Source organism: Dromaius novaehollandiae, chromosome 15 (assembly GCF_036370855.1).
Source record: "Dromaius novaehollandiae isolate bDroNov1 chromosome 15, bDroNov1.hap1, whole genome shotgun sequence".
In the NCBI taxonomy this organism is placed as follows: Eukaryota; Metazoa; Chordata; class Aves; order Casuariiformes; family Dromaiidae; genus Dromaius; species Dromaius novaehollandiae.
In genome coordinates, this window is record NC_088112.1 from 5,435,025 (window position 1) to 6,285,960 (window position 850,936).

At 42.0% G+C, this 850,936-nt stretch overlaps 5 protein-coding genes and 2 long non-coding RNA genes across 15 annotated transcripts; 3 read left to right on the forward strand and 4 right to left on the reverse strand.

Annotated features, from left to right (window-relative positions):
• Positions 1-73,245: 73,245 nt before the first annotated feature.
• SLIT3 (slit guidance ligand 3) lies at positions 73,246-582,371 on the forward strand. Of its 3 annotated transcripts, XM_026098439.2 has the most exons (36): positions 73,246-74,004; positions 100,909-100,980; positions 106,644-106,715; positions 132,191-132,262; positions 343,877-343,948; positions 366,714-366,785; positions 387,435-387,506; positions 392,287-392,450; positions 406,079-406,220; positions 420,698-420,769; positions 426,081-426,152; positions 436,540-436,611; positions 448,304-448,447; positions 451,083-451,246; positions 464,345-464,495; positions 465,706-465,780; positions 473,305-473,448; positions 476,650-476,793; positions 482,266-482,429; positions 484,710-484,842; positions 493,417-493,485; positions 494,642-494,713; positions 494,899-494,970; positions 498,293-498,364; positions 503,108-503,271; positions 506,655-506,779; positions 522,200-522,297; positions 528,718-528,857; positions 542,393-542,486; positions 547,486-547,623; positions 553,531-553,771; positions 556,087-556,217; positions 573,107-573,261; positions 575,054-575,339; positions 577,599-577,807; positions 578,966-582,371. In XM_026098439.2, exons 1-36 carry the CDS (start codon positions 73,820-73,822, stop codon positions 579,202-579,204), a joined length of 4,563 nt encoding a protein of 1,520 aa, XP_025954224.1. In that variant the 5' UTR covers positions 73,246-73,819; the 3' UTR covers positions 579,205-582,371. The 3 variants fall into 3 exon arrangements, with proteins under 3 accessions (XP_025954224.1, XP_064376907.1, XP_025954225.1); XM_064520837.1 differs by lacking the exons at positions 73,246-74,004; positions 100,909-100,980; positions 106,644-106,715; positions 132,191-132,262 and adding an exon at positions 247,149-247,279; XM_026098440.2 differs by lacking the exons at positions 73,246-74,004; positions 100,909-100,980; positions 106,644-106,715; positions 132,191-132,262; positions 343,877-343,948 and adding an exon at positions 366,108-366,462.
• Positions 565,371-579,087, reverse strand: LOC135330014 (uncharacterized). Of its 2 annotated transcripts, XR_010391722.1 has the most exons (5): positions 578,963-579,087; positions 575,017-575,247; positions 574,205-574,273; positions 573,094-573,345; positions 565,371-570,071 (listed from the first exon to the last, which is right to left on the reverse strand). It is a non-coding gene; the product is annotated as an uncharacterized LOC135330014 (long non-coding RNA). The 2 variants fall into 2 exon arrangements; XR_010391721.1 differs by lacking the exon at positions 574,205-574,273.
• Positions 582,372-589,550: 7,179 nt separating the features above from the next.
• Positions 589,551-618,412, forward strand: PANK3 (pantothenate kinase 3). Of its 2 annotated transcripts, none has more exons than XM_064520839.1 (7): positions 589,551-590,354; positions 601,953-602,336; positions 604,248-604,501; positions 605,123-605,299; positions 606,986-607,109; positions 610,379-610,504; positions 611,910-618,412. In XM_064520839.1, the coding sequence occupies exons 2-7, from the start codon at positions 602,001-602,003 to the stop codon at positions 611,958-611,960; spliced, it is 1,068 nt and encodes a 355-aa protein (XP_064376909.1). In that variant the 5' UTR covers positions 589,551-590,354; positions 601,953-602,000; the 3' UTR covers positions 611,961-618,412. The 2 variants fall into 2 exon arrangements, with proteins under 2 accessions (XP_064376909.1, XP_025954226.2); XM_026098441.2 differs by having other exon boundaries at positions 589,560-590,354; positions 601,984-602,336.
• Positions 618,413-691,260: 72,848 nt separating this feature from the next.
• On the reverse strand, positions 691,261-703,506 carry LOC112982227 (uncharacterized). The gene is made up of 4 exons (XR_003258926.2): positions 703,379-703,506; positions 703,104-703,238; positions 697,377-697,466; positions 691,261-695,633 (listed from the first exon to the last, which is right to left on the reverse strand). It is a non-coding gene; the product is annotated as an uncharacterized LOC112982227 (long non-coding RNA).
• A 3-nt stretch (positions 703,507-703,509) lies between these two features.
• Positions 703,510-729,688, forward strand: LOC112982213 (rho GTPase-activating protein 7-like). Of its 3 annotated transcripts, XM_064520840.1 has the most exons (12): positions 703,510-703,721; positions 710,756-710,827; positions 712,401-712,482; positions 713,931-713,994; positions 715,051-716,393; positions 716,857-717,027; positions 717,810-717,969; positions 719,302-719,500; positions 721,468-721,687; positions 723,492-723,600; positions 724,314-724,479; positions 726,527-729,688. In XM_064520840.1, exons 1-11 carry the CDS (start codon positions 703,712-703,714, stop codon positions 724,329-724,331), a joined length of 2,448 nt encoding a protein of 815 aa, XP_064376910.1. In that variant the 5' UTR covers positions 703,510-703,711; the 3' UTR covers positions 724,332-724,479; positions 726,527-729,688. The 3 variants fall into 3 exon arrangements, with proteins under 3 accessions (XP_064376910.1, XP_064376911.1, XP_064376912.1); XM_064520841.1 differs by lacking the exons at positions 724,314-724,479; positions 726,527-729,688 and having other exon boundaries at positions 719,302-719,504; XM_064520842.1 differs by lacking the exons at positions 721,468-721,687; positions 723,492-723,600; positions 724,314-724,479; positions 726,527-729,688 and adding an exon at positions 720,340-720,746.
• RARS1 (arginyl-tRNA synthetase 1) lies at positions 724,725-743,217 on the reverse strand. Of its 3 annotated transcripts, XM_064520846.1 has the most exons (17): positions 743,069-743,165; positions 741,210-741,309; positions 740,414-740,466; positions 737,872-738,006; positions 737,157-737,345; positions 732,155-732,266; positions 731,102-731,202; positions 730,603-730,724; positions 730,174-730,294; positions 729,736-729,865; positions 729,269-729,373; positions 728,141-728,319; positions 727,449-727,558; positions 726,503-726,608; positions 725,850-726,022; positions 725,010-725,257; positions 724,725-724,866 (listed from the first exon to the last, which is right to left on the reverse strand). In XM_064520846.1, exons 5-17 carry the CDS (start codon positions 737,307-737,309, stop codon positions 724,757-724,759), a joined length of 1,770 nt encoding a protein of 589 aa, XP_064376916.1. In that variant the 5' UTR covers positions 737,310-737,345; positions 737,872-738,006; positions 740,414-740,466; positions 741,210-741,309; positions 743,069-743,165; the 3' UTR covers positions 724,725-724,756. The 3 variants fall into 3 exon arrangements, with proteins under 3 accessions (XP_064376916.1, XP_064376915.1, XP_064376913.1); XM_064520845.1 differs by lacking the exon at positions 740,414-740,466; XM_064520843.1 differs by lacking the exons at positions 740,414-740,466; positions 741,210-741,309 and having other exon boundaries at positions 743,069-743,217.
• Positions 743,218-743,963: 746 nt separating this feature from the next.
• WWC1 (WW and C2 domain containing 1) lies at positions 743,964-829,026 on the reverse strand. Its single transcript, XM_064520847.1, has 23 exons — positions 828,554-829,026; positions 789,116-789,225; positions 783,041-783,244; positions 780,723-780,799; positions 779,698-779,777; positions 778,623-778,752; positions 777,859-778,005; positions 776,773-776,846; positions 771,497-771,739; positions 769,895-769,984; positions 766,622-767,160; positions 761,052-761,160; positions 759,096-759,173; positions 758,103-758,189; positions 754,849-755,041; positions 753,297-753,449; positions 752,599-752,699; positions 751,675-751,813; positions 750,075-750,239; positions 747,965-748,057; positions 746,925-747,155; positions 744,836-744,957; positions 743,964-744,374 (listed from the first exon to the last, which is right to left on the reverse strand). Exons 1-23 carry the CDS (start codon positions 828,670-828,672, stop codon positions 744,308-744,310), a joined length of 3,351 nt encoding a protein of 1,116 aa, XP_064376917.1. The 5' UTR covers positions 828,673-829,026; the 3' UTR covers positions 743,964-744,307.
• Positions 829,027-850,936: the final 21,910 nt, after the last annotated feature.

Sequence of the window (850,936 nt, forward strand, 5' to 3'; positions counted from 1 at the left end):
AAGGGGGATTTCGAACATTGTTAGGATAGCAATCTTGTCAGTAAAATGCATTTTGATTTTTAGCAATCAGTTTGTAGTCGAGAATGAAGGAGACAACTTGTATTTAAATTATGGTTCATAATTTGCTACAATTTCTTTTAAGTATAGAAACTTCGGTTGTTTTAATGTTTCTCTCAAGAGACAGCTATTTGAAATAATCAAAAAGATGTACTTTATTTTTATATGATTTTTATATACATTTGGAATATTCATTGAGATGACTGGTACGGCTTTAATACCAAGCTGGAAAATACTGTAGTTATATTGTGTATAAAGCCTACACTGGCAAGGCTCTTGTTAATATTTCTAATAGCTTGTTATTTCTAGGTGTTTCTTCAAGTGTTTTGTGTGACAGAAACATTAATGGACAGCTACAGTTATGAAAGGAAGAGTAGCTGCATGCATAGAGCCATTTACCTATGCTGATATCTGCTTTTCAAACTGAGAGCTAAAGTGTTTGCCATTAGCTTTAACGTGTTAAAGCTGTTTGAAGTTATGCTGGAGTCCTACATGATATGAAAGTTTTATACAAATTATGAAGTACAATACCAAAATACTAGGGATCAGAGCTCGGTTTACAATGGCACTTCATGTCCAGTCCGTATTTCAGGGTGATACTTTTTGGAATGTAAACACTGAAGGTGGGAACTTAGACTTCAGATTTTCAGGTACTGTGTAATGGAGGATTCCCAGAGAAAACCAGGATTTGTATCCCAGTCTAGTTAATGGGTTTACTCCAGTCAGGTGATGGTTTCTCAGACAATGACTGTTGCAGCCTGTATTCCATGATGGGAAGTGGAATGCCTGTGTTTCCTAGTGCACATGGAAGTTGTTCAACATCTGAATCAACAGCTCAGCTGTCTTCAGTCGGAGTCTGTAACAGAACATCTATTCTACAGAAAGTGCTATTATTCTAGGAACTAATGTTAAATTAAATCTCCTGTGGAATTTGCTGGTATTTTGATCAAACATTCACAAATACCTCATTTAGAAACTATTTATTCCTCAAACAGCATTAAATGCTTAAACAAGGCAATTTTTATAAGTAGACAAAAGAAACCATGTTAAGTGTTCAGCAGCTGCACTGCTTTTTTTTTTTTTATTTCTTCACCTCTAGTTGAGGTATAACTTTGACAGCATTTTGTATATGCTGCGGTGTTCTCTTCTTGTATTTATACTTACAGAAAGTATAATTCAAAGCCTGAAGTGAATAACATATATTCCGTGATATGTGATTATATCTTTGCATATCACATACTCAATATCTATATTGCATTAAAATATCGTAACACCCTACTGTTATATTTTCTTAGCCACTGGTCTGAAGAAAAGTGAAATTAAACTGTTCAGAAAGATGTCTCTTCCTTTGAATTACATACAAGAAGTACAAAGAAACAATAGCTATCTGACAAACAAGATCTTTAGTGTCATGTCATCAAAGTACTTCTTGATCTTAAAACTTCACTAGGATCTCGTATCTCAGCATGCTGTGTGCTTGAGTGAGGAATGGGTCTACAGGAGAAGGGACAGTGGACTTCAGCGTGCCCTTGGCAGAGGCCACTTGTGGACTCTTCACCTGGACTGGAGGTGTCATGTGCTGCTAGTAAGACTGGCCTAATATGAATCACCCTTTCCTGTGGTCTGGTGCAATTGCCCCAGTTGCTCCTCCCCAAAATGAGCCTAAGGAGAACCTCTGTGTAGCTGTGCAGTGTGTGGAGTTGTCATGCTTTGTGATAAAAACAAATATTGTGTGGGAATATCTTTTCTTATTTTCCTGAAAGATACAGCAAGAAATCATTTTGAAACATCCACATTTCCTCTTCAGTGCAGAATGAATTTGTCACTGTATCTTAATTACTTTGCTCACTGCTAACTACTGTGGAAGCCTTTTTCTGTTAGTTGATTGTTGACACTTTGCAGAACCATTTTTTTTGTATATGATTATAATGCTTTGATGTCCTGATACAATTTCATTTCTAAGGCCAAATGTAAATTGGTTTGTAGGTATTGAACAACTGATGGATTTTGACCACTGAATTATGACATTATTATCAAAACTTACTTGAGTAGCTCATGGCAAAGTTGTAACTTCATCAAGTCCTAAGATTTAGGGTGTTGTGGTTTTTTGTTTTTTGTTTTTTGTTTTTTTTGGGGGGGGTATTATAGTCTATGGAAAATGAACTCCTAATATGGTTAAAACTATTAAAATGAAGACCAGCTTTCTACCTTTAACATGAAAAAATGTGAGTAAAATGCACAAGCAAACAAGGCAAGGCTAACTTGAATCATAGGTCATTGCATAGGTCTTTCCAATGCAGCAGATCTCAGAGGGAAGATACTAGAAAACGCATGTAAGGGGGATGTGAAAGTTAAATCCGTAGCAGTGAAACTGTGCTGCGGTGTTGGTGCGCAGTGTGTTGTATTAAGGGATATCTTCCCCAGCTGAACGAATGCTTGAAGATGACATGTGAGTTCATTTTTCGGCCTGTGCGTTTTAAATCACGCGTGCAACATAAACAAAGCTTTTTTTGTAAATGAAATAGGTTTTAAACTGCCGTCTAACTTTCTTGGCTCCGGGAAGGCCTCTTCATGGAGGCGCAGCCCTTGCCGGCACGGCGCAGCGCGGGCAGGTGGCGCGCCCTGAGCACAAGGGGGAGCCGCTTCCCTGCCGTGCTGCCGCCGCGGCCCGCCGCTGCCAGCGCTGCCCGGGTGCTCGCCCCGCTCGGCTGCAATGTCCTACCGTCCACCTGGCGACTCATTTGACGAGTAGTTTAAAATCTTTGCTGCCTTGCCTCTTTTCTGCCTGTTTTATCACAGTGCAGTCGACTACTTTGCAGGCAATGTTCTGCCTCGCAAGCATTAAACCTACACAATTTCAAACACTGAGTTACGGAAGACTGATGTTCATTCACCTCTCTTGCATTGATTACAAAAACCAAAAAACAGAGTTTGACCTAGCTTGTTTCATTACATCATTAGTGCCTGTGTAAGGAAAATACTCTCAATCCTCTCTCTCAAGGTCGTGTGATCAGCATTTGGAAGAAGTGGAACTTTTTGAGACAACTACAGAATTGAGGAACCATCCCATGAAGATGCTGTCTGGTTTTAGTTCTTTTTTTTTCTTCTCTCTCTCTCCCCCCCCCCCCCCCCCGAGATTAACAGAAGTAAAATGTTTCACTACTAAACATTCCAAATATTTCTATTGCTCAATTATTACCCCTTGATGGAGTGTGCCCAGAATGTAGTTAGTTTAACTGACTTTGTCCAAGAAAGCTCCCTTGACAGAATATCGAGTAGTGATGATGGTCTTTCTATGTTCCATCTAAACGCAGTGGGCAGAAAGGCTCCTCCAAAGACTGATTTAGAGAAAATTCCCAACTCTTATGCTTTGAATTAACAGTTTATACATTGTAGTGTTTGTCTGTATCAGTCTCTGGAGGTGTCTTTGTGTCCATTGGTTACAGAAAAACAAGCACAGTAACTGTTTTATGGACTGTTCTGGTTAGTCTTTTAAAACAACCTTGGATGAGTTAAAATGCTGTCTTTTGTCTTGGCCATTGTAATATTATAGAGTTATCTGACAGCTGCTAGAAAAAAAGGGCTGTACTGAATGTAACTGCTGTAATTTGCAGTATGATTCTTTTGAACATATTGCTGCAGGCTTAAGTAATAGACTTCCACTTTTTATATTTAACAGCTCACTATCAGTTATCCCCTGACATTCTTTCAATGCTAATTGCCAGTAGATAAAGTCAGATATATCTCTGGAAGTGCTTAAGTTAGGACAGTTGACTACCAACTTCTTATTTCTGCATGAAAGAAACTATCAGAACTTTAAAAGATAATAACTAAAAGTCCCAGTGCTGAATTAAGGTGATTGATAGGTGGTTTATTTACTATAGTGTAGGTAGGTGTGATGTTATTAAAGATAAACTGCTTGAAAGGGATTTTTTGCTTTTCTTTTAATAGAAAGCCAGATAAATAGGTAACTGGTGATAGATCACCTTGGGCAAGGTGATTTTTAAACTCCAGTATGTATTTGAAGTCTTGTTTAATGGTCTTAACTCAGTACAGAAACAATGAAGTACTGAGTACAGATGGCATAAGACTGACAGTAACAGTCTATTGCAAAAAAAAAAAAAAAAAAAAAAAATCAGTCTGTGCAACTTGAAAAATTGCTTTTCACATTCAGTATCTCTAGTGTATATCTAGTAGTGGTTAGTTTAGCATACTTTAAGGTTTTGCACTCTGTTAGGAGGTCTTGGTTGGATATCACAACTTTCTCATTCGTGCAGAGTTCATCTGTAGTTCGTTATGTTTGAGCTGCATTCCTTGAATAGCTGTTCAGTTCTGAGTTCTAAGTATCTCCAAATGCAGTGATCAAGTCTGTTTATTCCAGGTTCATGTTCTGCTTTAACCTTTGTGATCAGGTTGGGAAAACTAAAAACAGGAGAAGTACTTATGCTGATACAGGATTGGACTTTCTCAATGATACATTAAGAATTAAATTCAAGTAGGAGGGCATTTAGTTTGCAGAGAATTTCTGCAGTCGTAAGTAATGCAAGATTGATCTTATGTATCTGCCCACTCTGTAAACCACTTCTTGTTTGTACAATTAATTTCACAGTAGACCTCTCTGCCTTCCCTCAGCTCATGTTTTTCCTGATTAGCTATTTCATGCACTGGAATGTAGTATTAGAAGTGGAGACTGCTACAAGTTTGCTCTGGCAGGTAGTGAAGGCTATCAAGTGAGCAGATTATAAATGAATGCTTGTTGTGGCATATATACAAGCTGTCTGCAGTTAGTAACCTCAGCAAATCAACCTTAGGATCAATTGGAGATGTTTCTTATGCTTTGCTCCTGGAAAAGAATCAAAGTAATCCATCCTAAGGATACTGGGAATGACAAGTATAATACAGTGACAGGTACAGACAAAAGTACTTTGAGCCCCCCCCCCCCTTTTTTTTAACCACTTTGAAATTTAGGCCTGACAAATTAACCCTTCACCCAGGGCACAGATTAACAGTTTATTTGTGTATTCATGGCAGATGTTGAAAAAAAAAAAATCCTTTCTTTTCATGAATGAAGGAATACAGAAATCTAAGTTTTCTCATGATTTAAGTGCTATTTTCTACTGAGGCATCAAGAAATAGAAGGAAGAACCATCCAGGTCATTGCACTTCAAGTCTTCATACTGTCTTGGTAGCTTTGATGCCATCTAGGCAAGCCTTGATATTCTTCAACAAGTGGTAGGAGCAACAAGTTGTGTTAATCTCGGGGTCAAGGCGTATGAATAGGAAAGAAACAGGAAGTAGTACTGGGTCAGTTTCCTCATTAAGTAAACAGATTGCCTGTAATTTTGACCTAATAAATGTTTTTGTTACTTAGCAACCCAGGAATATTTGGATGTAATTCCAGAATGTTTTGTGGTTTGTTATACAACAAAGGTAAATTATCAGACAAGGAGCTGATGGAACTCAGGAGATGTTTACACCATAGCTTCCCTACTGTTGCGCAGCAGATTAGCTGAGCTTTGTGTTGCTCTGCCCTTAAATGGATCAGTTTAAAGCTAGTTTTGAAAAATCTATACTAGTTTAACTACATGAATGCTCTCATTCTAAACATTCTAGGCATCCACTATTTACTACTGTTAGAGACAGGATGTGGGGTTCAATAGCCTTTGATTTGCTGTGGTACAGCTGTAAGCTATTGCTAGGCATGAGTGAGGCACCTTAAGTTAAAAAACAAAAAAAAGCTGCCTATGGTTAAATTCTAAATTTTCTTTGTTTTTAAGTTACCAGCAAAGTTTCTTTGTTTTTAAGTTACCAGTTACTTGCACCTCAGCGCAAGAGTACTAGAGGCGAGTGGAGAAGAAAGTAGTATTGTTCATAGTTTTTGCATAGTGGGCAGTGCTAGAGGAGTAATAAACTCCAAAAGATTTCATTTTAGCTTTCTAAGTCTTAAAAAGCCTGAGGACTTTCTCTACAGAACAAAACAAATGAGTCTGGTCTTGGAGTCGAGGCAGCCATTGCTGTCAGGCTTTGCTTTTGCCCTCATTGATTTGGGATGGGTAGTTCTTGTGCAGCACTGAACCATGTGCAGCCTTTGACCTTTCCTCAACAGCCGCTGTACATGTGCTATTGGCACTATGTTTACAATGCTCAGGGAAAACAGGTCATTTTTGTGAACTCTTTGCACTTAAATGGTTTGATAAGTTAAATGAAGTATTTATGGAGTGCTTTCTTTTGGCTATAAGTGGCTGCTTTTACAGCACGAGCACCAGCTCAGTATTGGTAGGGTGACTGTTCTGACCCTCTGATGGTGCCAGCCTCAGCAGGCACTTTGCAGTTCAATTATGCATGAAAATGCATAATACTGAACTCTTAAAACTCAGAAAAAAACTTTAGGCCCAGGAAATAAACAGTTAGCTCTGTCTGAAACAATCTGATGCTCATTAAGGAGAGTCAAAATATCACCTATTCCTTTTTCTAAAAAAGAGGTTCAAAGCTGTTGTCTGCATGTGCTACAGTGCTTTTTTCAAATGCAGTGAAAACAAAAAGTATAAAAAGCTTAACTTGTCTCTCTTCACTAATGCCCTTAATTTTGTGACACAATGCAGAGATGAATGGTGCTTCTAGTGCTCCTCATATTAGTTGTAATAATTACTTTAAAAATGTACTAAACATCTTCAGACTCGATATAATTGGTTAGGGGAGAAAGCTCTACTGATTAGTTTTCCCTTTTCCTGCTTTTAGTTGTTAGAAGGGTTTAAAAAGACAGAATGGAAATGCTGGAAATATTTTGTAACATCTGTGCGCTGGTCCTGCTGGGCTAGATTCTGCTCTTGTCCTGGCTAGTACAAGACAGAAGTGTCCCCACTGAAGCTGCTTCCTTCCTTTTACTCTTGTTGTTTCCAGGACTATATAATAGCACCATCAAGGTATTCAGGGTATCGTAGGATGTCAGTTAAGTAGCAGCTTGTATCTTCAGAAGGCTTAATAAAGCCATGTTAAGCTCATTAGCTGAGACACTTATTAAAGCTTTGAGCTTTTGTTTTGAGGGTATATAGTTTATCTGAAGGAATGAATGTTCATTTACCTGTTAGAGAAGTGAGAGGAAAAGTTAAAGAATTGAGCCTACCCCGCTTATGGTGGGCATGTGATTTACAGCTTGGCGGCTGTTGGCCACAGGAGAACATGTAGCTATTGAAGTTTTTCCAGACAAATGCTTCCTTTAATAGATCTTATTTTCCATAAAATCACCTTTGGATCAAAACCTCTATGGTTTGGAAGACATTCTCCTTGATTAAAACAGGATGCTGCATCACATTCTACTTTTTCCTTTGGAGCCAATGTTACTGAAAGCCAGACCTAATTTTACACTTTATGTAGCATCATACTGAAGTTCTGCCAACAGAAAACTTGTGGTGAGGAATCCTGGTTACCAGCATCTGCAGTGTAAGCTGACCTGCACATGGGATGGGGCAGCTCTGAGGCTTATTGCCCTTACTAAGAGTGTTTTAGGTTATTATCATAGTCATTAGCGAAATTCCTTCTGGCACATCTCTACACTTCTATCTAGTAGACAAATTTCTGTTTGTATTCTTCATTCACTCAAATGGATATTTTCAGAAATTCTCTTCAGTAGGAAGCCTTCCTCAAAGCAGTTCTCAACAGGCCTTCCACTCTAGTGTTCATTTGAAGAATTCATTTTAATTTGAGGACTATAGGTAAATTCACAATTACATGGTAGTTTTCTGTATGCCTTCTACATAAAGTATGCTGTGTTTATTTTATTCTTAGTGGTTTATTTTTTATTTTTTAAATTTTATTCTAAGGGACAGAGAATGCAATCAAATAGGTAGGATGCAACTGACTCCAGCGTGAATTGTGCTTGTTTACAATCAACTGATGAAGCAATGAATTCTGAAACCTTGAATGAATGACATACTCACCGCCTGCTCCTCTTTCGGACATCTCTCTGAGAACTGCACCCTGTATTTGCATAATAGTGCTTTTTGATTGTTAAAAAATGTGTTCTTTACGCAATAGCACTTATTTATTTATTGGGAAAAAATGCAACGGTAGGTGACTAAGAATGCAAGGTAAGCAGAAAGAATTGGCTGTGCACAAGTTAGCTCACCTGGATCATTGATAGTGCCTCTTTATTCTGCTATGTGCTTTCTGCGCTTCATCACCCTTATCTCTTCTTTACATGTAGATGAAGCTTGTGGTCGTGAAAATATTGTTTACTAGGAATGCATATCTGTGTTCATATAGATATATATGAATATATGTGTGTATACGCATGTGTATACTTGAAAGAATCAATTGCTAAAATAATTAATTAAATGGTGGAAAAAAATCAAACTTTGTCGATGAGCCTTTTTTGTCCTGATCAGTGTGTCCTTTTCCTATACTCTTCAGCAATGAAGTATAGTGTATTCACTGAAGGGTGGAAAATGGTCATTCAGTTTCAGGAAACTAAATAAAAATGTTCACATTACATTTTCAGCTGTATCTCCTACTGAAGTTGATAGTCTGTCTGTGAAAGAGTTCCTTCAGCATGTTGTGGGACAGACATGAAAAGACACACAAGACTATTTGAGGGTAGAATGAGAACTAAAACATAGCTAGATTTAGAAAGATCTCGTCAGTTTGGGTTGCTTCTAATCCTTGGGCACTTTTAAACCCTGCAGTTTTAAATTCCATGTAAGGCGTGGCCTTATCTATTCATGTAACAGTCTGATTTACCAAGGTATTAGAGGAAGCATGCCTTAATACATCAGGACACACATTTAATCTTGTACTTTTTTCAGCCATAGAGCTGTTGTGAGGCCTTGAGCAAGTCACTTCATTTGTGCCTCTCCTGTAAGTAGGATATGATTGTTTTCCCAGAGCTGTCAGTATTGTCCGAAGACATCTTCAGCCATATGTGTGACTTTCTGGCTTTCTTGAATTTGGCCATCTTCAGCAAGTAGCCAAGAGCCAGTGAGTTGTTTGTCATTGATAAATGCCTAACCTGCCTAAACAATCTTAGCCAAGTTCCCCTCTCTATTCAGCTAATGTTAATTGAAGGATAAGCAGCAATTGTTTCCTAAATGCTACACCTCAGAACATGTAGTCACAGTAGGCAAGCTGGCATCACCTTTGTGCATCTGCTAATAATTTTGACCATAAACCAAGTGGGAAGAGAAGGCATATCCTGGCGTCTTCCTGAGAATATCCTTTTAAAAGTGATGTATGAGACATGTTTGACTATCAGATCTCAAGAGGGAATTTGTGAGCAGGAAGAGGTAAAGCCATAGATGTATTTTGTCACAATTGGAGACAAAAATATCAGTGGGAAAAGCTCGTGTCTTGCATTACTCCACCATGTAACTTATCCTTGATCCCATGAATTTTTGTAGTTTCCAAGTGGAATGTAATTAGAAAGAATGTGGACCTACATGTGGTGTAATTGAAAAATATGTTTAGAAAAATAAATCACTAACAGCCAGCTTTTTTAGCTGTTGCTTTGAAATTCTCTAATTGGATTATTAGCAGATGGTGCCATTTCTATTGTCTTGCCTCACAGCAGTCTTTTCTGAAAAAGGAACAAAAAAGCACTCTTTATGCCTAATTAGAGGACTGTTTCATCTGGAAAATGTTGCCTTTAGTAATCTGCCTCATAGCTATTGCCAAATAGTTGTAAATGAGGTAATTTCATTGATTCATAGATCTTTTCAAGAGAATATGAATTGTAACTTGGTTCCAGTGAAATGTAAAACTGTTACCTTGCCTTATTCTTTATTCTAGTAGGTAAAAGAGGCACCAGTGAGAAGTTATGCCTCTCCACCTCATATTTGTGCTGGAGACCCCTTGATTTCTTTCTCTCAAAGGTGAAATGCAAGATTCACTTTCTTTAATTTCAGTGAAAATGCATTGCCAATGTGATTTTTAGATAGCTTACCTCAATTTCCTACTTTTCTCTGCTTCAATAAAAGGTGAAAGTGCTCATTGAGTTGGGACATGAGCTGTCTTACAAATTCAGTCAGTGAATCGCTCAAACAGTTCAGCTCAGTTCTACAGAGGAAAAAGTTGGGCTTGTAACTAGTTTAAAAGTTACTTTGTCTAGTTTATATGTGGAAAATTTTCTTGAATGCTGCGTAGCAAACCATTTGTTATTGGGGTATGAATACTTGACCCTAGCCAGTGGAGCATAACTTTGCAGCAGGTCTTCAGATCCTGAGGTGGAAAAGAATTTAGTTTTGGCATCATGGGAGCTAACAAACTAAAATTTAGTCCTGAAGTAGTTGAATTAGTTTTAAAGGATATGTAATTTCACTATTTGCTGATCAACTTAATGATTCCACTACTTTGCCAAAGAAGGCTTGATTTTTAAGGGCATATTTTAAATCTATTTTTGACATAAAACTGTACATGCTAGGAGTTCTGTTAGAGATAAATGAGTTTAAGTGTCAACTATGGGAGGAAAATTATCCTGTCTTTGGATAAACTTGCCTCATAGGGTCTAAGAGAAGATCAAATTTGTGAAAATTTTCCCCAAAGTTTCCTTGGTAAAGATTTGCAGTAGTGGCTAGTGCCACTTAGGTTTCCTAAAGTCTAGAACTCTCAAGCTATCTAAATTTTCTAATGCCAAGGTCTCCAACAGTAAAACTTCCTAGCTGACTGAATGTCTGCTAGTGTACAAGGATGGAGCCTTTGCAGTCTTTACAGCACTTAGCAATGTCTTGTGTAAACCATAGCAGAATTTACCCATGTTGTCTGCTTATACAGGCATTGACTATATGGATGCAGCATGCCAGTATTACAGCAAAAATGGGGTGGTAACACCCCTTGCCATTTAATATGACAAAATACCAGAGGTAAGGGGGGAAAAAGAGGGGAATATAAGCTAGAATGTAAAAGTGGAAGAATTTCCCTAGACCAGAAAACTACGTAGCCTAATGTTAGTGACTTTCTTGAAATGATCAGTCGCAGTTGGTCTTTATTCTGGTTCAGACAGTGAGAGATTTTTAATTGCTTCTTTGACGTCCAGAGTGAGTATCCCATTTGCTTGCATATAAATTAAAATAGTAAATTGTCACTGCTTTTTCATGCTTCTTTGAACAAAGGACTGAGGTGACCAGGCCTCCCTCTGCAACCCAGTAAGCATCCCTGTGTAATTTGAAGTGCCTAAAGACCTTAGTTAATAGAGCTTTTTCCTGTTAGTATTGTAGACATTTTTTTTTTCATCAAAAGTTTATTGTGAAATTTCTACAGGGAAACTAAAACTATAACCAAGTATTAGAGTTCCATGCTTTCATTTCCATTTTCAAAATTTTGCCAGGTGTGAAAATAGCAATGAGATAATTAACTTTCTGCTCTGCAGTTATTTTCAGTCTAAGAGTTTATTAAACACAAGCTCCTTCTCTTATTCTACTTTCAAAATGAAAAAGATTTTTGGACTAACAGTTCCTCTTTTATATATATATATATATATATATACACACTTGAAGTAAAAATAAACCTGTAGTGATATTCTCCTAAAACAAAATATATACGTTATTTTTCCAGATAAAAAACCTCCTGGAAAACAAATACAGTTTTTAGACAGTTCTGCTATAGTTGTTGCTTAGTAATTTTGAGAAATTTTTGATACATTTATTTCCTGAAAGAAGTAATTTTTAAGATTTTAATGTTAAGCAGTTCACCAATTTTGGTTATATTTGCTCACCAAATTGGCCACCAAAACTGTTAAACAGTAAATGCAAATGATTGCACAAACATATATTTCTCACATCTAGCTGCTTTACCCACTGCCAAATGGGTACAGTGGTTTCAATGGGTACAGTTAAGCATTATGCACTTAATGACATGCATGTAGAAGTTCACAGTGTTTGTATTTTCTGTAATAGACAGGAAAGGCATCTTTAAATCAGCCATTTCTTCTCCATCTCATTTGTGTAGGAGTATCTTGCAATGGAAAAGGCAACATTTCTCTTTGCTGTTGTTTACTGAAGTAATAACAACAGTTGTGATAAAGCTGGAGAGGAAGAGTTGTAGTAAAATTAACCTTAATAGGAACATATCAGGCAGTTTTCCATTTGTGGTATTGACCAATAAATATTGAAGTTTTTTAGACTTTGTTAAAAACCTCCCAACCTCTTGGTCTGGGAATAGTCTCAAAAAGAAATTTAATGATTCCTCTTCCTTTACTTGAATGGCTCTGCTGTGAACCATAAACTATGGAGTTCCAAAGTCAGTGCTTAAATGTTAGTCGCTGTCTATACTCTGTTTTGCTTCACTGTAGAAAGATATTGCTGTGATATAACTTTTCTAGTTTGCCTTCTGCAGTGAGATCTTACAGCAAGGGGTACGCATTTTTGTAAATTTTCTGTCTTCAGAAGTAGCTGAAGGGTGGGCCAGATCTATGCAACATGCACTCTTCTGAATGCTCTCAAAACGAGCCTTTCAGGAACAATGCTATTTTCAGAAAACAAAACAGTTTTCTGAAAGATCAAGGTGGAGTAATTGGTGAGATGCCACATGAGTTTGCCTAAACAAAGCGGCTGCATGTAAAGGAGTTAGAAACCAAAGATTTAGATCCCACATGAAAAAGCAATTTGTAAGCTTTTTTTTTTTTTTCTTTTTTGATACAAAAGTTACCCTATTTTTACATTGTTTTCTGGTCACTTCTGAAGGATACACTTACATTTGTTTTGGACAGCTGTAGTAGTGACATCATTGCTACAGCATGTGTTTATAGAAATTGTCAAGCTTGAAACCTATTATAAGTTTTTTTTATGCCTTCGTTAACTATGTCTGGTTTTAGATTTCAAGGTATGTGGTGTGCTCTGTAGGGGTGATGCTGCTTGAAGCTACAAAACTGTCTGTGTCTATATCGAATCCATATTGTAGATACTGATGGTGTGCCATGTTCCCTGATGTAATGAGTTAGGCAACCAAAGTAAAAGGAAATCATAAACTTGTGTTAAATATGTCTGTATACGCAGGGACTGCTTAATGCATTTCTTGTAGAGGGATCTGAAGATAGGCCTGCATAAAAGGCAAAATTATACTGGTAGACGTTTAGCCGTGAATTCACCTCCAGTTGTGTTTATATAACCCAACCCAGCCACACTTGTGTACACTGACATCCAATTGAGTGACTTTTTGCAGTTCACAAAAGTCCACTGGAGGCAGCAAAAGTAAACTGAAAATACACAGAATGTAATCAGATTTTGTTTCAGGAGCTGGTAAACAGTAGTCAACATGAGCCTGGTGGCCAAGGCCTGAAAGAGAAAAGCAACATCTTCTAGGGAGATCCGGGGGACAGGTGGTAGAAGGAAGGGATATGGACATTTAGTGGAAAGAAGGGATAAGAATGGAAGAGACAATAGGGCAGGCCCACAACATAGTTAATCAGCATATGTCCTGTCATGCTTGAAGCTGAGGAAGTGCAGGATCTTATAAAGGTAAAGACCAGGTATGCCTGCAGTAAGTGGTCACTTCAGTTTCAGGTAACAGTCTGCAGCCTTGATGGGGAAGGATTGTTAGCCTTTGGGAAAAAAGGAGCAAAATGTAACAAGCTCTTTCTGAGGAAGATGCACTTTGCAATTCTAAATGCTATATGTATTTTTGATTAAGAACAAAAATACCTGTAGGGCTGAAGCTGTTAGCAAATGATGAGGCCATGCTACCCAAGAGAATGAGTGATACAGCTCTGGGTCTCGAGGATCACGTGCTGAGAGAAGGTGGAATTCGAGCATCTGTCCATGAAGATAGCTGTACAAAGAAATCTGAGCATTACGAACAGGGGAAAATGGACTTCTTTACCATGCTTGATTTTCCCCTGGTATTTTCCTTTTTGACAGTGTGCTATTTAGTAAAGAAATGAATTTATCATTTACAAGCAGGGAAAATTGGTTCACCCAGAATCATGTATTTTAACTACCCCAGAGTTCTGGGTGGAAGCTTCAGCTGATGTTTGCTAGCAGCCTGAGAAATTTGAAACTGAACCTTCTTGTTGTCAAAATCTGACTGAAAGTTTGTGCTGGAAAAATATTAATGTGATAATGATATAGTTAGGATATAAGTAAACTGTAGATCGCACATGTGCTTCCAGAACAGAACTTTGGCTATTATGGGTAGAAGAGTGAACCTCTTCTATGGCCTGATTCTTTTAACCAAAGCTCTGTATTTCAGTAAATAGTTAAATTTAGTTCATCAAGAACTGCCCCCAGAGAACCAATAGGCCTTAATGGCCTTGACCAGCTGCACCTGGGGCTCCACCCACAACACCCATGGGCCCAGGAACCCAGTTTAGGCTCAGGCCTGGGCCTTCAGTCCTAGTCCCAGGTATGTTGCAGGAATATCTGTCTCCAGCCCTGTCTGTATTGTTGCTGCCTGGATGGATCTCAGTCCTGTGCCATAGGTGGCTTGTCTCCTGGATGGACCTCTTGGACATGTGTTGTAGCCTTGTCTCCAGTGCTGTCTCCTTTTGCTCCAGCCTGGGCTCTCCGGAGGGACCTGGCCCTTGTTTGTTGCTTGCCATATCTAGGACTGTTGATGGACCTGTGACCAGCAGCTGGCTCTACCTGCTGTGTTCAGACCCTGCCACGTTGGTGAGGCACTGGGTGTGCTGTGATCACTCTCAGCTCCTGACAGTCCTGCCCTTAGGAAGCAGCCAGCCTGCACTGCTCCCTGGCACTAGCATGCTGCTTGTACCTAAAATAGTACAAAGAGATATGCCTAAAAAGTTTTAGTCTCTGTTGTTTCTTCATAATTAAAGGTAGAGCTTTTTGTCTGTCCTGATTCTGAGCATAATAGCACTGCTATTTTAATGACTTTGAATTTTACAGCTTGTAGCTCCTATAAAGGGCCTTATTAGGGCATGGGTTTGGTACTGCTTCCATTGCAGGCTCCTTATTTTATAGGATCAATATACTTAAATAAAACAAATGTTGGATTACTTTGGTTGCTGCTGGTAGGGTTTCTTGCTACTCTGAGCATTAACTTGCACTTGGGGTTTACTTTCTTTAATACACTGATTGAGAATTTGTATTTTATTTGGAGGTACCTAGACTTGTATGGCTAGTACTGCTGCACCTGCTTATTTTGGCTCTTATACTCATGGCTAAAAGTTTGGATATATCATTGATAACACTGAATATCCAATGTTAGGGAGAAGCTCATTGTTGCATAAGGTTGAATGGTATGAATGTTTAACTATTCCTGTAGTCTTGTGCCTCAATTTTCAACTGATAGTTTCAAAGAGCTCTTTAGTGTGCAGAGGATAGATGTTTTGGAGCATGGCAAGGCTTCAAGAAAAGCAAAAGTATATTCACCATTTATCAGAGCTACCATAATAAAACCTGGCACACTAAAAAAAGAATAAGGAATTAGCTTAAGTTGTTTATGTTTAAAAGTATTTATTTCACTTATTTTGGGGGTGCAGGAGGACTTCTTTCAACAAAGCTATTTTAATTGTGCAGGTCTAACTGAATCAGGAGTGGAACTTTGCTTCCTAGTTCCATTCCTTGCCCCAGTCTTAAAGGTCTCGAGGGATCCAAATTGCATTGAAACAAGCCTGCTCACTCAAACTGGTAGCTGTGTGGAAAATATCTCAAAGATTTAAAAAGCAGACTTCTTAACTGCTTGCTCTTCTTCATTGGAGAAATTTGACTGGATAATGTGAAGAAAGCATAACTTCAATAATACTTGTTAAGGATTAAACTCTGAATACAAGTTAGGCTTAATCATCTATTTAAAAACCAAAGTAAACAAAAACCATATTCAGTCTCAGGTTTTCTAAGCTGTCTAACATTTCCACCTTTTAAAGTTTTCTGTTATTCTGTGGAATAAATTGCTTCAGTCTCAGTGTAGTCTATTTTGCCAAGTGGTGTTCCAGGTTGACTTACTCCTGCTTCTTCTGTTTGGAAGAGATTGTCTTTAGACTTGCTACAGCTGAGAACTATTTTCTGCACAACTGAGTTTGCAGCTAATGCTTCTGAGATCCAGTATGAAGCATAGGTTTGAGAGACCTACCGCAAAATGAAGTTGCTGTTGAAGTTGCTGCAAAGGGGTATTTCTTACTGCATTTAAAAGAAATTGAAGTTCTAGCTGCCAAAGAATCTTGCAGGAAACCTGGTTCCTTCTTTCTTCAAGGGTCAAATAACCATTTTCTCAGCTATACCGATTTCTATTTCAAATGGCGTGTTCTTACTGAAACAGTAGAGTTAAGAAACACGGGATGGGAGCATTAATACAAGGTTTGTGAGCCGGTCTAACAACTGCTCAACTGCTTTTCTTGGTTTGAGATTTTCCTGGCTTCCATTTGCCAAAATAAGCACAATATGTAAGAGTGCTCAACACCAGCAGAGGCTGACAGGCACAAAATGCTCATGTCGTGAGGTGTGCAGGTGATCAGTATGGAGAAGCAGGAGGAGGTCCTTACAGTGAAACAGCTAATGCTGAGGACGTGACATCAACTGTCAGCATTTTTTGGTTTGGCTGGTCTCTCCCCTCTTTTTCCTTTGAGGAGCTCTAGTCTGGTCCTGGGGACTGAATGTCCATTTTCAGCTGGAAATCATGAGGTGCCTTCCTGGAGTATATCTCCTGTTTCAGTTTTATTTGAAAGGAATCTAGTTCGTGTGTTCTGACAGTCTGCATGACATGAACCAAAGCACAGTAATTAGGAATGGCTGGAACACTCACTTCAAAAGCACGTTTCTGATCCAGGCTAGAACACTGATATACGTGCACTCATAATTACCAGAGCTCACCTTCGGTGCAGTAACTTGATTCTGTATCACTCTCGCTATTTTAAATAGACCAGAAATCTAGTTTCTTTTTGGTAACGAAGGCAGAAGTTCAGGTATTGTTATTATTATGGATATGTTTTTGCTAATGACTGTCTCAGCCTTCTAGACCAAGGAGAAGTGTAGAAGCGGTATCAAAGCTTCCTTAACCTCATGCCTAGCTAGTCTCTAGGACTGAAGGCTGGCCTAAAGCCTTTCTGCGAGTAGTACTGATAATGTGCCACTGAGTTAAAATAAACTTCCTGGCACTTCATTAAGAACACTCAAGTTCTTAAACAGATTTATGTACTGATATAAATGTGTTCTAGGATCTAGCAAAATAATTCTCACTGGATGAGAATGCCTATTTATTTTCTAATAGCCATTGCAGTAGAAAATATTTTCCTAGTAGAAGAATAGCAGGGGTATAAACTTCTTATCTTCATGCTAGCAAAAGCCTCGGCATGTACAATTACGTTGACAAAACTACCTGTGTTGGAGTCTTATTTCATTCTGGCAGTAACTTGAACTAAAACACAACTTGTTGGTGCTAGAATAATCTTTTCAAGTGCTGATTTTGTGTTCTTTATTGCTGGATTAAAACATAATTTTTAAGGGCTCCATAAACATCCTTGATCTTTTACAGCAGCTGGCATGGAGCGCTTTATAAGCCTCCCAGAGTTGTTCCATTGGCTCTGTCTTCTGTAATGGTGTCTGTGTTGGTTCAGGGCTAGCTTAATCTCCTGGACTAGAGGAAATACAACTGAGTCAGAAGATCGTTACCCAGGCTGGCCCTCGTACTGCTAGGAATGATAATTAGCTATTATGCTGTAAGCAGTTATTTCTGTATAGCTCTTCCTGTGCTGTGTAGATATACAGGTTTATGTGAATCTTTGTTCTAGAATCATTATGCATCTTTTAAGGAGACAATGGTCCTGATGTTTTCCCAATAGGGTTGACTGTCTACTCTTGACAGTTTCACTACACTTCTGATATTTTTTACTGAAGCTGATATAGATCTGGTATAGATCTTAAGGGACTGTAGTCTTTTCATCTAATGGTTTTCGATTATTTGAGCCCTTAATGGGGTGCATTTTTTTCAAGCTATAAGAGCCGAAAGGTGAATCACAGACAAACGAATTTTAAGACAAAAAGGGGTGTCTGCCTGAATGGAAAATTCTGTTGTAAGCTTATCTCCTGCCTTCCATTTTATGAAAGCCTGCCAGTAACTTAAACAATGAAAGCATATCTTCCAGCTATGAAGTCATAACACTAGTCTCTGACAAAAATTACTCTTCTACAGTCTGAAAGCAACACTCAGTAGCATGCTGTTTGGTTACTGAAAAGCTAGCATTGCAAAACTAAGGTATAATAACTGATCAAGCCATTTACCACATCCTGAGCTGAACAAAAATGTTCATGTCAGCTGTTTCTGCAGTTGGCTCATTTGCAGGCATGTACAGTTGTGGAGAAGGGACTGGAGTAGAAAAATCTGAAGGCAACATTACAAGCAACTAACTCGCTCATGACTGTTCATCTGGCATATTCCTATGGGATACCAAATGGCTAGCTGTATTTAAAAGGAAAACTAATGTTGAATTCATACTGGTTAGGTAATTTTTATTGCTGCCTCAGCAAATATCCCTATACTTGCCTTTCATTCTGTGTTTCTATATTAATTTTCACATCTGGGTGTTCCCTCTCTTCATTCAAGAACTTCTTCAGTAAAATTCAGTGGAAATGACATACTTGTTCACAAATGAGAGGTTTTGCTGCTGTTAGATACAAGTTTTATTTGCCATTTTCCAAAGACAACATGTTAGACCACCCATAGCTGTTGAAAGGAGATCTTCAGCATTTCTGGCAAGTTGTCATTTTCTTGCTTTCATAGATTGTCCTTGCTTCCCGATTGTGTTTTAATGTGATCGGCTCCCATGGGATTGGAAAGATTCCCTTGTAGTAGGGAAAAGTCGGTCTGGAGGCACAGGGCCTCATGGGCATCTGAACTTTTGTTTTAAGGCAGGTCCTAATAGATGGCAGTGCTTGTGCCTTTGAAGCTTTATGCTGCTTAAGCAAAATCAGGCAAGATAAGAATCTTTTTTCTTTTTCTTCTTTTCTTTTCTTTTTTTTCTTTTGTGGGCTCTTTAATCATTGCAAGCAAAACTGAGGTCTCAAACATGTAATACAGAAATGTTTCCAATGCTTATGAATTTTGCTGAGATCTTATCTGTCTTATGAAAACGTAGTTATGCCTGCCAGCTCCTGAGTTTTCCTCAATTCAGTTTTCCTTTACTGTTACTGGGGGATCCAAAGCCATTTGCCTTTGTATGTCTGTGGAATGATGCTTTCATCAGAGTTGGCAGGTACCAGTTGTTTTGTGAAACTGAAGCCTTGTCCATGTGGAAAATCGTTGTCATGCTATGGGCAGGGCAGCGGTAGGAAATGGATTGTAAGGAGTGGTGTAGAACGTGCAACGATAGCCTGATGGCTGTGGGATGGGGAAAAAATGAGACTATAGATGATAAGGTCATGCAAGAGGATAGCAGGAATTACACTTGAAGGATAACATCAGAGCTCCTTCACTCTACAGCTGTACTACAGATTTATCTAACTGATTTATCATTAGTTCTTCAACTCCTGTTATTCCAAACTGGATGTACCCAAATCTCAATGCAGTTACTTCTTTTTAAGTCAAGTATCTTCTGGTTGTATTTATTTAAAGCAAACTTTTTGTTTTGCATTCTGTGTTTATCAGGAGGGTGGGGTGTGCCTGCAAAAAGTAGCTACAAATGGCAAGTTACAAATAGGTGACTGAATGAAGAAATACTTCTGTGCAGTATAGCTGTCCTCTTTCTTCAGTCTAGAAAGTTTTACTAGTGTGACCAGAATTTTAGGGACAGATTATTCAGCAAAACTTGAGGTTAACTTAATCCCTCGAAGGGGGACCGAGGAAAAGTCTGTTTTAGCATCAATATACATCAAATATCTACTATTCTTTTGCAGATATTATTGCTCCTGCAGAGGGTTTAACCTTTTTGTCATCTGTTGTTTTATATCTGTACAGAAGTTTGAAACCTAGGTAGTTTCTAACCTACCTGTCTTGAAAAGGTTAGGGCTATGTGCTTCTGCATATCGCTTTCTTAACGAGTGCAGTTCAGTTGCACGGTGGATGAATGAACTTTGTAAGAAAGAGGTTGACAAAGATGGAAATTATGGAGGCTTAATGTTAAGATATTCAGCTACGGTTTTGTCATGTTGTTAAGAGCCAGTAATCTGAACATACTGTAAGAATGCGTTGTAAGAAACAGCAGATGATTCAAAAAGGAGTAAAAGGGACAGTACACTGGAGTTGTGAAGGTTCTTCTAAAACAGCAATGTGGTTACATGGATAATTACAGTTCATAATTTCTTATGTTGTTGTTTATGAACAGTAAGCCTCATGTACAAATGTCTAGATTTCAGCTGGATGTTGTTTATTGAGTATGAATTGTTGGTGTGACATCATATATGACACCATTATGACTAATGCTGGTTATGCTGTTCTAAAACTTCTTGCAAATTGGAAGGAAAAACTTGTCCTAATGGTAGGAGTCATGAGAGAACCAGCAATGCTTGGGTTTTTTGTTCATTTGTTTGTTTGTTTTTTAAGGGGGGGAGGGCAAAGTATATTAAAGTTTTCTTGTGCAGATCTGATGATACTGCAGAAGTCTCTGTAGCCCACCTGTTTTCCTTATTTATATATAGAATGAGAAAACTGGTTGGGGGGAGCTAACCGTTTGCCTTAAAAAGGATTAAAATGCTAGAATTGGAAGCAAGGCATTTATTAATCAAACCATTCAAAATCTCTTATTCAGCTCTATGCCCTGTTTCTCCTTGTCCTCCCCCAGGTGTGTTATGCAGGTAAGGTAACCCACTGCAGCAAAAGATCATTATTAGGCTTTTCAGTAGAATAAACTGAAGCTTGATCAGTCAGGGTAAAGGCTGCTGTCTATAAGTACTTGAGGGAAATGAGGGAAGAAATGTATGAACTCTAGAACATAGGGATAGAAACTAGCTGTAGATAACTTTGGCTTAAAATTACGAGAAGGTTTTTGACTAGACAAGTCTTCAACCATCTTCCTGTAAGACTGTTGGGGGCTTCCTTCACCCGTGTTATCAATTTCTCAACAAAGTGGTGTTTCTAAGCCTGCTCTGAAACTTCAAAGGTTTTTCTCTAGTTCTGCCAACTTGTCCTTTACTGGAATTGCATATAACAGTTCTGAGGCTTAAATACTGCCGACTGAGTCATGACAAAAACTTGGCTTGTTTTTAGATGGACTGGACTCTTCTTCCTGGGGTATGTCTACACTGCACTCCTGGCACTGAGGAGGAGGAGGGTGATGTAGCAGCTGTTCACGCCGAGCCTTCTGTATCAGCCAAATGATTCAAATTAGTTTGTTTTGTTACAGTTCAGGTTTAAAGAAGAGTGGGGGGAATACTGGCAATACTGTTTGGGGAGTAACTTTCTATTTTTGAACAATTGATTGTAATAGGTTAGTTCATAACAGATGTCACTACTCTAGGATGTTTTCAGACTTGGCCACAATCTACTAAGGCAAACAGCATCCACAAGCCACTTTGAAACAGAACCTTAGTTAAATGATGGTTTGTTTTGCTGATAGTTCTTGTAAGGTGTTGAAATGTTAGCTGACTGGAATCTTGCGGTAAGCAAATAGTACTGTACATGTCTGAATGGTTAGAGCAAACATTTATCTGAAGAGGTAAAAAGAGCAAACTCCCTTCAAATTAGTATGTCGTTGAGCAGTCCACATCTTGGCTTTGCTGTCAATGCATCCCCTTGCTTCTCCGATGCTCTGCTGTTGTCATACTTAATGTTTCTGGGAAATTTACCCATGTCACAGTGAAAGACGCGCTGCATTTATTTGATATACAACAATGAAATGCTAATGCTATTATGTGAAGGCTGTGAAGTGACTTGTCTCCAAAATCTGTCCTTCTGAAAAGATAGCACTGGTGGTATAATATAACAAGTAACAATATTGTGAATAGTGTCAATAATGTACAAACTACTAATGCTGCAAGGTGAAGTTGTCATATGTGACCCCCTTACTACTTTAGGGCTATTTGGTGTACACTGACTAATAGTAGTTCACAGTGAATAGTGAACACTGAAGTTTGGGAAGGTGGCAGTAGGGTTGTATTAGTGTTCAGATGAAAAATGTTGCGTGTGAAAGGTGGTATGCGAAGGTTGGTGTATTTGGTTTCCCTCTCTTGTTGTTTTGCTAAACTTAGTTTAAATTTAGATGTGATTTTTGACATTCAAAGCTACACTATTCACTTCTTCAACATTGAAGTTTCACCTATTTGAAAATGAAGACATCTGGTTTTGGATTCATTTTCAGGGTTTCTGTGACGGATAAAGTATAGCACCATCCAAATAGTAAAAGAAACGTGGCGTTTCCTCTCTTGTGGGTTTTTTTTTTTTTTTAATACAAAATGTCATCTTAGTGAACGATTTGAATTGTTAAATCATGGTTACTGTTTTCTTTTGACTGAAAAATACAAAGCCAGACTGGAAATGGCAGTACTAAGTTACTGATCTGAAAATATTTTCAAATCTTTTAAAAAAGGTGAGCAATAAGGTCTAGTGTTTTACTTATTGTGCTTCTGTTAAAATAATGTGAATAAGTAGTTCTGAGCTGAAATTGGTATGAAAAATGCACAATAATGTCTTAGAGCTTTGGGGTTTTTGAACTTATGGAAAATGTTCCAAATGAGGAACGTAGTTCTGAGCACGGAACATACCATTTGTCAGTCTCCTTTGCCTCTCACTAGAGTTTGAACCCTTCACCTGTAAGGGTGACTGAATTTTGTTATGTTACTCAAGTTTTGCTTCTCGCACTGTACAAGAGTGATACTGTATTTTAGCATAGGCTTACAGACAATTTTCACTGTAAGTTTCTCAAACAGCCAAGTGAAACTTATGCATCTGGGAGATTTAAAATTCCTTGCTTTGTGTTGCACTAATTAAACAGAGAAAGCAAATGCACATTTATGTTTGTTTATTTTTTTTTAAAGGTGTGCTTGCATACCAGTCAGGACAGACTTTAAAATTTCATCAAGAACAAAACTTAACTAGTGCTTGAAACAGTGATTTTTTTTTTTTCCCCCCGGCCAAATATTGAGTATAGTCATTGTCCAAAGGTTCTTGGTTTGTGCAGCGGTGAGCAATATTACATTATTTTGAAAATAATTGACAACTAAGAATGAAATAAATACTTAAATCTTGGCCACTATTGCAACAGTAAACTGAAGACTTAACTGTACCCTGCTTCATGGTTATGGAAAGTGATTCCTCATCAGCAAAATCCATGACAAGACTCCCATCCATTAACCAGAGGTGTGTTTTTAAAAAAAGAGAAGGGAAAAGAGGGACTAGGGATCCACTAATGTAGTGGATAGTTTTCCCTTATGTTGCCTTTGGAATAATAGGCTGCAAGGGCAAGTATGTCTAATGGCAGCAGTTCCTAACTGCTGGGTATATGGCAACCCGGTATGACAGCACTGGTTTTATAATGAGAGTCAGCTTATTTAACTTAACATTAGTATTTACTCAAAAACCATGTCTTCTGGAATAATCAGCTGGTATAAAGCCTGGCATCTTTACTATGCAGAGCTTGCTGGCAGCAAATAGGATTCTGAACAAAGCATAGGCTGTCTCAGATTGGGACCTGCAATAAACTCTTTGACACTTATCCTTTATCAAAAATGCTTTTGCCAAATAGCAATTAAGCTGGACAATCCAGACCATTTCATACACTATAGTAGGTCTCAATTTCACATGTGAAGCACTAAGCTCATTTTGTTGTTTGTTGCAGTCAGCACCTCCAAATCTATATCTGGAAAATAATCACAGAAGTTAATGTTCACCACATTTGGCTGGCTGAGCACTGTGAAAAGATCTGACTTGGATTAATGGTATCTAAAATACAAACAGTATGTTAGCTGAGACTACCCTATTTCTTTACTTCCCAGTTAATAGACAAGTTAAAGACAAAGCTAATTGCTTTAGTTCTATTCTTTTACTAAGCTTAACTTTTAACCACCCAGCTCCCCCTGCCTGCCTCCCCCCCCCCCCCCAAAAAAAAAAAGTGTTCTAAAGCTTTCAAGTTCTTGATGATTGTTTCCAGGAGAGGAAGATTGATCCTGATTTATTTGTAAACATGATTTCATCAAGGGTTGAACTCATCTAAGGACGAAGCAAAATTTAGGGTTTGCTGTTTCCACTGTATTGCTAAGAGGACTTTGCAATTCAGAGAAATGTTTTCCTTTAATCTTTCTTGCCTCGACATGTGCGTCCAATTCCCCCCCATTGGTTTTTCTAACCCTGATATGCAGTTATATGCACTATAGTGAGCTGTTAATACGTTGGCGTCCTGATGAAAGGAACTTGTACGCAGAACCATTTGTTTTGGCAAGAGTGTATGCCAGAAGTAGGCTCTCCCTTGATGTGTCACCACAGAAATAAACACAGTGAGGGAGAAAACCCCTGGAGAAACAAATACAAATAGATATTGGATATTGCAACATTGTAAGGTTACAAATAGTTTCTGTAAAACAAACATTAAGACTGCATACTTAAACAAACATAAAGTTCTCCAGACACTTGAAAGCCCTTACTAGTAACTGAAGAACAGCCTGTATGGTTACAGAGCAAAACAAAAGTTAAGCCTTAAAATAAAACAGAAGATATGAAACTGAAATAATGAGGTGACTGTTTCCCTTCCCAGTTTGCTTTTTTAAAAGGCTGCAATATTCATGAGAATTCTTCACAGTGCAGTGGCAGCTTCAGGGACTCCCTGTTGCTCTAGATCCCTACTGGGACCTAACTCAGGCTGGTGATGATAATTTTCCTGTCCTGACCAGCCACAAAATACTTCTCGTTTTGTGGGTACTTGCAGATTTTGCATTTTGGCTGCTTGTCATCATAGCAGTGCGCTTGCAAATCCAGCTTTGTGACCTGATACATATATGGTTTCCCGAGATCTCTTTTTATGTATGTACTGGGAATGGTCATGTCGTATGAGAAATAGCTTCCAGGAAGGAGGATAGCTCAGATAAGATCAGGCCACCAGAACAATTTATTTGCCTGTAGGAATCTTGGAGCAGGCAGTGAATTCTTCTGCAAAGAGCCAGACTGAAATGTGGTCTGAAAGGACTTCTCTATTTTGTTTAATAATTTTCATGTATAAGGAGAGTTCTTTTCTCAGCTACAGAGTGTTGTTGTAGCACAGGCTACAGCAGAAGACCTTTCTTCTTTCGATCACCTAGCTCTGATTATACTGTATCATGCATCAGAGCAGCTGACCGGGTAAATTGTTAATATGGGTCTGCACTTCTTAGGTCAAAACCAAATTTAAGGTGTTCTATTTTGTGGCTTACAGACCACCGTGCAGCAGTGCTGAAAAACATATTTTTGTTCACTAACTTTACTTTTCCAAGTGGTGATTCCTTGCTTGTAGAGCTTTTTTGGTCAGAGGAAATTGTGGCATAAGTGAATAGGAATATAACTTCTAGTCATTGAAGTGCCAACTTCAAGTTCCACTGTCAGTGTGGAAAAACACACAAATGATCTGTAATTTAAGTACATGGGTACTTGCAATTGTACATATAACCCAGGTACCTATATGAAACAGAAAACAATCTATAGGATCAGTAGGCTTTAATTCCCTGTATATTGAATTATCTTTCTTTGAAAAACCAGAAAGAAAATACTATCATTAAATCAACCATGTGGTTAAAGTTATAGTGTAGTATATACAGTTCTCCTATTCTGACTTCTGTGAGTGCCCTCTCTTTTTTTACAATGTTAGCGAGTAAACCCTTTTAGGAACCTGAACTTGATCTCTGATTAGTGTTAGCAAATCTGCTGAAGGAAGTGCTTGCAAAATGTACAGGCGAAATTCTGTATGGTGTTAGATTTTGCTGATCTTTTGGTGACTGGCTGTACCAGAAGCTGGTCAGGTTTTCTTGAAAAATAAATAATCTATGTTCATCTTCCTTCGGTTGACTCTACTGATTCTGATCACTCGAATTTTGTTTTGTTTAGTGGCTTTGCTGTAGCTGCGGGGATTAAAAGACTGAGAATCAGATCTGTTGTGGATAACTTGCAGGCCTTTGTGGTTTGGGTTACAACTTAAATGTGAGCTCTGAGGCTACAGAATGAAGGCTAATGAAAAGAAACCTGTTAAGAAAACACTTCTGGATATTTGGGTGTTGAAATTACTGTTGTACCTAATGAAGCATTTAGTGATAATACCGGCTTTTGTGATGTAGATATAAAGCAATTGGAAATAAATTGGTAGCTCCTGGGATTTTTATGGGGTGGTGTGCTACTCCCTAGTTAATCTTGGCTATCAGTAGGCTTGGCCATGCAATGAGGAAGCAGTGTTCTGCTGGATAGGCTCAGCACTTGAATTCTTTGGGTTTTTTCTTTACAGTACCTCTCCATTCAGTGAGGAACAGAACTGTCTTCTGTGTTACTGCCGATGAAAGCAATTGAGAGAACATGGCTAAGCATACTCCAAGGAAAGCAAGGCACCTTTATCGTGATCAGCTTTGCAGAAAGATGTGATGCTGTCACTTGATGCCTGAGATACAGTGGTTCAAACTTAGTTTGCCAAATGAATATCCTGAAATTTATTATGTTGTGTCCAGTAGAATGTGTATTTCAAGTAACACCAACTTTTCAAAATTTGAACATCAAATAATAATTCTACATATTTGAATTTTAGAAGTGGAAGTGTTAATTGCAAATTTCATGAAGAGCAAAAAGTGCGTAAAAGCCTAGCTTATTTATGTACATTGGTTGTGCAATGATGTAGCATGACTGACTTTGATTTAGTTCATGCAAGGTAAAGAGAAACTATATGAACAGTGAATTTATAAGTCTCAAAAACTTTGAAAATTTCTTCAACTTGTATGCTGCTGGCTGCAGCGTATTAGCTTCCTTGGACTGACAGGTAGTCATGGTAAGTATGTGAGTGATATGTGACCATCATCTGTGAGAGTTTCTCTCTCTTCTTTTGCAGATTGGTGTAGTATGTGAGCGTTGTTTGTTTGGTCAGGTCTTTTTTTAAACTAACTGATTGCAGTTGTCTAGTAAAGATTTCCTCACCTCAGCCTAGCTTGAGGAATTGATAGAATTGATATCATTTCTTCCCTGTGACTAGAAGTGTTTTTGGGGAAAGAAAGTAGAAAAGATGGTGGGGTTTTTTGTTTGTTCTCTGTGTGGGGGTTTTTTTTTTTGTTTGCTTGTTTTTTGGCCTGTTCTACATATCTGTTCCTAAGATCCCACTCAAAGCCACCACTCATTTATGCAAATGAGAAAAATGTTTAACATGTTCTCACCTGTATTGCTTTTAGGGTAAGTACGTGTCAAAGAAATGAAATGGGCTGTTTGTTAAGTTTAGATTCAGGGTTTTCTGGGTTACTTCTCTCTGAAAGAGACTACTTGGGTGCTCTCTTAACTGTGTAGTACTGGTGAAATTATTGTCTTGCTTTATGTATGGTCTGTACAACATGCCAGGAATTACAACAGCAGGAACTTCATCCATGTAAAAATCTCCTGTGCAAGTACCCACAAATTCGCAGTTGATCGTTGCCATTTTCCTGCAGAAGAGGGGAATGGTAATACTCCAGGGTTTTATGCCATTCATATATAAAACACTAAAAAGCTTTTGCAGTATGTCTCTTTCCCTGAGGAGAAATGAATTCAAATGCTTCAATTAAGAGAATGAAGCTCCAAGAATGGAGCCCTCAAGGAACTGCAATCTGGGAGTTGCTGTATCAACAGAAGATATGCGAGATCAACAGGAAGAACTGCTGCAGAAAAGGGCCTCGAGGATGAATCCAGCAACCCATGAACGCCCGTGAGCAACAATGCTAAGTATGACCTTCCATCCCCACCCTATCACCACTCCTCTCTGCCAAAAAAAGCAAGAATTTTCTGGTTCAAGGTCTTATTAGAAGTGGTTTGGAACTATAAGCAAGGACTGCCCTTTTTGAATTCTGTTGTGTTGAGGGAAATACAATAGCGTGCTATAATTGTAAAGAAAAAGGATGGCATCAAAGGTACCAGACTCCATTATCTTCCTAGTCAGAACAATGTGTAGACCCCACAGTTTTTGGCTTGCTGAGTTGAAAGTATGGTGACTCATGTAAAATCTTAGCCTTAGGAGTCCTGTTTGTTCTGATAATCAGTAATTTAATTAACTTAAATCTCTGAAAACTAATGAAAACCTAACAGAGATTTGTTTGATTAACCACTCCTGTAACTGACTGTAGTTGACTAGGAGCAGGCGTAGTCATTTTGCTGCAAGATGAAACAAGCTGGCTCATGCTCTCTGAGAAGGTGGCCATAGTCTTACCGCAGTGATGCAAATCTATTGGTAGAATAACAGTCTAAGGATGAATCCAGTGAGGACAGTGAGAGAAAGGAAGAACACTTGTGAGAGCATCTATTTTCACTTTGTTGGATCTAATGTAAACCTAATGTGACCTCATGGTCAAAGTGGGGCTTCTGCCACAGTTAAAGTCACTCTTGACCTAAACAGCTGCCAATGGTTGACCAGCAGATTTGCCTGTTAAGGCTGAATGGATATTCCCATAACAAGTGAAATATCTAGCAAGCTAGGTGGTGGCTTCTTATTAGATGTAGACTTAGGTAGTTCCTAGGAATTTCCAGTTTCTGAAGAAACTAGTGGTGTTAGGGGGAGGTACGATGCTTCAGATGTGGAAGAATGTGTTTAAAATGCTTCAGTCACAAATTTGCATGTGAGTCAGACAGAGATATTCCTTGCTTTTGGTTTTATTTTGAAACCTGCTATATTAACTTCCTTGTACTTCACAATGTTTCTATGCCTGCAAAGGCAGTGTTTTTCTGTGTAGTAGTTTTCTAACACAGTTTGAGCTGGAGTAAAACAAATTTCATGTGAGCAGTCAAACCTTCTCTGTGGCTTAAATATGGTCCACTCTACTACTCCTGCTCTACTAAAATGAGGTATGTCAGCATGTTGCAACTGCTGAAAAAAATAGCTATTAACGTCTTCCCTTATGTTTGATAGGCTGATTTAAAGTGCTCAAGAGTTATTGTCTTGAAGGCTGAAGTGCTTGTTTTCCCACAAGGACCAAGCACAATAAAATGTAGACAAGATGATGTCGCAGAAGGATAATACTTAGATAACTGAGATCTTCGTATTGGCTCCAGTAGCTGCTTTTTTTTTTACTGGGAATTGACTCATCTTACCATGTGAATCTCTTTTTTACTTTAAAAAAGACTTTTAACCTCTATTAAGCCTCTCCGTGCATCAGGCACACAGCAAGTCTGTGCGTGTCTTAGTGTTAAAATGCACTTTGCAGTGGTAGCAAGGGGATAAAGCCTACATAATAACCTACATAATGCATGGGAAAGGAGCAGTGAAAGCCATTTATCCTCGCAGAGGTAATAAAGTAACACCTGTCCTTAGTGCCCTTTGTTCCTTTTGTTGCCACTTAGTTTGCATGAATATAAAAATACGAGCTAGACACACTGGGCTTCATAACATGGGGTCTGTACCTCTTAGAGTAGGTAAAATACCTATCTGTTATATAATTCATTCACTCAGCAAGAAAATAAAACTACAAACAGCTCTTCTTTCATTTTCACTGTTTACCTTCTTTTGGATAAACAAGAAGTTATGGTGTGGACCTAAATAATGGTGTCTTCCTAAATAATCATTACAGTTGCCGTACTAGATACTGACAGGCCAAAAACTTCTGGATCTGTTTGTTGTACCTCTAGTTATGCAGTTACAGAAATAAATTTGACTGGCTTCACACATGCATTTATTGAACCTCTGTGGAAGAGGTGTGTTGCCCCAAACATCAATTATATTGAAATACAAGCTGCAGATAGGAATATGAGGTGGTGGAAAAACAGTGAGCTACAAGGTAATGCAGAAATTGTTTTTATGTTTACTAGGGAAAGGGTCGTGATTATTGTGCAGTTGTATTATCAGTGCTCAACACTTTCCATGGTAAGAAGCTGGAGGCTTTTTAGGCAATAGAAGTAGCAGTAATTTTTATTGACTTTGATACACCTTCAGAGGTAGTGTGTAGCTTTCAAAATATTGGAATGGAAATATATTACATCATCAAAGATGTATTTTCAGAGCATTGTATGCTCACGCATATTGGGAGGAAATAGTTTCATCTGAAAAGCTAAACCAGATTAAAAGCATGCACAAACAAAACAGACTTGAAAACGTATACCTCACAACTTAATTGGAGTTTGTGCATTGTAAAACTGGATCACCCTCCCCTCCCCAAAACCCCCAGATGCTCTTGTGTGCTAGTTCAAGAATACTTATGTAAGATATGTGGAATGCTTGCTTTGTTCTCAGGTTCTAGTGAACTATAAGAAAGGGAATAAAATGATAAAATTCTCTTTAGGGTAGTCATTTAGATCTTGATGGTCAGGAATGATACAGAAAGGAGTGTTTTTATGTAGCGGTAGCACTCTTTGGGAACAGTAAACATAGGGGAAAGATCAAAAAATGTTTGGAGTTGGATAAGTATGTAATTTCTAGCATCTGGTGTTTCTGCAGGAGTATAAATGTCTTCAGGAAACAACATTGTAGCATCTCTTAAGTGGAGACAAAACTCAAGAATACTAACCGCCATTGGTTTTGGTGGATTAGTGGCACTTCTTAAATTAACACATACAATTTATTCTTGGATAAATTTCTGTGGTAATAATATAGCATCCTAATAGCAGATTCCTAATAATCTTTTATTTAAACCAAATGTTTTGGGAGGATTTGAGTAGAACAGACTTTTGTGATGGTCGTGATTCTGAGCAGAGTTATTTCGCTGTTAAATTTGTTCAAGTTAAACACAATGGAATGAATAATGACTTACTGTAGTATATCTAAAAGTAAACAAAACAGCTACAAGAAATGTGCACCAATTTCCAATAAAGCAGCTAATCGTTCTACTGGTATTAGCCATTGTAATTTCTTTGTATAGTTATGAACAAATGAACTTGCAGAAATGTAACTTTTATATCCACGTACATGGCAAATTGCTACCAGTTACTGGTAACCAGTTGTTAACAACTTTCACAAATAATATCTTTGATAAAGGTATTTGGTACACTTGACTTACTCTTCAATACTGTCTTGAAGACGTGAGCTTAGAATCAATGGATGTCAGCTAACTCTCTTCTGAACTTGCAGAAGGTGAAGTGACTGAAAGATCAGCTTATTGTTAAGACTTCATCATCCTCAACAGAGGAACAATACTTCAAATCAAATGGAGGAAAAAAAAGTCAACTAATGCGTTGAAGGAGCCCAAGTTATGGCAGTAGTGACAGCCAAAAAGGGTCCTGTGGCTGCTGTTGAAATCCAGTTTCAAAACTTGTTGGGAATTAGCTGGAAGGCACATGGCATAGTCAATAGAAATAGGGCCGTGGTACTCTGACGTAGCTGGTGGCTGGTTCAAGGGAGAACAGTGTGTCTTGTGTAAAAACTTCTCGAGATTCTCTTTGAATGCATAGGATCATATAGGCCTGCATGCTAGTTGAACTTGCAGTTAAGTGAGCACAAATTTTATCTGAAGATTCTTTTGATCACTGACTCTAAAACAGTTCAAGGCCTTTAAGAACTGATGATTTAAAGGTTTTGTTTGTTTGTTTGTTTTAGAAAAAAATACAGTAGTATTTAATTATTATAACTGAGTTTGAAGAAAGGCTTCAATATTTTAATTTTTTGCATTTGGATCAATCTATCTTATTTCTTCTAATGTTTTATCAACTTATTTCTTCTAATGTTTACTTGTTGATCACTTTATCAATACAACACATCAGCTAATAGATTACTTGTGCAAAAATTATTTGGCTTTAGAAAAAAATGTAACTGTGGAATGCCTCAAACTAGGGGGAAGTCCTTAAAAATCAGTACATGTTTCAAAGGTTTAATAAAGTCCTGCCAAGGAAGGTAGCATCCAATTTATGTTAAGTCCCATACATCTAAAAAATAAGTGGTGTGGAAAATACACCCTCATTAGCTACTTCAGTAATTATAACCAGAAGAATTAACCATGGACTGTGCTCTCAGTCTCTGCTTTTTGTGTTTGTCTTGCAGAAACTTTATGTACTGTTACATTACTCTTTTCCCCAGGGTTCTTTGGTTTTGTTTACTTTTACTAGTTCTTTCTTCTTTGAATGTTTATCTATTAACCTTGCCCACTGAAAATACCAATGTTCTTAGGGTATAAATCTGTAAAGTAAGGGCACTGATGATAGCAACCTATTTATCCTCTCATCAATTTGGAAGTATTCCTTCTGCTCTGATGTAGGGGTGTTTCCTTACATGAAGAGGGGTAGGATTATGGCGTTGAAACTATTCGCTTCTGAAATAACATAGAAGTTATTCAGTGCTTCCAGCTGTGGATTACTTCCATAATTCTGAAGACATCTTCATTAGAAAGCAGAGCAGGAAGACGAGAACCAACTGAACTCTGAGGAGGTGAAAGTGCTGTCTGCTTGAAGTGGCTTTTGACTGTTAGGATTTGAATATAGAAGGTTGGGAAAGTTAAATCAGATGGATAGAAAAATACACAGGAGCTGGCAACTCCTACTATTTTTAATATTCCCCTGGTATTACTTATTTTCAGGGTTGTGTGTTTTGGGGTTTTTTTTGTTTTGTTTTTATTCACTAGTAAAGGAGTCTCAAACTCATTCCTACCAAGTCTGAGGGGCAATATGCTTCATCAAATTAGTGGATCATTGCGTTTGATACAGTTACTTTGCTTTGCAGTGCCAAGACACTTTGCACTGTTTAAAATTAACTCGCCTACAGAATTATAATGCAATTACATTCTGACAAATAAAGTTGAGCTTTATTGACTTCTTATGTGGTGTTCTTATAACTGAAACTTCTTTTTAGGAGGGACAGGGAATGGTGGAGTCTAGCTCTTTTGTAAGCTGCTGCCTTGTCTTGCGTGCTGGGAGATGTTCCTTCCCTTTTCCACCTCCCAATCTAGATGCTGGCTGTGTGTGTCCTTGTACTTTTACACTTCCACAAAATATTTATTAATATTTAAGACTGGAACTTTCTGTTTAGCTGTTGCAATATGTCTTCAAGCTTAAAACAGATACATACATATCATTTCTGTCAAGATTTTTTTTAACTGGCAGCATTTTAAATGTAATTAATATGAATAAAACCGTTGAGGCTTGAAAAATGCTATTGCAGGAAGTTCTTCTCTTCTGTAACTAGCAAGAAAAATTATGAACTGCTAAGCCTTTGCTTTTCATGGTGAAAAGAATGAGAAACTTTTTAAAACTCAGCAACAGCTGAGTTTTAGGCAATTGGGATAAATGCATAACATTATTGCAATATATGTTCTATGGGCAAATTAACTTTGGTGTTACTCCAAATATTTTTTCTGTTTTTTTTTTTTTTGTTTGTTTGTTTGTTTATTTTGCTTTCTGTCAGACAGTGACCAAACCACAAGCACTTTGGTCCATTCTCAAGGAAGTACTTAGGAGCTCTCTCTGCCTCAGGCATTGCAGAGACGATTGCAGGGTGTTGCAGGCTTATGCATTTAGTAGATGAATCTGATCAAGTATCTGTCCAAGGGCTCTGCCGCTCGCGGCCCCAGCAGCGTCCCTGGAGTCCAGCCCCAAGCTCTGACTGCGCCCTTCTCCTTGCAGTTCTCTCCTCTGTCATCGCCCTCAGCAAACTGGTCAATGTTCCTGACGCTGGATGGGCTTCATCTTTGTGTCTGTTTGTTTTCTTGTAGTCTGCCACTTAAATACATAAATTAACAAAAATGTCAGAAAGAAAAATACTGTGTGAGACGTAGGTAGACTCCCTAACAAAAGCTGAGAAATTAACTTGAGCAGCTTCTAAAACAAACACAAGTACCAGCAGTGACTTGAACAAACAACATGGAATTCAGCTGTATTTATTGAAAGCTGAACTCTTCCCTTCGAATGTTTCTTAGGAAGTGTCTTTGAAGCACAGTTACATTACATGTAGCCAGAGCTGCTCGCTCTCTCTCACCTGCCTTGAACACCGAGGAGATGCAGGTGGTGCTGAAATGTCAAGACTCCCAAAGTTACTTAGGAAATTGGGAAGATTCTAGTTTTCACCAGGTTCTGTATCTTCAGTGGCTCCTCTTAAGTGATGGAAGAGCCGCATCTTTGCAGAAACTGGGCTGACACATATGAGTACTCAGTATAGATTTTTTTTCTGTCCTTTACTATTTTTTTCCATACTGAAATCCATGTTTGCCCTGTCTTTGGGCATATGAAGAAAACAAAGAAATGCTTTAAGCGATATAAATCAAGTATATCATAAAAATTCCTGGTAACTTCTGCCCACTAAGCTTTTCAAACTTTGTAGCTCTTTGCCACATTGTTATCATCTTCCTTCTATGTTTAATATTACTTATTTTCAGTTTTCATAGACTGTCCTTATCCTGCCTCTCCTTGCAAGTCCATCAAAAAAATCAAGATCAACCATTTGCTCCTTCTTTGTTGCTTTTCTTATTTCAAAGATAAATGAGGTAGAGTTAAATGTCTCTGTGTAATGCTAAGACAACAGTAGAACAATTATCGGATTTCTTTTGTGGTGGAAAGCATCTGCAAAAGATCACCATAAAGCTGACAGTGCAAAGGTTATTTTCAGCAAAGTTTTGCCACATTGCCATACTCAGAGGTTTTTATAAGATCCCGACTGTAATTTGACAGTTTTGTTTAAGCTCCTTATTATTTTTGTTTCTTAGAAAATTAGCCTGTGTTTTGTTTTGAACTTTCTGTCAATATAGTAAATGGATTGCCCCTAAACAGCTCAGTTCTTAAATTTCTTACATATGAAGCAACATGACATCAAAACTACTTATAAGATTTTTTTACTTTTTTGCTTATTTTTCTGAGAATAATCAATTTTTTGAAATACTCAAAATGAAAAATTTTGAAATCTTAAGAAAAAAATCAAAACTGCTTCAAATCTAATCCAAACCAGAAGGAAATTAATTGTAGGAGGTGAAGGTGTGGAATTTTCAACTCTCAAGTCTAAACGAATCAGCTTTTTTAAAAAATAAAACAAAAAAACATTATTGACTAGTAGATCATTATATGCTAGATTTTGTTACAAGGTTATACTTCTCTGCAGTTGTGTTGATTTGTATAATTTCAATTGTGAAAGAATCTATAAACTCACTGGGAGGTACAAGTCACTCATGCTCTCCCCGTGTCCGGTTTGTGTCTGGCTGTGTCGTGGTTTCCCCCGCATGCAAAGGTAACCTGGCTCTCTGCTGTGGGCCCTCGCTTTCCCACTGACGCCTGCTTGGGGGTGTCTGGCACTGGCTCCCCAAGTAGCCGCCTCCCAAGAGGGAGCAGCTGTGCTGCCTCTGCAAGGCCCCTGCTGTGGCACTGGCTTTTGCAAGGTAACCTAGCATCTGCTTTTAAAGATTTGGGAAGTGTCATAGGAGTTGAATGTGTTATGATTTCATGATAAAGGGGTAAAATCACTTTAAATGATTGACAAATATTAAGGTAAATGTTAAAAAAAAAAAAAAAGATTCAGGCTTAGTGATTGAGGAGAGGTGTTTGGTATGGTTGAATCAGAGATTTAGTCATTTGAATCTTAAATGTGCATCAAGAAACCAGCTGTCAGAACGCTTACTGCTTCCGGTAGCCTGAGATCCTGCTCCTCAGCAAGACTCTTGTCCTGGGTGTTTCTTGCAATGAAAGGCATCCTTAGGTTTCTCTCCCAGCCTTGCAATTTATTAGGTAGAAATCTCCAATTTTTTTTTTTTTTAATGACCTCAGTTTTATGAAAGTTTAGTCAGAATTGGAGCTCTTAATCGTACTTGTTTACCTCATCTGGTAAGTCATGAATTTGATACTGCTACTATTGTAAAATAAGGTGAAGGCTCCATGGTTCTGGATGTTAAAATGTGTCTTTCATTTACTCCTCAAGATATAATATTACCAGTAAATACTGAGGCATGTAAACTGTGACTCAGATGCATCAGAGAATGGTAGGTAGGGTAAGAACCTGGAGGTCGAAAATAGTCAGGAATTCTAGCTTTGCTGGATCAGAGCACTGTGATTTATCAGGATGCGAATTCATCCAGCCCAAGTTTGTTGAGGTCTTGATGTATTCACTCTGCATCAGCCGCACAGACAACCTGCACGCATAGCCGGCATCTCAAAGAGGAAGCCCACCGCTCAGGCACTAGCAGAGCTGAGAACAGATGGTTTTTGGTGCCGTATGTTATCATTAGGCTCTGTTCAAGGTGCTATGTTTAGCTAGTAATTCCTGGGGGTTTCAACTACCTCTGCAGGTGATAATGGACCCCTGCTTCACTGCCTCTGCTGAGCGGTGCTCCTTTGCATCACTGTCTGATTCTCTTGTGTGCAGAGAAAAGGAATTTCAGAGAAGATGTAGGTGTTACCTGCTGCTTCATCCGCCTTTGTAGATACTGGCTTGGTTGATACTGAAATAAGGCCATCTAGTGGTGAAATATGGGTAGTAAATCTGTCTGCTGCGGCTGATACCTCTGAGTTTTAAAAATCTGTGGATAGCTTTGCAAAGATCTATTCCGTTTGGTTTTCAGTTGTGTTCTAGTTTGCATTAACTTTGACTTCAGATATGGATTCGGAAACAACCATTCAAACTCTATATTGCTCACCCTCAATTTTAATATGGGGCTAGAAACTGGAGGACTTGCCTGGAACCTAGAACGCAGACAGAATTAAAAATGGACTGTGCGATAGAGCTAAATAATCTCCTATGTATGTAGTAAGTAAATAATTTCAATGATGAAACTAGCTTGTGGTTTACATGTCTATCTGTTACTTAGGAAACACTTATTTTCTTACTTCAGGATGTTTGTTTTGTATGCTCAGCAAGGGCTTTTTCTGCAGTCAGGCATGTATTTTGGCTATATATGCACTCTCCTTCCAATACCCTTCCGTTACCTGTACGTGTGTTCTCCTTCTGGGCCAGTTTAGTGGTGGCTTAGCCTAACCTGTGACTCTCCCCAGATAAAGCCAAGTGGGAGAAAAGCATTCTGTACCCAGAAATCAATTTGATCGGAGAAGCAAAACCTCAGTGCCACCCTTGAGGCACTTGTGGTTTAAGCCAACTTTCGCAATTTTTATGCTAGTGATATGAAGTTACAGAACTTCGTATAATTGTGTGTTATGTAAGAGAAGCAGGAGCTGGGAACCAGTTTACTCAGGGAGGCATTAACTAAGAGTGTTGTCACCAAGCTAATTACTAGAATTAGAGCTTTGTTTTGCCTGCAAAGAGGAAAGATCTCAAGCTCCCCCTGTAGTGCTCTTGTTCTCAAGAAACAAAGGTTTGAGAAAGTTTTTGGATGCAAACATGAGCTTTTTATCATTTGCAGCTGGGGACTTGAGTTTAGATAGAAGTAGAGGCTTGACTGAGGGAGTTGATCCCTTTCTGCTCCAGTCAAATTCAGAAAAAAAGCCCCCCCTCCTTCCCCTTCCTGAGAAAGTACCAGAGGTTGCAGTATCCCATACGCAAAGTTCTGCTGCTGGTTATTGGCACGACTGAAGCATCTGCCTGTTGAGGTGGGCTGACATCTGAGCAGTGAAAAATTTCCTGAGGCGGGCAGGGAAGGGGGAGGTGGGGTGTGTGGGTGTGTATGTATGTAGGGGGGGAAGGTTTCCAACAAGTCCCTGATAAAAGCCAGATCAAAGAAGTGATTAATGGAGCTTGAGATGGGAGGAAATGCAGCACAGGGTATTAGCCACGGATAGTGGTGCTGCGCCATTTGCCCTGTTTTTCATTGTTGTCGGTGTGCAGACTAGCTAGTCCAGTGCTGTGTTTACCTGGAAGGAATGGCCTTTACTGAGCATCAACATAGATCTAGCAACACAAGCTAAGTTTAAGAGAACTTCCACATAAAATTAAGCCTATTAGGATGACTGTTTGTTGCGCAATGCTACATTTGTCACAGTAACTAAAATATCTTGTTTACAGTCAGTAAAATTCACATCAGGTTTTTCTTTTTAAATCTATATTTGAAATTTTAATAAAAGTTATTCTTATCCTTAGACATAGAAAGTTATGGATGTATTTAAGGATATTGCTGTTCTGAATCTCTGCACACAAGGCTCAGATACGTAAAGGCTAAAAGAGCACAAGCCCAAGTACTGAGCTGCATTAGTGTGTATATATAAATGCTGATGCAGTCTTCCCTTTGGAAAAAAGTGCTTATATGATTCTGGAAAAACTTTGAATGATTAGTTCTCCAAACTTATAATTGTCTTAGCAAATTCAAAAAGGATTTATTTGAATTCTCTAATTTGTAACTTGTAGGTGCAATAGGGTTAGAGCCGAGCCACCCAAATAAATAAGCAGCTGTACTTACTAGAAAAAGGCAGATGTTGACATGCCCATGAAATATTATGGAGGACTAATGGGGTCAGCTGGGAGCATGTGGCTGATGCAATATTACTGTGATAGTATTTTATCTCTTCAAAGGAAAATATGCTTCACTGAGGTCACATGAGAAGAAATATTGCTGGGTTTTACTCTGGTTATTCTTGGATTTCTAAATGAGCAGTTTTAAGAATGAACTGAGTCTTCAGAATTTTCCATGTGTTAGTGGTCTTAGAAGTGCTAAGGCTTTTAGAGGAAAAATACTGAGTGTGTGGAGGATCACTACTGCTTTCTGTAGAGTTTGCCTTAGAAAATACCCATATAGATGGCAATAACAATGTGTCATAAAATAAATCATGTCAAGCAGAGTGACTACGCAATGAGATGACTGAACCACATGTTTTCTGGGGCAGGGAGGAAGAAAGTTTGTCCAGCTCTTAAGAAAATCCTGTCATAGCAAAGAAAGGAGAACAGAACTGAGGAGAGGAGGATTTGAATAAATGGGTAAGGATTAACTATGTTACACACTTCACTGCCTTCGGTAATCTCCAGCAAGCAAAATCCTGAAGTACTGCTATTCATTTCAGGATGACCATTAAGTGCTAGAAACCATCCAAGTGTAACGCTGTTTAAAGAGGCTCTTAATAAGAGCAGGAGCTAGACATAAGCAATAGCAGTGCTATCTGCTTCCCTGCAGCCAGAGTTCGTAGTAGTTAAGAATCAGGAAGTACCTTTGGTGAATTAAGTGTGTATTGCTAAGAGATGTTTGGTGTTGGGTTATTATTTCAGAAATAGCATGAACAGAATTTCCTTAAAAGTACTCACAGGTCTTCCTGCAGGAAACGACGAAAGACAAAGTACTTGTCCCTGCGTTCTTCTGCATGTTGTCTTTTTTTTTTTTTTTTTTTTTTTTTTTTTTGTCACAGAAAATAGTTATTTACTCTTTTAAAACCTTCAGACAACTCAGTAAGTTGGAGTCATTTGTTCAGCTTATGATATTACTGCTCATATATTTTAACTTCAGATATTATTTGTTTGAGCCATTAGGCTGTTGTGTAACAGAATAAAGCTAAAAGTCTGAATGCCACCACCCTCAAGAAGATGAGGGGAGATATCTGGAATAAATATGATGCTGTTGTAGATGTCATGAAGTTGGAGGCAAAAACAGAGTAGAGCAGATATATAGTTAAGTTGGCAGTGCTTTCTTTCTGTGTAGATCTTCAGTGGCCTGCTACTGGCTTAGAATAAACCACTGTTTTGGTGCCAGTGAGCATGGTGTACCTCCCACGGCTATTGACTGGAAAGGGGAGAAGAAAGAGTGGTCAGTCCCAAAGTCATGCTGTCTGATGGCTACAGGCAATTCTTTGTTGAATCCTGAGGCTCATCCCATTTTAATAGAAACAATACTTTATTTCTGCACAATCACAACAAAATTGCACGTTTCCTTTAAGGTTCTTGTGGTAGTAAATTATAGCCCCTTTTTACATCAGAATAATTGTTATATTCACAAACAAGAATAGCTTCTATCTTTTAGGTGTGCCAAAATTAAAGAAACTACTAAACCAACTGCACTTATTGACCTTCACTACTTCAGTGCTGCCATCCTCACAGATGTACATGTTCTTCACGCTGAAGACTGCAAAGAGGGGTAGTGTGGGGTGAGCCTGAGCAGTTCCTCAGCAGCTGCTCCACCAGTGAGAGTTGTAGCTTGGTGATTACAGAGGGCAAATCTCTCATGCTTTATTACAGTCATAATCTTCTAGTTGCTGCTCAAAGCTGCCATTAACTTAAATGGATGTTTTACCCTAGCGAAAGCATCTGGGCCTGGCTTAAGGTAAGCAAAGCCACTGATGGCATATTTAATAAATGTTAGCATCCATGTTATCTAATTAAATGCTTTTTTGAAAATGTTTAATGCTTCTCCTTAAATCTTTACCTAGAGAAAAGATGCATTTCCAAGAGAGACCTGTAATGCTATGACAGTTAGTGTTCTAGAAGGAAAACAGTGCTTCTTCTTACCTGCCAGCAGTGCTTAGTGTTGAATGCTAAAAATACTGTCCTTCTCAGGCACACTGAAGTGTTTCTTGAAATGCTTGAGCTTTGCCATCTAGTGCATTTCCAGTTGTCAGTGATCACAGCAAGCTCACTCAGGCTTTCTTCTGATTGTAATTTTGTAACAAACTCTAACTTTCTTACCTTTCTCTAAATCTGGAAAACACTACCAGTAATGGCAACAATTTAACAGAAATAGCATCTGTTGTATCAAAAATAGGTTGTTACTTAAAGGAAAAAAAAGAAGAAAAATCACAGAAATGTCTTTAGCTGTTTTTCTTGGGGTAGTAGTGGGAACCAAGCTGCATCCTGATTACCATCTGAGATGCTTCTCACTGCATAGCCTGTGTTTTCTCCTCTATTAGAGCAATATTTCCAGTTCTTTTTGGTGCACTAGGGAGAGACCAGCCACTGCAATTGGAAAGTCAAAAATAGGCTTTCTGTTGCTATGGAATCTACTGTTTTCCCACTTAACCAGCAAGGTATCTTATCTCCAACCTTTTCTGTTCCTGGAGTCTTGTGTTGTGTAGTTGTGCTCAGTGCAAACCCTGCTAAACTTCAAGTAAGGTATTTGTTGATTATATTTGCAGTATTAAAAGTTGAGCATGTACTTTTAACAGTTTTGCTTCATGATTTTTGTAGGTTTGGGTCTCAGTCCCTAAATCAGAGATTGCTGAATCGTTAACAAAATGAAGGGATTATCTGGCAAATTAACTGGGTGAGTTTGTACTCTTCAATACATCCCTATTTTATGGTCTCTAGCTGGTAGAGGCAACCTTATGTTTGAGTCATTCACAACATCCGCTTTTAAGAGTGGGTACTTAAGTACAATTCAGAAGATAAGAAGCGTGTGTTATATAGTAAATGAACAGAGGCACTTCCATAGGACAAGAACACAGAAATTGGTTTAAAATGGATGCGCATGTATCTCCCTCCTCTTGCTTTCTGAGCAGGCACATTTAATTTCTCTTGTGTGTTGAATGGAAGCCATGTAGCTGCGGTTTGCACAAAGCTCTGTCCAAGTCAGCTCTGCTGAGAGTTGGGGCATGTTAGCTGGCCTCAGTGTTGCATTAACTGTAGTTACGTGGCTTTTCGTTGGCGCAGAACTTGGCAGAAGACTAGATGCACACTGAAATATTTTGCTCCATTGGGAGTTAAATTTCTCATACAAGTTGGAGGATCTGGGACTAGTTTAACAGATCAGCAAAGGTACTTAAGTGTTCAGAGTTCAGTTCCTTATTAACTTTGTGAATGTAGCATTTCCTATATAGAAGAATGCTTAGCAGCGCTCAAGAAAATTGTACAGGCATGGTGTCTGATAACTCAGCTGCAGCATGGTGTAACTAACTGTCTTGTACAAGAGCAGACATGCTGGCTATGTAGGAACCAAATTTATTTTGCTACAATAGCTGTATATGAATGACATCCAGCTTTGTTTTTCCATGGCATGGAAGGTTCAATGACTTGATGGAACAAAATAGCAACTAGCAACCAGTGAGAATTATGGGCTTTTAAGTATTTGTACATGTGTGAGTAACGTGTTGAAAGGTCAGTTTATTACTCTGCTGGAAATTGATATTAGCAGTGTTACTTTAGATCATTAATTTTATTAAAGTAGAAAGTGACAAATGACAAATCATTTAATCTGTTTATATTACCCCAGCAAAAAGAGAAAAAGATTATTAATTAATGTTCATCTCTGTCTTTTAAATTATCCTTAAGTTAAATTTTTCAGTACTTGTAAGATTGAACTGGTTCAATCTTATAATTTGGTTTCTTTTAAGATAAGTAGAAAGCAAGAATTCCCTTATGACACTTTGCTGCAGTGACTGGGAGCCCCTGAACTGTGGACAACTTAAATGGCACCAAGTCAGGGCTGACGTTGCCAAACAGATAAGGCAGCGTTTGGTTTAAATTTCATTTAGCATTGACCTACACAGCTGAAAAGCCATGAAGTATGGGACTTACTAAACAGGGTGAAAACATTACAGTTAAGAGCTTCTCATTGACTGGAAATTGCAAATGAAGTTTACTTTTGGGAAATGGGGGGGTGGGGGGAGGGAGAAGTATGCTGTTTGCAGGGTTTTTTAGCCTGATTTAACAGCTGTCTGAACAGTATTGAGCCAAAAAATAATGCATCTTACAGCTGCAGAGTTGGTGGCTGTCTTAAGATAACTTCAGTTGCTTTTTTTGAAGCAACTTGTGCAGAGATTGAATGCCTAAATACAGCAGGGTACTTGCTCTCAGACGGAGTATATAGGAGAGCATTTAAACAGATTGCCTTGATTACATGGGTACCAGTATTGCCTCATGAACTGGAAGCTCAGAATTTCCACCTATATGTAGATTAAGGTATTTTCATGAAATGACACCCAATTTTAACTGGTATATGTGCATTTTTATGGTGACACACAAGCAGACTTCTTAATGTCTTTGTAATATCTGGCACGTGAGAAATGGACACTAGTTTGAAATATATTTTTTAATTAATTTCAATCTTAGAAGATACACATTTATTAAAATTGACTTTCTTAAAAGGATTGTCTATCCATATTAAATATTTAAGCTTTATAAATTACCAAGAAACTGAAATGATTTCAGAGACTGACAGTTTTTCCTCTTGTCAGTCTTGTTTGATATGTATCATTTTCTACCTTTCCTTTTCCCATGATTATGGAACAAATTTCAGTTCTTTCTCACGCTGGTATTGACTGTTTCATTCTGCCATATCAGAATAGCTGTGGTATGTACTAAAATAAGAGCTTTGTTCATGTGCACAATGAGGTTTTGTATCTTGACTTGACATGGCATAACAGCTTTATGCTTGCCGGCAAAAATTCTGCAGGAATCGTGGTGGATAGAGTTATGATAGTCTCCTCTTAATTTGACTGCATTCTTTCTTGGCCCTCCAACAATTAAGCGAGGCACAATTATCAATTCAAGTTTTTCATATGCAAACACTTGCATCATTTCTATTTTAAAAAAAATCTTATAAAGAGTACTTCATAAAAGATGAGTTAACCTTTCCTGTATGGGCTCTATATTTGCAACGAATATATATTGTTGATGGTTAGCTGAGAACTTGTATAAGGCTGTCTCTGAACAGTGTCTCCAGTTTAAAGTGGTGGTAGTATCAAGAAAAGTCTGCTTAACTGCATGCACGTGCACGCACATGCTGCCGCACTCGCACTGTGTGTGTGTATATATAGATGTCTGTCTATCTCAGGTCTGTGTGTCATTCCTACAAAGATGTACATGTGATACGCAAAATCTGGCAGATGAAACCCTTTTGGCAAATTAAAATGGCCTCAAATCAGTTAGACTGGATCATAAAGTGTAGTACAAAGAGAATTTCAAATGATTATGAAGCTTCTTTGTCTTTGGGACTGGGTAGGCAACATGCATGGATAGCTAGCAATTTCACTGCCGAAACAGTACTAAATAAAAAGTATTTATCTGCGGAGAAAAAAAAAAAGGCAAAGCAAAAATCTTTGCATCCTTTATGAACGGGTTTCATTCTCTTATTGTACTCATGCAGTGTTATGTTGTCAGGCAAAAGGTGCAAAAAAGGAAATCTTGCCTCTGGGCACTAACGAAACATTGTGGCGATGTTCTGTGAAATTCTGAGCCTTGACACTTGAAAAGAAACGCTGAGGCAAACTTCCACTTTTCAGTCGGTGCATGGGACTTTTTATTTTTGTTTTTTCTCTGCTTTCTATCTCAAAAAAGGCTTTATTGCAATTATCATTGATGTCAGTGGTACACTAAAACTTTGTGGAATGAAAGTTACAACATAAAGGTAAAACATTACTAAAGAATAATTGAAACCAATCATTTCCGATGGGAAAAACAGGCTTTACTGAAGGGACAACAGATGTTTTCTTCATCTACCATAATTTCAATGTTCAGTAAGACTAGAGGAGGAGCACACTACATATCTAAGGTTTTGTTATCTGTCTTGGATGAAAAATTGCTTTGAAAGTGTGCCAGGAAAATTCAAAACTAGTTTGTATAACACATGGATTCTGTAGGTAAAACCTACATGGGGCAGCTGTGGTTTTGGACTTTTCTTTCATTCAGCTTCAGTTCTACTTGTTCAGCTGTGTGTAAGTGTACACAGTACCACTTGGGAGGTCTGCTTCCATCTTTTATCTCTGAAAGTTTAAGATAGGGGTTTTTTTGTTTTGTTTTAAACTTAAAATGCAAAACTTCATGAAAAGTGCATGGCTGCTTCAAATGATGGCCAAGTTTCTTCACTTTCTTCTTTGCTAGTATACTTTGGATGTTAGATACACAGGCAGACAAAAAAGAGTTAATTATTGAACATTCATTACCACATTAATAGTAAATACAAAGAAATTAGCAAGACAGTAAATTGGTAGTTTCAATAGATGGGTTAAGTAAGTTAAAATAATTTTTTAAAGAATTTATTCATAGTAAATTCATGTTGATTGTGATTTTTTAATTTTCAAATTGCCTCTAGTGGCATAGAAATCTAATAAAGAATCATCAATGACTGTTAAATGAATTTTCCCTTAGGTAGCACTTTTTTTTTTTTTTAAACAAGGACGACAGAAATGAAGTTTGACTCCTTAGTTTATCATACTTAAAGTACTAGTTTGCTTCTGAGGTTCCCCTTTCCTGTATCTGTTTCCTATGACCTTGTAGTCTTACTGTTTTCTGTGTTTTGTGTTACCATGATCTGTTCAGCTATGTATTCTTCAAGGCAGTGGAAAAGCACATACTGAGTCTTCATAATAGTAAATTTAGTCAATTATGAATAATTGGAGCTTCTCTGCAAGCTAGTTCAGGAAAGATCTTTTTCCTATTGGCTTTTTCAGCTATTATTTGCCAACCCAGTGCAATTAGTTATCCAGCTAAGATGTCTTTATGTTATTTTGTTTTTGTTCACTAAAGCAACTAATCATAAGCTGACAGTAGCTATTCGGCATGAAAGCGTAAGTCTTCAGAGTTAGCTTTACAAACCTGAGTGCATGTTGTGACTAGAGAATTGCTGTGTGATACACAGATATTGAGATGGGAGATCTGATGAGAGTTCAATAGAAACGAGCCTCAAAAGAGGTGGTTTTGGACAGCTACAGCTCAGAAGAGGTATGTCTTTTCTAGTCCCTTAGGCGCATCTGCTTTGCCAAGTGTCAAGCTCATTTTTCTGTGGGAGTCTTGTGGGTCTTGTCGCAGTCCTTGCTGCGGAGGCACTGTCAGGTAGTCACCCTTGTCGCTCTGTCGAGTGTTGCCTTCCCCTGAGAAGGCTTCCCACCTTTTTGCCATCTCTGCTGGCCTGGTTCTAAGAGAGCAATTGTCCTGAAGATGCTCCTCTAAGGACTGGGAAGTCATTTCCCTATATACTCTCCATCCTCCTGTTAAACTAGAGCAATGAATTTATATTCTGGTTTATGCAGTCTGCTGTACCACTGTGTAAGTTCACTGACTTGGTCACATATAGCAACACGCGCTCCCATGACATCCTGCCATCTCTCATGGGCAGGAAGTTGTTCCTGCACCAACTGAGAAAGATTTAGAGCAGGATCTCTAAAATATGCAGACCAACTCAGTAAGCTATATATTTCATAACATGATCTAAAATATCCCCACCACACACCCAGGCTACTGGAATATACAACCTTGCCAGGAAATCGATTGCCGAAATCTTTTTCCAGAAGAGGTTCCTTATGAAGTCAGAAATACCAGACAATACCAATGCTTTGGTAGACAATACTTTGTTGCAGTTAGTGTTTTTTTTTTTTAATAAACACAGCTCTTGTGGTATTGACATTTGAATATGCCTAATTTTAATTCATTATAATATCTTTCAGAAATATAATTTACCATGTGGTTTGTTCCACATTCAGTAAAATGAGGCAAATATAAAAAGAGTGCTGAGGAATACTAAATCTCAGCTAAGACTTAGCTAAGGGTATGGATATCTTATTAATAAAGGATGTGCCATTGTATCACAAAGCTGGAAGAAACTACTCTATTGCTTTGCCAGATTTTCTATTTTTAAACCATTCCTAAAGTATTATTATGTGCCTAAATACTGCTCCCCAGTGGTAAGTAACTATTCAATCAATTAGTGATTCACTGCTCATAATTTCTGAATAGTTGCTATCTTTTTCAGACTATCTGATTTATTTTGAATTTTAGTCCTATTGTCCAGTGTTCTTGTACTCCATCCCAGGTGTTGCCATCTACCTGCTTATGGAGCAGTATATTTTGTCATATAGTTGGTTGGAAATAAAAATAATGAAAACATTGAATAATATTGGAACTATCCTGAGTTCTAAAAAATATAAATAAATCACAGTGCTAATGAAGCTTGATGTAGCTAGGCGAGTTCTAGGTGCTGTAGGTTTAATTGTAAAGGGTCAAAAGTATCCATAGTAATTAGTCTCCAAGTTAAGCTTTATCTTGGGGATGTTCTGTGCTTTAGTAGTCTGCAGTCTGATGCCAAGGCTGTGAAACTCAATAGATGCTTCCCTATCTCTATACAATTTCTCTATCTCTAAAAATCTTGCTCAGAATGAAAAAAGAATTGAAAGGAAGTTAATTTCTCCTACAGTCTAGAGTTCTGTGTTTGTGAGGGTCTCAGTCTTCTCGCTCTTCCTAAAGGATTTGGAGTAGACATTCCCCAGTTGTGTGTTAGTGGATAGCTGAGTCTCTAAGTTATCTACAATCCATGAAAGACAAATTGTCACCGTAAAATGTGATAGTGGGAGGGAAGATGTGTGCTTTAGAGTTCAACATGCTTGATTCCCAGAAACTTCTGCTTACTGATTAAAATATGTAGTTTCACAAAAATATGCATGCTTGCTTGTATAGCTGCTCATGTGATGAGGAAAGACTTTAGCAATTTTTACTTCAAGCTAATGAATTAATTTGGTTTTTAAAGTTATTGTCAGCATATTTTAGCTTATGTCCTGAAGCCACAGGCAGAAGTGCTTAGAAATTGATGTATGGATTGCTGATTAGCCTACACCCTCAAGTGTAAGCTAGGCTTTACCTATTTATTCTGTCAGTTCCTTCACAGCTGAATAGGTAGAGGATAGCTTGCTGTTCCTCTAATTCATTTTTAGTGCTATTTTAGGATTTAGATCAATTTACTAATGTTACCTTCTTGGTACTTAAGTTGCAAGAACGGAGTATTGCACTTAAACTTGTGATCTTACCAAGGTGCCTTTTGAAAGAATGTGTATTACCTCATTTATTAAGCTGTTCAAGACTTGCAGTTTAGAATAACTGCTTTTTTTCTTGCTCGTCTCTAAGGTTTGCATCTGAAATGGTATCAACCCTTACAGTAAATCAGTAGCTGATCATTAAAACAGTTGACTGTTAGTGTCTGGTTTCAGCAGTTAGTGACACAATTGGTAATTCTAGTCCACGTTTCTGTAAGGTGTATCTATAATTCTATCTGGACAAAATGCCTAAGAATGGGTGGTTTCTATTGGTAAACATAATAATAGAAAGTCATATACTGACAAATTGAGCTGACGGGACAGTTGTCATCGACAGAATAAATAATTCAGGTATGATTTGGAGCCTGAAACTCTCTCCTTCTAAAAAGTGGAGTAGTCTTTTTTAACTCTAAAATTCTGTGGTATCTAAAACCCAATCCTGTCAGGTCTGAGTTCTCAGGGTTTGGATGAGGCTCTGTTGAGTAGAAGAGGATTGATTATTGGGTCAACCAAAAAAAGATGAGTTAAGAGGGGCTGAGCAAAAAAATGTTAATACAGCCCTTACTGTCATGAGCTGAGACCAGAAGAGACAGCTCTTTGGGCAAACCTTTAGTTGCTTATTAAAACAAAGAACTCCCCCAAATCTGTTAATCTTATTTTATTCAGTTCTATCAATTAACACAAATCCTAAATTGCAGAGGACAGCCAATAAAGGGAAAGGTAACTTGATAATGTATTACTCTATTTCATTTGAATTATTTTAGTAAAAGTGACAATATGGAAATACAAATAAAAGGAACAATGAATATTTTCAGATCTCTTTATTTCATTTATTATAACATTTTGAAGTGAACCTGTGAGTCTGTATGTATGATATTGTTGCATGCAGTGGGAATGTAACTAGCGATGGTCAATATATCAAAACCAAGTAATTTTCAGGGAGGACAAAAACAGAACGAGCTGGATGAGCACAGTTTTAAACTTGAAACACATGAAAGAATAGAGTTACTAAAGAAAAGATGGCTAAATAGTTTTGATATAGAGCAAGAATGTAAGCAAGGAGGATCCCAAAGCAAGCCTTAAACTAAAAAGGGAAGGGAGTGAAATTAAGGAAAAGGGTGGTCTTGGAAGTCCAAGGGCATCATTGCTGCAAGCTGGCATGTATTGGGGAGAAGGAAACCAAGTTAGTAAAAGATTAAGGTTTCTGAGAAACTGTTAGTCTTATACTGTCAAAGAGCCACAGAAGAAATAGTGTGCATAGTTCAAAGCTTTAATATTTTGGATGTGTTTTTTGTTTGTTTTGACTTTTAAAAATGGTTGTCCAGGACTATATATAAAATCAAAATATAATCTGTTTGGCAGCTCCTCTTGGACATATGCTCGCTGTGGTTTTGGTACTGAAAATGTCTCCCAAAGTTGGGAGCATGCACTGGAGTATATGTGTAGGTCAGTTCTAAGATACTATATTTCAGCTGAGTATACCTTAGTTAGAAACTTGTTCTTCCTTAATGACTTATACTAAAAAGAAAAAAACAACAAAACAAACAAAAAACTGTGTTTCTTCCTGTGATGTCTTGTACTAAAAAACCACTATTTTTTCCATCCCCACTGAACATAAGTTTCCTATAGCTGGTTTGGAGTAGAAGCTTACCAGCTCAGAGCTGAATAAGAGAAGGCTGTTAAGGATCTATATTTTTAAGAGTTTCATGCTCTTGTGAAAATCCTGAATACTTGAATAGTTCAGAGAAATTCATAAAGATAGCAAAACTGAATTAATAGTTTCGGGGGAGTAACTGCCCCTGGTTTCTTGGAAGGAGAAGATTTGTCCAGGAAACAGCTGGACATCCCACTTCACTCAAAGGAGTGGGGGAAAGGACAGTGTATGACTTCTTCAGCTGGAGGCAAAATCTCAACCTCCTGAGCACATTCCCACACTATTTGAGAATGTCTTGAGATAAATAGCCTTAAGGATGGTTTCTACTTCTCTATCCTAAAACCTCTAGCTTTGCTTAACTTTTAGATATGTAAGTGGTCTGGAAAGATGGTGATAATTTTCTTTGCTATAAAAGAAAGCCTAGAAGTTAAAATTCAGTTATATTAAGAGTTATCAACCATTCAGGAGGTAGGAAAACAGAGCTTGATGTCAGAAGATCAAGGTTCATTATTGCAGCTATATTATTATAGAATACAGATTGTGTCAGTCTTCGTATAAAAGCTGTTAGTGGGAGATGTAGTACTATTTAAATAGAAAATCTACTACATCAAGTGAAATGTGCTTCATAAAACATTTTTATAAAGTTCTCGATTACACTCTTAATTATAGTATAAGATAGAGCAGCACACTTCTTAACAACATTAGGTGGTCAATGTTATTATCTGATGATTATTTAAAAAAGACAAAAGCCTATGTCTATCAGAATGAGAAGTAACTTCATTGCTCACAACATAATGGTAGAAGAGGATCCTGCGTTGACTTCTGAATCATCACGGGGTGTCATTTAGCTGTAATATAGTAGTCAAATTCTCAAGCAATTATTTAATAGGAAAACTTGCTTTTCTATTAAGTGACATCTGGAATGCCAACTAAGAAAAAAATAAATCAATACTCAATTCTAGATCTTCGTGTTTTATCTGATAACTTAGTAATGCAAAATTGGATCTGGACTGTTCTAATCAAGTTACTTCTTTGATTTTCATAGGAATTGCTTTTGGTCCTGGTCTTAAACTGTCTCTGATGTACTCTATTTCAGCACCCCATAAAGGAAGTAAACATTTGTCTTGAAATAGCTAGTGAGAGTCTGTGAATGCCAGCTGGCTTGTTCAGGAGTGCCTTGGAAAAGAAAGTGGGTTTGAAAAAGAAGTGTGTATGTGTGTGTATGGGGGGGGTGGGAGTCTGTTGTTTTTGTTCTAAAGCAAATCTTGCTGGTAGTGGCAGCATGTTTGTTAGCAGTGAGTGGAATGATCTAAGAACCTCACTAATTCCACTTATCGATGATAATAAGAATGCTATATATCTCAGTTATTTCCTGTTTATGATGGAATTAAAATGTGAATGTTGAAACATTAAAAGAGGGAAAAATTATCAATAACATGCTGTGGAAGTAGGGGTTCAAGAGATGCTCAATCATCTCATGAAAATTCGCTGTTCTATTGTTTTGCATTGTTAACTAAAGTATTTTGCAAATGAATGAACTAATTAATTAATGTTAAGTGGATAGAAATGAGTCAAGAGTGATTATAAACACCTCATTTAAGGAAATGAGTCTCTTGCATGGCTGTGACCTTGTATATTCATTCCTAATAATAAACTTATACTCTGTGATGAGCGAAGCTGATACGACACAAAAAGCAGTTGAGACCATGAATGCAGTTAATCCCTATATCATGGCTGATGAGCTGAAGCCCGTACATTAGCCTGCGTTGTGAAAACTGTTTGGGCATGCATGGTCAAAGAAGGTGCATTAAGTTTCTCTGATTGAGATGCAGCTGTCACCATCAAAGTTCAAGCTGTTAAAGGCAATATAGTGGCAAACGAAAACAGAGTAATCTGACAGGTACGTCTTGGACTCTGTCATAGCAGGGTCAAAGAGGAATGGTCATGGCATACCAGTAAGGCCTGGGGTATAGGGAATTTAACTTAGTTTTTACTTGCATTTCCTTTTAGCAAACTCAGATATAGTTCTATTTCAACTGTGATAGAACAGGGGTGTAGCAAGTAATGACTGTTTCTCCACGTGACTGCTATTAACAGATGTGAAATGCTAGTTGGAGAAGTAAGCGCAGCGCCAGTATGGCTATTGCTCCCAGTTCAGGACCCATCCTATGAGCTAGTCATTGTTTTAGGAGACCGGCTGGTCAGTGATCCTATCTGCAGATCTATCAGGCATGATATGAAGCAAGAAGAGTCTGTCCCTTAGGCAGGTTCACAGGTTTAGTGTGAAGAGAGAACTTTTTGAGCCCGGTGAAAAAATGGAGGCATAACTGTGAAGGGATTGTTCAAGTTTGAGTTAAGATCCACTTTACATGCAGCAGGTTGTCTGGATGTATTTTCGTAGCAGTGAGCTTGGATTCCACTCAGTAGGAGTCTGGTTTCACTTCTGGTTGTCAAATAGAGGTTTTCTGCAAAGAAAAAAACAATAGTGGGATGTCGCCTTCACTGGCCTGCAGATTGTCAGGCTTCTGAATTGTGTACGGGCACAAACAATATATTCACAAAACATTGAACCTATCAACACCTGTTATTTTCATAGCTTGACAATTTAAATGGCTTATGGACAAATACCCTCTATATTGAGAAATTCGTACTATATAAGCAAAGGCATCTGCATCTGACCAGCCATGCAGAAGCACAGATACTGTTGTGCCTATGTCATGAGGTGTACAATCTTGAAAATGCAACTCAAATCAAGTTCACTTAATTCACTGTCTGGTATATCTGTGAAACTGCTTTCTGATAGTACATCTTGTTTATATGATTTTGGTATGTAGCTGAAGGTTCTTCATTATAGAAGATGGAAATGATTCCAACTAACCCCAAACAGGGCAGCAAAAACTTTCACCGTTGAAACGGCAAGATCTTGGTTACTTCTTCCATTATAGGCATAAATGTGTGCTGGCCAGCTAAGGTAAATTGCTCTTTCGACATGAAGGCCTATGGAAGCTTTTTGGCCTTCTGTCCCTGCTTTTTCCTCTCGCTGATCTCTCAGGCCATGGTCACCACCTCATGGTTCCCCACTGTTGCTTCCAGCATTTCCAGTGTGGAGCCAAAGGAGGTTTAGGCCTGGCATTTCTGGGGCTTCTTGCACTGCCTACATTTGTTAGAGGTGCATCTCATCACCGAGGCCTTCCTCACCAGGGAATAGTCGCTCACTGATAATGTTACTAGTAGGAGCTGAGTGCTCACAAGCTTAGAGTAATAGCTGTCACTTTCCTTTGCAAACTTTTGGGATAACTTCTCTTACCCATGCTATTGTATAAACCTTACCGAAGGGAATACCCTATCAGTCATCATTTATTTAGGCATTTTCCTATTATTCAGTGTATTACCAGATACTTTGAAAAGAATTGGCTATTTTCCCTAGTTACTAATTAGAATCTATTCATATCTTAAAATATGAGGGATTTATTAATGTTGATACATGTTGTGTAATGTGACATGATAGTATTGACTGGACAAACATTTTTCAATTTATAGTAATCCAATTGGTTTTAATTTGAAGCTGAAATTTCAGTGTATTAAAACCTTGAAAATATTAATAGTAAAATTCTGAAAATGTAGTGAAGCACTCCTAAAGGTGTACTTCAGATTTCTTGTAGGTACACTTCCATAAACAAATTATCTCACTCGGTCAGTATGACACCAGTGAAACTATATATTAAATATTCACATTGCATGAAGCGTGTCAGAATTTGGCCCTAGATTTAATATGCATACTGGGTCTATCTTTCAGTGCTGGAGGACAAGTGTTTTTAATAAGCACCTAGCAGAATTTTAAGTTCCGACTCAGTCTCATTAACAAGTGATCAGGTATTTATTCAGTAGTGCAATAACTATTACGTGCTAACATGCACATATTACATGCCTCTTGCATAGAATTTCAGATTTGTTTTGACTTCGTGTGATGCATGGAAATAATTCAAGCCCAAGGCACATCTGAGATAAGAGTTGTTTCCCAGTCTTAGCTCTTCTTAATAACAAAACTGAAGACAATGCAAACACAGCTTCCTATTTAAACATACTTCGTGATGACTAGGTTTGAATTAGCCCTTTTAAGGGGTGAAGTCTGATACCTTAGCAGCTTAATGACTGGCTTCAAAAGGAAAGTCAAAATATTCTGACAAGTTTGTCCTCTCTGTAGCAAATGTGTGTACTCTGTTCTTCCTGTCAATGTATATTTTCTGTCTGCTTTATGGGGATGTTCCTGGAATGCTTCCCAGTCTTGTCATTCTGATGTGTCTGTGAGTTGTCAGTAACAATTGTTTTAGATTTCATGCATGTAGTTAGGTCTCATCAGAATTACAAGTCTTGTTTTGATTATGCCAAACATCCATTTATGACTACAACCCCCCCCCCCCCAAAAAAAAAAAAAATGGAGGAGGGGGGGAAGAAGTGACAAGTCAGGAAGCCCATGAAGTACCATAATGACAACCAATTTTTGGCACCAGCTATTGGACCCACCGTGGAATATAACAGTGAATTAGCAAATCCTGTTTCTGGTGACCAAAATCGGCATGCAAGGATCCTATATACCAGCAGAGCTGAGACAAAAGCAGGACACTTTGAGCTGTGATTAGTAACTTTGATCTAAGAGTCAAAGCTAAACCTTTCCCCTAAGAATTGGCTGCCTTAGTGGCACTAATTAATACCATCAGTTGCCTATTAGGTAGGTGACAGGTTATCCTAAAGTGTTTTGAGAAATACAAAGTACTTTGCTGTAAAAGTACCCATGCTTATAGCTTGTTGGACTAAAAGAGCCTCCCTTCACAAGCTTATCATGGCTGCAAGTCTTCCTTCTCCTGCTTGCACAATACTAATCCCAGTTTTGCAGATATTTGTTAATATGGTATCCAGAAACTTTGCCATATATTGAGTTACTGAAAGAACTAAGGTCAAACAATAGAATAACATAGAGAATTGCAGGGGTTTTTAAAGCTCCCTCTGATTTGAATGCATTCAACTACATGAACTATGTAGGGGAAAAAAAACCATTTTTTTTCCTCCTCCTTCCTCTCAGATGAAATCAGACAATTTTTTTTTTTTTTTTTTTTTTTTTTTTTTTTGCTTCAGGTGCCAGTGAATACTTGGGGCTTTTTACACATTACTGGCGCCTCTGTGCAAGAAGATTTTGGTGGTCTAACATGTAACTCCTGGTAGAACACTTGGTTAGCTGTGTTGCACCTATAGCTTAAACTCCCTCTGTGCTTCAACTCGCACTTCATGGACTATGCCTGAAAATAACTGTTAAAACTCTCTGAAGGACTTCTCGAGTGCAGTGGCTTGCCTGACTACCTAGTTAAGTGAACAAAGATAAGGTGAGGGGAAAAAAGGTGCAGTCCAATTTTTAAATTTTGGTCGATGTCCTACTGACTGATCAGGAAGCCTGCTCTCATGATTGCAGAGCAGCAGTGAAACTTCAAGGGCAAGCAATTGCTCTCATTTGAATGTAATTTTAAGTGGTTTGTTAACTGATGCCATCCAATGAGCAGTATGCACGTGAAGCTAATATGTTAAAAAGAAATACATGGGGTTTTTTTGTTCGTGTGAAATAATTGTTCTGAAATGAGCTGCTTTTGCATTAGTCTGAGCTCACCAAATTTTGAGAGTAAGGTGGAATGGAATAGAGCTTGATGAAGCTTAAGAGCTGTACAAGAACTTGTCACTTCACTGGTAACTCTGTGCTTTCAGAATATTTCCAGATGTGCATTTGAGAAGTGGTTTTAGTAAACTGTTGAAGATTACAGGGCAGGAGCTCTGGAAAAATTATGGCAGGTGACTTTTCCACTGAGAAATGCAGTCCTGTTTTAGCTTTGTCATCCTCACACTGTTGCATGTAAACCCACTGTTTTTCTAAACTGATGTGAAACAAAACACATGACTAGAAAACAACTTTAGTGCTGTGTGCCTAGAACATCTTTCTCTCCTTTTCCCTCCAGTTATTGAAGGGTAAGCTGATGAGTGATTCCTGCTGCATCTGTTGTTGTTGCACTTTGGGATCTGACTCATAAGGAATGCAAGTTGCTATGCGTATCACCTGCAGCAACTGGAAATGATGACATGGTGATCTGTTCTGATAGCTCTTTCGGGGTATCCATCGCTAATACCTTGTTAAGTGCAAGTGGACAAGTTCCATGCTTGCTATCCCTTCGTGCTAGCTAGCCAACCATGGAATTCAACTTTAACTTGGAATTCAACATTAATAATATTATTGTCTTTATTTTCGGTTAAATTCATGATGGCCAGTTTTAAATGAAGAAACTAGGGCCCTATCCGTATGTCTCCCAGGAGGTTTATTGCATTTATTCTGAACATTGGCATAACATATTTGAACATTAATAGCTCCTAACAGACAGGAGTGTAAATGGACTACTAATAATCACAAGATAAAGTGCTTTTACCTTGAAATTTCCAACGCCTACTCTGCCAAGTTTAACTTCATTAAATTAAGATCTGCTGAATAGCCAACTACTTCTCCTGGTACAGTTTGTCACTTAAGGGTAAGAAAATAAATCTGAAGACATCAGAGCCTGGGCTGAAGGATGTGTGAACAGGAATTTATAGCATGTATCTAATCTATTTTGAATGAAGTATTTTGAAAGAAAATACCGTATCATTACAATCTTTTCCCTGCAAGAGCAGTTACCTCACAGTACTGTTCAGCCAGTGCAAACGTTTTCTTTCAGAATGCCACTACAACGATTCATTTTTAGGGGAGTTTTTCATTAAAAAAGACATGGCCTTTGATATGCTCAGTTAAACTTACCCTGGCCATGATTTAAGCTAAAGCTGAGCCCTTCAGTACCTGGCGTTCTGTTATTCAGCTGTAAGTACCATATCATTCTGAAGGTCCTTCCTTGCATGATACTTTTTCTCTCCATGTTATGGAAACATTCTGATGCTGTATTTTCAGTGCGCTTGCCGCACAAGACCAATGAGCTGAACCCCTGCTGTACGCCTCTTGCGTATGTCATTCCAGGTGCTGTAATTCCCCCTCTCTGCTTTGAGGCATCTTTCACTGGTTTATTAGTCTCTAACCTTATTTGTGTACTACCTGGGTAAGAAGTGAAATGGCATTTGCTTTGGGCTGTTGCACAGTTGTTTATTAAGAGAAATTGTTACGGTCTAAACAGAACTTAGGCAGTGAAACTGTTCAGACTGGAGTTTTCCTTTCTATACAGTTATGTCCTGAACACACAGGCATGCGAGGCAGTATAAAAGAGCCCTGGGTTGCTGTAGCATGTGTTGCTCTTTAAGAAGAAGCTGCAATGATGTAAGAAGACATCAGTCAAACAGCTTGTGCTCGTGGACGTGTGATGTTCTTTAGACTCCGAGCTAAAGCTTTATAGATTGCATGCAGATAGTAGCACAGACCGTTGTCTTTACTGGTGCTAGAAACATGTTACTTGCATCTGGAAGGTTCTCCATATATCTTAGCATGTTGAGCTGTTTTAGCTGACTTCTAGAAATTTCCTGGTCCAGAAATGGATTTGCCAATCTGAATTCACGATACAGAAAGCCTAACTGGTTTGGGTCTGAACTGCATTGGTGTTTGTGCGGATGTGGAGGAGCCACAGAGGCGTCACGATTCCAAGCTCAGAAAGAGGCATGTGCCTGCGTGCACGCTGTGACCCAGGTGCCTAATGGGGCACGTTAATGGCGCTTTTATAACCGTGCTCGAGTGGGTGGTGACTATCCTTGCAATTTCTAGACCGAGAATGGGGAGTCATGTATAGTACACTGAGTCTCCAAAAGGCTGGTGCCAGTAAAACTAAAGAATTAGCAAATGTGGGCAGAGAAGAGAAATAGGCTGTTGGTGACATGTCCAATGCTGCAATTGTTCCTGGATTTTGTACTCATCCAAGTGCTGAAACAAATACAAGCTTGCACTGGAAGGGACCTCTGTTATGGTGAGAACAGCCGTTAGTCTCAGTATTTGAAAGGGACTTGGAAGTGGTGTGGGGTGTGTGTGTGTTTGCTTTAAGTTCAGTGAAGGCTGTTGATAACCTCTGATAGATCACTAAATACCTGCGGAGGAGTGTGGTTGGTATTTACTGTTGTTAGTCTTTTAGCATTGCTTCTCATAAGCCTTGAGGAAACCAACCACTAAGCGCTTTTTGAGTATTTTTTTCCAGAATATTTTGAGTCTTCTAGTTTGAAGAAAAACCCTAACCTTTTTGCATCGCACTAGTCACCTTGGTTCCCTCACGTTGCCCTGTGCGTGTGTGCAGGTTTTCTTCCTGTTGCCGTTACATGAGGAATCATGACCCCTCTCAGTATCTGCCTGAAAGCTTGGTTTTCCTTTGCTGCTGGGCTCTTCCTTGTAAAAGTTTCCAGGTCAAACACATGAGCAATAATTCTGTTTTTCCTTAGGGGAATATCTGGGTGGTTATGTTGTGCCTTAAGACTTTGGAAACCTTGGTGTTTGTGCCCATTTGTGAAAACTGAAAAACTTAGTGGTGCTTTAATCCCACTTTGTGTTTGGCTTTGATGAAAGTAAAGTATTCTTACTGATGTACATCTTTGTCGTTTGCCACGTGCCCATAGTGTTGTCTGTTATTACAGTTATCTTACACATGGAAAACCAGTGCATTAAGAGCAATGTTTCAGGCTTAAACATTTCTTTAATTTACTATCTATAAAAGGATGTGCATGAAAGGGAGCAGGGCTCTACCATGAAAACAAACAAAAATGAAGTATTGCTTCCTCTATCAAAAGAAAAAAAAGCATCTATACTATGTAAAACCTGTCAATCTTCCAGTTCCTACAGCTTCATTTTCAATAAGTTTTCTTCTGTTTTGCATTGCTAGCAGAAAGATTGTGTAATGGCAAACAGCTCCTCTATTACAATGCTAAATTTGGATAAATGAGATTTAACAGATGAGTGAATTTGCATATACTGCCAAAGTCAACTATGAAGCAACCATTTCTGAAGACTTGGACAAAAATATAATTAAAAAAAAATGTATTATTATAACTTTGCTTCTTTTGCCCAGAGGTAACTTAGTAAAATATCATTGCCATGGCATTTATTTGTTCCTGAATCTGTTGATCAACCTTTTACATTACTAAAAAAATAGTTTATTTTGTATTTTTGTTTCTGTTGAGAAATGACCCATATAGTCAGGTAATAATGAATTACATCTTTTTTTGCAGCAGCAGCATAGAAAAAGGCACTGACATTTCCTTCAGAGGTGAAAGTTCAAACTTTTCTTTAATTGCTTTGACTTCAGTCCTGCTTATCTCTTGGAGGTTGTCAGCTCTCGAGACGACAGTCGTGGAGCTGTTGGGAAAGCTGTACAAATTGCTTTCAGAGCTGCAGCCCTTATGGATGTTGAAAATTTCTCGTGGCCTGTTGCTCTATTGTGAGTCATTATTTGCAATGACTTCTCCATCTAGATTACAGTTGGCAAAATGAGGAAATGAGTCAGACGTTATGACATTTAAAGCCTGGTCTGGAGGTCAGATGGGGAAAAAAATATACCGACTGTACTATGTTGAATAGCTTAGGGAAAGCTGGTTTTCACATAGGCCAGAATGGCTTTGGGGCAGCAATGCTGCCCACGTCCTGGTCAGAATGGACAGCTTTGTGAAAACGCAGCAAACAAATAATCAAAGGCAATAGCTGTAGTTCATACATAGCGGTTTGGAACGGACATCAGAGGACTGCCGTGAACTTTCCCTTACTTCTACCTGTTTTTTCCATGCGTAACTTTGGGACAGCAATACTTTGCTGCCTTTGAGAGATTTGATATCTTCTAAGGAAAAGCATGAAGTGGAGCAGGGATATTAATCATGTATCTCTTCCGAGTGGTCCTCCCACTGTGCTTTTCATTTGATCTTTCAGAAGCATTATTATTATGACTATTTATTTTATTTTTGTTAACATCATAACATGAAGGGGACTTGCCAGCACAAAATTCTGGCATGGGTTATGAAGGTGCTTGACCTAATGACTGAAGAGTCCAGCCTTGGATAATTTTGCTTTTTCATAAAATCAAACCAAATTGCAGACATCACATGAGATGAAACAATGCATTTGTAGGAGCTTTTTAGCAGACCAGCTTTTTTAGTTAGGCACAACAAAATATCAGCTGAGGGAACCTGCGAGTGAGCCCCTGGTTACCTAGGTTGAGTTTTTTTACTTCATGATAAAGCAGGTAATAGGAGTGACAGTTCTGCTTGAAATAGCTACATTTATTTAAAGGAGAAGAACAAAAAAGTGTAAATTCCTCTTCCAGTACTATGGGAGAGAGTGACCAGGTAGTTCATCCTTGAGCATGCAGAGATTCACTCACTAGCAGTGCTGGGAATGCCCTTCAAGACTGGCAACACAGAAGGCATCTCACCACATCAGCCAGGATCAAGGTAAAGGCGCAGTGAGGGAAACCTTACTGTGTCACTTGCTCGAGTGCTGTCTCGGAAATACGCAGGCCTCCAAAGGCCAAGTTTCCTGTTCTCATGTGGGCATGACAAATGTGGTGCCACCAAAATGCGATGGTATTAGAACATGAGGGTGGATGCCAGGCCCTGCAGGGAGGCTCATGATCTTTACAGATCGCAGGTTTGCTTCTGACTAAAAGCATACTTAATGGAAAGCCATTGCTGTAATACCAAGCAGATTGTGTAGGAATTTGAGTATGTCTCGCCTAAAGCATAATTTTGAAATTAGTATGTAGCTTGCACATATTTTAGGAATGAAGTTGTTAGATCAGAACTGGGAAAATAACACGCTCCAAGTGAGTGAAGATAATGTTCAGTTTCAATAATGGAAGCCTGGATAACGTAACATTGAAAAGTAAGGGCCGGGGTCCTTGGCCTTTCATACTCGGGCAGGAATGATTCATGTTCTCAGGAATAAACCGAACATGTAAATATCGAGTCGTGTCAATCATAACTCTAGTCAAGACAAATATCCCAGCAGGCCACGTCTTTTCAAAAAAATTGCTTCTGTTTCTCAGTTGAGCCTTTGCCCCTACATATTTATTCTGCCTAAGTATGCTGAAAAGATTATTTTTGACCCAACACTTTGTTTAAAAATCTGTCGTGTTTGTGTGGAATTGAGAAGCAAAGAGTTTAGACTTCCAATTGAAGCTTAAAAAACCTTTTTCTGGCAACTGGCTAAATCTGTCACTTGGTTGATCTGTCTTCTAAAATGCCACTCTACTAATTAGCTTATTAGAAAATTTCACACTAGCCAGGTGAAATGAGGTAAAATTGCACTCGATGGCCTGGGCAGTCAAGCATGCATGTTTGCAAAGGACAATTTCTGTCCTAATTCCTGGAATCATTTCTTATCTTCTTGTTGCAAGAAAGCAGTTGCATCACAATGAAATGGTGGAGAAGCCTTAATCACAAGGCCAGGCTGATGAGAGAGCAGGAATCCAGGCTGCTTTCAGCAACCGCTTTCTTCCTCCTCTGGTGATCCTACAATCTAGTAACAGAATAACTTAATCCTTCTTTTCTGTGGTCATACACTTTCAATTTTTCTACCGAAAGGAGACACTAGCTTGCTATTGTTCTCTCACCTCTTCAGTTGGTTAATGCCTTTTTAGCCACTTGTTGAGTTCTTGATTATAGTTTCCTACTCAACCTACTTAAGATAGTTGACTATCAAGAAAAAGGAGACCAGCTGGTCTTTTGTACTTCCCATCTGGTGCAGAATACACAGGCAAGGCTGTTACGGCACAAACACCCCTAATCCTGGATAGTATCTCAATTGTTTGAGAGGATTTTCCTTGTATGGCTGCTTATTGGTGGCAGGCTATGCTCCTTAAATCACCTCATCTGTGGAGAATAGCATGGGAGGCATGTGCAGTGAATCCTGCAGGGCGTAACCAAAATTCCCATTGTCAGAGAGCAAATAAGAAAGACGAGCAGTTAAAATCAGACTAACAATGTAAATAAAGTTGTAAATATTGTCTGACATTTGACAGTGGTTATACAGAAGTAAAGCTGTTGCCAGACATTTGGCAGTTACAGTCACCATAGAAACTTAAAATGAAATACTTCATTGACCAGCACAAGATGAACGGAGAAGTATGGTTTTGATTTTTTCTTTTTTTTAATTTCTTTTTTCAGGATAAAAAGTTTTTAATGCTTAAATGCTTCCACAGTTTTAAGGTTGCCCTCAGTCCAGGTTTCCTTTCTAGTTTTCAAAGGGCTAAACAACCTTGTAATGAACCAAGAAAGTGGACATTAAGTTAATTGGATTAACAGAAAGAAATAATATGTAAAGTTAATTCTAAATAAACTGTATAAAGACTATGACGTAGCTGTTATTTAAAAAGACTGTAATATTTACCATATAAAAGTCACAAGGAAAAAGTGTGTTCAATAATAAAATTATGGGGTTGGTAAAATGGCCTCAAGAAAGTATCTTATGTCTGTGGAAACTGCATTATTTTCCATATTAGTATTAGCAGATCTGACTCTATAATTTGGGTTTGTTCTGCTTGGGTCATTTCTTCATTCGTGCCCTTCTGTTGTGTGCAAGTATATTAAATTTGAAGTACCCAGCAAACAGTAATTGTAACCTACTGGACTGTATTACCTACCTACCTTATGTTTCTCTTACATTTTTCTATCTTAGTCTTTATTTCGAACATGTACGGACTGTGAAGCATGACCTTTACTAACATCATTTCCTATTTTAGCCCTTAATTGTGAGGATGTTCTTCTGACAAAAGACAAATATATTTTCCACGCAGCATCTCAGAAAAGACACACCTCTGGTATGAGTTTGGCTTTTCCTGGTGCTTAAAGGCACATGATCATAGATGACAGACAGTAAAGAGGGCACAAGGTCTAGCAAAAAGCCTTTTCAACCAAGGAGGCACAACTCATTAGGCTGTCCCTGATGAAGGAGTAACCTACATTTAACACCAGTATTAGACTTCTTTAAATGGTATATAGTGGGCACTTTTTCTCAGGCCTAAAACCTCAAGCCTAGAAATCTTGAATATGAAGCCACTTCTTACACAGAAGGTCAGCTTGCTTTTTAGGTATGTAGTGACAGATTTTAGTAATAATAATTCAAACTTTTGGGGGTAATTTGTATTCTATTTGTGAAGTAGATTGTTGAAAATGAGTTTTTAAGCATCAGAAAATGATTCAGCACATCTTCAAGAGAAAAAGACAGAAGAGGGAATTAGGTTATGAAATGCAGAGACAGTCACATACTTTCAGGATTTAGCTGTTGTTTCTTTCGCAGTGACAGTGAGCGAAGTCACGTGTGCACAAATTAAAACTGGCGTTTGAGATAACGACTGCTAGATGCACAACAGATGCACCCCATCTTTTGCAGTTCTCTGAAAGGTGTTTCAAGGGTAGCGTCATACTGTATGATAGAGATTGGAAGGTTTTCTATCCCCACATGCATCAAAGTATTGCAGGCTTTGGGGACTGATCGTGAGGCTCCTGGATTAGCGGATTAGTTTGCCTTGGGGTGCTGGCTCACTCGGATATAGTGAACCAATGATTATTGACATTATCGTGTGAGCTCTGTGCTAAACCTCAACTGGGATGGCTTCCTGCCCTTGCTACTTGACAAGCTTCTGTCATACTCTTCTCCCCATCATGTTCAGTACTATTCTACTTGTTCAGTTTGTTTCATGTGAGAAAAGTCTGGCTTATTCACCCTGAACTGCTTCTGTAGAATGTGACTGGGTACTCATGACCCAAAAAATACGCTCAAACCATGTTTTCAGCAGTTGCATGCTGCTACAGTTTTGCCTGATCTGAGACTAAGTGACATGATGGGTTACCATGCTGCGTTTTCCCCAATGCCGGGGTGAAATGTAAGTCACCACCAGAGACAGAATCTGTATTTTGCAACTTTGTTCTTTTGTTTCAATTTGTTTGCATGTTGATCAAGGGAAGCATAGTCACACTTTTAAAAACAGTATTTCTAGACCATTTTAATAGCTTCTCTTGGGAAAAGACAATTATTGCCAACAGGAAATCTGGCCAATAGTATGTTTTGTCCTGCAAATAATTATTTTTAAAGAAAGGAATGTTAACATTTAAGGCTTTAATTTTTACTTATTACATGTGTCAACTTTCTAAAATTTCCAAAAGTCCAAGCAGATTGTTTTTTGTGTCTGAAAACACAAACAGGTGGCAAGTAACAATAGTGACTTTTTTATTTCATTAAATTAACACCACTTGGCTCTTCATTTAGAAACCATATTGAATAAAGATTGCTTTCATTCCAGTAAGTTTAGTAATCCAATGCAGCAAATTTAACTTTGAAAAATTCATTGCAAGGTACCTTATAATAAACTAATGAGCAATTGTGCAGTTTTGCAGCTTGTCTTAAAAATGCTCGCTTGAAAGAAACTGTGCGGGGCAGCCTTTGTGACCCCACAGTGTACGCTGCAGGGATGAGAAAATCAGACAAATCCTTTTGCCCCCTTTCAAGTCTGCTCAATGAACTCATTGCCCTGATGTTTCCAGTTTCATTGTGAAAATCCCAAAGCTTTGTATAGAAGACTTCCAGATTTCTCATTCTTTTGCATTCTTTATTTTTTGCAGCATGCAGAGTAGATACTGAAAAACTACTGTTAAAAATGCTAATCTATTCTACAGCCATCCAGATCAATATACATCCAGTGTGTAAAGATTTATAGGGAGAATTCAAAATCACTTTCTCAACAAGTATCAGGCATTGTTAGTTCTGTGCTTTCAAATATGGCATCCACTAAAGATGTACAAAATGTGTTCTTCCTTTTGGAACACCAAAGACCACAAAAAGTTCACATTAATAAAAATATTGCGTAATTACAAGTAAAACTACTTCTTGATATTTAATAAGGACTTTAAAGTAGGCAAAATAATACTTTGAAACATACTTTGTAAGAGCTCGGACTGCTATATAACCTTGTGTGTATTATGCAACTTTATGAACTAGTAAATGGAGGCCAAAAGGCTGACTTGCCAAGGTCAGAGCCCATAAGTAACGCAGAAAAAAAATCCAGGTTTTCTGGTTCCTGCTGTAAGCACTAGATATTTCTTTTCTGTGTTCAGGAGAATATTTTAAGTTAATGTGTTGACATAATGGGGATTTAGCTGCCTAAGCTTTAAGTTGAACATATTTTTAAACTTTTTAAATGTTATTGAAAGCTTTTCAGCAGCAGGGGTGAGGTTCCACAATATTGTGTGTAGATGAAGACGTGGACCTCAGAGGCCAGCACATGGTAAATGATAATGTATTCGTATTGCATTTTCTAAAGGAAAAGTCTAGGAAGCTACTTATGCCTCAACACAAGACAGCTCTCTGCCGATACACTGAGCTATATAAACCACTAACAGTTCAGGTAATAGAACGCTTTGCGTTGTGGCAATAGCATATATAGTAATCTGGCAGAACAGCACTGCTCGTTTGATTAATGAGCAGTGACTGAGAATGCTTTATTTTCTCCAACACTGCAAATGCTTTTCAATTAGCTTTCTCCCCAAAGACAGTGTAAGCAGATAGATATTTTTCCAATATAAAAAGGCTTCACTTAGAATGATAGGTATATAATGGTACATCCAAGCTCAGGAACTATTCAGAACTTGGAGACTGTAAATATTTCTTTTAGGCTATGAAGATGGTCTCTGTCCAAGAGATAACTTTGTCTTGAAGTGTGGAGGAGTTAGCTATTGCTTAAGAGGAGCATTTAACTCTGAGCCTATTTCTTTGAAAACTCTTTTGCATTTAATATACTCCAGTGGCTGAGTCAGAAGCCTGTGTTTGAATTTCTTTGTCTTTCCAGGCACCTTCTCTCTCTCCTTCCCAAATACCCTTTTTTGCTGAGAAAGTGGAAATAATCAAAATGACTTCTTTCCGAATGGAAGAACTGTTATTCAACAGGAATATCTATTTAGGATCTATGTGCAAGTAGCTTTTAAATATAAAACATTATTAATTTTGTTCTTATGTGGCAAGTTTGTATTGTTATAAACAGTGCAAATGAAGTTAAATTAAGCCACATTTGGCTAATGCATGCAATAATCTCTCTTTTTAAGTTTTACCATTTTAACTCTTTTGCACCACTTAAACTACTGTGCATTGTTGCTTGTATGTAAAAGCTGTTAGTTTTCTGTGTGTTGAAGTAAAAAGAGAGAAAGCATGCTTATACCAGAAATTAGTATGCTGAGGATTAGCAGTGTTTGTAGACTTAATAGTTGAAGTTAAATGAAGCCATGGTTGTATCCCTTTTACTGATTTTTTTTTTTAAGCTAAAATTCCTCTAATGCACTGTATCCCCTGTAACACAAAATATCTCATAACTCCTTAATAATAGATTCTCGCTGAAACAGAACAATATAAAGCTAAGGAAATACTGTGCATGGTTTCCTACGCCGACAAAGATCATGGACGGCGTTTTGACTCTCCAATCTCTCCTGGTATTCATTGCTGCAATTTGCCAGGTCTTGTATCAAAAGCAATACCCTGAAGCCTGAAAGGACACTGTGCTGCGAGGAGGAGGAGAAATGCGTTTGCCTCAGTAGAATTTTTTTTTAATCTGTATGTGCTGACTTCTAGAAGACCAGTGATTATTGTTCTAACTACAGCTGACCAAAAAAAGAGATTTAATATTCTTTTGAGGAAGTAGTTCATTAAGATCAGAACAGTGCATGTGGGGGGAAAAGTTTTTCATCAACGTACCAATTTCTTGGGGTTTTTTAGAGATCGAATTGGAAAGGATGTTATTGTTTAACAGCTCAAAACTGAGATTTAAGGTGGTGGTATTAAGAGACTAAGATGTTTAAATGGACTCAAGCTAAAGCTTTGTGTTCCTGAAAATCTGATGTTTGTATTTTCCTATCCTAATTCCACAGGGGATTTCTCTTCTTTATTTTGTATTAACATTTTCCCACTCCAAGGTTTTTTGATTTAATGTTACAGTTTCGATAAATACTTGAAACATCATGCTTAATTGGCATGAGTTTACTAAGTTTTTGGTGCTAAAAGCTATGTTCATGTCTCATTTTCATAAACATATGCTTTCAGAGCAACTGTGTTATGAAATGTGTGGGTTTCTTTTTCTTTTCTTTTTCTTTTTTTTTTTTGGTGCGGTATAAAGGAAAAATAAAAGCTTCTTAGTCCTTCATATATTCCACTTAAATGATTTAGGTTTTCCAGTTAGTTCCATGCCTTCTCACAAAAGCATATATTCCTTAGGAAGGGAGTGAAATGAATATCACAGTGCCTGATATGTGCAAGCCATGTTCATATTGATTACAGACCTGGTTAATTAAGAAGAAAATGCTCATCTATAATATGTTTTTAGTGGTTTTTTTTTTTTTTTAACCAACCTTATAGGCCTTGGTTTGCTTTTTTCTCCTTTTCACTAGTATTTACTTAAATATTAAGTATGAAGTACAAAAAGCTGTAATAAGCTATATGTAGACTGGAAACTGTACAAGATAAGGTAACTCAATAATTAATATTTTATAGTTGTTGGACTATATTGCACAGTAGGTAAGGAAATGTGATATAGAAGGTGTTCTCAGTTGTTTCTTGTGTGTCAAATCGAATACAACAAAATCTAATTCAATTTGCAAAGCTTTTAGCAAAACTATTTTTTCTTGGTTTCTTCATAAGCAATAATTTAAAATTGTTAAACAATTTAAAAATGTTTTCAGCAATAGTAAAGGGCATTATCCTTTCTGGATGTTGGTCAATTAGCTTTCTGCTATTTCCCAGTTTTGGCTTCAACTAACCCCGCAGCAGCAGTGTGTTAGGAACCAGGATGAGGAGCAGGTAAATTCCGTACCATCCATTATTAGAATTAAACTGACAAAATAAACTAATTTTGAATTTCAAGGGCAATTGCAATCCCATCTCCAAATAAGCAAAGAGAGCAAAGAGGTGATTTATTAGGTTTAATTCACAATCTTCTGGATAACTGTTATTAATGGGAGCCCCACACTAGGTGGGAGGAATCCTGTTTAAACTCTTTGCTCAAAGTTATTGCTCTTTTTGCATGCCGTGTGGTGAATCAGGGTGTGCCAAGTGACTTAAAATGACATCAGCTTTCATACGTGACATAAACTTTCTTATTCTCATGTATCAAAATGGGAATAGATGTGTGTGTAAAGGTGTACCCTTTGCTAATCTTAAGGGTTTTGTTCTGTTCGAGGGGAATATGAGGCTAACTTCAGTTACTAAACTTCCTAGTCTATGTAATGTTTCATACTAAGTAGTATCCTGTGCCTTTGGATCTGATATTTAATTTCATTTTGTAGTTTGACGATTTTGTAAGTGGCAAGTACTTATTTCAGTAAGCACAGTATTTAGAAACAAAGGCAGAGTTCAAAACATAGTTTGCCCAGCCTGACATGTTCAAGGAAAACAGAAAGCATTTTTGTAGCTAATAAAAATAATTAACATGAAATCATAAGAGGAAAGAAGCCAATGTTCAATGTTTAATTGACGCTTAATTTTCCCCTTGATAAGTCCTTGTATCTTCATGAAACTTGTGGCATTCAACCCCTTGGGCCTCAGACAGAGCAAAGAACAGAGTCTGGTTTGGCACCCGTTGAATCTGTTTATCTTCTTGGTGGTGATGTACCTGGGACTAATTCAAATGTAAGTTAAGTATGGCAATTAATGAATGGCATGCTGCATAGCTTTAGTGCATTAGTTTTAGTTAAGCCATTGATCTCTTCATTAGCAGCATTTTAATGACAAGATGTACTCATTTCCTTGCATATAAATTATAATTTCATGACGGAATCTGATTTCCCCCCCCCCCCCCCCCCAGTGGTGCATGTTGCCAAGTCTTCCCAGGAATCAATATTTACTTTAGCAAAAATACTGTAATTCTCCTTATCCTACTAAAAAATGGAAGGAGAAAAACCTCTCTGAAGTGAATTTGGCCACAGCCAGAAGCTGTTCTTTTCTGCATAGATTTAGGTAGTAGGAAGGTACAGAACAGACCTTTGACAGTAGATGAGAAGCTGTATTTTAACATGATAGACAAATATGAAGAGCAACATAGGAAATAGTACAGAATGGTACAAGTTTGAAATTCTGTTTTATAGAAAACAGGTTTTCTGTGAGGAAACCATAAAAATGTGATTGCTAGTGTTCCACACTGCTCACCGAGAAACCTTGGCCTGACTCACCAGGGCAGTAGCTCATTCCTGATTTGCTTGTACCGCTTTCAGTCTCTGCTAAATCAGCCCAATGTGGAGGATAAGAAGTTTGTGATGTGGTGGCACAAACCACACTTGAAGAGCACAACTGCAAAGGTAAGGCACCGTGCCATGCGCATCTAGGTGCTGTTCACTTTGACCACAGTTCTGAGATGATCATTAAAACCTCTCGGCGCCTTTCCCCGCGCGGTCTGCGGCTCGGGCCTGCTCCATGGAGGCCGGGCGGCGGCCGTGCCGCACCCTGGGGAGCTCGGCGGCCACAAGGGGGCGGTGTGACACAGCCCAGCTGCAGCCGCTGGAGCGCGCCGGGGATGCGCGCGCCGAAGTCCCGTCGCTGCCCTTGAAATGGGTGTCGTGGTCGTGCGGTGCTTACGGGCAACGTAACTAAGTGTCTGCATGCTGCGCACTCTGAAATGGAGTGCGGCAGTACTGACATCTGCCACGCTAAACCTGTGTTCTCTTTCCAGCTCCTAGTGAAAATCAAACTCAAATTCCTTACCATCGACAAGGTTCTCGAGTGGTGGCTTTATGTCCTTTTTAGGTAATGTGCTGAGATACTTTATATAACTTGGTATATGTCACTGCTTCCCAAATGATTGCATCAGTGACTTTAAAATTAAGTGGAGTTTGGACTTAGCACGTTTATAATGCACACATCAGCTTGATCAGGCGAGAAAGCACTAAGAGCTGTGGTGGATGTGCTTAAGAATTCCTCTTAGAGCTGTTCAGGGAGCGTGGTTACTTAAAATGCTAGGATTCGAGGCTGGATTCCTTTAAAGTGATCAAAATTAATCTTCTTCTCTCTGCCCTGGTAGTTAGGGCTGGTGGTGGTAGAGACTGCGTTCCCTTGTGCAGGTTGTCCTGCAGTATAAGGTTCTATTGATGGTCTTTTGCTGCTTGAACCAGAATACCAGATGTTTGGGTTTCTTATTTGCTGCCCATAAACTTCCAGATTTCAGGACTTCAGCCAGCTGACCAGGCCCTGCTACAGTTCCCACCAGGCCTCTAGACAACTGGCTATTGTGCATACAGTAAGCATGAGCATTTGAGAGCCATCAGGTTTACTGCACATGTGCAGGCCATATGTACATCACAAGTGCAGCGAGTCCCATGTTTCTCAGACATGTCGCATTTGCTACATAGCATGTGCACATGCATATCTGGCCAGGAAGTCCCTGACGAGAAATATGGTGATGTCATGCATAATACACCATGTACTGTGGCTTGAAATTAACTCTGAAAGACTTTGGTGCTTCCATGTTCTGTGAAGCAGGCTTTGGAAGCTCAAAATTGTCTAGACAAGTCATTCTCTGTCTTTCTCTTCTTGTGGCTGAGCTTGCCTTTCTGCTGCTCCCAGAGCTCAGCGCTGTTCCTCTGGACTGTAAGTGATAGGAAGGGCATGACTGCAAGGTGGGGGCAGTGGTGGAGTCAGCGAGGCTATAGGTGGTGGCTGCAGGAGAGAAGGCAGCTACGGAACTGCCTGGGTGACAGCACTGCTTGCATGTAAATATACTTGGAACATCTGTTCTACAAATGATCTTCCACATTAGAGAAAACAATTACTTTTTTCTTGAGAGCAAATAGATAAAAATACTTATGTATTAAATAGTCCATTTTCATACTGATGCAATGGTGTTCTAAATACAGTGAACTTCTTTTTCTAAGAGAAGGGGGAATATATATATGCATATATTCTATTGCAGAAGCTGCACGCAAGGTTTAAATCCACTCTGTGTAGACATCACGCCTTTATCAGTCTTGTTTGTGAGGAATTTTTCACATTTGAAAATCTTGGTAGTTTCTAGTACTTCAGGAAGCAGTATGGATAAAAACTGTCCAGCTTTAGATAGCTTCATAAAAATCGCTGAAACATGTTTAATATAAATACAAAACTGTCTAGTAAGAAACATTTTATAGATTCAGGTTATTCCATATCTGTGTAGTTTTGTGCAGCCTTGTGTAACACATGTTGTACTGATATCTGCAAACTGCATCCTAAGAGATGAATACTGACTAGTTTGCTTTGCCAGCTTCCAGCAGTTGCCAGGAGCAGGAAGCCATAGTAGATGTGCGAAGGGAAAACAGCAGAGTCTGCTTCGCTGTGGCATGTCTTGAGAATACGTGACCATCTCCTTTAGGAACTATTCTAACTGGAATGTAGGAAAACATGCCTCTTGGTTTTTATATGAAGTGTATTTTGAGGACAAACCTGACTTTTGGTTCAGCTGTCTTTCTGCCAGTTCATCTGGCTCGCTTGGCTTTTTCAGGGAGATCGCGTTGTGAGGGATAACAGTGGAGAGTGGAATACACTGTACTGCTCATCGCGGCTGATTAGCGTGAAAAGGTTTTCGGGAGTGTTTTGCAGCTTTTCTTAAAACGGAATTTGAAGTTCATCAGAGCTGAACATTAGTAACTTAAAAAATAAAAATAGGATCAGGCAGTCAGGTAGTCATGACCTATAGTCATACATACTTAGTACCCAATAAATTGTGTAACTCTGTCCAGAGGTGGGGGATGCATGCATCCTTCTAGCTGGAAAGAAGCTTGTAGTAAACTGGAACGGGGAGAAAATCCTGCTTTTGTTGCCTGGCTGCCAATGAAAGTTAGGCTCCAACAAAAGCATTTTCACCCCTCGAATGAACTGTGGATATATACCTTCAGTCTGTGTGGAGGCGACTTCCAGAGCTTTCAGAGCACTTTGTCTTCCCAAGCAACGTAATTTCTGTCTTGTCTGGCCTGAACCAGCTGTTCCTTGTTCAAGAGCTGATCTCTTGTAGTCCAGCGCTCGGCTGAGGGTGCTTGCCTCAAAATAGATAGCGATGAGTGTCAGTGACATGCCTGGGGCTAGGCTTTGCCCTCTCAAGAGGCTGAAGGAGAGGGGTACAGCTTGGGTTCCTACACTTAGTGTTGCTGCTTCGGTACTCTAATGCTGGAGAAGGGTTTTGGTGGCTTTGCCACTCAGTCTGTTAATGCTGGAGGTTAATGCGATCTTCCTCTGCTCTGGGAATGGAGGGTTTCATTTGGGGGACCCAGATACTAGTACGCACATGTTGTCCTTGCCCAACCTTTGGCTCCTGTAGATCTGGGAGATGGGAGAAAGCTTCTCAGGTACCGCTTTGTGGCGGGGAGCAACCTCAGCTGGCTTTAGCGAATAGTATTTTGTAATCTGTTCTCTACCGAAGCAGCATAAAGCAGCCACTTGAAGGTGTGACAGCTGAGTCCCTCTGCATGTTTTCAAAACCCATGTCACTTGTCACTAAGCTTTCTTGCATTGGATACTGCTATATAAGGGCTACTTAACTGAGCTTTGAGTCTAGTCACATAAGTGGCTCAGTCTTGAGGCTTGATCAAAATGGATTCTATATGAAAATAAGAATTTTCATGTAAAAAAATTATATATATACAAAAATGAGAAAACCACTTCATTGCTTGATTTGATCTTTCAGGAAAAGACCAGAAAAGGAGGAGGAGGTAAAGAATAACTTGTGGTCTTGAATGTGCTGTTGGGCAAATTTCACAGGGAAATGCTCCACAGTGTGAAAGTCTTTTGCTTTCAAGGGATGGCAGCAGACAAATTTCCGCTTTGCTGGCGATAAGGGTGGATGTTTCAATGGTGGAGGGGGGGGGAAAAGCAACTGTTGTAGCCAGGCAAGATAGACCAGCAAAAACTGCCAGAAATGAGTAGTATTTAAAATGTGCTACAGAAGGCTGGTATGCTGTGTGCCTATGTTATGATGAACATCTTACAGTATTTTCTTTCCTTAAAACCTTTCATGTACAATATGTGATTTTTATGTTCACAAAGTTGAAAACTCATTTTGAGCGTAATCTCAGAACTTGAATCCCAGTGCAACTTTGACTTGCCAAAGCGTTGTTGGTGTTGGTGTGGAGGTTTGGTCCTCAGAGCTGGTAGTGCTGGTCATGCTCCTTGCTGAACGGTGCAGAGCAGAACCTTTCCCTACGCGCAGGTACAGAGCCTGGAGTCGGTAGTCCTGGACCACGAGCTCGCAGCGTAGGTGCAGAGCAGGTTATCTCTGGTCCAAAATACGTTTTGCCTTTTGAACTATCTTAGTGTGTAAAATAAGGAGCTGCATACTCTGGTCGATGTTCTCATGGCACATGTATGCAGCAGCCTTACTGTGAGCGGGGACGTCGCTGCGCTTGCCCAGCGTACTACAGGGGGAACCCTTTCCCTTAGATTGGTCTTAAAACTTAGCTTAAGCAGATGCCTCCCTGTGTCCCTCCCAGGGTTCCCGCCTGCACAAGTCAGCTCTAAATACGTTTCCAATTTTTTTGTTTTCGGATTTTCAGTGCCTGCATTATTTGTTGTGTTTTTCCTCCCCCCCCCCCCGGAGGTAAAAGGCTCCGCGCCTCGGGCTCCGTGGAGCCGGACCGGGCCCCCCATCCGCGGTGCCGTCGGCGGGCAGCCCGCTTCAGCGCTGCTTAAACTCCTTCTCGGGGCGTTTGCCGTGGGGCGGCGGGGGCGGCCGCCCCGTGCCCCGTGCGGGCGCTGGACGTCCCGGTGCCGCCGCCAGGGGTACTCGGGCCGCGGGAACGGGGAACAAAAGGCGGCCAGCTCCCGGCGGAGGGGAAACCTGAGCCCGTCTCCTACAGCGCCGGGGCACGGGCGGCCGTGGGGCCGGGCCGGGCCGGGCCGGGCCGGGGGCGCCGCAGCCAGGGCAGCCGGGGCCGGGGGCGCCAGGCCGGGGCGCGGGGGGCGCGCGGCCCCGAACTTCGGCCCTCCCGCGGCTCCGAAAGTTCAGCGCGGCGCTGACGTCAGGGGCGCGGCGGCCAATGGGCGCGGCGGCGGCGGCGCGGGGGGCGGGGCGGGGCGGGCGGGCGGGCGGCGCGGCGGGCGCTCGCCCGGCGGCCGCGCACAGTGAGCGCGGAGCGGGCGGCGGCGAGCGCAGCAGCGGCCGCCACCTCCGCCGCCCCCCGCCGCAGCGCCGCCCCCCGCCCGCCCGCCCGCCCGCCCGCCCGCCCGCGGCGGCGGTGGTGGTGGGACTGCCGTGACTTGCCAGCCGCCGCTTACCTGCCCGGCCCGGGCTGGGCGATGCGGAGCGGGGGAGGCTGCGCCGGAGGCTGCCGCCGCTTGTGATGGATGTTCGGCGGGTGTCTGCCCTCGCTGCCCGGCTGCCCCGCGGCGGAGGACGCGTCTGCCTCGAGCTCCGCTGAACTCCCCGCCTGCCGGGGCCGTTCGCAGAGAGCAGAAAAGCCCGAGCGGCGGTTCCCACCTTCTTGCACCCAGCGCGACCCTCGCAGGCTCCTTGGCAGGCTGGCGGCGGCGATGGCAGCGGCGGCTTCCCGGGGGCTGCACTAAGAGCCTCGTGTTTTCTTTCCCCTTTCTCCTCAGAGGCACTGCATCCTCCGGAGCCGGCTGCTCGCGCGCACTTTTGTACCCACCGGGGCGATCGGGAGACCATGTTGTCTGGTGGCAGAAGTGCGTTTCTGCGCCTCGGGATGCTGTTGAGCCTTTGGAGCTCCGTCAGTTGGATGCCCGTCGGAGGATGCCCCCACAAGTGTACGTGCATTGCTTCCAGCGTGGACTGTCACGGCCTGGGGCTGAAGACTGTGCCGCGGGACATCCCCCGGAGCGCGGAGCGGCTGTAAGTAGCCAGCGTAGGGGCCGCGTCGCGCCGCACCTGCCCGTCACACTCGGCGGTCACACACGGGCTGATGTTCCCGCGGGGAAGGGCGGGAGCTGTGCTGGAGTTGCAGCTGTGCTGCTGCTGCTCTTGCTTTAAAAACCATCAGTTCTGGAGCTTCGCGTTTTGTTTTGTTTTCTGTCCACCGTAACCAGTGGGTTGGGATGCTGCTGGTGGGGCTTGGCAGCGCCGTGCTCGTGGGGGAGCTGGGCGCTCTGCCCGCGGTGCTCCCAGCGACGGTGCCTGTCGGCGCAAACGCCCGTTTAGCAGGCGGCTAAAAACCGGCGAGGTTTCACCTGGTGGCTAGGAGCAGTTTCTCCTTCCTTGCTTCCCCAGCCCGGTGACTTCATCCCCGTGGAAGAACCGAGTACCACCATAAACTGAAGCAAATGGATAAGAAGTCATTTTAAAGCAGTCCCTCGTTTGTGTGTTAAAGTGCCTGAGTAACACTGTCCGCTACAAAGAAGCCGGTTATTTCAGTTTTGGTTTACCTCGGGGTTCACGGCGGCGGTGCAGTGCGGCGCGGGGTGCTGCAGACCTCGGCGCGCGAGAACGCCACGAGCGTTGGGAGCGTGTCCGCTGCACCGCTGCTCCTCGGGGTTTGCTCAGCGGCTCCTCAAAAGCACGTCAAGCAAAGAACAAGCTAAAAGCAAAGTTCAGATCTCTGGTGCAGTTCTGGCAGTTGCTGCATCTCTGACGTTGCTTAATGCACAGCATATGGCATATTTCACAGCGTGCCCCGTGCTCGATACGGAGACAGCCAGGGGAGTGTTGAAGGGCTTCAGTGCAGCTCTCTGCTTGGTTCCCCTGCCGACCTAAGAGAAGGGCAGTTTATTATGTCTTAAGTGGATTAGTGATAACTCTAAAATGTTTTTAAATTGGCTTGCAAATGCTGTGGATTATACGGCCTTTCTATTTTATTTCCTTCTGGCTTATAGATTTGGGGGAGTTCTCAAACCCTCCAGCACTTTTTCTCCAACTTAAAACAAAGCTAGATAAGGTTATTAAGCAAAAGAAGTTTTCGTAGATATTAGAAAGAAGAAGTTTTCATAGACATTAGCCTTTTAAAGGCTAAGTTCTGTCCCGGGGTGAAATTTTAGAGCAGTTATGAAACACTTACATCTGTATTTTTATAGCACTGTTAAATGATAGTAATATAGTGTCCCCCCCCCCCCCCATGCTTTACTGGGCTATACCACTGTCTTTACCATTTTGTGAATTCCGTATATCAGTCTTCCTTTTAGGCTCAGTTGTGTGAACGACAGTTTTCAGATGTCAGTGTTGGCGAAGGCGTAACTCCCTGTGCACAGAACTCCCATGCATACTTTCAGGAGTTGATGCGTAGTAACCTGGCAGTCTGGAGACGAGGAAAGTCAAGCTGGTAGCATACCAAGCCACTGAGCGTAAGCGTAGCTCTGGGATAACGCAGGTATTTTTGCGTGTCTCATCAGTGAGATGTGTTTTAAGATTCAAGGGCTAGACTTAAGGTTTTAAATTTCAGGTGAATGTGATGCACAAAGACAAGGTTAGCTGGCCATCTCAAAAGAATTTAAAAAGCAGTACGGTAATTTGTTCTTGCTTAGGGTTTAGAGAGGCTGAACTTATTCAGTAACTAGGATTCACTTGTGAGAATGTACTTAATAGAGATGTTAACTTTGCTTGTCCTGCGTAAGAAGCTAGGCTGCAGGGACGAGTTCCTTGGTCTTAGAGTGCCAAGTGTTAAAAAGAACAAAAGATTAAAGGTATCTAATCACTGTTATGTTCTTGCTCTCATAATTTTTGGTATAGTTTACAAATCTTTTAAATTCTAGACTAATGGCTACATGGAGAACAATAGCTATTTCACAATATTCAGTTTGAACTTTTTACCTCACAAACAAATCACTGATATATACAATATCTAGCTGACTTTTTTTTTTTTTTTGAAATAGTATGTTATTGGAGCATCCAATTCCAAACAATAAAATTAATTCAAGCCTGGCAGTGGTTGAAACCTTATGGAAATAGCATGTAGAAGATCACCTAGTAACGCACTATTCTGTACTTTTAAGTAATATCTTCACTTTTTATTCTTCTGGTCTTCCACAAACCTTTCACTGGTAAATCCTCTCCAATATAACCATGTTTTAAAGCTTGTATTTCTAGATTTGTCCTAACTGCACTAACTTGAATTTTCTGATGCAGGCAGTAGAGAGAACAAGACCTTAATTCCCCTGAATCGAATTCTGCTCGTAGATGAAATGTCAAGTCAGCCACTGGATATACCTGAGTGTCTCACTCTGTTCGCTGTGGTCCATGGCAACCTGTAATCATGTGTAACATAACACTCGGTTGATCTGTAGTCTTTGACTAGTTTGTCTGACTTAAAAATAAAAACCCATTGATTGCATATGTCATGACAAAAATATTTTTAATTTCAGAAGAGCATTTATATGCTGAATTTCTTTTTTAGACACATTTCTTAATGGCCACACACCAAGTGAATTTTTAGACTCTTGTGCTGTGAAAAGGTCTGCGTTGTTTTCTGCATCCTTTTGAGCTAAAAATTCTGTATATTAGTCTAGTTTGGAAACTTTTTTCTTTAATTAATAAAAGATTTAACAGTGCCACTTAAAATATTTTGCCACTAAGCTTTTAGAGTTTTGTCTGTACAAATGCTACAGAATGTTTGGGCCGCAGGAGCCAAGCTAAATATTATTTAAATTGTGTTAAAATGAAACCCAAGGAGATCTAAATTGAATATATAACCTGAAGAAAAAGTGAGAAAACTCCATTGGAGGAGGGTGGATAGTCTTGTTGAGAAGTTCTGTTAAATGACGTAGTGGGAGTCCCCTAGTATTGCATGCAGTGTGTCACTGGAGCTTTGATTATTGTTTCTTCATGATAAATGGGAAGCATGCTTTTTTCTTTCATTGCTTTGAAGATGCACTTTTTGTAAAGAGTAATACTTTTTTGAGAGGGATCTGCAGATCAAGCAGTGTTCACAGAAACAATATTATCATCAAACTGACCTAAACGTTTTTTTGGTTTCATCTTTAATAGTAGCTTTTCACACATGGCAGCATTAGTTCTGTGTTGCATTTTTAGCTTGTTATTACTTGATAGTCTTCTAACTGTGTAGTATAGGTTGAAGTCTTTTTGCTAGCCTGGGTCTCATGCAGAGCTAAGAAGAGATGCCCATGTTGTATACTATTGCAGAAAGGAATGACACAATGTAGAGAAAATGAGTGAGTGGTGAAAGCAATGTTTGCCGTTTCCAAAGGCTAATTGGAAATTCCTTTTACCTTCCTTCTAGAGGAGGAGCCCCCAGAATAGCCCACATCTCTCACACGAAGGCAGAGACATGACATTAGGTCTAAGACATGTACACAGATGTGCAAGTTGTGATGCTCCACAAAGAAACTTGTCTCTGAACAGAGTAATAGAGCTGACCTTGTAGCTTGTCTTTAGTATGTACTGGTCAATACCACGTTTGCTAAGTAACTTAAAATCCTACCAAAAAAAAAGAAAAGGTTTATGAGCCTCTTCTGTTGCGGAGGAAGCTAATAATGTAATAGTTAACTTTTAGCAGTGAACACAATGACTTTTTCTTTTTTCTACTTCAAGCTTTGCAACTAATAATTATTAGCCTTGTGTATGAATAATGGAGACAAATTAGGGTTTAGAAAATAAGAATATATAAACATATTAACAATCCAGAATCTTTTACCTTTCTGAAAAGTTTCTTAGGACTGCTTCCTTTAATTGTGTGGTAGATTCTTGTCGTGAGACTTCGCTTTGTAGTGCTCGAGTTCTTGTATGCAATTCTGTATTTGTCACTTTCTTCAGTAGAAATGCTTTCTATGTATATAAAATATGTTTGGCCTTTTGTAACACTTATGATGATGATCTAATTTTCTCTGAGATAATAAAGTGCAAGTGCAGTGAGCAGATTAAAGCCACTTGGTTGGTGGTGGGTGTATCCTCCTGTTGCAAGAGGAAAAAGTGATGTGGAGAAACTAGTCAGAGATGTTCTGGGCAATATCTGCTTTCCATTTAAATATGAAACATGAGCCTTTGTTTTTTTTCTCCCATTTATGTCCAGTGCTCTTCCTGTTAGTAGCATTATATGTGTATAAAAGTTTGTTTGGAGAATTAAGCTGTGTGTTTGAGTTCTTGATGAATTTACACTTGGTAGCTTAGAATTAGGTTTAATTGATAGCTCCCCTGTGTTGATTGTTTTTTTACTTTGGGAGATTATTTACCTTTCTAAATTGATAAAGCTTGCAAGACTAATCAGTTCTGTGCTCTGCCTGAGTAGCTAAATTGAGTGTGTCCACATTTAGGTGCAATTTAGAAGCTTAGTCATCTGCTTACTCTGGAGTTTTCATGTGGTCTGGGGTTTCCGTTACACAAATATATTGTTATGGTGTTTTTGGCCTAGGTGAACATAGCTGCTGAAGTCGCGCTGGCTTGTAGTATGTCTTCAACTTCCTCAATTTTGTCTCTGGATTAAATCTAAGCTCCTATCTTGAATGTTTCCGTATTACTACAGAACACATTGTTAAGCATGTGCAAATGTAATTATATTGACTCTCATACTGATGTTGTGTCCTTCAGGGATACTTCCCACTAGGGATTACCACTCATTCGTGTTTGTGTAGTAATAGCCTCCAAAAGCCTGCACGGGGCCCTTACCCCGGTCATGTGTCAAGGAGTAGGCATGCATGGCTTTGGCTTAGAAGAATTTGCTATCAAACGTACTGATCCTGGGAAAACTTTGAGTTGCTGGTCTCGTTTCGGTAACTTCCCTTTGCTGGCTTAACGATGCCTCTTTGTGCTTGACTGAAGGTGCGCATGGACTTGTATTGGCGCAGTCTTGTAATATTAAATTGTTACCTTGTTTCTAAGTGATGGGAACAGGAAGGAGGATGAAATTAGCCTTTGTAATTCTGATAACGAGTGCTGAGCACTGCCTCATCTGTAGTTGCTTGCTCAGATTTGGATAAGACTCTGAGATCGAGGGGACCAGTTTACGTATTGCAGAATTATTTGGTGAACCGCTGTGAGACTATCCACCTTTTTGTGCTCTTATTTTTCCAGCTGAGTATTGATTCATGCAGAAGTAGTAGATGAAAGAAACATTGTACTTCCAAAGAACAGCTGTTGTCTTTTTGGTAGTCTTAAAATATAGGTGATAGGTATCAGTTTATATATATATATTTTTTTTTCTTGAAGTTTGTGTGTGCACGCAGAGAAGTGTAAGTGTATCAAAGTAGGCCTAGCTTTTCTGATTTTTTTTCCGGCCTGTACAGATGGATAATGATACCAAAAATAAATAAATCCTAATATACTTCTGTTCTTAAAATTATTTGTATGAAAATCCTTGCCTTGTGTGCTGTCACTCTTATTTCCTATGAAGTCATTTGACCTTCATAGTGCACACTATCAGTAATCTTTTGCAATGTCACTGCCATGCCTATTTTGTGGTTTTTAGTATCTAAAACAAAAGTCACCAGCCCTTACATGGACATGAATATTTGCTGTCTCTGTGTTAGCATTATCTAACCCACTCCTCAGCTCCTGCCGAGCAGAAAGAAAATGGTTTCCCCATGTGAATGTCAAGAGATGCTTGGTGAGGTGCAAAGATGATGGGGGGGGTGGGGAAACTTGGTTCAAATAAGGATATTCGGTGTGTAAATTTCTGCCACAGAATGTTAAGAACTAAGCTCTTCTTCTTGGGAGACTCTCCAGGAGACTTAAATTGGGATGTGTTCCCTCCCAGGAACTAATAGCTCAAGTAACTTGAGGCTTAACTGTTGTAGAAGTGTCTATGCAGTTCCTGTTACCCACAGTGCCCAGTTTCCTTTGGCTGCCTGTTGCTGCAGCTGATCTTTTAAAATGAATAGCCTTTTGCCAGTTGTTGGTCTGGTGGGATCCATTTTTCTGGTTTATTAGACTTAATTGTGCCTAACAAAGGTGGAGAATGGAAGCCATTGCTTAAATATTGCAAATATGTTGGCTTACACCTGCTTCACCAGAATCACGTGGAAAACTGTTTTGCTTCAAGCTCAAAATTGAAACGCATCAGGATCCTTTCTTAGCCACAACTGTGGTGCTGTTTGTTTTCCATGTCTTCCACCTGCTAAGGTTGGTGTAATGTTCAGGTAAATTTTCTGAAGATTGAATTGAATCCCTCCCCCCCACCCCCTTGGCTTAAGACTGCACTGAGCATTGCAGCAGTGTTTCAAGGGAATGAAATAATTTGTGTTTTTTAACATATATCTAATTGAAAAGTAAATTTCCCTCACACCCAATAAATCCTGATTTCCCGTCTCTCTTTTTTTTACTTGCCTTTTTCTCTAAATCCAAACCCACAAAACATAACTAAACCTTTCCAATTCAGAATGAGCAACGTAAGCTGCACCTTCTGCACCCTTTTTTATCTTCAAAAGTGCCTCCAGCCCTATGAGAATCACACTTTGCTACAATGTAGCATAAAAGGATCGTTCTTCCTTTTTAGGTTCACCTGAAACACTCAAGTGAGTTATATGAAGTGCAGGTCTGCTGCTTGGCTTCAGTTTTGAGATATGCTTCGCTGCGCATTCTCGTGCTAAAACTGTTGAATTATCTCAAATGTTGTTAACCTTTGGAAGAGTGTGTGGAATGCTCTTCATAAGTAACCTAGTACCCTAATTTCTTTTGCCTATTTGTTCTCTCTAACTACAGACAGATACTGGGTCAGATAGAGTATTTCTCTAGTTTAGTATTAAAATCTTGTTCAACAGTGGTTGTTCTTTATGGCTGGAGCAAAAGTGCGAGTATAACCAAGGATGTAGCCTCAGTGCTAGCAGATCACGTATGACGATGGCACTGAGGATGACTAGAAGCAATACGTGGCAAAGATTTCTTCAGGTAATTGTCTTTCTGTACATTCTTATTATGAGAATGCATACGTGAGCAGTGTTATCTAGAAAATGCTATCGTGGTAACATTTGTATCACAGTAAACTCTGTGCCTCATCCTCTTTTGTGCAGTTGGTGAGAGAGACCCAGCATGCCTCTCATCGTTGGCTCCTTTCTGCTCTGATAAGGAGTTTCTGTTCATTCTTGATGACTGATTATTATATTGTTACGTCGTTTTTGGCCCAGGGGCTGCTATTGTCATTTCAGCCCCTTTTAGGTTCATGAACAGGTTTTGTGTAGCTGTTCCGGTTTGACCTTTTTCCCTAAGTAATTCTCAAGGTAAGAAAGGGCTGGGTTCTAGTAATACTGTGGCTGCAACATGGCCCAAGCAGTTCTGCTTTCAGGATTTTTAAAGCCTTTTCTCCAGAAACCCATAATGTTCCAGCTGTTTTCAGATCTGCTTTCAATGTTGTCCAGTCAGATGCCTCATTTAAGATGCTGAATGGCTCTCAGGAATGGCAAGAACTTGTTCTTCCCCATTGAGAAATGGCCTTGTAAACAACAGAAATTCCTTTCTAATGGCACTAAGTAAATAACAGATCTGCTTATTTACACAAGGGACGAGGTCTGTGATCTTATACTCACAGAGTAAATTTTGGATGAGTTCTAAAGGTTATGTTATCTCCAGAAAACAGTCAAAAGAGATAGGGCTTAAGAGGCTGTTTCTTACCTCTCTGCCAGATACTTAGTTCCCCCCTTCTGACTGAATCTGGTCTCAGTTGTCTCTGTCAGAATAAATGTATCTTGTACTTCAGTTTTACACCATCTGTTTTGTGGCCGCGATATATATTTTTAATCCTATGATTGATGGGTTTCTGGATCATCAGACTTTTACCTTTCTATCTGGGATTTGTTGTTGTTGTGCCTGTCCTCCCCCCAGCCCGGGACCTTGAATTAATTTTGTCCCTCATAGTGGGAAACCATTTTAACTAATGGCTGTATTCTTTCCTTTCTTGTCTCTTGTGAAGGGAGAATTTTCAATAGCCATCAGTTCAGCTAAAATGGTGAAGAAAATCCAGTGTCTTGAAGCTGGTCCTTTATTCATTTCCCCATGACACACGTTGTTTTAATTAAGATAAAGTAATCCTCAAAGCCCTTCAAAAATTTACTTCTAAATTGATTTCAGAATTTGTCTTGTTCACAAAATTGCTTTTACCAATCCTTTCCTTGAAACTTGCAGTACTGTTGCAGAAGGAGTCCTTAACTTCTTGTATCGACTAGACTTGTGGGGAGAAGCCTTTGTGTCCCCTGCGGTGGGGCCAGCAGGACTTGCCTACCTACTTGCAGAGAACTGCAAGTTCTGCTGCCTTACGAAGTAGTATCCATTTACTAAGGAAAACCCTCAAAAACCTGTTGAGTGTAGGAGAGGGAGATTTTTGGAGCCGCGTTCTTATAGCTGGTATCTCCCTGGCTGCTATATGGAGCTCTGCTCCCATCAGGGTGAGGTACAAGGCCTTTAGCAGTGAATGCTGTCTTTAGGGGTTGAATTGGAGAGACCTTTACCCTCTTCTGTGTGATGCTTTGTTGGGGCTGCTGTAGTCACCTATGCTGTGATCGGACATACAGATGATGACTCAAAAAAGCAAGACAGATCAGTTGTCTGTAATTCTCAGAATTTCTTCTTTATATACCTTCACAACCATTTCTGTCTCCATAGTCAGAGGAAGATCAGATCTCCTATTTCAACCAGAACTCTGTGTGAGAGGAGGGGGTCAACTGCTTTGGAGGTTAACAACCCATTTTAACAGTGCGTGAACATACTTGGCAGGAGGGGGGAGTAGTGCTGGCCAGCTGGGCCTGTTGATAAACTCCATTTCTGAATAGTTATTATTTGTGTTCTTTCATTTTGGTGCTTGTGCTTCAAGGATCTGTCCACATTTTAAAAAAAATAGTGGTTTTACAAAATTTTAAATTTTCTGTAATTTTCGTGATGTCATAAAGATAAGTGGTGCAAGTTAGGCCACTGTGGAGCTGAGGTCAGTGCCTGCTGTGCTGATCAGTGTGGCTATCTGCTTGTCTACATTCGTCTGCTCTTTTGGCCTTTGCTCAAAGGTGCTTGAGGCTTCTCCATTGCTACAATGCTTAGCATGAAGAAATCTTGAGCTACGGTAAAGATGTTCCTAAGCATGAGGACAGATATGGTAGTAAATGAAAATTGTCATGTTAGTGATCTTGAGGGTCTGATATCTCAAATCACAGCACTGCAAAATACAGTTTTTCATGTTCAGCTCCAGACTTTTTTCCCAGGAGCTGGGTTCTGTCAAGGTTGGCTGCTTGACTGGGGCCTGGAGTGGTGGTGGAATATGCTATTTCTTGTGAATGAGCATTCTCATGAAATGTTTTAAAAGACAGTCTCTTAACTAGCAAGTAAGTTATATGCTGAAAGCAGAGGCATAGGTGTGTTCTTGTGCATGCTAATAGCTAGTTAGGGAACTGTTTCTTGGTCCCTGTTCTTTTGTTTGGGCTTTCTCCTTTGTTCCTGCATCTGTTAAGAAATGTGTTAGTTAATTTGTACAAAATAGGTGTATTAATAGAATGCATGGTATTACTGATACATGCTGTTATGAAGACACTAATAAATAAAACTGATAATTATAAAAGGTACAGATAGCTCTGAGCCGTATATGCTTTCTCAAATCGTAGTAAAACTGAATGTTCCGCGTCAGTTCAGTCAAACTGTTCCGTTGTATTAAAGTGTCCACTGAAATCTTTCCCTGGGTAGGCACCGGTGAATGATGAGCACTTCTTCAGGTATGCACTGGTGAATGATGAGCACTTCTTTGGATATTTTAGCAACTTCTAAGCTTGAGTTTCCTGTCTGGCAAAAATGGTGTTTAGCATTCACAGTAGATGCCGTTTCACATAGGACGAGTGAATAACAATGGCCTAGTATGGAAACGTGACTTTGAAAGGCCTTTCCACAAACAACTTGCCCTGAAGTAGAAAAAGTTCTAATTCCTAATTTCACATTTTCTGTAGATAGTCTCAAGAGGTCACTCTAAAATGGAAGAAATTTCCGTGGAATTTTGTAATCATGTCCCTTGGAACATACTATCTTGTCAAGGATGGATGGTTGAAGAAACTCATAACTGTTTCCCAGAGGTTTAGTTAAGTAGGTAATTTAGCTTTGTTACTGATTTTTGTTTCCTCACAATAAGTAAATAGCAAAGAACACAGAATAGGTGTCTGCCAAAGATTTGATTCCCCAGTCTTGCTATCCTTTAGAATATAACTATTATACAGTGTCTGCAGCACAAAGCTGACATAACAGATGTGGTCACATGACGTAAAGCTCATTTAAAAAGAATCATCGCATGTATGCGTTTATGCTCTCCCTAGTGACAGATATGGAGGCATTAACATTTAATTAAAACAGTCATGTTGTTCCAACTTCCAAAAATTTTAGGAAGGAAAAAATTGCATCCCGAAAAGAATTCAAATGTCTGGCATCTCTTCCTGTCAGTCATGATGCATGCTTTGCCTTGATTTTAATGAGACCTTAATTTAGGGATTTTTCCCAAATTTATCCTTTGTCTATATAGCAGTTTTGTTTTGATTGGGGAGGCTTTATGTTAGGTATGTTTTTGAAATGCTGATTTCTGAAAAAGCTGGAGGAAACTGGTTTTCTTTGCTTATCTCACCTTTCCTCTCTGAAGAGGTGGCAAAGGTGGTAGTGGTTACATCACTGAGTAATGGTTACAACATCATTTAGTGAGGTGGGAACTTATATCCTTAATTACAAGCTACTCTGAAGTTGCAGCGGAGCGATGAGAAGGATCTAGCCAACTCCTCCTCGTGAAGAGGTAGAGCTGGTGCAAGAATTTACCTGGGAAGCAATAAGGCAACTCATTATAAGCAAGTACTACAGGGAAGCGATTGTGCGTTTTTGAAATGTCTGAATAAATGTAGTAGGGAGGTAAGCTGGAGACAAGAATATAGTGGTGAAACAAATAAGTGAAGTTCTTGAACAAACAAAAAGCATTTGTTTTCCAAAAATGGAAGTGTTTGTTGAGAAATAAGGCCCTAAGGCAAAGGTGGTAGTTTTTAGTGAGGAGAAGATACATCTTGGAGGTAAGTTTCTCTGATAAGAATGCAAAAGTATCTCAAACAGAAGCTGACAGTCCTTTGGAGTAGTGAGTTTTAATAAGTAACATGAAAAGGCACCAAAAGTTAAGGTCTAATCATAAGTTCTTACATTGTAATTTTGGGGATTTCATTTTGCATGGGAAGTTCTGGAGTTAATTGCTCATGAGAATTGTTAAAAGTTGAAAATGAATTATTCCTAATTAACATTAACTCTGCTTTTTAACTCTGCAGAAGAAATGTTTTCCAAGGGTGTCATTCCATAGTTCTTAGGTGTATAAGAAATTTAGTGCAAAATGGTTTTATTAGGCTGAGTTGTTTCAGTAACCTGAAACATTGAATGTGTGTGCAGACTAAGTAATGTGTGGGCACCTAATCTTCTTTAGAAAAACCTGAGTTTTGTGGAATGTATAATTCACTTTTGCAAACATTGTGAAATCAGTTCAGCTTCACTCCATCAAATCAGGTGTTGAAAACCAAAAGTAGGAAGAGGACAAAGAGTGGAGGAGGAGGAGGGTGGGGAAGGTGGGAGTCAACTTAGAGTCAGGAAAATTGCTTGTGGCTGTAATCTCTAGATGCACACTTGGTCAAGTGAATATGCAATTTGCTTCAAATTTTTGTTTTACATATTAAAACTGTCTTGCATCTTTTACTTGAACTTCTTGGCTTAATCTGCTAGTTAGTGGCTGCAGTGGGTACGTACACTCATGTTGCTTTTTGGAAGAGACAGAGTTGGTGAAACTGGATGCTTCTCTAATACCTTTCCAGCAGAGGAGCTCCTTGAAAGGGCTCTAGTCTGTGCATGTTTGGAAAAGTGAACAAGGAGATGAAATCAAGCCTTGATTTTTGGTTGCACACTTAACTAAAACCACTTATATTTGTTGAGAGAACCTTTTCCCCAAATCATCAAGTATTATAGCAGTTATCACTATTGGAGCAGGTGAAATAATTTCTAAACATAAAGTCATCTGTATTAGGGAACAGCAACTAAACAGATTCCAGTTTCTCCACCGAGTTATATTCAGGAAGTACCACATAGATGAAATGTGGACTTAAATGCACTGGAATAAAGCAATACAAATGTTGCTGGAGTTTACATGCATTATTCTTTTCCTGTGTGTGTGTGTAATGCTTGATTATATAGAGATTAAAAAAAAAAAAGTATCTAGAAGTCAGGGAGAAGGCTCATGAAAAACACTGGTTTCTTGCTTTCCTTAGTGTATTCAGTTCATACAGTTCTCAGTTAACATTAAATTAGAATAAAAAATTTTCCACAATGGGCTTAAAAGTTTTGTGAAAAGATAAATGGTTGCCTTAAATCGTAGTAATGACCTTAGCTCTAAATGATGCTCGTACTTCTTAGAGCAATTTGCTGAATTTCAGGCATCACAGAGGCCATGTTTTACATTGACTAACAATATATGCCTATTTGAGATGCTGTGAAGTGCAGGTACATGTCTGTTGATATCACCATGAAGATTATGTGTTTGATAGTTGAGTGAAAATACAGCCCAAAGAATGTTTGAAGCTGTCTGCTTTCTACCTATATAAATGTCTGGTCTTCGTTTGAAAACTGCCGAACTGATGTGGTAGCTACCTACATGTCCATACAACCAGCTGGTATGTGTTGGACATGGAAGAGGGAAGAGGGTTTTAGGACTTAAATAGGCATGGTTAATTAAAAGAAGAATTTGAGAACTGAAAAGAAATAACAAGAAGCTAAAAATGAAGTATTGGGTTTTTTTATATGCACCTTAATAGGTGCATATAAACCTTGATTATGGAGCTTTTTGGAGGAATGAAAATGATGCTTGAGCTGAAATGACACAGTACTACACTTTTTCTTAAAAAATGTGCACATCCTGGCTTCTGCATATTAAATCACATTTCTGTAGCAACTGTGTTTTAAAGTATTTCCTCTAATGTTCTTTGTGCTTCAGTTCTAAACCTTTCTGCTCCTCCCAGCCTTCCCATAGTTCACCCTTTTATATGTAGAAAAAGTAGAATCATAAAATTTTCAGGTTGGCCTGGACCTCAGGAGGTTACCTGGTCCAGCCTTCAGCTCAAAACAGGGCCAACACTGAGTTTAAACCTGGTTGCTCAGGGCTTTGTCCAGTCTTGAAAAACATCGAGGACGGAGATTCTGCAGTATCTCTGTGCAACCCGTTCTAGGTCTCAACTATCCTCAGAGTAAGCTTTTTATACAGTCGGAAACTCCCCTGTTTCAACTTGGGATCATTGTTTTTCCTTCTCTTGCTGTGTGCCTCAAAGAATCTTGCTCTATTTTCTCAGTAACCTCTTTTCAGGTATTGGAAGACTGCTATTCATTCTTCTCAAAGCTTGCTCTTCAGGCTAAACAAGCCAAGCTTCCTCAGCCTCTTTTCATAGCTCATGAACCCAAACCCCTGACTGTTTTAATGAAGCTCCACTGGATTTGCTCAAGTTTATCATCATCTTTCTTGTACTGAGGGGCCTATGGGTCTTTCCTCTGTCTTTAGGCATAAAGGCTTGGGAGACCTTGTCAGTGAACACTGATGCAAAGAAGGCATTGGTTCTCTAAATCATCACCTTTTCCTTGTCTATTCTTTCACAGCTAATGTAGTGCTAGGAGCTTTTCTTGTATTTGATGTCCCTTGCCAGTTTGAACTCTAGCTGAGCTTTGACTTTCCTAATACCATCCCTGCATACCTGAGCAGTGTTCCTGTGTAACATACCCCTGCCTCTGCTTGTGCCCCTTTTGCACTCAAGTTCAGTCATGAGTTGCCTGTTTAGCCAGGGTCATCTTCTGATACACCTGCTCATTTTCCTCAGTACCCGAATGGAGTGTTCATGTGCTACAGTTGTCCTTAAAGACCTGTCAGCTCTCTTGAGCTCCTTATCTCTTCAAGGCTACTTCCCACAAGATCCTCCTTACCAGTTCCCTGAATAAGCTGAAGTCTGCTCTCCCGAAGTCCGGGGTCTGCACTCCGCTACATGCCTTCCTCGCTCCCCTTGGCATATTGAATGCCATTGCTTCATGGTCACTAAAGCTAAGGATGCTCCTGATGATCACACCCTGACCGGTTCTTCCCTGCCTGTGAGCAGCAGGTCCAGGAAAGCCTCACCTCTTGTTGGCCCATCCAGCATCTCTGTTAGGTTAAGAAGCTATGCCTGACAGCCTCCAGAAACCTCCTGCCTTCTTTGCCTCCCACTGGGTTCCTTTCCAGCAGATGTCGGGGAGATCAAAGCCTCTCATAAGAAGCAGGGTCTGTGGTCTGGAGACTTCCACAAGTTGCTTGGAGAAGACTTTGTCCCCTCCCTCACCCTCCTACCACACCCAATGCCACCCTCACTGTGGCTTCTCTGACCCAGACCAGCAAGCTGTCAAGGAGCCTGTCCCCCTTTCTGTAGAGGAGCTCTGTCCATGTGAGCGGTTCCTTCGCGTAAAGGGCAACCTCCTTTCCTCTTCTTCCCTGCCTGTCTTTGTGGCAGACCCTGCATCCAACCATCACCAAACATACATATGACTGTATGATCTGTCCCACCACATCATAGTCGTTCCAATGATGTCCTAGTTCTGCATCTGTAGTCAAACTTTAGCTCTTGCTGCTTGTTTCCCAGTCTGTGTATTTATAGGCATTTGTAGTTGTGCCCCTTTTTGACCTGGTTCTTCTTGCAGGCTCTCTTTCTCATCCGCAAGGGCACAGATGACACTGTCAAGGGAGATCTGGAGCAAACCAAGAGTAACTATACAACTCTAGGGACAAAGGTAAAGGGCATGGGAGTATAACAGGTACTGCATATACTTAGAACATTATTCTTCCAGCATAACATTTGCTCTCTGTATAGTAAAACCTGCAAACTCTCAAATTTGGTCAGGAGTTCCCGCAGGCTGGGATAAACATGCATTTCCTTGGAAGAAATGGGGTATTTAAATTGCTTGATTCTTCAGTTCATCATGCTGCGTTCTGCAGGTCTCAAACTTGACTTTTGATAGTAGTCTGCTCAATGGATAATATAGCGACTGCAGAATTGCAAAAGGTAATTCTTTCCTGTCTGCTTTTTTTAGCAGTTACAATTTTCCAAGTAATTTTTCTTCTTACTATAAAAATGAGGACAGATGCGTTATCTGCAAGCAGTTCCAGGTCATTTGGATGCTTTATGTGGGTTATTGACTAGGCACTACTGTAATGGACTTGAGGATGGACAGCTTATTCGCAGAACCTCTGAGATCAGTTTTCTTATTGTTCAAACAGGAGGAAAACACTGAGTCATACCTGAAAGCCTTTTGTAATCAGGAGGAACCATCTAATTTTCTCGAAGTAAAAGCTGTATTGTGTGGGTGCATTAGAAAAGCATTATGGACTGCAGCAGAGAATTTGTACATTTGAGCTATTTTATGTCTATTTAATTACCATTTAAATTATTTTCGAGACTGAAACTATCCAGTGTCCTACATGTGGGGCTATGCAACAACAGCAACAAAAATTATTAGATGTTGGATCATAAGTTATTCTGACTTAACACGCATAACAAACAATGTCAAAATTACTAGATCCCAGAATTACTCTGTTAACACACTCTGCAGTATTGTTCTCATGTTACTGAAGCTATGCAGAGTATTTCTGAATCCTTCCAGGAACTGGTGGGTTCTGGCAGGGGTTGTTTTTTCTCTAGTAACGTTCCTCCACTTGATCTTACTGCAGAGGAGAGAGGGGATTGGGACCTGCCCTCACAGAACTTAATAGGGGTTTGCACTACAAGGTGGTTGTGGAGGCACTGACTCTTTCTTCCTTGTTCCTCTTTTCTAGCATAACTGTTTCCTGGAGCCACTTAATTCCTGGCTCATGGCAACTGTAATTGCTTCTGACACTTGGTTAATGGGATGGAGAAGGAGTATGTGGCCTACATCTTGCACTATCAGCTTTTGGACTGGAGAGTCTTTGCTGGCAAAAGCAGCCAAGGAGTGTGTGGTGGGCAGACAGAGCCGAGGCAGTTTGAGGGAGTCCTCTAACACAGTGGTGTCAAACAATTTTGATGTTCGCTATTAGGTAAAGTCAGAATTGGAATGGAGTTAGGATGCAGGTCACAGATTTATTGTTGCAGGATGCCATCATAGATCAGCTCAAGCTGGAGGGGATCTCTGGAGGTCGCTTCTAGTCCAACCCTCTGTTCAAAGCAGGTCCAATTAGATCAGGTTGCTTAGGGTCTTGTTCAGGTGAGTTTTGGGTGTCTCCAACAGTGGAGATTGCACAGCCTCTCTGGGCCTCATTGCAATATTTGACCACCCTTACTGTTTACCAAAAAACGAAGTCCTAATTTTTAGTAGGAATTTCCTGTGTTTCAAACCTACATTAATTACCTCTTTTTCTATCATGATGAGTCTTCAAGAAGAGTGTGCCTCCATCTTTTCTATATTTTCCTATTTTACTACCTACTAGGTGTAGTTGTAGACTGCAGTCAGATCTTCCCCTAACCCTCTTTTCAAGTTCAATGTACCCAGTTCTCTCAGCCTCTGTATGTCGCATGCAACAGCCTCCTAGTCATTTTATTGGCCCTCTGCTTTACTCCTTCCAGTGGGTCACTGCCTTTCTAGTACAGGGAGAGCCTGATACTGGACACAGTGTTATAGATGAGCTTCCACAAATCATGAATAGAAGAGATTAATCCATTCTTTCACTCTGCTGGCTACACCCTTGCTAGTACAGTCTGGTCTACTGTTGGCCTCCATTGCTGCAAGGGTATGCTGCTGAGTGATGTTTTGTGGTCCACCAGGACCCCCACGTCTTTTTCTGCAAAGCTACTCCCTGGTCAGTCACCACCCAGACTGTATTTGTTACATGGGCTTATTTTTTCCTGGGTGCAGGACTTTGCATTTATTTCTGTTGAACTTGAGGTTTCTGTCAGTCCAGTTTTCCAGCCTGTTATGGTCCTCCTGGATTGCAGCCCTGCCTTTGCAGTACATTGATCACTCCCTCTGGTTGGGTATCATCTGTGAACTTACCGCATGAGTGCTCTGCCCTGTGTTCCGGGTCGTTAATGAAGAAAAAAAAAAAGACAATTTTGGCCCTTTTTTTTTTTTTTTTTATTCCTGAGGGACACCGCGGGCAATCAGCTGCTGATCACCACCCTCTAAGCCCAGTGGTTCAGCCAGTTTTCCACCCAGCTTATCTTTTATGTAGTCCGTATATCACCAGTTTGGATATAAAGATACTATGGGAGATTGTGTCAAAGGCCTTGCTGAAGTCAAGGTAACACATTTACTGCTGCTTTCTTGTCCATGGACATGTCTTCTTGTCACTTCATCGCAGAAAGCGATGGGGTTGGTCAGGCAGGATTTGGTACAGCTGTGTAAGTTGAAGCTGGCTCTTTCCAGTCACCTTGTTGTCCTTCATGTGCTTGAGTGTGAACAGTGTGGAGGCAAAAGGGTTGTTAGCAGTGCAATAAGATTGATAGCTCTTATACTTCTTGTTGCACCGTGGAAACAGCTGGCTAGATGACTAGCTGTCTCTAGCTGCTTCCACTCTGCAGGGTATTTCTTAAGGAAACTGAAAAAAAGATGTCAATCATGTTATAACAGTCTAGAATTAGTTTGGAAAAATAGAACATCTTTACAATTAGTTGTCACGTGAAATATTTAGAGAGTATTGGTCTACCTAGAAGTCAGTAAACAAATACTCTTTCATGGTCCTTTGAAAATTAATCATTTGACCATTTTGGTTTAAGAAGAAAAATAAGTTAAATCTTACAGAGGCGGAATGTACCACCTACTTTTAATAAAATAAACTTTAGCTGGCTATGATTTTGCAATTTTTCCTGTCTTTGTCTTTACAAGGGATATTCGTTCTTAAGCAAGTGATTTGGAAACTAATGGAATTTGCGCATTTCATAAAATCCAGTCCCAAGTCTTTCGTTCCTGCATTGCTTAAGTTGAGATGAAAATATGTTAAATCTGAAGATATGCAGATTGTTCTGCCAGAGGGCTTCGGGGCAATGTTATAACTGAGTAGCTGATCATGGTGACTTTGAAGTTCTTGGACTGGAGGCACAAGAGAAGTGCCAAGTGCTTTTATAGGGAATTACAGTCATTTAAGGTTAAGAGGCTAGTGGCAGTCTATACCCATTAAAGCCAAATTAACTCCATAGCAGAAATTCTGGAAAATAGTTAAAATGAAACAGATGCAGGGTGTGTAAAGAACAAGGAAGCCAAAAGCCCACATACAGAAATGGATACATCCATGCATAAGGGAGTGCATTTTTCTCCTCTTAACGGGTACAGCATTAACGTTACCAAACTAACCACCAAAGTGCGCCTAGAGAGAGATAAGCCTTACTGAAGACCTTTTTTGCCTCCAACTCTGCAGGGAGCATTTTTAAAAACGAAGAAGTGCTCCTCATGGTTGCATTTGCAGAATGCAGTAGCTAGCCAAGTGAATGGTTAACTCACCCACGAAAACACAGGTTTCCTGCAGTTCAGGTGTTGTGTATTTGTGTTGGTGGTTACCTTGCACAGTGACTGGGGGTTGGGAAAACAAACCCAACAGGAAAAGTTTAAAGGGATGACTCAGCTGTCATTCTAGCAGGTGGTTCGGATTGACAAAGTCCTTCAGCAATGTACTGGCAAAACAATAAAAGCCTTGTTTCCCAAGCGTGTGTGCTGCTTGAGTTATTTGGAGGAATTGGGCTAATGCAAAATATCAGTAACTCTTTAGATTCAGGAGTCCTGGTTCAATCATTATCACTTGAAGTTTGGCTGCTACATTTTGAATGTGGGTTACTGCCAAGCTGAACTATCATTTAAAATAAATATTTCTAACTGTGTTACAAATGCATAAGAAAAACATCACAGAGAGGTATACTCGCTATATTCTCAAAAATGTCATTGTTAAATTTATAAGAAAATTATAAATTTTCTTCTATTTCTCAGGAACTTTCTGATGTTCCTTGAATTGTATCCTAGTTGATGTTTATTTTAATGTGAGCTCTAGATTCACGTTGGCTTCAGACCTGTTTGGCTCTTAGGGAAGAGATGGTTTTGTTAATTCCCGAGTGCATTGTTCTGTGTGAGACACAAATTTTATGCAGCCTGTGGTGGTGGTGGGATCCAAAAAGTGAAAGGAACAAAAATGGACCTTCTATGTAGACTATGTTGGGTGCTGTTTTAATCAAGACTGTTTTCAGAGTAGCAGATTTTATGTTGATTTGTGTGCAACTCAAACATGACACAAATGTGTGTGGATTTGAGCTGGTATGTGGTAGTCACATAGAAAACTTAATTAGCAGGAACAGAAACTAAATTTTGGGCTTCAGGTTCTATGACTTTTATCTTTACCTCCGTGAGAAGCAGCTGGTTACGAAAGAATCATAGTGGTGTGTAACTTGGGCAGGATAGCTGTTTTTTGAAGTGTGTGGCAGTTAGTTCTTGATAAACACAGTTTACAGTTTCTCTACTGCTTTTATTGAATTCTTTGCCTCTTAATATAAATGGAAAAATATCTGAAAATTTGAATGCAGTTGCAACTGTTGCTCTAAATTCTCTTAAGATACCAGCTTACTCTTACTTTGCATATTTATTCATTTCATGTAATGCTTTGCTAGATTAGAGACATGGATTAATAAATAGTTTCCTAAATAGTGCCCATCTAGGACTTGTGGTGTTTATCACTGAGATGCAAAATCAGCCACTGCCATGAAACTATTGGAAATTGGAGATGATTTTCAGTTTTGTTGTTAAGAATGCTACTGCATTGGCTAGTCTGGGACCTCCAGAGTTCCCTGAAGAAAAGGAGAACTTTGCTGTATGAAACCTATTGACAATGAATAGCTTTAAACAAATGAAATAACTGGGTTTCTTCAGCAAAACAACTAACTTCAGGCAACTTCTTTCCTGACCAAAAGCTAGCGGTGTTGGGCCTAGACTCTGGTGGTTTCCCAGGTCAGAAAAAAATGCAGCTTAAAAAAGAAGGTGCATTAAATAGCCTGTCTTAATGCAAAGGCACTACTTGGAGTAGGACCACCAAGCCAAGATGGTTTTGTGTGCCTGTGACCTCGTACTGTGCCCAAACCTCACGGACATGAAAAAGGGATGTGGTAGGGGGTAGCGCTGAGACCTAACCAGCTGTGCAAGGTTTCTGACTTTGCAGCTAGTTCTGGTTGTCTAGTTATGTCTTTCTGGCTACAGAGCAGAAAAAAAGAAAGAGATCCCTGGGCCAAAGTGGAGAGTTAGATGAAAATACTCGAGTCTTAGGAGAGCTGTGGCATTAGTTGAAGGATTCACCTGAGTATGTCTAAGACCTAGAACTATGATGAGGGAACAAGTTTTGGATTACCTTGGAGATGAAAATGTACGTGGAAGTCAGCAGGTAGCAAACTGAGGTCTGAGTAATAGGGAGTTGCTACAATCTGACAGGTCATGTCACTTTCAATTTTTGCATCCTTGTGTATATAAGGTTTGGAGTTTTGTATAAGGATTTGGATCTGTATATAAGTATTGAATTATTGTTTTAAGATTGAAACAAGAATTCAGTGTGTGATTACCTTTGGTTATTGGTTGTTCTATAAAACTTGTGATATTTATTGTGTTGTTGATGCATTGTCAAACTCTATTCCAATCTTGTATATTAATGAATTATAGGCTCAGCAATGTCTAGCATGGGCATATTTATTTGCCAAAGTATAAAAGTCTAGAAGACAGAATATAGAGTCCAGTGATTTTAGCACATGGTATAATAAAACTATGACAAATGAACTTACTCTTCAAGTCATAAATTTTATAAATTTCCAGGATGAGGGTGAGGCTTCAGATGAACAGTATCCAGATGTGTTGGAAGAGTTTGGCAGCTCAGCAGAATAATTGTCAACTGAACAGAGGAAATCTATGCACTTCTAATGCTGTTTGAAGCTGCATAATGACATGCTCCAGAGAATGCCGGAGACATTTTAAAACTCTTAAATATCTGGTTTAAGTTCACTAAATTGTCTTTAGAGAAGAATGAAAGATGAAGCAGTTCAGAGGAATTCTTACTACGAAGCAGGATTTGCTCCAGTTGCTCCAAACATTCCTGTTTGTACACTGTGTGACTTGGTCTTCAGCATCTACAAAATGTGTATTGAATTAGATTGTTATTAGAGCATAGCAGGACATGTTTATGAGTAAAGCTCACTTTAACAGTTCAGTCTGAACTCATTTTCATGATGTCTTGTACCATTCCAATCTAATTCATGTTTCCATTTCCACTGAAATGATTGCTTCAGTGTCTATGTTTTCTTAAACCTGTCGCTGTGCCTGCATTGTCTTTAATGTGTTGTATGCTAAAATGAGAAATAAAATGGCAGGAGAGACATAATATCAACAGCATTACTAGAACTGGTGTAGATCACAGGTTCAGTTTCTTTTCCTCTTAGTGTGTGAGTGGTATCAAGTGAGCTGCTGATAGACAGGAAGACTGGAAGAAGTCACCAATTTCCTCAGTTGGATTTTCTTGATATTCTTTGGGACAATGTTATCTGAATGTGAAAGGACAAAGAATAGTAACTGGGCTTGTGTACACATGGGCCGAGATAGGTGTGTAGAGTAAGATCTAAGGTCCACTTGCCCCACATATTATGGAAAATGCAGGATTTCTGCACAATGTGATTTTTATCTTAGAATGAACGTATCTGCATGTGGTATTTGTTGAAACTGGATGTCAACTGAATTCACCTTTAGGATTACAGTATAAATTTCTCCATGTCTTTGACCCAAATAATTTCTTTTCAAAGCCGTTTCTGTGATTGCTTCCAGCAGTTCTCCTGAACAGTGATGTATTTGAAAGCCAATTAAGACTAGATGTGAAGGTTTAGGTTTTTGTATCTGAAACGCACTAGTGAGCCCATAATCAGCTGCCAAGCTTTTTATAAAGGAAACATAAAATATTATGTTGCCCACAAACACCAGCTGTAAACCACTAATGTCTGCAACAGTTCAGTAACTTCACAGTCACAGAATTTAACTGACAAATGGGTTAACCTGTGGCAATCGGCTTTTCAGCAGTTTTGTTAGACCTACTGTGAACAGGAGGAGGAAGTGTTACCTAGTTCATCGAGGTTTTAATCTGTTTTCCTTCAACTGGAAGAGGAGCCTTGAGGGAGGGCTTTTCTGGAACAGGTCAATGCTCAGAAGAGTACTGCTGCTTTTTAAAGCAGAGGAGGCAGTTCTCAATAAAATACCAAACAGTTTAAGGAAAGCTGAACTTAATGATGAACAGTTCTGTTACAGTTAGAGCATTGTCCAAATAATTTTACTTACAGAAAAGGGAACATTAGACTTGGTTACCAATCTTCAGGAAGACTTCCTGGAATGGTTGGATTTGAGGACTGAGTACAAATATAGGTTGTATCGTTCTTAAAGGAGTAGAGGAAAAGCAATCTCAGGATGTGTACTGATCAAGAAGTGTTATAGAAAGTGTTTCCCGGAATAGGGCGCTGCATATCCTGCAGAGCGCGGGTTAGCAGCAGTGTTCTCCGGAGCTGACGTGTTGGGGCTGGTCTCACTTACAGGCTTGAGGGGGGGAAAGAGGGAGGAAAGAAAAGATTTGCCATGGATATATGACAGGAATGCAGTTCTACATACACCTACTTCAGCTGAGTGAAACTGTACTGAGAACATGGTCCCAAAAGCTGGGCCACTGGGACGACGTTGCTTTGGGGACGTGGGCTGATCCAGAGCTGGTCGGGCAAATTCTGACCACGTGAGTGCTGTGTTTTGGTAGACCTTTTTGGAGACACAGGCAAGGCAAAACTTCTGAAGGAATGGCATGCAAAGCAGGTGGAAAACGACATGAAAGTGAAACGAAAGCTATCTGAGTATTGCTTCCTCCAGACTTAATTTTTTCCAATGCTGCTTGCAGTCAGCTTACCCTGGTGCACCAGTGAATAGTTCATGGTGCACTAGGATAGAGGAACTGAACTGAGAGCACAGAGAAATTAACCTGGAAAAGCAGAAAAATACAGACAGTGAGTCAAAGGTATTCTTCAAGAAAATCAAGGCTCAATCGAGAGAGGAATAAATGCAAATGGACAAGAATAGCGGGAACATGCAATGAAAGTACCATGTAGTTGTGTTGTCTTTCTTTTTTTTTCTTTAATGGACCTTTTTAAAGTATATTTGACCCAAGTTAGGTAAGGATACTGTATTTCTTTTGCTTGTTCTTATAGCTGAAATAAAGGGATTTTTTTCCCCCCGTCTGCTTACCATTATCATTAGTTCCTAGCTGTGAGAAGGAACATAGTTTCTTGACAGGAGAAGCTATTTCTTCGATCATTTAGGTATATCCTGCATTAAGACACTTAAACTGACTCTTACAAGTTTATTCTATTTATTTTGAAGCTATTTTGTCACTTGAGTCTTTCATTAGTAGTATTTTGACATTTATAAATAACCCTCAGAAATGAATTTTGATGCTATAAAACAAACTTGTTTTGCACTCTAGTGCCTCTCGCATACTGCTTAATTACCTTTAATCTTGGTAATGTCTTGCTTATACACTAGAGAGATTCATGCTAGGATTGATTATAGCAAGTGTTTGAAAAAGATTGCTGGAAAAAAGTGTTATGCGTGCATCCATGTCCATGTGACTGCAACTTTCAATGGCAGATTTCAGTAAAAAAAAATCTGACTATGGACAAATGTAGACTAGTTAGAATTATTGGCCTAAGCTTTTTTTTTTTTTTAATTTTATTTTTTTTCATGATTAATCCTTAGTCTGTTCTTCCTGTTGTCTATGGCAAATTTAAGTTGCAGCACCAAAAAGGCAAAGATATCAAAACTGTAGCTGGTTTGTCCCTGGTATGGATATTGTAGACATATATGCCTATTTTTTTTCAGTATAAACTGTGAGCTTAATCATCATCTTTGCAAACTTCTATTTTTAGGTGCCAAACTACCTTCAGTTGTAATGGCATAGTACTGTTTTGAGTTTAGTTTTTTTTTAGTTAGCTCTCCAGTTTCAGTAAGAGATTTCTCTGAATGCATCAGCATGGTAAAATGACATAAAAAGGAGCTAATTCCATGTTGGTCTGCATCTGAGGTTTAGATAGGGACCACGTGAGAGAGCAGTTAGGTATGTTTAGGAATATGAATGTTATTTTCCTAGATGAATCAGTACAATTATCTGCATTCATCTAAATATTTAATTTTGTTGATGAATGGAGGATAATGTTCATTTTAGAAAACTTTGTGTTTTCATGTTTAGAAGTATTTTGGGAAATTAATAGGTATACTAGGAAATCAGTTCTGTTTCTCCTCTGGATGAGGAAAATATACCTTTTAACAAGCTTAAACTTCAGAATACGTAATTGTCTTTTCTTTGACAATGTGATTTACTCCAGAAAAATGAAGTTTGTTACCATGACAATTGCTTTTCATTTGATAATTTAGAGGAATATAACTTCATGGTGGCAGAAAAAAAAGATCTTGCCTTGAAAATAAAATGGGAATAATTTTAATAACTTATGCTTGAACATTCACGTATTTCTTCGTAGAAGCAGTAGGTCTACCCTACTGATAGGGTTTGGAGGGAAGAGAAAAAAATAGGTGCAAGTAGCAGTCATCCTGAGTGCCTTGTATGGCAGTGCATGTACAATAGAAAACTACTGGAAATGGTGCAAGCCAGCACCCCCCCCCCCCCCATAGGATGCTATAAGAATGATTGCAAGTGATTAAAATGTTCTCAACTCTTCAAAGGCTTTCGCATTCTGCTTATAATACTACTTGTGGGAACTTAAATGACTGCCTAGGACAGCTTCAATGCAGCATTTGTCAAAATACAAGCATAATAGTGAAGGTATGTCTGGAATTTCTTAGTCCTACTGTTTCCTTGCATTCCTTTTTTGTACCTACAGAAATACTCAACTTGAAGCAGTACTTGAGAACATCTCTCTGTGTTTCCAAAATTAGTTCAGGGTCAAGGGTTGTGCAGGTTTCAGGTGATTGCCAAGCGTATGTAAAAGTAATCCTGTAATCTTGCGTTCTGTCTTGTTGAAGTTTACTTGAAAGGGGAGAGAAATTGAGCCGCCTTAATGCAGGAGAGGGGTATCTCGGCGCACGCTCATGTTGGGGCTGTGGTAAAACTGAAATGAATAGGTGAAGCTTCTGCTTTCCACTGTGAATTTGTGATCTCATCTTCCCTTTTATGAAATAAATTTCTGGCCTCGTGATTAGTTTTTCATATTCAATCTTTTTTCACTAATGACTATAGACAACAAAATTTGTCAAATCTGTTGTTTACAATCTTGTGATCTTCAGAACAAAAAATGAATGCTTTTTTTTTTAGCATGAAAACTGTTACCCAAAGACTTATGTCTGGGGTTTATTAGCAGCTTTCAGTGACTGTAAAATGTGATTCGGGGCGGGGGGTGGGGAAGTTGACTCCAATATTAGAAAATTCATTTTCATATAAAAGGCTGCTTTCATCTAGAAAACCCTCTGACGCTCGCAACAAATTTGCGGTTATATGATGGAGCGTATATCTGTTTTTATTAGTTCGATACAAGTTTGCCGCGTACTGTTCATTATGTTGAAGTAGGCATGGCTGGAGGTCGGGGGGAAAGGCTGGCCGTTGGCCTCGTGCCTGTTGGCTAGCACTGGGGCAGGCAGCGCAAACCGCCTTGTCCCCTGGAGCAGGCTCGCCTGGGAGAGCTCCTGCTGATGCCCAGCAAGGGCAAGTCCAGAGGGAGCAGAGAGCAACACAGGGCCCGTGGCACCAGCAGGTATCAGTACGCTTTTCTGAAGAACAAGGAAAAGAGACATAAGCAGACCTCCGAAATGACAAAAAGAGTCTTTACATCGGGAAACAAGGGGGGCTATTCTGAGTTTGTTGCGTGTCTAGAGGCATTAAATGCTAGTGTACCCTCCTTAAGGAGGGGACCAGTCTTGCATGGAGTATCAAATTATACATCCCTTGAATTATGACTTGAATAGAGTTTGACTCTAACTAAAGAGTATTTTGTTCTTATGTCTGTACTGTTAAGATACAAATTAGGTATTAAACTTTTCAGTGTTTTTGGTGTGCTCACTCCAAAGAAAAGCTGCAGAAAACTGGCCAGCCCAGGATCTGGTTGCAGGGCTTTTCCCTGTCACTGAAAAGATGTCAGTTACTTATTCAGTTTTGGAATCTAGAATATGAATTAGCGCAGACTGAAACAGTGCGGGAGGTAATGCTTGGCATAGGACCATGCCAGAGTGATGCGTTGCTGAATAACAGAGGTGTTGGAAAATTGGGAGCTTAAGTAAAGAGAGAAGTTGTGAACTGGCAAAGGGTGAGCATACATGGGAAACGGGTCAGTGTGATTAACAGTATCTTCTGAAAACCACAATTTCCAAAAAATTCCTATCAAGAGGCTGCCCAGTTAGAAAGCTTGAAAAAAGCTAATGCTGTTCCTGAATTTTGCAATTTTTCTTCTCATTTGGGTAGCATTAGAGTTCTGCTCACGGATGTAAGCAGTTCTCCAGCCGCAGGCTAGACTCGCTTGGGGTTAGATTACCACTAGAGCTTGATCTTCGTTTTGAGGCAGAGTGCTGCAGTTCAGCTCTGTTTCACCATCTGGGTCTTGAGATATTTTGCCTTTAGGAAATTGGGGTCTCGAGAGAGAAAGAAGCATAGAATGAGCACTGATGCGAGAAACTTCTTGTATGAGAGCAATGTAGTAATGGGAACTGCTGAACTGCTTTTTGAAATTTTAATTGAAAAATTGGTCTGTGCAATTTGAGCTGTTGATAATGCTCCACTGATGGAGTTACTTTTCTCCTAACTGCATCTTGGTATCAGTTATATTGCCTGAATGCTCTGTGTTTGTTTTTTTTCTTTTTCTCTCTCTCCAGTGATCTAGAAAAAAATAATATCACAAGAATCACGAAGACGGATTTTGCGGGACTGAAGAATCTCCGCGTCTTGTGAGTATAAAGTAAAACTTGACTTTCTTTAAAAGACTATTTTAGGCTGCTACTACTAGGAATGTCTGTAATGCTAGAGATCAGATGCTAGTGATTTGTGTATTATCCAGTTACTAGTATCTTAAACCAGGAAACAGTCCAGTTTACAACATGAAACAGTAAATTGAAGTTCCATATTAAAAAAATGTAGTTTCAGAGCTGTTTAATTGTTTGTATTTCTTGTTTAGCTTTTCATTAAATGCTATGTTAAAATTTTTGGTCTGCTTTAGAATCACTTAGGCTTTAATCAATTACATTGAAACAGTAGGAAATAGGTCTTTCAGATTTGGGCCACCTTAAGGTACAGTCCCATCAAGAGCAGTTTGCAAAAGTTTAAACATAATTTGATTTCAGAATATATGAAAGCTTTAGGACTTGTATGAAAAGAAAACTGGATTATTTTTTAGTTTAATATGAAATACTTAATAAAAAAAAGCTATAGGCGATGCTGTCTCTTGATCTAGAAGTTGAGTCAGGAGCTCAGCCGTACTTCTGAATTCCCCTTTTGATGCTCAAGGACCGATGTAACTACAAAACTTTATTCTAATATCAGATTAATAAAGGAAACTTGTCATTTTTTTTATTTCATATTTTAGCTTCTATGAATCTCAAATGGAACCATCAAATTAATGATGAAAATAGGTATCTATTAATTAGGTACCACTTAATAGGTATCTATTATAATTATACATAGAAATTTTTGAGCGAAAACAATCTTGGGTTAAAAGAACAAGAAATAGATTTGATTTTTTGAAGTTAGCTTGATATTACTCCTATCTTAATTGGCTGACTGCAGCATATTTGCTTTCAGTTTTGAATGAGATGGGGGAGTCATAACTGGAGTTACTTAAATAGATATGTTGTTAAGGTATCTTTGGGTTTCATTGAGAAATATCTCAGCATTTAATTTGAGCTTGGATAAATTTGAGTATTAGGTAATTAGATTTTATATTTGCTTCTGGTACTACAAGGAAAAGAACAAAATGAAGAAGTTGTTTCCATCCTTCCAGAAAAAGTCAGAGGCATTTTCTGTTTAATGGGAATTAATTTTTCCCCTGAAATTTCTCAAACAGGTCTTCTAAATTACATCTAATAATTTAGTTCTTCTTCAAATCACGAAACAAGCATACATATTGACATTTCAGCCAAAAATACTGTGGGGGTCTGGTATTTGCTTTCTGGAAATAAAATTCATTGCATTAATTTTAGACATAACTCAAATATATAGAGATAAATGTGTATGTGTATATGAGAGAGAACAGCTGGATAAGACAGAAACAAAATAGTTTCTGATGTGCTGAATTATTTGAGGATAAGCTTTGAGGCTCTCTGTATTTCTTGAGCTCTCAACTAAGGTTACTGTTGATTTCAGCCTTTGCTGGGCTTGTGCTTGGGCACTGCGTGTTGTGTAGCAATGCAAGTTGGCAAGTGTTGGTGAGAAACATTGCTAACTACCTTGTCAGGGAGACTGAGTCTGTGTGAATATATATATATATATATAAAAGCACTGGCGAAGACTTTTTTATTGAAAATTATTCTGAAATATGAAATTATTCTTTTTTTTACAGTAGGCAAGTAAAGGATAAAGTTCAAACATTTTTTAAAGATTTCATATCTACTTGCTGTTTATCAAATGCCATTTACATAGAAGTAACCACGTTCTGTCCATGCCATCTAGCTCACTAGAATTATTTTTTTGCTAGACTGTGCGCTTTACGCCAGTCACTAAATCTTAGAATTAAAACCTAATCTTCAGTTGATGTCAGCACTGATAGAGACAAGTTGGTTTTATTGCTCTATTCACCTTTCTCTGAAACGAGTGGCTATGTCAAGAGTTAAGAAACACCCAACCTCTCCAGTTCCCCCTTTGTGTTTCTTATGATTGCCTTCTGCAACTAACATTTTCTTCTCAGTACATTTTTAAGTAAGTCCTAAAAACTGCTACTGTTGAAATGAATGTTACATTAATTTAGTGATGATTCAATTAATGAATAACCTGGATGCTGTCAATGAAAATGAAGTCTTTTCTGCTACTACCTTAACTCTTTTAGAAGAAGTTGTCATGTACTAGGGAAATAGTTCAAATCCACTGAAAGACTTTTTTTCCCCTGTGTTATTTCTGTCATCTGTAGCAATGGTGTCATTTAGATTTCCTTGGCTCCTACCCAACTGTCAATACCATTTTGGAAGTCTGTATTAAAATGCTGTTTACAGATATTATGATATCATTTATGTCAATAGTTGTTTTGGTTTCACTGTGTTTTTTACCATTGACTGTAGTATCAGATATTGCCAGATGCCACTGCAGTCATTTATAGCCTTAATGGCCTTAACAAGAAGCAAAATCTGCAACTACCCTCTTATTAATTTGAATTTTTTCCTGTGTACCTTGCAGGTTTATATGATGTGTTTGTTCAGCCTTCATTATGGATAGCGTATGATATTTGCCACATAGAAGTCATAAGAGCTAAAACTGGAATACAGCTCTTAGAAAATACATATTTTATATTGGTTTTGTCCTCTAATATATGAAGAATAAGGAACTTCATTGTAATGTTAAAATATATTTGTATGGCTACTACATAAGTGATGATTAGGCAGAACAGAATTTCATGTTTGTCTATGTGAAAACTAGATCATAAAAGCATAACAGCCTCATTTCAGAGTATCTTTATTTGAATGTGTATAACTCCAGTTTAAATCAATAGATATTATTGCCTGCAGGACATCAAGGCAATGTTAGTGTTTAAAATGAGCAAAATAATTAATGTTTAAAAGCTTTATTACAGAGAGGAGAAACTATTTCAATGCACTGGCTTGGTCAGCAGAATTGGTGAGAAAAGCACCAGCATACATTTTCCTACAGGATTTTTTCTTCTTATTGATCTTGCACTGCTCAACAATAAAGCAAAGCTCAGTGCTTCAAGGTGCAGAATGCTCCATCTCCAGCTGAAGTATGCACTAGAGGGCAAATCAAGTTCGACTGGGACCAGTTGGTGTATGCTTGGACTAGGGCTTTTACCACTCTATGATGCGAAATTTTGTCTAAGCTATTTAGTCATTGATGATGAAATCTGTTGGTGATGGACTTAATCAGCTTGCTATCAGGGTGAGAGGAGCAAAAAGGCAGTGATAGATACTTCTCTTAAGCAGATATATGAAAGGAAAAAGGCCAAAGGGAAAAGTTCAAATTGGGCAAGTCATTGATAAAATGTTAAGTTTTCAGGTCACAGCAGAATTGACCATTGAAAGAATTTAAAGATAGGCAATTTTTTTTTTTTTTAATTGCTGGTTAAAGATCAGGTACATGTACAAAACACTTTATTTCAATTACAGTTTGAATCTGAAGCAAAGATCTGGGCTCAAAGCTGCGGATTAGTTGGTGTGGAATGATGTTCTGTCTATACTGATAGTGAAGGTCAGACAATTATCTGAATGATAAATTTTGCAATCTTGCCTAGAAATCCAGCACAGCTTCCAGAGTATGAGGTTAACCTATTATGCTTGATGGTTATTTGCCTTTCCACAATCCCTGCTCTTCCTGAAGAGCTTCTCTCCTGAAGGCCCCTTCTGTGCGAGCTTGTGGGAAGGGGTTCTGCAGGAACCTGTGGGTGTGGGCGAAGATGGTTACCAGAAAAAAGCAGGCCAAAGAGAAGGATAAGTGTGTGCTGAGAAGTAGTATGTCAAAGTCTTCCGAGAGCTGATAAGCTCTGCAGACAGCAGTCCTGTTGAATCTGCAGGAACGTACAAACTCGCAGCGCCAAGAATTTGCAGACTCTGTACAAGGCCCCAGGCATGCGCTAGCAGCAGCTAAAGGTCATGTAACTCAGACCACTTCCAAGAATATGGTGGCTGCTTTGTGCAAGGACTACAGGATTGTATGCAATTCTGATGAAATGAGGGACTGTGAGGGGCTTTCCAAAGTACTGGCTCAGATCTCTTGGACTTGGAGTCCTCCCATGTGTTACCATCTGGACTATATGACTTGCTGCAGTTTGCTACTTGCCTTTTTTTCTTCTCTCTCTCTCTCTTTTTTTTTTTTTTTTTTTTTTTTTTCCTTTGTCATGTATTTCCCTTTCCATGTTCTGGTCATAAGTGGTATATATCCCAGTTTTTTCTTCCTCTTACTCTGTGCAGCTGAACTGCTGGGTCTGTAGAAGTCCTCAAGGTGTTTTTCATTTTTCTTAGCTTTCTCTTACGATCTCTTCATCACTCTGGCTCTTCTGTGTTACTGACACCCTATTTCCCCCCCGCCCCTGTGTGTGTGTGATGGGGGCGCAGTGAGCATGTCCCTGAGTTCCTGGGAAGGTAGCCTCGCCTTGTTTGTAGGCAGTAGGAGGAGGACACCAGCTGAGTGAGTCCTGCAGGAACTGGCAGAAGAGTATGAAAGCCTCAAGTCTCAAACTGACAGCTTGCATGCAAACCCTTGCCTTGCATATTTCTTCCTTTTATCCCTATCCCTTCATTTTTTTATTCCTTCTTCAGGCAGCTTTTTTTGTTCCTCTTCCTTTTAGGAACATGCTTCTGCAGTTTACATGTGTCTTGCTCTTGCTTCCCCCTCCCCAGTCTGAGTTGTGGACACTCTCATCTGTCTTTGACAACCTGCATCGAGTTCGCTGGATGACTCCCTTGAGAAGGCTCGCAGGGTTGGGTGCGGGGAGGTGCAGCTGTTGGGAGCAGATGAGAGCGAGTGCTTGTTCACTTGTTGTCTTGGTTGAGCCCAGACTTACTGTGTGTGAGGTTCTTCCTTTCTATTAGTTAGCTGAAGCCACACAAAATATTCAGAGGGCCTGGAGATTTAGCTCAGTTACGTCAGTGTGCCTGGGTATGTGCTTGAAGGTAGCACAGGGAGAGGAGGCCGTTGGCTTTAGTGGAGCCGTTGGTGTCTCTGCACCTTGGCTTCCCCTGTGCCTACGCAGAGGGTCTGCGTGTGAGTGAGGAGGCGTTTCTGCACTGCGTTGTCCGCGCGGTCAGGCCCCCTCGCCTGCACCCTGATCCTCGCCTCGGCCTCGGCGCGTGAGGAGAAGCAGGGTCAGGCACTGGAAACCAGGGGGTTTTCCTTGAGGTTTGCACCCTCGGTCCTGCAGCAGGACTGTGTAAAGTTGTCACGCGTAGTCGGCACGGCTGCATTTTTGGGGAGACTGAGCAGCTGTGGGTTATTGGTAAAAGGTTTACTCTGGGGCAAGCCTGAAACGTTTGCAGAACACAAAGCTGGACAAAAAATACGTCGCACACTGGCTTCCTGCTGTCGACTGTTGGAGTCGGTCATCCCTCCCTAATTACATTACGTGGAACAGGAGCGCTGACAGTGCAGCAACCAGCCTCTCAGCCCGCACCCTTCTTAGCGTAATGGCTACGGTTACATGCGCGTGGGGACAGCAGCGTCTGCCGAATCCTGGCAGCCAGGAGGCAGCTTGTGTCGCGAAAGAAATTCCAGAAGAGAGCTCAGTTTCCTGTTGGTGACCACGAAAAACAGCGCTGTTCTGTCCAGATTTCTTTTATAAATCTCTAATTATGACTGTTCCTGGTGTTTCTATGAAAAGCACTGTATAGCATATGTGAAGAGAAGTGGGAAAAATTTTATTCCGTTGTGTTAAAATTAACTTGTATTTCTGGAATTGCAGACACTTGGAAGAAAATCAGATTAGCGTGATAGAACGTGGAGCATTTCAGGATCTAAAGCAACTCGAACGGCTGTAAGTATCTCTATTTATATGCCTATAAAAAAAAAACTAGAGTTTTTCTGCCTTGGTCTCAATGATTATTCATCATATTCCATAAATATAAAAAGAGCTTCCTTTAATAAAAAAGATAGAGCTGGGTACCTGCCATACATTATAAATTGCTTTTAAGCACAGTTGACTTAATACATACTAACATTGATAGTTTATACTAGAAATAAAATTCCTTGCCAAGAAAGTAAAAATGCCGTTAAGGTTCTGGTGCGGCTGACATTATCAGAAGGATGTTATCTCGGTGACTTTTATGACTGGGGAACAGGTGAAGAGGCTTTGCTTATTTAAAAAAAAAAAAGAAAGAAAAAAAGAAAAAAGAAGTCTGATCAATGCTAATAAAAGTCGTGGTTGTATCCTCTGTTTGAGAACCAGAGAATTTTAAAAGTGGCCTTTGGATTTTATTTTCTAATCAGCTCCATTTGATTTACACTTGCATAATGGCACCTTTATCAGTGGATACCAGGGTACAGTGCTAGATTTCTGCTGCTTTGGTTAGTGAAGACAAAAAAAAAAGACTGTTAAAGATGTCTCTTAATGCAAAACCTGAGTTTTGCAAAACTATTGGCCCTGTAGAAGTATGATAAGTCAACTTTAGTGTCGAGAAGTGTGAAAGTAATGCGAAATCCAGTTGTTGCTTTTAGTTGGGTGTATTGTTTAGCAGTCTTAAAGTAGGAGAAACGGCGCTCATTGTCCTGGAGCTTGGTTAATTTTGTCTGCTTGTGATGGGAGTAAAACAGAACTTTGATGCTAAAACACCTTTGGGAATTATTCTTTCTTACAGGTAGGTGACTAGAAAGAAATTGCGTGCCAGTTTGGAATGTCCGTTTGCTAAATGTAAAAACTGCTAACAAATTATTATCACAGTGATCTGCAAGGCTTTTATTGCTAGATTTGTTATTTTCTAATGTCAAAGGTGCTTCAAGAGTTAAGTTCCCACTAGGGATTGCTCATGAAAAATCTTGAGTATTGAGCATACCTTGGACTAAACCTGTTTCAGATGATCTCAAGATCTGATTTGCATTTAACTAGTCCGTGGGTGTCTCTAACGGGTTTACTCAGTTTTTTTGTTCTGGATTACAAAACTTCCTTTACAGAAATTGGGGGGCTGAGTTTTAAATTCTGATTATAATCTGTTTTTCTACACCTGATACCTATATCTTGTTATAAAGCCCTTTCAGGTCAAGACTTGTGCCATGGCAATTTAGCTGTTTGTTTCACACTTCTTGGGCAGTAAAAAAAACAACAAAAAAAAACACCAAAAACAAAAACAAAAAAAACCCCCTTAATTTCTGAGAAATAAAGCATAGCCTGATGCTTTAGAAAACAGTTGGCTCAGGTTATAGCTTATCTTTGAGGGATAGTGCCCTCAGTACTAGTTCTTTAATTTTAAGCTCATTATACATGGGGATTTTTTTTCCCCCTCATATCTCTATCTTAGGTGAAAATAGATTCAGTTAAGAGAAGAAATGAGTTTTGAAAAAAATTCCAGAGAGGCTAGCTATTAGTAACCAGAAATGATAACTACTCAGTGTTTTCTTAATGTGTTGTTTTTCTGTAGGGCCTGCTCTGTTAGGGAACAAAGCTGGTGTATCCTGTGAAACCACAAGTTAGGAAATATGGTACTGTTAGTAGTATCTGCTCAAGTATGTGGTGTTTGAAAATCCCCCCCCCCCGCCACATGAACTCTTAACTTGGCCTGTTAAACATACTGCATCTCTGCTTCTCTTTTAGGACTGCCTGTCATTAAAATATTTCCTAAATGAATGTAGTATGAAAGGGAGGCCTGGAAACTTGCAACTTTTTGGTGTTTTAGCTTAAATCACTTTTAGGACGTAACTATAAATCGGATTTTTTGCTATGAGTCAGTAGGTTTTGGAGTATGAACCGTGAAAAGTTTGGCCTGAGTTATAAAGGCTAAATTGCAACATTTTAGGTAATACTGAAGCTATTTTATTAAGTATTGTCAAACATTGCAAAATGTTAATGAAGAAAGTATGATGTTGAATTTAAAAATGCTGGCTTTTTTCTATTTAATGTCTTTCAAATAACAAATAAAAATTTGCTTGTATTGCTCAGACTTTGGAATAACATTTGCTTTTGATCTATTGAAGTGGATGCAAAAATAATCATTAACTTTATTTTTTAAACAAAGCAGCTGCATTGGGTCTGACTTTTAAAAACAGGAGTAGTTTTTATTACAGGCAGAATACAATATATCAAGGTCTTTTATTCAAAATAACAATGGAAATTATATATATTTATTTTCTTGCTGTGGAAATTATTCAAAGGGCATGGACCGTAATGTTATTTTAGCTTAATATAGTTTTGCTTGTCTCGATATCAAAGCAAAGCCATCATTATTAGCTAAGTAAATGAGCAGAATTTTTTGTGTGAAGTGCATTGGTTTTGGTATCCTCCTCCATAACAGTCTAAGTAGATTTTAAATAAAATGTCTGTATAATTGCTAACTGTTGGTGCCAAAAACACCTTAATGATGGCTCTCCAGTTACTTGAATTTTTCAGTGCTGTAAACAGAAAACTTTATCTTTTTGCTTTTGTTTTGGTGGGAGGCTAATGCTTACAATACCAATGGAGCCTTTAAAGGTGTTTTTAAATATGAGGCAGGATACTGTCAAAATTATATTTTAGCTTGATGAAGTGTGGAAATATCTGTTGAAGGAACCACTTAATGCAAGGTATGATAAAGGGATTGGCAATAGAAAGTTTAGAAGTAAAATATGTGGAAGATAGAAGCCACTTCTTGTTTTGGCATATTTTTACTCAGCTTTCCAAATAAATAGGATTTGAGCTGTTGCATTTAAGCAAAGTTCCGAGTTTTTTTTGTCTAAGTTGTTGAGCCCCAAGACTCAAAATTGAATATCAGTAACTCTTGCACCATCACATTTAAAGGGAATATCTAGTGGTGATCAGTCCAATGGAAAAATGGAAATATTTCTAGTGGTTTTATTCCAAGAAGTTTCTATAATTTTATTCTAAAACATAAAGATGTGCTATGAGGTAGCTGACCATAAAAAAGCCAAGCGATTAATATACAACATTAATAGATTTAACTAGTGCATACAGCCTACTGCCATCCATCTGCACTGCAGTTGAGCCTGCAGCCAGCCAGCAATGCTATGGTGCAGCGTCACCCTGAAGCTTGGAGAGCCTACCTACGTGCCAACGTTACTCACATGTTTGAGGCACTAGAACTACGTTAGCGTGTCTCCTGCTAGGCTTGTTAGCTGCTTCTCTCGCTGTCGGCTTTCCCTTGGCTGCAGAGTGCTGCTTTCCAAAACGTATGACTAACTGATGTCCCGGAAAGACTTTGCAGGGCAGGCAGGTGCATATGTTCAGTAAGCGTTTAAGAAGCGATGGTGTATGTTTTGCTAAAACTTGAAAGTGGCAGCTGTAAATTTTGATAAAGTGTGCCCTCCTTACCAGTAGCAGTGTAACAATTTCAGAGCAACACCTGTTCCTGGTGATATAGGGAGTATTTCAAAAATGGTGTAATTGTTTTACTTCTAGTCCTCTACTCCAGTTCATTCCTGATATTTAACAGCAGAAGTCCTGACTTTGATCCTCTTTTCTGGTCTTGTTTTCTGTGGTTTGAAGTAGTTTGCACATGCCCATACACACACAGTTCTATACTGACCCAGGAAAATGTATTTTGAATTTTGGCATTTCAGCTGTATGCTTTGCTGTTAACGCTGCATGTGATTTTAAGATAAAATGATTATGAAATTTCATATGCAAAGAGGAACAAGCAAGAGGCAAACTGATGTGCCTAAAGGATGAACTGAAATTTCTTCCGGAGCCAGATGTCACACATCTATGTGAAAAATGAGGCAGGATATAAGACACCAAGTGATCCTGACTTTTCCACGGCCAACTGCCAGGAATTGTCACGTAGCCCTGTTATCTTCAAAAGACTGGACTTTGGCTGTTGGCTGTTTTTTTCTACTCAAATTAGGCTCTTTAGCTAGCATAGAAGAACTTAACATCTGAAAACACTAAAAATGTGTTTTGTTTTTTAAGGAGGGAGAGGGGGAAATGTATAAGCACAGCCAAATAAAATCTTTTCAAAGTTGGCAAAAATAATTAGCTCTTGAGGAAAAAGAAGCTAAAAGCCAAATTTTAACTCTAGCATATATGTGTATGTTTTTGGTTTTGTATGTACTAAGACAGAGGTCAAAATGGAAATTGTATTTGACCTTTAACTGCAGAGATGCTACTGTATATTAAATCTTTGTAAGCTGGTTCCTAAATGCTTGATTAAAACATTAAAGTATACTTATCTGGCATAATGTACTGTAAAATTGCTATTAGTGACCAAAGGTGCTAAGAGGAAGAATAAATTGTTTTGAGATGCTTTACAATCTGGATTTCATAAATTGAGATTGAACAGGCTTTAAATAAATCATGTAATACAAAAAGCCTCTTCCATAATTAACATGCAGAGTGGAAAGATTGCTAAGTGCTTCAGAGTAGTGGGCAAAACAATAAATGCATTGGACAGTTCTTTGCTGTTGTAAACAAAAGCTTATTGCAAATCTTTGGCAGCACAGGCAGATCTATGGTGTTTATACAAGGTTTGCAGTGTGTGCAGTTTAGATATTTTTCTGGAACTGCATATACTACACTTCATTTATGAAGTCATACGGATTTGTAAATAAGACACTTTCAATGTGACTTTTCAGAAAGGAGCTTTATTGCTTTGTTTCCATTTCCCTATAACATTATGGATAATACACCTAATTTGGAGTCAGTGATCCTAAAATATTTCATCTGGAAATGCTGGAGAACAAAGGAACACTAGAATGGATTTAAAGCTGTGCTCTAATATTTAATCAGTTTATTATTTACATGCTTCCCTATTCCTTCTCAAGCTACCACACATAAGTTGGTGTCGTACCAGTACCAGCTCTGCTACCCAACTCCCCAGGAGCTTGTAGTGCCTTAGGAGTGAGAGACAGTATCCTTCTGCATGTACCCTGGTGCCAAGACAGCTCTTTGCCCTGGCCTTACCCCTGAAGGAGGGGATGCTGGGTAAGCTGGAGTCAACTGAGGCAACTTGAAGATATCATGTCATTGCATTTGGGAGGGGAGGGGGGGAAAAAAAAAGAAAAAAAAAAAGAGAAATTCAGATTGTGACTCTTCAGGTGGTCTTTTGTTCTCCAGATTTAAAGGAAAGCTAGAATGTAGGTTTTGTGATGCCTTCATCTGTGAGCTAGGGATATGCTCCTTGTTTGTGTTGGCTGATGACTGCTAGTTCAAGTAATGGTTGATTGATATTTGTTAATCTTTGAGCCCATATTTTATAGACTGCAGCTGATTTTTTTTTTTTTTTTAAAGGGGGGAGGATCCTATAATGGTTTTCTGAAAAAGTGCTCTCTTTTACATTGTTTTCAAGAACAGTCTTTCAAATGAGTCTGTGTGACTGTTTACATTGTGATTAGGCTGCACAGCCTCCCAAAAGCCTGTTTGATTCATGTGCAGTGTTTTAGCCAAGTGACCACTCTGAGGAATTATAGAAGGACTTTATGAGACTGAGTGACTGGATAATAAAACAGTAGATGCACTGGTAGATAAATATAAAATAACATACTAGAGAAAAAACATCCTAAAATGTCCAAGCTAGCAAAAGAAAGAAAAGAAGTTCACAGGTGGTCATTGGAAGGTTGGGTATGTTCGTGAAAGAGATATTCATTGAGGACCACTAAATATGTAAGGCCCTCATCCAGTTCAGAAGTCTAGCTGAAGAAGGGTGGAAGCTGGTGAGGCTGGTAGGAGGATTATCATATGTGCGTGCCATAATTTAAGCTTCTGTATGCATCTGCATATTGCCACAGTTGGAAATGAGATCCCGAGCTAGGTGGACTCTGTCTGACTCGGGCAAGCTGTTCCAATACTGGATGTTTTCTGATTTTCATCTGTTGCAAGAAGTTAAGCTGCTTATCATCTTTTCCAAATCTCATGCTGCTTCTTACTAAAGTAGCTGCCTATACCTGCGGTGTTAGGAATGAGCCGTCCTTTTAACGGAGAGAGGCTGAGACATTTCAGAGGGCCCCACTGCTTTTCAAGTCTAGAGCAGAGGGATTTAGTCTTCCAGCCACCCCACCCCACTAAGAGCCTCCCACTGGGTATTTGACCAGAAAGGATTGCTGTCTGGTCACCAGGAAGCAATCCCTGTTTCCTATGAGAGTTGCTTAACAAAAACTCGGGCATGATCAGAAGCTTCCTTGAGAAGCATGCCAACAGAGGATAAAACGATAGATACGAATTTTGTCTACAGGACACGATGAAAACTGCTATACAACATGGAAATGGTGAATTGCTTAGCTGTGTGGTTTTTACCTCTGCTTGCACTCAGAATCACACAGGACAAAAAACACCAGCAAGAACTTACCAGTAGATACTGGTGGCTTGAACATGGTTAGTACGCTTCAGTAAATCACTGGGGGGAGATGTACCTGCTGTGCTTTACTGAGTCACATCTCGGCTCAAGCAGATGGCACACCTTTACTAACTCCTGGGAAGAAAGAGAAACTCAATTAATTTTATATTGCTTTTGATTTAGCTTTATGTGCTACTCTTGGCTTAAACAGCCAAAATAAATGTTCCCAAGATATGGCTCACATACTTCACTTATCTGTCAATACTGCACACTGGCTACTCTAGAAGAATTCATTGCAGTATATTTTTCTTACGCTCCTTAAGTGCCAGTAATTTAGAGAAATGTTAGTCGTTTTCTGTAAATGACATAACCAGATATGGTCAGGAAAGATCACTTTTATTTATTTATTTATTTATGTGAATTCTCTCTCTTTGCTGTTCCCACAATTCAAATGTACAGTCAATATAAAATTATGGTGGGGGCAGGGGAATTTGAAGCTATTAGTCCAAAAAGTTGTTCTTGTTGGAAAGGAATGTTGTAAGATCTCCCATACATACATTTCCATATAGAGTCAAGTTTCTTGAAACAGTTAAGGACTGAAGAAAATACTTAAGTATGGCCCCTTTCATGCAGATACCCAGTTTATGTAGTGAATAATACCATGTATTTTATTCCTTAAGTTTTAACAGTTTTTAAGAGAACTGTTATATTAGTTTGACTACGGTAGGCTAGTCTTGTCCAGTAATGATAAATTATCTTTCATATATATATATATATATATTCAAACACTACACTCCTTTTTGAATGTTGGTAATTTAATATTTAGTGTAACTTAATTTTAGCCTTTCCTGGAGAATCTCTTACTGTTAATTGTTACTACAAAGTTTGGCTGCACATGATGTTGATTACTGTGGTCCTCGTCCATTAAAGCTTTCTAACAACTAACAGCCCCTCTGGATGCCAGCACAACTCCTTGCAACTTGAAGAAACTGTCTGGTTCCAAGTGCAAGACATGACAATGCGCATTCAAAAAAAAATGTATTTGTGTAGCAACAGCTGAGGCACAAATCTGGCCGGTAGTTAAATATTTAATTCATCAAAATGCGTTGATTTTCTTCAAAGGGTGTAGTATAGGGATGAGATAGCACTAAATCTTTGAAACTAAAGGATTCAAACTACTTTTCAGAAAGGCAAAATATAAAATGTTTTTGGGGCAAGCTACCAAAATCCTAAGAATCTATTAGGTACAAGGTTAGAACTCGATATTATATAACATAATACTTGATATTATATGACCTAATAGTACAAGCCAAGTACAAGTACAATAGTACAAGTTTGTGAGGGTCTTCTGCACTAGCTGCTGCTTAACACACAAGTGTGTAGACCTTTCCTGAAAAATTTGTTTATGCTAGAGCATTTTCATTTAGCAGAGAATCCCTTAAGCCTGGTGATAAACTAGTTCAAAGATTAATTGTCATGCCCTCACCCTATGCCTTGTGAAATAGTGTTTCAGTAAGTCAAGTGAACAAGAACTATGTTCGAGTGTTTATTTTTATGGGACTGTTGTTGAATTAAGCTTTGAAATGACACAGTAGCTTTCAAGTTCTTACCCTTTGGTGGCTATTCAGTGTAGAGTGGATTTTACTGAAATGAGATAACCGCTTATAAACGGTTCTTCACAGATGTGTAAAGTTGCCCCTCAGTGATTTTATTTTCTAGTTAGGTATTTGGGGAAAGGATTGTGCCCCATAACTGTGTGTGTATACTGTGTACTCCTATAGGGCCCTAATATCCTAAAATTTCATGGTTTAGTATGTCTGTCTGAAGCAGATAATTATACAGTTACATACTGCTCAGCCACCACTGGACAGCCAAGTGTGTGTGTGTTTTATTATTATTATTATTATTATTGCTAATGCAAGAGTGAACCTTTTCCTCCTTTTGTAAACATGAAAAAAAATTGGCACCTCTTCCCTGAAGGAAACCATTAGCAGCTCTGTCAACAGGTCTGCACAGGAGGAATCCAAACACAGGAAAAGTGCAAGAGAGGCAAAGGGCAGCTAGCAAGAAAGCAGGATGCATGCTTCAGTGAATTGGTTTTGGTTTGCATTCGTACATCTGACCAGGGCTGCATAACAAAGAAGTTTGTTCTAACAATATCATAATAAACCAGCCTGGTTTCATCAGAAACATTTTCATAGTAGGTCAGCGACCCGTAAGAACTCGTGGAAAAACAAATTTGGGTCTCGTTTAAGTAGACAAGAGGTTCTGTAGCCAGAGAATTCTTAAGCTTCTAAAAGTGCTGGTTAGAAAGTGAATGGGATAACGACGCTTCCAATGCAGTGTAACCATAATTGAGTTGGAATTGCTGATTAGCATTTAACATAACATGAGAGGTTTTGAACATTATTCTTTCTGTGGCTTCTTTATTTGATTTTAGCAGTTTTTTATACTTGATGAGGATTTATGGAAGTATTTGCTTAAGCAAAATATTTAAGGATTCAGTAGTTGTTTCTCCAGAAATTTTAGGAAATACTTCAAGGTCTGTGTTACTGTTGAGTAAGAACTCTTGCATTACTGGACTGGATTAATTTGGATGAGTTTAGTTTAGCTTTATCATAAGGGTTTTGCCTCTTTGAGCTTTTTGACTTTAGAATGCTTATACTGATTGCCATCTTAGAAATTCCATAAATGCTATTGTTTGAATTTCATGCCGTGAAGCACAGAAATCCTCAAATAATCCTGTTCTCTGAGTGAGACATTAATGATGAAGTCAAAGTACTTAAAATCTTCTAGTTTGTTCTTGGGAAGATGAGAATATGTAGTTCTTGAAGCCTGTCTCTTATGGATCACAGAATCACAGAATGGTTGAGATTGGGAGGGACCTCTGGAGATCTAGTCCAAAGCCCCTGCTCAAGCAGGGTCACCTAGATCACTTTGCTCAGGATTATGTCCAGACGGCTTTTGAATATCTCCAAGGAAGAAGACTCCACAACCTCTTTGGGTAGTCTGTTCTGGTGCTTAGTCACCCTCACAGTGAAGATGTTTTTCCTGGGTCAGGCCAGTATAGTCTTGATCTTATTTTTCATCTGGCACATCTCCATTTCATTCATGTCCATTGAACTGGAGCTCACCTGAAACTGCAGCCTTCCATATAGAATAGAACAAAATAATTTGCATTAGCTTATAGTTAATTTTTACATTAGTATTATGTTCTCAGTTGCTTAGAGATGATCTGTTCTCCAAATCCTTCTCTTTGTCTCAAGTTGCTGTAGTATGAGAATCACAAGAAGAACTGAGGGTACTAGGGTTCATATAAATGTTCTGGATATTACCTATTTACCTGTTATCTAAATTATCTATTACCTAAATTTTCCTGATACTTAAATTACCTATTTGCTAATTACCTTTTTATTTTTAGGTCTTTGATCATTTGATGGGGGGGATAGATATGACACAGCATACTAGGGGAATATATGAGATAAATGGGAACTGCTAGGTACAGTGACCTTCAGAAAAACTTACCCATACGTTCAATAATTTGTTGCTTCCTTCCAGGGAAGTGAATTAGAGAGAATTATCAGAAACTGTGTTTTTTCAATTACTAAATGATAGCATCTTTAATGACAACAGTGTTTTGTTGCTGGTTATTTCTTGCGGCTTGCTCATGAAAAAATGTCTGTCGAATAAATTGTGATAAGTAATTCCAATAGCTTTGTGATAAATTGGTTGCAAGAGCTGCTTTTTCATTCTCAAATTTAATTCACGTGTGCAGTATGCTCTTTATTCTGCTTAATTAATTATTTCCACATCTTCTTTTAGTTGGCTTTGCAACATGTATCCTTTGGTAAGCATATAGTTTGATTTCAGGCTGGAGATGCTGCTGCTTGTCTTCCTCTTCCAATAGCTCTGTTTGACATATAGCCCCAGGGAGGGAGGAGTAGCACGTTGCCACAGAAGCATTCTTTACTACGTAAGGAGAAGCCTGGTGAGCTGGGCTCCTATTGAGTTATTAAAACAGATCAGATAGGAACAGTGGTTTATTTCTTCTGCAATAATCTACATGCAGGCTTTTTTGCTAATTATTCACAGCTATTTCTGACTTCTGGAAATGGTTAGTCTCATTAATACAAACTTAAGACTCATCAGAAGCAACATGGCTTGGAGAACTGCAAACTAGAATTTATTGTTTGCTTTCTTCATGGAGTTTCAGCCCTGACTGGGAGAGCTTGCTCTCTGATCTAAGAAAAGTTTGACCGTGCCTATTGTGCGTGCCTCTTACCACCTTTGTAGATATCTTTCAGGTGTCAAAAGTGAGAGACGCTTAAGGATATTAAAATACATTCCTTAGTAAGTGGACTAGGTCCAACTGTTTTCATATAGGCTGCGAAAGAATAATCAGAAGGTGACTACATTTTTCATTCTATATGCTAGAGGTTGGAAGATGCAAAGATTTGAAGTTTTTGTGAGAATTCATAAAATTTTTTTTAGATTTGAAATAAGACAACATGGCCATTCGACCTACTTAAAAGCATGGCAGAAGTTGAGAAACGGACGGCTTCTGCAGAGTGGGTGTCTCTGTAAGTTTGAGGGTTTGTTGATCAAGTTTTTTTAGATAATTAGCACAGATTTGAACAGTTGTTATTAGAAACTGTAAATTGTTGTGTGTTAATGATTAGAAAAGGCAGATGCAAACTACCATTCTGAATGAATGTAACTGGTTTTATAAATATCTGCTACTGAGTTAAGAGATCATCCATGAAATTTTGCCTGCTGCTTCTAGGTTTACACGATTTATTTGATGTTGACAATGTTATTTATTAGTTTTCTCTGATGCATAAGATTCACCATTCCCATTTTAAATTCAGATTGCTATTAACACTTCCATCCCTTTCTGTATGATGTAAGGAGTTGACCTACAAGTTGCTAATGTACATGACATGAATACTGTTAGACCTTTTTTGATTTTTTTTTTTTTTTTTTTTTAATGTTGGCTTTGGGCAAATGCTGAAGTTTAAACTTGGTCCTCAGAATTTTTTGCTTGTGTTACTAGTTTGTTCCCACCTAGAGAAAATCTGTAAGCGTAATGTTTAGAGACTAGTTTTATCCTTCATCTTAACAGATTTTTCATATTAAAAGATCCTGAAAAATTAGAAAGGATTCTTATGGAACACTTATACTGAAAACTAAAAAATATTACAGGGCTTCCAGTTTATATGCTGCTGCTTTGTAGAAGGAGAAATGTAGTCCGCTTCTGATGGAGCATAGATAATATTTTTGTAGTCTAATGAGAAGTAACTGATAAAGATTACGACTTCTGACAGCTTTGGAAGTGTGAGCTGAGACCACCCAGTCTGCTACGTATGTAATGAGGGATCTCAAAGTTGCAATTGATGTAAACAGTTTTCCTTCAAAAAACAATTCCTCAGCAACATGCAGTGGTGTCTTTTGCAGTTTTTGCAAAAGCTTTTGTACAAATGTGTGGTGTAAATAGAGAAGTTCATTTATTCCAACCATAATCCTGTATTATGGTCACACTGGGCTTCCTTGTAGCAACCTTACTGAAATTCCATTATATATCATCTGGTTTTATTTCCTATTGTAGCAATGTAAAGAGCTGCTGACAGAAGGTAATGGACAAAGTTGACTTTTTTTTTTTTTTCCTGCGAGTGCTGTATTTTGACTATTTTCCCGTACAAAAGAATGTGATGCAGAGTAAAGGAAGAAGCTACATTAATGACCATAGCAGATTTCTTGATAATAGGATTTTCTGATGAAAGCATTGAATGAAATTATGACCATGCTCCTTGCTTTACTGTTTCCTAAGCCAGTACTGTTTAAAAGAAAACTTAGTAATTCCTTAGGGTTCAATAACTCCTGTCTTTCTGTCTGAGTCTCCTGTAATGCATTATTTCATTTTTACTGCTTCTTGGTTACACCCAACCTTGTGATGTAACTGCTTTTCTCTTAAAGTAACTCTTAGAAACTGTTTAAACTACATCATGTTCCCTGAGGCTGTCCTCCAAGGACAATGTCATAGAGCTCTTAATAACAAAGGAGAAAAAGCTAGCTTGTTTAAAAACATCTGGGTCTCATTTTTGGCAATAGTGTGAAATAAAATAAATAAGCAAATTGGGGAGTGAACCCAAAGTTACTTGGATAATTTCCAGGTGTGAGTGGCTGGAGTACTAGGTTTGCTTCCTTAAAACTATTTTTGTATTAAAAATTTAAAAGCGCTGTAATTTTGATTTTCTGTTGGAGCACAATGGTTTGCACAATAAGTAGCAATACAAATATTGATGCTAAATCACGTTTGAAGGATGTTGAACTTGTGTGGAAGGGAGCAAAACACTATAAATTTCATGGCAAATATGCAGTTCTTTTGATTTAGTTGTACAGCTGTGGACGGTCAGTAGAAAAGCAGACATGTAATTCAGAGGCCAGTGGACATCTCTCATATTCCTGGGGTAAAGCTAGGTCATTCCTATATCCAAACAGGCAGTAATTAAAACGACAAGGTTGTGAGATCCTCTGACTGTTAGAAGCCAGGTCCTTGCTGGTTTTTTCCACCATAACCAAGCAAATTCAGTGATCGTAAGGATTTCTGCTCTTGCCTGCCTTAAATATTTGCAATTTTCATGAAGTATATTTTAGTGATGTGATGTTTAAAATCTTCACAAGTCAGTAGCTTTAATGAGGAATGAAGTTGCCTTGGAAAATGGCACAGTTTCCCAAGTTTGAGTAACATTTGCCTCTTTTACATTAGGCTTTTATGTTGCTGACATACATTGGTGAAGGAGGTGAGTGCCTCTTGGGGGATAATGGAGAGAGCATAGAGGAAATTTCTGACTTAGTAGCTGTCCCCTCACTGTGCCTGCACAGAAAAAGAGGGTCTGGGTTTTCTGCTGTTTGCTTTTTACTCCGAGTAAAATTGTTCTGCAGGTGAGAGTACAAAGCATGAAGCTGAAAGTGCTCACTCTCAAAATACCAGATAAAATTCTATTTCGTGTTGTCTTCTGATTTTGTTGCTCAGTCAGACCCACAATAAGCCTATATGTATTTGTACACCTTGTGACTGAAGGCGAGAAGTCACCATTTAAAACAAACAAAAAAAATCCATTAAACCCACTTGTGCCATGTTGCAGTTTATATAGAAATATCCTCAGAGAGAAAAGTAGTGATGCATAAGCACAAAAAAATTAAGAAGGATTGTGATGGCATTAAATCTGGTATTTGTAGGGTACAATGATAAAATCATAGAATAGCTGAAAAGGGATATGTGGAGGTCATCTAGACCTACTTTTCTGCTCAAAGAAGGGTCAATTACAGCAGGTGCTTAGAAGTTTGGTTCAAGGATGCAAGCTTCACAAAACCACTCTGGGCAACCTCTTCCAGTGTTCAGCCATGCTCACAGGAAGAAATGGTCTTTGTTATATTTAAGTGGAATTTTCTGTATTTCAGTTTGTGCCCATTGTCTCTTGTCTTGTCACTGGGCACCAAGAAGAGTCTGGCTCTGTCTTCTTTAATCTCTGCTATAAATGTATATTTGTGTATATTGATAAGATCCTCCTGAGCTGCCTCTGCTTGAGGCTTAACAATTCCAGCTGTCTGTCATTCATCAGATGCTTCAATCCCGTCATCATTTTCACGGCTCTTCAGTGGAAGTGCTCCAGTATGTCCACGTCTGTCTTGTACTCAGCTCAGAACCACGCTCCAGTTGTGGTCTCATCAGTGCTGAGCAGAGGGGGAAGATAGCCTCAACCTGCAGGTGATGGTCTTCCTAATGCAGCCCAGGACACTCTTGGCCTTTGCCACAAGGGCACGTTGCTGGCTCGTGGCCAGCTTGCTGCCCACCAGGTCCCCTAACTCCATTTTTGCAAAGCTGTTTTCCAGCTGGTAAGCCCCCAGCCTGGTTTTCGTGCATGGGTTTATTCCTCCCCAGGTGGAGGACTTTGCTTTTGTCTTTCCCTTTGTTGAACTTCATAAGATTCCTCCAGCCTCTTGAGATCCCTCTGACTGGCAGCGTAGCTATCTGATGTAGCAATCACTTCTCCCAGTCTGGTATCATCTGCAAGCTTGCTGAGGCTGCGCTTGGCCCCATCATCCAGGTTATTAAAGATGATAAACAATGTTGGACCTGATATTGACTCCTGGGGTACACCAGTAGTGACTGGCCTCCAGATGGACCTTATGCTGCTGATTGCAATATTTTCAGCCTGGCAGTTCAGACAGTTTTCAGTCCGCTTCACTCTCAACTTACCTGCGCATAGTTGTTGGTTTTTCTATGAGGATGTTGTGGGAGACAGTGTCAAAAGCCTTACTGAAGTCAAGATAACAACATTGTCCGCTAAGCCTGTCATTTCTTTGTAAAAGTTTGTTGGGTTGCTCAGGCATAATTTCACCTTGGTAAATACATGCTGACTAATCCTAATGACCTTCTTGTCCATCATGTACTTGGAGATGGTTTCTAAGCAGATTTGCGCCATTGCCTTCCCAGGGATCAAGGTGAGGCTGACTAGCCTGTAGTTCCTGAGACCCACCCTTCTTGAAGATACGAGTGACATAATTCATAATTCATCCCTGCAAATTAAAAAACAGTATGAAGAATATTCCCTCTCCAGTGCCGGTACATGCCATCTGTGAAGATGACACAGTTTCAATATAGATGGAGACAATTACTTGAAAGTTCAATGTATTTTTCTTTTTTATGGTACATAAGAGTTGCATTCCTTGTGTGTGTATCATTGTAGGTTGTATCTTTGTATGTAGTTGTCAACAAAATATATTTGTTCAAGTGAATAGTCATAGAATGGTGAAAGGCATGTTTTATCATTAGAATGGAAGCATGTGAATAATGTATGTAAGATGACTCCATGGCTCGTTGTACTTCCAAATGTGTCTTGTTCCTTTCCATCCCTACCACATGCCTTCGATTTAGATCAGATTTAGGTCCCATTTACTTCTCTTGAGGATGGAACTATGAGACAACAGTAGCAGATCTGAGTGTGACCCAAATGTGTTTCCAAATGTGTAGCCATGAGGGATGTAGCAGAAATCGGTAGCCCAAAGAAAGTTTCCCCTCCACGGAAACATGACTGCTAGGTTAAAAACTACTTGAAATTTGTCCCATCAAAACTGAGGTTCTTTGTTCATTCAGAAGTCAACCAGAAGCTGAGAAAAAGAATAAAACAAAAGGAAAATACAGGAAAAGACCTGCCTATTATTTTTACTTACATGTTTATTTCATAGGATGATTCTGATAAACTTCATCAATCCTAGTTCTACCGATAGACTGGTAGAATAACTTTAAAGCTTTTTTTCTTACCAAGCTCCAGCTGCTGTTTCCTACTCTGTTTTTTAATAGTTCAGGGAATCTTAATAGTTAAGTTTTCCTCCTATCCCAGCTTCAGACAGAGAAGAAATATTATTAGCCTGGTTGGAGCCAGGAAGGTAGGAATTTCACAGTTAATAACTTCTCCATTGTTTTTTTAAGGGCCCTTGATAGCCTATGATTGACGTTGCCATTGTTTCTCTCCATTCCCTTGCCCTCAGGACATAGGAGCCCCCAGATGGGCAGTAGGCTGAGGGAGGAAGGCGATTAACTGGCTGGCGCTTGTATGTATATGAGCAAAATATTTTGGAGAGGGGAGAGGGAGTGTTTGCTCTTTGTTGAAATAGTGTTTTTGAAGATGCAGTATGTGACCTCTCTAAGAAGCTGGTATTACCCTGGAGGATGATGTTGCATGTGTATTTCTAGTGACTTTAAAAAGTCACAAATTAAACAAGATGTTCTTTTTAGGCTACCTGAGTCATAAAGCAGGAAAGAAAAAAAAAAAGTTTGTAACATGATAAAGTTGTGAAATATAGTCATTTATATATTTGCATTATATGAGAAGAGAATTCACATCAATTATATCTAGGTGGAGCAAAGGAAGTTACTGGAGGCTTGTGAGGATGTCACAGTTGGGACACAAGGGCTTTGGGTGAAATAAATTGAAACAAAAAGTAACGTGCATACATACACATATATCGGTATGCATATATGTATGCATATGTACACACATACAAGTATACATATCTCTTGTTTGTAATAGTAACTAGGATTCTTTTACTTTGCTCCTTGATATTCAGATCGTTTTTGTTAAGTCTCACATTGGGAGCAAGCTGAATTTGTGAAACAGAAACTTCGCAATCTAGAGAGACTTTGCAGAAGGTGCTTTGACTTCAGAGTCTTAAAAGTGCATATTGTCAGGCTTAATCTGTGTTTGTGGTCTTTATCGTGGTAGTAAAAACAGAATTTTTAGTACTGAATTTAAAACCCCCTTTTGATGAAACAGAACAAAAAAAGGGAGGAGGGGAATAATATACCAGAAGCTAAAAGACCATGTCCACAGTACCTCAGACCCAAGGTTTAAGCCAGTCATTTTTGTATCTCCAGTTCGAACTCTCTAAGGGAGAGCAGATGAAGAAAGAGCAAATGTGTGAATGATATTTCTATGAAAAACACTGCAAACCTCAAGTGACTTGTGGCACAGAGATCACTTGAATCATAATTTGAGTCTTTGTCATTAATATGACTGAGTGAATTTTTCTGTTACTAGTTTGTCCAGTCACTTATATACTCCTAGAAACTTCTAGGAACTAATGATTTACAATCAGAAGTTCCGTAATTTAACTGCATGCTTTGTGAAACATTAACTCCTTTTGTTTTTGAAGCAACCTCCGACAGCACTTGACATTTCCAAGTTTTTCTTCTATTAGAAGAGATGAGAACAACTGTTTCTTACCATCTTCCCTTCCTTCATGATTATACAAACCTTTATCATAGGTTTTCCTTAGCAGTTGTCCCTGTTTTCCCTCTCAGATTATTGATTCATTCTAATACAGAAGCTGTTCTGTAACACTGATCATCATCATCTTTCTCAGAACCTTACAGGATCCTTTTTGAGGTGTAAAGTCAAAACCTTTGCACAGTATTGAAGTTGTGGGTGCACCATGGGTTTATACAGATAATGTTATCTGTTTCTCCCCTAATAATTCCTAACACTTTTGCTTTTTGCATTGCTACACTGCTTTGCCTGGCTGCTTTCATGGTCTGCTTCCTGAAAAGTAATCATCAGCTTGGAGACTACTGGTGTGTGCATAAACTTAAAAATCAGTTTCCTTGCATATGTTTTATTTGTGATGAGTTATATATGTGATTTTGCCATTCAGGCACTCAATACCATTAGCTCCTTTTGTAGTTTGTGAGCATCAGCCTTCACTTAGTATCATCATCAACTTGTGTCACTCGCTGCCCCCTTCTGCCTGTCCTTTTCAGGTCATCAATGAGTAAAGCTGAACAGCTTGAACCCTCTCGGAGGTCCCTTTCTGACTTCAGTGGTGACTTCCTTATTCTGTTTCTTTTTTTTTAACCAACTATTTATCCATACAAGGATACTGTGGTGTCTTGAAATAGAATCCATGCTGCCTGCCAATATTTCAGTGTTTCAAATGCTCTTTATACTTTCTTTTTAAAGAGCTTTCTGATTTTCATGCAGGTCCTCTTCAAAGCTAAACCAAGAAATCCAATATAGCTGTATTGTTATTGTCCCAACATGGGTGTTATATCTGATGGTTATGTTTAAACACAAACTGTTTGGTAGTATCATTTGAGAACAGATCCTGTGTACTTGTTTAATAGTTGTTCTTGTGGGTTCCCTTACTACTTCTCTACAAGGCAGCCCTCCATGATAGCTTTAAACTTAGTCTCAGCACCATACCCTGATGTGACAATTAAAAAATTTTACACGAGATCAATGAAATTCATTTCCCAACAGACCTGAATTACTGTGCAGGCAAGACAGAATACTTGTTTTTAGTTTTTTCACTTATGAGCACCATGCAATTTTATTTTTATTTTGACTTTAAATGTTAGACAGGTTTTCCTTTTGGTAATAAACTTGAGCAGTCTTCAAAGCACAAAAAGCTTTATTTCAATAATTTCATAAGTTATCTGAAATTAAGTCTGTTCTGGGGGGAAAAATGGGGGGCAAAGGAAAAAAGATGCTGTTTTTTCCTTGTGTTTGTTCTCATTGTTTGGCTTTAAATATCACAGGTGCTTTCAGTTAGCAGTGTAGTGGGTGATGGCCCACAGGCAGTTGCACCTGATATCATCACAATTCTTCCTATGCTTTTTTTTCCTCCATCCCTTCATCCATTTCAGTCAGTCATAGTTGATACTTGCAAAATAGTCTTTGGAGGATCTAAATACTAGCTGAGTAATAGATTCAGATAGTCCTGTCAAGTAGGGTCCCTGAAATAGTAGCTACCATTATGTTCCATTGGCAAAAGGTACACAGTAATCTCAAGAAGGGGTTAAGCATAGTTGGTTATGCATGCCTGAGCCCAACTTGCAGCCCAGCACCTTTGAAAATCTTGAGTGAGCTCAGCTGCAACAGTTTCTGACAATGCAGTGCAAAATGCTGGCTCTCTTTGGGGAAGAAGAGGCAATATTGTCTCTTGGTGGTTTTTTTGTTTGTTTTTCTTTTTCCAGCTTTCTATGTCTTTTCTACAGCTTTTCTCTCTGAGCTCCTTGTGACTTTTTTCTGGACTATATTTTAAATAGTTTAGTACTCTGTTTAAGGAAAACAGTCGTGTTAACCAGGCTGTTACAGCAGGTAAGTCTTTCTCAGTGCATAGCTCACCAATGTTGTCTTTTTTAGTAATTTCCTTGGAGGTACCCCCTGCTAATCTAATCATTTTGATTCATACATCTCCTGTTTTGTATCCACCTTGAAAATGATTTCATGCAGTCATGCAGGATAATAGTCGTCAGGTAACCTGAAGTATGTATCTTACAGAGTAGTGCTGATGTGTCTTGCCCTGCGCAGCCTTGAAGAAAGGAGTCATTCTTTTATTAAAAACTCATGGACAGATAGAGGAGGAGGAAGTTTCATCATATAAAGTTATAATTGAAAACTACTGTGTTGTACAAAGATATGCATATATATAAAATGTAATGTGTTTTATTTAAGTAGCTGCTCCTGCAAAATCCAGTACTGCATACACAAATGTCTGAAGTTTTAACTCTGTGCTTCTGTGTAAGGTGATTAGAGGGATTGAATATTTATATGCTTATACTAGCTTGTATCCAAAACTGAATTTCGCAGTTTACTAACCTGGCTTAATTACAAAAATTATGTTGATGCCTTATAATCATTTTAGAAGAAGCAGTAGTTCAATTCTGTAGTGAATTCCTGCCTACAGAAATGCATGTTACCTGCCTTGACCATTTCCAGCTTGCCAAGGGCTTTCCTGCAGGAGCCCAGGGGAGCAGGCGTTTGAGCCTGCTGAGAGGCCCTTGCCGTACGTGGATGCTGTGGAAATGCCGTGTGGGCTCCTGGAGGCCTGTTCCTGACGTGTTGAACTGTTGTGCAAAGTTGGAGATTGGCTGGCTTTTGTTGGAAACCTGAGCAAACTAATAAAATGGGGGGTGTAAAGCTGTATTTCCCATGCTTAATGATAGTTAAAGTAACCTGGCTGATGGAGGGAAGCGCAGTGCACAGCGATTGCTGACTGTACAGTCAGCATGTGTCTGATCAGACTCGCTCAGTTTGACTCAATGCAGGTGTTGCCCAAGCTGATGGGACTCCTGGAGAGCCTCTGCACTGTTCTCCAGTTTCCAGGAGATTTGATTAGTCTGGGCTCCATACTGTGCACATTCACAGGGTCGCTTCTGATCTAGCGCCGGAGCTAAGCTATTCCATGGCACTCGATGACTATCCATCATTCTCCCAGTGCTCCTGATTCCAGGAATATTTTGCAGGTCTTATTAGCTGTAAAATGTCCAGTTCCAAATACTTCAGAGGCTCAACAGCTGCGCTTTTTGTCAAGCAGTCCCAGGTCAAATAAACTAGACCAGATCCTGTCTGGCGCTGCACCCCGGATTCCTTCCTCGGGGCGTACCTCAGTGTTGCTGGGCTGGTGCTGTGCGAAGGTGCACAGATGCTGGTTGCATGGCCCATGCGTCTCTAATGTTGTGGAAGAGGATGGATCCAAGATTTTCTGTAGTGTGCTAGGAGCCACAGGTGGCTTGCATACTGCAAAGGAGCTGGTGTGACCCTCCAAAGTTCGCTAATAATGCTTGTGGGAGCATGTAGATGATACTTGTTGAAATTTTAGTTCACTATTCAGATTCACAAAACTGATGTAACATTCCCTCATTATGTAGATAGTAGAGTTAATTGCAGGTGTAAAAATGACTTTTCTTTTAGATCAAATTCCAGATGTCATATCTTCATGTTACTTCTATTTTAAATAAACCATAAGTTAAACAGAAATATCTATATTTGTTTATAGAAGTTGATGTTATACTTTCATAATGCCTGAGCTAGTTCTTGAAAAAGAGTAAAATCACTGGTTTTACTGAGGACTGATCACTTTCCAGTGTTTTCCCACCGCGTGGTCCTAGCACACAAGCTAGATAAGGACGCCCAACAGAGCACTGACGAAGAGCCCCGGGGGGGTTTGGTTACGGCTAGTGTGGAACTACAGGGTATCTTCCAGCAACTGCGTGTGATGTATTTGGGTGCCGCTGGTGTCGCTGAAGAAAGCCTGCCGGGGAGCTGGGAGGTTAACGTGGCGCTCTGCGCCGAGCACTGGCCCCTTTCAGTGACTTTTGTTCTGTGTTACTTTCTGCTGCAATCGTTTCTTGCGGTCACAAATACCGTTATGCCTTAAGCTGGTCTGCAATTCGGCAAGAGTTAATTCCTGACGTGATCAAGCTTTAGGCAGTAGCCGGGCAGTGAAATATTCAGCGTTGTTGGAGATAAGGTAGTGCAGTTGTCAATAAACTCGGAACTTGAAAGGCTGTGAGAAGGCCGAAATAAATAGCAAAGCAGCTTCCAGTTCTTACCAGATGGTTCTTATTCTTTCGTAACCATGAAGTAACGTATCAGTGCGGCTGTGGAGCTGTGCACTGTTTGCTAAAGGAAGTGGTTTAGGAAGCAAACACTAGATTTCCTGATGCGGCTTTCTCTGGCTACGTGGATCCTGAATGGAGATGACTGACCCTTTTTGTTGGGGTTGTTCTCCCACGGTTTTCAGACTAGGCTTCCTCATGGGCAGCTTCTCGGGCACCAGCAGGAGCAGAGCTGTGAAAGCTGAAGGTGGGACGCCTGTGGCAGGTGAAAGGCTTAGGGGAGCTCGGGGCATTCCTGCGCGGCAGTTTGGGTGTCTGCCTGCGCACAGGGGCCGCTGGCTCCTCGAGCGAGCTCTGCCTGCGCGTTGCGCTGCTGCCTGGGGACAGTTGCGCCCGAGCACGGCCTGCCCTGCCCTGCCCTGCCCTGCCCTGCCCTGCCCTGCCCTGCGCCGGTGTTTCTCGCAGGGTTGCATGCTGCGCCTCCGGCCCCTCTTTGCCGTAGAGCTTACTGACGTGGGGATGACGTGGAGGAGCTCCCACGCAGACGGGGTTGGGAGCTGTTCCCTTGCGTTTCCCGTTTGGCGCTTCTCTGTCAAGTTGACAGAAACATTGCTAATAAATGGCCATTCTTTTCACTGAATAATTTTGAACACTTTTTTGTCTTTTGTGTAGGATTTTAAAACGTCCCATGTTTTACTTTTGTATCAAGAAATTTCTTAATGATGTTTCTCTCAAGAAGTATTTTTAGAAGTGTAATTGGAATTTTTTGTAAGGTTGGCTATTGATGGTGTTTTGGCACTTAATAAATATCAGTATGTTAAACGTATCCCATCTTGAGTATATCTACATTTATATAAGGTAATCTAGTCTTTTTATGTAAGTATGGCAGTATGAGTTAGTTGAATGCAGTAGGTGGTACGTGGGAGAAAATGCCCTGCTCGTTCCCTGAGTTCCCCTGAGAATCAAACCACAAATAAAATGAGTTTTTGCAGGCATTACAGCTTGAAACAAGTCTTAAAGTGATGAAAATGATGTTTAGAGAGGTTCCAACGCTTGAAGCAATACAAGCCGTGTGTGGGTTTTTTTTCTTTTTTTTAAATGTTTGTTGTTAGCTCAGATTCCTTCGCTATCAATTGCTTCCCAAGCTTTGGATTACTAGCTGCAAGCTGTGCTTGTGACAGCAAAACTGTGCACGTGCAGTCTTTTGAGGATAGGATCATGTACAGTATGTATGTACATAAGCACTACTACGTACCGGTAGGTTGTTTTGAAAATCAAGCTGTACATGAGTTATGGCAAGGGAAGAATTTCATTAAGCGGTTGGTTTCTATAGGTCAATTCAGCTTACTGAGTGCTGCAGTGTGAAAAGAGTAAAACATCCTTTATAACAGTACTATGGTTCTATGTTTTTAAGTTATATAGTGTATTATATATGTGTGTATATATATATATGTCTTTAATAAATTCAGACTAATATGAAAGGTTTATTGCTAGTAAACAGTGAATCCTGTTGTGAGCTGTTAGGAAGTGTGCTTGTGTGGACTTTACTTCATCTGATGTTTGAAGGAAAATCAATATTAAGGTAATGTCAGGATGAAATCCTAAAATGCTTAGGAAGAGGGCAATTTAAAAGGGCAACTGAGAATTTGGTATTTTGGAAAAATAAACAAAGATGGTGCTGAAATTTTGTAAGTAATTTCTCAAATTGAGGGGTTTTTTCCTTGCTCACAAAACATAGTTTGTTCTTCATCTAATATTGAGAACCATCCATTTTGCATTTCAATAAATGCATTTCCACAAGAGAAGTTATTTGTGTCACCCCAATTGCAGATGTTTAACTGCTCAGCTTGTTTACTTTATAGCTTTGAGAATGGCATCTATTTTATACCCACACTTTTTGTGAGATCTTAGAGGTGTTATTTTAAAATGTTGGCTGTGTCGAACCTCATATTTTAGAAACTTAACCTGATTTTTGCCTGGTTTCTATAGCTAAAGCAATAAGCATAGACTCAGCTTTTGTATCCTTGGGTGTAAAGCTACAAATGTTCTTCAGACGTATTCCTTGAGCAGTGCTTTGTGAGAAGTCAGGCTGATGACTTTGGATTGACAGTGGATAATTGCACCTACCCCATGAGCTGGAGTTGGGATCAGAGACTAATAACAAGAAGATAGTTATGTGGAACAGATGGATTTTGCTGGCGGTCTTTTTCATTCTTAGCTGATAAATAGGTGAAACGTAATTACTGTTGATCAAGAACCAGTGGTGAAGAATGAGAATGGAACCGAATGCAATGAAAGCTGCTGTGGTTCTTGCAATTGTTGATCTGATTAAATTTGAAATGCATTGACAGAGTGATTTTGGGGGGACATTTATATTCTAAGGCCTGTATTATCGTGATTCTTTTTCATTATATTTCATCCTGATGAGTAGATCAAGTTTGCCATAATATAAACATGGTTAACGTAAGAATTTGATATGGATTAAGTTGCACATTATTCTGCTGTCAATACTAAACTAAAAACATTAAGATCAGTTTAATTAAATATAAAAGTGTGAAATTTCTTATGGATAAAAGACTCTGGCTTAAAACTTCCCATATACTTTCAGAAAGGCAAACTAGTGCTTAGTATCTCCCATCTTTTGATGGACCTTTCTCGGAGCGGGGTGTTTCCTTTACTGTTTTGTTCCTTTATCTAGGAAATGCAGTTAGGTAGTCTGTAAAGCACTGGGAAGTTAACTCATCTTTGTGTCTGCTGCAGTCAGCACGTGGCCCCTGCGCTGCGTAATGGCCCAGCTGTGTAAGCGGGCTCCCAAACCCGCCCTCCGCTCTACTCTGCGTGTCTGAGAGAAGTAAACATGATTCCCCTCTCCCCCATCACCTTTTCCTCTTGCAAGGCACATTCAGATGGCGGCCATATGAAAACTCTGCGTTTCCGTCCCCGCAGCCTTGGTTTGATCTCTGAGGAAGGCCTTGCAATGCGCAACAAATTCAAAATTCTCGGAGTGGAATTAGTCCACATGTGAGAAAACTGGAAGCCAGCTACTGGGTGCTGAGCATAGGGAGTTTCTGAAAATCCAGGCAGCCTTAGAGATCAAAAGTGTAGCAAAAATAGGTTTGTTACTGAAGTTAATAAACATTTAAGGTAGATGGGGAAGGAGGAAGGCATAAATATGCTCTTATATAGGAGCATAATTGGAACAGTGGAGCTGTATTTCTTTAGTTTAGGTCAGCTTCAATAGGCAAATACCATTCCTTAGGGCTGTGAAAGCAAGCAGCTGGTTTTGGTGTCAGAAAGAGGATTGCAGGAAAAAGACTGTTTCTTATAAACAAAACTACTTTTAGATTTTGCAAGGCTATCTTACGCATTTTACCAAGAGGAGAAAGATTATGCTTTTTGTAGCTGGCAGCCTGGTGTCGCTTGTAAGGCAGTAGACTGCTGGTAAATGGTAAGCTGTGTCCATGAATGTAAAACTTTTCAAGGTAAGTCAAATGGACTAATGTATAGACATTGAGCTTCTCTAAAATGTTCTTGGAAACATCCTAAAGAAAAGACTGTAGGTCAAATCACTGTATTGTTGCTTATCTGTATTTTTCATGTTTTCTACGATAGTGCTCATCAGATCCAAAGGTGATGTTTAAGGACTTTTTTTTAAATTTCTCATTTAGGTATGCTGTAGGCATAATAGGTAATCTGGAAATCACCTAAATTGGTCAGGTTATTTATCTTACTGTGCCAACATATTTAGGAAGAAAGACAAAATCCAGATACCTTCTGGTAACTGTTCCTCATACTAGTGAAAACTCAACATGGAGGCTGTGTAAGTCACTATTAGTAGGCCTCCAGAGCAAAATAAATAAAAAAACTCAGATACTTATCCATACTAAAACATTCAAACTTCCAGGTGCCTGTTCCTTGACTCCCTACCTCAAGCGTGCAGGCAGGTGGTCTGCACGTGGCACGGTCTCCTTGGCTTGGGCATGAATAACATGCACAGCACGTTCTCTGCTCAGTTCATAGCATTAATTTTAATACCAGGTATTAACAGGAGCTGTATGTGGTTATGCGTAATAGAATAAGCTTCTTAAGTTGGAAGATAATCTAATGGGTTTTTTTGTTCTAACTGTTTTTGTTTAGGCGTCTGAACAGGAATAAATTGCAAGTTCTCCCAGAGCTGCTTTTTCAGAACACGCAGAAGTTAACAAGATTGTAAGTAAAATCTGACTTACGTCTTTATCGTGTGTTCCTTATGGCATTATACAGATCTTGCACGTTTGTCTTGACTGTGGTGAGATGTTTAATGTTGGGGATACTAGAGCTACTAGATGGTAAGCATTTTTTATGATGATGTGTTGTCTATTTGATGTTTAATTACTATTATAAATGCAAAAATATCAGTGGGAAACGAAATCACAGAATTTTTCTGTTTCTTGTGTATTGTTGACTTCAAGGTGAAATATTTTCATGTCTCTATGAAGAGTTATAGAATAATGAAAAAGTGGCAATTTCTTATATCAACTGTACAAAGTCCAGATGTCCAGAAGACAGATTGTGTACACATGGCTTTAAAAATTTAGCATCTTGATGTAATATAGTTTGTTATAGCAATTTTTTGTTTGTTTGTTTTAAAAACATGCTTTTTTTTTTTAACTATGTCAAGTCATTGCCAGACAGACCAGTAAAGTTATGGTTGATGCCTCTTCAGCCAGGAAGATGAAAAAACATGGGGAAAGAAAGAATTTTGCATCTTCTTGAAATGTAACGACTGTGTTAGGACCAGTATGAACAGCAGGAGAAGACTAACGTTAGCTCAGGGTCACATTGGAGGGGGAGGACTTGGGGAGGGTTGTTTGTTTTATTTTGTACAATGAGATTGTGAAATTTAAAATAATAATAATAATAAAGAATAGAATGGATGAGCAGGTGCTGCACAGTTACAACAGAGAACAGAATCATCTGCTTTTTTAAAGTAGTAGTTAAAAGCTGTTTGAAATAGCTTTCTGGAACTTGCCAAGGCTTAACTCGTGATCCAGTCTGTCTGTTTTGAGACATATATATGGTAAAACTTTATTTTTAATGCTTGAGTTTATTTATGGTAGATTGGTTAGTAAGATTTATGATTTGGCTAGCAAAATTGTAAAGTTGCTACAGGATGGCTGAAAAGCTGCTACACCCGTATGGGGTTCTTATAATTGTTTTAATATCTCTCTGTGCAATCAAACAAACCATTTAGGCAGTGCAGTAAAGTTTTCTTCCTGTGGAAATGCAAAACACATTGCGATGGCAAAGATGAATTTTGGAATCAATTGACTGTGCAAATAAGTGAACTTTTATCAGCCATATTGTTTTGGAGATTCAAATTGGAAAATACAGTTGTCTTGGTCTCAAACTTTACATGAAAACGTTTGCCAGATTTGTTTTTGAGTAATTTGGCTTTGTGTCATAGCTTTTAAATGCACAGGAAAATATTTTCTCAATGGAATTTTTAGGATTGAGTCATTTGGGTGTATTTCTTAAGGTTCGTTGTGTGTGTTTCTGAAGTTCTGGATCTTGAAATTCCACTTGAATATAAAATACTTACTTCCCATTAGCATTATCTGGTCTTCAGAAGATGCCATTTATATTTATTTCAAAGAAAGCTTGGCTCATGTGCAATGATGGTGGATGGTGATGGTGGTTCTTGATGGAAGTGGTTGTACTTTTTTTTTAAAAAAAAAAAAAAAAGGAGAGAGAGAGCTTACACTTATCTGCAGATATGACTTCCTATTTAATATGTTCTAACTTTCTCTGTAGCTGGTAGCATTGTACGTGACTAACATTAGGTTGAAAGGAAATTTCTGGGTATTTGTGGTTTCTAAGGAAGGTTGTTGATGCTGGTTACTTGTCTTCATCTGTCCTGCGGAACGCTGCACAAGGAAGCTTGGCATGAGTAACCGAGGCTCTTCCACACCAGAGGAAATTTTTTTTTTTTTTTTTGGAAGATGATGATACATTATAGTCCTTAAAAGCAAGGGCCTTGCTTTTAGCATATCAAGATCATAATAAAATTACGTAAAATGGAGTGATTAATATGAATATGGCACTTTGTAGTGCCTCCCAACAGATGCTGTTGAAACATCTGTCTTTATTCCCTGACATCGATTCCAAGTCATGTTTACTGTTTCATAGTGCTTGAGATAGATCACTTAAGCACTGTTTGTCAGAAGAAATCTGCCTTTTTTGTTAAAGATGCAAGTGTTATATAACAAGATGTATTTTAAGTAAAATATATCTTAGCTAAATGAACTGTTATGTTTCCAAATGCAGTTTGGTTGTACATTTTTCAGGGAACGGATAAGAATGAGAAACTTTCTACCTACTGGAATATGTAAAATAAATAAATAAATGAAAATAAATATATACTTGATGGAATAAAAATATATGTTTTAAAAGGTTGCTCTGTATTTTTGCATTATTCTTTTTCTCCTACTACCAGTAGATTTTTGGAGGTGCTTTTTCTGACTGTTACAACTTATCATATAAATACAAACCTACTTATACACATTTTATTACACATTTATGCACGTATAAATATAGTATTTGTCACACAAATACAATAAACACTTTTCAAATAAATACAAATCCAACAGTGCGAGTCTGCTTTTTTCACTAGTGGCTTTTGGGGGAAGAGGTTCAAGTGGAGAGGCCTGATGCTTGCATTCCTCTCTGGCCGCTGCTCTGACCTCCCCTTGCAGGAAGAAAGTGTGGTTGGGAAAGCAATGAAAGGGAATAAAACAAGTGAAGCAAAGACTGGTAAGAGTCACTGACACATGAATTAACTATTACGCCTAGGCCACCCAGCTACGAATTGGTTAGTTTGTTCGTTCTTAATGGCTGTAATCTTGACTGCCTACTAGGTCCAAGATTGAGCATTTTAATAGTTGGGCTTGTTGCAGCTCAACTGGTGCTGTATTCCAAGACCTAGATACTACCATGCAGTAAGCCCAGTAGGGAAAACATTGGTGTATTGGGTAAAAACGAAGAGTTTGTAGTCTTGCGCGCAGAGCAAATATGCATGAAATCAGCAGTGATTCTTGTGGCTGCTTTCTCTATCAGGCATACAGCGAACTCTAACAGTTTATTGCTGTATTAATAAAATTCTAGACTCAGTATTTTAAAATACAAAACTGAACACAAAGGTGATTGTTGTCTTGCTAACAATGTGGGAGTTGAGCATATTTATTAGCATTAGCAGCATTTGGCTGTGATGGTGACTCACCTGCTTAAACACGCATGAATTTTGCCTGCTGGCGTACTTCAGGGAAGACCTGTTAATGTTTCAGGAATAGTTAAAGGTCACAAGACAAACTTAAAGACTTTTCCCACTCTTCTGTCAGCTGGAACTTCCCCACCTGGGCTGAAAGGTGCTGGTGAGCTTACTACAGGAGCCAACTTCTTTGGTTTAATGTCAGCAGTGTCTCTTCGTTCTTGATGCTGCTGGAATTTGAAATGTAGAACGTTAGTGTTTTTTAACTTTTGATGTGTTTGAAAAGCTAGAAAAGACGTTTGGTGTGGTTGCGTTCTTCTCTTCTGTATCTCTACTGTTTGCGTAGTTTGGCCCAGGTGTCTAGCAGTCCCGGGTAGTTTCCTTGTTTGTCACCACAGCGGATCAGGTTTGTCCGGGAACTCCGCACTTAGACTGATGTGCCGTCTTTCTCATAACTAATCAAATCTGAGTGCTGAAGTAATTAAAATCTGAGAAGCTTTCTAAATTTATCAGTTGACTTTAGGTACCTTTGCTTTTTTTTCTGCAACTGCTGTCCTCAAACTGCAGAGCTACAGAATATCCTCGTCTCTCCCAGTTCTGCTTGGACTTCTTCGTCACATCTGGTTGATATTAGAAGTAGGAGTACAGAGAGGAATCGGCCTTGGGTGGAATGTGAAGCGTCCCACAAAATGAGTTCCTCATAAGATTTTGAGCCTTTTCTCTTAGCAAGAATGGCTTTGGGATTCTTGGATTTTGTTTGCTTTAGTTAAGATAAAAGTTTTAAGGTTATGTTGGCTGGTGAATGAGCCCTTGACTGGATTCTCTAGTGGAAATGTTTGCTATTGTGCTGTTGTCTTGATTTCCTAGATTTTAAGCATCTTAAATGTTTTTTGTGAGATTAATGAAGTATCAAATAACTTGAACTGCAAGTACTTTTGATGTTCAGAGAGAACTGAATCAAGGAAAAGACACGCTTAATAAATCTAGAAATGGAAACAAGGCAGGTAGCTATTGGATAGCTTCTGATACTATTTACTAATAAATAGGAATAGAGAGAAAAGTAATATTAATCTTAATATAAGCAACTAAATGCATGGAAAAAGTACAGCAAACCAAAACACATAAGCTGTCTAAAGCTATAAAAACATGTTTGATCCCAAGGTAATTGTTTCATAATATTCAAAATAAATTCTGAAACTTTGGTAGTTTATAAACAAAACTTTTTGTTGCTGTGTGCTGGTATCATAAGTTTCCTGAGTGTGCACAGCCAGCGGAGTTACAGAATGATCGTGGTGTATCTGTGTGTTCACTGAAGGCCAGGTATGCTAAAAGTCCATGAGATGCTTAAGAAAGCAACAAAACCCAACCTGTAAGAATATATTGGTTCTGTAAGAATGTATTTGCTTAGTTGTCATAATTTCCATAACTAAAGCCAGCTGCTAAGCAGTCAAGATGAAGCAATGTTCCTTAGTTTGGATGAAAAAAACCTGTAAAAGTGCTCTAAACTGAAGACTTGCAGTGAGAATGAATACCTGTTACTCAGCTGCCTGTAGTTAGGGAACACTTGTTGGGCTTGGTTACTTTTAACAGACAGTCTTTTAGTTGTCACTTGACAAAACGAACCAGGCTCTGAAGACTGAAAGATGCTCAGAGTATCAGATCGGACTGTAAAATGTAGTAGTTTACCTTCCGGTGCAGTATCAGCACCTAGAAGTTGGACGTGGTCGTGTGAGAGCCGGGGCTGGGCGCTGGCTGCTCTGAGGCAGAACCGGATCGTGGCTGTGCCTCCATAATGCTCTTTACATCTCACGTTTTTTATACTTTGCAGTTACTTGAGTCTGAATGTTTTATAGTGTTCAGTTATAATTAGTCCTAAAGGAGACTAAAGAAGCAAGATCAACAGAAAGCAAATATTAGAGACCAGTTATTTATTACAGTCAAATGGGATTTGGCCTCTGACAGCCTGTCAGTGTTCGGAGTAGGCGTTGTAGCAGAGATCGCCTGTTGTTAACACACTACAGGTTGTCTGTGGCACGGTGCAGTTTGTCAGCGAGGCAGAACTGGAGGCACCGCTAGTTGTTGTACGGCAGGATCTCGTGACAGGTGATCCCGCCGGACAGGCGGAAGGGCAGGCGAGTGCTTACCGCAGGCGGTACCCGCTGCACCGGTCTCCTTGCCGTTGAGGACTGTGGTGCTCCAACCACGGAAGCGGTTTTGTTGCGTATGTGTATACGATGTATTTTATCTAATAATTCAGGTGTAGTGGAGAAGCCTTAATTTTAGGCTGAGAAAAGCCATCTTGCAGTATGAGTAAATACCTTCTGAACAAAACTTGGGTGCTGTTCTTTGGTTCATTAGCTTGAAGTCTTGCTTCAGTCCTGACAGAGGGGAAAAAAATTTTTGATAGCAAGTCATGTAGTTTCCTATCGGCGTATGTAGCTCTGACCGTAAATAGATGTTTTCCTGGGTGAAGTCAGTGACTATCAATAATTACATTTTGCTTTTTAAAATATTACCCAAACATTAATTAGGTAATACTTCATCAGAACAAATTGGAAAGGGAAACGTATTACTTGACTGTTTGAAGATTGGAGTGGGAGGCAGGAAACAAATGAGGAAAAAATGGGCAATTTAACAAACTGAAAATGATATGAGAATCTGGTGCTCGACCTGCTCTACTATGCTGTTCCTTTAGGTTAATGGGGGTCAGGAATTACCTAGCCTTTGTCTCCATACAGAAATGCTACTTGCAGCTGGATGAAGAGGTAGAGCTTGGTTAACTTATGCTGACCTGCTGTTATTTGTAATGAAACTGAAATTGTGGGGTTTTTCTGGATTATATGTCAGTTGCTTTTCAATGTTCTCTTCCTGAAATAAGTAATGTGTGCACCTACCGTTTTGTCTGTAATTTATTTATAACACTCATATCTCATCTCGTGTTTATAACCACAGAGGTGATATGTGGTAGATCATCTTAGTTTTCTAGTTTAATATGCAGTAAATGGCACATTAATATCTAATATGCTATGTTTGTCAATGTAAAAGAGCCAAATAAGCAAATGTAAATTTGATACCTTGAAGAGCACCAGCAAAAGTTGAATATCTTTTTGACTGTTACTTTTTAAATTTTTTTAGTGCAGAATAAAAACAGGAAAACACACAAAAAATAGCAAGTATTTCTGAAGAGTTTTCTGGAAAATTTTCTTAGTTTTATTTTTTTTGCTGGTTTTGATTGCTCAGTTTTCTCCTGAAACTCAGTTTTAAAACTATGTTAAAAAGCCTAGAAAAAATGGTTTATCCTATAATTCATACACTTCAAAAGTCTTGGCAAGAAATGTGTATTACTGTGTGAATGTGCATACTTAAAAGCAATGTTTCTGATAAACTGATTAGTCATAGAAAGTCTGTGCAACCTGTTTGATTTGTTTTTCTTACTGGCTTTTAATTTTATTTTTGTATGTTAATATTTGCCATCTCCTTTCCTGATCTCCTGTTTTCTGATGACTTCAGTGTTTGATGTGCAGTCTTTAATTTTGCATAAGCAGTTTTATTAATTCCTAGCAGAGGTAGCTGGTACTATTTAGGTAATGCCTTACTTAGGAGAATTACATTCTTGATATAAAGGTGTATGCAACTTTGAGATTCACTGTGCAACTCTGTGCCTCTCTATTGCACAGCATGCCTGGAACGAGAAGGTGGCCCAGGAAAGTCTGTGTCTCCTGGTTTGGCAAGGGCAATATGGATTAGATCTTACTGATGTCTTGCTGTCTTTGGGTGCATGTGTACCTCAGATGATTATTATAGCTAGGAGGATGTTTCCCACATGTGTGGTTTGCCAAAAATTGGCCTCTGAAAGAGTTGCTGCAACTGTCATCCTTAAGCTCTCCTTTCTAGCCTGGTGTGTTGCAAGCTCTAAGTATGGAATTCCTAACTTCTGACTTAACTCTGAGGCTTTTGTCTAGTGAATGCTATCAGAAGCTGTTTTTAGAAAAGGGATCAGTTCATAAATTTTCTTAGTGTCCTCTTTATTTTTCTATTTGTCCTCTTTCTAGAAAGAAAGTTCTCCGAGTGCTGTCGGTGAGCTCCATTATCATACCACATTAAAGCAGGACCCTGACAGTGCAGCTGTGATAGGACTTTGAGTTATGGTGTTGCCATGACAAAATAATATGGGCTTGTAACAGTGTGTTTCTGTGGTTTTGTCCACATCCAATAATTGTTGTTTTACTGCATATAGATCACAGCAGGTCTTTTTAGAAGACAGTAAATAATAACAGTAAGTGTTTGCTGGTCTCTAGGGTGCACTTCTGGCTTGAGAAAGATGTGCGTTAGGTCAGAAGCTTGTGCTGCCGATAGCTGGATGACAGTTATACCATTTATCAGACTGAAGTCACTTTGTCTTTTTTCTTTTTTTTTTTTGGCTCTGTTTGTAAATAATGTATTTTGCCATTTTTAAAAAATATACACGCTAGTTGTTTTTGCAGAGTCTAAAGATTTTTTTCTGTCCAGATGAGTGCAGAAGACTACTTCCCTGTTTAAAAATATGAGTAAGTTGGGTTTTTTGTGTGAGAGTAGAAAAAAAAAAAAAGACATGTCAAAAAGTAAATATTTGGGGCTCTTTCCTTTATGCTTTTTCCCCCAGTATGAAATTAGTTATTTAAAATTATACTGTGCAGATGTCTTGGGGAACGGTGTCTTGGCGAAGTAGGGGTGTTCAGGGAAGAAAGGGTGCTCTTCACACAACTGTATTTTAAGAAACACCTGTTGCCACCTTGTCTACTTATCAGGCCAATCTGTTACATTGCTGTTTAAGGCAGTTTGTAGCAAAGGGTTATCCATTTCCAGAAGAAATGCCACAGGTGCACATGAAGTTAAACAACAAGTCTGCTTTGCAAGTAAGTTGTTTTACCTAATTGCCTTTCATCTTCATTATTTGTTAAAAAGAATAATACGCTTTCCTTCCTTTTTAGAAAGGAAACATACGCTTTTGGTTGGAATTCAGTCCAAGAAATCAGGAAACTCCCAATTTGTAAGATTAATTTGCCACTAGCTTATTTGGTAGCCTTAGGCATGTTGCTGGGTGTCCATTTTCCTAAATATAGGGTTTTGTTTTTTTTTTAAAGCAGCTTCAGCAACATATTCTAGTTTCAAATCATGCATCTGGGAGATATCATATTAAATAAAATTAAACTATCATTGTCTGCTCAACACAATGCTACATTGGGAAGTGCTTGGTTTATTTTACTAAAACTAAGAACAGCCTTGTGAACTTCCAAAGTCTAGCCAAGGAATTTACATCAATAGGGCTGCTGTCGATAGTTTCTGATATTTCACAAAAGCAAATGAACAAATGAACAAAAACAGAAAAAATACCCCCCCAAACCCAAACAACTTTATTTTTCATATCAATAAATGAATATTGATAAAATCCAATGTTTAGTCATCTCATCCACTTAGACATCAATTTCTAAGATTAATGTCCTAAGATTCGCTGTTTAAATTCACAATTAATTAAATTCACACAATTAATCTAACAAGACTAATCTCCTAAAATCTGTTGAATCTGTTTTGGGGAAGACGGTTCATCTTCAGTGTATGTTATTTGAGCTTAGAGACGTCTTACTATTCCTGTGATCCATTAATATATTACAGCACCGTGAATTTGCCTTTGTGTGGTAAGGCAAACCAATAAATAAATTGGGTGGGAGGAGTGAAGACCCCGCTGTGGACAGCAGCATAATGCCGATCAGGATTATGTTGATCAAATCGGCAGCCACGTTAATCCAAGGACATCTTTCCTAAACTTCTGCACACTGTTGATATTTCTGCCTGCCTTGTTTCTGGAGAACACTTCTTTAAAAAATAGTTGTGGGCCTATTGTGCTTGTAAGGCTACGAACCTTCCACATATCTGATGGATCATCCTCTGTCTACAGAGAATGAGCAACCATGGTGATAGCATACGGTTCCTGGTGTCAGCAACCGCTGGCACTGAGTAACTGATGATTTATTTCTGGAACTGTGTAGAAAAGTGGAATTAAATGCCTCGAGGGAAGCAGGTTGTAAAGCTGGATAAAGAGAAGCATCTTTCGTTGAAGGGGGTTGGGGGAAGTGATCTTTGTCTTTGTGAAATCTCAGGTGAAAAGAACTCTGCTGGCTTTGTAGATGTGCTCTTGTGTGAAATATCAAAAGTGACAAAATATTCATATTGAACGTACATATTTTTTAAGGCAGACAGATTACCTGGGCACTTGTGTGCATGCTTTTCTGTAAAATGCATGATCTTCATGGTTCAATAGATTTCTTTTCTGAGAAAGAGATCCATAAGGGCCAGTTTCCATATCCAGGTGAAAAGAGCTGGGTAATCGTGGAAATAGGCTTGTTGGAGCAGTTTCTGAAATACTTCAAAATCAGTCTGGATTTAGTGGTAATTAGGCTCTTTCCTCTCCACTATTTGTTTCTCTCTTTCTGTTATAAAGTATACTATTCTACTGTAAGATTAGCATATGTTTTTCAGATTTCTATGTCAAGTTGTAGAGAGCAAAGTATGATCAGTGCAGCAAGCAAGCTGCATTGCTTCTGAAACTTTGCAGAGGCCAGAACTGCATTGAATTAAGCTGGGTGAACATCCTGTGTGAACTGTAAAATGTGGTATTTATGAATTTTGTATCCTGCTCAGACAACGAATAGTACAACTTCAGGGTCCTTTTATAATCAGTGTCAAGTGCACTGTCTTGCAGTAATTTCACTTGGAAATGATAGATTGGATTCACACTGAGTTCTTCTAAAGAGCTGTTGGTGGACCAGACTATTTTTCTGCTTTTATTTGAGGTACAGCAAAGACAATTTGGTCAGGACGCTATGGTTAATCATCACCTAGGTGGATGGGGACATGGTTTCTGAGTGTGGTCATGTACCCTCTGCCAACTGTGAAATGATTCCTTCCTATCAATCTTCTACTTCTGTTTTTAGTGACAAATTAAAATTTGGGGGAAAAGCACAGTGACTCAACTGCTCGCTGCGATGGCTTTCACATGACTAAAAGCTATAATAGAGTTCTCAAAATACAGTAATTGTGGGTGGGCATATTGGCGTACCATTTTCTTACATCAGTCTTCAGGACTGGATTTTTTGCCTCTGTTAGCACCACCTCCAGTGCTGTGGCTCCCTGCAGAGTTCTTGGATTGAGATTGCTCCGGTTGCCATGCTGGGAATGCAAGGCTGGGGAGGCAGCATTTCCCCTGGCCCGTGTGAAGTGGGTACGTATGCTCAAGTCACGGATGGCTTTTGATCAACCCTTGCAGAGGATTGTATAGCTGCATAGAGTTGGGTGCAAGCAGAGAAGAGTTGGGCTGTATTTGCAAGTATGATATTTCTGTAGATATTCTGACCTAATGGTCTGTAGGCCATTCCTTTTCCAGAAGGTGAATAACAAGGTTGGTCTGATGGCTCTGCATGGCTCGAAGTTTGCCTGAGAGTCAGATTTACTGCTTTCGCTGCATTAACGTGTCTTACTGGCCGCTGAGCTAGTCTGCAAATGTCAGCAGATATGCTGCACATAGTATACTTGCCTACAGTTTATTGGTATGTGGATATTGCTTTCACTTGTTTGAAACTTGCTTTTAGTTGGGGTTAATTCATAAGCAGCTATTTTTTGCACTTTCCCCACTGGCTGTATTCTGAAAGCCTTCTGCCAAATGATCAGCTTGGTAAATGGTCGAGAACTGGTCGGGGCTTCTGGCCACAGGGAGGCTGAGTGGTTGCAAATTCACTTGCAAAGTTTCATTGCTGCAACTAGGAGAAAGTGCAAAGTAAATATAATATTGCTGGTTAATAGGAGGTCTGAACAGGAATTTAGTGTTGTTTTCACATTTTTGAGGCTATTTCTTTAGGCTAGGTGAGTGTACAGTTAGTTGTGGAATGGATTAAAGGGGTCACCTGAAGCACAGCCATCTCATCTGTGTAACAGGAAAAATTAAATAATGATAAAGCAAATATTTACACTGCATTTCAAAATGCAGTCATCCTGAGGTAACAGATTAGTTTAAATTCATTTTTGTGTACAACTCCTTTGAAATACTTTGGAGGTATCTTACAAATGATGAGACTTGCTTTTGCTGTGTAACTGCATACTAAAAGTAGATGCAATGATCATTTTTCTAGAGTTACCAAAGGGTTAAACTAGAAGTGCTGCACATAATGTCTGGATTTTGATCAATGACTTGAAATATGAAAGGCCATTTCCCATTGCCAGTTTTCAGGCACCCAGTTGTACTGTTTGCTGCTTCACAGTTGCAACACTCGGCTCTCTCTGCAGAGATGGGTTGTCTATTCCGAGTGCCCAGTGTGTAAAGGTTATTGTGGGTAAAATGATGCAAGAGCAAACATTTCCTTGTTTTAATGATCATGTTATCTTATTCTTGCAAGCTGTAATGTGTACAATGGGAAGCATAAACTAGGTTGTATGAAACTTTTCAGTGTTTCACTGGAGTAATATGGCATGCCTATTTAAAATATTTCTGACACTTGAAGGTCACCGAAAGTGAGTACTGCTATTTCTTCTAAATGTGCTGTCACTTTGCTTTTGAAATACAACCACTGATGATCCAGGATTTCATTAGGATTAGAATCCCCTTCAGTTGGGAGAAGCAAACGGACTGTAAGGGTGTGTGTGCGTGTGTGTGTATGTACGTACGTACGTACGTACCACCTTCCTGAAAGGTCAGTATGGAGCTGAAGCAGGAGGTATATTAGCTCCAGAGCCCGACTCATCCTCATGTTCCAAGGGCAGTTGGCATTGTACAACTTGTCAGAGTAGCAACTATTTATGAAACAAAATAAAATAACTCATACAAGTCATTAAACATTATGGTTCTACAAAAATAGATAGGTAAGGGAGGTTTATTATCTTCTTGGCCTTGTGATGAAGAGAAGGATGTCTTACAAGGTGTGCCTTTGAGCTGCCTTTATTCTTAACTCTGTGCATCATGTTGAAAACAAAGGATTATGACACTTTGTGCTATAAAAAGTCCAAGAGCTGTTTTTTAATATTTCCGTTCTTACATAATGCTTTTGAATTTAGTGAGATTATTCAAATATGCAATAATCTCCATTGTTGAAGTTTCAGGTTTTCTTTTTCTACGTTAAAAATGCAAATATTGTTCAGACTGAACAGCATATATTTGGATTGAAATACCTGCCTTTTGCCTTGCTCTGCTGAGCTCCCTGATGGGGAGGTCCGTGGAGGTCTTTCCTCAGGAAACAGCTTATATGGACTTACTTTATTCCTGTTTCTGTACTCCTGTACACATGGGTATTAAGTTTAATATTTTGAGTGGCTTATGCAAGATACAGTGATGATGCTTGATGAATGGTGAGGGGAAGAATGTTGGTAAATAAGGGATTGAATATAAAAACAGATTTCTGTTTGTCTGTGTACAATTAATTTGTTGAGAGAACAATCTTGTGTTCTACCACGGAACCACGCGAGGAGAAGTCTCTGGTGTATCCGTTCTGATCCTCATCGCTGCCAGTGCTGCCGCAGCATGTTTTCTCTGCCTCTGGAAGTGAAGGAGGTTGCTGGGTGCCCTAGGGTGTGATCAGTCTCCAGCCCTTCAAAGGATTTTGCTCCAGCTGGTGTGTTGGGACATGGTAACCGTATCTTTGGAGTATCAGAGTGGCATCTTTGCTTGTCACTCGTACCCTTACCTTCTTATTCTACTCTTTCACAGTAATTGCTTGGTTAATCCCATACCTTTCATTCCTCACTGGGAGCAGAGCGGACTGAATATCGTGCTAAGTGGTTGTTATCACTTGAGGTTTTTCGTCCAGAAGTGGCAGGTGTTCTCATGTCTGATATTCATCCTTCTTGATCTGGTTACTTATTGGCTAACAGGCAGTACAGAGGAACTTCACTTAAACAACATTGCTTTCTTTACTCTAGAGGCCTGATATTTTTTCTGCTATATACAGTATTTATATTATTGCCAAAACTGACACATGAAATACCCATCCCAGGTTTTGCAGTGTGATGAGACTGGCTGCTATAAAGCATATGAATTTAGCTATGTTGGTTTACTGAGACAATCACTACTCTAGAGGAATTATCATCTAGGGAATCTCTGTGGTTCTCTTTTTTAAAATAGCTATGTTAGTGGGATGTGCGTGTGCATGGCACTGCATTTCCATTTGTACCAGTCCTCCTGTAATGAGACTAGAATTAGACTACCATTGCTCAGGAAGGCTGTGGAGTTTTGATTTTCAAGGCAACATTCATAAAGTATTTTGATAAAGTGTAGTTTATATATATCAGTAATTATGTAGTTTAGAGGGATCAGATCAATAATGGTATCTTTTTTCCAATTCACTGGATTGTTTGGTCTATGGATAGCAGTGGCTTACAGCAAGCAGCATGTCTGATGTCAAACGTGGCAAAATATATTACAAGCTGGGTTTTTTAAAACCTTTGTTGTAGCTGAACTTTGAAAATTGTATATATAAATACAAGCTTATGCAAAGTATAAATTATACATTTCTAAAAGATGAGTTATTTGCTACAAATCTGTTTTTTATCTCTCTCATTCACTTCAGAGAGTTTGTTCTTTGAAAATAATGAAAAGGGAAAAGATTTTCTCTCATCCTTTAAGGTACAATAAGCATGTCAAGGTATATGGAAAAGTGAGGACCTCAGGCATGGCAGGCATAAAGTTCAGTTAGCAGAAGTGTTTCTGTGCTATTTTTTTCTTGTGTGCACCAGTGTTTGAATGTCAGCTTGGAAGGAAGATTGTCAAAGTAAGCTTTTCTTGAGGCTTGCAGCCCTGAATCTCTTCCTGAAGTATAATGATCTTAAAGGATAAGACACTGTAAAACTCTGTGGAAGCACTTTCCATTTCTCTATGGAAATTTTCAGACATCCATACTGCAAAGAGCTCTTTCCGTTACCAGGGAGTGTTAAGATGCTAGGGGAATGCCAGGGATGCTACAGGTATTGCTGTCTCTGTGGGAAATAGCTGCTGAGTTGAGTAGCCAGCGACAGCGTTTGTGTAACTTAAAATTGCACTTTTTGAACTACATGACAATTAAATACTTGATTTACTTTCCAGAGTAACTTCTACAGCACACATCGGGCTTCATCCATCCAGACTGTGCGAGGATTAGTTGTAGGGATAGGTAAAGTAATGGCTTGTCTGAATTGGCAGTTACTGGGGGGAAGGGAAGCCGTCTCCATGGATGTGTTTGGTTTTTAGGGTTTCATGTTTAGTATTGCGCTTTCAGGCTCTTTTGTCCTTTTCTCCTGTGGAAAGAAACTTTTCTGGTTTGCTTGCTGTCATTTAAGGAAGAATGAAACAGAGCAACATCATCTGACTTTGGAGCTGGCCCTGCTTTAAGTGAGTAGTTGAACCAGGTGACCTCCAGAGGTCCTCTTCAACCCAAATTATTCTATGGTTAGTTATATTATTTGCAGTATTTGATGCTACAGCTTGGAGGCTTTTAGCTAGTTCAAGGTGTGGCAGCTCCTGAAGATGGGGTACTTTTTGCTTGTTTTGTTTTTTTTACTTAAAGATTAAATGTAGTGCAGAGGATTTCTGTGGGTGCTAGAAGATACTGTGCCTGGGAGGTGCAAGATTGTGCTCATCACCAATATCTTGCCTGAGTGTGAGATGAGGGTTTGCAACTCCCACAAAATTTGGAGCTTAGCAGGAGCCAGGACTGAGGAGCTGCTGCTAAAGGAAGGCGTGTTTAGCTATCTCCTACTCTGAATTGCGCTGTTCAGGTCTGCTTGCGATGCTAGTTTGGGTATCCTTTTCAGAAGCTGATGTGCCTTGGTGTTCAGTCTTTTTACATTTTGTCCTGGGAGACTTGTTCAAATTGTGGAAGAAAGCTATTTGCTATATCGCTTTCTCAGATATGTGACCCACTTCTACTCTGCTTAAAATGATCTTGTAAGAACAGGATGACTTGCATGGTAGGCTGTTGGGATTATTATATAAGGCGTGCACATAAATGCTTCCCACTTTGTCTGCATTATAGTTCCAAACTTGTTTTCTAGAGCACTTCCTATCACTTCCCAGTTATCCTTCCTGAGAGTCTTTTCAGTGTGGACTTGGTCTGGAGGTTTAAAGTGTTCCCATGGGGGCAGATATTTCCAGCTTTTTTGTGGAGAACCTATTTTTCTCTCTCGTATAGGAGGAAAAGTCACAATATCTCCAGAAGGCTGCTGTTTGGGGTTATGTGCTCTGGCCAGTGCTGTTCATACAATCTGTAACCTTCTCTTGAGGGTCCTGTGGTGGAGATGGCAGCCACAAGTCAGCTCTCAGCCATTGTAGTTGTCTTGGTCACAGGTTGGGTATTTCAAGGCTATATTGAGAATGTAGATAGATAGTTTTTCAAATAGCATTGGATTTCCATTATTGAAAACAGAGCAGCTGCTTGTATTTTTCCAGAACATGCTTTACTGCATCTGCAAAGTTTTTTTTTTTTTTTTTTTTTTTTTTTTTTTTTTAAGTCTACTGTCGCATTTTTATCTGTGTTTCTAATGGTAATATTTGAAAGAAGGGCAAGTTGGTCTCTACCTCACAGTACCTAAGAAGGTACCTCTTGAGCTTAAGCAGTGTTAGCTTACTTTCAGGTTGCAACTATAGAAACATGATTGTTCTCTTTCTGATCTTAATCTCGTGAACTTGATTTAATGTTCAAATTTATTTGCAAATAGCCTCTAAGGCAATGGTATTACAATGTCAGTAGTCTGTTTAAATTATATTGAATTCCTGGCTGGTTTAATAAGCTGATAAAAGGAGATGGTATCTTAGTGTCGACTGAGTTATGCTGACATTCAGAAATATTTTAAGCTACTATAGAATTGCGCCTATGTCACAGGTGGGTTTGCTGAGTAAAGATGAGTGGATTCAAACGAGCCCGATCAATGTGTAAGATGGGACGTTGAAGTGAAAGAGCTAGGATGGCCCTGTGGAGGCAAATGTGATAGTCTGTGATCTTTAAAACTGTGTGCGCTTATCTAAAAATGTAAAGTGTATTCTTTTGGCATTTTGAGGAGAGGCACATTATTTCCAGCATGGTTGGTTATGCAGAAGCTCCAGCTGCAAGGCTCCAACACCATTTCTTGTGTGATTATCAATCCGCCTGATACTGGAGGGAATGTGACTTCGTGTTAGTCTCTCCAGTATGGTCCAACTTCAGTCACTAGAGTCAATGATGTCTAATAGATGAGAGGTGGGAAGCAGAGCTGGCAGCCCTTGTCTGGGTCTTCAGCTCCACCTGAGGTTTGGTGGGTGCTCTTGAGAAATACTTTCCTTTTTTTCCTTCTTACCTCCTTTCTGATTTCTGCTGTGTGGCACTTTGTTTTATATGGCAGATTTGGGGAGGAGTATGTGATTTGTTTTACCGGAACAGGTTTCTCATCTTGGTTGGAGGGTATCGATTCCCCCATCATCTAAGTGAAAGGAAAAAATAATCCGTGTTGTTTTTCTTTTGTCAGGATTAGCTTCTGGAATTAAGGTAGATTCTTCTACAAATAAAGACGCTTGAAAGAGTGACCAAGGAAAATAAATAACCAAAGAAAAGATGGGAAGATTTGATATGTATCGTTGCTGATTAATATATTGTGTTTATGATGATTGCATGGATTAAGTAGCTCTCCTGTGTGTGTTTCCTGTGATAAATGATTTATTTTCACACTATTACTGAATACATCCTTTGACTTAGATGTTGTATATCAAAAGAATTTTTTCAAGAAGTATTTTTTTCCAGTAAACTTCTTGGAGCGTACATGTGGGAGCCATGTGTGTACAAAATCATCAAAACTATTCCCAAGCCCTAATATTTGCTCTGACATGCTGGTTAACTAATTGGCTCACAGTTTTCTCTGAGTCAGCCACAGAAATTAGTTATACTGCTTAGACTGGTATGACAGTGATAGGTAATACATGAATTAATTGTTAATCATGTGATGGGATAAATACTTGAGTTTTTGGAAGGTTGGTTTTAGAACAAAAAATAAAATACTGCAGACAATCTTTTTAAGATATGTTTGTAATAAAAGATGAAGTTAGTCTGAGGTGAGTAAAACCATTTAATAGTATTTAAAGGCTCCCCGCTGGATTGGAGCTGGGCACCATGTCATAATAATAGTAACAATAATAGTAATAAAAGCCCTTTCATCTCTCCTTCCCGCAAAGACAAGTGGCTCATTGTTAAGTTGGTTGACAGTTGGGTTACTCAGAAGCTTCTCTGTTTTTTGCAGGGCATATATGGGAATTGTCCTGGCCAAAAAAACCACACCAAACCAAACAAAAAACCTTGTATTGATTTAGCTCTGTTCACAAAGTTTTGCTTTCTCCTTACATGTCCCTTGAATAGAATTTAATGTTCCTATTAAAAGTATGATTGGTTCTCAGAGAAGCTGTTGTTTTAGCATATCAGTGCAGGAATGACTAGTGAAAGTAAGTAAAGTTGTGGTTATTTCAGAAATTCTAGTTCATGTTAAGCTTATTTTTAAATTATTCCAGATAATTATTATTATCTGAAATTATTCTTAACTTGGGTACTCTGAAGGGCTTTCCAGTAATTTTGCAAGTCTGTCTTTTATCAAGCAACTCTGATTCGATGTATACCAATTTTTAGCATATAGCTGTGATGCTTACGGAAAATACTACATTTATATGTCACTTAACATACTGATGACTGGGGTGATTTGCTTGTATCTTTGGGTCAGTGTGTTTCATAGGGTCACAGCTTTTGTAATGTGTAAGGGAAAGGGCAGACACCGCATTAGAGGTAAAATGTCTTCTCTTCCTTTGAATTATCCCCCCCACAGTTCACTATTTGAATAAAAGGATGGGAAATGTATTTTTGGCTTATCTGCAGTTGTGCACTCTTGTCACTTATTAACACATGCTTAGAGACTGCTTTTGGGTTTTGGGGTTCCTTGTTGCAAGATTTTTGCAGGTGTGAAATAATTGGTAGCTTTTATTGCACTCGTTGTGCCTGGGCATAAATGAAAATAGTAGAGGAGGACAGAGATGAAGGAGACCAAGCGCAGTGAGTGTCGCAGGCAGTGGCTGCAGTCGGGGTTTGGCAGAGGCAGGCACTGGAGGGTCTTCGGGCAGTGGTTTTATCCCAGTAGGACAGTGCCAGTGTCTTCAAAGTAAACACCAGCCGGCCGGAGGCAGGCCAAGGACCTTTGGGGTTTCTGCATAGGAGGCTTTCTATAATGCAGAAGTCTTTAGAGCAGGTGCTGGAATCATTCAACAGTGAAAGTTAAAACGTAATATTTTGTCCCACATGTGCACATGACAAAAACTATGTTAATGATACTGAATAATACCTTAATGTTGCTATTTTGGGGGGAGGAAAAAAAAAAAAAGCTAACTATACAAGCATGCATTTTTAGCATGGAGTAGCCCAAACCTAGAAACATGCTTACTAAGTTTGTAATAAGTACTCCTCAATTTTTAGTTTTAGTTTTTTCAGGTATTTCACAGTTGTTGTTAATATACTGAAGGTCTAAATATACCCGAAGAGTGTCTTATATTGCGTTGTTTTGCACAGCCTGGCGTCCATCTTCTAAATATACCTAGTTAGGAAGACTCGAGAGAGCGCCTGGGACTTGCATGCTGCCCTTGGGTAGAGGTGCAGTTGTAGCTGCATACTAAACTGCATATCATTGCCCTGAATTTGATTTAGGAGCCTGCACAGTCCCTCTACTGTAAATCTACCGTTCGGCACCTCCAACTGTATTGCGGCATAGCTTGGGAAAGCAAAAAGCTTGCATGGAAAATCCGTTTCTTCAGAAATGAGCACCGACAGCTCAGGTGCTTGGAGAGATTTTTGGTCAACGCTTGTTGGCAAATATGATGCAGAGAGGGGCTGGAGAGTTTGGGGACATGGGGAGCAAGGCGGTGTCGTGATTCCAGTTCTTAACTGTTGAAGTAAAAGCACTAGGTAAACGGCTAATGTTCCGAAGAATTGGATGGAATATTTTTAATTGAATAACTATGTACAGATTAGTGTTGGATAATACTGATGCTAAGACTTGGGGATTTTTTAGCTAGCCTCTGTGGTGGTTTCAGATGGGTATATATTTTCCTGTCCCTCTCAGTAGTTAGCTGTGTCCATCACTGAGGTTGCTTGCTGTGCTGATGCGCAGTTGCTCTTAGGAAGCTTTTCTTAATATGGACATTTAGGCTGTTTTCTGAGAAAATGTTTAACACCTAATGAAAACTGTGTAGCACAACAGTCAAAAACACATTGCACATGCACACACTATTGCAGAGTGCATTAAAACATTACAATATTGTTACCGTTTGCCTTGGAATCTTTCTTATATAAATACCTAACTGTTGGGATACTTGTAACAAGCCTCTGAAGGAAAGCTTTCATATGCTTGAAAACTGCTTCTTCTGGCTCTTAATGGCAGCATGAGGAAACTCAGACACTGCTTGAATTGTCTAAAATTTTTGAAAAATAAGTACATTTTAAAAAGACGGAATTGTGATCATTCTTGTTTTTGAAGTACTGATGGGTTTTCATCTGTTGTAAATCTTAATTTTGTATCGTGCCAGTGCTTAAATTCTCTCTCTGTGTGTAGACAGGAGCTGGAGGTTTAGTTGTGCCTTGCCTTGAAAAGTCAGGGAATTTTTTGCTTAACACTGTGTACTTAAAATGGTGAAACCTGAAGCGATCCAAGCAGCTTTAATTTTTGTTCTAACTTTCTTCAAAGCTACTAATGCTGTACTAACACTACTACTACTTCTTATGGCATAAGAATGATGTGAATGGACCAGAAATGGGATTGCCTCTTTTCCATGCTTCCTGATCTTAAAAGAATAAAATAAGTTGGAGGTATTTCTATGCATCATTGAGAGAACGAGCAGTAATTTGGGGAAGCTGCAGTTGCAGCCAGCATCTTGAATAGAAACAGGCCTTTGGTTTATTAACTAGACAGAAATTTAAAAATATTACTTAAATGTGTGTACGGAGAGTGCATTTTTTATGTTAAAGTTTCAAATGGAAATGTTTCGTTTCCTTTTAAAATGAATGTGCCAGGAAAGAGCACCTGCTACTTCTGCTGTGATACTGCTGTTTGAAAAGCAGGTCCGTAGAAGGAACAGCTTGCCTGAGGGAGTTCTTGCTTCTGATTTTGGGTCAATCAGAAGTGTGGAAAGGTTGACGGCCCTGCCGTTGTGGGTCATAGGAGGCTGTGCTGTTACAGCAAAGACTCTAGGGGATGGGTGCCGTGATTGACGGCATAAGGATGTAGCAAATCGTTTCCGTATGGCTTGGCTGGTGGAGTTGAGAGGGCAAGTTTGGGAGAATTCCAGCTATGTCATGGGAAATGGCCACAGCCAGACTTCTGATTAGCAGCAGAGTGCAAATCCTCTGGGTCATTGCCAGGGTTCAGGAGGGCAAAACACTGCTGGGCTATCAAATCATTGCCATACTTTGTTTAAAAAAAAAAAAAAGAAAGAGAGAGAGAGACGGGCAGAAAGATGGAAGTTTGCTTTTTTTGGTGTCAGGCATGCCATCATTTTAACGTGTGCATCCCAAACAGTGCACAGGGACAAAGAGGAATAGAAATAAGTATGTTTAAATCCTTTAAGAGTTAATCCCTTCTCTGTTCATCTTTCTGGTTGATCAGAAGAATTCTCTCATGAATCAGCACTGATTCCTCTCTTATGAATTCACCTTTGGGAAGGGGGGCTTTTCTGTAGAAGTGATCCCAGAATTGTTTTACCTTGTTTTTACTGAATCCTAAAGTGAAAAAAAAAACCCTGTTTGGCTTATTGAGAGAATAGGGAAAAGTAGGTGAAGAATATTTTTCTGACAGATATCGAAAGTGTGTTCTGCAAGGATGCTGCTAATGGCTGTAGGATAAAGGGGAAAAGAAAAACAATCCAAAAAACACTCTACCCTCAGTACACTAAAGCACGTTGCATTTTGCTTGTGCGAAGTTAGCCACTGTAAATACGCGGCTACATTAGCCAGACGTGCTATGGATGTGATTTGGGAGTGCACTCGGATAGAAGTTTCCCTGCTCTGGGACATTGCAGTTTTCCAAATCAGATGTCCATATTCGTTCACATTGCTTAAGTAAACAGAGAGGCTTTTGGTTTTGCACGTATGTGGTTGCTTCCCAAACTGTGGTCTGGGGCATCTTGGAGCTGCTCTTTTGCAGAGGCCTGAGCAGACTAAGGATGTGTCACTGGGTCCTGGCTGAGACCAGGTTCTTGCCACCGTCCAAACCATTCTTTCACATCTCATCCCATTTCCCTAATATTTCTGAATTACTTGGAACAGGCTGTAGGAATTAGACTAGCTTGTTTCACCTGAAAGCCCGTGGAGTTAGGCAGGCCCTTTCTAGCTCACATTGCTGCAAAACACGGTACGCGTGGGTGCTCTCGATTAGGCAGTCCCAAAGGCAGTGCCAGCAGTCCAGACTTGGCGCCGTTCTTAGTTATCAGAAGTTGCTGTCTGAACGGCCGTGTTCCTGCTGCCCCTTCTGCTCGAGCCCGCCGTGTCACGCGGCAGCTCGCTTCTCGCTGCGGTGGCACTGAGCTCCCAGGGCCGAGATCTGGTGGTGGATCTGCCGCCTCCTCCTGGTAACCGCATGGAGGAATTGATTGGGTTGCAAGGAGAAGTGTCCTTTTACCTAGGTTAACTCTTAAGTTGTCCAGTCTTGCTTCCCAAAGAAATGCATGGGGCTTTTAGTGACACAGCCAAGACAAGGGTGGCTGAAATGGTGAGGGCTGATTTGGGCAGAACTGCACCGAAAGCAGTGCTCATCAAGCTGTTCCCAAAGAGCCTGCGTATTAGGCCTCAGGGCGTCCTGTGATTTACTTGCTGATGGCTGGACTTTTTCTTGCTCCCTCCCTTTACTGTACTAATGATATTTCCAGTTGATCTTTTTCATTTTTCATTTCCTTGCACATTTCAACTTTCATATTTCAGTAAATAATGTTTCAGTCCTACCAGTCCACGTTCTTTACTTGTATGAACGTTACAAGAAAGATCCTAAAAGCGAGTCCCTGCAATTTACATTTCTGTAATTACCTTTTCTTGTATTAAACTGATTGCATGAGTTAATAACTCTCTAGCTTATTCCTTTAGCAGTCCCAGAACACTTGGTGTTTAACGTTTCAAGAATAATACTGTGAATTAGTAGACTTTCACAGGCTTGTATCCAGAACGTTGTCTAGGTCTTGCCATTTCCCCCTGCCTGGAGCCCTCTTTGCCCCTCTGCTGTGAGAGGGCAATGGGAAGCAGCAGTGTCCGAGGCGACTCGCAACCCGGCTCTGCCCCGAGTTCAGTAGCTGCTGCGCAATGTCAGAGTTTTGTCTGCCACAGCCCTAGGTTTAAGTAAGGCACTACTTGCCACACAGTTGAGAGCTTACACAGGCAAGAAGTACTTTGCTTGGCAACATACTTTAAAAGTGTATGCAGTGATAGGACTGATGCATTTGCATTGCCTGAAAAACCCAGACCTGTGAAACCATATGTAACGTGGAAGAAGTATTCAGACTGAGTATGCCTTGGTTTTCATTTAACATTTTTGCAAAGTTAGTGGTAATAGCAGCAGTATATAGGCGTAGTAGAAATGAAGAATGCCAAGGCAGTTTTGTTAGCGGTGGAGATTCATCTGTGAGGCTTTTTAAACTAATAATACTTCCCCATAGCCAGCATCTGCGGAGAAATAAAACTGTTGACCTGCGGTGACATCTGAGTCTACAGTTTGGGAGGAGCTCTCCCTTACTTGCATTTTGGGCATGTCTCATTCTTGCAGAATGAATGAACTTGATAAGCACAATATGCAAGTCTGTTCTCCGGTGTCCTTGTTTCCTCTGTGATGGACTCCATTTGCTTAGAGGGACATGCAGCAGGATTTGAAAGGTATCTGAGAAAAATCTTAACATCTTAATGGGTGGATGAAGAGGACATCACAAGGAATTACAGCCCCACAGGATGGAGTCAGAGCAAGATCATTAAGGCGGTGCTGTGCTGTGTTGATGAATACATTCCAGAAGACTCAGTGACGAAGTACACTGGTGCTTCTGGCAAGCTTTTGGTGGTGAAGTGCAGGGAAGAACAGGTAGGCGTTTTAGGACAGCCTTCAAAAGATGAGGAAATAACAAGGCCACCCGGCAACCTACATTAATAGCTCCAAGATTTCTGTTGTCTTAAAACAAGATCAAAGCATAAAAATACCCAGATGTGTAGGAGAGATTTGTAGTTTAACCATATGAATACCATGATGATTGGCATGCAGAATGCCTTTGAAGTAGACTTTTAATTACACTGTTTTCACGTACTACTGTGAGTGAAATATTTTGATCTCGCATAGGAAAAAGTTAGGTCCTTTATAACTGAGTGAGCAGTGTGAGACAGCCTGTTAATATATTTCCATACCTGGCAAAACTGGCATGTACCCTGTCATCAACTTCGATGAGAAAAGGGTATCTCCAGCTAACTGCTGAAAGCTGTGCAAAGAATGTGGTAAGAAATCCTCCGTCTTTGAAGATCTCCATATGTAAAATACTTGGGTGCATGCTTTGAAGACAGCTGCATTCTTGGGATCCTTTAAGGTGTTAGGGAGGAATGAGAGCATGTATGTAGACACGTTTTGGTAATGGTGCAAAGTCATAAAGCAGATCCGCAAGGACGGTAGCTTTTTCTTTCTGTCAAAAGGTAGCACAGTTCAAAACTCTGGAATTGAACTTTGTGATCTGTGTGGTGCGTCGTCTTGCAGTTAATGTACCAAAAATACAGAAGATAATGTTCCAGAAATGTATCTGTAAAAACTGTATTAAATCCTGATGGGCGAGCCGTCTGTTGCAGGAGTTCAGATTGTGTGTTTCTAATAGCAAAGCATACATGTTTTCACTGTTGATTAACTTCCTAAAGTGAGGCTAGATTTTCAGACTAATGTGTCCTCCAAGTAATGAGGTTACGAAGTTCAGTTGCTGGAGGGAGAGGTGTGCTTGAGGAACTGTTTGATGTGAAAATACGTGGCTCGAAACCAATGGAGAGTTTAAAAAGAGAATGGGAATGAGAAACTGTAGTTGGGAAACTGTAGTTCACAGGGGTAGGTAGGCTATAAATTGCACCTTTAATAAAACTGCACGCTGGGCCCAGAATGAGACCACTTTAAGCAGAAGCAGATTTCTCCTAGTTTTAACACAGAAGCTAACTGCACCATAGCTACCGTGCTGTAATGGCAGTTGCAGCGTGCAGGGCTTTGGATCTGTCCTCTCAGCAGGCTCCGGGTCAACGTCCCTCAGAGAGACAGCGTGGAAACCCTGCGGTTTTATGGCATGTTCAGTCCAAATATGCAGGATTTCTAATCAGCTCTCCAGGAAACGCGTACAGTTTATTGGTGCCGTCTGTGATCTACTTCCACCTTGAACCCAATAAAGATGGAGACTTTTCAGTGGCAGTTGCTGCAAATTATGGGAACCAATTTGCGTGTCGTTTCGAGGAAGTACTCTTAAGCACATAAGCAGTATATGATGAAAAGAAAGAGATTCTCCCCCCACCCCTCAAAAGGGCAAGAATATTAAAAACATGGAAGAAAAGCAACCAAAAAGGAGAGAGGTTAAAGCCAGATTAGTGGAACAAGAATGCTGAATTAAGCGTGGAGAAAGAGATTCAAGTAATGGTGAGAGAGTCTGGGCTTTGCACCTGGGTGTGCTTCTAACATGCGGGGGAGGTCAGCTCCTTAGCAAGGGGTTTGGGTGCCTTTCTGCAAAAAGGGTGTGCTAGTTGTATTTTTTCATACATTTACTTGCTTTCTACCCTTCCCTTGATTTTTCTGCAGTGGATTTGTTGCTGTTTCTTGCCTGGCACCTTGTTCTTTTGGGAACAATTATTTGCTTTCCTGCCCATGTTTTCTTTAGTATTACTGCAATGGGGTAGTTACAGCTTACAAATCAGGGCTGCTGTTCACGGAGGAGCCAGCACAGAGGGAGAGCCGGTGGGAACTGATAACCGAGCGGCTTTTGTATCTAAGTGCATTTGCCTGCACTTTTCTATCATAAACTGAAGGTAGACATACTGGGTTTTAGTGGGTTTATTCAACACAAAATGTGAGCTATTGCTTAGACATGCATTTTAGAGACTAAATGGCACTTAGCTAAAGTGATGTTGCTGCGAAGTTCTGCTATTAAGTCACAAAACAAATGAAGATTTACTGTAAGCCGTTCCTAAAAGTTGTGGCGATGACTTTGATGACAGACAAGATCAAGATGAGAACCGAGCTCTCAGCTGGCTCTGAGCAGTCCTGTGTAATTTTAAGTAAATTTTCTCTCTTGTGACTAAAAACTTTTCCAGGAATAGGAAGTGTGACTGTTGAATTCAGAGAAAATGGTCTACTACTTTTACAGTAATAAGACATAATCTGAACATATGGTTAAATTTACCGCGTGAATATTTTCCGAGTGGCAGCTGGGCTACAGGCAGTGAAACACACTCTCTCCTGATCCAGGTAGAAATTTCCTCTGAAGGAGCAAATTTGAATTTTCCCTTGATGTAAAGCAGAGCGCAGGCCTCGTGGTGAAATGTGCTCAAGATTTTAGTCTTTTATTCAGACAAGCAGGAGATTTAGTAACCGTATTGAAAATTTGCGAAGAAGTGAATAGATTTAATTCCATTAAGTGATCTCATTTTTATAGGAAACGTTTGAAATACATTTTTAATAAGATTGTTGACTAAGTGTTGGGAAATAGAGTAGCCTCTCTATTAATTCCAGGATTGATCTTATCGATGTAGCCTGCTAACTCTTATGTTGATTAGCTTTAACTCTTTTGTGTTTAAAAAATCTCATCACATTAGCATTTGGGCAGGAGTCCAGACTCAACTCTGTGTCTTTACAAAGCACATTTCTTGCAATAGGAATACATAGAAGTACAAAAGAGCCCAGGTATAATGACGACAACAGCAAAAAAGCATGCCTGGCTTAGAAGTAGAAGCTTTACTGTTATGCAGGCATGTTTTGCATGTTTGCATATAGATATGCTATACAGCTTGCCCTTGCTTTCTGTTTCGGGTATCTACGTTTGCATCCATGCCATACAGACTGTTGTGTTAAATTCATCCAGGTGGTGAGCAGGGGTCCGGGGCTGACACGGGTGTATGTAGTAACCAGTGCCAGATCTTGGGCAGTCCCGGAGGTTTTTGCTGACAGAAGCTGAGTCAAGATTCTCATTTCAAGCTTTTGAGATCATTTGACTACATTTGAATAAAATGCATTGGTTTGTCGATTGCTTGTTACTTTAGATTGTTTTTCTTTCCTATGGAGTTCTTGCTAGCAAAGCAAGACTGTGAGCCAGTGGCTTGGTCTCAATAACTGGTCTGTGGAATTAGTGGAGTAAGCTCACGGCTCTCGTTGCCCCGTTCAGCGTGTTCGTGCAGGGAGAATGAGACCTGTGATGTTTGCCTGCCTTTGGGGGGGGGGGGGGGGGGGGGAATTCCGTAAAGCAGAACTGTTGCAGCAGTGAAAGCTGTTGTCAGTGGATGTAAGATTAGAGATCAGCTAACTGAAAGGATCAGTGAAGTGCAGGAGAAGAAAATATGCCAGGGGTTTGGGTCGTGAATGACATGGAGCATGAGAGGTAGACTGGTGGTAGAAGTTCCCTTATCCAGGTCTGGCTTTTGGGGCTGTCTTTCATGTGATGGAAGATCTGCACAGCTGATGAGGAGAAGTCCCTTCTCCAGGGCTTCAGTCTGTCTTAAGCGGTGTGTCTGTGGGGACAAGGTTTCAGGCCAGGATGGTAGTCTCACATGGTCCTCACTGCTCCCTCAAGCCCTGGGGCCGGGTATGAAGCGGGCTGGAGGCTTTCAGTGGAGGCTGGGCAGATGTAAAGCGTTTCTGGTGTCGTAAGCATCCTAACCTCGCTGTGAAGACAGCTTTAAAAGTTTGATCTCTGTAAAATCATAATCAAATGGATATCTATTTGCTTTACTAGATCAAGATTGAAGTGTTAACCTCTGTTACTTTGGAAAGTTAAGATAATTCTGGCACTGCTTTTTTTTTTTTTTTTTTTTAACTCAACCAATATTCTAACACTTCATGTTTCTTCATTTTGGGGGATTAACAGCTTAAAACTACCATGATTTTAACACCTCTTCTAAAACATAAGCTTGAAATGCCAAAAAATATAAATGGATGATAGACAAAATGCTATTCTATCATGGCGCTTGTCCTCACAGTTAATATACAAGCGATAAGGCTTTTCTTCATTCAGAAGAAAAAACTATGTCAATACTTTCCCAAGGGGGGAAAATAGTTATCTGTGCTCTTTGCACTGTAAGTGTTGTTTGACTGAGCTATAATGTTTATTTTTTCCTAGGGTTTAGCTTGGACTCTGACATAAAGTGTAGCTTGACCATATGATGGAAATGAGAAGTCCAAGGCACGGCTGCTGCGGTGTCTCACTTCTGGATTGCGGGAGCCTGCCTGATGAGCAGTGCTTACTTTGACTGTCTTATAATGAAACAGCTTCTGCTTAATTTTTAAATAGTCTATAGCCAGATAAACTTAGTATTTTCCTTCACATACTTTTGGGTAAATGGAATTATTTTCATTTGTCTATTACATGAACCAGTTTATATAATAATGATATATCAGTCTAACTATTTGGTATGTATGGTATATTGGTATAACCAATGGTATATATGGTGTAACCGTTTGTTTATACATACACCAGATTTACGACATGCTTGTAGACTTGAAGAAGCAGAATCTATTACTTGATTTGTCTGATTTTTTTTTTTTTGTTCCTTTTTTTTTTTAATGTAGCTTTGTCTGATGAAAACACACATTGGTAATCACTGCACTTATAGATAGAGACTGCTCTAATGAAATTAGCCGTTAGCTTGCTCAGAAATTAGCTTTTGGAGAGAAATAGAAGAGTAAATAAATGTAAAACGGAGATGTGATTAAATCTCTCAGGTTTGGACTTAATCATTTTAGGAGGAGGACTGCGCAGCACCTTCAGCTCAGTGTGGATTCAAATTAGTAGTGAACTTGTGATGGAAAGGCTTCAGTCCATCCTTAAATAGTATGCAGCTAAAGTATACAGTATACTAAAAAGAGTATATAGCTGGGTGGTGGTGTTTCTCTTCACGTTAAAGAGGGAGACCTTAAAGCCTAGCTCTCCATCTTCCCTTTTGTCTGCAGAAGTGTCATAGGGACAGGTAAGAAGGTTTTTTGTCTATGTGAGATATTAGAGACCTTCACTTCTCTGTATTTTCACCTATATGCCATTTTTAAATAGCTGGCAAATTAGTTTGCACTGAAATTGTAATGATAAGTGTTGCAATAAAAGTGTGAAGTTATATACAATTAAACAATACTGTTGTAGGTGCCTGAAAGGAGTGAAAAGGTTTCCTCTGCCTATATTGGCTGAATAATGAGGCTGAACTATCTTGTCCTGTTAAACATTGAACAAATGCATACAGCTGTATAGAAAAACGACCACTGCTCACAGCCAGCACAGCAAGGAGCACGAAACAGTGGCATCCAGTGGCAGTTACAGTGGGGAGCGGTTAATGACGGCTCCCGAGAGGTGAGCAGAGATGTGGAGCTGTGTAATGTAAATATTCTGAATACTTGCTGTTGGAAACCAGTGTATGTTTTTCTTCTGAGCTTTTAAAAATCTAGTTAGCGAAATAACTCAAACAATTTTCATGTACTTATTTAGGCAGGAAGCCATCCGTTGCATTTGTCCTTTGTAACTATCTGCAGAATTTGAAAGAAAAAAGACTCCGTATATTTTTCATTCTCTGGAAACAAGACTATCTGGTCATGATTTTTACAAAAAAAATATTTTATTAAATACAAAACCTTTTTAAAAACTACTTCCCTGCTAGTATTACTACCTTTTTTTCTACAGATCCATAATTCTAATTGCAAAACTGCCTCATTACAGGACAATTAATTTAGCCTCTGAGAGCAAATCAATGACAATTACAACCTTGACAAAAGTGTCGGATTAAACATAGCTATTTTGTGTGTAAAGGCTTACTTTACAGATGTTTCGGAGAGCAGAAAAACAGTGTATTTTACCTAGGGAAGTTCTTAAAAGCAATTAGTTCTGTATTGTTTCCTTGCTCGTATAAAAGCTGCTATTTCCGCAACTATCTGACTTCATAAAAATCTTCCCCTAATAAAAAGAGTAGGTCTATTTATTTGGAAGGCAAGTGTGATGCTCACGCTGTTTGGTTTTGCCTGCTCCAGACTCTGCTTGAGGGCAGGACATGTTTGTTCCTCCCCTTTGCGTCTGGGAGGGGAAGGGACAAGGAGTTAGGCAGTACCAACGCCTGACGAGTTGAGCAGCGTGGTTAGGTTTTAATTTTACCAGAGCTGCTTTAAAAAAGAATAAAATTAAAAGTGCCTGAGCAGGTGAAGTGCATGAAAGCAGTATTACTTCTGACTGCCTCGTGGCAGGTAGTGACTGCAGGCTTGGTTTCTGTTTCACAGGGCACCTATATGTAAAGTTGTAATCAGAAATATGCTGCAATTTTATGCTAGCAGACTACAGACATGAGAGATTCTGCTTTGAATAAGAGCAATAACAGAGAATAGATGAACAGCAGATCAGTAATTCTAAACAATCTTACAGGTGATCAGGAAAGTAGCTGAAAAGAGTTTTTAGGATAATACCTAGTATGATAAATATAAAGTACTGTTGTTTTAGACATGCTTAATCTCTACAGATAAGCAGCTGTTCTGGTTTTCAGCAGGAGGTGCTGTTATTTCAATCGTTGAACCTCTTCTTCTTGCCCTGGAAGATTGCTGCTGCTGCTGCTTGCTTGGCATAGTTCAGGGTATGTCCACGTAGTGAGGAACTCGCAAAGGTCCTTACTCGATTAGGAGACCTGTAGTAGTGCGCCTGGCTTAATACGCTCCGCTCTCCTCCGTGTCGGCTGGGAGAGATGCTGGACATCATTTCCAACATTGGAGGTTTGAGAAGAAATCCCCAAAAGACACAGATTTTATACACAGAGGTGGTGGAAAAGATTGTTTCGAGTGGAAATAGTGCTTGGTTTGCTTGTTTTCTATAGGAGTTACAAATGTCGGTGGCATATTTAATTGCTGTATTTTGGGGGGCTTTTTTGAATCCTCAAAACTTGTGTTATAAGGACAAAATATAGGTAAGCACCGTTTTATTGGTGAACTTTGCAGTATCGCTTGTGTTTGGGACAACGTTCTCCATTATATAACTTGCTACAATAAGCAACTAGTTTGTGTTTTTCTTCGCTCGGATTCTGCATTTATTCTTTATTTTTTTTGGTAAGAGGAATTCACTTTTCAATTTGTCATCACATTAACCCTTGGCCAGAGGTTTAGCTGTTGGTGTACTTAGCTGTGGAGACAAGTCCCATTAAGAAGATTGGGGCCTCTATGTATAACCTCGCACGAGTTGAAGTAAAAACAGGCTACTTTAGTTGATTATATTGAACTTATGTTCGTTATTTTTAACATTGTTACCTGCAACCTTGATGTATGAAATGTCCTTGTCTGAGGATAAAGCACTGCTGGTGCAGGAAGAATAATTTACAGTGTGTAACTACTTCAGCAAACCTTATTTACTGTAATCTGGAAATGGGTGCATTTTTTGAATTTATTGAGTCCGAATCTTTTTGAATTTGTTGCAAATATTTCAAACAACCTCTCTAGTATCTGACAGATCTGAATTGTGAAGACAAATGTGTCATGAATAGCAGATAACTAATCTTTCAAGTTTTGAATGTTTATCAATATTTATGTAAAGCTACTTGACTTTGTTCCTATGAATACAGTTTTATTAGAATTTCATAAACACAATCATAAGCTATTCAAAAAGATTTGGTGGTGTCAGTTCAGCCCTAATGAAAATCCTCCTGTCATGTAAGATATTAGTGAAATTCCAGAACTGCCATTAATTCAAAGAGGAACATGCATTTAGGTTATAATTGAAAATACCCTGGAAAATCAGGTAATGAGCGTCTGGCTCTGAATGGGAGGTCACCTCTTGCATTTAAAGGAAATAGGTAAGACTGGAAATTAGGCTGTTACCGGAATTCAGCTCTTGCTTGTAATTAAATTTTTCATTCCAATGAAGACTAATTTTCATTATGGTTTTTCTTATGTTATTAACAAGTAGTTCTGTCATCTGTGAAAACAGTCTTTGTTTGTTTGTTTGTTTGCTTTTGTTACAAATAAAAGTGCTTTCCTAAGGCTTCTGATTGCCCCGTGACGCTTCCCTGCGTGGTGGAGGTTCTGGCTACCTGTCACTCAGGGCAGCGCTTGCATTTAAGTCTCTTCTGTATGACCAGCTGTTGCCTGGCTGTTTGCTGAGCTGAGACATTCTGCACGTACTCGTGAACAGTTTCAATAACTGCCTATTCTTTGGTCCGAGTGCTGTGAGTGTAATACTATCATTTGGTATCTTTGATGCTAAAATTCTAGTTGAATGAGCAGAAGTACTAGAAATAGCTTTAATTTTTTTCCGCTTTACTGTAGGTTACTGGATGAGAGGAAGTAGAAGGGAGCAAGGTAAGGGAGAAAATGACATATGGGTGACTTAAATTAGGTTAGTTTCCATCGTTTTTGAGATGAAAGTTGGTGATTTGCCAAAGGTTGTTCTTAACTCTTAAGAATAATGGAATAGGAACAGAAAAACTGGTTTACAGAGAAACTAGTCTCATCTGATGGTGTTTTTATGGCAGTCAATAATAGATGCCAGTGAGAAATACATATTAAAAAGATAATAATAATAACCACAATGGAAAACAATCTCTGCATGACTGTCTCATCCAAAGCCTGTGCTGCTCATGTCTTCTGTATACTTTTTAGGCTCATCTGCTATAATTAGGGATGCAGCAATTTATAAACAGTTTAAGAATCTGCAGATTAGTTTGTCTTAAATGCCCAATACAAGTTTTTAGAGATTAATTTATGAGCTATGAAAAAATACATATACTCTTATATCTTAAATGTGGTGGTATTCATTGTGAAGTTTGGTGTTTCTTTACCCGCCTCCTTTTTCAGAGGGTCATACAGTTAACAGTGCAGACTCTGCATCTTGATGGAGTTGAAAAAAGGAGGGGGGGAGAAATACAGTGTTTATGACTACTTCTTTTTGCAAACAAGCCTTCCAGACACTGAAACTTCTGCACATGGATTGTTGCAACTGGCAATTCCCTTCAGTGTTTTAATTGCCCTCTACCTGCAGTTGTACCAACTTCTTCAAGTACAGCCTCAGGGGAAGCACAAGGTGTTTTTTGGCAGGGTGGGGGTCAGGACCTCCTGCAGCTCCTGCAAAGAGCTGCCTCAGTGCACCAGAGAGAGGGGAAGCAGCTGGCAACAGCAAGTCAATAAACACAGGAACGTGACGTACCTTTGCATGGCCTATGCACGTACGGGGATGGTGAAACCCAAGACTAGCTCTGTTGGGCCCTGAGGGCACCAGCTGCTTCCAAATACACCTGCCCTAAAACCTTGTGCTCTTTTAACCTGCTGACAGCTCAGGGACCTCACTGCGGCTTTCCTCAGCTTGGCCATATTGCAGTTTGTACTGGCTCAGCTTTCTTGCCCGCTATCACAGATGCACATAGAAAGGTACCGCACAACCAGCGAAGGTGACCGCGAGGGCCGGGCCTTGCCCCCGGGCCCCAGGGCAGCCCCTGCTCTCCCGGCCGCCACGCAGCAGCGCAGCGAGCCTAGCCCTCGCTCCCGACAGGGCGCCCTCAGCCAATTCAAATAATAAAAAATGGGATAAAAGAGAACATTTAAAACACATGCTAAGAATTATGTCTTTAAAATAACAGAGCAGCAGACTACTTGACTTGTAAATACTAGTGAAGCCTGAAAATGAGGCGGCGGGGGGGGGGGTTGTGCTGTCTTCCCCAAGGAAAAATTGTTAGCAACTTTTAGGCTTTCCAATGCTAATGAAATACTAAGTAATAGCTACTGGAGGAAAATGGTCCTTCAGGGTCTTACCAACAGCTGTCGCGATTGTATTGGCCTCGCGATGACTTGCTTGTAGCCACGATCCCTTTGAATTTCTGTGCTGGGTTATTGTTAAGATGTCACCTCAGGTGAGGCCTGGCTGTATTTACAAGTTTCCTGAAAGCCTGAACTCTTGGAGATGCAATGATCACGTTAGCCACTCGGCTTGCACGCGGCCCATCCAGCTGACCCCCTCTTGCTACTGGGAAACGGATTAAGAGGCATGTTTGCAAAAACAGACAATTGGGTCGTTTAATATTGTTTGTCACCGGGTCTTAAGGGGAACGCTGAAGCTGGGGAGAAGGAGGCTGGACAGAAGTGCCGGCCCAGGCTGCATCACTTGCTGTGCCCTCTGTACCAAATGCCTACTAGGCAAGACCAGCTCCTTGGTAGCTCTGTAGAAATGAAAGGAAGTCTGAATTCAAGGATGTTTAAGAAAAAAAAGAAAAGTCATTGCATTTAAAAAAGCTTAATTTTAAAAGAAGTTAATTTTTTGGATGAAAATTTGCTGTATGCAGTTCAGTAAGTTAATATTTGCCATGCTCTGTGTTTAAAAAAAGCAAAAAGAAAACCCAGGACCCCCAAAGAGCACCCATAATGCGTGCTCTTAGGCAGTGCCTTGACAAGGGCTAGTCCCGCTTCTGTCATTAACGAAGGATAATGACTGCGATGGCAGCGGGCCAGGAAAAGCAATCTACTCGAAAGGCATATTTACTTCGGTCAGAGAATTTGAGCTGTGGTTAAAATATCAATATTAGCTTAAGAAAGTATTTGGCAGAGAAAGTGTCTGAAACACAAATGGGTACCTTACCTTGCATGTGTGTGTTTGGGCCTTTTTTGCTGATCATCACAAAGCGACTTTTAAGCATGTGGATATGTATCTTAATCTCTTCAGTCTGCATTATGTGCCGCTCTGCAGAAGAGGTTTTTCAACCAATTACTATTTTTGCAAAGCTCTGGTATTCACTGTAAACTATGTGTGGTAAAATGAGCAGTTTAGCAATGCTGTTGTAACCGGTTTGTAGCAGAAGCAGAGTGAGGAGAGGGCGCTGACTTGACGCGTTGCCGCGGCTCGTGGTCTGCCAACTCCATTGTGTGATACAAAATCACCCGAGCAAGCTGTATCGCTAGTAGGATACGATTTCAGCTCCTGACCATTGGGCTCTCTGTAACGCTCCTCTTCGATAATTATGGGTTTCCTTTAAATTCAAGGCGATGACATCTGTGTGTGCACCGTAACTTCACTTTTGGAAGAATTCCTTCCCTTTTATTAAAATGCTTGTGTAAACAGTTTCCAACTACCAAAAAATAAAAAACAGAAACAAAGAAACCCCCAAACCCTCAGTCTTGAAGGGAGAAGTTCAAGAACTTCTCTGCGTCATTTAAAAGGTATGAATTTTGAAATGGCACCTAAGTGTTAATCAGACAGGAAGCCAAATTTCAGATGACACCTCTGGGAATATCATTCCGGGAGGGAACAGTATGCTTATTGACTCCCAGAAGGCACGTCCGCTGTCAGCATTGCTCATTTTCTATAGATGTATTTTAAATTAATATTTTAGTCTGTACCTACTTTCTTAGTTACTCAGCTACAAGACTGACTATGCATCTCTTCTTACTGTAAAGTTCAAGTAATTCCTCAGTGATCAGTAATTATAAAGCATTTCTACCTTATACACTGTTCTGACAGATCCTCTGATATTTTCTAATTAGAAAATCATGAAATACAGAAATTTTCTCTTGTAATTCTAAATAGTCTGTACAGTGTGACACAGATGATGTGCAAATAATTGGACTGTTGCTTTAGCGACACAGGATGCCCCGAGCGTCACGTGTACGTTTTCACATTGTAATTCTCAAGAGTTGATTCTATGGTGAAAAGTCAAGAAAGGTTAATCTTTCCTTAAATGAGATTAAGACTAGGCAATAACACGATTCACATTCTGAATATAATTAGAGATAAATACACAAAATGCAGGATTACTTGCTTTGACCATGATGAGAAAAGTAGGATTTTTTTAAGCTAGGATGAGTGGAAGTTTTGGAATGTCCTCTGATGCGGAAATGCTTCAAGAAGCAAGTTTGAGCCAAGTAAAAACTAAATCCATCTTTTTAATTACTTTTTTATTTTTTATGTATTTACTTAGTTTTTACAAGTTCTTGCTTGCAAAGACCTGAGGATTTTTCTCAAGTAAGGATTTTGGGTATTGACTGACTTCAAGAGCATTGGTACTTACTGCACTGTCTGTGAGCAGAAGGATGCTCATAGAATTACTTCCTAATAATTAGATATACAGCTCTTGGTCTGCAGTCCTTTGAAAAGTGGCTTGGAGGAGAGGATTTAACACTAAAAGAAGGGGTTTATTTAGGACAGTATCAAGTCCAGCAGACTTTCCTTGTATTCTGAATTATATTTGATGACTACTTCTTGCTCTCCATCCCCATATATAGCAATATACAAATCTCTTTTCAACCCAGAAGGTTCTAGGGTAGCCCAGTTAAGTAAGATATTCATTAATTTCAGAATTTTATTTACTTTTTTTTTTCTCTCCATGCAGTGGTACTTCATTTGAAGTAATCTATCAACTCCTAATAAATGGAAACACAATGTAGAATTAGCTTGACTTGATTATTTTATGGTACACTGCTTGGACATTTTCTAGATTGATCCTTCCTAAAGTATTTTGAAAGATTTTGTAGCCTGAATAAACATATCTCAGAAAACGATAAAGGTCTGTTACAAGTAGGAATTAAAAATGTCAATTTGTTTGAACAGCTTGTGTTGTTTTAGTACAAATTGTTTGGTGAGTACACAAGGCTCCAGTTCCATCTGAATGGCACTAAATTATGCGGTACTAATTATATTCTTGCTTTTTGTAATCTGACATTTAATTACAGAAATTAAATTCTGTGGTGCCTCCCTCACCCCACGATTGCATGACAGGTATCTCTGTTTCCCGTAGTTATTTTTCACCTGCATTATCTTTCTGCCAACTTGTCACTTGCCATAAAAATGTATTTTCGTGACAGCTTTTACTGGAGACTAGCTTTCAAGTTGCAGAAGATAAGCAATGCAAACAATTGGCAGAGGTGCCAGTTTGTTATTATTATTTTTAAAAGTGTTTGTGTCAGTCTTGACTGACGCAGACTTGAATTCTTTTCAATAAATTATGATTTGACCTTTTTTGTTCTCCATGGAAACAGTCCTCTTGCCAACACGACTGTTCTCTAGCAGCGATTATGCCGTATCTGAATCCAGAAGCAGATGACTGAACAAAAATACAAACTCTCCCTTCCCCCCAAAGGAATGCTAATTAATTTTCTGCTCAAAATAATATTTTCAGGTTTGAAGATTTGTAGGAAGTATTAAATTAAGTGGTAAACATATCAGCTGAAACCTTCATTTAAAATACGGAGGGTCTGACAGAAGGGAGCAGTTAGCTAAGGCAGGGTTGCTGCAGCTGTAAAACGTGCTCCGACTTTGGCCTCCCAAGCTGCGCAGCACAGCGCGTGCCGTGGCCTGAAGGTGAGGCTGAGGTACCCAAGAGCTGCAGGGCACGGTTGCTGGGACTTGACACTGGTGGCTCCAGAACCGCGCGTCAGACCCGGCCCTCGCCCTGGGTTCACGGGCAAATCGGAGGTACCTGCCTGATTTGCACCCGCGGGAGGCCGGGAAGGGAGGATTACTCCTGGGTAACCCTGCAGTACAATGTAAGGCAGAACACAACTGCATAATACATGTGTGCAAAACATTGCTTTAATTGTGACTCTTCTTTTTTTAAAGGTTAAAATGGAAAGAAAACCTGAGAAATTTTCCATTTTCCCAGAAGGCTGCCGTGTGTGTCTGGTTCATGGCACATTTTTTAAGGTGCCGTCAGAGACGGTGTACCCGAGACCGGCTCTGCTGAAGGGCGCTTCCAGGCAGTTGTAGAATTGGACGGGAATTATTGTTCAGTACCATGTTCTGAAAACTTAGAGCATTTTTAAAGCCAAAAGGTCTCACAGCACACAAAGCATAGTAAACTGCAGCGTATGAAAATGTAACCAGATCCTCAGAAGATAAGTTTAAACACTTAAAACATTGTGTGTTACATACAACTTTAAGCTGGGGTAATTTTTGGGCTGAAAAACCTTAGAAAATTAAACCCCTTAATCTTTATTATTATATTCCATTTTCCTTTGCAATATTAAATTTTATATGAATTATTTTAGAAGTAATAAGGCTGTGAAGTGTATCTGGAGATCTGTGTGGCATGTGAGGATGTCCTCCGCTTCTGCCTAGAGCCATTGTACAATAGGAGCATAATCTTGTTGGGGAGAGTAAGTTTTTCTTGCCATCGGGCGTTAGCTATCTTGCCTTTGTTGTTCTGGGTGACCTTCCATGCTTTTCGGAGGTGTCACATGCTCTCTTGCAATCATTAAGCTACTCCCATATGTAATCATGTGGAAAAGCTTACTTGTTGTTGCATCATAGTACAGCTAGTTAGAGGATAAATTTAGTGCTTTTTGCTGGCTGTTGATGCTTAGAAAACTGCTGATGTTCTCCGGCTTTGTGCCTGTCAAGTTGAAGCTATTGATGGTATATGTGTTGATGTTGGCATATGTATTGGTGTTTCCAATGGTGGAATGGTGTTTCCAGTGGCTTACTGCGCTTTCCTCAGGTTTGGCATGGTATGGGCAACTTGTTTTCTCCCGTGTAACTCTCCCTTCCTTAATGGCCACATACAAGCTAACATATGAAGTCTGAACTTCAAGCGTCATACAAATTGGATAAGCAAAACAAGTGTCTGACTTGCATTGGGTATGTTACTCTGCTATTTAAAGACCTTAAAGATCTTTTCCTTCTCTGTTGTGACTGTTTTGCATAAGTACCAAAGGAAACCTGAAAATGTTCCCCAGAGAACAGCCCTGCTCCAGGATGCTGCTCTTCTGCTGTTTGAGGCTCTAGGGAGGCAGAACAGATTTTTTCCCAAAGTGGTGCTTGTTTCAGAGTGAAAAACACATTGAGGACTGTGTGCTGCTGGTGTTAGTTGTCTGATCAACTGGCGGCCTGTTAGTTCATAAATGAGTAATAAAATGGTCACAACATCTTGAGCTTTACTTGGTCAGATCAGTCAATGCGGATATCAACACATGATGAGATTATGCCCCAAAGCGGAGGTGTGCACAACATTATAGCCGCCGCTATAGGGAGTTAGCGGTTTGCTACGAAGAAATGAGAAGAGTACCTGCCACTTAGATAAAAACTGAAGCATTTTAGCCAGTTTTAATTGCAGAGAGAAGCCTTTGACACACAAGCTCTTCTATTCAAAATCATTTTAACTATGGTGGTTTTGAGATGAAAAAACAGAGGGTTTTTAATGCTGCTGTAGAACTAACAGCTTTTTCTACGTTTTTCTGCCTAGACTTTAAGAAAATGAATCTAACTTAGCCATGATCTAACTTATTCTATTGCCAGTTTAAAAAAAATATATATATATATAGTGTTACTGATTACTTTGATCAAACACAGTTTTAAAAGACTGTAGTGTGCTATGTCAAAACACTACTCTTTGGAGTGTATAACGTAGCTGGGTGTTTTTCTGAGCCTTTTCTGTTTGTAGACTTGAAGTTTTTTATGTTTTGGAAGGAATATTGTTCTCTCCAAAGTGAGAAACCTGGAAAGCATTAATGCTGAAAGTCTGCTATCATTATGCTATAGCAAATTAGAGAAGAACCTGAAATGCAGTGTGGCAGCAAAACCAGAACAAAGTAGTTAGGGGCATGATGATTAATCTATAACAAGCATTGATTACAACATCTGATGTGATGCATGGTGACCATTTCATTGAGCTGCTCTTTCCTGTGCTTTCCCATTGTCTTGGCAGAGGTGTGAAAGGCTGTTAAGTCTTCTTAGACTTTGACTGAAGTTCATTTGACTCTAATTTGTTGGGCAACGCAAAACTTGCAACACAGATCTGGTGATGATGCAAGGGCAGTTGGAGAGCGCTTGGACGGGAGTAGAGTAACTAGCTCTGGTGCAGACATATCTTGTTAAATTGTGGGGAGAGCTGAAAAGTGAAGTTGGTGATGCATGTTCCTGAAGAGGTGGATTAAAGTTGTGGCAAGCTGTATATTTAATTATTGAGGAATTTGGAGATGAGCAAGGGACTTGGAGGCCTGAAACTTCACTTCATAGCCCCATTTCTTTTCCATGTTACAAGGACCAGTTGCCTGTGGCTGCTGATAGGCCAGAGGGCAAGGCTGTACAAAGATCAAGGAAGAAGTCAGGGCAGATTTAGGTGATATTTTGCAGGTAGGTATGAGTTTGAGCTGCCTGTGTTTTACACATGGTGTGTTAATTTGTCCTGAGCACTGGCCTGACTGTACAACTTGGGATGTACTTATTGCCTAAGGGGGGACCACTACGAACTAGTTGTGATCGTATCTGGTAGCAAATACTGCATGCGTGTGCCTTTAAAATACATGTTTTATTTAGAATAAAACGAAGTAGCCATGCGTACATATAATTAGACCACCAGATCCCTTAGTGTATGTACTAGCTTCTTAATCCCTTTTTAAATAACTAATCAACACACTTAAGTTGAGGCTTAGTGTCTTTTGTGATCATGTTGCTAGATCATGTGCTATTGTCTTCACATTATTTTCTTGCAGTGTGTGATTTTTTTCAGTATGCTTTTCACATGTCCAAGTAGGAACAACCCTTTTTGATTAACGGGGCTGGTAGATAATGAGGGAAACCTGACCAGCAGGGAAGTCACACAAGTTTAACAAACTATTTTCCCCTTGAGGGATAAAAACTTTCTGCACTTTATTAAAACAAAAGATTGAACAACAAAACCAAACCCTACAAAATCAAAGTCAATGGTGTGCCATAACTGTGGTCAAATTCACCTTCTGTGCTGCCCTTTTCACATAGTGTGGTCTCCCTTTTATTAAGAGATTTTTGTTGCTTTTGGCTGCTCCAAATAGGAGGCTTTTTTTGCGCTAGGGATGGGTTAGAGTGAGTTTAGGTGCTCTGAACTGAGAGCTCTTCAGCTGAAGGTACGAAGCATACGAGGCCGCTCAGTAGTAATTTCCTTCCCTGGACTTGCTGCCTGCAGCGGGTGGAGAGGGTGCAGAACGGGCAGGACTCGTGAAAACCAGTACCTGGACAGGGTGGCAATTCACAGCCTCCTGTTGAGATGGGACTAGTGGAAAATTAACTGTATTGTGGAGATGAGCTGGTTATACTGTATTCGTTTTGAAGGAGAGAGTAACTAGACAGTTTTGAAATCCTGAGGTGAAGCTTGACCTGGAAGGACGATAACCTTCTTATGTGAGAAACTTCAGTTGATATCACAAAAGTGAGTGAAAGATGCTAAAAAATCTCACAAAAATGCTACGATATTAAAAAGAGATAGTGAAGTTATGGCAGAGCAGTGAGTTGTTCCCATAGTGCAGAGGGTTTCTGTGCTTACCATAGTGTAGAATATTCCTTTTGCACATTATCCTTGCTCTGAAGTTAATATTGAAGTAGGGTTCTGCCAGAAAGCCTTATTTTAAACCTTTCCAGCAACTTATTGGGCAAAAGAAAAAGTGAATTTATGGAATTTATGTTGCATCTATTCTGTGACAAGTGAGGTTTTTAAGGAATTTGATAAAATTTACGAAGATATTATAGAAGCTGCTTTGGCAGTGATTTCTTCCTTATTTTAAAAACAAAACCAGGTTCTTCAGATTTGTTCCAGCTGATAGAAGTCTTACCATATTTTCAACAGTAGTTGGAATTCCAGGTGTAGTTTGCTTGACTAAAGAAAAAAAAAACAGTTTTTTGGTGACCTTCAGTCAAAGAACTTCATGGAAGCATCTATATGTATTATTATAACATCAAGAGTCTGTAGTTTTAGCAACAGAGCCTGACTTGATGCTTAAATTTAAAAGTGCATGATGTTATTTAGTATGAGGCTTAAATATCAAATTGTGCCCTCAGATTTCAGTGGCAGGTAAGAGGAGGAGAGAGGCAGGAGTTAAAGGAGCAAGGTTCTTGATACTGAAATGTGGAGAGAAGTTGAGATAAAAGATTGGAAGAAGTGAGGGATGCCTAGGTAAATAATTAAGGACATTGGTAGTTGCTGGAAATTAGGAAAAAAAATCAGAAGCCAAAGGAGCTGGGAATAGTGTGTCAGCTAAATCTATATAAAACTGAGCGACTCTTAAAAAAAAAAAAAAAAACAAGACAGATGCAAAGTGCCTCCGCTTGTCCTATTTTGTGCCATGCTTACAACTTCCTCGTGTTATGCTCACCTTCTACAGATTTGTTGGAAACTGAGGCAGAATGTCATATCTTCATTTCCCGTAGCTGTTTTTTAGAACATGTGGTGTCCAGGATTTATAGTTCAGTGGTGAGAAAAATTGCACAAAATGCATGAACAGAGAAACATGAAGTTGCATAAACTTTAGAGGTTTTGCTGGAACTGAAGAAATACCTCCTTCCAATATTTTTCTTTTTGGAATTAGTTTAGCTATTTTCAGTGTATTGGCTGTCATCAATACTTTTTTTGTTAGGAAATCTCTTTTGTGATCTAAATAGTCTTTATTTTTCTGTTTGATTGTATGGGTTCGTAAATGACATAAATTATGTGAATATAGTTCAAGTTGGTTCGGAGAATAAACAAACTGGTGGGCCCTCCTGTGTCCTCATGCCACCATTTCAAAAAGTCTGCTACTTTTTCTTTAGGCAGCTGAGACTGTCAACTAATTCAATTTGGTATCTCTCAAATATCCAGTTTCCAGGGTATTTTTATTAAATAGAATGTATGTTTTTGTTCTTAAACATTTTTATGGTTTCTTAGGTTTCACTAACTTAAGAATAGGGCATTAAATGAGAAAGTGTGAGTTAAAGTGTTGTTAGAAAGAAATGTTAGCTACAAAAACAAACAGTGATACTCTGCACTCAAGTAGTTTTTACTCTGGATGACTGAGATTATGCTATTTAAAAGCTTCAGGGTTTGAGCCTGCAAGTGCTTAAAGTATTTGACAACTGAAGGGAACAGTATCAAAATATGGGAATAGACTTAAGTATTTGATTTTGAGAGCATCTGTGTGAAGACAGCAGCATGTAAAGAAGAAAATACACATTTTGTGCTGACTTTTTGAAGCTCCAGTGATGCGAAGTATGAGATTTGAAATGGAACAGAAGAAATCTAATCTTACTTCTACGAGAATGACCAACCCTCAAGAGACACCATTCAGTGTCCAAATCTTTTGTAGTTTTATGGTGCCTCAGACCCTGAGGGTGCTATATGACCACCTTTACTTTAATTTATACACCTGCCATGCCATTACGCTTCACCCGGATAACTAAGCCCTAAAGTGCTTCACCTAAATGTTTTATCAATCAGGAAAATACGTTGTGTGCCACAAGCAGATGCCAGCGTGTCACAGTTTGCAGGGTCTTAGAGACTTGCATGAAAAATGCTTATATGACCCTTAACGTAGTTGTCTTCAGTTACAGAAAGAGAGAGAATGAAAATAGGCCACTTCTTATTTTACAGGCAGAAAAAAATTTCCTTAGAATTGAAGCTCCCTCCCTTTGTGTGAGTAACTTGTGCTCTGATTGTCTGAGCAAGAACCGCTCTGGCACATCCCACGTGTGATCTCAAAGCACTGGTCTGCCTCCTCCGAGATCTCGTCACTGGTTGTGGCTTATCTCTAATAATTAAGAAGAAAGAAGTTTGATCTAATTGGGCTTCAAGAGGAGGAAAAAGATAGCACCTCTCTTCCAGATGACCAACTGGAGCCTTGGAGCATGAAATTTGATTATAGCTATTGTGCAAAGGCAGATGAGCAAGTGTTGACAGCTAATTACAATGTTGAACATTTAATTGTATCATGCCTCCCTGAGAGGCTGTTGCATATTGAATCGTTGTCTCCGGGTGCTACAGACAAATCTCTGTCAATGTAAAGTTTTGTAGCAATCTTTTGGTACATGAGAAGATAATTTTCCTGTTTCTATTTTTGGTCAAATGGAAGAATTAATATTGAATCCTTGGCTGATTTATTTGGTCTGAGAAATCAATGGTACAAAGCAGACGTCTTCGGTGTAATCCGTTTATGCGGATACACATCAAAACTCTATTTTTCCATGAAAAGTAGATGCATATACTGAAATAATTAACTTCAGATAGCTGTCCTGCCGTGAAGTCTTACTGATGGAAGGATTTGTTCAAGGCATTCGAATGATTGTTAAAAATAATGAAAAATTATCTAATTTCAATCTTAAGTACTCTTATGCTTTTGAGAGGCTCTTCCCACTCAGTATATTAGTACATTGATTTAGCCTAAGGAGCACTGCTGTTGGCTTGTGCCTTCAGTGATGAACATTAAAGTCTGTTATAAAGTTTAAGGTCGTGGGGGTTTTCTCATGTGGTCTCTGCTTCTCTGGATGCTTCTTGGAGGCTTCTGAGTGTGAATGTCATGGAAAAAACCATACACATCCAAAAATTCAGGTTGCAAGAGGACAACTAGCATGTGTCTGGGAAATGCCTTTAAGTGTTCTCTGCCAGAGATTTAACTGTGAAATTTCTTGGGTACGTTATATCATTTGAAGCTGGATGCCTTATTCTTTTGGGTGGGGGTGGATGTGTTAAGGACCAATCATGGGATTGTACGCTAGATTCTGGTCTTACTTTCATTGCATGGCGACATGCTTTCTCCATTTATCTTGTTAAGCGCTGTTCCAGACTGTGAAGAAAGGTTGCTCATGCAGAAAGTATGCTGAAGTGCAAATCTGGACATACTCAGAAAGCTACCGGACTCATTTTGCTCAAGCTTTCAATTGATTTTAAGGTATGAAAACCTGGGCTTTTAGCCAGCTGGCCAGACGGCTTGCACCATATGCTCTGGTGAAGATATTACACCTTCCCTTGGATGTGCTAGTGATCTGTTTAAGATACTTGCAGACACTGTGGTGATAGGCGCCATTTCAAGTGTCATTAACGATGAGGCAGTGGGAGGGCTGATCTCTTCAGTAAGATTGGGTCTGGTAGGGGAGACGTGGCTGATGTCTTTCAGAAAGCCAGGGCTCAAGGAAATGGATGGTTAAGCTGCTGTTTAGGGAAAATGTGGCATTGACATAGACAGCTAAGTTCAAAAATGAATTTGAATATTTCCGTCATGCTAGGTAAACAGACGTTTTACAGAAAGCAAGCAGTGTTTGCTGATGAATATGTAGGGATAAAAGGCTTTATGATTAAAAACAGAAAGTAAGCCTCAAATCTATATTCAGTTCTTAATTTTTGGCTTTTTATGTGCCTTTAAGTGAAAAATTTTAACTCCGACTTTGGCTGTTTGTAGGGTTTTTTATTTGTTTTGGGGGGGGGGGGGCATGGGCTTGCCATGGGAAGCGTTTGGCTGTGGGGCCAGGAGGTCTCTGCTGGTGGCAGGGGCGTGCGGGTCACCGTGTGTGCTGCGTGGGACTGGCTGCAGGAGGGGCGGCGGGGAGCCTTCCCCCATGCTTGTGTCCAGTGGCCTCACAGTCTCCGTACCAAACCAGGGTCTGCGGTCAAAGGTTTTTACATTTCAAGGAAATACCTTTCCAGACGTACTTTCTGTACATGGATGTGTGGGTCACATGGTTACATAATGAAATGTTTTCTTCCAAGAAGTTTTACGTCCCGTAATATAAAACTACCTTCACCACATTGCTCTGGTTTGCTGGTGTGGGAAGTCCTCGCGGAGCGCGCGGTCCCCCGACCGCGCGCCGTGCAGATGCCTCGTGCAAGGGGTGGGCAGAGATGAGGGTCTTGAGATTTTAAGCGAATCATTCAGCGAGCAGCAGGGCAAAGCGGGCCGCTTCCCTGTGGAGGGGTTGGGCGGCTGCTTGGCTTGTGCCGGAGGGTGCAGTTTCTTCTGGGGCTGGGTGGAGAGTGAGCACTGTCTGCACAAACTACCAACCCTCCTGTTGATTTTGCGTTTCTGCTGTGTTGTCTCTGTTTTATTGGGTGTTTGTGAGCCTCACTGAAGTGATACAGGTTATTGATAATCTTTTCTGGTACCGGAAGGCTCATTTTTCTTATCATTGCAATTACAGGGTTCAGAGCCAAGTCCCACGAACAGTTGCACTGGCACAGCTGAGGCAGCGGTGAGCTGTGGCGCGAGGGCAGGAAAGGGCAGCAGCGTTTGCTGAACCGTGTGCTTAGGCCACGGTGTCATCACATAATGTGCTTTACAGTAGGGCCTAAGTGTTCCTGAGCCTGGGCCACCGCATCTACTGTGCCTGCGCGGCTTTTTGCAGGAGTTTGTAATGAACTGTCATGGGAAACTGACTTTAACGGTCTCTTGAAAAAAATCTGTGAAGTCCACGGTTCGTCTAGCTTACAGCACAGTGGCACAAACAGCTGTGCTGGTACGAGTACACGGCATTGAACCGTGCTCCAAGGGCTGGAATAGAAGTACAGAAGAACAAGGAGGAATAAAAGACCAAGATTTGCCCCATCCATGGCATGAGAGGTTTATCCATGGGTGAGAGCAGCTGAGTGTGGGGGAAGCCTCTGGCGGCAGCAGGAGAGGGTCTGTGTGTCCCAGCCGAGGATGGGGAGACTACTGAGGCAGGTATCTGCGGCAATGGAAAGAAAAGCTTCTAGGAACCAGAGGAGACTCTGCCTACCCTGAAAATCATCGGGCCAAACCCATGATCTTATTATAAGCAAGGCAATGGCAGGAGCTGGACTGAGAGAGGTGCTTTAATTTCCCTTCTCTTTGCTGATGGTATTGACTTTTCTCTATCAGAAAGTGAGGTCATGTGATTCATCCTATAGTAACATCTTGCTTTCCAATTCAAAACTCTTTTGGTTTTCTTTTTGGAGATAACTAGGAGGAGTTACATGGCAAACCACCTGAAAGCCCTGGCTGATGCTTCTGATCACTTGTGCTTGAAAAGCTCCAGCCTCAGCAGCCAAGAGCTGCCCCTGAAACTTGGCTTCTGCTTGGGCAGCCAGAAAGTGTCACTTCCCACCAGCTACCTGATACTTACAGAGGTGTGAACCTTTATTGGTTGTACTATGGGCGTAGTCTTTACAACTGGTCTATTAAATGCAACTTTTGGGAACTTAAGACACCTCTGAGGGGTCTCAGAAATGTGGTTGAAAATGACCAGAAAGTTTCAAAAGTTTTGGAGGGGGCTCCAGAGCCAGGTAACCGCAGAAATACTCTTGCAAGCCTGCTCCTCCGAGGAAGTCAGGCTGAAATATCTCTATAACTGCAAGCGAGGATTTTACAAAGGCTGTAAATTGGACTGACTTCAGGTGTGCTTTTGTGGACAGCAAAATATAAATACAGAAGAATAGCAGTTTCTCAGAATAACTACTTTCAGCAGTTCTTGCCAATTGAAAAAAAAAAATGTTTTAAGGAATGATAGCACAGAGATCTCCTAAGAAATGTTTACCCCCAAACCCATAATATTGTTGCTCTAAATTAAGATTCAAAGAAATGTCAGATTATTCTTGTCTCTGAAGGTTTAGTCTAAATGTTTAAAATTGAGAGATACTGCGAATGCAGACTTTCAGGTGTATGAAGGCAGAAGCCTTAACTGAGCCTTAACTCGATAGCCTTAACTGAAGGATTATTAACTGAAGTATTCATAGGTCAACATGAAGCAAGTATTTCAGCAGTGAACTCTCCAGACTGAAGAGAGTAATGCGTGGATGCATATAGAGAAGCAAACATGATCTATGCCAATTTAACGATGCAAGAGTGGTAGGCTGCTTCGCTCTGGTTTACTGGGCAAACTAAATTTCATCATCTCCTGAGTTGGATTTATACCATGTAAGAAGTTGCCAGTATTAAAGACAGACTTATCAGGAGAGCCCAGCTGGCCAGTGCTTTGCTCACGTATGCACTTTGACAGCAAATGAGTAAAGAAGTTGGGTCTCCACCAGGTTCTCCACACTCCACCAGTGTGTATGTATGTATGTGTACCATAGCGCGCTCTCCCTTATGCGCACGTAGACATCTTTGGAAAAAGGGGAGTTGGAGCATAAGGCTGTGCACATACACATCTAAATCCTTCTCACGTATGATGAGTTGCTTCAGCTTTCTTATGAAAAGAAAGCATTTGGACAATTGTGGAATGTTTTGGAGCTCAGACTTCAATTAGATTTTTAAAATGATTGCTATAAATGGCTGGACAATAATTGCAATAGACTTCTTTCAGCAGATATCTGATATTTCATGAAATGCCTAATGAAAAGGGATTAATTTCACTGTGTTTTCTTCCATGAGAAAGCAATATTGATGGACATGGCAGTATCACCACATACCAATGTTTTGATATTGTTATCAGCTATGTGGTGTTTGGAGGTTATTTGCTTTTTAAATAGGGCTGCTTTTGAAGGGTTGTTTTATTTAAATGTGTCAGTATTTTAAAATGTTCCTCTAGTGGCATTTTTGAACATCTCAAAATATGCAGGTTTCACTTATATTTAAAGAAAGGTTTGTTTCAAAATATTGAAATTCTCTGCTAATTGGAATTTCCTTCTGCCACAAAACTTTACAATATATTTTCCCCGTATAATACGGTTAGTCACTACGCTTTTCCTCTGCAGTTGACAACAGCATACTTCATGTGCATTTGGGTAAGACACAGTGTTCCAGAGCTGAAATTCCTGTCTTTGAGAGTTGTTTTTTATTTGGTGCACATTTGCTTCTCCAGCTGAACTGCTATGAACCTTTTAACAGCAAACGACTTCTGAAAAGAGACTGCTTCAGTATTCTGCATGTGAAGTTGTCATAGTTCAAATAATGTCTACACAAGTTGAAAAAATGATTTTAAAAGCAGGAACTACCTTCACACTCTTTTTAGGCAGTGACTGATTCCTTCGAAGTACCCACTGGTTTTCGCATGTGCCGATTTCTTAGAATATTAGTCTGTTCTCTAAACGTAGGGGAAAGCAGGTCTGTTAAATGAGTTTCAGAAACTGATTCCAGGCGTGATTTGTGCAAGTGCTGGAGTGGTATGGAAAGAATGCGGTTATCCTGCATTCTGGGGCCTGTGAGCCCCGGGAGGATTATGCTCGCCGGGTAGGCTTGGGGCGGGGGGGGTGGGTGTTTGTTTTATGTGCATGCACTTCCTATTCAGCTTTATGATTAATATTGGGAAAAGCAGTTTGGAGTGGCTGAGTAGGCTTCATTGATCAATCTGTATGTTAAAGTCAGTCAAACATGCTGAGATGAGTGAGCACAAGTCATTCGTGTACAGATATTAATTTATTCTGCTTTGACATATACGTTGTGCTACTTGATGCCTGATGATGTAGGTTGCTACATTAATGGCATTTTCATATAACTTCTCGTAGTCGTTAAATTCTCTGTTCATGAAAAGCCTTTGCTCATCTAAAACTACGATGATTAATACAATTTCACTAAAACATCTAAAACCTGAAGGGAATCTCTCATTACAGCATATATTTCCAAAAAGAGGAATAAAGCAATATGCAAGTTGTACTAGTGTATTTTGCAAAGATTAATTATCGAAAGGGGCCAAGGCATTTTGTGTGAGTGCGATTTGAGTCTGAAGAAAAGAAGTTTCCAAAAATACTACACCGAATGCTGAGGCAGTCTTGTTTTAATTTCAGCGGCTGGAATAATAACCATTTAAAAAGCAACAAAATAGGCAGTCTGAGTTGAGCAGGCAAGATTGTGGTCTAGGGCCTCCATTTCTGTAATCAAAGCATGTAATCGAACCTGATAGCACACACAATTATACTCCCGACAGCCTTCATTTTACGTTCTATTTAAAAGAATCTCTGCATGTGAAAATGAGTACCAGCCTAGCCCAAAATAAAGCAAACGTCACATGCAATGCTGCTTTGCAGTGCCTTCCACAACGCAGCCTAATCAGAAGTGATACAGCAATAGGAGAATAGGATATGCCACTGATTACAGTTAGTAGAAAATTTTACCCATCAGAATTCGGTGCAGAGCAGGGCCAAAAATCCCCTACTTGTCAAGGGCAGCTTTTCCACTTAAATGTTTGAGAGCTCTGTTGTCAAGAAGGAAAGGTATGTAAATGGTATGAAATTTGTCTCTAAACGGGGTGAACTGACATATTCCTAACTGAAATGAAATGTTTGTAGAAGTGTATCTAGGGTAAATCAAATCCACTATGATTTCTGTTAATTGATTTGTTTTGTGATTCAATAGCTGTCACATTCGGTCCTGAATGCCGAAATTGTGTTTGGCCCACATCACTGCCAAGGAAATGAAACAAGCAGTGCTCTTGGAGAAGGCTCGCTAGAGCATCTCTTGGCTTTAACCAGCCGCACTCTGTATATATTTCTCACACGTGTGTGAATTCTTTACTGCATACTACCTTTTTAAAAATAAGCATGTTTTATTTCATAATGACCAAGTTTTATGAAAACGTGAAGTGTCACCCAGAGTTCAGCTATGCAGCGCGTAGGATGGAGCTCCAGCTACCTGCTCTAGCTTTCCCCTTGAAAGCATGCAGGGTTTCGAAATACTTCAAAGATGCCAAATATAAATCTAATATTGAAGAAGCTACAAAGTAAACGGTCAGTTTATCTCAAGACTGTTATTTAATTTAAGTCTGTTACGCTGTGGTATTTTAGTGTCTGCATCCAGCTGTGAATTAGGGCTCTTGACTTGCCCTGCTGCAGGGCTGATCCCTGAAGAAAATATTTTAGAATCTTTTCACTTTTTAAATGCAATTTATGTCTTCCCAGTCTGGACATTTGCATATAAACTGCCCTTCTGATGTACATTCTTGCTGAATTGCTTCGTAAGTCTTTTAGGTTGGTTCCGTGAGAATTAATTTGTGCAATGTAAATAAGAAAACAGATGCATATGATGAAAAGTTCAGTTGAATGAATGATTCTTCTGGAAAAGAATAAACATTAGCAGGAGAAATAAAAAGTTTTGAGAGGTGCTGTAGGCTAATTTTATAGAGCAAAATTCTCCCTTAAAGTTCAAGTATGAGCATCTCAGTAAACATTTCTCCTTTAGCTCTGCACGGGAGGGTTTTTGTGTTTGGGACGGAGACGGGCCGTTGCATCCATGCCAGCATCATGTTCTGTGAGATGAGAGCAGCATGCAGTACAGGCAAGGTGGTGTCTGTGAAACGGGTCAGTGTCTGAAGCTGAGTTTTATCTTTACTGGCCGATGCTGAATATCAGGCGTATCCCAGTGGCATATCAATTGGGCACTTAAGTCCTCCAAAATTAGGCTCTGCCATTTAAATCATAATTATGCAGGTGTGCTAAAAGCAATCCAAAGAGAATCTGAGAAATCTCAAGTTCAGGCTAATGAATAGCTGCATTCCAGAAAGTCTTAGCCGTAAAAATGTTCTAGCAAAATCCATGATTTAAGCCTGCCTTTTCAGCTAGCAGGAGCTGAGTAGATGTGTTTCCTCTCACATTTTGCGGTTCTCTCCTTTCTGTTGCCTCTCTCCCTGCCCCGTGAAAGAGTAATGAGCCTCGTCTCTTCTACGAACAGTTGGTGCAAAGTGTTAGGTTGGGTATTAATTACGCTGCTCTAATCACAGAGCTCCCACCTCTAGGGAAGATGTAATTTTTCAGAGATTCTTTCGCAAGGGATGTATTGCGTCAATACTGTGTGCACATGAGCTTAAATACAAGCACTGTAGCTACCAGAAACTGTCACGTGTCTAAATGTGCCATTCCTTTGGCAAAACAGGTACTCAGAAAGGTACGCTGATAATAGAGCTTTGCAAAAAAAGGGGCTTTGCAAATGAGTGTTCAAGAGGCGGCAATTTAAAATGGATCAAATGAGTTGGTTTCCACATGGTGAGTTCTGCCAGCTCAGGTTGTTGCTATGAATCAGCGCTTCAGCAAAGAGTGACTATGCTAACTGCCTGCCATGGGGAGACATCTGTTATGCTGTTGTGTCGGTTTGCTGGCACAGAGAAGTGCTACCTCAAATGGTATTTGGTTTTAACAGCTTTTCTTCCAGTTATTTAATCAAATTTATCTATATAATATCAGCTGTAAAAATACAGTACAACTCTTTACTAACCCAGGAATTAGGAGTGCGACTTTATGAATACGTGGAGACCACACTTGGAATGCATTGAATCCTCTTAAGCTCGCCATTGAGGCTTGTGAAGGTCAGAAAAGTTGCCTCCTCATGTAATTTCAGGACCATGGAGTAAAAAAAATCCCCAAATCTCAAACCCAGGAGTGACTGGCTAGTTCCGAGTTCTTCACTGGACGTAGATGTCCTTCCAAAAAGCAGGCAAAGACAACAGCCTGATGGTTTTTAGTAAGTAATGTAGATGTTTGACTTTCACAAAATCATTTTTGCCTGAATGCAACAAAAATGCTGCAGGTTAGTGCTGAGTGTAGCGGTCTGAAAATCTGCGATGTATTAAGATAATGAAAATATTTTTTTCTTAAGAAAAGATAACTAGCATTTGGGTGAATAGGGTTTTCTTCTGCTCCAGGAAGAGAAGAGACTTTGGCTCAGCTAATACCTCTTGCAGGCTTTGCTCTTGCTCCAGCTTATTCTGCCTTTGCTATTTTCCCTGGCATTTGGAGATATTTTCTCTTTTTAAGACTCGGCCAAATGTCTTGAGGACTCGGTCATGGGGTATTCCTGGACTACTCTTGTTATTTTTAGAAGTTCTGGTTAAAATGATGTAAAATAGCATGCAGAAAAATGTGTGTGTGTGTGTGTGTGTGTGTATTGTATATACACCAGGTAGAAATGAACCCAGTATGTGGCCCTTGTTGATAAGTATTGGTGAATGCAGGCTAGCAGGGTGGCACGTACCATCAGCGTGTCACCTCTCCTGGCGTCCCACCAGAGCGTTTTAGAGCAGATCCCCAGGGAGGGCAGCCTCCCTCGCTTACCCTGGGTACTGCTCAGTCAAAGGCAGTGTGTTAAGTAAGCAGCTCATACAGTGTCTGTCAAAAACTGAAATCTATTTGCTAGTTTTCTTACAAGTAAGGATTTTTTGAGTGTTTCATTCTTCTGCTTTCAATAAAATGATGCTTCAGTTTGTGCAATCATTATGCAACCCAGGCTTTTCTATAGGTTTTTTTAAATTATTATTATAAGGAGGGAGATAGGTATTTCTTGCAAGAACTTATTTCAGCACTCTGTAACATAAAAACACAAAGGATGTTACTTGGTGCTTTGATCCGTGAATAGTCATTCTGCTTATAACTGTGTGCTCTGGTTACTTTGCTCTTTCCTTGGACTCTTGACTGAGAAACCGAGAAAATAAGCACCCGCATTATTGTGAATGGTGCTCAGGATTTAGTGTAGTGCTGGTATGAAACACCTATAATGAATCCTGGAAAGCATTTTGAAGGGTTTATACTACTACCTTGGCTACATTGTTGGATATTAGTTATTTTGGCTATAGTAGCTTGGAAAATGCAGTAAGAGTAGATCTCAATTTGCAAAAATGAGAGAGGGTAAGTTCTGCAGCTGCTTTTAGAAAAGAAACAAATTTGATTTTCTTAAATGGCACTCTCAGTATCTGACACCCCTATCCCCGAGCGAACGCTGAGGGTATTTGCCGTGCGTCCCTGAGGTGCTGCTGGAGGCGTCCCAGCCCCTTCCCTGGGCAGCAGCGTTCTTTGGCTGTACGAGCAGCGCGTCCTGCCTGCTGCGCGGACGCCGAGTTACACAGCTACCTCTGTCCTCAGACCTCTCGGAGCCTTACGATGCTCCTAGTCTAGTGCAATAACCTCTCCACTCATTTTATGCCTGATATCCTAGGGTAGATAAGGTTCCCCGAACCACATAATTGGGAGAATTTGGCTGGAAAATTGCCCTGTTGCTCTTTTAAAGAGTGCCAGGAGCAGTGGTTGCCAGTCGTCGCGTCAGTGGCTTAATCAGAGCTCTGCATCTCTGTCCATGTGGGAGACGTTCATTTGTTTTTAGTCTCTTTTCCAGGTGGTTAGGCAAGGGACCAAGCTGCCTGTGATCAGCAACCGCACGTAGAAAAAAGGCTGCGCACATGGATCCTCTGTTCCCTTCATTGTTCAGGCATCAAGCAAGGGGAGTTAGAGGCAAAGACTATTTCTGGCATATCAGGGGTATAATTTGGAGGAATAAACTTTTGCTGTATGTTCCAGACATTTTTTAAAATGCAGTTTGGTGTTTCCCTAAAATACAACATGACATCTTAGCTCTGGCAGAAGATGAATACCGTATTCTTCTAAACAACATCAGATACATACGCATCCCCGGATGTGGTAGGACTCGGATTTCCTCCCCAAAATTTCTTCTTAGTAAGCAAATGTGCAGAGTAGGAAATGGAAAAGTATCTGCCAGCGAAGGAGTCCCGACATCTTTCTTGCTGCTAGTGCAACAAAGGACTCTTCTTCCTGAATCGCCAGCGTTGAACCCAGTAATGTTTATGTAACTTTTATGACTAAAGGAAAAAAAGGCTTCTATATGTTCCTTTAAAAAAAAAAATCTTAAGAACACCTATCATAGAAAGAGGAGATATGAATATAATTGATAGTGTAAAAAAGAAAAGTGAAGTGAGAATGTGAATGATTGCGCAGCTTATCAATTTCCTTATTTCTAGATGCTGTTATTGCTCAGAAATGATGATTATATTGAAAATACATTGCAAAATGGACAGGTAGTTTGCTTCCCATTGGTAGTTATTTCTAGTTTCATAATACTAATTTTAAGTAATTCATTGTCCCTATGCGTTTAGTTTTTCTAGCAGTATTATCATTTTTATGAAGTGCTCTGTTCTGGGCAACAGAATATCAACAAAAGACTCATTTTCATTTTGTGTAGAGCTTTATAAATTGACCTGTGATAATTACCTGCTAAACTTTATTTGCCATACTTCAGTTGGAGTAAGAGGTATATTTGATACAGCAGACAGTTTTGTTTGAATATTTTGGGAAAGGGAAGAGAAAAACTTCTCCTCTGATTTAGAGAGACATATAAAATGTAAAATGTGCTTAGCTGAGAGAGTCAGAAGAGGAGAGATTGGTGAACCGCGTTGGGCGGTAGTGGCATCCCCTTTAGAGGAGCAATGCTCCAGCAAGGTAGGAATGTTCTGTGCAACACCCCCAACTGTGCAGTCACAGTTGGGTGCTTTTAACATGAAATACATTCAAGTGTGTTGGCCCTTAGTGTTCTGAAGGCGTTGAGGCTTGGGAAGAGAAGTGAGGCAGCTATTAGGGGCAAAAAGGAGGTTTCTGGGAAGGTGGGAGTTGTCTCCGGCTCTTTTTTAAAGTTTCCTGCAAAGCAACTATTACTGGCTGTTCTTTGAAAAGAAATATTGACCGGCCTGGCAGTCGAAGCTTACAAAGCCATTTTAATACAACATGTTGGTAACTATATACCAGTGCGTTCACAGCAATAAAGGAGCTAATAAAGGACACAGTTCATACTCTTACTGCAGCGTCTCTTAAGAGTTGCCTGTACCGAGGTACTCTAAATTCCTCTTGACAGCCTGCTAGAGTGTATGCTCATTTTCCATGTATGCTGTTTTGTTTCACTTGACCGTAGAGCTGAAGTTGTCCAGTTAGCATTCAGCATGCCATTTTTTTTGCCTCCCAAAGTAATAAAGAGGAAATTTATCACTGGGCTGAGTATTCAGTTATGGAGTTTGCTATACTCAGTTTCTCATTTGTAATAAAAATCTTAAAGTTTGAGCCTAAATCCTCTTGGGGAATTGAAGGAACGGTTTCATGGCTCTTAGGTTTTGGAGTCGAGTTGAAGGGCCGAACTCCTGAAATTAATTTATATCAGTGAATACTCTTTTAATTCATAAACAATGTAAAGACTTTTACTGAAAGAACTTAAAGTCAGAGTTTGATCTGAACTGTCATTCCTTCTCTAGAAACTTTCCCACAGCTTATCTTTACATTTTTATTGAGAAAAGAGAGATTAAACTTTAATAATAGACTTGTTGGTTTGCCAACATCTGTCTTCAAGCAATTTAAAGCAGAGGCCCAGGAGGAATGTTTTTAAACAGCAAAATAAAGAATTTCCCTCAATAAATAAGTAAATTATGTAGTAGTATTAGAGTTTATTGTATTCAACATTGAATGCAGCTCAGCATTCATCCTGAATTTTTTTCATTGGTGACCACATTCTTTTTCTGAGGGTGTGAGAGAGGTCCAATGTGCTGGAGTAGCCAAGATGTTGACTACAGTTTTCACTTTGGATTTAATATAGACTTTTAAGATGTACAGGATTTGAATCATCAGGCTTTTGAAGGTCAGAACCCAGAATCTGAGCTTGATTCACAGTTCTGTATGGAGGCAAATAGGAACTGGAGGATGGGGATTTTGGGGTTTTGTTTTCCTTTCTTTTTTTACAGCCCAGTGATAGGACCTGCGAGGATTGAAGATTGCTGTGTTCTAGCCCTATGTTGCTCTTAAGATGTTAAGTGCAAGCAGAGAAGGCAAAATATTCTGTAAATGAACTACTGGAGAATTTATTGGATGGGTCTATGTTTTGTGGAGTGCTGCTGCGACATTATATGGATCTGGGTATTGTAGTTCAAGTTCAATAAAAGGGAAAGCATCTTCTAAAGGACAGGTTGCCCATGGTAATCCAGAGAGCTTTCACTGAAATAACAGAAGAAGAATGGAATATCACATCTCTTCTAGCTATTTGCTAGTACAGGCTTCTGAGATGCATTTCATAGCAGCTGGAGTTGGGGAGTTTTTTCTTTTTGCTTTTTTTCCCCCCACCCCAGAATAGTTGTTTATTTCCACTTTCTTTCCATGTTTTCCATCTCCTTTCTGCTTTTTCTTAATTTTCTCTTCATTTCTCCTTTGAAGAATGCAAGTACAATGGAAGTTAGCATCTAGTTTTCAAAGCCTGTATATTCAACTGAGTGTAAAACTAGGTAAAAGAAATGTATTTCTCCCCATCTCTGAAAGTTTTTCAGGAGAAAATATATTGTTATATGAGAGAATGGGAAGAAAATTAGAATGTGAGGAAATCCAGCAGTTCACACGATGGAGGAGGTTGGAAGGCACCTCTAGAGGTTGTCTAGTCCAACCCTCCTACTGAAAGCGGGGTTAACTACAGCAGGTTGTAAATTCTCAAATTCTGCAAAAACTCGTTTGAAGGCCAGTTTTCCTGTATTTATAAAACACCTGCTGCAGCTGTTTATCATTGCAGAAAGCATTTAGCTTACTTAGTTTTCAGTGTATTTAAGATGCACAAGTTTGTGTATGGAGGCCAAACTTCTTAGCAACTTTATTATAAAATACTAGCACTGAAGTATAGAGTCCGTTCCTTTTTAATGAGCTAGGTATAATTGGAAAGTTAGATATTTGTATTGATTAGTAGAGATGAAGTCTGGGTGCAAGATGCACTTAATCGAATGTGATCTTGATTTAATAAATATGTGGAACTTAATGAAAGCACAGTTGCCTCCAGTTTCAAAAAAATGTTTTTGAAGTATTTTACCATGTAAAGAATTCTGCAAAGGATTCAAAACTAGATGAGTTCAATAGTCTTAGAAATATTTTTAAATTAATAAGCATATTAGTATATTGAATTATCTATTTATCTGTTAATTTCCTTTAGGAAGCTAAAATATTTAGAAAAAAGCTCTTATCCATGATGTATTTTTCATGTTTATTTCAGCATGTATAGTAGGTAAATTAAGCACAATACAGTGTTATATAGCAAGACTGGTGTTATTTTTGGAAGAGGATCTTGGAGTGCCAGGGTATGCGAGCAGTTACGCAGGTGGGTCGTGGTGCAGTTCAGTCTAAACCCTGGGCTGCGGAGCAGAGTCCCAGTGGGCTGGTTGTGTCCCATGCCGAAGGCTGTGGACGTGGCTCATGACGTGGTCTGCCGCGTTTGCCGTTGAAGACCACAACAGCCACTCTCCCCCATCCAAATTGCCCCATGGGTTTAGAAGAAAGTATTGTTAGAAATGGGATGGGCTTGGGTATGTTTTTTCTGTGCTGGAAAAATGGGTTCAAAAGGATACTGAACCATTAAGTACGTGGCAGCAATTTTCCGCCTCTGTTTTTGAGAGGTGGGATTAGGGAGAGAGGCAGAACATTGCTAGAGATTTCATTCATCCTTCTGATTTAGTTATGTATTTCTATTCTACGCAGCTGTAGACTCCATTCAAAATTAGGGAAAGTTCTTCATGAAAATCAGCATTTCTTTGGCACCGTGCTCTTTATTCAGGAGCGAACGGGGAACCAAAGAGCGCGTGTTTGGGAACACGTGTGGCTCACGAGGATCTTTGCTTTCTGTAGGATGCCTAAGGAAGGATTAGGGACCTCCCGCTGTCAGAGGCCTGTAGTTTGATTTTGGAACAAAACCAAGTCAAGGAAAACGGTTGCTACTTTTGGTACAAAATAGCCAGGTATCTGTAAGAAACAAGGTCTCTGGGTTTTAAGGCTGACTATTTGACATGTGTTTGCACTGTATAGGTAGCCATTTCCATAGATGCTATTGCCTTTTATAAGCCTGACTTTTTCCTGTTGTGTCAATAGGTTGATACTTCTATTTAATTACTAATCTCGATGATGGATGTGTCATAGAGAATTTTAGGCTCTTAAAATTTGCCACATTATTTAAATTGCCGTGTAATGTAGGTATTCGTTTTGCAGTTACACAGGTTCTTAAACTACGCAGGCTGCAAAATCCCCCCCCCCCCATTTCCTCCTTGTGCAGACAAAAAGGAGGAGCTAGTAAACTAATAAATTAATATTTTCTTCTGAAGATCTCTCGTTTCATGATGTTAAAGTGTGGTACCTGTGCTGCCCAATCGATAACTTTTTTGTTCAATGAGCGAAGAATTTCCATGTTTATTTTTCAATACTGAAAGATCAAAGGCTCTGCTTTACCACACATGTTATGCAGTGGGTACGTGGTCGTTTATTGTGGCTGACTCTGGATATTATTTCTATTTTGAACTGTGTGCTTGGTGGGTGTTTTCTGTTTGAACATAATGAAGCTGAAAAGTAAAACTGAAAGCTGGCGAGAGACTAAAGGCGTGGGGCTGCTCAGCAGAGCCCAGCCGCCACGGCCAGTGGTCAGCAGTTGTGTTTGTATGTGAAAGACAAATTACATAGGGAAACGCAATCTGTTGCAACAAGTTACTGGCACTCAAGTTTCTACCTCTAAAGATACTGAGTTTGCCTATATGCTAAGTTATACACCTTGATACCGCAGAAGATCAATTTGGGGACATACACACATGGTGTGAGCCCTATATGACGTGTTAGATGTCTTTGCCTGAGTAATCCCAAAGTGTAATCTAGAAACTGTGGACTGTATTGCATCAGACTGACAAAAACGCAGACTTTCAAGCAGTTATCCAAACTTCGAATTTTTCCCAAAGATTTGTACGTTTGTGGTTTTTTATACGTTCTTGTCTAATGTAAACGCTGCTGACTAACCAGAAGTCAAATTTGTTAAGCTAGGAATGAATGTATGTGAGCTCCCTTTGCATGTGTGCATTATCAATGAAGTCTAACAGGTAGTTAAGCAGTATTTAAGCTACACAAGTCTGATTTATTTGCTGTGCCTTCTGTTAGGTGGAAATGCCTAACATTAGTCTCTAAGGCCAGTTCAGTGGCTGTTGAAGAGTTATGGGTTAGAGGTGTCATGATCACCTCTGCTAGGAGACCCAGGAGAAGGAGTGCGTCTGCAGGTTGCCAAAAAAACCTAATCAGTTGACTGATTTATAATTGATTCGAAATAATTAAAATATGAAGTAAAATGCTTGATTGTCTTTTGTTTTAGCGAAGACTGTGTGCTGTATAAGTTTTTTTCCACTGAGATGATCTGGAAAAGCTTTTGGTGCTTCACTTTGTGCCTCTGGCCCCGCTGCGCAGCCCCTGGTTGTGGAGCTCCCCGTGGCTGTAGGACGGGAGGCCCCGTGGGCAGCGCCTGCCCTGGCCGCCGCTGCCGGGCCTTCCCCAGCCCCGCTGGGCCGGCCGCCTTGGGGCAGAGCTCGCCCCGGGCTGGGGCGGCTCCCTGGCGGGGTGGCCGGCTGGGGCACAGGCACCCGCACTGCCGACAGAGCTTCCTTCCCACCTCCGAAGTCTTGATTCCCTGTGTGTCCAAGGAGCTGAGTTTTCCGGCTCCCAAAATGGATGATTTGGGTGTTAGATTGCAAGTAGACCTCTGAAAAATCACTGCGATGCACCTGAGTGCTGCATAGGCTATACCTGATGACATAGAAACGGCCTTAAGAGCTATGTAATTCATCCATTTTACTTCCTGGCAATGAGTGTAGGAGCAGGCAACCTCACTGCAGGGAAACTTGATATCCTTGAAGTCCCTTTCGCAATTTTAGCGTGGATAAGCTCACAGCAAGGCTTCTGTGGATCCTGACCTGACAATTTTTGTACTGCTATACAAATATGGGCTTGGTGGAGTTGTCATTATGTTTGTTCAGGTAATTATCTGCAGACCTGTCATAAAAATAGCAGCTGATAAGACCTGGGACATGCCCTTTTCAATTTTTTTTCTTATTATCAAGTGATAGCATCAAAGCGGTGATACGTTTCTGTGGGGAGTTTGTAGAGAAGTAGAAACCAGAGATATTTTCTTTTTCCTCCTTTCACTCTGCTGCATTTGCCTACAGGACATGTATTCTAATGTCTTTTTAGAAAACTTAAAATTTGTGCTCCTACATTTTTGATTAATTTCTGTGTGGATTTGAGAACATTTATTTCAGATCTGTAGTGCCAAATTTTACAAAAACTTTCTGCTGAGTTTGAAATCATAACTTTCAGGACTGCACTTATTTTTTTCCAAAAGTTTTGTGTATTTTTGTTCACTGGAATAGATTTATGGTGTTGGAGTATTTTGCCTACCACAAAATTTATCCGTGTAATTTTTTGCCAGTCAAATGAAAGTATTTTAAGCTCCTAATTTCTCTTACCGACATGAGACTATGTTGTTATTTTACTACTTCTGAACTGGAGATCTGCTGCTGAGAAAAGAAACACGAGTCACTGGCTACTTGGCAAAACCTTTCAGGGCAGCGGAGGCAGAAGCTTAAGTACGGGGCGCTTGGCCTCAGAGCCCTGGGCCTAGTCACGCTGGAGACACCGAAAACGTCCCTGCCCTGGTGCACGCAGCAGGTCTGCTCCGAGTGGCCACCTCCGGGCTTCAAGATGGGGCGTGCGGTGGCCGGGGTGGGAGAGCCCGTCGGCCTCCGCCGGGTAGCGGAGGGGTTTCAGGCTGCCGGGCGGCGGTGAGGCCCCGGGGATGGTCTTCCCCCACCCGGCACAGCTCGGCGTGGTGGTGGCCAAGTTTTGCCTTGTCCGGCACACGCGGCCGGGGGCCCGGAGAGAGCTCGTTAAACTTGGACCCGATAAACAGGCTGGGGAGGCTGCTGCTTTGAAGGAGGAAAACAAGACCGAATTCCAATATTTCTGGTTTCCTCCTAGTTCTATCTGAAGATGAGAGTGCGAGACGGTATGGGTTCCACTAACTGTGAATTTAATCATAAAGCTGTAATATTACATGTGAAAACGTTGCCTGAATGTCACTTAGCAGGTGACATCGTGATCTTCATCAAAGCAGCTGGTCTGCCATCCACGAGGTGGTACCTCCAGCGTACTTCTCTGAGACGGTCACGTCAGCAGAGCGATTGCACAGAAACGAATCTCTGTTAGAAGAGGCAGTAAAGTAACCTATAGGCTGTATGTACGTGTACACCTATATATCTATACACACACATGCTTATTTTGTAATAACTGAATGGTAAATAACAGAATTGAACATCTATCTGCTCAAAATAAGTGCAAATGTGCAATCAGTGTTTTTTTGGATCCAAGTGGGGAATTTCTGTTTTTTTACTGCGAAGTCTGAGCTAATGCTGACCTTCTGTATTGCTCAGGGTTGAGAAGCCCGTTCCCTGGAAAACAAGCAGACCTTTCCGAAGAACCTTTACCTTCCTTAGAAATATACTGTAAAAAGAAATATCTTCATAGATGAAGACATGCTTCCTGCTGTCTTTGTAAAGAAATTTGAGGGTACACGGTAAACTTTTATTGAGAATAAATATTTTTTTGGCTGAGATTTACTACTTATAGGTGAGAACAATCTTTTTTTAACACAACTCTATTGGCTTGTATCCTTTCTCTTCTACCTCCTAGTAATTTTTTCACGAATCAGAAAGAAACTATCCCTGGGAAGGACTCAAGAGCAGAAGGTAAAATTAAGAACTAGAAAATTAGTTTCTCGTTTGGGCCAATACCTGACTGACCCTTTGCCCGAATGTGGCCTGAAATTCGTTGTGGTTTGAGTATAAAACCTGTGCCTGCTCTTACCCCCTGGCAATTAGCAAGTCAGCACTGAGCTTGGGATTTTTCATCCCAGAAAATGAACAAGTAAGTGGGTGGTTGGTGCAAAAGTCCTTAGTATTATCCCTCTTAATTTCTGCTATTAGAATTAAGCAGAGAGGCACCATGAAGCAGATCAGAGTGACGAGACTAACAGGCTCAAGATCATATCATATGAAACGTCTTATGCTCAAAAAGTGATTTTGGTAGTACTTGCTTGGCATACTGTGCTTTCAGTCTGCTTCTTTAAAGTCTTGATGCAGCTAAAAATACCTCTTTGCTGAACTGTCTGGTGGCGCTAATTGTCTAATAAATGGGGCGGAATGAAAGTATTCCATGGGCCACCTGAGTGGCTTTTTTTCCTTCTGTTTTTGGATCTTTTTTTCCTTTCTTTGTTTTTAACTTAGAGGCAAAATATCATCTCTAAATGCCTTAAGGTTTTTAATCTCTTTAAGCCCTCTTTCTGACTGGGGGAAAAAAATATTGGCAAACTATTTAATCTGAAGACAGAAGCATCCTTAAATTTACAGTGTCTCAATATAGGGGTCAAATTATGATTGCTGCAGAGGTAGTAGCCATGATATTTTAAAAGATGTCATTAGGAAAAAATCAGCAGACTTTATTTTCAAAGATCTCTAGAAGAAAACTCCATTAATATAACAATGGTGCCACTATTCATTGTACTGGATGGACTCACGAAGTAATACATAGCTTTTACTCCTTTAAAATGAAAAATTTACTGTGTTTGAATGATACCTGGGAAGTAAACATTATGCTGTTAAAATAATATCAGTATATTTGGCATGTACTAAGAGCAACTTTCTCTTCCTAACTGGACGTATATTCTGAGCTAGAGAAAATAAGGAAGATGAGGGTAGAGTTAGTGAATGGGGCATTTGCATGATGTCTTGTTTCTAAAAATGTTGATACATGCTTATAATTCCAAAGTTTATCAAATCTTGAAAGAACACATGCTTTTATTTTAATTTACTGCATCTGGCACTGCTTGGTGAAGTCTCGATTTGTGTTTTCCCACGGTGGTCCTGATGCTGTAGGCGTTGGCCCGCTCCATCTGAGCTTTATGTGGGGCAGATTGCTTCTCCCCGGTCGGAAGGAGGCAATGAGGCTCTGCTGGGTCTCTGCATTCCCATTTGCATTCTCATGCTGTAATACTTTTTTCTTTGTTTATTTTTGCTTCTTTTTGAGTAATACTTGTTGCCAAATCAGAACACATGTCGTGAGGGGACACGGCAATGCGGTCTTGGGTGCTTACATTTTTTGGAGTTGTTAAAATATGATTTTATCCCTTTGAGATGGTGGTGGGCACTCACAAGAAGGTTTGGAGCTCTTTAGGGAGTAGACTTTTGTTTACTTAGTATGCAAATTCTTCTGTAGTTTTTCAGAGACAGCTTGTTAGTGTAATATAGCTTTCTTCTCCCATATATGAATGGGTGACACAGATACTGTTACTTACTGAGGACCAGAATGCCAAAAAAGTGAATCACCAAGCATCTAAAATAGCTTTTATTTATGTCACGCAGGAAGAAATTTTAAGAGGCTCTTATTAAATCCTCAGAAAGAATATTATACCACCCTTCAGCTGGATGCAGGCACAAGAAGGTTATCTGAGAAGAAAAAAGATGTGTGAGTCAGAAAATAGTGACATAATGAAGCATCATCTCAGCTTTTAAAGTTTCAGCTGTTTAATAGCTTAAAAACAGACCCATGATTTGTAAGACATAAAGCTAGTGCCTCTTTCTGAGGCTATATCTAACGCGTCTCGTCGGTTCGGGATATTTGTTCTTTTGTTCTTTCAAACCACCCTGGTTCACAAGCAGGCTGTGTGAAGACATTAACTAACCAACACATCTTTTTAATGACAGATGGCCTTTTTAACACAGAGAACAAGAATAAAATGGTGGTAGGAGGGAAGAAAGCAAGCTGAATCTGACACAGAGGTTTTTTCTGCCTGAGAAACCCCTCTCAAGCTATTTATAAAATGTTAGTTTTGTATTATATAGCTGAAGGAATTCACAAAACATTAAAGCTTGTGACTAAAACCAGTCAGTTCAAGGTTTTTCTCTTTGGTGCTCGGAAGAAATGGGAGTCGAGGGAATTGGCAATGAAACATTGCAAGTTTTCTGCAAGAACTTAGCTAAGAATTGATACTTTAAATGAGGGGAAAGGGAATTAAACCCAAACTAGAGTGCCATTACCCAAGCGAAGTATGGGATGCGTTATTTGGGGAGACCTCCTCCTTTCTCGCCCCCCACGTCACTCTTGAGTTCGGGCTTCATCACAGCTCTACGGAGGTAAACGGGGAAAGATGGGGAAGGAGAAATCCAGAGTTGGAAATTGTGAGGAAAAGCCTTTGAAAGAGGATCGTGTTAGTTCTTGAGGCCACACAGCATTAGGAATTTCCATAACAGTAAAAGACTTTACAATGTGCAGCCGAGGCATAACTAGCTCCCACAGCCTGTAAAACTTGGCGTGGTTTTCCAGTGCCCTGCATGGTATCCCTGCTTGCTTCTGCACAGGGCTGTGATGCTGCAGCACCAAAATCCTGGCAGCTGCAACTGTGCAAGACCCTGACAGCAGTCACCGTGTTGATATGCAAATATGAAGACTTTCTGGCGTGAACAGTCATAGATTAGCAAGGCTGATATAAAATTCTGACTTAATTATTTGGGTGTACACGTACACCATCATGTCTCACCATGACATAGGCCTCCTCCTAAACCAAAGCATAGCAATATCATCCATGCTTATTGTTAAATGCACGGAAAACTTCTTTTTCTCCTTTCGTTTTAATGCATAGTTAGTTTTTGGTAACTGAGGAATGTGTTTTGGTAGAGAAAAAATTTTTTTTCCTTAAACAGTGTTGAAACCTCCAAGCAATTACAGTCGCCCATAGATGTGGTGATGAATTATCCTTTACTGTAGTGGTGTTTCCAAGATTGAGTTAAAGGCAAAAAATATTTGAGATGAATGTGTATCCTTCACTTTAAAGAAATGAAGAAGTCAGGGTCCTAATTTCAGATGTACTCTGAGCCTGTCTATGCTTGATGATCATGGAAGCAGCACCTGCACAGAAGATCTGAATGTTTGGCCTGCAATGTTGCAAAAGGTCACACTACAATTCACTGCCATAACCAGTAATAAGCCCTGGAAGCTTATTTCCAGAGCTCCAATTGATTTTGAGACCAAGGTATTTTCCAGCTGTCAGTATTTTCCCTCCTTTATCACATGAACAAGGCTCTGCCTTATCTTTCCTAATGTTGCAGCATGGTTAGGGATGGGCAGAGTCTGCTGGTGTCTGGACAGTGCTCAAAGTATGGCAAAATTTCCAATGGGGAGACTGGAGTAATACTATCTATCTATAAATCTGAGCGAGTTTTTCATGCCCATGTTAGGCAGGTGTCTCTTTAAATTAGAACTTGGATCTGCTGGCTAAAACATGCACATGAAAATTTTGGACTCAAAAATACTATCTCCTCTCCTTAAGGGAGCATCTGAGTGTCATTTTCTTTGGGAGGACTTTGAGCCTACTCCAAGCTTTAGGCTGGATTGTTGAAGAAGGTGTAGCTAGTCCTCTCGGGATTCTCTTAATCTATAGTTGTAGTCCAGGTTTTCCCCTTGCTGAACTGGAATATAGCAGCCAAGACAAGACACGCAGAAAGTCATGGTTTCTGCTGGCCAGGCCCAATTCTCCCTTTGGAGAAGTGCCATGTTGCAAATAAATATTAATAAATAATAGCCTCTGTCATGCACTTACTATTTGAGGATGGCAAGAAGTAATTTTTCATTACCGTATGTTGGAGGTGGTAATGTAGTACTTAAGAACTGTCCACCCATGTCCTTTGTTAGGCTGAAATTGGAAAGATGATTATCACAGCTAAGTGATAACTGCTCACTTTTTGATTAATCAGACCAAAGCGCTGCCCTTTCTGACACACTATATCATATGGGTAGGTCCGAAGTAAATGTAGGGATTATTCAACTTGACAAAATACAAAGGTCAGAATATTATTGAGTCTGTAGTGTTCAGGCGCAGAGGTGCTTTGTAGTGAACTGTGGCTCTGTGGTTTCAGAACAGAGCAGCTATTCAGGTTTAGTAACATGAAAAGAGTTTTATGAGGTCAAGTATAAGGAAGTATTTCCAAATTATGCTAGAAAGGCATATAATATAATTACTTTTGAAAGTGTCTTTGAAAAAGTTCATTTGGAACACCCGACTGATAGGCAGACAGAACACTTTTTCTAAACAGCGCCCTTCTGAAATAAAAGGGCAGTCGGTTGTTTCAGTGATTAGATCTCTGAAACAGCTCAGAGGCTCTGGAATGACTTTGCATTAGGAAAAATAACAGTCATGCATGGGTGAGTGCTTGCCTGTTAGCAAAGCTGGTTGTGGAGTGCTCATACTGATAGCTTCATTTGCTTTACTGGTGGTAGTAACTTGACTACAGAGAATGCCAGTTTCAATGATGGGGAAACGCAAGACTGCGGAGGAGACGGACTACTGAAAGCTTGGAGGCAGCTCGCAGGATTGAGGTGCGGGTTGAAGAGCTTTGCTATGTGTAGGAGTTTCTGCTCAGTCGGGGAGAGGCTGTTGTAAGTGACTATCGATCACATGGATTTAAAGTCGGAGATGATATTAATATTTTAGATGTAACTTTTGATTCTACAGTCTTTGGAGGTTTTCTAATTGTAAAGGGACTTCTTGCAAATATTAATATTTTCCAGTAATTTAAAGACATAATATTTCATTATCCACAGGAAACTTGACTTCAGATGTATTACTAATTTTGTAGTGCCATCAATTAAAAACACAGTAGTTCTTCATTTCCCTATCCCCTAATGAATTTTTCAATGGAGCTGGAAGCCAAAGCGGGTGATGTCCTGTCACGTTCCCTTTTGGTGCATACGAGTGCTATGAAATTCTAGGAATAATTGCATTTCAGCTCTGGGCCTCTAATTATATAAGAAGAGTTAAAAGCATTGCCATAGCATTATCAATCTTTTGAACCAGTGTAGTCTTATATGCAGTGAAACCATGCTGGAAAGAGAGGGAAATGCATCTCAGTTGAGACAAATTTTGATATCTGATCCTGCCATTACATATGTTTAAGTGATGTATTCATCTTAAGCATTGTCTTTCTTCTGATAGTTTTTGTCCCATAGTTTATTTTTCAATCCCTAAAGCCATTCCAGATGCCAGAAGTGCCAAACAGGCAAAGATTCCAGTAGACCTATATTCAGAATATTGATTTAAGGGTCAGCAGCAGTGTAAACATGCATCTTCCACTTAATGTGTAAAAGGACCATCTAGAGTCCCACCAAGGTGCATAATTTTCATGATGGGCAAACTATTTAGCATGCTTTGACTTAAAAGTCAATATTCATCAATATATTTTTAAGCTGTAAATTTCCAGGATGTCTGAGGGAGGTAGAAGTTTTTGCGAGTATTGGTTACAATAAAATATGAATCGGCAGCTTTTACTGTCAGATTCTGTTACAGGGATTTGGACCCTGCAAAGAACAAGTGTTTGTCTAAAAAATTCATTTTTTCAAATCAGTTTATCTGCCTTATGTTCGGGAGAAAGTAAGAGACCTTCTAGGGGTGGGACTGAGGGGAAACCCGGTGCTGAACGTAGCACTGGCACTGCTGGTGGCCGAGTCTTTTGTAGAAAAACCTTTTGCAGTTGTGTGTGTTCTTTCTCGAAACTAAAGTTTGCCAGGTGTTTAACCTAAAACATTATCTTTCACTGCCTTTAGCTCTAGTTTTTTTTTCTTTGCCCTGTTTGCATGTTGTTTGACACGAGAGTTACCATTGCTCCCCGCTGCATATACCGATACGTGCTTTCCTGTGGAGAGGTTGCGCTGCATTATTTGTTCAGAATACTCAGCTGTTCATTCAGAAATATTCAGAGAATTTACCTTTAAAATGAACTGGTTGTTTTCATTGAGCTGCAATGTTGAGTTAATGCCTTTGGGGCAGAAAAGTAAAGTACAAGATGACTACATTATTTATTCAGAAAAATTATCCAACGTTGCTCATCACTTTATGTCCTTAGAATCTACAACATATGAACGTGTTTTTCATGAGCGCTAGTTAAGTTGTGTGTGGATGGAAAGCTCCTGTATATAGATCATCCAGCGGGGGATTTAGCAATGTTGGATCAATTGTAAGCCTTAAGCAAAGATCTCTGTGTAAGGGATCTACTAGCAAAGCCCATTGGAAAACATAGCATATATTGTAAGCATCTCTAGTTATATGTAAAAGGCTTTTGAACATTTACTTTAACGTAAGTGGTGAAAGTTTGCTACTGTTGCTATGTTCAGTACTGTGAACTTGCTCCTTCCATGGCAGGAGAGCATCCCCCCTCTCGCGGCCTCCAGCTGTGCTCCAGTTAAACTCACTTGGTTTCTTCTTTAAACTATATGAGAATACACGGCTGAAGATCTGTTCCTTTAAATTAGGACACTATGTTGTTTCCAGATAAGAGGAAAGATGACTCATTTGGTGTTCTGGGATGATTTGTATTTTGTGTAACTACATTCAAAAGAATCAGTTAAAGTTGCACGTTACCACAGTCATCATAATGGCACATACTGGGTCTGTCAGTTCTGAGAAATGTCTAAACCGTTTTGGCCTGAAACTTTCCCGTAAACATTAGCCTTGAGACTCTGAACCAAACATTTAAATTTTAATGAAGCTGTAACCTTCTAAAAGCAGGGTTTTATCATGGGAAGTGCCTGGCAGCAGCCTTACCACACCTGCCAGTAACAGCGCAAGAGGCCTGGGGTATTAGGGGTCACGAGTCTGAAAATATACCGAGGGAGGCAAATTCAGTGAATACTTTTTTTTTTTTTTTTTTTTTTTTTTTTTTTGAGACTAAGACATCTTTCTGTTACTGATACTGTTTTGTCATTATTTCGTATTTTTCACTCGAATACCTCATTGCAGAGCGTCTCCTCTGTTTACACAAATGTTAACTGGAAGCTCTGCTGTTGGTGTAATAAAAATTGTGGCCACTGGCAGGAAATAGCAAGCGTGAAATATGGCAAGTTCCTGCGACGTGGCCGGTTTCCCCGTTGCAATCCAGACGGCTGGGAGCAGGGCTTGGCGTGCGCGAATAGCGCAGAACTGGCTGTGCCCCGCTGCGTGGGTCCTGAAGTGCAATGTTGATGTTTTCACTGCATCAAAGATGCAGTAGTTATTCCATCCTTTGCTTATTAAAAACTAAGGAAAAGCTTAAGCTTTTGTTTTGCTTTGCAGGCCTTTAATCATGTCTTTAAACTTTGAGGGTGGTTAAACACCTAGGTAGTTGGTTGGGTCATCTGGCACGGTTGCTTGATTGTTGCTTATAAGTGCAGCAGAATGGCATAATATTAAACTTCCCAGTTAAATGTTAGGACTTTGATAGGTCCAAAAAGATGCGTCTATTAAATTCACTTAAAAAAAAGGATGTGTAAAATGTGTATTGTGCCGTGAAGTTGAATTTTTTGCATTAGTGATGCTATACTGAACTTACTTTTCACTCTAGCTGTGACTATAGCTATAATATATTTAAATAAATCCTTTCCATAAGTGTGTGGCTTTATATGCATAGCACAGGTTTAGCCCTCTACTCTTTGGCCATGTTGCCACTAAAGGAGAGGAAACGTTTAGAAAATGATGAATATTTCCTCACTAGAAATAAGATGTTGTTGGGAATGTATAGAAAAGAGACTAAATCTCTTCTGTTTCCAGCATACTGTTGACTGCACTGAGTAATAAAATCTTCAGTACCAGTACTATTTCTGCTCCCAGCGTTTGTAGAATTGGAGTCTTGCACGGAGAGCAGAGGAGCTGAGCTTTGGAGGTGAACTGGAAAGACGATGATTCATGAGAAGGTGAGGGAAGCAGAGGTGCACCCAAAATAGCACAGCAGCTTTGCTCAGATGGTTGCTTCTGCTTTTCTCATTGAATCTTCCATAAATCTTAATCTGTCAGGTCAATGACGAGTTGTTACCAAAATAATTCATTATAGCCCAAAGTAAAATTGTGAAATAGTGAGCAGCTGTACGTTATCTTCTTTCTCAGAGTTTTCTTTTTGGCTGGGGAAGTGGCACGAATGGGCCGCTGGGGCTCGAGGAGGAGCAGCACTGATGTGTGGGGCCGGGCCTGGCTGACCGCTGCCCTTCCCAGCTGCTCAGCAGTATTTCCTCCTCTGTGCATCAGCGCAGCGCGGACATTCAGCAAGGGAGCAGGTGTGCACAGTGTCTGCTGTTACCTGGTCCTGATAGCACCTCTCCCATTTTTATTCTGTTCACATCCAGGATAGAACAGAACCTTTTCCCGTCTCTTGTGGAAACGGAAGGTTCCCTTAAAGCAAGATTTAGTGTGGTTTCACAGGCACGGGGGAGCAGTGCCTCCCAGCCTCGCTGGCAGAGCGTTTCCAAGTGCCCAGTTCACTACTTGGGGTGACTGGAGAGAGAGAGAGACACCATGACTCTTCTTAAAGACCGTCTTTTAATTAGCTTCATAATGGATTCCCACTGACTTCCCCTGCATGAGTACTACTCGATTAGCTCATTACTCTGATTCAAAAGCAGCTAATCATGATCATAGCTAAATATTGCATTCAGGTATTTCAGCACATTTTGATTCTCCTATGAGCAGTTTCCAGACAAGGCCCTCGTCTCTCCTGTATAGCCTTTTTACGTATGAAGTGTTAGTAACTTAAACATCTTCCTCTCTATAAAAAGTGAGAATCAGAAGTTGTCTGTAAAGAGCGTAACTCCTGTTATATGTGCCACCACTGGAAATGATGTAATGAGTATGGAGTTTGTCCTTGTCTACTTCTGAATGAGAATATGATACTTTTCTGTAGCATTTGATATGTTCAGATGGGATGGAATAAAAAAAAAAAAAGACTTTGTAAAATGAAATGTTAGTTTCTTTTCTCCTGTCGTTCATATCTTAGAGAATAGCATAGAGACAAAATGACTTCTTCCAGCAACGGACCATAGATAAATCAACAGTGTTTGAGAAAAGCAGGTTTTGGAAGTGGAGCTCTCAACGTTTTTTCGTGGTGTGATTGTTACCAGGAGCTCGATAACAGATGATCGGGCTTGGGAGAGACACATGGTAAGTGAGCAAGAAATCGTGTGTGGTCCGATGAAAGACAGAAGTTAGAGGTTGCAAGAAGGTTTTTGTTGATGTGTGGAGGAAACTCATTCTTCATAGGTAAGTTGCTGAACTGGAAAAAGGATGTAATTATGATCTGGGAAGAGTTGTTACTCAAACTTCCCCCCTTCTGCTGCTGTTCAGTGCCTGTGTGTGTGCTCGCGCGGGTGTGCAGATGCACCACCTGAAGGCTTAGGTTGGCCAGTTCTTGAATACATTGGTGGTAGAGTTGTGTAGTCCGCAGATTTTCTGAGGATGATTTCCTTGCGAGTTTTCTGTAGTTTCAATTTCTAGCTGCATGGAAATGTAGTGCTGATTACTTGATGTTAATAAACCTCTCCTGATTCAAGCTTCTCTGATGTACCTAAAGATAGTATTATCAAGAGGGTATTGAGTGCTGGTGTTGACATATTTTTTTGACTGCATAGTTCTTTATGACAGTATATGTGACAGTGACTTAAAATACTCTCTGCCAAGTCTTACTTTCTCCATATTTTGGGAATGTGAACTTTTCCAGCAGTTGTATAAGGTGAAAACTTGGAAGGCCTTACCTGCAAAAACCCAAATCATTGCAAACTATCATTTAGGTGAGTTAATATTAAAACTGTAATAATAAATACTCATTTATAGCACAACTTTCTCTACCGTTGTTTTATTTTAAGACTTTGTGCCTCTGAACAGCTTTATACATGTGCATGCAATACTGTCTTAGAGTAGCATAAGGTAGGCTTGTAAATGTACAGGAAACCACTTGTAGATTGCAAATGTGTCTTCAGATCTTTTTTTAATGTATGCAGAAATAACAGTTGCCGTAATTGGGATGCAGTGTGTATCCTAACACTGTACTGAAAGCCACTTGCATTTCTCAACAAATTTTATAGATGACAGAGGGAAAGCAAAGGTATGTTAAGTGGCTGGTGTCTTGAGTTGCTGGGACTAGATGGCAACTGCAGCCTTCTGCCAGCCCAAACGGCTCAGGAGTTTTGAGGTGCTCAAATGTGCCTGTTGCCAACTTCACCTCTTTCTAGCCAGTCTTCTCAATTGTAATTTGCTTTGTTTTCTGTATGTTTAGAAAGCGACTCAAACATAGAACAAGAGAGGTATTTGTATTTTGGAGAAATATTTTGCTGGCTATCATTAGCTCCAAATTTTCCTTTGCGTTCAACGGTTGAGAGTGATGGTTTTGGTCATGGGATGGGTGGTTCTAGGGCCTCCAGTAGTTGATCCTACCAGCAAACTTCCAGCAAAGATTTTTTTTTTTTTCCTGAATCATGTTCCAGGAAAACTGGTGGCTAAGGAAAGAGATACTGGAGGGAAAAGTATTCAAGTATTGGACAGAAAGTGCACTGGATAGTAGAAGGGTTAAAGCCTGAAGAGTGTGACAAGTACCAAGGATATAGTTGTTATTAGAAGTTCTTTCTCATTTGTTTCAGTAATGCCTTACTGAGTAGAAGCAGGATGTTTGTGGTGTGTGTGCATGCGAGTTGTCACCGTAGAGAAGAGCAGCATGGGAGTTCTTGACTACTTCATGTAGGACATATGCTGCAGTTTTTCGCTGTGGTTTATACAGGATTATTTTTCAAAACACCAACTGCACCAAATCGTAACTGTATGGAATATGCCACGCGTTTGTGGATTCCGGTTGTAGTACAAAGCTACTCGACTTTCATTCTTAGTGGCTGCATCTTTTGTGTTGTAGCATGTTTCTGTTTACAAAAGGGTGTATTGACTACTTTACCCCTTGTGGCATCAATGTGGAGGATAATGTTATCTTGGAAACTCTTCAATATTATTTTGAAAATGGAGATAATTGTTTGTGAAACTGGAATAAATCATGTTTAACTTATTAATAGTGATTACTTTTAGGCTAATACTTTGTTTTAATGTTTTTCCTTCTAGTGTAGCTTATTTAAGAAACCCAACCATCTTATGAAAACTTTCTCTAGGTTTTCATGTATTTAAATACTTGTACGTATTTTCTGATTTTTACAGAACAAGTTGAAATTCAACCATGATTTCTTTTTACCACACATCATTATTTATAGTTCTTTTTCTCACACTATAATTCCAGTGGGATTTTTGCTATGGCATTCAGTGGTATATGGAATAGGCACTAAACAGATGAGTATGTTGCCTTTTATTGGTGGATAATAATTAAGAAGGTGACCTGGGATATTCCTGCAGTTGAATTTCAAGAGTTCATCTTAATTTTAGCATGCAATTTTCTGTTTTTGGAGGAGCTATGTGGCCCTGTTCTGCTTAGAAGACTTGAAGAATGTGGTCTGCGAAGAACAGATGGTGTCATTTAAGTTTTATACCGATTCTACTTAAACTTTTAAATGAAGTCCTTATGCTTTTAAATGTTTAGTTTAAACTTGCTGATTGTTAGCAAATTGAGAAAAGTTGGTCACAACTGATTACCTGTTTAGAGACTGAAAGAGGTAATTGTCTCAATTTTTAAAACTTTGAAGTCATTAACATCATTAGTGGATTCCTGTCATCTTCCAAAGGAAATCGTGAAGTTGGTTCATAAACTTGGAATCGTAGGTAGGTTTAAGCTTTTCCGACAGGCAGGAAGTGGTAAAACATGCATGTGGTTTCCTTTAGTTCGGAAATTAACTCTGATTCTCCATCAGTGAGGCTGATACAAATGAGAAATCGCTAATGTATGTGTCCGACTGCGGCACTGTCAAAACAGAAGATTTGGAAGTACGGAAGTGATACAGTTTTGTCAGCTGTTTCACCTTCTTCATGCGGCTACGGAAGCTGTTACTTGTATAAACTGCCTTTCATGTAGTTCCATGGCTTCAAAGCTGCTAAAGGAATATTGATCGTGGTTTACACTCGCTGTTTGTCTGACAACTGCAATAATTAAGTTATTTAACTTTCATTTAGCTAGCCAGGAAAATTCTTAAAGAATGAAGTAGTATGTAGAGATATATATAAATATATATAGAATATATCATATATATATATATATATAGAATATATATATATATAGAGAGAGAGGGAGAATATAGAAATGAACTTTAGGTGACAAATCGTGTTTTTTGCAGCTGTTACAAATGAAACATTTGCAAGGAAACGACTAAATAAGCACATTAAAAAATATTCCACGCAGTTTCTGCATGTTCTGAAGCGATGTGCCATGTACACCCTCTTGCCTCTCTGGGAGATTACTGATAGCAAATCTTGTGATGAAAGGAAAAAGAGGATTGCGTGCCAACAGCAATCCTTGCTTCTCTGACACGCAGCATAGTAAGGAAGCTTTTTTTCCACATCTAGCCACTGTGACTGAAGACATGGTGATTTCAGTTTTCCGCGGTGGGCTCCGCAGAAGCAGGACTCTTTGCGAGTGCTCCCTGCCGTGCGCCAGCGGAAAGTCAGCCAAGGTGTAGGACCTGAACAAACCCCGTTGCCTTTGCAGGGGAAGGGATTATGGAGAGCTCACACGGTCGTTTCTGCCAGCAGGGCTGTAACAGCCGCAGGGCAGAAAGGACAGGATGTTTAACTGCTGCAAGTTCTTTCCAAAGTGATCGTGTCCTTCCCATCGTTCTGCAAATGAAAAATTTATATCATTTTATGAAAATTTATATCCTGCCTGATGTTAGCAAAGACTTTGCAACTGTGGAGACTTTGCATCTGTACTTGTAAGTGTAGAGCTTGTTTCAGCGAGGGGTAGAAGCCATGATGGCAGAATATGGACAATGGCTTTGCCGTTGGCACCGTGGACTTTCTCCAGCCACGCGGTCTCCGGTTACAAGTGTGGAATAACCTCGGTTCGGGGTGTTAGATGAGAACCGCGGGCTGCCCTCCTCGTGCAAGTGACTCCGCTTAAGGAGCTGCAGATGTGCAGGGACGTCTCTGGGAAGGAGAGGGCTCGACGTTGTGTGTTTGTTTAAGCAGAAATTGGTCTCCTTTTGAAAAACGTGAATAATCTTAATCAGCTCCAGGAAACTAATGAATTGGCACTACATAAAGAGGTAGATATATTAATTCAATCACTAATAGGAAAATATTTAATAATGAAATTTAGGCTCGTATTAATGTGTGAATTAAAAGCAGATGCTAAAGATGAATGAATGCGTGGATTAATATTGTTTTTTGTTGTCAGAATTTATGTTGATGGGAAATGGAGGAAATGTACCCTTAAAAAATATTTTGTAGCAGTTGTTAACACCTTATATTCCTTCTCATGCTTTACTATTTCTTATACCATAGTATAAATGTGCAAGCTGTTAACAGCAGGATGAACGTTCAGCAAGTTGAACAACCACCTGCTCCCACAACTGAATCATTAGTTAAATTCCCTCTGCATTTCGCAGGTTTAAACACTGACAGGGATTCAGATTTACAATGCAAGGCATAACGCGCACACAACTTTCCATAGAAAAGTTCTTGCATGCCATATGGATCCAGTTTGGCTGCAAGTGGAATATACTGTAAAAGGAAAAGTCCAAGGCAATGTGTAATTATTAGGGCTGGGCATCAAAAGGAGCAGAAGTTAAGAATCCTCCTAAAGTTTTCAATCCTCAAGGAATTAAAAAGTGCAAGGAAAAAATTTTTTTTCCAAGTAAACTGTTCGTAGGAGCAAGGAAAGTATTTAAGGAACCTGAAATGGCGCTAGGGCAGAGTTGTTCCAACTGCCATCGTCTCCTAATTTTGCAGTTGATACAGAGTATATTTTCAGAATAAAGTGCTTGTTACTCTTAAGCAGATACATTCTGAGCATAAGTAGAGTTTTACCTTTTAGAGAATAATAAATATGTGAAGTACTTGAATATAAACAAATTGTAGACTGATTTAAAAAAAAACCCCACCTTCAACTGATTCAAAATTACTCATTTGTAAAAGTAATTCTAAAGCTTCAAAGCACTGGGCTTCGCAAAATTTCTTGTCAATAGGCTCTTAACTATGACTGTAGTTTAATGTCACTTACGTTTTGTGCTTACCTGTTCAGTGGGTGCCATTCTTGCAAGAGTTTAGCTGTTTGAGACTTTGGCTAATTTGGACATTACCTCTGTTCAGTGGGCTCAAATCTGTTAGCGCTCGGAGCAGAGGACGTGCATTCCACTCTCTTTGGAACCATGTCAATGCTTTAAGAGAAATAATTTGATTCAAAGAAATAAAATAGCTTTTTTGGCCTGTTTTAATGACTGGTGTCTTTAGTTTGGACACCTTGCTTTGTCCTGGTGGTGTGCGGGTTGCTGGTCCAGGTCTAGTGCAGCCTGCTTTGACTTGCTTTTGAACTCATCCCCGTTAAGCTGGCAGGAGTTGAGGACAAAAATGAATGTTGGCTTGAGTAAGAGCTAATAGTTCTTTGCACGTGATAGTTCTTTGCTGCGAATAACCAGGTAGAGACATGAATAGTTAACACTGTTGCTGTGCTGTAGCTAATAAAATAATGTGATGTGTATGCAAGACTTCTGTGATAGCTTTTAAGCTGCACTGAAAGCTTTTGTTTTCTTAAACTCCTTTCAGGCCTTTGCGTATGAGTAAAGAGAAGGCATCTGGCTCTGACAGGATGATGAGTATATCAGTAATCTGATAACATCTTCATTTTTCTGCCTTCGTTCCTCCTTTAGGTCCAAAGTGTAATTATTGTGGTTTTGGCCAAGCAGCCTCTGCAAGAGGTTCATGCCTTGGCTCTTGGGGCTCCTAATCCCGGCACTGGGATTAAACACGTTTCAGCAGCAGTCCCAGGGTGCTCGAGGTTACGGGTTTTGCCATCAATCCAGCTTTGACAGAGCGAATGTGCATGTGAAAGGGAGTGCAGCCCGAAAGTATGTTATTTCAGGTTGAGTGGGCTCGGGGAATATTTAGAGATAACAAAACCAGATCTCGCTGTGCGCAGGGCATGCATTTGTCTGAGTTATTAATTCACAGGAGAAAAACCAGAGCCTAGGCTAGGATTTGTCAGAGCAAAAGCATGTAGAAATTGCATTTGCCCCATGAACCACCACCTTTGCCTGCCCATTGGCAGTCGGGGTTTTCAGCAGTTGGCGGATCCTGCCCCTGGCTCGTGGTGCCTGTGGGAAAATGGCCGAGTTGGATGCGCGACCGGCGTCGCTGCAGGCGCAGGGGCAGCTGAAGCCTTGCTGTCTCGCCGGCCGGGGAGCGCTGGGAGGTGAAGAAAGGCAATCAGCTGCTCTCTGAGGTTACTCCTGCAGGCAGATTTCCTTAACTTTCCTGTTCTTCACCTAGATTTGTTCACCGAGTTTCAGGGTGGAAGACCAGGTGCGGAGGTCTTCGATCTGCGGGGCCTGCGGCACTGGCAGGGGAGGAGGCGCGTGGGCCCAGCCCCTGCCGGGTCCAGCGTGGCGGTCAGTGCTCTCGTTTCCGCTTAACTTCAGTTAATATCGGGTAAGGCAAAAATAACTGAGGGAAACGTCGTAATCCCCCCCCAAAAGAAACAAGGATGGGATTTAAGAAAAAGGCGGTAGACAGTGTCCCTGAAATCCTGACGCTACTTAGCTGTTGATTGATTTACTCTGTATGTTTCTAGAATTCTTAATGCTGAGACAAAAAAATGTTTAAAAACATATAACAGCAGTTTAGGGACATTTGCTTTTTGTAACACTGCTGCCGTGTGGTCTGTCAGAACGCGATTTTGTGCGCTTGAACCCCAGATAATTTGGTAGTTTGCAGCTCTTCATACTTGAGTAGGTTTTATATATTTTCTGAAGGACTACAAAGATCATATTTGAGTTTACTTGTATTATTTCTGCTAAGATAGGTTTTGGAGACTCTGATCAGGGAACAGGACATTGTTGCATGGCGTACTGTATGTATTGAATGTAAATAGGTTGTGTCTCAAGGAAAGAAATTAAGAGCAAAGCCTGAGCTCTTGAGCAAGCCCTCTCATGAACTGCTTCAGTCAGAAGGCTGTTGCTTATTTCCAGCGTAGACCTCAATCTTGTTTGCGTCGCATTGATAAAAAGGCAACTTTTTGATTTGCAAGTTGCTCAGCTGGAGTTTGCCGCAGCCGTCTGCGGGGCGGCACCCCGAGGCGGCAGCACCTGATCGCGGTGCTCGGCAGCAAGTGCTGGAGTGGTGCGCTTTGCTCCGGGGATGCTAGGACTAGCCCTCTTGATGTCCTTGCAGCACATAGCAAGCTCAGATAAGCTCCTGGGAAGAGATTCTGCCCGTATTCATGTTTACAGCCTCTTGCATGTGTGAAAGGGCTTAGAATAACTTTGCCAGTGCTAATTAAATGTTTAACGTAATTTACATCAGCGACTGCTCATATTATGTGGATTCATTTAGTAGGAAACATGGCTTATGTAATTCAGTGCTTTTCAAGCTTTTTCTTGAAAGCAAGATATTCTTTCTTAACCTGCTTTTGTGTGATCCCGTGTGTTGGTAACAGCTCCCTTCCCTAGAAGGAAACATCAATGCAATTACAGGCCAGAGGTGCCAACACCCCTTGCCTTGGGAGAAACAAGCTTCATCCATCAATTAGAGGCATTTAACAGTTCCCAAGGTAATTTAAATGTTTGCAGGCAGTAATGACAGCTAATTCCCCCTCTTCCCGTCTGAAGGAAGGGTGGTACTGCTTAGCCCTGAGGTCCCTTCATCTCCCCAGGTGGTCACATCCTTAATGCGGAGCTGGGCAGTCTCAGTACCGTGCCAAGAGGTCTTTGGTTATAGTTAAACTGTACTTTTGGACTAACCTGTTTTTAGTGTGCATAAAACATTCATATCTGCACGTACTGTAATAATGATATGCTTTATATTAATATTTTCCAGTTAATGGAAACCAACTTCTTTTAGTAGACATAGTTCTAAGTTTTAGTTATAATAAGCTGGGTACAATACAGCTAACATAAAAATGTATTTGCTGTTAAACCAAGATATGAGTTTTGATTAAAACCATTTATGATGGTGGAACAGAAATTCTTTCTACTTTTTAGAAGCTGAAAATACCCATTAAATGCAAATACCTTTTCTAGAAATGAATTGCAATAGCTTTTTAGATTATTAAAGTATGAAATTAATACAAAAAGTCTTCTATGCTTATAACATATAAATATTATGTTTCATTCTTTCATCCACATACACTTTTATTAAATTATTCCAAGCTGAAGACTCAAATGCCAGAACATTGCCTTGTTATGAGAATAGTCTGTTGCTTCATACACTCACTGCAATTCAAATTATAATTTATTTCTGAAGCTAACTATAAAAGTTGGCATAGTGTATCACATTTAGCTTATCTGTACTGCTGTGCTGTCTCAAGACTATTTCCCTACTTTCTTCTCTATTTCTACTTAAATTGATATTGTTCGGAACTATAAATGTAAAATTATTGGGAAAAAAAGCATTTTTTGTAGGCTTTTAATCTGTTAGTGTATTGCTCAAACTACTGCTGGTTGAAGACAGCTTCGGAGATGTGCCCTGGCATCACGCAGGCGATCTTGACTTTCTCGATTCCCACGAAGCGGCTTGCGAGCCGGCTGGCCGGAGCGCCTGCCCCGCGGCTGCAGCGGGCTGGCATGCGCGGCGTTGCCCGCAGCGGCGTAACGGACGTGCAGTGTCGTGCGTGTGCTACCGCCGGAGCGAGAGGCCTGAAGACCTGAAGTTAGTTGAGCCAAATACAGGGAAACAAATTAGCTTTGTGCAGGAGGAAAGGCTAAGTTTCTTGCTCTTTTTGCCCAAAGGAGTGCTAACGGTGTCAGTGCAGCTACTCTAACTTACCAGATCGCTTCTGTTAGGTGATGAAAACAGAGCCATTAAGCTAAAAGGATGGAACAAGTAGCTTCAATATTCAGATGCTCCCATACGGATTTGTCTGAAAGCTGATTATATGCTCAAGCCAACTGCAACTTCATTTATACTTCATTTAACAAGGGGAAAAAGCATAGCAGCTATTCCAGTAGTTAACAGTAATGGTGAGAAGCGTCCAGCTATCTGCTTTGTTTGCTGGAGGCTGAAGATGCAGTGAGGTGATGAAATCTGTTCAGCATTATTAGAATAGCCTGTGTAGGCAAGTCTCTTGGTTTGGCATCCAAGTCTCCTCTTGGAAAGTGATGGTTTTGTGTGTTGCTGAGGTAGTTGATGTGGGAATGTGAATAAATTAAGTTGGATGCCCAAAGAAATGCAGTGCTGCTATGTCTGGTTTACATTCAGATATTACTGTTGTGTAGACAGACTTTATTTTTTTTTTAACATATGTATGAAGCACAACATTTCTTTTGAAGATCATAAAAAAAACCTTGAAAAGTATTCAGTTGGGTGTGGTAATTTTAGTGTTTTTATATGCAAAGAATCTGAAAGGCAGAGGGAGCGTGGGCTCTGCCTAGGTAGGTCGTGCAGGGCCCTGTTCCGGCCGTGGCGTAGGAAGGGAGCTCAGAAACTCGGCATCCGCTGGAGACCGCGGGCTACCGGTGCGGGAAGCCCTGTCTGAGGAGGCCACGCTGCAGCTTCTCAGGGCTTCTGGGGTCCCATGAGCTCTGCCACACCTGAGGTTCACGTTGTTATGGAAGATCATTTTCAGAAAAACACAGCAACACCGAAAACTAAGCAAATAGTAAGACGTGATAAAAGTGCACCACCAGATCTGCTTGCTTTGCTTGAAGTGGTGAGGAATGATGGCTTCCTAAGAAAAACATCAAGAACGTGAAGTAGTCCAATACTGAGTTGAAATGCCCATTTCATATATGCTGGACTCGCCTCTTAGGGCAGGTACTCTGAGGCGTGGTCTAGAGGAGCAGCAGGCGCTGCGGCTGGCGCGCGGCCCCGGCGAGCGGGGAAGGTCTGCTTTTAGGCAGCGCTCTGGGAGAGCGTGGCAGCGGGCGCCTGTCTTGGATGTGAGCTGTAGCCCGGGCTGCGCTGCAGCGTGCCGAGGGCTTGGAGCCCCCGAGCTGGAGAAAGCTACGTCCCGACACGGGCAAACCGCGTGTGTGTCCTTCTGCAGCAGCGCCGGCCCGCTCAGCGGCGGACGCGCCGAGGCCGTGCTGCCCTACGCGGGGCAGAGCTCTGCCCTGGCAGCGGTTGCCGTTTTGGCACTGGCAGAAATACAGGAGGCAGAGCTGCGAGTCGAAGAGTAAACCACCGCTTTCCTTTCATTTAAGAGCTCTTTTAACACCTTTGGGCTCTGTGAGACAGGTTTATTTGCACAGGGGATGACCAATTGATTTTGATGGTAATGAACGGGACGCTTTTATTTCCTTTCCCTTTTGTTGGACTTCCCACTGAATAAAAGGAGGGAACAGAACACCTCCCACCTCGAGGTGCTTAAGCAGATTTCACAAAGTCTTTGTGTTGGTCTGAGGAGGAAAAAACAGTGAACTTAATCTGTGCGTTTAATTTAGGGTAACTTAAATGGAAAAAATGACAGTTTGTAGATGGCTACAGGTTTTATATAAATCTGTTAAATATGTTTTGACTCCTTTGTGACACTAAAGAAAGTAGTGTGGTGCTGTTATGGAGATACTTGCTGTAGTTCAGAGCATGAAGACATTGCAATAAAACATCTGGCTTTCATTTCACCACCTAAAGAAGTGGAGGAAAGATGCATAAGTCTTTGGCCGAAGGTTAATTTACTCCCTTTCGTATTGTGTCGTGCTGCTTAAAAGGGAAAAAAAAATCTGCTGTCTTATGAGGCTCAAATTCAGTGGTCTTTTGTCTTCTTAAAGTAATGAAGATATATTTTCTAAAAGGGTGCCTTATTTGTCTTGCTGTTGAATTGAAGTGGATTTCTCACGGTCGCGGGGGAGGCTGTGCGGCAGGCATGGCCGCCTGGCATGCTGCGTCTCTGCACACGCCAGCGTGGCTCGCGGTGGGAGCGAGGCCCCGGCGCCGCGGGCAGCACAGCGGTTTTCCGCAGCAGCCTTTGGGGGATCCCGTGGGACTGCGGCGCCGCGCCGGAGTGCCCCTGGCTCCCCCGGCTCTGCGTGGGACGCGGGGGGCGAAGGTGGGCCGCCACACTGGGCGTGGGAGGGGGAGAGACGTGCTTCAGACCTGGCTGGCCCCAGTGGATGGATGTCCTTACCGATTTCTCATCTAAAAAGTAGATCTTTCAGTCTTTGTTCCTCTTTCAGCTTGTGACATTACTCTTTTTGAAACTATGCCCTGAATTTCAGCCTCGGGTGTACAATAAAATTGTAGCTGGGCATAATTAAAACCATATGCAGCTATATGGTAAGACCATGGTGGTTCTTCTCATTTTGTGCAGAAGTTGGATCGAGGTTTTCTAATACGCTTTTTTGTGAGCTTAATTTCTCATTTTACTACTTTGATCAGTTTAACATTGATTTAATTTGTAGTGCGATTGTTTTCTTTGCTGCTAGATGTAGGCGAAGTATTGCCAAATCACCCTTATTTGCATGTTAACCGGGGATGGGAGGGATGCTTTGCATTCCTTCGCAGGGAAGGTTTGTTACATGCCCCTCCAAGTTGTTAACAGAGAGCTTATTTTAAGGACTGATGGGCCCAGCACCCTGCCCGGCCTGCTTATCCCTGTGCCCCGTAGCTGCGCGCATCGGCTCCAATTAAGGTGACTGAGGTCCCCCGCTGCGGGAGCGCTAATCAGCTGCGGGGCCCCGTGGCGAACTCATTTCCTCCTTTGAGCTTGGCCTGTTCAGCCGAGCAGTTAAAGAGACTAATGCAGACACTGCCCAGACAGGCCTGGTCTGCACAGCAAGGCGAAGCCTAATGCCTCGGAAACCAGGAGAGCTTTTCCAGAGCTGTCCCGGCCAAGTAAAGCTGGTGTACTTTTGCGAGGTTAAAGCGACCCTTCCTTCCCTTCTGCCTTCGTTATTGGTTGCTGGAAGAGGTCATCAGACTCGATCCAATTTCAGCAAATGTGATTTTCAGCCAAGAAATGACTGAAAGGAAACAGCGGTAGTAGAAACATGAAAGGTTGCCTAAGCAAGACCTTGCTAAGTCGTGTTGTGCGTGATGTTTCCATTCATGAGCTTAAGTCATTTTGAAATGACTGAATATCCAATACCAGACACAAAGTTGCTACGAACTTGTAGCAGTCAGGTTGCACATGTTTAGATTATTTGAAACAACTGCCATGGTTACATAGCTTAGTATGTTTGGCCCTAGCTTTGGTGGTGAAAATGAGCAAGCGTGGGCCGAAATGTCTGTCCAGGTTGGCTTGAACAGTTAAGATAGAAGTAGAGAGGGAACGGGAAAGCTTCAGCAGCAGTGAATCAGTAACTGTCGTGATTTCCCGTGCCAGTTTAGCCATTTGTAGCGTTTGGAGTATAAGCTGCCCTCTGGCTTGCGGGGTCTGTGTTAGGCTCAGTGCCTGCAGTTCCTCCAGGTCCTCACGGAGAGCTTGAGGTTATGAGAAGCAGCAGCTAAAGGGAAAACACTGCTGAGCCCCCGGATAAGGCTCATACTCCCCTCTGGAGGTAAAAAGCTCTGGCTTTTAATAATTGCCCAGCTAAACACTTAAGAAACTCAGCTCTTTGTATACACTGCAAATCTGCCTCGTTTGTTTTTGTAACTGCATAGCTCGGCGCGTAGGAATGAAGGTCACCAGTGCACGTTCAGCGCTGTCAATGGCAGTGCTGGTTTCCAGTGATTTTCTTTTACCTTCCTTAATCACTTTCATAAATCTTGAGCCAAGTGGCATTGTGTGAGAAACGCGTGCAGTAACAGCTTAGGTATATCAGTGCGCTTTTCTGCATTTTAGTTTGCTCTGCCTGCTACATTTTTGTCTTCCCATCATATCGTGACATCCAGAACAGCAGCAATAATACCAGTTCTACGTGGGCTTGTTTTTCCTTCTTGACCAAACTCAGTGTGTGTAACGTGTATACAATAAACTATTGTGTAAGTATTGTGAGGACCACATTACATAATTTATCCCCGAACTGAGTCTTGCTAGCTAGTTCTTCTGTTCTGTTGTTACAGATTGCAAAAGATTTATTACTTACAAAGCCATTTATCACTAACTTCCATGTGAAAACTTCTGGCTGCAGGACAGCGGGTACAGCAGGAGCGCTCGTGTTGGGAGACGTGGTAATTCCAAGGTGAATTGTTTACTTGGATTAAATACAGTCTCGCATAAATTTTAAGTTTTCTTATTCCCAGTTTAAAAAATGAAGTGAAATTGGAAAAGACCTCATTTATCCTGAAATCAGATTTATATCTGACCTTTAACAGTTGTTGTATCAGCCTTCATGAATGAAATGCTGTGCTGGGAGATGGAGGGTCCTGCACTTGCCCTGAATGCCGGGCTATTGGCACTCGATCCTGCGGGGATCATCCCTGCCACTTCCCTTGCAACCGTTCCCCTTAGCCAGCTAGAGGCGAAGGTGTGAATCTTGAAGGATGCGACCACTCTGTATGTTCAGTTGGAAATCATTTATGAACTAGCTGCTTATTTTATCCTTTGGTTCATGCCCTGGTATTTCTCAATGTAATGGAAGTGCACTGTCTGTAGTAGCTTTTCCGAGCAATATATTCCAGAGTAGTACCAAATTGAGGCGGGAGAGTTAGCCTTTAATTTTTCCTTTGCCTGTTACTTTTGGAGCACAATTGTTATGGCTAGTAGATTTTGCTAACAGACTTTAAAATAAAGACAGGCTTTATTGGAGCTAAAATGCTTTGCTTTCCCATTCGTAAAGTATTGGAAGAAACAGGCTGGGAAAATTCAGTGAATGTACCGTTGCTTAGTACAAAATTATGAGAAAACTTTTTTCTGAATAAGTAGATAAAGAATATTAACAAAGTTGTCACTTCCAACTTGATCTCTGCATACTTATTCAAGGGCCAATATTGCAATTAAAACCATATTCTGTGAAAATTTTGCAGCCTTTTGTCGTTGCGTGCCCAGCATTTCACTTGCAGTTAACTGCAAGAACGTTGACATACTAAAATAAACAGGTTTGTGCACACATCTCCAAATTACTGTACCTAAGTTTATCACTGCCATTTTGAGATGTCTGTTCTGTTTTTAAAGAGGGATTATTGTTTGGTGCTTACACATTAAATTATATTGGAAACTTCAGCTTTATGTCGTTCCCTGTTCAAACAACACAAACAGCAGGAATCGTCGTGCCGAATACTTGCTATTCTGTCTCAGATTCCAGTGTTACCTAAATTGAAGGAGAGAGAGTCTTTTTTTTCTTTTTTTGGACTGGTTGTTCTTTGTCTCACCTTGCTTTTGCCTTGTTACAGGGTATAATAAATGAAATGAGTGGACAATGTCGTTCTGTTTACCGACTTAGATATTGCAAGAATAATCTCTTGGAAAGAAGGGGTATTTTCTGTGGTTTGATGAATGGGTTCAAATTTCATGTGGTTTCCCGTAGTTATTGGGAGTGCACTTAGCGAAACAGGAAGCCTTGTGTCTTGTGTTATTTATAGATCGGAAACCTCATCATAAAGATTTATATCAGCGTATTTCACAAATATTAAACTCAGAATTGCATCTTTTAAGTGGAGGCAAATTCAAAGGGTGGGATAGTAAAAGAGCTAGGTAGTCTGTTATCACTTGTCTTAGTAGCTAGATGTGATTTTTTTAAAAAAAGAAAATTGAGAGACATAGATCATGTTGAGAGATGACTTGTCTTTATAGGGGGTCAGAAAATATGGTAGACATCATGAGGCAGCATAGTCTTATAAAACTAAGTAGCATTTCTTGGTCATGTAGATAACAAAGTGGAATCCATAGGCAAAATGTCCGAGTTAATCTTAGTAACGTTTTTGTCATTAAAATAAATGATCAAATACCATTGCTTCCTTTTGTGGTTCCTTTGTATCTTGCTCCAAATGGGTATCACTGCTGAAATTTGGCTGTGTTTGAGGCTGCTGTTGTCTAGATAGTGTGCCTGGGTAGGGCTACGTTCACCATTGAAGGCCCGTTCAATTAACAAGGCTGTCATGCCTTCCCATCCCTTGGTTTCCTATACGCATGCTGCAAAGAAGCTTAGGTATCAGGGTTGATCCTTAGTTATTCTCTTTTAGTACAAGCATCATGTAGAATTTATGGCGTATTTAGCATCAACTCCTTCCATGTGGGTGAGGAATTGCCAGCAAGGCGAGAAGCGACTCTTCACTTTCCAACTTGCCTTCGTGTTCAGTGTTCGTCTTCTGGAACCTATCTGAAACCACTGAAAGTGTAGTTTGGTTAAAGATGTTGCAATGCATGGCTTATTTTGTGTGTTTGAGGTTGCAGTTTTGGCCTTAGGGAGCAAGGGTCAGTGGGGACTGTGCAGAATCTAATGGTGGGTATCAGAAGTTTAAAGAAATAGGAAGCCTGTAGAAGAAGAACGTTATTCCATAGTCAGGCAAATCGCTTGTTCGTAGTACACATGCTGTCGTTTTCTCCATCAGGCTTTTTACGGCAGTTTTATGTCCACTTTTAGATAAAAATAAAAACAAAAATACTTAAAATGATAAGCATTGCAACTGTAAAACAGTTGCAGTTATTATAGCAGATGGGTATCAAGCTTGATAAAAAGATTCCTTTTAGCATATGTGTCTTTGATAACTTTTAATGCAGGGGGTCAAGCCTTTGAAATAAGTTCATCTTTTAAGCAATGGTTTTAATAATGCAAATGAGAATTTTTTTGTTATGTAGAACAAGTTCTTCCTAGTCTCAACTTTGACAATTAAATTCATTTTTCAGGAATTCAGTGCTTCAGGCTCCTGTGAAACCTCTGTTAGCTTCTGAGGTTTTTTTTTTTTAATGTGTGGGGTGAATTATATAAAGCCCTTCCATAACCAGAAAGGTAATTCAGGCCTTGTCTGACCTTTTTTTGTTTTTTGTCCCCCCCCCCCCCCCAAGAGAGAGTTTCAATAAGGTTGGAAGTTCTCCAAGGGTTCTTACGCAGGCAGTACGTTCTGCTTTAATATAATGCAATCTTTCCATATTTTCCCTTTTTCCTAATTAGCAGGAAGGGGTGTTAGATTCAGTTTCACAGAAGGATTTTACGCAACCATGCAAGACAGCGTGGAAAAAAAAACCAGAACAAACATTGTAGGCAATAGTATTTTGAAAAGTTGATTGTGCTTTAGCATAGTAGTTTACATCCACTGCATGTTATACTGGAGAACTGGAGATTTGTGATTTGATGATCTTACTGTCTCTGTTAAGAATTGTCTAAATAAGAAAGTTTTCTGTGGATAATTAAGTAAGGATTCTCTGTTATGCGGTGGAGTTTGGGCTCTTCCACTCTCCATTACTGGAATTATGCTGGGCTGTAATACTGCTTTACTGCAATTTTGGACACATGCTTGTGCAAAGGGAAAAGCTCCAGGTTGTGTATTGTAGACACTTTAGCAGACAATGCGAAAGGGTGACGATTTTTGCAGTACATCCATATGGAAATTGATTGCTGAAAAAGAAAGATATATAGCAACACCCTGCTGCAAATGTAAGAGAAATGCTTGGAGGCTAGAGACAGAAGGAGTTTGTGAAGATGGGAAGCATCAGGGAAGAGAATATTTGACAGCTTTAACAGATACTAGGAATAGAGAAAGAGCATGGGGGAGGGAAAATTGAGACAGGATAGATTTTTTTATTATTATTATTATTATTATTTTAAAGGAGTGGGTAGTTTGTAGAGCGTAATTGGGGAAAAGGAATATGCGTCTGACAGCCTTTATGTTTTGCAAAGGATAAACTTCTGTAGCTAGTCATAAAAGTAAATGTTATCTAGTTTACCACTAACCTCTTTTTTCCCTCAGGCAGAAGTCTGTTAGCTGAATAACTGGGTGTTGCTAGATGTAGTTCTTCTGTGTCTATAATGGATATTCTTTCTGCAGGCAACTGGAAAATGTAAAACATAAAAATCCCAGATTTATCAGAATCGTATTCTAGTGATTACACTTGAGTGGTTGTATGATGTATGATAAATATATACTTTAGCCTCCAAAGGCAGAGGGTCAAAAATCTGGAGATACGAATTTGGGAGGAGTGATTGATACACCAGATGGTTGTGCTGCCATTCAGGGAAAACTGGACAGGCTGGAAAAATGGGCCAACGTGTTCATGAATATGAACTTCAGCAAAGGGCAATGCAGAGTCTCGCACCTGCAAAGGAGAACTCCATGCACCCAATACAGGCGAGGGGCTGACCAGCTGGAAAGCAGCTGAGCAGAAAGGGCAGGAGACAGCGGGCACAAACTGAAATACAGGAAATTCTGCTTAAACCTAGGAAAGACCTTTTTTCTTATGAGAGTAATCAAACAGTAGAACAGGTTGTCTAGAGAGGTTGTGGAGTCTCCATCCCTGGAGTTGTTCAAGACTAAACTGGACGTGGTCCTGAGCAACCTGTTGTAGTTAACCCTGCTTGGAGCAGAAGGGTTGGAGTAGAAAATTTCCAGAGGTCCCCTCCAACCTCAACTATTCTGTGATTGTGAATGGTGAATGTGATGCCTAGCTGGCCGAAAAGAGCATGTGACAAGCACAACTGCTAGAAGTAAATCAGTTGTTAAAAGCTGGGAACGTGTCGATCTTTGGGAGATTCTTCAGAAATGACTTCAATTTTTCCTTGACACACATAGCAGAGACACTTTGCACTTGAGTACCCTTTGCCATCAGTGTAGATGGTTATGTAGATGGTTGGTATTTCGGTTGTGAGATACAGGTTAAATACAATATAAAACTAATGTTTTAATGTAGTTTACAATCATCTTGTGTGAGAGACCGTGTAGACTGTAGTTCTGGGAGTTGAGATCAGTTAATTTCTGGTTGAGAGCTTTAACTTGGCCTTGTTTCTCTGTGCTTCTTGCAACTGAAATCAGTCCACCCTGTTTTTAGTATTTCTTACTGCCACCCTGCTATGTCTGCATGGGGGAGAAGAGTTCTGCTAATTGTCCGTGGAGGTTATTGACCTTCTGTTGATGTTGTGGAAGGGCAAATACTGGTATGAAAAGCAACAGAGCTGTTTTGTGCTTTGCTGTGTTAGTACCGAGTACTGCAGGAGCAGACGTGGCTTCAGTGCCTGTTTCAGAGGATTTTGGTAGAAGTTGGTTAAAATGTGGCTGCTGATTTTTATCTTAATAAAAATGTATTCTACTGTTTCACAAAGTTCAGATGAACAATTCTCCCAGCTCTGAATTCAATGTCAAAATGTAACAAAGAGGGGAAAAAACTCTATTCCTTTTTAAAGCACTTCTCTGTAAAAGGAAATTCCTGAGATTGGGCAGAGCCATAACGCTTTTTTGATTAAAGAGCTTTCTCTACCTTCAGTAAGGGATAATTCATTAGGATCAGAAGTTTTGGAAGGTCTCTGGAGATTTTTTAATCCAACATCTTAATGCAAAGCTCAGTACCTTAGTAAGAGATGTTCCTGTAGGAGAGACAGAGGAAGGATTGAGATGTCCTACCAGCTGGAGTACAGATGAAGAATGCATTGCCAGCTTAATCACAGTCATACTCTATACTAAACATTTGTCTCCTGTCTCCAAAAGCGCTCAGGGAAATGACAGTGTCAAGGGAAAGGAGGTTTTGCATGGAGAGAAAGCATACACCTACAAAAACACAGATTGTGGCTATGCCGGAAAGATCCAACAGCTTTGTGGCAAATTATTATTTTCCAGTTTCATTTATTTTGAAACTTGTAAATATTTACATCATTCATCATCCACATATGTTCTAAAATTAAGTGTTCCTGAAACTTGGGTGTGTTATTTTGGGATAGAAGGTTAACATTCTTATTTAGATTAACTACTGTTTTATTAAACCAATATACAGAGATGTTGGAGGTATACACAAACTAAAAGAAATGTTCATTTTGTTAAACCCAGCTGACAAGCTGTGATTACACATCATCTATTTTTGTGATGCAAACTGGAAATTAATATAAACAGTGTGGACCTAACCAGGCTTATGTTTTGTTCATTTTTGATGGGTGCTGTGTGCAAGGGGCATCTCTGTAAATCAGACCCAAGATTTATTCAGTGATGTCCTGTGAAAATAGTCCAACTCAAGTCAGTATTCACTTCTGAAAGTGTTAGATTTTACTCATCTCTCTACATTTAACTGTAAAATAAGGAATACTGTAGCAGCTTGCATGCATTTTGAATTGATTGTTAAATATGCAATGGAGTATACGATGTATAAGAGCAAGTGTTCCCTGAACATTATTTCAGATGATCAATAAAATTCTGAGTATATAAATACTGGGCTGTAAATGCTTTCTGACTACAGCATTATAAACCTTATGGTACAGTTATAGCTAAAACAGGCTGCTAATATGCATCTGAGCTCAAAAGATATTAAACTATATATAGATTTTGCTATTCCTAACAGATTGTTGTTGAGCTACCTGACACATTTTTTTTTTAATGTTACATGCATTCAGAAGAGCTGAGCTTTACATAATTTCTGGTTAGTGTTAGTTATGCGAAAATATATTAAAATGAGTGGCCTAGTTAGGAAACTCTGTCACATACATACAGACAGGTTTGAACATTTCTTAAAAAGAATCAGAAACTCTCTGACATTTTTTTCTTTACATTTCTGTTGAATTTGGTATGGTTGCAAACTACAGTGAGAGTTTAGCTGTCATTGCTGCATGACAGTCAGCGGAGGAAGAGCAGCTGAAGATTGCAAACGTTATCTGTCCAGCCAATGCTGTGTTATCGCTACAGCTGATACGGCTGCAGCTGTCCTGGACACTGGGAAGCAGAGCAGAAGGACAGAGTCCCAGTAGCTAAATGTCTGTCACAGGAGACATCATAAGCGTTTTAGTAGCTTTTGACTAAAAGCTGCCCAAGACGGAATCATCACAGCATTCTGGTAGCAAACTGCAAACAGATGCGTGAGCACACGTGTACTGAGATCTTTTGAAGACCCGGATATTTTTTGCACTTGCTAAGTTTCAAGGCAAAGAGAAAAGATGGCATGAAGGCAGGATTCCTGTCAAATTTTAAGCTCTGGCTTCCAAACATGAGGCATTAGATGGATTTACAGGGGGTGAGGGGAATGGGACCTGAATGTGGGCCATCAGTAAGACTGATGGAGTATGTGGTAGGTCTGTGTGTGATTCTACTGCTCCTGGAGATGCCCAGGCCTTTTGCCTGTACACGTACAATTGGTTGACATCAAAAGAGTTGTGGAGGAACGTCTTACATTGGCAAAACATTTCTTCCTGACAACCTTCTTAGAAATTGTAGAATCACTTTTGCTGAAGCTTTTAGTTCACTTTGCAAAAAGAAGAGTGACCAAAAATAGGGCTATCTTATTGGAAATAATGGGCATTGTCCCTTATCTGTGTCATTGTCAACTTTGCCTTTAAGTTCTGATATTTCACAAACCAGGGCTAGGAAATCAGAAGATTATGCTGTTCTAAAGACAATATGAAGATATTAGGACATTGCTTGTAGTTCAGAGGATTACTTTGGACTTTTAGCACCTGAAACGTGGCCGTCTGAGTTGATCTTTCTCTTCTCTTTGGATATTTAGTTGCATGTCTTTGGGTGACATAGCTCAGCTATTTCTAGGTCTTTGTCTATTCAGTACTTTCTAACTGCTAGCTTTGTTGTTCTGTTCTCTTCATGGAGGCTCTTAATCACAGTTGTTTACATGTAGCTTTTAGCAGGAGAGCTCTGGAAAAGCAGAGAGAAGGGAATGTTCCGTATTTTCCCTGCTTCTTGCAGTATTTCCTAAGCAAGTGCTACTGGCCATCGGAGGACATGGCTCACTGGAGCAGAAAGTTTGAAATGAATGGCTTTTCAGGTTCCTTATCTAAGCTTTGCTCAGATTAACTACTCCAGTGTCCTTTTGACATCTCCTGTCTCTCACTCTGTAGAGTGAAATAATAGTTAAATAACTTGAGAATCCCCTGACTACCTGTGATCACCAAGTTGTATGTTCAGAATGATATAACTGTAACAGCAGTTTGTGGAGTATTTTCACACTTACTGTCTTACACCCCCCCCCCCCCCAAAGACGTTCTAGCAAAAATAGAACCAAACTGAAACTGCACCCTGAATTAATTTTGAATGGCCTTTGACTGAAAAAACAATGTGCTAATATAAAACACCATCGTTATTCCCACTGTCGGGTGTTATGATTTGTTTTATTCTAGTAACCCTTCTCTTTGTGGTGTTATATAGGTTTCAGAGTACTCTTAGTTTTCCATTTCTGCATCCTGGGAAAGAAAGGAAGACTTTCTAGTGAAAGCAAGTGCCTGCGAGGAGAGACCAGACATATCAGTAAGCAAAACAGAACTTCAGAATTGTGACTGGCTTGGCTTTGAGCATTTTGTATCCGAGAAGACTCTTCCTGTGGGTTTAATTTTTTCTTATATAAGAACAATGGTGATTTTTGCACCAAATGTGAGAGCTGACACTGGATTTGTGTCCCATTTGGTGGTTTAAGATTCATTTCCAGAAAAAAGCATCTGCAGATGATGCAGTGTAGATATGAAGCCCCCAAGTAGCAGCCTTGGTGGTTGTCCATGCTGAGCTGTGTAATGGGAAGGTCCCTCTTTGTATGCAGCCTGTCCATTGTGACATGAGGCTTGTCAGAGAAAGATTTAGCTTTCCCAGAGAACCTCTCTGACTTCCCTGTGCCCTTGCCATCGCCGCTTGGGTTAGCCATGTCCTACTGGGGTTTCTCTATACCTCTGTAAAGCTGGTGAGGCAGCTCGGTGCGAGTGTGGCTGGTGCAGGGCTGTCCCTGAGCTTTTTTGGAGCTTTTCGAGCTGGCAGTTGTTGGATGGGTGACCTTAAAGGATCCTGAACTTGTCTTGCTCCTCTGACTGAAGGAGCTTTTAGGATGCTGTCCACAACAGAGGTGCCTCTGTTGTGCCTGTGCCTGGCAAGGACGCAAATGGTAGCTTGTCTGAGGAAAATATGCTTGGCTTTAATGTACTCCAGATTGCCAGCGTATCTCTAATCTGTGTGTCTCACTGAAACGATGAAGTAAAGAGTATGACTTAGTTCCACTCTCAGGGCTGGAGAACTTCCCTACGGGCAGTGTTTGTGCAGGAGCCAGCTTAAAGTGTTATTGAGGAGGCTGTAGAATAAAACTACACCTGCATGCTTGTGTCCTCCCTCCCTCACTCTCCCCTGTATCACAGTCTTTGACAGAGACCTGGGAGGGTCAATGTTCAATCCTGGGTCCAAAAGCAGTTTAGTTTGCAAAACCATGTTTCCTTTCCCTCAGCGTGACGTGAGGAAAGGCAAGTCCATGGTCAGCTGTGTTCTCCGGGGCTGATGGGAGACTTGGGAACGCCTTCCTCTGCTGGTGGGCACCCTGATAAAGCTGCCCGCTGAGTGTCCATCTGTACGTCCACGTGTATCTGTCACAGTGCAAAGGCTTTAAACAAGACTGAAACGTGACTCGGGTTTAAGCAGAGCCCTCTGTTCTGTGATGCCACGCCAGCTCCCGGGGTCGGGAGCCTGAGGCTGCGGCTTTGCTCTCTGGCTTGCAACAGGCCTTTTGCTATTCACCCAAGGAGTTAATGGAGTGTCCTGCTCGGGCTCCTGCTTCAGCCTCTGGCCGGCCTCAAAGTGCTCCTGGGCTATTGCAAAGTCTGTTTTACATGAGTGTTTCAACAGAAGGAAAGATGCTGCTGTGGCAGCGCTCTGTTTGCAGCCAGCAGCAGGTCTGTTTGATGTTCTGTGGTAACAGCCAACTCCTCCTGCAACTACTTTCTATCAGTTTGTTGATAGGTTTCCTCTGGGCTGGGGGCATGCAAATAGTTTGGCACGTCGCCCGTCGGGATCGGCTCGCGCGGTACGTGCTCGGCGCAGCCATCGCAGCCCGCTCGCGTGCACCCCTTTTTGGGAAAAGGCTCAAGTTTTATCTGCAGCTGCACGGGGTGTAACTTCGCTTCCATGAGAATATTTTCTCGGAGAAAGGCAAGTAAGCCTGCAAAGGCTCCTATGCCTAAGATGCCTATCTTAATATTAGGACTTCAAATGTGTGGCCTCTGGCAGCCGGAGCTCGGCGCTTTTGTGAGAACATGCCGCTTAGCAGTGCAAAGGGAGGTTTTAGCTGTTCCTGGGTATTGTTCAACTGTACTTCAAGTAGCGTTAAAAAGACGGTAATAAACTGAATTTATTTTGAATGACAAAAGCTGTGTATAATTAAAGGAACCTGATTTTGAGGAGGTAACCAAAAAAACCCACTCATGCCAAAATATCCCATGATGCTTCAAGAAAACCAAACATATCTGAGGATTGAGTTATAACCTATTGTATCTTTAATCCCTGCTTAACATTTCAATAAAAAGAACATTGCCCTATTGAGAAATTAAATGCTCTATATTTACATTTTCTTTATGAAATGAGAAGGAATGAAGTCATTCCACTGCATTCTCTTTTGCTTGACTGACATTTGATTTCACACTCTTTAGTCAACTCTCAAGTTGCACTTTCCATAATAAAAAGAGATTTGTTTTCCCTTGCATGTTCAAAACCCATTGCTTCCCTTGGATCTGCAGCCAAGGGTTGGCTTTTTCTTTTTTAATTTCTGATTTTTTTGCTTTTTACTTTTACAGTTTCTTCAGCCAAGATTTTTTATTTTTTTTTTAATTTTTATAGACTCTATTGTGTTGAACTGCACACTAAACAGAGGTGTGGAGAGAGACTGTCATTAAATTATCAGAGCACAAAGCGAGGATAAGCAGATGTTATACAGCACTTTGAGCTCTGTTATCCCTGGAAATCTGGTGGTGGTGATCCAGCCGAGGTCTCTGAGAGCCCCGCGATACGTAGTTTGGAAACAGTCTGGAGCGCAAACTGGCGTTTACGGCATCAGGCGCTGGGAGGAGGCAGCTGCGTTTTGGGCCGGGATGTGACACCAAATTCTTTCTCAGCCCTCGCGAAGGAAGTGCTTTCAGTCAGCCCTTATGTTTGGGAGATTTGGGGGATTTTTTAACTACTGTTTAGAGCAGAACTGTCAGCACTGGCGGGGGGTCGGCATCACATGGCCAAAAATCCTGCGTGAAAGGGCAACGGAGGTGCATGGGGGTGTTTTTTTTCCTCCTTTCAGACCCAAGCACACTGTGGTGCTGAACATCAGAGCTCTGCTGTTTCTCCACCTACGTCAGCATGTAATTTCTGAAGGTGTAGGAGACAGGTGACGCCTCGTGTTTGATATTTGCATAGTAAAGAGATGCGAAGTGAAAGCGCCTAATGCTGCCGTAAGAGCCGCTTGTGCCTGTTGAGTAGATGAGTGTTGTGGGTGCTCAGTGGTGCAGAGCAGAGGAGGAAGGTAGCCAGGGGCCAACTGGAAACAGCCTTATTTTATTCCCACTTGTGACCCAAGCCTGGAATTTTGGCTGGAAGCTGGTGGTGTTGTTTCGTAAACATACTTCAAAAGGAGCCGTCCTTGCTTCTGATTTGCTTAATTCTCATGTTGGCCCTCATTGCTTTGGCAAAGCACCCTCATAATGGATTTTTAGCTGATTTCAGAATATTTCAGTGTCGTTTTCTCTGGTGAGCCGTGGGCACAATACTGTGAGCCTCTGTGGAGGCACTTTACACGGAGGAGTAAGTCCGCCTCTCTGCAGACTTGTTTTATCGTTGTTTCTCCCCACAGAAGTTTAGAATTGTCCTGTTTTTAATAGTTACATGAAGAAACTAGGCATGAAGCGAGTTTTGTAGAAGCATGAGAAAGAGGGACTAGATTTGAAAAACAATATTACTAAACAAGGAAAAGAGAAAGGGTGTATCTTTTTTCTTCTCTAAAATTAGACACTGCCAAGTATGTTGAGGATTCAGTGGGTGCAAAATCTCTTCCGCTGTCTTGACAGGTTTGGGGCAGTCTTTAATAATCCATCCCTTTGTGTTAATATACTTGGAGTAAATATACTTGTTAATATACTGAAGTACATTGATACCACTGTAGAATACAGTGAATTGATTTGTTTCACCATTGCAGAATATAGTGAATTGATTGGTTTCAATGCCTTGGTATTTGTAAAAATTAGGGAGATAGCAGCAGGGATTCTGTGGAGCGGCTCCTATTTTGGCGGAGGAGGCTGGTGTGGGCACGCGTTTTGTAGAGCTGACGCTCAGAAATACATGCACAGAGGATTGAAGCAGGAGGGCTAGTCTGCAAGCAGCGTCCGCCCTGCAGCAGCGTGGCAGGAGTTTAATGTTAGCGGGAGCTTATGAAGAAGCAGTTGAGGGGTTTCTCGGAGCCTGCTGGAGAACGTGGAAGCACTGAGAAGAGATGGCCAACGCGCCATCAGCACAAACCCAGCTGTGAGCTGCTTGTATTTGCAGCAGCCAGGAGCAGCCAAAAAAGACCTGGTTGTTGGATTTGGATTTCTTTGCTTATTTTAAATGTATTTGGCCAGATCAGTGGCTTCCTTTCAGGAAAAAAAAAAAAAAAGAAAAAAGGAAAGTGTAATACCTGAGAATCTAACTGAATAAGTGTTGTTTTTGCACTGACGAAAATGGCTGTGCAGCACATAAAAACTCCTCTTACCAATGCTGATAAAAATATAACAGAGACAAATACTTTAATGCTGTGCCTCTATGTATTTATTTTCTGACCCCTTTTTAGTATTGTGCTGTGCACAGACCCAGCAGTGAATATGATATGAAAGACTGTGTTTAAAAGAGGTGTCTTACTGTGAAATCATATTTATGTACTGAAGTAGTGTGGAGTGTTTTTTGCATGTTGCTTGGAGCACTTGAGGAATTTCAGGGTTCCTTGTAATTTTGCAAATTGTGGAGGTTGCCGGGAGACACTTACAATTCATAACTTTTTACATGAGCTATGAGAGAGCTTGATACAGACTATGATTTCCTATGGGAGTGGTTTTGATGCCTTTCTGCCTCCTGCTCCTATTATAATTGTTACAGAATATAACACCACCGAACATAGAGGCACAAAGAAAAGTATATAGAAAATTCCCTGCGAGTCAGAGCACGCACCGGTCACGGGAGCTCTAGGGGGAATTGTGTTTATTCCACCTGTTTGTCTTTTCCGCCTGCAGCACGCGACTGATAACAATTTCCATCGTTACCAGCATTAATAAGCCCCGGTGTCATATAGAGAGGTGCTGAAGAGGTGGTTGCGATGTGTCTCTGCAGGCATGTAAAAACATTATGTTTGCAAACCCCTACACCTGTTTTCTTCCAGAAAGAAAATAATAAAACTCTTCTTCTGCACTTTGAATTGGTCTCCCCAGTTTTGCATTAAATGGTGGCACTGGCAGTCTTTTGCCCTTAGAAGTCAAGTTTTGGTGTTTTCTGCTAGGTATGCACACACATCCATTTTCAGGTTGGCGTTTGCTTGGTCGCATTGCTCCCCGCAGCAGAAGGCGGCTGCCCTGGGTTCCCGTCCCCGTGCCTCTGCTGCTTCTCCCACCGGGGGCTTCGCCGAGGTCACCTGGAGTCAATGGTCTTCCCGGAGCCCTGGCTCTGGCGCTGCGAATCGTACGTGGTATCGGGAACAGCAGGATGCAGTGCAGAGTTACCCCGTGCTATGTTTTGGAGGTCCTGCGCAGCACGTCGTGCTTGACACGTGCGCTTGGTCCAGATGGATGAGAAAGCAGCTTGGTAAAAGGCCTGGCACGCTGGAGGGGGCCGGGCCCTGGAGCAGCCGGGCGAGTGGTGCTCCGGGGGCGGCTGCAGGGGCCCCGGGTGGCCGGGCAGGCTGGCGGGGCGGCAGCTCTGCCCACGCCGGGAAGCCTTTCCTCACCCGCCACGCTCAGCAGGCACCTCTGCGCGTCACCTCGCCGCAGTTTTCTTTGACCGAGGTTCGTTTGGTACGGAAGTTGCTGATGAGCTAACTAAGCCAGCAATAATTTGTTCTAACAAATGCAGCAGTGTAGCATCTAATTTCCATTTATTTCTGGAGGCAAAGTAGACTTGTGAAATTGAATCTAATCCGAACGCCTCCACGCGGACCCGGGAATGCGGCCGCTTGGAGCTGTGTCCGAGCAGAAGGGCCACCGCGGGCGCGGGGTCGTGCCGGCGGAGCTGCGGCAGCAGCGGGGCGGCCGGGCGCGGGGGCTCTGCGTCGCCGGACCCCCGCGGGGGAAGGCCGGCCGAGTGGCAGCTTCAGCGTGGGCGCTCGCCTCCCGAGGGACAGTGGCTGCCATGCATGACAGGTACATCTCACCACTGCACTGGGGTTTTTTAGGATTTATCTGTTCTCTTTGCACTTATAAATATTGGTGATACCAGCTAGAGCTGCGTGTGCCCTCCAGCTCACCTAGCCAGGTTTCCTGGCGTCCGAGGTGCATGGGAGCAGGGGCTTTTACAGATTTCGAGCTTCGGGCTATGAAGTGCTGCTGGGTTTTTTTATTATTTTTTTTTTATTTAAATAAATCTCTGCAGCAGGCATTCGTCCACAGTGTCTACCTTGCCAAAAAGCCTTCGGCGTGAAGGCGACGGACCACCCTGCCCGGGGCGAGGCGTCCAATTCTTTCACAGAGAAAAGATCCTGAGCAGAGGCTGCTTGTTATGTCGAGGCGCGTGTGGTTTTTTGACAGCAGTTACTTGGCAGTCTCCAGCAAATACTGATCTCCACTTAGCTTGGAAAGACCAGGAGGACTTAAACGCATAGTAAAAAAAGTCTGCGTTTCATTTCTGCTGCTCTGTATTGCGAAGTCTTGATGACAGTGGGAAAAAGGGGGTGCCGTATTCTGGCGGGTGCCCTTGCTGCACCGCGAGTACCCTGCCCGTGTGGGGAAGGTGCCCCTGCTGGCTTGCCTGGAGGGACGTTTTTCTGTTGCCGGTTGAGTTTATAAACGGGAATTGAAATGGCTGGTGTTTAAAAAAAAAAAAGAAATCAAAACCCAACCGTTTGGACCTAGGAGTTTCCATGGCCTGTTCTCTGTTTTTGCAGATGGTTCTTGGGCATCGCTTGTGCCACATGACTTTTTCAACATTTTTGATTTTTAGAAGAATGCATGTTTTCAGCATTAGTGTTAGTTAGCATTTGTCATAATGGAAGGATTATTTTTTATTTAGTAATTTCTATCTAAGGTCATAAACTAGCTTTCTAAAGCCTTTTCCCCTTAAAAACATTTTGGACTTTAAAACATGTTTTTAACTAGTGGAAGTCATTAGACATCATTGCTTTTGGAAATACCACTCCTTTTAAAAGAAGGTGTTCTTAAATTAAGTTTGCTATTGACAACAATGGAAGACTTTCTTGTTCCGTGGACAGCATTCTGTGTTAAAGAACTAAATGCAGAATATTTGGATTTTTTTCTTTTTACTTTTTATTTCTATTCGAAAAAGTTTCCAATTTAGCAGGCCTTTTAAAAAGTGAATTATGCTCTTGTACTCTGAACACTTCTGCGAAAGCAGTGTCTGTGTCGCTTCCCAGTCCTGCCACATCACCGTGCTGCATCCCCCTTGGGGCAGAAATTGGGTTTTGCCCCCGTTTCCACTTCTGCGCGTGGCCAGGGGGCACCAGCGAGCAGCGGCGGTGGGTGGGCGTCAGCCCGCGGTCGGCACCGGAGAGCTGTGCTTCCCGTCGGCACGACGCACCGCGGGAGCAGGCGGAGGCGGCCGAGGCAGCTCTGCCGCTGCCAAGGAGGTCGGAGCTGCTAACCTGAGCGTAACTTAATTGCAGGAGCAATCCCTACAAAAAAGCCTTAGTACAAAGTCACTGATACTTAAAGCTGCTATGAGGTTTCTCCTGGGATGGCATACTTTCTTCATTAAGTGTTTCACTAAACTGAATAGTTTTTTGGATATTCCATTTGTTTAGAAAGTTTTCCTTTTCCCAACACGAGGTTGCAGTATTTTCCTCCCTCAGCACAGTGACAGCCACAGATAGGACATAGTTTAGGAAACTTTATGACAGCACATATAGCTTGGTGTTTGGTGTTTGCAGCTTCATTACCAGCCATCGTAGCAGCTGCTTTTGTGCGAGGCATGGCTGCAGCGTAAGTAAGGCTTAAGGAAGGAGAGCTCATGATTGAAGCACTGTTGGATTTCAAAGCTCTTTAGAGGCAAAATAAGCTGGGAAGTGAGTTTTGAAGCTCAAGACAGAGAATGATAGGAAAAACAGCTGCAGAGTTTCCTAGCACTCGGTGCCTGAACGCTCTTCTCAAAATAAGAAATTCCCTTTCCATTGAAATGACATAAAATTGGCACTTCAGACACTGAAAGTAAAACACGTTTTTATTTTTTCTCATTCTTTTTATTTTTTCATGATACATTCAGTTCAATTTTCAGCTTTGCTATGCCAAAACCCCTAGAATCTCTCTTAAAATGAAAGCCAACAATTTCATGCAAATACACGACTTCTGAAACCAAAGTTTTAAGCCATCAGATACTGCGAGACTCGTTATAAAATCACCATATGTCTCCAGCAAATCTCAGTGCCTACGATCTAGTTGCGTGCTGTTCCTGCTCCTGATGAATCAATGCTAGCTGATTTGAACCGCTAAAGAGCACAAAACTTGAAGGTGTGTAATGAAGCCAACGCTGCGGAGCGCAGGAGCTAACCGAGTAAAGAGCAGGCAGCCTGGCTTTGATGTGCCTCGATATGCCTCCAGGAATTTACAGCTGCCTCTCCGGTCTGTTTAATGTACCCTGTGTGTTTGAACTTATTCAACAGCCTAAATATTTGGGTGTTGTATTTTAACCATGCTGTTTTCACTGGTTTTTGGAATATAAGTTTTCCTATAAAGTGCTCGCCTATAAAGTGCGGTCATGTTCTTACCAGGTTGATTGAAAAACGAATTTATAATCTGGCGTAGGAATAATGATGCGTCCAGACGCAGATATGAAATACCCTTGAACTCCTGCTGCGTTGTATGAGCTCGAAACTCGAGGGCTGCTACGGCAATGAAAAGCATCGTGTTTGGGAGAGAGTTATTCCTCTGCTCTGGTGCAGTCGAGCATGCGCCCGGCACGCACAGCCCCATTGCCCAGCAGTGTGCCCGAGGGCCACCGCGGGTCGCGTGTCCCAGGTGGTTCGAGTTCCTTGGAGCAGGGGGATAGCGTTGTGAAGGAGCACGCGTGGTACCAAGGGGGTAACGTTAACCTCGACGTGCTCGCCCTGGCTGTCGCTAGGGACAGGCTCCGAGAGTGTCCGGACCTTGGTGTAAACCTGGGAAAGTCGGTCCTGATCTATTGCCGTCAAAATGAATTCCTAAGGACGCGTTTGCCTTACTCTTCACGTTAATATTCGTGGGGTTTTATACAAGTACCTCCCCTAAATAGGGGGTGGTATGATGTGGGTGGTCTAGCGCTGAGGCGTACAATTTCTAACTCTTCCTGGGGGAACCGAAGTTGAAGTTGGTGCTATTTGCCTCGGAGAATTTTTTTTGCTTAGGTTTGAATAAGGTGTTGAATTTGTTATGATTATCCCGCGCAGCAGCGTTAATGAACTCCAGCCAAGTGACATGTTTGCAGAGGTGGGTTTTTGCTTGAGTAGAAATTTATTAAATTTCCAGGATAAATATAATTAAACTCCGGTAATTTCTAACATTTTGTTTACAGTGAGAGTGCAGATTTCGTGCATTGATAGCTTTGCATACTTACCTGGCAATTTGTTAGAGTAATTTACTCTGTAATTATTTCATGATTACTAATGCTTTGGTGCCATGTCACGTTCCACTGAGTCAAAACAACATTGACTTTGTGGCTCTCTGATCTTGGCAGTCTTTGTGCTGCTTTGCGTAGGGTAGTTCTCCATAGGGATCCTCGAGCCGTAGACCTTGTTGTACCTTCCTTTGCTCTGCTTCTGTCACTCCCCGAGGCATCTGCGCACAGCCAGCGTGGGAGAGAAGCTGTTCGTAGATGTGCTTCTGGTCTGCCTGGGTGGAGCAGCGTAGCTATTTTGATGTGCATTTTACATAGGAAGAGTATTTCCTCCTCCGTAGGTGCTTTCCGCCCACATGGGAAGACAAACGTTTTGTCCCCAGCGCGTTTCCAGTCGTGAAGACAGTCCGCGGCGGTGATTAAAGGCACGTGTCCTGTCTGCCGCACGTCTCCCGTTGCCAGGGACAAACGCTGCTCTTCAGCCCGTGACAATTAACCCCCCTTGCCTGATTGCCGTGTGGGTTCCCAGCTTCAGCGCACGCTGCTTTACATAGCAGCTGCTGCCGACTTCCACCGAAGCTGCAGTCGCTACTGGGTTAGTCATGTATTTTCCCTTGTGTGTGAGGAGAGGGAACTGGTTGAAGGGATTACACACATACTCTTACGGTGACACCAAGCCGAAACGAGATCTGAGGCAAGGCCAGATGTAAGTGCTGTTAAATATCCCCAGTAGCCCCAGTCTGAAAAGCTCTATTTGGCTTGTGAAGCTTTCCCGCGGTCGATGCGGCGCGGGGAGCACGGCCCGCAGTGTGTCGCTGGGGCGGCCGCAGGGAGCGGACGCTGGCTTTGCCCTGCGAGGGTTGGTATGTGTGGTGATGCTGCGCTCTGTTCCTCAGCGGTGACATGTTTGTACGCGCTTTTGATGAAGAAGTGGTGTTTTCCGGCGTTAAACAAATGGAGAGTGTCACTTGGGCACTCCTGGGCTTTCTCAGAGCCGCTCGGCGCCTGCGTGCTGCAGCGTTGCCCAGAGCGCGCCGGTCTGCTAGCTCCCAGTTGGCGTTTGACGGCTGTGGCTGCTGCTCGTCTTCAAAGGAAACCTTTAAATTGTGGTGTTTAGCTTTCCTTTGGCTCCCACTTCAGCCCTGGCCTTGTTATTCTTAAATAAACTTGCTTTAAAAAGCCTCTGGAAGGTTTTTCCTGCAGTTCTGCGCTGTTTTGTGGGATCATCTGGGATGTTTGCTTCGGCCGAGTATGGGGGCTTCTCCCTGCCCGCTCCGTCCCAGCTCCCAAAGTCGCGGCTTGAAAAACAACCATTGGTAATGGCGGTTTATGACAGTCTATATCCCAGAGCATAATTTATGAGGAAAAAAGCAGCAGATTTAGCAAGCTGAAAGCCTCCCTGTCTGTTGCTCCACTTTAAGCCTTGCGGGATAATTTAGCATATGCTTCGTTAGTCACCGCTCCCAGCGTGGGAGTGCTGCCACGCGGGTACCTGACGTGTTTTGCAGCGGGGTTAGCTGGCGCCCGGGGCGAGCGGCGCGGGGAGAGGCCGGCGGCGGGGGCCGTGCCCGGGCGCCCCGTCTGCTCCCCAGCACCTCTGCGGGGCTCGGCAGGGTCGGGCCCGGCGGCGGCTGAGCGCGGTGGGGCAGGAGGCACGGCCAGCGTCGGGCCTGGCAGCTCCCTTGCGGCGGCGGAGTGGAGCCATGGTCCCCAACGGCGTGCCACACGCTGCTGCCGACGCGAGCGTAACGTGTAAAGGGCAGGGTTGCTGTCGCGATGACTTACGTGAAGACACGTTGCTGGTGTGATCCGTGGGGAGTTGGTCACTCAGTTTATGCATCCGCCTCTTCCCTGGGCGCTAAATTGCTGCTTTCTGTCTGAACAGAAGCGTCTGAAATTCAGTGTGTTTTATTATTTCTTGCACCATTTTGACACACTTATCAATACAGTTCAGGGGAAGAAGTTTTTATTTAAATAACACAGATGTTTGCTCAACTTTCCTTCCAATGCTCCTGGCTTCTCTCACGTTCTCGAGCAGCCCTGCCACAGGCTTCAGGGTTTCGCTGTCCGGACGCCCAGAAGGGGCGAGAGCGGGAGGAAGGGTAAGGACTTCTGCTTGTGGGAGGTCGCGGGACGGGCAAAGACTGCAAAACCAGGACCCCTGCTCCGGCCTGCGGGGCGGCACCCTGGAGCCGGGTCTCTGCAGGCCGAGAAACTTGGGGAGGAGGGTGGGCTTTCCGCGGTGCCTGTGCTTGGCCGTCCCCCCAGCTCCTGCAGCTGGCTCCGTTGGGAAGGAGAGAAATTCCCAATGAACAGTACAGCTAGAAAATTGGTAGATACATATTTCTTTCTAGATATCTCTTCTTTCGCCTTTCTTTTTTTGAGGTGACGAAATCATTTTATTCAGTTGGGATAATTTGGGGACTAGAGCAAGGCTTGAGCTGAGGTCTGGCTGAAAAAAGGCTCTGATGTAGCTGATGGTTGAAAAATGGACCCCAATTATGTGAATTGAGTCCTATTTTGTTTACTACTTTTGGCAGTCTCTTTCATTCTTCCTCTTGTTGTATAAACATTTTAGCATCTGCACTTCTGTGTAATAATTTCAAGCTTCCTCTTGCCCACATTTACTGGACTTTTTGTTAGCGTGATTTATTATATTCCTAATCCTGTTTAAGAATTCATGCGGCATATGACTTCCCAGGAAAGTTAAATGTCGGGTAAATGGCCTTGTTAATTTAAATGCAATCAGTAGAAAAGGTGCTGCAGCGTGAGCACCGAAGAAGAGCACAGCAGGTCTCTGGATGGAGTTAGGAAATTTCTTTCAGAGTTTTGGGAAACCGTGTACGAAATGGATGCTTAATAATTGGTTGGGAGGCGTTAACTAGTGTCTGTGATCCAATTTCAGTAGAACTTAATTTAGTTCATGTGCATGTACTTTGGTTTCTGTTATGCCCTAATAGTATTTTTTACTCCGTGTTTTTGCTATGGCTTTTATGCCAATGTTATATAAAAAAAAAAAATCCTACTGATGAGCGTAAGGTAGCTTGTAATTTGATTTGGAGAAGGAATGAAGGACTTAACTAACTAGCTAACAACTCACGAGTATGAAATGCTCACAAACCAAAGGAGAGAATCATCATTTGATTTGCTCCCAGGGTATAAAATGAAGAATGATTATGTACTACTATGGCTCTTAGGCGAATAGGTGTTGGCCTGCAAAGAAATCAAGGTCCTATTCCATGTCAGCATCTAGCTCATTTTCAGCTGCTATTGCAGGTGCCTGTGGTTTGGGATTTTGGTCCACTTCTGCAATACCAGCTTCATCTTTGTCTACTATAGTTGCAGCTAATGGTTCGTTTTAATGGTAATTCAGGAATGGACCGGGGTTATTGTAAGGCATTTGAGGTTGAGACAATTGTCAACTGGGAAAGAAAATGCAAGTGAGAGGAGTACCATATTTTAATTGATAAAATAGAGAGTAAGGAAATAAGAAATTACAAAGTGCATACAATAATAGAGGAAGAATGCAAAAAAAGGAAAAAAAAAGTCTTTTTGATATAGTTTTAGATACAGATAGGCCTGGGCAGAGAACTCTCTTGCCTCACGAGCTAAGCTTTGCCAGAAACATGTAGCTGTGTAGGAGACTTCATATCCCCTGGTAGATAATGCAGAACCGCCAGGGATAACTGCGGCCATTCTTGAAGGCAGTCAGTAACAGGTGACCTCACCAAACAGCAAAATGAATCCACCCAAGAGGAAGCGCTCTTGGCTTCAGTTTTGCTAAATAGCAAACATGTTGTAAGAGCACTGTCACAGAAAGGAGCTTCTCAAGATGACTTTCAGCACCATGAGTTGATTCAGCCCATGGAAAGGGAGTAGAGCTGACATTGTCTCTGAAGTTTTCCATTTAAAAGCATAAATTTAGATGAAATGAGGCAAATTGCCTGGTGAACTCAAGAAGTAAGAGCTCAGGGAACTGGTATTTCTTCATTTTAAAGGTTAACAGAAGAGCAGAAAAACTGTAGCAGAGATCTCAAGACTTAATTGGATGAATAACCATGTAAAAGTGCTAGGCCCTAGACAGGGACATTTCAGGAAGAGCAGGCTAAGGGAAGGTGATGCTTCCTGGAAGGTTTAGTGTTGGAATTATGCAGAATTCTGTGTTGAAAATTACTAATATAAATTCAAAATAACAGTGCATAGGAATATAGTAGTTAAATGTATTCTAAGATGAGCTGTTAAGCTTCTTAAAGTATTTTCACTCTTGCTTATAATTAAAACTTATTTTGCCTTGAATTTAGCACATTGTTGTTTATTTCTTACACTCAAACTGCCTGTTGGTATGATGAAACTCTACTTCTTTACTTGCTGCTCACCAGAAACTGCTTCCATAGCATGAGGCTCCGAACTGGCATAGATTTTTGCCCTAAGACACATATTTAGTAAACATTTAATTCAATTTGAGTATTCACCTAGAGAGGTGATTAAATGAGGGAGGTCAAGCAGCTGCTGAAGTGTCGAGTAATTCAATACCTTGGACATGTTGAGATTTTAATAAACATCAAGGTAAATGGTTTGAAACTGGAGCTGGGAGCTGAGACACTACAAAGAAGGGTTCGTCTTTCAGTTTTAATTATGAAACCAGAGAGACCTCTGTCCACAGGTTTTGCACACTGTAGAAAGTATAATGAGCTCTGTTAAGCTTTGATTCTGTATGTGAGAATATCCTTTAGGTGCAGATTAAAAAGCTGACTATCTGAAAATAGAAAAATATCTTGTTTTGGAGGCCAGTGACCCACTTCTTCAAAGAGCATGGAGTGAGAGTAGGACTTGTTCAGGATTAATGGACTGTCTATGTTACCAAGCCAAACGAAAAGATCAAGCAAAACTTGCGTGTAAAGATCAAGCAAAACTTGCGTGTGATGCCTGCAATATGTTTGTCTGCTTATTTCTCTATATTATTTTTAGGATTCAGCCTGCTTTTTAGGTTCACATAGCTGAATACTGATTTGGACTGATATTCTTATGTCCTTATTACCGCAGCATTCATTTTTCTGGGGTTGCAGCATACAGCCTTGTTGCCTGATGGCAATGCAGGATGCTGCTGCAAAGGTCATTCTCCAAAGTCTGTTGCTTTGTGTGTGACAATTTTTGCTTGCTATGAAAGGGAAGGGGAATTGCAGGAAGAGCACGATGCAGAAGCTATTTGTCTTCGGTTTCAGAAATTGTGCTCAAAATTGAGGGGACAATCCCTCATCCAATTAGCTTGGGATACAAACCTTCCTCTCCTTCGTTTCTGAGTATTTTAAGCACCTTTTTTTTCTTTTCCATCCTACCCTCTTACTGAGAAGCAGTTCCCTGTAAACATCTGCAGAGCCCCTTTGTTTTTCCCCTTCCACATCTGTCCTTTAAAATTTTCTTTTGCGCTTCCTGATGCAAATGTGTCAGTGGCCATCTGTCAGTGTGCTGAAAACGCTTCCTGTCGTGCTGACCCACAGTGTGCCGTAGCTTCCTTAAAATTTCCCCACCTGTCGTCTTGTATGCATTTAATCTGGCTTCCTTTTTTACTAGTGATATAGCAAGACTTATGCAGTCTGAATTTCACCTTGATCCCTCTTTCTAGCATTAGCCTCTTGGAGTCTTGGTGCATAATTTACAATTTTTAAGTTGCAGTGATGATGGATAGCTTTGCACCTTGGATCCAAGAGATCAGAAAGGTACCATAATAAAATCTGATGGAAAATCAGTTATTCTCATTTTTTCCCACATTGTGAGATTTATGTGCACTGCTAAGACATTACGTTTGTCCCACGTGACCTTCAACTGGAAAGTGAGTCTCCTTTGATTAACAGTTCAACCTTGAATCAAAATCTTATTCAGTTCTGGAATATCAAGGATAACTCATCCTGTCATGAAAAAAAAAAAACTATGAGGTTCCCTTGGATGTGCATTTATTTTGCTTGTAAATCCAGTGTGTAGGTGTTTTGCAAATAAGCAAAATATTAAACAAATATTTGTCTTTGCGTTGCATTGCATACAAAATATCGGCAGAAAAGATGTTAACTTAGTTAATAGCAATGTGGTGTTAAAGGACTAGGGAATCTCATGGATAGGTGTTTCAAAGCATAAAGGATTTCTACACTTTCCTACGCTTGCAAACTCTTTGTCAAGTGCTGACTTTAAAGTATTAACCGTAATTGTTTCAAAATATGCAGCAAAGCAATTTGAACATTGTTTTGCTGAATTGATGTTGTTAAAAATGTCACTATCAGTGATGATTTGTGTGGCTGCAGCTTTACTGAACAAATAAAATTAAGAGTTGTCCAACTGGTCAGGCCAGAGATGGTTATGTCCAGCAAGCCCAAAGCTCGGCGTTAGAGTAGAACGGGGCAAGTGTCTGTACGTTTACCTGGTACCTGTCCTGGCTCCCACAAATACGATACTGAGGGGGTTCTGCACTTGCAGAGAGTTCCTGCAAGTTGTTTTTTATTGCTGTATTTTTTTTTCCATGAATATTTTGCTTCCTGGTTCTGAGAACAATTTTTGGGGGGGTCTGTTTTGTTTTTTTGTGTTTACCCCCACAAGGTCCTCTGGCAAGAAGTTCCTGTTACATGCTATATGAAAAAATACACCTTTCTGCTTTCAGATGCACTTCCTGGTAATTTCATTTGACGTAGTCTGATTCGTGAAATGTGAGAAGCAATAAAAAACAGTTCCCTTGTTTTCTGCTTGACATTAATGTTTTATACAATTTCAGTATATTGTTTATACTACATATTCCATTCTTTAGCTTCTTCCAAGCTAAAAGTCCCTGTCTGATTAGGCTGGCCGTGTACAGAGAGCATTCCCTGTTTCTGAGCTTTCCGGTCATTACCTAGTTTTTGGTTGTGGGTTGCTTTGCATCTCTTGACTACGATAAACGCGTCTTGCGTTTTATCATTCGTCACTTCATAAGGTGAGATTTCCTGTTATCCTTTGCTTTTGTTTTCACAAACATTGAAAAAATCGGAATTGTCTGCGAACTTGTGTGTCTCCTCGTACTCTTTTCCAGGCCGTTTAATGAGCACGCTGAGCAGCACGAGTCCAAGCACCAGCCCCTTGGCAGCACCGCTGCTAGTTCCCTTTCCCTCTGAAACCCTTCTGCTTAATCCCATCTCCTGCATTCCTGCTTTTTTAATACTATTAACCTACGCAGAGACCTTTTTCTTCCATCCCATGGCTGCTTAGTCTTTGTATGTGTCTTTGAGGGAGCTTGCTAAAAGCCTTCTGGAAATTAAAATCTGTCCTAACAACAAGGTCGCCCTGATCCATCTACTTTTTGGCTCCTTCAAATGATTCTGCTAGTGTGAGGCAGTCCACAAAAGCTGTGCTAGCACTTCTCTGTTCCATTATGGTCCATGTATGGCCTGTTAATCCTGATTATTAACACGGTTTCTGCTAATACAACTGGGATGGAAGTCAGACTCGGCGTGTCACCTTTTCAGGAGTCCACCTTCTGTTCTCCTCTAAACCACTCTTGAACGTTGCCTTCACATTTGTCACCCTCCGTTTCTTTTGTACTGAAGTCTCAATTTTTGCTCCACAGTTGTTAACTCACAAATTTTATGCTAGTTATAAAGAAATGAAGAGGAGCAGCTGGAAGAGTAAAATGGTTGAAGTTTATCCAGAGGTAATTAAAAAAAAAAAAAAGTGATATTTATCATTTTGCCTCAGAAATTTTCTCTGAATGACACCTCCTCCAGGTGACTTTCTTGGGGATTTTAGCAGTTGTCGTAGAGGCTCTTCCTCTGACCCTGCCCTTCCCAGCAGTTCCTCGGACTCGCACCCAGCCTGAGGAAAGGCTCCGGAGTGGGAACGTCCCTGAGCTCCGGCGTAGTTATTGTAACTGAACTTTTCTGCCATGGTCTGAAGTCTCAGGAACACTTCTATTGCAGCTTTGTCATTTTTTTGTCCTTAAGTCTCGTTGGCAATTTTCTTGCTTTGAAATCTATGAAAATAGATTAGTTGTATTTGTTGTTTTTATATCTTCATATGTATTATATACATATATTTATATGTATTAGTTGTTTTTATATCTTTGGCAAGTTGTTCCTCAAAATCTTTACCTGTCTTACAATGTTTTTTTTTTTATTTAGCCAGACCTTATTTGCTATTCTATCTTTGGTTTCTTTTTTACTTTTGGCAGGACATGTTTTTCCTTCTTCTAGCTCCTTTTAATCTGCCACTTAATTGTCTTTTTTTGTGTGTGTGTGTGAATGATATTCTTAGTTGAAGGGTGGTATTTCTTTTCTCTGAGGATTTTATATAGTGTCTTTAAACAATCCTTATGCCACTTGAAAAATCTGGTTTTTAATTTATGCTATCTAAAAGTTGGATTCTGAACCATCTCCCATCACAAAATTTAACTGAATTATGCTAGGATAGTTTTTGCATTGTTGCTTTTTCCTTCCTCCTCCCCCTTTTGGTTTCCCACAGGTGATCCATGGGTTATGCTCCTCCCTGGGCATGAATTTGTATCTTGCTTGTTGATGCACTTAACTCATTTTATCTTTATCTTAATCTTTTTTTTTTCAATTATAAGTCAGCAGTGTTTCTCCATTGAAGCAGTCTATTTTATCGTTCTCTTGTAATCTGCTGTTTGGTGTAATTCTATCTTGCTGATTATGCTCTTTCTGCAAAATTTATATTGATACCTGTTAGTGAATATCTATATGTAAAAACAGACATTCCAGTTCACCATCCTTCTTTTTTTCCCTGTTTTTAATTTTTACTGTCCATATAAATGTGCATATTTAAGATGCTAAACATTTAGAGTCAGTTGACGGGTGTAAAATTGCTCATTTAGATCATTTCATGGTCATATCTTTGGCATTTCTCTAAACAGAATTACCTTAATGCCTTTGTGCAATCTAGCAATTTAATACAATAAAACTTATACAGGCTCCATCAGTTTAGCACATGCAGGTTTGTAGACTAAATGCACAAGAATGCATAGACCATACCGCCTACAATTTGCAAAGCTTTGGGAAAATACATCTGTAAGGATTATATTGCTCCTGACTGCTTGTACCAAGTTAATCCATTTTTAAAGCAAAATTAAATTAAGAACCATTGCTTGGTTTAGCTCAGTCTCTAGATATTTTTCATTTAAAAATAAGCTGCAGAAAACTATTTTCAGCTATTCTTACCTCCCTCTTTATGTAGCTATTGTAAATTTTGATGAGACTCTTAATGAAACTTGAGTATTTATTTAGTAATAGCTTTACTCTTAAAAGTTACCTGTTGCTACCTTGGCCCCTGGCTGCAGCTTTTTTCATTCCGACGCTACCTTATTGCCCCATGACCTTTGCTAATGTCAGGTTAGTTTGATCTTTATGTCCCTTATACCGTAGGTTATGTTTGTGTGATGCATTCTAGCTCAAGTGTAATTTCTTTGCTGTGTCCAACTTGATTGTAATTTGTGCAAGAAGTAGTTGTTTGCCTGTCAAATAGATGAGGTCCACAGCTGGTTTCATAAATAACATAGTTACGATTCCCCTTTTTACTTATCTAGTTAAGTTCAATCCTTCCATTTGATGCCCTAACCAGCTCCAAGCAACCTTTAAAAATAAAAGGTTGTGTCCTCCTATATTTTCATATTTTTTTGACTGGAAACTAAAATACTGAAGACTGGAGATGTCTACAGCAATAGTCATTTCCCCCTGAACCCAGGTGGGCAGCTAGCTGGAATGAGACATGAAGCTGTTGTGTTGTTTTTGCAATAGCCGTCTCCTGCACAGACCACATGAAATAGCCTTAACGCAGATAGCCATTTTCATTACAGAGGGGAAAGGTGTTTTCTGCTTCCTACAGGATTAGAGATTTCTCTGTGTGATCCCTTGCTGCGCATAAAGCAAATGTCTGCAATGATTGCTAAAACAGCTGTAGCAAGATTCTTAATTGCATAATTAGAATGTATAAATACAACTTGCCACATGTCTTTGGTTCTCTTGCTGAAATTTTAATAATATGATGTACTATGGTAGCATGCCATAGTAAAAGCAATAACTGAACCATCAGTTTAGTTTTCTATTAATGTGTATTCCTTATCATTATATTTTTCCACGGCTCAGGAGTAAATTCACAAGGGGAGAGCTTCACTCTGCACAGCTTGCTGCTTCATAAATCACAGTCAGCCGTTCAGCTTGGCTCTGGGGCTGGTCAGCCAAGTGAGCTTATTGTCTCTTAGTAGGTGTCCATGGTATAGAAAAAGATGATGAACCAAAAAACCAGTAAGTCTGATAAGTTATGCTTCTCCAAAAACCATAAGCAGTATTCTAGTGATCTTATGACTTGAGGTTATTCATGTTTCTGGTTTGCTCACCAAACTTGCATTTATGGCATTATTATAGTGGAACATTGAGCTTTGTATAGCATCCCCAGATATCAGTTTCCCACATAATTTATAAATGTACCTCTTTCAGGCTCGCATGTGCAGCCTGTGTTAGCAACAAGATATTGAAATGTGGCAGTAATTCTGTTCCTGCTGGTCTACATGAGGTTTAGGATTGGTTCTGATTTCTACTTCAAAAGGACATCTGCCTGTGGAGGCATAGCTAGGACATCACTGGAATGACTACAGTGTGGTGGGGCAGGTCATACAGCCATGTGTGTGTGTGGTGATGGCTGGATGCAGGGTCTGCCACAAAGACAGGCAGGGAAGAAGAGGAAAGGAGGTTGACCCTTACGCGAAGGAACCGCTCACGTGGACAGAGCTCCTCTACAGAAAGGGGGACAGGCTCCTTGACAGCTTGCTGGTCTGGGTCAGAGAAGCCAGTGAGGGTGGCATTGTGTGCAGTGGCAGGGTGAGGGAGGGGACAAAGTCTTCTCCAAGCAACTTGTGGAAGTCTCCAGACCACAGACCCTGCTTCTTATGAGAGACTTTGATCTCCCCGACATCTGCTGGAAAGGAACCCATTGGGAGGCGAAGAAGGCAGGAGGTTTCTGGAGGCTGTCAGGCATAGCTTCTTAACCTAACAGAGATGCTGGATGGGCCAACAAGAGGTGAGGCTTTCCTGGACCTGCTGCTCACAGGCAGGGAAGAACCGGTCAGGGTGTGATCATCAGGAGCATCCTTAGCTTTAGTGACCATGAAGCAATGGCATTCAATATGCCAAGGGGAGCGAGGAAGGCATGTAGCGGAGTGCAGACCCCGGACTTCAGCTTATTCAGGGAACTGTTGGGAGGACTCTTGGAGTAGTCCTGTGGGAACCCAGATGGGCTTCCAAGCTGTTAATAACCTGGAGCTAGTTCAGTGGAGAGCCACCAGGCTGGTCAGTGGCCTGTACTTCTGTGAGAAGAGACTGAGGAAGCTGAGCTTGTTCAGCCTGGGGGCGAGACAGCTTTGGGCAGGGGGACAGAATAGCAGCCTGCCAGGACCAAAAAGGAGGTCAGCGAGAGGACACAGCCAGAGTCTTCACCGAAGGGCATGGAAGGAGAAGGAGATACAGTGAGTTGAAATAGGAGAGATTTCAACTGAATATAAGGAAAGAAAATGTCATGAAGAGGATAAATGAGCCCAGGAACAGTTAGTGCCGAGATGGTGGACAATCTCTGACCTTGGAGGACTGGAGGAGGAGGCTGCACTGGAGGCCTCCTGGGATTCTTCTGGCTGGAGTGATGCTGTGATAGACTGCGGTAAGGGGTGAGGTGCACGTGGCAGTGCTGGTAAAGCATTTGAGAGGGACCACATGCTTTATGTAAATGAGGAGACAAGTTACTACTGCATAGCGCAGGAAAAAATAGTAGTCCCCTAGCAATAAAATCTTGCTGTAAAAATGAAATACAAAAAAAATGAAAGTACAACATGGATTGATCTCACTGCAGCTTTCAAGATAGGTATTCTTTGGATTAAAAATCAATTTAGAATTTTTCAGTATCTGAAAATACATTGGGGAGATTGAGAAGGGAATGCCGGATGGAAATGGAAATTATAATAGAAATCCAGGTACATTCTTACCTAAAACAATCACTGCCTTATTTGATGGAAAATCATTATAGTATTTATAAATCCATTCATAAATGTATCATTTAAATTTCAGTTTGTTTTCTGGCCAGTTCAATGTTTGATACTTAAATCGAAAAAGATGTATTTATTAATGTTTGTCAAATCAGTATATAGAATTACAATGAATTAATTTTTTTTTGGTAGTTTAATATTTATTAAACGTTCAGAATAGAGCCCTTTGTTTTGGCCACTGGCACCTGTGCCTTCAAGGGAGCAATTTTCCAAATACCAGCTAGGCTTTAGACTTTGTTGCCATAGGTGAATTTGGATGCCTTCAGTGAATATATAGATTGTGAAACCAGTGAGTGCTAGTTACACAACTAGCAATGTATTTTTTTTAATGAGTTTTAAGTTGTCTCAAAGCGTTTCTTTTTGAGGAAAAAGATACTGTCATTTTGAGAATTCTTCTTCAGAGGTTCTGGGAAATAAATTAACCTTTCGGGACTTAAACGCGGATGTGCTCTGTAAAGGGGTTAGAAGGCAGAGCATGTATACTGCCTCAGGTGAATTCAGGAAGGGATGTCTGAAATTTCAGTAATGGCAAGCAGCATCTTAGCTGGGATCTCATTAAAACATTTAAATGCCAGTCTGTTCCCTGGGAGTTAATGGGCAGGTTCTGATTTATGGGGTTGCTTTTGGGCTCAGTGGCTTGGAGGAGGCACAGCACAGTGGGTGCCAGCAACAGGTTTTGGCCCTCTCTCCAGCCCCAGGATCGGGATCTGCCCAAGAAAGGTAGGATTGAGATTAGCTGTGAGCTGGTGGGGATTTGTCTGTGTTCCTGCTGCGTCAGCTTCTTCAGCTCTTTTAAAACAGCTGAATTGTCCAAAGCAAACCCTCAGACAGGGCTCATCAGCTGCGTTGCCCCCTTTTAATACAAATCTAGTTTATAAGTATCCAAATATCATCCTGTGTGTTTTGCCTTCTGCTGTCTTTTCGGATGCCGCTGTAGCCACAGTCAAGTCTCTGCCCTAGTAGTGTGGGATTTGCCAAGCTCTGGTCACCCCGGTACACGCAGCGGCAGGCGGCAATTTCACAGACCTTTTGTCCTTTATGTGACACTTACAGATGTTGGAAAGTTAGCTTTGGATCATCCTAGAAATGCTGTGTAAGGACCTTTGTGAATCTCACTGGTTTGTACAGTGTGACCTTAGTTCTTTCAGTGATTGTTTGCAACCTGAATGGGACTGAGGTTTCCCCCCCTCCACCCCCCCAGTCTGGTACTTTCATTGATAAAATTATTGTGAGGAAGATACACTTCTGTTTAGTTCTCCTAGCTGGAGACTGTCATTGTTAAACCTCAAACCACAGTTTTATGGGGGGGGGGGGGGGGTGAATATGAATTTACAGAAAGAAAGGATTTAGAAATACGTTGCCTTTTCCCTTCCTTTGCTGCTTCCAGTAGGCCTCGTGCCTGCTTGAGATCAGTGATTCACTCAGCATATGGCCACAAATCTGTTGAGCTCGTAATCTGTATTAAAGCAGTGGCAATTTCCAAAAGTTTGGTTCAGTGATTTATGAGCAAAAAGGTGTTGCTTTTGCCCCGCCGGATGCTGCTATCGCCCTGAGCCTGCGAAAGACTGCTGCGTTGAGGCTTGACCGCCGTGAGGCTGCCCTAAGGCAGCGTGGGGCAGTACGCTTGACAAACATCAGCTGTGGCAACGCGTGCTTTGGTTGCAGCTGAATAATATTGCCATGTTTTAGATACTTGCTGTGGTGAAAACGTGTTACCGCTCACCCACAACAGGCAGAGGCTGGGCAGCGGTTCGAGCCGCCTTCGGGCACCTGCTCCCGCTCTGGTCCCAGGCGTTTTCCCTCTGCCTTCCCTTCCCTGAGGCGGGCGCTCGCCGGCTGCCTCCTGCCAGGGGGGCAGCCGCTCTCCTGGCTGCTAATAAAGACACACACAACCCGAGAAGCTGTTCTTGACTTCCTGCTGGAGTCAGCCCAGCCAGGCTGTTCGGGAGCCGGCCTGGTGAGCACGGGCGAGCAGTGACGGCGGTCCACACCCCGACGCTCACGGCTCACACCGGCGGCTGCGCGTCGCTCGAGTGCCTGCCTGCAGCAGAGGAGTCATCCAGCTCCCACGGTACTGAATCCGTCTTTTTTTCCTAACGATATGTCAGTCTTACCACCATGGCTGCTCTTTACGTCTTCATCTGGCAGCTGATGTTTCTGTGAAATAGTAGTTTATTTTGGTCTCTGGAGTATAGATTTTAAAGTAACAAAGATTTTATGAAACGCTTGAATTCACCTCATCGTTACTGACGAACCTTTAGCAAAGAGGAATTGCGTGTTAGCACCGTGGGTTTGTGCGCGCTTGGAACACATTTAGAATCAAATTGTTACTTAAATCAAGCTTTCTTTTAGAAGAAAAAAACAAGTTTTATAGCTCTAATGGATGTGAGAAGCTCAAAAATCTGGAATGCGTACCCATGCCAAGGTTGGCACCAGATAATTTGGGGAGTAAAATATTATACTTTTTATATATCTCAGTACTAAGACTTCTCCTGAGGGGTCTAACAGTTTTTCAGACCTGGGTTTGGCATTTTTAAACTATTTTAGGAGGATTGTTATTACCTTTGATAAACAATGCTGGGGAAAGCATTTGTGGGGCTTTGCAAAGGAGATCCCTAGAGCAGGGTTTCATGTCGGTTCGGAGGCGGCATTGGAGGAATCTGGGCGAGGTGTTTGCCAGACAAGAATACAGAGTTATCAGAACTTTTAAGCTTAATTTTAGTATGTTATTGAAATTTCTTTTACGCTATATTCCTTCTGTCTTTCCTTTATAAAACTTTATCAAAAGATGTTGATTGCTTGGCTCGCTGTGCTGATTTTGGTTTTATTTTTCCTGTGTGGGATAAAGACTAAAAGTGACTTAATCCTCAAAGGCTGTAAGGAATGTTGGGTCTGGCACTGTGAAAGAAAATAGCTGGTTTGCAGTGGGAATGGTATGGAAACCAAATATTTCTAATGCTTCCCAAAAGAAGAAAAATTAGCAGCTTTTGTAATATGCTGAATGACTTGCAACTTAACTGTCAAACTTTTATCATAAAAACTTATTAAAAGTAGTTTGTCAGCCATTTTTGCCATAGTTTTGGGGTGTTATTACTGAAATAACACAGCACCAGATTAGTTCCTTTTTACATAGCAAAAACAAAATTTGGCAGATAATAAAAGCGCAGACAAAACTGGACACTATGTGGCCTTGTGCTCTTAATGTGTAGTTGAGTGTAATGTCATCAAAATGTCTGTATAAACCTCTGATGTTGCTTTATGTTCTGGATTGACAGCTGCTACTCTCGTATATGGTAGCGCGTTGTCATGACGTGCGTATGTATGCCTATCAGCACAGAGCACCTGCAAACGCCAGTGCACCACAATACTTCGCCCTTCAGGTTCTGGTTGAGAAAACGTTGATTTTCAAAGTCCCTAAACTCAAGCAAAGAAGGCTACATGGAGTCTCTTTTCTAATGACAGCAACAAGCTAATTATTTCAAGCTTTGGCATAGCTTTTGGCAAGATCCTGTCCTGTCCTGTAAAGGGTCCACCACTTGAAAGCTGGGATGGGGGAATTGCTTTACTTTTAATTGGTTTGGTATAAAATATATATGCTCCTTTGTAAAGCATCATAAGTCTTTTGAATTAACAGTCTTATATGAAGTTGGACTGGTTTGCTCCCGTGTTTTTATATAGTTATGATAGGATTTGGTTTGGCTTAAACATATGTTTGACATATGTGGTAAATCCAATTGACGGTTACAGAGTTTATGGTAGATAATTCAACATACTTTAGACCAAAATTTAATGCTAGTCCATATATGTCCTTTGTAATCTCACTTTTGTACAGTATTTATATGTGTTATGATTAGTACACTTCCTGAGATGAGAACGCTTAAAGGTTGTACAGGAAGAGATAGATCCCTGTTGCTCTTGCATTAATATTTGGGTTTCTGTATCACCGACTGCATGATGTATTATATCTTTTTCTTCCATAGTTATATACAATGTTTTGTATTCCCACTAAAAAAGTAATGAAAAGGTTTTTTTTAAATGTGTGAAATATAATGATTAATGTTATCCTAATTAAGTGTTAAATTGTATTTATAATTGTGATAGCCTAAAAATACAAGGAAACTGTGATATGGCCAGGTACAAAACAAGTTTTGAGCTTCAGAGAATTTGAAATAGTGTTTGAAAGGATAAGTTTTGGGCCTTCCCCCCTCCCCAGCCATATCAGTTACTAAGTAATATTTATTTTCCTACAGGCTTGGGCTCAGTGAAATATTATTATAGATCATAATTAGAGCTGAAATGTACTGGCAGGAGCTTTCACGGCAGTCCCTCTTGGCTTGTCAACCGTAACTCCCGTTGTGGTACGTAGGGAGCCCTGTCTGAGGCGCTGGGCTGAGGTTTGGTAGTTAATTCCCAGCTAATGCTCATTGAATCCCACCTCCATCCCCCCTTCTCTTGGATTGTCTTCTGCGGGACTTCTAAGCAGCAAGATTATGTATACATTAAAAATGTATTCAGTTGCTGTAGAAATGCACGTATCATTTGACTGAGCTGTCACTTCTGCCCTGTCCTTTTAGTGTGCATGCAGTTGTGACATATCCTTTGCCCTAGCCTAGGAACTATTTTTCCTGTGTTGTTATCTGTTCATTAATACTGTTTTTTAATTGAAAGCTGTAACAGAGGTACTTGGAATAGGTCATGGACTGATGCCGTGTGTCATTGGTGGTTGAATAGTAAATGGCTTAACTGTTAAGAAAATCTTTGATGGACAGAGAAGAAAATCATTCTGTAGCTCCTGCTTACCCTAAGGTCTTTACCTAGGACTTGAATATTTGAATGAGACTGTAATTCAGTTTAACCAAAAAGTAGTGCAGTCTGTAGATTGTAAGACTGGGCCATGCACAAGGAGGCAACATTATTTTGCAGCTGGTCAAAAGCACAGTAATTCCCTCGCTGTGTGGTTGCTGTGTTGCTTGCTGCCTTGGGTCCGTTTTGCCTTTTTGCTCTTTTCATCCTGCATCAGTTAGTAACCAGTACTGATTAGCAGCATCTTTTTCCAAACAATGTTTTACTTTAAAGCTTTAATTTTGTTTGTTGTTTATAGTATTTTTCTTTTTTGTAGTTGCCAAAACTCATGTTTAGAACTTCATTTGGGACAAATGCTTAAAAATGAAGAAAGTTTCACATGAAGCCTACCAACCTTGGTTCTTCGGTACCTGTCTTACTAGTTCGTGTTCTATGGCAATAATTTACAGTAGTAACTGTGGTTAATCCGGACTGGTATGGAACCAAAAAGAAATAAAATCTTTAAATAAGGGTCAAGCACAGGCGCTGGAGGACACCTGAACGATGATTCATTTGTTAGCTGGAATAAGATGACAAAATCTAGCTGCTGATACCAGAACCAAACAGATCCCTGAATCTTTCAGGTTGGAAGGGACCTTGGGGAGGTCCCCTGGTCCCACCTCCCGTTCTCCGTCCTGCGTCCTGTTGGTGACAGCCTCAGTCCCAAGGCACTGCTCCGAGCAGCGAGGTAGCTGCAGGATGGAGGAGAGACGCAGATGCTGAATGAAATTTCACTAGCAGTGTGAAAATACGCAAGTCCTGTGATGTGTTGATGATTTAGCACAGTTTTGTTAAAGCGAGGCATAGTTACAGGCTGCTAAGGCTTTTTATGAGCGAGAAGTCTCTCTGAGAGCAAGATGTGATAACTACAGTGAAGTAGCTTTCCAGGGAGAGTGCAGGCTCCCTAGTCCGTACGAGGCTGCTGAGGTACTGTGTGTTTGCTGGTTGCAGACTTGACACTAGTTCATTCCTAGAATATTAAACTTTTCATATTTACTCTTGTTATATCTGGCAAGAGGCCTTAAGAAGTCCCCTGGTGGTACTGCTTGACTCCAGTATCTTTATAGTTCCTTTGATTGATTTGACAGAGCGTTCACAGGCCTAACGCCAGGCTCAGCTATTTTCTCTGCAGCAAAACATGAGACTAGAAAAAAATAGTAGTTAGCTGTTTAGTTGCTTGCTTTTTTTCTAGTCGCTATATGTTAACGTTTCAATTAGTGACACAATGACATTACAAATCCCACTGGAGGTAAATGAAACCAATGTTCTTGCTCAATATTTCTTAAGTCTTTGTAAGTGGAACCACATTTGCACCTTTGCTATGGAAGGATGAAATGGTTTCAAGGTGATCTCTAGAAAATATTGGGTTATGGTTTGGGCATTTAGTAATTTCTGTGGAAAAATGTATATATGTTGTTGTTATTTTTTCCATCTCCGTTGCCGAACAGGTGGGTAAGGTTACCAGCATTTCCTTTACTGCATCTGAGACAATTTAGGAAATCAAATTGCAAAAGAAAGGAGGGAAAAAAACTGAGAGAGACAGTTCTCATGTATCATATGGCCCGATTCTTTTGGTAGTTCTGTATTTTCCTCTGTACCTCACTAGTCATTTTTCCTCCTGTGGTTTTGAGATGAGTTTTAGATTGCTTTGCACCTGAATCACTAGGTGCAAGGATGTTAGTAAAGAAATGTTGTTGCTTCCATTGTGTTATGGCAGTAGGAACTAACCAGCTAGTTAATATGGGAAAAGTACTTCCAAAACTCATTCATGGTGGGAAAATTTTGCTATATTTTCATTTCACTTTTCCATTAATTTTGGGCAGTGAAACCCAAATATTAGTAACATAGATTTGAAGTAGAATAATTTTGCAATGCTGGGTTACAAAGCCTTCAGGAAGATGTCAATCAAAGTGTAGTATCAGTGAAAATCCAGCCAACTGGATTGGGTTGACTGAGGTTGACTTCTTTATATAAGAAAGTTCTCTCCCCCCTCTCTCTTTTTAGTATGGCCGAATATGTGTTGAACAAGCTTTTAGCTCATATTTACAGTTTTTGAGATTTTTTTCCCCCAAAGTCAAATGTAAAATTCAACAAATGCTTTTCTGTTACTTCTCATCTGAAGTGCCAGTTGTTTTAAGTATCTCAAGTACAGCCAAGATGAATCTCTTTCACTTGAACTTAAAGTCTGCTTTACTTGGCTCAACCTGCCGTCACCACAGTTTTTGGTTTCTTCTAAGTCTTTCAACTTAATCTCTGCTTCTCTGGATGGGATTTCGGAAGTAACTGAGGGACACAGATGGCATTAAAAAATAATGGGATTTGGCTACCAAACAAGGACAAGATTCTTTGCCAGTCTTAACATTTTCTGTTCACTGCAGTTGATGATAGTGTCCTCTATGAAATGTTGCTCTGCTCCCTGACTTGAAGACTATCTTCTCTTTGCATGTCTTTGAGTAGACCCTCTCCTCCCATTCACTGGAGAGGTTCAGAGGGTTGCACATGCAAGTGTCTCTTGTACTGAAGATCTTACCTGTGCTGAGTTCTTTATCATTGGTGTCATGTGTATCGATTCCAAACCTGTAATACTAGTGAGGATATGATGTGTTAATGCCCAGAATCCCAAGCAAGTGAGACTTCATTTCTGGTGAGGTTTTTATGTGAATCACCTTTCAGCTTTTAGTTAAATTTTCTTAAGAGCTAAGGAGGGGATAGGGTGCCATGTCTAACTATAGATTTCAAGTTTGCACTAAATTACTTGGCTTGGGATAAAGATCGACTTTTTCCACACGTTTTTTGCTATTACCTCGTTTGTAATGCAACAGGATCACGGGAGTGTTGAAGTGATAGTTCCATCTGACTTTGATGGAGTAACGAATATAGGGCAGTCTTTGTTAGTGCTTCATCGCTAAATAGGCCTCCAGTGATAAATGTGTTTTAGAGCCCATAGACAAGGCCTCAGATGTGTTAAGACACTTTATCCTTTTTGGAGGCTGCCCAGTCAAGTATGTAAAATAGCAGCAGCCACTCTAACTTAACAACTGTTACGTAAAAACATATGTTTCTGACTATGCTCATGACAGGTGTCTGGAGATGAGCGTAAGGGGAGGGCAAGAATATAGTGCTTATAGTCTCTACCGTGTGCTAGCAGTCTCCGGCCCTTTACTTCCCAAACTTCCTGACGCAACAGGTCTCTAATAATAGCTCTATTAGTTCCAGATATTAATATTAGTTCCAGTTTCTTCCGTTAGTTTGTCCAGTTTCTTTTTGAATTCATGTTAACTTTTGTTATCCATACATCTTTCAGCAAGAAGGTGTCACAGCTTAGCCATATGTTTGAAGAACTGCCTCTTCCTGTTTGTTTCTGCACTCACTGCCTTCTTGGTTCATTTGATGGCACCTACTTCTGGAACAACTGCACCCTATCAATCTCCCTGTCACTCACGAATGTATAGATCTTTATTTTATCCCCTCTCAGTTGCTTCTTTTCTATCTTAATGTGGCAGATGTTTCTTACCTGTTGCCCTTCTCTGAACCTTTTCTAGTTCTACCAGTTGGTTCTTCCCCAGTTGTTCTCCAGTTATTTCAGATGTGAGTGCACCAATACTGAGGGTTGCGTTGAAGGAGAGCACACCACAATGTAACATAATGACTTGTTGTTTGTATTTTGTTCTACTCTTCTGATAATATATCCAACTTTCTGTTGGTTTTGCTTTTTGTTTTAAGTGCTATTGAGCTGAAGTTTTCATGGGTCTGGGACTTGAGCAGCAATGGTAAGCTTGGAGCACGTTGTTGAATATATGAATTTAGGGTCTGGTTTTCCTGACGCGTAGCTTTACCTTTAATTGCCATGAGTTACATTTGTTATTTCGTCAGTGGCACACTCACTGTTATGAGCTCTTTCTGCAGTCTTCACAGCTGGCCTGGACATTGCTGAGTATTGTCAACAAAATTTTGTCACCTCACTATTTACTCTCTTTCCAGACCATTTATGAATATGTTCAAAAGTGTGGACCCTAGCACAAATCTCTGCAAGGCTCCTCTCAGTTGCCTTTCTATGCACTTGTCTCCCTTCTTTTAACTAATTATTTATCTATTGAGGATTATGGCAGCTTAGCTTTTTTTAAAAAAAGCTTTGGGAGGGATATTGTGGAGTGCCCATGGGAAGTCCTAGTAGACTGTTTTGGACAGATCTTACTTGTCCCACCCACTGATTTCTTCAAAGAACTCCAATTAATTTGTGGCGCATGACTTCCCTTTACAAAGGCCAATTGACTCTTCATCAGTATGTCAAGGACCATAATTCTGCTCTTTGTTATAGATTCTACCAATCTGCTGCCTATAGGCATCAGGCTTCTGAATTCAGTTCCCTGAATTGCCCTACAACCATTGGCAGCCCTTTAGCTACCTCATGCCAAGGCAGTTTTAAACAAGAAGTTGCTCATCACTGTTGAAAGTTTGACTCTCTAATCCTAGAAACCCTTCAGAGCTTTAGGGTAAACAACCTCTCATGCTGACAATATCTTGCTGTTTACTTGATTGATTTCTTTCGTAGTCTAATGATACTTCAATTTTAGAAAGACCTGCGGCATTTACCAAACTTAGAGATGTCGGGAATGACAATTTCCCTGCACCAGGAGCATGGATGCAAACAATGGGTTTTTCTCTGTTTTTTGTTCTGGGTTTATCTCTGAATGTTACTTGTATTCTTGACCATCCTGTGGTCCTTTAGGCTTTGTGGCAAGGTTCTTGTTTTTGGAAAATAAGTTTATTACTAGTTTTAAGGCCTTTTGCAAGTTATTGCTTAGACTTTTTTTTTTTTTTTTTTTTTTTTGAACCCACCTAACTGTGCTTTTGCAACTAACTTACCAGAGTTCATGATTCTTCCTATGTTGTTTGGACCTTCCAAAGCTTTTTAAGGATGCGTTCTTGTTTTTTTTATCATGTCCTTTACCATACTTTCTGGCTGTGATGACTTTACTTTGGTCCTTCTAAAGTTCTTTTTGGTAAGTGATGTTTTCTGTGAACCCTCAGTGCGGCATCTTTAAATAGTTTCCATGCCACCAACAAAGGTCTTTAGTCTTTTGACTGCTGCTTTTAGCTCCTTTTAAAGAAGCTTTCCATTTTCTGCAGTTTCTGGTTTTGAAATTAAACCAAAAATCCGCTAAGCTACATTCTTGCTGTTCCAACGTGGATATGGGATTCAAATATGTTGTGGTCAGTGTTGCAGTGCAGCTCTTTGATGCTAACATTTTGAACCAGGTACCACACACTGTTCAGGGTTAAGTTAAGTGTCACTTTTCTGCTTGTGGTTTTCCTGACTAGTTGCTCAGTGAACCTGTTGCTAATCATATCCTTTAGATGTAGGCTTTGCAGTGCCTCCTGACATGACATTTATCTAGTTTCCATGGAGGTAATGAAAGTCTTCCATTACTGTTGTGTTTTCATACTTTGCAACATTTCTGATTTCTTCCTGTATCTGCTTACAGTCTTCTATTTCTGTGCTTGCTGTTCCTACTACTGGCACAGTGATGTAAGATATGTTTAAAAAATATCCAGAAAAAGGTGTATATAGGTCTTGATCCACTTTAACGCTGCTTGCACTTTAAGGAACTTTTGAAATATTGAAGTTTAAGTATGAGATGGTGCATGTTTATTTGCACTAAAGTTAAATTATAGGACGCATTCAGGGTTGCTTTAGGAATGTAATGTTATAGTCTGCAGTCTCAACATTAATAAACTTTTCTCCTTTCCCTAACAGAGAAAATAATATTCAAGATGAATTACTTGATAATTCATTTCTCAATAGCGATTGCTGCTGTTTCTCCTATCTCATTCTGCTTTGCCATGTGTTCCTGTAAGCCAAACTTTGAAAAGCGCTGTCATTGCTTGTCAATCAGCATTATCCAGCACTGCAACTGCTGGTAAGCGTTTCCTTTAATAGCGATCTTCAGTGATGCCTGGAGCACAGGAGGGTTTGGGGGAGTTCAGTCTGCTTCCATTTTGGTCTCGTGTTTGGGGCTCTGGATGCTGAGACGGCAGACTGTGTGCAATGCACTGCATCGAGCACGTTAAACTGCTGCAAGGAAAATAACAGAAAAGCGATGTGGGGAAAATGAGGAAGGACAGAGACAGAAATGATGGAGGATGATAATTTCCCCAAACGTGTTTTTTCCATTTGTCTAAGATTTGGTAGAGAAAGAACTTTCTTCCTTGTCCGCTTAGCTGTCCAGCTGTAGCTTTCCTCATTAGACAGCGCTTGACAAGCCGTAATGATTACGGAGTTCACCCACCGGTTACTTACAGGGTCTGTGTGTGTTAATATTGGTGGCATTGCTAAATGTGAGGAATGCAGCAACTTCCCTAAAACGGGGGAAGCGTAGCGCGGAGCTGGCTGCTGTCCGTGCCGGGCCTCCGTGGGGGAGTGTGGGCCGTGCAAAGCATTGTGTGCTGCATGGGATATTGTGCAATTGGCACGTTATTTAGTTAAGTTGATGTTTACCTTGCATATTCATGAAAATATTACAGTGTAATGAAGCATAAGGATTCTGACTTACCTTTACTGATATGGTTTTCCATGGAAACCAAGTTTATGGCACCATATTCTCATCAATGTCAGAGGACAGTGGTTGGTTGTGGCTGTATCTGTCAGAGGGAGAGACACTCGGACGTACTGCAGCCTGAAAGCGGATAGGTAGGCAGAAGACAGCGACTTCAAAATTGACCATGATACAGGGCTATATCAAGAACTTGCTTAAACCACAGGGGATGCATTTTCTAAATGCCACAAGTGCTGGCAGCAGCCCGTGTGAAGGCTGGCTTTGTGGCACACCAAAAGCCATCGGCCGGGAGGGACGTGCTCGCAGCAGAGAGGTGTCGTTACCTCTGTGCACGCAGAAACATGCTGCCCTTGCTTTAGCTTTTCCTTCATTTTTCATGCTTAGAGGTTCAGATTTATAGATTGTTTTGCTCATTAATGAAATCCATATCATGAATCCTAACTACAAGATCTAGGTTTTGTAAGAGAAAAAAAAAGACAGGAAAGAAAGGAAGCTGAGAGATGGACTCATGCTGAAGATGGCTACATATCTCACTTATTTTATATATCAAATTGTTTGTTTTATATGTGTGAACTTTGTTGCAGAATTTTTTACTTAACCCCACTAATGTACAAAATAGTTTTTTAAATGTAAAATATATTTCTTTAACAACACTGCAAAGTTACCCAACAAATAACAAGCCTGAAAAAACATGTTATAATGTAGTTTGTTTGATCTGCCAACGTGAAAGCAAGATGAAGAATGTGAAAGAGGGTTGGCATTTTAATCTTCTGTTCTACCAAATATAATATTGCCTTACCACGCTGTTATTAAAAACACCTCCAGAAAAGTTAGGCTTGAAAAAAATGACTAGTAAGAAAGATTTTCTGGAAGCCCCTTTAGCTCTGTTGGCTTCTTTATTCCTCCTCTTCTCTCTTAGTTTCTTTACCCATGTAGAGCTTTGTATTCATCTTTCTCACGTACATCTATAGCAGCCCTTTGCTCTTCTTTAGTTTAAGACTTTTTTTTTCTACTTTTTTTCTCAAAGTATGTTAATAAATTTGGAGAGAAGGGATTTTTCTAAAATTGTCAGCGTTTTCTTGTGTTATTTTAATGTCTCTGAAAATGACAGCAAATTGTTCATCACCGCATGGTGAGTAATAAAGAGGGAAAGGTCAGAGTAATAAAGAGGAAAAAAGAAGGAAAGGTAGAATTAGATACTAGTTTTTCTGAGCTGCATATAGCAATTCCTTGGAAATTGTGTTTTTGTTCTTTCTTTGAATGTTTAGCTGATTTAAGCATGGAGAAATATTTAATTAGGGATTAATGAAAGGCCCTTTTATATTACAAATGAGCATGCCTTCAAGCTAATTTTCTCTCTTTGGAATCCCACAATGCTGAACTTTTAATTAAAAAGTTTGAAATAAGTAAAGTGAGAAAGTGAATTTCTCCTTGACTCAATATAGATCTAAATATGAAACTGAACACATCTCTGCAGCCTTACCATCCCATTTGAGCAGTTAGTGTGGTTCTTCGATGATTTTGTGCTCGATCTAGCTGTTTCTTTTAACTCTCTAGAGTCAAAAGAAGGAAGCCTGTATCTTATCTTTGGATTGTTTCTGCCTTGTTTTGTAAAGTTTTTTACATGAGTAGAGTTCTCAGTTTAGAAGCCATCGGTAATTTTGCTTCATGCTGTCCTTATTGGTACCCATCCTTATTGCGAAATGCAGCTGGGGGACCAAGAATGCTCTTCTCCCCCCATCCCTTACACCTCTTTGAACCAAAAAAGAGCAATGTATGAATCAAAGCACCAACAGTTAGCAACCGAGCATTGATTTCCATTTTTCTAATCTGTACTTGAAATGATAAAAATAATTGGTAAGGTCTGTGGAAGTTACTCTGCTGTCAGGCTGGCCGAAGTCACATTTTCAGTAACACAGATCTTTTCTGTCTTCTCCCACGTATCTTTCCCTTTCCTTGACACTGAGCAGCACTGGGAATTTGAGTTCCCGTGGATCCTATAGTGCTGAGAAGGAATTTCGAAGGAATTTTTTTATAGTTGAAAGAGCATTCCACAGAATGTGAGCTTCGATTGTGTGTATACGCACGCGCCATTCAGAGCCTTCGTCTTCATGGGTCCCTGGAGGAATATAAGTAAGCCTCAGCAAGCTCATTAGTTAATTCTCTCCATACAAGCATTTATTTTCCCTGCCCCCTTTCTCTTTTTTGGGTTGGTAAGGGAAACCCTGGGATCTGACAGTGAACTCTTGGTCTCAATAAAGCAGTTATACAGGGTTTGGGTGGAATTTCTGTGAACTTCACGAAGAGGGAGAAAATGTGGAAAATGCTTCCTCCAAGCAAAATATGAACAAAATGTTGTGATTCATTAAGCTCCTTCCTAGTTGCCTGCAAGTGAGAAGCTCACAGTTATTCAGTTGAATAGTGCATGGCCCTGAGGGGGCAGAGCCAACAAAAAAAAAGAGATGGCATTAGTCCAAAGAGCAAAATGCATGTCTTCAGGAAAATCAGGAAATTTTGCCCCAGGCACATCCCAACTTGCACACAGTTTGTTATAGTGGGATTTTATATTAGAGTTTACTTTGGTTTTAAAAAAGAAATGAGTATTGTTTTTTAGTGTCATATGGTACCTGGAGGCTCCTCCATAGAGCAGATCATCTGCTGTAATGGTTTGGTATGTATTTAAGTTTTCTAGTTGAAGTGTTTCGGGTTAGATTGAATGGTTCAAGAGTCAGGTACGTTTTTGGATAAAATTTGTATCGACCTCCTAGTACTATACCTCTCTTTGTTTCCGAAATACAAATTACCAGTTCCAGGAACTTATACATAACTGTGTGGTTATCGTACTGTTTAATATTAGTCATTTCATTGTCTGATATGCCATTCATACACTTTTGCTTGGAAAATTCAGATCTTTAGCAATTTGAGTAGAAAAACTTGTTGTTCAAGACTGGTCGTAGAAGTGACACAGAGCTGAAGTGCTTCCAGGAGAGGGCAGTAGTGCCATGTCTACCACTGATACGGCTTTCAAGCGGTAACAGCTTTGTACTGTATCATGAGTTCTAGTTTCTGTGTTGCCCTCTCTGTAGGGAAGAGGAGGGAGGTCTGTCTCTATGTAGTCCTGGTGGGTACATGCATGTGGAAACAGAAGCCCAGCAGTTCCTCTCATCTGGCATAATTAAAACCCTTTGCCTTTTAAGTTCTGCCTTAATACCTGGTCGCTGTACAGAAGTGTTGGCACTGCACGGGTAAGTAACTTGCATCCCAGTTAACATACACCACTTCTATTTGCCCGTTCACCTTTCCTGTAACTTGTGTCCACCCTTCTCTGGCGGAGCTTGGCACCTGAGCCCACAGCTGGGCCACAGTGGCACCTTTCTGTGACTAGAGCCGGGGGCACTGGAGTGCCAGACGCCCCTTCCAAAACCTCGCCGCAGCTCTGTAGGCTCTTTTCTAGCACGTACTACGTGCCTGTTGCTATGCAGACTGTATTGGTTACGGTGTGGTTTTAGGCAATATTTCCTTTTTAAGTTACAGGAGCATATTGACGAATTCAAATCTTGTTTTGCAACTGGATTTCTGTTCATCATCGAGGAACGTTTTTTAATGTGTCCTCATTGTTGGCATAGGATGTTCAGACATCCTTACGGTTGCACAGGTCATGTCATTTCCCGCAGAGCTACGTTCCAAAGGAAGAGGCTGCAGAAGTGTCTGCTCTCTCCTGGCGAACAGGAAGGCTCGTGTTGGCCTATCGGTGCCAACCTAAACACCCTGGAAACTGCTCCTGCAAACTGCTGCACTGCATCTGTAGCCATGTCAAATGATACTGCCAAGCTGTAGATCTGTTTTCAAACCACATAGGATTTGACTGCCTGCGCTGAGCGCCCTTCAAAGTATTTAGGAGACGAATATATAAAATACTTTACAAGATTTCATGTCTCAGTGCCTTGTTGTTTAGAGTGTCTGTGTTATCTGTTAGACAAATAGTGGAAATGACAAAATAATTCCTTTTCCCTTGCTTTTATTTAGTTGTGGTCACAACCACTTCAGTGGAACTGCAGATGGTAGTGGTGAGAGGAAGCCTGTGTAATGTGACATTGGCTAGCGATAAGTAGTTAAAAAAGATAAGCTGTGAGTTCAAGACCTTTAAATAGCCAGCAAGAACAGGGCTATAATCACCCTTTAAGTTCTCAGCTTGTACCTGTCTGGTGTGCGGTCTTGTCTCAATACTTGGGAGCCTGATAAATAACTGTTGGGGAAGTAGTCCAAATAAATCAAGGTCTCTTCAGTAGGACACTTTATACCGCAAGTTACTCAATAATTCCCATCCTTCTCTTGCCTTCCCTGCCACTGCACTCCAAGTGAGGTGTTTTGGAGCATCTTTGTGGCCAGAGCCCTCACTGTGCATCGGGCACAGCAGCCCGTCTTCTGGAAACCCCCCGAAAGACCTTCCGCTCCCTCTGCTAACCTGAGGCACAGGGTCAGAAAAAGAGATACTCATGCTGTATGAATTGACTTTTCATTGTGGGAAAAATGTTGCCTTAGCCCTGGACAGCGAGAAGAAGCAGCCCTCAGTGTTCCTGGAGATGGGGCAGCAAAGGCAAAGAGCTCGCAGCAAGTACTGGGAAGGGGGAGGAGAAAGCACAGAACGGCCCGCAGGCCGGAGAAGCTCATTTGCTGTAGCTGGGCTCATGGCTATTAGGTGCTTGCTAGTAATTTAAGCCCCAGTGAGACTGCTGGTTGTGTGACAAAAAAAGGTGACCTACCTGTAGCTACACCCAGTGCACGATGTAATTGCCATTATCTCTTTCCACTGGGAGATGCGTGGTGGAAGCCGTTTGCCTTACACTGCTTCTTTAAGAAGCAAAGGCGAAACTCCATCAGTGTTTCTTCATCACACTAGTGTCCACAGATGCTGTCCAAGGAAGAGCTTTTATGAGAAGCGTCTATAATCAGGTCATCTGATCGTGCATAGCCCCAGGCAGACAGGAGAGTGCTTTCATGCTCCTAATTTGCTTTTGTTTTCCTGGAGCAAACTAGCTGTCGGGAGGGTTGATCTCAGCGGTTCGGTGACTTGCCTCGAGAGCCGCGCGGCACCCACATCCTATTGAATCACACTGCGTGGAGGCTCTTGGCAGCAGGGACTTCACATCTGTTTTAAAATTTTTGAACTCTCAATACAATAAAGATAATGTTTATGAGCCTTTAAAGCTGTGGTGTGGGAAAGGGTCGGGTGACTGCTGAAAAGCCGGTGTGTGATGGAACTGGAATGACAAGAGGAGACATGATCTATGTTATAAAAACATGTCTGATGTGGAAACAATGGCGTCTTCTAATCCTTTAAAGCTGTGACTGTGGCTTGTCCTGTAGATGCTGCCTTCGACTTCATTTCACTTTGGCTTGGGAAGAGGAAGGCTATGCAAATGCAGTAGAAGGGCAAATCTTTGGTAGGAGGCCTGCGGTGCCGTGGCAAAGGCAAGGAGCAGCGGAGAGCGGTGCTGGAGGGCAGCTTTGCAGCAGGGCAGCCGGATCGGCTGCGAGCCTGTGTCTTGGCTTTGCAGAGTTAGCGGTTAATTGGGGCGAGGAGATGAAGGCAGTAACGTAGGGACTTTGGTGAGTAGTGGAACGGTAACTGTCAACTAATTTCAATGCAAGTTTTTGACTGTAATCTCTCATATTTGTGGGCAAAGTGTTATGAGTTACCTATGGCCTGCTATGGTGATGTGAACGAAGAAACCGTTACGTGGGTAGTACAAACCAGGAAGGTATAAGTAGCAGCCAACTGGCTTCGTTAAAACATACGTCAAGTAGTTTTTAGCTTAGTAAAGCAAAACAATTGTTTGTTCAATCTGATCAATCTGAGCAATCCTCCTTCTCCTTAATAACAAAATCTCTTCCCCTCCTACATTACACTTTCAAGAAACCACGTTGGGGAAATTTTAATTGGTATCAGTTGTCCTCTGTTGATGTGACTATTTGCAGCATTTGAGTTGTGAAGCACTGCAAGATGTTTGTAAAGCTTGTTTTCCTGAGAGTTAATTAAGTAACTGAATTACATCTTTACAAAAGGGAGGGTCTTGTTTTGCGAAGGATTAAAATCAGTATTTGACAAGGTGAATATGCTGTATTGATGAGAAATCTTAATCTTCCCCCGAAATTGTATGTTTGCATTGGGAAGCACTATTCAGTAAAACTGCTTTAATATCCTAGTACTTCATTGCAGGTCCATGTCGTTTTTCCAAGGATTTTTCAATGGCAATTGAATTGAGTGCTAGTTGTAGCACATTTGGCTATTGAAAATCACTGCCAGACTTTGTACTTTAAAGTTTACGTTCTAAGTCACTGTCAGGCTACTGAATTAACTAAAAGTTGGATCCCACGGTTCCTTAGTTTCCTGAGTTCAGGAATCCCTGCACAATCTGAAACATGCAGAATAAGCATTAAAGCTTTGTTTCTCTGCCACCATCGAAGATTTCTCTCCCTTCTCTGTATGAGTAGATTGGAAGACTTACTAGAGAAATTTTCCAAGAGAAGTGGGGTTGTTTTCACAAGCAATTTGTTATTTTCTTGCATTTTTATATCTATTTCACCACATGTTAAAGTTGTAACATCAATGCTTTGGATTTGAGAAGACCGTGTCAGTAAAGTTGTTCTTTGCCAGAACTGTATCCTTCAAAAATATACCTCTCTAAATACTTTTTTTTTCCCCTAAAGGGATACAAGATTTGGGTCTGAAGGTTTAAAAAAAAAAAAAAAAAAAAAGGCTCTTATGAACCATGAAAGTCATTTAGACAGTGTGGTTTCACATTCAGTGGCATTTCTGCTTGTGAAGCATTTCACTCTGTGTTGCACTGGCTTGGCTGTTTGTGCTGCCATATGCCAGCAGGTATCAGGGAATAGATCTGGCATACAAAACAACAGAGGTTTTGGTCTTTTAAAAACACTTGTGGAACCATATGCAGAGCTGAGCATGTTTCATATAAGGTGCTGTGCACAAATATGGTCCAAACTTGGGTGCTATTTTCCTACCTTTTGAAGAACTGAGATGGAATGCTCTACTGTAATTATTACCAAGGATTGTAATTATTCTAGGCTATAGAGGGTCGAGATTCTGTTATAAACATAATGCAATTAGGAAAAGTTGTTCGTTTATAGCAGAGTATCATGAGAAGGATCTTAGATGTGTTTCATGTAAACAAACAAAAATGCATCTCTGAGGTTAGCTTGTGGCTCTGAGTTATCATTTTCCGTTGGGATTGCCCCAGTTGTCTGATAAACTCAGTGTTTTATGTTATTGGCTCAACTGAAAAGTTGAGAAATGTGAGACTAGCTAGATGTTGATATTGTTGATATAATAAATGATATATATCAAAGGCCAAGCCACAGTTATGGAGTATGTCTGCTTATGTAATTACCAATAGTTGACTTTTCTGTTGGACTTGCAAGCAGTCGCTTGGTAGTTCTACAGGTCAGCAGCAAGTGCCGTGCTCTGCTGCACAGCTTTACACTTGCAGTGTAAAGTTAAATGTCTCACTACTACCGTTTCAAGAATTTTGAAGTAAAATTCTGTGTTTAAATCGTTCTTTCAAATGTGTATGTTTCATACAGCAGCTGTCTGAGCATCTGAATTAGTTGTCTTCAGGTCCTAATGGTGAGTCAGCCAGCACAAGTGTTTGAAACACAGAATAAGCAGAACCAAATAATCTTCATCAGATTGGAGTTCTGGTAGAAGAGGCACCATCTGTGTTTGCCGTGCAAAACACTTCGTATTTCAGGAGCAAGTTTGCTCGTTCCAGAGGGGCTCCGGTAGAGAGAGATCCAGAGCTGTCAAGTGATAAATGTGACTAATTAACAGGTGGCCTCCACCATTTGTAGTCCTTGCTGATCAGATGGTGTATTGCCCACGTTGTGTCATAGACCACCATGTGCTAGAACAAGGAGGTAAAACCAACAGGAATCTATCATTTCAGCTTTCAGTGATGGCAATAACCTCACTAAATAAATATTGGAGGAAACTAGACACCGATACCTCTCTGCATGGAGACCAAAAAAAAATGTTTTTTTGGTTCAATACAGTTAATAAATCTTGATTGGTTAGGAAACGTAATTCCTTCATGAGTCTAAGGGAGGGTATCAAGAGGATGGGGCCAGACTATTTTCAGTGGTGCCCAGCGACAGGATGAGAGGCAACGGGCACAAACTGAAACACAGGAAGGTCCATCTGAATATGAGGAAAACCTTCTTTACTGTGAGGGTGACTGAGCACTGGAGCAGGTTGCCCAGAGAGGCTGCGGAGTCTCCTTTTCTGGAGATACTCAAAACCCACAGAAAAATGCAATAGCTATGAGGACTGTGAATTTATGGTTGTGGCTGATTATACAGCACAAGACATCCTAATAGCTTACTGTATTTTCAGTATTTTATTTTATTCATTCTGAAAAGGTGAATGTTTCCAGTCTTTGGTAGATACTAAGAAAAAAAAAAAAAGCTGTTTTCATAAGTCTCAGAGCTTTTAGTATCTCAAAAGAGTTGGAAAGGAAACTGGAATGTTGTTTGATATTTGTAATATTATGGCAATAATCACCTGCTCCTGAATTTCCCAGAGGGTTCATTCCCCTTCCTTCCCCCTGGTGCTGGTGCAGAATGGTTTCCTTGTCTGAATCACGGCAAGAACATGGTGCGTACGTCAGGGAACTCTGCTATTCCTAGTGCCATTCAAATCTCCCAGGTACATGGTGGATGTTTCTTGTTTATTTTTTCATGTTCGGGTTTCATGTGGATGGACAGCTGTAACCGATTGGGTTTTTGCACTTCCTGCAGCAGCCTTCCATTATGCCACACAGAGGTCAAATGGACCCAAATTAATGCTGATGCAGCTCCTGTTCCTACAGCAACTCTTCTCTATCCCAAATTGCTTCCACCCAAATCTGGTGCCCAAAGACTCGTAGGAGTGACTTTTCTTCCTTAACGTTATCTACAAAAGATAGGTAATGATAACTCTCTGTAAGTAACATAGCATGGGTGCAGTAAGACATGAAGTCTGGACTTGAAGCGTTGAACAGGTTGCCCATAAAGGTCGTGCAGTCTCCATCCTTGGAGGTTTTTGAGACCAAACTGGAGAAAGCTCTGAGCAACCAGGTCTGTCCTTAGAGCTGACCCTGTTTTGGGCAGGAGTTTGGATGAGGGTCCTGCAGGGGTCTCCTCCAACCTGAGTTATCCTGTGATCTTGGCTGAAGAGCCGGAGCAGATAGCTACCCTATTTCTACCATTGTTGGGCGCAGTGTTGCTGCATTATACACAAGATAATGCTTTGAAGACCTAGACATTCTGACATCACTTTATTACCTGTCCAAAATAATTTTCCCAGATATCCCTTGTGATTTAGTGTTTCTATTTCTGCCCTAGTGAATATTCTTAGTAGAAATACATGCAATTAACTGAGTCATCCACTTTAGTCACTTCGTTTTTATCGTATGAAGAGACTTCCTTGCACATTTTCCCTTGCTTATTTTAATTCTTCTGAAATGACACATTCTCACTGCGAGACAAACAGAAATGGACAGTGAATCTGGGTTTATTACCCACTAATTCACACAAATCACAGTGCCTTCTCAGTAAGTTTGGCTTTCGTTATAACACTAGAGTTCTAATTTTTTAATCTAAACCTAGTAGGATCGCAACTGTTTCCTTTTTTGGAGTATATTTTCCCATAAGTTGTCTACATCTGTTTTGTGAAATTTTGTTTAAAGAAAGTACTCAAATACCTCAATAATATCTATTATGACTGGTTGAAAGAGTATATCAAACACACAGTTACACAATTAGAAGGAACTCTTCTGCTGAGGTTACATTCGAATGGCATGTTTGAACACTCACATACAACATGAAAACTTTGTACTTTATGCTGTGATTTTTTTTTTCAGAGACATATATAATTTAGAACATCAGTCACTTGAAATTCGGATGAGTACCTACAGATTGTGTAAGTGTTGGGAAACAATAAATAAATCCATGCATTAAAATTCTGATTAAATTTTTTACTTGTTACTACACTTGTCATTTCCAGTGGGATTAAATGGAAAACAGATGTGTGAATTTGACAGTTTCTGGACAGATTCCTGCACATTAATGAGCTTAAAATCTTCACTGTTTGCACTCACTTTTAAAGTATTTTTGCTACTCAGTTGCAACCTGGTACATTAAGTTATAATCAAGAAGAAACAATAAAATCAAATTTTGTATGATGAAAAGAGCAGAAGGAATGATTAAAAAGTGAAATTTCCTTGGGGTAGCAGTAGTGCTTTGGCTGGTTGAGGTTTGTTGCTGCCAGATGGGGCAGTTCCACCAAAAATCCTGCTGGAGTTCTGTTAATGTCCACAAGCCATGAAGATCTTGGCTGTATTTCAGGCAGCTAGGTTAAATGGTAGCATAATACTGTAGATATCAATACAAACTTTGAAAACGGCCAGTAACAATCAGTGAGGCCTTCTGAGCTGTGCAGACTAAAACCTTATCTTTCTCTAGCTGTAGTCTCTGGCTACCTCTGAACCATGGTGCAATGCTCATTTTAGGGTGCAGCTTAACATAGCATTAAAAATACCAGTGATCATGCGTCATTTATTTTCTATGTGTGACTGATATTCTTTAATGTCTGATATATAATATATAACCTTTCTAAAGACTCTAGATAAATTGTAATAGTAGTGGTTCATGTGAATCAATACTAGATGCATCTGTCTAGTCTGTGTTGTGCAGAAGATCAGACTTCATGAGCATCCTTGTCTAAAATCTCTGAACATGATACTATGTCTGGAAGTGGAGGCCAAGATTCTTAGTCAACAAACCACTGCATAACGCTAAAATGTGGCCAGACTCAGGAATGTCCAAAATCCAATAACAGAGAGAGCAAAGTGGCTTTTTTGGGGGGAGTGGAGGGTAGGTGGGAGAGATGCGTCAAAGTCTTACTGGCTTGTTTTGTCCCACAACTACAATTATCTTTCCGGCTTCAGCATATGCATCTTAAAAGGTATTAGTTAAGAGACTTGTGTAAATCAAAGATATTAAAAAATAATATTACTGTCATTCATTTTGGGGGGGTTTTGTCTTGTATTGTGAATTTGAATTTCAATGTAATTAGCATTAGCATTTGTTCTCCCTTTTTCTGCGCCTTTTTTTTTTTTTTTGCAGTATGAAAATTCTCACCTTAAATATATGGTTTAGCCAGATAGTCATAAAACTCGTGAGGAAAAATGAGTTTCAGTGCTCACTGTTACTGCAAATGCGTGCGTTTCAGAGCTGCTGCCCTGGGAGAGGGGCGGAGGGCCGGGGCCGGTGCAAGGGTGGCTGCCCTCGCTTGTCCTGCCCTTCCTCCTCGGGCTCAAGCGACCCTTTTCGGTCGAGGCGTGAGCGGCACGTCGTGTTAGAGAGGAGAAGAACCTCTCTTGCTACATAGTCTGTTCAGCACTGAAGATTTTTTCTCTCTCCCCTTCTTCTCTATCTCTTTCAGCATAGATTTTAAATCTATTCTGTTCTGAGATGAAAATGTCTGGTCTTTGAATGGGCTTGAAACTAGACCGTGTGGACTTGCGTTCCTGGTGCAGAGATGGGGAAAGGGCTGCTGCCATGCTGCAGCGCGAGTGTAGAAGAGGTTTGTTGAGGTTTATTACAAAACTTCTCATTTAAAACCTTTTAAAGAGTTGTTTATTTTAATTCTTTTAGCATAGATTCCTGCATTATATAGTGTCTTACTTTATATTTACCTACAAAAGAATTTTGTACGTGCTTCTTAAACTATTCCTCTTCTAGCTGACAAAAAGAAGCGTTTCCACCTTTTTCCAGATCAGTGAGAACTCTGGGGCATTGACGCATGTTTCTGAATAGGGATAGAGTTAATCCGCTTCCCAAAAAAGTCCCAGCCATGTGTTGGGTGACTTGATTTTGGTTTGCGTTAGTGCCCCCCATGCACACTAACGCTGGAGATGTGCCGCTCTTCCCGTGCTCCGAACCGCCGGGCGTGCCGCTGGATGCGAGCGGCTGCGCTCTCCTGCGCCGAGCTCGAGGCTTACGGGAGGAAATGTGGCAATGTGCTAAGAGGATCCCGACGACGTTGCCCCACTGATCACCTCTGCAGGCCTGCAGCTCGCTCTGTGTGTGCGTGCCCATAAATATTTCTGTGCACATGTAAGCGTCTTGGGTCTGTTGCATTGGGAGCAATTTACAGATGTCTGGTAGATCGATTTACTTTGTAGGTCCATATACTCTTTTGCCAGATGACTTAAAGTCTGTTTTCAAAGCGATGCTTGAGTACACAAAACAGAGGTAAACGGCTTGCTGGGTGTCTTAGATCCATAAAAAGAAACAAATGTATTTTTGGTTACTTACAAATGCATAACTATTTGAAGAGTGAATTTCCAAAGGAAAGAAAGCTGAATAGATGTATAATGGGTTATGCAGGCTTCTGGCTGTAGGCCTTTTGGCTTTGCTATTTTTATATATATATATGTGTGTGTGTGTGTGTATGTATAAATTCTTACTTTCGTTCAGACGCAATGAGAGAAATACAGAACTGAATGTTACCATTTTTCATGATTTTTTTTTTTTCTGGAGAATGATCTTAAGAGTTTATTGAAAATGAATGTATGAGTAAGACTTTCTATGTCTGCCATTGAGATAATATGCCATCTATTACGGATCACTGGAAGCATTAAAAAGGACTTACAGATTAAAGCAAAAACGAAAAAGGGAACCAAAACTATACAGAAAATGTAGCAGGATTCCTTTAATGAATTTTCTTATTAACTGACCGTGTTGCACAGTGATTTTTCAGAAATAAATTTCAGCAGTAAAAAGTGGCGTATTGTACGTTGTGAAAGTAGTTACCTGAAATGCTAGGAGGCAAGTTGCGGAAGTAACAATTTTAGGATTATTCAGTCTGAGGCAAAATAGTCAAAGCAAGGCATGCGTCTACTGATGCGAATGGTTTTCCTAACCATTGCTGGCGTGAAGACTCACCAAATGTGCTCGTTGTTATTCCCATGCCTTCTCCACCTCCAGTCTAAAAAGAAACAGAAAAGCCTCAATGTAAATAAGAGGAGCGTTTGCAAGGAAACAGTCGTGCCGTTCAGGACTGCACAACATCAGCACTGTAAGCTGTAGCCAAGAATGGTTTCTGCAGCAGATGTTGGGAAAATCAACTGTTTTAAGTGGAGATAGCTATTTAAACGTCTTACTGCAGAAATGGAGCGACTGCAACAGATCTCTGGCTGAAACGACACAAATTTTGTCTCTTTCAACGACATTGCCCCCAGCTCAGTAACGACTAGAGAGCACGCTCTGTCGGCGAAACCCCGCTCTTTGCGACTGTTCAGCACTCGGGGCTGGTACCTCAGAGCTCTGCTGAGGGGAAATGTGGGAAGGGCATGCTGAGATGAAGCACCTCGCAGGAGTATTTTTATAACTTAATGAGAAAGGAAGAAAACACGAGCAGGCATATGTGCTGATTGGATCAGTCAGGGCTTCTAAGTGCTGCTGCTTATTTTGTGGTCTTCATGGGATATTTTTCCTCGTTGGCTAGAGAACCATCTTGGAATCCATATAGCAATATTTTTTTAGCTGCACCACCCTTGGTTCTTTTGTTATTAGTTGCTTTGGACAAATGTTCTTTGTTTTGTACAGTAACATCAGCAAAGAAATGGGAGAGGGAGGATGAGGGAAGGACTGCCTTTCTCTAATGGCATGTTTTGGGAATCCCTGTCTTTGCAAATAATTTCATGGAGTCTACAGTTAGACTAAACAGTGTATTAGAAATGTATCGTGATACGGAAGATTGCTTCTGCCGTGGTAAACAAAAAGGGGATAGAATTGCTCTTTTTTGATGTGCTATCTAGTTTTGCATAGTACATTTAATTCTTCCCAGAAATTACTGTTGTACTAATACAGGTTTTTGATGGTTTTCTTCAATTTCTGTGTCTAAATTACAGTGTGGTTACTAGAGACAAATGCACAAAAGAAGAGCTCAATACCAGCCTTTCTGCTGCTGTTTAAAGAAAGCAAAACATTTGTCCTCTTTTTCTCTTCTGCCTAAAAGTTCAGAGCACATCGTGGTTTTATTAGTTGGCTGATTGCAGTTGTAGTCGTTTCCCTTGTACTCCCGTCGCTTCGTGTTTTTCTATTCGGTTCATGCACTGTCAAGATCCTCGTGGGATTCAGAGTAGAGGGCAGCGTTGCTGGGGGCTTTGGGGGCAGGGTCGTGGAGGGAAGGTAAGGGGATTTAATACCGATAGGAAGAGCATCTCAGGCAGCGGTTTGGGGAGAGAGTTAAAAGATTAGACAATAAATTTACTTAACAGAGACTAATCTGCTGGGACTGGGCTTCATATCCTGTTTTGGGATAATATATTTCCTTCTGTGCTCTGGAATGAATCTGTCATCTCAAGTCTAATAATGAGAGGCAGAGGATTTTTAATCTCTGACCCCCTTCCATGTAATTTAATAAAGGCAGATTTCTTTATCTTGTTTGGAAACCAACAGTTATTAAGTTGGCTGTTATGGCTATTCTAAAAATACAATTCAGGATTTTGCATTTTTGAAAATGTAATGGGGTTTTTATTTAATTAGGAACAATAATGTACTTGCTAAGTATTTGTTGTAGACCTCATTTCAGAGCTCCGTTGTTTATGTTTTAGCATCTCTGTTGAAACGCAGGGATGGAAACCAGAGCGGTGCCTGCTGCTTGCGCGCTCGTGGCCTCCGCAAAGTCACAGGCTCCGTCTGACTGGGGTGGTGGAGGCTGGAGACCTAAAGCTGGCTTTGGACTTTGCGTAGCAGGGAATGATTGCTATGTGGGAAGCTCAGTGTGTTTTCAAATGTGGTAACCACATGCATAATTAGGTCTACAATCCCCAAAGTTGTCCTCCTCCCTCCAAACAGCTGCTTCTCATGTGGCAGTGGTTATAATGGCTGCCCTGAAACCTGGACTTTCCCAAGCCACATGGTCCTCCGCAGTTCTTTGGAAGAAGCTCACCTCGACTCATGGGAGCCCCCAAACATGCTCTGATTGTAAAGCCCTCTGTGTCCCTGAGCCTCAGTGTGAAAAGCTGCTGCTCTGAAGGAGCAGAGTGGCACACCATGCCACTACTTTTCAAATAACTTCTTCTTAGCCTCAGTGTTTTTACATTGTCTTTGGGGGGAAGGACCAAACACGACAGGGGGATGAATTTCAGATTGGTCACAGGGAGTTTCAGAGAATGAATGGCAGGCAGTAAGGCAGTCCTTGTAAGGAGCCACGTAACCAAATTCTTAGATACCTGTCAAAAACGAAAGTATGGTCTTGATAGTGATTAAGAAATTATTTTCACCCCTTCTTGAAGCTCAAACCTGAGCCAGCATCACTTGAAGCTAGGAACAGTTTTGGTGGTTAATTTGTCTTTAATCTTCCAGGTTGCTGTGTCCTGTGTTGAGCTCATGCTTTGGAGACTTAGGCTTGCTTTAGAGATGATGCTGGGTGAGGTTGCTTGAGTAACTTGTAGTGTCATTGCACATTTTTCTTTCACAGTTTATATAGCAAAGGGGGCTTTAGAAAACCTAGGCGTAACTAATGCAGTACATAACTAATATGAGGGAAAATTGCTAGTATTAACATAGAGGAGAGACCTTTTCCTCCGAAAGCATGGAGCTGAAAATTTGGCACACTTACACGTTGGAGTCCAGATGCTCAGCAAAGCTAGTGAAGGGTTTTGGAATCGCTCAAGTGCCACCGTGCTACGCGATGCTGGCCGTTCGGTCTGAGCTCTGTGCACAGGGCGCGCAAGAGCAAGCGTGGCTCTTTGGTGGCTATGTGAGTTTTTTGTGGTTAAGACTGGATTAGTAAATTAGTAGATGAGCAAAATCTTATATTTGAAAGTAGAATTAATTTTGGGATGCCAGTCCTCTAGGGGACAAGATTGAAACGTGAATATGTTGTTATAATCCCTCATTTCCATAGTAACAGCAGGTCATAGATTCATCCAGTTCTAAAATCTTTCTTTTACTTGTTACTGTTACCTTGTTATTGAGCTGCTTTCCTCTCCAAAACAAAACCCAGTAACTCTTGTTTTCCATTAGCTGTAACAGGCCTGGTAATTAGGATGGTAAATTTTGGTCTGCGGTTGGAGCGTATGCTTAGCTGTGGTACTGCTATTTTTTTTACTGCAGAAGACAAATGATGACAATGGCAATTTTAGAACTAATTCCAGTGCAGTATTTTCTTATAATTTAAACAGCAATTATAAAAACGTACTGTTTTGTTTAAGCCTGATAAATTACGTATCATGGATGCCTCTACCATGTAGTTTTTTTTCTTCAGAGAGATATTTATTAATGTGTTTTATACGCAGAGTATGTTTCCTCCTTCATTTCTATTGTATAAGCAGAAGAAAAAAGAAGATAGATGAAAATTGGCTGTTCTTAAGTAGTGATGGGAACAGAAGCACAGGTTGAAAGCAAGATGGTATTTTTCATTGGGAAAGGTGATTTTCTGTAGCGTAGAGACAGGAACACTGGATTAGACCATCTGGAATGTTTGGCTTATCCCCATTAATCTTGAAAGTCAATCTTGTGACTGCTGTGGATTTATTTTTCCCTCCTTTTTAGCACTCTGAGTCATTAAATTGTCTGCTTCATTATATGCATTAGTACATCACACTCCATAAATCTAAATATTAACTGCTATCCTCATGAATGTAGCTATTATTGCTGGGATTGCTCTGTGTGTGTGTGAATTCATATTCTTTTTTTTTCTTTTTCTTTCTTTTTTTTTTCCTTATTTGAAGGTTCCCAAGTTATCATTTGTTTGCCAAGTAATAAAGACCTAGAGCCCCATTAGTGACCTCACGGAGGTATGACAGGTCATTCAAAGTAGGCAAATTTTCAAATCGCATTTCTGAAGAGTTATTTGAACTGCTGTGAGATGGTGAACTTATTTTTCATGCACGCGCACCCGCGCGTCACAGGTGGAATGGGAATGGCACCTGAGGCACCCCGTGCCACCGCTCAGAGCAGCCTCCCGGGCCAGCCCCGGGGTGCTGTTGGCTGCGCTTTGTGCTTGGATGGCTTACGCTCGTTCTGCGAATAAATAAATGACTTCAGCCTCCAGGACTGTCTCCAGTGATTTTCACCAACACTATAAATTCTTACTATCCAGACAAAATTAAGATCTATTTCTGATAGAAAAGTTTTATTTTGCTCCCTTTTTTTCTTCTTCTTTTTATTTTTAATCATTTCAAGGCAAAAGAACTTGAGCAAAATTGCCTAAAAGCTTAGAAACATGCAGGCAGATTTTATTCTGCTGCCCTTCTTGGTCTTGTATGATTAAGTTAGGTGACACTTTGAAGCATGCGTGTGGTTTGAAAAGAAGCACATCTGTGAGTGCCTCAGCATGCACCCTACAAATACTGGGAAATTTAGTTTGCAGTGTGTTTCCATAAACTAGGACATAATTTTAGCATTAAGAGGGTTTCTCTGAGTGAGTATTTGTCAGGAGGGGAGACGGAAGTGGTTTGTTTTACAGTTTTCCCCTTCCTAGGAACCTGAAAAAGCAGGGTAAAAAGATGTCCTCCTGATGCTAGATGTCACTTCGCTGCAAATATTTTCTCTGCGAGGGACACTTTTGGACTATTGTCATGTAAATTTTTGAGTTAGTGAAACTGTTTAAATAGCAATAAATCATTCTTCAGGCTGGTCAGGATTAAAAGAGGTCATGGGCTAAACTGAAAGTCCTGGAATGGTAAACTAGTTTGAATATCTTTACAAACATTTCCTTCCAAAGTTTATGGTGGTTGTATTCTGGGTGTGTTACAGCTGAAGAGGTTTTAACATTTTGATGTCCTGGTCCAGAGTTTTAAATAAATCTGAAAGTCTGGGGGAGATTGTTATTCATTTAACTAGTGCCATTTGGCAGGTTGTTTTCTAATGATAGTTATGGGGTGTTTTCTAATCATTATATTTTCTTTCTTGGATTTCTCATCCCAAGCTGAAGAGCTCTCTTTGAACTGAGATGGGAGAAGGAAAGTGATGATCAGAAATCTCATTTTACTTTAACGATATCTTTAAAGTTTTGAAAGTAGAGAGAAAGAGATTATTTTTACTAATACTCTTAGCCATCCAAATGAATCTTAGATTCCTGTATTGAATTTTTCTTCAAAGTCCTGTGTGGGACCTCTGCATGGACTTGACTTGAATTACTTTTGTTAAAACATTATTCCCTATTTATACCAATACAGGGAAACATAGTGCAGACTGTAAATACTAATTGAAGGAAAAAGATGAGATTATGGCCAACAGTGTTAGGCTGCCAGTGAATAAACATTCTCTTGGTGCAAAGAGATTAGAATTAGAAGAAACGGGAAATAAACACAGGGACCATATACCAAATTTGTCTCTGTAGATGTTAGATTATTTCAGCAGTGAAGGTATGGTGACCAGTGATGTATGTCCTCTGTGAGAGCTAACCAGCTGAGAAGTGTTTCAGTCTTCAACTGTGTATTTGAAATACTAGTATGACAAAGATACTTTAAGTAGCCTTAACATGGAAAAAAAATGCAGTTGTTGCATACCTTCCCAAATACAGGAGTGGATAAATTCTGTTGATTATGCCCACCCTGATTATATTAATAATATAGCTGAAAAGCTGTATCACGTTTCCCAGCATGGTTCACCTTCAAGTCTATAAAATATAAATTCTGACCAAAAGTAGTACTTTTTAGCAAGTTTTGAGGATGTGATATCCATGCATTATAGGGACGGTTGCAAAGTGTCCGTCTCTGGAGTTCACACCTCTCTGTATAGCTTTTTATGGTCACAGTGCATTTATTAGGAGCTATGGTTGATGGAAGAGTTAGCAAAACGTTGGTTAATATTTTATAGACTCGAGTTTGTTTTCCCAAAGATTTTACCTTTCATTTATCCCAGAATCTTTCTTTAACAAACTGGATGGTGAAAATAAAAGACATCTGAGCAATAATACATTGGACCCAACTTTCTTAGAAATGTGTGACGTACACAATGGAAGCGTATGGGTACTGACTTGCACGGTAAGTATAGACGTTGTCCGCCATGACCTGCGTTTAGCATCTTCTCAATGTGTCAATGTGAAAACAGGCTTGCTGAGGTTGTGCGTTTGTACATTGTTGGAGAAGGAGGAGGTGTTATTCTGCATGCAGAAAAAAAATGAACCAGAGAGGTAAATTGTGTTGTGATGATTTGATAAATGGATTTCTCTAGCTAGATCTGAATCCAGCATGAGCTTTGAGCTGTTGCATATATCTCATTGCTAAGCAGTTATAATAAAATAGTTACAACTTGTTTTGAAATATATAAGGTTCCATATACTTTCATATAAAGGAGTAGTATAAATATTGCTAGGCCTTCAGGCAAAAAACCCAGAGAATCTGTAGATGTTATTGGCAATTGCTAAATATATGTGTATATATATGTTCATGTGCATACGTTATGTGCAGAAGCATTGTTTTTGTCCATAAATCGGAAACATATTTTTTCTTTGACATTAAGTACATTCATCAACATGTATCCTCTTCAACAGAGGAATTAATGCTTTTCTTTCCTCCTTTTCTCTGTCTCAGAAATTTTTGCCAGGCTGGTTCATAGGCAATGAATCAGTAAGGCCCTGGGGTTGGCTTGCAGTCACCATAAAGGTTATGCATGTTCCTTGTGGAACTGGCAGGTTAGAAACAGGCAATAATTGCATGTTTCCTTGGCAAAAATAGAGATATCTATATTTTAAATACCCTCAAAATGTGTAGTATCTGTAGTAGAAACTGTGTTTCAGGCACACCATTGCTAGTTATTGTCATGTGAATAACCTGTTTTAGGGTGAATTTGGTAGAAGCCACGGAGGAGGTTATCCCGTCGTGCGCGTGGGGAACATGTGCCCAACTTTGCAGAGCACCTTGCTGGGCGGCTGCGTTGCACAAAGAGGCCAACGCGCGCTGTGCTGTGTCCTGAGCCGCGGTACAGACGTTGTGCTGTGCTCTGCTTTGGTCAGCGTGTTCCTGAGAGTCCAACCGGCTGTTCCCGACTGTTAAAAATGTTGGTAATACCCTTCTGCTCTGGGTGGGATTCGCCAAGCAGTCTGAACGGTTACAAAAATCTGGAGTTAATCCTTCTATTAATAGTGGACTTGGGGGATTTGGAAGTAAGAAAAAAAGTGAAAGTCTTGGAAGTTTTGAAGCGGAGCGAAGCAGCCCCTCGCGCCCGCCTCACCTGCGCCCTCCTGGTTTGTGGAGCAGCCGCTCAAACCGCACGTCCGGAAAACCCTGGTGCCTCCTCCGTGAGGAGGAGGAAAGCGTCGTGGTCACCTCTGCTGTCCCCTCCTCGTCCAGTGAGGAGGTCGCAGGCACCCGTTGGCCACCTGGCGTGTCCATGTGGGGAGGGGGTTGCCAAGATGGCGTTCAGGGCGGCTTTGCGCGTGGGGAGGCCTGGGGGCTCGCGCCGGGGGCAGCTCCGGGCAGCGCGGCAGGGCTGCGAGGGTGGCGGTGGAGCGGGGAGGAGAACCGTGGAAGCGCAGGGGTCTTTCCTCCAAAACTTCCACGTCCCTCTCAAAATGCGTTGCCCTGGGATGAGGCAGGGCTGGGAGCTGCGAGTGGTGGGTTTGGAGACTGGCACAACTGCGCAGTGCTGAAGGGCTGGGAATGGCGATTGTTACTGCTTGGGGGGTGAGAGGGCCCGAGCGGCTGGCGGGAGCAGGAGGAGGCACGGGGAGCGGCCGAGGGCTGGGGCAGGGGCGCTCCCGGGGCCTGCTGCCCTGCGTCCCGGGGCAGGGCTGCTCGCCGCCCTGACCGCACCGAACGTCGTAACAGATGGCTCCAAATAGCATTTTACGTGCACATTAGTTTAAGCGAATCTCACATGTTTATTTGCAGGAAGCATGGGTTTTTTTCTTTGCACAGCAAGCCAAGTCGTTCTCAGTGCAATTCCATATACTGTCAAGCCTTTCAGACAGCGTAGGCAGGAAAACATTGTGATTCATTCAGAACAAGGCTTCTAATAGCAAAATCACATATCGATTATGATATAGAAAACCAGTTATAAGATCTTGCATATTTAAGCATTCTAGTTAGAGAAACAAAAATGTCTTGGAGTCGTGTTTTTAATGCTACAAGTGGTCAAGCCAGCACATGGCAAGTTGTGTTTCGGACTGCCTTGACCGCAGGTGCGTGTGGGATACCTTCCCCGAATGCAGCGGAGGCGTTGCCGAAGCCTTACGCTGATGATAAGGAAAAGAAAAAAGGTGTTCCCTTTATCCATATATTCTTAGAATATAATTCTTACTGCGAATGTTTGTGTGAAGAACAAATTAGAAAATGCCTGAAGACAAATAATAGAGAATTTTAACTGTGATTATTTGTAGTGAGAGTGTAATTGTAAGGGAAATGTTCCCATTTTTGGTGGTGGAGTCATACTGTGTCTTTAGGCTCCAGGCAGAATTATGTGTGGTTCAAATTTTTAATATTTGACGTATGCAATGAAACGCTTACAACTTTTAACAATATCAGTGTCAAAAACATTATTTATGCACTATATTTGGGAGATTTTTTGCAGTTTGATAGCCTGGGCATAGAGAAGTAAATCTTATTGGGAAACTTGTCATCTGCTCTGCCAGGAACCTTCCCGACCTCGTGCCGTGGAGCTCTTCATAGCTGAAAATGAAAGGGTCTGGTCCCAATACGTCCTGGGAACTGAATGACTGGCACATTTAATGGGGTGAATAGAGTGGTTAACTTTTTTTAAGTCTTAGGGAGCAGAATTATCAGTAGAGTGGAGAAAGAGTATAAAAATATGTTGTTTCACAGCTTTCAGATTTGTTATCTTTTTAATTCACGCCACGGGTGCCAGTGGCAGCTGTGAGTAATGAGTCTGTCCGGATTTGGGGAGCGGATGAAACCTGCGAGCCCTGCGTTTGATCGCTTTTTCCTCAGCAGTCTGGAGTGCCGTGCTTTAATGAGACGCCGAGTGCCAAGTTGAGCAGAGGTTTGTCGCGGAGAAGGAGCCCGGGAGCTGGCCGCGGGAAGGGGGCGGCCGTGCAGGGCGTCGGGGTCCCTCCGTCCCCGAGGGGCTGCAGGAGGCCACGGCTGCGCTGGGCAGGGGCAGCTCCGTCCCCGGAGCCAGAGCTCGGCTGCTTTCATCTGCTTTTTTGCTCACGTGCAAGCGAGCATGGCTAGTGATGCCTCGCTGGCTGTGCCGGGTGCCTGCTGTCTCCATGTTTCTCGCTTTCTCACCGTAAAAGCAGCAGGGTGCCCAGAGCTCTGCCGCTGCAGAGCGACGCCCAGTCCGTGCGTCTGGAGCATTAACACTTTTTTCTTTTTTTTTTTAAAGACATCGGTGCATTTCCTGCGTACTTAAAACAACTGGAGTATTAATGAATGGAGTGGGCGCAGTTATTGCTACTGCTAGCCTGAGGTGCTCTGTGATCAGCAGAGGGCACCATATCCCATCGACACAGCCTCGCTACCTGTTTAAAACAGTGTGAATTCATGATTTCCTTGCTGCTTTTAAGAATTGCTTGACATCTTTCATCTCTCAGCAGGGATTAAAGTTCATCAGTTTTTATGCTTTCTACGTGCTTTTCCTTTAAGGCTTTTGGACAGTAAAGGGAAATAATGTCAAACTTACGGTATGTTGTTAAAAAGAGTATTTCAGGTGAATAATCTGCTCTAATATCTCCTTTTCAAAGGCTGTGGGACTCCTTGCTGTATATTTATAGCATTTGAAAACTCAGCTGACCTGCTTTGTGCTTTCAGAGGGAATAAGATTATTCAGTTATGACATAAAATTGTAAAACTAAGGACAAAGAGAAGAGATTTTTCTTTTTTTTAATTGGGGAAAGGTCAAAAAGGACGAAGAGGAGATAATGATTGTTTTGAAAGGTGAGCGAGGGATTAGTTTCTTACTGTCAGTGTTGTTGCATGAGAGAATATATCAGAAAATTAATAAACACTTTTCTAAAAATCGCACCAACTTCTGGCTTGCTTTTCCATATGATGTGCAAACACATTTTGAGTTATTGACTTGAATCGCTGAAAGAGGCAGAAAAATGATTGATGAAAAAACAAATGATTTGATAGAAAAAAATTGTTCACTTGGTGAAACACTTGCAGGTTTCATTGGAAGGTGCCAGCGCTGCAGTGGCACAGGTCTGCCTTCCCTCCTACGGCATGGCAAAATGGCCTCTGTTCCCTCTTACCATTCCTAAAATAAATCTGTCCAAGCGCTTAACCGACGTAAATGGTTATTTTGGTGGAACAAAATGTTGGAGCTTTTTAATACAGAAAAGGAAAGGAAGAGTAGATAGTTAAGCTACAGATATCAGTGGTGTTTTTTAAACCAGAAAAGTTAATGCTTATTCCCGAATGCATCACCCAACATGATTTCTCAAGCTTTCTGTAGCTTTACAAATGCTGTTCTCCTATTCTCTGTAATCCGTTTCAGCCCTACGCGTTAAACTCCGTGATGACTTTGCAGAAAACACAGCAGTCCTGTTGGCTGGGATTCCCTTCCCTGGGGGTACGAGTCCTTCGAGTGAGGTGAGAGGGAGCAAAGAGTTTGCAGTTTTTCCTGGCAGTGGTTCAGGCCTTTTTTTAAATATATATGTATTTGTTGTGACTCTGACAAGATCTTTTATTTAGTCTTTGCATGAAATGCATCTTGCTTTTCTTTCAGAATTTGTGAAAGTTGAGAGCATTTTATACCCTCAGAGACTTGACTTTACATTTTTACTAGTCTATGTCCATGTGGCAGAAAACTTTGATTAATAATACTGATGAAGGAGGGAATACTGGTTTGGGGAGATTTGCAGCTCATTTGAGGGGAGAGCAAGATTAGGGTATCCGTCATTAACCTGGCTACTGCTAGGCCAATAGAGCAATCTGTATTTAACTCACTTTTTCTGGGCATGGTATAAAAAAGGAAGAAATAATTTTATATGCCAGACAAATGTGAGTGTATTATTTTGATACGTTGTCATGGAAATGTTTTAAGAGACCAGACTTTGTTAATAATACATAATGTTGTAGATAATATATTAGTTAAATCAATGAGTTATACAGGTCAGTGAACTGAAACTGGTGTTAGAAGGAACTGAACAGAAAATTAATAATTTAAGCTATACTGCATGTCTTTTCCAAAGCTGAAGATAAGCAGAAAAAGAGATGGATAAAAACAGCATGATGGGTAGAAGGAAATGAAGAGAGACACAAAATTCGTGTAGTTCATGCAGCTGTCACTTAAAGTAAATAGGAAAATTTGTTTTGTGTCCTAAATCAGCCTCCTTTGATTATAAGTTAGTTTCGTTATCTGTTCTGCCTTTTTTTCTCTCCCAGAAAATGCTCAGAAGGTTAAAGCTTCACGAATTTAAAAATCCCCGAGTTACCTAGGAGTTTTAAAATAACGTTTGTGCTCAGTAGTGGCAGTAGATGTTGTCAGCCTCCTGCTCTTCCGCGCTGGCGTTTAAGGAAACGCTGCTCAGTAAAGCATCATGGATCGATGCCGGCTCTGAGCACCATGTTTTGCAATGGCACGTGAGCGAACAGGAGCGTGGGCCGAATCCTGGGCTTGGGGGGCATCCTTGCACAGCAAACTTCTGCTTTTGGCATGGCCACTCGAGTTTTGCAGAAAACTGCAGACTGCAAAATCTTCTGCAGCGTAACGCTGACCGTTTGATGGGCAGAGGCACTTAAGTACGTTGTATCTGTTGGCTTTCTGGATTGATCCTGAAGTAGTTTTATTTGTTCTCCCACGACTACTTTGAACAGTTTGAAGTCAGTGACTGAAATTGCAAACCACTTACACTATAAATACCTAACACCTCCACCCCACCACACACACATGCGTTATGTAAATAACATTTAACAAATAGTGTTTGCCTACCTACAGCAGTCAGGCCACTGAAGTCTTGCCCGGTGAAATTAAAGAGGGATTAAAGGAACTGGTGTAACTGGTGGGCCACGGCATCCTGCACGGTTTCTCGTGAAACATCCGCGGAGCCCCACGGGGCAGGTCGGGGTAAACGCTGCCCTTCGAAAGGGCCCCGCGGAGCAGCTCGCGAGCGCTGCGCCCGCAGCCCTGCCTTCCCGCGCCGCTGCTGTGGGTGGGCGCTGAGACGTGCCCTGCTGCCGTCTGCGCGCTGCTGCTGGGCAGCAGAGATCAAATTAAAAACAATTTCCTGCCTGCCCATAGGAACTGCTTTACCCATAAACCTTTTTTACCTTTGGGCTGTGATTAACTTTTTCCCAGAAGAAAGTATTTGGGGCAGCCGGGGAGGAGGCGCAGCCCAGCGCAGCGACCACGTGCTTGCGTCATCCGTGGGAGAAGAGAGAAAGAAGGACAACGCTCTTCAGTTGAGTGATTTTTCCTGTTTGTTTTTTTTTTCTTTCCCGCTTATCTGGTAGCGGATGAAAAAAGGTTCGCGTTGTGCTTTTCAATGGAGAATAGCAATAGCAGTTAATTGGTGTTTATTTCCAGTGTAGTTTTACTTTTTTGTTAACACATGTCCTGGTTCATGCGCCAGCAGAGATGATCTTTGTAAAAACCCTGTTCTCTGTGAACACCAGGGCACCTGTAATTTGAATTCTAGATACTTGCCACAGGTATCACCTCTAAGTAATGCTTTTTGTCAGGAAAACACAAGTCGTTTTGCTGAAATTTTTTTTCTCTCATTTGGGGTTCCTGTGTATCCGAATAATGTAAAAATATGCCATATCAGCTGATAGGCCAGGGCTATCAGAGCATCGCTATCTGGAGTCTAAAGAAAACAGGAAAGAAAACCTGTTTCTGCATGTATTTTTGGAAAGGTTGGGGAATTTGAAAGTTAGTGGAAACAGCATCTGTCAACTGTTATTGTAGTGTTGCTCTTCCTCATTTAGCAAGCTGTCAACCAGTAAATTGTCAGAAAATCAAGCAAATGTATTTTGTATATAAGCCTTGTCAAGTGGCGGAGGCCCCTTTGCATCTTCTCTTGGCAATAGCATTGTCGGTTCATGTAAAAATGCTAAGCAAGCTGTTGCTTCACTTTTTTGATTAGGCTGAAAGATGCTGGGTTACTACAACTTAAAATACATGCTTTCTGTTATGATATACACTTAATAGCTATCCTGTAAATAAGAATCAGTTGGAAAGCATAGAACTTAGTGGCAGTGTACTTCAAATCTCTCTGAAGTGAGCTAAATGCTCCTTTTAGCACTTAAACCTTTAAAGATGTCAGCTGAGGAGGACAAACGTCTGTATAACTTATTCATCACAAGTGAAAGCTGATTTACTTGTTCACATATACGTTAACTGTCTCTATCACGTCCACTTCAAAGGAAATAATAGCCTGGGATTCCGAATAATGTTTTTACAGATAGTCTTCTTCCTGCAAGGTGGACTTTATACAAGAGAATCTAATGAAGGAAAGATGCTGTATACATCTTAAAAACGTCTCCAGGAAATACTTTTCCAGCATTCGGAGTTGATACTGCAGTGAAAATTTCTCTTCCGAATGCAGTTTACTTGAGGAAGATGGTATTGAAGAAAAAAAATCCCCCCCTTTTTTTTCTTAGCCTTAATGTTCTTAAGATCATTCAGCTGCTCGACTGTGCTGTGCACTGTTTGAAAAGAAGCAGAAATTGCAAGATAAGATCAACTGCTCACCTGGGGAGACTTACAAAAGTTTCATATTTGCAGCACATGTTCCAATTGCCAGTCAGGGATGGATAGCATTAAACTCGTACATCTGGTGCAGAACTGCTTGCTTTTATGTTGGTTTCTTTTCTTGCTTTATTGTTTAGAGGGATAATAAACCTCACAATAATATCTCATAATCAGGATAGCATATCTCCAGGCACCTTTTGCATGTTATATTTGCCAAGGAGCACATACATCGTAGTTTATTTTGCCTACAGAAATGTTGAAGGTTTGCATCTGGATCCCTTTGGAAATAAATTTATGATTTGTACCAGTGCAAAAAGCGAGAGGGAAATGTTCCACACCGGGTGAATGTATGGTAATTCATTATGGCTGGGTGGTAAACAGAATTAATTATCCAAGACAAAAGATGCACCTCTGGGCAGAGCTTCAGCTGTTGCATATTGCCGTAAATGTTTTGATGCTATAGTTCTAGCCATTTTCATTTGGCGTAGAGGTATTGTTTCACTGGCATAGGTTAGTTCCCAGTAAATTGAATATGATGTAGAGAATAAACACAAAATCCACTGTAAAATGAAAAATAACCACAATTCTTAAGGTGTTTTGGTATATTTTAAAGAAAATTTTTAGGTGTGCTTCATATGTACTGATCTTTCACTGCCTGTTGTTAGGATTGTAGGGAGCATACTAAGAACGAGGGAAGGAGCTGAGCAAGGAGCTCGGGTGCCTTGCTGAGCACTTTCTCTGCAGAATGCTTTCCAGGTGTATTTTGTTTCCTCAAATTCCGTTTTTTGTTGTTAAATCTAATTAGGTTAAGTGTTGAAGTTTATGGGCAATTAATTTCATATACTTGTTTTCTTAGTGGCAATCGTGTATTGGCTGGGGAAGGATCACTGCATGCCTGCCCTGTCCTTACACTCGTCTCTAAATATCCACTGTGGGCCACTGCCAGAGATGGGCATTTCGCCTAACTAAAGCTTTATCTGAGTCTATGCATCCCAGGCTGCTCTTATGTTCCTGCTGTCTGTGGCTTATGTGCTTGAATTTTTAACCTGTTAAACTTCCGAGATAATTTCTGAAAGCAGCTGAAATCTGAGGGAGTCAATACCAATGCCCCTTTGGAAAATTCCAATCAAAGTACTTTGAGTTGGTGACTGCAAGCTCTTTTTTCTCTGCAGTTATATTTAGATGGCTGAGGTTAAACTTTCCTGCAGATGTTCTCTAATCCAGTCTGATGCAGCTACTTTCATCTGTCTCTAAGAAGCTGTTCCCTTGAAGGGGTCAGGGTGCTCTCCCATGGGTGCCTAGGTGGTGGCTCAGTCCGAACGAAGCTGTGTTTTGAGCAGCAATATTTGGTCACGTTTACATGTTCTGATGATCCTTCTTTACTGAAGCCATAAATTGGACTGATGATTACATGAGCTTGTGCATCCCCTTGATCCTGCATTTTTTAGGTCTGTTCAGCATGTGGCTGCTGCGTTAAAAGCAAGTAATTTATGTGGTTTGTTTTCTGCAAACTTAGTTTTCATCAACTTGACCTATTCTTAGGTCTAACCATCTAGAATAGTTGCACCACTGTTTGAATTTCATTTCTGTATTGCCAGCTTGCCCTTTGTATCAAGCCTTTTTTTTTTTAATTCTTCTCTTACAGATAAACTGTCCTCATTTCTGTGAAAGTGCTGCTTTTCCTAACAACGTTCTGATTAATAAGCAATTTATTTTGTTGCCATCAGCCAATAATCAGTTACTAATATATTGGACCACGCTAAGAGCATTTATATCCTGTTTAACTTTTGCTAGTGTTGGTTATAATCAATCTCTGGTTCAGTCTCATAACTCCATGCACATGGTTCCCATCAAATTATGTTCTAAACTATTACAATGCTGAATCCAGCTAATTGTTTATGGATGCGTAATACATAAACTGTTTTTATCCTATAGCCTAGTTATGGAGACAATTTGAGAAACCTAGTAGCTAAAGCTAAAGCATGCAGATACATAACTGCATCACAGTATTTCGAGAGTTGCTAGTGTCACTTTGGAAAGTGCAAGCCTCAGTGCAAGTCAGCATATTTAAGGGGGAAACAAAAATATCTATTTTTTACTCTTGATTTAATTTAGAAGTTAATGCTAAAAAGCATACAGTTGAAATGACTTAGTTTTCCTTATATCACATCCACTGATGGCTGTCATGAGAGCAGTAGGCTAGACAGGAGATTAAATTTTGTGTTAGTTAAGTAATTTACCAACTACTATACTTCAATTCTACCCTTCCTTTAGAGTGCTGTCTTCAGCTATAGACTTGAGAATTCTTACATGTTTCAGACATTTTGTTAAGCAAATATTAATTTAATATTAGGAATTACAGAATGGAAACTATAGGTTACAGTACTTACAGTATTTCAAGTACTGAATTTAATATAAAATCCAAACTTTCATAGAAATGCATAAATTGAATCCTTAAAGAAATGCTTTCATACTAAATCTAATGAAATAGGTATTTTTATCAAACATACTTTGAATAGATAATGCAAACCTCAAGGTGTAAATATGCATCTTGAAATAAAATTTTTAATTCACCAAGGGAAGTTGTTACACTGACTATAAATTACATGAAAATTTTTAATTCACCAAGGGAAGTTGTTACACTGACTATAAATTACATGACGTGCTTATGCTAAGTAAACCCAAAGTGAAATCTAGATAATTAATGAAGGAAATTAAGCACTGTTTTAATTCCATTGTATTCAATGTTATGGAAAGAAACATCTCAGAATTAGAATTGACTGAAACGTTTTAGATCAAATATGTTGACAGTGAAGTCCAGTTACTTTTCTGTAGACCCTCAGGTTTATAAACTTCCCCAGAGCTGCCAGGAAGATACTGTGAGGGATGTTGGTGTAACGGCTAGCCGGCCTAAATCCAGGTCTTGAATCTTCCTCTTGTTTTGTGGATCAGAAGCTCATGATTATGAAGCCTTGTCCACGTGTAAATAGTTTTTAATTGAGACAATGTACATTGCACTCTGTCGCTGGTGTGTTGCCCTCAAGATGCCTGGAGAAATACGTATTTGGTCCTGTTTGCGTTAGTTTGATGTAGAGCACTACATATCCAGATCTGTTTTAGTGCCTAAAATGCTTGGGTTGTGAGGGTTAGGGCACACTTGACAAGGGCTTGTCGGCCATCACATTTTACTGCGTTTATTTGGTTAACGTACATTCAGAAATTGCACAATACTGTCTTTGAGGCTTCATTCGACATGGGGTTATCTAATATCAATATCAAATTATTTTTATCTTTGATTGTATTCCCCTACTTCATGTCATCTGATTTCATCATCTAAACCTTAATTGTGCTGGATCAACCAAATAAATAAATGTCGTCATATTTAGGATTTCAGGGTGAGATTTTTCCAAAGAACCCCAATCACACTGAAATTGATAGGAGCAAAAGACCGTGGAGATGTCATTTCTATCTTTTCAATACTGCCTCGTTTAGCGTGTCCCTTTCCTAGTTTCTCTAAGATTTGCACTTCATGATTAGTGAGTGCGAAAAGAGTTTGTGAAGAAGTAGAAGCCTTATTTTTATTTCACAACATAAATTTCCCTTGTGAACATGGTCAATAACAACAACAGTCAACAGTACTCCGAATTTTAAAGGAGCTTATCTTTGGGAGTTTTAACTCCTAGCCTGTGGGCCTCTGCCCTAAGAATTGCGCATGGGAAAAGGAAAAACCTGTCACCCCTGATAAATTACTTTTGTTTTAAATATTTTTTTTGTGTGTGGTCATTCCCCAGAACAGTTACAATAATTAATGAAGTCAGAAAACTCCCTTGCCTCGGGATTTTGGGTTTTTTTTTTTTGTCTCTAAACAACAAAAAGGGAGCACTAATGCTATAGGACTGAGCATCCTGGAATACTCCTAGGCTGTTATTAATATGTGAATATGACTTTGCAATTTTGATAAATAGCTTATAAAAAAGAGGCTTCTCAAATGCTTTGTTGATTAATGGTTAACCAGGGCTCTGCCATCTATCGTAAAGAGATTTTTAAGCGAAATCAAGCAGATCTGATGCCTCTGTCCATTAGGAACCGATATCAATTGGTTCAGGAAGAGGCTCCAGGGTCATTAGCTGCTGTTATGGCTGGAGCACTAATGTGTGGCTCATGCAGCAGAGTTAATTGTGCTTGCAATTTTGTGTTTGCGTCCAAATTGTCTTCAGAAGTTGGACTTATTTTTTTTTTCTGTGAAACTGTCTGTCAAAAGGAGAATTTTCATGTGGGCTATTTATCTTCATTATATATTTGGTTATTAAAGAATGTTCTGATCTTTGCCCAAAAAATGAAGGTGTATCAGAACCACACCATCTTATGAAACTGAGTTGAAGAATAGGAATTTTCTCTGTTCTTGTGAGTTAGTATTTTTGTCTCTGTGTTAAAGATTTTTGATGACTGGAGTACCCTTTAGCCAAAGCCCAAGACAGAAAGTCCAGAGTTTTTAATTGGGTATGACTTTTTTTATTGGATGTAACCAACCAGGGGTTCGACAGTCTTTGAAAAATGTCAGGTTGTTCAAAACCACATGGCAAGCCTTTCCCAAGTGAAAGGTATGTTGGAAAAGAGGTCATAAATCATTCTGTGTCTAAGAGATGAAGTCTCCACTTTTGTTACTTACACGTCATTTTGATTTGCTGGTAAGGAATCGCCTTGTTGGGTTAAATACCCTGTTACAATGCTAGTGAGAGCAGGACTGCGGCAGCCACCAGTGTGGCACAGCTGCAGGAAAAAGTATTCTGTTAGCGTGTTTCCAGATATGAGGGTGAGCATCTGTCTCGTAGAAATTTCTTTCTTATGGCTAAATATATATAAATCAATGAAGAAAAAAAGAGAGGAAAGGGGAAGTGAAAGAGAGGGGAGCTATTCAAGTGCCTCAATGAAAGATGCATTTTTTTTTCTCACTCCTTCCTTAATAACAAGGGAAGAAGAATAGATGTTTTTAAAGGAGTTTTTAAAAAGCAGATTATTTCTGTTTTAAAGCCATCATTTGATATATGTATATCTAAAAACATGTGCATGTTTTATATGTATATCCCTACACATGTTTGGCTCTAACTATCTTATAGCACTGGCTAGAGCAAAACACCGTGACGGCAGACCTAATGTTAGCTTTTCCGCTCTCCCCCTGTTTAGACCCCGCACATGCTTTCCCAGTCCTCCAAATCCCTCGGGTAGAAGCTGCCTGTTGTGGCAAACCAACTCCATATGCATGCATCATCAAATGTAAAAAGCACAGGTTTGATACCTATCTAGATAGTGTCTTTGTGATCTGCAAATGTTTTGAAGGTTTTCGTGAGCTCACCTATTTGTTTTTAATTCGTTGCAGATACCGTTTTTTCCCTGCACGCTGCCGACGCTGCAGGTTAGCTCCCCATGGCGGGTAGTTCTCCTTTAGTCCCCTCTTGCGCTCTGTTTTGCTCCCATTAACAATAACTTTGGTATTTGAGAACAAAGCAGTATCTGAAGCAGTGAGCGTTATTTCATGACATAAAAGTGTGTGTGCGTGTGTGTACCGGGGCGGCACGTCCAGCCCTCAGGAAACGGTGCCTGTGGTCTCAGCATGCCCGGACGTTGGATGGAAGGTGCCATATGGTCAGCCCGAGTTGGGTGACACATTTGTTAAATTAAAGTGACTTCTGAGGTGCATCGCCTGTGTGATTTTCTGGGTTTGACTGTCGTTTTGTTTACAAGCTTTTAATAATAAAGGGAGCTTTTCTTTGAAAATGATAGCGTGATGCGTCATATGGGAATGGTTGATACAGTCTAACAAATGGCAATTGAATTTCAAGTAATGCTTCCAGAGTGTTTTTTGTGTGTTAAAGGTAGGGTTGAATATCAGTGTGGAAAGCTTAGGTTTGCATCTTTTTTTCAGTGGTGTTTAGTTCTTTACTCTAGTTGGTAAGATTTTGATACGTTGCTGGTGATGGCAGACTGGACTAGTCCTCTGACTACTTGGTCTTTGTTCTTAGTCTTAGGTCTTTTCCCTGTTTCTTCTGCGTGAGGCATTTCATCTGTCCGTGTTCCTGCTCCTTCTGCATGTGCAGTGGGAATAAGTGACTTCCTTTTGAAGAAAGCTGAAATTTCCTGGTGAAAATCAGTGAGTAAAATCTACATGTTAGCGAGTTAGTGGAGTCCCGCCTACTTTCTCTAGGTAGAGAGTTGCCTTGGGAGCTTGCCGCTGAGCGCGGGTAAGCTGCCTGTGGACGTACCAGGCATCCCGTTGGAAAAATAGCACAGCGGTGCTGTTTGAACTACCGATATTTTGTAACATTCAGGGGCAAAAAGTATATTTTAAAACGTTGTGCGCCACAACGTGTGATTTCTCTCAGCAGGTAGGCAACGTTGCTTTTATAGGGGAGGTTGGTTTTATGCAGAAGGACGAATTCTGGCAGCAAGCGCTTTTTCTCACGTGCCTTGCCTCTGTGTCTCAGAGGTGTGGATGGTTTCCCTAAACCCTGAGATACCAGGGCCTCGGTGCGGCCCGTGTGGCATTAGGCCTTCGTGTGCTGCTGCTGCAAATACATCCGCACCCGCCTCGCCTAGGGCTCCCTGGGGGCAGCGCGGTTCCCGCGGGCTCCGGCAGAGATGGGCGTGCGAGCGGCGACCCGCGGCAGACGCACCGAGCAGCCCCTCGGGGCGACAGCGCTGCCGCTCGCGAGCGGCGGGCCCCGTTGTCGGCATGACGGAGCGCCGCGCGGGGCCGCAGCTGCCACCTTAGCCTCTGCGCAAGTCTCCTGCCAGGTTCTCCAGTGTCTCGGTGAGCATATACGTTTGTATCGGAGAAGGGAGTTTGCTTTATTGTCGTCTGTCTGGAGGCACGGTTGGTAGTGACAGCTCAAGGTGACTCCTTGCATTTTTGCACCAGCTCAAAACGCTATGCTGAATTTCCAGCTGACACCGCTTATAGCTTGAGAATAGTTTGAGTTGAGGGTTTTCACTCACTGAAGTGATCCGAGCTGAAGGAGGCTTCACGCGTGCAGATTAGAGGCCGCCCGGAGTTGCTGCCGTGTGGTTTGCGTTGGGCGAAGCTCGATGACGCCACTGGTGGGAGCGTATCTGCTCCGTGTGCCGGCCAGGCTTCGCGTGGTCGCTCGAGGGCACGATCGGTCGGGCTCTGTCAGTGCAACGTTCGGATTCCCTTGCTGGATGCACACATATTAGGATATTTAAACATTTAATCCCTAACAGGAAAGAACCACCTTTATATATCCCTGGTAATGTATACAGCATTTCATTTTGTGGCAACTCATTTAGCAGCTTGACCTCCTTTTGTCTGTAAAGATCTATACGAAACTTCATGTTCAAGAGACCACTAATCCTACCTATCCCTCCTCCTCAGGCCCTTGCAGAAAACCACAGTTCTGGTCCCAGGTCCTAGAAACAAAGTCCTTCTCTTGGCATATGGGTAACAGCTGTCGGTGCCACTAGCCAGTTATATTGTCTCCTGCTCAGTCCTTTATCTGTCCAACTCCAGGCACTAATTCAGAAAATAAGAATAAATAATCAAGGTATGTGGAACTGTGGCCAAGGTCTTTTTGGTGTTTTTTTATTTTATTTTATTTTTTTATTTACACCTGTTGCCTTTTATAAGGCTGGTGCAGCTAGTCTAAGCCACAGCGGCATCCTAGATTTCCTGATAACTGGATGCTTTTCAGAAAATGCCTTTGTGGTTTTGGGGCACTTTTACTGCTTATTTTCATTAAAAGTATAGAATAAAAATATCACCATGCATCTAACACCAAAAAATCAGGGGAAAAAGTTTTAAGAGGTCAGAACTGTGCATGTTTATATGGGAGATTTTCAGCTGATTGCATTCAGCTGTAAAAGTGTGGTTCCCCCATCGCGTGGTGTCCTCTGAGGGCTGTGCCGTGGTCGGGGAGGCGGCGCGCCCCGCAGCGCTCGCCCAGCCGCCCTCCTCTGCGCTTGTCTTGCGTCCTCACTATAGCTCTGTTCGTGTGCGTCAGGTTTTGTTTTTTCTTCTTCCAAAGACAGTGTGTTTAAAAAGAAAAACACTAAAAGAAGAAGATGTCTGTCTTCCTACTTCCTCAACTGCTTGAGGGGTTTCACTTGATTTGTTTCTTAATTTTGAGAGGGAAGCCATGCCAGTTTAAGCTGAATATTTTTGATGTTTCAAACAAAACAGAGTTGCACTTTCAATATTTGAAGGAAAGATGGTTCAGGAGACTCTGGGCTGACTCCCGGTAGCAGAGGTGTAGCGGCTCGGTCGCTGCGAGGTTGAGGTGTTTGGTCTTGGGTGCTCTGTGATCGAACTGACCCAGAGCTCCTCTGCAAAGCTGCTCTGCTTCCTCAGGTGCCATCTTGGGAATAAATACCTTGCTTTTTTTTTTTTTTTTTTTTTAAAGGCACAGCTAAGTTTGAAGGTTGAGTTTCTTTTAGATGAACTGGTAGAGGTGGAAGAATTAGGTAAGCTTTTGAGAACACAGACCCTTGTTCAGGTCTGGCAAATGGGTCTCCTTTTTCTGACTCTACTCATTGGTTTAATGAAGGATATCTCATCTGTCTAGAAACCCTGTCTTATCCTTAAACTGTCACAACAATTAAACTTTGTTTATTTTATGTTAGAATTTAGATCAATTTTGTGTGTTGAAATCTAGAAAGCTAGAATGAGGAGAAAAATATCCAACAATCTTAATTAGAATTACAGAATAGTTTAGGTTGGAAGAGATCTCTGGAGGTCACAAAGTCCAATGCCCTGCTAAAGCAGAGTCAATTGTAATGATTTTTTAAAAATTAATACTCTTTCCTCTCTGTCAGGGGAAGGCCATGAAGTTCAACTCTGAAAAGTGGAATTTTTTTTTGCAAATGTGTGTCATGGTCTTAACATCCAGTTCCAACTTTGATACCACATAACGTCCCCCTCCGTCTTTGCTACCTCTATTGACAGAGTTGAAAAATGGCATACGTGAGTTTCCTGGAGTGGTGATTTTATGTGCTATTTTTAAAAAATTGACTCTGCTCTGTTGAGAACTGATAGCTCTCAGGTGTGAAAGTAGAGGAGAGAAAGGAGAAGTGGGAAAATGTCCTCATGATCAGCTGCGTGCATCTGAATGGTAGTTGCTCTGTGTTTGGACTTGTCAGAGCCTGAGGCAGTATCAGTTGTCGTGTGCTAGCATTAGTGTAGCAATTTGCTCATGGTGAAATCTGGACCCCTGGGCAGAAGCGTGGTAGGTGTTAACTTGTTTAAGTTGCTCTAGGCCTGAGGATTGCTTGTGTCTTACCAGCTCAGCGTACGGGCAAAGCCTGATGAGTGAACCGTCTGCTGTCAAACTGCCTGGGTGTGTTCAGAGTGAGTAGATTTTCCTGGTCATTCTTTGGAAGGAAAATGCAACTTTTTAGCTGCATTGAAAACCTAACAGTTGCTCAGCAAACTTTTCCACCAACCCTCCCCCTGCCCCAAACCAGAACCTGTGCCGTTCATGGTGCTTCATGAGAACCTTTAGGAACATTATCAAGGTTTAAATGCCAAATTGTACTTAGACGCATGTTTAGACGTGCAGAAAGAGGCTTGTAGCAGCGTATCACTCTATCAATAGACTGTTTTTGTTTAATGCTTTATCCTTCCATCAAGGAGGACCCTACCACCTTATGGATCTTAGCAAAGGTGCTCTTAGCTTGTTCCTTTATGTCGGTATCTAAAGGTTAATAAACAGTATTTGAAATAATATTTAGTCTCTTTTTCAAATATTTGAGTTTTATTTGCTACAGTTTATACCTGCAAATTCTTGTCTTATACATGCAAATATGGATTACTAAATGTACAATTCTTTCCATCTTTTTAAAAAGTTAAATATATCTATATTTTATAGCTATCTTAAGTAGGTCTGTGTGCTTGTTAGACAAATAAAGTCTGTTTTTTAAATATTGAGGTGAGCAGTATCTTATAGATAGCTAATATAAGTTAATAGATATTTCTTTTGAATATGGTTTCATGTAGTTTTCTTGCATTTACCTAATTATGAAATAAGGAATGCTATTTCAGAGAACATGATTATTCTAATAATCTAAGTAATATTTCTACCTTAATTTGAAATGAGCAATTTCTTCCAAAGCTGCCATTAATTCCCCACTCCTATATGTAAGCAAAACTTATTACAGAGTTACAAAAGAAGAGATAAATTTTGGCTGAAAAGGCAATTAACAAAAATCTCAATTAAAAATTAAGTTTTGTTAGTTCTCCATAGAACCACCTTATCTGCACTGAAAATTTTGGAAGGTTATATGAAATAGGTAATCATGGGTTTTTGTTTCATTTTGTTTTTAATCATTTTAGCAAGAATACCATAATACGTGTATTACATCGTATTATATAGTGTATATAATATCTATTTCTATATATACAAATATATATCTACTACTCTTACTTAAAAACAGAATTTATAAAACAAACTTTTGTATATTTAATTTCCCGGTGGAACGTCTCAGTTGAAAAGGAGCACAGCTGCGGCTGAAGTGACTCCAGTGCAGTGCAATGCTTATGGCCTGACCATGCACCCATCGCAGTGCTGCCGGGGTGGGAGGTGGGCAGGCGCAAGCCAAAACCAGGGAGCTGGAGATGTTATAGGAGTCTGCAAAGAGTTGCAAATCCAGAAAGGAAAGCTGAAAGGCCTGTTTCATTTCCAAACTTCTTTTTTATAAGTGGATAGTTGCCATTTTCTTAAAACATATTTATCTTTATTTATTTCCTTTTTACCTTAATGATGGAAAGTGAAGTGACAGCTATGCCTTTTACACTGTCTTTTAATATATTGTACCAAAAAGGATATTTCTTTGTAGGTGACAAAGAGTCATAATAGTTTTTGGCTTATGAAGCCATGTTGATAGCTGTAATAGTTTACCTGGGGGGGGAAGTGCTTGGAGCCGAATTGGTTTTCACTAAATAAGCATAGTTATGTTACATAAAAAGAAAAATAAAACAGGATTCTCTGAGATGTTTTGACAGCACATGTATGGCTTTAGAAAACCATAGTACCACCAGAGACAATGTCTTTCTCGTAATTTTTTTCTTGTTAAAGCCTGCATGTCAAAATTAAATAAAAAACACCTGCCTCTTCTGACTCTTGTCTTTTCAAAGCCCATGAGTGCCTCTAAGTGGCAGGAGTACACAGGATGCCAGAGCTGGAACTTCTGCAGCGTACTCGAGCGGGACCAAACCTCTGGAAGTCTGTGCTGCAAAGGTCTCTCCGTTCGTAATTTCCTGCACTGCAATTCCCACACTTTGGAGAAAAAGCCAAATTGCACACATTGGCAGCAATATGGACAGATGCTGTCGCTTCCCTAGGTAGAGTCGTCTTGATGCTCCACCTTTAAGGACTTCTTCAAACATACACATTTTTAGCAAATCTTTGTAAGGAAAGGAAGTACATATATGTTTTTCAGCGCCCCTAGAAATACTCATATTGTTTGACCTTTAAACACTGTGATAGATCTGAGCAAAATCTATTAACAAAGCTATGAAACTTTCAAGTATTAATTTTTTTTTAATTTATGGCTCTCTTCACTCAGTAAATTTTCTGTCATGCGCAGCTCATGTAGGAGGTTGACACTGAACTCAAGCCGTTGAAAAATTCTGTGGGCTTGGTAACTTTTACCTTATCTTGACAAGATCAGGGTCTTTTTGCTTGATATTTGTGGTGTACAGTACAGCAGAGACCTTCTCCTTAACCGAGGCTCCAAGCTGCTATTGTGATATGAATTTTGTAATATTGTGATACGAGTTTTGTAAAGGGATTAGTGATTTCATGTTGCTATAATTTCAGCTTAGTGCCACCAAATCCAACCTTCTCCAGCAGTCTCAAGAGCACCCCACAGTGACGACTCTATTTAGACCGTACGACAACCATCCTAGAAGCAAGTGTCCCAGTTTCTTTAGTTTTGCTAGAGAGCATAGCAGTTTTCCTCTATGTAATGTCTCTAAATGGACATCCTTTTCCTTAAAAGGATTAATAAATATTAGATGCCTAGAAGGACAGTAGGAGATGAAAGTTTTCCAAAATTAGATTAGTTGTATTCCCCATGATCTATGTTTGACAATTCCTTTGGCATAGTAAGAAATTGCTATTGATTAATTCCAGTTACATAATTTTCATTCTGATTCATTTATATCTGCTGGTGTGAAACAAATAATTTCTGATGTCTGAATATTTTCTGATTAACTGCGACACTTTTAACTGTTCTTTAGCTAGTAGGGAAACCGTTTTCTCTTCTAATGACAAATGTGACTCCTCAGGCCTTTAAAAACATCCAGCAGGCTTGTTTTTCATTAATAGCAGGATTGGGTTTTTAAACTTTCCTGAAGATAAAAATTTCCTTTGTATGTTCTCAATTAGTGTGAAAATGTGCAAATGTCACAGACTGTTAATTACTCGAAACCAGAAGCGTGGAAGAAGAAAAGGCGTTTTTCTTTGACGTGAGCTGTGCTTCAGAAGCTGGCAGCTTCCCCGTAACTCAGCGCTGTGATGAGGGTGGAGGAGATCTCTCCCAGGTGATGAATTTGTACTCTGCAGCCTGAAATTTGTTTTAGGCTGCAGAATCTGAGATGTTGGCCATAGGGTCAGTTAAGGAAAACACTGCCAGCAAAACAGTTATCTGGGCCTGGTACTGCCAGCATGATAGAACTGGATATATTGTTTGGCCTGGCTCATCAGGGTGGGAGCTGGAATTAAGATTATGAGAGTGGATCTGGCATAGCCAAACAGTTGGGACTGTCAGATCAGCCCTTGTATTTGCATTCTTCCATATTAAAAAAAAAAAAAAAAAAAAAAAAAAAAAAAAAAGGAATGAAAAAGGTTTCTTCAGGTCATCATTACCTCTTAAAAGGAGGTCTAGAAAGTAAGACGCTTGGAGAACGTAGGAGGGCAGGCCAGGGCAGCATGGGCAAGGCAAGATTGATCCTTGAGAGGCTCAGGGAGTGGGGGGAAACATGCAACAAATGGTAATAAGGCAAGTTAAGAAAAATGATACCAGATGTGGCTGTAATGCCAACAATCAGTAAAAAATGTAAACATATATAAAGCTGTAGTAATAAAGCTGTTACAGCTGTAATGCTCAGAATGGAAAGAAAAATGAGGTCTCCCTTTTTAACTTAAGCTATATCAGGCCTTGGCCTCTACTTATATTTATTTTTCCTCCTGTCCTTTTCATCCTTTTAGAAGAGTGATCCATCTTCCCTAAAATTTGTTAGAGACCATTTCCAACATTCTGTATAAAAATAAAATATAATACTGCCAAAAGCTTTCACAATACATGATTTTATTTATAACAAAGAGCACTTTTGAACTCTTCAGCATGTTTCACAACCAATTAAATTTCTAAGTGCATGGAAGCATTTGAAAAGTCATCCCATTCAATTAAAGAAAACCTGAAGCTTAAAACTAGACCTGTCATCCTGCGTCCTCCCTCTGATTGCACACGGAGTCTTTCCTTCTCCCTCTCCGCAGCAAAGCAGTTTCTGGATCCGTGGTGTCCACCAGTGCTGGTAAAGTGTGTGAAGGCCACTCAAGAGGTCACAGTCCTGCTAATGAATCTTGCTGCTGTGCGTTTGTGGCTCCCATGGTCTACCTGGCCCATGTCTTAAATTCCTTGTCTTCTAGTCAAATAAGCCGTGCTCTGTCCTGAGAGTACGCTGTAAAATGTTAACAACAAAATGAGAATTTAAGGGCAGACCTTATTTTCTCATCAGCTGAAGGAATAGGGAGTCCTTATATGTTTTTTTCCTTTTTACATGCAGCTATACCTTGCAAGTATTTAATCAGATTTATTATGTAATTTTTTAAAAAGGCCATTGAATGAGTGCGTTCCTACATGTGTGGAGTGATCCATGCCTAAGAAAGTTCAGTTCTTCACTAGCGATGGATTGAGTGATTCAATAACTATTACTTGGCTTTGTTTTCTGTTGATCCCATGCCCTTCCCTAGCTTTAATATTGTGATAATGTTGGGATTATTTATTATTAATTATGAAAATTGTCAGGGGTAATTATTTTCTGACCAACAGCTTTTCAGGACTTCCTGATAATTACAACACATCAACCTATTGAATTAGTGTAGTCCTAATGCATCCTGAGTGTGAGTTACTAATAAGTCATCTGGCTGTAGTAAGAGCTGTAAATTTTGCATGTAGCTGTGCAAGAGAGGACTGATGCCCTTTTATAGTTTGAGAGGTTGCTTCACTGAGTTTGCTCCACACTTCTCTCAGTTTATAGGCTCTTGTGTTTATGATTAAAGGGAAATACTATTTTGTAATAAGCCACAACCATAGAAAACAAGGTTCCTCAATCTACTTTGTAAAACTATTAAACTATATATAGTACTATGGTAAAGCAACTATAGTAAGTAGTAAAACTATGATGTAGTTTTACTATAGTACAACAGTTGTGTGAACTTACGGGGAGGCAATACATTGCAACAGTGCTTGGGATTTACAATCCTGATCATTGCACAGTGATGTTCAGGGTTTTCCTTGTTTAGTAAGGAAGCTCTGAAGATTGTTATCTAGTAGACATTATTCCAGTCAGCTTCAGCATTTCATTCTTACATATTCCTCTAGCTCTTACTGAGGTACAAATACCTTCTACCTTCTCTTGTTCTGATTCATTGACTGTATCTTTTATTTTCATTGAAGTAAGCAATATCCTAATGTAAAGGCAAAAGATTACGATTGTTTCTATCAAGAAAGATTCAGCTTTGCTTTTGTCTGTATTAGCTGAGATGGCTGTATGCTGGTAGCATGACTGCAGCAGGATTTCCTTCTCACTGTACTTGAGAAGCGTTGCTGTCAAGAAGAGATGCAAAGAGAGCAGCAAAAGCATGTATGCTTAACGGGGTGTGGGTGTATGTTAGGTCTTGCTTTCGCCTGTGGCAGTTTGATTTGTTGTTGTGAGTCATCTTTCAGTCTCCTTTTCTTAACTGTACTCTTCTCTGGTGAGATGAAATGTAAAATTTGTGACTCCTACAGGTATTTTAATACATTAGTCCAAGTGGATTTCTTTATTTTAACTCCTCTGCACTGATCGCACAAAACATGTTAAGTAATCCACAGTCTTGAGTTATGATTCAAAAACAGTTAATTTTCTTATTAGTGAGTTGAGATTCCTTACTATTACTGCTTCATGCTCGATGAACTGGCCAACTCTGGCTGGGAAACTTTTCAACCACCTGTATTGATTTCTACTGCCTAACCTAAAGTACATGAAAGAGGTGGTCTTAAAGCAAGTGGGAGATTATCTTGAAGGGTTGTGGGCATTTTGGTATTGGAGTTCTCTTACATATTTATTTTCTGTAAGGTGGAAATAGTCAGCTCCTTCCTGTAGATTGCTGCTGTGGGGGAGGCAGAAGGAACAGAGGCTTTTGCACCTTCCTACTGCGGCAATGAGAATCTCAACCTGCCGCTGGATCCTTCCTGCTGTATGTAAGGGTCAATCATGCGGTGCCATCCTGCCCATGCATCTCGCTCATGTCTCAGCCCCGTGCCATGACTTACCTTTTCCCGAGCCTTGTGTGTCAGGAGCACCTGCGGCCGGGCAGGGGAAGGAGCCGCAGCTCTCGGCTGGGCGCTCCGCTCCCGTGCCTGCCGCTGCCTGATGCTCAGGTCGCTCTGCTTGATGAAACTGGGCAGCACCAGAAATATGGCTAGATGCGTGGACCTCACAAGTTGGCCTAGAAAGAGTTGGTGGTCTGGAGTAGTAGGGTAGTGTGTTTCTGCAGGGAGAGAATAGCCAAGCAGTCATGTAGAGGAGAGGAAATAGGGTTTGGAGGAAAAAAGTTGTTAGAGGATTGTGATGAGCCACTTTTCTCAAGCGCTTGTACAGAAATGCCTTCTCCAGGGCAGTTTATGAGGTGAGAGAGGCAATGGCTCCTGTGAGAGCCTTTTGATATTCATTTTAAAATAGAGAAAACTTTTAACTTCATGCAAAACCCAGGAAAAACAGCTATAAACTACTGACAGCAAATTAAATTAGAGAGAAGTAAACCACTCTTATCAGGTCAGCTTACTACTGAGCAATTCATTAGGGCTTTTGTTAATCAGATTTGTAGCAACCCAAGATAAATGAGACAACAACGTATGTGATTGCAGGTATCTCGGCAATCCCTTGGGAATGCCAAAAGAGTTGTACAAGAGCTAGAGTTTATTTTCAGAGGATTAGATCTTTGCACTGGGGCTGAGTGAGGCACCTCCAGCGACTAGGCAGGAGTGCCCGTCCTCCCTCTTACTGCAAACGCGTCTGAGGCCACGGGGGCGTAAGTTTGAATTTTCGCTCTGTAGTTATCACAGGCTTTATAGGCTTGCATGGGGAGTTTTAAATCCAGAAACCTACTTCTTAAATCTCATTCTTTTTTCTACAATCTTCTTATTTTAGTCCAAAGTGATATTATAATTCCTCTCTGACTTCATATTTCCTTCTAAGCCCCATATACTTGTTTCTGTGAACAGGATATTGCACCTGGAATAAGCAATATTCAGAATGTGCATATGCCAATAATAACATAAATAATACACATTAATGTAATAGATAAATATAAATAATATGAATTCATGTGCTTTTTAAATTTTGGTTGAAAAACACTGCTGTATGATCTCCTGGCAAGCCAACATGACTCCACAGATGAATGTAAGATACTCCGATCCATTGGCAATAAAAAGATAGCCAGACCTTAAAATTAAGAATCAGGTACTTTTCTAAAAGGAATATGGGTTAGAGAGAATTCATCAAGCAGTTACAAGACTAAGGAGTTGGTCACAGATAACCTGCTCAGCTCTTTCTGGAGGCTTGGAAGAGCAGCCTACCCTATATCCCTGCTGCCTCTCCCCCAGATGTCACTGTTGGTCCACGTGAATGAAGATGCAACAGCATTCTTCTGGCTCCACTATCTCTCTATACCTGTGTATTTGTGTATATATGCCTTTCTAGAGCTCTTAAAGAAAGCATTTATTTTGTAAATATTTTAGTTACTGTTAAGAGGGATATCCACATAGATATTGCAGTCTAACCTACTCTGCATTTGAAGCAACACTGGTCTTCTCAATAAGTGTGTTATTTTCCGTTTCTGAATATTGCCACCATCCATCTACCCAGAGCTGAATTTTTGGCAGAACGGGGAAGGCCATGAGGGAGCCATAGAAAAGCATCTGAATCTGTGGTGGGACCCTGTGGGGGTGGATGTGTCCAAACCATCTTTATTTCCTTAAATTGAGCTTCTCCAGAGGATGAGAGCCAGGTTTTGCTAGAGTATAAACTGGAATATGCGTGCGGACGCCTCCGTGCCCCGCAGAGGAGGCTGGTGGGGCTTGTGGAGGAGCTGGTGGGTCTGCGGTGGGGCAGCGGCCGTAGTCATGGGTGCCCTCCCGCGCCGCTGCCCCCATGCCCGGCCGCACCACCGGCCTGCTCCCGTAAGGGAAGAATCGCCGCCTCTCGGGCTGTTATCCAATTACTCCGACATTTAGCTATTCTCTGCCGTTAAATGGATTAAGTTCGTTGTAAAAAGATTAGTTCTGCAATGCGACTGAGCGTGACCAAGTGAGCTGTCGCGGGGAGCGGGGGCGGCGCTGCGCGGCCTTCGGGAGCCTCTTGTGCAGAGGACGCCGAGCGCTTGAAACCTGCCGTGCTGCTTTGGACATCGTGCGCATCCCTGAGACTGATTTCTCTAATATGTAAATCAGGGTCGAGATAGAGAAGTGTTTCGCTGAGACTTTCTCTTTGCATCTCTTGCATATTGCATCTGCGTGGCTGCAATAGTTGCGCTCCATCCTTAGGGCAGTAAGTTATCCTAAATAGCTCGGTATTTGCAACGTTCAAGTCCATTTTGCGTACAGTAGTTGGTGTGACGCTATACCTTTTCTCTGAAAGATCTCGCTTGCTCTATTGCAGCAAAGGGAACTGCAACCAAAACCAAGAAAAAGCAAGAGGGAAGAGGCTTGACAAAGTTGAGAAAGGAAAACAGTGTATTAAATATTAGAAGTGTTTAAAAACTATTTAATTCTGCTTCCTTTTCCTGCCAAATCCCGCTCTCATTGAGGTTAATAGAAACTTTGCCATGAAGTTAAGTAAGGACATAGTGGAGCACTACCGTCACCCCCTCCTCTTTGCCCTGTCCTTGTCCCAAAATGCTTTTCTTTCCTTTTTTTTAAAAAAAATTTTACTTTATTTTTTTCATTTTAAGCAGACCTATTTCTCAATGAATGCCTGCGTAATAATTATCTGGGAGCCGTATTTAGTGAGTGTAATTATAGGATCTTTTTTCACATTTGAGATTCTCTCTAGAACGTTAAATCTGATTTATTTTGGTTTTGGATAAAATTTACCATTGTGTGGGAAATACCAGATGATTTTAAATTGCATTAGTTAAGTGTTCCACCAACTTATAAAGTAAGTATTATGCTTTGTGAAAGAAAGGTTAATTGCCGCACACAAGGTTTTTGTGCGCGTGCCGGAGCCAGAGCTGCCAGCCAGCAGCCGTGCGCTGACAGTAGTGCTCCCGCTGGCTTGCTTTAAAAAAACCCCTGTTCCTCAAACGTGAAGTCTGGCTGAGGACCGAATATAATTGACTTAGAGATTTTCTTGGTGATGTTATTTGGATTTGATTCACTGTAAAATATGGCTTGGAAGCCTTGCTTTGTACAAAATTTAGGTATTTTCAACTCTTCTTTCATTCCATAGAATTGGGGGAAGGAGGAAGGATTTTAACAGGTTTTAAAAGTGCTTCAACACTTTTTTTTGTTGCTTAAGTACAAAGTTTGCCAAAACGAAGTCAGTCTTGTCGTATCTGTGGTTTTTTAAATGGGAAGATTATCCCATTAGGAAGTGCTCAGCTCGGTTATGTTTTGGTTTTGCAGTGTCTGCCGTGGAGGCAGGTTTCAAGCTTTGCTAAGTGCATCCTTTTAGTCCTCCTAAATGGGGCTACAGTTCGGTAGCTGCAGTTTTGGTATTTACAAAGTTCACTGTGAAAACTGCAGCTCTGGCCTATGTTTTAGTTAGGCAAGTTCATTTCCTGACTAGAGCAAACTGGCACTGGAAAAAAAATACATATATATATATACACACACAGTTTCTATATACTATATGCTACATATATTCTGTCGTCTTTTTCTGTCGTCTTTTTCTGTCGTCTTTTTCTGTCGTCTTTTTCTGTCGTCTTTTTCTGTCGTCTTTTTCTGTCGTCTTTTTCTGTCGTCTTTTTCTGTCTTTCTTTCTTAACAGGTGAACTGCTGAAGGACCAAAACAATTTCTTTATAACCGCCATAACAGAATAAGCTTAGAAATAGGGCATACAGCAGGCTTTTAGTCGAGGCTTTGCCACTTTCTGCACCTGATTTTCCTTTAAAGTATACAACTTAACTTGCTACGTTTTTCCACTTCATGCAAAACAGCCCTGAAGCGAAGCAGATTTTGACAAATCGCCCCTGGCGGTGCCAGCTGATGGCCGGTAACTGTGGGCTGGCAGAGCAGGCTCCGCTTGGCCTCCTGTAGCTTGTTTTCCCTCCCTGCCTCCCTCCCTGCCTCTTCTGTGCCCCCGTCCCGTGCGTCCCGGGCGCCGTCTCCCCCATTTGCTGGTTGTGCCGGTGGAAGCTGGTCAGTACGTGAGTAACGCGAGCTGGGACGGGGCTCACGGCCTGCGTGACAGTGCGATAGGCGATGCAGACACTTCTGCTGTAAGTGGAAGTGACAGATCCGAGCTTACAAATTGCATTCATTCACTTAAGAACCGCGTGGGACCTCCAAATTGATCACATGTGCTGTGTGTATTATGTAATATTAATTAGGGCGCTATCCAGTCGTGCAGCTGTGGTCCTTCTGATGGTCCTATTTTATCTTTTTTTTCAGGCAACATAATTTGGTTCTGCAAGTCTTTTATTTCAAGGGAGAAAAAACTGAAGCGTAATTTTTCCCTGAGATTGAGCAGCGGTGGCATAGGCATATGTACATTTAGGAGTGGCACAAAGGGAAACAGTATTTTGGAGGCTGAAGAACTCCAGGTGCTGTTGCACCTATCTTCAACTTTTACATGCTTACAATGAGCAATTTTAGTCTCAAAACAGAATAATTTTTGTTTTTATTAAAAATTATAATGTTTTACTGCCCTGCTGCTAGAACATTGATTTCTTGCATAAACTAATGATACTTTTGTGTTTCTTGAAGTGTGATTACAATTGTTGCTCTGTATTATGGTATATATGCATAATGTACAAATGTTGTGATAGACATATATGATTGCTAAGAAGAACGTAAAGGGCTGTATTCACTTCCTACAAATTATATTGCTAATTAAAAGATGAGATTAAAGCTCGGTAGGCTGGTGCGCAGTCTGATTGGGTGTCAGTGATTTCATCTGCAGCGTGACTAATACCACTACATTCACAGATATGACCTTTTCCCTTTGTGTGTAGTCTCCAATTCAGAGCAGCAGCAAACGGCACCGGGCAGGGTGCTCACAGCGCTTTCCAGGCTCCTGAAGTATTAAGGCTCAGTCAGTACAGTCTTGCAACATGATTGATTTGCACCGTTTTCCCCAAAGACACTGTGTGCAAGCCGTATTATTTAAGACCTGCATAAATGCTTTTTACATGTGAAGAAGTTTTCTCTTTTAGTAGGAAGTAAGAAAAATCCGTGCATGTGAAGCTATTTATAATTCCTTGTATTTTTTCTCAAAGGGCACATTAATATCCACATTGAAATGACATGCTACAAGTAGCATGTCTCCTTTTGTGTCCTGTTTTAGAAGGACAGCAGCCTGTGTTCTCGTTTCCTTTTCCGTTTTTTGGTTTTTATTCAACGTTATGTTTGCTCAGAAGTTTACGACAACTTGTTATAAAGCAATTATTTTGTTTTCCTCATAATTACTTTCAGTGTCTTTCAAGCCAGAAGAGTTGCTCTGCAGAGTATAAGCCTACATGCATGTTACATTTCTCCCGTGTACAGTACTAAATATTTCCAGAAAGCAATAATTGTTTTTACATTTGCAAGACATTGCAAAGCAGAGTTCAAAGCTAGTTATATAAATCTTAGTGTACTGCTATGGAAATAGGACTTTTGTGTGTGTTAGTATGCAACTTTAGTTTTCAATGCATTTGATACAATGTTGCCATGACAACTAGTATTTAATTTTCTTTCTGTCATTTGCAATTTTTTTTTTTTGATCAACAATTTTCATTCAATATAGTGTTGAATTTAGAACTATGTTCCCTCAACCAGCACAGATTTAATACTGTGGTTTTAATTCTTAAGCTCTAAATAATTTTTGGAGAATGATATAATCAGATTATTATTATTTGTATCCTTTCTTAAAGGAGGTAAAGAGAAAATGAAACAAAAAATGCCATTATGCGTGACAAATAGGCAGGGTCTCACTAATGAATGGTTAGACCATATGAGCAAGATGCAGTTGTTTTTAATAGAATAAAGCAAATTATTTTATTATTAGCCATTTATCCCACTGTAATAATATACTTTTTTCATCCAGGAGCATACACTTTGGTCCATGTGTAATATAATACCTTTTGTTTAGCTGTCGCTTTTTCAGAGTCAGTTCAAACGTTTGAGTTTACCGATCCAGTCCAGCTAGGTGCCCAGCACTATCCCTATTAATTTCAGATCTCTTGTTAAGCCTGCTGGAAATGTGGTACGGCGAGTTCAGTAGCTTGGCCCTTGGCGTTTATGAGATTAGTTCTGTTACAATAATAAAACCTTTTCTGTGATTTTTGTAAGCTCACTGGGTTTATATGGTGAATGCATCATGTCTTCAGCCTTTTCTTGTGACCAGTCTCCTTATTTCTCATAGCACGTACACAGAGCATTTGCATTAGTCATCTAGGGCAGTCAGTGCCGTACGGACAACTTCCGTTTAATGCAGCCTCTGAATTCCTTGCTCATACTAGTCTTTCTCAGGTCAATAGTATTCAAACTGGATACTGAAAGAAAGAGACTGATGGTCATGGTTCATGGTGTTGGTGCTTGATGCCCCTACAGAATTTGCAGTTTTCTTTACCGTGCTCCTCCTGGCACTTAACATCATGTCTGTCTTTTCATTTGCGTGAAAAGGAAGTAGTTAGCCCAGTGTCGCTCCGGAGCGCGATTCCCATATTGACAAATCTTATCCCGTTCCAAATCATACTACAGTTAATTCACCTTGGTCCCTCTTTGTTTCTAGCTAGTTAAAATACCTGAGATCCTGGGAGGTATGAAACTTGCTGCGTCTTCAGCTTGGCCAGAGTCCTAGTTTTGGTAGCACTGTGCAACTTATTTGTATAGGTAACATATGTATTCTGTAAAGTCTAAATAGATGACATGAGGGATATTCTTGCAACAGAATGGAATGGTTATTCATGTCGTTGCTAAATGGTACACTTATATTCTTCTGTAGTTTGATATGAAATTCTCAATTTTCTGTTAAGTCAATGTCAGTCATACTATGTGTTGTGTTTTGTTATGGTACCAATGTAGGAAAGAAGGCTTTGAATTTTTTTTTTTAGTGTCATGGACCAACAGGTCTATGGAGAAACATCTTTGTAAGCTGAGTGATGTTCAGCTCACAAAGCTGATACCTGGTCAATGGTACATGGCTTCCTTGGATGAGATCCAGCTGTCTCTTGTATATGGTGTTGCCAGCAAATGCCAATACCACTACGGCACCTTTTCAGTCACCAGCTTTATTCAGGCATTTGACACCACTTGTGAATTTGACTTCATTTTGACAGTAGTGGTCATAATAGACCTGCATTGTACCCGCTGGGCCGGTGGCCGGACGCGAGTGCGGGAAGCGGGAGCATCATGGCAGCTCCTCCCTTTGCCTGAGGAGGTTTCCAAGCCCTTCTCCTGCCTCCGAGGAAATTGGAGAGATGACTCCATCCTTCGCGAGTATTTGAATAGAGGGAAAGAGAGAGCCTAGAGGTTAGTGATTAAAAAAAAAAAAAAAAAAAAAAATGTACATCCCAATCAAACTTTTAGTTTTCTTTGTCCCGGGAGTACTACTGAGAGGAAGAACGTCAGAGTTGCAGTATCAGCGTCACTGGTAACAAATCCAGCTGTTCCCCTGCACACACTTGTGTCACACAGAAACACTTAAAATCGTATTCAAGGTGAGTGGCAGGCACGGAGCGCTGAAGGGTTATATGACAGTGGGAAAATGATAGTTTATATCCTCTTCTGCCCTTTGCAACGTTGCTAAAAATTTATTATTTATAATAAATAATACAAATAGTATTTATACTCCAGTAACAGTATAAATGGAAGCCTTCATATTGAAGGGCAATATATTTGTAAACAGGGATTTCCCTGTTTATCTTAGTAAAACGAGTACTGAAGACCCCTCTGGTAGGATAAGACCCAGGCAGCTTGGGCCTTGGAAATCATCGGCCAGAAGTGAATTCTCCAAATCTCTCCTCCTGTGTACGAGCCCAAAGGACAGCAGTACGATACAGCTCTTCTGAAACGTCTGAACTTTCATTCCAGTCCATGCTTTGGAGTTAAAGATCATCAATTAAAAGTAATTAAGATTAACAGAATTCAGTTCTGAGTAAGGCGAGGAGTGCAGGCTCTGAACTCTCGCTAGTGTCGCCGGCTGCTCAGTTTGGGGAATATTGAGTGTACCACAAAGACTCCCATGAAATAAGTGTGTGTAGGGATCGTGATTACCGTTTTGCTAGTTTTCATGTGGTTTTCTGTGTGGTATAGACTGCTTTAGAAAACAGAAATTTCTGTGAAGGGCAGGATATTAATTTTGTACTGAATGGATTAAACTTGAAAAAACAACTTCTGCAAGCTGATTGTTTTAAAGGACAGTTTTTATATTTTTAGAAATGTATCCTCCTTCTATCCGGCACACTGTCAAATACCTCAATGTGGAGCCTTTTGTGATGTTAAGGCATGCGGAAATTTGGGCAGGTCGGGTGTTCGTTCTTTGCTTGTTAGCTAAAATCACCACTTACCGTGCGCTGAAAACTTTAGAGATTATGACAAATTTAATTTCTAACATGTCGTGAGTGGAGAGGCGATGGCAGAAAAGTGCAGTGGGGTTAAATGAAACTTTGAGTTAAGAAATGAAGAGTTAAGGAGAATTAGGATGTAAAATGTTATTTTTGAAACATTTTTGTATATCAACTGTGTACATTAATGCTCACGTTCAAATTGCTATAGCGTGCTTGTTTGTGGCTGCTTGACGTTGCTTGTGGGAAGTGACTTGTGTGCGTGACAGGCCGTAGCAGGGAGTGTGGGTGATGTTGGAGGACCTGGGCTTTCAGGTGAGCCAAACTGGGAGCTGGCACATCTGCTGGCTCCCCTCAGGCAGGAATGAGGGAGGCAGATGGCAAATAATGTTTTTTTGCAAATATGGTTCCTTTAAAGTTGGCTAGAAAACTAGAAAAACGGGTGGGAGAAGACTACAGAAACGATCCTGTCTTCCTGTGAAGCACGCAGTGTCGATTTTGTGTTTTTAAGAGAGAGAAGCATAAGATAACGGTGATTCTCACTGAAGAGTTTTGGGAGTGTTTTCACAGATACCTTACCGAAAGCCCGTCTTGTCACGTAAGGTTTGTAATAACTGTCTAGGTGCCGGTCATCTCCCGAGGCAAGTGTGGACGTTCAACGCCCCTGCGCTCGCCCCCGGAGAGCAGAGCGCCGCTTTTCCTGTAAGCAAGCTTTCGTGCTCCCGAGGAGCGCTGAGAGCACAGCCTGTGCGGCAAGCGGGGCGTTTCCTCCCGAGCGGAGCTGTCGTTGCTGCAAAATCTCTTCCCGTTTATGAGATAATAAAGGAAAGAAATTGAGAAGCAGTAAAGCAATGATGACTGAACAAATTGTTGGCTCGGTACTTGCTTTCCTCATGTGTTCAGAGTATTGCAAACTCCTTTTAAATGGAAAAACAAGCATATAGTAAACTGTTGTGTTTGTTGAGAGAAAATTGTATGCATTTAATCAGCACAACAGTGCTTTCCAGGTGACTGTGCTTCCAGGAGCGGGACGGGGTGAATGTTGTGCATCTTCGCCTACGTTTCCAGCGAGTGCTACAGAAATACTTCTCCTTGGTCTAGGACAACTGTGTAACTGTATTTCCGTGTGTTGATGTTGCCTGCAGGCTGTTTGCATTCCCCCTTCTCCCCAGGGCGGTGGTGGTGTAGGGATGGACGTTCCTTCAGGACACTGGGCAGCGTCTGAAATGAGGTGCTTTGCAGCACCGTTGTTGGATTACTTTGGGACTACGTAGATCTAACGTTTCCTATCCTGTTGCCATACTTTGTCATACGACTGTACTGATTTATAAGAAACTCTGGATACCATTGCAAAGGGATGTTAAGTGAACTCAGTGTATGGTATTTCCGTCTTGTTGGGAACAGGTCACAGCAAAGTCTGTTCTTGGCACCTCAGAAAGTGCAGATGTGTTAGTAGCTGTGCATGCTTAATCTGGCCTCCTGAGGTGGCATCTCCGAATGCAGGTAGTTGTTTTATTAAGGGTGGGGGACATAATTTGAGAAAATCAGCATTGGATTTTTGGGAGCCAAGGCTCCAGTGTACTTTTTCTAGCTCTAGCAGTGGTTTAGTTTGTTGTCACCGATAATTCAGCTTCTGCATCCATGAAATGTGAAGAATAATTCCCATGGATGCCATAAAGTTTATTTTAATCCTATTACAATATTGTGAATTCCTTCAATGACTTGCTTGGGAAGACAAGGTATTACAATTAGGGTATTTTGGTTCTTGCCGGTCTGCACGCTGGAGACTTCCCCATTAGTAGGCAGAGACGGGTAAATAGCAGCGGAGGACTGCAGAGCAAGCCGACGCAGTGATAGGAGTGCCAATGCACTTATGCGGTGGTGTTCTGGGCGGCTGCTCCTAGGGGAGAAGAAAGTTGGTAACTGAAATGATTAGGTACCAATATTATCGTGGTGGTAGCTGGCACAGACACTGCTCAAAGCTTTGTCACTTTATAGTGGAGCTTTCTGTATGATTCAAGGTAGGAGTGCAGAGTGTAATTAAGGGAAAACAGGAGCAATAAGAGCGTAGCTGCTTAGAGGTAATAATGAATGTAGAAGAAGGAGCAATAGCAGTGCTAATTTGAGACACCTGGTGACAATCTGGCCCTCTTTTTAGCTCTACAAGGGTGTATTTACAGCCCTGGTGAGTTTTGAAAGCAAACTGTATTATTTCTCTAACTGACAATTTTTATGCAGTCAGGTACCTTATGCTTGACCTCTGGTTGTTTTTGCCCTGATTTTCCTCTGACCTTGAGTAAGTGATTGTCGTTTTATGTTCTAGCCAGAGTCCTTGAAACGTTCTTCTGCAGAAAAGGACTCGATATCACTGTATTTTTCCCAGAAGATTGCTGGGTACTGAGAGGGTGGAAACCATTTGCTATTACTTAATGAAAAAATGTCCTCCATAAATCACCTCTTCAAGTGGAGCTCACAGTGAAACAGCATGAGTCTTTAGCACTGCCAGCGCTCTAATAGGCTTATATATCCTGGGTACTCCTTATTTGCTGCTTGTTAATTATGGAGTGTGTTTAAGACAGGAAATCTGGTGGGCTCCTTCAGGAAAAGGCAGCATGCCCTATGCCGTTCTTCAAAGTGGGGGGGAGCAGGCAAAGGAGGGGAAGGAAGTGCCTTTTGTTTTAATTTAAAGGAATGGAGTGTGTCCTTCACCTACAGTCAAATATATCTGCTGTTTGCAGGCATGTAACTGGCTGGGGTTTTTGCTCTTTCGCCCTGAATATTGATGCTAAAGGGTTTTAGGACCTCTGGAGGGGTCATTACAGAGGGGATTTGGGCACATCTTCCGGAGAGGCTGTTTGCCATTATGGTAAAACGTCCCTTCGGGTGCCTTTTTGAAGGATTTCCCTGGAGGAGGGATGCTGGAGCTTTAAGATCTTTGTGGAGCTGCCTGCTTATTAGATCAGTTAATCTAATTAAGTGGTTTACTCTGCCTTCACACAGGCATGAATTAGAAGTAATTCATCTTGAGAGTCGGGTGCATGAAATCATTGCAGTGGCGGTGGGAGAGGAGGGCTAAGCCCAGGGCGCGGGGGGCCGCCGGGCTCTACTCCCCGCTCCAAGGACTCGCGTGTGCATGGCTGTCACTGCGCGAAGCGCATACGCGGCTGTGCAGCAAGCGCTGGCAGCCCCGGTGCTCCTTTCTCCGGGCAGCTCTTTCAACTGCTGTGCTCTAGTCCTGCTTCCTCCCGATTCTCCCTTCCTGGACCCGTTAATCCTTCCTTCTGTTGAATGGCACAACTTGACGAGGGAGGATAGAGGGGACTGCCCTCCCCAGCAGAGCCGCCAGTTTGATGTTAATGGCTCTCTGCTGATGGAGGAAGGTGGGTTTTGATCCCACTCAAATGGAAGAGACTGTCTGATGCTAGTGGCCTGTTTTCAAAGCCGTTTCATAGAAGGTAAGAGTGGAAAACGTCATCTTCCTCCTCCTTTGGCTCAAAGAGGGCTCGCTCCTATTTGAAAGGGAAGACACAGAAGGTAAATTGAATAGGTAAAGACAGGAAAGGTGGTGACCGGCTAGAATTTGTAATGGGGCTTCACAATTCACACCTCTGCTTTCAAATGTTAGCAGCTTAACAATAAAATGCCTGGTCACATTGGCTATAAATAAGCTCTGAAGTGGTTTTTGAAATTCTGTCATGTTTAGGTATCGAGGGATGGAAAACTGATTCTGACATTTGAAACGTTCTACCAGAAGCTGTCATGGCCATGGGAGCAAAGAAAATAATTGTAATGACAAAGTTTCTCTCAATTTCTTTGCTGGCTAACGATCTCTGTTTGTCAAAATGTGGGAGACAGCCTTCCTTTCCTCACTAAAAAGTCGTCTTGTGTTTTCATTTCTAATAGTGTGCATGCACATTGTCAAGTACATATTAGCACATAAAATTTTATCCTTTATATTCTTGACTACTGTGAGATGCTGTTGATTGGAAGGTGATGCTTAAATGCTAACTTTACTCTGCTGGTGTAGTCTTTGCATCCAGTCCAGTGTTCTGCTGTATAGCAATAAGGAGCTGGTATAAAACTGCTTAAAAACCATCTCTATGGACAGATTCTTTGTTCTTTTCCTGCAAAATGAGGGCTGTACATAGTCAGTCATGTTGTGTTATCAGACCTGGAAATTTAATGCAAAAGTAAGGGTTATGGCTTCAGAGTGCTGAAGAAAGTTAGTGAGTTCCTCCATATGACATCTTTATTGTAATATAGGCTTTAATCATGCTAATTACATGCAATTCATACCAATAAGCTTTGAGACCAACAGTGTTAAAGAGCCTGCATTAGAAGCCTGTATTTTCTTAAGAACACGTGGCACCTATAAAGATACTCCCGTTTTGAGATAATTGATTTTGAATAGCCTTTTACTGATGTATGTATATATATTTATGTTGTATATTGTTACGATGTAAGCTTTATTGATAATTTTGAAGGAGGCGTGTGACTTTGCAAAGGCCGTTTGGCTGGAGGCACTAGAAGAGTTGGGAATTAAAGCTGAGACTTGCCTCCACCAAAGAAGCGGAGGGAGAGAAAATTTTCAAATTGCTAAGACAAAATCAAGCTAAAATGAAAAATCTGACATGTTGCCTGGAGTATGCATCACTATTTCTGAATTGCAGCAGATGCTCATTTCTGTATGAATGTAAGGTTAGTAGTGTGCAGTGCCATACGCCTGCTATGCTAGTGTAACGCGCTGCATTGTGCATGCCATGCTTTTGAGAACGTTATGTGTGCTAAGGTCATACAGACCGGAAACTTGTGTGTGAAATTTGTCCGGCTTTTAGGAGAATGGAATTCCCAAAGAACAGGAGAGTCACTCATGGAACATATGCAATAAACTTTTGTGCATCAACCATCTGTTGCTTTCTTCTTCTATAGGGATTAGACGCCTACGTGGACATCTGTAGGATGTGCAGGAAATGTGTGTGATCAAAGGACAGTAAAGATACCTGGCTTTTCTTCAGGAAACTGGAACATTCCTTTTTTAGAGAATACGTGTGTTCAGCATCTGGTCAGAGGGTTGGCCTGTACCCTTTCATCATGGCCTATGAGACTGTGCCCTGAGTTCAGAGATCCTGCTGTAGGAAAGTGAAGTGACATCCCAGTAGCAGGAGAATGGAGGAATACACATTCGGCAAGCTAAAAAAAAGATGACAGGGCATAGACAGAGTTGCTGTCCTAGCAGGGTTGATTATTAATTTCATAGCAAGACTTGCCAAAGAATGAAGTATTGACTTAGTAAAAATGATGTCTCTTTTGAAACTCTTGCAAGGATTTCCAGAAAGGGAGAGGGGAGGAAGGAGGCTGGTATAGAAATAGAATTATGTGGTTTCAAACCTACTAAATCTGGCTTTGCAAACATTTTATGCTACAAAGTTTTAATAACCGTAAAAGACAACCAGTTGTGTTTTGATTTTGAGATTTTGTTTTTGAGATTTTTGTTTTATTTTGAAATTCGCTGAAGGCCAAGGTATTCAATGCTTCTTCACCTCAGTCTTTGCTGGTAAGAGCGGCCTCCAGCAATCTCGAGTCCCTGGGACCAGTGGGAAAGTCTGGAGCAAGGAATACTTATCATTGGTGGCAGAGGATCAGATCAGGGCACGTGTAAAATGGAAACTGGACGGACACAAATCTATGGGACCTGATGGGAGGCAGCCAGGAGTGGTGAGGGAGCTGGCCAATGTCATTGTGAAGTCTGTCTTAATAACCTTTGAAGGCCATGGCCACTGGGGGAGGTTCCTGAGGACTGGAAGAGAGCAAATGCTGTCCTTAGAGGTAGGGTCTGGGGACCAACAGACCAGCCAGCTTGTCCTCGATCAGATGGGAAGGTGATGGAGCTAATAATGCTGGAAGCCATTTCCAAAGATATGAAGAACAGGAAGGTGATTGGGAGTAGGCAGCATGGATTTATGAAGGGGAAATTGTGCTTGAGCAAGCTTCTGTGATGAGAATGGGTGGGTTGGTGGGTGAGGGGAGAGCAGTGGATGTTGTTTATCTTGAGTTTAGTAAGGCTTTTGATGCTGTCTCCCCTAACGTCCTCACAGACGAGTGGGTGAAGTACAGGCTAGAGAGGTGCACCATGAAGTGGACTGAAATGTGGCTGAACTGCGAGGCTCAGAGGGCTGTGGTCAGAAGCACAAAGTTCAGCTGGCAGCCAGTCTCTAGTGGTGTTACCCAGAGGTTGGTCGGTACTAGGTGCAGCACTGTTCAACCTCTTTGTTAATGACCCGGATCATGGGGCTGAGCGCACCCTTAGCAGGCTGGCTGATGATACAAAACTGGGAGGAGTGGCTGACGCATCAGCTGGTTGCGCTGCCCTTTGGAGGGACGTCGTCAGGCTGGAGAGATGGTGAAACAGGATATCTCGTGAAGTTTGACAAAGAGAAATGCCAGGTCCTGCACCTGGGGAGGGATATCCTCATGCACCAGTGCAGGCTGGGGGCTGACCAGTTGGAAAGCAGCTTGCCAGAAAAGGGCCTGGTGGACAACAAGTTGGCCATGGGCCAGGAATGAGGCCCTGCAGCAAAGAAGGCCAGCGGTATCCTGGGCTGCATTAGGAAGAGTGTTGCCAGGAGGCTGAGGGAGGTGCCCCTCTGCTCAGCCCTGGTGGGGCACATCTGAAGTCCATCGCTGGGCTCCCCAGGACAAGAAAGACATGGACATACTGGAGTGAGTCCGGTGAAGTGCTGCAAAGATGATTAAAGGATTGGTGCATCTGACGTACAGGAGGAGGCTGAGAGAGCTGGGCCTGTTCAGCCTCGAGCAGAGAAGGCTCAGGGAGGTCTCACCCATGTGTATAAATGCCTGATGGGGGCTAGTAAAGAAGAGGTGCCCAGTGACAGGGCTCTTCTCGGTGATGCCCAGTGGCAGGACAAGAGGCCATGGGTAGCAATTGGAATATAGGAAATTCAGATATTCAAAACCTGACTGGGCAGGTCCTGACACAGCTTGCTCTAGCTGTCCCTGCTCTGAGAAGGGAGGTTGCCCTAGATGATTTCCAGTGGTGCCTTCCCACCTCACCTCCTCTGTGATTCTGAATCAGTCCAGCTCCCTGCAAAGGCCCTGAGGGTATTTTGTAATATTTTTGTGTTCCCTTTGCACCTGTCTGTTTTTCCACCTTTTAGTGCTATTTTTAGATAGCAAGATTTGTTTAAGTCACGTTCTGGCCTAAGGCAGTAGGAACATGCTGCTAGCTGTATCTCCTGCCCTGAAGGCTTGCTTCTCTAAGGAGTCCTCCTCTGTCTAAATGCTCGTTCTGCTTTGCGGCCGTGGTCAAGAGTGAGCGTGCGTGGCCTGCAGCTCAAGAGCTGTCCTTCTTAGTCTGAAGGCCCAGCCTGTTTCCAGATGCCCGTTCCTGTGCATTCAGGTCTCCCAGCTAAGCTGTGCATGGAGTCGCTTGCCTGCCTGATTCAGCAACATTAGCTTAACCCATATGAATAAAGGTCGTTGCTAACGGTTTAACGGACACAAGTCTGGGAGGGCGTACGTGAACCATGCTGGGGGCAGGGGCAGTAACCTCGGCTGGGAAAGCAGCAGTGAGCGGCATAGCTGCAGTCGAAGAGCGAACCTCTCCCCGCGTCTTAACCATGCCAGTAATCACTGCAGACCAATACATGCTTACCTGGCAAAAAGGGAAGGCCTGAATTGTCCTAAATCAAGTGGGAGATATTGGAAAACGACAAAGAAAACATCCTTAATGCTTATGTCTTGCAGCCCGTTGAAGTGAATAGGCTCCGAGGTGGTCAGTAGTGCTGCTTTGCGTATGCCCGTAGTGAAAACCTCTGTGTTTGTTAAGCGCCAGTGGGAGTTACTCAGCCCCATGCCTTAGCAGTGATCTTTCAGAGTATACAAAAGCACTGCTCTAAAAAAGGCAGCGCGGCAGTTACGGTGGGGCGTGATGTTGTGAGAAGGAGGCTGCTTAAACCTGTGAACTCCAGCTGTGACTGGAGCCCATTAGTTACTGCCAGGAGGTGGTGACAGCCCTGCAAGGTGGCCGTGTGGCCAGAGCCGTGCGGGTCAGGGGCCACCCTGTTTAGGTTGCCGTGTCTAATAGCTGGCAATCCATAACAGTGGCGGAAAGCAATCCTTCTTGCGGTGTTTGTGAAGGGGCTGCTCTTTGCCGTGTGCTCTCCTGAAGGCGTGCTGAAGATAAGGAGGCTTGTGTGATCCGATCGCGCAGGGAGCAGCAAAGAATCAACTCCATGCTCTGCTGAATGCAAAGTATGACGAGGAGAGACCAAGTCAGGAATCGAAAATACATTTTGGGGCGAGCAGACAGAGGGGAGCGCCGTGGCCTGCCTGCCGTGCTGGAGGGGAAGCCGCTGGTCCACCCGGACTGTGGCTCCGCTCCGTTTCCATCCCCCCAGCCAGAGGTGCTACCTTTCCATCCTGGAGAAGTATGGTACTCAGTCAGGGGGGTTAGACAAAAAAGATGTGGTTTTCAACTTATTTTCTGCCTACAGAAATAACATTTCTAAGATGGATTCTATCATTTATGTAAACCCTTTCCTTGCCCCCCATTCCCCCCAAGAAAGGAAATTATAAAAATCTCTCCCGTAGTGTTTAGGAGCCAGACGGTGAAATACTTTGCCGTCACGCCAGGGAGGCTGAAGGACCTGCCTTTTTGCCCCTTTGCTTTGTGTTTGTCGCGTTGGGCGAGGAGCAGACGGGGTGCACCTGGGGTGCCGGGTGCTGCCTCCCCGCGGGCCTGCGTTACCAAATCGGTCGTTTCTCCTGTCAAGCCTGTCCTGGCAGACTCGCAACGGGCAGAGAAGAAATGCGTGTTTTCTGACCCAAAGCAGGGGGAGCAGCAGCTGAAGTCCAGCAGGCTCGAACACTGATGCTCCTTTTTAAATATTCCCCAGAACAAAGAGATGTCAGGAATAATACCTGTTTCTGTCTCCCAGCAAAGCTGAGTTTAGGGAAAAAAAGCTCGCTCTCTTTTTCCATAAACTCTTCCTGAAACAGGCCAGAAGCACTGGAAAAATTAGTAGGCAAGTGATAAATTGGCCATGAGACGCAGATGCAGTAAGCTGTGTGTCTTTCTAAAATAACTCTCTTAAGGGGAACTTTTATGTCTTTATTTCTTAGCTGCTTCGGTTACCAGAATAGCTTTGCGCAGTGGCATATATCACCCTTTTATTTTAATTAAACACATCTCCGGGAAGTGCTTGTAAAAGCCGTAGCTAGGGATATTTTATAGGATTTGAACCGGGGGTCACTTTGTCCCATCTATCTCCTCCGCTTTCGGCCCCGCTGCGGGTCGGCTGTGCGCGGCGTGCCGGCGGGGGCGGGCGGGCAGGGGCTGCCGCTTCACCCGGCTCCTCTGCCGTGTCCGTTCCCCATAAGGCCTGTGCAGCCTTTACCGGAGGAGCAGTGACGATCTTTTTGTAGGACCTTCTCCCCTTCTTTTTTAAGAAAAGGCTCTTGTATCCTCGCTCACATCTTTGGTCTTAACAGATGAGGGTGTGTTTTCCTTCCGATACCTCCCGGTGCAGTTCTCAGACGCTGAGCACTGCAGTTCCTGTTGTCTTTCCAGAATTACCTGTTACAAATGCTTTCTGTTTCCTTTCGTAGTAGCAAAGAGGCAAGTGAGCAAAGGATCCAGTGCCTAAGAACTACCTGGAAGGCAGGACTCAGGGCAGTAATTTCAGTACAAGGTAGTATTAAAAATCAACATGGAGGAGTTTTAGTGGAAAGAGCTGAAGAGAGATGTGAGAGAGTACATCGAAGGGACTTGTGTCAGGATTCACTCATTTTATTTACTAAGGATTTGCCTGCTTGCTACCCAGGTACCCTTTATTAGTGTACTGGATTTAAGCCTCAACTACTCCTTGGGAAGATGCCATTCTGCCTTTCGTTTGCGTGCTGTAATCTACATTTTATTCTCTTTCATCTAATCCCAAACCCACGAACGATAGAATTCATCATCAGTGTTGTGGCACTGCAGGTTAGCAGGATATTCCAATGCACAGGCTGCTGCACGGTGCATTGCTAATTTGGCTGCCTCCGTTGGAGGAAACTCAGTAACGTTTTGTGGTAAGATTGTTGGTTGACAGTTGTGGTATGGATTCGTTAAGGCTGAAAAGTCTCATTCCATTGGCGTTTTCTAGTGAATCTTCTGTACTGTGCCATTACGTAGGGCAAAGCCATTTATGCTCTAAAGTTCTGTAATCTTCCGTAGAGAAACTCCATGCAAACCTTGTATTAGCTTTTAAAACAATTCTTGCGGAAGATGCCAAGTGGTTAAAACTGAGGTGTGAGCTGTATGTTGGCCCTGAAATGTTTCTAAGTTCTCTTAAAAGCCGAAAAAAGAGATTGTTTCTTCAGACTGCAGCATTGCATCGCCGCTGGTTAGCTTGACAGGGCAATGGTGAGATCAGCCACGCTGTGGAAGAGAAGCCTTATGCCGGTGAACATAGGCTAGTTGATTTCTAAGTTTCCAAGCTGCAAAATACATCTATGTTTTAGAAGCTTTTGTGGCTTGGGGTGCAGTGGTAGAGCACAGGAGCTAAACTGTTACACGTCCCGTTCCACCACAACTCCAGATATCCTTTCAGCCCGTATTAGTCTAGTTGCTTGTTATTATACAATCCAGAAGAAATCCAGAAAAACATGTTTGAAGCATGCAACATGGAAACTGGAACATGTGGGCTCCAGTGTAACAGACCTCATCTTTTACTGAACCTATCTAGTAATTTCTATTTGGAAATCTTATAGTGTGGTATGATTATTCTTAATTTTTCCTGAGGATAGTAATAATTTGAACTTTCATAGCATCTTTAGGTTTAGACCCACAAAGTTAGTAATGGACTGTTAATTTTTAGAAATAATGGTTGTTCCTTCATGAAACATAGCTGTTGCAGGTTTATTTTGAATGTGATGTAGATATATTTCAGAGCTTCTGAAATTAATAATTCAACATGGTCTTTGTTTCATTATAGAGTTTGAAGTATATAAAATTTATATGTATAATCTATGAATAAGTTGATGGTCAATATTATGTTTGCTTCTGTGTATGCATGCTCACATACACATATGTTACAGGTAGAGAGGGAGGACATGGGAGCTAGTGTTGCTGAGCTGATGCAATCCTGACCTGAATTTTAGTTATCCTGTCACCATCTAATAATGTAGTAAGGTACAAGGGAGGGGTCGGATTACTGAGTTTTGGTGGTTTTTGGACAGCTTAAATTCTGCTTGTGTCTCGTAAAGCGGGAGGTGCTGTGTGAAGGGTTTCATTTATCCTGCTTCTGGGAGCTTCATCCTAAGTTGTGGTTAAGCGCAGCGATAACGACGGTGCCGTTCAGTGTTGCGACGTTGGCGGCAGGGCTGCTAGCTCAGCAAAGCCCCTCTTGGCCCCCCCCGAGCTGGTAGACTGGCCAAATATGCTAGTGTGTAGTCAGCAGAGCCACCTCTCTATAGGTAAAGGGAAGCACTGCTGTGCATTCAGTGTCTGGTGATTTTATATCCCCCCTTGCAATACATACAGCATATACTGTTTCACTGGCTATTTTGCTTCCCTTCAAGGGCATGTCCACTTTTCACTGATCTGCTAAGAAGAGGGATTAAAAAAATGCAAATAATTTCAGATAGCACAAACTGAAACAAAGTAGCGAGTTTTTCTGAACCATTAATACTTTCCTTGATACAAGTTTCTCCAGCACCAGGTTAATAATGCACATCACAACACTTCCATCGTTTTGTGGTTTGTTTAGCTTCTTTTAGCAACACGGTTGGTCTCCTACATCACTTTTACCGTGTTTAAAAAAAAAAATTGGTCATTAAACTGCATTAGCATCTGTAATGAACCCAGGCATCCTTCTTCCTGCTTTTTTTTTCTTTGCTGTAATCAAGAAGCCTCTGTGGACCTGTTTGGTGCAAGCATTAACCGCAGCAATGTTGATGAATGCAAAATTTTGTTCTGAGAAATGGTATGATAAAATTTTAATTTATCTTGTCTTACGTTCTGATTCCTCACCAGAAAATGGATCCATTGTCTGGAATATTTACTGGTGGATTTTTATGGATGTATTTAAAGTCCCAGTGCTTCCACAGGAAAATAAAGCGTTTTGGACTTATTAAAGTAAAATGCACAGTTATGATAAAGGCAGCAATATATCAGATGTCTTCATGTTTAGAATCACTCTACAACTTAAATGTTGGCCTATTTTATGTATTTTAATATATCTTAATTTTTCTTTCCTGTCATTACCTGATCTCATGTGAAAATTTCTGCATGTGGTTCTCTTTTTCTTAATTCATTAGATTTGGCATGGCTGTTTATTGTATCAGCTTGGCATCTGGCTAATGTAGCTCATTTGAAGAAAACAATATGCTTGAAGAAACCCCTATAAAATTAACCCTTATGGTCTAAACAGACTGGTACATATACAGCATGACTGTGTTACTTGCTCTCTAAAAATCATTTAGCCAGCTGAGAAGATTATTTCCGTGTTCCATTGTTAATCTGTTCCTGTCTAAATGTATGAAATGCTTAACAACTTTTTAAAGACACTCTATAAAAACAGTATTTTTACATCTTCCAATATGTTCCAGACATTATATTGTTAAAAGAAGTTTCTCTCTTTCATTGAAAAACAAAAAGAAGAAAGACTAATTCTGATCTGCAGTATAACTGAAGCAGTTTCAGTCTTCAGTTTTGGGAAGCTGTAAGTCACTGTGCTCTAACACTGAAGGGCACTTATAGGTCCGTATGCAATAGCTGGATGTTCTCAGCATCACCCAAACTGGTCAGACTTTGTGAATGTAATGCAGAGGAATATAATATGTTCATGCAGGAGTGACTGGCTTCAGATGTAATTATTTATCCCTAATGATCAAAGGTCCAGTGCCACAAAAATGGTAGAGCCTCTAATTGCCGATTGCTCTAAATTCTGGAACTGGGCCTTAATGATTCTCTCCAGAGTGACTGACCTTGGGGTAAGTAAGCACAAGTAGGAAAGGTAATGTGTAGAAAAAGGTTTTTTTGGTTGGTTACAGCTCTCCTCAGAAGGGCAGGAATCTGACAGATGAGCTTTCAGGAATAAAAATAGATTAGTTTTAATTCAGGGTCCATTTACAGCTTTCTTTCCTGTATTGTCAGCTAGTATCATTATTTCATGGAGTTGTCACACCCTATGTTGTGTGTAATCTCTGCTTGCAGATGGCTGTTTGGCCTTTAAGTGGATAAAAAGTACTAGGCCAGGAGTATCCCATGGTCAGAACGCAGAAAATACTAAATGTGTAAGCCTGTGCCCTTGATAAATACATCAAGTAATATATCAGCATATGAATGACCTACAGATGGGCTGACCATCCCAGCAGAAATGCAGACAGTGGAAGTTGTTTGGGTTTTTTTTCCCCCCTATCTAATCCTAGGACCTCCCTTGTTTTCCTTTCGTTGTCCTGCCTTTTTTCTGGTCTCGCCTTCCCGTGGCTGCTGAGCTATCCCTTCGTTATTTGCTCTTGAACTGGCCGGCTGCTGTAGTGGCTTCGTGTGCCCTATGAGAGGATCCGTTGTCTAGGGCTTTCCCACTCCTCCTCTTCACTTCTCCAGGGTTTAAAGCCAACTTGTTATTAGAAGCCACTTCCTTTTGCAGGGAAGATCATCCAGGTTATTTGCTTCCTTCCGATAGCTATTCAATATCACTCGCTATTAGGTACAAAAATTTCTTTTTGTATCACTAAAAATTACTTTCAGGGAAGTGGAGAAAATCAACATATAGTTCTGCCCTTTCAACCTGTAGTTTTGTTCAGTTCTTCCCTCTTCTCCCTCTTCCAGGAAGTCGGTTCCTCTCTGTGAGAACAGAAAGCTGGGAAGTATTTAGGATGGCAGTTCATTTTGAATGTCCGCAGAGCCAGTGCTTGCTAGTCCCCGCGCTGCTGAGAGCAGAAACTTTGCTGCGTGGCTCATGGCTGGGGTGCCGAGGCTCTCTAGCGTGGCGGCTTTCTGAGAAGAAGAGTTGGGGGAAAAGATCTGTTCATTACTTTGTCAACTTCTGTCGTCTTCTCTCCTCTGTATTGCTGAATTCAGACATATTATTCATCCTGTCTGATGGGGATTGTGGGGTTATTTTTAATATCTTACGGCCGTTCCGTGTGAAAAAGGAGCAACGTGCAGATTATACATGCAAAGATATATTTATTAATAATAAAGTGCCATAGAGAGTGTTACATCAGTGTTACAATATCAGCACTGCTGCCAGAGGCTTTGAACATGTATGCATGGTAGGAGACCACCACATGGGAGGAATACTGTGAGCACAGGGGAGAGAAAATGAATATTGATAAAACCATGTCACAAGCTATGAATTGCCCACAGGAAACATATAATCTCAGTGGGTATACTTAATTGAAACAGATTAAAATCTAAATCCATGCAGCTGATAATGTTTTTGTCTCGAAAGGTCAGCTGGGTTTTTGACACTCCTGGTCTCACCAGAAACCCGTATGAAAGACGCTGGGCAGGGTGTCTTCAATACATTTTGTTTAGAACGGACATTTATGCCTGGTCATTGACCTTGAGTTTCCATTAGCACTAGCAAAGGGCAGCATGTGATGCTTTGTGCCCAGCGTACAGTAAATGATGCATACACACAGATGAGGACACCACCTCCGCTCCAGGCCGTATTGGGCTATGCCAGGGCACTGCCACAGCCTTCCTAGTCCCGGTTAGATGACAGGGAGCTGTGATACTAACAAAAGTGAGACTGCTTTGGAACTATTTTTGATTTACAGTGTGTAATTGTTCTACTTCTTTCTCCACTTCCCTCCTTCCCTTCTCCTTCCTTTTCCCCTCTTCTCCTTAGCAAAAATGAAGCCAAAAATTCTAAATTTTCTATAGACAAGAAGCCAAACCCTGCTTGCCTTAAACAGATAAGGAGTTTAGCTGACTACTGTCATGACTATGAAATACTTTCAAGTGATTAGAATAAAATGTTTCTAGAGAAACCTTACGGGAAGATGTTTTAAATTCCAGTTAATTAAAAGTTTTCTGACTGGCTCTAGGAGACACTTAGTGTAGCTAGAAGCACAATGTGTTGATTCAAAGATCACCTCTTCCAAGCTCAAGAGTGGCCTATGCTGATGAACAGGAATCAAGCACAGGTGGCCGGAGGCCTGCATGGATGAACACGGAGCTCCTCACAAAACTCAGACTCAAAAAGGAAGTATACAGGAGGTGGAAGCAGGGAAAGGTGACCCAGGAGCAATATACAGACAGTGTCTGGGCGTGAAGGAATGGGGTGAGGAGAGCCAGGGCCCACCTAGAGTTTGAATCTGATGAGGGACACAATGGGCAACAAGAAGGGCTTCTACAAGTACATCAGCAGCAAAAGGAAGACTAGGGAGAACATGGACTCTGTGCTGAATGGGGCAAAGGACCTGGTGACAAAGGACATGGGAAAGGTTGAGGTATTCCATGCTTCTTCACCTCATGCTTTACTGGTAAGAGTGGCCTCCAGTAAATCCAGGTCTCTGAGACCAATGGGAAAGTCCGGAGCAAGGAAGGCTTACCATCAGTGGCAGAGGATCAGGTCAGGGAACATGTGAAAAGGAAATTGGACGGACACAAGTCTATGGGACCTGATGGGAGGCAGCCAGGAGTGGTGAGGGAGCTGGCCGATGTCATTGTGAAGTCTGTCTTGATAACCTTTGAAGGCCATGGCCACTGGGGGAGGTTCCTGAGGACTGAAAGAAAGGAAACAGCAAAGAGCAAACACCATCCTTATCTTTAAGGAGGGCAAGAAGAAGGGTCTGCGGACTTACAGCCTCTCCTCGATCAGATGGGAAGGTGATGGAGCTAATAATGCTGGAAGCCATTTCCAAAGATATGAAGAACAGGAAGGTGATTGGGAGTAGGCAGCATGGATTTATGAAGGGGAAATTGTGCTTGAGCAAGCTTCTGTGATGAGATGAGTGGGTTTGGTGGGTGAGGGGAGAGCAGTGGATGTTGTTTATCTTGAGTTTAGTAAGGCTTTTGATGCTGTCTCCCCTAACATCCTCATGGATGAATGGGTGAAATACAGGCTAGAGAAATGCATCGTGAAGTGGACTGAAATGTGGCTGAACTGTGAGGCTCCAGGTATAGCAGAGCTAAACTTACAGATGGCTATTTGCATGGTGATTCAGTACACTAATCAACAAGCAACAGGTCAGGCAGTCCACTAAGCAGGAGAGATCAAACAGTTTGGAAGATGCTCTCCACCTCATAAAATGCATAATTAGGTCCAAACAGAGAGTTTTTAATGTTCTCTTGATTTTCTTCCCTAGTTCCATTAATTTATTAGTAGTATGGAAGTCAGGTTTTGGGTCTGTAAGGTGCATGTTTGGTATTTTTATTTTCTCATATAGTGATATAGCTCCAGTTAAGGTGTCCTGGAACAAGAACTTCCATATGCGCCATTTCAGTTGATTAAAAATGTCTGTATGTTTATCTACATGTCCTGTAAAGAATATTCACTAGAAAAAGCTTCACTATAATCTCCCTTGCAAGGATATGTCAGACTAATTTAAGCATGAAAAAATAAACCATGCATAAATTATGGAGAACACAGTAAGTGAAGAATTTAATATTTAAGCGAGTTTTATTCCTTGTTTGCCTTTCCTGTCTCCCCTTGGTACCTTCAGCAACAACTTTTTTAGCCTAAGATACTAGATAAATGCATAGCCTTAACAAATTCCCTGAAAAGCATTGATTGATCTTTCCCATCCTTCCTATGCAGTAGTCATTTAGAACCAAATCATCATTTTTTTGATAAATCACTGGGAGACCTGAACAGTTGGCATTTCCAGGAAATTAAAATCATAAAGACAGGAGGCATTCAGACTTCAGAAGGTACATCGTTTTCTTGATAGAATTGGTAGAAAATAAAAATAGTTGACAACTGAGATTTAATTGAGCCCTGGCAATGCTGGTGAAAGGACAGAGGTTTTATAAGTTATTTGGATAGGTCATACTTTTAAATGTAAAGTCACCTGAAAATGATCTGTTTCCTTGAGAAAAGAAGATTTGTTTTGGGAAATGAGGCTTGACAATCTTTGTCACTATACCAAGCTGAAAAAGCAATAGTGAACCCCCTACACACTCATATTTTTCCCTTTCAAAACAAAAGGGGGAAGAAAAAGCTGGCATCGCAATAGTAAACTTAACCCTTGCTCCGTTCCCCAGTGATTCCACCAAAAGGTCTTTGCCTGAGGCGGGGGCTCATTTGCTCTTGCTTTTGGAAGCTTTGTGGAGTTGCTGGGACGATTGGCCGCTGGTTAATGCAGACCGCTGATGTGCCATGGAGTTGCGTGAAGTGAATGCACAACCACAGTGAATGCACTGTGGTTGCTGACACTGGAGTTGTCTGCAAAAGCACGGCTGGGGCCTGTGAAGGACCTCATCTTAAACTCAGCCTGGAGCGTATGGAGGTTTCTAGTGTCACGACCAGGCTGCGGGAGACAGCCGTGCCAGCAGAAAATGTTCAGTTTGCTTTGGAGTTGTTGCTCCATGTGCAAGTGCTGTGTAGGAAAGGGCGAGGAGACAGGGAGGAGTCCAAATGCTGACCCCTCCTCCCCCGCTGAGGTGGGACATGGCAGGTCAACCTGCTACAAATGGGATTTCTTAATTCAATTTCTTATTTATCCTTCCTCCCTTGTAAGGAGTTCAAACTTTTTTTAGTTTAGGAGGCCTGCTGGAGTTATCTAATGGAACATTTTCTTCTCATAACCAGGAATTCATGAAGAAAAGACCCAGAATAACCACTAAATGTATCTGCCTAGTATTTTATAACTTTTTTTCTGCATATTGAAAAAATGAAACGTTGAATTTTAAAGGGGCTTTGGTACATTGTGCTGTAAGGTAAGCTGAGTAGTAGTCCTGTCCGACCGCCTGAGCACGTGAGAGAGGTGAGCACCGATCCTGTGCACCTTCAGTTCCGTGAGGAGAGAACGGGAAAGGTAAAGATGCCCATCTCCGTTCTTACCGTATGGTTGAATTTTATAACGTTTTTGTTTCTCGTTGAGCTGTGTTAGAGCTCTCCAAGTTTTAGATGTGCAGTGGACTTCTGTTTAAATATTGCTATTCACTTTGAAGCAGATGGGCAAGAATTATCCCCATTTCATATGCTGAGTAACCCTTTGATATATCCTTAGCTGTGACCAGACCCACCAGGAAGGTGGAGCTTCTGTAATCATCATCTTCCTCCTTGCTTTAATAAGCATTATGTCTGTCCCTTATCCGATACACACTGACTGTATGCATCCTTGACTTATTTAATGTTAGCCAATTCGATTAAAAGTAATGAGTTTAGTATTACTAATACACATTAAAGATTTTTTTTTTAGTTTTTGACAATATTTGTAATAAATATGTTTTCTCTTTTAGCCTACAGAACTCTAGTAAAGTGAAAGCATAATGGACTATGATACGTTAACATCCCATATGTTACCAAAATCTTATGTTTGCTGCGTAATAGGGCACTTAGCTTTGAAGAAACATCTTTGTTATTTTAAATATAAATAGGTTTACAAGATACATATTCTCTAATTATCCTCTCTTGGCAAATATGTTTTTAATAATAATTTGGCATTTAATTGAAATATACCTCTTCATCTTCTGAAACCTAAAGTAATAACTGATTAAAGCAGTGGTTTTGTGTTATTTGAAGAACAGTTATTTTCTTTGGAATGTGTTGGATGTTTAGTTTTTAAAGTAAGTTTACATTGATGTCTATAAGCTTGAAACGTTCCTTGTTGAGGTCTTAATTTTTAAGTTTGCAGCAGTGAAATTTGTTGACTGGCGTGAGAGTTGGGTTTTGCTTCAGTTTTCCTGCTGTTTTTAAGTGGGTTTGGGGTCTGTGTGCAGAACTGATCTTGATGAGAAAAAAAACCACTAGTGTGTTTTAGTGCTACGGCAAAGCCAGGTTTCCTGCAGTTTGTCATTTGCAGAGAATACTGCCTTTGAGATGCTTGCATAAAATATTATGACATTTAAGTAGTTGAGTTTCATGTTGCAGTCATGTCTGCTATTTGAATTGTCTAAAAAAAATTACAGTCTCTCCCTTTATTAAGAAAAAAAAAGGAAAAAATCCTAAGCAACTGCTGTAGTAACGAGGAAATCTGCTCATTAGAGCATTCTAGCTTTGATTCTGTAGTTTCTGTGATTTGGAGTGAGCTACTCAAACCTTGGGTCTCATTAGCACTGAGGTAAAAAACAATCTTTATCTCAAATGAGTAGGTAGAATCAGTCAAATATTTAAATAGTCTAATATGACTTTCCTATTAAGGATGACTGATGGCTTGGTTCTGCATAAGGTCTTTTGAGTAGATGTTTTGATTTGCTTTGAAAACATGTACCTTTTTGTGCATCCTTTTCCAAGAGGGAACGATATATTTTATAACATGTAGAGTAGGTTTCGAGCAAATACCGTGAAGAAAAATTAAATTCACTCTTTCAAAACCAATCAAGTGTCGTGTGTCATCCCCCCTGAGTGCTTCTGCAACTATGGAACGTTTTAGTAATTATCAGGGTTTTGCAGCTTTGCTGCGTAGCGTTGTTAAAGCTGAAACCAGTGCCGCTTTACATTTTTAGTGGATGGAAGATGTGGGAAATAAATGCCTGTTTAAAAGTTACACATAATCTATCCAATTTGTTATGTTCCGTTGCTTTGTTTCCTGGGTTTAGACATTCCCTAGGAAAGCTAAGAATTAAAATTCATCCCCATAATCCTGTAGAGAGTGTTGTCTTCTCACAGATATGTATTGGGATGTCAGTGAAATGAAGTTTAGCCTGAAATGAAGTCGATAGTAAAACTCCATCTTTAGTTAAGTTGAAAATTTTACCCTTGTATCTGCAGTTCCAAAAAATGACCATGCGAATGAAATAGAGGCACGAATGAAAACTCAAGTAAGAGGGAGAGACGGTTCCGGAGGATACCATGGCATAACAATCAATTTGATATTATCAGTGTGTTCAAAGAAGGAATATACTTCTGAATATTGAGAAATGCATGCATCCCTCATGGTCTGAGTGTTGGAAGCTGTATTTAAAATGGCATATTACGGCTTAAAGTCAGTCATTACTTAGAAGAATGAACCCTTTTTTTTCTTTATAAAACGTGAACAATGTTATGCACCGATGGTACGTGAAAGAGTCGTGCCATTTTTTCGTTCCCTAGCCTGTAGCCTCCAGCAAGAGATAAGAGCACGTAAATTGTTGCTGGTTTTGCCAAATCTAATGACATTTTACTCATCTGTCAAATCTTTAATTTGACGAGGCAAGTAGAATATGACAAGGCTGCTCTTTATTTGTAGAGAAAACAGATTCGCCTTAAAACTGAAAAGAATGTAGCACAACAGTTCAAATACGCTGTCTTTAATGTACTGGTTTCCGTTTAGCTGTAAATGATTGCAGATATGGACCTGTTCACACACATGCTGTAATGAAAAGACTCTGCTTACAGAGAGGCCACAGCAGATAAAGCCAATGAAAAAGCTTTGAATTCTTTGTATTATAACATCTTATTTAGGCCATCAGCCAGCTGTAATGGATTATTTTTTGCAGAAATATAATTTATTAGAGATAAATTTAGAAATGTATTATGAATTAATATATGGTATTTCCTCAGCCTTACCTGTAGACCGTGCCACTAAAGGGATAGAAAAGCTTCGGTGACTAGCTGTGATGTTCTGAATGTAATTGAATAATCTAACTGGAATAATATGATTTCAGCAGAAGACAGTTGGTTGTAGTTCAACTATATAAAGAAAAGAGCAGATAACCTAACCAAAGAAGTTTATTTTCCATTTTATTTAAATAATAGTACTTCAGTGTGCTAGAAATATTGCTATTAAGACAGCAAATTCTGCTTGTATTAATCACCTGAAAATCAGTTTAAATCTTTAGTATTTGTAAGAATAGTGGAGAGAAGTAAGATGAGGCTAATACAATTATTTCTTCTCCTCTTTCCTGACATTTCAGCCATCAATTTTTAGATTTTTTTTTTACCATAACAAACTGATTTATATCAAGGAGTTTATCCTTCACTGTCACAGAAGATGCCGCCATGAAATTCGGCTAAAGAAATTGATTTAATGGTTTGACAAAAGGAGAAAAATTAGATTGGCATTACAAAGAAACATTGCAGGAGGATAAAAAATAAAGTCAAGGCACTTGTAATGCATGTCTCTTACTGTTGTTCAAAGTGCATCAGTTAAAATACTATTGTTAGTGTTAGAGTGGAGAGGTCTGGGGAAGACACCCGTAAGTAAATTATTGGTTAACATAAAAAATGGCTTGCCACTACATTTCTTAGTTCTGAATGAACACCATCAGGTTGCACACGGCTTTTGATGATAGTTTAGTAAGGGTTTTTACAAAGTGCAGCACAGATGATAGAATGATTTTAAAATAAATACCTTCTTGAAGTAGCTGCAGACAAAATTTCTCAGCTAGAGAGTAATATCTAGAAACCCGAAATTATGCAAAGGTTTGAGCTGAACATTATTTTTCTAATGAAACTCAGTGAATCACTGAGCTTAAAAAAAGGATGAAGGCATAATAAGTGCTATTATTTTACTTGTTTTTCCTTGCATGTAGTTCCTCTGGGATGGTTTTTGTTATCTTCAGGGTTTTTTTTTACTTTTTACCAGGTAAAGATAGAAAGAAAAGTTTAATTCATGTGTGGCTTGCATGAGCAGAACTTTTTCCACAGCCTGTTTTTAGTGATGGAGGTGGCACTGTGTGCTCTCAGGTCAGCTGCAGTCCTGCGGCGGGGCGCTGGCAGTTACAGGCAAGGCGTTTTTATAACACTTTTCACTCAAGAGTATATGTGCATTTTTACAGAACTGCATGGGGGAAGTCTCACCTATGGAGGTGTGTGTCCCTTGTCATCTGCTAGAGACCTGAGTCACAGAGATGTGCAGTGACACCGTCAACGTCGCAAAAGCGTATTTAGGACAGACCCAGGAATTATACCAGGAGACCAGTAGCATCTAACACTTTTCTTTAACCCTGGATTACAGTTGTCTGAAAGATGCTTGCTTTGGTTATGTCTTTGTTCTAAGGCTGTGTTGTATATTTTTCACTTCTGAACATAAACCTTTTGTCTCCCATGGCTGATCTCTCAGTGGCGACCTGCTAAATTGCCATTCATTATTTCAGCGTTTCCAATCCAGCAGTTATTTCTAATCAGCGTTACTTAGATTTGCCTTTCACTGGGAAGCTGGTGAGGCCAGCGAGACCTGGGGAGGCAGCTTGCAAGCTGTGTGGTACTTTGTTTTTTGGAGTTTTTTTTTTAATAGCCATGGGTTATTTTTATATATGTATGTGTATATATATATATATATGTATATGTATGTATATCTATACATATTATTGATGCTTTCAGTTACAGGTTAGAGCACTGTAAAACATCAAAGGGCTGAAAAAGCTTTTTCTCCAAAAAATATTTTCTGAAACTTCTGCCTTGTGTCTTCAGCTATGGTCTGGGTGTTGGGACGTTAGGTCTGGTCGGAGGCAGAGAGGATGGATACAAGCACGAGGCAAGTCCAGGATGAGAGCCCATGTCTCCACTGCCGGTGAGGCAGGATACGTGCCCCTCGCGGCATTACGCTGCCAGATTCTGGTACAGAAGTCTTCACAGTAACGGCATTTCTGGGTAGAAAAGTTTTATTTCCTTTGTGCTCAGAAGAGAGGAGTAGTAGTGAGCCTCAGTGGGAAAAAGGCCTATAATGATTTAGGCTGAAGCACTTATTAATTCAAGTGGTGTACTACTTAGACAGAGAATTTGATAAGAAGGATTAGAACTGGAAAAGAAAGACATTTTTAAAAGCAAAGCTATTACAGGGTTCATTACTTTATTTATATGTTCTCCAAAATCACATGAATGAAGGAAAAAAAATGAGAGAAAAAAATACTGGCTTCAGTTCAGAATGTCAATTACTACTTTTTTAATCCTCTCTTCACAATTTATTTGACATCTTGAACGGTAGCCAAAAAAGCTATTATAACTATAAAACATATTCATTGGTATAAATCTCATTAAGTTGAGCAATTTAATTAAGGTATTGACATGCTTAATTGATACGTGCAAGGAGAGACCATTTTCATATCTAATTTCCATACGCTTGCTGCTTTTAAAAAAACTAGCTCCGTAAAAACGTTATAGATTCAGCTAAGCCCTGTCATCCCAGAGGAGCACTTGCTACCATTTACCTTGATTTAGAGCCAACTACTCTTCTAAGTGGAGCTCCATTAAGTGGAGCTGATGTATGCGCGACTCAAACATGCGTCAGCTTCTCTTGTGATCAATAGCGGAATATTTATATTAATAAAGCACCAAGTTAATTAAATAAAATAGTCTTCTGGGTAAACTTAAGATACTAGGGGATGGGCAGCGAATCAATATACTCTGCCATTTGAACATTAACTATGTGCTTGGAAATTTTATGTTGTCTTCCCAAAGCTGCTTGCGGTGCGCACGTCGCAGCTGCACGGAGAGCCGCGGGGCGCCCCGCGTGGGGCTTGCTTCCCGCTGGAGAAAACACACACAAAAAAAGAAAACCTTCGGCTTTTATGGCTTCTGTGACGACCCTCTTCATTCCTACAAACACGTGGAAAATCCCTTCTCTTGGGTTGGGGCAGGAGGCCGTGAAGTCGGTGTTTGCCCCGGCCCTGCCAGGGCAGCGACGCCGGCAGGGAATTTGCCCAGTAACAGTCCGTCAGTGCTAGCGAAGGGTTGCAAGCCCCTCGTTGTGTTGTGGGAGAAAATACCCTCTAGAAATGGAGGCAGTGGAATGGCCTGCAAAGGCACCGGCCGCCCGTGAGCGTGCCCGGCTTGGCGCTGCCGCCGCGGGGGGGACGCGGTGCGGGCGCAGCGGGCAGGCGGTGGCTCAGCTCCCGGCAGCTGCCGCCACGCGAGTCGGTCTTCCTTGACCACTCAGGAAACATGCCTCTATCAGAAATGCAGTTTTACGTCCTAGTCCTGTATTTAGATCATTATTTTGCTCTGGAAAGGAAAAACCCCACTGTCCTTGTGGCGTTGATGGTTTCTTCTCCTCTTTAGATGCAGGCAGCGCCTCAAGGCAGCCAGTTCCCGCTTCTGGTGCCGGAACGGCGCACCGACACCAACCGCGTCCTGCCTTTCCGCTGCGTTTTAAGGCTGCAGTTCAGGGCAAGAAAGTTAAAAATATGACTGTAAACATTACTACTGCTTTAAAAGAATGCCAAAATTTGACAACCCAAGGAGATGGGCTTGAAAGATCTTAGCTCAGTATTAGTAGGTTGGGTAGCTCGGCTGGGCCAGGCTGGGCAGCAAGCGGCTGCGGAGCGAGTCCGGGTGCTGAGCGCGGCTCTGCCTCGGGCAGCGGCTGCAGGGAGGGCGGCAGCGAGGCCTCCCGGCCGCCTTCTCCCCGAGGGGTGCTGCCTGCCTCCTGCGGGAGCCAGCAACCTCATCTCCTCAACCCAGAGCCAAGTGACCTGGACATACAACGTGCCAAAACCATCAGTAAGGGCGGTCTCGGGTTACCGCAGGAAAGCAGCGGCGGCACTTGCGCTGTGGGCTCTCCCCGGCTGAGGTGTTTCCAGGAACCAGGCGCAGGGCAGGAGCTGAAGCAGCGGCCGCCGCTTTCCCGTAGCACCTTTTTTCTCTTATAGCGTCCGGTCACTAATGCCAGCGTGTACGGAAAGTCTTCGGATCTGTTGCTGTTTTTCTATTAATACAGGACCTCCTGAGGAAGACACATACGTTTGGTGCATTCAGTGCTTCCACTTATGCTTCATATACAAAGAAACATTTTGGGTGCTGATGTAGCTTTACTAATCACAGCACATGTGTTATGGCTGCAAATTCAAAGTATTCAGTAGGTGTAATGTTGTACTTCTACTGTACTACTGGTTTTGGTGATGCCTCCCGGCCCCACCACTCTGCGCTCTTCTACCTTTCTTCCCTCGTACGGTTCTCCTGTTACATGATTCAGAAAGACTGAATAAAGAGCGCAAGCTAGAAATGGCGTTGGGACCATATGTTTTATAGTTATATATAATCTATATCATAATCATACAAATTTAACCGGGTGGGATAGGTTTAGTTAGACTGAGCTGCTCTCTGGGTTAGACATAGCTCTGCAGTATTTCGGGTTGGCCCTGAAGAAACTGAGCGTGCAAAGCAAGGGCGAGTAATTGCATCAGAGCTGGGATGAAAACAGAGTCTGCCCTGAACTGCAGTCTGGGACCAAACAACAACTTTTTATATTGAACTGTGGTGCAGAAATTATATCTTTTGACTGACTTCTTTTAGTTTCTGTTTCTTGATTGTTGGTTTTCTGTCTGCGCATCTGGAAGCAGTGACGTGAATAACAAATATTGGAATGTAAACTTTCCAAGCTCTCTAATGGAATTGCAATAGTAGAATTTGTCTTATGATAAAATTGAAGTATTTGTGCTGTATGAAAAGGTTTTCAGTTTTATAGCATCAAATACAAGATTTAAGGAGAAATTACAAAGGCTTTAGAATGTGCGTGAAAGTGTAGCGTAGCACAAACACAGTCTGCAGGATGGCATGCCTCCTGTTCAGCGGCTGTATTGTTTAGTTTCAGTGTTTCTTGTGAAAAAAGTTTACCTCTGAGTTGTTCATCAATGAACTTTTTGTCGCTTTGGTCGTGCATTGATTTTTATGAGGAACAGAAATGCTGAGTGGCCATTTTTTCTGGTCAGAGGCTTAGTCACATCACTGCCAGAAATGAAAATAACACCATGAGCCCCCATATCCCTTGTATTGCTTGTTTTTTAGTACAGCTTTGACCGTAGCTCGTAATTCCAAGCAGTAAGTGCAGGGCTTCCACTGCTCAGGTGAGGTGACTTGTCCACCTGTGCATTAGCGCAGCGTCATTTTTTCTGAGGACCAAGCTGTGTTTTGAAAGAACAGCAAACCATTTTTACTGTCAGAGGCTTTCCTGTGAATCACTTTGTGCTCACTGCTGTGTATACATGACACCTCGTAGCTACCCATTTTTTCCAAAGTTTGCTAACGTAGACACTTAACAGCCGTGCTGTAAGCTCAGGAGACTCCGAGTTTGGGGTGATTGAAAGCCACGCACCGTCGCCAGGCCTAGTTTCTTGTGCAGACTCACATAGCTGTAGCAGAGTTTAGACAAAGTATTGACCTTTCCAGCAAGGGTGAAATCAGATCGCTTTGGAGTTTGATGCTCTTGTGCTTCAGCGTGCTTCAGAGTGCTTCAGCGACGGACCAGGGCTGTGTAGGTGTTTCCTTGCTTCCTTCTGAGGTCGTCGTGCAGGGGGCCCTCCTCCCTCTGCCCCTCAGCTATCAGCTTTTTTTTTTTTCCTTCCCCTTTTTATATTTAATTTAATTCAATTTTCTGAGCTGACATTGTCAATCCGAAATTCAGTAACATGCTTGACGGTGACTCGGAGGAAAGCCGAGTTCATTTTTGGAAGTGGCTCTGTGCAGATAAATCCTCTTGCAGATCGCTGAAGGAAGACATTTGCTGATGAATCAGAGCAGTGCCCTTGTTTCCTGGTCGTCTTCAGGGTGAAAGCTTGAAATAGTAAAATAATTTGCACATGCCTACCCGTTCTTCTCCTAATGAGTATTTTAGGTGTTTGGGGGTAAGAAATGAATCTATTTTCAAAGTATGATCTTGAAGCTTTCCGAAAGGACTATTTGCTTGGTTTCGCCTAACTTACTTGGCTTATAATGTTTTTGTTACGCAGCCCAGATTTGTTCATAGGTGGCAATGAAATTAGCTCTAGGAACACTGTTAATTCTTGCAAATTGTCTTGATTTTAGCTTACACTTAAATACAGTTTTAGCTCCTTGATAGGAGATTACCAAAGAATTAGAGCAATAAAACACTCAATAGACTGATGTGATTACAAGTAAGTTTGTATTCCAGCTTGTCTTTTGGAGGAATTTATCACTTTAAATGTGTATGTTAGCTGAAAGGTGGTGTGGGTGTAGATCTATGTTGTTAGCTAGCGTGTTGGTTTTACTAGTGTATTTGCAAAACTTCTTTCTTCTATTTAGATGATTGTTTTAAAGCCTGGCAAAATCGAAGTATAAACTTTCTGTGCATAGAGTGGAGTTGTTGAAGGTGATTTGCCTACCTAGGGAGTCCTTCAAAAGGAGGAGTCATCTGGTTATGCTTCAGTGGGTTGTTCCTCATAGATCTGGCTAAAACAGTGGAAGGAGGTCTGTAGGTTTCATTCAGCTATAGCAGTCAGGGCAGATCTCCTCTGAAATAATTGAATAGCTTGTGGGCGCATGTAGTCTACCGTAAAGAAGGAGAAGCTAGTTTCACTTAAACAGTTGCATCTTACATGAATATCCCCAATAGATTTAACCACTTTGTGGTATAGCATCTTGGTCTAATAAATCTAAATATCATAGCCACATGGAAAAATGAATTAAGACCCCAAAACCAATCTGAAGTGTATCTTCTTACATCTGCAGTATTTCACAGAGGCTTTTGGGAACTAAACGATTCGTAGTGGGAAAGATATAAAGGAGGAGTCATGGAGGAAAAATAGAAGCTATAATGTTATGAAAGAAAAAAGCAGCAAGATGCATAAAACTGTTTTGTCTAGTAATTCAATAGCTGTTAATGGAGCGGAGACAGATGAATATCTCTGCAACAGATATTACTGGTCTAGTATTATGATTTATTTTTAAGAACTCTGTTACATCTAGAGTAAAGCATTGGACTGTGGTGCCCCTTTTATAGTGGTACGCTTTCTACCACAGAATAATAGCCTTATGATAACCAGGGCTTAGCTTTAACCAGAAGGTTGTTTTTCTTACTGCAGTACGTTCAAACAATTTGCAATTCATTTCTACCTCACTAGAATGAATGGAATTTCACTGTTGGTTTTCTTTTCTTTTTTCTTTCTTTCTTTCTTTTCTTTTTTTTTTTTCCCAGTCCATGCAAACTGGATTCAAAATGGGTTCAGTACAACTTTGATTACTTTTATATAGCCACAGAAATGCCTATGGTGATTGTGCAAACCAATAAAATAATTGGCCACTTTCTGGAGGAGACCATAAAAAAAATTGAGACCAGATCTTTACACGTGCAATTGCTACCTACTCCTATGAAAATAGTCTGTTTTTGTAGCTAAAGTGCAGGAGCGTATCCTCAATTCAATAAATAATATTGCAAGCATGATTTTTATTCTACTGCGTGACATTTATGTGCATCAGAATATAACTGGACGAAGAGGTGTTTTTCAGAAGACATCAGGAAATTTCAAAAACATCTTTGCTATAAAAATATTCATCATTAACAAAGGCAGAATTAGGTCAAGAAAGGTCATTAAAGGGCTAGCCTTGCTCCAAATGTTGATCAGTTATTTTGTGATGGTGTAGTTCATCTGTTCATCTGTTTCACATCTTTATCACCTAAAACTAAAAACCTCACCAAATTTTTAAAACGACAAAACCAAGAATCTAAAAATAACTTTTTGCCAAGTGATCATATTGTACTTAAACAGGGTTTAAATTTTTGCTCTGGATCAGAAGAGGGTAACATTGCATGCTTATTTTCATGTAGGATTTGCAAATATATGGGATTTCTTTCCAGTACAATTCAGGAGACAACAGTGTAAAACAGACAACAGCTCAACACTGTGAATGTGGTTTTTTGAATTATCTTAAAAAAAAAAGAAGCCTCCATGTTTCTGAATTTCTACTTTCAGAATGATTTAACATCAAAAAGCAGTGGGAGAACTTTTGAATTCACAGTTTTAACAGCAATCGGATATTTTTTAAAAAAGAGAGAATCACTGGGAGAATCATTTCTTTCCACTGACGTCAATAGTTTGCTCTAACCCCTTGAGGTATATGTTGTTCCTTCTGAATGGTTTTCGTGGTTCTGCACTGCAATCTCACTTGGACGTAGGACAGCAGCATAGAAGTGCGTTTGTGGAATTTGGTATTGTATAACAGCAGCACCGCATTGGGCTCATTTTGGTTTGTCAGGGATCCAGTTGCAAATGCATGTAGTGCTGGAAAATTCCCTAGAAAAAGAGATTTATCTATCAAAATGACTCTCTTAAATACATTGTCAAAATTGTGCGTGCTGTTTCTCTGCTGGTGGGCCAATCTTGCGACATACCATAAAACTTAGGGGGTAAGCTGCATCAACTGAAATACCTGATGTATGTGACTTGCAAGTCTTATTTCTGTCTCTTCCCACTCTGCTCGGTTACCTTGGTCTAGTCCTGTAAGGTCTCTGGGTCTCCGTTTTCCCCTCTTTGTAAAGCACTAAAGAGCTACATTAAATACAACTAATAAAAAAGTGTTATTGTCATTTATTAGTTGGAAGCTTTATCATATCCCTAGAGGAGTGCTGCTCCTCTTGAAGTGCTCCTCTGGGTCCACTGTCAGTGACTTGCCCATTCCTGTGCAGGGACATATCCAACATTGAATGCAAAGCCATTGGGGTAAAATATTACCTCTGTGTGTATGTTCCAAAAGCCTCAACAGATGCTGCTTTCTAAAATACAACTCTGAGCTATTTCACGATGGGTGGTTTTAGAATGAGTCTCCTACCTACTGTCTGATCAGCTTTTGCTCAGTATTTTGGAAGTGGCAGGAGGAGGGAAGAAGAATTGTAAAAGTCATAAAGACAAATGTTGCCCATAATGCAGTGCTGACACACAGATTATTTTTACAGTTCATTTAAAATATTATAAAAATATTTACTAACCTTGTAGGAGATACTTTGATGGATTTAATTTCTTTTCTGTTTTTGTGTTGGGTGCATTAACAGCCGAATGGTGCAGCACTGTGTCTAGTTTAGTGAAACCAAGTACTTTCTGTGTTAGAAGTGAATCAAAAACTTTAAGAACCTCTTGCAAAGTGAACACCAATGTGCAGTCTCTGTTCTTGTAAAGTTTAGAACGATTTTGCAGTACACTGAGTGATTCCCTTAATCACATCAGGGCAGGAGTCGTGAACCTGTCAATGTCCGTGCAGATTTGAGCCAGTGACGGGTTTTTATAAACAGATGGTTCTTAATTTGGCCTTGGAGTAGGCGGAAGATAATGCTAAAATAATTATCTACTGCTGAGACTGTCTTCCTCTTCCCTGACTCCCCTGGCCAAGCGCTGAGCTCAGCCTGCGCTCAGCGTCCGGCTTGTCAAAGCGAGGGTGTGCCCAGCGTGACGGGGTTAATTACACTGCCTGCAGCTTCGAGTGGATGTTCAATGTAGAGTTGCCATCTAGCACCTCCCGATAAAATACCATCAAGCAAGAAATGAAGGTGTTTTATCTTCCCGACGCTCAGCAGCCCTGCTTGCGCAACGGTGCCGGACTGTGCGAAGGCACTGTGGACGGGTCGAACTGGAGTTTTGGAGCAAAATCCCCGCTCTCAAACCAAGCAAACCTAGAAAGGGTTTCTTCCCACTGTGTGAATTGATATCCAGCTGTATTGTATTTAGCAAAAATAGCAATCACCTTGTGTTTCTCAGGATACCAAACGCCTGTAGGACCTGCTCTTGGTCTGCAGATTTCAGGTGCTGGCAATATCTTTCCTTCCATTAGTAGCAGGAAGATTGTTTTTTTCTCCTTTCAAAAAATCAGCAGTAACACTAAATCTCTGCAGAAATACTGTTGGTTAAGTCCTTGCCTGGTAGCCCATAAGCAACAGGACTTGTGTGTTTTTTCCTTGTAGACAAAGAGTTATAACTGCTGCTTTATGACAGGCAAATACCATCTTCTGCACTGAACTTCAGGTAACAGAAAACTCGTTGCTCCGCTGAGCACGAGGCCCCTCCTGAGGATCGAGGTGCTGATGGAAGTGTTGGGCTCGCCGCAGCTTGCTCTTATTACACTTATGGCATGTTGCTTTGGTCAATGCTTTTACCAGCTGGAAGATGATAAATATCCAAATATATCTTGTGTATTTACAAGGTTGAAAGTTCTTGACTTGCTCTGAACAGCCAACGCAGTTATTTGTTAGTCCATCTATAGAACAGGAAAAACCCTAACGCTGCAAAGCTCCTGCAAAACTGCGTGAATAGCAGGACAATGACTCCATAGATGATGATAATATTTAGCTGTTGCATGTGCTAAATATTATTTTTAACTGTTAAAAAGCTGTCACAAAATTTTAGCAGAGCAGGCAAAATTCTAGCGTTGGTCTTTGCTGTAAATGAAATACCAGCCTAATGTGATACAAAGTCATTTAAAAAAAAAGTAGCTGAATGTATTTACAAAACCAGTTTTGGTCTGATTTCAACTTCTGCATCCTTGAGCCTGTGTTTCCTGACACTTACACCTTGAGAAGTATTGGCCACATGAGCAGTTCATATCCATTTCTTGCATTTTGAGCATTTACCATGATGCTGTTTGCAGGAGCTACCTTGTGTCGTCCCCCACTCCACTGACTTCCTTATCTTTTATTATGGTTTATTTGGAAAGATATCTGTTCTCTTTGGATTATATACTCTCTAATTTTTCCCCATTTGTTACTCTTTAACTCCTAAATTGTGGTAATTAATTCAGTAAAACATTTTAGGATAAAGTGTGTATAGCATACCATACAAATTAAAACCACCTCTAATGAGACAAATTGCAGTGACCAGGTTCTGCTAAGTATGTGACCTTTTCTGAAGTAATTCAGCCTGTTTTTGGACTCGCCGTAAGGAAACACTGGGTGGAAGAATAGTCACTAACCTTTAACAGTGCACAAACTCGAGATCTTTTTGTTTTATTTTATTGGTAAATGCATATGATGGAAATGTTTATTAACTCAAAAATCTTTATTGGTAATAGCATGTAAACAAGCTAGCAATATTAACTAATTCTCATTTTTCTCTGCTGCATGTACCGTGGCTGGAGAGTGTGAAGTGTTTGTTTCTTAGCATTGGTGGCACGCCGACACACTTTCTGAAAATCGGTGTCCGTACCTTTCCATCATTTGCTTTATAAAATAAAATGAAAAGAGATAAAGTTTCTGATATTACTGTGTCAGGAAGAGATTGTGGAAAAAGGAAGGAATGAGTTATTTAGCTCTCTCAAGCCGTATGCACTTGGGTCAGTCTGTGTTTTCACATCAAACCATGCAAGGAAGCTGTGTCCTCCCTTATCCCAAAGAAGCAATTGAATTGTGGAGAAGCAAGAAAACAGTTGAAGGGATCACGGTAGTTAATCCAGACTTGCCCTTTGTTTTAGCTGAACTTTTGTTCCGTGTGTTAATGGTTAACTCCGTGAGTGAACTGTTTTATTACAGCATCAACATACAAGAGTGTATCAGGAAAGATGTGTGCTAGGCTCTGAAGCACTTGCTCTTGATGGGTAGTTCCTTAAGTCTCTTCATTAAACTTTTTTGACATTAAAGGCAAGTCCAGTTCTTTATTGGGTAGCACTGAATGATGGTCTTTTAGTCCACTTGAGAAGGAGAAATAAAGAGTAGCATTCAACCACAGTGAATATTTCTCAATCAAGCCTCTTTCTGGGCAGTTCTTTGCTTAAAAATTACCTTTTTAATTCTAGAGTCTGTACGTCCAAAAAGATCTGGAAAATTACTGGTAAGTGTGCAAAGGCTCATTCTGTTCTGTTTTTGTTTTTGAAAAGGGATTTTGATTTTCATAAAATATTTCTTATTTTCAGTGTTATTGCAACTTGTACTAAAGTAACTATTTTATTGGTTTAGATCTATAGCTGTAGCCATTATAGCTAAAGTGCAGGCTGTTATTTTATGAATGTTCATAGGGTCCATGTTCCAATTAACTGATTTATGTTCTGTCACGGGCAAATTAAAAACAAGGAGACTTAATGTATTTTATTGCTGCGTTAGGCGGTTGAAATTTCACTTAGGATGCAATAAGCGGTGTCAGAGCGGGAAGCATCGTAGCAGAGACTACAGAGCCACTTAGAGAGCGTCAGCAGATTGCTTTTTTTTCCTTTCCAATCCTTTTATCAGTAAGGCTCAGCAATTCGCATTTGAAGATGAGCAGAACAATGTTACGCTTGCAGAGGGAGTTAATCTGTGTCCAAAGTGTTTTAGCTAAATTAAAACTAAAAACTAAAAAAATTATTGACTCGTGCCAAGTCTTGTTTGAGTCTGGGTTAGTGACGTGGGGGCTCCTGTGCAGCGAGGGTGTGTGAGCCCCGGCTGCTCGGTTTTGCTAGCTGCAGTGTTTCCGATTTATGCAAACCTGAAGTCAAGGCTCTTCAGTGCCTTTGCAGCTCTGTGTTGCCTTCGGTGGCCTGCCTAGGCCTTTCCGAGCGCGTCGCCAGCCGGGACACCTGCACGGAGGGCAGGGGCACCCTTACGGAAGAGATCGCAATTCCTTGAGCCGGCGTCTGGGTCCCAGCATCTCCCTGCCATTTGCGCTGCTTCAAGGTTGTGCAGCAGGTTGAACTGGACAAAACTTGTCTGGATTTATTACAAATGTTAAGAAGAAGGGTTAAAACTGTAAAGGTTCATTTAGCTCAGCATGTCTGTAGTTACCCTGGTGTAAGCTAGGGTATTTCTGTTGTAGCTGCAGGAAATGTCAGTGTCCAAGGGGGGATCTGTGTGATTCCAAGGGCAGGTTTCCTCTCCCAAACAGCCTGATCATCAGCGTCTCGCTCTCTGGAGGACTGTGCACGCTCAGGCAAGTTTTTCACTAAGGACAGTGGCCACATATTCTAAATAGCTTTTTTTTCCCCCCCTTTCTTTCTTTTTACCCCGGTTGTGCACGTAAGCAGCACAAGATGTGGGGCTTGCTGCCTTCGTGCCAAGAGGGACCTCTGTGCACACACCATTAAACAGGAGGCTCCTGATCACACAGAAGCACATCCCTTAGTCTGGCCTTAGCTTGATGCTTTCTGTGGGCTGTTGGCCATCATCTGGCAGGGCAAGGATTTTTTGGAAGTCAGTGTTTCTCCAAAACTGGAGTTTTTCACCTATTTCCTCCTTCGGAGCCATCATGCATCAGGGAGCCAGCCTCCTCTGCCGTTTCCGTCTCAGAAATACGTGACTTGAAACCGTCGTGTAAGGAATAGGAAACGTATTAGAAATCATAGTTTGTTTCTCTTCCAATTCATTGTTTATTTTTCTTGATTGCTGCAATCCTTTTTTGTCTGTTTTTTTAGGTTTGTGTTTTGTTTTGCTTTGGGGTTTTTTTGGCGTCGCGTTAGTTTATCTGCTCTTCTGCAGTTACTATTTATAAATAAATAGTGTTTATTTTACAGGCTGTTAACGAGGGCTTCCCGTTTTGTCTGCTGTTAAACAAGTAGAAGTAGGGAGTGAAAAGCTGAAACTTTCAGATGAACCTTGCAGCCTTCTGCGCCCTCGGAGGGGTTTTAGGAGTGTATGGGATGAGCCTGGCTGGGGTTTGCTTGTTCGTGAAAGCTGCTTACCAAAGTTTGGCACGTCACTGTGAAGCAGGGGTGAACGCTATTACCAACCACATCTAAAAGGCATGACTACAATTTGGAAAAGGCAGTTACGGAAAATGAAGCATGCAGGTTTGAGTTTTCCCCCATGCTGCCTCGCTGCTACCCTGCCGGCTGTCAGTTTTGCAGACCGCTAGAGATGCTTATGAAATCAGTACGTGGTCCTAGAGATGTACAGAGGCAGTGGTGTTAGCGAGAGGAGAGTGCCTAAACGGAAAATAACGTTAATACAATTTACAAGCAGAGCGTCGTAGAAAATGGGTGGATTTCCTGCAATCTCCTGTTTCTGCCCGACTGTGGGGAGATCCAAGCGTAAAGACAAAGCAGAAAGCAATGATGTAAATTAGCCCTTTTAGACCATCATAACATCAGAAAAAAATAAACGAAACTTGAATTTATTTTTTAAGATGATGTGAAGCAGTGCATGAATAAACCATTGGACAAATACGACTTGAGGGTTTGGCATGTATTTTATTTGAGCTCACAGTTTGACTTTGTTAAGCCCTTTTCACTCTCACCAGTGTATCTCCTGTTTTCAGACCTTACTGATTTTTGCCTTTCTAAGCCATTTTGTCGCACTTTTGCCATTGGCTGTGGCTGTGCTATGCCTCGCTGTCAGGCCAAAGTTTCTCCTCCGCGCCCTGAAATCGGTCAGCAGCGTAAGCTTTCCTTGCGGGTCTGCACAGCGCTTTGCTCCCTGCTCCCCTGCGTCCGGGCTGCCTGATCATTTGTCTGGGTTGAAGGTCTGTCTGTAAAGGACTAATACTTTGTTGCTGGCAAAAGAAAGGGGAGGTGAAGGAAGGGTCACGGTGCGTATCAGTGTTAAACAAATTGTGAAGGTCGCGAAGAATTTTAATCTAGCTTGAAAAAGAGACTTGTACCCAGCAGCACATTTTTGTCTGTGATGGTCTGAATGAGCAATTGTGGCTACTTGGAGAATTTGGTGTAGACTGCATGACTGGTATAAATTGAATTAGGCTCATGACAAGGACATAGTCCCCTTTTTTTTCTATCTGCCTGATGGAAAACAGCAGAAAGCCCCGTGTGACACGGCTTGACCTGAAATGTCAATGTGGGCTTTTGTGACGGGCTGTGATTCCTGGCCCCTCTTTCCATAAAGCTAATTCGGTGGCGGCTGGAAAGGAGGCTCGCTGCAGCGCGGGGCGTACTTAACAGTATAGATGAGTGCCTGTTAGTCTTCATCATCGTTAGGAAAATGGAGCAAAGCCTTGGGCTCGGGTGACACAGTGCCCCAGCGGCACAAAAGGGTGTGCTCGGAAATGTCCCGTCCGTCGCTGTTGCCTGCCTTTGTCCCTTTGCTCATGTTTTTTCTATTTTCTTCCCTTCCCCCCCACCCCCCGCCATCCTATTTTAGCTGACAGTGGTTGCAAAACTGGAAAATTTTGATAGTTATAGTACAACAAAGTAAAAAGCAACTGAATATAGGGTTGTGTAACAGAGAAATTGTAACCTAGAGTGCTCATTGCTATATGGGTGCTTATAACGCAGATGTAACGAATTAGCTGGAAATGTGTTGTAGCACTTTAGGTACAACAAAGACATCTTGAATTGCCTTCTTTCTTTTTTTCTTTTAACCAAGGTTAAAAATGCTGTCGTTCCCACTGATGCCCAATGCAGTGCTTTTTTAATGCAGCGAATAAAAATATTTGTTGTCCTAAGTTTGCAAAATAATTAAGGGAAATATTGTCATGTTTTTCCTGAATGTTTATTTTAAATAAGTGGCTGTAATCTGAACACAGGTAGCCAGTGTTTTTACAGTTTATATTTTTATAGGTGGTAAATTAACAGGAGATTGGCAAGCAAACTTTGCCCATACAGTACAAGGTTGCAACTTCAAGGCGTAGGGTTTAGCTGCAGGTACGCTGACAGAGAATCACGGCAACGTGCTAGTGTCGTGACTGCATTTAAGTGGTATTTTGTTGAAGTTCTGGCATTTTGTATTGCCAGTTCTGGTGGGTTTGCGTGGAGAGCCCTTTCGGCTCATGCCACATTGTTCTTGAGGCGATAAACGATATTGAAATCATCATGTGGTGCAATAAATTGAGAAACATCTACTTGGCCAAGCATGTTATATTCCATTATCTCCTGGAAATTTGAGAAATGTGTTCTCTTTAGTAATACAATTTCTTTTTCTCTTCCTTTATTCAGAGACCTGAGCGAAAACCAGATAAAAGGAATCCCTAGGAAGGCCTTTCGAGGAATCATCGATGTGAAGAACTTGTAAGTGACAACTTCATTAATATTTGTGGTGAAGAACATTCTCCCTAGCTCACGCCTGGCTGTTACTAGTTAGCTGGCCACCACGTGTCCACCTCTGTGCTACACCAAGGGGAGCTGTGGACCCTGCTGTGTGAAGCAGGTTATTGGCAAGAACCTCACACGCTACTTTGGTCTACTTGGCCCAACACACCTAGGAATTTTTGAGCAAAGACAGATGTTTATATAGAGAATTTACCTCTCCCTGCAGCCTTGCCCTGCAAAACCCAGTCAAATCCAAGTCCGTGCCTTGAAGCAATACATGCCTAAGAAAAGATCTGGTAGAGTTTTTGTGTGACTGATTTCGCTTAGCTGAAATTTTCTGTCCTACCAACATGGGTGGGAAGTAAGCATGTCAAAACATGGCACATGAATGCACTAGTTGAGCACAAATTTCAAAAGATGGGAAGATGTGTGAACCTAGCAAGCATGAGAAACTAACTGTGCCTGCTTTGACAGTCTACCTTGAAAATTTAAGTAATTTAAGAAAACCATCAAAGAGAAAGAAGTGGGGTTTTGCTGTTTGTGCTAATGAAGTTAGTCTCTCTTAGCTTGGCCATTGCCCTTTTCTCGTACAGTCTGGAATACGTGTATGTATGGAGTTTCTGTTCTGTGTTCCCAGAGCTGTCAGAAGCTGCTTGTGCGTCGTGTGCCAGAAGTACATTTGTGTGCACATGCACACAAACGCGCACACCGTTGCCATCAGCAGGGTCAACACAAAGTGTGTAGAAAGAGGGAGTGCCATCCAGCGAGCTGGCCGAGAGTCCGGATTCCCCGGGAGAACTCTCAGCCCCTCTCAGAGAGGGAAGCAAGATGTTCTTCTTATTTGTTTTTTAAACTGTGAGCGAGCATATACTGAGCCATTTTAAAGCCGTTAGTATTAGCACTGTGTTATCCCACAGCTAGCCCAGCTCTCGTCTGAGACCCCACTGGGTTAAATACTGTAAGCATTGGGTTAATAGTGTGGACTTTTGTAGTTTCTTTAGCAGAAAAATCAACAGGAGATCGCAACAAAACCCTTTTGGATGAGCACTCTTGCATACCTATGTGCTGTTTCATTTGTTTGCCTAGTGGAAAACCTCTTCAGTGTACAGACTAAATTTTTCTATAGGCAGCATGGAAAGTGTTAAGGGTGGTCGAAGTGAGCCAGAGCGCGACCACATTTGCATCCAAAGGCAAAGCACAATCCTTGTGCTTTCCCTAGCAAAGCTGTATTGCAGGGAGCATCACGTCAATGGAGACAACGCTACAGAAGACGGAAGCAGGGCTTTCCTTCCTCCAAACTGGCAAACAGAGGCACAAAGGTGCCTGTGAGCTGCTTTTGTCACTCCGAGCACCCTACTGTCTCTGAGGGAAAACACTTGGAAAACGTGGAGGTGCTGTGGGAAGGAGTTTGTAGGTTTAGAAAAAAATGTGGCATTTTTGTCACATTAACCTGAACTTTATTTACGCTGTGTAATCCAGAGGAAAAAGAGATGGTGGGGTTTTTTTAGAATATCCATCTTACAGGAATACCAATGTTAATACTGGATCAGAAAGCAATTCCCTTTGGAAGCGAGCTCAGGAGGTCATCTTGTCCAACCTCCTGCTGAGCCGGACCACAGGGCTTGGTAGGCCAGTGAACAGATGTGCTGATCTTCAGGTCGTCTGGGATAGGTAGCAGAAGACAGCTCAGAAAGCTGGAGAAGCAGACTTTTCACTCCGATCTGTAGTCACTTGCTCTTGACAGCGAGTGTTTGAATTGTGCCTCCAGTGGGGCTCCTTGGTGAGGGTGACTGTTGCTTCCAGACCCAGGCTGGTGACCTGGGAATTGCTGAGGAAAGTGTAAATCCTGAGCCAACTTGCTGCTGGGAAATTGTTAAAATTTCTGCAGTGATAACTGTAAGGGTGTGATGCAAGTTGAGCAAGTTAATATTTCAAGCCCTAAGCAGGAAGCGTACACGTGCCAGCTCCCGTTCTCACTCTCGATTTGGCAGCCAAACTGCCCCCTTCTGTGTCACAGAAATGGCCATGCCAGCGAGCACGAGCGTTGGAGCACCTCGATGGAGCGAACGGCCTTTCGGTGCCATTCAGCTGTCTGCAGCGTGAATCTCCCGGTGACGCTCTGACATCTATGCGCTGACACGATAGCAGCAGGGTTGGCTGTTTCTATGGTTATCGCTTTGCAGATTCATTGTATTGTCTCAGGGTTCTTCCACCTTTTACAGCAAATTTTTGAGCGATCATGGAGACTTTTAGACGTAAGAAACAAAGTTATATATTCTCCCGCTGGCCACTTCTTTCCAGTTTGTCTTGAAAATTCATGTAGGGGAAGGCTGGCATTGAATTGTCTCTGCTTTTATGGCTTGACATTTAACATGGCCTTAAATTCTTTTGGTTTCTAAATAAAGTGTCCAAATGTCATGGAAAAAATAGTACCTCAGTAGATATTACAGTAGGGACGCAGCAATTGCTAGCCCGCATTAAAGCCTCCGGACTAACACTGTCTCTAATAGCGGCTTGGAAAATGTCCCTCAGGAAAAGCTGCAGGAAAGTAATGCGGTAGACTGAGCGGGGGCACAAGTGCCGTTCGGATGCAGACAGTGAAATGTGCAGCGTCAGGACGGTGTTGTACAGGGCACGGCGTACGTTAGAGTGGGTGCTATTTGCAAACCCCACAAGAGCTGCTCCAGCTCAGCATGGCAGCAGCAGTACGCAATGCAAACTGGCAGGCGGTGGTCAGGTATAGAGCAACTGTGGGACGTACTGGTGTGAAAAAAAGGATTTCTGATTTTAAGGTAAGAGGGGCTGCTGTCTGCACTGAGGAGTGAGAGTCTTCAGCTGTGTCCCTCTAGCACCAGAACTGCAAAACTGGCTCTGTACCAACATTGCTGTAGCCATTGAAAAAAATAAATGTTAAGAGGATTTAAAAGCAAAAAGGAAGCATTACAAAAAGTAGTGTTTCGTGGGGTTTTGTCATTTTCTCCTTTTTTTTTTTTTTTTTTTTTTTAACCAGGCCTTTCTTTTTAAATGGTAAAAGTTTGTCACCTTTTCTCATCCTCTTAGCAGAGCAGTGGGCCCAGGAAAAGGAGGTATGTAAGGATTGCGCTAAATAAGAGCTTTAAAATGTCAGGGAGGCCAGAATTTTTGCATGAGACAAAGCCAAAGCAGAGGCTGGAGAACTGAGGTTTTAAAAGCCCCAAGTGCGGGAAATCTATTTATAGGAATTATTTTCATATGTAGTGCTTGCTGCCGTTAGGCCATAAAATGCAAAAGAAGAGTCTGCCTACAGAAAGAATAAATTAGCAAGTTTATAATTAAAATATAGAAATAATTACATTGCTTTTAGAAAGATTAATGAGCACGAGCTCTCAATTACAAATAGTGCGGTAATACAGGCATTTGGAGCAAATCGACACTTTGAACATATTGTAGAAGAGGTGCGTAATCGCTGCTCCCCGCTCTTAGGAGGAGAGCTGAACAAGCGAGGGCAAGCGGAGGCCAGCGCCCGGTGCACACCTGTGTTCAATTTCTGTTCCTTATTACTTGGAGAACAGGAAATGTTTCTTGCAGGAGTTTGGCCCCTAGTAAGTTATTTCAAGAATTAAAGTATCTGGATTTGGGTCTTGCCGAGCTTTGGGCTAACTCAGCACCGTCAGCCCTGGTCCTCCATCATAACAATATCTGGCGGGCAGCTGGAGCTTGGCACGTTGGCGCTGCTTGCGTCGCACCGTGGCACCTCGCTGCCCGCGCCCTGGGTGAGGCGTCGCTGCAGCTGCGGTTGAATCAGGCCTCTCCAGCCTCAGTCATTAGGCTCAGTTCCTACTCCCAGAATGGGAATACGCAGAGGTTTACTCCCAGCTTTCCCTCTTGCTGCACTCCCCAAAGGATGGCGGAGCAGAGCGTGGCCAGCCGAGCTGGCCGGTGTCGCGAGGCGTTGCAGAGACGTGGCCCTCGGAGGTCACCTCTGCGATGGCAGGAGGGCTTGTCGCGTGGCAGGGGTCATTCCCTCCCAGCAAACGCCAGGGCAGATGGCAAAGACTGGCTCTTCCCAGCAAGCTCCCAGCAGAGGTTTGCTCCTTCCTTTTGCGGTGTTGCAGTGAGGAAATGGATAGCCCAGGACTTACCGGCAGGCAGAACCGTGTCCGAGACGAAATGGCACGGCGCTGGCCGTTTCCCCGAGCCATCGCTTCGTTGCCACCCGCTCCCATCTTGCAGTTTCCGGACTAGAGGAGAAGCTGCTTCTGCAAACAGGGACAGCGCAAACTCACCTCGCCTCTGCGCCGAGTGCACGGACGTGGTGTCGGCGTGTGCGTCTGCGTCTGTGCAGCCTCCGTCAGCCGCATCCAGGAGCCAGGGCCAGGCCCAGGGCCAGGAGGTGGGAAGGGGCCCGTATCCGAGCCGCCTGCAGGGCTCAAGCGCCGCCGTGCACCGTCCTCTCCTTCCCGCTGCCAAGGGCGGGTGTGAGTGGCCGTGTGGACGAGGGACAGGGTCACGGAGCAGAGCGAGGCCGGTCTGACGGGGGGGACACCCCGTTTGAAAGCCGTACAGAGCTAGAGCCACATCAGATTACGCAGCTATGGCTTTTCTTGTGAAGAATTGCTGCCGTTTTCTCGTTTTGATTCACCAGAACGCAGCTCTGTGCTTGTTCGGCTTTCAGCGTTTCCCCTTTTATACGCTTTTCCCAGACCATAGAGTTTTGTAGCGCTGGGATGCAGAAAGACACAAGTGAACAGGTTCATCTGTCATGATAATATGGGCTCATTGCACTTGTGTCTAAATATTTCACAGCTGCATATGAGATAATACTTCATTTTAGCAGATCTGCAAGCTGTTTTACTTGCATCCAGGGGCCACTTGGGAAATGGTGGGTAATCTCCTGCTTTATAGCCCTAAAGGTTCCTTTGGAGGAAGAGATTAAGCATTTAGAGTTTAAAAAAAATGCAGAAATATGTCAGTACACATGTAACATTTACCACTTCTGTAAGTCCGCATACATTTATTTTCCTAGTAGTTACATTACCTATATAATGTCAAAAATTAGAGCTTTGTAAGTACTGTGAAATATTTTGGTGACTAGTGGTTTCAGTTTCGTATTTGTTATATCATTTTTCTTGGAAGGTACTCCTACTTTTTCTCTGTGTGTCTACTATTAGCATTGATCCATGCGATTTTTACAAAAATTAAATATCCAGATTGCACATTCAGATTTTGGAAAAAGCTGTATTTGCTCTTCACTTGGATGGGTATTTTGCATTCACCTCATCAAAATACAAGAATGTTTCTATGTCTTTTTTTCTACCCATCACAACCGAACACTGCAGATCGTATTGGTAATATTCACCAATCAGTGACAGAATAAAAATAATTAAGCATACTTGTCAAATTAATTAAAATAATGAATAAACCCAAGGAAATAATGATTGATATGTGTGCAGCCATTTCACTAGTAGAAAGAAAGCAAGTGATTGTGAGTTATTTGCTGCGCAGAAATATGCAGTATACCTTAATGAAATGTTGCACTAGAGAACTTAACTATTTTAGTCTGGATTCTCAAAGGAAACTGTTACCTTGATCACTTTGAAATTCCTGGCCTTAATTTCATGACATTTGTTTATAGTCTTCAGATTTTTTGCAGTTCTCAGTAAAATAAAACAAAAGGAGAGAGATAATCAGTTGACCTGATTTTCCACTTGTTTGGTGCAAAATCTGGAATGAGTCTGCTATAGTCAGTGGTTGGACTCAAACAAAAGCAGTGAAATAGCTGAAGGAGAATTGATTTTTGCACGTTGGCTTGTGTATTTGCTTAGGTATCTTTCAATAGGCTGAACAATATGTGTCTGTATTTGAAGGCATGCCAAAAGGCACAGGATATTTTAAATATCAATATATAAGAATTTTGAAAATCATAAATTTGTATTGCGGAACAGATCAGAGGGTGCTTTGTTAACCGATGTTTCTGAGTGTTTTTGGAGTCGGCACAACGGTTCGGAGGTATGGTAGCACAGCCAGCTCTGAAAGTAGTCCTACTTTCAAAAGAGAGAGGAGCCCCTTGAACCCGTCCTATTTCGCAGGTCCTCCATTGGGGAGAAACAGCTGATCGACGGGAACGCGCACTCTCCCGCGTTACCGTGGTCGTCGCACAAGGTTATGGTTTCCAAGCGTCATTACAGTCCCGGCACTTCTGCATATATCTCTCTTCACATCCCAAGGGGTAGTGTTGTTTCAGTTTGCCTTCTGAGGAATGAAGTTTTGGTGTATTTTGCGTTGTGTTTGCCTTGAAGATGCTCCACGGAATTTTTTTAATGAAAAAATCTGCATTAACTAGAGTGGTGGTCGCCTCTGTTCTGCTGTCCCGCGCAGGGCAGGGAGCGCAGGCGTCTCTCGCCAGCAGCTCCATAAAGCCAAACCCTCATCCCTGGAAAACAAATTGCCAGTCTTGCTTCCCTTCCCCTGAGTAACATGTCAGACAAAGAAAAGGTGAAATATCTCTGTGTGTGCTCTGCCTATATCACAGAAGTACAGAAGCTAAGTGTTTGCTAGCGTAGAATATATGTGTTGGTGGCATTTAATATTTTGATAGAAATCAGAGCTGAATATCTTCAGAATAAGGCTATCCCTAATTTTCTTATTTGGTATATCTACTGCCGTATATACAGTTTTCAATATCACATTTTTGATCAAACCATGAATTTTTTCATGTTTCCTGTAAGCTTAAGACAAGCATAAATACCATTTTTTTTCTTCTCGCAAAATGTGTATGTATGAAACACCTTTTAAGGCTGTGCTTTCCTTGTTTGTCTGGCAAAATGCTAAAGATATCAGCAGAAACGCTGGTGACACGAAAGGAAAAAATGAATCGCACGGGCTGAAGTCATCCTTTCCAGCTACTTCAAATTCTGCTCCGCTCTTCCCTGTGCTTTTTATTTTGCATAATTTATTGCCTTCCCCTGCCGGAGAGGGCTGCCCCTCCGGAGCTCTGCGCCTTTGCCGTCAGTGCGGGTTTGGAAGAGTGACGGGGCCCTGTTGGAAAACGGCTCATCACGGGCATGGGGACCATCCGTGCCGCTCGGGACGCCGCCAAAAATGAGTGTTTGTGCGAGAGTGCCCCAGGCTTGACAGCCACTTTTAACATTTTTTAATTTTTCTGTTCCAGTAGGTGGAAGATAGTGAAAAATCAGTTTTTACGGGCAGATCTGGCCCGTTTCAGTTTTCACAGTCTTGCGAAAGTCTCTTTGATGGAAACCAACTCCAGAAAATACCCTGGTTCAGGAGCAGCCTACGTGGTGGTGCTACTGTCCTTTTGATGGAAAACTTGATTCAAATGGAATGTGACATCAGTGAAAATAGTACAAAAATCAAATTTTCTTTATTTTGTATTTTTTTGGGGGCTAACCTTTGCCTACAGTTTAGCTTTGGGTAATTTATCCTGTCTTTGTGCCATACCTTAATTTTGAATAGCTTTGTCGAAAATTTCCTGCAGCATTTATCCATGATTGTCAAAGGAGCTTTTATTCAAAAAAAAAAAAAAAAAAAAAAAAAAAAAAAGGTTTTAATTATAATTCTAAATAGCTTCATAACCACGGTGAACTCTGAATTTACATCATTTTTATGATAGCCCCACCATTCCTGGCTTATTGATTTTGTCATTTGCCTCATTACATTTAATACAAACCTTTTGTATGGAGCTCTGCCGGTGCTGTGCCGGGCACCGAGGGGTCAGCGTGTGCACCCGCTAGCCAAAACATCATTTTATGTTACAATATCTTTTTAGTGCCGACCCATGAATAAATGGGGACTGTAAATGCTCTCCACCAGCAGAACAAGGTTGGCCTTCTCCACTTCCAGGTGGACAAAGTTAAAACCATAGCCTGAATGGTTTTTCTTCATGTGTTTCCACCTTGGATTTTTAGCCAGAGCAAGCCATGTCTTTTATCTAGGGAGGAAGAAGGTCTTTTGGCCCAAACCTGAGGCCAGGAGCAGGGCCGTGGCAGCCCGTGCGGTGGCAGAGACGGGGTTGCCGCGTGAGCTGTGCGGCCAGAGCAGGTCTGCCCTGAACCAGGTCCTGCTTCAAACGAGCCCTCGAGTGACGAGGTCCCTCCGGGCTTCCAAGGCAGGGACCCTGTGGCTCCCTGGGGTCGCAGGCTGCTTTGCCATTTCATTGGGTTAAGTTGGATTTTTCATTTTGTAGATAGGCCTCTCTGCTCCTGGATTTATTGAACCTTTTAAGCTGAACAGAACTTCCTCAGCTCTAAATTAACTTTTCGGGATAATGCAGTGACTATTGTTTTCAGTCTGATCTCTGTTTAAAAAAAAAAAACAAAGAAGTGATGAAAACCCCGGTGCAGAGCAGGCAAGTAGACAGATATATGCTTTCTCAAGAATGCAATGATCAAAAATTAGTTTCAGTGGTTGATAGGGGACTGGATTTCTTGCACTGCTCCTCCTTGACCACAGCACGCAAGGGATGTCCCTGCATCCCGGCCCCACCGCAGCGGATGGGGTTCTCCCCAGCTCCTCCGCTCTGCTGCAGCACTCGGTACGAGGCAGAGCTGGGTATTAAACCAAACCCGTGATCGTTTCTTGCCAGATGCAGAGCCCAGACAGGAACGGTTACGGTCCTCCTTGAGTCATGCCGTGTGCTCTGCGGCTGCCTTGCAGGTGTGGGCTCCAGGAGTAGAGTGGCCACAGGAAAGCAAAGCCACCTGCACTTCGATTTGGTACAAAATTGTTATGCCTCGGAAAGGAAACATTTTTTAAGGGAAAGAAAATGCAACTGCTGCAGCACAATTGTCTTTTACAGTCTTTTAATCATAAATTGTGTTTATACAAACATATGTTCACAATGTTTATGCAGCAAGGAATATTATCCAGTCCTTTTAAACAGCTGGTTTGCTACATTATTTGAAAATTTCCTCAGTAGAAACTCGGGTCATGAAAATCATGCGTGGATGTTAAGAGGATTGCGTGGAGAGTCCTGTCTTGTTTTGTTTTGACGAATAATGCTTGTGCTTGCATCTTTAATGTTTCCTTCCGAATACAGATCTAACTTCAAGTGAAGCACCAAGGGCACTGTGGCACTCGGATATCGGTTATGAGATGAACAGAAGCACTGTGCAGTAGATTGGCTGGGTGTAAATCTGACACTGGGTTTGGTAAAATAGCTTTGAGGGAGACAAGGATAAAAATCCTTTTATTTTGGACCAGCTGACATGGGGAGAATGCAAGCTGGCAGCATGGGAAAGGGCTGTTAGTTGATGGTCTCATTCGTACAGCTGCTTTCTGCTACAGAATATTGTTTTCCTCCACATTATTTTTTTTAAACCAAAAGCCTGTGGGATCTAATTTTGCTTATGTTTACCCTTTGGTAGACCCATAAATGTCAAAGAAACAATCGAGAGGATTCTGTCTTCATGTGGAAGTAACCTCTGTTTCTGTCTTTTCTAATTTTTGTAAAGATCTTTTGGAAGTTATTTTTCCAAGTCATTGAACAGTAGTGCTGTAACACTGTAATAATAGTGCGTACGCAGTTTGTACAATGTGCTGTTTTCTCACTTAGGATTCTTTTCCCTTTCTCTCGTTTTACTAGAGAAGGTGAGGATTTCTTGTTCTTTTGAAAGGACGTGAAGCTTTCAAGAATACATCACTATATAATTCTGCCTCAATATCCTGTCAGTCAAAGCTAACCGTAAGGCAGTCATGATATGATAATACTGGAATATATAATTATTTTTTTTGAAAAAGAAAGAAAAAGAGAAAGTCATAATTTAAGTCATTTAAACTGATAAAATAATAGGCTTATATGAAGCTGTGACATAGTGCACAAGAGTTCTTAATGCAAATGGTTTGCATTAAGATTCCTATACGCAGTTCTTGCCACACTTCCAGGTGTCGGACATACGACTCCCCATAACCAGACTACTTCTTAGGGCAGCAAAACATTTCTCTTTTTAAAACAAGTCAAAAACTTCTTGTCACAATGTGCGGTGGGAAATGGATCTTTCTGTGTGAAAGTTAGCTTTAGAAATGACGTTGAAATCTTCTTGCGTCTACTTTTTTTCATGACCCCTTGGTAGCCCCATACATGAGTTTCACCCTTGCACCTCCTTTATTTTCTATGTAATTTATACACTTAAGCTCAGGTCATATGCGGCATCCGCTATTGATTAGGCCCTGCTTTTAAAACCAGTCTTACAAGGAAGATGACTGCTGTAAAGAGGTCAAGTGCCTTCCCTGGAGCGGTTCAGTGAATAATCATGGGCTAGCAGATATGGGCATGTTTTGGGGTTTAGTTCTTTGGGTTTTGGTTTTTTGCTCTTCTCTTCTCTTCTATTCTATTCTATTAATTTATTTTTTAAGCTCTGCCTTGAGCACACGTTGCTTTTCAGAGCTGCGTCTCTTGCACTTGTGGCACAGCTGGAAAGCAGAAGTCAGGGTGACTGCTCGGGCATGGAGGGGTTAAGCAGCAAGCTCTCGTCACCAAGTTAGGCGAGCAGGCAGTCTCGGTAGTGTGATTGAGAAGGGTGGGAGAAATGTCCCGTCCTGGCAAGGTTGTGCAGATATCCGCTTTACGTACGTACAAAAGATTTGTTGCTTTGAATGCAGGAAAGAAGACTTTGGGACAAGGCTTTTCTCTGCCCGTTTTGATGGGTGCTTTGACATTTCATTACAAATTGGACATCTGAGATTTTGTTAAAATGGTCGATTAAGGTAACTGGTATGCTATTTTGATCCAAAGTTGCTACCTAACTTTACCAAAGAATGGGAATTTTCTTGCACAAGACATCCTTTTTGTTATGACAGTCCTGGCAAGGGAAGCGCCTGTCTCTGCTATGAATGTATTTATGGTTTGATGACAGGAAAGATTAAAAAAAATTACAAGTAAGCAAGAATGTTTCAAAGTCTTACTGATTAAGCTAACGTTTTAATCTTTTTTTTTTGTGAACGGCTCCAATTCTGTAAGGCTTGTAGAATCATTACTGAATGGCTGCTAAGTAAATGCGAATGATCAGTTTAGACATGTAGCTGTTTATATTTAAGAAATTACAATGCTTAAGATGACTGGAAGGCTGAGGTTATTACTTTTAAAATGAATTATTTTTCTTAAAACATAAAAAGCAGTTTGTATAGAAAAATATTGATGTCTATAACAAATAGGAAGCTTTATAAATAAACTAGCATCTGCAACATTTTCTGTTTTAGTAAGGTGTAAAATTAGTTAATCATGTTAGCTGTATTGCAAATAATAAGCCATCTATACCTAAATTTTTCTTTTCTACCTAGGGATACAGTTATTTCATGAAGTCATTTTTACCAGTTGTGAGTGGACTAGTTCTTCCAAATTTCTGCTAATTAAAAGTCCTACATTTTTAGATAAACATAGATTTTTAAGTTATTTTACTAGAGCCTTCTGCAAGCTGCAGCAAAGCCCTTTGGAGCAGACTGATCGTCCTGTTTGGCAGCGCATGTTGTCTTGGAGGTTACGGTTGTCCCTTGACACTGGGATTTCTAAACTGTGAAGTTTCAGATCCAGGGTCAAGATATTCCCTCGTCCAACAGTTAGTCTCACTAAGCTAACAGTGTTCCAGAAGGAAAGCTGAAAGAAATGCTTCAGTACCTCTTAGGCTGCTACACAAGAACTAGGCTTACGTGATGATATCAGGTACCAATGGGGCTTTTCAATGATATCGTCACTTTTAAGTAGAGATACTGGAATTCAGTAAAACCTTAGCACTGTTACATGTTTTACCTTCTGTCTTTATAAAGGTACTGTGTGCCAGTAGTAACATTATCACCAGTTATCCAGTGCGCTAAGTGATCTTCAGCACTTGGGATACACGCTCTCCCATGGTATATGCTTTGGGTTAGTACTTTAAGCCTCCTGGGGCTAGGGAAGCGTATTTTAATTTAGAAATGATGTAGGTAAGTGGAGCTGGAAGGGGTGCGTTCAGTTCCTGAAATTTTATAAAAACCTCAATATGTTGCTGACAGCTGTACATCTGCAGGGCGGATGTATAAATCTATTAAAGAGTGAAGGACTTGAATACAACAGCGATCATATAGATGCCAAAAATAGATGAAAACCATTTGCTTCTGTGAATTAAATGAAATAGTCCTCCAGTTCCATGTAGGTGGAAAGAAACCCTCCCTGGTGAATTTGTGGAAGAGCTGTCACATATGTTTTCTGTCCTGTTCCTTCAGGATATATAGTAATGCCACATTGATTAGGTAAAAGATTATTGCTCAGACAGTTAAAGATCTACTGACAAAAACTGAATGTGGTGATCTAAGCATATTGGTTGCTTATGGTTCATATGGATGTTCAAATGGGAACATTTGTTCCAAAATGCTCCTAAACATAAATCCACAGGATGGATTGCTGTCCTTGTCCCGGTAGTAGACATTTCACAGATGACATGAATTTGGCTGGCTTGGAAACAATCAAACATAATTGCTTTTTGTCAACTATGGTAGAGTTTACTGTGTATTTCCAGAGTACTTTTCAAAGTTTTTCAGAATTGTTATCCTAACTAGATCCGAAGGTGACCAACAGTAACATTATTTTTGATTCCCATTTGATATATCAGAGCATTTACTTGTTTTCATTCCCTCCTCACCATCTTTTCTAGGTTTTCTTTTAATTCACTTTTATGTTAAATTCTTTTCCCCTCTAGAAACTAGTTGTTTTTTCGTATCCCTTGTGTTCTCTAGATACCCTGAAGTGTTTTGGGCTTCAATTTGCTGTGTGCAGATAAAAGCATTTTATTAACAGTGCAGGTGAATTTAGCAGGTCCTTGCTGTTTAGTAGAGACTTGCAGAGAGGAGTGGATGGCAGGAGAGGACACAAGTCACAGAGACATCATTCGTGTGACACCTTTTTAAAATGTGTCATGGGTGATTAACTCGAAGCTGGATAATTGCTGGGGGAAGATGGATGGGTCTTCAGTTCATACAGAGCCTCCCAACAAACATTTTATTTCCCTGAGTGGCCTTTGCATCCGTCAGCAAGACTAATCATGAGGGACCACGTTTAGGCTGGCCTGGTCAGGGCTCTTGTGTGAGGCTGTGAACGTGCACAGAAGTGAGCTCAGAGGGGGAGTAAACCTCGCCATATGAAAGACAGGACAAGGTAACACTCTCGTCTTCAGTGAATCCATAGACTGGAGAAGGCTGTTTGGTGAAAGTTCAACAGTTAGAGCTAACTACAGTCCACTTGGATGGCCAAGAGCAGCCTCCAGTCGAAAGGGGTTTTTTTGCAGACTATGCCCTACTTTGTAACAATAACAAAGTAGCATGTTTTTTATTTGCACCCTTTACTAGTCTTCCCAGAGTACCAGGAGAGTTGTTTGCTCGCACTCATATAGCATACAGAGTGCCCAGGGAAGTGCACAGTACTGCTTTTGTGAGCATAGTACAAATATAAATAAATATGTAAATGTATATAGCAAGAACTCACCCTTTTATCAGAGATTTTATAGCATAAGTAGGTAATACAAAGATCCAGAGCACATGTATGTTAAGTTATTTCTTTGAAACTGCATGAGAGAACAAGCAGTTTTGGGGCAATGAAGAACAGAGTCAGAGCTGTAACCATAAGAAGTAATCCCAGTGGGAATTTGGATGTGGGATTTCAGTTCATTGCCTTGAGCTGTGAGAATGAAGTTTGATGGAAATGCCATGAAATACTTGGATGCTTCGAGACAAATGTGAACATCTCTCTCCTACCCTTAGCACCATCTCGCCTAAACTTGCCCATTTGCTTATCTAGTATTGCTTACAAGTCAGCCATGGTTACAATGTGCAAAATGAGATGCAATGCCAAGAAACGAGAGATGTAAAGATATTTAAAACAACCAGAGGATCAGGACACTGCATGTGCAGTGAAGCAACCCCTGGAAAGCAATTCTCAAATGTTTTTTTATAGTGTATATTGCTTGAGCTTTTTATATCAGTGAGCAGACAACAGTCTTAGGAGTATAGTTATAGATTGTAACTTGGGTCTAATTCTTTTTTACAGGGGGCCTGGGAAGTCGCATACACTTTCACTGGGAAAGTAGGGTAACATGTAGTCGGAGTGAGGAGTCAGAACTTGTGGCCTGTGGGGCCCAGGCATTTCACAGCATTTACATGTTAAAAACAAAATCTTTGACTTGGGTAATGCCCAAACAGGTGATGAAGAAGAGAAAGCTGTAGCTAAGCCAAATGGCTCCTTGACTTAATGTAGTTGAAAACCCATATTTTTCATTGTCTGATTGTTCAGTGGCCTACAACAGAAAATTTTAGAATGATTTAACCTTAGTGTCCCTAAGGTAGAGTTGCTGTTGCTGGATCGGTGTGAGTGAGAACACTCTTCTACTGAGGCAGAAAAAGAGGGTAAAAAAAACAAAACCAGAAACCAAAACCAAGCAAGCTGGCAGCAGACTCTCCCACCCCCAGCATCGCTCTGGAGTGGGGGTTTTAACAGCACACTGTGGTGACTTTATTTACAACATTTATCTATTTTGGTATTTTCTAACTCTTAATTTTTGTTTTAGGAGTTAGGAAACATATCTCAGGTCATTGTTTGACTGCAGGCGATAGCATTAATATAATGTAATATGTGATATTAAAGGGGACGGATGTCTGGAGATGAAATGTCAAGATTGCTTTTTGCCCTGTCATCCTCGTAACTGGTTAAAGAGGTGCTGCTGGGTGCCTGGCCCTGGAGCGCCTTCACCTTTGCGTAATTGTTCAGGTCTGCTGCGTTTGCGGTCTCTGCCACGGCCTCTATCTCACCATGTAATTTTCGTGTTAACTAAAAAATATCTAAGCCTCTTAAAGGCCTGAGAGCCCTAGTTTTCCTCTCAAAGCTGCGTTTGGTAAATTTTTCGTAATAGAAATGTGTGATCAACGAAATACAGAATTAACACGATTTCTGCTAAGCAGCCCTGTGGAATGGCTTGGCTTTATCCTGGCAGCCTATGTTGGCACGTAGCCCCGTGCGGGCGGGCTGCGCGCACACAGCCTGTTTGCCGAGCGCTCGCGGGAGCAAGCCAGGCCCGCGGGCGGCCTGCGGGGAGCTCCTGGTGGTGGCCCCAGCTCTCCGGGCAGCAGGTCACCCCATGCATCTCTACACCAGCTCCTGTCCTGCACCGCAGTAAGAGGCAGCGGGGCCGTATCCCTCCCTCTCTTGGTTCAGCTTGCTTCCATTTCTTGCAGTCCTCTGGCCTGCTGAAGCCATGTTTCAGAAAAGCGGATAGCACAAGACAAGTTTTGCGTGCCTTCAACAACTGCCAGTGTATATACGTTTTAGTACTAAGGGATGACATGTTCTGTGTCTTTCACTTTTTAAAGTTTTGATGCTCTAATGAGGTGGTTACTATAGGGAACATATGCACAGGATCATTATCACAGGGGAGGAAACCCAACCCTAGCTGCATGCTGCTATATTGATCTGCCTTAATAGCAAGCCTGCAGCGGCTTCTTTGTTTTGTCTTCAAAATGAGCATGGCTTATGTGCTGTTAGTTACATGCAAGTAATACCGTGTTGGTACATGAGAGTATGTAAACATCGATCGTGTGTGTCGTACGCGTTTGGGCCCGTGCCTGGGGCAGCAGGCGGCCGTGGCTGGTGGAGGAGCGACGCGCGTGATGCCCCTCTGCCGGAGGGAAGCTTGCAGGGAGAGCCTGGTCCCTGCCGGCACGCTGGGCCTCTGCGTTGCGTAGGGTGCCACGCAGGCGTGCTGGAGGAGGGGAAGGGCTGCGGGTGTGCCTCGTAAGTGATGGCCACAGACGTGTGCACAGAGGTAACTCCGAGCCCTCACTGCGGGTCAGGGCGGGAGGCAGCAGCTATGGGGTCCTCCTCCTCCATCCACAGCGGCTACGTGGTCCCAGCCTCCTGCACCTCCTCTGTCCCTGGGCTTTCACGTTAAAAATTTTACTAATTAAATGAAATTTCTCCATTTTTTTTCCTACAACTGCTACTTAGTTTCTACTTAGCTTCAGATTTTCCACTGTTTCATAATATTGTCCCTAAATCTGATTTGATTTCCTATTAGTAAGGTGAGCGACTGGCAATGTTCTTCCTATTGACCTTACTGGGGATCCAAACTTTTCTTTGTATGTGGCGTTCAATACTCATCCAATAAAATAATAGTAAGTAAAGCAGTAAATACCTAAGCAAGTGCAAACCTTCCGAAAACGTAAAAACCAGCATAGTAAATAACTTTCATATTCTCTAACACCCATTCCATCTTCCTGATTTCTTCCCCTTTTCCCCTTTGGGGCTATGGCAGCAAAGAACAACAGATGGTTATCAGTCAAGAGTAACTAGGGAAACCACAAAACCTGCCCCAATTGCTATGGAGACAGCCATTTATGTGCTTGGTATGCACTATTCGTTACATCAGCAACCAGAGATAGTTTTAAAAAAAAGAGATGTTCTCAAGCCCCTGATTTTGAAGGGAGATCTTGCTCGTGTGTGTGTGTGTGTTTGTGTGGGAAGGGGCAGGAGGGCTTTACGTGTTCATTTGTTGCCTGCTTTGCGTTAACCTGATGCGATGTCTATTTTTGACAGCAACATTTTGAATTGTGAGTTAACGTAATAAAAATAAAAAAAAAGCTAGGGGAAACATTCAATACTTTTGAATGGTTTGTTGTTTGGAGAGTCGTTATTTCTCAGCAGCTCTTGCCCTCCCGATCAGACGCCCCTCCCTCCTGATTCAACAACCTGGCAGCCCAGGTTGGGTGGGAAAGCTGAAGACTGAGAATACAAGCTATGGCTGTGCCCAGTTATTTCATGCAGACGAGCTGTTTCTGCACAATGCTTCAACACTAGCTTTTGGCAAGCCCACATCTTTTGGAAAAAATGGAGTTTTGGAGCCCTTGTAAAAACCCCAGCGGGGGATTTCAGCCTGATCACAGCAGCTCGGGCATCTGCGCTTTACGCCACCAGTGTACTCCATTGGGGAATTACTTTAATGTTGAGTTTAATGTATCAATTCTATAAATTTTCTCATGCAAGTAAGTTCCTAAAGAATGATTTTTAGTAATGCTTCAATAACCAGTAAAAATGAAAAATGAAAAATGTATTGAAAACTGCATTGAAATAATTTTATATTATTTCAATTTCATTAAATTTATGGTGCTTTCTTACCAATTTAATTTAAGGATAGGGCCTTTAGTTTCATATGTGAGAAATTTTCCAAAGATGTTTTGGGTCAGTTTCTCTGAATTACTACCATCCTAAAAGGTATATAAAGACTGGCTTTGAAGGCGGACGATAAATGCGCCTCTCTCAAGAGTGTCTTTCTAATTCCTGTGGAATATTGAAAAGCTATGCTATATAGGAAATAAACTTTACAGGAAAGCAATTGCATATAGCCAGCAGTTTTTATTAGGATTTGGGGAAAAGGTAGCCCAAACTGAGGTTCTTTGAGAGAGACTTGATTAACAAAATCTGTTTTTGTCTAGCGACAATTCTATAAAGAATAAGTTGCAGCGGATTTACCTTCCCGCGAAATGGCTGTTGAAAAATCCTTTATTTAAAATATTTTAGTAAGACAATACCTTAAATATAGATGTGTTTGGTTAAATATGCAATATATTCTTTCATTAACTAGAAAATGATGTGGCTCTTGCAGGATATTGTATTTGTATTTTTAGTACAGTAGAAGTTTCTTAAATGTGCGACTGTTTCCCTAAAACTTCTCCTCTTTGTGCTAGACATCTAAAATATGAGAAATAAAGACAACTGAAAAGTGTTCATTATGAACATATTAATACAGGCTGGTATTTAAATATTTAACTAGATTCTGGACAAAATATATGAAGAGGTGATATTAATTAAACTACCGTTACAGTATAGTTAAAAACCATGTTAATTAAACTACCGTTACAGTATAGTTAAAAACCAGATTAACACTTGAGCTCTGCAGTGGTCTCAGTAATGATTGTAAATGAAAAATAAATCCCTCAGTAAAACAAATAAAGCGCAAAACACTGGTCTTTTAGTTCATTATTGTGAAATGTTTGATACTTGAAGGCCCTCTTCTTCGTGTATTTGAGTATGGCACATTGAAGGAAAAATACTGGAAGATATTGTATGTGGCATCAGAGTAGATGGTGTTATTTGAAGAAAGATTGCTAGTAGTATAAGTGTAGATTTTTAAACATTAACTATCATTTAATGTCAGGAAAAAAATTACATAATTTCATTTTGAGAAGTTTTTACCCTGAATGAATTCAATTATTTAATATTTTAGGACAGTGCTGCTTTTTTTTTTTTTTTAATCTTAAATCCAGTATCATGAGAAAAATTACATTAACTTTGTTTTTCTGTCATGAATACGTTCAGAAACTAAATACTTTTCTTTGTTGTTGTAAGCAAAAATTCCAAACCTCTGTATTTAAAGGATTATTTTTAATGCTAAAAGAATATCAACACTGTAAAGTCCTATTCCTTCCAAATGTTTAAAATGTAACTCTCAAGTGTGGCAGTGTGTAAATCCAAACGGATAACGCAGCGTGATACACTGTCGGGGGGATTGCGTGCTAAACAGTTAATGCAGCGTCTTGGTTAAATAGCCAGAGAATATATTGTGATGTAAAGCTATTAGGATGCAGAATTATTTCTCATTTTATAGACTGGTGATGTATCTCAAATTTTTGCTTTAAAATGTCAATTTTAAAGATAGATAATGATAATCAGTTGCATATAATTTGGTCACGTAATTAATTCTACAGCTTTTTAATAAAACTGAGATTACCTAGTGAATAATGGTGCAAGATTATTAGTAATATATGACATTACAGCTACCATAGGAAGGACGCCTTCTTCCTCAAATGATTTTCCACCTCCTATGACTGTTTTACAAGCAGGTGTCTGTTTCACGCTTCACCTAAATCCCAAATACCTGCTGTTTTTTTCCCTCCCTAGCTTGTGCTTTTTGCTGCCGCCGGCTTTGCCGGGCCTGGACCCCAGCGAGCGGCACCTCCAAACCTCCGACAGCGCCGCGGAGCCCACATCCAGCGCTTTGCCTCGCGTTTGGCTTTTAAACCAGAGTGCATGCTTTCACCCGTGTCAGATATTCACCTCATCTAGCAGAAACCCGGACGTTCGGGGTAAAGTCTGGTGGTGTTTACTCGCTCAGACCTTGGCTTGTGCTTTTATAATACGTCGTTGCTTCACCCAGGTCAGCTTTTGGAGTTTCACTCATTACGTTGGGTCTTTTAAGTGCAGTCGCTCGCTTTTTCAGCACGAGGATGCTGATGTTCTCTGGAGGCAATGAAATCACGTGGAAGTTTTAGGTGAAGTGTGAGAGTAGTGCTGTACTCGCAGGAGCGAATGGAGGTGTAAGACGTGACTTTGTCCATTGCAGGATTGCACCTGAAATCTGAGCTTGTGTCTTCTGGCCGTTTTTCACCATTAGATGCATAACACACTGCTTGTGACACTGAGGGGGGGAAAGGTCTTGTAGGAAAGGCCTGAAGACTGATAAACAGAAATGATATTTAAATCTGGATGAATGCTGCTGCTGACTGTCTGTGGCCGGTTTTTAAATTTGAGCCTGGCGTAGCTGGTACGTGTGCCGTGCCGCCGAGCTGGGCAGCGAGGCTCTCTTCAGGCTGCAGTGATGGGGGAAATGAGTAGCACAGCGGGTGCCTCGAGGAGCTGTGTGTGCCCAGCTGTTCCTGGATACTGATTTTATAAGCTTTTTTAAAGTAGAACTCTCTATTTTCCCTTTCGCTGTGTATGGGTAGTTTTACTCCTGTAAGGTGGTCTCCTCGGCTGCTGCTGGGCATCTTTGCTGCGTATCGAATAGCTGCGCGAGTAGCGTACCTGTTTGCCGTACGTTGTGTGGTTGCGAGCCCATGTCATGGGCTTCTTATTTTCTCTTCGTGGGTATAACAGTATGTGCTGACACCTGCCTTTGACTTTCTGTAAGGCCACGGCTCAGGTTTTCTGCAAAGTTTGAAAGGACACGTTGTCCTGGAAGGAAAGCAGTCCTTCAGACCTGGAACTCGCCAGTCCCCAGGCTCTGCTTAATGACTCGCAGGGGCGCTATACAAATGCAAATAAACAGCATTTCTGGTTTTTACACATTGGGAAGCGAATGGGGAAGTGAAGGGTCTTAAACACAGTCAGACGGATGTGCCTAATTTTAAGACAACTAATAATTCCACTGATCTTTGAGGAAGAGTCGTTGTGCTTCGAGTTCAACACAGACCTGAACGTTTGGGGGTGATAGGTGTCGGGAGCCGCCAGCTCTGACTCCTACCGTGAAGCATCAGACGTGTGGATGCCTCCCAAAGACCGTACGCATGTAGTTCCTGGGGCACGCACAGTCTGGGTATATTGAATATAAAGGGATATCCGTAGTGAATTTTTTCCCAATTTAGTGACCATCCTGCTCAAGCGCATGTCTTCCGAGTGCCTGGTGGTTTCCCATGCCGTGGTCCTGTGGGTTAATCGCGTAGACTAAATGTGGTTGTTAGCGTTAGCCTGACTGCAGCTATAGCAGTATGATTAGATTTAGTCATTACACTTTCTCAACAAAAATCAATTTATGAGAGTAATATTTTTCTAAAAAGCAATATACTGCATGCCTTCATGAATAAGCGTTCATGGCTTTCTATCAGAAGGCTCAGTGATTACCGCTGTGGGCTTGTTTGCTTATTTTAGTATGTTTGGCAGAAAAATCAGTATTACAAAGTAATTCAAAAATAGGCAACGTATAGTGCTTAGAAGAAAAGAAAGAAATAGTTCTCAAGTTCTTCCTGCTTTTTCTTCGTCATGCTAGTATGTGCCAGCTTTATATTTAATAAAGCCAACTGAAGTGTAAAGTACTTAGTCATGCAACCAGTATTATATTTAACCCCATTTTAAGTTTATTCCTCCTGAAATCCATAGGCCTTTCTATTCAAGCAGCCCATTTTTAAAAACCCACACAATTAAATAGTGAGCCCAGAAAAAGCTGCTCAGCAGCCACTTCATCCTCCCAGCTGCCAAAAATACAGAGATTTTAACATCTTTGTGGGGTGGTGGAAGGAGTGGAGAGAACAGAAGTGAGTATGTGTATACTTATATACACATATATAGAAAGTATACATGAACTCTTAGGCTATAGAAAAATCCCTTTGGGGTGATTTTTACATCTCGATTCCTGTCAGTTGAAGAGACATTGCTGGAAGTTTTGCCAAATTCAGCATGTTCTCCTGCGTTATGAGAGCTGTGAGAAAACTTAGCTGGCTTTATGCTTGCTCAGGTTTTCAGTAGATCTGACAGTCTCTGTGATTTCTCATGCACTTGAAATCATAAAAAGCCTGATGTACACAGAGATGGACTGAATTGCCGGGGAGAAGTTTCTGATCATCTTCAAATATATACACATTCAAGATGCTCAGTGATAGTACATCAAACTGTATCTTTGTAGAGACACATGGAGATCATGTCTACATGTGCTTTTTAACCAAAAGATACTGTGTTTTTGTTTTGTGATTACAATTTAGTACTTACTCTATACTTTATTATTATGCCGTGTGAAAGTTGTTGTGACAAATGTCTATTTAGTGTGAAGATGCCATAGAAAATCGGAAAAAGTTGGCAAAACTCCCTGTTGCACAGATGTAATATATTTACCATCTATGGGAATATTATTTTAAATGCTTTCTTTATGCATAGCAAGAAAACTCCCCAAACCCGCAGCTCCTAATGAAATCTTTGTATCTTTGTGATGTTTTACACGCGCGGTATGAATGTTCCCTGCCTCAGCAAACGTGCAGTTCGTGCTATGCAGAGGGGGGTATAGTAAGTTAGGGAGTATGCAACTGTCTTGTTTTGGAAATGCTGACCAAAACGCTTGTTTGTATTTGCACGTGAGTAGGTACATAGGTTTCACACACAAAGAAATAAATCTAAAGGATCACACGTTAGAAAACGCAATCACTGAATTTTAAATGACAGCTCTTAACTTCAGTTTCCTCCGCAAGAGACAGATGCGGCCGCACCGCTCTGCCCACTTACGTTGTAAAATACATGCAAACCGTCCATATGCAGGCAAGCAAGCGGGAGAACTCCGCTTTCCAGATATTAAATTACAGGTTTGAAAGGAAAACAGCGGTTGCGGCGGGTGCGCCGTGCCGTGCGGCTGGCTGGCTGGCTCCCTCGCCGCCGGGAGAGGCGGCGCTCGCCGGAGCCGCTCCGCAGGGACCGGGCGGCCAGATGGGGCCGCGAACAATGCGGAGCCGCATCGCACCGCCACAGACATGTGGTGCTTGGAATAATAAAAAGACTATAAAATTAGATTAGTCGAGTCTAATTTGGAATTGGTGTATTCCCTGTGCGCTCTCGCAGCTCTCGGGCGGATAAAGCCCAGAGATTTAGTGCCGTCAGGACAGAGGACTCCAACTTCCAGTAAAAAGAAAAAAAAAGGCATTCTGGGAGGTCGCGGAGGGCAGCCCGGTGACCTCCAATGATTTACAGGCCTTTAGCTTAATGAAATTGTTTCAGTGACATGACGGTAAAAGCTCATAATGGATTGGATGCCCTAATGTAATGAAATTACTGCCTTCTGCCTTTTTAAAAAAAAAAAAAAAAAAAGGCGCAATTAATATTTACTGAGACCTGACAGGCTTCAGTGCGCGGCTCCGGCAGGCAGCAGACAGCAGCGGCGGCGGCGGCTGAGCCCCGCCGGGGCCGGGGCCGGGGCTGGGGGCGGGGGGCGCCCCGGCGGCGGCGGCCAGCCCTCACCCTCTCCCTTGCTTCCTGCAGGCAGCTGGACAACAACCAGATCAGCTGCGTGGAGGACGGCGCCTTCCGAGCCCTGCGCGACCTGGAGATCCTGTGAGTGCTCCCGCGTGGGCCCCGGGGTGGGGGGGGGATGGCGAAACCGGGGGGCTTGCCCCTTCTGCCCGTGCCGGGGGCCCAGTGGCGTCGGTCGGGGGAAGCCGGCGGCCCGGCCACGACGCCGGCGGCATTGGGTGCACGGGAGGGAGGGGCAGCGGGGGCTCCGCGTGCCCAGGGCTTTTGGGGAGGCCCCCGCGCCAGGACCCCCGTGATGCACGCCGCAAACTTCCCAGAGCGGTGGCCCTGGCCAAAAAGGAATGGGATTTGACAGCGAAACCTGACTCTGACAGGCAAAAAGCACGTTAAATTTGTTGTCATGTCCAACATGATGTTGCACAGAGCTCGGTGTCCGAGCAGGTCATTTGCTTGTTCCTCGCCGTTACTCGTTCCCGTCGGGAGACCTCTCCTGGTGTACGGTCCGGCTAGGTGCGCTGGCACGGGGGCTTCCCGCTGCTGGAAAGTTAACGTTGCGACCCCGAAAGCGGGAGCACATCCCAAAGCAGGCGGTTCTAAGCCAAAACAGGAAGCGGAGAGGGGAAAAAAGCCCCCCTAAATCCAGCCCCCGAGCAGCGGGAGCGGCCCGGTGCTGGCAGGGTGGTCGGCAGAGGAGGCCGCGGGCTGCTGGGGAGCTCGCCCGTGCGCCAAGCAGCGTGCATGGCAAGGGCCAGGCGGGCGAAGCGGGGCCGACGAGAAAGGGGGTCTGCCGTCAGTCCTGCAGCTCCGCTTTCCGAACGCCCTCGGAGGGCTTCTCGTGCTTGTTTGCCACGCGTGATCACCGTGGGCGCCCCGGGCCCTCCCCGCCTCGGGCGAGGGTGCTGGCGTGGGTCAGGTGCTGCGCGTGGCTCATGCCGAGCTAACGGCAGGTACCTGGGAATCGATGGGAACTACGTTAGGAACTGATTTTGTCAAGGGTGTTGTCCAAATTCAACATTAACAGCATTTTGTAGAAAAAGTGCATTGCCACTATAAAGTTTTACTTGCCTGTCAGACGGAGCAGCATGGAAGGAAAAGGAAGGAAAGAAAAAGATCACAGCTGCCTATAAAATTGGCCTTTTTTTTTTTTTTTTTTAATCTGGGCTGTTTTCCCATATCTGCAGGGAGTGAATCAGTCCTCTACTGGCTCTAGACTGTGCTATAACTTTTGCTAAGATAGGCTGGAAAAATCGTGCAGCCTTTTTTCTATTATATGGAATTCTGTTGGCCCTGGAAAAGTTGCTGGGGATGCATTTCTGCTCCCAGAACGTAGTCAATGTTGAATTAGTTTATTTACCTCTCTGCTTATAGTTGCTGAATCCTATAGCAGTTATCTGTGGGTGGGAGAAGAAGAGGACTTCTTCTTACTGTATAAAATACATCATAATCAGTTCTTTCATGCATTTTTAATTTGCAGCACGGACATGCTGCTAGAGAAGAAATCAGTCTTAATTCTAAGAGATGAGAAAATGGATTGATACTGTTTATTTCTAAAGGTATATTTCTTTCAGTCACAAAACTTGAGCTGTATGCCTCCAACCTGATTTGAAATTTTTTCTGAACTTTCTTTCAAAGAAAGTTTGAGCATTTAATCTCTCAAGCAAAATAAATTTGTGTAGTGCCCCAGAGGATATAATATCTTCAGTTGTACAACAGTCATAACTGTTAAAAAATAAAAGCATTTTGAACCATCAAAGAGTGTTAACAAGTGAAACCAAAGGACATCCAGGTAACATTTCAGAGCGCAGCTTGCTATGTATATTTTATGCAGATATATTTTAACTTATAATGTAACATGTAGCAAATGATTCAGCAAAAACTCTTATCTAAGTTATCTATTTGAACAGTTTGCAAGGGTACCAAAAAGTGTATTTTTTATCTGACTGACTGAAATCTTGTGACCTTTCTTATACCAAACATTTATATTTCTGCATCTCTTCTCCCTACACCTGCGTCCTTACGTCCTAAATTCTGTAAATTACTTGGGGCAGAGACAAAATACTTAGTGTTACCCAGAAAATAAACTAACAGCACTTTTTTTTAAAGCTCTTTTTGTTTCTGGATTGCGTTTTTCATTCCACTTGTACTTCTCAGAAACCGTTAGTGTAAGGAGTGTGGTGCTTTGGCAGGTGTGGGAACAGAAGGAAGTTATGCAATTATCCTGGAAAGAAAGAGCGCTCCACGGTCTGTAGTATTTATTTCTGGTTGCCAAGCACACAGTTTTAGTTTACTACTTTCATTTTCTTTTTTCAGTGTTATGAATAAGTTCCTATACCAAAACAGAGTGCAGAACCAGAAATGAAAACAAGACTGAAATTTGTAATAAATTACCATACTCTAAACTTATTTTAACACGGTTTTGCGCTACCAGGATTATCCTTGGGGGCAGTGCAATGAGTTGCTAACTCCAGCTGAAGCTTGGATCAGACCCAGGGACTGTCTGCAGCTCCCAGTGCAGACGCAGTCTTTGGATCACTTCTCCGTTTATGAATTTCAATGCTTCAAATGTCCCAAAGGGTGTCCCTGATCCTGTGGTCTGACCCATGTCGACCGTAACGCAGGTGCCCGGCACTACCAGTGGCTGCAGGGCTGGATAAGCAAACCCTGTGGAAATGTTGAGAATGAAGTGCTTTGCTGATCCTCTTTGCCTGCTGTCTGAGAAACAACTTGCAGAACTGGCATACTTAGCTCAGTATCGTTTGTAGTTTTGGATTGGGGCTGGGTTTTTTCACTTTGTATTAAGTTGTCTACAGCTTCCTATAAAGGTTTTATTCTTATCTGTGGATAAGGTAGGGATTTTCACTGTTGACATACTTCCTTTCCCCCTTTGTATAAGAAAATAAAACATATTTCATTAGGCTTGTTCTTGCAATTCAAGACGCAGAAAGAAGGTATGTGCAACCACTCAAACCATAATAAAGTGTAGAAGTGGCATGCATTTGTGGAAGTTGACAAAAGTTATTGAATAAATTATGACCTGTCAGAATAGAAATGTGCAGAAAACTCAAGGAAAACTGATGTGAACCTTCCACTGGCTGAAGTCTCATTTTTGGAAGGAGAAGGTTTTCTGCTCTGCTTCACTTAATTTTTACTTACGTCTTGTGGCAATATGTGGCAATAACAGTATTACGGAGGAATATTTATTAGCATAGCTGTAAGCAGGTTAAGCTTATTAAAACAAAACAAAACACAGATTTTTCAGAGTAATTGTCGGGTATTCCTTGTGGGGTGTGGCGGTGAGACGGTCTGGCGCTGTGCAGATTAGGAGTGTGTTAGCCCATGGCCTGACAGTCCCATGCTCAAAGCGATGGTGCACAGGAGCAAAAGCTCTTTGGGAGCTCAGAATCTCGCTGTCCATCTCGGAGGACCCTTGAGTAGAAGGAATTAATTCCAAAGCGACTGAACGTGCCCAGTCAAACTGGATAAACTATTAATACTGAGCTGATGATCCTGCTATTGCCATTAGTCTGGAAGTGCTGGATAATAATAGTATTTCTAGGATCCATTTCTCAGTGAGACGCAGAACTCAATTTAGCAGCAACCCCTTTTAATTTACTTATTATTGTTTTGTCTCACTGAAGCAGCTTGAAAACAGCATGGTGACATGGCAGTGGTGCCATGTGGACAGGACAGGAAGTATTACGAGCCACTGTTGGCAACTTTTCTGCAGTGTTTTCCTCATTTTATCTTGTAAAAGCTGTTTTCCCTCCCACTTTATAATGTTAACTAGAAGGATGGGAGCTTGAAGACTTGTTGTTCATTGCAGATTTTCTGCAAAAAACCTTACCACCTAACAGATGTTTATTATAGCAAGAGCTTATCCTAGAAAGACTGTTGTTAGTATTGTATTAAAAAAAGAAAATAACAGATGAATTCTTAATGTACAGAGCTAGTAGCAAATGGCTTAGGTCTGGGTTTGTTGGTAATCAGGTTAATTAAAGGAGGTCTTGACTTGCGTTCATATAATATCTCCTGTCCCAGACTTCGAAGCTTTCAAATCATGGACAAAGTCTGAAAATGCTCTTTGCTGCGTTCCCCTGCTTGTTGAAATGAATGCGCGGAGGCTGGCTGTATCATTAGGAGGCTGCGGGAACAGGCTGAGCGCGGGAGTCCATCCGGCGGCTCTGGCCCCTCCAGTGTGGAAAATCGTGACACCGCGCTCGCAGTTACTGCTGAAGAAGAACGGGCACAGCGACCCGAATATCCACATCAATTTTAGGCCATAACTTCGGTTCCAAATGAGCCCTAAATATTTGAACTTAAAATAACTAAAGCAAGATAATACCAAATCCCTTAGTGTTTTTTAGATTGTAAAATACCAACATAAATGAAAACGCACCTACTTCCATCCCTGAAATCTTAAAATGAAGAATAGTAGTGGGAGTATTAGAAATCAAAATTGTTATACCAGTGATGAATATATCCTTTTCTGTCCAAACAATTCCGCCTCGCTGTTGGCGCTGCCTCCATGGCAAGCCCCCCTGGTGGAAGCACCCAGCTGCGAGGGTGTTGCACTATTTTCTTTGCAACCCGCGTTCAGCCGGTGTTGTGCGGTGAAGAGCACCGTGCAACCCGCGAGGCCAGCTCCAGTTTGCGGCTCGTGGTTCTTTTGTGCGTTGTGTAAAACATCCATTGACAGTAAGTGTTTTACAAGTGGAATGGGGTTATTCATGCTTTCATTTTTCACTCTCATACATTTCTCTTATAATGATTGTGTTTCATGAGACTTTAGTAAGCTGGGCAATTTCTGATACAGATGTCATGAATGAATATGCTTATAATACACAATATGTTTTGTTTTTGCAAACTTCTAAGAAATTTTATGAACATGAATCAGTATTTTGTGTTGCAGCCAAGATTTAATTTTTCCTCTGGTTGTCTTCTGTGCGCTGAATATTCAGTTATAGAGTCAGTTTTACTTATTTGCGAAATGCTATTCTGGGCATGTCTTAACTAGATGGAAAGATTTTTATTTGCTTTCCCAACCTGGAGAGGCAGGGAGCTAAAGTCATGACATAATTCTAAATATATGAGATGTCATTGCTTAATGAAAGCTTGAAAATGCCACAGAAATGTGATTTCCTTCTCTATTTTACTGGAAATTATGATTGGTTGAGGCAATCAGGATTAAATTTGAACTCTCTAAGTTGCATTCCTAACCACCACCAAGATACCAAAATACAATAATGAAAATTAGATTTTTATTAAAAATGCTGTGCATAGCTGCTTTACTTATTCATACATGCATACAGTAAAATTAGAATGATTGGTATTATTTTCTTTTTCAACCTAAGGGTGTATGTTAGCTCAAATAAATGTAAATGAGTTAAATGGATTAAAAATCCTTAATTATTTTGTCAGTTTGCATGTGCATTTTAGAAGTTATAAAAACAAAATGAAAGCAAATAACTAGTGGCAGGGTATGAGTAATTGAAGTGTCTGTCTGTTAGGTGAAATTCCCAAAAGGCAGAAGAAAGAGTTTGCCTTTTCTAAGAGCATCCATGGAGCTTGTGTCACAGGAAGTCAACGTATGCCAGAGGAAGAGTAAAGATAAGAATTACTGTAAGAATAAAGGCCTGGCAGGCAAGACGTGGTGCTCCCAGAGTGCAGAGTTCTCAGTGGACAAATAATAATTTCCACCTTACTCCAATGTATTACCTGCCTGGAGCACCTGCAGGCATTACGGGAAGGTCCAGCAGTTTACGCCCTGCCCATGCCCAAGCAGAAGCCCTGCTCCCCTTTCCTGTTATGTCTTTAAACGAAAGAGGGAAGCTCCTGAAGAACCTGGCTGTTATGTATAGGGAAAGTTTTCCATTTTATAAATCAATTGGAGATAAGATGAACTACTGAAATGACCTTTTCTGGAGAACTTTTAGAAAGCTACTGCACCCCATGGACCTAGATGAAATAAGATGCATCGTTAGCGTGAAGAATAGATGGAGGAAAAATGGGATGCGTACATGGTTGCTTGAAGGGGAGTATTTTTATTTGCTGATACATGTCAGCAGGAGATCCAGCATCATTGCTCAAGATATGGAAAAGAAATCTGAGATAACCTCTGTTCTACCGCATATTACAAAATGTGAGGTTGGAAGTAGAGCAAAGCGAGAACACCACTATCCAGATGGCACCACAGTGACAGGCTTTATATCAAAACCCAGCTGAGATAAAATAGGAGTGGGCAAGAGAGGGCCTCTGTGAAAATCACTGATGCCTGTTAGAGATGTAATGTAACTCTTTTTTATGGGGTGAGCATATTTGCATAAGTTCATTGATCAGCAATTTTGCTAATCCTGCAGTATGCCAGGCATGTCCCAGCAAATTGATGAACACTTCTGTCCATCCTCAGTGTGGATGCCTAATTATATTACATATTTAGAAAGGATGGATCTCCCCCTCCTCAAACCCCCTCCCCACCGCCGCAGCATATGTGGTATTTGAATGCTGTGCTCATTCTCCTTTCCTGCTCCCACCAGGGTTGTAGGTTTTTCCCTTTAAGAGTAGCCTGGAGCCCTCCAGGCTGCAGACCTTACCAAGATAGGAGCAGCGCCAGTTTAGAGTTATTAGTTTCATGAATCACTAACCAATGTGCTTTTTAAGGAAGCCCAGTTTTATGACTCGCATAGCATAAGCCCTTTATTGGCGCTGCAGTCGCTGCTCTGAGAGACTCCAGTGTCAAAACTCTCGGAGACAGAAGGATTTTGGCAAACCTCTCGTATGGTTTTAATTGTTTCATTTGCGTGCTCCGTTCATCTTGTGACTTGCCCTCCCTCCCCTTTGACTAATACAGTTTCCTCCTCGGTAATATAAAAGATGTAGAGCAAGCGTATGACTGTTGAAAGTCAAATGAATGTGAGCAACCCAATCCTGCGGACACACTACTGTAGGTTTAATGCGGAAACGCAGCTGCACACCTTAACCAAGAGCTGAGCTGGCCCCTGCGATGGGAACGCCTCTCCTTGCGGGTGAGGATGAGGTGATGGCAGCATGTGAGGGCAGGCAACACGTTCAAGGCATATGATTAGCCATTTTGTGCCGTAATCTGCAGTTCGGTGTTTGTGTGACTCCCCCGGGCAGCTGGCTGCCCGTACTGCGGCCGCAGGGGGCTCTCCCACCGGCCTTCAGAAGGCCTCTGTGGCCGAGGAGGGGACTGCGTGCCCGCGTGCCTCGGGTCTCCGCGATGTTGGCATCAAATACAGCAGGGCATCCTCAGTCTCCCTCTGAGACTGTTCGGAGTCCCAAGGTGGTGACATGTGGGAACTCCTGCTTGCTGTGGGGCGCGTCTGCTCCGCTCTGCTGGTGGAGCGACGTAGACGGAGCTGGACCCCATCTCCATGCAGGAGAGGGCCCGAAAGCCTGCTGCCTCTGAGAATAGACAGTCACATTTCAGTGCGGTGGGAGGTCCGTGTACCAGAATTGTTGGTCTACCGCTTCAAGAATCATGTCCAAAAGTATTTGTAAGCTGTCATTGCTGGCAACAGGGTACTATGCATTATTTGGCGTTAGTATTTTCCAGAATGTTTAGCTTGGACAATAATATTGTATCTGCAGTAAATTGGAAATCAAAACAGTGGTGTGTAGATACTATGCAAATCAAATAGATGATTTCATTTGCACCTGAAAAATTGCTTGCAGAAGCTTCTCCTGATCTTAAATCAAATAGTGTGGTTTTAATTTCTGCTGCTCATGGTATGCATATAATATAAGTGTATATATAAGTGTATATTGTGCATAACATATGTATGATGAAAAGAATATGTAAGATTTAATTAGACCTGTATGTTATTGTTAAATACAGGAAGGATATTTTTAAAAAATTTAAAAAAGATGTATGTTTAATATAGGTTAGACTTTACTTAGCATATCCATTTCTGCTTTTAAGAAAATGAAAAATTAAAAAGCTGTGGTAAGGATGGAAGCATGAGACAATTTTCAGTAATCTGAAATCCAGTAATCACAATTTCTGTGTCAATTCTGTTGTTCTAAATGAAGCAATTTCACATTAACTAGGTGGATCCTGGCCGAGTTTCGTTTGCTGAGTTCTGTTTTGGAGGGAATAGTCTGTGTGCATTGGTTCAGTGTATATGGATGATGAATGTCCGTGCTTAGGGCATCTGCAGATCCCCAGAAACAATGGATTTTAAAACAGCATAAGGTCGTCCAGAAACTTTTATTGTGGCATATCATGTTGTTCTTGAGCATTTTAGAGACAGCTCAGAAAATGGTTTATTCAGTTCAAAAAGCATCAGATGAGGTGGCCAAACTGAAGGAAATGCAGAATACTAGTGCCATTAACTGTTAAGAATCGCACACATCCCTCCTGGTTTTGAGTGCTACCTGGTGTGAGATATCTGTGGTTTGCAATTGCCAGACCGTGGCTGAGAGCGGGATGTTTTCAAGGGTGAAACAGAGCAGGACCTGGTGGCCGACAGTTGCGATGGCTTGGTGAACGGACGCAGCACCTACCGAGGCAGGTCCTTGCGCGCCCGGCAGGTAATTCAGGACGGCTTGTGCCTCTCGTGCCGGGACATCCCCAGGCCGTGGCGGCCGCCAGAAGTGGTTTTTGGTGGCGATGCAGGGAGGCCGGGAAGGCAGGCGGTGTTCGTGGGCTCTGGCTTTGGGCTTGCCTACGGTAATCGATAAAGTGCCGCAATGCAGCACCTCTGCGACGCCTCGCGCAGGCCGCGGGCTGGGCGGGCTCTGGCGAGGGGGGCTCGTCCGCTCTGCGCGCCCCCGCGCTTCTTACTGGCTCCTCGCGGCATTTCAGCGGTGTCTTAAAAGGGTTGGGTCCACTCCATGTGCGAGACGCCCTCTCTTGCCTGCCAGGGCACTCGAAATCCGGCGAGGCGCTTGGGCTCAGAGCTCTTAGGCTGAAGCAGGACAGACCATCCACGATGGCAGCTGCACTTTGTTTTGTCCGCGTGCAGGTATTGCAGAGAAATGGGCATGCATGGAGAGCAGTTGGCTCCTTTGATTTAGCTGCTTTTTGCGCTTGTAGAATATTCCTGAACCGATCGTGATCGCTTCGAATTCTTTTCTGTGTGTATTTTATTTTGCACTTTCTCACTCTGTGGACTGACGCAAATGAAACACTGTGAGTATTTGATATTCAAACTGTTATGGTTTCTTAGCTGTGTTGCATATACATGCACGCATATAAAGAGGTATTGTTGCTTCTCATGGGCAGGTGGCATTTGGGAGAAATTTTAAAATTGAAAAGATAGGTGATTTTCAACATATTGAATAACCTTTTTCTTGTGTGATGCACACAAGCATTGTCTACTGTATTAGTGAAAGAAAAACGCAATGTTGATTTGCTGACGGAAAGCAGATCCCTTTCCAGCTTCACCAAGAAACATGTAATTGCCCATGCCCAGGAATTAGGTGTTGGCTTTGCTCTTTCAGCAGCATCTGTTTCATGGATAAAGGTAACTTTTCCCGAGCGACTGTTCAGACGTGCCAGTCTAAATTCACAGAATGTGTGTATCACGTATTTCCTATTTCATTCATGTGGATTTATATCAGCCTGTGTATTAACTTTTAACTTCTAGCATGTATGATTGAACGCGAGGACGTCACAGGTTGTTAGAACCTGAAATCGCTCTGCAGATGCGCGCCTGCGTGCCTCTCCTGCCTTTGGGGAGGGGGTTTTGGGAGCACAGGGGGCATCCCCTCTTTAAAAGATTTGCTTCTTCTCCTGCCTCTGACCTCTGTCAAAAGTCGAGACTATCCTTTGCGGTTCCTTGCCGCACCATCACACCGCTGGGAGCTCTCCGGGTTCTCCTCCGGCCACCCTTGGCGGTGGGCATGCCTGTGGTCGCGGGAGCAATGGGGCGGTGGAGGAGCCCAGGGAGGGCTGCACCAGCAGTGGGAGTGAGGTGGGTTATTCTCCTGCAGGACCCGGTAGGTCGACCATCAGAGGCCAATAGAAATAAGAGCGTTCTGGCAGCGTACTCTTTGTGGATGCCAAGCACTTGCTATTTAAGACGCTTTTGTAAAGCCTTTTGCACTGACACCCAAATGCTGCGGCCAGACTGCTGCCAGCACCTGAGCTAGCTGGGAGAGGTACGCTTACTGCCCTGCATATCCCCCGGCTGTGCAGCAAATGCCGTCTTAGAAAAGGGCCACCTTATGGCAACTCCCTATTCGTCGCTATGTATTTGCTGCTGGAGCAATGGGGTGCTGCGTACGTGGGATGTGGCGACTCGTCCCTCCTCTGGTCCTGGCGGTCAACGTGGAGCGGGCAGGGAGCCGCAGCCGCGTGGGGCGGTGCCGCACTGCGGCAACCGATGGAGCGGCGAAAGGCGGGCAGGGTGCGAGTCCCAGGGAGGCTGAGTGTTGTAACGCAGCCCTTTTCAGTGGATGCAGAAGGCCATTTATTGTCACCTTCTGTAAGTCTGAAAAGACAACCAGTCTCTGTCTGCCACTCGGAATGGCTTTTCTCTTACTGGGTGTGTTATACCAAAAAGGTGTGAAAAGGATATGTTTGTTATGGCAGGGAGTCTATCAAAACAGATGCTTTTTCCATTAGGTTATGGCACTAAAGTCACCATGTCCGCAGAATGGGATAAATTAAAACACGGTTTTGAGAAATGATATTTTTGCTTTCTGATCCAAATTTCATCAATTTATTTAGAATTTTTCTTGGTGGAATCCTGTAAAAAGACTAAAGCCTTCAGCTGATTCTATACAAAAACCTTTTGCCTTGGTGATGGAAATATCCATCATTCAATGCCTTCAGCCTTTTGCTGTAGAAATGGCAAAAGTTGCTTGCTCCTTTCAAATTATCGAGTGGACTGCATTAGTTTGAAGTGCGTGAAGTTTGTAGGACTGTCTTTGCATCGGGAAGGACTGAACGGCAAGAACTGTTCAGGCAGGAAGCTGAGAATCCGTTTTATTTTGCTGAAGCACTGATGCATCAAACCTAAGGTTTGTATGAAATGACTCTATTGTTGATGCTTTTTCATTTTTTTGGTAAATATGTTCTGGTAGGATTTCAGACCTCTTTATCTATAGAGAAGCCAGTCCAGTTTCCATTAATGGTGGCGGGAATAGCTTGGAATCCGTAAACTGAAATATCTGACAAGCTTGCAGAGGTTAAGACAGAGAGCTCAATATTCACTAACAGTGATCTCTGTATAATCTAAAAAAACAGTGGATCTATTTAACAATTATTTTATATTAAGTAAAGTAATATATTTCTTTTATTATTTTAATTATATTGATTCATCAAAGCAGGATTTTTTAAAGGATTGGGCAAATTTTAGATGTTCAGATTGAGTTGAAATTGAAGACAATTCTGTTGTGTAAAAATCTGTGCCTAAGCAAGTAGACGGCAGGGACTAGATTCACTGCCGGCTGAAATCAGCAGCAGGATTTGCACTGAAATCAGTGATTTGGTTGTTACGATAGTTGGGCTTGTTCCCAGTTGTCCTAGGCAAATAACATCGAATCTGGAAACTGTCTACCGTAAGAGAAGCATCAAAACCACACTGACATTGTAAAACATGTACTCAGTATTTGCAGAAATGCTTTTCCTTCTCTGAGTCCACATACTTAAAGAACATTATGGATGTATGTGGGGCTTAGAGCCGCAGTGTTGTCTTTCCCAATACGCTGTACTGAAAATGTGTAGCTTTTGGGCAAAGATTTGAGAAAATTTGCTGATTCAAAAATAAGTAAAGACAGTGTTTCTTCTGCCATTTTTGAGTTTAGAAAAATAATCCTTTGGAGATTCCTTAATTTAAAAATAAAATAGCAGCAAAATAATTTCAGTCTGTGTGTTCTTTTGTCTTTGCACCGGTGCTTTTTAAAACTAAAATTTCTCTTTAGGCTGGACTGAATTTTGAATTTGTGGCTTTTGCCTAGAATGAGAATGTTATGTGAAAGATTGAAAACCTGAGTGAAATTTCTGTAACAAGCTTTTCCAATCCTCACTGGGCATGGGCTTAGAAAGAATGGGGAGATACAACTGGTACGTGTATTAAGTGCAACTAATAGAGACGATACGCTACTGTGGGAAAAAAGATATGTGTTCCTATATACAGGAAGAGGAGACCTCCTTAAAGGGAAGCAGGAAGACATTTCATGTAAGACTGCATGAATGCCATTTTTTGGCTTTGCACCTAAAGTCCACCCCCTAAATTAACTGTATTCCCTTCTCTGTATAACTTTTATCTGATCTTATAGTACCTTATCTTATCTTATCTTAGTCTATTTTACCTTACTTTGTCTTGTTTTAGCTTATTTTATTTCTTCATATGTTGGCGTGAGTAAGTAGTTTCAGGCATAGCGATAACGGTGTGTGCACACAGCACATAAATGCCGAGGTGAAGATAGCACTAGGAAGGCTTCACCCTCAGCCACTAGACATCAATTCCCCGAAACCTTAGTTTTGTTCCCATGCATGTCCCAAGTGCAATCTTTGATAGTACGGTCCTGTATGTTGTTTTTGTAGCCCCTTTTACCCCTTCACACTGGTTCCTCGTCCCGGTCTCCTCCCCCGGACAGTTTGCCTGGCCGGTTGCCCAGCTCCAGCCCTGTTCTCCCTCCTGGGCTCCGCTGGCTGCCAAGCCGGTCCCCGCTCCTGACCCAGGCGCCAGGGTGACTTCACGGGGTCGGTACAGGACCGCGTGCCCCACGGCCGTCCCCGCGGGCAAGTACGGCCTGACTCTTGCAGCGTGGCGGGAGTCTAAGCCGTGACAGAAGGAAGCTTGGTGCTTGGGGATGCAACCGGTATTTTTTTAAAAAGGGAAGATTACCAGAATTTGTTATCACAACAACACAATTTCCCCAAAGCCTTGTGTTTTTAAAAGTAATCTCATTTCTTCCATGAAAAAAAAAAAATCAAGCTGGCACAGACATCTGGCCTTTATAATAAGCTTAAGCAGTTGAAATCTGAAAGTTATATGCAAATCAGAATCAGCCATAGAACGGGATGGATCAGGCAATTGTATTAGGAATCGTTGCTGCCAGTTTTGTCCATAATTCCATAGTAACCTTATTTATTTTATGTTTTCATACATTTCTAAAAAGAACGTCTTCTTTTCTCTGCATCCTTTTGACTCGTATTTCTAACGTCAGCTTCCCAAGGTAACGAAGCTCGAGGTCCTTGTGTTGCTGCGATGAGACCATTTATGAGCACAGCAGCAGAAGTCTCACAGTAGAACAGAAACCACAAATTGGCAACCGGTTATTTTTATTTATTTCTGTTGATTTTACGTGACACCTGGAGACTATTTAAAACATGATTTGTCTGGGCTAACATTGTGTTTAAAAATAGCACTTGTGTAGTGCCAACTCGCTTTGGAGTCGGATGCAAATATTGAGACACAAACCCAGCTGCTATTGCTTTTGCTGCTAATTTGAGGTGTCAGCTCGGAGCTCAGCGGCTGCATGACAGTGAATGAGACCCCGTGTGAGATCATTATGTTTCCTAACAGCCAAGAGTGATGGATTAATCGGAGCAGCATCAGTTGCTTTCATTATACGGCCACGCGGTGCTTGTGGGCTTTGATTCAAGCAGTGTGGGGGGAGATAAGGGGCTGAGCGCAAGAGGCACTCCGGACCGACCGAAGATCGGAAGAGATCCCGTGATGTTTTGGATCTTGCCTAGCAGGAGCTATTCTGGGGCGCCTTGAAGGTCGTGGGTGAGGGCTGCTCCTCAGTGCTGAGGGACCGAGTGCCAAAGCCGTTTTACTTCTTCATCAAAGGCCTTGAGAAGTCGTAAATATTTCACATAATGCAAATTCTTCTTGACCTGTGTGAGAAACAGCACTTTGCAGCTAATGAAAATACAGCTCCTTTCACCCCCCAATCTTAAAGTTAATTACAAACATTAATTATGGCAGTGGATAAAATTAAAGTGCCAAGCCTTGGTTTTAACTACTAAAAACAGATTTAGATTCTGGTTTTGGAATTGCTAAACTGCCCCTGCCACTAGCAACACCAGGCGGTGCCTGAGGGCTGTGCGTGGTCAGAGGCCGTGGTCTTTTGTCCCGGTCTCTTGTCCCATCCGCGGTGGGACCATCTACTTCTGTGTCCTTCCTGCCGGGGATTTCTTTGGTCTGTTATTGAAGGCGTCCATTACCGATGGCTGCCCTCTCTCCATATACAGCTGTTTGCTATATTTGCCTGTTCTTATTGTAAGAAACATTCCCCCTATAGCTAACTAAAATTTCCCTTTCTGATATTTAAGGAAATTACTACTTGGCTTAACCCTTGTGAGTATGGGAACTGGCTTTTCCCTTTCCCTTGGCAACAACCTTTCATGTAGTTAGGGACAGTCAGGTTTAAGAGCAGGTAATACGGAGGTGCTAACATGTAGATCTAAGGTTCGGTCACGATTAGCGCTGTATTTTGCTGCTAATGCAGTCACCTAAAGACGTGTTTGGTCTCCTGTATTTCAGGCAGACCCTGAGATCCTCTTGTTTATGTGCATAAATATTGATGGTGATGTCTAACTTACTTTGCGTATGTTTGACAGTGTCAGGCCACAAGTACACTGTGGAAAGATCCTTTCACACGTTTTTATTTACCCAAATCCCCCCAAGGTTTCGGCATCTCGGAGAAGTCGTCTTCCTTTCCCTGCTGGGGCTGCACGGTCGCGTTCCCTTCCCGGCCCCCCAGGGGCCTGGGCTGAGCTGCTCCGTCCTTCCGGCATCAGTTCACCCTCTCCTGAACACAAATAACATTATCAGGAAAACTATTTACGTGAGAGCTTTAATTATGCTTGGAGCTGCCTTGGTTAAGTCGTAATAAATATTCCAGTCTTGTTTATTGAATGCGTAGTTGCACTGGGGATAGGCAGCCTGCAAACCATGGCGGTTATGGGAGAAGCAGTAATCAGGGAGTCTGACAGTAATTCACTCCTGGGAACGCCACAAGCCCGCAGATACCCCATTTGTAGCTCTCCGTTGCATGCACATGGATAATCATCTTGCATTAGGCCCAATTACATGGTGTTATGGACACACAACACAGAGATCCCATACACAGCCGGCAAGCGCGCTGTGATGAAGCCGAGGGGTAATTGGAGGAGACAGAAGGAAATGTTAGACTTGTTAGCGCTACCAGCGCTGCCGCCGCCGATACGCTGTTCCCCGGCAGCCTCGCCGGGCGACTTCTCGGCTCCGAGCCCAAATCTCATGTTTCAAAGTCTCGCTCTCCAGCAAGGTTTATCATGCAGAGATAACTCAGCACCTTGTTCTTTCTGCAATGTGGTGAGAGAGTTTTGAGCCGGCAAAGCTGTAAGCATGCCTGCTGAATGGCGAGTGCAGCCCCTGGACACGTGGGAGTAGGCGTTGCCGAATGAGGAGCGTGGTTTGCAGGGTTCATGCTAGCAAATCTCGTATTTCACAGAGCCTGTGAAGAATCTCTAGTGCCAAAAGGCCGAAGACATTCAGAAAGAAAGAATACACTGAATGGGCTGGCTCCTTTTCAGATCTCTTGCTCCATTTGCCTATCACTACTTGACATTCTGTATCATGGTGTTAAACATGTTTCTGTGTATATTTGTATGTGTGGCTGCATTCAGAATTTCCTGCTCCGATGGGTATGGGTGTCTATGGGCCTGAACGCCCCTTTGCAGGTGAGAATTTTGCAAATGTTGCCACGTCCCATCGTCGGCCAAACGTGACAGAGAAGCATCCTGGTGTGCATCAGAGAGGTGAATGGGCAGCGCTGCAGACCTCTGCTAACTACGGTAGATGCTTATTAAGGCTTGGGGAAAAGTGTTAATCAAAAATCTAATCTACCATATAATTTCTCAATTTGATTAGCCGTTTGTGCTCATCAGCTGCAGAAGTGGAATGTGGAAGACAAGCTGCCTCTGTTACGTTCAGAAACCAAAGAGAGTTTTCAGATCTGGCCTAGCAGGGCATATTTTCCATTTCCCTCTTCGTTTTTATCCGTTCAGATTGTAAGTAAACACGAGTGTCACTGTGGATGTTTTATTGATACACAGCTAGTATTATATGCACATTATGAAGATGTCTTGCATTTAGAAATATGGCTATTTGTATAGCATTTTTTTCCTTTTGCCAATGATAACATAGGATACCGTAACTTTTTTAACCTGGGATATATTAGATACTATTTAATTACCATCATCAAACAGTTATATGTGTAGCAGTAAAAGAGACCCTCCTATATATTTTCCCACTTGAAATGTGATGGGAAAACACTGACTGTTACTGTTTTATGTTGTACTTATTGAAGAACTTAAATAATCAATATTTTAGATAATTCTGTTATGTTATTTAACTTTTCCTGACATCATTGGCAGATCCTTTTGATTCATGTCTAGTACTTACGGGGATGAGAGTGGGTAGATGTATTGCAGTGAAAGAGTTACCATTTCAGATGAATAAGCCACCAGTCATTCTGGCATTCATTACATGCTCTCAATTATGTCATTAGTTTAGTTTCAAGCAAGAGAAACAAAATCTCTGTGTACTCTTAAGTTAAAGAATTGACAGGGTTTAACTATTGATCTGACAGCCTGGGATTTCTCTTCTCTGAGTTAGTCCAAGGAATATGAAGGTGTGCTTAGACTTCATAAGTTTTCAAATACAATACTTGTATTATTAGTAAGGTTCAAAATTCAAATCCTTTCCCTTTTTCTTCAAAGTGTCTTCCACAAAATTTCTGTGATTTCTTCTAGCATTAGGAGTAGAAATTTTGTTTGATTCTCATCTTGTCCTGAACACCCCTATTTTATTCAGGAGGATGGAAAAAAGAGTATAAAACAATGCATAAATAGTATAAAAAACATGCTCGTATTTCTGCAGGCTAATGATTTTAATGTAAGCACATCTAGTGTAGAATTAACAACTCTTTGTCAGTGAGCTACAGTGATGTACAAGAATTTGGAGCATGTCAGAAGAGAATATAAATGCACCTGCATGCAGTCACACTTGCACACGAAGTTTGAGGAAGGAGGCAGGTAACTTTTCAAATTGTGGCAGGATTGCAGAGCTAACATTCCTTTTTCCACCAAAAAAACCCCAAACTAATACAGAACAAAAACCTGGTTAGTCATTAATAAATCAGTTTTATTCTTTGCATGGAAGGAAGTGGCTCTATGTGTGCTTCTAGCCAGTTTGGGCTGCTGGCAGAGAAGCAAGGTAGCTTAGCAGTTCCTCCGGGGTTGTAAATTGACGACGGTCCACACCAGTGGTGGATGTGCCACCTGTACGCTTGCTAACCCCACGTTATGTGTCTTCCAAGTAGTCCTTGGAGGATCCTTAGCACGGCTGCAGTGTGCTTCTGCTTAGCTTGCAAGATCTGACAGAGATCGCATCCCAAGGTGGGAGGTTTGCTGGCATAAGTAATATTGTCTATAAGCATAGTTTGCTGATTCAGCATCTCAGATGTGAATAGTTTACAGGGTGAGGACTTCTAAATGAGAGGATGGTGCGTTTTGAAGGCACGTGGGCGTACTGGGCTCTGGAAGAGATGGGAGGTGTAAGGCTGGGGAGAACCTGGCAGAGTATGAGTTTCCCCATGTGATTTTGGAGGTGTCCGGAGGTTGGGGAAGTCTTCTGTTTCTCATAGTCTCCGGATGCTCATGCATCTTCTTCTGTGCACTTGAGTCTTAGCTGGATAGAAACGAGAGTGGCACCTTGACGCAGCTAACAGCCAACTGGAGCAGAATTTATTTTTTCCTGTCGCATGTTAAATACACTAGTGTAATGTGTGTTTCTCCCTGTCAGGACTCATGCTCCTAAAAATCCTTGCAGGGAAGGCTTCATGCGCATGGCAGAAAGCTTTGCAAGTGCCTTAGAGCCCTGCTCTGTCTACCTGGACAGTCCCCGTGCAAATGCCAAAGGCTCTCACTGCGCCAGAGCTGCGCCCTCGGCAGAGTCAGCACAGCGGGTTGAATTCCTGCAGCTACAACCTGCCCGTAATGCAGACGGTTCACTGTCAATTAGCGCCCTTTGCAGCATTTGGCCTTCTTTGTCCTGGAATAATTGCTGTTATCAGAGATGCTTTATTGCCTTCATTATGGTTAATATTTAAATATCAATGAAATAATGTATTAAGAAGTCATTTGTGCAGTAGCTGTCTGCTAGCGTTATCCCTGAAGTTTGTGTATAAGGAGTTTATTAATTCAGCACCGACTTGGGATTCTTTGGGAGGGAGGCTGTATAATTTGCTGACGAATCATGGGAAACCTTTGTTTACTGGGAGCGAACCTTGGCCCTGCTCCTCTGCTGTTTTGTGAGGAGCAATGCTGGGTGTGACTGGAATAATGCTTTGTCTATTAAACAGAAATATTTTCTGAAATCTAAAAATATATTTGAATTGCCGAATCAGACAGCAGATGCTGACCTTTCAGCATCCGGATGAAGAATTGTGCTGGGAGAGAGGGATGCGTCCTGTGCCGCACTTACCAGAGCTCGCTGTCACTTTCTGTCCTGTCTGACTCCAGTCCCTGTCCTCTGGCAATCAATAGCAAGTCGCCTTTGAATCCTTATGGCTTCTATTGAATCCTGCAGTGCCCTGCGTGACCTATTCAGCCATCAGTTATGCAGGTGATTCAATTTTTGTGAGCTGACTTTACATGTGGCTGTTATTTATCAATGTATACCTAAAATCTTATGACCAGCAGCACTTTTACAGAATAGGCAACTGAGGCAGAGAAGGAATTATTTTTTTTACGTTTACAGAAGAAAAGCTGGTGCAATTAGAAATTCAATTTGAGTCTGCTTGAACTGAAACATGCATGCACAATCACAAATAGCAAATCAATATACACACTGAGGGCTGTGTGTGTTGATGCATACATATATGCACCCTTACAAGAGGTTTTGTTCACTTTTTGCAGTTCTGTTGTATGTGCTTGGATTTGGTTCACTGTCCAAAAAAGACTTTGGCTCCTGCATCTTTGGCTAAATTAGGTAATCAAGCAGTAATAAGTGTATGAAAGAGCAGGTCATTTTGCACCCTATAAGCTGGCACAGTGGGGCATTCGTGGTGTCACTATGATGTTAATAGGGCCTCAAAGACGGAGCTTTTCGGCCCCGGAGAGGTACGCTGGCAGTCACGGGCTTCCCTTCCTAGGTGGCCTTCCCAGCGCTGGAGCCGGTGGCAATGGCACGTAGGGACTGTGGGGCATGGATTGCAAAGTGGGGTGGCCAGCACCCATAACAGCTTCCCTTCGGGTTTCCTTCAGAAGTCGACAGCATTTCCCTCTCCCCCTTACCCGGGAAGCTTGCGGTATACTGCATTTGAGGCTTCTCGCTTTGGGAAATTGAAAACATCAACCCTTAGTTCATGTATCTCTGCATTCCCAATACTTAGCTCTGTTTCTTGTCCTATTTTTGACACGATCAAGTTTTCCAGAGGGTCTGGAACGGATGCTGCACGTTACGCTGCGGGCCATGGTGCCCTAAGGCCTACAACCCTCATCGGGCGGCTGCTGCGTGGGCGGGTGCGACTCGTGGCCGCCACGGTCTGGCGGCAGAGAGCTCCCGCGGGTCCCTGTTCGGCCGACAGACCCTGCCGCCTCCGGCAGTGCTCGCTGCGCGCGCCGGTTCAGCAAGGGAAGGGTAATTTGCTGTGTTGGTGCAAAGTGCAGCTTGCTGACGTGGGCCCGTCGGGTACAGCGCTACGCTGAGGTCCCGGCGAGGGTGCTGGTCGCGAAGGAGGCGTGCTGCTGCGATGCAAGGCCCGTGCACCGCTTCCCCTGCGCGAGCTGCTCGCGCACGTTGTCTAGCTACCAATAAAGCAGTCATAGCATGGTATCACCTAACTTGGCTTTAACCTGCTACTGTTGTAGACGGTGGTCACCCGCCGGCTCAGTTCCCGTGACAAGCTGGGCCGCTGCCTTGCAGCGCTGGAGCCCTGCACCTCCGAGCGTGGCAGCCGTGCCCGCCTGGAGTGCTCCGTGTTTCCCGTGCCAGACTTCATAGCTGCTAATTTGTGAGCGAGTCAGGAGTATAATTAGGAGCTAGAGAAATGGGAGCAGCGCACGCGCTTGGTGATAACCTAGTCAGTTCATTTATCAAAAGAAGCGGTAAGGGGGTCCCGACCAGCAGCTCACATCATTTTCTCTTTAAGCTCTGCTCCGATAAAACAGTTTCAAACCTTACCCACCTGCGTCATGAGCTGTTGTGTTATGGGCCGTTCCAGTACCGGTGTATTTTCCATCAGGAAACCCAGCAAGCAGGACCCATCCACCCACGCGTTTGCCAAAGGGCAGTCTGAGCCCTCCGTCCCTGTGAGGCAGCTGTGCTAACGAGCCCGAGAGAGGCAACAGCCCCCTTTCTGCGTGCGAGGGAGCAGTGCAAGTCCCAGGCTTTCACGTGGTGGTGGATGAGTTTGTTCCTCCAGTCAGGTTGCAACAGTTTTTCAACCAAAGTGGTAGGTTAGCCAACGAAGCCTGAATCAATTCCTGCAGCAGATAAAAACTCATCTCCCATGCTTCTTGCTACTCAGAGCAGGGCATGGGAAATAGTAATCTTCCTCCATTTGTATGCAGTTATTGGTTATTTTGCCCTAAAAATATCTTTCTTGACATGTCACAAATTGTTTCGGAGATATTTGTCAGCATGCCTTATTGTTTGCAGCCGAGCAGATTCATTACGAGAGCTGAAGCAGTTTGTTGCTGTAAATAGTGTTGGTGAAGAAATGTAAGTAATTGATCTCTCTTTTCCCCCCTCCTAACAGTACTCTCAACAACAACAACATCACCCGCATTCCTGTTACCAGTTTCAATCACATGCCGAAGATCAGGACTCTGTAAGTAATATCTTTGAAAATAACCACAACGGTGTAAGCTAACTCTTTGAATATTTGGCTTTTTGTGACAGCTTTAGTTCAGTCTTTTGCCAATATAAACTGTTTTGAGAAGAAGATGAGTAAACCAGCGCAGCCCTGAGGGCTGGGGTGATGGGGGCTGCTGGGGTGGCTGGGCCCGTCCCCCCGGGGTGGGCTGGTGCCCCCAGGGCTGCTGGTGCTCCCAGGGCCCTGCAGTGATTCTTCCCGTTACCCAGCTGATAAGTAAGATCCAGTTTTATCAAGATTTTGCTTTTACGAGGAACTGAACCTGGAACTTTTTTTCCTGTGGGAAATTCTGTAATGTCAAAATTTGTTCCAAACTAGATTATCGCCAAAGTTGTAAAAACCGCTTGGATAGATCAGATTATTTAAGTTTTTAACACCCTCTGTTTAAATCCCATTTCTTCTTTTGAAATTCGAAACAATTTCTGAAACAAGTAATTGTTTTGAAGGAAAAAGTCAAAGACTTTCTTTTTACTTACTTCCCAAAACAAAGCATTGCTAATTCTGATGCATTTTCCATAAAAACTTCTCTTATGTCAAATCCATTTTTCTACAGCTGGATATTATTCCATTGGAAAAGTTCTGATCAGCTTTAACAGAGCAGAAGACAAAGACATTGAAATTAGACTGTGTACATTTGTGGAATTTAGCCACAGCCCACCCAAAGCATTTCCTTTAAATAAATTATTCCTTTAAATGCCTTTAGGGAATATATAGCTTCAGAAAAAGTTGTGTTTAAGGAAAGTTTCTTTGGTTTTACTCCCAAATACAAAACAAACCAAGATGTGTTTACTCCTAAAAGCAAAGAAAGGGCAATAGTAATCAGGCTAAAAATTTTTCAGGCTACTCGAAAGCAGAATGTGTCAGGGATGCCACATATGTATGTGTAAATTATTCTAGGGAAGTTAACTGAACTGAAGAGACATGGCTCTTGCTCATGTCAATCTGTGTAAGATAACCTCTGATTTACATTTACCGTCTTCATTAAAGGATGGTATTAACAGATGTTAGTGTGAGTAATTAAATGGAAGGTGCATGTTCATCTTTTAGAAGAACAGATAAAGACGATGGGGGTAGGGTTAAGGTTCCTGCAGCGTTGCCTCTCCTGCCTCTACCACAGCAGTCCTGAAAATTTGCCTGGCAGCTTCGGATCAGTCTTGCCTGGTACCAGAGCTCAGTGCCTTCTTTTTCCTTTTAGTTTAATTTCAGAGATGGCTTTGTACAGAGCTCCCTGGAGACTTACAGTGACTAATCCCCCTCTGTTGTAATTAAGAGAAAAAAGAAAAAAAAAAAAAAAGGAAGGAAGTCATAAATAGGATTTATAAAGGGAAGCTTTTATATTGAATTCTGAGAGCCACATTTTATAGAACATGAATGCTGACCAACTCTAAAAGGATTTGCTGGAAATTTAATTTAGGGTCTGTGGCTAAAAGGGCACCTTTAAAAACTGGCATTTGTATTCATTCACCTTATGTTCTCTAAAGGTAGTTTTATCAATATCAAGTGGGATGTTTTAGTCTCCAAAGACTGCCAAATAACATGCAGTACCCTTCGAAGCAGTTCAATATAGAGATTAAAAAAACATATGTAGGCAGGTGGAAATATAGTCAAATGATTTAGTTTTCTGTGTTTCCCCCCGTCCATTTCATCAGAGACATAAAAGTCATCAAAATAGCAATTAATACAAGGTAAACACAGGAAACAAATAGTATTTCTTAATTTTTTCTGCTGCTGCTCCTTGTTTAAAATTATTCCTCTATCCCCAAGTCACCCCATCACTTCTCCCAATTAATACTTTATTAATTATAGTTATTATTTATTAATAAGGCAACGTTACATAGGTAGGAACTTATTCAATACTTTTTGAACATCTTCTCTTCAGATTTTAGGATAATCCTGTTTTGTTTTTAGCCAAGGGTTTTTTTGAAACAGGTAGTAATGTCCTAGCAGCTAATGTACATCTGAGCAAATGCAAAACCGATTTGCTTTTGTTCACCTATGTAAAATATTTGTGTCAGGATATTTTTTGGTAGAAATATTCTAGTACTTTCTCTAGTTTCCCAGCTTGACTTGATAACCTGTTTCTCCTCCATTAATACTAAACTTCGCATGAGAGGGGAAAGCTGTGCGAGGCACAGTGGTTGACTAAGATGTAATATTTAATCTCTTGGTTCTTAATTCAAATTCAGTCCAAGTGGATCAGGACCAATATTCCTTATGGTATGGTGGCTATATAGTATTCTTGAAAAACGATAATCTGTTTGTCCACCTTCTCCAAAAGCTTCCCACTTGGACATGTTTTTTAGAAGCTTTTCTAGAGGGTGCCTGGACTGAACGTTCCCGAAGCAGGGACCAGCCCTCGTTCCCAGCTCGTCGAGGTCCGGAGCCGCGTGGGTAGTGTTTTTTCGATGTGTGTCCCTCCAGGACACTGCTGAGCTCCCATAGCACTCGGGCGCTTGGGGCTGCTTACGCTGCAGCTGCCTGAGCCGGGAGAGTTCTGCGGATAAATGGCTTTTCCTTCGTGGCTCTCAAAACAACCTGCTCATTTAGGAATAACAGAGAAGGATAAATAAAGAACATATTCAACTTCAATGTGGCTGCTCACATTGAATAAAGGAAAAGAAAAAAAAGGAGTGCTAGTAGGATTTGAAACACTAGAGGAATTCTTTAAAAAAAGCAGCTCTTCCATGCTAGTGTTTTTTTATTTAACCGTCCTTTCTGTTGTTAAGTTTTATTGATCTTTGAGACTTGATTGGAAGTGACAGGAATTAGCTTTTATTGATCTGCTTTCCTTGGCTCGAAACAGCTTTATTTATGTTAAAGCCTGGCCCTCATACTTATTTGCTTAATGGTAGGTCTCCTGTTGTCTCTGCACTTGCGAATGACTGCTGAGATAGACAATTGCATTATTTTTTAAAAAGATTTTTTATTTAAAGGTAAACTGAAAATGCACTGAATCACTTGAGTGCTTTTCGTGTTCACAGCTGGCTGCCTGCTGTGATGGGAAGGGACAATACTTTGAGAGTTTAAATGCAGTGGTCCCTTTATAAGGTGACACAGCCTTGTTGTACTCTGGATGTTTCTGCCTAGGTGATACTTGCTCTCCCTTCTTTGTAAACATAATTATTTGTTCTTTCAATCAACACAACATGTTTATCAAAATGTTCCAGAAAGATGAACAGTGCGTAAGAACAAAACATTTCGCAGGTATCTAACCTACTGCACTGCCAATCAAATAGCGACGTGGTTTCTAAAAACAAGTTCTTCTAGCCCATCCTCCTAAGACAGTTACATCTTCTGGCATACCCAGGGGGCCAGTGTGCTGGGTCTCCGCAAGACAAACTCCCAGCTCCCAGTTCGCGACCCTTTTCTGTGCCTGTCAGCCCGGCGCCACTGCCGACCCGTGTGGCCACCGTGCCATCCGGAGGTCTCGCAGATAGACGGTTCAGTCCTTTGGTGGATGGACAAGGCTAAATCCTGTGCATGCCAGTTGTGGGCTTTTTTTTTAATATAATGTCTGTAATATTAATAAATAATGCTTCGTCTAACCATTTCTGACAGGATTTTCAGTCTGTTTTATCATTTTGCCTTTGGTGTGACATACAGACCTATGACTCATTGCAAGGAATGAAATAATTCATGTCCTCAGCTTTTGTTTTGACCTGAAGTTTAGTAGCTATCAGACATACTGGATTCACTCCCCAAATGTGTCATCGTTTTACAGATTTTATTTATTTATTTAATTATTTGAGCATGCTAATGCGTGTGGAAGTCTCCAGTGGCAGGCGTGAGCCGAGCTGGGCAGGGGAGCCATGCAGCTGGATCTTCACAGAGTCGCAGTAGGGTTGAGGCTGGCTGGAACCTCTGGAGATCATCTAGTCCAACCCCCCTGCTCAAGCAGGGTCACCTAGAGCACGTTGCCCAGGATCGCGTCCAGATGGCTTTTGAGCGTCTCCAAGGATGGAGCCACCACAACCGCTCTGGGCAACCTGCTCCAGTGCTCAGTCACCCTCCCAGTAAAGCAGGTTTTCCTCCTCTTCCCTCGCTGGCCACGGTCCCTGCGCGGCTCTTCAGCATGGCGCTGCTGGGGTCCTCCTCTTCGTCAGGAGTTAGAAATTCCTGTTTAGAACCTGAACGCTTGCTTTACGTGGTCATAGTAAAAAGAGCATTAGTGAACTGATAGAGGCAATGCAACAATATACAAGGTATCAATAGCCTCTGTATTTTTTTAATTTAAAAAGGAGAAGAAAGCATTATCTGTTAGCTTGTTTGTCAGCCTGGTTCTGTTGTTTATATCAGTCATTCTTTGGATTCAATTAAAGCTATCATGTTCATGCATTTATTTCTGATTAAAAAAATCATAGGCAAAATGATACTTTGAGGCATCTTAAATTCTTTTCTGCAGGATGGTCAACTCATGACGGACCTGTAGGAGGTGATCAGGACTACAGATTATTTTTGATTAAAAGTAATTGTATTTCTTTATGGTTATAGTCTCACTCTCACTTAATTTTATCCTTCAAAGACATTCTAAATCATGATATTAATTTACACGTGTGTGTTTGTATATGATGTGGCAACATAGACAGTCACAACCTGACTCAGCTGGAACTGGTAACCTGCAGTGATCCTGCTTGTGCTGTAGAAAAGTGGCAGACAGGCTTGTGCGTGTGTGCCCTGGTCTGTGTCTTGTGTCGAAGCACCGTGTGTAACTTCGGGGCGGTCGTGTGTGTTGCAGGCGGCTTCACTCCAATTTCCTGCACTGCGACTGCCACCTGGCCTGGCTCTCCGACTGGCTGCGGCAGCGGCGCACCATCGGCCAGTTCACCTTCTGCCTGGCACCTGTGAGCCTCCGGGGCTTCCTCGTGGCCGAGGTTCAGAAGAAGGACTTCGTCTGCTCTGGTAATGATACCGATTCTTCATTTGCCTATCGTCTGACACTTTCATGTTGAAATGCACATGGAAACAGTGAATGGAAGATTATTGTATTAGTTGTCTTCTGTTGCAGTGCTGTTTTGGTTACATCATTGCTAAATTGTGTGATAGTATATCAAATTGTTAATTTTTTTCCAGCTTTATATGAATTGCTGTGTTTCGGTTAGTGGTTCTGTTCTTAAATGATTTTTTCTACTGTAGTATTGGCAAGGGTATCAACATAAGAAATCAGTGAAGTGGGGATAATGTGGTATTTCTCAAGGGAAGAGCTCTACAGTTGACTGAAAAACAAAGGAAAGGAAAAAGTAAATGCTAATCTGAATCTGTTGATAAAAGACTGGATTATGGATCCAGAAGTAAAGATTTTATCCCCGGGATTGAAGCAGGATTCTTAGCAAGCCACGGCATTTCACCCCTCTCTGTTTCCTCATTGATAAATGCACCTGATGATATCAGCCCAACCCACAAACCTTGTATCTGTATGTTGGGCCTATTCATCAAGTCTCCTGAACTGCACTTGGCTCTTTGGTGATAGAAATGCATTTACTTTACAAAGAAGAAGGAAAAAAGTATAATTGGAAGAGAGATCTCTGATTTTGGCTGAAAGGAAGAGATTTTGGAGAGCAGAAGCAAGGCAACGTGGTAAAAAAGAAAGGAAGGTATCAGACACAAGTTTTTGCAGTATATATTGAATACGGTGGTTGTAGGGCTAAAAGAGGAAAAGAGGGGGAAAAAAAAAAGTAAAAGGGAAGGGGGCTTCTTATGAAGTGGACATGAGTCCTAATCTTGATAGCCTGCAGATCTTTGGATACTGTGTGCTTCGTTTCATAGCTTTGAGCCTGGAAGGAGTTGGGGACCCTGCTATAAAAAAGGCAGCCAGTCAGATAGGCAGAAGCGTTACAACCACCCTTTGTATATTCTCCACAGCTATGGATGGTGTCCGCACTTAGGCTAGCCTAGGACTTTGAGCTTAAGAGATGAACCTAGCACATGGAAGTAGTATGAAAGAGGGAAGAAAGAGGTATGGTCGTGGTCACTTCTCTCACAGGAGATGGCAATTGGGAATGCTGACCTGGATCAGACAGGACCTGAGCATGTAGGTCTACCAGGTGAACACCCAGCAGCCATAGTAGTGCCAATGCTGCATCAGCGTCTGTAGAGGTTAGGTCCCTTCTGGTTTGTACAGTAAGTCTTTCAGATTAGTTCTCAGCAGATTAGCCAAATGAAAAAAAAAAGAAAAAAAGTCCCTCAGCAGATCACATAATAAGCCTGAAATCCCCTAGAGTCATCTTAGAGTTTGAGTCAAAGAAGAGCAAATTTAGTTTGTGGGAAAGTTTTGTTGTACTTTAATGCACTATGCCTGACATTACAGTAAAGCACCTACCAAAATAACTGACTTGAGCTAGCTACTACTTAGGTATTTTTGTAAACACCTGAAGGGAGTAAATACAAGAATTAAATAACAGGACTCAAGAATTTGTTAATCTCCTGTGTGCTTGCTTTTGTTCACTTGTCCGTTCCCTTACCTGTGTCCACTCCGTAGGGCTGTGTCCTCTTGGTACGTGGGCTGCCTGTCGGAAATGATCTAGGAGTGTTGGTGCTAGAAATGTGTTTAGGAATGCCTTTATTTTTGTAGTTTCAGATCATAAACAGTGTGACCATAAACAATAGAGAAATGGTTGTACTTGAAGGATGAGGGTTTATTCCCAAGCTTAACTATACCATGGATGTTAACTTTACTCCCAGTCCTGGAGATGCGTGTGAAGTGCAATAGACACATGGAAGTCCTGCAACAAGTGATTTTTGTGGCATGATTTTCAAGAATACTGAGCACCTGCAACTTTCATGCAGTTGGGAAGATCTGAGGATGGCCAGAATATCTGAAAAATTGCATTAGAATCTGAACCAAAAGAGAAGTTTAGGGATATAACAGTCTTGGGAGAGAGAAGGATAAAAATAAATGGATAAATGAGTTAAGCTATTAGCGGAATCTCATTTTACCAAAGAAGAAACCACAGTATTTCTTTCTTATGAAATTAAAAGTTTCAGATAGGGCTCAACTATTGGGATTTATGATAGAGTGAAGTGAAAGAAAAAGGGATTGTTTAAATCGGGAGAGGAAACAAGAATTGTCAAATGAGAAATGTCAAGTGGACAGTACTGATCCAAATGAAGCTTTCTGCATAGATCATGATTTCCAAAAGAGAAAAGGATGTTAGACAGTGCTGTTGGACCAAGAATGTATAGGAAGACATTTTTTTTTCACCCTCCCCTGTAAGAGAGCTATCAAGGTTGGCCTCCTGTTTATTAAAAAATAAAATAGTAAAAATTAAAGGAAAAAAGATTCCAGTGAGACAGTCCATCAACTGTATCCCTTATCTCACATTTGGAAAATTAAATAAATATTCTGAAAAAGAAATGCTTTTGAAGAGCTCCTTTTAGGGGAAGATTTAGCAGAGAACCCCACTTCCTACCTGGTAGTTTCACAAAACCCTACGTGGATAGGTACTTTAAAGAGGATGTAAACCTTCCCAGTTCCTTACTGCAGTTTTTATTCCTGATTTTATAGTGTAATTTGGTCGTGTTTGACTATGAAGTCAGACTAGGACAGGAGGTGAGCAGTGAACTGAACTTGTCCCTCTGCAAAAGAATTTTACACCATTTAAGATTAAATGAACCACAGTAACTAGCCTCAAGCTGGCAGTGAAAGCTGCCTTTGCATCGTAGTTATGGAGTGCTGAAATACAACGTACTGAGCTACTCTGTTTCGGTACAGGCTCAGAGTTTCAAGCACTTCTGTTCTTATGGAAGTGGGAATGTCATCACAGGAAAAAAAAGCTCTCAGCTTTTCCTACACAGTAAAAGGAGCTTCGTCAGAGCATTCCTGTTCAAAGACTGCAAGCTTCAACCAGGAAGAGGAGAATGAAGTGTAGGAGATAATTTGGGGAAAGAAGAAAAAGTTACCTAAAAAAATGTTTTCTGGTTGTTTTGAGCCCTATACAAAAATGCATTTTTTAAATTTTACAACAAATGCTACTTACGAAGTAAATTTTAAATTGTATATACTGAGGAATAACATAAATTGGAAAAGATACGGTAAAACACTGACAGATGCGTACTATAACTGGAGCCCAAGTTGCTTGATTCCTTCTGGGGCACCACGCTACCACTCTTGTAGAGTAATTGTTTATAAGCATCAGGTGCAAAAGCCCCCAAGACCTTCTTGCCGAAATCAGAATTATGTGCTGATATACCTACGTAAATTGAGAGTTTGGTCTTTTGGAAATGTTCAATGTGTGCACATAAATTATAAAAGTGCTAATTCAAATGGCACTTCTAGGCAAGTTGTAAGCAGTGGAAAAGCTATTCCAGATTTTACTTGTCCATGCCTTGCAGTGTCTGGCTCAGGACAGTAGGTAACCGTAGAGGATTAAATAGCATGCAGTTGCCTGGAGAAAAGTTTGCAAATACGCCTGGTCAGATCTGCATTACTGAGAGGGCAGGGAAAGGTCATTAACGGGGACTGCAGAGGGTTGGAGGTGGGTGGCCCCTCACCACTGGGGCATGCTGAGGTCCTGCTGGCCAACCCGTCACCACCCCAAGCCTTCTGGCTGGCTTTCGAGGCAAGCTGTCCCTTCCTGGCAGGAGGGTCTCTCCTCCAGAGTCGCCCCTGATGGAGCAGCCTTCCTGGAGCTCTGCCTTGAAGCCATCTGTTCCCCAAGAAACCTCCAGGCACGCTCCTTTCTCTGCACAGCTGAATTCGGGGAAGTGTTTTGCGATACACTTCTCACTTAGGACAGTCAACTGGAGAAGGGGTAGTGTGTGACAGCCGTAGGGTGCATGCCCCACTCAATAAGGTCCAAATAGTATGATAAATTTCTCCTTTCCCTCTCCACCATAACCGTGCAATTCACTGCCACAGTGCAGTGACAAGAACGGTACACTGAGTAAAGAGGTAATGTCATGTGAAATACTACCTTCGCTGTGGTGCCTGGGAACTGTTTATTTTTATATTCCTTGAGCTTGCAGAGAAGCATCTGGGAGGGCTGGCTGATGCTTGGTAGCTGCTAGAGCCCTCCAGTCTTTGCCTGGATCAAAACCAGCTTCCTTGTCACATTCAGGTGTTTCACTGCTGACCTGGGTTTTCTCTCTCTCTCTCCTTCTGTCCGTCTCTCTAGCTCTTTGCCTCCCTCTCCCCTCGGGATAGTCATTCTGTTTCTTCTCTTATGTAAGTTCTACTGTGGCTCTTGGACTTCTCTTCTACATGCTTTTTACTTATTGAAGCTGAGGTTGGTGTACACATTGATCAGTTAAGTAAGTTGCGGAGCCCTGTCACCTGCGTTTGCAGACGGAGGCGGTGGGTTTATGAGGTTATCCAGTCAGCAGACCAGGGCCTTCATCTTTTCAGTGCTCTGTGCAGGACCCACTGAATGACGCCTTTTGATTTTTGCTACAGTGATGAATTCTGAAAGTGGTTTCCTGGTTTTCTTACGTATATACATGAAAAGATGACTTTCAGTGAAAATAAATATGCATCTGAACTGAATATCTAAGAATAAAGCAAGCTGGTTCAAGAGCATCATGTCTCATACTGGAGATGAATGGCATGCACGGCTGTCCCCAGCTAGGTGCCATCAGAACAGCTCGCTCGAATGTCCTTATTTCTCGGTGGTTGCTTGTAAAAGAGACCATGTGGTAGGTGAGCAGGTAGAGGTCTTCGGTGGATTTCGGTGGATACGGGAGGGATACCAATTTTTCTACCATACTCTTGCTGCCAGTTCTGAGGCAGTGAGTTAGGGCTTGGTGCTGACCCGGAAGGTCCAGACTGATACAGGCTTGTTACAGTTCTGGCCAGTGCCTTGGGGTGTTTTACGGTGGGCACCTTTTAAAATGGACTATGAAGATTAGATGAGATTTCTTGGAACGGACCAGGGATGTGTATTTCCAAGAGTTAAGGAATGCATGCTTTTCTCATGTAGGAAGCCACAAATTCTCATCAGTTTCTCAAATCTTGAAATTAATTTGGAGCTGAGTTATTCTATATATCTTACAGTAAGAAATTCAGCTACATGTACGTTTAAAATAGATAATTTTTAACGGCTTTTCTAAGACAGTTTAATAATGAAACAAGACTTGCAGAGAGGAACTTAGTTACATAAATCATTCTCTTTTTCTTTAGAAACTAGACTTTTCTTCTGGTTCTTGATCCTTAGTTCCCATTCAGAGGATGCTACAAGACCCTGAAGAAAGTGAAGTTGCATAATTCTGGAGGAAACTGGTTAAAGTTCCTTACGAGTTCCCTCAGTCTGAAGTTGATGCCAGAGAGAAATTGTTATCAGAACCAAGGGTCTAGTGATTTCTGGTAAAGAGACTGATAGTGATTTTAAGAAAATACTGGATTGATTCAAATCTCAATTTGAGATCTAGAGCTTCACATGGTGGAGCTGCAGCTGAGGTATAATAACGAAGAAGCAATGTTAGCTTCTTGCTGCTTAATGCAGACTGGAAGCCCTAATAGGGAAGTAGATTTATCTGTTTTTAAGGTAGGTCAAAGAGTCTTAAAACATAGCTCTTTATCCCTGCCTCAGACCACAGAACTCAGTAGATCGTCTCACTCTATTTTTCTCTTAATAACTTTGTAGCATATTGTTGAGGAGAAAACCAGCAATGAGTAACTAAGAAAATAACACTCCTCAAGCTTGTTATCTTAACGAGACTATTCGAGAGATGCCAAAGGAAAAGCGTGTGGGGACGGCAGCTCCCCCCATCTGCTCCTGTGTAAAAGCCTCTGTGCAATAGTATATCTGTGTAACTAGCAGCAGGTCTGCTCCTGTGAGCACGGGGCGTGGAGGTACGGCCAGCATGGAAAACTGGGGCTCCCTGGAAACTAAGGGGGAGGAATTTTTGCTACTGCTGCAGATTTTGCCGCTGCTGAGCAGCAGCAACTACCCCCGAGGGAACGGAGTGGTCCCTCCCCATGCCTCCAGAGAAGGTCTGCTGATGGCCACAGCAACCTGGATAAACCAGGTGGGAAGGGTAGGTCTTCTCCTGTGCATGTGTGTGTGTGAACAGTCACCTTCTGCCATGCTGACATCCTCGATGTACCGCTATTTTGTTATGTTTCAGAAGTGAGCTCGGCCGTTTGATCCGACTTTGGCCTTTTTCCAAGCAAGTGACCTGTGAGTCATGTTAGGCAAATGCTATCTTTTTGTCACTGTTAAGCTGGCTCGTACTTTGTGAGACCGTCAGAAGACCCCCTGAGTGCTCTTACAGTGGGTTCTGTGCAGCATGTCAGGCTTGTATGACTTTTAAAGCCTTTGGAAAAAACTGTGTTTTCAATGTGCTCTTAGAAGCCTTTTGTGGAACGCTGAAAGGTTTTTTGCCTCCTGCTATGATTTGCTACCCCCAGCTAAAACTGAGATCGGGTCTGAAGAGCCATGGCGGTACTAGGCATGCGTTAGCTGCTCCTGAAGTGAAATCCTGGAGGAGGCTCACAGCGATGCTTCCTGCTGCTTACCAGAGTTTGTTTTCTGTTTCCATTGGCTTGAATGGAAGAAGGCTTCTGTTTACACACGTGAAAGTTTAAGTTTCTTATTAGCAATTTAAAGTTCCTGTGGCGTCTGCGTCTGTGTTGTTTCATACTCTAAGGATGCGCTTGGATTGTTTCACACGTAAGATGCCACTGACAGTTTTTTTTATTTTGGGGACTGTCCTAGAAATCTGAGGGATACGTACATATTTATTCAGGTCTTTAATATTTCTTTGAAGACCAAAGCTGAAAATTGCCTTTAAATTACAGTAAATTTAGTTTTTCTGTCAGAAAATTGTCATACCTTTTCAGGCTAATTACATTTGTTACGGATTTGTCTTTCCCCGCCGTAGCGTAGGATTCACTTTCCCTGTGTAGTTCTTTAATGCCTGTGTAATGATGGCAGATTGGGGTATAATTATTCAGCCATTTGGCTTTTGAACTGTTGCTGTAAGAATAATCATATGATTAGCTTTTATGTTAACGGACAAAAATAGTGGTTTGTTTTATAACTAGTACGATCGCAATGTTTTGGTCTACAATGGAAATGCCTCATGGCACTATGTGGTGCCTCAGATTAGTACCCCAGCCTTGTTCTGAGCTATAGCTCAGGAAGAGGAGCATTGTTACGTATGTTAAATATGAGGGGTCGAGGTTGGATTTGAGTATGTGGCCAAACTCTTGAATCACATCTATAAACTTCTTCATTTTTATCTTAATTTTCTGTTTGAGATGTATATCTAGTTGGCAGCACCTGGATAGTTAAATAAAAAAGAACTCAAAGAACTGTTTATAAAGTAAGTGCAAAATTGCATAAATGAATAGGTGGCAAAAAGTTAGGTACAGTCAGTGTCAGGTACATATGAATTTCTCTTTTATTGATAATGAAATTTAGTGATGTTATAAATTTGCTTTAAAACTGAAGGGATCGCCTGGCTCATTGAATTCATTCCTTGCAATTGCAGGCAGACATAAGCATTTAGGCCAGAAGGTCTATAAGACTTTTATTCTATGAATTCCATATACCATAAACAGCTTGAATTTACCAAAGTGTGCTCGCAAAAGGCTGGAACTTCATACTTCAGTGTGAAAGTGAACCCCATCTTTGTCCTCTTCCTTAAGAGACCAACTTTTGCGTTAAGTCAGGCAAAAGAACTTCTATTTTAGCTGCTGCAGGACACAGTGGGAGCCCAGAAGCACGGCAAAATGGAGCCCAGAAGCAAGGCAAACAGGATCAAGCCTTGTATCAGCTGCCTTTTCAGGTCTCAAAATATAGTCTTAAACTATTTCTGTCCCCTCCATAATTTTATCAAACTCCATCATGAAGCAATCCAGGTTCTTTAATCCTGGTATCTTGTTCAGAAAGCCATTCCAGAGCTATGCTGCCTTGATAGACTACATTTGGTCATGACTATTATATATCCTTTGATCTTGTATAGGTATTATCCTTTCCCTTAAATAATTTGTATTCCTCTCCATTTTTATACCTGAATATATTTATAAGGTCACTGTATTATTCGGGACCTATTTTTAATTGTCACTTCATATGGACCTCCCAGAGTGCCTGATACAAATTGTGGAACTGGTTTTAATGAGATTAGTGTGCACAGATGCCATTTGGACTCCAGAGGCACTATGTCTTTTAAGATTTTCTAGTAGCAGTGTTTCTTTGTCTTTAGTCTGTTTCGGAAGAGCACATAATGCACAAAACCAAAGAGGCGAATATCTGCTAACAGCCTTCCTCGGGGTGCCAGAGTGAGGAAGGGAAGTCCTGGGTGCTCAGGGGAAAGGCCTGCGTCCTCCAGGCTGGAGGAGGACGTTGGTGGAGGGGGTTGGAGATGTGCCAGAGCGCCAACTTTTCAATGTCTCCTACAGAGACTTAAAGGGAATAAAATTCCCTGAGAGAAAAACAACTTTGTCATAATTTAGCAAGGATTTAAGTTGTCTCCTAGACTGTGTTGCAGCTTTTATTACTCCTTTAACAGAACAAATCTGCCTACTAGACCTCAACTGCTACCGGTTAGCCTGTTTCTTTGTTTTGCCATCTTCCACTTCATTTAGAAAAATTCCGTGCAATTTTGGGGCTATTGTTATTAATTAAATAGTTACAAATATTATTGCTTTTCGGCTAAGGCAATGTGAAGTAATGTCTGATTTTCCTTAGGTGTTGCTTTACCGGTACATTTTGAAATACGCTAAGTATATTTTTGTTGAATAATGTAGGCTTTTTTCATTATGCCAGACCTCTCCTTTTGCTGCAGTTGGTTATTTCCTATTTATTCCTAAATATTTGTTTGTAAACCAATTTATGTTGACTGTGCCTACAGCACAGTTGTGCTCACATGCCATGAATTTTTAACAAATAAATTTACTGTTTGGGAATGTTCAGCAAAACAGTGAACTTGAATCAAATAATGAATATTCATGACAAGCACATTTTTGCATACCATGAACTTGATGGGAGGTATTATCATCATCAATCAGGCGTCCAAATCACTAATCATAAATACATAATGCTGTGCTCAGTGAAAAACTGCTGAACGACCAGAGATGGAAATATTTGCATAAACCATTTGCTGTACATTGCTGTAGAACAAACACATTTGTACAAATTTTTCTCCCTTAGTGGCGTATTTGCCATCAACAGGGAATGTTAAATTTGTGGCTGGTTAGTTGTGATTGGTTTGCCCATCTCTCTCCACAGCACTATAAGCACACAAGTGTATTTTAATACTGGGATGCAAACACTTAGTCAGGAGCAATACATCTGTTTTAGGTATCTTCTTGAGGTCTTGTTACTGGGAATCTAGTAAAAGCTGTATTACAGCTCATGTAATAGTAATTGATTTCAGATGCCAATGACTGACTGTCCCGGCTTTGCGAAAGTTCCAGTGGGTCATTTTATTAAACCACAGAAGGTCATAACATATCCACAGAACTGCAGTACTTGTACTGTTTTGTTTATTGATCAATAATTTCATGTCTGCCATACTTAAAATGATTTAAAGTCACCACAGATTTTTAACCAGTAAATACATCCTGTCAGATTTATATTAAAATCAGTCAATATTTTTGACAAATAACTAGCGTTTTGCTGGTAGAAAAGAGTTGCTATAAGGGCAGTTGGATAGGCAAGGCGGTAATAAAGCACACTACTTAGTGTGCCATAATTGGGTGCCAGTGCAAATGAGATTATTTGGTTTATTTAGTCATTGCAAAATTTATTTTAAATGCCTGTTGACATTTAAACTCCGTAACCATTCTATTCTAATCGTAATTTCAGTCTGTTTGCTGTTCTTGAAAGGCTAGAGGCCAATGAGATGCTTATTTGAAAAGAGTACTTCATTTTGCTGTACACTGCTGGGTCCTAAGTCTCTCCGTTCTCTCCTGAACCAGTCTGAGACTATTAAATTAAGTGGTGCAGGCTAATAGCATGCCAGATACTAAATACCATAATCATTGAGGCTATCATTCCATTACATCAGAGGCACAAAAACCGTAATTTTTTTTGTTAATTTTGATTCCTATCCTAGCTTTTTAATAATAAAATATATAAGTGAGTTGATCCTTTTTATCTATTAGACAAAAATATAATTAATGTGGTGAACTAGTGCTGCTGTGTAACAGAAAAAAGTCTGAATTGACAAGATGACAGACAGTAAGGAGAACTTCCAAAGAGAAATACTGTGCATGCAGCTGGCTTCTCGTGGCCATTTCTTTTCGTAGCATTCATGCAATAAGGACCTTACCATGCTTGTAAAGGACAGAAGAAGGAAACCTGAAGTATTTATGCTTTTCTTGTAACTTTTCATTTCAATAAGTATTGCCAGCAAAAGGAGAATTAATTTTTATGTATGAAATATCCTTAATTTGAGGCTGTATTGCCTTGGGACCTTGGATCTCTCTTTATTCTTACCTTGTGTATACATAGGAAAATCACATCCACATTTTAATTTCCAGAACTTCAAATTCCATAGTGTACTTGGACTTGTTTTCTTGACCAGTCCTTTCTTTAGCATCTCTCCACAGCTATACAAATATCTGTTTAAACACTCCTCGGTTTTTTTGATGCTTTAATTCTACAGATCTGCTATGGAGCTAAGCATACATCCTGCTTTAATTGCAGTTTAATGCAAATCAATTTTCAAATTCTGTTTTTATAGCATGATTAAAGAAACCTTTAGCTCAGCAGATGATTGTTCATGTAAAAGCTGATGAAATATGGACTAAGTGGCTGTGGAGCGTTCATGTGTAATATAGTGTTTTATCTTTTGCAAAAGAAAAACATAAGCAAAACCGTTTGATAACAATGATCATTTATGCACAAAGTCATTTTATATCACTAAAGTTTGCAGAGATATACAGTCTAGATCCGCTTTTGCTCATAAAAAAGAAAGAGTTTAATCAAATATAAAGGGCTGCATTCAGTATGGAATCAAGAGTATTTTTACTGCTGGCACAGTATATCATGCTGCAGTGACAGAAGTACCTGATATTTTGGGCCACTCAGAGAATTCAGGCTTATAATGAGAAATTAGGTTTACAGAAATACTCCTGTTTCCAGGGTATTTTAGGTGAAATGAGAAATATAGTCATTGATTATATAGGGAGAAAACAGAGTCCACACAGAGACAGCCTCTTTGCTTTGCTTTTTTTGCTTTACTTTTTTTCCTTCACTGTAAGCTTAAATTCCGTATCATTACGTAACTTTGATGTTTTTTCATCCCATTTCAGTTGCATCTGTATTGAAAATAAAGATGTAATGGTTGCTTTCTCCATTTCATCTCCATGAACCTCTGTGGTTATCCAACTGCTGATTTTTTTAGTCACTATCCAGCCTTTAGTCACTATCCAGCCTTAATACTTATCAGTATTCTGTTCACGAAGAAGATCCTGTTTCCTAGTGGAAATGCACAGATAAAGGGCTTTTGGTCCGAATTCAGGGTAAATGAAAGGACTCCCCTTGGCTTCAGTCAACTGTCTGTTGGGTCTTTGTTCAGAGAGGACCTGGAGGGCTCACTGGTGAGCATGAGTAACGCTCTGACAAAGCTTTCAGTCTCTCCACTTGAAAACGTGCTAGGACCTTTCATAATGCCTAGCCGTAGTGGGGTATTAATTAGTGTCTTGTTACTGCCGCTGCTTGCTTTCTGTGCAAGCAAGGTTGGTGTATCTGTCCTTTCTCCAGCTTTTCAGAGTGCATGATATAACCTCCTTTCAAATAACACCTTTAGTCTTGGGCACTCCGCAATGCAGCTCAGAAAACATGGGGTGATGAGCTGAGCTCCACCCAGTCTTCTGCAGAGGTTGATTTAGATGCAATACCAGCAGCTACGGACTCTTAAAACATAGCTGGAAATGCATGACAGGTGTTTTTGCTGTTGTGTCCTGATGAAAAGGTAGTATATTACCAGAGTCTCTTCAGAAAGCACATCAGACTTGTATGATAAAGTGCGTATGGAAGATCCGAACTTGCTGCGGGCATCCTTGGTACCCCCTGGAGAGCAAGCGCTGCTCCGAGGGGCTCCTGCCCAGCCCAGACATTTCTCCCTGTCCCTGAAGACTTGCACTCACTGATTTTTACTTTATTCATTCTTGGTACAGTTTTGGATATCACACTGAGTGTGGACAGATGAAAAGAAAAAATAAATCCCTATGTGATCGTATTGTGAGAAAAACCTCTTGTTCTTATGGAAAGATCAGAGAGGCCCGTGTGCATTCGAGGGCAATATAAAATACATTTGGACATTTACACAGTTAGAATCTTACAGAAACCTTGGACTCATGGAAAGGCAGAGCTGGCAGAGCCGTTGGTGATATTTGGCAGAACTCCATTCAGTTTGAAGAGATTCTGTTAATTTGCAGCGACGGTATGTCTGCCCTGCACTTCCTTAGCCAGAACACAGACCCAAGAAAGCTGCTTGTTCTGCCTGTTGTGCATGTGCATTTTTAACTCGTTAAGCTTGCATCTTCAAATACAAGTAGCTATAACTTGTACTGTGTTACGTGCACACACACACACGCTCTCTCACATATGCATGCTGTGTTAAACCTTCTCAAAACCTCATTTATAGATGCCTGATTTGGAGTTTTGAGGTCTGATTTGCCAAAATATAGAGTGTTTTAACAAGTAAAGTGTTTTGATTTTTTGAACCAAAGGACTGGAATATCTTTCCCGATTGTTAATCTGCTGTAACCTCAAAAAGAAACATGTTTTTTCTGTTTCTATTACTATTTTGTCTTTTCTTTGTGGTACAAATATTCAGCCCTCTGTGTCTGGTCATAATTCAAAGAGATGCTTTAAGTTGCTTGTGTTATATGTATTTATACAAACTATTACACAAAAGACGTGTAACCATGTGAGTAAAATCGAAGTAAGTGCTGCAGCTTTGAAAAACTTAATGACAGTAAATTGGGTTGATTAGAATGTATATAGAGCAATGTCCTCATGCTAAACCCTTGCCCTGTAAGTAGCTTCTTGTCTTTCAGTGGGATTATCGATCTTGATAAGTGACTTGAAGGGTTGAAGCCACTTTTTTTATAAATTCTTTTTGTGATTCCATTAACTGAATTGTCTAATCCTGTAAAAAAACTCAGCTTTTTATTTCCAGTCTTTATACCATAACAGGTTATCTCATATTGAAAACATAAGTCTTTGCTGATGCCTGTCTTCTCTCAGTATGTAAAAATACTCAACGGGTGTTAGTGTAATGGAAACTTATTGGCAAAGGCGACCTTTGGAAATATTCCTTGATCTTTGGGCTTATTTTCTAAATCTAGATTTAAATAAACTGATATGGTTGATTACAGGGGGATGGACTAAAGGAGTGTCCATGAGGGAAAGAAATTATGATAGAATGGAGATGGTGGAAGAAAAAGAACATCATAGTCTTCCATACATTTTCTCTGCAATTGATTTATAGCACATTATATTCACTGAATCCAGATAAATTATTACTTAATATAGTAAAAGGATCTGGAAAACTCAGGGACTGATGATGTATTTTATTGGTAAAATACCAGGCGATCATTTTTCAAAACTGACATGTAACGTTTTGTTATGTCTCAGGTTCCCAGTCTGAAGCTCCGTCGTGCAGTGCCAGTTCCATCACTTGCCCATCTGCCTGCACCTGCAGCAACAACGTGGTGGACTGTCGAGGACGGGGCTTAATAGAAATTCCAGCTAACCTACCGGAGGACATTTGGGAAATGTAAGTGCCAATGTAATGCAACGTTCTTTGCCATGTCATTCCATTTTTAGTCCTTTAATGTGAATTAAGTTGTGGTGTGACGTTGCCCTACCTCCAAACAAAACGAAGTTTTTGGCATGTTAAGTTCAGATTGTATTTTCATCTAACAAATCTGGGTTTAGGGTCTTCAGCCTAGGAAAAGAAAATACACAGTACCTTTTTCTCTGTGTGTTTTATAAAGCAGGATTGTTTCATTTTTAGTTGATGAATTCTCCAAGAGATGGGAGCATTTCACGTTGGCTAGGCAGGATGTATGTGCAACGAAGTAAAGTTTGACATCAGAGCAGACTCTCTCTGCTGATTTTACTTCTATTTTCTGCCTTCCACATTCCATTATTCCCAGTTCTTAAACATTTTACTGACTTTTTCGTTTGTGTTGTGAGATCAGATGCTGGTTTTACAGACTTGCTTGTCTTTTGTAGCTTTAGAAATTGTACTCATCTATTTTTTATGTCTTAATACTACCACGGTTATGACATAGTGTTACATGAAACCAAATTGCTTTTGGTTAGTCCATAGGGAATGCAGAGCAATTCTTTTCCTATTCAGGTGTTTGTGATGCAAAGGTCACCCACTTCCTACCAGCTTTTACAATCTTAATATTATGGATTCAACTATTCGTGTAGCTGTGGCATTCATGCATCTTCTCGCTGCTGTAGAAATACTGCTACATTGCAAAATTCACTAGGATAAAATGTAGATGAATTGCTCACGTGGAGCCTGGCCCGCTGTGATTCAATATTTGACTGCCAGGAATGTGTGAGGGTTATGGCCAATGAAGATGCTATGCCGTATTGTTTGCTAGTGAACTGCTCTATACCACCACTCCTCTAAGTCACTTAAAATTTAAGATTCACCTCAAAATTGTTTTGATTGCTATCTCCTCATAACAGCCAGAAGTAGTTTATTATGCTTGATTTTGCACCTAGATAAAAAAAGATATATTAAAAAATGAAAAAAAAAGCTGAGTAAATGCAAAGCATAAATATCTTAAAATTAACATTGTTGGGAATGTATCTAGAGCATGTAAAAATATCTGCAGGAAATACAAACTTGTACACAAGCTGTTCTGAATGCTCATTTACTTGCCTGCCTTTGCAGGGTGTATTGGTTGTGCTGCTTTCCAGTATATTCTGTTACACGCAAAATATGCATGTAGTATTTGGTTTTCTACTCCTGAAAGTGGGTGTAAATTATCCTGAAAGTATAAATTGTATTTGGCATACAAAGAACATTAAGCATTTAGTCCTGCTCTCAATTCTGTCAATTAGGGTGCAAATATCTTTCTCAGAAGTGGCCGGAATGGTTCAGCAATAAGAGACAGAGGGTGAGGTTGGTTCAGACTTGCTCATGAATTAGGGCTAAGCTAGGAGAGGAATTGTAAAATTGTGTTCAGTAGTTTTGAAAATGCTAGCAGAAATCAGGACATCTTTGTGGCTCCGTGCCAGGACTCTGGAAATCACAGGTAGAGCAGTATCTGCAGGAGTGCTGAGGTTGGAGTGTCCGGTGGCAGTGTGAGAAAGCAGGTTAAAATATTTGTCTTCTGTGTGGCCACAATAGTATCCAATGCCAAGGGCTGTCTCTTTTTTGGTTGCTGCAGCCCACAAACCTAACCTCTGCAACTTGCAGTAAAAGCAAATTAGAAGAGCTCCTTAGGAGAGCAGAAAGGGAAGGAAGACTTGGAAAGCCTTTAATCCGGATGGTGAGGTTGCCAGTCCAGATACACATAACGTTTTGGGAAACTTTGTTAACCTGGATGTAATAAACCTCCTAGCTTCGTAGAATGCCAAATAAAGCTCTTTGCACATGGTTTAGCAATTTAGATGCGTCCGACTGCTTGCATTTCAGGCAGTACTTATTTCACTCTTTGACCATAGATAAACCTCTTAAATCACTCTAATCCTGTACATATCCTTTGCAATTCCCAGGAATTTCAGGTGGGAATAGTTCTGCAGAAAGATTATCTGTGACTAGTATGTTCCGAGTGTAATGTGACCTAACCCTCATAAAAACATTTATTGCTCACTTTCTTTCGGAATAAATCCTGTAAAGATTTCATTTTTATGGAATACATATTAAGAAATTTAAGTAGTCCTATCAGAATGAGTCTTAGCCAGTGACATTGCTCACATAGTTTTTCCTATTGGTAAAGCAATGTTTTCATTTTGTAAAAGTATGAGTTAAAAAAAGCAATCAATTAACCTGAAGCCGAGGGCAGAGTATTACATGTTCTCGCATCTAGTTTGAGGAAAGAGTATTCTCACAGAAAAAAGTGTGTCTGGAAAGATGGAAGATGCTGCCACAGTGTTTTCCTGGAAAAATCCGTACATCAACTCCTTTGACCAAGACAGCGACTCAGTTTTATGCAGAACTCCATCATACCTGCCCTCAGAAATTCAGTTTGTCCGAGGCTGCTCTGGGCTTATTCAATATAAAATCCATCCACAGGCCTGGTCCCAGCTACACGCGGAGTAATGAGCATCTTTTGATTCGATATGATAAAATAATAGTCTCTTGCCTGTAACATGGTAGCTATGGGGCCAAGTAAATTCTCTGTGCATGCTGCAGCCTGCCTCTCTTGCAGAGCTGTTGCTTTTCCCTTGGGATCCGTCCCCTGGGGTTGACGTTGGGTCAGGGCCTTTCCAGAAGAGCCGGCCGGGAGTGGGGCTGCCCGAACGCCTCTTGCTGGGCTCCGCGATCGTGCAGTCTGATCCTCATCTTCCTCTGGAGAGCTAACCTGTAAGGCATGTGGGGCACTGGCAAGCGGCGGCGCTGGATTGCTGTTAGATGGACTGCACCACAAAAAATCCTGTGGTTATTATTTGAGTATTTTTCATTCATCTGTTTTTGTCTGGCATTGTAAATACTCACTCCACATACAATATATTTCTCCCTGTGGACTGTAGTCCATTCATAATATTTATATGTTAGTATTAAAACACTGCACTTTCCTGAGCTCAGTGTTCCTGCCTGAGGCTTTTCCAAGTTCCTTTGCTTGGTTATTAGTTGCAGTCAGCTATGATGCTTCAATTCCTGCATTTCCTCTGAACTCAGTATTTCTCTGTAAGCCAAACTGTGTCAGGTAGGAACCCTGACTGACAGTCTGCCCCACAAAAATGAAACATGCAGCTCTTGGTCTAACATGGTTATCAAAGGTGACCTACATTTTACCGTGTGTTTCAGTATTAATTTAAAATCTTAATACTCTGCCTTCTTCCTTCCTTTCTTCATTAACATGGGCAGGCAGAACCTTCTCTGGTGAAGCTGCCAACAAGTCCTAAAGTTGTTTTTGTTGATAAGAACTTATCACAAAACAGGCAACTCACTTGTCACAGGACACAAAGCAACCATCGTATGATGCTAATTTTCACTTGCTGCTGACCTCTGCCATATGTGGCTTGGAAGTCTGTTATGATGCGCTATTATACCTCTCTCCAAAACGCATTATCCTGAAGGCCCTCATTGCAAGCAGGCTTGTATTAAATAAAGGAATTCAGAAAAGCTAGAAAGCTGTATCCCAGCCTTCCTTCTTCATAAAACAGGTAGCTAGAATGTATAAAATGTAATTCATTTTTTTTCATACGGCTGCTAGCTCCGTGGGGAGCTGACAGCAGCAGCTGTATCAAGTGAGGAAAGATGGCTTGCAAAATACTGAAGCGGAGGAATATGGACTGCTTACTCTCTGCTTACAAAGTGGTTCTTCTGTAGTATTTTTCAGAGGAAAATTGACTAGTGTATGGTATAGAGAAACACATGAGAATAAGCATGGAAAAGTTCTGTCTGCATAGTTTTCATGTGGGGAAACTACGGAGGTCTGGGCTGTTGCAGGCTAGGACGCTAGGCTAGATGGACGGCTGTGACCATCGGGTCAGTGTCGTGTACGCCTGGCCTGAGCGAGAGCGGAGAAGAGCCGCTGGGCTGCTGGCCCGGGGTGCATACGGGGGCAGGCGGGCTCCTGGGCGGCCACGGCAGCCACCACTGCCCTGGAGAAGGCTGCAGGCGATGCAGGAGAAGGACCCATTAGCAGCTAGTGTGAAGGGCTGGCGCAGGCTTGAGAGAGTAGCGATTAGTTGGACCGGATCAGGAAATCGGTGGGACAAGAGGGCTGAAATCAAATGAGGAAACAGTGAAATATGTGAGGAGAAAGCCAGGGGACTCGGGGAATCGGAAAGGCTGGTGGCAGTGGAGGGAGGCTGCGGTAGGGAGGAGCACCTGGAGCTAATGACCGGCAGGGGTATCTGGAGCTGGGACACAGCGTGCAAAGGGCCCCAGCGCACGGTGGACAGACGGGGAGATGATGTCTGGTGGCCAACAACAGTGAGGGTGAGCACGGGGGGCCTCTTGTCACCAGAAACCATGCCTGTCCTCCAGTGCCTTCCTCTCCCATCACTGGGCTTCTGAAACCCAACTGCATATCCTGGTCCCTGCCCGCTAGTGGCAGTCTGCACAGAGGGTAACTATTTTAACATCAGTTATTTCTTCCATTTAGGCCTAAAGGCTGGTTTGGGTGGTGTACTTTTGTTACGCGTGAGTTTCCTTGTGTGATGCTCCATGATGGAATTGGTTATTTCAGCTTTTGCTTTTTGGTGCACTATGTTAATAGGTAAAGGATGATGTTAAAATATTTAAGGCTTCCAATTCAAAAAGTTAACAAATTAGAAAATGCCAAAAGTAATGTTGTGGTTGCAGTCTTCATTTGGTGCTTGTGTGTGTGTGTGTGTTATGGCGTGCTCTTTGATTGCGGCGTAGCCTCATGTCGTTGTTGTGAGCCTAGGCTCGTTCCTTGCCTGGCATTGCTTGTTCCTCGGAGTGGCTCGGGGCTGGGTAGACAGGGAGCCTGTATGCGCAGGGCTCTTGTCTATTAGCGGCAGAAATTAGGAAGTATTCTAAAACGGGGACTGTGGGATGAGATGATCTTGCGAACGCTGTTCAGAGAATTGGATTGCATCCCCTTCTGCCAGTGGTTTTATTGATTGATTATGGGCAAGTGACCTGCGCAGGTTTCCCGGGTGGTCGCTGCTGATGCAGCCCTCGTGTTGGGGCTGCCTCTGCGGAGACGCGCAGCAGCGCTCAGGCTCGCAGCTGCAGCAAGAGTCAGTAGGAGCTGTGCTGTGCACGTGCCGTGCTCTGCAACACGCATTACTTTGCGAAGCCAAATCATCTTAACTGCAGACTTGGGAGTCAGTCTCCTGAATCTAAAATATGTACTTAGATGTTCAAAGTGTTCTTGGAGTTTGAACTTATGTTCTTCCATGTCAAGCTTGCTTTATTACTATTACCTGACCTTTGCACTACTCTGTCCTTGTGAGATTACTCTTGCCTTATGCAATTATATTTCTCTTAATGCCGGATAGGATACGTCTAAATCAGAAATGAGGACCTTGGGTTTAAATGATGATGCAATTGTTCCAGACAGAGTAAAGAGGCTGCCAGACCCTCAAGGAAAGGTCCTGCTTTGGTACTTGTATCTGGTCAGATAATAACTACAGTCCAGTCTGGCTACTGAGCAGAGAAAAGGAGTAAAATAGGATGGCAGCCCGTCTTTTAGGACCTAGGTTTGGTGTAAGCTCGGTTTGGAGTTACTTGCTCTGTCTTGGTTTAATTTATCATCTTCACTATTGATAGCTTAATTGATGACTAGTATTTTTGTAGGTCTGGAAAACGCTTGGTTTTGGTGCATAATTAATAATTAATAATGCATAATTCTTAGGAATAACACTAGTGTTCACTGGGCATAAAGGAAGAATCTAATGCGCTTGACTGTTGGTTTTCTCATGGTTCTCTTAAAATGCAAACAAACTCACTTTTCTGTTAGAGAACCACTTTGACATGTAATTTTCTGCTTGTTTTACCTTTAATGATTTTTTGACAAATTTAATTTTTAGAGAATTGCTGTCATGAGTAGAGTTGGGCAGGGTTGATGGATGACAGATGGAGCCACAGAGAGATAGAAGAGTTTTCTGCTTTTGTTGCTTCACTGATTCTCTTGGGAAGAAGTTACCCTCTCTGGTCTTCAATACGTGTGTTATAGGAGAGCTGTGACTGAAGTTAGGAATCCTGATGAAGCTTTTGTGATTGTGAGGAAGGTGTTACAAAAATGCAAAATATTCTTAGAGCCATCCTTTAAAATTAAATAACTGGCATATGCCAAATCAATTTTCTCTCTATTAAAATAAAGCCAGAAAAGGTATTATAAAAAGATTGAGCACCCATGCTCTATTTATTTATTCTAATAAAAAAAAAGCATTGTATAAATTAACTGCAGTGCAACTATTTCATGTGCATTAATATTTGGCTTTGAAGGTCTCAGCTTAGAGAGGCAAGTGTGTTTTTTTCTTTTTTTCAAGAATATAAGCATGTAGAGCCTCTAAATATTGGGGATAGAGGAAAGACAATTCTGCTTTTTTTATTGTTCTTCCTCTTAAAAGAAAATTGTAATAATTTTCCCAGGCTTCCAGTAAATACTGTAGCTTAAGCCAATACCGTATTTTTGAACACTCTAATAAATGTTCCATAATTGCCTCTTGTGGCAAGTTCTCTGGCTAGGGAATCAGTTTGGCTCCTGTAGTTGAATCATATAATATGATTTTCATTCTCTGCTGTAAATTGGCTCTGGACAGTTTCACATGTCAAATTTGACTATTATTTTCTGGATCTCACAAGGCAAGCTGTAGCATTGGCTCCTTACACTCAACATCCAAAAGCAGTTTCTGTTGTCAGGCCAAAATTATGTATGAGACCTTCTATTCAGTGAGAGCAAAACATTTTCCTTCTATTGGCTGCATCAATTTCTTGGTTTGTGCTTTCCTCTTTATAATTGTGACATTTCTAAAAATTTTGCGCAGATGAATTTTACTCAGGCAAGCAGTGTAGGAGATAGCAGTCTTACAAGATTTGAAGTTTTTTTGTTTTGTTTTTTTCCCAGAAACATCATTTCAGTCTAGCACGAACATAAATTTAGCCCTGTTAATAAAAACGAATTGTGTGGCCAGCAAGGGCAGTAACAGAGTAATACCAAGTAGTCACATTGGTTAACTGAGTATCACCCATCACAGACTAGGAGATTCAGAGCAACAAAAAGCCATATATCTTTTTTATCTAGTGCAAATGTCCCTCAAAACCTTCTGTTTTGCTAGGCAAAATTAGGAGATTATATTGTATAATGAGCATCTACATCTCGAAAGTTGATTATGACAGTGTAGAAGAAAGCAGAGAAAATAAAATATGGAGCCTAAAATCATGACTTTGAAATAAAATATACTAATCAGATTTGTTACTACATGAAAAAACGAATGGTCTTTTGGTTTACATGTGTTTTCCTTGTTTATTTTGTTAAAGAAACATTAGGTAGAGGACGAAGGATTTGAGGGATGTTTCTGTTCCGTGGCACAGTCTGTTTTGTTGACAAAATATTACAGGTGACAGCACTTCAACTGCCAGAAAGCTACTTAATTTTCCTACTTATTTCTTGTCTTTTACCTTTTCCTTGTCAGCATTTGTAAAGGTGTACTAAAAATAGGTGATACCGAATGTATGGGACTATTGACAAGGAATTAGATGATGGGTTAAATGATGGCTTTTTTCCTTGTCATCAGTTTACTGTTTCATTTTACACTTGAAGTCTAAAAACATAATTCTGTGTTACAATTTCACTGAAATAGTGTAAACCAACTTGAAGAAATCTTTGGCCTGCTGAGCTGCTTGGGGCGCTGCTGGACCCTTTGGGAAGTGCCCTGGGGAAGGGCGGGAAGGTGATTGAAGGATTTGGCAGTCCATAGAGGATGGGCCGGATCAACCTGCTAAAGTGACGCCAGCGAGGCAGCCCTGAGACCCGTTAGGGAGTTGGTCTTTCTGGGACCTAGCGGGCAAAACCTCGCTCTGAGTGAAGCGAACATGGCTTGCCCAATACAAGTCTGTTTTGTTAAAAGCCTAATGGCTTTTAGTAGCCTAATGGCTGCTACTCGTTTACATTTGTGAAACGTAGCCGTAGGCCAGCTCTTGCTTGCCAGGAGGCACTGGAGAACCCACGTGTCTCCAGTACAGCCCTTGAGCTGCAGATGGAGCGGGATTGTAAGAAACCACAAGACCGCATGAGCAAGTCCTGGGCAGAGCCGGGAGGGTGTGTGAGCCCCCGGGGGCTAGCGCGAACGCGCTGTTGGGAAGCAGCGGCTTGGGAGGCTCCGACTCCGCAGGCGGCTTGCCGGGAGCCTCTGCACCGAAATCACCGCAGGTCACAGGGATATGGGAGTGCGACCCATGTTTCTGCTGTCTCTTCTAGGCCAAAACGTCTCAGATGTGCACACGCACCGGAATGCGTGCGTGCTGGTCAGATGAAGCGTGCAACGAGGCTGCATTTCAGCAGCAAGAAGTTGGAGATGGCCGAATCTGTCCAGCCTAATGACACTTGCTTTCCCAGTTTTGCTCTCACAGCCACATGCCCCTGTGGAGATCTCCCGTACCAATCCATATCTTCCTGCAGACCCTGATCCCAGGCTTATGTAAGCCCTTGAAGTCTGCTGAGATGAGATCCTCGTGGTATAGAGGCAATTCCACACATCAGGGCGGGGGAAGTAGTGGGGGGCAGGAGGGGACGTTATTTGGTATTCTACCCCGAAACATTTTCTGTCTGCCCTTTGGTGTCCTCACTGGTTGTATCCGCTGGTGATGGCTCCTCGGGAACGTGTGTACTTGCAGACCCTGCAACTGCCCCTTGGCCCAGCCTTCGGGCAGCCGAGAGCTGGGGAAGGCGTCCGCTGCCCTGAGAGGGAGCTTGCGTGTCCATGTGGCGTGCTCTTGGGAGACCTGCCGTCCCTGGGAAAAATAACTGACTTAGAGTGGCAGGAGAAAGTAGCGATGACAGGTGACGAGAAGGACGAAGGGTTGAGCCTAAGGAAAGTGGCCCACTGTGGTGCTAGATGGAGAGGAAAAGCCATCATCTGGATACGGCAGTGTACTACTGGCTCTTTATGTAGACAGAGGCACCACCGTTGTGTCAGCTGTTTCATAAAACACCAGACTACAGATTTCCCTGCTGTCCTCCTGCTTGTCCGTACAGCACTTGGCACAAAATGGCCCTACCACAGCAGAGCTGGTGTGTTCCCAGTATGCCTGGTGTGACAAATCCGGCATTTTCCAGCAGATACCTGAGGGACTGCTACACTAGAGACTCCGACGAGCTTAAACCTAATTAACTCCGCTATGTCAGAAAGCCCAGCGCTGCTAACGCTGCTTCTCAATGAGCACCATGGTGGCAGGGAGCAGATCAAGACATCTGTTTTCCTTCTGAAAGAGGTCAGCTGGCATCTTTTGATGTGCGACTATCTATGTAGATCCCTAGGTAGGGTTATTTTGAAGTTATTTCGTTCTTGGTGAATGATCCCCCGAGTGGGATGCTGCCTCTTGGAGGCCTGCCCTTAGTTAGGTGAACAGTTAAGAAGCAGTCCTTTGCTTTTTAAACTAGAGCAGGAGCTAGACAGCTAGATCCTGGAAATGAGCACTGAACTTCAGAGTATGAAGGGAAAGTCTAGTTCTCACCTTGTGTTAGTTTAGGCAGGCAGTTTAGTGACTCTGTGCTCCCCAGCTCTGAAGGTGGAGAGAGAGGCAGACTCAGAGAGAGTGACTGATAATATGTATTGCTAATTTTATTTGGAAGTCATTCAAACACTGTGATGAAAGGTAGCAGTATAAAAGCCTTGGAGAACCACATGTATTTAGGGTTTTTATAGCAATGGTGGAGCCTTCAGCTGAGGTAGAGATTGGAGGCTTTAACTGGCTGTTCGTTAAAACAGCATCAGGAAGCAATGAGATATTTAAAGTGCTTAATCTGCGTTCATGCCAAAACGCTGTGTTAGCTGGCTGTCAGAGAAGCCGCGGGGTGAGACGAGGCACAGAAAGGCCGTTCCTCGGTAGGACAGGTCCACGGGCACCTTGTGGGGTGACAGGACTGGGGTTTTCTGGCCTCGTGCTTTGTAACCGTCTGTCTGGATGGGGGCCTGCGTGCTGGGCTGTGCGGGGCAACAGCTGCACAGCCGCTGCGTTTTTCACTGCCGCATACGTGACGGGTTGTGCTGGGAAGTGCCGAGCAGGAGCCCTTCCTCCCTCGAGGGCCTCGGGTGGAGGGTTATCCTTGGATAAATCCTTCGGTGCCGCAGCCTGGGCCTGGCATGCACAGCAGCAATGCAGCTCGCGTTTCGGGTGGAGAGGCAGGAGGGGGCTCAGTCCTACCCACAACTGTAGTAAGGAGGAGAGATTTGAAGTGTCAAATGTTTCTTTTAAATGCTGAAAATATGTCTGTGGACTTTTCTTCATCAGAGTCCAAAACGTAAGATGCGATATAAAAGTCCAACATGCAAGATAAATGTAAGGTAGTGGTCCAGGTAGCTTTTATAACCCTGTCCTTGCTCCCTGGCAAGGAGCACAGTCTCTCTCCTGCTGTTCTGGGCTCTAGAAGTTTTCTGCTTCCTCACACAAACCTTCCCAATCCTGGGCCTTGTCACCCGGTGGCATTAATGTGCCGGTGAATACTATGGCGCGGGTCCCGCCAGGCGTTTCGGGTACCCCCGCACGCTGGTGCGAGCCCGTGTTCGGGAATGGGCTGCCGGAGCGCTGCACGCGGGGGCGAGCCGCGGCGCAGTCCAGGGCGACCCGGCTGCTCGGGGCCTTCCCGCGTCGCCGGCAGCGGGGTGCCCGGCGCAGAGGACGTGGCCGGCACGTCCCCAGCGAGAGCGTGGTGCGCCGTTAACGGAGCGTTTGGGGCTCTCTGCATTTGGCAGCGTGAATTAGCAGCACTGATGCTTCGCTCCTGCTCTCTTTTTCTCCAAGCTAGTGATTTGTCTATGTTATGGGTAGGTAAGCTTGACAAAACATTACACATTAGCAGCCGAGACAGTGTTCGAAACGGGAAAATTGCTAGCAAAGTGCTCCATTAGAGACCTGAGTAACAAATTCCTTCTTTCCCTCCACAAAAGAGAGATAGTTAAGGCCCAGATTAATACGGCTGTCTCCCCCACTCTGTGTGGGGCATCGCTCTTCGAGACAAATGGCTGTGCCGCTCCTGAGAGCGTGATCTGGCGCTCGGAGAGCTGCGTCAGGCAGAGGGTGTCTCCTTCATGTCGTGCCATCCGGGGTGTGAGCGGCACAGGCGCCAGCCGAGGAGGCGATGAGAAGATCTGCACCTCGGTGAGCCCTGAGATGGATTAGCAGGGGAACTGGAGCGTTCGTTCTTTGCTCTGCCGTCGTTTGTCATGTTTAACGGGATCGTTTCCCCTTGTTTTTCTCTCTGCTGTGCTTGCGTTTTGCTCTTATTGCTGTGAGGCCATTTGAAAAAGAGGGGGAAGGAGAAGGGCTTTCTCCTGCAAACCATTGCGTTACTGCAAGAAAAACGTATCCCAGTCCATTGACCCTCCGACTTTCCAATCTCTGATAATACATTAGGGAGGGGAAAGGAAATGGTTCTTGTCCTGTGATGTTGCTGTTGAAGCCTCTGAAACGAGGCTCCCGGAGGCGGCCGAAGCGCCCTAGCAGAGTGGGGAGAGGTGCTCAAACACGTCCAAGGGACCAGCGGCAGCGAGGACGCAGTGGGGCGGCTGCAGGCAGGAGGAAAAGCCCCGGAGAGCTTTGGACACAGGCAATTTATTTTATCAGTCTTCCGAATTTGACTTGTTGAATCTTTTAAACATATCTTATGAAATTCCAGAGGAACATCGAGAAGAATTTTATTGAGTTGTAAGAAATCTAAGATGTGGAGGACAGCAGTTCAGTGGAAATTTACTCTTTTGGGACTGTCTCAAAGTTCTCAAATGCATTGTAAAATTAAGTTTCTGTACGTTCCTGTGATACACAAAAAATCAACTCACCGACGTTTCTTTGCAGTTGGTTTATAGTGTATGACAGCACTTCTCGGCAAGCAGGGTAGAACATGAAAAATGCAGTTTGCTAGAGGTCATATTCTAGATGAACTAGATAAATATAATTCTCTCTGAAATACAGTGTGGCTGTGAAATTTAGATTAGCCTTTCACTTTCAGCAGAAAAAAAGGCAAGACTAGGAAAAAACTTTATTTTTCCCTTTATTTGAAAGCAGCAGTGTTTCCCATTGTATCGCGAATAACACTGGTTTACAATGAAGCCTTCACCACCTTGAGAATGTCAACACTTCCTCTGGCAAAGCTCAGTGTTTCCTAGAGGTTTCCAATCTTGTACTGGCTTTAGCTTGTCACTTATGAGATCGGGCTGGGTGACAGCAAAAAATACTGATATCAATAGTTGATATTCACTATGCTAATTGTGTAGCTGCACTGTGGTTTTCAGCCCACCCATGACAAACTATAACATGCATTAATGAGTAACAAAACTGTAGTCAGATTTGTACTTCGTACTTTCTAAGAACCTCTTTATTTAGCGCTGCACGTTATTTAGCAGTCCGAGGTCAGCTGCGTTTTATGCCGGCGTTGGGAGGTACGTGAGCGCCGACCCAGCGGGAGCAGCTTGGTGCAGGTTGCTGCCCTTTGCTGCTGTGGGACGTTTGCAAATGCCTTGGGACTGAAATGTCCATGCAATTCTAGGCAATTATGAAATGGGACCAAATTTTCACCCTGCATCTTTATTTGAGCTGCCCCGTAGGGATTGAAGGGCACCGCGTGTGATGCCCTGATTTGTGTCCATAAGGCAAGCCCTTTGTCTGTGGAAGTGTCCGCACGGAAAAGCTTGGGAGGAGCGAAATGCCAACCTGGCAAGCTTGCAAAAAGCCCTTCTGGGAAGAGCACGTGTATTGCAAATTCTCGTGACAACTCGCAACAATACTGGTGCGCTGAAGCTTACAGCACTGTTTCTTCACTGGTGGCTTGCCAGAAACGAAGCGCGTTATATTTAGACCAACTGGAAGAGAAATTTCAGCTGCTAATTCAAATCATAAAATGAGGAAGAGAATTAACTCTGATCACAACCTTTAAAATAGACTGCTAGAGGAATAAAAAAAGAGACTGTGCACACTGACTGTGCAAGTATCAGAATATGTATGGTTTAAATACCGTCTTAAGAGTATAACTGAATTGGCAAGATATTTTGCTTTCAGGGGGAATTTTGCTTTGCCTGCTGAAGGCACAGATCAACAGAAGGATACGCTGTGCCTTAGAGGCCTGATGGACCTTACGCATTTTCCTTCCATTCTTCCTAAATCATTTAAAAAACATGATTGACTCCTCACAACCTCACATTTTAAGTCCATTCATGGTTTTAAAATTTTTTCCTCCCCTCCACCCTGTTACAGCAGCTCTAAATGACTTGGGTGATTCATTCCGTCATTCCCCTATTCTGAGGTTTTTATATTTCAACTCTACTCCATTTCTAACCAGAGAATTTTGCAGTTAGAACTGCTTCTTTTTATGAAAATTTTGGAAAAAAAATACGCAAGCAGTGAATAGTAAGTAAGAGCGAGATAAAGCCAAATTCTGCTTTCAGTTCTAAGCGTGCCTGTGGGATGCTGGCTGCGGTGGTCCTGGGCGTTTGTCGTGTGGGGGCCCCCTTTTACACCTCCACTGGAGATGAATATTTAGCGTTCATTTGAGGAGAAGATAATCCTTTTAGCGGAGATTTAGGAACTTGCTGATAAAGACTTGAAAATACTTATGTGAAGGAATATAAGTGGATTTTAATGGATACTCTATTCTGTATCTTAAAGCTATTTATATTTTATGTTACAGATTCATGCACTTATGCTCCTTTATAAAGGACGATTCTTTCAAAACACATCTCAGCAATGAAAACAAAGCATTTTGATTTAGTCTGGATCATATTTTAGAACACCTTCACTATTTGTTGGTTAAAATCAGAAGGTACAGTCCTTGACGCTCCATTTTGATGTAGATTGTTTTCCTCCAGAGGACATTAAAAATCTGAACTCATACTGCAGCGGATTCCACTTTGTTTCACAAAAACATTGTTAATGCAGGTTGTGCATGTAGGGAGGCAACTTCAGCCTGTTCCCACAGATTATTGCGCCTGAATCGCTCTGGGAGTATTATTAATCTGCTTATTAAGCTGCCACAACATAGCACAGCCTTCAGTGTCGATAGCTACCTTCTGTTTACAACAGCCACACAGGGAAAGCATCTCTATTTTCTACCTTAACTTTGACTAAGTAGTAATACAGTATACTTAAGATTTTTTTTTATTCATTCTATGAGCTTTAAAGGTACAAATTCTATAGTTTGTGACTTTTTTCCATACAGATTTGATGTAGTCAATGAGATGAATTTAATTTCTAAAAAAAGATTATTTTCTCAGTGTTTTCTCAGTTTAATGGCTTTCAAAAGAAAAATCTGTTTCACATATAAACTCCAAAATAGCTTTACATTTGTATACAAATTTGTTATGATGTTTGTTGCTATTCCTGTCTTACAATTGTGTAGTTAACATGTATATTGCTTTGTTTGTTTTTAGACGTTTGGAACAAAACCTCATCAAAGTCATTCCTCCTGGAGCTTTTACCCAGTACAAGAAACTTAAGAGAATGTAAGTTTTAATAACACAACCAATGTGCAAGAGCAATCTGGAATCTTTTAACTTCATGTTCAGTATCTTTGTTTTACAAATATATTGGCAATTTCTGTGTTGAAATCAGTGGGGATTGCACAAGTAATCGCTTCAAAGTGTAAGCCACAGTGGAATTTGGTCCAGGATGTTTAACAGTGCATGAAATCCTTAATAATGCTCAGATTCACTTTCTGTTATAGACATTGTGAACTAATTAGTTATTGTTACTCCGTCTAAACTTTGAATCCAGTTCCCCAGGAAAGATTTTAAGTTCTATTTTCTTTTCTCTCATTCATTCTGGTTTCTGTTTGCACCACTTCAATTTGGTTGACACCAGTTATAGCAGGAGTACATGTTCTTGCAAAGTTGTGTGGATTTTCCTAGTGCATTCAATGTCTTTGCTTTGAAGTGGTTTGACTGTTTACAAGAAAACAAAGCAAGCTGCTGGAACTCATTTCCTCCATGTTTTCATAACCAGTAGATACCTAGACGATTCTCTTCATACTAGTTCTTGTGTTGCTTCTCTGGATTAAAAAAAAAATAATCACCTGTGCTCTCATGCAGATAACCCAGGTTAACCTGGGTTAAGAAGAACCAGACCAGAGGAAGAGCCTCCGGTCTTCCTCCATTCTATTTTTTATTTTTAAGTGATATAGAAGAGATGTTGTGACAGTAGTACTGTCATACAGATAATGGTAAAATGAGTTACTCCTGCTTCACCATCCTATCAAAATGTAGATGTGTACCTTTGGACGAGTAAGTTGCAGAAACAAGAGAAGTAATTCAGTCTTTGTAGCTCATTGCTAAGACTGCTAATAAAGGTGCCTTTACAGCTGTTTTCTGACGTGAACAGTACTGGAATTAAGAAACTGTCAGCTCATTTCACAGAAGACCCTGGATCATCCGATAGCTAATGCTTTTGAAAACTGAAATGAGCTGAGCTGTATCATTGGCTTTACGACTAAAATTACTCTGTTTGCCAGTCCAAAGTCACCCAGTTCCTAGAGCTGAAGAGCTGTAAATATGGATCTGAATATTTAACAGATCAAATCATCAATCTCGTAGAGTCTCTATTCTTCTGTCTCACTTTCAATATAGCTGTATGTATTTTTAAAGAAGTACTGTATTAGATAGCAAGACAGTAATTTCAGTGAATAATGATGGATCCCTTTTCAGTGACCTAACTTCTGACTCTTTCATTATTAAAGTCACTACTTCAGTTCTTTCTGAGGTATAACTAATTTTAGATTTTGGCAATGTTTTACTGTCCTTTCAGTCTTCATGATTGGTGAACTCTAGTTTTATGGACTGTACCAAAAAAAGATCTTTAACTTGACTAGCTGCTCGGCCTAGTGTGGCACTTAGGTGAAATGATTAATATTAAAAGTTTGCTGCAGAATTCGATTAGTGAGTTGTATTAACAGGTTTCTGGAATACTCTTGGCATGATCGTGGAGATCTGAATGCACATTTAATAATAAGTTATTATTCCAGATGACCTGTATCAAAGCTTAATTAATGTGGCACAGTTTTGTGGAAGAACTCGGGATAGATAGTAATGCTGCAGAAGGACCCGATAGATAGTAATGCTGCAGAAGGACCCATAACAAATATGTTGTTTCCCTGCCTGATTTTTGACCTATCTCCTTGTTGAGCCTTTGTTGTTGCTGTACAGTGAGGCCCTGAATCAGGTGTTGCTCTTGTTATATCAAGTTTAATTGAGGGTGTTTGTTCCATTACTGGAAGAGATTATTGACATCATCTTTTCAGAGTGCGAGATGTCCGGTGTTACTGACACGAGAATATACTTGGTCAAGAAATTCCCTGTTGAGATTTATACATTCTTTCCCTGGTAGGTAATAGCAAGACATGTTGATAATATTGAAGCCTCTGGCCTTTCTTAATTTCATTCACTTTGATTTCAACCAGTGGTGCAATAGCATGAAGATTATTGATTTCATTAATTGATGCCGTACCCAGGGTACAAATTAGGAACTATATTATTTTTGTTGTTGTTGTTGTTGATATTTTGATAGCACTCAAGGGATAATATTAGCATAACATTGTGAATCATGTTATTGTATTCTGCTCCTTTTGGTGAATACATATGCAAGAATGTTAGGGATAATAGACCGTTCGCTTATAGCACCATCAGTTTTTTGATTGTTTACTGAGTTTTTCCAGCAAGATGAAGCAGTTTCCTTTTTTTAAATGATTAGATAGCTGAGATTAGTGTCACTGGTTCAGGATAATCCTTATATGACTTGATATGAGTCAGCTGAAATAATAGCAGAAGATGTATTTATATTAATTCAAGTGTTATGTTTGCATGTAGCTGGAGTTTGTTATTTAGAATGGCTCTTAGTAGCTTCCAGGGTGCAAGAGTTACATGATTGCAAGAGTTATGTGGTGGTTTCTTGGCAAAGGATTTGAAATCCTGTGTGTGTCCTGGACTTCATCCTGATTACCTATGTTATCTGCACAATGAATTACACCAAGCTAAATGTATCTGTCTCAGAAGGAAGATCTGCTACCTCTAGGATTCGAATATGCAATTGAATTGTATAACCTGAGACAATGGTTCCCCAGGTTTTTGGGGGACTGTGACAGCAGCAGCTTCTAGCTCTGCTAGGTCACCCAAGGGCTCTAGAAGAGGTTTGAGATGCATCCCATCTCCTTCAAGGGAAAGATGGTGGAAGATGCTTGGTCAGCCAAGGCTTAGAAGCTGTTGTCACCGTTGCGTGAAGTAACCCTGCCCAGACAGGCCATTTTGAGTTCATTTGCATATCACCAGTTGTGCTTGTGCCATAGTTCTGTAACTCCTAACCTAGCACTTGCAAAATTTATGGCATTCCCTCACATTTTATCTGTGTTTTTCTGAGGCTTTTAAAGGCTGGCTTGTAGCACAAGACTAAGAGCCAGGTACACAGAGCCACTTTGAAAGATGTGGTTATACCTCTTCAGCTCTGGTGCTTGTAATGGTGTTTGATACTGTCAAATTAATTTTACTTTCACTTTTTCTGGGCAGAAAACACACTGAGATTTCACAGTCTTCTAGGTAGCTTTGTTGTGCTGCTACTTTTGTTAAGCAGCCTCTAAAAGCTAAACCATATATGGCATGACTTTTTACTGAGTACTCTTGTCAGAGAAGAATAGTCCTTTTTAAATGTTAGAGCTAATCAAGTAATCTGTTTCTAATAATGTTAGTCAACACAGAGAGTATTCATCCAATATTGTTAATAGTTTTGCATTTGGCTGCATCTAAAAATAAATGTGTTTTGTTTCAAAACCTTTTACAGTAAAGATGTTTGAGCCAATGTCATTGCCATACAGTCATACGTCATCCAGTGCCTCACAGGGTATCCTTTCTTCCCTGCTGCAAAGTCAAAAACAATTTATGTCCCTAGCCGGTAACTGAGCACAGCCACCCTCCAAGGTGTGTTAAACAGCCCTTCAAAAGAGGACGATCTCTCGCGTGCTGTCAGGGCTGCCGGCAGACGGGAGCGTGAGGTGACTCATGGTTTCCCTGCCTGGGTGGAATCCTGATAAGTTCATTACATTTCTGGCTAAAGAGCTGCAATTCCACTGAGCGATTCTAGCGGGGCCCTACACCCTGGAAGGGAGCCTGATGTGACCTAAGTCCACTTAGTCATGCAGGTGGGAGGAACGCGTGTCTATTTGTCTTGATGCGAATCAAGCACAGAATGGGATGATCTAACCGGAGGGCAGCAGACCATAGGAAGGGAACAAAAGTACAAGGGCATAATTGAATCCTTTTGCCTCAGTCAAGTGAGAAGGAGATGGAGAGCCTCCTTACCCAACAGCAGTGGAGCTTGGGCTCTAATGGAAAGGAAATAATGTGTCTAATTATCTTATAATGCTGATTGTAGTGCATCTGCATGGAGAGGGTGAGTGTCATCACCCAGCACGACATTTATGCAAGTTCAGGCACCATTAGTTATACACTCATTAGCATCCTGACGTGGGGAGAGAAAAGATGCAAATGTTGAAATGTGGCAAATCCATAAAATAGTGCTGAAATATTTGTGTCCCAAACTAAATGCTCCTTTTCAAATGCTTGTCCCTGTTCAGCAAACTCATGATTTCATGATGCCGTAATAGGTGTTAAAATGTTCCTCAATAAATCAATAGCAAAATCTTCATGCCAGACTTCTGCTTACATATGAATTACTAGACCAAAAGCAGCAAATACTAACAGACATTCTAAACAGGTTTCACTAAAGATATAAAAATAAATACTTGTATTTTCACTGTCACTAATGCAGCTGCTATGAGTTGAGCTGAAGAATCACAAGCCTTCATTGAATAATGTCCTTATAGGGAGGACACTAATAGAAGGCATGAGTAGGTCCCAGAGCAGCTGTTTCATGAGCCTTATAAGAGAACTAAAGAAAACCCCACTCTATGTTGCTAGACTTCATATAAGCTCAGACTAATCCTTAGGGAGTTTTGTAGGGTTTTGCTGGGAATTTTGTTTAAATACACTATATCTTTCTGGTGTTTAGAAAGACAAAATCCTTGATCATTCTACATCTCACTCACAACAAGGTTTCTTCTCTAACTTGGACAAACACAGTCCTGCTGCCGCAGAAGCCATTCCTCTGGTGCCTGCACCATGCCACCTCTCTTTCAGTCCCTCCATCTTCCTTAATGCATGTCCTACCCGTGCTTTCCAGCTACCTCAGAACCTCTCTTCACCTTATCTGTCGTTTAATTTATTAGCAAAACACGAACTCTGATACTGTTCTGTAACATTAGCCTTCCATTCCTGCCTTTAAATATTCAGGTAACCTTTGTGCTTTGTCATAGGCAGCCCCTCATGTTTGGGGCCCCCATCACAGTCACAAAGCCACCTTCATTATTAATAGTTCTGATGATGGTTTTATCAGTGGTTTTTATTCAATGGGCTACATCACTGTTGTTCTTCAAAGCTCTTCCTAAAACTCTTCTTTGCTTCAATGGCCATAAAATGAAAGACCTTATCAACAGTGGCCTTCTGCTGTGTTGAGGCTGCCGCCTCAACTATCATCATGAAGGCATCATACTAACTGATGCCTTCTGATTATTCCTGGAATTTGCCTGTTGGTCTGTGTCCTTACGTAGTTTGTAATTTCTAGATAGTATGATCTTTTAGTTCTGCTTTTGTGTAATAAAATATCTTCTTCCAAAACCTACAGTAATACAAATAATTACTTCAAGATAAAATACAGCATTTTCATCAAATTTCCATTTATGAATATTCTTTTAATTCCTCCTAATTTTATTTACAGAGACATCAGCAAGAATCAAATATCTGACATTGCGCCTGATGCGTTCAAAGGCTTGAAATCTCTCATTTCATTGTAAGTAGAGTATAGAACTGAATGGGTATTTGGGGAGAGCTTGCATGTGAGAAAAATGATAATATGCTGTCTGGGAGAACTTATGTTTCTGTGTGTAATTGCCAGCTTGCGTGAAGCATCTAATCTTTTGTACATGAAAAATTGGTCATGAAGGCTAGAAGGAGGAACTGTTTACACAACGCTAATAAGTTCTTTTATATATGAACACCCTGAAGGTCGGTTACTTTGTTCACTTCTTCAAAGTCTGTGCATTAGTTCATTCTCTGTATCTGTTGTACATGTGCACCTGCAGGCTAGTCCATGCCCCCAACTCATCATAGCACGCAAAAACCATCTCGTAGTTCAGACACTGGTCGGTGGAGTTAATTAGAGTGGGGCTGGGGATAGATACATCCATACCAAAATTTTCTTCCTTATTGTGCAGAACTGAGATTGCATTTGTTTTCCCTCTTTTTTTGCAAACTACTTAGAGAAGAACTCTAATGAGAAGATTTATATTTCTGTAATTACTACTTTATTAAGCTGGTAAGTGGATTAAAATATTACTTTATACAAGTAAGCTAAGAGGAAAGTAGGATCTCTTGACAACCATTACTGTGAACTACTACAGGACACAGAAACTGTTTGTAGCACCAAGCTGAATTTAAATGCTGTTATATTTCAGCTTAGCCACTTGCAGCACTATTAAAACAGGGAAGCTTGTAATGGGTAAAAGAGAGCAACACAAGGTCAGAAGCTGCATATGGAAAATGAACTAGAAACAAGATTGTTGGAAAGAGCTCCAGGTTGGGAGAAGAGGTTAAGCTCAACTGGAAAGGTTTTTACCTGCCTCAATTTTAAATACAGTTTTAAAACATTTACTTTATTAATACTTATTTAAGACAGTTTGTTTTATATAAGTGCAGTTTATTTTTAAAAGCTGCCGTCATTTTATTCTGTGAATACTAGATAATACTAACAACTTGTTGACCATTCAGTACTTAACTTGTACGCTGCAGTAAACTTCTGAGGGAGCATGCAGAAAGATGGGCCTTTCGTTGTGCCCTGCATCCAGCTGGTAGAATGCCAGAAATATATATTAAGTGTTGCTAGCCTTTGTTGAATAGCTGGAGCAGTGTTATTCAGCCTACTGTGGAAACGGTCAAATCCCTCAGCGCTGTCTGGAAATGATTCAGTAAGAGAATGATATTTACTGAACACTACAGTTTTGGCAGATTATGAAACTGCTGCTGATGCTGCAATGCTACAGCTTTCTGGTCATGGCAAACCTCCTGGCTAGCAGCAACCTGGAGAGGCAAGGGACTTCCCCTGGGGTTCACCTCCCAACTGCAAGTTATTCAGGTTTAGCTACAGCTAATACAGATACCCCCCGGGTGGCCTCAGGAGAGGGGCAGAACCCATCGGAGTGGACAGAGAGGAAATGAGAATATAAACTGGGCAGAAATTGTATAGCGCTTTGACTTGCACGCAGAGGCAAGTGCAATGACTGCATTCTCTGTTTAGTCATCCAAACCTGTGTTCTGAGCAAATGAGGCCAAACTGGTTTAAGTATAATTAAATTCAACTGGGTAAAATAGTGCTGAAGAAATGCTAGGAGGTTATGAGGGGGAAGAGAGAGGGCAGAGAGGTGAGATACAGCAAAGAAAGGACTAAAGAAAGTGAACTGCCTCTGAACAGCCTTTTGTTTGTTCAGCATTAGTCTCTGCCTCAGTTTCCTTCCTGCTGCAGCCAGACGAAGCCCTTGTGATGTGCAGTCTGTTCCTCCTCCCTTTGGCACACTGGTTTCTCGCACAGTATCAGCCCCAGCCTGGGAAACGCCAGCCTGCTCCTGTATGTTCAGCTGTCCGTTGTGCTTGCTGTGGGCTTTTAATTTCTTTTGAAAAGTTTTCCTCTTGCTGTTCACTGCAGGTGGGTTTTCTCCCTCCAGCTGATAGGCAAGAGCTGTTTCCCTGATCCTTCATGGCCTTGTGTTCACCTAGACCTCGAGCAGGTTCCTCTCTGCCCGTCCTTTTTGTCTTCATTTCAGTTTCTAGCCTTAGATATCTTTACGGAGCAAGGCTGTTTGGCACAGTGTGGCCTCCTCTGAGGATATGTCCCCCACGTATGTCTTAGTGCTTTTCAGAAGTGGTGGGTCCAGCTCTTCTGTCACCGAGCTGCAGGGAGACGGTTAACTGCAATGGAAGGTGACGCCTTTGAAGTGCCCACGCTCCCAATGAAGTTGCCGAAGGGGGAAGAAAACGGAGGAAGAAATGAAGCAAGCCGGTTTGCTTACTAGCATTTTCTCTGAATTTTAAGCAGCCCATTCTTTCTGGTGCCTGAGGCCCAGTAACTTCAGTGAGCTGCGTGCCCTGAAGGAGCACTGCTTTGCATACAACACCTCAACCCGGCTGAGAGTAACTTTTATTCTGCCTGTGTGTAAGTCAGTGTGATTGGTGGCATACATCTTAATGAGACACCGTGGAGGTTTAATTTGTGCACCAAACAGCTGGGTTTTTCAGCTAGCTGAGTTAAAACACGGATAAAGGAGGGGGAAATATTAATGCACAAATGAAAGTAAGCAACTTTGTTCCCATTAAAAATGAAGCACTGCTTAAATTCCTTGCTCTTTTTACTGTGGTATTCCCATTTTCTGCTCCTCCCTTTACTCCCCTGCTTGCATGCAATTGCAGTGCTCCCTATGGGTCCAAGAGAGTGAAAGTGCTTATCTGGAAGACAGCCAATGTTGTTAGCCTAGCTAGCTAATGGAGGCCTATATATAGTAGGTTAATACTCTACTTTCTTCTGAAGTTAACTTAGGTTAGTGTTTCCAGGCAGAACTGCTTGTCAGAGTGCTCTGCCTATTGTACATCCACAGAGATGGAGGAAAATATGGTGTATTACAGTTTTCAGAAGACAGGAATGTTTATTACAGCAGCAGATCCCACAGAATGTATAAAATTTAAATCTTTTAAAAGTGTTAAGTGATCCATGTGCTAACAGGTCATAAGTTTTTATTTTAAATCTATATATTTTTTCAAGAAATCTCTTACCTAGGGGAGCAAAACAGGTCACAAAATATTAACACTTTGAATAAGCCATTTCTGCCTTGGGTTTTCTCTGCGCTTAGCAAAAGAAAGGCAAGCTTGTTCCTGCTGGGACCCAGGATGTCCCCGTTCCCCACACATATAGGAAAAAAGAAAAGTTTTCTCCCTGCCTGTTTCTCAGTGGTGTTTTGTTCCCTATGCGTATAAAGACTGTGTGGATTAAGGAATTTCTACTCCTTTTTTCCTCCTAAAAGAGAAAACTAGACAACAAAACTAGATACAGTGAAGAGCATTTGACTAGCGGTTCTGAGTCGCTGTATTTTTTTTTCCTGGGTGTAAGAACAATTAAAGAACAGGGATTGTCATCTTTGAGAACGTTTGTTTTTCATCCCAGATTTTTTCTGGCTTTTCCTTCTCACCTCCGTCCTGCCACGTGACGGTCGTGCCTGTGAGTGGCTGGTCAGCCCTGGCTCTGTATGTTCTGCGGATTTAATCCTGTTACAGTGCCTGAAGTTCCCCTTCAGTATTTAGGCACTGGAGCTTGGATCTGTAGTATTTTTTGATATGAACCCAGCTTCAAAGCTGTTTCTGGACAAAACTGACCATGTAAGAGGATCCGACCTCTGCTGGACTCTGGCTGAGAGGACAGAGCTGCGGAGAACTTGCCATGAAGCCACCACCGGGGCTGCTGGAAGTATGGTTCAGGGCACGAAAAGTAGGGCTGCTTCGTTTTAAAGATGCTAGTGTGGGATTTGGGAGGAAAAAGTTATGTTACATATGTTTTGTGATAGCTGTTGGACAAATAACTGCCCCTCCATACCAAAGCCCCCCTCTGTAAAATGGAGACGTGTTTCCCTGTCTCAGAGAGATGGTATGAGGCTGTACACATTTAGGCTTATTGCTGTACCAGTACTGCAGTACTTCAGACCATCGGAAAATATCCAAGATGAGGAGCAAGTGCTTAGAAAGATTTGAGTCTGGAAAACAGCAGGCAGCACAGACGTGAGCGAGCCGCGGTAACGTAGCCACAGCATTCGTGTTGGAGGTCTTGCTGGCTCGTGTTCCTTTTTGTCCGAACACGAGAGCGAACCGTATACTTGTGGCAAGAAGCATGGCGGAATTGGTTGATTGCAGAAGGATTTATTATATGAACTTTAAGCAAAAGTTTGAGATCTGCTTGGTCCCTGCTCTGTTAGCAGTAGCATATTGTATTGCAAGTGAAATAGTTAGGATTGTACTTCGCCTCGCGTCGGAGCGGTGGATAACATACAATGCAGGACGCGGGCGCTGAGTTATGAGCAGTGTCATGTTTCACAATTGCTGCGTGCACTTTCTGAAGTAAATTAATTTTTTGTCTAATCAAGTGAAAATCAGTCTTGAATATCAGTGAGGGGATTGTATGAGATTAGTGTTTGGTTATTGTTAACCTTATCGAAGATAACAGTTTTTCTTGGGGTCAGTAAGCTTCTCACATGTGTACGTTCAGAAGGTCTTAACCCGACTCTGGGGACGTTTTATGAGATACGACAAAATAGTCGATACCTTTAGTATGTTAAACTGCAAATGAATAAATTTGAAATCACTGCAGAGGGAGAATTCCTTCACTTTCCTTCCTATACCAAATTAAGCTTGTGAACGATTTAAAGCTCAGATCAGCTTGGGCACAGAGACAGCAGACAGCTTAGGCTTTGACACGGCATTGCCGCTTAGCCCATCATCTCCTGGCTGGTGATGTATGTGGTGTCATTCCTGGTGATTTCAAATCTGCAATAAAACACTGTCTACTGCAATAACTGCCAAACTTATTTTAAAGTAACAAATTGCTTTGGATAGTTTTACTGTGATTTATTTAGCCTAACTTGATAGGAAGAAATACGAAATAGCGTAGGAAAAAAAAATTGCATGTCTAAGTTTCTTTCAGATATTAGAAATTTATTGCTGTTTCTACCCCAATCCATTCCTCCTCTTTTGAAAACTTAAATTCTTATTGAGCCTGTGCCATTGTGTTCAGCTTGGGAAATATAATTCTTCCTAACAAGAATTGTTTTCACAGTCCGAGGGAAAGTCAAAAGCATTTTGAGGACTGAAAAAGCCATTGCATAAAGTCAGAATTTGACACTTCAGTAAGAATGTTTCAGCCAAGCCAAAATAAAGGAGCGGTTAGCTGGAAAACATATGGTCTAGAGTGAGGGATTCAGTGTTGGGCTTTCATACCCAAAAGAGTTCTGAGTCAACTTCCAGGGAAAAATCTTTTATTCTGGGGCCCGACTTAACCAGGCAGCTAAGTTGCAGCTACCTTTGCATGCAGAAGAACTGTAAAATAAGAGAACACAGCAATTATTGTTTCAGACCCTTCGAAGAAGGTATGGTAAACTTCAGTGCACGTGAAAGGCCATGTGTTTGTACCGTCTTTGCAAATTCCTTATATTTAAAATTGTTCAGGAGGTTGGTAATGTCTAGAGACTATAAAGGTTCAGTAAGACTTTTGTGTGCCAAGACACTACTGCTGGAAGATTGCTACATGCTCAAATACATGCTCCTAGAAGATAACAAATTCATTGCTGTTACATGTGTGGCAGTGCTTCCAGCACTTTCGTTTTCTAGTATTTTCCAAGCTTTTAGATGAATCTGTGCAGTCACATTTTTATTAGTAACTATTTCCGCTGATTAATCATTATTTTTAACTACTTTGACCATCAGTTGAATTAATCTTGTATACCTGCATAACTTGAAGTTTAATTGTGACTTGTAATTAATTGTTTAACTGCAAATTTGAGATTTTACTGTGTCTTGGAATGGATACGTTTTATTTTGGAATATAAAAGAATGAGGTCAGGATCAGGCTGAGTTAGCATAACGCCTCCTTCTGACTTCTTTATGTTTGCTTAATTTCTTACTGCAGATACATAACAACTGTGTAGAAGGACACGTTTGTTTGTTTGCTTGTTTTTAAACGCAGTAGATGTTGCATTTCAACTTTCTGAAGAAATGTGCGTCTGCTGTCACAACTGCCTACCCAATCGCACTGTCCTCTCGCTGTCCCCTGGGGTGAAGTTTGCACCTTTCGGCCAGCTGCAGCTGGACTTGCGTGGGGGGAGCCCGCCAAGACCGTGAACTCCCACCAGCGCTGTCCGCGTAGGCGGGTGGGGGGAGGAAAAGGTACTTGCGTCCTTCCTGGGAAGGACTGCGCAGGGTTGGGCACTCCCGCTTCCCCGTAGGAGCTCAGGCTTCACAACTGACCTTATACACGGGAGTACGCCTTTTAATGTAATGGGGGGGGAGGGGGGAAAGAAAGGTTTACAAGTTATTCCTTTTCCAGGTCTCTTACTTGAAATCAGTTAGTTGAGCTGGAAAAAAATTGTCTTATTTTTAGAGTGTTTTTTATTACAAAAAGTCGAATATGACTGGATTTTCTGTCTTCCAGCAAGTGCTCTTCCTTTTCAGCTGAATAAGGTGCTTCTTCGGGCATCCGCCGCCAGAATTGCCGCGCAGGCAGCTCTGCGCTTCCCGTGCGTTGTCCTTGCCCGGGTTGGGGAGGTCGATGCAGCCTGAGCGCTGCTGCAAGCGGCGCCTTGGAGGCCGCAGCCTGTGCTCGGCAGCCTGCGGGAAGCGTTCAGCCGCGCGCTGGTGGCTCTCCCCGCAGCTGAGAACACAGCCCTCGGGTGGCTCGGCTGCACACATGCTGTAACGATAGCTTGCTGGCGTTAGAAAGCCACCTGCAAAAAATTCGAGAGGTTTGCCTGACTTAAGAACACAGCGAATGATCCTTCACACTAGTCATTCTGGTATTAGAAACCCGCTCTGGGGGAAAGACGGGGATGTTATTTATGCGCTGGCAAGTCTCGAAGGCCGGGCGCATTTGCACACCTTCCTGACTGTTTTCTCCATCCAGACCGGTTTCCATCTTTGTAAAAGAGGCTCCCATGGTGTGTGGTGACGAGAGAGGGAAAGGAGCAGTAAGAAGGAGACACGCTGGCCTGTTAGTGTGTTTTTTATTGGAAAACAGTTGGGATCTGAATTTCAGGTGTTAGGGGGTGGAAGGAGGGTCGTGTGTTTGTGCCAAGCTTGCACGGTAGCTCGGACACCTGCACGTCCTGCAACACAAAATCATAAACATGAGGGAAGCAAGTGAATGTGCGTTTTTACAGTTCTTAATATCACAGAAAAACCTCCTCAAATTTCTCTCTGTTGCTAAAAGCATTGGAGAGTTAAGCAAAGTTCTTGAACTGATTGGCTGAGTTACCTACTACAATGCCTTATGAAGTTATTTTTCCATTTGGGCTTCCAAAGCCGCCCTTGGAGCAGCCTTGCAGCGCGTGCCCGCGGGAGGGACGGAGCGATGGGCCGTGCGGCGGTGAGCGGCTGCAGCTGCCCTGCCTGGCCCTTCCTGCAGCCTGGCTCCTCGCGCGGGGCTGTTAGGAGTGCTGCAGTGGGTCAGTGCAGAACAAAAGCATCTTAGATCAAGAACCTGACCAGTATTCAGATTTGTGGGTATGAGTACATTATCCTGTCTTAAACAGACATACTAATAGCTGGGAGGAGAGTGAAAGTTCCCATGCTTTCTGTTAACGTGAATGGAAATAAGGAGGTGAAGGATAAGAGGCAACGCCATATGTGTCTCCCACCACCTCTTTGCTTCTTTCTGTAGGGCCGTCTGACTTCAGCGCTGGCACGGCAGGCAGACAGTGGCGTTAGCTAATTTGGCTCTGTCTGGTGCTGAACATGAATATGAATTAGAGACAAGTGCCTGAGCTCTCATACTGACTTTTGTTTAGCTGTTAATTTGTTTGAATGTTAATGTGCCACATGCACATAAGCCCAATTAGGTTTGGAAATGCTTATTTTCTTTTCATGACTTCTAAAAATTGAAGCTTTGTTTTATGTTAGAAGCTATTTTGAAGAGTTTTATTTTGTTTAAAATGATAGGGGGTATAAAAACATCCAAGGTTTCAAACTCAGGGGAACGCTGCATTATGGCCTTCCTACTCTTAAATAAGTAAATGATAAGTTACTCTAACCACAGCCATAGTTTGATATTTGCGTTTGGTAGTACCATAGCGAACAACTGTACTAGGTGTGAAGGTTGAGATTTTGCTAAGATTTCCTTTTAGATGAGTGATTACAGCTGTAGAGCCAGAATAACTCCTCATCTGGAGTGGGGCAACTTTTTAATTCTTTCCTCAAGTATTTATAAGGCTTAGCTTCTGGAATCTTTCCTAAATACTATAGTACTGATCAGCGTGGATTATCCTGGTACTTCACAAAACCGGGGCAGATGTTAGTCTGTCCTCACAGAGCTTATCATGTGGACCTCTTCCACAGGTGATGCACTTGCTAAAGAAATGCTGTTCAGAAAAGGCGGAAACTGAAAAGGAAATATGCTGGACCCTGTAGGCATTAACTTCGTATTTTACCATTCTATGAATATTTTATTTGCAAATGCTTTGCTCTCGCTTCCTGATACAGGCTTACACATCAGTCGCTTTGTGTGCTGAAAGAAGTCTGCGAGTTGGCCATTTGAATGCTCAGTGAAATCCCAGTGACTTGAGAGTTATCTCTGGTTTTGAACCAGTTATCTAAATTAAACCTCTAGACCTTTCAAAGTCCAGCCATCATTTCTGTCTAGGTTTGGATAAAGTATAAAAATTTCTGTATATTGAATGAAATTCACTCAGTGTATTGGCTCTGAGTAAAGTAGGCACACTGGTGTGTATCTTCTGCTGCTGAAATTAGGAAACTTTAGGAAAATTTAGTGGTACTTGCATTCATTACTCACAAAAAAACACTAATCATAACAACACGTTAAAAGCCAACCTCCCAACTCAGCAATAGATACTAAAATAGAGATTATGTTACATTTCTCTAGAGAAAATGTAATGCTAAATGGTCATTAATTTATTGGGTAGCAGTTCAGTTTCTGCTGTGCTACAAAAAAAACATGAAAAATGAAGTTTCAAGTTTAGATGTTCATATCTCAGTGCTGTTATTTTATTTAGAATCATTTCATTTAGGCTCCAAAATTAGCTGATGCGGGAAGTCTAGCGCAGAGCTGTGTACCTCCTACGACTGCCGAAGACTGAACCAAAGTGGCCGAACTCTGGGGAGGCCACAGGATATTGTAAATGGTCCGTTATGCTAAGCGTTTGTTTTTCACTATGTTCAACTCGACAGAATATTTGGAATGTTGAAAGACAGCGTTAGGATATCAGCCAGCATCCAAACCTCACATGGCCTTTTTATTTGTCCCTAGCATGTTATTCCACATTAGAAAGTTGGGGAATGAATTAGTTCATTAACACGAGCAGCACAGCTTTGGCGTGAGTTGGTCTATAACCCTTCACCATGTACTAAGCAGAACACAGAAATCACAAAAATACTGTTTTTCCCAAATTGAAGTCCACTACAATGCTTAGAGTAGCATTTTCAGAGGAGCCATATCTCTCTCCCTTCTACCAGGACGTGTGTGAGCTCCCAGGAGGCTTGCTGCTTTTGACAGGTTTTAACAACTGACAGAAATGGCAGGAGCAAATGCTTCAGCCATGCCTGGAATTGCGGTATTCCTGTCTTGTATGGTTTGGTTCTCATCCCTAGGTAACACATCTTCCTATAACATAAACTTTATCTGTTTTTCCTTTTATTTCTGTTTCTGATGATGCTACATATGTGTTTCCTTAAATATTAAAAGTGAATCGTGGATATCTGTACATATTTGTGCCTGAATAAATGGAGGCTTATAAAGTGACTCTTATCTGTGTTATTAAATCTCTACTTACTTTTAAAACTGAACTATCCCTAAATTATTTTTGAGTTTCTGAAATATATGGCTATTTCCAGTCCAAGGTTTATATTAGGTAGTTCAAGCTGTAATAGCAGCTGGTGAAGCTGTAATATTTTATCCAATGATACCTGTGTCACATTTCATGCCAATTATTATGTCCTAAGAGGTTCAGTTATATGAAATTTTATCTACAATGAGCTTGTGCTCCCTAGCTTTTAAATTTAGTATCACTGAGCAGAATTCTAGGTTCTTGCATCAGGCAATGTGTGTTTTAATGGTTAAAACATTTCTAAAGAGGGGGAAAAAAAAATCCTCGACAGAATGAAAAATATTTTAGATACAGCTTTTGGATGATGTCCAGTTTCTACATTAAAAATGCTTTCCAACACCAGACAAAGCCTGAATCATAACGACTCATTTAATACCATGTGCTCTCTGAAAAGAAAATGAGATCAGTAGTTAAATGAAATGCCCGCAGATCCTGGGCATGGTGCACAAGATCAATAAAGATGATAATGCGGAGAGGTGGGAGGACACTAAACTGGTCTGTTACTTAAGATTTATTTTGTCTTCCCGTATCTTTCAGAGTGCTCTATGGAAACAAGATCACAGAGATTCCCCAGGGCCTTTTTGATGATCTTGTGTCTCTGCAGCTGCTGTGAGTATGATCCCTTCCTCTTCTTTATTTTGCAGACTAGCTAGATTTACAGATTTTTCGGCTTCTGGTTTTAATATAATCATCCTTCCACTGGAAACTCTGCGGGACAAGCTAGTCTGCTGTTTTTTATGTCAGGCAACAGGGAGGCAAGGGCTGAAAGAAAGAAGGTGCCAATGGTTTTATAGCCCAGTGCTTGTAACAGATAATAGACACAGAGGAGTGAAGTTTAAGGAGGAAATGGGAGACTCAGTGAAGTCCAAGAAAGGAAATTTGGTCACATTTGGCTGATGCAAGGGTGGGGATGCCATTTGATTGTTTTTACAGATTTAGCATGTGTGGTTGGATATCTAGGTCCTTCAGGGCTACTGTGTTGCAAGTACCTGCACATGGAAGCAAAATGGCAATATTAAAGATCTTACTGTTAGCGGCCACACTTAGTTCCATATTTTTATTGTGCCAAATGTGGCTTGGTTGGAGTAGAAATGATTTCAGAATGTATTTGCATATGCAAGTTATTTTATGCCATGTGTGACTCAGTACACAGTTGAGACCTGGGATAAGCTATATGCACAGATACTCTTCAGTATGTATTAATGTAGCATAAAAAATGTCCTAAGCCAAATATGAAATTCCAAATTTCATTCACTCTGTCTCCATAATCAAAGTGGAGAGCAGTAACTCCTTTTATGAGAAGGAAATCAGCTACTATTACAGCCAGTCAGTAGAGGGAGCAGAAGCAAAGGGAGTTTAATCTGTATTCCTAATGTTCTGTTTATCATCATGGATGATGCACTTGGAAAGAGAGGGCAATATATGAAATTAATCTGTATTGGCTTATATCATGCACACACAGAACCCCACAGCAATAAGTGATATAAAATATATAATGAAAATGTAGCTTTTAGGCATATTATTTTAAGTCTTTCTGACTGCCTTGACACAACCAGAATTGAAAATCCAGAAGTTCATAATTACCATTCAGTGTGTGTCACTCTGTGGTTGCTGTCTTTGCTGCAGCTTACCAGCCTTATATGCTATACAAATTAAATGTAGATTTAGGTTATAAGTCTATGATCAGAGCCAAAGAACTAACATTATTATAAAATATTTGATGTTGCTCTACATGTTAAGCTGGAGGACTATTCAGATGTGCAGTTTAGCCATAAGATCTTAATTGCAAACATGGGCCGCCCTTCCCTAGAGAAAGACAAGCAAGAGCACATATGGTTTGGCTGTGACAAGCCTTGAGCTGAGACGGTGGCAAGCTGTTCATCCCCTCCTGCAGACAGCCAATTATTTTGCCTTGGCCTTTTGCACACACTTTTTCTGGCAGCTCCTTTCCTCTCTCCTGTCCTATACCCGACAAGTTTGCTGCTACTGCAGTGGCTTCATAGCCCAGCCTGTGCCCTAAGAGAAGGCAGTATATTTAGGGGGGGAGTTAGTTTACCATGCATGAGAATAATCAGCATGAAAGCTTTTGGAAGGAGGGACTTGGTACCTGTTGGTACAGGTGGTGCGTTAGTCACTGGCGATCTCTCGTGTTGTGTTCGGTTCAGTGAGGAAGCTGCAAGCAAACAGAGAGCAAAAACTCAGAGAAAGAAACCATATGAAAAAAATCTGAGTTCTTTTTTTTCTTCTGAAGTATTTTATAGTTATAAGTTTTAAGTGATACACGGTCGCTCTAGCTAACCAAGGACACTTTACAGGTGGGATCTTTCACAGTAGAAAAAATAATGATCACTTAACACCTAGCTAATGCAGTGTCCTATATAAAAAATGGGTGTCTAGAGGTTTCAAATAAGGCAATAGAAAGGTTTCCACCCTTTGATACTATAGTCCTTCTGTGTATGTAGTGCAGGTTTTCAATGAATTACATATTTAAGCCCAGATGCAGTAATTTTTCAGTGTGAATTAGCTAAAGTGACACCTTTTGTTAAAGTGGCAGAATCTGTATGATGGAGAACAGTTAGAAAGTATTGTACTTAAACCATTTAGACGATCTCAAGCTGGGCAGAGGTCAGTAGGCGAGGCTCAGAAGGTGGCCACGTTGCGGAGCTCCCGGGGCACCCGGGGCACGGTTCCTCTGGAGGCGTCAGTGACTTTCTGAAAGTATTTGGAATGCAAAGTAGCTGTTGGCAAGGGTAGTGTTGAGTGATCATGCTTTAAGTGCAAACAAATGTCTGCACACTTTTCAGATCATGGCTCTGAAGCAGTTATTATGGGATTGCTTGTAGTATTGTAATGGATACCGAAAAAAAATGGCATTCATTGGTTTTAGACCTGCCGTTGAACAGTTGGAAAAGTGCCCTGTGATTAGATCTAATTTAGTGTTCAGTGGGCTCTAGATTGGATTTCTTCTTATTAGTCTGGAGACATACTGATAAGAAGGCTCTGATTAAAGTATCCTGGTAGCCAGTGTAATTTCCTAAGCTTGAGCTGAAGCATTTTTGAAAATATATTGGTATTATGGTAAAGCAGTACACACTGTCGGAAAAAAAGGAGTTGTTGTGGGTCCTGTATAAAGTTGTTAAGATTTTATTTAGAAAGAAAAACATTACTAGGAAATTGCAGAGCAGATAATATTGTTATTTACTGCTTTGGATAAGACTCACCACAGTTTCTCAGAAGTCATCGTTCCGTTTAAGTATCCTGTTGTAATATAGGCCCGGATTATTCCACTTTCACTCGGGCAGAATTGTTCTGTGTAAGTGCTTTACGTCTGCAGATAGTACCACTAACATCAGAAACACTATAGCTGGGTGAATAAAGTAATATTCAGCTCAGGCATGACAGCGTCTTAAACTGTCCTGTTTGTCTCTGGTGTCTGGGAGATGACGAAGCAGAACAAGTTTCAGAGCACCTGGCCAGCATCAGAATCCCATATTGCTGTCAGATAACACCGAGGTGGGGACGTCACAAATGTATTAGGCAGGAAAGCAACCAGACATAGACAGTAACCTTTTCTTTTTATTACTTTAACCCAATTGGTGTGAATTTAAAATGTAGTTTCTGAAGTCTTCATTATAATTAGCTCTCTTAAATGTTCCCCACATAATATATGTGGTTCCCTGCAAATAAGCACATGATTGGATTTCTGTTAATTTGCTGGTTTCACAAATCTTACTTTTTCCTAAATCTGCAATTGTAACCAGCACAGCAGCAAAGGTTATTGCCCAAGTGCGCCTGCACATCTGCTCTGGGGAACAGCAGCTATTCTTGGACTGCATCATCTTCCTTGTCCAGTCTGAAGCTTTTGGGAGAGAGGATGCTAGGAAGCTGCATTAGCCTTACCGTCTCCCGAGCATGCGGCAGTCGCACATTCTTCTTTTCGGAAGGCTGGATCAAGTGTCTTCTGAGAACTTTAGTTGATTTGGATTTTAGGGAGCTATTCTGTTTTGCAGAAAGGGATAGCTGGAGTCTGATTTTCTTTTCCAGAAAACTGTAACTTTCATTTTATTGCCACAACAATCTCTCCAAGCTGCAGAATAGTGGTTGCTTAATTCTCCTGGTTTGTCTAACTTGCATCTGAATATAAGAAGAATGGAAAGTCCTTCAGTTTACAGTGGATGTTTTCCTGTGAACATTTGCAGCAGTCAGTTTGAATGCCTGTCTAGGAGGCCTTAAACTAATCTTTGTCTTGAAGCTGGAACAAATGCAAATGTCTTATTCACCTTTCTTTTGTGTCTCCTGGAGGGTGGACAAGCTCTTCCAGGTCCCCCTGAGCATGCCAAGTTCTGTGCCGACACTGTGCGGGGGGCAGAGTTTATCTTGGCTCAGCTCTTTCTCAGCCACCCTGTGACAGATCAACCTGACAGTTGGTGGCTTGCTTGCTTGGTGGCAATGTGCAGGGCCAGCCTGCCATGAAACGGAGATTCAAGGGGCTCAAGCCAGTGAACTGCAGATAATGGACACCACGTTTTTTCACCTGTCTTTTCCATATCTAAGCAATACACTCTCCTCTGTGCAACCATATTAAAACAAACATTCTGAGAGCCTTTTTATTACAGTTAAACATTGTGTGCTTCATAATGCTCTGTTTCCTGGAACCCAAAAATATCATAAAATCTCTAATGTTTAAAGAGATTATATAGCAAAATAATATAGGGGGGTATAACCTCATTTTTCAAATGTCTGACAAGTATCAGTTTTCAGTAAATCCTTTTCCTTGAGGAAATTTATTTTGCACAGTTACTAATCATACATGTGCTTGGGCTTGTCGATCTTATATCTTACGGTCGAGATCACCGTAGGTAGCTGGGCAAGAAAGAGTCCATACAGTGGGCTCTGTTTTGATGCTGCTAGAATTAGGTATACTCCTGGGGTACATATAATTTGAAAGCAGAAGTATGTTGTATTCTTCTCCCTCCTAAAATTAAGCCAAAAGCTTACAGCTTTCTCCTCTTCTGTATGTGTATAAAGCCTTCGATCATTAGGGAAAACTCAACATGTGCATTGTAGTGGGAAAAAGACCAGTAATCGTAGTAGTGCCCAGATGCTGACATAGTGACAGATAACTTCAAAAGTGATGAAGAATTAAACTTCCAGATGCAATTATCTAACCTTGGTTAGAACTGGAACTAGATCTAATCTTTTCTACTTCAACTGACCTGTATTTAAAATAGAACTGTGTGAAGTGGCAAGTTGTGTGTGTGCCTTCACAAGCCAGTGCTGTTATCAGTCTTCCCAAAACTCAACCACTCAAATTTTGGTTTAAGTAATTCTCCTTTTACCTACTTTTTATGCTATCTCTACTTTGGTTCATAGTGAGATATTTGGTCTTCCATATCTCTTCCAGGGAGGTTGCTTGGAAAATAATTCCATGGCAAATTTGTCAAGTCTGAAGTGCTTGTGCTAATTTGTAGTTCTAAATCAAATTCCAGTACTTAAGAGCTTAAAATAGTATCTGCCAAATATTCTTTGTGTACTCTTAGAGCTCATTAAAAGCTCAAAGCAAATCCAGTGAAGCGCAAAGCCGTGCAAAATATTTCAAAAAAGACATACAAAATGACTCTAAAGAATGTACATCAATTCCAATATTTTTGTATTATATACACAATGCTATTATATACATATTAGCATTAAACAGTGATACAAAATGCTGTATAAATACCAGAATACAAAAATGTCAGTTTTCCATTTCCAAGCCCTTTACAGTACAGTAGTCTCTCCCCATAGTGATCTTTAAGTGATATATAAAATCTTGTTCCATAGAATTTTTCATTTTCACCATGGACAAGAGACAATGGACATAAAATGAGAGAGGTTCCAGCTGGATGTAAGCAGAAACATCTTCACAGTGACAGCAGTCAAGTGGTGGAACGAGTTGCCCAGAGACGTTGTGCTGTCTCTGTCCTTGAAAGTTTCAAGGCCAGACTCGATGAAGCCCTGAGCAACCTAGTCTGACCTCAGAGCTCACCTTGTTTTGGGCAGTCTGGCAGGACTAGGAACCTCTTGAAGTCCCTTCCATCCTGAATTATCCTATGAGCCCATGAGATAAAGCAAATATCTGCATTAAACATTTCTAAATGGTCCTGCTTTGAGCCGCGTTCAGCCCAGTTGACCTCCAGGAGATCCCTTCTGACCTATGTGATTCTGTGTTTCTAAATTCCTAGCAAAATGACGTACAGGAGCTCTTCCCATGATTACTCAAAATACTGCTGGCTGCAGCAGAGATACCATGCGACCCTGGTCCCTCTATTCCAGGACAGACTTGTTTAATAGCTTTAGAATTATCTTCAAGCTGTTCACCTCAGGCTTTTTTTCCTTCAGATTTCTGCATTTAGGCTGCTGTTGTGATAATATTACTAAACTCAATAACTGCTGTTAAAGTGAGGGAGCAGCATCTGCCAGACGCAGAAATACGATTACAGTCAAGCTCTAATGAAAGACTGCAACAGTGTCTGCCTTTTCTGTGTCACTCCTGTAATCCATCTGCATGCCGCTTCCCAAAACAACCGCTAGTTTGTACGTCAGCGTGTAATTCATTAGCTCTTGTGACGCCAGCGCGCTAAGCTGGGCTCACCTGGTGGTGACTCTCCTGGTCATTATTGCACAAGAAACAGGCTCTGATAGTGCAGGAAGCTGAGAAAAAAGCGTTTATTCCCCTGTGTATGTGAATTATTATGTGGTTATCTAAAACCAGCTGTGACCTTATCTGCAGTCGTAAGTTGGACAACGTCGACATTTGAATAACAGGAGTCGAGATACTATGACAGCACGTGCTTGTAACTCACCGGGTAGCAGCGCCAGTGTCACGGGAGCGTTTTGTGGATGTTGTTCAACGGGAGTTGCAATTTTTTGGATGAGGAATGAGACGAGGCCTTTAAAATCTCTCCAAACTAGGACTGTCAGACTGTGCTCAGTGCTTCCTTTTTGACTCATTATTCAGCTCATGAGTTTTCGTTTTTAATTTAGTTTGAATAAATTTGTCATCGCCATCATCATCATCCAGTTTCCTGAACACGGAGAAGCACTTGAAGCTGGCTCGAGCGAGCATGGTGATGAGTTCACGCTGGGTGTTACCAGCTGGAGTGCTGACAGACTCTTCGTTGGTCAGTCATCGCATTAGAAAATGTATATTTTAGGAGATGCCTAAGCATCCTGATGCGGTGAGAGGCAGTCAGATGGCTACCCGTCCCCCCAGACCGTTCCGAGATGTTCCTGGGCCCTAACGCGGTTGTTTTGCCAATGAGCAGGCAGGGGCGCGCGCCGCTCTGCCGCTAGACAGGGCTCATCACCGCTGCCGAGCCGCTCTTCGCAGGAGGTGGCTCTTGCCGTGATGCTTCCCTACGGGCTTTTGCGCTCTTCTCCTGTTAATTGGTGTGCTAAAGCAAAACATGACTCTGGATTCCTTACAAATTTCATGAGAAAATGCTGGGAAAATACATGAAATTTGTTGACTAGTTGGAATTCTGAGTCCTAAGGAATGGTTTCTCCCAACAGAGTCCTTTCTCTGCTCCCTTATAGGGCCTTTGAATGTAGGCGAAGACTTTGGCTATTGATATCCAGTAAAAGTAGTATATATTCACTTTGAGTTTTGCTCTTACCCATGCAAATAACTTCAGTTCCCTTCTTCCTTGCAAGTCTCCTACATATTTTACCTCTGCCTCTTTCCAGCCAGTTTTCGTTCTCTCTGGGGAAGTCTGGCACGTGGGAGGTGCCAGTCCGCTCGGGGGCTGTTGGACATGTTAATTCTCCTTGTGTTGTCATTGTTGTCACAAGGCAAAGCCGGTGGAAAGGACCGAGCAGTTTTGCAGTGGCTCTGCGCAGCTTTCCTCCCTGACACTTCCCTTTGGCTTGTTAATGTACCTGCGATGATTTCTGGTCCATCCTGTAGCAACAGAAATCAACCTGCAGCCTCTGGAGTGCACTGGGGTTGCTAGGCTGCTATTTCAGTCCCTGAGTTATGTGGTTATTTGCTGATGGTTTGATTGCTTGACTTCACTGAGCTGCAAATACAAACATGCTAAGGGTAAAAGCCATTTCAACATCCCCATTTGCTTTTAAAAAAACAATTTTTTCGATCATTTTCTTTTTGGAGTTCAAAATATTTAAATGTTAATCACTTGAAACTGTGCTTGGGCATATAATTCAATTATGGGACCATCTTAATTATGCAGATGGTGCTTATGAGCATCTGATACAATTACTGTGCCAATTCAGTACACGTTCATTCAAAGGGCTTAGCTGAAGCACGTTATTATTTCAATGTGTGTGGACAAATTCACTCTTTCAGGAAATGGGATCGTGGAAGTGTAATACGGCTTTGCTCCGCGCATTGCTCGCAATGGCGTGTAAACCGCAACGTCTTTAACCGCTCTCCTGTACTCTGTGGTGGTCTTTGACTCGCAAGAGATTCCTTCATGGTTTTAACATATCCAGAGGGATGAAAATGGAGACTTGAGTTAATAATCCATCATCCCTCTGGGTAGCATGCGGTTTTATTTCTGCTTGAATTTTTATCCGCCTTTTGAATGCTGCACCACATCTGGAAGCCGTGTGTAAATCTCACTCAATCAAGCTGATAACAAAAAGGGAAAATTAGTGGAAATAACTTTCACCATAAACTGGTGAAAAAGAAACACCCCATAGGTCTTACTAAAATAAGACTGAAAATTTAATGTTGTCCCTTCTTTCAGCATGAGTCTAATAAGAGTGAACCTTCAGTCTGTTGTACAGCATAGTTCAATGTTTAAGCGAGATGAGCATTTCTGATTGCTACAATAGATCTGTTTTTCATCTGCCTTTATGTTAGTTTGGATCGATTTTCATCTCATCACTTTTAACTATATGCAAGGCCAGCCTTATATACCTAATTAATAATTATCTGCCATTAGCAGGGCTGTGACAGTTGAGAAGGATTTAACAAAGAACTGGAATTTACATCGGATGCAATATCCAGAGTGGATAGTCTAAAACAACCAAGAGGTTTGAAGCCTATATAAACATTAATGCTTCTGGCCAAAGGTCATCCTCTAACTTTCAGTGAGTAGGAAGAAAACTTCTTAGAGAGTGGTTTATTCTGTTTTCTCACAGCTTTTCATTTTAATTTTTTTTCTGTCTCACTGCTTCTGATCAGAAATAGGATATTAAAATATCTCATGGTCCATCCAGTATGGCCATATGTGTATTGCTTTTGAGCTCACTTACTGTCTGTCCTCTTTAGATTTAGGTATTGCGCATATATTGTATAGGTGACATAGCGCATACGTGTTGTCACCTCCAAAAAGCTGTGTAGTACCTGGACTCCCGCTCCTGAGCAGTGTGCACAAGCACTTGCCCGTTAGCAATCGCTTTCTCTGGTGCCTCAGCAGAGAAGGTGCCTGCGTATCTGTGGCTGTATGTAGGGTCAGTCTCCTCGGTTTTGTATTTTAACTCTTACAGAAGTGTCACTGATGGTACTACCATGAATAGAAATGGAATAGAAATAGTCATATAAAATTTATGCCAGGAAAACTTGCCCCATTGCAAATTCTAGCTCCCAGTGTTGAGTTTATTCATATTTTGTAGAAACAGATCAGAGAAGGACTTTAAGTCCTGAGTGTTCGCTGCAGTCCCAGATGAGCTTTGGGCCAGGCGCTTACTCACTGCGGTCAGTGGCGGTCGGACCTCAGGCCCGCTCTTCGCACTGGGCTGAGCAGCATCTGCACAGCACAGCTTTGCTCTGTGTGTGCTTTTTAAGCAGCACAGACAGACATGCCTGTTGTCCACATGCGTGAAGGAGACAGTCATTCAGTTGTAGATTCTCTTATTACTGGGATTATTTTCATTTTGGCTTTATGCTTTATTACAAGTGCTGCTTGCAACATAATTATTATAATTATAGCAAAACTACCATCTAGCAAAATAAATCAAAGCGTTTTTTTCATTTCACTTTCCTTCCTGTATAACTTAGCCAGTTACTAAATCTCCATCATGGAGCAACCCATCCAAGTTAGTAAGCATAACTTAAAAACAATGTGGCACTAGTACACAAGGGTGGGGAACAGAAACTGAAGGATTTGCAACATTAAGTGCATGTCTGGGGATATTGCTCAAAACTTAGTAGTTGATGCTGCCTTCTAATGCCTGGTTAGCCTATGCTTTATAGAAAAGATAAGACCCAAGCTTGAAAGAGAAATGCATAATGCATGAGAACAGAGAGAGAACGGATATTGCTTTGGCTTGGACGTATGAACGGCTATAGAAGTAAGTACTAAAAGATGACATTGCTGTTGGAGCAAAGTCTCAGCTGTCTAGTGCATTGGAGGAACTGTTCATAGATCCTAATTTGAAAATTACCCTGTAACTTCTGGCAGAGTCAGCAGAAGTATGGATTAGGTACCACATAATTACCAGTCACAAAAATATAAATTACAGAGGGGTCATACTAGTGCTGTTCATGATTTCTTAAAATGAAAAAAAAATACAACCTCATTTGTCCATCATTGCTTTCTATGGGACCTTCTCGTATAAAGGCATCAAACTGCATTCTCCATGACATATCAAAAAATTCAAGTGAATTAATAGTGACTTTCCTGGTGGCTACAGAGGTGAGTTCCATTGTGACACACTTTCATTCCAAGGAGCTGCATTTGCAATGTCCTTGAGAAAAGGACTCTATCCAGCGTCCATCTCTTTCGTATCACAATTACCATAGCCTTTAGTGCAGCAACGGGGCTCTGCCAAAATGAAGGTGGGACATAGAGCTGTAATGAGCGTACAATGATCCAAAGATTTCCAGGAAAGGAATGGTGGGGTGATATGCAGGGAAAGCACTACCTCAAGGGTTTTTTTGGAGTAAAAGAACAGCAACATCTGCAGCCAGCAAGCACACATTTCTTGCTTGATAGATTTCCCTGTTGTCTATAGGGCTATGTGTGCAGGTTGTTGAAAACAGAAGCTTCCTATGCTGTTAGGGGCCCGTTTAAGATCTTATATTGGCTTGTGAAGGAGTGGAGGATCCCTTTCCCTTTCTAACTATAAAAACATTTGCCTTTTGATTTATTATTAGTGTGGCACTTTACAGAGGACCTCACAAGCCACACTGTTGCAATATGAAGCCCTTTCTCTCATTGTAGGTCATCTCCTACCTATTTTCCTTCCAAGCGGTAAATCGCACATATGTAGATGACAATGAAAATTTATGTGTGCTTCTGTCTAATGGTCTCAGAGAGAGATCCAGGTTGCTGTTGGGACTATATATACTTGGCACAGTTGATAGGACTCTGGCTGGATGACATAAAAGAAGTTGCACTGGTACGGTCCAAGATTTTATGACTGAACTGCTTAAATTCTACTGGCTGGTCACGGTGTAGATGTGCAGAATTAAAAAAAGATGCCAGAATGCCTTTTGTGCTGCTCTTCCATGGCTGCACAGGATTCTGGCATAACTGGGATGAAGTAGGTTCATGGAATTGCAGTGTAAGTGAGGTTGGAAGGGACCTCAGGCAGTCGCTAGCCAAGGCAACTGGAGGGCTCTTGCTTAAAGCAGAGCCAGAAATGAGGTCTGACCGGGTTGCTCAGGGCTTTATCCAATCGGGTCTTGAAAACCTCCAAGGATGGGGACTGCACAACCTCTCCAGGCAGCCTGTTCCACTGCTTGCAACCTTGCCCTTCAGTAAGTTTTAGTCCAGATCCTATGCTCCTCTCTTCTGTTCTCTCAAGAGAATCACATTTTCTCTCCTGTCCTCGCAGAATTTACTCTGCATGCTTAGCACAAGATGTGGAACTTCAGAAATGTCATTTAGACTTAAGACAACTGCTGGTAGAGAAAGTTGAAAGGAAATTCATCTCATTATGGAGTGTGTGTGTATGTATGGAGTAGCAAGGCAGGGAGTATTCGCCATTCCTACGTATATTCAACTTCTGTGGGCAGAACATATTATCCGAAGGCTTCTCTAAAAATCTGTGTGGAATTTTGAAGAAATCTGGGGGGTTGGACATTAAAAAAAAAAAAACAAAAACACATCCTTTGATGTATTTTAAGCTAGCTAGCACTCTTCTATGTCTACATATTCCCCTGGCTATGAAAGTACTAATGTTGATTGTAGTATTTTCATTTTTTTAGTGTAGCAGACAAATGAATGCCTTCAAATGTGGGGCAGCTTTGGCTGACTGGCTTAATATTTTCTTGATTTAACCCCAATGTTCAGTCTGTCTATATTTGATTATTGCAAGATTAATGAATTATAAACCTTTTCTCTGTTTTCAGGCTTCTCAATGCCAATAAGATCAACTGCCTGAGGGTAAACACGTTCCAAGGTCTGCATAATCTCAAACTGCTATCTCTTTATGACAACAAGCTGCAGACCATCAGCAAGGGGCTCTTTGCACCTCTCCGATCGATCCAGACTCTGTGAGTATGCAGGCATATCACAAATGACAGCTCTCCCTTTTTCCCCAAAGATGTTGCCTGTCTTTGCAAAGGCTTTGCATCTGACATGAAGACAATTTGGAAGGGAACTCAAGGCAGTAGCCCCTCCTTTTCTGACAGAAAAAAAAGGAGCAAGAAAAAGAGAAGTATTGCATAAATTCAGCACAGCCACATATTGCTACATTCTGCCCTTAGAAATATACATGTCATAAGTGTATTAAACTCTCCTAATAATTCACTTATGTTGTTCGTTAGGAAGATAATACATGAATTTGGCTCTGTGTAATGTATGAACAGCAGACTCAGTTTAAAACATTGCCTAATGGTTTTTAATGAGCTGGTGAGTCAGTATCCCTCCTCTCTGGGGCTGAGTCCGGCTGTACAGTTCATGACTTCTGAAACTACATTTCAGCTGACATTCCACTTAGGGGAAATGATGCATTGTATTATTTGATCCATTAAGAAAATCCACTAAACGTTTTCTAAGAGTCTTTGAATTGGAGGCATTAGGAGTAGGAGAAGAGGGATCAGAAGCAAAATTGGAAGCAAAAGTATAGAAATGACTTGATACTTCACAGAGTAAGGTTTCGTCCTAAAGCTGTGAGAAGAAAGATAATAAGATAATAGTAATCCTTCAAAGCTGTAGCTGACAGCCTGATATGAACAAAAACAAGAAACAGTCCCTTCATCTGGTATTTTGTGCATGTATTTATATATGTTTGTGTGTATGTATTATATATAAACCTCCTTGCATTTGTTTATTTAGTATGCAAATATATATAAATTTATCTATACACCTATATGTTTAAATAGTGGAAATGTATTGCCTAAATGAATTTTTAAAATGTTTTAATCTCTGAAGAATGAACTAGTAGGGATGATTTCAAGCAGCATGCTACCTGCTACCTCCTCAGGATGCCACAAGCACAACCTTAAATTTGTCCTAGAGATCTGGCTAGTATCTATTGCTGCAAAGCATTAAGACCCTGGAATAATCACTTCCCTAATGTGTGAACATGTCTGTTTTGTAAGCATGTGTGCAGGTATCTTCCCCCCATCACATAACTATGCGTTCCTGCAACAGTAGTCTTTAGCTTCTTCAAGCAATTTATGTATGTGCATGGATATACATGCATACATATATATTCACACACAGACACACACACAAGCAAGGGAGATAAACAAGGTTCATTTACAGAGGTGCTTAAGATTCACCAAGCTAAGCAACAGATGACACCTTTAAGGTATACAAATTTCTTCTAGGTTTCCATGGGGTTTTATTGGCAGCAGTGGTGACCATTACTTAGAAAGGACTTCAGACTTGTTGCTTCCCACAAAGACACTTTTTCCTGAAACGTTTTGATTCTTTCTCCTACTTCTGGTACTCAAAGTGGTTGCCATTTTCTGCCTTTTCCTAGAGCAACATTCTCCCATGTCATATGCTATGTTTTGTTTGTTCTGAGGACCTTTCACTTCAGGAGCAGCTTTACTCCGCCACAGCAGTAATCTTTAGCTTCTTCAGGCACATTCTGCTATGCATGCTTTCCCTTCCCACTCCTTGGCAGCCCTTGCCCTCTTGTATTTTATACATGTTCTATTAAATGACAGTTCTTAAATATAACTGCAAATGGGAAAGAAGTTTTATGCAGGTGAGAAAAATACACGAACAGTAAGAGAACAGAGCTCTTTTGAGGCTATACCTTTACACCTTTGTTCAAAATCAAATTTAAACATCTGTCTTTTTCCAGTTTTCCCAGTTAATGGAGGGCCCATGAAAGGCCCTGAAGCTAAAGGTATGGGTGCACATTCACTTAGCTGAGATCAGAATCAGCTTCTGAGAGAGACCTGCTGCAGTGCTCAACTTTGTCAAACAGAAAGAGTCATAACAGCAGGGAAATGCTGTTTTACTCTAAAACTCTCTAGAGGACTTTATTGATAAAGTCTAAATATCCAGTTTAAAAATGTGCTACAGTGTGTTTCTCCAGCTTGTGGGTATAAGTCCTGCAAATTCTGGGGAATGGATAGATTCAAGCTCTACTTTGCATGAGCAATTTATTCTGAAAAGTAAAAATTTCTGATCCAGGAGGAAATACCTATATGGGGAATTCGGTTAGGCATGATGAGTATGTGCAAACATAAATTTCACTCGTGAGGGAAGACCTCTGTATCATCTCTGGCTTTGCCCACTGATCCAAGGCACTTTACTTATCCACAGGCTGGTCCCTAGGAAACTGAGCTTGCCAATAAAATGTCTTTTAAACCAGGATACAAAACGATCTCTCGGGTCAGGTGCGTTTCTCTCACAATGCATCATACCAAGCTCTCAGGAGAAAACACCGGACTTTGTAGACAGGAGGTCTGTGTCCTTTAAAGCAGGCTTTGCTATATTAATTTTTGTTTCCTCCGCAAAAGGACGTGCAGCAGGCTTAATGAGCTACGAAATGTGATAGCTCGCAGAATTCTCCCATTCATGCGCAGCTCCGCGCGGTTTCCGCCAGGCCTGGGTTTTTGGACGCTTATTCAATTACTCGACTCTTCAGGTTTGCGTTTGAGAAAAACAGTGATGGAGTACAGTGTCACAGGTCACTTCTGATTAAACATCCCATCCTTCTCGCAGACATTTAGCTCAGAATCCATTTGTGTGCGACTGCCATTTGAAGTGGCTGGCTGATTACCTGCAGGATAATCCGATAGAAACCAGCGGCGCTCGATGCAGCAGTCCGCGTCGCCTTGCCAACAAACGCATCAGCCAGATCAAGAGCAAGAAGTTCCGCTGCTCAGGTAATTCATTTATCCAGGCTGTACTGCACTTTCAATTCAGAAATAAGCAGGTCCAGAGAGCCTGCTAATCGAATCTGCAGGACATCGTTTGCTATAATGGATATTATGGAGCATCTTTTAAAATTAAATTTGGAAAATTGAGTTAGTTCCCCAGAAAACCAATTACCTTATGGATTAAAAAAAAAAAAGAAAGAAAGGGGCAGTCTATAGCTGTCTGTCTTCTGTGTCTCTCTTAAAGAAATAAAAACAAAGAAAAGAGAAAAGGTTGTGACATTTAATTTTAAAAGAATTGCTAGCTTGTGAAATGTCTAAGGAAAACAATGAAGATGTGTATGAATCCGTGTGGAAAATGTCATATTTTGGAGGGGTGGAAGCTGGATGGATCTTCATGCAGTTTGTATGCTGCCACAGCTCTCATTGACCTGAACGGGTGCTGAGCTCCAGCGAGCATTCGGACCAAAGCACTGGAATAGTCTGGGCTGGACTTTTATACAGCTGGCAGGGGCACTTGTGACCTAGGACACGGGTCAAGCTGGCGCTGGGGGGATGAGGGGGATTCTTATACTTTGGTAGATTTTTGCTCTCTCTGACTACCGTGTATTAATTCAAGTAAAACTGCTGTTGCAGTTAGTGAGATTGTTGTCTTTAGCAAGTTTTGAATCAACGTTTGTATTATAGTTTGATCAGAAGATTTTGTGTTGTGAGCTAGATGGAAACGTCACCTGAAAAGAATGTGCAAAGTAGCATAAACACCTTTTTCTCAACTCTAACCCTTTATTTATGGTCTAGCTATCAATAAAAGGACATTTATTGCCTTATACAGCACAGCTGAGCAGACTGCTTCTTCATGTGTTTTTTCTATTGGTTGTATTTCAGATTACTGCATTTCAGGTACGCTGTAAAGACAAGCAGGTTTCGGTGAGAAAATCTATTAGGGTGTATTGAGAAGAAAAATGACTGTTATTGATGGAGTATCTTGCAGTGTTTTCTATACAAATTGCTATAATTTTTGTCCTTTCCCTCTGAAAAAAATACCATGATTAATTGTGTTCCTGGTGGTAAAAGGCTGATGACACTAGATGGGGATGCAGCATGAAGCTGAATGGCAGCAGCCCAAAACAAGCCATTGTGCTTTGTGTGGCTCTGCAAGCAATGTGCTGAGCTAAACCTTCTCTTTATGAGGAAAATAAAATAAAGATAACTTCATTTGCAGTCAGATCTTGGGCATGCTTGTTAAATTCTTCAATCATTTGTTACTCAAGCCACAGAATTTCTAAACAAAATTGAAATTATGACATACTTTCATGTAGGTTTTTGGATTGTGTGCATTATAGTAACAGGATAATTAGTCAGTAATATTCATATTTAAAGAAACGTAAAATGAAAATGCATGAATATAATTTGGAAAAGCAAGTGCACTGCAGAAACAGATCGGTATAAATCTGTCTATTTGCCATTGTTATTTCTTCTGTTTTTATTAATAGGTTAGAGAAATTATTGTGTTATGTGTATATATGTCTTGAACAGGCTACTGGCTCTTGGATAAGGCAAATGCCATCTGATATCATTTATGAAAGGTCATAGCTAAAAGAGCAGCAGTGCGGAACGCTGTACCTGGTGATGTGGAGAATAATATTTTGTGTGAGTTCTTATCTTGGGGGTCCTTTCCTTAAGGCTTTAGGCTGTTTCTTTCTTGCTCTCCGGTTCTAGGACTGTATCAAAACCACATGTAGAAGGCATAAACCTGACTTAGGAAGGGGGAGGGCAGGGATTGTATAGCCTCAGAACAAAGATTTCAGCTGGATGAAAACTAATTCTATTCAAAAGCCCAGTAGAGAAGTTATCCTTGCCTGTAAAATTTCCAGATGGCTACGAGACACACCAAACTCAGCTTACTGTCTGCTCACATGAAATGGGCAACTTCTAATGGCTTGGAAGAATCTTAGTTTGTAAATCAGTGCAGAGACCAGACATCCTTGGCACCTGTTCTGCTCAAGTTGTCCCTTTGAATCCTGGCTGTTTCAAACTTGGCATTTAGCAGGAATTTTCCATGTTTTCATTTTGAGGAATACGTTTCATCCCAAGATTTAACATGGCAGATCTCTGTGCAGAGAAGTCCATGAGGTATGAATCTTCATCATTCAGAGTGAGACTCCTGAGCGATGTTTTGCGTTACCCAGAGATGAGCCCGCACGATGATGTGGTGATGACGATGCTCAGTAGTGTCTTTGCTGATTGTGGGATTCTCCTCATCTAATTCTTTTGTTCAGTGCGTGACAAAATAATTTTTATTGAAAATCCTTTTATAAATGTATGCCTCTTTGCTCAGAGGGCTTGCACTTCAGGATCCTGATATTTTCATGGAGTTTGTTTAATACATTTAGTACATTTTAAAGGTCAGAAAGTTTTTTTTGGGGGGGAAACCCTCTAAGAACATGGTGGAGGGTTCGTTAAAGAATGAATATGAGGGTTTTATGCTGAACTTGTCTTTGGCCTTCTGAGAAGTGATGAGGATACAAAGAAAATCTGAGATGTGTGGATGGAGAAGTACGCAGCCAGTGTGGCAATATCACAGCCGTGAGTTGTTCCACTTAGGTGAACCTAACACTCCAACATCAGGGAGAGGAACAGTTTGGAAGTCATAAAATCCTATCTTAGGTTGTCCTGAAGCAATGTATATGTTTTCCATGTTCATGTGCAAAATATCATAAAGGAGACTGTCAGGAAGGACATGGCATAAGAAAAAGTGTGATCGTTAAGTAAATTAAGAGACACGGGGAAGCACTTTTAGTACAAGGGTAAGTGACAGTAGCGGTAAGCAGGAATGGGGCAGGAAAGTGGAGATGTTTGAAGTTTCATCAGGTTTTTTGAAATGGTAGAGGGACATCAAGAAGGTAACGTCAAGAGTACACATTCAGACATGCAGGCGGGCTTAGGAGAACTGTATTCAATTAATTAAATGAAATTCGGGGACAAAACTATGCAGTATTGTAAAAATAATCTAGAAAACTTTTTTTTTTCATATTTTCCTTCAGTTTTTAACCCCAGCTCCCCATCATCCTTTTGGATAGTCCTTAGCTAGAACGTTCCTTCTTTTTCAAATTCATCAAGGCACTTTCCTCGGATTCTATTCCCTCTCTGAACCCAGTGACTCAAGCTTTTACTGATAGTGATGAAGCAACATCTGCAAAGGTTATGAGTCGTCACAGGACAGAGATTCTGTGCAACTGGTAGATAATGTACATAATTCTTTTTAAAAGGAGAATTGGAAGCATTATACCATGAAATGAAGGAACAGCAGGGAAAGGGACATGTTTTTGCCTGAGGCTGTGAGACAGGCAAAGCTGTTGGATATACTGTCTACTATGTTTAAGCTTCAGATTGCAATGGATACTAATTTCTTGTGGGTTTTTGCCTTCCATTTAATGTGACGAACCAAAATAATAATAACCCACACACACACACTCAACCCTCCCCCCAAATGTAGATTCTGAGACTAGAAGAGACTTTTCTTGAAAGAGAAAACAGGGGAATGGGACTAATTCTCTCCTCTGTTTACAAAATGGAAATACTGTCATTTTCAGTAGCGACAATAAAATCCTGATGATGATTTTCTTTTTGGCTGCATCTGCCCACTGTGACGAAGGATCCAACAGGACTTGCCAGGCTTAAGTCTCTGGAGGCTCCCATTCTTTGGAATAGGAGGAAATAGAAAAACAAAAGTCTTCTGCCCAGTAGCATTTGATTAAGTCCACTACACAGCAGTTTTGTTTTCTAAAGCAGCACTGGGCTTTAGGAGGAAGGGAGAGGACTCCAGGAGCAGATTGTGTTGTCTCTGTGGTAGCTTATTGTCACTTTGAGAGTTGGCAGGATCCTTGATTGCTGTGCAACACTGTATGAGGTTTTGCAGAGAGCTGTCCTTGTATTCAGGAGTCTTTTTTTCCCGCTGCGATATGCTTGCATTTTTCAGTATATTGTGTATTTGAAAAGTCATGAAAGATCCACCTGCCATACCTCCACAGACCATTTCTGACAATGATCAAAGCATATGTATATCTATGAGTATCGCATCACTGAAGCTTTTTCTCTTCTAGCTCTTGGAAATAAGAATTAGGTTTCTATTTGAAGCCCTAAGAAGTAAAGCTGTCTTACTGCTTCCTCTTGCATTGGGGCATGCATATGATCTAACTGATTTTAATTACCTGCTTCCGTCCCAGAGAGTGCTGTACAACCCAAAGCACCTCGAATAATAGCAAGAGGACAATGAAGCATCTGCCTGCACAATCCTCTCCTTTTTGGACACTACCTCTTGTTAACCCAAATCAAAGCCAGCCTCTGTGATACATGTGGAAAATAGATCCAGAACTTGCATGACTAGTGTCATACCTCTTGCGTTATCCCTGTTACTAGATAGCAGTGCAGCAGAGTGTACAGCTGTTACATGTTCCATCATAATTTTCAAAGGCATTGATAAACCTCTTCTGACAAATTGCAGTCTTCCCGCTGATTCCTCATTTGTCTTCTCCAGTCTCTATGTTCATTCATGTTCACCCCTCCTCGGTTTCTGTCTAGTTTGGAACAGAGTTCCTATTACTTGTGATCTCTTGATCTTTCCTTCTCTCTTTTCTGCGTTGTTTCAGCCTTAGAACTACAGAACTGTGATGGACAGAGCGTTGCCAGTGATGAGACGGGGACATCAAGGCTTTTTGTCTAGTCCCAAAGGCAGTTCACATGTTCCCTGCACCTTGGTCTCCCTAGGTTATTCCCCTCCCTGCAGTTAGTGGCATTTGAGCTCTCAAAATGAAAGGTGCAATATAGTGTTACTTTGTGTGTGCGTGTGTGTGTGTGTGTGCATATATGTTTTTACATTTTTTTTCCTGAAAGAGACAAAGACTCAGGAAAAGTTCCTTCAGAGGTTATTTGAATATGGCAAAACTGAGGAAAAGCATTTGTTGTGCATAAAGATAACTCTAGTTGAATGAGAGCAACAAAGTGCCTGCAGATTAAATTCTTGATTGAATTCATAGTTATGAAATTAAAGTTTTCACTGTACGCTGTAACTGAGGATATTTGAGCTTTGATTTACATGAATTTTTTTCTGAAGTTAAAGCTATTAATGCAACATAACTGGTAGGCCTGATAGTAATAGAGCTAAATTCCCTTGTACTGTAGAAATGTACCAGTTGAAAAAGTAATTTAGCTCTACCGTATACTGATTATAGCCCTTCGTTTCTTGGAAATCTTTGATAGCTGCTCAGATCTTTATGTGATTACTCATGGCTGTTGCTCTAACCCTTAACCAGCTTGTGACGAACAGTACAGTGAAGGTTTCCTGCACTGCTGTAGGAGGCATGAAGACAAAATGGAAACCATTTTCCTTGAGGAAGCCTGAGTGTAACTTGGGCTATGTGGGTCTGTTTGGCAGAGAGTAGAGTTCTTAATAAGAAAATTAAAGTTTATTTTAAGGCTGTACTTCATCTTGTCTGTAAGTTGAGGTAGTCCTCAAAAAACTTAAACAGCTGAACAGCTTTATTGCCAGCCAACATCCTTAGTCACAGTTATGGTAAAGAGGCAATGAAGGGAGAGAGCATGAATGTTGAGTCACAGATGCATCCGTATCACTGTGGCATCTAGGTAATGTAGTTGTCCCAGGGTCCCTAAAGGGCAGTGTAAAGAGCAGTATAGATTTCTCATTTGAGATCTGAGTTGTCCTCTGGAGGTGTCTTCGGTAGCTATGGAAGAAAGCTGAGCGTTAGAAATTCTTCTGACTCAGGCTCCTCAAAAAATAAGGTGGGAAGAGTTCTCCTCTCTCTGAAGTGGTCCCTTCTGGTGGGTTTGGGTTGGGAGGGGAAGGGGTGAAATGACATTGTCATTGCATGTGTTGAGCTTAAGCTGAGCAACACTGACCTGAGATGCAAATTTAGCACTTTGCTGTGAGTGTAGAGGTCACTTGAATAGGATGAAGAAAATAATGGGTAAGACATTGGCAGGAAGAGAGCTGGTCAGCTAAAGCCAGTGCAGGAATGTTTGAGTTTGCAATTGGACAATAAAGTTTCATCTGAGACTGAAACAGTCTCCTGAGGCGTTACAGTCTGATAGGACAGTTAAAAATAGGGGCCCATATACAAATTCTTAGCGAACTACAGATTCAAGGACAGATAACCAAACAGATCTCGGGTTACCAGAGCTGAATCAACATTACCACTAAATCATACAATTTTGGGTGGGTGTAGAATCTGTCTAAAGGTTTTTTTCTTTATCAGAACTGGCAAATACCTGTGGATATTGATATTCCTTTTTCAACATGTTTTTGCAAATGTTTATGTGGAATGATCTTTATATACAACCAAATGCTTATGATTTTTTTTTTGAAGTGTAATCTACTGTGCACAGAAGAGAATATTGTGCTTGGCTATTTTTTCTACTCTGCCAAAAAAAAAGAAGAAGAAGAAGAGGAAAAAAAAAAAACTGCGTTCCTTCATATTTCTTGCAGTAGTCTGCCACAAGCAGAAAAGCCAAAATGTGCCTTTGGAGTATCTCATCTCTCATGTGTTTGGGGAGTATAAATTAGAGTTTTGGCGGACTTTTCTTTATGCACTGGTACCTCTTGTTCATTGTGGTTGATGATTAGCTTAGGCAGTTCCTGAGAGCAGCGTTTAATTAGTGCAGCAGAGGAAAAGAGACTTGTTCAAAATAATCTCTAGAGGTTTCTCAGGAAGGTGTTTGCAGGGCAATGACCAAACTTGTTTCTAGTAAGACTGAGAGAGTTCATTGACGCTGAAATTACTGAGTTTATTACATAGATTCTACTTAATACTGAAAATCACTGTATTTTATAGAAACCTTTGGAAGATATGAACTATCTCATTGCTTAACAGAGTACCATGGAGGAATTTATTCCAAGAACTAAGGCCAGAACTGATGAATTATTAAATTATTGGTAGGAATGCTAGTTATATGTATAATTTCTAAATAAGTGAGGTATGGATTCCAGGTTCATGCATACTTTGAATTAGTCATGAAAGAAAATTAATCATAATACGATTTTTTGTCATTTTGCATGAGTCATGAAAGAAAATGAGTAATCCAATTTTTCTATCAGTGAGGACTCTGACTACTCTGGCAACTTGTGGGGAAAAAGGTTTTATTATGTTAAGTTCCCTTAAAATGCTGCTGCTATAGTTTCTTCCCTAGAGAATATAAAGATTGAAGTGATTCAGATTGCCTTATTTTTGGTGCTGTAAGCATGCAAACCCACAGTATGAGGTAATGAAGTTAACGCTGTACTTGGTTACTGACATTCTCGAGTATTTTGCAGGTTGACTTTCTGCAAAATGATGCTGGTTAATAACAAGGCAGTTAAGTAGAGCTCCTTGCTCTGTTATCTGTCATCTCTGTTCAGGTACTCCGCTTGTTCTCTGTATAGGCAATGAATAATCTGCCTGATGCTGAGTTTGTTCTTTGGGCAATGCAAACCCCTTACTAAGGAAAGTGGCATTTTTTTAAAGCACAAGCACTGACCTTCACTGAAGTCCAGCAAAACATTCTGATTAGTTTGTAGGACAGTCAGCTTCCTCCCTCGTTCACTTTGCCTGCAAGTACATTGGAGATGTGACTTTCAAAAGCTCTCTCCCCTGGCCGAGCTGTGCAGATATTAAAGTCAATGGGAGTTTTATTTCAGTGGGAGCTGTCAAGCCAAAACTGAATGCCCTACTTTGTATGCCAAAGATGCAGGGATGAGTTACAAGGAGTAAAGCTATGTGAAGTAATCTGGGATGTAGGAGAGGGAGAATGCTTCCATCAGCAAATGATGTGCAAAACCCAACAGATATTATGCCAAGAAAGAGCAATGACAAAATACTCCTGTTTGCCTTAAGTATGTGTTTAGTAGCATGTGTTTTCTACAGTGTTTTAAAGTGCAGTTAAGAAAAAAGAAAAGCATTGGTAATTACAGATTGTCAGTGTGAGTGCCACCAGCGTGATAGGCTGGCGGGACTTTTAGGGGAGCATTTCTGGCCAAAACTTGGCCATCGGCTCAAACTCCACTATTAATAGTATGAGTTGTGGTATTTGTAAGATTGGCTTTTAAAATGAATGGGGAAGACCAAATGGCATTTACACTGACAGGAGACACCAGGAGAGAGTAAGTAGCTAGTCAAGAGCAGCATCGATCAAGCATTTCACGTGTGGTGGAAGCTGCACATGCTTCGTGGAGGGAGCTCTTTGCAGGCCTTTGGTAGTGTTTTCTATCACAACAGCTCTGTCTTGGCAGTCACCTGGGCTCTGTTCCTGTACACTAACCCCGGTTGTGCTACAGAGTGTTCCTGCAGCCGTAGCACGCAGGATGGCCTCCTGTGTCCAGCACCTCTTTGCATGGGTGGAGTGGAGAGCAGCTCTCGGTGAAACCTTCAGCTTGTGCTTCTCCATGCTGCTTCCTCTCAACGCTCTTCTCTCTCTGGCGCTGCCTAACTCTGACTCTGGCTGTTCGTGGGGTTTTCCTTTGTGCTTGATCTAACCATGTGGTAGAACAATACAAATGGAACATGGTTCTGTCAAGCACCATGGAAGGCTGCATACTCCCTGCCGCATGGCATGCTGGGATACTTCTGCTGTTTTCACAAGCATCAAAAGGTGAGAGATTCCCCTTTTCTTGCAGGAAGAGTGGAAAAGGTGATGTGTATTGCTTGACGGGACCCACAGGCACCTGTGGGACACCAGGGGAAGCCCAGTGACTAGTGGTGTTTGGAAGCGACTTTCCAAGGGGCTTGCATGCAGAATAACCACTTCCAAATCATTACTCTGTTTAATTGCTGTTAGAATGAACAAGTTAGACATCCTGTTGATCTATTCAATTCAGCTTCAAAGTTAATTCCAGCCATACCTACAGAACTGAAAAATCATTTTTATGTAACTGCATTAGAAAAAAGTAACCCGGGTGTCTCTGTTTTGAGCCATTGTGTGAGCCCTTCTGCTCAGGGTACCCTTCGGATGCTGTTTGGTGTAAGGAGGTGCTTGCTACTGAAGCTGACCTGGGAACTGAGCTAAACAATCTTAATGTGCTGCTGTTTTACTGCGACGAAGTGTACTGCAAAAGAGCTTCAGGAAGGTCTACGTAGCATTGTCTCATCCCTCTTGAACCAACATGGGTAACGTGGCCCTGTATGAAAACATCATCATCCAGGAGTTACCTAATACAAAACTAAATCAGCATACCCAGCATTGTCCTTTCTGGATTTGACAGTGCCTCCCTTTCCCCCATGTGAAGTAGAGGTAATTGCACCTAATTTATAAAGCACTTTGAGAGCCTGATGCAGAAGTTTTTGTACAGGGAACTACTGCCTCTCCGTGCAGCGTTGTTACATATCTATTGTGGAGCCATCAGAAGGACATCTGCAATTGCTCACTTTTCTCCCTAGCTACTGATTAGAATTAACGCTACTGGTGTGAAATTGTGGCTAAGAATGTATCTGGTTTTTACCTGAAAACTTATGTCAATTTTGATCTAGTGGTTGAAGAAGTGAGTGTCTGGTTTCCTGGTTTTTTGGCCGGTTAGACTTGTGATCAAGTGTTTTCTTTGTGATCTTATTTTGGGTGCCAAATCTGAAACCGCTGGATCCAAGTTTTCTAGAAAGAGTATATCAAGTAAGTGCACAAGCCCCTGATGAGATAGCCTGAGTTTTTTTCCAGTAGCACAGATCATCTAGCACTCGTTTTGAGTCCTTTGGGAATTACTAAGTGTTAAAAGCTGAAACCAGGTTTGCTAAACAGTGCTTAAAAAGAAAAATAGGGAAAAAAAGTATTTGTCTCAGCTACTTAATTTCTCTATGTGGGTATTAGGCACCTAAATTTTTTCGGTGTGTGGAAATGTGATATTTCTTTGTCTTGACGTACTGTTTTACAATATGACATGTGTGTTCGCTTTGTAATATTGCAGTATTAGAATGCCCTGGTACCTGATAGTGGTGTTGCATAAGCTGTGAAGTGAAAACGTTATTGCTGTAACTAGTAATTCGGATAAACACCATTGCTATCAGTTAAACACAGGCCTTAACTGTTGCCTTGGCTACTCATTTTATAGCAAACTTAGTTCTTTTTAATTTGGGAAGTTACTGGAAACCCTTGGGTCATGTTTTACATTCAACTGAGTTTCCCAGAGTTCTCAGCTGCCGGCTGCACATGCTTTCAGGTGTAATGAAATGGCCAAATGGTTCATCTGGAACAGTAAAATGAAGTCAGGTGTTTCTTGTGTGCCTCTTCTGCATCTCTTCTCCATGGCTTTCCACAGCTGATTATCCAGACTGCAAGAAGTAATACATGCATGTGACGTTTAATTGTGCTTCCCGAGCCCCGTCGTCTCCACTCAGAGCCCTGCCGTAGGATGCTGATAAAGCCTGGTGTGGAGAAATGGATATACGCACTTAACTAGTTCTGCAGCAGATGGCTGGATTTTGCATTAGTATCCCAGATGGGAATAACTCAGTAGAGCAGCCACCTGTCTGAGCGATCTCAAGGCTCAGGTCAAATAGTAAATGTTACCTAGTCTTTGGCAGATGATTCCTGCCATCTCACAGTCTAATGGATGGCTGAGTACTTGATGAGCATATACATGCAATTCATTACTTTTGACTCTGTGCTTCCCTGGGTAACTCTTATTTAGACCCGTTCTTAAAAAAAGAGAAGAAAAAAAGAAAGGAAGAGCAGTAGGAAGGCGTTGCTTGTTCCCTCTGTCCCTGCTGAGCGGAGCGGGTTCACCTGCCAGAAGCGCCGCTATGGGGGCCAGGTGCCCAGCGACATCAGCTCCCCGTGGCCGATGCGGTGGGGACAGGAACGCGGTCCACACCCCAAGAGTCAGGCTGCTCAGTCACCTGGGGTAAATATTCTGTATTTGTTCTGCCAAGAAGCCTGAAAGAAAACCAAAGGCCAATTTTCACCCTCTAATTCTATACGCCCCTTTTTCTCCTTCCCAGATCATTCTGCCTACTCTCCTGTCCTTTTTCCATAGCAAGATGAACCTTGTATCTATAAGGAGACTAAAAATTATACTTAATAAAATTTTACCCTGTGTAACTTCATGACATTTGTGATTATTGTTTCAAGGAACATTTTGACAATGAGAAATAGAAGCATTTGTTTAAGGGTTAATTTCAGGATTTCCACATCCCTTTCTGATCACTGAGAAATTGTAATGAGTCTTTCGAGGTATAGTGTAATTATAGCAGTTTTAATAAATTCTGGTCCTGATAGCTGTTCATCATATGCTTTGGCACTATTCCCAGGAATCATAATCAACCAAAACTAGTTTTTCGTAGACCTAAGAAAGAATAGCTGTATGTTCTTGTAATCAGCTATAATATGTTCATGTCTTGATGTTTTAGCCTGACTGTCAAGGTTGGAGTTTTTAGGGCTGAGAATCAGAAGACTCTCTTGAAAAGATGGAGATTAAACGTTGGGGGTATGGGGAAACGCTTAGTGTGTATTTTTAGAATGCTTTAAAATACCCAGTGGTCCTAACGCTTTAAGTCATTTCAAATTAATGAAAATGTCTTGAAGTGCAAAGACTTTTGATTCAAGTTTCGAGTATTCCTGCAGTCTGTGTCCACTGCCATCAAGCTGAAGAACAATAGCTAGATCTCACTTTAGTTGTTTAATTTACAAGAAGCATGATAACCCGTGAAGTATTTAGCACCACAGAAGCAGTAATATACAAAGCTGTGCATAATCCGTTTCCCATAGTCTAGTTTGGGATTTCAAAACTAAACCCAAGTGTATCTGTGGAATCAAAATACTACACTGCCTGCAGAATTGCTTGCTCTCACTGCATCACCCTGTGGAGGTAATATGTAACATAAATTAAAATAAAAGTGGCTTTAGGTGATTCCTTTTTTCTTACAGAAAGTAGTATGTGGTCATAAAACAAGCGGCGGTGTATTTATCAGTCTGGAAAGGGGAAGCAGGCTAGGAATGTCATCATCTCTCTCAAAACAAAATGCAGCTCAGGTTTAAGTTTTTATTGATGTTTTCAGGTTCTTTTAAAACTGAACTTGTTCAGATTGTTCCTGGGGAAGCCTGGCCTGTTCGAGTTAGCACTTTCAGCTGAGTATTTTTGACTTTGAGAAATACCTTTTACAATTGCAATTGACTTTCAAGACTCTGGAAAATTTAAAAATACCCACTGGTAGTTCTGCTCACCGGGCATTACATGCGTTTGCAGAGACGACTGGTGATCCCATTATGAAATACGAAGTGAGCAGGCAGGTATTGCATGGCTGGGTCTGTCTTGGCAACACTTTGATTACATACACATTTATTAATACTCTTGGTTCCTTGAAGCACAGAGATCAAGTTTCCAACCTCCTATTATTAAAAGAGAAAAAAACAAGCCTGAAAAGGACAGATTAGTTCTCTGAGCCTAATTGGAAATGCATTTCATTAGAATGGGTCAAGAACCTAGTCAAAAAGGTCTGGCAATCACAGTGTAATGGTACATTAGGGAGTGCTTCTCACTAAGTATGGTCTACCTGTTCCTTAATTAAAATGAAAATGATTTAAACTGCTACTATTTTCCTCTGCTGTTTGTTTAACATAGTTAATAAAGGTATCTAACTTTTGGAAAACTGGCAAGGTTCTCTCATACGAGATTGCTCTCAAGGATAACTCTAAGAGCTGAAGTCTTAAAAAGTTGTTTTTGAAATGCCTTCTTTAAAACTCCTTTGTCATTTGAATGCTCCAAGGTAGTTCCTGCTTTCATGAGACCCCTTTTCCTTGTTGCTGGAGTAAGTACCAAATGGGAAAAAGTGATTTTGGTGGAGCTCCTTGAAGCAGACCCCAACAGCTAATTATATGTGCTTAAAAAAAGATGCTTTAACAAATAAACTTCTTAGACAAGGAATTAATCTCCCAAGAGAAGAGTGAAAAAACAGAGCCTGGTCTTGGGAGTAATTTGAAAAAGAGCTGAGCAAAAGGCTTTGGCAAGTACTAAAATTGTGTGCAGGAGCTGGGAGATGACAGGAGACAGTGCCAAGAATAGATTCTTCAAAATCTCTGTTTGCTGCAGTTATCAGGAGCTGTTTGCTGGAATATATTTTCCTTTCATTGCAGGGTCAGAGGATTACAGAAGCAAATTCACCGGGAAGTGCTTCATGGACCTTGTCTGTCCTGAGAAGTGTCGCTGCGAGGGAACAATCGTAGACTGCTCTAACCAAAAACTAACCCGATTACCCAGTCACCTTCCTGAATATACTACTGATCTGTAAGTGCTGGCTCTCCGAGATGTGGTCAGTAAGGCCTGTTGGTTTTCTAAGACCTCTTATGTATTTTTCCTGGTTTTTAAAGACTATAGACACAAACCATTTCAAGGCACCTTCCACTCTAATGCTTATAAGGAGTAGAGGAAGTTGACTTGAATTCAAAGAAGTGCCACAGCTTCTCTCTGATTTCCTTAACCATCATGCTAAATGTGGAGGTAAGAAAGGAGCCATGGCCCTGTGCATCAGCTGCCTGTGTATGTTGTCTTGAAATGTTGGCCTGTCATGTGGCCTAAGCTAGAGATGTTTACATGGTGCCTCTCCCTTCTACCTTTGAGTCCATTCTCCTTGCATCTGGTCATTTTTATTTAAGAAATGGATTAACTCTTTTGACCGAAATTTGTAATGAGGAACTAATTCCATGTCAGCAGTGCCAGCTACCTGGGTGAAGTGACTCTCACTGTGACTAGTATGTTGTTAAGCTACAAGTGATCTTATGAAATTTATCTGCTTTTAGAGATTCTTAGGAGTTACGAACATAATATGCTTTTAGAAAGAGTATGAGAAAACAAGTTTATTACTTGGTAACTTAAGATTCTGAGAGATTACGATCTGAAGAGATTCACAATTTTCTTTTTGTGTTGCTTTTCTCTTTATGGTATTAAAATACTCTCTTTAAACTCCCACAAAAATGTTGATCTGAAGTCTAGAAAGAAAAAAGAGAGACTTTCAGAAATACAAGAAAGTATCTACATAGAAAAAATGAGCTATATGTAATCAGAGACCGCATTTTGCATCCCAAACGTGCCAAAGCAGTGATCTTGGCAGTATTTTTGAAGAACAGTAGCCTTACATGGGAAAGGACCTGAAATCAGATCCCATCTGTTTACATGAACAGACCTCCAGCTAGTGCATGTCCTCTGGCTTTGTGTGGGTAGGGTTTCTCATCCCGTGTCCTGCCCGTTGAAAGAAGGTGGCGTTCTGGCACTGTCCTTTGGCATCGTGTTCTTAAAGGAATTCTAAGCTTTTACTATAGATAGTCTTATATGTTCCCTTTCCTTGAAAGTCTGACTCTTGCCTCTGGGAGTCTGGTAGAGATGACAGTATCTTGTTTAACAAAGGTCATAATTCTCTGTGTGGCTCTCTTGTATGGCACAGGGAGATATCTAGAGAGATCTGTCAAGCACTAAACATCTTTTTATTTCTTCCTACCAGGCGTTTGAATGACAATGATATTTCTGTTCTGGAAGCTATCGGACTCTTCAAGAAATTGCCAAACCTCAGAAAAATGTAAGTTCAAGTCACTTGCTTGTTAGCATATTTAAGTCTACATCCTGCCCTATACTGTGCAGAAGGAGGAAGGGATGAAGCTTTTATACTTTAGTACCACAGTAGCAGAACTCACTTTTTTAATGTGAATTTAAGGGAACTGAATGAGTTCTTGTTAGACAGGCCCAGTTAAACCACAGTGACAAAGGAGTATTGCCGGTATTCTTTAGGCTGTGTTTCCTAAATTTGACTTATGGCGTTTGAAGGGAATTCAGTCCAGGCATCCATTCCCATTAATGCTTATTATTAGAGATGGCCACCAAGTTTAGTATTCTGTTTTTGTCTTATGAATGTGTTACCTCATGTAACTATCGAGGCCACATTATATCTGAAATAGAACTCCAAATAGGGTGATTGTGCCAAAAGTTCAAAGTGAAAATGATATTACAAGAAATAGATGATGGTAACAACCTTCTTTAGGTTGTTACTATTTTGGAGCAGAGAATCAAGCTGCTAATTTAGAGATCAGTGTTTCTGTGTATATTTAATAAGAGTTGTGTTTTGAAAAGAGGATAATACATTAGACACCTTCTGATTGGTTTTCTAAATGGATTTTTAAAGTGTTAACCCCATGACACTATGTCATATGACATATAATGTCTTATCCACTGTTTACTTTTCATAAAATTTTATTGCTTCTGCTAAATTCAAGGTAATCTAGGCTTTCTGTCCTGTGTTCAGGACACACATGGTGCTGGCCATCTGGAGCTTCCTAACCATTTGAAGCTGTGTAAGATCTCAGGGGTTCGAGAGACAGCTATAGTGTGATTCTTATGTCAGTTTTATTTCTGCAGGAGTTTGAGCTGCCGTGCTGCAGGTTGGGAGTGGGAGGTGTGTTTGTGCAAGTATGGGCCATCAGACCTGGGAATTAGTCATATACTTCAGCCTAGAATTTTATCAATGATCCATAAGTTGTCGTTACAGCACACTTAGAAAGAGTCATTGACGTTGTAGCATGCTGTTGTCCATAATATATAGCTGCCTAATGTAAATGGCAATGAACAATGCATGACGTATAAAAGTATACACAAATGGGAAAGCATTTGTCCTCATCAGACCTTAAAGATTTAGGTTTTGAAAAACAGTGAGATGTAATAGCTGGAATCATTTCTTTCGTTCGATCTGAGGCTTGCTGCAGGCTGGTTGTGGTGCTGTCCTTCCCGTTTCCATCAGTCACTCAGGTGTGAGGCGCCTCGACAAGCCTCTATGGTTATGCATAAATGCAGCAGGAAGCAGTTATGATGGAGTTTTTAAGAGCTGGTTTCTTGCGAAACAAAAAAATCTTTCCGCTCTATTTCTTGGCAGGAGATGAGAACCCAGGAGTACAGGTGCACTTCATATGGCTGAATTCTGACAAAGAGAGCCCTATGCTTCATAAAAAAAGTGTCATCTCCTATGGATTTTTAGTGGCAGCCTCCAAGCAGGAAGCTCTTTAGCTACCCTTAGTAGCTGAGCTCATTTCTTGGCTTCTCCCTGGTGTTGTAAAGAACTATCTCAGTTTGAATAGAGGAATTTTCTCAAAAGGATGCTGCTCCGTGTAAGGCAGTAACATTTCAACCACAACGTCACTCAGTGGCTTGATTCTTGAAAAGCTGGGATCAGACGTCTTTTTTCTGATTTTCCAGGAAAAACAAACGCACATGCCCTCTTTCCTTGTATGTTATTCTTTGACATGTACTGAGTAGCCTCCTGCTAATTAGTAGGCCTCTCTCCATCATGCAAGACAGGGGTGTAGTGTCAGTATAGGGAAACAACAGTGGATAGGGCTTCAGCTACTCCTAGTGCCACTGCAGCAGCTCCGTGCGGGTGGCAGCGGTGGGATAGAGGCGCTCTTCATTAAGCCATGCCACTTACTGCTGCTGTTTCAAATTAAGGAGGAAAAACACTGGTCAAGCTCCCGTTTTTCCAGGTGTATATGGGACACAAATTTCTCCTGTTATTTGATGGGCAATATTGACATAGTCTTATCATACTCCTTGCCAGTTCAAGTGTTAAAGGAAACAGCAGATATAAGAACATGTTCCTAGGCTGAAGGAGAGTGCTCAGAGCGTTGTGCTGGCAGGCCATTGGCGACAATCGCCTTTGACAGGAGATACTGATACAAGGCTTTTTTCTTAATCTCTGCAATTCCTGCTTTTCTGAAATGAACAGTGCTGAGGTAGCCAAGTTAATTGCCTTTTTATGGTTAGCCTGAGCTGAAAGGATGGATATTTGAATTTGCCTGCTCATTGTCCTTCACCTCAATTTAAGACTCATTGGCAAATGCATCAAAGACGTTTGCAGAGAAAGTCCTTTAAGAGTCCCTCACTTCCACTGTAGCTAGGAAGGCTCCAAAATAATTTGGGGGAGTCATTAGCCTTTTGTTCCTCATGAGTGGTGTTTCATCTTGGTGTCTCCTCAGCTTATATTATGCTTAAATGTAGCTTTGGTTCATAATTTACACAACATACTCTGAGGTGGTCCATAATACTGGACCCTGAGGAAGATCCGCATTTTGCTCGTGTTCCAGATTTATGCTGGTGTGTGTTCTTCTGTCGCTCGAGCTCGGGCAGTTGCCCATGTCTGGATGCGTGTGGTTGCATAGCGCAGTTTCTCAGGTTTTTCGGTAGAATTCTGAAGGGAAGTGCTCAGTGTCATGGCATTGACATGACATATGGTTCTCCAGCGCGTATGTGTTCGAATAGTCTTTAGTTGTATACTCACAGGATAATTTTCAGCTGGAATCTTGTCCCAGTCCCTTGCTAGATTCCTGGTCCCTCAATTCAGTGCTGCCCCTCTTCTCTCCATGTTGGGTGTCCGCGTGAGGCCGGTGTCTGGTCCCGCCGTCCTCTGCCTTTTGCAACCATGGGGAACTGTTCTCGCCTTCACGCTCTGGCCACGCCAGGTTCCCCTCCCAGCCCCGGGCTCAGTCTCCCCAGCTCACTGCCTGGAGCTGTTTTCGGTAGCCTCTGCAGGTCTGTCCAGCGTCCCCGCTCCACCCGGCCAAGCAAGTTACTTCTGCCTACTGCCGTGGAGGACTAGGGTGAATTTTTGGATAGCGAAGCGTGCCCAGTCCCGTACTTTGCATAGTTAGTCGCTGTGTCCTGCATTCTCTTGAGCTAGAAGAATCCCTAAGGGGAAAAAAGTCTTTGGAGAATTAGCTGCTAAAATGCAAATTTTCTATAAAATATGTATTGCAATCTGCTCAAATTGTGGCAGGAATCTTAAATCTCTATTGTGCTATTTATTAAAGAATTATAATTCAGCCAAATCTTAACAGATTTTCACAGGGAAGATGTAGCCTTGGAGTAAAACACCAGCATGAATATCACAAATTCAAAATTTTGAAATTGTAATATATTGGAGTGCTTGGGGCTTTTCAAGGAAAGGTGACTAGACTTTTGAGATATGAGGAAAATAATATTTTGAGTAGCTTTATTTCCTGAAATAGGTGAACTTCCTTCTTTTGTTTAAAAAAAAAAAAGAAAAGAAAAAAGAAAACCAAAAAATTTCTACCTGAAAACCTGAAAGGGACATCTGACAGTTCATTCTGCTAAATCTTGCCAGTGTTACAAAATGAACACAAAATAAAGTCTTATAATGGGAAGTGTCCTGTCTTACGATGGAAGTGTCTTGGCAATAGCTAGTACTGCCACCCCCAACCTCTAATACAGAATTACCTTTTGAGGTTTAATTCTCCTGTAAATATTCCGCCTAGTCTGAATCTTATTGGATGACGTGTCGGCCTAGGATTTAACTCACTTTAGGTGCAAAATGAAATTGAGTCATGACAAAGTTTGCAGACTAGAAGTCATTTAAAAAAACAGAATCTCAAATTTCTTGAGGAAGTAGAAGTAATTTCTCTCCTTGGAAATTGCCGTTACCTGCTATTCTTTCCCCTGTGCATAAATTTTGCCACGGCAATTGAAGTTGCAGTCATCTGTCACTTGTTATACAGTAACAGACTTTATTTTGTGGCAGGGGAAAAAAGGGCTTTCTCAGTAAAGTTTTGGGAAGGGCTGTCCCTTCCAAGGCAGCCAGACTGTTGGGAGAAGCTGTGAAACTTTCTCAGCAAAAATTTTTCCTCCAGAAGGTTGTGTTGTGTTTTTCTTTCTAAAAATATAATCAACAACTCCAAACAAACCACCAGCAGACTGGCATATTCTAGGGAAAACCCCGCTCAGAACGTGTTGTTAAAATGCAAAAGGTACAAAATGTACGCTGAGCCCCAGTGTTCAGCGTTGGGCTGTGCTTTGGCGGTTGTGCTAGTGTGGAAGTTGTGCCCGTAACACAGCGATGAATAGCAAGAGAAAATGTTAAAATTGACCCAGCAGTTAACACAGGATGAATGCTTTTATTAAGTCTGAATAGAATCCAACTCAGTCTTTCATAGCTGTGTTGAAGTTATAAAATCAACAGAAATAATATTATTATAAATTTTAGCCCTAAAGTAAATAAATCTGACTGAAAAGTGAGCTGTGCGAACAATGTCACCTTGATAGCTTCCTAGATCTGCTCATTTCCTATTGAGAGCCCCACAAAAAGTAAACCCTGGGCTTTCCAGATGATTTCTTTTGACCTCTTTCCCAAAATATTAGTCTGGAAATAGGATTAATCTTTATCACCAGAGTAAATCAGGGAGTCCTTAAGCAAACAAAAGCCTTCTTCAGTGTCCAGGTTGACTGTAGGTTCCCATTTGAGTCCTGCCAGAGGACATAGGTATCTTAAGACATACTCATTTTCTTTTCCAACGTCTTCCTTTATATCCAGTACAATTCCCAACAGAAGCTTAGCATTGCTAGGGGATATGAGGCTTTTATATAACGGGAGTTTGCTGTAAAGTCTATCGGAAGTTTCTTCTGATAGGAAAACATAATTTTTTTTGCCATGGTCACATATGAAAGATTACTTTAGTGTTGGGAAAGATGGGCTAGGGCTCTCTGAGTTGCAGAGCAGGCAGAAGTTTCACTGGTTTTATTTTTCAAGGTTTTTATCAGCAGTTGACTATTTTTGCTAGTAAAGCTGGGCTGAAACGTATGTAATTTCTCATGTCTACTCTTCTAGTAGATCAGACCTTAGGGAGGATAGATTTTTGGAGTGAATAACTGCTGTCATCTACCAATTTTTTGTTGCATTCTGATAAGAAACACTTTAATTCAGGAAGGCAAATAAAGAAATCCAGCTTGGCAGAACGTCTACGTTAATGATGAGCCTACTGGGATTGCAGAGCAATGTCTCCTTTACCTATTTATTATCGTAAAACTTGTCTTTTCTCCGTCTTACAATTTTGTTTTCACCATAGCATTTAATACCAGATTTTCAGATCTTTTTCATGGGAAAAGTATATATAATTGGGTTCTTGTGAAACTACTAGCATATTTCTGGATAATGTTACGTTGTTGAAATGATCAGGCATTGCTGAGTGAAATGAATGAAGTTGCCTGTCTACAGAAGTTCTTGGGCTGCAGTGAAAATTCAGACTGGCTGGACTACATAAAGGAGCCAGTTCCTTTGCAGTTCATGGCCAGCCTTCTTCCCCACTGTTCACTTTTTCCATCTTGAGTATCTGATCGTCCATTAGGATTGCACCCATTTCTTAATATGTGTGACTAAATATCCTTTAGATAGTAAAAACTAGCTAACTAACAAAAGTTCTTCACTGCAATATAGGTCAGTTTACAAGCTGTGAATCAAAGATCAAAGTCTTTGTGTATTACAGTAACTCCTTTTCCCTTCCTACCACAAACGTTTGCTTATTTATTCCTTTATTTTTGTGCAAAGATACATCACGGGATGATCTTTACCAGGAAAGGAGTCATTGGGAGTAATTATTTATGCCAAGATTCAAAAGAGATGCTAAGCTATAAACATTTCCAGTAGACACTAGTTGAGCCACAAAATTAAATGCATGTGTCAGAATATCCTTCCTGGGCTTGCTTTGACACTGAACATAAACTCTACGTGTGAGTGTTAGCACAATGCACAAAACTTCTGGAAAGCAAAACCTGCATGTAAGTATTTATATACACTTTTATTTCATTTTTGGCTGATTGCTGGCATGCTCCTATTCTTCTGATCACAGAATGCACAAGAGGTGATGGGTCACATGCCGTATGGCCAGTATCTGACAGTTGCTCAGCAGACATAAACCAGCCTACTCAAGTTTCCCACATGAAACATACCTCCAAGATTCAATTTTTTCTTTTTTATTAAGTGATGACTTCTGCAAAGAGCAAGACCCCCAGTAATTATATCGGAGGCCAAGTTGTCCTGTGCCATGTCTTCTGTCAACTTGTATCCCAACGAAATTGCCTGCTCTCCTGAGCAGAGTAGCCCAGGCGCTAATCTGATACTTTGTCATTTGGTTTATATCACCTGGAACTGGATTTTGAAACTATTACTCATGCTGCGTTTCTGGTGGGATCATTTCTGGAATACGGTGTCATTCCGTATGAGTAACAGTGTTGGAATTTGGTGTCCTCTTTGGAGCAGCAGAATATCTTTTACTTTCTCTTTTTTAATGTAGACAGTAAAACAGAAATAGTGTTTCCTGTCATAAGCCTAAGCAAATAGGATTATTCATTGTAATCTATACAGGGCATCATTGTAGATGCTTGAAGGACTAAGACCCAAAGTTTTAAAGTGCTTTAGGCCTTCTATATACATTTTAAATAATTAAAAGTCATTTATTTTTATACATTTTGTCATTCAGAAGTTTTCTGTTCACTGGATTTTTCACAAATATGAAATATTCAGAAGAAGATTTATTTTGCATTTCCTCAGAACTTCATTTGACTTTCTAGATGGAAGTTCTGCACTGCTGATCTATAAGCAAACATCCTGAGACTGGGTATGCAGAGTAAATATTTAGCAAATAAATCTGCGTGTTGCTGCAGATGTGGTTGAGAATTAAGTGATACTCATTTCATTTTGAATGGTGGGGTTAAATTTAAGTGTCCGGGAGTTTGAGAGTGCACGTATTATAATTTGCATCAGATCTATGCCATACAGTTTTGTATGTTACTCGAATGCTGAGGTCTAAAACAGGTGCTGGTACACTAATTAAACACGGTCCATATATCAGTGTCTGGTCCATATTTCAATGGTAGTGACCATTAATTAACTTGTTCTGGCCAGATGAGCACCCAGCCGCCAGCAGGGTCCATAGTTTCCTGCTATGGACCAGATGTTATAAAACTCCACTTCTGGTAGCCCCAAGGTCCTTGTGAGCTGTAGTGAGGTCAGGTGTAAGAGGTTGCAATTCCACTAATTTGAATGTTCCAGATATACGTGATGCAAGTGTGTTTGTGAAGCCTGAAGGGGACTGTTTGGAAGTTCAGTACGTTTACGTTTGAGCCTCTGCGTGCTGTCCTTGCCGAATGCTCGTCTCCCTAGATGCTCGCTTCAAGGAAGATATCCTTCCTTACTGTCTCCTTCCACTGCGATGATGTATGTTTGGAGTAAAACAGTAATCTCTCTGTTATTATGACTGGTTTCCCCTTCCAGAAATCTGAGCAACAATAAGATCAAGGAGATCCGGGATGGCACATTTGATGGGGCTTCAGGAGTGCAGGAACTGATTTTGACAGAGAATCAACTGGAATCAGTGCATGGACGAATGTTTAGAGGCCTCACAGGGCTGAAGACATTGTAAGTGCAAAGACTTGCCTTTCTCTGTTCTTCTCTAACTTGAGCTGGAGTGCTCAAGGTCAGCAGTGCCTGCTAAAATCCCTGGTTTTAGGCCCTAAGGCAGGGTCTTGTGTCACTGTCATGAAGTCTTCTGTATAATTATAGTGCTGGGCAGATTTGAGATTTATCTGCTATTTCTGTGAAAAAGCAGGTTTCCAAGAGTTGCAGGAACAATGTCATTGTCATGTGCCAAATTTAGATAGTTTTAATCATTTAATACTTTTATTATTATTTCCTGTGGAAGAAAGGGCATGTAGGAAGATGCAAGCCTGTCTAGTGGTCCAACCCTACACTGCCCTTTCCCCCCGCAAATTGAAATTATTGGCCTGCTTAAACCAAACCTTGGAGAAGGATAGGAGTCTAGAAGATTTTTAAGATCCTGCAAACGATATGAAATCGGCAGTTAGGGGAAAAGAAAGACTCAAGGTATTGCTGCCACCAAAAGGCAGGTAAAGCTATAAGCCGCTTCTAGGTGGGCACAGCCAAGCCCTTGCAGTCCCTGCTGGCAGAAGGCCATTCAGGCTGCACAGATGTAGCGGCCGGTTAGCACGCGCCTGGTTTTGGACTAGCCATAGCACACTCTTTTTTGCCCATAGAGAGTACCATAAAATTATGCTTGGATGCAATATTACTGTGCCTGGGGTTGGAGAGAGCATGTAGGAGACGCAGAACACAAAAGCCTAAGAAATCAGTTTGATATTTTGTTTGCACTTAGCCCAACTTTGTAATTTGCTTTTGAAAATTAACACTCATACATAAACCGAAAAGAACTGTTTTTTTTCCTTTTAAAAATGTATTTTCCTTTTAAAAATTATATTGGGACAAAGTATCACAAATGCATAGAAAAATAAGGCCAGGCAGGATTTCAAGGTGGCATCTAATCCAGCCTTCTCCCCAATCCTGAGGAGCAAGCAGGGACTGGGCTTCACATGACGCAAAGACTCGTGCCAGATGATCTGTGTGATCTGTACCTGAAAAATATCTGCTCTTGCACAGTCTCCCTGCTGTAGAAAGAAAGAACTTGATTATGTGGCTGCTCTCAGTAAATAGGCTTTAGGATGCCAGAGGCAATTTAAAATCTGCAATTTATTCATTAGCAGCAAATGCTTCTTATGTTGCAAAGTATCATAGCACATTTTCTTCACTCCTTACTCAGGTATAAAATGAAATCCAACCTTCACCTGGAGGACTTTGGCCTGTAATGGCAAATAGGGAACTTTTCTTTTGCTGTTCCTTTAACATTATTTTTCTGTAGTTACAGCCATCTGTTCTTTGATTTAATGTATGCATTGTACTAAGGGAATTTAAAATACTGTCCATAGATACTAAATTAATTTTCATGCTGTAAAGCAGCCTGTGGCAGTGCTCCTGAACAAAATTCAGCATTTTTTAATAAAAAGATACTTAACATTCAAGCTGTCCTGCTGACCTGACCTACATTTCCCCCTAGCTGATAAAGCAGTCTAAATATACGCAGCATGAAATGAGGATTCGTAAGTATAAGTTTTCCTTCAGGAAGGGCACGCAGCGCATGGTGTACTGTGGTATAAATCCACAGGTTTTTGGCTTGAGGGACATACATTTCTATCCATTAATCGAATTTGAGCATAAAAATTCTGGCCTTTTATGAAGAAGCCACATTGACAGTATCACCGTCCAATTTTTAAAGACTCTATGTTTCCTGAAATGTAATAAATCACTGTGAAAGATGGGTTGGCATCCAGTCTTCCCGTCTTGCAGAACTGCTGGCTAATGCTTCACATATGGAATTGAGAAAATGTTTCCTACTGCTTCTGTCTGTGCGTTTCCAAAAGTGACATAAGCCGATAAGGGCCTTAGCTCACTTGTATACCACCTTGTTCCCTTTAGAGCTTGTGGTCTCGACCTGGCTTTCCACCAGCTTTGTACCTTCTGCGTAAGGTTTATGTCTGTGCCCTGCGATTCTTTTCTGACCTGGTTCCACCGCTGTTGCGACACCAAAACTCTTGAGACAGTGGTGGCCATGATAACTCTATTCAGAGAACATTGATGTGAAAGAAGGCATTATGGCCAGGCCTTTAGCAACACGTGTCTGTGATTACAAAGTGAATTTCCTCCCGGCTGCATCTAATCTCTCTTTGGTCTTTTTTTAAAGTGTCTACTGATGTAGTATCTAAATGCCCAGCTGGCTGATACCAATCTGAGATTTAAATCCAGACTTCTGGAGGAGTCTGAATTCATTGTTCACTATGTGAATTTGATGCCAAGGAATTAACTCTCCTCAGTTTAGAGGATCAATTCACAGCAACAGCAAGAGCTGTAGATACGTTGTGGATTCCTGGTGATAGACTTTAATTACTGGATAATATTTCACCTAGGTAGGAATATCACAACTGTGTAGTGATGTTCACAGACCCAGATGTTGATTGGCAGGAAGTGTAACAAATGACTCTTCAGCCTGTTTTGCTATGAAGAGAAACACGATACTGTAGCCTTTCAGATTAATTAGGCTTTATCACTGAGTACATTGTTACCATAACAACTCAGAGAGATGCATCTTCCAAAACACAGCATCTGGTACAAGCACTGAGCAAAGAGCATTTTAGAGGATGGTTACTGCTTTCTCTCTTGTCAATTAATGATTTTAATGAGATTTCAGAGCCTGCTTTTGGTCTGGAAATCTTTCCTAAGCTATTGCTTGACTCCTGCTAGGGATGCTGTTTTCTTCCATACTATTGCAGTGTGTGGATTACAAAAGTGTACATGATAGGAAGAGAAGTAATGCAGTTAGTACTGTTACGGTCACACATTTCTGACGGTCCCTATCAAGTGGTCTCTGAAATACAGCTTAGGTGGCTCTCAGATACTTAGTAAGTTAAAGCCCTTGGGTGTTTACTACAGGTTTGTCACTAGTCATAATTTTGCTACTAATTTCAGTACTAATTTCAGATGTGGAATTCCCATCAGCTTCTGATGATGTGTGGAACAAATGTGTTTTAAATTCGTGATTTCATGAATTCATTCAACGTTTACATGAGTCTTGCCTTCCTTTAGCTGTGTTGTACTTCAGCAATCAACGCAAACAGAGTCCAGTGCTTGCCTAGCTTCTATTGATCATCACCTCCTCTCCTGAAATTATATCCCCTTCCCAAATGTTCTAATTGCCTGTTTTAATCCTTGCAGGATGCTGAGGAGCAACTCTATCAGCTGTATAAACAACGACACCTTTGCGGGCCTGAGCTCAGTGAGGCTGCTTTCCCTGTACGACAACCACATCAGCACCATCACCCCTGGAGCCTTCAGCACACTAGTCTCTTTGTCTACGATGTAAGTTGTCTTTCTGTGGTTCAAATATGTCATGATACCATTATTCCATGCTCTCCTTTTAAGAAAACAGTGTCTGAGTTTCAAAATCAAAATGTTTAATTATTCATATGTGGAAAACCTAAATTCAGCTAATTTAGAGAATGAAAAAACCCATTCTACTGGAACTGCAGGTTTGAAGGATTCAAGGTGTGATTCAGAAAAAACATTGGAACAGAGTGGCTGAAAAAGCTTGGATGTTGCCAGCCTCAGGCAAGATGACTGCTGTTTACCCTGTCTTAGCCTAGTGCCGTGCACAATAGTTCACATAAAACAACCTCTGCAGGTTCACAAGTGCACCATACACTTTAGCTCTCCGAAGCTGCCTTAGTTTCAGTTAGAGTCTAGTTCTGGAAAAACGTTTCTTGGATTTCAGTTAAATTATTTAAATATCAGAAAAAATCTATAAAGTTTACTAGCCAGTGCTTAGATTTCCCCCCCCCCCAAAAAAGTTCATGCTGAACATGAATTTGAAGATCTCTACCTAAGCTTTTCTGCTCATTCTCTGCTATTTCTCAGCACAGCTCTGAAGTATTTCCCATGCTTTTTGAATATTTTTTCATTCTTTTCATACTGTGTCCATTTTAATGAAGTACAGGCTGATAAATATGAAGCGAAAGTCCGGTCTTTGTTTCCAGCTGTGAAAGGGAAGCCTGATGGAGCTGTTAATGGAAGCTGTCTGCTTAATTCCATTCACACTGCCCTGAAAACACATCCTAATTGTCCAACCAAAACAAACTTCTGGTGCTATCGCATTTCTGGTTTTGAAACTAGATTCCATTGTGTTTTACTCGCAGTATCCGTTTTTTAAAGGCTTTGGGGAAGATGGAAGTGCCGAGTCTCAGCTGTTTCATTGCTCACACTTTCAATTTTTTTGTTAGTAACTTTTCAGCAGCAAATAAATTCTCATTCTGACATGAGCTCAGTGCTGCATAAAGAACCCAGGCTCTTCCACCATTTCTTTTTCCTAGCCCAAAAGCCTCTTGAAGTTCATAGTGTATTCATACAAAGCTGATATTTATATCGTCCATTTTCAAGTCACAGGTCAAATCAAGTAGTACTGGCCAAAAGCTAGGCCTCACTGTGTTGCAAGCCATGCCCGTGGACCGGCCTGCCTGCCTGCTTCTTGCACCATGTCCTCTGTGTTTCCTTCTGTGGGTCCCTCCATAGCTGTGACGCTCTGAATTAGTCTATGAATTCTCTACCCTGTTTGCACTGGAATGGCTTTGTCATGTTTTCTTAGAGGACAGCCGATTTTCCTCTTTGTATATCGTTCAGGTGCAGATAAAGGAAATTACAATTTCTAGCATCAACAGTTACAGCTGCTGATAATTAGGCTGCATTGCTCTGGCACTGACTGTTATAATCGTGTCCGTCATGGCAGGTTCCTAGCTGTGCCTTGATGAGAAAGGTTGTTCTTTGACACTTTTTCACTGTGTTTGAGCCAGCATCCAGTCAAGTCAGGAGAAGGAGTGCTGTTGACTTCTTTAGACCTCGATTCAAGGCCAGAATGTTATTTCAGATGTAAATGCAAAATGCAGAAGTGTTAATTTCCTCACAGAACTCCATTGTAGGTGGTTATATCAAATAACACTACTGAAGATGTATAGTGTGACTACTTTTCCTGTTCAACCCACGCTTTGTGAGTTTGTCAGCTTTTTGTAATGACTCATTTTTGCATCTATTAATATGAGCCACATATTCCTACAAAGTTTAACCTTTCTTTCCATTTCCATCTTGCCATATTTACAGAACTTCAGAAAAAATTGCTCCTTTTGTTATTACCTCTTTGAGAGTCAGCCTTGTTGATGTTATCAAAACATGCACAGCTCTGAAAACAGTGCCGAGACTATAATGGTGTTGAGTAGGGGAAAAACATCTATTTTGTGAAGTATTGCAGAAAAATAGCTTTTTAAAATTATTTATTACTGTTTAAATTAGATATTTGGCATACTAGTTTCAAGTGTACTTGCACTTCTGCATATACTTTGTTCAGTAATGTCTTTCAGTCCTTACACAGTCAGGTGGGCGTGTTTGCAAGCAGAACTGTTCTTCCATGAATTAAACATGCAACGATTCTAGTATAAACTTAACTTATATTCTAGGATATATTTCCTGCCTAATTTCAACAATATCCAGATATGTTTCAGTAGGTTTTTCTAACAGGTCACCAGAATTCATTTAAATATTTAATATTTTATAGCTTCTTTGCAAATTTTAACAGAGATACTTGTCATTGGATATGCGTTTTTCTTTCCTCACGACTTCTGTTCACCCTTGATTTTAAAAATATGCCTATATCCATGATGAAATACTTATGAAGTTAATGTTAATAAGATGTCTTTGCTAAAAGCTTGATTGCTTTGCTTCTGTGTGAGTAGTTGAATCATTATTTTAGATGTAGGAAGTCTGATTACTAATTATTAATTTTTATGGCATTTTGACTGCCCAGCATTACTGTGTGTGGTTTAAGAACTCTATTTGAATAGCCCCATTCAAAGATAAAGCTTTTGCATTGGTCTCTCCAAACTTTCAGTTGTTTGACATGTAAATTAGGGAAGCTCTTGCCGAATGTGACGTGTTAGAGATCCTTGATCTTATGTTTTTTTCCAAGACTTGCATCAAAATCTGCCATGGAAACAGCATGTATGTGGGCATATGTGTCAGCTTCATACTACATAAAAGCAAAAAAATCAAAATTTTGTTTTTAAATTTAATCTAAATTTTAATTTAAAATTAAATTTTAATTTTAATTAGAATTAAAAAGATCAAGCTGCTCAAAGCAGCTGGGCAAAGGAAAGAATGTAGGTGGTGCTGAAGGTGACAAGGGGACATGTATAACGTGTGAGAAGATAAATTTGTCCTTTATTCCCAGATTTATTTTCTTTTCAAAACGATGGATTTGTTTCTCTGTTTATTCATTTTGTGTGTAGGAATTTACTTTTTGTTAACTTCTCAAGAGAAACATAATTCCAGTTCTACTCCCAAGAATTTAGTAAATTTTAGGTTGTATGTTAACCTGTGTTTGCCAAGAAGTGAAGGAGGGTTTGTGGATAGTTACCGCTGCTCAGCTAATGTGCAGTAGCGCATTAAGTCGAGGCAACTTCTGTAGAATGGGTATAATTACTATTTGATGGGAGCATTTTATAGTTTGAACACGTGAATGTTTTTGAAGGCTTTTGATATGTCCTGAGAAGATGCTCTAGATGTGCAAAATGTTGCATTTGGAGCTGTGGGTTATTCAGAAGCCTGGATATATACACCTGCTGTTTGCCTCTGGTTGTGGCTTATTTTGTTCCATGGATTTGTGTCATGGAAGTTGCTCTGTGAGTGTGATCTCACTCTCTTCCATCAGTGGAACAAATGGCCTTTGAAGCATTGGTTCACTTAGCTTTGGAGGTTTAAGCACTTCATTTAAACCCTCTGCTCACACCAAAGTGTGTCAGTATGGAAAATATACAAGGCATCCTGCATGCAGTCCCATTATGCATTAAAGGAAGTGGAAAACAATTTGGCAGGAATATAACCAGACTTGGAGTGGTGCTTTCAGTGCTTGTCTGCACATTCTGTGAAAGCCCCTCTGTAACCCATCCATTTTCTGACCTTTACACACTGAATTAGCCTTGCTGTTGAATCCTAGGCATCATGACTAGGTTGGGTTATATCTATTATTAAATATTATGCTGAGTTTTCTCCCATCCCATTGCCCCTCTACGTAATGTTCAATAGTTTGTACTAGACCCCAATGGAATTACACACCTGAAGCTCCAGGCTATTGCAGTGATTGAGGTGCGCTTTTTTGCAATGCAGTGAGCAGCTGTAAATCATACCGCGGGTATGTGATACTGGCCTAGAACCTCTGTAATTTAGCAATTGATTTGGCTTTGTTTTCTTACTGCCACATCTCAGCTGCACCAGATGTTTTTGTCTTCAGTGCTGTTGCGTTCTTAAGGAATTGTTTGGCTGAAAGTCTGATGTGATTTTTGACTATAGGTTGAGGTTTGTAAAAGTATCTTGCAGTTGAAGACTTCTAAGGTCTTCAGCTACTACACCTGCACTTGAAGTGCGTGTGAGCAGAACCTACTCTTTTAGAACTTTAGCTTTTTCATCTTTAAAATATGCTGCCCTATAGAGGAGTTTCATTATTATCTTCTTCTCTCCCAGAGAGAAGATAACCCGCAGATGTATTCACATATGATGTGAGAATTCCATAAACGTTAGTTTGGATCCCTCATTTTCCAGACATAGGGCTCTGACAGCTCATTTTTCTTCCATGAGGCAACCCGAGACGATTCTCCCTGGCTTTGTATGTAAGATAGTCAATCTCCGTTTCACCAGGAACATCAGCCTCTTTCCTTCATCTGAAGTTCAGTCATAAAAATATCTTAGACACAAATTATGTATAGGCGTTTTGGTACAGGACTCCATTAACAGTTTTATCCTGAAGACTCTCAGCTCTTATTCTAATTAGCTTAGAAGGATGATTGCTTAAAAGAAATGTCACCTTACACGCCTTTCATTCCAAGGATCACAAGCTATTAAGAAATACAAATGAGTAATATTTTTTCTGTACTGACTTTATCTATGATACAGGTGCTCCACAGAGAAATTGCTATGACCTCTGTGTTTTCACTGGTTGATGACAGGGTGGATAGGGCTTTCCTTTCCTAAAAACTGCTAGCCTAAGTTGCACTAAGAATCCCTCCCTCGCAGGGAGGCTATCGAATGGTTACTTTGGGTCCTGCACACCGCAGTGCCTCAGCTAGGCTGCAGCTGCATTTGCAAGGTATTTCGGGAGCTGTAGCAAGATTTCATGTAGGCTTCACAAAATTCACAGGCCGGTGGGTCTTATGCTTTTCACTGCAGATACACTGACCTTAGAAAGCTGGATGAGAAGTGGCTCAAGCCTACATCCTGCTCAAGTGCTGCCTCATATTTCAGAAGAATATATATATGTGTGTATATGTATATTTGTATACATATACAGTGTGCTATCCTTACTATTTCTGTATAGTGGGGCTAAACTTTATCCATAGCATTCCCTGAGGAATCACACTTAAAGTCATGGATATGTGGATGTAATGTGTGAGGTGAGTTTAGACTTGAGTATGAGCTGTAGCTTGAGTCAAAATACACCATAAACACAGCCCTGGTGCTGATATAACTATATCTAAATAAGGAATTTGAGCAGTAAGTACTTTGGTTTATATATATGTGTGTGTATATATATGTATGCATGTGTGCGTATATTATAATTACAACCCTGGTCCCAATATAAAATCTGGGTAGAAAATGCCTGATCCGTAGAGCAGAGCAGGATCTCACTGAAACAGATGGCAGGAAGGAGGTTGGGCTTGGAACCCCTCATCTTTCCGTAGTTACTTAAGTATTTCTGTATGTTCATGTTCAATGCAATTATGTTTTGTTCCATTTCAGTAATTTGCTGGCTAACTCCTTTAACTGTAACTGCCACTTGGCTTGGCTGGGAAAATGGCTGAGGAAGAAGCGAATTGTCAGTGGAAATCCACGCTGCTTGAAACCTTTTTTCTTAAAGGATATTCCAATCCAAGATGTCGATGCCCAGGACTTCACCTGTGATGGTAAGAAAATCCAACTAGATTTGGCATTTATGATAATGTTGACGTCTCTGTGAAGGCCTCCCTGCCTATCAATTAATGCTGCCTAGTGAACTTTTCAGTTTAGTGGTGAGGGAGACAGCTATCCAGAGCTGAGGGTCATCGTTCCCTATCAGAAGTTCATTTTTATTCTTGATTTCCAGCTTCTGCATTTCTGCCATCTGCACCTAAATATAATAACTTTTTTCCTTAAACCGTGCCAGTCTGTCCCTGGCCATATATGCTGGTAGATAAATGCTCTGCTTTGTATAAACATAGTATAATCCTGGCCCTTCCTCCCACTTCCTTATTCATAGAACTGGTTAGAATTCTTTAAAGCCAGTGGAAATGATGGTTGTTTGGAAAGTCTTTTAGATTTTGGGGGTTGTTCAATTTCAGCAATAGCAGGGATAAATATAGGGAAATGAAAAAAAATAGATACTACGTGAAATGACTCTGTGATGCTTAGTTCTTTGCAGTGTCCATATAGGTAAAAACAACAGCAACAACAAAACAAACAAACAGAAAACCTGTAGAAATTTCCCCCATTAGGAAGGAGGATGGTAAACACTGAGAAATGAGTGATGCAACATTTGATAGGGTTTGCATTCTCCAGGCAAAACCCTTGCCTCTCTCTTCTGATCAAGCAGAATTTAGAGATCATCATAAGGAGAAAAACCGATGAATCCACTGCTGCTTTGCCTCGCAGGCTGTGGTCGCTCATTAAGTCCTGATGTACTGGAGCTGCAGGTTGTCATCCCTCTGAGGAGACTGTAGGAGCGATGGGAATTTCCTACTTAGTGCAGAAGGGAATTCCTGTGCTAGTCCAGCAGCCCAGCAGCAGGCCCAGGGGCTCGGGCTCAGGGCTCTCGGGACCCGCATTTAGTCACTAAAGAATGACTGGCTTTTAGTTTGGAAAAAAAAAAATCCTGGGCAACAAAATAACATTCCACACTTAGCTTTCTGTGTTGCATGGACACTCAGATGGCCGTAACGGAGGAAAGGTAGCTGGTGGCAGCATGTAAAACGCAGAATATGGGGGGAAATCAAATATGCTAGAGAAACCTGCTTCTTCAGCATGTTTATGAAGGGCTTTGAATTTTGTTTCTAGTAGTAAAGTTCAGCTGGGGAGAAGGAGGAAAAAAATTTCCCTGTTCTTCTGTAGGCTGGCTGTGCTCCTCCGTCGCTCTGCGTACAAATGGCTCCCTCGCCATGCATTTTTGGACAGTTCTTCCATTGTGTGGCAGGAGCGCCAGTCTTGCTCTGTAATCTCAATGCTCTTGGGTGTATCCAGCAGAGAGGAGGAAGAAGCAGATCTGTCTCAATTAGTCCTTGCATCAGCTTTTAAAAAAAAGAACGAAGGCCCCGGAGGATGGTAGCTGCATGATCGGGAGGCAGCACCGTGCGTGCCTCGGTGCTGGGGCCGCCCTGGCCCGCGGGCGTTGGCGTGCCTCCTTCCACCGTCACCGTCACCTACGGGAGGCACCACTGACACTTGCCTTTCACGTGCTGCGTTTGCCTTATGTTTTGCAAAGCCTGTTATTTTGGGGGAAAACCCACGCTTTAATGCTCTCAAGTTCAAAGACTTGGTTTCTTCTACACAGACCCTATTGTTCCTCAATTACAAGACTTAATCTGCTCTTTATGGAACTGCGAATCTGTTTTTGGAGACTGTCGATATTTTTGTGTGTGCACAGATGGATCACCAGCAGTTTGAAGTATGCTGCTTAGTTTGTTGTTGGCTCAGTTATCCTCGTGAAAAACAATGAAGTTTTTCAGTTCCAATGGTAAATGAAGTGCCAGGCTGACATTAAAAAATACAAAATTAACAGCTGAAAGCTTTATTAAAAAAGTCTTGTAACGCATAATGGTGAATGTCATCTGTGTAGATCAGTTGAAGGGTAACATTCTGGTAAAGTTCACCATTTCAGCTAGTGCATCCGGAAGGTGGGGGCAGATTTGGGTTTTACCTAACTCATTTACTGTAATTTGTAAAGCTGCACAGTAGTAGATACCACTTGGATAAAATTATTTCTTTGAAAATATTAGCATCCAATATTTGTGTTCCAAGTCCAACATGCTGCTTGTTGCCTCAAGAACCTGCATCATCAGGTGGATGCCAAGTATTGGAAGCTAATTTAAAATATTGTGCTGGTTGTACAGATTCAGGGATGTCCCTGCTTGGTCCTTGCAAGCTGTTATCTCTGAAGGCTCTAGGCTGTAAAGCTGATTTCCTTCCGTAACGCCGGGTGCTCTCCTCCGCAGGTAACGACGAGAGCAGCTGCTCGCTCTCTCCGCCCTGTCCCCCGCAGTGCACCTGCCTGGACTCGGTGGTGCGCTGCAGCAACAAAGGGCTGCGCGTCCTGCCCAGAGGGATTCCCAAAGACGTGACCGAGCTGTAAGTGACGTTTTACGTAGCTCCTTTCCTGCAAAGTTCATAAAGTGACGTGGTGGGGAGGCTTCGTAGGGCCCTGGGAGTTTTTGCTTTGATTCTCGGTGTCTTGACTGTTGTGGTCTTCATCCTTCTTCCTCCCTTGGCTGAATGCATTGCTCTGCAATGGCAGGAGAGTCCTTGCACCCATTAGTTCTGCGCGTGGGGAACAAACGCCTACGCTAGTACTGAACGATCCTTTGGTGGGGCTGAGCAGCCTGAGTTCACAAGGGGCAGTTTGAAAGGGTGATGGAAATACATTCCTGACCTACACATATGTGAGTTAATTATCCTCTGAGGAGAGGAGAAAAAAAAAAATAGAAAGCAAGCCAGTGGTGGAAACAAACAGTGGATTCTTTTCTCCAAACCTCATGAAATGGCTAAAATAACAAATAATTAGATTAAATTGTAAAGTAAACTTGTTTGAGTTGAGAACCATCTTTCTAGCTGTCTTTTCTGCTACCACTTGCGATGAATTTATACTGGGTTTTGGTTCTTTCCATGGAAAGAAAATGCAGTGGGGGAACTGCTTGGCTTAAACAGTTGACAATAGAAATAGAGAGTTTTTCCCTTTAGGTCCTTATTCAAATCTGTACCAGGTGAATTGTTACTGAGAGTTGTTACAATCTGATGGACGTTTTTGTATTAGTTGGTTGAGTTGGTGTGTTCAGTGAATTTCCTAATGAGTGGAAATCTGCTGCTGCGTTACTCTGATTAGCAGTGAGGTAGCTGATAGATGACATGCTCCCTTCACAGCGGAAGGGGCTTTGCGCTGTTATTACCGAGACTGCAGTCAAATGCAACGCTTTGCTGTTTAATGAGGAGTGGACTGAAAGCATGTGTGGGAACTCAAAGTAACATGGGTATTTTGCATAAATGAATGCATCATTGGGACCACTGTTAATCAGGGCATGGTTAATAGTAGTTTGAATTAAAAGCGAAGTTCCAGCCCATGTTACCTTTATATTACCATGAATGATAAAGACTCTGCAAGGTTGTTTCTGCCCTGTTCTTGTTCAGGTCTCATTATTGCTTTTGAGTATGATTTGCCAACAGTAAGATATCGCAGATGTTACTTTGATTTCCACTGCCACACTAAGGAATCTTTATGTTTAAATTTTGCATATTCAGTGTACTGATACTATCTGATACACTGACAACATAACTTTCAGAAAAGGAGTGAAATTAATCTCACATTCTTGAAAACTGCTATATTTCTTAAGCTCTTCCTTGGCAAATGAGGCAGCAGACTGGAAGTGAGCAGTCTGAGTTCACGGGAATTTATGTGAATGTCTTCTTCAGAAGGAGCCGCTTGGCTGTGCCAGCCTCTTCTTGGGCTTTCTGCTTCAAATCCAGAAATGTGTCAGCTGAACACACTCAGCCATGGACTGGCTGGCTCCAAATTTCTCATGTTCTGCAAATACAACCTTGAATCTGTCTCAGTTGTCTCCAGATTCAATCCTGATCTCTCCCTTCTGTCTTTCCACCAACATGAACTGAGCTCCTTATTCGTGTCTCTACCAGAAGATGAGCTTCAGGTACCAGAGCAAAAATTTTTATGTGTTTCTGAAAACTGTGACAAGACTGAAAAGAAAAAGAGAAAATCAGTCTTACTTGCTTTCCCTCCGCTTCCAGATTGTGTTGAAGATGTTGTCCATAATCTAGAAGACTCTCTCATCTAGGTCCCCAGTTGCATCAGAGGACAGAGATTTCAGCAAGGGGTGAAAAGGGGACACAGGTATAAAGATCCTCCTGTCCTCGTCACCATGGCTCCCTCCCCGCACAAGGCCGGAGTGACCATGCAGGGCAGCGGTTTCGTGGGATTTTTATGAATGTTCCTGTCTGGCATTTATAAACTACCATTATTGAAGTGCTCATTTACAAGGCACATTAGCTACAGATGCACAAAAACACAACATAGTTGAAGAAAAAGCACTGCCATTTATCTAGAGAGACCAATCTGTTAAGGCTGAATATAGCCTTCTCAGATGTTCTTTAAAATTCTTTCAGAGACCTTGAAATAGCCTTAAGACGGGAATTCTTTCATTGCAGCAGGTATTAAATAACAGTGTGCTAAACTGAACATACCTCTTGCACAGGCACCTAGGGAAAATGCTACCCTCCACTGGGTAGAGCTTCACTGTACCCCAGTCCTGCAAGAAGGTCACCAGCAATGTTTTATTGCATGGTGGACTGGACGCTTTGGCTCATGCCTTCCAGCTTGCCTCCTGAGTTTCTGTTCTGCATGTGTTTCGTAGACAAACGCTGGAAACCGGTGATCTCCTGCATTTTCAGATGGGAATGGTGGGCAGCGTAACAGGCCTGGTTTGCACAGCCTTTGGGAGGAGGCACTACCAGGCAGGGAGGGCTTCCAGGTAGAATAATGTTGAAAAGACGACTAGGTATCCTGGCTTTTTAGAGGGATAATAATGTAAGAAATTTCTATTTCCCAGTGTTTCTTTCACAAAACCCTGTTGCCAAGGTCAAGCCTTCTTTTGGCTTCCTGGAAGAAGGAAATGTTATTTCTTGCAAGTTCGTTTGCTGCAGATTTGTGTACTGCCTATGTTTTTTCCTGCTGCTTACGTGCTCTGACGAGAAGCCTCAGTTCTTTGAACATAATCAGTTTTCTAGTCCAGATGTTTTGAAGTAAAATACTCATGCAACGAGCTAGTTTGCAGCTTAGCCTTGCTCCTGCTTAGTGTCCTAGGCTTTCCTTTTCTTCCTTTTTTTAAATCTGACCACGATTCCTGTGCTCTTTTTCCTTTAGCATGTTACTTTAGTGTGCGAGTGCTAGAATTTTCTTTTTTTTACAGAACTGTGGTCTATTTCTAATCAAGTCTGATCTGACAGTGTCCAGCTGTTTTTATGGACCTACAGCAAATAATAACTTGCACTGGGGAAAAAGTTGGAGGCAATTATGTTGACAGTGTGTATAAGTTGTAACATAATGAGCATGGTGTATTTTAGAATAAATATATACTAATCATGTCGTCTCTAGACTCCAAATGTTGTCATGACACTGAGCTATATGATAGCAGTGATGGGGTTATTAGAAAAACGTGTGTCCATACATCATTTTTAGTGATTCTTTTGCTTTCCATTTATATGAATATACATTAATATTTTCACTTACTTTTGTCATTTCTCTTTCTCTCCTCCCAAACCTTCTCCCTCCCGCTGGCTGTCTCCACTTGTGGATGTCCCACCTGACCTTTGCGTTGTCCCCTCTCCTGGGGTGTTTTTCGCTCCGGTTTGTTCGTTTAGCCTGCACGCTCTTCCGCGACCTGTCAATAGAGCGGTTTTGCAAGCGGCCAAGCTGCCAATTAGCGGAGGGATCCCATCCAGCTGCTTCTTAGCAGCTGGAGCTGGAGGAGCTTCCTCTCCTTTCCCTACCCCGGGCTGCTGCCTGCCGCTGCCTTCTCCTGTTGCCAAGATTGTTCTGACGATGGCTCCTGCCTTCCAGAGCGTTCGCTGGCACGTCTGCGTGGGGTCATTCACTCCCTCGTCCAAGGCTCTAGTGCCTCGTGACCAAAGTAGTGCCTCGAACGTGGCCCACACAAATCGTTGCAATGATGTATGCTGTAAGCAGTTAGCTATGGTATGTGTGGACTGTCTTAACAATCTACTGCAATTTTTCCATAGTCCTATATTGCTGCTGATCAAAGGGATAACGCTGAAGTGAGATATCTGATAAAAATCATCTGCTTCGGGATGCAAATGCCATTGCGTGTCTGGGAATCGGCACTAACCCTGAACGCAGGCTGCAGCGAGTTTTCCTTCGGTAATAAAGGAGAGAAACGGTTTAGCTCAAGGCTTAGACTTAGGCAGTCATGTGTCGTAAAAGGCTTTACAGCCTGCTTAATTCACAGTAACAGGGAAACTCTTCCAGTTGGAGAATGGATCATTCCGTAGAAGGATATTTGAGTTGCAGATAAAACAGAGGAGTTAAATCTGTGCTTCAGATCTGCCAGCTTGGGGAAGGGAAATAAGTCAATAGCACCAAACTGAGTTCTGAGGGACCGATGAAGTCTGAGCGCGTGTCGGAAAGCCAACTTTAGCACTGACAGAGGATAAAGGTGAATGTCGCTTCTGGGCCTGCGCTGCCCTGCCCGATGCGGTCAGGTCTCTGCGTCTCGCGGTCTGAGACACAAGCGCAGCAAAATCCAGAGCCCAAATTTGCCAAAACTTTAGGATATTCAAGATCCAGACTGGTACATAGATCCATACACAAATTCGGTATCTTCTCCAGAAACTGTAACTAAAGCTCTTAAAATTCCTGTCTTGCCAGTGTTTTCACGATCCAACTCTCTTTAGAGCACCTTTATTAGGAAATTACACTCCCCTCAGAATTCCAGGTGCTGGGCAGCTGCGTTAAAATGTTTAGACTATAACTTGATTTTAGAGCTACATAAAATTGGCAGGTAGCTTCTCTTTTTTTCTTAAACGTTCTATATGATATATTTAAAGAAATGAAAGACAGGCTTTATGCCTTTTCAGTTACTGTCTGAGAACTGATTTCCCTCTTCAGCCTGTTGTGCCGAGGCAAGCCGTGAGGCTCGCGCAGGCTAAGGAGCAGCCTGTCCTTGTAGGTGGGGGGGGCATCTTATGAGAACACAGACACATGTTTCTGTGGTTTTTTATTTTATTTTTTTTTAACTTTTTATTTTGGCTTAGTTTTTATTTTGGATTCCCAGCAGCGTTCATGGGGTAAAGGACAATTTCCAACCTGATACAGTAAACTACAGAGTCTAGAGCCCTGGGGAAGCAAAGGAGGTTGTTTTGGGTACTAGTCAGCCCGTCTATATTAAGGTGGCTGACACCCACTCTTGACTCTGACTGACTGTATATTAATAGCTTGACTCGGGATGTTAAAATTAGAAATACATTTTCTCATTCATACCACAGTTTCTTTGCATACCAGATGCCTTGTGCATCATCTTTCTTTGCTAAGCGTTGGGAAAAATTAAAAATAAAATCTTTCCTCTGCATTATTCTGGAGATTTTTTTCCCACAGCTTTTGCCATAGTTAGATCACTGTATTGTATGTATGTGTGTGTATATATATGTGTATATATATATATATATATATACACACACATACATGCACATGCACACATACAGTTTTGTAACCAGACTCTGCCTTTTCCCCCTCAGGGATATATTCTGTTATTTGCTGGGTCCAGCTTGCAGCCCCTCTGTAGCCCCCCCTGCCCCTCCAGGCCTTCTTGAACCCACGCCACTGCAGAGCTGCTGCCGCGGTGTCCATGCCGCGTCCCCCTACGCCGTCCCCCAGCCAGGGCCTCTTGCCTCTTGGCATACTGTTGCATACAAAAGGCTCTGATTATTTCATATTAATTGCACTTAAATGCACTTTCAAAACTAATGCCTTTTCTTAGGAAACATTGCTGTTCTCCATGTAATTTGGTAGAAGCTTAAACAGCGGTGAATTGTTCTTATGCATCCATGAAAAATACACAATCAGCAATTTTTCAGCGTAAAATTTTGTTTTGTTCACAAAATACAGCGCTGGTATAATATTGCCACTTTCTGCAAACCCATTACTATAACCATCACATTGTTTACAGGATAATTGCCCGCACTGTACAAGCAGGTCTTCTGCCGGCGTTTCACTGCGGGGGCCCGCGCGGCCGTGCTGGTCTGAGGAGTGAGGCATTAGAGTGAACCGTACACTTGCAACTTGTGGTTGCACCTGAGAGCTAAAAAGGGAGAGAAGCCCTTGGCTGGCTGACAGCAGTTTGTTTAAATTGCAGTCTGTTTCTTATTGGGATCAACAGGAAAATATCCTGAAAAAATATTTCTGCGGATTTCGACACATTGCAGGGGTTGAGGCTCCTTTCCGAGCTGAAAATCACGGCTAGCTTCCAGATGTGTAATACATGACCTGCTTTTTATTTCCTTGCATTTGGAATAAACACTGGAACGTTACTCTACCCACATGCGTGAGTTTGGGTTTTGCAAGCTCTCTGGGATGAAAGGAAGGAGCAGACTCCCAGGAATTTGCTGCAGCCATCGCAGACCATTGCTGTGAAAATGAGACAGGAGTTGCTGTGTTCAGATAGTAATATTTTATTTTGGTTTTATTCTGGGGACCTTCCACCTAAAAACTTAGAGTGTGAATTTGCACTACACCAAGTCACTTCATTTCCAAAATAATTTGTAGCAAATTTAGTCAGAAGAGAACAACTTACTTTATAGTTATTGAATTTGAATATCCATGTTGAGGTGTAAATGTGGGTGTAAATGAGGTGTAAATCCATGCTCTAGCTTGTGGTGATCTGTGTCAGCAGAGAGGCTCCCTTGCAAGGGTTAACTGTTTACTATATAACACTATGCCTTGATGCATGATTTTTGTGTATGGAGATTAATCTGTTCACCAGGTTTTCATTGAGGAAGGATTTTGCCTTTGGATAAAAATTGAAAAAACTTGTAGTCCCCCTTGTTGAACCTAATCCTAGCCGGAGCAGGGTCAGCTCCACCGTCTGCCCTGATGTCCTTGCAGGATCCTGCTTACGTGCCAGCTGGATAACCAGGAGGCTGGGGGTCGGGGGAATGGCAGCTTTCCCCTTTGCTCTTTTCAGAGGGAAGATTTTCCATTTTATTGTTGTTAAATTCCCCTGTCTAATATTGTATGGGAAATTCTTCTTGGAATAGTTTAGTAGAAAAGAGCTGGAGCAGCACAAAATGATGAGAGGGCATTATGTTGAAAAAGAAGAGGGGAAAGTAAAATAAAATGTGGCATTTCAAAATGTATTATGTAAGTAATCTTGGTAGTGTTTATAGTTTTTATTTTAAATAAAGTAAAAAAAAAATGCAGTTTGTGGGAAAACTTTCTTGGATTTAGTTTACCCAAAAATCTCTGTGTTGTAACAGTCTATACAGAGAGGGAACATACAGCGCCGTAATAACGTGTTAGTACTGCTGTCTGCTATAGGCAGTGCAGGATAAGGAGCTCTGTTGCCAAAGAAAAGGGAGCTCTGTGTGTGGGATACAAATGCTAACGTGGTCGTTGGATTGGATTTGCAGCAGCAGAGGCAGCCTGTTAAGGGTGCTGGTGTCGGTGGGCTGCGCTCCCTGGCAGTGGTCCACGTCTACCTTAGGAAACCCTCCCCAAAGCGTCTCTCAAGGAAGGGAGATACCTCTTCCTCTCTTCTCCCCTCCTCGGGAGGGAGCAGTCCCTTCCTGCCGCGCGGTGGTGTCTGAGCAGGTTGGGTTCTTCTCTTAGCCACTGAATGTTTGCACGTCTTCAGTGGAACAGACCTCCAAAATGCAGGTACATGCTCCAGGAGAAGGAGGACATACAATAATCCTAAAAGGCATCAGCTGTCCTGTGCGCGTGTCTGAGTCGATAGAAGATGCTCATGGCATCTGCCCAATGCTTGGGGTCTCAGTGTGATCCATTGCTCCTGCAGAGGATCTGCCTTTCACATTCATGCAGCAGGAAGGTTTGGAGCAAGCTGGGAAATTTTATTTCTCAGCTGAACTATCCTTATGGATACAAAGCTGCTTTTCCGCATTGCTCAGCAGTTTGGGGTGTGAGGGGTGGAGGAGATTCTAAAGGGAGGTGTGAAGAAGGTGAAGGCAAGAGGCAGTAATACGGGGAAGGGACAGGACTTTCCAGTCTCCCCAAACTCATCAACAAATAACATAATATTAAAAAATAATAACATTTTACTCTAATCAACACATCGATGAAATGTTTATTGATTTTAATAATTTAGGTTGTATTTTAACATAGTTATAGGCACTATTTCTTACTTATATTAGTCAGCATAGCTGTTTAGCGATTCCTTGTTGTTTAATGGTGCTTCAAACTACTTCACCCTGGAAACACAAGCTGTTTTATTAAATGTGCTTAGTGCCTGTGGGAGACGCGTGTTTCCGAGAGAACTTGGACCTTCAGTTTGTGCCTTGGAAGCTTCTTTCCCGCACGGGTGCGGGCTGCGAAGGGAAGGTGGGGAGGGCTGATGTGCCTCACCGGGAACTGCTGTCATGGCCCTGGGATCGGCACAGCAGATGCTCGTGTTGACATTTGGATAAGTGAGACTTTTTGCGGGATGAAGTCCCAGCAGCGCTGCCCCTGTCCCAGGGCTGGCCCCACCAAGGGCCTCTTTCTCGCGTGGCAGCAGCTTTGCTGGTGGGGTCAGTTAGCACATGGAGTCCCGTGGAAACTTCACTTACACCTAACCTTAGTCAAGGGCACAAACCAAAACATTTTTTTCCCATTGCTTCTTCAGTTGTTGTCTTGGAGGAATCAACTGGTGGTTTATATTTGCTGTAGGCTGAAGAGCCTTTATTCGCTTCCAAGTCTTGAATAAAAACATCAGTAAGCTGCTGTCATGCTTTGTGTGCGGGATAATTCATTTATAAAGGGGAGACTGTTACCATGTCAAAGCAATGCATCAAAGACAGTTTCCTTAGTGAGTGACTTCAGTTTGTCGTTTCTTCATTCATGGTGCATTGTGAGCTGACAAAAGCTCTTGTTAATGTGCTTGGCTAATTTTCAAATGTGCCTTTTTGCAGATACCTGGAAGGAAACCATCTGACTGCTGTACCTAAGGGGCTGTCGGCATTCAGACACCTGACTCTGATGTAAGAAACGCATGGTTTTAGTGTCAGCATAATTAGATGACTCCTCCTGCCCTGCGCCGTAGGTGGGCCATAAAGTGTTAGAGTATGCCCCGTCCTGGGAGCGGGGGGCGAGTATTTGCCACGCGTGATTTCAGCGGCACCAGGAGGCCGGCTCCGCCGTGCTGCCCGCGGAGAGCCCTCCCCGGGGGGATTCGGAGCAGCGGAGCCGCTTCCCTGCGGGAGCTGCCGGCCTCTGCAAGGGCACCGGTGCGTCACGTGGGCTGCCACCGCCTCCCTCCCCGGATTTATCACTGCACGGCTGTAAAGGTCGTTAGCAGAGGAGACAGCATTAATTTCTTCTAGTTGAAGCAATATTTATAATATTAAGATGATGAAAATTTGCATAGCTGTTTCTTCTATGAGCAGGCATACGGACAGAGAAACAGCTAGGCTCCGTTCAGTAAATTACTCCGGAAAATGCACTGTGCTGAAATTTACTGGCTGAACAGTTTATCATAAATTTTCAACTACTGTTTGAATCGGCTGTAGAAGTTCAAGTCAAACGGGCAGAGGAACCTCAGACAAAAACGTACTGGATCCTCTGTTTTAAAACAGTGTTTTATTTGGAAACACCTCTGACTTTATTTTGTGTGGAAAAACAACAACAAACTGAAGTGTTCTGTGGGAGCCTAAATTACTCTTTTGAATTGAAAGATTAAGTATCTTTTATTTCTAGTTGAGCCAAAGCAAATGCTTTTCCCATCTTTTATTCAACCAATTTATACCAAAGAGACCATTCTTTTTACACAGCTTTGTTCCAGTAGCTGTGCATGTGAAGAGTATATGGAAATAGTATATTTGTAATAAATTGCAGAGCAGCCTGCTCCAGCAAATATTTACCCATGATTGTATCATTTATTAATTTATCCTCCCCCTCAGAAAGTTTTGCTGATATTCACTGATTTTGGGGTGCTGTATACTAGAAATATGCTTTACTGAGAAGTCCTAAGCTTTTTCTGAGAAAACACTCTGATGTGATTTGCTTTTAGCGTTTGTTCAAAGTTGGTTAGAAAAAATTATGTGAATTGATAATATTTGACTTCTCAATTGCTTCAAGCAGTTTGCTGTGCAGGCACGATTTACATATAAGTAACATTTTCTGTGTGTATTTTTTCAGTGATTTGAGCAACAACAGCATAAGCGTACTGGCCAATTACACCTTCAGCAACATGACTCAGCTATCGACACTGTGAGTAGTCCCAAGTTTTGACATCTGCCTCAGTTGCTTTTTAGTTCACAATCTTAGATGTTAAACAATGGTTATATACCTCGTAACTGATAAAAGCTGGTGGCTTTCCATGCTGCTTCTCAGCTGAATTAGTAGTGCAATACTCAAAGATGTAGCATTGTGACTTTTGTCTCTCGTTGTGCTAGGATCCTGAGTTACAACAGGCTGCGGTGCATACCGGTCCACGCCTTCGACGGGCTCAGGTCTCTCCGCGTGTTGTGAGTACCACCTCTGCAACAGCACTGCGTTGCAGCTCATTCAAATGCTGCTGATGGCAGGGAGGGTTTTAATGAGCAGATGGCTTTCACTTGATTCAGTAGCCATAAATATTTTCACACAATTAGCTTCAATGTACTTGTACTTAGGTGCAATATGTCGGTAATGACTAGAGCAGGTGAATGCTAAACTTTGGAAAAAAGCAATTATATCCTTGCAGGATGAATGACTTTCCTCTGATAGTTCAGGGACGGGAACTATCACGAAAACAGGCCACCAAGAGACTGCATATAGTCTGTTTGTCTCTTCTGCTTGAACAGTGTTTGGGCACAGCGTGGGGAAGGATATTTATCTGTAAAAACAGATCATGTTTTAGAGTCTGTCTTTCCACTAGATGCTTCAGCAAGTGTCTTCACGGTAAACTTGTGCATTTTTAGAATATTTTCAATCTACTTAGATTGCTACAGGCAAGTTTTTATGTCAAAGAAGAATGCAGTCTGAATAGAAGCAAGTTAGAAGTCCGCACACTAGAACAACGAGTTGGTCATGCCAGTGGCTTTGCACCGCCGATGCTGAGATGTCTCCAGCACCTCTAAGTAGTGAAGGAAGTTTCACCTCATGGTGACAGAGATGTGAGCATGCTTGCAGATGAGCACCTGTGGTTTCCATTTGTGGAGATCCTTTTCTCCAGGCTTTCTATCCCGCATAGCTGCTTTCTGCAGCTTCCTGGGTTGAACAATTTGCTCATAGTCTCTGCTGAAAGTCATCTTCTATGTAACACCTTAGAGCAACAAGACGTATCATAAAACCAAGCTCCTCGCTGTGGTTTTAGCAGTAAAATAGGTATCTAGGTTTCAGCCTCCTAATTTATAGGACACTTTAGAAGCCCCAACTTTTGTTATTAAAAACCAGAAAGATATGTGATTTGGATGTGTTCATTTAAGTTTGGCTTGGGACTCTGGTTTCTGGCCCACTAGGATGGTCACATCTGAGCTGTTACATAAGTCCTGAAATTCAGCCACAGATGAATTTACTCTGTTTCTTGGCCAAAAAAATTATTCCATATGGAGCTCTCTTCTGGCCTGCTTCTGATATGCATGCTAGCTTGATTAAAGTTAGTTTGGGAATCTTTACCTCAAATTACAGTGTTGAGATACCCCGTCTCACTCTTTGCAATAGTTACAATTTGTCTTTTCACTTCTGCTTTTGCAGGCCATGTATGGACAGAAGTGAAGGGCGATATTTTAAGTATCAGCTGTTACTCTTGGGCTTTTTTCAATGATCTGCTGATCAGATTTGAAAAGAACTTCCTCCTTTGAGGGAGAAGCCCTCCCTGCCTTGTGCAGAGCCGCACAAGTGAAATGGAGCCTGGGTGGGGATCACCGTCTCTGCTGCATGCATTTGGAAGCCTCCAGATTGATTGCATTTATTATGGCCCACAACACTCTGGTATCAGCTACAACTTTCGCCACATGTCATCCACGTTGTTATTAAAAATCAATTCTCCAGGGGAAAATGGGCTTCCGAGTGACAGTGTGCAATCTGTTATTGTCAGTTATTTTATTATCCATATTCTCAGGAGAATTTAAAGGAGAAACATCAGCAAAACAATTTCCACATTTTCAATTTATTTTAATAAAATGAACATAGGGATCTCATTACCTTTGGCTGTGCTTGCCTTGGAAGGTAACCGATTCTTCTCATGCCTGCTTCTGTGTCTTCCAGATTCCTTCAGTTCTCTTCACTTTTTGTCCATCGATAGTACATAAAGTAAATAGGTATTTGAAAATCAGAATAACCACAAATGGATGATGTAATTGTGTGGATCTCTGAATCTGTCCTCTGTGTCTCACACTTGCATATTTTAACTCACTTTCAGCACAAGCGCAGCTGAGGAGAGGGCAGAGTCAACATGTTTTAGTTTGAGCCTGTGTATGTATCACTGTTTACACAATTAGGCCTTCGATCTTAGCATGGCTTGTCCCTAAGTGTAGCTAAAGCATGCTGGGGAGCTGTTTTAACACAGCGTCTTCAGAATCTTTTTTAATGATCAAAAGTTGATATCAGTAGATTTTTCCACCAAAACTATTGCAGTGAAAAACTGTGATTTTCTTGTTCAAAACTGCTCTTTCGAGAAGCTAAATGTAGATAGAGTTTGGAAAAACTGAAATAGATACAAAGCAATTATAAATGTTATAACTCCCTGGCTCGCCTGAACTGATTATTTTAAAGATTATTTTTATTGTGTGAAAACATTGTAACTTCTGACATTTGGGTCTGATTTAATTAGGAAAGAAAGTCCAGAAATAGAAGTTTTTTTTTCAGATCACTAGACAATTTTCCATATTATATTCATGAAAATGTGATAAAATGAACTAAAAAATATTGTACTAACATTAAATATTCTTAGTTTTCCTAAAAATTAATGGATATATACCACAGTTCAGGAGCTCGCATTTATACAACGAGACGCAGTGGTAATTCAGAGCTCACCCAAATGCGGTACTGCCTACGATGGCAAAGCTACTGCAGTACTCTTCTGACACAACTTTGGAACCAGGTGTCTGCAGGGACCGGCATCCTTCAGGGCTTGCTGTAGGTGCTTGCCCCTGCCGAACCCCGGCCCTTGGCTGCTCAGCCAGACCTGTGGTCAGGTTGCTGTCCTCACAGAGAGCGTTGTTTCCTACAAGAGCATCACCTTGGCGACTGTCGTAATCAAATGGTGTGAGACAACAGGCTAGAACGCAGTGCTTGGGAACAGTTAATGAAAAAAATGGACATGTTTAGTTCATTTCCCTATCTGAGTGCAAAGTAGTAGGTTAGTGATACTACATGTAGAAAAGAATAGATTTTTTTTTTTGAAGAATTCAAGTATTTTGTTAGCCAGTGCTCTACGAAAAGGGATCCCCATCTCCTGAATTTATGCCACTGCTCTTTACCAATGTTTAGCCAATTGAGTACCTAGAAATATTTGCCCTGATAGAACCTTGCTCTCTCCTAGGGTCTCTCTGAAGTCAGTTTTTGATTTAACTGTCACATTTCGTATTTTCCCTCTTCTGTTTTCTGTTTGTTCCCAGCTAATGGGATTCTGTAAAAGCACACTGGTCTGCATGGAAGGGGCTGATTGGCATTGATAGGGTTTTAATAGCATAAATAGTATGTCACCTTTTTAATTTAAAAAGTTAGTCACCAGCAATTCAGATCGTAGCATCGTTTTGAATGTCAGCATGTAGAAGTAGCAGAGCACGGAGGCATGGGCAGTGCCGTCTGTCTGTCCGTCCATCGGTCCGTGTGTCGATAATGTGCTGCTTCTCCCCGCTGCAGGACACTGCATGGGAACGCCATCGCCACCCTGCCCGAAGGCTCCTTCGGTGACCTGGTCTCCCTCTCCCACCTGTAAGTACTCGTTCCTGCCAGTTTTGGATATCTAACACAGTGCTGACTACTAGAAATTTAAAATTGTGTAGTTATCCCATTTCTCCTGCTCTTTCTATATTATGCTCTTCTTATCCAGACAGCATCTGTTCAAAGCAAGTAAAATAAATACTAGAACCTGTTGTTGTGAGTTACCAAAATGTTTTCTTAAGGAAAACCAAATGAGCAAATGTGACAGTTTCCTCTTCTGTGCACTTTGTGTTCAAGGCTTTCTTTCAGCCTTGTCTACATGAAATGCAGGGCATGATATGGTCCGCGAGGGAGACAGGAAACCTCCCACAAAGAGCAAATACTCAGCAAATGTGAGTTCTGTGCTTAATAATTGTCATATGTTTTGCGTACTGAAATGTTGTCAGTATGTGAACTTGTAGATGAATCACTACCTCAGACATATACATACTTAATCATATGGAAATTGGTCATTTCACAGCATTAATACTTCATTCCATAATTTACAAAAATTAAAAGTTTCAGGAATTTCACAAAATGACTATTCTGTTGATGGAGGTACAGGATATTTTTAAATGCAGTTTAGTGGATGAAAGACGTGTAAAGACAAATAGCAACTGTTACAACGCAAACCAGAAGTGTAACAGTCAGTACCAAAATACAGGAAAAGAAAAGTTTATTCACTGAGATAATGTGTGATACTGCCTATTATTAGACAATAGAGGTAGAGGAAAAGTAATTTTGCGTGTCCTGTTTCTAAATTACTGTTCTCAAATAATCAGAGGGTTAGGTATGTCTCGTGACGTGTCTTGTGAAGTGACTGGTTTCACAAGACAATAGTGACTGACAGATTCAGAAAATACTTTCTGCGCTGATGCTGCCCTCCTGCACGAGAGTTAGTGCAGGTGTCTGTGCACACATCAGCACACGCATGAATACAGGTGCGTGCACGTGCACGTTTAACATTGGTTTTATATCTCTCTCTCTTTCTTTGCAACCTTAAATGTGCCCTTATATGCCAGAACTGGGACATTTTATACTGTTATCTTGACTTTCAAGTGTCGACCTTAGTTCTTGATTCCAGCATTTTCTTTGGGCTCAAACTCATTTCTAGTTACAACATACTTTTAAAATTCAACAGATTTCATGGAATATTTCTGGCTTTCAAGATGAGTTATGTTTTAGTAAGTGTTCTTGCTCTGTGATGTCTGTGCAACGCCTCTCTGCCTCAGTTTTCCCTTGACAAAGAAACGGGACAGATATCTGAGATTGGTAGGAACAGAAATGATACGAACAAATTGGGAAACTTCAGCTTCTACCTATATGAATTTTAAACTGAGACATAACCCTCTCTCAGTTTCAAGCTTGCACCTTGATATCTAAGTCAGACAAAATGTTTTGCACAAAATTTATTTCTTTGTAGTGCTCCCAGTACAGTAAATGCGTTTTGCCTGTTGTTTTGGAGTGCCAGTCTGCCTGAGTTGAAGCCCTGTGTCTGCACGGGGAAGTGCAGTGACACTTCCACATTGGGAAACTGGCTTCCGAGGGTATTTTTAGAGCTCCAGAGATAAACATATCATGCCCCATTTGTTTGGATTTTCCTCGGGGTTTACTTTAAATGAAGTGCAGACATGATTTTCCTGGGTAAACTGTTCACCTTAGGGAGCGATAAAAACCCCTTTGGCCCAACACAATCACTGCAGTCTATCTGTTTAGATGTATGTGCTGCCAGAAATGTAAAATACACAAAGCTCAAATGAACAGTAATAAATAGGATCCATAAAATAAATAAGACCTGTCTGGGGTGTAATTTGCACAGTTGAACAATTGAATTTTACAGCGCAACTGTGCTCTCCAGTTTCTTTAAAGAGGATGCAATGTGATCGTCTGAAACTTTTAGCAACCGCAATGATCTCGCTAGTTTCTAAGCTCTTTACATGCCAGAGAAAGCTGTATTTATTGAAAAGAAGTCATGCATAGTTGAAAATAAATTCTTTTTGAGCTCTTCCTGAGTTATGGATTTCCTGGGAGAAAGCATGGGCTTGGAATAATTTTGAAAATGATACAAAAATTTGCAACTCATCAGACACGTACCGGGGAACCTAATTTTATGTTAAATTTGCCAGCTGTGTGGCAAAGGGCAGGAGAGATGCTGTGGCTGGGGAATGCTGAACTGCCAGGTGCTGAACGGGGTGAGCGGCCTGGGCCTTCTGCATCAGTTCGAGTTACACGGGGCCAAATGAACCATTAGGATTTCCGAGAAATATTTTTCCAGCATAGGCAAAGCTATTGTTTTCAGTTAAAGTCTTTGTAATAGCCGTAAAATGGTTTGTAACTGGAAGAACAACACTTGAGATCTAGATACTTTGATCACTTTTTCCAGAGCTGTTTAAAGCTCAGGAGAAAATACTCTCCAAATTTCCTTTACATTGTAAACATCATATTGTCTTAATGTAACTGTGATAACAGTTTTACAGATATATCTCACTGAAGACAGAGGAAGGTTTATAAGTGATATATGCATACCCTTTCTGTCTGCTATTTACCACTTTATTTACTTGGATCACATAATCATCTGTTTGGGCCATGCCCTTACCAACTTGCTTAGTCCAGGGCAATGACACTAATCTTTGAGCACTGCTGAAGGATCAGATATATTAGTACTTAAGAAGCACCCTACATCTGTCGGGGCAGGTGCAGCGTGGGCTCAGTTGGGCCAGTCCCTGCGCGCTGGCCTCAGCCCCTACGTGGTCTGCCCAAGTCCTCAACCCACTGCACAGCCAACGCTGCTCCCTGGTAAACCGACCCTGCTGCGTGCCGGGGACTTGACCAAAACCCTGGGAAAATGCATGCTGAGTGCAGCAGGTATTTCTCTTGGGCATATTTTCAGTAAACAACTCAGATTCCTAATCCTGTTGAATCATCTCTTCTGTGCTCAAACTTATGTTCAGTTACCTATAAAAATAAGCTGTCCACTCCCAGCTCTTTATATCTCCTCTATAGCTCTTTATATACATTATCATGAGTAGAGTTATTTTAATTAACTTTGTTCTAAGTTGTCCCAGAAAAAGAAAAAAAAAAGTGTCCGAAGGCTGAAAGGAAGTATCTACACTGCATTTTGAAAATGCTGATTCTGGTATTTCATTACAATGCAAGATTTTTTTACCTCCAGGAAATATTTTGCTATAATGGACAGAGAAATAGAGTCTGTGACAGAACACGTGAGTGAAAATACAAGAACTCGCTATAGTTCCTAAACATGGAAAGAAGAAAAAGATGCATGTGATAATTTCTGCAGTTGTACAATAATGTTGTTATTAATCATTTCTAGCATCTACAGAGCAGCTTTATTTCCAATGTACTTTATGAAGAGTAACTAATGTAGGTAGCTAGTCTTCCCGTGTCCTCCCCCTCCTGTATTATATATTGCCGTTGCTCCATGTTAAAGGTAATTTCTGGGTCCGACTTTCACTGTTGCATTTTGGTTGCCCTTGCACAAGTGAGCCAGTTGATCACAGTTACATGGTCACAAGGTCAACTCAGTAGGGGGTTTTTCCATTGTAAGCAGTGGATTTACAGAAAGAATGGATGGATATTTTTTAATACCGTGCTGCAGTACACATTTAATTTTGATGAATGAGCCCTGGACGGGGTTTGAACCTATGAACTCTCATTATGAATCTGTTGAGGGCACAGTGGTTTCATTAGTCACTCCAATAGAAATGTATCAACAAATTTAGTGAGGTTTCTATCTTAATATCCTGTCTGATATTGTTATTTGAAAGAAGCTTGAGTTTTAAATACCATCCTAAAAATAGTTTTTAACGTGTGCAGTAATAATGAAGTCTAAAACCCAATTTGGATTACTGTTTTTCTGTAATCTCTCTTCCCTGTGCTTATATTTTGACTGTTTAGCTAATTGTCTCTCCATTGCAATTCAAGTGGTGCACAACTGGAGCGTTACAGTTACTTTCAAAAAAATAAATGCAGACTTCCGATGTGTGTTTCTTCACACTTTCAGAAATTGTTTGTAAATGGCCTTTTCTCAAGTGTGGACTTTGTTCATAAGTGACTAATTGCCTTTCCCTATCAGAAAACTGAGTGTAAATGAGTCAAGACAGCACCTAAATTTAAGGCAGGTAGGCGAGTGTTTTCTTTTTGAATAGAGCACCGTGAATAATGACAAAGTTATGTGAATTATAATTATCCTATTTAAATGCATCTATTGCAACCATATGGCCTCACTCAAGGGATGGGTTAACCGGCAAATGTGTTTTCAAAGCCCATAAACAGACTTAGCAGACACCAGGTTTCAGTTCTGAAAGCAGAGGTCTCCTCTGTGCACATGATTCATCCAGCGAGGGGATCTTAACATGAGTTACCATATCCAACCTAAATAACATTCACTATTAGAATATGCTCACGAAGGCCAAATAGTTAAAGAACCAATCCAATAAATTTGATGAAAACAGGAGAGGCTGTTGATCTTGCTCAAGCATACTTGTTTGAAAGAGTGATTTGTTGTTGAATATTTATCCAGTATCCCTGAGTAATCCTGGGAAGAAAGGAAAGGAAGGGGGATGCTGGAGGAGAGCCTTTTGAGTCGCTCCTTGACCATTCAGTGGGTTTCTCTCCCACATTTTGGAATAAGGCGTTCGTGTAAAAGTGCAGAATAGAACGTGCCCCGACAAGGTTAGGGACGTTACCTTTGCTCGCAAGGCAAAATAACCGCTGTTAAATGTTTTCCACCCGCAGGGCTCTGGGCACCAACCCTTTGCACTGCGACTGCAGCCTGCGCTGGCTCTCCGAGTGGGTGAAGGCGGGCTACAAGGAGCCGGGGATCGCGCGCTGCAGCGGGCCGGAGCCCATGGCCGACAGGCTGCTGCTCACCACGCCGACCCACCACTTCCAGTGCAAAGGTAGGCGCGGGCGCGACGCCGCTCGGCGGGGCGCCTTTGCTGCCCTTGCACACCCTATCGTGGCCAGCTGCTTGGTTTTCAAGGGAATTCGGGGGGAGGTGGGTTTGGCTTTCATTTCCCAAGCCATTGGGTTGCATTCAAGTCACATTTGCAGGTTTTCCTCCACAAAGTGCAGTTTACTGCACCGCTGTGAGGGAAAGCAGCAAAGCTCAGAGGAGTCCGTATTCCTGTCGGTAGCACCGTATTATATCATGGCAAGCTGGCGTATAGGATGTCATTATAGCTTATTTGATCAAATACATTGGTTTTGGCCCTCTACCTACCCCAAAAAACTTTGGTTGCAAAATGGTTACTTTAAAAATGTAGAGCCCTGTAGTTATTGTGCACATACACTGGAAACCTGAGAAACTGAGAATTCCAGTGTAAAGCAGATATTCACCAAAAATACATTTTCATTTGAAGATCCACAGACACCCATATGTCCTCATCAGCTCTGTAGCAGAACCTGTATGCTATGGAAAATGTTTCATATCAGAATATAGTATACACTGAGGAGAGGCTTGAGGTGCAGCTGTTAACGGCATGGGATAGCAATAGACCGAAACGTGCTATGTTAGAGAGCAGCTAGACAAGTGTTAAGGTATTTACTTGCTTGGGGATAAAGTAAGTAGCGTATTATGGAATGTAGATTAGCTTATACCTATATATTGTTATTGTAAACGGAGAGTTGTTGGAGATTTGCTTAGGTTACTGACAAATATGTGAAGATCATGTATAGATCAAAAGAAGGGTCAGTAGTCGTTCTTAGAAATGGAAATGAGGGCACAAAGCTTGTTCTCGCTTCTCGGAGTGCTGTGCACCCTTACAGTACTGCTTGGGGGATATTTCCTAGAGGCTGGGATTAAACTGCTGAACAGAGGATGGTGTTGAGGTGGGTTTAAAACACAAGTTCCCAAGCTCAAGATGAGTTTTCTAGCCTTTCAAGTATATTATAATTTAATTATTTTGAAATACCAGTCTCAAAACTATCAGAATGGTCAGCGATGCCCCTGTGCGGCACAGGGACAGCGCTGGCCCCTCCGCAGCATGACACTAAGGGTGCGTCTACGCATCAGCATGCAGAGATTTAATCCTAGCTCAAGTGCTGCTGACCCAGAGCTCAGCATGGGCTGAAAAACCGTGCTAAAAGCCTGGGTCCGTGATGCAGAAGTGAACCCTGCCGAGCCCTGTGCTGCGTGCTGCCCGGGCCCTGCTGTAAGCAGCACCTAGCCAGCTTGTCTAGAGGGAGCACATGGATATCCTCTGTGACCTCCGGTAACTTGTCCATTAGGAAAAGAAAAAAAAAAAAAGACTTGAACTTCTTTGTACTAAAATTATGTTTTTGGCCTGTGACTGAGCAGAAGGTTATGTCTCAGCAGTGCCAAGAAAATAGAAGTATGCAATGTGCAAGTCATGCAAACTCAGCTCTGTTTTTTATTAAATTGCCCTCCTAGTTATGCAGCAGTGGAAAGGAATGTGCTGGGCTGAGGGCATTTTGCTATATGGATTTATAAATCACATCCCCAAGGGCAAAGTAATGAACTACTTAAGTGCTAGGAACTAACACTGCTCTTATTAGCTCCCACATTGATTAGCTGTGGTCTATGCCATAGGAATAAATGGAAAATGTACGTTTGTGTAGTATAAAATAAACAAATAATAGAACGCATTCTGGCTTAGTGACCTCTAAATCCAGCAGAAGAGCTGCACTGGTGTATGTGTCTCTTGAGCTCCTCAAGCAGCAGAATGTACCTTTGTATATCCTGGGAGGACCAAGAGAAAAGTAGCTCCAGTGTGTTGCTCTCCACCCCTGTTGGTGCCAGAAATTCAGATCTTATTTCCTCTCGCTGTCCTAACTACATGTTAAAACGTGCATGACATTTAGTTAGATGTAAAACTCAAAGATAGAAGAGGAAGACAACAGTCTTTTATATTTTGGATTTGTCACTTTTTGTGTATTTTTCCTTGTTCTTTCCTGTTTTTCACGCTGCAATGAACTGTGTGGCGGCACTGTTGTCGACAGCACCATCAGTATGGGATCAGGATGTGGCCTTTACATTGTAGGCTCTTTTCAACAGAGACTCCTCGGTATTCATTTCTGTGATATTCTTACCCCCCAATAGGTGCTGTATAAGCATTCAAAGTTAATAATGAAGGTTTATGTCTCATATAGAACTGCCAAAAGCGAACCCTTGACAGGAAGGGATCTTGGCATCCCTGGCTTGGGTAATGCTCCCTCTGCTCTCTCACATCAACTAGAAGCTTCTCAGCTTCACATCCAGGGTGTCTTCCAGGGTGTTTCGCAGTCTCCTCCTGCTTATCATGTAGCAATTTGATATTGGAAGGTCTGTGCCCACTTCTGATCAGCACAGGAGTAGTTTTAAGATACTGTAAAATGTATTTTCTTAAAAATGAAATAAAATTATCTTAAGGGTTTTACTGCCTGATACAGTTTAACTCCTTGTGAAGTGTTCAGTTTTATTTTTGACTTGTAAAAGCCATTAGGTGATTAATATTTGAAACTTTGCCATTTCAGAATCAACATTTTCTTAATTGTAAATATAGCTGTCTGAATTAGCTTCCTGTAGCATTCCAGCAATACAATATTGATTGATTTGGTACCCCAAATACACTTGAAATTGTTTTGGTCTGGCCCACAAACATCTCTGCGTCTTTGGAAAAGCTGTGTTCAAAAATGGGGTTTACTAAATTATTTAAATATGTATGTGCATATTTACCTGCATAAATCAACATATTTGCATATTTGTTGCATTTTTGCCAAGTATATAAATGTTGATAGTCTTTCTTCTGGGCAGAGCAAGAGGGAAATAAGTTTTAAAATCAATTCAAATTAAGGATGGTAGAACACTTTGCACCTATACATTTCCATAAACCTCTAGCTAAATCTTTCTTACGCATGTTTTTCATTTCTGTTGTAGCATCTGCACTTTCATCCCTGTTACCAGCCGTAGAAATGTCATCTTATTGTTCCCTAGGGGTTGCTGTTGCAGAATTTCCTGCACTGGCAGAAGGAAAAATTGCTGAAAACCATATATATAAGACCATTCTCTGGAGATTTCCAGGATGTTTTTTCAGAGCTGATGTTTGTATGTTCAGATGAGAATATAAGCATCACTGAGTGTTGGCCAGCACTTGATTTAAGTACTTAAAATCTCTCTAATCCCTGGGAATCCAGTGCTGTTGTATAAAGTTCCACCAGCAGCATGTGTGTTTGTGCCAGCAGAGGGTGAATACTGCGCTAGAAAAAATGTGTGTGGAAGTACCAGCAAGTATTAATGTTGTAATCCAGTTCTGTATTAATACACCGTGTTTTGCTTTTCCAGAGCCGGTAGATATCGCTGTTGTGTCCAAGTGTAACCCTTGCCTCTCCAACCCGTGTAAGAACAATGGGACGTGCAGCAATGATCCCGTGGAGTTTTATCAGTGCACTTGCCCTTTTGGCTTCAAGGTAAGACTACAACTGAACTACATGAAAAGCAATAAAGTATTCCCCATGCCTTCTGTTTTCTGAATTGTTGTACCACGAGGAGTCAGTTTTACAGGCAACTCAGCTCAACAGATCTCTTACTCAAATAGATTGTGTGTGACCTTTCAACTGCACTCAGCTACAAATTTTTACTCTGTGTAACAGGAAAGGTATTTCTTTCTCTCTGAGCCGTGACTATATAGATGCATCCTGAGCCACCTTGTCTAGGTGACCCTGCTTTGAGGGGAGGTTGGACTAGATGATCTCCAGTGGTGCCTCCCTTAGCCAGTCTGTGATTCTATAATGTAGAACATCCTTATGAAACAGCAAGTTGATTTTATCTTCCTTTTCATTTCTTTTCTTTTACCAGCACAAAAATAACTGTTTCATAGGCTGCCAGGCCAAAGGGAAGCCAATTCAGACTAGAATTCAAGAGCAGTTTAATCTAAGGCAGCAGCATGTTCTGATGCCTGCTAGCTTACATCGATCTGCGCAGACTGATTAGCAGAAAGATGATAATTGATCAGAGACGGTACCACAAATTCAGCTGCCTCTGACATCTGAGCACCAATGTCTGTAGAGTGACCTGAAATTCTGTACATGTCAAGTGTTGTGAACACATAATGTCTGTTCCTAGGTAGGAGCCTGGAGAATCTTGTCATGGGGTAATACAATTTCTTCAGTACTGCCCTGTGTGTAACTTCCATAGTTAACACTGTGTCATGAGAGCTTAAGGCTACCAAGACTTTGTTTCAGAGTTGGTATAATTGGAAGCCTGGTTCAGTAGTCAGTAGCTGAGGAATAAGTAATAAATGAGGCATTTGACCTGTTCACAGTTTGGGGGTAGGATGGCAAGGCCAAAGAAGGGGGTTGCATCCTGTAGGCTGTGACTTTATTTGCCGCACTGGACATTTCTCTCAGTCTTGGTGAGTTAAAGCAGATGCTCGTCAAACATAGAGTAATATGAACTATAGATAAAAAAAGGGGGGGCAAGGAAAAACATACATGTGGGAAGTGAGCACAAGTATCCATGTCTTACATTCCAGGTAGGATTTAGGAATTAGTTGGAGCTGATGATAATCCATTTCCCTTTTCTGTTTGCCTCGGATACATCCCAGATGGTGATGGAGTAATTGTGGTGGATCCCTGAAACACTAGAAGATGCAAGATGTAAAGTTTGTCTTCTGTTTCACCCCAATGCCCCCATGTCTATTACCTAAGAATAATAGTAATCGTCTTACATGCTTAGAAAAACCTTTGGTGATTTTCTTGCATTTTTGAAAACCCTTCTACGCATTGGCATATCAACTTGCAACTTTGCTAGGATCTTAAAAGACCATGTTGTCATGAATTCATTTAACTGACACTGGCTATTGTGTATCAATTGATTTGTCTTTCTGAGGGGGGAAACTTTGGCTGTCTATCTTCTCAGGTTAGCAGAACAAAGAGCAGGCATTTTAATTTGATGCATAACATAAATCAGGCTGAATTCTTCAGATGGGACCAGGTAACTGTTAGGGTAACTTCAAAAGTAAAAGCTTTCAAAACTAGCAGGAAAATATATGGCTATTTGTGTATGTCTTACTCGAGAAGACACACATCATGGAACAGATATCCAGGGTATTCAGAGTAGAAATATATTGGTTTTGAGTGTGTCCCTTTTTCCCCTTATTTTTTTTCTTTTTCTTTTTTACAGCATTGCTGTATTAGCAAATGCAGTAGTACAGATGCATTTATACTGGTAGAAGCTAAGTTTACGAATGGGGGATTTACTAACAATAATTGAGACTAATCCTCTAGTTATATTAGCAAACAATTTCTAATGTGGATTAGACCTCAGTGTGCATCAATTTTACTTAGAAAGTTCTTTGGTAAACTCTTGAAGTGACTCAGTTTAAAAATCTCGCAGAGCATCTAGCCTTTCTCCTCTCTTGCACACGTTCTCTGGTGACGTTTGGTGTGTGAACTCGGTCTGATCCGAAACCGCTTGTGTGCTTGTAAGCACCAAGCTGTCATCCAGCCACGGCAAGAGCGAACAGACCCAGGCAGGGCACTTAAAGCAAAGGAAGGAGTTTAAAAATACTGACTGGATAACAGCACGGGGAGAACTGGGGGAAATTTAATAAGCAAAAAAGAACCCTGTGTCTTTACCACAGGTTTTTGAGTAAAAATGAAATTTGACAGGTCCAAATGCAAACCATATGAAAGGAGCCCTCTATCTCGACCAAGCCGTTCTCCACCAGAGATTCATGCTAATTCAATAACAATACCTTGCTTCCTTCTCACCAGCCAGCACCAAACAACTCTATCCATCTGGAAGCTATTTCCCAGACCTTGATAAATTGCCCTAAATCTGCCCTCTCAGCATTTGTTTTTCCTTGTTTGATGTAGATTTTGAAAAAATCCTGTGTGGAGGAGTGATTCTATAAAGTGAAAAAAACACCTTTTTTTTTAATCTGACCTCATTCAAATGAGCTGAAGGCTTTACAATGTTCCCTGAAACACAGTTACGTGGGGTTTCAATGTTCCTGCTGGCCTTCAGAGAAGAACGGTTTATCAGCTAGCAGAAAGCTGCCTGTGTGACCAGTTGCCAGACTGGTGCCCGATGGCATCAGGAATTTCTCCCAGTTACTCTAGATGCCGTGCTGCGAAAGCTGAGAGCCGTCTTGCTCTCTGTCCCGTTGAAGATGGCCCGATCTGTACTAAGACTCTTATTTATCGTGGTCCCCAAATTGCTTCTTCATATCAAATGCATAGATTATGGGGTTTTCAGCAATGCATAATGCTGGTTTGAGTGAGCTTAAAAATGGGGTAACTCAGGGACTGTCCGAGCTGAGGGGCCAGTGGGCTACACAGTTGGATTTAACGAAGACAGAAATAGGGCTTGCTCGCTGAGGGAGGGGGAGGCTGAGCGCTGGTAGCTGTCTGTGCTGCTGCTGCCCTTCCCTCAAGCTGGTGGAGGAACGTTTCCTGAAGCTGCTGCAGGTGAGGCACGGCGGAAGCGGCGCTCCTGGGGCTCGGCGTTGGCGCGGTGCCGCGCCGGGCGGCAGGAGGCGGTGTGAGACTGTCGCCCCTGGGACCCGGCAGGCTGCGCCCCGAGAGCCCGGGGTGCCGCGGGCCTTAGCACAGAGCATCTCCTAGCGCTCTGAAACCTGCAGTTTCATACTAAACACAGGCACAGGTGGAATCATCCATTTACATTTTTTTTTCTCTTCCCCGCAGTACTGTTTGAAAGATTATTTAAAGAATATGTGTGGTTTAGATTATAAAGCATGATCACAAGTGTAGAAATGGAGCTTTCATCTGCTTTAAGTGATGCTAGCCACCTGGAGCACATGCGTGTACGTGTGCGGCTGGCGGCTGTTTGTTAAACAGAGGATGGGACCGTACTAATTCATTTATCCTGCAGAGTGTGTGGCTTTCGTGTAGTCTCACTGATACTGTAAAATCAAGCCTGCAGGTGTTAGGATTCAGCAGAACAATCAAGCTTACAATCAACAAGTCATTGAGAAAGGATTTACCTGAATAGCTATAGTTTAAAAAAAAAAAAAAACCCAAAAACCTAAGGCAAGTGGAAACCAACAGCCAGTATGTTTTGCCTTTGCTATATTCTGAAATTTATCTGAAAATTCCTTTTTTGTGTGTGTCTTTCATATTTTTTTTCTTAAAACCGAGGGAGCAACAAATGAAGGAGAGTTATTTTCCTGCTTCCAAATAAAGCTATCTGAAGAACTGGGGAAAGAGTTTAAAATACATCTGCATTTTATCTAGTAAGAAATATGAAAGAGCTTTGCCAAGCTGGAACATGAAATGCTGTAACTGCCCAGCCATTGCCACAGCCTCCTTGGTTGCCTGGATAAATGGGAGCCTGAGCTGTTGGGATTCGGAGATGTTTGTCATCTCTGGGTGCTGCTAGTACCAAAAGCTGTCTGAAATGGAAAGGGAAGATAGGTAAATTTAGTATAGCACATAGTCCACATTTTAGGCAGCAGATGCTGATGTGCGTCTGTGGTAGAGTTGCTCTGTAAATGTTATCCATCTCTGTTCACTTCGCTGCTGAGTTCAGCCAGTGTCCTTCATAGCAGCGCTGCAATATCTCGAGGGTTCAAGTGAATGCACCAGAATTTTCATCCAAAATGACAGATACAGTTGGAACAATCTTGGGAAAGCTTTGGGCAATGGAGAGACAGTATCCTCTGCAGCCAGACTCTTGTGGTGGAAGGCATTACCGTGAAGCTGCAACAAGATTCAGTGAGGAAGCTGGCTCCAAGCTTCTGCTAGGAATTTGGCTCTTCCTTATCCCCCTCACCCCCAGGGCTTCATTGCTGAAGTCGCAGAGGAAAAGCGTCTCTGGGATATATGTGGGATTCATGTATATCCAATGTTTATGTGCCAGCACTTGTGCGGATAGATGCAAGCCAAGCAGAGGCTGTGACAGCTCAGCACAGGGTTGATGAGCAGGTTGCATTAGGACAGGCCCTGCACCGCTAGCACGGACTGAGTGCTGCGCTGGCTGTATCATTCACTCTGGAGGGCTCACATGGCCTCGCGTGTGCTTGCGGCATGGGCAAAGCCAATTAGTTGCATTTGCACTTTGTGGGGTAGGTGCACCTCTGTAGCATTGCATGAATCATCCCTCAGAGTCCAAGAATAATGGTTGTCTTAGGAATAATCAACAGAGAACTGATTTTAAAAGAAAAATTTCATGGTGGTGGCTCATCCACATGTATTCTGAACAGCTCTTCCAGCTCAAAGCCTGGATAGTGCATGTTTTTCCAGTGGGCCAGCTTCTCACTTAGCTATGCTGGTTTGGGTGGGGTTGTATGAGTGTAGCTGGGAGTCGGGTTTGGCTCCTGATGCGTGCCAGCTGTGTGAGAGTACGTCAGCTCTAGTTTTTTTGGCTAATACTGTTTGGAAATACAACTCCTTGCTTTTGTTTCTTTGGATCTAGTAACATATGCACATAGTCCCCTTATAGATCACGCAGTGCTCAAATAAATCCCTAGGCTGGAGTTCCAGCAGGAGGAGAAATTGGAAGGAGCTCTTAAATCCAGGCTGCCCTCCTCCATGTGAGGTGAGGGTTCAAACATCTCTGTCTTCACATGTTGCTCTGTTTGGGCCTCTTTCTTTTTCCAGCATCAGGGTAGGGAGGACAGACAGTGGAATGCAAGTTCAATGCCAAGTTTCAGGATGAAGAAATCAGCACAGCAAAATACTGCTCGTGTGTGGTGATTCTGCCTTAAATGCTCATTGTGATAATTTCTCTTAGGACATGTGTTTATGTGGCCTTGGCTAGTTTATTTTTTGTTTGTTTTGACCATGCCTAAAATATGTATTAGTGAATGTTGAAAGAAGCATTTTCCACTCTCATTTAAATAATGCAGAAAGCCCTCAGGGGTGAGAGATAATGGGTGGCTGTGTAAAATAAGATGACCTGTAGTTACGTATGGATTTATATGGCAAAGACCGGTGTCAGCTTTAGGTGTTTAATACACCTAGGACAGAAAAATCAGCAGATAGCATAGCATCTTCCTGGGCATGCATATTCCCTAAAACTTACTGTGCCTCAGCCAGCCTTGTGTGCGTTTCTTTTTGACCTTTCTATTACAGTAGGTTTAAAGGAAATGGAAATTTACATCCAGAAGAGCATAAAAATGAAAGGCTTAAGGAGGGATTACCACCCCGGTTGCTGGCTGAAGGTGGTGAAGCGCACATACGCCCACCACAAGCCCTGTAAAAAGCGTAGTAATGTCTTGTGGCATGCCCTAATGAGGGCTCTTAACAAGAAAGCCAAATCTAAAGAAGTATTTCCATTTGCGTTAGGGCAGCAAGAAAACAGATGTTGAGCAGCTTGAGACATTTGCTCTGACTGTTGGGTGGTGAGTCGGGAGATGGAGCTGAGCAGCGGGGTTAAGGTGAATAGCAAGCCGTACCCACAGGACGGCATATGGCCCAGCGGCTCAGGGGATGGTCAGTGCGGATTGTTTCCCCACTGTGTTTTTTCTACCCCTTATCTGGTCTAGTTCTAAGTGCCATAGAGGCAGGGCTCCCAGTCTTTCGTCTCCCAGGGTAAAGGGTAAGGGAAAGGTTTATTGGCTTTCCATCTGAATTTCACGCAGTTGTCCCTACATTTGCTTGGTTCTGTTACGCTAACAATTTGTCTTCCTCAGTGGTTTGCCTGTCTTTCAGGTGATTGCCATTTGCTGTATCTCTGCTTAATCAAGTTCTCTTTAACTAGCTCTTAATTTTCCGCATCCCACCAGTTCTGCATAGTTGAATCAGTAGCAGGAGTTGGTCACACCTGAAAATCCTTATTGTTAGATTCCCTGGTGACTGTCTGTTGTCTGTGATCCTTGAGGCTTCCTTGGCATTGACTGGGCTTGAGGATGTGGCCTTTGGGTTTATTTTGTTGTCCAAGAACGTGAACGTGTGTTTGTGTCATGGCTGGTCCTTCCCCTGTCTTTTGGGGATGATGAAATTGGTGAAATTGCTGAAAGCAGGCTAAGCTGAAAAGGAAGCTTTCTTTATAATGTGAGGGCAAACTCTCTCCTGCTAATAGAAATTATATAATGCCAGACCAGCTTGGCAATGAGTAGGCTGCTGGGTGGAGGTGAGGGCATGTGCTCTGCAGGTAAGGTTGTACCTACGTCATGTGTGTCCCTTGAGCGCCCGGTCGCTGTCTGTCCGTGTCAGGCTCAGACTGTGCCTTTCTGGCAGCTCTAGCTCCATTTCTTTCAGAAATCTAGTGGAGACTTTGGAGAGGTTTTCTAAATGCATAAGCGCTTCCTTGTTCTGGTGTCACTGGATTCCTGTGTGCGCTGTGTCCCTTCTCTCTCAGGCGGGCTCTACGCTCAATTGCTTAAGTGTTAGGCATAGGTTAATTGCCTTGAGTAATAACTTTTAAACACGACAACTACGTTTTCTTGCATTTGCTGTTTCCTATGAATAGGAAATGTGGTTTCTATACAAGGGGTGTCCAGTCTTCACAACTCTCTCTACTGTGTTCACATTAGAAAAGAGCCACTGGCTTTTGATAGACTGAGAAAGAAGGGTTTTCTCTGTCACGGAAGCATGTTTTTAAAAAGAAATAGGTTCTTTAGTGTTTTGAAGGTACTGAAGACATTGTTCTTATTCATGAATATTAGCTGCATATGAGACTAAATATAAAATATTTAATGTCTTTTTTTACATCAAGTATTTTTTGGTTAGATTTTATGTACAGGGGCAACCCTGGGCAAAAGCAACTAGTTCAGTGTCCACAGCTCCCTTAATTTTCTTGTCCATCTCCCGGCACACTGGCAGAGTGGTCTGCATCTACCAGTTGATCCAGTAACTTTGGAAGCTCTCGAGCAGCCACCTCATCTGGTTTTGCACCTCCAGATTTCTTTTCAGTTATTCACTATGTAAATCGACTCCATGCTAGATTAATGACATATCTTTTGTCCCTGATTAAAAGCCCAAAAGACCCTTGAAGCCCAAAGTGTTTCTGTAAGGAGAGTTTTGGAAGGACAATAAGGATTTACATACTAATGAATATAATTGCAAAATAAACTTCAGAAGTCCACTGAGAATTAAATTTCATACTGATAGGAGTAGAACCAGAGTTTTTAAAAAATAATATGATGAATCCTTGCACTTTGACAGACATATTTTTGATTACTAGCTACTGAGGTAATGGAAGGTGTATTATACCCTGGAGGATCATGAATCTTTCTGATTTAAATAAAATGAGGCTTAAGAGAGCAGAGTTCACCTAATTTACTATAAATTGACAATTGTGATTTATTAACAAGGACAAGGAAGTCACTAAGAAGTGGTGCTGCCATGCCCAATTATGGTTTAATCAGGTGCCAAATGAAGCTAGGCTGGCATGGAAGATAACTATACAGTATTGAAGATGGTGGGATATCCATAACTATTATCTGTATTTTTATTCCAGACACTAATGCCGTGAAAGTTTTCAGAGAGAGTTAAATCAGCCAAATGGGGGCAGCAACAAAACCAATATCAATATATCTTCTTTTTATAATCTACTTTCTGTGTTATTTAGCAAGTAGTACAGTATTTCTCACAGTGCTTGTGAGCAGTAGTAGGCAGATCTTTCGTTGCATTGTTGTGTCAACGTAAGTATGGCTGTACAAGCAAAAATAATGAACTAAAAGAAGAAAACAGAATTGTCCAGGTAATTTCAAATTCATTTTAAAGCTTTTTTCAAAACTAGAAATGGACTAGAATGAGTTCTTTTTTTGTGTTAAATCAATTGGTTCATAAACGGCAGTCCTTGGGGAGTGCATTTTTATTACCCCATTGGGACAAATGACTAAAGATAAGAAGTTAATTCATAACCGCTATGAGTACCCTAACCAAGAGGCAGCCAAGGCATGGATGACTGTAGCAAGGTCTGCTTTCAGGAGGAGGAGTCACAGCCTTTTGCAAACAACAGATGATCGAAATCTGTCTACTTCCACCTGGCAATCTAAAAGCAATCTGATCCAAAATTACTGGGATATTATCCATGTCTTGCCAAATAATTTGTATATATGCCTAAGCAGATGGATCTTACGTGTACCCTGCCAACTCTTGTAGCTGACCTTGCCAATGAGCGTCATCTGCATCTTTTCCAGATTAAGGCTTAGCCATTACCTTCGTGGCCAAAAGCAGCATAAATAAGGAAATAGTATCACCTGGGTCTGTGGAAGAGGAAACATACATTTGAGTGACTTCAGTTATACAAAGTGTTCTCAGACTACCGTATATATATGTCAGCATGTGAGCTGTCTGCATGTGTCTTGATATCAGTGTGATCAGTTAGGAGATCTGTCTCAAATGGTTCTGCTGGTAAAATGAGAGTAGACTAGTTCTCCATGCTGTGTTTCTTAGCCCTTGCAGCAGCATAATTTGGATTAATTTTATTTTAAAATTAGTTTAATTCTGCACTCACGTTTGCAACATCTCCCATTGCTTGATCTCTTCCCTTCATGCAGCTGAGTGGCTATGTTTGTAGCAGTCACTTTCTAAGTTGTCCGTCAAAGTCCTTCATGTTGTAATTAGGAAACAAGATGACATGCTAGCTTTTCTAACTTGCTTTAAGATTTGCAGTGTACTCGAAACTTTTCCTTTGAACAATTTCAGTATAGCAAATCTTTTCTGTCTTTATAATGAAAGGCTCTGAAATAGAAAATTGTGAATAGAACTTAATGAGAGAATTTTTCATACCAAACCTGTAATCGGGTGTATTGGCTGTGTAGCTGAATTCATGCCATTATGTTGCCCTGGTTAACCATGCAGAATTCTCCTTGTTTCTCCTTTGTATTTATGGCTTGTAAATGTATTTATTATAGGGAAACTGCTGAATACTTCATTTTTATTTCCTACCTTAATTTTCTTGTGAAATTGAGATTTTTGTGGTTAAATTTTGTTTGTGTGAGACATCTCTTTCCCTTCCTGCCCTGAGAATATTTGAATTTACTACCCAGTTTTGAGTATTTACGATGGGGGGATAAAGGTTTCAAATGAAGGAAGAAGACACTGTTAAAGCTGCCGCTAGGTAAAAGACTGTAGCAATCAGCTTATCCCTTATTAGACAGCTGACTGCCATAACTTCAGGGAAACCTTTGATCATAGTTCTAAATTTGTTAAGCATCACAGAAGCAAAACTCAAGTCAAAAATCCATTCAAGAGCTTAAACTGAATTCTCTGTCAGTTCTGGGTGTCCATGTCTTCTATTATTTCTGGATGTGTTTTCCCTTCTCCTCTCCTCTCCTCTCATCCCATCCCATCTCATTCTTTTTCCTGGAGCACCAGGAATCATGTTTTATTTACACACCAAATTTTGTCTCTCGCTCCGATATGAGACCTTTGCGGATCCGAATGTATTTCAAGCAGTCGGCGTATAGCAGAATAGCTCAGAAAACTGTGTTCAGTAAAACTGGGCTCCTCCCAAGCTCTGTGGAAGCAGCAAAGCTATACACAGATAGTGACTGTGAGTGTCCATTTTTTTTTCATTTTTCTCACAGCATGAGAAGGCTAAATTATTAAAGCTGACAGATATTTTGAATTTGAATAGCATTCCTGAATGCGCACACTCGTAGAACACAGTGCACATTTCAGTTTATCCGTTTGTGAATTTTCCCTCAAGCCTTTCATGGAGTAGAAGATTTACGTAGTCTTTTTCTGTGCAGTAATGATTTTTTTAATTATGTGCTGTCCAGGACACCCATAGGACAAGTGTACTGATGTCTGAGAGGCTGAGAGCTGGGATATGTTACTTTCACTAGTAGGAGCGCGGAGGACTAGGTTTGCAATGCAGTAGCTTTGTAGCTAGCAATTTTACCCACTGATTTCTCAAAAAGCTTCAGCTGTGTTTAGAGGATGATAATCAAATTGTTTATGAAAAATTCCTAGATCTTTATTTAAAGTCTCTATCAACTATATTTGTCTTGGTCTAGTATTTTCACTAAATACATGGCCACCATCTGTTCTCTACATATACCATCTAAATAAAATTTATTATGAACATATTGTATATTGTTAACAACTAGAATAAACTTTGGTATTTTTTCTTCTATAGTTCACTTCCAACCTGCCTTAAAATGTTTTGATCATTGAACGAAGCTCTAATTAGCTGGAAGGAGGTCTCCCTGTTCACACACCATTGAAGCCTGGTAGGCTGCTGCCAGCCTGCAAGTATCTTCATCACTAGGTAGATCATGTTTCTGCTGCAGCCAGTGATGATGATTTTCCATAGTGCGAGCTTTCTGTTCTCTGCCGATGGCAGAGCTACGTGCCACAGGTTGTAGTCTGTGCTGCTGCTTTCAGTGGGAGGTGAAGGATCACATGCAGATGGATGGAGCTAAACCTCCACCACGAGATCCTGGATGAAGCTTTCAGTGTCCACAAACAAAATTGTCGTTTATGAAATTTAATTAAAAATCATTTCAGTGGTCGAAGTAGTATCAAAGTGAATGTGTGTGTTGTAATCGTATTATCCTTTGCTTTTCCTTCTGAAGTCCATATGAGTTTTTGCTACTTGTTCTTGGGCTTTTTATTAATCATGATGTAATGTTTTCCAGTACTGGATACACACAGAGGCCAGAATTTGGCACTGCGGTAGTGAGTAACAGCTTGCGTATACACTAATGCACAGTATGGTTAATTAGTGTTGAGCCTGAAACGAAGAACTGACACTTTTTAAGCATGGTGGCCTAGGCTTTGTTCTCATTCACTGAAATAGCAAATTTGAGCAGCTCAGCTAAAATCTGAACCAGCTGAGATACTTCAGATTTTAAAAGGCAGCTGGAAGCTGAACATACATGTGTTCCGATTAGTTGCAGAAATTTTATGTCTTAACACGTAATCCTTTCCTCTCCTACAGAAAATGAGAGAAATTATATAAAAATGTTTTTGGATCTCATGCTTTCCTATCAGACTAGACAAGAATTTATTACAGCTTTAAGAACCTCTAAAAATAATATATTGCACACAGAGGGACCTTCGTCCTCTTTCTGTGAATTGCTGAGACAGTCATGTCTTTTTGCCTGTCCTTGAAACAGAGTCTGTCCCTCTTTTCCTGATTCCAGCTTCATTAAAAGGCTCTTTAGTCTTGAAGCAAATATACAATATTCTCCTCTGTAAGAATAGTTACTTCCAAGGAATGTAATTCAGAGTTTTTCCCAGCTCCCAGAAATTAATTTTACTGATGCTTGACAGTTAAAGTAATGCCATTTTCCCAGTAAGAACAGTCTTACTGGATATTGAGAGCAGAGAATTGCATTATTCATTTGAAAGTTGTTTCTAGAATGTTTTTAGGCTCTTCCGTGAGGTAACAGTCCTATACAGAAATAAAGTAGCCTTGCTTTGGTGTGGATTTATTAGTACCAATATTTTATTCAGCTTCCTTTCTTTCAGCACTCTTTGTTTTTTGTAGTCTTCAGTGATACCAAAATGGCACTTGTTCTTTGGGATCTCGGTGTGCTACTGATCAAACCAGCTCGGAGAAGGTAATCCTCAGGGAAAGGTTAGGCGGTGTTTTCCCATTTATTACAATGAGTAAACTGAGTCAGAGAGGCTCTAATTTTCCTAAAGCTACATAGCAACTTAGTGTTATAATTAACAGTCTGGTTCAGCAGCATGTACTATACCGTTTCCATGGTGCCTGAGGCCTTGAGAAGCCAATAATTCAGGCATGTGCAGGAAAGAAATGAGAATGGAGGCTAAGTCGTGAGGAATTTCATGTGCCAATGTGCAGGACTGAAAACGCCTTGCTCTCGTTTTACCATTCATCTTTATTAAAATTTTACAAGAACATTCAAGATAATCTGAATAATTGCAGTAGAGGTGATGGGACTATTTTACATGCTGTTCCACTGTGATAAAAACCTTCAGAAAAAACAGATGCTATGGTTTCTGCTTTGTGTCTTGCTGTGCTTAGCTACAAAGGGTTTAATGTTTGAATGATATGAGGTTGTAGAGTTCATATGAAACAGAAGAAGTAATTGATGTTAGTGAATTATCTATAAAATAGTGAATTTTTCAGGGATACTGGATTTGCGATCTGAGAAATAAAAAGATTGGCATCTTCCAGCTCCGCTAGGATAACATGGTAAGCACACAGGATTCGCAACACAGATGGACAAAACACAGGCAACGCTGCGGAGGGGTGGCGGCAGATTAGTGCTGATGCCGCGTGGCTCGCAGCCAGGAAGGGCTGCGGACTGCGTGGTGCCAAAATAAAAACTGCGTGAGCTTCCCTCTGCACTTCCCAGTTCTTCCCTGCAACATTTGGGGGCTCGGGGTTTCAAATGGAGAAGGACAGGCTGCTTGGCAAACGCAGTAGGGACGAAGCAGACGCTGCCTATGCCAGGTCTCGGGCAGAGCCGTAGCGTGCCGCCTGTGCGGCGTGGTGGGGAGGGAGTTCGCAGCGAGCCGCAGGGGTGGCCCGCACTTTCTGTTGGCTGGAACCATTCCTCTTCTCATCCAGCCAAGGAAAAGCACGTCCCTGTTCTCTGCTACTTGCCCAAGTATCAAACCGCAAAGCTTCTGCTCTCTCTGGGGACTTCTGGTGCAGTGGTGTGATTGATACGGGCCTCGAGAAATATCGTTTTGTCTCCCATTTCTGTAACTGAGCTTCTCTGGGATGTCGGACCAACGTGTAGTTACTCTGTCTCCGTTCTTCTTCCTGTACGATGGCAGTAGGGCTACCTGACGCAGTCCTGGAGAGAGTATTTGAACCCCCTGGCGTCTGCAGGGGAGCGCCTAGCACCGTGGGTGGACAGACCAGTTTAAATGAACTCTCTAGAACAGCTCACAATTACAAGCTGGTTTTTTTAAATGCCTTAATTAGGCTTAATGAGGCTGCACCAATTTCAAGATGAGCACTCTTGAGACAAATTAAGGCGATTATTTATATAGTTCTCAAAGCATGAATGGAGCTTGAGCTATCACAGGAATGGCACAGTCCCTGAAACGCGGTCTCTGTCCTGCTGGCTTGCCACCTTCAGGCTGGGCATGTAGTTGGAAATGCATCCACCTATGAAGACCCCTTTTGATGAGAGCTGAGCTTGAATTTTTTCTGATCAATGCAAAATGTAACAGAGAGAGATAGGGAGCAATGCACAAGAGTTAGAAAGACGTGACTAGCCTATTTGTTCTTGTCTGAAACAGGTCAGCAAGACTTCCCAAGCAGATATGCAGCCATAGCCACGTTGCTCACACCTACCGTGGTGTGGTTGTCATGAGAGATCTGTTGCCTTATAATGGACGCAACCATGTACTCTCAGTTCAGAGGGCAGCCAAGTTCTTTTAAAACAAAGGTGAGGAAAGTTTGCCTCGTTGGGAGCCAAATAAGCCTTTCAAACAGTTTTGACATATGAACATGAGAAATGCCATCCTGGGTCAGACCCATAGTGCCTTTACCCCGGCACTGTCTCTAATGGTGGCAGCAGCAAATCTCTGCTTTTTTGGGAGGATATACAGGTCTGGCAGCCACTCCTCTCTGATTCTTCCAGCACCCACCATCATCGAACCAGGGATGCTGATATCTGCCATTTCCCTTTCATATCTGGTTTGGGCCTGTTGTCCATGAATTAGTCTAATTTCTTTTATACTGTCTTATTTCACAACGTCTTGTAGCAACAAATCGCAGAAGCTCATTACCCACTTTGGAAAAAATACTTTCTTTTATCCATATTAAGCCAATCATCTAATAATGTCAGTGAGTGTCCCCTAGTTCTAGTACTGAGGGATTTGTAAGTACCACTCCAGTATTTGATACCTCCATGATTTTGTAAACCTCAATCATATCCCCTGCCCCACCCTTAAAGCTGCTTTTCTCCAAACTAGAGAGTCCCAGTGTTTGTAGCATCTTCTTCTGAAGTAGTTGTTCCATCTCCTTGAACGTTTTGGTTGTCCTTCTCTGTGCCTTTTCCAACTCCACTATATCCATCTTGAGACAAAGTGGTCATTGTCAGATATCTTCCAAGTACGGTGTTAGGATTCTAGAAGTCCATTCTTAATTCCAGTGTAATGTTACATCTTAAGTGAGAACAATGAAGTTTCAAAAATCAACCAGAAGGTAATGCTCTTGTGTGGACTCTGTGGCTGAAGTAAAAAGACACTCCATTCCTACAACATGGCAACCATAAAAAAAAAAAAAAAAAAAAGAAGAGTATAGAAGTGTTTATTTGAGTGTCCCACACTCCAGTGCCTCGCACCGGGTATCTAACGTCTGAAAAGGCTGGGAGCCATTGCAAATCTGATGGAGAAAGGAATGTCTTCTGATGAGCACCATAAGCAAGGAAAACTCTCTGGCAGTGGCAGGGTACCCGGGACTGTTCCAGTACTTTCGGGGTCTAGGGACTCTGTATTGCACCTTAGTGGTGTTCAATACTAACACACAAAAGTTAGAGCTGTTATGAAATGGTGTCATGGGCTGGCATCTGCCCTCTTTGTTTAGAGATTATTGCAAACAGATATATCATTGTTATTTTTCTGAAGTATCATATGAATAATCATTTTTAAATCTAAGCCAAAAATCCCAGCGGCCCTGACTGAACTAACATATCGCCTGAGATACTCTCATCTTTAATTGCAGTCATGTATCAGCTTTGCAGTAGATGAGCTGGCAGAGGGCTGTGCTAACAGGACCTTCGGTAGGAAGAGTAAAGAGGTCTCTTGAACTTCTTGTGATTGTACAGGTCTCTTGAGTATTGTCAGACTTTCGCGTGTCTTTATTCCACAGTGAATGCATCTGTTGGTCAGTGAAGAGCATGAGGTGATGTAACAGGTCCGAAGACCACAACCTTCCTGTTAATGGTGCCACACACAGGGCTGTGCAGGGAAGAGAGGTTGATTCGGATGACAGGAGTCTTACTAACCTTGTTTCTTTTGAATTTTCCCAAATAGGGTCGAGACTGCAGTGTGCCCATTAATTCTTGCATTCAAAATCCATGTCAGAATGGAGGGACCTGCCACCTCACCGAGGCAAATAAAGATGGATTCAGGTAGTAACACAGAGTTCATTTAAAACAGGATGATAAAATAAGTGTGTTTCTACTTTGCATTAATGAAATCTAATGGCTACTTTATAAAAGTTGCTGCATGTGACAATTCTATTTGCCAGACAAAAAAATTAATCTGGTTTCTTTGGTTACATATTGTTTCCTCTGAAACAGGCATCCTTATTTTCTCATAATGGGATGTACTCTCAGAGCTATTTTGAGCTGTCTCCCTGATCTGCTTTGTGTTATCTGTATGCTAATTTTCCTTGGGGCATCTCAAAATCACATATACTCTTTTTTGTGTTTGTAAAATAAGCATCTGTTGCTTGACAACCAGATGCAAAATGTTTTCATACTGAAGACTCTTGTAGACAAACAAGCTTTAAAGAAACCATTAAAAACCATGGAGAGACTGCCACATATTGGGCATAATGCCTGCAAGAGAATAGCCTTTACAGCTAGAAATTATGGCCTTCACTTTTCCTGTACAAGTAAGATGCAAGATAGAGGGGGAAACTCCAAGAGAAGTCCAGACATTTTCCATGAGGTAACTAGGGAAATTTGTGTCACTAAAAGCACTACTTTTTAGGTAAGAAAATACAAGATTGAGGCTTTGGCCACTTAATGTCATTAAAGTTGCTAGAATTCTTTTTTTTTAAAGAAAAGTTGCTGAAATTTGCATATATTTGGTCCGTAGTATTTATGCTATTTCTTGCACAAAATATGTGTAAAATTACTTTGTGCTGTTGTTCCAACTGCATATATGAAATCCTCACTTCTAAAAGCATTTGTGCACTACTCGTGCAGCCTGCTTTGTCTCCTCCTATATATAGCTTCATATCAGTGACAGCTGGAGTGCGACACAGAATCGCAAGGTTTATAAATGGTGTAAGCAGGGAGGCAAACCAGTACATTTTTTCAATTCGGTTCCAGTTTGGTTTCAGCTGTGACTAAGACTGTTCCAGCTGAGGTTAACTGTTTGCTAGCCAGGTCGGTAAAACCCACATCCCTCTGTGGCAGAAAATAGAATTTCTTTCAATTAGAAAGGGCCAAGGGAAAGTTTGGGTGATTGATAGGGTTTCGGCTGCAGTGGGTGGTGAGCTCCAGTCCTGCTCCCCTGCCAAAGCCTGGACACCTTTTGTATTCCCAGAAAAGCGTTGTGGCTTCTCTTTAGCTGCCCCAGTCAGTCTCCAAGACGCGGATGCGTCGGTCGTGCTGGTGCGTTGCAGTGGGAGACAATGAGAAGGCTCCACCGGCTTAACAGGTGCAGGTGGTCATGGGGTTTGACAGGATACCTCTCGATTTTAGTGACAGCACTAATGTGCACTGGTGATCAAAAATTCCTCCTCTTGACTCAGGTCCTGACAGGCCCAACGAAGCATTCAGAGTAATAGCTCAGGTTCAGCTTCTGGTCAAGAAAAATACTGGCCTGAAGAGGTCTTCAGGTTGGGTTCCCTTTGGTCAATCTCATGTTTGAATTGCTTTGGCCAGCTTGGGCCAGAGCAGAATTGTAATATAAAGTATGTTATCTGCTTTATTTTATATTATGTTGAATTACGTAGGCCTTCTCTTAGAGCTCACTGCAGAAGCACTGATTGAACATACCATTAGAACATCTATTTGCTGTCATTCAGTACTCACTTACAAAATCTATTGATAATAAAAAAATGTGCTAGTAAAACATTTTATAATACCCATAATAGTGTAATGACAATCTTTAGTTTGTATTTTGGATTGGGTTTTGTTTCAGGATTTTGTTTTGTTCTGTGGTATAAAAAAAATTTTTTAACTGCTTGAAAGCTACTTCTGCATTTTTCTTTTGAAGACATTTACATTTTCAGGGTCTTTGCTTCAGTTCAGAATGAACATAGATTTTGAAATCCTTCACAACACTTCAGTGGTGTTTTTGTTGCTTAATAACATTTTGAGGCTTTTTAGGGAAGATTTCTGCTTTTATAGTTATTTACATAGTTGCAGTTGGTCTAATAAAAGATGCAGATATTATATCTCATCAAAATCTTGCTTTCATAAAATTGAATGTTCATCCTATGCACGGCTCTAGTCTTCTTGCTCCTCGGCTTGGCCCCGGCTGCTCTGGAGAACACGTGGTACAAGAGCAAGTGGCTTTAGCATATCTTTATGCATAGAGAAATGTGGAGTGGGGATGGAATAGGCCATGAAGGAAGGTAAAGAAATGTTCTGGGATTATTTTTGTTTTGAGGGAAATCTCCTCTCCAATGTATGGCGGCAGTCAGAGTTATGTGCATATAAATTGTGTGCATGAAGATGGGAAGACGTTGCCTTAGATTATATGCTACAAGGAAGTGAATGTCAAAAACATTTTCATGAGAGGCCTCCTTGGATTTTTTCTGTTGTGTGGCCTGTAAAAGAAATTATATCTTCTGTATATTCTCTTCCCTAGGGAAATATATTCATACACAAACTCTGCTGCCAAACTTGTCAAATCTTTACTCTTGTAAAAAGGAAACTTAAGCCAAAGCTTTCTCCCTGTGAAATGCCAAGCAGTTTAACTCTCAAGTTTCTGTAGCCTTCAAAAAGAAAATTACCTTTTAAATAATGTGAAGGTGGTGATGCTCACCAGGCAGAGACAGGAAATTTGCAGTTGTGACGGAGAGCCCGAGGTGGGCGCCCCACCGTGCCGGGGCCCCGCGGCGGGCTTGGAGACACGGTGACGGAGCTCCCCGGGGTCACAGTAGCAGCAGGGCCTGGCAGGGCGGCCGGGGGCAGGAGTCACCTTGAGTCCTTCCAGCCTTCTCTGCACATTTCGTCCTTGCGCTTTGTTTATTCTGAATCACTTTCACGGTCTCTTGTTTTGAGTAGGGACTTCTCCCATGTCAAACGATGGTTATGTGGCACCACGTGGCTCAGCAGATGAGGAACATGAAGTTCTTCCCCTGCTTTAAATCACTCATTCTAATCTGATCTGTCTGCTGTGACAAAAGGTTGCCAAAAAAAGACAGAGATTATTGAGACTGATAAAAGAAGATGGTCCCTCAGACATGTGCTGGTCATTTAGCAGGCCCTAAGCGAGACTTTGACGAAGGAGGCAGAGCTGTTGGGTCTGCTTCAGTTAGTCTCCAGCAAACCCGCAGTCTTTGCTAGCGCGCACAGTCGGGAAACCAAGGCTCTGCATTATTTTCATTTTTCTCTATACGAAAGGAACTCCATTGTCCAGAGCCCTTTGTTCAGGGCTTTCCACAAGCTTTAGGTTCCCTCACAAATGTAAGAACCTGAAACAGATTAGCTCCCTAGGATTAATTCTGCGTAGTTCAAGGAGAGGTGGTACACTCGCAGGCTTGCAGGCCACTCAGTTGGCATGTAGGTTCAGACAGTTCCTTTACCAAAAGAATGTAATATTCTTGAAGGAATTTATCATGCCTATTCAAAAGTTGATTTTTTTTAGAACATAAAACAATGTATGTATGCCTGTTTTAATACACAAGTGCTAAACTAAAAACAATTTTGGTACAGTAAACTTAGAAAGTTGTTAGTATGTGTCAGCTCCAAAATGTTGCCCCAGAAATACTGTCATTAAGTTCTGTGTTTCATTGCTCCTTCACAAAGATAATGGTGGTTGGGGATTTTATTTAGTTCTTTATTTTTAGGAAAACACAACACTTGCACAAAATCCCTAAACTGGAGTAATAGGGAATTTGGACCAATATGTGGTTTAGATCACAGTAGCTTAGAAAATGCTTCTTTCCTGCATGGATCCATTGTTTCCAAGGTCCCCATGAAATGCTGTCTCACTCTGCCTCTCTATTTAGTAACTACAGACATTTCATCGTTGTCTCTGGAACTAATTTTCCCTCTTGGTCAGCTGGAACCCGAGTTTAATGACCTTCCAGTCATGCTGCAAACTTCATTTTTCTTCTAAGCTTTTTTTGGGAAAATGCATGCAAACAGTCCCAAACTGCAATTCTTTCAACATGTGGTTCAATCCAGGTCCTGAGTTGTATGTTTTATCATTTAATTTCAGCCCTGATATTTGGCACATTTGAATGCAAAGCAAAATAAAGAATGATATGTAAGCAATAATGTAAAGACTCCTTATAATACATAGGGACCAGTAGCCAAATGTCATTAATTATGCTGACATTTCTTTCAGTACGAAATGTGTCCTAATACTGAGCAATTGTATGCTGACAATCCCATATGTACTGTTACTATTGGTAACTCTACTGACTTGAACTGTTCCAGTGATAGCATTTAATAAAGTTGTTTTTAATTACATGCACTCAAGCTTTCCCAGTCCTTTTGTGGCAAGAAAGTCATTTTAGATACTTGCAAAAATAACCAGTACAAAGCCACTCTTGTTGCATTTCTTTAAATGGAGAGAAAAATCTGCACTCCCAAACTGAGACCTTGGATGCCAAGTTGCAGCCTGGAGCATATTTTTATGGCTGAGTTATAAACCTCTGAAAATGGGGTTTTGTAATCGAAAAGGGTGACATGACGAATGTGCCACTTTATTTAATTAGATGCCTTTACCCCCTCCCCCATGCTTTTGTTGCCACAAAAGCTGCTGTGCCAGCTCTTCTTTCCTATCTGCCTCTTGTGATCTGCTGGATCATTGCAGGGTCAGCAAGAGGACATATTTTATTGGCAATAATGAGATAGAGACAGGCAAAGAAAATATTTCTTACTGATTTATTGTGTCCTCAATTGGATTGATCTGGATGGTTTGTTTTCAGTTATTCATGGTGAAGAGTTTCTAACTCTCATGACCTGTGAATGGTCACTGCAGAATTGAAAGGAAGTCCCCCTTGGCATGTGACCTTACATGCCTGCCCTGGTACACTCTAGAAAGTCTTCTTGTTGTGTTGGGCTAAGACATGCTCCCTACCCCTTTTCCTTCTTCTTTGTTATTCCCTTAGTTTCTGAGGTTGCCCATGTCATGAAGAAATTGTTCGTTCCTCAACGGCCAGTCTAGGGGTGTACTGGAGGTGGCTGCAGAGCCGTATACAACCCCTTGCTTCGGAGGCCTGTGCGCCGCTCATTTGCAGAGCACAGGGGGAAGAGAAGCAAATAGCATGCTGAGAGCAACCAGGCCAAAAGAGCTGTGGGTTTTTTCACAGATTCTGCAGATTTTCTGTTTCTCCTGGGCATTTTCTGCCTCACCCCCACCTCTATGTGATAACCATCCTGCATCTACTCTGTCCATCTCAGCTGAATAAAGTACCCTCCAGCCATCTCTGCATTGGAAACTATTCTGGTTGCAGGAAGCAGGGGCTGGCAATTAGTCAGATGGCTCCGTTGCTTTCTGGTTTTCATCCTCATCAATCAGCAGTGTTTTACATTTGTTCAGTTCCTTTTCTGCCACCAGAACTAGCATGGGAAAGGAAACGAACAGATGAGTGAATGTATAGTTTGGACTGGGACTCCAAACAAGCCTTCCTGTCCACACACGTGCTTTCTGCAACTAGAGAACAGCAATACTGACACTTCCAATATCATCACTGGCTTCATAGAAGCCACTGAAATGACTGGAGCACTTAACACATGTTTTGAGGCTCTCTTTTTGGAAACTGTGGCCATCACCTCTTCATCACTTTCAGTTAGTTTAAAATATAAAAGTTCTCTTAGCAACTGTAATTTCTAGATCTGAAGAGGAAACTGAGACTGAAAAAAATTAAAGCCATTCTTCAACCCCTTAGTTTCTTACACTCCCTGAAGGGAGCACACATCACAGTTTGTGAGATAAAGTATTTAGTGCAGATATTCCTCAATAATGTCCACATCCTCACAGAACCATCAATAGCTCTGCCATTGTTTGTTTGTGTTTAGTTTTAGTTAAATTATCTAGACGTCATCAGCTCTTCTACACATACATGTTGGAGGAGCTGTGGAAGTACTGAAATCTTACTACGCTCATAAAAGCAATCATTCCCAAACTTTTCTTGTTTGGACAAGTGACAAAGTGGTAATGAGAAGAAAATGTTCGTGTCTGCAAACTCGATTCAAGCTGTTGTTCTTTAAAGAAAGAGGGCTATCTAAACACTGCCAAGTCACCCTAGGATTGTGCAGTCCTCAACAGGCAAGTATCCACATCCTCACAAAACCATTAGCAGAGAAGCCAAGGATTTGGATATTGTGATGAATGTTTACTCTTCTGCCCTAGAGTTGCTTGCTTCAGTTCAGGGCGAGGGTTATCCCATTGCGAAGGAAGCAATGGGAGACACGACAGAGGCTGATGTTGTGTATCTCGTGTAAATAATTACATGACTTCAGGAACTGTCAGACTGCATCCTTCACCAAGCACAGAGTTAAACTTCTCCAAGCTTCACAGAATTTGGCTCCAGCAGCTCACTTGTGTATGTTTTAATTGCGTTTCTGTACTCAAAGCCCCCTGCCCCTTTCAGAACCATGCTAATTTTTTTAAATTTTTCTCTTTCTCTAAAGCTGTTCTTGCCTCCTTGGGTATGAGGGGGAGAGGTGTGAAATAAATCCAGATGACTGCGAAGATAATGACTGTGAGAATAACTCTACATGCGTGGATGGGATCAACAACTATGTCTGTCTCTGCCCTCCTAATTACACAGGTAAGAAAGGGCCACAACCTGAGAATAAAAGCAATCCCAGGAGAGTTTCTCCAGTACCTGAAGGGAAGGGTCCGAAGGCAAGTTTACTTTGTCCATATACATACAAGTGTCCAAGAATCTAGCCACATTTTAAAGCAACATGGATGTCATGCTAATGAGTTACTGGAAAGATGCTAGTTCTACTGATACTGCAATACATACGTGCTCACAAACATGGCCATTTTTCTGAGTCAAGAAGAACAGGCGCATCTTGGCAAAGTTTCTCCTACAGCAGTGTCTAAGACTCAGTAGTGCCCTTTAGAACAGGTAATCCACACCTGGGGAGCAGCGGTTCTTTTGTTAAGGGGTAGAAAGGAAAATCTGTGCTTGTCATGGCATATTTTGTGCAGTCATGGTTTCCTGAGTCAGAAGTACTCATTGTCTGACTCATTATCTGTGTCAAAAGTATCAAAACAGTTCCTGATGCTTCATTTTAAAATATGTTAGAGAAATATTAAAGTTCAAGGTGTTTGTTAGACAAATCTGTGCTTCTGCACTCATCTTTCTCTAAATGTATCACAGGAATATTCCCAGTAAAGTGCTGAATCTAGTATATATCTGTTCTGAATCTTAGAAAATAAAAATGGTTCCTATTTAAATTATGGTAGGATAATAGCTTTGGAGGCATGGCTTCCACCTGAGATCTCAGTGCTCTGCTTATTTTGAATGAACTGACCCTGATAGTGTGCTGTTTAAATTAGTTATCTCCATTTCGCAGGCGGAGAAGCCAAGGTGAGTAAAATGCTGTAGGCTCAGTTGTAGTCTTAAGAGCGCCAGAGTGGCTCTGCAGACGTGCAGTCCCTTGCTAAGACCACAATGACACAAGTTGGTAACCGAGTTAGACGTGAAATGACCACCTCTGGCGCCCATCCTGCACTCCCGTTACATTTCTTCCTAAAACTTCTGCAAGAAGAGAAACCTTCCTAATGGAAATCTAAAAATGATGCTTCTGAAGTCACTACTGGCGTGTATGGTTCATTCATTCAGACTGTGAGCATGACCTTCCTGGCACAGTATAGAGTAGTAAGGAAACACCTGCAATAGTTCCTACTTCTATGCTTTGAAATGGGTTTATTACCTTCTAAGCATGGAGAAGTAATGAAGGCCTGCTTGTACGCTGGAATATATTACATGTCAAGGGATTTAATGAGGATCAAGTTTGAGTGGCTGAGTAAGGCAGGGGGAAAGCTTCTAGAATTTCCAAACTCTTAAAAGACTTTTGTGGCCGATATGAAGGAGGCCCGTGTAAATCTTTAGCTGAGAAAAGCCTTATGACTTGAATGTACATTTATTAGAGTTCTAAAATGATGTTTCTGCCAAAAACTGAAAAACTTCAGCTTACAGACCGAAGAGTTTTGCTTATAGCATGTTGAGCCCATTCTGCTTACTTGCACACTATGTGAACTATTCTTGGGTGGTTTCAAACAAAACTCTATGCAAATAGGCAGAGGCTTTACATTTACAAGAAGAAATATATTTGTGTAGCCAAAAAAAGAGATAGCTAGTTAAGGAACTGAGTCCAGTATGTATGCAAACGCTTGTTCCTTTTCACAGGCTTATTGCAGGTTATTTTGGCTTTTGCAGAGAAAAAAGGTAGGAAAGAGCTAGACTGGGTTTTCTTCTCAAATGGTACTCTGGATAGAGGGCAGAGATCTTACATGACACTTTAGAATCAGTTTTGAAATACTTTGTTATCTTCCAGCTTATTTTTTTACCTGAATATTATCAGTGCTGCCCCTATGCTTATCAGTAGGAGTTTGTCAAGCACTTGGAGGTTTAAGTGCCATGTACTAGATTCTGGTCTCACATGTAGGATGCACACAGTTGTATATACCACACAATAAGCAATAGCTATCAGAGTACAGGCAACACCTTTGACTGCAGTTGAAATAGACTGAATTTTTGAAGAAGAGCAGGAATTACTTCTGGAAAAATATAATATGGATCATATATGAAGAAAGGCTGCAAAAATGGGAGTGGCTTAGCTTAGAAAGTGAAGAGTTACAGTAGTTCATGTTGCTTAAAAATAGGAAGAGTTTAGAGAATTGTGATAAAAGAATTGCCTTAACCTACTTCATCTCTGTTTTGGATGGCAATAGTTCATCCAACCCCGTCAGTCAGCTGGAAGGATTCCCTGCGGTGCGATGGCTAGGCTGAAACACCCCACAGAGAGCAGTAGGTGTTGCACCTGGGACTCTCAGAGCAGAAATGCAGGGAACAACATAAAACAGCTGGAAGAACTGAAGCCATCAGCCAAACAAGAGTCACCTGCCAGCCAAGCAGACTCTGAGCCACAGTTTTGGGGGTCCTCTAAGAGTTGAATCCAAACCCAAGAAATTGGACATCATCTGGGGCTGCTTGAGCAGCAGCTAAGGTAATGCTGTGGAAGCACATGGGAAAGTCATGAAGAAACACTATAAGAGGATTTGTGTGACCTGAGAAGGGAGGCCAGAGAGTTTGACTGAAATCTCCTGTGACATCCAGGGGATCTCTGCATTTATTCTAAGTAAACCTTTTTGTCCTGAAACAACACCAGAAGCTACTACGGCAATATCTTTAAAAAGAGGTAGGTGCAGATGACTTGAACTCTGTGGTTATATGTGCTAAGAAGAGCGAATGCTGACCCTTTGAAGAGAAAGGAGATGACTGGAAGAGTCAGCAACACTTATGCCACGCTCAGGACTGTGCTTTGAGCTCCTCGCCTGCCTTGCAAGTGCTGAGTGTGCTAACCCTTGAGGCAGCAAACTGTTTCAGAATGGCCAAGCCTAAGGATTTTATCTGTATTTATATGAACAAAGAATGGCTGACAGAGGATACTTGCCAGGGAAGTAGTTGTTCCGGGAGGTAGTTTGGGAGACAGTGAGCTCTTGATGTGATACTTTGCCAAAAGGGGCAGTGACATCCATCAGGGTATATCCAGTAGGACAGGAAAAGGCAGGTATATCTGTCTTTGTGCTGTGACCAAATATTATATTTAAGTCTGTTGTTCAGAATTCAAGGAACAAGCTGAGAGATGAGAAAGAGGTTTACAAATGAAGTGCAAAAATTATTGGGGAGATTGAGAGCAGGCCTTGAAGATCTCAAGAAAAAACTTGTTTGGCTTAAGAAAAAGTAAGTAGAGAGAGTGAGTTTTTCACGCTTTACAAACACTTATATGCAGAATAGAAATTTCATGAAAAGTTTCAATGGCTGGACTTTGAGGCTGAACAAATCCAGACCACACATTTTTATTAGGGTAATTAGCCAAGAGTTTTCAGTCCTAGATACAAACAGATATCTCAGTAGATGCTCTAGTTAAAACACAAGTTAATTCAAGAATGGTCTGGGTTTCACGGGAGATCAGAGTAGACATTCACAAGTCTTTTCTGTTTCGATAATCTGTGGTGTTTTCAGTGGCTTTCAGGCTGTTATGGATGCCCAGCTCAGCTATCTCAGGCTCTTTTCTTTCTTGGCAGTAGAGGGAGCCAGGTAGCTCTCCATAGTAGGTACTCTGAAGCCCTCATCACGCCTCTGATCTTTGATGCCATAGTGCTTGGTAAAACTATAATAGTATTACAGTAAATACTGCATGTATGAAATAAATGTATTTTTAATATACATAATAGTCTAAATACAGGGAGAAAGAAGAATGGATGTATACGTGGTGTTCTATGAGAAATATTTGGGATCCCCCTAACTTTGGTTGACTAATGGTTAAGTCATGATAGTAAATCTAATGTTCCTAAATAAAACACAAATTAAAAATGCATGTCTTGGAAATGCTCACTATTGACAGAGTTGCAGTATCCAGGGTTTGGTTTTTTCCATACCTTAGTATTTTCCTGCTTTATCTTCTGTCTGTCTAATTTTACTTGCTATACCCTTTTTAGGAAAAAATACCCCAAATAATGATGTATAAATTTTGCGTTCATTGGTGGGAATAATGAAGGCCAGAAATCTTTCTTCAATTAATAACTTTTTGCAGTGTTTTCCTTTAAAATTCTTTGACAGTTTTTTCCCCATTGAAAGTAGGTTGCAGATGAAAAATGGCCAGTTTGGTAAGAGACTGCTGAGGGAGGGAATTTCCCACACTCCAGCCCCATTTCACTTTCATTAAAAAAAAAAAAAAATTCACACAAAAACCTCCTTCCTAGTTCCTTTCCGTCTAGTAATTTTAAAACTGTGTGCAAATACATATGGATTCTATGAAGTAGGTAAACATTAGTTAAAGAGAACAAAACTGAGATAGAGGGAGGGCAGGCAATTAGCTGATTGCCATAAAAAAGATTCAGTGGCAGAAACAGGAGACTTGATTCTGCTTAGCCAAGCGCTTAATGTACCACCAAGTTTCCTCACCATTCCTAAAGTCAACATTTTCAGTGTTGCTTGCCTGTATTTAAATAATTGAAACAATCCTTATGCTGTGTAGCAGAGTCTCAAAGTCCTTTACTTGTCAGCTGATGTCTCGTTTTTCCTCTCCCTGATTGTGTAGTTTAATCCTGGAGCTAAATTAAAAAACTGTACTTCTTCCAGGATAATCATTCCTCCAAAGTTCAGACAGTTGGGTCCCTTGGTGGATTACACCTCCTCCTTCCAGTTTTGTAGTCTTTACTCCTGAAAACAAGACGTAGCTAGGAACAGGAAAAGAGGAAGCTATGAATTGAATCGGTCACAGTACCCTTGTTCGTTCTCTCTCTAAGGGATCCATTTTTCTGATTTTTGTCCATTTTCGTCTTTCTGCTGATGTCTTAACTTCCTTTTTGGAATGTGTCTGTTTCTGATACTGTGGTTTTAACACAGCTTATCTCTCCCTATTTATATGAGCACTCCACTGTCCCCCTAGCTTTGTGTTTTAGAAATCTAAGACCAAATCCATACCATTTTTCTTTTCTATTTATTTTTCAATTGACTTCTGTCATAGACCTTCTTGAGGGCCATCACTAATTTGCTAATAATTCTAAATGCAAAGGCGGAATTTTGTACCTCTGAAAAGCTCCTCTAGTCTCCCTATGCACTGCACTCTTACTGGAAGTGGCGTCCAAGCATACGTAAAGGACCAAAGGGTCTGTACCAAATATGTATTATATACTTTGAGTGGTTTTATGCTTTACTTTCTAGTTTGTTTAGTTTTGTTTGTTTGTGTGTTTGCTGTGACTTTTCCTTCCTCCTTTTTCTTTTATTTAGCCAGAAGCAGAAATATGTAGCTTTTACACACAAAAAAAACCCAGGAAATAATTCAGTTTTTGCTAAGTGTTCTAACAAGCCTACACAAATAGCCACACCTCTGTGTTCTGAAACCTAACAAAAAACTGAAGTGGCCTGTAACACTGAAAATAGATCTTTTCTAAAATGCTTGACATCCCATGGAGGGGGAAAAGAAAAACCCAAATGTTTTAAAATAGTCTCTTTCTTTGGGAAAAAGCTGCAAGTGGTTTGTATCACAGAAAAAAAAAAACTCTCAAAAACAAAGCTAGAAACAATTTCTGGTGTTATGTGTTTGAAAGAGAAGGCTAAGATGTATTTTACCTTAGGGGACCTTGCAGTGTCCTGTGGTAGATGGTATCTGAAATTTTTGCAGTTACGCTACTTTTAGACAGAACGCTATTCACTGTTAGCGATTATGGGCCCTTTTTCTGGCATATCTGATTGTGGTATCGTTGCACGGCCAAAGTCAGGCACTTAGTCAAGCAGAACGGCTCTGGAAGAAAGAAGTTGTGTGGTGCCTTGTGGTTGACACTCATTTGTGGAGCACCCGAGCCTGTTCCCCATAGCTAACCATTGCGAGGCTGATTCAAAACAACTCCTGGGAAGGGCACCAGTGACAGCTGGATTAAGCTTAAGTGAATCATTGCCCAGTAGATTGTTTTTTTTCCCCTTGCGTGTTTTTAACTACATGTCAAATGTACCAGCAGGAAGTTTTTAGATAGTGTGGTTCAGCCTTGTGGTCCCACAAGGGTTTGGACTGCCTAATAAAACACGGAAGGCATTAAACAAGTACTCAAGTGTCAGATCCTTTAAAAATTTTGGAACTTCAGCCATAATTTCCTTGAGACAAACAGAGCAAATTGTGGTTAGAGTTTGGTATATATTCCTCCTCCTGTCTAAAGGAGTTCTGCCTTACATGGAAGTTTCTCAGTTTTAGTTGCTTGGCAAATGTGGAGTGTGTTTGCTTTCTGTGCAAAGAATAAAGAGGCACCTATGTTTCCCACTTGTGTAGCCAATGGATGAGAAGAGTTGGAAGGGCTGGAAGTGCTTAGGTCAAAAGCCTAAGCCAATATCCCATCCTGTTTTATTAAGAGAGAACTGCGTGTCGTTGCTATGAGGCTAGCTTTCTTACTGGGCTTGAAGAAAATAGCACAACAGCTGGCAGTACTACAGCCTGACTGGGTTCTTTAGCAGACGTCGGCACAGGTGGTGTGTCCCGCTGGAGCTCTGCACCGTCAGACAGTCCAGGATTTCTTCTGGTCAAATCCCCATTTGTAAGATTTAATGTGTCATGTTTTAGGAACCAGGTATTTCTCCTTGTTCATCAAGACCATGGTATATCTCTAAGAAAATGTAATCTCAAGTATCATTCTGTGCTCCCATATAGTCAACTGCCACTGTCTTAAGGACAGATGAAAATGTCATCTACAAACAGGATTCACAGCTGATGAAATCCAATCTGTGAAGAAACACATCAGAGCATTAGAAGTTGACCACAAGTCCATTAATTATTTAGCAAGTTGCTTACTTGCAGGTAGTGCATACTGCGTAGTTATCAATCCTGCGACGAGCACCTATGGATAGTTAGCATACTCAGCACTCAGGTACCTCCATGATGGCCCTGTTAGAATTGCCAGCAAGAAATAAGTATGTCTTTTTGCATATAAAGTATTCTTCAAAGACGTCAATGTTTAAAAATATATATTCTGAAGGAGCATCTGTATTCTGTTATCTTTTTGTTAAGCCTGCCAGAATTGAAGTTAGATACTTCAAACAATAAAGTGTGACTTGGATGTCTTGGAAGCTTAAGCCTATTAGAGCAAGGCTTGGTCAAGCGTTTTGAGCTTTTGCTGAAAATCGTGATGGCAAGGATGCAAAGTTCCTGTTACACTTGGTTTCCTAGCACTATGAGGCTGAACATCTGATCACCCTGTGACCGGTTGTAGGACCACAGTGGAGGTCACATTTAGAAGGCAGCCTGTCTCAAAAAAACATTTTGACATCAGTGCATCAAACTGTTTCACTGTGACCTGGTATGTTCTGCACAGCTATTGCAAAACGTGGACCCAAAAGATTCAAGTCGGTTGCCTAAACCTTTGTGTCAGATGCCATTTGAGATGCCCTGGAGCGTGCTGCTTGGTCTCCAGTTGCCATTTCAGATGGGCATGGGTCTACAGAGTGTCCTGTGTCATATCTGCCAGCCCTGAAAGGACATTGCAGAAACCCTATGGTATCTCAGATGTCACTAGATGCCTGTGCGTATATAACTGAATTGATCCCTAGTAGACTCCAGACAAATCACAGACATGGAAAGCATCCACATGAAGTAGTGCAGTTCCAAAACGTAAGGACCAGCAAAATTAGGATCTATTCCAGATGTAGTGGTTCCGAGGGATAATGCTAGATTGCAGGTTACCACCCTGTAAGAGTGTTAGGAATTGCCCATTTTAGTTATTTTTTGCCTATGGAATGAGCGGATATTTTGTCTTCAGAGAGTTTTTAGGCCTGTGGTGGGCAAAGCATTGACTTGTGTGTCAAATAGTGTATTGCGTTAGACATATTGCTTCACAGGTGAGTTTACCCGCTTCCTTGTGTGGGGAAATAAAGGGTCAGTGTGCTATTGGATTGTATTTATTGCTTTATATATACATATGTGTATATATATGTATAATTCAGCAGCAACTTTTGGCAAGACCCTGCCCTCTGGCTTCTTTCATTGTTGTTGGGTGGCAGCTGTAAAAAGTTCAATAAACTGATCTTTATTAAACTTACAAACATGAGCTATGACTAACCTAAGGAGAGCGTGGTCAGAACTGTCAACCACAAAGAGGAAAGCTAAGGGGGTGACAAACTGTAAGACAGAATGCAAGTGAAACCAGACAAAACCGAAATGACAAGTTAACAAACATGAACTGTTTCTCTGTCCAGATCTTGCCACTTAATCAGTTATCTCTTTTTTTAACCTTAAGATTAGAGGTAAGTAATTGCTCCCTAGTTCTGAAAAACAAGTCACCTACTTGGGAATCTCAATGTGCAGTTTAACTTCAAGCTCCTATTTAAAACATAGGCCAAAAGCTGATACGTGAAAACTCAGATATGAGCTCTTAAAGCATTAACGTAGAATAAACAGCATAAAATAATTCTTACTTCTCTGCCTGCTAAGTCTTGTGGGTGCTGTTTGTCAAGCGAGAGCAGACTCCATTAATAATCCGCAGCCAGATTCTGCTGCGGTGCCTTCCAGGTAGTTTTCAAAAAACACTTCTTTTGAGTTCAGCCGGGGGGTTGGTATCCTACGTGGCAGCCGAGTGCATTTGCTACTGAAAGATTCTGACAAAGACTTTTTTCTTCATTGCCAGCTTGGAAGTAAAAAATCCTGGGTTTTATTTTCTAAGATGAGCCTCAAATCTTTTTCACTGAACATCAACAAAATTCCTAACTGAAGTATTTTCTTGGCAGCACCCCTACTAGTATATGGGAGGGCCAGCCTGTGTCTCGTCCGCCCAGCCATTTTTAGGTTCTGTGTGCTCCTGGTATTTCCAGTTGGCACTTTTTTTTTAATAACTGAGAAGAGAGAAGGGGAAAACAAAGTGCAAAAAACATTTCTTTGGATGCAAGATATTAGATATCAGCTGAGTAGTCTCTTACAAGAATAACAGCGCAATGTTTTTTTACTATTCCCAGTAAAGGGACAAGTTGCATTCTGACTTACCTGGCAAAGTTAAGAAAATTGCAACATCCTATTTAACCACTCAAATATCTATTTTCTCCCTGTGCAGCCTGTAAAAGTCAGCTCCATGGATAAAGGCCAGGCTGTCTCCATCCTTTCCTCAAGTAATATTGTGAAATTCTTGACATCATTTTTGCTCGTAGTCTTCCAGGCCCTACAAAAGCTCCTCTTATGTGAGGGTGAGAATATTTTCCGTGTTGCCTTATTAATTATTTTATAATATCATAAATGAGAGAACAAAGGATAACCAAAGTGTCTTAGGAAACTAAAGCATCATTGGTTGCGAATTGGTGGGCTATCTGGTCGATTCAGAACTGCAGTTTTACTCGCAGATAAATACATAAAATCCTGTCACCACATCCAAGCTCCTCTTTTACAGATTAAGGAGAAATAGTGTAACTTGGACCCTAGTTTAAAAAAGTCTAGATCCTAGTTTTAAAAGTCTAATGTGGCATGACATAAATAGCTCTTTTGATAACACAGACTGGGAAAAAAAAGGGAAAGTTGAATGTTAAACTGTGTGCGAAAGTCATCTTTATTGCTCCATTGTTGTTTTGGCTTCGTTCTGAGCCCTGCAGAAGACTACAGAAAAGCATAAGCATGTTTCTTGGCAGCTCCTCATAAGCAGTGAGCCCTGCAAAAAGTCAACGTGAAAAGCCCCATGAAATTCAGGATTTTGCTGAAGAAGTAAGAGCAGGGAAATGTTGCATGAGGTAATAAATGCTGTGTTGTGGCTTTTTGGAAAGCAATGAGTGTTGCTGGTAAAGAGGACAAGGGAAATAGTTCCAACGGGGCAAAATACCTTTCCTCTTGTTTCGACAGTGGGGGTCCCCCTTCCTGGTGGTTTTTTTTCCTTTTTTTTTTTTTTTTAATGCATGAGACAGCAGCAATGAGCAGACCACCTGTTAGTACCCTATCGGTACAAATTGCTTGTAACCTGCAAGGCAGCAGAGCAGGTTGCTTCCTTCATCTGTTTAACACTTGCTTTTCTTAAGCAGACACCAGTTACCAGCGCATTACTGTTGGCCTTAAGGAGTCTAAAATGCAGTGCCCACACAGCTGAGGTTGTGCCCATCTTTAAAAAGATACCCTGTTCTTACCATGCCCCAGCTCTGCACACCCCAAACTTACCTTGAGTTAATACCACTAGCTACCATAAAAAGTAAAATCTGATGGCATAAACGTTTTTTGTCTTGTACATCTGACATAGCCCCAACCTCTTCCTCGTGGGGTGCACTGCAGATGTGATCTACTCTCCTAGGCTTTCCTGAAAGAGTTTGGGTGTGCCTTAGTGAAGCAAAAACAATGATTTGGGATAAAAGATTTGCTTAACTGATCAGAAGAGAAATATGGGTTTTGTTTTCCTGTCTTTAGAGACCCTTGTGTACCCAAATTGGAGCTCTGATTTGAGAATGTATAGGAGAGTGTAAAAAGGTTTTCTAGCTTTGGGAGAGCATTACATTGAAGTTTTGTGTTGTTTTGGCATCATCAAATACCTTCCACAAAAATCATTAATGCTGCTAGAAGTTGGCCTGAGATTAATGTGGAGTTCATTTTCAGATTCGCATAGCTATCCAATGAGAAACTTGGAAGAGACCTTTAATTGCTACACAGAGAAGCAGCCTTGTGTCACTCTGAAAAGGAGAGAGGATCAGATTTTTCCTCTGATACTCACATTAAAGTGGCCAATGAATATAGCACCCTCAGGTCTGAGGGCAGATTTTTTGGCCTAAATATTTTCTGACTGAACAAAATATAAAAAAGCCTTTGTGTAGCTAGTGCCTTGGGTTTTGCTTTTCAGAAAGTGTTTTATTTCCCTGGCATGCTTTCTGCAACATCCAGTGAACACTGGTGGAGCCTGAAATAATTTATCAAGTAGAATTTTCTTCCCTGAGATGAGGCTGCTCAAGTTGCAAGACATTCCCAAGTGGGCTCTGTAATGAGTGATAGATGAGGAAAAATAACAGGAAGGATCCATGAACATTCCAAGCTTCACATAAAAAATAATAAATTTTTGGATGCTGTGTTTGGTACCAAGCCTGGAATTCTCCTAAATTTTGATAGTGGAACCTTCAGTATGACACAGTGAGTCATAATATTTGACAAGTGTATACATTTTGGGAGATTTTCACTGGATCTTTAAGTACTTGTCAAGACTGCTGAGAAGAATACTTTAAGAAGAATTATGATTTCCTTTGAGAGCTTATGAAACTGTTCTTATTTTTTCTTTAAAAAGCCTGTTTCCTTTTCTTCAAAATAAAAAGATAAAAAGAAGGCTGGAAAGGCTGTGTTGGACCTCTTTAGCAAAATGACAATTGAAAGCATCTATGCACACTGTACTTAGTTATTAAATGATGTCTTCTGAAAATATTTCCAGCTTTAGATCATCATGTTCCTTTAATGTCACCAGCCAGTTACGTTTTTCTCACATTTATTTTCACATGTGATTCATATGTTATTTTGTACTGCTAAGAGGTATAAGGAGTATGAAGAAGACAAACGGGCAGCTGACCAGGGCTTTGGACAAGTTCTGACCTGCTGGTGGTAATGTCTGCCTGGGGGCTGAGGGCTAGTCGCTTTGCTTGTTAGTATTGGGCAGGTTGGTGGTCCATGGATTTGGGGATCAGTTAAGTGAGCAGACCTGTTTCCAGTTCTGCCACCTCAAAAATGTGTTCATGACTGTCTCCAGCTGTGTTCATATTGATATGGCTTGAATGTCCCCACTTGCATTTGAGGAACAACAAAGTGCAAGAGCCAACCAACCCCAAGGCTAGTGGATGATCTGGTTCCCGTGGGTGTGCAGCAGTCTATTTTGTTGATGTGTCCCCCTCCCTGAGCTTGAAGCATTCATTACATTTGTCTAAGATTTCTCCAAGGCTGTAAAAATACTGTGTGCTTTTTAACAGCAGTGGTTTCACGGGATTGCCCAGCTCCAGATGGAAATGTTTGTCTCACAGCAGTTATGACAAACAAGAAACTCTGTCCACAGTAGATCATCATGCTAGGCTTCACCAGTATTGCTACAGTCAACCCATTAAAAGTCACGATGGTATGGTACCTGAATATGGGGTTTACACTGGTGGTACCCTCTAGCATGCCTCCAGGTCTTGTATTCTTAATCTCTTTTCTCAGTTACACTTGACCATTTATGCTTGACTCTCAAAAGCAGGTATATTACATGTTCCGTGTTTGAAACAAAAACTTTTTGAGTAATTCTTGCAAAACAATACTATTTTACCAATCTAATGTGAAGAGTCAAATGAAGAGCTATGTAGGTTGTCCTGTAGTGAGGCAGGAGCTGTGGGAGGAATAACCTGAAGGAGGGAGCAAGGGGCGTTAACAGCTTGGCCCATACCTGTCACCACCAGAGTCAGCCTTGCAATTGCGCTCTCCATCATCCCTGCCAAATCACAAGCCTGATCAAAGATGGTTCTGATTTGCATTTGCCTTCTGCATTTTGATCTTTGTGGTTCACCTGGGTTGTATTTTCAAGTATTTCTCTGTAGCCACTAGAGTTAGGTGTATAATTCTTTTTGAACATGGAGATTATCCCTGGTCAGGTGGAGCTGCAGCTTCATGGAAATACTGCTAGAAAGTTGTGGACCCACCAGTGCCTCCCACACTGTTTTTCCTGTTTGACTGTTACAGGCGACGGTTTGCTGTTTGCATGGTAGTGTGTATCCTGCGTATAGGCACACACAATATGCATAACCTTGAAACCCTGCAGATGTGCTCTGCTGATACTGCTGCAAAGGGGACTTTGGGACTGTAGCTTTTGAGGGTTTCCATGTTGAGAATACTTGACCTTTGCTTTTCCTTCATGGCTTTGGGAGGTTTAGGGTAGTTTTCTGTTGTTTTCTTGGGAAGGCAAAGATTTCTGAACAGTCTTTGGCTGGATCTCAAATCCTGGGGTACTGAAGTGTGACCTAATAATTTAGGACTCAGAGAAGGGTGGTGTTTAAATAAACTATCTGATTTTGAACATTTTAGAACTATCAATTATTAAAATTTAAACAAATCCTGGGAGGTGCATGGCATGTTACACACAATACCTAGAAACATCTGAGCTGAGCTTACACTGATTTCTTTTTTTCTGAAAAGACATCATCTCCTGTGAGCACAATAGAGCTAGTACTTTTCTTATAAATAGTGAATGTTTTATAATTACATGCAGTCCTAAAGCTGGTTCCTATTACTGAGAGTTGCAGAGGTTTCAAGGGAGGGTTTGTGGGTTGTTTTTTTCCAGAATAATGTGCAATGTGCTTCTATGGCAGAGTATTGGCTATGATTAAAATATGTTTTGCTGTGAAAATGTTAAGGTCTAATGAGTAGCTTCACTTTTGTGTCACTTAATTGCTTTGATATAGGAGCTCTTGGGTCAGGATCTGTCTGTTTAATCCATAGTCTGTTTTCAAGTGGAGTATATATATAAGTACTTTTTCGTCCGACCTGTCAAATTCATGTGATATACACAGCAGAGTGGTTATAGCTCAGGTAGCTGAATTCTCATTAAAAATAGGTACTGTTGATTGATAGAATTCAAGTCGATGTCATCTTACAGCCTTTTGCTTTTCTTTTGCCTCAGGTGAACTGTGTGATGAGGTGATCAACCATTGCATTCCTGAGCTAAATCCCTGCCAACATGAGTCCAAATGTCTCCCCCTTGACAAAGGATTCAGGTAAGCATCTGTGCATATAGATCTTCACATGCTGGGCAGATCCATCTGTTGGCTTGGATAGGGTTGAACTGGCAGTGAGTTTGGGGTAATGGGTAAAAAACATCAGAATTGATGAAAATAATGCATGACTATACTTCAGACCAAGCTACATATTAATGCAACCATACATACTTTTCCAGCTTTCTGCGGTTTACTTGGAAGTAATGGATGTACCTTAGAGCAGAGCAGTTATTCTGGAATAGAGCATGACAAAAGGAGCACTTCTGGAATAGTGTCTACAAAATACCTTATCCTGCATCAGAAATGTCTTTATGTGTTCCTTTGGGCATCCATCAGTTCAAGTAGCCCAAGTGTGAGGAGATAAAACAGATGTAACTCAGTTTTCCTCCAATGCTGGCTCACTGTTTATATACTGGCTCACCAGTCCCCAGTCTAATTATTAAGAAGGAGAAAAAAAACTTTTGTGGGCAGAGTATAAGGTTAGGGGTCAGGAGTTTTCTGTTGTATTCCCACTTCAGCTTTTGTCTTCCCGGATGCCTTGCGCTTGCAGAGAGCAGTCACAAGGGCTGGCCTTAGCCGCGGCAAGGCTCATCTCCCTGCGGTCCCTCACCAGGAGAGAACAGCTAAACCCAACTGCTCTGACTCAGGAGCCTTCTTTTTCCTATCTTTATAGAGAAGCGAGCCTTGCTAGGCTACTGCTAGATTTTGTGATTTGTCTCCTGTGTTTGTATTTGCATATTGGCGATGACGTTGTTTCACAGTGACAAAGTAAATCTTCCTGTTTCAAATGGTACTGAAACATCTGGAGGTCCTTGGGTGGGGGGTGTTTTGAGAGGTGCCAGCATTCATCACTTGGATGAAGATAACATTTCAGAGCAGTTCAGCAGTTTAGCTGATCTTGCAGCCACTGTGCTCTCCTGGTGGCTCACGGGTCCCCTCCTGGGAGGAACGCCGGGATTTTGGCAAGTGACAGCCTCCCCAGCACACCCAGCATGTAGCCCGTGAGAGACAGAAGTGCTCTTTGCTCTTCCTGGTAGCTTGTCATTTGGGTCAGACTGTGTCCTGTGAAGCTACCAGTGTAACAGAACAGTATAAACTAACAGGCAATATATTTCATGACAGTTAAACAGAGGCAAGACAAGGTTTTAGTGATGCTGGCTACCTAGAGGGCAGCTGAATTCGTGCTAGACAACTCATGCTTTGCTTTTGGGTGAAAAAGCTGCAGACAGACTTTTCCAGCTCTCAAGGAAGATGAAGCTGCTAAATCATTAGGACAGTTCCTGAGTGATGCACAGGGATGGAAAAGGAGGTGTGTGCTGCGCTACATGGACAGTCCCTGATGTTCTTCCCAGCCTTTGTTCTTAGCTAATCCATCATGCAGCTAATCCAGTAGTTACAGCATGTTACAAGGAAAAGGCTTGTAACTCAGATTGCCCAGTGTCGCCAGATAAATGAAGGGATGGAGACTGCCGTGGTGCTGAACAGTTTTACCTTTGCTGGAAGTGTTTTCAGACCTGCCGCTTGTGTACTCAGAGTAGATAAGACACCTGCTTGTTTCCTTGCTAGCAGGGGGTCGTATTGAACAGTGTTCTTCACAGTTTTGCCCTCAACCTTTGGGGAGAGCCTAAACTCTAAGTATTATCTACCACTGTTAGAGTTATTCTCATTATTTGCAGAATGCTACACCAAAATTCAGAATTTCTGTACTTGTTCTCTACCATTTTACTTTCTAGCAGGCCAGACTGCTTCCTTGCCTTGAAAGTAGTCCCAGTATTGCTTTTTCTTGCACACCTTGGTTTCACCAAACAATTCAGAAATGGGCTGAGACCACTCAGCAGCTTTTGTGGTGCTGAACGGTGGCTCTTGGGTCTTGTTCAAAAACAAGAAGCTCTGGTCCTGTGCTGTCATCAGGCCCCTGAGTAGTTTGATCTGCTGACCTATGATGTGCCCAATGTTTAGCACGGTGCAGTGTAATGCTGTGTGCAGGATGGGTCAGGCTCATGCGTCAGTCCTCCGCTCCACTTACCAAGCTGGAGGATATTAATGTCAGGAATGACTTGATATAGGGGCTTGTTCCCGGGCTTTGGCTGACCATCCCTTTGCCAGGTGTGTTCCTTGTGCACCCGAGTGGGACACACCAATGGAGACTGTAGCAACGGCAGGGACACCCATCAGTCTCTGACCTGCCTTTAGCTGCGGTCAGTTGCCAGATCTGCAGAAGGAGGAAAAAGATTATGAAGAAATAAAAAAAAAATAGAAAACTAAATTATGTATTGATATGGGGAGCGAAATTCCATTTTGGCCCTGCAATAGAAGCCATGAATCATAGCTTTAATAAAATAGATATTGAGTGCATACAGATGCAAATCCCTATGTATAGGCCAACATTTTGAATACCAAAGGACATTTTTAGGCTCTCTCTAGCGGGAATGTTGCCATCATTACCAGGCTATAGCAGAAAGCAGCATCCTAAATGTGCTGGCATTTGATGGGTCATGGGGACATGAAACGCCCCAGCTAGTCTTATCGATTAGTCTTTTACCAAGACTTGAATATGAAAACATGTTTGACTACTTCTTTACTGCATTATACTTGTGCTGATCTGCAGTCACTTGCCGGCAGTATGTAGACAACGGATGGAGTCAAAGTGTGTCTTCCACAGGGGCAAGACACTGGGTTTCTGGCAGCAGGCTGGACACCACAGTCACGTGGCCACATTTCTCACCTGTGATGCTCCAGGCAGACGTTTTTGGTAGCTTCAGCCAAGATGTGACACACTATAAACTCAGAAATGACTGGCCTAAAAGGAATTCCGTGATTGCAAAGGGAAAGCCAAGCCTGGAAGCAAGCTGAACTGTTTCGATGCGTGTTTGGCTGCGCAGAGCTCTTTGCTTTCTAAGCTAAAATTGCAGGTGGCTTTCCTCACTTCCAACCTCCAGATCTTTCCTGCACTGTTATTGTAGAAGAAGGGTAGCTTTCTGTGTGCCAGACCAAAAAAAAAAAATCATTTAACACAATGAAATGACTTCTAAAAAAAATAACTTCAGGAAAGAAGCATGTTTTTCCATTCACTGCAGTGATGTTGGAGCATGGTATAAATATACTTTATTATTCTAAAGCTTTGGAATTATTACCTGACAGCTTAAAACGCTGATTTAATGCAGCCCTGCAGAGAAAAGTGGTGGTTCTGTCATTACTGAGATAGCCAATACACATCATAAAAGTGATGCATGGCAGCACTGAATGAGGAGCTGCACATCGTTCATTATTACATCACTTTATATTAGGACTGCGGGGATCAATAAAAAGCAGCAGGACTAAATGCTGCCAATTCCCCCCACAAAGTCTTTTGATTGACATTATTTGCTCGCAGGTGTGATTGAAATCTTGCCGAAAAAGTGTTGCCCACTCTGTATGGCTGGGGGAAGGCACACTTCTTCCTTTTGCCCTGTTTTGTCATCTGCGTTATGCTAATCACAATATTCCCTGAGCCACCACGATGTAGAAATGCTATTCAGACATGCAGAGCTGGAACATCAACCGTCCTGTGGCTGCAGAGGGTCGTGATGGGGGCCTCTTCCATGGGGAGGATATGCTTCTACATAGCTGCATGCATCCTACACCTTGCAAGTTAATAGGTTTTGCTCTATTTCCTCCTTTTTGAGCCGGTCAGTATGAGCCATGCTTTGAAGTGCAGACTGAGGGGTCTCCCTGCACTTATGTCCTCTGAAGGGACTTTCCACGAGTAGCCTCATGGTGTCCTGGCCCCGCCAGGGCCTGGCAGGGGAGGAGGGAGGAGGAGGAGGGCAGTGGTGATACAGCTGCAGGGCAGCGGTTTTCTCCCCTGGTGCCACATCCCTTGGCTCAGCAGATGATGTCTCTCCTCTCCCAGCTCTCAGTGCAAACATGCTGGTTCCACGCAAGGGGCTTGAGCAAGAGCACAGACCCCTCTCTTATATATTGGGGAAATAATTATAGCTCTCCCCTTGTTTTGGTTTAAGTGATGCACTGTTTGTTTTCCAGATGTGCAGTAAAATCCAGCTGGGAGGAGTGAAATGTGTTTTATGGACTAAAATGTGTTCATGACTAAACATTTGTCTAAACTATAGACTCAGAAAGAAGCTGTTTAGCAATCCCAAAAGATCTGGTCCTAGCCAGAGACTTTGGGACATATTTTCTATGGTCAGGTTATAAACTTGGCAATGCTTATTACAGAAATGCTGGTGCAACGTTCATACAACAGACGTAAGAACTATATTAAAAAACCCCAACCATTTGGAGGCTTGGGGGTGTCCCGTTGCATTTCTGCTCAGCCTGGCAATGTCCCGCAGTGGCAGGTATGTGCCTCGCCTCCGTCTTCCCACGGGAAAGGATCGGGTTTGGAGGCAGAGCTCAGTAATTGCAGCAATATTTACCATGCCTTGCAAGGGAATGACAAACAGGTGGTGGGCTCAATACTGATGGTCTTTTTCTTTAAATTTGCAGAGTTTTGTGGTTTGCTTGCACATTATTTCCATTTGGGAGGTGGCAGCTTACTGTGTTCTCCGCAGCTGTCCAGGGTGAGCTTCAAACACCCAGCGGCGCAGAGGCACCGGCAGAGTCTTTTGCTTTTTTGCGTAGTCTGAGACATTGGAGAAACTGCCACTAAAAAGTGTATTGCCTTCTGAGTCTGCAGTGCTGCTGCAAGGTTAGGGAAGATATTGTCATCTTCAGCATCACAGGGAGAAAAGCTATCTGATCACCCGGTGTCCTCCTCCGCAGAGCTGCCTGGGAAGAACTCGCAGTGTGGGATTGCTTTGCTGGGCTCAAATTTAAGCAGATTGCAGGAGCCTGACGGGAGGGACTGGAGCATTTCTGAGGGCGAGAAATGTTCTTGGCAGTTCCAGGGGTAACTGCGAGCACCTTTGGTCCTAAATCTGACGGGGCGCTCGGCTGCCTGGGCATGTTGTTATTGCGAATGTCGCGCCAATCTATTAACCGCGATCCGCTTGCATTTCAGATGCGAGTGCTTGCCGGGCTACAGCGGCAAACACTGCGAGGTAGATGACGACGACTGCGTAGGCCATAAATGCCGGCACGGTGCTGTCTGCGTGGACGCGGTCGACGCCTACACCTGCGTCTGTCCTCAGGGCTTCAGGTAGGTGCGTGGCACGGCTCGCGCGCCCCGCCGCACTCCTGCGCGGAGGTCGGGGCGCCTTCTTCAGCCTCCCTCATCCTCAGAGCTGTTGGCCTCTGGATATAGTACCGATCCGTCATGGCTGTGGGTAAGGATGGCGCCGTGCTCCGAATCCTGGAGCCGAAGTAGGTCTTAAGGGGTTAACAGAAAACCCAGGGTTGGTGATTCCTGGTTTGGAAATAGCAGTTTGTCTTTTATGCAGTGCCGTGCTAGTTCGCCTGTTTGCCTGCCCTAGCCTTTCCCGCTGAAACACGAGGTAATGCACACACATAAATTATACAGAGATAAGCTCTGTGTGTGTGAGAGCGAGGGAAAGAAAATAAAATTATATATACATACCCTGAGACCTGGCTGCAAGAAAATAGGATTGTGAATGTTTTGTGCCGGTATCTCTGTGCCCGTTGGCGGACAGGCTCGGTATGATTTGGGCTGTAAATATCCACTCTCTGCTTCTGACAGATGCCAATATATCTGACTCCTGGAAATCTCACTGTCTGTCAAAGATAAGTGTGCTTCTCCAAATGGATTCACTAATCAGTGCCTGAGGCTGGATACTGGCTTCCTTCCAGCCAATCTTTTCTGTATTTGAAATACACACATGAGACAAAGAGGAGTACCTGAAAAGATCAGACTTGACAAAGCAGAGATTGCATGAACACTTATAAATTCTTTTCTCTGCCTTGTATCTGCAACAGTTTTCATTCTTCTTGCTTTCATCCTTACTCTTTTTTTTCCCCTCGCAACACACATTTTTATTGCAAAGCGGACAGACTTCCCTGAATAGGCATTGATATATAATACGATGTCAGCCTGCAGTTTCACAGAATCGGACTTGTTATTTACAGGATATCAGATATCCCCTGAATTTCAAATTCATGCCCCTCTCGCTCTGTTTCATTCTCTGCGTCAATCCTTTTGATGGCCTTAGGGATCTCTGAAATGGGTGTATGGAAAGGATAAGAAGTGGCTATCCCACAGAGGAACTGTAAATGTTCGGTGTCATCTAATTGGTAAAGAGTTGGGAGCTGGGGCTGCAAAGCCGTATCAAGAGTCACGGGTAACTCAAGCCTGTTGCCTGCTGATAGAGGGACCGTGAGACCTCTGCTGCAGCTGCCGTATGTTTTAAGGCATGTCAGTAGTGCGCAGGGAAAAATGTGACGTGTTTGCAGCAAGTCAGGATCCCAGTGTTTGGCAGAGATTTTTTGAACTGTGACACAGTTGAGCTGGGTCACCTGGGTTAGGTGGGAGATTGGTCTGCTTCCCTCTGTGTCCTGGGCAGCTCTTGGGGCAGTTAGCACCATTCTCCCAGCTGGCTGCTCTCCAACCAGGAACTTCACGATGAGGACCTGGAGCAGCCTGTCTTGTTCCCCTTCTCAGACGAGGGATTTTCATTTCACTTGAAGTTCTCCAAGAAAAGGAAACTTTCTCCACAAAGCTCCAAAATTCTCCTACTAGCTTAGACAACACTTCATAGCCTAAGGTAGATTTGGATGAGCAATATAATTTCATGGTCCATGCCACCTGTATGTGTGTCCTGGTCAAGATCCAAGGGAGCAAATGTCTTGCAGGAAGGAAAAATCACAGTGGTCATTAACAGGCCACATCTGCCAAGGCTGAGAAGAAGCTGAAAGCTCTTGAGCTCTCCATGCAGAACATGAGACTGGATTTCAAGATTAAAATTCTTCCAACAAATTATGATCTCCTAATTATTCTTTTCATGACTTGATCCTTTTGTAGTTTAAAGGCCTACAACTCAGAAGAGGTTTCTGATTTTTTTTCTCTTAAGATTGCAATTGTGAACGTAGCGATTGACAGAGCAGGCTTGTGATGTGCAGGCCTGTAGACTCAATTATTCACAAAGTCTGCCCCAGGCACTGTGCTGGGAGGCAAGGAAGTAACTTTGCAAGTATTTGAAGGATACAAGTGTTGATGAGGAGAGAACACAAAGCATAAACTAACAAAGATAACCAGGAGACCTCAGATGAAGAGCAATACAGCTTTTCAGCTAAATATCAGGAATCTTTGCCCAACGGTGAGTTTGCAGAGTGACTTCCCAGTTATCTAGAGTTTACACTGTTGTAATAAATGCATAGTTAGCTAACACTTTTATGGTTATCACAATGCGGTATATCAAGGCTGCTTGGAATCACACAGTAATAAAGAGCTTAAAACATAATGTCCTCAGGCACATGAAGCACGGTTGGACAAATGGCCATCTCCGTTAGGTCTTAGCGATGAAGGGCCCCACATGCAAATGCAATGGGGATTGCAGGCCCCAAAAAGTGGTAGCACATGTGCACACACCCGTTCTTCCCTTTTTGGCATTTGCTATTAATGGCTTATTTGTAGTTGTGCTCCATGCAGCACTTTGCCTCATCACTCAGTGCCTTTTTTTTTGCAATCACATAATACGCTTTCTTCCTGAAATGCTTTCCGTGTGTTTTCTGCCCAAAATAAAGTCTGTTTACCCCCTGTAGGTGAACACATTTTCTAGAATTTGTGAACCCCATCAGGATAAAACCTAACTTATCAAACCTTTCCTTCTGCAATCCACTTCACAGTAGTGTTGTCCTGATAACTCTTTCTCCACTTGGGAAGCACATACTAAAATTGCTGAGCTTGGTATAAAGCATCATTCCTCCATTGTGTGGATGTTTCAGAGTTCCCCACTGTGATAGTTTGAGATAATTTGGGATAGTTTGCAAGAAACTCAACAGTGATTATTTAAATAAATGAGATTGTACCATGCAGAATCCAGTCCTGTGGACTTGGCCAAGCTATGCAAGGCAGGCTATGCTCCACCTTCCACTGCTAGGGAAAGAAAAGGTATTAGTATTTGGGTTTTTTTAAGGCCTTGACAGACACTTGTTGCTAATGTAACTTCTAGACGCCAGTAGCCAACAGCAGCACCTTGTGCAGCCACAACCGCAAGGGTTTCATGGTGAGGAGAGGCTGCAGAGGAGGTGCACTGAGCTCCAGGAATCGTTAGAGCAACACCAAGCACAGACACACCAATTTCTTGCAACATTTGCTTTCTGTTAGTAGAAGCTGCTGCAGGGTGCGTGTTTTTTTTATTATTATTTTTAACCTCCTTGAAATTAGAATTATGCACACAGACTTTTCTTCTGCTTTCTAGCTGTCCCTCACAGATAAAACTGAATGGTTGCCATCAGGTAGGACCGAACTAGTGGGCTGGGTTAGCAGTACTCCTTTCTGCGAGTTGTCTCTGGAAGACAAATGACGCCTGACGCGTGGCCAGTGGTGACAGCCATTTGCGGGGCTGCCCCAGGTTAGTCCCACTGCTGGCTCGCCCGGCGGGTGTTTGCCAGCCACCCACAAAGCGCTGCGCTGGAGACGGAGATCACGCACTCAACGAAAGCAGTCTTTGGGCAGGAAGCTGCCCGAGCTGGGAAGTCCACCTTAGTGCCTGGCTAGCAGCTGTGGGCCCCGCTTTGGTGAGACCCTGCCAGATCTCAGCAGCTCTGGCCGCGCCGGTGCCAGGAGTTGGCCGAGGCTCGCCGTCTGGGGGTCTTAGCCGCTGCAGGGACTACCGTGCACTGGCAAGAATTGCTTTCTGTGCACCCAACTTCTGATAAAGCTTCCGAGAGACATTCGTTTAGATGACAAGGTTGGCTGGTCCCTCTGGAAGATTGTGCTCTTGTGGTAGAGGATATTTCCCACCGGCTGACGGGGAACGGTTGCTTTTTCCCCCAGCCATTGCTGAAAGCGTGAGCAGTGCCCACCCGCAGCCGCGGGGGACACAGGGGTCCCGCTGCCGACAGTGGCGTGGTGGCAATGGGGCAGGTGTGCGGGGTTGGGCTGTCAACCCTGCCTGGCTTGTCCGGTGCAAAAGGGCTAATGCAACGAGAAAAGTGTTGAAAGGCAGTTTGTCCTGAAATGCACCGAGAGGGGAAGTTCTGGTGCAGTCAGGATTTAGCCCATCTGTATTTTATTGTGTATTTCTCCCTCTTTTGCACGCTGCAAAGAGATTTCCACAGAGGCAGACCCCGAACTTGTGCGTCGGCAGTGAGCAGCAGCAGGGAGACGGTTGGGCTCTCGTGCCACCCGCCCACCCTGAGCTTAAAATAACGCTCTGTTACTCCGTGCAAAATAACACATGCAAAAATTTAAGTTGGAAAACAGGCATCTCCGTTTCCTTCCTTTACAGAAGAGGGAGGTTCGGGGCTCGGGGGCTAAGCAAGGTTGTTCTTGAACATGTAGTGGCTGTTTTGTTTGCTATTCTTGCGCGTCCAGTGCTGGTGCTGCTTATTCATGGAAATGGGCTTCGGTTTCTATCCTAATTGCATCTAGAGAATGTCTATAAATTCTTTGTGCTTCCAAGTCTCACCTGCTTTACTGGAAAGGAATGAAGTTTTTGGAGTTTTTTTGCTTTGTTTTTGTAAGCGGGCTGTTACTCAGCACAGCGTGCCCAGCACAGCAGGAAGTTCCTCGTGGGATTTTGAGGTTCCAACCCTGCTAACGGGCCGCTCGTCACACGAATGGGTCGGCCACAGCCCTCTCATCGAAGGCCTCGGGCCCCGCGCTGGCGAGCGCGGTGTGAGTCGTGGGGCTCTGCCCGCTGCCAACTCTTCACCGTTTCCCTATCTGCCCCTTTCCAACCTGTCACAGGCCTTGATGCAAAGAGTTTACGCTCTTTTCAATACAGAAAGGAGTTGCTGGGCGCGGACAGCTGCCGTAGCCAGAAACGTGGCTATGCCGCGGGCCCGGGCAGCCCTCTGCGTCGTGAGTCGGGTCTGGCACCTTTGCAGCCCCTTGATTCCTGGGCAGAGATTTTCCCTTTATTTTCTGCGGTTTAGTCTGACACGTGACAGCAGTGTGAAAGATGCCTGCGGCTTTGCGCACCTTCTCCCTGCGCCCCGCTCCCGGGCTGCCGGCGGTGCTTCAGCACAGCCAAGTCCCCACAGCCTGCTGCCGCGAGCCGATGGCCCGCCGCGCGTGCGGGCGTCCCGGCTCAGGCGGGTGAGCCGGGCGCTGAGCCACGGCTGCTGCTCGGAGAGGCACCCCGGCTACAGTGGGAAGCTCAGCCCCCAGGCTTGGTTCAGCCGCAGAGCTGGCCTCCAGAGCCGCCCGTGAGCTGCCTGCCCAAGCATGCAGACCTGGCGTTTGCTTTGCAGCCGCCTCCGGCTCTGGGAGGTCTTACTTTCCTTTGCGTTTTTCTGGCCTGTGACACAGCCAGCCAGAAACGCAGCTGAAATAAAGTTGATGACCCCACTGCTGTTGGAAATAACGAGTTGCCCAGCAAATAGCATGGTGTCAGTGCGCTGCCTGTGATAATTTTTAGCGGTTGCCCATCTGTTACTTCTGTGTTCTCTGATGCGCCGTGAAGCAAGTGAGGAGGCTGTAAGAAACACTAAAAACAGAAGTTATTGCCCTGGCTTGCCACTGCTAGAACAGCAGAAGTAGGCTCCGGTACCAAAGCCTCGCACTGAGCTTTTTGGCTGATGATGCTGGAGGGCAGGGAGAGCGGGCAGGGAAGTCTCAGCTTTGGGCTGCAGGGGCCCCCGGGTTTTGCTGGGATGGCTGCACGGCACAGCGTAGGATCGAAGCAGCTTTGCACATTCAAACACTGTTTTAGCCAGACTGATGTACCTTGCAGAGCTAAGTAACCAGTGCAAAGCATGGCACGCACTGCTTTCAGTGTTTGAACTGGCTCATTCTGACCTAGCCTGGGGATTTCTGTACGGCAGGCTGCTGCGTAGCTGTTATGCATATAATGTGACACGTGCCATTTGAATCTCAGAGTCACTACACAACTGTAGTGGTGTCACATCAGCACCTGTACGTGTTTGCTTCCTCAAAAAGATGGTGATAACTGAGGCTGCTTTTTCTTTCCTTGGTCTTCTGAAGTGGGCTCTTCTGCGAAAACCCTCCGCCGATGGTCCTGCTGCAGACGAGCCCGTGTGACAACTACGAGTGCCAGAACGGGGCGCAGTGCATCGTGGTGCACCACGAGCCCGTCTGCCGCTGCCTGGCAGGCTTCGCCGGGCAGAAGTGCGAGAAGCTCATCACTGTCAACTTTGTTGGGAAGGATTCCTACGTGGAGCTGCCATCGGCCAAAATTCGCCCTCAGGCAAACATCTCCCTCCAGGTAGGCTGTGCAGGACATGGGTTGCTAGCCCAAGGTTCTTCTGAGTGATGATGTTAATTGTTTTCCTTCTGAAGGAAGAGGAGTTGTTGGCCATGATGCAGACACAGTTAGAGCCAACTTGCGAGCCAGCTGGTTGCTCTGGAATCGTAAGGTTAATGAGTGACAAAGACATCGCCTCACCCTTTTGGACACATATCCTACCTCCATAATCTCACCACTCTTTTATTCCCAAGACTGGCAATGTAACTGCAGATGATATCAGCAAACTTCCCTGTCGTTTTGCTGAATTACGGCATAGTGCGGTCTTTCATCCTGCAGAAATTAGTGCTTTAATATTAGGAAACTTATTAAAAGAGGCTGCTCTAAATGGACTTTCCAGACATTATTTTGCTTACTCGTTTACTGTGCATGTTCACAAGATGAAAGGCTTGGGATTTTGTTACAAGCCTATTGTTACACTTAAATTTGGTGTGGGGCCTAAGGGTCAAAAGGCAATGGAAATCAGATACCATAGTTACCATGCTTCTACTGTGATGTTTGTGTTTTTTGGATCAAAGGTATTTTGGATACTCAGTCCAACGTCATGTTTAAGTGATTTCGAAGTTATTTGTATTTGCAATTTAATAGGCATTAAATTGACGTAACTCAAAGTAAATGAAGGAATAATCTTTAGCTCTGTATTTTTTTCTAATAGAGAGATGGGTGGAACACACATGAGACATAATGCACCTATGTCTTAGGCTGCTGATTGTTAATCTGGATTATTTCCATGCTAGACTCACCCTGCAAAGAGAGCATAACATTTCAAAAGTTGTGAGAAGAAAGATCATCTCTGTATATTTATTTTATTACATTTATTTTCTCAGTTCAAAGAGACTGTATTCCACAGTTGGAAATCATATTCTGGACTTAATTCTTTGGTTTAATTGTAATTAAAATACCAATGTCAAGACATGGAAAATGGACCAAATTTCCATAAAGGAGTAGATTTTTAAAAGCTTATTTGGGTGATTCCTGCAAAATTTATTCTAATGAGCAAACTACATACTTAATATTTATCTTTTCTTTAAGAACTTGACTATAAGGTTTATATGAAAAATGAAGCCCATTCATGTATACTGGACACTTTCAACTGTTCTTCCAAATTCCCTTTTATTTAATATCATACAAAGGAGTCTAAGCTATTCTAAAATATTTGCATTCCCGAAGGTTGCACTACACCATATCTCAGCCTCGAAGCTGAAAATCTGGACATTGTCTTCTTAAGGGAAGTCTACAAAACATGCATTACATCAGCCATAGCCTGAAGAATAAAACTGTTTATTACTGCAAGTACATGCAGATGATGTTCTCTCATCTTGTTTCCCAGGCTGAATCCAGTAATTAATTGTCAGGGAATTAAAATTAGAATGCAATACTGATTATTACAACCAGATAGAAGATACCTTATTAAAAGTGTTAAAGAAAATAAAACTAATCTTTTAAGGGCAAAAGTATAGTATTTAAGTAAAACGTCGATGCAAAAAGAAATTTACTGTTTAGTTTTGGCATTTAACTGCCATTCTAAACAAATAACCAAATAGCCTCAAGAAACATATACTGTGAAAATAATGGAGGCAGGTTCTATCCAAAATCCCCATTAAGTCTCTTTTTTTTTCTTCTGTGCTGTAGAGATAGTGAAGAGGTGGAGACAGGGAAAGTAGAGTGTTCGGATTTTGATTCAGTCTTCAGGATTTTCTTTTCATGATGTACCTTAAAGCAATAGGGACAAAGGCTACTGGATTCCGCCATGACTCTCTAAATTTCCCATTTGGCCTCAGCATGACTTGCTAATAACTTGAGTTGAATGAATAGCTCATACTAGATGTGGGGACAAGTCCTTCTTTGTGTTCGTAGAAAGTCTGTGAACAGATCAGCACCTTCTGAAACGTGTTTGCTTGTAACTGTGATAAACTCCTACTCGCAGAGCAGATCTTCCAAAACTCTAGTTCAAGCCAGGGTAATAACTGAGAAATGACTCATATGTGGCCAAAAATACAGCCACAATCTAGTGAGAGAAATCAGGGACCAGGTTCCACTTTGAAGCAAGGGAGCCCTCCCGCCAAAGGAGGCCAAACTACTGGTGTACGGGCCCACTCGAGGTCACCAAGAGATTCTTGGATCTTATGTTTCTTCTTGTCTTTGTTAGTCATATATATGGTTTATTAAATCATATTTAAATTGCGTATTTGGTTTCCATATTATTTTATTGTATGCTTATTGTGTCTATTTTAATCATTCTTAAGCAACCTTACCTGGCCATTAATGTTCCATAGGTAGCAACAGACAAGGACAACGGCATCTTGTTGTACAAAGGCGACAATGATCCTTTGGCTTTGGAGTTGTACCAAGGACATGTGAGGCTCATCTACGACACGCTCAATTCTCCACCTACCACAGTATACAGGTAAAGGCCTAAGCTATATCAAGATAGAGCTGATTCCCAAAAAAAGATGGAGAGGTAGGAATTTTCAGAAACATATGGGAGAAGAACCTTTTGTTTTACTTACTGCGTCTCTTTTATCTATGCAATTAGATAAGAAAATCAGAATAAAGTCTTAGCTAGGGGCTGTATGGTTAAAAAATTAGTTTTTGGTAAATGCGGTCCTTGAAATAATCCCAAAGAATCGGTTTCTCTTTTGTTGATATTTAGCATTAACTTACTGTACCGAGGCACAACAGGGACTGTGCAAGTACAAGATAAGCCTGTGTCAAAGCAGGAGAAGGGATGAATTCCTCTACAGGGAGAAGGTTTGTAGAACACTCGCCTGTATCAGAAGTAATGACATAAGCCGTTGCAAAGCACAAATTGCAGAGGTGAACTGTTGGGCAGTCTGACCCTCAGCAGCCTGACCTTTTGGCATGCTAAACAACACACTTTCTATTAATTAGTTACAAGGGGAAAAAAAGCAAATGTAAAAGCAAAACCCGTATGCGAAAGAGTTTCCTTAGAAAGGAAGGACGTGCTGCTCGTGTCTTCCTTTGTTCCTTTCACCAGCCCCTTTCCCCAGATTAGCTGCCTTCTGATAATTTTTAAGCCCTGATGCTCCAGGTGGTTCCTTGTGTCCACCTGGGGCTTTGGGGGTTCAACACAGCTCCATGGCATTGCCTGTGCGGAAGAGTTGCCTTTCCCAGCCTGCCTTCTCTTTCAGGGAGCACGTCCTATTAGAGCAAGTGTAAGGATGCCACTAAATATCACCAACCAGGATGGGCCTTGTACTTTTTTTGGAAGGTGTTCTCAGCATGCAGTAAAATTTCAATTCTCCAGAAGCATGGTGGTAGTTTGTAGTTTCTTTTAAGAGAACTGTGATATTTGTAAAAAAAAAATGAGAACATTGTGTTTTATTCTTACTGCATAAAAGCAAATGGGATATAGCAAAGCAGGGATACCACCAGGAGGAGCAATGGCTCGTCCGCTGTAGGAACGATGGCAGTGGTTTGTTAGTGCTTTTCACCAGTAGGCTGGACGTGAAACATTTCTCTGTGTGTGGCCGGTAATCCTAATTGATTTCATGTTAGAGCAAAGCTGAAGGTGTTAAACGGTTTTATGCCCCTAATTAGAACATAGGGAAAGGCTCATCACGGGTGGGCAGCACACGAGGCGGCAGATCTGGGCGGATGCTTGCTCTCGTCGTCAGGGCAGAGCGGCGTTTCCACCATCGCAACGCGCTTTGGATCTGCTGCCTTCTGGCAAAGTTGCCGGAGCTGGTGAGCGTCAGTGTCCTCATTATTCCTGTGCCCTTCATATTGATCAAGAAGGAGGTCTCCATACAGACTGACACCTCATTACCATAAGATTAATGGCCTGTTCACTACATTTTGTACTGTGTCATCTGTTGAGATGGGAAAGTTGCTGCTTAATACGATGCCCTTTCTGAAATGTCACTCTAATCTTTTATTAGTTTAAGGAGTGGAGCAAAATGGGATTAGCATGGAGCTTGATGGGAAAAGATTAGGCTGATTGAGAAAAACTGCAGCTAAAGAATGTCAGAAAGGGCCTCTAAATAGATTAAAAGACTTGTTTTCCTTAAGGGCTGAGGAAGGGGGAGGAAACCTGCTTCTCTCCTTACAATTGTAGGATTTAAGGCTAGAAGGCGTGAGTGGATCCAGTTTGACCTCCCTTTATATCCTGTTTGACTTTTAGCTAAGGCACAAGCTGTGTTTGGCTAATGCCTGACTTCCAGCTAGGCGCCCAGTTTTGACAGGAAAGCACCCAAGTGATGGAAAATCCCCCATTTCCTTTAGTAGTTCGGACAATGGTCAATCATTTCCACTGTTCGGGCATTGGCCAAAATTTCTAACGTGAGTTTTCCTAATACCTTACGGATGTTGGAGAGGCTTTCTCCAGGGAACTGAAAGTTGCGTTATAGCTGGTGCTGGCTCCCATGAGTTTATCCATACTTGTGTTGCCTCCTAACTTGCATTTTGTTGAAATGAACAGCTGAGTCAGCATGAAGCATTTTTTCCAAACCTTAATCATTTTAGGGACTCTTTTCTGCAGCTTCAGTTTTTTGTTTTGCATTAGAAAAAGCATACTAGGAGAACATACAACACTCAAAGTTCAGTCTCACCATTGGTAAAACTATTTGTCTTTTGTACCACCTACTCCTTATTCCCTTATTAGGATGCTTCGTTTAGCTCTCATCCTCAGCAAAAGTGGACTGTTTGAGTAGCTCTGCTGAAAGACTGTTAGAGTCATTATGACTGGCAATATCCGGAGCTGCGGTCCTCCAAAGGGGTCTGCTCCTTGGAAGGGATGAGCAGTGCTTTGGCTCTTGCTTTTCTTCAGAAGTGTCTGCCAAAAGAGGAGGAGGCCTTAAAATATTGCGTGCTGGGAACTGTACCAGGAAATCTGCCACTGACCTGGTTACTGTACTGTAACTGTGACATTTTACTGGCTATTTCTGGGACCCCCATGATGGGATATGGGAAGTCACAGGCATCTCTGTGATGAGATTCATTGATGATACTGAAGAACAATAAAATTAGCAAGCTACTTGGCTAACACACATAACATGTTTAGGGATAATGCCTGTCGTCAGGCAGGTTTGCAAGGTAGCATCAGGTAAGGCATGCTTGCAGGCATTTTTCAGCAGTATTCAGCTGAGGGTGCTGGGAGGATGAGGCACGCAGTGGGTCGCATTGCAGAATTCTTCCCCATCTCGTAGGTATATTGCCAGGGCTAATCTATGTGCAAGACAAATTGTGTGTGTACTCTGAACTTTACCTGCTGTAATGTATTCCACAGATGGTCTCACTTTGAAAAATTATTCTAGGAGATTGTCTGAGGACAGGGATATGGCATAATAGCCAGGAAAGAGCAGTTTATTTTATCTACCCTGTGAGCGCGTGTTGTCCCTGGCTGTGGGAGCAGACCTGTTCCTGTATCTCATTTGCTTCTTTGTGCAGATTTGTTTAAGTAGAGCTACAGTGCAAAGTTAGTCTGGAAAAGCCCAAGATTAACTTGCTATAGGTTCAGATTTGCTTGACATGTATCCATTCCTGTAGTATATCATGGATAGAAAGGTTAAAGTTGAAGTTGGAGTTGTCTTGCATTCTAGTCAGATAAAAGTTAGCAAATGTCCAGTGGAAGTGATTGCATAAAATATATTGTCATTTATCAGCAAATAAGATGGAAATACAAGTTAATGCATAAATAATGGTAGATTGAAATCTTCCTTTTAACAGAAAACCTTACTGATCTACCACAGGAACTCTTCACTTGTAAGATGCACAATAAAGGCTTTCTGAACTTCATAGCAAACATCCTAAAGAAGACCCATTTTGTAAAGTAGCATTCCTATATGTTGTTTCTTTTATTCTACTTAGCTACTGTGTAGGTACATAAATGAGAACAGAATTCTGTTTCTGAGTGCTTTATTGACCTCTTGATTTCTGCACTGGTGAGCCAACAATGAGTCGTTGAAATAAAGTAAATCTCTCAGATAGATATCCAACCTTAATTTAAGATACCACCTGATGATGAACGCACTGCTCTTATTTGCCAGAATGCTCCAATTGTTAAAACTTTGGATTAGCAAAAAAGCATTTCAACTTCATAGTTTAAGAGGTCAGTCATTGAAACTGGTACTTGTTTAACTGTCTTCTACAGGGAGGGCTTTGTATTTTCCAGTCTCTCTTTCTACATCTTGTTCTTGAACCAGAGATAAGACCTTATTTGTAATTTCTTTTTTATGATGGGTTTCATGCTACTATACAATGATATTGATTTGAATGCTAGATCAATCCCTCATTAATAGAAATGGAAAAGAGAAATTTGACATTTAAACTAATGATGTAATTCCTTCCTTAGTACCCAGATTGCCATGTTGCATATAGATTGTCATATCTGGTAAAGAGCATGATGCAGCTGCTACTGGTAAAAAATCATATGTTTTCATGCATGATTCCTAATAGCAGTGAAAAAGGAGGCAGTTAGGAAAATACAAGAATTCATTGTGTTTGTCTTTCTGCAGAGCCTATGCCCAAACTATACTGTAATTCTTTGTAAAAGTATTCTTCTATAATCTGCTTTCAAAAATGCTCCATCATTAAAAATATTTCTTACAGATTATATCATGCAGTTCTAGTTGTGTGGCTAATTCTTGCAGAGACTTGTGGTTAAAGCATAAGGCCTCAAGTCAAGGGAGTTTAAATTCTTACTGTTTCTGCCTCGTATTTGATGACTGTGGGATGACACATTAAATCTGGGTCTGTGTGTGCACCGAAAGTGTTTGGGGAAGGTGCTGGGGTCTCCAGGAGGTGAGGTAGTCCTCCCTTCTCCTCTGGGTGGTGGGGCAGTGGTAGTCCAGCCAGCCTGGCCACCACTGCGCAGTTGTCTCACAACAGATGCCTGAGTGGGCAGCTCCGAAGACCTGAACTGGGTAATATTCAAGAAGTTTGGCCCCTCCATTGGGATTTCTAAGACTTCTCCTCCGCCCATCTGGTATTGAGGTGTAACAGTTACTTTGGCGAAGGAAAAACTTCTACATCTACTGAAGATCAGGGAGATGGGATTTTTCTGTAATCGCCTCTCTGTAGTTGCAAATGCTTACCTGTGAAGGAGCCTAGGAGCTTACATCATTAATACAGGGCATTTTAGGGAGAAATGTGCTGGAGGAGGGAAAGCATTAATTATTCTTAGAAACAGTATTAGGGTTCATCAAATCCAGTATTTGCCGGAAGTGTCTCTGCAGAGCTCACTGCGTGACTGGTCCTTTCCTTCATAATGCCTTCATAGCCTGCAGCTGGTGCTGCGCCTGTCCCTTGTGGGGTTCCTGTTTGATACTCCTGGATGGTCTCTGAATAGACTGTTTTTCAGAGATTTCTATGAGCCCTTAACAATTCTGCATATTTGCAATTCATTTTATTCTATCACGCTCCCTTATTTTTTCAGGTACTCCTCAGGGAATTTGCATCAAACATAATGAAAGCAACTGGCATTAATCTCTGACCTGCACAGTAAATGTTGTAAAATTTGAATGTACTTATACATCTTGCATGAGCCAAGGCAAAGGACGGATGAATTATTTCTTGCTTTTATAAAGGGCTCTGGTGTATTTGAATGGAACAAAAAAGACAAGTGTTTGAGTTCTTGTCAAACTACAAACATAGTATTTCCCTAGTTTTCCTTGGATTTTTGTGTAGTAGAACAGTGAAAATGTAAGACAAAAACCTTAAAACATCATCTAATTTTTATCATTATGTTAAGAACAAAATACTTGTCTTCATGAAATTCAGAAACATTCTTCTGATGACCTGCAGCTTAGAGAAGGGTAAAGTTTTGTCCTTCAAGCTGCCCGAGGCCTTAGCAGGCAAAATCTTGTTAAGCTGAATTAATTTTTATTTGTAAATCTCTTCAGTATGGATCCAGGATCGCTGTGCTCCTGACCCACAGCTTTATTTCTAACCTCATTTGTTATATTGCTGTTGACCTTATAGCTATGTGCTAGGTGTTTTAACAGAAAAATTCAAGCCTTTCACAGAGCAAGTCAGGGTTAGCATGTCTATTTAGCAGATACAGGAACTGAGGAATAGCTGGCCCAATGCCACTTGACCTGTGGTAGTGACAAAAATAGAAATGAAGTTCTCTGAGGTTCAGGCCACATTCAGTAGGGCCCAAACTTTCTGGATATCGTCCCAAAGTTACGCTCAGAAGTCTCCTGTCAACAGATGCCAGGCTGCAGATCGAACACCAGTAGTGTAAGTGCTGCCAGCGTACGGGTGCATGGGCTGCTAATTTGCCAGAAGAAACGTAAGCGAGGCAAACTTATTTGTGTCTTCCCCTTGGCACTCAAGATTGAACTTCGGAGAACTTAAGCCACAGTTTGTGAAGGCAGTAAACACAGTAGATGGTTCTCCTCCACATAGGCTTTCATGCCCTTTTAACTAATTATTTGAATTAACTCATATTATAACCACTTGACGTCAAAACAGGCATGTTATTTGTATCCTTTTAGTTAGGAATGTGGTCCTCTATGCTATTGCTGACACCTTTATCACTGCTTTTTTAAAAACATCTGAATATTGCTGTGCACAGAATAATAGTAAAAATGTAAGGAAGTCAACAAGATAACAGTATTAATCCAAAAGAGAAATGAGAGGTGAGAAGATAGTGATAGCTCATAAATAAGCAAAAAGTGGAGGGGAAAAAAATGCAAAGGAATCAACATGTTGAAACAGTCCGAGTTCAGCCTCCAGTTAGAGTCTACTTGTACGACATACTGGTCCCATGCAGTGCCTTGCCCTCGTGACTGTAATGGGCACTTGTAGGGAGCAGGCCTGAAGAGGGAAAGCAAATCCTTCATAGCCATGATACTTTACTTAGCTTTAGGAGAGGGTTAACCATTTTAAAGTATTTCTGAGAGCATAAAAAAGGAAGATATTTGTTCTTGAAAGCAGGCTGCGTTCTAGGAGCAGCCCTGCACCTTGGAGGTACTTGTTGGTTTTCAGGGTTAGTAGTCTTGGGCTTTTGTAAAATTGAATGCACAGGCCAGAAGTTGTTCTCTACAGTGGTATTTGACTATAACTAAAAGTTGTATTATAGCACTATCATCAAAAGAAAATTGATGCTGAAAATGTGCACACACACACATATAAAGGAAGTATAGTATACTACACAGTATAAAGGAAGCGTTTCCCATTTGTAAAAGTAGGCAGTTGAGTTGAGTTTTAGCCAGTTCAGTTTGAGTCTAGCCAAACCAAAAGTAGTTGTGAAATGAGAACCATTTCTTCCGCCCCAGCAGATAACTTGATTTAGTCATTGGTCTCTCCATAACTCGGCCTCGCTCTCTCTCCTGTAGCGAGAGCATCAGCAGGACTGTGGCAGTGGTCCTGGCAGCTCCGGAGCTTTGTAAATGATTACTGGTGTTAGTCCGGCTTCTGAGGAGCCGTTTTTGTTTCTGCATGTTGGAAACATGGCCTTGTGCTGAGCTCCGTGTCCAGTGAGTAACCAGGAGAGAAGTGTGCAAAAGTATTTTGAAAGGTATTTTCTTAATATACCATAGGTCTCTAGTCCAGTAGTGCGTTGCCGAAGCTGGCCAATACCGATTGCTTCAGAGGAGGACTGAAGAATCCCCATAATAGACAGTGACGGAATAAACCTAATCATAGCCAAATTAACTTTATAAACTTCCTATCCACTAATGGCTGGCTTATGTCTTGAATCATGAGGTTTTTCCTCTTACAAAAAAAATATGTAGCAAGCTGATGTAACATGTTTATTTCTTCTGCCTATAAATTTCTTGTAAACATGATGACTAACACAAAATATAGATGTGTATCATGCATGATAGACGTATATAGCATTTATGCAAAACCCCAAGCTCTGGATTCAATAGATAAGAGTTTCTATTAGAACAAGCGCATACAGAATTGGCATTCAGGATTATCACAGAGGTGCAGCCGATTCTGTGCACAGTTATTTCAGTGCTCCTTCCCAGTATAAAAATGAGACCCACTGTTCTGCATCTGCCAGGGTGCCCCAAAGCCTCTAGAAAAGGTGGATGAGATAACCACTGTTCTCATGGTTTCCATATAATAACAGATTTTGTTTATTTTTATCTAAACTTTACTTATTTTTAAATAAAGTCATGCAACTATAGGTATGTTGCCACAGATCAGGTGGAAGCAATTTCATTTCCTGACCACGTATTAGGTTTCTATATAGACACAGTTTTCTTTGTTAGGGTTTAGCCTCTGATTTCAACTAGAAAACTTCATTGTCTGTCTGTCATTCAGTTTGGAAGCACTTTTAATTATGTTCTGTAATGGCCCTGGTCACTGCGACTAAATGGCCGATACTGTGGTATTTTCACAAGAGGAAAAGGGGATAGATTGTGTGTAGTATTCCCTCTGGTAAAATGACCCTGTGAAGACACCTGATAAACTTCCTCATCAGAAACAAGCTGAGATTTGATGTCTGGCTGAATGGCATAGTTGTTTTCAATAGTGTTTAATACTAGCACCGAACAGTAAACCCAAGCACCATGTCTTGTTTGGAGCCCTGGCGGAGCAGGTCGGGCTGTCCCGCAGGGCGTCCTGGTGCGTGCCCCACAGCGGTGGCCATGTGCAGAGAAGCCTCTCCTCCTCCTCCGAGGATGCGGCATTTCAGTGCTGGGACTGGCTGCTGCTCTGTCAGGGCTTGGCCTTCTCTGCAAACTGATGTTTGCAGTCCAACTTTTTCAGGATAACTGATTTAATGAGCCGTAATAGCATTGCAGAATCTATATGATCGTTTTTGCATTCTGTATTTATTTGGTTTGTTATATATTTTATGTGATGCATGTTACAGTAAAGATATCAGGAAGCAATTGCTCGTTGCACTGAAATACGCTGACTGCCGGGATGTGCCAGCTTGTTCTTGGGCAGTGAGATGGGAAGGCAGCAGCATCGTGATCTGCCTTTCAGAAGAGCCCCTGCCTTGAAAAGCTCATTCAGTCTATGTTTATTGCCATTGCACTTGCTTTTAACAAATTTTCAGTTAGCAGAACGAAGTATGCAGCTCTGCAGAGACATCTTGATAGTACAGGAGGCTGCTACAAGCTTTGTGCAGTTGGAGGGGGGTGTCAGACCTTCTGCCCGTGCCAGTGAAGCTATGAGAATTTACTGCAAACAAGGACTGTTTACCCTCACCATGAATCTGACCCTTTTATGAATAATCTGGGGAAAAGGGTCAGGACTGTGTGAATTGCATGTTGCAGTGGTATAAAAAAGGTCCTTGTTTTTCCCTTAGAAGGTCTGTAATACAATAGCTTTTGCTGTTGGCAGGGGTGCTGCAGGAATTGAATTATGAGTGGAAATTAGATATGCATAGCCTGGCCGAATGATCATTAAGGGAGATACGGTAATCAGCTGCCAGTGTTTAGGGGTTGTAAACACCAAGAAGAGAAAGATGGGTGGTCTACTGAGTTAAGTACAAGAAAAGGAATAAAACCAAGCAAATGAAAATGGAGGTATCAAGGAACCAAAATCTTAATGTCAGGTCTCCCAGGCTGAGAGCACTTGACACTGGAGTCATGTAAAACAGGACTGAACAAAATAAAGGAGAGTAAGGTTTGAGCTGAAAATTAACTAGAGTGCTTTAATATATCTTTTTCACTGCTTACTTCCATAGTTTTGTGTTTCATTAACATTTTTCATGCTTTTTCTCAACATGTGTTTTTTATTTGGCTTCTGAAGATGATAGTGCTTGAAGTGATGGGTTATTGTAGAAACAGTACAAACATGACTCCAATTATGACTTTGCCTTTGTTGCTATGGAGAAGTTTCAATCTATTTTAGACTGGGGACTGATTATAACTGTAACTAAGGATGGGAGGTAACTGGAACTGGGAAAGATGAAAAACCATCACCACTGATACCTGAAGTAAGTCCGGTGCAGAATGACTTTCACCACTCCCAAATCGCTAACGCCTTAATGCATTTCCCTGCAGCTGTAACAGTGTGTTTCTTGATTTTGGTACCGCTTCTCCCATGCTTGCCCTTCTCGTGCGTCGTAAGCTGATTAGCTTTTGGACAGGATTTCTGGTTATTCCCTTCGACTCTGAGTGTTTTCAAACACTGCCTAACTTCAGTGTACTCCGTGGCCTTCACTCCTCAGTTGCTTCCCATCTTCATGTTTGCTTTGTTCTGCACTTCAAATGAGGCATGTCCCCATTAAGACAGAGGTCAGGAAAATCTGGAGATCATAGTTAATGAATTGATGTCCTCGTTTGCATAATTGATGGTTATACATTTCCTCAGTGACATGGTGTGCTGTGATACTTAAAGCTATTTTTGTTTTTGACTTCTCTGCCCTGCTGTTCCCTGCTGTCTCCACTAAAGGTACGTTACACATCAGCAAAAAACAAGCACCCCAAAGCCCAAGTTTTACAAGTTCAAATTGAATGGTTTAATCCTTTAATGCATTTCTGTTCAGTGGCATATTTGCAGTGGCTCAGCTGTAAAGCACTGGTGGGTATTAGAGCAAGGGGAGGCAGTGTTTATAACAGCAGTGTGTGTTTGGGGCTGAAGTGGAGGAGAAAGAAAATATAGGAGGCAGAAGAGAAATAGACCAAAAATGAGCAAGGAAATCAGTTCTTTTATATATTTGCTGTGTTTTTAATGTTTAATACACATCCCTTCCCTTCATCCCTTTGTGCTGTGGAGTCTGAGCTCCTGGTAGAGATGGTGTCCGTTGCGTGTGTGTGTGTGGAGGGCCCCATATGAGGAGTCCTTTTGCCCATCTCTCTGGAATTGCTCGGACGGATGAGGCCACCTCCCTGCAATATGACATTTTAATGGCTCTTCCATAGACCCTTCTCTACCGGGCTCCGCTCCCTGCAAGAGCTGCTCCCAGCTTCCCATGTTGGCATGGAGGGAACATAAGGTGCTGGGCCCACTGGTGTTCTCATGAGGTTTGGAAGTTGTGCTCTCCCCACATATACGCTTAGCTGTGTCACTCAGGTGGGTTGTTTTATCTGTAGATTGTTTGCAGGAATCTTAACAGACTGCAGAAACTAAGAGCAATATCCACATGGCTGAGGTTTCACCCAGGTCCTTGCATCTCTTTTCCCTGTAGGCGTTTTCTCAGTGATTCTCGGCACAGTATTTAGACCATCTGAATCCATTTTCAGAGGTTTTCAGAAGTGCTTAGCTTCCCCTGCTGACTAGGCACAGGAACCTGCAGAGCGTTTATCTAGACCTCAAGACATACCTAGAATTCTGTGGAATAAAAGTCTCCAGTGCATAGAGAATTAAAGTAGGTGATTAGGTGCCTGTGAGAAAAAGAGGAAATCAGAGAATCCTCAATGAGAATAACAGACTATCCAGATCTGGAGGAGACATCATAACCTACAGCCTGAGCCTGTAACTGCTAAAGCCATAATTTCAATGACCTTACAAGTTAAGCTGTCTGGATCATTGAGCAGTTGAGGGCGATATCTTCCAGTAATTTCTCATGTGAGGTTCAGTGATGATGATTAATAGGTGCTACTATTTCCTTTGTGTTAATTCTGTATGTAGGCTTCAGTGCACTGTGAAGGGATGCTACATTGCTTGAAGATTACAGTAAAATAAAACTCATTCCTGAGTGTACTGCTGGTGCTTCGGTGTTATTTTTGGCAAGAGTAACAATCTGATCTTGTTTTAGTATTTTCCTGGGTATCCTGGTAATCCTGCCAGATTTGATCAGATGCTCTGGCCAGCTCTCAGCTGTGTAGTACAGTATAGTAATGAAAGGCTAGGATAACCTTGATGAAAGGAAAATAACGGATTGTGCGAGATACGTAACCTGGGCTATGAGAAGATGAGGGTGACGGAGGAGAGAGAGGTGCGCGATGCTGCTGGTTGTGGAGCAGCACGTTCCCTAAGTGAGAGCCTCCCGGAGCCGCTCAGTCCTGCAACGCGGAGCAGGAATGCAGCTCTCCTGCCTCAGGGCCTGCAGGAGCTTGCTCAGATGTGGATCTTCTCTGCACCGCTGGTACAGCCAATCCTCCTGCTGAACATCAGGATTTGGCCCTCTATTACTTCCTGTTGCTCAAGGTAACTATTTCTAAGGCACCAGAAGTGACTGCACTTGGATGGTAACTGAAATGGTTTTTCAGCGTCAAGTCTGTAACAAGCCTTAGGTGAAGGTACTGTAGAAACTGTGAGAATAGTCTATATGAAATGTCTGTGACGAGACGGGCCCTAAGCAAACTGTTTATTGCAGTCAGCGAAGCAATTCCTGGGTCCTGAAGAAGAATCTTTCCAATTTTTATATAAAGCTGGTCTTTTGGCTTCTTTTACTGTTTATCATTCAGCAAGCTGCATTGTTAAATTAAATTCCTGGAAATCCTTGCTTACGCTTCAAATGTTTACACTTAAACATATTCCTTCCTTTATTTAGCAAGAATACATTGGAAACTATATAATATCCAGTGGTAGTGGCCCACAACAGTGCAATTGTAACCTGGCTAAAAATTCATGACTCTCTGATAGTTGGAAAATCTCAAAAACCAGGACTTGGTTTTGTCAGTGCCCCTGAAAAAGAACTTGGTGCAAATCCAGCAGCCATTTGGCTTCTTCCTGCAGTTCCTTTCCCCTCTCCCTTGCCTTGCTCAGACATATTATTTTGATTTAATCATAAAGCATGAAAACCTTTGCAGAAAGGAAGGAGTTGTGTAAGATCAAGTCAGCTGTCAGGTGTGTGACGTTACAAGATCTGCTTTAGTAAATAAATTCTAAGCAGCAAGCCAAAATAAACCTGCAGCATCAGCTTGTAAAAGTTCTTCTGCCTCTCTCCTGAGTGAGTAACAGAGTGCAATATTCATTTGTGAATGAAGCTGTAAAAAGCCCAGGTTCGGAGAGCGAATGGGAGGAATGCAAAAGCCTTGCTGATTTTCCGAAGCACTTTGGTCCTTTCTGTGATACTCCATCTCCCTCTCGTGGTCAGACGCTGACTTGGTTATGCGCTGTGGCTACCACAGCGGCAATTCTAGACTCCTTGCCTCGGGGCTTTGCAGAGCCATAAAATGTTTACACCTTGCTGTTCCTGTCTTAATCCTACAGCTCATGTTCACCACATCATTGCCAGTGTCAATACAGCAGGCTTAAAAGCTCCCGCACCCATGCCCCCGGCATCGCGCACGGTAGTGCTGTCGAACGAGATTGCCGATGAAACACAATAAATCCCTGACTCCGAGGCAGGTATTTACATACCGCAGGCTGTGGCAGGAGGATGAGCTCTGTAAGACCACCTGATCCCCAATAAGAATTCAATTAAGATTTTAATAAAACCCTTGCAGAGAGCTGGGTCAGGAAAAGGCCCCTTGAAAAAAAGCCGAGCGCAGCAAGTTTGTGCTCCGAGCTGCGTGGTGATGCACTGTTCAGCGTCTGTGGCTTTCTTCCCTTCATCTCTGGCCAAACCACTGTCTCCAACTGTCTCAGACGATTGCTGAGTCTCCTAAGGGCCCAGCTACATAAGAGGCTCCAAGGAGAGTTCGTGTAGCGTTTCCCTCACCGCTGGCTTCTCCCCCAGTGTTGTCTCAGTCTCTCTCAAAATCCAAAGACTTCTTAAAAGTCTTTCTGTCAGCAGCAACAATAAATGCTTTAATACAAGTATCTACTGGCTAGGGATTTTCTGCTATCCTGGCCATCCCCATTCAGCTCTTCCATCATATGTTAGTGTCTTCTCAAAAAGCAAATGAGTGCTTTGCCTGTTTTGCCTTTATCTGCTTTCCAAAACTACAGTGTTGGATGATGGCTGAAGCTACCTTCTGTTTCTCAGTCTATAGGCATACAATATTTTACTCCTGAGTTAAAAAGTGTAAGAGTCAGAACTGAATAATATTCACCCGCCAGTACCTACAGATGGGAGCACCTCACTGCTTTTCCAATGAAAATACGAGCTCTGGGTATGCCGAAAAGTGTGAGCACTGCGTGGGGTGGCTGGTTGCATTGCCAGGACACACAGACTTTTGTTTGCCTATTAGTCAAGGCTCTTCTACATAATCTGGAAAAAGCACATGCTGTGGGGGAGTAGGTGATTAATGCCTGTGAAATCCTGGCCCAAGGAAGAGCTAGCACTGCCAAATGTGATAATGTTGTCCTCTGACAAATGGTCATAGCTTGGCCTCCTTCAGATAAGGATGTAGTTTTGTGCATTAGCTTCAGATATTGATCCCACCAGTGGGAAGGGTTCCTTGTCATACAGCTACTCCTCCCAGCTCCTCAATGCACAGCTGCCAGAGACGATGGGTTTTGGCTGTTCTTCTTCCTTTCATTGGCACTTCTACATGGACTAACAAAAACAAATAGGCATTTCCATTTATCTAGCACCTTTCAGCTGAAAATCTAAGTACTTGATATATATGAATTAAGCATTACAACACCGCAGCTAGATAGGCAGGGAGTACATAATGATCATCCAGTCTGCCCATTGCTGTAACACAGCTGTTTTCCGTAATGTGGCAGATACTTAGCAGAATTCAAAAATATTGAAATAGAAAGTCTGGACCAGCTGTTTGCAACCTGGAGTTGTGAATCTTAAAATTTCTCTGACAGAGGTACGGGCCCTACTACAGAAAATTCAAATACAACCATGATAGATTTGCTTTTCTGAGGGGTACATACTAGACCATCTTTGGCAATAGGACCAGCGTAACTTCTTAGCCACTTACTTATTCCTGCCCTTGTGCTGCAATTCACTGCTGTTTCAGTGGCACTGGTACAACTGTATTTTGAGCCACCCTGTCTGCTGGATCAGCTGGTTCTGGAGTTTTTGTACATTCTCCAGGCTTTTTTTCTAACTAACACTTCAAACAGGACCATCAGGTCTGGGCTCTTGAGACCAACCTCCTCGGGGCTCTCTCACCATCCTAAGAATGGGCAGCAAAAAATGACGTCCTGGCAGGTCAAGGGCAAACAGTTCAGTCAAAGAAACTTCCTGGGGAATTGTTCTTTGACAGAACTAATTTACCTTATTTTTATGTAAACCCACTCAGTAAAGGTGCTCACATACTGCTGTCATCTTATAATCCATAAAGAACTTCGTAAGCTTTTAGTGGCATATGTGTTTGTGATTCATCCCCAAAACCTGTGGGGACAGTAGCACTGTAGTGGGACATTAGCCCAGTTCTTCAGATTGCCAGGTACCGGAACAGCAGTGCTCTATTCTTAACTACACTGGTCCTCAGAAATTGCTGTAGTGATGACTTGCTGTCTGACATTGCTCATGTTTCTTTGATTATGTCAGGTCCACTGTAAATACACTGTATAAAAATTAAAGTTATGCCAGAAACAACTAAGTTCCAGTACTTTCCTCCTTGTTTAACTTATTTCTGAAGTTGAGGACCTATTTCAATGGCACAGCTCCCTTACATATCAGTGAGGCTAGACTGGACATTAAGGATGGGTGGCATGTCATCTACATTCAGAGGCAGATACATCTAAAAGGAGGTTTGTCTTTAGAGATGAGCCGCTCCTAAAGCATACCTGTTTCTCTCCAATGGTAGTAGAGAAAATGTAGGCAAATAACTCAGACGTAGATGCCTACATTGCAGATTTCTAAAATACCTGAGATGAATCTGACCTGTGATCTCCTAACTTACTGAGAAATGATGCTGAGCATATGGACCACATGAACGAGCAAAAACCCATTCATAAAACTAACATTTTATATTTTACTATATCTCTTTGTTATTTACCACTTGTGCAGCAATGCCCAGTCTAGATTTTCAGCTAAGCAATGTCTCACGATGTCTAAATCCCGCAATTGGTGTTTTTTGTCTGTGTCTTTACGTAACAGAACCACCACACAGCTCGCGAGCCTGCCGGGAGGAATTTGGAAAAGGGTGCACGCAAGCCAAGCTTATAATGTGTTGGCAACACTGTGCATGTGGGCAGTTTACATAGCCCACAGTTTAATTTCTGCAGTAACCCCGACTGCTATTACAGTCACATTATGCATTAGTGTTTGCATGTGTATGGAATAGAGGCTGTAACGTTTCATTACATTTACAGCAATGGAAAAGTCCCATCAATTCTCTAACTACAGGCTTAATTTGAAATTCTCTTTGCTCAAGAGCAGTAATCCCGTGTATATCCCTTGCCCCTCTGTTTGGTCTCTTCCTGCTTTAGGTACAATGAAGCTATCCTGTTGTTTCAGAGAATTTCAACATGCAGCGTAAAGGCCCGAAAGCTGAAGCTGCCCCAAAAATAAAATGTGATAGATTGGTACAAACTGAATTTTAGCACTGCACCTCCTAATTTCTGGGTGACTGAACTGAAAATGCAGACTGTGCATGGTACAGACTGGCAAACGGCTGTTGAGCTACCTGAGTGACTGCAGGCCTAATGCATTTGAAAGTCACCGCTCAAAATACTTGAGCAATAAATACATGGTGCCTTTAATATATTGTCTGCTGAGATGATTAGCTGGCCCATAAAAATGCTTTTTGTCTTATTTTCAAGGCACAATCTACCCCTAAATGTTTCTGAAAGAGGAGTAGCAATTCATCGTTTTTCCTTGCATTCAGGTGGGACTGTGTTGTATTGAACAAAGTATCCCCATCATTTTCAAGTCAGCGAGTCCTGAGTTCCTCCTTTGGCTCTACGTAGCTCAGCCAGCCTGCCTGTCTGTCTGCATGCCTCAGCACATAGTCACAAGATACTTTGATTCTGAGGAAAAGCTGGTTTCAGAAGCCCCTGCTTGCTCTTGCCCTACTGCAGTCCTCAGCTGCCTCTGTGAAATGATTAGAGTTTAAACTAACCATCCAAAAAAGAAATCATGGCAGTGATCTGGCTTGCAGCATGGGCACCAAACAGTGTGACAGAAGAAGGCTGCAGCAGGCTGTGGCTGAGGGCAGAGAACAGGAGATCTTTACTGAAGTAATTTTGCCACCAAAGCCAATGTATTGTGTAAACTACACTCTCGCTTTTCTGCCCTGGGAAGTGCAAGTAGAGTAGATACTATGCTGACTGTATGGGACAGTTGGGATGGCTCATTGGTAGTTTACAAAGCTACCTGAACATGTGTGAAAGCACAAGTTTTTACAAATTCATGAATGGACACAACCCTCTCAGATGCAGTGATTCGCTGTCCTCTCAAGTGTTATATATGTATAGGTAATGCCTGTATAGGAGTCAGCAACGTTTGCATTTGTATCTTGGAGACTCTCTCTAGGAGAAACATCAAGAAAACACTGTTCATAAGGGAGTGTGGAATGTGAGGTGTTCCTTTCAAAGTGTAATAGTAGGAGATGGGATGTCACAGAAGCAGGCAGATCATGATTAATGTCATTTTCTAATTCTCTCTTTCTTACCTTTTATTTTTAGTGTGGAAACAGTGAACGATGGGCAGTTTCATAGCGTGGAGCTGGTGATGCTGAATCAAACTCTGAACCTGGTGGTGGACAAGGGGACTCCCAAGAGTCTGGGAAAACTCCAGAAACAATCTTCTGTCAGCCTCAACACACCCCTCTACATTGGAGGTACAGCCAGTTGCTCTTCACTTTGGTTGAGATTCTAACTAGTCCTTGCAGAAGCAAATCATCTTCCATCCTGTGGAAAGGATTCTGGGTGGGGGGGAAATGAGAAGGCCTTTAACAGAAGCTTTCTGTGTCAGTTCAAGATACTACCAATGAAGCGGTTGGCCTTTTGCCTCTGCCAGAGGTTGCCTTCCTAAGCAGAGAACCTGCCCCGCTGTTCTGCTTCGTACTTCCTATTCCCCCAGCACCTCCTCGGCACAGCAGAGTCAGGACTGAATTTCTAGGAAAGGAGGGGCCAAGTGGGGTGGGGAGCAGATGCCCAGAATAACGAGTATCCCCCTGATGAGGTGCCTGGATATGAGAGAGAGAGGCTAAGTCTATGCTCTGCATGATTGATTTGTTTTTCCCATAACACCCCAATTCCCCAGTTCCATTCTGGACTGAATGTTGAAATCTCTCCTTTTCTGTGACATGGAGTTCTTGTTTTTCTACCCAGACTATTCTAAATACAAAAGTCAGCAGATCTATAATAGACTCAGAAAGTCTTTGGGCTTTTTCTGGCCCCAGACTTTTGAAGCCAATTGTAGAAACTCTTATCAACATCACTTGGTGCTGGTCAAGTTAATGGATGAGCATTGTGGATCAATACTATTTCTCAAAAGATACCTACAAAAATGCCTTCACAGGACAAATCTGAGACCTGAGATGAACAACTGTATTGGATACCAATAGCCGTGGGCTCAGAGGAGACTTTTTATTGCCCACTACAGTTTTGTTTAATTCTTTCTAAACCTGCTGCATGTGCCACATCTCTTCATCTAGCATTCCCTTGGATGCCAGCTGCCCTTCCCCTTCAGGCTGCTTAATTAATGTAATTAATTACATTATCCCCAGAGCAATGTTTCCTAAGCTTCATTAATCTTTATTCATCCCATCTAAGACTCACCTGAGGCTTCATGTGTCCAGAATCTTGTCCATCTCTCCAACTACATCACCTGGTCTAACAACCCTCCTCCTAAAGCATAGTTAAGCAAATTTGGTTTTAAGACCATCTTTAAGAATGGAGTTACTAATTGAAAGCAAAATTCAGAGGCCTTACACAGTTGAAAATGGAAGCGCTTGACTGTGCTAATGCAGCTATAGAGCTCAAATGGATGTCAATGAAGAGAGTGTAACATGGCTCCCAAACGAATCTGCTGGCCATGTGGGCTCCTGGAGTCTTCCAAAGCACCTGAGCCAGGTGGAGGGTGCCAGCCCCAGAGTCTCGGCCTGCCTCCGGAGGTGCTGGTCTCTGCCTCGAGATCCCCCTGCATTAGTTTCGACGGGGTCAGTCTTGCCACTCCCTGCCTTAACTATGTGACTGAGTAACGCTAGCTGGGATCTTGCTGTATCCCAGACGTGGTAGCTACATGCTGGCAAGTAAAGACGCTCTTAAACCTTTCAGAAGGATAATTACTATTGAGCTATAGACAGAAGGGGCATTATCTAAGGACAAGAACACATGGCTGTTAGCCAGGAAGCCTGGGCTTTTTTGTTTGCTTGTTTTTGTTTCTGTTTCTGTTTTCTTTTTCCATCATATACTTCTTATAGAAGCTTAGGGGAGTGATTTTATTTTTCTACCTTTCCATTTCCAGAATGAGAACAGTAACACTGAGCTACCTTACAAAGGTCCTCTGAAAATTAATTCTTTAAAGATTACAAGGCGGGAGCTGGGGCAAAGAAATGTTAGCAATTATAATTTACATACTATCATTGTACCTGTGAGTAAGTCTTCCCTTTTTGTTTTTATCTGAAGGGATCCCAACCTCTACTGGATTATCTTCACTGCGCCAGGGTGCAGATAAGACACCAAATGGCTTTCATGGATGCATTCATGATGTCCGCATCAATAATGAGCTGCAGGATTTCAAGGATTTACCACAGCAGTCACTAGGCGTCTTTCCTGGTTGCAAATCCTGTAACATCTGCAAGCATGGCATTTGCCGGTCCCTAGAGAAAACAAGTGTGATTTGTGAATGTCACCCAGGCTGGACAGGCCCCCTCTGTGACCAGGAAATTGGAGACCCATGTCTTAACCACAAGTAAGCTTGAATGAGTGTTCATGGGAGGGGAGAAGCTTTACAGCTAATGCATATTTCACTTTTTGTCTTCTAAAATGACATCTGACAGTTTTTGGAGGTGCTGGGTTCCCACATAAAATTATTGACAGCTGTGAGTCAGCATCCTTGGCAACTCTCGATTTCCACGTCTTGTTCTGATGCTGCTTGATAGAGCTCCTTCTCTAAATGAGCTCTGTGTCCTGGAGGAGCTAAGGTATTAATACTACAGGTCATACCTTCAGCTGTGATGCTACACAGTAAAATGAACAAACTCCTGTTAATGGGAATGCATTTCCCATGAGGCAGTGAGTGCCTGCACTTACCTGGAACAGTGCTAGCTATGAGAGGGAGATACGCATTTTAGTGATACACTCATAGCTAAAAGAAGGTCCCCAGTAAGGCAGTACTGGGCACAATATTTAGACTAACTGCCTGAAAACCATCATTCACTCCAGTGTGAAGAGTTTTAAATTTCCCAAATAGCTAACTTAAATATTACACGCTGAAACACTCCTTTAGGGTATAAGTCTAAGGGACAGCATGGAGTTGCATGCAGAGAGGGGATGAGTGAAAACTGTTGACAGTTCAATTATTCGCAGTTCAAAGACTCAATAACCACATCTCCATCAGAAACACTGGATGAAGAGTTTAGTTACGGCTAGTACACAAGGTAACAGTCCAGCACAGATCAGCAGTCTGCATAGTCCAGTGCCATTTCATAAGCAGATGGAAGCCCAGTTAGTTTAGAAGCTACTTTGGTTGTGGTATCTGTGGATGGGGCTTTTCACAAGCACATGCTTTTGACAACTGGAGTTGACCTGGTGAGTAATCACTGTTATGGCTGCTCAGTCAGGGCAAAAGTTTAAGCTGGTAGGGGCACCATTTTGAACTTGCTTCTGAGTCTAATTCTGCAAGGTACTGAACTCTGGAAGGTGCTGAGAAGCACCTGACACAGACCAAAGGGATGAAGACTCAAAAAAAGTCTCAAAGACCCAAATGTTTCCTTGAATTTCCAGCCTCAACCTCCAGCTGTCATGCCTGGACAAAGAGAAAAGTGAGAGAGTTCCAGATGTTTAAGTGATGAGGGATCATTTCCCCATAATCCAAGGAGGGTTATGCAATACTGAATGTACCCCCATTGTAAGGAAAGTAGCTGTCTATTTTTAGTATTCTTTTGATATCCCACCTTCTGTTAAATCACCTTAGCCTTTTTAGGAGTTGTCACCTTACAGACAAGCCCTTTGTGTCCAAGGGAGTGTGGTACCATGCAGACAGGCAGCTGCTCCAACATTCACAGACTAATCTGAATGAAGAAAGGCAAATGTAGAGAACGGGCAGTTGATTTAATAACGAGTTATTATCCAAGCACACCTTCCGTTAGTGGGGCAGAAAATACTGCTTTTAAGACTGTGAATTCCTTAACTATAGTATTTTGCATGTCTTGACATGACTGCTATTGCTTTTATTATTTATGCTGTTTAGTTGCATAGCTTAGAAATGAAATGGACAAGGGTTCAACATAAGCAGGAAACAGTTTTAAAGTACCAAGAATAAAATAAATAAAAAAGAAAGGAAGATACAGGCTTATGTCAGGGGGCCCTGATACAGCAAAGGTTTACAGAGCCTAAGCAGTTTTCCCTTGGCTGGACAGTGTTGTCCTCTTTCCCCTTCTCAGCCTGTTCCAAGTCTGGGGATGGTGTCACAGAGCCTGTTAGGGATCAGCACCCCTCCTCTGATATTCATCAGAAATACCAAAGCTCAGTGCAAACCACACGAGCCAGGAAACCTTCCAACTAGAGCTGAGTGTGAATAATTCTGTGCATAGCTTTTCCACAAGGACCTTAATTTATCACACTTTTTTCATCACCTGATATTATTTGTAGAGTAATTTTGCTAAGGAGGCCTTGGCACGCAGCTTGATTGTTGGCACTCGGTTCTACATGCTGATGCTGTAAACCTGAGCTGTCTTGTGTGGATGCCAAGCACTGGTCCATGCTCATGGAGGAGCCTCGTGCTTTCCCAAGAGGTTGTTTGTGATCGCAAATTCTGAATGTACTCTCTGAACATTATCCAGTATTCACTGCAAACTTACAGCTTCTTCAGTGTGTTTGATGCTGAACAGCTCTTTCTTGGATTATTGTCCTGGAATTAAATGGGCAGAAATGCCAAAAGCAAACATCCCTGGGAAAAGAAAGGTTCACATCTAACACAGGCCAGTTCTAAATGCTTCTCTTTCTCCAGGTGTCTGCATGGCAAGTGCACGGCGGCCAATGTTGCTTACACCTGTAAGTGCATGGATGGCTACACGGGCATGTACTGTGACAAGAAGAACAATTCCTCAACCCCCTGCAGGACTTTGAAATGCAACCACGGGCAGTGTAAACTTTCCGAGCACGGGGAACCCTACTGCGAATGTGATCCTAACTATAGCGGAGAACATTGTGACAGAGGTACGCTTGGCCCCGGGGCCCAGGGTGCTGGTCTGCTGCATTTCTGTTTCACCTCTTTGTTTTCACCTCTTTCCCATGTAACTCTTATTAGGGAGGAAAGGGCACATAGTAGGAAGGTAAGGCTAATTCAGCCTCCGCAGAGCAAGGCAGGGAGGAGAAGAAAGCCACGCAAGAGCTAGCTAGCTACAGTCCAAACATATGGAAAGGGGGATGTTTGTAGCAAAGGGTTTTATTCTGCCTCCTGAAACCTCAAGGTTTGCTGCTCCCAGGATTTTGGTGGGATGTTTAAAGGAGAGGCTGTTGTGAGGTTTACCCTCAGCAAACGGTGACCTGGTAATCGGCAGTGCTGGAAAAGGGGGTTTTACCCTCCATACCAAGGGTTTTTGCAGATGAGAGGAGTAGGATCTGGAAGGAAGGAGGCACTGCTCATCTGAAGTGGCAGCAAGGATTCCCTGCTTGCTCCCTCTGAGGCAGCGGGGCAGGTTTCCTGGGGCGTCCTAGAGCATGCTGGGCTCTCCCAAGGGGGGAAAGTCCACGCACAAATGGGGCCCACCACCTCTGCCCTGGTCTGAGGCGCCTCGCTGGAAATTCAGCGAGTTCTAACTTCGTCCCTTTTGCCTTTATGCGTTACTGTACAGAAGAAAGGGGTTGCCTTGTATTACTTTTATTTAGGTTGTGCCTTTCCTGTGAATGAACCGCAGACTTTCCAAATTATATACATGTACAGCCTGTCTGAAACATATTTGGCTGCAGCAAAGCAGACTGCACCACAGCATAGGCATTTCCAGGTATCCCAGATTGCTCATGTCGTGCACAGCAGACTGACCTTTGATCCTGAGAAGCCGACACTGTACAACTAACTCATATTTTGCAGGAGTGTTGCAGGATTCAACACTCAACATTCATTAAAGCACTTCCAGAAGTGCTGATCAAAGCCAGCAGGCCTGCCTGGCCTCTGCCATGAGCCGGATATTACACATTTGTGTAACACAAGCTCTGTTTTGATGGCAGGTGCAAAGCAGTAAAGGATTAAGGTCCTGCTCACGGCATCTGTTTGCCGTGAACACTGTTACATGCACAAGGCTGCTCCCTGATTTTGGGGGAATATCTGCAGAATCGTTATCACATCTTTCCTTTACCTCTCTGTTGCCTTACCAGAGAATCTCTGTCAAGGCGAGATCGTTCGGGAAGTCATCCGTAAGCAGCAGGGCTACACGTCGTGCGTCAGCGCCTCCAAGGTGCCCCGCATGGAGTGCCGCGGCAGCTGCAGCCACGGGCACTGCTGCGTCCCTCTGCGCAGCAAAAGGCGGAAATACATCTTCCAGTGTGCCGATGGCTCCACCTTCATGGAAGAGCTGGAGAGACACGTGGAGTGCGGCTGCTCAAAATGCTTATAAGCCATTCTCCAGTCCTTGCCACTTTAATCGACTCAGAAGCGCTATCAAAACGGGACCTATTTACTTTCAGAGTGAAGAAGAAGAAAAGAATTATTAAGTATATTGTAAAATAAACAAAAAATAGAACTTATTTTTATTATGGAAAGTGACTATTTTCATCTTTTATTATATAAAGTATCGCACCACTTTGGGTATATGTATCATATAGTGAGTTATTTTTACCATGAAGCTTTTTTTAACAGTTGTAAGAATAAAAAACCTAAAAAAAAGCTAAAATTAAAAAAGATATATAAAGAAAACATAGCCTAACAGGAAAGATGTGGGGGTGACTTCAATGTATGCACAATGGACAAGTGTAAAGGTGTCCCAAGGACCTGCCGCAGAATTGATACAGGCTGAAGAAATCTCCGAGCTTCTGGGTGGGTCTCCTAAGAAAGTGGTTCCCCATAACTGATAGCCACCTCACCTATTCAGGCACCCTGAAAAAGCCTCCCCCTCGGTCCCTAGCCCTGCCTAACACTGCTGATGCTGTTTTGTTCCTGTACAGTGGCTCAGCTTGATATTCTTGAACCAGTTCCCCATAGCACATAGGCACTGCCATAGCTTAAGGCTAACTACATTATTTGAATATTGTAATACTATAATACATTTTTGCTGTGTATGTTTGTATTTATCTTTGTTCACAATATATTCTTCAGCAACTGTATCTATAGAGCAAAGGCAGCTTTATCCAAAAGAGGGGGACAAAGGGAAAGGAAGTGGGGAATATATGTCGTTTTGGGAAATTTGGGGGCAAAATGTGATGCCTAAAGTAATGCCTAATAAATGTCATACTAATTTTGTGTTAACTCCTCACCTATATTATTTCCTAGGTCTGTGCCTTCTTGCTCCCAGCCGTGAGCCCTTTTTTGTATATGAAATATAAGGAATGCACTGCTTGTCGCCTTGACACTTTAACTTGCAAAGGTCATAGAGAGCATGAAAATAATACAGGTGCCAGATTTACCTGCAGCACAGTGGCTTTTACTCTCACTGTCACTTCAGCCAAGATGTAATCTGGTCTGTAGCTGCCTGTTCATCAAGACTTTGGTACCGAGCAGTTGGCTGCTTTTCCACAGCCTTTTAAATGAGCGGAAGTTGCACTATGTCCGTGTGATGTTCTTTAGCCTCCACTTGTCCATTGTAGCAGCACTCTCCTCTTTGCGTAGGGAGAGACTTTACAGCTACGTCCAGTTCTGTTCTCACATCTGGTTTGGATTGACCGATGCAGCCGAAGTTTTTCCATCCCATTGCTCATCCTGCACTTGTTTCTCCCAAAGTACTCCTGTTAACTTCAGCAGTGTGTGCAGAGCGAATGCTGAATACGAAGCAGAAATCAATGCAGAGAGAAATTCTCACTGTGAACGTGAGGCAAAAACTGACTCTTTGGGAGTGAGTTTGATTTTTGGAGGGTTTTTGGTGGGGCTACCTTTCAGAGTCAGTGATTACATGCAAAGGGTACCATGGATACTTTGAAGTTTCTCTTACTATAAATTTCAAATGTCCCAATCAATAACTGTTTAAATCAGTGTAATTATCAGTGTAATTTCTTTCTTTTACTAGTATAGCAAATATTGTGGTCCTTTCTTCAATGTCTCCTTCTGTAAGAGGTAAAGTCAGAGATTAGTTCCAGAAACCATAAGCCCCTTTTGGAAATGGTCACTGGTGTCACCACGAAGATTTTGCATCACAGGCTTTAGCAAGGATGAATAGGAAAGCTGAATCAAGTAACTAGTGCTTGTGTTTGACCGAGGTTTTGGAAAGGAGGGAGCACAGAATCAAATCCTGCTATGAAAAGTACAAATGTTCATTTCCTGCTAAAGAACAGACAGTGACCGTGTAGCCATCGTGCAACCAAAAAAGCTCTAACGTGCTTAGCATTCTGCTATTTAAATGTTTGCTTAACCACAGCACTTCATTCATATGTTTTTGTTACTACCAGAGCAAGTTGAGCAGAAAGGACATAATCAATACAATAGCCATCTTTCAAAATAAATACTGGTACGTGGAGCCTGCAATCAGTGAAGCATAAAACAATCACAAGTTAATGTGCCAAAATCTGATTGAAACAGTACAATTCAAGAGCCAGGGGGAAAAAATAACCCTGGTTGTAAAGTACTACGGTCTTCTTTTTATTTTGAATATAATGTCAGATGCTTAAAGCAGCTGGAGGTTATAATATACACCCAAACCCACAACCTACAGATTTAGAAAATGTGTGCAAGTAACTGCAGACACTTGTGTAAAGATGTGCCTGGCACAACACTATCGCTAATGTTACATTCCTGCTTAATACACTTTAATTTCCAAAGAAGCGGCTGCTGTTATGCCAGGTAGGCGATATCCAGGCTGAGCAGTGGCTGACAAGCCCTGTGTGGCCCACTGCACAATCCATAGCCACTAAACTGCCCGGGCCTGGAGAAGCACTGCCCCTCTCGAACACTAACCAAAATTGCGTTCACTTTGTCCCCTGAGCAGCAGCACGCACGAGAGAGAAGTTAACGTTCACTCTTGGCCTCGCACCTGCTTGAGGGTGCTTTAAAAGGCATGACCTCAACTGGCAAGGCAAAAAGCCATCAGCATCTTGTTAGCACGTCACTCTGGGATTTATTTAACCAAAGCCTTGCAGCAAAGTGACCAGCAACAGCTCAGCAAGGCTGGCCCTGTTCGTGGCCCTCTTCTGTCAGGGCATTTCAATGCTAAGCGTTGGGACAACAAAAAGAGAGTATCTATTTTGTAAACAAATGATGTAATTTTTGTATGCTTTTAGGCAGCACTTGCCATTGGATAGTGATACGTTATGTCAATGACTCTATGACTCGCTACAGAATTATTTTATGTTAAAAAGAAAAGAAAAAGCATTCAGAAGTGCCAAAAATGTGAGGTCAGCTGAAGTGTTAATTAGCTCTGCAAGTTCCTCTGTAACCTGCCTAATGTTACAATAGATTTCAACTACTGTCAGTACAATGCAGTAGTTTTTACCTCTATAAAGTTTTAATATAAAGTGAAGATGCTAACTCTCAAAAAAATGGCAATGCAGACTGGTGTGAACTGATGTATTCTATTAATAGATTCTCCTTGTGATGTAAGTTTAAATAAATTGTTGGGTTATGGAAGATTGTAAGATACTCTGTGTTGTGATGCAGATTATTTCTGTGTGTGTATATGCGGTGGCGATGCTGCCCATTCACAGTACATGAGTTTTACAGCAGTGAGGTGGCACGCAGGAAATTATAGGGGCAACGCACGTTCCTCTTGGACACAAAGCACTATTAACAGTGATAACAGATTTTGATGGCATCCCAACTCATTTTTTTAGGAGCTTTATAGGCATTCTTGAATTAAGCCACATAGTATCCTTTCCAGGTCCTGCATTCCCAATATTCCTTCATTTAGTCTACCATTTAGTGAATGAGTGTATTTTTGCTGCAGGCCTTTCAAACAGTTAAAAAGAGATCATTTAATTGAAGAGAATGCCCAGGCTGGAAAACTAAGTGGGAAAATGGGAGTCACCTACCCAGCGCTGGCTCACAGGGATCTCGTGATGTCCTCACATAGGCATAGGTCAGCTCTGCAGCCGCTCCTCTGTGACCCAGCGGTAACAGGCCATGTCTGCCCATTACCTTCCAGCCTCAGCACAGGATAAAACTAAGCTGCCACCAGTGCTCAGCCTTCCTTTGCCCGTGCCCCTACATAACACTCACATATTGCCAATTATGCTTTAAACTACAGCTGTTAGGGTTTCCTTGGCCATTATCTGCAAAACCAGTGACAGCATCCAGCCCATAAAAAATACTGAAGTGTATTGAGGATCGTTAAGCCTGAACTATAAAGGTTAATTACATAATTGTAGCAAATGGTTGTATTTCCACCTAAAGCCAACCCAGCTGAGCCCAATAAAAAAGCTAGCAGGACCTCTTCCAACATTTCCAGGTACTGGCAGAAGTCACTGGTTTGCATGATAGTTACTTGGTTGTGCTTATGGCTTTGCTGTGCACAGGTCCTCAGCAAAGAGGCAAGTAGTCTGGGCTCAGGGTAAAATGCGCTTGTTTATGCTTCAGCTTGTGGTGCTGCCAGATGTCACATTTTATGCACTGGTGCCTTGAAAATAGTGCAGAGAGATGCTCTGTTTTCCTATCTGTTTCTGGTGTCCTTAGTTGGCAGGGAGCAGACAGGCAGTTTCGATGCGGGTTTGCTTTGGGGCCGGTGACTCTGGGTGTCGAGTTAGCTCTGACTCCCACGGCAGCCGCACCAGACCGGCACTCGGCAGCGGGCCCACAGGCCGCACCGGCTGGCGGCTCCGCTTTGCCGGGCCGGGGCCATCGCTGAGGAATCGCTCTGGCGGCGGCCCCATCGGACGCCAGGCCTGGTCGCGCACCCCGCATCGCTCCAGGCGTGCGCTGTGCCAGGACGCGCCTGGCAGGCGGCGGGGGCCCGAAACGGGCCCGAACTGGCAGCTGGGCCCCGCCACCGGGCCGGGGGGGGGGGGGGGGCGCCAGGGAGCGGCGCAGGCCCGCGGCTTCCACGGCGCGCAGGGGCGGATCGCCCCGCCCCGCCCACGCGGGCTGCGCCGCGCCGGGCCCGCCAGCGGGTGGCGCCACAGGGCCGCCGCTGCCCGGGCGGGGCGGTGCCCGCGGGGAGGGGGCCGTTGGCGGTTGGCCGTTGGCGGTGCCGGAGCTGCCCGCTAACGGCGGCCCCGCCCCGCCGCCGGCGCCGCCCGGGTGTAGCGCGCGGGGCGGCGCGGGCGGCAGCTGCCCTGGCTGCGGGAAATCTCTGCTTTCGCTGAACGGGCGGGGCAAGAATTAGAGCTGCTGCATCAGATACATTAATTCACGTCAAAATTACAGTCTGGGCGCACAGTCTGACCGTAAACGGCAATTATTTCCTTTAAAAATATTTTGTCTGTGGGCGGTTCGTTTTGCAGTGTCAGAGGCCTCCTGGGAGGGAGGGGATGCCGGGGCAGCCCGGGCCATGGCGCAGCCACCACTACTCCAGAGCTGGCGTTACCCTCCGTGCAGTGGGGAGCTAGCGAAGTCTTAGAGGCATAAGCTTGCTGAGATGCCATACTTTAAAATGGCATTTTAAGAAAATAGAGCTATTTTTAGAGAAAGCTTTTAGCTGACAGTACAGAATGGAATTATCTCTTTTGTGAACGTTCTCCTTTGAAAAATAATGCTACTTGCTTTAAGCCTTCATTAGACTTAACATTTTTTTATGTGATAGATTAATTTCCTGAGGGTGTTTTAAATAATAATTTCTCTGGTTTTTTGCTCTTCTGCCATGAGCTTACTAGAGTTCTTCACATTGGGCCTGTGAGGAAAGCACCTGCCACTCCCATTAATTACAGCATGGCTTAGAGACGCTGTAATCATGAGCTTGCTGTTCACCTGATGTGGCCAGCAGTGCAAGGACGAGCCTGCCAAGCCCGCGTGTGGCTAGGAGCCCTGGGAGGGTGGGTGAGACCCGAGGGTGGCCAGCACTGTCTCCCCGTGCTCCTTTGGTGCCAGACATGCTGCAGCAGGATGAAGGGTGCCTGCACGGACCTGCTGGGCAGCTGGTGCCCAAGGAGCGCGGTGGCCTTGGGGCAGTGTCGAAATGAAGTTATGGTGACACCATAACTTATGTGCTGCTATTTCTGAATAACAATCAGTTCTGCTATTTCTATCCTAATTCTTTTGTTATTTGCTCACACACGTTGAGGCATAACTACGGTGTGCTGTTAGTGTTCCTTATCCAACAGTGACGTACTCTGAGCTGGTGAGAGCACATACTGGTAGCCTGTGCTTTGCCTGTGTAGGAAAGCCCAGTTGTTCACTGAGGCACCTTCAGCCCTCAGAAAGCCTTTCAGGCAGCCATAAACTCCTGAGGCACGCAGTGTCTCACTGCACAAACACCACTTAACTAGTGTAAGGAAGCTTATACACTACACCATTACACGTTGGGACATTGCATGTTCCCACAGGCAGGAGGAACAGAATTTGCTTCCAGACTTGCATAGCTTTGCATCTTGTTCCTCTGTGATCTCTTGACCTCTTCCTTTCCCAGGGCTTTTGTGCTTGCAGAGTTAAGTGATACTCAAGGCAGTTTGTGGATGACATATTGCCTTCTCCTACAGTCTAGGACTCTTGTCCCCACTGCACAAGGATCATTTCTTTTCTGTAAGAATAACCTTTTGCAAATGTTAGGTCTTACCTGGGGAGGAATAGTGCAAATCCTACTTCAGAGATGACAGCAGGGGAAGAAAGGAGGTTAAATGTGTCCCAGAGGATCTCCCAAGTCTTACAGTGGCTTTTTTGTTCAGGGGACTAGCTCAAAGGCCATGGGGAGTCAGTCATTACATTTGCAATGGCCCACAGACTTTCAGCTACTCCAGCTCTTACCAGCACCCTTTTACCAAGCCACTCCACCTCTGTCCTCCTGCCATGCTTCACCAGCGGAGGAGAGGCCGCGTCTGGCTCCTGCACCGAACCTGACACCTCCATCCTTCCCCTCCACCTTGTCTCCAGTGCTGAGACCCAGCTCCAGCTGGTCCCATGCTAGCAGAGTGGATGAAGTTCTGCAAGGACAGAAGCAGCAGAACTTGGGTACGTGTTTCACCACCCTGGCAAGATGTCAAGTTCCTCCTCCGGAGCAGAGCTATTTTCCCCTAGTCTCATACTTGGAAACAGTTTGCTATGAAGCTTAAAAAGAAAAGGTTGAAAAAACACTATCACAAGGCAAACCATAAACATGAAACTTCTGATAAAGCAAGTGAAATTTTGTGAAGTGCCAGGCAACTGAGACCAGGGTCCTCACTGAGACGTGTTAATGACAGGCAAATTACTCAGCCCCGCCTCAGATACTTTGCAGAGCCTATAGGAACAGGCTACAGGAACAGAATACCACAAGGTAGTCTACACAGGGACTTTGCAGCACAGTAGCTACTTGTCCTATTTTCACTTTCACATGTGGTAAGCTTATATGAAGTCCTTGTTCATACTCTTACACCTTCTTAAACATACCCCAGCATATCTTTGTCTCTTAAACTGCTCTCCCTTCTTCCAGGTGAAGCACTCATTGACTTGTTGAATTTTTGTTTATTTATTTAACTATGTTGAGGCAAATACCAAAATATAGTTCTCAGGCACTCAGATCCAGAAGTATCAAGCTGGTCATACTAATATCCAAATGAGATTCTGATATAGCAGTATGATAATTTTGGTCTATCCCCAAAACATCCATGTAAATAATGCATGCACACTAAATACATTGTTGCTTTCACCTATAGCTTTTGTATAGAATCCTCTCAGGTGGTTTCATCCCACATGGACACTTTATACTATCTTAGCATAATTGTAACAATAACCACATGGAACTGGCCATCATCAGACTGGCTCGCTCCACTACACCTATATTACACACAGACAGTTTGACCTCATAGAAAAAAGGAACTAAAAGCATTTTAAAAGACTCAGTGCAAAGGCTGCCAGAACAAATATAATTTAACTTCTGAAGCAGACAAGAGACTACTAAATATGAACATGTCCCATGGTCTGAGCCAGGAAGGTTAGTTCAGCGGGGCTGCAGAGTGTGTGAGCTGAATTTAGTCAGGATGAACTATGATAGGAAAGTCATGATTTCATTATTATTCCTAGATCAGTACTTGAAACTGCACCTTATAATCAACCTCTGAGATCAGCTTTCTGAAACAGGTATCTATTCAGAGTCAACAGCGGACAGTCACAGCCTTGTTTTGAACTGTACTTCCAGCTGATCATAAATTCACCTTCATATGCATGTATTTCTACTGATGGGATAACCAAAGCAGCCTGGTGGCTGAGGTACAAATAACCCCCATCTAAATGTGCTTGTAACCTATAATCAGCTTGATATGCAAATTAACAAACATGCTCAGCCTGTCACAGGACTTTAATGTTAAAACTTCTAGCTGAGCTAAACTTCTCATCCAGGATGGACAGGAGATAGGTAGGACGTGAGCTTGGGGGTTTTTTATATTCCAATGATAGATCATTTTACACAAAACATTCCACATTGCATATTCTGGAGACAGACAGGAAATTAAAGACTGTATCTAAGAGTCACAGTGTATATTTATGAAAGGGCACAATTTAATTTCCAGGTAGCAGCTAAATTCTTGTATTTCCTAATATGTAAATGCTTGTGTTTAAAGTGCCAATATCCTCTTATGTTTTTAGCAATTTACATTACAGTGAAAAACCGCAAAAAAAGAAAAAAAAACACACCAAAATTTCCTCTCTTTAAGAAAAACTTGTGGGAATTCCCACAATTACATGTGACTTACAGGAAGAGAGAACAAATTACACAGCTTTGTTAACAGACTCTTAACTTCCTTTAAAGGGCAAGAAGTAAATGTTAAGACTTCAGGGTAAGTTTTCCACATACAGACATTTCAGAAAGGAAACATGATAAATTGCTGATGGTATCCACATGAGGATTTTATTTTCTGTACAGTTCTGGACTGAAAATATATAAAAATCCTATTATGCCAGGTTTTAGAATGAGACCAGCTGAAGTACCAGGGGTTCAAAACAGATTGCAGACCCCTCAGTGAGGCATCTGAGCTCCCTTGTAGTGCACAGGACAAAGTGAGAGCTACCTGTGCAGGAACCACATCTACCTACACAGAAACCAAGGACTGGCCTAGGTCCTTTGCCTTTGCTCGTCCCAGGGCTATAAGCGAACACTGTCCTAGATCCAACACCCAAATCCTTTCATTAGGTGCTTGTAACCAACACTAAGCAAAGTTATTTGGTTTGGCCGGGGGGGGGGGGGGGGGAAGTGTTGGTGTATATTTTGGAAGGGGATGGTAGAGATGGTGGCTCCTGTTTCTGTACAGTAGTTTAGCAAGTAAAGCAACCCGTCCAGGAAGTTGAAGCCTGAGAGCCGCTCTCAGTCTGTGAAGGGTGACTTCAACGAAGACTTTTTCAGAATCCAAACTCCAAAGACATCAGGAAAGTTCAAATTCCAAAAAGGAAAAAGCTGTTGATGCCCAAATCCCACTTTTGGACCATGCTTTTAGATCCACTCTAGATCAAAGTAATTGGCATTTTGTCACAAAGGAAAAAAATAAAAAGATGGGTGTCTGCTCCATTGTGGGGTCCTATTGCAAAACTTGTGTGAGGTTGCAAGCGAGGCGAGAGCCCTGGTGTGCCCTGCCACAGCTCGTCCCCTCTGGCTTCCCAGCACAACGAGATGCTCTTGGGAGTCTGTTGGCATAGGGCATTGAATGTCAGCCTATTCTTGCAACAAATGAGGAAAAACTTCCTGAAGGCCAGGAGTTACTCATGCCATTACCAGAATCTGCTCACCAGCAAATAAAAGGAGCAATTTCCCGAGCTGCTTCCCACATGCAATTGTGTGAGCACACACAGTTCTGACTTTCAGTAAAAAGTCAAAAGCAAGCCTAAGCTCTCCTGGCTTTATCCACTGATACAGACCAAGGGCAGTCACATCAACAGCTGCAGCTCAGAAGCGGTTTAAAAGCCTAACACATCGCAGTGCTCGGCACCAACTTCGGTTTAAGATCGGGGTTTCCTACGGGCAGCTCCGAGGGCAGAGCGGCGGCCCCCCTGCCCCTGCGTCCCCACCCAGATCTCGGAAACAACCGGGCTCAGCCGCGGCCCGGCAGCGGGGCACCCGTCTCGCACGTGGCCGGCAGCGCTGTGTCACAAGCCTCCACAACGCCACCGCCGCGGCCGCCCCCGCGGCCCGCGCTGCGGGCAGGGGAGCAGCGGGCTGACAGGAAAACACGGCTTTCGGCGAGCTCCGGGCCTGCCCCAGCGCACCTCGGGCACGGCCGGCGGGGACGGGGGTCAGCGGCAGCAGCCTCCGCTTGTTTTTAACACGTAAGGCCAGCCCCGCTGGGAGCCTCGCAGGGGAAGCCCCTAACTGCCAGGCTGAGCGTGGCTGAGCCGCTCCGCGCAGTGCGTGTGCAGACGCAAACGCGCCCTCGGCAGCAGCGCACGCGGCCTCCCAACCACGGCCAGCGGCGCCGCGGGGCCGCCCGGGGCGGGGCCGGGTGGTGCGAGGGGCGCGTCTCCCGCCCTGCCCCTCCGCGGCGCGTAGCCCCGCCCCTGCGGGCCCCCGCGCGGGGAGGTCGCGGCTCCTGATTGGCCGCCAGCCTGTGGGGTGACTGGGGCCGCTCTGGGTCGGGGGGAGGGGAAGGCAGGAGGGAGCCCGCGACCGCGTTGCACGCCGGGGGCGACAGGCGACTGCGCGGGGAGGGGGGGGGGTGCGGTTCCCAGCGCCCCTCGCGCCGCCGCGAGGGCCGCTGGGAGGTATAGGCACAGCACGGCGGCTCGGGCCGGGCGGACTGCGGCTCCCGGCGAGCCTTGCGCGGCCCCGTGACGGGGCGGGGGGCAGCGCTGCGGCAGCGGCGGAGCGGACGCCCTGGGCTGGGAGCCGCTGCGCCTGCCTCTGCCCTATTGTGTGGCGCGGCGGCGGCCCCGGTGCCGGCCGCCATCTTGTGCGCAGCGGGGCTGCGCCGCGCCGCCGCTGCCGCAGCGTCCGCCTCGGCGGGGGCCTCGTCTGGCGGGGCCGCGGCCGCCCTCCTGCCTCGAGGGGCCGCGGCGGCGGGCAGCCCCAGCGCGCCGGAGCGGGGCCGCGCCCCCGCTGCGGGGGCTGCGGAGGGTGGGCGCCGCCCTGCCCCGCTCCGATCCGCTTCGCACCGCGCCCGGGGACGGGCTTCCCCGCGGCGGCCCCGGAACTGATGCCCTGCCCCGCCTAGAGGCGCAGCCCCGGCTGGGCCCCGCCGCGCCTGGCCGCCAGTGACGGTTGCCGCCATCGCTCTCTGCTGCCCCCCTTTCCTTTCCGATGCCTCCGCTGGACGAGGAGCCGCCCGCGCTGCCCGCCTCCGTGGCGTAGCCCGTCCGCGCCGCCAGCCCCGCTCTGACGAGCCGGGCGCCCACTCGCCGCCGGCGCCGGTCAGGAGACGGGGCGGCAGCGCTGAGCAGCCGCCGCCGGCGCGCCCGCCCCATCAGGCGAGGGCCGGGCGCCCACCCCGCGGCCCGCGCCTCGCCGCCGCCCTCCTCAGCCAGCGCAGCCCGGCGGCCGCTGCTGCACCATGAAGATCAAGGATGCCAAGAAGCCATGTAAGCCCGAGAGCTGCTGCAGCCGCGTTCGGCCTTCCTTGCCGTAGGGAGGAAGAAGCTGTCGTGGTGAACACGATGGGGAGGGGGTTTCGGGAAGCTGGAGCTTGTTTTTCAGGTGGTTCTGATTTATGAGCTTGGAAGCTGTCTGCCTGCTGAGCATTTTCCTGCTCCTCTCTGTCACTTTTAAGTAAGATTTCAGAGTTCAGGTGGTCCTGCCGATCTGACGGCTTAAGTCTCGTGTTCGCAGTGGAAGAGTTGCTTCTTTTTGAATAGAAAGTAGCCCAAGCAGGGTTTTGAGAACATATTCTCTTGTTTTTGAAGTGGGCATTTCATCGGTGTTACTGAGCACTGTCCATGTGCCTGCAGTTGCTATAGTTCTGTTTTTTAAGGCCTTATAAACTTCTAATTTTTAGAGAGAATAATATAATCTTAAGATCTTTGGGTACAGTTATTCTGAAGTATGATTCATGCTTTCCTTTAATAACACTAACTGTAATATCTTTTACTTTTTTTATATATTTGAATTTGTTTTGGAGGGCAGAAACAGGTTTCAGGCTCAGGTGAATGCAAACAAAATGTCTAAGACTGACTACTAGTGCCCTCTGTGGGAAAAGGGAATTTGATTTTGATCAAGTAGCATATAGATGAGGACTCTTTTCCCTGTATAACAGGTACACAGATGTGTAAGTCACAGGTTTATGCAGATTAGGTAGAGCTATCAGAGTTGCACAGAAGGTGTACCTTAGCTGAAAGGGATGTAGATATTACTCTGCTGACTTAAAGTATTTTTTTTTCTTTTCTTTTTCATCACACTTAAAGACTGTCTTTAGGGTGAGTTCCTAAAAGGGGAAAAAATGGTTATTCCTGAAGAACTAGACCTAATGTTATTTTCATTCTGATCTAATGAAAAGTATGAAACTGAAAAGTTAAAATATAAAATGTGTATATTCCAAGTATATTGCTTGAACAGCCCAACAAGAACAAATCATTGAGCATGTATGTAATACAGGAAGTATTAGTATGTTTCTGGAAGTATCTGTAAGTATGGAATTGAGTTAGACTGTGAAAATATTTAATGTTCTTTATGATGTGTCAAGGGAAACCCTAAATATCCATCCCGTAGCATACAATTAGCTGTCACCTGTTATTAATGCCAGTGTGTGGAAATTTCTGAGCTGACTGTAATTGTGTTTATGAAAGTAAGTACAGCTCAACATTTTTTTTTTTTTTACTGCTGTAATATTTAAAGAATGATATCATGACTCTGAAGCAATAATTAGCCATAAAACTTTATAGTTGTTTGGTAATTTAAAATAGTGCGAGTATGACTGCTTCTAACAGAATACCGTTCATTTCAGGAATGTCTCTGCTGGGCCTGAGTGACTTTTCTGTAGTGGTAGATTTAAAATTTGTTGTTGACCTCTGGCATTGTTATTTAAACATGAGGTTTAACTATTTAAATATACAAAATTTGTCGTTGCAGACTTCCAGTTCTTGAACCTGAACTTTTGTGTTGGTTTTGCATGATGCCTAATACGGAGATTGAAAATTTATGTCTTCACAACCTCTGTCATTTTAACATTGCATATTCTAAATCTTTTTAAGCTGATGGCTTTTTAAAAGATAACAGCACTTAGTTTCGTAGTGAACCGTAGACTCATTCTGCAAGCCTTTGCTGCTGATTAGAAGCAAAGTATTTAGTCAAACTGACTAAAGTGGGAATATTTGAAAAAGCAGATCCACAAAAGCACTTAAGATTGAAAATTACATTGATATACATGGGGTTTGGCGCCCAAATACTGCTCTGGACTTGGCACTACCTGAAAGCTGAGCTGGGCTCAGAGAACCACTTTTAGCCAGATAATTCATAACTAGACAGTATAAGACAATTCTGGACACTTTTTGGTACCATTGCTGACTCCGTATGCATTTCTTAGAAGATGTGAGTAGTTAATCATCTCTCCTGGAGCCAGATTTGATACGGGGCGGGGGGGGGGGGGTAATGGTTAACCATTGCTTAACCAGAGGTTATTTGTCTTTTGATAAGTGCCTACAAAGTAGGATTGAGAGAATTACAGATAGAAGTGTAGATAGGCTAAAGCAATATTTAGCCTCATGAAAGAAAACATGATTGCAATGACTAGATGCCATGGTTGTAATAAAAGAGGTGATGATAAAATGGAGTCACTTACTGAATTTAGAATTTCTAATGTAGATACAATGCCTAGGTATGTTTGCGTGATTCTCCCTTTAAAATGTTCAGCTGGCTAGCCCTGTTCCTACTTCCATAGTAATAAAAACAGTTTGTGAGAAGTGTAGCTGAATTCATGGAACATGGCTTCTGGTATTGAGACTCTCGAAAGAATCTAGTAAAGAGACGTTTAAATTTCCTTTGCACATGATGGGAGGGGATAGGCATTTTTGAAGGAAGATAACGGAGGTTCAGATTGGACATTAGGAAAAACTTTTACTAAGGAAGTTAGTGTAACATTGGAAACTGGAGAGGCTGTGAAATCTCTGTCCTTGAAGGTTTCTTGAAAAACTACAGAGGTTTTAATGGGTTGGCTGGAGAAAGCTGTGATTGACCTCATCTAGTGTTGGTTATAGTCCTGCTAGTTTGAATGAGAGGATGGACTAGAAGATGTCCAGTGGTCCCTTCCAACCAACACTTGTGTGATAGCTCTTCTGGGGAAGAATCACATGAGGAAGAATGGCTTACTCTTGTAGAAGGAACTTCCAAAGGTTATTTGGGATGAAAGTGATAAATATGGGGTAAAGGTGATAAACATGAGGGCAAAGCATCTTGCAGAGCTACTATTCCATGAGATGTATCTTAAGGGAAGACAGAAGGGAATCACTTGGAGAGAGTACTTCATACTTGGGGGGGGGAGTGTAAGGTACCTGAGAGAGAAGGAAAGGGCCAGAACACTGTGCTCCTCAAGTGACCTTGGCTCTAAAATGTAGTAAACTGAAGGAAATGCCAAGACTTTTAATGTTTAGTATGTAGTACATGTTGCTTATTTACAACTTGTTTAAAAAGTGTTTATAAAAATATAATTTGAGAACAAATGCTTACCTCTCACTTAAAGGGAATCCAGACTTACTAGTGTATGAAAGTACATAGTAGAAGTTTGCAAAATTCTGTATTGATGGAAAAGAAGGACAAAAATCTTATCTAATCTGGTTCTACAGACAAATATAGTCATCATGGGTATGGTGATTCCTTGGAGGATTTGTGTAGGAGAATTGAGAAAAAAAAATCCATTTAAGTTGCTAGAGAATCTCTTTAAATTGGTTTTTGTGTTCATAGAACTTACTGCTTAGTCATGTAGCATACTGTTAGTTTTTATTAATCTTTGAAAGCTGATATTAGCCTTAATCTGGTGTTACAGGCTCTCATTTTGCTGTAGTTTAAATTTTTATTTCTAATAATAATACTGCTAGGCACAGTTTATACTGTATTTGTGTAAGTCTAAGATTATGCATCTGCATGGCATATCTCACTGTATTAAAAGCACTTCTGCCTGAAGAGATTGCTACTGAAATGTCAACAAAATTAACAGTTAAATGAGGAGGGAGAAGATACAGGTAGCAGTATTTTGTCTTGTATTAGCTTTACATGGTATCCATTTGTATATGTGATAAACCTAATGAGGAACAGTTACAGTAATTGCAGAGGACCACCTGCAATCTTACTTATAAATGTGGCTTTTCTATAGCATGCTAGCGATGGCTTCACAGGAAAGCGTGGTGAGTTTACAGAGTTTGATAGAGAAGTTTTCCGGTAGGGTAAATGAGAGGAATTGGAAAATCTTTGTAGAAGAATGTAACAGTGCATGTCAGATAACTTTAATGCAGATATTTCCTGTACCAAGAAATGTTGTCATTACTGGATACTCAGATTTTAAATTTTCAGTGGATTACATGGGGGAAAAAAAATTCTGGATCAGTGTGTTATCATGAGTGGTAGACTACAAGGATTAGTACTGCATTCATGTTTTTGTGAGATCATTTATGCATGTATGTATATTAAAAAAAAAAAAAAAGAAAAAAAATTATTGCATACCTTACCCTGGACATTTGTCCAGTCCATCCTTAAACTTCTGCTTCCAGGACTTCCATGAACTTCCTAATGAAATCATCCCAGTTAATAGCAGTGATTATGTCAGGCTAAATAGTGAGAAAAACTTACAGCTCTCTTTAACAGCCAAGTTTGTTGCTGTTTGCCTTCCTACTAGGGAATATGTCAGAGATTTCATCAGTCTAAAACTTTTACTCCTGTTACTTGTTCCCCCCTACCCTGTCATTTACTTTCTAGTCCAGCAGTTTCAATTATGCTGCTGGGAAGCTTCTGGTAACTGGAGACAAATATAATCTCCAAGTGAAAGGGGGCAGCTGACAGTTTCTTTGCTTCTTGGACCAGGCAAGCTGTGCCAGGCTAGGCAGGGGTGTTGGGTATGGAGCACCAGGCCATTATGGACTTATGTGCAGGGAGCGTTTCTGAATGTATTCCAGAGTGAGGGTGAAGAGGAGGGAAAGAAATAGGGCAAACAGTTTGAGAAACCTCAAGAAATGCTTTGACGTATCTTCTTGGTCATGCTAGGTCTCTTTATTTTGTTTTCTCTCCTGGAGGCTTTGTGTTTTGTTTTGTTTTTTTAATGTGTTTTCCGAGATAGGAAACGGTAATCTAGTTGAAACCTTGCCATAGCCAAGCAGAGTGGAATAATTACTTTTGTTTTGTATACGATACTCTTTACATGTGATCCTAGAATAAGATTTGCATTTTTACCTCGTGTTTGTTATACACATCCTTGTTTGTGCTTTGGTAATTGCAATATAGTCTGCTACCACAGCATAATATTTTATGTAAAAAAACTACAGCTAGCAGAATACTCAGTTAAATTTTAATCTGTTATTTGTTTTACAGACTTGACTTTATTTTGTTGAACTGGATTAACTTTTGAAGCTGTATTTTGTAGCCAAAATATGCAAATTTGGGGTGGCTGTTTTTCTTGCCACTGAATTGCTGTTTGTGTACGTTCAACGTAAATTCTGAAATGACATGTTGAGTTTCCAGTATTCAGCTGTAGAGGAAGGTTAGATCTTCTGTTAGGAATGTTGAATTCTACCCAGCCCAAATCTAGTATATGAGGGACTTGAGGTATTTAAACCAAAAACTTGCTACAAAAGTGCCTAAGCAGAGAAACTCTCAGGTATCTGAAGGGCTGAGAAGAGTTGAAATACAATTTTGTTCTCTAGACGCTCGTATGTGCACATCTGTGTAACATTAGTACAATAAAGGAAGCTCACTTTCTAGCCATAATGTTGAAATGTCTTGATTTAGCAGGTCAAAGATCTTAGGTGTGCTTTCTCCTAACTTGTCCTATTAGACACACTGGTCTCTTTAGACTTCAAGCTGATTTAGGTGTTACAGTTTCCCATTAATCTTACTCTGTTATATGCAGATCATAATTTAGGCAAATACCAAAAGCAGAAGAATGTGTACGTGGTACATAGAGGAAAATGTATTTAGAGAAATGGCAAGATACACTTAGTTTAAGTTTCTGTTTTTTAGCTCAAACTGTAAAATAGTACAGTATAACAAGTTCTTCATAGTGAACTTGTTTTTCTTGACAGTTAATGGCAAAGAACAGGATCAAAGTTTTGTTATCAAAGGCTATGCTGAGCAAGATTAGGAGATAAATTTTGTGCGTAAAAACTGATCATATTGCTTGCATTTACAAAGAACTGCTGCAGTGCTGGCAAAAATAAGTTTTGATGCAATTACATGAAAACTTTCCTTTCTTATATTTTCAGCCAGTATGGAATTGTGGACTGCAGTATCCTTAATGTTTGGCATGTGTCCCAAAATTCACAGTTGGTTTTGAAGTGGTCCAACAGTCTTAAGTCCTTCTGGCTGGGAAAAAAGTTTGGAACGTCACTCTGCATGAGGTATTAGAGTTACTTACAGAAGATACAATGGAGGTCCTGTCTTTCGTCAAGTTTTGCCATTCTTATTTCTGGGCCAGTAGGAATATTAAAAAAAATAAAAAAAGAAAGAAAAAAAGAAACATACTAATATAAGCTGTAAAGTTCATGTCATTGGCATTATCCATTACTGTCAATTTTTAAAGTAAAACAGCACAACATTGCCTTTAGGCATTGTTTGAGCCACAAGAAGTAAGTGAAAGGTTTTGATCCAAGTATAGTTTGTGTGGAAAATATAAGCTACCTTACAAAGGTGGCACAAAATCTGGTAGCCTGTTTTCTACTGTCGCTTACAGAGAGCTGTAAAAGTTTCTCACAGCAGACAACTCCCTCCCAGTATGTTAGGAATTAGTTCCTCTTCTTCAAAGGCTATTTCTTGTTAATTTAATATAGGACTGGCACAGACTCTTATTTTATGTTACAGTGAGGAGAAGAAAGCATTTCAGAGGTAGTTATATTGCAAATCTGTGTTGTTACATTCATAGGCAGGAACTTACCAGGGAGAGGAATTGTTGTCTTTAAAATTTAATTGGCTAAATACAAATAGAGTGTTAAACTGGAAAAATCTTGTTCTTGACCATATGAGGGGGAAATAGTTAAGGTGTTTGAGTGTATGCTTCCTACAGTTCTGAAAATACAGTTTTGAATCCCAAATGGACATAGGAAATCAAAATACTACTGCATGATTTGAGAAGAGGACTTAGAAGGCCCTCTGCTCTGAAGCAGAACGCATAGAAGAGGAAAATGCATCAGGCTTCATGCTTATATTGGCCGGAGAGAGATTTTTATTGTAATTATTTTCTGTTGGCATATAAAGACCTTATATGATAAGACATAAGTAATCTTAGGATTGCTGCCAAAAAATGTATACACCAAAAACCTGAGAAGTGCAGACTTAACAGAATGAATAATAATAATAAAAAAACCCCTTCAACTTGGGTTTTCTTATTTAGTAGAACTGTTACATTATTACTTGAACACAGCGTATTGTGTTAGCACTTCTGCATGGGAAGTGCTTTTCTAAATTGCAGGAAGCAGTTCTAGGAAATACTCTCAATTTGTTAATTATGAGCAGCTTGCCTCTCAAAGCCAGCTTTACGACGCATACAGAACAAGCAGTTGCTTTATAGCAAAGGTTCCTAGTTGCTGTTGCTATTTATGCCCCACAGTGGTTCGTAGCAGAGCCTGGGAATGAAATAAAATCTGGATTTGGAATTGAGAAGGTTGGGTATTGTGATACTCCTTTTGCTGTCCTGTTGAAGATGGTTTAATTTGGTGTGAAGTAGCACATTAAACTGTACATTTTCTTGCCTTTCCAAGTTTGTGTTCTGCTTTGGATATTTGTCTCTTCTGAGACAAAAATATTCTTCTGTAAAAATATTTACATATCTTAAATAGAGCTTGACTTGACTTCCTAGAAGTAGAGAACATGTTTCTGTTCATGCAGTATATCCAAGGCAATGAAGCTTGTTGAGTAAGAAGCTGAACTTCTGCTTTTCTGTTCAGTGTTCAAAGTGCAAGTGACCTCCACAAAGATAAGAACTTTGAAAAGACCAGACAGTGGATTTATTCTGTGAATAATGATTTAATTCTCTGCAAGGAAAACTTCTGAGCTCTACGTCACTGTTTGTAGAGTCTTCCTAGGAAGTAGAACAATTCTGAAGAGGAAGAGCTGAGAAGACTCTCTCCATAATCGAATACCCACAGAGCTGCAGAAAAAGCCCAGTTATACTGTAGACACATTGACACTCCTTGCGAACAGAAGCTGCAGAATGATGGATACAGTTACTGGAGTCCTCAGAACTTGATGTCTGCCAAGTTACGGGCTTCAGGCAGACACGTTTCTCTAACTAGCACAACAGTAAGGATCAACCTAATGTCTGTGTTGTTGTTGTTGTTGGTTTCCTAGGATTGTGCTGTTGTCATTCTGCTCCTAGATCTCTCACTCAAAGAAGAAAGCATGAGCTACAGATATGAATATGAAAATACTTTATAAAAAGTCATCTATGTATCCTCAGCCCAAGATGTGCTCTGTGCTATTTTGGTTCAAAGGCAGCTTTCAAAGATGGGACTATCTCGGAACTGAGTTTTCCATGGATTTGATGAGACTATACCAGCAATCGTGCTGCAGATATCCATACGTAAGAGTGAAAAATGCTGTGCTTTGAACATGTCCCAGACAGTAGCAACAGCATCTTAGGCAGAGTTGTCATATATGTGGTGTAAAGTAATACACAGATTCCTTGTGTGGGATGATATGAAAGCAGATGCGTCATCTTCAGCCATTGCCACAATTAGCTTGACTGTCTTGTGGAGAGGAAGTGCTGTAGGAGACTTGAGTGTGATCTCTGTAGTTTTCTGACTAGTCCTTCATACTGATTCTCTCCGTGGCCTGATTTTAACCCTGCAAATGAAACTACATTTTTCAGTATTTGGAAGAGAAACTGGTGTATTTACGTGGGTTTCTCTTCCTCCATCCCGCACATCCATATAGGAAGGATCCTCAACTGTACTTTATCCAAAGCAAAGTTTACTGATTTGAAGGCTACAGCAATAGGTAAAGGGGTCATGAGGTTCCATATTGTGTCCATACATACGCAGTTATGTTCTAACTCTCTGTAGGATCAGTGGATTTCTAATATTTGGAAAAAGGTAGCTCAAGTATGGATAATCATACATCCTCGCAGTGCAGTCCTGAAATTGCAGATGGAGTTCAGCTCATTGTATACAAGTGTGTGTGTGTGTGTGTGTATATGTGTGTGTATATATATAAATATATATATATATATATTTTGCATATATATTATATAGCCCTTTCTGTGGTTGGAAAGCAAAATCACTTTAATTTTCCTGGATAGACCTGTATATAAATCAAATATAAATCAATATGATATGACTCAAATGACTATGGCATATGTATGCAGGAATGTGAGCTGTAATGTCTGCATCTAGGTTGCTGATATGAATGTTAAGTTAATGGCCCCTGGGCTTAGTTGCTTGTCAGAACCCCCTCCCCCCACGTGGCAAACAGAACTTGAACAAGGCAAATGTTGACCAGTTTTTAATAGAAGAATGTGAAAGTTCTTGGGTTTTGTAGCAGAGGTGAAAACTGACCCATTTCTTCAGTTTCAGAATTCTTAAATTGTTGCTAAGACCACCCAGTTAACCCCAAAACTGTGGTTTTGAATGGCATGGGGACAGATTTTGTGCTGAAAAAATGGGATCATTATAATTATGGAATAAACTTCCTGGTAACTATTCTCTCTGATCTGTTTATTTCATATGCAAGATTCATAAACCTTAAGATTTTTAGAATTCAGACAAATGTTATATTTGCAAAAGCCTTTGGATCATTTTAGATGGGATGCAGTGGATTTTCTCATAAGCATACAGGAGTTGGACCACATATTCCCTATGCTTGGAGCATGTACTTTCCCTCTCTCTTTTGATACGGTGGAAGACTGTTCTGGTTACCCGGTAGGCCCACTGACTGAGAAAGATCCTGAATATTTTAGGTAATACTCAGCTTACTGAGTCCTAGTTAAATACCGAATGGATTGGATTGACTCCTGCAGACCCTTTCTGGTCTGCTGGGCAAATAAACTTCCTGTCTTCATTTTTGACCTTTGACATAATTTACAAGAAGAGGCTGAAGCTTAGTGAAGTTGCTTAATAAATCATTAATTGTGATCAAATGATAAGATGATAAATTTTATTATGTCCAGAGTCGCAATGCAAACAAGTCAGGCATCCAGTTGTTAAAGGAATACATTTTTGACTCTATGCTGTTATATGCTTAGATCTCAGCTTTTGTCTTGTAATGAGGAGGGCCTCAGTTATCAAGTCATTCATATTTTACGAAATAAGTCCTTTTTTGTTTTGTTTAATCTGGTATATTGTTTATCTAAATTTTAGTAGCACTCACGTTCTTAGTTTTACACCATGCCAGCAGCTGTCCTGGCTATCTCTTCGGACATTTTAATGCTGCAGAAACAGCTTAGTACGAAAATTACTTTAGGTAGTACTGAGGCTTAAAAACAGAATTAAAACTCATTTGTTAAAGGATCAAATAAAGAACTGAAATGTGCATTTATCACATCTTCTCATTTTTGTTGGTTTTAGAATATTTTTATTCCCACTTGAAGTTAAATTGTACTCAAATCATTCTTGTTTTTGAATACATCTTTCTTACATCTGTTTTACGAAATCATTGAAGTTACTGACTTGATCTGGTTTTGTTAATGTCTGGGAATATTCTCTGACTATCCATTCCTGAAAGTTGAGGCAACTTTTAAGTTTTCCTTCTTTTAACTTTTGCACTCATGTTATAAAAGATATGGCTTGCAGCCAGCCTTGACTAAATATATTAAAATATTTTGGTAGGCCTTTCTTTCCAAGGATGAATCCCCACTGGTAATGTAACTCCAACATAACTTAAATTACATCTTGTTCTTGATGAACATGTTAACTTTTTTGTTTTTGTTTGTGAGTTTTATGCTTCTGTAATGTACTAATTGCATCAGAAGAAATGCAAGAACTCCACAGAATATTTTTTAAAAAACACCAAATGATTGTGTCGATTAGGAAAAGAAAACATGATATTCCTAGCTGGATGTTCAGGATTATTCTTAGACTTACGAATTATGTTTTTGAAACAATGTTTCTGGGAGATGTCATGTGGGGGGAAACTCTAAGATAAAGGTGTTTTGTTTGCTGTAGAGTTATTGAAAATCTGTTTCACCACACAGTTATGAAGGTTTATTGATACAGGCATATTCAAATGACAGTTTAAGATGACATAAATGATAGCATCTCTGTTAAGAAAATCTTTTTGCAGTCATGCCAGAAAAGTGCAAAAAAAAGTCAAAATACTGTAGCATTGTTGGATTTTATAGTACAGAAATTCCCCTTCTTATCCAAGATGAGAATAAAGAAAGTAGAACCTAGGTATCGTTAATTTTCTATCTTACACGTACTACTTAATATTTGTCACTAGCCTTTTGTAATTTCAAAGGGTTATATGAGCAGTTCTCTTCACTTTCAGAAATTGATCATCTTAACCGTGTCAGCTTTTTAAAAACTTGCAAAGAAATTAGTGTTTCCTTCTCAAAATAAATGTTTAATGGGCAGGAGAAAATAACTGTGGGAGGATGAATACCTCTCCTGCCACTGTTGACAGCTATAATGAATAAATCTGTTTTCTCACAAGTGTTCATTGCAGTTTTTGTGCTAAAATATACCTAAAATTTTATTTTAGGAATGGAGGTTATTTTAAAACTTTGTCCTTTAAAAAAAGTGGTGTAATTTCTTTTACGAATTTGTGTGAAATATAAAGTACTGTTCTGGGAGTGTTGAGTTGGGTGTTCTGAGCTCATGTGACAGCATTGTGTGTGTGAAAAGGAGAGTTGTTCATTGTTCCATTTTACCTTTCACCAGATAGGTATTTAAGGTCATTTAATGTCAGTGAGTACTCAGTTTTTATTCTTGTTCTGTTTCAGACTTTTTTTTGGCTGCCTTCCTGTACAGGGATTTTTCTTAATACTTTCCTTGTTGAAAAGTATAATGTTGGTTTAGTCTTAAATTACATGTATTGCTTTGGCTTTTTTACAGAGCTAATGGATCAATGATTGTATCTCCACAGCTTTTCCATGGTTTGGCATGGACATTGGGGGAACTTTGGTGAAGCTTGCGTATTTTGAACCTATTGATATCACTGCAGAGGAGGAGCAGGAGGAAGTTGAAAGCTTGAAGAGTATCCGCAAATATCTGACTTCTAACGTAGCCTATGGATCCACTGGCATTCGAGATGTCCACCTTGAACTGAAAGACTTAACTATTTTTGGTCGAAGAGGAAACTTGCACTTTATTCGATTCCCAACTCATGATTTGCCCACTTTTATTCAAATGGGAAGAAATAAAAACTTTTCAACACTACATACGGTGCTTTGTGCCACTGGAGGTGGCGCTTATAAGTTTGAAGAAGACTTTCGCACAGTAGGTAGCCTATCTTTCCTCATACTGAAGCTGTTTTAAAAAGCATTGCTGCCGATCGGTTAAAACAAGCAGTATTTTGAGGAACTGTGGAATGCTTGGAGATTATTAACTGTTCACTTGTTTTTCAGTCTACTAAGTATGTTAATCTAGAAATATGCTTCCTGCTGTCGTCATAATAGACAAAGAAGAAGGGCTGGGAGGGGACTGCTGGCATGTTCATCTGATGCTGATAGCTAAGTAGCTTAAGGGAGCTTCCATTAATGCAGTAAAATGCAGGACACCTTTATGGAGGATAACCATTTTCTAATCTGTGTTTTCCTCTGATGGGAAATACACTTAAACTGCTGTCGTGCTTAACTCACTTTGGATTTTCTTTCCTATGCAGTCTTTGATGGCTTTCTCCAGCCTTGCTTTTGGGAAGGGTAGTTCATATGAAAGTGTGGGCCTGATTATCCTGATGAATTTAGCCCAGTATATTGTTTATAGATCTGTGATGAAGTGAATATCTATAAGGCAGTCTTTTCAACAGCAAAGAGGTTTTGGATTTTTTTTGAGGTGTTTTGGCTCTTCCCTTGGTGATTAAAATTGATCATTGTAATTTCTGTCTGAAGTTACTACCGTAATGTTATTCCTAGCTGGGAATCTGTCACAGCTTCTAGTATGCGTGTGTCCTTGTTTGAAAATGGCCACAGTCCTCTTGAGGTTGTAGAGGCAAGAAGACTTTCCATAGTACAAAATGTATTGTTTCAAAATCTGCTTGTATTTCCATTCTTCTGCCAGTCCTGTGTTGGGCCAGCACAACTGTTGTGGGGTAGGGTCACAATTTGTACAGCAGAGCTGCTTAAGTCTCTAAAACCCCACAAAAACATTTTATGCAGGTTGGACCAGATGATCTCCAGAGGTCCCTTTCAACCCCAGCTATTCTGTGATTCTGTGACTCGCAAGTTCCCCGATTTACTTAATTGTGAGGCTTCGTGAACTCTTGTGCCATGGCATGAAGAGCTGCAATGGGCTGGGGAAAGAGGGGACAGGGAATATTGTGAGCTGGTACTGATGTCAGGTTCAGTCGTGTGCAACCCAGTCTGATTGTTCGGCTTCGTGATCTAACAGCAGGCTGCTTTCTGAGAGTGAGCTGATCTGATTCAGAGTCATGTTAGGGACTTAGTCATGTTAGAGAGTGATAATGGAGTGTGATCACTCTTTTTTGTGAAAGCCCAAAGTTAAATTGGATTAAGTGTGGGAATAAATTACGGCCCTCTTGGAATCCGTAGAAACTGTTAAATTGTCTTGCTGTTTTGTGAGAGAATGGCAGCCTAAAAGTTGTCTGCAAACTGTAACCAGCCTAAAATAAGCCCACAGCATTTATAACCTGGGGTATTCTTATGATCCTGGAGTGCTAGTATGGTTGCAATAAAAGCTAGTAGGATGCTATTTATGTTTTTCATTTACTGACATCTTAGAACCGACTGATTTTTATTTTATTATTTTTTTTTTTAGAGGGGAGGGAGAGTCCATTCCCTTCCCCCGCCCCCGGGCCCCAGATGAAAGCCTTGAAAAGGTGTGCAGATGTGTCAGTTTGACCATCATAACACTAGATGGAGCCTTTAGGGTATTTGCTGATCATTTTTGATTTAGATTGATGAAAAATGGTGCTAATGCATGTCTGATTATCTCATGAGTTACCTTTGCTGAGCTTTCTAAAACAGGTATGTATACTGCCTATCTGTTGCTTGATAGGAACCTAAGATCCTGAACGCTTTGTTGTCTTTATAGTCGGATTGAAATTTATGAATTAGTCACCTGAGATAGCTGCTTAAAGTTAGGCAATACATATATACTCATTAATTTGTAGCATGTTTAGGTAATGTTAGGATATGCTAAGTCTTTTTTTTTTTTTTTTTTTAAACACAGATTGGAAACCTCCAGTTGCACAAACTGGATGAGCTTGACTGCCTTGTCAAAGGCTTATTGTATATAGACTCTGTCAGCTTCAATGGCCAGGCAGAGTGCTATTACTTTGAAAATGCCTCAGAACCTGAGAGATGCCAAAAGATGCCTTTTAACCTGGATGACCCGTATCCACTGCTGGTAGTTAACATTGGTTCAGGAGTCAGTATCTTATCAGTCCATTCCAAAGACAACTATAAAAGAGTAACTGGAACAAGGTAATAACTTAAAAACCTAAGTTGGTGGTGTTACTGTATGGAACAATAAGCCTTCTGTTTTCAATGTGAATTGAAATATCCCCACCCCCCTCCCTTCTCCTTGCAGTGTGGAAAACTATTTTATCTTTAGTTTACTGATGCATTAATTGAAGTCCATCTCCATAGCTCTGCTATTGAGGTTTAGTCAGTATTTTCTTTGTCAATTGAAGTCTGCTACAAGTGCTTCATGATGAATGTTTTATGGGGTTTTTCTTAAGTTTTGATAATGTCTCCAGTGTGCCTATGTTTCTTTTGCCCTGTACAAATAAACATGTCCACATGTGTTTTAAAGAAAATAATCAAGGATCAGAGACAGTGGTAAGATGTGTGTATTTCAGGGCATTTTAGTCTCCAGTTACATCTTCCAAGCTGATGTTTTGATAGCTTATACCTATTTGCTACCTCTTACTGTACAGTTAGCTTCTTACAAAATATTAACCTGATTAACAGCTGTTCAATGAGCAAAAAAGGAGACAACTTGGTAGCTAAGCTGGAGGGGTTAATTTGTTTTGGTTGTAGTGTGAGAATCTCTGACCTGAGGAAATACTATTTAAAAGCAAAACTTTTTTTCTTTCTTATTAGTCTAGGTGGAGGGACCTTTCTCGGTTTATGCAGTTTGTTGACGGGCTGTGAAAGTTTTGAAGAAGCTCTGGAAATGGCGTCCAAAGGAGACAGCACACATGCTGACAAGCTGGTTCGAGATATTTATGGAGGAGACTACGAAAGATTTGGCTTGCCAGGATGGGCAGTAGCATCCAGGTAATCAAGAGACCTTTTGTTGTTCTCTCATACACATGCTCGCGCGCTCTCTTTTTTTCCTCCCCAGTACAATTAAGATGCTAAAGTTTCAAAAATGAGACTTAAAATGTTAATATAGAGAAAACTCCTTTTTGCAAACTTCTGTTGTAGTCAAGTGACATTTTTGCCATAAAAATATATATACTTAGGTTTCCTGAAGATTTAAAGCCACATGGTGGCATGTGACTGTGAGCTAGATGTTGAAAAAATTTCATGTGATAGGTCATATACAGCTGAGGATTTTTCTTTTACATGAGTCAGAGAGAACATGAGCTGATCACAGGAGTGACAAGGACAAAGCATAGATGAGAAAATAATGGCAATTACTTGTTGACTTCCTAGAATCTTTCAGTAGGGCCGTTGTCCATCTGGGAGTGGCATGGAAGAAGAGGAAGGCATTTTAGCTGCTCTTTCAGTAGCATCTCTTTATTTCGGAGGACTCTGCTTTTTTGATCCATGGAGGCCAGTACAGGCACCTGGCATAATATTTTAGCTACTCATTTGTGAAGGCTCTTGAATATAAACAGGTTGCACCATGGGAATTAATATATTTGACTACCGTTACAGATGATTTTTGTAATAGCTGCTGTTTTTATTTCCATTGGGGAAGATTTCTGGTCATGTTATGGTTTTCTACCTGTAAGAAATACAAGAAGAATAAACTTTCAGAGTGAAACTAATATATACTTAACAGAGTTCTTTAAACCTTTGTTTTTATTTGGTAGTAAAGAGGTTTTAATTCACAGTAACTTAAATTCTTCTCCCTTTCCCGCCAACTGAGTCCAGTCTTCTTCAGAAACAGAATATCTGCAGAGAGGTTTTAACATCTACAATTTTAAACTTTTAGTTAATTAGTTAATTCATCTTAACTCGCTCTGTGGATAGTTACTTTTGTTCTCATTTACTTTTTAAGGCCCTTAGAAACTTTTACGGCTATTTGAGCTTTAGAATACTCACAATTCTGGCTCTTTGAACTGACTTAGGTATGGCATGTAGTCCTTAGTGGTAAAATATGATGCATAGCTATAGAGTTGTCTTGAATTTTTTATTTCCAGGAAGCAATATACTGTGGATAGTAGTGAAATGTCTTTCTAATCTAGAAGCTTGGATTTGTACAGCCTAAGTCTCAGGTTATTAGTCAGTGACCTAGCAGTTTGTCAGCTGTGTATTTTCTGTTTCTGAGCGTTTTATGATGGGACACAACCATTCGACTCATCTCTGTTTTGCTTCTGCTACTTTCAGAGAGTTGGATATATGTTTTAATGAGGAAGCAAGCATGAGGAGTTGCAGAATTCGCCATCAGACTTGGGCATTGGCTTCATTTGCAGTGTCTAGGCTTACAGCATAATCTTGACTAAAAATAAGGCTACTTTTTGTTGTAGATGCTTCTTCATGAAAATCAGCAATGTAAATGAAAAGAATTTGTTGGGAGTCGTCATTGTAACAAGATTGTTGTTTTCCTGTAAAGGAATAGATACATGCATTATAGCGTCAGTTGTCAAATTACTGCATTGAATAGGGACTTGAAAAAGGAGTTGCTTAATAAACAGGAGGCTTAAGTTCTGCTATAGCATAAAATTACACTCTGAAATTACTTCAAATGCACCCGAATCACTTTGTACTTAATGGAAATTTTTCCTGTTCCAGTTTTGGGAATATGATCTACAAAGAGAAGAGAGAGTCTGTGAGTAAAGAAGACCTGGCAAGAGCCATACTGGTCACCATCACCAATAACATTGGGTCTATTGCCCGGATGTGTGCGGTAAACGAGGTAAACGCTTCTGGAGAGGAATCAAACAATCCATAGGTCTAGTATGTGGTTTTAGATTAAAGAACTGCTAAAATGATATATCATTTGAAACCTTTTAGTACCTTCTCAAATGAAACAAAGAAATTCATGTAGTATTAATAGAACTAGGAATTGGTTCTGAATATTTTGAGTGTTTTGAGTTGAGAACTGAAATTTAGTCGCAACTGAAACGCTTTTACATTAAAGGATCAAAGGTGGCTGCAAGACTCTGAGAGCTAAGTTAAAGGTCATGGGCACCTAAATGGTGTTCTCCTCAATCTTGATGTCTAGGGAGAAGACTGGGAGAGGAGTAAATGCATCCCATGAATCAACACCTGGCCACATGGCTGGTGTCACCAGTAGGGCTTTGGCTTTTTTAAGCCCTGGACACTTTTTCAGGAACAGAAATCCAAGCAAAGTGCTTCTGATCCTGGAAGAAGCATCACGGTTGCAAGCCTGGACTCTCATGAGGGACCACTCCAACCTGTACTGGAAGGGTGACATGGCGGAACACAAGCAATCCAGACGTCTGGAGTGTGTTGGGGGGGTCGACAACTTTCTGACACAAGTATTTGACAGGCTGGTTAGGGGAAGTGCTGTGTCGGACCTGTTGTTCATGAGTGAGGAAGAACTGGTCAGGGGTGTCAGTGGCAGCCTTGAGATGGTAGAGTTTAAGATGCTGAGGAAAGTGAAGGCAAATAGCAGAACGAAGAGTTTAGGTGGACTTGAGTAGAACAGGGTTGTGTTTTTTCAGGAATTCAGGACACAGGATCCTGTGGGAGGCTTCCTTGAAGGGAAAAGGCGCCCAGTATAGCTAGCTGATCATCCAAAATAACATCATCAAAGCACAAGCACAAGGTGGGGTACAGAGTGGCTAGGGAGTAGCTTTGCAGGAAAGGGGAGGGTGCTGGCAGAGAACAAGTTGAGCTGAACATGGGTGGGCAGTGCACCCTTGCAGCAGTGAAGGCTGACCTCATTCTGAGAACTGTTAGCAAGAGCATAGCCAGCAGGTGAGGGAAGGTGATGCTTTGTGTACTTCCCCACTTCTTTCCCCCACCTTGCAAGAGAGAAGGATAGACAAAATGGAACAAGTCTAGCAGAGGGCTACCGAGAAAGGGGCCTGGAGCCCCTGACGTAACAAGCAGACGCTGAGGGATCTAGGTTAAGCCCAGACGAGGCTGTGGTGGTTTTCTTCAACTGTCTGGTGGGGGTTATAGGGAAGATGGAGCCAGGCTCTTAACAGCCAGCCATGCACAGCTGGAGAACAGGAGGCAACAAACACAACTTGCAGCAAAGGGAATTCTGACTAGGTATAAGGAAGAAAAGTGCTTTACAATGAGAGTGGCTAAGCACTGAAACATGGGTTCAGAGAGATTATGGAGGCTGTGTCCTTGGAGATTTTCAAAACATGCTTGAACAGGGCCCTGAGCAACCTGAACTTTAAAGTTGGATCTGCTTTGAGCATTGGGTAGGCCTTGATGTCCTCCAGCAGTCTCTTCTAGCTGAACATATTCTGTGGCTAAAGCCTTGCTTCTGGTTCAGTGTTGAAGTTTCAAGAGTTAACAAAAATTAAAAACAACTCTGTGTGATGCCTGTGTTCTCACCGGTTGGTACAATTTCCTGCTATCTTTTATTTCTCAAAGCCCTGCTAAACCAGACCAATATGCATTCAATTTCAATAAAATCAGTATGACAGCCAAGAACCCGTGCAATAATAGTGTGAATTCAGTATACTTAAATTGGTGTAGAATATATCTATGGTGTGTGAGCACCAGAGATTTCCTCACTAATCATCAACAAACTTTGAATGAAGTGAGGTTTAGTAGCAGCTTTCTAAGCTAAAGGCTACTGTATTAAGAGCTCTGCATAAAGTCTATGGCAGGGATACTCAGAAATCTCAGCAACCTTGTTAGTTGCTCTAGCCCCCCCTCCTCCCCCCCTCCTTTTTTTTTGCCTAGGAGCTGGACTGATAATTTTAATATATTATTCTGTTTTTAATGTCATTGCAAGTGCCCCCTCAATTTCCTTCTCTTTCTTTCTTATGTCTGTCTTGGAGTAGAAGGTTAATTTGGTGGGTAGTGAGCTGGGTTTTTTGCTTTATGACAAAGCTTGAAAGCGACAAGTTTTAAAATGAGAGTGAAGCTAAAAGTACATACCAGCGATCTAAGAGTCAAGTATATTGTAGGAATGTTGTCATTATTGCAAAGACAAATATATACAATTTGTATATAAGGGCTGGAGTAAATTAGTACAAGTCTAAAATCATAGAAATGTACGAATCAGGTATAGTCAAAGTTTTTCTTTATGCATTCCAACTATATCACAGAGCTACAAATCACGAGATACAATTAATATGGATATGCAAACCAGTATCTTGAACTGATGTATGAAGACAAAATGGATTTATTTTTTTCCAATTCCTGGTATTGAGCAGAATTATGTCTGATTTGGTGCCTTAACAGTATGTATATTTTATCTTAACTATGAACTAATCAAGATTATGAAAAGCAAATGCATGCAAAGTCCTTTGATTACAGGTAAAGTTGTCATACTAGTCTTAGTAACAACTTGGTTACGTCTATTCATTTATCATTTGTAAGTGCTTAATTAAATGCTACATGGAGCACTAACACTGATAAATTTTCTTTGATTCTTCATTTCATACCGTTAAGTTGCTGTTTAATGTTGCTTCCACTTAATGTCAGTTTTATTCCTGTGAATGGGGAAAATAAGTGAAAAAAAGAATCATTTAAATTTAATAAAATTCACAGCTTACTTTTAATGTGTACTTAAGTCTTAGTCTAGTTTTATACTGAGCTATATTGAGACCTGAAGATGAAATGCACATCTGTTATGTCTTACTGTCTTCGGCTTCTTTACAGTGCTGCCTTGTTGCATATGGATCAAGCAGCATTGTACAGGGCTATGAAGGCATTGAGTCTTTTCTACCAAATATAAGTAATGTTATTTTAATTTTACTTTTAGCTAAGCTTTGGCTTAGTTACTGCAGATGCTTACTCAGATAATTTGAAATACAAATGCTACTTGTCTACATAATAAGAACTTTAATTTGGGGGGAGTTGGACTGTTCTTTCTTATCCACAGGTATGCTATGTTTAAATGTTGGAACCATGTTCTATTTGGGTTTTTTTTTTTTGGTCAACAGTCTGTTTTTTCATAACTTAATTTTTCACAGCTATGTTAAATAGCAAAGGAATTAAGTCTTTTCATTATGTTTTTGTTCTTTTTAGAAAATAAACAGAGTTGTCTTTGTTGGCAATTTTTTACGTGTGAATACTTTGTCAATGAAGCTTCTTGCATATGCACTGGATTACTGGTCAAAAGGCCAACTGAAGGCCTTGTTCCTAGAACATGAGGTATGGTATGGTTCATTTATGTGTCTGTATTGTTTTACCATGATTTAAAAATGCACATATTGAACAGCTCTCAACTGTGATATCTGGAGATACTGAGTGTTCAGTGAACATTGAAAATAGGAAGAGGTTTCTCATGCTGTATTGGTTCTCTGGGAACAGTTCTCTCTGACAGGAAAGGATTTTAGTCAGTTTGGAGTGTCCGTTCATGCTATAGATTTTTGCAGAAGGACAAGAAATGTTAAGCTTTATACTAAGATTAACCTGTCTTTCCTTGTCTGCAGGTAGAAGTAATAGTAAGGATTGTATTTCAAAAGATTATAGTGCGATCTAAAGCACAAGCCTTTGAAATATTTATGTTGTTCTCAGTTGAGCTTGAGCAACATCCTGAAAATCAACACTGCCTTTGACCAGGACTGCTTTCATACTTCCACAGATAGATCTTACACTTTCTGTAATGTAATTTTATACTCTGTGACTAATCTGCTTTTGGGCAGCTTGTGCAAACTGTATGTAATGCTGAGAGATGAGCTGTTCTGGTTAAAATACAGACAATCAGTATTAATGACTGGTCCAACAGCTGGAAGACTTGTAGCTTCTTGGCAAGGGGTTGGAAATCTTTGATGTCCTCAAACTTTTGGTCTACAGATATTACAGTATTAGCTCTCCTTCCCTTCAGTCAATTCTAACAACTTCTTTTTCTTTATTGCTTATCCTGATGCTGACAGTACTCTGTCCTGGTACTAGTAATAGCAGAATGGTTCCTTGTTAGTTCTACCCCTTCAGGTATTTCTTGGATACGTTTTCAATTCTTGCATTTGGTCAAGCGTAGATCCCAAAAACTCTTGTAAAACGATTCTATATTACATAGTTGTAGGGTGGGAGAAAATCTTGCTTCCTCACAGGGAAAGGTAATCCAACAGGAGACCATTGATCTGTGTGTGCAGCCTAAGCGTGCGGTTCAGAAAATGGCACTGAAGCCTTGAGATCCTTTCTTAAAAAGCTTCAGGTGCAGTTTGTTTAAGAAATCTTAGACTCGCACCTCAGGAATGGATGGATTTGCTGTGGTTGTTGAATATCCTTTGGCAATCAAAACATGCAACTCCTCTAGGAGGGAAAAAAACCAACGGATTTATGTGCTTAGGAGTCACTGATACGTGTCTTGGAAATCCTGCAGTGTATGGGTAGCCTTGGGGGGAATCCCCTAGGGTTAGGCTAGCTAATAAGGATAAAATGTTTGTTTTGTAAAGCTTTAAAAAGTTAACATGAAAGATGATACTTTAAAAGTGTATGTTCTTTATATCTATTGTTAACCCTCTAGATACTTTGTTGTCATTGAAATGTGTGATAAAAGCTGAATTTAATATCCCAGTTGAAGCTGAAATATTTATTTATTTGTTTTGAACAGGGATACTTTGGAGCTGTTGGTGCTCTTCTTGGGTTGCCAAATTTCAGTTGAGATACCAGATGTCACTACACTGAACTGTTTTCCACCTGGATGGCACTTGTTTATGGCAATGGAAACTAAATCTGGGGAGGGGAGATAAAAACAGCAAACTTGCTGCAACTGTTTTTAAATTTAAGAAGTGATAAGCTACTGAATATTGCCATTGTAAGGAAGGGGATTTTACTCTTTTGGGCATTGAAAAGTGAAATATTAGGGATATCGTTTATGTTCTTCGGTACACGTAGCCAGTATTGAACTTTTAATATGCAATACATCCTCTGAAAACAAGCTTCCAGAAGAAGGAATGCCAGTCCTTCAGGTGTTCAGCACTAAAATATTGTGAGTTTATTCCAAAGGCTTTAAGCCCATCTGTTCTGAATATAGTTGATGAATAACAAATTATTTTCATTAGTTATACTCTATTAAGAGCAGAATTTCCTGTGTGTACTTACAGAATAAACAACTTTTAAAAACTGTAAAGTACTAGCAATAAGATGGGGAAACCATACGCAATTGCTTTCCACAGTAAGAACAGCAAAGTGTTAACAGCATTTGGTGTTCTAATAATCATTCCGTTTTGATGGAAAAAAATATTTATGCTTTATTTTTCAGTGGGGAAGAATAAAGGGACAAAAGATCAGCCAAAGGAAAGGAGCAAGTAGTTGGATGTTTTGATGGTTTCATGCAGATAGGCACTTGCCCTCTTTGCTTGTTTGAAGATATATTGTATTTTCAGAAGGTCCCCTCTTTGGATTATGGTAAGGATTCAAAGAGCAAGGAGTTCTTTGAGAGGTTATGGCTTCCAAAATTTCTTGGCTGTCTTCTGGTTTTCGGTCTCTTTTATGAGTGACATTCTGACATCATTACTTGTAAAGGCACCACCGAGCCTGTGAGAGTTGAAGATATCCTCATAAAATTGACTAAAAATGGGACCTTGTAATTCTGATAGTTTGACTTGTTATTTCTGTGGAGGTTTGAAAAACTTCTCCCCCATCCTATTAGTTTGAAAAATATGATTTCTCTCTAATTTTATGGGTTGATCATTGACATTAAAAAAGAAAGACCTTTAGCTTGTGTTTGAATTTGGAAGCTTATTTTTGGAGGTTGAGGACAGCATCAGAGTTTGTATTGCAGCACCAAAAGGACCAATATGTAGTGCCCTTGCATTATGGAACTGTTCATCAAACTGTGGCCTTGGGATAAAATCCATACTCTGGAACTGTGTTTTGGGTTTTTTCTGTATACTTTTAAAATTTATAATTGTGATTATTGTAATAAGTCTAGTCTTGAAGCCGGGACATAAGATCTTAAACTAGTAAGAGCATTATACAGTCATTAGCTATATGATTCTTTGTAGACTAAAGAAATAACCAATTTTATGATATGTTTTTAATGTTAAATGTTTCCTATAAGTGCATGAAGAGCAACCAGACAAGAACACATTTGTGTTGGGTTTTAATGTGTTTTTAAAACTGATTGCTGGAGTATTCCACAGCATGGCTACGTTGTATTTACAGCCACGCCACCTATCCGCCTAGCATGTAAGCAAGTTCTATGTGCTATTTTCAGCCATCTGTCTTTTCTTTAAATTCAGAGCTCCATACTAACATCATTTAAAAAAAAAAAAAAATCTTCTGTAGTCCCCCCAAAGCACGGTAACTTAAAGTAGCCACTTCATTAAGCCCAGTGCCAATCTCGAATATGGTTTGGTCTACTGTTGCATTTTTCTGGTACTCACGTTACATTTCCATTCTTTTTGCTTTGATAGCATTTTAGTCTAGACATAAAAAAGAAAGGATGAATTATACCCACAGTTCAGCTGTTCTAATGCTAATCAGAGAACTTCAGAAAATAGCTGATTATGGCTTCTCTAGAGTGTCTTTATAAATGCTGTTACTGTTTCCTTCAAGTTATGATCAACTATAGCAGGTAAGCTTTATTTGGTTATAAAACTTCATGAAAACTTAATTTTCGGAATGTTTTGACAGTATCTTGAAAACTTTGCATACCGACTGCATGTTTTTTTCGCAGAGTGAAATACTTCAAGACACATATACCATAACTTGATTAAAACAGTTCCTTTAGTCTATATTTATTGCTACTTCACTTCTTATATTCTGTTACTGAAACACAGAGCTGCTCTTGAAGCAGTAGTTGGAAATAACTTGTGCATTTAACCAGAAGCACATGTAGGAGATGGTTAGCTAATGACCATGGTTAGTTTAAATCCTTTGAAATTGATGTGACCTAAGATGTAACATTTTTAAGGTAAACTGTACAGAGTTAGGGAATAAATTTCTGAAGTAATTCTTGAATAGTCGTACTGTATTGAAACTACTGTGAGAATCAAGAAGTATGCCCTACCTCTCTCTCTCTTTCCCTGAGCTTGGTAAGAATTGGCTTCCTTTCTATAGTTTTTATCAGCACAAGTGTTATTTATTACAAGAGCCATCAGAGAAGTTTTCAAGCCCTGCTGAAAAGCTCAAGGGTGCTGTATGCAAGCCACATCTTTGGGTTTTGTCTCATTATTCTCTCTCAGCTTGAAATTTGTTACTAGAGTCTCCAAAGCATGACTGTGCCATGAGCAGAAATGCTAAGTATCACAAATACTTGTAAGATTAGTCTTGAAGTCTTTAATCTAAATTCTCTTCTAAATAGGTTGAAAAGGCTTGTTTTTTATAGTAAATCACTGAAGTAGACTTTTTCCTGATTTTTTTGCTGTTTTTACTTTCACACTTGCCATTTCCTTTCCTCAAAGCTAACTGGTTGAAGTGACTTCAGAGTGAACTGATTCAGTGTCATGTACTATAGTAGAGGAAATTTGGGGTTTTCGCAGGGCTACTGATGTTTTCTCAAGTGGGACAACTTCATTTAAGAAAAGTTGTGTGATACTTCTAAAGTAAGATGTAAAGCTCATTTTGAATGTTTAGTTGCTTTCAGCTCAATCAGCCATGTGAGTGCCTTTTAATTTTTCATATAATGCCAATTTTGCTGGTACTGGGACTTGATCCATGAGGTTTCCTAGCTCATATTACTCATCAGAGAAATGGCAATTTGTTGGTCATGGAAATGATGCCTTCAATCCAGGGTATTGAGAGATTCCAGGAAAACAGCATCAGATTTCTGGCTTCCCATCCCCATAGCCCTTATATTTGCATTTCTTCCTCTCATCCCTCTAGCTTGAGCTTTTTAAGCATTATGCACAATTTTATCATATCAGAATCTCCCTAAAAATCATACTAGTTTTTAGTCAGAAAAATACAAATTATTTCTGGACAAATAAATTAATTTTATATCAAGCTATCCCAAGTTGGTATGGCTATTAAACTTAACCACTTCCACCTTTCTAGTTCTACCTAAGCTAACTGCAGTTTGAACAAGAAGGGAACTTTTTCTACAGTACATTTTAATATTTAGCAAACTTGAATGAACATACATCTTCAGTCTTTTTTACTGAAGCTGCCAGAGGCTCAAGTATAAACATTTTTCCATTCTTTTTTAATAAAGCCTCATTAAATTTAACAATTCAGAGAGAAGCAACACTGATACCATTTATTTTTATCTTATTAAAAGTTTGGTCCAGACTTTCAAAGGTTGTTCAAATCTACAGCCTACCTTTTGAAGAACTTTGCCTTCTTTCCATAGTGTAGTTTGCAAGCATACACCTATGTGATTCTACCAACACCTCATAGATTACTTCCTTTTGTAATCTGAGAGTTACAACATGAAAAGAGTAAGAGGTCATGCAGAGAATAAGAGGTCTTGTTTACTCTCAGCCTGTATATTAAAAACAAAAGTTCAATTCTGGCTTCTAATAATGCATTAAATATTCCTTCAGTAGTACTGTGAGATTCTTATTTGCATATGTGTCATTGGTAGTATACACACGAGGTGGTCTTATTGCCTTTAAGGACTGTAATACTAGCTCTTTATCCAGTGTAGGTCTTCAGGAAGTATCTACTTCCAGATAAGTCGCAATAACTTCTCATTCTTAAAAGCTTCAGAATAACAGTGGGATATTAACATTTGTAACTAACTCAAGTGTTGTTTTTCTTCTTTAGAGCAAATCTGTGCTCTTTAAAGACTAGGCAGTGTCTTATGAATTCACTCCATAACTTGCATTAATGCTTAAATTTACTTTCAAACTAATTTTTAAATGTCATCTTCATTTTTCACACTGTTGAAACTGGATGGCTATAATCCTGAGGAAACGGGTTAGTTAAGTTCAGAACGGAATTCAAGATCACTGCAGTTCTGTTCTGTAATGAAGTTAGCTCTTCCCTTCACAGTTTTTTCCTAATAACAGGGATTTCTAGATCCCTGTTTGGATAAGATGGGCTTGAAAGCCATACAATATGTAGAAGAGTTTGCTTAGGTTAAAAAGAGAACAAAAATGTTTTGGGTGAGAGGTATTTGACCAAGACCTGTAGGCTACAGTGCAGAGTTACAAAACATGCTTGACACGCAGAGCTAATGTTTTGGTTTTAATTTTCCCATTTCTTTTTAAGGCACAGAAAGATCACTGTAGATAAAATGAGTGAATTATTTTAATTTCTCATACGTAACCAAGATTATTTGGTATGCAACAGATGTGAGAGACAAAAAAATGCCTTATCACGCAGTATGGAGGGATAATTCCTCGCTTACATTCTTTGAGTTTTACTAATATATTCCAAAGAACATTGCCAGTATTCTGTCATCTGTGATAAGTTTAAAAAACTAGTCCGCAAACAAGCCTGTTTTATAAGTTTTGTTTACTTTTTCACACATGTGAAGTGTATTAAACACTCTTAAAACCATGCTTTTTGGAAACATCTCAAAAGATGCTGTAATATATTCATAACTATTAATGTGCTAATGGAATATGAGCAGTCTAGGTTAGGATAACTGAGTGTCAAATCCTGTTCACTTTAGTAACTCAAGTAGACAATTCTCTTACATGGGGATTATTTTAAACTAACGAGCAAGATTTGGCCTCAAGGCCTTCTGACTGGGGAAAATAGTAGTGCTACTTGGCATATTCCTGCTGGTGCTAAATCATTTGTTGAAAATAAAGATTATAAATAGAAATTGTAAATAAAATATTTATGGCCTGGTCCTTTTGACAGACTTAAATTTTCTCATTTGCAAAAATTTTTGGCCTTATTTCAAGTTGCCCTTTTTGTTCGGCTGTGTGGACTGTGGTCATTAACATGGTAAGTTGCTGACAGGTTTGGCTTTTGTGCTGCTTTCTGTAAGGCCCGTAACATTCCAGTTGTGCATTATGATATGGATCACTCTCCTTTGCAAGACTTCAGTGTTACCCATAGGCTTGTTTTATTAAATTAATTAGAATTATTAAAAAGTATTAAATAGAACAAGATCAGCATATGCTCTTTGCTGAAACTTCAAGAAATTGAGCCATTAGTGTAAGCATTTGTGGGGGAGTTGTTGAAAAATGCAAAAAACCCCTATTTAAAGTGACATCTTGATTAGTCTTGTGTCTAAAATAAGCTGGAATATGGTGTAAGAGTTGCTAATCTTTGATAGATAACAATTGCTAGCATTTCACAATTCTTCTAACATCAATTTAAGAATGCTGTAAGTACCACCTTCAGGAGGAGGTATTTGGTTCAGATTATTCATTACAAAAGATAATTTCATTATAAGACTAGTGAATTAGTATTTTGGGAAATACCACATTACAGCATCTAGAACATGAAAATTAGTGTATTGATGTTAGAGGAAATGGAGAGCTTCTGATAATGCTCTTTTTTACACTCCTCATAAGTTTTGGAATTTTAACAAGCAAGTACTTTAAATTTTCATCTGTTGTCTTGTCATATGCAGGCCTTCTAATGACCAATTCCTGTCTTCAGAGTGTTTGTTTTAGTTACTTAGCAAAATGGACAGGCAAATTTATGAACTGCAAGCCCATGTAGGATGGAAGTTCTCCTAAGAGCCATTTGGTTAAGTTGCCTTATTCTAGTACATTGCACTCATGTTACGTCTCCACTTTCTTGTTTACTGTTTTGACACTGAAGATGTGATGTAAAAATACGTGTTACAAATTTTTATTCCTAAATTACTGATTGATACCTGTGTCACCTGTTAATACAGCTCTTGTAAATGATACCTTTATGCCATCTGTAATACAGCTCTTGTAAATTGTTTAAATTATTTTTCCTTTTATAGATTCTTGTTATTGAATGTACAGATCTGGGTCCCTTTCATATTTCACTAACTAATTACACTGTGGCCGAAATGTGGTCAACACTGTAATTCATCCCATCAAAACTGTAGGTAATTCTTTACTACTTGTTTGCATGAATGAAATTTGGATTTCATTTACTCTGTCACAAGCCAACTCCTCTGTGATGGGCCTACTTCTTACAGTTTATTTTCCTGGTTTTGTTACTGTTTGTTCTGTATGAATGTTGAAACAGTACTTTGTCTTTTCCTAATAAATAATTTGAGATTGTTCATTGTTTGTCTCTGTGAATTATTGTGGTTTTTTCTGATTTTTTTTTTTCCTTTAGCATTATAAATTGCTATGATAATTCATACCGGATGTTACTGCATAATGTTTGACAGTAAGGAAACATGACTGGTATGGTTTTCCTGCTCTTCTCTTCCTCTCCTTTAATTTAATCAAACCATATACTTTATATTTCTTAGATTCAGCTCTTGTCTTTAAAAATGTATACATCATGAATAACTTCATAGCTTTAAAGTAGAAAACATGCCACAAACGTGATGGTGGTGGCTGCCATGTAAACTTGGGAATGTATACTGATTCATGCACACGGTTTACTCAGAATGACGTTTTCCTGTTCAGTGGAATACATTATGTATTCATAAACTGCAGTTTATTTTCCCTTGGAATTGCTCTGACTGGATGCATAGTAAGCGAGGAGTCTTCAGGAATGAAGAGCCTGTGCCACAATGACATGTTGTTAATGCCTCTTGTGACTAGCTTGCTATGTCCTTGACTGTGCTTTAGCACCCATTTTACAAAATTGTTGTCATCCAGGCTACAAGTAAGCTGCCAAAAATGAAACCCTGAAAATTATGTTCTGTATCCTATCTCCACCGATTCTGGCAAACAGGAGCTCTGCACTCACCAGGTTCTTTCTACTTAGGGAAAGGAAAGTATGGGCTCCTTTACAAGTTACAGGGGTGTTGATTAGTTTGGCCTTTTTTAAAAAAAAAAAAAAAAAAAAAGGCAGAAATACCTGTTTCTTTGTGTACTCTAGCAGTCTTTTGAGGAGGCTATTTTGCTTGGGGTCCTTAATCCCTTGGTGATTCAGCCTGTGTGTAAACTCAGGACACAGGTTCCTGGGTAAGGTGTGTGAGTAGTAGTTAGTGTTTAGTTCTAGCTTATCCATGGATACGATAAAAATCATTTCTTTTGTTATGTTTGTGTGAAATAAGTGACTTCCTCATATTTTACTGTGAGACTGCTCAGTTAATTGTCCTTGAATTTCTCTTGGAGTCACTAATACAGGCCGGTAATACAAGAATCCTTGTGAATTTTGCTTGTCTGTAGAAATACACATTTAAAATGAAGTTTGCCATTGTCCCAGAGTGAAAACCCACTGGTCTAAAGGCAGTTCTGTCCATCAGCCAGCGCTCAGTAAGTCCATTCACTTACTGCCATTTCAGGCTACAGCATGAAAAAATTGTAGTGATCACCTTGTGTGCCATGAGTGGGAGGCACAGGGATGAGTCACCGTATTCCCCAGCTTCCATCAAGAAGCCAGCAGAGGGAGCAGAGAGACCACCGTTTCGGTTGAATTCTGCACAGAAAGCATCTCTGTTTTGTGGAAAGTATCTTTGTTCACAAAGATGTGAGGTAGGGTTATGATAAGTGATGACAGGGCTGGGGGGGAGCCTGCATGGTGCTGCTGCTATTCTTATCCAGGGATTTCATGCATTGAATGCTATGGTACAGAAAGGAAATTAAGGTGTCCCAAGAAGCAAAACTTGAGACCTGGGTGCCATGTCAGGTTGCTTTCTGCCGTTCTGTCATCTTGCTTTTAAACTGTTTGTGTGAAAATAGTAACTAATGAGGTGCCCTGATTCCTTCATAAAATGAGAACATACTCCATTTGTTCTGCCTGTGCAATGGTGTGTTTATGTATACCAGATATAAAGTAATATATATAAAGGTAAATCTTTAGGGCTATAGAACAACTAGTATTGCATGGTATCTGTGGACTAGGTTGCAGGGGAGAGTGAGAGTATTTATGCTATCTGTAAGTATGTAGTTGAGATAGTTTAGAAATCTTAGCTCCTTTTGTAGTTTTACAGGGCCTCATGGCAAATTGCCTTCAGGAGGCTGCAGTAGCTCTGTGGCTGACCCAGACTCCCAATTTGGGCCCTTGAAGGTGGACACAGGAAACAAAATGATGCAAGTATTATAAATATTATATCAAAGTTATGAGCAGTTACGGAAGAAGTAACATGTTGCTATGGGTAAAATTTCCTTGCCAGAAGTCATGGGGAAGCTGTTCAGTTGCCTGAAGATGCCTTTCTGTTGAAGGTGTTAAGGAAATAAAGCTGTGCCACCCAGAGAAGGAATATGTGCACTGAGAGTGTTTAAGTTCTCAGAAACATTATATGGGGTTGATTGGCAGCTCAGCAAGGTTTTTAACACACATTGGGACGGACGCCTTTGTGGCAGATGAACATTTTATGTTCTCAACCCTTTAGATTCTGGCTGAGAAGCTGAGAGAGAAGCTTTGGGCAGTGGTTTATTGCAGCTGAGAGGCGGGGGTGACTGATGGACATTCTGCATTGTTGTCCTTTACGCAGTTATAAAGACTAATGTAATTATTTTTCTCTCCTAAAACAGCTTACTGAGCTATGGCTAGAGTACTTTAGCCAATTCTTGCATGATGAGACCCAAATGAAAGATGATCCGCAGTGACAAACTTTTTTTTTTTTTTTTAAAGTAGGCGCTGAAATAAATTCCATGAACTAAGGAAAAAAAGTATTAAGACAGAGTGAAGGTTCATAGCCAAACTCTAGACTCTGCAAGTACTGAAAGGTAAATGAGCTGCAGCCCATGTGATATAAAGGTGGAATAAGCACTTAAGCGGAGTTACATTTGCACATTAAATTTAGAATAGTTTTGTCACTGTTTCACCTAAGCCTTGCATGCCCGAGAAAGAGAGGAAAAAGAAAAGCTAAGGTGTATAGGTACCTGGGGATAGAAGTAAGTGCTTAATGGGATCATCAAAGGACTTTAGTTATCTAAATACTTTAACTTTGCAGCGCAGTGCCTAGATACTTTGACAAACCTGGGGATGTGCAACTGAGATGTTTGATTTCCTACCTGCTATCTCTTCTCTGTGATCAAGTGGTGTAACAAACACCTTGCAGTTCAAGTGTGCAACCATAGCATCAGTCTGTTCTGGTTTTAAATAGGGCTGACGGGTGATGATTTTACAAAATTTTTCTCTGTATCTGCAATCCTATTGTTTTTAACTGTACGTTATTCTGTGTGTGCGCAATGAGATGTTCATTAATGCCTGCATAGGTCTCAGTTGTTAAAATGAAACCTTGCCTGATATTTGATTGGAATTTCCTTTTCGGTCCTGTGTCTGTTCTCTCTTGTGCCTGACTCCATTCTCTGCATACCCTCCCGTTAGGTAGCTGTAGACAGCAATTAGATCCTCCTTCAGCCTTCTCTTCCTAAAACTGAATGAGGCGAGGTGTCTCAGCTTCTCCTTTGTCATGTGTTCCTGCACCCTGACCATCTTGGTTGCCCTGCTCCCTGTTTTTCCTGTGCTGGGTAGCTCAAAACCAGACAGTATGCACAAGTGCTGAATGCGGGGGATGAATCACCTCCCTCAGCCTTTCAACCATGCTTCTGCTCATACAGTCCAGTATGCCATTGGCTGCCTGTGCCACAAGGACATACTGCTGACTCATGTTAATCTTGTTGTCCACCAGGACCCACAGGTTCTTTTCTGTGAAGCTGCTTTGTAGCCAGCCGTCTCCCATCCTGAACTGTTGCATGGTTTTATTCCATCCAAGATGCAGGCAGGATCTCATGTTTCCCTTTGAATTTCGTGAGGTTTCTGTCAGCCCATATATCCAGCCTGTTGAGGTACCTCTGAGTAGCAGCCCTGCTCTCCAGCATATCAACCTCTTCCCCCAGTTTGGTATCACCTTCAAACTCATCATCATCCAGCTTGTTTGTAAAGATATTAAACAATATTGGCCCCAGTATTGACCCCCAAGGAGCTCCACTAGTAATGAGAAACCGGTTGGCTTTGGTACTGCTAGTCACAACCCTCTGAGGCTGGTAGTTCAGCCCATTTTACATCTGCCCTATTGTGCAGTTATCTGGTTCATATTTCATCATTTCTGTTATAACAAAACCATGAGATATCATGTCAAAGGCCTTGCTAAAGTCAAGATAAAGGGAGATCACTGGATGTTGTTTATCTACAAAGCCACTCATTAAAGAAAACTCGTGGTCTTGGTCAGGCACAATTTGCCCTTGGTAAAGCCATGCTGTTCCCAGTTGCCTTCTTGTCCTTCATATGCCTTGATGTGTTTTCCAGGAAGATTTGTTCCACAGCCTTCCCAGGGTCTCAAGTGAGGCTGCCCAGCCTGTAGCTCCCTGGCTCTGCCTTTTTGAAGACAAGCGTGACATGGGCCTTTCTTAAGTCATCAGGAACCGCATGACCTCATAACGGCACTGGCCAAATAAAGCCTGCCTGGTCCCACAGGTTTGTCAGTCGGCTCCAGTCCAAGTCCAGTTGGCTTCGGTGCTAACTATTTTTCTTTACAATGGGTACTGCCTCCCTCCCGCGGATTCTGCTCGTACACTGAGGGACCTGGAAGGCCTGGCGGGAGACTTGGTCTGTGAAAGCCGAGGCAGAAAAGGTACTGAGGGCTTCAGCCTCGTCCATGTCTTTTGTCCCCAGAGGTCACAGGGTTTGACAAACAAACTAGTGTGGTTCTGTTGAAGGAGACTGGTACGTCAGGGTGAGCGGTGTCCAAGCGGATGCCCTGAGCTTTGGCTGGGAGCTGGCGATCAGACTGGTGGCAGCAGAGGAATGCAAGGCTGGAGGCAGCCAGGGAGCAGGTGCTGTTAGCAAGGAAACAGAAGGAAAGGAGCCTCAGACAGCAAATGCAAGTGGTTGATCCCCAGATCAGTGGCATTAGAGATGTAAGAGAGAGGTGTCACCTGAGAGACTTTGCTGAGTTCTGCGTTTAATGTTCATGGAGTTATATTTCACTTAAGGAACACTCTACATTGGGAGAATCTGGTTTAAATCCTCGCCAAGACCTACAGTTTTATGGCTATTTATTAGCTTGGAGATCAGCCTGCCATCTGTGAGTAATAACAGTGCTTTTCTCACTTTTCTGAAGGAGCTATGTTGGATGTATAAAAGGCTATCAGTCTTCCGTATCCCAGATGTGTGTTTTGGATATGTGAATTACCAGTTATTTCTGACAGTCCCTTCATACACCTTTTCATATTGCAAGCTATCTACTGTTTTACTATCTGTGGACAAATTACTGATGTTATTTGGTATTTGGCAAAGAGATTTCCCAGGGATCATATGGAAAGTACCACTCTTTACAGTAATTTACTATTAAGAGGAAAAGCCATTACTGATGACGATGACTCATTCAGAAGGACTTTTTGGGTCACAACTGGAGCAGTTGCGTGCAGGGTATAGGTAATGCTGAATTGCTGTTTTGAAGGGAGCTCTAGGACTTCTGACATGACTGTTCCTGGGCAGCGCAAACCTGCTCATGGGATGCCTATGTTTTTCTTCTTTCCACTGTATAGGTTACTGTTACTCTTCTGTCCCAGATTAAGTAGAAGCTTTGGTGAAGGATTTAGCTGTTGCGAAGGGCACACTGCTGAACTAATGGTGTGCAAAAAATATCCCCAGACGGAGCACACCTTTTCTTACTGGAAAGGAGGAAGGAGAAAGGAAAAAAAAAGTCAGTGAGACTCAATACTCTGTATGTTGCTACCAGGGGAATTGTAAGTGTTTAGCATATGATCTGGTAATTTTTGCTCTGCCATTTGATTTATTTTTAAATTGCAACTGTTTGATCTTTTAGTTTGGGTGACCGACTTTTAAGAGAGCTACTACCATTCACCATCCTCTGGACATCAGTCTGTTTTATGTTATCAGGCTGCCCTTCCAAAATTCATCCTCACAAAAGTCTTGGTGTGGGTGCCTTGCAGGCAGAGCCTTTTGGCCAGAAAGCCTGTGCTACTCCACGGCTCAACATCAGATTGTGATGTACTGGGAAAGGGGGGGGAGATTTCAACAGTGAGTCCTTTTGCTTTTAATTGGGATCGGTTCAAAAGCCATCCAGCCTCTTCAGCTGTCATTTGCATGAGGTGTAAAGCTGACAGCTGGAGGCTGTAGCTATTTCAGCTTTTCTGAATTAATCCATACTACGTATGAGTTAACACCCCAGCTCTCCGTGGCATCTTAAGGATATTTGTTTGCCAGCTCAGACTGAGAACCCCGAGAGGGAGGAAAACGCTTAAGTCAGGCAGTTCTTAAGTCCTTTGAGGATTAGGGTTTAATGGATTCTGATACCATGTGAAAGCTGATGATGTGGAGAACAACGGACTGCAAATGCCTTCAAACCAAACAGAGCTTAAATTCTGCTATGGTCGGTTTTGAAAACAAGTTCTAGGCAGGAATGTATTATACCGGTTATAAGTATCCTTCACAAATACTGGTGCTGTTGATGTGGTGAGGACAGTACATCTGGAGCCCTCGCAAAAGGTATGTGGCACCTGCCGGTTCTGCCCTTCGGGCAGCTCTCCTCCTGCATGCTGGGAACTGGCACAAGCGGCCAGGAGATCTGCCAATTCAAGCAGTTCTGCTGCCAGATGAAGAGAGAGGTTTTAGGCAAACACTGCAGCATGCGTGAAGCTCTCTTAGCACACAGCTACAGTTACAAAATGCTCCATATCAAGTTCCAGCTTGGGAAAAGACTGCAGCATTAACTTCAGGCTGTTTGGTGACAGGGTTGACTAGCTGTGCTTGCACTTTGACCATGTTTCCATTTTTTCTGTATCAACTAACAATATAAAAATCAGTCTTGAAGCAAAAATAATGGCTGATTTTGGTATAATGGTTTCTCCTTGCTGCAGCTGAATAAGACCTATCAGACTTTGGAGGATGGATGCTAGTCCCTTCTTGCCCACACACAATATTCACCATTTTTGTATTGTATTTTCCTTTAACTTAATTCTTGTGAAACCTGGAAATGAAATCTCTTCCACAGAATTTTCCCCATATTCTTAGTCCCTGGTGGAAATGCACGTTCCCAGTTCTCTAGGACTGGCAGCAGTTTGGAAAAGGAGGAGAAAAAGTTTGACAATAAGTTACTGAATCTTCTCTAACAAATCTTTTGAACTTCCACTGTTAAAGGCAGATCTTAATTCTGACTCCATGATATACTACTTTTATATAAGGGGATGTTATGCAAAATCAGAGCTGGATCTCATATACATAAATGCGATTTCAGAATTTTTCTGGTACCAACAGAGTAGTGATTCTGGACTTACCCTGGTGATCAGAGCTGAGCTTATGTGTAATTTAAAGTGTATATCCTATATCTATGTGTATATAGGTAATGTTTATATTGTAGGAGACAGAGCTTGGACCTAACACAGGTAGGTTTATAGTAGAAGTTCCTTAACGAAGTGAAATAGCACGCACCACCTAAGCTCTTGCTTGAATTAGTCTGAACAGAGCTTTTGCACCTGCAAGATGCAGAGGCGAGGGAAATGCATGCAACTGGCATTTCGCGTAGCCTCTCTGTGCTGCCAGCTTTGGATCGCTGCGGTCAAACCAACCACAATGACCTGCAGGAAGAGCAGTGGAGGGGCCCGAGAAAAAGACAACTATCAGTCTCTTCGAGGGTACTACTAAAGGAGCAACACTGCAATGAGTATTACATTCTCTGTAGGATACTTTATGTTAAATAAGGTACAAGGAAGTAATGAATATCCACCATTTGTTTTTATTTGTCCACCTATTTCTAGCAAACAATGGATCCATACATGAGAAGGAGGTAAGATGTATATTGTGTTCGTTACTATGAGGTAATGGAAAAACCAAGTGAGAGACAGTTGGATAACTGTGAAAAAGAGAAGCCCTCTGCCTGTAGTCCTTCTTGCCTGTAATGGATTAATGCCTGTTGCCAAAAGATACAGAGCTGTTAATCTATATATAAGTGAATCATGCTGTCAGTGATGCAAAAGATTTTTATAGTGTGATAAAGATGTCACAGGCATTTAACGATCTTGATGCATTAATGGTTTTATCTAGTACAAGCGCTGTGCTCAAGCTATGGTGAGCTTTTGAGGAGTACTTAGTTGTGTAGCTAGCAGAAGCTGCTGTGGTAATATAACATGAATCTCTGTATAAGAGCAGCAATAAGATTTCCCTAAAAGAATTTCTAGTTTAGCTGCCTATAATGCTTTTTCAGAAGAAATCTAATCTTAATATTGAAAATCCAGTGATCTATTACAGCCCTTGAAAACTTGTATGAGACCTAAATTGCCCTAATCATTAAAATTTTCCACCTTATTTCAAGTCTGAATTTCCTGACAGACTATCATCTCCAATTTATATGCTAATAAGCAGAGGCATTTAAATTTTGACCAAACTACATTTTTTAAAGCAAACTTTCACATAAAACTGTATGTTTTTCAACCAGCTCAGTAAACATCTTTCTTATAATAGTTCCAATAGATGCTTCAAAGACAGTCAGCCCACTCGAGTAGCTTAGATATTGTAGAAAATGAGTTAACCATTACAAAATCTGCATAGTTTCTTTTTCTTTTAGTGCATTGCCTGTTTCCTGATATACTAGCTTCTGACAGAAAATCTGCAGAAGTTGTTATTGCAGTCCCAGCAGTAAAGTTGACTTAGAACTGGATGCTAAAAATACAAGCTTAGTAAAATAGTGATTGCCTCTGTCATGAAACCTGCACAGTGCTTTACGCAAAACTCCTGGTGCTAGTCTGCTAGTTTAAAAGAAAGTATGCCACTGGTCTCTTGCGGGGCCTTAGCAATAGAAATGGGAATGCCTGATCACGTGCTCGGTACGTGTTAGCATACACTGCCTGATTTAAGTTCCACAGGCTGTTTTACAGTGTTTTTGTTCACCACGCTTGCAGGTGGCGACTCGTGCTTATGCTGGCATATGGGGTTAAAAACACAAGATTCTGGAACTGAAATTCAGAATCAAGGTTAGGTCAGTGCTGGGTCCCATTTGCATATGAAGATGTATCTGGATCACACAAGTTTGTATGTCGCAGTCGTCTTGGCATCTGTGTTTAGTAATTCCCTCTGAAAGCTACTACGTATCTTGTAGAGAAAGAATCCTTAAATCTGAGTTTATTGATGAACAAGAGATGATTTTTTTTTTTAACTCCCAAGCAATATACTTGCAGCAGAGACAACAGCTATAACCCCAGCTTTAGAGCTTCTCCCTGCAAATGTGCGTGTCCTTCATGTATATTTGCAGAGAGCTTGATATGCTCTTCCAGAGCAAGGAAATCCAAAGCTACTTTCACCTCTATACCTGGAGTCACCTTGGCGCCTATGACTCTTAACACTAGGATAGATATAGGGCAACTGCTAAAACTGAGCGTTGATTCCAGGTGGCCTTCTTTGGGAGACCTTAACTCTAAGGTTACTTTCAAACGTATTTGCTAAGTTTTGTTAAAATATATTTTATCCAACCTGGCCAGAGCTCTTGGGAGCCTGCTGCACTTCAGCTCAAGCTCTGGTTTGGGGTTTCTTTCGCATGCACCTTCCTGTGCTGGTGGGTCACCACAGGTTGGGCTTAGGTGTGCCTGCACCTTTGAGCTGATATTGTGCAACTCCTGTCACCATCACATGGAGATCAATTAAAGCTGACAACAGCAAATGCTTGTTAACAAATCTGTTCTTGACTCCGTGGTCTGAAACCAGATATGACTGAGAGAAACACGTTTTAATTTTTATTTAGCGTCCCGCAGGCCTATAGAGTTGTTATGAGACTTGTAAGTAAGAGCCAGCTTATATTACTTTCCATGTTGGTGCTCTCGGCAAATGCTGCAAGACCGAATATAAACTGAGAGGGCTTTTCTAGGAGAAAGATCAAATCTTTATTTCTGAAAAGGTGAAACATGACAGCAGCGATTACCTTTTACAAATAGATGTGATGTTAATGGTGAAGTGGTGTTTCAAAGTTCACAGGCATGTTTAGGACATGCCATTTAATATCAGGAAATTGGTTTTGTTAGGATGTGATTTGATGACATAAGGAGCTTTCAGTTGCTCCTGGCAATGTTTGATTCATACATCGCTGTTCTGTAGTAGCCCTAGTTACTAGATTGTAGGATTCAGAACAGCAGACTCTCCAAATCAGAGGACGTCGACAAGGTACTAAAATTGAAACACATCTGGAAAGTCTTCTGCCCCTCTCACTGCAGCTCATTCTGATTAAAAGTGTTCCTGGAGCAAAAAAAGTCCAGCACTTCAGAGGAGACTTAATGGCTCTTTCAATAGGTGTGAAACTGGACACGCTGAAATAACACTTGTCGTTTGAAATGTTTATTTGAAACGTGATTCTAGTTTATAGCATCATCCATGATTTTGTTCATATTTCGTTGTTCTGAAGAAATGCTAGACTGCTGCCCTACCCTGTCCTACTCCCACGCACATAACAACAGTATTGTACTTGAAGGGACCATCTTTCTTCAAGCTCTAACAACTTCTCGGCTCTTCATTTACTCTGTTTAGAGATGTGCTGGTCCTCTGGAGCTGTAATTTTTTAGCCTGGTATGAGCTTATAAATATGTCACTCTGTGACTATGAAAACTGAAGCTATTTTCTGGCACAATAATGGCCTCATTCTTTCAGAGTCATGAGAAACGGATCATCTTGTTCGAGGAAAAAAAAAGAAAGAAACAAAGAAACAAACCTGCACTTCAGGTTTGGAATCTGTGCTTCTCTGGCTGCTTGGCTATTAAGAATCTTTCAGTAACTTGCTGGAAAATGTCTCAATTTTTAAGTGTTATTTTCCAATCTCTATTTTAAAAAAAGGTCCATCCATCAGTCCCCCCCCCCCCCTTTTTTTCCCGCTGTTTAATCAGGTCACCTCTACCAGAGTGAGGCAGTGCATGAGGAAGCTGAAAACTTATTTTATGGAAGTAAGCTTCCTCCTTCGGGAGACGCGAATCCAGAAAAGTTTCTGTGTTGCAGCGTCGTGCCCCACTGCCCTGCAGGGCGGTTTCAGTAACCGCACACGCTGCTGCACGCGCTGCTGCGCATCCCACAAGCACCGCTGGCAATCATTGCTCCAAACTATCACTCGAGCTCGTGGGCAGGTGTTAACCATGCAAATGGCGTGTGTATACATGTTCTGCTGTGACTCTAGGTGACTTACAGGCCCATCTACTTTCTGCTCTGTAGCTTTTTGTGAGATGATAGCCTGTTTGTGATGTTCATTTCACTGATTTTGAGATGTCATTTGAAGCTCTCTGCACACAAAGTGCATTGAGATGCTTCACAGAAAGATTTACGTGTTTGTTTTTAATTATCTGTGCCCATGGTCTTTCCCCGGGGTGCTGTCGTTCATTCCTAGGAACGCAGGAATTGCTGGTTTGGGTCAGGTGAGCACTAAATATATTCCAGTTTCTTATCTCTGCCTGTAGGTACTTTTGAAAGCCTGCCAAGGGAAAACAGTCTGTCCTGTTTCTAATCCTAATTTGCCCCTTTAAAATTGCATTTCTTGGCCATGCAGTCTGTTGGCAGCCAAGCATAAACCAGGGAAGTGTTAAGCTGTCTCAGGATGTGGTTTCACAGTCAGTCGAAGCCGTGGACTACACTACAGCTGAATAGCCTTTCTCCAGCTTCCAGCCGTGTGTTTCTGTCCCTCATTTCAAGTCAAGCAGCGTGGTAATACAGGGAGTGATTTTGTGCTGCTGACAGTTAATTCCCTGACGGCGTCCATGTGCAGGTCCCATGCAGTGATTGCTGGGGGGGGGCAGGCCGGAGGCTACCTGAAATCGTGCCCTGAGTATTATGCTGGGCCTTATTTCACTACCCAATAAAGAGAAGCATGTCGAGAACGCTGACAGTAAAACCTTTTGAGCAATCCCAACCTTTGGGAAGGGTTTGGGATGGTGCAAATGCATTAAGGGCTATGAGATGAAGCTAAACCCTGCTGGACTTGCATGTTGAATATCTGGCATTACTTCTCACTGTTTGAATGCCTGAGCCAAAAATGTTTCCTCTTGTCTGTTGGGTAAAAGCACAGGGAGAAGATGCTACCGGATATAACCCAGAACTGTTTGCGAGTCAAGAGGCTTTTATTTTATTTGGTAGGGATATGAGGACTTGTCAGCAATCACTCTGGATGATCTGAGCTCTCCTTACGTGGAGGCCCTCATGCTGCAGCTCAGCCACCCTCTTTCCCAGCCCATTCCCAGCAGGTCCCTGCTGTCGCCAAGGTCTCTGGCAGCATCAAGAGTTTCCTGGTCCTGTGCAACTAAACTTTCTTCTGGCTGATCTCACCAAACATTACCATATCCAAAATATGTCAAGCCTCTGTCAAGGCTTCCCAGCAGTGCTGCCTGGAGGTCTCCGGTTCTCATCCCTGCTGAGCTCTACTGAGAATGAGCCTGGAGCTGAGAAGGTCCTGAAAAACCTTGTCCTTTCTCGTGTTAGAACAAGCAGTTGCCGTGCCTAATGCCAGCCTGCTCCTCCAATGCACCTCCAAAGCAGACACTTTCCCAAGAATGATGGAGCCATGAGAAGGCTTATCTTCAGCTGGGGAAAAATGGCTATTGATGGTGCTGGGAGTGTGAGACAGCCTGTCTAAAAATCAGGCCCCCTGCCGTAAAGGCATCCTTAAATACAAACACAAGCTGCAGCAGGGAAGCGATGAGCAATGCATCTCTGCCATCCAGCTTGCTGGCTGTTTTGGGGGCTTATACCTGTCAGCACCCTCACCTTGATTTCAATAGGACCAGCTAACTCGTAAAAAGGATCATACCCCATCACCCTGCCTCTGGGAAGTGGGCTGTGGGGCATGCTGTCCCAGTTGATGGTTTCTCCTCTGTGACAGTGTGACTCTGTCCTTGTTGCCTTCTACCCTTAAGAGAAACAGCAAACAAGCGAAAAAACTCCACAGTAATTTCCTTCTGGTTTTAAAATTATTGCCATAATGCAAAAAAGTGGTTTTATCCACAGTAAGTGTAAATGGCGAGAAATGTATAAATGAATGTAGTTGTTTGAATTATCCAGCCCTAGTTGGGCTTGGCTTGGTTCTATTTGTCTTTGAAATATTTGGGGAAACCTTACGAGGAAATTTTTCCAGTGTTAACTTTTGTAATTGTGAAAACATCCATTACATCTTGTATTGCGACAGAGAAGTCTGTCCAAAAGTGGGAACCGCGGGCTGGTATCACAAGCTCTCTGGTCTCAGAGGGCCGCTTAACCTTTAGCAATGGTTTTTTTACCACCGTATTTAGGCTTTTTTGGTTTGTCTTATTTTTCAGCTGGAATGCTAGTTTGTGCTTAAGTGCAGTTTGTTCTTTACATGCAGCCTTTGAAAAATGTGACTTTAACAATGCTAACGTGGTGTAGAGAACCGGTACTAAATGCGGTTTTGTCTCGACATTGCTGCTGCTGCTGCAGAGCCGCCACTACCAAGGCGCATCGGGCAATGCCGCGCCGGTGCCCCCGGGAGCCGTCCGCGAGGTAAACAACCTCGTGCACCTGCGGGGAAAAAAGGGCGTGAAAAGGGCAGAAGGTCGCCTCTAGGGGAACAGCACATCTGGCACGAACCGCACGTACTCACTTGCCATCTGCGCATGAGCAGGAGACCCCCAGATGCCCCAGCCCGTTTCTGGAAGGTTCCGAGAGGGCGGACTGCGCGTGACAGTTAATCTGCATGGGAAGCGAGGAAGCACCTCCCAGAGGCGGGGCAAGAACCTATAAAAACTGCAGACGGTGTGAATAGCGGGGGGGCCTTGTTTGCGACGACTGAAGAACTGGAGTGGAGTCAGCAGAACATCATCGGGCTCGGAGTGGCGGTAGCTAGTTTCTTTTCTCCTTTCCCAACTTTCTCTATCTTTTTCCCTTACCCTTGTTCCCCTCTCCCCTTCACCTTTCCCCACCTTTTCTCCCCACTCCATGGGAAATAAAGTTAGAAGGTTGTATGATATTTGACTGGTTTTAGGGTCTTAATCTCGTCCTTGGGATTGTAACGAAACCTTCCCGATATTGGATCGGGACACATGGATCAGAAAGAGCTGAAACTCTCTCAGCATGCTGTATCCTGGATTATGTACAGCTGCTACTGATCAGCTGTCCTAAACATCTGTGTGACTTCCAAGGTAAATGGGGCTTTTTTCCTGTCATTAAATAAGAAGCCTGCTGGCTACTGAGTTTAGAAGAATGGTAGGTGTTACTCCTCAGACCAGAAATGCTCTGCTCTACCACAGCAGAGTGCCTATCCAGGCATTTTTTTGTGTTTTTTTTTTCTTTTTCTTTTTCTTTTTTTTTTTTTTTGATATGGGCATTCATTATGGCCACCTGGTCTTTGTGTTCAGTATGCATTCAGTATGGTTAAGTGTGCACAAATCCACAAAACTCAAACTTTACTAAAAATTCTGAGTTTTGTCCCTCATATTTGGAGTAAGTAAACGTCTCTGGAACCTGTTTCGTGACACTCTCTTGGGAGGTAGGGTCAGTTCTTGTGTGGCTGGTTTTGTAACTGACTTGGCCAGAGTTCATGGATATTTGAGGGATGTGACTAGTACAGCTGAGCCCTCTCTCATTTCACTGTCAAAATGTTTCAGTGGTGGGGGGGACAGGGAATGCTTTCTCGAGACCAGGTAGTTTCCACAAAAATGCTGTTAAGAATTTTTCTAGGGCTATCGGAACCAAAATACTCAGTTTTGCTCCACCCTTTTTAAAATGTTCATCTGTTTTCAGTCACTCTGACCAGTTTTGGTGGTTGTGGAGGCAGAGCCCAGTGCTGCGAGGGGAAGACTCAGCAGATCTAGATTTTTTTATGTTGTGTGCTCTATATTTATTGCAAGAGTGTGAAAAATTTCTACGCTAGTTAAGACAGGCTTTGTTACTGGCTGTGGACTCTCATACCACAGACCGCTATGAAATCAGTCCTAAAACGTGTCTGTCACGCTGCCAGCATACCGCTGCATAGTGGGGAATCACGTCCTTCTGCTGCAACACAACTTCCGCTGTCGGGTGCGATGATGTGCGGGTTGCTATTTCACAGGCTGTCATCAGCATGGGCCCAAGTCCCTCGGGCTTCAGTGCCCGAAGGACTGAAATTTCCTCTTGGTCCCTCTGGGCAGTGGCCAAGACCAGCTTTGTTCAGGCCCAAAGGATTTGCCAGGTTTCTGAGCTCGCCTGGCCAAAGCTCACCAGCTCCTGCACCTCCTTGCAGCTGGCACAGGAGTGTGCCAGCCCGCACTAAGCAGCTCTAGGGTTGAGATGAAGGGACTAAATTTTAGTTAATGTAGGGGCGAAATGCGCTCTTTCCCATGCACTTGGTGTACCTGAGTTTCAGAGGGTCACATCAAATAATACTGTGTCAGTAAAAGCACTCGTGAGCCTGACATGGTATATGCTAATAGGTTGAAAGAAGCAGGGAATCACTACAGGTGTATGTCAGTCCCTTGTGTAATGCTGGGCAATATGTATTTCTCTCCTCTAGCCCTGTCCTTGGCAGGTTGACAGTAAAGGAGAGTTTCTTAAATACTAGATGCCAAGTTAGGGCAGGGCTGGGCTTAACCCTACCTCAAGAAGTAAAGACGGGAATACTAAAGATAGGAATCCTAAAGAACAGCATCTGCAGCCTAATGAGCTATAGTAAAGCACACATTTCCTATTTTGGTGTCTTGTCCTACGCTGTGTTTTGACAACAGAGAGTTAATCAGTAATGTCTTGGCCAAGTCCCACTTTCTTCTGCAGAGCGTTAGCATTACAGTACAGTGCTTGGCTGCAAAAAAGCTTCGAAGGAATCTGCTAGAACAATTTTTCTTTAATGTTTTAAACTTATAATCTTCTTAAAGCCTCTAATTTGTTTCCAAAGAAACATGCTGTTGGTCCTTTTAAGTCATCCATTGTCACCTTCGGTCTCATTGCTATTATTAAAGCTGATCTGTGTTCCTTCACCGTAAAGACACCCTGTCCATCGCTAATACCTTTCCTTCTAGGGCAGTGTCTCTTCAGACTTGTATTAACACAAATACAGTGGTTCTAGTTACCACGCTGTGGTAACAGCCGAAGGAAATGCCTCCATCTGCTGCTTATATTTAAATATTTGCACTATCATGTTCCCACTAGGACAGCTGAATAGCAAAATACTGAGTTCAGTGCACTCTCACTACTTGATGTTTTTATCATTTAAGGGTTGAGACAACTTGTAAATGCTTAAAATAGCATGAAAATCCCTTTGCTGGCACAGACCATCAGTCTCATTGGAAGGCTGTCTGCTTTTCTCCTGGTGTAAAATTTTCATATGTTCAACAGAAAAATTTTGGTCAAGTAGGATCTTAAATAACCAACCCTATATGACAGTTACCGTTAAAAAATCTGCAACTTGAGAGTGTCAAAATAACATGTTTTTTTAAAAAATAATTGATGAGTGACCAGCTATCTACCAAGTGATTAACTGGGCTTCAATGAGCTAGTCTAATTCCACTGATTTCTACAGCTTTTCGCAGAAATACGAATGAAATTTTCTCTGCAAAAATAACAAATGAGACTTTTAAGCTATTGCCAGATTCTGTAAATTGGGAATGTAGTATGTAATAAGTTGAAAGACTTGATTTAGCGAAGGAACAAGGAACTAGGAAGAAGGATTATGGGAAGCAGTTAAATATTTGCTCATAACTGCATTTTAGCTGTGTGAACATCCTCTTGTTATGGCATGTGGAAACAAGTATTTGGAAGGTCACACATGCCGTTCAGTCATTTTTTCAAAAGAGCGCCTGGGGCCCTTCCTAGTCTTAGTAGCTCTTCCAAGAGTGGCCTTGGCCCTTTCCAGGACATTGGTTTTCCAGGCATTGATGCTCTATTCCAGGCACTCGCTAGAGTGAAAAAGAGAGTCTGCACTTTTCCTGCTATGAAACTTCTCGCCTGTGCAGAGGTACCAAACCTGGAAGGGTTTTGGCTGGTATGGTACGTAGCACGATTCTTGCGTGTTGCTCCCTAAAGGTCTTTTGGCTTTGCTGATCGTGAGGCATTTGTGTCCATACAAACAGAGGAAATCTTTAGGCTGCATGTTACATGTAACATGTACTTTCTTCTGCTTTTGAAAATGATGGAAATGAAAAAAGAGACACAGCCACTTCAACAAATGAATCAGTGTGCTGCCCTGACCCTTCTTCTGCGATGCAGGGGATCATCCAGAGTGTGTAAATATGAGTGTTTTTAAGACAATTAGAGGCTGACTGATAACAGTCAGATAAAAGAGTCCAGGAGCAAGGAAGCCTTAGGAATTGTGTGGCACATGCTCTCACCTATCTTTAATACTTGGGTTAGCATTTCTAACAACAGTCTGATGCGGTTTGTCTCTTAGCAAGAACTATGTGTTCAGTCACTTCTCTCATGTACTCTAGTAACGTTTTATGTACGTTCATCCAGTGGACTTTCTGAAAAATGCATGTTCTATGGTCAGTGTATTAGGGGGTGAGACTTTACTGGGTCTGTTGTTAATGAGAAGAAATGTTATGGCTCTTGCAGCATTTTGGAAACTCCTGTGATTTGTCCGACCCCCTCCGCCCTTCACCTTTTAGAGGACCACATTTCCATGGTATTAATAGATATTATAATTCTAGATATTCTTTTGTTCATATAAAAGGTGACCTCACCTGAATCTTGAGTTCTTGCCTTGCTCTTCTGTGGGCATGTCCTTGTTGTACACTATAATGGCTCACATTGTGTGCAAATACTTGGAGGTAATGTAACTTCGTGGCTTAAGGAGCACTTCTGACATGAGGAGTGTCTTCCTGAAGGAAGTACTGATCTGTGGGAAGTATTCTTCACATCCATTAGCCTTGCTTTGAGCTGGATATTTTAATAATTTAATAATTAGTATACATAATGTGCATGGCTTCTGAGGAGTCAGGGCTAGATGCTGAAAGATTTTGAACAGCCCTGCTTTTGCCAGCAGGAGCCAAAATGATCCCCAGCACCTTCGCTGCATCTGGCTTTTCATCTTCCAGTAATCTGTGTGCAAATAAATAAATCCTCAAATAGAAATAAATTGAGAATAACATGCCTGTGGGACCAAAGCAGTGAGTGTTTGTAAGAGCCTCGGATTGGAACTGTTGCTGAAGTGCAGAAACCTTCTGGAACAGTGGATTTTATGTGCAGCACGCCTTGCTGGAGCTGGGTTGCTGTTGCTGCTTGGGATGAGAAGGAGCAATGGATAGTTCCTGGAGGAGGTGAATGTGCAACATCCTGCTCCAGGTGCAGGGCATCTGGCTCCTTCAGTGGTTAAGTGCCTTTGTGTTCTCTTTTAATCAAGGCAGTATAGCCAAGCTTATTTTTTTATTAGACTTTTAGATTAAAATGAAGTTGTTTCTTACATAGCACAAGTACAGGAAATGCTTTCTCTTTTCCAGTAGGTGGGAAACCTTCCTCTTCTTGGGAGAGGAAGACTTAATTCAGATTAGGATAACTTCTTCCAGACTCTCGGTGCAAATCCTAGAGCTGGTATGATGCCCTTTGCAATGACTAGAGGTAAATGCAAATGTCTTTGGAGATCACAAGACTTAGTTGGATCTCCCTCTAAAAAACTGCACACCGTAATTGTACCTGTAGCAGATGTGAGCTTACTAATTATTACTTATTCACAACACTCCCCACAAAAAAACATTGTGCAGCAATATGCTTAGAAAGGCTTTTGTAAATCTTAAGCATAGTGTCAGCCTTTTCTTCCTTTATCAGTAGACTATATTTTAAAAGAGCATTATGTTATGGATGTTTTCTTCCAAGCTCTTCCCTCCAAAATCTTCAGAATTGTTACAGGTACAGGCTATGCAAATTTGAAAACACTACTGCGATATCTGGTATCTGGGTTTTTTTCTTTTTCTTTTTTTTTTTTTTCCCCCCCTCTCCATTCTGTAATTACAAGTGGAGCAAGATGCAAAGAAGCCATATGTCCTGACAGGGGGATTGACCATTTTGTTACACCATATGGCATATATTAACAGATAAGCTGCTAACTTTCCACAATTCACTGTTTGCTGAAGATAATTTATAATGTGTTTCAGTCAAACTTGATGGCCCATTTCCAACAGACTTAAGCAATGAGATGTTGTAAAAAATTCATGATTTTCTCCTCTGGATTCAAGTGTTTAATCTCTAGCTGCTTTTACGTGAAAGTGGCAGGATGAAGAGAAAGAAAAGTAGTCCTGCATCTTTTAGAGGGTACTGAGAAGAAATGGAGCATGTTGTGCTCTGTCCCCTGCTTCTCCTACTTTCGAGAGATCTCTCTGATTGCTGGTAGACGGGGAAGATGAGTCCTGATGACCATGGAGGGTCACTCTGACAAGCGATGTCCAGGGAGTCAGCTGCTATACAAGGTGCCTGCTTGTGCAGGTGAGGGAGAACAACATCTGCCAGCCACGTGAGGAGCACAGAGAAGCACGTGTGCATGGACAAACCTACGTGCTTCCTCTGAGCATGGGCAGGTGCTGTGGATGCCTGCACGTGCACCAAGCCGTGGGAGCATACCAAGACGACGACGAGAGCTTCAGTGCTGCTGGGGGCCCATGGTAGAATCGACCGGGAACTTGATTTTGCAGTGAGTGTCTAAAGCTCATTTCTGTCTTAAAATCCTGCCAGCGACACAAATCAAAGTCTAGCAGTTCTAAATCCAAGGGCTTGCAGGAGAGGGAGGGAAGCAAAGGTCAAGGATAGAGATTTGAGAGTGGACTTCGGTCCCCAAGAGTAGAAAATGGCTTGTGTGTCTGCCTCTCCTCCCACCCCAGACCTGTGGCTGGAGGGAAGGAGCTTGCCTCAAAGCTCTGAGCTCCTGCCTGGAGGGAAACGTCTGTGTCGCTGCTCTCTCCCCCTTGGGCTGAGAATGCGTCAAACCATCTTCTCTGCTTCTGCAATACGTGAGAGTTCAGCAGTCCAGACCTACTGCTGCTGCAGCTGTTCCCCACAAAAGGGAAAGGAGGATGCACAAGTGGTACTACCCTGCTCTGCACTCGTGTCAGGGTTGTAGTTCACAGGGTTTATGGTACATGCAAACATATACGTGTCTCCTGGTCCCTGCGTTGGAAGTAGCTTGAATGCATCTTCATCGGATAGATTTTGCAAACCGCATGACTTTTCTCTTCCATCCTATCACAAACTCTTGGTCAGATGTTAGGGTGTCCAGAAGGAGTTTCTATTTCCCTCTCTGAGCTTTATTCTTAAAGGCTTCATGTAACTCTTACTTCATCTGTGCAAGTCAGACAGCCACCTTCTGACGGTGGATGGTCACAAGGCTCTTTGTTAGTTCACAGTTGCTTGTTTCTGATCATTTGCACAAACTGGAGAAATCCGAACCAGCTCCTGCCGTGGGAGCCTCCGAGCAGCCGCAGCAAGTGTGTGTCTTCTCTGGGAGAGTCTCTTAGTCTTCAGTTTCTGTTCTGGAACACTGAAGCTGGACTACTATAGTCAGGTAAACCCCAAATGGACAAATGAAGAAATCTGTGTAGAAATCTGCGTAGATTTGGTCTCTCCTAACCTTAAAAAAAAAAAAAAATGCAGTGCATAGATGTTCAGGAAAATTAAACATGATGGTATTTCTATCTGGAAAAATTCCCCTTGTCCAAACAGGATACAACATCCCTATCTCGGATGGTTATCCAGGTGGTGGCTTGATTTTCAGTGACCTTCCCTCCCCTATATTAAAGTATCTAGATTTAAGGGCCTCTGGACTCTGTCATGCTTGAAGGAGCACCTGAAGTGTAGTAGCTGCAGTCAGCTCCACCTGGTAGAAGACAACTTGGGATAAGACATTTCAGGCTCGGCTGCACATCCAGCTGTCAAACGCAGAGCCTCACTGTTTTGTGCTCCCTCCATAATGAGACATAGTAGCTGGACTGTAACATACACCAGCAAATCCCTGTCAGAAAGCTGACTCCTGGACACAGGTATGAATCCAAATAATTATTTAGTAACCCTTCCAAATAACAGGATTGAGTATTTCTTTAGGGTTAACTTCTCATAAAAGTGGCACTAGTGCATGTATAGGGAAGTCAGAACGGCTGGAGAGAGCCATTGAATACCCCCGTTCCAAGAAACAGCTTGAAATAAGGCACTTAAGAAAAAGTAGCTGTCAGAGCCATACCTGCTGTTGGTTATTGTAATTAAATAAAGCCCCTAGACTGTGTTTTTACTTGCAGATTAGGAGTTCTTACATTGCTCTCTTTTTTGCTCAGCACAGTTCACTGCTATATAGGTTGAGAAATCATATGCTGCAGTCTGGCTGGAACTCAAGCTTATTTGAACATACTCAGTAGAATAAGCATACATTTTCTATGCTGCATTGATTAATATCAGCAAAATACCTGAATTTACATCTCTTTCTGAGGGTTATCTGAATCATGTCCGGTGTAGTCTATGCCAAAGTGTGATCATTCCCAGCTCCTGGATGGCTAACAGCATGCCTAGCAGTCAAGAATGCCTTGTTACCTGCTTGACAAAAATCAAAGTGTTGTCTAAGAGGAGGAAGGCTACCATGATAAAAAACAAGGAAAGCAGACTGGTGCCAATTAAGCTGAGGGTCCTCCTTGTAATCCTGAGTTCTGGACTTGGAGCATTGCAAAATGAAAGAAGTGTTTTTGTACCTCAAAAGCCGGAGATTAAACAGAAAGAAAAAAGGCACAATGCCTAAAGCAACATGGTCCTATTGACACAACTGCAGCTGATGTCAAATACCATCTCTGTAATGTCTCCAAAGAGCTGATTTAACTAGGGCTTTAGACTGATGCTTTCTTTCGCAGTAGCATATCATGAAATTGGTTCATCCATCCCCACTTGCTGTGGGGATTCTTAGTGCATTTATTTTCTTTTCTTGATGTACTGAATTCATAGGAGATCTGCTAGATTAAAAGGGGTAGTCTTAGTATTGTAGTCTTCCAAGTATTCATTAGCCTTCACACAGAGAAATGGACCAAATAATTAGGGCAGGGAAATGCTGCTACTTTCTCCTTTCTTTCCCTGGGAGCCCGTGTTGAATCCTGCAAATTGAATGTAGGCTGATGCTATGACAGTTCCTCTGTGGAGCTCCTCTAATCTGTGTATCTCTAAAAAATGAAAGAGAAATTGAGGTAGGTATTTCTGGAAATACAATTTTATGAGGAGTGATTTTTTTTTTCTATAGCTTACATAGTCAGTCTAGTCTTGTGGTGCATATGACTTAATCTGGTCAGCACACGTACGGCAGGACTGCTCAACATGTGCACGGTAGATGTCTCTTCAGACCAGCTAAACCAGTCTGAAGCTTCTCAACTAACGCTTTAATCACCTGGTAGCACAATTGCATTGTGCTTGATGAAGATGGGCATGTCTTGTCCCCTGCTGTGTGCTGCTTTGAGGTTCCCATTTAAATTAGGGCTCTAATTCCATGGGTCAATGGATGACCCAGCACTCAATTAATTTGTCTACAGTCAAATGAATACCTACACAGGATAGCTGCTTTTCATAAGAAACAGAGTACATGGGATCCTCTACTCAGTATCTGAAAAAGGGTGACTAATCCTTGGATCCTTTCTTTAAGATTTTAGTTGAAATCTGCTGATGTTCATTCAGATGATATCTTTCTTCCAGCGCTTCCTCACTTTGGATGAAATAGCTCCTTTCAAGTGATGGGTTACTGCTTCTTTTTACTGGTAGTTTCTTTTAAGAAACCTGTTCTTTAGTAAGCAGCTTTTAGCTTACCAAATCAAAGTCTCAAGGTCTGATAACACAGAAAGCCCAATGATCGTATATATTTTTTTTTCTAAAGACATTATTTGAATTATTTACCTTTCTTTCTGTTGAACCAGTACCTGGATTTGCTCATATAGAGTTGCTGGCTATTTGAAGAAGTTCTTGCGCGTTGATCCGTTCCATCAAGCTTTTGGTTTCCTTTGAAAAATGGGTTGGTGAAACGCTGCTGTCACGGAGAAGGTTTTTTTTTCCTGAGACAAAACGAAAAGCCCTGTGGCTGGCCCTCATTCTGCGCTCTGAGCCTTTGCCTTTGGACTCCCCAGGGGTGTGCGGATGGAGTGAACAGTGGCATTTGGCTGCGTGCAGATGGCTTCTTTACCCAAAGTATGGTATTGCAGCCTTGCACAGCCGCGGCTCAAGGCCTCGCAATAGCATAGTTTACAAAAACAAGTTTTCCTGCCCCCAGCACTGCTATGCAGTGCAGTGATGCACTAACAGCCACGTTGGCTGAAGCCAGGCATGCGTTGCCTCCGACACGGCAGGGCGGACGATGGCCCGTGCTCGCTCGGTGCTGGAGCTCACGCGGGCAGTGCCGTTTTGGCAGCTCAGGGTCTTGCTTTGTAGCAGGCTCGCGTGAAAGTAGCTGTCACTCTCTTACCAAGTGAGCTCTAAACACTTTTTACATCAATGGCACATGGGAGGAGACACTGCCTAGATTACATTTATTAATTTCAGTGTAATAAGCTTACTGTTTGTGACCAAAGTTTTCCTGCAGCTGCTTCAGACTAGTTAAACTAAATGTAAATTCTCATTTAGTTACTCTGTAAAGGCAGTCCTTAGAGGCGATAGCTGATCTGCTCAAAAAGCAGAACTGTAACACTATATTTGTCTCAGCTCTTTAACGAAGTACTGGTTTTTTTTTTTCTACCTTACGTGGTTAATCCTAAAATCTTGGTTGAGTACTCCTCTTCTTAAGTAGGGAAGAAGTGACCTGCGCCTTGTTATTTGTAGCTGTGGACTATGGCTGGGTGCAAGAGGGATACAGGCTGCTGTCACCACCTTGCTATTTGTGACTAACACCATGGGCTAGACAGCAGCATTTGCTCTTTGCTCCGAGGACGTAAACATTAACCCAAGATATCTGATCTAGTTATAACTTCCCTCTGCTAGTGAAACCTTTCCCCCAGCGCAGTCTGTTTTGGGAACCGATGGCAACCTCGGCTGTTAGACTGAGGCCAGTGACAGGAGAGAAATAGCTGCAGGTCTCTCGACGTTGGTACTTAGCACTTGAGGTGGCCAAATTTTGCATTGCATGTAAAGAAAAATCAAACATCTGTGTTACTTAAGAATATGTGCCTGGCTATGACAGATGCTGGTTTTAGCCCTTCTGTAACATTCCTGCTCATTTTGGCGCGCCGTGTGCCGGCATTGCGCGGCTCCAGGGTGAAGCCCTTTCCAGGTAATGCAGAGTAGCCCGAATTCCTTGTTATTTGCACACACGTTTTGCCCCATTACAGAGTCCCAGGCCACCTTTGGGCACCCAAAAGTGTGTCCAAATTTTAGATATCAAAAAATATTCCATTCATATAAAGTGCTGAATTCTGTTTGTTAGTTTTATGTGTCACTTTATAGCAGCTTATCCATTACCTTAAGTTGGCAATGAACAACACCCAACAGGTTCATACCGAAAATCTGTTTTGGATGGAGTCAGCACAAAAGAGCCCCATCAGGAATAGACTCTTTTTGGCATGAGAAAAGGGGAAATGGTGATAAATCCTTTTCTAAGGATACTTCAAAACAAAAAGCCAGAAAATTAGAATTACATTAAAGACTTCTAAATAGGAAATAAATTGGAAGATGAAACACTGTTAAAACTAGACACTGAAGTGGGATTAATGAAAATATACTAATGATTGAAATGAGTAGAAGTTGATAAACTCATTATTTTAAAAGCTCCAATTCAAGATCAAAGATGTATTTTATTTCTTGAAAGACAGAGAGCTTTCAATATTACTCTGAATATAAAGATCGTCACTTCTTCTAGAAAGTTTTTACCAGAAGTTGAGCTGCTTTTTCTATGATTTTAAAGTATGAAATATTACATTCTAAATTTTAAAACTCAACAAATAGAAATCTAAATATACATGACAGTGATTCTGCATTCATAAAAAATCCAAAAAAAACTCCACACATGTATCTTTGCTTACCATTGGCCTCCCTGTGGACACTTAACAGCATCCACAGGACAGGAGCCAACTGGCTTGCGTGCAAGTCAGGAATAACTGATGTCTTCCAAGAAGAGGCAACGTGCTGGCCAAGCTGGGAAATGGCACCGGTGATTTCTGGGTGTCCTACCCTGAACCTGGTGGAGGTGGATATCCAGGTCCCTCCAGCACATCACTTGCTCCAAGTTCACAGCAGGCTGTGTGGAAAGAGGGATGGGGAAACCTCATGGGGGAGGTCTTGACTGGCCTTGGGAGATTTGCCCCAGCTGCTTCCATCTTCCCTCCCCCCAAAACCTTGTCACAACAACTCTTCCAGCTGAGGTGTGGGGGAAAGGCTGTGCAGCTGGGAGATACCACGATGCAATAGCTAGCACTGGTAATTTTGGACTGGACTGGACTGGAAGAACCTGAGTATTTGAACTTTCCATTTTACATGAATTAGCTTATCATGCTGGGTAATGGTTTTGTTTGTGCACCGGGACGAGGCTGCAGTCCTCTGCAATGGTGTGTGCAGTCACCAACAGGAGCTGCTGCCCCTGAAGTGTCTCGCTCAGCCTTTCCACATGCTGGTATGGAATACGCTGGAAAAAAAAAGACGTAAAAAAACTAAGTTGCTATTAGACTGATGCAGAGCATCTTCGTTTCTCTGCCGTGCATTGGAGGCTTTGCTAGTCCTTCCAGACATCTCCAGTGTGAAAGGAGGTGGTGCAGCTGATGGTGCCAGCTCCAAGAGACCAGGGAGCAACATGGGTCAGTAGAGCCAATGTTAAGGCAAGAAGCACTTTAATACCTATAGTTCTGTTTTTGAAAATAAAAAGGCAGAAGTCTGGTTTGTGCTTCCCCTCAGCAGAGATGAGGCCAGACAGCTTCTCCTTCTGCCCCCTCCTGCTGCCAAAACCCTGCTCATGGCCAGGGAGCAGCAGCACCTAGTGCCACGGCCTATGCACCAAGTCCCCGTGGCTCCCGGTCCCGACCCAGGGGCTCCTGGCCCTTCTGGGCAGCAGAAGCAATCCCAAAGCTGTGGAGGAGCTGCGGGCGGCTCTCGGCACCAAACATGGTGCAGCTCAGCTCGCTCAGCAGCCCACCTCAGTCGGATGCCGCAGGAGCTCTGTAGCTCTGGCTACACAATAAGCTTCTGTCTTATCTCCAAACTATGTTTTTCATATTTAATTGTGAATAAATACTCCCCTGTGCCAGCTAATAAAGCTGTCTCTTTGAAAAAAAAATTGCTAACGTTTAAACTTGGCTGTTAAGTCATTAATTAGCTTTTTTTTTTCTTAACATCATGTTCATACACCCCTTTAAGTATTTCTGACAGATAGCACAGGCCAGCAGTATCAAACCACGTTGTTACCAGATAGAGCTAGCTTGAGCCAAAAAATTATACACCCACCATCTAATTCAGGTGCAGATGAAATCCAGATGCATAAACACGCAAGCTCTTCGTAAGAGAAATGTTAAATGGTACGTAAAAGTAGCTGTATCTTGGACTTTAACACTATGGACATGCTTAGACAATTTTTGCAGCAGGGACTCTTAAGGACTAGTCACTGGCTTTTTTGTTCAAATCTACTACTTTAAAGTTCTGGAAAACTAAAAAGAAGAAAAAGCCAGCATTTTCTAAATGCATCTGCTGATGAAGGATGTCTGCTAAACTCTCAAAATGGCCGGAGGTTTCTGGAAATGTTTCAACCCTTTTAGAAGTCCCAAGACAGAGATGTGAAAACAGGAAGCTTTGAAGAATGGGGAACAACTAAGCTGCCTTTTCCTGAGCATATTTTTATTTTTATTTGGCCAGCGCTTTAGCCTAGGGTCACCTCTGAGGGATACGGGATGTGCTTTCATTCCTCCATGTGACAAGCCTTTCTTTGTGATGCAGAAATTTCTGCTGAAAAGCCCTTGGTGGTGCCCCCTCTGAGGAGCTCTGGCTGGGACGAGCACCGCTTTGCTCCCCGTGGATGCCTGCGCCCCGGGGCCTCGCGGAGCCGCCTCGGTGTCCGGCCACCGCCAAGCCTCTCGCTCCGCGTGGGTTTTCACCTCCCCACAAAGGGGCCGATTTCTTGAGCAACCTGCTGCATGCTGAATTGCATAAATGTAAATTGTGACGCTTCTATCTACCATAACTCTTCAGGTGGCGGCTTGCATCAGTGTTAAACCTAAATGTCTTCATATTTCTTTCCAAACAGGAAGATGTTCCTATTTAAAGCAATTTTGTTGTTCCTTGAGTCACTTTCTTATAGGTGGCCCCCATTCACATTCTCTTTCCCTCCCATCCCCCCAATTTGTCTCCTGTTACCTCTGTGTTCTCCCATTTTTCTGAACCAGGTTTGCATTTTCTTTTGAGGAAAAAAACAAAGCATTACCATCAATTGGTGCACTTTAATTCTTGATAGGACACAAAGGAACTAGCAAGTCTTATTACTGAACAGTATGCAGGAGCATATTGGGAATGAGTGTTCGTTATATTTAGCTTGTGATTATACCTCTGATTTAGAACTCGTTGTGCAAACTATTATTTTTGGCAAGGTGAAAGATACTGCTTGATCCAAGCTCAAGGTCTCTGCTAGAGCTAGGTGGAGACAGTGCTAATCCACAGGGTCAGCCTACAAGCAAGGGAGGCACGAGAAACACCTGAAGTGAAATTCTGGGGAGGGTAGCTGTGACGCCCAGACAGTGTTCCTTGCCAGCCTGGGTTTTTACGTGGCTCGTTTTCTAAGGAAATGATACTCTAGGGAAAGCCCCCACGATGGTGCAGCCCGGGTTTTGGGCGGACACTGAAGCAGGCGAGCCCCAGCAGTGTCAAGCCGTAACACAGCGGAGCGTGCGAAGGGGAACCATTGCCAAAGGGAAGAATTGCGTTTTGCACAGCATGGGCTGTCCCCTTGCACAGCCAACATAGTGGTTTAGTGGCTGCAGCATGTGCCCCCAACACGCATGTTTGCAGCTGGAGCACAGGCCTGTGGGTCCCTGTGATTCCCTTTTAAGTGAACAATCAATGAATCCCACACAGAAATTCTCGGCACCTTGCTGGATCAAGTGTTGGTATCTGGATGTTCACCAACGCTGCAAAGCACTATGCACAAGTCAGGTGAGGCTTGGCATCTCCATGTTGAGTGCTGTCACACGACTGCAGCATTTACAGAGAAGACATAAGACTTGTCTCATCAGGGAAAACTGTCTCCTGCAAGAAAGGTAGAGTTTTACTTCCTCAAATTCTTTCTAGGAAATGTAACCCAGCCATATCTACCTATTTCAAAATTAGCTAGTTTTTCCTGGACCATATTAAAATTTAAGGACTCACTGTCATTTGACTTCTGGGTCTTCCACACAGATCTAGCTGCTCTGGTGCTGCCAAGAAGCTTGCTGTGGCCTCTCCTTGAGCTGCCATGTCATGCTTCTCATTTGTTCAGAGGGGTTTTTAAAACACTGGCTGCAACTTGGTGCAGGTAACTAATTTAACTGACTACAGGCATCTATGGGCATCATATGGGCATCATAATTGGTATAATCAAGTGTCCTCACTCTGCGGTCAGCGTTGATGAAGAGTTTGACGTGCAGGAGAAGGGGGCTTCAAAGCTTTTTGGGCTGAGCTGCTGTGCTGCCAGGAGACGAGCCCCCCAGGAGGGCGCTTGCTGCTGGGGGGATTACGACAAAAGTTAAATCTCTCCTCTCTGGCCAAGCTGCTCCCTGCCAGGGCGGCCCTGGATGTTGGCGGGAAGAACAGCTGCCTGCTTGCACTCGGCAAAGCAGCCTGTGGGAGATTTCACTACGCAGGGCGACTTAACTGATTAGAGTGTTTTTAACGTGCAGGGCTGGGTGGGAACTGTGCTGCCAGGCTGGCAGTGAGCTACCCGAGCAGAGTCAGGACACTTCCACTGCGGTTATATCTGGGGATTAGACTTGTCCAAAACAAGCTCCTTAGCAACTCTTTTTGAAACTCAAGTATACATTTAATGTTTTCTCCTGAGCATAATACGAACTCCAAACGCCTTAGAGGTACGGGCCAAAAAATGAGCTATGCATGAAGCTGTGTAGTGTCAAACGCATTGCATGTGGCTGAGAGCTACCAGGCCAACTGGTGGGTCACAACGCTGTGCTGAAGGCAGGAGGCTCAACACTGCTGTTCACAGCATTGAAGCAATCACTGTGCATGCCACCAGCTGGGTCTCCTGTGCTCCAGTTTCCTTCAGCTGAGGGACATCAATTAAGTCATCTTAATCAGGTGCAGGCTTGCAGCATCAGTTGACAACATAAGGACTCGGCTTTAAAGACTCTCATGGTGAGCAGGGGCCACTTCTGACTGCAGCTGTGTGGTTGTAAGGATCTTAGCAGTGGGATTTCTGTGGTTGAATAGTTTAGAGTATAAACTGTTGTGTTATGTTTGGTCATGTATGTGCTAGAGAACTGGGTAAATTTTGCTGTGTGCTCAACTCTTCAACAAATACCATCAAAACTTATGTCTGTAAGATTTCAGATCCACCCTGCTGCCAGAAATAGAAGCAGTGGATGTTTAAACTGGGCATATAACACTTATAATGAGCCAAGTTCTGTTCAGATCACTCCCCTGTGAATTTGTTCCCGTGTTTGAGATGGGGCTTCTACCAAGCAGCTTTATTAACAGAGAACTAGGTCCCTGGTGTGTGTTTGTTTGCTTTTTATGAAGTTGTTCTCATGATGAAGGTAGTTCTGATGTCCTAAATAGAGAGCAGACCTAAATTTAATCATTCAATAGATGCCTGCTTCTTCCAATATGATCTTAAAAGCAGATATTTATACAGACAGTACTTTTAAGCATGTGAGAGGCTGTGAAAGCGGTTTTCAGTGTGTCCCTATCGCTCCTTACCAACCGATGAGCTGAAAAACCTGCCCAAGCAATATCAGTCTCATTTCTGGAGTTTGTCCTAAGGCAACAGCAGAGACCAGAAACTGGAGATCGGAGGTGGGTCATGGTTTCTGGAAGGTTGTTTTTTCTGTGTCTTACAACTCCTTTTTCATACTGGTATTTGTGTAAATAAAATGAGACTACAGGACTCTAGCAGTATTCAGCCACCCTTTACAGGGGCAATAAGTACGTCAGCAATTGGATAACATAGGGCACAAGTGCCTCTGGAGCAGGCACTTTGAGGAAGGTCCTTAGGCAGCTGCCTAATCAGAGTTTTGGGGATCCATCCGAACCCTCTTGAAGTCATGAAGACCTTTTCTCTTTGAATGGCCCCTGTATAACACCTTCCCGAAGCCGTCCCGGGCACCTGCTGAGGCCGGTTAGTGCTTGCCTGGGGGCCTTGCAGAGGCAGGCTCGTTTGCTGGAGGCGTAAGGTCAGCACCTCTGCTCCGGGTGGCAGCTGGAAGGAGGTGGCAGGCGGGCTGGGGCCGCGCGCCGCTGAGGAGCACGCAGGGTCACGCTCTTGCTGATGCACGTCTGCCGTGTCTGTGCTTCGCAGGCAGCTTTCTGATATACTGGCTTGTGAAATCTTACGGGAACAGCCACTTGTGTTCGTTGGATAAAAATACGTAATGTTTCGTTTGGCTCAAACTGGGAACTTCTTGACCTTGACAGATGCAAACCCATGACAGAAACCTTTAGAAAGAGTTTGTTTCCCTAGTTGAAGCCAAATTTTGACCTTCACGTTGCCTTGTCTTAAAAAAACCACTACCCCCGCCAAAAAACAAGAAAAAACAACCCCCCAACCCCCCCCCAAAAACCCCAAACCTGCCCCTCAAGAGCCCAACACCCCCCCCAAAACCTCCCAGAAAACCCCCCAAACCCCCCAAAACCCAACCCCCTGAAACCCCCAAAAACTCCAAAAAAACCCACCCCCCAAAAACAAAAATCCCACCCCCCAAAAACACAAAACACAAAAAACAAAGCAAAACACAAGACAAAAAAAAACACCAAAAAAACCCACACAACACAACACAAAACACAACAACAAAAAAGCAAAACAGCACAAAACAAAACAACAAAACAAAAGCAAAAAAAAGCAAAAACAAAACAAAAACAAAACAAAACAAACAAAAACAAAAACAAAAAGCAAAAACAGCAAAAACAAAAAGCAAAAACAAAACAAAAACCAAAAACAAAGCAGAAACAAAAAGCAAAAACAAAACAAAAACCAAAAACAAAAAAGCAAAACGAAAAACCAAAACCAAAAACAAAACAAAAACAAAAAGCAAAAACAAAACAAAAAAGCAACATGAAAAACCAAAACCAAAAACAAAGCAAAAACAAAACAAAAAACAAAAAGCAAAAACAAAACAAAAAGCAAAAACAAAACAAAAACAAAAACAAAGCAAAAACAAAACAAAAAGCAAAAACAAAGCAAAAACAAAACAAAAACAAAAACAAAGCAAAAACAACAAAGCAAAAACAAAACAAAAAACAGCAAAAAAACCAAAGCAAAAACAAAAAGCAAAACACATAAAACAATCAAAAACAAAACAAAAAACACAAAACACAAAACAAAAAACACGAAACAGAAAACAAAACACAAAACAAAAAAAAACATGAAACAAGCAAAAAGCAAAACAAAAACAAAACAAACCAAAGAAAAACAAAACAAAACCAAGATAAAAAAATCAAAAAACCAAAAAACCCCCACAAAACCACACACAAAAAAGCAAAAAACCCCCCCAAACCCACAAAAACTCAAAAAAACACAAGAAAACTCAAAAAACCCAAAAAATAACGCAAAAAACACAAAACCACAAAAACCACAAAACATAAAACACACAAAAAACAAAAACCAGGGAAACCAAAGAAACCAAACAAAAGAAGAAAAAACAACAAAAAAAACTCACAAACAAAACAACAGCAATTAAACCTAGGGTTTAATAAAGGTTTTATTGACGTTTATATAAGAACGCCTTTATTAAAGGCTTATCTGCAACAAGACAGCCAAAGTTTAAGAACAGGCTGGGAAAAAGGCACCCTGCCGGCCAGCTTTTCCGAAAGTGCCTTTAAACAGGTTTGTGTTTTGTTTTGTTTTTTTTCAATTAATAGGAGCTTTTATTCTGTGGTCATGCAGAGGAGCATGCTAGGCTCGGATTCACTGTTGTGCTCCATAATCTTCCAGCTTCTGGCCCTTTGCTGAGGACCGGTGAGACAGTCTTGAGTTGCTCCAAGAAATCTGTCCATGCACCAGTGCTTAGCCCACAGGTGCCTGGGCCTTTCAGGCTTGAGACTTGTCCTTGGGGCAGTGTAGACCTGCTCTTGCTGTGGGCTCTGCTCCACCTTTTTCCCAAGTTGAGCATCTCTGGGCAGCGGCTCTGTACCCTGGTCCTGATGAGAGCCTGGGAAGCAGCAGGATTTGGGGGCTGTTCTGCAGCCTTGACCCTTTGGCAAGGAGGTAAACGCTGGACCTGACTTCTTGTTCTTCCTCTCTGACACATAATCTCCATCCACCCAGTGGAGCCAAAGGCATCCCAGAAATGACACACTTGCTTTCTTCTCAGCCTTTCAGAGAGGCTGGAGAGCACCAGCTATTTCCATAATGAACGTGTTGGACCTGCTCTTCAGGACATAGGTAGCTCAAGCACAGTGACTGCGCTGACTTTCGTGTGAGATGACCATTTTTCTTTCAGCTGGGAGGGGGCACTAGACTAGACCTGCAGTTAATTGAAACATCCCAAGCATAAAATAAATGAGAGTTGTACTGATCATGGCCATAATAAATGTTCTCCTTACTTAAAACTGCTTTCTAGATAGTTTTTTAAGAAGCTTGAGGGTTGCTCACAGGTCCATCCACTGTTGGCAAAAGCGGCCTGTTTCCAGTCCCGTCTCCGTTTGCTTCAGACTGGGCTCTCCAGAGGGACCTTGGCCCCGGCTGTCGCCTGCCATGTCTGGGGCTGTTGATGGACCCTGTGACCATGAGCTGTGTAAGCAGCACACCCCAAAATCTCCAGGATGGAGATGCATCACCATGCTTTGGGTCGCTCATGTGGCTGCAACAGCCTGTCTCTGCTTGACGTGTTTGCTCACCTCATGAAACAAATAGAGGCCGATTCTCTAAATGTGCATCGAAACTAGAGGCAGGTTGTGCTTTGGGCTGAGTTTAAGTTTAAATTTGGAAGTCTATTAATGCCCGTGAGGCAAAATATCCTCCTCCTGCAAGATGGAGTAAAGAGGCTACCATTAATTTGGGATTTTCAGTGGAGGTGTAGGAAGTTGTGAGTTTTACTCCCATATAAGATCTTTGAGTTTGAGGTTTCCAAGACCCTTTGACTGCCTTGAAAAATCATAGCCTTAATTTATTTGGATTGATTATTGCTCTCTTGCATTGGCGTATAGGAGCTTGAGCTAGATGGCACAGTGGAACCAAGCCAATGGTTATTACTTGCAATTCTGGAGGGCTTTGCTCCAGACTACCACTTCCAGTCCACCGGAACTGGACTATAGTGAGAGCTTTATCATTTATTTCAGTGGTTGGGTCTTTGTATATGCAACACGAACAAGACAGTGAGTATCCAGAAAGCATGGCTACCGCTGAGAAAGAAAAGTAATGACTTTTTTTTTCCAAACAGTTCGGTCTCTTTTTCCTGAAAAAAAAACCCCAATAACCAAAATATAAATTGCAACTATTTCTGCTGTATATTTGATCAAACACTATGAATAAGGTTCAGTATGATCAAGGAGTCTTCTGAGATCAGAGTTTAGGTATTTGTTGTTTCAGGACTACAGTCTGTTGCAACATGGGGCTTCTCATTTCTCAGAATATGTTATAGAAAAAGTAGTCCCGATATTGGGGAATATATGTATACATGCTGACATACAGATTGAGAGAAATGGTACATAAAAATATTTTTATGTTTGAACAAACAGTTCAAAGAATAGAAACAATTTCAATAGTTTCCTGTGAAAAATACACACTTCTATTCTGATTCAGTCCAGCCTCTCCCTTTCCAGGGTGACACAATTTACGTAATACTTAAAACAAGCTGCGTCGATCTTACACTCAGACTGTCTCTTCTTCCAAACACAAGATAGGTCTTTTGGTTCAGTTGTACCTTTCCTAACAGTAGGTCTGTCCAAAGCTGTTCCCATCTCTTATTTAATGTGCCCCAGAAGTCCGCGCTTTCATCCCAAGGGCTGTGTTGACACGCATGTGGCTACCAGTGACGTGGATTAAACTGCAGCCTCTGTGGACACTAAATGTAGTCTGTTATTTGTCAGAGGAGAAAAACTATTTTTTTAATGTAGTGTGTTTGAATAGATTCGTACTTTAGAGAAAGGTGGGGGGAAAACTAGGCATCATAAACTTGTTACTTTGTCAAATTAATTGTTCATAGTATAATTTTATTGTTTCCTGTACAACGAAAAAGACATTATAAGCTACCACGACTGAGATGATCATGCCCGAGACAGTATTAGTTCCTCTGCGTGATGGCTGTTAAAACCGCTGCTCACACAAAGAAAGCAGCCACACTCGGTAGAGCAAAAGATACTTATTCTTCTGCCTAATATTATGCAATTTGTGTGTAATGTTATGCAATTATGCAGTCATCTGTTCTCTTTTAAAAAACAATGTTGTGATAAGTCTTTCCAGTGAAGAAATTAGGGGACTCTTCAATGCTCTTGTGTTTTTGAGTCAATGGAGAGGAGAAGAGGAAAACAAAGACCTACTTCCTCCGCCTCTTCTCACCGAAACAACACACCCTGCTCACCCATTTCCCGGAAAGTGCTTTTTACCCAGTGGTTTAAAAATCTTTTCTCCTGTGAGAATAGCTCTGAGTGTTGTATCAGACCTGGCCTTGGACTGTGAGCTGTGCAGCAGCACACCAGGGGCAGCGCAGACCCTTTCCTTGCCTCGTACCTTCTGGTGAGACGGGAAGAAACGGGGCTCAGTCCTGCAGTCCCTGGCACCAGTTTGAGAGCGGATGAGTTACAGCAAATAGAGCCATGTGGCAGATCTCGAGCAACACCTGAAGCCCAGCAGGACGTGAAAAATTGCATGTATTCAACAGACTGAGTACCGTTTCATTTAGATCAATGTTGTGCCCTGGCGTCCCTCCATTTCACCTTGAAGTCTAGATTGTATTTGAAAAAGGAAGAAATTCATACAGATAGAAACAAATGTTTGAAGCTATTTTGGGACATAATATAACAGTGCCAAGAGGGGGAGATGAGCCAGAACCTCTGAAATAAATCACTTTGTGCCAGCTGAATCACTGTGGAGCACGAAGGGCTCGAAAGTAGAGAGCCAGTGGCATGTTTGAGGCTTGCTCCTCCTTTTTTTTTCTGTATATCACAGCTCGTGCTGAATGCAAGGACTGTTCTGCCTGGCTCCTCATGGATTCATGGGAGATGAAGTCTGTGTCCTGGACCCCTTCCTTTATTTATTTATTTTAAATGGGCGTGCATGCGGAGATACCCACCCGAGGTGCTGGGCACCCCCTCCAGAGTCAGGTGCATCCTTTGGTACTCAGCCCCTCATTTCCAGGGGGCTTTGTCCAGAGGAGGAGTTGCCTTGACAACTGTTTTGTAGTGTTACTATAGTGGAATAAACACCCGGCAGGTAACAGCCCTTCCCCTTGTACCCAGAAAATAGTGGAGCCATGTGTAATCCTAAGAAAATGAAGCGTACCTTAGCTCTTATCTCTGCCCGTGGCAGTGCCTGTGGGCCAGTGCGGCTCGGGGGCCTGGAAGGTGATGCCAATCTCAGTCCGTGGTGGGGGCTCAGCCTCATGTATAAGGTTTGTTTTCCTGCAGCTGGCCTCTGCACGCAGCAGCAGTCAGATCATGGGAGGTTCGTGAGGTCCACCTGGCCGCGTGGAAGCATTTCTAAGCCCTTCCTATTCTACTGCAATACAGCTGACCCACAGCAGCTACGTGCACAGCTAACAGAGTCTTTCCTAGAGCCGAACAGACTCCAGGTACGAGGGAGCTCTGTCGGTGGGGCATGGCCAGCAGGAAGCATCTGTCTGTTAAGAACAGACGTTCTTGGTTTTATCAAAATATTTTAGGCTCAGCTAGGCTTAACTGTGGTTTCTGGAGCTAAAATGAGTCTTGTTCTGAGCTGGACTGTTACAGTTGTAATGTTTGAGCTGGATTTTAAGGCCTGTTTTCTCAGATTCTACTTGGTGTTTGCTCAGACAGAACATCCTGCAGGGATTTTTCTGGAGTGAAGACTTGGAGATACCACCCCCCCTTCCCTGGAAACCCTCCAGCCCTGAGGAACCAGTTCTGGTCACGTAGGATAAGTTTGGGGCTTCTCTGGCTTCTTCTGTGCACCAGCCCTCACGCTGTGCAGTGCGTGCTATGGGCATGAGAGGCAGCCGCGACACCCCCAGGGAGCAAGTTGTACCTGCTCATCCAGCTCACTCCTTCCTCGCTCAGCAGGGAGCCCTTTGATGTCTTTGACTTTGCTGGCTCTGCGCTCAGTGGCTCTGTAGAGGAGCGCTACTAAATGCGGTTTTGTCTCAACATTGCTGCTGCTGCAAAGCCGCCGCTGCCAAGGCGCGTGGGGCAGTGCCGCGCTGGCGCTCCCGGGAGCCATCTGCGAAGTAAACAACCTCGTGCACCTGCACGGGGGAAAAAGGGCATGAAAAGGGCAGAAGGTCATAAAAGGGCATGAAAAGGGCAGAAGGTCATCTCTAGGGCATGACATTTGCCATCTGCGCATGAGCAGGAGACCCCCAGATGCCCCAGCCCGTTTCTGGAAGGTTCCGAGAGGGCGGACTGCGCATGACAGTTAATCTGCATGGGAAGAGAGGAAGCACCTCCCAGAAGCGGGGCAAGAACCTATAAAAACTGCGGACGGGGTGACTGGGGGGCTTTTGCTTCCGACGACTGAAGAACTCGAGCGGAGTCAGCGGAACCAGACGGGAGCTTCCCCCCCTCTGAGCCCCCGCCCCCGAGACTCCCAAAAGAAGAGGACCAACAGGACACCGCTGGATCCACGGGTGGTGATATCTTTCTCTCTCTCTCTCTCTCTCTCTCTCTCTCTCCCTCCCCCTTTTCTTGTCTTTTTCCCTAAACATGTGACGCGGGACGTGTCTAGTTAGTTGATTCCATTTTGCCTTAATAAATCTTAAAACTGGTTGGCTGGTGTTGTTTTCACCTTAATTCAGTCCAAGGGCATCACGAACTTGGTTGTTGGTCCTAAGGGGAGTCCTGAACGACTTCTTTCGGGCCGCAACAGGCTCTCGATCAGCAGTACAGAGGAAGTTTCCTGCACGGGCTTGCTGAGTAAGTGGAGAGAGATGTCTCCTTGCATGGGCCGAGCCCGTCCTGCTCATGCTGGGCTCGGTGCAGCGCCTTGCGCGTCTGAACTGCCCACCTCTCCCTGTCAGAAGACCAGGGCCAGACCAGCTCTGCATATTTTCTGTGGACTCTGGGCTTGTTTGATTCCACATGGGTTGAGAATTTCTCACCTTCCTAGTCTTGCAGTCACTGCCAGAGATTTTTTTTGCTTCAGGTCTCCTCCTGGGGCCTTATTTCCCCAACGGTATGTATCAGCCAAACGTAGCCTGGCCTCTGGTGAGCATGCTGTGCTTGTGTCTGAGTACACAGCTATGTGCAGCTCCCTGCTTTGAGATGAAACAGCTTATGTTTACTCATTTTGACCCAAGCAACCTTCCAGAGCAGCCAGTTGCATGGAAGTTAGTCTGGGCTGTGAGAAAACAGTGTGGACATACTTTTCCTAAATATGAGGGACAAGGTCGTAGGTAATATTTACCAGTCCGCACCAAATGCAAGCGCTTCAATGCAACTGCTTCTCCACCTCGTCCCAAATACTGTGAAGAACAGAGAGCAATGACTAGCTGGGCTGAGTGTCCTCCTGGCTGTGGAGCGGAGCAGGGCTGGTGTGTATGTGGATGGAAATGAGCCAGCACCAGAGGAGCCTGATGATAGTCTTCATAAGTCCTAAGGAGAAAGAGGTTCATGGTCTGAAGGTGTGCGGGTGAGGGAAAATGATGAACGCCAACAAGTGCTCTGCCATGCACAGCCCCATCCATTGAGATGCAAGCTGGTGTCATGGGGCTGGCATGGCATCTGGCTGAGGAGCTAGAACAGTGTCTGCGGTGAGACCCACTCACTGTGATTAAAATCTCACTGGTCTGTATGTGTTGGCAGAATGGCAAAGAGGAAACGTGAGTGTTACAGCATGAGCTTTAGTCTGTTCGTACTTGTTCACACCAAGGGACACCTACCTGATACCCTCTCCCCAGCTGTGGCCAGCAGCAGAGGCTTAGGGGCTCCAAGCCTGCACACGCAGACTTGTAAGAAAACAACATATATGATAATACTCACCCCATTAAGAAGTGTTTGAGATGCAAGGATGTGGGCATCAGCGACCCTGAAAAGGCCTGCAAAGAAAGGAGGGGGACAATACCCTGTTTTGCGTATTATGAGATGGCCAAAAAGCACTTCTGGGCATAAAACCCAGGCAACTTCAAGGTGGAGCTGAGGAAGGTTGATTACTTATACGATGACAACTGTGGTCACTGCTCCTGAACTGTTCCGCTTAGCCCGAGGATCACAATTCAAGGAAGTAAGTTATAAAGTGGCTGATGTTCGCACTGGACACCGCGCAGGAGATCAGACTGTTGCATTGCTATGGTCCCTCCCGGCCTTGTGGTCTCTGGTCATAGTGGGGCACAGCAAGAGGAGCCTGCGGTGCTGCCAGGGTGCTGCTGGCCCTCCAGACCTTGGTCACCTGCTGGAGAAGGAGACCAAACCTCTTGGCACTGGAAGGCAGCCTCATAGGAAGCAGGGAAGTTTGTTAAAGGTGAGGAAAATGATCAAGTTTTTCTGCTGCTCTCTTTGATCTAATTTCCTTCTCCAGTGCCAGCATCTACCTAGACAACCTGCTGCCACATTGCTGCCCAGACTGCTGTCCTTGTAGGACCCTTGGAGCGCAGCAATTCCTTCCAGCTCGGCTCAGTGTGAGATGCCCAGAAATGTGCTGCTCTGTCTTTGTAAACAGGCTATAAATACCCTAGTGTTGTTTCTCTGAGGGCCAGAGAGTTCAGGGAGTCTGGGAAGGCAGCTGGGGTCAGGCCCCCTTCTGGGATGGAGCACAGATGTCCCATGAACACGCTGGAGCTGCAGGCCTGTCCTAGTCTGACTCACCAGAAAATCAGGGCTGTTCAGAAGATTCCCAACCCTTGAAATAAAGCTCTGGAGCTATAGGGTATTGTGTTCCTGTTGTCCTGACACACTTTAACTACTCATTGGTGGTGCCGACTCTTGTCATGTTAATTGTGCAGGAGTGTGGAAGTTGGTGGTAAAGATACAACTTGAAAAGCCCTGCAGTTGTGGGAAGATCCTGGCGTTTTAGAGGGGAGGGGCCTGCGGTGGTGGGATTTGGCCCAAGTCTTGTAATGAAGAGGCCTGATTTTGTTTGCTCTTTAGAGCTGGATGGCTGCTGTACTCCACCATCCCTGAGCAATATCAGGAAATTTTGACTACTAGCTCTAAACTACTCAGAAGACTGATTTTTTTTCTCTCTTTTCTATATGCACCGTGTTCATTGCTTTCAACAGGGCAGATATCAGATAGCTGGTCTCAGTGACTGGGTTAAGTTAAGGGGCAGAGGTATATACCATTTCCTTGTAAAAGTCCAATAGCTTTACCAGCCTGTAAGTCTGCTTGATAAAACAGAGGGGCGGGTGGGGGAAGTGGAGGCAGCCTGTAACATGTAGTACTAAAATAAAATATCAGAGGGAACAGGGCTTGCAGTTTCCCCTGGGAAAGGAGCTAAGCTGTGTTTCCATGGACTACAGTTCAATACGTGACAACTTTCAACCTGAAATAGCTCCTGAAAGGGAAAAGCGCAGCAGGGGTTTCTGAGGGGCAGGTCCGCCATCCCCGCGCTGCTCTGCAGGGCTTCGGCAAGCAGCACGCTCTGCCCCGCTCCCTGCCCACTGCACCGAAACCTCTGGGAAAAGCAGAGGGACTGGCTTTGAAAGCAGCTCTTTAGGTAATTCTGCCCTGAATCAGCTGGGAAAGTTTTTTGATAACGTAGGTAAATAGCAGGTCACCCAAGGTCATCCGGGAGCAGCCCATAGGCAAGTTGTGTAAAGGGCCCAGAGGAGGGCATGGCCGCACCAAGGGGCCCCTGGGTGGGAACACAGCATTGCAGGCAAAGGACCTTGCTGCCCCGAGGCGGAAACTCGTCCTGGGCACCGTCCCTGGCAGGCAGGGACCCAGGAAGGGGCAGGTTTGGGGACACGCGAAGGGCAGCTGTAGGGACGGTGCAGGAAACGAATAACTATCTCAGCGGAGCCGTGGCTGAGGGTCCTGGCAGGGCGGGAGGGGAGGCAGCACCTGGCACCTCGGCAGGTAACGTATGAGGAAAGTAGAGTTAAGGGATGCATCCTGGGTTACCGGCCTTTGGAGCAAAGTTGAGGTCCAAAACGCAGCATACGCTGGGGGGCACAACAGGCAATTTAAGCCCTGAAACAGACAGGCAAGAAGATGGGGAATCGGAGGATAGATAAGGCATAGAGTGTGCTGCCTTTGCTGCAGGGGTCGGATAGATACCTTCGTGTTTTAGGGCGAGGTGCACATGTCGAGTCAACAAGGATCCCAAACGCTAGGCAGGTTTCTTCCATAACATACCTGCCAGGGCTCTTACCAACAGCAGGGTGAAGAAACACCCCAAAGCCAAAGAAAATGCCCGTGCTCCTTTTCTACTTGCTCACTAGCAAAAATAGCTTATCTGGGACGAGGTTAGCCGTAATGTTTGGCACGTTATGCTGGATACGAGCCGGTGCTGGAGGTAACATTGTGCAGTAGACGTGAACCATCTCAGGGAAGACACGGTGCTGAAACAAAAACGGGAACCTAAACAACAAGCTGCTGCTTTCCTGAGGAAAGGTCATTTTTCCATATAGGGCACTTCTCCATATAGGAAATAATTGGCTGGTTGCTTATATGGAGAATGGACAGTTATCTGGATGTATTTAAGGGCATTTCTTTGCTGCTCAGTACAGTGTTACCTGAGTCCACGAAAGAATATTTGAGCTTTCACTGCGCTCGATTTTATTCTTGAGGAAATTAGAAACTCCAGTGACTTTTATATGGAAGGGTTATGTCACCTTGCTGGGGGAAATTTTTCATCAATATGTTGACAAATGGGAGGTGCTAGGGTGAAGGCTTCTTCTGGGGCATGGGACACGTCTTCACACGGCTGACTGGAACAGGGGCGGTATTCCTCAAACTGTATTTTCCATCTGACTGCAATTATTTTGGTCCTTCCTATCTTCTATCTGTGCTTCAGAAGAGACCAGTAGAAGGCAATTATGAAGGCAAATGGTTTTCCATTTTTCTGAAGTGCATTGGAGATCTTTTAAAAAGGCTGTGAAGAGGTTCCTGTGGAGGGTCACCATGTTTTTGACTGTCAGGTTGCAACATCGCTCTGTTCAGATATTGCTGATGTTATTCAGACTGACAAGATCTCATGAAAGAAAGGTCACTTTATTACAATGTAGAAGATGAGCAGCAAAGTTTTGTTCCAGTTTTGACCAAGAGCATTTTGGGAAGGGGCCTGTCCCGAAGCTTTGGAGAATAAATCTAGGGGGAACAAGAAAACTACAGTGCACAAGCTAGGTCCTAGGAGGGACCGCCCAGCCCCTGGAAAATTCCAGGCTTTCTGGAAAATCGCTGCCTTCTCCAGGAGATCCCACCACCAGTCAGAAAGGGATGACGACATCTGCTGGGTCCTGTTCCTGGAAGGTGGCCAGGAAAGACTATGCTTTCAGAAATCCTATTTTAGAAGAAATTCAGAGCTAGTTTTTGCTCTCATCACAACAGCGTGCCTTTCTGGAGTCAGTCTGCACGTAAGCTAGGGTATCGGGAAACAATCTGCGTGTCTTCCTCCAAAGCAGATGCCGAAGTGTGTGCAAACTGGAAGCCCATTGGAAGTTATTTTGGTCTTCCATACACAGCTAGCAACCATGAGGACCTGCAGTGTTTTCAGCTTTTCCTTCGTTAGTGGTTAGCCTTGTTACTCGGCGAGAGACTGTGCAGTGCAGAATTGATTAGTAATAAGCTGTGCCGCAGCACCAGGCGTCTGTTGTGTTTGGCCAGCGTCTGAAAACTGCGCCTAGGAATCAGCCATGGTCTCTCAGCAATACAGGTGGTCAACTCAGCTGCTCACTGACTTGTTTCTCCTTTTTCCCATCCACTGTGTTCATAAATTTAATATTTCCCCTGTGCAAGCTGTAACAGAGTACCCAAGGCCTGGCTGTTTTCCGTGATTCTGTAGGAAGATGCCTGATGCTGGTGCCAGCGGGGCGCAGGAACCAGTGTATGCCGTGAGGGAAAGTCCAGAGTCCAGTGTTTTCTTGAATTCCAAATTTAATTCCAATTTTGAAAACTTCCACCAAATATCACTTCATTTTTAAAAAAAATACTTTCAGATTGGTTAGAAAGTTCAGTGCTGAGAAAATCAGTTATCTTTGTTGGCATAAGTATATTTTTTTCTCAAATAGTTAAAAAAAAAGGCTGAGTTATTCTTTCATATTAAATTTCTTTAAATATATTTTCAATGAAAATCATGCCTGGCCAATGGCCTAACACAGAGAATTTCAGCTGAAGATGAACAGCTCCAAGGCTGTGAGTAAGGGTATATGGCAGACAATTACATTAAAGCCCAAATTTCCTACTAGCGTCCTCTAGTCTCTGCCCACAAAAACAGCAAGGAAACAGCAAGCTGCCCAGCAGTGGGGAGGCTGGAGAAGTGGAAATCAGCCCTGCTCTCTCACGTCTGCAGTTGCCTTCGCAGAAGCAGTCCCACGGCAAAGCCCGATATTCCTGTGGGTAGCAGCTCCTGTTCAAATTCACCATGTCCAGCTTATTGCAAAATAAATTCGGATTGTGTTCAGATCCCTGTCCTCCATCCAGAATGAATTCAATATAGTGGGGTTTTTTTCTCTCTCTTAAAATAAAGGATTTAGCATACTTTCCTCCTTGCCTGTGGTTGGTAAAGATACAGCTCGGTATCAGGATAGTGCTTGCTTTATAGCGCTCAGGAATCTACTTTACGCTTCGGCCCTTCAGTTCAGCCGTGCCCCGGTTTATCTCAGGATTTCCAACTGCCGTAATTGCAGTGCCCATTTCTTGCCTTTCTGTCCTGCATCTGATTTAAACTACGTGTTTTGGGACGAGCTGCGAGGGGCTGCGCAGAGGAGCCAGGCTGCTGCCCTGCCCCCCGGGGAGGGAGCCCCGTCCCAGGCCCCAGCTTGCCCGCGTAGAGTGGGTGCGTGGCGGGGCGAGCGCAGCTGCCTGGGCCGGGATGCTGCGATCGTTTCCATGTGGGACAGTAACGCAGCTCGGTCCACTCTCCCCATGGAAGGAAGGAAGAGGATTATTTATTTTCCTTCCTTATTCCTTTTTTAAGTATTATTACTGGAAAACAGGCAGTAAGAGGTTTTGGGGGTGGAATGGTGAAGCTCAGGGTCTAGCTGTCCTCTCCCCATCTACTCCTGTTCTCTCCATGCTTATTCACACAGAAAATGGAAAATTTTATTGTGATAGATTTGGGGTGGAATTTAGAAAAAATGCAGTTATTAAACATACTGAAATCTAATGCTTAAGCTTCTGAAAGCCATATACATGGCATTAAATGCCACAGCAAAACCTAATGTTCTTTGAATCAACGTAATACAGTAAGGGTTTTTCCATTAATGCTTGGCAGAGGTTTCTCCTCTAGAGGGTAGCAGTTGCCTGTGTTCCTGCAGTCACGCCTGCTCGTGGAGGAAAATACATGGCACAATCGGTGTTGGGTTTATGAGCACAGCTTCAGCTGTGAACGTCCTTGCAGTAATCGAAACTGCTTATGGGAATTAGAGATTCCTTGTGAGGGGGTACCTGTTTGTGCATGAATATGTGTACGTGTGTTGCTTATTTTAATATACTTCTCAAAGGTGGTTAGTCATAAAATTCCTCAGGCTGGCCAAGACGTGGAAGCCGTAGTTGGTTAGGCAGAACATTGCATCCCACCCGGCGGGCTGGCGGCGGTTCCCATGGTGGGGCTGGGAAACGCTGCTGCCTCTTGCTAAAGCATTGGTCTGTTTATAGTGAGGATCCTTTCCCCGGTCATGCCAGTGCGGTTAACTGTGCCGGTGGCAGCTCTGTGCCACTGTGCTGGGAATCGGCTCAACCAGCCCATTCCTGGCTTTGCCAGAGATTTGCTTTGCAATGCTGAAAAAATTCTCCAGTAAGGCCATGCCTGATCCGCAGGGGAGTATTAAGTGTCTGCATCTCAGATGGTGGCTTCTATATTATCGCTCTTTGTAAGACATTTTTGTATTCTCCGGACAGGAGAGGAAAGTGTTACAACGAATATCTTTGGAAAATGAATTAGTGTGGTGCCCTCCTCTCGCAGCCGCGTGCTCGTAAAATGCTACGCGCTGGGTCCGCCGCTGCTCAGCCGCTGCCGGCTCAGCTCTCGCCTGGCTGCAGGGCGCTGTTTGCCAGGACCGCCATAGGGAATAGCAGCGTATTTCTTGTCCTTTACCTCTCTATAAAATAAATCAAGCTGAGTTTTCAGCTCTCTGTTTGCAGATGCTCTCCGGCCAAGTTTCGAGTCAATTTATTTCTCATTGCTTTGCGTCACCCTGGCTGTGTGCCGAGCGGGAGAGCTAAGCAGAAACACAATTAGTTTATTGCATCTGAGGCCAGGGCTGAGAGTCCATTGGTCCATGCAGGTCTTCTAGGAAGTGGGAATTGTGTACTGTTTTTTCTAGCTGGAAAATTCTGTATCTTTAGCAAATTAAAGTGATGAAATAAGCCAAAAAATGATAAGAAGGGAATGGGCTTATGTTGCCAGATATTTGCCGTAAGGAATTGGCCATAAGAATGTTTTGCATTTGACTTCTGATACCATAAACAGAGTGTGAAAAGGCTCCGCTTTGCTTTCGGGGTGATGGGGGCTGCTGCAGTACAGGTGCACAGCCGGCCACCACTGCCAGCTCCAAACTCCCCGGCAGGAAGAAGCTGTCATTTGCTGGCCTCTATGCTGTGTTAGTTCTTTTGTGCATTAAAAGAAAGCTTTATGAAAGGTAAAAGGCGCAGGGAAGGTGCTATTGGCAGCTCAGTAAGGTTTCTACCATGGCGCTTCATGTCTTCTGGGTGCTGGAATCTGGGGGTCACTTGAAAGTCTTGGCTTACTCACGTCTTTTCCTTAAGCAGGACTGGTTTTAGCCTTCTTGGTTCCAGAGAGACCTCATGGCTCCACTTTTTAGGGTGTCAGCATTGCAAATCTCAGTACCGTTTCCATCATCTTCCAGAAATGGGGCAGGATCTGTGTGTTTTAAGAAATAGAGCTCAAGCTAAGAGGCCTGGGCCTGGGTGCTACATGATGAGCTCCAGCTTTCTTTCCTGAGTCCCAAATCTCAAACAAAATCTATCGTCCTCTTGAAATCTGACCTTTTCTCTCAGTTTTACTCATCATATTTGGTAATTGCTCTCCTCTTTCAACAAACAGCACAGCAATCAGTCGATTTCCCTGACTTATGCTACCCAGCCTTGCATGATGTGGCCTTTCTATTTGTTACGCAAAGTCTATTGATTTAACTTCTGCATCATTATTCAAGTTAATATTGAATATGTCACTGATGATGGTGCATGAAATCGAACAAAGTCTGAAAAAAAGGGTGAAATATTAAACAAAACCTCGCCAAAGGAGGGAGAGGAGGCGGAGGTGAATGTGCAGTGCGGTTGTGTAATGCCACGGCTGTTCCTTCATCGCTCCAGCTGCACGGGGGCTTTTAGCGCCCTCGGCTTCTGCGTGATGTTGGCAGTGCCACCTGAATCGGTCAAATACCAGCAGTGATTGCTGCCAGGATGAAAAAAATTGGAAGTGGTAGCAAGTGGACAAAACTGTGTTCAACGCCGTCTGGCTGCTGTGTCGCTGTGCAGTTACAGCCGTGGCTCTGGAGGTGACACCAGGAGCACCTTGCACTCAATATTTACCTGTGAAGGGAAGGTTACTGGACCGTTTTTGCTTAGCGCAGAGGAGACAAGAGTTGTCTGTCTAGGTAGATATATTGTCCCCTTCACCATCATATCTGAGCACCTGAGGATGAAATCCTGGCTTCTCCTCATGCTCTTTCCCTTTAGAAGATCTCTCAGAAACGTGACACAATCCTGAGGAAAGCTTAGGCCTGGATTCCGGACTGGGATGCAGGTTGTGTTTTCCTAGTGGTCATGGAAATCACCATTTTTTGCTGATAACTGCGTATTCAGATCCTGAGAAACAGCTGCAAGAATCAGTGTATTGTTTGAAGGAACTGTTGAGTCGGAGAAAGACAGAGCTAAGCTGAATATAAGATTGGTTTCAAAGCGATTTATGCAGCAGCTGCCTTCCCTCTCTGCATGGTGTTCATAAACCAGGGGGACAAAACTGATGACCTGCTTGTTTTTTTCACAGTGAGCAGCAACTCTTTGTCCTTGGTGGGGAGTACAAAATTCAGAGGCAGCAGGGCAGACTCAGGGTGGACTGTTGTGCAGAGATTATAGCTAAAACTCTGATTTTTCAAAGTTTTATTAAGAACTGCAGAAATATATAAGGGCAAGGAAGACAGACAGGAGATGGCATAAATCAGAGTGAGCGATGCTCGTACAGGGAACCCAGCAGAGTGGGAAAGTGCGCTGGGCCATGCAGCCATGCACCATTCCTGCTTCCTCCACCACAGCTGTTTCTGACTATTGGAAAAGGGATTAAATATTGAGATGGATAAGTTATTAAGCAGACAAAAAAAAAATACGGAAAACTGTGGAAAATGATTGTCTCAAATGTCCATTTAAACCAACAGGGGACCAACTCCTTCTCAAGCGGTTAATTACTGAGGAAGTGCTGTTTAATTCTCGCAAGGGACTTTGGCACCGAACACCCACCGATTGCAGCTGGAGTTGGGAGCCTGGCAGCCCTTTGGGGTTCAGGCCCTTTGGGTGCCTTGCTGGGGTTCGCGCTGCAGCAATGGGGCTCCTGACCAAGACAGATTTTGGTTTCTCCCCAACAAAATTTTGGTTCCAATCTTCATTCCTTTCTGGCCTTCTGGTGGTCAGGGCCCACCTGCTGTCTTTCCTAGTTGGGCCGTTATTATCATCAGAGATAATTACTTCTAGAAAGCTTCTTTGTGTTGGATGCTGTGTGGAGAGGAAACGGATCGTTCTGGGTGGGACTTGAGGAACCTGGAGGGGTGACGTCAGAGAGAAAAACACACTGAAAGGTGATGAAGTTGGAGGAAAAATGAGCTGGGCTATTTTGTCAGGTCGTGGGCCACCAGTGGGAAGTGGCACATGGGAATGGGAGGCAGAGCATGAGGATCTGGGGGGTTTAGTGCCTGTTGCACCAGTGTTTGGAGGACAGTCATAGGCAGCAGAGGAAGCAGCGCAAGGGTTTGTGCAGGACACCTCACCAGACGGAGGCAGACTCGGCGTTGCCTATTTGCACTGGGATGTTACAATTTAATGAGAAAAAAAGAGAAGGGAAGGAGTTGTTTTAGGGAAGAATACCCGCCTGGGCAGCCGTTAATGCAACAGAGAGCAATGGCAGCAGCCAGCCACAGAGGTCTCCTGGCCACCCAGCACATGTATCCCGCTCTCCCAGCACCATGTCCCCCGCCAACAAACTGGAAGAGAAACATGTTTGAGTAAGGAAAATAGTAGTCATTTTAGTACGATGACAGTATTGTCATTCTAATTTTCTGTGCTTCTAATAGTAATGGAAGACATCAGGTTGGCACATACCCAGCCCCTTCATTTTTAATGCAAAAATGGAAGTTTTTCTGTGTGTCCTATCATGCCCTAAATCTTCCTGGAGGATCTGCAGGAATGGCTCACTCTTCATTATTGTTCATTTATATTATTGGTATTCTGGTAACTCCTGGGAATCCTCTATTATATTAATCTCTCTATGGATACAAAGCAAAAAAAGACAATTTACAGTTTGGTTCCACCCATTTTAGTTTCCTCTAGTTGTTGAATCTATTCCAGAAGCCTTGGCATGCTGCTATTAACAGTTTCTTTCCCAAATACCCCAGGTTAAGGGGATATATGTGAAAAATATTGTGCATAATAGATTATGGTTTTTGAGTTGTGTTGCAAACTGATTTTTTTCTGCCCTTCTCTCGTTTGTGGTATACTTTGAAACAGAAGTCTTAGCAGATTGTCCTAAATAGAAATAACCGTCAAAGTCTATGTATGTATAGTTATACATAAATATATAGTTGCACATTAGGATGAGTCTGAAGAGCCTGTAGTAAATGCTTGTCCAGGGAGTGTGCAACATGTCTGTGAAACGCGGAGCTTCTCTGGGCTGTCCGGGGGACTTGCCACTAGATGTCACAGCGTGCCCAGGTGTGCAGTTGGGGCCAGGAGCGTCGCGCGGGGCTGAGGGGCCCCACGCAGCCACCCCACCTGGGGACGGAGCTGCCCTCATCAAGTGCCTCTCCTGGACTAGAGCATTTTCATGCCCATCCTTCTCTTTTAGAGCAGTAGATTTTGTATGGAATTCAGTGAAGTCAGTGAGATCAGTAACGAAGAGGGGAGAACAAATAATAAAGAAACAAGGAAAATTAACCAAAATGCTGGGAAGCACGGCTGAAAGTCCTGCTTTCTTGCCTCGGACAATTCAGGAGATACATGATGGGGGGGTCTCTGCTCGGTTCCTGTGGCTGACATGAGGCACAGCCAGGCTCTGGTCCATATTTATTGCACTGCTGCTAAATACTTGCAAGGTTAAGTTCAGTCCAGCAGGAAACATTCTCTCCTAATGAAAAAATAAGCCAGTGTCTGATGCTGTATGCGAGAGACCTCTGCAATGTCGCCAGCTCTGTGCTGGGGGGGACTTCTCGCCTGGAGTTTTTGCCTGCGGAGAAGCAGTGTCGGGAGAAGAGGGTCATTTCAATGTTACTCGTATATCAGCAAGGATTCAGTGGCCTTCTCCCAGCTCCGTGAGTGGCAGTCTCTCATTAGCGCCAGTTAATTTATCAGGAGCACGCTATATATTTTCAAACAGCCCTTACTCGAGGGGAGACATATCTTGCTGGCGGCTGTGCTGCGCAGCCCTTTTCATTTAGGCCTGAGCCAAACGGAGGACAGAAATTGTGCAGATGTCTCAGCCGCACGCCGTATAAACCCTATCACATGGCTATTTATAGACACATACAGGAAACTACACTTGACCGCGTTTCCTCTCTCTTCCAAGCTGCATCTTTAATCAGTTTGACAACGCAGGGAATGTTAATTTTGCATCCTTTCTTTTACTGAATGTTGTACTGAACGGTGATAGAATATTTAAAAGTCGTAGGTTTGTAGGGGCAGTTTCCTGATGGTATATACAAATCATCTTTTAAAGTATTATAAAAAAAATTGTTAAAAGACCAGAAATAGATCAGTGTGATGCATTTGCTGAGTAAATAAGTGAATTAGGGTTTAAAACCCCCTGTTGGAAGTGGTTTCTAGACAGACCTCCACTTGTCATGGCCACAGCAGTACTGATAACCATGCAGCACCTTGGTGCAATGTAGCTATTCAAGTAATGACGCGATTGCTCTGCCACCTTCATTTTCCATCAAAGATGAGTATGTTTCTGACAACTTGAAAATGAACAAGTGACATATTCAGCTCTTACCTAGGCTACCTAGTGGTGTTTTCCCCTCATGTTCAGTACCTTTCTTTCCAGGTGGTGTTCCTGGTTTCAGCAGGGTGGTCTCAAGGCTGGGAGCTGCTCAGCCCAAGAATGGGTATCACAGGACCAGGATGGTCTTTGAGCTCGCTCTTCCCTCTCCCCTGCCTCCTTGCAGAGGACTGGGACGGTTGCCCAGCGCTACCACGTGGCAGGGGGAGGCAGGGGCTGGGCTGAGAGCGCAGGGAGGGCGTCCGGTACCGGCACACGTTGTCTGGGTCCTCTGGGTGTCAGCCCTCAGGGTCGCGTGGCACGAAGCCGCTGCTGCAGTTGGCCCCTGCCCAGGCTCAGGTGTTGCCCTCTTGGCTCCTGTCCACATTGCGTTGTGATGTGCCTGTAGTCTCTCCCTGTCACGGTAGATTTGGGGATCTTTACGAATACCTCAGCACTTATTAGTCTAGTTGTCCCCAGAGTTTGGGGGGAGCTACCTAAGGTGGTATGTGCAAGTTAGGAGTAGATTTATATTTCCAGACATCATGTCCCAGAAAGACAGTGGGCACCAACCCCAGCTTGGACACTTTGCGCCTTGGGAGATGCTGTACAAGCTATCTGGAAAGATGAGGAGCACGCTCTCGGGTTTACAGCAGTGAGCAGCCCCCATTAGACACAACTGTCAAGGAGGAAAACAGCAAAGCAATGTTTTACTTTACAGAAATCACACCTTTTTCAAGTGTATGCGTTTCTTCAATCCTTTTCTTCTCCCCATATCCAGCAAAGTAGACCATTCCCATGCTGTTTCTGCATGCTATGTAAGCATGTGTCATGCCTCACAAGGAAGATGATCTCTTTGGGTGAAAGCATTTTGCAAAAGGATCCTTAAGTTAATAAAAGCACTCCTAAAATTTTCAAAACCTGCTCAGAAAGAAAACTCATTTTGAACTTCAGTGCCTCTCAGCTGTAGCAGATTCAGCTCTTGCAGTCACCACCCATCTGGAGCCACTTACCCCATTTTGGGACCCACAATACGTCATTGAAGCAGCGTGGTGGAGGGCTCTGCATGTTCAAAGCGTTCTGGGGCCATTAACTCATTAAGCTACTAATTACAGAAGCTAGAGAATTGTTTGAAGCAGCTGGAAGGAGAAATCTCAGGGATTTTTCCTTGAACCTCTTCCAAACTGATAGTATGTTGAACAAAGAAGAACTTGGAGAAATCTGAATTACGGCTTGTGACCCAAATGTCAGACATCATGCTGCAAATACACTGAGGATCTTGTTCTCTTTGTCACAGACAAGATGAATGGGGTATAGCTGCTACCACTCAGTTCCATTAATTTTCACTACACAAATCTTTCTGACCAAAAACTCATTATCATTTTGCTTTGTCTGGGATTGCTTTTTTTTTTCTTTCTTTTTCATGGCACTTGCCTAGAACACATACAAGTCTCATTTAGTCACAGTCAGTGACTGTTCCTGAAAATTAATACTAGGAGTCTCCCCAAATACTTATTGTGCTGCTTTTTTTAGAGAATGGGACTTGGACTGCCCTATCATCGCTGACCACTTGTAGTAACTATCACAGCAACAGGTACTTTGAGCAGACCAGGCTGCTCCTCAGGAGAAGGAGGAGGTTAGGTTAGGTGCCGTTCTTTGGTGCTGAGAGGTCTGAGCCCAGTTTCACGTTTGGAGAAGTTGTGCAGTCTCACGGGATTTCAGAATAAAATCGCTTCCTTGTTTCAGTGGGGGTGGGAAGATGGATGCTCAGGATAGACAGAGAGGGGAGAAAAGGTGATAGGAAAACAGTCAGAAAGAAAAGCAGTGGCAACGAAAGCATCTCTGAGCTGTCCCACCAGCACTTGTTGAGTCCCAGCAAGGTCCTTGCCGAGGAGAAGACATTAGTGCATTTTCTGTAGCCTGTTTATTGGCAGTTCAAACGGGATGACCGGTGATATGGTCCTGTTCCCAAAAAGTAGTACCACCAATTTGTTAAACAAATGAAACGCAGAGGGCAGCCCGCATGCACTGGAGATAGAGTAAGCCCAGACGGGGCTCGGAGCTGGGTGCGACGGCTGGGCATCGGCTGCAGCCCCACGCAGCGCAGCCAAGGCCCGCCTCCCGCCGACGGGTGTGCAGCTACCAGCGGGTGAAAAACATCCTGCCCAGACCTCAGACTGCTGCCAGAAGGAGAAGGAAGTCTTACACTGTGAGGAGAGAGAAGTGGCATGGGAGGGTGATGTTTGCCAACAGGTTTACTTCTTTGGCATGCTGCTAGGACTTGGAAAGGGAAGCTCTTTGCAGGCAAAAAAAAGTTAAAATTAACATAAATCTAATTTTCTGCAGTTATCACCAATCTCAAATTAATTCTGCAGCATGACCAAACTGCTGCAAGGCCCTCACACTAGTGTATTTAATATATACTAGTGTATATCTTAAATGTGATTTCCAGAGACATTAGGGCTTCTTAAGGACTGTACAGATAACAAGCCGGCTGGGAGGCAGCTAGTGTAGGTGCTCTGCAGGAGGAATGTGCAGCATAGGACCGTGCAGGTCCGTGGGTTTCCTTCACGTGTGTCTTTCTGTAGAGGACCGGTTCTCTACATGTGGTTTTGTCTCGACATTGCTGCTGCTGCAAAGCCGCTGCCGCCAAGGTGTGTCGGGCAGTGCCGCGCCAACGTCCCCGGGAGCCGTCCGCGAGGTAAACAACCTCGTGCACCTGCACGAGGTAAAAAGGGTGCGAAAAGGGCAGAAGGTCGCCTCTAGGGCATGAACTGCACATACTCACTTGCCATCTGCACATGAGCAGGAGACCCCCAGATGCCCCAGCCCGTTTCTGGAAGGTTCCGAGAGGGCGGACTGCGCATGACAGTTAATCTGCATGGGAAGAGAGGAAGCACCTCCCAGAGGCGGGGCAAGAACCCATAAAAACTGCAGACTGGGTGAATGGGGGGGCCTTGCTTGCGACAACTGAGGAACTGGGGTGGAGTCAGCGGAACCAGACGGGAGCTTCCCGCCGCTGCCCCCCCCCGCGCTGCCGAGACTCCCAAGAGAAGAGGACCAACGGGACGCCGCTGGATCCACGGGTGGTGATACCTATCTTTCTCTCTCTCTCTTTCTGCCTTCTCCTTTTCCTCTTTTTTCCCTAAACGTGTGACGCAGGACGTGTCTAGTTAGTTGATTCCTTAATAAATCTTAAAACTGGTTGGCTGGTGTCGTTTCACCTTAATTCAGTCCAAGGGCATCACGAACTTGGTCGTTTGGCCCCAAGGGGAGGGAGGTCGTCCTGAACGACTCCTTTCGGGCCGCGACACCTTCTCACTCTTGTGCTGTTCTGTCGACCTCAGATGTGTCGGCATTCGATTCCCACCGGTGAAAGAGCTGAATCTGGAGTCTGGCAATGAAAAGTCACCTCGCAGAGCATGCAGCGCTATAGAGACCCGCAGGGGTGGCACCATTCCCGGGGCAGCTGCTGGCAAAGGAAAGGAGGTGAAGAGAAAACCTGCTGCAAGGAGTTACAACTTGGGTAACTCACTTTCCCAGCAGCCTCTTGTGAGCAGTCATTCACACAGCCAAAATATTTTGAATGAGGCTTTCACATTGCTTTGCTCCTTTCATTAGAGGCGCATCTTTCCTAAGGCTCTGTGTTGGTATCCCTTGAAGTCAAGGGCGTTATCCAGTCCTTTTGAAGCCAGAATCTGGCTTTTGCCTGTTTATCCTGTTGCCACATTGGCTGGATTTGTAAGGTGCTGGTTTCCCTGTCTCTGAGCTCAGCACCCCCGAAGCTGTGACCTGGTGGGGCCAGGAGAGTCTGCATTTATTCATTTTAAGGAAGCTGCCTTTTCAGAGTGCTTCTAGGCTGCACCTTCACACCTTCCCAACTTTTTAACATTTTAATACAATATGCTAGCGAGTTTGCCTAGCCTAATCACCTGGAGTGAAGTGTCTGTCAAAAACCTGCTGGCATCCATGCTGCAGAGCAACATCACTGAGTGTCTCCCTTCTGGCAACTTATGCGTTCCTGTACTTCCCTTCAGCCTGACTGGGGACATGTGTGGCGCATGCAAAACTAATAGGATTTTTGAGCTTGCTGTATCCCTCATCTTCGAAGACAAGTGACTTCACATCTCGATCAGGCCACTGATGGGTAAAGCTTGTCCATCCAAGGTAAAGGGAAGGTCCTCTCCATGGCTCATCTCCAGAGTGATTGGAGTTATGGTTCCCTTTCCACTGGCCATAACCTTCCAGCCAAAGAAGGCCGTGGTGTCTGGGAGTCAGTAGGCCTCTAAGTGAAAACAACCCATCAGAAAGATTTTGTGTCCTGTGAAAGTGTCCAGAAGAGAATACTTTCCAGAAATAAATATCTGGCCTAACATCAGACCAGCTGAGTTGATGGGCCCTTCTCCATTGATTTTAGTGGCTGTGGGGTGATTGCTCCGTGACTCCGGAGCCCAGACCTACTGACTGCACTCAGAAATCTGTCAAGAGGTTCAGACACTGCAGTTTGGACGTGAGGAAACTGGAATAACAGGGGCATGCAGTGAATAAATAGGAAGGAGTTTGACTGAAATTCTGGGTCATGTTTAATGGGCTGCTGAGCATTTTGACATGAGCTATGCATAATCTTTAGAGCACACAGAGCACAGCCCATTTGCAATCATAAGGTATTGTTTCCACCTCTCAGTTTCTTCTGGAGTCACTGCAGCAGTTGGCACATGAGCAACATCCTGGCGTCAGCAGAAGAGAGCACACCATGTTCAGGGAAGAGAGGTCAGGCCTCTTCTAAAACACTGAATGTTTTAGTGGAAAAATGACTGAAAGAACCATTCAAATTAGGAAACAGGAAACACTGTAGTACCATAGATGTAATTCTGACAGTTGAAATTAGAGGCAAGATGTTATCAAGGAGGTCTGGTAAGCATGCTACTAGGGCAGCAGGTCGTGCTACTTCTGAGCCGCCAAGGGGGGGAATGTTCTTATTAAGTAGTTGTTACTAGTATTTGTGCCAGCATAGATGTATGAGCCAAGTCGCTGTGTGTCTTTCATCTCAGGTTCTCCAAATACAGTGCAAATATTCAGTAAGATGTGTTCCTCAAGTGGGGAATTTTCAGTATTTCCAGTAGTGGATAGTGAAAACTGACAATAAAATCAGAAGTTTTATGCAGTAAGAAATTAGTAGCGGACTTTCAAGCACCAGGTTACGTGTGTGGTGGAATTAGCTGCTCATATCCAATACCAGCCCTGCTCTTGACTCTTTCTCACTTTCAGCAAACCACTGAACCTCCTTAAGCCCCTTTTTAGCCATATATCAACTTGATGTAATGGCAGTTTTAAGTCTGTTCAATTACTCAATTACTCCTGCATCTGAGTGCATGTAGTATGCCCTTAGGGCTATGAGTCAGGCTTGCCCATTGATTTGCTGCATGTCCTTGGGCACAGCATTAAATGTACCTTTAGTATGCAAAGGAATTGTGCACATTTATGCTTGTGGTCATGTTATCCAAACTCCTACTCTATCTCCCAACTTTGCAGATGAAGCAGAGTCTGCTTGCTTTTTATTGCTAAATTTGCAGACTGAGCCTAACTTTTTCTAAAACACAAAAGGGATTAAGAAGCCTAAATTCCATTCAAAACCCACCACAAGCAAGCTTCAGCGGGGCTTAAAGAGTCTAAGAAATTTAGACACTTCTGAAAACGTCACCCCAGCTTTGTCTCCAGGTTTTGACGTTACAAGAACACCTGAATTACCAAGGCAAGTTCCCTTTGCTGATCCAACCTGATTGCTGAGGAGCTTGTAAAGCATTAAGTATGCACATATTTAATGTCTGCTAATGCTAGAGGGGGAGAATGCCTCAAAGTGAAAACTATTTTGCATTTAAATGTGTTCTCTCTTAAAACTTAGACAGGTCATCTCTATCCCAAGCAGAATAATAACAACTTCCTCTGTACTCCCAGGAAGACATTTTAGAGGTACTGTATGGTGCTGCTTTCTTTCTTTTTCTACTGACTTTTCAGTGCATGGGAGAGATGAGATACCAAGCTTAGGAGGGATATCTGTTTGAAGAAAGGTCTCCCAGGGGAGAGCACAGCCGAGGGAGATGCTTGGGTTGAGTTTGTTACATCACTAGACTGGCCTCTGCTTGTGACGGTGCAGGCTTTTTGAGAATGTTTTTTCTTGTGCACCTTTGTGTAATGAGCAACTGTGTTTTTCTTTTACATTTCTTCCTTTGTTCTTTGCTTTGTTGGAAAATCACTATGGAATAACATGGATAAGATGCAAACCTGTGTTCCGAATATTTTAGGAACTTGCCCCTTAGTTTATTGTGTAAATGTTGTTTGAAAGTTATCAAGGCTTGGAAAACCAGCCGGTATAGGTTTGATCCTGGGACTGTTCTGGGGATGAGCAAACACAAATAACCCTTTCCTAAAATGTTTCTCACAGCCTCCCTTCAGGAATGATCTCTGGAATGAGGTGAGTCCAGACAGCATTGGCAGCTGAGGGCTGAAATTTAGCTCTTGTTCACACTAAGCAGTTACTTATATGGTTTAAATAGCCTCCCTGGAGCTGGGGGTGAATCTGAATAACAGCGCACCACCTAAAGTGAGCAGGGTTTACATCATCTGGCCCCTTGTCACCTCCATCCAATTAAAATCTATGGGCTGGGGGACAAGAGGTTGGGAGGGCGCCCTTGGTGGCAAGATCTCGTTCCCATGCCGTGCTCCTCTCTGTACTTGTGTTACAAAGGATTTAAAATGCAGAACCGCTGTGCTACTGTTAACGTGTTAGTGTTGTGAGCAGGTAGTGTCTGCACACCTGTAAATAGGAGCTCTGCCATATAAGTTAATTTTTTAAATTGGTGAAGTGCTCCACGTTCCTCGCCTGTGAGGCAGCGTAACAATGACTGCAATGTTTCTACAAATATTCCAGCTTCTACATAGCAAGTCCTCAAACCACTGAGGGAGTGATGTGACTTCAGTGAAGACAAGGGTGGTGATAAACCTGAACAGTCCCAAAAAAGAAAAGGTATCAGACCTCAGCTGGGTTATGATTATTTTCTTTTAATTTGCTTCCTTTTCATTGCTTTTTTTTATATTGAGACATAAATAATGTTAGATTCCAGATCACCCATGGGTCTGACATATAGCTGTAGCAAGGAATCCTGCCAACTTTTACAAAAGGATTTTGCTAACATGAAAGAAAAATAGCTCATACATAATAAACGCTCTTCCTGACCCACGTCATCCTTTGGCATTTAAGGTCAAACATCTCTGAAGGGGAAATAAAGATAAAGGGGATGCAGAGAGTCAGCTGCAACAACAAACCAAACCTCTGCATGAAGGTCTTCCCACGAGGGTTTGGGGTTTGACTGTTCACAGCTGCCACTACAATGTCTCCCCAGCCTGAGTTCTGTAAATAGTCCCCTGGGTAGTGCACTCCTTTACACCGGTGTGTAGCTAGGTTAGAGCTCGCACTCTGCCTTGAACATAGCCACGTTTTACCCGGGGGGATCCCAGCAGGACAGCACGTGGTATAAAATTAAGCATGAGTGTAAATCTATGCAGGACTCCTGCCTAGCTCTGTGAATTTGCCTTCAGCTCAGCCAATTTGCCTCTGTATTTTTGCTTGCTTGCGCAGCAGAATTTGGCTGAGTACATCGTGCTGTATCCATGGCGGAGATTATAGCCAGGAGCTGCTATTTGGTAATAAACTGATCATTTTGAAATTCTTCTAGTATGTTTCTCTCCTCTGCCAGAGAAAATACCTACAGGTTTTGCCATCAGTTTATTTTGCTGTTGAACTGATTATGCAGCTAGAATGGTAAAACTAGATATTCTTTGCAGATAATGAGTTGAATATTTATCTGCTCCATTTATTAACTCCTTTCCTCAAGCCCATGGCCTCATGATTCAAACAAGACTAGTGAATATTTAAGACATGGTGGGAGCATGCTGGAGAAGAGGTTTTATCACACAGTGGCAGATTTCAAATTGTACTGATGGTTATAGGAAGATGTTAAAAACATGCTTAAATTAGGATTGGCTGACTCAGAAGATTGGTGGCAGGACAGAGATACACACTTAATTTTAAGGTTTGCACTCATTTCCTGCAACAAGTCAGATTCAAAGTAACTTTTTTATTGTTTTTGCTGCATGTTTTGCTGGTTAATCTGAAGAGAATTGCAATCTCTGCTGACTTCCTACTGAACTTGTGATGCTATTGTAAACAACAGCCATTAAAACCCACTCTCCTAGTCTCATGCTACTGCTGGCTACAAGTGACTTGGAAACACAGCTGAGACCCCGAAGCAGTCTTGCTGTTGCTGTATTCTTGCCGAAGCTACCATGCAGGGAAGGTAGGGAAATAACTGGCTGAGTCAACAGGGTCTTTTGCAGGACAGGGCACCGTGCAGTCTATCTTTCTGTAAACTATGACATGAAGCTGGCCTCAGAGGGTTTGGTCTTCTGGCCACCTACCAGGCTTTCCGTTAGGTACCATCAGAGAAAAAAAAATCAATTTTAAGGGAGCTTATATCTTGGCTGATCTGATTTTCACAAGACTTTTCTGTGTCCCAGTGGGTTTTGTGCCATCTTGCATAAGATGCACCGGATGCGTGAGTGAAAGAAAAGCATGGGAGGCTGGCACGTTGCAGGAGCCCCCACACAGTCACCTCGCCCAGGGAGAGACTGAGGCTGGCTAGCTGGGAACAGCTCCATGTGAGACATCGCACCAGAAAAAAAAACCCAACTCCTGATTTATTCTATCCCGGGAATCAGTGGGAAAATTTCCTGGGCATGTCCAGCCTCCACACCATTATTTTAGGAAGTATTTTGTTGGAGCTCTTCCCCTTCCTCCTGCAACCAGGAGGAAGCCACACATGTACCCAAGGGTGGATAAATGAGTCCAAGGCATTCACAGGTCTGTCTCTTGCTATCTGCCCTGCAGAAGCTTGGGTGACATTCTCCTCCAAAACAGGTCAGCCACTGATAATTGCATACAGGACTAGCAGTTCTCAGCGAGTTTCATGACCTATTTCTCTTAGGTAGCCCTAACCAGACATCTATTTAAGCTATGTCTGGGATTCAAATTTGGAAAAGCTTTGGGAAAAATTCCAAGAGGTGAACATCATAGCAGTGCAAACTTCAAATGTCAAAGTAATGATCTGTACTCCAAAACTCTCTTTTTGTTTGGTATCACTTGCAAGAGGGATTCTTCTGGTACACCACACTTTCTTTTCACCATTTTCTAGGGTTTGGAGATCTCTTGTGAAACTCTAAAACTCTGGTTTTTAGAAGTCATCTTTTAAATTAATTTTGATGCAGTCCATGTTGTGTGGAGGGAATGGAGTGGCCAAGAAATAAATGCTGCTGGCAGAGAAAGCATACCAGCATAGAAAGAACCAGAAAAATCCCAAGGGGGAGGACAGGCTAAACATGTTTTAAAAAATGCCAGCAGGATGAATTTTGTCCTATTTTATTTGTCCAGTCCAGGTATTGTGAAGGTATAAACAAGAGCAGTATGGAGGCTTGTTAAAGGAGCTTGTTTCTAGTATAAAGCTACTACTATGGTCTGCTTTTCAGATCCTGCACTTCACCCAGAACTACATAGGTCTGCTTGAAAATACTATATACGTGTGTTGATGTTTCTTAGCGGTTATTGTTTTACCATTCCAGGTAAAAAAGGTGAAGAGAGCATCAGTTTATAGCAGGACTGCTCTTGGAATTGGAAAGAGCTGAAACTGCTTATTCTAAGTTAAAACTTACATGGAGCAGAAACAAGCCAATTATTTTATGACTTTAAAACGTTGAGTGATTTCCACGTGTCTCTTGAGCTCCCATGTTCTGTTAGCACCTCTTCTGAATTCAGCTGTGCTTCTCAATAATGCTTTTCAGAGTTCATCATGATACACACCCATTGAATTTGAAAATCATCTTTGAAATTTAGGCAAAGTAATAAAAACTTTACATAGAAAACCATAAAGTGACAAGATTTCTGGGCATGTAAACGTGCTGCAGTACAGTTGCATGCATTCACATATGCTAGCTTTACCTCGTGCCTGAAAAAAATCTACGTTATAAGTAGTGCTCAGGTTTGCATACTGAATTATCGGGAGGCTGTACTCCTGTGAACACATGGTGATCTTCATGTGTCGCTGCATGCCCTAACACTGGCTCCTGGGGGAGACATCTTTCTTCCCATTTCCTACAGTCAATGCTTAATGTATTGATCTTTCTAGGCTTTGCCACTGCTTAGCTGAGCTTTGAGCAGTAGCCGGAGCACTGGAGGGAGTGTGTGGAGGTTGAGGGGAGAGGCAGGGCATGGCCCAGGAACCACCAGTCACAGTCTGAAGACTGTCCTGACAGTGTCATGACATGCTCTCAGTTCCTGAGAATCAGGGTGAAAACTGGTACAAACCCGGGTACAAGGAAGGAAGCGTAGCTGCTGAATCATTTGGCACAGAAATTGTGATGTCCTGCTCTACACTGCCGCTTTCCTGGTTTCGGAAGTTTCCCTGCTTTATGCTCTTGCAGATACCAGGCACAGCCCCTCCTGGACCATGGGGGTTTTGAAGAGAATTGCTGACTTGTAGAAACATTATCTTCCTGTTTTGACTTTCTGAAATGCTCCTCAAGACCAGTTTTCCTGTGCTTTGTCCACCTGTTTTCTTGTAAAGCAATTTGCTTTCTCAGAGGAGTATACCACCCTCTCATGGTCACTGCTCTGTTGGAAAAAAAGAGCTGAATTTTCTTGTTTCTTGAAATAAACCCATAAACTCCTTAAACTCCCTAAGCAGGAGGAATATGTTTACACATTTTTGAAGTCAATTTGTCTTCCTGAGCATGAGAGAGAGATGGCGGTGTGGTTAATGGAAGGGGACCAGGGGGCAGGAGGTGGGAGAGCAGAGGCTTGCTGAAATGATGCTGATCTCAGATGTGCTACCGTACAGCCCTCCTGCTCAGCTGTGCACCACCCCAAACTCCAAGGTGCAGAGAGGCCTTCTGCATCTCATGTGCAACAGTGAGGGTTTCTGTGCAAGACAAAAGCTAGCACAAAAAGGTCTCATAAATAGCATCCAGGATCTTCCATCAGAAGCATTAAAGCTCAGCTGGTCCACCCATGAGCGTGTACCTGTCACATTGTGGCACAGGGACTGTGCTGTCAGTATTACTGTAAACTACTGTGAACCAGAGGACTATCTGAAGCTGATTTCTCTTCCTTCATATGGGAAGGGAAGCCCTACCTTACAGACTTATTCCGTTTAATTTATAAAACTACAGTGATATGTGCTGTACGGCAATATACTCTGCTCCTGACTTTATTTTTGCCAGCACCAATCCAGTGGGTTTATTCAAAAGCGGACTGTCAGGACATTGCCTCTGGGATGCTGTGAAGAACAGACTTCAGTCCCTGACTGCACGGTGAAGGGCTGGGAAGATGCCAGTCGCAACAGTTTCCTCAAACACAGGGCAGGGATGTAAGGCCATGAGATACCTGTTCAACAGCTGGACTGCAGCTGTGTGACTAGCCCATTTTAGGAATGTAGATAAGGCACTAATTAGTCCCATCCACTTTGCAAAGTGCAGCTGGATTGTAAATGGGCTCAGGAGTACTTTTCAGCTTTGGTACAGTTCATTTTATTGTTCAAAAAAAATTCAGGGAAAACCAGAACTTTGACTAAGAAAATATTTTATTTTAAACATGTTTAACTGCCAAAGAATCTTCTACTGAAAATATATGACTGGTTCTACTCCCTGCCTTCAAAACTTCTTTTTCATGCAAATGATCTAGTTGTACTGACCCTTAGGATGTGCCATAAAGCCCATCTAATCCTACTGAGGTTTGGAGGGGCAAGGAAAGGAATTATTTACTGGAAAGACATTTTTGGTGTCTCCTTTATGCCCTATAATTTTTGCTTTACATAGACTTCATGGTACAGTAGTATACCAGACAAAATCATCTTTTATATAATGTTAAATGTATTTTTTTTTAAGTTTTCCAAGACACTGGTGCTTGTAGACTTCCAGATAAATACCAGGAGATAATTCTGCAGCAACTCTTTTCTAATGTTACACCATGTTAACATAGCTTCATAATCTGAAATCAGAATGGTCAGAAAAAACAAAGCTTATCAGAGGACAAAAGAGGCAGAACACAAGGAGGGAAGGTTGCTTGTATAGCTGAATTAAAGGGTATTTTGATGGAAAGGCCTTAACAGTTGGAAGAAGCTCTTTAAGACAGAAACCGTCTTTGCTCTGAGGTGTAACACTAGGAGTTATGACTCAGTCTCCTGGGTGTCATCACCAGGTACTTGTAATAATGTCACTATTTCCAGTAGCCTTAACATGAGTAGCATGGCAGGAGAAGACTCACTAAGAGTAGCTGCCTGAGGATAATAAATAGTGGGATGAAATTGAGAGGAAAAACTTAATTGGAATTAACTAGCTGAGGAAAGCCTTTTGATCTGTCAGACAGTGAAATTGCCTCCCAAGAGCAATGTTATTGTCCCAGCCACGTGGGCATTTAAAGCCAGTCTAATGTCTATGATTCTGTGAGTTAACTGGAGTATCTCAATAATTGGAACTGACACAAAGATTTATCTTCTTTGATTGACTAGCTATCATAGATGCTCATCTTCTTGTGGTACTGCACAGAGCTTTCAGGGCAGCTGTTTGCACTTAAACTGCCAGAAGCTGACAATATGTATCCATTTCAGTTCTTCAAATGTGTTCTTTGAAAAAACACTTAAATCACTGAAATAGACAGTGCTAATCAGTCTGCAGGAAAATGGAGCATCCTTACCTGGGGCTCACTGCTATAAATCTTCCCGTGCCAGTGCTATCATACAGCAGTAGAAAGCCATTTAGGTGCATTACTGCTAAATGCCCAATCAGTCTGAAAAATTGGGCTGATTTTGGCCAAGATTATAAAAGGAAAAGGTGTCTGACCAAACGTATAAAAATAAATGGCTGGTATTCTAGCAGGAGCTACCATTTGCAATAGAGAAGGATTAATCACACTATGATGATGGAAATTATCTCCCATGCTGATTTCAGAGAAGATGGTACGCTGCAGTAGGAATGGGCCTAAACTGTGAGTTTTGTAAGGAGATGGTTTTGTATTCAGTATTGCTGTTCACCTGCAGTGTGACCTTGGAAAACAACAGCATATGTCTTCTCTCACATTGCCTTCTCTGATTCTTGCTCTTCAGAGCAAGACCTGCCCCCAGTATTTTGGTGCTTTTTACAGTTTGCAGAATGAACTTGGACAACTGAGATTCTTCTTTCACTGCGATTAAGCACAACATTTCTGAAAAAAGGATTTGCAGAAATATTAACTAAGTCGGTTAGTGTATGAGATTTATGAGATATGCCTAAATGCATCAAGCTGGAAGCAGATAAAGAGAAATAATCTATAGCAAGCAAATACCAAATCAACTGGGCTTGTTTGCTAATTGCAGTACTTGGACAAGGTTCAGGTAAAAGCTAGATGGCTGTTTCCTAATTTCCATAAGGTTGTAGGAGGACCGACTCACAGCCTGACTTCTCAGCTCAGAGATACAGCCACTTAGAAACATAGTAGCCTGTAGGCAAACATTTCTGTCATGAAAAATTATACAATCTTGGTCTGTAGGGAGAGAAGTAAGAGCAGTGTTTCTGACTATCTTGCATACTTCCTTTGAGCAAGTCACTTCACCTGTCTGGCTTCATTCTCAAACTTGTAAGTTTGCCAGTCCATTGGCAAAGGACAGCGTTGCTGTCCTTTCAGCATGTGCCCCGACCAGAAAAGGAATAAATTAGGGGTGCTTTATACTCAGAGGATTTCTCTGATGCTTAAAGCTGGCTGAAGTCTTGCTCTCCCGTTATACCTTTAAGATTATGAATGGATAAAAATGCATGTTCTCGTTCCTCAGCAGGCTCTTCCACTGGCCGCAGCCACCTCCTGGCATTTGTCTGCCTGCAATTGGACATGGGAAGAATGGGGGTGAACGTCATTTCCTCTACACCAAGATGTATATGTGTGTGAGGCAGACAGACAGTTTATTTTTGTCCTTGCTCTCCCTATTGCTTCGTGGCCTCACACGGTGAGAGAAAAGAAACAAGGCAGCAGAGCAGCTGGGAAAATAGGCGGACGTATCCCTAAGGGAGTGAGGACACGGTCCCGGCTGTTGCTGGGCGCTGGCGTACGGGGGCTGCAGATCTGGGAGGTGCAGCAGCACAGCAACTGCTGGGCACAGCGGCGGCTCTCTTAGGCGCTGGGCTGAGAGACACTGCTGGGCAAGCGTGCCAAAACTGTGTGTAGACTAGTCATGTTGTTTTACTAGATATATCCCAGTGATTTCTAGGTGTTGCTAAGCTCCTCTCAATTTCTGAAGGATTTTTTTCCCCCAAGGTTTCAAGGTCCGCAAGCGTGCAGAACAGGTTTGGCTTTCTGTTTGATGAATTGTACTGTTATGACTCTGCTGTTAGGTGCCTAAGTGAGACCTAGTTAGGGAAATGAATATAAAGAAAATACGTTATTGTTTTGCCTGGAATGTTGTCAGGTATGGTACTATGAGGTTAATATTCTGATTTATTTTTAAAGTGTAAATGGTTATTAAAAAGCTTGCTTTTCAGTGGAGCATTCTTTCTCAAACTATTGCTTCTTCTGTTATGAGAAGGTTAGGTTAAATATATCTATATACATTCAGAGGAAAAAAGGTTCAAAATTTAGAAAGAAAATGAAGGAGAAGAGTTAAGAGAAAATAGAATAAGCAGATGTTATTTAAAGATACAAAAAACTGAAAAAAGGCAAAAGTTAAAAATATACTTTGAGTAATTTAGGCTTTGGATAATATCTACAAAGCTGGAGCCAGCTGGTGCAAGAAGGAATTTTACATTGATGTATATTCCTTATTACATTCTGTGATTAATTCCTCCTCTTGTCTGTAAAATGTTTTCAGTGGATCACTTGTCCTGCTGAGCCTGACTTTCTGTCCACATGGTCTCTTGGGTCATTAAGTTTTCAACCTTTTTTCAGAAGAAAACAAACCTTTAGTCCAGAATCCCCCCATTCAACCAGCTGGGCATGAAGTGTGCAGGGTCTAATCAAGAGCCCTTTATGTGATGGATGCTGACCAAATCCAGCCTGTGATGGCCACTGAAGTGTCCCAGGGGATGAGCCCGCTGTGAGAAGGCCTAGCTGCCATTTCAGACAAGCCATGACGGGAGGGACAAGCACCCTCTATATTTGCTCTTCACTTGTCCAGTAAGATTTTGCTTCTGGCCCACCATTCCCAGGTTGTTTTTTCCACATCTGTCCTCCTTCAAAAAGTCCTTGAAAAGTGTTGGCCTGAAACTGCTAGCTTGCATTACAAGGCACAAATCCTGTTACTTCTTAGCATGTTGTGCAGGAGTGCAGGTAATTAAATAAATGTTGGTTATAAAATGATCCAGTCTTTGTTAAATACAACTAGACTGCTTGACTTTTAATAGCATAAGCCCTGAATTACATGTCTGGACTAAACACAGTGCAGAGACAAATTTCCTTTGATTTGTTCCAGAGTAACTCACCGTTTAATTTAACTGAGCAGCTCCTTGTTCTCATATTCTGGGATGATGGATTGTAAAATGCACTCCTTGAAATTAATCCAGACGCTTGATTTCTGTCAGCAGAGTAATCTTTCTCAGTGGTATGCTAAGTATGCTTTTAAAAGGTATGGTAAACATGAATGCTATGCACTCAGTTGATGATTTAAGTGTTTACATTTTCCAAACATTGCAGAAAAAACCAAATATGGCTTAGCTGCATTTTTTATAACCTTTCAAAAGTTGTTATTCACATAACATCACAAGGACTTAAATGTATTTCTAAATGTCATGATACAAGTGTGGGCATCTCCCGTCTCATCAGAGAACCATCAATTTGAACTGGGGCTAAGCAAAGCTTACAATATTCCTGATTGCAGGGTTTCAATAGACCGTCTAGAAACTTTCTGTTGGAGCCATTAATGGTAAAGTATTTTTTGTGGATACTGCCATTCTCTATGCTGGTTTGATGTTGCAAGAGAGCAGTGCCAATTTTTTTTTTCTTTTGCTGTTTTTACTTCTTAAAGATAAAGTGGGGCATTTGTGGAGAGGAGAAAAGAGGGAGTTTAAGAATACTTTGTATTTCTATACTGTCTCCTTAACGAAAAGTTACACTGAAGTTAGGTAAGTAATACTGACGTAAACCAGCCCATCAGCTCCCAACAGCCCAGACACTCCCACATTCTCTGTTATCAAAGGTAAGGACTATCTGAATTCCCCAGCTAGCAGATGCACAGCATTCATTCCTGGGTCCAGCTGGAATGAGGATTGTATAACAGGCCTGCATTATCCAAAATGAAGCCTTTTGGATTCTGAATATGTTTTTCAAACAGAGAGAAACTGAGCTCTTATGCAGGGCACAACCTAGAGGGTGATGTGCTGACATCCTGGTATTGACAGGATAATGTACTTGTTTCTTGATCCTTCTAAAGCGTTTAACATACGGCATACGAGCTTGACTTGCTACCTTGACTAGTAGCTAGTATGTACCCTATACCTTCCAAATCCTGCTCTGCACCAGCCTATGACACTTGGTCTGGGTCATTTCGTAGATCTTTGGCAATCAGAAGAAAGAGCATGTGTGTTTTCTTCTCTTTTGACTTAGCCACCTTTATCTTCCTCATTGCTTAAAAAAGAAGAGTTGAAATCTTCTGCATACTTCTTGCCCGCACTCTCTCAAGACAACACATACCATTGTGACCTGCCAACTACAAGTCCTATAATGGCCTAGGTGGCAAACACACACATCTAAGGAAAAAAAAAAACATTTGGCTCAAGCAGCTACAAGCTTTGTTATGCCTGGATACAAACAAAAACATACACAACCTCCCTTTGTTAGTAGGCTGACACCAAGCTTTCTTTTACTCTAAAGTAAGGACTGGCTGGTGCTGAAATCTGAGGCAAATCAAGATCATCTGATTTCAAGTGCTTTTGTTAACAGGTTTTAGTGGTCTGGGCTTTTTGTGTCAGTATTTCTTTTTCAAACTTCTTTACAGTAATCTTCCTCAAACCCAAAACATATATGAAATACTGTTCTTACCAGTTTCGAAAGTCCATTATGGCAAAGTAGTTTAATAACCAAAATCAAAAGCAGTTTAAGGTCTTAAAACCAAGTCTTACAGGCCCTACTATGTTTCTGAAACAGAAACTGGATATAAACTTGGATTACAGTAGCGCTTGGATTGTGGATGACTTACCTCTCTCACATGCTAGTGGACGCCTTGTGGTAACTGGAGATGTTACAGAAGATAGAGCCAAATAAGTGGCAGTTAAAATGCAACTGAGCTTTCATCTTGCCTTCACTACTCTGTGTGAGATAGGACTGCTGGCTCAGTCAGTGTTCAGCTATAATCTTCCCTTAGATATGGAAAGGTTTGTTAGCCAGAACTGGTGCTTTCCTCTCTTCTGGGAAAGGAGTTGAGAAAGGTTAAAGGGCCTGAGAGAGGTCACGGAACCAAAGTTGAGTGGAGATGTTTTCAGTACTGACTTCGGGTTCTCTGTTATCCCCTAAAATGCAAGTCCTGAGTACAGCCAGGATTAAAGTTTGGTGTCTCAAACAGTTGCTCTGTTAGTATTTATCTTGTTTCACAAAGGACTTTTTGCCCAGGGTGCTAAGAGCCTCTAAGACTCTTTCCAAGGGCTTTCCATAAGCTGCTGTGAGTTGCAGGCTGCTCCATAAGCTACTTCAATGCTGTCCTCACTTTGGGCCAACCAGCTTGGGCACTCATGACATTTCTAGATATCTTCTAAACATGTAATGCTGACAGAAATGTTGTTTAAATATTTGTGAGTTATTTAAAAGCAGTGCGTCAAATAAGCAGCTTTGTGACGCCCGACAGATAGCTGGACAAGATGAGTGCTTTGGTGAAGGAGGAAGAGGTCAGGATGAGTTATGTACACAACTTGAACTCTGACGAGAGACGTGTTCATCTACCCATAAAACACAGAGCAAAACTAGTGCCCTGCTGGAAAGCCCCTGCGTATGTACAGCCTGCATGGATGGGGCTTCAGGGAAAAAAAAAGTTTGGTTGTGTTTGAGCAGCTGCAGCTGGTGTTGGAGCCTTGCTGGAGGGACATTCAGGGCCCACGGTGTAAACTGAACACTGTACAACCACATACTGACACAACTGCTCATGTATCTTGTACTGATGTTTAATAGCATGGGGCAAAAATCATGTCTCATGCTTGCTGGAGACCTGGCGTAGAAAGTTGTTACTTTCCTGAAAGTACGTGTCAATGTTATTTGCTGTACAGAAAGGGCTCCTGGAGCTGTGTAACGGCGTTGACAGCAGGGCCTCCTCTCAGGCAGCCTGACCAGTGGAAGCCTTGGCCGGCAGCAGGCGCTGCCGCATTGCTCTCGTCAGGGAGACATGGGCCCTGTGGCCCAGCCGGAGCGGCAGGGAGGCAGCCGCCCGGGGTTTCGGCAAGCACCGATGCTCAGTAGTGCTTCGTAGCTGGATGAGTGTGGATGTGCAAACAGAAATGCTATCTGGAGATGGTGGAGGACAGAGAAAGTGTGCTGTGGCTGCCAGTCATCCCTGTCCATTTCTGAGCTATTCAGGCTCCTTTGATATTTCCCCCACTTGGTGCTCATCTGCATTTTTAGGAAGCTAAGTTTGGAAACCAGGACTTGGAAGTGCCAATCAATTAATGTGCTACTAGATCACTTCGGCACTGCTCTGGCCTTTGGCTGGGAAATGAATCTCTGATGACAGACAGGATTACAAAGTGACACATTCCAAAAAATCTTCTTGCGTAAGATTATTTTTAATGGCAACTCCTATCACATTCTTGAGGTAGCTTGTTGCTTGAAATATCTTGCTTTAGCTATGTGAAATTTTTGGTTTTAGCTATGCTTCTAGGCCTGTCCCTTTGCTGAAACATTTTAACTTTAAATACACTAAATTTTGTGTTCAGTCTGCAAAGTTGGGAGCCTGTTCTAAGCCAGGAGGGAGTAGTAACCCCGAGGCTGCAGATATCACCTATAGGTAGACAAGCAAGAGAATGATAGCTCTTTGCCTAACAGTCAAGCACTTAAACATTACTAGTAAGGGGTGAGGGGGAGAACGCACTAGCCAGTCTATAATTCCTCATGAATCAGGACTTCTGATGGTGTCAGGCTCTAGCATCCACTACACTGGACTAGTTGAAGTAAAAAAGGGCTCTTTCAAAGAATTACCTGCCCCAACAATTCATACAGAATACTAAGAATGATTGCTTGTCCCAAGCTACCCAAATTAAATTAGTCTTTTCCCTCAAGGGAATGAATTTGCGAGTTAGTCTCTTATTAGGTACTTCAGCAGTTTCTTCTCAATAGCATTCGGATGGAGTATTTTAGGTCAGAACTGGGGGGTGCTGGACAGAGGGGAAAATGGAGTTCTCATGATAGCTATGAGAGCTGGACACTATTAATTATATTAACTATTTTATGAGCTTTAAAACAGTCATGGAATGTTTTTAAAAGCTGCTTCCATATGAGAAGTGTATTTTCTTCTCCGAGTAAACAATGATCACATGGGGATTAAAATAGGCATTGCTGAAATATGTGGTATAGTCCATTAAAAGAGACTGGGCCAAGGATAACATTTTAATCTAGTTTTATATTGCCTTTAAATTGATTTGAAGCCAGTCTAGACCTATCGTAAAAATGAGATACATAACTAGATCACCACTGTCACTTTTCCAAGGTTTTCCTTCCACTGTTTTGAATTGCTGTGAAGACAATCATTTTTAAAGCATTCAGAATATTGACCTGTTTCTTGGCTCTTGCAACCATCTGTATAACGACTGCAACTTGAGATCCTCTCTAGTTACCTGTCTAGACAGCACATTTTGTGTTTTTTGAAGGTGGATTTACAAGTCACAATGGCAATTTTACACTCTGCCTTGCAGATTGTTTGCTAAGGATTATGGTCTCTGTGTGTGTGTGTGTGTGTGTGTGTGTGTGTGTGTGTGTGTGTGTGTGTGTTGGTTTCTTTTATTCTAGTGCTCTTCGATATCTACTTCTCATTTTAAATGCCAAAGTAAAAAGACAAAATGAATCTCAGCTTCTCTGAGGTCCAAAGAAGAATTATTACCCTTATAAGCTGTTCCACTTTTTAGATGAAAATGCTACATCTACTTATGGAATTAGGGACTATTTATTGAAGTGTCTTGACTAGAATTTCACCCAAACTGCACTAGCATTTTCAGGAATTTACTACAGGCCCAGAATTAGTGGTCCAAATGAAAAGTTTAAGCATATGACATAGAAAAGAGTGCACAGAAAAAAAAAAAAAAAAAAACAGAAAAAGAAGTGCATTGTTTTCTGTTGATGATAAGCTTGAGCCAGAAAAACAGCAAATGACATAAATTACATCATAAAATCAGTCCCTAATCTATAATGATAGATTTGGCTCAAATTAACCATCACACCTTTTTTTCTCTCTCTCTTGTTGACACATCCCTGGAAATAGATTGGCAAGCACTCAGCAAATACCAATGAAAACAGTTTTAGCCTGTGGGATGAAAGCTAGCTGGTGAAGGTGACGGTGATGTTAGTTGTTTGTACAGTACAGTGGATTTGCTAGCTGTAAGATCTGCTGGTCCCCAGTTATCCAGCTAAACAAAACTGTGTTTCCACAAATGCTTGCATATAATGAAATAAGGGTGTGAACATGGCCAAACTGAACAACTCTGGAGAATTTAAGCCAGTGTTTATTAAATCTCTTTAATCAGGATTCTGATTCTCCAATCAATTTTCTGTCTTTTTACAAGCTCAGTTCTAAAGGAATGGAGTGTTTCATATATGAAATCAATCTTTGTTAAAATTAAAATGTACTGGCTTAGGCTGACTGGCAAAGAACTGACCTGCCCAGCTGCTTTGATTTGTTGCTGGAATGAGTATCCATTGGATCTTTGAGGATATTCTGTCCAGCTGTTTTGTTTGACAGCCTAGATAGGATGAACATAGGAAGAGAAGTGTAAGGTACCTTACTGCTTTTCTGGTCAGGCAAGAAGCAGCTGCTTTTCAAGAGTGGTGACTCAGAAGGATCCTACTTAACTTTAGTTCACAGCAATATCACATCTGAACTCTGTCTCAGTGTGGAAGTTAAAACTGTATTTTGAGCTTAGAATTACGTTCCAGAGGGAAAGCTGACCATCAATTTGCATGTTACATCATCTGCCTAACAAAGAATGGCTGGCACACTGCAATTTCTTGAGGAAGTTTCATCTGTGATACAATTTCCTTATGTACCAAGTCTAAATCCCAGTGCAGTGACAGTGCTGTCATCTGAAGGGTTAGTGTCTGAGCACAAGCTCTGCTTCATCAGGGTTAGAGGCACACAACTCCCTGTGTCTCTGGAACTGGGAAGAAACATTTTTAAATGAATTTTTGAACAACTTTGCATGTTCAGGCCTGGTTTATGTAGCAGAGGCACACAGTAGCATAGAAGTGGTTCTTACTAGCTGTTTTCTATAAAAAGTTGTATTTCCCAAGTGTCTAGTGCTAGTTTTAGGCTGGATCATGCATTCATACTTAATTTGCATCCATTTTGAAGACATGCTAGTTACACGGTAATATAGACCAAGCAGTCTGGTTTTATCTATTTAAATAGCTGAAACCTACCGGTGAATTTGTTCTTCTCTTTATATGCTGCTGAACAGACAGTCACCCAAAGAAGAAAAAACCATGATGTTGGCTGGGTACCACTAAGGAGACCTAGTGGCTGGGTAGATTTCAGAATCTTTTCAGAAGATTTGGGACTTCAACAGCTACAGAACAGACCTCTTTCTCAGATTTGAGACAAAGATTAACTTTTTTGCCAAATTTATTCCTCCATGTAAAATTTAAATGTTGAACAGCACAGCTGAGTGCTGTGTTGAACTCCATCCAGTTCACCAGATGGTCTGATTTTGGGGTGTTTTGCCTCAGTTAAATAACATTTATATGAGTGTGGTTTTGTAAATTAGTTAATCGAAATGTGTTTGGTAATCTGGGTTAGGAATGACTGCTTGCTGCTGGACTTTCTTCCTCCCATTCTTTCTGGAATTTGTGTCTAGTGGACTCTAATTCATAACCAGCACAACCAATTTCCACAAGCAGTGGGGCATTATATTGAAAACCTGAGCAGTCATGCTGAGAAAATAAAATATTACCCGGTCTCTGCTCAGAACTGGCATGCATACCTACCTGACAAATTATTCATCTTCCATTTCACTTCCATTTCACAGTCTAAATGAGCTTTCTTGTTGGAAGCAGATACTATATTCAAGGAGGCAGTGGTGGACTGGGGGGGTTGTGAAACAGGTCTTTGTGAATCGGAGCTAATTACGATCTGTTGGCTTCTTATGTGTCTAGAGTTGAAAGAAGATACTTCTCTCCTGCATACAAATCCACATGTATTAAGTAGAGAAGTTTAAATATTTCTTCCCTTAATGTGTTGGCTTTTTCCATGTGATCCTCTTGCTCTCCCGTTTTACACAATGGCTTTGGCAGTGGTCACCCTTGTCCAAGACAGCACACTATGTTCACAAAGGCCTGAACAGAACGTGGCACAGATCTTCAAGGCTATGCTGTAGCTTGCATTTTTGAATGTTTCTCATATGAAACCCCTCTACAGTTCCCTTCTAGGGAACACCTTCTTGCTTCCAAAATTTACTTCTGGAAAGCTGCACATCCCAGCCTGATTGCTTTGCTGGGAAATGTATGTAATATGTGAAATACTATTGCTTTGAATCATAAAGGTAGTATCGGTGATAGTGAATCTGTAAGGGTGGGCCCATGCATGTTGGATGTGAAAAGAGTTAATAGTCATCTATTCCCAAGTATCTCAGGTCCAAATATAAACAGGTGTGATTTACAAGCTTTCTCTGGACCATTTCAGCACCTTATTTAAGCCACTGTGAAAGAAGTCCTCCAGCTGAAGTGAAAATAAACCATGTTACTTGGCATGAAAAAAACTTGACATGAAAATGACCTTTGTTTTTGTAGAAAATTTTCACAGTCCCAGTTATCCATCTCCTACCTTTTTAACTACTGTCTTGCTGAATTATCTGTGTTTCCTTCCAGTTGGTGTGATTCCTTAATTAATCATGTAGCTTTTCTCTGAACTCCTTGTTGCCACAAAAATCTCTTGCTTGATGCATACTAGCGTAGTCACAGCTAAGGTTATATTTCTTGGTCTCCTATTTTAATTTCAAGATTGTCAACAAGGAAAATGGAAGACACTTACTTTGGGATTGCTGAAGGTTTTTGTGCAGAGGGCTGCTTCCCACTAGAGTTTTGTGATGTTTAATGATTAGTGTCCTGACTATATCAATTCATAATAGAAATGTTGTTTTATTTTTCTGCCTAAAAATATACTAAATGGCAATGATAGTCTTGTCTGGACTGTGGAGAAACCTATCCACATGCTACAACTTCTGTAAGACAAGGGAGGGTGTGAAGCTGCAAACATGAGACAATCTCAGATGTAAACAACGGAAGGGATTCAGCACCTCTCCTCACCTTCCACTTGTACTGCCAGCAGGGGTTGCCTTCCCAAGAGGGTCATCAGGAATGTTTTCATGAGCTTCTGATCATCTCGATTTTTTGAAATAATAAATAGTGAAAAGATAACGAGAGACCAGCATGATATAGACCTATATTCTGTCCTTATTTTTGTGTAAATATTTCAACTAGCTGTAAAAGGAACAATTTAATGCTATTTAATATACTCTGAAATCCTACTGGTATTTAATTATTATTGTTTTGTCTCAACCGAGCAGAATATCTTTACCATTATACATCTACAGTTGCTGTTACAAAGTTTCAACCACGGCAGCAAGGAGCAGGAAGTATAGCAGTAATCCAGCTAAAGGGAGTAAATGGAGTGCAAACATAGAATCTTTTGAAGTATTCTTCAGATAAAATAATAATGTTTAAAAACATATTTTTGTCCATTTTCAAATGGCTATTTGAAGCATTTTTTTCTTTTTCCCTTTCCCAAGCATTCTTTCCACATTCATTGACCACATCAAGTGAAAAGTAAATGAGGATATCATACATTTGCTGAGAATAGCACGTGCACTTCATTTCCCTACAGTGGGAAGAGTTTTCTGGCCAAGCCTTTTTCCTGTTCTTTATAGTATAGATTTTAAATTCTGTGTTTGTTCCATGTGATTTGGCAAAAAAGATGCATACTATGAATCATATTCTTACACTAAGTCTGTGCTGAAGCAAACACAGATGAGAGATAGGTAGTGCATCTGTTGTTCAGTCTATAGTGATAAGCCCACGATGAAGTAAAATTAAATCCTCAGTGCTAGGCTTCAGTTACTGTCACGCTGTAATGTGGTAGTACCATTACTGTAACTTTCCAACAGTACAGCTTAAGAGGAGGGCTGTTACACTACAACTGCTATTACTGTGCTGCTTCTTACTTTAAATTTAAGATCTTACTTGAATGCCATGTCCTGGTTAGTATACCAGGTAAACATTTGTGTTAACTATTCCAAAGTGGACAGCACTCCATACTAAAGGAAGCTAGAAGTTACTTTTTTATGCCTTAGAAATTAGTTACAAATTGCTGTATGAAATTCTGTGTGCTTTTGTGCTTCTTGTTTAAAGCTTGCCTGGTTCCCGGAGTATTCAGTTTATGTGGTAGCATTACTTTATATTTAAACATTGAGATATTCTGACTGCTCTTAAAAAAAGATGTTTGAAACCTGATGGCAAATATACAACCACATATACATACTCGTTTTTTTTATGTGATACTTTCCTTTAAAGATGAATCATACAACCCCTGATTGTTTGCAAGTTATCATAAAATGTAGGGCTGCTTTTGTCAGCCAACAGCTGGAAAAAATAGTCTGAACTGCTTATACCTACCACTAGATATTAAAGTAAATGTCCATTCAGCAAGAGCCCAGAGCCTCATTCTGAGGCTCTGTTTACTGAGGATTATTTCCTCGGTGCACAGCAATGAGTGAAAAAGCAAACTGAGTATTAGGACACATGAAAAATGGTGCAGAGATCAATCCTTAAAACATAATGTAATTATGTAAATTGATCCTTGATCTTATCCTTCTCTGTATTGAATAACATTAAAATCCTGTAACTAGACGCAACAAAAATTGTTAGATTGTTTCTAGACAGATTGTTAGATTAGATGTTAGATCGTTTCTGCAATTAGATCGTTTCTAATTGGAAAGCAAATTTTCTCCATTTCAGGTGGTGATTACAAAATTTGGGGGTTGATTGATTAGTCTGCAGGAAAATGGATTTGATAGCAGTATATAAAATTGTTAAAAGTCTAAAAAAGATAAATCAAGAGCTCCTCTTTATAGGGAAACGAGAGAAATTGTAGCTTTTAAAAACTACTGAGAGCGTGGTTTTTAAAGCAATTCGTATCAACCATGTAGAACTTCATTCTGCAAGATGTTGTTGTGGCTATGACCCCAGATTAAAAAGAAATGAGCTATTTATATAACTATCAAAATATTTCCAGTTATTTCTAGAAAAGTTTAAAAATTAGGGATATATGCTTTCAGATTTGGAGATAAAAGCTGACAGTAGAAGAAGCAAGTTTCTTTAATGGGCATCTTAGTAAAAAATCATGGATTGTATAGTTTCATATCTCCTTTTCAGAAGTATTTGGCTGCCATTAGAAGCCACCTGCAGAGTAAGATAGACCAATGGCTTGCTGTACTATGGAATTTCCTATCTAATGGTGACTTTGACAAACAGGTACTTTGTTTATGATCTTTGGAAAACTAATTATACTTTAAAAAGTGCTGTATTTCCTAGTGTTAGAAGCGTTTTCTGGATGGAGTAAACAGAAAATGTTGACAAGGGGTGTGATGATAAGTGTCTCTGTTGTTGTTAAAAAAAACAGGGGTGGGAGCCTAGGTCAGAGGGGGACAGCTGGGAGTCCTGTTTTCTAATGGTGCCTTCCAAGCATCAGCTAAACTGAAGGGACTGCTCGTCATGTCAACCCCTATTCCCTTTGTATTTGCTTCTGGGGACAGTGGGGAACAAAGAGCAGGAGGAAGGGTGAGCAAGAAAGTTTGGAACTAAAAATACTCCCAAAACCAAAGCAGTCAATTTTGCGATGAGAGGTCATCTCAGAGAGGTGACTGAGACGTTATGCTGAATTGTTATAGACCTTATATTCAGGACACCCAACTCCTTAGATAAGGGTAGCTGTAACAGTTGCAATAGACTTTGATTTCAGTGAGGTGTTTTGTGCAATTAGATACTATTCAGTGGGAGAAAGGATTTTGCAGCTTTAAAACTTACTGATTTTTTTTAACCCACCATTTCCTTTAAAAATAAACTATAGAACATGTCCTATTTCCCAACCTTGCTGCTTCTTTTTCACTTTACTAACACTGGAGCTGGACTGATTGAACAAATGCAAAGTTGGGGGTCTATCGCTTTTTGCACAGCTGTTTTGTTATGTAGTCAATTGGGGTGCTGGACATCTTGGCTATAGTCAAAGCTGTCTACGTGATAACGTGGAGACAGCTATCTCCACACTGATGTCTGAAGTTTTAAAAGTGCATTGTGCCCTACGAAGAAAACTGCCTGGGTCTCATTTGACTCGTTATTTTCATGCAGCGTGCTTTTGACAAGCAAGAGAAAGTGGTGCTATTTAGGATCTTTGAGCAGCAAAGACAAGATCCCGTTTTTTTTGAATATTGCATATGCGAGAGGACTCTCCAAAAAGCAAAGATTAATTTGTTAAGGTTTGTCTTAGTTGAAGTGTGATCATTCCTGAAGATACATATACATATGTGTATGTATCCACACACAAAACATAATTTTGTGTCTCCTGCTACTCTCTGTAAAGGGTAAAGGTGGTGACTGTGGCACCAAGCTCTAACTCCTTATTCATTTATGGTCATGTATTACTGTTATTTTGCAAGGCAACAACTGGCAATTATCAGAGGTATTCCAGTATATTCCCCTCTCTTTGGCAACACAAAATACAACTTGACAAAATGACCCCAATTTTTCCCCCACAAGGACATCTCCTTGCCAAAGAAATTTTCAAGGGTACCTAGGAGGCCAGAAGGTCTCCAAAATGTATGATTGCCCAATTTTGCCCATACACAGCCATTTGTTTTGCTGGCAGGGAGACTTTTCTGATTCTGAAGCACAAAAACAAAATGTTGTAGAATTTCAGTTCCATGAAATAAAAATGAGCTTTGGACTACCCAACCCAGTTTAGGGCATTTCTTACTCTGATATTGCAAAAGAATTTTCCATTTCCTGAGCACCTCTACTTACCACCATTCTTCCTTTTGCTTTCATATGGTGCTTACATATTTTTTAACAAGAGAGAGTGGTTGCATCTCTGTTGCATCCTAGCACGGCTGTGCAGAGAGAGTTCAGGACTATGTTCCAGGCTCTGCTGTGTGTCTTTGAGGGCAACACTTGCATATGAGCATCTATCAATATATCTTCTAATTTTTTAGATTTTGTATCTTACGTTAAAAAAAGCTAAAAGAGAAGCTTATTCATGGTGGGAAAACTGGAGCTGAATGTTTTAAACAGCCATAAAATAAGGAAATGTATAAAAATAATGATATTATTTTTACCTGGCATGTTGTTGATAACATGTAACTCAGCTGCCTGAAAATCATATTACTGCTTATTAATTTTCTTCTTATTCTCAGCATATGTCACACACTGGGGTCTCACTCCTAGACTTGGTGGTTTGCTAAGAAGAGTGTCTGCAAGAATTGCATCATTTCAGGTGTTTGGTCTGAAAGTCCATCCCTAGGAAGGAATGATTTTTACAAAACACTCGTTTGTAGTCGTATTGTAGTCCATTCAGAAGGTCTTCGCACCACCACCACCAAGCTTCTAAAACAGGTACCCATGTCTGGAGCCCAGGCTACCTACGTAAACAACAGAGGGAGAGACATTACTCTAGGGGGTAAAGCAAAGCACCAAGTTTCTTTCCCCCTCGTGAGTCTGGCACACTGGGGCTGGTTCAGGACTGGTCATCTACTTTTCCCATTCAGAACCATGCTTTACTTATATTCAATTTTAACATATTATTGCAATCAGTATGCTACCTTTCCATTTATGAGATGTTTATGGCTATACAGAGACTGCAGTGGATATAATTAAGCAGTACTATCATTTTTCATTGCCTTCTGTGGATTCTAAGGCTTCCAATAAGTAAGGTAAACTGTGGCTTGTCCCTTTTTTGACTGCAGGCCAACAGATTTACTAGGAGCAAATTAGGGAATGGAGGAATGAGCAATGACTAAGTTAAAATCCCTTTTATGGGCTTCCCCCTGAAAAAACTTGACCTCACAGACTCTAAAGAAAAGAACGTAAATATTTCTGGAGAAGAACATAAATATTTCTGTTGTATTTGAAGAGGCAATTTCTATAAACTCCACTCCCTTGAGGAAAAGACTGCAGGCAGTGCAAATGGCAGAAGGCCCCAGCTCAGTTACCAGGAAGACAAACAATTTTCCTACTCCTGGCCAAAAGTGGATATAACGCATGTCGAGCTCAGATGGACATACTCCCGTATTAAGGCTGCTGCTTTGAGGGAGTTTGAAAGGCCTGTGTATAACTGCTAGTGTGTAAAGGATTTTGTTTAGCTCCATAATGAATTCTGCATTTGAACTTTCTTACCACTCAGCAGAGGGATTTATTCCACTGAACGGTGGAACATGCGTCTCTCTGAGTGTCCGGCGCCAGCTCCAGTAAGTATCCCTGCCTGCTTCCATATCCGAACCGGTCTGAGTCAAGCTTGGAAACAGGGTGAACAGAGTATTTGTCTTTGTGAGGGGGCATTTGGAGCCAGCTTTTTTATTAAGTGCTGAAACAAAGGGCTCTCATAAGCAGCGATCGCTTTTTCAGAACTTGTAAGGTTTCACAACGCTGAACAGGGGGCCTTAATATATGCCATATAACAGAATGCTTCATCCAAAGCAAATACAAATTTTCACTGAAATTGTGACCCAGAAAAGAATGTGTCAAAGGATTTGATTCAGGGCCTTACGGTACATTCCAGCAAGTCAGATCCACAGAATGAGTGCCAGAGTTGTAACCTCATCTAGCAGACTTGCAGCTGATGAATAACCATGTGACAGTTGAAGTTAAATGGTTGCTTGAATGCATTAAGTGTGTAAATGATCTCATAAATGTATGGAGGAGACTTTGGAGAGAGCATCCCTCCTCCTGCCTCCTAAGGGCCTCCACTCCCTGCACTGGCTGAATTTAACTGAAAGGGAGCTCTAGCAGAGTAAAAGTCCTCTGCCGCCAACACAGGAGGGACTCTCCTGACTCAATTTTACTTGAGTTAGAGGACGTTCTTGTTCTGCTGATCTCTCCACTGACAGATTACTCCTGCCTCCATTCAAATAGGGAAAGGATTGCCAGTTTTTCACACAGGAGGTGGAGTCACACTATGTGACCCTAAAAATCCCAGGAAAAGCTTTGGGTAAAGCTGGGAAGTGAATCCATGATGTGTTTCAGGCCATGCCTTAGCCAGAAATCTATTTCTTCCAGAAATGCTGGTCCATTACAGGTGGTCTGTGCTCATGGCAGCATCCAGACGGGTGCAAAAAGGACAGACAGGTGGAGATCCCTGCTGAGGGCTTAAATGTGTAGACACTGACCTGCAATTCAAGTGATCTGGGTTCTCTTCCAGAATCTGTCAATGCCTGGCTTGGTCTCAGCAGCCATCCAGTCTTTCTGTAGTGTTGTATCTTTAAAGAAGAGTGCATATGAATAGCTCCAACTTACAAAATACTCCAAAATGAAGAAAATTGGTTTGAAAGACCAGATATGGTCTGAGCCAAATATGAGCTGTGTCCTGCTATAGGCCAGTGAAGTTGGGGAGCCTTCCTGGATGGTATTTTAATCTAGCGAAGTGAATATAATTTGGAAAGGAGCATGCATCTGCTGTGTGTTCTGCTATCATTTTTGTACCATTTATACAGAATTGCCATGTTAGAATCAGACCTGCAATCTCAGCTCCAGCATCCTAGCTCCCACCCCCATCAACACCATGTGCTTCTGCTGAAGTTTAAGGAAACCCTGCTTCAGGCTGATTGCATCTAGTGTCATCCTGTATCCTAGTAGCTGACAAACTGATCTAAACTCAGAAACATGAGCTTTTATATTCCTTCTGAAAATGTCTTGTCTAATTATTTACCTAGATATATATGCTATGAAACATCCAGCTGCCGTTTAATGGGGCACACGCAATCTATGATAGAAGCTTGGTATATAAGCCTTGTGACGAGAAGCCTGCGGCAGGGGACAAGTAGTGTTGTCTGCGTGTTACTTCATGGACGGTCTTTGAGAGAGGCAAGCCTTCCGTCAGTCAACGCAGTGCTGGTGTTTTCTCTTTGTATGCCTTTAAAACATTTATTGCTGAAAAGCAAGAAATTCTTCTCTGTTTTAAAAAATATGTGTATGAATGAAGGCAAAAGGCAGCACAGTGCTGCTCTGTAACACAGTACTTATGTGAGTCCTTGGGTACTCTGGGAGAACTGCCGAGGCTTTGCAAAATGCCTGTGCTGCCAGGCTGAGCAGAGAGGGCATGCTCTGTACAGTGCTCGCATAATCCACCGCGGCTGGTGCTCGGAGTGGGAGTCAGCCATACACGAGAGAACTGCTGCCAGTTTGTTGTAGAGGGGATGTTCCCATGAGTCTCTGAGGAGCGAGGACTGCGGTCTTCAGGGTGCATCATTCAGCATACAGTCTTGGGGCCTCTAGTCCTGAAACCATCATGCTATTTCTAAATGAGAAATAAAAGTGGGTAGCAGTGCTTGGGGTATTCTTGTGAAACAACCCTTCTGTGCAGAATTGCCGTATTAAGAACAGTCAGAAACTAAATTCCATTTAGGTCACTGAAATGCATTCAGTGCTGATTCCTGAAAGTGCCTTCCTTTATATAGCTGGGGGGTTGGGCAGTGAAAGGAAGCAGTGGGAAGAAGGGATAGAGGTGATCTCTGGTGACTGAATGTGCATGGGAAATGTTCCAGTGACATCAGAACTAAAATATGCAAGGAGCTAGTTTTTAATGAGACGTGACTCTATTTCTTGGCACTGTGCCTGCCTAAAATAGCTTTAGTAATGTAGAGAGTTCTTTCTACTGTTTTGGATAAATATGAGTGAGGAATTTAGAAGTCACTGGCTCATTAATGAAATGGTTAATTTTGTTCATGCAGTGGTTTGTGAATTTGTTTAAAGTGACTCACTTCGAGATGACCTGCTGGACTGCTTCTCTGTATTTGAATAATCTAGGAATCTAATAAAACGGGAATGTAACCAGTTTAGAGATGCCATGCACAGGATCCCTACATGTGCTGACCTACAATAGTCTGACAGTTGTTTCTTGGTGAAGTTAGGCCAGCTTTTAATGCAACACATCAGAAAGGTTCTGGAGAGTCTTCAGTATAGGCAAGTGGGAAGAGGCAGTATGTGTGCTCTGAGAACCCTAGCAGGTACACACCTTGAAATGTTATGGACAGATGTGGTACTGGGATTTCCCTACCACATGGATTATATTCTGGAAACAGGGAGAGAGAAAGTTAATAGGTTTGTAGTGCATAAGCTATCTGTTGAAAAAGAGGAAGTCGGGCACTTAATGACAGTTTTGGGAGAAGATCAGATTTTCCAGGCTTCCGTTCCAAACAATGGCTTAAGCTTCACAGCGTTAGTAACATCACTGAGCGGTCCTTGGTGAGGTGCACAGTTGGGAACTGAAAAGTCCAGGTGAGCAGGCAATTGATTTCCTTGTCATCTTTCCCTCCAGTATAGGAATCATCATAGGCAGCTCTACACATCTCCCTTCAGACAGCTGGGTGTGGAGGCTTTCACCAGTGTGTGAAATGCATGAAAGACTCTTCTGAAACTGAGATCCAGTTATTCCAGACATCCTTGAGAACAGTAGTTCCTATTTCAGAGAGATATGGATGCTAATGATCAGCTTCTGCAGAGTGTGAACTTACTGTGTGTGAGCTGAATCTTATTTAGGCAGTGGTTGACGCAAGGATCCCTCCAAGCTCATTGTACAACGAGATGGATAATGACCCCTCCTGAAAAGCCTTCAGAAATTCTTCACTTCTTATTATTGCTATGTCATACTGAACTAGTCCTTCCAAAATGTTTTCTGTAGGCCTGCTCTTGATCAGTTACCCATACAACACCAGGAAGCTTGTCTTAAGTGTGCTTGTTAAAGTAACTTAACTACTTGAAAGACAGAGAAAACAAGAACATTTTAGGGCTGTGTATCATCACCTCATGGCAAACACTCAAAGGAAAACTAGAGTGGGGAAAGAGTCAGAGCACTTACATGATATGGAACCTGTCTACCAATGTTATCCCCAGATTTAGATCATACAGTCCGTCTTTGTAACCGAAGCACATAGCTGAGAATTTACTCAGTACAGGGTGTATACTTTTAATATTGCTTTGGGTGCATCTGGCAAACAGCACTTCCTTAGCTAATCACAGCTAGATGCCATATATCACACTTCCATAATTTCTTTTCTATCGCATAGCTCAGTGCCATTATCCAGTATCTTTTTTATTGTGCCACACAAATTGCCAGTTTAGGAACCTCTTGCATTAAAAATAGATCATAAGTCTGTGCAAATTTTGCATTTGATTACTATATGGAAAACAAATGTAATGCTAATGAAACATACCCATAAATTGCAACTTCATTAGGTTACAGTGATCCTAAATGAGGTTGGGGTAAATCACATGCATAGAAAGATGCATGACTTCACTTCTTAAATCTTCATTGAAAAAATCCATCCATATCCAGAAGAATTATTGTTTGTAATACAGAAAATTTTTGCTTATCTACTGCATTCAACCTCCTTTTTTTTCCTCTCTGCATTATAAGCTCCAAACTGTAAGTGCCTAAACATTGCAAGAAGTTCTCCTACAGAAATTTATGGTCTGATGTGGTTATCTGGAGTGGTTTGTAGGATTTAGATTATCTTTTGACCTCTGTAAATTAGCACAGGGTCCCATCCTTATGATTTCCATATATAATTGTAATGTCTAACAGTCCTATTGGTATAAAATTAGTATTGATTTAAAGTTAACTTGCAAGAAAACAATTTTAAATGTATTTGTACTTTTGATATGTGATTCTGAGACCAGGCCACATGACGCTCTGTACCTTGTTGAGTTATTCCTGCACAATGGTTTGTTCAGGTTGTAAAGACTGATCACATACTTTTATTACAAATTTACAATTTTGTACTGTTTATCTTGGCTTAAAAATCAGCTCAAATTTTTTGCTTGATTTTTAAAAATTTAATGTGAAGAAATAGACCATCCACATTTAGAACACTTTCCCCCTGTATTGGGTTGGGTAAATGAAACAGGGTCTTTTATTAGAAGAAGAAAATAGAGAGTCATAGTAGCAACGAACTACAGCAAATGCAGAGAAATCTGGTTAGTTGTAAAGGTCACAAAAGTGTTCTAATGTTTTCAGCACACAGATTCATTGCTCAATTGCATATGAATTTTTCAGACCACAGACTGCTCTTTGTCTAGACTAAGTCTATATAAGCAAAATAAAAGTAAAGGTTCTGTCTGTTCCATGCAAACTACTGCGGCAAGGGACCTAGTTACAACATGATAACCATACCGTATGACTGGGTCACACCCTGTACCTGAGATCAGATGTGGATTTTAATCATAGATCTCAAATCCTGTTCTGTTCCATCTAAAGCAAAAAAAAAAAAAAAAAAAAAAAAAAAAAAAAAAAAAAAAGAGAGAGAGAGAGAGAGAGAGAGAGAGAGAAATCCCTCTGCCAGGCTTGATCTCTCCTTTGTGTGATGCAACATCAGTCTTAATTTTACATGTGCAGGTGGGAGGCAACAACTAGGTATTTGTTAGGAAGGCAAGAACGGAACAGTAGCTAATTTTGTAAAAAGCTGAGTGATCCATCAAAATGACATTGGCAAAATGTTAAAACGCTGAAGTAAACCAGCAACTGAGACACCCATGAAGTGTGAATTTGCTATCAGGTATTTCTTCCCTAGTAATGAATGCAGGTGACTGGAATGAGACTGCTCCCACACTTCTGGGCGTTCTGAAGCAGTGTCTGCGCTGGAGTCAAATGTGTGAGTTGCAGTATAATGAGTCTGTCATTAGGAAAGGGCTTATTGGAAAATTTTGCACTTTTGAATCATTTTTAGCCTCAGTTCTGCTTTAGTGATTTAACTTGCAAAACTAAAGCAGGCTGAAGCATAGCCATGCCAGCTGATGCAAGCCTAAAGTATCTCTGAACCTTGAGTAAAGGTGCTCCACTACACATAAAGCCAAACGAGCACACAGGCAGGGCAGACATGGCCAGTAGGTTCTCCAAAAACTTGCATGTAATGGGAGGATGTCACATAAAAGCTATCTTCTTGAATTCCCATGATAATGATAGCTTTTTTCCCCAAAAGGGCTCTGGGACAAGCATCGAATCAGTCTCCCTTAAGGTGGAGTTTAGAGTTATCATTGTTTTACATTGATCTAACAGATTATCTTCAAGGATCAGCTCTAAATGTTTGCAGGAGGGAACGTGGACTTTGTAGGACAAAAGGAGGAATTCATGATCCCTTGGTTTTATTTCCTAAAAATATCTGTCTATGCAAGTATTTATACCTATTTATACTGAACATGGCATTCATCTCTTTTTGGGAGGGGGGTACCTAACACACATCCTCTATGCTGTTATATAAACAGTGCGATAGGGTGCTGTGCAGCACTTTCACACTGTGAGGAAAGGCACAATCTGGAGCTGAGGTAAGTACGTGGAAACTAGCCTAACTAGCTATGTGATCTGTGATAACAGCAAGAACTTCTGCACCTGCTCCTCAGAGAGGCTGAAGAGACTGCTCCAAAGCCCACACTGTTATAACCTCAGAACGGCTACTACGTGGAGCACGGGGTAGCAGAACAAAGCAAGTATGGGTGCATCTACCTGTGCTGCTTTTACACTCTTCCGTGCAGTGTACGGGTACCCTAATTTGCTGATGAAGATCCCCTGAACAAATCTCCAGATAGAGCTTGCAGTACAGTACAGGGGTCTCAGCTCCCTCAGACACGAGTAAACAGCTCATTTTATCCTCACCGAACGGGCAAGATTTTGTTTCTTAGAGTATTCACCGCACTACCAGTCACCCCTCTGGGGCCAGCAACCATTTAGTCCATAGTGACCGTCAGAGAGCGACTGCAGAAGGCAGGCGCAAACGCTGCTCCTGACGGTGTGTTGTGGGGCTCAAAGGGGATGGTACTAGTCTGCAGAGTTGCCCGCTCTTTGAAATACTGAAATTCAGCAACGGCAGCAGGTTTATCTACATATTATGAAGAGTAAAGAATACCTCTTGTGATAAAAATATGTAATTAAGGAAAGTGCTCATCAGTAGCTGCTGCTGCGATTCCAGCGGAATCTCAAACGGGACCTCTGAAGGATGCAGCATGTTTCGGCAGAGGCATCCACCTGGAAATCCCCTGACCTGTGAGGCGACATAAAAGGGTGCAAGTCTGGCAGATTACAAACCGACGTACTTTTAAATACGGCATTGCACAGCAGTGTTCCAGTGTGCAGGCGCAGGCCCCGGCTCACCACAGCCAGGGACCTCACGTGCCCACTTACCTTTCAACCACGACCTCGCCGCTCGGTTAACACCGACATGGGCACCTTCCTCCCCCGCCGCCGCGGAGCCGCGCGGCCGTTGCGGCCGTTAACGGTCGCGGCGTTCGTTAGCGGCGGCCTCGCGCCGCGGCCCTTGCGGAGCGGGGCGGAGGGCGAGGCTTGGCGGGGGAGGCGGCGCCTGCGGGGGCCGGGCAGCGCCGCCGGGCCGGGCCGGGCTGTCCCGCGGCTGCGGTCCCGGGAGGCGGCGACGCGGCGCGGAGGACCCGGGGCGGCGGCCGCGCCCTGCCCGCGCCGCCGGCGCCCTGCGAGCGGCGGGACCCGCCAGGCGCCGCCATGCCCACAGGTAGGGGCGCGGGGCGGCGGGGCGGGCGGGGAGCGGAGCGGGAAGCGCGGGGCGGTGGCGGTGGCGGCTGCTCCCGCGCTGGCGCCCGGGCGCGGAGAGTCTGCGCCCCGCGCGGAGGGCAGCGCGCTGCTCCTGCGGGCGGGCGGCTCTGAGCGCGGGAGCCGCAGGCGGGGCGGCGGAGCGGCCCGAAGCGGTGAACTCGGCTGTGCTGCCGTAGGGTAAACGACTTGGCGAGCCGGAGTTCAGGTGGAGGTTTGCCGTTCCTCTGTTAAATGCCTGCTTTATTGGTGTTAAAATATTTCCTGGGCTTCCTACGCTTCCGATTGCTCTTCTAACAGCTGTTGCTGGTGACTCCTAATTTGGTGTCCCCTTTTGAGCATGTGCCTTTTGGGCAACTAGGTTTTCTGCCCTTGCTGCGCGCCGTTGGATGTCAGCACATTTCATTAGCGCGTATTGACCGCGTAGGAGATGGCCCATCGACCTGGGCTCCGCGGCTGCCGCAGCACAGCCCGCCCGCAGGGAGCCCGTGAAGCTTTTTTTGAGAAAAGCGTCACTTACTGAGCAGCCTCGGCTGGGTTAAATGATTTATAAATTGAACTTGTAACACAGGCACTGAGATTTTTGGCATTTTGTAGAATAAAGGAAAATGTAGCGTTATATGAGGAAAGAGCATGGACAATGCACTTGTTTGCACTAGCGTCGTTTTTGCTGCAGGTTTGTTAATACCAGTTTTGCTGGTAGCCAGCAGTTGCCCTTCCGGTTACCTACAGTTCCTCCTAGAAATTTTACACTGAATATTTGTCAGTCACCTGTAGGGGTCCTGTAGAAGAACAGCCCTAGGGAGCTGAAACATCAGCAGAAGGTTGTATCTGTTCCTGTTTTGCAGCCAGCTGAACCAAAGCACGGAGAAGTGACGTATCTGGGATCAGGCTGCAGGGAGCCACATCCCCCGTCTCTTGCCCCATTTCCTTGGACAGGAATTTTCAAGCATGGAGTTGGAAGTTGGAGAGTTAGACTCTCATTCCTCCTAAAGTCAATGGGATTTAAATACCCAGTTCCCTTGATCCCTTCAAAAGTCTTGCAGAGGAAACACTGCCTTCTCTAACTTATGTAGACACAAATAAAAATTAGTTAGGCTATCTATAAAAAGCAAACACTGACAAGCTAGTTAATGTGATCTCCATAAAGAAGGCCTTTAAACTTGTCTGGGGCCCAGCAACCAACATAGGAGGCTAATGCCAAGGAGCTGGATAAAAATACAATTAATGTTGCCACAAAGTATTGGGCTACGTTGCAGTTCCCACCCGGGTAACTGAAGAGATGGCTGAAATTCCAAAGCACCAGCACAACAGGAAAGTAAGAAAGGCCAAATATCTTGGCCTTTTAATTTCCAGACATTTATGTTCATCTTCTGTATGGAGCCTAAATTATCCTGGCAAAATTCCTAGCAATAATCCTTTTTTTTTTTCCTTCTGCAGAGTTAATAAAATGTAATTAGGCTTTGCTAGTCTGCATTGCACAAGGGACAACAGAATAAACATTTCCATTTATGTATGATACATCGAATATTTTGGAGAATTTGACAGTTTTACAAGCCCTTGACTGCTTGGTCTGGTCAGTCGAAACACCCAGCTTTGAAAGCGTGGCATTTAGCCTTGGCCAGACAACATGTGCTGACTGTATCTTTGAATATGAGGGAAGACACCTTAAAAAAAGACACTTCTTGAAGGTCTTCTCACAGGTTATAATTCAGTTCTTAACATCCTCAGGAAATCATAGTTCTATCTCAGCAAATGCATTTTTCATAAACCATGAATAAAATGAAATAACTTGTTAGCTGCTCTAAGTCATAGGGAGGTAACGCAAATTTTTATAGACCCAGCAAGACATACAAACCAGAAAAATGCAATGGGGAACTGAAAATTTTGTCTCCAAATGGACCCTGAAAAGGCCCTGTCACTTCCACTGTTGCCAGCACACCCAACAATGACAGTATCTAAGTTACTGCATAAAGAACCTGCCAGCAGCCCATGAGCCGTAGGAAAAATGCCATGCGGAGTTTGGCATGTGGCTGCCAAGCACGACCGGTGCTCGTTGACTCCTGCTCTGGGGGAGGCTGAGGAGGAGAGTAGTTCGGGATTGCAGCGATGAGGGGAGGCAGCGGCATCTCACTTGTTTGAACGCATGCCTTTGCTGTGCTCAATCAAGCAGGTCACAAAGTGGGGCTCTGCGTGTCCGCTTGTCTGTTGCTGCTCTAGGACAATTAGTACCATGTGGAAAAAATCTTCCCGTGTAATCCCAAAGATCAGGAATGAACAGAATTCTGTGGAATTTTTTATGTTGCCTTCCAAAGTGGTGTAATATGTAATCAAATAAAGGCAGAATCAGTCCTGCCCTGTTTTCTGTTCTCATGTCTGTGCTTGCGTGGCATGGGAAGGAGAGCCAACGTGAGTGCCTCGTGAGCTGGGCTGAGCTGGGCTTGTTGAGAAAATCTTTTTCTTTTCAGAAGTGCTGTACTTGGGTACTACAGAAAAGTTGAAAAGTAGGATTCTGGAGTAACTAATGTAGAGGTGCAGCAAGAAGAACCTCTGAAAGTGTTTGCACACTGGCATGGTTTTGGAAGAGATTCAGACTTAAACACAGATCCTTCTGATGTATTAAGACCTGATCACCATATGATTCTTACCTGTCAAAGCTGGAAAACTGTACTGTATGAAGACAGAAGTAAAAACATTGCGTCTATCTTGACGTTTTAAAATAGCCTTAAAAATTATTTCCAAGGTGGGAAAGCAAAAATGAGACCTTGCTGTGAGAGATAATACATTTAGGCTAGAGTCTGACACTACGCTGGCCTGAGCTGCCCTCGGGGCTCCCCACCACCAGCGGGCAGCTGCGTGCATCCACGCCGCTCCCTGCGCGTGCACTCCCACCACCTCCCTTGGCATGTTACTGGTGATTGTCTGAACATGGTAGACAGTTCAGAAAGCTAAAGTATTGGAAAACTGATCTTGCAAAAAAAAAAAAAAAAGAATAGTTTTCTGCCAGGTTGGCCGGCTGGGCCTGCTCACACGGGATCAGCAGAGGTGGTGCAAGAAGGGCGTTAAGAGTGTGTAGTCAGGGGGGAGGAAAGAAAGAGGATTTCTGTTTTGGCAGCAGATCTGTGTAACTGAGGCATTGTGCCGCATCCTAAGAATGTGTTTGTATTTATGTTTTCAAACAGAAATTTGCATCCTGCAGTTTTATTTACAAGATTTTTTTTTAAAAACATTGAAGTGCAATTTGCCATTCTTTCTAGCTTAGTCGAAGTTCATGATCATCTTGCAGTAAGGCTGACTGGCCTGTTTCGTGTTTTCTTTCTAGTAGGTTTCAGTTGTTGCTTCTCCTTGCATAGTTTCTTCTTGTGAGGAAGATACGATAGAGAGAATGTCTGAATCTCAGCAGAGATGTCTCTTCACTGTTGGTTAAAATAACTATGCAAGCTTTCCTGCTAATAGTAGTGTTCGTTCAGACAGGGATTTGATACGCACTATAGCATTTCTGATGTTCTAAGTGCTTTACGAGTCTGTGTTTGCTCTCTGGTTGGCAAAAAGGATGGTGCTCAAATAGGGGAATGAGGATTTTCAGGTCTTCAGCTAATATAGCTGGTAGGGCTCCAGAGAGAAGGGGGCAGCAGAGCACAGGACGGCACTGCTATGGGAGAAAAAGGCACAGCAGCTGTGGAGGACAAGGTTTGTCAGGGGACGGTTGGAAAAGGAAGAGTCAGAATTTTGACTTCTGTTTTCACTGGGACTGCACTGGACCATCTTCAGCCCAAAACTGACCAAGAAGACTGCACAGGTCATGTATTTGTGTTCTGTTTCTCATGACGATCTGGTAGTGACCAACCTCCCATGGCCCAAGGGGAAACGACTGACTTGCCTTGGGAATTTTGCTGGTAGCCTCTAGTCTAAGATAGAGTAATGAGGCCTGCAGCAAATGGACTTTTTTCATCTGCCTAATTATGAAATCAGTGCATGAGAAGGAGTTGACATATTAGGGTTGCTCTGGTATTCCATATCTCACACAGATAGTGCCAATAAGGTCTATAAAAATTGTCTCCTGCTTGTGTGACATCTGACTCAGAGGCAGAGATGCTCAATTGCAGTAGTAGTTGGAGCACTGCTCCATGCCGGCTTTCTAACGGCGCCCCCATTTCCTGCTTCTATTTAGGAAGAGCTAATTCCTCTCCAACAAGCATCCGAGCAGCTGTTCTAGCATCACAAAGAACCAAGCAATTGGCATCAGCTTTTGTTTATGAGCAGATCTCTTTTAAAAGCTGGTCAATAAACCTGAATGATTATTTTATAGTGACTGTACAGCTACAGAAATGGGAAAGCAAATTCTAATCAGTTAGTGAGGCTGGGTCCTAAAGTATATGTTGTCATCATTTCACGATGAGGCAGAGTAGACGGGCCATGAAACTGAACTAGGGTCAGATGCTAGGAATGGATCTGTGGCACAAATGGCTCAGCTGTACTATTTTCTTGGCCAAAAAACTAATGTGAGGACATTTTCAATAGGCCGAAAGACTCTGCACGAAGATGATCTCTGCTTTTGATGAAAGAATCTTGCGTAGGCTTAACTGAACTTTGGCAGTTTTTAAATGTATGCTTTAAAGCATCACAGAAGTTTACAGAACTGTGAGTGTTACTTCAGCGCCTGCATTGCAGAAGGATTTATAAGTGTCTGTTACCTATTTGTAACAATTGCTACCCAAGGTGGATATATTGCTGTTATCCATTAAAGCTACCCATGATTATTGCTCTTCTTTTAGGCCTCTGTGGCTTTTCTTTGCAGAGCTTTAGAACTGACCAGGGTCCCTGACAGAAACCACTACTGGGACATTTCATGTGTATTCTGCCGTTACCAACTAATGAGTTTTCACTCATCCTTCAGGCTGTATGCGCCGTAAAGGCAAAGCAGCCCCTTACGTCAGTACTGAATGCAGCCTTGTGGAGAGCGGTTATTTCCTTTAGAGCAATTATTTCCTGTTTCCCTTTTACTTCCTCCTCTCAAATTGATCATTTTCATTGTAATGGAGGTTGGTCTGGGAATTTCCTTGGATCAGAGTATAATTCCTAGGCATCCATTTGCTGTTTAGGATTTCAGTCTCTAGTAGGATTGGGAGGAGGTAGCACTGACTTCCCAGAAGTATGGAGGTTGTAAGACACTTGGTTGTCGTTTTAGCAGTGGAACGATCACAGTAAATCTAATGGCAACTAATTGTAGAGTCAGGCCAAGGAATGTATTGGTGCTTCTTGGTTGTAAGGCTCCAGAAGAGAGGTATTGCAAAGTGAAACTGTGCAACAGTGTGCTAAAAGGCCTGAAGATTCACAGTACTGCCCTAGCAAAGAAATGTGACCCAGCTTCTGTGTCCTTGTCCTGTGGAAGAGGCCACCTCTAAGTAAGTGTGAAAATGTCACTCCATTTACAGCCATATTCATTGCTGATGACCTCACCAGCTGCAACGTATTTTCTACCCTGTTCTTAGTTGCATCATTGTTCACGGTTTGGTTTGCTCTAAAAATGAAGTTCTGAAGTGAGGACAGCTTTGTAGTCTCTCCACAGCTGAGCTGGTTAGTGATACTGCCGAGGTTTTCTTTTGTGAGTTGACCTATGTGAAAACCACAGATTGCTTTGTCTTTGTGAAGACTTTTACTGTTTGACTGGTCACCGTTTTTTTCTTTTCTGTTTTGCTCTTTCAGTACAATGCTTGTGTTTTATTAGTCCCATGCCTTGATCTTCAGTAAATGCAGTGTTATGATAAAGATCATGATAAATTGTGGTGCTGAGTATATTAATAAATGGTATCACAATGTATATAGGCTATTGTGGAAGAAATTAATTTCTGTTCTGCAGTTTGAAAAAAAAAAAGGAAAGTCATGCATCTGTTTTGTATAGAATTATCCTTATCATCTTGTGGTACCTTTTTACTGTCAGATGAAAAACATACAGGGTTTTGTGTGGGGAAGCCTCTGTTATAAATGCCATTGTCCTAATGAATCAAGTGGTAATGGAAATGTTTAAAAGTAGAATAATAAACTCATGGAAGTGCTAGAAGGATTCTGATGAGTCTTTTCACTACATTAAACTGATGATTTACTGCTGAGAAGTTTGAGCAAAGCAGGCATTGAATTTTTGCCTTTCGGTTGGCATCAGTTGTAATTGTGCTGGAGAGCACTCAGACATAAAAAAAAGGAGTGTAGTTTGGGATTCCTTTTCTCTGCAACAGACCCAGTTACTTCCAGTATTTGCAGAGTTTAGAGCCTGCTGGTATGTGCTAACGCTAAACATGTTTATGTTTTTGAGACATCTGGTGAGTGTTCTGTGATTCTGTGAGGTTATATTCTACTTCTGCTCCTGTGGGAATGTTACACTCTTGGCCATAGGGCTTTATTAATTGTCACAAAATGAGCAGTTAATTCCTGACATCTGCTGTGCTGAAGCGACTGCCAAGTAGAGCTGATAGTTGGCTAGGAAATAAATATTGATAGACCCTAGCAACAGGTACTCTTGAGAACTCTCGTTCTGGGAATGCTTAGGCAGGGTCCAGTGTTATTAATGTTGTGATAGCATTTTAAGTCTAATTATAGAATTTGTTTGTTTCTTGTCATAGCTCTCAGAACTAGAATGCATGAATGGGCTTTGCTGTGCCGGGACAGACGTGTATCATACCCTTTTCTGATGACTCGTTTCAACATACAAAAGATGTTTCAGTGTACAAATTGCAAGGGCAGTTGGTGCACGCTGATGCATGGCATCTCAAGTAGTGCTTGTATCTGAACTGTCATATGTTTGATATCTATGTTGGAACGACTACTCCAAAGATATGTATGTGGAAGTGTGTCAGATGCAAGTATAGTAGCAAAACTTTCATATATAAAATACTTTGAGGGTCCATGGGACAAAATGAGCTTGCTTAAATTGTAAAATCATGCGCTGGTCACTAGCCCTTGTAAGTGCTGCTGGTGATCAATTTTATGTTTTCATTGCAGAAACTGAAGCCAGAGAAGCCTGCGACTGGCTGAGGGCTGCTGGTTTTCCCCAGTACGCTCAGTTATTTGAAGGTATGATCTGAAAGACTTTTCAAGCAGCTGACACCAAATCCAAGTAGAATAGTTTACATAAGTAATCTGTCAGAACCTGACACTTTTGATGAAACACTTCGAAATCCTGCTGTGTCTTAATGCAAACTTGCAAAAAATTTGCAGCCTGACTTGTGTTCTTACAGAAGTGACATCATGATTAGGTCAACCTGGATTCAGTACAATTCCATGAAGGACCAAATATTCCTGGTTATTGTTAGACTGTAACTGCAGCAAATTTCTGCTTTTGTGATTTTTAATTGCTTATAATTTTCTCGGTCTCCTTTCCTTAGAGTGTTATTTTTTTCTAACTCACTGACTGCAGCCAAAATTCATCTAAGGCCTCTGCAGCCTGAGATCTTGAGCAATATTCTGAGTGGTGTTTTGAAAAAGAATGCTGGAAAAATCGTCTTGCAATCATAAGTTTTTCAAACAGATGCTCTGAAGTGGCCAACCACAGTCATATTTCACAGTATCAGCTTGTTTTCATTTTGTTAATAAGCTGCAACGAGTACATATTACTCGTGGGGGGAGAAATGGAGGCATCGTGGGCTCATACAGTTTTTAGATAACATTTCTGCTTACACCTTAGAACTGCTCTTCTTTTATATATGCATTTATTGTTACAAACAGGGAATATACTCTAATGAAATCTAATCTATTTTTAGGGCAGATTTGAACAAAGAGCTACAGTGCAAAGAACTAGCGCCAACTACTGCGGGCTCTTGTGCCCACTTCCCCTGTTCAGTGCAGAATTAAAGCTTGGAAACTGAGCACTCAGGAAATGCAGAGCTAAATTTGAAAAGCCCCTACCTTGAAACATGATGTCCCATGATAATGCTTCCCACTGGACTATAGCAGATTTTACAGTATAAGCTGTGAATCTTACAATTTGTTGACAGTGTATATTGTCATGCTTTTGGATAATGAAACCTCTGTATTACCTTGCTGTTTAAGCAGTGCCCTGGCTTGACTAGATAACTAAGCTTAAAAAGTAAACCAAGAAAATATTGATGGATCTCACTGGTTCCTTTATCTGTAAAAGCAAATCACAAAAGCTGGAATATTAAACTCTGCAGCTGGAATATCGATTGGCTTCAAGCACATCAAGTTTTGTCAGGCTCATTACACCTCAAAAAGAGTATGTCATGTGCTGCATTTTACCTTACCATCAGCAAAAGCTCAGGTAAAATATTCCTAGTTTTATACTCTATTATAAGGTAGGAGTGCAGAGCACCAAAACAAAGCAAAGCTTTGATTTTGTGTTTTGGCTATAGTTGTCAGGGCCACTGCAAGTGGATGGCATGCTGCTGAAAATGTTGTGTTCCCATGCAGGAAATGCTGGTGTACCTGTAGTTAATGAGAGCGAGCAGATGCCTTAACGTATTCTCACATCTGCTCTAAGGAACAGATTCATACCAACTTGAAGGTCATTTGCGTGAATATATAGCTATAGGTTTAGATTTATTTAATCTATGTTAAATATGTGGCCAGATTGAAAATCTTTGTGATTATAACTCAGATTTCAAAATCTAAATAATTTTTTTATTCACAGATATGCAGTTTCCTATTGATGTAAAAACTGTGAGGAAAGATCATGAATTTTTAGATGGAGATGCCATTGAATCCCTTTTCAGGTAAATGTTCATTATGAATCATCCTCAGTGCCTGACTCCAGAAGTTGTTTGTCATTCCTGTTTTCATATCTGAGTTTTTTTCGGAGACTAAGATATTCCCTAATGCTCCCACTGAAGGAAATCACTTGAGCACATCCTTAAGTACCACTAAATTTGATTGATTTAAGTATTTAAAGGTAAAGTAAGCATGTGCCTACGAGTCTTCGTCAGCCAAGGTCTCAGTGATGTTATATTAAGCATCAAATCTGTCTCTTCTGCAATGCGAAATGTTTTCTGCAGGCTGAGGAAGAATAATCAGTTCCCTGTGAGCACATGGTAGGCTGACAATTTGCGCTTCAGAATTACATATTACTGGGTGCAAGGATTTCCTCTGACTAGTGAGCTTCTGAAGAGATGTTCCAGGCAGACAAACAGCAAAAATGATCTGCAAAAGGGGTACCTTTTCTGTTTTTTTCCAGAATGTTTTATTGAGTAAGAAGCAAAAGCATTAACCTAAAATTTATTGTTTTGCCACCATTGTTCACAACACACAAGTGAAATTGCATTGTCAGTGCAAAGTAGAGCTCATTGCTCTGTGAGCTTCCCTGGTGTAGGACTGCCACGACGGCAGTAGTGCAAGAACAAAGTGCGCTGCAGTTATTGAAGCTTTCTCGTTATGAGTTCGCTTAGCAGATTATGTGAACTCCATACTGTCCATGCCATGCTGCATGGTCAATCCAAGGGAGGCAGTGAGAATTTGTAGCTCTTAAAGGAAAGAGAAGTTACTCTTCTGGCAAAATGGTTGGGTCTTTGTTTGTGATTTCTCCTGAATTCAAATTTGGCTTGTTGGGAGCTCCAAAAGGAGTGACGTGTATATACATATATATATGCACAGCAGATATTATTGAGAACTTAGGCTATATTTTCTTTCTTGATATGAAGTTTGTCCTGAGTGTTTCTTGCAGGCTGCCAGTATGCCTCCCTGTTGATTTTGCATGTTTGTATAACCATTAAGAGTTTGTCTCATTTGTGACCTTATTATCTCATAAGTTTTAATTAAAATGATAGATAGTAAAGTCCTTCCAAGGATGCAAGTTAATGTCTTCAATTGTCATTAGTCTTTTAAGAAGCTGACTCAGACTTTTTTCATATTCTTAAAATGAAAAGTCCTAAATCAATTCACAGTTTTTCACTATCATCATTGAAGCTCATCGTAAGATTTTTATTGAACTAATTAGTTATGGCCCTCTTCTCTTATCTTACGATGGCAGAATTGGAGCTGTGAACATCTTGGGGTTGTTAATGGGCGTTGGCGTGGCAGCGTGTATGGAGGACCTATAACAAAATGTCGGTCTTTGATGCCAGTAATGCAGATTCAGTTTAGAAGTTCACTACCAGTTTTGAGTGTGTCCGTTTTTAAGAAATGAAGTAATTTAATTTAAAACTTCAGTCTTTTTTCTTACACCTAGACGGCTGAACACATTGAACGAGTGTGCTTCAATGAAAGTGGAAATAAGCCGTCAGAGGAAATGGGTATGTTTGTAAAATATAGTTAATGTTCTCATAAAGAATGTGTTAAGCTGTTATACCAAAGAACTAGTTTTCAAAGGTGCATGAAGGAATAGCAATTTCTGAACTTTTCTTTCTATTCTCTTCCATCTTGTACTTGCATTTTCCATGCCTGATGAGGGCTGACTCTTTACAGAACATATGTAATACTCATTTTGTAGCTCTGTCAGCTGGGTTAGGGGTTTTTTTTCTGACACATACTGCTGATCAATAATTGCACCAAGGACTCACCTTAGCATGTGTTTTAATGCTTTTTTAAAGTATTTTCACACCATATTTAAGGTCTGAAAGTGAAATTTCACTCTTATTGCCTGAAGGAGGGATAAGAAATGAAAATGGACAAGCCAATATTGTCAAAAGCTGAGTTTTTTGGGCTGGATAGGTTTTAGCAAGAAAATAATGTCATCTGTTGGAAAAATGTTGAGGTTTCTGAAAGTTTCCATTATGCGTTGAGGGAATGATAAAGGAGAGACAAGTCATTCCCATCTTTCGTATGGTTTGCTGGCCAGGCGCTCGCTTGGAATGGTGGCAATACCGCAAATGGAGCTCCTGGGCTGGAGGGGCTGAGGTCTCCAAGATGGCATGCCAGATGTTGACACTGCCACAAGCCCACAGTCAAATGCTTCTCTACCAAAAAATGGTTGTGTTTTTGTCTCAAAAACATGAAAAAGAGTTTGGTTTGTTTGGCTTCAGGAAAAATTCACTCTTTAAAACCTCCTGATTTGCTGCAAAACAGAATTTTCATCCTCCTCAGATCAAATCTGCCATCTTTTCCTGTAGTAAAATTACCCGATTTGTCAGCATGTTTGGGATGAATTTGTTTCTGTGCTTTTCAACTGACAGCACAGAGCTCAGGAACAGACTTTAAGGCTCAACGTGTAATGATGGTTACATTTCCATATGTAGGTGTTGGGGGTTTTGGAAGTAGGCAGAAAATTTAAGTCTCCTTTTTTATTACATCTGCAGTAATTTTAAGTTTACCAAACTTTTCCCTTGAAATCTGTTTTTTTTCCTTCTAAGAGTGATGAATCTGAAGATGATGAACCTTGTGCAATAAGTAACAAATGGGCTTATGAGAGATCCAGTCAGAGATGGTCTCGTCTTGAGAGCCTAGAAGGTTTCCCAGGAGAGGAAGGTGCTAGTGCGTCAGTCCCAGGCAGTCCAACACCGAGGAGCGCCGGCAATGAGGATATAACATTTTTGGATCATGCAGAGAAACATGATGTGTCCTCAATTCACAGTACTAGCAGTGGTGACAGTGACACCGTTAGCTTCCTGAAACCTTTTGAATATGTGGAGACTCGCAGGAGTTCCTCAAGGTGTTCCTCAAATAAAGTGGCTTCACCAGACACCTTTAGTTGTTCTCCTCCTGCCACTGGATTTTTAAATAACACCAGCGAAGAGAAGCCACCGTATAAAAAGGGGAAGAGCCTTCTTAGGAAAATGGAGAAGTTGCACTTAAGGAGCTGCAACTTAAGGAGTGGTCACTCAAAGGCCAAACCCCTAATAAGTGAACCTGTCCTTCTGGAAGGGTTTAATGAAGAAAAGTTGAGGATGTTTAACTGCGTAAACATTTCTGACCTCTCTGACATCCAAACAAAGAACAATTCCTCTTATTGTCTCCAGAGCTGCAATAGCAGCAATCAGTCTGAAAACAGGAGGACAGGGAGCATTCCAAGTCCCACTACAAAACCACGAAGCCACTGTGAAAGAGGGGGGACATATGCAGAGGACTTGGATTGCAGCAAGCTTTTGCTAGGGAACGATATATCTGAGCAAGACCTACAAAATGAAATGAAGTTGCAAACGAACCAGATGTTTCAAATACCGCAAGGCCATAAGCCTGGTACTTTCCCCAAAGCACTTAGAAACAGTTCCCTGTCTCCAGTAGACAACTCTTCTGTCAACTGGAGAACTGGGAGTTTTCGTGGGTGCAGAAGGATCAGGAGCAGAAGCAGTTCGAAGGACTGCACAGCCCCCAGTAGCCCCCATTTGTGCACAGGTAACAGGCTGAGCATATACGACAACATGCCCGATATTCAACTTGATAAGTTGGAGGTGGTGGAAGCCGGTGATGACGATGTTTTTTCGGAGCTGAACAGTGTTATAGAAGATGTCAAAGGTCTCAGGAAGTTGGTCGATCGATGGACAGAGAAGTTCTCGGATGATGGGGATTCAGACTTTGCCAATGACTTGACCTCTGTGTATCCATCCTTCCCTAAAGAAAGCTGTCTTGAAATACAGCACTCAGAAGATAAGTCAGCAGACTTCCCAGCTACCGAGGGAGAGAGCAGCTGTGAACTGGTCAAGGAGCTCAGTTCTGCAGAGGTGGCATACGTAACAGGCTCTGAAAAGGCCAACAGGTTAGCCATACTTGGGTTTCACTAGTAGGCTGCCCATCTGGAAGCTTTCTCCATCTGTTCTCTCTACTCAAAATGTAATTGCTTTTACACGACAAGATATTCTTAAGTCTGTTCCAAGTAGCAGTGTGTGCACCACTGGTCCTAGGCACTGCTGGTCTGTATACATTCACATATCTACATATGCTCTGATCTCTGCTGAGAGTAGCACTCTCATAATCTACAGGAGGACCTAGTTAGACATTTCGAATCAGACTTCAGGGCTAGCTTGCTGTGTTCCTTAGTGAAACCTTTTGTGTGGCTATAGTACCTCCTGGACGAGAAGTATCTTGTTTAAATGCAATTAACCATAAGGTGTTTGGGACCTGCAGGTCCTTTAGAGTCTTAGGTATTTCACAGATGCAGGCAGAGGGCTGACAGGGACAGTGGGAATAGTCATTTACCTTGGACAATGTTTATCCCTTAGGCATGGGAAACAACCCCGGTCTATGGAAGAGAGTGTGAATTTGGAAAGCCTTTCTGTCCAAATTGATAGTCAGTCGGCTGCCCACCTAGCCCGGACGCAAAAGCTGGCTTTGTTGAAACTCACGGCTCTAATGGACAGATACTCCCCTTCCAGTAAGCAGGGCTGGAACTGGTAAGTTGTCTAATATTAAAGCTTTTGTTTTATAAAACAGATTTAAAGCTTTGTTGAATTTTGTTGGGAAAAAAAAAAGGGATTGAATGTGAGTAGGTGAATTTCCTTGTCTGCCTGGATTACAGTGTCCAAGATGAGGAATTTTGTCCTGTTAAATCACTGGCTGTTTTGTGGTTCTTTCAGTGATTATTCCAGGATTATTATTATTATCCTGATTATTCCAGGATTTCCTCTGTTGTGGATTGCACTTTGGTCTTCTCTGGTAGTCATATTGTTACCGATTTTAAAATGGTTTGTAGTGTCTCTGTAACCTTGCCCATTGGCAGGGCTTTGTAAGCAAGCCCTTCGTAGAGATTACTGGACAGGAGAGGAGGCTGGGCTGAAGTGAGAGGGGGCTAGGCTGAGGATCTGTCCCTTCAGCCTCAAGTCCCAGTTTGAATTAAAATAATGATGTGCCAGGAAACTCCTAAGACTTGAAAACATCAGTTTGCATCTCGTGGTAGAGATCTCGTATTTGAATTTAGAATGAATGAAGCACAAAAAAGCTTGCGGTGTCCTAAAGGGATGGAATATTTCAAATGAGGAGGTGCCTCCTAGAAGTGCCCTCCTTAATGATTTTCTGGCTATCGTATGATGCTGCATGTACAGGTAAGTGGCAAAATTTGGAGATATTTCAAGTCCAGCCAAGTCCTTTCCCATGCATGTGGTAAAAATATAGTAGCAGAAGGAACTGTGCTGGAGAGCTAATGGGTTGGATGCACTTGTTTTTGTTTTCTTTTCAGGACTATACCAAAGTTCATTAAAAAAATAAAAGCCTCTGACTACAAGGACAAAAATGTGTTTGGGGTTCCCTTGCTTCTGAACGTTCGACGAACAAATCACCCGCTACCTAAGGGCATACTGCAAGCACTGGACTATTTAAGAAGCCACTCTCTTGACCAGGTATGAACATGAAGCAGCCTAAAGTAGTTCCGGCTACTCCAAAGGAGCCAATCTCTGCTTCCAGCTTTTGTGAGGGACTTTCTTGCCTCCTAGGGCTCTGAAAGAGTGGAAAGGTGTAGGTCTGACCAGGCAGCCTGGGATTACCTTTAGTCCTATGCCGTGTTTCTGCCTTGCCTTGCTAAAATCATCTGCAGTCAGTTTGCTTGGTGCAGGTAGTCAAACAACTGCTCCTGATGAGGTAGCATCTCCCTGCTTCCTTAGGCAATAAACCTATCAATCACACAATATCTGTATTCCCTCTGTTCTCTGTTGCTGGTAGTGCTAGACCCTGTGTGAACATTACTCTTGTTTCACATGAAATGCACCACTAAGTGGAGATAATATATTAGAGCAGAGCTTGTAATATCTTTTTCTGGATCTCAAATCCGTATTATCCACTAAATGGAGATACCTGCGTGGAGGTGAAAGTGTCTGTCGCGTATGTTATTTCTGTAGCAAAGGTGCAAAAATGGGAGACCCCGTGTCATGGTGCATTATTAGTTAAAGATCTTTCTTTTTGCTATGCTCTGCAAATGTGTAGGTGTATAATATAATGCCAAAGTGCAAAAATGCGTGCATGCTGTGAGGTTAGTGTGCAGTTAGGTGGCATGCGCTTGAATGTGAGCAAACAGTTTCCGATGAGGGCAGCATGTTTCATTTTGAGGTCATGGTATCTATGCAATTAATATAACTGACCAATGAATATAAATACTATCTCAGTGACAAATTGTGAACCTTTCAGGAGAAGCTTTGTTGAGGTCTTTGTTGAGCTTTGTTGAGGTTCTCAGGGGAAACTTAGTCCGGGTTTTGCTTGAAATTGGATTGAAATTTATATTAAAAATAAAATCATAATTTCTCTCAGAATGAAAATTGCCCCTCGCTGACCTGTAGAGCTGTAGATCAGCAGGGGTGTTGGTGTACATTTGCTTTTGGGTGAACACTCATTGGTCCAGTAGAAGCTTGCAGCTCTAATGTGTGGAAAAAGCCCACTGACGCGAACTGAGAAATGTTGATAGAAATGACTTCATAAAGGAAAAAAGCATTTTTGGATTAAAGAAAAAGCAAAGAAACATGGAAATTGGTACCCCTCTCCAGCTGGTTTTAGGGACATCAGTCATGGTTTGCCCAGAAGAGCATGCTGGTCCTGTTGATTAAAAAAAATACTTTGATTATATAGATCCTGCCACCACAGGGCCTTAACTATCAAAAGGAAAGTGAAGGATCAATAACTTCTTGGAGATCTGAGTCCTGATAAAGCCTCTCTTTGTCTTTATTGTTTTCTTTTATTGGTAGGTTGGTCTGTTCCGAAAATCTGGTGTTAAATCCAGGATCCTGTCTTTAAGGGAAATGAATGAAACCAACCCGAACAATGTATGTTATGAAGGGCAGTCAGCATTTGATGTGGCAGATATGGTTAAGCAGTATTTCCGAGACCTTCCTGAACCCATATTTACTAGCAGGCTCTGCGAATCCTTCCTCCGCATCTACCAATGTAGGTAACAAAAGCTGTAATTTTCTAATTTCTGGAGTAACTTTATGTTGGCTTCGACATTCAGCTAGAAGCCCAGGGCCTGATTTTTCACGAACTGGGACCGATGCTAATCAGAGGATCAGGCTAGGCATGCCTGAAAAGGTGAGCTCTCTGGGTCTCTTAACTTAGAGACAATATTTGAAAACAGATTGCCAGTAGGCTCTAGAGCTAAAGCTTCTTTCTGTCCTTGAAAGGAGGAGTGGGAGAGAAGAGACAGTGCAACAACATATGTTGTAACAACCCTTCTCAACTGTGTTTTAAAATAGTTATTTATCTCTGCAAAATGAGGAATGAATCTTGTCCCCTTGTTCGTGGCATGAAATAGCTCCCTGTGCAAGAATCATGTTATAGTGATAAAATCACTTTATTAAGGTGCCCAAGCACAGTTGCTAGGAAATGGCATCTTTGTCTGGAAACATCAGCCAGTTTCCACCTGTGCTATCACTGTGATCATCTTTGAGACTCTAGCATTGAATGTATTTTTAAAAAGGTTCTGTCTCCAATACTTTGACAGCAAGGTATTCACTTTTTAAAAGCGACGAGGGGGAAGTAGCTTGCCATAGAGGCGTGTGTTGAAACATGCAAGTTTCTTCTTTTTTTATGAAAAGGTTTTGAAAATGCAAGATTTCTGAGAGGACTGTTTTTTAGCCTGTATTATGTGATTTTTGTCAACATGATCATGTGTGCTGCTGCTCTCTTGTGTATGGTGTAAGAACCTGAAAATGTAGTTGGATTTTATTTTTTAAACCTTAAGGGGTTTCAGGGTTTTTGTCTGAAAAGGTTCATTTGTTTGTTTAAAGGAAGTTTTCTTACTGTCAAAGCTGGTATATCGTTGCTGTAGCCGTGACCACACCATACCACCACCGTCTATTCCAGCGTCCTGATGCTGGGTGTAGGTGGATGCATAGAAAGAAGCGTGAACAGGGTGAGCATGTACAATTCTCCCCAGGTCTCCTCCTGTTTTCAGCCTGAGGGTTTCCCACAGCAAATGCCAGTGGTGTTTTCTTCTATAAACTTGCCCAGATTCCCCTTGAGAACTTGAGAACTCATAAACTTTTTGTATCCACAGATCCTGTCTGTGAGGGGTTGCACAGTTCCCCCATCTGATTGATGTGGAACCATTACTTTCCATTTATGATTGGACTCTATTGACCCTTCTTCGGTCACATGTTACCTGAGCACATGCCCAATTTAAATAACCGTACTTGGGAGAAAGGAAAGGTGGTGCTTTTGCCGAGAAGTATGTTTTGTATGTATGTATGTTCTGCATGTGCGCTCCTACTAAAGGAAACAGAAGTCACGCTCTACCCTTTGTAATGATGAAGAAAAGGAGGTATCGTCGTCTTTGTCATAGAGGACGAATGACAGAGTAGACTGCCCACACCTACTGTCCAGCAGAAGCTATCTGGACACCTAATCTCACTGTGCTTCACTGCAAATCAAAATATGCTGGCAAAACATTACTCCCTCAATGCTTGCCTGCCAGAACTGAGTTATCTGAGGGCATCTATTGACTTCATGGTCTGAAGGTGAAAGGAAAAAACAGTGGTGTAGGTATCTGCTTTAAACTATTATTCCAGAGTAATGTTTCGTGGGGAGATAGGTAAGCTGTTATTTGGATTATAACAAGAGCAAGTTTAGTGCAAATTTTTTAGCATGAGGTTCAAGACACGTTACAGCAAATTAAGCACCAGCATCACTGGATGTGAATGTGTGTATTGACAAGCAATAGGAGAAAACTGGGCTTGTGTGATGCAGCTGTAATAATGGCCTTAGCAAGCATTGTTTGTTGTGATCTAGAGTGACAAGAAAATGGATGCACCTACAGGTTCAATGTCCTGTGTGGGACTGTGTTGGTGGATGTCCTCTTGGACTTCCTCTGCAGTTCATGTGAGATTTTCGTGATTTTTTTTTTTTTTTATCCTCAGACTTGCCAAAGGATCAGCAGTTTCAGGCTGTCCAGGCTGCTATTGTCCTTCTCCCAAAGGAAAACCGAGAAGCTTTGAAAATCCTCCTGTTCTTTCTCCGAGATGTGGTTGCTTTTGTTGAGGAAAACCAGATGACCCCAACCAACATTGCTGTCTGTCTCGCGCCTTCTTTGTTTCACCTCAACACTCTGAGACGAGACAGTTCCTCCTCATCCACTAGGTATGATCATCTTAATGCTGGCATTGTTACTGTCGGTAGTTTTCCTCTATGTCTGCTACGAAGCGGGGCGGGCGGGAAGTGTACATGTCTTGGGGTTTGTCTCAAATACGATCGTTCAGGTCCAGCAGGAGCTCACCTCAGTCCATGCAGACATCCAGTAACTCATCGTCTAGTGCCTAGAACTATGTTGAGGCCCTCTTGTCATGCTCCCGACTAGTCTAAATGTGAGATAGACTGCCTTGCTTGTGACTGTTATACTCTCTGAGATCAGCTGTAGATGCAGGTGCCCTGCCCTGGAATTCAGCGTGCAGCACACTGTTTGCATTAGGCTGGTGCCGCAGATGAAAAAATATGGCTCTTTGCAGTGGTGAACTAAGCCCAGGTGCAGTCTTAAGGTCCTACAGATATTTGTCAGCTTGCAGGAATCCCTGGCACTAATGCTGCTGAGTGATAAGGCAGTGGTTTCTGCCAAACTGAGCTACAAAGATTCTGTAAATTTATCTTAATGAGCATAAGTATGTGGGTTGCATAACATCCTCCTGTTGTACGTGCAGGGAGGAAGATGCCCTTGGGCCAAAGTAGTCAAGTAATCTCTGAGAGCGTTCGTGCCTTATCTGGTCTCCTGAGGCAGGGTGTTTGCTTTACTCCATGTTCCTGCATATGGATAGACTGTATCAGGGTAAAGAGGACAGCTGGCTTTGATGGAAACATTGTGCACCCATCAGAGCAGCCACTTAATCTTCTCACATGATGATCTAAAAAGGTGAGACTAGGACTAGTTCCAGAGAGGTGCAGAAACTGTCAGAGGTGCCTTTGGCACCTTTCATGCTAATAATGCAGGCTCTGGAGAGCACAGAGAGGGGAAAGAAAACACTGAGGACTTCTTTTGAGTGGCACAAAACATCTGAAAAAGCCTGAGTGTAAATAGAGTGCAGGGCTACCCAGATCTCCCTGGGCTGAGCAGACACATTGCGGGTGGGGGGGGGGGGGGGGGGGGGGGGGGGGTGGACCAGCATACTTAGAGATTTGTGCCTTTGAGATTTTGGTTTACTTAAATAAATATTACTCTGCAATATTAGGCCCCAAAATAGAAATTGAACTTTCTCTTTGTTGTCACAGTTTGAAAGAGAGGTTGCTTTGAATTGTTAGCTTTTTTTATAACTAAGCATTAATGCCATAGTGCAGGTTTCACATGTTGAAAGGTAGAGGCTGACAGTTCTAACTTTGAGGAGCAGAGCTGAGGAGTCTTACCTTCCATCCTATTTTCAAGCCATTTGGCAGGAATGCACACAAATAAAAGTATCAGAAGTCAGGATGCTTATGAATTAAAAGAGGAGACTGGTTTTTGAAATGTCTTTGAAAAAATTGTGGCATGGTGTTTTGGGCCTAAAGATTTAAGCTGTTCTGCAAGGGCTTTGCAGGATATGGAAGAATCTAGCTATTTGATGCCTGCAGGCAAGTCAGGTGGGGGGGGGTGTCATTATTGTCTTTGGCCAAGTTGAGGAGCCCTCGCTACTGTTCGGTGACAGCCCAGGCACTTTTGGGGTATGCTGGGAGGATAATGGTTTCCACATACCTTGCTACAGTGGTGTAACACAAGCCTCACACTGCACATCTGGATCCGTCAGTGCAGAGCATGTCTGCTGGTGCCTCCTGGTCCCTAAGGAGGGCAGCTTGGTAGTACAAGGTACGCAGTCTGTAACTGTGGTTCGTAGCTCCTGTTAACACAGCCTCCCTTTTGTCTGTCTGTCTGTCTGTCTGTCTGTCTCCCCCCACCCCCCCCCCCCCCCCCCCCCCAATCCAGTCACAGGAAGTACAGCCTGGGGAAGCCAGACCAGAGGGAACTGAATGAGAACCTGGCAGCAACACAAGGCCTGGCCCACATGATAATGGAGTGTAACAGGCTCTTCCAGGTATGACACTTGCTGTAGCAAAGCAAAAGCACGGTGCAGGGTGAGGGGTGTTCCCACACTGAGCAGAAGTGTCAGCAAGGCTGTCTTGTAGGCTGTGCTAGAGGCCAGGCTGCCTCCATTCTCTTTATTTTATTATGTGTTGTCAAACATAATTCAGGTTTTTCCTGAAAGACTGTACAGGCAGGACAGGGCTAGTGAGGGGATGTGGGGCACAATGAGAGATGGTAGCAGGGCTAGTGTCTAAGGCAGTCTGAGATTCTGAGACGGCCGCACCATGGCATTGCAGCCACTGCTGCTGGTCGGGGGCGGGGAGGGGGTCAGAGTTGAGGTCCAAGGAATTCAGGAATTAATTTGGAGCAGAAGGATGGGGTGGACCAGAGAGGAAGGGGCAAAGCATGCCCTGTGTGGAGCTTTGTGTCCAAAGTTAACACAGGCACCTTGCCTTCCCGCTGGGCAGTTTTACCCAGTGAGCGGGCAGAGGCTGCACATGTGCGCATGGCCTAGAGATGTGGCATCAGCTTACTGCGCAACTGCAGCAGCAGCAGAGATGGTCCGGTGTGGCATGCAGAATGTATGTGGCAAGCGGCTGAAAGCTGGCTTTGATTGTGGGGAGGCTTACCACCATCTCCTCCCTGGTGGGATCTGGTTGAAGTTGAGGTTCTGCCACTGGGTTTGGCAGAGCAACAGTCACTGAGCTGGACCCCATCCCACAGACCAACTTTCCGGCTTGACCACGGCTACGCTGCATCACTATGGACTTCTCTGGCAATCCCTGGACTGTTGCTGACTCTGGTTACCATCACTGGCACCAATCCTGAGCCTGACCCTGCCTCCTGACTCACATTCAGGCCTTGGCCCTGCCTTGCTGCCCTCACTCAGGTACTGTTTGTTGTGTGAGGGGGGGGTGCTGTCCTCACTCACAGGGGCTGACCCCCCAATATAGCCCCTGAACTGAGACACCAGCCCCAAGGCTCCCTACAGCACTGACACCTTCTCCTTCAGAAGAAGATTCCCTCCCTTCCACACACACACCCACCATAATTATATTATAAAAATATATTTTCTATTTCCCATTATATAATAAATATTTCTTTATACATAGATTAAAAAAACACAGACCACACTGCCAGACCAACGAGTGACTTTAATGGCACAGCTACATCCTCTGCACAGGTTTAATCCCCAGGATGTCAAAGCCCTTGGCCATGACAGCTGCAGTGGCCTCACACAGCAGCAGCCTCCACATGTTCACCTTCACGATCTGGCCTACAAAAAAAAAAAAAAAACCAAAACAGGAGAGGATAGTGAGCAAGGAGTTGGTCAGGCTGTTCTGTGACAAAGCCCTTTTGCCCCACAGGTCACCTGTACTGCAGTGTGGGGCACATGCTGCATGCCAGGCCAGCACTCACCACTCTGCCTGTCCTTCTCGACACAGTAGCAGTTGTCATAGAACTCAGTGAAGGTTGTGGCCAGCTCATAGAGGTAGTCACAGAGCGTATGCAGCAACAGGTCTTCCAGGATCTTCTGCACGATCTCAGGGAACCTCAGGAGACACTTGCCCAGTTTCCATTCCTTCTCATGATCAAGGATGAGCACCTCCTCTCTGGCTGCCTTCTGCAGCATCTCCTCATCAATACTGGCCAAGCGAGCAATAGCTCTGAAATGATCCAAAACACAATCCACTTGTGAGGGTCCCGCTGCAGCTGGTCCTGTTTCCAGCTAACTTGCCCAGTCCTGGACTACAAGAGAGCAGTCTGCCCCAGAACACCCAGGGAGGTGCTGCGCTGCCCTAGGAGTCATCCTAGAGATGCTGCCAAGGCAGGGGGAGCAATGTTCTCTGGGCACACACGTGGGCAAGGACGGCCGATGCTAGCAAGCCAACCAGGGTGCCAGAAGAGGTATGGCAATAACCTGAGGTGAGCAACTGCTGAAACACAGGCTCTCCAGCCACTTAACCCTCAGTTCCTTAGGCCACCACCAGATGCTTCCATAGTTCCCTCCCGCTTAGCTAAAAAGCCAAGAATGCTTGTCACACAGAGGAGCCCCATTTCAGGTAGTATAGGACATCATCTGCAACGACAGGTAAAATTTTGCGTGGCTGACTTCTACCAACTACCCCAAACAGCACTGAGTCACCCCCCTGCCTCTACATACACACAAAACCCTCTGCCAAAAAAAAAAAAAAAATCAATCAATCACAGACAGCATCAGAGACCACCTTAAAGCCACTCACAGCATACATGATCTACCTGATCCGTGTGAAGGCATACAGCAAATAAGCAGCTGTATTTCCTCGGTCATCCAGCATCTTGTCAAAGGAGAATACATAATCGTTTAGTCTGTTGTGGGAGAGATCTGCATATTTAATACATCCGAAAGCAACTGATGTCTGGGCAGCTCTCAGCTCTTCCTCACTGAGGACCTGTTAAAATTTCAAAATAGGAGAGGGGTCAGAAGGAGGAACACTGTGCCAGCAGCACACAGCTCAGGTGAAAGCCCAGGCAGCTAAAGGGGTTTTACCCACAGGGTCCTCAGCCCCCAGCTCACACATGTCTTTACAACAAGGCCGCACAACAAACATTCAGCCCCCGCCATCCTTAGACCGCATATTGGACAATCCAAGCACTCATAAAAACTTTCCCTGAAGGAATAGCACTTTGTTAGCACGCTAAAGCACTTTGTGCCTAAGTCACATGAGCCCTAGGGAGATTTTCTTCTTTTCCCATGATGGCACCTCACCCTAACTGCTCCCAGATAACAACACTGATTTTGTCCACAACCCACACCACCTCCCGGGCAGTTTGCCAGTATCTGTGTTTTCAGCTTGCATCCATACTGTGGAAATCGCAAGTCTGTGAAGAAACCTGGGAATTCCTTAGGAAGGATAAGCAATTCATCATACCTTGTCTCGTTCCTTGTCTTTCAGCTTGTCCATGGCTCGTTTCAGCCCTTCTTCCAGCAGATCTATAAGACGCACTGTATCCCCTGAACGAGTTTTGAACTTTTTCCTGAAAACACACAGCCAAAATGACTGCCTGAAAAGACACAAAACACTCCTGCCCTCCCTCTAGGACTCCACATGTGCCCAGGCAGCTCCAGGCCACTCATCCTTCTTGAAGATATTGACACTGCTCAGACAGCTACACCTAGCAGAAAGTAAAAGTGTGGAAATCTGTCAAAACACCCATGGAGTGCAGCCATGAAAGCTCAAGACGGTCAGGAAGACCTGTCTCAGTCCCGTGTGTTAGGCAGGACGCAATACCGATGCCAGACCCCAGCCTAGTTCAGCAGTTCATCTTTATTCTTACAACAAACAAACATACAGCAAAACCACTCAGTCTGCAACTGCATGTAACAGTTACAGAGTGCACTGGTTTAACTGCACCTTCACAGATACCTAAGACCAACTCTGGAGTACGAAGGGCCTGGCCTGCGGCCAAGGACACAGAGGTTCTGTTCCTGCCTTTCACTGTACCTGCCACGAGGCAGGTAGAAAATAAAGGCAATTGCAGCCTTTATCCTCCCCATCTTCCATTGTTCCCATCAGCTTCCTCGGCACTTCCACCAGCCATTCCCACTGGCAACATGGGTACCCTCCCCAACTGCCAAGCAGCAGAAGCCAGGCCGAGCAGGGAGCCTCACTACAGCACCAGTGACTGTGTGCGTCAAAGGACCGTGACGTGTGCTCACAGCTACACATAACAGCATCGAATGTGGGCTTTTTTTTTTTTTTTTTTTGGCATGCTACATACATACTTTTCAACAAACAGGGAAAAGCAAGTCTTCTGCATTCACTCAAACATCCTCTTCAGAGCAGATACAGAGAAAAACTTCATTCAGAGACTTACTTGTCCTCTCCCAGCACCACTCCGAATGCAGCATGGGCCACTCTGGTCACTTTGGGATCATACCAGCCGATCATCTGTCCAGCTGCAAACACTGTTTGCAAATGCACCGACTGCGGGGAACAAATTCAACCAGTTCTCAACCCACCCCTTCAGGTACGTTTTTCTTCCCAAATGTCTCCTGCACCCACACCAAGATCACAAAGGACAAGATAAACATTCCTAAGGCTCACATCGCTTACAGCCTTATCTCCTTCACAATGAAACTTGAAATGATTTTAGCTTCACAGACAACTTCCAGTTGGGAAAGCCCCACTTTGTTCAAAGACCTTTCCTGAGCAACCATAAATTCCCATCACCACTCGGATATGGTGCGGACAACCTCACGGCCCTTGCATTTCCTCAGGTAAGGACAGTCTGTATAAACAGTACAAATCTCATTTTGGGATTAATCTGCTGAGATTCAGACATCACTCACTCCCAGGTGACAAGGTCTCCCTACTCATTTGGTTCTACGTGCTCTCCACAGAAATCACCAGTCACCAAACTAGGCTCACAGTTACACCAAGAAGGACAAGAGGCAATATACCAAGCTGAAAACCCCTACAGTGTTGTACCTACGTTACTCTTGCACCCATCATTTAACACACCTGAGGACCTGTAGCAGCAGTGACAGCCAAGGTTGACATACTCACCTGCCCACTATCGACAACATAGATAATGATATCTGCCTTCTCCTCACACAGCCTGTGTCTAAGAGCGGCTAAGTCGGATGTGTCGTATGTGTAGCCTCCATCTGATTTCATGATTGTCAAGGGGACTGAGCAACCTGGGACAAAGACGATCTTCCGCCCATCATCCACCTGGACGAATCCTAGAAAAGCAATGGAATAAATGGCCTGTCATATCGCATAGGGAGTTTGCAGGACAGGATGGGCAGAAACACTTCCCTTCCTAGATGCCACCAGGAAGAAAAGGCCACTCACATTCCAAATAACAGCGCAAATTATGAAAAAAAAAGAAGAAGAAGAGAAACTCCCTCCCTAGTCATCTCACATTCTGCACTGCACTTTCAGAACTCAGACAACTATGCACAAACAAGCAGATCTGGCCTTACCAAAAGAGACCTAATCAGATTTAAAACCTCATGTCACTGCCATCCAGATCCACCTTTACAGCCACAAAAACAGCATCACAAAATGGGGCATTAAAGGCAACAGAAACTCTAAGGAAATGAATACTAGCAGAAGAGACAGCAGAGATCAAACTGGTCAGAAGACTACAGATGCCAAGAGTCAAGGTAGTCACTGACTGCATATCCGGACAGGAACACGTAAACCCAGAGATTCCTTACGGCCCATCTGGCTTCTTGCCAGCCTGAAGGTCAACATGATCCTAAAATGCCACTGTCCCCACAGAGATTTCTCAGGTGCAAGCTCTCTTTCTGTGATGTGATTAGGCAGGAAGCAGCCAAAGCACATTACAGTAGTTGCAACACTAACACTGGGAAGTCTGTCATGTATCGCTCCTTGACTATTTATTGAGGCTAGAATAAATTCCAGTAGCACCTCATGCTATTTCCTACAAATATCACACAAAAAGATTAAAGCTTTCTGGAATGATCCATACAAGAATAAATTCTGCCAAAGCCTCTCCAGGAGGAACTCCACAAAAGATCCACTCAGGAAACATCGCTGAGAAAAAGAACAAGTGTGGGGAACATGCAACTCGGAAAACATCAGTCCTGAGCCTTGCCAAACAGGAGCGAGGTTACCTCGCTGATCCTGACAAGTGCAGAATTATTCCAAGACCGAAAGCCTCACCTTTGTCTTCAAATTCTTGCACAATGTCTTTCATCATTTCCTGGTAGTACGATTCCCCTCTCTCTGTGAGTGTAATGTCCAAGCAGGTGTAGATTTTCTGAAACTCTTGAGGAGGGAAACAGAACAAAATACTTTCATTAAATGCATGCAGTGAGAATTAGTGACATTTATTTACCGATGGGCACAGCAAGTCCTTGAAGATTAAAAAAAAAAAAAAGTCTCTTGGTCAAGCTATCAGAATAGGGCTCAAAGTAGGACTCGGGAGACAAAAGATTTAGCTGCACTCTCTTCAGAGAGCCCAATGCTTTGGTTGTATTGCCTTTTTATTTTAAGCTTCTCACAGAAGTGTGGCAGTGATTTCTTTAAAAAAAATAAAAAAAAACATGGGGGAGGGACTCATACACAAAGTGAGGAAAGCCATACCATTCTATTCCTGAGTCAAGTGTATCTGTATCTGGCAAACTCACCTTTCCGAGACACGTCGCATATCAGGTTCCATGCTTTGATGAAGTCCGGGTTTTTGCTCTGCAGCATCACCACACATTGGTAGGCACGCTTCTTGAATTCCTCCTCTGTGTCAAATCTCCTCTTGGATTCCTGTGGTGAAACACACTACATGAAAAAAGCACCTGCTTCCCCCTAAAACACAAATATTCATAACAGACTCTCAAATCATTCTTGTCTCAAATGACAGAGGCAGCATGCCTACAAAGTCCTTAAATGTGCCCCAAACCAAAAGCTCAAGACAAGATACAGCACACTTCTTTACCTATTAGTAGGTAATTGCCGTAATCTATTAAGAGTGATACACTTTGTTTCTCCAGAACTACACTGCAAATTTACAAAGACCCTCAATCTGCTTTTCAGATGTCAACATAAATATCACACTTATTTGCTAAGAGTACCTTGTAGAAAGCTTGGAGATCCCCGATGGGAGGAGAAATGGTCAAGTAATCTGGAAATTTGTCTTGGAGGTGAGCAATGAGCATTCCAAACTGGGTGCCCCAATCTCCTAAATGGTTTAACCTTGAAGCAATTAAAAAGGGAAATGTTTTCTCAAATATATATTTTAAAATACAGATATTTTAATATATATATTTTAAAAGAAGAAACGCACCTAATATCAGAAACCAAAAACAGGCAAAAGCCCCTGATTTCAGTGCAATGAGGTTGTCCTCACGTTGCTACACTTGCTCAGCTTGCTATCTTAGTCTTGCTATCAAGGATTATTTGTTATGTGCTTATAAAAAAGACCGATATAGATCAAAGCATACAGATAGGTACTGCAGAAATTTAGCGAGACAAGCCCTCCCCACCCAAACGCTGACTCTCACCTCAAAACATCGTAACCTGCAAACTCGAACAGGCGGCACATACTGTCTCCAATGATGGTTGACCGCAGGTGACCAACGTGCATCTCCTTTGCGATGTTAGGGGAAGAGAAATCCACCACCACCTTAGACGCAGCAACAAAGGAAAAAATGAATAAAAGACAAAGACCATTACTACATCCCACGTGTTCAGGGTGGGTTTCTCCGGGTGGGGGGAGGGCTCCCCTCTGCTGACCCGCAGGGCCCTGTGCTGCGCTGCCAGCAGCGCACAGCAGCAGAGAGGCAGGGATCATTCCCACGCTGACGCTCCCAGACCAGCTCAGTACCACACGCTGCCCCCAGGAGCCCCCGGCCCTAACCTGCATCCATCTCATCCACTGTAACAACCAGCCGACGTGCCCACCCACCTACTCAGCATATCCCCTCACGGGACAGTTTCAAAACTACCTGCAGCACGTGCGACCCATAGGTGGGCAGGATGCCTACGTGCTTACTGCCATACCTTTTTCCTTTTGCCAAGAGCTGGTGGTTGAACTCCATTCACCAGTAAACTGCTCAGCTGCTTTGATACAAAATCTTTTCTCAAGTGGACATTGATAAAACCTTCAGAAGAGAAAACCAGCAATGAGCACTAGGGCTGCAAAAGTGCCTCAGACCACTCCCCCCACCCCGTTCCCTTGGATCTCTGTTTCCTTGCATCAAGGACAAGAGCATATGAAGTTAGCTTGACACGACAAAACCATTTTCAGCAACAGGACAACAAAGCTGTCGCTAAAATACAATTTCTATTCACAGATTACGAGAGCCTGTTTCACACAACTATAGCCTTCACTGCAAGAGTCAGATTGTGCAAGCTAGACCATTGACATGACTTGTTTTTGCACACTGCCACTCACAGATGAATTTGTAAAAACGTTCTTTAAGAGAAATGAAATAATATTGCCAGGGTCTGCAGAATATAGTCCTTGGATAGGTACAAGGGCAACAAACTCTTTTGTCTCCCCTCCTTTTAAAGCAGCATCCCAAAATACATAGCACATCCCAAGCACCCTGAAAGGCTGCACCATGTGATTTCTGTGTGTATGCTGCAGGAGCGCAAGCCCTCTTACTTCTTCCTGGGTCACAGGGACACGAGAGATGCAGCAATTATTAACCTCCACCGCCCCCTGTCAGTGCTGAGGGGGCAAGGCCTCCTCACCGGGCGAGCAACAGCAAACGCACCAGGTCTCAGCCGAAAGGGCACACCGATTTCTGCAGCGAATTCACCGGATATTCGTCACTGATACCTTAAAGGCCAAAACTGATCACTTGAGGATCAGCAGGATGTTTTCTAAGTAGAGGGGCCAGGATTGTGCTTGTCAGTTCTAAAACAAACTAAGGTAGATTTTCTGCTGCTGCCCAAGTCTGAGGGCTATAAACCTCATCCAGACAGAGAAAGCTGAATCACCTCATAACTCTAGTTTTACATCACAGAACGGTCAAACTCAGCTCAGCTTCCCTGAATTGCAGTGTCAGCTTTAAAACATACAAGGGTCGTAACATGAAACTATCGTACCAGGACCGGCGATTTCAACCTTCTCGATGCAGTCATTGGCAGGAATATTTTTCGAAATCTTCTCAGCGATTTCTCTCGGGCTGACCTTCTGTTCCGTGGTTTTGAGCAGTATCTGAAACACAGCAAGAGGGTCCAGTAAAATCTGATCCTGCAAAACTTTCTATAGAATGAAACAGAAAGCATAGATCCTGCTGCCTTAAAATATCCTCGAGAGTCTGTAGCTCAGTAATGCAGACACATACAGAGAAAACCCTCCCTAACAGATTTTGCAGATTACATTAGCTCTTTCTATGCATAAATCTAACTAGTCTAACATGTTCACTCCCTCACACTATGGGCAATGAAAGGGTAGTACCAAATGTAAAAAACTTGTCAGGCTATTTTTCAACACATGTCAAGTGCTTCGGCAAATCTGGATTTCTTTAAACTAGTAGAAAGGGACAAACTCTTCAACGTAGCTACCACAGTCCTTAGCATTGCTTCAAAATCTTGTTCATCAGTCCTACATGTATCCTCAGTACTGCCAAGCTTCACTTCTGAAAATTTTAAACTGCACCTACAGTAGGTGCTGAGTGCACTTTTCAGAGCAAGTTTGCTAATTCATGATTTAAAGCAACCAAAGCAAACCTCCTTCAATCCTTCAGTCCTTAGACTCAAAAAAATAATCAACAACCCGAGCTACCAAGGATGACCTTAACACTGCCTGTTCTTCTTTAAAATGCATCAGAAGAACTGCCTGGGAAGTAGTTCGCCTTCTCCCTCCAGGCAGAAATGGCCTCCTAGGAGAAACTCCAACGGTACGATACAAGCTCACACCCCCTAGGTTACTCCACAATTTATCTGTCCGTTCCAGAAGCATCTTTTCACATAGCTTTTTGCAATTCTTAAAAAAGCAGCCTTTAGAAGGACCACAAATTGTCCACAAAAACCTACAATTCTGTGAGCCAGCACAATCCGTCCCTTGTAAAACACTCCATTCACACTGTATAAAATCTGCCAGACCGACGTGTTTCTGAACACATTTCTTATGAGAATTCTTAAAAATATTTTCCATTCTTGCTGCGACATGTTTGAAAATGATCTACCACCTCGCTCCCATGAGGGCCACAAAGAGCACGCCGCTCTCTGTCAGTTCACAATTTACACTCACTCCTGGCTTGTGGTCTGCTGAAAACAGGACTTCACACAAGTTTCAGTTTCATGCTTAACCTGCCATATATTTGGGCACAACAGGATCCTTACAGGCTGGTAAAGGCTTAGAATGGGGAAGAAGAGAACACCTCTAGCAGTCACCTTCAATGCTACTCAAACTGCAAACTGTAGGAAAAATAAACACACCACCAGATTACAGGCAATGTTATCTGAATCATTCCAAAAACAGGCACCACGCTGCTATTACTCTAAGGAGCGAGCATTGCTCCTGGCTCAAACCCCAGGCGTTAATACGCTAACGAGCTCATGGGAAAACAATACACATTTGTGAGGGCCGTTTCCACATTGGCGCGTTGAACGGAGAGGTTGCCGCCTGGCACGTCTCAGTGCTGCCCGGGAGTCAGGGCACTTCCTGCTCCTCTTGCAGCCGTGGTGACCAGCGTTCCAGCTCCGCGCAGGACCGGGAGGGATGTCTTGCTTGTTCGGCAAGGTTGAAGGGCAGACGTGCCACGGTGAAGTCCCTAAAACTGAGGGCAAAGGGGAAGTACACAACCAGCTGCTCTCGGAAATGACAGCACAGCATCCCTTGGCTCTGCTGCATGATTACACTGTGAGCGTGCTACACGTGTGAGTACTCCCAAGCTCAGGCCTAGCCCATACCTTTCTGGGAACAAACCCTGCCTACCTTTCTGGGAACAAACTCTGCAGCCAAGCCTGTTCTAGGAACCTTTATCCATCGGTACTGCTGACAATCCCGAATGAGAAACCCTGCCTCAAAGGCCCTCAAATGCAGGGGACTTTGGACACCGAGTTATGCAAACAGTGTCGACATTGAGAAGCCAGGACTGCTCGAGAATCCCAGCAGCAACTTAATTGGGGTAAAACAGCGGTCAAAAAAATGGCAAAGCTCTGGAAGTTTGTGTCAGTGCAGTCACCCAGGGTATTCCTCTGGCTGGAGCCCAGGCACAGTATGCTAATGAGACCGAAGGAAGACGGCACGTATTTGTGAGGGCTGTTTCTGCCCTGGCGCTTCAGACCAGGAGCCTGACGGCTGGCACGTATTGATGCTGCCCCGAAGTCAAACTCACTGCAGCAGGACAATGCACAGCAGCCACAGACAGCAAGCTGGGGCGAGCAGGATTTCACGTATTGCAGTGCAAGTCCGATGTCACAATTCACGGTCTAATCTTCATCAATGAAAGGGAATTAACAACAGACTACTTAAAAGTTCCTCCTGTTGAGATTGCAGGTTACAAAATAAAAGATCTATGATTACAAAGAGTCTATTTATTTACTCGAAGGTATCAATATATTGAAAGTTCGGATGCTTTCACACCTAGACTAGAATTTGCTACCTTCTCCCTCTCCCTTGCCCAGAGCCTGGTTTCACTTAAATATAGTCCCACCCCACTGAGCAACTCCCAGACTGTCTGGGTCCTCTCTGACCAAAGATCATCCAGACAGCAGCAATGCCGTAACTTTCAAAATAACCCTGCTGACACCAGCCAGATGAACAAAAACTCCCTCTTTTGCAGATGCTTTGCAGGCATTTTGTAAAGTGGAGCCCTTATTATAGTTACCTGAGAACTTCCAAGATGGCAGAAATCAATATTTTGCATTTTAGCTTTAAGTGCTTCATTCCAACTGGAATTTATATAAACCCTCACATGCCTTCATTAGATTGCTTTCTTTCAGCTGCTGGATAAAACACCTTTAAAACTCAGGCTGTTCTTACAGGGGCAGAAATGACCCTGAGAACAAGCCAAATGACACTGACACGCAACAAACGTGGGGGAGGTGTGTGGGCTAGAAGACTAAACTACAGTTTCCAAAAGGCTGCAAGATGCCTTTATTCATCCTCTTGCTTCAAAACAAACCTCTCTGCTGGACTCACCTTAAGGCTAATGCTTGGTTTTATTGGTGCTGGCCTGGAGCTCTTACTGGCATCCCATCCGTAACTCAGCTTCTGTGCGTCCAAATTACTGCCACCTACGATTCAGCGCTGCTTTTGGCCCCAGCCAGCCAGCCTGTCTGGGGCCGCAGACTGAAATTAAAACATTTCTTAAATTTGCACTAATTAATAACCATGTAATTCACAGAGTGCAATATAAATCCATCTAGCACCAACTGTCCTCCGCTCCTTTCTCATATTACTTTACACATTCCCAGAAAGATGAGCTACTCTGTAGAAAGAAGAGCTTACAAAAAGTATTCAGAAATACAGAGGCAACTCGTGACTCCTGCCGACACCCCCAGAATGCTTAACATGAGTAATAACACAGCAAAGTTTTAATTCTGTTCAATTTTAGGCATCTGGTACAGATGCTCTGTATGACATATTGCAGAAATCCACTTTGTGCCTGCATAAAGAATATTTAAGGTTATTCAGCTCCTCAGCTTGCCTACTGCTATTCCCTTTATAGACAGATGGCTACTGGAGAGGGCCTGGATATCCCTGACAAAGCAAACACAGATTCTCAGAGTGGCTGCCCACACCGGAAACCCTGGGTCAGGTCCGAAGCTAAGAACCGGAGCAGTGTGTCTTTTTTTTTAGGGGCCCTTCACTTCCTCCCATTTGCAAGCGCTCTCACCAAGTTTCAGGGCCACTAGCTTCTATCCCTTCCTTCACCAGTACCCAAAACCTTCAATTTTTCCTGTGTCATCAAAATACTCATAGATGGCATATTAAAGCCAGCATTTTTGGACTGCTACTTTAAATAAGATACACTGGAACAAGAGAAAGTATGGCCCAGTTCTAGTAGTAGTTATCTGACACTTAACAGTTACCATTAAAAACTTTCGAGCTATAGAGAGGATCCAGGGAGGGAGAAATAGCACTTCCTCAAAAAAATGGGAAGGAACTACAAATACTTGGCTTCTAAAACATTTCTAAAGTGCAGATCTGTGTCTTGTAGCAAAGAGGTACTTGTAGGTTAGTTACCCCACAGCAAAATAAATGTGTTTCTTGACTGTTGCTCAGTTAAAAGTATATATAGATGCCCACCAAGCATAGATGGGGGGGGCACACAGATTTCCCCCCAGCCTCGTCATATGCCTGGAGAGCGACAATCGTTAAGATAGGAAAATGAGCATAAACAGCGTGTGAACAGATGTGTAGGGGCCCGCAGCCCGCCCAGGTGTGCACACGGGAACGCCCGGGGGGGCTTTCTCCCTGGCACCTGCGTCAGCGGTCGGTCGGAAGCAGCACCGCTATGCACAAAGCTGAAGCAGCCATGTCTCCCACAGGAGGTGTGTGCAAGGGGGGAACTCGCACTCCCAGAAAAGGGGTGTGCGTTTGTAACCCGCTCGTCCTGTGAGAAAGGGGGGGGTTACACGTAACTGTGTGAATGTGTGCAGGAGTGCATTATAACTTCTTGCATTATAGAAGAGCATTTAGAGATATGCAGGTGTTTGTTAACATTTTGTAAATGTTTAGTATTCATGGTTTATCTACCATATTGCTGATACTGGTCCCAAATATATAGCTCACAAACTGCCAGATAATTACGTCACTATTACAACAATGCAGCACTTAGATCCCAATTTGATTTAAACCACGTGAACTGAGTAGTTTTTCTCCATGAAACACAGGTAGCTCAGACACTCTCTCTCCTCTCTCATGCCAGTCATCTAAACAGAGGTTTAAAGGCCCACTCCGTAAAGACCAGCACTTCCAAAAATGCCACAAACGCTCAATGAATTATCACCCCTGAGGCCCACAGCAGGCCTGCACTGGTTCAATTTTGGTGGTATCACATCAGCCATATCACATACAGTGCTGTCTATCACTGAGCTTCCAACAGACAACATCCCCATCTTTTCTTCTCTTTGGAAGATCTTTCAGATTTACCTGTGTTATGCCCATGGCACTGTTACACTGGTAATCCCCAAATTTGGGCTGCTGACTTGGTGTCACCACGAGCGGAGGGTTTTCTAAATCTGGGTAGGCAGCCTGAATGGCAGCTCCAAAGATCTCTTGAAGACAGCTGTTGATGTTGATCATGCTTCTCACTGGTTTACTTCTTTCCTCTTGAAGGCTCTGAAAAAATACCAAAATCCAGAAGGCTCAATTCACAGCATTTCAGGAGCAGCTACCTCCCACTTCTTCCCATGGCTGCCTGACAAACCACAGTTGACAGACTTGGCTGACACCTCTAGGCACAGCAGCAATATATACAACATTAAAATCATGCGACTCAAGCGCTGCCTCCCCCATTGAATCCTGCAGCACAAATACCTTCCCTGAAAGCAGGGCTGCACTACTTTCACACCTTTGTCAGTCGTCCCGTGAGAGACCACAGCCCGTCTATCCATAACTGGAGCGTCCTGTTACGTGGCTGTCCAAGACACGACAGGGTGAGCTTATTAACTGACCGAGACTTTTCACAAGGAAACTTTCTCTTTTATGAACCACAAAACACCCAATGTACCATCGACAATTAAGGCATCAGAATGCAGAATGAGCATGCTGTCACACATCACAAGCTGTAACAAAATGGCATCATTTACCTTGTCTCATTGTGGACAAAAACACATGCCACAGCAGTAATTCTTCATCCCCTTACCTTTCGAAGAAAGTTTAAGCGATATTTAAGTTTTGCGTTTTCGTCTCGTAATCCTTCCAAACTCGGGGAGACTCCCAAGCACCCAAAGTTCTTCAGGTGCTCAATTTCTGCAGTTAAGCACTTAATTTCGTTTTCCTGAAAAACAAATCAGATTGAAACACAACAGTTCTTGGAGAGGGGGAATAGAGGGCAAGAAGCTGAGATTTCTTGTACAGTTCTAGTTTTGTCCCATAAATGTGACAGTAACAACATATAAGGTGAATAATTCTAAACGATTAATGTTTAATGGTCGTTTCTATCCATGACAAAGATGGGAATTCTAAAACATTCTTTAAAAGATGTCAGTGAGATAACATGGCTTGATCTCAAGAGAGTTGTGCGAGACAGACAACAGGCTGGGCTAATAAAATACATTCCCCAAATAAATGCTTTCTCATGCTTTTTTTCATCTCATAAAAAAGTCCAGTATTATAACCTGAAATTCCTTGAAGGCTCTTTCAGGCTTCACCCAGTTTCATCATCTCAAGAGCTAGGTCACATTTTCTCTTCCAGAGGGTGAAACCACAATCACCTACACAATGCCAGCAAGCTCAAACCCAACTAGAGACAGAAATGCCAGGAAGTGCAGTGTGCTGCTTCAAAGGAGAGTGTGGGGCCAGCTCTGCAGCACGCACTTGCTTCCACCTAGTCACACAACCTTTCCTTCCTTACCTGCAGCGTGGCTTCTCTCTCAAAACTGACACAGGGCATTCAGGAGAAATGTGGAATTTCAGGTGCACTTCTATGCTCCAAATAAATTTCAGCATTTAGCTGTCCCTCAGATTTGCATCCTCCATCCTCTCTACAGCCAAAGAATTTCTACTCGGCACAGCTAGAGCAAAGGGATTTCCCTCACCCCTCGAGGCTTCGCAGCCTGGGACACATGCAAATATGTTTCAACATATTTGCCATTTTTCTCATCCAGTTCCCTAAGGAAACCAGGTACCTGAGACTTCATCTCTGTTGTCTGTCTCTTTTCCTCCCCTGTAATAGGGGAGAAGTCTGAAAGCTACTGAAAATTTAAGCAGCCCACTGCCTCTATGGAGCAATGGTGGCCAGCAGGCATCCCCCAGCCTGACTCTCCAGCCTCTCATCTGACTCATCCGGCCTCTTGTCTACCAAAACTCTCGCAGCAGGAGGCAGCTCAGGCTATTATAGTAGATAAAAAAAGGCCACCAAGGCTTATCAGAGAAGGACTCATTTATTTTGTTGCTCCTGAAACAATCAGCGTATTTAATTAAGGAAAAATATTTGGGCCCTCACACTTTCCGGCCTTGTATTTCCACCTGAACAACAGCTCCCATGTATGCCAGCATAACTAACTGTAGATGCCCCAAAAACACAAGCTGGGCCGTAATAACTTTAAGATTGGCCTGTATATGGAACATGATGAAAGCCAGTACTTTTGAGGTCATTCTTCACTTGCTCTTGAGCTTCAGTGCTTCCGTGGCACTTGACAACCTCAAAGTCTCCTCTGCTACAGGAGAACAGGATGCTTCCTGCAGGTTCAGATGTGAAGAAGCAGGACTTTGAGAAAAAAGACTTTATCAAAACCTCTCTGTATTAGCATTTACCTACCTCAAGTCTTTTGATAGCACAGCAAAAACTCAAAAACCCCTCAAGCTTTTCCTTTTTTGTCCTATTACTTTATTTCAAATAGTGCAAGAGAGATCTCACTGCCTTTTTTTACAGGTATTTCACTGTAAATTTAAGCAAGCACTATTGCAACAAACTGACTTAAAGGAATATTAGAGCAGTGACACAGATAATTCAAGTTTAAACTTACAAAAAAAAAAAACCCAAAAACAAAAACGCTCCCACCGAATGTGCACAGGAAGAAAAGCACAAAGATATGTTCTTTTCTTATTACCACATTATCTATAAATTCTGCATCCATGCAGTATTACCTGCTCTCTAGCCAAGCGAACAGCTTAAGGATAGATTAGCTAGTCAGACACCCAGGAGAGTTTTGCACACATGATAAACACGACTGGATCCAGATTTGCTTCCTCCTTTTAGAACTAACATCACTACACACCCTAGCCAACGAGCAGGTCACTCCTGCTCCTCCCGCTGTAAAGACTCCCCCCTCGAGCTATGGCCACTGAGATACTTCAGTACCATCGGCAATCTTGTCAGAATAGAAATTCATTCCCAATTGTCCAACACAATCAAAAATGTCCCTGGTCACCCAAGGTATGACTTGCAGGAGACAACATACCCAGTGTCTTACCAGAGTTCCTTTCCATATTGCTACACTACACTACGCTACACTACAAGAGAGGATGAAGACAGAGGTTCATCCACATGTGCAGCCAGAACCTAGACCTCAAGGGCTCTCAGGAATCTCTGACCCAAACAGCATTTCCCACACCAAATGAAGGTGACAACTCATCCCCTAACTGCTTGGATTTGGCCAGGAGGAAAAAAACCCTAATACACTGGCACAATTCACTGAGTCCCATCTACTTCTCTCTCAGCCCACACTGCCATGTTTTCCCACCTTGTTTTCTGCTCCTCTTCTTCAGAAAGTTTCAGCAATCCTCTGAGTGTGAACTGAAAGCAAAACGTTTCATCGCACAACAGTCTAGCTGGCTACCCGAATATTGCTGCTGTCATTTAAGTCTCCCTTCTTGTGCTCATCAGCAGCTAACACAGATGACGAACTAAACTTTTCATTCAAAACCACTCAGCAGAGAAGGCTTGTCTCAAAACCAGCAATGATTACTTTGCGTACTGATTACTTTACTTAACCCCAGAATCGATGGGGTTAAGGTCACAGCAGTTGGGCTAGGACACCACAGGGCAGAGTACAGCTAACTGCTCCAAAATGGCAACCAGAAGAGCTTCCCAGTAAGTACCTCATAGGCTAGTGCAGGGGATAACACCACTCAGGGCCCCCCACCCCATATTCATGTGCCCAGCCCACCTGGAAAAAGGTCATTTAGACACTCATGTGTCAGAAACACCCCTTGTCACGGGAGTTACTACATTTATCCTGTGATAAACCTAATTCGCTAGCAAATCACCTACAAACACTGGGTATTACTAAAGGGGTGTTATAAATTCTGCCTTCTTTCTGAAAACCAAACATTAGAGCAGTTCCTTTCTCAGAGTACCATCCAAGTGAGGGAGGGAGACAAGGCCCTTACATCTCTGATCTGCAAAATACGACTGAGAAAAGGAGGGACAAAGCTGCTGATCTCACTGCTGTTCAGGGAATAAAACTTCACCCCCTAGATTACTCTACCTACTCTACAGCCCTGGACATGTCACAACTTGTCAATAAAGGGTCATACCTGATGACCACCTCATGAGAAGCTGCGGGAACTACATGAAGTCATGCTGACATCTCCAAGGGCTCTTTGGTCAGCTGAGTACTAGAAATCTTCCCCTCACCTGTGAATACAAAAAAACTATAGCTTTCTCGAGACCAAAATCATCCTTACAGTTTCTGTTAGCACACAAGAATGCCTTCCAAACACCCCACCGAATTAATGCGGAATGTACATAAGCTTCTATCTCTGGGAGAACAGCTTTCCTCCATCACATTAAGGAAATGAAAGAGAGAGAAAAAACAGCCTGAGAAAGCCTGGCAAAGGGGTCAGGACACCTCTCTCACATCCCTTCCTCCTTGCCCCCTGCACAGTTCTACCTCCTCCTCCTACTGCTTGTCCGACCCTTTGCTGAGCTGGCTCAGTGCAGTAACCTGGCACACATTTTCATCTCTTGGTTGGGTGATTTTCCCACAGGACTAATGATTCCCGCTGGCTCACAAAGGGCTCTGGAGAGCTGGAAGCAGGCAGGCAAACAGGACGCATGTGTCTTGGGAGCAAGGCGTTAGTCACTTCAGTAACTCCACACAGCCTCCTATGAGCCTCCTGGAGTTAAGAGCTGATTGCTGCCTCTGTTATTCTGCTTCACAGATGGTGACTGGAAATTGTGCACTGACGAAAGACCAGATAGCAGCAGCAAGGGGGAAGAATACCTTGGCAGAATAACACCTTAGGTGCCCTTCCTCTCCTAGCAGCTAAAGGAGAGATACAGAAAGAAAGGCAAAAAGAAGTTGCAGAGATTGAATAGTCAGATTTACCTCAGTATTTCATGGCAGTGCCCATCTTATATCTGAATTGAGATTCAAAAACATACTAAAAAGTTACTTAACAAAACATGCTTACAGCAGGCAAAAAAAACCCACAGGCTAAATGCTGGGAAAGCTCTCAGTAATGTGCTTAGGGCAATATAAGAGAAGCTAGCCTATACAAAGGACTCAGAGTTTTCGTGAAGCTGCCTCGGTCCTCTTATCAACATCACTGTTGGCTAAGGTAGGCCTGACAGTCTGAAGGCTTTCTTACTGTAGAAAGGGAAAGGCTTGTCGACGTCTTTCCTCCCAACCCAGAATACCTTATGGTTGCAATAATCCCGTACTAGAAAGTGCAAACTAGTGTTAATGTAACTACTTTAAAGAGATCATCTGCAAGAGCTTCCCCCTGCCCAGCTCTGCTCTCCCAGCGGCGGCTGCGCTGCGCCCGAGGCGAGCACCTCCGCCTCGGCGCTCCTGCTGCAGCCCAGCCCCTCCGCCTGGCAGCGGCCCGGTTTCTGCCGGGTGCCGCCACGAGCAACAGCGCAGGGGCTGAGGAAGGCAGCTCGTCCGTCACCGGTCGCCGTGGAAATCGCCTCGCGGTGCTGCTGCCGGAAGGGTTTCACACAAACGCCTCTCCGACTGCCCCTCCGCTGCACGGAGATCACTCACCCGACCCCGCGGCGCCAGGATCTGGCGAACGGGCGGGTTCTGCTGCGTTAACCGTCTCAGCTCAAGGAAAAGGGAAAACGCGAGGAAGGTGTTCGCGCCTTTGTCTGCTTTCCCCCCCCTTTCAGTGTTAACACCCCTTCGTCCCTTTTAGTTCCTAAAGGATTTTCCCCGTTTCACGCGGTGAGAAGTCCCCGCGCAGCCCCGCACGCCGCGCTTCTGCTGGGGCTTTCCGCGGTTCCTCGCGAACTCGCTGAGCGACCCTCTCCCCCCGAGAGGCGGCCTTCCCCGCACTACTCCGTTACGGGCTGAGCACTCGAGGCCCCTCCACCGCGTCCGCCGACCGGCGCCGTTACCGTGCGCCGCGGCAGCCCCGCCCGCGCCCCCCCTCCCCCGGCGGGGCCTGACCTGCCGCGCGAGCCGGGCGGCCGCCTGCGCCACGCGCGCCTCCATCCTCCCGCGCCGCCCCGCCCGCCGCCGGAACCGGAACCGCGCGCCGAGACGGAAGTCGCGCCGGGGCAGCGGCGCGCAGCGTCCTCGCGCGGCGGGGCGGCCTCGAGGCCGCCGGCGCGGCGGGCCGCGGCCGCTATGACGTCACAGCGGCCGTTGGCGGGGAGCGGCGGGCCCGGCCGGGGGGAGGAGCCTCCCCCACCGCCGTCGTCGGTGCCGCCGCGGGGGCCACGGGGAAACGGACGCCCGAAGGGACTAGGGGCAGGGCGGGGAGGGGGGAAACGGGGGGCGAGGGGCTCTTCACCAGTACGCGCACAGTAACGTTTCTCTGTACCACCGCCAAAGCGGAGCAGGCCCCGGAGCTACTTCTTGGGCACTTTTAGCAAAAGCCACATGTAAAACAGCGCAAAACCCCAGGCGCCCGCGTTACGAGAGCCCTTAAGACCCACTGGCGGCCGCACACGAACGCTCCGCGCTGCTTTAACAAGGTAAGGTAGCCGCTTCCCGCCGCTGCCTCAAACCAGTCAGCCGCCGCTTGCTGAGAAGATTCACAGGAGGCGAAACAAAGCGAGGAGAAGGCAGATTTGTCCAGAAAGGTCACTTTATTGGAAAAACCCCTCCAAAGGAGTCACGCTCCCTGCAGCCCTCCTCCCACCGCAGTGGTTTCAACGGGCTCCCCCAGCCGCACGGACAGGCACCAGCTGCAGGACAAGCGGCAGGAGCATCCGAAGCGCCCCCAGCTCCGCACCCCAGCCGCGGGCCTGGCGGGAAACCGGCGCCGCGGCGGGCTCCCCGCGCCCACCACGCCAACGGCGCGGCTGCCGCACGATGTCACGCAAGGGAGGAGGGAGGCTCCTTCAAATTAATTTTATTGCAGTAAAACCTCTAAAAGGTAGAGCTGTACAAAAAATCTAAACAGCATTATTTAAGAATAACAGCACCTTATGCTGTATTTGTTCTTATTTAAAATTCTATTTCCCAAAAATACATTCCTAAATATACAAACTATACAATCTTGTCACTTTAATGCTGGTTTCTGTGATGATATAACTTTAAGCTAAAAATCTTTAAAACATCCACATACTGACAAAAGCTCTAATGTACAAATGCCTTGGTACCTTCATAATACCACATAAATAACTTCAAGAAACAAACTGCATTTGTGGAATGGTCCCAAAAACAAATACTTTACGGTGATCACACATCGTCTGCAGACAGCGTTGGAATGTTTATCCTCGGCTGCGTGAAAAATGCCATTTTCTCTCTAAAAAGAAAACGATCAACTGTTAATGCAACACAATTCTTGCCAGAAATGTCTACCATCTGCATTAAAATTTGACCACCAGCTATCACCACAAAAAAGGGCAGCGCATCCTCTCAGCCTACACCACCTATTTACATAGCAGACATGAGGCATCATTACAGCTAAGCTCACAACAGGAAAAGTAAAGGGCTATTCCTGTATTATAGAAAAGATCGGTAAATCTTTTGCCAGGTGGGGAATGATTTGGGTAATTGTCTATTGCTTTGAGATTACTTGCAGTGCCACAGCTAATTTCCCTGACCCTCAGATCTTACACTCTGATACAAAGTCAGAAAAATTTTAGTTTAAGCAGAACAGTTACCTACTTCTACAAATACCAGCTTTCCTTATCAGCATCTTAGTCATCCACAGAAAAGTCATGGCGGCAGTCGATCCTTCCTCTGCTTTACGGGTACCCCTACCTGAACGACTGTACTTCCAAAGGCTCCTTCCGACTCTGCCCTCGTAGCCTGTGCACATCCTTGGCAGCTGCTCTCATCATTTTATCAGCTTTGAGTTCACACTTCTGTTCTGTTTTTTCCACCTAAATGAATAATGGAAAAAGCTGTATGTGTTCCCATGAGGAATCATTTTATCCCAACAAACTTCTAAATGCAGCAAGGTAGTTCAGCAGTCAGTGTAAGCAGTTTGGAAAGAGTTGACTGGAATCACAAGCCACAGAAGCTAAAATGAAGACTTCTCAGCTAAGGTGACCACTGTAATGCAGAGGCAGCTTTTTTAAGGGCTCTTCCAGCCCTCTGCTAAGAATTATGGCTGCTATGGGAACCTTCTCTGTCCATTTTCTTGGTAAGTTTTTTTATGCGAGCTCATGCAAGAACACAGCAACCCCTGTTCCAGCTCTACCCCAATGAGCAACTCATGCGAACTCATTACTACACCTTAGGCCAGCATAACTCACAGTTTCTGCTTGATGTCAGCAGAAGTGCCCCTGACAAATCACAGCAGTTGAGAAAAAGCCTTGTACACTTGGAAGAATATCATGCAGACAGAATACAGTAAGTACTAACCATGACATACTGCACCTGCTACATATTGGGAGGCTGAAGTTTAAAATTAGATGGCATTTTTAACTTCTCATATTTGCACCTGTGTAAAGGCAGGAAATCTTTGTGCTTGTAAATGCATGTGTTCAAGAGGAAAATTCTCCATAGGAAGTTAAAGAGAGGAGAGAAACTCTGGCAAAAAACTGAGAGTCTCACATCTAGGGGACGATCAGCTACAGAATAATCCTTTTTGGGGGGAAAAGCATGACTGAAAGCCCACCTTGCTCATCATCCACCCAGGGCTAGCCACGTATTTCAAGCTTTGCCTACCTTATTTGTAAATCCATTCTTTTTGAAGCTAATACTTTTTATTTAAAGCCTCTCCAGAAAAGTGATAATACTTTCCAAGTTGAAAGACAACTTTCCCAAAAAGAAAAGACTGTTTGCTACAGTTCTTGGTAACTAGTTCTGTCTCCTTTCCATCCCTGCTCTGCAGTCTACCTTTCATAAACAGCAAAATAGAAACTACTTTTTTTTTTAATTAAGCTCTTAAAATGAGCCAGAAAATCTGCTATCATCTGACTTATCACTTCATATGCATTAAAATTCACAAACAATATTTAGAAAACATGTCATACTGAGCATCCCTTCTAACTAGCCAAAAAAATGAAACAAATACTGTTGGAAACATCTGCATGCTGTTATGCTTCATACATTTTGTCCTTCTTGCAACTCTCACTATCTGGAAAAATAAAGGTTACAGAAGTGTTTGAACAACTTATTTATACATCAAATTCTTTTGGTTTTTTTTTTGACACTCATATCTTACCTCTGTTCTTATGGAATAACTTGGCAGAGCTGAGTAACACTGCTTTCCAGAACAGGCATTCTGCAGGCACATACATGCTTGCACTAGCAAATTCATACAAGTGGTTTTAGACCACACACATTAACACCCTCTATTACATGTGAAAAATCAAAGAGAAAGGCATTTGCTGCTTGGCTGCTTGCCTTTTTTTTTTTTTTTTTTTTTTAAAGTATTTACATCTGCAATTCTCAACTTTGCTGGAAAGTACATGTAAGTCATCATTCAGTTACAAGCTGCACAACAGGGGGAGGATCAGACTTCTGCATTAGACCATGCAACTTTGACTAGTAAAGGGTTCTATTCTAAAGCCCAGTGTCACCCATGTGCAAGTTTTATGCAGACATTTCTCTTAGAAGGAGGAATAAACTTCAAGAGCTGCGTTCCTAACCTTCAAGTTTATGGGAAGGCAGGAACAGACTCTGCAGTTTGTAAATACTACAGTTCAGCACATTTGAGAATAGCTGGACACTCACCAATGACCGCAACTTTCACTATCAACAGCTTGCTTGATGGAGCCATAAGACCAGGAAGATGAGTGCCTACAGTGCTGAAGTTTAATTTCCTGACTGTCTAAAGTGGTGTTTCTCAAATCATGTTTCTCAAATGTGTTGAATAAAATCCAAGGCAGGTATTACTTACTCGTTTTTCCACTAATCTCAGCAGCAGTCGAAATCTCTCATCTTCCTTCACCCACTGTGGCAACTCCTTTTCACCTTGACTCTGAGCCTGTTCCAGCTGTTCCTTCAGTTCTTTAAGCACAGAGATCTCCTGCACTAGCCGATCATGCCAAGTTTTCGAAGTCTGCAAGTCCAGCTCCAGGTCTAGTGAAGTGCGGATTAGACGCTCTGCACTGAAAGACTTGATCGAAGGCTGGAAAAGAAGGGGTTTATGAACACAATGAAAGCTGTCCACACCACTCCCCCTTGGAAGGCCAAATACATCATACAACTCTTTGCTCCAAGACTTCTCTCTAATGCAAAACATCTTTATTGATCCTGCTTCTCAATCCGCCTGAGGACAGAAAATGCAGATTCGAGCAAGACTTGCTTGCATGCCTTGCTCAGAAGTCTAACCCCCTATTCTTCAGAATAATACATAATTCAGCAGAAAAAACATGCTCACTTTTTTTTTCTTACCCCTAACATATTCATGACCTCAGTTACAATCCCAAACACAAACTACTTCAAAAAAACCATATCCTTAGGAAAGGAGCCAGATTCTCAGCATCAGTGTCTTGGGCTAACATTAACGATTACTATTACAATGAGGGCAGGAGTTCATTGTACGCAACTGAGGAATTCACGACTGGGTCATCTGAGCATCTGAAGCGTGATCCCCTTGCTCACCGCCCTTTCCTCCAACTCACATTTGTTATGTAAACTATTATTTTACAACAACAAGCATAGCGAAAACAATTATACTACTTCTACTCTGACAATACTGAGAATAGCAAAAACTCTCTCTTCCTCAGTTTATTTTTCTAAATGAGTTCTAGCAACTTAGACATTCCTGCCATCTTTTGAAATAGCAAAGAAACGTAGCCTTAAGAGAGACTTCTCACACAAAGAAAAGGTTATGAATGAAAAAATTTGGAACTGATTTGTTTGCTAATCCCTTAAAGCAGTTTTCATTTTTTTGTAAACTTGGATGCTAGACAAAAAAAACAATGATGGCTTTACCCGTTTCATTCTGACACTTCGTCTCTCCATTGCATTGCGAACAAAGGGGGGCTTTTTGGAGAGTGTCGAACTGTCGCTATCACTGCGATTCAGCTGAAAATGAAAACCACATTTTTTAATGGAACAGATACAAGCAGTGCACTTATCTTATTAGTAAGATCATGGGGTTGCCTAGGCAACCGTGAACAGTGATGGACTTGGAACTGCCGAGTTTTGTGAAAGACTACAGCACACACATGCCACCCTAATCAGCAAATACACAACATGCAATCCATTTGGCACAGCCAGGTCGGTCCTGCCACAAACCTTAGGCTCTCAGGCCTTTTGTGGGAAGATACGAGGCAAGAAAAGGCACACTAAGTTAGGGTATGGTACAGGACTGCACCCCACTGCTCTTCTCACGTGCAAGTAACAAGGCTGGGCAAAACAGGAAAATGAGCTGTGGTAAGAAATAGTGATATAGTCTTTGCTGATATCTGTAAAACAGGGAACTACTTCATTAGAAATGATTTTTTTTTCTCTTTTCCAATGCATTGTATTTTAAGTTAGTGGTGCAGCAGGTAGGTTTACCTCTAAGCTACCCTCTAGATTTGACAACTCTTGAGTTGTCGTGTTATGCACATACAGCCTGCCTTCTTTTGTGATTGTTTCCAGGTCTTTAGAGAGGGCTCAGCTCACGTAGAATTTAATTCCCTCCTCATGTTCCTTCTCAGACAAAATGGGGGTGGGGAAACAGCAGGCGTGTGGAATCTGCCTGTGCTGGGACACCGTGCCTCTGCTGCCTAAGCACAGATCAGTAGTGCAAACGCAATATGGTTTGCTCCTATGGAGGCACCTGCTTCCAAACTGGAGAAAACCTGCACATCAAATCCTGCTCAACTGCATTAACAGAATTCCCACCTAGCTAGGACAGCTCACGCGTGATAAAAGGCAGCGCTTGCTTGTTTGCCAGCTCAATTTAGAAGACTCATTTATAGTTTACGCTGATCCTCAGTCCAGGAAATAATTAACTGCGAATAAATATTTCAAAGAGGTGAAAGTGACACCCTTACCCAGCACATGGCCTGTGCAACTACCTTCATACAAAGCACACTGGACACTTTCCATCACACACTTTAACATTCACCTCCTCTAAAGTCAGGTAGCTGCAGGTAACTCAGTTCAAAGTAGCATAAAACAGTCCAAAAGCAGCAGGAGAGGATTTGCTATGCAGGCTACTCATCACTGCCTTAGAGCAGCCTAATATTCATCACTAAGTAAGACAGCTCTTAGAAGTCGGAGGGCTTGTTGCTGTTATTCATCCTCACTGCAGTCTTTAACCGGCAGCAAATCATAGAAACCACTCAGAGATGACCTGTACTAAGTATTGCCCAATTTGATTACTGCCGGAGAAAGGAGAAACAGGGCATTAAGATGCAATGACAACCATTTGGAAGCAGCCTGTTACCAAGAAAAAACAATGAATATTCTCCTAAGTTGAACACACAAACTATACATAGAAGTGCAAGAGCAAACATAGTTGTTTGCTTCTAACAACAGATGAACCTATCTAGAAGAGAGTGGTGTGGTTACAGTCATACCTAGATGCATCCCATTGTCTCTGTTACACTATTCTGCTACAATGACTGCATATCGGAAAGTCAGTGAGGCAGGATATAAACAACCACAAACTTCACAGGGACTGTGTGACAGTAAGACAGGTCTACAAAGCGCAATGCTTTGGTACCAGAAGTAGCACAGCCATGTTAACCTTGTGCTCTCACCTAATGCTACTGAGAAGCAAAAAGCTTTTCGCCTAGGGAGAACCATGTACTAACACAGATGAAATGCTTGTGTTACCACAGCCAATCCCTTCCAAGTTAGTTTGGGCATCTCAGCATGCTATGTGCACCACATATACATGCACCAAAACATTTTATAAACTTCTTTAAAATTATTAGCTCTGAGAAAAGATACTGTTCTAAGGAAGTGAGGACAGAGCATTTGCTGAAGGGGAAGAAAGGAGCACTGTCAGATCTCACTGAAGAATTCATACATTAACTGAAGATTGATATGGTGCATTCATTAACTAAAAACAGCATTTATAAATCCGAGATTGCATTTTCCTTACCCGACACACATACTGACTTTGTGGTCCTGGAGAAAATGTTTTGGAGCGGATGATAGTACTACCTCTGACAAACTGAGTTTGCGGTGGATTTGCTGCTCTTTTGTCTTTCGGACGAACTACAGTAGAAGACTGCGCAAGGCTCTCTGTGTTTGTCTCCTTATCCACCTGAAAGACACATACTGCAGTGTAAATGCCAGCTTGCCATCGTAGAGGCTACACATATCCAGGGTGTCTGACAGCCACCTGTGATGTATCTCTGCTTTCAGTCCCAGAAGTATAGCATTCACAAAAATAGATACTTTTTCACCCTTTTCATGCAGGGTGTCCTAACACCTTATTCTCCAAACTCGCAAGCTGCTACGTTAACTGTGTTACTCCTTAAGGGCTCCATGTCCATTGACTGCTGTACAACACAATCGATTCTGTTCATCTAAGACACTGATAGGGCCTAGCAATCTTGCACGCAGAACAGAGGTATAATTTTAAAGGCCATTCACTTACTTATTCTGCAGCAGACAAAAAAATCCAAATCTCCACATGCACAGAGAACACTTCTGCAGCAGATTGTTTGTTTGCTAGAATACAATTAGATTCGGAATTATATCAGGTCAAAATCATGGCCACATCTCCATGAAAACAGTTTTCACGAGCCAACAGGAGACGCTGAACAATACTATGTTAGCCACGTGAAAAACAGTCATGTACAGTACGTGGAGTTACTTAAAATCACTTCAGGTAGATAAGCATTCAAAAGTCAATTGTGTACTTCCAAGTAACTGCTACAGCCCTGCTTAGTTCAACGGTGACCTAGTCAGCTAAGCAACAGCAATTTCTCCCTTTCAACAAAAACTTAAATAAAACAAGAGATCCGTTAGCAAGAGATAAACTAAAAGGAGCAAGATGTTAACATTACACAACAAAAGAGATTCTAATGAAAGAACAAGGTTTTCTCACTTTCTGAAAGCCCTAAAATCTCCTGTTAGAAAGAAAAAAGTACATAGCCAATGAGACATACAAAGCAAGATGTACAAGGCTATACCTTGTTTTAAGCACAACAAAACTTGGGGGTGCTCCTCCCCCTTCAAAGCAAATGTCTGATGCAAAGACATGAGCCAGTCACACTAATAATGCCCTGTGTTCACAAAGGAAATCAGGTAACTGCCTAGAGAAACAGGAAAATGACTATTTGCTTATACCAATCCATGAGAGCTTTCTGCAAGAGTAAGTCTGCATAGTCAATCTGTTGGCCCATGAACTTCTGCCGGTGGACACTCAGTTATGCAATATGCTTTGAGACTTGGCCACAAACAGAATACATATCAAGTAGGTACAAGTATTTCCTTACTGCAGTGGCCTAGCTTCTTCACAGCTTTCACAGGCAGTTCTCAATTGCTGCCTCATCAAGGCTCTTCACTGAGGGTTTATTCCTCTTGAAACTTTAATGCAAGGGTGAAAACTGCATGTGAAATTGCTGTGAGAGGTGAAAGAAGATTTCATCCCTGAATCTTTAGATAATGCGATTAAACAGAGGTGGTTTGGAATACTGCAGCAAGCAATGGGAAGCTCAACATCTTTCTGTTTGAATGACCTTTGACTTTACCTTTACTGATATCTCCATGTGCAGTTGGGAATCCAGACTTTCTTCTGTTTCCCACAGTGATTTTCCAGCACAGAACTCTTCCTCCTCCTCTGCTTCATTTTCACTGGTCTCATCCTGCTCAGGAACCTCTTCATCTTGCCTGTAATAAAAACTGCTTATGTTACTGAACTGACCTATTTAGTACAATACTCTGGTGTTTCAGCAGGTAGTTACTTCCTAGAACTTGCTGAACAGAAAGAAACACACTAAGGCCATCAGTTGCACCCAACAGGTCCTGCAGCCACTGAGATTACGGAGTACACACACAGTTTTACAAGGGAATGAGCAAACTGGAGTGTAACTGCACCAGAAGGCTACCCCTATAGCTAAAAACTTCATACTAGTCTTGTTTCAAATGAAAAGTGCGGCAGCTCAGGCTTCAGTGATATGGTCTGAATTTAAGACCGTTACATGACAATCCCGGGATGCAATTAATCTCTTGGTTTAAAAAGTGAAATCAGACAAATTCAAAATATTTATTTTAATGCCCTTTTCAGTGCCTCTGAACTCGCTGCTGGCTTCTCCAAGCCCATTGGTCAGGCTTCCTTTTTATTTCAAATGTTGGACTTCACTAACAAAAGCTAAAGCTGAACTATGTAAATGACAACCAAATTTATTATTCGGGCAAAGCCTTGCCCCATATAGTGAAGCTTTCACGGAGATCCATGGAATACCGTACAAGTCACAAAACTAGCATAGTACTACTGTATTTTTAATGTTTTGCAGCTTTGTTCTCATTTTTCAAGCAATCTCCAGAATAGCAGAAATAAGCTTCCCACAGCTCTGTATCATTTGCTCTTTGCTTCTCTGCACGTCAAACATCAGTCCTGAATCCCTAAAACCTCTGGTAATTCCACCGCACTAAGATGGTGGGATGTTACCTACCAGCTCTCTCCACTAGTTAAAGTGCTTCTGCTTTCCTCCAGTTTCTTCTCCACAGCTTCCAGTTCAACAGCTGTCTGCTCTAAGAGTGCTGATACAGAGTCCTGCAGAGATGAAGAGGCTTCATTTAGAGATACTATTCAGTCCAACTGCAAAGTGCCCAGTCTTTCTGGTCAGAACAGCCCCCACCAGCTTTCCTCTGGTGGCAGAGTGTCATAATCTCTACATCCACATTATTTGGGCAGCCTATATTACACATACAGTACACAAACCTATGTGAGCATATCCAGTCCAACTCCACCCAGTGACACTGGCTGTCCTGCACATGTGCAGAAAAGCTAGCTGGTGCATACTGCATGCAAGGCACATGCAGAGGTAACTAGCTCTTGACTTGTTCAAGAAGTTCAGTGCAGCAAGGTGAACTGTCTAGTGAGAAGAAAGGAAGAGCTCACACATTGTGCTTACACCAGACCATACACCATATCCCTCAGCTTCGCAAGTAGCAGATTTCAGTAAGTATTTAGCCCAGGACAAGGGCATAACTGCGTTCAGCACTTTATTTTTGCTGTCCTTATCAATGACACTTTCATAGTTCTAAATACAAACACACCAGCCTTTATCAGCCCTAAGTCTTTTAGCCACCTATGCAGTACTAATGAGAGGGTTTATAAGAGATCTTTGATTTAAGCAGTTGTTCTTACTGTTTTTCCAGTGCAGGGTACTTCAGAATGAATGTTCCCTTGTTTATTTTTCCTGTTTTGCTTCTGTAGATATTTGTAACTAAGAAGGTTGTACCAACGGGTTGATTTCTCTCCAGACCTACATATTTCAGCAAGGCTAATCTGTGTGCCACCCTATTGAAAGCAAAAAAAGCCCAATTATAGCGTAGTATTAAAATGAACCAATGCCACACCAGTGGGAAGATATAAGAGCAAAAATCCAGGATTACTCAGAAGTTTAGCAAAAAAGGATAGTTCCGCATTTTATCCCCGACTTAGCAACACTTCAGGAATTACACTACTAATGCTTTATATTTGATTTTAACATTTTCGCCTGGGGCCTCCAATCCAAGTATCGAATGCTACACTATAGCTCCAGTGTGCAAGTGGCAAGAACGATGAACCGTTCTGCTGCAGCCATGGTACATTACAACCACTGCTTCAAAGAGAAAGGAAAAGGAAGAAAAAAATCCCTTTCAGAAAACTGGCAAGGCTGACAAAATCACTCTGTTTTAGGCTGACATGCTTAAGTTAGTTTTACATATTCCATTCCTTTTCATCTGCATTTTCATTTTTTACTGCCTTGCCTTTAGAACATAGTCTGACAGATTCATAACCAAAGGAAAACCAGTTTGCAATTTATTTAACCCATGTCTTAGTGGACCCTATTTCCCTAGCACAGTCCAGGGACCCTATTTCCCTAGCACTGTCCAGCTGACTGCATACTGAGCAGACTTCCTGCAAGATAATTCCGTCCCATCTGGAGCTCAGACACACTGTAAGACAATTCAGACTGCCAAACAGAAAAATGCTGTTCAGAAAACAAATGTTTTTTTGAACCAAAGTGTGCTTTGCAAGTCAAGGAAGAAATGCATAAATCACCATAAAACATGTACTGCATCTCTCCAGGCAAGGGAGATGGTACAGAACACATGCAGGAAAAAACATAGACTTTTCTGTAGCATAATTGTTGTTTATGTCCCAATTCAAAACCCTCCTTGTGTTCTGGAGTACATTACTCCAAAAGTAGTTCTATTGAAATCAACTTGCCCAGGTAATACTAGACAGCAAAAAAGCTCTTCTAAAAAATAGGGTGCTATGGACATACTAGCATTCTAAAATCATACAGATTTTAATAATGAAGCTTAAGAATAGCTTTTTAAAGAAATCCTTTAGAGACCCTTTTTTATATTCTATAGGTGGCTTCGCAAATCCTGTCAGAAGTACATTCTCACCTAGATTACAATATGTGTTTCCAAAAGGAAGAAAAATTGGCAAGGCTTTCACATTACATCATGAGAGAAGGCAAATCTAGTAGTCTGTGACAAAGTTATCAGTAGTTCTCTAACAAACACTGATCTAATGAGTGTTCTTCACAATAACAATAATTCTGATTTTTCCTGCCCTGCCATCTGGGAGAGATCACACAGCTAAGGATTATAAAGAAAGCTTTCAAAGAAATTGCCACTCTTCAGAGTTTAAGATTTTGTACAAACACACCAACAAAGATAGTAAAATAGAGATAAATACTGACCAGACATTCTTCAAGGTGAGATTTATCTACAGTGCAAACATCAACTCTTAAAGTCTTCTGGCGTAACGCTGGGTAGGAGATAGAAACCCAAAACACTTCATTGTACACAAGATTGTCTGAAGCTTCCACTAGTCTTGTGCGAAACAAGCAACTTGTGCTTTCTGAACAGGGAAGAACAGCCACACGAATGTTTCTGTTGAAAAAAAAATGCAATCAGTACTGCTGTACGAGTTTGCACTGTACCTCCATTGCAAGAGCACCACAAATCTGTTAGTGAACAATTCATCCTAAGCACTGTGAACATTACTCTCCTATCCTTCTCTTTGGAATATCAGTTATCTGAAAAAATAAAAAGGAGCATCTCATCACAAAATCAGAGACATGAAGTGGTATGAGTTCCCATAGGTTTCCTCCCTCTCAATCTTGTAAGCAACCATCATGGGATTATGTTTTACACAGTTGCCTACATCTGCACAACTTGACAGACTGTTAACATACCCATTTGCAGGTAGAAATGACAATGCAAAAGAATCAAACATGTCAGCATTCAGTACAGAAGGATTCAAAAATGTTTACCTAGAATGAAGTTAGTAGAAACCATACATTCCCCCACAGAATCACAGGAGGATTGAGGTTGCAAGAACCTCTGGAGATCACCTAGACCAACCCCCCTCCTCCAGCTGTTTAACCAGAGCACGTTGCCTGGCATCGTGTCCAGACAGCTTCTGAATACCTCCAAGGAAGGAGGCTCCACAACCTCCCTGGGCAACCTGCTCCAGTGCTCAGTCACCCTCACAGTAAAGAAGTTCTTCCTTATGTTCAGACAGACCTTCCTGTGTTTCAGTTTGTGCTCTCGTCCTATCGCTGGGCACCACTGAGAAGAGTCTGGTCCCATCCTCTCTACTCCCCCCATCAGGTATTTATACATGTTGATCAGATCCCCCTGAGCCTTCCCTTCTCCAGGCTGAACAGGCCCAGCTCTCTCAGCCTTTCTTCATATGAGACATGCTCCAGTCCCCTAATCATCTTAGTAGCCCTTTGCTGGACTCACTCCAGTAGTCTCTCTCATACTGGGGAGCCCAGAACTGGATCCAGCACTCCAGATGTGGCCTCACCAGGGCTGGGTGGGGGGGCAGGGTCACCTCCCTCGACCTGCTGGCAATGCTCCTCGTAATGCACCCCAGGATGCCATTGGCTTTCTAGGCCACAAGGGCACACTGCTGTCTCATGGTCACCTTGTTGTCCACCAGGACTCCCAGGTCCTTCTCCGCAGAGCTGCTTTCCAGCAGGTCAGCTCCCAGCCTGTCCTGGTGCAGGGGGTTATTCCTCCCCAGGTGCAAGACTTGGCATTTCCTTTTGTTGAACTTCATGAGGTTCCTCTCTGCCCATCTCTCCAGGTCCCTCTGAATGGCAGCCCTCTGGTGTATCAGCCACTCCTCCCGGTTGTGTATCATCAGCAAACTTGCTGAGGGTGCACTCTGTCCCTTCATCTGGGTCACTGATGAGTAAGTTGAACAATAGTAGACCCAGTACTGACCCCTGGGGGACACCACTAGCTACAGGCTTCCAACTAGACTTTGTGCCACTGATCACAACCCTCTGAGCTGTGACATTCAGCCAGTTACCAATGCACCTCACTGGCCACTCATCTAACCCACACTTCCTCAGCTTGCCTATGATGATGTTATGGGCACAGTGTCAAAAGCCTTGCTGAAGTTAAGGGAGACAACATCCACTGCTCTTCCCTCATCAACCCAGCCAGTCATCCCATCATAGAAGGCTATCAGATTGGTTAAGCGTGATTTCCCCTTGGTGAATCCATGCTGACTACTCTTCATCACCTTCTTATCCATCACATGCTTAGAGATGGCATCCAGGATGAACTGTTCCATCATTTTTCCAGGGATCGAGCTGAAGCTGACTGGCCTGTAGTTCCCTGGGTCTTCCTTCTTGCCCTTTTTGAAAAATGGAGTGACACTGGCTTTCTTCCAGTCCTCAGGGACCTCTCTGTTCTCCATGTCCTTTCAAAGACGAGTGAGAGTGGCCTAGCAATGATGTCCACCCACAGCACTGTCCTCAGCACTTGTGGGTGCATCCCATCTAACCCAATTCTCGTCAACCAAGGGCAAGTCTTCCTTTCTCTAGACTTTCTCCCTGGTCTCTGAGGTCTGGGATTCCTGAGCGCTGGTCTTAGCAGCAAAGACTGAAGCAAAGGCGGCATTCAGTATCTCTGCCTTCTCGGTATCATTTGACACCACGGCCCCTGCCCCATTCAGTAGCAGTCCCACATTCTCTCTAGTCTACTTTTTCTTACTGTTGTATTTAAAGAAGCCCTTCTTGCTGTCCTTGACATCCCTTGCCACATTCAATTCCAAATGGGTCTTGGCCTTCCTCGTCACATCCCTGCATACTCTGATGAAGTTCCTATAATGCTCCCAACTGGCCTGTCCTTGCTTCCATCTTCTGTGCACTTCCTTCTGTTTAAGTTTTGCCAGGAGCTCCTTGTTCATCCATGCAGGTCTCCTGCCCCCTTTGCTTGACTTCCTGCTCATTGGGATGCACTGCTCTTGAGCTTGGAGGAAGAGATGCTTGAACATTAACCAGCTCTCTTGGACCCCTCTTCCTTCTAGGGCCCTGTCCCATGGGATCCTTCCAAGAAGGTCCCTGAAGAGGCCAAAGTTTGCTCTCCTGAAGTCCAGTGTTATCTTTGCTGTGCTTCCTCCTCGCAGGATCCTGAACTCCACCATCTCATGGTCACTGCAGCCAAGGCTGCCCCCAACCTTCGCATCTCCAACCAGCCCTTCCCTGATTGTTAGTACAAGGTCTGGCAGTCCACCTCTCCTTGCTGGCCCCTCCATAACCTGTGTCAGGAAGTTACCATCAATGCTCTCCAGGCAACTCACATGTATGCATCTGTGAACATGTTCAAGGATGAATTTTACATGAGAACAAATACCCTCTCTGCACTCTTAACTTGGTTGCTCTGGGCACTCTGCTACAGTTGAGAAACTTGCTGACTAGGGTTAAATCTGGGGAAATTTTTCACTTAACGAATACAGGCATTTGAGGAAAAATTGCATCTTTTCTCAGTTTGTCGGTGCATGAGTTCACAAATGATGCTACACATGACAAGATGTAGAAGCACTTCAGAAGGGGTAAATTTTTAAAGTGAGAAAAACAGAAGCCAAATATCTGTTTAGTTCCAAATGGAATCTAATGCAAATATTTCAAGCATTTTTATTTCACCCACTTACACTTTCTGATCTTGCGGTAACAGCAGGGCTGGAGCATTACTCAGCTGAATGATGAGTATTGCAAATTGTTTATTTTTGTCATCATATCTGAATTAATTGAAAAGATAAAAAAAGCATTAGTATTACAGAAACTGCCTTAGACTGCATGAAAAAGTATCCCACTTGTTTCACTCACTTAAAAACACATCATTAAATATTTACAAACAAGACAATTATCATGGGAGCACAAGTTGCTCCCTTTTCAATCTCAGTTTCATATTAACTGAAATTTTGCTGTAAGAACATACCAAATTATTTATTTACATACTTAGGAATTCACAGACACAACTGACTACAGATTTGACCTAATACAGATTGTTTTTTCTAGTTTCTGACTAAACTGCTGTATTCCAGTTAAAACCTTTTGAAAGACCTTATATAGCAACTACAATACAATAAAAAATACTTTATAGGTAAAAGTACTTGATGAATCGGGCACTAGAAAAGTGAAGATGTTATGGGTAACCATTGTTTTATTGTTGATGGCCACAATACAAGACAATTTTGCACTAGTTATTTTTCTCACTTTCACACCAATTCTTCCAAGTCATCTGAGGAAGATTGCTCTGTCTACTTTCCCATGTCTTGTACGCTACCTGTAGTGTTCAGGTGTGGTAAATCAGCAGGCCTGCCATTTACCTGCATCAGTTTTTCCCCCTAAGCTACACATTGAAGGAGACTGAGGGTCCACAAAATGTTTTCTCCAGAACAGCAGGGTCACTCCTCCCATTCCTGGTTTGCAGCATCATACCACAGCATTATCACCAGTGGATTTGCACTGGTTTGAAAGAGGATAATCAGGCCAAATGTGGCCCAGAGACAAGTGAAAATTACACTACAAAGAGTGCATTAGTTAATACTAATAGGATAAGAAAGCAGAACAGAAAGTGCTATCTTAAATCATGTATACCCTTTCATAAGAAAGAAAATCCAATATAAAATTGTAGCACTTACTTCATTGCAATTTGCACTTTAGCAGTCCCAACTGCTTCTGCATCATCACTGTCAAACACCATTTCTGATACACATGGTCTGAAAGAAATCAAAGACAATTAAGGACTTGATCTCCATATTACTGAATTGCTAGCATTTATGTGATGAGATTTCCTTCCCCCTCAAATTCTGGAGGGGGGGCATAATGATTTTGCAGAACAACTAGCGGTTAAAATAAAACTCATTTAAGAGCAACGTGCAACAAGCATCCCTAGAGGTATGTATTACAGTTCTTATCAGCAGAAAGTCATATGCCTTCTCCCTTCACTGCCAATAAAAAAGCCACACAAAAGGCTGTGCAAAAAAAAAAAAAAAAAAAAGGCAGGAAAAATTTTTAAATGCAGTCTTTGACTGCATTTCAGGTAAGGACAGCAATAGAAAATAAGACTAAAAACTGCAAGCCTGTCCTCAACAGCAGAAATTCTCAAGTTTGATTAGATTTAAGTCATTCCTTTGTTTCTTTAAGGAATCAAACTGCCCTAAGCATACGAAAAGTAACAGAGTAGACTAACTTGCATTAAAAGAGCTGCCTGTGCGATTTTTCCTCCCAAAGTGCTTCCTCTGAAGTTTTATGCACCATAAATCCCCCAAACTATGTTCATTGTCTCATTGACTCAAACATACACACTACACTGTAGCACGTTAAAACAGGATAGTGTCACACTGCCCTGTGACTCAGAGGGGTCACATCATCCAAGAAATCCCACATTTAGTATGATGTTTATTCACAACCTTGGTGCTAGGATTAGTATCTCTCCTCGTAAGTATTTCATATATTACTTAGCATGCTTCTGCAATTCATTTCTTTTCAGCTACAGAGGACAAAATACATTGTACCTCCTATCCTCACCACTTATTATAGGCAGCAAAATGATACTGTAGTCCTTGCAAAGGTTGCTAAGTCAACAACTCAAAGATTAAGAAACATGAGAAGACATTCAAGTGTGCATTGGGATGCCTTCTGAAATTTTGAGTCACACATTAGCCCTCCTATCTTCTCCACTAGATCTCCCTATCTAATTGAGAGAACACAATGGTCCCTAAGACGCTTAACTGTATGCCTGCCTGACTTGAGCCTATAAGGTCTAATTTACAGAAGTGTTGGTGTTCTCAGAGTGAACTGTGCTGTAAATATAAAACATTACATTTCTCTGGAGAACTGACAAGTTGACTGTAGACATTAAAAATTGTTCATATCTTGCACTAAATGGCCCCCTAATTTATGTCAATAACAACAAAAATTGGAGGAAAAAGCATGTTGTATGTTAATAACAACAGTACCTTCCACTGAATTTTCTGTTACACTATTCCAGACAGCTTTAGCAAGCAGAAAGGCAGGTTCAGACACCCAGAATGAGCAATAATGCATAGCTCGTTCTGTAGGCACGCTATCCACTTATAGGGAAAAGTCCTGTGGAAACTGCATATTGGATCCATGTAATCAGGAATGGCATCATAGTGCATAAACATCCATAAGGCAATTCAAGGCACTTCTTAACAGGATGCTTGCTACCTTATAAACATCTCAAAGTTCTTTTACGCTGATTTAAGGCTGTCATTAACACCAGAATGGTTGACTGATAACAGGAGAACATTGCACCTGCCAGATGGTTCTCTCCGCTAACGCAGTACTAACGGGTTACTAGTATCTTCAGAAACAGATCAACTATCCCAAGCAATTCTCCATAAGGAGAAAAGTGACAACCTTACTTTCAGCTACTTTTACAATCAGAAGCATGGGACATTCCTTATAATCAAGTTCAGCTTGCTTACATTTTCTTCAAAAATAAAGTCTGACTGAAGACCTCAGTCACCAAATTGCAAAAAAGAAAGTATCATATCCAGCATCGTTCCAGTTGACTCCCGTATACAAAGCTGAATCATTAGCTTCTTCCCAGAGAAAGAACTGATGTCTACCTTTGTACAGATGCCTCATATACCCCGCTATCTCCAGCAACAGATTCATCAGATACTGCCGCTGACACACAGGCCACCTTCAGTGCTGTCCCTCCAGCCGTATTTACACCTATCGGAAAAGCACACGGGAAAAACAAAAACAGGTGTTAATGAAAACAAACTGTCTGGTTCAGGTACAGTTTTTTTTTATTCTCCCCTTGAGTTGCATCTTTTTCTGTCCGCCCAAGTATCATTAAACAACAGCACATTTCTGAATTTCACAGACAAGACAAGGGTATGGTGAACTCCAATTGTTAGCCAGAGTTAAGTTAGTGCTTAAGGAAAGTGCAAGACTGCCTTGGAGAACAAAGAGCTTTTAGACAACTAGAGGGACAGCATACATGGTAGAGGTGAGAGGAGGATTTCCTTGCACAGATACACAAAAGTAGCAATAAGCCCCTTCACTTCTGCCCACGTGCATGCTGCTTCTTGCTTCTGCTTTGGGTGAAAGGACAGGTCTGCCAATGTCCTACAGTAAGAGTGGCCACAGACTTAAATTACACACCACTTGAGGTTACTGTACTATGACTGACTGCCTTTCTGGTAACTCCATGGACGCAGGTCCTTGCAGGAGGAGCAGGAGGATTAGGATAGTAGTAGGACTAGGACAGTATTAGGAGTAGGAGGACTTCCTCCTTGTGGAGAGAGTCTCTCCTTGTAGGAGAAACTTTCAAAACACTCAAAGGGCAGGGAGGTACCTGGACATGGACAGTGTGAAGAAGAAAACTTCTGAATTCTAAGATTATAAATATTAACTAAAAACCAGCTTCTAATGCAAGCCTACCTTAAGCAGGTAGAAGTCCTTCTAGTCCTAACTACCACAAACAGAAGTAGCAAGGCAAATGTTAATGACTAAGCTCTGGCCAAATAAGAACTACACTTAGTGGTATATCCGACCTAGAGGAGCTTACGTCAAGTTTAGCTTCAAAGAGGGGGAATGGTGAAAATTACACCCTCCCACCTCTAAACAAAAAAGGTTAAGATACAAATGACAGAGCATAGGTCGAGAAAGACAAGATTAACTAGCTAAATATGGAGAGAAATAGAGATCCGAGGATTCAAAGTAGCAGCCACGTGCAGAAATGCAGGGGAAGGAGATAGGGAAAAGAAACTGAGGAAGCTGAAAGCAGGAAGTCGCACATAGAGGTTTTATCTCACTTATGTTTCTTGTGCGGCAGAACAGGGAAAGATGTGCCCTAAAACTTCCTGCAAATTGTGCATCTTTTCACTTCAACCATCACATTTCTGGAGAGATGTGCTTTAGCCAAGCGTCTGCACTGTAAGCGTGCCAAAGCGGCTACCATGTGCTGGAACCTACCTAGCTCCTCCTCAGCGCCAGGACTTTGGGACTCCTGCTCTGAGGGTGAGGAAGTGCAGTGCTGTGACACTGGTATCGACTGTAACCCCTAAGCAGAAATGTAGCAATGCACTCCTCTCCAGTCATTTTCCATCTTCTGGAAAAAGGCCCCTCTTTCCTGTAGTCTTAGGAAAGCACATGCCCCTCTCAGTCAGTATGTGGTTCTCATCCTAGAATTTTTTTTTTTTATTAGAAAGCAGATTTTTGCATGTAGTCATATAAAGCCACTTAAAGATTTAAAAACCGGTCTGGAAAACATTGGTGAGAAAGTGTGCAAGCCCAGCGTAGGATAGTAGGGCGATATAAAGACCTGTGTTACAGTTAACTGTAGAGGGTGCTACAGGTAACACCAATACCAAAAGAGCTCTTGAACGAACACTGAGCTCACACGTGAGAGCTATTTGGGCCAACTGATCTGTGTGTGGGTTTTTTTGTCTTTTGGGTTTCGGGTTTTTTTTTTTTTTTTTTTTTTTGACAATGCTGCTGAATAATAGTTTTCTCTCAGCATTCCCATGAAGCTGTTGGAGAGAAATAAATATTCCAGACCTTTTTCCCATAGGTCAAACCACATGAATAAGAGTTATCATCCATAATACAATAGATGAGTCATTAACTGAAATGAATGGATACATTTAATACCGGCATTCACAAGCTTAATCTTTCTTCCCCTTGTGTCCTGTGAGAGGGCCTGGCTCCTACTGCATTCCCACTGAAGCACACAGGACAATTCTGGAGGTATGCGAGCAGGTTCACAAACATTCTTTCTTTCTTCAACACTGCTTTGTACTCCTTGCTCCATGGCTTTTAACATGAAAATTATTTCTTCCCTGCTGGCTGGCTTTCTGAACTAAGTTGGTTGAGGTTTATGCACTGCTCCCAGAAATCTTTTCATATTAAGCTTCCTTATTAGGCAGAACACCACCAATCAGTCTCCACACACTTCAGCTCTTTTTCTCCTTACATTTGCAATGCCATTTAAACACTTCGACCCAGAAAGCGTTCGTTTTTGATCACTTCACCCAAGTACCTTGTGGCCAAGAGGAATGAAGGAATCCTTTCAGTACCCCTGCACAAGCTATTGTTCCTTCGGACGGGGTTTCATCTCCACAACCGAGTTTCATTCTGTCCTTTTCCAGCCTCTTTTTTGGTTACTAGCTTTGCAATTAAGGAAGTTTAATTCTAACACTCCCTATGTTGTTTTTGCTGTTTCCTATTTATATCTTTTCAGTGGCAGCTTCATTCAGGTGGTATGAGCCGCGGTCTTGTGTTACCAATGCAAATCGCCCCGAATGGAGGCAGGCCAAGGGCAGCCAGTACTGCGAGGGCCCCAGGCCAGCTCCCCGGAGATCAAACAGAGCCTTTGCTTTTGTGCTTCCAAAAAGGGAACGGCTTAGCTGGGGCTCAAAGGCACATCAAAAATGGGACAAACATTCAAGGGAGAAGGGGTAGCTGCCCTGGGAAGGGGGGAAAAAAACCCCCAATATCTCGCAGGCTCATCAGAGCCAAAATCATGGTTTCTGTTTAGGCAGTACAGATGACACCCCAGGTGGCACCACAGACACGTAGTAAAAGACACTGTGTCATAGCAACAGTGCTTAGCTGTGTCATGTGGGTGCTAAAATGACAACATAAGAAGAAGCTGATAGGTGCTGCAATGTGTGTTGGAGGCATCTCAGATGTAGACGGCTTCACTGCACGATGGTTCAACCCCAGTACACAACTCCAAGATATGGGGAAGCCCCATGAGAAATGGCTTAAGAGAACCAGACATCCTGCTTCTATTTCAGACAGACATATTCAGAAAGCTGCTGGCAACATTTTCACACATTCTTACCCCAGTCAAAAATTGGGAATACAGAAGCTGCCTAAAACCCACCAATGAAGTGGATATCTGTTTATACATTTGAATGTTTCACTGGAAAACTGGACAAAGGTCTACTGGCGCTCTGAAAACGATTCATCAGGCACTCATTGTTTTTTCTTTGATTTTTTTTCAAGGGAATTGAGAGCTCAGCCCTGAAAACCTTATACACTATAAACCTGGAGTTTTTTCATTTGGCTAACTAATGCAGAGTGTGGGGTTTTTGTTTTACGCCTTAAGTTTCTGAACAGGTGTCATCCTACAAAGTATGAAAGATTTCAGAACTGACTCAACTCCACTTGTTAACATGCTGATCACACCCCCTATTTTTTTCATCTTTCATGTCAAGAATTTAAGTTTTTCTCTTCACTTCCTGCCCTTTCCCCTCCCACAGACTGAGGGACACCAAGACAAGACCCGCAGAAGATGATGTGTTGTGCACTGTCCTTATCATGCCATTTCCTCAGAGGATGGCAAAGCTTTCCAGGGAGGTACTGTTATTACAGTTTTTGTATAACTACTTCAGTACACAAAGTATTTTTGTAATCTAGCCCACAATACTTCAAATGCCAGCTTGATTTCATGTCAGAAAATTAATGTTTGGTAGGTCTAGATCAATTTAAACTGATTCAGGTAGGATTTTGTATTTGACTCAGCCACAGAGGCTGGCAGGGTTTGGGCAGCATGAAACCATTTACATGTAAATGGTTACAACTGTCCTAACACAGCATGTTTGGAAGGTCACAGGATCCATTTATGACCATATGCAAACAGCCCATGTGCAAGTTCACACCACCTATTGGGAGCAATTTCAAAAGTAACAGGAATATTTTCTAACAGAAAGAAAAAGCAAATCTCTCAGATATATACTGTTTAGCTCTACTTACAAGAACATGTGAGCATGTTTTTCCCATGAGGCCAAGCACTAACTACCTAAGATCCAGCCACCTCATTTTGGGTGTTACACTGAGCTGTGCACAAAATGCCTGAAGAGTAAAATCTCATCTCATTATTGCCCTGAAATAAACTACTTTTGGTGATTATTTTGTCTGCTGACTGAGTAACAGTAATAATCACTTAATCTGCTTAACACCTTAGCTTTCGCTTTAACAGCCTTGACAAATCTTGAAGAGCTACAAAGGTTAAAACTAATCAGCATCCAGTTCTAATAAGAATAATTACTGTTTCCTACTCAAATCCATAAGTATCTCTTGCTTGTAGGAAAGGGCAATTCAAAGGGGAAAGTCTGCACTCATGTATTCTATTGAATTTTAAATAGTATCATTTTTCCCAGTGAAGACTATTACAGAAGAAAGCAATAACATGGCACTAGCTCCCTTTATTCCTGTAGGCTATTCTTCGATTGTTTGAAACAAAGTGAGCTGCTATTGGTACTGCTATAGCTTGCAAGCTTGCCTTTAAAGCTCTGCGGCTGAGAATTTTTTCTTCACTATAGTTGCAAATAAAACTACTTCATTCATCTCCATTGGATTTAACTTACTATAGTCAGTAGCTCCTCATGCAGGCCCTGGCTCTGGAATGATTGCATTAACTGTGTTCTACTTCTTTTAACCTACTTACATAGGGCTCCTGTTCTAAACAACATACATTTCCCACCCACCAATAAGTTATATGCACATATCAGAACATCTACTACCTCTAAATGTCTTATTTCATCATGTTTATAATCTAAAGACTGTTGCTAAGAGACCATCCCCCTCAAAACAGCAGAAATCCAAAGCACAGCCTTGACATGTCTGCTCAACTGAAGTTAATGAATTCATTACTACTGATTTACTGGGAACCAGAGTAAGATTTTGCATACACTGAGGTGGCAGGGAGGGATTTTTATTATCATTTTTAACTACTAAATCGAGCAGTTTTCCAGAGTCTTCCTCAGAGGCTTAGCCAAAAAGTTTTCTTCAGTATGACATCATGTGTCGCCCAATTTACAACCCAAATCACTAATCACATTTTGAGTAGTGAAGCACCAAATTAAACCCAGGAACCCACCACAGCCATTCACACTAGCAAATGGAATCCCTGTCATTTGTGTGCACATGCGTATTTGCGCACAAAAACACACCCAGATACAGTCTTCCGCAAGACTCAGATTAGCAGTATTTCTTAGGTATAAATCAAAATACCAATTCCTTCTCCCACACAGAGTAGAACATACAGCTGAACCCATTTTTTAACACATGAAAGGTATCACAATGACAGATGACCCTCGAAATACTTGCTTCTTAATGCTTTATAAATTACATTAAAAATAAACATGTGCACACACATACAAATATTTTGTTACCATACCTTGACCTAGATGTTTATCTCCTGCTCTGGGCTCTTCCAGCCTATAGTTGCCACTCCCAGTGTTTAGGGTGAGTTCTGAGAGATTTGTACTTATCTCTGCATCATCAAAATCCATATGGCTTGAGAAGGCATCACCAGTTAGAAGTGGGTCTATCACCAGTGGAGAGCAAGGTGGAGATGGAGAAGACAGAGATGACCTTGGAGATAGTGATGTCATTGACTTTGGGGTACCGGACAATGATCTCAGAGCCTGGATGCGACTGGTGGCATCTGCTTTGTGAGTTTTCGCTACCTCGTTTTCATGAATAGTGGTGATATAGCCTGATGGTCTAAATCCAGTGGCTCCTTCTAAGAGTAAGTCAATTTTGTTTTGATAGTCCGAGTCCAACTGCTCCAACTGTTCCAGTTGCTCATAGTAGAGATCAGTGAAACTGGCTGAGGTGGAAGAATCCTGGCTGGAGGTGGCAAGAGATCCTCTGCTAGATGCAAGAGAACCAGGGCTGCTACTTGAGGAGAGGGAAAGCATGCTGGTAGAGAGACTGAAGGAAACACAAGGCAGAAAATCATGATGCTGTAGGCCCTAACTTTTGAGAGTAACACTGCAGTACTGTCAAATCTCCAACTCCACACAGTACATTTTGCTTTGTTAGCCTTGTTCATGTGCATTAGTCCCCATGACAACTCAGAACCACAGTCTACCCAGACAAGAAGTTGGATTGCATTTCAATAAAAATAATGTATTTCATTTCATTTTTCAGCTTATCATATTAATCCCGTCTTAAGAGTCCTTCTTCAGCCAAAACAACTCCAATAAGCAGTTTCAAAACAGTCAAATTAGTGGCAACATTCTCCCCTCACAATCTGGAAAAACTATGGTTCTTGTCAACCTCCAAAGCAGACCATGGAAATGAGCAAGCTCCATGCACAAGATGAACTTGAAGTCATAGTAACTAGCTGTCTGTCCACATAGAAATAATTTCTATTTGCCTCACCTTTGACCCAACCCCAAAAGGCAACCTCAACTGCCTGGAACTGGCCGTTAGACATCACAGCAATTACTAGTTACCAGAAAACTGGCAGGATTTATTTATGTGAGAGACAGACAGCTACACAGAATCAGAGGCCACAAGAGCAAGCAAAAAGTTAGGCCTGGGGTGGGGAATCAATTCACATGAGCTATTTACCCCTAGAGATCTAGAGATTTCAGAATGTAACTGACAGTAAAATAAATATTAGGCAGGTGCTGAATAGAAGTTTGTTGAGATGAGAAAACCCAGACACTTCAGCACAAAGTTTTCTGCTCAGACATTATCAACTGACACGGCAGAGCATGTTACAAATTGGACATGCAGGCAGGAGCACGTGTGGGAAGCGTACATTATGCTTGGTTTTAAGCCAGCCTTAGAGGTCTTTTGTTTCATAAGAGAAAGTCTGCACTGACTTTTACGTAAATAAAGCAGAATGAGAAAGTCACGTGTATAATTTTGAATGCCTGGTTTGGCATGTTTCTTTATTAAAATTATGTATTTTTGTTCACTTCTGTTGTCCAGGGTATGAGATGACGCTTAAGATGAAATATCCTTATATCACATAATCCATTCAGGCTAATAGTAACTTGTAGTGAAAGAACTTCCCAGAAGTGGACCCAATAAATACTCAACTACTCTAATACATAGCATCCTTAGAAATTCTATTTAAAACAACATTACTGCTCCACATATTAAATATCTCACTCTTTACAGAAGCTTAAACCCTCACTTCTGATATGAATTAGTTGTTAAAAAAGAATTTCCACATATGTACAAGTGACTTAGAAACTGTCTCATATTGAAAAGCAAGGAGGATGTCACTTAATAGGCCTAATATCCTTCATTTATTATTTATGAAATAAAAGCTAGAAGCTAAGTCCATAAAATTATGCTCACGACCTTATGAGAAAAAGGCCATTATGCAGAATTCAGGCTAATTTTGTCACTAAATGTCTTCTGCATTTATGTGGCAGATGTGCAATGCATCACACTTGTTCAAAAAAGCTTTGGGGCGAAATATGACAACAGAAATAGGGTAACGGTTTCTGCATCTTGGCAGTATATGTAAACCTAGCCAGGACTAATAAGTTTACAGCTCTTTAGTGTACTTCACTATAAAAAAGGAAAATTTCTTAAACTCTTCCCTATCAACAAACTTGGCTCAACTTCAGTTTTGTGCCTACCTTTGCATGCCAGGCACTTTGCATTATGGTGTTAATAACAAATGCTCTTTCTTATCAAGGAGCACATCAAGAACACAGTGCATATAGTTAAGAAAAAAAATTAGTTACACATGCTTCCCGGTCACCTCAAAAGATCCCTAATCAGCTAGATGAAATGAAAATATGATGCAGTTCCACTGCGTAACAGCATCACAGATAGCTATTCTCCATGGTGGCTTATTTACATATCATGCCAGTCTTGCACTATGATTTCTTTCCAGTCTTTTCAGTGTCATCTTCATAAAATGAAACAGAATCCAAGTGGAGCAGAAGCTAAGAACAGAGCAAATTCAGTACACACAGACAGGAAAACACCTCAGCCAAACAAAAATCCCAAACTCTTCCTACCAAAAGGTTAATAACACACCTGCAACTAAGATTTGGCCTTCCTGCCTACAGGTACATATTTGTCTCTGCAGACAGAGATTCTAAGCTCTCCAAAGCCACAGCCTGAACAAGCAGAACGCATTATGACTTCAGAAACAGTTCCATATACCCTATGAACCACAACGAATTCAGAGATGCCACAATACATTGTCTATATCACAAGCAGCAGTGTACTTACAATTTAAAGAAACATTATCGTGACACTCACGTCGAATACATTAATGCATATTTGCATTACTGAGATTCACTTTTTAACTCTTTTGAGCTCTCTTTTTAACACACCTTAATAAAAGCACTTCAGTACTTCAAACACTGGGGTGGGGAGTATCTCATCTAGCCTTAGTCACCTAAATGTCAGATGTCTAATGCAGAGGGATTGCCAAAGCACCTTCTATCGTCAGAGAGAGGGACCTCCACAAGGTCATTTCTCCCTTCCAAAGCAGCCATCCAACCTGAGTGGGATAAATCCTCTTGAGGTACCTCTTTCCATTGACTACAGAGGGAGCTTAGGTGACTACAATAATGGAGAGGCCTTTTAGGTAACTCAACTGGGACATGAAATCTAGTGGAGAAAGGGTGGCTACACCCTGTGCAGTTAAACCATGTACAACTTCTATAAAAGGTTACAAACTCACCTTTTCAGCTGGGTGTGCAACATTGCAACTAATCGTGTTGTTTCTTCCAGTTCTCTGATTAGCTGATTTCTTTTGCTATTCAACTTCAATCTATGAGAAGAGAGAAGGAAAAGAGGAACTAAAGCAGTACTTAATTTAAAATGAAGAAAAAAGGGAAAGTCTATCCCTTCTATGAAATCCCAACAAAATTAATGAGAACGCACACAGTAATAAGAAGGGCAGAACTTGGTCAAGATTTGAATGTGTTTATCAACTTCCAATACTCTTAAAACTTGGAACTCAATCCTGAAAGCATTCGCAACTGGGAAAAGAATTACAGTTAATACTATGGAAGCTAGTATTTCTAGAATCAGGTCTCATAAAAAGTCTGGCAGATTTTTCTTGCCAGACACAATCCTGTCCTTACTCTTACTGTGGTAACTGCATAAATGCTTTCATTTGTTTTCAGTTAGGCCCATGGATGGCTAACATTTATGTAATTTAGTTATTAACCATCTCATTAGGGCTTTATATGAATTAAAGGACTTCAATAACATCTCATTTTTATTTCACACCTGGACTGGTTTAAGACACCATCACACCATGTGCGCTTGGGTACTCATTCTCTAACTTTATGGGCCTCCAGACAAGAAATCCTTCTCCGGAAGACTGCTATTTCTTTGGCATACTCTTAAATCACAAATGAAAGCGTGCACCTTCCAATGAATACCACAAACGCTTGTTGAACCATAGATATTTCAGGCTAAGAAGTCTCAGCTGCAGGATTTTTATGAGATGCCTAGAATTTGTCTAGTACCATAAAACCATGAAAAAGCTTTATTTAAAGCGTGCAGTCTGAACACTGAATGTTCAGAAGAAATCAAAATCATAAAGACAATGAACACAACGTGCTTATTCCACATATTCAAGAGACTGCAGCTAAAAGTAGCATTGGCATAGACACCCACATTTATATGCAGACTCTGAAATATTTGTAGGCAATGCCTTTTGCAGTCTTCATCCTCATCATACATGCAATCCCATGAGATCTACTGCAATACAAGTAAAACTGGGGAGCATAGTTGACAACATTTCTTTCAGCTAGTTCAGATTCACAGGATATTCCATGGATCTCCCACAGCCTCGTCAAATGCTGGTTCCTAAAAGAATCACACACAAGGATGCTGCAAACAAAAAACGAATTGTGAAACTTTAAAATTCCATCTGTTGGCATTTACCAAGGTCCAGACTGCACAGCAACTGTAGAAGCTGCAAAGAGCTGGCTGCACACAGAAACAGTATAGTACACTAACATTTACTGAGCTATTCCAAGCATTACCCTTGAAAGAGCTATGCCTAAGCATTAACATTTCGTACATCCTCATGCAGGATCCCTTTGTAGGAAGGGCACCACAATAACCCTTCCCACTTAGGAAGTGAGAATTGCTTACTTCCTAAGGCAGCTTCTTTTGGGAGATGATTTCAGAAACCTTTCAAGTAGAAACGGTCTCCTGGAAATCTGAGAGCACCCTGCTAACAGCATTCAGCCAGGAGAATTTCCTGCTTGCTCTTGATCGTCTCTTGTCTGACAAGGTAAGCTTTGTCATATACCCAGTAACCTACCTCTCAGTTAGAGCTTTGCTTTGAGTGTCTCTAGCAGTCTGAAGATCTTCCTCTAAGCGCTTTCGCTCCGTCTCCAGTCTCTCCACCTCACCTCGAGTCCATTTTCTGGGGCTAATAAATCGCATTTCTTTTAAGAGTTCCTCTTTCTCATTAATTAGTATCAGACGGTCCCGCTCAGAATCCAGCACGCCAGGCCAGGCCTCACTGTCCAGCTTAGCCAGTTGTATTTTCAGGTTTGCTATTCTGCAGCAGAAGAAAAAAGGGAATCATTCCATGAGGAGTGTCCGCGCTCAACTGCTACTGCTTCACAGGCTCAGAGGTGTACCATGACTAACCACCTCTTCCATAGCCCTAAAAAAGGATGTTGATTCAGGGATGACTAATCTCACCCTTATGCCCTCCTTAGCTGGGCAATTGCTGCAGGGTACAGTCGGTAAGTGATGATGTTGCTAAAGGAAGCTGACATGCAGAATGATGTTTTTAACTCAGGTTTGCTCACAATGGTAAACCAAGTCCCTAAGCTAACCTGCAGTTTCCACCAGTCACGGCATCATGTAACAGAAATTCCGAGCCTGAGGAAAAGCTAAGAGAGATCCTATAGAGGTGTTCCAGATGACTTGGAGCTAACGACCTCAGAGTACTTAGTGCAGAGAATATCATGCAGTGAATATCTGATCTTTAATAAACTGTGTGGAAGAGAACTCCGTACTCTCTGTATATGAATCAAATACCCTGATAGAGAATACTGGTTATTCAAAAGTCTAGAAAGTTTGTCTTCATAATGAGGAAATTAATCAAATGCATGCTACTCTTAGAAGAATGCAACTACTGACTCAACACTAAGCAGTACTGTAGAAATATTAAGACACTAGGCTGCTTCTGATGCAATGAGCACCTGAGAATGTGAAAAGCTGAAGAAGCAACAAAGGAACTCTGTTTAAATCCAGAGTCGCTTATTTGCATGCAATTTCAAGTCTAGTTTGATTACAGGTACCATTCCAGATCTCAGTTTAAACTCGGAATCACTAATCCTTCAGTGCCATACCACATCATCTCAGGAAGAAAGATGATTGCTAAGAAATCAACAGCAATACAGACCTAGAAGTTAACAAGAGTTCTGACAGACGAAAGAGGATAGCATGGCTTGTGGCAGGTCAGGAGGCTGCTCACCCCAACTATTGCCCAGTCCCTGCTTCACAAATATCTAAACTGCTCAGTTAGCTCCGCAAATGATCAGTTTTGCACCGCAACATACAGAGGCAAGCCAAAAAAATGACAATAGGCCAGGGTATGGAATCAAAGGCAGTAATGCCATCAGTCATCCCAGAGGAAGCTGTCTCCTTGTTACTCATGGACCTAGAACTCTTCATGACTTGAAGGGATAATTATTTTAGCTTTGTGGAAAACAATAGTAAAGAAAGTTGAATAAGACTTACTGCTTTGTGTGACTTGCATTTCTGAAACTGCACATTTGAAAATGATTGAGTGTGGAGCAAGGAATAGGGAAGGCAGACTGGGCTGGAGGTGCAGAGAATGCAAAAGCTTAGAAGACAAACAAGGAGAAAAGGCATCCATTCACCATGAGGCAAGTTATCCACAAAAATAATTCACCTGACTAAAGACCAGGAAGTCAAGAGACATGCCTCTTTCTTCAAATGATTACCTATTCATCTCATTCAGGTTTTATAAAGACTGATAAACTGAACTGGAATTCTGCATATGTAAAATGGAAGTCCAGTGTTCATCTCCCTTTGAAAAGTGCTCTGGGATCCAATGATGGAATTACTGAACTTAAACTAGGCACTGCTATTCACGCATACTTACCTAGTTTCTTTCTAGAACTTGGCTTATGCTAGAGAAGTGTATATAATTGTATGCATTAGCTAAAGTAAATTAGCACATATGCAGGTACAGTGCAAATTCAACTGCAACTATAACTAACAAAACCAAAGTGAGTGGAATAATAAGATGGAGATCTGGGCAGCCACAGCTACAAGACTGCTGAACAATCTTGAAGAATACAGCTTTGTTTTCCAAGCTCCAGAGACTAAGAGGAACTCAAACCCTGAGAGCGCCTGTGAAATGGAAGTATAAGATTAGGCCTCACAGACTGACCTGCCTCCTCAGTCACAGAAGATAGGACAGAGATCATCTTTCTGGAGGCTCACTTTGTCCTGTAAAGCCATCTCCCACAGCAGGTTGCTTACTCTAATTAATTTAAATTCCATAATTGTTAGACATTCAACTCCACTATTTTTAGGTCTTCTTAGCAGCTGTTTTGTTTGAGTACCTGATTAAGTGCAACACAACGCTCCAGTGAAGAATTAACAGTGGCATTAATTCATAATCCAGGAATTCCTCTGTGCATTTTGAAGGGATATGAATTTAAGAGGATTGGTTGGCATTAATCTGATCACTTTTGGCATATATTTGCATGGATATGGCTTTTCCAGTGGAATTTGTTCTCTATGCATTTTGAAGTCTTACAGTTTTGTTAAATTAACCCAGAGTTTTACCCTGCTTTGTAAAAAATGATCATTCTTTTTCCCTTTTCAATTAAAAGCAAGTTTACGTATTCAATTTTTCCTAGCCCAGTAAAATGGTATCATTATAAAAGAAATGCTTTGCAGAGAGTCTGACATTTAGCTGAAAACTCCAGCCCTTCAGCATTCACAGCCTGCAAGTTTGAACTACACCATTCACGTGCTGTGTTAGGTTTGCATTACAAAGGAATCAGTGAAACTGGACTCTCAAGTCGTGCAGAATCTTTCCGAGTGGCTACCAGCTTGCAAAACTGAACATGGAGAATAGGAAGCTCAGGTTTTATTTAAACTACTACTTCTTACCTAGAGAAGTTATTTAGATGATTTATTCATTATCATGATATCAAGCTTCATTTTTTTACTGGGGCAAGCTGCTATTTACATGCAATATAGCTGTAACAGAGAAAATTCTTAGTCTCTCTGGAGAAAATTCAGGGCATATGCATATCCACAGAGCTGTGCATTAAGACATGCATACACAATCAGTAACTAGCGATCCCATCACAGCCTCTACTCTCCAGAAAATCAAAAGGAAAGGTGCCCTCTAAAAACTGACTTGTCAAATATTCACCACTGTTGCAGTGTGCTGCCCAGTAAGTCATTAAAAGATTCCAATTTAAGAAATTATAAAAACAAACCTACTTTAAAAGTCCAAAGTTATCAACAGTCATTCAAAACCCAAGTTGAAAATCTAACATTTGAAGGAACACACTGCTGAAGAAACTAAAACACTGTATGAAGTACTCCAAGTGCGACACAACTGAGTTACTACTACACATCTAAAACTGTACAACAATTAATTTAGTTACATCCCTGATTACGTTTGTGCTTCAGGGACTGCTGCGGCCGCTATCTCCTAGTAGAAATGTAGCACTGGCATCTCTTTTGACATGATACCTATTATCTGTCTCTAAACCAATTAAGCTAAAGGTTTGTCATAGTGGTTGTTCTTTTCATGCTGGTTTAACACCACCTACTCTAGGGTTTTCATTGTTGCAGTCATGAAGGAAAGGGACTTTGGGGGATAGGGGAACACACAGAATTGCACCCTAACAATTACGACTAAAGTTCAGCAAGATTTTCAGCTGCTTCTGGGGCTTTAGCCTCATCCATGAACAGTAGTCCAAGCAGTGTTTGCTGCCACCAGATTCACCAGCCCCTATGAATCGAATAGTTTTAACCAAACTAATATGGAATCATCTTGATTTTGAACTGTAAGCTTTTTACCTTTCCAGCTAACACAGGGCTAATAAAACAGATTTATTTCTACCATTCATCTCTCTTCATAATATGCACATGGCAAAAGTACTCATTCTTCTACTGTGCTTTTGGAACATTTTAATATTCTGCTGTAGGGACAGGAAATGGTTCCAGCTAACATATCAAAAAGAGGAGTTTTCACAGGTCCAGAAGGTTCCTTGAGAGTCGCTATACCCATAGTATTGTTTCAGCTTAAAAACAATTAAGGCATTATTGCTTCTGCAGCTCCTAGTGAAGACTACGCCAAAACCAAGGTGCTCTGATAGCTGGAAATCTCCTTTTCATTTTAGCATCAATTATTCATGCCAGTTCAGACCCATCTTTCCTCATGATAATATTTTTAAGTTCTACCCAGACAAGCTACAGAGACAGGAGGTATCAAACATTCTTTAACTGCAAGATTGTATTGTAAGCCCTCCATAACTACTTTCACCATAAACTATTGTATTGCCTTTACAAAGTTCTCTCTCTTCTTAAAGAGGATATTATCTCAGGGTAGTTTTGATTCACTTGTCCCTTGGAAAAGATACAGGCTGAAGTAGTTTATGCCACCAAGAAACACAACCTACAGACCATGCCAGTGTACTAAAATGAGAACACAAAGGGTAACCTTAGCCTTAGAGCTCTCATCTCTAGCCAGCCTGGGGGGAAACCCTCCCTCTTTCTTTGCATATATCCCTAGTACAGATTGTACTGTACATCTGAAGTTTGCCATTCTGAAGTGACCAGGTCCCATTAGGCCAGCTAAAATCAAACCCACCAATTATTACATCTCTGAATAAGGACTCTCCCAGTTGAAGCCCATCGGAATAATACTGCTTGGTGGGCTTTTGTTTAGCATGAGTATTTATCCACAAAAATACAGGAACTTCCCCCACATTTAGCTATTAATATTGTCTATTAAAAAAGCAACTCCCAGATAACTTCTACCTAACTTAGTCTGTTAGGTAGATACAAACTTTCAGTCTTCATTCATCTCAGATCAGAGGATATTGGTGAAAACTTAACGATCTGCAGAAAAGCAAACCAGCTCTGAAAATGTAGCCATTCAGCTATATTTTGATGCATTTTGAGTTAACACAATATACCTGTTTCCTTATCTGACTTAAAGCCATGCAAACATTCAAGACATTTAGAATAAAGTAAGGAGATGCCTTCCAATATAGATGCCTTATTTGAAATGGGGAGGTATTGGCAACAGGCAGCAAAACCACTTCTGTCCCTGCAGGTGTGGCCAGATTGAATTCTTGATGTATTAGTCACTCCTTAGTAATATCTAGGATGGTTATTTATTTCTTAAAAGATAACGTTAGCCCAGAAAGCCTGTTGCCTCACTGGCTCAAGAATTAGCATGTTATTCAGCAGTAACACTGGGTTTCAACACAAAGCTGAGTGGCACCATTTCTAGTGAAACACACATCTGTTCACAGAATAAGCTGCATGACAGCCAAAAGGTACAAACAAAATAATTACCTTCTTTTTGCTTCTTCGTATCGGAGGCGTAATCTCACCTTCTCAGCCAATTGGTTATTGCTGCTCGTAATAAACTGAGACAAAATAAAAAATCAGCAATTAAATAAATACTCATCTTTAGATATTCTCTATCAAAATACGTTACAAGTTATGCTTGCTTTTGCAAGCAAGTTTAAGCAGTTAAATGAGGCATAGAATGGGAAGATATTTCATTTGATTAAATTCTTAATTATTGTTTGAATGCTTAGAACACAAGGTTCAGAAACTTTTTGGCCTAGTTTACCATACAAAACAATCTACCTCCTGCATTTCAGGCTTCTACATTCATGCACACAAGAGTTTTGCAATCTTTAAGTGCTGTGTCACATTCTGTTTTGGACAACACATTCTTCTTTGGTTGTGAATCTTAAAGACAAAGGACATTTCATTATGCCTAGATCTGCATATTTTTAATCACAAGTGGCTCTCACTGAAAATAGCCACAAGCTTTTAAGTAAAGGTTCTCAGGAGAGGCTGTGATGTCCCATATACCCATAGTGCAGGTCAAGTCCTTGCTCAGGCTTGCACAAACCTGCCAGTTATGATCTCATTGCACAAGTGGGACTGAATGCTTACAAAGCATTGTGTATGCTTGACGGCATCAAAATATCTGCCCATATGCCACCATTTTCACTCATAAGACTCACAAACTAAAAATAAAATGCACCTTCTTAAGGAAAGAGTCCTAGTTAGAGCTTAGTCCACACGTAGCCACACAATGTTTCTTATCTAGTAGCACAGCACTACTACAAAGAGCTAAGAATATTCATGCCTCAAGAAGATACACCTACAGGCAAAACTAAACTTCCGTTCCTTTTATTCCCACCTGGGTTGTTCTGATGGAAACAGAGTGTGAAGAAATAGCTGGTTGCCTTCAGAGGTATGTTAGCAGTGCACATAAAAGTGAAAGTCACACTAACATTTAAACCAGGAGAACATATCATTTCACAGATATGTGCCCCTGCTTGGAGACTTGTACTAAGGCAGTACTATTTCTAGTTGAGAGGAATGTTTCTATACACAATTGGTTTCTCATGCGTTACTCACATTTCCCGAAACATCCGTCTGGGAGCTGACATCCAGGTACTGCCTGGGTAACAAAGGGCTGGAGCTTTCTAAGGACACACTGCTGGCCCACAAGTCAGACTGAGATCCTCTGTCATTCACGAAGCTTTCTTTTAACCTGGCTAAGCTCTAAAATAATAAAAATTCATCAGATGAGCTCATTTTTCCTCAAAATACTTCAGCAGCTACATCACATGAGCTCCAACTACATGACTAAATCTGGTTATGTCCACTGCATGCACTGAAGACAGATCCTGCAAGCACAAGGTCAAGTATGGCAGGAGTACACCTCCCACAGCATGAAGGAGCCCTTGTGTTTGAGGGCACAGAGCATTAACACACTGTCAGTCTTGCCCTGATAAAAACAGGCTGCCCGTAGCCTCCTGGGGATGGCAGATGTCCCCCGCTGCAGACCAAACAGGCCACAGCATTTTCATGGCTTCTTCAGACCTGCTCTTTGACAACAGTACAGACACAGACACGCTGGTTCATTTGCAATCATTAAGAACTTGAGCAAATTCTCACTGTTATGACTTATATCTCATTATATTTTGCACTTATTTCCATGATCTGAGGAATAAAGAATGCAGCCCAACCACAGTATGTAACTACTACATTAATAAAAAATCTAGGTTACATTTTTGAAATACAAAATACTTAAACTACTTCAGTATTTTAATCTCACAAATTGACTGTGATATTATTTGGGGCACTTAAAATATTATAAAGTTATGCTGCTTCAGTACCTGAATGAGGTCTTGTTTTTCCTTCTCCCCTGAAGTGATGGCCTTCTTGATAGCTTTCATTTCATTTAAAATGGCTTGTGCCTGATCAAGTTTGTAGCCGCCTTGAGTATCGGACATTTTCATGTCAATTCTACACAGAATTTAAAAAAAATATGGTAAATTAACATTTGATACAAATGAATTAATCTAAACATCCTAAATGCACGCACCTTTTGCCATTCATTTTCCAAGAACAAAAACATTCATAAGGTGTAACAAATAAGACAGGCAGTGACGGTCTGGGTTCTTTGCTCCTTCTAAGTCGCTCCAGTCAGAAGCACATTAAGCTTCACAACTCCAAAGTTAGCCATACCATCTCTGACTCCTTACATACTCTCCAAGCGGAGGAAAAGGATGCATACAAAAAAACCCAGTGTTTGGACAGATCGCTGCCAGTTACCTTGTTTCTAACCCATGGAAGATCAAATTAGCCGACTAAGATAATCAGCTTATATTAAGTCATGTCTTTGAAACCGGGCACAGACCTCACATACATGGACGTATTTCTTGCATGATTCAATTACCAGCCACCTCATCCTTGCCTCTTCCCAAAGGAATCCTACTGATGTTGATGCTTATAAAAATTGATAGAGATTAACCAGTGACATTACTTAAAATATGCCAGCTGTGTACTCATACACAGGTAAGTACCTGAAACTTTTCCTCCCCTGCTCCTCCACCCCAAATTTTTCCTTTGTGCCCTAAAACAATGACTCAGAATCAAGGCAACAGACTGTACTGTGCCATTAAGTATGGAGCAATAGCGAGTAATACAGAATGCCATTTAACTGACATGATCTTGGCTCAAAATCTTTTTGCCATGAAGTCAGTTCCAATGTGGCCAATCATATTCAGACATAGATTTGAGAGAATTAACTCCCCATCTGTATATTGCTTTTAGAGTTGCATACACCTAAGGATAGCAGGAGCAGCAGACTTCAGCATACGCTATTTAGGCAGTTATACATATGAATGTAGATGCAAGACAAGCCAGAGATATTTTACACTGAAAATAAGTTCTTCAGAGCAAACTTACTTCTTCAGTGTTTGAAATCCATGCTCTTTGTACTGCAGTTCTTGTTTCATGTGAGCTACCTCTCTCTTGAGTTTATTAACCTGTAGCAAAGTGTTACATTTTTAGAAGGATACTTTGTATAAATATTTAGGTTCAGCACTACCCATTCAGTTCAAGATGTACTTAGCAGGCAGTACATGGAAGCTGTCTAGGACACCAGTCCATCTCAGCAGCAGCTAGCAGCCCTAACTGCATCTGCATCAGTCCAAGGCATTATTACTGGTTAGGGATTTATCCAGTACCCAGATATTATACCATCTAATCAGGTGCTCAAGGGAAGTTCCCACCTCACAAGCAGAAAAGCTGAGAAGAATTCAAAGAGACTGACATGAATGAACCGTGTTGATTTTACTCAGTAATGTTTAAAAATTTCACAGACAAAACTAAGGTGTTAAGCATCAGGACAGGAGTTACACTGCAATGGTAGAGGCCATCCTCCAAGATACCGAACTAAAAGGCCGCACTGCATGAGTAACACAGCAGGATGACAATATATATTGTAAACCCACTGACCCTGCAGCTTGCTGTTTCATATTCCTCCACAGAGGCCAGATTGACCTACTTTACTTTAGTCCTTTCTTCTTCCCAAACCGAGCTCTGCATGAGAGCACACACTGCCACTGCTAACAATCTGTGCTGAGCTCATGACAAAACAGCTGCCAGTCTCTGGAGAGAGCTCTTAGCTCTCCACTGCTGCAGTGCACCAAAGAGCCAGCACGCAGTTAAATACCCCACAGCGTATCTGTGGAGAAATATGTACTGTCAGCTCCCAAGGAAGTCCAATGTCTATATGGAAACAAACAAAAAAAAAAATCCAAACTCTTCAGCAGCGACTTTTGAGAATTCTGATAATTTATCTCCTAGATGGAGAATGGCAACATTAGCTCTTTCAACTGCTTTGCTATCTCCTTTTAATATCTGTCATAAGGTCTGGAAATATCTGAAGATTATTTGTGGTAAGCAGAGATCCATCTTATACTTCTTACCCTGGATTTTGTAGTGGCAATCTCTGCTTTGAGAATCTCCGGGTCATATTTAGAACTGGATGACGAGCCAGAGAGCACTAGAACAAATAAAACACTAAGTTTAACACCTTACCTTACTCCTCCTACCCTTCTACTGGTCCCACTATGAAACAAGGCCTCCCACCATCCCTGCACGCCCAGTTCTCGACAGGCTGGTGCAGGCCTTTCCCTCCATTTTCCAGAATCTCTTCTCACCTTCTTAAAGGCAGGGAAAGGCAATCGTGCAGTCAAGTACTCTGCAAAAAGCATACACTAAAGAAGCTAGAGCATGTCCTATATATCTAAGCCTTGATGTGTCCCAGGTTAAAACACTTCGCTTTGCAGACACCCAAATACATTCAGTCCATTCAGATTACTGTGGCCTCCTGCATTCCCAAAGGCATGTACAGAACTGAAAGGGCAGACTTTGCATGAAGGTTTACTGCATTTTTCAAGACTTTCTTGTTGAGTAAGCAATCCATTGAATGTTTAGAAACAAAGAAAAGCAAAGAACAAGAAACTGAAAAACGCAACGTGAGCCTTGTCACAGCCTCGAGGACATGACCAACCACACGACATGTCACATTGGATTAGATCAGTGTCCCATTAAGAGCAGCATTCTTTTCTCAGCAGTGGCTAAAACCCTTATGTTTCAGAAAGCAAAGAAGGTCCCTAATGCGCAGTGTTGTTAGAGGTAGCTGTAGGCAAGGGAGTTATTATGATCCTCGCAGCCATCAGTTTATGCCCTATAAAACAACAAAAAGCTTTTCTGGTTCTCTCTGGTTGTATTTTTAAGATAGACAGCACCATGCCAATTTAATTCATGTTCACGATGTTCTTAATGCACTGCTTTAATATACTAAGGGAGAGTGCTTCTTAAGAACAGACCAAAAGGTTTATTTCAGGGATGAGGGGCTAGACACTAGTCAAATAAAACAATCCTTCAATAGCAGAAAACTATTTAAATACTTTTTTTTTTTTTTTTAACACCAGGCACATGATTAGTCTGTGGAATTCACTGACACAAAATATAGTCGAGTACGAGTGAGAGGGTTATTGGTCCATTGATGTGGCTAGTAAGAACAGAAAGCTTACAATAGTACAGATTAAGAAAAATCTTCTTGAAGACTTGTGTGAAATATATCATTCTCTGGACATTTTTCTGGATGCTAACTGACAACAAAAAAAAGAGGAAACTCATCCTTCTGTAAACTTTTCTGCACCAGCTTTTGAAGCAAAAGGTATTGGGGCTTCCTGCCATGACAGAGAATATGGAGCATAAAACAATTTTCTTAATATAGAGAGACACTCCAGTGATGTTAGCTTTTACACAGCATAAAATACTGACTGTTAGCTTCCCAAGGCAGTCACCCAACTACTTGGGATGTCGAACTCCAAAGGGGCCTGGGAACACTCGGAGATTAGCATTGGTTTCCTTAACAGGACAGAAGAAATGGAACTTACAGGGCTGGCATCCTTTGGCTGGCAACCACAATTTTCTGGAAATCTCAGGAAATTACTTAACTATGGCATCTAGGTAGGCACCAGCTGAAAACAGACTAGATGACTGGACTGAAGAAGAGCAGTATGTAGAATGAGTGCAAGCTGAACACAGGGGCCTGAGAACTTCAGGGAACAGCAAAACAAAGGGCAGTAAATAACATTAAAAGGGTAGTGGAAGAGACTGGAAGATCAACTTTATTGAACTGGAGGATCAAGTATCAAAGTGGACTCCTCAGCAGAAAGACACCTGTTAGCCACTAGGCAATTTCTTAAAGGAAAAAAAAAATTTGCTCAAGCCTAACTCCTGTCTCCACAAAAGACTGGGGAGATGCTGAGGACATATAGGCTGCTCAGCAGATGCATACAGCAAGAAGAATGTCAAGAACCACCGCTGCTATGAACATCAAGCGCCAAACCATTGCCAAGGACCCTGGGTTTCAGGAAAGCACAAGAGGACAGTTCTTAGATTGCCTTCTTGCCTTTTTTTTATACTTTGGGCAGGGGCACCAAGGAAAATAACCCAAAACTTATTTTTTCACATGTGTTGGAGCCCATGCTGAAAAACTGTACACTGACTCCAGTGTCTGAGCCATCCATAATAATGTTTCATATTAGTTACCCTTTACCAAACGTGTGCTAGGCAGCTGCTTTTGAGACAAACTGAGCAAACACAGAGTATCTGACACGGCTTGACATATCCCAGTATCCTATTAGAGGACCATCTTCAAGCATCTTACTGTCCTAGTTAGATCACGACAGAGAAAGTCACTTGATAAGAGTTCACTAAAAATACTCACAACTGGTCTGAGAGCCGAGTTTGTGCTCCCAAACATCATGTAGCTGCCGATATTCTTGCTGGGCCAATTCAAGCCTCTGCTGTTTCACTTGATAGATCTCCTTCTGCGCAGCAATTGCCTCTTGAGCCAGGACAAGATAGTCTTTCAGCATGTGCTCCTGCTCCCGTCGCCACTGCACTCGAGGATCCTCGATCTGTGTAGTTTCTTGAAGAGGAAGCAGAAGAGGAGACATGGTCAATCACAAGCAGGCTTGTATTGCTGCCTGGAGAAGCTCCACCATTTATGGGAACAGTTTAAAGTAGCACACACACACCCCCAAGAAAAAGAAAGGAGAAAAAGGACATCTGCTTTCTGCTTCAGAAGTGACCACTGATTCCCAATGAATTCTAATTAACTCTGCCACACTGAGTTGCTCCATAGAAAAACACACACTCAAATCACTGTACAACTCTCCAACTCTTCTGCTGCTGAAGCCACCCTGGTTCTGCCTCTTAAAACATCCACACAAGCATATGCACACAAGCTCTGTAAGACTGACATTGAGTGTCAGACTTATCTTTATTGTAACTGGTTTATAACATAACTAATAAAATAGCTCTACAACTTTACTGATAAAAAACTTTCAGAAAACATCACTGCCACATGACTGCATTGTACTACGCGTGACATTGCGAAAGCAATTACCAACTCGGCCTGTCTGTTGGTTGGGTTTTTTTTCTCTGACAAGTGGCTTTTATTTGCAAGAGGAGAGAACACCTTCTCGTTCAGATTCCATAGGTAAGTACGAATAAAGCAGGATTATTAAATCACAGAACACATTCATGAAAGCACCTCAAACTGCACTGCATAAACAGTACCTCGCAGAAGGGGAGTAAACATTTTCCTCTCTGAGAGAAAGCACAGAAGTATTAAATCATGGCAAAATACAGAAGGCAGAGTTTAAGAAAAAATATTTTGGAGTAACATAGGCAACATGGTCATGAACAGCTTAAATCACCTTCACCTCCATTATCCCAACACAACCAATACATTACTTGAGGTTCCTAATCAAGAAAAAGGCATAAGGTCACAGACATGCAGCTAGTCCTAATACTAATTATGCAAATTTAATGTCACTCTCTTGTCTTAGTTTTGTGAAGAAGTGTCCAAATAGGTTTCCTCTCCCTTTCAAGGCTGCTGTATGTCCTTGCTTGGAACAGGCTCCAATATTCAGCTGACTTTAACCGCTCTCAACTGTCTAAACTAACATGCTTGAATAAGGATGCCTAGTTACCACAAAATGAATAATTAATTAAAAGGACATGCTTGAAACTATCAGTAGGAATCTAATCTGCATATTTTAAGGAGCCTCTTTAAATATTCAGTAAAAACTGTCATGTTGGAAGGCACAAACAGGTCTTAAACAAGTCAGGCACTAGACTAACGCAGGAACACAATGGATTTAGGAAAGCGAACGTTTTGACAATAATCCTACAAGTAGAACTTGAAATAAAGAATTTTACTCAACAGACAGATACTCATTTTCACAAGCTGTCCATGATCATGCTGATGAGAAAACTACCAGAAGACTCCAATAACATGTTTTTAACAGCAGCTTAAGACACAGGAACACATGGCATTTCAAGTTATGTAGCAAAGCCTGAACAACAGAGGCTGCCAAAGAAAGATGATTAAAAAAAAAACCCCAAACCCCACCTTTCAAGAGACTAACAGCTAACAGTCCAGTTTGTACAAGCTTTTCAGCAAAAAGTTTTATAGACCCTGCAAACATAAGCAACATTTCAGCTGCTACGGATACTAAAACTAAGCCTGGACCTGAAAAACAGCCTCAAAATAACTTCAGAAAAAAAAGCTACTTCGTCTCACTTCAGTGGGAGCAAAAAGTCAGAAACAAACAGCATCTTATCAGCTGTGAGAGTCTGGCAATCCGTTTGACCAGGCTCTGATCTGTTCTTGCCCCCTAAATTGCATTTTCTGGATAAAACCGTCACCCAGTTGTCCCCAGTAGGACAACTCCCTTCAGGCCATAGCTGAACCAGCATGGGAGGGTCTGCTGCAAACGACCCGGAGGCGCCCCCTCCACCTCCCAGAAACCCCTCCAGTATACTCACGAGCTGCCAGGAGAAAGACCAGAAGAATCTATTTTATCATCCTGAATACCTCCATTAGCAGAGCTGGGATACAGCTCAGACACCATCAAACCAATGTAAGCAAAATACTGGGTTTTGATTTTTTTTTTTTTTTAACCAAAAGACCAAAATTAAGAAGGTTAACACAAACATGAAGACATTGAGAACAAACAGGCACAATTTTTAAAGCCAATAGCTGCCATATTTTTAAACCAAAATTCATCAGTGAAGAAACTAATGATTCACCAATGCTATATAGATACACAAGGAATCCAAGGAGAGGTTTGCCCTGGAAGCTCCGCCCCAGTTAGAGCCATCTTGCCTCCCCTCCCCTATTGCTGCAATCCTTCATCTTTTAGGCATCCTGCAGTTTAAGGCATTCATTTTCATTTTATGGTGTTGCTTATCTGATATTACAGATACTGGGCACAAAAATACAGCATTATTGTTGATATAACACAGCTCTGTGCATGACCACCACAAAAAAGAAACAAACAAAAACAGGGACACATTAAATTCTTCACCCCCGAAGAAATACACCATTCTTTAATCCAGATTCACACTTGATCCAAAGAGGACATAAGCAACACTTCTACAGATTTGAGTAAATGACACTGGGGTGGGGAGAAGGGACAGTAAGTCATCAACTTCTCCACTAAGGAAAGTCAGCACCATCAAGATTTAAGGTACTTTCACCACCTGTTAGTTTGTTCCCCCCCTTATCAGAAATCAGAAAATTCTCATTGGGTCTGCCTCGCTCTTGGAAACTGGGACAAGAATGAATGACAAAAACGGTGTTTTCCAACTCATGTTCTGTTGCACAGGTGGAGCCCTAGAGGTGTGTTCAAGGCTGAGCACTGCGGCTGCCCCTTCTTCCCCATTCCCACGCTCACAGAGGCAGGGCAGGTCTGTAAACGGGAACAAACTTGCTCTGGGGAGGGGAAGGAAGGCAAGGGAGCAGAAAGGAGAAAAGATATCTAGCTGGTCTGTACCTTGACCAAGACTGTGTACAGTTCTCCTGTACTTCATACAAACTGATATAATCACAGCCCCCTGTGCTCAGGCAGAGCAACTTTCATGCAGCTCCATGATCAAGGCAAAATAGTGTCCCAAATGCAAACACATCACCTGACAGAGCAAATACTTGGCCATCAAGTTAATGGACAGGATGGACTATGCAATTGTGTACTGAAACTACTGTATTTCCATTTTTCTAATTGTTCATCTCTTTTTAGTAATCACAGCACTAACCTTATCCCCTCAATTGCAGCATTGAGCTTTGATTTTCAAATATGCAGTCACAATCTTTAAAAACGTTGGCCAAGGGCTCTCAGTTTGCTGAAACTACTGTGAAATGAAAACTACATTCCAAAGTCAGATGAAAAAACTATAGAAATATAGGTTATTGTATCATTTATCATCTTGTGAGTTATTAATTTCATGTTGAGCTTGCCATAAATACAGCTGATTTTCTTTCAAGTTTGGAGAACGTAGTCTTGCTACGCTTGCATCAGCATCTGGCAAGAAAATTATCACTTCTCTGTGCAAATCAAATTCCAAAGAAGTTTCACCAGAGCCTGAGACACAGTCAGGGCTATGCATTAATATTGTATGAGGAATTTTCTGCGTACTCAATTCAATTTAATTATATTTATTTTTCCTCAGAGAGAAGGTTAGAAGTGTTCTCCACTTCCCTTTTTTAATGGCTGCTAGCTTTAGATTTAATTTAGGTCTGTCCTTGGGCTCATTTCTGATAATTAGGCTCAAATACTTCAAGTCTGCAGCAAGAACCAACCTGTCTCCATTCCCTTCACACCCTCTGCTGACAGCTCCTTCCTGTATAACAGATCTGGTGTAGACCTTGGAGAGAAAAAATGTTCTGGGCACTCTCCAGAGGATCCTTCACACAAGCCACACGAAGACAAAGCTCTTGATTACCTGAAGGTAAGTGGATATGGTTTGCTCTATCATGACTTGGACTAAACATGGCTTGGGAAATAGGGTCATGATTTTGTTTTTCTTTTTAATTGAAATCTTAGTTCAAGTATTGTGGCATCTGGCATCCTGAAGACAACAAACTTTTTAAAGAGCAACTGATGTTTACCAGGTGTCAGCAAGGTTTGAGACATTGTATGCCCTTGAAGCTTGTGGTTCTTCTGAACAACAAGTACCATGTATAACTGCCCCTAGGATCACACAGGCCTCGGGCCTGCAACTGGATCTGCACGTGTTCTCACTGGCCTCACTGGGCTCAGCTCAAATGCACAACTCGGCTCTGTCTTTCCCCAGTCACATCCCAAAGCTTTTGCTAGCTGCACTGCTCTGGAGGGCTCCAACAAGTCACTGGTCCACAAAGGGCTTTGGGTCTGGGCTATTCCCCACCCCACCCACATGATGCATTTCCCCTGAGACCAAAGCTAGCTATCCATTTTTAGGGAAATCCTAGTGGACTGAGTTAATCCTCTAGTTTTGGTACTGCTGCCAAAAACAGCAAAGCCCTAGAGAGGCACTGGAAGCTGGAATACTTCCGCTGCTGGGCTGCCCTCGGCCTCCAGCACTCTAGTAGAAGCATCCCAGATCTTAGTATCTTACACAACAGTGTCTTCTTTTAAGATAATTTCTCTTTGCATTAATTACAAGAACATAATTCTGAAGGGGCCTGGGCATGGCTCTGCTGTGAACTTCCAGACAGCAATAGGAGCTGTTCTCTAGAGAGAACCAAAGTCACTGATTTTTTGGAAGGATCTTTTCTGTTCCACCTCATGATCAGAGCAGAAGTGAGAATAGTGCCTTAGATCTGCCATTCACTTCCATATTCTAATTCAGTCCTACCCACTCAGGCATAAGTGATCCTCAAAGTCATTTGAGCTTGAAAATAATGAATCTTAGAGACATACAGGTTAATTGACATGAGAACAGATGCAATCTATTTTTGAGCAAGCATTCTAAAACAGTATCTTTAGAGGCTAGTGTCCTACAAATATTTGTCTTTTCACTAGTACATTGAAATACCATTTCACGTCAGCACGAAAGAAACCTGCAAATAATAGTCTATCACCAGTTCTCTCGTATCACTGTTCTCCACAGCATCCACACAACACAACAGTTGCTAAGCTCAAGCACTTCTGCCTCTACGCGACAGAAACAGTTATATGGCTGGAAAAATAGCTTTAATATTAAAAATAAGTTATGCGCAGGAAACAGTCTATTTTGTTTATGACTTGTCTTTCAGGGGATCTGTTCTAGCACAATACTATACACATTTCCTAAGAATTTCTGTAATAATATATCGAGTTTGAATTTTCTCATATATAATTCAAATTGGCTTGTAATGCATAGCACCTCTGGTCTATCAGTCTTACAAAGATGATAAGCAGTAGCTTAGTTTGAGGACAGAGAATGAAAATGCCACAAGCCCAAACTTAAATCTTTTACTACTTGGACACCACGCGCAACATACCAAGCCTGCCTGAGAGCTTCCTCTGTAGCAAAAGGCAGAGTGAACCCTTTAAGCTCAAGGCGTTCCACTAACAATACGTGCAATCATTCAGTTTGTCCCTGCCAGGAGATCAACACAAGACCTTTGCACTCTTTCTGACGGTATTGCCACAAGACAAATTCCAGGCTGCGAACAAACTCCAAGTCACTGCTACCTAGTCAGATTCTTCAGCAGAGAGCCAAATCCTTCAGAGATGTGTCCATGGCGTCAGCCTGTATACAACTGCTGATTTGAAGGCAGCAAACAAAAGGATCTCAGTTCCTGTTTTATAGAGGGAAGAAACTCCTATGATGGAGAAGGATCTGCACAGAATTTGATTCCACGAACTGCAAATGATGTCATCTACTCTAAAGCATGCTGCTAGGCCATTTGGTGGTTTTGCATTCAGTTCATTTTAACATGGGCACAAAATAATCACTCTATAAAATACAATAATGTGTCACTTACTGGTGTTGTGGTCTATGTAATACACTCCAACCTGGGGATCATAAGCTTCTTCCCATCCCAAGGGCAATTCATCACTAATGCAGTCTGCAAAGGTTAGTGGCTTAGTATACCTGAAACACAAAATGATATTTAGGATGAGTAAACACACTCACACATGTCACTTCCAAATAACTGACTAGAAAACAAGTATCACAAGAGACTCAATACAAAAACAATGAAAGCCAAAACTTTATTTTAAAGCTTTTATTCGTGTTTAGTAATACACCACAAACTGTTCCCTTTCTTCATCTAAAACCACAGCGAGATGAATTCTTCCTGACAGAATTCCCAAGCCTTGCCCGGCTGAGCCAGTACTCGCTCAACAAAAGAACATTAAGAACTTTGCCAGAAACAATCCTAGTCTCTCAGCTGAAAGAACCAGATTGTTTGCAGGCAAGTCCTGTATCAAAAATATGTAGACAAGAAGGAGCAGGATGAGAAATGCAATTTGCATAGCATGAATAATTAAGACGGCACAATCAATAGCAAGTGCTGAGGACTGTGGGACCACTTGTCATGCAACTCCAGTCATTTGCATTGCAATATGTTCTGTTTCATTAATGACAAACTACATTAGTTTCTCAGTACCGCAAAAACCTGTAACCCACTCCATCCAAAAAGGGAAGTATTTCAACAATATTGCTCTGACTAGTTTTTCTACTGTTACAGACCACATCTGACCAATATTTTAAAAGCTTCTACAACTAAAAAGAAAGCTTAGCTTACGCACACCTTGAGCGCACCTCACAGATTTCATTTACTGAAACTATGCTCCTTCCTTCCCTTCTGCTGTCAGAGACAACCAGATTCAGTTCACATTAACAAACGTAGCAACCAAATGCATTACTGTTGGGACGCACAGTGAAGGCTACAGAGATGTCAGTGTACCCCGCTGTCAAAAGCAGAAGATCCCACAGGCCCACACATCCATCAGGCAACCCCAATGCACCACGCGTGGCTGTGGCATGTCTGGATGGCCAGGACTCTGCTGGGGTCCATGACCTGGGCTTTCCAGAAGAGCCCCTTGGGCTGAAAGCACAGAGCATGCAGTGAAGCATCGCGGCATCCCTCTGGCACTTACACCGCGCATACCAGGAGCACCTCAGGCACAAAGCAGCCGTGCAGCTGTACTGAAGTCCGCTCTGTGCAAGTGGCAGGCTGCAGGAGCGTAACAAGAGAGTCAGGAGAGCAAATTTCCAACCCACAGTAGGAGAATAAACAGATCTTCAGAAAGTCTTTCAGATCCAAAGATAACTCAGCAAGGCTGGCAGCTAGGTAGAACGCTTTACTAGGTTTTGAGCACACCATCTGCAGTCATTGAGCAAAGTGGGAAACCCACATAACATCTTACAATTACTTAGCAGTGTAAAAGAGCATTTTAGGAAAAAAAATCCAACCGTAACAGGTAAAAATCAACATTAAAAATGATCAACATAATTCCCGAAGCACGAGCTGGAAATCCAGGACACACTAAGACCGATGTCAGAACACGTCTGTAAGTGTTATGGAAGGCCCTAAGAAAGCCTCTACTCTCACCTGCTGTTGCATTTTACTTTAAAGCCATTGCCTTTGTTACCTGAAGCAGTGTTTGAATAGCTGTGGTCTCAGAAAGTCAAAATTAAATTTAAGCTCTGTAGTGCAAAAATAACTTCAGAACTTGGCAGCATATGACTGCCAAAGAAAGGTCCCTTCCGTGTCAGTAAAGTTTTACTGAAGGATTACTTTTATTTTTACTCTTCTTAATCTAAACTGTGTCCCGACAGCATGTTTCTGCAGAAAATACAGCTTACCAGAAAATAAAATACAATCTCAACACCTCTAGTTGGTATCTTATGTTTTGCCTGTTTCCTAGCCCAACAGTACCCAGGCATGCTCTTAAGCACGCTGCTCAGTGAGTTGATCAAGTTAAAGATGCAGAAAGATAAAAACATAAGGCAAGGTCAGATACAAGCAGCTCATAACACAGATGAAAGCATGCTGCTACAGACATGTTGGCAACTTTTACATCAACACCAGGGTGACTGCTTTCACCTCGTCCGTTTTTATTTAATCCTAGCAGTCCAAGTGGCAGTGCCACAGGTACAGAGAAGGAAGGAGCAGCACCGAGCTCAGGAAGGGCTGCTTCCATGCCCCAATGGGGCACAGACGCACCCGGGACGGCAAGGTGGGAGAAAGGGCAGCGCAGCTCGGCCTGCCCGGCTGCCGCGGCCCCTCCGCCGTGCCCACGCAGGGGCAGCGCAGCCACGGAGCTCAGCGTGGCTCCGAGACAGCCACACCGACATCGCCCTTCAGGGCCAGCCCCCAGCGCGAAGACGCAGCAGAAGCTCAACGTCCATGGCTCCCGCCTGGTGGGGCGAGAGCAAACACTGGCTGTCTTCCAGTGAGGAATGTGTCAGTACATCTAACCAAGTACTTGAGCGCTGCTTGCTGCTCTGCCCCCCGCCTCCGGTGGAGGTAGGTAGGGACCCTCCCAAGGTGACCCCCACGGGGTGCAGCCCAGCAGCCTCAGCCCCCCGCAGCGGCTGCCCCGGGGCCAGCACGCCGGCGGCCGACGGGACAGGGCGCCTTGCTGCTCTCCCTGCGCCCCGTGCGGCGGGGCTCCCACACCCTTCCAGGGCAGGGAGGCCCTGGCAGTCCCGTAACTCCCATCCTAAAGTATAAAGGTACCAGCTCGCTCTGCTGGTCTCCTCAACCAAGCTGCGGCAAGTGAGCGAGCTGGCCTTCCCCTCCGCCCGGGGTGCCCCAGGCACAGCGGCCGCGACCCCCGTGGCGCGGCCAGGCTCCCCCAGCGCGCCTGCAGAGACTCGTCAAGCCGTTACAAAGGCAACCCAGCTCCCCTTTTTAACAGCAGCAGTCCAGCAAGGCATCTCTAAACAGCAACAGCTCCTTCCAAGGGCGCCTACTCCTTCGGCTCCGCGGAAATTTCTGGGAACATCTGTGTTGTAGTAATTATCTGATTTCCCTGATGAGCCTGATTTAGTTTGTTGTTCCATGCCCCAGTATTTGCTCTAAAAATCAGTACAAAAATGTTATACATCTCTTTCCCATGACAAAGTCTAAATTTAATGCTTATTAGATGTTGTTTGGAACAAGGAAAAGAAGGAAAAGTTAAAGATTTACTGATTTGTAAAAATATGTTTAAAGTCAACAAGGGTGCCATGTGCCATCCAGACCATAAAAAAATCCAAGTTGTCTTCTCCAGTGTGTTACCTGATTAGTAACAGTCATAAAATACTGCTGTGAATTGATTTTCTGATTATTTTATTACTTCTATATTTTAGCAAACTTTGTCAATAGAGGTGTAATTTCACCCTGCTTTTGCACTGTCTTTACTCTTCTGCGCCAGCTTTCATTCAGCCAAATAGATGGATTAAACTAGAAACCAGGCACTTCCCATCTCCAGGCTACAGTGCTCCCAACGTGATTTTGGCAAGTGATCCAAGCATACATCCCTCAGTATGGGGCAGTCATTAAATCAATACTTACAGAGTATACTAAGGATCACCAAGGAACCTTAGCAGCTTAATTGGCACCACACACTGAGCAGAGTTTCTTACAGCAGTATAAGCACTAAAATTTAAACAAAACTTTTTTTTCTTTTCTTTTCTTTTTCTTTTTCTTTTTTTTTTTTTTTTAACAGTATTGAGCTATGAGGTCAGTATCAGAATTTGGGATGACTTTCATTAGTGAATGGCATCATAACACCTACTTGACTGCTCACAAGTAACACCAAACTATAAAAATATCTGCTCGTTTTTTGTCCAGACCTCAGCTTTTGCTAGAGGTAGCTGAGCTTCTTCTAGACATGCCAAGGGAGCAGACTCAACAGGATGCAAGGACCAAGCAGCTCAGGATGCTCATTTCTGTTTTTTATATTAAAAGCAATGCATGCACTACATCCATTCAATTGTTTCAGCTGGAGTTTTGGGGAAAAAGGGGAGAAGGATGCAAGGCAGGATCAGTCTGCTCTTGCAATGACGGAAGCCAACTGCTTCTGCTGGGAGACACACAGGCAATTACTAGAGCTTAGACACAGGCAATAATTTCAACATCTTTAAAACCCGTATCTTCAGAACACCTCCCAGGGAGCACCTACCCCCAGCACAGAGCAGTGCTGTCCTCCCTGGCTCAAAGAGAGCTTGCAACCACCCCATTCGCACAGACTATTCCTTAACAGAGGAAACTGTCATTCAACCAGCAGACAGAAAGTAATTAGTTTTTGATTTAACAAAACAATTCCATTTAGTTACGGACAACATATGTACATTTAGCTATTTCCCCAAATACCTGTAGTTTCATAACCAAATTACTTATTCTTATAAACTCCTTTCCCTTGCTGCTGTGGGAACAAATGGCACAAATCAAAGAGGCAATGCTGTAACAACAGATGGACAGAGGTAAGACATGCAAGCTCTTGCATAGCCAGATTAATGAATAAACCAAAAAAAAAAAAAGAGTTATTTTATTCCCCTCTTTTAAGATAACATGACTTTAGGGTTCTGAAAAGACTGAAAAAGACGAATTTTCCAAAAGGAGTCCAAAATCAAGCATGTTCACAATGTAGCAGGATGGATTAAACAAGTAAAAGGTGAAGTTCCTTCCTCACAGCAAATAATGATTCAATTATCAGTGCATTATTGGTGCATTATTTCTGCACAAAACCAGACAGTTTCTGCAGTTGGAAATTTAATACCAAGACATATCTGCAGAATTATTTATTGCGGAACATCTCATCTGCAGTTTACAAAGCTTTCAAGCAGCCTCGGAAAACTCTCATCCACTCATAGTCAAATCATGTCATTACATAAATAACTCCTCATTGCAGCCAGATTCAAAGCAGCGACTGTCTAGAAGAATCAACTCCTTTCACCCACCATGCGTATACTCTAAGGAGAGGAATCTACAAAGTGATTTATGTATACCCTGCACAGCTTGGTTAGGGAAACCTCCAGAAATACTCATTCAGTTTTCAAAAGAAAGCAACACATCTGAAAGTTCAGAAAATCCTAATGTTATATGACTTCTGATCTCCAGTCAAAAGAACAAACTATAGGGGAAAAAAAAGTTTGTAGGTTTAACATTTTTTTCATAAACCCAAATTAGTCCAGGTAAAATACATGGCTATCTTTCAGGCGCATGAGTTTGTCTACATCTTCCACCTATTCTAATTTTGCTCTAATGGCCTTCAGAGCATCACAGCTAGGACAGAACTATGACTAAAATATTTCTTTTACTTCTAAGCTGGAAGTTTAAGTCCACATGTGGAATTCCTTAAAGAGTATCCACAAGGTCTCCCCTTATTCCTCTAAAGGGCATATGTAAAAACATAGCTGAAAATACTGCATAAAAGAAAGGACACCAGGCTGATATTAAAGGGAGAAAAAATACTTGCTGGAACTGAGAAAATGTGATGGCGTATAACAACTGTCTGCATTAAAGAGACTTTGCACTGGGTCAGAAGCTACCTTTCCCATTTCCTTTTGCTGGTTTAGATACAGCCCTCTGAGGGAAGGGTATGGAGCATCCTCATCTTTATCTGGTGTCTCTGGATCTGAGTCTTAGAAATACTTTCAAAGAAAGCTAATGTCATTCTGTAGTTTTACATCTCACAGCAGTATCACAGTTTATAAAACTCGTGCAATGTACAGATACATATGCACAAATACATGTTTTATATAAAAATCTTATTACTCAAACCTTCAGCATGCTGAACTTCTGTCCTGTGCTCATTGTAAAAAAGGCTTTTCAGTGATGGAAACTGTGCTTGAAAAATGCTGCAGCTACAGATGTCCTATCCAAACAGAAAGAAATCAAAGATGGTTCGCATTCATCAGACCTAACCAGAGTGATCTTTATTTTGCATATCCAGCCACCAAAATGAAGTTTCACTTTTACGACTTCTTGATGTCAAAAAAATAATCACTAAGCAAGTGAAGTCTTCATTTTCTCAGATTAATTGAATAAGCGTAATATTGAAGACCAACAGGAATGTTAAGTTGCCATCCACAGTTATACGAAGAATTTAATATTCCAAAGCTTCAAATCCTGCCAGCTATTTCTCAAGTGCCCCACTGCAGGTCAGCGTCATGAGACCGAACAAAAACATACAGCACGATCGGAATGAGCCCGAGCATGAAGCGGCTGTCTTAGACAGGAACACAAGAATCAGTGGCACTGACATTTTCTTTTAGCCGCATACAGCCACATATATGTTCAGGTCTTTCAAGATAAAGCAAGTTTTAAACCAGGAAAAGAAAATCAGGCTGAGAAGAATTTTTCCCCCCCTTTCATTAAGCTATTTTCTACTGTCTCAAACTTCAGAGCCTCACTTGCACTTAAAATATGGCTTTGGGCCAAAGCATCTTAAGACAGTTGTGACCAAAGACAAGTAAAGACAGGAACAAGACACATACCTTAACTAAGTATATCATTTTCTCAACACCAAGAAGTTGGAACCATTATTCCAAAATAAAACCCCAGATATAGTTCCATTATAATAAAAAGACAAGCAATACATGCAACTTATTCTCTGCTATAAGCAAGCAAGTTTAAGTCAAAAAACCCTCCACACTATCAACCTCAAAATTTAGATATGATACTTTTGCCTTTTCTTCCATAATGAAAAACAGTTCCATAAATAAAATGGTCTATCTCTAATCTAGAAAATACAGCATAGCCTAACCATAGCTATTATCAGACACTATTCCAGCTTTCTAAAAAAATTTTCAGAACATGCCAATGCCAAGAATTGCTAAAAATCTCTCTAGACTGCACTGGTCCACTTCAGACCTGACTACACACGCCCTTTTCACAGCCACATCTAAGCAGGGCTAGGGAAGTCCTTCCCCAGAACCCTACTGGAAAGTAGAAATAATTAAGTGACCTCAGAGAGCCTGGTAGGAGATGCTTCAAAACACCAAGTGGCAAGGAAAGTGGGAGGATAGTACTTGTACATGGCACACCAGCTCCTGAGCTTACCCATGACTCCTACACCCTGCCTCCAGGGCTGCAGTCTTCAAGCTACCATAGCTCAGTTGTATAAAACTGGACCCAGCGGGTCAAGCTGCAGTTAGTCACACTTGGGACAGAAAAACTACTTGAAGAGCATATGCAACATCAGTTTGGAATTCAGGGGCCAAAGGATGCTAATGATGAGAGAGTATTTTAGGATGGTCACCTTTACTATTGCTACTCAAACCTTCGACTCCAAAGCAGTTATGAATCAGCCTTATCCATTCCCACCCAACCCACACTCTGCCTTAAGGTACCTGCTCAGAGACAGAAGCTTGTCAATGATCACCAGGTTTCCCACTTAATAATCACTGCCAGGACCCCAAAGAGTACATAACCCCTCAGCTAGGGAAGGCACCTGTAAATCAGAGCCTAACTTTGGTCTCCTGGCTCACCAAAAATCATCCACACGTTCATCTTGTGTATTGACTCATCTGCATCTCATGTTCATCTTACCTGTGGTTGCCTTATGCCTTACTCAGAGGAAAATACATTCATTAACTAAGTTTCAGTTAGGGTCATCTTGGAATACAGTACACATCAACTTAGTTTTATAACTTTCCATCATCTTTTCTTCGTTTTCAATATAGTCAGTAGAATCCCTAATGCTGGTATTTCTTTCCTTCAGTTTCATTCAATAAATTCAAATTGAGTGTAATTCAAATTAAGTCTAATTGTTTAATAAGATAACTGGAAACTAATATCAGACTTTAGGGCAAGGGGAGACTCCTAATCTCAAAGAATTTTTTCCTGTTTCTTAACAGCCGACACACACAGTATGTCAGGACAGTTTCAGAAACTAATCCTGACGGTAGAGGTAAGGAGGGAAAAGTGAGAGTCTATACCCTTAACAACTTCAATGCACTGAAACATCTTCCATCTTTGGGAAGGATTTGGCCCCAACAGCCCTGGACTATTTGCACATCAAATGCTTTTCAAATCCTTCTCCCACAGCAGGAAGTTAGAAAGTTAGGTCCTAGCCTTCATTCAGTAAGTCATGTCATTTTTAATGTGAGAGAGGAGTTTATTTTTTTATTATTATTTTACATCTAATACCTGCAGCTTCTTTTATAGATAAAACTGGAAGCCAATGTTATCATGAACAAACACCATTAAACTGAAACTTCCTCATCTAAGATTCAGAAAGCCTTTCTATAATCTTTAACTCCACTGTTGTCAATCAAAAAACCTCATTACACAGGAAACTGAAGGCAAATAATCTTGTACAACAAGTTGTTGATTGACAGGAGGTTTGCGAAATATGGCCGTAACATCACAAAGGTTTCTGACTGAAGCAGTAAATGGGTGAACTGCGTCATTTACAAATTTGAAGTTAATACTACAATGACAAAGCAATCAAATCTGTATTTTTTAAAGAAGCCAACATGCAACATTATTTTGGTAATTATTGGATTTTAGTCCCAATTGCTGGCCTACAGCAATTTAACCAAAACCACATGCAACCCTTCAGTTAGGCTCATGGCGCTGGGTGTGCATGCATGCATGTGTGTATACACATTTTTTTTTAATGCAAACAGTATGCTTAGGTCACAAAGAAGTTAAGTATCTATAAGCCAACAATGGATGACCAAGTTTCTACACTGTACTTAATGCCACCTAATCCCTACGGTTGCAGGGTTCCTCAAACCTCGAAAGAACAGTAAAGCTGTTCTCACTGTTAGAGCCTTATTTTAATCAGTTCAGCACGGACCACATGACCTGACATAAAATCCACCATGACTACCTGTACGAGTAAACTACAGACTAGGGGATTTCCTATGGTTTACTGTACTGATAGCAGCAGCTCACTGCCTAACGAACAAAGGTAAAACCTGAATCACGCAGGTACTTAACGTACCTCTTGCAGCTACAGCATTAGCCACCAAAATTTAACAGCTTTTAACAACTGTTCACTATTCTTCCTTCCCTCCTACACTCAGCGAGCATATGAGGCATACAGGTTTCCTGGGCAAGTCAAACAAGATAACATTCAGCAAGTTCTGGCAAATATTTCCACTCATACCATTCCTCTTACTAAAAGGAATAGTTTTTGAACCCAGCATTTTATGGAAGAGGCTTGGAGTCAAGTTTTATTTCTAATGGCTTCTACTTCAACTGTTAGGTTTTTACATAGCATTACTTTACGTCTCACTCCAGTAAAACTTACTGCTTGTGCCGTGATGGGATGTGCTGCCCAGAGGAGAAGAGAGAAGTGCCCGGGACAGCAGCCGGGTTCCAGCTTTGACGCTGGGGTGGCTGAATGAAAACCTTGTGGGTTCGAAGCACTGCAAGAATTAAGTCGCCAGGAGTTTTGACAAGATGACATACAAGACTCTGTTTTCAGTGAGGTCATCCCATTCTCAAGACAGACGATTATTTTTAGACTTTGGCATAAAAAAACTATCACTTTTTTCAGAAGGTAATTTTCTACGACTGTAGCAATCTACTTACGAAAGCTTTTATGAAATAGACTCCTACACATTTATTAGTCAATCTTCTGAACCAGCCCTCAAAAACACTGGAGCTACTTGTCTCTATAGTAACTTGATTTTCCCCTCAGAGCATCTTCTCAGTGTAGATAAATTACCTCTGGAGGCTGGAGGAGTGGCAGCCAAGAGCCCCTCGCTCACGTATCACTGGCAAAGCTCTCCCCACCCAGACGCTACACCCCCACGTGCTGCCGAAGGCTCCCTGGAGCCTCGCTCCAGCTGCAGGCCTGGGAGCAGGTGGCGAGCAGCAGCTCCTCCCGGACAAGCAGTTTCCGCAGAAGTGCCATGCCAGGCAGGGCTGGGGCACATGCCCTCCGCAGTCACACCCAAAACTCTGCAATCGCAGCGGAGTTGAAAGAGGGAGACCCTCTCCACTCCAAAGGGAATTCTGAAGTCTGGATCGTTTATTTCATCACAATATCCCTTCTAATGGAAAGGGGGATCCTTCTCATAAGCTTTTAAAGTCCTCTTGTCATTTTGGGTAGCTATCTTGGGGAAACATCAGAGTACCACTGAACCTTAAGAGAACGAATGGTAGCCAAGTCGCAAGCCCAGCAACGCATTTGTCATCCCTCTAAAGCTTTTAGAAATGGTGTCAGGAGACGAAGCACTATAGAGATGTGATTCCTAATCCCCCCCAAAGCTTACACAGCTTGTAGTGAGGACCTATAGGAAAGCAGGGCCAACATAACAATTACTGACGTAAATTCAACTAGAGCAGAAAGGAGTAATTCAAAAGCACCATAAGCAGATACAAACTATGAATAGGAAAGTGCATCCCAGGTAACAGACACCTTTAGGAAGCAACCACAAAATTTAACATCTCCTTAACTACACCCCAAGGAATCTGACAATACATTTTGAAGACTTGGAAGTCAGACATTACCCTAAGATCCACACATAGGAATAGCCACCCTAAATTTCTAGTCACCCAAAAGAGACACCATTTCAAAGGCTGTCCATGTATAAGGCATTGCAGTCCAGTCCTGTTCTTGCTGGGATGAAGGGTAAACTGGAACAGAACTACACTCCTTACTGTAAGAATGGGTTAAGCCTGAGAAAACAGCTTTTTTTAGAGTTATTGCTCTACACAAAATAAATATGCTTAAGTTACAATCTGTAAATCATCAGTAGAAATTTACAGATTGTAACTGTAAAGAAATACTAAAAAACCAAAAGAGCATCCCAAGCAACCAAGACTGCAGAGCCATTTTCTCTGTGGAACTGGTTTCCTCTGGTATTCCAGTGACTGAACATCTCCCCAGCCTCCCAAAGAGATTTCTTTCATCCTGCATCTCCTTCCGGCCCCAGAGCTTCCATGCACTGGGTCACCTCTGGATAAGCAAGCCCAGCACTGAGCCTCAGAGCTCATCTTCTCAACTATCCTCATTTTAAACAGTTTTACTGGCTCCCGAGAACTCTCAGTGATGGGACTGGAGTTCTCTGCTGCTCTCTGGTCAAGACATGAGAATAACCCAAGGCAACTCATAAAGATGATCTTGAATTGTACGTAATTCACCATTTTTGAGCCTCCTGCCTTTAGCACTTCTCTTGCATGAGTGGGTAACTTTCAAATTTTTCCTTTTCCATAGAAATCACTGTCACGTGTTGCCCAGGTAGATGCTACACAAAGCAATCCAAACCTTGACATGAAAGAATTTAACTGGCTAAAGCTAAGCACTTTTCCTTTGTTCTAAACTTTTGGAGAAAATACAGAATCTTACTATTTCTTACCCCTTCATAGGGGAAATATTAGATACACTGAAGGAAATATATTCCTATTACTTAAACTCACACACAGATTCACAGAAACACCGAGTCACATAGTACACAATCTAACACCCCACCAGCTGCAATGATTGTGTCCAGTACCCATCAGTAACATTTAGGAGTTGCTTGCTTTTTCCATCTACTTTTAAAAAGACTTCTCTGTTTACGAGCTCTACTTTGCACAGAGTGACAGTTTATTTGCCCATGCATTTCTTTTCAGGACAGATCAGTTTGCCTTTGGAAGCAAAGAACTGAGCTATTTGTAAGGAAAAGACCATCAAAAACCACTTACAGATTTTAGATCATTCACAGAGGTTAACGACCTGGCTCTGCTAGCAGGAGAGAGGCAGGAGGTCAGTCATACCTTCTTAATCGCTCAGTGCAAAATTCCTGAGATAGTTCAAGGTTAAAAAGTCAGGAAATGGGAGTTAAGGCTTCTCACAACATTAACTTGCCTGCCAGTCATTACACCCTGCATGCTTTCCAGAACAGATTAAGCAGAAACGAAATAAGAGTAGGGTACAACTTAATGTGAAAAGTGCAACACTACCAAAATAAAAGCATTCAGCAGCTGGAATTTATCCACGCAAGTCTAAGCTTTCATTCAAAGGTTTTCAATTTTAAAGGGGTGAGGTTGTTTTTTAAGTTTACTTTCAGTTCTTCTAGGATCAGAAGCAGTCTGTTGCCTGTATAGCCTGAATAAATCAACTATGATCAAGTCAGATCTCTCTCCTCACTCAGAGCAGTAAGACTGCTCTGAAAAAGGAGGACTCTTCACAGTAAGGGATAAATTGTCTACCAAACACCCAGACTGAGTAGTTAGACTAGTTTCTTAACATATTTGGGAGATTAGGAACTGGAAGGTTTCTCTCTGTTCTTGCAGGCTGCACTTTTACTTCTTTGAAATGCTGTCTACAGAGGGTGGGTGGCAACAGTTTGCATTGGCAAGATGCCTCAAGATAAAGAGGTCTACAGGACAGACTTTTCCCTCCATAATACAGTGGCACAGCTCCTATAGCAAGGAACCAGCAGCTCCTGTAAGAACGACAAATATTTTGAGATTTTGGCATTGAGAAACATACTGAACGATCGATCGCTCTATGTCAATGTTCAGAAACATACTCACTACCATAGAGACAGTAAAGACAAAAAGCACTCAGAATTCAATCAGTGGCAGCAGAGCACACATTGGGCCGACCATTCGGAGGTCTCTGAAGAGGAATTACTCGTGGTTCACACTGCAATCTGATTTCAGCAGGCGCTGCGAATTTTCACTTTGCACAGGATCTACAGCAATTAAACAACATCCCAACTCTTTGAGCAGCAGTGGATGATGCCATACGTCTACCAGCACGTTCCATTTCTAGTTTGGAAAAGAAAAAAACAGCCTGACAATAAACACATGATGTTAGAAGCGAAAGAGAGAGAAGATAGACAACTCCAGGATGGCATCACTGAACTCATCTAGACTCTCTAGTCTATCCAACATGCAAACCAAGAGTTATTAGTCTGGAAACGTACTTGGAAGGGAGCAAGGGAAGCACAGAAGGCTTGTTTTTACATGCACATTGTTTGTATTCTACTCCCTGCTTTACCTCCTACTAGCACTGGGCTAATTGCTGACCGAGGTCTCTGTACAGCAGTTTCAGTAGGACTGCCTGCTTGGCATATTTTCACGTTATAAACTCCACTTTTATTACTGAGTTATACAGCTATTTATGTTCCTGACCCCAACAGCCATGTTAGCAGGCTCTTTGCTCTAATGGCAGCATCACTTGCAAAATGCACCCTAGGCAGGTAGCAGAGCACCACCAGTCCTTCCTGTTCTTTGCCCTAAAGCAGTCCTGCTGCAGCTGCCTTGCTTTTATCCAGTGCCTAGAACAGTTCTGGAAACATTACTTCCCTGCTCTTTGATGCGACAGCAATTTGTCTGTCAAGGCTCAAATCTCATTCAGATAGGATCAAATTCAGCTACTTAAAGATGGCTTAAATTCTTACATACAGAATTAGCAGAGGACATGGCCCCTTTAATGCCTATGCTAACTCAGCACTCCTAAGAAAGAACAGGAATATTTCTCGCTGCCTGCCAGCAAGCCTCAGAGGCGAACCTGGTCAAGATGATCTTAGAGCAGTGGAGAACACAGAAGAACAAAAATCCATCCAACTGTAAAGCAACTGTGACTTAAAGAGCCAGAACATCTATTTAAGCATAAGAATCGCTCCGCAAATTATAATTCATGCCATACCCTTCAAGATGAGCAAACCAAAACTATTCCCAACAGACCTATATAAACAATTCCTAAGAGTATCACTACGTGGTTTCCTCTGATTTTTTTAAGCTAAAAGTTAACTTTAAAAACTCACCATGAACACAAATGATCATGTACACACAGGGCGGAGATGCTCATTTAACTGTACCAGACTAACTAGCAAAAAATCTCCCCCTTGAAAAAAAAATATCCTTCAAGCATTAAGGTCTTGAACTGAGTATTGCCCATCTTACACACATGTACACGTTCAAGCACTTGAGTACCACCCCAGCCTTAGCTTCCAAAATTTCTCACCCTCTAAGCCCCAGGACTAGCTGTCCTCCCAGCTCCCCCAGCCTGTCAGCCTCAGGCCCCAACAGCAGGCTGAGCTAATACGATCGCAAACAGTAACACTGACATCCTAGAACCACAGATTCCACAGAACCTGTGCTCCACAACATTTTTAAACTGCTTTCACAGAGGGAAAGTGTATTTTCATCAGGACGTGACTAAATACACACCTCCTGAGATCCCAAGTGGAAGGGAAGACACTAGCTGGAGGTAGGATTACCTAGAAAACACCACCCCAACCCTGCTGTGGCAGTCCTCTGGCTTTGCTGCTCAGAACTGAAAAGAACATTTTTAAATGAAGGCATGGCAACTCACTTCTGCTCAGAAAAGCAGAAAACTTACGTTACACAGCGCATAGCCCATTGCTATGCAACAACTGCTAAAGCACATTATATGGAGCTGGAATTCACAGTATCAGCATTATTGCTCTGCTATTACTCTTGATGCAATGCCATCTTGACTCTTAAAAAGTCAGGCTGTATTAAAATAAGTACAGAAACATCAAAGCAAGCCAGAAGCAAGGATAGATGATATCTAAAACTAGCATGGGAGATTTTAAACTTCAGGAGACAAAAATTTAAAGAAAGAAGCATAAAATAAAAATATCAGGCCAACGGCAGCTTTATCACCTTTTTCATCCCAAGGAACAAAGTCCTGATTTGCTATTGCAGTTAAGGCACCAAAAACTGATCCCGAGCTGTGTTTATAAGCAGAACTGTAAAAAGCACCAAACGGAACTTCTCAGTACTTCCCGCATTCAATGGGAGTAAATGTGAATCAGCAACTACTGACATTTGCTACCTCATTTGAGGACAGGAAAAATGAGATTTGCATCACCAAGTGAGTTTCACTGATTTACTCTGATAATCATCATTCAGTTTTAATTTATTTTGAATGATCCTTCATAATGCACTAGCAATATATTTTGCCAACAGATGAAAATTAGTGCTAACACAGATGTTATATGCCACTTGCTCTTTACAGTCCCCTTCCCCACTTATCTCATGCAGCTTAAAATCCACTTGCAGACCTTATGCAGAGTCCAAAGTGGCACAAGAAGCCTGCTGAAAACCTGTATGCCCAGCACTGAGGTCAAGAGGAAAGAAAACAGTCCAGCCGCAGGAATGGCACAGGCCAGAGACCCAAGGGCTGCAGCGCAGATGGAACTGGGAGAAGGATTATGGGTTTGGTACTGCCCATATTCAAGACTCCAGAGCAGCACCGTTGAGATGAAAGCCCTCTTCAGGCTCAGGACACGCAGCATTTGACCACAGACAAACCACCACATGTATCCTAAAGCTTGCTAGATAGGTACTGGTAGGGGGTATTACCTGAGGCTGTATATGAACGTGAGCTCATGGATTTAATCAGTATCAACTCTTCAAAGACAATGAACGGAAAGGCTCAACAGTTCAGTATGAGCAATAAACCATAGTCCGATCACAAATTGTAACCGGCTGCCAAAAAAGCAACGTGGCATCTTTAACCATACATGTGTTAAATTCCCATGATCTCATATGGGGTAACTGACACAGCTATTCTGCTGTGATGTCCTCGTGGAGAACAGCCAGCCATACATTTCGGCTTGAGGCAGTTAACCAAGTTTCTATCTCATGCAGTGCATCACAAAAACATTTTTTGAAGTGCCTTGTCTCCAGCTGGACTTTAAAGAGGTACCAGATATCAGAAGCTTTTTAGTTACTCACACAGCATTTCTTTCTGGTAAGCAAAGACTCAGCATAGATAGCATTTCATCACTGCTGCTCACCTTTCATATTTTAAGTATATCAACTGCAAGTATATCTATATAGTCACATAAGTATTTTATTGCCTCCACCACCACAACAAAAAATAGTACTGATGATCAAATACATAAATACAAGCTAAGAGACAGAAGAAGGATATTGCCAGAAACCCCAACAAACATCTGGAGTTTAGATATTGTGCAACTGTGCCCAAAATGCAGGTAGCATCTATCAGCACTTTTTTTTTGTTCACACTACACTGTCTTACTTCATTGAAAATGTTTGTGGGATCACACACAACTTGGTTCTTACCATTTCGATTTCTTTTTATCTGCCACAACTGGCTTTCTTTACAGGAAGGCACTACCCACCGAATGCCACTGCCTCCACATTTCCCACATTTAGTTTTTTGCAAGAAAGCGTTTCTATCTAAGTGGTGGTTTCCTATCATAATTATCAAGTTCCTGCTCGATAACTGATGGGTTTTACTTTAGAAGCTAATCTTTACAAATCTTAACCTCACCTGTAAAATTCCAAAATCTTGCTACTAGAATCTAGCTACTGATTCACTTTTGTTTATGGTGTGTCTCGAGAAGAGTGCTTTTCCAGAGCAGAGGAACCTCCTTCCAAACAAAACTGTCCTCCTTCTTCCAACATGCTCCAGAGTTGTTGATGAACACACACTTTAGGCTAATTGTTTCTTTGTCTTGCTGACAGCCTTGGCATTTCTACTTCCACCCCCACTTCTTCCTCATACCTACATCAGCTCCTGACAGCAAGGTTATGTCAACTATTCTGAATCTCTTTGAAGCAGCGAGACCTACTTTTCTAAAATATTTCTCATACGAGAGCAATCTTAGACAAAAATATCAAGTGTCTTAATATATTTCCTTTGCTTAGGAGAGGTCTGCTGAAGCTTCTCCCAAATAGCGCCATGTTATCATCAAATTCATCCCACCCTGTAGTCGGTCTCTTGTTCTTTGAGTCAACTCAGCTAGCAATGCCTCTGAGCTTTAAGGAAAAAATAGCAACATTCTCCTATACTTTAAAACCGAAGTCCAGATTTACAGCACCCCCTCTTAGGGAAGGACAGAAGATTGCAAGTTTTTATAAAACAAAATAAAATAAAAACAGAACAGTCCTTAAAGACCATATTCTCTTCTGTGGTCACGGAAACAACCTCACTGGCATCATCACAGTCATACAGAAAGGCATTTCAGTTCAGCTGTACTGGCCATTCCCTGTTGAAAGTCACAGAGCTAATGAGAACAGACAAGCCTTCCTATAATAATATTAAGCGACTTTGAAATCTAGGTCCTCATAAGGACACAAGCAGCTTTCTGCAAGGTCAGGCTCGGGGAGCTGAACTCCGACACAAGCCTGTCACTCCTACAGACAGCTCACACCTAACCAACCCACGTCGCAAACACGGCACTGGCAAGATATAGGTGGGTCAGCATTTAATGATCCTCTCCCCTCAGTTTTCACTGTAACAGGATGCCTGGTGGTTATTGTTTTATTACTAGTGGTTTCAAAGATTAAAATAGCCTGCCAAAAAATACACTTTAAGTCTCTAAAGGTTCTGTATTTCATTCTAGTTCTTGGCTTGAAATGTGGCAGACGTGCCAGCTTAAGTAACTCCACACTAATTACAGCACATTAAGAAATTAGAGAAGTAACTCACAGTGGAATAAACTTTATGTCAACCTGGTCTTAGAAGCTGATTAACTTCAAAGAAAAAACCCAAGAGATGATACATTCATCGTGTATCTGAGCAAATGAAAACTGCGGTTACAGAACCAAGCTCAGAGCAGCACTGAAGTCGGCTAGCAAGACCACAAGCGCGGAGGGAAATGGCGCGTTCCCACACCCCGCCCTCTGCCCTGGCGCAGGCTGCTCGGACGCGCAGCATGTTCTTTGTAACCCTCCTCAGTGGTACCCGTTAGCCGAGCTAACCCTAACCAAAGAGGGCAAAACTACTCCCCTCACGAGAGCGCCAGGGATGACGCCAGAAATCATCGTCAAGACTCCTCAGCAAATCGATTCAGCCCGTTCAACCGGCAGACGAGGGTTCGTGGTTTTTCCCTAACAGGGAAGAAGGGGGGATGGATTGCTCAGGCCAGCAGCAGCAAGCCGAGAGATGGGAGGCAGCCGGCCCAGTCTCCCTGAGCAGAGGCCACACTGCTCAGTACTAGATGCAGAGAGATTTCCAAAGATCATTAGCACACATCTAAATTCTTAGCACACACTAGATTCCTTTGTGTGACACTAGCACATGTCTAAATTCCTGAAAATTGAAAAGGATCTGAACTTGGTAAGTGAGACACTTTTGCCCATGTTCACTAAATCAAGAATTAGAAAGGAATTATCTGACACTAGCACACAGCTGAATTTGTTTAAGGAAAAACACAGGTCTAGCACACAAGTGTGAGTTCATAGGCTACATGAACTTCCACCTGTGTGTTAGACCTGGAGGTAGGGCATGGAGATAGAGGTAGCCATCATATCCCTGCAAAGAGAAAAATTAAATTTTAAATACCTGCTGTCAAAGTACAAGCACAGCCTCAGCTTTAAATGCTGGAAGTGCCATAATCATAGCCGAGCTGTAAGCGTACTTGGGTTTCTGCTAGAAGGCAGGCATTCATCATTTTGTATTACACATACATAGCAGTAGTAAGGGTTGGTTTCTTCTTTTGCACTATGTGAGTTGCTCCATACACACAGCGAAGCTACACACTTAGCTGGGATGTGCACTGGGATTCCCTCACACAACAAAAAAAGCACTTTTAGTTTTCAGTCAGTGCGATTTCTCCACCTGGGTCACCACAGGACTGTAAAGGGACACATGCTGGTAGAGGGGAGGGGGGAGGAACTGCATCACATCTACAGCACAAACCCATAGGCAGCTGAGCCAGGCTAATGGTTTGCTGCTCCCCTAAAAAGCGTCTCTCCCATCATCCATCCTTCACACTCCTTCCTTGTCCTTCAGTCCTACCCTCCCCCTTTGACCCTTCCATGAGTTGCTTCAATTCAGTCACACAACAGAAAAGTATCCAGATTTTTCTGCTGAGTTAATTTACAGTTGAGTTAACGGGGCTCTCAGCAGTCAATAGCATGCCAGTGACAATGAGGAGTGTCAGGAACAGAAAAAGGACTGAGGAAGAAAGTGAAAACACCCCTTGTTGGTTGTGATGAGCTGTCTGGCTGCTCACCAGATCTCCGGGAACCAAATTCTTGGATTTGCTTCATCTGTCATGGAATCATATTTAAACTGGTCCTCTCTAGCACCCCATCTTGCCAGACTTCACCTTGCTACTGCATTCACGCTCGTTATTACTTATAAATGAAGTACATAAAAACGTTCAGCTTTAGAAGTTGGTCACTTGAGATTTATGCGCACCAGCAAAAGCCAGTTGTGTTGTACGAGCCGGGAGGACTCCCTCCCGCCAGCTAGAGGAAGTGATCTCCCGAAGACATTACAAGGGGCTGTTTGTTACAGCTTTGTGCAGCCAACACCGCTCACTGTCAGCACAGCCAAATAGCACACTGTGCACAGCGCGCTGCCTGGAGAAGAATGTGCTCGCTGACTGCACCTTTTCATCCTGATAAGGATTTTCAAGGTCATGCTCACTCCCTCCCAGCTCCTCCTCAGCTCGAGTGAAATTCCAGGCATGCAGCCCTGGGCCCGAGGTTACATTCCCACCCTCCGCGTCGCCTGGAAACCAGCACAACCTGTCACATTCCTCTGCACTAATAAACCCCAGCAGGCTTATTTACTTTCAGCTGGCTACCTAGGTTTACAAACACCTTTCTCCTGAGAGCAAACACTCACAGAATTACACCTGCCTCCACGCAAGCGGCAGTTGCTCTGCAGCCGAGCCCAGCAGCCTGCCCCTCACAGAGTCCGGGGGCACGAAGGGGAGAGTAAGTCTACAAATTAAGCTTGTGACCTCTAGGATTAACTTTTCCAAATTAACCATTTCATATAAAAACAGATCACAGTATGGGCCAAAACCTAACCAAGCCCACGGGACCAATAAAGGGCCTGCAGTCATAATTCACACTGTGCATGCTAAAGCACATCTCTACATAATTTAGTAAGCCTGCCTATTCTTTGCAGAGCCTGCCTTAAAAGACAGCCCCTTTGACCCCTCGCCACAAAGCGGGCGGCTCAGACCAGCCCACGTCTGTGGCAAGAGGGAAGAGCGTGCCGACTGCCAGCCTGGGTTGGGCTCAAGGGAAAAGCAGCAGACCTCAGGGTGCAAAGGCCCAGGAACGCCCCCTCCCCGGGGTCCTGCGGGTACGTTACTGGGAGTATTTCGCAGATTGGAAGGCGACTGTGAATAAGGTGCAGACCCACGGCAGGGCGTGCAGAACCACCCGAGCAGCACGGCAGCTCCCGCAGAGCCTCGCTGCACTCCGGAATTACGCCTGGCGCTTCACCTCCCGAGAGAGACTGCCCGAGGCGGTACTCCCTCTCTCTCAGCCTCTTCTCCCAGCTATAACATAAACCCACGGCCGCTTTTTCATCCTACCATCCTGTAAGAAAAATTTCCATGCAGGGTGAACTATACACTACAGGCTGCTGCCCAGCAGTCACCTGTGCATGTACACAGGTTTAAGGACCTGCATAAACTGCTTAGACCACTTGCTAACTACTCCAGAATCATACATGCTGCCTGCTTACAAAGCAAGCTAATTATACAATCTGTTAAGCATGTATGCATGCACACCAGTGCTTTGAGTCATTAGAGCAGGGAATTTATACTTCACTGCACGCATCTTGCTCTTTGTGCCTGCGTGCCTAGATACAGCCAAAACGAACACAAATAGCTGGAATGTCTGTAGCTTGCTGGCCAATACCTCCAAACGCAAAGCTGAGTCTTTCGGGAATCTGACCAACTATATGCAACCCAGAGTTGCATATATAGCTTTCCTAACGATGTTTAAAATCCCTACTTAGTTTTCTTTATTGCAAGCATCTGAAAGCACCATGTATAGCATGACATTTAAGCCATATGCTCTTCTTAACCTATAAAAGTAATTTTAATAAGGAAAGGGGAAAAAAAATAGTGCAGGTGATCAATTTTAAAGACAGAGCTCAACTTTGGAGCCAGCAGCAGTGCCTGCCATAATGTGGCTAACTACCCAAGAGTTTAATCCCAACACAAGGGCCCTCTGGGCTCGCTGGCATACCGGGAATCCTCCGTTCCTATGGCAGCAGCCACTCCTCGACTGCTAAGCAGCACGGCTGAGAGCCTGCCAGATGGAGATCCTCATCCTAGGAATTTACCAGGCAGATAATGCTGTGGCACGCCAGCCTTCAGAGGTGCTGGTTCGTCCCCTCAGTCATTTAGTCTTCATTTGGAAGTACCTGATTTTGTTCCCACTGAATTCAGGCAAACCTATTATGATTTTTAACAACTATCTTCATATAACCCCACGTGAACAACCCAAACAACTTCAGAGCTGGTATCCAGATTAGCAGTTCACACATGCCCTCCTTTTCAATTCTTATACTTGTTCTCATGCAACATTAATTGTCAAGGTTAATAAAAAGTGGCACAAAGCGCAAACCTCAGGAGCGACAGACAGGAGCTTTGCCTGTGCTTGGCACTTGAGCTGGGTTTTCATTCCGTTCTGTACTCATTAACAAAGCATTGGGGTGCTCTTAACGTACAAACTGACAGCAACAGCTATGCCTTCTGTGGATCAGATGTTGTTTCTGGCTTTTCTTACTTTTAAAAGAACAACTTCTGCTGAGGATTTTGCTTCAAATTTTTAGATCTCCAAATATTCAACATTAGCAGCAAATAAGCTCCACCCCTTAAATTCAATTAGGTTCATCCCCATAGCACCATTCCAATCTATGGCAAATTGTTCCCTAAGGGAGCGTGTGCTATACCTTCGGCTGTACTTTCAGAGGGACGTACTCAACACTGGACTTTCCCATTTGTACCTTCTGGGCATTGTCTTTTAAGCTCATTAGTCTTTAAAGAGAACTTCAAATTAGAAGGATTTTATGCATTTGATGCATAAGGCATAAAATACATATATTTAATATTATTTAGGGATTTAGTGAGTCCAGGCATAACATCCATTTTCACAAATATGTTTCCCTTCCCTGCAAGTCAGGGGAAGCAGCAGATGATGTACATGATCAAGAGACCAAGTCTTCAGGTGTTTCCTATTTGTCTTGGAAGATATGAGTTGGTCACAATAAGCTCTTAAAATTTCATATGGATCTCACAATTCTATTAGTTTATGATAGGAACTCACATCTTCATGCCATACCAGGCCTCAGCCTCTGTTCACCTATAACAAAGAGGTGTATTTTCTCCTTTTTAGTTTTTTCAGTCTCAGTTAATCCAGGGGGCCTAACCAGGAAATGAAGATGATGTCGATACCTCAATGTTCCCCTCATAACTTAAGGCCTTCTTGTAGGCCAACCAAGCAGATGCAACTCACAGAATCTGCAAGTGTTTTAAAGCACAACACATTTACTCTCCCCCCGATATTTTCTTGCAGGCCAAAATATTCCTAGGTCACAAGGACCTTAGCTTGAAGTACACTGTGTCCTTCCAGGAGGAATGGGAAAAAAGGCTGCATTACTCTCCAAAAAGCCATACTTAAGAGCCAAATTAATTAACAACTCAATTGCTATGAGCAACTCTTTCATACACCCACCTTTTTCACATAAACTACTAACTATTTTGACTATTTAAATCACCACCACTGGATTTCCAAGCTAACACCTCCGCCAGGAGTTGTCTTCATGTCAAGAGAGATGTCAGCAGAGATTCCGAAATGAGATCTGTCTCGATGCACACCGGTTGTACTCATCTCCAGCTATTGTAACCAGAACCTTTTCTTGAAATTTAGAGGGCGGGATTCTGAAAAACAAGATTCTTTAGAGCAGTCAGTCTCCTGCGCTGCAAACTTCGACCTAAATTCAAGTCCTGTATAACTGACATTATTAGAAAAGACATCCTTTCCAATTTCTCAGTCATGTTTCCCCTTCTTTCACCCATCCAAAAAAAGGAAAAAACCAATTTTTTTTTTTCAAACAATGAGAAGTACTATTTTGTTCCAAGATCTCTGAATAAAATATTTATTTTTAAGAATCAATTTTCATAGTCTTTATAACTGCCAAAGGATAAAAAGCAGCTGAAGGTAAATAAAAACCCATTTTAAGTGTTATTCAGTAAAGAAAAACAATCTGTAGCAAGACAGACAAAGTTAAAACAAAGCAGTCATGGAGGGGGGAAGTGCTATTTGAAACATCGCCTTCTGAGGATGCTACCAACCTTGCAGGGTATGTGCTCCCTCTGTAATGGACCCCCCTGAGGTAGGAACACACCTCTTACAGATTACAGCCGGTGCTGTGTGTATTGCTCTTCAGTAGCACACACGTTTCTCATTCCTCTGACATTGTGCTTATTAATCCAAGCATATTATGCCAGGAATTATACAAATTACAATCTGGGTGATCCAGCCTCAGCTGCAATCAGTTCACGACTTCTTGAGGCTGTTAGAATACACCTGTAACTGCTACCCCAGGCACAATATCTAAAATATTTCAGCTACTCATTTTCATTTTTCATTTCAAGCCAAAGTTGTGTTTAATGGATCCTACCTTGTGCCTTACAGCATGCCATCATGAGGCTCAGAGGTTTGAAGTCTGCTCCTCAATTGTGAATACTTTGCCATCAGGCCCAGAATGAGATGCAACTCCCACTCCAGTAATTTCTTCAGCAAATAGAGCTTTACTGTATCATCAGTTTTACTGATTTCAACCCAAATGCTGATCTACATCCTCAATGCAGTATTTTCAATAGGTATACTAATTTACTAGCAGCTCAGCTAAATAAACCATTACCAGCAGTTCAGCTAGTCTACAAAGGCCAATTTGAAGCACCCTGGCAAAGAAAATAATCCTGTTGACCTTGTCTAGTATCTTTAAGCTAACCCACATATTGATCCAGAGAACCAACTTGCTATCAAGTTCCAAAATCAGTGATGAATCTGCAGAACTATTAAAAGTGCAGACCGCGTTGGCAGAGGTCTTTGAACACTCCTCCCTCACATTAATCACGTCCTTGATTCAATGTCCTTTCAATAATTGCCAAATCAATGTCATAAACACATGCTTCTACTGTTCCAGGCCAGAGGAGACAAAGGACAGGGATATTTCAGAAACTGCAGTGCCTGAGAAGAATGAAATAGAGATAATTTCAATGTCATCTTATATTGATGACAGCATTTCAGACAAAAGTTTAGAAGTGTTTTTCTAGGCCCCTCAGTAACCACACGCTGAGCAAGAAAGCCAACATGCAGGCAAAATGGTGCCCTCCAGTTAGGCACACAGAAGACACAGAAGTGACATCCAGAAATGAACAAACACCCTTTCAGGTGTCACCTTCACCGAGTACTTAGAGCAGATGGAATTACAGCCTACAGCATAGCATTAAGAATGCAGCAACCTTTGATATTTAAGCTGTCTGCTTCGAAAGGCAAACGGCAAGTGACACTGCTGCCTCGGTGACCTCACGCTCACCGCTCCGGTGCCGGGCAAGTTCACTGAGACTGCACTGACTCCATCATAACACATTTTACTTCTGGCGGTTCACAGAAAGGCTACTCTCATTTAACAGGCCACTGCTACAAAACCACACAGTCCTTGGGCCATTTCAACTTACGGCAACAGGAGAAACGGCGCCCAGAAAAAGAGGGCATAGTCTCTGTGAGCCAGCTAGCCCACTGAGGAGACAGATGTGCACCAGCTTTCAAGGAGCCATGACTTCCCAGGGCAGCGAGCTTAGCCCACCTGGCCTGCTCTAGCACTGGAAACAGCTCGTGCTCAGCCCTCTGGCCCGACGCCAGACCTCCAACAGCACAAGGAGCCCTAGGGCAAGATTAATGGTGCACTATAGCCACAAGCAAGCTGCAGGCAATGCCTTTTAGCTCTTCCACTAACAAATGCCCAAGCAGTTACAGTATTGTAACTAGAGTCAACCACTTAGGGTTATTAAAATGGGGAGGGGGGATCAAATTCACATCCTATCCAGCCTCCACCTTTACACAGAACTATGCGGACAGCAAGTGCAGTGAGATTATGCCTAACAAAGCAAACAAAGATGTCACGAGTAAAACAAGGAAAAGTGCTCACTTAAAAAAAAAAAAAAACAGATTCGTTAGTAAATTAATCCTATTATTCCTCACTAACATACAATAAAAATAGTCATTAAAAACAGCTCATATAACCTCACAGTAACCAAACATTTTTATCTCACACATGAGCCACTCCCCACCATCTGTACCCAAACTGCCTGATGGGACAAAGCATCTGCTGTGTAAAGTCAAGAAGTCATCCACTCAGGACTCAGGCCAAGAACCACCGAGTTTATCTACCCCAATTCTGTCCTTCCTACTGAACTAAAAAATGATACATACTCCTTTTAAGTACCAAGTGCTGCATTTTTGTCTCCGTATTTGATCAGCCACTGGCTTAGACACACTGATGCTCTGACATGGCAGAATAAATTCTCAATGCTTATTGTCAGAGCAACAACTTTTCATAGTTACCTAGAAAGGCTATTTCAAATCAATTCAAGTACAGCTTTGAACAGCGGAGGCCCCAAGCACCAGAAGAGACATAACCTCTGCTATATGCCTTCACAACTGCAATGTGAGACAGCAACAGGGAATCTAGGCCTCTTCTCTGTTCACCAAGGAACAGGACCTACCTATGATTGAATCGAAAAACAAGTAAACAGGACTAAAAGAATGTTTGTTACATCTGTGCAAACCAGAAAAATGAATATATAGTCCTTAGTGAATTCAGTGCATTGCCCTGTTTCCTTGTTCAGCTAAATCAAGGCATCCCAGAAGCAGGCTGTTACAAAACTGGAACAGGAAAGCTAAATCAGACAACACAATAAGTTCTTCATAACAAGTTTCAGAAAGAGACTAACATCAGCTGGGAAAAAGAACATGAGAACTTTGCTGGCTTTTCCTATCCAGGATGGATATATTTTATATTCTACCCAATGCAAAACTGGAGAGCAAAGGAAAGAGCTCACAGACCGAGAAAAAAGGAGCAATTCTGAAATAAGCCATCAGGAACACCAAAGAAAAGTGCAGTAAGCAACACTGGGTTGTTCCAGATTCAAGAATAAACAAAGGCTTTCCCAAAGGGTAAACAGAGAATTTAGGTTTGCTCATCATACTCAGGTCCAATTTTAAAAACTGGGCAGAACATCCAAAAGATGTAGTGCTTTAGGAACTGATTGTAGCAATATAGAAACATTTGCCATCACAAAAATCCCAGGAGAGGCCAAGACTAGCTGGACAGAAGTCAGCTGTGTGACCAAACTGATGAATCCTACGCAGGATGGAGGCTGGTAGAACAACTCTGAGGAAGGCTAGGGCAGGTACGGGGCAGCCAGCAATACCAGAACAGTTAAGGACTGTAAGCCTGTCTGACCCCTCTCCACATCATACCAGGAACAAAGATCAAAGAATTACATGAGAAGTCCAAACCTCATCTTATCACATAAGTATTACAGGCTTACACTAAACCAGGGTTTTTCAGCAGGACTTCTGTCCGTTGCCATTCCCTTTGCAGAGCATCGTGCAGACTGACGACCCAAGGGCCAGATCAGTCACAGTCGCACCAGAAATTCGACACTGTCACAGAGCAAGCACTGGTTATAACAACCCAAGTCAAAGTAAACAGCTACACTGCAGCAGTATTTTTGTCCCATTCATGAGAGCAGGAGTTGAGCGTTGTCTATAATACTTAAAGGCTTTGGCAATCCACAAGCATTAACAACAGTAAGTTCATATTCATTTTAGTGTTAAATGAAGAACAGAGGCTATGTTCCTAAAAGGTGATTTACTTCACTTGCTCAAAGGCTACTTCCTTCAAACATCAGCACTCCCTAGGCTCTATTATCATAATACATAATATACATACATAATATATCTCCATCCTTACCTATAGGATATGAAAGTTTAGAAATTATATTTGACATTAAAATCCATTGAGAAAGACATGCTAACAAGCTGCCAAGTCTATTTACTTTACTTAGAACATTAAACTTCACAATCAGTATTTTTTTGCAGGTCACTGCTTCATGTTTTGTTCAAGACTTGCAGATTATCCTAATAATGTCCAAAAGCACACCAAAAGAACCTTCCAAGAGAGTGAAAATTAGAGTAATAGATCTATTACATCACCTCGTCTTCTCCCTTTGCTGGAGAAGCATTGGAGCCTTCGGACACCTCACTTCAACAAGGTCATTTAGTTCTAGAGTTTGGAGCAAAGTGTTTAATCGCTAAAGGATTTGCAAGCTATACATTAATATGCATGTAGCACTTCCCACCATGACATAAATCCTACTGTACATTTATGAATGGATTGCTTTGCCTCTAGCTTCTGTATGGATATAAGCACGGATTTTAATCTTCAATTCCTCTCCCTTTCTGTTTAAGGAGGTGCTTAAACAAATTTGCAATAGTAAAGTCTACTATCTACAGTAGATTTCTTGTATTAATGTAACTGTAAATATCGCTAAGGTAAAATGCTTACTTTATGGAAGGTTTTAAATAACCTTTAAGCATGGTCATAACAGAGCCACATAATAGTGTTACACTCCTTGCATGGGAGAAAGTAGAAGCGACAAGCACTGAAAAAAAAAAAAAGGAACACTACTCTAAACAGAGAGAGGAACAGAAAGGCATGAAATGAGTTCATTATCTTGCCTTCGACTGCAAAAATGCAAAGAGGAAGTAAATCTCACATATGTGTCTATGAAGCAAAATAAATAATATTCCAATTGCAAAATCCTTAACTCACACTGATGTAATTCCATTATTTCTGTACCTTTCATCAGACATCTTTGTTGGTCATGAAACAACAGGATTAAAATAACATTTCAGTCTTTGTCTTCAACAATATACTTGATAAGATGCACTGCTATTGTCATTCACAGGTGTTGCCACACATCTGCTTAACTCTTCCAGGAAAATAACTGAGAAGCAGATATGCCTCTAAAGATTTTTGTTGAAGTGAACTAATTTATTTCATTGAAAATCTATTCTGTGGACTCATCAACACCGAGTTCTTGCTAGTCATGTACTAAATCTGATTGTGAAGAAACACTTACCAACATACAGCACTCAATCAGAAGCAAGTGTCACAAACAGATTTCCAAGTAGAATGATTATAGGTGTGAATTACAACCACTCAAATTGTTTTCATTCCTGTTACTATATAGCAAAACACCGAACAACACTCAGGAGCTCACCTGTATCAGCTGCCTTCCTTTCTCAAGGATTCACAGCAGCAGCCACAGAAACATGACAGAATATGGTGTGATATAAGATGAATTCTTCCCACTCCCAAATAATCACTGCCTGTTCACATGGCTACACCAGGCTGTAAAATGCCAGATGTTTAACTGCAGTCATGTCTTCCTCTAACGTAAGAGGAGGAAAAAGATCCTTGGGAAGGAAGAACCAGGACAGCCACCCTGAATCAGAGACCATTGACCATACCTAGAAAGGATCATCAGACCATCTAAGTCACTGAAGATGGCACAACACAACTCATCAGAACTACCATGCAAAACAGCAGGAGATTGCGTCTGGGAAATCTGACATAACACAGGAAGTGGCATGGGGCATTAGCTACAGACTGCTAGACAAATAGAGAATAATTATGAGAAAATGCAACACACCATTTGCTTTAGGGAGAAGAACGGCATTTACAAAGGCTCTGTGAAGACAAGCCTCAGTGGAGGACTTCATTCTGTGTGACCAGTTTATTTGCAAATGTCTCTTCATAGACTGAGATTCTCCACACAACCCTTCTGCAAATGACCAGGTAAAGTTTCTAGACACATACATTCCTCCCTCTCCTCCCCATTCTTCTCCCAAAAAGAAAAGAACCATAAAAAGGAAGAAGAAAGTAGTGCCCGAGTACTATAAAAGACCAAACAAGCAAGAGGTGTCTTCCACAAAGAATTTATGTTCAGGTTTTGCTCTCCTTAGCACCAGGCAGGGTCCTAAATTTAACTAGTCACTATTAGTGAGCCAGTTGCATGAGAAATTAGCAGTGCTATCCTATCTTTTCTCTGAACAATTACCAGGCCACATGTGACAACAGACCAACCTTTATTCAGAATTACAGACCATCTTCACTGCCCATGTAGCAAACCACCACCACATTAACAGCTACAGTTTATGGTGGAGTACACTAGGTGCAGTTGCTTTTCAGCAAAAGTGGATGCCCAGATGCAGTGCCAAAAAAGGAGCTAAGATGGAAAAGTACAGAAGTTTAAAAGGCAGCACATTAAAAGGGGTGTTAACAAGTGAGTCTTAGAACCAACTTCTGCCATCCTTTAGTCAGAAGAGTTTCACAACGAAGTATACCTCTTTGGCATACCTCCTCAGGTTAGATGGTATCTCTAACCAAGGTGGTAAAGAATGATCTTTCTTCATGCAATAAATAGCTTGCGCCATGACACTGGGACACTCCATTACTCTATTGTAACCCCCTCGCTACCAGAGGGGGTATCGGGAAACAAAGCCACAGGGAGAGAGGAGAGGAGGAAGAAAAGACAGAGACTAAAAAGGAAACCAAGCTTCCAAACTCCAGCAATATAGCAGCCAACAAATAGCCATACTTACAGAAACTCTTACTAAACATTTTAATTATGCTTTGCTCACACTGATAAGAATAAGCGTCATCTTAACAGTGCAGCTTTGAGTAACATCATCGACTCAGCACATGCTCCTGAAAGGAACATGCATCGATACTGAACCCCTGTGGGAACTGCTAGCTAAAAGCAACCCATGTATAGCATAGGGGAGCCAAGGACTCGCATTATAGAGCCCAGAAAGATCAGGCTGCAACTGTGACAGTGATCAAAAGAATTCTGTGATTCCTTGCCCGCAGGTGACCATCACTAAACACCTAGAGAGACTTCTGAGTTTTGATGAGTATTCTGTATTCACAGCATAGTAGAATAGCACTGACAAAGACATTGGAGAGCATGTCAGAAAGTTACCTGCCAGAAGGTCAAGATTTAGAGCTCTAACAGTAGCTCATTATTAAGCATTTCCAGCATCACATACTGGCCCAGCTTCACAGACTGAACTTCCACAAGGAATTGACGTTTATCAGACAGACTTTGGAGAAAGAGAGCAGGAACCAGAGGGATATGCTCCACTTCAAAACAGCATGAAAGGAACATCGTACTAACATACAGCATTGCAAATTAGAGGAAAATTAATACAAATTAAGGAGCTTATAGATCAGCAAAAATTAAGCCGCATAACAGAAGTCAACTCAAACCTGAACTAAAATAGGGGAATGACAACCATAAATTCTGAAAGGATATCACAAGGATGCATTATAGATCAGGAAAAAGAAAAATTCAGAAGTTTCTATATTGAAAGAAGTTTAAAAGCAAAAAGAAAGGGGGGGGAATTAGGGGATGTCTTCAGTCAGAGGATATCTCTTTACTAGACAAATGAAAAAAAAGTGCCTGTTTTTAGAACACTGGAAAAATTGGGTTTGGAGAACTGGCACTTAAACAGCCTAAAGCCTTCCATATAATTTTCCACATAAGAATTAAAAGTCAATTTCCCATCAGGGCAACAGATTGTTTGTGTTACTTTAATGCTTAGCTCTTGTATTGTGTGAAATGCTTATCAACAACACAAAGAAAGGAAAAATGGCAATCTGGTTTACTGCCTTGCTAGCTGAAAAGTTACTTAGGTTAGCTGGATGTAGAGGTAACTTGAAGGAATTCCCGAAAAACCTAAATAAGTTGGTGGCTGAACTACGAGAGCAAAGAGTGATCAGACATTGAGAAATGTTGAGTAACATATTGAACAGAACAATTTAACCTCCTTATTCTATGCAGGGTTCATACCCACCACTAATCAAACACACCTGGGCATCACTACATACATGCTCCAACAAAAAAAAAAAAACCTGTTCTTAACCTCTGCTTATTTGATTTCAAGTTCAACCGTGTCAGAACTGTGCAATGCAAAAAAGTTATTCACGTTAAGAATGTTTGGGGGATTGGGTTTTTTTTGCAGGGGGGGATTAACAAAAATCAGTATGAAAGCCTCATTTCCAATGCTGCATACAGTACAGGTCATCCCTAATTAGATAAGCCTTACAATTTTATCTTAAAAATACTTTCTTTTTATACTAAGTTCTTGCCCGGAGGAAAAAAACCGGTCTCTGCTATACAGAAATTAGTTCCAAATAACAGCAGTCAACAAAGGTGCACCCCTAGTACCCCCTCACTATTCATCAGGAGCACCTGGGAAAATTTGAAAAAGAACACAGAAGTGGCTGTTGTGGCAGCGCTGTAATTAGAAGGTCCCTGACTAGCTGAGCCATTGCCTTCCCATCCCAAACAGCCTAAGTAGCAAGCAAGCAAAACCAGAGCCCAAGTCATATCAGATGTTAAGGAAGAGAGGTGGCACCACTCTGAACAAAGGTCGGATCTGAACAGCAAAAAGACAGTCTAAAGAGCATTGCAACACTAATCACTTTTAAAAAGTAGAGCAGCATCACTGCTTAAACATGGGCCTTACGCTGCGTGCACTGTTAAAACAGCACAGTCGGATCATCTTACAGGTCGGTGACATAAGATGCAGAAGCACAGCACACACATGCAGCCGTAGAAATCCGAGTCACCTCAAAGTGAAGAACCATCAGACTCAGTGCTCTATAGAGTAAGCAAAATTCAGAGGCTGAAGACTTCTAAGGCAGAAGCCTGCAACGAGGTATAGAGGTTTCGGCTCTAGCACTTTATGAAATACTCAAGTGCATTACTACAACACAGGCAACAAGGAAGCCACTCTCACCTAACTGTCCAGTCTCACAGCAGCTTAAGATGACAGCTACCTCATTCTTGGGTTCCTGCCTGCTTCCCTGTTCCCATCCACACACTCATCTGTCTCCTCCCTCACACTTTCACAGTTGCAGAGTGAGCTCATCAGCCAGCAGAGTATTATATACTCCGCCTCCCAAAGAGTACACGAGCTTCTCTGCAGCTCTGAATCAGAATGACTGACTGCCACAGCACCATCCCAGAGAGGCCACCAAACCCCGAGACACTTCACAGGAGACGGGCTGCATAATTTGCCGAGCTGCAGCAAAGGTGATTTAATCAAATACATTCAATTATCATCTCCCCTCATCCCCTTCAAGGTAATTTGGATAAGCAGCTCAAAACAGCACACTCAATTAACCTTTCGAGCATTCAGACTTGTGAAAAGTCTGAGTACCACACACTGTAGTGTCCACAACGAAGATGTCACTGCGAGACGGCTCTTTCAGTCCACTCGAGGGTTAGGTGTCACAGTCCGATAGCTTGCCGCTGCCAGTGGCGTCACCCTGCTGACCCACCTCAGAAACAAAAAATTCTGCAGGATCTGTGAGCTGAGCCAGGCTCAGAGGCCAGGCAGGTGGTGGGTGACACTATGGAGCCCGGCCATCAGCAACAGCAGCACGTCTAGCTGCTGCACAGGCTCACCCGGCTCAGACACCTTGTGAAATCAAGCCCCAAGTTGTGCCTGACACGAGGCAAGTTAACTGCAAAGTTACCCAGTCATCAGCACAGCTTTACAGAGCAGCTCTAGGGCTACCTACAGTTTCTCGTGCTACTTTAAAGGCCCAGAAGATTATTTGGCCACTACTGTTCCCCTGTAGGCCATACTCCCTGTAGTAGGGCTGTGAGGGATGAAATAGCAGACAGCCCTTTGCTTAGCCTTCGCTTGTTCTGAGGATCAGAGTCTGCCCTGTGACACTCAGCTGTAAAGCTGCATATCGCAGAGTCTCAAGTTGTTGCAGGGCTATTTAAGCAGCAGTTTCACTTCAGATTTTAATTCAAAATAGTTATGCAACAAACATACACCTCTACTCTGCAAAAAACAAATATGAATGACTGCTTCTTGCAGATCAATACCATTTATTGCTTACTTTAAATCAATAAAGCTTTCCTCCAGAGTGAATTCTTCTAAAACAGTGATTAGATATTTCTGAGAACTAAATAGTTTCACTGAACAATACCATTAGTCCTGAAACATCAGCTTCACACCTCAGCCAGAAAGCACTTTATCAGAACTAATTAATCCCCACAGCAGCTCTATAAGATTGGCAGAGCAATTTATCTGTTCTTAAAATGTGCTGGATATTTATGTTACTGTGGGGTGGAAGCCATAAGTACTAGAATAAACAGAGAACACCAAACCAAGCCAACAGAACGCATCCAGAAGCGAGGAAAAACCTGGAGGACACTGACAGCTGTAGTACTTGGCTTCTTTACATCTTCCTGTTACACACTAAACCTCCTGTGAATAACCAGAGTCTTCCAGATGTCACTTGACTGGATGAGTGGCAGTGAAAAGCAGTTATTATTCTATTGGGAGCAGTTTTGTCTGCTGTTTGTTCAGTCAATTATCTATGCCTGTAACTTAAAAAAGGGGGGTGGGGGAAGCAGTTACCATAGGGTCTGTGAACAAGAGCTCTTCATTTTATTCAAGCAGTTAAAGCTAAATCTTCATTACTACAAACAAGCTGACCTTGCCAGAGTAGTAAGGTGAAATTTCTAAACAACTTGACTAAAACTAAAACTAAACAACATGATTTATAGAGATTTCTTCAAAAAGGACTTAGATAATTATTTAACAAGAATTCCCCAACATACATTAAAAGTCTGCTGAGCTGAACAAAGATTTGCATTTATTTTTTCATGTTCCATAAGGAAATAAGATAAAAGAATGCTTTTAGCTGTTCTCAAGTCACTGCCAATATTCTCTCTCAGTATTTACATGTGTGTGTGTGCCTGCACATGTTTATGTCTAAGCGTACCACACCCTTAGCAGTGATGCTCTTGTTAGAGAAGATCATACCTGTTGTTTCCAGCTATCCTTCCAAGCCTTAGGTGAGCTTACACAACAGAGCAAGGAAGGACACTATCTCGGCAAGTCACCACAGTCTTCAAAGTGATCAGTCCATTCTAACATAGGGCTTGTCTTGTGAGTTTTAGAGAAGAAACACAAAGCTTGTTTTTCATAATTGAAGAGGTTTGAATGATTTCAGCTCCAATTCACTTGTTCCAATTACAGGTTCAGCCAGCATCAATTCACCCTGGAAGAATCCTGATATCAGCAAGTTTAAAAAAAACAAAAATGAAGTGCCATCATAATCCTATGTCCTGTCTGTCTCCCTGTGAATTAGCACTTATATAAGACAAATCAATTTCAGTTTACTCAAAAAAAAAAAGTTTTTATAAGAATGCAAGTCCTATGTATTAAGACACCTGTTCCCAGAGATTGCACTTGGATTGCTTAAAGAAAAGACTGTACTTCTACCATTCACAGTTCTGTACTCACGGAAAATGGGTATCACCGACTCATATGGGTATACTGAAGTGCCTGTGCCTTATAATAAAATAAACAGCTATCTTTGGGAATGTAAATGTGAGAAAGAAGCAGATTTGCACACATATGACTAGGTGTTCGGCTAGTTATCGGTAGAAAAAAGGCAACAGCAGGCATCCAATTAGCAGCCTGCAGCTGCATGACCTGCAATGCTGCCAATGATGAAAGCTCTGTAGGTAAGATACAAAGCTAGGGAGGAAAAATGTTCTATCTTTGAGATTTTTTCCTCTTTACACTATTGATTTCCACCAGCAGAAAAGCACAGCCCCTTTTGTTCTTAAGGCCTCTTAACGCCCTCTCTTCAAGTTCTTTCATTTTGGAGAACTTTCATGTTTCACTTAGCTAAACGTAGTTTTATTCCAAGGCTTAAAGTAATGCTACGGACAGATAATACAAGCGGTGGGCAGCTGCATATGAAATTTTAGTGTGATGCTCACGTTTTTAAATCCTTAATACAGAAGGTTTGGAGATGAAGTGTGCAGAGCAGACTAGGCATGAGAAACTTCAAAAAGAAAACAATGCAGAGGAGACAAAATATACTGCAGTATTTCACATGAAACCTAGAAGGCTGCCTTACAGGGGCACAGCTAGGTGATTGTGCTTTATACATAATCTGCTTAGTTTTTCTTCAGTAACATCCTCAGGCTCAACAATCCTGAATCTTCACCGAAACTGAAAACATCTGGTGCTTATTAGTAGCTTCACCAAGCTGAAGTGAGAACTGCTCCTATTTTGCTAGTTTTCACTCACAACAGGAGCCCAGTGACTGGGGTAAAGTGGGAAGTTCAGTCCAGCTTCATCTGAAATAACCTAGAAAAAACTGCTTATACCACCATGCCAGTAGGGAGAGTCATGAGAACACAACTGGAGAACGGGACAGGTTATCAGGCATCTCCAAATCCTAACTGCAGTTAGGAAGCTTTAGGGTTGAAAGGCAAGGAGGAGAAGGGAGAAAAAACTATCCTTTTCCAGAATAGTATGAGGGAGAGGAGAGGTTCCCCTAAACATGGTGAGCTAAGAAAGTGTACGTCCACTTGCTTTATCCTAAAGAGTCCAAGAACAATGCACTGGTAGGAATACAGATACAAGCCCCTAATTTCCATGTCTGAGGAAAGCAAATATTTATCTCATTTGGTCCACTTTTCTATTGATGCAATTCCTGATTCACAGCTATTTTTAAGAACAGATACCAGCTGGTGCTAACATATTTCTGAGATACCATTCTTATTTTTTATTTGATAATCAGGGAAGCAGCTTATAATGCAGATATAGTCTATGTGTTAAGAAAGCAGCTGTGACACGTGGCATGTTATACCAAATGGTACATACTGGTGCATGACTCTGAAATATCATGCTTGCTTCTAAAATCAGGAATGACAAACTTCTTTCCGCAGTTCAACAAGGTTTGGTCTCCCATTACACTATTCAAGTCTTGAAATATCTAATGATGAATTTAAAACAGAGCCAGCTACTCGAGCTTTTTACAAAAGAAAAAGAAAAAACAGTAGTCAAGTTTTTTGTTAAACTCACTCACTAGAGCAGCCCTACAGCTTTCTAACCCCAAATTATTGCTTATAGGATACCTTTATTCTTCTCTCTTACACCCTAACACGGGTATAGTAATGGTTAAGATACAAAATTTAACCTTTATCCTCAGAAGGTTTCCCAAAATGCTGTAAAAGCCATCCGTTTCCCAGGACTGCCTTGAAATCTGGTATACCTTCACACTGCGTGAGGTCAAAGCACTCCGACACTCGGCCGCTCCGACCAAGACTTCAGGAGTGAGAGTTTCACTCGAGTCAGTGTGACAGAGGAGTGACATGCCACCAGGTGACAGTGACTTCACAGTGGCCCAGCCTAGCGGCACCTTGTCACCAAGAGCCCATCCACATAACTGGTACAGTGAGTTACGCAAGGCTGCAAAACCACCAGCCCTGGCTTCACCACCCCACCTTCTGATTTCATTGGCTCCACGGCCAGCTGAGGCACCATCTCACCCTCTCTGCTGCCCCTGACCTATCACAACCACCCTCACCACACGGGCCTGTCCACAGCCAAGTTTCCAACTCACTCCACTGCCCGCTGTAGCTGCAGCACAGCACTATGTGCACACAGAACAACACTTTCCAGCCCATCTGGTGGACTACCCCGCCTCCAGCCCCAAAGAGGAGAAGAGGTCCTAGAGTCGGCATGGAGCAGGATGGAGAAAATGACAGAAGGGGTTGGATGGGGAGAGGGATATCCCAGCCCCTGAAAAGCTAGGTCCGGAGGAGCTCTTGGAAGACAGGGAGGAGGTTCCCAGGTGCACTGGATACACTGCCCAATACAGAGTCCTGTACAGACACAGTAGTGCTGTGTGGCACCAAAGACTGCAGTATGAAATACGGCAGACAGGCAGGCTAGTGAGATATGCTAGTTACAAGCACAAGGCATAATGGACCTCAGTGTGAGGGACCTCAGGGCAAGCAAGTACAGATAATGTGCATGAAGATAAAGCATCCGAAATGCCCCTTGAGGGGAACGGGTTTCCCCCTTCTTGCTAACTCAGTAGTTAGAGAAGCCTCCAGACCTTTAAAACTCAACTGTGAGGAAAGGTCTCTTGTAGCATATCGTATCATTTCCTTGGACTGATCCCGTCAAGCATGCAAGCATGTTTCCCTGCTAATTCATAAAGGTAAGGAACAAAGTCCTCCAACACACTTTTCATGACAACACTAACAAAAAGCTGTCAGCAAGCATAAAATATTTAAAGTGTGCATGCATGTATAAGTTATCCTGAGCAAAATTAGATCAACTGGAAATCATCACCATTACAGCACTGTCACGCTACCCACCATTTCTCCAACACAGGCACCATTCTAGCTGGTACCCCATTACAGCTCCATACTCAGGCCCACTTCCATAGTATTTCATTAAGCAAACCTCTGCTAAGACAATGCCTATCCAACCACAAACCTAACATCGACCGTTGTCACAAAAGCAAGGGGCAAACCTATGCCCTGAAGCTACACTGTATCCCTGTTCATGTTTATTTCCACTAAATTAAGCTAGAATGGAGGATTTAGGGAAGCTTTAAAACCTGTGTCTCCCATTTTCAGTCACCAGTTTTACTCACTGAATAAACTGACTACACAGGTATAGTTACCCTGAAAACTTGCCAATCTGCAGCAGCTGGGTTCAGGAGTTTCAAAAGAAAACTTCCTCCGCATCTCCTGAAATTTGCAGTTTTACAACCACATTTCCTAATATCTATTGCTTTTCGCCTGGTAGGAGATGGCACAAATGTAGCACAGGGAGTACTGTAGCAATTGCACAAACCAGCCTCTCAGTCGCAGGAGTCTTAAACAATCTGTAAAAAGCTAAGCCTAGAAAAAAATTCAAACTGAAAATATACTGTAAAACTCCAGTGATTGGTGCGTAAACTTGAGTCGTCATTGCCCTGAGCATGACTTCAGCTGCTCAAAAGTTCCCCATCAACTGTCTTTCATGGAGTTATAATTATAAGTATTTTTTTCCTTGTAAATATGGCAGAGCAGAGCTTGAACTTGTACAAGCACAAGGCTCTCCCAGGTCTTGGGAAAACTCCTTGACATTTTAGTGGTTCTAGGGTTGGACTGGGAACTTCCTCAAAACCTTGAAGATTTTTGGGGGGGGGGGGGGGGGGGCAGGGAGTTAACTCAGCTTGTTTTCTTGGTAGCACCAGTGGAAGATGACTCAGACACAAAGCTTGTCAGGGCCATGTGTATTCAGGTGTATTTCTAAGTGTACAAATACCTCATGTGATACGACTTATCAGTATACATTTGAATGTTCTTAACAGTGGCAAGTATTCAATGTTTTTGTGATAGTCAGTGTACATAAGATACCCATTTCGTTGTTCATATCATCTTTGAATTACTAACCAAGGACAGATCAGAGTTTTTATAAGCCTTTATTAGTCCTAATAGATTTCTCACTTGTCTTTATTCTATTTAACAAAATAAAGACATTAAGAGCACATTCCTTATGAAAGCTTTTATTGACTTGTATGAAGATTTTTAAGCAGCTTGAAATAAACACACTATTAGCTTCTTCTCAACCACATTACTGAAAGAGAAACCTTAAGATGAGTTCCAAATCTCCTGCAGGCCAACAGATTACAGTTGTGTACAGTACACACAAACACTATTCCTGGAATGCAGAACACTCATTGAAATTTTAAAATCAGACAATCTTTTACTTCCACACTTAACAAAAAAAAGAAGACACTTAAGCAGAACTGGAAAGAACCAAGAGTACCAGCATCCCACTAACCATGGAAACCCCTTCAAACAACCAGCTGAGGGGGGAGGGGGAAACAAATTCAGAAATTGCAGTAATTGCTGCACAACAAGGAAAAGTCTCACTGTCAAATGGAGGAAGCCTCTAAACTTTATAACAAACTGTATATTCAGGTTTTTTTGGAAGTTGAAACTCATTGAGATGGAGCTTTTTTTGTGAGGCAGAGTATCCTGAAACCTCAGCTAACAGCACATGAAATGTGAAATTTAGAAACTTCTTGCTTCACCAGTGATCTAATACTTGAGCTACCTGCATGCCTGAGCTACCTGCATGCCTACAACTGCCTCAGGCACAAAACTAGAACTTGCTAAGACAAAGTGTTGCTTGAAAATTACTGAGCTTTTCTACAGCTGATTTTTTTTTTGTTTCAGTTCTTTTTAGGTGAGCAAGAAAGAGCACATCAGAAGAAGGAGGTGGAAGGCGAGACCCCAGCAAACAGAAGGTGAAAGGAAGTAATCAGAAACGCTCTCTGCGGGGTGACCTCAATAAACCACGGCGCTTACCAAGGCTGCGGAGCTGCTCGCAGAGGTGGGCCAAAACGCAGACCATGACCCGCCAGCACCTCTCCGATTTCACTCTGCAACCCCCCCCCCCCCCCCGCTTCACTGAGCCCACTTTTTGCCGCCCTCGTGCAGTAAGTCGGGCGGACTCCCCAGTCCCGACTAGGACTCCCGAGCGGCACCACAGTCCGGCAGCGACAGCGGTACCAGCCCGACTACGGCTGATGCGCTGAGCGCGGCCCGCCGCGGGGACCGCGACGCGCCCGAGGAGCCGGCTGCGAAGGCCGAAACCAGAGCGGGGCGCTGCCCGCGCCGCCGCAGCCGGGCTGCCCGCCTCGGCCGCCCCCAGCAACGCGGCGGGGGCCACAGGGGCGCCGAGCAGCCAAGGCGGCCGAGGGGAGGCACCGCCGCCCGCGCCGCTCCCGGCGGCGGTTCCGCGCAAAGGCCGCCGCGGCCGCCCGCCCCGTCGCGGCCCGCCGCCGCCCACCTGTCGCGGGGGTCGACCCAGCTGGTGGTGCGGCTGCCGTGGTCGATGTAGTACACCTTCCCGTCGTAGTCCCGCGCCGCCTCCCAGCCCGCCGGCAGCGGCAGCTCCTTCCGCGGCATCTTCCCCGGCGCGGGCCGCGCCGCCCCATGCAGCGCCCCGCTCCGCTCCGCGCCGGGCGGCGGCGGGGCCGCCCCGAGGCAGGGCAGGGCCAGGCCTCCCGCCTCCTCCCGGCCGCGGGCAGCAAGGCAGCGGCGCGGCCCAGCCGCCGGCAGGGAGGCGCCCGCCGCCGCCGGGCAGGCTCACATGCCGCCCCCGGGCGGGGCGGGCCGAGGCGCGGGGAGCCCTGCGGCGCGGAGGGGCGGCGCGGCCCTCACGCCTCCATTTCCTGCTCGGCTCCGCTCCGCTCCGCACCGGCGGCCTCGCGCGCCCCGGGGCGGCTCCGCCCCCTCCGGCTCCCCCTCCCCTCCCGGCCCGGGCTGGCACCGGCGCCCCCGGCGGCGGGGGGGAGGGGAGGGCGCGGGGGATGCCGGTTCTTAAAGGCGCCGCCCGCCCCCGCCCCGCGCGCCCGCTGCCCCCGCCCCAGGTGCCGCTGTAAAGCAGGTAGTAGCGCCGCCCCCGCCGCTCGGCCGCCGCCGTGGGCGCGCGCGCGTCGCCCGTCGCCGCGCGGGGGATGGGCGCCGCGCTGCACCTGCCCGCGGGGGCGGGGCGCCGCGCGGCCGCGCCTCGTGGCGGCGGCGCCTCAGGGGGGGCGTTAACGGCTAACGGCCAACGGCTGACGGCCGCGGGGCCGGAGCGGGCACGACTCGCTGAGGACGGGCCACGACTAAAGCGCGTGTTTCAGAGTGACCCCACGAAGCCGGGGGGGGGACACGGTGACACTTGTCCCCGCACCTGCCAGCCAGGCCGCTGCGACGGCGCGGTGATGCGCTTTGGTCAGGGCTCGCTGGCGCGTGGAAAGCCGAGTAACTGTCAGCTGCCAGGGCCGGACTGGAGAGCTGCCCCTACGAGCCGTTTCAAACCCAATAGCGCGTTGGGTTCAGCTCATCCAGCCTGAAAAGAAAGGCAAAGCAAAGTGAGAGAAACACGTGGTGCTGAAACACGAGTTGCTGAAAACACAGAAAAGTAATCTGAACAGCTGCGTCCCGAGTGATCAGAGTGGTGGTTTTGAAGGAAGATGTCTGAGACGCTAACTTATGTATGGCAAAGCACATAAATATCTACTGAATGTGCACTGTAACCCTTTTCACTCAGATGAGGCAATCCTACAGAAAAATGCAATCCTCTTTCAGTAAGAAAGGGGAATTTAGATGAGCTAAACAACTAAACCTCTTCATAAAGCCTTCAGCTCACAAGACTACTCACTGAGGAAGTAAAGCCTGCAGCAGCCGTTCAAGCACACATTATGTACATTAAGAACTCTGCTGGTGAGAAAGAGAAGAACTTGGCGGGGGAGGTCTTTTGCTTTTTTAATATCAACCATATCTATCAGCTTTGGCTCCCTTTCTCCCCAGGAAGAGCCATCCTCTGGGTCCCAGTTGTACAGGCGCAGTGAGAGGATAACCCCGCTTGTGGGTTACGTGGAGACCATAACCACAGAGAACAGAGATGGGCTGACCATCAAGGGCTCTTATAGACAAATTGTTTATGCCAAAAATTAGTGAATAGTCAAGGAAATTGAAATTATCTATATACATATATGTTTATGATGTTAATGACTTTCAGTTTACACTCAAGGTGATTTTTCAAGAGTGAAAGCTCTTTGCTACTGGATCTGTATGATGATCTTATTATGATCATCACCATAAGGCAGGATTATAAAAAGAAATTACGTGAGAACAAGAAAGTCCCAAGTATAAGTCATGAGCCAACAGGTGACTAAGGGTGTCTGCGCTGTGTCTGTCGCTGTGACTCAGTTGCAATCAGGACCTGGGCTGGCACGACTCACACACAACTGCGGTGCGGGTAGGAAAGGAGGTGAGAGTCAGTGTCCTCCCTGGTCTACCGTCCCAGAATGTAGGTGAGCCTAAAGGCTGGAACAGGTTGTCCATGAGGAGATGTCAGAGTCCACACGGTGCAGTGTAATCAGGCTGTGAACTAACACAAGCAAACTGCACCATGTAGTAATGAAGCTGAACTTTTGCATGAGATAACATTTGCCCTGGGGAGCACCAACTGACAGGGACAGGAGGCTGAGGAACACCCTTACCTTAGCGTCTCTTGCAGCTGACACCAGTTTTCTACTGTTAGGTATGAGGGAAAAGCAAGAACTTTACTGTTCCCTCCACTGAAACAGCAGAATGGAGCAGGGCCCTTTGCCAAAGCACAGTGGTGGAAGAGGAGCCTGGAGGATGGGAAGCAGGGAGCCACACGGGGAAGTTCTGAGCCCTGAAGGGCTGGAGAGGGAAAATAAATGCAAGAAAGATGATAAGAAATAGCATCTCGTTTTGTGCCAGGTTTCAGGGGTAAGAGCAACGTCTTTCAGGCTTTCTGACGACACACTGGGAGTCAGAACTGCTAATTCTCAGAAGGCCAACAGGACGCAGCAGCAGTGGGCTGGTACAGTGCTTGAATTGGGAAGAAAATGAAGACAAGTGAAATGGAAAGTGAGGCATTTGGAAGATAGATGGATTTAACCCCATTTTATCTGAAGTCAAATTGGGCGGGGCAGCTAGATTTGTTGCTTTTATGAGCAGTACCATATGCACAGCTTTTAAAGTAATATTAAAACACGAATAAACACTGTATTTGTCACAGCTTTAAATAAGGCTTGTGATTGCTGTTGGGAGTGAAAGCTCACTGCTGGGAACAGTGCGCTCCTGCAACCAGAGACTGGGACTGTCAGGACTCCTGGGTTTTGAGCCAGTAGCCCGCAACAAATTTCTAAGGCACACTGGGTTAGTCGCTTCAGCTCATCATTTTCTGTTCACTCCTTTTAATCTTATGGATAATGGTGTTGTTTTGTAAAACACTTGGCAAGATACTTACGAAACTTTAAGAGGGGAACTGTTACTACAGAAAAAAAACCCAGCAACAAGTAATGTTTTAAAATATTGCAAGAGAAAGCTAGGAAGAAAAGAATAACAAGCTGAATGCAAATTAATGTGTATTTCCATGTTCGTGTATTATGGTCTTCTGTTAAAGCCCAGAGATATGTGCAGAAGACATGTTTCATTTTGAAGTGTTTTTTTTTCCAAAATTTCAGACAGTATATAGACGAGATAGGGAAAGCATATTTAAATAAGCAGATGTCGTTGTCTGTGTTTATAAAGAAACTAATAGTGCGATTTTTTTAAGATAAACTTTTATTTTTAAAATAAATATCCAGGAAAATACTTGCAGGTTGTTCTGACTCAAGTTAAAAGATCTTATTTTTCTATGCCTATTTATTTATTTATTTATTTTACACTGAGAAGAAAATCCTCCCATGAAACCACATGGAATTATGAATGTAATCAGGAATGTGTGTGTGGTAACTTACTGCCTTTTACCACTTACACTCACAACAAAAGAATTCAATGTTATCAGAGTCTGTTTGAACTATAAAGCAATAAACAAACAGGTGATTGTTTTCTCATGAGCAAACAAAGAGAAGGTATGATACCTAGGTAAGTTCTTACCTATGTGAAAAGGAAGAACAGAGCAGAGAACAAAGTCTGCAGAAAGCTCTTTTTTTTTGCCTTGGGTTCAATGTCTCAGCATATGACCTCATTTGCTATACAGAGCCATTGCATCCAGCTTTGCAGAGTCCACAACAGGCCGCCTCACAAATTATTCCGTAACAGCAGCAGCCATTTTCTGTTGGTGATACATGTTTCAGAAAAGCTGATTGCTTGTTGCTTGATTTATTTCTAATACATTCAAAAGTCTCTATTTTTGTACTTAACACTTAAAGGTCTGTTCTTAATTGAGTACAATTAACAAAAACATAAGTGTTAAAAGCTGCTAGAACAAGATATCAGTCTCCTAATGCCAAGAAGGTTTCTTCAAGTGCCTGAGCTGGAATAGGAAAAATGTGTTTAAGTTCAACTGCCAGAATATAATTGCTTTCTTCAAACCCCAGGCATTCTGCTACTTGAAGCAAATGTTACCTGGAGGGTTGCTTTATCCTTCTAGAAAGTCTTTTGCTTTCCCCGCTTCCCAAATTTGCCTGTTGGGTTTTTTTTTTTTTTTCAGTTTCCAAATGGCGTTTTAGTTTTAAAAGAATGTCAAAATCAGGTTTTGAAAAATGGAATGTTTCATTTTGAAAGTACCTGAACGCCTTCAAAAGCAGTTTCCAGCCTGGCAATGGGAGCAGAGGTGTCCACCATGCAGGGAAGAGAACACAGAGTTGGCTTACTTTCCACCTTCAGCATGAAAGCAACTTTCTGTAAACATTGGCAAAGTCGCTTCATTGTTTTCTTTTAAACTGCTCCTTAAAACACCGCTTTGCTGGAGGCCTTCAAAAAGAAAAAAGTTGACAACAGCAAAGTTGGCATATTACTTTGGCCAGTATTGTTTGAGTATTGCCCTGCACTCCCCATCTGTCTGTATGCACCCATTGTTTGAGACAAAGCATCTGTCGTCCTGTTCTGTACTTGCACAACATTCAGTACAATGGGCTCCTCATGCAGGGTGTAGTATATCCTAGATGAGATATAAGTAATAATGAAAGTTTTCATGTTTGTCTAGCAAGATGGCTATTAAATAGCACTAGTGCAGCAGGCTAGGTTTCCCACCGCCCCTGGAAGCCTGCTGGTCAGATTTCTGATGGGCATTTTGTCCCCCCCCTTGGGGGGACTGTAAAAGGTCCTGGACTAAATTAGTTTGTGAAACAAGATACTATTTAACTGTGCCCTGGCTGACGCTGTCTGGAACAAATCATTTTACTTGAAACTACCCCTTTAGGAAATGTTATAGTTACTCTCCCATGGAGCTTTTTCAGGTGGCTTGGTGTCAAAGCTAGCAGAGCATGGAAGAGAGACAGCATAATACACAGTGATAATAAAATAAATAAAATGTTAAAAGAAAGTGAGTGGGGAAAGATATAAGGCCTGCATAAATGAATCAAGCTGAATAAGGGTTTCTGATAAAGCAGAGAGTTTAATTCAGCCTTCTTTTAACCAAGCCTCAAGGCAGTGATTCCGGATTTGCTTCTAATGTTAAATTTTAACTTACCTTGGCATGCTGTTTGTCATCAAAAGCATTACTAACCACAGTGCGTTTCTTCATGCTACCCTACACATTGAAGACTTGAGTAGAACCCGCCCATTACTGTTTATTAAGTAATAAATATATTATTAACTTTTGTGAGCTCATAGGATAAAATCACGTATATAAAGGAAAAGTCAAGGTATGTCACACAGCAGCTAAAACAAGATTGAAAAGTAAAGGCAAGAAACCCATTTGTGATTCTGGAAGCTACAGATTTAAGAACCCTCAACCACTGTATAGCCTGGTGAAGAAAAAAGTGCATTTACAGCACCAAGTCTATAGGACTATGTCCAAATTGATCCCTTCCCAACCTCTATGCCTTTACCTACTCATGCAACAGGACAGGGCCAGCAAAAGCCAGGTGTTGTTTGAACTGCAGCTGTATTTGAACAGCACCTTCACAGGTTTGAAATAATATTTTTCCCCTCGTTTGTCCCAGGTGCCTCAGCATTTCACATAAAAAATTTCAGCCTGGATTATGCACACACCCCTAGTATAGTATTTCTGTGGGAAAGTCTACCCTAACAAGAGTATTATCCAGGAGCTTTCACCAACTCTGAGATGGATCGATGCTTATTTAAAAAAAAAAAAAAGATTTTTACTCAGTTTGAAAGAAGTTCCAAGTAAATTTATGTCTGGGCTAAGTTGCACAGAGTTATTTATGAAACAAGGCGAGATACCGAGGTCTGTAGTCCTGACACACTGCTGAATCAGGGTTCTCCCAAACGAGCAGTAAATATTTACACCGAAGCAAGCATCCAGGGCCTTGTCCCCCACCCCGGGAAGACCGTCTCTGCTGTGATTGATTTTCTCCTGAAGGCAGTTAAACACCCTCCCAGTGAGCTCTGCCCCGGGAATGTGATCCTTCAGAGGACACCTGCAGCCGGGACGTTCTTGGTGATTCATGGGATGTCGGGGCTGGCATGTGCAAGTCACTCATCTGCCTGTTTGCTATGTGTCACCTTTGCGATCGCTGGCACTTTGTACACCTGCACTGATGATCTTTATCTTTTGGCAAACAAGTCTGCTGAGAGGGAATAAATTCCTAACTATGACCTCCAGGTGCTGTGATATCACTAGTCTATCCACCTAAAAACAAATCAGGATTTTTTTTTTAAACAACCTGCCCCTTATCTCTGTTGTTTTATTAGACCCTTGTCCTCTTGTGTGTCCACTGGCGGTACTGAACTGCAATCTTTCTTTTAGACCGTTGGGAAGACCAGGCCTCTTGTCTTCCCTTTATGCAGGGATGCCTCTCAAACATGGGATAGGAGGCTGAGCATGAGTGTTTTATATCTTGTAATGCCAGGAGTTACTTAAACAAAATGGGATATGGACCCATTGAAACTAGAGCGACTCTCGTAGCAGGTAAAGTCTCTGCTTGTGGTGTGAGCAATCTGCAGAGACCCACGGCGCTGGCTCTCCCCCATGGGCACCAGCAGCCCTCTGCCTGCTGCCCCCAGCCTGCCACCCCCAACCCCTCACCCCAGACACTGTCCCCATCCCCTGGGACCCCAAGGCTACACTCCCAACGCTATGTTATTTAAAGGAGATACTTAGCAACCTTAGAGCTGTCCTCAATAGTCAACAGTTATTATGCTGATGGCTCTAGTGGTAATTGGGAATTGGTCCAAACAATCAGTTACTTCCTGTTTAAAAAAACTAGGTTAAAAATCCATACAAGAGTTTAAAACTTCCCATCAACCTGTCATGGAGAACATATACTGCAGAAGAGTCAATTGATTTGGCATCAATTGCAATTTCTACTGGCTCATTATTTGCTCAGAAGTGAAAGAGGACTTCTCCCATAAGCAAGTTTCTCCTTATTGTTTGTCAGCTTGCCAACTAAATAGCTGCCAGGACATTGCACATTTCTGGCCTGAAAATATTAATTTTCACATTATTGCCAAAACGGCCTATGACCCCTCAAAACCACAAGAGTCAACTATAAATTCATATAGGCTTCACTCAGTAGGAAGACACAGCGATGGAGTAATTCAGAAGGCAGTAGGAAATGTGCAGGAGTGCAGTTCAGATCAGTCCAGCTCCCAAGAGGAGGCTGCACGTGCTCCTGAGACTTCAGCCAAAAGAGAGAAGGAGCCTCATCTGTATCAGTCTGACAACTGGCTTTAGCAATGTGCAAGAGCAGAATAGCCTTTGCTTGCTTAGGCTTGTAAAATGAAATATATCTATATATTGATCCAGATACTAGTTCTTGAGCTGTAAAAACACATCGAGTCTCACTCTTATGCCATGTCAAAATGTGCTACTCGAACACCTTCAGAGTCGAGTTATGCAAGTGTTGTTGGGCTATTGTGATGGTTACATGGGCTTCATCCAGACTAAACAGAGTAAAAGGTATTTTGTTCAGCCCATGCATTATATTTCTAACCTCATGGATGTGATTTTTTCTGTTCTTTCTCATTTCACACCACTACAGTAACAGCAGTGTGCTAATAGTTGCAGGACTGATTCGTCTAAGACTAAATGCTGTGAAACGTCTGTCTGCCATTACAGGTTAATAAATAGTTTCTCTGGTGGGGCTGGAGGTAGCCATTGCTAGAAATGAATTGTGAAAGGAGAGACGCAATCAGCTATGAGATTCTTCTGGGTGCCTGGCCTGGGCAAGTGATGTGCAGCCAGCTCTCTCGTATCGGGCCCTGTTCAGCGCGGAGCCGGCGTGCGAGCCGGGCGCTCGGCAATATGGTCATGGCAACCTGGGTTGCTAAGCAGGCAGACGGCTGCGTTTCATACCAGCTGTGGCTTTTGTAGCCAGCGAGACTATTTCTAGATGCAAGTTAGAATAATTAAGCCATAGGATCAAAAGCACTTGCTCAGTAGCCTCATCAGAGCCTGAGAGCGGAGCACACCAGTCTTCTGCCAGGTGTGTGCGGCTGCAGATAAATGCAACTGCCACAGATATTTAATCAACCACCTTTCTGTGTTTTTACATAAATAGGCAGCTGACTTGCTTGAGATCACTACATTTGCTATAAACAAATACTTTATCTACTACACTTAACTATTTAAAGGGGGGGGGGTGTCAAAGATAACAGAGCCAAACCCTTCTTGATAGTGACAAGGCAATGGCCACAAGCTCTGGCTCAAGAGGCTCCAGGGGACCTTTCCTCAGGAGGCGACACAGCAGGGGCAGGTCGCCCAGGGATGGGACGGGGGGAGACGCTGCCCTGGCAGCTGCCACGGCTGACCCTGTGTTTGGTGGAGGAGTGAGAGGGCTCAGCAGCCCCTTGCAGCCAGCATTTCTCCAGCTGCGAAATGCGGGAGCAGAGCCGGAGGGCAGCCTGCCTGAGGGTACCGTTGCCCTCAGGGAGATGATAGGCCCCACTGGGAAAGAAATCAGTTGTACCAGCTAAGGGCAAAGTGTCGTGACAGACCAACATTTAAGAAGCAAGTTCCTCAAGGCTTTCCCTTCCCACCTACTCACATCTAGCTTGCTCACAAGCAGTCTGTTTTAATCAAACATTAATTTGAATTTGATGTTCAGAAGCTGCTGAGATAGTGCTCTTACCTGTACCACAACATAATTACAGCTTACCCTACAGTGGGCAGGATGCGGAGGAGGCTGGACAGCAGCAGGGAAGCAGGGTTGTTGCTGGATAAACACGTCTCCACAGCCCTCCAGAGTTAGGAAGCAGCCAGCAGAGCAGCCACTGCCCTCTACTATGCAATGGCCCAAAAACTTGCAGTAGCAAAACCCCCAAACAAACAAAGAACTCATCTAGTTACTTTACTATGCAAATCAGAGATAATAAAGAAGCAAATGTCCATTTAGAGCAGCTTAGTTTCACTTGGAAAATACTTAACAAGTGACTGAGACTTGAAGGAACATTTATTACATGCTTTAGTAATCCAAAAGCTGCTTTATAGCCTCTACTCTACCCCCCCATCTGAACTGTAATGCAGCACTAAGCTGTATTGGCAGTGTTACCGTCAATCTACCTGTGATCTCAAGAGGGCCTTAGTACCAAACAAGAGACTTTTTCTTCATCCAAATAAGGTCTGTGACCACATGAACATCAACATTTATCTCCTACAAGAGAAAAGGGGGTGGATCTGTATACCTGTCACACCTCAGAGCATGCACTGGCAGATGAACTGAGAGGACACAGTACCTATCTGCTAGGGTGCTTTTTCCAGTGTGTGCACATATACCCGTGCTGAAGGTATCCACCACAAGCTGCAGGGCCTGGCAGGAGGGAGCCGAGTGGGAGGAGGCCAGTGGAGCTAGTGGAAGCAGAGATGAGCATGCCCCCCGCCCTCCATTGAAGCAGACTCCCAAGCATTATTCCAGCAGTATGACCCCATCTGGGCACTGCAGCCACCCCCTGCCCTATCCCTGTCTATGCTGTGCATTAAACACTGATGATAATTAAGGCTCTTCTTTGTTGTTGATCAAATTTGCAAAGAAGCACACATATAAGCCAGTATGGACCGCAGAATTAGTGAGGCTTAACCCGAGTCGTACATTAACATCAAACAACATCCCAGATGGTCTTACAGCAATATTTGTGGAGTCCTCAAAACACCAATACTAACCATCCTTGGGACTACTCTAAGCCAAGCATGAAGTCACACCTGAGGCATATGACAGCAAAATGAATTGAAACAAGCATGTACAGCAGTCTGGGAATTAGAGGTAATTAGCTTCCTCGGAAGCATGCAGAACATGCAGGAGCTGTCCAGGCTCCTGCGAAGCCCATCAGAAGATGTCACAACAATTATGATTCACCTAGGAGATCTGTTTAATATGCCACTTCCGGTTCATTTGCATCGTCTATTGCTTTTTATTTAGCTGGTAAACCCTTGAAGACAGCAGCCCCTTCTCACGTCTGCTAAGTCCCCACAGCACGGCAACGGCATCGCGAATCGGTAGGTGGCACAGTTGCCAAAAGAAGCAGGCTTTAACCCCGGCATAGACCAAAAAGGAAGATGAATCTAGTGACTCACTACTCTGTTATTCACTTATCTTAAATTACCTTGTTTCACAAGTAGTTTGTCCTTGTTTAGGTCACAGATAGGAAAAAAAAAAAAAAGATGCGATAGGAAAGGAAGAGCAGTGCTGTGCGCAGGAGCCTTGGGCAGAGGCCCCGCGCTGCACATGCACCTCCTGCTGAAGCGTTTCACCTTTTCTCCTCCAGCCCTGAGGGGCATCGGAGGGTGACACTTGGTGTGACTCAGCCTTGCAACGAGCTGCAGCCAAGGCTTCGTCCTTCCCAGAGGGTTATGTAAGCGTCGTATATTCACGTCTCCTACAGGTATTAATGACCTGTGCTCCACTGCTGGCACAGAGTCCATTAATAAGGACCTTAACCTTGCAACACTTAAGATTTCTCTGAGCTTTCTGCTTCTGAGGCTCATGGCTGACTTACACTCTCAGGGCAGACCCTGCCTTTTGTCACACGTTCATTTATCACAAAAACAGATAAGTATTTTTGTTGCAGAAAACAGGTTACAGCTGCACCTGGGCACTCACCTGCTACTCCAGCTCATCAGAAACAAGCACCAGCAGCAGGCATGGGGCATCTCCTTGGCGAGCAAGCCCCAAAGAGCTCCTTCTCCATACCTTTTTGTTTTTCTGCTCCCTAGTTTATGTGCTCATAATGACACACATGAATTTAGGTTACCACATTTTATTGATTCGCAGCTCTTCACCAGCATTCACTAAGGTGGAGTTATTCTTGTATGAATGTCAGCCTCACCCCAATATTCCCAAATCACCAGTTTCCCCCAGCTTCTCTTTGAGGTGTCCAGCTCCTCCCATCTCAGTCACACCACATCATTGCTGTTTTAATGGCTTGACCTGACAGATCAAAACACATTTGAGCTCTCTCAACTTCTCAACATTTCTTCCTCTCTTCCATAATTAGTAAAAACCCAAGGATGAGTTGTTTGAGGGTAAACTACCTCTTTCCTCCCCCATGCATTCTCCAACGTGGAAAATTCACTGGGGCTTTGCTTACAAGCCCAAATTCATTCTCTAATTTTTAATAACAATCTTCAAGAGAGAGGCAACAACAGGAACTGCATTTTCACTGCAGCGCTCTATTCTCCGCTCTTACATTTCCCATTTTAAGGTTAGTGTATTGACCCATCCTTGTCTGAGGGTTGTCCTAGGTTTGCAACAAAAGCAAGACTCCCACCATGATATTTGTATTGAATAAAGCCATTTGTTCTTTGTATAGCACTTCAGCTGCAAAAGAAAAGGGGAAAAAAAAAGAAAGAAACTGAGAAATTGTAAACAGCCAAAACAAGCAGAGATTCAACAGCATCAGGTTATTGGTTTGGGCTGTTTAGGAGGCCCGTGTGATTTTGTGCCTCCTTCATTACTGTCCTCCCTCACTGCTGGTTTCTGAGCCGCACATCTGGCCGCAGGGGTGGAGGGGCCTTGACTGGCCGCGCTCCCCCGGCCTGGGTGCTGTGGCAGAGAGCTGCAGCAGTGGTTGCAGTGAAGTGCTGGTCCTAGCGAGAGGCGTTTGTGGGACCTGCAAGGCCAGAGCTGATGGAGGCACTTTTCCAGCCGGCAAAGCACATGCACACACGCAGCTGCTGCTCCTCAGAGGCCTGCAGGCATTTGGACACATCTATTAGTAAATCTAATCAAATGCTGTTTTTTAAGGCTCCTCCAGTATAGCACCTCTCACCCTCACTGTAAAATATAACAAGAAAATAAGTAATTACAGTGCTGCAGAACGGCTCCCTGGAGCTTATTTCATTCAGCACGATGCAGGCGGTAGCAGCGCCCGCAGGGAGGCCGGGCCGGGGGATCCGCGTCCTGGGCACGCGGCCCCGCTCCCGCAGCGCTCAGCCCCTTAGCTGTTCCCGGAGACCTGGGAGGGCTTTCGCAAGCGCCTGGAAGAGCAGTCCCGGTGCCGCTAACGCATGCCGCTCCCATTGGCTCACTGAAGCAGGGCAGCATGAAGGGCATCACAGCACCAGGTATTTCTGCCCCTGAAGTTGGCCTGCTTGCCCCCCTCGGATTTGTCTCCTCTGCCTCATTTTGTGCCACTCCATCTCGCTTCTCCCTCCCCGGCTGATGCTGTGAAGCCAAGTGCTGGATCAAAGGAGCAATGGGAATAACCCAGCTCCATGAGCTTGCTCAGCACTTCCAAACCCTTCACTGCTTCAGTGCGAAACAACTTTTTAGCATAAGGAGCTCAGTCAAGGGCTCTTAAGGACACAACTGCATGTGATCAAGCCAGAGTGCTTGTCTTTAACGAAGACAGTCACTGGGGATGGCAACAGGGCTTGCATTACAGCTCACACACATGCTTATGATGCTGTTACCCATATTTCATATTTCAAATGCTTTTTCTACAAATTTACTTATGAAACATTGATCTTCTTGTGATTGAAAGTTTATGCAGTGACAGCCTGAATTCCTAGTTTCTAAGCAAAACAACCGAAGCCCGGTGGCCCCCGGGCTGCCCTGAGCAGAGGGAGCTCAGGGGGCACGACATGGGCACTGCCCCCTGCACCCATCCGTCAGTAAAATTCATGCTACAGCTTTGAGCTGTGGAGCACCCGCAGCCAGGGGAGGTAGGGCTTTGGGGATCCTCCAAGCCCTGTGCTGGGCCCAAGGCTGCCCTGGTTTGCCCCCTTGCAGCTAACAGTACTGACCCTTCAGAGCTCACTCACCTGACAGATGCAGCTCTGGTTGCCTTTAATGCATGGAATCAATGATAGTGGTAGGCTAATAAATGTACTTTTAAAGTCAAGGGCACTTGTGTGCAACTTGGTAAGATCCTGGGGGCCTTTTTAAAGCCATCCTGTGATCAGGTTGCTGCAGATGTGCTCCCTCTTTTGTTTGATTTCTCACTCTTGTTTCTTTTATCATTTCAAAGCCTGACTTTTCTTCCCCTAAGTTATTTCTCTCTTTCTGTGTTCTTGATATCCTGAAAGCCAAAGCCATGAGCATACATCAGGCGGTTCGTGGGGCACATGGGTAAAACACATGCATCGGTCCCAGGTGCCCGTTAAACAGCTTTGCTTTCAGCAGACGGAGTAACACATGCTCGTTACATCATGGTTTCAGGGCTAACTGCCAACACTTTTTTATTGAATTGCATTTTAAATTTGCAAAAATCATTTTTTTGTGGTCAGACTGCCTTGAGAAAGCCAGAAAAAGTAGTGAAATGCTGTTGACAAGGCTTTCCAGCCAGAGCAAAAGTCAAAGCTGGGATAGAATTATGTGGGAAAACGTTCAGGCCGTAGCAGTTCGGTGATGTTATGGAGACTTGTGCAAGCCTGGAAAGTACATATGGACCCACTGCAGCAGCTGCGACCTGGGCCAACACACGCCTCGAGTAACCCCGCTTCACTGTGCTGGGGCTACGGCACTAGTAATAGCAATACGCTAAAGTCACAATTGAAGAAAAGCACGGACACCTCATTATACAATATCACGTAGGTCAAATGCATAGAGAAACCCACAACTAGCTCTTAGAAGATCTAGTTTTTAAATGATGACTTACATCTCCTATAGAAAAAGCAGCACTGTGAATGAATTTCTTAAGCTCTAGGACTCTTCCTTGCAGATTCATACCACATACCTGAACCAAAGCGAATTTGCAGAACGAATCTTCAAGTTACTTCACATGCTGAATTTGGCCTCGTTGCTTTGTATCTCCCTGCTACTGAGCACCTTTTCATTCTGGGTCTCAAAAAGCCTCATCAGCCAAGGCCTCTTTTTCCAATCTGGTGTTATTTTCTTGAATCAATGATTCACCATTTTATTATAAATGGAATCCATTTAACCTGCATTTAAGTTTTTTTTTCACACTTAGCGTGAATCAAATACTCTTTAAAAATGATGCTAATAACAAGAATCTTTTTTTATGTCCTAGAAACCCCAAAGGGAAAACTCACTTCAGCAGCACCTTGGAAGGGGCAGGAGAGCTCTGCCCACAGTATTAAAGGCTGTTTTTCCTCTCCTTAGAGATACCGTCGTATTTTTCCTTTAACATGGCAACAGCTCTGACCCAAGAAATGTTCTGAGACTGTCTTGTAGACAGATTTTAATTGCTTATTAGCAGTAAATACTGGCAGCTGGCAAGTGCTTGTTTAAAGTATTCTCATGAAACCAGACAGGCTGTGAATCGAGGGCTGTTTGCAGTGTAAGTGCTCAAAGAATAGGACCTTAGTTATACACAAACCTTATTTTAGCCTGTGTAATTTCTTTCAAATCAGTTGAACTGTTTGACATAAATGACATTATACTTGTGCCAAAAACCCCTTCAGGACTAATCCTAACAAAGTATGTAACAAAACAAGGTGATACCTTGCAGGGAAACCCACGGAGGTCCTCTGGTCTCCTCTTTTAGTGCTACTGAAACCAGCTCTTCAAAACTTCCTCAGAAGGAAATTTAACCTCCTCATTAATGACCTGGATGAAGGGACAGAGTGCACCCTCGGCAGGTTTGTGGCTGATACACCAGAGGGCTGTGCTGCCATTCAGAGGGACCTGGACAGGCTGGAGAGATGGGCAGAGAGGAACCTCATGAAGTTCAACAAAAGGAAATGCCAAGTCTTGCACCTGGGGAGGAATAACCCCCTGCACCAGGACAGGCTGGGAGCTGACCTGCTGGAAAGCAGCTCTGCGGAGAAGGACCTGGGAGTCCTGGTGGACAACAAGGTGACCATGAGACAGCAGTGTGCCCTTGTGGCCTAGAAAGCCAATGGCATCCTGGGGTGCATTACGAGGAGCATTGCCAGCAGGTCGAGGGAGGTGACCCTGCCCCCCCACCCAGCCCTGGTGAGGCCTCATCTGGAGTGCTGGATCCAGTTCTGGGCTCCCCAGTATGAGAGAGACTACTGCAGTGAGTCCAGCAAAGGGCTACTAAGATGATTAGGGGACTGGAGCATGTCTCATATGAAGAAAGGCTGAGAGAGCTGGGCCTGTTCAGCCTGGAGAAGGGAAGGCTCAGGGGGATCTGATCAACATGTATAAATACCTGATGGGGGGAGTAGAGAGGATGGGACCAGACTCTTCTCAGTGGTGCCCAGCGATAGGACGAGAGCACAAACTGAAACACAGGAAGGTCTGTCTGAACATAAGGAAGAACTTCTTTACTGTGAGGGTGACTGAGCACTGGAGCAGGTTGCCCAGGGAGGTTGTGGAGTCTCCTTCCTTGGAGGTATTCAGAAGCTGTCTGGACACGATGCCGGGCAACATGCTCTAGGTGACAGTGCTGGAGGAGGGGGTTGGGCTGGATGATTTCCAAAGGTCCCTTCCAAACCTGACCATTCTGTGAAACTGAGGAAAAAGGCAACAACTCTTTGTCCTCTATCAATCTTCCCCACCCCCTTTCTTTTTAATAAGGGCCCAGACCTCTGCCAGGTGATAAACAGTCTCCTATCAGGGGGTTGTCACTGGCTTATTAACAACCTACATTCCCCACCTGGGCAAAGACCAATGAATTAAGATGAGGATATGTCCAAAGAGATCACTACAGCCCCCAGAGCCCAACAGGAATCTCAGCTTCCTCCTTGTATTATGAATTTTTTGATACATGAAAAAAAATTCAGATTTATGAAGAAAAGACTGTTGAGTCATGCTGATCATTAGAAACCAAGTTGTTATATTACTGGTTTATAGCATTAATGTTTGTTAATATTTTACTTCAGTTTACCTGATTTCTTAAGCTAACAAAGTCTGTATGTGGGGCTATCAGCAACAACGACAAGGCCTGCTTTTCAGCAGACTAGGCAATAGCAAAGCCAACACAATTACATCGGCAGATTTTCTTGTTATATGCAATTACAAAATTAGACTAAAATCTGCCAGAAGCTGTTATCTAAAGATGTAAAACTTCTATAAATACAATTTCTCCAACAGCAGTGCTGCTGAGCTGCTGTAATGCAGTGCAGACAGCATAACTGTATGCTATCTGCCCCCTTCTGTACTCATGATGGCTTAACTGCCACTTGCATTGTAAAGCCTATTTGTCAAGGATTTATAAATTGGCTGCATTTGCTTGCCGCCCTCTGAAAGCTGGCACATGGCACTCTCCCCTGGTGTTTTTACGACATTCCACTTTCACTTTATTAGTTATTTGTTTTTTTGTGTTTTTTCTTTTTCCAGCCTCGGACGCTTCACGGACAAAGCCTGACTTAAAACTCAGAACAGGCAAAACCTAAGTGGAGGCTAAACCATAACAGATATTTTAAAGAGAAGCAGGTAAGGGTAAACTTAACATATTATAGTCCATGCACATTTTCGGATAGGGTCTGTCTCCTCCCCGGAGCAGAGGCAGGTAGCCAGGAGCTGGTGCCCTGCACCCGTGGGACCAATGCGAGCACAGGAGCCCGGACAGGGCTGGGTGGTGCTGAGCGCTGCAGTGCCCTGAAACGGCTGCCCTGCACCAGCAGGAGCACATTGGGGTGGCCGCGGGGACCCCCCACCCCCAGGGCAGTCACTGCTGCCTTGCGGGAAAACCCAGGTAGGTGGGAGGCTAGCGAGCACTCCTGCCTGGGGGGCCGGCGAGGAAGAGCCGCCCTGCTGCGGGCTGTGCCGTGGCCACCATGGGCCGTGTTGAGATCACCACAGGCTGTGCCGTGACCACTGCAGGCTGTGCCGTGGCCACCATGGGACATGTTGAGATCACCACAGGCTGTGCCGTGACCACTGCAGGCTGTGCCGTGGCCACCATGGGCCGTGTTGAGATCACCACAGGCTGTGCCGTGACCACTGCAGGCTGTGCCGTGGCCACCATGGGCCATGTTGAGATCACCACAGGCTGTGCCGTGACCACTGCAGGCTGTGCCGTGGCCACCATGGGACATGTTGAGATCACCACAGGCTGTGCCGTGACCACTGCAGGCTGTGCCGTGGCCACCATGGGCCATGTTGAGATCACCACAGGCTGTGCCGTGACCACTGCAGGCTGTGCCGTGGCCACCATGGGACATGTTGAGATCACCACAGGCTGTGCCGTGACCACTGCAGGCTGTGCCGTGGCCACCATGGGCCGTGTTGAGATCACCACAGGCTGTGCCGTGACCACTGCAGGCTGTGCCGTGACCACCATGGGCTGTGTCAAAATCACTGCAGACTATGCTGTGAATGCCACGGGCCGTGCTGTGACCACCATGGGACATGTTGAGATCACCGCCGGCTGTGCTGTGACCACCGTGGGCCATGTCGTGACGGCCACAGGCAGCCCAGCAACATGTGCATGGGAGTGCTGCAGGCGTGACTCCCAGCCCCGCCCCCCCCCCCCCCCCCCATTGGTCCTTGGCTGGGTCAGTGGGTGCTCGGCTGATCAGGGTACCTGAGCACATCACACTGGGGTTTCCATAGCCTTTTCTTTTTTTTTGGAGGGGGGGGATGCGCTGACCTTGTGCTCCCCAGCAGTTGCTCACGGGAGCTGGCCAACAAGCCTGTGCCCAGAGAGGAGCAAAGCCCTCCATGCTTCAGCCAGCAGACACGGCGTGGTGCGAGCCACGGCACTGGGCTCCCTTGCTCCTCCCGGGATGCCCTGATGCCAGGGCCATGCCAGACGCCTTGGACACGGCCAGTGGGAAGGGGCGTCTCCAGCAGGCTCCTCCCCGGAGCCCACCTCCTGTCTCCCTTACCCTCACTCCTGCAGGCCACGGCTGCTCTTGAGGGAGCAACAGCAGCACAGGCTTATCCGCACACTCCTGAGCAAAGCAACAGCTCTACCAGCACGCTTAAAGTCAAGCCAGTGTGCTGGGGCCCTGTTACATTTACTTTAATAGATGAAATAATGGTGAAATTAAACCTACCAATTTAGCCAGTTAGCATGGTGGACCTGGCACTAAGTGTGCTGCAAAACACGGTGCAAAGCATTGTGTGAACATGTCTTAGCTGCCAGTTGAATAGTGATTAATCATCCTAGTTGCTCATGTACTCACGAGCAGATTATCTCATGCGGGTGTTGCCTTGGCTGTGCCCACCCTTCCCAGCTACGGCTCTGCATCTGCCTGGTACCACTGCGTTGGTCAAGCAGCACCATGGCCGTTAACCCCCACGGGCTAAGGAACGGCTTTCCCAGCACGTGGGAGATGCCACTTCGAAGCCACTCGAAAGCAGGGCATGTCTGCGCTGGCAATAGTGCTGGCCGTGCCACAGTTCTTGGTCATGCTCAAGTGTTGCATAAAACTATGTTTATTAGGCAGATGCTGGTTATGTATTGTAAAGGAGAGAGAGGGAATTGCTAGTTTATTACAGCCTTAAACAAGCTAGTACTTGTATACCATGTGTGTACCTGTATGATGGGAAAGCTTAAAGAGGCTGCTGCTGACACCCTCTCCCCACTGCGACCACCTGGTAGAGCCAAACCTGGATCATTTTGCACGGGCTGAACATGCCCATGAAGCTGTGTGGGCTCCTGGCTAATTCAGTGGTCTGGAGTGCGAGATGTCTTCTGCTGCCGCCTTGGCAGCTGCGCGTGGTGGCCAGTGACACTGTCCTCACCTCTCCGCTGGCCCTGCAGCCCGAGCAACGCCGCGCTGGTGAGGCGAGGGGAGCGCGACTGCAGAGGCCCAGCAGGTTTCAAACACGTTTGCAAAAAAGAAGGTTTAAACTCAGCAATGCTTGTGCATGTGAACCTTTTACGTGGCAGGATGTAACTGATGGGGTTGGAAAGAAACGTTCCTTGCTGACAGAAAGGTTTTGTGGTTTCTCACCACTGGGGGGGGAGCGTTGCCTCTTCACTGCCCCATCTTAGCTAAAGCCAGTTACACTCCACATCTGCCTGGTGAAGCCCCGTGGCTATTCCCACCCTCAAAACTGCCTCTGGATATCTACTCTTAGCTCCTCTTTGTAAAAAATAAGCTGTAAAAGGTCTTGTCTTCAGGATAAAAGTCTGTATTTTGTGAGATTAAGGGCCTTGTCTTTAATATTTGGACAGTGCAAGATTTCTGAGGTCAGGTGTCTGTCAGCCGAAGGCTCGGCCTGGCAGAAGTTACAGCACCTGGCGGTACAAGGCAGCTTATCCCATGGCACGCAGCTGGCAGGAGGTTTCCTGGGCTCCCGGGGAAGGCTGATGCTGCCCTGCTTTTTAGCACAGGAAACTCTTGACCAAGATGAGAAACTCCAAGGAGGAGGTGCTATGGGATCTCCCAGGCTGGGAGGAGATCTGGGTCTTCTGCTTCTTATCCATAGCAGCAATGAACCTGGCCTCCTGGAAGAGCAGGGGCTCCCGGTGTAACGCAGTGGAGGCAGCTGGCTGTCGGTGCATTTGTTCCTGCAAGTCTGCGCTGCCCAAGGGACGGGAAGGGGAACGAGTGATGCCAGAGCAGGGCTCCTCTGCTGGCTCCTGTGTGTCCTCAGAGCCCAGTGTGCTTCCACGTGTCAGCCACTGTACTAAAGGTAATAAAGAAAAAGACAGGCTCCAAATTATTCCTTCTCCACGTTTGTTTTTCCATAAAAGCATTAGGGATCCACTGGTCTGGCCCAGCTTTAGGAGAAGCTTTTGTCAGCGCCTTCGTTTGACACAGGTGGACTCCGAAGCAGAGGCTCGGGCTATGTGTTTCAGGGGCCAGCGGTGGGGAAGGTGGTGAAGGAGGGCAACACCGGGACCCGTGCAACCATCCTGCCGACAGAACCGCCACCGCGCAGCCGAAACGCGGAGGCGAGCGCAGCCGCGCGAAGGCAAAACACGAGCAGCGTCAAGGAGCAGAGTGCACTGAGACATGCACCACAACAGCTGAGTCTGAGGCCTTGGGAAGCAAAACAGGTTTTCCAAGCTGAAACGCAAGCTTTGAAGTATCAAATTACTTCAGTTTCACCAGTCTAACAGGAAAAAAAGGCAACATACTCTAATGCCGATTCTCCGTCTGATTTTAGCTGCAACCAGAAGCCGGTCCTCGGGTTTGTGCGCACGGCGCAGGGACCCCAGCTCGCAGCCTGGCCAGTGAGAGCCACCAACGCCGCGTTCACTGCTCCCGCGGTGCCTTTCCAGGGCCAGCTGCCACCCCCCGGCAGCGAGGGGAGCTCCCGCGGGAACGTACGTGACGTGCAGGCCTTTCCCAAGCTGCCGCGGCCACTTATGGTGGCATCTTGCTTCAACAGAGCCATGACTGTCACTGTGAAATGTGTCACTTAACCAGTCTCCCATGGAAGGGCCCCAGTTCACCCCTCTCTGGTGTTGCTTTCGGTTCATCTCCTTTCCTACAAGGAGCCTAAAATGAAGCAGGGAAAATGTAGCAAGCAGGAGCGAGGAAAAGCTAGAGCTTTGAGAGCAACAGCAGATACCTGTTTGAGGGGAGGGAGGAGCATGGCGGGCTTGTGGAAAGCCAAAGGGAGCCTCTTCTTTAAAAATATTGAGACTATATCTTTGTCATCATTACAAAACGCAGTAATTCTGGAGGAACCGTGAAAGCTGCCTCTTCTCCTTGCTTGTAGGCTGGAAGAGAGTTCAAAGATCCGTGTTTTTGTTGTGTCAAGGACAGACTTCTTTGAGCCTTTAGCCGTTTGCTAGCCTTTATCGCTAGCAGACAGCCACAAAACCTGCTGTTCTTCAGATCTCCTTGAGGTACCACCCAAGGGGTTTAGAAGTAGCTGGACGTGCTGCAGCTCGCTTGGCTAAAGGGCAGGCTGGGAGAATTCGCACGTTCAGCCACATCTGCGGGGAAACGCAGCAGGAAGTGTGTCGGCATCGATGAGAGGTGGCGTGAGCCCAGCCTGGCCTTCAGCGTGGCAGTCAGGGGGGTCTAAGCGCTCCGGTCCTGCTGGGCTGTGCTCGTGCCCGGGAGGCTGAGTGGCCTTTGCTGCTGCACAAAGGTAAAAGGGGACTTCCTCCGCGTCAGGGAGGTTACTGCAGAGCGACGAGGTGTCAGTAGCCGACTACCTGCAGTGAAAAGTGCTATTTCCAGAAGCATATGAGGAACTTAAAAATACCATGGAATTTGCACGGGACCTGGCTAAATCGCACATATGCTCTGGAAACCACAGACAGAACAGGATAAATGGTCTCTGGTCGGTATTTGTTTAGCTAACATGACTTTTGTACCACTTTCAAAAGTTGTATTTAAGAACATCTGATGGTGTATATATTAGTTTTATGTATACATCTGATGACACATATATTAGTACCAAAGAAACTGGCTAGGGAGCCTAGTCCTTCTGAGTGCATCCCCTGTAAATCTGTCACGTCTCCTCCCATGGCAATTAATATTAAAAGTGGTATTCCACTTTCAGTTTAAATAAGTTTCCTTTTGCATATATAATGGTGCACATATAAATCATATAATTATATTGTATATTTGCATATAATAGGGATGAAGTGAAGTAGCACAATCTCTATTTCTGAGGAATTTAAGCTCTTGGAGACTAGTAACAGGATAAAGGACACAGAGGAGTGAGGAGGGGTCTCAGCTCAGCCCTCTTGACTGCAAGAAAATTCTACTCTAAAAAAAGACCTGAAAAGCTCACCAGTACAGACCATGGGTGACCCCGGAAACTGTGACACTGAAAAGTGTGCCCACCTTGCGACTCCATGCTTTGTGCCTTTGTAAAAAAATAAATAAATAAATAAATAAATCCACAAAATAAGTTTCGTGAACTCCTGCCCAATGCTTAACTTCACATCTTTAAGAGGTTTCACTTGTAAACCACAGTCTGACAAAACAGCAGCACTACCAGTCCATCAGCACAGAAAACCATCCGTGGTGACGGACATACAGGACTTCATCTGAACACATGCCCAGCTCCCCTGAGCGGGGACACATGGCTCGGGGGCCCTTGTGCCTTCCCCGGGGCGGCCGCGCTGGCGAGGTCCTGCGGCGCCAGAGCCGCTGCTACTCCCCCAGCAACAGCTGGACGCGCGGGCTGAACGCTACAGGTGTTGTGCACCATGACCCCCAGCTTGCTCTGCTTCAGAAATGCCCAGGAGTCACTTAATGCCCATAATCAACTCGAGCATCTCTGCCAATATCATGAATCATTAAAAACCTCATTTGCAGCCCCAAAAGCAAAACTGTTCTCAAAATTAAGGAGAGCTCTCCGAATACATCCTCAAATGAGATAAAACCAGCAGGGCACTGGATGATGGCTGATTCCCTTTCAGCATCATCATCAGCGGCTGATGCTTAGGAGAGGGGCTTTGATCTTACCTCCAGTTTTCACGTGGCAGAAATAAGCATCTCACAATGAAGACAGACTTCACGGAGTTTTCCTGGCTCACAGCACTTCTTTCCGTGCGCTGTTTA

Excerpts from the sequence above, each read along its gene's own strand:
- SLIT3 (XM_026098439.2), top strand. The coding sequence starts at position 73,820 with ATGTTGTCTGGTGGCAGAAGTGCGTTTCTGCGCCTCGGGATGCTGTTG. Across the intron at positions 74,005-100,908 it reads CCCCGGAGCGCGGAGCGGCT|TGATCTAGAAAAAAATAATA; the intron begins GTAAGTAGCCAG and ends CTCTCTCTCCAG. Across the intron at positions 473,449-476,649 it reads CTCACAGGGCTGAAGACATT|GATGCTGAGGAGCAACTCTA; the intron begins GTAAGTGCAAAG and ends TAATCCTTGCAG.
- PANK3 (XM_026098441.2), top strand. The coding sequence starts at position 590,327 with ATGAAGATCAAGGATGCCAAGAAGCCAT. Across the intron at positions 590,355-601,983 it reads CAAGGATGCCAAGAAGCCAT|CTTTTCCATGGTTTGGCATG; the intron begins GTAAGCCCGAGA and ends GTATCTCCACAG. Across the intron at positions 604,502-605,122 it reads AAAAGAGTAACTGGAACAAG|TCTAGGTGGAGGGACCTTTC; the intron begins GTAATAACTTAA and ends CTTTCTTATTAG.
- LOC112982213 (XM_064520840.1), top strand. Across the intron at positions 716,394-716,856 it reads GGCTCTGAAAAGGCCAACAG|GCATGGGAAACAACCCCGGT; the intron begins GTTAGCCATACT and ends TTTATCCCTTAG. Across the intron at positions 721,688-723,491 it reads AGTTCCTCCTCATCCACTAG|TCACAGGAAGTACAGCCTGG; the intron begins GTATGATCATCT and ends CCCCCAATCCAG.
- RARS1 (XM_064520843.1), bottom strand. The coding sequence starts at position 743,113 with ATGGAGGCGCGCGTGGCGCAGGCGGCCGCCCGGCTCGCGCGGCAG. Across the intron at positions 730,295-730,602 it reads GCAGGTTACGATGTTTTGAG|GTTAAACCATTTAGGAGATT; the intron begins GTGAGAGTCAGC and ends AATTGCTTCAAG. Across the intron at positions 725,258-725,849 it reads TATGCCTTCACACGGATCAG|AGCTATTGCTCGCTTGGCCA; the intron begins GTAGATCATGTA and ends GGATCATTTCAG.
- WWC1 (XM_064520847.1), bottom strand. The coding sequence starts at position 828,672 with ATGCCGCGGAAGGAGCTGCCGCTGCCGGCGGGCTGGGAGGCGGCGCGG. Across the intron at positions 789,226-828,553 it reads TGGGTCGACCCCCGCGACAG|GTATACTAAGCCACTAACCT; the intron begins GTGGGCGGCGGC and ends TTTGTGTTTCAG. Across the intron at positions 744,375-744,835 it reads TTGGAAGTACAGTCGTTCAG|AGAGAAAATGGCATTTTTCA; the intron begins GTAGGGGTACCC and ends TTTTCTTTTTAG.